The 1,153,433-nt window shown below is 40.8% G+C and overlaps 1 protein-coding gene and 2 pseudogenes across 2 annotated transcripts; 2 read left to right on the top strand and 1 right to left on the bottom strand.

The window, feature by feature from the left end:
* Window positions 1–142,315: 142,315 nt before the first annotated feature.
* Window positions 142,316–142,950, bottom strand: LOC134360166 (uncharacterized protein K02A2.6-like; annotated as a pseudogene).
* Window positions 142,951–428,344: 285,394 nt separating this feature from the next.
* LOC134360165 (uncharacterized) lies at window positions 428,345–437,787 on the top strand (annotated as a pseudogene).
* Window positions 437,788–590,163: 152,376 nt separating this feature from the next.
* Window positions 590,164–1,152,905, top strand: LOC134336489 (protein shisa-6-like). Of its 2 annotated transcripts, none has more exons than XM_063030757.1 (7): window positions 590,164–590,278; window positions 590,967–591,704; window positions 653,159–653,316; window positions 722,941–723,051; window positions 1,086,087–1,086,149; window positions 1,149,590–1,149,742; window positions 1,151,870–1,152,905. In XM_063030757.1, exons 2-7 carry the CDS (start codon window positions 591,145–591,147, stop codon window positions 1,152,454–1,152,456), a joined length of 1,632 nt encoding a protein of 543 aa, XP_062886827.1. In that variant the 5' UTR covers window positions 590,164–590,278; window positions 590,967–591,144; the 3' UTR covers window positions 1,152,457–1,152,905. The 2 variants fall into 2 exon arrangements, with proteins under 2 accessions (XP_062886827.1, XP_062886826.1); XM_063030756.1 differs by lacking the exon at window positions 590,164–590,278 and adding an exon at window positions 590,361–590,478.
* The last annotated feature ends 528 nt before the right edge of the window (window positions 1,152,906–1,153,433 follow it).

Below are 1,153,433 nucleotides of genomic sequence, written 5' to 3'. Positions count from 1 at the left end.
AGGAAGAGGTTGTTTTCTTGACACCACTGTGTCAAGGAGGTTACAAGGAGAGGTTGGATAAGCTTGGGATTTTTTTTACCCCTGGAGTGTAGAAAGTTGATGGGTGAGCCTATAGAGGTTAATAAAATCTTGAGGAGTATTAATAATGTGAATAGTCAAAGTCTTTTCTCCAAGGTAGGGGAGTCCAAAACAAGAGGCTTAAAATGAGAAGTGAAAGATTTAAAAAGAAACTGAAGGGGCAACTTATGCACACAGAAGGTGATTAGTATATGGAACGAGGTGCCAGAAGAAGTGGCTGAGTCGGCTACAACTACACCATTTAAAAGATATTTTTTCAGTTACATTGTGTTATGTACCAGCAGCAATAGATATGAAATTAAGTCTGCTTTTTATAGATAAACAACAAAATTTATTAACCTTTACTCAAAAACATAGAAAAGTAAATAAACAACCAACTTAAACAGAAGTTAACAGTGTTAGGCGTCTTTAGCTATCAAACAGTCGAAATTAGAGACAATTCTTAATAGATCTTACTCAAGCACAGTCTTAAAGTGGTAGTTTAAGAAGTCCAAATGGTTCATGAAATAAGTGAGAGGAGAGACTTCCTGAAGAAACAATGAAACAATTGACGCCAATCCTAGCCGAGAAGTATCTTTTCTGAAGAGTGAGTTTTCCCAAAGTAACTGACCTTTCGCCGAAGTGGTCACCACAGAACACCCAAACCATGTAAGGGTTAACAAAAGTGCATGCCAAGTATGGATTGAACCCAGTGTCAGTCACACCCGAAATACACCGAATGCTGCTAATTAACCCCAATCCTTTGGGTTCGTTCAAAGCCTGCAATCTTCACTCTCTCTCTTTTTTCTCTCTCTCTCCTTCTATGATTGTGTAACCACCCACTGTAACTCCCCAACAAAGCGACTCCCAACAATCGGTGGTCCCCCTTTTCATACCAGTGGGATATGCCATCATGTGATGCACACAGGTAACAAAGTTATGGGACACTCACGGGAATCGATACTGTGGACAGGTAACACCTCCCCCTAAGAAAAGAAAAATTTATTCTATCAAGAGCAAAATTTTAGCTACAATTTACAAAATATATATAGGCATCCGTTAGTCTCATGAGACCATGGATTTATGCCTTGAAAGGTTTCCAGGGCGCAGGCCTGGGCAAGGTGGTATGGAAGACCGGCAGTTGCCCGTGATACAAGTCTCCCCTCTTCACACCACTGATGTTGTCCAAGGGAAAGGCACTAGGGCCGATACAGTTTTGCACCGATGTTATTGCAGAGCAATGTGTGGTTAAGTGCCTTGCTCAAGAACACAACACACTGTCTCAACTGAGGCTCGAACTAGCGACCTTCAGACCACTAGACTGATGTCTTAACCACTTGGCCACGAGCCAACACTTACAAAATATACAAGTATTTAAAATCCACAAAATGCCCAATACACATACAGTTATCATACGGCACTCTACAAACTAATATAGCATATGGCAGGAGTGTATACAAATATCAAAATTCCACTCCATTAATAAATAAAAATTACATTGCAAGTTCAATATCTGAACAGACAGTGGGCACTTACATTATCTTGGCCTTTAATGTGAGTTATTAAGAGATTATATTCTTGCAAAATCAAACTTCAATTGAACAACATTCTATTTTTGTTTTTTAGTTTACTCAAAAATACCTATGAGTTATGATCGGTGTAAAGCACGAGTGGTTTCTGAGTTGCGCAAACATACACATCAAAATGTTGCAGAGCCAAAATAAGGGATAATAATTCCTTTTCTATGATTAAGTAATTTCTTTGATGCCCATTAAATTTCTTGGAAAAGTAAGCCACAGGATTGTCAACATCATCATAATTTTCCATTTGCAGTAACACTGCTCCTGCAGCCTCGTCACTGGCATTCACAGCTAGGGAAAAAGGCTTTGAAAAGTCAGGTGACCTGAGCACAGGTTGGTGACATAGGATAGCTTTCAATTTATCAAATACAACCTGACAAGGTTCCTTCCAAACAAACTTCTCACCTTTCTTCAGGAGGTTAGTTAATGGAAGGGCAATCTCAGCAAAGTTCTTACAGAACTTGCACTAATATACTACTATTCCCAAGAATCTTTTGAGGGCCATTTTACTGGTTGGAGTGGGAAACTCTAAAATTGCCTGAACATTTGCCTGAACAGGAGCCAACCTGCCTTGACTCACAACGTAACCAAGATAGGTCACAGTGGCATGTTCAAATACACTTCTAGCTATGTTAACAGTTAGGTTGGCTTCTGAAAGCCTTTCAAACAGCCTTTTCACTGCAGAGATATGTGCTTCCCAAGTGTCATTCCCTGTCACTAAATCATCAATACAGGCATCTGTATGTCTTAACCCTTGAATTACTGAATTAATTGGAGGGAGGAGAAGATGGTGGCACGACGCCGCTCGCAATGGCCACTCCGTTGGTGATGTCTGTTATTTATCAAGTAGGGTGCCGTGCACAATCCTGATTTGATGGAGATGGACGTGAGAGCACGGAGAAACATCTGGGGAAATTTCTGAAATGCTTGCTTTGCTGCTGCTGCCACTGTGTGATCCAGGATCTCCGGAGGGGAAGGCCCCGAGTCCTCGGCTTTGCTTGTTGCTCGGCAGCCGGGGTGGAGTCAAAGCACTCGGCAGAGGATGGTGCTCGGAGAGGCTGTGTCGGAGGGCTGGTTGGAAGCTCAAAGTTTTCGGACGGACTCAGAGTCGGCTGCGGTCGGGTGCTTCCAATGGTGCTGCATCGGCAAGTTTGCGGTGCTTGGAGGTTCATGGCAGGGAGAGTTTCTCCCTTCTGCTGCCTGTGTGAGATGATGAGACTATCGGGACTTTGAGACTGTTTTTTACCATGCCCATGGTCTGCTCTTTATCAAATTATGGTATTGCTTTGCACCGTTGTAACTATATGTTGTAATTAAGTGGTTTTGTCAATTTTAGTCTTGGTTTGTCCTGTGTTTCTTGTGATAGCATTCTGGAGGAACACTGTATCATTTTTTAATGCATACATTTCTAAATGATAATAAACGAGATGTCATAAGGAGGTGGCTGGGAACGGACTCAAGTGCAAGACACAGACACTGAAGGACTAGGGACAGGACTAGGATACAGGGTGAGATCAAGGACATGGACCTGAAAACCGGGAACCCGGAACAGGACTGGACAAGAGAACTAGGAGCCCGGGCTTGGACTCCGAGCCAGAGACTGGACAAGGACCCAGTATCTGGGTCTTGCCTCTGGCTCGGACCCCAGAACTAGGCAAGGACGAGGCTTGGCTGGCAGACAGGACGAGGCTGGAGTCTTCAGGCTTGAGGCTAGATGCTAGGGACAAGAGACGAGGCTTGGCAGGAGGCAGGGGTCTTCAGGATTGAGGCTAGAGGCTAGAGACTTGAGGCATGGCTTGGCAGGAGGCAGGAGGCAGGAGGCTGGAGTCTTCAGGCTTGACGCTAGAGGCTAGAGACTTGAGGTGAGGCTTGGCAGGAGGCAGGAAGCTGGAGTCTTCAGGCTTGAGGCTAGGCAGGCTCCTCCTGGGCAGGGCGTGGTTCACCTGGGCAGGGTGCGGTACTCCTGGGCAGGGCGCGGTACTCCTGGGCAGGGCGTGGATCACCACCTGACGGAGGCATGGAACAGGAAGGGACAGAACAAACCGCAGGTAATGGCAAGACGGCCTGGCTTACCTGATGGAGGCAAGAGACAGGAAAGGACAGAACCAACTGCAAGTGATGGAAGATGGCCTGGCTTACCTGGGCAGAGGCAAGGGACAGGGAGGGTGCTAGGTACAGGGTGGCTCCAGTACAAGACTGCAGGTGAGATGAGGCGAGAGTTACCAGCAAGACAAGGCAAGGCTTCAGGCAATGGAAGGTGAGACGTGAACTTCAGGTGAGGCGAGAGTTACCGTCAAGACAAGGCAAGGCTTCAGGCGAGGAAACAGGGGGCAGGGGAAGAGATACGAGGAGTAGGACAAGAACAATCTAGCAGCCACGCCTTGGTCTCTGAAGGTATTTATGCAGCCAGCCCCAACAAGCATCGGCTGCCTCAATTAGAGCTCAACAAGAACAGAAACAGGGTAGACAGGAAAATCCAGATCAAGGGTCGATGGACCGGACCGTGAACCGGAATACAGACTTCACAGACCAGACCATGACAGTACCCGCTTCCCTCTACGGAAGCCTCCTGGCAACCAAACAGGGTATCCAGACTATGGACAACCTGGGTGGGTGGGAGGGTATTTAACAGAAAGGAACCCCGGGTGGAAAGAGGAAAATGACAATGTCCGTGTCGCTGGGTCCATGGTTGGCTAGATCGTTCTGTCATAAGGAGGGAGGTGGGAACAGACCCAAGTGCAAGACACAGACACTGAAGGACTAGGGGCAGGACTAAGATACAGGGTGAGAGCAAGGACATGGACAGGAAAACCGGGAACCCGGAACAGGACTGGACAAGAGAGCTAGGAGCCCGGGCTTGGACTCTGAGCCAGAGACTGGACAAGGACCCAGTATCTGGGTCTTGCCTCTGGCTGGGACCCCAGAACTAGGCAAGGACGAGGCTTGGCTGGCAGGCAGGACAAAGCTGGAGTCTTCAGGCTTGAGGCTAAAGACTTGACGGGCTTGGCAGGAGGCAGGAGGCTGGAGTTTTCAGGCTTGAGGCTAGAGGCTAGAGACTAGAGGCGAGGCTTGGCAGGAGGCAGGAGGCTAGAGTCTTCAGGCTTGAGGCTAGAGACTTGACGAGGCTTGGCAGGAGGCAGGAGGCTAGAGTCTTCAGGCTTGAGGCTAGAGACTTGACGAGGCTTGGCAGGAGGCAGGAGGCTGGAGTTTTCAGTCTTGAGGCTAGAGGCTAGAGACTAGAGGTGAGGTTTGGCAGGAGGCAGGAGGCTGGAGTCTTCAGGCTTGAGGCTAGAGGCTGGAGGCTGGAGGTGAGGCTTGGCAGAAGGCAGGAGGCTGGAATCTTGAGGCTTGAGGCTAGAGGCTGGAGGCGAGGCTTGGCAGGAGGCAGGAGGCTGGAGTCTTCAGGCTTGAGGCTAGGGACGAGGCTTGGCAGGAGACAGGAAGATGGAGTCTTCAGGCTTGAGGCTAGGCGGGAGGATGGAGTCTTCAGACTTGAGGCTAGGGGCGAGGCTTGACAGGAGGCAGGAGGATGGAGTCTTCAGGCTTGAGGCTAAAGACTTGACGGGCTTGGCAGGAGGCAGGAGGCTGGAGTTTTCAGGCTTGAGGCTAGAGGCTAGAGACTAGAGGCGAGGCTTGGCAGGAGGCAGGAGGCTAGAGTCTTCAGGCTTGAGGCTAGAGACTTGACGAGGCTTGGCAGGAGGCAGGAGGCTAGAGTCTTCAGGCTTGAGGCTAGAGACTTGACGAGGCTTGGCAGGAGGCAGGAGGCTGGAGTTTTCAGTCTTGAGGCTAGAGGCTAGAGACTAGAGGTGAGGTTTGGCAGGAGGCAGGAGGCTGGAGTCTTCAGGCTTGAGGCTAGAGGCTGGAGGCTGGAGGTGAGGCTTGGCAGAAGGCAGGAGGCTGGAATCTTGAGGCTTGAGGCTAGAGGCTGGAGGCGAGGCTTGGCAGGAGGCAGGAGGCTGGAGTCTTCAGGCTTGAGGCTAGGGACGAGGCTTGGCAGGAGACAGGAAGATGGAGTCTTCAGGCTTGAGGCTAGGCGGGAGGATGGAGTCTTCAGACTTGAGGCTAGGGGCGAGGCTTGACAGGAGGCAGGAGGATGGAGTCTTCAGGCTTGAGGCTAGAGGCTAGAGACGAGGCTTGGCAGGAGACAGGAGGCTGGAGTCTTCAGGCTTGAGGCTAGGCAGGAGGCTGGAGTCTTCAGGCTTGAGGGTAGGCAGGCTCCTCCTGGGCAGGGCACGGTTCACCTGGGCAGGGCGTGGTACTCCTGAGCAGGTTGCGGTACTCCTGGGCAGGGCGCGGATCACCACCCAACGGAGGCATGGAACAGGAAGGGACAGAACCAACTGCAGGTAACGGCAGGACAGCCTGGCTTACCCGACGGAGGCAAGGGACAGGAAGGGACAGAACCAACCACAGGTAACAGCAAGACGGCCTGGCTTATCTGGGCGGAGGTATTGGACAGGAAGGGAGCTAGGTACCGGGTGGCTCCAGGACAAGACTGCAGGCAAGACGAGGTGAGAGTTACCGGCAAGACAAGGCAAGGCTTGTGGCAAAGCAAGGCGAGACGAGAACTTCAGGCGAGGCGAGAGTTACCGGCAAGACAAGGCAGGGTTCATGCGAGGAAACAGAAGGCAGAGGAAGGGATACAAGGAGTAAGGACAAGAACAATCCAGCAGCCACACTTTGGTCTCTGAAGGTATTTATGCAGCCAGCCCCAACGAGCATCAGCTGCCTCAATTAGAGCTCAACAAGAACAGAAACGGGGTAGCCAGAAAAACCTGGAGCAAGGGTCGATGGACCAGACCGTGATCCGGAATACGGACTTCACAGACCGGACCATGACACGAGGACTGAGTGTCCTCATAATCTAATCTAATCTAATCATTCTCTGGAAGGTTCATGGAGCACTCTTCATTCCCAATGGCGGAACATTGTATTCATATAACCCAGATGGCGTTACAAATGCAGAAATGTCTCTACATTTATCTGTCAATGGAACACACCAATACCCTTTTAACAGGTCAATCTTTGTAAGAAACTTAGCTTTTCCAAACTTGTCCACACCATCATCTACCCTAGGGATTGGATACACATTTGTTTTTGTTACAGCATTCACCTTTCTGTAATCAGTACAGAACTGAATACTACCATCCGGTTTAGGCACCATGACACAAGGTGAACTCCAACCCAAAGTAGAAGGTCTAATAATATCATTTTCAAACATATACTTAATTTCTTGTTTGGCTCGTGTACATTTTTCCACGTTCATTCGATATGGATGTTGCTTTATGGGTTTGGCATTTCCAACATCTACATTATGTAAGGCTACTGTGGTTCTTTTTGGAATGCCTGGAAATAAATCCCTCAATTTCATAATTAACTGCTTCATTTGCTGTTGCTGCTGTGGCTGTAGATGAGCCAATTTCTCATCAATATTTTCCAAAAATGTCAAATTTGCTAGTCTGGTAGAAATAATGTTCAGTTTAAAATAAGCCTTAGATGGATCAACTACCAAATTCCCAGGGAGGTCAAAATCCTTTTTATTGAAAACAACAGTCATAGCCGCGGACTGTTTTTCATAATACGGTTTTATCATGTTTACACGACAAAGCTGCATTGGCCTTTGTCGATCTGGTGTTTTTACCACATAGTCCACATTATTAACTTTAGATATAATCTTGTAAGAACTATGAAATTTAGCTTGAAAAGGGTTCATTTGCACAGGGAAAAGAACCAACACATTATGTCCTGGCTTGAATGACCTCATTCTAGCTTCCTTGCCATACCAAGTTTTCATTCTTTCCTGAGCAGATTTTAAATTTTCCCTTGCTAAACTGCAAGATTTTTGCAATCTCTCCTTAAATGTTAAGACATAATCCAGCAAATTAGTGTGTAGTTCTTTTTCATCCCACTGTTCTTTTAACAATGCTAAAGGTCCTCGGACTCTGTGCCCAAACACAAGTTCAAAGGGACGAAAGCCTAGGGACTCCTGCACTGACTCCTGTACTGCAAGCAAAAGCAAATGAACTCCCTCACCCCAATCCTTCTCATTTTCAACTCAAAACAGCCTAATCATGATTTTGAGGGTAGAATGGAACCTTTTTAAGGCCCCTTGTGATTTTTGATGGTACGCAGATGATATAATCTGTTTGGCTCCCAGTTTATAAACTACCTGCTGGAAAAATCCAGACATAAAATAACTTACTTGATCAGACTGGATTTCTTTTGGCATCCCAAATAAAGTAAAAAAACTTTATGAGAGCCTTCGACACAGTTTTAGCTTTTACATTCCTGAGAGATATTGCTTCTGGAAATCTAGATGCTGTACACATGATGGTCAGCAAATATTAATGGCCAGCTTTAGTTTTTGGCAATGGGCCAACACAATCCACAATACCTTTAGAAAACGGTTCACCAAATGCAGGAATAGGTTGCAATGGGGCCACTGAGGTGACTTGATTAGGTTTGCCCACAACCTGACAAGTGTGACAAGTTTGGCAAAATGTCGCCATATCTTTCCTCAACCCAGGCCAGAAGAAGTGTTTAAAAACCTTGTTCACAGTTTTATTCACACCAAGATGGCCACCCAAGAGCATATTATGAGCCAAAGTTAAAATCTCATTCCTATAGACTTCAGGAACTACTACCTAGTGAACATCTGCTCAATCCTCACTAGCAGGAATCTCCACTTCCTCATTAACACTCCACTCTTGAAATAATACCCTACTAGCACCTTCTCAATCTCATTATTTTGGAGAGCTTTTCCTCTTAAGGTGGTAATCTTAGGGTCTCTGCTCTGCTCCACTATAATCTCCTTCCTAGACAGAGACAAGTCTTTATGGTCAGACTTACTGCAAAGCTCTTGATCAAACAATGAAGGTAGAAAAGTTACTGACAAATCATCAAAATCTGAATCCCGATTTGAACTGTCATGGGTAGCAGACCCATGCTGCAGAGAACCACCTGCCTTGGCAGACTTTTTGGCCATAGCTCGGGTTACTGCATGGGAGGGATGCATGTTGGAATCCATCTTTGGATCATCAGTGATTGGCTTAGTTGTCAGCTGCACTGCTGTAACAACTTTTCCACCTGCTAGGTCGTTCTCTAACAATAAAGAATCAACATCCACTGGTAATCTGGGACGTAGTCCTATTTTAACAGATCCAGAAACTAACCCTGACTTTAAAACTACTTTGTCTAGAGGTAAAGACATAAGGTGGCCTCCAATACCTCATATAAGATTTACCTCATCAATGGCAGACTCATCACTAAACGCCAGAACACTATCTAACATAGTGACTGAGAAGCCCCAGTATCCCGAAGATTTTTTATGGGTAGTTGGGTGGACATTTCATTCACGGAAACAATTCCCTCTGACATAAAATGATCAAATCCCTTCCTAACTTGGTCAGACCCTGACAGAGCCTCCTTTGAACGTCCCGAACCCTGTGGGTTTATGGGTTTTTCAAAGTGTTGCACACAGGTATCTGGAACTGCCTCCTTTTCCTTCTTCTTCAGATGGAAACAGTTAGCCATAACATGACCAGATTTCCTACAATAGTGACAAATAGGGCCAAAATGTTTTCCTTCACTTGCTTCCCTTCATCCTTATCTCTATCACTAGCTTCCAATTTAATTTCTGGTTTACACTGGCTATCCATGCTACTCTTTTGGAAAGCTTTACTCAGAGTTAACTTACTCTTGTGGGTTGGAGCAAACTCATCTGCTAATTTAGCAGACTCTTGCAACGTGGCAATGTCCTTCTCATCCAAGTATGCCTTTACATCATTAGGGATGCACCTTTTAAATTCTTCTATTAAAACCAACTCTTTCAAGTTGTCATACTCTCCTTCACATTTTTAGAGGTGCACCAGTGCTCAAAACACACAGATTTGTCATAGGCAAATTCTACATAAGTCTGGTTCACAGATTTCTTCAGGCTTCTAAATCTTTGTCTATAAGCTTCTGGAACCAATTCATAAGCTTTAAGTATAACCTGCTTGACAGTATCGTAATCAGCTGCCTGTTCACTGGTTAAGGCCATATAAACCTGTTGTGCTTTACCTTTAATTACACTTTGTAAAAGAACAAGCCAACCCTCTTTCGGCCATGGTGAACTCCGAGCAAGTTTTTGAAAATGTTCGAAGTATTTATCAACTTCTGCCTCATTAAATGGAGGAACCAACTTAACTTCCTGACTAGCAACAAATGGTACAACCGGTTTCCTCGAACCAGCTTGCTTCTCGAGCCTTAACCTCTGTATCGTTAGCTCAAATTGCCTTTGTTTTTCTGCAGCTTCTCTCTCTTTATCTCTTTCCCTTTCTGCCACCTCTACTTTAAATCTTTCTGACTTCATTTGTTCCAGTTGTAGCTGCATCTCAAGTTTATTTACAGGAAACTTCTCTAACACCTCTTCATCAAACACTTTAGTAGCTGTATAGTGCTCAGCTATTTTCCTCTGAATCATTAGCTTTGTCATAGCCAGCCTTTATGTCAGTAAGCTCCAGCTGTTTAGCAGTTTCCAACACCTCACCCTTTTTCACTTTCTCTAATGCCGCAGGGGTTGATGATTACAGAAAGTCCCTAACATCCATTACTGCTGATTTCCACACACAAACCAATCAAACAAAAGGAATCGGGTATGTCCCTTTCTCCAATTAATAAGCTCTAAATTTGTTCACATCCGGACGAGCCCCCAATTTTTATGTTATGTACCAGCAACAATAGAAATGAAATGAAGTTGGGGTTTTATAGATAAACAACAAAATTTATTAACCTTTCTTCAAAAACATAGAAAAGTAAACAAACAACTAGCTTAAACGGAAGTTAACAGTGTTATGCGTTTATAGCTATCAAACAGTCAAATTTAGAGACGATTCTTAACAGATCTTACTCAAGCACAGTCTTAAAGTGGTAGTTTAAGAAGTCCAAGTGATTCATGAAATAAGTGAGAGGAGAGACTTCTCAAAGCAACGGTGAGGTGATTCTTGAAGAAACGAAGAAACCGTTGACACCAATCCCAGTCGAAAAGTACCATTTACAAAGAGACTACGAAGAGTGAGTTTTCTCAGAGTAACTGACCTTTCACCAAAGTGGTCACCACACAATACCCAAACCATGTAAGGGTTAACAAAAGTGTGTGCCACGTATGGATTATACCCAGTGTCAGTCACACCTGAAATGCACCAAATGCCACTGATTAACCCCAATCCTTTGGGTTCGTTTAAGGCCGGCAATCTTCACTCTCTCCCTCTCTCCTTCTACAATTGTGTAACTACTGACTGTGACTCCCCAACAAAGCGACTCCCAATGATTGATGGCCCACTTTTTTATACCAGTGGGATATGCCATCATGTGACGCACACAGGTAACAAAGTCATGGGATATTCACGGGAATCGATACAGGAATCACGAGGCACTCATGAGAATCAATACTCACAGGAATCACGAGACACTCATGGGAATCTATACTGTGGACAGGTAACAACTGATAGAAAAAAATTCAAGGAATACGGGCCAAATGCAGGCAAAGATGATTCAGTCTGTTAGGCAACTTGTTTGGCACAGATGAGTTGGACCAAAGAGCCTTTTTTCTGTGCTGTATAGATCTACAACACTATGACCACAAAATATTAGGTCTTGTCCACTTGTGAGTGCATTTTTCATAGTAACCTCAATGGCCGTGAAAACTAACTTCTACATATGTAGAGTCTCAGTTCTTCAATTTATAATTATTATTGAAAATACAAAACAAAGTACCTTGTTTTCAGTGGAGACTCATTCTTAGTAGCATCGAAAAAATAACTTAGTCTCATTTTCCAAGTTAGTTCTGGTAATTAAAGTCATTGTTTAACAATGACCACCTCAGCAGCACAGGAAGAGGTGCTGAAAGGATCTTTAGGTCAGGAAGATCTGAGGTGAATCTTGAGTGTAAAGACTACAGAGTTGAAGATTATCTATGGAATATAAACTCCTCTTGGGCTTCCGGCCGGGTACAGGTATCAATTTTAACTAACGTTTCGACGACAAATTCTGCCACCTTCATCAGGAATGATTCCTGGGCAGATCTAGTCTGGTGGTATATATATCCCCGTTGTCTATCCCTCCAGCTTGGTTAGTACTCATCTAATCAGGTTTCCGCAGTCTCATCTTGTTTACTATCGAATTCCAGTTTTTACTTCGAGCGAGACCTTTGTCTTTGTTAAAATTCTTTTCCTTTAGTTTTATTTCAATGGCTTCCTTCACCAGGCAGTCCCTAAAGCCATTGGTGCGACACTGTAGTTTTGTGTCATCGAAGTCAATTCTATGGCCATTGCGAATGCAATGTTCTGCTGCTACTCATTTCTCCGGGTCACCCAAACAGATTCACCCGTGATGCAGGTTTCCACTGTGCGCTCAGTCTGGCCGATATATGTTGCTCCACATTCACAGGGAATCCAGTAAATGCCAGCCATCCTGAATGCCAGGTTATCTTTGACCCCCGCCCCCCCCCATACGCTGTGATTTGAGCTTCCTTTCATGTTTGTAGATGGTATTAATTACATAGTTCATCAGGATCGCGACAATCCTTCTAGAAACCATAGAAATATTGGGAAGACACTCGGTAGCGAAGGTCTCACTATATTTAAGAACTTGAATTTGATAAAGGTAGGGCAGCAGCAACCTGACTGGATGAGGAATAACAAATCAGGAGGGATAGACAAGTGGGGTATATATACCACTGGACTAGACGTGCTCAGGCCTCATCCCTGATGAAGGTGGCTGATTTTGTCATTGAAACCTCGGCTAAAATCGATACCTGTACCCGGCTGAAAGCCCAAGAAGAGTTTATTTGTTGTATATGCTGGGAAAGCACTAGATCCTTTTTCATTATGTATGGACGTTTGTAATAGGAAACATGATCAATATTAACAAGTTACATATGTAAACAGAGTTATATCCTCCTTAATTTCAAAGTTAATTTAAACACCGGGGGGGGGGGGTTGGGTTTTATTTTGTTTTACTGAAGAAAGCAAATACAAGGAGTACAGAATGTGGGAGAGGCAGTTATGATGAGAATAACAAAACTAGGTGTGATGATTCATAAAAACATACACATTAGACTTACAGTGCTTGAGCATAACTAAACAACATATGCTTAATAATAGGGCATATGGAAACAGGATATAGAGGTGATCAGTGAGTCCTAGCTCAAAAGACGGTCAGTTCATTATTTAATCTTCACAGGTACGAGATAATAAAGCAATAAAGCAAGGAAAGGAAAAGGAGATGTGTAACAGTGTTGAGTAAGAAAAATATAAAGCTACAGAAAGGGAACATACAACATCCCTGAGGGATCTAAGATTGAATCTATTTAGTTGGAATTAAGAAACAAGGAAATTTTTCTGTTTTTGGGTTTATATTATAAATCACAAGATAGTGATAAGAAGCTAAATATATACTCAGGAGGAAAGTGCTGCATAATCCACCACACTAATAGTGGGTGGCATTGTACGGAGGTGGAATTTTTAGGAGACTCATCAATGTCTTTTGGACACCTTGGTTCTGCTTTATAACACAATATCTTGATGTCCAGCTGCACAGTAATAAATCAGGCAGAACTGGATCTAGTCTTAAGAAATGACTTGGATCGAGAAGAAAATACAATGGAAGGGCATCTCAAGGTTTGTTAGAGGGAAGGATAGGAAGAAAGATTAAGTAACATTACCAAGAGTACTCATTTCAATAAATTCAAGTGGGACCTGCCCCTGGTAATTTGGAGACAGAGCTCAGTTCTTCACAGGAGAAGCCCGCACCACCTTTGAGAACATCTACATGGAGTGCTACCACAAGAATGCAGCATCCCTTTTCAAGGATTCCCAGCGTCAATTCCATGCTCTCTTCTCACTGCTGCCATTTGAAAGGAGGTATTTTGTTCCCACATCACCAGGTTCAGGAATAATTATTACCTGTTAACTATCAGGCTCCTGAACCAGCAGAGATAATTTCACTCACTTCAACACTGAACTGATTCCACAAGCTATAGACTCACTATCAAGGATTCTACAACTTATGTTCTCAGTACAATTTATTTACTATGTATTTATTGTTATAGTTTTTTTGTATTTACATATTTTGTACACTGGCTGTTTGTCAGGCTTTGCGTATAATTTTTCATTGACTCTATGGTATTTCTTTGTTCTAATGTGAACAAAGCCACCTTCACAAGTTCCTGTAGTTTGCAATGGCCCTGCGATTTCAGTCTCAGAGTCCGATGTGAGAGTACCCTTCAAGAGGTTGCACCCATGGAAAGCATCCGGCCCAGACGGGGTAGCTGGTCGAGTACTAAAGACCTGTGCTGATCACCTAGCTGTTTACTGTTAATTTTAACCTCTTGCTTTGGTAGTCTGAGGTACCCATCTGCATCAAGCAGGCTTCAGTTATACCACTGCCCTAGAAGAACCTGGTACCCTGCCTCAATAACTATTGTATAGTAGCACTAATCCACTATAATGAAGTTCTTTGAGAGATTGGTGATGAAACATGTATACTCCTGCCTGAGGAGTGACTTAAATCTGCTCTAGTTTGCCTATCGGTGCAAGAGGTCAACAGCCGATGGTATTTCATTGGCTCTTCACTCAACCCTGGAACATCTGAACAGTGAAGATGTAAATATCAGGATGCTCTTCATTGATTACAGCTCTGCATTCAGTACTATAATCCCCTCCAAACTAATCAATAAGCTCCAGGAGCTTGCCTCAATACCTCCCTGTGCAACTGGATCCTCAATTTCGTCACTTGCAGACCCTGGTCATTATAGATTGGCAACAGCACCTCCTTCACAATCACCATCAGCCCCCTGTTTTACTCACTTTATACTTATGACTGAGAGGCTAAGCACAGCTCCAATACCATGTTTAAGTTTGCTGATGGCACCACTGTCATTGGCCAAATCAAAGCGATGAGCCAGCAAAAAGGAGTGAGACTGAAAATCCAGCAGAGTGATACCACAACAATTACCCCTCACTCACTGTCAGCAAAATCAAAGAGCTGATTATTGAATTTGGGAGGAGGAAACCAGAGCTGATGAGCCAGTCCTCATTGGGGGATCAGAGGTGGAGAGGGGCAGCAACTTTAAATTCCTCACCATTATCATTTCAGAGAATCTGTTCTGGGATCAGCACAAAAGTACCATTACAAAAGAAGCATAGCAGTGGCTCTGCTTTCTTAGAAGTTTGCAAAGAATCTTCTATAGCTACGTAATGGAGAGTATACTGACTGGTTGCATCACAGCCTGGCATGGAAACACCAATGTCCTTGAATGGAAAAGCCTACAGAAAGTAATGGATACTGTCCAGTCTATCACACATAAAGCCTTCCCCACCATTGAGCTCATCCACAAGAAGCGCTGTCGCAGGAAAGCAGCACCCATCATCAAGGACACTAAACACTCATGCTATGGTCTTCTTACTGCTGCCTTCAGAAAGGAAGTACAGGAGCATCAGAACGCATACTTCTGGGTTCAGGAATAGTTATTATCCCTCAACTATCAGGCTCTTGAACGAGAGGGGATAACCTGACTCGTCCCAACACTGAACTGTTCCCACAATCTGTGGACTCACTTTCAAGGATTCTTCATCTCATTTTCATGGATTCAGAAAAGACAGGCCCTGTTTCACAGACTTACTGGAGTTCTTTGTGGGTATACTGAGCGGAGTGGATAGAGGGGAACTTGGATTTCCAGAAGGCATTCGATAAGGTACCGCATAAAAGACATCCATAAGATAAGGATGCATAGAGTTGGGGGTGATGGATTAGCACGGATAGGGGATTAGTTAACCAATAGAAAGCAGAGGGTTGGGATACATGGGTGTTACTCTGGTTGGCAATCAGTGGTGAATGGTGTGTCGCAGGGATTGGTGCTGGACCCACAACCATTTACAATAGTCAGATAGTCAGATATGTGTGGATAGTCAGAGGCTTTTTCCCAGGGCTGAAATGGTTGCCACAAGAGGGCACAGATTTAAGGTGCTTGGGAGTAGGTACAGAGGAGATGTCAGGGGTAAGTTTTTTATGCAGAGAGTGGTGAGTGCGTGGAGTGGGCTGCCGGCGACGGTGGTGGAGATGGATACGATAGGGTATTTTAAGAGAGTTTTGGATAGGTACATTTAACTAAGAAAAATAGAGGGCTATGCATAACCCTAGTAATTTCTAAGGTAGGGACATGTTCGGCACAACTTTGTGGGCCAAAGGGCCTGTATTGTGCTGTAGCTTTTCTATGTTTCCATGATATATATTAATGATCTGGAAGAGGGGACCAAGTACAGTGTATCTAAGTTTGATGATGATACTAAATTGAGTGGAAAAGCAAATTGTGCAGAAGATACGGAGAGTCTGCAGAGAGATATAGATGGGTTAAGTGAGTGGGCAAGGGTCTGGTAGATGGAGTGCAATGTTGGTAAATGTGAGGTCATCCACTTTGGAAGGAAAAATGAAAGAGTAGATTATTATTTAAATGGTAAAAGATTGCGGCATGCTGCTGTGCAGAGTGACTTGGGAGTGCTTGGTGCATGAATCACAAAAGGTTGGTTTGCAGGTGCAGCAGGCTATCGAGAAGGCAAATGGAATGTTGGCCTTCATTGCTAAAAGGACTGAATTTAAGAGCAGGGAGGTTATGCTGCCATTGTACAGGGTACTGGTGAGGCCGCACCTGGAGTACTGCATGCAGTTCTGGTCTCCATACTTGAGGAAGGATATATTGGCTTTAGAGGCAGTGCAGAGGAGGTTCACCAGGTTGATTCCAATGGTGAGGGTTTGGACTATGAGGAGAGATTGAGTCACCTGGGACTGTACTCACTGGAATTCAAAAGAATGAGAAGAGATCTTATAGAAACATATAAAATTATGAAAGGGGTAGATAAGATAGAGGCAGGAAAGTTGTTTTCACTGGTAGGTGAGACTAGAACTAAGGGACATAGCCTCAAGATTCGGGAGAGTAGATTTAGGATGGAGATGAGGAGGAACTACCTTTCCTAGAGAGTGGGGAATCTGTGGAATTCTGTGCCCAATAATGCAGTGGGAGCTACCTCAGTAAATATATTTAAGACAAGGTTGGATAGATTTTTGCATAGTAGGGGAATTAAGGGTTATGGGGAAAAGGCAGGTAGGTGGAGATGAGTCTATGGTCAGATCAGCCATGATCTTATTGAATGGTGACGCAGGCTCAATGGGCCAGATGGCTGACTGCTGCTCTTATTTCTTATGTTCTTATGTTCTCGATATTTATTGCTTATTTATTTTTTTATTATTATTTAGTCTTTTTATTTGCACAGTTTGTTGTCTTTTGCACATTTGTTGTTCGTCCATCTTGTTGTGTGAGGTTCTTCATTGGTTCTATGGTGTTCCTTTGTATTTGCTGTGAATGCCTGCAAAAAATAAACCTCAGGGTAGTATATAGTGATATATATGTACTCTGATAATAAATTCACTTTGACCTTTGAAACTCTCAGGTGGAATGGAAGGATGTGCTGCTTTAAATGAAGAGCTGCTTTGAGTAAAATCTAGTTTCTCATAAATGAAAATGCAATAAAATGAAAAGTGGAGCTCTTTGGCTGATGCAAGAGGTAAAGAGAGCAAATGACCAATATAATTTTGACAACAGGAGAAGAAGCGGGTGAATAGAGAGAAGTGCAAAACTAAAAAGGAGGAGAGTTAGTGTGAGAATAGGTTGGCAAATTTGATGCAAAGAAATTAGTTATCCTCTGCATGTAGGATGAATATGGAGATTAATTGTAGAGGTAAGAGTCGTTGCTGAGGAAGTATCCAGGCCTTGTGGGTTTTGCTGTTGTCATGAGACTGATACTCTAATGATTCAGATTGTAGTTTGTGAAGTCTTGACGAAGAATTTTTGGCAAGTTATTGCAGTACACTTTTAGATGGCACAGCATCACAGCTTGTCTCAGAAAATCATTGACCTGGTTTGTTCCTAGTCTCTGGTGCTCAGGAAGGGAGTTTTGACGCCCTTCCTGTGACCTGATGGATTTCCTCTGAGTGTTACTGTTTCCACAATATCCAAAAGAGAGCATTTTGTAGGTTAATTGACCACTGTAAACTATCCATTATGTTGAATGGACACTAGAATCTTGAGGAAATTGTTGAGAGTGTCTGGAGAAAAACAATGGGATTAGTCTAGGATTGATGTAAATGTGTCTTAATGGTTGGTTTTCTTGATGGTAGAAGGACTGTTTCCATGCGATAATTCACTATGACTCTATGACATTTTAGATAATGACATTGAAACAATAGTACACTGGTGATGGAGGGAATGGACAGGCCAATGATGAATTTCCTTATTGTTGGAGCTCCATTCACCTATCAGTTCTTTTCAGTTGTGTATTTCGGATAGTGGAAGAGCTATTGGGAGTCGTGAGGTGAGTTAAATGCTACTGAACAACAAGATGCTGACCTATTTCTGTGGCCACAACACATGCTTGGGAGTTGCGTTTTCCAGTCAGTGACTATCACCTCTTCTACACTTCAACCCTATGGGTGCAGGTGGCAGGGAACACAAAGGAAGTACCACTGCTGATTATCAGATAGGTTATTAGACTCTCCTCTGTTGGGGATAGTGCAGCACAAATATTTCTTGTCCTTCATCAGCCCAGCTTTTGTTTCAATCACATTGCATGTGGGAATGAAATTTATATATTTAAATAAAGTTTATAAAAAGTCTTCATCTCCCTTGAAAACATTCATGTTTTATTGTTTTACAACATTGAACACAATGGATTTAATTTGTCTTTTTTGACACTGATTAACAGAAGACTCTTTTGTGTCAAAACGAAAACAGATCTAAACACAGTGATCTAAATTAATTACGAATATAAATTACAAAATAATTGATTGTATAAATATTCAGCCCACCGCCCCCTTTAATATGACACACCAAATCATCACTGGTGCAGCCAGTTGGTTTTAGAAGCCACATAATTAGTTAAATGGAGGTCTGGGTGCAGCCAAGATGTTTCAATTGATTGTAGTAAAAATACACCTGTATCTGGAAGGTTCAACTGCTGGTGAGTCAGTATCTTGGCAAAGACTACACCATGAAGACAAAAGAACACTCCAAGCAGCTCTGAGAAAAGGTTATTGAAAAGCACAAGTTAGGAGGTGGATGCAAGAAAATTTCCAAGATGCTGAATATCACTTGGAGTATAGTTAAGTCAGTCATCAAGAAGTGGAAAGAATATGACACAGATGCAACTCTGTCTAGAGCAGGCCGTCCTCAAAAACTGAGTGACTGTGCAAGAAGGGGACTAGTGAGGGAGGCCACCAAAAAACCTATGACAACTCTGGAGGAGTTACAAGCTTCAGTGGCTGACTGCACATACAATAACTGTTGCTCTGCTGCTTCATCAGTCACAGCTTTATGGGAGACTGGCAAAGAGAAAGCCACTCTTAAAAAAAACTCGCAAGCAATATCAGCTAGAGTTTGCCAGAAGGCATGTGGGAGACTCTTAAATCAGCTGGAGGAAGGAAGAAAACAAAATTAAGCTTTTTGCCCTTCAGACTAAACACTATGTTTGGCGTAAGCCAATTACCGTACATCATCAAAAACATACCATCCCTACTGTGAAGCATGGTGGTGGCTGTATCATGCTGTGGGGATGCTTCACTGTAGCAGGCCCTGGAAGGCATGTGAAGGTAGAGGGTCAAATGAACGCAGCAAAGTACATTGAAATCCTGCAGGAAAACCTAATGCACTCTGCGAGAGAATTGAGATTTGGGAGAAGATTTGTTTTCCAGCAAGACAATGACCCCAAGCATAAAGCCAAAGCTACACAGGAATAGCTTGAGAACAACAGAGTTAATGTCCTGGAGTGGACAATTTCGAGTTCAGACCTCAATCCAATTGAGAATTTGTAAAGGACTGTTCACTCACGAACTCCATGCAATCTGACAGAGGTTGAGAGACTTTATAAAGAAGAATGTGGAAAAATTGCAGTGTCCAGATCTACAAAGCTTACAGAGACCTCTCCACACAGACTCAAGGCTGTAATTGCTGCCAAAAGTGCATCTACTACATACAGACTCGAAGGGGGTGAATACTTATGCAATCAAGTATTATGTGTTTGATATTTGTAATTAATTTAGATCACTTTGTGGAGAACTGTTTTCACCTTGACACAAGAGAGTCTGTTTTCATTAATCAGTGTCAAAAAAGCTAAATTAAATCCACTGTGATTTAATGTTGTAAAACAATAAAACATGAAAACCTCCGGGGGTGGGGGGAATACCTTTTATAGGCATTATATATCTAGTATATAGGTGCTAGAAGGTTTGTGAACCATGTAGAATTTTCTCTGGTTGTGCATAAGTATAACTTAAAATGTGATCAGATCTTTACCCAAGTCCTAAAAGTAGATAAAGAGAACCCAATTTAATAAATAACATAAAACATTATACTTGTTCATCTATTTATTGAGAAAAAAGATCCAATACTACATGTATTTGTTGGTAAAAGTATATGAACCTCTGAGGTATTGCCTTCTACAAAAGCTATTTGGAGTCATGTGTTCCAATCAATGAGATGACATTGGAGGTGTAAGGTCTATTTCTGCATAAACGAATGTATAATTTTTTAAAATGTTATGTATTTAATTGAGTTCTCTTTATCTAGTTTTAGGAGTTACATGAAGGTCTAATCACACTTAAGTCATATTTATGCAGAAACAGAGAAAATTCTACAGAGTTCACAAGCTTTCTAACACCACTATGTATATATATTTCCGTCCATAGGGTGAATGGACAGAAACACGATCAATAAACATCTCCACTTTTGGACATAATAGATGGAAACAACTTTAATGAATAAATGCCACTTGACAGCTCCTGCTGTCAATTTGTCACTTGGAAGGAGCTTGTCGGGTAAATAATTTACCACTTTGAATTTAAACTGTCCACAATATCCTACATGCTAGGATTGTTGCTATGCAGTAATAGCTAAGTTGAGGCACAGCTAATCCTGAAGCACATCTTCAGTGGTGCAAAAGAGATGTTTCAATGCTCACAGCTAGTGCACTTAACCATCCCTTGACAATGTAAGAGACTTCAGATGCTGGAAATGGATGCTGCATGTTTTGAGAAAAATATGATAGTCAGGACAGTGGAGATGTCCATGGTGAATCAATCATTTGTGACTTCTGTTTGAAGATGACTGCAAATATTACACTTTGTTGTATGTAATGATCTACTGGTCAGATCATCCTTGATGCTCAGGGAGCCACCTCTTTCATTCATTGTTTAATTGTCAACTAACATTCATAAGTGGATGCAGCAGAATTGTAGGGGCTTGATCTGATTGGTTCGATTATTTAGATCTGTCTACAGCTTATTGCTTTCATGGTTTAAAATGCATAGAGCTCTGTGTTGTGGTTTCACTTAAAAGAGCATTTAATTTATTGTAGATAGGATGCATCCCAGTTTACTAATCAGGTCTAGTTTGAAGTTAGGAAGATGTTGTCCGCTGATTCCAAACTTTACTTGGTACAATATAGTGCCCCTCAGGCATTATTAAAAAGAAACTATGGCTAATTCTAGTTCTTAACTGGTAATTATCTTTTAATCAGCATCAGTAAAACAGACTATATGATCAATATCACATTTTATTTTAAAGACAGTTGTGCATAAATTTGCTGTGCATTTTCTACTTGTCAAGTGTAGCTAAACTTCACAAGAACACCATTTGCTGTGAAAGTGCTTTAGGATAGTTTGAGGTCATGAAAAGTGATGCAAATCAAGGCTTTGTTTTTTTCTTTGTACGTAGATTGATATGGTCAATTTTACCATTTCCCTTCATTGCTGTGAAATCTGTGACTAATCCACATTTCTAATATTCATTTGAACTTGAATCTAGTGCCATGACTTCTTCCCCACACCCTCCCCATTCAGGAGCCACTCAACAATCTATTTAGATCCTCTCTTTCATCGCTTTACTGGATGTTTTCTGTGGACTGTAGCTCAGTTTCCATCAATCTACCACTGCTACCCTGCTCAAGATCTTCAGGGACCCTGACTCTCTCTTTGGAGCTGTCTTGCCCCATTAATAACTTTTGAAAACTTGGTACCTCCTGCATTTCTTTTAACAGTTTTATTTTCTCCCTCCTTCTTCCTCACATTGCCATCATCTTCCTCTGCTCCAACCACTTCCATATTTGTTTTGGAATCTCATGTGGATAGGGTGGTGAAGAAAGCTTTTGGTATGCTGGCCTTTATAAATCAGAGCATTGAATATAGGAGTTGGGATGTAATACTGAAATTGTATAAGGCATTGGTAAGGCCAAATTTGGAGTATTGTGTACAGTTCTGGTCACCAAATTATTGGAAAGATGTCAATAAAATTGAGAGAGTACAGAGAAGATTTACTAGAATGTTACCTGGGTTTCACCTCCTAAGTTACAGAGAAAGGTTGAACAAGTTGGGTCTTTACTCTTTGGAGCATAGAAGATTGAGGGGGGACTTGATAGAGGTATTTAAAATTATGAGGGGGATAGATAGATTTGACGTGGATAGGCTTTTTCCATTGAGAGTGGGGGAGATTCAAACAAGTGGACATGAGTTGAGAGTTAAAGGGCAAAAGTTTAGGAGTGACATGAGGGGGAACTTCTTTACTCAGAGAGTGGTAGCTGTGTGAAACGAGCTTCCAGCAGAAGTGGTTGAGGCAGGTTCGATGTTGTCATTTAAAGTTAAATTGGACAGGAAAATTAAATGGAGCAATAAATCTTTCGTGGACAACCACTGCTCATAGAATGCAGGCTCAGGAGATTTTAGGTGGCAGTATTTATATGTATAGGGAATGCAACTAATATTAAAGCATCAGGAAGATGTGTTTAGTTTGACATAGTCCAGACAATTAATTGTAGTAGGCTTTAAAACCCAAGGTCTTGGCTTTCTAACTGACACCATGTTAGCAGAAGCTGTTGAGATATAGGAAGTTTGAATGAACAGTGTTTTTATATATTTGGATTGCTTATTGTAGATTTGCAGGATTACTAATATGCTATTATTAATGCTCCTACTGCTACCTAAATTTTACTCATTGGAATGTATTCCTCTTTCAGCCTCGATTTTTTTTTGCTGTTTCTAAGAGACCGAGAACATTGTTCATATCATGTCACCGTAAAATGTTTGCAGGATAATAGTAACTTAGAATTATATGACAAGTAAGAATAATTCAAAATAAGTTATACCAACAGGGAATAGCTGGAGGCAACAAATAATTGAAACCTGCTGGCAGTTCGTAGTGATAGGACACTGCTTAACAATTCATGCAATTCAGAGCCTGCTTGCAGTCTAATAGATGAACGTTAATGTTGTTATATACCACAAAGTAATTAATAATGGCTTCAAGTCCAAGATTCATTGCATCCTCGAAATACACTGCAATTTGTAATTTAGATTAGGGGATTTCCTCTGGCGTGGCTCATGCTCAGTCAATGATGTTGGAGGAATTTGTTCTTGGGTGGGAGTGCTAATTCTGCAATTTAGTGCCTTGTATTGTCTATATTTTATTCTGCAATTTAATATCAGCTGTACTTGCACTTTCTCTTAGAAATTTGGTTCTGTTGAAGTCACTGGAATCAAATTTCAGCATTGGAATGGAATGCAGAGGAAAGGCACATTTAGCACAGGCTAACAACAAATCCTTTGCCATCTGTATTTCTCTTACTCATTCATCTTGCCCTACTCTTTAAATGCCATCGCTCAAAACAATTTCTCTCTTAGGTGCATATATTTCACTACACCCTTAGAGTTGCCAAGAGCCTGAAACTCACATACATTTCTTGCAACTTCCAAGTCACTGCTGATTTTCCAATATAACAGATATTTCACCTAAATACATTGCAACATAAAGCAATAACAGACTTCTCTCTCTCTCTTGCTGAAGAAGATTGCACATAAGTTTTATCAGCAACAGTTCTACAAGCCTGTGTCCATTGGTTCACTATCCTCTCAGATGCACTCTCAGATGAGGAATTCAACAGGACACCCTATAAGCAAAGGCTGATATGTCTGCACAGCAGAATGCTTGGGACATTGAAAGAGCTGTGTGTAAAATGTCATGGCTTTGTGGGAGAAGTCAGTACACAGATTTGTGCAAATCCTGAACACACACAAAATGCTGCAGGAACTCAGCAGATCAGGCAGCATTGATGGAAATGAATAGACAGTCGAAGTTTCGAGCCGAGACTCTTCTTCAGGATATGCAAATCTTGAATCTTAACCTTTCCAGAATAGAATTGATGATCAGTTTGTTTACACATTTGCAAACCCAGAAAGTCTTGCTGCAAAAGCCATCCAAAGTTTGAATCTATAATGGAATCTATCATCTATAATGGGATCTATAATTGAATCTATAATCTATAATGGAAGTTTAGATTTTTGTTATGCTACCTCAAAGTGCTACCAACACAGGCCAAGGTAACATTGTATAAGAGCATTCTGCCAGTGTATCTGCAGATTTGTGTGTCTCACTGGCCACACCGCAGCCACTGGCGTGGCACTATCTCAGGGTAGTAAAGAGGCAAGCCATGCTTGTAAGGACACAGCTTTTAACTGGAAAACGGCTGCTATCTCACGTAGCCCAACTGGTTAAACTGTGCGATGCAAACTGAGAGATGTTATTTAATCTTGCAGTACCAGCCTTGGAGTTAGATTAGGTTATATTTATTTATTAATCGCAGAAACAGTGAAACGTGTTGGTTGCGTTAACAGCTAGCACAAACTGGGGATGTGCTGGAGGCAGCCCGCAAGTGTCAATATCATTCCGGTGCCTGCATAGCCACAATGTTCAGCGGAACAACAGGTAAACTAGCATATAACAAGCAACTGCAAAATGTACCCCCTTTCCCACCCACATGTACAGATGGGCCTGCAACCCTAGGACAGGTTGCCTCCAGGCCTGCGATTTCCAGACCGTGGCTCTGGACTCACAGACATCAGGCTTCAAACTCTAGACTTAACAAAACTCAGGGTCACAATCTCACCAATCTTTGACTTTGACCCCAGGACATGCTGATCATAAGCCTCCAACCTCAGGACCTGCCAGCTGATGTTGAGGCCCCAGTTCTGATACTTGCTGACCTTCGGGATCACCAGTCCTTCTTGGGCCTGCTGGCCTTCCACCTTGGTGCACTCTGACCTGAACTCTGTCTTCCGGCTCCTCCACCCAACACTTCATTTGCTGCTTGTGACTGCTCAGTATCTTCGTCCCTGTCTCTACCCCTAATCTGACCCCCAATTTCCCGTTCTGTCCCCAAAATCCATTGCTACAAACCTGAAGGACTAAGTTTGCGTCGCATACCCAACAGACATCACAGCTTTCTTCACGCACTGTACTTCACCAGTCCACAGGAAGGAGGAGGTGCTATGACAGCAGCACACTGACACTGTACGGTGGCTGTTAAGCTGTCTCTATGTGGCTCACCCACAGCCACAACGGTAGTCAGCCACATTACTTCCATGCAAATGTTTAAACCTGCCGATCTGTTTATTCTGCTCTGGAAACCCTGCATCCAGTTCCTTGCAATCAGTGCTGGAGTTCCTTCTTCACTTCTCCACACCCCTTCCACCCTACCACCACAACTTCATCAATTCCTGTCCATCACCTTATGTACAAGCACTTCCATGCCCAGCGTTACTCCATGTACATACAATCAATATATGTATATTAAGCTATCGAATGTATTTATATTTATTGTGTTTTTTTTTATTATTGAATCCTTTATTTTATCGTGTATTTTTTTGGGCCATATTGGATCCAGAGTCACTATTATTTCACTCCCCTTTACACTTGCATAGTAGAAATGACACTAAGCAATCTTGAATTTTGAATTTTGAATCTTCCGCTCCTTGACAGTCAATTCAGATTTCTCAGTGAATCAAGGATTTTATCATGCATGCCCATAAACATCTTGCTGTCCACAGTCTCAGCAATGGTTGCGGCACTGGTGGCTGTCAGGGTGAGGGACATCAAGTCAACAAATAAAGTTTAAGATACAGTAGACATTAATGTAAAGGAGAACCATACATAGCTTTATAGAAATTTCAAGTAGTAATCAGTTTTGAAATTAAAATTAAAAGTCTGGCTCACAGCAGGAGGCTGCTTAAGAGATATGATCTGTAAGTTAACATGACTGTAAAGACAGACATAAGAGACTGGAGCAACATGATACATGCTGCTGGAACTCAGTGGGTCAGGCAGCATCTATGGATGGAAATGATGGACAAAGTTTTAGGTTGAGACCCTTCATCAGGACTGGAAAGGACAAAGGGGGAAGCCAGTATAAAAAGGGAGGGGAAAGGGGTCAAGAAGTATGGACAGAATGGATTGAGGTGGGGGTGGGTTTAGGAGGACAGTGGAATTTATATACGAAGCTGGGAGTTGATAGGTGGAAGTGACAAAGTGAAGAAGGTGGAATTTGATGGGGGAGGAAAATGGAACATGAATAAAAGGAATGAAGTGGGGAAAGTATCTACTAGGAGGAATTTGAGGGTGGTGGGGAAGAACTAGGGTGATGGGAGCTAGGGTAAAAAACAGAAGGGCAAAAAGGACAGAATGAACTCATTACCAGATTTTAGGGAATTCAATGTTTAAGATCACAAGACATTCTTGTGTGCTTTGGCCAAACAGAGCGGCTTATGGAGCCATGATAATTGGTATTTACGTATCCAAAGCCAGTCATGTAACTCTTATTTTAAGTGATTTTGATCTCTCTCTTCAGAAGCTTTTAGACATTCATGTGAATTACTTTGTCCTGTTGTGACAGTGATCAAAGTCACCAGAGACACTGAAGCTGGTGTTATAGAAGTCTGTATTCATCTCAACAAGCAGATATCATTCCAGAGACACTCTCAGTAAGGTTCACAACATGTTCACAACAAAAATACATCATGTTCTAATACCCTTAAGATCAAAGCTAACAGTAGCTGATACAATACAATTCCAATAGTTACAATGACATCATTTCCTTTTTGTTTGGTTGACTATGCTTCCTTTGAATTACATATTTACAGTGACAAGACACCAAGACATCTCTGAATGTTCAAACATCCTTATCACAAAGTAATTCACACAAACAGTCTAAAAGCTTCTGGGGGCAGAAATCTCACATGCCCAAAATTAATGTTGTCAGGACTGTTTCTGGGCACACATATATCATAAGTACACAAAAATCCATTGATTGCCTATACCTGTGGCCATGTTTGATATACTGAGTGACAAAATCCATCTGGTCTGCCAACTTGAACACAACGCAATTGAACCTGAATCAGAATCAGAATCAGAATCCGGTTTAATATCACCGGCATGTGTCATGAAAATAGTGACAGCAGTACAATGCAATACACGATAATATAGAAAAAAAACAAGAAAATCAATTACAGTAATTATATATATGTATATTCAATAGGTAAATTTAAAATAGTGCAAAAACAGAAATAATAGGCGGGAGGAGGATATAGCAGCACGCAGCACGTGCGCGGCCCTCCGGTGAAAATGATATCGTATCCGTTAAATAGGGGCCGTGGACAATTCTGACTTGATGGAGACAGATGTGAAAGCACAGAGGAACATCCGGAGAAATTTCTGAAACTCAGGTTCACTGCTGCTGTTGCTGGGCGATTACTCTTCCGAGGGAAGGCCCCAAAATCCCCGGCTTTGCCTGCTGCTGGCGACCGAGGCTGAGGTTGAAGCATTCGGATAGAGATGGTGCTCCATACTTGGTGTCGGAGGGCTGATCGGAGGCTCGAAGTTCTCAGACGACTCAGAGTCGGACTGTGGTCGGGCGTGACAGGGAGAGTTTTCTTCCTTCTCCCGTCTGCGTGAGATGTGGGACTTTCGAGAGACTTTGAACTTTTTTTACTGTGCCATGGACTGTTCTTCATCAAGTTATGGTATTGTTGCACTGTTGTAGCTATATGTTATAATTATGTGGTTTTGTTAGTTTTTTCAGTCTTGGTCTGTCCTGTGTTTTGTGATATCACACCGGAGGAAATATTGTATCATTTCTTAATGCATGCATTACTAAATGACAATGAAAGAGGACTGTGTGTCTTCATAATCTAATCTAATAAAAGTAAGGCAATGGTACAAATAACTTAGTCTATGTTGCTTTGTTTCAATCCTGGTGAACTCCTTCCATAATGGACACAGTGATTAAGATTGACGGGTTCACTATACATTGTCAAGATAGGACTGTGGAGTCTCTCAAAAGTAGAGGTGGAGGTGTATACCTCATGATCAGCTCCTCTTGGGGCACAAATGTGTCAGTAATGTCCCAATCCTGCTCACCAGACCTGGGATACCTGGCAATGAAGCATCATCCATTTCATTTGCCATGGGAGATTTCAGCAATCATTTTGGTAATGGTACACATTCCACCTCAGGCCAATTTCAAACAGGCTCTAGATGATCTGTGTGATGTGATCCACAAGCATAAAACTTGCGAGGGCTATTTCAAGAGCAAAGAAACAATTCCAAGTGACATTGGAGGTGACATTAGATGCACGGTAGGGTTTGCATGCCATTACTTCCTACAAAGCAAAACCCAATAGCATGAATGACAGCGATGCTTCACTATCAGACGAGCTCAACATCTTCTATGCCTGCTTTGAAAGAAGATAACTGCAGCTGTGAAGATCCCCGCTGCACCTGGTGACCCTGTGATCTCTGTCTCGGAGGCCGATGCTAGGCTGTCTTTAAAGTCTGGGTGGCAGGCTCCGATGGAATAGCTGGTGAAGCTCTGAAAACTAGTGGCAACCAACTGGCAGGTGTATACAAAGACATTTTCATTCTCTCACTGCTATGATCGCAAGTTCCCATCGGCTTCAAAAGGGCAACAATTATACCAGTGCCAAAAAATAGCAGTGTGAGCTGTCTCAATGACTATCATGCAGTAGCATTCTGTCACAACCACGGATTCGGCAGCGCAGTAGATACGGCAATTGCGCTTGTGAATTTGCACATATCAGGTAATTGTTATTTAATCGTGATAGTATTTAACTCCATTCCTGCCGTCATAGTGCTTGTCGAGATTTGGACAGAGCATAGCAACGCTTTGCTGCTGTTTTGTATTCGGCCTTCCCTGAGTTATTGGACTTTCAAATCAACTGGCTCTGAAGACTAGCGGTATTCGTTGAATGTTTTGATGTTCTTTTCAGCCACAGTGTAGGCTTCATTTTCCTTTGAGAGTTTTAGTTAATGGCTCTGTTTGGCCTAGCATTTATTGTTTTATTTTCCCTTTTTCGTATTAAAGTCTGTGAACTATCGACCTGCTTCAGTGTCTCTCACTCTGCACTTGGGCCAAGTCTGAACCGTGGTGACAGTAAGTCTCGACAACAGAAAGTTGGACCCAGACCCATCTCAGCCATTCATTGTTGAGATGGATGCATCCGATCTAGGCATTGGAACTGTCCTCTCTCAGTGCTCGTCTGCGGATAGCCGGCTGCACCCTTGTGCCTTTCTTTCACGTCGCTTGACTCCAGATGAGAGGAATTACGACATCGGGAACGGGGAGCTTCTGGCTGTCAAAGAGGCCTGAAGGAATGGGGACACTAGCTGGAGGGGGCAGAACATCGATTCTTGGTCTGGACAGATCACAAGAACCTCTCCCATGTTCACGATGCTAAGAGACTCAACTCTCATCAAGCCCGGTGGGCTCTCTTCACCCAGTTCAATTTCATCCTCACTTATCGTCCCGGTAGTAAGAATACAAAGGCCGATACTCTCTCCTGGCAGTTCGATGGATCTGAGGACAATGACAATCCAGAGCCAGTTCTTCCTCACTCGTGTATCGCTGCTCTGGTGATCTGAGGAATAGAGGCAGAGGTGAGGGTTGCCCAATAATCAGATCCAGGCCCAGATGGGGGATCTCCCAAATGGCTGTCTGTCCCTGCTGCGTTGTGTTCCAAAGTGTTGGAGTGGGGTCACCCTTCCCATCTGGCTGGACATCTGGGAATTCAATGGACTCGAGTTTATAAAGAGACCATTTTGGTGGCCATCTATGTCCCAGGATGTCCATGAATTTGTACCTGCCTGTCCTACTTGCGCGCGGAACAAGACATCACGCCAGCATCCTGCGGGTCTGTTATGACCACCGCCTGTGCCCCTCTGCCCCTGGTTCTACCTCTCAGTAGATTTCATCACTGGTCTGCCCCCATCTAATGGAAACTCCACCATTTTGGTTGTTTGGTGGATCGGTTTTCCAAGGCTGCCCACTTCATTGCCGTCCCTAAGCTCCCATCGGCTCATGAGACTGCCACAGTCATGGTTCAACATGTGTTCAGGATCCATGGCTTTCCTCAAGACATAGTGTCCGATTGTGGTCCACAGTTCACTTCACGCTTTTGGAAGGCTTTCTGCTCTCTTGTAGGAGCCACGGCCAGCCTCTTGTCTGGCTTCCACCCCAAATCTAATGGCCAGATTGAGAGAATGAACCAGGATTTGGAGGCAACCCTGCATTGTCTTGTCTCTTCCAACCCCACGTCCTGGAGCTGCCAACTGGTTTGGGCAGAGATCACCCACAATAACCTCCAGTCGTCCTCCACTGTTATGTCTCCCTTTGAATGCCAGAAGGGATTCCACTCTTCCCTGATCAGGAGATCGACGTAGGAGTTCCTGCTGCTGAACAGCTGATTCAGCGCTACAAGCACATCTGGAAACGAGCCAGGTCTTCTCTGCTGCGCGCCCAGAAACAGCATTCCCGGCAGGCAGATCAACTCCGTCAACAGGTAAGGCCATTCAAGCCAGGAGAGGTGGTCTGGTTGGCATCAAGGGATCTTCCCCTGAAAGTCGAGAATCAGAAATCGGCACCGCGCTACATGGGACCGTTTGTAGTGGAAAAGGCTGTTAACAAGGTGTCCTATAGATTGCGTCTGCCAGCATCATTGAAGGTCCACCCAGTATTCCATGTTTCCCAGCTCAAGCCAGTTACTACCTCTCCCCTGGTCCCAGTCACCCCATCTCCCCCCTTCCCTGCCTGGTGGATGGTTTCCTTGTCTATACTGTGCGGTGCCTCCTGGCATCTCACCGGGTACGTGGTAAGGTCCAGTACTTTGTGGACTGGAAGGGTATGGCCTAGAAGAACGTACCCGGATCCCAGCGAAGGACATCTTGGACAAGTCACTGATCCAGGACTTCCAGTGGGCACAGGTCTGTGGCACCTCAGGGGCTGCGCCTAGAGAGGGGGGCCCTGTCACAACCACGGATTCGGCAGCGCAGTAGATACGGCAATTGCGCTTGTGAATTTTCACGTGTCAGGACATTGTTATTTAATCGTGATAGCATTTAACTCCATTCCTGTCATCATAGTGCTTGTCAAGACTTGGACGGATCATAACAACGCTTCGCTGCTGTTTTGTATTCGGCCTTCCCTGAGTTATTGGACTTTCAAATCAACTGGCTCTGAAGACTAGCGGTATTCTTTTAATGTTTTGATATTCTTTTCAGCCACAGTGTAGGGCTTCATTTTCCTTTAGAGTTTTGTCAACGGTCCTGTTTGGCCCAGAGTTTATTGTTTTATTTTCCCTTTAATACTGTTGGTATTAAATTCTGTGAACTATCGACCTCCTTCAGTGTCTCTCACTTAGGCTACGTCCACACTAGACCGGATAAATCCGTAACCGAAGTCTTTTCTCTTCGTTTTGACCCTCCGTCCACACTGAAACGGCGTTTTCCTCCCCTGAAAATGGAGCTTTTCTAAAACACCCTCCAGAGTGTTTAAATCTGAAAACGCCGGTTGGCCGTTGTAGTGTGTACGGGGTAACCGGCTATTCTAAAAAACGCTGTCATGACGTGCCGGAACAAATGGTGGCGGCAGCGTGGCATTTCGTTCTTTTCTTGAACGCAACCTCCAACACCACAACAACAATATCTGACAATAGATGTGTAACAGCCTAATGTAAAATTGTATGGAAATACAAGATAACACTGATGCAGACATGTTTTACACATTGAACAAGGTGATTTATTAATGTATTACTTGTGCAAACATTCAATAGATGCAATTGTCACTTTTGCCCAGTAACTTGTTTTATTGCACATGTTAGATACAGCAAAATAATACACAAAGACACGGCAAAAGTAAAGGCAAACAAATGAGGTAACAGCAAATTTCACTTTTGCCCAGTAACAAGCCTTATTGCATTTAGTTGTAGCTGTCATCCCTTCCATCGGTGAAGAGACTATGGCTGCAGGAAATATTTCTGGACAAACGCGCACCAAGTCTTTCGTTTGGCAATTTCCTTTTAAGTTTTTCTAGTCTGTAAATGGACAAACGTGCACTAAGTATACCGTTTCCTCTTCGCTTGTTTTCTGTGTGTCCTGCGCATGCCCAGTAGGAGAAGATTTGCCCAAATATCCGTTTCAATGTGGACAGAGGTATTTTAAAAAATGCCTGGTGTAGACGCCCATCGTTTTTACACGAAACCGGCATTTTCAAAATTATCCAGTCTAGTGTGGACGTAGCCTTAGGCCATATCTGAACCGTGGTGACACACTCACATCCATGGTGATGAAATGCTTTGAGAAGTTGGTCATGGCTAGAATGTACTCCTGCCTCAGCAAGAACCTGGACCCTCTGCAATTTGCCTATCGGCACAATAGGTCAACGGCAGACACAATCTCAATGGCTCTTCACACAGCTTTAGACCACCTGGACGATATAAACACCTATGTCAGGATGCTGCTCATTGACTATAGCTCAGCTTTTAACACCAGGCATTCCTACAGTTCTGATCGAAAAGCTACAGAGCCTGGGCCTCTGTACTTCCCACTGCAATTGGATTCTCAACGGCTAACTGGAAGACCACAATCTGTACAGATTGGTAATAACATCTCCTCCTTGCTGATAATCAACACTGGTGTACCTCAGGGATATGTGCTTAGCTCACTGCTCTACTCTTTCTACACTTATGACCGTGTGGCTAGGCACAGCTCAAATGCCATCTATAAGTTTACAGATGATATAACCATTATTGGCAGAATCTCAGATGGAGATGAGAGGGTGTACAGGAGCAAGATATACCAGCTAGTTGAGTGACACCACAGCAACAACCTTGCACTCAATGTCAGTAAGACCAAAGGATTTCAGGAAGGGTAAGATGGGGGAACACAAACCAATCCTCTTAGAGGGATCAGAAGTGGAGAGAGTGAGCAGTTTCAAGTTCCTGGCTGTCAATCTCTCTGAGAATCTAACCTGGCCCCAACTTATTGATGCAGCTATAAAAAAGGCAAGACAGCAGCGGCATTCATTAAGAGTTTGAGGAGTTTCTGTTTGTCACCGAAAGCACTTGGAAACTTTGATGGATGTGATTTGGAGAGCATTCTGGCAAGCCGCATCACTGTCTGGTATGGCGGGGGGAGGGGGGCTACTGCACAGGATCGAAAGAAGCTACAGAAAGTTGTAAAATTAGTCAGCTCCATTATGGGTAGTAGCCTCCGTAGTTTCCAAGACACCTTCAAGGTCTGGTAGTGCAGAAAATTATTAAGACTCTCCATCACCCAAGACACACCCTCTTCTCACTCTTCTCATTGTTAACATCAAGAAGGAGGTACAGGAGCCTGAAGACACACACTCAGCGAGTCAGGAACATCTTCTGCCCCTCTGAATTTGATTCCTAAATGGACATTGAACACATGAACACTACCTCACTTTTTTATTATTTCTCTTTTTGTGTTATTTTTAACTTAACAATTTAATATACACATATATAGATATGTATACTAACTGTAATTGATTCATTGATTTCTATATTTATCATGTATTGCATTGTACTGCTACCACTAAGTTAACAAATTTCATGTCATATCCTAGTGATTTAAAACCTGATCATGACCCTGATTCTGATTCCGATACAAGCCAATTTACGTAACCCCATTGTTTCAATATTTTGCTGTTGCACATGCAAGCTCTTAGGCTGTGAACCAATTTAACTTCAATTTACTTCTTGCAATTTACAGTAAGAACTGAAGGATAATTGCAAGCCTCCTGAACATTTACATTTACAATAAGAACTGACGCCTGGTTCATGTTTGAATGACAATGACTCCTCTACATATTCAAATACCTCTGCTGGGATTGTTAGGGAGTATTCTGGAGTTTTGTGAATATAGCAGATATTAAATCAAACAAGAACCTGGCTTCAGTTCTTAATATAAATGAGTTATTTTCAGTTGAGATCTGCTCTCATTGCAAATACATGCAATGGCTTTATTATGTTCCTCCTATACCTAATGAAGTTGCTACTGAGTGTATGTTCATGTTCTTTTGCTGCTGTAGCCCATCCATTTCAAGGTTCAGCATGATATGCATTCAGAGATGCTCTTCTGCACACCACTATTGTAACATGTGGCTCTTTGAGTTATTGTCACCAAGGACCATTCTCCTCTGATTTCTCTTTCATTAACAAAGCACTTTCACCGACATGGCTGCCACTCACTGGATGGCTTTTGTTTTTTGTACCATTCCCTGTAAACTCTGGAGACCGTTGTGTCTGAAAATTCCAGGTGGTCGGCAGTAGCTGAGGTACTCAAAGTACCTTGTCTGGCACCGACAATCATTCCAAGGTCAAAGTCACTTAGATGATATTTCTTCTCCATTCTGCGGTTTGGTCTGATCAACAACTGAACCTTTTGACCATGCCTGCAAACTTTTATGTATTGAGTTTCTGCCACTTGACTGGTTGATTAGATATTTGCGTAAACAATCAGGTGGACATGTGTAACTGATAATGTGGCAACTGAGTGTGTGTCAATATGTCTACACGAAAAATTGTGAAGTAAACTGTAATTGTAACTATTGAAACTGCATTTATTCATTTTGTGCTTAAAGAGTAGAGAACTTCAGAATATTTTTGGGTTTAGAGGAAAGTTCTGAGTTTTTCCCAAGGATGTTGGTGCAATTGGATTGATTAAGTTATAAGGAGAGACTGGATAGAATGGGGCTGTTTTCTCTGGAGTGTTGGAAGCTGAGGGGTACAAACTTTTTCCCAGGTTGGGGCATCTAATTCCTGAAGGCATAAGCTTAAATTGAGAGGAAAAATATTAAATAGGGCAGAGGTTTGCTTTAGAAGACGGTGGGGCTGGGTATATGAAATAAACCGCCAGAGGAAGTGGTAAAGGTGGGTACAATTGAAATTTCTAAAAGACAATTAGACAGGTACATACATAGCAAAGGTTTAGCAGGATTCCAGCCAAACAAGGCAAAACGGACTAGCTCAGATAGCCATCGTGGGCAGCATGTGGACTGTCTTCACGCTGTAGAACTCTATGACAATAACTTTAACAGCCATCAAACTCCAAATTTCTCAACTCTCGGTCCATATTCTTGGATGCCATGGTACTTCAAGTGCTCATCAAAATACTTCTGAGGTATTACTTAAGTACCTGCCTCTACAATTTCCTCATCATTTCTGCTGAAGGGTGTTGAAGATGAAATGTCAGACACGGACACCGCTTGACTAGCTGAATTAGTTATAGAGTCATAGCACACTACAGCAGAAGAAACTGCTTTTTGGCCCATCTAGTTCATGCTGAACTATTATTCTGCTTAGTCACATCGATCTTCACCCAGACCATAGCCATCCAGCCTCTCCCATCCATGTAGCTAACCAAATTTCTCTTAAATTCTTCCAGTATTTCTGTTTTTATTTCTGCTTTCATAAATGTTGTGGAATGATTGAAAATGTAAATCCAAAAGAAGATTTGAATGGCATTTGATGATGGTAAATAAGGTTCCTTCTCTATAACCTTCAAACTGAGATAACTGTCACATTAACGATTTACCTGCCCATTGGTTTAACTTGATATTTTCTCTCTGTTTTTACAAATGCCTTGCATATCCGTGACAGTGCGTGTGATTACTGGTAAGAATATTCAACAGTATTTTACACCTCTGTTGTCCTAACTAAACCTCCATATTTATATTTCTTCCTTTCTAACAATGAACTTCAGATGTCACTAACTTTGAAGAGAATTTCAACACAAAACAAAATATTGAATGCAAGTACATTTAGCAAGGAAATGGCAGAACTAGAAACGATATATGATCGCAACGAATTGTCATGCAGTGTGGAGTTCAGAAACATGAATATTGCTAGGGCACGGAAAAGAAACATGGTATTAAAGAGTAGAGAACAATTAGGAAGAATGGAGTGCACAAGGGAAAGATGGCTGTAACATCATGCTTGTCAGTTTGCTTGGGAAGTGAAGGCATTTCATATCTTAAAGGAAGCAATCATAGAGTGCTCTGCTACTCTATTCAAGATCTCCAATACAAAGGCTAAACATCAAGTCCAATGCCAGAAACATTTTGTAGAGCAGAGTCAAAATAGAGAAAAAAAAATAGCTGGCTTAAAGCAGCAGATCAGTTCAAAACATAAATACTTTGCTACAAAATCTACTTCCCCTAAACATTTACAATTCTAATTAAAGTAATATCAATTTTGAAGAAATTCTGGAATGACTGAAACAGTTCAAAATGCTTTCATTCTATGCGGTCACCAATCCCCTGCCTCTGCAACATCACCCAATTCAGCCAGCCTCTGGTCATTCCTGCTGAAGCTCTCTCCCACAACCCTGTTACTGACAAACTTGCCTACTGTGATACCATTGACACAAGTTCAATCCACTCAGAAAAACTAAACCTGCTCTCTTCACCCATTATTCTTGTGGACAAGGGTCTTGATTTTAAAATTCTCATACCTGTTTTCAAATTCACTGTTGTTGCAACCCTTCCTAGTCTGTAAGTCTAGAGAGTATTTTGCTCTTTCAATTTGGACTTCTTCATCATGATTTTAATAGCTCCAACACTTACATTTTTGCCTTCTGCTGTCAGGAACTCCCTCCTTAAAGCTCATCATCTCTCTACCTTCTCTTTTGAGATAGTCTGAATAGATACTTGTTTGACAGAAATGTCTCCTTCAAAGGTTTGGTTTTGAATTTTGCTTGATGAAGCGGCTATGAATGCCTTGGGACATTTTGCACTGCTAATTGTGTAATAATGATCACAAGCTGTTATTGTTCAACATACCCAAACAACTTAGAACAAGCAATTAACAGAACTAATATAATCTTGAATTAAATTGCCCAAAAAATAGAATGTAAATCAAATGAGATAGTGATCAAATGATAGAGTGCTCCAATGAAATTACAATCTTATCTAGTCATTGTGCTTAAAGAAGTAGTGAGCACTCAGGACAGAGAACAATTAAGGTTTTGATTTCTTATTTCAGAGGTCCAGCTTTTGAGGAAGAACTGAGGTAAAATGATCTTTCAAGTCCAGGAATAAGAGTTGATCTTATAAAAATAAAATAAATTGAAAGTATAAAAGATGCTGATATGGTAATGACCTTAAATTCAACTTCAGAAGTGCAACGAGTCTCATGTAAAAATTAATTTTAGGAGAAAGTCAATGGAACAATTTTATTCATTGACAATAAATAATGTATGAAGTAGATTTTCCGTCAGAACAGTGAAGGTGAGGCAGTGTGGAGGTGGATGGAAAGCAGAGTACCTTTTAGTAATAAACTGAATGGTGTGTCCTGTAGTTTTTCATTAATTTTAATGTATTTCCTTGTTCTACCGTGAATGCCAGCGAAGCTGTGGATGCGGGGATATGTAATTCAAAATTGATGGTCTGTATGACAAGAAACAATTCTTTAAAATACATAGAGAAAAATAACTGTTTTCTTGTAATCCTCAGAAATAAGCAATAAATTAATTAATGCCTGAAGACCAAATCAAAATTAATGTTGATTTATGAATAAATCATGATAAAATTGGCATTCAACCATCTATAGGTCTTCCACATACAAAGAGCCAATAAATTACGTTGAAAGGGGTTGACTGCACCTCCCGAAACACTGAATTCTTGACTTCCTCATCAGCAGATCATCCATCTACTCGTAATACATATAGTAGGGATCTGCTCTATGCTAAATAGTTCTGGTATTCATCAACCTGTGCATGTAACTCACCAGTAAAATAATGAACATAAGAAAAATCCCCTAACATCCCTATAAATACACACTAGTCAGAACTCTGTGTCACTAACTTTTCAATAAATTTTATTGCTGGAATTCCAATACCAAGCAATTTCTATTTATCTATGCAAACTTCAAAAATAATATCTTATTTTGTGGTGTTTTAGTAACTGCAATTCCCAATCCTAATAATATTTATTAATTCTGTTTACTTCCAGCTATTTTTGTGGTTCAGCACATCAATACTAAATGTTAAGCTCATAACAATATATCATTCATGGTTAAACTGGCTGCTTTCTTCATTCAGAAATTCAACACCTCTTCGCAATTCACTTAACATAGACATTGAGAAAAGATGTCCCATGGCTTGTTGATTTTCCTGTAACTTGCGAGTATGATTGTTCACCCAGTTAATGAGGTCATTTGTCTCCAGGTAAATTGTATATTTGAAAAGCAGTTACACTATCACTGAGGTTGTTTGGGAAGAGAGCTTCCACTTTGGTAAACTTGGCAATGGTGTTGACATTTAGTACTGAGAAATTGGCTTTGATGTGCTAAATAACTACAGTATTAAATGCCAATTCAAGTTCCTCTCAAAATCTTGTAAAACCAAGTAAAAATTGGTATTTGTGTGTTTTCCATTTAGAAGTGTTGCACGCCCCTGTCAGTTCACTGTCTCTCTCATTAACATTGTTTCAATGTGATTAGTATATTTCTTACAAATTTATTTACTCTTGACAGTTTTACATCTGTGCGTTCTGCAGCATTCTCTTCAGTTTTATCTTTGCAATGTATATGGAGAATCCCCTATTTTCTCCTCAGTTCAGCATCAGGGCCCAGGAAAAACAGGGAGAGGAATGGTAATAATAAACACAGAGATCATTGTTCGTATATCACAGGGTATCATCAGCGTAGTGGGGGATCTGTAAATTAGGTTAGAGGGACATGTATCTTGGGAGAAATACTACGTATTGATAGGTTGCAGTCTGGGATAAAGTCTCAGGAAAATGGGGCAGGGGCTGATTGGATGGCTGGATTCACACATAAATCATGGCCCAGAGGATCAAGGTGAGGGAAGCAATTGGGATGCTTTCACATCAAGATGATGCCGCATGTGTGAGTGAATGAGAATGTCACAGGGAAGACAAAGGTGGATGCTTTCACAGAAGATTGTACAGAACCAGGAGACTACAAATGGCACAATCCTTCTGTACGAGCAGCGTGCTGTTTCATAGCTCCAATGTTGCCGGTTCAATTCTGATCTCTGGTGCTGTCCGCGTGTGATGTGTGACTTTCTCCTAATCACTGTCTGTCTTTCTTCTGAGGCTTCCAGTTTCCTCTCAGTCCCACTGTACTGGATTAATTAACTTCTCTAAATTGCCTGCTGTGTTGGTGGCTGAAGGTAAGAGAGTCAATGTGGTGTAAAAGGAGAGGGAACAGGAAAGTAAGCAGGGGTTACTCTGAAGGTCAGCATAGACCCAAAGGGCCACCTAGCCTGAATCTCTAAAGGAACAACCGGGAGAAGAAAGTTTGATGTCTTCACTGAGCAGGGCAGCATTAGCAGGGAGTAGATCATTGTCCTCAGGAATTCCACTCACAAGAAAACAAAGAAAAAGAGCAGGAGTAAGCCACTAGACCTTTCAGACTTGCACTACCATTCAATGTGATCATGGCAGATCAACCCTAGTCCTTTTTTCTACTGGCTGACAATTGTCCAGAACCATGGTGATATCACATGTCAGCTGTTATCTGTGAATGGAGAGACCCTGTGTGTTAGCTGCTAGGTTTTTGTTCACTCCACTCATGAACTCATCTCTGTTCTGTAGCGGCAGGGACTTGTTACTGTCACCGACTAATTAACACATTTCCTCATCAGGAGCACAGCCCTGCTCACACTGCACAGAGGGTAAATTCTGAAGACGAGAGTGAACACAGAAGATAGAGATAGAAAATATATTTGAAAGGTTAAGGAATTGAGGTTGTGGCGAACTGGCATAGAAAAGAAATGGATGCCAGAATTGATCAGATGTAATTGTATTGAATGAACGGGCAGGCTTGAGAGGATTGTTGGTTCACTCCTGCTCCTTGTTTCCTCGTGTTTTTGTAAATTCAGTTTTAAAGACAGATAGGGATTCCACTGGTACTGGGTTCAATGATGATAGAATCGCAATTCTCCAGCTCACGTTCTCTGAATATTAAAAATGAGTCCCCTGGAGAATGGAGCTCCACTGATGTGTAAGAAAAAATTGTGAAGAATTTAACACAAAATGAAGCGAGTAATACAACTTGGGTCAGGCAGTGTACAGATAACTAGTCAATAACAAGTCATTCATATTCTGGACAGGTGAAAGGGGTTTTCAAATTCACACAGTTCTGACAGAGGACTATCATACTTTTTTAAGGGTGCGTGAGGAACTATGTAGGCCAATATTGATTGCAATATTGCAAAAAACCTATTGAAGCTAGCACTGAATATAGTGACAATATTTACCAAGAGTAAAAATTGAAAAACAGTAGAGGAGGGGAAAGATTACTTCTCATGTTGTTCAATTATGTTTTTTAATAACAATGTGAACTACAGATATGGACAGAAATATCATTCATTCATTGAAAGAAAAGGGAAATAATACAAAAATATGAAAAGGAAAAGAGTATTCTAATGATATGAAGTTGCAATGGCTGTTTTCAGTTAGTACACTGAAAAAAATGGTCCCTTATATATTTTTGAGTAGCTTGTGAAATTGTCTTCCAGCTACTGGTTCAGTAAACAGAACCACAGATTCATTAATCCTGCTATTGGTTTTTAGCAGTTACTGTGATTAACTCTGCTTATTTGAATTGGACCAGCTATGGTGTGTGCAACACACACAATTTCAGAATCAGAATCCAGTTTAGTATGTCCTGAAATTTGTTAACTTTGTGGCAGTAGTAGAATGCAATACATAATAATAGACAGAAAAGTGGTGAATTACAATATGAATATATACAGTGGCATGCAAAAGTTTGGGCATCCCAGTCAAAATTTCTGATACTGTGAATAGCTAAGCGAGTAAAAGATGAACTGATTTCCAAAAGGCATAAAGTTAAAGATGACACGTTTATTTAATATTTTAAGCAAGAAAACTTTTTTGATTTTCATCTTTCACAGTTTCAAAATAACAAAAACGGAAAAGGGCCCGAAGGAAAAGTTTGGGCACCCTGCATGGTCAGTACTCAGTAACACCCCCTTTGGCAAGTATCACAGCTTGTAAACGCGTTTTGTAGTCAGCTGTTACGTACCCCGTAACTGGGTTGCCAAACCAGCAGAAATGGACCACTTAGTTGGAGTCTGGATTACTGGAACTAATAAAGTTTTATTAAAGAAATAAGTAACTCAGTACTCTAATTGTAAGGATATGAATGCAACAGATTAGCAATGATAAAACACAGAACTAGGGTAATAGGAATCAAACAAGCTCTATCGCAGTCTAGGGGTAAAATGATCAGTCTCAAGTGACGCAGAGATCATTTCAGCTTAGGACAGTTCGCAGTAATCGCTGTTGTGCCGTTGGGGAGAGAGAGAGATAACGCAAATTCTGATTCACACAGACCTTTGTTCTTCGCAGTTAGCCTTTGAGCGAACCCTTTTATGTCTTCTGTTGTCACCGACTGTGACCCCTCCGTTCCGGATACGACCGTTCTTCCGCGGTGAACCCGGCACCCAGGCAAGGGCCGACACACACACCAGGTTCCCACCGATTGTACCTTTTCACCCTGTGCGTCTATGGTTCGTTCCCGCAACCAATTCTCCAAACTCCCACCAACTTGTGGGGGCACACCGCTTTTCCAGATCTCATGGTGTGTTGTGCCTTAGCGAACCTGTTCCTTTTATCCCCCTGCTGGGGTATCGCCTGTCCATCAAACTTCAAACAGTTCAGGTTCAAAGCAACCGGTCTGTCAATACTCAGAACTGTGTCTCTTTTCATTAATCTCTCTCCTCTCTCATTAACATTTTGAATGCTTCTCTATTGTCTCACTTATCTCTCTCATTAGCATCAGTCTTCTGATAAGTTGGTTTTTCGTCACACAGCTAATAGTCTTTCAATTCTTGTTTGGGTGATTTTCCCCCATTCTTCCTTACAAAAAGCATCTAGTTCTGTGAGATTCTTGGGCTGTCTTGCATGCACTGTTCTTTTGAGGTCTACCCACAGATTCTCGATGATGTTTAGGTCAGAGGTCTGTGAGGCCCATGGCAAAACCTTCAGCTTGCACCTCTTGAGATAGTCCATTGTAGTCCTTTGCTCATTGCGGCCAAAAAGTTCTATTCAAAAGGTTCAAAGGAACATCTAAACAAGCCTGATGCATTTTGGAAACAAGTCCTGTGGACTGATGAAGTTAAAATAGAACTTCTTGGCCGCAATGAGCAAAGGTATGTTTGGAGAAAAAAGGGTGCAGAATTTCATGAAAAAAACTCCTCTCCAACTGTTAAGCACGGGGGTGGATTGATCATGCTTTGGGCTTGTGTTGCAGCCAGTGGCACGGGGAACATTTACTGCTAGAGGGAAGATTAAATACCAGCAAATTCTGGAAGCAAACATCACACCGTCTGTAAAAGAGCTGAAGATGAAAAGAGGATAGCTTCTACAACATGATAATGATCCTAAACACGCCTCAAAACACACAATGGACTACCTCAAGAGGCGCAAGCTGAAGGTTTTGTCATGGCCCTCACAGTCCCCCGACCTAAACATCATCGAGAATCTGTGGATAGACCTCAAAAGAGCAGTGCATGCAAGACGGCCCAAGAATCTCACAGAACTAGAAGCCTTTTGCAAGGAAGAATGGGCGAAAATCCCCCAAACAAGAATTGAAAGACTTAGCTGGCTACAAAAAGCGTTTACAAGCTGTGATACTTGCCAAAGGGGGTGTTACTAAGTATGGACCATGCAGGGTGCCCAAACCTTTGCTTCAGGCCCTTTTCCTTTTTTGTTATTTTGAAACTGTATAAAAGTTTTCTTGCTTAAAATATTAAAGAAATGTGTCATCTTTAACTTTATGCCTTTTGGAAATCAGTTCATCTTTTACTCGCTTAGCTATTCACAGAAACAGATATCTTGACCCCAAACTTTTGCATGTCACTGTGTATATATATATATATATATATATATTCAATAGTTAAATTAAATAAGTAGGGCACAAAAAATATAAATAAAGTAGTGAAGTGGTGTTCGTAGATTCAATGACCACCCAGTAATGGGATGGCAGAGGGGAAGAAGCTGTTCCTGAATCATTAAGTGTCTGTATTTCCTTATCAGAAAAGGCTCCCTTTATTCTCACTCTTTGCCTCCTGCCAAGCAGCTAATTAATCTACTAATCTTCTCTAGATTTGAAAAGCTCTTCTGAACCAGAAAAATTTTGTTACTATTTCTCAAAAAAGTTATCAGTGTCTCATTTCACAAACACTGCCACATCTGAGGGCTAGCCCTTCATATACATTGTCATACCTAACAGGACAAGGTAACTTGAATTATTCAAGAAGAATTGAAATAAGAATTGAAGCAAATAACACCAACATCTGCAAACATGCCCATTCACTGCGAGCACTACATATTATATTCCCACTGGCATGATTCAGAATAATATCCACTAGGCAATAAAAACCACCATGAAATAAATATCCAAGTCTCATTTATAAATGAAACAATGATAAATTCCTTACAAATGTTAGCTAATCACTCCCCTGTATTCACTTAGTATCCGAGACAGATGCTATCCCAGTTGTCATGGCCCTCTTGTGGGTTGCTGTTGGATTCACTGGAGGTGGCTACAGATTGCGGTCTCAAACTGCAGTAGGCCAAGGAATCTTGGTTTCTACTGGTAACCATCCTTCCTCCACCATCAACGCTGCTCTCAACCACATCTCTTCCATTTCATGCATGTCTGCCCTCACCCCATCCTCTTGTCACCACTCCAGGGAGAGGGTTCCTCTTGTCCTTACCTACCACCCCACCAGCCTCCGCTTCCAGCGCATAATTCTCCATAACTTCCATTATCTCCAGTAGGATCCCACCACCAAGAACATCTTTCCCTACCCCACACATTCTGCTTTTCAAAGGAATCACTCCCTACACGACTCCCTTGTCCATTCGTACATCCTCATTGATCTCCCTCCTGGCACTTATCCTTGCAAGTGGAACAAGAAACAGTCCTTCCAGGTGAGGCAACACTTCATCTGTAAGTCAGTTGGGGTCATCTACTGCAGTTGGTGCTCCCAGTATGGCCTCCTGTATATTGGTGAGGCCCAACGTGGATTCGGAGACTGCTTCACTGAGTACCTATGCACCATCTGCCAGAAAAAGCAGGATCTCCCAGTGGCCACCCATTTTAACTCCATTCCAACATGTCAATCCATGGCCTCCTCTACTGTCACAATGAGGCCACACTCCGGTTGGAGTAGTAACACCTTATATTCCATCTGGGCAGCTTCCAACCTGATGGCATGAACATTGATTGCTCGAATTTTCAGTAATGTCCCCCGCTTCACTATTCCCCATTCCTATTTCCCTCTCTCACCTTATCTCCTTATCTGCCTATCACCTGCCTCTGGTGCTCTTCCCCCTCTGCTTTCTTCCATGACCTTCTGTCCTCTCCTATTAGATTCCCCCTTCTCCAGCCCCCTATTTCTTTCACCAATCAACTTCCCAGCTCTTTACTTCACCCCTCCCCCTCCCAGTTTCACCTATCACCTTGTGCTTCTTCATCCCCTCACTCTACTTTCTTACTCTGACTCCTCAAGTTCTTCCCAGTCCTGAAGAAGAGTCTCGGCTCGAAACATCGACCGTACTCTTTTCCATAGATAATGCCTAGTCTGCTGAGTTCCTCCAGCACTTTGTGTCTGTTGCTTCTACTAGCAGCATCTCAGCCTCCAGAAGTCCGGCATGGTTGGTCGATGGAACTTCTAGGCTAGCCGAAGGCAGAAAAGGTCACAGTCTTTCTGTAAGAAGCTGCCATATTTATCTTCCATAAAGCAAATCTTCGCAACATCTGGAAGACTGGTTTTTCCTGGATTACTGTGACAGCTTTCAGTTCCCTTTGTCTCCAATCATGAGGATTACAATAACAGACCTCTTGTACAATGAAGAGGAAATATTGCTTTTGCTATCTACCACATTGTGGCTCTTGTACTTTATTGTCTACCTGCATTGAATTTTCTCTGTAATTACAATATAATGTTCCGCATTCTGTTACTGCTTTTCACATTTATACTACCTCGATGTAATTATGTTTGGAATGATCTGTCTGGATGACAAAACTTTTCACTGTATCTAGGTACATTTGACAATAACAAACTAATTATTAATTAAATGCAGCAGACCAAACTTCCAATGATGAGTGGCTCCTATTTACACTCCAATGAAAGTTACGAAATCAGCATTGAGAAGCTGTATTAAGTTTAGTCGCAGAGGAATACAGATTTGTCCCAAGTTGGACACAGTTGGTGATCTGTTTTTCATACTCTTTGATAATGTGTGCATGCCTCCTGACAATGCATCAGACATCTCGCTGAGCCTGCTCAAGTATCAGCCTTCTGGAGCCTGGTCCATTTAGGTACATTTCTGAGTTCCCTGCAGCAGGGCTTTTTGCGATCCTTGCTCTCCAATGAATTTGTACTTAAAACTACCTTGCTCAATGCTTACGCTTCCAGTCTTTTAATAAGACCATAAGATATAGGAGCAGAATTAAGCCATTTGGTTCATCAAGTCTGCTCCGCCATTTCATCGTGACTGATCCATTTTCCTCTCATCTCCAATCTCCTGACTTTTCCCTGTATCCCTTCATGCCCTGACCAATCATGAATCTATCAACCTCTGGCTTAAATATACATAAAGACTTGGCCTCCACAGCTGCCTCTGGCAAAGATTCACCACTCCTTGGCTAAAGATACTCCTCCTCATCTCCATTTTAATAGGACGCCCCTCTATTCTGAGGCTATGTCCTCTGGTCTTAGACTCTCCTACCGTAGGAAACACCCTCTCCACATCCACTCTATCAAGGGCTTTCACCATTCGATAGGTTTCAATTAGGTTATTCCTCATTTTTCTGAATTCCAGTGAATATAGGCCCAAGGTGAAGATCTACTCTCTCTGCCAAACTCTAACTTGTCCATTTTCTTTAGCTTCAATTCACTGCTGGGTTGACAATAGGGATCCCACTATTGGGATCATGCTCTCTCCTATATGGACACACAGATATACTTGCCCCTCTTCTATTATGTCCTGGCATCTCTTGGTTATATGTTGTTTTTTTTTCATACAAGAGAGAGGCAAGAATGATCATGAGATTCTGCAATCAGTTGCAGAACGTGAGAATCTTGGTCGCATATTTGGCATTGTATTCAAGTTGTGAGGAAGATGAAGTTTATTAGTGAGTGATTGCAAGTGAATTAGTAAGTCAATTTAGCAATGTCTGAGACTTGAGTGCAGCAGTAAAGTATACAGAAAATACAGCATTTGAGGATGCATTCACTGATCGTAATCATACTTATATCTTTGTATGATACTGCCACCAAAACCTCTAGCCTTGTCTCCTAGTATTAAGCAATGTATTTATCTATTATTACTACCTTCTGAAAATGAATTTGAAGAGTATCCTTGTTCTCATTAATGTTGACTTTGCTATTACATTCCACAACCTTCAAGGCTTCCAGGACAGTTTGCAATTCTTGGAGTTCATTATTTCTAAAGTTTTATCATTCATTACTGATTCCTATGTCAAATTCATTGTTAGTAGGACTATCAGCTGCAGGAAACTATTCAGATTGATACACTTAATTCAGATAATGTTCAATATATTTTTTAGAGTCATCATTAAATAACTTCTTCTGGTTAACAAGAAAGAGACAAAGGGGTACATTGGGAAGCCATCTCCTCCAAATCCCCAATCCAAGTCTCTATGTCCCACATTATACCAATTTGAATAGAAGGTGTATTGCTCTAATCATTGTAGCTGAAGATGTTGTAGCACTTCACTCAAGAGCAATATGCGAGTACCTTTAACATATATATAAGTTGGCTCATTACCAGTTTTTCAGTGTTAATAGAATCAGAGAATCGTAAAGCTATACAACATGGAAACAAGCCTTTCAACCCAACTCATTCATACTGAACAGGTAACTTAACTGAACAGTTCGGCCCATATCCTTCTAAACATTTTCTATCTATGGAGCTGTCTAGATGTCTTTTAAATGCTGTAAATGTACCTGTCTCTACCACTTTCTTTGGTAGCTCATTGCAAATACCATGTACAAAAAGCTCCACAGCTCACCTTTAAATTCTCTCCCATACTCTGTGAAAAAAACTGACCATTCATATGTTTACTGGGATGGGAAGAAATGCCCCTGCTCTTGCAAGTAGCATCCATATGGTTGAGTCGAGTTGTTCTCCGATCTTGACAATTTAGTTGCAAGCCTTTTATCACCATGGGCGTGCTGTTAATTGTGGTGTGTCTTCCAGATGCTTGGTCTTTATTAACAGCACATTGATGATATCTCCTTGTACAAGTAAATTGCTGAGATCAGAGAACAACTCAACCCAATCATCAACATTTTCCGAATTATTTCCAGCATCCGTGTCCCAACAATGCTTGTCTTATACCGGATGCAAAAAGTTTTCCTGTACCTTTGATCCACTAATGCATAAGTCCACATTTAACTGCAGTAATATTTGTCATACAATGTTAATTCTATCTTAAGTGCACACATTTTGTATTTTTACAACTGAATTCCAAAAGCTGAAGAAAATCATGCATCTCTGCCAGAAGTTGGATACAGACCTTGGAAATACTGTTTTGATTTTTGTGAAACCATTTCATATTCAGAAGATGCCATTCTGTTTTGAGCAGAAACATCTACAATAAAACTATATAGTAAAAATGGGTGCTATCTTTTAACTAAAACTCATTTTTGGAATGGTTCAGTTGCTTTGAAGTTGAATTGACAACTTCATTTCTTTATGTGTAGTTATGTATAAAACTGATTTAATTGGGGTTAAATTGTCCTGGTCAAACGGCACCCATTGTGAAATTAGATGAGGCGCGTTTACTTGCTATTTCATGACTTTATTTGAATAATTACAATAATTCAGATATAGAAGGCATGCACAGGCTTACTCTCATCAGTCATGGCAGGCAATGAGTATAAAAGACAGGAAGTCATGAAGCAATCGTATGAAATTTAGTTTGCCCATACTTGGAGTATTGTGTGCAGTTCTGGTTGCTACACTACAGGAGGGATGTAGAAGCTTTGGTGTGTGTGCAGGGGAGGTTCACCGAGATGTTGGCTGTATTGGAGAGTATTCATTATAAGAACAGTTAGAATAAACTTGGATTATTTTCCTTGGAAATTTGGAGGCTGAGTGGTGTCCTGAAAGAAGTATGTAAAATTAAGTGAGACATGCAATAAGATAGATAATGTAGTCAGAGGACTTTTCCTGGGGTGGAGCATAGTTGGAGACATTATGAAAGAAATTTATGAGATAATATTTTTTTTCCACACAGATGATAATGGGTGCCCAGAATACACTGGCAGGGGAGATGGCGGAGCAGATAAAACAGCAACACTTAAGAGGCAATTAGACGGACAGATGAATGGGTAGGGAATAGATAGATGCAGATGGGATTAGTAAGGACGGCATCATGGTTGGTGTAGCCCAGTGAACTGAAGGGCCCATTCCTGTACTGTATCTTTCTATGTTCTATGCCCTATGTCAATAAAACAAACAAGGACTGCACCATAGCTGAAATCCCTAGGACATGAATTACATGCTCTTCCTTTTGATGTTGATATATTGATTAAAGCACCTAATCGATTCATATTTCATTGCCAAAATATTTTCAGAAGCATTTTCTCCCACTCCTTCTCGATACACAACTTTTTAATTTTATTGCTTTGGTGTACCATTCTACAGTGTCTTCCTGACTGATCCTCCTATGAAATAACATCATGGAGCCACACATAACATGGGATTCCATCAGGGTCAGTGCATTGCAGAAGGGGCAATTAGCAGAGCTCCTCTGTTCTGCATTTCCTCACAGATTCAGGACTGTATTGTGCAGCTTGTCTGTCACATCCCTTAAGGACCTTTGACTTTCTCGTGCATAGCTCAGCAAACACATGGGAGTGGCAATAAATCTTTGCAGTTCCCATTTGCAACTTGACGGGTTCATTTTAAATGCATTTTTAGCGTAACAACTATCCAAGTGCTGTTTCAGAATCAGGATCAGGTTTATCACTGACATATGTCATGAAATTTGACGTTTTTCATCAGCAATACATAGGGCAATACATAAAATATACTATAAGTTATAATAAGAAATATATATTAAAATAAATAAGCAGTGGAAAAAGAGAGCAAGATATAGTGAGATAGAGTTTATGGGTTCATTGTCTGTTCAGAAATCTACTGGCAGATGGAAAGAAACTGTCTCAGGCTCCTGTCAGACCCCATTTTGGCCAATTTCAAGGTTCTTTGGGAAGTAATAAAGATTCAGTGATAGGTACAAGTATGGCTAAACACAACAGAAGTAGATGAAATCTTACAAACACACCACAGTTGCTTTTACATTCCCTTGGGAATTATGTCATCCAAGCACTGGGAGGAAAATGTTTTATGACAGTAAATGGCTATTATCTTTTCCATTCTAATTTACTTAGTGACATTTCAATGTCAGATTATAAAATTGTAAAGGTCACATTGCTTAATTGGATGCAAAGGTTTTAGGAAAATACGATATTTTCATAATTTGTAAAGTGGTAATTGTTAAATTGTTGAAATCATTAGAGTTGATTTAATAGCATACCAATACTGGAATAATCATCAATCTTCAATAATGAAGATCAGCAACAACTCATGCATAAAAGGAAATCAAAAGTGCATATATTATCTACATGGAATACTACATGCATAAATCATTTACACATGGTTTAAACAATTTCATCAGACATGTTAAAGCACACATTTTTTGCACAATTTTATATAGCGCTTTCAGGATATTTTATGATGTTGTTTAGTTAGAAAACATCCTACTGTGGACTGGAAATGATACTGCATGTATTGAGTCAGATTAATCAGCAATTTTAGGAATAACATTTTCTATCCAGTCTTCTTAGATCTATGGGAAATTTGTTTCATAATGTGTAGGTAAATGCAGACAAAGTTTCTCTTAATGAGTCATTAAAGATCTTATCAGGTTTGGATATGGCCTAAGTGTGGAGTGAGAGAAACTGAAGCAGGCTGATAGTTTACAGATTTTAATATCAACAGTGTTAAAGGGAAGATAAAACAATAAACGCTGGGCCAAACAGGGCTGTTAACTAAAACTCTCAAAAGGAAAACAAAGCCTACACTGCGGCTGAAAAGAACATCTAAACAGTAAATGAATAGCGCTAGTCTTCAGAGTCAGTTGACTTGAAAGTCCGATATGTCAAGGAAGGCCAAATGCAAAACAGCAGCGAAGTGTTGCTATGCTCTGTCCAAGTCTCGACAAGCACTATGACGCCAAGTATGGAGTTAAATACTATCACGATTAAATAATAATTAGCTGACACGTGCAAATTCACAACTGCAATTGCCGTATCTACTGCGCTGCGGAATCCGTGGTTGTGACAGAAGACATTGAGTTTAGGAGTAGGGACATTATGTTGCAGTTATATAAATCGTTAGTTAAACCGGACTCGGAGTATTGTTTTTAAAAACGCACACAACAGGAATTCTGCAGATGCTGGAAATTCAAGCAACACACATCAAAGTTGCTGGTGAACGCAGCAGGCCAGGCAGCATCTGTAGGAAGAGGTACAGTCGACGTTTCAGGCTGAGACCCTTCGTCAGGACTAACTGAAGGAAGAGTTAGTAAGAAATTTGAAAGTGGGAGGGGGAGGGGTAGATCCAAAATGATAGGAGAAGGCAGGAGGGGGAGGGTTGGAGCCAAGAGCTGGACAGGTGATTGGCAAAGGGGATATGAGAGGATCATGGGACAGGAGGCCCAGGGAGAAAGACAAGGCGGGGGGGAACCCAGAGGATGGGCAAGGGGTATAGTCAGAGGGACAGAGGAAGAAAAAGGAGAGTGAGAGAAAGAATGTGTGTATAAAGATAAATAACGGATGGGGTACGCGACTCCCTTGTCCATTCGTCCCCCCCATCCCTCCCCACTGATCTCCCTCCTGGCACTTATCCTTGTAAGCGAAACAAGTGCTACACATGCCCTTACACTTCCTCCCTTACCACCATTCAGGGCCCCAGACAGTCCTTCCAGGTGAGGCAACACTTCACCTGTGAGTCGGCTGTGGTGATATACTGTGTCTGGGGCTCCCGATGTGGCCTTCTATGTATTGGCGAGACCCGTCGCAGACTGGGAGATCGTTTTGCTGAACACCTACGCTCTGTCCACCAGAGAAAGCAGGATCTGCCAGTGGCCACACATTTTAATTCCACATCCCATTCCCATTCTGACATGTCTATCCACGGCCTCCTCTACTGTAAAGATGAAGCCACACTCAGGTTGGAGGAACAACACCTTATATTCCGTCTGGGTAGCCTCCAACCTGATGGCATGAACATTGACTTCTCTAACTTCCGCTAATGCCCCACCTCCCCCTCGTACCCCATCCGTTATTTATTTTTATACACACATTCTTTCTTTCACTCTCCTTTTTCTCCCTCTGTCCCTCTCACTATACCCCTTGCCCATCCTCTAGGTCCCCCCCCCCCGCCGCCTTGTCTTTCTCCCCAGGCCTCCTGTCCCGTGAACCTCTCATATCCCCTTTGCCAATCACCTATCCAGCTCTTGGCTCCATCCCTCCCCCTCCTGTCTTCTCCTGTCATTTTGGATCTCCCCCTCCCCCTCCCACTTTCAAATCTCTTACTAACTCTTCCTTCAGTTAGTCCTGATGAAGAGTCTCGGCCTGAAATGTCGACTGTACCTTTTCCTAGAGATGCTGCCTAGCCTGCTGCGTTCACCAGCAACTTTGATGTGTGTTGCTTGGAGTATTGTGTTCAGTTTTGGCAGCCCTGTTATAGGAGTGACATTGTCAAGCTGGTGAGGGTGCTGAAGGGATTTGCAAGGACGCTGCCTGAACTAGAGGGTCTGAGTTGCAGGGAGAGGTGGCCTCTCTGGATCTTTATTCCTGGGGCACAGGAGAATCAGAGGTGACCTCATCAGTTTAAAAATTCATGGGGGACATGGAAAGGGGGAATAGTCATAGTCTTTTTCTCAGTGTGGGGAATCCAAAATGAGAAGGCACAGATACAAGATAAGAGCGGAGAGATATAAAAGAGACCTGCCAGAGGAAGTGGGCGAGGTGGGTACAATTGTGACAATTGAAGGGCATTTGGAAGGTACATGGAAGGGGAGCACTTGGAGGGTTATGAGCCAACCACGGGCAATTGGGTCAAGCAGAAAGGATGCTCCTGTCAGTACCTCCAGTTGAACTCTGTCCTCTTGTGTTTCCCTTAGTTGTCAGTCTGCGGTTTTGTATTGCCATGTGCTCCTGTCCCCGCTCCTGCTCTGCTCCAGCCCCTGTATTACTGAGTACTCCGTCTCTCATCTGTTTCTCATTATTACCTGTATTGCTGCCACTTCTGTCTCATTGTCCTCCACCTTCCGTCTGCCTCTCAGTGTATTTCAGTCCTGTGTTTTCACCTCTTTGTTGCCAGATTGTGCCAGTGAGTTTTCCTGAGCCTTTCCAGCATTTGTATCTGAACTCTGTCTGTCTGAATATCGACTCTGCCTGTTTCCAGATTCTGGTTTTTGGATTTCTCTGGATGCTTTGATCTCTGCCTGAACTTTGACGCTGACATTGTTTGCACCTCAGGATTTGTTACTCAATTAATATCACTGTGTGCACAGTACTGTGTCTGCGATTGGATCCCTCTTCCAGTGCCCTGACAGCACATTAACATTAAATGTGCTGTAGGTCAGTATGGTCCAGATGGGCTAAAGGGACTGTTTCTGTACTGCGTTTCTCTATGATTCTCAAAGTCACCACTCCCTTCTTGACTGGAATGATTACATTAAAAAAAAGCTTTGTAAAGGAAATCAAGACACAATATGCAACCAAATTAGTTTCAGATTTAAAAAAAACAAACCAAGATTTGGTATTACAGTTACAATATTGGACATGGATACTGATTATAATACAGAAGTCACGTTGGAACCCTGTTGTTTTTCAACCATATAAACAACATGAATGTTACAACTAATTTTGAATTTCTCAAATTTATAGCAGTATTAAAATAAAGAAAACAGCAGGGTCAGAAGATAATGTTAATAATTTGTAGAAGGATATAGATCATTTCTGCAATTAGAGAAACTAATAGAAAATTAATTTGAATACTGGCAGATGTAAATTGCATCTTTTAGAGTAGAAAAACAAAACAAAATGAATAGCTAGGGTATAAAATGAAGAGAATACAATTAGGACGAGGAAATATTGAAAGTGGCTTGGGAGCCATCACTATTTGTCAAGGGAGTTGGAATAGCAATTGCAAAATCAGATATAATGGTGGAACATGTATGCAGTGAGATGATCCAGCACTTTATAATGCATTGGTCTAAGCCTTAAGGAATATATGTACAGATCTGATTATCCAAGAGTGCAGACACATTAGAAGGTTGCAGAGAAAAGCAATAAAAAATATTTCAAATATAAGATAAACATGTGCTTTAATTCTGCCTTCTGTAGATAAAGTTAATTAGGTACTTCAATGAAATATATAAAACATTAAATGGCATAGATAAAAATATTACTGCAAAGGTAGGTCAAGTAAATTGGCTCAGAGAGAAAAATATCAGGAAGTAGAAAACACATTTAAAACTGAATGATTACCATATTAAATAATCTACCCACAAAGGCTGCTCATTAACCATCATTCCAAATGCATTTTGGTTGGAAACAAGGTGAGATAATGGCTGAATGTTCCCTGGGATGAATAATCTTGTCTCAGTTTTGTTGATCATATCTTCCTCCTGTTCTATAATGAGATTTGTCTTACCTACATGAATAAGGTATTTGATTTGTGAAAGTGCAGAGAGTGACAATGGGTTTGAAGATTTCTGTGAAAGGATTGTACAATTTTTTTAGGCTGTGGATAAATTGTTTTGAAAAGTGTGAAGTTTCTCTTATTATTCGCGCTACATTTTCGACAGGCATGGTCCTAAAGCAAAGTTTTATTGATTAAAATCAAAGAACAGCAGATGCCTAAAATCTTGAAATACTCAGCATGCAGAGCAACATCAAAGGGGCCACAGAGTTAATATTTCAAGTCTAAGATTCTTTATCATCAAGGAAGGAGGAAATATGGGCAAAGAAAGACTGAAACAATGGGTCTGTCTAGAGTCTAGGCAGACCTACTTGGGGAGTAGGAGAAGAGAAATATATGGGATTGGAGGACTATGAAGTTGGAGTTTATGGAGGGAACATCTCACAAAAAGGTTCAGGGGTGGGGTGTGTGGTGAACAAGTGGCTGAGAGTTAGACTGTTACAGGCCTATGAATCTCACAGCTTTCTCAACTATATTTCCTTGTATGCTGCATTTCCTCCTAAGTAACGAATCTGCTTTATTCTGCCAGTTTTGACAGCTAGATTATATTTGCTCTGTTGATGAAACTCTGCAATTGAATGCCTTTTGAAGAGTCATCACTTTTCCTTAATCATGGCTTCCCCTCTACCACAGTTGAAAGAACCTCTGTCTCCATCTAATGTATTGCATTCAGCGGTCATGAGCCTGTGTTCTCCGTACTGCTTGGGCGATACCTTTTCCAAACATCTCCACTTCTGACTTACCCAACATATTCCTTTGCTCATTTCAGCTCTCCCCTATGTGGCTGTGGCCTACTACACTATTCCAACAATGTGAAAAGTGAGCCTGAAGAATATCATCTCTTCTTCAGTCTGGTCATGTTGCAGCCTCTAGGATTTAGTATTGAGTTCAATAATTTCAAACACCTCAGTTTTCCTGTGTGCATCAGAACTGGCGAATTCTGCTGAAAAGTTACCCATAATAACCCAGTTTAGATTCTCTGCACAACAGCTACATGATCTGCTGGACATTTTCAGCATCCCCATTTGATTTCAAGTTTGAACAGCAGCTCTGCATGCATGTTCCACCATTTTTTTCACATCTTCAGCATGCCCCTATGTTTGTCTTCCCTCTTGAACCTCCCTCTTTGTTTTATTAATCGGGTAGCTCGATGCATGTTGAAATTGCGGGGGTGACCATGGCTTCACCCCATTGGACATATTCCTTTTCTCCTGTCCATCTCTTACTTTCTTTATTTCTTCTTCTTTCAGCTATTGGAGTCTGTGGTAATGTGCTTTCAGGCTGATTGAGTGATCTGCACTTAGCTGTCTCAGAGTGAATTCAGAATCAGAATCAGCTTTATTATCATTGGCGCGTGACGTGAGATTTGTTAACTTAGCAGCAGCAGTTTAATGCCGTACATAATCTAGAAGAAGAAAATAATAATAATAAATAAGTGAATCAATGACAGTATATGTATATTGAATAGATTAAAATCGTGCCCAAAACAAGAAATATTGTATATCTAAAAAAAAAGTGAGGTAGTGTCCAAGGCTTCATTGTCCATTTAGGAATCGGATGGCAAAGGGGAAGAAGCTGAAATAGGCGGCCGAGAGGACAAGAAACCTGGAGTCAAGGCACGAGCTCGAGTTTAGCTTCTTTTCTTCCCAATCTCGATGATTCAAGTGTCGCGGAAGATTGAGATCAACGAGGATGAGAGTGGAAGGCAAGCGGGTGTTCAGCACTGTGTGCCTGGGGGTGACTAGTCTCTCTTTTGCTCTCCGCTCCTGGAGGAAGCTGCCTGCATTCAACTGGTTGCTCTCTCCCTTCACTCGTTGCTGCAGGAGGGATGGTACTGGGGTCTTGGGACTTGGGCAAGATTTAATCAATGCTGTTTGCAGACTGGACTCTGCAGTTCATGTTACGATATGTTTCTGGTTGTTACTCTTTTGTTGTTATTTTGTGTGATTTTGATCGGGTGGCCTGTTCTCAGTGAGCAATGCAGTGCTAGACTGAGCTGAAAGTAAACTTCCCTGGACTTTCGATGACTTTGTAGTTCGATGGTTTTATATTCTGTACTTTCCACTCATTTCTTTTTCTCACTTGCACAACAGTGTTGGGGTTTGCTGTTTTGCTTTAATTGGGTTCCATGATTTTCTTTGTCTCATGGCTGTGTGTGGAAAACAAATCTCAGGGTTGTATACTGCACACACACTTTGATAATAAATGTTCTTTGAATCTCGAATCTCTCCTCCATCCTCTCTGCAATATAATATTAATGTGTTTTGTCACTTTCCCATTGGAATAGAGGACCTTTTTTTAAATGAAACATTAGCAATGTTATAACATTCCCCCCAGTGGCCTGAATAAGTTTCTGCTGCAAGTTTCTCAAACAATTTGGACTATGTTGCTATGTTCTGGCACAAGTGCCCTTTACTGGACATTATCATGAAAGAGAGAATATAATAAACTTATATTGGCTGAATGAGTTCTGAGAACCCATGTCTGGTAGGATATACATCAGATGATTTAATAATTGCTTCCTCCAGCAAACAGGCAAACAACCCATTTCCCATCAGCAATATTCTGTTAACTTTAATAAACTGAAGTATTAACAGAAATGATAAAAAAAATCATTTTTCTTCTGACAGCTGGCTGGACTATTTCATTACTCTGTTTTGTTTTAAATTCTAGGCATTCCAGGGCAATCATCAGCAGTTTTCAGGTGCTTTCTCTGCTGCTCATTGCTTTTGGTCAGGCATCACAAGCTCTTGGAAAATTTCATACACTGTAGGATTTGCTGTCTGCTTATACAATTGATTTAGAGTTGTGCCTTCAGTCATGCTGTCTCCATACAGTTACTGCGCCAGCATCTAAATGACAATGTGGATAATTGCCCGGGTGTATCTCATTAACAAATCCAATCTGACTAATCACTGTCCAATCAGTCTACTCTCAATCATTAGCAAAGTGACAGAAGCCCTCGCTGACAGTGCTATTAAGAGGCACATAGCCACAATAAGCCTGCACATTCATATCCAATTTGGGTTTAAGAGTTGGTTCCAAGATCAGGTATCTTTGAGTGAGTGAATGACCATGTGACATCCCAATACCTTGACACCATTGATGTGGAACAAATCAGGAGCATGATGAAATACTGTCCATTTTCCTTAATGAGAGTGGCCCCATTAATGTGCAAGATGCTCTCCACAGAGTACCCAGGACATCTTTCGGAAGCTGTGTCTCAGAAAGGCAGCGTCCATTATTAAAGACCTCCAGCACGCAGGGCATGCACTTTTCTCACTGCTAACATCAGGTAGGAGATACAGAAGACTGAAGGCACACACTCAGTGATTCAGGAACAGCTTCTTCCCCTCTGCCATCCGACTCCTAAATGGGCTTTGAAGCTTTGGACACCACCTCACTTTTTTTAATATACAGTATTTCTGTTTCTGCACATTTTAAAAATAATCTATTCAATAATGTAATTGATTTACTTGTTTATTTATTATGTTTTTTTTCTCTCTCTCTCTCTGCTAGATTATGTATTGCATTGAACTGCTGCTGTTAAGTTAACAAATTTCAGGTCACATACCGGTGATAATAAACCTGATTCTAATTCTGATTCTGAAAAAAGTCTTCCTGCTGAGTTATGGCAGACACATGAAGGGTAAAGGGCTCTATATGATCAGTTTATTGTCAAACCTTCTCACTTGAGGCTAATGGCACAGATGACAAAGACCTTCAATCTAACGTGTTTGTGAGTTCCCACCTTCCAATATCGGATGTGGGAAAGTAAATAAAGCAGAAAATGAGAAGTCATTGCAAGCTCCTGTTCTCTGAAGGATTTGCAGGCACATAATCTGAAGTGATTTCTGAGGTGAACTAACTATTGAACTGGGGCTTATCATAGAAGCCCAGAGAAAAGTTGAATTGTGTAAGATATGTCAAAGCCAGCAAGGAACTGAAAAACCCCCAAAAGTCACCAAATGATGTCTTATGCCGGCCTTGCAGAATGATAAGCAAAAGTGGAATATGCAGCACATACGGGATACCAGTTAAAGCAGGTAACATTCTGAACTAGCCATGGTTGAAAACTGGGACTGATAGATCTGAATTCAAATCAATATATAACCACCAAGGACATTTTTTTAAGGTTTTTTTCTGGTCATGTAGTATCCATCAATGTGTAAGGGTACAAATGAACATCTAAACAATAGCTTGCCAACACTGGCAGCACAGATAAACTCGCTTTCAGATAATTTCAGGATCATCCGGGAAGCTGAGAGCTTCATAGACGAGGCTTTTATTAAGGTGGTCATAGCCAAGGTCCAGACTTCAGATAAGTGAGTGACCAGCGTGAAAAGTAAGGGGATTACTGAGTCAGTTCAGGGTTCCTCTGTGGCTATTCCCCCCATTAACAGGTATACCCCTTTGGATACAGTTGAGGGGGATTTTCTTTCATGCGCTAGCAGCAGTAGTTTATCTCTGGTAATGTGATGGGCTCTGAGCCTCAAAGTGAAAGGGTACAGTCAGACAGGGTGACAGGAATAGGGACAGACAGGAGATTCTGTGATTGTGGAAGGGATTATGTGTTGCCTCTCGGATGCCAGGATCAAGGATGCCTCTGAGCAGCTGCAGAAATTTCTCAAGCAGGAGGGCAAACAATCCGAGGTTATTGTACATGTTGGTATAAGTGACATGGGCAGTACAAGGCATGAGGTTCTGCACAATGAGTGGAGGGAGTGAGGTAAGCAGCAGGATATCAAGGGTAGTGATATCTCCAGTGCCACATGCTGACAAGGTCAGTAACAGAAAGCCAGGCCAGAAGAATTTGTGGCTGAGGACCTGATACAGGGGTCAACAGTTCTGGGTCTGGGACCATTGGGTTCTCTTCTGGTGTAGTGGCCAGAACCATCAAGAGACCAAAATCCTTGCAAGGAAATCTGCTTGCTTCACGGGAGAATTTAAACTAGATTGGCGGGGGGGGGGGGGGGGCAGGTGTGGGTGGTTGTAGCCTGAGCAGACGCAAGTCATGGGATAATGCATGAGAGGACAAAATAAATAAATTTTGGGCACAGCAAAGACAAAGAAAGGAATGCCCAATTAAACTGCACTTATTTCAGTGCACAAGGTTTAACAGGTAAGGCAGATGAACTCAGAATATGGATTGGGTCAGAGGACTGGGGTGTTATAGTCATGACAAAACATGGCTGAGAGAGAGCGGGTCTGGCAGCTCAGCATTTCAGGATATAGATGCTACAGGATGGGATGATGCCATTTTGATAAGGGAGTGCATTGCAGATTACCCAGAGATAACATTTTTAGGGGATTATTCAGCAAATCCATATGGGCAGAAACTATAAGGGGAGGATCACTCAAATGAGGCCACATTACAGACCTCCCCACACCCCAATGCTCACCAGGAAATTGAGGAGCAGATGTGTAGAGAAATTGCTCATGGTTTTATGAATGGTGGTTGCCCATCGTGTCCGACGATGACAGGAAGCCTGTGAAGGCAGGAGTGCTTTTAAGGTGGAAAAGCTATTGCACTGGGCAGTTCCATTCTTATGACTTCAGAAGTCTGGGTCCAGTTGTACAAACAAGAGTCACAAAGTGGGCTCTTCCTTGGTTGCAGTGGATTGCCATGACAACTCCTGCACCTTCCCATGACCTTTGCTCTCCACAGAGCATTGCCGCACCACTTTCTTGGCCTTTCAGTCTCACTGAATATCTCATCCGAGATGCTTCGAGCTGAAGCTGACTTCACATGCTAGGGCAGGCGTGTTCACATCTCACCGAGGTTTGAGGCCATGGGCTGCCCTAACTTGGTTTAGCCAGCCTGTCAAAGCTGTGTACCTGAAAGTGACTGCTGATGCTTGCAGCTTCTTGGAGCCACAGGTGAGAGCTGAGCGTCTGGTGAAGATGAAAGGTGACTGAGCTACCCCGGAAAGGAAATGACAAGCCCCTTCACCTGCTCCTCCCTGGACACCCCATACACCTCAGTTTGAGGAATAATAGGGTTGTATTAGCGGAAATTTTACTTTCTCCATTATTATCTGGATTACGCAGAGTGTTGAAGGCCTGGATGGGGTGGAATGTGTGAAAGATGTTCAGGAAACTTTTCTGAATCAATATATAGAGGGTTCTACTCAGGACTGTGCTATACTGGACCACATTTTAGGGAACAAGGCAGGACAGGTAACTGAAGTAACAATCAGGGAGCACTAGTGACCGTAATTTGATTAATTTTAAGGTAGTGATGGAAAAGGAAAGAACATTTTTACTTCTGGGGTGCCTTGAAGGCGACGATCCCATGCTGTACAGGTCGATGGATATGATTAAATATTCCTATTTCAGCCTGATACAGCAGAGAATCACAACTGCTTCCATGGTCTAAACAGTTAATAATGACATCTTGATGCGAATGAATAATCTATCGCTGCTTAAAAACGATGGAAGCAATGCTGATTGTGGCCGTACTTCTCGCTGGAAGAAGCTTCCTCACAGGAAATGTGGCTGCTGGTCAGGGACACCGTTGTGTTTAAAAATAAAACGGGGTTTCCGACTCCCAATACCCACCAACGCACTGGCAAACGTACAGTCTCCAGTAAATAACTCAAACTTCTCAGAGCTAGGGTATTGTATCAGAGGGACATTAAGACCAATTGCATCCTTTGTTTCATGGAATCCTGGTTAACCCCTTGCATACCAGATGCTGTGATTTAGATTGACGGGTGCACTATACACCATCACGATAGGACCGTTGAATCTCTCAAAAGCAGAGGTGGAGGTGTATGCCTCCTGATCAACTCCTCTTGGGGGCACAAATGTACCTGTGTTGTCCTAATTCTGCTCACTAGGCCTGAAATATCTCTCAGTTAAGTGCTGTCCATTTTGCTTGCAGCTGGAGATTTCTGTGATCATTTTGGTAGAAGTGTACATTCCACCTCAGGCCAATGTGAAGCAGGCTCTGAATGAACTAAGCTAGGGGTTGCCAACCCGTCGATCTTTGAGACTTTCCCCGTAGATCCCGAAAAAAATCAAAAATAAATACATAAATACTGCTGTAATGTGAGCATTATAAAAATAAGTAATACTAATTAGGATAATGGTAATATAGCAATATTTTTGCTACTCAACGCTGTTTATAAAGAGCGATTGTTTCCGGGTTGCAGGGGCACCGCGTTTTCAGCGTAGCTTGTGCTGGCATCAAAGTGACCAATCAGATTAGATAAGAGTACAGACTGTCGCAAACATCAATATACGGCAGTGGTCCCCAACCTCCAGGCCGCGAAGCATGCAGTGGTGCAGCGGTAGTCGGGATGCACCCAGCAAATCTTTAAGAAAAAAAAGCCCAAATAAACCAGCTAATTAATTAGGTGCCGCCCGGCACATAAATGTCGGCCCAGATCAGAGGCAACGCAATCGGCAATCGCTTGTGATATCCTGATAACATGGCGGAGGCTCCACGAAAGAAGGCGAAAACATACAAATTCCATCCAGAATGGGAAGAAGAACTTCTATTTACATTCATAAACTGATGGCAATTACTACTGATGGGCCCCCAGCAATGTATTGGTTTTACAGCACTAAAAGCCAGTGCCTACTTCGTGTCAACTTATCTATGTGAAATTGCATTTTCACAGATGAAAGTTATTAAATCTAAGTACAGGAGCTGACTTACTGACAGACACCTCACTAGGGTTGCCAACTTTCTCACTCCCAAATAAGGGACAAAGGTAGCAGTCAAATCTCGGGACATTTGTGTTTACCCCATGAAAGACTACCATGACCATGAAGCCTTGCACAGGCACCTGTTTGCACGTGTATGTATGTGCTGATTTTTTTCCCCATGAATTGGCTTAATCTTCATTATTTCTACTTCATATAAGCTGTGTATTTATCATATCATTCCTGCTTTTACTATATGTTAGTGTTATTTTAGGCTTTATGTGCTATTTGGTATGATTTGGTAGGTAATTTTTTTGGGTCTGGGAACGCTCTACCTTAGCGGGGGGGGGGAATACAGGACAAGGCCCGTCCCGTATGGGACAAACCAAGTTAGCCCAGTATACGGGATGTCCCTGCAAATATGGGACAGTTGGCAACCCTACACCTCACAGACTGTCTCAGACTGGCTGTCTGTAGTTATGAGCCAAATTTCAGGAACTAGCAGAAAGTATTCAGCCCCAGTCATCCCACTGAATGCAACAGTTAATTTTTATTCATTTATTTTTCGTGTTGAAATAAAGTTAAATAATGAAACTTAGAGTTAAAGGTGTGAAGTATTGTAATATTCTTAAAGAAAGACAGCTATGGCCCGTTTGATATGATAGTTATAGTGTTTTCTTGTTTGAATTAATTTGAAAGTTTGACAAAAGTATTTTGTGTAATTCAAATACAATTAGCCCAAATAAAAGGCCTCAAATTGGAAGTACAATCTGAGCTGTTTTTTCTCTGAACGATTTAATAGGTAGATCTTGTCTTTCACTGAGGTCGAGATAGGGGATCTTGGGCTTAAAAAGGTTGGTGACCGCTAATCTAAGCAATGGGATCAACCTGCACAAAAAGCACACCCTGACATCTTCACCATCATTTTGGGGGATTTTAACCAGGTCAGCTTGAAAAAGTCACTAAATAATTACCATCAATAGATCACTTGTACTTCCAGAGGAAGCACACACTGGACCACTGTTACAGCACCTTCAAGAAAGCCTCCCGTGCCATTCCATGTCCACACTTTGGAAAGTCCTGGCTGAGACTGAAGACTGCAGCACCAGTACTGAGGATGAAGAAAGTATGGACAAGGGAAGCACAGGAGCGCTTACAGGACTCATTTGTATCAGTGGACTGGACTGTATTCAGGATTTCATCTTCAAATCTGGATGAGTATGCCACAGTTGTTACCAACTTCATTAAAACCTGTGAGGATGAGTGTGTGCCGATGAAATCTTGCTGTACATTCCCAAACCAAAAGCTGTGGATGAACCAAAAGGTTCGTCATCTGCTGAGGACTAGATCTGTGGCATTTAAGTCTGGTGACCCAGGTCTGTCCAAGAAAACCAGGTATGACTTGTGGAAGGCTATTTCAAGAGTGAAGTCACAATTCTGAGCGAGGTTGGGGGCAACATCAGATGCATGTAAACACTGGCAGGATTTGCAGGACATTACTTCCTATAAAGCGACATCCAATAGCATGAATGACAGCGATGCTTCACTACCAGACAAACTCAACGCTTTCTATGCCAGCTTTGAAATATAACCACAGCTTTGAAGACCCTTACTGCACTTGAATCAAACAACTGGCGGGAGTATTCAAGGACTTTTTCAACTTCTTACTGCTTCAGTAGGAAGTTCCCATCTGCTTCCAAAAGGCAACAATTATACCAGTGTGTACGAATAGTGGTGGTTTGCTGTTTTAATAACTATCGCCCAATAGCACTCATATCTAGAGTGATGAAATGCTTTGAGAGGTTGAACGTGGCTAAAATGAATTCCTGCCTCAGCAAGGACTTGGATCCACGGCAGTTTGCCTATCGCTACAACAGGTCAATGGCAGACGCAATCTCAATGGCTCTTCAAACGGCCTTAGATCACCTGGACAAAACAAACACCCATGTCAGGATGACCATAGCTCACTGTTTAATACCATAATTTGCACAGTTATGATTAATAAGCTACAGGACTTGGACCTCTGTACCTCCCTCAGCAATTGGATCCTCGAATTCCTAGCCTGAAGGCCACAACCTGTGCGGATTGGCGATAGTATCTCCTCCTCGCTGACGATCATATCAAACACATGTGCTTAGCCCACTGCTCTACTCCCTCTCTGCCCATGACTGTGTGGCTAGGTATAGCTCAAATGCCATTTATAAATTTTCTGATGATACAACCATTGTTGGCAGAAGGTCATGTGGTGACGAGAGGGCGTACAGTAGCGAGGTATACCAACTAGTTGAGTGGTGCTGCAGCAACAACCTGGCACTCAATGTCAGTAAGATGAGAGAGCTGATTGTGGATTTCAGGAAGGGTAAGATGAGGGAACACAAACCAAACCACACAGAAGGATCAGAAGTGGGAGATAGTGAGCAATTTCAAGTTCCTGGGTGTCAAGATCTCTGAGGATCTAACCTGGCCCAACATATCAATGCAGCTATAAAGAAAGCAAGACAGCGGCTATACTTCACTAGGAGTTTGAAGAGATTTGTTTGCCACCTATAACTCTCAGAAACTTCTATAGATGTACTGTGGAAAGCATTCTGACAGGCTGGATTACTGTCTGGTATGGGGGGAGGGGCTATTGCACAGGACCAAAAGAATCTATAGAAAGTAGTAAGATTAGTCAGCTCCATCTTGGGAACTAGCCTCTGTGATATCCAAGACATCTTCAAGGAGCAATGCCTCGGAAAGGCGGCACCCATTATTAAGGCTCTCCATCACTCAGGACACGCCCTCTTCTCTTTGTTACCATCAGGAAGGAGGTACAGAAGCTTGAAGGCACACACCGAGTAATTCAGGAACAGCTTCTTCCCCTCTGCCATCCGATTCCTAAAAGGACCTTGTACTCGTGAACACTATCTCACTTCTTAAATATATACTGCTTCTGTTTTCGCACTATTTTAATCTATTTAATTACAAATATATACTTACTGTAATTTATTTGTTATTTATTTATTTATTTCTAGGTCTGCATAGGGCTGCTGTTGCTACGTTAACAGATTTCACGATAAATGCCGATGATAATAAACTTGATTCTGATACGTTCACAGATTAGAGTCCGAAAACGCGACAGGCTAATTTTGGGGGAATTGGGCAGGATCTGGCACAGGTTTATTGGGTGAGTCTTTTTAAAGGGAAAGGAATGAATAACAACTTTGAAGGGTGTGAAATCATGAGTTCACGAGCGGCATGTTCCTGTTAGAGTGAAGGGTTAACAGGGCAAGTTCAGGGAAACCTAGCTAATGAGAGATATTGAGAGTCATGTCAAGGAAAAGAAAGAAGCATATATTGGTTTTAGGAGGTGGGAGACAAGTGAATCCATTGATAACTACATAAAAAATTAAGAATTAAGAAAAGTCTTAAGGAGGAAATCAAGAGCGCACAAACAGGGTATGAGATGGATCTGACAGGCAAGGTTAAGAAAAATCCCAAAATGTTCTATAGCTATATTAAGTGTAAGAGGGTGGCTAGAGAGAGAATAGGACACCTTAGAGTTCAACAGGACCACCTTTGCCTTGGATAAGATTTTGAACGAATGTTTTTCCTCAGTGTTTACTGAGGAGAAAATCACTGTGCTCATGAGATACAGGAACCAGGGGAAATGTTTTGGATAACTTTCATATTACCCAGGAGGAGGTATTTGTAACCTTATAGGGCATTAAGGTGGATAAATCCCAGCACTGGACCTAAACCATCCTTGGACTTTGTAGGAGGCTAGAGGAGAAATTGCAGAGGCCCTTGGGGAGATACTTGCTTTATTGTTAGCCTCTGGTGAAGTTCTCAAAGTCTGTAAGGTGGCTAATATCGCTCAGTTGTTTAAGAAGGGTAGCATAGACAAGCCAGCAAACTGCAATCTGGTCATCCTGAAATCAGTAGCAGGAAGTTAGCATGGTTTGGTTTGTATTCCCTCGTCTTACCCTTCCTGAGGAGATTGCACTTGATTAAGCTTTTAGAGTATTTTTTTTGAAAGGTAACCAAAGGCAGATGCTGTCTATCTGGAATTTGGTAAGGCCTTCTACAAGGTCCTGCATGATAGGGTGGCCTGGAAGATTAAGTCCAATGGAATCCAGAAGAGCTAGTTCGGTGGATTCAAAATTAGTTCCGAGGGAGGAAACAGAGGGTGATGGCTGATGTTTGTTTCTCAGAATGGAGGCCAGTGATGAGTGGTGAGCTGTAGGAGTTGGTGTTGAAGTCCTCATTCTTTGTTACTTGCGTAAATTATTTGATAGATAGATAGATAGATAGATAGGTAGATAGATATACTTTATTGATCCCGAGGGAAATTAGGTTTCGTTACAGCCGCACCAACCAAGAATAGAGCATAAATATGGCAATGCAAAAACCACAAACAATCAAACAACAAAATGCAAACTATGCCAGATGGAAATAAGTCCAGATCCAGTCTATTGGCTCAGGGTGTCTGACTCTCCACGGGAGGAGCTGCAAAGTTCGACGGCCACAGGCAGGAACAACCTCCCGTGATGCCCAGTGTTGTATCTCGGTGGAATATGGCCGGAGTCCAACAGCAAAAAGTTCAATATCCAGTCTACAAACACGTTCCTTGATCGTAATACGACCCGGATTGCACCATCCGTTGTTAACCAGAACAGTAAGCCCCCAACTCCTTTACGCTTACCGCTCTCAGTGCACTTCCGGTCAGCCATCCATGGAAAAGTTTTGATCGGGTATGCGAATGTGAATTTGGATGTGAATGCGCAAGATTTCATCAGTAAGTCTGTGGGTGATACAAAATTAGAAGGTGCTGTTGATAGTGAGGAGGGTTATCATCGATTACAATGGGATCCTGATCAGTTAGAGAAGTCGGCCCAGGACTGCCAAATGGATTTCAAAACAGATGAGTGTGAGGTAATGCATTTTGGCAATTCAAACTGGAGTAGGACTTAAACTATAAATGATAGGACATTTGGGAGTAGAATGGAACAGAAGGACTTAGGAATACAGATGCATAGTTCGTTGAACTAGATAAGTTGGTAAAAATGCATTAGCGCGCTGGCTTTCATTAGTCAGAGCCCTGACTATAGCAGTTTGCACATTTTGTTGCAGTTGTACAAATCATTGGTAAGGTCACATTTGGAGTATTATGTTCAGTTTTGTTAACCCTGCCGTAGGAGAGACATGGTTAAACTGGAAAGAGTGTGGAAAAGATTTATGATGATGTTGCCTGAGTTTTCAGGAGATTTATGACTAAAGTGCCTGAGTTTTCAGGAGAGGTTGGTCAGGTAAGGTGTTTATTCCTTGGAGTGTAGGAGATTGAAGGGTGGTCTTATAGAGGTTATAACATCATGAGGGTCAGTGACAAGATAGATGGTAGCAGTCTTTTCCTAAGGCAGGGGACTCCAAAACTAAAAAGCATAGATTTAAAGTGAGAGGGTAAAGACTTAAAAGGGACTCAAGGGGCAATTTTTTCAAGCAGATGTGGTGAGTATATGGAACTAACTGTGAGAGAAAGTGGTTGAGGCAAGTACTACAGTATCAATTAAGGTGCATTTGATTGGTACATGGAGGAGCAAAGCTTACAAGCTTATGGACTGAACACAGAAAACTAGGGCTAGATGGGTGGGCATCATGGCTATTGGACCAAAAGGGCTGTATCCGTGCGGTACTGTCCTGTGCCTCTATAACGAATGAACTGCGTTTCACTAGGCAAGCATTCAGAAAATTCAGCAAAGCTTTTGGATTCAGATACATACTGTAAGCTTGTCAGCATGGCACCAAGAATCCAATGAGAAATCTTAACAACACTATTAAATAGAAGCTGTAATGTATGAAGCTAGTTCTTTTAGAGTAATGACCCCTGCCCCCAGTATTTATCTGCTGTCAATACATGCAATTTGTTCTCTCTGTCTTGCTGCAATGTGAATACACCAGTTAAAGCCATCTCACACATATGTGCTTTTATTTAATCTATATGTAGTTGTGCACAGACCCAACACAAAAAAAACTTGAAAATAAAATGTCAAGGGACACTTCCAAAGATCTTTTATCATACTCCTTGGAGATGCCATAGTGTTGTCAGGGAATTGGTGATGGACCATTTCATGACACTAATATTTGTCACTTAAGAATTACTTCTCAAATCAAGTATTACCGAAGAATTTTCATTATACTTGCAGCAAAGAAAAATTTGAGCAAAAGCACGTTAATAGCATTTCTTTTAGTGAGAGTGTCCTGGCACTTGCAGAATGAATGGAAAATGCCCTGTGTAAAATCAGGTAATCAGGACAATAGATAATCATCAGTTGGTAAAGAAATGAGATCTTGTCCAAAGTATTTGCAACTCAGCTGTCGATTCAGAAAGCTGATAGAAGAAACTAAAATGCTTCATCAAAAAATACCAAACCTGACTTAACGGTGAGTGAAAGTGAATGAAGGTGCTTATCAAAAATGTGGAGACCGCTCACTCAATTAGATACGTGGTATATTTAGCATAATGCAACAATAAGAACAAAAATCCAGTTCAGATCTTTAAAAAAAAATTATTTGCTCAGAGAAAAATCTGGCTTTTGAGCTGAAGGTTTGGACATGCTGTCTAGTCGTTTCCTGGGAGACTTGTCAAAGAAGGTTGTTAAAATTTATACAAACAGCAATATCCATTCTCCGCAGTTTGTGAAAATAAAGAAGGATAAGTCAGCATCAAATATGTTCTGTTGCACTGGACTGGACTTCGCAGTAGTGATAATGATGAGGTGATTAGAACTTATGTTATTAAGCAATAAATCAGAGAGTTACTTTCAGAATTGGTATAGTTACACGAAAACTAGGAGGTTGCTGTCTCGTTTGCTCTCATTCTCCAGTACACTATTACTGCACTGAGAGAGTCAGTATTCAGACAGTAGAATTGTGGGACTTTAGCTCCAGATAAATGGCCGGAAAGAGTAGGACATCCATTCAAACCTAAATGAATTTTTAACAGTTTATTAAATGTTAATTGCACTAAATAACAAACTCAGTCTTCTTCAGATTTTATCTAAATGGGAACTTAAAATTAAGATAAAATACTTTGTTTTCTTTTTTGTCTTTTATCTTCCTTATTTAATGTTTCTTTCCCCTTTTTGTTATTTTGCCTGCCCTCTCTATGAAATTTCACATTGAATTTACTACTCTGCTTTATATTTCCAAGGTTTTTTTTGCTGTGCCTCTCAGGAGTAATTTTTCAGTGAAACTTGTTGCAGAGCCCATGTAGGTTCCAGATTCATTCAGAAAGTGCCAGAGTAACAGAATCCTGGTGATCCTAAATTGCCATAAAATCTGAAACGAGACAATGAGCAACTATAAGGATTTGAATGCTAGGTGCAAAATCAAAGCTGTGATCTGAAGTGTTTTTACTTCTTTAATATTTAGAAGTTTATGACAAGAGATAAAATCAGTTTAAATGTAATTTCATTTCATTTAGAGAATCAAATTGATTGCATTGGAAAATTCTCAGCTCAGGATTAAAGATCATGAGCTTAGGCCTTCTATTTGATAAAAGTGCGTGATATACTTTAAGTTGATTCTCCAATCCAGTAATGTATAAATGGTCATTTATTTCCTGACCAAAATAGTTGACTGACAGTCCTTATGTGTATCTTTCATTATTTATCGATCCCTTCAAAGAAATACACTTTTTTGTGACTTGCTCAATGTTTCTTTTTCATCATTCTGGGCTGGTGATTTGTTTGAACACTAAAACAAAGAAGGATTGTGAATTTGAATATTGTAGCATAGAGCAACTTTAAGCATATCTCTTGACGCCTGAATATCCATTGGGAAATTACTCTCTCGACTTTTAGCAGAATTCTTATTTTGGGTAGTACACACTTTCTCATGTTAAATTCCTCTACATGACATCTGCAGTAAGCTCTTCATCCTCTATGACCTGACAAACAACAGCTCTCATTTACTCATGGAGTAAATCAGGCTCTACCAACCTTATATCCTCTGAACCCATGCAGCTTAAAAGGCATGAACTGCTTTCTTTGTACTCACTGGGTTTTATTTCTTTCTTATTTCATGATACAGCACAGAATAGGCCCTCCTGGCCCTTCGAGCCATGACACTCCAGCATCTGACAACTCCACAAGCCCGAATAACCTTAATCTAATCACGGGACAATGTACAATGACCAATTAACCGACCTGGTACGTCTTTGGACTGTGGGAGGAAACTGGAGCACCCAGGGAAAATCTGCGTATTGTTCAGGGATGACGTACAAAGGCTCTTACAGAACGGCACCCGAACTGAACTCCAAACGCTGGAATGCACCATCACACTAACCACTACACTACTGCGGGTTCTGTGGCTTCCTGCAATTTGAAATACAGGACCCCGGGTGCCCCTTCATTGCTTGTGTATGGAGGTCAGGATCATGGTCATGCTCAGCTTGCTAACTTCTGGATCATTCTGACTCAGATTCAGATATAGATTAATTTATTGCCATATACAACAAGCTGTATTGAAATTCCCTGTTTACATAAATTTCACATGATAATAATACATAAATCAACCGATAAATACAATTATGAGCACGAAACTGCAGAATTATTCAAGGATTGAAATTGGTGCAAAAGGGAATGCTGAAATGACAGTACAAGAGCCACAGGACTCGCACCACCAGGTTCAAGAACAGTCACTACCCCTCAACCATCAGGCTCTAGAATAAAAGGGTATAACTACACTCAACTTCACTTGCTCCATAATTGAAGTGTTCCTGCAACTAATGATTTCACTTTCAAGGGCTCTTTATTATGTTCTCATTGTTTATTGCTATTTATTTGTATTTGCATTTGCGCAGTTTGTTGTCTTCTGCACGCTGGTTGATCTTGCATTGATCCTGTTATAGATACTATTCTACAGACTTGCTGAGTACACCCACAGAAAATGAGTCTTAGGGTTCTATACGGTGACATATATGTACTTTGATAATAAAATTTACTTTGAACTTCAAACAGAATAGCTGAGAGAGGTAGAGTTACGAGTGCTTAAATGTGGCAGCACTACAGGGAAGGGGGTGTGAAAGAGGTGATTGGTTCAGTACAATGACACCATTGAGGAAGAAGCTGTTCTTAAGTTTGGACAGGTGGGATTTCAAGATCCTGCATCTTCTCCTGGAAAATGGAAGAGAGAAAAGAGGGTGGCCAGGGTAGCAGGCATATTTAATTATGCTGGTAGCCTTCCTGAAGCAATCAACAGAATCAGAATCACTTCACTGCCAGTATGTGCAACATACCAGAACTGATTGTGGTTCAGTGCCAAGGATAAAAAACAGGACAATACCATGACAGACAACACAATTGCAACTAACAGTTTATAAGACAATAGTGCAAATGGTCATAAGCAATCAACGATTAGCAAAACAGTTGCATGTGCAAATGTCAATAATCAAACTTAAATAAATGTGAACATATGAACAGTCTCAATAATTATCAACAGAACAAGGAGAGCAGGAAAGACCATTTAATGGATGTTGCGCAGGGACAGTTAGGGTATTACACTTGATGAGTTTTGTTGAGAAACTGGAGAGCTCCAGGATAAAAGCTTTAGAGATAGTGTGTAGTCCTGGTGGTGATGGACTTGTAGCATCTCCTCGATAGCAATTTGACTCCGAAGGTGGGTGGCATCAGCAGTAATTTTTTCAACTCTTTTCTTGACTCTGGCAATGAACAGGACTTCTAACATCAGTAGCTGACAGACAATAATCTTCTCCACCGAGTAGACCACTCACTGCAAGCTGGACTTGGAGAGCGAGGAGGCGGCGGGAAACCAAATAGTGACACAGGTGGTCACAATAATTTCAATGACGGCTGAGTAAAAATTCATCAGGATATGTCCTGAGATGTTATGTTTCCTAAGCTGGCATAGGAAGAACAATCTCTGCTAGGCTTTCTTAGTGATGAGCATAATGTACTTGTCCACTTCAATGTATTGGTAATGGTAGTCTTCAGGAATTTTAATGACTTGACCACAGGCACAGCTTGACCATTAATTTACAAGGTGGGGCAAGTAAGGTGTTAGTAGAAGAAGTTAACACTCACTTTTACCATCCTGATAGCATTAAGCTCCAAGTTGCTATGAGCACTCATGATGCAAAACAGTGTACTCTGTTTGATAGCAGATCACATCATTTAGAGATGAGACCAACTACATTCATGTCCTCTGCAAACATCAGGATTTGAATGGATTTGTCTGTGGAGGTACAGTCATTTGTATAAATTGAGAATAGGAGGGGTGAAAGAACACAGCCCTGGGGTGTGTCAGTACTTATAGATATTGGATCTGATAAGTAGGAGCCCAGCCTTACATACTGCTTCCTTCCTTCTTAACCCATTGACAGATACTGTAGGGGACATCTAGCTGGGTTAGATTGGTAAGGAGCAAATCCGAAACAATAGTGTTGAAGGTGGAGCTAAAAGCCACAAATAAGATCCTCACATAGGTGTTAGAGGAGTTCAAATGTTGAAGAATGTAGTGATGACAGAAGTTAACTGCATCTTTAATTTAGCGATTTGCACTATAAGCAAACTGTAGCAGTTCGAGAAGATCAGTAATGGATTTAAGGTTGCCTCTCTAACTGAAAGCTTGTGAGAAATGGATTGCCTCAGGGATCATGCTGGTCCATTGCTGTTTGTCATCTATAGCAAGGATGTGGGGGTATAGTAGTTAACTGGATTAGCAAATTTGCAGATTGCACCAAGATCGGTGACACCAATCCTGTAGCAGGATCTGGAACTGCTGGAAAACTGAGCTAAAAACTGGCAAAAGAAAGTTAATGCAGATAAATGTGAGGACTTGCACTTTGGGAGGACAAACGAAGGTATAATTTACACAGTGGCTGTGAGTAATGTGATAGAGCAGAGGGATCAGCGAATGCAGATCAATAATTCCTTGCAAGTGATGTCATAGGTACATAGGATTGTAAATATATTTTTTGGCACATTGGTCTTCATAAATGCAAGCACTGAATACAGCAGTTAGGATGTTATGTTGAAGTTGTTTTAGACATTGGTGAGGCCTAATTTGGAGTATTTTGTTTAGTTGTGGTTACATACCTACAGGGAAGATATCATTAAGATTAAAAGAGTGCAGAGAAAATTTACAAAGCTACTACCGGTTCTTGAGGGCCTGAATTTCAGAGAAAGGTTGAACAGGTTAGGACTTTATTCCCGAGATCATAGAAAAATAAGGAGAGATTTGATAGATATATACAGATTTTGTGGGGTATTATATAGGGTAAATGCAAGCAGGGTTTTTACTTACTGAGGTTTAGTGAGACTCGAACTAGAGGTCGCAGGTTAAGGTTGAAAAGTGAAATGCTGAAGGAGAACATGAGGGGAAATTTCTTCACTCCGAGGGTGGTGAGAGTATGGAACGAGCTGCCAGCGGAAGTGATAGATGTGGGTTTGATTTCAACATTTAAGAGAAATTTGGATAGGTACGTGGAAGGGAGGGTATGGAGGGCTATGGTCCAGATGCAGGTCGATGGGAAAAGGTAAATAAATAGTTCGGTATGAAGTAGATGGGGAAAAGGCCTGTTTCTATACTGTAGTGTTCTATCACTCTATAATATTAAAATAAGACCAGACATTTAATATAAAAACATTTTTGAATAAAAATAGGCTAATTTTATTTGGTGCATAAGAGAATATTCATTGCTATTTAAAACAGATTATTCGGTAGGGCTTGCATTTCTGTTTATGGGAATGCATGCTGTGTGCATTGACTATTATGTCCATGAACTTTACATATCATAAGTTCTTCATTAGCAATATTGAAAGCTTTTGAATAAATCCAAATATTGTTTTAAGTATATATTTCAATTTTCAAGCTAAATTCTAAATTAATTTTAAAATACATTCACCAATTGACGTTAGATCTGTCATAAACATCACAACCACAAATGTAGGCAATGAATTAATTAATTAGAGTGAATAATATATAAACAAATATGCTAGGAGAATCTGTATACCTAGTTCTGTCTCAAAACGAGCAACGTTTGATAGATTAGTAAGAGTGTCAAAGGTTACAGGGAGAAGGCAGGAGAATGGGGTTGAGAGGAAAAACAAACTTTCTATGATCAAATGGTGGAATGAACTCAATGGACTGAATAGCCTGATTCTGTTTCTATGTTTTATGGTCTTAATAAATGAATATCCATTGCTGATATTAATTAAGAAAATCAGGCGAGAAAAAAAATGGTGTTAAAACCATATTGTCACTCCAACAGTTAATGAAAGTAGAACTTAAATGCAGAAATTTCAATTGTGAGTTTCAACAGACCAGTGTTGTCACACATCCCTGTGTCATACTCCACTGAAAGGGTTTAGTGCAGCCTTCCATATTGATGTGCTTCAGTTTATATCAATTGTGAGCATGTAGCCTAGTAGCTGTGAATTTCCAGGCAGTTCTTAAATGAATTCACCATCTTACTGTGAGCACAATACCAGCTGTAAGGGTACCAGTGACTGAATTTTGATGCGTTCATGGGAGGGGTTTGGAGAGTCAGAGGGCCCAAGACAGGCTTATGAAGGACAATGCCCATTGCAGGCACATGCTTTGTACAGAAGACACCTCAACAATCAGGCTCTTGAACCAGTGGGGATAACTTCTTTCAACTTCACTTTCCCCACCGCTGAACTGTTCCCATAACCTATGGACTCACTTTCAAGGATTCTTCATCTCATGTTCTTGACATTTATTGCTTGCTTGCTTGCTTATTTATTTATCTATCTACAAACGTTTGTATTTATCTATTAATATTATTTCTCTTTTGTACTTGCACAGTTGGTTGTTTGTCCACCCTTACGGGTGTGGTCTTTCATTGAATCTATTATGGTTCTTAGACTTATTGAGTATGCCTACAAGAAAATGAATCTCATGGTTGTATATGGTGACTTTGATAATAAATTTACTTTGAACTTTGACTCCAGAGCCCTTCCAGCACTGTAATCAGGTGCTCCAGCAGAAAATTACCACGGAAGTCGCCTGTGGACTTCATCTCTTCTCTTTGTCTTAAGTGGTCTTCCTACTGCAGTAGGGAGCAAAAATATTTGTGTGGTAGCACAGATAAGCATTGGCAGCCTGGGTTGATGATAATTACTGTTATTTGCCGATGTAAGGGTGTATTCTGGAGTTATGGTGTATAGCAATTGTTAATTTCAATAGCAATCTATCTTCAGACCTGAATGTGGATTGTAGATTGAGTTTAAAATGCAGCCCAGAGCAATGCAGTAGTGTTCTTGGAGCTGCAGACTGGGTTGATTGCAAAGAAAGAAACATTCCATTTGAACTGAGATGTCTGCATGTGCATGAATGCAGCTCAGAGTCGATAGCGGTTAACATTCATTTTGGGCATCTTGAGTGTTTGTGCGAAGATCTAGGTGTTTGAAAATTATATATACTTCAAAAGAAGCATTGCAGACACATTGTAACTATAGAATTGTCCTACTGTTACCTTTGATCTTTAACATATAAAACTGTCATGTAATATTAGGTCAGGAAAGTCTCTTTTTCTGAGTGTTTCAACTATGATGCCCGTTTGCTTTTGCTGAAGAAAGACTTCTATATCCATCAGCTTCAGTGTCTCTCCGGTGATTTTGCTTACACACAAGCTATACTGACTAACTCTAATAAGTCCCTGTCTATCTAAATATTTATTATATCCATTTCCTTTGAAGACTTTCCAATAATTTTCCCACAACTGATGCCAGGCTCACCCACCCATAGTTTCTTGCTTTTTTTCCTTCGTGCCTTTCTTAAACAACAGAACAACATCTGCTATCCTCCAAGCAGTTGGAGTTCTCCTTCACCTTGTCTGAAAGAACAACTTCATTCCCTCTTTCAGCCTCCTGATTTCCTTTGTAATTGTTCTCTTGCATTTCTTATACCCTTCAAGTACCTCATTTACTCCTTCCTACCCATACCTGCTATACATTTCCTTCTTCTTCGTAACTAAGACCCCAATATCTCTTGCAAACCAAGTTTCTCTAAACCTGTTATCCTTGCTTTTTATTCTGACAGGAACATGCAAACTCTGCACTCTCAAAATTTTACTTTTGAAGGCCTCCCACTTACCAAGTACGCCTTCATTGGAAAACAAGGTGTCCCAAATCACATTTGCCAGATTCTTTCTGATGCCATTAAAACCGGCCTTTCTCCAATTTAGTCATAGTCATTATCATACTTTATTGATCCCGGGGGAAATTGGTTTTCGTTACAGTTGCGCCATAAATAATAAATATTAATAGAACCATAAATAGTTAAATAGTAATATGTAAATTATGCCAATAAATTATTAAATAAGTCCAGGACCAGCCTATCGGCTCAGGATGTCTGACCCTCCAAGAGAGGAGTTGTAAAGTTTGATGACCACAGGCAGGAATGACTTCCTATGACGCTCTGTGCTGCATCTCGGAGGAATGAGTCTCTGGCTGAAGGTACTCCTGTGGCCCACCCAGTACATTATGTAGTGGATGGGAGACATTGTCCAAGATGGCATGCAGCTTAGACAGCATCCTCTTTTCAGACACCACTGTGAGAGAGTCCAGTTCCATCCCTACAACATCACTGGCCTTACAAATGAGTTTGTTGATTCTGTTGGTGTCTGCTACCCTCAATCTGCTGTCCCAGCACATAACAGCAAACATGATAGCAATCTCGCCTGAGGACCAAACCTGTCCTTCTCCAAAATTATCTTGAAACTAATGGCTTATGAAAACTACATGCAAAGTGTTTCCCTATACAAGTAACTAACTTCTTCCCTGTCTCTTTCCCTAATAGGAGATCCACAATTACACTCTCTCCAACTGGCATTTCAATATACTGATTAAGGAAACTTCCCTGAACACATTTGATAAACTCTATCCCATCCAGCCCTTTTACAGTATGGGAGACTTAGTCAATATATGGAAAGTTAAAACACTGCTATCACAACCTTATGTTTCTTGCAACAGTCTGCAATCTTTCTATAAATTTGCTCCTCTAAACTCCTGGGACTGTTGAGTGGTCTGATCCCATCAATGTGGTCATCCCTCTCTTATTCTTCATTTCCACCCATATGGCTTAGTAGATGAGCTCTCCAGTCTGCCTGTCTGAGCATTGCCTTGACATTTTCCCTAACTAGTAATGCCACCCCTCCTCTTTAAGCCTCCTGCTCTATCACATCTAAAACAACAAACTCTGCAACAATGAGCTGCTAGTTCTGCCCCTCCTGAAACTAAATCTCACTAATGGCTACAATATCGTAATTTCATGTGCTGATCCATGCCCTAAGCCTAGCCATCTTTCCTACTGGAATATACACAACTCAGAACAATATTTCCATCATGTTCAACCTTTCAATTCCTAACTTTGTAGGCTTAACAGCATCCCTCCCCACAACCACTCTACTATCTTTTCTGGTGCTTGGGATCCTATCCCCCTGCTACTCTAGTCAAAATTTTCCTTCATGCACAATATCCTGAGCCATGTGTTAAACTGTATGATGTTCCTACTTCTGGCCTCACTAGCTCGTGGCATGGGTGGAAATCCTAAGATCGCCACCCTGCAGGTTCTGTCCTTTAACTTAACCCTTTACTCTCTGAACTGACTTTGCAGGACCTCCCCACCCTTCCTACCCATGTCACAGATACCAACGTGGACCATGACCTCTGGCTGCTCACTCATATAAGAATATGACCCAAAATGTTCCTGACCCTGGCAAGTGGGAGGCAACCATCCAGTAATCACATTTTAATTCATAGAACTTTCTGGCTGATCCCCTAACCATTGAATCTCCTATCACTACAGCTTGAATCTTCTCCCAATTTTTCCTCATGTAGTTAGTAATGCCTTTTTTGGCCCAGACACATATGTCGGGTTTGTTATTGGCCAGGTATTCCTGAGCCACACAGCCAGACTCAATGTCAGAGATCTGCCCACTGTGGCTTTCCTCTGCTAGGTCCCCCACAAAGGTATCCAAAATGGTGTGCCTGTAGTTGACGGGGAATGGCCACAGGGGTATTGGCTGCCTAACTCCTTTCCCATCTTTCTCATCACTCAGTTACCTGCGTCCTGCAACTTGGGTGTAACTACCTCCATGTATGACATGTTGATTAACCTCTCAGCCTCCTGAATGGTCCAGAGTTCATCCAATTCCAGCTCCAATTGCTTAATGTGTTCTGAAAGAAGCTGTAGCTGGATGCACTTCTTGCTGGTGTAGGTGCTAGTGACACTGGAGATCTCCTTGCCTTCCCACATCCTGCAGGAGGAGTATTCAGTGTATCACCCAAAGCACAAATGAGTAATTGGGAGTTGCAGTACTTCCTCAATTTTGCAGTACTGTCAGCCTGAATCATACATTCAAGCTTCTGCATTATGTTTTGATCTTACAACCCTCTGTCTCAGTCTTCCATAATTTCATTTCATTTTAAAACAAAATGAAATTAAAGCCCAGGATGCTGCCATCAAGTCTGATCACAGAACAGCTCTCAGAGCAGACAAGAGAAACCTCATCTTAGGCATCTGGAGAGCAAAGACTGCCTACTCTCAGAAAATTCAGGAATACCTGTCCGATAACAAACCCAACATTTATGTGTCTAAGCCACAAAAGGTATTACTAACTACATGAGGAAAAATGGCGGCGACTGTACCAGTGTACAGTCTGACTGTGAGACTGTGAGACTGTGTACAGTCTGACAGTAAGACTGTACCAGTAAACAAAAGGCATTACTAACTACATGAAGAAAAACAGTGACCACTGTACCAGTGATGCCTCTCCAGCTGATGCTCTAAACACCTTTTATGTATGCTTTGAGACATGCAACACAACGTTGGCATAAAATCTATCCCTCTCCCAGGTGACAAGCCACTGTCGATAACAGTAGGAGGCATGATAAGAACCTTTGCAGAGAGTCAACCCAGATAAAACGGCAGAGCCAGGCAACATCCAAGCCAAGTGCTCAGAGAGTGTGCACACCAGCTCACTGACATCTTCATAGTGTGGAAATATATCTGTAACCCTGAAGTCCTTATGAAATTGTAACTTTTTAAAAATGTAATGTGACAAAAGGAGTCTATGGAATCTCAAGGTGTTTTGCTGGTTTGATTGAAAAAAACTTACAAGTGTGTTTGTGTTATATGGGAGGAAACTATTTTCTTTTATGATAGGCAATTTGTTTTATGGCCGGAGGGTATGTCTTGACAATGGGGAAACGATGGAGCTTCCAAAGATCAAATGGGAGAATGAGATACAGATGAAGATAACAGATGAATATAATATTATGGAATGGAGCAACATAGTTACTGTTCTCGTAAAAAAAAGTATAAAAGTGCTTTGGTTGAAACTTGGCTGGAAGTATACCTCCCATTGCAAGTAAAATAATAAACGCATAAATAATAATAAAACGCTAAATTTATTGTAGCTTGCTTCTGTATATTAGAAGACCTAGCTGAATGGTATATGACAATGGATATTCAACACTTCATTATTTCAGGCTGCTGTCCCTACATGCTGCAATCAGGCACCATTGTCCCTGTATGAAAGACATCTACAACTTCAGACCTAAACGTCTAATGCCTGGTGGCATTGACGCCAATCATCATGAAGTGCTTTGAACAGCTGGTAATGGCACATATCAAAAACTCCATTCCTGCCACATTGGGCACTCAGCAATATGCTTACCAACAGAACTGCTCTAGGACAGATGTCGTAGCGTCTGTCATGCACTTGGCTCCGACACACTTAGAAAACAAGGACACTTGTGTCAGAATGCTGTTTCTGGATTCAGTTCAGCACTCAACATTATTGTCCCACAGACCTTGGTGAATAAACTCCTATTCCTCAGCCTCCACCGTGGAACTGGGTGTTGGATTTCTCAATCAGCAGACCTCAGATAGTCGGGATGCACAACCGCATCTCCCTCCCCATCAACATCAACACGGGTGCCCCCAGGGCTGCATGCTGAACCCATTGCTGTACACTCTGATCACACGTGACTGCCCGAGTAATCACATTGTCAAGTTCACTGATGATACAACATTTGTGGGGGGAGGGGTCATCACCAACAAGGATGAGATGGCCTACAGAGAGGAGGTAGAAGAGATGAAGGCCTGGTGCCAGGCAAATGACTTCTTCCACAATGTCAACAAGACAAAGGAGATGGTAATTGTCTTCAGGAGAACTAGCACCATTCACTCCCCTCTTTACATCAGCATTACAACTGTGGAAACTGTGAGCAGTTTCAAACTCCTGGGAGTGCACATCTTGCACAACCGTTCATAGTCCCAGAACACATTCTACACAACCAGCGAAGCTCACCAACACCTTCAGTGTCTCTCACTCCGCACATGGGCCTTTTCCGAACCTGGTGACAGTCTACACTGATGTCATTCCACAGATGTGAAGTAGAGAGCATTCGAGCAAGCTGCATTGCTGCATGATATGGAAACTTCACAGTGGCGGACAGGATTGCTCTGTAATGGGTAGCTACAACTGTCCAATCCATCACTGGGACAAGTCTCCACCCACTATCAAGGACATATATTCAGAAAGATGCCAGAAAATGGCCAGTAACATCAATTAGGATCCCAGCCACGCTACGCATGGCTGTTTGTCCCATTGCTATCAGGGAGGGTGTTATGTACCGCAGACGTCATAACCACCAGATTCAAACAGTTGAAAGACGTGTTTCCGCGCGATTGGAAACAAAGAAAATGTAATTATATCATGTTAGTCCAATGCTCCTTACTGCCTCAAAATGAATTGAGATAGCTCTGAAACACAGAGGCTTAGAAATTCATTCCCACAGGAAAACATCATTATTTATTACATCCACAGAATTTATCTCACAAATGATGAGCTGAAATGTGTTTACTTCAGTTCCCAACTTTCAAAAGACCAATTTACAGACACTGTTACATACAGATGAGGTCCCATAATATTATTACATTCAAAAGTCTGTATGTACAAACGATCAGTCCTATCAGGACAAGCCAGCGAGCACTGTGAGGGTCATGTTTTTTGACTTCTCCAGTGCGTTCAACACCATCCGCCTTGCTCTGCTGGGGGAGAAGCTGACAGCGATGCAGGTGGATGCTTCCCTGGTATCATGGATTCTTGACTACCTGACTGGCAGACCACAGTACGTGTGCTTGCAACACTGTGTGTCCAACAGAGTGATCAGCAGCACTGGGGCTCCACAGGGGACTGTCTTGTCTCCCTTCTCTTCATCATTTACACTTTGGACTTCAACTACTGCACAGAGTCTTGTCATCTTCAGAAGTTTTCTGATGACTCTGCCATAGTTGGATGTATCAGCAAGGGAGATGAGGCTGAGTACAGGGCTACGGTAGGAAACTTTGTCACATGGTGTGAGCAGAATTATCTGCAGTTTAATGTGAAAAAGACTAAGGAGCTGGTGGTAGACCTGAGGAGAGCTAAGGTACCGGTGACCCCTGTTTCCATCCAGGGGGTCAGTGTGGACATGGTGGAGGATTACAGACACCTGGGGATATGAATTGACAATAAACTGGACTGGTCTAAGAACACTGAGGCTGTCTACAAGAAGGGTCAGAGCCGTCTCTATTTCCTGAGGAGACTAAGGTCCTTTAACATCTGCCAGACGATGCTGAGGATGTTCTACGAGTCTGTGGTGGCCAGTGCTATCATGTTTGTTGTTGTGTGCTGAGACGGCAGGCTGAGGGGTAGCAGACACCAACAGAATCAACAAACTCATTCGTAAGGCCAGTGATGTTGTGGGGATGGAACTGGACTCTCTGACGGTGGCGTCTGAAAAGAGGATGCTGTCTAAGTTGCATGCCATCTTGGTCAATGTCTCCCATCCACTACATAATGTACTGGGTGGTCACAGGAGTACATTCAGCCAGAGACTCATTCCTCCAAAATGCAGCACAGAGCGTCATAGGAAGTCATTCCTGCCTGTGGCCATCAAACTTTACAACTCCTCCCTTGGAGGGTTAGACACCCTGTGCCGATAGGCTGGTCCTGGACTTATTTCATAATTTACTGGCATAATTTACATATTACTATTTAACTATTTATGGTTCTATTACAATTTATTATTTATGGTGCAACTGTAACAAAAACCAATTTCCCCCGGGATCAATGAAGTATGACTATGACTATGACTATGAATGGCAGAACTAATGCCTTTTCTCTCTCCACTTTTAGTAATCGTTCTTTCTTATGGATCTTTATGTGCCTTTGATACCATTCATTACAATATGGTGGAGGTATGGTTATCATAATGAGCGATTTTATGTATTTTCTGCATCATGGACAAAATGAACTTATGGGCATCTGTGAAAAATGGAACTCATTTGTTACTTGGGGATGGCTTGTAAGTTGATTCAATCATCTTCTTCAACAAAGGGGTACTGTCTGCCCGATTGTGAATAGCTCCAGCAGGCTGGCATCTTCTATTGTGGTTGTTTCATTTTCCGTTCCTGTCTATGCTATCTCTTCCTAAGGAACCACAGTTCAATGTAATTACAAAATATTTGGTATCGTTGAAAAAAGCCACACTTTGAAAGTTGTTAAATGTGCCTTATCATTTTTATCAGATCAGCACTGCAATCTAGCTGTGTTTTCTTTGAATATATATTTTCAGTCATTAATATAAAGTCATGAAAAAGGTTGTAGTGCTTTCCCGGCATATATGACGAATAAACTCTTCTCGGGCTTCATGCCAGGTATAGATATCGATTATAACCGACATTTCGCTGACAAACTGAGCCATGTTCTTCAGGGATGATGCCCAGGCATCTCTAATCTGGTGGTATTTATACCCTTGTGTTCCATCCCTCCTGATTGGTTAGTCCTCATCCAATCAAATATCCACTCTCCTACCTTGTTTACAACTGAATTCCAGTTCTTACTTAGAGTGAGACCTTCATCTTCGTTGAAATTCTTTGCCTCTAGTCTTATTTCAATGGCTTCCTTTACCAGGTGATCCCAAAAGCCATTGGCATAGCACAGTAGCTTTGTATTGTTGAAGTCAATCCTATGGCATTGTGAATGCAATGCTCTGCTACTGCTGATTTCCCCAGGTAACCCAAATGGAGACAGCCCCTGTGCTCCTTGATGTGCATTTCCACCGTGCTCCCCATCTGGACGATATTCACTGCTCCTCAATCATGGGAATCCTGTAAACACCAGCCGTCCAGAGTCCCATGTCATCTATATACAAAGTCCTGTTTTTCTCACTGTCTTTTAAAGCATTACTCTATTTAAAACCTAGTACTCAGCACGTGATCCAGAAGTACATCAAAGTTGCAGTACCATGGAAACCCAAAACTGCTAAATTGGAAAGGAGTGAGAGAAAGGTGATCAATGGTCAGGTGTGGATAAGATGAGGACATCTTGTCAAGTGAGCAGCTAGTGAAAGGGTTTAGGTGTCTAGTGAGATTATGAGCTTCTAGCTGGATGTTCAGAGCAGTGAAGATCGAGTCAGATGAAAGCTGTGAGCATTGGGAATGGATAGGATAGCCAAGGGAGCGCCAATATGTAAATAACTTAAAGAGACCTTCCAGAAAAATGTTCCATAACTGGCCTTAGACCTGCTGATCATAGTCTTCTTTAAACAGCACAGAAAGTGCTCACAAACATGACGGAAGCTTTCTTGCGTTCAAGTGCCCTATGGATGATCAGGACATTACAACAAAAATTAACGGACGTGGAAGTGTGCTGCATATTGTTGAATATCAGTGCAGACATCTGGAGTCCTTTGTGAGTTACATGAAAGAAACCAGAACAATAATTACAGGTATTGCACTCTGTGGAGGAAGTCAACGAACTTAACAACTTACTTTTCAAAGCAATTGATCATGAGGCACACTGATACAGCAGACTGCACAATTTATTTTTCTGGTATTAGGTTATTGTATGTGGTGCCATGTATACCCTTATAATTCTCAAGTGCAATGATATTTGATCTGCGGGCAAATAGTCAGCTAACTGGTGAATTTCTACTAATGGCAAATGAGCAAGTAATTAGGAGGTAAGTTCTGCGAATACACCACATTTGCGCACAGAGTGACCAAGTTGATATTTCAAGCTGAAGGCCCTTTATTTGAGCCTGTGAAGTGAGAAAAGAAATTGTTGTTTAGTTGCAAAGGGCAAGGAGCAATGTGTGGGAAAAAGAGAAAACCTCTCATAAAGTGATGCTAATAATTCCACTCCGTATAAAATCATCTGGGTAACAGATTAATGAGGGCATTTAGAAAGAGAGAAACCAAACTCGAAGGCATACTGAAGCTGTGGAATATTAGAGCATTGTTGAAATTTAAAGCCAAAGAAGTGCCCAGTGGACTTTGCAATGCCTATGGAGACAGTAAAAAAAATGGAGTTACTATTACAACTGGATCACCTGAGGGCAGAACTGGCCAATTCAGGTCAGGTGACCTGTCACTCTGTTCAATCCACAAGTGTCTGCCACTTCAACAGAGACTGAATGACCATGTATCAGAACACTTCTATTCCGTAGTAGAACAGGGGTGTTTCACGACATGGTCATTTAAACAGCATTTGTTTTTCCTTCTTCCTGGTGGACAACCATTGACTCGAAATCTTAATTTTGTTTCTCCTTCCACAGATGTTGACTGCCTTTCTGAGTCTGTCCAGCATTTTCTGTTTTTATTTCAGGTTGCCAGCATCTGAAGTCCATTGGTTTTATATTTGTTTTTAGGATGTGAATTAAGGCTGGACTGAAAGTGGAACATCAAGAGAATATTTCAGATGATTCAACAGGACAAGAACAGAGGCCTCAATCGGATCCTTCACGTGTCATGGTTAAATGTCTCATTTGAAAGAATACTCCAACAACAAAGCTTTTTCTTAGTTCTGATTTCCCTAGCTGATGTATTCTGATTCCTAATGAGACCTAGTCCTTTGGGACACTTTTAAAGCCTATATTCGGGGTCAGATTATTTCGTATTCCGTTGCTTTGAGGAAGAAACAGAAGCAGGAGGAGATGGCAATTGTGGACAAGATTAAAGAAATTGATAAGAAATATGTTATGGCTCCTTCTGAGGAGCTATACAAACAAAGAACTGAACTTCAAATGGAACACAGTTTACTACTCTCGTCCTCGATTGTAAACCAATTAAAGAAAACAAGAAGTGATTTTTATGTTCACAGTGATAAAATTGGCAAGCTGCTGGCTAATCAATTGAAATCTAATTATGTTAAATCTCAAATCAATCAGATTTATAACCAAAATGATCGATTGATATTGGATCATGTGGGGATTAATCAAACCTTTTGTGATTTTTATTCTTCTTTATATCAATCAGAGTCTCCTCGAGATTCTAAATATATGAATGATTTTTTAGATAAGTTAGACTTCCCTCAGATTTCACAGGATATGTCTTCTTTATTAGATACTTCCATTACAATGGATGAGATTAAGAATGTTATTTTTTCTATGAATCTGGGGAAAGCTCCTGGCCCTGATGGGTTTACCGTTGAATTTTATAAATGTTTTGCTTCTTTATTGATTCCTTGGCTCTATAAGGTTTTTGAGGCTTCTTTGAAACTTGGTAAACTTCCGGAATCTTTTAATAGAGCATCAATTTCTTTAATACTAAAGAAGGATAAAGACCCTGCTCAATGTGCATCTTATAGACCAATATCTTTATTAAATGTTGATTCTAAAGTTTTTTCCAAGTTATTAGCAAATAGACTAGAAAAAGTACTTCCTTCTATTATTTCGGAAGACCAAACGGGTTTTATTAAAGGTCGTTACTCTTTTTATAATATTCGTACATTGTTAAATATCGTTTATACTCCCTCACAAAATGTTCCTGAGTGTGTTATTTCTTTAGATGCCGAGAAAGCTTTTGATAGAGTAGAATGGCCTTATTTATTTAAGGTGCTTGAAATGTTTAATTTTAGCTTGAAATTTATATCCTGGATTAAACTGTTATATCACTCCCCTGTAGCCTCGGTTCGTACTAACTCCTTAAACTCACCTTTTTTTCCTCTCTTTCGTGGTACTCGACAAGGCTGTCCTCTTAGTCCCCTATTATTTGATATTGCATTAGAACCTCTTGCAATTGCTATTCGAGAATCTTCAAATATTACTGGGATAACTCGGGGATTAAAGTCCCATAAATTATCACTCTATGCTGATGATTTACTTTTATATATTTCTAATCCTGAGAGATCCATTCCTGCTGTTTTAGAGTTATTAGCACAATTTGGTCTTTTCTCAGGTTATAAATTAAATCTTAGTAAGAGTGAACTTTTTCCGATTAATAAACATCTTCCCTTATATTATAAATTTCCATTTAAATTGATTAATAATTACTTTTCATATCTTGGGATTAAAATTACTTGTAAACATAAAGATTTATTTAAGACTAACTTTTTACCATTAATAGACCATATTACTCAACTTTCATCTAAATGGTTTCCCTTATATTTAACTTTGATTGGTCGTATTAATGCAGTTAAGATGTTTTTTTTGCCAAAATTTTTATATGTGTTTCAGGCATTACCAATTTTCGTTCCTAAATCTTTTTTTGATAAAGTTGACTCTAAAATTTCTTCATTTATTTGGCAGAATAAGAATCCGAGACTGGGTAAAATACATTTACAGAAAGCTAAGAGAGATGGAGGTTTAGCATTACCTAACTTTAGATTTTATTATTGGGCTATTAATATTCGACATATGAAATTTTGGTTACTTGACCGGGACATACTATCTATTCCTAAATGGGTAGCATTGGAATTACAATCTGTTCAGGGTTATACACTTGGTTCTATTTTAGGTTCCTCTCTTCCTTTTGATTCGAAACGCCTTAAGCAGGTCTCTAACCCGATAGTTAAATATGCTTTGCGCATTTGGTTTCAATTCAGAAAATTTTTTGATCTTAATCAATTCGGGTTAGCGATTCCTATTTTAGGTAACATATTTTTTCCTCCCTCTTTTACGGATCGCGCTTTTCAAACTTGGAAGACTAAGGGTATTTTACGGTTTTTGGATTTATTTTTAGATGGTTCCCTTATGTCTTTTGAACAATTATCTAATAAATATAACTTATCAAGAATACATTTTTTTAGATATTTACAAGTTAGAAATTTCCTAAGTACTATACTTTCTTCCTTTCCAATGCTTCCTCCTATATATATTTTAGATTCGATAATTAACCTTAATCCATGTCAGAAAGGTGCATCGGCTATGATTTATAATATTATTATGAAACTTAGGAAAGCTCCATTTGATAAGATTAGGGTAGATTGGGAACAGGAATTGGGGCTTACCATTTCTGTGGATGATTGGGGGCAGATTTTACAATTAGTTAATACTTCCTCTATTTGTGCTAAACATTCCCTAATTCAATTTAAAGTGGTTCATAGAGCACTTATGTCCAAAGATAAGTTAGCGCGTTTTTACTCGCATATTAATCCTTTCTGTGATAGATGTTCGGGGCAGATAGCCTCTTTAACTCATATGTTTTGGTCTTGCCCTACTTTGGAAACTTTTTGGAGAGATATTTTCAATATTATTTCTAAGGTATTAAATATAGATATCTCTCCTCACCCTATTACTGCTATCTTTGGATTACCTAAAATTTCTAGTAATCTTTCCCCTTCAGCCCGTAGAATGATTGCATTTCTTACTTTAATGGCGAAAAGATGTATTTTACAACATTGGAAAGAGCTTAATGCTCCAACTACCTTTTTTTGGTTTTCTCAGACGATTTTATGTTTGAATCTGGAGAAAATTAGAAGTAACCTTTATGATTCTTCATTTAAATTTGAACAGATTTGGGGACCTTTTATTCGATATTTTCATTTAATGTAATATTTACCCTTCTTGTTTTTTTTTCACTGTTTTAATGGAGGTCGGGATTGAGGACGTGATTTTAAGTTTAACTCTGTTTGGTTTCAAGTTAGCCCATTGCTTTGCTTTGCTTTTAGGTAGTTGCACGGTGGGTTTTTTTTTGGGGGGTTTTTTTTTCTTTTTTTTTTCCATTGATATATATAAAATCTAGTATACTATTATGTTATCTTGGTTTCTTATGCTTAAATTACATTGTTTGTAGTATTTTCTTTTTGGTATTGTTATCTTTTGGAATTTTATTGTACTTTAACATTGTATTAATGTTTATATGGCTTACCTTTTTTGTATACTTACTCAATAAAAAGATTTAAAAAGAAAGAAAGAGACCTAGTCCTTTAACTTTCTAATTCAGTGCTAATTGTTTTCAACTGAGCCAAGACAGCACAGAAAAGAATAATTCAATATGAATCAAAGATTAGATGGAGTACGCTGACAGCAGTTGAACATGATCTTTTTTTTCACAACAACCTGTTGTACAGCTTAACAGTTCTTTTAACTAATGTTAAACCAAACATTGGATTTTAATTTGACATTTCATCATCTCACACTTTTATCACTGAATGTGAGGAGCATTTTAATATCACTCATGGATTTCACAGTACAGGGAATTTGTACTTTTCACTTAATGAAAGGTGTATGGAATCATAACATTTACAATATTGAAAAAGGCCACTGCAGACCTTTCAAATGGGAACACCTACTTTAGTTGCATCTCCATGCACTTTTCTCATATCCTCTACATACTATTTTCAAAGACTTTCTAATGTTTCTTTAGTTTCTACATTATCAAGCATCTGTGATAAAGTTTGCCATGTCTGAGTAACTATCTGTATGAAAACATATCTTTCAGCTTCCATCTTCTTATAACACCTGCATTTCTAGGCCCCAGCCTCAAGCTTGCTTTACTGCATTTTAATATCATTAAAACAGAGTCATATGTTACATGCAACCTTATAAAATTAAAAAAAAAATTGATTTTCAGTGGTGAGAATCCCAGCATAGCATTGTCGTTTTTTCTTGTGTAACAGCAAGCCATGCTAGTTTCAGTGCATGCTCCTTTGTTGAACTTACAGCTTCCAGTACTAAATCTTGCAACTGTGATCTTGGCAGCCAGCTCTTAAAGGAGCATACCACAATGTGAGTGGCTGTTATTCCGACACAGGAATGTTTTCCTACTTAAAGAACATTTGCAGCAATAATGAAAGATGTGGGAGCTGTTCCCATAACCTAGTCCTGTGCTCAGAAGTTACTCTTCCTGGAGATCCAAAATAAATTGTGTCCACAGAAATACTGGTACCTCTAGAGATAGGAGGTTGGTTAGAAAATATGCCCAGTGTACCCCTCCTCCTGATAGTTATCACTGAATATAAGTGGAACAAACTGTCAATAGATGTTGGGAATGCAGCCATCAGGTGTTACCAGGTTCTGAGGTTCTATCTTCCCCTGTATTGTAACGGATGCATCTGTCCGAACTGCTGTGGAATGTATTATGCTGTTCCACCTGTCCTGTGTAGAAAGTTTGTGCAGAAGATCACCTTTGACCAAATACCAGTCAGACAATGGTCCCTGTTGGATGGTTCTTTGGGCACATTATTGAAATCACTCAGCTGAATACCTTGTCACCAGGATCTTCAAATAAGCCTCAGGACCATTCTTAGCTGGTAATGAGATAGACTTTCCCTGTCAAATCTTCTGTGCCTAGTTGTAGTTTTAGTGTAGTTTGAAACAGCCCTGGTGGGGCACGACCACTATCTATCACATTATGGAATGTGAATTTAATGAGAGGGTCTGGAAAGTGATGCAGTGACTTCACCGAGTTTCATCCTGAGCAGATGCCTAATACAGGACACTTTATTCGACAAGCCCTGTGAACAGGAACTTCAACAGCCATTGGAAGATTCAGTTATGTACCCACTGCCCCAAAGCATACCTTCCAGTGCATAGAGGTTCTCGAGAAATAAGATGGCAAAGCAGCAACCCTGGTTCGATCCTGACCTTGAATAGTGTCCGAGTGGAGTTTCTATTTTCACCTTGTGAGTGTGTGTGTGTTTCCTCTGGTTACTCTGGTTTCCTTCTACATCCCAAAGGGTTGGTAGGTGGATTGGTCACTTGTGTGCAGGAGAATGCTGCAAACTGGAGGATGGGGATTTAATCGGATTGTGGAGTGAATAATAAAATGGGATTAATGTGGGAACAGTGTGAATAGGTGGTTGATGGCCAGAACAGATTCAGACAGTTGAAGGGCTGATCTCTGTACTGTACAACTCTGTGGATACTGTGGATTGACACATACTAAGGACCAGGATTACGGGAACCAATGAAGCTTGGTGCAATGGCTGCAAATCCTTATGTCACCGCATACTTGAAGGGCTAGAACCCATGTAGAAACCCTTCAGATATTTTGATCATATTTTGATTATGTGAAAGAACATTTGAAGTTATTCTGATATAAAGCTGTGAATGCCAACGTATGACTGCACCATATTATAGCATTTCTGAAATGGAGTAGCTGAGAAACATCCATACCAGCATTGAAATAAAATCTTCCTTGGGGAAATGCATTAATACTGGTGTGACCTCAGATGTTCCAGGCCATTGTAAAGTATTCTAATCTTACAGATGCTGCACTTGATGTTTCCTGAATCCCAGGTTGGATTACTAGTTTATAAGAAATTTGAAGCAATCCATTTTCAATTTAATACCAAATCATTGTTTACTGCTGGCTAATGTTATGTCTGTGTGCAATCCTGAACATGAATATTTTATATAATCTGGCAATTTTCCACTTATAGAGGGCAAAGAGTTGTAAAACCTGATTTCCTACTAATTATGAGAAAAGGGGATAAACAGCATTACCTTTACAGTCGAGATAAACAAGTAACATTTAGTTTAAATCAGCTTCCAATATGGATTAGAACCAGTTTCACTGTGGAGAATTGAACACTTTAGACTAAATCTAATTCAATTAAGTATTTGTCCACAAATGTTTGTATCCTGCATTTTAAATTAGTGAGTGTTCTGATTACACACATTATGGGCTTCTACACTTGATGTTAAGTTCAACAATTTTAGATAATGATTCTGCTGAACTCATTTACACTGCCTCTATATGCATCTTTAATTTTAATTTCCATACATGTCCCATTATCATCCACTTTTGTTGGCTAATTATCCATGATCTCTTTTGTTACTTAATCCCTCTGACACTGCACCTTATTACAGCCTTTCCCTTTACTCACTCTTCCTCTGTCCACTTTTATCACATTTTAAAAATGACATCATCTCTTTTTTTTTGTAGCTCTGGTTATAAATCAATGATTGGAACACTGACTATAGCTTTCCATACAAATTGCCTGAACTATTAAGTGTTTCCGGCTTTTTCTGTTTTTAATATCCTTTCAAATGGTTTACTGGTAGATTTCTAATGCTAAAAAATGTATCAAGCCAACTGGTCCTAAATCACGAAAAGATGATCATGAATTCAATGACTTGAGGCCATTCTGAGAATAATAATCAACCGAGTTCCTATTCAATGGACAGCCAGTAATGGTTTTTGCAAAGTGAGTGTCTGTTGGTTTTAAGTGAGCATAAGGTCTGACTTGTCTCTCATGTTACTTGAGTTTGTCAATGACATTATTGAAGACTGTTGTGACTTAAAAAAGAGTTATGGTAAAATTGTGCATTGAAATTTTTGGCTGTAGTACTCATTCATGAATTTCATAAATAAGTTCTTGTCGTGGAAACTCTAACTAAGAACACCGGAGTGACTTCGAGTTTCGTTTTAAGAGTTCATTAACATGATACTATGGAGAGTCTGCAGCAGTCTCCACAGCCACAAGACCTCTGAATTCTAGGTTATACAGAGCTCATATTTATACAGCAAGACAAGCAACTTCACATAACTTTGTCTGGCTTCCCACGGTCAGTACATGAACAATCGCTTAAATGACTTGTCAATTATTCTCTCAGCCCGAGTCTAACAGCCCTCTTTGTTCCCTGTTATCAGGGCTCATAACTTACCCCCAGAGGCATCCTCCCTCCTGGTTCCAGGGGCCTAGTATCTAATTAATTGGAGTTCTTGGTACTGTGCTTATCATCCAAGGTTATTCTTGATGATGGGGTACTTCTCAAGTACCCCGTCAGTCACTAGTTTCAACCATTTCTACTGCAGTATTCATTCATAAATTAATTAAACCAATGTTTGTTAATATCATTGGTGCCAACATCTTTCAAGCTCTGTGTAGCTGTACATCTTACTATTTTGGGATAAACATGGGTATGGTTGTCATAAAGAACTACAGCACATAAACAGGCCCTTCAGCCTATCTAGTGCATGACAAATATTATTCAGCCTAGTCCCATCGACCTGTGCCTGGAGCATAGGTTTTCATACTCCTCCTGTCTTTGTAATTAACCAAACTTCTCTTAAATGAATAGAGCTTAAATGAATACCAGCGACACTGGAAGTTTGAGAGGAGGGGATTTTGCTCAGGTCCTCTGCCCAAGTAGAAAAATAGAACAGTGGGTCATGGCAGCATAATAGTGTTTTGACCAGTGACCAATCTAGATATTGAAAGTTTGAGAGGAGGGTGTTTCACAGCAACGGGTTATGACAGCATAGTAGAGCTTGGCCAGTGACCAATCCACATTTGAGATTGATTAGCAAAAGCAATTAAAGAAAGACAGTGACCATCATTGCAGCGGCTATCATCTGCGTGGACAGAGTCAGAGTGGTGAGCTTGGGGCTTTAGCTCCTCAAGGCTTCAGTCAGAGAAGGTAGAAAAGAAAAGCTCAAGGTAAAGCTTTTTTTTCCTTCCCTTCTTTATATCTGCTGAGCTAGGACAGTAGAGATGCCAGGCAGGATAGTGGAATGCTCCTCTTGCGGGATGTGGGAAGGCAAGGAGACCTCCGGTGTCCCTGATGACGACAACTGCGAGAAGTACATCCAGCTGCAGTTTCTAAAAATCCATGTAAAGGAGGTGGAGCTGGAACTGGATGAACTCTGGATCATTTGGGAGCCTGAAGGGGTGATAGATAGAGAGGTAGTTACACCCAGGGTGCAGGACACAGGAAACTGGGTGACACCAGGAAGGGGAAAGGGGTTAAGGAGCAGGTGCAGAGTACCACTGTGACCATCCCTCTCAACAATAGGATTGATCTAACAGAGGAAAGTCACGGTGGTTGGGTCTCCGGCATTAAATCTGCCTCTGTGACTCAGAAGGGGAGAAAAGTGTCACCATGTGGTGATAGGGAATTCGTTAGTTAGGGGAAAGGACATGAGGTTTTGTGGGTGAGAATGAGGTGCCTGGATGGTATGTTGCCTCCCAGGTGCCAGGGACCAGGACATCTTGGATCAAGTCCTCAGCATTCTTAAGTGGGAGTGTTAACAGCCAGAAATCATGATCCATGTAGGTACCAATGACATGGCTAGGATGAATGACAACATTCTGCGTAGGGAGTTCATTGGGAGTTTAGCATAGGTGCTAAGTTAAAGGGCAGGACCTCCAGGGTTGTGATCTCAGGATTGCTACCCATGCCACGTGCTGGTGAGGCCAGAACTAGGAAGATTATACAGTTCAATAGTGGCTAAGGAGTTGGTGTAGGATGGAGGGCATAAACCTCTTGGAACATTGGGCTCCCTTCCAGGAAGGTGAGACCTGTACAGAAGGGACTGTTTGCACTAAACTGAAGGGAGAATAATATCCTAGCGGGAGGGTTTGTTAATGCTGCATAGTGGAGTTCAAACTAGAGTTACAGGGGATGGGAATCAGAGTGCCACCACTTGGAAATCCCCCTTCAAGTCACTCACCATCCTGACATGGAAAGATATCGCCGTTCCTTCATTGTCGCTGGGTCAAAATCATGGAATTCCCTCCCTAACAGCACTGTGGGTGTACTTACACTTCAGGGGCTGCAGCGGTTCAAGAAGACAGCACATCTCCACCTTCTGAAGGGTATCTAGGGATGTCTTGTCTTGTCTTGTCCATACTGCATCAACCGCCACCGCTGGGCTATAAACATGCAGTCCCTCATGCATGCAGTTGTAATTTAAATTGCAGTGTTTAGGAGCAGCAACTTGAAGGCTTTACTATCAGTGGCAGATTTAATGTGTGGCGGCAGGGAGTTCCAAACTGGAATGGTCCTAGGGTACAGTGAGTAGTGGTAGCAGTCCTTGTTGGTCTTGAATGGTCTTGTAGTTCAGGGATTGGTTTTGTCGGGTTGCTGCTCTGTTATTCTCTTTGCACAAAAGGTGACTAATGTTGGATGGAGTTAATGAATGAGTCTCCTTGTAAACTGTAGTAAGCCTGGCTAATGTGCGACGTCTTTGGAGGGTATCCCATTTGAGGTCGAGAAGCATCTCTGTAATACTATGGGCAATAAATGCTGGCTTCCTACATCCCATCAGTGAATAAATAAATAAATAAATAAATAAATCTGGACGTAGATATGAGAGAGATGTTCAAGAGGCATTTGGATCAGTATATGAATATGTACAAAATGGAGGGGTATGAAACATGTGCAGGTAGTTGGGATTAGTGTCATTAGGCATCATAGCTTTATTAGTTCAGCACAAGATCATGGGTTGAAGGCTCTGTTTCTGTTATATATGCTTTATTTTCTCTACGTAACAAACCTGCCATCTCAGGGATGAGTCTGGCAGGCCCTTAGTTTATTCCTCCATTCCCAATCTATCAGCTTTAGGGACAGAAACTAGATCTGCACATCATATTTTAGATGTGGTCTCAGAAGGGCTTTATATAATTGGAGCAAGGTACCTTTACCGTAGTATTCAAATCCTGTTGTGATAAAAGCCAACATACAATCACTCATCCAACTTCTTGCTCAGCCTACATCGGGATTTGAAGACCTCTGCAGGTACGGCAAAGAAAGGAATCCCTGTACATTCCTAATCAGTAACTGAGCTGTGACCGATGCCACAAGTACATATTTGGATATTCAGTGAAGACAGATTCACGCTTGGTAGTGAGAGCTTCTGTGTTCAAATAAACAGCAAACATTTATTTAACTGCCTAGGAACAAGCTAGTCAGCAACATTTATTTTGCTTGTAACACTCAAACAAAATGTTAATGTACATCAAATTAATCCTCTCCAATAAAACTCAGGCAACAATACAGCAGACATACTTTTCACTTTGTTACAATAACATTCTATAGTAAAAGCTTTCATTTCTGTAGTCTTGTAATTTGCCACGTGCATCAACATCTGCGCACAGTTAAACTTGCTGTCTTATATGAGATCCCTTTAGGAAATGCCCCAATTTCAAAATTCCTACTTTTAAGTTAAAATGCACTATGACTTTATACTTTATACTTTATTGTTGCCAAACAATTGATACTAGAATGTACAATCATCACAGTGATATTTGATTCTGCGCTTCCCGCTCCCTGGATTACTAATCGATAGTAAATATTAAAAATTTAAATTATAAATCATAAATAGAAAATATAAAAATGGAAAGTAAGGTAGTGCAAAAAAACCTCTCATATTCTCCATGATAACAGGAATTCTGCAGATGCTGGAAATTCAAGCAACACACATAAAAGTTGCTGGTGAACGCAGCAGGCCAGGCAGCATCTCTAGGAAGAGGTGCAGTCAACGTTTCAGGCCGAGACCCTTCATCAGGACCAATTGAAGGAAGAGTGAGTAAGGGATTTGAAAGTTGGAGGGGGAGGGGGAGATCCAAAATGATAGGAGAAGACAGGAGGGGGAGGGATGGAGCCAAGAGCTGGACAGGTGATAGGCAAAAGGGATACAAGAGGATCATAGGACAGGAGGTCCGGGAAGAAAGACAAGGGAGGGGGGGGGACCCAGAGGATGGGCTAGGGGTATAGTCAGAGGAACAGGGGGAGAAAAAGGAGAGAGTAAGAAAGAATGTGTGTATATAAATAAATAACGGATGGGGTATGAGGGGGAGGTGGGGCATTAGCGGAAGTTAGAGAAGTCGATGTTCAGGTTGGAGGCTACCCAGACGGAATATAAGGTGTTGTTCCTCCAACCTGAGTGTGGCTTCATCTTTACAGTAGAGGAGGCCGTGGACAGACATGTCAGAAAGGGAATGGGATGTGGAATTAAAATGTGTGGCCACTGGGAGATCCTGATTTCTCTGGCGGACAGAGCATAGATGTTCAGCAAAGCAGTCTCCCAGTCTGCGTCGCCAATATATAAGATGTGCTCTTTCCCTCCCCCCCTGTCTCTGCATTCCACAGGGATCGCTCCCTACGCAACTCCCTTGTCCATTCGTCCCCCCCCCATCCCTCCCCACTGATCTCCCTCCTGGCACTTATCCATGTAAGCGGAACAAGTGCTACACATGCCCTTACACTTCCTCCCTTACCACCATTCAGGGCCCCAAACAGTCCTTCCAGGTGAGGCAACACTTCACCTGTCAGTCGGCTGGGGTGATATACTGCGTCCGGTGCTCCCGATGTTGTCTTTTATATATTGGCGAGACCCGACGCAGACTGGGAGACCGCTTTACTGAACATTTACGCCCTGTCGGCCAGAGAAAGCAGGATCTCCCAGTGGCCACACATTTTAATTCCACATCCCATTCCCTTTCTGACATGTCTGTCCACAGTCTCCTCTACTGTAAAGATGAAGCCACACTCAGGTTGGAGGAACAACACCTTATATTCCGTCTGGGTAGCCTCCAACCTGAACATCGACTTCTCTAACTTCCGCTAATGCCCCACCTCCCCCTCGTACCCCATCTGTTACTTATTTTTATACACACATTCTTTCTCTCACTCTCCTTTTTCTCCCTCTGTCCCTCTGAATATACCCCTTGCCCATCCTCTGGGTCCCTCCCTCCCTTGTCTTTCTTCCCGGACCTCCTGTCCCATGATCCTCTCGTATCCCTTTTGCCTATCACCTGTCCAGCTCTTGGCTCTATCCCTCCCCCTCCTGTCTTCTCCTATCATTTTGGATCTCCCCCTCCCCCTTCAACTTTCAAATCCCTTACTCACTCTTCCTTCAGTTAGTCCTGACGAAGGGTCTCGGCCTGAAACGTTGACTGCACCTCTTCCTAGAGATGCTGCCTGGCCTGCTGCGTTCACCAGCAACTTTTATATTCTCCATGATACCTGCATTCTACCAACTAACAGACTTCTGACTTGTTTTTTTTTATCTTACTGGTCACTAAGTTGACAATAATTTAACCTCTGGAATACCTTTCCTAAAACTCTCCACTTCTCTATCTCACCTTCTTCTCTAAGTTGTACCTGTATTTGCCTCTGTGCCAAACTGCTTTATATAGTTGTCTACTGATGCTGCCTGAACTGATACGTTCTTCCAGCATTTTGTGTGTGTTATTCTGAATTTTTAGCATCTGCAGAATCTCTGGTGTTCATGACTTAGTGTCCTATTTAGTTTAATAAGACTGCTGAGAAGTACCTTCGAATATCTTACAATGTTGAAAGGTCTTTGGTTATACTGGCTAAGTAAAGATGTATCAAAAAATTGTCCTGTCTATAATAGCCCATAAAAAGCTGATCATGTCTTTAATGATCTTAGGCTATTCTGAGGAAAAATAATCTCCAGGGGTACCAATTGATGGCCAAACAGTGATTGTTATTGGAAAGCGAGGTTTTGTTGATTTTAGCACAGATCTGACTTTGCTACATTGTTTGAGTTGAACAGCCACTAACATTAATGAAGACTGTGGAGGATTAGTACATGGTTACCGTAAATTTGCAGGCTCATTTCTGGATGCAGTGCTCATTCACAATTATCACTGTGTAACTAAACTGTTGTTTGTTATTGTCAATGTAAATATATTGACCATAAATACAAGCTAATATTGTGACACCAGTTATTGGAATTAAACATGTTATGACTAAAGCCGATTGTGCGAGCAATGACTGGGAATTCGGAACTTTGCAGTACAAGATGAATCACGAAAGGCAGGTTTCTTGGCCATTTTACTAAATGCTAGAACTGCAAATGTGCTGTGCAGAAACCAGTTGCTGCAGTTTCTTCATTTTAAACGGAGATTATATTAAAAAAAAATCATTACCTCTGAGGTATTTGAGCTGGCCTTAGGTCATGTAGGAATTGTAAATCATGTGAAGAGAGAATCTGAACATGGTTTGGTATTGATACTAGTATTTGTATTGGTTTATTATTTTCAGTTGCTCCAAGATACAGTAAAAAGCTTGTCTTGCCTACAGTTCATTCAGGTCAAGTCATTGCACAGTGCATTGAAGCAGAACAAGGTAAAACAGTAACAAAGCAGAAAAAAGTGTAAAAGCTACAGAGAAGTTGCAGTACAAGAAAGCAATAAAGTGTGAGATCATAGCAGAGTAGATCCTGAGGTCAAGAATCCATCTTATCAAACAAGAGGTTCATTCAATCTGATACCAGCAGGAGAGAAGCAGTCATTGAGTCTGGTCATCCACGTTTTCAGGATTTTGCCAGAAAGGGAAGGGGTGAAGATAGAATATCTGGGATGGGAATGAAGGGCTTTAATTCTCCTTGCAATGAGAGATATAGACAGAGTCCTTAGAAGGGAGGCTGGTTTCTCTATGTCCACAACTCTCCGCAGTTTCTTGCAGTCATGTGCATAGCAGTTGTCATACCAAGTAATTATGCTTTGAAATAGATCACTTTTATGTCTTACATTATGCATTCCAATGTCGCAACTAAGGCTGTGTTTAGACAAATAATTTTACTTAATAGTGTGTGCACATTGGGTTCTATCTGAGTTGTTTTAGCGTCAATGTAAGATCTTATAGTCTCATTATTTTTGCAAAAATATCCTTGTTACTTCATCAAATATGCAGCATCTTCCAGAGATGTACTGATACAATAGTACAAAAATAAATGTTTTAAACATACGCTGGTCAGTTATAGAAAATTGAAATTTCAGGAAAAATGTAACTTTTTTGAAGGAACACATATCTTTCAGATGAAAACAACAGGAATTCTGCAGATGCTGGAAATTCAAGCAACATACATCAAAGTTGCTGGTGAACGCAGCAGGCCAAGCAGCATCTATAGGAAGAGGCGCAGTCGACGTTTCAGGCCGAGACCCTTCGTCAGGACTAACTGAAGGAAGAGATGAAATATGGCCAAAATTTATCAAATGGGTGATAAGTGTGGGATTTACAGTGATACGAGAAATAATCATAAGAACCACACAAACAAGGGGAAATGACCTATAAGTGAGCTTTGGTTTCACAAAGTGCTTTTTATCTCCTAAACACTGTGGCAATGCAGCTTCACAGCAAGGCCAAACGTATGGAAAGCAGATGCAGGCCCATTAGGAGAAAAGACCCAGTAATTCTTGTCAGATTTCTCAAGAGAAATGTCACAAAATGTAAATCAATGTATATGGATGAATGCCAAATATCATTGAAAAGATCAACTGAGGTCATAGCATGGAGACTGGGCTTTTGGCCCACTAAATGCATGCTGACCACCAAGCATCTACTGTATCTGCACAAATCCAACATCAATCCTCCACACGTACTGACCACCAAGCATCTACTGTATCTGCACAAATCCAACATCAATCCTCCACACATACTGACCACCAAGCATCTACTGTATCTGCGCAAACCCAACATTAATCTTCCACACATTTTTCAGCTTTTGCCAGAATCTTTCACCGATGAAGGCAAGTGTGTCATATGCATTCTTTATCACCCAGTCTAACAGTGCCACCACCAGTCCTGCCAACATCCTGGTCAGTCCCTTCTGCTTCCCCTCTGAGCATAATTACATCCTTCCTATTCCCAGGCAACTTGAACTGCACACAATATCCCAAGTGTTGTCTCACTGATGTCTTGCACAGTTGGGCACCTGTAACATATTAACACGATATTCAAATTCACGTACTCAGTTCCTTGACCGATGAAGGCAAGCTTACCATAGGCCTTTTTCACCACTCTGTTCAAATGTGCACACATTTTCACTGCTGTCAAATTATAGACATCTGTGGGGAAGAATGTCACATACGCAGATGTTATTTATGCTGATTTCAAGACTCTTACATGAAGAGTACAGAATAGGACTCATTGCTGAAAGAAGAGGAGGAGGGAGAAGAAGAAGTCTCTCTGTAGGAAGTGTTTAGGAAGCACATCTTCCTGAACTGTAGCAATGAAGATTTGTTAGGCAATCTGAAATTCAGCAATGAGATCATCACTGAAATCTGTCACCTGGTCACAGAGTCAGAGTTAAACAGCACAGAAATAAGTGCCTTCCTGAGAAGTCCCATTTGACCATGTTTGGCCTATATCCCTCTAAATCAGTGGTCCCCAACCCGGGGTTCACAGACTCCTTGTTAGGGGTTCACGGCATAGAAAAGGTTGGGAACCCCTGCTCCGAATGTTTCCTATCAATGTTTCTATCCAAATGTCTTTTAAATGTAGCAATAGTTCCTGCCTATACTACTTCTTCTGGTAGCTTATTTCATATAACCACCATTTTCTTTTGTGAAAATATTGTGTTTCAGATCACCATTAAATCTTTCTTTCTCATCGTAAACCTGTGTTGTCTAGTTTTAGATTCCCTTATAGACTGTGACAACGCTATCAATGTCCTTCTTGATTGTATAAACCTCTAAAACGTCAGTCCCTAGGTTCTTCCACTCCAGGGAAAAAGAGCCCAGCCCATCCAATCTCTCCTTTTACCTCAAGCCCTCCAGTGTAGTTATCATCCTTGTAAATCTCTTCTGCACTCTCTCTCTCTCTCTCATTTAAGCACATTTCTGTAGTATGACCAGCAGATATGCACACAATACTCCAAGTGCAGTTTTGTCAGTGTCTTGTACAAATCCAACATGATTACATGATATCCCATCTCTTGTAATCAATTTACCACCAATGAAAGCTAGTAAGCCATTCACACCCTTTACTGCCTTCTTGGCTAAAACTGTGTCACCACTTTCAGGGAACTATGCATTGCTGTTTGGTCTTTCTGTTCTACAACACTCCTCTGGATGGTAGCTTTCACTGATATTGGTGAAATTATATATAAAAAGATGGGAGACAGCAGAAGTAGAGCATAATTGCCAGTATGACTGGCTGGAACAAATATGGAGTATCTGAGTTGTAAAATTGACATAATTCTATGTTGGTCATAAAGTCTGAAGTAATACAGCATAGAAACTGGTACTTTGGCACAACTCATTCATGATGGCCAAGATTTCCATCTAACCTAGTTCCAGTTGCCTGCATTTGGCTGATGTTTTTCTGAACCTTTCCTATCCTGAACCTGTCTGAGTTGGTTAAGATGGCGCTGAGCTGCAGTCTCTGTCAAGATTGTGGGTCAGCTAATAGATTATTATGTTTGTAGGTATTATGGCAAGCTGACACAGACAATACCTATTGGTCAGCTGAGAACCAATCTCAGATTGGTTGTCAGCTGACCAATAGCAACAATGACCATTCACTGATTGGTTGCTGTTCCTATTAATGTCTTGAATGCTCTTTTGGCAAACCATTTAAATAGTCGTGCTTTGGGATGTACTGTGGAGGTTTGAGATTTTTGTAGTTGCATGATTTTTATGAATGAAGATTAATTATGAACTCAGGCTTTGTCCTTTCTCCTGGCTTTGGGTCTCATCAGTACTTATAGATGAGCAAACACAACAAATTGGTGACAAGGTGCTGGATTATATCAACATGGCAATTTTACAGAAAACTTATGTGCAATCCTTCAGCAGCAGCAAGCTCGGTTTGAGCTGGCCCAGATGAAGTTAATCGGAACCTTGAGCAATGGGTTATCAGTGATCAGACATCGGTGTCAAACACTGAACAGAAGTTATGTGTCAGTTGTTGTATTCATTACCAACTTCCATTTCAATACTGCTTCAGGAATTATGTTTGTTCTTTCTTTTTAAATCTTTTTATTGAATTAGTACACAAAAGGTAAAACATGTAGAAACTAATACACTGTTGCGATATAAATTTACAAGAGATATTAATACACAAAAAAAATTAGTACAAACAGTGCAGTTTAGATATAAAATAACAAGGTAATATAAAATTATACTAATTTTCCATACATATCAATAAAGAGAAGAAAAAAACCCCCCAAAAAACCCCCAAAAAAACCCACTGTGCAACTAATCTAAAAAGCAAAGCAAAGCAATGGGCTAACTAGGTATCAAGTAGACTTAAACAACTTAAAACAATCACGTCCTCAAACCCGACCTCCATTAAAAACAGTTAAAAAGCAAGAAGGGAATGTAAATATGGGCAAAGAGAAAAAAAAATTACATTAAATGAAAATGTTGAATAAAACATCTCCAGGTCTGTTCAAATTTAACTGAAGTATCATAAAGATTACTTCTGATTTTCTCCAAATTTAAACATAGTATCGTCTGAGAAAACCAAAAGAACGTAGTTGGGGCATTAATCTCCTTCCAATGTTGTAGAATACATCTTTTCGCCGGTAAAATAAGAAAAGCAATCATTCTACGGGCTGAAGGGGAAAGATTACTGGAAATTTTAGGTAATCCAAAGATAGCAGTAATAGGATGGGGAGAAATATCTGTATTCAATACCTTTGAGATAATATTAAAAATGTCTTTCCAAAAAGTTTCCAAAGTAGGACAGGACCAAAATATGTGAGTTAAGGAAGCTATCTCCCCATGACATCTGTCACAAAGAGGGTTAATATGAGAATAAAAACGAGCTAATTTATCTTTAGACATATGTGCTCTATGAACAACTTTAAATTGAATTAGGGAATGTTTGGAACAGATAGAGGAAGTGTTGACTAGTTGTAAAATATACGCCCAGTCATCCGCTAAGATAGTAAAGCCCAATTCCTTTTCTCAATCTGACCTAATCTTATCGAGTGGAGCTTTTCTAAGATTCATGATAGTATTATAAATAATAGCTGTTACACCTTTCTGACATGGGTTAAGGTTAATTATAGTACCTGAAATATATGTGGGGGTAACGTTGGAAAGGAAGAAAGTATGGTACTTAGGAAATTTCTAACTTGGAGATATCTAAAAAAATGTATTCTCGGTAAATTATATTTGTTAGATAATTGTTCAAAAGATATAAGGGAGCCATATAAAAATAAATCCAAAAACCGTGATATACCATTAGTCTTCCAAATTTGAAAGGCACGATCCGTAGAAGAGGGGGGAAAGAATATATTGCCTAAAATAGGAATTGCAAGCCCAAATTGATTAAGATGGAAAAATTTTCGGAATTGAAACCAAATACATTTTTATTTAACTATCAGGTTACAAACCTGTTTATGGCGTTTCAAATCGAAAGGAAGAGAAGAACCTAAAATGGAGCCAAGTGCATAACCTTGAGCAGATTGTAATTCCAACACTACCCATTTAGGAATGGATAGTGTTTCTTGGACAAGTAGCCAAAATTTCATGTGTCGAATATTAATTGCCCAATAATAGAATCTAAAATTAGGTAATGCCAAACCTCCATCTCTCTTAGCTTTCTGTAGATGTATTCTACCCAGTCTCGGGTTTTTATTTTGCCAAATAAATGAAGAAATTTTAGAGTCAACTTTGTCAAAAAACGATTTTGGAACCAAAATCGGTAGTGCCTGAAATACATATAAAAATTTTGGTAGAATAAACATCTTAACAGCATTAATATGACCAATCAAAGTTAAATAAAGTGGAGACCATTTAAATGAAAGTTGTGTAATGTGATCAATTAAGGGTAGGAAATTAGTCCTAAATAAATCCTTATGTTTACAGGTAATGTTAATCCCAAGATATGAAAAATGATTATTAACCAATTTAAACGGGAGGTTCTGATATAAAGGAACTTGCTTATTAATCGGGAAAAGTTCACTCTTACTGAGATTTAACTTATAGCCTGAAAAAAGACTAAATTGTGCTAATAAATCTAAAGCTGCAGGAATAGATTTCTGAGGATTAGAAATACATAAATTTAAATCATCAGCATAAAGTGATACTTTATGAGACTTTAAACCACGAATTATACCAATAACATTTGGAGATTCTCGAATCGCAATTGCAAGAGGTTCTAATGCAATATCAAATAATAAAGGACTAAAAGGACAACCTTGTCTGGTACCTCGAAAAAGAGGGAAGAAAGGTGAATTTAAAGAGTTTGTATGAACTGAGGCCATAGGAGAATGATATAACAATTTAATCCAGGATATAAATTTTGGGCTGAAGTTAAACATTTCAAGCACCTTAAATAAGTAAGGCCATTCGACTCTGTCGAAGGCTTTTTCAGCGACTAGGGAAATGAAGCATTCAGGATCATTTTGTGACGGGGTATAGACAATGATTAACAGTGTACAAATATTATAAAAAGTGTAACGACTTTTAATAAAACCCGTTTGGTCTTCCGAGATAATATAAGGAAGTGATTTTTCTAATCTGTTTGCTAATAATTTAGAAAAAATTTTAGAGTCAACATTTAATAAAGATACAGGTCTATAAGATGCACAATGAGCAGAGTCTTTATCCTTCTTTAATATTAAAGAGATCGATGCTCTATAAAAGGATTCGGGAAGTTTACCAAGTTTTAATGAGGCTCCAAAATCCTGAATAACCAAGGGATTAATGAAGATGCAAAACATTTATAAAATTCCACGGTAAACCCATCAGGACCAGGAGCTTTCCCCGGGTTCATAGAAAAAATTACATTCTTAATCTCATCAGTGGTAAAGGAAGTGTCTAACATAGAAGATATATCGTGTGAAATCTTAGGGAAATCTAGGTTATCTAAAAAGTCATACATATGTTTAGAGTCTCGTAGAAACTCTGATTGATATAGGGAGGAATAAAAGTCAAAAAAGAATTGATTAGTCTCAGCTTGATCAAATATCAGTTGATCTTTTTGATTATAAATCTGATTAATTTGAAATTTAGTATAGTTAGTCTTCAACTGATTAGCCAACAGTTTGCCAACTTTGTCACTATGTATATAAAATTCGCTTCTTGTTTTCATTAATTGATTTGCAATAGAGGACGAAAGTAATAAACTGTGTTCCATTTGAAGTTCAGTTCTTTGTTTATACAACTTCTCAGAGGGAGCTGTAGCATATTTCTTATCAATTTCCTTTATCTTGTTCACAATAACCAGCTCCTCCTCCTTCAACCTTTTCCTCAAAACAACAGAATACGAGATGATCTGACCACGAATATAAGCTTTAAAAGTATCGCAAAGGGTGTTCATGGATATATCCTCTGTACAGTTGATTGTAAAAAAGAGATCAATCTGTTCATTCATAAAGTTAACAAAATCTGAATCCTGAAGCAACAGCGAATTAAAGCGCCATTGTCTATTATTTTGTGTATTGGCCAATATTTTAATAGAAAGCTTAAGTGGAGCATGATCTGAAATGGTTATAGAGTCATATTCACATTTAACCACTGAAGAAATAAGATGAGAGTCAATAAAAAAAATAATCAATTCTTGAATAGGAATGATGAACGTGTGAAAAAAAAGAAAAATCTTTTTCCTGAGGATACAAAAAACGCCAAATATCCATCAACCCGGAATCTGAGAGAAATGAATTAATCAAGGTTGCGGATTTATTGGGTAGAGTCTGTAAAGGAGCCGAATGGTCCAATAATGGGGATAAACAAGTATTAAGCTCTCTGCCCCAGATTAGTGAAAACTCATTCAAATTCGGGAGCAAATTAAATAATGACTTATAAAATTCCGGACAGTCCAGGTTAGGAGCATAGACGTTAACCAAAACTACCTTTTTATTAAAGAGTAAACCACTAAGCAATAGAAATCTACCATTTGGATCAGAAATAATATCGTGTTGTACAAAAGTGATTGAGGGATCTATAAAAATAGAAACTTCTTGAATTTTGGCGTTGGATTTCGAATGGAAGTGTTGACACTTCCAGAACTTAAAAAAATGTAATCTGTCCCCCCTCCACACATGGGTCTCTTGTAAAAATAGAATACGTGCTTTAAATCTCCGGAATACTTTAAAGATTTTTTTCCTTTTTATTGGGTGATTAAGACCGTTAGTATTCTAAGAGACAAAATTAATAGTAGACTCCATAATCCCTAAAGTCAACCCTCAAATAAAAGAGGATTGACAATAGGTTCAACCCACGAACCCGGAAAGGGAACAGAATAAACAAGAGATAACGGGAAAGAGAACACGGCCAATACTTCGGTAATATAAGTAGCCCAAGAAGAAAGAAAAACTAAAAAGTGAAGCCATCTCCCCACCCCTCCACCCTGTAACCCCAAAGCTAAATCTAAGATAGACCAGCCTGAAAGAAGCGAGCACTAGAACTACCCCCATGACTTCCGATAGACGCTCACTAAAAAAAAGTGTATGTATAAAAAGATCAGCTAAAGTTATAAAACAGTAAAGGAATAAAAAAAGTACACCGATTAAAATGAAAACGATATAATACAAAGAAAAAACAGGTACATATAAAGAAAACCGTTAACCTACAACAGACCGTACAATTAAACAAGAAAATGAAATATTAGCATAGACTAGCCAAGAAAACGACAAAAATTACATTTGAAAACTACAAAGTTTAAGGCCTCCAGGGATATATGTAAAATGATGTTGTGGGAATGGCCACCCAGAATCCCCAGGGAAGAAGAAAGGAATGACGCAGTGTGACGAGAATACACATAAAATTAAGATGTTTGCTGGCCTGGGTTAGCATCAGTGACATCAGCAAGTGGTCTGCCACCTGTCCTCAGGGGAAGGAGAGATAAGGAACAATGGAGCAGCGTCTGGAGATGTGTAATGAAGGGACGGGGGAGAGAGAACTGTCTGGAGCGGCTCCCCCTTTGAACCCTGAACTGTTTGAAGTGATGGACAGGCGATACCCCAGCCGGGGGATAAAAAGGGACAGGTTCGCTAAGGCAGGACACACACGACACCCGAGGTAACGAGACCCTGGAAGCGGTGCGCCTCTCACGAGTCGGTGGGAAGTATCGGACAACGCACAGGGTGGAAAGGTACGATCAGCGGGAACCCGGTGTGTGTCCGCCCTTGCTTGGGTGCCGGGTTCACTGCAGAGGATCGACTGCATCTGGAAGAGGGGTCACAGTCGGTGACCTCAGGTGACATCACCAAGGACCTGCCCAAAAGCTGCTTGTGAGCAATATCGCCGGTCTGTGAGTGGAAGCCATGTCTGAATGATCGGTCGTTCCCGTTCTCTCTCTGTTTCCCCCCACGTTGTCCATCGCCTTGGCAACGATTACTGCGAACTGAACTACTAAATTGGACCGAACTTTTGTGTCACTTTGAAATTTGGTCATTTACCCCTAGACAACGATAGAGCTTGATTGATGCTGTTATCTTAATTCTGTGCACATGTGTGTTTATCATTGCTGAACTGTTGCATTTATTATCCTTTCGATTACAGTGTTGCTTGTTTCTTTAATAAAACTTTCTTAGTTCTAGTAATCCAGACTCCAACTGAGTGATCCATTTCTGCTGGTTTGGCAACCCAGTTACGGGGTACGTAACAGCAGTTAAAAAGAAGTTTGGTAACCATATTAATTAAACAGAAAAAAAAACTTTTCTGCCCTCCTATAAAGCAAAAAAAATTAAACCCAACAGATTAACTGCCTCCAATCAAACAGAGATGATTTAAGAGTACCATTAAGATGTTGAAGGCAAAAGTTGATCCGGGTAACTCTAAGACCCATCAGACAATCAAATCCTCAGACCTGCCGGATAAAGCAACACTGGTTTTAAATCCATCTTGTAGAATTCCGACATCACAGATCTGTAACGGACACGTTGATCACGAACCTGTTTACTAAAATCTTCCACCAAACGAAAGCGAAGATCGAGCAAAGCGAAGCAGCTTCTCCTTGTCTTCAAAATAATGAAATCGTAAAATAACATGCCGAGGTTTATCTGACTTAGGCAAATATAATGCGACTCTGTGAGCCCGATCCAATAGTGGTGGTTGATCAGGAAATAAGGTGGGAAATGAATCTTCTAAAAGTTGAGAGAAAAACTTTATAGGGTCACCAGATTCAGCAGCTTCATGAATACCAATAATTTGAATGTTCTGTCGTCGCATTCTGCATTTTAAGTCAGAATTTTTAAAGGTCAGAAAGTCAAGTTTTTTCTTCATTACAGTAATTGTTTCTTCAATTTTCCCCATCATTTTGTTGCGTGGATACTTGGAGATTAGATATAGCAGTCTGATGTTCCGTGATAGATGTTTTCATTTTATCAATTTCATCGATAATTTTTTGCAATTTAGTTGAAATTTCCACACGAATCGGCTCCGATATAGCTTGCATGGTTACCGTTGGTTCAATCGGAGGGGGGTCGGTAACTTTCGGTCTAACCGGAGGTTTGCCGTCTTTCCCGTTCTTAGACATAGCGGACCTTAAACGCATCCAAATATATAATAACAATCCGCTGCAAAGTATTGTAAAAATCAGTGCCTTAAAAGTTAGCTTAAATATAGCTGATCATAGGATAAAGCTCAGAGGTAATGGAGCAAGTCAAGAACACGACTTTACTCCATGAGATCTACCGGAAGTCTCCAGGAATTATGTTTGATTCCTGGTTCAAATGTTTTGAAGATATATCCTGGGTCAAGTTCACCAGTTAAGATGACTCATGGAAGACGCACGCTTTGCTCCAAAACTCAGGTACTGGTGAACTTGAGCATTATTTCAATTTTATCCTGCCCCAGAACCCACATGATCTATTGTTTGATGCACATGTGCAACAGCTGACAAGCACTTCTGGAGAGCAGTGATCTCTCTTCAGTGTTTGCTACCATTGCGTAAAACTCGTTAAATACGAGACTGATTACATCATCACATATGTCGGTGTCATCAATCGCAAATGTGAAAAGTTCAAGCTGGGTAACATGACTGAATAACAGTTCAAATGACTGATTTTTATTTGCGGACTTCAGGCACCTGGTGATGCAGGCATTCACAAATGGCTCCTGGCCAGACTGGAGCAAGACCCTGATATGATTCTCGAAGCTGTAATTCAAGAATATCAGCGTTTGATCAACCTAGTCAAACAGAACTATGTCAATGTAGTTTCCAATGGCCCAGACATCATCACTCAGCAGATCTCCAAGCAGCAAAACACAGCTTGTTGGAGCTGTGGTGTGTGGCGTTATGCAAGAAACTGCAATACAAGAAATATATTTGCAGAAAAATGTTAACCCTGTGATCACAAGAAAAGGTTTTTGCTGTCCTTCACTGCCTTCTAGGCCAGTGAAACATAAGGGCAAGAGGTTTCAACAGCCATCAAACTTTACAATGAGTCTAATGTTCACATTGAAAGTTCACCCCCAGGAGATGGTACATCAACATATTTATCAATAATCAATTGGTTAAGCTACAACTCGATACAGCATCCGGCATCACCATTATCTCTAAACACATGTGGCGGGCATTTGAGTCACTGCCAGTCTAATCAACTCATCATCCCGTTTGCAGTGTATCGGGTGGAACCCTTCAGATGATTGGTAAACTGCACTGCATGGTGAAGCTGAATGGTAACCAAGTTTATGGTTACCTATCAGACCATACAGATCTGAATGTCCTTGGCATTGACTGGATAGAAAAGCTTGTTCAATGGAACATCCTGTGGGTGAGGTCTTTACGAAGACATTGGCCATTCAAGCCACATCAGTCGAGCCGCACCACCATCAGTATGTGAGAACATACAACAACAACTGCAACAGCACTATGCTGAAGTGTTTCAAGAAGGTTTAGGTTGCTGCACCAAACTGCAGGCAGAGCTCCATCTTCATCCAGATACAAAGTCAGTCTTCTGACCCAAAGGACGGGTACCATATGCAACCTTACCAATCATGGAACGAGAGCTAGCTCACCTACAAGCTGGTGTGATCAAAACTGTCAACTGATCACATTGGGCAGCTCCAAATGTCATCATCAAAGCCAACGGTACAGTGAGACTTCTCAACTGGCCTCAATGCAGGTCTGGAGGCACAGATGTACTCACTACCAGTACTGGCAGATCTCCTTGCAAAAGTGAATCGTGGTCACTACTTTGCAAAGTTGGACTTAGCTGAAGCCTACCTGCAGGTAGAAGAGGCAGAAAATTCACAGGAGCTTCTCACCATTACAACACATCAGGAGTTGTTTTCCTTCTTCCGTCTGCCTTTCAGAGCAAAGGCAGTTCCTTCCATTTTCCAACGGCTGAGTTGTATTAATGATGTTGCCACTTACCTCAATGACATCATTGTGATGGGCATGGATCAGACAGGACTATGCCAATGCCTGGACCACATTTTGAATGAACTACAAGCCTTTGGATTGTGACTTTAGGCAGAAAAATGTCATCCATCAAGTCTCTTGGATTCATCATAGATAAGCAGTCATCGCCCAGATCCCATTATCTTAAAGATGCCTCCACCATCAGATAACAGCGCCTTACCATCATTTTCGGCATGATCAATCATCATTCAGCATTCCTCCCAGCAATGCACTGGCTGAGGGAGTCATTCAACAAGGGTGGGAAGGGTGGGAGCCCTTCTCAACATTAGATTAGATACAACTTGATTGTCATTGTGCCGAGTACAGATACAAAGCCTATCTTCCTACTGTCATCATCATCATCATCAGGTGCCGTGCCCAGTTTGAGCTTCGACTGCCATGGCCCACACACTCCTGTTTCGGGTCAAGTGGATCAATACATTGGTATTCATTTCCAGTTCTCTGGCTGCTGTCTCCATCATCATTTGTCTTTGTCTTCCTCTTGCTTTCTTCCCTTCAATCTTTCCCATAATTACTGTGCTTTCTAACTCCTCTTTCCTAATCACATGTCCAATGAAGGTATGTTGTCTTTTCATGATCTCATACATTATTTCTCTTTTTATGTTTGCTCTGTTCATAACATCCTTGTTAGATATTCATTTCATCCATGATATTCTTTGCATCCTCCTCAAAAACCACATCTCTGCTGCTTCACACATCAAAGTTGCTGGTGAACGCAGCAGGCCAGGCAGCATCTCTAGGAAGAGGTACAGTCGACGTTTCAGGCCGAGACCCTTCGTCAGGACTAACTGAAGGAAGAGCTAGTAAGAGATTTAAAAGTGGGAGGGGGAGGGGGAGATCCAAAATGATAGGAGAAGACAGGTGGGGGAGGGATGGAGCCAAGAGCTGGACAGGTGATTGGCAAAAGGGGTATGAGAGGATCATAGGACAGGAGGCCCAGGGAGAAGGAAAAGGCGGCGGGGAGGAAAGCCCAGAGGATGGGCAATGGGTATAGTAAGAGGGACAGAGGGAGAAAAAGGAGAAAGAGAGAGAGAGAAAGAATGTGTGTATATATATAAATAACGGATGTGGTACAAGGGGGAGGTGGGACATTAGCGGAAATTAGAGAAGTCAATGTTCATGCCATCAGGTTGGAGGCTACCCAGACAGAATATAAGGTGTTGTTCCTTCAACCTGAGTGTGGCTTCATCTTTATCGTAGAGGAGGCCATGTATAGACATGTCAGAATGGGAATGGGATGTGGAATTAAAATGTGTGGCCATTGGGAGATCCTGCATTCTCTGGCGGACAGAGCATAGGTGTTCAGCAAAACAATCTCCCAGTCTGCGTCGGGTCTCATCAATATATAGAAGGCCACATCGGGAGCACCGGATGCAGTATATCGCCCCAGCCGACTCACAGGTGAAGTGTCGCCTCACCTGGAAGGACTATCAGATATCAGATGTGATAGAACCAGTCTCTCAAAGCACTTTGCAATGATGGGGGTGATTGCAACTGGGCGGAAGTCATTCAGGCCCGTGGCAGTGGAATGCTTCAGCACTGGCACAATGGTGGTGATCTTGAAGCTTGTGGGGACAACTGCCTGGGCCAGGGACAGACTGAAAATATCCATGAAGACCCCAAGCCAACCGCCCTGCACAGGCTCTGAGCACATGGCCAGGTATTCCACCGGACCAGCTGCCTTCCGTACCTTCACTGAGCTCAGGGTGGCGCAAACATCGGAGGTGGAAAGTGAGAGAGGCAGCTCACCAGTGGGAGATCCGCTTTGAGGGTGACCTCCTTGTTCTCTCGGTCTAAGCGATCGTAGAAGTAATTGAGCTCATCAGGGAGGGAAGCAGAGCTGGAAGGGGACACAGTACTAGGTGGTTTGAAGTCTGTAATGACCACATGCACTGGGAGTCCGAGGAGTTGAAATTCTCCTCGATCCTCTGTTTGTAAATGTGTTTAGCCTGAGAGATGCCCCTCCTCAGGTTGGCCCTGGCTGAGCTGTAAGTTTCCCGGTCTCCAGACCTGAAGTCTGAATCTCTGGCTTTGAGCAGGGGGCAAACTTCTCTGTTCACCCATGGTTTCTGATTGGGGAAAACTTTTATTTGTTTTTGTGATGTCACTCTATCTACACACTTGTTGATGTGCTCAAGGACAGAGTTAGTATATAAGTCAATGTTAATCTGAGAGTCTGTGGTGGCATGGGCAGCAAATCCGCTCCAGTCTGTGTGCTGGAATTGGTGCTGAAGAGCAGAGTCAGCCCCCTCCAGCCAGATCTTAATAGTCTTCATTGTGGGTTTCACGCGTTTAATGACCGGGCTATACTTGGGAAGCAGAAACAATGAAAGATGGTTGGACTGTCCCAGGTGGGGGAGGGTAGTGGCTTTGTAAGCGTCAGCCACATTTGTGTAGACATGATCTAAGGTTTTATTTCCCCTTGTGGTGCATGATACATTTTGGTAAATTCTTGGGAGCACAGTACGTAGGTTACAATGATTAAAGACCCCAGCGACAATAAAGGCTCCGTCTGGATGCGAAGTCTGCAGCTTGCTAATAGTGGCACTGAGGTCTTTCATGGCTACTTTAGCATTAGCATCCGGTGGAACATAAACTGAGACAGCAATGATGCATGTAAACTTAATAATCAGGTATTACAGATCAGCAGAGCAATACGTGTCAGCAGTGGTAGTGTTCGTACACCATGATCAATTCACATAGATGCATAAACCACCTCCCCTACTTTTACCTGTCGCTGTTGCAGCTCTGTCAGCCCTGTAGACCGTGTGCCGTTCCAGTTCCACCACGTTGTTTGGGACGTCACTGTTTAGCGACGTCTCCGTAAAAAACATGACGTTGCCATCCACAAGCCTTCTTTCTGTGAGGGTCCAAGTCCTTAGATCATCCAGCTTGTTTGTCAGAGACTGAACATTGGCAAGGAAGACGCTAGGAAGCGCTGGCTAGGTAGGGTGCCACGTGGAAGTGTCCAAACAATGCCAAGAGCCTTTTGATCAGGTAAAGGATATGCTGTCACCTGACATTCTCTTGACGCGTTTCAATCCAGAGTTGTCAATAGTTGTCACAACGGATGCATCCATCTACCAGTGGGAACTCTCATATCCCATATCTTCCCTGATGGTTCCAAAAAATCTGTCATGCATCAGCCGGATTACTGACCACAGCAGAAAAGAACTAATGGACATATCACAGGAGCTTTGCTGTGAAGAAATTCCACAAGATGCTTTATGACGGATGCTTCACTGTCAATAATGATCACAAGCCACTGTTGTCTGTCATTGGGTCTAAGAAAGGCATCACAGTGTGTCCGGCTAACCATCTACAAAAGTGGGCAGATATTCTTGTTTCTGACAACAGTGCTCAATTCAGTTCACAGCAGTTTGCTCCATTCTGCCAGAACAGTGGAATTATCCACATCCACTCACCCCCATATCATCCACAATTGCTGCAGTCTGCACCCTCTAATTTCCCTTTTAAGTTCTTTAGAATTGATGAAATGATCTGGTGCTTTTGCGATCTCCTGGGGGATTCGGTGAACTAGACCCTTGAGAGTGCAGGTATAGCCGGAGCGGATATTGCCTGGAAAGTATGCTGCATCAAGGATCAGTGGCAGAGACAAACCTGTGGTTGGCTCCATTACTCCATGCTGATTGAAGCGTTGAGCAAAGTTAAAGTAGTTGAGGACAAGAGCGGAAAATGAGCAGGTGTCCAGTGCTATCCACCTGCATTTGACAGGTCTCCCTCCTTTCAGGCTTCTACCATTGGGTAGGAGGTGCAGGAGTCTTGGGTTACACACTGCCAGGTTCGGGAGCAGTTGTTGGCCTACACCTGTCAGGCTACTGGATTAGCTTCACTTGCCTCGTTTCTGAGGACTCTGCGGTTTACTTTTTAACTCTTTGCACATCGTTAATTTGTTTTTGCACATTAAGTGTTTGACAGGGTTTCGCTGTGTGGGGCTTTTTACTGGGTTCTATTGTATTTCTTTGTTTTGTGGCTGCCTGCAAGAAGATGACTCTCAATGTTGTATGCATACTTTGATAATAACTGTACTTTGTATTTCAACAAAGTTCCCACCTGCATCCTCTGAAGCAAAAGCTGTGTGTGAATTCACCTTCTGGTGAACTAGCTCCTTCAGCTCACTTTTGCTTTTGCTTCATGTGTCATGGCTTCTTTGCTGCGACAATCATTCCTTGCTGTCGTTTAGGAGCTTTAGGATGTGCGCCTTACCCAAGTGATGCAATCTAGTTACCTGAGGTCCTGTTTTAGCAGAGGAAACTAAGGTGAAACTCCAGCACTGTACTCACTGAGGTCTGCATTAAATATATGCTGGTATACAATAAAATATTAAAGTAATGAGATCACTTCCAGTCAGATGACGGCGCGAGCAAATAGAACCCATTAAAAAGCCCCACACAGCAAAACCCTGTCAAACACTTAACGTGCCAAAAAAACTAGGTTAAGGCTGGGGCACTGTTCATTAAACAAATCATTGAAAATGATAGGGAAACATCAGACAGGATTGTGTGAGGAATGCCAGGAAGAGGAGTCAGTCGAACATGTATTTCTGAGTTGCAGGAAGTATGGGGTACAGAGAGAGACGTTGAGAATTAATCTAAGGGAATTGGGGGTGCAGGAATTCACATTAAAAGGGTTGCTGGGCATGGGTGAGAGAGCACAGGTCAGGGTATTTTTAGCTTTCTTAAGGGATACAGGGGTCTTTAATAAGGTATGACGGATAAGCAGGAATAGGGTACTAGGATGGCCAAAGATGGGAGGATGAAGTGTAGGTTAGGGTAGGAGTGTGTGTGTGTGAGATTGGGTGAAGGGATTTAGAATGTAAGTTTATCACACACTCTGGAGCAGAAGGAGGTGGTAATGCACCATTAAACTGGGTGCCAACTGCCGTAAAACAAGATGGAGAAGAAGTGGAGAAGGCGCTCACAAATACAGCGGCCTCTTGGGGACAAGCAAAGGTGCATTTTTCTTTGTAAAATCTGTTTTTTTTGAAGATCCAAAGACAATTATGCTCCAAGGATATTGGGTTAGTCCATCAGTGAGCTACTTGTTGATTGGAATAGCTGGACTGGTGTCGGTGGTGGAGCCGGCTGAGGTGTCGAAGGAGCCTGCTAAGGCTGGGATGGTGGAGAGGGAGCCAGCCGAGGTGTCAAAGGACCCGGTCAGGAAACCAGAGGAGCCCACCAGTGTGTCGGAGGGGCAGATTTGGGTACGGAGGAGCCGAGCTGGATGCAGACAGTGCTGCCCGCTACTCGGAAGATCAAAGTTGGTGCAGTATAACCGTGGGAGATTGTCTCGGACATTTCATTTGCAATCGCAAGACTCTGTTGGACAGTGATAATGAAAGTTGCCACAGGCCTGTTAACTTTGTCTGGTGGAGGGACAGTCGACATGGGAGCTACGTAGCCTCGGTTGTAGCGAGAACTGGGCCTCAGGTGAACGATGCAGAAGTGCTACAGCGTGGTCAAGCTCGGCTGGGGCTTGGCCTCACCCATTGGTGCTGCCCTCCTGTGTTCAAGCGGTGTAATGACAGACTGTGTTGCGTGCTTCTGTACACTGCCTGGAGCCTTTACCATCGACTGTTGGATATTCATTGTCACGGAGGGTCTGGGACTATGTATATGTTTTCTTCTGATTGAATATGTGTCTTTGAATTTGTTACTCACTTTTTTTGGATGTTTGCTTGCTCTTTTTGAATATTTTGCACGTTGGCCCCAGAGGAACCAAATTTAACTTTGATAGATTTTTAAATCTGTGAATATCATGGATTTTTAAACACTATTAAAATGCTTGACAACTTTGATAGCTGCATTCCCGAATCTGCTTTCTGTCTAAGCTTGTCAGGGGCCTCTGTACTGCAAAAAACTAATCACCAGTAATATGTTGTTGTCTAACTCAAGGCAGCAGAGTGGCAGCAAAATCAGCCCAGGTGAGCAGGAGTGTGGAGGAATCGCAGGCAATGACTCTGGGCCAGGTCCAGCACAATCACAGCTGAACTGTCTCGTTCAGCTCTATCTGTGGATGGCTTGAAAGATAAATAAAAACTTGATTTGATTTAACTGCCAGTTCCAATGGCTCAGCAATAAAAGATCTGCCAACATTGACGGAAGGCTGCAGCACTGTCTGAAGAACAATCTTCCTGCCACCCTATTCCTCTCTGTTCCACCTTCTCTCAAATCAATGGTTCAGTGGTTCCATTAATTTAATATCAGAGAATGCATACAGTACGCAACCTGTAATTCTCATTCTTCGCAGACATCAACGAGACCGAGAAAACCCCAAGGAATGAATGTCAGAAAACATTGGAACCCCAAAGCCCACCCTCCCCCTCCTCTTCCCCCACTTGCTCCAAACAAAGCACCAACCCCCACCACCCACCATGCAAGCAATAGAAAGGCCCCCTGAAGACTATGATCTAGATTCATCAAAAACTACTGTCCGTCCCAACACTTCGATATGTCAACAGGCTCTCTCTCTGCCACTAGTGAGGCAGAGAGAGATGTTGCTGTAGCTATAGCAAGAGGGGAGTTTAAGAGCTTGCCGTTTTGATGTTACAATCTTGCAGCGTCATGTACTTGGGTTCCCCTGGCCTGAGAACCAGACTCTCACTCACCATCAAAAGAGACAGAGCGAGATTGCTCGAGCGCAGAGGCCTCCAACAGCTGTGTCCACTGTTTCAATCCCCCGCGACACTTCACTTAGGAACATTGGCGGGGAACTGTGTCATCCACACAGCCGCACCCCGAAGGCCCACATCTTCCAGGCTGCTCCTGGAGATCCCGAAACACAGGCCGCTCAGCAAGTCCTGAACGTGAGAACCCTACTGCCCGTGATGAATGTGGTTTGAGGGCAGCTGTAGATCACTGACTCTGACAGGATCTCAGCAATCTTGAAAAGGAATAAAGAGACATGAGAACCGGAGATTTTTACCATTTGATACGATGTGAGGACAGAGAATGTGGTTCCTCCTTGGTATATGCTAAAACAAAATGAAAGTCTGTAATAAATAAATAAAATGGTGTTAGCTTGGAGTGGGATTGTCTTGAGAAATAGAAGACAACCTGTCCACAGGGATGCTTTGAGAAAACCAAGGAAGCACAAGTCTGCTGCCATAATAGTGGAGAGTGGTGAAAAACAGGTTTGTCTGGGCTGAAGTTGTAAGACATAAAGGAGGAGGGAAAGTACTAGTGTAGGAGGTTTTGAAGAATATAAAAAGGTACACTTTCTTTGTGCAGGGGGAGAATTTTGTCTTTGGCTAGGTTACGGCGAGTGTTAGTGCTAAGACAGGAAACAGTACGCTGAATCAGAGTTAGAGTTAGAGAGAGAGAGAGAGAGAGAGAGAGAGAGAAAACAGGCTATGTGAAAGATTGTGGCTCCTCTCCCATATTGCAGAGATCGGCTGCTTTAGTGGATGATAAGTATTATTTTGATTTCTGCACTGCGACCATTGTAGATATTTGTTTTATCTTTCTGTGCTGCATTTTGCTAGTTTTAATAAAGTGCTTTCTTGTGGTTTAATGCATGTGAATTGTCTCCTTTGTTTGTGAATGCATATGCAAATACCCTGAACTAGATAAGAAAAGAACACATAACAAATTTTACAATAATTTTCTTTTGTTACATAAAACTACAGATGATCTTACGATGTCAACCCTGCATTTCATCACTGTCATCTTCAGATTCATTGTCAATCATTTAATTATAACTTGTGGGATGTTGCTTTGTGTAAAATGGTTGGCTATAGATTTATTACTGACTGGTGTTACTAACTGCACTATACTGTCACGGCAGGAATTTGTTTTTGTTTATGAAATTTGAATTTTGAAAGCAGAATATAACCTGCTGCCAACTGTGTACAAACTGTTAAGATCTGGATTTCTTGAAGCCTTCCTATCAACAGTTGTTGCACTTTGAAACAATACATTGCACTCGAAGGGCTTTGAAATGTTTCTGACAGCTGTGATAAATACAAGTCGTTAAGGAGGTTGTCAATACCCAAAAGGAAGTCTTGATTCAGGCAGCCTGAATGTGGTCAAATTTAGTGACTTTTTGGTGATTTTCATTCAATCAAACTATGCACATTGCTCAAAACAATTCAAGATTACAGCATTATCTCTCTTACTCCACGGTGAAAGGTTGGCTTTGGGTTTTGTGTTCTGGGCAAGGAAAGGTTCTTACCTGAACTAATCATGCAAATGAAGGTTAAATCATGACTTGCAAGGACTTGAAGATCTGCATTTTGTTCCTTTAAATTTCGAATGTCAGAGTCACACTTGCAAACAGACGACTTAAGAGCGTGAGTGGATCACTCCCCGCTCCCCACCCCACCACCTCTCCCTGCCAAGCAATCTCTACCATTTAGAACATAGAACAGAGAACAGCATGGCACAGAACGGGCACTTTGGCCCATGATGTTGTGCCAATCCATACAAACCTACTTCACAATCATTCTAACCCTTCCTTCCTACACATCCCTTGTACCTCCATCTTTCCTACATCTTTGAGCTTATCTTTAAGTGCCTCTCAAATGTATCTCTTGTTTCAGCCTGTACCACCACCCCCAGCAGTGATCTCTAGGCACTGACCACTCTGTGTCTAAAAACCTATTTCTGACATGTCTGATAAACTTTCCTTAACTTACCTTAAACCAATAGTTCTGGTAAGGTCATTTCCATCTGGGGAAAAGGTGCTGGCTGTCCACTTTATCTATGCTTCTCATAAACTTAGCCCCAGATTTCAGTCTACCCTTGAAATATCACACCTTTCTCATCAAGTATCCATCTCCCTCAGCCTTAACAATATTCAAAGGTTCGTCAGGAAAACATCTAAAAGAAGGAATTGTTATTGCTGTGTTCTTTCTAATTCAACTCCTTTATATGCATATTTCAGAGTGCATCTGAATTTAACTGCATTGCTTTTTAACTGCTCTAGCATTTTTGAAAAGTTTTAATGAAAAAGCAGGTTGGAGCAATCTCTAACTTTCAGAAGTTAGGCTGCCCTGTCTATACTAAAACTCACTTGACAACATAATTGGAGCATTATTCAAATTGTTCCCACTGTTTGGAATGAGTATGATTATTCTGCTTGCTGTCTCCTAGACAGATGTCTGCTGATACCTGATGGTCATAATTCTAGTCCCTACAAAGGCTATACGACTTGCTGGTGTGCAAATAAAGAAATACTTCTTGATTAAATTTTAAGTTCTCTGAAATTTCATGGTGGGTTTCCAATGCAAGATTAACCCAGCATTGGAGAGGGATAGGAACAGACAAGTTAGGAAAGCATTTAATTGAAGTAAGGGGACATATGAAGCTATCAGACAGGAACTTGGAAGCATAAATTGGGAACAGATGTTCTCAGGGAAATGTACGGCAGAAATGTGGCAAATGTTCAGGGGAATTTGCGTGGAGCTCTGCATAGGTATGTTCCAATGAGACAGGGAAAGGATGGTAGGGTACAGGAACCATAGTGTACAAAGGTGTACAAGAAGAAAAGAAAAGCTTACGAAAAGTTGAAAGAACCAGGTAATGATAGAGATCTAGAAGATTATAAGGCTAGCAGGAAAGAGTTTAAGAATGAAATTAGGAGAGCCAGAAGGGCTTGGCGAGCAGGATTAAAGAAAACCCCAAGGCATTCTTGAAGCATGTGAAGAGCAAGAGGATAAGATATGAGAGTATAGGACCAATCAAGTGGAACAGTATTGTGCTGCAGGTTTTCTATGTTTCTATGTAAGTCTTTAATTTTACTCAGTTGTTTAACCTGCATATTCCTTCTGAGATTGGGTTTCAGGAGATCTGAGTGTGAGTGCAAGGGCTGATTCGGGAACAAGGTAGCTGGTGAGTTTTTGGTAGTGGAGTTTGCTGCATTGGAATATGCAAAGACGAAATTGGCGTGCTTCTGTTTCAGTGTAGAGTGTTCTGCTGACATTACTTGCAATACGTTTTATAGACTCTAGGCAAACTTTTCTGCCAGACCATTTGTAGCTGAGCAGTATGGTGCAGATATAGTATGCCTAATTCCATTCATTTTCAGGAATGACTGAAACTGTTCCATAACAAGCTGTGGTCCATTGTCACTGACTAAATATTTTGGAACACCAGTCCTTGAGGTGAGGCTTCTGAACACATCAACAGTGTGCGGAATGTAGTGGAAGTTATAGGGAACATATTTGGACACTTTGTAGCTGTACCACTACTACCAAAAAAAAATTGTGGTCATGAATGATCCTGCAAAATTCACACAAATCCTTTCCCAGGGATGAAGAGATACTGCTCCTGGCAACTTCTGACATGTTGGCATCCCAAACAGTGCATGGCAAGCTGTTCAATCTGCTGACCTATCCCAGACCACCAGGCAAAGCTTTGGGGCAATGCTTTCATTTTGACCACACCCAGATAACCAGTATGTATTGGAGCTCTTCCAAAACTTTAGCTCTCAGCTTGGATGGTACTCCCCACGTAAGGCAACCCCCTTCAAGAGCAAGTTCATCATGGTGGAGGTAAAAAAGGGGAAAGTGGATTTTCTGTTATACATTCCAGCCATTTTGGTTTGCCATGTAGACTTGAGACAGTGTGGGCTCCTTTCTGGGTACCCTTTGGATAATCTCTGCCATAATAAGAAGACTTTCAATTTGCATTAGGGAGAATACATTAACAGGAGCGTCCTCTTTTGTAAATTTTTCAGCTATTTCCTTTTCCAGTCATAAAAGGAACAATCCGTTAGCATTAGTTGTCCACTTAAACTTAATCTTGTAATTGTGTGCCCCAAGAATCATAGCCCATCTCTTCAGTTTTAGTGGAACACCAATCTGTGGAATGAAAATGGACACGAGGTTGATGATCAATAATGAGGGTGTGTTCTCACACATGCAGGTACTGGTAGAAATGTTTGACACCCCAAGCCAGACTCAAGGCCTCTCTGTCAATCTTTTTCTCTGCAATGGTGCGTTAATGTGATGCAAATGCTATGAGGTGCTCACTCCCATCACTCACAACATGTGGCATGACAGCACCTATACCATAAAGCGAGACATCTGAGGCAAAATTTCACTGGATGATATGGATTATAATGTGTGAGTACAGTGTCTGACATCACCATTTCCTTTGCCTTTTGGAAAGCCTCCTTGTACTGCTTTGTCCATTGCCATTTCTTCCTGATCTGTAGTAATGAGTTCAATGGGTGGAGCACAGTAGCCAAGTTTGGGAAGAACCTGTTATAATAGTTGACAAATCCTGCAAGAGACACGTACTTTTGTCTTAGAGCATCCACCACTGCTTGAATTTTCTCAGCACACTTGTATAATCCTTGTGCGTCAATGGTGTGATCACAGTAAGTGATGTTTGGTTTAAAGAATTCACACTTGTTGCATTATGCTCTGAGCCCATAATCTTCGAATCTTTTTAACATTGTCTTGAGACTTTGAAGATGTTCCTTGTCATTCTCTCTGGTAACAATGATATCATCTAGGTAACACTGAGTGCCTTGCAGCTTTATAGCACTTGGTCCGTAATTTTCTGAAGGAGTGCAGTTGCAGATATTACTCCAGAAATAAACCTATTAAAGCGATAAAGCCCCTAGTGAATGTTTATGGTGAGAAATGCTTTGGACTCTTCTTCCATCTCCATCTGTAGGAAGGCCTCAGCTGACAACTTCGCTGAAGGTTTGCAAATATATCCTTTATCCTAGTTAGAGTGCACTGATCTACTTTCAGTACTGGGTTGATGGTGACCTTAAAATCACCACAGATCCTGACAGATCCATTCTTCTGGGACCACTGGTATTGCCCACGGGCTCCATTCAAACATGGAAAGAATTCCTGCAGCCTCTATACGAACTAGCTTACTGGTTGCTTTATCATGGGTGGTATCAGAAACCAGACAGGCTTTGTTAGACTTGGGTGTGGCATTTTTATTTAACACTATTTATCCCTGATATGTTTGAGTTTTCAGGGGTCATGCTTGAACATTGTTGCGGCATCATCCAGTACCTTTCTTAATTCACTTTCAATTGGCTCTATGGCAGGGAATGTGGCTTGCAAATAGTGGATGGATTTCTAATCACATTGTAGATGTCTCAGTCAATCATGGGCCCACAATGCTGGCCCTCCTCTTTTTACCACACACAAGCCCAATGTAGCTTGTTGGTTGTTATATTTCATTGCTATGAATGTCATTCCCACAGGAATGATCTTTCCTCCAGTATAAATTCTTCGTTGGATATCTTCAGGCTTCAGTTCAGTATCTTTGAAATGTCATTCAAACTCATTTTGTGGAATGCTTGAAATAGCTGAGCCAGTGCCCAATTCCATTTTAATTAATTTGCCGTTCAGTTCTTTTGTAAGCTATATTGCTTGTTCAATATTTTAGTAGTTCAGTAGCTCCATTTAATATCAGAGAATGTATGAAATACACAACCCGAAATTCTTGTTTTTCGCAGATGTACATAACATTTGGATCGGAACCACAGAGCGTCGTGGGAGCTGAATTGTGCAGGAAGGCAGTTTTTTTTTAAAAACTTCTTCGAGTGCAAGAAGGGCGAGACTGCACAGGCGTGTGACGTCAGCAGGACCGCGCGGAGAGTTTAAAAAGGGGACCACCCTATACAGCGGGCAGCTGTCGGAGCGGTAGCAGAGTGCAGGGCTTTGGCTTCAACGGGCTTCGGCGATAAACGGGAAGAGGCGAGAGCGAAGCGCCAACTCTTTTTTCTTCCTCCCCCGCCCCCCCACCCTTTTCGCGAATCGGCCCGGACAGACAGGAACAGCAGGGCTCTCACAGCTAACAGTACAAGCTAACGGTTTAAAAAGTTTGTCTGTTTAGTGAGCTAAGTGGGTGAGTAGACTTATTTTTCCTGTTTCATTCGTGTAGAATTAGATAGCTTGCCTGCAGGGTTAGTGCTTTATTCAGGGTGTCAGATGTGGGAATCCTGGGAGACCTCCAGCCTCCCTGATGGCCACATCTGCGCCAGGTGCACCGAGACGCAGCTCCTCAGAGACCGTGTTAGGGATCTGGAGCTGCAGCTTGATGACCTACTGCTTATCAGGGAAAGTGAAGAGGTGATAGACAGGAGCTACAGGGAGGTAGTCATCCCTAGACTACAGGGGTCAGAAAACTGGGTGACTGTCAGGAGAGGGAAGGAAAATGCCCGGATAGTGGAGAACACCCCTGTGGCTGTCCCCCTCAGCAACAAATATCTTGTTCTGGATGCTGTTGAGGGGGATGACCTGACAGGGGACGCTCACGGTGACCGGGTCTCTGGCACTGAGCCTGGCGCTGTTGTGCAGGAGAGAAGGAGGGAGAAGAGAAATGCGGTAGTCGTGGGGGATTCCATAGTCAGGGGAACAGACAGGAGATTCTGTGAGCCTGACAGAGATACCCTCCCAGGTGCCAGGGTACGGGATGTCTCGGATCCGGTCCCGAACATTCTGAAGGGGGAGGGTGAGCAGCCAGTTGTCTTGGTACATGTTGGTACTAATGATATAGATAGGACAAAGGAGGAGGTCCTGAAGAGAGATTTCCAGGAGTTAGGAAGGAAGCTGAGAAGCAGGACCTCCAGGGTAGTAATCTCGGGATTGCTACCTGTGCCACGTGCTAGTGAGGACAAGAGTAGTCGGATCAGGCAGATGAATGCCTGGCTGAGAGACTGGTGTAGGGGGCAGGGCTTCAGATTCTTGGATAATTGGGATCTCTTCTGGGGAAAGTATGACCTGTTCAAAAAGGACAGGTTACACCTGAACCCAAAAAGGGACCAATATCCTGGCGGGAAAGTTTAATAGAGCTGTTAGGGATGGTTTAAACTAATTTGGCAGGGGGATGGGAACAGGAATGATAGAGCGGAGGAAGGGGAAAACAGAAATAAATCTAAGATAGTGAGCAGTAAAGATGTCAGGAAAGATAGGCAGGTGATGGGGCAAATGTGTAGCCATTGGGATGAGTTGTAGTGCAATAAAGTTGTAGTGAAATCAAAGCAAAAAGTATCAAATACTGGTCTTAAGGTGTTGTACTTAAATGCATGCAGCATAAGGAATAAGGTGGATGATCTTGTTGTACAGCTACAGATTGGCGGGTATGATATTGTGGCCATCATTGAGACGTGGCTAAAGGATGCATGTCTCTGGGAGCTGAACGTCCAAGGATACACGGTGTATCAGAAGGATAGGAAGGTAGGCAGAGGGGGAGGCGTGGCTTTATTGGTAAGAAATGATATTAAATCATTAGAAAGAAGTGATATAGGATCGGAAAGTGCAGAATCTTTATGGGTTGAGCTAAGGAATAGCAGGGGTAAAAGGACTCTGATTGCAGTTATTTATAGGCCTCCAAACAGCTGCAGGGATGTGGACTACAAATTACAACTGGAAATAGAAAAGGCTTGTCAGAAGGGCAGTGTTATGATAATTGTGGGGGATTTTAACATGCGAGTAGATCGGGAAAATTAGGTCAGCACTGGATCTCAAGAGAGAGAATTTGTAGAATGTCTGCGAGATGGTTTTTTAGAACAGCTTGTTGTTGAGCCCACTAGGGGATCGGCTGCACTGGATTGGGTATTGTGTAATGAACCGGAGGTGATTGGAGAGATTGAGGTGAAGGAACCCTTAGGAGGCAGTGATCATAACATGACTGAGTTCACTGTGAAATTAGAAAAAGAGAAGCCGAAATCTGATGTGTCGGTGTTTCAGTGGAGTAAAGGAATTTACAGTGGCATGAGAGAGGAACTGGCCAAAGTTGACTGGAAAGAGGCACTGGCGGGAAAGACAGCAGAGCAGCAGTGGCTGGAGTTTATGCGAGAAATGGGGAATGTGCAAGACAGGTATATTCCAAAAAAGAAGAAATTTTCGAGTGGAAAAAGGATGCAACCGTGGTTGACAAGAGAAGTCAAAGCCAAAGTTAAAGCAAAGGAGAGGACATACAAGGAAGCAAAAATTAGTGGGAAGACAGAGGATTGGGAAGTTTTTAAAACCTTACAAAAGGAAATCATTAAGAGAGAAAAGATTAACTATGAAAGGAAACTAGCAAATAATATCAAAGAGGATACTAAAAGCTTTTTCAAGTATATAAAGAGTAAAAGACAGGTGAGAGTAGATATAGGACCAATAGAAAATGATGCTGGAGAAATTGTAATGGGAGATAAGGAGATGGCGGAGGAGCTGAACGAGTATTTTGCTTCAGTCTTCACTGAGGAAGGCAGCAGGATACCGGACACCCAAGGGTGGCGGGGAAGAGAAGTGTACGCAGTCACAGTTACGACAGAGAAAGTACTCAGGAAGCTGAATAGGCTAAAGGTCGATAAATCTCCTGGACCAGATGGAATGCAGCCTCGTGTTCTGAAGGAAGTAGCTGTGGAGATGGCGGAGGCATTAGCGATGATCTTTCAAAAGTCGATAGATTCTGGCATGCTTCCGGAAGACTGGAAGATTGCAAATGTCACTCCGCTATTTAAGAAGGGGACAAGGAAGCAAAAAGGAAATTACAGACCTGTTAGCTTGACGTCGGTGGTTGGGAAGTTGTTGGAGTCGATTATCAGGGATGAGGTTACATAGTACCTGGAGGCATATGACAAGATAGGCAGAATTCAGCATGGATTCCTTAAAGGAAAATCCTGCCTGACAAACCTATTACAATTTTTTGAGGAAATTACCAGTAGGCTAGACAAGGGAGATGCAGTGGATGTTGTATATTTGGATTTTCAGAAGGCCTTTGACAAGGTGCCACACATGAGGCTGCTTAACAAGATAAGAGCCCATGGAATTACGGGAAAGTTACATACATGGATAGAGCGTTGGCTGATTGGCAGGAAACAGAGAGTGGGAATAAATGGATGCTATTCTGGTTGGCTGTCGGTTACCAGTGGTGTTCCACAGGGATCAGTGTTGGGGCCGCTTCTTTTTACATTGTACACCAACGATTTGGATTATGGAATAGATGGCTTTGTGGCTAAGTTTGCTGATGATACGAAGATAGGTGGAAGGGCCGGTAGTGCTGAGGAAACGGAGAGTCTGCAGAGAGACTTGGATAGATTGGAAGAATGGGCAGAGAAGTGGCAAATGAAGTACAATTTTGGAAAGTGTATGGTTATGCACTTTGGCAGAAAAAATATATGAGCAGACTATTATTTAAATGGGGAAAGAATTCAAAGTTCTGAGATGCAACGGGACTTGGGAGTACTCGTACAGGATTCCCTTAAAGTTAACCTCCAGGTTGAGTCAGTAGTGAAGAAGGCGAATGCAATGTTGGCATTCATTTCTAGAGGAATAGAGTATAGGAGCAGGGATGTGATGTTGAGGCTCTATAAGGCGCTGGTGAGACCTCACTTGGAGTACTGTGGGCAGTTTTGGTCTCCTTATTTAAGAAAGGATGTGCTGACGTTGGAGAGGGTACAGAGAAGATTCACTAGAATGATTCCGGGAATGAGCGCGTTAACATATGAGAAACGTTTGTCCGCTCTTGGACTGTATTCCTTGGAGTTTAGAAGAATGAGGGGAGACCTCATAGAAACATTTCGAATGTTAAACGGCATGGACAGAGTGGATGTGGCAAAGCTGTTTCCTATGATGGGGGAGTCTAGTACGAGAGGGCATGACTTCAGGATTGAAGGGCGCCCCTTCAGAACAGAAATGCGAAGAAATTTTTTTAGTCAGAGGGTGGTGAATCTATGGAATTTGTTGCCCCGGGCAGCAGTGGAGGCCAAGTCATTGGGTGTATTTAAGGCAGAGATTGATAGGTATCTGAGTAGCCAGGGCATCAAAGGTTATGGTGAGAAGGCGGGGCAGTGGGACTAAATAGGATAAAATGGATCAGCTCATGATAAAATGGCGGAGCAGACTCGATGGGCCGAATGGCCTGCTTCTGCTCCTTTGTCTTATGGTCTTATGGTCTTATAAAAACAGAAGGTTACCACCAAAGAAAGAGTGCTGGCAAAAATGTTAGACTGCCAAAACCCTCTCCCATGCATAAGCAGTGGCAAAGCATCAATCCTCCCGCTCCACACTTACTTCAGAAAAAGCATCAACACCCTCCACCCTCCAAGCAAGCAATAGCAAAGCCCCTCAGAAAGACCATGATTGGCAGTGCAACAAAAACTAATCATTCACCCAATAACTTGACATGCCACAGGCTACATCTCTCTAGTAAAGAGGCAGGGTTGTCACCCAGTGAAAGGGGAGTTTAACAAGTCAAAAAAAAGACCTCTTGCTGCTTATGATGTTAAAGTCTGCTGCGTCGCTTTTTTTCTGAGTTCTCTGACTTGAGAATTGGCAACGAGCTCTCTCCCACCATTGAGGAAAAGAGAAAGAGACTGGTCAATTCACCGAGTACAGAGATCTCCGATAGCCGAGCTGTTGTTCCTGTTCTTCTGTTTTCCTCTACAATACCTCAGCTGGTGACACTGACATAGAATATACTCATCACAAGGGCCTCACAGCCTCAGCACCCCGAGGGTGCGCTCAGCTTCTAGGCCATGTCCTTGGGATATCAAAAAACAGCCAGTCGGTGAGCCCTGGGAACAGGACCCAACGCCAAAAAGCACTGAAGCTTGAGTGCAGCTATAGATCAGGGACTTTGAAAGAACCCCATCCACCTTGAAAAGGAAAAAAGACATTAATGTAAAAATTAAGCTATTTCCGCAGATGAGCTTGAAGAAGCTGTTCTCTAGCACCATTGTAGCCTTGCCCAATATGCGGCTTGTTAGTTTTCACATTTTAAACCTCAAGGCTATTCAGTCTTGTGTCACTCTCATCACTATCAGATTTTTCATCAACAACATGTAGATTTTGCTCTTTATGAAACTGCAACTTAACTTTTTATCTTTATCTCTTCCCTGTGCAGTCCATTTATTTCTGTCTACCCAACATGCTCTTTGTAGCTGTCCTACGTTGCTGAATTTTCTGCAAGTTTCACCCTAAGACTGTATTGGTCTGGTGTATGTGAGCCCCTGCCACAATAGTAACATAATTGCTCACCCAGGCAGGTTTCTGTTTAGACATTGCAATTTTGTTCACACTCACTTTGATTGCTGACCGTAACTCAGTTGTATCTCTGGCTGCTGTTTTTATTGATACAGCGATTTCAACTGCTCTGATAATGTGAGTTGTGCTTCAGTTAGGAGATGTTTTTGAATGGTTTCTTGTAAGATTCCACAAACTAGATGATCTCCCATTGCCTCATTAATCCCATCACAGAACTGACGGCACTTGGACAATTTTTTGAATTTAGCCATGTATACTGAAATGGACTGCCCTTCTTCTTGATTCTGCTTGTGAAACCTAAAGCATTCTGCAATATACAATAGTTTTGGTTCTAGATTCTCCTGTATTATATTTATGATACAGCAAAACTTATTTCAGCTGGTTTGGTTGGAGCAGTTAAATTTCTAAGCAAACTGTATATTTTACCACTTATTGCATTAAGCAAAACTAATGATCATTTCTTATTAGCTATTCTATTTCCCTTTAAAATACTGTTCAATTCATTCAGTATATGTCAACCAGATATCTGTTGTGCAATCAACTCCATCTATCTTTCTAATGTAACCAGGCATTTCTGCTTTTTAAATTTATTATTATTATCACTGTTTATGAACCATTGAATTTCATCCATTTTTTGCCTTTTTTAAAAACTCAAATCTATCTCATTCCTGCTGAAGAACTATGAGCTGCGCTTTTCTTTTAAACTCAAACATCTGTCCCCCTTTGCGAAGAAAAAACATGTTGCACCTCAATAGGTACAGCAGGTAGTCATCTTGGGTTCATTTTAAAACTTCCTCACGCCACTGTTATGTTTTGTAATCTAATCGAAAGATAAACGAAGAATCCAGGATACAGGACTACTTAGTTTCTCTTTAGTACGGTTTTCAAAGATGGCATGCTGGTGTGATGATATATGCCATTCACATACTTCTTACATGTAACCTGCAATGAATTACGTAAACAAACAATGTTTTATTGAACAGTATTACTTAAACATTACTGAAATACTAAATGCACTACAGTAGTAACCAAAGTTCTGTTACGTTCAAGCCACAGTATTTGTGAGACATTCAAAATGCACATAAATTAACCCTTTACAATATATTCCACCCCTTGAATGTCACAACACCATTACCTTCAGCCTGAAAGCTTTCATTCAACCCCATGGACACCACACCATATTCCAAGCAAATTGCAAAATCACTGAGCATAAAAGCAAAATGCTACAGTAGCACCCAGTGAATGACAGCCGCCTACCAGCCTTCTAGTTCTCCAAAGGGTCACCAACTCCCTCCCGGGGAGTTATGGAGCTGATCTCTGACCTTATATATCTTATCCGTCAACTGTTGGATATGATCAGCCAAATCTATTACACTCTCTGACTCATCAGGGATGTATGTATGACATCCCTAGCCTATCATGGCACAGGTACCTCATTACTTTGTCAAGATATAATCTAATACCATTCTATTCTGTCAGAGGCCATCAGGATGACCTACCTTCATAACTTGGCAGTACCATGGGAGGGAGGTGTTTGTTAAAGCAATCTGTGATACCCCTTTCCTGATGTTTTTACTTGGGTCGGGTGATCAGTCTGGTCATCAATACACATACCATATGGCACAGCGTATCCCAGTACAGCAGCCAGACTAACCCGTGGGGAGCCAAGTGTAGGCCCGGGAGCCACACACCCGGTACATGCCTTTGAATGGGGGAAACAAGCCTTCCCCAAAATTTATGTTACCACTATAGTAATGCCACAGTGCTCTATGCCATTAAGGTGCATAGTGAGACACGAGCTATTCCCCATCTGAGCCTGCCTATCATAACAGCAATGGAAATTATTCCCAGCTCATGGTATTACATTCAATGTTGGTGCATTGTTCTTACTCTGATCATATGTTGGTACATGCCATCCCTTAAACAGACCCCATTCTACAGTCCCATGACGGATTCATTCCATACATTTCATTCAGAGGAATGGGAATCAGTGCTCCCATGCCAGAGTGCATCAAAATCAGGAAGCACACCCAACAATATATTCATATGAAAATTCTGAGAAAGGTATGTTAATCGAGATCACCATCACTGTTGTGGCAAGGAGCAACAGTAATATCATGGTCACCTCTGAAATGAAGGAAAACACACTATTACTTCCTTCTAGTTAATTGCTGGGTGTTCAGACAGCATTCTCTGCCCTCCCAAAAGCACTACCCACCATGTATTGCCTACAATCCCATAGCCACCCCCACCCCCTAGCAGCCTAGTTGGTTGCTGTACCCATGCCGTCCCCAATTCCTCTTCTAATTCCACTTCCTCTAGTTTTGCAGGGACAGACACTCTCAAATGTCAGAACATCGGGGACCCTCCCTGACGTGCAGGTTTGAAGTTCAATTTGTTCACTTACCAAATCCGGCTTGCCCCTGTACCCAGGGGCCCACTGGCCATCCCATTAACTTCACTTGCTGGCAAATTGGACAAATCACTGCCGCTGTTCTGGCTTCATCACATCTCGGTGCCACCCGTCGAGTCTCTGTCCATTTCCATACTCCTTCCACCCCCCGACAATAGAAGAGTGCTGAGCTCGGCCTTCTTTGTAGTCATCTTTCAGCCATTGCATGATGAGTAGGTAGGGTCTGAAGACCACCACCTCTGAGCCCGTCTGATGCTTGCTGGCTAAGAGGGCCCAGACTAATGCCAAGAGCTGTCTCTCAAAAGGACTGTATCTGGTTGCAGCCCCAGGAAGGGTCTTAGTCCAAAACCTCAAGGGACCCGATGCCCTTTCATTTGCTGCCACAGACTCCATTCAGCCATTTGAGAAGTGGTAGTTTGTATCCCATGTTGTCTTGGGACCAGGGGGCGGACTTGTTCAACAGCCTGTTTGGCAGGCTCAAAGACTAGTCAGAACCCCACAGAAAAAGGGTCTTTTTCCAAGGCACTTGCTATAGAGGTCTCAGTGTTATTGTTAGGTGGGGAAAATGTTGTTGCCAAATCCAGAGTAGCTTCACAAAATGCTTAGTCTCCTTCTTAAAGGTGTGTGGGGGGGGGGGTGTGGACTGCTGCCCTCATTACTTTTCCTTCTGACTGGGGCCATGGTTCTTGTTGGGATTAATAGATCATCCACCCTCCCTCAGGGAGGTAACGACCTTGTCTAGTCCCTCCCCCACTATCTCCTCCAAGAACCCCCACATCTCATATCCTTAACAACCACGCTGCTGATGATTCTCCTGATTTCAGTCTGTACCAATTCCCCACCTCCACCAACTCCTTGAACGAGTAATCCTCACTCACTATTTTGGTCATCCTTCTGGGTCTGCACTCCTGCTCTTCCTCTAACTGAATGTTCTGGGGTGTGGGACTCTCCTGGAGTGTTGAGAGACCGCGCAGGCTGAGGGCCATTTGAAGGGAGGTTGCTCAGACCATGTTTTTGTGGATGTAGGAACCCTAGTTGGTTGTGCTTTCAAGGACTGGGGGGCAAAGGCAGAAGTCAGCTTTACATCCTGTCCTGCTAATCCCCACCATTGAAGCAAATATCTTTATCCCAAGTATCTGGGTCATTGCCCCATAAAGTAAGAGCCCAGATCTTTGCTGGTTCTGGCTACCCATTAGACCTTCAGTTCATCTTGGGCAGGAGTCAGGCATTTTTGACACTCTTTTCCTTCATTCCTTCGCCCGGGTGTGTGTTGAAAGGGTGGTCTCCGCCACGCTTGTGAAGCGCCGATTAACTACATCCACCTCATGTTTAAGATTCCTTATTTCCTCCTCTTTTTAAGAGATTGTCACGTGTTGTTGTTTAATGATGGCCGCTAGCAGCCAAAATGCCCCCCTCTTGTTCAGAACCCTGACCCCTTTAGTATGGACATAAAATGGTATCCCATCTCTCACCCTCAGGGGCCCAGCTTGTCCATCCAAGTCATTGGCACACCATGCTCTGCCATCAAATTAGCCAGGCTGCCAAACCCCGCAGAGTTATTGCTCCACCACAGGAAGGGGTGGGGTGGGTGGAGGGGTATGCCTCCTGCTCTTATTTCTAAACATTTTTGTAAATATTTTTGCTTCCTATTGCACCTGCCAGATCCTTTGCCGACTGTGCCAAAATGGTAGAGCTATACATAACAGCATCTCAAACCATCCAATCAGAACCAATCATCACTTGTCACCACTTGTCACGAGTCCCATCCCTGTGTTCAGCTGACTTTCATGTTCCCATGGTTGTTCGCACAGTAGTATTGCATTCTCATGGTTGCATTCCCATAGTAGAAATCAAAGTTCTGTTACATTCAAGGCCACAGTCATGGTGAGATGTTTGGCAAGCACAAAGTTGAATCCTTTACAATACCAGACACGACTGAAGATTCCAATGGCACAATGACATTGGAATCTTGGCAAAATGACACATATCGTACCATCAGTCATGATAGTGAAGGTGACTGAGGTTCAATGAACTTTAGTGTTTGAAAGCCAAATGGACCTGCTGGATTTAACATGGCAAAATTTGCCTCAATGTATATATCCAAGACATTGCAGATTTAGCTTTCTATTGTGCTGTCAAAGAGCTTCACCTGTATCCTGGATATAAGATTGCAACGTCAGGCAAACATTGAAACTCCTGAAAATACAATGAGTGACATTAATTTTGGGAATGATAATAAATGCAAAAGAGTACCAACAGCTACTTTTATACAAGGTACAAACTTACTCTATGTTGGGAAAGAAAACAGCCAAAATCAAGTTGTTAATGCTGTTGGTTATGATCTCACTATAACATTGCAAGAATTGTTTTCCTTCTTAAATAGCTTTTTAATGATAAAGTATTAAACACCTTTGAAATAATAATAATAATCATAATAATAATAAATAATGTAGGATTGTACAACCTATTGTATATAATTTGCAATTTCATCAGAAGGAATTATCCGTCAACACATTCATTGTACCCACTAGATAAATTGTAACTGCAATTGGAGGAAGGGTTTAGTAGTTTAAGCAAAGTCTGTCGTTCAGTTTCATTGCAGAGGGGAGAAAAAGTACGGGGAAGACCTAATTGTGGACATGTATACAAGTTTAATATTCTCCTGGGAAAGAAAAAGCTTTTTCAAACATCTATGTATCATGTTGACTTCTGTTCCAGAATGACATGAAATTTACACAAGATTTTGTTTTTTTTCTCCATCTTTTGATGCAGTAAGAATAGACAAACTACTGTAACATATTACCCTTAGCCCATTTATTATGTCTTGAGGATGGTGTTTCCTTATACGTGTTTTAATTTAAACTAGTAGCAGAGTAGAAGCAAAACAGAATTGTGAGAATAGGTTTAAATTATTCATCATTTCTTCTTCAGATTACTCACACAATAGTGGAACACAAATCCATTATTTCTGAATTAGCTTCTGCACACTAAAACAATTCATATTCTGTAACTGAAGCATGATTAACTAACTAAGTACAAAATGTGATACTGAATCACACAGAGAATTTCTACATTTAATTCTTTATTTCTCTGACAATCTGCAATGCTTTTTAAACAGGTCAAGTTCTGGTGAGACTCTTCAAACATTCACAATGAAGAATATTCATTGACATATAATAATCTGAAAAAGAAAATATTATTTTAAAATTAGGTACATGGTTTAAATCATGTACAGAAAACAAAGAGATAGAATTAATGGTAGTAATGCAGAAACTGAGTGGAAGATAAAACAACAAAAATAAATTTAATTCTCTGAATGTTAATTGAAGGAATGTGCCTCTACAATTGCGAAATATAACAATTCAGGATCAAGGAATTTATTCAGCAGACTGAAAAAAACAAGTTCAATTAGTTTCACTATTATTCTGAGTAAAGTCATTGTACCAGCCTGAACTCTGATGGAATTATGTATGTTTCAGTAAGAGATGATTTGCACAAACTGAGATGTGCCATACTCAATTACCATTGAAGCCTAGCTAAGACGATGGGAAATGGCAATGGCTCCTAACGTTGACCAGACCACGTCATGCAGTGACAGGGGAAGCATACATCAGTAAAACACGTCAGTTTTACAATATACTTAAAGAGATGTGAAGTAAATTGTGTGGGCTAGAAAACTGAAATGTAACATTGATCTATTCCTGACAACAACAGGGCCTTGTGTTTCTTTAAGTCGCTTTAATGTAGCAAAACATTCCACAATGTCACTTAGGAATGTTACAAGCAAAATTTAATTCCAAGACACATAATGAAGATATAACAGAAGATTTGCTTGGCCATTAACATAGGTTTAAGTGCCTTAAAGGGGGAGAGATGGAAAGAAGTGGAGAAGCCTGGGAAAGGAATTCCAGGGCTGAAAGTCTTGATGGCTGAATATATAACCATTAATGGAGATGGAGCTGTATCTGGTAATGATCAAAGTGCAGAATCTGAAGAGTTCAGACACCTTGAATGGTTGTAAACTAGAGGAGATTAGATAGTGAGGGATGAGGCATGTAGAGAGCTTGAAAACAAGACTGAGAACTTTAAAATGAAACTTTCTTGAACATATAGCAGCAAGCACAGGGTAAAGAAAAGATTATGGTGACCACAGACATTCAGGTAATCTCAAATTTTCCAAGGGTAGAACAATGGAGGAATGCATTAAGATAGTTTCATACACCAAAATGCCAAAGAGGATGGATTAGCATTTTAGTTGCAATAGTAAAGGCAGAAAGAGTAATCTTATAGAAGTGAAAATAATCAATCTCAGTGTTGGAATGGTTAAGTTGTGTACAGGTTATCTTTATTCAGGTGGAACACCAATTTTCCAGTCAGTCCGGTTCAGTTTCATACAGATGCCTGAGAGAAGAATAGAATTTATAGCCTAGAGTGGAATTTATGGTAGGATAATGGCCTGGAAATTCCTTCACAAGACTCAAAAAAAAGTTTCAATGCTGTTGCAACTTTTTAAACTTAGCGTGTCTAATATTGTATCTTTTTTAGTATTTTCAAGCCCTTTATTTCATAGACTGCTGACATTTCTGTGGGATTTTCATTTGCCCTAGCATGTCTTTTTCCAAAGTAGATCATCATCTGTAGACAGAAGTTGCTCTACAGCAAGCTAACCCAGTTAACTGTACCTTAGAGTATCAGCCAGTGAATTACAAACTTTATGGCAGGAAGACAGCAGTATCTAGGGGTGGGTTCCTACTTCTCTGATCCAATGTCTATAAACACTGGCACTCCCCAGGACTGTATTTATTCATGGCCCCATTCTCAACTTCTATCAATGAATGTACCTCCACAGACCAATCCTAAAGATTGCCGATGACATGACTGTAGTTGGCCCCATCTCTAATAATGATATGACCTACTATCAAAGAAAGGCTGTCTTGCAGTATGTTGTGCATGTAACAACTTGGAGCTTAATGCTATCACAACAATGGAGCTGAGGATTGACTTACACCAACTACCTCCTATCTCCCCCCCCCTTAGAAATTAATGGTCAGGCAGTGTCAGTGGTTGAGCCATTCAAATTCCTGGGGACTACCATTACCAATACACAGAATTGAGACAAGCATGCTATGTTCATCACTAAGAAAGCCCAGCAGAGTTTGTTCTTCCTATGCCTGCTTAGGAAACTTAACATCTCAGGATATATCCTGCAGAATTTTCACTCAGCCATCACTGAGAGTGTTGTAACCACCTCTATCACTGTTCAGTTTCCCGCTGCCTCTTCCCTCTCGAAGTTCAGGTTGCAGTGAGTGCTCCACCCAGCAGAGATGATCATTGGTCATCAGCTGCCGATTTTAAAAGACCTGTTTAGCACCAGAACAAAGAAAAGAGCTGGAAAAACTACTGCTGACTCCACCCACCCTAGCAGTCACCTATTCACCAAATTACCATCAAAGAAGTCCATCACCACCAGAACTACACGTCATGTCCAAAGTTTATTTCCTGTAGCTATCCAGCTTCTCAACAAAACTCACCCAGATGTAATACCCTAACTGCCCCTGCACAACATCCATTAAATGGTCTTTCCAGTTGATTAATTATTAAATCTATTCATATGTTTGTGTTGGCGCGTGGCCAAGTGGTTAAGGTGTTCGTCTAGTGAGTTGAAGGTTACTAGTTCGAACCTTGGCTGAGGCAGCGTGTGTGTCCTTGAGCAAGGCACTTAACCACACATTGCCCTGCGACGACACCGGTGCCAAGCTGTATGGGTCCTAATGCCTTTCCCTTGGACAACATCGGTGGCGTGGAGAGAGGAGACTTGCAGCATGGGCAACTGCTGATCTTCCATACAACCTTGCCCAGGCCTGTGCCCTGGAAACCTTCCAAGGCGCAAATCATGGTCTCATGAGGCTAACGGATGCCTATAAATTCATATGTTCACATTTATTTAAGTTTGATTTTTGACATTTGCACTAATTGTTGATTGCCCATGGCTGGTTGCACTATAGTCATGTAAAATGTTGGATGCTGTTGTTGTTTCTGTTATGGTATTGTCCTGTGTTTTATCCTTGGAACTGAATCACAATCAATTCTGGTATGTTTGACAATAAAGTGATTCTGATACTGATCATTCTGCCATATTTCACTGTTTGGTAGTGACTGCTGCATTAGGGAGCCACCTGAATTCTATACTCAAGGAGAGAAGTTTTCATCTATCTTTCCTTCACAGGGGTAGTGGAAATATTGTGGGGATGTTCCAACTTTGCAGGCTCTCATAGGACATGTATTAATTACCATTTTACTTCTTACAGCGACATGGGTCTCCCAAAAGCAGCACCTTGTTCCAGTGCTGTAGTTTCCCTGCAATCAACTTGTCTCCTGTGAGCAATTTTGTTCAGCAATTGCTCCAGCTCGACGCGGGTCTCTGGAAACACGCTTCCCCCACCCCTTCCATCATTACAGCATTCATTCACGAAGTAGAAACCCTTCCCTGCAGCTGGAAGAACATTGGTTGTATTGAGGTATCTCCCTTTAAGAGTTGGCTGCAGAGATCATGGCTGTGGGGCAAAATGCTGATAAGAACAAGATTAAGCAGAAGTATCAACAGATCAATAGAATATTCTGCAGTAAACCGACAGTGTGGCATTGTACGAAGAAACTCAATAACCCTGCCCTGAGAATGTTGCAACTGAGGACCAATTTCTTATGAGACTTTCACAGACAGTATTAAAATGACACATAATATTGTTAAACTGCCATTGGAAAGTCATTATGTTATTATCTATTTCTAATTAATCATTGGTAATTAGTTTCTTAATGTCACGTGCGCTGAAATAGAGGGGAAAACCTTCTTTTGCATGCCACCCACACGGGCCTTGAAATAATACCAACATTCCAAAAACTGAATGAATAATCAGGAAACATTATCACCGGGCAACTCTCTAATTACAAACACTGAACAAGCATTGAAGAAATCCAGCCACTGATATCCAATCCATGACATTTCAGACCAAGTTGTTTCATCACTGAAGATATATTCTTATCAAAGATCATTGAATACTTAGAAAGATATCAAATTCCTTTTCCCATGGACTACTAAAGGGAATCTGCCAACCAGTAGGGTAAAAAAAGTAGTAGGGGCAAAGCTCTTCCAAAAAAACTGAAACTGGCAGGAGGGGCCAAATGTTCTTCTCTTGTGTTGCATTAAGTTTGCATAAACTGCAATCCCCATGTTTATAACCCAAGAAAGAAAATGTCATGATGCCATGCATATTCATTTGATTATATTATCATTTTTAAATTATCTTTTCTCTCTGCATGCATCCCTCTTAGCTTTTCAATTTTATCATCAGCAATTACTCAGATTACTTCATAACTAACTCTTAGTAGACCAAGCAGTGATGGTGGGAGACTCCACATTAGATCTAGATTAGTGTGACACTGCAGATATATTCCAGAGAGACGAAAGAATTGGATTTAATATCATCCATATTACTGAAGTCATTACTCCTGCTACCATACAAACTGTGTTAACAAGGTGAAAGGATAATCAGCTTTAAAGTAATCCGATTCAAATGTTTGCAGCACTTTAATATAAGTTAAACATTTTTAAGGAACACCTCATTTATCACTGTCCATTGTCATTTGGCAGTAATATTCACCCAGGAAGCTTTTTGCAACTGTCTGCATTAGGATCTATTTTGAAATTAGCAGTGACATTCATGATTGATGGAAAAGTTTTCTATTTTGGTAAAGAATGAAATTTGAAATGTAAAAGTTCTTGAGGGATCCTGGTACAAAGTGAAGTAACATGCAGAGAAGTTAACTGGATATGCCAGATTAGAGAGTGGCATGATAATATTGGCTTTTCTCATGGTTCTAGTCTGACTGTGCAGAAGCACACAATGATACACGCATGTTCAAATGCATCCTACAATATTACACTTATTTACATACAGGATAAAACTTATCATCTCTGCTCTGCATTTTTCAAGTTGACGGACCTTTTTAAAAAAAAAATCATGCGGTTAGATACCTCAACCATGGGAAGAATGACCAATATCCTTTAGGTAAAAGGAACAACTTGGTGGGTGAAAATGTGTTACCTGGGGAGCCCACACCAGGCTTAGGTGGGATTGTGGGATATAGTGATTTTCTTATGTGCCTGATATGTGATGACCATACAGTTAAAAATCATGACTTATTTATGATTACTGTTGTGTTTGTTCACCTATAACTACTGATGAGCCCTGAAACCAGGAGAAAGAACAAAGACAGAACATGAAATAAATGTTTATTCAGCAACCAATGAGTGAAAGTTAGCCTGGAATTGGTCTGTCAGCTGACCAATAGACCATGGTTGTTTCAGTTCACCCATAACACCTCACTCTTGAAGAAGATTATCTGTAGGATTTGAGCCGAGGATTGATTTAGATTTGAATAACTGGCTATCAGTCCTTAGTCGTCCTGGCACTGGTAGTTAGTTTGGTTTGGTCAATCCATGGGTTATGTCGGGATAACCACTGGAGACCAAGCACCAGTGGTAGCTCAGGGAATCAACCAGATAGAAGAAGAGTTGTTCCCTATGATTGCCTTCCAGTACAAGTTGGAAGAGTTTGGTGGAAAGGTGGATCTGACTGGTACTCAGATGCTGACCATCCAGGGGCTTGACATTGATCTTTACTCTCAATTTCTGAGTCGGAAATCCCTAGAGCGATATCTATGAGATTCCTGGCTGCCCCTGAGTTGATAAATGCGTGAAGTTCATGGGTCTGAGAACCCGATGACAAGGAAGCTGGAAGCATCACAAAATTAAGGGAAGGCAATTGCAGGGAGAACTGACATGACAGAATTCCCCTCCCTGCTGAAAGGTATCCACATTTACTGGATGTTTGGGACATGATGCTTGGAAATATCCTGGATCACCACAACAGAGGAAGGAAAGTTCTCCTGAGCTGATCTCATTCCTCCTGAGATAGGCATATGCTTCCCCACTTGCAATGGTTCCTCTGTGGACTGGGTACTGAGTGATGAGGGAGAGGGTGAAGACAGACGATGATCCAAAGAGTAGGAAGGTACTCTTTCCCTGCACCACTCAGTTACCCATCCCTTATCTTGAATGGCCAGATTAATCAGGTCATCCAGACTGTCCTGCCCATCATGGATAGCAATCTCATGTTGGACATCTGTGTTCTGTCTGTGATGGAAGGCAGTGATGAGGAATTGCTCATTCCATCCTGCGTCCATGGCAAACATACAGAATTTAACTGTATAGTCTCTCACTGTCTCTCACTCTTGGTGCAGGTCTAGGAGTTGATGGGCAGCCTTCTGACCCCTACTGGAAGGTCAAAAACACCTTAACTCAGCAACAAATTGTGAAAACAATTGGGATGCAGGGGAGCCTTGATCCCATAGAGTGTTGAACAGTTTGAGTGGAGGTCCATCCAGGAGATTTACCATGTACGCCAGTTTATGCACATCATCATCAAACAGACTGGGCTGGGCTTGGAAAGTCAGCTGTGACGAATACACATAGATAAGATGTTAGCTGTCCTGTGTGATCAGCAGTTGGTCTGCCACCTGTCTTCAAGAGAGAGATAAGGGACACAATGAAACAGCACCTGGAGATGTGTAGAGAGCTGTCTGGAGCGGCTCCCCCTTTGAACCCTGAACTATTTGAAGTGATGGACAGGCGATACCCCAGCAGGGGGATAAAAAGTGACAGAATCGCTAAGGCAGGACACACGACACCCGAGGTAATGAGACCCTGGAAGCGGTGCGCCTCTCACGAGTCGGTGGGAAGTATCGGACCTTAAACGCACAGGGTGGAAAGGTACGATCAGCGGGAACCCGGTGTGTGTCCACCCTCGCTTGGGTGCCGGGTTCACTGCAGAGGATCGACCGCATCTGGAGGAGGGGTCACAGTCGGTGACCTCAGGTGACATCACCAAGGACCTGCCCAAAAGCTGCTTGTGAACCATATCACCAGTCTGTGAGTGAAGCCGTGTCTGAATGATCAGTCGTTCCCGTTCTCTCTCTCTCTCTCCCCCCCACGTTGTCCATCGCCATGGCAACGATTACTGCGAACTGAACTAAATTGGACTGAACTTTGGGTCACTTTGAAATTGGTCATTTATCCCTAGACAATGATAGAGCTTGATTGATGCTGTTATCTTAATTCTGTGCACGTGTGTTTATCATTGCTGAACTGTTGCATTTATTATCCTTTCGATTACTGTGTTGCTTGTTTCTTTAATAAAACTTTCTTAGTTCTAGTACTCCAGACTCCAACTGAGTGATCCATTTCTGCTGGTTTGGCAACCCAGTTACGGGGTACGTAACACAGCTCACACTGAGTAATAAAATTCCTACAGCAGTCAGGGTCGTTAAAGTATCTGCTCAGCAAAGCAATACATGGAAGTCAATTCTGGTCCAGACGCAGGAGCTGGGGCATTAGTAGCAGAAGTTATTGGGCAACAGAAGAGGAGGATCTATGAGATGCTGCAAGTGGGACTGACATGGCCAAAGACTGCTGAATTGCATTTGTGAGAACGCTAATCACAGTCAGCTGACGTTGGCTGTCGGCTGTAAGCTGATGGACTCTGGCTGTGAGAGCAGAGATCACTGCCACCTGATTATGATTGCTTGTGGTGAGCTGTTGAAGTATTGCTGCCAGGAATGACACCTGTTCCTCCAGCTGAGACTCGGCTTGTGGAAGTGAGGTTTTCTGTCGTATTGCTTTGGTCACTTCTCCCAACACAGATTCAATCACCTGCAACTTCTCCCCTACCTGGCCAATGAATCTCAGGGCCAAGGTCAGCTGTTCTCTCTCTTTTCTGGGTCCACTTTCATGGTTGAGACTTGCTGTCAACACGTTCAGATATGGCCCAAGCGTGGAGAGAGAGAGACACTGAAGTGAGTCAGTAGTTCATTGACTTTAATGAGTACTGTTGCAGAATTTAAAGGAAACGAAAAACAATAAACTTTAGGCCAACTAGAATGAAAAGAAGGGAGCTAAATGCCACCATAATTAAATAGTAATTAGCTGGAACATATATATTCACAACCACGAATACCAAACCTGTTCTGTAGCCCACCTACACTAGCATGAAGCTCTTGTTGCAGAGTTCGTGGTTGTCACGTGAAGTCCGGAAGGCTGAGGCCATAGCTGTGGATCAGCTCTACATGGGATTCTTTGCTGTCAAAAGCACTGAGTACACTGCTTGCATACAGATGTGGTATCTCCATCTATGGAGTACACAAGTCTTCTTGCTAGGGCTTTCTTTCAGTTGATGCCCAGGTGACCACGGTTGAATTGTTTCAGTAGTTTTGGTCGAAGTGCTCATGAAATCACTATTCTGTCTCCAAACATTAGGCAGGAAACCACAGTTAAGAGGGATGTATAATGTCAGTAGAAGGTTACGACATCTTCATCAACTTTGACTGGCCATCCATCAGTGGGGTATCTGAGAGATATGATGAACAAAAGATCTGCAGCTGTTTCTGCCCTGATTTTGTTGACCATGACCAGAAAACCTTCAGCTGCATCCAGTACAACCCAGTAAACTTTGAGATCAACTGATGCCACAGCCACAACTGCATCTTCATGTTCAGTATCCTGCTGATTCATAGGTCTGGAGAGGGGATCTGTCTGACCAAGTTCCCGGTGTGTACTTGATTTCAAAATCGTAGGCTAGGTTAATAACATCATTGCTCACCTTTATAGTTGGTTTACGCTGTACACCAGGATGCTTTTATTCATCCCAAAAACGGACAACAGTGGTTTCTGATCAGTAAGGAGAGTAAAACTTCTGCCATAATGCATGTTGTGGAATTTCTTCATAGTCAAGATAATTCCCAAAACTTTCTTCTCAATTTGTCCATAGTTCCTTTCTGCTGTGGTCAATAATCTGGCTGAATGCATGACACATTTCTTAGAGCCATCAGGGAAGATATGGGATATGACACTCATACCCCATAGTTGGACGGATCCTTCACAAATTACGTCTGGCACCTTTGAGTTGAGATGCATCAAGTGAAGGTTGGAGTACAGCATGTTCTTCACCTGATCAAAAGCCTCGTGGCATTCTTTGGACCATTTCCACGTGGCACCCTTGTTGTGCAGGGCCTATCCATTGCCGGGAGGAATAATCAGTAATGACTGTTCATGCCCAAAAATGATTGTAAGGTGCTAGCAGAGGCATATTTAAGATAACAGCAATGATTCCTGGATCTGGGCAATGACCATACTCATCTATGATGATAGAACTCAGCAGGCCAGGCAGCATCTATGGAAAAGAGTAAACAATCATCTTTTCAGGCCGAGACCCTTCATCAGTACTCTTTTCCATAGATGCTGACTGGCCTGCTGAGCTCCTCTAGCATTTTGTTTGTGTTGCTTTGGATTCCATGTTTGTCATCTATGATGTATCTCAGATACTTGATTGAAGGCATCAGGGAGCTGAATTGTTCTGCCTAGAGTCTTGTAGTCTGTTCAAAATGTGGTCCAAGAGGTGACATAGTTCTGTCTGTTCCATGGCCATTATAATGATATCATTGTGGTAAATGACAAAACCGTCAATACCACTTCGCATGGTATCCATAAGCTGCTGTAAAATTGAAAGTACTACCTTTACCTCGAAAAGCAGATGGAGGAAGGAATACATCCCCTTATGTGTTGTAATGCTGAGAAGCTCCTGTGAATTTTCTGTCTCTTCTACCTGGCAGTAGACTTCAGCCAAGTCCAACTGCAAAGTAAAGACCATCATTCAGTTTTGCAAAGAGATCTGCAGGTTCTGGTAATGGGTACCGCTGTGTCTCCATAGCTGGTTTGAGACCAGTTGAACAGTTTGCACACATCCTCACTGTACCATTGGGTTTCTTGATGATAACTACTGGAGCTGCACAATGTGATCAGTTGACAGTTTTTCATCACACCAGCTTGTTTTAGGTGACTTAACTCTTGCACCACGATTGGCAAAGCTGCATATGGTATCGGTATTTTGGGACAGGCTTCGTGTCTGGCTGGAGATGCAGTCTGCTTGCAGTTTGGTGCAGCAACGTAAACCATCTCAAAACACTGCTTCATAGTGCTGGTGCAGTTTTTGTTGTATGGTCTTACATACTGATGGTGGTATGACATCGAATGACATGATTTAAGTGGCCACTGCCTTCATACAACACTTCATTCAGAGGGATTCACCAGGCATCAAGCTTGTTCATCAGGGACATTCAAATCTGGCTGGTCTGTTAGGTAACACACACCATTAACTTAGTTACCGTTCAGCTTCACCATGCAGTGCTGTTTGACAATCAACTGGAGGGTTCTACCTGATACACTGCAAGTGGGGTAATGAGTTGATTAGATTGATGGGGACCTAAGAGCTTGCCACATGTGTTTGGAGATCATGGTGATGCCGGATGCTGTATCGAGTTGTAGCTTAACCAAGTGATGGTTGATAAATATGTTGATGTACCACCTCCTGGGGATGAAGTCAACCTTGAACGTGAACATTCAACTCCTTTCAGACTTTGATGGCTTTTGAAACTTTTTCACTGGCCTAAAAGACAGTGATGGATGGCAAAAGCCTTCTTTGTGACCAGAGCCTTAGCATTTTCTGCAAATGTGTTTCTTGTATTGTCAGTTTGCTGCGTAATGCCACACTCCACAGTTCCAACAAGATATGGTTGGCCGCTTGGAGACCTGCTGAGTGATGAGGTCTGGGCTACTGGAAACAGCACTGACCCAGTTCTGTTCGACCAGGATGGAAGCGTGTTTCAGGCTTACCCACTGCTGGCGTTTGTGAGTGACAGCCTGTAGAATCATATCTGCGTCTTGCTCCAGTCTGGTCAGCAGCAGCTCGTGAATGTCTGTATCACCAGGTGCCTGAAGTTCATAAATACAAATCAGACACTTGAGCTGTGATTCAGTTATGTTAACCAGCTTGAACTTTGCACATTCACGATTGACGACTCTGCCATATGTGATGAAGTCATTACTGTCATGTTTAACAAATTTTAGACAGTGAAAGCAAACATTGCAGAGGTATGACTGCTCTCCAAAAATGTTTGTTAACTGTTGGATAATTCATCAAACAATAGGTCACCCGAGTTCTCAGGCAGGATTGACATAACTCAGCAGTACCTGATTTTTGAAGCAAAGTGTGTTTCTTCCACGAGTCATCTTTACTGGCAAATTTTACCTGGAATATATGATCATAACATTTGAACCAGGATTCAAATGTAACTCCCGAAGAGGCATCGAACTGGAAGTTGGTCTTGTGCATTGAGACAGGTATAATTAGCAATCCTATAGTTAGAGATCATAGAAACATAGAAAACATACAGCACAATACAGGCCCTTCAGCCCACAAAGCTGTGCCGAGCATGTCCCTACCTTAGAACTACCTCGGCTTTACCCATAGCCCTCTATTTTTCTAAGCTCCATGTAGCCATCCAGAAGTCCCTTAAAAGACCCTATCGTTTCCACCTCCACCACAGTTGCCGGCAGCCCATTCCACGCACTCACCACTCTCTGTGTAAAAAACTTACCCCTGACATCTCCTCTGTACCTACTTACAAGCACCTTAAAACTATGCCCTCTCGTGCTAGCCACTTCAGCCCTGGGGAGAAGCCTCTGACTATCCACACAATCAATGCTTCTCATTATCTTGTACACCTCTATCAGGTCACCTCTCATCCTCTGTCGCTCCAAGGAGAAAAGGCTGAGTTCACTCAACCTATTCTTATAAGGCATGCTCCCCAATCCAGGCAACATCCTTGTAAATCTCCTCTGCACCCTTTCTATGGTTTCCACGTCGTGAGGTGACCAGAATTGAGCACAGTACTCCAAGTGGGGTCTAACCAGGGTCCTACATAGCTGCAACATTACCTCTCGGCTCTTAATCTCAATTTCATGATTGATGAAGGCCAATACACCGTACGCCTTCTTAACGACAGAGTCAACCTGCGCAGCAGCTTTGAGTGTCCTGTAGACTCGGACCCCAAGATCCCTCTGATCCTCCAGTCTTCCCTACTATTTGATGCAATGAAACTCAGTGACAGCTGCCACTTAACAGACAGGAGATTTTGCTCAAAAGATCGTGAATTTTCTGACTTTTCAATTAATAAATAATTACCGTGAATAATTGTTACAGCTTGCAGAAACAACTGATGCCGATTGGTCAGCTGATGACCAATCCCAGGCTGGCTTTCGCTGATTGATTGTTGTTCCTAACAACATCTCAAATGTTCTTGGGTATTCCATTTAAATAGTTGTGCTCTGAATGCTCTGCCTTCAGGGCAGATTATAATTGGTGTGGTGTCTATCATGTATTTGACTGATCGCGTGTTCAGAGATACCCACCATGGCAATGTCCTATGTGGTTGCCTTAAGTAAACTCTTACGTGAGGTGGACGACACCAGGATCATTTGTGGGCATTTCATTGCTGATCTCAACACTGGACTTGCTGAAAGAAACAAACTGACAAAACATCTTTACATTCTGCAGGAGAAGGGCTTCAGTCTCCCATTCAGACCTGCTCCTATGGAAGCCAAAAACAATAAATGATTTCTGAAAGCTTTGTGGAAACAACAACATCAAAGCTGTTTGTATTGGGCTCCACACATCAAAGTTGCTGGTTCCAGCATCTGCAGAATTCCTCGTGTTTATGTTGTACTGGGCACTGTGGAATTCCTGATCACTGCCCGAACTGTCACAAGGATATAATCCACCATAGTATCGAAATTGTAGTCCACAATATGTTTGACTCATTATAAAATGGGAATAACTGTATGGAAATGTTAACACGTCATGAAAACATGAACAAAATGTAGTTTTGTTGGATTGACATTAATCGAAGCATGATAATGAAAATGACTTCAATAGAATAGAACGTCCTAAGCAGAGTACAATGTGCAGACAATATAACCAGCAGGCAACGGAAGACAGGTTTCTATGAATCTGTACCTACCCTGCACCACTTCACTAGGGCCAGTTCAAGCTGAATGGCTGCTGACAGTTATGTAAGAACCATTTCCTCAGGGGACCATGTCTTGTGAACGCTGGGCCTCAGTCCTACCCTACAGGCTCAGATTTATGAAAAATTGAGAAGCAGACCAGAGGTCAAATGCCACCCTAGTCTCTTCTGCTGTTGACTCACCATTGAGTTCAGCAACGGGCACTGATACAAACTCCGAGGTCATCTTCTTTGTTTTATAGTTGGGAGAGCAGATGTATGATTGATGATCTCTTTAGTTTGAGTGGTGTCCCAAACATGTGGAAAAAAGTAAATGAAATATTTTACTTTAATTTCTACATTTTATTGACTAAGTTATTTCTAATTACCTCTTAATTTTCAATTTGTTTCAATAATTCTTCAGTATCTCCAAAAGTCAGGGATGTTTAGAAATACTTGAAACCGATCACGACCTTATGAGATGCCCAAGGGTACAAAACGTCAGCACACCTCTGGCCCTGCTCATTGAGAATTGGTACTTCAGTGTGAATGAGAGGACACCATTGGTGATGATTCCAGGGAGTTAGTGGTATCCAGGATTAACCTGATAATTAAAAACCTCACCTTTTGATTCCTAAACACAAGGAAGTACAGTGTAAAATCAATAAATGTATTCTTATATACAGTGCCTATAATAAATATTCACACCCTTGGCAGATTTCGTGTTTTATTGTTTTACAACATTGAATCACAGTGGATTTAATTTGGCTTTTTTTGACACTGATCAACAGAAAAAGACTCCTTCATGTCACACTGAAAACAGATCTCTACAAAGTGATCTAAATTAATTACACCTATAACACACAAAATAATTGATTGCATAAGCATTCACACCCTTCAAGTCCGTGTTTAGTAGTTTCACCTTTGGTAGCAATTACAGCCTTGAGTCTGTGTGGATAGGTCTCTATCAGCTTTGCACATCTGGACAAAATTTTCCCCATTACAAAACTGCTCAAGCTCTGTCAAATTGTATGGGGATCGTGAGTAAACAGCCCTCTTCAAGTCAAGCCACAAATTCTCAATTGGATTGAGGTCTGGCTCTGACAAGGACTTTAACTTTGTGATTTTTAAACCAGTCCTGTGTAGCTTTGGCTTTATGCTTGAGGTTATTGTCTTGCTGGAAAATAAATCTTCTCCCAAGTCGCAGTTCACTTGCAGACAGCATTCGGTTTTTCCCCAGTATTTCCCTGTATTCATTTTACCCTCGACCTTCACAAGCCTTCCAGGGCCTACTGCAGTGAAGCATCCCCACAGCGTGATGCAGCCACCACTGTTCTTAAAGGTTGGGATGATGTGCTTTTAATGATATGTGGTGTTTGGCTTATGCTAAATATGGTGTTTAGTCTGATGGCCAAAAAGCTCATTTTTGGTTTCATCAGACCATAGAACCTTCCTCCAGCTGACTTCAGAATCTCCCACAAGCCTTCTGGCAAGTCCTTGCTGAGATTACAAGTGAGTGTTTTTCAATAGTGGCTTTCTCTTTGCCTCTCTCCCATAAAGCCACAACTAGTGAAGCACTCAGGCAACAGCTGTTGGAAGCAGTCTCTCCCATCGCAGCCACTGAAGCTTGTAACTCCTCCAGAGTTGTCACAGGTCTCTTGGTGGCCTCCCTCACTAGTCCCCTTCTTGCACGGTCACTCAGTTTTTGAGGATGGCCTGCTCGAGGCAGATTTACAGCTGTGCCATATTCTTTCCATTTCTTGATGATTGACTTAACTGTACTCCAAGGGATATTGAGTGACTTGAAAATTTTCTGACTTGTGCTTTCCAATAGTATTTTCATGGAGTTGATTAGAGTGTTTTTTTGTCTTCATGGTGTAGTTTTTTCCAGTATACTGACTCACCAGTAGTTGGACCTTCCAGGTAGAGGTGTACTTTTACTACAATCAATTGAATCACCTTGACTGTACACTAATTATCTCCATTAAACTAATTATGCAACTTCTAAAACCAATTAGCTGCAACAGTGATGATTTGGTGTGTTATATTAAAGGGGGTGAATACTTATGCAATCAATTATTTTGTGTTTTATATCTGTAATTAATTTAGATCACTTTGTGGAGATCTGTTTTCACTTTGACACAAAAGAATCTTTATCTGTTGATCACTGTCAAAAAGCCAAATTAAATCCACTGTGATTCGATGTTGTAAAACAATAAAACATGAAAACTTCCAAGGGGGGAGAATATTTTTTATAGGCACTGTATGAACCCTGTGCTTCTTGGTTTTGTTCTGCATTTAAATCCCCCATCCCCCCACAGTTATATTTATAAATTTCAGAACTGAATGCAGTATTCAATCATCTGATTAAGGCTTTGTGCAGCAGAAGCTGTACCCATGTTTTTAAATACTAAAATCTTGTTGTTCATAGGCAATATTTCATTATTCTTTGTGATCAAATTTATCTGTCTGTTCTGTACCTTTAAATGTTTTTTTGTATTTTTCCAGCTACCCTAATTAGCCTGTCAAGTGCAAAGTTGAGTCAATTGTTATATGCACAGGTATGCATGTGCACAGGTGTAATTAAAAACTTATTTGACCTGGACCCACTGCAACTTGCCTGTCACCACAATAGGTCTACTACGGATGCAAACTCACTGATGAAGCTGGCCGAGTTTAAAACTATCTGCAGCTTTTTCTGATCCTGTGCAATGGCCCCTCCATATCAGGTGGTGTTCAATGCTCTCCAAGGTACACCTGCAGAAATTTGTGAGTGTCTTTGGTGACATATCAATTCTCCTCAAACTCTTAATGAAATATAGCCACTGCCATGCCTTCTTTGTAATTGTTGGGACCAGATTAGATCCTCAGAGATGTTAACACCCAGGAACTTGAAACTGCTCAGCGTTTCCCCTTCTGATCCCTCAGTGAGGACTGGTGTCATCCAGTGCATGCGCGCTGCTACCATCATGGAGGAGGTACAGGAGCCTGAAGAAACACACTCAACGTTTCGGGAACAGCTTCGTCCTCTCTGCCATCAAATTTCCGAATGGACAATGGAGCCATGAACACTACCTTGCTATTTGTTTCCTCTCTTTTTGCACTAAGTAAATTAAATTTTCTTTTTTTATATGTGCTTCTTAATGTAATTTGCACTTTTATTATTATGTAGTGCAATGTGCTGTTGCCACAAAACAAAAAAATTCATGACATATGCCAGAGATACTAAACCTGATTCTGATTCTTATTTGCAGCAGCATCACAGGTACATGGTATCAGATATATAGCATTCATTGGAAAAATATAAATTAAACATTGATTATACAAACATTGCATGTATCTTCCCACTTCCTTTGACTTTCTTTCTCATATTTGCACACATTGAAAATAGGAAAGCAGAGTTCCATACGCAGAATACGAGATAATACCAGTCACATTCCCGACAGTCAGCATATAAGCCCATTGCTTACAGTCTCTGTCTCCTGTCTAGCAACCACTTACAATCCCACAGCACTGGGTTACCTACTGAAAAAAAAAGTCATGCACTGAACTTCTATCAAAATTTTATTGGGATTCATAACTATTCCATTATTCAGGATAAATTATGTCTCCATCAGAAAATCCAACTGTATTGGTCCAACCTTACAAAATCCGCACTGACCCTCTTTGATCAGTGAGTGCAGTTCCAGATTTTCAGTCAGTCTGCGGAGACAAGGAACAAAGAAGAAATACAATAAAACAATTGCATGCGCTCGTAATTGAAATAAAAAAAATTAAAAAAAAAATGCTTCTGATAAAGGGCGTTTATCAGAAGCACTTTGGATTCAAATATTAATTCTTTTACTCTTTCTACAGATGCTGCCTGACTTGCTAATTGTTTCCACATTTCCTGCTCCTTTTTAGAACGTTTACCTATTTTTACTTGGATTCCAATTTAATTAAGACAGAAAAGATTTATAACTATGGAATTTAACAATAGCTTCAGTAGTTCTTATGGTCTTCTCTCAGTTTTTCTTCCCTTGATCCAAATTCAAGGGAAGAAAATTGAACCTAATTTAGGCAACATGGTACCATAATGGTTCGTACAACACTTTACAGTACGGGTGATTCAGGTTCAATTCCTGTCGTTGCCTGTAAGGAGTTTAAAGAGTTTGTACATTCGCTTCGTGACCACATGGGTTTTCTCCGGGTACTCTGGTTTCCTCCCACGGTCCAAAAACATACCGGTTGGTAGGTTCATAGTTCGTTCTAAATTGTCCCGTGATTAGGCTAGGATTACTATTGGGGGATTGCTGTCTGGTGTTATTCAAGGGAAGGGACTATTCAGCACTGTATCTCAATAAATAAATAAATAAAATTATTCAGTTCAATAAGTAAGCTAAGCAGGCATAACACTGTACTAGTCGCTGTTTTAATTGTTTACTGTGCACTTGGTTGTCCAGCTGTGGCTTTTTGCTTTACCTTCCTTGTGGATCTTGCCTCTTAGAAAGTACACATGTGCCATTCTTCATCATCTGAAGAAGAAATAATTAAATCTCCAGTCCTCATTCAACCTGACTTGTATTGTGTCCATTCACTGATTCATAGGAACAATTGCTGTAAAAACATGCCTGAGGACAGAAACTCACATGTAATTGCTCTTGATTTCAGTCTCATTGACTATTAAATTAATAAGATCTCATTATCCACAGTCCTAAAAATTAACTATCTGGTGCTTGATGTCTGATGGCTAAACAACATTAATGCAAAATGACATTAATATGATTAAAATATTGCTGTAACTTTCAGAGGGAGTTAAAATTAACTGTAGTTGCTACGTATACATAAAAGAAAAAGAGAGAAATGCATTGTTTCTGTCAAGTCAAATCAGTGAGGATTGTGCTGGGAAGCCCACAGATGTCACCTCACTTTTGGCGCCAGCGGAGCAGGCCTACAACTCATTACCCTAACCATTCATCTTTGAAATGTCTTTGAAAGGGCGGTAGGAGAAGATGGTGACGTGCCTGCGTGTGCACAGCCCTCCGGTGAAAAATGATATCGTATCTGTTAAATAGGGGCCGTGGACAATTCTGATTTGATGGAGAATGGACGTGAAAGCACAGAAGAACATCTGGAGAAATTTCTGAAATGCCCATTCGCTGCTGTCGTTACTGTGTGGTTGGGAATCTTTCGGAGGGTAGGCATCAAAATCCCCGGCCTTGCCTGCTTTTGGTGACCGAGAAGGAGGTCGAATCGTTCGGACAGAGATGGCGCTCAGCACTCGGTGTCGGAGAGTTGATCAGAGCTCGAAGTTTTCGGATGACTCAGAGTCGCACTGTGGTCGGCATGGCAGGGAGAGTTTTTCTTCCTTCTCCCATCTGCGTGAGATGTGGGACATTTGAGAAACTTTGAACTTTACTGTGCTCATGGACTTCTTCATCAAGTTATGGTATTGTTGCACTGTTGTAACTATATGTTATAATTATGTGGTTTTGTCAGTTTTTTCAGTCTTGGTCTGTCCTGTGTTTTGTGATATCACACCGGAGGAAATAATGTATCATTTCTGAATGCATGCATTACTAAATGACAATAAAGAGAACTACGTGTCTTCATTATCTAAAATGTGGGAGGAAACCAGAGAACTGTGCAGTCACGGGGAGAACTCCTTATAGAGAGCAGCAAGAATCAAACACTGATCTTACAGCTGGTACAATGAGGTGTGGCATTAAGCACCATGCTACCATGCAGCCCCACAGAAGGAGGCATATCTTGCAGATAAAGCTCTCTGCTGTATTCATATTAAATAGTTTATATGACCCACATGATGTCGAATAACCTTGTAAATACTCACCGGCTGCTTCTTGTTTATCGTATATAATGTTTATCACAGTGATGATGTTGCTGCTCACAACATCTCAGAATCTGCACTAATGCACTTCCAGATATAAACGTTTTAGACTGGAAGCACTAACATATCTCATGAAGGTGTACTTACATCTCATATTTACTTTCAGTACAAAACATTTGATCTGGCAGCATGGTAATGTAATGGTTAGCACAACACTTTACAGTACCGGCGACCCGGGTACAATTCCCACTGCTGCCTGTAAGGAGTTTGTACGTTCTCCCTGCGGCTGCTCAGATCTCCCCCCGGGTGTTCTGGTTTCTTCCCACAGTCCAAACACGTACTGGTTCATAGGTTGATTGGTCACTGTCAATTGTCCCGTGATTAGGCCAGGGTTAAATCGAGGTTTACTGATGGTGTGGCTCAAACGGGCCGAAAGGGTCTGTTGCACACCACAACTCAATAAATAAATAAATACCGGGGGTGATTGGTAAGTTTGTGGCCTAAGGTAGAAGGACTCAATTTTAGAAAACGTAGCATGTTTATTTTTCAACATAGTCCCCTCCTACATTAACACACTTAGTCCAGCGGTCATGGAGCATATGGCTCCCTGCTTTGTAGAAGTCGGTGTCTTGGACCTCCAGAAGTGGTCCACAGCAGGGGTGATTGATAAGTTCGTGGCCTGAAGTAGAAGGAGATGAGTTATTAAATTCAAACTTTCTGCATAATCACTCAAAGAGTTGAACTGCATGTGCATGTAACGAGAGCCGCATAACTCATCTCCTTCTACCTTAGACCACAAACTTATCAATCACCCCTGCTGTGCACCACCTGGAGGTCCAAGACGCTCTCGTTACATGCACGTGCAGTTCAACTCTTTGAGTGATAATGCAGAAATCAATCACCCCTCGTATACATTTGCAGTGTGCAGCTAGGGCTGTGACATGTCATATGAAATTAGTAATTTCACAGCACTTAACACTTTCATCAATGTGATGTCAGGTCTGAACCATCTTGTATGGGCAGAATGGAGATTACCTGACATATACTAGAATATTGTGAAAACAGGGGTACCACCCCAATATTGTACCTATTTCATTGTGTGAGCTCTACATTTGCGTCTTTGAAAAACTATGCAGACCTTTCTATTGGATGAGTTCATAGGAAGTCAGTCAGCCTGGCCAGACTGTTTCAGAAGCATATAGTGAACCTGATCTTATCAATATCAGAAGGAAAGCTGTTTTGGGACAGAGGTCCATATTATCTCCTATTTGGTGTCAGTGGAAAGTGGAACAGTAGGCTTAGTTTTATGATCAGTGGTCAAGCTATGGAGTTCATCATTAATCTTGAAGAAAGTCTCCCAAATCTCTGCAATGCATTCTTTCTCTATTCCTATAATATATTATTATCTAGTTTTGTGACAGCCAATATCCCAAATCACAAAGCAGGACATAATATTACGATTTTTCTTTCCATAACTTTTTGATACACTGCAAAATAAAGTTTGGATCGTGCATATTAGATTGAAGTATCACAAATTTTTAAAATATAGATTTTATTATTTAACAAAATCAATGTTAAAACTTGCTGCTAGCAACAAGCCCCACACAATCCATGTGATAAGCATTCATGAGGCAAGCACACATCTAACTTTTGTGAATCCCTGAGCATTGACTTGCTGTGCACAGTGACAGCATCTTAAATAATAAGATACCATTACAAGATATGAGTGCAGGGCAAAACATTCTTTACCCGATAAATAGCTAAAAAAAAATCACGTGCCCAAGCTTAGCCCACTGTCAAATTACCATGCACTATGAACATTCTCACTGTGTCAGATTAGGAATATTAGATCTAGTGCAGGTTCAATGTCACATTCCCCAGTATATCTATTGGAATTAAAATTGGAATAGGAATAAAAAATATATTGAAGAAATGCAGCAAATTCGCTTTCTGCCACTCAACTTCACAAGGTCTCTCGAATGTACTGGGGAAACTTGGTTATTGTTGACAGGTTGTGATTTTTCCCACTTTTACAGGATTCTCACAACTTAGTAGCATCCACACAGAGAAATGTCAGCACTTTGGATAGAATTGTTTACATCTCCCAACAGGTTCTTGTGCATCATGTTTTGAAATATTTAGCTTAAGAAATTACAATCTGCTTACATAAAGTTAGTTTACTTTTCAAGTCATAAATTTGCTAAGTAGTAATTATACATTAATATCTTGATTTAAAATCCTCAAACAAGAATGCATTATATTGTCAGCTTGTTTTACAGACAAAATAACAAATAAATATCTGGTGATTCACTGAATTACCAGTGTGTACCTGGGGCAAGTTTGCAAAGCAGTGAATATTTTGGAGAAGTAGGGAATCGCAGGCAACACTTGCGAAATTTTGAGTACTTATTCACTCTTTTAGACCTAGGCATAACTAATTTCGATTTTGTTCTTTAACCATTCCTACCTGCAGTTGAGAAGGTAGTGGTAAGCTCCCTGATTTAATTTTTAGAGCTCTTCTTATTAGTGAAGATACTCCCACAGGACTGGAGAGGGGGTTCCAGGACATAGGTCATTATATTTCTAGATCCATCTGGGGCACAACTTTGAGGGTTGGTCCAGCTGTACTTGCGATCAGTGTTAACCCCCAAGATGTTAATGGTGGGGTCTTGTTTATGGTAATCCAATTGAAAGTCGAGAGTAGGCCATTATACCTAGTCTATTGGAAATTGTGATTATATGATACCTTTATAGGTAAATATCACTTGCCACCTTTTAACCAATACCTGAATGAAGAAACTCTCTTTGGGCTTCCAGCCAGGTACAGGTATTGATATTAATTGATGTTTTAATGTCAGACTCTGCCATCTTCACCAGGGTTGACGCCAAGGCATCTCTAGTTTAGAGGTATATATACTAGACGTACCTAGGCATCATCTCTCATGAAGATGGCAGAGTTTGTCATCAAAACATTGGTTAAAATCAATATGAGTAAGGGCTGGAAGCCTGTGAAGAGTTTATTCATCACATATACTGGGAAACCACTAGATCCTATGCCTGAAAATTTTGTGTATAGATCAGAATCTGAATCAGGCTCATTACTACTAGCATGCATCGTGAAATTTGTTAATTAGCAGCAGTACAATGCATGATAACATAGAAATAAATAAATAAATCACAGTAAATAAATATATATGTACCGTATACTGAATAGATTAAAATCATGCAAAAACAGAAATAGTACATTTTTTAAAAGTTGAAGTAGTGTTCATGGGCTCAATGTCCATTTAAGAATCGAATGGCAGAGGGGAAGAAGCTGTTCCCAAATCACTGAGTGTGTGCTTCTGTATCTCCTTCCTGACGGTAACAATGAGAAGAGGGCATAGCCTGGGTGATGGAGGTATTTAATAATGGATGTTGCTTTTCTGAGGCACCACTCCCTGAATGTCTTAGATACTCTAGAAGCTAGTACCCAAGATGAAGCTGACTTCTTCTTTAAAGCTGCATTAATATGTTGGGTCCAGGTACAACCATAGAGATCTGATACCCAGGAACCCGAAATTGCTCACACTCACTACTTCTAATCCCTCTATGAGGATTAGTTTGTATTCCCTTGTCTTACCCATCCTGAAGTCCACGATCAGCTCTTTCATCTTAGTGCCATTGAGTGCAAGGTTGTTGCTTTAATGTCACAGTCGGATTAGGTTAGCTTGCTGTTGGGACCAATTACACACATCTCACCTCTTGAATATAGCTCTTTGATCCATGTTGGACAGGCTTATAATGAGGCCTGAAGTATATGATCCTGGAAAAACCCAAAATGAGCATCGGTGAGCAGGTTATTGGAATACTACTGCTGCTTTATTGCTGACACATTCTATATTTTTGCTGAGTCTTTAGAAAATCTAAATACTATCTTGGTTTCGTGCTGTCTATATCTTTATACTCAATACCATGTTGAGACTTTGAAGCTTCTGTAAAAAGTTGTTTAGAAATGAAGGAAGATTACTTTGTAGGCATGCTTTTAAATTTGGGGATTTTTAGGTTGAACAACCTATTAAACTTAACACTCAAATATATGCTAACTTTAATTACTTTAATAATTGTAATCTAAAAATGTATTAAAACACATTTGGTCAGAATGCTATTGTTTACTCAGTAATGCAAATGTCATTTTATAATATCTTTTAATGAAACCAATTATGAACACTATTGCTTGTTGATCTTTTTTGAGCTCTATAGAGATTGACAGAAACAAGCCTTTGTCTGAAAGTGTACTCTAAATCTTTCAACGAGCAGATAAATGTTACCATAAAATAAAAGGAATAGGAATAGGCCATTCACCTCCTTAAGCTTGTTCTACTGTTCAATATGATCTGCGTTGAATTGTATTTTGACTCCTTGGGTTCATTACAATTAATTACCTTTCTTAAGAAATAACTTTAGTTCTTTATACTATTTCTAAAATAATTTTAGTTTTGTATTTTCACTTAACACAGACTCAATAACTTTATATACAGTTTTCCACACTTACATTTCCCTTCATGTATCAAAGGATTGTCTGTTATAACTTGTGAATAGGCTAATATTTATTTATAGGGTCATGCTCTCTTTTTCTGGAACTGCACCATAGGAAATGGTTTCTCTCTGTCTACTCAGCCTTCACATTAAATAAGCCTAAACACCTCAATTTATTCTTCTTTGCTGAAGGGAAGTTCACTTCAGCACATTGATCTCACACAAATTAACCCTTTCATTCAGATTCCACATGATTTTGTACTTCATTTTATCTCCACAAGACCACTTATGCCTAAGTAAATAGTTGGAGAAAAATACGGGTTTAGAAGCATGTCTATTTTACATCTGGACTGATGTACTGTAGACCGACAAAACATTTCGTGATGTGTCTGAAGAATCAAGGACTTGGACATAGTGTTCATAAATTATTTCAATATCACTGAGAATATTTGTGTTTAAAACTGTGCTTAGAAATAAAATCAAAAATTTGGTCACCATTACCAAAAGAGGGAGCTGCATATCAATGCAAAAATGCTGGACATCTTGAAAACCAGGGGATAGATTTAAACAATAACCGCTTATGAACCCTGACAGTCTACTTTTCATCCCTATTTTCTTAAGCTTCCAAAATATGTAGGAAAGATTTTCCATGAATATCTGAGAACCTTCTGAACTCATTATTCAGTGCAACATACACAAAATGCTGGAGAAACTCTGCAGGTCGGGCAGTTTCTAGGAAGACAAAGGAGCAGTTAATTCCATAAGGACTGATGAAGGGTTTCAGCCACAAAACATCCACTTTTTATTCCTCTCCATAGAAGCTGTATGACCTACTGAGGTCTGAATTCTTCCAGCCTTTTGTGTGTTGCTTTGGAATTCCGGCACCTGCAGAATCTCTTGTCTTTCTCATTATTCATCCATGCTTCTCATTTTGTAAGAATTATTCATCGACTAGAAGTATCAGGCTCAAACACAGTCTCTCCATCTTTTCTCAGCATAATGACTACGCACCCACAATTTCCTCTTGGTTTTCCTTTCCACACCTTGTAGCACTTTGGGTGACAACCTTGCCATTCCTTCAGCACTTTTGTCTGTTTTTATGAGGCCGAGCTGCTAGCTCGACACTCAACCTAGCATGGATGGACAAGTTTACTATACACTGTCAGGATAGATCTATAGAGTCTCTCAAAAGCAGAGGTAGAGGTGTATACCTCATGATCAACTCATCTCGGTGCAGAAACATATCAGTGTTGTCCCAGTCCTGCTCTCCCGGCCAGAAACATCTAGCAGTTAAGTGCCGTCCTTCTTACCTACTGCGGGAGTCATTTTAGTAGCAGTCTACGTTCCAACTCAGGCCAATGTCAATCACGTTTTAGATGATCTGAGCAATGGGATCAAGATGCATGAAACAGTACATCCTAAAGCCCTCACCATCGTTTTGGGAGGTTTTAACCAGGCCAGTCTGAAAAAAATCACTAAGCAATTACCATCAACAGATCACTTGAAATACTAGAGGAAACAACACACTGGACCATTGCTACACCACCATTAGAATGCCTACCATGCTATTCCACGCCCTCACTTCAGGAAGTCTGAGTATAGGCAGAGACTGAAGACTGAGGTACCAGTAGCGAGGACTAAGAAGGTATGGAAAAGGGAAGCACAGGAGCGCCTACAGGACTGCTTTGAATCGGTGGGCTGGACTGTATTCAGGGATTCATCTTCAAACCTGGACGTGTATGCTGAAGATGTTGCCGACTTCATTAAAACCTGTGTGGATGAGTGTGTGCCTACAAAGATTTACTGTACATTCCCAAACCAAAAGCCATGGATGAACCAGCAGGTACGTCATCTGTTGAAGGCTAGATCTGTGGCATTCAGGTCTAGTGATCCAAGCTGGTACCAGAAAACCAGGTATGATTTGTGGAGGGCTATTTCAAAAGTGAGGGGCAATTTCGAACAAGGTTGGAGGTGACATTGGATGTACGACAACTCTGGCGGGGCTTGCAAGACATAACTTCTTACAAAGCAAAACCCAATAACATGAATGGCAGCAATGCTCCACTACCAGATGAACTCAACGCCTTCTATGCCTGCTTTGAAAGGGAGAATATAACTACAGCTGTGAAATCCTTGCTGCACCTGATGACCCTGTGATCTCTGTCTCAGTGGCTGATGTTAGACTGTCTTTAAAGAGAGTGAACCCTCGCAAGGTGGAAGGTCCCGATGGAGTACCTGGTAAGGCTCTGAAAACCTGTGCCAACCAACTGGCCGGAGTATTCAGGACATTTTCAACCTCTCACTGAATGGGCAGAATTGCCTACTTGCTTCAAAAAGGCAACAGTTATACCAGTACCTAAGAAGCAAATGTGGTCTGCCTTAATGACTATCACCCGGTAGCACTCACAGTGATGAAATGCTTTGAGAGGTTGGTCATGATTAGACTGAACTCCTGCTTCAGCAGGGACCTGGACCCATTGCAATTTGCCTCTTGCCACAATAAGTCAATGGCAGATGCAATCTCAATGGCTCTCTACATGGCTTTAGACCACCTGGACAACTCAAACACCTATGTCAAGATGCTGTTCATTGACGAAAGCTCAGCATTTACTACCATCATTTCTACAATGCTGATTGAGAAGTTGCAGAACCTGGGCCTCTGTACTTCTCTCTGCAATTGGATCCTCGACTTCCTAACTGGAAGACCACAATCTGTGCGAATTGGTGATAGTATCTCCTCCTCACTGACCATCAACACTGGTGCACCTCAGGGGTCTGTGCTTAGCCCACTGCTCTACTCTCTATATACTCATGAGTGTGTGGCTAGGCACACCTCAAATACCATCAATAAATTTGCTGATGATACAACCATTGTTGGTAGAATCTTAGGTGGGGTGACGAGAGGGCGTACAAGAGCGAGATATGCCAACTGGAGGAGTGGTGTCGCAGCAACAACCTGGCACTCAACATCAGTAGGATGAAAGAGCTGACTGTGAACTTCCAGAAGGGTAAGACGAAGGAACACATACCAATCCTCATAGAGGGATCAGAAGTGGAGAGAGTGAGCAGCTTCAAGTTCTTGGTTGTCAAGATCTCTGTGGATCTAACCTGGTCCCGACATATTGATATAGTTATAATGAAGGCAAGACAGTGACTATACTTCATTACGAGTTTGAAGAGATTTGGTATGTCAACAAATACACTCAAAAACTTCTGTAGATGTACTGTGGAGAACATTCTGACAGGATGCATCACAGTCTGCTATGGGGGGGGGGGGATTACTGCACAGGACTGAAAGAAGCTGCAGAGGGTTGTAAATTTAGTCAGCTCTATCTTGGGTACTAGCCTACAAAGTACACAGGACATCTTCAAGGAGCGATGTCAGAGAAAGGCAGCGTCCATTATTAAAGACCTCCAACACCCAGGGCATGCCCTTTTCTCACTGTTACCACCAGGAAGGAGATACAGAAGCCTGAAGGCACACACTCAGCAATTCAGGAACAGCTTCTTCCCCTCTGCCATCTGATTCCTAAATGGACATTGAACCCTTGGACACTATCTCACTTTTTAAATATATATTATTTCTGTTTTTGCACAATTTTTAAACTGTTCAATATATGTATACTGTAATTTATTTATTTACTTTTTTTTCTTCTTCTATATTATGCATTGAATTGAACTGCTGCTGCTAAGTTAACAAATTTCACGACACATGCTGGTGATAATAAACCTGATCCTGAATTCTGAATTCTGATGGAAAGTGTGCAAGGAGCCAGTTGGATTTGAACCTGGGACCATTCACCTCAAAGTCTGCTGTGGACGCCATTACACCACTGGCTGACAACACTTCCCTGTTACCAGATTGCAAACAGTTAGAAGCTCTGAGATTAACTGCATTGAATCCTGTGAAATTGATTGCCGTATGATTGACAGTGCATATTTTGAGCTTTAGAAAGATGAAAATCCTTCAAATTTGCCATGGGAATGTCAGGCAAAATAAAACAAGAATTACAATGTTATAATTTCCTTATTTGCTGACAAGGATGGCCATTACCAGAGGGAATGCAAGCAAGGAGAGAGTATAATTATTAGCAAGATCGTGTCAAAACAGATTGCCAACTGGATATTGCTCCTGCCCATCATATTGACAATAAGTTAGTAGAAAGAGACAGGAATAGGAAAGCCTGAAAAATTGTATGGCACTCTGTGTGCTTGTCCTTCATGATGAAGAAATATTTGGTCACCAATTGATATATGTTCTTGAAAGTCATTGTAAATTTTGTGTCCTTCATTTGACCAGGACTTCACAGATGAATCCACCACGCAAACAAATCGTTAAAATTAAACCAAGTGTGTCTCCTGGAAAGTATTCATTGTGCAATAATCAGGTTGAGCAGTTTGACAGCTTTACTTCTTTGCTTCATCTTTGAAATAAAAAATGCCAAGTGATTGACAGCTTAAATCAGAAATGCTGCTAATAACAATTGAGAAGTTGGGCTAATGCTCAAAAAAGTTTTACTCACACAGCAAGCCAAGTAATGAGCAGCTTCACATAATCAATGCATTTCTGCACGGACCAGCTTCTGCTGACCACTTCTCCCTCCATGATTCCTCCCTTATCTAGTTGTTAGCGGTCCTCTTTCAAACAGGGCTGCACTAAAGCAATGAACTTCAGAGTGGGTACTTCAAAGGGCATCCATTCAACAGAAAAGTGTATTTGTGCAACATTTTGTAAAAAAGTTTTAAAAACTCCTATTGTGCTTCACAAGAGCGTAGCAGGAAAGTATCTGCTGTAGGTGGAGACGTTAGAATGAGTGAGTCATGGAGGAAGGTCACGAAGCAAGAGATTAAAAGGTGGAGAGAGAGGATTGAGAGAGAATTTCACAGTTCAAGGCCCATATGGATGCAAGCATGTAATGAATGAAATGAGCAATGCAGAGGAGGATGAAAATTAAGAAAGGTTGCAGAGCTAGAGGTGGCAGAGGGTGGGGAAAGTGAGGAATTGAGGAATTTAAACAAATGGATTGGAATTTTAATGCCAATATGTTTTGGATTTGCAGAAATTGGATTGGTGAAAATAAATCAGTTAGTGAGAATGCGAGCAGCAGAATTCTGGATAGTTTTGATGTCACAGAGGTTGGTAGAAGTGTTGAACATTTCAATGCTACAGAGAATATTACCGAGGAGGAGGGTGGTAGTTCTCTGATGTATGGTCATACAATATGGAAAAATATCTCTTCCACCCCTGGGTCTCCATCCACCAGGGGCAACTTATGGTGAGCAAGAAACCGACATATCTTTGTGACATTGGAGATAACTCACTTAGTCACAGGGAAAACATACAAATTCCACAAGCAGCACTGGAAATTAGGATTTAATCTGTGCCATTGGAGACAATAGACCCTAAAACTGCTGCCCAATTACTTAATGCTGGAGTTAACAGTAGACATGAGGCACCTCCCCAACTACAAATCTCTCTCAGGTTGTCCAGGTATCCCTCTGTACCCTGCTCTCTTCTGTAGTCAATAAGCTCTCCCTCCAGCACTTCAAGTGAGATCAGTTTCCATATTCTTGTCATTCCACAGATAAAGAAATGCAATCTAAATCTCACACTCATTTTTTCAGTGACTATCCTTCACATTTTTCTTGATTCAACCACAAATTGAACCATTTCTCCTGACCCACCATTATCAAGTTCCCTTATATTTAAGGAAAATGTCTCCACACATCTCACTGTTTTTCCAGTGGGAAGGATTATAACTTGACTCATCATTCCTGTGAACTGCATCTTTTCACTTCTGTCATCATCCCTGTAAATTCACTTTCTCCTGTGTATTAATATCCCTTGCATAGTTTCAAAACAAGATTTTGGAAGAGATGAAGATAAATGTGTATTGTTTTAACAGTGCAGGGTTTTCAGTGACCACACCGGAAATACTCCTATAATTTTGGTCTCTTATACTTAAGCATGATATGTTTGCTGTGATTGAAAGGGCAATTAAGTTTCTCTTGATGGAGTAAGAATTTTAACAAAGACGAAGGTCTGGCTCTAAGTATAAACTGGAATGTGATTTTAAACAAGGTGGGAGAGCAGAAATCTGATTGATTGAGGACTAACCAATCAAGAAGGATATACAATGGGAGTTGTGTATATATACCACCGGACTAGACGTGCCTAGGCATTGAAACATTCGTTAAAATTGACACCTGCTGGAAGCCTGATAAGAGTTTATACATCATATACACTGGGAAAGCATTAGATCCTTTTTCATTTGATGATGGCTGTCATATTAGGAAACGTTGAACAGATGAGCTGATGTCAAGACCTTCAGGACCTCAGACTTGATGTGGAAACATGTGCTGAGCAAGGATGTAATGGATGTAATGACATCCTTATACAGTATATCATAAATACTCCATGATTTCCATGACCTCATCTGATTGCAAAATGACTTCTTTGAAAGAGAATGTAATCAGGAAGGTAAACACGAGGAAATCTGCAGATTTTCAAGCAACACACATAAAAATTACTGGTGAATGCAGCAGGCCAAGCAGCATCTACAGGAAGAGGTACAGTCGACGTTTTGCGTTGAGACCCTTCGTCAGGACTAACTGAAAGAAGGGATAGTAAGAGATTTGAAAGTGGGAGGGGGAGGGATAGATCCGAAATGATAGGAGAAGACAGAAGGGGGAGGGATGAAGCTAAGAGCTGGAAAGTTGATAGGCAAAAGGGATATGAGAAGATCATAGGTCTGGAGGCCTATGGAGAAAGAAAGGGGGAGGGGAGAAGCCCAGAGGAAGGGCAAGGAGTATAGTGAGAGGGACAGAGGGAGAAAAAGAGAGAGGGGAAAAAAAAATAAATAACGGATGGGGTACGAAGGGGAGGTGGGGCATTAACAGAAGTTAGAGAAGTCAGTGTTCATGCCATCAGGTTGGAGGCTATCCAGACAGAATATAAGGTGTTGTTCCTCCAACCTGAGTGTGGCTTCATCTTGACAGTAGAGGAGGCCATGGATAGACATATCAGAATGGGAATGGGACGTGGAATTAAAATGTGTGACCACTGGGAGATCCTACCACCCCACCAGCCTCCGGGTCCAACATATAATTCTTCGTAACTTCTGCCACTTCCAACGGGATCCTGCCACTAAGCACATCTTTCCCTCCCCACCCCCTCTGCTTTCGGCAGGGATTGCTCCCTACGCGACTCCCTTGTCCATTCGACCGCCCCCCCCAATCCCTTCCCACCGGTCTCTATCCCGGCACTTATCCTTGTAAGCGGAACAATTGCTACACTTCCTCCCTCACCACCATTCAGGGCCCCAGATAGTCCTTCCAGTGAGGCGACACTTCACCTGTGAGTTGGCTGGGGTGATATACTGCGTCCGGGAGTACTCCCAATGCAGCCTTCTATATATTGGTGAGATCCGACGCAGGCTGGGAGACCGTTTTGCTGAACACCTACACTCTGTCCACCAGAGAAAGCAGTGGCCACACATTTTAATTCCACGTCCCATTCTCATTCTGATATGTCTATCCACGGCCTCCTCTATTGTAAAGGTGAAGCCACACTCAGGTTGGAGGAACAACACCTTATATTCTGTCTGGGCAGCCTCCAAACTGATGGCATGAACATTGACTTCTCTAACTTCCGTTAATGCCCCACCTCCCCTTTGTACCACATCTGTTATTTATTTATTAGTATTATATATTTTTTTTTCTCTCTCTCTTTTTCTCCCTCTGTCCCTCTCACTATACCCCTTGCCCATCCTCTGGGCTTCCCCCATCCCCCTTTCTTTTTCCCTGGGCCTCCTGTCCTATGATCCTCTCATATCCCCTTTGTCAATCACCTGTCCAGCTCTTGGCTCCATCCCTCCCCTTCCTGTCTTCTCCTATCATTTTGGATCTCCCCTCCCCCTCCCACTTTCAAATCCCTTACTCACTCTTCCTTCAGTTAGTCCTGACGAAGGGTCTCGGCCTGAAACGTCGACTGTACCTCTTCCTAGAGATGCTGCTTGGCCTGCTGCGTTCACCAGCAACTTTTAGGTGTGTAACCAGGAAGGTACTTGGTTCCTTGGCTGAGGAGCCTGGGACGAGAAATTATGCACTCAGTTTAAAATAATCTCCAGGTAGCTCCTTACTCCCCCTAACATGCTCAGTGCAGCAGCACCTCAGGCTCTGCCTCATGGAGCTTGGGCTTTGGATCAATTGGTTTTGTTTCCCATGGCACTGACTGCTGCCTTTGGTTTGCATGATTGTTCAGGATACGACATAAGGTGATGAAATGCCCTCTCCTGATAATGCGAAGACCAGTGGGACGTGTTTCTGAGTCTGGTCTATATGTATAGATACATATGTAAGACTCGTTGCATCTAGTGGCATGATCTCGGGGATGGCCACAGTACTCGTATTGTATTCAATGTATCTCCATTTAGTTGATGTTGTTTGAGAACATACTGATATGGACAGTCTTAGAAGCTGAAGGTTGCTTTTACTCAGTAGGATTTATCCCATTGACAGTGAAAGTGTCCAATAGTGTGGGCTCCCTCAGGGTAAAGGAGCTGTGCGTGCCCCTCGAAAGCATGACATCCCGCAGTTGTGGCGACTTAAGATTTAAAATGGACCCAGGGGTCTGGACAATACACACATATATTTATCTGGTTGTGTTCTTAGTAATACTCTATATGTGCTTGTATGTGTGAAGACTGGTCCTCAAAGCCTTGGTGTTGCCTAGTGGATGTCGGGTGCCAGTAGACAGATGATGCCGATGGGTTGTGGGACGTGTTTCTGAGTCTGGTCTATATGTATAGATACATATGTAAGGCTCGTTGCATCTAGTGGCATGATCTCGGGGATGGCCAAACACCCTGGACCAAACTTTAGCGGTCTCGTTTGGGTGGATGCTGTGTGTTGTGTCCCCTGTGTAACATCAATACCCCGAAATAACATTCAGTCCACAATGTGCAATTAAACGATTAAGATTTTATATTTAAGTATGGGGTTAGTAGAGAAACAAAAGAAAAGGAAAACAAATAAAAGGTGCCAGTAATCTCATAAACATGTCCGGTGCACAAACGTTGGAGCTCACGGATTCCCTTTCACTGATCCTTCTTCGCTAGTCAGACCCTAGGCTCAGACCCCGACCCCAGGCCCAGCGGGTCTAGCAACCGTCTCCTCAAGCTACGTCGTCTCTCTTCATCCTCCTCGCGCCTTCTTCTCCAAGCCCGCGCAAACTAACAGCTTTCACACAGACAGAAAGAGTAACACCTATCCCAATTGTTTAGCAAATGAATACAAGTCCCGTTATCACTAATTATAACCCAAACACGCTGCTACAGAGAACATTACCTCATCAGTTAACATTACAGAGAAGCCATTTCATTATACACTACAGAGAAGCCATTTCATTATTAGCCTTAGCAAGTAACATGAAAGAAGAAACCCTTACACATATTATGTGTTGTACTTTTACTGGTATTCTATATGGGTTTTTTTTGACTTGTTTGTGTGAGAACTGGGCATCAAGGTGCAGTGTTCTGTTGGGAGGAGGCAGGGCTCGGGACTCTTATGTGATTGCGAACTTGTGTGTGCTTACAGTGTGTGGCTGTTTGTAATATATGTTTGCATCTTGACCCCCGTATAACGCTGTCTCGTTTGGCTGTATTCATGAGTTTTCATATACTGTATAGTTACATGACAATTAAACTTGAATTGAATTCACCATGATCCACAAGAAAATCCATAATGATGCTCCTCTGGATAAAGTCACATTTTGAAAGGTTTGCACTTAATAAAGGAGGTGCTTGTCAATTCGTTTCTTCTAAAATGAAGCAGAATAATTTAACTTCTGACCATAAGCCCTCACCTCTTGAATAAATAACAATCTCCTCCAACTGTAAATCAGATAACCCTCTGGCATATTAACTTTATTTCTCTTCCTATGGCTGCAGCCTGAACTGTTGAGTTTTTCCAGCATTTTCTGCTCTTTCGGACACCGAACGTCTGTATTTCCTTCTTCTCATTTTCAGTTAAGCTCTTTGCTCTTTATAGACAATTGCAATATATAAATTAAGAAGCACTTTGAATGCCCTGTCAGTTGTTGTCACTATATTCTTTTCTCTGTGTTCTTATTTTTCTGCGCCACTCGAGACTTTGCATGCACTGGCTGTATTTGACAAAAAAGTTAAGAAGTGGTAGGAAACTGTCTTTTGGGAAATTACTGAGAAAGTTACAACTTTGCATAAAGCAGAGACTTCAGTTAATACCAATCAATTCTTTACAAAAGCAATTCCCAGCTGTTCAAACCCAAGAAGTGCTGTTTGTGAAGAAAAGCTTATGCATACTTGCCTTTTAGTAAATGGGAAAGATTGTCGTTCTTTCTACAATCATTTCTGGATCAGGTGCTCTTCCTTTAATTAGTTAACCTATATTCCAGAATACTGAAGAGATTTAGACAAGTGATAAAAACTATATCAAGGTGTGGTAATTTTCCACTTTAATTTTAGGTCTGGCTCTCTGTGTCTCAAGACTAAGTAGAACTCCTACATTAAATCTGCAGAAGTCCAAAAATAGATCAAGGTTGAAATTTAAGCAGTTGGTTCAATTGTAATAATCTTCCATCTGCATTTTTAGAAAAGCTGTTTCATAAAACATTTTCATTCTTTGAACGTATTAGATTAATTCTGAGAAAGTGGCAGGTGCGTATGTGGCTTTTTGATGGCACGGTGAATCGATTGTGCCTTCTACTAGCAGAGGGCTTTCATTTTTGGAAGCAATCTTTTGAGTGCGCATGTGTTTTCTCTTGATGGGCCTGGTTCATTACTCTCATGCTGTAAGTTGCCCAGCGTGTATTGTTGCTAACATGATTCTAAAAACATTTAATCACATGACTCGGTTGTAGTTCTTGATCTGTGCATTTCTAACATTTGGCGACAAGATCAATGCAGATATGGTCCCTCTACTCCAAGCACCCAATTCATTTTGGGCTGCAGCTTTGGCAAAACTAACCACCGGAATGCGGCTGCAAATGGAAAAATACCTCTTTGGACTACTCCGAACTCCGCGCCAATTTAACACCAGCAGCAACGCTGGAAGAAGCAGTAAAACTCAAGCTGCCCTGGATGAACTTGAGACAACTCAGGCAGAAACGCTTTGATACTCTGCACCCATGGAATGAATCCGAATTAACAATGCGTTGGAGTCTTTGGACAACATTCGGGGGATGCAAGACAAAGTCTTTACAGTGTGCTTCAGGTTCTTGCAGCCATGGCAGAGCACTGACAAAAACGTAGATGATTTCATCACAAGACTGGCCCTAGTGGTGCAGGAATGCAGTGCAAAGCTATTCTCCAAACAAATTTGAAGAAGCAATACTTATCCAAGATTTGATTGTTGGAGTCCAAGCTGGGAGGACACAGGAGAGCCTTTGGTCTGAAAAGCATGGTTTGTCCTGAGACACGGCATGCTGTACAGCTTGCCAGGAGGCACTCAATTACATGGATTCAGTGCCACCTCCCACCCCCATCAGTACTGATTCAGAGAGTACTGGAGCGAGAACCCCTTCCAAAAACGTCAATGGTTGCTAGCAGAAACCGACTCACAGCTTATAGTCTCCACAGAGATCAAGTAAGCCTTCACAGAGATGCCATCACCATGGGGAAGCTCACGCCCAATAGTCTGATTGCAAGCATCAAAATGCTGTACTGTCAGAAGGTATGGTACCTCAAGAAAGTGTGCTTCACTAAGCAATGTGCCATGAGAAAAAGGTGGAATTCAATTTCACACAAGGAGATAGCTGGAGCGAATAACCGGGCACTATTTTCCAAACCAGCGACATGGGCCACCAACGCAAGCCTCCTTACTTGGTTGCACTCACAGTGGACAGCTTTCACCTTGGTAAGTGAGTTTGCTTCTGCCAGATCCCAAAATTATGACCACCAAACCTGGTGTTTTGCAGCTGCACAGGAGACAGCAGTGTCTTCGGCAGAAAGGGGTCACTAGGCAGACCTGTTTCACTTACCCGTACACATGGCCAGGGGATGGTCTGATTTGCTCTGCAGAAATTGGATTAAAATGATTCCGTTGGTGTTGTCCTGCATCAACCATATTGTAAGTGTAACCCTCACCCGGGGCTCATTTACAGATCTGGCCCGTTAGCTAACTCTGTTAACAGCCATGTGACTCAGCAGTGAGAATGCCACCTTTCATAAAAGATTTACATCTAGGGTCAGTATGATTTGGGGTTCAAACAAGCTGGAATGTCCTGATCTTCTGACTAAAGGAAGCTCAATTTGAGCGAATGCTGTGTCAATACTAGCCATACACTATTATTGGTAGCCCAGAAATGACAGATACACGAGCATAAAATTATAAAAATAGTATATTTACTAAATTTTCAACTTTTACAAACAGTTACAGAAAAAGAAAAGAAAGGTAAAGGGCCCATTACAGTTAAAACAGTCCAATGTGCACATGATTGTTGGAGCTCACACTGAAGTAGCTGGGGGTGTATCTCTTTACTCACTCACTGGACCCACGGTCTGCGTGAAAACACTCGCCACATTCCAAACTTCCCTTGAAGACCATCTCGAACTAACAGGCTCTCTCTGTGGAGTATTGGCCCTTCCTCCTTGGAGCCATTCACCTGCACAAAGCACTTCTTGCACGGGAACGCTCCTTCCAACGGTATTCTGCGCAAACTTCCCTTGTGCCCCGCTTCAAATCTCCTGCCAAAAGATCTCAAACCAGTCAACGATCCTTCAGAAAACTCTTTCCCACAGCCTTCTAGAACTTTCTCTCACATCCCACAATCCTGATTGGCTGACTCACATTCCTAAGTTGGACAACATGGTCCTTAGCTTAGCTAAAGCTAAAACACACTTTCCAGCATAGCACACAGCTTTTACAGAAAACCACTGATATAAACTATCTCACAGCATAGCAGCAGAAATCTTGACCAGAGCATTACAGAGGGAAACCCGCATTGAATTCTCTATCACCAAAGCACCAGTGGGTTTTCCAAGCAGTTTGGCAGCTAGGTTCAAGTTCAAGGAGAACTGCCAGTTGGAGTTTTATAAGGCTCACTCAGTGCCATATGTGGTGGGCCTAAAGGTAGAAGATAAACTGCTTCTAAAGGTAGAAGAGAAAGTAAACACAGAGCAGATTTCTTACAGCCAGCCATTCAGAAATTTACGGCAAGCAAGAGGCCATGAAACAAAAATACGAAATACACACTAGGCTGTGAATTTTCGGAGCCAGAAACAAAGTCTGCATGTTCATCTCACATGAAGAAAACTGGCTACTGACTGTCATTCAGCATTGTCACAGTCAAGATGAAGAACTTGAGCTAACCAACGGATGAATTGTTAAGCGATGTTTGAATCATCTACACTAATGAACTGATGGTTGGGCGGGGGGGATCCCAGAGAAGCTTCAGGAGATTCCTTTGCTGATGAAGCTAGCAGGAGTCAGAACACTGGGTCACTGTCAAGAGAGGGAAGGGAAATGCCCGAATAGTGGAGAGCACCCCTGTGGCCGTCCCCCTCAGCAACAAATATCTTGTTCTGGATGCTGCTGAGGGGGATGACCTGATGGGGGACGCCCACGGTGACCGGGTCTCTGGCACTGAGCCTGGCGCTGTTGTGCATGAGAGAAGGAGGGTGAAGAGAAATGCTGTAGTCGTGAGGGATTCCATAGTCAGGGGAACAGACAGGAGATTCTGTGAGCCTGACAGAGATACTCACATGGTGTGTTGCCTTCCAGGTGCCAGGGTATGGGATGTCTCGGATCCGGTCCTGAATATTCTAAAGGGGGAGGGTGAGCAGCCAGTTGTCTTGGTACATGTTGGTACCAATGACATAGATAGGACAAAGGAGGAGGTCCTGAAGAGAGATTTCCAGGAGTTAGGAAGGAAGCTGAGAAGCAGGACCTCCAGGGTAGTAATCTCGGGATTGCTACCTGTGCCACATGCTAGCGAGGGCAAGAGTAGTCGGATCAGGCAGATGAATGTCTGGCTGAGAGACTGGTGTAGGGGGCAGGACTTCAGATTCTTGGATAATTGGGATCTCATCTGGGGAAAGTATGACCTGTTCAAAAAGGACAGGTTACACCTGAACCCGAAGGGGACCAATATCCTGGTGGGAAAGTTTAGTAGAGCTGTTAGGGAGGGTTTAAACTAATTTGGCAGGGGGATGGGAACCGGAATGATAGAGCGGAGGAAGGGGAAAACAGAAATAAATCTAAGATAGTGAGCAGTAAAGATGTCAGGAAAGACAGGCAGGTGATGGGGCAAATGCGTAGCCATTGGGATGAGTTGCAGTGAAATCAAAGCAAAAAGTATCAAATACTGGTCTTAAGGTGTTGTACTTAAATGCACGCAGCATAAGAAATAAGGTGGATGATCTTGTTGTACAGCTACAGATTGGCAGGTATGATATTGTGGCCATCACTGAGACCTGGCTAAAGGATACATGTCTCTGGGAGCTGAACGTCCAAGGATACACGGTGTATCGGAAGGATAGGAAGGTAGGCAGAGGGGGAGGCATGGCTTTATTGGTAAGAAATGATATTAAATCATTAGAAAGAGGTGATATAGGATCGGAAGGTGCAGAATCTTTATGGGTTGAGCTAAGGAATAGCAGGGGTAAAAGGACCCTAATGGCAGTTATTTATAGGCCTCCAAACAGCTGCAGGGATGTGGACTACAAATTACAACTGGAAATAGAAAAGGCTCGTCACCAGGGCAGTGTTATGATAATTGTGGGGGATTTTAACATGCGAGTAGATTGGAAAAATCAGGTCGGCACTGGATCTCAAGAGAGAGAATTTGTAGAATGTCTGTGAGATGGTTTTTTAGAACAGCTTGTTGTTGAGCCCACTAGGGGATCGGCTGTACTAGATTGGGTATTGTGTAATGAACCGGAGGTGATTGGAGAGATTGAGGTGAAAGAACCCTTAGGAGGCAGTGATCATAACATGATTGAGTTCACTGTGAAATTAGAAAAAGAGAAGCCGAAATCTGATGTGTCGGTGTTTCAGTGGAGTAAAGGAAACTACAGTGGCATGAGAGAGGAACGTTGACTGGAAAGAGACACTGGCGGGAAAGACGGCAGAGCAGCAGTGGCTGGAGTTTATGCGAGAAATGAGGAATGTGCAAGACAGGTATATTCCAAAAAAGAAGAAATTTTCGAGTGGAAAAAGTTTGACACCGTGGTTGACAAGAGAAGTCAAAGCCAAAGTTAAAGCTAAGGAGAGGGCATACAAGGAAGCAAAAATTAGTGGGAAGACAGAGGATTGGGAAGTCTTTAAAACCTTACAAAAGGAAACCAAGAAGGTCATTAAGAGAGAAAAGATTAACTATGAAAGGAAACTAGCAAATAATATCAAAGAGGATAGTAAAAGTTTTTTCAAGTATATAAAGAGTAAAAGACAGGTGAGAGTAGATATAGGACCGATAGAAAATGATACTGGAGAAATTGTAGTTGGAGATAAGGAGATGGCAGAGGAACTGAACAAGTATTTTGCATCAGTCTTCACTGAGGAAGACAGCAGGATACCAGACACTCAAGGGTGGCAGAGAAGAGAAGTGTGCGCAGTCACAATTACAACAGAGAAAGTACTCAGGAAGCTGAATAGGCTAAAGGTCGATAAATCTCCTGGACCAGATGGAATGCACCCTCGTGTTCTGAAGGAAGTAGCTGTGGAGATTGCGGAGGCATTAGCGATGATCTTTTAAAAGTCGATAGATTCTGGCATGGTTCCGGAAGACTGGAAGATTGCAAATATCACTCCGCTATTTAAGAAGGGGGCAAGGAAGCAAAAAGGAAATTATAGACCTGTTAGCTTGACGTCGGTGGTTGGGAAGTTGTTGGAGTCGATTGTCAAGGATGAGGTTACAGAGTACCTGGAGGCATATGACAAGATAGGCAGAACTCAGCATGGATTCCTTAAAGGAAAATCCTGCCTGACAAACCTATTACAATTTTTTGAGGAAATTACCAGTAGGCTAGACAAGGGAGATGCAGTGGATGTTGTATATTTGGATTTTCAGAAGGCCTTTGACAAGATGCCACACATGAAGCTACTTAACAAAATAAGAGCCCATGGAATTACAGGAAAGTTACATACATGGATAGAGCGTTGGCTGATTGGCAGGAAACAGAGAGTGGGAATAAATGGATCCTATTCTGGTTGGCTACCGGTTACCAGTGGTGTTCCACAGGGATCAGTGTTGGGGCTGCTTCTTTTTACATTGTACACCAACGATTTGGATTATGGAATAGATGGCTTTGTGGCTAAGTTTGCTGACGATACGAAGATAGGTGGAGGGGCCGGTAGTGCTGAGGAAATGGAGAGTCTGCAGAGAGATTTGGATAGATTGGAAGAATGGACAGAGAAGTGGCAAATGAAGTACAATGTTGGAAAGTGTATGGTTATGCACTTTGGCAGAAAAAATAAACGGGCAGACTATTATTTAAATGGGGAAAGAATTCAAAGTTCTGAGATGCAACGGGACTTGGGAGTCCTCGTACAGGATTCCCTTAAAGTTAACCTCCAGGTTGAGTCAGTAGTGAAGAAGGCGAATGCAATGTTGGCATTCATTTCTAGAGGAATAGAGTATAGGAGCAGGGATGTAATATTGAGGCTCTAAAAGGCGCTGGTGAGACCTCACTTGGAGTACTGTGGGCAGTTTTGGTCTCCTTATTTAAGAAAGGATGTGCTGGCGTTGGAGAGGGTACAGAGAAGATTCACTAGAATGATTCCGGGAATGAGAGGGTTAACATATGAGGAACGTTTGTCCGCTCTTGGCCTGTATTCCTTGGAGTTTAGAAGAATGAGGGGAGATCTCATAGAAACATTTCGAATGTTAAAAGGCATGGACATAGTGGATGTGGCAAAGTTTGTTTCCCATGATGGGGGAGTCTAGTACGAGAGGGCATGACTTCAGGATTGAAGGGCGCCCTTTCAGAACAGAAATGCGAAAAATTTTTTTTAGTCAGAGGGTGGTGAATCTATGGAATTTGTTGCCACGGGCAGCAGTGGAGGCCAAGTCATTGGGTGTATTTAAGGCAGAGATTGATAGGTATCTGAGTAGCCAGGGCATCAAAGGTTATGGTGAGAAGGCGGGGCAGTGGGACTAAATAGGATAAAATGGATCAGCTCATGATAAAATGGCGGAGCAGACTCGATGGGTCGAATGGCCTACTTCTGCTCCTTTGTCTTATGGTCTTATGGTCTTATGGTCCCAGCAGATGAACCAATGGACGCTTCCTCAAGGGACAAGGAGATTCACTGTCCACTGCTCTTGATATCAGTTAACTAGATGGGCACAGAGTGAGAAGCTGCTCAACTCTGGTGTTTGTGTTTTTATGTGTGTACATAATAAAGAACCGCAGTTCCCAGTGGGCAACTGGAAGTGACATTGGCAAGCTGGTCGCGTTCGCTCATGTCAAGCTGCAAGCCATTACCTGTAACTAAATATGTGATAGCGTTTTTGCCCACACTGTTTGTCTTTATTAAGAACAAATATATTGTGGTGTCAGAAGTCGGTGTGAGGTCTGAACGTGGAGCGTAAATGTATCGTGAGGGATTAAGAAAGAGATGCTAGGTTCTGACAAAGCAAAGTTGCTGGACAGACGGCAACATTGGGTCCTGAAGCTGCCTTTGTTCACCAAATTCACCAAGACAGATTCAGGTGAGAGCCCGAAATATCAGTCATGAATATACTAAGCCCTCCCGCACCTATGCAGTTTAACAGCAATCCATCGGACAGCTGGAAGTGCTTCAAAGAGCGATTCAAAATATACATATAGCAACAAGCAGAGCGGGAGGGGCTGCTGAGTATTTGAAAACATCTATCTTTCTACATGTGTTTGGCAAAGATGCTTTGGACATCTTCAACAGCTTTCAAATTGATGAGACAGCCTTGACATTGGACACTGATGACAAAATTTGAGGAGTATTTTTTCCCATGTAAAAACATCACGTTTGAAATATACAAGTTCTTTTCCTGTGACCAAAAATAAGGTGCTAGCCTTGACTTAGCTGAGCTTCACACACTGAGTCAGTCCTGTCAGTTTGGAGATTTGAGAGACTTACTAGTTAGAGCCAAGATAGTCTGCAGGATCCCAGATAATGGCCTGCATGCTGTGAAAACAGAGGGACAGAGCACAAAGCAACAGTGAAGTAAGAGAGGCTCAAACAGCAAATGTGGAGGGAGGCACATTCAAAAGATGTGTCCTGCTTGTGGAAAATCCTGCTATAACTGTGGGAAGAGGAATCACTTAGCAAATTGCTGCAGTGGTGGGGCTACCAAGAGAAAGGCGCATGTGGTTGCTGAGGAAATGGTGGAAGTCTTAGTGGATTCTTTACAGATTGCTAGAGCTGGTAAAACAGAACGGATTGTTTCAGTGACTGTGAATGAGACTGTAATTCCATTCAAGCTTGGTATCGGAACCTAGGTGAATCTGCTGTCCATGTATGGTTTTAAGACTCTCAAAATAAAGGGCAAGGTTTATCTAGTGAAGTTAAATATGACATGCTATACTGGGGAGAATGTACCAGTAAAAGATTGCTGTATAGTAACCTGCAAGCATAAGGGGCACAGCTGCTGATCGTAGAAAAGCCAGTACAACCATTAGGTCTGAGTGCATGCAAAAACCTTAAACTGGTGAAAAGAGTTTTCATAGCGGCTCTATAGTCCAAAAATGACAACACTTCACTTATGGAAGAGTACCCAGATATCTCTGAGGGGCTCAGATGCTTATCTGGTGTACACAAAATTTATGTAGATGAGACAGTGGCTTCTGTTATCCATGCATGCAGGAAAGTTCCATATGCATTTAAAGACAAACTCAAACAAGAACTAGCATTCATGCCATACAGAAAATTGAAGAACCAACAGATTGAGTGAGCTCACTGGCAATTGTGCATTGGCTACAGGATGAGTCGCAATGTAAAAGGTGGACAAAATCAAAAAGTGTTGACACAGGACCGAGGGTGTTACATTTGACAGCACAGTATATGGAATGAGGTCGATGAACAAATTAGCAGGCTAGTTGTTGTAGGCATCACTGAATCATTGCTGAAAGAAGATTATAGCCAGCAGCTTAATGTCCAAGGATACACATTGTATTGAAAGGAACTGCAAGGTTAAAAAGACCCTGATGGGAGTTATATACAGACCCCCAAACATTAGTATGGAAATGATCTGCAAATTTCAATGGGAGATAGAAAATGCATGCCTTACAATAGTCATGGGGAATTTCAATACGCAGGTAGATTGGGAAAATCAGGTTGGAGCTGGATTCCTGGAGGGTAAATTTCTAGAGTGCCTACAAGATAGCATTTTAGAGCAGCTCATGGTTGAGCCCTCTAGGGGATCAGCTATTCTGGATTGGGTGTTGTGCATTGAACCAGAATTCATCAGAGAATTTAAGATAAAAGAACCCTTAGGGGTAAGTTATCATAATAAGATTGAATTCTCTTTGAAATTTGAGAAGGAGAAGCTAAAGTCAGATGTACCGGTATTACATGGGAGTTGACCAGAATTAATCGGAAAAGAACACTGGCAGGGATTTCGGCACAGCAGCAATGGCTGGAATTTCTGGAAGGCACAGGATATATACATCCCAAAGAGGAAGAAGTATTTTAAAAGAAAGATGAAACAACTGTCACTAGCAAAAGAATCAAAGCCAACATAAAAGCCATAGATAGGGCATATAATAGAGCAAAAATTAGTGGAAAGTTAGGGGAGTGGGAAGCTTTCATATATCAACAGAAAACAACTAAAAAAGTCATCAAGAAGATAAAGATGGAATACAAAAGTAAGTTAGCCAATAATATTAAGGAGGATACCAAACATTTCTTCAGATACGTAAAGTGTAAAAGAGAGGCAAGAGTGGATATCAGTCTGTAGGAAAACAATGCTGGACAGGCAGTAACTGTGGACAAGGAAATGGCAGACGAACTGAATAAGTATTTTGCATCATTCTTCACTGTGCAAGACATTTGCAGTACGGTGGAAGTTCCAGGTGTCGGCGGTCAAGAAATGTATGGAGTTAGCATTACTAGATGGAAGGTTCTTAGGAAACTGAACAGTTTGAGGGTAGGTAAGTCACCTGGACTAGATGGTGTACACCCTAGGGTTCTGAAAAAGGTAGCTGAAGAGATTGTGCAGGTATTAGTAATGATCTTTCAAGAAACACTAGAGTCTAGAAGACTGGAAAACTGCAAATGTCATTCCACCCTTCATGAAGGGAGAGAGGCAGAAGAAAGGAAACTATAGGCCAGTGAGTCTAACCTCAGTGGTTGGGAAGATGTTGGTGTCGATTATCAAGGATGATAATCATATACTTGGAGGAACATGATAAAGTAGGCTCTAGTCAGCATAGTTTCCTTAAGGGAAAATCTTGCCCGACAAATCTGTTGGAATATTTTAAAGAAACAACAAGCAGGATAGATGAAGGAGAATCAGTTGATGTTGTGTACTTGGATTTTCAGAAGGCCTTTGACAAAATGCCACATATGATACTGCTTAACAAGCTATGAACCCATGTTATTATAGGAAAGCATGGTTAAAGATGTGGTTGATTGGCAGAAGTCAAAGAGTAGGAATAAAGAGAGCCTTTTCTGCTTGGCTGCTGGTGATTAGTGGTATTCTATACCGTTCTGCGTTGGGATCAACTCTTTTTACACGATATCTCAATGATTTGGATGATGGAATTGATGGCTTTGTTGCAAAGTTTGCAGATGGTATGAAGATAGGTGGAGCAGCAGTTAGTTTTGAGGAAGTAGAGAAGCTACAGAAGGACTTAAACAGATTAGGAGAACGGACAAAGGAATGGCAGATGGAGTACAGTGTCAGGAAGTGTATGATCATCAACTTTGGTAGAAGAAATAAAAAGACCGATTATTTTCTAAATGGAGAGAAAATACTAAAAAAACAAAGGAGCGAAGGGACATGGAAGTCCTTGTGCAGGATTCCCTACAGGTTAATTTGCTGGTTGAGCCTGTGGTAAGGAAAGAAAATACAATGTTAGAATTCATTTCAAGAAGACTAGAATATAAAAACAAGGATGTAGTGTTAAGACTTTATAAAATACTAGTGAGCCCTTACTTGGAGTATCGTGAGTATTTGTGCCCCTTATCTTTGAAGGATGTATTGAAACTGAAGAGGGTTCAAAGGAGCTTCAGAAAAATGATTCCAGGATCGAATGGCTTGTTATATGAAGAGCGTTGGATGACTCTGGGCCTGTATTCGTTGGAATTCAGAAGAGTGAGGGGTGACCTCATTAAAACCTATCGAATGGTGAAAAGCCTTGAGAGAGTGGATGTGGAGAGTATGATTCCTGTAGTGGGAGAGCCTAAGACCAGGAGGAAGTTTAGCCTCAGTATAGCGGGGAGTCCTTTTAGAATGGAGATGATGAGGGGTTTCTTTAGCCAGAGGGTGTTGAATGTGTGGAATTATTTGCCACAGGCAGCTGTGGAGGCCAAGTATTTATGTATATTTAAGGCAGAGGTTGATAGATTCTTGATTGGGCAAGGCATGAAGGGACATGGGGAGAAGGTAGGAGACTGGGGCTGAGAGGAGAATTGGATCATCCAAAATGAAATGGTGGAACAGACTCAATGAGCCAAATGGCCAAATTCTGCTCCTATCTCTTATGGTCTTATGATCTCAAAAGGAAATTGGCCCTTTGTGGATAGGTCTAGACCCAAAAGATTAAGAGAGAGCATTTTAAATTGCCAACACAAGAGGAGATCATGTTCCAGCTTGCAGGTCCCAAGTGATTTTGCTAATTCGACACTTCATCTGAGCTTAGCAGATGAAGCTTGATGGGGCAAATTCAAGACTGTGTTCTTTTAGCACACCAGAGGGAAGACATCCTCAGTTTCCATATAGGTCCTCTCCCCACAAGAAGTCTACCATAAAACCATCCACATGATCTTTGAGGGCATGCCTGGTGTTGAGACCATGAACAATGACATTATCGTCTGGGGGCCCACCAAGGAAAAGCATAACGCACAACTGAGGCAGGTGCTTGACGTGACACAGAATGTTAATTTGAAGGTAAATAAAGCGGAATGAGAGTTTGGTGTTAAGACACTGACTTTCATAGGAGATGTCATTTCGAAAGAGGGAGTGATGCCTGACACAAAAAAGACGTCAGCTATTGAGAACATGGAAAGGCCCCAAAACAAAGAAGAGTTGAGATGCTTCCTGGGGTTGTTAACTTACCTGGCTAAATTCATCCCTTGACTATCCACAGTGTCAGCACATCTAAGTTCACAGAGGGTTTCCGGGGGCTGAAAAGAATCTGAACTGAAGAGCCCGTGTTGATGTTTTATGCTGCAGAAAGATGTACTAGGATCTTGGCCGCGGCACCCTGGTATGGCCTTGGAGCAGTACTACTGCAGCAGCATGATGACACATGACAAACTGATGCCTATGTATCAAGGGTTTTAACAAGTGCAGAAGCCAACTTTGCACAGATAGAGAAAGAGCTTCTTGCCTGCACATACGCATGTGAAAGGTTCCATCAGTACATCTGTGGACAAGCTTTTGAAATGAACACAGACCATAAACCACAGTTCTCAAATTTGTCCAAACCACTGAATGACTCTTCCATGAAGATACAGCATATTTTGATAAGACTGCAGAAATATGATGTCAAGATGATCTACATATCAGGAAAGTATATGTTTGCTGCTGATGTGCTGTCTCAAGCAGTCAGCAAGAAAGTAAAGATTGACCAAGAGGTTAATGCAGATACACAGGCCTATGTTGACATGATTGTCACCTCCATTCAAGTATCTCCTGATAGAACAGAGAAGATTACGACTGTAGCAGGGACAGATGAAGCAATGGAAGTACTCAAAGAGACAATACAGAAAGGATGGCCAGCACCTAAGAATGATTGTCCAATGTGTATTTAGTATTTTGGGCATGCAGAGCTGAACTGTCACTAGTGGAAGTTATGGTCTTCAAAGGGAACTGGTTTCTGCTCTCAAACCTCACTCTAAAGTCAAAAGAGAGACACTACAAGTTGTATTTTCCAGAGACCAGCATCTTTAGTTGCTACCAGAAGCATACTGAAATTTGAAGTTTGTTGAGGAACCTTTACTGTTGATAACATACATTAGATGTCATCAACAGTGAATATTTTTCATCTCTTCGTTTGCATTCTGTTCCCTGTTTCTGCAATTGTTTGCTGAGAACTTGGGCTTTTGCCCATGCTGGCATGAACTCTTCCAGATGTGGGGTTAGGCTGTGGTTTGTTTTGATTGCCTCATTCAGAATTTTGGATCGAAGTATTTTTTAGCTATCTATTTGGCCTGTCTCACTCACAAGAATGGGTTTACAATGCCGGTAGATCTAATAACTTTGGATATTACCCCCTCTGGTCCACCTTTTGCAGTTTCTTTTCAAGCTTCCTCTTCAGATCAAATGGAGAGTTTATAATGGGTTTTGCCCAACCAAATACTCTACATATATGTATCGTTCCAAAATCCAGTCATTTTTCAGAGATGGATATTCTAGATTTGATATTGGTCTTTTCATTTCCAGTCCTCATTTCTGTTCATATGTTTTTGTTTCCAATCTGCATATTTTCCAATTGCTGAGTTTGGAGCTGAGTTGGCAAACTGATCCATGTTTTGGGCATTTTTTCCTCTCTGTGAATTTGCCTAGTCTGCCTAAGAGCCTTCCTCAGCCTGGTTCTCATTCTGTTGTGCTTTAGCATCGTGTCAGTTGCCAGGAGGTTGGTATTTTCATCTTTCTACAGGTCAGCTTCTGTTCCCTAGCCACATCCATAGCTCATGCTACAGTAAGTTTCATGTTTTTGATCAAAACTCTCTGCAAATGAATGGGAGTCACTCATTTTCCATCTAGATCCATCAATTTTCATTTTATGCTTTTACTTCTAAGTTGTTGGGGTTTACTTGTTTCTTGTTTACTTTAGAATTCGATTCCTCTTAAGCAGTTTTGTCTCCAGGTGCGTGTTAAGCTTTTCATAGACCTCAACAGGAATTTTATTCTAAGTGTCATTTATTTCACAGTTGTTGAAAAGATCAAATTGCTTTGTTCCTGACCTCATAAGGATATTGCTGACCTTTTGTTTGTCACTCATGCCTTCCAGGGAAAGTACTGATTGTCGGTTAACCCTTCTCAGATTTTACGAATGCTGCCACAACGTCATTAACTTCCCATTTTGTCCTGTGCTGGAACTATGGAGATATCACAGCATCCAACCGCACACAGTACCTCTATCACATGTCCTGATTGAGTTTGTGATGGAATTCTTATGAATTCCTGCTAAGGTGAGGAACTTTGTTATGCTGTACTACAACGATTTCCAGATGAGGTTTTCCACTCAGCAATTTACAACTAGGTGGCAGAGCTTGGATGTTGGAATCCCAATGGGATGTGTGAGTTAACCCATCCTTTTTGTGTTAGCCATGGAGGTCATTGTGAGGGCTGCAGAATCAGTGGGACCAGGTGTCGCACTTGATGGCGGAGGGGAGTTACCACCAATACGAGCATTCATGGACGATCTCACCTTTTTGGGTCTTAGCACAGAGGCAGTGGAAAATGTACTATTTAGACTCGAGGAGTTAATGGATTGGGGAAGAATCAAGTTCAAGACCAAGAAGTCAAGGAGCCTTGTTCTTAGGAGAGGAAAGCTGGTTGCCTTTCATTTCACCCTTTGTGGAGAGGAGATTCTATCCATTCAGGACCAACCAGTTAAGAGCCTCAGGCGATGGTACACAGAGGAGCTGAGAGACACCAGGAGGGTTCAAGAGACAGGAGAACAGATTAGCAGAGGTCTGATGTCTGTTGACAAGTGTGGCTTGTCTGCCAACTTGAAGTTGTGATGCTTGCAGTATGGACTGATGCCATGGATAACGTGGCCACTAACTGTCTATGAAGTGGCAATGTCCCATGTTGAGGCAACGGAACGGAAGATCAACAAGTATGTGAAGAAGTGGCTTTGAGAACCAAGCAGCCTCACCAATGTTGCAATTCACAGTAGCCAGACAAAGCTTACCATCCCAGTGCAATCTCTTGTTGAAGAGGTCAAGGTAACCAACGTAAGATCATTCTTGATGCTTCGAGACTCAAAAGACCCTGCCATCAAGAACACCCAGTCGGATGTGAGATCAGGCAGAAAGTAGTCAACCCATGTAGCAGTTGATGAGGCAGACTCTAGATTGAAGCACAAGGAAACAGTTGGGGCTATCCAGCTAGGCTGCCAGGGACTTGGATGGACAACCCACAAGTGGTGGTCATCTTTTACAGGTAAGGAACACCGTGAGCTTGTAACACAAGAAATACAAGAGGTAGAAGAGGAGAATAGGTTAGCTAAAACAGCTGGCCTGGCCAAACAAGGGGCTTGGACCCGGTGGGAAAGTGTTGAACAATGATATCTAACTTGGAATGTTCTATGGCAGATGGAACCACTCTGCATTTCTTTACTATGCAGAGCAGTGTACGATCTGCTCCCAACACCAGCCAACCTCAGCACCTGGTATGAAGATAAGACAGACAGGTGTGCTGCTTGTGGCAAGAAGGGAACACTTCAGCATATCTTGAGTGCATGCAGAGTCAATCTTCCAGCGACATGTACACTTGGAGACATAACAACGTTTTCAAAGTTGTAACAGAAGTGGTTGAGCAGAGAGTACTGCAGCACAACTTATCTCATGCCCCATGCTGCACAGAACATCGCATATCATTTGTGAAAGAAGGCTCCAAGTCAAGGGTGTACAGCACAGGCTCACAATCAAGCATACTTTCTTCAACCAATGATTGGTGTGTTAAGGCCAACCTGGATGGGAAAGGCAGTTTCCCAGAGCAAATAGCTTTCACCACATTGTGTCCAGATATAATCGTATGGTCTGACACCAGTAGAGAAGTGGTTATTGGTGAACTCACAGTCCCCTGGGAAGACAACATCAATGAAGCCCATGAGCACAAGTTAAACCAAGTATGCAGAATTAAGATCAGAGTGCAGAGACAGAGGGTGGAAGGTCTCATGCTATCCATTCAAAGTAGGCTGCCGTGGGTTTATTGCGTTCTTTCCAGAAGTGGCTGTGTGACCTTGGCTTCACCAGAAGAGAGATCAAGCCAACCAGTAGGGCTGTAGCTGAGGCAGCAGAGACAGGATCAGCATGGGTGTGGACCAAGTATGTCCAGAGGGGCAGATAGTCAGACAGTGTATACATATCTTTTGCAAACCCTTCAGTAGTTGCATAGACACCTGAAGAGCAGACTATCTGTTGGATGGAAGCGGCCAACAACTCTGATAGAGACAGATACCAAGTTTTTAAGCTCACCAGTGGTAGGTGGTGCTTTAGCACTGCTCGAGGGAGTCTTGATCATAAGCAGGCCGAATCTCCTGAAGACAGGTGGCAGATCAACTGGTGATCCCACTGGTGATAGCACAGGACAGTTAACATCTTAGTCCACGTGTATTTTCAATTCCAGAATCTTTTTGCTTTACTTACTTGACTGCTCTCAGCATGCCATGTATTGTTTTCAGAACACTAGTTGTTAATAAGATCTGTAGCTCAGCAACCTGCTTATTCTTAAGTCTGAGTACAGCAATGTAAATTCCATACATAAAAATATATTACATCAGTAAGTGAAGCAGTACAAGAACAAAATAATATAAATAGAGTACACCTGATAACATAGCTCATTAATTTTACATTCATATAAAATTTGCAATAATATTTGATGGCTTTGGACCTGTATTCACTGGAGTTTAGAATAACGAAGGCAGATCTCAATGAAAGCTATCAAATATTGAAAGACCAAGATAGAGTGGACATGGAGAGGATGTTTCCTATAGTGTCTGAGCCTAGGACCATAGGGCACAACCTCAGAATAGAAGGACATCCCTTTAGAACAGAGATGAGGAGGAATTTCTTTCGCCAGTGAGTGGTGAATCTGTGGAATTTATTGCTACAGACAACTGTGGAGGCAAAATCATTTCGGTCTATTTAAAGTGGATGGTTTTAGGTTCTTGATTAGTAAGGGGATCAAAGCTTACAGGGAGAAGGCCGAAAAATGGGGTTGAGAAGAATAATAAACCAGCCAAGATGGAATGACAGAGTAGACTCAATCAGCCTAATGGCCTAATTCTGTGCATATATTTTATCATCTTCATTATAGCATGTATCTTGTCTATTTTATGTTGTGCTTAAAAAGGATATCAATTGTCTGCTAGATACTGAAAAACAGGTTACATCCAGTGGTAGAAATTTGACCATGGTATTTCATCAAAATGCCAATACCTTCACATTGTCGTTGTCCTACTTAATACTTACATATGTTTTGAACAATATTTTTGCCAGTTGTATCTCACAGAGCCCACAGTTGAACTTAGTCAGCAGGCACGTATCCACAATGCATGCCATTTGTCTGGTTTGCACTGCAGCTGGTGACTTGGTCAGCTTAGAAACCCCAAGGTGGCTGAACGCTTTGTTCAGTCTGGAGGTGAATTTGAAAGCCACACCGATGTGGCAGGTTGAATCCAGAAAGTGTACACTTGGACTCACGACAAGGAATAGCTTTCTGACAGATCTTATTACCAGTGGATCTCCTTGGTGACTGTCAGGCCTGCACATTCAGGCTCCTCCCAGTCTCCATCCGGCTAACAGCAGTCACCTGCCATTCATTTCCAACTCATCACCTGCAGGCTATTTAAACTCAGCTCTTATCCACTATCCTTGATCACTCATATGAACCTGCCAGACTCAACCAGTTGCTCCTAGCCGTCAGTTACCTTGTTTCTTTGTCATGTTAAGTATTTCTTCTCTCTTGTTTTGTGGCCACTTGCGGCTTGTTATTTGCAATTTATAAGTAAAATATCATTTACCGCTAAATTGTCTCCATTGCTCAGGTTTTGAGTCAAGACTCCTCTACATCTCCTGACAGGATGGGTGAACAGATGATTGACCCAGCAGAGTACGCTCGTCTAAAGGAAGTCATCCATCAACAGAAACACACGACCCTGAAACAGCAGTTCTATATTTTGTAACTTCTAAATATTAAACTAATTCAAAGGAAGACATGACAGCCCAAAAATATGGGGGTAACTGCAAGTTTACTTAAAAGAGGCAAGCACGTATTATGTGGCAGCATGATGATGTATGGAATTAATGTATTTTTACATATAACTTGTAATTAACTATTTAATCAAAGAATACTTAATCAAGCAATATATATATACAAGATTACGAAACGTTATTGAAGTATTAAATACAGAACGCTCCTCCCAGCTTAGTTAAAATCTCCAACTCAATGTAGAATGCATTTCAACTATATACACAGTATAAAATTTTAAATTGCCCCCATCCGGGCTGAAAGATTTCATCACTGTGGAGGCTTGTAGGTTAATTCTTTCCTGGCAAGGGAGGTCACCCTGCTTGGCCGGTGAGACTTGAGGCTATGGTTCTGAGGTCTCCTCTGTGGTGGTTGTAGGAGTTGACTCTGAGACTGCAGAAAGTGGTTCAAACAGCTTTCATCTCCTTATCTCCCACTAGATCTAGTTCAATCACTTTCTTTTTCATTCTAACATTCCTCTTTTCACACCATTCTCTGACCATTCACATTCTTTTCCACCCATCTCTTTCCTCCTTTTCTTCTATTTTGTGCATCTTGATCTTAGGAAGGCCCACTTAGTTCCCTGAAGTACTCTCTTAATAATCCTTCTATTGCTCTCTTTTCAATCTAATCTCTACTCTTGATTTCTTCATCCACAAGATCATCTGACAAATCCTCTGTTTTTGTATCTCCATTGACTCCTTTCTTTTTGGCCTTCCATTCATTTAACTAGGCTTTGGTCTTTGCATTTACTTTTACAAGCAACTTTTTGTCTCCCACTTGAAGTTCATACAATAACCTTAATGCACACAGAGTAGATTCTGGTTCTTTATACTCACAAAAGCCGAATGCTTGTAACTTTCCTGAGGGTACTTGAACTCTCTTTCGGCTTAAGGCGTAGGTCACATTTCGCAAGTAACTGCCTTCAGAGACTTTCTTAGATATGCTGCTTACAAGAACTATTGTAGTCAGACCACTGCTTTCATCACTTTCACAATTCCTCTGAGCAACATGCTCCTTCCTTGGTCCAATCTGCTTTCCAACCAGAGCCACAGAAGTTGGCCCTAAAGCCTGTTTGTCCTCTGTTGGGCAGTGGTTCATGGCGTCCGGCATGGAGACTGTTGTGGCATCATCCAGTACCTTTCTTAGTTTGCTTTCAGTTGTCTTTATTGTAGGGGATGTGGCATGCAAATGCTGGATGGATCACCAATCAAGTTGTAGTTGTCTCAGCTAATCAAGTCCCCACAATGCTGGTCCTCCAGTTTTTACCATATAGTTTGGCTTGCTGGTTGTTGTATTTCACTGCCACAAATGTCATTCCCAAAGGAGTTATCTTTTCTCCAGTATACGTACTTGGTAGAATATCTGCAGACTTCAGTTTGGTAGTTTTGAAATGCCGTTCAAATTCATTTTGCGGAATGACTGAAACAGCTGAGCCAGTGTCCAATTCCATTTTAATTAATTTGCTGCTCACTTCTGGTGTAAGCTACATTTCTTGTCTATTGTTAGATTTCACAATGTAAATCTACGACTACTCAGTCCTGTGTCATTCTCATCGTTATCAGATGTTTCATCAACAGCATGCAGGTTAGTGCTCTGTTTGAAACTGCAACTTAACTTTTTAGTATTTTGTCTTCCCTGTGCGATCCATTTATTTTTGTCTGCCCAGCATATTTTCTGTACCTGTCCTACATTGTTGCATTTTCTGCAAGTTTCGTCTTTAAATCTGCATTTGTCCGGCGTACATGAGCCCCTGCCACAATGGCAACACAATTTGTTCACCAGGCTGGTTTCTGTTTCGACAATGCAATCTTGTTCATGCTCACTTTAATTCCTGACTGAAACTCAATTGCATCTCTATTTGCGGTTGCCATTGTAACAGCGATTTCAACTGCTGTTTTAAGTGTAAACTGTGCTTCAGTAAGAGCTGTTTTTGAATGTTTTCTTGTAAGATTCCACAAACTAAATGATTTCTAAATGATGTATATCATTAAACCCATTACCAAACTTACGATGCTCAGACAGTCTTTTCAAATCAGGCACGCACGCTGAGGTGGACTCTCCTTCCTTTTCAGATTCCACTTCTCACAAGTGTGTTCTGCAATCAACAATGACTTTTGTTCCAAATGTTCCTGCATGGGGTCAATAATAGCAGCACATCTAATTTCTGGTCTTTTAGTTGGATCAACCAAACTGTATGGCTTTAAACCTAATGCATTAGCAAAATTGGCACTCGTTTCTCATTGGTTATCTCATTTTCTTCAAAATACTGTTCTGATAGTTCAGTATATTTGAGCCAATTACCCATTGTGTTATCAAACTTGTCAACCTCTCTGATGTAGCCAGCCATTTCTGCTTTTTTAATGATTATTATTACCTGGTACTCACTCTTTATGAAGTCTGAATTCTTCTGTTTACAGCTTCTCTTTCCCTTTTGAAGAACATGTGCTGATCTGTTTTGCCATTCCTCACTGTGTTCCTTTTAGTTTGAGCATCTCATTGCAATTAACAAAATATTAAACTAATTCAAAGGATGACACAAGAGTCCAAAAATGCAGGTGTAACTTCAAGTTTACTTTAAGCGAGATGCACACGTATCACATGGTAACATGATGATGTATTAAATTAATGTAATACACAACAAGCAAGAAACAATTGATCATCTGCTCGCCACTCTCAGCCAACTGTTCATCTGGATACAGCAATCTCTTGCCAGTCAACCTCCTTGCTCTGAGCTCTGGATTCCAGTGCACAAAAATTTCAACAGATCCTCAACCCGAAGCTGCAACTTCCTGTCCTAGTGCACCTTACATTTCAAGCTCTAGCCACCTCTGTATGTTATGGACCGAGTCAAGATTGCCTTTATCGTTTCTCTTTTGACTGGGTGAGTTCTAATCTGTGCTGCTGCTAAATGGATTAATAAATCCCCCATCTGCAACCAATATGAAGATTTTACCGTTGAAATGTGCCAGGTTTTCTCGAATCCAGGAGGCAGTGGATTGGTTACTTCACCTGCATCAGGGCTTATGCTTGGAGCCGGATTACACTGTTGAATTCAGGAACCTCACAGCAGAATGCAGCTGAAATACGGAAACACTACTGGTCCATTACCATTCTGAAAACTGGCAGAAAACTGCCCAGCGGATTATCGGCACCCAATTGCCCACCATTGAGAACATCTACCATAAATGCTGCCTGGGCAGGGCGAAAAGCATTATCAAGGATGCATCTCACGCTAACCATGGACTTTTTACTCTCCTCCCATCCGGTAGGTGCTACAGTAGCCTCCGCTCCCACACCAGCAGGAACAGGAAGAGCTTCTTCGCTGAGGCTGTGACACTGCTGAAGCTCTCATCACAGCGCTAAGCAGTATTGCACCCGTATTGTACTGTCTCTGTACTTTTATATTTGTATGCTGTAGCACTTTTTTTATTCGCAGTTATTTTGTAAATAACACTATTCTTTGCATTTCTGGTCAGATGCTAAATGCATTTCATTGGCTTTGTATCTGTACTCGGCATAATGAAAATAAAGTTGAATCTAATCTAATCTAATCTAATTCTGGCCTCTCGGAGAGCTTAAAAGATCCCAGTTCCGCTCCCGGAACCATTTCAGGCTCCAGGACTCTCAACTGTAATGCCTCCAGAACCCATGCTGTTAGTAGAGCTTCTGTAAGTCACCTCACCTCAAGAGCGTGAGCCAGATGGGGAAACAACTTGTCAGCTTATTGCAGACCTATCGATCACTCACATATCAAATGCCCACCGCATACAGGAAAATGGCACCACCAAGTAGAGAGGAATGGCCTTCCATCTAGTGGGCTCCGTCTGGACTCTTGTTCCAACACCATAGCCAACTCACTCTCTCTGTCCTCTTCCACGTCCTGCGGGCTCTCGGCACACAGGAGGCTCTGGATTCTAGCGCAGCAGGCAACTTTCTGAACCAGACTCTGTGTGTGCAGCTTGGACTCTGTACTGACTATTGACGGACCTTCTTTGGAGTCTGGGATAGTGATAACATGGACAGAGCCTGTCCAAATCCGCATTGTAAAGCACCGCGAGTCCATCCAACTGCTCCGTATCGACTCACCCAACACTCCTCTCATCTTGGCTTATCCCTGGCTCTAAACACTCTCATTTCACCTGATTATTTGATTCACTATTGAGTTCAAAGGTTCAAAGGTACAATTTAATGTCAGAGAAATGTATACAATACACAATTTGAAATGCTTTTTCTTCACAAGCATCCATGAAAACAGAAGAGTGCCCCAAAGATTGAATGACAGTTAAATGTTAGAACCCCGAAGTCCCACCCCCTCCCTCACGTAAGCAACAGCGAGCCACAATCCCCCCTCTGCCCACCGGCAAAAAACAACCAGCAAAGACACGGACTTGCAGTTACCCCAAAGACTTTGTGTTTCACCCAGTATTTGACATACCACAGGTTGTCCCTCTCCCTAATAAGGGTAAAAGAGGTGTCTCCATTTTTCCCAGCGAGCAGGGAGACATAACAATCAACTCGGTGGTTTACAATGTTAAAAATCCACCATGTCGCTTTTTTCGAGCTCTATAGCAAAAGTCTGGACACACAGGTGCAGATATTCTGACTCCCCTGATGACTTATGGGTCTCCTGTTGTGACACCGACCCTTGATCCACCCATCTCCAGAGCCCCGAGATCCCAGACTTCCAAATATGAGCTGGACTCTTAGGCCAAGCCTTTGGCATGCCGAACAACAATGGCCAGTTGTGGAATCCCGAGAGTTGGTCCCATTCCCGCAAGGAACCTTTGGGGACCCACTTGCCTGCAACCACAGTTGACTTCACCCGTAAATCCATGGAGATGAAGGAAACTCTCAACCTTACCCAACCTTCACAGGAATACTATGATGGAGCCATCATCTTCAGTAAAGTGCAAGCCAGCAACCTGCTGCCTCGTAGACCACAAGACTGCACAATCAACCTCCTCCCGGGCACCATCCTTCCCTGAATTTTTCTGATCTTCCTCTCCCCTCCTAAGACTGAAGCCACGACCGACTACATCACCGAAGAGCTACGGCATGGCTTTATTTGACCACCCTGTTCCTCAGCCAGTTTAGGTATTTCATCTGTCAAAAAGAAAGAAGAAAGATGGGAGGTGGGGAGTCTTCTTCCCTGTATTAACTATCGTGGACTCAACAAATCACAATTAAGAAACGCGGCCCTCTTCTCTTGATGGATAGTGCATTCAAAACACTTCACAGGGCCCAGAGCTTCACCAAAGAGAACATACAACCTGATGCACATCCGCCAGGGGCATAAGTGGAAGACGGTGTCCATAATACCCTCTGGCCACTACAGGCCATAACCCACTGGTGATCCTCATTAGGCTTTCCAACCATCCAGCTATTTTCCAAACCTTCACCAATAAGATCCTGCTAGACATTTTACCCAGGTATGTGTTTGTCTACCTCGTCGACATCCTCACTTTCTCTAAGAACCCCCAAGAACACATTTGCCACATCTGTTCAGTCCTTCAGTGTCTCCTCAAGAACCAGCTGTAGGGCAAGTTAAAAAAGTGCCAGTTGTACACCACAGTCATTTCTTTCTATGGTTATGTCCTTTCAGCCTAAAGTATAACCGTAGACCCAGAGAAAGTGCACATTATCGTTAAACGGCTCTGACCGCGCGCCCCCTCAAACACCTTCAGTGCTTCCTGGGCTTCTCGAACTTCTACCACCATTTCATCAGGAACTACAGTCACATCGCCACTCCTCTCACCTACCTCACCAGCTACATGATGTGAGCACGGGGACCATCCTCTCTGAGTGAGAACTGGATGGGAAGGCAAACCCTTATGCCTTCTTCTTGCTCAAGATGAACAATACACAGTGCCATTATGGAGTAGGATTCAGGGAGCTACTCACCATTAGATGGGCCTTGGAGGAATGGAGACTTTGTCTGATGTGAAACACCGAGTCCTTCCTGATTGGGACGGACCACCAGAACCTTATATCCATTCAACAGATCTGCCAATTCAACCAACGTCAGGCTCCTAATTGAGCAACTCAACTTCATCATTTCCTACCGATCCAGCCTCAGTGAGTTTGTCCTCTGGTGATAATCTGCAGAAAGAACAAATCAACAGGTGGAGTTTCAGTGATGCTTTGACGCCTCTAATCCTTTCACCTGGAAAAAATACCTGCTCTGGGCTGAACTGTTCCATAATCTACACGCCTCTTCTGCCACAGGAATGTCACCCTTTGAAGTGCTTCATGTTTACCAATGGAGGAGCCAATAGTGGAGTTCCTGTCTGCCAGGGCCCAGGGTCCCTGATGCTGGAATGCTCGGAAGAATGCACAGTGGGTCATCCTAACAGCCATCCAAGCTACTGCCTCCAGACTAACCACTGTTGTGCTCAGCCAGACTACTCTAACATGGGTATTATGTCTGGCGGTCCACCTGAGATCTGAACAGAAGCTGGTGCTGAAACTTGGGTGGTGACTTGGATCTGCTCCAATTTGTCTACCGAAGCAACAGGTCCACAGGAGATGCCATCTTATTGGCTCTTCACACAATCCTGGAACATCTGGACAGCAAAGATGCATGCATCAGGATGCTCCTTATCAATTACTGCTCAGGAGACGGGACCAGACGTGCAATCCTCATTGGATGATTAGAAGTGGAAAGTGTTAGCAACTTTAAATTCCTTGGTGTCACTGTTTCAAAGGACCTGTCCTGGTCTCAGCATGTAAATGCTATTATGAAGAAAGCATGGCAGCGCCTCTTCCTTAGGAGTCTGCAGAGATTAGACATGACAGCAAAAACTTTGATAAACTTTTATAGCTGTATACTGTAGATTGTGTTGACTGGCTGCATCTTGGCCTGGTATGGAAACACCAATATGTTTGAATAGATAATCCTACAGAAGGTAGTGGATTTGGCCCAGTACATCATGGGTAAAGTCCTCCCAACCCTTGAGCACATCTACATAAAACTTTATTGTAGGAAAGCAGCATCCATCATCAGAGACCCTCACAACTCAGGCCATGCTCTTTCTCTTGTTGCTGCCATTGGGTAGAAGGTGCAAAAGCCTCAGGACTTGCACCTCCGTGTTCAAGAACAGTTACTACCCCTCAACCATCAGGCACTTGAACTAAAGGGGATAGCTCCATTCACTTGCCCAGCCAGTGAGATGCCCCCTCAACCACTTATGACACTTTAAGTACTTACTGTCTCCAACTTCCACCATCCTTCAGGATCACACTTACCTTCCTTGTATCCTTCCTCTAGCCCTTTGTCCACAGACAACTGAGTCCACCTGAGCCTGCATTTCTAGAACCTAAGATGATGGAAGGTGGTTCAGTGTACACGGCTCACCGATTGATGGAATCACAGGGTCTGCAGTAGCTCTATGGCCCAGAGAAGAGATTTTGTTTGCTGTGTAGTTACATTTTGGATCCATCACTCATCGAGGAGTTCCACTGGACATATCCGGATTATCCTGGGCTGACATGGGCCACTCATAGGGGACATTCCTGTCAGGCCTGGATATGCAATTTACTCCCAATCCCCACTCAGCTAACAATTGTCACCAGCCACTCATTTCCAACTCATCACCTGCAGCCTATTTAAACCCAGCTCGCATCCACAATCCTTGTTCACTCATATGAATCAACAAGCCTCAACCAGTTGCTCCTAGCCTTCAGTTATCTGGTTGCCCTGTTGTGTTAAATATCTGTTCTCTCTTGTTTTGTGGTCCCTCATGGCTCATTACTTTGCAGTTTATCAGTAAAATATTGTCTACTGTTAAATCATCCCTGCTGCTCTGCTTTTGGGTCAAGCCTCCTTTACGTCTCCTGACAGATACAAGACGTGCAACAGATGTCTAGAAAGGTAATTGAAAAGCAATGGTTTTGGTTTGGCACAAGTTGCTGTGATGACTGCCGTTGCATTGAAAATTAGTCAAGTTTACAGAGTCCGAGGCAGATTTTGCTTGGATTTACCATTGTCCCACTAATTGGGGATGGATGCATGCAGGAATTGAGTTGCTGCATAAAATCAATAAACTTGAGAGTTTGTGCATCTCACTGATATTAGAAGTCCAGGAGAGTTCACAGTTCATACATTGCAAAATTCTCAATAATTTCAGTGAATGGAATAGTTTCAGTGAATGGTACATAGAATGGAACTTCATTGTCATTGCTCAAGACAATGAGATTGCATTGCTACTGCAGTCCGTGCAATACATACAAATTATTTTTACAGTGAATAAGAGTTTAGGCAGAACATCAATGAGCTGCAATCTCCATTTGGGCCATGGCTCAGTTTTGTTTGTTTTCTAGGTCTGCTAGGATGGTTTTGGGTGCAGAATGAGCAGTTAGAGATGAGGTTATTGTTTACAGACAGGTTTGTGGTGAGTTAGAGGTCAGGCTGGAAGCTCGGACTTTGCTCTGTGATCTACGTTCGAAGGCCAGCGATGATGTAGACAAAAGACATCCTTGGACAAGTGTTAGGCTGGCAAACACAGTGGACGAAGACCAGAGAAGGTGGAGGTTGGTGGCCCCTACCCTCCCTGCAAGGTCAATGAGTTCCCTGTGGGATCAGAGGAATCAGAGGTCTGTTTTGGCAGGAGGTGTGAGGGCCTGTGACCCCCCCCCACACCCCCCTTGTATGCAAGTCGGCAAATCCCAGAGACTGGAGTCCGGGGGGACCCATCATCAGCGAGTCCTGATGTCTGAAGCCCAATGGTCAATGGCTGGAGGCAGAGCTTAGGAGGGATGATGGTGCCTAATGGCAACTCCTTTGCTTGCATCTTTGGAAACAACTCTATTTCTACCTTTGATATCTCTTTTTTTCCCTTTCAAGAGTCTTTTGAAGACCCTGACCTGGAAGGCTGGAATACTAGTGTGTCTTCAGGGTGTTGGATTTTCGTGACTCTGGAGACAGGTGGATTCAAGGCCTGTGCTGCTGCCTCATGTGTTGTGTGAGCCGGAAGATCATAAGCAGCAAGCTGGCTGCTGGGTGTGTGCCCAAAGACCCGAGTTCTTTGGGCACAGAGCTTGGAAAAAATGATGCAACAGACTTTTAACACCATAATTCAGTGAATTACTTTGTTATGAAACCCCTCTTGCTGTGAAACAGGGAGACCTCTTTTTCTCTTATTAGGGAGAGAAAGAGAGCCTGCAGTACGTCAGATTACCAGGTGAACGAGTAGTCTTTGGGATACTGTAATCTGTGTCTTTATCGATGCTTTGCTGCACACTTGAGTGCTTGGTGAGTGATGCTAATGCTTTTTTGCTGGTGGGGGGTGAGGGGGCTCATTGCTTTGCTGCCACTTACATGTGGGAGAGGCGATTTGGGGGGCTTTTGGTTCTAACAGTTAACTGTCATTCAGTCTTTGGGGCACTCCCCTGTTTTTGTGGATGTTTGTGAAGTAAAAGAATTTCAGTAGTTATATCCTATACATTTCTCTGACATTAAATGCCCCTATTGAATCTATTGAACCTATTGAAATTCGGAAGCCAAAGTGGCCAAAGCCTTGGATCTGTGTGTTCACTGGAGAAAATGGAGGCTAATATCAAAGTTCAAAGTTCAAAGTAAACTTATTTTCAATGTTCATGTATGTCACCAAATAAAACACTGAGATTCATTTTCTTGCAGGCATTCTCAAGAAGTCTATAGAATAAGAACCATAACAGAATCGTGTAAGACCATCCAACAAAGGCATTCAACCAGAGTGCAGAAGACAACCAAATTTGCAGATACAAAAGAAGAAATAATAATAATTAGATTATATTAGATTATGCAGTCCTCTTTTATTGTCATTTAGTAATGCATGCATTAAGAAATGATACATTGATTTTCCAGAATGATATCACAGAGACACATGACAAACCAAGACTGAAAAACTGACAAAAACCACATAATTATAACATATAGTTACGACAGTGCAAAGCAATACCGTAATTTAATAAGAACAGACCATGGGCACGGTAAAATTTCAAAGTCTCTTGAAAGTCCCATCATCTCACATAGATGGTAAACCTCCAGTGCCACAAACTTGCCAATGCAGCATCCTGGAAGCATCCGACCATAGTCCGACTCCGGTCCATCCGAAAACTCCGAGCCTCCGACCAGCTCCCCAACACCGATGCACCGAGCACCATCTCTGCCGAGCATTTCGACCCGAGCCCCGGCAACAGGGGATACGCAAGGCTGAGGATTTGGGGCCTTCCCTCCGGAGGTTCTCGATCGCGCAGTAGTAGCGGCAGCAAAGCAAGCATTTCAGAAGTTACTCCAGATGTTCCTCCGTGCTTCTTCACTTCTGTCTCTATCAAATCAGGATTGTGCACGGCGTCCTACTTCACAGATACGATATCAATCCCGAACTGCCACACGCGCTGTTTCGTGCCACCATCTTCTCCTCCCTCCTCCTAATAATAAATAAATAAGCAATAAATATCAAAAGCATGAGATGAAGAGACCTTGAAAGTGAGTCCACTAATTGTGGAAACATTTCAATGATGGGGCAGGTGAAGTTGAGTAAAGTTATCTCTGATGGTTGAGGGGTAATAACTGTTCCTGCTTCTGGCGGTGTGAGTCCTGAGGCTCCTGTACCTTCTTCCTGAAGGCGGCAGTGAGAAGAGAGCATGGCCTGGGTGGTGGGTGTCCCTGATGATGGATGCTGCCTTCCTGCGACAGTATTTCACATAGATGTGCTAAATGATCGGGAGGGCCTTACCTGTGATGGATTGTGCCGTATCCACTATATTTTGTACAATTTTCTATTCAAAGGTTTTGGGGTTTCCATACCAGACTGTGATGCAGCCAGTCAGTATACTCTTGGCTACTCATCTATAGTTTTATATGTCATGCTGAGCCTCCACAAACTCATGAGGAAGTAGAGTCATTGTCATGCTTTCTTCATAATTGTACTTACATGCTAGGCCCAGGACAGGTTCTCCAAAATAATAACAACTAGTTACCCTTGGATGAGGACTAGTTCATGGACCTCTCGTTTCCTTCTCCTGAGGTCAATAATCAGCTGCTGGTCTTGCTGACATTGAGTAAGAGGTTATCGTTGTGGCACCACTCAGCCATATTTTCAATCATCCTCCTTTGTACTAATTCATTACCACCTTTGATTTGGTCATGCCACTGTGGTGGCATCAGCAAACTTGAATATGGCAATGGAGCTACGGAGAGCCACATAGTCATCAGTGTAAAGTGAGCAGAGCAGGGGCTAAGCACACAGCTAGGTGGTGCACCTGTGCTGATGGAGATGGTGGAGGAGACGTTGTTGGCAATCCAGACTGACTGGGGTCTGAAAGTGAGGAAATCCAAGACCCAGCTGCACAAGTAGGTATCAAAGCCAAGGACTTAGAGTTCACTGATTAGTTTTGGGGAGATGATGGTATTCAATGCTGAGCTGTAGTTGATGAAGAGCATGCTGATACATGCATCTTTGCTGTTTGGATGTTCCAGAGTTGAGTGAAGAGCCAATAAGGTGGCATCTACTGTGGACCTGTTGCTCCAGTAGGCAAATTGCTGTGAACCTAAGTCACTTCTCAGGCACGAGCTGATATATTTCATTGCCAACCTTGTAAAACACTTAACTGTGGATGTAAAGTTAACAAGTTAAATCTGTCTCTGATTCTGTTACAAGTGCTACTGGGTGATAGTTACTGAGGCAGGCCACATGCTCACACACTGGCTAAAGATCTCAGTGAAAGCTCCAGCCAGTTGATCAGCACAGGTCTTTCATATTTGGCCAGATACCCCATCTAGACTAGATGCTTTTTGTGGGTTAACCCTCCTGTAGTCTGCTCACACATCGTCTTCAGAGACTGAAATAGTAGGATCATCAGGGAATGTGTGAGTTTGTGATAGTTCCTCCAGGTTTTCATGGTCAAAGCAAGAATAGAAGGCATTAAGCTCATCTGTTGTGAAATCCTGCTATCTCCTGTGTCTCTTGGCTACTCATCTATAGTTTTAGATGTCATGCTGAGCCGCCACAGTTTGTGGTGATAGTATTCAAGACCTGCCGCAGCTCTCGAGCATTTTTTGCTGTTTCAAGTTTGGTCCAGGATTGTCACTTCACTCACGAGCAGGCTTTCCAGAGATCGTTCCTGGATCTCTTGTAACTCTCTTGGTCACCAGATTTGAATGTCTCTGATCTGGCTCTCAGCAGACTGTGGATCTCATAGTTCATCCGGGGCTTCTGATTGCAGGAAGACAGAATGATTTTGTGGGGACGCAATCATCTACAGCTGTTTTAATGAAGTCTGTGACAACCATGGTGTATTCATTCAGATCCACAGATGAGTTCTCGAACGCAGCTCAGTCCATTGACTCAAATCAATCCCATAGCCTCTCCTTTGCCCTCTATGACCACCTCTCTGTTGTCCTCATCTCTGGAGTGTTGCTCTTTAGCTTCTGGCTTAATGCAAGACAGCCAAGTGATGTTATTTACTGAAATGTGTTCAGGACACAGAATCCAATAGAGTCTGGATGACCAGCCTTTCCTGGAGTGGGAGGACTGTCTGTGTGTGTGTGTGTGAATGAGCTTGTTCTGCTGTTATTTTGTGGCTGTTTTCCTGCTGAACATTGTGGGCCTGCTGTGTTAGCACTAGAATGTGTTGTAACACTTGCAGGCTGTCCCCAGCACATCTTTAGGTAGTGTCGGTTCCTAACTCGAATGACACATTCACTGTATGTCTTGATATACATGTGATAAATCAATTAATTAAATCTGAATCTAAATGCTGATACTTAGATTTCTTCTCTCAGGCATTTGGATGCAGAAGTCTTCTCTCCATTTTTTATCCTATCTCAGGTTTGATAAAGAGTTACATGTGCTAAAATCAATACAATTTAGCAATTCATAAGAGTGAAAGACATGTGATGTTGCAGTCTCTCATATACCTGCAACATATAGCAAAACATATGGTCACCAGTTGGTCACGTAAAAAGCAGAGAACTCAATGACCAGATTATCTGTTGGTTAAGAGATGAATATTGGTCAAGTCCTCAAGAGAAGAACCATGCTTTTCTTGAATGTTGTCATGTGATCTTCTGTGCATACCTGACAGGTTTGTTGTTTTACACCAGGCTATGAAAGCTGGGGCTTCTATTAATACAGTTTGCCTTTGACATGAAATTCTCTGTAGTAATACTTGATGATACAATTAAGTTTCATGCTCTATTTCTCCTACTTATAATACCTCTGTACATTAGAGATTTGAGTTCTTCAGTAGCTTGAACCCAATGGGCAGAATATCAGATGGTAAAACTACCCCCCACACACACTTTTAGTTACCGGTTTAAAATGCCAGATTAAATTTTTGCTTCAGATTGGTTGGACCGAGATTTACAGCAGGTACTGTAGTCCACCCTTCAAGATACCAAAACAACATGGAAAAGAAGTCCTCCAATCTTGAATTTCATGTGCCTTATGTAGGCACTGATCTCAACTCAGTTTAATTCTTCACCTAATGTGACATTGACAACATAGCAAGTATTTATGGCCAGACATAATTGTTCATGTGCTGCAAGGGCATATACGATTCAACAGCATTGTTGTGGATCTGGAGTTACAAACCGGATTGGCTGAGTTAAATGCTGCATCGCCTTCCCTAAAGGACATTACTGAATCATAGATTTGTAAAACAACTTATTATATTCACAGGCACCATCAAAAATGCTAGTGGTTTTTAAAAAATGATCTTGATTTGTTGAATTAACTGGATTTAATTTTTAGTATACAGCAGTGGAATTTGAACGCGGATTTTAGTTATGCCTCTATCCTGTACAATGACTTGGCACCATAAAGCATTTTATTTTCTGTGAACTGGGATTTGTTAGATTTGGCAGAAAATGAATAGTATTAACTTTATTTGTAACACCAAAATCCACTGTTTCTAACATTTTCAATTTAAGAAGTCAGAGAATATTATATTTTAATTATACATCTGCTTAAATTAGGACTTCCAAGATTTTTCAAAGAATCCTTCCGTGAGGCATTTGAAATTTATGGAAATCCGGTCATCAATAAATATTTAAAGCTGCAGTTGATTGTTTCTCTCAACAGCCAATAAACAATTTTTAAGCATCAGTGGCTTCAGGCAATTTAAAAATGTGTCAGTGCTGACATTGCACAGCACGGGTTAGCTTCATCTAATCACATGGCAGACCGGATGCTTGCATTTCTCTTGATGATTGATGGTTTTTGGAAGGTCTTTCCTTCTTACCCACTTTGCCTTCCCAAGATACTGAAGAACAAAATAACCTGGGATAGCAAGTTGTATTCCAATGTTAATTTGAATGCAATCATTATATCTGCAGTGTGGTTGAAAATAGTTTAATGATGCAATGGCAGACATCTTTGTCTCAATTGATGTTAGTAAATTGAAAGTTGTAGAAACTGTAGTTTACCGGGTGGGTATGGTAGCATAGTGGTTAGCGTGATGGTATTACCTGGGTTCAATTCTACAGCTGTCAAGAGTTCGTACATTCTCCCCCGACTACTGGCTTTCCTCCAGTTGCTCCGGATTCCTCCCACATTCCACAGATTATGAGTTAGTAGGTTAATTGTCCACATGGGCGTAATTGGATGGCATGGGTGTACAGTCATTGGATGGCATGGGCTCAGTTGTTTAGAGGGGCCTGCTGCTGTGCTGTATTTGAAAAGAAACAAACAAATAAATAAAAATGGGATTCACTGTGACACAGGATTGGTGCCTGCTTTTTCAGTTCAAACCAATTGATTTCTCACGTCTGTCTTCTTCTAAACATATCTCCAGGCCAAGGAACACAATAGTGTCAGATTTAAAAGGCGGATTTCCATCTTATGAGTGGTTTTAAATTATGACGTGATTTGCAATTAAGCACTCTTTGAAGATGGCACTAAATGGCCAAAAACATCATAAACTTGTAAACTTGACTCTGCCTTTAGCAAAACGATTCCTTTTAATTGAATGGTGCCATGATGCTTAAAGTTCCAGAAGTACCAGCTATGTAGAAGTGACAGGTTTCTCATTCATTCATTCATTCAGCTGCCTTGCCGTTCGGCGTGGGCAATCATTTCTCTCCATCCGTAGGTTTCTGCAGCACTTTATTGCCAGGCGTTCATTTAGCACTGGAATTACAGATATATCATCTCCACCAGTCATATTTTAAGTCATGATTGTCAATTTATTCAAGTCATCATGGAGTTTTTGTAGCTTGCACTTCATTTTAGGCTTCAAAGTCCAATTTAAGCTCAAAGTAAGATAGGCATAGGTTAAATGTATGCACATGTACAATAAAAAGGTTACTTGCAGCAGCATCACATGTACATAGCCGCATATAAGCAGCCTTCACAAGAAAATCATAAATCAAACATGAATTATACACAATTTTACGAGAAATTACGAAGTTTTACAATGTTTGCTATGATGTACCGTATACTACTTCTATGATAGCTTTCGACATTCATGAAATTTTAAAAAACAAAAAATAGAGTATTTACTTCTATTTCATTTATCTCCTCATGTTGTTTTTGACAGTTGCGTGCACAAATTTCTTCCCAGATCGAAAATGTCCCTGTAATGGATTTCTGATGCTGATGTTTCTGCTTTCAGTCGTGGAAAAATTTCAGTAGGTATTTTACCTTTAAAACCATTATTGGCAAGAGAAGGAGTCTAACTATAAGATCTTTTACGTCTAATTTATCAGCCCATATTGAGCATTAACCAAATTTACAGTGCAGTGTTCCCACAGAGTATGGGAAACTATTAAAGTTATCGGGGTCTCTTCCAGGCACATGCAGAGATGGCCAAATATGAACTTAAAAAATTCTTCCTGTGCTCACTTTAGAATCTGATTCCTAACTCCATGTGTCCTGGTCAGAGTCCTCAGAAGAAAAGACTGAGTGACATTTCTGTCATATGCAGCCTAACCATGAAGTGGTCCTAATTGAACAGTTTGTCTTAAGAACAAACAGGATGCTGGAGCAATTCAACAGGTCAGGCAGCATCTGTGGAGAGAAATGGACTGTTAGCACTTTCGGTTGGGAATCATCATCTGGGTTGAAAGAAGAGAGATAGACAGTATAGAAAGGTGGAGGGAAGGGGTGGAGCAAGTGCTATCAAGCGATAGCTTTATTGCAGTGGATAAGTCATTAAAGTATCAGATTTACAGAAAGATTTTGTTGAGAAACAGTGTGTATAGTTGTTCTTCTGTCAACAGATTAATTCTGGTTATTCAACCATCTCTGTTCGTCAAGCTGCACCAGGGAGCATTGATATTGCTTTCAGCTTCCCTGATTTGTTCCAATGAGCTCGCAAGAGAACTGAGGTTTTGACTGGCAGAAAGACTTTCAAAAAAACGAGTTCAAAATGGTATTCCAAATTACAAGGGAGAAGCTATTTCCATGGATGGTCTATGCAGGGCCAATTCTCTAATCTATATGTTGTTGCTAGATGCTGATGAAATAGAACCTGATCTGGGCCTCCTAGGAATATCTGCTCAAAGGAATATCTGCTCCAGCACAGAAGAAACCCACCTAGCCCATCTGACTGGCTCTTTGTAAAAAAAAATAAAAATCATTCCTTTGTATGCGAATGCACTGCATCCAAGTCTTCATCAAGTTTTCTTCTTCAAAGTTTCATCTCTTTTAAAAACCATTGGGGATATTGTTGTCACTGCTGCTTCTGGGACAGTGTTCCATGTTCTAACATTCACTTTTGAATAAAATCTTCCCAGCTTCATGAGACAACATAAAACGTGTGCCTTCCATACACCATGAAAATAACTTCTCCCTTTTCGTTTGGAAACCCTTTTTAAACTTTTTTTTAATTGTTTTTTTCTGCCAATCAAAAGAACCTTGTTAGCTCATAACTTCTGCATAGGATCATAGGAAGTAGTTAGGCATTTTATCTATGTTTCTGTACATATATTGCTGTGCATTAAATTTTAAGTGCATTAAACCTCCTTTTTCTGCATGATGCAATTGATTCTTTTTTCAAAGTGAAATGCAGTAATTACCATTTCTGGGGTACTTTGCATCATGAGAAGTTTCATCTGGGCATTTACCAGTGGCCACCATTTACCTTGATGTAATTTCCCTGTCAGTGGCACAAAGTGTGATGGTACTCCGTTGCAGCATTCAAGGAGTACTTGTACCATGTTATCCTGGAGGTTTTCATCATTAGGTATTTATAGACCAAGCTCATTTTACTTTTGTAGTGCTGAACTGAGAAGCTAGTATGAGAAGCCATTATTTATCTCCATCCATGCCCACACCTGGGCATTTCAGTGCCTTGAGACAGCTCCAGCTAATTGGCCAAGCCCTGCTGAGTACATATCCTAGTTGTTGCAGTCTCCACAGTTGGTTTAGCTACTGCTTTGGGGTGAACCAGCTGCCAAAACTGTCAAACAGCTTGATGTTTTCAAGCATACAAAACGTTTTCCATTCTGTTTTTAACTAAGGAATATTAGGCAGGCCAAAGCTATACTCACTTGTTTAGATGAATAAAAGATTATCTCATAGGCCATAGTCTCGAGGTAAGAGTCAGCCGTTAAGGACAGAGATGAGAAGAAATTTCTTCATGGAGCATAGTGAATCTTTGGAAATAAAGACTCAATCGCTGAATATATTGAAGTCAGATACAGCTAACATTTTTGATTTTAAAAGAATCAAGGAATATGGGGTTAATGCAGTGAAATCAAACAGAGTTAAAAGACTAGGCATGATTTTACTGAATGGCACAGCAGGAATACTACCTCCTACTTCTATTATGTTCTTAACAATTAAACATGTAATTAAACAAAAATGTTAAATAAAATATATCAAAATATAACATTAGGATGCAAACACTAGAAAACACCTTAAAATAATCAAACACATTTAAATTTATTTAATTCAAAGGCAATAAATGGTCTGAACTTACCTCTCTCACACAAGTATTACTTTCTCTTGAATTAGAGTTACCAAATCATCACCAGGTCTCCAGACTCCCGGCATCGGTTGTCCTGTGTGCCTCAGCTAACATGGGCTCACTTTCCTGCACTTACCCAGAACTTATGCTTGGGAATTAAGCATAAGTACAGGAACTTAGCAGTCCATTCCTGGACTCTTTCAAGAATCACATGCCAGAATACAAAGAGGGGCCCTTAACAAGGTCATCCATGGAATTCATACTTGTGTGTGAATCCCAAACTCTACATGGTTATAGAGAGAGATGATAGTAGCTGCACTTAAATCTAGTGACAATTCTCAGGAAAGTCCAAGCTGGAAAGTATGATTCACTTTGCAACTTTCTAGACAGAAGACGGTGTAAACACTCACCGGTTCATCTGCCAGGCAGGCAGCAGAAGGAAGAATGTCAAGATTTCCGATCATTAAATTTTCACAAAAAAATTGTGCAAAGGATGAAATTCTTATAGATGCAGAGAGTACAGGGAGGAGAGAGAGAAAAAAACAAGTGGGAATCTATGTGATAAATCAGTAGTGAAAAAAATCTAACATCCAGAGGAAGAAATACAAAAAGCACAAGATACGAACAATAGTGTCTTTGTCTGAAATTGATCAACTCAGTATTAAGACCCATAAGCAGCAATGTTTAGAAAGTGCAATGCTGTTCCTTGAGCATACAAAAAGCACAAGATAAGAACAATGGTGTCTTTGTCTGAAATTGATCAACTCAGTATTAAGACCCATAAGCAGCAATGTTTAGAAAGTGCACGGCTGTTCCTTGAGCATACATGGAGCTTCACTGGAACATTGTGAAGTGCCGAAGATTAACATGAGGGTGGGAGTGGGATGGAGAATTGAATTAATAAATGATCCAAAGCTCAGGATTCTTTATGCAGTGTCCCAATTGATAGTTTGATTTCTTACTGTAAGGAACACCACACTAAGCCGTAGAGTTATGTAGCATAGGAGGAGGCCCTTTGCCCTGCTAATTCTGTGCCAGCTACTAAGTATCCATTTTTCTAATCTTACATTCACACGTTTTATCAAAATTCCATCACTATTGCTCAGATCACTATACAAAAAAGGCAACAAAGTGGCAGCTTGTCAGTCTGCTGGTCTTTGGATGTGGGCTTTCAGAAGTAACCCGCATGGTCACAGGGAAAGCGTGCAAACTCCATGTGGACAGCACCAAAGGTCAGGATAGATTCCTGGATACTAGAGCTGTGATGCAGCAGCTCCATTAACAGAACCACAAAGAGTACTATGTTAAAAAGAAGTACAAGTAAATCGTTTTGACTTTGTCATATTCTTTCTCTCACTCTCCTTTTTCTCCCTCTGTCCCTCTGAATATACCTCTTGCCCATCCTCTGGGTCCCCCCCCCCCTTGTCTTTCTTCCCGGACCTCCTGTCCCATGATCCTCTCATATCCCCTTTTGCCAATCACCTGTCCAGCTCTCGGCTCCATCCCTCCCCCTCCTGTCTTCTCCTATCATTTTGCATCTCCCCCTCCCCCTCCAACTTTCAAATCCCTTACTCACTCTTCCTTCAGTTAGTCCTGACGAAGGGTCTCGGCCTGAAATGTCAACTGCACCTCTTCCTAGAGATGCTGCCTGGCCTGCTGCGTTCACCAGCAACTTTGATGTGTGTTGCTTGAATTTCCAGCATCTGCAGAATTCCTGTTGTTACAAGTAAATCGTTTCACCTTTTGAGGGAGGGGAAGAGGAACTGGACAGATTTTGTATCTTCCGCTGTTGCATGGGGAGGCCTAAGGAAACAGAAAGGGCTCTAAGTGATGACTGACAATAGGACTAGTATGTGATAGATTTTGTTTCAAAGCATTTTGGATGGGTTATAAAGGGCATGTTTAAAATGCACAAAGAAATTAATATGCAGCCCGCATTGTGAGACAATAGTTTCAAAGCATTATGCTGCGTCTGAGTCAGATTACTATGATTACACTGTGCTACCATGTAGCAAGGCAGAGACTTCATGTAAAGCAGATTTAAAATTAATTTAAGAAAAACAGAACTCATAAAAGCTGTCCTCCCACAAGCTTTGTGATAAATGCATAACCCTTGAAGCTTTAACATTGCTGTGACATCATCATTTTATGTGTATGGTCAGCAGAATCACTGATTATTATATGTTTGTATATATAGAATAGTACAGCACAGTACAGGCCCTTTCGGCCCACAATGTTGTTCCGACCCTCAAACCCTATCTCCCATATAACCCCACACCTTAAATTCCTCCATATACCTGTCTAGTAGTCTCTTAAACTTCACTAGTGTATCTGCCTCCACCACTGACTCAGGCCGTGCATTCCACGCACCAACCACTCTCTGAGTAAAAAACCTTCCTCTAATATCCCCTTTGAACTTCCCACCCCTTACCTTAAAGCCATGTCCTCTTGTACTGAGCAGTGGTGCCCTGGGGAAGAGGTGCTGGCTGTCCACTCTATCTATTCCTCTTAATATCTTGTACACCTCTATCATGTCTCCTCTCATCCTCCTTCTCTCCAAAGAGTAAAGCCCTAGCTCCCTTAATCTCTGATCATAATCCATACTCTCTAAACCAGGCAGCATCCTGGTAAATCTCCTCTGTACCCTTTCCAATGCTTCCACATTCTTCCTACAGTGAGGTGACCAGAACTGGACACAATACTCCAAGTGTGGCCTAACCAGAGTTTTATAGAGCTGCATCATTACATCGCGACTCTTAAACTCTATCCCTTGACTTATGAAAGCTAACACCCCATAAGCTTTCTTAACTATCCTATTTACCTGTGAGGCAACTTTCAGGGATCTGTGGACATGTACCCCGAGATCCCTCTGCTCCTCCACACTACCAAGTATCCTGCCATTTACTTTGTAATCTGCCTTGGAGTTTGTCCTTCCAAAGTGTATCACCTCACACTTCTCCAGGTTGAACTCCATCTGCCACGTCTCAGCCCACTTCTGCATCCTATCAATGTCTCTCTGCAATCTTTGACAATCCTCTGCACTATCTACAACACCACCAACCTTTGTGTTGTCTGCAAACTTGCTAACCCACCCTTCTACCCCCATATCCAGTTCGTTAGTAAAAATCATGAAAAGTAGAGGTCCTAGAACAGATCCTTGTGGGACACCACTAGTCACAACCCTCCAATCTGAATGTACTCCCTCCACCACAGCCCTCTGCCTTCTGCAGGCAAGCCAATTCTGCATCCACCTGGTCAAACTACCCTCGTAAGCCTTCTGACTTTCTGAATAAGCCTACCTTGTGGAACCTTGTCAAATGCCTTACTAAAATCCATGTAGATCACACCCACTGCACTACCCTCATCTATATCCAAGATATCCTGAAGTGGGAGGGCGAGGAGCCAGAGGTCGTGGTACATATAGGTGCCAATGACATAGGTAGGAAAAGGGATGAGGTCCTGAAAGGAGAATATAGGGAGCTAGGAAGGGAGTTGAGAAAAAGGACCGCAAAGGTAGTAATCTTGGGATTACTGCCTGTGCCACGCGACAGTGAGAGTAGGAATGCGATGAGGTGGAGGATAAATGCGTGGCTGAGGGATTGGAGCAGGGGGCAGGGATTCAAGTTTTTGGATCATTGGGACCTCTTTTGGCACAGGCATGACCTGTACAAAAAGGACGGGTTACACTTGAATTCTAGGGGTACCAACATCCTGGCAGGGAGATTAGCGGGGGCTACTGAGGTGACTTTAAACTAGAATGGTTGGGGTGTGGGAATCAAATTAAAGAGGCTAGGCATGAGGAGGTTAGTTCACAACAGGGGGATGGGAACCAGTGCAGAGAGACAGAGGGGTGTAAAGTGAGGGTAGAAGCAAAAAGTACTAAGGAAAAAAGTAAAAGTGGCAGGGCGACAAATCCAGGGCAAGCATTACAAAGGGCCACTTTTCAACATAATTGTATAAGGGCTAAGAGAGTTGTAAAAGAGCGCCTGAAGGCTTTGTGTGTCAATGCAAGGAGCATTCGTAATAAGGTGGATGAATTGAAAGTGCAGATTGTTATTAATGATTATGATATAGTTGGGATCACAGAGACATGGCTCCAGGGTGACCAGGGATGGGAGCTCAACGTTCAGGGATATTCAATATTCAGGAGGGATAGACATGAAGGAAGGGGAGGCGGGGCGGCGTTGCTGGTTAAAGAAGAGATTAACGCAATAGAAAGGAAGGACATAAGCCGGGAAGATGTGGAATCGATATGGGTTGAGCTGCGTAACACTAAGGGGCAGAAGACGCTGGTGGGAGTTGTGTACAGGCCACCTAACAGTAGTAGTGAGGTCGGAGATGGTATTAAACAGGAAATTAGAAATGTGTGCAATAAAGGAACAGCAGTTGTAATGGGTGACTTCAATCTACATGTAGATTGGGTGAACCAAATTGGTAAAGGTGCTGAGGAAGAGGATTTCTTGGAATGTATGCGGGATGGTTTTATGAACCAACATGTCGAGGAACTAACTAGAGAGTAGGCGATTCTGGACTGGGTTTTGAGCAATGAGGAAGGTTGATTAGCAATCTTGTCGTGAGAGGCCCCTTGGGTAAGAGTAACCATAATATGGTGGAATTCTTCATTAAGATGGAGAGTGACATAGTTAATTCAGAAACAAAGGTTCTGAACTTAAAGAGGGGTAAATTTGAAGGTATGAGACGTGAATTAGCTCAGATAGATTGGCAAATGACACTTAAAGGGTTGACGGTGGATATGCAATGGCAAGCATTTAAAGGTTGCATGGATGAACTACAACAATTGTTCACCCCGGTTTGGCAAAAGAATAAATCAAGGAAGGTAGTGCACCCGTGGCTGACAAGGGTAATTAGGGATAGTATCAATTCCAAAGAAGAAGCATACAAATTAGCCAGAGAAGGTGGCTCACCTGAGGACTGGGAGAAATTCAGAATTCAGCAGAGGAGGACAAAGGCCTTAATTAGGAAGGGGAAAAAAGATTATGAGAGAAAACTGGCAGGGAACATAAAAATGGACTGTAAAAGCTGTTATAGATATGTAAAAAGGAAAAGACTGGTAAAGACAAATGTAGTTCCCCTGCAGACAGAAACAGGTGAATTGATTATGGGGAGCAAGGACATGGCAGACCAATTGAATAATTACTTTGGTTCTGTCTTCACTAAGGAGGACATAAATAATCTTCCAGAAATAGTAGGGGACAGAGGGTCCAGTGAGATGGAGGAACTGAGCAAAATACATGTTAGTAGGGAAGTGGTGTTAGGTAAATTGAAGGGATTGAAGGCAGATAAATCCCCAGGGTCAGATGGTCTGCATCCTAGAGTGCTTAAGGAAGTAGCCCAAGAAATAGTGGATGCATTAGTGATAATTTTTCAAAACTCGTTAGATTCTGGACTAGTTCCTGAGGATTGGAGGGTGGCTAATGTAACTCCACTTTTTAAAAAAGGAGGGAGAGAGAAACTGGGGAATTATAGACCGGTTAGCCTAACGTCGGTGGTAGGGAAACTGCTGGAGTCAGTTATCAAAGATGTGATAACAGCACATTTGGAAAGCGGTAAAATCATCGGACAAAGTCAGCATGGATTTGTGAAAGGAAAATCATGTCTGACGAATCTCATAGAATTTTTTGAGGATGTAACTAGTAGAGTGGATAGGGGAGAACCAGTGGATGTGGTATATTTGGATTTTCAAAAGGCTTTTGACAAGGTCCCACACAGGAGATTAGTGTGCAAACTTAAAGCACACGGTATTGGGGGTAAGGTATTGGTGTGGGTGGAGAATTGGTTAGCAGACAGGAAGCAAAGAGTGGGAATAAACAGGACCTTTTCAGAATGGCAGGCGGTGACTAGTGGGGTACTGCAAGGCTCAGTGCTGGGACCCCAGTTGTTTACAATATATATTAATGACTTGGATGAGGGAATTAAATGCAGCATCTCCAAGTTTGTGGATGACACGAAGCTGGGTGGCAGTGTTAGCTGTGAGGAGGATGCTAAGATGATGCAGGGTGACTTGGATAGGTTGAGTGAGTGGGCAAGTTCATGGCAGATGCAATTTAATGTGGATAAATGTGAAGTTATCCACTTTGGTGGCAAAAATAGGAAAACAGATTATTATCTGAATGGTGGCCGATTAGGAAAAGGGGAGGTGCAACGAGACCTGGGTGTCATTATACACCAGTCATTGAAAGTGGGCATGCAGGTACAGCAGGCGGTGAAAAAGGCGAATGGTATGCTGGCATTTATAGCGAGAGGATTCGAGTACAGGAGCAGGGAGGTACTACTGCAGTTGTACAAGGCCTTGGTGAGACCACACCTGGAGTATTGTGTGCAGTTTTGGTCCCCTAATCTGAGGAAAGACATCCTTGCCATAGAGGGAGTACAAAGAAGGTTCACCAGATTGATTCCTGGGATGGCAGGACTTTCATATGAAGAAAGACTGGATGAACTGGGCTTGTACTCGTTGGAATTTAGAAGATTGAGGGGGGATCTGATTGAAACGTATAAGATCCTAAAGGGATTGGACAGGCTGGATGCAGGAAGATTGTTCCCGATGTTGGGGAAGTCCAAAACAAGGGGCCACGGTTTGAGGATAGAGGGGAAGCCTTTTAGGACCGAGATTAGGAAAAATGTCTTCACAAAGAGAGTGGTGAATCTGTGGAATTCTCTGCCACAGGAAACAGTTGAGGCCAGTTCATTGGCTATATTTAAGAGGGAGTTAGATATGGCCCTTGTGGCTACACTGGTCAGGGGGTATGGAGGGAAGGTTGGGGCGGGGTTCTGAGTTGGATGATCAGCCATGATCATAATAAATGGCGATGCAGGCTCGAAGGGCTGAATGGCCTACTCCTGCACCTATTTACCTATTTTCTATATGCCTGGTCACCTCCTCAAAGAACTCTATCAGGCTTGTTAGACACGGTCTACCCTTCACAAAGCCCTGCTGACTGTCTCTGATCAGACCATAATTCTCTAAATACCCATAGATCCTATCTCTAAGTATCTTTTCCAACAGCTTTCCCACCACAGATGTAAGGCTCACTGGTCTATAATTACCCGGACTACCCCACTACCTTTTTTGAACAAGGGGACAACATTTGCCTCCCTCCAATCCTCTGGTACCATTCCCGTGGACAACGAGTACATAAAGTTCCTAGCCAGAGGCTCAGTAATCTCTTCCCTCACCTTTTGGAGCAGCCTGGGGAATATTCTGTCAAGCCCCAGGGACTTATCCGTCCTAATGTATTTTAACAACTCCAGCACCTCCTCTCCCTTAATATCAACATGCTCCAGAACATCAACCTCACTGATATTGTCCTCACCGTCATCAAGTTCCCTCTCACTGGTGAATACCGAAGAGAGGTATTCATTGAGGACCTCGTTCACTTCCACAGCCTCCAGGCACATCTTCCCACCTTTATCTCTAATTGGTCCTACCTTCACTCCTGTCATCCTTTTGTTCTTCACATAATTGAAGAATGCCCTGGGGCTTTCCTTTACCCTACTCGCCAAGACCTTCTCATGCCCCCTTCTTGCTCTTCTCAGCCCCTTCTTAAGCTCCTTCTTGCTTCCCTATATTCCTCAGTAGACCCATCTGATCCTTGCTTCCTAAACCTCATATATGCTGCCTTCTTCCACTTGACTAGATTCTCCACCTCACTTGTCACCCACGGTTCCTTCACCCTACCATTCTTCATCTTCCTCACCGGGCCAAATTAATCCTTAACATCCTGCAAGAGATCCCAAAACATCAACCACATTTCCATAGTACATTTCCCTGCAAAAACATCATCCCAATTCACACCTGCAAGTTCTAGCCTTATAGCCTCATAATTTGCCCTTCCCCAATTAAAAATTTTCCTGTCCTCTCTGATTCTATCCTTTTCCATGATAATGCTAAAGGCCAGGGAGCGGTGGTCACTGTCCCCCAGATGCCCACCCACTGAGAGATCTGACCTGCAGCTGTATACAGGCTGTAGCTATTATTTTCTTCCATCTGTGAATTGCTTTACACACTAGATCCTGAGCTTTAGCAGCAAGGTGCGTTATTATATCAGAAGTAACATGAGGAACCCAATAACCTAAAATAAAATTGTGCCCAAGTACAAAGAAGAGTTGCATTAGATTGTGCTTCTGAATGGAACACTCAGCTGCCCGGTGCTCCGTGTCTGCTCATTGCAGTGCGGAAATCATCTGAGTTCCATTCGGCCACTGGGTTGAGCAATGAGAGCCCAGCACTGGTGCTTGATCACAGTGAACTGAGGGCTGGAACACATTTTGTATCTGGACCATTGGCCCTCAGATGCAAATTCTGGTGTATTCATTGCAGCCTCTCTCATTTAAATGGGGTCACTGACACAGGTAGTAGAGGTAAGGGATGTGAAGAGTTTTCATTTCTTTATTTTAATTAATTGGTTAAAACAGTTAAATGTATTTTAGTTAAGTCCATTAAATTTTAAAATTAATTTTCTTAAAATAAATGTATTTCAGCTGTTTTAAATTATTGCTCATTTATATGCAAAAAGAAGCAATTGAAAAGATTTTGGCAGCACGAGCTGAGCAAGGAGCAAAAGGGTGGACAGAGGCAGGTCATTTGCTTCTGCCCCTTGAGGCTTAGAAACTGTGCACGCACTGGTTCACTTTACATCTCAGCTGCAGAAATGACGCCTCATGTTCAGCTCGACCCACTGGGCTACAAAGTGGTGTGTGTTGCTCCAGGCGTTTGGCAGGGATCATAAACCAAGTCTCAGCTCAGATTGAATTCAGCCTTTCATTTGAATTATTGAATTTATGTTAACAAAAAAACCCTGCTGGAACACTTCCATTTCTTTTGCCCTGATTTGCTAATTTTAAACAGCTGCTATTTCATGCCTCATATGCCAGATTATTGATAAAAATAGAGAGATGGGAATGGTTTCATCAAGGAAAAGAAAATGGAGCAAGATGCATTGACTCTAAATTTTAGTTGCCCTTTAGGAAGTTGCAGCTTTCTGAATTGAATCGTGCATTATCCTGGATGCTAACATCCAGTGCCACATGCAATGCCATAAATAGTGGTAGATCTTACATATATAACCACTATACAATTATTAAGAGTAAGAGATTATTGAACAAATTGAAAGATATGATTCACACTTAATAATAAAGCACACTTTGCAACACTAGTTTATTGGTATAAACAAGTATTTCTCAATGTGTTGAGAGCCTAAAATTTGTCATGCCAATGGATTGTGCAGGATTAGTTATTCCAATTTCCATCGGTTTTATTGCTTTCACAGAGCAACAGGGGGGAAGAAAGACAAAATGGCTGATGAAATAATCCATTAGCTCACAGCAAAGACCCTTCATTGTGCTTATTTCCACAGCAAACCTTATTAGCTTGCGTCTCTCAGACTCAGCACCCCAAATTTGAAAGGAAATCATTGTTTCCAGGATAGTTAATTGTTTGCAAAAACCGTGTACAGCTACTTGCATTAATCTATGCTTTAGCCCTAATCACCACCAATGCCTGACAGTTTAAAAAATGCAGTAATCATGTGGAGATTACTGTAATTGCCTCAGCAAATGATGACGGATATTATAACGATTAACTTTTACCTATTTGTTTGCTTCTGTTGGCAATTATGATATTTCACCCATCTTCTAATGATTGCAAGAATTAATTATAATTCATGCATAATTGAGGTGGTCTTTGTCTGCAGAAATTACTATGATAAACCTTCAAAGTTTACCAAACAAATTAGAAGCTGGTTTAGCTGTAGCCAGCGTAAATGAGTGCAAGAACAAAAAATTTAATTTCCACAGCTGAACAGTACATTTGACAGCTGGTAATGTTAAGTAATATATTGTGACTGCTCATACATTTAAATAAAATAGCCAGCAAACGTGAGTATAATATTAAAATAGGCACAAGCAAGAATGGAAAACTTTATTCAATGGTTTCTTGCCCTGAGAAAATAACTGGAATTTTAAAATGCACACTACTAGTTTACCTGCCACACTCCCATGGGTTTCTATAACTAATCAGCTCAAGCTTTGATGATGCCACCGTCTTTGAATGGAAGTAAAAAAGAAGCAACTTTCCCACAAGTTAATCCTGCTGGGAATCTGTTAGTGCATTAGGCATGGCCTTGAAAAATACATTTCTGATCCTGTTACAAAATCATTGGATGCCTCCTTCCACTGTCTCTATGTCCTGACATAGCAGTAAGTATAGCTGTTATCTCATTGCCAAGTTATTGGAACCTTGCAGCTTCTAAATTGGTTGTTGCATTTGCTGCATCACCAATATGATCACTGTAAAGTGTTTTGGGATATGCTGTGACTGCGATGCAAGAGAAAAATTCAAAACTTATTTTCCCTGTCTCCTAAGTCCCTTGTGCTGGACTGGTCCTGTATGAATGTTCTTTCATGTTGGCCCCTTTTCTCATCAGCATTTTTATCTTTGTATTGATTTTTGCCTGCTGGAGGAATTCAACAGGAAAGACAGCATCTGTAGTGCTGCTTGACTCACTCAGTAGCTCCAAAAGTTTGTTTTATGCTCTAGCATATCCTTGTATCTCCATTGATTTCTGTCTCTTCCGGGGGATTTGGGATCTGGATTCGGAATTGAGGTACAGGCTCAGAAATATCTCTGGTCAACATTCCCGTTGTTCAGGAATTCTGCAGGAACCTGTTTAAGAGAGTAACTGCAGACCTGCATGGCTAAAAAAGCAGATGGCTGTCAACTGAACTTGATATGTTTCCTGAAGATGTCAATAAAATTTAACTTTGGAATTAGTCATGAAAGCTGCAGTACGTTTATGATCCAACATAAAAGTCCCTGAAGAGAAGACAGTCTTGTTCCATCCATCCTTTGATCAAAACATTCCTGACATCAGGGAGCACCCTACATGAAAGTTTGAATGCTGTCATATCAGTCAAATTTTGGGAGGCTGTCAATGTCTGCTTGGAAATTATCATCATATTTTATTCTTTGGCTTCACATGCTACTGCTGAAAGATATGGCACACTAAATTCTATTCAGTACACAGAACAATTTATAAACAAGAGAGTATCTGCTGGTGCTGTACATCCAAGCCAGCCCCGAAACGCTGAAGGAAATTAACAGGCCAGGCAGCATCTATGGAAAAGAGTACAGTTGACGTTTTGGGCTGAGAACTTCTAGTAATGACCCCCTCTCCTTCACCAGTCCCATTCCCATTTCCCTTTCTCACCTTATCTCCTTACCCGCCTATCACCTCCCTCAGGTGTTCCTCCCACTTTTCATTCTTCCATGGTCCTCTGTCCTCTCCTGTCAGATTCTCCCTTCTCCAGCCCTGTATCTCCTTCACCAATCAACTATCCAGCTCTTTACTTCACCTCTCCTCCCACCGCCCCCCCCAGCATGTTTCTTCTATCACCTTGTGGGTCTTCCTCTCCTCCCCACCACCATCATTTTTTTTCCAGTCCTGATGAAGGGTCTCAGCCTGAAACGTTGACTGTAGTCTTTTCCATAGATGTTGCCTGGCCTGCTGAGTTCCTCCAGCATTTTGTGTATGTTGCACAGAGCAATTTATAAAATTAGTTTAAGCAAAGTGATAATCTATCTGGTTCCACAGGAAGGCCTGGAACAATCATAACAATAGGTTAACTTCGCAGGGAGATTTGTTTTTGTTGGTTGCCTGGAGAAGTGAGCCACAAAGAAACTTATTATTATATTTAGGTGCTTTAACCCAAACTTCAAAGAAATCTGCTTCTGTTTAAATTCTTTAAATAGCATGCACAATGACTGTGTCCAGATAGCTTAGGTTCAGGTTGGTAGTGATGTGATTTAGGAATCCCACAGTGTGATCAGTATTGCTGCTTGAGTTCCACTAGTTAAAGAGAGCATTGATTGAAACCATTTGTAACCACTTAGGGCCAGGTTGTTTTGTGATGGTTCCCAGCAGTGAAAGACATTTGTCCCTCCTTTCAAAAGATATCAAGGGCACATGAGGAGGAACATATTTATACAGCAAATGATAATGACCTTGTAATCACTGCTGTGAGGTGGTGGAAGTATAAATGATCAATGATTTTATAAGAAATTTGGAGAGACACTGGCAGGAAAAGAATTTTCAGAGTTAAGAGTAAAGAGTAGGTGCTCAGGATTGACTGGATTGCTCTAAACAGTGTGTGAACTCAAGGGGTCATTATCTCCGTTATGGTGTGGCCTTTGCTGTAAACTTACTTGAAGTAGCATCACAGGTTATGTAGGTTCAGGGTATGAATTAACATAAACAGTGAGAGAAAAATAAGACCATAAGATATAGGAAAAGAATTGAGCCAATCGCTCAATTGAGTCTGCTCTGTCATTCCATCATGGCTGATTTATTATCCCTCTCAACCCCATCCTCCCGCCTTCTCCCCATAACCTTTGATGCCTTGTCTAATCAAGAACCTATCAATAGATAGATAGATAGATAAATAGACATACTTTATTGATCCCGAGGGAAATTGGGTTTCGTTACAGTTGCACCAACCAAGAATAGAGTATAAATATAGCAATATAAAACCATAAATAATTAAATAATAATATGTAAATTATGCCAGATGGAAATAAGTCCAGGACCAGCCTATTGGCTCAGGGTGTCCGACGCTCCAAGGGAGGAGTTGTAAAGCTTGATGGCCACAGGCAGGAATGACTTCCTATGACGCTCAGTGTTGCATCTTGGTTGAATGAGTCTCTGGTTGAATGTACTCCTGTGCCCAACCAGTACATTATCTAGTGGATGGGAGACATTGTCCAAGATGGCATGCAACTTGGACAGCATCCTCTTTTCAGACACCACTGTCAGAGAGTCCAGTTCCATCCCCACAACATCACTGGCCTTACGAATGATATTTTTGATTCTGTTAGTGTCCACTACCCTCAGCCTGCTGCCCCAGCACACAACAGCAAACATGATCGCACTGGCCACCACAGACTCATAGAACATCCTCAGCATCATCCGACAGATGTTAAAGGACCTCAGTCTCCTCAGGAAATAGAGACGGCTCTGACCCTTCTTGTAGACAGCCTCAGTGTTCTTAGACCAGTCCAGTTTATTGTCAATTCGTATCCCCAGGTATTTGTAATCCTCCACCATGTCCACACTGACCTCCTGGATGGAAACAGGGGTTACCAGTACCTTAACTCTCCTCAGGTCCACCACCCTTTATGTATACCTAATGACTTATCCTCCACAGCGCTCAGTGGTAATGAATTCTACACATAAGCCACTGCCTGGCTACTGTGAAAAACAAGATACCAGTGCAAAATAAACACCATCAAAGACAAATCCATGGTAGTACAAGAAAATCTTCTGCACACAGACTGCAGTGCTGTGTAGGGGGAGGCCCACCCAGGAATGATCATATCTGTTTTGTTAGATAACAACTACTAGGATAACTTGCAATACATCAATGTGAACACCATGTTGAGAAATGTCTGCTTTGTTGTAGCAGTCTGAAACGAATCCCAACAACATGATTGTGTGAACCTTATGCTTGAAATCCCTGCTGTGTATGTGGCTTTCACAAGTAGTGTTAAGGTGGCCCTTAATGCTGGACTCCCTTCTCCAAATCCCCCACCTTCCTATTCTATATTAGTTTCTTTGATCAACTTTTAGCCACTTGCCCAAAAATCTCCTTATATGTTGATGTCACTTTTTTTTTTCCTGAACACATTCACAATATCAAAGGCGTTGGTAACTTTTTTGTTGGTCACATTTTTCAAAGGTTTCAAAGGTACATTTAATGTCAGAGAAATGTATACCATATGCATCGTGAAATGCTTTTTCTTTGCAACCATCCACGAAAAACAGAGGACTTCCCCCAAAGAATGAACGACAGTTAAATGTTAGAACTCCATAGCCCTCCCGCGCACAAGCGGCAACAAGCAATGATCCCCTTCCCTCCACCGGCAAAAAAAAGCATTGGCACCCGCCACCAAGCACTCAAGTGTGAGCAAAACAACAGCAAAGACACAGACTTGCAGTACTCCAAAGCCTACTTGTTCACCCGGTATTCAACATACCACAGGCTCTCTCTCTCGCTAATAAGGGAGAAAGAGAAAGAGAAAGAGAAAGAGATGTCTCCATTTCACAACGAGAGGGAAGACATAACAAACAACTCGCTGGTTCATGATGTTAAAAATCCATTGCATCACTTTTTCTGAGCTCTGCGCCCAAAGATCTCGGGTCTCTGGGCACACAGCCTTAGATCTTCCATCTCCCATGACACGCCGATCTCCTGCCTGGACACCGACCTCCGATCCCCCAGTCTCCAGGGCCACGAAATCTTGGTCTTCCGAAAGCCAGCGAAGCTCTTAGGCTGTGCCCTTGGCGTGCTGAATAATGGCCATTCGTGTAACCCCGAGAGCGGGTCCCATTCCTGCAAAGAGCCGTAGTCGGCGTGTAACGCCAGGTCAGGGTCTTCAAAAGAACACTGAAAGGGATAAATAGAGATATTAAAGATGAAAATAGTGCTGTTTCCGAAGATGCAAGCAAAAGAGTTGCCCTTGATCCTCCTAAGCTCCTCCTCCATTACTCCTTTATTTGGAACAGTGAAATATATTTTTTGAAATACAAGTTGTTAGAATATGAATGATGGCCTTATACAATTAAAACTTGATCACAGAAAACAGTCAGAACATCTTTCAACACTTCCATTCATATCTAGTAGGCAATTACTGATTAACTTGTGTTTTTGCCAGCTCTGGCGTGACTGTCATTAAAAACGCGGAACTGCTCAACAGAAGAGCAGAATCACGGATAGAAATGAGTGAATCAGTGAATTGGAAGAAGATGTAATGATCAGCTGCAAACACTTCACCCATTCAAATAGAATTTGTGCTTGAATTGGAATAGGTTGTGCATTTCCCATAAATAATGTTTCAGTGATTCACAATACAAGATTCAACCACCTGTATTAACAATTTTTATTTCAACATCAGGAAGCATTTTTTACTATTGCTTGTACTCCTCTTCTGTGGAACGTGAGCAGTTTTTTCTTTGCTGTCAGTCATATAAATAAGATAATTACTTAATTTGCAAAGTGCATATCTAATGTTGTTTTGAGATTTGGGTGTCTCAGACTGTTGAATGAGGATAATAATTTGTAAAACATTACTGTATATTATTCAACTTGTTGTAGTCAATGTTTCTCTGTCATAAAATAAGACTAAAAAGATAAATCTAAGTCTGAAAAAATTGTTTGGCTTTCAAGTAGTAAGACAGTGCAGCTCTTTCTTTCCTGGACTTCTTTCATCGACTGTGGCAAAGCATTCCATGTAACACAAAGTTACATCATCCTCTGATGATCTAAATTATATTTTTTCTTAATCCGATTTTAATAAAAATCAACATTTCTTCTTGTTATAATCAATGGCTCTAATGTCAACACCCAAAAATTACTGAATTATTTATTGAGTTGAGTTTTCTCACTAATGCAATGAATAAGATCTTTAATTCAGTCGTCCATTCTCAATGTTGCTGACTTCATTCCCTCTTGCTGTTAGAAATACCTATTTGGAAATTGTAGTTGGGAAAGAAATGGGTGAAATGAAAGAGGCAGATTGCCCTCATCTGTTCTCACACCATCCTGAAGGTCAAGTCAAGTTCAACCCTAAGTCAAATTTATTGTCATGCATATAGGTAATGGTGAGGTGCAGATACAATGAAAAATTTGTTTGCAGCAGCATTACGAGCACACGGGTTCAGACAGCACACTAAACATAAATATATATAAATTATACATAAGGTGATAAGATCATAAGAACGTAAGATATAGGAGCAGAATTAGGCCATTTGGCTCATTGTGTTGGCTGTGCCATTTCGTCATGGCTGTTCCATTTTCCCTCTCAGCCCCAGTCTCCTGCCTTCCCCCTGTATCCCTTCATGCCCTGACCAATCAAGCATCTATCAACTTTAAATACCCAAACAGACTTGGCCTCCACAGATGCCTGTGACAACGAATTCCACACATTTGCCACTCTCTGGGTAAAGTAATTCCTCCTCATCTCCGTTCTAAAAGGATGCCCTTCTATTCTGAGGTTGCATCCTCCGGTCTTAGACACTCCCACTGTAGCAAAACCTTCAGAATTGCTATATTGTCTTTGCAGATAAAGATAATTTTCTTGGTACTCTCAAGAAATTTGAGTGGAACTAATGGAATAAGGTCTCTGATTATGACCTCCTGCTTCAACTATCAAAATGCTTTCAATGTTGAACTAAAATGCACAGTAATGGTAGAACAAGCCTTAATTGATAGCATGGCATTTAAGGAGAACAAAAACTTTGGACTATGTTAAATAAACTACATGACACAAGGTAGGCCAATTTAGATTTCAATAAGTTATATGAATTTCTTGCAGAACATAAAGATGGGCATGTAGAAAAGTGATTGTGAGATTTCCACTGGCTTCCACAATTATTCATTGAACAAACTTCAAGCCTACATCATTAAGGACTTAGGCCAATCCATTCCGCCACATTTAGCTTATACTCCCTAAGCTGTACAAAAGAATATTCTGTATCATTTCAATGAAAAGTTGTTTGGACAAACTGAAATGGTAGGATGCACATGAACAAGTCCAATTTCATCTTCTCACATGGATTGTTAACTATACATAGAATAACATGAATTTATGATTTTTCTCCAATACATCTACTGGTTTTTACTCTCTTGGCTTCAAAAAGGATCTGGGCAGCACGGGAGATGTAAATGTACGTGGCTGATAAAGTACAGCTTTCACATATGTCAGATGCTCAAAAGCCAATTATGATAATAGCCTTCAACATTCAATTCTCTAGTCCAGTTCACTCAGAAACTGGAGAAATAGCAAATCTATCTGGCTGTATAAATCAAAATTCTTATTCTGCAATAGTTTAAAGCATAGGATATTGTCAATTATAATAGTTAGATCATTTGAACATACAAAATAAAAGTAACAGGAAAGAAAACCAGGCAGCTCTATGCATTTCAATCATTAACCATTCATATCTGTCTTGAATTCTCTATGCACATGGATATGCACATACTATATCTTTTCCTCACAAATATTTTGTCTGACAGATCTTTCCTTCCTTAAACAAATAACATTCAGATAACATTCTGCAAGTAACATGTGATTTTAAAGTTGCAAACCAATGGATAATACCTTTGACTAGATGCCCTCATAACAGAAAAATGGAAGGATCATTTGGTATTTCATATGCAATAAAAAACATTTTTGTTGCATTTCCCTATGTTATTTTTTCCTCACTAGTGTGCAACGCAGAATGACCTCGCACAGAGGTTAAGCATTAAGCACTTTGTGCCTGTGCTGACTCCTTGAAAAAGCTATCTGATTCACTGTACTCCCACACTCCCCCTCGCAAAAATTCTGCTTTGGTGTGAATGAGGGTGCATTGTTGTATGGAATGTGACCTCATCTCATTTCTTGTTTTATTGCCAATTATTTTAATTGCATTTCTAACATTTATCACCACTCTTGCCAGAGGGAACCCTTTCCCTTTGTGCTTTATCAAAATCTCTACTTAGTTTGATATCTACTGTTAGGAATAGAAACCAGTTACTCCAATATCTCCAAACAACAGAAATTCTTTATTCATACACTAAAATTGCTATACAAGTACAGCAATAGTTCTTTTGTTAATCTAACAACAAACTAGCATGTCACAATTTATTACTGAATCCATGGTGGATTGTGCAAGTTTCTATCCAAATTGAACTAACCATGTAAATAATAGGGACCAGGACTTTTGTATAAGATAGTTTAGCAAACTGAAATCCATGACATTTACTTGCTTAACAAGTGGTAGAAGCATATAGCATCAGAAATGACCAACTTGTTAGAATAGCTAGCTTTGGTATAAAATGTATTCCCTTCGATGACGTGTACTTTTATTTGATCAGACCTTTGCAATATCTTAAGAAAAACAACCAGCATAGTAAACTCAAACACGAGGAATTCTGCAGATGCTGGAAATTCAAGCAACACACATCAAAGTTGCTGGTGAACGCAGCAGGCCAGGCAGCATCTGTAGGAAGAGGTACAGTCGACGTTTCGGGCCGAGACCCTTCGTCCTGATGTTGGCAACACACACAGACAGAAGCTCAAGACATTGATTCATTTGTCCTGCACAAATTCTATCTGAATAAATGAACACCAAATCATTACCTTCCATAAATACTTCTGAACTCAAGCCACCACTCACAAAAGTCCATCTTTCTCTCAAGCAATTGTTAGATGCATGGAATTATTTTACTATCTTTTGTATGGATGATGTCCCAGGACCAACACTTCCCAGGCCTTGGGCACTTTTGGCATTGGCATTGAATTATTATTGTCAGATGTATCAAGATACAGGCTTGGCTTGCAAACTATTTACACAGATCATTATACAGGAATAAGGTAAAACAATGATAATGTACAATAAAGTGTAAAAACTATCGGAAAAGTGCAGTGTAGGTAAATGATAAAGTGCAAGTCATAACGAGGTGGATTGTAAGACCAAGACCTCCAAGAGGACCACAACCTTGTCATGGTTTGGAGGCTTGCATGCTTCAGTGACCCTAAGAGCTACGTTGGCTGGAGTCAGGGCTTTATGATCTGGCTCTTGATAGGATCACCATGCCAAATAGGTCAAAGGATAAAGGCCAGACTAAAGGTGGCCCATCAGTCTTTCAGTTTTAAGGGTTCAGCTCAGGGCTAACAAGCCTGACTGATAAAACAAGATTGTTACAGAAACAGCAGTGAAGAATGCTTCTCCACCTGAGTGTGATGTCTCCATCGGGAACTTGCACAACTTACATTAGGGAAAATCGAGCTAGTGACATGATGAAGGAAGCCCTGCATGCCACCAGAGATGGAGGACCTTCATTGTTGCCCCGAACACCAGTGGTATAATGGGCAGTAGGTGTAAGATCGAGAGCCCATGGTATTGTATAAGAGGTCTATTTTAGAGTCTGATAAAAATGATATAGAAGCTGTCCTCGCAACTGGTATGCTAGGGAACTAGGGCTTTACCCTTTGGAGAGAAGGAGGATGAGAGGAGACATGATAGAGGTGTACAAGATAATAAGAGGAATAGCCAGCGCCTCTTCCCCAGGGCACCACTGCTCAATACAAGAGGACATGGCTTTAAGGTAAGGGGTGGGAAGTTCAAGGGGGATATTAGAGGAAGGTTTTTTACTCAGAGAGTGGTTGGTGCGTGGAATGCACTGCCTGAGTCAGTGGTGGAGGCAGATACACTAGTGAAGTTTAAGAGACTACTAGACAGGTATATGGAGGAATTTAAGGTGGGGGCTTATATGGGAGGCAGGGTTTGAAGGTCGGCACAACATTGTGGGCCGAAGGGCCTGTACTGTGCTGTACTATTCTATGTTCTATGTATGCAATCAGGCTTCTGCCTGTTGGAAGGAGGGAGCAGAGAGAACATCTGGAGTGGATAGGGTCTTTGCTTATGCTGGCTGATTATAATTAGAAATATAGACTAAGTTCATAAAGGTTCCTGTGATGTGCTGAGCTGTGTCCACAACTCTCTGCATTTTCTTGCCGTCACTTGAAGTGTGTTTGCCATACCAAGCCATGAATACTGTTTATGGTGCATCAATTAAAAAATGGTCAGTTGATGGGGATGTGCTAATGAAGGAACTCGGCACGAAGTGTTGACTCTGCCTCACTTGCAGAGTTCCTCCAGCATTTTTTATGTGTTACTCTGATTTTTATTGGCCTCCTGAGAAAATAGAGGTGTAGGTGAGCTTTCATAGCATGACATTAGTGTGGTTAGGCCAGCACAGGCTCTTGGTGATGCTCACTGAATCTCTTAATCCATTCAACCTGAACGGCCGTGCTCCAACAGAGTGGACTGGAAAGCTCGTCTACCGAGGGTATAAGTCTGGAACTAAGGATTAAGAAAGGTATGACCATATTAATGCAATTATATTATAGACCACCCAGTAATTAGAAGGATTTAGAGGTGCATTGTTGTAAAGAGATGGCAAGCAGTTGCAATAAACATTAAGACTGTGATAGTATGTGATTTTAGGTTTCCATATATTGACTGGGGTATTGGTATGTGGCCAAATGGTTAAGGCGTCAGTTTAGTGATCTGAAGGTTGCTAGTTCGAGCCTCAGCTGAGGCCGAGTGTTGTGTCCTTGAGCAAGGCACTTAACCACACATTGCTCTGTGATGACACCGGTGCCAAGCTGTATCAGCCCTAGTGCCCTTCCCTTGGACAACATCAGTGACGTAGAGAGGGGAGACTTGCAGCATGAGAAACTGCCGGTCTTCCATACAACCTTGCCCAGGCCTGTGAACCTTGCCCAGGCCTGTGCCCTGGAAACCTTCGAAAGCACAAATCCATGGTCTCTCGAGACTAATGGATGCCTATTAGAAATATTGACTGGGACTCCCATACTGTAAAAGGGTTCAATGGAATAGAGTTTATCAAATGTGTTCAGGAGAGTTTCCTTAATCAATATATAGAGGTCCCAACTAGCTAGAGTGTGAAACTGGATCTCCTATTAGGGAATAATATAGGACAGGTGACAGAAATGTGTGTAGGGGAGCACTTTTAATCTAGTAATCATAATTCTATGAGTATCAAGGTAATTATGGAGAGAGACAAGTCATCAGGTTGAGATTCTGATTGGAGAAAGGCCAATTTTGATGGCATTAGAAAGGATGTGGCACCTATGGATTGGAACAGGTTATTTTCTGGCAATGGAATGCTTGCTAAGTAGGTGGCCTTGAAAAGTGAACTTTTGAGAGTACAAAGTTTACATGTTTCTGTCAGAGTAAAAGGATGACAGGTTTAGACGTGTGCTCCTCCTCCTTCCCTTTCTTCCATGGTCTTCTATCCTCTCCTTCCTCTTACTTCACCCCCTCCCCCTCTCCCAACTTCACCTATCACCTACTACCTTGTACTTCTTCGTCACTTATCCCCACCTTCTTACTCTGACTTTTCATCTTTTTTTTCCCAGTCTTGCTGAAGTGTCTCAGCCCGAAATGTCAGCTGCTTACTCTTTTTCACAGATGCCGAGTTCCTCCAACATTTTGTTGTGTGTTGCTTTGGATTTCCATCATCTGCAGATCCTCTTGAGTTTTCAAAGTCACTACTTGCAACCACTTTCCTCGACATTATCTTCGTCTTTTAGCTCTCCATTTTCCTGCGGTCCTACTCAGTATTCATTGTTAATTGTTTTATGAAGTCATCTGTACTACCTTACACTTTGAGAGATGAATTGCCAATTATTGTTGTGCATCTTCTTTTGAACTGCTTGAGCGGAAAAATACCTTTCTTAGGATACCAAGCTACTCCAATTAATTCAGTTTCCCACATCTTTCAAAATTAACTTCCAAGATTTGATTTAATTGTACCTTAAACACCACAATGAATTTCCTGTAAATGAGCATCTTTAGAATGGTTTGGAATAATTTCTGCAACCTGTCATAAAATTGACAAGATTCTCTGTACTGCTGCAGAAGTTGGCTCTGTCGGTTTGCTATTGTTCAATCTGGAATTTGCAAAATGCCTTCTCCAGCTATTGTGAGCATTTAGTGGAAAAGCAGGAAAATAACTGTGGGGAGTCCTGCAGTCCTATGGAGCAAGGGATTTAAATTCCTAAATATTTTTCACCAGACCATAAAAAAGCTGTGTGTTATAAGCAATGCTGCAAATATATGTATTGAGTAATATGATGTTAATAGTTGGAAATTAATTTGTGAAATTGCTTTGAATCTTCAAAGAGCTGCTTTGAACTCCAGTGTCAAAATCCAATTAGGTTCATAATGTGTGCACTAAACCACCACGACCTTGTTGCACCAGGCATTGGATTCACCTTTGGCATTTACCAGGTGACTGGAGGAGTAATTTCCCACTCTGTTCCTTGCTTTGGATCTGCTATTGAACTTGCAGAAAGACAGTAAGAACTCTTGCCTGTGAAGGCTTATACAGGAAATTAAATGCTGAGCTAAAACCCTTTCCCTCTGGGATGTAAGAAACTAAACAACAATAGCAGATCATTAGAAAGTTACCTGTTAACATTTTACATCAGAACTGGCAGATGGTCCATTACAGTCTACAAAACAGCAGATTACTTTTGTGTGCCTATCCTTGCAGTACTACAGTGCCTAATAAAAAATTTTAGAAACAAGTGTTTGTCTTCATACATTTTATCATTGACAGTATAGAAGACAGATTTACATAATGCTAATTCAAAGTTTTTACAGGAAACCACTTAAGTCATGAATATCCTTAACTATAGCCTACAAAGCTGCTTCAAAACAGACAAATGGGAGTTGCATTTACACTTAAATGGTGCTAGAATTAGCTTCACAGCAGAGTGATGTACAGTGTGAACAATTGCTTTTCATTGTGCAGATGCCAGGCTTACCTTCTGTTCTGTGCTCAGTAATAACTTCCTGTGATGTGCTGACTTGCACAGAATAATTATTCCACTCAGATCTTCTGTTTGATTTCTCTTGACTGGTGGCTGAATTCTTGAGTAAGCAGTACTGATTGTTATAATGAGATTTGGATCAAGGTGAAATGAGATAACAGAAGTTTGAGATAGCTGTATAAAAATATGGATGTAGCATTACCTTGCACTGACATCAGGGGAGGCAGTGAGTGTGGGGTTCGTTGTTCAGCTCTGTAGGTTCCACCTTTTGAACTGTTACGACATTTTTTGGGGTTAGGACATATAGCAAATTTTGACTTCAGTGACCAACCATCAGATCTGATTATGCATTGAAGATTAAATTTAAAATGCAGCTCAGAACAGTAAAATGCAGACCAGACGGAGCAGGAAACAGGCACTTAACTGGTTGTCTACATACTGTTCACCTGATTTCAAACAACATTGCATTGCATGGATATGACATCAATTCATACTTATTTTGGGTGAGATGGTGGGAATATCCAGGCATTTGAAACTGTTACATGTAGCTCAAAGGAAGCATTGTAAATATGGATTTGTTTGAATTGTCCTTTGATTTTTAGCATGTTAAATATTGTGCAGTGTTTGGTCAAGGAGACATTCTTCCACTGAAAGGGTTCTCAATATGATGTCTATTATATCTCATTTTGTCAGATAAGGAGGGTTCTTCATTCGACCGGTACATCACTACAGTGATTTTGTTCACAAAACAACATGAACCACGGTGTTGAAAGGTCAAATCTTGATTGGGGCAGAGCAATGTATCTTTTTAGAATATAAACAAAGAATACTGGATGTATCTTCGCATTCTTCTGAGTGAAATGTTCTATGAGTCTGTGGTGGTCAGTGCTATCATGTTTGCTGTTGTGTGCTGGGGCAGCAGGCTAAGGGTAGCAGACACCAACAATCAACAAACTCATTCGTAAGGCCAGTGATATTGTGGGGATGGAACTGGTCTCTCTGACGGTGGTGTCTGAAAAGAGGATGCTGTCCAAGTTGCATGCCATCTTGGACAATGTCTCCCATCCACTACATAATGTACTGGTTGGGCACAGGAGTACATTCAGCCAGAGACTCATTCAACCAGGATGCAACACAGAGCGTCATAGGAAGTCATTCCTGCCTGTGGCCATCAAACTTTACAACTCATCCCTTGGAGGGTCAGACACCCTGAGCCAATAGGCTGGTCCTGGACTTATTTCCTGGCATAATTTACATATTACTGTTTAACTATTTATGGTTTTATTACTATTTATTATTTATGGTGTAACTGTAACGAAAACCAATTTCCCCCGGGATCAATAAAGAATGACTATGAGTATGACTATGAAAGGGGAACTATGGCATACATTAACACCATCTCACTATTTTTGATCAACTTCAACGCTATGTAGTTTATTTAATTTTTTATATATATGGTACTAAGTAAAAGTAGCAGAGAGGCATTCTGTAATGATCAATAAACCAATTGTTCAGAATCAAATGACCTTGCCTGCTGTCACAGGGCTGGGTGTGTATGCACGTGCACCACCACCACTCTCCACCCCTGGCACTCCTTTTGTGCCACCCGCCTCACACTCCTCCCACAGTGCCCCACACCTGCCATTCCTTGCATACTTTGCTTCTGCCAGATTTACAAACTCACCCTCCACTCCACATTGACAAGCACAGTACCGTGCAAAAGTCTTAGGCACCCTAGCTATATATATGTGTGGGATATATTATATTTGTAATTTATAGTATTTTATGTATTGCACTGTAATGCTGCGGCAAAATAACAAATTTCATGGCATGTCAATGATATTAAGACAGATTCTCATTCACATGAACCTCAATATGACTATTGAAAGAAACAGGTTTTGCCGTTTGTGAATTTGAGAGAGCTGGGAGACATTTGCCTCATTTTATAAAACCCTGTGCTTTTTATCAACATCTAACGAGGCTGTCATGAACAGAGCAAACACAAAAAGAGAAATAATGTATGAGATCATGAAAAGGCAACGTAACTTCATTGGACATGTGATTAGGAAAGAGGAGTTAGAATGCACGGTAATTATGGGAAAGATTGAAGGGAAGAAAGCAAGAGGAAGACAAAGACAAATGATAATGGAGACAGCAGCCAGAGAACTGGAAATGAATACCAATGAATTGATCCACTTGAATCGAAACAGGAGTGTGTTGGCCATGGCAGTCAAAGTTCAAACTGGGCATGGCACCTGATGATGATGATGATGATGATGATGACGTGCCTTTTATATCTATGTGATCACCTAGGTGGTTATCAATACAGACTAGACTGAGCAGAGTCAGTGAGAATTTATGAAAGGGATATTATCTTTGACAAATCCATTGGTGTACTTTGGGAACATATCTAATGGAGTAGAGGTCGATAATCGAGTGAATATGATGTATTTAGGTTTTCAAAAGGTTTTTGGTCAAGTCACACACAGGAGGTTAGAGAATAAAATTAACATGATTAGAAACTTGGAATTAAAACACTGGCATAGACTGAGACAAGAGGCAAATATTGAGAATAATCAGATCTTTCTTTCATTAGGCAGCCAGATTGTGTTACTACAGAGATACCTGGATGTGCTTGATATGTATCTACGTCAACAATTTGGCTAAGGAGGCCAAATATCAGATTTACACTGTTGCTGATGATATGAAATCTGGCAACTCTGTATGTCATGGGGAGGGCGTAAGGAGACTCTGAGAGGATAGCTAAGTTTGGAGGCAGGAACACAGCAGATGGAATATAATATGGAAAATGTAAAGGTATCCTCTTCGGTACAGACAGCAGAAGAGTATTTTTTTAATTGGTTACAGGTTGAGGAGACCAGTGTAGCATTATGTCACAGTTGTAGAAATCAGTTAGGTAGGCAAATGAGGTGTTGGATTTATTGCAGTACTGAGTACTAGGATAAAGAGGTCTAACCATGAATAAACTCTTCTTGGGCTTTCAGCCGGGTATAGGTATTGATTTTAACAGATGTTTCAATGACAGACTTTAGCCATCTTCATCAGGGATGATGCCTGGGCATGTCATTGAAATGTCAGGTAAAATCAATACCTGCACCTGGCTGGAAGCCGAAGAAGAGTTTATTTATCATATACACTGAGAAAGCACTAGATCCTTTTGGTTTTACCATGTTTACATAGGGCCTTGATGGAACCACAGCAAGAGTTATGTGTACGACTTGAGTCACCTTACAAAGAATGGTTATGCTTGCTTTGAGAAACTGTAATGAAGGATGATTGGACCGGTTTCTGAGATGGTGGGCTCGCTGTATGACCCGATTCTGAGTAGGCTAGGATCATACTCATTAGAGTTTAGAAAAACACGAGGTGAACATATTGAAACTTAAAAAGCTTCTTAGAGGGATCGGCAGGCAGGATGCAGGGAGCATGGCCCCCTGGCTGAGAAGTCCAGAACAAATAGATAGTTTCAGAATTAGGGGTTGGTCATTTAAGACCGAGAGGAGGAGACATATTTTTCACTCAGTAAGTCATGTACCTTGGCAAATCTCTGCTCAGTTGGCGAGTTCATTCAAAACACAGATTGATTTGATTTCTGGGTATTTAAGGAATTAACGAAAAAAGGAATTATGCAGGAACAGGACACAGAATGAGAACAGCCACAATCTGGATGATTTCTAATTCATATACTCAGAGACACCTTTATTAGGTATACCTGTTTACCTGCTGTTCAATGCAAATATCAAATAAGCCAATCATGAGGAAGCAATTCAAAATATAAAAGCATGCAGGCATGGTCAAGAGGTTCATTTGCTGTTTAGACTAAACATCAGAATGGGGAAGAAATGTGACCTAAGTGGCTTTGTCTGTGCAATGATTGTTGTTGTCAGGCAGGGTGTTTTGAGTATCTCAGAGGCAACTGATCACCTGGGATTTCTACACACAATAATCTCTAGCGTTTACAGAAAATGGTGTGAAAAACAAAAAAAAAAACACCCAGTGGGTGGCAGTTCTGTGTGCGGCAATGCCTTGTTAATGAGAGAGGTCAGAGGAGAATGGCCAGACTGATTTGAGCTGGCAGGAAGGCAACAGTGACTTAGATAATCACACATTACAACAGTGGTGTGCAGAAGAGCATCTTGAAGTGGATGGGCTAAGGCAGCAGGTGACCACACAGGTTTCTACCCTTGTACCTAATAAACTGGCCACTGAATGTATTGTCTTATGTTTGTCTCCCAGCTGACTGGAGGAGTTGGACCTTTGACTCTCCGGGATATAAAGACGTCCCATACAGAGAGGCAATCTTCATCAAGAGCTGAGTATTTCAATATAAATTAAGTGGACCTTACTCACACTGCACTCTTTAACAGATGCTTATTGCATCAATGGTCAGTGGGGAGATGTTACGTGATGTACAAAACTTCCTATGTTCAGCTGCTTAGGTTGTCTACATACTATCACACAAAGTAGCACAAGGCAGAATCACAATTAGAATCAGCTTTGTTATCATTGAGACTGGTGGTCATTTTTTTTCTGTTTTGTAGTAGCAGCACAGTACAAAGACATAAAAAAAAACATACTGTAAGTTGCAGTAAGAAATAAATAAATGAATAGTACAAAAGAGGACTAGCAAGCCAGAGCTCATGGACCAGAGGGAAAGCAGTTGCATGAGAGCTTTCTGTCTATTTTAAGCAACATCAATTTCCAGAACTATTCTGATTCCAACTATATTTCCTTTTTATGCAACTTCATTTTACTCCATCTTATATCTTGCCTTACTGACTACAAACAGCGTAATTAAACATTAGATTAAAAAAATATCATGTGCAATTCAGCTCCCTGCTTGACTCCACCATGGTGGCACGTCAGATAGTGCGCTGTATCATGGCTGTAGTAACCTGGGTTCAGTTCTGACCTCTGGTGCTGTGAGTGTGGATTTGACATATTCTCTGTGTGACTTTGTGGGCTTTCCCTTGGTCTTCTGTGTTTTTATTTCTCCACATTTCAAAGATGTTCTGGTAGGATAACTACTTGCAGTACGTTACCCCGGTGTAAGTGGCTGTTGTCAGAATCAGAAGGGTGCTAATGGACAGATGAGAGAATTGTTTACAGGGAAATAAGCGGAGAATGGGATTGATAGGATTGCTGTGAGCAAGAATGGAACTCTCATCTTTCATAAGGAAATATCAAAACAATTGTTTAAAACTCTTAAACTTTCCACATTTCCCCTAAATTGCTTGTGCTACAATAGGGCATATAGATCTGTACACAGTACTCAAGTAGTATTGTATAGAATACTGACATAATCTCCCTGCTCTTTTATATTGTTCATCAAAGGAAAGATGTCATATTCCTTTTTTAACTACCTTATTAACCCATCCCACTTCCTTTAAGGATCTCTGGCCATAAGTACCGAGGTTCCTCTAATTTTACACACCCCCTTACTATCTTCCCATTTATTTAACACTCAAAGGCCACTTTATTAGGTAAATTTGCTTACCTGCTCATTCATGTAAACATCTAATCAGCTAATAATGTGGCAGTAACTCAATGTATAAAAGCATGCGGATGTGGTCAAGAAGTTCATTTGTTGTTCAGATGAAACAGGAGAACGGTGATGAAATGTGATCTAAGTGATTTTGACCATGGAATGTTTGCTGGTGCCAGACAGGGTGGTTTGAGTATCTCAGAAAGAGCATATTTTCAAGGATTTTCATGCATAATAATTTATTGAGCAGAGTTTCCCAATCTGCGGTCCATGAACCCCTTGCTTAATGGTAATGGTCCATGACATACAAAAAGGTTGGAACCCCTACTCTAGAGTTTACAGAGAATGGTGCAACAAAAAAATCCAGTGAGTGGCAATTCTATGGGTGAAGTCTTGTTAATGAGAGAGGTCAGACAGGAAAGGTCAGATTGGATCAAGCTGACAGGAAGGTGATAGCAACTCAAATAACCATGTGTTACAACAGTGGTGTGCAGAAGATCATCTCTGAATGCACAACATGTCAAAGGTTGAAGTGGATGGGCTACAGCAGCAGAAGACCATGAACATACACTCAGTGGCCACTTCATTACATAACCCCTGTACCTAGTAGTGTAAGTTCCCTTAACATCTTATTCGTTCCCAAAGACAGTGTTGTACACTTCTCAAAATGGATCCCACTGCAGCACAATCAAAACGCCAAAGGAACTCAGCAGGTCAGGCAGCATCTATGAAAATGAACAAACAGTCTAAGATTTAAGTCAAAACCTTTCATCAGCACTGGAAAGGGAGGAGGAAGACATCAGAAGTAACGGTGGGGCGTGGTGAAGCTAGAAGGTGATAGGAGAGGCCAAGTTGGTGGGGACAGTAAAGGGCTAGAGAAGAGGGAAACCGTTATGTGGGAAGTGACTATGTGGGGAAAGGGAAGAAGGAGAGGCATTGGGGAAGGTGATATGCAAGTGAGGAAAAGAGGTAAGACCTGAAGAGGAGGGACGGTGGATGGGAAACAAAAAAAAAGAGATAGAGTAAAGAAAAACTCACTGGAAAGAGAAAGCAATGTTCACGTCATCGGGTTGGAGGCTCCTTAGATGGAATATAAGGTGTTGCTCCTCCAACCTGGGAGTACCCTGAGAGGAGGCCATGGGCCAATATGTCATAACGGTATTGGGAGTAGAAATCAAAATGGCTGCCCACTGAGAAATTCCACGGATGGCGGATGGAAAGGAGGTGCTTGACAAAGCGGTCCCCCGATTCACATCAGGTTTTACCAGTGTAGAGGAGACTGCGTCAGGAGCACCAGAGACAATTGACAACCCCAACAGATTCACAGGTGAAGTGTTACCTCACTTGGAAGGACTGTTTGGGGCCTTGAATGGGCATGTATAGCATTTTGCTTGCTAGCAGCGATATGTGCTAGGAGAGAGAATTGTGGGGAGGGACAAATGGACAAGGGAATCACAGAGGGAGTGATTCCTGTGGAAAGCGGAGAGTGGAGGTGAAGTGAAGATGTGTTTGGTGGTAGGCACTTACTGCTCTCCTTCCCACTGATTAGTTTTTCAATATCCTTCTGCAGTCCAAAACTATTAAATCAGAGAGGTCAATCTCCATAGGAAGCAGTTTAACACAGGCCCCGCTGTTGGATACAGTGTGGAGTCTAGCAGTGAGGTGGGTTAATGGATCTGTCACTCAGTCGATGCCTGACTTTACAGCAGAATGGACGTAAAAGCAATTGGCTAAATGCCTTCAGTACCTCTGAGAACTGCCAGCCACAATCTACTTGATTAGGCACATTGTTTCCCTAGAATTATATCTTCAAGATTGAATCAAAAGCACACCATGGTAGATAATAGGTAAACTGCTAAACATTTGTAGAAAGCATCAGGTGACAAGGAAGGAGATGCATGGAACATAAACATGAGAATAGATCAATTAGGGCAAATGGTCAAATAGAATGTTGTTCATTCGATGTAATCACCACAGTCAATGATAATTCCAGTACACTTCACAGCATGGGTTTAACATAAAGTCTGTGCATTAAAACCCACTGCATTTTAAATAAGAATGAAACAACTCCGTAATTTAGAGGAAAGCAAACAAGGAAATTTTTGATGTGTATTTAACCTACAAAAGTGCAACTGTTATGTTTTGCAACTTCAAAATACTAAACTAGAGGACTTGGGAGTCTGAAGTGTGAGTCTAACTCGTGTTTACTTTTAGCGAGTGCACATGTATCACATGGTAGCCTGGTGACATATGCAATTATGCAATTCACATATTTTTACACATAACGCATAATTAATTATTTCAATGAACAGGAATTCTTAATCAAACAATACACATATATACACAAGATTACTCAAGTACTACTGAAATACTAAATACGCAATACTCCTCACTGCTTAGCTTCAAGACCAACTCAATGTAGAATGTATCTCAACTGTATTCACAGTATACTACAGAGTACAACAAATATGTACAGACATCCGCAACATAGTAAGTTTTAAGTTGTCCTATTCAGGCCTGAAGCTCTCGCCGATTTGAGGAATAATGTCTATCCTGACAAGGTGGTGGGCGGGGGTCACTCTGTATGACAGGTGAGACGTGCCTGTGAAACTATCTCGGGTTCTGGAGTCTCCTCAATGGTCGCTGTAGGAGTTGACTCTGGGACTACAGGGAGTGGTTCCCTCACCTTCCTTCTCCTTTTCTCATCTTTTCTCTTTGGATTTAGTTCGATCGGTACTTCTTTCCGTTTCAACTTCTTGTCTTTCTGTTTATCACCTTTTTGCTTCTTCTAGTTTCGTGCGAGGATCTCTGAATTTGATAATTTCTCAAGAAATTAGGTCTCATTTATCTTCCATTTCCATCGCACTTATGTCATCCTCCCTTTTTCATTTTTCTTCTTTCTAGGATGTGCATCTTGATCTTGAGAAGGTGCATTTAGTTCACTGGAGTATTCTCTTATGAATCCTTCTATTGCCCTCTTTATGATCCGATCTCTCCTCTTGGGATCCTCATCCACAACATTATCTGGTGAATCCCATGTTTTCATATCTCCATTGACTCCTTTCCTTTTGGCCTTCCATTCACCCAGCTGGGCTTTGGCCTTTGCATCTACTTTTACGAGCAGCTTTTGTCTCCCACTTGAAGTTCATGCAATAACCTTAAGGCACTCAGAGTAGATCTTGATTCTTTATACTCATAAAAGCCGAATGCTTGCAACTTTCCTGAAGCTCCTTGAACTCTCTTCGAGCTTAAAGCCAAGCTGCATTTCACAAGTAATTTCACATATCAGAAACTTTCTCAGATATGTTGCCTACCAAAACTGCTTTTGTCACTTTTACAATTCCTGTCAGCAACATGTCCTTCCTTGGTCCAATATGCTTTTGAACCAGAGGCACAGAGGTTGGCACCAACACCTTTTTGTCCTCTGTTGAGTTCAGCATAGAGACAGTTGTGGCATCATCCAGTACCTTTCTTAATTTGCTTTCAGATGGCTTCATGGCAGGATATATGGTACGCAAACTGTGGATGGGTCTCGAATTAAGTTGTAGTTGTCTCAGCCACTCACGTTTCCAAAATGCTGGTGCTCCCATTTTTACCAGACAAGCTTAACCCATACATACTGTTCGGGTCAAATTTGACCCCTTTTGACATTTGACAGCAGTAAAAACACCTTAAATGCCATTTTTTAAGCTGAAATTTGATGATTTTTCCTAAAGTGACCTGAAATGTGCAAAAATGAAAATATTTAAAAATTTAAAAATTGCTGGTGAACATTGCAGACCAGGCAGCATCTATAGGAAGAGGTATATATGCTCTATAGATGTTGCCTGGCCTGCTGCATTCACCAGCAATTTTTATGTGTGTTGCTTGAAATTCCAGTATCTGCAGATTTCCTCGTGTTTGCATATTTAAAAGTGTTATACTTTTGTACAGGTGCTATGAATTTTTGTACATTGAAGCTGCTCTGAGTCAAATTTGACCCATATCTGTTGAAATGGATTTTAGATTTCTGAAAAATTAATTAAGGATTAATCACCCATTTATTAATGTCAGGTAGGCTATTTATACATCCTAAATAGATCTGTGGTCCAAAATTTGGTATTTATGAGGGGATTCCGGGGTTGGGTCAAAATTGACCCAGACCATACCATGAAGGTATAGAATATGAACAGTATGTAAGGGTTAATATGGCTTGTTGATTGTTGTATTTCACTGTTACAGATGTCAATCCCACAAGAGTTACCTTTTCTCCAGGATAAGTTCTTAGTTGAATATCTGCAGACTTCAGTTTAGTATTTTTGAAATGCCATTCAATCTCATTTTGTGGAATGACAGTGAAGCAGCTGAACCAGAGTTTAATTCATTTACATTAAATTGCTGTTCATTAATGGTGTAAGCCATATTGCTCAATTTTACAATGTAGATCTCAAGGCTAACCAGTCCTGCGTAACTCTCATCATTATCTGAATTTTCAATGACAGCATGTAGTTCAGTGCTCTTTTTGAAACTGCAACTTGACTTTTTAGCTTTTTCTGTACCTGTGTAGACCATTTAGTTTTGTCTGTCCAGCATGCTCTTTTTGGCTGGCTGACATGCTCTTTGTTGCATTTTCTGTATGCTTCACCTTTAAACTGTATGCCTTTAAACCCAATGCACTCAGTAAAATTGGTACATGTTGTCTTTGATTCAAAATAATGTTCAATTTGCTCAGTACATAAAGTCCAGTTGTTTGTTGTGTAATCAAACTTGTCTGTTCATGCAATGTAGCCAGCCATTTCTGCTCTTTTTTTAAATAATTATTATCCCCAAGAACTCTCTCCCTGAATTCTTCTATTTACTGCCTTTTTTTAACTCGATAGTTTCTGCGGGTGCTGGGAAGTGTTTTTTATTTGCCATTCCTCTCTGCGCTGTGCTATTTTTGGTTCGAATGTCTCGGTGTGCTTCAACAGGTTGATAGCTGTCAAAGGTACCTCACTGCCACTCTTATGTTTTGTAGCTTCAAAATGTTATGTTTATTCAAGGGAAGACACAGGAGTTTAAAATGTAAGTCTAACTTTGTGTTTACTTTAAGTGAAGCATGCATGTATTATGTAGTATATGTATACAAAATTACTCAAATACTACTGAAATATTAAATACAAAATGGCAACCTCACACAAAATTATCCATACTTTATGAAGCAGTAAATATAACATGAAGAGCTATTATCAATCTGATAAGTATTTTTCTAATGTAAGTACAATTTGTGCAGGGAATTCTTAAAGATAGGGGCATAGAAATTGTTCAACACTGTTTTATTTGAGTTGAAAACAATATAATAAGTTAACTGTATGCTGTTTATGAAAGTCATACATATATTAGATTGATAAGATCACAGAATATCACTGTCAGATTTCTCTGTGTAACTCTCACAGATGAAAGTACCTTGAATTTCTTTTTGCTAGAGTTGTATTGCTACAATTGCAAAATTTAATCCACTAGTGCTGATTGTGCCAGGTATGTTATTAGCAGTGGTAATATAGTGGTATTTATTTGCATGCCTTCAACTCTTGAAACAGCACAAAAATCTAATTCTCATGGTTAAAATCACAAGTTGACAACTTATGAGGAATGCTAATAATTGTTCAGCTTCATCATTAATTGTAAAATACCATAGTTGCATTGTAGATAACACATCCTCTTTACAGGTGCAGGGCAGTGATTCAAATAAAATAAATCCAGCTTATCCATTCTTTTTTCAGTCCTGACAATATACTTCTGAGTTGCCTCTTCACCCTCTACAGTGCAATTACATTATTATTAAAATGCGGTAACCAGTTCAGTATGCAGTACTCAAGCTCTGTCTTAACCAGTGCTGTATCCATATTTAGCATAAATTCCCTGCATTTACAGTGCATGTCTAGGATAATAAATGAAAGCTTCTCATGTGGCTTTATAACCATTTTGTCAACTGTTTAATCTGCATATCCTGATACCTTTAAGGATCATTCTGTTGCAAATACTCAGAGCTTACAACATGTAGCCCAGATTTAAAAGGCACAGACCACAGTGTAAGCTCTTCCAGTTCCATTATAATGTGGCTATTGACTGAATTCATACTGCAGTAATTGATGAGGTTCAAACAGTGCTTCAGAAGGGTAAGCCTAATGAGGAAGCATGTTCATTGTACAAATGGGTACAGGGATGTCCAGTGTCATAAACATGTACTTTTGGCAAGGCGTTCACAGGGAGGCCCAGGTGTGTAATCTCAAAATGCCCGCACTTTGGAGAAGCTTGTCCTGTAGCAATGCCTAGCCCTGTTGGCTGAAGGAAAAATAGGTGTGGTTTCCTGTCCTTAAGTGTGGAGACCAAGAAACTTCCTAAATGCAGTGGGGAGCAGCAAAATGTAGTTTGGAATAGTCATGAAACTAGGAAGCTGAGTAACCATGACTCAGACGTCCATGGGTTAAGATATTTGCGGTCATAGGAGGTCATAGATCTCAGTAATCTCAGATTGTTGGCTTATGAGGAAGCATTATTTCAGGAGAAAAGGATTTAGCAGAACTTCCTTGTTCTGCAAATAGGCTCTGCAGTTTTTCAGGCATGTAAGCTTAAAGAACTCAACACTGATTCACGTTGCTTGTACCACAATCGAGGTCATTTCAGGGAGCTTTACATCGTGGAAAAAGTATTTGGTGTACAATTATCCTGTTATAAAATGCAGAACTGAAATTTCTCTCAGATAAAGATGTTTGGAAATGGCAAAGAATTGCTGTATTTCAACTTCAGCTGACTTTCAACAGCCTGGTGAATTTCCAGCCTCATATCAGTGGTGGCCTCTTTAAAGATTATACATATGGTCTAAGGTAAAGTTGAGGCTTTTTACAGGAAATGATGAAGCTGTGCAATTTTTTTTTGGATTCCCCACAGATTGTCCTCATGATTTTATTCACAGAACTTGGATGTTAGAGCAAATACCCCTTAGAAACGATGGTGCCTTCATATTCAGGGGCAGGTGGCAAAAGTAACTGTCTTATAATTAAGCCTTGAGGAACAAGAGATAGGCTAATGAAGTATAATATTTTTGGCTAATGATATGCATAATAAGTGATAATGGTTATATGGAAAAAACTGCATCCTGATTCACTTTAATCTAATTTTGCTAAAACACAAAATGAACTTGTACCCCAATGTACATAATCTGAACCAGCATTGTCAACAATAAGTCACAGATGGGCCTGAGTTTACTTTTTGACAGTCAAACCTTGTTGGAACATATACTCTTTATCATAAGTTGAACTTCATTTGAGTCAGGTCAAATCAAGTCAAGTTTAGTGTTATACATTTACAGACATCCCACCCTGCAAAAACTCATTTCAGGGAGGTATCACCACCATTTCAGGGAGGTAGCACCCCCACCCCCACCCCCGCAACACCATATCCCTCCCCACCCTATTGACCTCCAAGGGTGTATGTAATACTTCATTCAGTGATTTTGTCTAATCTGTAAACTAAGTTGGGTATATGCAGAAAATGTGACATTAAAATATGTACTTATATTATATTATATTATCATGTTTATTCTATTACAACCTTAAGCAAGTCTACAGGGAGTTTGGCCTCATCACGTAGGGCATCAGTAGCATAGCTCCTTAGCAGCTAGCCAGCTAGTTTAAATAACGTTAGCTATGCTAATGAGCGAATGACACCTATTAAACTCACCTCAACATGTCTTTTACATTTTAACCCACCATGAACAATAGAAAAGTCACTGTTGCAAACAGTGCAGTGAGCAGCACTGTCATTATTTTTGAGGTCGACTGTAAAGCCTGCCCACAGAAAACTGATAGGTCTACTTAGCAGGGATCCCCAGCATTTTTTGCATCACAGACCGGTTTAATATTGACAATACTCTTGCGGACCGGCAGACCGGCGAACAGTGGGGGGAGGGGGGGGTTATTCACGACTGGAATGTAGATGATAAGTCAATTATAAGTCAATAGCATCGTAACATTTTAAGTAACGTTTGGATATTAAACACACATATAACATCATTGCAACACACCAATATCGCTGAATCAGTGGGAGCTCTGGGCTTGTTTCCCTGCAACAAGACGGTCCCATCGAAGGGTGACGGGAGATGGGACACAGCGATACTCGAAGGTGGTTCCTTATGTCCAGACTATTCCGCAATTTAGTTTTCGTTGCATTCATTGCAGAAAACTCCGCTTCGCAGCGATATGATGTTGGAAATGGAAACAGTGTTTTCAGTGCTTTCATGGCTATCTCAGGATATTTAGCCTTGACTTTGATCCGGAATGCCGGCAGAGATGTTATGTCAAATATACCTTTCAGCCCACCATCATTTGCAAGCTTGAGGAGTTGATCTCCTTCCCGCGCTGACATGGATGACGCGCGGGTAATGACATTGCGTGCGTTCAAGCTCAACAGTGGGTGACAGGGAATGAGGAAAGGTGCAGCTGACTCATATCGCCGAATCATATCATTTCCTCGCGGTCCAGTGGATGGGGACCACTCTTAGCACGAAGAGAGACCAATCAGGATGCTTGCTCTCGCTCTCCCTCTCTTTCTCAAAAAAATCTATTTCCGGGATATTGTATATAATTTCCGGGCATCAGGGAGCCACTATTGATATGCAGGAGACTCCCGGAACTTCCGGGAGAGGTGGGATGTCTGCATTTATCGCGTCAAACAAGACGTTTCTCCGAATCAGGGTGTAAAGCACAGTAATATACATAACACACATGACAGAGAGTAAATTGTCGAAGTAAGGATGAAACCTACAGATGGATTGCACATAAATAAACAAACTAAAGTGCATAAATTAAATTTTGTAAGGTACAGAGCAGATTAACTAGTGACACTTTGATTGCAATGCAGCAGGGAGTTTAGAAGCCTACTGGCCTGAGGGAAGAAACTGTTTCCCATCCTGAACATTCTTGTGTTTATACATCAGAGTTTTCTGCCTGATGGTAAGAAAGTCAAAGAGGATACTGGATGGATGGGTGGGATCCTTAGTAATATTAAAAATCTAGCATACACTGCGCTCCTGATAAATGTCCCCGATGGATGGTAAGGAAAGGAGAGCCCAGTGATTCTCACTGGTTTGGGTAGCCAGTATGATTTTTTTTAATTCATCCATACCTTCCTTCCGTAGCGTACCTGAGATGGCCATCTTCCCATGGATAGGAACACTGTCATTGTTTTTGTTAAACAGCATTAAGCAAACGCTTCTCACATTGAATTGCATGAAAGACTGATATAAATGAGAAATGGGTTTGCATGTCAGAGTCCTGTACTGATTGGAAGTTTGCCTGAGCAGCTTGTCGGCACTTGCCATCCAACAAATCGTTGTCTGATATTAACACTGCTGGAGTTGCTACAGTGATAGAACACCAAAGAATTTGGCGTTGCTGCGTGTGTGTTTACACCCAGTTTTCAAAATATTTGCCAGAGCATTTTTTCTTTCTGTTCAGCCTTTTATTTGCCTTAATTCACCCTTGATCATAAGAATGGATTCCAGCCACAAGCACCACAAAATCATAGTAACATTAAAAGAATGACACTGATAATTTTTTTGACCGCACTGCTTTCTTGTTCTCACATGCAAAGTGGCATTTCTGGACTAAACTTGAATAACAGAGGATTGCTTGACAACGATGGCAGCACGAGAGTGGTAGCACCTCCTACCAAGCACCAGGGTTTCACTCCCAGATGACCTCAATGTCTTTTATGCTCACTTGACTGACAGAACATAGAGGCAACTTCATAAAACCCCACAGCACCTGACAACCCTGTGCTCTCTGTCTCTGAGGCTGATGAGAGAGTATCCTTCAGGAGAGGGACCCCACAGAAAGCACCTGGCCCAGGCAGAGTACATGGTTGAGTACTGAAGACACATGCTAACCATAGGCTGGAGTGTTCACCAACATCTTGAACTCTCACTTTGGCCGTTTGAGGTATTCAACCGCTTCAAACAGGCTTCAATCATACCAGTGCCCAGGAAGAATGCAGTAACCTGCTTCAATAGCCATCATCCAGTAGCATTTACTGTACCTCCACTGTGATGACGTGATTTAAGAGGTTGGTCATGAAACATACCAGCTCCTGCCTGAGGAGTGAAATGGATCTGCTCCAATTTGCCCACCGTCACAGCAGGGAAACATCATTGGCCCTTCACTTAAAGTAGCTCTGGATCACCTGGACAATGAAGATGCATACATCAGCGTTCAATATGATCATCCCCTCTAAATTCATCACTAAGCTCCAAGACCTGCCCCTCAATACTTCCCTGTGCAAACGTGCTTTACTCACTTTAAACCTATGATTGTGTGGCTAAATACAGTTCAGTACAGTACTTATGTTTTCTGACGACACCATTGTTGTTAGCTGAATTAAAGGTGGTATTCAATTGGCGATTAGGAGGGAGATTGAAAATCTGATATAAATGTACCACAACAATAACCTCTAACTCAATGTCATCAAAACCAAATAACTGATTATTGTATAAAAGAAGAAAAAGCAAGTGGTCAATCACAACACCCAAATGCCCCAATCTATTTCCCTGTAACCTATTCACTTACCTTTTAATCAATGCCCATTAAACCTGACCTCTGACCCTCAGTTCTTCTGCCAGCCACCTCCATTGGGGGCAATTTACCATGGCTAATTAACCCACCAAGTGACATAATTTTGGGGTGTGGCACGTGGTTACAGGGAAACTGCCAACACCATAGCAACAGGACCAAGGGTGGGACTTGAACCTGAACTTGAACAAGAGTGGTGAGACAGCTGCACTACCTGCAGTGCTATTGTGCTGCTAGCAAACTAGAAGCAGCAGAAGCTCTGTCCTAATACATTGATGTGAGTTTTAAGCTCGTTGAGAAATAAATTTTAAAAATTGTGCCTATTTCTTTCCTAACTGTATTTTTTAAATCCAGACTTGAAATTAAGTATATTTATAAGCCATAATAAAATCATTTCTCTCAGGAGCTTTTAGATGCAATGCAGTAAGCAATAAACATAAGTACATTTCTAAGTAAATGAACAGAATCCCAGTTGTGAATTTTGTCAATGCTTGCATATGAAATCTAGAAAGATAAAATTCATAGTCAGCGTGTCGCGATCACTGCCTTTTAATTGTAAACTAAAGTGACTTGTCTTTACAGATCACCAAGCTGAAGCACAATGAACAGGACTTCTCAGATGTCTAGCATCATAAACATTATAATATGGCATAAGCTTGTGAGCATTGATCAAATGAAGTATTGATCTTCCTGACTGAGGGAATTACACTGTGAGCACTTACTCTGGATTCTAAGGTGAAAGTTTACATCTCTGTTTTGTATTCAAGACTGCACCACATACATATAAAGATCTTGGGTTTTACAGAGGCAATTGGTCTCGGAGAACAAAGCTTCAAATGGGAAGAGTAATTAATTAAGAAACCAAAAAGCTGGCGGAATTATTGTAAAGATTTTCCACACATTAAGTTCAATTCAGATTGTAGCTGAACCTTCACATACACTTATATCATGATTGTTTCAAGTAAAATAAATAATGATCTTTTTTTCATTTTCAGTTTTATCGTTCTCATTAATTGGACTACTAAAGTGCACTTGTGTGTCTGGATATCACAGATCAAGACTGTAATGATGTCATTTGAATAGCTTTTATGAAAAATTCCTACAGTGACTTCTCAGTACTGTTAAAACAAAGGAGGAGAATTCTATCCAAAACAATATGATGAACGGAAACTCCTTAATGCTATATCTAGCTGTCAATCCACCTCAGAGTTAGCAAACTGATGAAAAGATAAAGGACTACTGCACTCACCATCATGGGGCAACTCAAGAAGGGCACTTCTCCCCTGTCTGTTGGATTCATTGGGAAACCTCCCATAGATCAGCCCAACCAACCTGATCACTGAGCCTGCAATAGGGTAACCGGTACTTCTACCACTAGGCCATTGAAATTAATGAGAGGAATTGGCTGTCGGGAGATAGATTTTTAATTTGGTTCTGTTAAGTGTGTTAAATAGTTTAATTATTTTAAATGTTCATTCACCCATTTTATGGATTATCATGTAGACCAAACTAGTTATCAGACTTCTGCTGTGAATGAAATTAAACCTGGGCTAGTACTTCAGTCCCACTCTTGATTGTCCTCTTTTCCAGTCCAATCAAATAACTCAGGTGCATGAAAACACCAGTGGTTCAAGAAGTCCAAATTCCACTTTCAAGGACAAATTATAAAATGGAATTCATGGTAGTCGTGTCTGTGATATCTAGTAAATAAAAAGATTAGGATAGATAGAACTATAAGACATAGCAAAAGATGTTTAATTAGGAGGGGGAATTGTAAGTAGTTGTTTCTCTTCTCATTTTGATGAGTAGATGACAGTGCTTGACATATCTGTGATTCATCTCCAAACCCTTGGTTATCATGCACAATTTAATCCTTGCAACTAGTATATCTTCTGAAGGCGAGGAGGCAGATCAATGAAGTTGAAGAATCAAAGAACAAAGTATGGATAGTGATGGGGCAAGATCAGAAGAGACATGCAGCACTGTTTTCAGTTGAGGCAGATGGGAAAGGTAGATAATCCATCTGATAAGCTTTATGGTTGCTAACTTTTGATATACCTGAGCTCATGTGATGTCAATCAGAAAACGTTGTAATGTTCTTTCCATAAATAATAATATTAATAACCATATAAAAACAGATGGCATGGAAATACACAAGCAATGTGCCAGAGATACTTTACTGACATACTTGCTTTGTATAAATATTAATTTTTTTTTCCATTTTAACTATTCAGTATGCTCCTAGTCAGTTATTGCCGGTTAGTCCATCTGTTGTAGGCCAGGTGTGGCAATTCTGCAATGAATTTCAATCATATTCATAAAGAGCAGCTTAATAGTTCGCTGACATTCAACTTACAGACGATCTAAATGCTAATTCTGTCAGAATTTCTGAAGGTTCTCTCAAGCAGCAATCATTCCCAAGTGTTTGATTTATGATTTGTACAGTTTTTTTTTCAGTCATGTCCTTTGATATCCAATGGTTTCTTCCACTTTAGAGCTGCTTAAAGCCCAGTGGCTGGTTTTATATCATATTCCAAATGGCACAGGTTTGATGGAATTGTACAGACACGTACAAGTTTGTAAGGCTTGATATACAATGGAAAAAACACAATTCTTTTTCCTGAGGATGAGATGCAAATTGATATTCCATAGAAGGAAACTCTATATGATTTCATTTGCCATACTAGTAATTTTGCATGCATTCAGTCCCTTCTCTTTTACATTCTTAAGTCTGAACTGCAGCTATTACATGGTGGGGATTTTATTTCTGCATTTCAAATGTGATTTAGTCACAGATCATTTGTGTCGGCCCACGTTTACATATTATTTCAATAAAATTGGTAAAGTAACTGCATCCTAAGAGACTGAAAGTACTGGCACAAGGAAATGAATAAAATATAATATTCAGGTTTGTGGATTATAATGGAATGTCAGGAGACTAGGAAGAGGCTTAGAATGTGAAAAATTTGAAGTGTAAGAGTACAATTTTTGTCAAATCAAAACCATTTCAATGTGACAGCAAAATTACAATTTCAACCACCCCCCCAAAAAAAATGTGCAATGCCTTCAGATATGTGAGTGAGCCCTGCAGCTTGTGACTGTTCTCTTTCACAATGGGATCTAGAAACCTTTTGGGCTGCAGAGGATTTGTTTGGCATTTGTAAATCTGTGTTAAACAATTGCTGTTTATTTCATGAGTCTGCTGCAAGAAAACTCAGTAGTGTAGAGGATGGGGACAGACTCACAGCAGGACCAGATACGGGGTGGTATGGGAGAGAGGGTCCTAGATGTTAGGATTGTGGATCCAGATGGCAGAAGAGGGTTCCCCCCACTTCCACTCAACTCTCTGCTTTCCACAGTGATCACACCCTTACTTGCCAATTTGCTGGGGCAGTCTATTGTATCTGACACTCACAAAGCGTTTTTGTGTACGTTGGTGAGATCCATTGTAAGATGGGGGACTGCTTTATCAAGCACCTCTGCTCCATCCACCAAAAGTGCAATTTCCTGATGGCCAATCATTTTAATTCCTGTCTCCATCCTGTTCTGACATGTTAGTCCATGGCCTCTTCTTCTGTTATGATGGGGCAACTCTCAGGGTGGAGGAACAACATCTCAAGTTCTGTCCAAGTAGCCTCCAACCTGATAGCACGAACATCAATTTCTCCTTCCGGTAACCTTTTTTTCTTTATTTTTTTATCCCCTCCTCTATCCCTCTTCTTCTGTTCCCCTCTCTGGCCTCTTACCTCTTCTTCTCACCTGCCTATCACCTCCCCCAGTGTCTCTCCTTCTCCCATGGCCCACTCTCCTCTCCTATCTGATTCCTTCTTCTCTCGCCCTTTACCATTCCTCACTGATCAGTTTCAAGCTTTCCCTCCTTCCTCTCCCCCCAGTTTTTTATTCTGGTATCCTCCCACTTCCCTTTCAATCCAGATGAAGAGTGTCAACTTGAATTGTTGACTGTTTATTCATTTCTATAGATTCTCCCTGACCTGCTGAGTTCCTCCGGAATTTTATGTGACTTTGCATGCAGCACCAATAGGAATCATCAAATATTCCTGTGTTGGACTGCAACAGCTGAAATCCACAATCACAGCCATAGGTACTTCAGTAAGCAGCATCATTTTAAGACATTCAAAAAATCTATTGATACTCAAAGTCAAACAGCCGATTCGAGTTGCGAGTGCAGTTCCCTCTTAAGAAAAAGGAAGTGGGGATGCTGTGCTGGTCTACAGCTATGATTGAAACTCAGAGGTTTTAGACTTCATCCCCTGACTATCCTGCTGTTGAAAGTACAGACTCTTAAAAATAAAACTGAAGACTCCAGAGCAAGATTGCAGTACCAGAGGGACATTGTGCACTGCTGTGTACTCTGCTTTACAGAAACATGGCTCGCACCCACAATTTCGGATGCAGCACTGCAGCACTGCTTAACCATTCTTCACAGAGACACGATAGCTCAGTCTTTTAAAAATAGAGGAGGTGGACTATGCTTTATAATTATCTTATCATGGTGCACAAGCATGGCAATTCTGTCTCAGTCCTGCTCACTCAACCTGGAACATCTAGCTATCAAATGTCATCCATTTTATCTGCTGAGTGAGTTTTCCACCATCATCCTGGTAATGGTGTACATTCCACCTCAGGCCAATGTCAGACAGGCACTGGAGGAACTGAGTAACATAATCAATAAGCAAGAAACTGAGCACCCTGATGAGGGAAATTTCAAGCAGTTCAACTTGAAGAAGTCTCTGAACAACAATCACCAACTTATCACCTGTGGAACCAGAGGAGCCAACACACTTGACTACTGAATGCTTACCATGCCATCCGATGCCCATACTTACGAAAGTTCGATCACTTGGCTGTACTTGTACTCCCAGTGTATCGACTGAGACTAGAGACCACAGCTCCAGTGGTGAGGACCAAGAAGGTATGGTCAAGGGAGGCAGAGGAGCGCTTACAGGACTTCTCTGAGTTGGTGTACTGGACAATTTTCAGGATTCATCCTCAAATCTGAATGAATATGTGACAGTTGTCACCAACTTCATCAAGACACGTGTGGTGGAGTGTGTGCCTTCAAGAACATACCAGACATACCCAAAACAAAAGCCATGGGTGATCCAGGAGATTTGTAGTCTAGTGAAGGATAGGTCTGTGGCAAGAAGAACTATGCAAGAAGTCCAAGTACAACCTAAGGAAGTCTATTTTAACATAAGGAGGTTAGAGATGGAATCAGATGCACATCATCTCTGGCAAGGTTTGCAGACCATTACTTCCTACAAGATGAAACCTAACATCATGAATGGCTGTGATACATCACTCCCAGATGAGCTCAGCACCTTTTATACATGCTTTGAAAGGGAGAATAAATCTACACTTCTGTGAATCCCTGCAGGACCTGGTAACCCTGTGATCTCTGTCATGGAGGCTGATGTCAGAACATCTTTCAAGAGGATGAACCCTTGCAAGCCATCAGGCCCTGTTGGTGTACCTGGCAGGGCACTGAAAACCTGAGCCAACCAACTGGGGGAGTATTCAAGGACATCTTCAGTCTCTCACCGCTGCAGTCAGAGGTTCCCACCTGCTTCAAGAGGGCGACAATCATACCAGTGCCCAAGAAAAGCGAGGTGAGCTGGCTCAATGACTGTCACCATGCGGCGCTCACATTTACTATGATGAAGTGCTCTGAGAGAAAAGTCATGGCTAGAATCAACTCCTGCCTTAGCAAGGCCCTGGACCTGCTGTAATTTGCCTATTGCCACAACGGGACTACAGCAATCTCACTGGCCCTCTACTCAGCTTTGGATCACCTGAACAATAGAAATATTTACGTCAGGCTGTTGTTCATTCATGGCAGTTCAGCGTTCAGCACAGTCATACCCTCAACAGCTCCAAATCAGCCCTCTAATCGACAAGCTCCAAAACCTAGGCCTCTGTACCTTCTTTGTCCAATGGATCCTTGACTTTCTTACTAGAAGACCACATTCTATGCCAGTCGGAAATAACATCTCCTCCTCACTGACTATCAACACTGGCGCACCTCAGGGAGGAGTGCCTATTCTACTGTTCTACTCTCTCTACATCCCCAATTATGTGGCTAAAAACAGCTCAAACAGCATCTATAAATGTGCCAATGACACAACTATTGTTGGCAAAATTTCAGATGGTAACGAGAAGGAGGTGTGAGATAGATCAGCTGAGCGATGTCGCAACAACGACCTTGCACGCAACATCAGTAAGACCGAGGAATTGATTGTGGATTTCAGGGAAGGTGAATTTGAGGGAACACACATCAGTCCTCAGTGAGCGATCAGCAGTGGAAAGTTTCAAGTTGCTGAGTGTCAACATCTCTGAGGATCTAACCTGGACCCAGTATATTGATGCAGCTACCACGGACAGTGGCTATGTTTCATTAAGAGGTTGGGGAGGACTGGTATGTCACCGAAGACGCTAGCAAATTTCTACAGATGTACCATTAAGAGCAATCTAACCAATTGCAACATTGTCAGGTATGGAGTGCCTAGTATACAGAATTGAAAAAAGCTGTGGAAAGCTGTAAACTAGCCAGCCCTGTCATGGGCACTAGCCTACCGAGCATCTGGGACACCTTAAGAAGGTGATGCTGCAAAAAAGCGGTGTCCATCTTTAAGAATCCCCATCTTCCAAGAAATGCCCTATTCTCATTGCTACCATCAAAGAGGAGGTACAGGAGCCTGAAGGCACACGTTCAATGTTTCAGGAACAGCCTCTTCCCCTGCGCCATCAGATTTCTGAAAGCATAATCAACCCATGATCACTATCTCTGCATTTTTTCTCTCTTTTTTGCACTTATACACTACAAATTGTAATTTATGGTTTTTAATATTATGTACTGCAATGCACTGCTGCCGCAAAGCAACAAATTTCACAACACATGCCAGTGATATTAAACCTGATTCTGATTTTGATTCTGTTCGGGGTGAGGCTCAGCCTCTGGGGTGAGGAGATGAGCTGACTGTGTGGGGAAAGTGGTGTGACGGTCAGCTGAGGCTTTGGAAGTCAAATTATGTTGAAGGGTAGTCAGGGTTTGGGGTGTATAGTTGGGCACGGTTAACTGACAGACAATTTCATGAGCAATTGATTCAGAGAGTGTGATTATTCAGCTTCTTACGTTGAAATATAACCCTGCTGAATTTTATTCTGTTTGTGCTGCCGACTTTAATTGCGATGGTGCTGCCACCTTTAAATTTGAAAGTCGGTTGGACCATGTGAGGAAAGCAGCCATTTTATTTTCGATGGAGTTTCAGTTAGACTGAAACACATTTGCATAATACTACATTGCTACATTGTTTTTCCTTTGTTTATGCCATCATAAATCATCATCCGTAAATGTTGTACAGTTGATAAATGAGTACACTATCTGAGAAATATTTTGTGTTAATATTGCATAAAAGTTTATTCCCGGTTATTGGTATCGTGTTAGCTATGTCTGGCTTTTTGTTGGCTACGTGTAACAATCTATGTTCTAAGTCTACACTGGTGTCACTCCCCAACTTTTCCTACGCTACATCGATGACTGCATTGGTACTGCTTCCTGCACCCATGTGGAGCTTGTCGACTTCATCATCTTTGCCTCCAACTTCCATCCTGGCCTCAAACTTAGTTTGTCTGTTTCTGACCCCTCTCTCCCCTTTCTCGATCTCTCTGTCTGCAACTCTGGAGACAGCTCATCTACTGATGTCTATTATAAATCCACTGACTCTCACACCTACCTGGACTGTACCACTTCCCGCCCTGTTACTTGTAAGAATGCCATCCTCTTCTCTCAATTCCTCTCTCTCCACCACATCTTCTCTTAGGATAAGTCTTTTCATTCCAGAATGAAGGAGTCATTCTGAAGTCCTCCTTCTTCAAAGAAATGACCTTCTCTTCCTCCACCATCAACGCTGCCCTCAACTGTATCTCTTCCATTTCACACACATCTGCTCTCACCCCATCCTCCCGCCACCCTAACAGGGATAGAGTTCCTCTTCTCATCACCTATCGCCCTACCAGCTTCCGTGTCCAAAATATAATTCTTCATAACTTCCGCCATCTCCAATAGGATCCCAACACCAAACACATCTTTCCCTCCCCCCTCCATTTTCTTCTTTCCACAGGGATCACTCCCTACGCAACTGCCTTGTCCATTAGTTCGGCCCCACTGATCTCCCTCCTGGCACTTACCCTTGCAAGTGGAACAGGTGCTACACCTGCCCCTACACGTGCCCACTCACTACCATTCAGGGCCCTAAACAGTCCTTCCAGATGAGGTAACGCTTCACCTATGAGTCTGTTGGGGTTATCTACTGTATCTGGTACTCCTGGTGTGGCCTCCTGTATATCGGGGAGACCCGACGTAGATTGGGAGACCACTTCGCTGAGCATCTATGCTCCATCCACCTGAAAAAGTGGACACCCATTTTAGTTTCACTTCCGATTCCCATTCTAAAATGTCAGTCCGTGGCCTCCTCTATTGCCGCAATGAGGCCACACTTAGGTTGAAGAAGCAACACTTTTTATTCCGTTTGGGTAGTTTCCAACCTGATGGCATGAATATTGATTTTTCGAACTTCCAGTAGTGCCCCCCCCTCACCATTCTGCATTTTCTTTTTCTTCTGTAACCTTATCTCCTTACCTGCCCATCATCTCCCTCTGGTGCACCTCCCCTTTTCTTTCTTCCACGGCCTTCTGTCCTCTCTGATCAGATTCCCCCTTCTCAGCCCTGTATCTCTTTCACCAATAAACTTCCCAGTTCTTTACTTCACCCCTCCCACTATCAGCTATCGGCTTGTGTTTCTTCCTCCCATCCCCCCACCTTCTAATCCTGACTTCACATCTTTTTTCCTCCAGTCCTGATGAAGGGTTTTGGCCTGAAACATTGACTATACTCTCTTCCATTGATGCTGCTTGGCCTGCTGAGTTCCTCCAGCATTTTGTGTGTGTTGCTTGTTAACTTAATGAACGCTTACATGGTATTAATCTTCTCACATAGTTTAAATCTTTGTTTAAACATTTTGTATATAATTTTTGAATATTTATGTATACCTTCCAAGTGAGGCAACATTTCATCTGCAATTCTGCTGGGATCGTCTATTTTCTCTGTTGTCCCGGATGCAGCCTCCTCTACATTGGTGAGACCCGTCGTAAATTGGGGGACCGCTTCGTCAAGCACACCCGCACCATCTGCCATAAGCGGGACTTCCCAGTAACCAAACATTTTCATTCCGATCGCATTCCACTTCCAACCTGTCAGTCTATGGCCTCCCCTTGTGTCAAGATGAGACCACCCTCAGGTTGGAGGAACAACAATTTATATTCTGTCCAGGTAGCCTCCAAACTGAAGCCATGAATATCGATTTCTCCATTCAATAAACAAATTCCACCCCCTCCCCACCTTTTCTCCCCACTCTGACTTTTTACTTCTTCTCACCTGCCTGTTACTTCACCATGGGTCTCTTCCTCCTTCCTTTTCACCTATGGTCCACTCCCCTCTCCTATCAGATTCCTTGTTTTCCAGCCCTTGACCTTTCCCACCCACCTGACTTCAGCTGTCACCTTCCAGCTAACCTGTTTCCACTCCTCCACCTTTTAATTCTAGCATTACCTCATTCATTCTCAGTCCTGAAGAAGTATCTTAGCCCAAAACATCGACTATCTATTCTTCTGCATAGATGCTGCCTTATCTGTTGAGCTCATCCAGCTGTGTTACTCTGGATTTCCAACATCTACAGACCTCCTCATATTTATATTTTATACTCAAGTCGAGCTTCATATAATCCTGATTTCTTATGAATGTGCAAAATAATCGTCATAAGTTTGCTGCATTAAGCACTTATGGTATTTTTCTGAGCAACACACACAAAACGCTGGAGGAACTCAGCAGGCCAGGCAGCATCTATGGAAAAAAGTACAGTCGATGTTTTGGGCTGAAACATCGACCATACTTTTTTCCATAGATGCTGCCTGGCCTGCTGAGTTCCTCCAGCGTTTTGTGTGTATAACTTGGATTTCCAGCATCTACAGATTTTCTCTTGTGTATGGCATTTTTCTGGTTTGTTCTCAGTTTTACTCTTACTCAATTTTATGTGTGTGCTCTGCCCAAATAAAGCACTTGCAGCTTGGACGCTGGTTACAACTGAATTGTGTACTCCCGACATCACACACGGAGAGTAGTAGAGTAAAAAGATGAAAACGCAGGTGGTCAGTCAGCATACAAACAGTCGACAACTGAATAACAAGCATTATGGATGAGAGATACTCAAAACACACAAAGCCACAGGAAAGACAAAGCTCACGAGACAGAGTGTCGGACAGCAGTTCTCATCGGAGTTCATTGTGATTGTGCGGACCATCGGTTGTTGCTGCAGCAGCACGAGCCAGAGTGAAGGCAGAGGTTGCACGAGCATGTGCCGCATTTGCAGAGATGGCGGTTGTCATTAAAACAGACAGATCTGTTTGGGCTAGAGGCTCATTTGGAAGCCCTGCACCTTCAAAAAGAGGCTGCAGCCACTATCGCTGAGGCAGAGACATTGCAGGCCGTGGAAGAGGAAGAGGGTGAGGAGCTTTACAATAGAAAAAACACCCAGCAACAATACAGGGTACACATGAGTATGTGAGTGATTATGTCAAGCACTAAGCCAAATATCTTAGCCAGCAGTCTGAGTCTGCCTACTGCACAAGACAGGATCAATGGTCTCAACACTCTATTCAATTTACCTCTCACATTTTGCCATCAGTACACTGTAGTCATGGTCATCTCTATCTCCCGCCCCCACCCCACCCAGTAAATTACTTAAAGAAAGCTCAGAAATACTGAATCCTTCATATATATTATGTAACTCTTACTTACCTGTCCAGCATCAAACAAGGCATTCTTCTACAATTAAAAGAGGTCACAATGGCAAAATTTGACAGTAACAATCCACATTGACAGCCAAAGTTTAACAAGCTTCAGTACAAAGTAGTTTCCCAGAAGGCCTGGTATTTCAGTCGACTATACTCTTTTCCATAGATGCTGCCTGGCCTGCTGAGTTCCTTCAGCATTTTCCGTGTGTTGCTTGGAATTCCAGTGTCTGCAGATTTTCTCTTGGTTGTGTGTTTACCTGAAAGCTGTTCGGAGTCTTCAGTCATGATGAATATGGCAAAGTATCTGATACACAAAGAACTCATGAGCACCAGCCTATCATATTTTGATGATAGCCCCAGAAAGTTACAGAGCACGGAAGTCATCTTTTAATAAAGGTGAGGAATTGGACTTGCTGTCAAAATAGCTTGGTAAGGAATCAATGACTATGTTAAGTGTTTTAGAGCAGTTCAAATAAGCAACCGAGCTGCAGCTTTAAGAATGACCTGGGACAGGTTCAATGAATGTCACAATGCAACAGAGGTAGTAGAACGTGGCCTATTTAAGAAGCTGGGAGGTTTTCCAAAGATTTCAAATAAAGGTAACTTAAAGTCAAGAAAACTTGGAGATCTGTTACTGGAGCTGCTTTCAGCAAATGGAAGATTGTTATCTGCTTGGCTTAGCTTATATAGACAGTGCCTGCGGTATTAGTCCTATTGTTGAAAAGCTGCCACATTCTTTGCAAAAGAAATGGATTTATCAAGGTTCAAAGTATAAAAAGAAGAATGCAGTCACATGTCCCGCCTAACTTTCTTGACTGACTTCGTCGGCTATCAACCTAAAATAAGAAAAGACCCCAGCTTCACTCTTCCCAGCCACAGCTCCTCTTGGACTGAGGAGCCGCCTTTGAAGCACACAAGCATTAGGACTCCTGTGTCAGTACATAGGTCCAATGTCTCCTAACCGACAGCTCAGGATGAATCTGCACTTAAAGGTAACCAAGCTAAATATTGCCCTATCCATAACAAACTTCATCCATTATGAAAGTGCAGTGGCTTTAGGTTAAAAACCAATGAGGAGTGAAATGCTTACCTGAAAGAGCATGATCACATCTCACAGCTAACTGCAAGGCCATACTAAAGTGTGCTCAATGCAATGACAACAGCCACGTTACAGCCCAACATCTGGTTCTCCTCCGTGGACACCTAAGGTTCCAGGTCACATACAGAGCATTGCGGGGATGAAGAGGAAGAAACTTTGCTATTTGTGGACTCTTAATGCACAGAGGTTTGTAACAGCAATCTAGCACTAAATTTCAAGATATGCTCGGTTAAAGTGTATCCTAAAGGACAACGAGAGAATGCTTTCATGATGTATGCTATGCTCCATGACCTTTCCTGGTCAGTGTTCTTTGATCAGTTTGGTATCAATGTCGATTCATCATCCTGCATCTTGAAGACCTGTGCTGGTGTACTGGACAGATCAGGTAGAGGAGCAATGGGTTATCAGATTAAAGCATGGAATAGTGGCATTACTCGTACACTTCCAACACTAGATAGCTGAGGAGGAATAACAGTTCATGAACTTGGTGGGACAGGTCATATGGCTCCTGTACCTTATTCCCGACAGCAGCAGTGAGAATAGAGCATGGCTTAGATGGTGGGAGTCTCTGATGATAGATGCTGCTTTCCTGCAACAGTGCTCCATGTAGGTGAGCTCGATAGTGCAGAAGGCTTTACCGATAGCAGACTAGGCTGCACCCACTACTTGTTGTAGGTTTTCCATTCAATGGCATTGGTGTTTCCTTACAAGACTGTGATGCAAGCAGTCAAGATATGCTCCACCGCTCACCTATAGAAGTTTATCAAAGTTTTAGATGACAAGCTGGAGCTTCACAATCTTCTAAGAAAGTAGAGGTGCTGCTGTGCTTTCTTTGTAATAGGCGTTTATGTGCTAGACCCAAAGTGAATCCTCTGAAATTGTAACACTAAGGAATCTAAGATTGCTCAATCTCACCACCTCTTGTCCCCTGAAGAGGCTGATGGACTTCTGGTTTCCTCCTCCTGAAGTCAATAATCATCTCCTTGGTCTTGCTGACATTGAGTAAGAAGTTGTTGTGGCTCCACTCAGTCAGATTCTCAATCTCCGTCCTGTCTGCTGATTCGACCAGTGACAGTGGTGTTGTCAGCAAACTTAAATACGGCATCGGAGCTGCGCTGAGCTCATAGTCATAAGAACAGGGGCTAAGCACACCGCCTTGTGGTGCAACTGTGAATCTGGTGATTGTGTAGGAGATGTTGTTGCCAATCCAAACTGACTGATGTCTGCAAGTGAAGAAATTGAAGGTACATTTGCACAAGGAGATACTGAAACTTAGGTTTTGGAATTTATTGGTTAGTGTTGAGGAGATAATAGTATTGAATGCCAAGCTGTGGTCAATGAAGAGCATCCTGATGTATGTATCTTCACTGTTCAGACGTTCCAGAGTTGAGTGAAGAGCCAATGAAATGACATCTGCTTTTGACCTGTTGTGATGGTAGACAAATTGGTGCATATCCAAGTGGCTTCTCAAGCAGGAGTTAATATGGGTTTCATCACCAAACTCTCAAACCACGTCATCCCAATGGATGTTATTGCTTCTGGAGAATAGTCATTGAGGCATATTACTGTGATCTTCTTAGGCACCGGTATCATTGAAACCTGCTTGAAGTGGGTGGGTACATCAGACTGCCAAAGCGAGAGGTTAAGGATATCAGTGAAGACTCTAACCAGTTGATCAATACAGGTCTTCAGTACTCGGCCAAATACCTTACCTGGGCAGGATGCTTTCTGTGTTCTCCCTCCTGAAGGATGCTCTCATGTCAGCCTCACAAACTGAAGTCACAGGGTCTTCAGAGGCTGTGGGGGTGAGGGTGACTCCATGGTTTGATGGACAGAATGAGCATAAAAGGCACTGAGCTCATATGAGAGTGAAACAGTGTCACCTGTGTCACTTGGTGTCACTTTGGAGGAGGTGATAGAACTCGAGCCCTACCACAGCTGTCGCGCAACTTTCAATAATTCAAGCTTGTCCCAGAGTTGTCACTGCATATGAGATGGCTTTCCAGAGGTCATACCAGGACCTCTTGTATTTTACTTAGTTGCCAGACCTTAATGCCACTGATCTGGCCCTCAGCAGATGGCAGATCTCTTGATTCATCTGGGGATCCTGGTTTGGGTAGACTGTGAATGGTTTTGTGGAGACCATTTATCCACAATTGATTTTGTAATGTCTGTGACAGCCATGACATATTCGTTCTGATCAGCTGATGAGCCCTCAACCATGTCCCAATCAACCAACTCAAAGCAATCCCATAGCCTCTCCTTCTGCCTCCTGCAGTCACCTCTTTGTTTTCCTTACCTCTGGAATCTTGCTTTTTAGCTTCTGCCTGTGTGCATGTAGGAGGACAGCCAGACGATCAGGTTTCCTGACGGGCACAGGGCAGCCAAGTGGTTTGGGCATGGAATGATAGGCATTCCTAATCATAGTATAACAGAGATTGAGTGCGTTGGACCAGTCGAGCTGCAGGTGATATGCTGATGACAACTAGGCTGATACTTCTTCAAACAAGCCTGACTGAAGTCCCGAACAGTAATTCGAAATATATCGGGGTAGTCTGTTTCTTGTTTGCTAATTGCTGCAATCATACCATAAGACCAGAAGATATAGGAACAGAATTAAGCCACTTTGCCCAACGCATCTGCTCTGCTATTTCATTATGGCTAGCTTATTATCCCTCTCAACTGCATTCTCCGATCTTCTCCCTGTAATTTTTGATGCCCTGACTAACCAAGAACGTATTAAATCTCTGTTTTAAATATACTCAATCACTTGAGCTCCACAGTCATCTGCGGAAATGAATTCCAAAGATTCACCACCCACTGGCTAAAGAAATTCCTTCTTGTCTCTGTTCTAAATGACATCCCTCTATTTTGAAGTTGTGCCCCCTTGTCCTAGAGTCACTCACTATAGGTGTATCCTCTCCACATCTACTTTTTCTAGGTTTTTCAATATTCAACAGATTTCAATGACATTCCCCTCCATTCTTCTAAACGCCAGCAAGTACAGAACTAGAGCCATCAATGCTCTGCATATATTAACCCTTTCATTCCCAGAATTATTCTTCTGAATCTGGACTCTCTCCAATGCTAAGGGGCTCAAAGCTTCTCACAATACTTCAAGTGCAATTTGACCAATGGCTTATAAAGCCCCTGCATCCCATCCTTGCTTTTATATTCTAATCCCCTCAAAATTAATGCTAACATTGCATTTGCCTTCCTTTCCACTGTCTCAACCTGCCAGCTAACATTAGGAAATCCTGCAGAAGCATTCCCAAGTCCCTTTGCACCTCTGATTTTTGAATTTTCTCCCCATTTAGAAAATAGTCCATCCCTTTATTCCTTCTCCCAAAGTGCACTTCCAAACACTATATTCCATCTTCAGCTTCTTTGCCTATTCTCCCAGTCTGTCCAAGTACTTCTGCAGACTCCCTGCTTCCTCAACACTACTTTCCCCTCTACCTATCTTTATATCATTTCAAAACTTGGCTACAACGTATCAATTCCATCAGCCAAATAGTTGATATACAACATGAAAAGAAAAAGTCCCAATACTGACTTCTGTGGAACACCACTAGTCACCATCAGGCAATCAGATAGGCCACTTCTATCAAAGTTGCTGGTGAGCGCAGCAGGCCAGGCAGCATCTCTAGGAAGAGGTGCAGTCGACGTTTCAGGCCGAGACCCTTCGTCAGGACTAACTGAAGGAAGAGTGAGTAAGGGATTTGAAAGTGGGAGGGGGAGGGGGGAGATCCAAAATGATAGGAGAAGACAGGAGGGGGAGGGATGGTGCCAAGAACTGGACAGGTGATTGGCAAAGGGGATATGAGAGGATCATGGGACAAGAGGCCCAGGGAGAAGGAAAAGGGGGAGGGGGGGGAAACCCAGAGGATGGGCAAGGGGTATAGTGAGAGGGACAGAAGGAGATAAAGGAGAGAGAGATAAAGAATGTGTGTATATAAATAAATAACGGATGGGGTACGACGAGGAGGTGGGGCATTACCGGAAGTTTGAGAAGACAATGTTCATGCCATCAGGTTGGAGGCTACCCAGACAGAATATAAGGCGTTGTTCCTTCAACCTGAGTGTGGCTTCATCTTTACAGTAGAGAAGGCCGTGGATAGACGTATCAGAATGGGAATGGGATGTGGCTCTTGGCTCCATCCCTCCCCCTCCTGTCTTCTCCTATCATTTTGGATCTCCCCCTCCCCCTCCCACTTTCAAATCTCTTACTAGCTCTTCCTTCAGTTAGTCCTGACGAAGGGTCTCGGCCCGAAACGTCGACTGTACCTCTTCCTAGAGATGCTGCCTGGCCTGCTGCGTTCACCAGCAACTTTGATGTGTGTGGCTTGAATTTCCAGCATCTGCAGAATTCCTCGTGTTTAGGCCACTTCTATTCCCACACTTTGTCTCCTGTGTCATGCTGCTAGAGTCTTCAATAGTGAAGATTGATTTATTAAGTTCTTCGGCTGTTTCTTTGCCTCCATTATTACCTCATTTTCCAAAGGTCCAATATCCACTCTCGCCTCTCTTGTGCTCTTTATATATCTGAAAAAATCTTTTGGAATCCTCTTTTATATTATTGGCCAGCTTACCTTCATATTTCTTTTTTCCTATTGTTTAGGTTTTATTTTTAGTTGCCTTCTGTTGTTTTTTTTTAAAGTTTCCCAATCTTCTAACTTCCCAATAAGTCTTGCTATATTATATGCCCATTCTTTTTTTTCTTTATGCTGTCTTTGATTTCCTTCTTAGCCATGATTGCCTCATCCTCCCTCTAGAATACTACTTCATTTTTGGGATGAATCGATCATGCACCTTTCCAATTGCCACCAGAAACTCCAGCCACTGCTGTTCTGCCATCAACCCTGCTAGTGTCCCCTTGCAATCAACTTTCACCAGCTCCTCTTTCCTGCCTCTGTAACTCTCTTTCTTCCACTATAATACTGAAGCATCTGACTTCATCTTCTCCCTCTCAAACTCCAGGGTGAATTATGTGTTTACCATAGGCCCCCATGAAATCTGGTTCATTACACAACATCTAATCCAGAATTGCCCTGTGTCTAGTGGGCTCAACCAGAAGCTGCTCTAAAAGCCATCTCATAAGTATTCTACAAATTCCCCCTCTTAGTATCCAGCACCAGCCTGATTTTCCCACTCTATCTGTATATTGAAATCTCCCATAACGATTGTAACATTGCCATTATTACATAACTTTTCTATTTCCCACTGAAATTTAGATGCCACATACTAGCTACTATTAGCGGGTGGTGTATAGCTCCCATGAGGGTAATTTTACCCTTGTAGTTTCTTAACTCTACCCAAAAAGATTCTACATCTTCCAATCCAATGTCACCTCTTTCTAAAGATTTGATTTCACTTCTTACCAACAGAGGTACCCCACCCCCTCTGCCTACCTGCCTGTCCTTATGAGACAGGATGTACCCTTGGATATTAAGCTCCCAACCATAATCTTCTCTCAGCTACAACTCAGTGATGTCACTACATCATACCTGCCATCGCTAAATGTGCTGCAAGATCGTCTACCTTATTCCATACTGTGTACATACATCTATTGATGCTTCTGGACACACCTTCAGTGGTGTTCCTGGAATCATCAGCTGTTTCGGGTCTTTCAAAATCATACAACCTCCTCCAGGTGACCCAGCCGGGGCTGATCAGACCCCAGCTTGTGTCCAGATGGCTAGCTACTTATGACTCCATGGCTCCCCTCTTTTGAGCCACAACCATCTTGAGGCCCTCTGCCGCATCGGTGGTACTGCGGATGGCTCTCCTCTTCCTCTCTCCCTCGAAGCCCAAAACGCTGAAAGCTCTAACTAAAGAACAGGCTATGAATCCCCTACAATCAACCTCCACTGGGAGACACCTCGCTCTCCATCCAGCCTGCTGACAGTTGCTGACCAGTCCTGCTTACTTGGAGAGCTTCCGTTCAAAGGCCTCTTCCAAGTTATCTTCCCATGGGACTGTCAGCTCCAGCAGCACCACTTGCTTAGTAGACTCAGACACTAGGAGAATGTCTGGTCGCAGGGTGGTGGCTGTGATATGGTTGGGGAACTTCAGCTGCCGTGCGAGGTCCACCAACAGCTGCCAGTCCCTTGCAGAGGTCAGAATGCCTGCAGATGTTCTTTTGGCAGGTATTGGCTGCTCCCCAGCTCTGACAAAGGCGATGGTCTGCTTGGAGGGTCGGGACCGCTTCGCCCACTCAACTCCTGCGCTGACCGCTTCAGCGATGGCCTTCAGGGCCTGATCATGCATCCACCTGTACCGTCCCTCACCAAGTGCCCTTGCACAGCCGCTGAGGATGTGCTCCAGAGTTCCTTGCTTGGAGCACAGTGGGCACGCAGATGACTCTATCTTGCCTCATGTGTGCAGGTTTGATGGGCTTGGAAGCACATCGTACACTGCCTGGATGAGAAATTGGATGCGGTGTGGTTCGGCTTTCCAAAGTCACTTTCCTCTCAAACGCATTCTCCCATCTTGTCCAAGCTCCCTGTTGCTTCATTCCCACCACCTTGCAGGCTCTCATCTCCTCCACTACTGCTCTCACCTCCTCCTGAACTAGACGATGCTTTTCCTTCCCTCTGGTGTCCATCTGGGGAGTTGGAAAGGATCCTCGTCCAGCTCGGCCTCGTGTGACCACTCCCACCAGCCTCCTGTGACGCAGCCTCGCCCCTGCCTCCTGAACAGCTTCCTCTGCCCTCCACTTCCTGCCAGTACTTACTTGGATCCCTGCTCTAGCCACCTTCGGGTCACTTGAGTCCCTATACTGTAGCACTTCTTTGGCTTTTGTTACCTTGAATTCTTCCTCCAAGGATTTGAAGGGCAGTTGCAGTCTGTTGTGGTACAATATACTGTGTGATTCCTTTAGTCCTGTTTTTATCATCCTTTTCGATTTTGTCCCCATGTTACACCAACTCATACCACTGACTCTAATTTTCCCCTACAATCTCCCAGTCCTTCCTCACAATCTCACTACACTCCGCATTGAACTGACTTGTTCACCTACTGCCCTATCATCCTGGCTCCCATCCCCCTGCCAATTTACTATAAACCCTCCCCAACAGTTCTAGAAAACCTGTCTGCAAGGATATTACTATCCCTAGGGTGTAGGTTTAAGCCTTCTTTTTTCTACAGGTCATACTTCCCCAGAAGGGATCCCAAAGTTGCAGGAATCTGAAACCCTGTCCCTGCGCCACTTCCCCAGCCACTCATTCATCAATGCTGTCATCCTATTCCCACCCTGACTAGCACTTGGAGTATCAGAGATTACTATCTTGGAGCTCCTGTTCTTCCACCTCTTCCCTAACTTCCTATACTCACTGCCAAGAACCTCTTCCTCCTTTGTACAAATGTACCTTGTTCTCAATGTACACCATGACCTCTGGTTGCTCACTCTTTCCCTTGAGAGTCTTCTGCAGTCACCCTGAGACATACCTTCAGCAGCTGCGTAACATTGGCCTTTGCTGGTATGTGAAGTGGGGCCACAATCTCAGAGGAGAACTCTCTTGGTAAATAGAATTGTTGGCACTTAATCATTAGATGTTCTCTGTCAGGGGAACAAGACCAATTATGTCTGAGTACCACAAAGAGTTGATCATGAAACACAGACTCCACTTTTTGCCCTTTTTGAATTTCTAGTTCATTCCATGCAGAATATCGAGAAGCCCTCAGGTCTTACCACTGTAGCCGGCACGTCTTGAGTGAGCAATGTCTCCATGAAACACAGAATGCAGCAATCCCTCATTTCCCTCTGATGCAGCAATCTCACTCTTAGGTCCTCAATCTTGTTCTCCGGTGACTGTACATTTGCTAATTTGTTAATTCAAAAAACTCGCAGGATCAGGAGCACAACTCATAAATGTTTCAGACTTCTCTTAAGCTTTCCCACTCTTATTCCAGCCCTGTGGAATCCATCATTTATCCCATTAGTGTCAGATTTAGGTTGCAGAATCTGGTCAGAGCTCATTTTGGACAGAAGAATGGAAGCAATAACATCGTTTTTCTAAATTCGTTTGAGAATGACGTAAGAACCAGGGACTAAAATCAATCTTACTTTGTCTGGTGTCAGCATCAGATTTGATTCTCTTCTGCTCTGCTCTTTCTTCCTGTTTAGGAAGACATATTTTGAAAGACCATGCAATTTGCAGAGTCTTTTGCACAAGTGGCACCAAAGAACAGAAGGGATTCAATACACTTGGGAGGAAAATCATTGGCCAGTTCTGCCCACAGTAGAGTGAGCAGAGCAGACACCAATTAAAGTATTAAACGGTTAGCTCAGAGGAGAGCAATTAGGATCGAGAACTGAGATTTTAGTTTCTGAGGAGAAAGATGCTAACTTCTAGGATCCAACCTTCCAAAGAACACTGCTATCAGCAGATAAACTGTAGTGCAGGGCCCGAAGGCGCCCCTTCTCTATTATCCTCCTGGCTAATGTGCAGTCTCTGGAAAATAACATTGAAGACCTCAGAGGAAGATTGCAATACCAGATGGATATGCGTCATCTGTTCTCTTTACTGAGACAATTTTCTGTCATCATCCTGGTAGCAAAGTACATTCTACCCCTGGCACACATCAAGCTGGCAGTGGAGGAGCTGAGCACTGTGACAAGACAGCACATCCTGATGTCTTCCCAATCATGTAGCGAACTCCAACTATGCCAGATTGAAGAAGTCTCTGACAAACAACCACCAACGTGTCACCTGTGGAATCAGAGGAGCCAACACATTAAATCAATGCTATACAATCATCAAGAACATCTACCTTGCGATCCTGCACTTGCACTTTGGCAAGTCTGATATCCTGGCTGTACTTTTACTTATGGTATATAGGCAGACACTGAGAAGCATAGAAACAGTGGTAAGGACCACAAAGGAGTGGTCAAGGAGGCAAGGGAGTGTTTATGGAACAGTGTTAAACAAGTGGACTCGACCATATTCATTTTACAATTGGAATGAATATACCATGGCCATCACTGTCTTCATCAGGACTTGAATGGATGAGCGTGTGGATTCAAAAGCAAATCCATTGTTCCCAAACTGGAAACTCTGGATTAAACCATGAAATTCACCGTCTGCTGAGGGCTGGGTCTGCAGCATTCAAGATTGGTGATTCAGAGTCCTACAAGAAGTCCAGGTAGACCTACAGAAGGCCATGATGAGAGTGAAAAGCAATTTGTGTGAAAGTAGAGACGCAATCAAATGCATGTCCGCTACGGCTGAGTTTTGCAGGCCATTACTTTCCACAAGATCAAACCTAACAGCATAAATGACAGTAATGCTTAATTTGCCAATGAGCTCAATGCCTTTTGAGCACACTTTGAAAGGGAGCGTAACACTGCACCTGTGTGAATCCAGACAGCATCCAGTGTCCCTGTGATATCTGTCTCAGAAGCCAACGTCAGAACATTCTTCAAGAGGCATCAGGCCCCAACAATTACTTGGCTGGGTTGGAAAAAACCTGTGCCAACTAACTGGCTGAGGTATTCAAGGACATCTTCAGTCTCTCAGTTCTGTAGTCTGAGATTCTCACCTACTTCAAAAGGGAAGCAATCATCCCAGTGCCCAGGAAAAGCAGGATGAGCTTCCTCAAAGACTATTGGCCAGAAGAACTCACATTTACTGTAATGAATTGTACCAATGTTTATTGTACGGGGATGTTTGATACAATGTTAGAGTGTTGTTATTTCACTTTGTAGAGAAATAACTGGTTAACCATGTTTCGGAGCTGATCATGTTTGTTCTTGTGTGGAGACACAGGGACTGCAGAGTATAGAACATACTAAAGGTTAGAGGAATTTAGCAGGTCAGGCAGCAGTCGAGAGATATGGTGTAACTCAGTTCCTTGTGTGGTTGTAACCCAGTGGTTCGGGACAGCAGAATGGAGCAGCTGGTAGACCTGTTGTCTTTCAGCTCCAGTAACTGGGATTCTATCCTTACATTTGGTGCTGTCTGTGTAGCATTGGCACATTTTTTTTTCTCTGGATTTCTTTCAGGTGCTGCAGTTTCTTCCTAAAGATGTGAGGGTTGATAGACTAACTGGCCATTGCAATTGTCCCCAGTGTGCAGGTGAGAACCTAGAGCAGGGGTTCCCAGCCTTTTTAATGCCAGGGACCACTACCATTAACCAAGGGGTCCATGGACTGCAGGTTAGGAACCTCTGATTTAGGGGGATTGATGAGAATATAAAGGCAATAAACTGAGATTAATGCAGGGTTATTGTTAACATATGTGTCATGGTCAGCATTGTCTTGCTTGGCTGAAGCACTTGTATCCATGCTGTATTAACTCTAGGATTCTGGGCAAAGTTAGAAAAAGTTTATGAATGTATGTATGCTGGAGTGGCTTCTCACTGAAAGGTGAGCAAGGCAAACAGTGGGGTCAATCCTGCGTCATATGTACCCATTTTTTTCTGATGTGCAATGTTTTCATAACGGGCTGAATGAAGACCTCCTCTACAATGGCATGAAGTCTTTTTAGATATTCTCAGTGTTCCTTTGATTTGTTCTGTAATATTTCTGATTAACAAATATCTATGTTTTGGTATTTATTCCTGCATCTTGTTGCTTGTGGTCCTCAGTGGGTGCATGACCCAGCCTTTCAGCTGTTGCCTGAAAAAAATCCTCACAGATTCATTCAAGGGAATGCTATTTATTGATTCTTGATTAGCAAGTCATCAAAGGTTACAGGGAGAAGGCAGGAGAATGAAGAATAGTAAGCATATGAATAATAAGTCAGCCATGATGGAATGGTGGAACAGAATTAGTGAGCCAATAGCCTAATTCTACCTTTGTCTTATGGTCTTATCCTGTTCCCATATTCGCATGATCTTCCCCCCACCATTCACCTGCACACTCTGGATAATTTGCACTGATTAATTAACCTGTATGTTTTTGGCATGTGAGAGAAAACTAGAACACCTGGTGAAAACCCAGGTAGTCACAGGTGAAATTGCAAACTCCACACAGACAGCACTGAGCCTTAATCATTGAAGCTGTAAGTAAGGCTGCAACCTGAAGAGGTACAGCACTCTGCAGCCCAGAGTCACGAACCTGTACATCTTACCTTCCAGCAACAGCTGAGCAGTGTCAGTTGAATCACATCTTGACATCAAACATGAAACATCCTGTCGTGAAATAGCTTTTAACCTCTTCATTAAGTGATGAGCAACCAGAACGTTTTGATAATTTTGGATTATGTCAGTCCAGTCTTTTGTACATACATAATGTATTGTAGCACAGTGGTTAGCTCACATGATTACTAATTTGGAGGCTTGGCCCTATAGTACAAGAATTGAGTTGAAGCCATACCACAGCAGCTGATTAACTGAAGTTCTGTCAGTGAATCAGGTTCTGGAATCTGTTACAGTGAACATTAAGCTATCAGACTGTAAAAAAAAAAGTTAGTGGTCCTCTTTTAGAATGAATCTTGTTTCTCCCTACCTGGTCTAGTTTCTTTGACTCCGGACTATGAGAATGTAGTTGTCTCTTAACTGCTCTCTGAAATGAGCAAGCAAGGTACTCACAGACAAAATGGAGATGGCTATTAAATGCTGCCCTCACCGTTAACGCTCATATACTGAGAACTTTCTTTTAAACAAAAAGAATATCTTACTTTTTAGGCAGTCTCTTAGGACTGAGCCTGAGTTGTGGGTTCAAAGACAACTAATGAAACCAATATTATAACTGTATACTTTCAGAACTGCTGACTGGATGAGTGGATGGGTAATTTGGGAGCTTATGTACTCCTACTGCCATTTAATCAGGCTCCTGATGCGTGTCTTAAGACTAAACACTGGACTAGCCCATTCTCCGTGGTGAACTCTCCATGACTACAGGATTTTTCTTTCATGTTGCCCTTCCAGAGGATTTAAAACGGAGGTATTAACAGAGGTATTAAAACAGGCCCTCTCCTGCCCAATATCTCTTGGTCAATGCGGTGATACCTACTGTATGTCAACATGTGGAAGGCACTCACAGTATGGTGGAAGTTCCAGGTGTCGGAGGTGTGAAGTGTGTGAAGTTTCCATTACTAGGGAGAGGTTTCTTGGGAAAATTAGGGGTCTGAAAGTAGATAAGTCACCTGGACCAGATACTGTACACTCCAGAGTTCTGAATGAGTTAGCTGAAGAGATGGTGGAGCATTAGTAATGATCTTTCAAGAATCACTAGATTCTGGAATGATTCTGGAAGACTGGAAAATTGCAAATATCATTCCACTCTTCAAGAAGGGAGGGAGACAGAAAGGAAACTGTAAGCCTGTTAATCTGATCTCAGTGGTTGGGAAGATGTTGGAGTTGATTTTTAAGGATGAGGTTTCAGGATACTTAGAGGAATATGATAAAATAGGCCATAGTCAGCATGGTTTCCTCAAGGGAAAATCTTGCCTGAAAAATCTGTTGGAGATCTTTGAAGAGTGAGGGATAACTTCATTGAAACCTATCGAATGGTGAAAGGCCTTGGTAGAGTGGATGTAGAGAAGATATTTCCTGTGGTGGGAGAGTCTAAGACCAGAGGACACAGCCTCAGAAAAGAGGGGCAACCTTTTAGAAAGGAGACAAGGAGGAACTTCCTTAGGCAGAGGGTGGTGAATCTGTGGAATTCTTTGTTACAGGCCACTGTGGAGGCCAAGACTTTGTGTATATTTAAGGCAGAGGTTGATAGATTCTTGATTTGTCAGGGCATGAAGGGATATGGGGAGAAGGCAGGCGATTGGGGCTGAGAGGAAAATTAGATCAGTCATGATGAAATAGTGGAGCAGACTCAATGGGCCAAATGGCCTAATTCTGCTCCTATATCTTATGATCTTATGGTCTTAGGTCTAAATTAATGGGCTGTGTTAGTTATGAGGCCATCAGTTTTAGAATTGTTCATGAGTGTTCTGACATGCTAGATCCTGAACTGCGGAGTGGAGCTAGCCTGTAACAGGTTTCTTTTAATGTGCATCCAGCTAATACATGGGCTTCACAGTGCAAAGTTTTGATTCAATGGCGAGGGAAACAAAGATGAGCAGAGACCTGAATCTGTTGTACGGGTATTAGTGTTCATGCATAAAGGTGGGCACACATACAGCTGAAATTGCACATGTGCACACTCGTTTTGATGGCGCACGCGCGCGCACAAACACACACACGCACACACACACACACACACACACACACAAGTGTGCATGCTTGCACACCCATGCACACACATATATGCTCACTAGGGACAAACAGAACACACAGTTGGGCACAGGCATGTAAGTCCTTCCCATTGCCTTTATCCGCGCTCCTCGCCTGGTCATCAGCCTTCTGCTAAAACCCCAACCACACTCCCAGCTCCTGGAAATTCAGGATCAATTTGCATACCTTCCCACAACCCTGATTCCCAGCCTTCAGCTGCATTCCAACACCACAGGTTACAAGATGAAGTATGGGTCAAGTGCCTAGTTTAGGGTAGGGCTGTAAATTTGCAGCTGGAGCTGAAGTTGGTGTGGTACCTTGTACCACAAGCCAATTACAGTATCATCACCTGCTGCCTTAAGTCAAACACGTTAAGTGCAGGATGACAGGGTCGATTTTTATTTGGAAGTTCTGTTTTAAATACGAATTGTTAGGCATTTAGAAAAAAGGGAGATACAGCAACTTTCTTAGGCTCATTTCCAAGTCTGCACATTTCAAATCAGCAAGTCAGGAGGCGGTTCAAAAACTTCAAAAATTCAAGACTGAAAGTATCTAGATCTTGATATTCTAGAATTTTATATACAGTCACAGAAATAATATTTATTTTTACAGTTACAATTCTTTCCACATCCACATTTGGGAAAGTTAGTGGATGCCAACTGCAAGGTTATTGGCTCACGTTAGTATGGGCAATTATAGCTACTTCTGCTCCTTTAAATCTAAGCTTTTATAAAACTCTTCCACTTTCAACGATTTTATGATAGCTGGGATGAATGCAGCAGACAGCAAATTTACCGATTAAGTTTACTGCCCTTTTACTGAGTTTGAAAGCAAGGTTAGGCAAATTTAAAAGTGGGAGGAGTTTAGACTCTTTCATGGAATTGATTAAAATAATGAAGGCTGAACTAATATGTCGCTACAAAGGTAAAATAATGGAGCTAAATGCATTAATAGCTGTACTATGGAAATGAATTGAGACAATACATTAACACCAACTAGAAATTCTCCACATTGATATACGTACTGCACATGAGAGTGACAGAGCTGTGCAGCAGTCATCTGGTAACCCTAACCCTAACCTTAACCCTAACCCTAACCCTAACCCTAACCCCAACCCTAACCCTAACCCTAACCTTAACCCTAAACCCAACCCTAACCCCAACCCTAACCCTAACCCTAACCCTAACCCCAACTCTAACCCTAACCCTAACCCTAACCCTAACCCTAACCCCAACCCTAACCCTAACCCTAACCCTAACCCTAACCCTAACCCCAACCCTAACCCTAACCCTAACCCTAACCCTAACCCCAACCCTAACCCTAACCCCAACTCTAACCCTAACCCTAACCCTAACCCGGCCACTTTGATCTGGCCCACGCCTTCATTAACCAGGTCCAACACTTGCCTTTCTTGGATCTTGCCCCTCCTGACAAAGGAAATCGGGTTTGTGGGGGTGTGGCCTGGGTTAATTGGGATGCGCCTAGGGTTTGTGGGGGTGTGTGCCTCTTTGGACGTTAGGATTAGTTTTGAGTGTTGGGCTGGTGGATGTATATGTGTGACTGGGAGAGGTAAGGCTGCAGAGTTTTGAGTGGTGAGGTATGAGGTGCTATGATGGTAGGCTCGTGTGGTGAATCCAGGTTAATCTGTCCCATGCCTTTCATTATCGTGGTCCGCATTAGGGTTAGGATTGTGCTCATCTGAGAACATCCTCACCGGCTGTGCAAGGGCACTTGGTGAGGGACGGTACAGGTGGAGGCATGATCAGATCCTGAAGACCATCGCTGAAGCCGTCAGCACAGGAACTGAGTGGGCGAAGCGGTCCCAACCCTCCAAGCAGACCATTGCCTTTGTCAGAGCTGGGGAGCAGCCAATACCTGCCGAAAGAACATCTGCAGGCATTCTGACCTCTGCAAGGGACTAGCAGCTGTTGGTGGACCTCGAAGGGCAGCTGAAGTTCCCCAACCATATTGCAGCCACCACCCTGCGACCAGACGTTGTCCTAGTGCCTGAGTCTACTAAGCAAGTGGTGCTGCTGGAGCTGACAGTCCCATGGGAAGATAGCTTGGAGGAGGCCTTTGAAAGGAAGCTCTCCAAGTACGCAGGACTGGTCAGCAACTGTCAGCAGGCTGGATGGAGAGTGAGGTGTCTCCCAGTGGAGGTTGGTTGTAGGGGATTCGTAGCCTGTTCCTTAGTTAGAACCTTCAGCATTTTGGGCATCGAGGGAGAGAGGAAGAGGAGAGCCATCCACAGTACCACCGACGAGGCAGAGAGGGCCTCAAGATGGCTGCAGCTCAAAAGAGGGGAGCCATGGAGTCATAAGTAGCTAGCCATCTGGACACAAGCTGGGGTCTGATCAGCCGCGGCTGGGTCACCTGGAGGAGGTTGTATGATGTTGAAAGACCCGAAACACCCGATGATTCCAGGAACATCACTGAAGATGTGTCCAGAAGCATCAATAGATGTATGTACACAGCTTTAATAATCTCTGTTTAAATCCAAGCCAGATTGAATTCCTTTTGAATTTAGACATGCCTCACTTTTTCTACTGGGGATAAATGTTCAGTGCAATTCTTGCGCCCTGTTACAAATTGCTTAGTGTCCTGGAGTTCACAAGAATCTCTGTTGTGGAAAATAGTATTTCCTACCTATATTGTGGCATTAGTCTCCACCATAGATAGCTTGAGTGCATACATTCTCTAGTAAGAACCCTCAGTAGGTTCACTTTTATTATTTTCATGCTCCAGTGAAAAATGAGCAAGATTTTTTTTAGGTTTCTTTCATAAACTCACCAGCTGAGTTTCATTTCTGGCTTTAAAGGAGTGATGGTGGGGGGTGGACAATGTTGTGAGGAGAGCCTGTCTGACCAATATGATTTATTTCTTCAGAGGATCATGAAGTGTGTTGCTGATGGCAATGCAGCTAATGTAGTCTCTATAAAGTTCAGTAAGGGCTTGCACAAGATTCCTTCTGGAAGATTTGTCCAAGAAGTTAGAAACAATAGGATCTACAGTATGTTGGCAAAATGAATCCAAAATTCGTAATAGGAGCAAAGAGATGTTTTTGGAAGCCTGCTATCAGTGTTGCGTCTAATAAATTAGGATCGGAACAACTGGGTTCACAGATGATGCATAAATTGGTAGTGCTGTTGATAATGAAGAACATGGTCGTCAGCTACAGAAAGATATTAATAAGTTGGTAAGAATGGCAGATGGAAATTAATCTCGATACAAATGAGACAATGTACTTTTGGGAGGATTAATAAGGCTTCTGTACATACAATATAATGAACAGTAGAGCTCTATGGATTATTGAGACAACAAGGAACGCCCAAGGATCCTTAGAGTTTGTAGCACTTGTAGTTAGGTAACATTAAAAGTGCAAGAGATCAGAGCTAGAAATCCAGAGCCACACTCACAAAATGCTGGAGGAGTTCAGTGGGCTGGATAGCATTAATAGAGAGGAATAGACAGTCGACATTTTGAGCCAAGACCCTTCATCAGGAGGAAAGGAAGAGAGAAGCCGGAATAAAATGCTGGTGGGGCGGTTGGGATGGGAAGGAATACCAGTTGGTGGGTAATAGGTGAAACCAGGTGAGAGGAGAGATGGGTGGGTGAGGGAGGGAAGATGTAGTGAGAAGCTGGGAGGTGACAGGTAGAAGAGGAAAAGAGCTGACCAAGGGGGATGGTGGACCATGGATGAAAGGGAAGTCAGATGGGCATCTGAAGGTGGTGATGGATAGGTGAGCAGAAGAAAAGTGTTAAGAGGGGAGCCAGAATGGGAATGGAAAGAGAGGGAACGGGGAAGGAGTAGAAATTATCAGGTTAGACAAATTTATCTTCATGCTTTCAGGTTGGAGACAGAATGTGAGGTGTTGCTTCTCTAACCTGAGAATGGCCTGATCATGACTGTATTGGAGATCATGGATCAACATGTCTAATGGGAATAGAAAGTAGGATTAAAATGGATGGCCAACAGGATATCCCAGCTTTTATGCCAGATGGAGTGAAGGGGCTTGACAAAGTGATCCCCCAATCTACACAGGGTCTCACTGATGTAAAGGAGGCCACGCCAGGAACACTGGATATGGTAGATGACCCTGACAAGCTCATGGGTAAAGTGTCAGGAGGATAATCAGTGGAGAGGGATGAGTGGTTAAGGTAGTCATGTAGAGAGCAAATTAAATTACAAAAGCATGGAAGGTTGCAGGGCAGGTCTTGGACAATGGGATTACTATAGATACCCAATGGTCAGGAATGAGATAGCAGGCTGAATATCAGCTGCTGTGTTGTGTGATTCTATGAATCCATTGCAATGGATATACTTAGAATGCAAGCTCATCTCTTGAATTGGTAGCTTTGTTACTTTCTCGTCCTATGCTCTCTGAACCACTGAAAACAGCTTCATTTTCTCTTTTTCTCCATAGGCTGTCTCCAAGTAACAAATGGCTTTTGTTTTTAGAGAGGCCTTACGCTGATTTGTCCATAAGATGGAAAATATGCAGTTAATAAAATTACTTTGTCTGGTAACTTTTGGCTCCAGAAGCATGTAATACTGACCAGAAAGAACAATTGCTAAAAGTGCTGAGAGAAAGGAAACTAGTTCTGCCATCTGTAGGATATAAATATACATACATAAATTGAACTTTTGAATTTAATCAAAGCTTGATCATACGCGTTTTCACAAGTGGGGTGTTCTTAACCTGGGGATGGACCTTCAGGCACCTCTTTATTAGGTACACCTGTACCCCTACCTGTTAATGCAAGTATCTAATCAGCCAATCATGTGGCAGAAATTCGACGTATAAAAGCATGCAGACATGATCAAGAAGTTCAGTTGTTGTTGACACCGAACATCTAGAATGGGGAAGAAATGTGATCTAGGCGAATTTGACCGTAGAAAGATTATTGGTGCCAGACAGGGTGGTTTGAGTATCTCATAAACAGCTGTTCTCCTGGGATTTTAATGCACAGTAGTCTCTAGAGTTTACAGAGAATAGTGTATAAAACAAAGAAAACAACCAGCGAGAGGTGGTTCTGAGGGTGAAATGCCTTGTTAATGAGAGAGGTCAGAGGAGAACGGCCAGACTGGTTCAAGCTGACAAGAAGGTGAAAATAACTCAAAAAACCATGCATTACAATGGTGTCTTGCATGTCTGTGGCTTGCCGTTGAGCATTGGGCTTCTAGGTTTCTTGAGCACCTGTATTATTAACTGTTGTCTTAATGAGATTCATTAAGCCCTTGTGTTTTCTGTTTAATCTGGTCAGGTTAATTATGACTGGTGTGGGTTTCCCACATTCTAGCATTACTTACTGGGGCTCTTGTTTAGTACTTTAGCGGAGTCTTTGTGGAGAATGATTTGTGTCGCAGTGTCGCTTGGTCATGCTTCCATTGCCAAGTTGGTATTCCTATCTACAACCTCCTGTTCCCATCTCTTCATGGGAAGTCTGTCATTGCTCCTCACCTGGGTTGAGTCATTGCCAACAGTCACCATGGCAGCCTGCTGCTCCTCTGCACCTGGGTCCTGTCCTGCCAGCGAACACCACGACAAATGCTGTGCAGAAGACCATTTTTGAATGCTCAACACGTCAAACTTTGGAAAGAAAAGGCTACAGCAGCAGAAACACACATTCACTAGCCATTTTATTAGGTACAGGAGGTATTTATTTAGGAGGAAAAAATTGCACTTTTAAGAGTATACAGTGCAAGTGCTTTTCAAAATCTCATGACATATTAATATTTACAAAGAACATTAGTGATTCAATCACTAATTTTGTTAATAAGCATGGTAGTTAAAATATGCATAGTAAGGTCCCCAAAAATCAACAAGAGCTGACTTAATTATTGTTATTGGTGCATATTGAGGGATAGACATTGGCAAAAATGTTAGGAAAGCTCTTTATTTTGTACTCAGCAACACAATACCTGAAACCTCTCAACACAAACTCTTAAGGCATTTGGTCTGTTATCATCTCAAGATGCACTATTAGGATATTCAAAATAGTAACACTATGACCAACTTATAATTGTTTATGTGGTGACATTGACAAAGGTGGACAAAGGGTGAGAAAGAGGTTAATAAGGCATAATACATTTGGGGCTTTGTTAATAGAGCTATTTGGTATAAAGATACAAAGTGATGGTGAACCTTTATAAAACACTGGTCCAGACTCAACTACAGTATTACATTTAATTCTGCTCATCTAATTATGGAGATGATGGGAAGGCATTAGAGAGGGTCCAGTAAGATTTATGAGAATGATTTTTGTGGGGGAGGATTACATTCATAATGGTAAATGAGAGAATTAGAGACTGTTTTCTTTATATAAACAGATGAGGGTTCTAGATAGATAGTGGGAGGCTTTTCCCTTTGACAGAGGAGATGAGAACTAGAGGTTGCAGAGGTATAAAATAAAAGGGAAAAGAATTAAGAGTAACACAAGGAAAAAATATTCTCATGTGGGATGTGGAGACAATCTTGAAAGCGTCACTTGCAGATGTGGTGGAAGCATGTTTCCATCTTGGCGTTCTAGGTGAACTTGGATAAATCCATGGAACAGAAAGCTCTGCAAGATCCAGGAGAAAGGATCAGTGGATAGAATTAGGGAGCTGATAGTGCTGTCATGGACAATGATAGGCTGGAATGACCTCCTTCTATGTTAAAAACTTTCTATGATTCTATGACATCTTGAAGTACCAATGGTAGTTCATTCCCTATAGAGTCACAGAGCTATGCAGCACAGAAATCAGGTCTTTTGGCTCAGCTCATCCATAGCCTCATAGTTGACCAACTGAGTTAATCCCATTTGCATATTTCCATATCTCAATAACGCCAAAAGTTTGAAAGGAATAGTCAATCTATTGCAATAATGATCACTGTTTTAACACAGGCTTTTCACCTGGTGCTTTGCTGCATGATTAAAAACAGAAATCAAAGTGAAGTTGGGTCAATCACTTGTATAATTTAATTAAGAAAGCTGACTTTGAGTCATTTCAAAGTTTTAGATGATAATATTCAAGCACTCCCAGGTTAAGCCTGGTGGTGTTGAATTTCCTTAGAGTGCATACTAAGGAAACTAAGTGATCATACTAAGATTATATTTGTTAGTCCAATTGCAGCCCTACTAATTCAAATTCTAGTCCAAATCCACAGTTAGAAGATAGATTGATCTCAGTAGCTGCTGAATGCAAGTAAACAGTTGCCTTGTTGACAGATTCCTCACGTATTCACTGAAACTGACACACGGACTGTGGTAACAAGCCAGCTTGTTCCTTTAGGATGCCAAACAGCTTTTTGCATGACTGGTCTTATCCCAGTAGTAGGCCAAATCAGGCTGGTTGCAGCCAGTGGTTCAAGAGGAAGCACCGTTGTTTAGCTGATTGCTGCAAAGTACATCTTGGACCTGCTTTAAGGCTAGTTTGAGTTGAGTAATAGGCACACATTTCTCACTCTGTCCTGTATATCAACAATGTGTGGATTCAACAGAAGAGACTAACTGTGCTGGGATTTCTCAGTATTTGTGCAGTGACATCTGCCTCTATGATACTGTGCCAGCTAACCTGACAGAGAATGGGAATCCCCATTAACTTGAACTCAAAATCCAGCCCAGACATTGGGATCTGAAAGTGCAGTGGTTTATTTTACAGATAATACTTTATTTTCATGGTATGTTGGTTATTGATACTTCAAAGTGATATTAATAAACATTAATATATTTTACCATTCTTGAAATTACTTGCAGAAATAATTTGTTTTTAAGTGCTCAGTGTAGCAGAAACCATTAAAACCCTTTAAAAAAACTCATAGGCTTTGACAGAAGGCAAATCTCTACCTCGGTCACGCCTCCTGTAGGGCTGTCTGGACATTAGGGGAAAAGGATCTCAATAGTACACCAAGTCAGTTCTAAAGCACCACCACTTCATGCTGCCCAACTCCAGAAGAGAAGGACCCAATTGTCTGCAAAAGTGTTGGAGGAGGGTGAGGAAAATCAGGTGTCTAATCCAGGCTGAAGCCGACCACAAGCATAATTCAACCCAGTAACTTGACCTCTCCACCTCTTACAATGATGCATGCAGATGCAGTATATATAACAAACAGATTGTATGTAAGAGGTTTGTGTGCTCAAGTCCACTATGCAAGTGCACAGGGATGTAAATTAATGTTACTGAGGCCTGAGGTATCAATATACCAAATGAGACATTTGTATACTATATATCAAAAGGTTTCTTGGTAGTAATTTACTGAAGCTCAGGGAATTCTATACACAAAACTAAAATGCTATAAGACATAGGAGCAGAATTAGGCCATTCTCCCCATTAAGTCTGCTCCGCCATTCCATCATGGCTGATTTATTAACCCTCTCACCCGATTCTTCTGCCTTCTACCCAACACCTTTGATGCCCTTACTAATCAAAAACTTCCACTATCAAATTCAATTGTCATTCAACCATTGGTGCAAAACACTGTACATATGAACAGTCACACAGAGCACATACTGCATACCACATATGATTATAATAAAAGAACAACATTTAGTTACAAAAAAATCTATCATCTTCTGCTGTAAATATATCTAATGACAAGGCCTCCACAGTCCTCCAAGTCCTCCACAGTTCCACAGATTAACATCCCTCTGGCTAAAGAAATTCCTTCTCATCTCTCTTCTAAAGGGACTTCCTTCTATTCTGAGAGTATGCCCTCTGATCCTAGACTCCCCTCTATAAGAAACATCCGCTCCATGTCCACCCTATCTAGGCCTTTCAATATTCGATGGGTTTCAATGAGGTCACCCCTCATTCTGCTAAACTCAAGTGCATACAGGTCCAGGGCAATCAAACACTCCTCATATGTTAACCCTTTCTTTCTCAGCATCATATGTTAACCCTTTCATTTTCAGCATCATTCTCGTGATGCCAGCACATCCTTTCTTAGATAAGTGGCCAAAACTTGCTCACAGTGCTCCAAGTGTCTGACCAATGCCTTATAAAGCAAGTTAACCTTCAGGGAGTCCTGCAAGAGGACTCCCAGGTCCCTTTGTGCTTCTGATTTTTGAACTTGTTCCCCATGTAGAAAATAGTCTATGCCTAGATGCTGATGTGAAAGTAGAAAATGCTGGGAATAATCAGCAGATCTAGCAGAAAGAGAAAGAGTTAACAATTTAAATTGGTAATTACAGTATACATCAGTGCTTGATTGTTAAGATGTTGCCGATTGTCATTGGCTTTCAGATTTTCACATCATATAGACTCTGTCCTGGGAATGCCCTGGCAGTGAGGACAGTTTTGCATGGATGACTTAAGTTAATTATCCTCATATAGTCCCTGTGGAGGCACATACGCTCTGCAGAGATTTTACTATCCTATACAAAGTATGTTAAACCTCCTGTCCAATGGAGCTTTTAATTATGGTTGTTGGCTTTAAATCACAGGATTGTGGGAAGGTGATAATTTTCACAGGCGGATGTTTTACAGTGAAGCACTTTAATTCATACCTATCAGCAAAGGCTAAAAAAAACTTTAAAATAATCATTTCTGACAACAAGAGCCTCGATGTGGCTGTTTGGTTTAATAAGATGGTTGCACATCAGCAATAAATTACAGTTTTACATTCATGCTAGTGAATCAGGTTAGGTATTAAAATGATGACAGATTTAGTGCAATTTCAAATTAACATGTAGTAATTATATACTTTAGTGGAGGAACCAAGCTACAGAGTTGCATTTCCTTAATGAAGCCAGACTGATTTTTTTTTAATCATTGACTTTCCCAATTTTTTTGAATGTCCTTGGTGACTGTCGTAGCTATTAACATATTGTAACAAGCTAGACCGAGGATGCAGTTAGTGCTTTGAAATAATAAGTTTCACATCACAGCCTTCTTGCTGCCAAAGTCTTTATTAAAAGTTACAGCAGGGGAAAGCTTTTTGAATTTTACAGGGAACCCATTAAAAATTTAGGACTTCAGAGGTATTGGCCTGAACTGACAGCATGGGAGAGAACCTGGCATGCTGAAGGTCATTATGAATCCATTTCCTATTGACACTATCCAATATTTTTCAAATCTTCTCTTTGATTTGGTCAATATTTTGTACATTAAGAAGAATGATACAAGATCCATGGATGCTTATCAATATAAACTCATTTCCATCTATTCATCCACATTTCCTGATGCATTATCAGTAAGAAGATTCCTCTCGTCTGTTCTAACAATGATTTAATTCCAATGCTGAAAAACAACTCTGTTCTATCTTTACAAAATGCCCATATTATCAATAGCAGCTGTCTTTTGGTCTCACTGAAATACATTAGAATTAGAGCCAATGAAGTACAGTGTGTGTGATGGATGCATATCTCCTTAAGACTGACTTATGACTGCAAATATTTTCTATTTATGTCCGTTACAACCAACGTGAAGAGAACAACCCCGTGCCTTTAAGGAAAAACAAGAAAGCATGGGAGATTTATGGTTACAAAGCATGGTCACCCTGCAAATTGTACTGTGAAGGAGCAATTGAATGGGCTTACCCTGATGAACCTAATTGAAACAAAATTCCAGGTCCATTAATGGTTACATTATAAATTCTTTATCAACTATCTTTATTCTTGTTCACAATGAATAGATATTATAGCTCCTCAGGCACTTATTAGAAGGAATTTCTAAAGGACTTCTATAGATGTGTGGTGGAGAGTATATTGACTGGCTGTATGACAGCCCGGTAGGGAAACACCAATGCCATTGATTGGAAAATCCTACGAAAAGTAGTGGATGCATCCCAGTTCATCATGGGTAAAGCACTCCCTAACTTTGAGCACACCTACATGGAGCTTTGTCGCAGGAGAGCAGCATCTATCATCAGGGACCCTACTACCTAGGTCATGCTCTCTTCTCGTTGCTGCTATCAGAAGAAGGTACAGGAGCCTCAGGGCTCACAGCACCAGGTTCAGTTTATTACTCCTCAATCATCAGGCTGTCGAACCAAAGGGATAATTTCAGTCAGCTTCACTTGCCCCATAATTGAGTGTTCCCACAACCTATGGACGCATTTTCAAGGACTCTTCATCTCATTTTCTTGATATTTATTGCTTGCTTATTTATTATTATTATTTCTTTCTCTTTGTATTTGCAGAATTTGTTGCCTTTTGCACATTGGTTGAACACTCAAATTGGTGTTCTCTTTCATTGATTTTATAATGGTTATTATCCTATTATGGATTTATTGAGTATGCCTGCAAGAAAATGAATCACAGGGTTGTATATCATGACATATATATACTTCGAAAATAAATTTATTTGAATTCTGACCTTGGAGCATTGAACACTAAAACCCTACATTATGTGGAAGTTTAAAGTTTCTTCTTCCATGAAGTATTAGTTTAGATTCAGTGGGATCACTCATCACTCTGTTCTGGAAGGTCCTGAGTTCAAACTGCATGGCAGAAATCTGAACGGCTCCCACACAATGTTGCACGGTCAGAAGTTTTGCTCTGCAGATGAGCTGTTAGACCAAGGTAGACATTAAATGTTTCTTCAGAACCATTAAAAGAATAGTACCGGAGATACCAACACCTGAAATAGATGGTTTGGTCATTCAACTCATTATTGCCAGTAGGATCCTGTTGTGAATAAATTGGCTGCTGCTTTTCCAGGTAAGTGTGAGATGGTTCATTTCGGTAGGTCAAATATGATGGCAGAATATAGTATTAATGGTAAGACTCTTGGCAGTGTGGAGGATCAGAGGGATCTTGGGGTCCGAATCCATAGGTTGACTGCGCAGGTTGACTCTATGGTTAAGAAGGCATACGGTGCATTGGCCTTCATCAATCGTGGGATTGAGTTTAGGAGCCGAGAGGTAATGTTGCAGCTATTTAGGACCCTGGTCAGACCCCACTTGGAGTACTGTGCTTAGTTCTGGTCGCTTCACTACAGGAAGGATGTGGAAACCATAGAAAGGGTAAAGAGGAGATATACAAGGATGTTGCCTGGATTGGGGAGCATGTCTTATGAGAATAGGTTGAGTGAACTCGGCCTTTTCTTCTTGGAGTAATGGAGGATGAGAGATAACTGGATAGAGGTGTATAAGATGATGAGAGGCATTGATCCTGTGGATAGTTAGAGGCTTTTTCCCAGGGCTGAAATGGATAGCACGAGAGGGCACAGTTCTAAGATGCTTGGAAGTAGGGACAGAGGAGATGTCAGGGATAAGTTTTTTACACAGAGAGTGGTGAGTGTGTGGAATGGGCTGCTGGTGATGGTGGTGGAGGCGAATATGATAGGGTCTTTTAAGAGACTCCTGGATGGATACATGGAACTTAGAAAAATAGAGGGATATGGGTAACCCTAGGTAATTTCTAAGGTAAGGACATGTTCCACACAACTTTGTCGGCCGAAGGGCCTTAATGTGCTGTAAATTTGCTATGTTTCTATGTTTCCACTTCAAAAACATGTAATTAACCATAAAATGTTTGGAGGTCATGAAACATGTTACAAGGCAGAATCTTCTTTATAAATATCGCTTGACAGAAGATTAGCAATTTTCCATATTTGCTTTAAAAATAAATATTGTGCAAAATTACAGGAGTAATATAAGTCACCAGGTAGACCAGATTTCATAAATTGCTCTCAAGACCATAATAAATCCAAAATTTTGAGAATATTGCAATTATTTTGTAGTATGGGAATTCCCATGTGTTGGAGAAAGATGTGCTCTGTGTTTATGAGCTTTGCATCCAATGAACTAGTTTTTAGGAGATCATTCTGTAATACAAGAAATACAAGAATACAAGAGGGTGATAATTTATACGCAGCCATTTTCCACCCATGAAGACAGATCATTTCCCATTAACGTTAATGGAATAAATGGAATAAGAGGAATGCTTGTTTATAAGACAAAGCAGATGCTCCAAAACTGTATTGCAAGGCTATTTTATATCACCTGAAAGAAAGAATGGGTCTTAGTCATTGTCACAATGGTTTTAGTATCTGTAATGTCTACAGCTACCAATTTTTTCTTGAAAGGAATATATTCTTAACTAAGGGAGGTGCTTTGTGCAATTATGAATAAAGTCATATCACATGATTGATACACTTTTCAAAGTTATCTTTAAACAATATTGCCTTCTCTTTATAGAGAAATTTAATGTGCAAATCATCAACAATATATATCAATAAACTCACACCAACATTTGAGTGCTTACAATTATGAAGTTATGTAATTGATAGATGTTTATGTATCACCAGTCTCTCACTCTGCACATCCACAAATATCTTTACTATAAGCCATATTCAACACCTCTGAAAAATCCAATCCAAGTGCAGGTACTTCAAATAGTTTCTCCAGTTTGCCTCTAATTCAGTTTGAATCTTCCTGATTCTCTCAATGTTTTGTGCTTTTGTCTTGTGTCCCATTTCTCATTTTGTCTTCATGGAGACATCAGACCCTTCCTTTCGTCCTTTTGAAGTGTTAAAGCCATCTTCACTCTCTCCCTTTCAGAGCTTCTCCAAGGCTTTCAACTTTTCCATGACTGCTTTACATCTGTTTTATGGTGCCCTGACTATACCATATTTGGCTGACATTGATGTATCTTCACCTGCTGTGAAAATTCTCATGGGATCTTTGGAGTTTTTGAACAGCCTCCACATTGCAATGCAGTCCTCTTTGAAAGCATCTATCTCAATCTGCACTTGAATCATGCCATGCAGCAACTCAGTAAACATCAAAGGTCCTGTAGGTATTGAGCTCTCCACCAGAACTCATGTGTTCATCCTCTGCATCAATATTATCTGCGCCAGAATTCAGTTTGTTTTCCTCAATTTTCTATTAAATTCACACTCAGTTTCTGGACTTCAAATTTCTCAGGCAGCAACAGCTTTAACGTGATATTGGTGTCATGTCAACGGGATGGATCATTATGAAGGCAAAGGACAGAGGTAGAGCTGCTGACAAGAATCCCGAACAAAGTATTTTAAACACTGATCTGACAGTTGTGACTGGTACAGAATGTATGGAAGTTATGCTATATGGTGCACCCATTCTTAAAGGTAACACTACATTATAAACAGGACTCAGGCTTCTAAAGTGAGATCAAAGCTAACAATCCACTGAGCTAGAAATGTGTACCACTAGATGAGCCATACTGAATCTAAACACTTCCTAATATTGTAATGTTTAGTTATACAGTCATAAAGTTCTATAGCAAAAGGCCCTGTTTGTCCAGGCCGACCTGAACATCCCATTTGCCTGTACTTGGCCTATATCCCTCTAAACCTTTCCAATCCATGTCTCTCTCCAAATATCTTTAAAATGGTATAACTTCTTAAAGCCTCCATCACTTTCTCACTTTCTATATACCGACAATCCCTTGCGTGACTTTAACTTTCAGATCTCCTCTTATCTTAAACCTGTGTTCTCTAGTTCTAGACTCTTGACTTTTGCCTCCTCTAAACACCCTCCAAAGTCAGCACATCGTTTTTTAGATAAGGAGCCTAAGATTGCTCAAAATACTCCACGTGAGGCTTTGCCAGTGCCCTATAAAGCCTTAACATTATTTCCTTGCTTTTATATTCTAGTCCTCTTGAAATGAATGCTAACGTCGCATTTGCCTTCCTCACCATTGACTCAACCTGTAAATTAACCTTTACTGAATCCAGCACGAGGACTCCCAAGTCCCTTTGCACCTCGGACTTTTGCATTTTTGAGAAAGCTGCACTTTTGTTTATTCTACCAAAGTGCATGATCATACACTTTTCGGCACTGTATTGCATCTGCCAATTTTTTGCCCATTATTCTAATCTGTCTAATTACTCTGCAGCTTCCCTGTTTCCACAACACTACCTGTCCCTTCACCTACCTTCATATTGTCCACAAACTTTGTCACAAAGCCATCAATTCCATTATCTGAATCATTGACAAATAATGTAAAATAAGCAGCCCCAGCACAGACCCCTGTGGAACACCTCTAGTCACCAGAAGCCAACCAGAAGAGGCTCCCGTTATTCTCACTCTATGCCTCCTGCCAATCAGTCACTAGTTCATCCATGTTATCATCTGTCCTGTAATACCACGGGCTCTCATCTTGTTAAGTAGCCTCAGGTGCAGCACCTTGTCAAAGGCCTTCTGAAAATCCAAGTACACAACATCCACTGATTCTCCTTTGTCTATCCTGCTTGTTATTTCCTGAAAGAGCTGTAATGGATTTTTGAGGCAAGATTTTCCCTTAAGGAAACCATGCTGACTTCGACATATTTTATCATATGCCACCAAGTACACCAAATCCACATCTATAACAATCGACTCCAGCATCTTCTTAAACACTGAGGTCAGACTAACTGGCCTACAATTTTTTTTGTGCCTCTCTCCCTTCTTGAAGAGTGAATATCGTTTGAAATTTTCCAGTCTTCCAGAACCATGCTAGAATGTATTGATTCTTGAAAGATTATTAGTAATGCCTCCACAATCTCTTCAGCTATCTCTTTTAAAACACTGGAATCCAGTCCGGCTGGCCCAGGTGACTTATCTACTTTCATATTTTTCAGTTTCCAAGCACCATCTCCCTAGTAATGGCAACTTCACTCACTTCTGCCCCCTAACACTATCAAACTTCCAGCGTACTGCTAGTGTCTTCCAGAGTGAAGACTGATGCAAAATATTTATTCAGTTCATCCGCTATTTCCTTGTTCCCCGCCCCCCATTACTACTTCTCCAGCAGTTCAATATCTATTCTCAACTCTCTCTTGCTCTTTATATATCTGAAGAAACTTTTGGTATCCTCTTTAATATTATTGGCTAGCTTACCTCATATTTCACTGTTTCCCTCCTTATGGTTTTTTTAGTAGCCTTATGTTGGTTTTTAAAAGCTTCCCAATGATCTAACTGCTCAATAATTTTTGTTCTATTATGTGCCCTTTCCTTGTCTTTTATGTTGCAGTTGACTTCTTTCTCAGCCATGCTTGAGTTATCCTGCCTTTAGAATAGTTCTTCTTTGGGATGTATCCATACTGCACCTTCTGAAGTACAGCCAGAATTTCTAGACATTGCTACTCTGCTAGTGTCTCCTTCCAATCAACCTTTGCCAGCTCCTCTTTCATTCCTCTGTAATTCCCTTTAGTGCACTGTAATACTGATACAGCTGACTTTATCTTTTCCCTTTCAAATTGCTGAATGAGTTCTATCATATTAAGTTCACTGACCACTCACTGTTCCTTTATCTTAGCTCTCTAATCAATTCCTGTTCATTGCATAACACCCTATCCAGTGTAGCTGACCCCCTAGTGGGCTCAACCACAGGCTGCTCTAAAATGCCATCTTGTAGGCATTCTACAAACTGCCTCCATTGGGATCCAGCATCAACCTGATTTCCCCAATCTAGCTGCATATTGAAATTCCCCATGACTATCAGAACATTGCACTTTTGACATGCTTTTTGTAATTTGTCACCCACATCTTGGCTACTGTTCAGAGGGCTGTATATCCTGCCCATCATTTTTTTTCCCCTCTATGCAGTTTCTTAGATCTACCCACAAGGATTCTACACCCTCTGATCCTATGTCATCTCTTTCGGAGGATTGATTTCACGTTTTACCAACAGAGTCACACCAGCCCTACTTGCCCGTCCTTTCAATGCAATGTGTATTCTTGAATGTTAAGCTCTCAGCTATAATCTTCCTTCAGCCATGTCACAGTGATGCTACAATGTTATATTTGCCAGTCTGTAACTGTGCTACAAGTTCATCTATCTTATCCTGTATACTGCGTGCATTCGGATATAACACTGTCAGTTCTGTAATCATCACCCTTTTTGATTTTGTCCTCCTTTTACATTGCAACTCATTCCACTGACTGCAAGTTTGCCCTGTCCTTGCTAGGAGTCTCACTACATACTGCCTCTGTAAATCAACTGCCCCACTCTTAGCCCTATCACTCCAGCTTCCAACCCCCTGCAAGATTAGCTTAAGCCCTCCTAAACAGCTCTCGTAAACCTGCCCGCAGGATATTGGTCCCTTTCGGGTTCAAGTGTAACCCGTTCTTGTTGTACAGGTTGTAATATCCCCAGGCGGGATCCCAGTGATCCAGCAATCTGAACCCCTACCCCCTGCACCCATTCCTCAGTCATGCCTTTATCTGCCAAATGCTCCGATTCTACCCTCACTGGTGTGTATCACAGGCAGCAATCCAAAGATTACTACCCTGGCCATCCTGCTTTTCAGCTTTCTCCTGAGCTCCCTAAAATCTCTCTTCTCATCTTTCCAACCTACGTCATTGGTGCCAGTATGTACCCAAGACTACCAGCTGCTCAACCTCCCTTTAAAATGCTGTTAATGAGATCTGAGACATCCCTGACCCTGGCACCTGGGAGGCAACATATTCCCTTTATGTCTCTATCACATCAACAGAATCTCGCCTCTATTCCTCTAACTATGGACCCAACATTCTGCTATAATTTGAATTTTTTGTGGAGACTTGGAACTTGTAGTTTGGCTGAAATGGAATAAGCACACACCTCAAACTCATGCTTCAGTTGCTCTAAAATTACACACTACCCCCGTTGAAGAACGATGTAGAAGAATTAATTTCTGCAAGTGTTACTTTCAAAGCTTCAGTGTTGAAAATAAATTATCCTATCAACATCTGCTTGGGGGTCAAAATTTTTAATCATAATCAGAGTTGGCTGAGCAATGTTTCATCCATGCATTTAATTGCATCTTCAAAATTGTTTACCCCAGTTCCTAGCAGCCTGAGCACCACAGTATAACCATGTTTTGTCTGTGCATAGCATGCTTCAAAATGATCCTGATACCATGTGACTTGGTGGAAATTGGAACCCCTCTCCAATTCTACAACTATTGCTTGCATTACGTAGGGAGATTGAGGTTTCACTTGAATGGGCTTCATTTACCAGTTTAATGTTTGTAATATATTGTCACTCTTATTGACGGAGGTAATGAATAGAAGAGCTACAATGGCTCTCAGAGACTTAAGTTTGATCTACAGTTAGGGAAGTAAGGTAATAGCTTTGGTCTACACTGTATTATTAGCCTGTCACTGTAGTCTAAACAAATGACAGCACTAAAGTGAACCAAAGTTTTGGCATAAACAAAATCTTAGTAAGCTTTAGAACTGGATTTTCAGCTACTGAATTTATTTGAAACCCTCAGATGGTGTTTTCTTTTGCTGAATTTACTCCTAGGTTTACTTTACCAAAAGGATATTTATATGCTTTATGCTGTTTGGAACTGCAGGATAAATTGCATTAACATTGCTCACTTAAAATTACAGACCTTAGTTTATGCCCAGGCTCTGCATACACCAGTTACATTGCTCAACTTTCATTCCCTAATTTTGGTGTTCCCATCTCCTTTGATGGTATAAAGTAATCCTTGATATAAATTGATCCACAGTGTATTCGAAATTTCCTTATGCAATTTAAATATTAGCAATATTCTTCATCATTAACTTAAACTGTATATTAATAAAAATATAAATAGAAGCAAAACAGGTTCTGGAGTCCCATGTTCCTGCTTCCCCATTCAGTAAGGTCATATCTGACATTTTAACTCAGCTCCACAAACTCATATTTCTTGATCCTGAGCATCTAAAAATCTGACTCTGTCTTGAACATACCTAGCACTGAGCATCCTCAGCCCTACTGAGTAAAGAATTCTAAAGATTCTTTACAATCTGGTTGAAGGAATTTACTTGACATTGTGTTCCTGAGTAGCTAATCTCTTATCTTGAGGCTGTAAACCCTGGTTCCAATCATATCGGCTAGATCAAACATCAAAGGTTCAAAGGTCAAATTTAATGTCAGAGAAATGTATACAATATACATCCTGAAATGCTTTTCCTTCGCAAGCATTGCATATTAACCCTGTTATCACCTAAACAATAGTGTACATTTCATTGAAATAATGCTGCCCTTCCCTTTCATCTGAATGGTAGAGCAGTGCCAGGTCTCCTTGATTCCTTCTTACAGGATAATTTCAATTCCAGGAGTCAATCTGGTGAACCGATAGTCACTTCTGGAATGAATAGGGAGATACAATATTCCAGAAGTGGCTTCACTGAAGTCTTCTATTATCGCAGTCATATCTCTTCATTCATGTATTCATGTTCTCTCGCAATAAAGGCCTGTTTTTTAAATTTTTTTTTAATCTGCATGCTGAATTTCAGTGATTCATGTCCATCTACATCCAAGACCTTGTGATCACCAGCAACTTTCAATTTTTCATCTTTAAAAAAAAATCTAGTCTTCTGTGTTCATTCCAAGTGGATGACTTTCACGTTGTTCACATAATATTCCTTTTACCATGTCTTCGCCCATTCACTTTGCCAGCTTGAAATTCTCGGAAGCTCTCTGCATTCTCTTCACAACTCACACTCTCACCCAACTTCCTATCATTGACACTCGAGGACAAGTTATATTCAGTTCCTTCATCCAAATAATTGACTGAGATTGAAAACAGCTGAGACTACAGTGGTCACTCCTGCATTATACACCCTCCCAACCTGACAACAACCCTGGTATTTTCAAAAACCTTATAAATTATATTTGGGAAGATGCTACGTTTATTTCTTGCATATGTATGATTTTCTTGTTGCAGCTGTACAAAATATTGAGTGGACAACACTTTAAGTGTGGTGTACAATTAGTAGTAATACGTTGCCACAGGTGGTCGTGGAGGCTAAGACATTGGGTATTTAAGGCATAGATTGATAGGTTCTTGATTAGTCAGTGTATGAAGGGTCACGGGGAGAAGGCAGGAGATTGGGGCTGAGAGGGAAATGGATCAGCCAAGATGAAATGGCAGAACAGACTCGATGAGCCAAATGGCCCAATTATTCTCTTATATCTTATGGTCTTACATAATTAGAAATTAAAAGAATGTCATTGCAAATAAATATTCTTAACTTTTTGCTGAAAATGCCATTTTACTTCATTTTGTATTTTAAAACTAACGTAAATGTTGGATGAAAGAGAAATACAGTAAGTATTTCAAGAAATATACTGGCAAGAAGTATAATGAGTACACTTTAGGGGATACTGAATTAATGCAAGAAAGTTGCTCTAAAGAATAAGATTTGTGATCTTTATGAAAAACAGAACAGGCATGGGGTTTAAATCCTTTATAGTCCCGGAATCACACCAGTGGGAATTTACAAGATCTACTTTCACTGGGCACACAAGAGTTACTGATTGTGATGAAAATCCATCAAGGAATACAAAAATAGTAATCTGTGATTGTACATATTGCAACGGTGTGAGATACTAAAAGTTTTATAAGTAATTTTCAGATACCTGGTAAGATAAATTTCAATGCACCCATGTAGAACTACTTAAAAATTCTAAACAAGTAAAGAATCTTTTCTCCATCTGTGCTGATCAAGATGTGCAGAAAAATATGTGATCATAGGACAAGGTACTTTCCAACCTCTGAGCTATGGGTCAAATCCAGTGCTTCATGGATTCAGCACAATGCCAAACATCTGGCTCTTTTCTGAATACTCTCAAAAAAGAACCTCAACTGCAATCTGACTGAGGCACATGCTGCATTTAGCAATGCACGTGAACTATGGCAAGGATAAAAGATATCATCATCTTTTCACTTGGGATGGGAAAATCAGATGGAAAATAGAAAGAATCATATTGGAATGGCTTCTGGTACTTCCTGTTAATGAGCTTCAAGAAGCATTACTGAGAGCCTAGAGCACGCCACGAGAGTAATATGTTAATCACAGACTCAAGATCTCAAGAATGAAAAAGATAATAATTAGAAAAATGAGGGAGTACATTTTCTAAGACATTCCAAAGTAAAGCTAAAAGTGAAATTACTCTTCATCACGTATTTTGCATTGGTCAACTTAAGGATTTAGTCATCGGTTCATAAATTTATATAACAACAATAGTCCTTTCAGCCCAATTTGATCATGCTGACAAAAATGTAATACTGAGCTAGTCACATTTGCTTTCATTTGGCCCTTACCCCTCTAAAACTATCTTATCAACGTAATCAGTTTGCTAATAGTAGGAATTATCTTCCTCCGGGAGGCTGGCTGCAGTGACATGTCCAGTGTTAACAGCAGTGAGATCCCAGACCGCTTCCCGCTCCAGGTTCATAGGTTGTCACACCCTAGTGTTTAAATTTCTGCCATTCACAATCGTCCCTAATCATTCCCAATGCTTCCAAGGTTAAAAAAAAATGAGAAGAATTGAAATTGTAAGTAATCTTAAAGTTAAAGATATAAATCCACATTTCCAATACGACAAGGGGTGATTGATAAGTTCATGGTCTAAGGTAGAAGGAGTCAATTTTAGAAAACTTAGCTCATTTATTTTTCAACATAGTCCCCTCCTACACGTACACACTTAGTCCAGCGGTCGTGGAGCATACGGATCCCTTCTTTGTAGAAGTGGTCCACAGCAGGGGTGATTGATAAGTTTGTGGCCTAGAAGGAGATGAGTTATTAACTTCAAACTTTCTGTATTATCACTCAAAGAGCAGAACTGCACGTGCATGTAACGAGAGCATCTTGGACCTCCAGGTGGTCCACAGCAGGGGTGATTGATAAGTTCATGGCCTAAAGTAGAAGGAAATGAGTTATACAGCTCTCGTTACATGCACATGCAGCTCAACTCTTTGAGGGAAAATACAGAAAGTTTGAAGTTAGTAACTCATCTCCTTCTACCGTAGGCCGCGAACTTATCAATCACCCCTGCTGTGGACCACTTGCTGGAGGTCCAAGACGCTGACTTCTACAAAGAAGGGATCCGTATGCTCCATGACCGCTGGACTAAGTGTGTAAATGTAGGAAAAATAAATGTGCTAGGTTTTCTAAAATTAACTCCTTCTATCGTAGGTCACGTACTTATCAATCACCCTTCATAAAGTTAGCATAATTAAATTAGATAAATGCTTTACATACCTTCCTCCTGGCACTCATTTTCTCACTTTGAGCTCACTGTCTATACATCCACTTAACTTGGCTTAGGTTGAGTGAGAGAATGTCCCAACCTGTGCTGTTCCATTGTATTCCACGAGGAACTCCAACATGCAGAAGCCTGCAGCAGGTGCTCCATTCAGCAGAAGTTTGTGCCACAACCTCTGATGAGGAATTGTCTATTTATGGGCATATCCACCAACAGATCTACTTGGTAATCTTGGTAGAACAGTTTTCTTACTTGATTGATATTGCTTCCGATATTTCCTGATTCAATCAGGGCATCAAAGGATATGGAGGGAAGGCAGGGGTATGGGGTTGAGTGGGATCTGGGATCAGCCATGATGGAATGGTGGAGCAGACTCAATGGGCTGAATGGCCTAATTGTGCTCCTATGATTTATGGTCTTATGGTCAAAGAGGAGCATTGACCTTAAAGCCGCTCACTTGGTCAAGTCATATAATGAGAGTTTAGCTCACTTAAAATCAGTTGAATTGATTTTTGCGTATAAAGCAGGAAAACAGAATGTTATCAATCCGAAAGATTTTCTGTATTTTATGCAGATATTACCTGACTTCTGGCATCGTTTGTTTTTACTTCAGCTTTTTCCCTTCCTAATTTTTACTTTGCAATAATTGTTTTCAATCAGTAATCTTTCTTTGAATGTCATGGGTGAAGTCACACGTCTTCATTATCAAGGTCACGCAAACCTGTCCTCCAGGCAAAAGCTGTCCTGAAAATCTCAATGATAATTATTTAAAATAACTTGGTCATATTAAACCGAGGAACTACTGCAGTTTAACACATGAATGTGGAGTAATTTAAAGCAAGTTACTGAAGTTTCGAAAAGAATTCACAATTGCCACAGGCATGAAATGAATGAAAACTGTATAGAATACCAGCTAAAATTGAAAACAAAACCAAAAAGATACACAAATGTTCTTCTTGTATTCTTATTCAGAATCCAAGAGGTTTAAAATATGATTATTGAGGTCATCCTGTGCAAACTACATTTAGTCACAACCAGTGTAATTTGAGTTGAGACTGACTCTAAAGAAAATGAAATATAATTCAATAGCAATGACAAAGTACTATTAGAAATAATGGCTACCCTTTGAGGTAATGTTTATGTCACCAGATGTAACAGGAGCAAGTAATTCAGATAAAATTGATGCCTTTCTTTCCAAGAGTATTCAGTAAATACATCAAGTGGTCCAACAGAATATAAGAGTAACAAACTTTATGTCGTAATTGATGTAACCTCTTGACAGTTTACAATCCAAACCTGAGTTATTGCAGGGTTAAGGGTGTTTGGGTCTCTATGAATGATGTTGCCTACATTGAAATCTACTGGACACAAAACTTTAAACAGATATATGTTTGCTTATTACTGGATAACAGACACACAAAAAAAAAAATCAAGTACAGAAGGGTGTGGGTATTTAATACTGAGAAATTCAAAGCTTGGACAACATTTTCAAGCATAAACAAACAACTTTTCCACGATATTGAAAGGATAGCGAGTGGCATGTTGATAGATTCTGCAAGAAGGTAGTAAATCATTCTTGAGGTTTAATACCCCACATACGTACCATAATGCCAGAGCTAACTTGATTCATTCGATGGCACGTCCAGAAGCATTGTGTTTGCAGAGCCCTCAGCACTGTCACAGACCTCTCCCATCTGCCTCATGATCTCTTTGGCCTCCTACTGTCAGGCAGAAGGTACCTGCACTATCAGACCAAGGACTCTTAGGCTTCTTTCCCCAGACTGTGAGAATTCTAGACACGCTGCTGCCTCCCACTACATATTATTTACGACTGCATCAGTAGCATAATACTGTGTATATTTAATTATATGTTGTATATGCACTTTATGTCAACTTGTACATCGACAGAATCCTTTCTATCTGTTAATATTATTGCGTTAATATTACTTTATGTGATATATGTTTTGCACCTTTGTCCTTTGTTTCATTCAGCTGTATACGGGTATATATTTGAATGACAATGAACTTGAACTTGTATAACTCCTTTACGTTCCAGGCTGACTGTAGTTCAGCTTCAACAGCAGTCCTGTGGCACTGGTGAAGTTGCTGTCAGAGGACCCAGAGTTCTCCTGCCTTTAATGGGTTGGGACGTTAGAGCGGTTAGGTTTTAGCCACTGGTTAACTTTAGGAGAAGCAGCATTGACTCCTCAGTGAATCTCCAATATAATTACACTGAAAGAGAATGTGATTCCACTGCAGACAATGATCATTTAACTATTTTCCAGAGGTGCTGGTGGAGAATTAGAAATAGCTCTTGTCATTCTACTTCCTTTGAAGAATCCTATGTACATTGTGAATGGAGTAAAACACATGGTATTGACTGTCCCAGCATGTCATAGAATCGTGTAGCTTGAAGAAGAACAATAAAGTTTAATTGAATGAATTGATGATAATTTGCAACCTCAATAGTTACTGAAGAACCATATAATTTTTGTTGATTAATGCGGATGTGAAAACTAATGAGCATACAATAGTGCCTAGCAACAAAGTTTAGTAATATACAGTATGTACTTATCAGAGTTCTTGCCCATTATTTCTAAATATGTCTTTGTACTGATACAAACAACACACATCAAAGTTGCTGGTGAACGCAGCAGGCCAGGCAGCATCTCTAGGAAGAGGTACAGTCGACGTTTCAGGCAGAGACCCTTCGTGAGTCCTGATGAAGGGTCCTGGCCTGAAACGTCGACTGTACCTCTTCCTAGAGATGCTGCCTGGCCTGCTGCGTTCACCAGCAACTTTGATGTGTGTTGTTTGAATTTCCAGCATCTGCCGAATTCCTCGTGTTTGCGTCTTTGTACTGATGCTGGATTTGATTTAATCTCTCTGGAGTTTTTTCTACCAATGTATATTTAATGTGACTTCATCTCATTACAAGAGGAAATTGAGCACGAATATTTTTCTTTTATAGGGAACAAAAATATCGACAATATTTTTTTCAGCGTTTTTTCAACAAGTCCATACAGACCTTATCCTTACAGACAGTCCGTCAGCATTGTAAAATAATCATATCATCAAAGTTAGGCTTGTCTGGCACTTCTAAGTCCCGTTGTTTGTGTTTCAGTTACTGAGTTTTTCCAAGTGTGTTATAGCACTCTGTACCCATTTCCTAGAGCCTCAGATACAGTGAAGAGTGTTGGAGACCCTGGGGAAACATGAAAATAGATCTTACCAGGATGCCGTCAAACAGCAGTATCATCCACTGAAACACTGTTCAAGGAACACATACTAATGGGACCACATCACATACCATCCTGAAAGCATTCCTACATCTTTGCAGGGATGAGATCTTGAAGCTCTCCACTCAAACACTCAATGGAGGCAGTATTTAAAAAGAATGGCTGATCAGCTTCTTCGGAGATTAAGGATGGGCAATAAATGCAGGTCTGGCAGTGAGGCCCACATAGTAAGTTTTGGACCAAGTGCTGGTAAGTGTGATTAGTATGGCTCAGCATTTAATGATCAGCATGGATATGGTGGGTGGAGGGATCTGTTTCTGCTTGTGTGTTTGATATGATAAATATCAAATAAAAATTAGCATTAAAAAGGAATAAATGAAAACAACCAGCCTATTAAACTTCCAGGTTACATGGTCTTTCTAAGCACTCAATGCAGTCATCTGTAGAATAATTTCAAATGCGATAGAAAATAACATATGGACTTTAAAGATGAAGTACCAGTGAAAGCTTAAGTGGTTACTCTGATTATACAGTGAATCTGAAGTAAGAGATGTACTGCCATTTAGCGTCACCTCATGGTGATACGACGATTGCAAGCAATAAGTATTTTTTTAAAGATGAGAAATGTTGCCATGATGGAAGACAACCATACTGCAAACTTGTGAGGATCTCAAATAGCTTGTATAACATGATTCACCAAGAGTTAACAAAAGATAACAAAGTAGTTTATCAAAAGGAGGAACAAATCTGCTAATGGCAGTGTATTAAAACAAACAATGGCAACTTCTGGAGCATGAAGAGTGCAGTTAAATTGAAAATCCAGCTGTTTGCTGTCAAATATTCTCTCCCAACCAAGACTGCATTATTTTGTAACAGCAGAGTTCAGTGAACAGACAAATCTTGAGGACAGAAATACAAACATCAGTAAAGAGATGCACCAAAATGATACACACAGAGAACCCCACACTGGTCTCTCCTGGTTCTGAAAAACATTCATTGGTCTGAAATATGCACTCGTTGAAGTTCCTCTTTCTCCACAGATATTATCTGATCTGCTGATTAATTCCAGGCTAGCATGAGCTGTTCATGTTAGCAAACAAAAACTTTTCATATATAGGCATATATCATATGATACTATTTTTATGTAACATAAATTTCCATCCATGCCAATTTAAATTTCTACACATTGACTGTTGAGGAACAGTATTAGAACTAGAAGCATAGTGCATTGGATTTTTGCATTTCTGACAACTGAAACAGGCAGACTGAAGATCTTCAGAGTAACTCCTAGTATCACCATCTGTTCCTTTTGTTCAATCCATCAGATCTTAACAGAAGAAATGGAGCTAATGCCAGGAAGGCCACAGTTAACCCTTACATACTGTTCAGATTTTATACCTTCCCAGTATGGTCAGGGTCAATTTTGACCCTAGCCCAAGAATCCCCCTATAACAAGTGTCTATACCAAATTTTGAGCCACTGATCTATTTACAATGTCAAAATAGCCTATCTGACATTAATAAAAGTGTGATTAATCCTTAATTAATGTATCAGAGATGAGGGACAGTGTATTTTTTAGGTTTCACAGCACTCGTCATTGGAGAAAAAGCAATACACTGTCAGACAATTATTTTACCTAAGACATGAAAACATAACAGCCATAAAGAATTAACTATAGTTTATTGAAACTGAAAATGGCAAGAACATTCTAGAACTGTGGGTTTTATTATATAACCATTTGTAACCATTACGACCAGCAAACACTGTTCTCATTGCTATATCATAAAAAGTCCTACTAACTGCTATCTAATTATAACTATTAACTATTAATTCAACATTAAATAACATTTAACCAACAAACTAAACAAAAAAGTAGTTGCTATTTGCAAATTTGTCTTTGCATTCAAAGCAGTAGTGGGAAACCTTTCTAGATTTTTCTGTCTCTATGTCTGGAGACAGCTTATCTGCTGATGTCTACTATATGCCTACTGACTCTCACAGTTATCTGGACTATTCCTCTTCTCACCCTGTCTCTTGCAAAAATGCCATCCCCTTCTTGCAATTGCTCCGTCTCCACTGTATCTGCTCTCAGGATGAGGCTTTTCATTCCAGGATGAGGGAAATGTCCTCCTTTTTTAAAGAAAGGGGCTTCCCTTCCTCCACCATCAACTCTGTTCTCAAGCGCATCTTCCCCATTTCATGCACATCTGCTCTCACTCCATCTTCCCGCCACCCCACTAGGAATAGGGTTCCCCGGTCCTCACCTACCACCCCACCAGCCTCCGGGTCCAACATATTATTCTCCGTAACTTCCGCCACCTCCAACAGAATCCCACCACGAAGCACGTCTTTCCCTCCCCCCCCCGCTTTCCGCAGGGATCGCTCCCTATGCGACTCCCTTGTCCATTCGTCCCCCCATCCCTCCCCACTGATCTCCCTCCTGGCACTTATCCTTGTAAGCAGAACAAGTGCTACACATGCCCTTACACTTCCTCCCTTACCACCATTCAGGGCCCCAAACAGTCCTTCCAGGTGAGGCGACACTTCACCTGTGAGTCCGCTGGGGTGATATACTGCGTCTGGTTCTCCTGATGTGGCCTTCTATATATTGGCAAGACCCGACGCAGACAGGGAGATCGTTTTGCTGAACACCTACGCTTTGTCTGCCAGAGAAAGCATGATGTCCCAGTGGCCACACATTTTAATTCCACATCCCATTCCCATTCTGATATGTCTGTCCACGGCCTCCTCTACTGTAAAGATGAAGCCACTCTCAGTTTGAAGGAACAACACCTTATATTCCGTCTGGGTAGCCTCCAACCTGATGGCATGAACATTGACTTCTTTAACTTCCGCTAATGCCCTACCTCCCCCTTGTACCCCATCCGTTGTTTATTTATATACACATATTCTTTCTCTCTCTCCTTTTTCTCCCTCTGTCCCTCTCACTACACCCCTTGCCTATCTTCTGGGTTTTTCCCCCCCTCCCCCTTTTCCTTCTCCCTCAGCCTCCTGTCCCATGATCCTCTCATATCCCCTTTGCCAATCACCTGTCCAGCTCTTGGCTCCATCCCTCCCCCTCCTGTCTTCTCCTATCATTTTGGATCTCCCCCTCTCCCTCCCACTTTCAAATCTCTTACTAGCTCTTCCTTCAGTTAGTCCTGATGAAGGGTCTCGGCCTGAAACGTCGACTGTACCTCTTCCTCGTGTGTGGCCCTTGCATATGACCCTACCATGTTTGCTGCAAGGAGTCGATGTTTTGCAGTCCTTTTTTGCAGGGCAGAAGCTGCATCTCCATCTCTTTTGTCCCCCTGTTTTGGTCTCTTGTGGGACTTGTTGAGCAGGGCCAGGTTCAGATTGCTACATTGCCCTTACCACTGCTGCTGAGAATGCTGCGTGGGGAATATGTTCTCACCTTTGCATAGAGGGAGTCACAAGGACCTTTCCAAGCTCCTCCAAAAAGAACCTCCTCCAGTTCCTCTTGCTTGCCCTCCAGGTAGGGCTCAGGTCACTCCAGATGACAATGGCATTGTATGTGGAAATGTCAATGATGTTATGAAATATAGCGAGAGGTCAGCGGGATGTTCTCCTCTTGCAGCTGTATGTGTTTGTGACTTTGTCAAGGTTGTCAGATCCCCCCTTTGTTGGCATTGTAGTCCAGGATGATGGCTGGTTTTCTGTCCCCCTGATCGCTTACCTCTGCAGCCTTATGTAAAGTGCTCACAAGGATCACATTCTTGTTCTTCTTTGTCATATACGACACAACTGTGGTGTCATGGGTGAATGCAAACTTCGACGACAAGACGTCTCTCCCCCTTCTTTCAGTCAGAGCAGGTGGCAGCTCCGGCTTCTTCTGCCTCACGGTACCCACCATTGTGGTTTTCTTCTTCAGAAGCGTCTGACCAAGCTCATGAGATGTGAAGAAGTTGTCACAGGTCACGTTGTGTCCTTTCAGCCCTTCTGTCATGTCCAACACGACGCACATGCCTTGCTTTCTCTCCAGACCTTCCACAGCTGGTTTCCCAGAAGAGCAGGAAAGTAGATAAAATGTCAAATGCCTGTGATATAGCCAGTTTTGTGGATCCTGGAGTCTTTCGAATGACATTTTCCGCTGCCATCCTGCCTGCAGTCTCATATGGAAGTGAGGACCAGCAGATCTCATTGTCCTTGGACATAAATGTCTCCCTTGCTTCCTCCTCCTCTCTCTCAGTCATCTTTGTCTGAGGGGCTGCAATCAGAGTCTTCCTCCTTGTAGTCCTCCTGCTCTGAGACTTCCTCCTCCATTTCGCTGTCTGTGTGTTCATCTTCGAACACCTGATCAATTACCTCCTGAGCACAAGGTCTACGTCTAACTTCCATAACTGCCGTCACTAAAATGGATGCTCAGCTCACCATGTGCTTGCAGATGCAGATCTCGTGACAGGGTCAAGGCACCTATGACCTTTTCAGGAGTTCCGCGTTACATTAGACCACCAATAGCCGTTGCAATCAGTACGGGTAAAATTTGACCTGGAACAGCTTCAGTGTTGCAAAAATTGTAGCACCTGTACAAAAGTTTAATTTTTTAAAATCTTTTTGTTTTTGTGCATTTTGGGTCACTTTAGGAAAAGTCATAAAATTTCTGCTGGAAAAAAACGGCGTTTAGGGAGTTTTCACCATGGTTAATGGTCAAAAAGGGTCAAAGTTGACCCGAACAGTATGTAAGGGTTAACAACTCTGGAATAGTCAGTAGGAGGATATTTTGTTTGAAATACTGAAGGAGAACACCAGCCCTCAGAAATGTTTCATTTTCCCTTGTGTTTCCATTGTTCCCTAAGCAACAATAATTTCATTCTCCTTTACACTTGTGTACTGAAGAATGACAGTAAACAATCTTAAATCTGGAATCTTGAATGTTCCCTTCCATGTTTCCACCAGGATCCAATATATTCAGCAAACTGATGACAAAAAAAGATTTGGTATTTTTAACATCATCTCCCATTTTAGCTTAAATCTCCTCCCTTGGAAAATTACTCACAATTAGTTCCTGCCTTTTCAAATGAGGGAAACTAATCAACTAATCAAAAAAAAAAATCAACTAATTTGACATTTTAACATCTTTGATTATAACTCATTTTACAACATGTAATTTGTTGGCATTTTGATGCCTTGTAGTCATCTTCTGCCCAAATTGTAACATTTTACAAAATTAGCACTGTTAATTCCTTCACCTTGATGTAATGTGTCAAGAGGCAGCCCCTCAGTTTACTCCATGTAGTGCCCATTCACTTATCAAAAATTTCAACAATACCGTTTAGAGGAAGTGAATGCCTCTCACAAATTTAATGTTCTACTGAAGTGAATGCCTCTCACAAATTTAATGTTCTACTAATGTGTCCTGTAATTTTGTGTTTCTTTTTTCCTTCTCTACTGTTGCTGATCCATTATTATAAAAGGTTAGTCTTTCACGTCCAACAACTGTTAAGGCCAAAGCTGCACGTTTCCAGGTTGCCCTTACCCATCGGGAGTATTTTACCTCCAGTAATAAGAAACTTAACTGCAAGGAGGAAGGACATGTTACTACACAATAAAATTGGCAAACTGGAAGGACTACAGGAGGTTTCACTGCACCCAAGTATTAAAATATCATGAAGTGTTTTCTGAAAGACTTAATTATATCTAAATGTTCTTTCTTTTGCACATTAAAAAATCAATAAATTACTATAAAGTACATTAACAAAAACACAACTGAGTAATAGAATTAAGAGAAAATCTTTATTTTAATGGTTTTAAACAAACTATACTCCCCTTATCTTAGAGTGAGTTAAACAAGGAATAACTGTACAATAAAATGGCAACAGGATAACGTAACAGGTTAAACGGGTTTCAACAATTACCGTATGTTATTGTAAGCAAGTCATAAATCAAAATAGTCAATTATCTCTGCTTGCCTTCTGGCATTCATTTTTCTTGTTCAATTATTCTTAGCATCAACTGCAATGAACTGAAGCAAGTTTCATAATTTAATGTTAAGAGAAACTCGGATCAGTTTGATTCTGCAAATGCTAATCTCTCACTTGAGCTGACAATCAACTCAGATCTAGTTGTAATTGTTACCTGCATCTTGCAGTTTAATCCTTGGAGTGGATGTCTGCTAATGCAAACATTGTATTGATTAGGATAGAACAGAGCTTGCAATATCAGTCAATATACTATACAGTCAGTGGTCAGCTTATTAGGTACTCCTGTACACCTGCCCGTTAATGCAAATATCTAATCAGCCAATCATGTGGCAGCAATTCAGGGCAGAAAAGCAAGCAGGCATGGTCAAGAGGTTCAGTTGTTGTTCAGAACAAACATCAAAATGAGGAAGGAATGTGATCTAAGTGACTTTAACTGTGTAATGATTGATGGTGCCAGACAGGGTGGTTTGAGTATCTCAGAAACTACTGATCTCCTGGGATTTTAATGCACAACAGTCTCTAGAGTTTACAGAGAATGGAGTGACAAACAAAAGATCATCCTGTGAGTAGCAGTTCTGTGAGCAAAATCGCCTTGATAATGAGAGAGGTCAGAGGAGAATGGTGAGATTTGTTCAAGCTGATAGGAAGGTAACAGTAACTCATATAAACATGCATTACAACTGTGGTGTGCAGAAGAGCATCTCTAAATGCACTACACATTGAACCTTCAAGTGGATGGGCTAAGCAACAGAAGACTATGAACAGACATTCAGAGGCATTTTATTAGGTACAGGAGGTACCTAATAGAGTGGATACTGTGTGTATTTCCTAACCTATTTTCTAATGACTTTCTAATCAGAAAACCACAGTCCGTGGTGATAATATCTCCTCCTTGCTGATGATTAAAACTGATGCACCTCAGGGGTGTGTGCTTAGCTCTCTGCTCTACTCTCTCTATAGTCATGACTGTGGGCTAGGTATAGCTCAAATACCATTAAAAAATTGCTGATGATACAACCATTGTTGGCAGACTCTCAGAAGGAGATAGGAAGGCATACAGGAGTTAGATATACCAGTTAGCTGAGTGGTGTCACAGCAACAACCTTGCAATCAACATATCGATGCAGCTATAATATAAAGAAGGCAAGACAGCAGCTATATTTCATTAGGAGTTTGAAGAGATTTGGCTTGTCACCTATAAAACTCAAACAATTCTATGGATGTACCGTGGAGAACGTTCCAATAGGCTGCATCACTGTCCGGTATGGGACCAAAAGAAACTGAACGAAAGTTGTAAAATTAGTCAGCTCCATCTTGGGTACTAGCCTCTGTAGTATCCAAGACATCTTCAAGGAGCGGTGCTTCAGAAAGGGATGTCTATTATTAAGAACCCCGGCACCCAGGACATGCCCTCTTTTCATTGTTATCATCAGGTAGGATGTACAGAAGCCCAAAGGCACACATTCAGTGATTCAGAAACACCTTTTTCCCCTCTTCCCTTCTGCCATACGATTTCCAAATAGATATTGAATCCATGAACACTACCTCACTTTTTTGTATTAATTCTGTTTTGCACTATTGTTAATTTACCTATTTGATATACATATACTGTATATACTTACTGTAATTGATCTTCGTATTATCATGTATTGCATTGTACTGCTGCTGCTAAGTTAACAAATTTCACGACACGTGCTGGTGATAATAAACCCGATTCTGATTCAGATTCTATTTTGGTTGCATAATCAATGATTTTCTGCATTTAGAACTTTCAAATAGCACACTGGTTGGGTAAACGAAATTAGTAGCAAACCTGAGAATGTTGAATTCTTGAAGCATATAAGAGATGGGTTTCCAGATCAGTTTATTGAGGAACAAATATTTTTGAATGTTATGAAATTGTGTAGGGATCAATGATCATATGATGACAGAATTTTAAATAAAGATTGAAAGTAAACTAAAATGTTAATCTTAAGAAAGCAACTTATAAAGCCATAAGATGACAGATGTGATTGCATCATACTGATATAATCTTTATAAATGTGAACTCGTCAATGTTTGACTTTTAAAGAGTTATATAATGCAACATAAAAAGTGGTTCAGCCATGGCTAACAAGATAAGATATTTTTGGATCAAAGCTTATAACACTGCCGAAAAACAGGCAGTATGCCTGAATACTGGAGAAATTCCAGAATTCAATGAAGGATAATCAAGTTATTGATCAGTAAACTGAAAGAAGAATATGACCTCAAACAAGCAGAAAAATAGATTGAGGAGCATCTGTTGAAAGGTAAAAAGTGAAAAGGTATGCTAAAGTTAACATGGATTCCTTATGGACTGAGCAGACAAAACTATATGATTAATGAAATAAAAAAGAAATTAAACAAATATTTTGTACCTATAATCAAAGAACAGGACATAGAAAACTTTCCAAAACAGAAGAGGACTGCAGGCCTGGAATGAATGAAGACAATAAAGAAACTAGGATGAGAAAAGTTAACGGGATTTGAAGGCATGCATCCCAGGGATTTGAAAGTATGGAGAAAGTGACAGCGCCGGTTGTAATCTTTCAAACTTTCATGATTTTTAAGAGTTTTCAATGGATTGGAAGGTGGCAAATATAACCCTATTATTTAAGACAAGGGGAAGAAGGTAGATAGCCTAATATGAACAGCAGGGCATATAATGGAATCTATTGTAAAATGCAGTATAAGTATTTGTTTCGCATGGACTGGAGTAGCACTGCGATCTCATTGCCTTGAGCGATGAAAGTAAAGTTCTGTTATATTACCAGGGAAGTGGCAATGTGTTACCTGGAAAATAATATTAGAATTAGGAAGAGTCAACATGACTTTATGAAGAAAGATCATATATTACATTAACAATGGAATATTTAGAGGTTATAAAAAGCAGACCAGATAAGGATGGACCAGATGATCTGGTCAGAGTGACAGAATCATAGAACACTACAGCATAGAAACAGACTCTTTGGTCTATCTAGTCCATGCTGAATTGTTATTCTGCTCAGTCCCTTCAATCTGCACCTGCATCTTTCATCCAGGCACATATTCAAATTATTCTTAAATATTGACATTGAACCCACATCCACTTCTGCTGGCAGCTCATTCCACACTCTCACACCCTCTGAATGAAAAAGTTCCCCCTCATGTTTCCTTAAACATTTTACCTTTGACCCTTAACCCATGACTTCTAGTTCTAGTCTTACCCATTCTCAGTGGGAAAAGCCTGCTTGCATTTAACCTGTCTATACTCCTAATGATTTTGTACACTTCTATCAAATCTCCTTCATCCTCATAAGCTCTATTGAATAAAGTCCTAAACTATGCAATATATCCTGATAACTCGTGTCCTCAAGTCCTGGGTTTTGCACGGTCAATGCGGCATGGACTAGATGGGCCAAAGATAGGAAACACCTCCTCCTCTGTACTCTATATACATCCTATGACCTCATTGTTGCTTTTCCTCACTTCTATAGACTCCATGTCCATCACCTGAGTAAACAGAGGTGCAAAGAATCCATTTCAGATCTCCTCCATCTCATTCGGCCCACGCATACATATCAACTCTGATCTTCCAGAGGACCAATTGTGTTCCCTGCTATCCTTTTGCCCTTATTTTATCTGTAGAAGCCCTTGGGATTCTCCTTCACCTTGTCCACTAGAGTAACCTCATGCCCTCCTGAGTTCCTTCTTAAGTATTCTCTTGCATAACTTATATTCCTCAGGTATCTCATTTGCTTCTTCCTGCCTATACCAGCTATGACCTCCTCCTCCTTCTTCTTAATTATGGCCTCAATATCTCTCAAAACCCAAGAATTCCTAAATCTGTCACCGTTGCCTTTTGTTCTGACAGGAACATACAAACTCTGTACTCTCCAAATTTCACTTTTGAAGGCCTCTGAATTAACAAGTACACCTTTGTCTAAAAACAACCTAACCTAATCCATACTTGCCAGATCCTTTCTGAGACCACCAAAATCAATCTTTTTCCAATTTAGAATCTCAAGCTGAAGACAAGACCTATCCTTCTCCAAAATCATCTTAAACTATTAGCATTATAAACACAAGAAATACTGCAGATGCTGGAAATCCAAATTATTGTGCACAAAATACTGAAGGAACTCAGCAAGTCAGGCAGTATCCATGGAAATGCAAAAGCAGTCAATGTTTCAGGCCAAGGCCCTTCTTCAGGACTGAGAAGAAAGGGGGAAAACACCAGAATAAAAAGCTGGGGAGAGGGGATGGATAGCTAGAAGGTGATTGGTGAAGCCATGTGGTGGGAAAGGTAAAGGGCTGAAAATGAAGGAATCTGACAGAAGAGAAGAGTGGACCATAGGATAAAGGGAAGGAGGAGCTGCATCTGGGGGAAGTGTTAGGTAGGTGAGACCAGTTAAGAGGTCTGAGTGGGAAATAGAAGAGGGTGGGGGAAGTACTTTACCAGTAGGAGAAATCGGTATTCATGCCATCAGGTTGGAGGTTACCCAAATTCAATATTTGTTGCTCCACCATCCTGATGGTGGCCTCATTGTGGTATAAGAGGAGGTCATGGGCCCAGATGCAGAGCAGAAATGGGAATAGGAATTATATTGTTCAACCTCCAGGAAGTTCCACTTTCGGAGGATGGACCACAGGTGTGCGATGAAGCGATCCCCCAATTTACGATGGGTCTCACCAACGTAGAGGAGGCCACATTGGGAGCACCAGATAAACTAGATGACCCCAGCAGACTTGCAGGTGAAGCATAATGCCTATATTGACATTATGATCACTAGATGTAAAGAGTTTCCCTATACAAGCTTCTGCCTTGTCTCATTTCCTAATTGGAGATCTAGTATCACACTCTCCCTATTTGATTAAATAAACTTTCCTAAACACATTTGACAAACACTATCCCATCCAGTCCTTTTACAGTATGGAAGTCCAAGTCAATACGTAGCATGTTAAAATCACTTGGTATCATGATCTTATGTTTCTTGCAAGAGTCCACGATCTCACTACAAATTTCTCCCTCTAAATCCGACTGACTGTTGGGGGTGTCTATAGTATAATCCATTAATGAAGTCATCCCTTTCTTATTCCTCTGTTGTACCCATATATCCTCAGGAGATGAGCACTCCAGTCTCTCCTGTCTGAGCACAACTGTGATATTCCCCCTTACCAGTAATGCCACCTCTCCCTCTTTCATCCTGTCACTCTATCAGATCCAAAAATACTGAACCCTGGAACAATAAGCTGCCAGTCCTGTCCCTCCTGAAACCAAATCTCACTAATGGCTACAATGTCATAATTCCACATGCTGATCCATGCCCTAAACTCACCTGCCTTTCCTACAGTACTCCATGCATTGAAATTTACACAAATCAGAACATTAGTGCACCATGATAAACCTTTCGATTCTTGACTTTATACGTAGGTTTTACAACATCTTTCCCTAGTATCACTCTGATGTCTGCTCTGGTTCTCTCATTCCCATCCCCCTGCAACTCTAGTTTAAACCCTCCAGAGCATCACTAGCCAACCTTCCTGTAAAGATAATGGTCCCCTTCCAGTTCAGGTGTGAACTATCCCGTCGGTACAGGTCCCACCTTCACTGGAAGAGAGTCCAATGATCTGAAAATCTTAAGCCATCCCTCCTACACCATCTTCTTTGCCATGTTCTAAATTATATGATCTTCCTATTTCTGGCCTCAGTAGCACATGGTATGGATAGAAGTCCTGAGACCACAACCCTGGATGCCCTGTGTATGAAGTCTGGCTGCTCACTCTCCCGCTTAAGAATGCTGTGGATTCGATCCAAATAACCCTGACCCTGACACCTGGGAGGCAACATACCATCTGGAAATCCATAGAACCTCCCATCTGTTACTCTAAACAATGAATCCCCTTTCATTACAACCTGACTCTTCTCCCCACTTCCCTCTGAGCCATTGTCAGACTCAGTGCCAGAGCCCTGATGCTGGCTTTCCACAGCTAGGTCATTCCCACCTCCCCCCAAATTATCCAAAATGGTACAGTTATTGAGGGGTACTGCTACAGGGGTATCAATACTTGGGTGCCTAATCCCTTTTGCCCTCCTGATGATCACCCAGTTACTTGTTTCATGCAGCTTGGGTGTAACTACCTCCCTGTATTGCTTGTTGAACAGCTACTCTTCCTCCTGAATGATCCAGAGTTCATCCAGCTCCAGCTCCAATTCCTCATTCTGGTCTGAAAGAAGCTGCCACTCGATATACTTCTTGTAGATGTAATTCTCATGGACACTGGAGGTCTCATTGTCTTCCACTAACCTGTCTGGCATACCTACTGCTCTAACAGTTTAATAAGAAAGAAATAAAAATGTTAAACAAAAAAAAAATCTAGCTACAGCCTCTGCCTCTTCTCATCCAAGCTTCAATAAACTAAAGCCTCAACTCCCCAATCTACCACTGGCTAACTCACAATGGCTGCTCCCACAAAGCCACTTTAACCTAACATCTTATTATTGGCCCTTGCCAAGTGGCTAGTTACTCATAATCCAACATCTCCTCGACAACTGTGACATACAGAATGTCACAACTGTCGTCGATCACTTCTTTTGAAATCATAAATGACTCACAGTCTCGAGTCTCCTTGAGGACTATGGCATGCAAAATATCCCGGCTGCCTCCACTCACTTCTTTTGAAATCTCTTGCTACTCACAATCCAATGTCTCCTCGGGAACTGTAGTGTGTAGAATGTCCCGACTGCCCCCACTGATCTCTACTGATCCTGCTTTAATTCTAAGTTTATTTTTTCAGAAGTCCTTTCAAGCTGTTACAAGCACTTCTATAGGAGATTCTGTAGATCTTCTCATGAACTCAATGCTTCAGGGGAGATGAGGCTTGGGGAGCAGGATTAGGATGTGGGAATTATCCCTTTGCCTTTGCAGAGTTGTTCAGTGTGCAGAAGATGAAGTGGCAACATCTACTAAGTTTGTGCTGAATGCATTCTCTGGATCGATAGAGTGAATAAAATCTTATCTTCAGGAAAATCATGGTGTTTCTATTGCAATATTTGTAGTCTTATGGATCCTACTATTCCTATGCTCTACTGTTGTAGAAGCACAGCACACTGACAAAAGACATGGGGAGTAATGTGAGCAATCTTTGATCTCTATTTAGACCTGCATTCCACCTTTTCTTAAAACAAACTATAGATGAGTGCAATGGGCCACAAGATGGTGAAGACTCATGCCTTTGCCTGACTTGCTACTCCTGCCATGACTCTGTCTGACCTATCTGGGCAGCTGAAAATGACAATGAACAGTGAATGAGAATGGAGAACAGTTTAGCACAGGAACAGACTCTTCAGTGAACCATGTCTACTTCAATCATGATTCCAATCTAAACTAATTTCATCTGCCTGCATATGGTCTCTATTGCTGCATTCACTGCCTAATCATGTATCTGTCTACAAGCCTCTTAAGCATTAAGGTTGTTGTTCAACACCTCTTTAGCAATGTGTTACAGGCACCTATCACTCTCTGTGCAAAAAACCTGCCCAACAAATCTTCTTTAAATTGTGTGCTTTGCTGAAGTCCATGTAGCAACTTTCACAGCCCTACTGTCGTCAATCACTTTTATGCAAAATTTGATAGACAGGAGCTCTCCAGCATAAAGTCATCCTAACTATCTTTAATATGTCCATTCTTTTCCAAATGAAAGTAAAACCTACTGTAAAGGATCTTCTCTAGCATATTCCCTACCACTGGTGTAACATTGCCCATAAGCCTGACATTTCCCAGCTTTCCACTTCTTAAACACCGGAACAACACTGGTTAGTCTTCAGTCTTCTGGCATTTTGCCCATAGATGGTGGATGTAAAGATATGTGTCAAGGTTCCAGCTATCTTCTCCCTTTATTCCCTCAGTATCTTGGAATCCATTCCATCAGGCCCTGAGGACTTCTCCACCATATTACTTATCAAGACACCCAATATCTCTTCCTTTTTGATGTGGATATATTTCTCTAAAACATAGCATTCGCCAATGCACTGAGTAAAACCCTTTCTGTTCAAGTAAAGATGTGGGTTATTAAGGGGAGATATGTAGACGTTAAATCACCACAATAGTGATGGTATTATAGCTTAGGGAGTTGGAGTTTGGAACATTTCGGGGCTACCTGTCAGGAGTTTGCATGTCCTCACTGTGACTGCTTGGATCTCTCAGGTGCTCCAGTTTCCTCCCACAGTCTAAAGACGTGCCATTTGGTAGGTTAGTTGGTCATTGAAAATTGACCTGTGATTAGGCTAGTGTTAAATAGGTGGGTTGCAGGTCAGTGAGGCTTGTTGTTCCAGAAGGGATTGTTCCACCCTGATCTCTGAACAAAATAAAATAAAATAAATGAGTACAGGAGGTAGCAGCCTGAAATTCAAATAATCCCAGAGCTTCCACATCAAAATCAAATCAAAGCAACTCATTTCTTTACCAGTATTGTGCTTTGGTAGTCTCTTCAATGTAGCAGGAAGCAGAAAGTAAAAGGGCAGCTGAAGATCTTCTGGTTCACCTGGAAGGACATTGTGATAAGGAAGCTGAAAGATAATGTAACAGGAATCCAAAAATGTGATGACAACCAGGAAAACTTAAAAATTCATTATTCTTCGGAGAGGTATATGGCATGAGGCGTCTCTGAAGACTCTCTGGGAATAAACTCTTCAATGGTAAACATGTCTGTGCCTTTTATCCCAAGGTCCCTGCTCCATCTAAAAAATCATTCAGTATTTTAACTGCACCCTGAGTAATGGAGTGGTACTAGTGTATCACACCTGAGGCGTTATTGGAATAACTATCTGGGAAAAAAAACATTCACTGTTAGTTGTAGCACCCTCTGGGAGCTTGGAAAATGTTTGATCAGCTGACAGTACCTCGGTGCTTAGTAAAGGTCTTGATGTTAGCAGTCTGCCCCATAAAGCATAATGAGCTAATCCTACCAAATATTCACAATGTAAAGACTTTACCTTGAATTTATATCAGTGCAGGTGGAAATGCGCTTCATTTGGTGTGCAGTTGTTGTTGAGATTGTGCATGATTTATCTGGCGAGTTTCATGAGTAGTGTCATTTCCTTCTTATGGAATCTACTTCTGCTCAAATTGAAGTAGATTGGATCACGTAGAGCTGAGAAAATGGATGACAATTGCCATAACTAAAGATCCTTTGACAAATCCGGTGATCTGCACATGGGTCTGAAAGAGACGGGGAAGGTGTTAAATAGAATTTTTGCATTTGTATATACTTGGGATACAGGGGGGAATGTCGACTCAGACCATGAGAGGCCTGTGTCGGGCATTTTCATGCCTTACAAGGCGCAGATTGGAAGTCTGTGTGTAGCGCCGCTCCTTGCACAGACACTAGAGCGATGTGTAATTAAATGCCTTTCTCAAGGACACAAACACGCTGTCACAGTTGAGGCTCAAACTAGCCACCTTCAAATCACTAGACGAACGCCTTAACCACTTGGCCACGTGCCCAACACCACGTGTTGAGATACAGACACAAGGTCGATAGACTGAGGAAAAAGGTAGTGAGGCCATGGATCACATCTGGATTAGAGAAGAGTAGTTGCTTGCTGTCTGGAGGCAAATTTGGGTGGATAAATCTCCAAGGCCTGATCAGGTACCTCCTCAGGCTTTGCAGGATAATGGGACAATTGTAGGGGCTCTACCAAAGATACTGAAAGCATCCTTAGCCACGAGTGAGGTGCTGGAGGATGAGAGGATAGGTAATATTGTTCTGTTGTTCAAGAAAGGCCCTAAAAATAAGATAGACATTTCTGGGATAGTGAGCCTGCCTTCAGTTGTGGGTAAGTTAGTGGAAAGTATTCGAAGGGATAGGATATTTTACTATTTGGATAGAAAAGGTATGACTAGGGTTTTCAACATGGCTTTGTTTATGGTAGGTCATGTTTAACCAGTCTTATAGAGTTTTTCAAGGAGGTTACCAAGAAGGCTGATGAAGGAGGGCCGGTGGATAAGACTATCAGACTATAAGGCACAGGAGCATAATTAGGTCATTTGGCCCATAAAGTCTGCTCCACCATTCTATCATGGCTGATTAGCTATTCCACTCAACCCCTGATCTCCCTGTAGCCTATGACACACTGACTAATCAAGGACTTATCAATTTCCGCTTCAAGTATTCTCAATTTGGCCTCCATAGCCATCCATGGCAATGAATTCCACAGATTCACCTCTCAAAGGATGAAGAAGTGCCTCTCCTCTCTGCTGTAAATGGATGTCCCTCTATTCTGAGGCTGTTCCCTCTTGCTTTAGTCTCATCCTCAATAGGAAACATCCTCTCCATGAACACTCTATCCAGGCCTTTCAATATTTGGTAGTTATCAATAAGATTGTCCTTCTTTCTTTAAAACTCCAGCAATTACAGGGCCAGAGGCAGCAAATGCTCCCCATACATTAACACTTCCATTCCTTGAATCATTCTAGTGAATCTTCTCTGGACCCTCTCCTATGTCATCACATCTTTTCTGAGCTATTGGTGTGGGTCATGAGGCTCCAATATCTTCTTTCTTATGGCCACAGCAAGAAGAGAGCATCACCTGGATGGTGGTGTCTTTGATGATGGACGCAGTATTCCTGCGACGGCTCTCCATGTAGATGAGTTTAATGGTGAGGTGGGCGTTTCCTGTAATGGACTGCACCATATATACTTCATTTTATAGACTTTTTCACTCAAGGGCATTGGTGTTTCCATACCAGGCTGTGACACAACCAGTCAATATACTCTTCACCACACATCTAAATAATTTCTCAAAGGTTTAGATGACATACCTAATCTTCGCAAACTTCTGAGAAAGTGGACGTGCTGCTGTGCTTTCTTCGTAATAGCACTTAAATGCTGGGCCTAGGACAGGTCCTCTGAAATGATAACACTGACGAGTTTAATGTGGATGACCCTATCCATCTCTGATCCCCCATTGTGGGGTGGCTCCTGGTCCTCCGGTTTCCTCCTCCTGAAGTAGAAGTCAGTAATCAGCTCCTTGGTCTTGCTTGCATTGAGTGAGCAGCTGTTGTTGTGGCACCACTTAGCCGGAATCTCCCTTCCGATTCATCACCACTTTTGACTTGGCCAACAGCAGTGGTGTCGTCAGCAAACTTAAATATGGCAGTGGACCTGTGTTTAGCCTCACACTCTAAGTATAAAGTGAGTAGTGCAGGGGGCTAAGCTCAGAGCCTGTGCTGATGAAGATTGTGGATGAGATTCTGTTGCCTCTCTAAACTGCAAGTGAGGAAATTGAGGATCCATTTGCACAAGAAGGAATTGAGACCTAGGGCTAGAGGCTTATTGATAAGCTTTGAGAGGGTGGTAGTACTGAATGCTGAACAGTAGTTGATGAAGAGCATACTGATGTATCCATCTTCACTGTCCAGATGTTCCAGGCTGAGCGAAGAGCCAATGAAATGGTATCTGTTATGACGATAGGCAAATTGGAGCAGATCCAAGTTGCTTCTCAGGAAAGGAGGTAATATGTTTCATCACCAAGCTCTCAAAGTACTTCTTTACGTGAATGTAATGTTACTTACACTCCAGCCAGCCGATCAGCATACATCTTTAGTACTCGGCCGGTTACCCAGTCTGGGCCAGATGCTTTCTATAAGTTCACCTTCCTGAATGATGCTCTCACATTGGTTAAACTATACTTAGCTTTTGGGGATGGTTGAAATAATTAGATGTCAATTATCTCAATAAAAATCTCTCACACAATTTTCTGCTATCTCCTCCAGTAATATCTAAAATAATTTAATCATTTGAGATGTTTTGATTGACTCCAGAGTTTTTACATAACCGGATAAAATTGCAAGGAAATTAAAGGTAAGCTAGTACATCATAGATTCAGATAACTTTGGAACCATTTCATCTCTCTCATGATGTTGGAGATGAGGTTGTGAATTTCTCCATGAACTCCACGTCTTCAAGTTTCAAATCGTCAGGAGGGATGCTGTTGATTTTCATTTGGCGCTTACCTTCTCCAATTGGGTTAGACGTACACTGCAGTATCTATGTTGGATGCACGAATTTGTTTTTAAAACACTCTTTGTAAGAAGACAGTGCTAACACACTGTAAGTGATTGTATCTGTTTCCTTTGGGAGATGGTTCCTAAAATTTTGAATTGATCCATATTTTCTCAGAATTTATCATGAATATCTTTGTGCAGCAAATGAAGGGTGCAAAGTAACCTCTTTCGTGGATGGCGTCAAAGGCTGATTGTCATGTATGTTTCAACAAATGAGTTGAAAATGATCTGAAGCTCAGAATGCACAAATGTTGGTTGCATATTCCAATTCAGTGAGAGTTAGGTTGTTGTGCTTTGTAACTCCAGAAAATAGTAGTGGGCAGCCGTTGATCCCAGGGGATCATGGGTTTATGCCTCTGGTGGACTGTGTCCTCTTCAGGGCGCAAGCCTGGGTGGGAGGATATGAAGAACTGGCTGTTGCCCATGCAGTGGGTTCCCCTCTCCAAGTCACTGATATAGTCCAAGGGAAGGGCAAGCGCCGATACAGTTTGCACCAGTGTCGTCGCAGAGGTTGCCAGAGTGAAGTTGTGAAAAACATCAAACTGCCTTAGGGACCCCAGCTCCAGTTTTCTTCCTCAGGGTTTACTCCCGAAGCCTTTCCCATGGGTGGGTATGGGCGCAAGGCAGTGGAAGTTTAAAATTAGAGTTTTCCTCCTCCCAGGTGGCTGCCGTCCAAGGCTGATGAGCCCCGCCTGCCTGAAGCAACTGGTTTTGAGGCACCAGTGGTCCACCTTTGCCCCTTCTCTTGTCAGTAGAAACAGTTCCACCGGGCCTAGTAGCTAAGCCACACATGAAGGCCAAGAGTTGGACTTGGTAGTCAGAGGGTGCTGGAGACGCACGGCATTTGGAGCACTTTATAGGTAGTGGGAACTTATCCCCACTACCACCCCTGGCTATGACAGCCTTGGGAATCAACTCCAGAAAATAATCAAAAGAGAAACAAGGGATCCAGGAGATGTTCTTGTACTCTTAGTTTTACATTTAGTATGGTGCTCACATATGACCTGATGGCAAAATAATGGTATCCCATTCACATACCTCTACTTATGACCCCTACTGAACTATGTGCCAAAGAATGCTTCATCAGACACTAATGACCAGCACTGTTTATTGTTTTTGTGTTAAAATGCTTTTGTGGGATTATGGTGGGAAGTTCCAATTCATTTATTGTTGCATTTTAGCTTGGGTTACACAGTTATTTGCATAGAACCATAGAATCATAGAACACTACAGCACAGAAAACAGGCCATTCAGCCCTCCTAGTCTGTGCCGAAACACTATTCCGCTAATCCCATTGATCTGCATCCGGTCCATAAACCTCCAGACCTCTCCCATCCATGTACCTATCCAATCTATTCTTAAAACTTAAGAGTGAGCCCACATTTACCACAACAGATGGCAGCTCATTACACACTCCCACCACTCTCTGAGTGAAGAAGTTCCCCCTAATGTTCCCCCTAAACCTTTCTCCTTTCACCCTAAAGCCATGTCCTCTCGTATTTTTCTCTCCTAATCTAAGTGGAAAGAGCCTATTCACATTTACTCTGTCTATACCTCTCATAATTTTGTAAACCTATATCAAATCTCCCCTCATTCTTGTACGCTCCAAGGAATAAAGTCCTAACTTGTTCAATCTTTCCTGTAACTCAACTCCTGAAGACCCAGCAACATCCTAGTAAATCTTCTCTGCACTCTTTCAATCTTACTGATATCCTTCCTATAGTTAGGTGACCTGAACTGTACACAATACTCCAAATTTGGCCTCACCAATGTCTTATACATCCTTCCCATAACATCCCAACTCCTATACTCAATACCTTGATTAATGAATGCCAGGATGCGAAAAACCTTCTTTACAACCCTGTCTACCTGTGACGCCACTTTCAGGGAATTATGTATCTGAACTCCCAGATCTCTTTGTTTGTACAAACTCCTCAGTGCTCTACAATTTACTGTGTATGTCCTACCTTGATTTGTCCTTCCAAAATGCAACACCTCACACTTGTCTGCATTAAATTCCATCTGCCACTTTCTGGCCCACCCCTCCATTTGGTCTAGATCCCTCTGCAACCTTTGAAAGCCTTCCTCGCTGTCCACAATGCCTCCAATCTTGGTGTCATCAGCAAACTTGCTGATCCAATTTACCACATTATTATCTAGATCATTGATATAGACAACAAACAATGGTCTCAGCACAGATCCTTGAGGCACACCATTAGTTACAGGCCTCCAGTCTGATAAGCAATCATCCACTACCACTCTCTGTCTTCTCCCACACAGCTTGTGTATTTGTGGGTCACCCTGACTGTAACCGGGGTGTGTGATGGTCACCTCCCCCGTCTGCATGAGACTGGTTGGGTTCACTCTCTGGGTCATGGTGCCGGTCTGTTTTGTGTTCATCACAATAAAATGGTTGTGGAGTTTAACAAGCTTCCTCGTCTGTCATTTTGGACCAAGTGCTCGCCACATTGGTGTCAGGAATGGGATTAGAAATTGACAACAAGACTGAAGTGCTAAGATGTCAGATAGAGCACCTTAAAACCTGGAGAATAAGTGGAACTTATGCAGGTGGAACTTGGAGGAAGGTTCTGGGAACCAAGCATTGTGCCTTCCGAGGGAACCCCAATGGAGTGAGCATACCTGGGCCCTCAACCCAGGGGTCACGATGGAGTGCATCACTCTCCTCCATCGCGACCCACTCTGGGGATCCCAAGATGCTGTAGCCAGGGGAGGATGGGCACCATGGCAGACGCTGCCAGAGCAAAATGAAGACCAAGGGGCCTTGACGATTTGCGCCTCAATGTCCACCCTGAAGCTCCCAAATACAATGGTACCAGCCGCCTGGAGCCCTACCTGGTGCAAGTCAAACTTGCTGCACAGCGCAGTGGATGGAGCCCCACCGAGACAGCGGTGCACCTTGCCCTGGCACTGGAGGGACCTAACGCCGGAGGAGCAGTATGATTACAGGGCCCTTGTAGTGGAGTTTGAGAGACGTTTCGAGCAGAGACCTTTGACAAGAGGCAATGAGGGAGTAACTGTGCAGCAGATGGCGCCATATGGGGGAAAGCCTAGGGGCATTAGCAGTTGATCGCCACCACTGTGCTCAGCATGGCTACCGCCCAGTTCCCTCCCACGGCCCAGGAAGAGCTGGCCCTCTACACTTTTGTAAAGGTGCTGACGCCAGCGCGCCTTTGGCAGCATGTTCGCTTGACATCATCGTCGCTGGATGAGGTGCTGGCCGAGGCAGGGAGAGCTGAAGCAAGGTGTTCCAGCATTGCTCTGCACACTGCAAGCCCAGGCTTGTGTCATCAAGGTGGAAGAGGACACTGGCAAGGAGGAGCCCGTGAGACAGGTACAAACTACACTGCGCCGACCCTACTGCGGGTCACGAAATGATCTTCTACCGGGGAGGTGAAGCAGGCCATTTGGCCGGAACTGCCCTGCCCCGGCACCACACCGCAGTTCAGCGCAGCCATCGGGAAACACCAAGCGGGCAGTGCTGACAGAGTCCACCAGCAGAACCCTGCCATTGTCACTCCTCCAGGTGGGCCATTTTGGTGAAGAACAAGGATTATACGTGGACAGCGTGGTGCAGGGCATCAGATGCCATGCATTGGTGGACCTGGGGTCAACCAACACTATCATCCGTCCTGGTGTTCTCCCCAACACAGACCAGCCATCCCTGCCTGGGTCACTGACGATGGTGGTCCAGCTGGCTATGGTCACTGGTGACTGTGCGGCAATGCGAGGGAAGAGGTGCTGTGCATCGCAGAGGGGAAAAACATGGTGGAGCAGGAGGTGACATCCGAGAGTCTAGCATCTTTGGCCTGAACCTGCTGTCCTGCTGGGGGACCCGCGTGAATGTGTCAAGGACTCTACCTCGGTGCCGAAGCTGTGACTCTCTGGTGGGGCAGTGCCATGAATGGGACCTAGCGCAGGCAGCAACCACCAACGGCTCGCGGCCGTGCGGTTCACCCCACAGAGGCCCAACGCAACACAGCCGATCCAGGGGCAAATGATGGTGATGGACCTTCAGGTGACAGACAGTGACGACCTCCCCCCTCTGGAGCACGAGTGATCCTGTGCTGGCCCGGGTAAGGGGATGCCTAAGCACGGGGTGATGGGGGGATTAGACAGATGTCTCCATCCTGGATCCAGAGTCCAAAGCTCTATACTCTCAGTGGGAAACGCTGGAGGTGCGCGACTTATTGCTGTTCCGGCGGTGGCAGTTGTCCGACAGTGACAGACGTCCCTTGCAGCTGGGGAACCCCCGGGGGCTCCGTGCGATGGCGCATGGGCTGCTGGCAACTGGACAATTCGGATTTGCAAAGACATTGGGCAGGCTGGGCAAATGCTTCTACTGGCCTGGGCACAGGCAGGACGCGGAGCTATTCATGTACTGCTGTGATGTCTGCACATCCCAGAAGGGGCCAGGCTGCCAGTCTAGGGTGCCAGTACAGATCTACTGCCACTCCCTGAAGAAGGGACTATCCTCCAGGCTTGGAAGCCGCTGGAAGGACAGGTGCTCAATCACATCTTCGATGTGGTATATCATGAGCAGTTGCATGAGCAGGGAGAGGCAGTCGTGCTGCGCGGGACTGGCTTACACTGTGTTGGCCCTTGGCCACCACTAACCCAGCAAGGCCGAAAGAAGTAACACTCTGAGTGCCCTGCCTCTTGTCTCACACAAACAGGGCCTTGCCTGGAGGGGGCTCCAGGACCCCCAGTGCCTCAGGCGACAGTGTTGGCCATCACCAGAACTTTTGGACTTGATTATGGACTCTGGGATTGCTGAGGATGGCTGACCCCTCAGGTGGGGGCAGTGTGACACTCGGAGGAAGCATGGCTGGTAGCCACCCCCCGCAGTTTTAATGACCAGCACTGTTTATAGTTCTTGTGTTCAAATGTTTTTGTGGGATTATGGTGGGAAGTTCCAATTCATTTATTGCTACATTTTAGCTTGGGTTATACAGTTACTCGCCTGTGTCTTTGTGGGTCATCCTAACTGTAACTGGGGTGTGTGATTGTCACCTCCCCCCATCTATATGAGACTGGTTGGGTTCACTCTTTGGGTCATAGTGCCTGGCCTGTTTTGTGTTTATCACAATAAAACAGTTGTTGAGTTAGTGAGCTTCCCCGTCTGTCATTATGGACCAAATGCTCACCACAATATACAGTGGCATGCAAAAGTTTCGGCACCCCGGTCAAAATTTCTGTTACTGTGAATAGCTAAGCGAGTGAAAGATGACCTGATTTCCAAAAGGCACAAAGTTAAAGATGACACATTTCTTTAATATTTTAAGCAAGCTTACTTTTTTATTTCCATCTTTTACAGTTTCGAAATAACAAAAATGGAAAAGGGCCTGAAGCAAAAGTTTGGGCACCCTGCCTGGTCAGTAATTAGTAACACCCCCTTTGGCAAGTATCACAACTTGTAAACACTTTCTGTAGCCAGCTAAGAGTCTTTCAGTTCTTGTTTGGGGAATTTTTGCCCATTCTTCCTTGCAAAAGGCTTCTAGTTCTGTGAGATTCTTGGGCCGTCTGGCAACACTGCTCTTTTGAGGTCTATCACAGATTTTCGATGATTTTTAGGTCAGGAGACTGTGAGGGCCATGGCAAAACCTTCAGCTTGCACCTCTTGAGGTAGCTCATTGTGGATTTTGAGGCGTGGTTAGGATCATTATCCTGTTGTAGAAGCCTTCCTTGTTTCATCTTCAGCTTTTTACAGATGGTGTGATGTTTGTTTCCAGAATTTGATGGTATTTAATCGAACTCATTCTCCCCTCTACCTGTGAAATGTTCCCCATGCCACTGGCTGCAACATAAGCCCAAAGCATGACCGACCCACCCCCGTGCTTAACAATTGGAGAGGTGTTCTTTTCATGAAATTCTGCACCCCTTTTTCTCCAAACATAACTTTGCTCATTGCGGCCAAAAAGTTCTATTTTAACTTCATCAGTTCACAGGACTTGTTTCCAAAATGCATCTGGCTTGCTTAGACGTTCCTTTGCAAACTTCTGACGCTGAATTTTGTGGTGAGGACGCAGAAAAGGTTTTCTTCTGATGACTCTTCCATGAAGGTCATACTTGTGCAGGTGTCGCTGCACAGTAGAACAGTGCAACCCAACTTCAGAGTCTGCTAAATCTTCCTGAAGATCTTTTGCAGTTAAACAGGGGTTTTGATTTGCCTTCCTAGCCATCCTATGAGCAGTTCTCTTGGAAAGTTTTCTTGTTCTTCCAGACCTCAACTTGACCTCCACCGTTCCTGTTAACCGCCATTCCTTAATTACATTATGAACTGAGGAAACGGCTACCTAAAAACGCTTTGCTATCTTCTTATAGCCTTCTCCTGCTTTGTGGGCATCATTAATTTTAATTTTCAGAGTGCTAGGCAGCTGCTTAGAAGAGCCCATGGCTGCTGATTGTTGGGACAAGGTTTGAGGAGTCAGGGTATTTATAAAGCTGGGAAATTTGCATCACCTGGCCTTTCCTAACGATGACTGTGAACAAACCATAGCCCTAACAAGCTAATTAAGGTCTGAGACCGTGGTAAAAGTTATCTCACAGCTCAAATCTCTTGGGGTGCCCAAACTTTTGCATGGTGCTCCTTTCCTTTTTTTTCACTCTAAAATTGTACAAAACAAAAATAATACACTAATCTTGCTTAAGATGTTGAAAAGAATGTTTCATCTTTAACTTTTGACTTTTGGAGATCAGTTCATCTTCCAGTCACTCAACTATTCACAGTAACAGAAATTTTAACCAGGGATGCAGTGTACATCATAATGCAACTACTCTATAGACATCCACAGCATAGTAAATTTTAAACTGTCTCATTCAGGCCTATGGATTTCGTCGCTGTGGAGGATTTCTTACAGTTCTGGGATAATTTCTCTCCTGTCAATGAAGGTCAATCTGCTTGGCGGATGTAAATGTAGTTATGAAACAATCTCATGTTCTGTGCCTCCTCTGTGGTGGAGATAGAAGTTGACTCTGGGACTGCAGGAAATGGTTCTGACAGCTCTGGGCACCTCAGTTCTAGATGTGTTGGCATCCTGAACAGTTCATGTTCAGCTGCTGATTCTGTTGATCTATCCCAGGCCATCAGACAAAGCTTTGAGCCAACACTTTCATTTTGATCATACCTAGATAACCAGCATGTAGCTCCTCCAACACTTCAGCTCTCAGCTTGGACAGTAAATCAACTCCCACATAAATCAACATTGCTGTTATATTCTAGTCCTCTTGAAATGAATACTAACATTGCATTTGCTTTCCTCACCACAGACTCAACCTGAAAATTAACCTTTAGGGAATCCTGCACAAGGACTCTCAAGTCCCTTTGTGCCTCATTTATTTAAAATTTTCTCTACAATTAAAAAGTATTCAACCATTTCATTTCTTCTACTAAAATGCATGACCATACACTTCCCAACACTATATTCCATCTGCCATTTCTTTGTCCATTCTCCTAATCTGTCTCAGTCCTTCTGTAGCCTCTCTACTGCCTCAAAACTACCTGCCTCTCCACCTATCTTCATATTGTCTACAAACTTCACAACAAAGCCATCAATTCTATCATCTAAGTCATTGACATATAACACAAAAAGAATCGGTCCCAACACAGACCCCTGAGGAACACCACTAGTCAGCAGCAGCCAACCAGAAAAAGTTCCTTTTATTCCCACTCTTTGCCTCCTGCCAATCAGCCACTGTTATATCCATGCTAGAATATTTCCTGTAATGGGCTCCTAGCTTATTAAGCAACCTCATATGCGGCATCTCGGCAACCAGCGGTCCGATATCCACTCTCAACTCTCTTTTACTCTTTATATAGCTGAAGAAACTTTTCATATCATCTTTAATATTATTAGCTAGCTTACTTTCGTATTCCATCTTTACCTTAATTGCTTTTTTACTGCCTTCTTTTGGTTTTTAAAAGCTCCCCAAATCTCTAACTTCCCACTAATTTTTGCTGTAATTTATATGCCCTCTCTTTGGCTTTTATGTTGGTTTTGACATAACCTCAAGATTCCGGGGAGTGAGGAGGATCTGCTTTTCCCAGAGCGTGGTGAATCTGTGGAATTCTCTGCCCAGTGTAGCAGTGGAGACTACTTCAGTAAATATATTTAAGACAAGGTTGGATAGATTTTTGTACAGTAGGGGAACTAACAGTTAGGGGGAAAAGGCAAGTAGATGGAAATGATCAGCCATGATCTTATTGAATGGCAGAGTAGGCTCGCTGGGCCAGATGGCCTACTCCTACTCGTATTTCTTATGCTCTTATGTTCTTGAGTTGACTTCCTCTGTTAGCCATGGTTGTGTCATTTTTCCTTTAGAATACTTATTTCCCTTTGGGATGTATATATCCTGTGCCTTTTGAATTGCTTCCAATAATTCCAGATATTGCTGCCCTGCCACCATCCTTTCCAGTATACTTTTCCAATCAATTCTGACCAACTCCTCTCTCATGCCTTAGTAAATTCCCTTTACACCACTGTAATGTTGACACATCTGACATTAGCTTCTCCTCCTTGAATTTCAGGGTGAATTCGATCATATAATGATCGCTTTCCCTGAAGGGTTCTTTTAGCTGAAGCTCACTAATCAATTCTGGTTCATTGCACAACACCCAGCCCAGAATAGTTGATCCCCAATGGGCTCAACCATGAGCTGCTCTAAAAAGCTATCTTGTAGGCACTCTAGAAATTCACCCTCCTCAAATCCAGCACCACCCTGATTTTCCCAATCCACCTGCATGACTGCTGTAATACTGCCCTTTAGGCATACATTTTCTATGTCCCGCTGTAATTTGTAGGCACATCCTTACTACTGTTTGGGGTCTGAATATAACTCCCATCAGGGTCTTTTTATGTTTGCAGTTCCTTAGCTCTATACACAATGATTCAACACCTTCTGACACCATGTCACTTCTCTCTAATGATTTGATTTCATTTTTTTTAACAACAGAACAATGCTGCCACCTTTGCATTCCTGCCTGTCCTTTTGATACAATGTGTATCCTTAGACATTAAGCTCCCAGCTATAATCTTCTTTCTGCCTTGGTTCAGTGATGCCTTCAACATCAAACCTGCCAGTCTGCACCTGTGCTACAAGTTTACCTACCTTATTCTGTATACTGCGTGCATTCAAATATAACACTTTCAGTTCTGTATTCACCCTTTTTGATTTTGTCCACGTTTTATGTTGCAACTCATCCTGTTGAGTGCAATTGTGCCCTATCAACAGCCTCTCCTCACTACACATCTCCTCTGTTTGTAGACCAGCAACCTCATCTTCAGCAATATTATCCGCCTTTCCTACGATACTTCTTGCATTGATATACAGGCAGCTCAGGACACTAGTCGCACCATGCTCAACCTTTTGATTCCTAACTTTGTCCGAGGTCTTACCAACATCTGCCTCCATGGCCTCTCCACTTGCTGTTCCGGTACTCTGGTCCCCATCCCCCTGCAACTCTACCTTAAACTCCACCGTGCAGAATTAACAAACCTTCCTGCCAGGATATTAGTCCCCCTCCATTTCAGGTGCAAACAGTTTCTTCTGTACAGGTCTGACCTTCCCTGGAAGAGAGCCCAATGATCAAAAATTTGTATGCCTTCCCTCCTACACCAACTCCTTAGCTACGTATTAAATTGTATAATCTTCCTAGTTCTAGCCTCACTAGCATGCAGCATGGGTAGCAACCATGAGGTCACCAACTCTGGAGGTCCTGCCCTTTAACTTAGCCCTTAACTCCCTGAACTCCCTCTGCAGAACCTCGTCTCTTGTCCTACCCATGTCATTGGTATCTACATGGATCATGACATCTGGGTGTTCACCCTTCTAGTTAAGAATGCTGAGGACACATTCTGAGATATTCCGGACCCTGGCTCCAGGAGGCAGCATACCATCTGGGAATTTTATTCTCACCCACAGAACCTCCTGTCCATTTCCCTGACTAACAAATCCACTATCTCCTCAGTGTGCCTTTTCTCCCCCCTTCCTTTGTGAGTCATAGAGTCAGACTCAATGCCAGAGACTCGACCGCTGTGGCTTTCCTTTATAAGGGCAACCATCCCCCACCAGAATCCAAAGTTATATACCTATTGTTGAGGGGGGTGGTCACCAGGGTACTCTTCTCTGGCTCCATAACTCCTTTCCCCTTCCTGACTGCTACCCAGTCTTTTGTGTCCTGCACCCAGGGTGTAACTACCTCTTTATATGGCCTGCCTATCACGCTTTCAGCCTCCCAAATGATCTGGAGTTCAACCAGTTCCAGATCAACTCCTTAATGTGGATTGTTAGAAGCTGCAGCTGGATGAACTTCTCACAGTTGTCATCGTAGGAACACTGGAGGTCTCCCTGTCCTCCCATAAGAGGAGCATCCGACTAATTTACCTGGCATCTCTACTATCCTAGCTGAGCAGAAGGGAAGGGAATAAAAGAACTTAACCTAGCAGAGATGGACTCCGATTGACTTTCTCTGATTGAAATTTCTCTTTGTTGAAGCCTCGGAGAGCTAATGCCTCAAGATGCCCACTCTGACTCTGTTCACTCAGACTGCAGATGCTGTGCTTGTCCCTGCCTTCCTTTAATTTGCTCTTGCTAATCAATCACAAATGCCAATTGGTCACGGGTCAAAGAATTTATAAAGCACTGGTGAGGTCTCACTTGGAGTATTATGAGCAGTTCTGGGCCCCTTATCTTAGAAAAGATGTGCTGAAACTGGAGAGGGTTCAAAGGAGGTTTGCAAAAATGATTCCAAAATTGAATGGCTTGTCATATGAAGAGAGTTTGACGGCTCTGGGCCTCATTCTTTAGAATTCAGATGAATAAAGGGTGACTTCATTAAAACCGATTGAATGATGAACGGCCTTGAAAGCATGTATGTGGAGAGGATGTTCTCTGTGGTGGGAGAATCTAAGACCAGAGAATGCAGCCTCAGACTGTAGGGGGGTCCTTTTAGAATGGAGATGCGGTGGAATTTCTTTAGCCAGAGAGAGGTCAGTCTGTGGAATTCTTTGCCACAGGCAGCTGTGGAGGCCAAGTCTTTATGTATATTCAGAGCAGAGGCTGATGGATAGTTTATTGGTCAGGGCATTAAGAAATATGGGGAGAAGACATGAGACTGGGGCTGAAAGGAAAATTGGAACAGCCATCATAAAATGGTGGGGCAAACTTAATGCACCAAATGGTCTAATTCTACTCCTGTATCTTATGGTCTTATGGTCTAATATGTCAAGAGGAGTGTCCTCTTTGGTAAATTTTTTAGGTATTTCCTTTTCAAAGGATAAATGGAACAAACCGTCAAAATTTCTGTGATTAGATGTCCCCTTGAATTCGATCTTGTAATTGTGTCCTCCAAGAAGCAGAGTCCATCTCTGCTGTTAGTGGAAACACTTTCTGTGATTGAAGGTGGACATATCGCTCGATGGTCAGCAATGAAGGTAACCTCACTCCCATAATACGTACTGATTGATACATTTTACACCTGAAACCAGATTCAAGGCCTCTCTGTCAATCTGTGTGTAAATTTTCTCTGCAGCAGTAAGGGAATGTGATGCGAATGCTATGGGGCGTTCATTTCCATCATCCATAACATGTGGCTAGACTGCAGCTATTTCATATAGCGAAACATTACACGCAAGCATCATTGGTTGATGTGGATTATAATGTGTGAGCATAGCGTCTCACGTCACTATTTCCTAGCCTTTGGAAAGCCACCACACACTGCTTTGTCCATTGCCATTTCTTCTTGATGTGCAGTAAGGAGTTCAAGAGTTGCTCCACAGTAGCCAGGTTTGGCAGGAACTTGCGATAGTAATTACAAATCCTAAACAGGACCACAACTGTGGCACGTCCTTTGGCCTTGGGGCATCCACAACTGTTTGAATTTTCTCAGCACACTTGTGTAAATTCTGTGCGTCAATGGTGTGACCACAGTAAGTGAGGCTTCACTTAAAGAATTCATACTTTTTGCGTCATGCTGGAGCCCATGATCTTTGAATATTTTAGCACTGTTGATATTTTAGAGATGTTCTTTGTCAGGTAACACTGGGCAACCTTGCAGCACCTGGTTCATATATTTCTGCCAGAGTGCAGGTGCAGATGTTACTCTAAAAATATGCTTATTATAGTGATAACACACTTTGTGAGTGTTCATGGTGAGAAACACTTTCGACTCTCCTTCCATCTCCATCTGTAGGTAGGTCTCAGCTAAGTCCACTTTGCTGAAGTGAAGGTTTGCAAAGATATCCTCTATCCTGGGCCGAGAATATTAACTTGCACTCAGTTCGGGTTGATGGTGATCTTTAAATAGTTACAAATCCTGACATACACATTCTTCTTAGTGACTGGAATCACTAGCATTGCCCATGTTCTCCACCCAGTCATTGAAAGAATTCCATTAACCTTCATGTGACCTAGTTCACTGGCTACTTTGTCACAGATGGTATATGGAACCAGACAGGCTTTGTAAAATTTGTGTGTGGCATTTTCATGTAACATGATTTTGCCGTTGATGTGTTTTAGCTTTTCTATGCTCTCCTTGAACAATGCTTTGTCATCATCCAGTATCTTTCTAAGTTTTCTTTTTTTCAGTTTACTCATGTGCAGGGAATGTGGCTTGCAAATGGTGGATAGATCTCCAATTAAGTTGTAGTTGTCTCAGCCAATCACAGCCCCACAATGATGGCCCTATTGTTCTAATCACATACAAGTCCAACGTGGCTTATTGGTTGTTGTATTTCATAGTTACATGTGTCAGTTCCACAGGAGTTAACTTTTCTGCAGTATAAGTTCTTAGTTGGATATTTGTAGGTTTCAGTTCAGTATCTTTGAAATGCCATTCACAATTATTTTGTGCAGTGACTGAAGCAGCCGAGCCAATGTCCAATTCCATTTTAATTAATTTGCTGTTCACTTCTGGTGTAAAACTATATTGCTTGTCTCTTGTTAGTTTTCACATGGGAAATCTCAAGGCTACGCAGTCCTGTGTCACTTTCATCACTATCTGATTTTCCAACATCAGCTTGCAGATTAGTGCTCTCTTTGAAATTGCATCTTGACTTTTCTTTTGCTCTTACTTGTGCTTTCCATTTATTTTTGACTGGCCGAGATGTTCTTTGTCTGTGTCCTACTTTGTTGCATTTTCAGCAAGTTTCACCCTTAAACGTTGGCCCGCTGTATGTGAGCACCTGCCACAATGGTGACACAATTTGTTCAGCCAGGCAGGTTTCTCTTCTTACTTTGCAATTTTGTTCACACTCCTTTTCATTCCTGACTGCAACTCACTTGTGTTTCCACTGAATCAGTGATTTCCACTGCTCTTTTAAATGTGAGTTCTGCATCAGTTAGGAACTGGGTTTGAATGTCGTCTTGTAAGATTCCACAAACTAAATTATCTCTCTGTGCATCATTAAGCCCATCACTGAACTGACAATGTTCAATTTCTTCAATTCAGCCACTTAAGCTGAAATGGACTTCCCTACCTCTTGATTCCATTTATGAAACCTAAAGAAAACTGTAATCAACAATGGTTTTAGTTCTAAATGTTCTTGCATTATGTTCACAATATCAGCAAAGCTCATTTCAGCTGGTTTAGCTGTTAATCATCTAAGTGAACTGTTTGCTTTTCCACCAATTATACTCAGTGACACTCGCTTTTTATTGACCATTCCATTTGCTTTAAAATAATGCAAAATTCATTCAGTATGCATCATCTAGTTACCTGTTGTGCAATCAAATGCGTATATCTTTGTGATGTAGTCAGCTATTTCTACTTTTATTTATTTATTATTATTATCACCCAATACTATTTATGAACCTGTAAATTTTGTCCATTTTCTGCTGTTTTTCTTTTAATTCGACCGTCTCTCTCTTCTCCCTGCTGAGGAAATCATTATGCTATGCTTCAGCAGGTAGTCAGCTGTTTCAAGTTCATTTTAGAAGTTGCTCATCACCACCATTATATTTTGTAATTCCAGAAACTAATTGAAAGAAAAACAATGGGAGCCAGGAAATGCTCATATACTCTTAGTTTTTCATTAAGTCAGGTGCTTACATATGACGTGATGGCACTAATGACGTATGCCATTCACATACTTTTACATATAACCTGTAATTAATTATGTAAACAAAAAAATGGTTAAGATATTTACAATATTTTTATAATATTTCTGAAATATTAAATATATTGCATAAGTGACTTTGGTTCTAGAATAAAGGTGACCTATGTTGAAAAGTTTCCCATTTGCAGATCACATCCACTCCAGCAGAAAGTTAATAAGAAATGTCTTGCAGTTTTTCAGAAACATAAATTGAAAACTTTGTACAGTCAATCATGTAACATTGCTTGAAAGTATCCTGCAGATTGAATCTGTTGTAGATCTATTGGTTAAGATCATTGTGCACATCTTACACTGGCCATTAGGTAGCAGATGTAAAAATAAAAAAATAATTTCCGCAGGTAACCAGATTGGGGAAAGGTCCTCTGCTGTACATGGAATCAAAGAGTTATAGAAAAATACAACACAGAAACAGGCCCTCTGGCCAACCTAGTCCATGCCAAAACCATCTAAGCTTCCTAGTCCCATCGACCTGCACAAGTTCATAGCCCTCCATACCCCTATTATCCATGTACCTATCCAAACATCTCTTAAACATTGACATTACGCCTGCATGCATCACTTGTACTGCCAGCTCATTACACTCTCTCATGACCCTCAGGGTGAAGAAGTTTCCCCTCATGATCCCTTATACTTTTCAACTTTCATCTTTAATTCATGACCTCTGGTTGTAGTCCCACCCAAACTCAGTGCCATCTCCTATGGGATCCCACCACCAAACACATTTTTCCCTCGGACCCCAATTTCTGCTTTCCACAAGGATCACTCCCCACACAACTCTCTTGTGTATTCGTCCCTCCCCACTGATCTCCCTCCTGGCACTTATCCTTGCAAGCAGAACAAGCGCTACACCTGCCCATACGCCTCCTCCCTCACCACCATTCAGGGCCCCAAACAGTCCTTCCAGTAGAGGTGACACTTCACCTGTAAGTAGTTGGGGATACTATTGTATCTGGTGCTCCCGGTGTGGCCTTCTGCATACTGGTGATACCCGACGTAGATTGGGAGACCGCTTCGCCAAGCACCTATGCTCCATCCGCCAGAAGAAACGGGGGTGGACACAGGAGTACATTCAGCCAGAGACTCATTCCTCTGAGGTGCAGCACAGAGCATCATAGGAAGTCATTCCTGCCTGTGGCCATCAAACTTTACATCTCCTCTCTTGGAGGGTTAGACACCCTGTGCCGATAGGCTGGTCCTGGACTTATTTCATAATTTACTGGCATAATTTACATATTACTATTTAACTATTTATGGTTCTATTACTATTTATTATTTATGGCACAACTGTAACGAAAACCAATTTCCCCTGGGATCAATAAAGTATGACTATGACTATGACTATTTCCCAGTGGTCACCCATTTTAATTCCATTTCTCATTCCTATTCCGATATGCCAATCCATGGCCTCCTCTACTGTCGCCATGGGGCCACACTCAGGTTGTAGGAACAGCACCTTATATTTCTTCTGTGTAGCCTCCAACCTGATGGCATGAACATCAATTTCTCCCCCACCCCCCCCCACTTTCACCAGTCCCCATCCCCTTTTCCATCTCTCAACTTATCTCCTTGCCTACCCATCATCCCCTCTGGTCCTCCTCCCCGCTTTTCTTTCTTCCATGGCCTCCTATCCCCACCTATCGGACTCACCCTTCTCCAGCACTGTATCTCTTTCACCAATCAACTTCCCAGCTATTTATTCCACCGCCCCCGCCCCCGGCTTCACCTATCACCCGGTGTTTATGTCTCCCCTTCTCCACCTTCTAATCCTGACCACATCTTTTATTTCCTCCAGTCCTGCCAGAGTCTCAGCCCAAAACATCGACTGTACCTTTTTTTCATAGATGCTGCCTGGCCTGCTGAGTTCCTCCAGCATTTTGTGTGTGATGCTCAGTGGAAAAGGCCTGCTTTCAGTCACCCCATCTAAACCCCTCATAATTATGTGTACCTCTATCAAACCTCCTCTCAATCTTCTACATGCTATGGAATAAAGTCCTAACCTACTTAATCGTTCCTTATAACTCAGGTACTCCAGACCTGGCAACATCCCTGTAATTTTTCTCTGTACTTTCCCTTGTTTACACCTTTCCTGTAAGTAGGTGACCAAAACTGCACACAATACTCCAAAATGGCTGGCATACAGCCTTTTCAACTTCTCATCAGTCATGGTGGTAGCAATGATGGACCAGATAATCTGCTGTGAAATGGAATCAAAAGATCAATTTCAAAGACAGAGCCATGTTTGAGAAGTTCTTTTAAGTGTTCCTTCCAGTGGTCACTGACTGCCTCCCTGAAAAGATCATCATTGCTTCTTGCTTTCAGACAATGGAGCTCAGGTGCCTGAGCTATAGATTGCTATGTCAGTGCTGAAAAATCAGTGCATGTCAGGAGTGTCAACTAATTGCTGGACCTCTTGTGTGCTTTCCACTCCACCATCTGTTCCTAAGATCATGAGCTTTCTGTTAAACATTGGCCTTACAACTGTTTCTTTTCCCTGGAGCTCCAGGGTAGTTTCAAAACCAAGAACCCCTCACTTTCCTAAGTAATTAATTCCCAGCTCTCCTGGTCAAAACTGACATTTTTTGGTATAAAGCTACAAAGTATGGTACTAAGCATTTTTCATTATATGTAAGAATGTACACTGGGATTTACTTCTGACTATTTTCAAAGAGTCAAGTTAAATATTGTATACATGTATTTGCAATCTTAATGTATTTCATAGTTATTGGAAATTTGGAACTGTGGCATAACCCTTGGGATTTTCATTCACCCTGTCTGTCATAGCAAGTTCAAGCTTTCTTCTCGCCTTCCTGATTTTCCTCTTAAGTGTTCTCTTGCATTTCTTTATTCCATAAGTGTCTCATTTATTCCTTGCTGTTATACCTACTATGCACCTCTTTCTTCTTCTTAACCAGGGACTCAGCAAAGTACCCTAAAACTGTTAGCCTTGCTTTTTATTCTAACAGAAACATACAAGCTCTGTATTCCTAACATTTCACTTTTTGAAGGTTTCCCACTTACCAAGCATCCCTTTGCCATAAAAAAATAAATCCACACTTGCCGGATCCTTTCTGATGCCATCAAAATTGGCCTTTCTCCAGTTTAGAATCTCAACCTAAGGATCAGTCCTATCCTTCTCCATAATTATCTTCAAACTAATGGGATAATAAGACCATAAGACATAGGAGCATAATTAGGCTATTCAGCCCATTGATTCTGCTCCACTGTTCCATCACAGCTGATCCCACATTCCACTCAACCTCATACTTTTTCACCATGTCCTTTGATGCCCTGATTGATCAGGAAACCATCAACTTCCGCCTTAAATATGCTCCTGGATTGGCTTCCGCTGCAGTCTGTGCCAAAGCATTCCTCTGGCTCCCTCTGGCTAAAAAAAAATTCCTCTTTACCTCTGGTCTAAAGGGTCGCCCCTCAATTTTGACGCTATGCCTTCTAGTTCTGAATACCCCCACCATAGGAAACATCCTTTCCACAACCACACTATCGACTTTTCAGCATTCAATACGTTTCAATGAGATTCCCCCTGCATTCTTCTAAATTCCAGTGAGTACAGGCCCAAAGCTACTAAATTTTCCCATATATTAATCCCTTCATTCCTGGAATCATCCTCATGAACCTCCTCTGGGCTCTCTCCTATGACAACACATCCTCTCTGAGATATGGGGCCCAAAACTGTTGACAATACTTTAAGTGCGGCCTGACTAGTGTCTTATAAAGGCTCAGCATTATCTCCTTGCTTTTATATTCTATTCCCCTTGAAATAAATGCCAACACTGCATTTGCCTTCCTTACCACAGACTCAAGCTGTAATTTAACATCCTGGGAATCTTGCACGAGGACCCCAAGTCCCTCTGCACCTCTGTTATTTGAACCTTCTCCCCGTTTAGATGATAGCACACACTATTGTTCCTTCTACCAAAATGCATTATCATGAATTTCCCAACACTGTATCCCATCAGCCACTTTTTGCCCATTCTTCCAATTTTTCTAACTCCTTCTGCATTTGCATGGTTTCCTCAGCACTATCTACCCCTCTGCCTATCTTCGTATCATCCGCAAACTTTGCCACAAAGCCATCAATTCCATTATCTAAATCATTGACAAACAATATGAAAAGCAGCAGTCCCAATACCGACCACTGAGGAGCATCACTTGTTAGCAGCAGCCAACCAGAAAAAGGCCCCTTTTATTTCCACTCGCTGCCTCCTGCCTGTCAGCCATTCCATCGTCCATGGCAGTATTTTTCCTGGAAAGCCATAGGATTTTATCTTGTTAAGCAGCCTCATGTTTGCCATCTATTGCCTCTCCTTTGTCCACGCTGCTTGTAACTTCCTCGAAGAACTCTAAAAGATTTGTCAGGCAAGAATTCCCTTTACGGAAATCATGCTGACTTTGACTTATTTTATCTTTAGTCTCTAAGTACCTTGAAACCTCATCCTTAATAATAGACTCCAACACTTTCCCAACCACTGAGGTTAGGCCAGCTGGCCTTTAATTTCCTTTCTTCCTAGGTTCGTTAGGTCGATGTGGGTGACCTCCAAGTCCAAACTGTTCCCCTACACACACTCCTGTCACCTGCCCTGTCTCGTTACCTGCTAGGAGATCCACTATCATTCGCTCTCTGGTTGGGACCACTATATATACAAACATAGAAACATAGAAAATAGGTGCAGTGTAGGCCATTCGGCCCTTCGAGCCTGCACCGCCATTTATTATGATCATGGCTGATCATCCAACTCAGAACCCCGCCCCAGCCTTCCCTCCATACCCCCTGATCCCCGTAGCCACAAGGGCCATATCTAACTCCCTCTTAAATATAGCCAATGAACTGGCCTCAACTGTTTCCTGTGGCAGAGAATTCCACAGATTCACCACTCTGTGTGAAGAAGTTTTTCCTAATCTCGGTCCTAAAAGGATTCCCCTTTATCCTCAAACTGTGACCGCTTGTTCTGGACTTCCCCAACATCGGGAACAATCTTCCTGCATCTAGCCTGTCCAATCCCTTTAGGATTTTATACGTTTCAATCAGATCTCCCCTCAATCTTCTAAATTCCAACGAGTACAAGCCCAGTTCATCCAGTCTTTCTTCATGTGAAAGCCCTGCCATCCCAGGAATCAATCTGGTGAACCTTCTTTGTACTCCCTCTATGGCAAGGATGTCTTTCCTCAGATTAGGGGACTAAAACTGCAAACAATACTGCAGGTGTGGTCTCACCAAGGCCTTGTACAACTGCAGTAGTACCTTCCTGCTCCTGTACTCAAATCCTCTCGCTATAAATGCCAGCATACCATTCGCCTTTTTCACCGCTTGCTGTACCTGCATGCCCACTTTCAATGACTGGTGTATAATGTCACCCAGGTCTCATTGCACCTCTCCTTTTCCTAATCGGCCACCATTCAGATAATAATCTGTTTTCCTATTTTTGCCACCAAAGTGGATAACTTCACATTTATCCACATTAAATTGCATCTGCCATGAATTTGCCCACTCACCCAACCTATCCAAGTCGCTCTGCATCCTCTTAGCATCCTCCTCACAGCTAACACTGCCACCCAGCTTCGTGTCATCCGCAAACTTGGAGATGCTGCATTTAATTCCCTCATCCAAGTCATTAATATATATTGTAAACAACTGGGGTCCCAGCACTGAGCCTTGCAGTACCCCACTAGTCACCGCCTGCCATTCTGAAAAGTGCCCGTTTATTCCCACTCTTTGCTTCCTGTCTGCTAACCAATTCTCCATCCACATCAATACCTTACCCCCAATACCGTGTGCTTTAAGTTTGCACACTAATCTCCAGTGTGAGACCTTGTCAAATGCCTTTTGAAAATCCAAATATACCACATCCACTGGTTCTCCCCTATCCACTCTACTAGTTACATCCTCAAAAAATTCTATGAGATTCGTCAGACATGATTTTCCTTTCACAAATCCATGCTGACTTTGTCCGATGATTTCACCGCTTTCCAAATGTGCTGTTATCACATCTTTGATAACTGACTCCAGTAGTATCCCTTCCACCAACGTTAGGCTAACCGGTCTATAACTCCCCGGTTTCTCTCTCCCTCCTTTTTTAAAAAGTGGGGTTACATTAGCCACCCTCCAATCCTCAGGAACTAGTCCAGAATCTAACGAGTTTTGAAAAATTATCACTAATGCATCCACTATTTCTTGGGCTACTTCCTTAAGCACTCTAGGATGCAGACCATCTGGCCCTGGGGATTTATCTGCCTTCAATCCCTTCAATTTACCCAACACCACTTCCCTACTAACATGTATTTCTCTCAGTTCTTCCATCTCACTGGACCCTCTGTCCCCTACTATTTGTGGAAGATCATTTATGTCCTCCTTAGTGAAGACAGAACCAAAGTAATTATTCAATTGGTCTGCCATGTCCTTGCTCCCCATAATCAATTATATATAGATTAAGGAAACTTTCACCCCAGCTTTTGTCAATTTATTTTACATGGTAACCCCAGCAGATAAAATTCATGTATAAAAGGGAAAATACCATTCTGAAACTATGGATGTTAAGTAGTAACAGATGATAAATTCAGCATTTATCTAAAGAATTGTCAGGATTAAAGTTTGTGCCTTTCCAACTGCATTATAGGTGGGGGTCTGTCCACCTTTGCCTTTGTCTCCTTATGCTGAAATGTTTTATTGAAGAGATTTAAATGAGAGAATATGTAATTTGAAATGAAAACTGATAGTAGAGTTTGAACAATGATTCACACAGATCGGTGTTCCAAAGATTTTAACATAACAGGTCCTTGAGAGATGACAGGTGACTAAAAGATAATATTTTGTCATGTATTCAGTTTAGAGGAGAATCAGTCATAGGTTTATAGAATCAGAATTTGTGGTTTAGAAAAAGCCATTCACAACTATTCACGATAACAAGACATAAATTGTTTTCACAGCAAAAGTCTAAGCTCACATCCTGAGGGAGGTGAATAACCAGAGGTAAAACTCTAAAGTAGATAATATTTTGCTCTGCCTCTTTCTGATCCCTAAAGATAATTGAATGAAAAATCTTTGAGTGCTATCTAAAATTGCAATCTCTATTATTCAGGCTTGATCAATTACAGATTATCCTATCAACTGCTGAAAGGAACACATTTTTTTTTCATACATTCTTATATTCTTAACGGATTTGTGTCACCCAAGCCCAGGGTGTGATGCTTAGTGCATATCTACCAAAACAGTTGCTATGGCTAAAGATGGCAACCATAGTTTTATGCAAAGTATTTGATTACAGCTGTACTTCAGTTACTTTTTTAAATGGCTGTTCATCTGCACTGGTTATCATGGAACTAATTGACATAGATTTGCATTTACTGTTTCCATTACATCATCTAACACTCGAGGAAATTAATTTCTTCCATTTCCTCTTCCCAGATGGATTTGTTATTTGCATGTTCATTCATTTTTGTTTTTTTGAAATAATTTCTTATTAATAAAACGCTATTTTTAAATTGAGGTAATTATATGGTTTTATGATTTAAAGTCCAATATTAAGTCTTTCTGCCTATGAAAGCAATTATAAAGAAATTATGTTTGTAAGAAAAGCTTTTGGCACATTGGCCTGCGTAAATCAAGGCACTGAGTACAGAAGATGGGATGTTATGCTGAAGTTGTAGAAAACATTGGTGAGGCCTAATTTGAAGTATCGTGTGCAGTTTTGTTCACTAAAACCTGCAGGAAATATGTAAATACGGTTGAAAAAGTACAGAGAAAATTTATAAATATATTGCCGGGTCTGGAGGACCTGCGTTATAAGGAAAGATTGAATAGGTTAGGACTTTATTCCTCGGAATGCAGAAGACTGAGAGGAGATTTGATAGTATACAAAATTATGAGGAGTATAGATAGGATAAATGCATGTAGTTTTTTTTCCACTGAGAATGGGTGGAACTACAACCAGAGGTCATTGGTTAAGGGTGAAAGGTAAACAGCTTAAGGGGAACATGAGGGAAAACTTCTTCACAAAGAGGATTGTGAGAGTGGGGAACGAGCAACCAGCACAAGTAGTGCATGTAAGGTTGATTTCAATGTTTAACAGAGGTTTGAATAGGTACGTGGCTGGTAGAGTTATTGAGGAGTATGATCCTGGTGCAGCTTGATGGGTGTAGGCGGATTAAATTGTTCAGCATGGACTAGATGGGACAAAAGGCCTGTTTCTCAGTGCTGTATTGTTCTATGACTCTAAATAATAATTCTTTATGAGTTTTATATCATGGACTAACCCTATTTTACATTTTACTGAGCCTAATAATGCAGGGGACTTGACATATTACAGAATATTCCATATGTGATTTTATCACTTAGTTTCTCTTTTTCCTAAAATCAATCAAATAGCACAATGTGTCAGGACTTAGAGTCATAAAGATTTACATTTCAGAAGAAGAACAGTTAATCCATAGAATTTTCTTTTCTAGAATAGCCAAAACTCTCCTTTCTCATCAAATATTGAACAAAATGTCTCATAATGAGATATGCTTTGTTTGGTCAGCCATTCCCAATGCCAATGTATTCCAAGCTGTCTGTTCACAGTGTTAATGACAATTTTAAAACTAATGATTTCACGTTCCTTGCTCTTGAAAGTAAGAAAATAACAAATGGAGTAGAGTAGGCCATTTGTCCTCTTGCACTTGATTCACCATTCAGTAAACACAAGAGATTTGCAGATGCTAGAAATTCGGAGCAACACACACAAAATTCTGGAGGAACTTAGCAGATCAGGAATCATCTGTGGAGGTGAATAAGTACTCAATATTTCAGGCTGAGACCCTGTCATCAGGACTGGAAAGAAGGGGGAAGAAGCCAGAAGAAGGTAAGGGGAAAGGAAGCAGTACAAACCGGCAGGTGATATGTGAAACTAGGTGAGAGGGATGGAGGTGGATGGGGCAGGGAGTTGAAGAGAGATGCTGGGATAAATGGAAGAAATAAAGGGCTAGAGGGGTACTTCCAGGTGGTCGTGTTCCTATGCTGTTGCTATTATTTTTAATAGAAGTCAGGTCTTCATCAATTAAACTAATAAAATGCTAAAACATTCAATTCCTACTCTATTATCGGTAGTAACTTCCAAACAAATTATTTCATTTAAGTGAAGACTTGTGATCCTTTTTATCAAAGAAGTTATGCACAAACAAATTGGATGAAGATCTGATAGGTGCATAGAAAGACCAAAGCCTACCAAATATTATCATATGGTCTTTCTCTAATGGTTGTCAGACTAAGCCTTGTAGCATTTAATTAATTTGGAATCTCTTCCGCTAATCTTAGGGAGATTACTGTTATAATCCACCCAAGTTCTGAGTTGTCATCTTGAACCATGCTTGTTCATCTTGTTTCTTTGTGTTCTATAATTATGATTTGTAAATGGAAAGTCAATAAAACTGGCTTGACTTCAGACTTAGCACTGGACATTCATTAAGTATGTTTTAATGCTAATCATTAGTTGTCAGATGTGAGATGCCTTATGATACTGCATTAACCACAGGGGACTGACAAGTAAAATGAGAAGTGTCACATAGTTTCCGTATTGCACCATAGGATAGCTGTTTTAAAATAATGAAGAATGTCAGATCTCAAGGATAGTCATCTATTTTTGAGATAATAAATGACATATAGGCATACAACTGAGAAGAACCCACATGACCTTGATTGATCTTGCATGCATTTCTTTATAACAGTAAACTCAAAGGATTAAGTCTCTCAGTAAATGAAACTGGGAGATAGTGAAAGAGTAATTCTAAATGATAAACCAAGGAATGTGCACAATAGGTATGATGAGCAAAAAATTCCTGTTTTGTTTAATCTTATCATCAGGCATAATAGAAACATAAGTATGTTTTCTGACAAAGATATTAGGCTTTATCAATGTGTCATAACTTTAGCATTGTGCATTTCGGTAAAGCATGGATACAAATAAATTTTCATTGTGTAACTCAATTTATTTCACTATTTTATTCAAGTTACATTCATTCTGAGTACAAAGCTTGTCTGCCCCCATTAGTTAGTCCATAAATTATACGACTGAAAAGCAATTCCAATATCTATTTGCTAACTTAGTTGTAAACCTAAAGCTTAGGTGTTGAAGTTCGAATAGAATGGAATAGGCATCCAAATAAAACCTCTGAAAGATTCTGAGCATGTAAGTCTCCACTGGATCACCAGTAATACCAGATCTGCAAAGGTCAGGATGAGAATGAATCACTCCTAGATCTGACTGAGTCACATTGAAGATTTTCCATTATCATTACAATGAACTGGACTTTGCTAGTTTATGCTGTATCCCAAACATATAGATTGAGAAGGATCAGAATACAGGCAACTTTTACGGAGGCTCATTCAGAAGCCATGATTTTAAATTTCATTAAGCCAAACTCCCAGATCCAGTGTCTGATGTCACAGCAACACACCTTGCACTCAGTGTCAGTAAGACCAAAGAACTGTTTGCAGACTTCAGAAAGGGTAAGATGAGGGAACATACTTCAGTCCTCATCGATAGATCAGCAATGGAAAGAGTGAGCAATCTTAAGTTTCTGGATGTCAATATCTCTACCCTGGGCCCAACGTAATGATGCTGCTACAAAGAAGGCACGACAGCAGCTACATTTCATGATAAACCTGAAGAGAACTCATATGTCACCAAAGACTCTTGCTGATTTCAACAGATGTACCGTAGAGAGCATTCTGACTGGCTGCACCACCGTCTGATACAGGGGTGGTGGTGGTGGGGGGGTGCTGCACAGGATCAAAATAAGCTGCACAGACTTTTAAACTTAGTAAGCTCCATCATGGGCACTAGCCTCTGTAGTATCCAGTATATCTTCAAGGAGCAATGCCTCAAAAAAGTGGCTTCCATCATTAAGGACCTCGATCACCCAGGACATGTCCTGTTCTCATTGCTACCATCAAGGAGGAGGTACAGGAGCCTGAAGGTGCACACTCAATGATTCAGGAACGGCTTTTTCCCCTCCGCCATCCAATTTCTGAATGAACATAGAACCAATGAACACTACCTCACTACTTTTTTATTTCTATTTTTGCACTACTTATTTAAAGTAATTTAACTATTGATTGTATATACTGTACATACCTAATGTAAATCACATTATTTTTTCTCTATTAATATAGATTGCATTGTACTGCTGCTGAAAAGACAACAAATTTCATGACATATGCTGGTGATATTAAACCGGAAACCTGGTAATGCAAGAGGAGTTACTCCTTTAAAATTGTTTAACTTTAGTTTTATATTTTCAATTTGTGCCTTTAAGTGTTCATAGTTACGTTTGCTTTTTAAAATAATTTTAAATAGTTAATGATTTTAAAATAATTGAAAATATTTAAATTACTTCCTTGACTTCTAATAGTTTTTAAATAATTAAATATCCGTCACAATTTCACAGCCAAAAAGGCGCCACAGAGACGTTCAGTATGTTAAAGAGACTGCTCCAAGTACTCAGCAGGTCAGGACACATCGATGGATAATTCAGGTCAAAGGCCCTCCACTCTGATGACATCCTAAGAAATGTTAACCCTGTTTATCTTCCTAGAGCAGCGGTCCCCAACCACCGGGCCGCAAACCATGTGCTACCGGGCCGTGAGAAAACGATATGAGTCAGCTGCACCTTTCCTCATTCCCTGTCACGCACTGTTGAACTTGAACATAGGGTTGCCAACTGTCCCGTAGTTGCCGGGACATCCCGTATACTGGGCTAAATTGGTTTGTCCCATATGGGACAGCCCTTGTCCGGTATTTCCCCTGCTAAGGTAGAGCGTTCCTATGAAACCGTTCGTGCCAAAATGGCATAAAGTGAAGAAGCAATTACCATTAATTTATATGGGAAAAATTTTTGGGCGTTCCCAGACTCATAAAATAACCTACCAAATCATACCAAATAACACATAAAACCTAAAATATCACTAACATATAGTAAAAGCAGGAATGATATGATAAAAACACAGCCTATATAAAGTAGAAATAATGCATGTACGGTATAGTCGGGAAGATTAAGCCAAAACCGATTTGTGGAAAAATATCGGTGTTGTGCACAGAGGTGCCCGCGCAAGGTTTCATGGTCATGGTAGTCTTTCTCGGGGTAAACCCAAGTGTCCCATATTTGACTGCTACTTTTGTCCCTTATTTGGAAGTGAGAAAGTTGACAACCCTAGCTGTAAAAGACATGTTGAGGTGAGTTTAACCCTACTTGAACACCCCCACCCAGTCGGTCGGTCCGCAAGAATATTGTCGATATTAAACCGGTCCGCGGTGCAAAAAAGGTTGGGGACCCCTGTCCTAGAGTCATGGAAGCAGGTCCTTTGGCCCAGTTGTTCATGTCGATCAAGTTGCCCATCTAAGGGGAACGTCGACTCAGACCATGAGAGGCCTGCATCAGGCATTTTCATGCCTTACAAGGCACAGATTGGAAGTCTGTGTGGGCGCCACTCCTCGCACAGACTAGAGCAATGTGTGATTAAGTGCCTTGCTCAAGGACACAAACACGCTGCCACAGCTGAGGCTCGAACTAGCAACCTTGAGGTAACTAGACGAGCGCCCTAACCACTTGGCCACGTGCCCATCTAAGCTAGTCCCATTTGCCTAGGTTGTACCTATATTCCTCTAAATCTTTCCTACCTATGTACTGTAAGTGTTCAAATGTTTTTCACACGTTTTATTCTACCTGCCTCAGCCACTTCCTCTGGCAGCATGTTCCATATATGCACCATGCTGTGTGGAGGTGTTATTGCTAAAGTGCCTTTTAAATCTTTCCTCCTCACCTTAAACCTATGACATCTGGTTTTTGGTTCCCTTTCCCCAGGAAAATAATTGTTTGGATTCACCCTATCTATGCCCCCTCCTGATTTTGTACAAAAATATAAGGTCACCTCTCAGATTCTTATACTCCATAGAATAAAGTCAGTCTGCCTATAACTCAGGCTCTTAAGTCCTGGCAACATCCTCATTCTCTTTGCACTCTTTCCACCTTAGTGACATATTTCCTATTACAGGGTAACCAAAACTGTACTCAATATTCCAAATGCATCTGACAAATAGCTTAGACAATGACAATATTACGTCTCAATTCTGAAACTAAACACAACACCTTCTTCACCACTCTGTCTACTGGTGGTACCATTCTCAGGGAACTATGTACTTGTGTGCAAATGTCTTTCTGTTCTCTCCTGCTGCAGCCTGACCTGCTGAGTATTTCCAGCAGAATGGTCACCCAATATTATACTCATGAAGAAGTGATTTCATTTACTTTGATTTCAACACCAACAATACGGCATCTTCCACATTGGGATTTGCCATCATTGCTGGCTTCCCGCAGGTGCAGGCAGACAATTACAATTACTGTAGTCATGTATCCATAAGACTTCTCCATTAATACATCATCTCTTTTTACCAACAGTGCAGAGTTCTACTCCTCCAATGTACAGGTAGTTGTGGAACATGAGAGGAACTTACATTTGGTGAATATTATGTTTCCAAATAGCACAAATGACTCCTTCATCCTGGAGTTGGAAACATCAGGCATGTCCAACAATCAGTTCTGCCTGGAAGGATGGACCTTGGGCACAAGCTCGGAAAATGCAGGACCGCATGAAAACGAATGAAATCTAACTACCTTTAACCCACTAAGATACTTAACATCAAGGTAATTTTCTAATAATATGCAAATTCTCTTCATATCCAACTATGACACCCCACCAACACTGAATGTAATAAAGCAGAAAATTAATTTTATACCTGCAGATTTTGTACTTTGATGAATGTGCTGTTGAAAGTATCTCAACCATTGGCATCATTGTCTGCTACAACAATTCAACTGACTAAGAATGTAAGAAGCTGCAGAGAGTTGTGGAATTCCCCTACAAATTATGGACTCATCCCTATCCACCATCAAACGTACATGAACTGTTGCCTCAGGACGTCTTCTTATCACAACCATCATCAGACAGAAGGTACAGATGTCTGCAGTTCCACACCACCAGCTTATAGATCATCTACTTCCCTTAAACATTCAGTTCTTGAACCAACTTGCCCAAGCCTAGTCACTGTCTCAGCATAGCAATATCATGAGCACATTGACTGTTTTGCACTATCATGAATTTTTATTTTGTTCTGATACTGTTCATTCACGTATAATTCTTGAATAGTTTATGTATAATTTAAAGCAACACACACAAAATGCTGGAGGAACTCAGCAGGTCAGGCAGCACCTATGGAAGTGAATAAACAGTTAATGTTTCGGGCCAAGAACCTTCTTCAGGACTGAAAAGGAAGGGGGAAGGTGCCGGAATAAAAGGTGGGGGAGGGGATGGAGGATAACTAGAAAGTGATAGGTGAAACCAGGTGTGTAGGACAGATAAAGTGCTGGAGAGGAAGGAATCTGATAGGAGAGGAGAGCGGCCATAGGAGAAAGGGTAGGAGGAAGGGAAGGGGAGGTGATAGGCAGGCGAGGAGATGTAAGAGGCCACAGTGCAGAATAGAAGAAGAGGGGAGGGAGAGGGAATTTTTTTTTCCAGAAGGAGAAATCAATATTTATACCTTCAGTTTGGAGGCTACCAAAACAGAATACAAGCTGTTGTTCCTCCACTCTAAGGGTCGCTTCATCTTTGCATAAGATGGATAGACAAGTCAGAATGGGAATGGGAAATGGAATTAAAACACTTGTCAACAGGGATGTTCGGCTTCTGGCAGATGGAGCAGTGGTGCTTGATGAAGGTCATTGTAATCAGTATAAATACAAATTGAAGAATTGGCTCCTTGTTATATTCAATGCCTACATATTCCAAACCAGTGAGGTCAGTAAATTTAAACCTTATAAAGTTCTGACTAAAGCTCATTGAATTTAGTTTTTTCCATCTACATGGAAGGTGGCTGCTGAGTGTCCCTTCATTTTGTGTTTTTGTTTTGGATTAACTATCCATTATACTACACTTTTGTGTTGTTGCTGATTGGAGCCGATTGGGTTTGAACTGTCAGCCAAATGGGGTTCAAGGAGTGTTACATACGATATAGGGGCAGAAGTAGGTCAGACAGCTCTGTCCTTTTCCACAGACGCTGCCTGACTTTCTGAGTATCTCCAGCATTTTGAGTTTCTATTCATTAAATTCTTTTCCAAAATTAGAATATTATCAAATAAGGAAAAATAAACAGAATGATCCAGTATTTTATCAATATTAGAAGAATCGGAGATGATCTAATTGAAAAAAATATAGATTCTGAAAGGGGATGATAGCATACTTTTTGGAAAAATCTTAACAGTAATGGATTTGGAGCAAAATACACAAACATTTGAAGGACTTCAGTGGGCTAAGCATCATCTGTGTGAGCAAAGAGATGGATGACATTTTGGGTTAGGACCCTGTATAAGGTCGAAGAGCGCAGCGAAGATGGAGAGTATAAAGAAATGAGGGGGAGGGCTGAAACAGGGGCTGGTAGAAAGAGATAGAACCAGGCGTAGTGGGACTATGGGCAGATGGAGCCACGTATGTGTCAGGAATAATTGCTGGAGATTTGGAAGTGAAATTAGGCTGAATTTATTCACTCATGGGGTGGTGGATCTTTGGATGTCTTTACTCTGGACTGTAATGAATGCTTGTGTTGGCATGTGGCCAAGTGGTTAAGGCATTCATCTAGAGATCTGAAGGTCGCTAGTTCGAGCCTTGGCTCAGAGAATGTGTTGTGTCCTTGAGCAAGGCACTTAACCACACATTGCTCTGTGACAACACCGGTGCCAAGCTGTATGGGTCCTAATGCCCTTCCCTTGGACAACATCGATGGCGTGGAGAGGGGAGACTTGCAGCATGGGCAACTGCCGGTCTTCCATACAACCTTGCCCAGGCCTGCGCCCTGGAAACCTTCCAAGGTGCAAATCCATGGTCTCACGAGACTAACGGATGCCTATAATAATGAATGCTTACTAATTTTAAATCTGAAAGTAGAATTTTAATGAGTTTATGGAGATAAATGGAGCACAAGATTTGCCTAAGTTGAGCTGAGGCAGAAGAGCCAAGATCTTGTCAAATAGTGGAATAGCTTGAAATACTGTATGATCCATTTGTGCTTCAATTTCTTATTTCTTGTGCCTTATATAGAAACATAGAAACATAGAAAATAGGTGCAGGAGTAGGCCATTTGGCCCTTCGAGCCTGCACCGTCATGGCTGATCATCTAACTCAGAACCCTCTACCTGCCTTCTCTCCATACCCCCTGATCCCTTTAGCCACAAAGGTCTTATCTAACTCCCTCTTAAATATAGCCAATGAACTGGCCTCAACTGTTTCCTGTGGCAGAGAATTCCACAGATTCACCACTCTCTGTGTGAAGAAGTTTTTCCTCATCTCGGTCCTAAAAGGCTTCCCCTTTATCCTCAAACTGTGACCCCTCGTTCTGGACTTCCCTAACATCGGGAACAATCTTCCTACATCTAGCCTGTCCAATCCCTTTAGAATTTTATACGTTTCAATAAGATTCCCCCTCAATCTTCTAAATTCCAGAGAGTATAAGCCTAGCCAATCCAGTCTTTCATCATATAAAAGTCCTGCCATCCCAGGAATCATGAATAAATAAAATATTAAGTTGAGAAATAAATCATGGTTGCCTCAAGATTGATCTATCTCTTTCTTTACACAATTTACAATTTGATTCAGATTAAAGAAATTAAAATTAAATCAAGATGCTTGAAATTTTTATTGGCAGCTGATAAACAGTGACTGAATGTTCTGCCATGACGTAACATGAAAACTTTTACTCCTAATGTATTTGAAGGATGTAAGTAATACAGTCAATTCAATTCAATGAAGAACCATGTATACAAAAAAACCCACATTTTGTGTTTGTGATTCACTTTATTTGCAATAATTATTTAATCTTTTAATATATACTCTCTATGGAATACAAAATTGTAAAATCAACTTTACTCAGAATAAGACAAGGATTAAAACTTGCAGAATTTTGGCATGGTGGAGGTATTCTATTAATACTCATTGCAGATCTAAATAAATGATGAATTTAATTACTGGCATAAATCCTCACATTGCAGAAGCTGAATTATTTTAACAGGTTGCTTCAGCATTAAAATCCTGCATTGTATTTAGACAGCATTAAATAAATCATATCTGCAGATAGAGTTCAATTTAAAAAAATACAATGGGGTCCAATTAAGTAATTTTAAACTTGCTAGGACTACTTAGTGATACACTGTTGTGGTACTTGAAAATGCTGTGATGCATATTTTAACACTGCCTAAGTTTGAACTAAATTTGCTGATTAGTCAAAACAAAATAAAACATGCGGTAATTTCTAGAAATGTATACTGAAATTGCCAAGATCAGCATTGTGGTTAATATGAGATTCTTGAGGTATGGTCATACTTTCAGGTGACTTGTTTAGACATGACTTGACAAACCCTGTCATAAGGTAAGATCTCCTGACTTCTGCCTGTAAACCTTCATGCCCTAGCTAACCAACTAACAACTCTACTGTAAATAGACCCAATAACTTGGCCTCCACAGCTGCCCGTGGCAACGAATTCCACAGATTCACCTCCCTCTGGCTAAAGAAATTTCTGCTCAACTCTGCTCTAAATGGACGTCCCACTGTTCTGAGGCTGTGTGCTCTGATGTTAGACTCCCCTACCATATCCTCTCCACATCCACCCTATCAAGGACTTTCAATGTTCAATAGGTCTTAATGTCATCCTCCCTTATGCTTCTGAATTCCAGTCAATACAAGCCCAGAGACATCAGACGTTTCTCATATCAAAAGCCTTTCAAACCCAGAATCATTTTCATGAGCCACCTTTGAACCTTCTCCAATGTTAGTTCATCCTTTCTTACATAAGGGGCCTAAAACTGCTCAGAATACACAAAGTGAAGCCTCACTAGTGCCTTACAAAGCCTTAAAATCCTTGCATTTATATTCTAGTCCTCTCGAAATGAATGTAACATTGTATTTGCTTTCCTCACCACCAACTCAAACTGCAAATTAACCTTTAGGGAATCATGCACAAAGACCCCCAAGTCCCTTTGCACCTCAGATTTAGGAAGCAGTCTACACTTATTGCTGCTACCAATATGCATAATATTTTAAATATAATGTAAAAATCAGAATCAAAATCAGAATTTGTTAACTTAGCAGCAGCAGAGAAAAAAATAAAATAATAATAATAATAATAAATAAACAAGTAAATCAATTATGTATATTGAATAGGTTTTAAAAAACATGCAAAAACAGAAATACTGTATATTAAAAAAAAGTGAGGTAGTGTCCAAAGCTTCAATGTCCATTTAGCAATCAGATTGCAGTGTCATGATCCGGTCTGTGAAATCCGCATTCTGGTTCACGGTCCGGTCCATGGAGTCGGGACTCCGGGTCTTCCAGCTGTCCCTCATTTGGTTCAGTTAATCATAGGCACGTGATTCCCATCTTTGGGCTTGGAATATAAGTAGCCTTGGGGTTGAATGTAGGCTGCTGGTTTGTCTTGTTAGTTCCTCTTGGAGCAACCTGCTGATGGAAGGCTAGTGAAACCATTTGTGGTCTCTAGGCCTGGTTGGAGGACCACTGCTTCATGGAGCCTTGTTGCCACTTGTTGGAGTAGTCTTTGTGGTATGGATTTGGCTGTTTCCTGGGCCAGCTGAGTGGCTGTCAGCCACTCTGAGCTAGGTAGGGATCCGGCTGTTTCTGTAGCCAGCAGAGGTTGCTGGTTGAACTGAGACTTGGAGCTACCCTGGAGCAGAGATGGAGCTGTCTGTTGTTCTTTGGTGTTTGTCTCTTGTCCTTGCTTCTGTGGGGGAAGTCAAGCTGTTTTGCTGTTGCCCTGTGGGAGGACATGTCTTGTCTTTGCCTCTGTTGCGTGAGTCTGGCTGTTCTGCTGTTACCCAACAGGTGGACCTGTCCCACCTTGGTGTGGAGATAAAGCTGAGTCCTGGCTGATCTATGGATGAGTCCTGGCTCTGTGTCTATGTTCAGTCCAGTCTCATGTTAGTGTTGAGTTAAAGATGAGTCCTGGCTTTCTGAAGGATAAGTCCCGGCTCTCTGTTGATGTGAAGACCCCACGCCTGTCTCCAAGCTCCACGCTCGGGCTCCAGGACCCCCGGCCTGTCTCCAAGCGTCAGGCTCGGGTTCCAGGACCCATGGCCTGCCGTCCCCAGCCTCAAGCCTCCAGTCTCGGGCTCGGAGTCGAAGCCTTGTTTCCTAGTCCATGGTTTCTGGTCCTGGTCCCGCTTTCCCTAGCCCAAGTCTGTGTTCTTGTTCCTGCTCCTGGTCTGAATCCTGTCACGTCCCTGCTCTAGTCAAGTCCTGTTCCTTGTACTTCAGTGTCTGTGTCTTGCATTTGGGTCTGTTCCCAACCCCCCATTGTGACACACAGAGGAGAAGCTGTTCTTGAATTGCTGAATGTATGCCTTCAGGCTTCTGTACCTCCTACCTGATGGTAACAGTGAGAAAAGGGCATGCCCTGGGAGCTGGAGGTCCTTAATAACGGGCGCTACCTTTCTGAAACACTGCTCCCTAAAGATGTCGTGGGTACTTTGTAGGTTAGCGCCCAAGATGCAGCTGACTAGATTTACAACCTTCTGCAGCTTCTTTTGGTCCTGTGCAGTCGCCCCTCCATACCAGACAGTGATGCAACCTGTCAGAATGCTCTCCACGGTACAACTATAGAAGTTTTTGAGTGTATTTGTTGACATGTCAAATCTCTTCAAACTCCTAATAAGGTATAGCTGCTGTCTTGCCTTCTTTATAACTACATCAATATGTTGGGACCAGGTAAGATCCTCAGATCTTGACACCCAGGAACTTGAAGCTGCTCACTCTCTCCACTTCTGATCCCTTTATAAGGATTGGAATGTGTTCCTTCATCTTACCCTTCCTGAAGTCCACTTCCAGGGCATCTGGGCGCGACTCGAGTAGCAACAGTACTCTCAATGGACGTGATGAAATATTTCTGTTTCAGCCTGATCAGCTAAAAAGCACAACTGCTTCCAAGGTTAGTACAGCCAACAAAGATGTCTTGATGCATTTTAGCAAACTAGAGCTGCTTAAAACCAATGGAAACAATACCGATTGTAGTCAGAAGTGCCCATGGAGGATACCTCGGAGGAAGCGCAAGTGTAGATCAGGGTTACAAGTGCATTTAAGGAAATAGGGTTTTCAGCTCCCTATACCAACTATCTTGTTGGCGAACGTGATTCTTGAAATATTATTACCTAATGCCTCCACAATCTCTTCAGCCACCTCTTTCTGAACCCTGGGGTGTAGACCATCTGGTCCAGCTGATTTATCTATCTTCAGATCTTTCAGTTTCCAAAGCAACTTCTCTTCAGTAATGGTAACTTCTGCCCCTTGACATTCTGGAACTTCTGGCATACTGCTGGTGTCTTCCACTTATTCATTTCATCTTCCATTTCCTTGTCCCCCGTTACTACCTCTCCAGCATCTTTAGTGGTCCAATATCTACTCTTGTCTCTTTTACTCTCTATATAGCTGAAGAAATGTTTGGTATCATCTTTAATATCATTGGCTAGCTTATCTTTGTATTCCCTCTTTTCCCTCTTTATGACTTTTCAGTTGCCTTCTGTTGAATTAATTTTCCCAATCCTCTAACTTCCCACTAATTTTTGCTCTGTTATAAGCCCTCCATTTGGCTTTTATATTGGCTTTGACTTCCCTTGTCAGCCGTGGTGGCATCATCCTGTCTTTAGAATGCTCCTTCTTTGAGATCTATCTATCTATCCTGTGCCTTCTGAATTGCTCCTTGAAATCCCAGCCATTGCTGCTGTGCTGTCATCCCTGCTAGTGTCTCCTTCCAATCAACTTTAGTCAGGTCCTCTCTCATACCTCTGTAATTCCCTTTACTCCACTGTAATACTGATACATCTGTAACTGGGTGACCATCTGATCTTATCTAGTATTGTTAAAAGTGTACTTAGTTGTCTGTGCCTTTAAGGGAGACGGTGATGTCATTACGCACACGTGGGATAGTAGGGAGACTATTTTGCTTTCTGCTGAAGATGTGCTAGGGCGTTGGAATTGAGTTCCTCCCGAGGCTGGGCATGGTGAGGAAAGGTGAGCATTAATTGACAATATCCATGTGAACTCGTTTATTCTTGTTGGCGAATCAAGAATATTGGTAATTGGACATGTTTTACATGTGGATGCTTTAGATTTCCACAAGTGAAGGAATCAACGCTGGGTAGTGCGGCTTATACAAAGTTCCTCACCATCCAAGTAGGTCAGTCTTCTTGTAATTTAACTACCAGGCAATACCTTGTAAAAGTTGTGCCAGAGTGTACCTTTTGTCTAACTTTATTGTATCAGGATTGATTGTGAATGTAACCGTGTAATGTGAATGCTTAGTCTCTGTTCAGAAGTTCAGCACGTGTGTACTAAAAAGTAGTAGATGTCTTAGATGAGACGTATTCGCTTACATTTTTCACTGTTATGTATAAGATGCAGGGGCGGTGGGATTCTAATGTTTGTATCGTGTTCCTTCAGAATTGCCCCTACCGTATTAGTACTGTATTCTGGTATTTTTGATACTGCATACACAATTCTGTTCATACACAAGGGTGTGGATCAAAAGTTAAACTGAGATTGTAACGGCAAGAACTAGTTGTAAATTGGTTCGTTTTGTTTTGCGACCCTCGTCTGGCACTTATACATATAAAACAGATAAAGGAATTAAAACCCGAAAAAGTCTTTGTTGTCTTGAGTGTGTACTTTTCCCCAGGCTACAAAACATCTGACTCAAATTACAAGGTGAGTTCTATCATATTATGACCACTGGTTCTCTCAGGGTTCCTTTACTGTCAGCTCCCTAAACAATTCTGATTCATTGCACAACACCCAATCCAGAATAACTGATCCCCAAGTTCACTCAACTACGAGCTGCTTTCAAAAAGGCATCTCATAGGTATTCTACAAATTCCCCCTCTTGGGATCCAGCACCAACCTGACTTTCCTAATCTACCTGCATACTAAAAGCCCCCATAACTATAGTAATATTTCCCTTTTGACGTGCATTTTCTATCTCCCATCTTTGCAGCTGTTCAAAGGCCTATATATAACTACCATCAGGGTCTGTTTACCCTTGCAGTATCTTAACTCTACCCACAAAAATTCTATATCTTTGGATCCTATGTCACCTCTTTCTAAGGATTTGATTTCATTTTTTATCAACAGAGTCACCCCACACCCTCTACCTACCTGCTTGTCCTTTCAATACAATGTGTATCCTTGGATGTTAAGCCCCCAGTTATAATCTTCTTTCAGCAACAACTCAGTGATGCCTACAACATCGTAGCTACCAACCTCTAACTGTGCTTCAAGCTTGTCTACCTTACTCTATATACTGCATGCATTCAAGCATATCACCTTCAGTCCTGTATTCATCACCCTTTTTGATTTTGTCCCCATTCTACATTGTAACTCATCCCATTGACTGCAATTTTCTGCTATCATCAACCAGTCCTTGCTAGCAGTCTCACTACACCCTGCCTCTGCTTGTAAGCCAGCTTAGTCCTATCAATCCTTTCCCATCCACCGGAACAGCGCTAGCAAACCTTCCTGCAAGGATATTTGTTCCTCTCGAGTTCAGGTGTAACCTGTTCCTTTTATACAGGTCATAACTTCCCCAGAAGAGATCCCAATGATCCAGAAATCTGAACTCCTGCCCCCTGCACCAGTTCCTCAACCACACATTTATCTACTAAATACTTATTCTTACCCTTAACATTGTGTGGCACAGGCAGCAATCCAGAGGTGACTGTCTTGGTGGTCCTGTTTTTCAGCTTTCTACCTAACTCCATAAAATTTCTCTCCAGGATCTTCTCGTCTTTCCTACTTATGTCATGGTGCCAATATATACCAAAAGTTCTGTCTGCTCACCTTCCCTACTTTAGAATATTGTGGACCCAGTGTGAGACAGCTCTGACCTTGGCACCTGGGAGACAACATACCATCCAGGTGTCTCTATCACATCCACAGAATCCCATATCTATTCATCTAACTATGGAATCTCCTATCACTGCTGCAGCCCCCTCCACCTCCCTTCCCTTCTGAGGCACAGCACAGACTCAGTGCCAGAGACTCAGTCGCTGTGGCTCCCCATCTGATAGATCATCCCTCTCAACAGTATTCTTATTACTGAGGGAAATGGCCACAGGGGTACTCTGTACTATCTTCCTGACAGTCATCTAGTTACCTTCCTCCTGCAGCCTTGAGGTGACTATCTCCCAGTAGCTCCTATCTATCATTTCCTCATTCTCCTGTAAGAGCTGAGTGTCACTAAGCTGCAGCTCCAGTTTTTCAACATGTTCTCTGAGGAGCTGCAGCGTGGTGCACCTTGTGCAGATGTGGTTATCTGGGAGTCTGTAGGTCTCCCTGAATTCCCATATCTTGCACCAAGAACATAACACTGCCACTGGAGTCATTCTCACTGCTCCATCTATGCACAAACAGACGAGGGATGAAGAATGAAGAAGAAATTTAGCAGATACTTACCTTGGCAACTGTGACCTCATCTAAGCTTGATGAGCCAAAGACAAGGCCTCCCCCCTCTAACAATAGCCCACTCCAACAATGGCTACTTCACTTGTCCCTGCCTTGTTTTATCACCCTTGCTAATGAATCATGTTCATGAAATGGCCACAATTCAAACTCCAAAAATTGATGCAAAGAGCTGCTTTTTACTCTTCAATTTTATCCCTATATGAAATCTCCTCTTTGTCTCGCAATCCTGTTCACTGGTTGGCAGCAGTTCAAGCTCCTTCTGTGGTAGAGCTGAGGACCCTCTCTCTGCCACAGTGTGGAACAAATGCACACTAGATGATTGTAAAGTACCTAATATGTTTTTTGATTGCTTTCAAATGATTGTGCTAGTGAGAGATCTATTGATAGCTATTTATAACCAGAAAATAAAATGTTAAAGGCTATTATGTTGTCCAGATTATACCAATTCTAAGAGCCATGTTTTTATTCTTTTAGCAATGCTGATATTCCAATAATATCCCTGTACCACAAGACTGGACCATTTGTAATCATGATGAATTATGTTTGTACTGGATGGGAGGCAACCATACTGACATTATCATGTTTAAATTGGGCTGAATGTATCTGAAAGATAGTTACCATTTTTACATTGATGAGAAAACTCAAACAGAAGAAAATCTACAGATGCTGGAAATTGGAAGTAGCACACACAAAATGCTGGCATCTCCAGGTAATACCAAACTGGCAAGAGTGGAGTATCAAACTATCCCCCAACTTCAGCCAGCAGCTCAAAGTAAAAATTTAGTAAAAATCAACCAAGATTTTACAGGATCAAATCAGTTCCCCTTTAGTTAGTCTCTGTTAATTCCTGTGTTATTTCAACACCAAATATGCAGAAATCAATGTGATAGCAGTAAAAAAATCACAATCCACAACTATCTTTTTAACTCTAAATATAAGTTGTTTTCTCCTGTGCTGCTAAAGTTCCTAACTTGTAATAGGTAATGGATATACAATGGTTGCATTTTACATTTAAATAACCACTCTTCAAAAGCAGAGAGAGCTTATAGGCATATGTAATAGTGGAGAGAACTGGGGAGGTGGGTGTTATAGTATCAGAGCTTGATCCTGTCCTCACAGTTTCCAAAGTGAGTAAATGGCATTTCCAGAGTCTAGACTGAATCATTGAAGTCAAATTGGAGTATTTCAGCAGGTATCAGTGGCCTCAAAGCACACTAGACCTCATTCCTGGGGTCGTTATGCTCAGTCTTGTCCCATTCCAGTCAAATAGTTGCAGTATTATCTGAGATATTGGGGAATTTACTATGTAATTTTCTTCAGGGAAACTTATTTTTGTGTAGCATTTGAAGACTGAATAGAATGTTGACTTTCTTTTATGGTAATATTCATCAAGCATAGACATGACAATTGATATTTGTACCTGTTGGGAAATGACATTTTCTCTATTCAATAGATTGGTAGATAGGGAAGTAGTTCAGAATTTGAGAGATTTTTAAAGACTCTGCCAAATGGAACTGTCAACCTGATCTTTAATGGAGAACAAACATTATGGAGTTTCTTAATTATAAATGTCAAGCTGCACTAAGCCTCATATATATTCAAGCTGCTAATTTACTTTGGTAGTGATGTAGCAGCTGTGAATTTGTACTGGCCGTCAAAATGCAATACGCTCATGAGCGGTAAGTCAAAACTCAGCTACAAATCTGTTCCTGGTCTCACAGGTGTCATTTAATCAATTTTCCAGCTTCCATTCTCTTCAGAAAATTCTGACTGATACCACAGTATAATTCTTTGCACGTGTATCCCACTCATAACTCATGCAAGTGACCATTCACGATGCACCAGCCAAATTGCTAAGTGATGGAAAGCAAGCTTGCAAGAGGATAGAGAGGAATGAAATGAATCAAACATCAGTCCAGCAATTCTAAGCTAACTATAGTGTGAGTATGAGAATTTATAGTCCTGCTCCTATCATGGTTTAGATTTCAGTAAAAGAGGAATAATAGATATGCTTGAAAGATTTTTGTCTCCATGATTTACAGAAAAGTTGTGTTTTCTACAATTCTTTCCTAAGGCAGGTGCACAGGTCCCTGCTGCCACTGATTAACTGGCAACTTGTTAAAGTAGAAGTTACTAGCAGTCTGCTTTAACAGAAGAGGGATTTACTTGCTGACCTCCACTGTTTTCCTGTTACACAGTATGCAGCAGAAACAATTGACAGTGGGTGAACGGGAACCTTCGCTAACACCTATGACCTATGCTTCAGGCAACTAAGCAGATTATGCTCTTTCAAAGCCATTGGGGTTCAACATGAGAGCAAAGCAATTAGTGGAAATGAGATTAATCTGCCCTGAATATTTACCAGGAAATGACAGGTTCACCTGTTAATCCATGAATGCTCTAGAAATAGAAATAACTTCTCAGCCTTTCACTTAATATTTCCTGATTTCTATTTCCAAACCTAGGAACCAAATCACTGAACATTATTATTATTTTATCACTTTAAAGGTGTTTTGATTCTCTGAATTATTTCTCTCATTTTGTTTACGATATGAATTCCTTGGATCAGATAATCTATTTTGTATACTTTCACTTACATTGAAAATATCCTCATGAATCCTTTGCTCATGTTTAGAACTTACAACTAAATGTGCTACAATCACATTAATTTTAATCAACTCGTACAATCTGTGTAGATATATCTACTTAACACTTAACAGGTTGGAAAAATGTGTTGTATCTACCCAAACACTCAATGGGCTGGCAATGAATAGGTTCAATTTATTTTAGAAAGTGGTGACATAATTTACACTACACTAAAACATGTACCTACAACAAATGCTAAAAGAGCTCATGAAGAGAGTGTCATGGAGTTTCCAGGAATGGTACCGGGGGTAAAGTTTCTCAATTGCATGTGGAGATTGGAAGGCTGGGACTAGTCTTTGAGCAGAATAAGATTATATAGATTAAAAAGTGGTGCATTGAAAATCATGCTACTGTTTTCAAGTCATTCAGAAGTAATTTTCCATTAATAATAATAATAAATAAATACTTTATTGATCCCGAGTGGGAAATTGTTTTGTTACAGCAGCAGCATTTTGAAAAATAGCCTTTAACCAGATACAAGATTGAAGAATTCAAAGTAGAAAAACCATTTTTCATATTCTGGTGAAGTATCTTCAGTCTGAACTGTTTCCATAGATGCTGGCTGGCCAGATGAATGCTTCCAGTGTTTTCTATTTTAATTTATCAGTTTTTCATTATTGTTTAGAATTTATTGCTTAGCAGGTTTGGCAATAACATTCTCAAGTGAATTAGATAATTTTCTGCAATTCAGAAGTTTGTTACAGGGCTGCTGAGATAAACTAGGGAATTATAGCTAAGTTAGTTCAAGTCCGCACAATAGGATGAATACTCTTCTCCAGGACTGAAAATTCCACATTTCTGTGGAGCAACTGGGAGTTAACTAACTGTGAAGAATAGATCATCACTTTAACCACCTAAGTTTAATAATTGAGAAACAGATGAACGATGGGTAAGAAGTGAGAATCAAATCAGATATAGAAAGACAAGTAAAGAGAAAAAGAAATTTGGATAAAAAGAAAAGGCAAAAACAGAAAAAGAGTTGAATGCATCGTAAAGCAATAAGTTTCAAAAATAATGAATGATGGTTTATAGAAAAAAGAAGTAAGAATTGTATTTTTTCACTTTTAGATCAGAAAGTCTGATTAGCATTGAATTATCAATGATAATGACACTAGCATGATGCAATTAATTTAGAAACATAGAAAACCTACAGCACAATATAGACCTTTTGGCTCACAACGCTGTGCCAAACATGTCCTTACCTTAGAACTACCTAGGCTTACCCATAGCCCTCTATTTTTCTAAGCTCCATGTACCAATTTAATCACTGTAATGAGCTTAATAAGCAATTGTTATAGAAATCATGTATATTCTTATAAAACTCGAAACTATAAAGTCCAGATGCTGGAAATAAGCTGCGGAAAATGCTGGAAGTACTCAGGTCAAGATGCATTTGGGTCAATGATCTTTGATGTGTTCAAAGATTTGATGAAAGGTGATTAACTAAAGCAATAACTCTGCTCTTTTCTGTCAAGTTGTATAGCCTTCTGATTGTTTCCAGTATTTTCTGCTTTTAAATTGATGAACTAACCTGGAGGGTTAGATTATGGTTGAGCAAATCAATGGAGAAGAGCAAGTTCTGGAGATCTGCAACATGCAGTGTTTTAATTAACCTCAATTTGCTGTTCAATTTGTCCAGTGCAACCGAGAAAATTGTCACCAAACTGTCACATTGCCACTAAGAATTGTCTAATTGTACTCCAGTGCAGGGACACTACAGATACAGAAAGCATGTACTGTAGAATGTAATTATAGCTGTCAATCAGTCAGGCCAGGAAAGAGCAGTTTGCAATTGACTATAATTCATTTTAAATAATGAGCTAATAAGTCCAGAGGCCTGTGGTACCAAGTTGACACCAGACACTTGGCAACAATCAACCAGTTGAGCAAGAAATGGTCCTTGAACAGTTTAGCTATTAATTATGCATAAATATATAGAAACACTTACAAATATAGGACAATAAGATCCTGGATATTAAAAACATACATGAAGGATTCCTACAAGGTTCATAAAGGGAAGGGGCTGGCATTAACTCACCGCTCTGCTATGAGGTGGACGCAGAAATGTTTGAAGAGAAACAGAAGGGAGATGAGATAATTATCTCTGAGTTGTGTCTTTAAGACAGGACTTCTAGAACCAAGTTTAAATAAGAAGGAATTGGTCTGTGTTCTAAGCACCCAGTTAAGGCTTTGCTAAAGTTGCCATTAGATTTTTCTCAGATCTGGAGAGATGCTGGGTTCCCTGCTTCTCCCATCGCAGTCAGGGAGTCACTTTCTATTTATAGGCAACGCTAGTGGAGATCTACCCCAATATCTTCATGGGGCTACTTATGCTCTTCTGTGGCATTTGGGATAGATTTGATGCGCATATCAGAGTATACAGTTAACATCATTTGCACAGATATTAGAGGTATCAAATAAACTTGAATGATTTTAAATGCAGATTGTAAAATAACTAAGTGTAATTATCTGTTGAGAAAATTTCACTGATAATAATTAGGAGCCCGCTACATCCTCTAGCACAGTGTACGTTGCACCTCTCACTGAACTGTCTGGAACCCTGGTGAAGGATCCTTAAGAGTTCAGACTTTTCAACTGTTCAGCTGCCCCCAAGGGTCCTGCTACAAATCGCTTTCTATCATACACTTAAGATCTGAGTTCTGCATAATATTTGCATATAGCTCTCAAAAGACTTGGGGGGTGGTGGAGAAACAAGATTAACCAGAGACTGACAGGAACAGCATTTGTCTCCATTCCAGCATCAGGTATTTTACAATAGTACATCTGCAGGAGTAAATTAGCTCCCAAGTGGCTTCCGTTCTCTATCTTGCTGTGGCCTGCAGCTATATTTCATGTACATGCTGACTTCTTAACTCCAAAGATTGCTCTGGGAACAAGTGCTGCTTCACCTATGTAAGCAAAGAGCAGCACTGAAAAGCTGACATGATTTTGTTCACCACATTAAGATAACAAATTAATGGGATGCATGATGTAATTGTACTGAAAATTATGTCCCAATACTGAAAACATCCATTGAAATTATATTTAGTGTACTGATGCAGCCAGACTGATTATTTGACCAGATGCCTTCCACTGAGCTGTAACCACAGTAGTAGTGATGTCAAACATTACTATTATCAACAGCTGGATAAATAGTTTGATCCTGCCCAGGGGTCTGACATACTAATGGGTTTACACCTTGCACACTCCAGTCCAGAAGGGTTTCACTCACCATTCCTGATTAAGTCATCCAGTGTGTGCCTGAAACTAGGGCTTGAAATCAGATTTTTAAAATCGGAGACGCACATACATTGGGCTCCTTCAATGAACTGGCATAAAATTTACAACAGTTTACATCAAGTGAATTTAATTTTCTGGTTTTCAGAAATTTTGCAGCCAAGTTTGTGCTCATTAACAGGGTCACTGGAAGCTGCCCACCAAAAGATAAATTTAATATTTTATTTTCAGCAAACCTTGTGGAAAATGAAATTCTGTTACAAAAATACATAAGAAAAATTGAACTTATTTCTGCATAAAAGGCAATAGAGTTCTTGAGGTCTTTCAGATTGTGAAAGGGGTATGTGAGTATGGTACGGGGGTTTATTCTTTAAAAATCATGTAGAGTATGAATTGTAACAAGAATTTTGATACATTGTTGTACCATTGGTGCTGAGTGTTGACTTCCATCAGCAAAACGATGCTTTGTTGGTAGCTCTCTTTTCTATTATTGACCTTCATCAGCGGCTATAGCTGCAGACACTGAAGATAGTGAAAAGAAAATGAAATATTATTGTCAGTTTTACATTAGATCTGCAGACACTGCTAATTCTATTTCCAGTGTTGGGAATTCTATTGGTGCTGCAGACTGAATACCCATGGCAAACAGAAACAACATGAATGTGATGGACAACCTATCACCGTTCTTATTGGTTATATGGGTTTGTAGTCTATCTCACATGTGCACATCCACATTTTTCTCCATGGGCCAATAGTTACCTGTATATGTTACACTGTAACACACACACTCAGTACCTCCCGTATCTAATAAAGTGACCACTGTATGTTCATCGTCTTCGGCTGCTGCAGCCCATCCACTTCAAGACTTGATGTGTTATGCACGCAAAGTGCAAGGTAAATTTATCATCAAAGCACATATATGTTACCATATACTACCCATAGATTCATTTCCTTGTGGGCAAGCTCAATATATCTGTAGTAGAATAATAATCGTAATAGAATCAGTGAAAGACCACACCAACCAATGTGCAAAAGACACAAACTATGGAAGTAAGTAAATAAGCAAGCAAGCAATATCAAGAACATGAGATCAAGAGTCCTTGAAAGTGAGTCCATAGGTTGTGGGAACATTTCAATGATGAAGTGAAGTTGAGTGAAGTTATCCCTTTTGGTTCAAGAGCCTGATGGTTGAGGGGTAATAACCATTCCTGAACCTGGTGGTGAGTCCTGAGTCTTCTGTACCTTCTTGCTGATGGCAGAAGTGAGAAGAGAGTGTGCCCTGTGTGTTGGGCGTCCCTGATGCTGGATGCTGTTTTACTGTAACACTGTTTCATGAAGATGTGCTCAATAGTGAAGGGGGCTTTACCCATGATGGACTGGGCTGATTGTCCATTCAAGGGCATTGGTGTTTCTATACCAGAGTATTATGCAGCCAGTCAAGGTACTGCCCACTACCCACCTATGGGAGTTTATTAAAGTTTTAAATATCATGCCGAATCTTTGCAAACTTGTAATGAAGTAGGAGCACTGCTGTGCTTTTTTCATAATTCTAATTATGTGCTGGGCCCAGGACAGGTACTCCAAAATAATAACCCTGAGGAATTTTAAGTTGCTGACCCTTTACACCTCAGATGAGGACTGGCTCATGACCTCTGGTTTCCTCCTTCTGCAGTCAATATTCAGCTCCTTGGTCTTGCTGAAATTGAGTAACAGGTTGTTGTTATGGCACCACTCAACCGGATTTTCTATCTCCCTCCTATATGCTGATTCATCACCGCCTTTGATTTGGCCTGCAGCAGTAAACTTGAATGTGGCACTGGAGCGATGTTTAGCTATGCAGTCAGAGATGCTCCTCTGTACAGCAGTGTTGCAATCCATGGTTATTTGAGTTACTGTTGGCTTCCCATCAGTCTGAAACAGCTTAGCCATTCTCCTCTGACCCCTCTCATTAACAAGGTGTTTTCACCAACAGTACTGCTGATCACTGTTTTTTTTTGTTTTTGCACCATTCTCTCTAAACTCTAGAGACTAGTGTGCATGAAAATCCCAGGAGATCACCAGTTTCTTAGATACTTAAACCACCCCATCTGGCACCAACAATCATTCCATGGTTAAAGTTACTTAGATCACAGTTCTTCCCTATTCTGAAGTTTGGTCCGAACAACAAATGAACCTCTTGACCATGTCTGTTTGCTTTTATGCATTGAGTGATGGGCTGGTTAGATAGTTGAATTATTGAACAGGTATACATGTGTACCTAATAAAGTAGTCACTGAGTCTATATATTTTTTTTCCAAAAGCAATGCATGTTGAAGGGCATGGTACAATTACACAGCATCCAGTTAACAATTCTACTTTCAATAATGTAGATAGAGCATGTCAGAAAATTGTTGGTTAGTTTGGAGCATTGTTAGAAGTGCATCAAGAGATTAACTCTGAGTAGCAGGAACACTGAACACTGCAGAACTAATAGTTGAAGCCAGTACTTGTGCCAATGAACCCAATCTCAGAGTGTGTCTATTTTATTTGCTTTGTATTAGTTAGAAAGTAAAATCAACCATTGATGGTCTGTCTGAATGTGGGCACGAAGCAACAAAATGCCTCACTCTGATTCTCTCAATTACTTCTAAGTCATACGTCCTACTTTCAGCTTTTCCTTCCTCAGTAATGCATTACAGCTCGGAAGATAAACTGATGCACACTAACATTGAAATTAGCTGTTTCTGATTATGCATTCTGACTCTTCATTACTGACGTCACTATTTACTTATTTTTATTTTGAGATGCAATGCAGAACAAGCTTCTCAGACCCAGTTAGCTGCATCGCCCAGTAAACTACCTATTTAACCCTAGCCTAATCACAGGACAATTTACAATGACCATTTAACCTACTAACCGATTTGTTTTTGGACTGTGGGAGGAAACCAGAGGAGTCACGGAGAAAACGTACACGCTCCTTACAGATGATGCTGGAATTGAACTTTGAACTCCAGTGCCCTGCGGTGTGAGAATGTCATGCTAACCATTACGTTACTGTGGCACCCCTATTAGTAGTCTATAGACAGCTTAGAAACAGCAACCAGGTGAAGCATTGTGTACATTGTGACTGATGACAAGAGATAGGTTTCAACAGCCCTGAATCTCTGCCTGATCCCAGGAATAAACTTGCTGCTGGGCCTGACTTTAGGTTTCTACAAACCATGATTAGAGGTTAGGGATACCTAGACCAAATCCCAAATACCATAGCAAACCCTGTATGATCCTCAGAACTTGAATTCAGATCTCAGTCCATATGAAGATCTGGACCTATGCAGGTCTCAATTTGTGTAGCATGAGAGTACAGCAGAGGTGGGCATAGGTTTGCCATTTTGAATCAGAGGAATATAATATTAACGGGGTCAGGCTTGAAACTGGCTAACACTATGATACTAAACAATACCCTATCTTCTTTTTATAACCAGCCCGAAAATCAAATACCCTGGCATATTGGCCCATGCCATTTGGTTTTAGTTTTGTAATCTCTATATCTATGGTTTTCTTGCATGGAGAAAACTGCAGACTCACTAACATTTGGGTGAAGAAATTTTTGAAGGATGGTCAGTCCTTATGTTGAAGCTGTATTTTCCCTGGTTCAATGCTTGGTTCAGCATTCACAGTAATTAGTTATGTACAAAGATCAGAAAACTGACCTCCTCATCTGATGTTGCAATGGTTTCTCAATATGAACTTGATAATTTATCTTCCTTTCTGGAAACAAATTTACTTCCTATCTATCTTGTGGACCAGTTATAGTTTGAGGAGCATTTATTGCCTCCTGGCTCTGTTCGCTTCGCAAACATCCTTTGTGAATGAACATAGACAGTGTACATCTGAAGGCTGCTTTACTGAACATCCACCACAAATGAGTCTGCCCCTACCCTCACTTAATGTGTGCACAAACCTCCTGCAGGAAATAATTTTACTGCTAGTATCAACCTTCTTCCTCTATATTCGAGGTGTCCAGGCCAACTCTAAAGTTTCAGCTTCCTCCCAACAAACAAGTGCCAGATCTGCCCTTATTAAATCGAAGATCAACTAGGTCTACAAGATTCAGCGATTTTGTCTTAGCCCTGTGACCCTTTGGGTGAAAATTAATGGGACAAAATCTACACTTCCAGTTATTTTATCGCCATCATTAATATGGTTGTGCACATCAGCAAGTCGAAGTGAAGTGGCTGTTGACATCGGTACTGACACCCAATAGTCACATGCAGTTGCAGCAAAATTATATCCGAATCTCCCTTAAAAGTTCGAAGCATTGAAGATATTAAAGACACAGGTGTTATTTCAAGGATTCAATCTCATCACAGGGGATCAGGCAACTTTTACAAATCTCTTGAGCACTGCTGTCATGGTTTATAATGTTACCCACATCCTTAATGAGATTACTACCTTGTAATGCCTTCAAGGGATCAATTATTTTCTATTAAAAAAATAGGCTTTTGAATTAGTAGAGACTGACTTTTGAGATAATATTCACTTTCTTGCTTCATGTGTGGAGACACCATCAAGGGTTGGCAGGTTCTACAGAAATTGAAAGGAAACCTGGATGTATATCCCTAAGCAGTTATCTCTCACTGAATTCTCTACTAAAACAAGCATCAGGGGACAAGAGCGTGTGATTTCTCTATTGACTTCCGGGGACTACCTTTTTGTCAGGATCAGAAATTGCAAGTTATCAGTGCAATTAATGATACCTGCAACTTCTGAGCAATCAGCCTTCAGGTTCTGCCCTGCAGTTGCTGAATGCTTTCAATCAAACAAGACTTGCCAGCGACTAAGAGCCAGGAACGGAATGACTTAGTTATTGACATTTGCTTTCTGACATCATGAAAACACTCAGCTGCTAAAGGGCAGAGCAGTAATTTGTTAAAGGCACTTATTCAGTCTGAGTTTAAAATGTCATGGGCCATGAAGACTTAAAAGGAGATCAGTGGCTTTGACAGCAGCTAACTGACAAATCGCCATCAAGGAGGTCCTGGGACAGAGCTTCAGGGTGTACCAGTGGGGGAGCAGCTTGTTGTGTATTTGATATTTCAATAATATTTGAGTAATCTTGTATAAATTGTTTAAGCCTTTTTTGTTTAAATAATTAATGAAGTAAAAAATGTTAATTGCTCATGCTATCACTCGCTTAAAGTAAACTTGACTACACCTGTATTTCGGACTCCCCGCATCTTCATTTGAATTAATTTGATGCGTCTGAAGTTACAAAACTTAACACAATTGGCCCATGATGACTACTCTGTTCTACAGGGCAGAGAGGCCTAGAAACGAGAGGGATATGGGCTGCAGAAGGTGCTGCTACAGTGTGGCTACCAAGGGTGAGCAGAAGAACGGTCTGGCTCCAGAACTTCATACAACAAGCAGAAAAAATACAACATCCTAATCTGAAACTAGCACGCTAAATGAAATTATTCAGGAAATTATCGGACTGTGCAGATTGGTTGCATATGCTCATCTCAGCTGCAAAATAAAATAAAAATTAAAAGAGTAAAGTGAGAGAGGAAAAGAATCTTGTGATCCTTGTTTGACACGGGCTATCTACAGGTACATAAAAAGACATACTACATCAGGATTCTAATATATAAGTAAATTTATTATCAAAGTACAAATATATCGCCATGTACAACCCTGAGATTCATTTCCATTTTCCTCAGGCATACTCAGCAAATCTATAGAACAGTAACTAAGACAGGATCAGTGAAAGATCAATCTGATGGCAGAAGATCTCAAACTGTGCAAATGCAAATATGAATAAATAGCAATAAATAACAAGAAGATGAGATAATGAGATAAAGAGCTCTTAAAGTGAGATCATTGGTTGTGCGAATATCGGAATGGATGTGCAAGTGACTGCAGTTCTCTTCTTTTGTTCGAGAGCCTGATGGTTGAGGTGTAGTATCTGTTCTTGAACCTGGTGGTGTGAGTCCTGAGGCTCATGATAGGATGCACTTTAACAAAATTCTGGATCCCATATTATAAAAACAAAACAAATTAAATAGAAAAGGTGTAAAACAAAGTTCAACAAGGAGAGTGGAGGTACTGATCGCCAAATGCCACAGTATTACTGATATGGCCATAACTGATAGCGCTAGATATAAACCCCTCCTCTCTCATTTCTCAGCCAGTGATGTCATATGGCACAATGATTTTAAAAAAAGGAAAAACAAAATATTAGGCAAATATATTTCCTGTAAACAGAAGATCATCTGAATGTAATCAATTGTACTTTTGTGAGAGGTAGCCTTAAATTTAGGCATGGTGAATGATGTGTAGATTAAATGTTGTGTCAGGTGCTGAGGGACTGTGTGGCCCAGCTAACAGAGGTCTTAAAGGACACCGTCCAACTATATTGGACCCTTTCCAGTTTGCCTATCACTCAAACTGATCCACTGATAATGCCATCGCCTTGGCTCCCTGCTCTATCACATCACACTTGGAAAATAATGCGTCATGCACCAGGATTAACTTCATTTCAGCATTTAACATGATTATCACCCAGAAGCTGGTGGGTAAGCTGCCATTATTGGCACTCAACACCCTTCTATGTAACTTGATTTTGGATTTCCTGATGGAAAGAACTCTCTCAGTCCAAGTTGGCAACGTCATCTCAAGCTGCTTCACACTGAGTGCTGATGCTCCCTAGGGCTGTGTGCTCAGCCTGCTGTTGTTCACACTGCTGACAGCTGAATCAGCATCATCAAGTTCGCTGATGATTCAATAGTGGTTGGCCACACCAGCAACAATGATGAGCTGGCACACAGAGAGGAGGCTGGAGAGGCTTGTCAACAACCTGAGTCAACATTGTCAAGGCAAATCAGATGATCATGGATTTCAGGAAGGGGCAGGGGGAACACTCTCCATTGCACATCAAGCAGATACAGTGCAGAATAGGCCCTTACGGCCCCCTAGGCCTGAGTCGACCTAGTAGTAGTAGGCCCTTCGAGCTACACCACCCAGCAATCCCCCAATTTAACACAAGCCTAATCACGCGACAAATTACCATGACCATTTAATCTACCGACGGGTACATCTTTGGACTGTGGGGGGAAAACCGGGCACCCAGAGGAAACCCACGCTGTCACAGGGAGAACGTGCAAACTCCTTACAGGCAGTGGTGTATTGAAATTGGGTCACCTGTACTGTAAAGCAATGTGCAAACCACTTACACTACCATGCTGGCCTGTTGATTTTGGTCTGGGCATTCTATTGAGCAGTAATGTATTGAAGCTCGGAAGACAAACAGATGCACACTAACATTAATTAGTGTGCATCACATGTTTACTGCTGTTACTGCAACATTGATGCTTGCTGAGAAACCATGTGGACTTTGAAAGGAAAAATTAAGCATAAATGGTAAGTCAAAAGGCAATCTTCACCTCGGACATTGTCAAAGAGTCCTGATTGGTTAGTTCTCATCCAATCAGGTTTCTTCTGTCCCACCTTGTTTGCAATCAAATTCCAGTTCTTACAGAACAAAACCTTCTTCTTTGTTAAAATTCTTTTCCTCCAGTTTTATTTCAGAGGCTTCCTTCACCAGACAGTCCCAAAAGCCATGGGTGCAGCACAATAGCTTTGTGCCATCAAAGTCATTCCGAAGATCATTGTGAATGCTACCGCCGATTGCTCTGGGTAACCCAAATGGATACACCTCCTGTATTCCTTGATACAGCTTTCCACAATGCAACTTGCCTCGCCAATATACACTGCTGTGCATTCACAAGGAATCCCGTAAGCCCCAGGTCTCCCAGGTCATCTTAAACAACATAACCTGTGATTATCAGCAATAGGTGGCCTGAATCTCCAAACTTCAAATAAGTCATAGTCAGGAATGAATAATTTTCTAGCACTTTGGGAAGAATTTCTTCCTTTGGAGAGTAGTTGGGATGTGAAACTCCCCACCACATCTGAGCAAAACCTGGATAAACAATGATGGAGAAAGAAGTAGGATATCTTGAAGTGTGAGAGAAAGATGATTCAAAGAAGATCTGCATGGAGTACAAAATGAAGCATAGGTCAGCTACGCTGAATAACCACTTCATGAGCTGCAGATCCTATGGTGCTTCCCACAGAACTCACAGAAAATGTTGGAAGAACTCAGCAGGTCAAGTGGTATCAGCTGATGTTTCGGGCAGAGATCTTTCTTCAGGACTGAAAAGGAAGGGGGAAGGCACCAGAATTAAAAGGTGGAAGGAGGGGAAGGTGGATAGCTACAAGGTGACAGGTGAAGCCAGGTGGGTGGGAAGGGACAAGGGCTTGAGAAGAAAGAACCTGATAGGAGAGGAGAGTGGGCCATAGAAGAAAGGGCAGGAGGAGGGGACCCAGAAGGAAGTGATAGGTAGGTGAGAAGGGGTACGAGGCCAGATTGGGGAATAGATGAAGAGGGGAGGGGGAGGAATTTTTTTTTTAAACTGGAAGGAGAAATCCGTTTGAGGCAACCCAGGTGTTGCTTATTCCACCCTGAGGGTGACCTGATCTTGGCACAGGAGAAGGCCTTGGACTGACATGTTGGAACTGGAAAGGGAATCGGAATTAAAATGTTTGGACACTGGGAAGTTTGGTGGATGGAGTGGAAGTGCTAGATGTAGCAGTCCCCCAGTTTGTAACGGGTCTCACCAATGTGGAGGAGGCTGCGTCGAGAGCATCGGATACAAATGACGACCCCAGCAGATTTACCGAGGAAATGTTCCTTCACTGGAAGGGCTGTTTGGGACCCTGAATGGAGGTGAATAGGCAGGTGTAGAACTCAGGCTGCTTTCAGGGATAAGTGCCAGGAGGGAGATTAGTGTGGAGGGATGAATAGACAAATGAATTACTGAGGAAGCAATCCCTGCAGGAAGTGGAGACAGTGGGGGAGGGGAGTCCAAAACATCAACTCTTTATTCATTTCCGTAAATGCTGCCTGGCCTGCTGAGTTCCTCCAGCATTTTGTGTGTGTGGCTTTGGACTTCCAGCATCTGCAAACATTCTCGTGTTTATAATTTGCTTCCCACAGATATCATCATGAAGGGGAGCTAAGAGCTTTACGAAAAGAGAATGTAGCATAACAATTTGTTCAATAATTCCTTAGTACACAAGAAAGGAAAGAATACAAATAGCAAATAGGAAAGCACTGGTCTACTACATACAAGTAAAGCATTCACTTAAATAGACAAAGGAAGTTTATTAAGCCAGATGAGTGGATACTTTATTTTTATCAGTACGAATACTTGTAATTATCTGATATTTAACTAATCTCATTAGCATCCTACCAAACATTATGAGGATTACAGTTCATTAAAAAAGCAACAAATCAAAGCAGAGCTACTTAAAAAGCAGATATATGAGAGAAGCATCAAACTAATTCATGGGGCTTCTTCAACTTGAGGTAACCAAGAAACTTATTAAGAAATCGAGTAGCTGCTTATAAAGAGAAACTTTCAACAAAATAATAATCAGCAACCAGTCAGGATAGGTGTTATCTCAACAGCCAATATCACACCTGAGTCTAACATGGATGCTTCAGGAGAGAGACATCATTATGAAAGGTCAAGTTGGGAGTTAATGATAAGAGAGAGCTTCTATGGAACATTTCATATACTCATGTCCAAAGGATGTAGTGAGTGGTAAAGCTAGGGTAGTCTTGGGTTTTGTGGGCTTCTGAATGAATTTTGCTCTTTTCTATGCCAGATCAAGTGTGGTGCCTCATACGGAAGTGAGAACTTGTGGCACCTGAGGTGGTGAGGATCTCATTCTGGTTGGAATTAAGAACTTTCTCTGAGACATTGAAGGCACCTCCTTCCACTCCGTGAAGCAAAATGTTAACTCTCTATGCCACATTGTGCCACAATTCTCCATCTTCCTTCCCCTTTCCATCTCTAACCCAGCTCTCATCCCTACTCTCTCATCAATGAATCCACACCCAGCATTTGCAAAGCAAGCCTTTTGCTGGCTGCTTATCATCATGATTTCAGCTTCTGTTGGATAGCTGGATGACTTATCAGCAGTTCTTTATTGTGGATGGTCTGAACTAGTTAGAACTCTGCAGCATGATCAAAAGATGAACGGCTTTGTGGCTTGAACAGTTTAATCTGATCAGGAGAGCAGCAGAGAATAGTGCTTTATGGGATAGAATAGCTTGTCTGCAATTTGGTTGCTACACTGAAGGCATTAGAGGAGGAGATGTTGAGTAGGAGAGGAGTCTTCTATATACAGAGTTCCGGGACATGCTCAGAAGGGAATAGGAGTACATAGTCTTCATTGTTATCACTAGAAGTTCTGAAGATTTGAATACATCATCACATTGATTGTTGCTAGCCTCATATAGATTTCTCACAATCTATACACGCTCATTCAACTATAATGATCACCGGCCCAAAACCCACTGCATGGTCCTCATTGGCATTCTTGCTCTTCTCTTTCAAAACATAGTTGTGGACAACTGAAGGCACCAGAAATAAACCAGAGCAAGCAAGGAATGGATTCCAGCCCAAAGTATCAAGGGCAAGGTGCCTTGCAGTTGCTGTAACAGTAGTTGCTTCAGCTAATATAATATCCTCATGTTTTGAATTTGAACCCAAAATACCTAATAGCATTAAGATGAGTAGCAAGTGACTGGTAGAGTCTGCACCATGCTTAGAGCAAAAAGCAAAAAGTTTTTAAATAGCTCAGTTGGATGTCTTTGTGTTCAAAAAGTAGTGATTTTTTTTGTCATTGATAGTTGGTGAGAAATAAGCAGTAAGACAATTCAGAAGCTGTTTTGGCAAAAACAAAAACTTCTGTTCTACTTCTCATCTTCTTTTCTCCAGTCCTGCCAAAGGGTCTCGGCCCAAAACGTTAACTGTACTTTTTTCCATAGTTGCTGCCTGGCCTGCTGAGTTCCTCCAGCATTTTGTATGTGTTGCTTGGATTTCCAGCATCTGATATTTTCTCTTGTTTAAGACTTTAATTTTGTCTGTTTCCACGACCCTTGCCTCATTCCTGTTCGCTGATTTGTAGATTGTGGTTCTTGCTGGCCAAGGCATCATTGAAAGCATTGTATGAAGGCAGTCCATCATCTGTGCTGATTTTGTTCACCTGCAGTCAACCAAAAGAACATGAAATCATACACTGAATTCATCTCTCCATCGATAACTATTAAGAAGTAATGCACATTATCTTAGTACCAATGTAGTATTGGTAGTAATCTAACTTGCTCTGTATTTCATTTAAATATGTAATGTGAAACTTCAGCTAATTGGGCAGCAGCTTAATTGAGGAAGAACGTATCCTGATATGTCCCATTTAACTTGTGTCCAAAGTATTCTTTAATGGCATCTTCAACAAAATCTCCAACTGCAAGAACACGGACTATTTTGTCACCAGGCCTGAAACCACGTGTTCAAATTTCTTTGCTATTTCCTTTCTTTCATTTTGATCATTCTGTCCAAGATGCCTTGAGATTTTCTCCTCTAACCCATATCTTATCCAGTGATTTCCCTCTGCTATTTCCATCTTGCCCATGAAACTCATATACTGCTGTCCTGATCTCTAATGTAAACTTTACTTATAATTCTCTCCAATCCTACAGTACTCCCAGAATTCTGTCATCAGGAAAATAAGAGGAGATATGATAGAAGTATACTAAATTATAAGGGATAAAGATAGAGTAAATACCTGAAAGCTTTTCCCCTCAGGTTGGATGAGACTAAAACTGGAAGTCATGGGTTTAGGATGAAAAGTGAAATATTTAAGTGGAAATCTGAAAGGGCACTTCTTGCTCAGAAGATGGTGCGATAAAAGCTCATTGATATGGCCTAGTTCATCTTAGGTAAAACCCTCTCCACCATTGAGCACATCTATATGAAGTATTGTCGTAGGAAAGCATAATCCAGTCATCTATCATCAGGGATTCCCACTACCCAGGAATGTTCCCTTCTTGCTGATGCCATCAGGAAGATTGTACAGGAGCCTCAGGTTCACACCACCAGGTTCAGAATAGTTATTACCCTCCCACTCAACTTCACTACATTACTGAAATATTTCCACAAATTATGGACTCTCTTTCAAGGACTCTTCATCTCATGTTCTCTATGTTTATTGCTTATTTATTTTTGATTATTATTTCTTTCTTTTTTTATTTGCTGTTTGGTGATTCGGTTTTCCCCCACAGTCCAAAGATGTACCAGTTGGTAAGTTAATTGATCATTGCAAATCGTCCTGTGATTAGGCTAGGGTTAAATTGGGAGTTGCTGGGCAATGTGACTTGGAAGGACCTATTATGCGGTGTACTTCAGTAAGTTGCTGGTGAACACAGCAGGCCAGGCAGCATCTCTAGGAAGAGGTACAGTCGACGTTTCAGGCCGAGACTCTTCATCCTGACGAAGGGTCTCGGCCTGAAACATCGACTGTACATCTTCCTAGAGATGCTGCCTGGCCTGCTGCATTCACCAGCAACTTTTAAGTGTGTTGCTTGAATTTCCACCATCTGCAGAATTCCTGTTGTTTGTACTTCAGTAAGTGTTGTCTTTTGCACACTGGTTGAAAGCCCAAGTTAGTGTAGTTTTTCATTGATTCTATTATGGTTATTATTCTGTTATGGATTTATTGAGTATGCCTGCAAGAAAATGAATCTCAGGGTTGTATATGGTGACATATATGTACTTTGATAATAAATTTACTTTGAACTTTGAACTTTGAGTGTGGAATGAGTTGTCAGAGGAAGTGGGAGATGTGAGTTCAGTTGTAACATTGAAGAGAAGTTTGGATGAGAGAGGTATGAAAGGCTTTTGTCTGTGAGCAGGTAGATGGAACTAGGCAGTAGACCGGGCTGGCATGGAGCCAATGGGCCAAAGAGTCACTTTCCTTTCCGTAGTGCTCTATGACTCTATAAGTCTTGGCCTCTTATCCCCATTCTTTTCACCTTGATATTTGTAGACATCTCCTCAGCAGCTGTTAAGTAGTCCTAACGACTGTGTAAGCCATAAAAACCTGGTCACATCTCATTCAAAATATACACCCTTTATCAGTGAGAAAAAAATAATAAATAGTTGATGTTTTCATCAATTCGCTGTTGGTACGAGCAGCAGAAAATAATTACAAACGTAGCTGCAACCCTTGCTTTTCTGCAATTGACACAATGTGTGCAGGCATTGACGTTTGAAATCCTGTGCCCTGTGGTGAGTACTAACAGCTATACTATCAATCCCATTGTAATCTGCAGGGCATAATACCAGTTGCAAGAAAGGACATAATTAATAAGCAGCTAGATGTGGAATCTATATACATTGAAATAAAGTTCAGTAAAGGGTAAATCAATCACAGAACTGTGAACATGAAATAGAAAGAAAATTATTTTCTGTTCTTTCACTTTTGAGATGTGGATTTTTTTGGTAAGACCAGCATATATTGTCCATTCCAAATAGCACTTTAGTTGGTGGTGTTACATAACCAGCAACAATGAATATCAATCGGGTCAGGTCATAAAAAAACAACCAAACATTTATTAAACACGGATAAACAATAAAAAACAAATGACAACCTTAACCAGAACTGCTATGCGACTGTTCAACAAATCACCACTCGGTACTGGTTCTTAAAGTGATAAATGCGAAATCAGTTCGTAAAGCGGTAAAGTCAAATACAGTTCTTGAAATGGTGAATTCAAAAGTCCAACAGATTTATACATTCAATTGAGAGAGACTTCTCTGGAGAAAGATTTCTTCATAGATGTGACTTTCCTGCTGGTTCTGTCCAAAGGATTCATGATGAAGGAAATAAATGGCTTAAAGCAACTGACCTTTCTTCTGGCGAGCAAATCCTGCATGAACTACCTTTCTCTTTTGGCAGGAGTTATCTTCGATGCAGGTCACTACTTCTTCAACAAAGACTCAATAAGGTCAATCCTTTGTTAAACTGCGGAACATTACCAACTTTTCTTAATCCTTCAGATCCTGTACTTCGATAAAGTCTTCATTCTCCAATACAACTGAAAAGATACATCAACAAATCTGGCAGAAATAGGTAAACTGCCAGTCCAGCACTATTGTACCTTACAATAGAATGTAAAACTCCGTTTTAAAAATGAAACTGCGTCATAAAGCAAATACGCAATGGAACGGAGGCTCGAACTAACGTTCTAGCTGGAAAACTGTGTCACCAGGGGTCTTCCCTTTATGCCCGTGGTGAACATGTCATTGTGTGACCTCACATCGGCGGGAAAGTTACATCAGGTGAACTCCAAAAGACCATTACATCATTCTCACAAGAAAGTCACACCTCCCTCCCAAAAAAAATTTTGGTCTCTTAAGGAACAAAATTTTAACAATTGACAATTTACACAAAAAAAATACAAAGGTATAAAATTAACAACAATATACACAGTATTATCTTTCAGCACTTTACAAAATAATATACAATAACAGTGTAACAAATGTTAAAATACCAATCCATAAAAAAATTTTTCATTGTACATTTAACATCTAGATAGACAATCAGCGATCACATTATCTTTACCTTTAATATGAGTGATCAAAATATTACACTCCTGTAACATTAAACTCTAATTTAATAATCTTCTATTTTTGTTTTTCCTCTTACTCAAAAACACTAACGGATTATGATCGGTATAAACTGTGAGTTGTTTACAAGTAGTACTAACATACACTTCAAAATGTTGTAAAGCCAAAACAATGGATAATAATCCCTTTTATATTGTTGAATAACTTCTTTGATGGGCATTAAATTTCTTAGAAAAATAAGCTAGCAGATGATCAACTTCATCACCATCATCTCTTTGAAGTAACACTGTTCCTGCAGCTTCATCACTAGCATCTACAGCTAACGAAAATGGTTTTTTAAAGTCAGGAGATTTGAGTACAGGTTGACTACATATTATAGTTTTCAATTTATCAAATGCTTCCTGACAAGACTCTGTCCAAACAAACTTTTTATTTTTCTTCAAGAGATTAGTTAATTGAAGAGCAACATTCGCAAAAGTCTTACAAAATTTTCTGTAATATCCTACCATACCCAAGAATCTTCTGAGAGTTTTCTTATCAGTTGGAGTGGATACTTCTAAAATTGCCTGTACTTTTGTTTGAACAGGAGCTAATTTTCCTTGACCCACAACATTACCAAGGTAAGTCACTGTGGCATGACAAATTCACTTTTAGCGAAGTTAATAGTTAAGTTAGCTTTTGAAAGGCTCTCAAATAGTTTCTCTACCGCAGTAATATATGCTTTCCACGTATTATTTCCTGTAACTAAACCATCAATATAGGCATCTGCATCTTGTAATCCATGAATCACACTATTAATCATCCTCTGGAAAGTAACTGGTGCATTCTTCATCCCAAATGGAAGAACATTATATTCATAAATCCCAGATGGGGTTACAAATGGTCCGGTCATGCATGCAGCCTGGTACAGCCGTTCCGATCTATTCTTACTTTCTTCTTCTTACTTTTTAATTTATGTTTTTTTTGTATTTTTTTTCTCACGGTAACACGACGAAGATGCACTCTCTCTAACATGCTGGTAGAGAGAATTTTATTTGGGTTTTCTTTAGCGCTGGAAATGGTTACATCCCGACACGCGGGACAGAAGCAAGGTTGTATTGAGTATTCCACGGACCAGCAAATACCGGCCGGTTTAGCGAACAGAGCGGAGGGCACCCCCGCTGAAATCTGGAGGAGAACACACAGAGGGGGATCACAAAGCCGAGGAAAGAGGACCGGGTCGAGACAACAGAGACTTTTGGAGAAGAGGAGTTCAGTGGGTAATACCGTTCCGGCTGACCGGAAGTGCACTGAGAGTGGTAAACGTAAAGGAGTTGGGTGCTTACTGATCTGGTTTACAACGGATGGTGCAATCCGGGGCATATTACGATCAAGAAATGTGTTTGCAGACTAGATATTGAACTTTTTACTGTTGGACTTCGGCCACATTCCACCGTGATACAACACTTGGTGGCACGGAAGGTCGTTCCTGCCTGTGGCCATTGAACGTGCAGCTCCTCCCTTGGAAGGTCAGACACTCTGAGCCAATAGACTGGTCCTGGACTTACTTTCCATCTGGCATAGTTTGCATTTTGTTGTTTGATTGTTGGGGGGTTTTGTATTGCTATATTTATGCTCGATTCTTGGTTGGTGCGGCTGTAACGAAACCAAATTTCCCTCGGGATTAATAAAGTGTATCTATTTATCTATCTATCTATCTAAATGCAGAAACCTCTCTACCTCTATCCATCAATGGAACACACCAATAACCTTTCAACAAATCAATCTTTGTAAGGAACTCGGCTTGTCCAACTTTATCCACACAATTATCTACCCTAGGGGTTGGATATGCATCAGTTTTTGTCACAGCATTCACCTTCCTGTAATCTGTACAAAACCTAATACTATTGTCTGGCTTAGGCACCATAACACACAGTGAACTCCAATTCAAATTAGAATGTCTAATAATGTCATTCTCTAACATATACTTAATTTCTTTTTTGGCAAGTTCACGTTTTCCCCTGTTCATTTGATATGGATGTTGTTTTAGAGGTTTTGCATCTCTAACATCTCCATCATGTGTAGCTATGGTAGTTCTTCTAGGAACGTCTGGAAATAAATCTCTATATTTAAAAATTAATTGTTTCATCTGCTCTCTCTACTCTGGCTGTAAATGAGCTAATTTTTCATCAATATTTTTTAGAATTTTTGAGTTTGGTAACCTAGCAGAAATAATGTTGGGTTTAAAATTAGTTTCAGATGAATCATCCATTAAGTTTTTAGAAAGATCAGACTCTTTATTGATCACAACATTCATAGTAGCAGCTTCTCTCTCATAATACAGTTTTATCATATTTATATGACACAGCTGTGTTGGCTTTCTTCGATCTGGGGTTTTTAATCAGATAATCCGTATCATTTACTTTAGATTTAATCTCATAAGGACCATGAAACTTAGCTTGTAATGGGTTCGTTTGCACCAGGAAAAGAACCAGCACCTCATCTCCAGGCTTAAATAACCTCTTTCTAGCTTCCTTATCATATAAAGTCTTCAACTTCTGTTGAGCCAATTTTAAATTTTCCTTTGCCAAGCTACAAGCTTTCTATAATATTTATTTAAATTTTAAAACATAATCTAGCAAATTAGTGTGTACTTCTTTATTAATCCACTGTTCCTTCAACAAAGCCAAAGGTCCTTGAACTCTATGCCCAAACACAAGTTCAAAAGGACTAAAATCTAATGATTCCTGCACTGTCTCTCTTACTGCAAAAAGTAGTAAATGTATACCTTCATCCCCAGTCCTTTTCATTTTCCCCACAATACATCCTAATCATAGTTTTTAATGTCGAATGGAATGTCTCCAAGGCTCCTTGTGATTCTGGATGATATGCAGATGAGGTACTCTGTTTTGCTCCCAGTTTATAAACTATCTGCTGAAACAATCCAGACATAAAATTACTACCTTGATCCAATTGTATTTCCTTAGGCAACCTAAAATAAGTAAAGAATTTTATAAGAGCCTTCATCACAGTTTTGGCTGTTATATTCCTAAGAGATATTGCCTCTGGAAACCTAGACTCTGTGCACATAATAGTTAACAAATATTGATGTCCAGTTTTAGTTTTTGGCAAAGGACCTACACAATCTACAATGATTTTTGAGAACAGCTCACCAAATGCTGGAACTGGTTGCAGTGGGGCCACTGGAGTAACTTGATTAGGTTTACCCAGAATTTCACACATATGACACGTTCTGCAAAATGTCGCTACATCTTTTCTTAAACTAGGCCAGTAAAAAATTTTTTGAAACTTTGTTCATAGTTTTCTTTACACCTAAATGGCCACCCAAAGGAATACTATGAACCATAGTTAAAATCTCATTTCGATAAACTTTAGGAACTACTACCTGGTGATTAACTTCCCATTCCTCACTAGCAGGAATTGTAGGCGATCTCTACTTTCTGATTAATACTCCCTTTTCAAAATAATATCCAACTGCCAACTTCTTAAACAACAGGAATTCTGCAGATGCTGGAAATTCAAGCAACACACATCAAAGTTGCTGGTGAACGCAGCAGGCCAAGCAGCATCTGTAGGAAGAGGCACAGTCGACGTTTCAGGCCGAGACCCTTCGTCAGGACTAACTGAAGGAAGAGTGAGTAAGGGATTTGAAAGCTGGAGGGGGAGGGGGAGATGCAAAATGATAGGAGAAGACAGGAGGGGGAGGGATGGAGCCGAGAGCTGGACAGGTGATAGGCAAAAGGGGATACGAGAGGATCATGGGACAGGAGGTCTGGGAAGAAAGACGGGGGGGGGTGACCCAGAGGATGGGCAAGAGGTATATTCAGAGGGACAGAGGGAGAAAAAGGAGAGTGAGAGAAAGAATGTGTGCATAAAAATGAGTAACAGATGGGGTACGAAGGGGAGGTGGGGCCTAGCGGATGTTAGAGAAGTCAATGTTCATGCCATCAGGTTGGAGGCTACCCAGACGGAATATAAGGTGTTGTTCCTCCAACCTGAGTGTGGCTTCATCTTTACAGTAGAGGAGGCCGTGGATAGACATGTCAGAATGGGAATGGGATGTGGAATTAAAATGTGTGGCCACTGGGAGATCCTGCTTTCTCTGGCGGACAGAGCGTAGATGTTCAGCAAAGCGGTCTCCCAGTCTGCGTCGGGTCTCACCAATATATAAAAGGCCACATCGAGAGCACCGGACGCAGTATATCACCCCAGTCGACTCACAGGTGAAGGGATGCCTCACCTGGAAGGACTGTTTGGGGCCCTGAATGGTGGTAAGGGAGGAAGTGTAAGAGCATGTGTAGCACTTGTTCCGCTTACACGGATAAGTGCCAGGAGGGAGATCAGTGGGGAGGGATGGGGGGGACGAATGGACAAGGGAGTTGTGTAGGGAGCGATCCCTCCAACATATTATTCTCCGTAACTTCCGCCACCTCCAACGGGATCCCACCACTAAGCACATCTTTCCCTCCCCCCCTCTCTCTGCATTCCGCAGGGATCGCTCCCTACACAACTCCCTTGTCCATTCGTCCCCCCCATCCCTCCCCACTGATCTCCCTCCTGGCACTTATCCATGTAAGCGGAACAAGTGCTACACATGCCCTTACACTTCCTCCCTTACCACCATTCAGGGCCCCAAACAGTCCTTCCAGGTGAGGCATCACTTCACCTGTGAGTCGACTGGGGTGATATACTGCGTCCGGTGCTCTTGATGTGGCCTTTTATATATTGGTGAGACCCGACGCAGACTAGGAGACCGCTTTGCTGAACATCTACGCTCTGTCTGCCAGAGAAAGCAGGATCTCCCAGTGGCCACACATTTTAATTCCACATCCCATTCCCATTCTGACATGTCTATCCATGGCCTCCTCTACTGTAAAGATGAAGCCACACTCAGGTTGGAGGAACAACACCTTATATTCCGTCTGGGTAGCCTCCAACCTGATGGCATGAACATTGACTTCTCTAACTTCCGCTAGGCCCCACCTCCCCTTCGTACCCCATCTGTTACTCATTTTTATGCACACATTCTTTCTCTCACTCTCCTTTTTCTCCCTCTGTCCCTCTGAATATACCTCTTGCCCATCCTCTGGGTCACCCCCCCCCGTCTTTCTTCCCGGACCTCCTGTCCCATGATCCTCTCGTATCCCCTTTTGCCTATCACCTGTCCAGCTCTCGGCTCTATCCCTCCCCCTCCTGTCTTCTCCTATCATTTTGCATCTCCCCCTCCCCCTCCAGCTTTCAAATCCCTTACTCACTCTTCCTTCAGTTAGTCCTGACGAAGGGTCTCGGCCTGAAACGTCGACTGCGCCTCTTCCTATAGATGCTGCTTGGCCTGCTGCGTTCACCAGCAACTTTGATGTATGTTGCCAACTTCTTAATTTCACTATCTGGAAGAGTTTGCTCCTTTAATTTAACTATCTCAGGATCTCTACCCTGCTCTGCTATCATCTCCTTCTGAGATAAAGACAAATCTTCATGGTCAGACTTACTACTAAAATCCTGATCAAATAATGTAGGTAAGAAAATTTCTGACACATCCTCAAAATTTGCATCCCAAGTTGAACAGTCACGGGTAACAACCTCATCCTGTACATCAGTCTTTTTAGCCATAGCTCTTGTTACAACACAGGAAGAACCTGTGTTAGAATCCCTCTGTGGTTCCTCAGAATTAGGATTTATTGCCATATGCACTTCAGGAAAAACTTGTCCACCTGCTAAGTCATTCCCTAACAAAAGAGAAACATCATGCACAGGTAAACTGGATTGTAGTCCTACTTTAACAACCCCTGTAACTAATCCTGACCTTAAATTTACTCTATGTAAATGTACTGGCATAAGGGTTCTCCCAACTCTGCTTATATAGTTCATATCACCAATGTCAGACTCATCACTAAACTTTAGCACACTGTCTAATATTAGTGATTGAGAAGCTCCAGTATATCTCAGTATACATATTGGTACAGGATTGGATCCCTCTTTCAAGGATACATACCCCTCGGTTATAAAATGTTCATATCCCCTCTTAAATTGGTCAGAATCTGACAAAACTTCATTAGTATTTATCAAACTCTGTGAATTTACAGGTGTATTAATATGCTGCACACAAGCATTTGGGACTGCTTCCTTCTCTTTCTTTTTCAATTGAAAACAGTTAGCTATTATATGTCCAGGTTTCTTACAGTAATTACAAATAATACCAAAATGTCTTTCTTTCACATATCTTCCTTCATCCTTACCTTTCTCACTAACTTCAGACTTAATTTCTGGTTTACCTTGACTCTCTGTGCTATTTTCCCTTTTAAAAGTTCTCCCTGGAGAAAATGTATTCTTATGAATTAAAGCATACTCATCAGCTAGTTTAGCAATCTCCTGCAATGTAGCAGTATCCCTTTCATTTAAGTATGTTCTCACTCCAACAGGAGTACTTCTTTTAAATTCCTCCAGTAAAATCAACTCTTTTAATTTATTATACTCCCCATTCACATTTTTAGAGGAAACCCATCTCTCAAAACACACAGATTTCTCATAGGTAAATTCCGCATAAGTTTTTTCCACAATTTTCTTCAAATTTCTGAATCTTCTCTATACGCTTCCGGAACCAGCTCGTATGCCTTTAATATATGCTGTTTAACAATATCATAATTCAGTGCTTGCTCAGCATTTAAAGTTGTATAAACTTGTGCCTTGCCTTTAATTACACTTTGTAACATCACTGGCCATTGCTCTTTCAGCCACACTAAACTCAGAGCAATAGTTTCGAAGTGCTGGAAATATTTGTCCACTTCAGCTTCATTAAATGGAGGAGCCAAAATGACCTCACGACCAGCAATAAACTGTTTGTCAGAACCAGAAGACTGATTTCCCTTCCTTAATTTCTCCATCTCTAGCTCAAATTTCCTCTGGTTTTTAGCTTCTCTTTCTTTAAATTCCCTAAGTTTACTTTCCTCTCTTTCTTCAAATTCCCTTTTTTTATTTGCCTTTCTTTCGGCCATTTCTGCTTTAAATCATTCAAATTTTATCTGTTCAAGATGTAACTGCATTTCCAGATTACTCATTGGAAACCTATCTAACACCTCATCATCAAACTTTTCCAAACTTATATAATGCTCAGTGATTTTTCTTTGAATTAAAGCCTTTGTTGTACCCTTCGGAATTCCTTTAATATCCAACCTCCTAACAATCTCCGATACAACAGGTTTTCTTGCATTCGCTAAAAACAGGTCAGGCAAATCCATAAAGTTGTCAATATTCATTGCAGTCGAATACCACTCACACACCAATCAAACTAAAAAAAAAATTGGGTATTTCCCTTTTCCAAATCAGAATGGCAATTAAACAAGCTAAAAAATTTGGAACAAAATCTGGACGAGCCCCGACAATTTATGTTACGTAACCAGCAACAATAAACATCAATCTGGTCAGGTTATATAAAAGCATCCAAACATTCATGAAACACGGATAAACAATAAAAAAAAATGACAACCTTAACTGGAAGTTAACAGCTATGCGGCTGTTCAACAAATCGCCACTCGGTACTGGTTCTTAAAGCGATAAATGCAAAATCAGTTCTTAAAGTGGTAAAATCAACTACAGTTCTTAAGATGGTGAATTCGAAAGTCCAACAGATTTATACATTCAATTGGGAGAGACTTCTCTGGAGAAAGATTTCTTCATAGACGCGACTTTCCTGCTGTTTCTGTCCAAAGGATTCACAGTGAAGGAAATAAATGGCTTAGAACAACTGACCTTCCTTCTGGTGAGCAAATTCCGCATGAACTACCTTTCTCTTTTGGCAGGAGTTATCCTCAATGCAGGTCGTTACTTCTTCAACGAAGACTCAATAAGGTCAATCCTTTGTTAAACTTCCGAACATTACCAACTTTTCTTAATCCTTCAGATCCTGTACCTCGATAAAGTCTTCACTCTCCAATACTACTGAAAAGGTACATCAACAAATCTGGCAGAAATGGGTAAACTGCCAGTCCCGCACTATTGTACCTTACAATAGAACGTACAACTCCATTTTAAAAATGAAACTGCGTCATAAAGCGAATAAGCAACGGAACAGAGTCTCGAACTAATGTTCAAACTAGAAAACTAACTGCGTCATCAGGGGTCTTCCCTTTTATACCCATGGTGTGCATCTCATCATGTGACCTCGCATTGGCAGGAAAATTACATCAGGTGACCTCCAAAAGACCATTACATCATTCTCACAAGAAAGTCACAAGGTCTCCTTGAGGTATGTAACACTGGTGATGGAAAGATGTCTTCAATCCATTTTATATTCTTGATGATGAAAATATACCCATAGTGTTTTAGTTTGTGTGTTCCAGAGTCTTGGCTCAATGAATTGGCAGTATATTTCTAAACCCATATGTTGCCTTCAAGATGTTAGACTTGGAAAAAGTCGGCTGACTTTGTCTTTCCACAATGTAAGGCGTATGCGTCTGACAGATGATAAGAAATGACTTTTAGTTTCATAGAACACTACAGCACAGAAAGCGCTCTTTAGACTATCCAGTCCATGCTGAACTGTTATTTTACATAGTCCCATTGACCTGCCCCTAGGCCATAGCCCTCCATACCCCTCTCAACCATGTACCTATCCAAATTTCTCTTAAATGTTGAAATTGAAGCTGCATCCATCACTTCAATTGGCAGCTCATTCCACACTCTCAACGTACTCTGAGTGAATAAGTTCCCTCTCATGGTCCCCTTCAATGTTGCACCTTTCACCCTTAACCCATGATCTCCAGTTCTAGTCTCATCCAACCTCAATGAAAAAAGCCTGTTTGTATTTACCTCATCTTCACCCCTCTTAATTGTGTATACCTCCATCAAATCTCCCTTCATTCTCCTACATTTTAAGGAATAAAATCCTAACCTATTCTACTTTTCCTAATAACTCAGGTCCACAAGTCCTGGCAACAGTCTGATAAATTTTCTCTGTACTCTTCCAATCTTATTGATTCTTTTGTGTAGGTTAGTGACCAAAACTGGACTCAATACTCCAAATTAGGCCTCATCAACATCTTATACAACCTCAACATAACATCCCAACTCCTGTACTTTGATTTATGAAAGCCAATATCCTAAAAGCACACCTTACGACCCTATCTGCCTCTGACACCACTTTCAAGGAATTATGAGTACGGATTCCAAGGGTCTTGGCCTGAAATGTTGACTGTACTCTTTTCCAAAGATGCTGCTGGGCCTGCTGAGTTCCTTCAGCATTTTATGTGCATTGCTTGGATTTCTAGCATCTGCAGATTTTCTCTTGTTTCCCTCTGTTCTACCATATTCTGCTGTGCCTTACCACTCATAGTGTAAGCCTTACCCTTGTTGGTCCTCCCAAAGTGCAACACCTCACAATTGTCTGTATTAAGTTCCCTCTGCCATTTTTTAGCCCATTTCTCCAGCTGGTCCAGATCACACTGTAAACTTTGATAGCCTTCCTTGCTATCCTTACAACCCCAATTGTTGCTGTCATCCATAAATTTTCTGACCCAATTTACTATGTTATCATCCAGACCATTAATATAGATGATAAACAGAAATGGACCCAGCACTGATTCTTGTAGCACACCACTAGTCACAGACTTCCATTCTGAGAGGCAAACATCTATTATCATCCTGTGGTTTCTTCCATGTAGCCAATATATCTCACTCTGAGGGCCAAGCGACTGAAACTTCTTGACTAACCTCTTATTCAGGACTTTGACAAAGGCCTTGCTAAAGTCCACGTAGACAACATCCGCCGACTTTCCTTCATCAAGTTTTCTGGTAACCTCCTCAGAAATCTCTATAAGATTAGTTAGACACAAGCTGTCACACACAAAGCCTTGATGATATTCCTTAATCAATCACTGTCTATCCAAATGCTTGTATATCTAACACTCCAAACGCGGCCCGAAACATCCACCGATCTTTTCCACAGATGCTGCCCGACCTGCTGAGTTCCTCCAGTGTGTTGTGAGTGTTGCTTTGACCCCAGCATGTGCAGATTATTTTGTGCTTGTATATCTGATCCTTTAGAATACCTTCCAATAACTTACCCAAAACTGACGTCAAGCTCACCAGCCTATAATTTCTTGGTTTATTCCAAGAGCCTTTCTTAAAAAACAGAAAAACATCAGCTATCCTCCAATCCTCCGGCAATTCACCCATGGCTAAAGATATTTTAAACACCTCCGCTAGCGCCCTTGCAATTTCTATGCTAGCCTTTCACAAGATCTGAGAAGCCTCTTGCCTGGACGTGGAGATTTATCTACCTTAATTTGCCTCAAGGCAAAAGTACCTTCTCCTCCCATTATCTATATATAGTCCATGAACTCAATGCTGTTTTGCCTCACTTCTACAGTCTCCCAAGGCACAGATACAAAATTTAATTTCAGATCTTTCCCATCCCTTTCGGCTCCATGCATTGATGACTACTCTGATCTTCAAAAGGACCAATTTTGACCCTTGCTATTCTTTTTCTTTTAATATATCTGTCATGATCCGGTCCCTGAAATCCGCATTCCAGTTCACAGTCCAGTCTATGTTCCTTATTCCAGGTTTTCCGGTTTTCCCCAGTTTCAGCTGAGACAGCTGATTCTCGTTTGGGCTGGCTTTGTAAATAGCTTCAGGATTCAGACTCTGACTGCTGGATTGTTCCTGTCCATACCCCCGTCTGAATCCCTTCTGTTCCCCTGCCTTCTGTTGCCTCGCCTCGACTTGTCTGAAGCCTTGCCTCCCCTGAAGCCCTGCCTGCACCACTGTCTAGTTCAATCGCCGGAGCAAGATAAGGAACTGTCTATTGTTGTTTTGAACTGTCTCTGTATCCCCGCCTTCACTAGGTAGGTCTGGCTGTTTACCACTACCTAGTGTTGAGAACCGTCTGTATCCATGCTTTCGCTAGGTAGGTCCAGCCATTTGCTGCTACCTGGTGTTGGGAACTGTCTTTGTCCATGTCTTCGCTAGGTAGGTCCAGATGTCTGCCGCTACCTTGAGTTAGGAACTGTCTCGTCGTATTCTGCATTCTGTGTAATGAGTCCCGGCCCTACGTCTTGTTTCCAAGGAGGGGTCCCGGCTCTGTGTTCCATGTTCCTGTCTCTCCCTTGACCAAGGCTCTGCATTCCTGTCTCTCCCTCGACCAAGGCTCTGTGTTCCTGTCTCCCCCTCGACCTAACCAAGGCTTCGGGGTCTTGTCCAGTCCTAGCCATGATCCGAGAACCTTGTCCTGTCCAAGCCATGGCTCTGTGTTCTCGTCTTGTCCATGTGTCTCGCCCAGCCCAGGAGTACCTTGCCCAGCCTGGTGCTGGGGTTCCCTCATCCTGTGCTGGGGTTCCCTTATCCCGTCCAGGAGTTTGATGTCCAGTCCTGTTGCCTCTCCTCATCCTGTAGCCACGTCTTGTCCTCACCTAGCTCTGGAGTCCGAGCCCGAGTCAAGTCCCAGGTTCTGGGTCCTTGCCCAGTCTCTTGCTCGGAGTCCAAACCCAAGCCTCGAAGTAATCTCATGCCTCGAGGAATCCAAGCCTCATCATGTCTTTGCCTAGATCTGGGGTCCGAGCCCGAGTCAGTACCCAGGTTTCGGGTCCTTGTCCAGTCTCTGGCTTGGAGTCCAAGCCCAGGCTCCTAGTTCCAAGTTCCATGTCCTGGTTCCGTTAGCCTAGTCAAGTCCTAGCCCAGGCCCTGTGTCATGTCTAGTGTCCTTTCTTCCTCTCTCCCCTTGTTTCCTTGTCACGTCTAGTCCTGTTCCTTGTACTTCAGTGTCTGTGCCTCGCTTTTGGGTCTGCCACTCCCAGTGCACATTATGACAATATCTGTAGAATCCCTTGGGTTTCTCCTTCACCTTGTCTGCTAGTGCAACCTCATGTCTTCTTTTAGCCCTCCTGATTTCCTTCTTCAGTGTTGTATTTCTTACACTCCTCAAGTACCTCATTTGTTCCTACCTGCCTATACCTGTAATACTCCTTCTTCTTAATTAGGGCCTCAATATCTCTCAAAATGAACGTTTCCTAAACCTGTTATCATTGCCTTTGATTCTAACAGGCACATACAAGCTTTGTTCTCTCAAAATCACACTTTTGAAGGCTTCCCACTTGCCGAGTACACCTTTGCCAGAAAACATCCTGCCCCAAATCACACCGATACCATCAAAATTGGCTTATTTCCAACTTAGAAACTCAACTCGCAGACCAGACCTATCTTTTTTTCATATTTACTTTGAAACTAATGTCATTGTGATCACCAGATGCAAAGTGATCTCCTACATAACCTTCTGTCACCTGCCCTGTCTCATTCCTTAATAGGAGAACAGGAATTGCACACTCTCACGTTGGGACTTCTAAGTACTGATTAAAAAAAAACTTTCCTGAACACATTTGACAAGCTCTATCCCATCTAGTCTTTTTATAGTATGGTAGTTTCAGTTAATTGTAGAAAGTTAAAATTATCTGCTATAACAATCTTACGTTTCTTGCAACAGCCTGTAATCTCTCTACAAATTTGTTCCTCTAAATCCAACTCACTACTGTGTTAGCTCTATGCAATTTGTTGATGATCAACATTTCAGCCATGCTGCTTTGGTGCCAGAAACTGAATGTTTAAGGTAGGGGGTCAGAGGCTCAGGGATTTATGGTTCTTGTTTTTTTTTTGTCGGAGACAAGTACATAAAAATGTTTAAAACACAGAACTGTAATCCTAGGGGATTTCACCTACTCATACATAAAGGGTAGAGATATAATGTTGTGTGAAAGCCCTTCCTAAGCCAGGATTTAAGCAGTATGACCAGAAAAGAACCAGAGCAACCAAGAATAGGAAGCACAGTAGAATACTTAGGGATTAATAATGTCAATATGATATAGCTTAAGATAATGTTCATAGTGATAAAGCATTAAGATCTATGCAATTGATAGGAAGAAAGAGCCAATATGAGGGAAAGATTGCAAGGCTAAAGTGGAAAAAAATCCAAACAAAAGGACATAACACCAATGTGAAAATATGAAAGAAGGGATTGAAAGAGATAAGGAGAAAACATATCTATAAGCAATGAAACAACACTGCTGCGAATGAAATGCATTTGTTAAATAAATTGGTAAGACAAGCTTGAATCTATAAAAAAATCCACATGTCACAGAGTCACAGCAAAGAAACACAACCTGTGGTGTCCAGGTCGACCATTGGCTTTAAACTAATTCTATGTTAACTATCCTATTTGATTCTCCTAACTGTTTGTCAACTTCATTCAGGTTCTACCTCTCACCAACACTGAAGAAAATTTATCATGCACAATTTATCTCCCCACCCATGTGGGAGTGGGAAGAAAGAAGATCACTTGGAACGTTTCATCCTCCATTATCGTCATCACCTCCTGAACGTCTTGTTTCTTCTCCTGAGTGCTCTGAAGGGACTCTTCCATTCATGGCACTCTAGTCCTGTACTGAAACACTTGAGTGCCTCCAGAACCCTCCCTTACATGTGCAGGAGTTATGCACCTACATTTTTATTGATCTCTACCAAACTTTTCTTATTTATCTCATATTTTTCTTAATGTCAGGTTCTTGAGAACTCTGCGACTTTGTCCATTGTGTTGTGAAAAGCAGGAGTGATTCAATGATCAAAGGAATGTTGATGCAGCAACTAATGGCAAGATTAAATAACTAAGGTTGGATCTAATGGAGAAAGATTGGAGGATTGCTTATCATGACAACTAAGAGCTACTTCCTTCACACTGTTAGAAATCCAACCTAAAAAGCAGCGGGGGACTGTCAGGATATCTCAGGAAGAAATAACAACGATGGCTGAGAAAATGAAGAAAACAACACATTTAATGTGAGACCAACCTTCATCCTTCATCGTGTCCATCCACAGAAGTTTGGTGGGACCCTCAGTAGAAAGCTGCTGAGTTATAGTGGGAATTTGGATATATTTTGAAAATTTGTATAATTAATAAGCATTTTCTCCCAAGTAAGCTATTCTATTGTTTCTAATTTTAGTATTCAGGGGATTAAACTTTAGCCGTGTAGAAACTGGTGAGAGTGCTCCTCGGTGATTTTCCCTGCTCACTTTAACTCTTTCGACTGAATGCATAAATATACTGCTTAGTAAATAAAGAATCAAAACTGAAGTGACATGCTGTTTGCTGATACTGCAGCAGTTGTGACCCACACACCGCAGCACCTCCCGAGCTTGATGGATTGCTTCTCCCAGGCCTGCAAGGAATTTGTTCCATAAGCCTGAAAAAGACAAATTGGATGTTGTTCGACACTTCACGTACCTGGGGTCCATCAGCAATGACAACCTCTCCTTGGATGCAGAAATCGGCAAGCGCATCAGGAAGGCTGCAACCATTCTTACTTGGCTCATCACGCAACGCTGGGATGACTGTGTACAATGCGTCTGTCACCAGCACACTGCTGGTACGGCAGCAAGGCCTTGCCAATAAGCAGGAGACAAGGCTCAACACCATCAGTACCTTTGTCGCATCTTGGGCATCTCCTAGAGAGAGAGAGAGTATTCAATGCTGAGGTTCTTTCTCATTCTGGCCTCCTTAACATGTACACCCCGCTCAGGCAGCAGAGGCTGCACCGTCTAGGCCACATCTGCTGCAAGCAGGATGGTTGCATCCCAAAAGACATCCTCCATGGTAAGCTGGCTTCAGGTAAGAGAACCGCTGGCCACTCACAGCTGCACAACAAGGTTGTCTGCATGTGGGACGTGGAAGCACTAGACATCATCACTGAGTCCTGGAAGGAGCTTGCAGATAGCGGCACAGATGGAGAAGCATCCTGAAACATCACCTTAAGTCAGGTGAAGAAAATTCCGGAGCACAGCAGAAGACAAATGGGCTCATAGCAAGGAACGCTGCCTCACCAGCAGAGCTGAGGCCACTTACAGATGTGAGCTTTGCAAGAGAGTCTGCCACTCTCATATTGGTCTCAGCAGCCACAGGTGGCACTGCACCAACAGCGTAGATAGCTCGGGCACAACCATGACCAACGGAGGATCTCACAATAAAATAATGAGCCAACAAGAGAAAACCTGCTGATGCTGGAAATCGAAAGCAACACACACAAAATGCTGGAGAAACTCAGCAGGCCAGGCAGCATGCGTGGAAAAGAGTACAGTCGACATTTCAGGCCCTTCAAATAACTCACAGGGAATTAGACTGACCTGCTGGCGAATAGAATAGAATACTAAGTTCATTTATCACTGAAGGGATCAATAAAGATTGGTTGGGCCAATCCTTGGTAAATCGTAACACTGCATATCATTTCAGGGGATTTTTGAAGTGTTGAATCCAGAACATACCTGCAGTAACATACATAAAGAAAACAGCAAATGTAGTAGGTCCATTAAAATTATTATGTCCTTTTGCTGGGTCTACTCCAAAACGCAGGTTTAATACCCATAGTCTTTCATAATTATCTCCTCCAACTCTCCTGAATATTCAAGTTCAAGTTTAATTGTCATTAAACTGATCAGATTATCCAGCTAAATGAAACTTTGTTCCTCCAGGGTCAAAGTTCAAAACACAGTACATATTGTCACACACAGCACATAGCACACATAGTTACAATATCACATACAGACACAAAATAATGTGAGCAAAAGTCTTTGAGTGACCTGGCCTGGAGTTTGGTGGTACATGGGATGTTTTCCTGGAGGCAAGGTTCTCCAAGAGCAAGCATGCAGGAGTTCCTCATCTTGCGCTGGGTCAGCCTCAAAGGCAATCCAGCTGCCTTCCGGGGAACGAGCACTGGAGAGCAGCAGAGACAGGAGAGCTGCCCTACAGAGGCCAGCCCCCAAGCCAGCACAGATTCTTGCACACCCGCCGTGCCTCTGTTCTCTCCCACGCCACCTCTGGCACCTCCTTCCCTGGCAATGCCGCAATGCCAGTATGAGGGCCCGGTCTGCGCAGCAAACCGAATCCATGGATCTTCTCTTCCATCGGTCACACCAATGAACAAATGAACTGGATATACGGGAACCACACTGGATCTCCGAACTCTGTCATATTTAACCTAAGCATAAGTTAGCTGTATAATTTATTTACTTAGGCTACATATGCTAGTCTCATTTATGCCTCTGTATTATGGATTTGGATCTATTGCACATGATCTTCAATAATTAAGAAAATCAATGCTAGTTACTGCAACCTCTGCTTGCATATTCCATCCTTTGAAAAAGTATGGGCAGAACAAATGACACATTCAGGAATATGAAACGTGGAAGTTAGAAAGCGGTGATGTTTTTATACTTATAAAATTCTATTTGTGCTTTAGGAAATGTCTTTAGGTCATTCATAATTAGATGAATCATCATTTCCAATTTATTCATTTGCATCAAAACTTACAATTCAGAATACCAAACATGTGCAGTATGAATCATTAAGAATCGTATTCAAGAGCTTTATTTGCAAACTTTACAGGACCAGATTAAATTAATTCTTCTTTGCATTTTATTTGAAAGCCATTCAATTTAACATTGGTGATTCAAAGTGAGATTGAACTAATAACTCTAGGTGCGTCCAATTTCAACCAGAATGTGTGAACTTTGGAATCTATGTGAAATACCAATGGCAGCTTTAATGTATCTCTGTGTTGTCCAATGGTCAGATGTAAAAATGAATGTCCTTCAAATGAAGGAATCTCAAAATACTGCTTTTGGACACCAAAGGAAACTAAGGCCAAGCCTTAAAACTTTTGCTGGGATGTCTTCCATTCATTCAATTTGACTTAAACTGAAAAATCTCATTTCATAAGAAAAATGAAAAGAACTAGATGTTTCTAGTTGAATGTATTAATCTGTCCAGTTCCATTTTCTGTCACCGATAGTACATTTAATTATTTTATGCGATTTCGAGGAAAGAATCATTCCTGTAGTAAGGATGTATTGCTTCACTACCTGTGTTTCATAGCAACACACATCAAAGTTGCTGGTGAACGCTGCAGGCCAGGCAGCATCTCCAGGAATAGGTACAGTCGACGTTTCGGGCCTAGACCCTTCGTCAGTCCTGACATAGAGTCTCGGCCCGAAATGTACACTGTACCTATTCCTGGAGATGCTGCCTGGCCTGCTGCGTTCACCAGCAACTTTGATGTGTGTTGCTTGAATTTCCAGCGTCTGCAGAGTTCCTTGTGTTTACCTGTGTTTCATAATTGTGTTGCAACATTAAAATGTACATTTTCTATTTTAATTGACCATGATTGGCCATGAGTCTATATGAAAGGAAACATTTCAAAGTATCATAGGAAGAGTAGCAGAGCAAAACAAATTAGAGGAACTCTCTCTGCTGTATGGATGCAATGTTTTATTGGGTTGATAAGGAAGAAAAAGCTGGGAGCATAGATCGCAGAAGATGTTGTACAAGTGCTTCTCCAGATGGTAGATGGAATGGTGTGGGGAATAATGGGAAAAAAGGAGAGCCATAGGGAGAGACATAGACAGTTTAGGAGTGTGCTACCAGAGAATGCAAGATATATCACCGCTTACCAGCTAGTGCCAGACTTGCTGTGCTACTTAATACTGCACCCAGTTGTGTGGATCGGAATGTGTTCTTGCACTTTCTCAGTTAAAACTATGAGGCAGAACCTACACTCATTCAAAATCCTTAGGACATCCTGAAACACATCATAGCCCAGGAAGCATTTCTGAAATGTAGGCAATGTTATAAACAAATGCAGCAACAAAATTGGTTACCACAGTATGTCACAAACAACAGTCAGACAATAATCTGATCACTTACTTCAGTGGTGTCAACTCAGGGATAAATACTGGCCTGGGTCAAATTCAAATTAACATGTTGATTGATATGTCTGCCTGAGAAGGAAGGCTCAGATTATTGGTGGATATGCACATTTTATGATGTACAATGTCTGAGTCAATGAATGAGGTGTCAGGTGCATTCAAAGCAGACTGAGAACTATTAAACACAATAATTAAGGATTTTTAAAAAAATTACGACTAGTTTAGCCAGGTTATCAACAAATAATACCAAATTTATAGAAATAACAGTTAGTACTTATCTTGTGTGTAACTTGACAGTGTGCAAGTTTCAAAATGAAACCAATTTACCTATTTTTCAATTTATTTTACTAAACTGTTGCTGTTTTATTATATACAACATTGGAAAAGTATTTCTCCAAGGCAGGATAATTACATATTGGGCCTTTTCCTTTTAATACTGTAGAGTTTGTGTTTCCCATATATTGTGTCCAGAATATTATTAAAGATGTTTCAGATCCCACTCCTTCCTTCCCATTTTCTGATTATCCATACTCTTGTCAACCTATTTGACCCTCGGCTGAGTTACCATTACAACATACGTTCAGTCACATACCCATCTCTTTCTGCCCCCATAATATTACATATCTCAATTCCATATTAACCTATCTTCTGTTCAACTCCCCCACCAATGATTTTGTTACACACAGACTCAACCATTCCAATGTTTTCTTCACCCACCTTCATAAAGTTCAGCACAGCCAAAACTATAGTCAGTCTTAGTTAAGGCTAGATGTATTTTACCTACATTCATAAAGAGCAGCCCTAATGCAAAGTGGTTGTGTTAATTAATATTAAAATATAATTAATTTAAATAAATTGTAGCATTACTAAGTAGCATTTCCCTCCCCCTCCTGTCTTCTCCTATCGTTTTGGATCTCCCCCTCCCCCTCCAACTTTCAAATCCCTTGCTCACTCTTCCTTCAGTTAGTCCTAATGAAGGGTCTCGGCCTGAAACGTTGACTGTACCTCTTCCTAGAGATGCTGCCTGGCCTGCTGCATTCACCAGCAACTTTTATGTGTGTTGCTTGAATTTCCAGCATCTGCAGAATTCCTGTTGTTAGCATTACTAAGAGTCTTATTGTAATTATTAGGTGGGCTTCAACTCTTTCTATGTGACAGAAAATCCAGTTATTGACAGCACAAGCGTCAGGGGGTCAGCATCACGGTCTGGAGGCAGGACTTTAGGTTCTGCTATCTGCGGACACACCCTGCTGATGGATCTACTTTATTTAACAGCAGGAACAGGGAAGCCAGCAAATCACTGGAAGCTACACAGCTGTGAATGGTAAAGAGCACTACAGGCAGTTCACGAGGGACATATGTAATATTTGTGCTAGATGCAGTGCAGTCTAACCCAAAATCTCTTTCAGCTACATTTATATTAATATCTGTAAGCTATATGTTACTTTCCTCCCCCAACCACCCACCTTCCTCCTCACCTGGTTTAACCTATCACCTGCCAAATTATACTCCTTCCCTTTCCTTCACCTCCTTATTCTGGATTCTGCACCCTCTCTTTCTAGTCCTGATGATGGTTCTTGACCTGACCTTTGACTGTTTATTCCCCTCCATAGATGCTTCCTGACTTGCTGAGTTCGCTGTGTTCTTCCAGCGTGTTTTTTTTTGTGCAATGCACAAGAGGGTATCATATTTGCAGTTATTATTGACCAGTAAATAATTTATGTGACAACATCTCAAAGAAATTCCATTATATATACTTTAATTTACTTCGATACCGCCTTCTCGCTATCTTTCAAGGATTTCCTTAGCCACTTAACCCATAAGCACTAATTTAAAGAAAATGTGTAAGGATTAATATACTCAAAATTGTAGAGAACATGAAGTATTCCTAAATATGTATTTATCATTTAGATGAAATCACAGCCATTTCTCACCAGGAATAAAAACTGCACTGGAGAATTGGTATTCTTTTCTTCATAATCTGAAGCCCAAGTTAAATTGGATCACTAATTGGATTGCAAGTAACAATTAATGCATCTGTAATATCTAAAATAATCATTACTTTACTATTTTTGTATTTTTTTCCAATCAAGAGAAGATATAAATAACATTTTAAGTGACAAATGTTACTTCTGACAAAACTTACATTCTGAATATAATTCACATCTCAACAATTCTGCTTTCAGATGTAATAGAAATGCATAGAGAATTCCATCAAGGAGAAATGTCAGTTTTTTTTTTGCTGAATGCAGACCATCAACAGAATAATGAAAAAAATTGATGTGTAAATGATCATTTGTAAAGCAGTAGTATTCAACAGTTAACTAATATAGCATCTTAGTTATACTAGCTTAACTAATAGCATTCTTTAATTATTTTTATATTTTTCAGTACTTCAAGTTGTATTGACAAATGGCTGTGTTGAATGATTAATTTTGTTAAGTATGCTATTCAGCGCACAAGTGAGTAAGCAGATAGTAGTTTGTCACAGATCTGAGCGCTCATGCTGAGTTACAGTTACATATTCATATTTGATTGGAAGCAAAGGTTTTACAATGGCTTTATCAACTTGAGTCAGGAAATGATCCATTCAGGTTTATCATTTTTCAGTAACATAAAATGACTCTTGCTGACAAGTATGTGAAGACCCACTGGACAAGGCAATACATGAAGCTGGCTCCTTGTTAAGATGCCACAAACATTCACAGATTCGGCTGATGCGTGAAGGGCCAGACTAGGAAAAACTGAGCATTGGATAGCACCCAAGGAACTGCCTGTATACTTGCCTCAGAGTTCAGGGAACATGGAGAAGAATAAAAAGAGGGAATTGATGTATGAGTTCAATTAATTTTCAAATTAATTTTCCATTTTAAGATAATGAATGGTTTAATGGTAGGGCTGAAATCGTCCCATTAATGGAAGACAGCAATAATGAATAGATTTCTTAACAGTACTTTATCGTGTCTAGGATCATCAATAGTAGAAGCAACCAGGTTTCAAAAAAAATATTAGGCTTTTAAAAGATGTTGACTGTTTAACTGTGAATCTATAGGCTATATGTTTCTACTGACAGTAGCAAATTTAGCTCCTCTAAGATTATGCCGTAAATTTGGTACAGAGAGAAATTGGAATTGAATTGAAATTGACCATTCAAGATCATGACAGCATCTTTCTATGAGAGTTTATGACTGTAGGAGAAGCACGTCTTTAAAAGCTTGGTTTATGACCCTCTATTCAGAGAATGGCTGAGAGGAGCAGTGTAAGAGTTAGGTAGAAGGCGTGCTTCAGGAAGAATAGACAGTTGAGTTACAAATGCAAAACTTAAGAAATCACAAGTAATGGGAATTAGCCTAAAATATGGGATTCCTCCCATGGTATTGAGGAATCATCATATATTATATAATATTGCAAATTATTGCATTGGTTAACACATACAAAATGCTGGAGGGACTCAGCAGACCAGGCAGCATCTATGGAGAAGTGTACAGTCGAAATTTTGGGCCGAGATCCTTCACCAGGACTGGGGGGAAAAAGATGAGGAGTAGAGTTAAAAGGTGGTAGGAGGAGAGAGAGAGAAAAACACAAGATGATAAGTGAAACTGGGAGGGGGAGAAGGAAAAGGGGACGGGGAATGGTGAAATAGTGTTGTTTCCCCAACTTGAGTGTGGCTTCATTGCAACAGTGGGGGAGGCCGTGGATAGACATATTGGAGTGGGAATGGGAAGTGGAATTAAAATGGGTGGCCACTGGGAGATCCCGGTTTTTCCAGCAGATGTAGCGTAGGTGCTTGGCACCAACCCCCTCACCATTACCCATCACCCTTTTCCTCTCTGATCTTATCTCCTTGCCTGCCCATCTCTGGTGCCCCTCCCTCTTTTCTGTTTTCCATGACCTTCTGTCCTCTCCTATTAGATTCCCTCTTCTCCAGCCCTATGTCTTTCTCACCAATCAACTTCCCAGCTCCTTGCTTCACCCTCCTCCTCCTGGTTTCACATATCACCTTGAGTTTCTCCCTCCCCTCCCCCCACCTTGTAGTACTAATCCTCATCTTATTTTTCTCCACCAAAGGGTCTTGACCTAAGTATCAACTGTTCTCTTTTCCATAGATGCTGCCTGGCCTGCTGAGTTCCTCCAGCATTTTGTGTGTCGCTTGAATTTACAGCATCTGCAGATTTTCCCTTGTTTGTTATTGCATTGATTCTTTCAATTATGCCTTGCTGTTATTTCTGATGCATAATGAACTGACTGTGACAGAAAATATATAGATATCGGTTAAGATTATTGTGCTGGATAATCTTTTTCTTTCAATCTAAAACATTTATTGAAGATTCACTATTATTTAATGTCATTTCTAGTGGAAAAATGTAAGGAGAACAAAATGATTGTTATCTTGGATCCGATGCAGCACAAGAAAAAATAAGATAAGGAACACAATAATTATCAGAAGATGTTAAATATGTATACAGAAGTTAAGTAATCTACATAGATTGATTGTACTTTCATAAAGTGATGCTCAGTACAGTACATAAGATGTCTGACAGGAAATGATAACATTGTGGTGGAGGGTGTGGAGGTGTGGGTTGGTGGGTGAACGTGTTTATCTGCTGCATTGCTTGGGAAAGTAACTGCGAGTCTGGTGGACTTGGTGTGAATGCCACATGGCCTTCTCTCTGATGGGAGTGGGACAAACAGTCCATGAGCAGGGTGAGTGACATTACTGGCTCTTTTCTGACACCTTTCTGCGTATCTTGTAATAATTAAATTGCGTTTAGAATTGGCCCAGTTTCCTATGTTAGAAGACTGACTTCACTTGTATAGAACACATTGGCTACAAATTATTTTGGGTCATTCTAAAAATAAAGAAAAAAATGACATTCATAAAAAGACGTGAAAGGGATTGCTTCTTCCTCTACTATTAGATAGGTAATCAGAGATCAACATTGTTCTTCACCTTAAAGATCATGAATTTGCATGGATGTAGACATTTTCATTGCTGACTGTCTGCATATTGTATCCTGTCGGCATATTTTAAGAGACCTTAATCCAAAAGTGATCTACTTTCAGTTCTATTACAGCAAGAAAATTCCAGGAGGATAGAGAAAATTTCTGAAAGCCATTCTCAACATTCTTCTGACTCCTGGGAATCACTGCCCCTCACAATTCAACATGGAGACAGAAGGTTGTGTTTGAATCCTAGTGTTCCAGCATCACTTTCCTCAGACAGCCAAGACTTTGCCAATATACTGCAGGTGCTGGAACATTTTTCCATTAATGTCTGCCTTTATTAAGAAGTGGCTTTTGAGCCATGGAAACTGTTTTATATTTTCCAGTGTCTTTGGATCTTGATTGTAAGGGGTCAGAGAAGTGTGGCAGAGTCAGGTTGGTAAAGGACCTGTATTATCAAGATATTTAGGGTTGATGATGAGCTAATGCCATTAACTACATATTCTATCCAACACATGGATATTCTGAATTCCATGACTGCACAGAACTGTAATTGGACTGCTTAGTATAAATAACTTGGTTCCATACTAAGTGATCTAACATCATGTAAGGGATCATCCACTAAGTTTATTGTAAGGCACATTTTCTCATATAATTCAGGGAAGGAAACAACTTGGAGCTCAGCTATCAAATGTGATCATATGCCATGATTGACTTTGCACCAGAAATCCATGACTAATGTTGAGGTTAGCTTGAAGACAATGGAGAATGAGCAGTCTCCTCTTTACACTGTAGAATAATTCCACTCTAGCAGGAAGATGAGGTGAAGAACTGAAACAAGGAATTTCGAGAAAAGGTTTAGTGTGATATCCTGAACGTGTTTTTATCCCATTCTGCACTGTATTTGGACCTGTGATGGATCTGTTGGTTAGAATCTCCACTTGCAAGTCTTTGTGTAGCAAACATAGACTTGTAACACATTTTCTGAAGGTAGCCAAATTTAAGAAGGAATTGAAGGCACTTGTGAGGTCAAGGAAGGATACTGCCATCTACATTTTTCTTGGATTTGTTTCATGGTGAAGATATACCCATTGTACTTTTGAAGGATATTGCAATGGATTTTCTTTAAATGGTCATTAAAAAAAATTTTGTTACTTTTGGAAATATTTGTCTTCGTAAGTTATTGATTCAGTGAATAAAAGTGTTGGAGTCAATGATGCTGTCATCTACCTGCTGAACAGAGCCTACTCCCATTTGGATAAGCAGGGCAGCACTGTGAAGATCATGTTCTTTGATTTCTCAAGTGCCTTCAATACTACACAACCCTCATTGCTGGGGGAAAAGCTCCATTCAATGCAAGTTGGCACTTCCATTGTATCCTGGATAATGGACTACCTGACTGGCAGACCACAGTTTGTGCAGCTTCAGAGCTGTGTGTCAGACATGGCTATAAACAGCACTATGGTCCCAGAGGGACTGTATTGGCTTCCTTCCTGTTTACCCTGTATACCTCAGACTTTAGATACAATGCTATGTCATGTCACCTGCAAAAATTCTCTAATGACTCAGCAACAGTTGGGTATATAAAGAGAGGATGGGAGAATGAATACAGAGCTCTGGTGGAGGACTTTGTCAGATGGTGCAAGCTGAACCATCTGCAGCTCAGCATCAGGAAGACAAAGGAGATGGTGATGGACTTTAGGAAGACTAAGCCTGCACTACCCTCTGTTACTATTGATGGTGAGGACGTAGATGTGGTGAGGATCTACCAGTACCTGGGGGTGCACCTGAATGACAGACTTGTATGGAGCACCAACACAAAGGCTGTTTACAAGAAGGGTCAGAGATGCCTATACTTCCTGAGGAGACTGAGGTCCTTTGGAGTATGCAGGCCTCTCCTTCACATGTTCTACCAGTCTGTTGTCGCCAGTCCATTCTTCTATGTGGTAGTGTGCTGGGGCAATGGCATCAACATGGGTGATGCCAACAGGCTCAATAAACTGATTAGAAAGGCTGGCTCTCTTACAGAAATCAAACTGAACACACTGGAATCTGTTGTAGAGCAAAGGACCCAATGGAAAATCCTGGCAATTCTGAACAACGTTTCTCACCCTCTGCATGCCATCTTGGTTGAACAGAGGAACACATTTAGTAATAGATTAAAATAACTGCGCTGCTCCAAAGAGCGCTATATGAGATCATTACGCTCCATAATGAGTCAACCTACAACGGGAGAAGTGATGACCCTCTCCCGTTAGACTGTTTAAGATAACGTTTTTTTATTCTTTCTTACGTCTCTTCTAACATTTATGTGTCTGTGTGTTTGTAATACTACTGTGACACTGTAATTTCTTTCAGAATCAATAAAGTATCTATTTATCTATCCATCTTTTGAAAACTGTTATTGCACAGAAAGCTAAAGATATTGTACACAACGACACAGGCCTCACATAATACATGAATAGGCTTTTTCTCTGTTTGCTTCTGACACCATCGAGCAAGCTGAGTGACTGGGACAGTCACAGAGGACATTGTCAGTGGATTGTGTTGTTGGGAAGGAAGCTGGGGGAGGCCCAGGACAGGGGCAATGGAGTGTCAAACCATCAATGGAGGGGGAGGGATCAGAAAGGCATGAGTCAGACCAAGACATTGGATCGTAGTAGAGAGCTGGTGGTCATGAGCGGAACCGGGACCATTTGTTTAGGTATATCTGGGGTAGGTGTAGTAAGACAGCGATGCAGATGTGAGGTTTGGTTTGGATACCTGATTGGGTTGGAGGAAGGTGAAAGCCTGAGTAAAGCTCCAGCAAGGACCCAGAAACAAAATTGTGAATTAAACAATGGCGCCATTTTCATAGTAACTAGACCATGAACAAGCTGAAAATTACATCAGCTTAAATGGTTTCCACATAAGATGATTACTGACAAGTCAAATGGTGTTTTATTTTCATCAGTGAGGTGACTGTATGAATTTGTGCCATAATGACAAGAATTACTGTACATATAATCAGTTATAAACAGTGGATACAAGGATCTCACCTTTAACATTTGGGTTATTTACTTGGTTGAGCCAGATAAAGAAATAAATTTGTAAGTTATCAACCAGCACACATTTGTTTTAGTCTGTCTCATCATATGATGTCAATTGTAACTTCGTGCAATGTCACTCAAATTGAAGTAGGATGCCCAAGGGGATTTACATTACGATTCACAGACTCGCAGATTTTGTGGTTCAAAAGCTTAGGTTTGTGCCTATAACAGTGACAAGCACTGGTGTTTGTCATACAACAGCTAAAGTTGCATATTCAGGGGAGAGTTTCTCATTGATTTAAGGCATTCTTCAGCTGATGATTTTCTCAAGATATCCAGTTCAATATATCTTGATATTTTGTAACTTCTGGTGAGACAGATTTTCCCCCAATAATTATCTCCATTCAAAAAGTGCAAAAGCAGTGGACAGCTGTATGCAAATGCCAAGAACATCTCATTGGTGACACAGAGAGTATTGATTAATGCAACAATGTACAGTGCCAGTGATTAGGGTTCATTTCCCACTGCTGTTTGTAAAGAGCTTGTACGTTGACCATGTAGGTTTCCTCCAGGTGGTTCAGTTTCATAGTCATAGTCATAGTCATACTTTATTAATCCTGGGGAAATTGGTTTTCATTACAATTGCTCCATAAGTAATAAATAGTAATAGAAGCATAAATAGTTAAATAGTAATATGTAAATTATGCCAGTAAATTATGAAATCAGTCCAGGACCAGCCTATTGGCTCAGGATGTCTGACCCTCCAAGGGAGGAGTTGTAAAGTTTGATGGCCACAGGCAGGAATGCCTTCCTATGATGCTCAGTGCTGAATCTCGGTGGAATGAGTCTCCGGCTGAATGTACTCCCGTGCCCGTCCAGTACATTAGGTAGTGGATGGGAGACATTGACCAAGATGGCATGCAACTTAGACAGCATCCTCTTTTCAGACACCACCGTCAGAGAGTCCAGTTCCATCCCCACAACATCACTGGCCTTACGAATGAGTTTGTTGATTCTGTTGGTGTCTGCCACCCTCAGCCTGCTGCCTCAGCACACAACAGTAAACATGATTGCACTGGCCACCACAGACTCGTCGAACATCCTCAGCATCGTCCGGCAGATGTTAAAGGACCTCAGTCTCCTCAGGAAATAGAGACGGTTCTGACCCTTCTTGTAGACAGCTTCAGTGTTCTTTGACCAGTCCAGTTTATTGTCAATTCGTATCCCCAGGTAATTGCAATCCTCCCACGTACAAAAGTTGTACAAATTAGGGTTAATAAATTGTGGATGCTATGTTGGTGTCAGAAGCATGACAGACCTTACAGAACGTCCCCAGTTTATCTTTGAACTGTGTTGGTCATTGACACAAATGAGGCATTTTGCTGTATGTTTTGATGGTTTGAGGTATATGTGACTAATTAGGCCAATCTTTATCTTTATTTACGACTGACTGTAACAATCAGGCAGTGTTTAAAAGTGATTAAAATTGATTGTTTAGTTTGAAGGACGGTGATTGAAATGGACATAATCACAGACAAAGTCAGCATAGTTTTACTACATGTAAATCACTTTTGTCAAATTGCCTGGAGATGTATGCAGATGTAACAAGCTATATCAATAGAGGGGAAACTGTAGATGTAGTGTATTTGGATTTTAGGAAGGCATTTAACAAGATGTCACATACTGTAGGAGGCTAACCATTAAACAAGAAGTCAAGGTACTAGAAGAAGTATGAAGTGTGTTAATGTGGATTGAGTATTGATTACACGCAAAGGACAGAAAAATCAGAATATATGAGTGTTTTCTGGGCTAAGGTACAGAACTTTGCTCTCAAATCTTGTGCTTTGGAGACTCTGGTTAAGAAGAAGAAGGAGGTGCATAGCAGGTACAGGCGGGTAGGAGCAAATAAGGTACTTGAGGAGTATAAAAACTGCAAGAGAACACTTAAGATGGAAGGCAGCAGAGCTAAAAGAAGCATGAGCTTGCTCTAGCAGAAAAGGTAAAAGAGATTCCCAAGGGTTTCTGCAGATATATTAAGAGCAAAAGGATGGCATTGGACAAAAATGGTCCTATTGAAGATCAGGGAAGTTGTCTATGTGTGAAGCCAAAATGGATGAGGAGATCTTAAATGGGTATTTTGCATCTAAATTTACTTGGGAGGTGGACACATAGTTTATAGAAGTGGGGCAAAACATGAGGGAGGACATGGACCTCATAGAGATTATATTCATGAGGCAAATTAGGATGGATAAACCACTAAAGCTGGACAAGATGCCCTCTTGGACCTTGTAGGAGGTGAGTGCAGAAATTGCAGGGGCCCCAGTAGAGATACTTAAAATGTCCTTAGCAACAGGTGAGGTGCCAGAAGATTGGAAGATAGCTAATGAAGTTCCATTGTTTCGGAAATCACTAAGAATAAGTCAGATTAGGCTGGTGAGCCTAATACCAATAGCAGGTAAGTTATTGAAAAGGATTCTAAGGGACCAGATATATAGTATTTGGATAGGCAAGGACTGATTAGGGACAGTCAACATGGCTTTCTGCATGGTAGGTCATTTCTAACCAATCCTGTGGCATTTTTCAAGGAAACTACCTCGAAAGTCAGTGAATGTTGTTGGTTCCACATGGGAGGTTGGTCAAGAAGATTCAGTCACTTGGCATTCAGGATGAAAAAGTAAATAGGATTAGACTTTGGTATGGAGGGAGAAGCCGGAGAGTGGTAGTAGATGGATGCCTCTCTGACTGGAGACCTGGGACTAGTGGTGTACTGAGTGATATTTTGTAACCTCTGTTGAGGCAGAATTTTTCCCCAATGAATAATTCCATTCAAAAAATGCAAAAGCAGTGGACAGCTGTATGCAAATGCCAAGAATGTCTCATTGGTAACACAGAGGAGTATTGATTAATGCAACACTGTACAGTGCCAGTGATTAAGGTTCAATTCCCACTGCTGTCTGTAAAGAGCTTGTACGTTCTTCCTGTGACCACGTGGGTTTTCTCCAGGTGATTCAGTTTCCTCCCACGTACAAAAGTTGTACGAATTAGGGTTAATAAGTTGTGGATGCTATGTTGGTGTCGGAAGCATGGCGACATTTACAGAATGCCCTCAGCATGTTCTTGACTGTGTTGACTATTGATACAAATGCGGCATTTCATTGTATGTTTCGATGTACGTGACAAATTAAGTTAACCTTTATGTTCATTTATGACTGACTGTAAAAATCAGACAGTGTTTCAAATTGATGCACTACGGTCTTGCATGGGGTGACTGGTCAAGAAGATTCAGTCACTTGGTGTTTAGGATGAGGTAGTACATTGGATTGGTGTTAAAATGATTGCCGTGATGCGTCTAGTGTGGTAGTTCTTGTCACTCTCACTTTCAGCTTCCACCGCTGGCTAGCAGTCTTGTGAAAAGGAGACTTGAATTTATAAGTCTCTCCCTGCCCGTACATAGCCTCTCCAACAGCAAGCCTCATGTAGTGCTTCCTTGCTGGCAAAACACAGAAACTGAACTCTTTTTGGACTGGGGCTGAATTACAGAGGACAGGGAGGAGGTCTGGCCCCTGCACATGTAGCACTCAGGCCCTCCGGTGTGTAGATATTCCCTGGTGCTCGTGAACCAGATTCCCAGCTATGGGTAAATAGCCCTACTGTCTTGAGGGCAGCCTCAGGAGAGACGAAGGCTAAGAGACAGCAAATCCGGAGTGGAGCCCCTAAGGCGGCTGGACATCATTGAACATCCTTCCAGCAGCTCCTGCAGGCAAGCCGGTGCCAACCATATTGTTTGCAAGCTTTCCTTTGGACTACATTGGTGAGGCCAAGAGGGGGACCTTGATGACTGGGCATCTCAGGATCTCAATAATGGGTGATCATCATCACCCATTGTCCTTCAAGACAGACGTTTACCAACAACTGCAAATAGATTAGACATTGCCATCTGGGGAAAAGCCAGAGGTTGGTGGTAGATAGTTGCGTCTCTCACTGGAGACCTGTGACTAGAGGTGTGCTGCAGGGATCAGTACTGGGTCTGCGTTGTTTGTCACCTATATCAATGATTTAGTTAATCATGTATGAAACTTGAACAGCAAATTTGCAAATGAAACCAAGACTGGAGGAGTAGTAGACAGTGAGGACCTCTATTAAAGCTTTCAACAGGATCGGGACCAGTTGGACAAAAGGACTGAAAAATAGCAGATGGAATTTAATATTGACAAGTGTGAGGTGTTGTACTTTGGGAGGACAAACCAAGTTAGGGCTTCCACCTTGAATATTATGACACTGAGAAGCGTAGTAGAACAGATCTGGGAATACAGATCCATAATTCCTTGAAAGTGTCATTACACCTATATAAGGACATAAAGAGAGCTTTTGGTACAATGGCCTTCATAATTCAGAGTACTGAATCGAGGAGTTGAGATGTTTTGTTGAAGTTGTATAAGACATTGTTGGGGCCTAATTTGGAGTATTATACCCAAGTCTGGTCACCGACCTACAGGGAAGATATCAAGAAGATTGAACAAAAGCAGAGAAAATTTACCAGGGTGTTGCCAGGACTTGAGGACCTGAGTTATTAGGAAAGGGTGAATATGTTTGGACTTTATTCCTTAGAGCGTAGGAGAATGAGGGGAGATTTGATAAAGGCATACAAAATTATGAGGGTGTTTAGATATGGTAAATGTAAGCAGGCTTTTTTCCACTAAGTTTGGGCGAGACAAGAGCCAAAGGTCATTGGTTAAGGGTGAAAGGTGAAATGCTTAAGGGGAAGATGAAGGGGAACTTCACACAGAGGGTAATGAGTGTGTGAAACAAGGTGCTAGCCCATGGCTCTCTAACTCTAATTACTTTTAATTTATATTAATAGACTGAAGGAAAGGTCTTAGATGTCCATGTTTCCTGATAGTTCAAAAAGTGGGGCATGTTGTGGGAGTGGCTTTACTTCATGAGAGGTTTGAGGAGTCTTGATATATCACCAAACACTCTTGCAAATTTTACATATGTAGGGTAGGGAGCATTCTGACTACTTGTATCACAGCCTGGCATGATGTCTTCAATGCACAAGATTTGAAGACACTGCAGAAGATTGTAGTCTCAGTCAGTTCTATCACAGGCACCACCCTTCCCCACTGTAGGGATGACAGCATGCATCATTAAAGATCCCCACCATCCGGGACATGCCCTCTTCATGTTATTACCATGGAGAAGGCACAGGGGCCTGAAGACACATGCTCAATGTTTTACGAACAGTTGTTTGCCTCTACCTTCAGATTTCCGAACAATTCATGAACCCATGAATAAAGATTCAAAGTACATTTATTATGAAAGTATGTATGCAGTATACAACCCTGAGATTCACCTTCCCACAGACAGCCACAAAACAAAGGAAAACCATGGAACCTGTTCAAAGAAAAACATCAACCCTGAACCACATGCAAAAAAATACCCATATCGCACAAACAACAAGAAGATAAAAAAAAAGCAAAAAATACAGCGTATAAAATAGCAACCCACAAAGTCATCGATAGGGTCCAGGCATATTCAACTCAGCTCAGTTCAGTTCAACCAAGCGCTGTGGTGTTCTTACCTGCAGGCCACCCCGATCAAAATCGCACAAAGCAGCAACAAAATAAAGGAGAAACCAGAAACCAGGAACACATCATAACGTGAATGACAGAGTCCAATCCACAAACCGTGTTGACTAAACCTTGCCCAAGACCTAGTACTCTGGCAGCACCTTCCAACAGCTTCGAGAGAAAGAGAGACCACTCAAACACTGGGGCCTTCCACCGGGAGTAGCCCGTCATACACAGATACTTTTCTTTGGCAGCAGTGAGCAAGAGGCTGGTAAGTGGCTCTGAACACTTGTTCGTCTCTCACTCTTGCCTTGATGATTTCAATTTTCCTCAATGCTTTAGTCAGTGAGATTGACAAGAAATGGAGTTGGTCATGGGCTCACACCCCATTTTCAGGCATTTAGGCCTCAAAACCTTACTGAACACTGTCGAAGACAGCAAAGCACCAAATCACTCAATTGGACCGAAAACATAGCACCAAAATGTAGACCAGTCTCCAACAGTAGCAGAATTATATTTGAAAGAAAAATAAGATGTAAAAGAAGTGAAAGAAGTAGCTTCATGAACTGTCTGAAGGATGTTGCCCTTGGTTGCGTTGTTCACTGGCGCCATCTTCTTCAAGCGTCCACCTCAGTATTTGTCTTTTGCGCTATTGATTTATTTTGAAATTTATAGTAAATCTTTGTTGCACTGTACTGCTGTTGTAAGACAATAAATTTCATGTCGTATGTGCTACAGTAGCATAACATTATTCTGGCAGGCTGCCGGTTACCAGTGAAGATCCACAGGGGTCGGTGTTGGGACCGTTACTTTTTACAATGTGTGTCAATGACTTGGACTACAGTATTAAGGGATTTGGGGCTAAATTTGCCGATGATACAAAGATAGGTGGAGGAGCGGGTAGTGTTGAGGAAACAGAGAGCTAGAATATAAGAGCCAGGATGAGATGTTGAGGCTCTATAAGGCACTTGTGAGACCACACTTGGAGGATTGTGTGCAGTTTTGGGCTCCTTATTTTAGAAAGGATACACTGACATTGGAGAAGGTTCAGAGAAGATTCACGAGAATGATTCCAGGAATGAAAGGGTTACTGTATGAGGAACGTCTGGCAGCTCTTGGGCTGTATTCCCTGGAGTTCAGGAGAATGAGGGGGTATCTCACAGAAACATTCCAAATGCTAAAAGGCCTGAACAGATTAGATACGGCAAACTTATTTCCCATGGTAGGGGATTCTAGAACAAGAGGGCATGACTCCAGAATTGAAGGACATCCTTTTAGAACTGAGATGAGGAATTACTTCAGTCAGAGGATGGTAAATCTGTGGAATTTGTTGCCATGAGTGGCTGTGGAGGTCAAGTCATTGGGTGTATTTAAGGCAGAGATAGATAGGTTCTTGATTAGCCACGGCATCAAAGGGTATGGGGTGAAAGCAGGGGAGTGGTGATGACTGGATGAAGTGGATCAGCTCATGATTGAATGGCGGAGCAGATTCAATGGGCCGAATGGCCTACTTCTGCTCCTAAATCTTATGGTCTTATTATGACAGGGCCAGCGAGCAGGATTCAATTCCTGCTGCTGTTTGTAAGAAGTTTGTACGTTCTCACAGTGACTGCATGGGTTTTCTATCGGTGCCTGTGTTTCCTTACAGATTCCGAAGATGTTCAGTTTAGGGTGAGGATTAGCAAGTTGTGGCAATGTTATGTTGGTACTGGAAATATGGCCACACTTGCGGGCTGCCTAGCACATCCTCAGGCTCATCAGTCATTGGCGCATTTGATGTTTTATGTACATGTGACAAATAAAGTATTCTGCCCCATCCCTCTTCAGTCCTGACGAAGGGTTCCGGCCCGAAACATTGACTGATCGTTTCCACAGATGCCGCCCGACCTGCTGAGTTCCTCCAGCGTGTTGTGAGTGTTGCTTTGACCCCAACATCTGCAGAGAATTTTGTGTTAAAGTAATCTTTTTTCCTTCTTCTTCATTTTTATATGGCAATGATAACCTGATTTTTTAAATTCAAATTTTTATTATTATTTATTCTTATTTTACAAAGCAGCACAGCACATCACAGAGCAGATATAGTACAGCATATTTACACAGCCATCCCATGACAGGAAAACAAATAAAACTTAAAGACAGAAAGAAGTTCTAATTTAAGTTTAAATTAACATACAACCAAAATTGATCCCACGCGTCTTGCACTTTTCCCTCACTGTTAATTCCTCTCAACATGTGGTCATATGATGAAATCTTAATCATTTCCTCAGTCCATTCCTTCACAGTGGGACATCTGTTTTTTTTCCAGTTTTGCAATATAGTTCTTGCAAGCTGTGATGAGACCCACCTTTAAAATAGTAAATTTGTTCAGATTTCGGAAGTATTGCTACAATTGTACAGGTACTGGTAAAGCCAGACATGGAATAACAGACACAGCTTTGTTCTGCTTAATTAAAAAAGAATACACAACACTGCCAGTGGAAGCAGTCCAAAAAATATACACTTGGCTAATTCCTGGGATGACATGGTTGTTGTATCATGAGTGGCGAAGAATGCATTTCTATATTGCTTGAAGTACAGAAGAATAAGGGGTTTGAAGGATCTTCTTCTCAAAGTGGGCCATAAACCTCTGGATTCTCTGTCCCACAAGACTGTGGAGGCCAGACCAATGAAGATATTTAAAGAATAAGTCGATACAATTTTGAACTATCAGAAATTCACAGGCGTTTGGGAAACAGATACAGAATAGAAGAAGAGGCCTGTGATACAAGAGGTACTGCAGTTGCTGGAAATACACACAATGTGCTGGAGGAGCTTGTATTGAATGGTGTGGTAGGCTTGAGGACTGAGTGACCTTCTCTTGTCCCTATTTTCTTATGTTGTTTTATTTTTATGCATGAAAACCAGCGAAAACTTCTGACTGATTCCATTCCTTAACTGTAAGTGATCACTACTGTATGCTAATTGTATGAAACAAATCAGACTGAGGTGTACTTAATCATTTTGTTACCTGTTGAGCATCTTTTAATTGAATTGAGTTACAAACTATGATCTGTATAATGATAGTTGCAGCTAAAATCAGAAGTGAATTAATCAGCTGGTAACTATGAATACAATGCAAGTGCAGAATCATGTGTTGCTATGTTGCAGCCAGTAACTTTTCCCAAACTTTACTCTGCATTGTTAGCTGACATGTGTCCGACAAAATTTTCAGTAGCCCAACTCAAAAAGTGCAAATTTATTATCAAGGTACATATACAACCCTGAGATTAATTTTCTTGCAGGCATACTCGAATAAATCTATAATGGAATAATAACCATCATAGAATCAATGAAAGACTGCTCCAACTTGGACATTCAACTATTAACTGACTAACCTTTCAGTGAAATATGAAAACTAAATTTCTTTTCAATTCTGAAGACCTTGTATTTATCTTGAGCATTCATACTTCATCTTTTTGGAAAATTTCTTCAGGAACCATCAGGCTTTAGTATATTCCTGATAAATACTTCTGTATTTTTCAAGGGGACTTCAAACCTTCTAAGTTACATTTTCAGGCATTCTCAATTGATGACTACAGGTTAGGGTTAAGGGTCTGTTCTCTCCAGTCAGTTAAAACAAACTCTCAACATCTATCTTGCAAATTTCATATAGAGCAGGGGTGGCCAACTTTTTACATTCCGTGTGTCAATTTTTTCACTCACGAGTTCAGATGTGCAATACGACTCTTGTACCCCCATTCAATTCTTGTAAAAATATGTTAATATAGAACTCGTGCGTGAAAAAAATTGACGCATGGAATGTAAAAGGTTGGCCACCCCTGATGTAGAGATTGAATCATGTCAGCTATCTATACAAATCCCATTTTCCAGAACTTGACCATAGGTATTTATCCCATAGTAATTCAAATCCTCATCTAACTACTTACTAAAAGGAGAGGACCTTTTGCATACCCTATCTGATCCAGTTTTCAAACACTCTCTGAATGAAAAAGTTCTTACACAAATTTAAGATCGAAGACTTTTAATGTTATTTCTAGTACATAAGTGTAAAGTCAAAGAAAATAATAGTTACTCTGAATCAAATGCAGCACAAAAAACACAATAAGAGAAAGAACACAATAATAAAAAACACAATAAGTATAAACACATAAGATATGTTATATGAGTTCATAGATTGGATGTCCTTAAAGTGAAGTAAGTCTATACATAAGATAACCAACAGGAAATAGTGAAGCAGTGATAGTTGGGGTGTGGTGGGCTGTGTTAGTGGGTGGAGGTGTTGATCAGCTTTACTACTTGGGGAAAGTAACTGTTTTTGAGTCTGGTGGTCCTGGCATAGATGCTACGTATGTAGCCTCCTCCGTGATGGGAGTCAGACAAACATATGCAAGTTGGGGCAGGATCCTTCTGGATATTACTGGTCCTTTTCCAGCATCTTTCTGCACATATGACTTTGATAGCGGGTAGTCTGGTGCTGGTGGTACATTGGGCAGATTTGACTGCCCGTTGTGGAGCCTTCCTGTCTGCCGCAGTGCAGTTTTCTTACAATGCAGTGATGTCGCATGTTAGAATGCTATCTATTGCACATCTGTAAAAGGGCATGAATGTAGATGTGCATAACCCAGCTCTTTTTAGTCTCCTCCCAAAGAAGAGATTTTGGTGATCTTTCCTAATTGTGTAGGTTGTGTTCTGGGACCATGAGATATTGTGTGACATGTGCAGCCCCAGGAGTTTGAAACTGCTTGGTGTTTCCACTGCTGTGATGTCGATGTAAAGAAGGATGTGAGTACTGAAAGTTGTCCTGAAATCAGTAACCATCTCCTTTGTCTTATTGACACTGAGGAAGAGGTGATTTGCCAGGCACCGGGTCTCAAGCTCTTCCAACTCCTCTCTATAGGCTGTCTCGTTGTTGTTGGTGACGAGCCCCACCACTGTCATGTCATTGGCAAACTTGACAATGCGATTACTCAGTGTTTGGCCGAGCAGTCATGTGTAAGCAGAGTGTATAGCAATGGGCTCAGCACACAGCCCTGGGGGACAGCCATGTTGAGGATAACTAGGAGGGAGGAACGATTGTGCATCCTAGTTATTTAAGGTCTGTTGGATAGTTGCACAGTGGTGTATTTAGACTGAATAATAGGAGTTTCTTCACCAAAACCTGTGGGATAATGATGTAGAATGCCAAAATGAAATCCAAAAATAGCATTCTGACATAAGTATCCTTATATTCCAGGTGTGTCAGGGCCAGATGCATAACAGATGGTCTGGCATCTGTTGTAGAGTGTTCTGTCCTTAAGCGTGTTGCTGAGTGTCCAATGTGACAGGAATGGAGTTTTTGATATATGCCATTACCAGCTGTTCAAAGCATTTCAAAGTTCAAAGGTTCAATCTGATGTCAGAGAAATGTATACAATAGATATCCTGCAATGTTTTTTCTTCGTAAACATCCATGAAAACAGAGAAGTGCCTCAAAGAATGAACGACTGATAAATGTAAGAACCTCAAAGTTCCCCCCCAGCTTCCCCCCTCCCATGCAGATGCGGTTGTGAGCAACAATATCCTCTCCCCCCACCAGCAAAAAAAAACAAGCATTGGTACCATCACCAACCACCCAAACGTGAGCAAAGTGATAGCAAAGACACAGACTTTCAGTTACCACAAAGACTTGGCGTTACACCCAGCATTCGACATACCGCAGGTTCTCTCTCTCCCTAATCAGGGAAAGAAAGTGTCTCCATTTTCCCAGCAAGCAGGGAGACATAACAAACAACTCACTGGTTTAGCATGTTAAAAAGTCCATTACTTTGCTTTTTTTTGAGTTCTCTGTCCGAAGATCGCAAAGATCCCGGGTTCAGGCCCACAGTAGATATCCTGACTCCCCCGACAACACATGGATCTCCTGTCGTGACACCAACCCTCGATCCGCCTGTCTCCAGAGCCCCGAGATCTTAGGCTTCCGAGTTGGAGCCAGGCTCTCAGGCCGAGCCCTTGGCGTGCCGAACAAGGGCCAGTAGTGAAACCCTGAGAACGGGTCCCATTCTTGCAAAGAACCAAAGTCAGCGTGTAATTCCAGGTCAGGGTCTTCAAAAGAACCCTGAAAGGGAAAAATAAAGATATTAAAGATGGAAATAGAGCTGTTTCCGAAGATGCAAGCAAAGAAGTTGCCATTTAGCGCCATCTTAACTCTGCCTCCGTCTTATGGTGATTGGTGTCAGTGCCACTGGGAGGTAGTCGTTTAGTTCTGAAGTTGCAGAGTTCCTCTCCCTTACCTTAAAGATATGTTCTCTGATTCTCGATCACTACTCAGGGGAAATGTTCTCACTATCTATCCGATCTATACATTGCGTCATTTTTTATACCTCGATCAGGTTCTCTGAACTTTCTGTGCTCTAAGAAAAATATACAGTGCCTCTCGACTCTCTCCTCTAAGCTGAACACCCATCACAGGCAGCATCTTTGCAATCACCTCACAGACAGAATAATATACCACACTCTCGCTGCAGCCTAATAATTTTAAAAATATATTTGTACTATAGCTTCCTTCATGTCATATTCCATGCTGCATGCCTTCACAATACCTTTGTAACCTGCTCTCCTTCATTGTCGAACGTTTGTATATGTATGTACCCCCACTTTTACTGGGCGTCTCTGGAGAACCAGCTCGTTAGCCCCTCGCTAACAGCCACTGGATTCCGTGATGATAAACGCACCTTTCTCCGCCTTCACACATCTACGATGTATACACGTTGGTCCCACCAAGTCCATGAGGTTCGGATGACTCACCCACCCACAAACCCTGGTCTGTGTGAATGCAAGAAATAACAGATAGTGCGCATGCGCCGGTCGTGCATGCAGCCCGTTACAGTTACTCCGTAGTTTCTTACTTTTAAACTTTTTAACTTAGGTTATTTGTTGTATTTTTTTCTCATGGTAACACGTTGAAGCTGCACCCTCTCCAACATGCTGGTGGAGAGAGTTTTACTTGTTTTTCTCGTGCTGGAAATACTTACATTCGGACATGTCTCGTTAGCGTGGCAGCAGGATGGCCGTATTGTTTATTCCAGGGACCAGCTGATTGTGCTCATGCCAGCTGGTTTAGCGAAGAGAGCAGCGGACATCGCTGCTGAAATCTGGAGGAAAACACACCAAGGATGCAGAGGGGGATCAAAAAGGTGAGGGAAGAGGACCGGGTCGAGACAACAGAGGCTTATGGAGTAGAGAAGTTATAAGCCGTGTCTCCCCTCTCTCATCATGGGAAATGTGAGATCGCTGGGGAATAAAATGGATGAACTGACGGCGCTTGTCAGGAGTCAGAGAACATTTCGGGAGAGCAGTGTCATGTGCTTCACTGAGACATGGCTGCACGAGGACATACACAATCAAAGCATTTCCATAGAGGGCTTCCAGACCATTCAAGCTGACCGGAATGGCACTGAAAGCGGTAAGCGTAAAGGAGGGGGGATTGCGGTTCTGGTAAACAACAGGTGGTGCAATTCTGGGCAAGGAATGTGTTTGTAGCCCGGATATTGAACTTTTTGCTGTTGGACCCAGCATCCTCCAGAACCTTCTCCAAATTCCATTATCCCGGTTGGCTCTCAGCGCATTCCCACGTTAAATAACAAGCCTCTTATCTTAGTTCAAACCCAAACAAGCTGAAAGCAGAACAGACTGCTCTGACAGAACTGCTAAAATGAAATATCTACAGCAGAACAGCAAAAATCTTAACCAGGGCATGACATGCACATCTAGGAATCTCTGCTCCTCAGTACCTCCTGAATTCATTGTGTGAGTTCTTCCAAAAACATCATCTCACATCTTTCAAGTTTGAAATCCATCTGCCACTGATCAGCCCATTAAACAATTAATCAATAGTGTTCTTTACCTGAATACTATTGACTTCATTATCAACACTCTCAATTTTTAAGTCATCTGTGAACTTGCTAATCAGACCTCCAGCACTCACCTCCAGTGGTTCAGTGCCTCATTCTTTCAAACCCTAGAGGAGGTGAATTTATTTTTCCCATTGCCTTCACACAGAAAATGCTTCCTAGATTAGTAATCAATCTCATGATCTTCTGTTTTAATAATTCCTGCATAAAACAGACATTTACTACATGACTTTAAGGCATTGCTCATCCAGCCTATGGGTGATCTCATTATGGCAGCAGACAAGGCCATGGACTAACCTGTCAGAATGGGAATGGAAAGCGGAATTGAAATGGGTGGCTACAAGGACACCTTATATTCTGTCTGGATAGCCTCCAACCTGAACATTGATTTTTTGAACTTCTGGTAATTGCCCCCCATCCTTCTCCTTCATCAGTCCCCATTCCTGTTTCCCTCTCTCACCTTATCTCCTTACCAGCCCATCACCTCCCTCTGGTGCTCCTCCCCATTCCCTTCCTTACATGGTCTTCTGTCCTCTCCTATCAGTTTCCCCCTTCTCCCACCCTTTATCTCTTCCACCAATCAACTTCTTTGCTCTTTTAACTTGCACTGGACACTTATAACTGATTTTAAACTGACATGTGGCTGTTGTGTTCTACTATTTATTGTTATGTTTATTATTTAGTGTTGCGTTTGTTATGTTATGATTGCACTGCCCCTGAGAAATGCTGTCTCATTGTGCCCTGCAGAGCTGATGTATGGTTAGAATGACAATAAAATTTTTTGAATCTTGAACCTTTACCTCACCGTCTCTCCCCTCCTAGTTTCACGTATTACCGGCCACCTTGCATTTCTTCCTCCCCTCACCCCACCTTCTAACTCAACTCTGACTTCTCCCCTTCCATTCCAGTCCTGAAGAATGGTCTCAGCCCAAAATGTCAATTGTTTACTCCTTTCCATAGTTGCTGCCCTCCTTGCTGAGTTCCTCCAGCATTTTATATGTGTTCATTTGGATCTCCTGTGTCTGCAGATTTTCTCATGCTTCTGACTGATAGATCTCCCTTGGCAGATAATACGGATGGCATTTGACCAAAAGATGTTCCAGGTTGGGTGAGCAGGATTGAGACAGAGCTTCATGTCAGTGCACTATGATGAGTTAATCATAAAGCACAATCCATCTCTTCTTAAATATAACAGAATCAAAGGTTATGGGGATAAGGCAGGAACTGGATACTGATTGTGGATGATCAGCCATGATCACAGTGAATGGCAGTGCTGGCTCGAAGGGCCGAATGGCCTACTCCTGCACCTATTGTCTATTGTCTATTGTCCTCTACCTTAAAATTTTTTAGCTGTCCTGTCTTTGTGGAGAATGACAAAACCACTGGGCTACACACTGCTTCTAAATGGGGAAGAAATGTGATTTAGGTGACTTTGACCATGGAATAATTGTTGATGCAGATGAGGTGGTTTGAGTATCTCAGAAATTGCTGACCTTCTGGGAGTTTGCAGAGAATAGTGCAAAAAATCAAGTAAGCAGCAGTTCTGTGGGTAAAAACACCTTGTTGATGAGAGAGGTTAAATGCAGAATGGCCAGATGAAGGTGACATTAAGTCAAATAACCATACATTACAATATAAGCTTTCAGGAGAACATCTCTGAACATACAAAACATTGAACTTTGAAATGAATAGGCTGCAGCAGCAGAAGACCATGAACATAGGCTCGGTGGTCACTTAATTAGATACAGGAGGTACCTAATAAAGTGGCCATTGAGTGTATGCAGCTACAAAAAGAACGTGCAAATTCCATACAGACAGCACCAGAGAAGCACTGAATCCAAGCTGAACCCCGGACAAGCAGCTCCACCAGCTGTGTTACTAATTTGCAACTCCTTGAAGGTCTGGTAGCTTATGCAAATAATAACCAGATTTAGATAAGAAATGAGTCGAATATTAAAACTTGGCTCTCAGTCAGAAACCAGCAGGGGAAGATTTTGGGTAAGATTAGTTCTATAAGTCCATTCTGCCTGGGACCAAATGTGAGCACATTTCATTTCTTTGAGAAATGCTTGCACAAGGAATATCTCCACTGGTTAGTCTGGAAAACAGGATTCAAGTAATAATTATTTTAACGATATCCATCATAAGGACATTTTAGTGTCAATATTTATAATTTATAATTTTGCTCCTTATAGATACTTGACTCTAGAAGTGGGGCTGTGAACTATCTATATTTATGTACATTCATAAAAAATGGCTGGAGGCACCAGGAGAGAACCTTTCAATTACAATTCCTGTTTGTAGGGATATGGGGTTAATGATTATATCATTAGAGCTTCTTCTGTATGATTTCATGTTCTGCTCAGTCTTTGTATCCCCTCTCCTGAAGGCAATGACAGGGGGCATACATCTCATTTTTCCTTCATCTGATGCCTTCCACTACCTAGTAGAACCAATAATTTTTCATGTTTGGCATTAAAGTTTCATGAGCTATTTTCATCATAACTAGGCACAATCCTAACCAAAACCTTCCCTTGATGACACCGGTCCAGGAAGTATGGCAATATCCGCAGTCACACTGAGCCGCATCCCACCACACATAGTCCTTGCACAGTGGTTGTTTTGAAGCATTGCCATTAGACATTAGTATAGCCCAGGTTAATTAAACCCAAAGATGTAATGTTAGAAAGCTCCACCTATGGAGGGATGAAAACGAGGTTCACCAAATTTTTAAAAGAAAAGAGAGCTTGAAAAAAAATAGCTATGAAAGAACGATGTGTGGCTAATGAGGCAGCAAACTATAAAAACTAACTAAAAGTATAAACTGTTAAAAATTGAGTTAGTGGTTAGTATCTCTACTCTACTTACTGGAAATCCTCAGGGTGAAATGTCTGGAGGAGAAACAACATCGATAAAAGACTTCCTGAAGCTACAGCTATAATGAGCACCAGCTATAGAGAGATGAAATCGGCAGAGAGTGATGACCAAGAACTCTACCATGATATTGTTATTTTGAAATAAAAAATAGAATGTGTATAAGAACTGATGGATTGCAATCCTGTTGAATACAGGTTAAGGTTTTATTTGTGTAAGTATTTGTGAATCAACTTTCCATGGACAACCCACCATTTCATCCAACAAACCAAGAAACAAGACAGTGAGCCACCCAAGATCGAAGAATCACCACGAGAGTGACATCTTTTGAGACATAGAGGATTTAATACGGTTGGATGTATAAGTTTATTTCTCATTCGAATTATCTGAATCTGATTTTCTGGAAGAACTAATTATTTTTGCAAAGACTTTGGTAAGTTACTGAATGATATTTACTTTGTTTAAAAGTTGCGATCTTGGAGTTAAGCTGTTAGAATTTTGGGGGTGCTGAATTTGAATTTGTTGACATACTAGCCTGAACTGAAACTGAAGATAACCATAACACTTAAGAATAGGAATTCCATTAGTTTTCTAACAAACTAAGGGTAAATAAAATGGAAAGGTTAGACTGTAAACATTTAAATAGGGAATAACACTAGATCTAATTAGGTAGAGAAATTGGAGTAATAAAGGTTATTCTAATGAATCTCACTGTTTCTAACTAAAAAGGAATTTGGTTTTTGTTTGATATCTGAGATTTGGAACCGACACAGAATTTTGTAATTTTGAATTGTTCTTACTCACGTAAATATTTTGTAAATATTGTTAACTTTTATAAACAAACTTACCTCTAGAAATGTGTGTTTTCTATTCACTGCCTCCTTCCGATACCTAGGGCTTCTGATGGCCCACTAGCACCTAGTGTATTACTAGTCCCTAGCGTAGTACTATGTAATTTGATTTTCAAATAAGGAGTGTGGTGATCAGTCACACAAGATGAGACAAGCACTACACAGGTGTTACATTGGCTACATTGAACCAAACAGGATCAGTTCTCCTCAGCAATGCTGGGATGTAAAGGGCAAGTCAACACCTTTTTCTCAAGCTGTTGTGGGCTGATGCAGGCTGAATGTCAATTCTGAATTCTGATCCTATTGGCCAGAAATTTGGGAACAGATTCACTACTATTTCTAAAACCTGCTTACCAAGTGGACTCCAACAGTGGCCCCATAGTGTCTGCTGCCTTATCTGGCCATGTATTAGAAGCTGTGTGGACATAGCTGAGAACCCTAGAGTAAGGACACTGGCAAATTCCCTTATACTCATCATATGGCCTAATTGTATGGTACTCCTATATTAATTTCTACTGGGGGTAATATGTCCTGAGGCTGCTGTGTAATTCCATGGGAAAGTCTTAGATACTATCTTCAAGACAGTATTAATTTTTTTTTGTTCTATTTATTGAGATACAGCAGGGCCTTTGTGTCGCGCCGCCCAGCAATCCCCCAATTTAAACCTACCCTACTCACAGGACAATTTACAATGACCAATTAACCTACCAACCAGTATGTCTTTGGACTGTGGGAGGAACCTGGAGCACCTGGAGGAAACCCACATGGTTACGGAGTGAACATACAAACTCCTTGCAGGCAGCGGCAGGAACTGAACCCTGGTTAGCTGTACTGTAAATCGTTGTGCTAACCACTACACTACCGCGCTGCCCCCGAGTTCTGCTCATGGAAGTCAAAATCACTGAAACTCAGATTCTTCAAACCTTCCAGCTATCGTCTGCCATATGTTGCTGCACATCGCAGCACAGGGAAGTCACTATCAGTCCACACAGGCTTTAAAAAGGTGTGCAGCCTTATTATCACCCTTATCCAATTCCACAGTTGCAGAGCCAATATTTGAATTCTCCTATCAACCCAGAAGATAATTTTCCCTCCTGTGTAAAATTTGTGTCCTCCATAAATATGCCTCTCTAATTTAGATATTCCTTGAAGTGCCAGCATCAGAGTAAATTACTGGAGTCTGTTCAGCAACACATGATCTTCTTCCTTGTCTGCTTCATGCACTATCTCACACACTCTACCAGCATGAAACAGCATTAGTTTCTGCCACACCATTCCTATAGTGGCCTCATTAAGGAGCAAAAAAAATCCGAGGCATCTTTTTTATGACATATACCTGTATCCTTTTATTGCACATTGTAGTGATGACAAACGCATTGATTGATTCTGATACTGGGAAAGAAACAAGAGTAATATCCGTTAGTTGCCAAAAGTACTTCGCAGTTAACTCACAGTAAAAATCGAGTTTACGTCCACATTCTTTTAAAGATTTTCATCAATTTTGAGTAACTTATTTGTCACATTTTCAATCATCTGTTAATTTGCTATCCAAGGAGTCCTAGTCATTGCAAATACACAGTCAGACAAGTATTTATACTGATGATGCTGAATTGGCTTGGATAGTCCATTGGCTTTTTTAACTTTCATATTTCTGGAAGTTGCGCTAAGTACAACTGCTTCTCATATGACATGAACCTTCACCAACAGTATTCAGACATTCATACACTCAGTGGCCACTTTATTAGGTACAACTGTACACCTCCTCATTAGTGCAAATATTGAATCAGCCAATCATGTGGCAGCAACTCAATGCATCAAAGCATGCAGACATGTTCAGGAGGTTCAATTGTTGTTCAGACCAAACATCAGAATGGGGTCGAAACGTGATCTAAGTGATTTTGAATCAGAATCAGATTTATTATCACCAGTATGTGTTGAGAAATGTGTTAACTTAGCAGCAGCAGTACAATGCAATATGTGATAATGTAATAAGAAAATAAATAAATCAGTCAATTACAGTAAGTATATATATACGTATATTAGACCATAAGACAAAGGAGCAGAAGTTAGCCATTCGGCCCATCGAGTCTGCTCTGTCATTCTATCATGAGCTGATTCCACTCCCCCGCCTTCTCACCATGAATAAGATGATTAGATTAAAAATAACACAAAATAGAAATAATATCTATTTGAAAAGTGAGGTAGATAGTGTTCATTGGTTCAATATCCATTTAGGAATTAGATGGCAGAGGGAAAGAAACTGTTACTGAATTGCTGAGTGTGTGCCCTCAGGCTTCTGTACCTCCTTCCTGATATTAACAATGCGAAGAGGGCATTACCTGGGTAATGGGGGACTTCAAAAATGAATGCACCTTTTAGAGGCACCACTCCTTGAAGATGTTTTGGATACTATGGAGGCTAGTACCCAAGACGGAGCTGACTAATTTTACAACTTTCTGTAGCTTCTTTGGGTTCTGTGTGGTAGCACCCGCACCACCCACCTCCAACCCCATACCAAACTGTGACGCAGCCTGTCAGAATACTCACCACAGTACAGCTATAGAAGTTTTCGAGTGTTTTAGGTGACAAACCAAACCTCCTCAGACTGCTAACGAAGTATAACTGTGAGCTTGCCTTCTTTATAGATGCATCGATTATGTTGGAACCAGGTTAGATCCTCAGAGATCTTGACACTGAGGGACATGAAATTGCTCACTCCCTTCACTTCTGATCCCTTTATGAGGATCTGTTTGTGTTCCCTCGCCTTACCCTTCCTGAAGTCCACAATCATCTCTTTCATCTTCCTGATGTTGAGTGCCAGGTTGTTGCTGCGACACCACTCAACTAGTTAGTATATCGCACTCTTGTATGCCCCCTCATCTCCTTCTGAGATTCTACCAACAATGGAATGACCATGGAATGATTGCTGATGCCTGACAAGGTGGCTTGAGTATCTCAGAAACTGCTGATTTCCTGGGATTTTCACACACAACGGTCTCCAGTGTTTACAGAGAATGGTGTGAAAAATAAAGAGCATCCCGTGAGCGGTACTTCTGTAGGCAAAAATCTATTATTAATGAGAGAAACTGGTCAGAGTGATTCAAGCTGACAGAAAGGAGACAGTAACTCAAATAATCAGATGTTACAACATCAGTGTGCAGAAGAGCATCTCTGAACACACAACACATCAAACCTTAAAGTGGAAGACTACAAACGTACGTTCAGTGAGCATTTTACTAGACACAGGAGGTAGCTAATAAAGTGGCCTTTGAGTGTATATGCACATATCTACCAATTACTGAATCAAGATTATGCCACACGCAACTTAGTTCTTTGGTAAAATTGTGTGTCCCCTTTTGGTACCTTACTCCTAACTATTCCAGATAATAAGCATACTCTATTCTGAAATGCATATTTTGTGTGCAGCACTTCTCTTACCATTGATATTATGCACAATTTTATAAGGTCTGCTAATTAATTGCAATGAAAATATTGCACATGTTGAGACCCTATTAACATTCTATCCTAAGAACCTGTTTTGATACTAAAAATATAAATTGTTCTTCACACATTTGAATGCACCTCTCAACTTAATCAATGTTTAGAGAATAAAATAATATAAGTACAAAGTTTTAGCCCAAAACTGTGGGTTAAAATAAAATTTAAATTTTATTCTAGGTTTCTCCTCTAATCATCTGTGCTGCCTGCAGTTCAGTTGTGCAGTCCAAATTCTGTTTAGTTTATCCAGGAATAAAATTACCTTCAAATCATCAGCAGATCTTCTTGGATAAGAATTCCTGTTTGCTGTCAGCCATGGTTCATAGTTGGAGCTCCAACCTCTAAGTCACATTCCACTTTAATGATCTTAGATTCTAATTCAGGTTAAAATATCAAAGCAGAACATATTAAACAGACCAAATTGATCATATGGCATTGTTTCATTTCAAAGCAGGGTAAGGGAGCCATTGCTAATGCTCTTTCTTCAACCAGCACTATTAAAACAGATGATCTGGTTATGATCAGGTAGCTGTTAGTGGGACTAACCTGACTGCCAGAATTTTTACATCACTACACTGTAAAGATTTTTCAATATTTGTGAAGAAACCCGAGACACAAAAGAAAGGGTTAGACAGGATAGAAGTTGAAAGGCTGTTTCCTTTTGCTGGAGAATGTAGAACTATAGAGAAAAATTCACATCAGAATCAGAATCAGGTTTATTATCACTGGCATGTGACGTGAAATTTCTTACCTTAGTAGCAACAGTTCAATGCAATACATAAACTAGCAGAGAGAGAAAAAATAATAATAATATATAAAATAGAACACAATAATAAATAAACAAGTAAATCAATTACATATATTGAATAGAGTTTTTTAAAATGTGCAAAAACAGGAATACTGCATATTAAAAGAAAAGTGAGGTAGTGTCCAAAGATTCAATATCCATTTAGGAATTGGATGGCAGAGGGGAAGAAGCTGTTCCTGAATCACTGAGGGTGTGCCTTCAGGCTTCTGTATCTCCTACCTAATGGTAACAGTGAGAAAAGGTATGCCCTGGGTGCTGGAGGTCCTCAATAATGGATGCTGCCTTTCTGAGATACTACTCCTTAATGACATCCTGGGTACTTGTAGACTAGTACCCAAGATGGAGCCGACTAGATTTACAACCTTCTGCAGCTTCTTTTGGTCAAGTGCCATAGCCCTTACATACCAGACAGTGATGCAGCCTGTCAGAATGCTCTCCACAGTACAACTATAGAAGTTTTTCAGTGTATTTGTTGAACATACCAAATCTCTTCAAACTCCTAATAAAGTATAGCAGCTGTCTTGCCTTCTTTATAACTACCTCGATATGTTGGGACCAGGTTAGATCCTCAGAGATCTTGACACCGAGGAACTTGAAGCTGCTCACTCTCTACACTTCCAATCCCTCTGCGGATTGGCATGTGTTCCTTCGTCTTACCCTTCCTGAAGTCCACAATCAGCTCTTTCGTCCTACGTTGAGTGCCAGGTCGTTGCTGCAGAACCACTCCACTAGTTGACATATCTCACTCCTGTACTCCCTCTCATCACCAACTGAGATTCTACCAACAATGATTGCATCATTAGCAAATTTATAGATGGTACTTGAGCTATACCTAGCCACAAAGTCATGTGTATACAGAGAGTAGAACAGTGGACTAAGCACACACCCAGTGTTGATCGTTAGCAAGGAGGATATGTTATCACCAATCTGCACAGATTGTAGTCTTCTGGTTAGGAAGTCAAGGATCCATTTGCAGAGGGAGGTACAGAGGTCCAGTTTCTGCAACTTCTGAGTCAGGATTGTGGGAATGATGTTATTAAATGCTGAGCTATAGTTGATGAACAGCATCCTGACGTAGGTGTTTGTGTTGTCTAGGTGGCCGTGTGGAGAGCCATTGAGACTGTGTCTGCCGTTGACTTATTGTGGTGATAGGCAAATTGCCATGGGTCCAGGTACTTGCTGAGGCAGGAGTTCAGTCTAGTCATGACCAACCTCTCAAAGCATTTTATCACTGACAATGTGAGTGCTACCAGGTGATAGTCATTAAAGCAAGCCACGTTATTATTCTTAGGCACTGGTATAATTGGTGCCTTGTTGAAGCAAGTGGTAACTTCTGCCCGTAGCAGTGAGAGGTTGAAAATGTCCTTAAATACTCCTGCTAGTTGGTTGGCACAGGTTTTCAGAGCCTTACCAGGTACTCCATCGGGACCTTCCACCTTGCAATGGTTCACTCTCTTTAAAGACAGTCTAACATCGGCCTCTGAGACGGAGATTTCAAGGTCATCAGGTGTAGCAGGGATATTCATAGCTTCAGTTATGTTCTCCCTTTCAAAGCGTTCATCGAAGGCGTTGAATTCATCTAGTAGTGAAGCATCCCTGCCATTGATGCTATTGGGTTTTGCTTTGTAGGAAGTAATGTCTTGCAGACCCTACCAGAGTTGCCATGCATCCGATGTCGCCTTCAACCTCGTTTGAAATTGGCTCTTCACCCTTGAAATAGCCCTCCGCAAGTCATACCTGTTTTTCTGCTACAGGCCTGGGTCACCAGACTTGAATGTCAGCAGACAACGTACCTCTTGGTTCAACCACAGCTTTTGGTTTGGGAATGTACCATAAGTCTTTGCGGGCACACACTCATCCACACAGGTTTTAATGAAGTAGGTAACAACTGCAGCATACTCATTCAGGTATGAAGATGATTCCTTGAATACAGTCCAGCCCACCAATTCAAAGCAGTCCTGTAGCTGCTCCTGTGCCTCCCTTTTCCATACCACATAATAAAGGATGGATATTCTGCTATTGAGATAGAGGAAAATTTCTCTCTATTTTGTGAATTTATTAACTTCTCTCATAAATTTTGCTAAATGCTCAGTTATTAATATTTTCATATTAAATGCTCTTTTGACATCTATGAAGTCACTGCCATTTTTCAGAGTAACCCCATCAATTCCATTCCTCCACTTACTCCTTTGGTAACACATTCTTTCTCACACAACTATCAACTCCACACTCTACCTACAGTAAGGGTAATTTATGTTGCCAATAACCTATCAACCAGCATATTCGGTATTTGGGATGAAACTGGATCACCCAGCGGTAGTCAAATCCATCACAGGGAGAACATGAAAACTACACAGACATGTGAATGTACTTGACTAAGCATATACAGCATGAGAATATAGGTGTATGGGGATTGGTTAGGAAGATGGATGAGAGACAAGATCACATATTATTGAATGCTGGAACTGGCTTAATGAGCTACATACTTCACCCAAGGTTCTATGTCTTCATTCCAACAAAAGATACAATATACAGTAGATATACATGATTTTTTAAATGTTTTAGATGCTGGAAACCTGAAATAAAATCAGAAAATGAAGAGAAGATTAAAGGTAAATTTATTTGACACATGTACATTGAAACATCAAAGCCTACAGTGAAATACATTGTTTGCATCAAATCAAACCAATGCAGATTGTGCTAGGACAGCCCATGAGTGTCACCATGCTGACATAGCATGCCCACAACTCAGTGACTCTAAACTGTATTTCTTTGGAACTGGGAGGAGACACAAGCAGACTCTTTTCAGGAAATGTTAAAAAACAGAAAAAGAGAAAAATGTTTTTCCAAACATCACAGACCCAAAACATTAACTGATTTGCTTTCCATCGATGCTGCCTGATTTACTGTGCTTTTTCGGTAGTTTCTATTTTATACTATATAATTCAGTTTTTCTTCTTTCTAAAGAAACTTCATTAAGCCTACGCTAGTGAGTCTCAAGAAGAAAAGCAAAATCACAGTTTGTGTCAGTAAAATATTTCTTTAATCTCTTTTCTATTGTATTAGTCGCTATCAACAAATTGCATGATTATAATTAATATTTCGGAAATGAAAAACTGTAACAATGTTGATACCATACCAAAAATCATTTTGCAAAATGTTGGAATAAGTAGCTGATTACATAAAAAATAATCACAATAAAAGTAATAATCCACCATCTGTTTGGGTTTATGATAGCCATATTGCAGTGAGAAAAACATATACCTCATAAAAGTATCTGGACAGAACCCAGAACTTAAAATATCTGTGGTTTTATTAACAGAATCTTGAAGGCTAGAGGTTTCATTGTGAGCATCTGTGTATGTAAATTCTGCCTAAAGCACCATCAGCAGTATGAGTCCAGTGAGTTCAAAGCTGTGCCTGTTCAATAAAGTGTCTCTATACCTCCAAGTTTTTACTCAACAAAATTTCAAAATTCCAGAAAATGTTTCAAAGTAAAATACTTTAAATATATGTTTATATTTAAAAGTACCAACTTATATCTGTGGAACTAATCTTCGAGCTACCATTGCTTAATATTAAATAATGATATATAAAAGTTGAAAAGATAAAGCTTATTTTTAGCAGAATTTGTTTACATAAGTGAATACCTTAATAATAAAATAAATCCGAAACTTTCCACAATACCAATGCTACAATCTAAAGTTCCACTATCATTTCTGGAGCTCCATCGAATATCAACATCGTCAAATTAGCAGAAGCTCCCAGTGGTTATTTGCTCACATTTTTTAATTTACCACCAAAGATCGTTTTGAAACTGAGTGCCTCGAAATTGGAAAGAATGGCACATTCAATGCAGGTTAGGATTCAATTAAAATTAAAAATCAAACAAATGAAAATAATCAGGGACTTAGTAGAAGGTGTATAAGCTTCAGTATCTCCAACGCACTACTGCACAGAGGAATCAAAGTGCTGTCTTCATGAATTTCATTCTTGAATGTGTGACCCGTGTACAGTGTAGGTCAATGCCCATGTGACCCACTTCACTATTACTTAAAGAGAACCTGCTTCACTGTGCTTCAGTCCATGGAGCTGAACACAGGTGGGAACTCTATGCAATACACTTAATTGCTTTTGCTATTTCTACACCGTTCAGTCCAGCTCCTGTCAATTAAAAACAAACCCTATCTTGTCAGACTGCTGAAAAACCCTTCCCCAACAATCGAACATCGATCCAAAGTGCATAGACACCACGGTGGTTGGCCTGATCAGAGGGGATGATGAGATGGCCTACAGGGACGAGGTCCAGCACCTGGCTGTGTGGTGTGCCGATAACAACCTGGCCCTTAACACCCAGAAGACCAAGGAGATCATTGTGGACTTCAGGCATGCTAGGAGCCACATTCGCATCCCCACTTACATCAACGGAGCTGCAGTGGAGCGGGTATCAAGCTTCACTTTCCTTGGTGTCCACATTTCCAAGGATCTCACCTGGTCCCTGAACTCCTCCATCCTGATCAAAAAGGTGCAACAGTGCCTTTATTTCCTGCAGAGCATCAAGAAAGCTCACCTCTGTCCCAGGATACTGACGGACTTTTACCGCTGTACCATTGAGAGCATACTCACCAGCTGCATCTCAGTGTGGTATGGCAATTGCCCATATCAGACCGCAAAGCACTCCAGCGTGTGGTGAAAACTACCCAGCGGATTACTAGCACCCAATTGCCCACCGTTGAGAACATCTACCATAAACACTGCCTGGGCAGGGCAAAAAGCATTATCAAGGATGCATCTCACCCTAACCATGGACTTTTTACTCTCCTCCCATCCGGTAGGCGCTACAGGAGCCTCCGCTCCCGCACCAGCAGGCACAGAAAAAGCTTCTTCCCTGAGGCTGTGAAACTGCTGAACCTCTCATCACAGCGCTAAGCAGTATTGCATCCGTATTGTACTGTCTCAGTACTTTTATATTTGTGTGCTGTAGCACTTTTTTTATTCGCAGTTATTTTGTAAATAACACTATTCTTTGCATTTCAGGTTAGATGCTAACTGCATTTCATTGGCTTTGTATCTGTACTCCGCACAATGATAATAAAGTTGAATCTAATCTAATCTAATTAAAGAAAAACCTGGAAAGCCTGTACCGTGAAGTGCATGGGGAATTGTGGCAAAGAGGCCTGCAGGCAGAGGGAAGCTCAGGGATCAAACGGGGAGCATTAGTAGCGAGAATCAGATGCCGAGGTGAGGGTGGGGAGGGGGGTGGTGGTGGGATGTGGGGAAGAAGACATTCAGGTTGAGGTTTTGGAAAAGCGTGAGGGTGGATGTGAAAACAAACTGGGAGAGGTAAATGTTGATGGATAAATGTCATGAAGGTGAACAGTTTGGGTGTGAAGTCAATAGTGTGAGGGGATAGAGCTAATGTACAGCGTTCAATATTCATATGAGTTACATGAGCTGAAAATTAGCCAGCAACTTTATTATTAAAGAATTCTGTCCTGGAGAGAGTTATCAGTGCCAGCTGTGCATCACACACCCTGAGGGCTCTGAAGAGAAAGTGTATCTCCGGAATATACAATTCTCAGTATGTCAAGTTCTTTGTGAATTTTGAACGTTGAAGAGGATAATCCTTATTTGGTATTTGTGTGATTCACTTGGACATGGTGCAATTGCAAAAGGTATGTGGGCCTAGGTGAGAGTAAGAGTTCGACACGGACTAGAAGGGCTGAGATGACCTGTTTCTGTGCTGTAATTGTTATATGGTAATATGGTTATATGGTATGTGCCAGTTTGGTTCCATCTAATGTTAAGCTTGTTGATAGATCGTCCTGCTTTACATTTATCATGATTTTATGTAGAAAATTGATGTTACTAATAGCCTGCTTGGCTATCATTGATGGCAACTAAGGATAACATATATTAGTGGATATATGGATCATACAATGATCAAATAGGTAAGGATGGCAGATTTAACTTTTAGGATAAATATTAACAAAAAATAAGTTTTGTTTCAATTCCAGGCAGTTTTAATTAACTGTATTTGCATGATTTTTATATCAAATATTGAAAGGTCTAGCTAGAGTGTGGAGAGGCCATTTCCTATAGATGGGGAACCTAGGAGCGGAGGGCACAGCCTCAGAATGGAGGAGTGTCCATTTTGAACAGAGATGAGAAGGAATTTCTTTAGCCAGAGGGTGGTGAATCTGGGGAATTTGTCGCCACATGGCTGTGGAGGCCAAGTCGTTAGCCACATTTAAAAGAGAGGCTGATAGGTCTTGATTAGTCAGGGTGTCAAAGGTTAAGATGAGAAGGCAGGAGAATAGGCTTGAGAGGAATAATAAATCAGCCATGATGGAATGGCGAGCAGAATCCATGGGCTGATTGGCCTAATTCTGCCCCTATGACTTATGGTCTTGTGCAATTACTTTGTCCTGATGCGTAAGTGATTATTTGTGCTCGCATCGGGGCTCCGGCGATAACGGGTCGAGGCGAGGTAGGTTGCCTATGTAGAATAAGGACTGTGTATGTCTGTGAGGCCGATGTTCTGTACTGGGTGTCAGATGTGGGATGTCTGGGAGACTCCCAGCCTCCTGGACGTCCACATCTGCACCAGGTGCACAGAGCTGCAGCTCCTTAGGGACTGTGTTAGGGAACTGGAGATGCAGCTCAATGACCTTCGTCTGGTCAGGGAAAGTGAGGAGGTGATAGAGAGGAGATGGATGCATTTGTCACGCCGGTACCTGGGGAGACAGATAAGTGGGTAACAGTCAGGAAACGGAAGGGCAGGAGTCAGAGTCTAGAGAGTACCCCTGTGGCTGTCCCCCTTAACAATAAGTACTCCTGATTGCGGACTGTTGGGGGTGACGGCCTGCCTGGGAGAAGCAACAGTGGCCATGCCTCTGGCACAGAGTCTGGCCCTGTGGCTCAGAAGGGTAGAGAAAGGAAGAGGATGGCAGCAGTGATAGGGGACTCTATAGTTAGGGGGTCAGACAGGTGATTCTGTCGACACCAGAAAGAAGTACGGATGGTTGTTTGCCTCCCAGGTGCCAGAGTCCAGGATGTTTCTGATCACGTCCACGATATCCTGAAGTGGGAAGGTGAACAGCCAGAGGTTGTGGTACATATTGGTACCAACGACATAGGCAGGAAAAGGGAGGAGGTCCTGAAAGTAGACTACAGGGAGTTAGGAAGGAAGTTGAGAAGCAGGACCACAAAGGTAGTCACCTCGGGATTACTGCCTGTGTCATGTGACAGTGAGTAGAGGAATTGAGTGAGGTGGAGGATAAATGCGTGGCTGGGGGATTGGAGCAGGGGGCAGGGATTCAGATTTCTGGCTCATTGGGTCCTCTTTTGGGGCAGGAGTGACCTGTACAAAAAGGACAGGTTGCACTTGAATCCCAGGGGGACCAATATCCTGGTGGGGAGGAATGCTAAGGCTATTGGGGAGAGTTTAAACTAGGATTGTTGTGACGTGGGAACCAAACTGAAGAGACTGGGGAAGAGGCGGTTGGCTCACAAGAAGAGAAAACTTGGAGACAGTGCAAGAGGGAGGATAGGCAGGTAATAGAGAAGGGACATGCTCAGACCGATGGTTTGAGATGTGTCTATTTTAATGCAAGGAGTATTATGAACAAAGCCAATGAGCTTAAAGCGTGGATCAATACTTGGAGCTATGATGTTGTGGCCATTACAGAGACTAGGATGTCTCAGCGGCAGGAACGGTCCCAGGCTTTGGATGTTTCAGGAAGAAAAGGGAGGGAGGCAGAAGAGGTGGGGGCACGGCACTGTTGATCAGAGATAGTGTCATGGCTGTAGAAAAGGAGAAAGACATGGAGAGATTGTCTACAGAGTCTCTGTGTGTGGAAGATAGGAATAGGAAGGGGTCAATAACTCTACTGGGTTTTTTATAGACCACCCAATAATAACAGGGACATCGAGAAGCAGATAGGGAGACAGATTCTGGAAAGGTGTAATAATAACAGGGTTGTCATGGTGGGAGATTTTAATTTTCCAAATATCAATTGGCATGTCCCTAGAGCAAGGGGTTTAGATGGGGTGGAGTTTGTTAGGTATGTTCAGGTAGGTTTATTGACACAATTTGTAGATAAGCATACATGAACAGAGGCTATACTTGATTTGGTATTGGGAAATTAACCTTGTCAGGTGTCAGATCTCTCAGTGGGAAAGCATTTGGGAGATAGTGATCACAATTCTATCTCCTTTACCACAGCATTGGAGAGGGATACGAACAGACAAGTTAAGAAAGCGTTTAATTGAAGTAAGGGGAAATATGAAGCTATCAGGCAGGAACTCAGAATCATAAATTGGGAACAGATGTTCTCAGGGAAATGTACAGCAGAAATGTGGCAAATGTTCAGGGGATATTTACGTGGAGTTCTGCATAGGTATGTTCCAATGAGACGGGGAAAAGATGGTAGGGTACGGGAACCGTGGTGTACAAAGGATGTTGTAAATCTAGTCAAGAAGAAAAGAAGGTTCAAAAAGCTAGGTAATGATAGGGATCTAGAAGATTATAAGGCTAGCAGGAAGGAGCTTAAGAAAGAAATTAGGAGAGCCAGAAGGGGCCATGAGAAGGCCTTGGTGGACAGGATTAAAGAAAACCCCAAGACAGTCTATAAATACGTGAAGAGCAAGAGGATAAGATACGAGAGAATAGGACCAATCAATTGTGACAGTGGAAATGTGTGTATAGAACCGGAGGACATAGCAGACATACTTAATGAGTACTTTGCTTCAGCATTCACTATGGAAAAGGATCTTGGCGATTGTAGGGATGACTTACAGAGGACTGAAAAGCTTGATCATATAGATATTAAGAAAGAGGATGTGCTGTAACTTTTGGAAAGTATCAAGTTGTATAAGTCACCAGGACTGGACGAGATATACCTGCTACTGTGGGAGGCAAGGGAGGAGATTGCTGAGCCTCTGGTGATGATCTTTGCATCATCAATAAAGATGGGAGAGGTTCCGGAGGATTGGAGGGTTGCGGATATTTTTCCATTATTCAAGAATGGGAGTAGAGATAGCCCAGGAAATTACAGTGAGTCTTACAACTCCTCCCTTGGAGGGTCAGACACCCTGAGCCAATAGGCTGGTCCTGGACTTATTTCCTGGCATAATTTACATATTACTATTGAACTATTTATGGTTTTATTACTATTTAATTATTTATGGTGCAACTGTAACGAAAACCAATTTCCCCCCGGATCAATAAAGTATGACTATGACTATGACTATGACTTGAGTGGTTGGTAAGTTGATGGAGAAGATCCTGACAGGCAGTATTTATGAACATTTGGAGAGGCATGATATGATTAGGAATAGTCAGCATGGCTTTGTGAAAGGCAGGTCGTGCCTTATGAGCCTGATTTAATTTTTTGAGGATGTGACTAAACACATTGATGAAGGTAGAGCAGTAGTTGTCGTGTATATTGTTACATACCTCATGGATATCTTGAGACTGTCTTATGAGGATAATGTAATGGTCTTTTGGAGGTCACCTGATGTAATTTTCTCGCCGATGTGAGGTCACATGATGACATGTTCACCACAAGTATAAAAGGAGACCCCGGGGGTGACACAGTTAGTTTTCCAGTTAGAATGTTAGCCAGAGACTCCGCTCCACTGCGTATTTGCTATATGAAGCAGTTTCGATTTAAAACGGAGTTTTACATTCTATTGTAAGATACAACAGTGCTGGACCAGCAGTTTAACCAATTTCTGCCAGGTTTGTTGATGTATCTTTTCAGTAGTATTGGAGAATGAAGACAGGAACCTGAAGGAGTCGTTCGACGGTTGAAAAGGATCGACCATTATTGAATTTGTTCAAGAAAGAGTGATCTGCATGAGATAGCCTCTGCTAAAAGTGGCAGAAAAGGCTGTGCAGGATCTAGTATCCAGAGGAAAGAGGTCATTGCCTTTGAATCGTGTAATTTCCGTTGTTGTGAATCCTGCGGACTTGGCAAGATCCGGCTGAGACTGGCGTGACGTCGTGTCTTCAAGGAATTCTTTACTTCAGGGAGGGAACGTTGACCCAGACCATGAGAGGCCTGCGTCAGGCATTTTCATGCCTTACAAGGCGCAGATTGGAAGTCTGTGTGGCGCCACTCCTCGGACAGACTAGATCAATGTGTGATTAAGTGCCTTGCTCAAGGGCACAAACAGGCTGCCATAGCTGAGGCACGAACTAGCGACCTTGAAGTAACTAGACTAATGCCTTAACCACTTGGCCACATGCCCTTTACTTCAGGAAAGTCTCTCCTAATTGACTGTATAATTCTCTTGGAATTTCGAATTTACCATACTAAGAACTGTGTTTGAATTTACAGCTTTGAGAACTCTTCCACATTTATCGCTTTAAGAACTAGTACTGAGTGGTGGTTTGTTAAATGGCCGCATAACAGTTTACTTCCAGTTAAGTTTCTCATTTGTTTATTTTTTTATATTGAGCAGAGTTTAATAAATGTTTGATTGTTTTTATAAAACCTGACTCAATTCAATTCTATATTCATTGTTGCCAGTTATGTGACAACATGGATTTCAGCAAGGCATTTGACAAGGTACCCCATGCAAGGCTTATTGAGAAAGTAAGGAGGAATGGAATCCATAGGGACATTGCTTTTTTGATCCAGAACTGGCTTGCCCACAGAAGGCAAAGAATGGTTGTAGATGGTTCATATTCTACATGGAGGTCCATCACCAGTGGTGTGCCTCAGGGATATGTTCTGGGACCCCTACTCTTTGTGATTTTTATAAATGACCTGGATGAAGAAGTGGAGGGATGGGTTAGTAAATTTGCTGATGACACAAAATTTAGAGGTGTTGTGGATAGTGTGGAGGGCTGTCAGAGGTTACAGTAGGACACTGATAGGATGCAAAACTGGACTGAGACGTGGCAGATGGAGTTCAACCCAGAAAAGTGTGAGGTGGTTTATTTTGGTAGGTCAAATATGACGGCAGAATATAGTATTAATGGTAAGACTCTTGGCAATGTGGACGATCAGAAGGATCTTGGGGTCCGAGTCCATAAGACACCCAAAGCTGCTGCGCAGGTTGAACTGTGGTTAAGAAAGCATATGGTGCATTGGCCTTCATCAGTCATGGGATTGAGTTTAAAAGCTGCGAGGTAATGTTGCAGCTATATAGGACCCTGGTCAGACCCCACTTGGAGAACTGTGCTCAGTTCTGGTCACCTCACCAGAGGAATGATGTGAAAACCATAGACAGGGTGCAGAGGAAATTCACAAGGATGTTGCCTGGATTGGGGAGCATGCCTTATGAGAACAGGTTGAGTGAACGTGGCCTTTTTTCCTTGGAGCAACGGAGGATGAGAGGTGACCTGAGACAGGTGTATAAGATAATAAGAGGCATTGATCGTGTCAATACTAAGAGGCTTTTTCCGAGAGCTGAAATGGCTAGCATGAGAGGGCCCAGTTTTAAGGTGCTTGGAAGGAGATACAGAAAAGATGTCAGGGGTAAGTTTTTTACGCAGAGAGTGGTGAGTTTGTGGAATGGGCTGCCGACGACGGTGGTGGAGGCGGATACAAAAGGGTCTTTTAAGAGACTCCTGGACAGGTACATGGAGCTCAGAAAAATAGGGAACTATGGGTAAGCCTGGATAATTTCTAAGGTAAGGACGTGTTCGGCACAGATTTGTGGGCCAAAGAGCCTGCATTGTGCTGTAGGTTTTCTATGTTTCTATATTCCTATCACGTCTAGGGAGAAAGTGTGAATAATACATTGAGGGAAAGGATCAGTCAAGAGCATACTGAATGTGAAACACATTTGAAAGTCTAAATGGCCAACTTTTACTCCTATTTTCTATGCTTCTTTGTTTGTACAGTCCTCTAATGGCAACAGCTGACTCAGTGATGCTAATTTTACAATTGAAACCCTATTTCAGGCATAATAACATCAAACCGTCTGTTAAAAACAGAATAGTGGTAAATATGCAATGAAAAGCAGCGATAGAGACCTGGACAGGAAAACCACCTACACTAGATATTCAATTACTCAACCATTAAAATAATCGCTACACTCTGCCATCCTTCAAAGTGCAGGAATAGAAAGTACAGGGAGTATAAAGATTATGATAACGCAACAAGAACTTCACAGAGGTGTTAAGTCTAATTTCAGATTTATTTTGGAAATAAACTTTAATAATTACACATCTTCTGGAGTATTGTCTCTAATTTTTGGTAGATTCAGATTTATTTATTACATGTACAGTACATTGACATATACAGTGAAATAAGCCATTTGTGTTAACAACCAACACCCATAAAGTTGTGTCAGAAGCAACACACAACTATCGTCGCAGTTTCTGATGCCAGCATAGCAAGTCCACAATGCTTGGCAGAACAGCACAGAGCACAACAAAATGAAATCACAACAAGCAAAAACAAAACAGGTCCCATTCCTCTCTCATGCCTTCTATTGCACCTTCCCTCCCTCCACATACACTGACTCGCCTCCATATCTAGAACAGGCCTGAGGGTCTCCATTATTCAGGCTTTGGCCATTGGGCTAGGATATCTTATTGAGTAAGATATTTTTGAAAGAAAATCAAGCTCTTTGAGATGTTCTAGAACAGAGGTTCCCAAACTACGGCCGACAGACTCCTTGGTTAATGGTAAGGGTCCATAACTTAAAAAGGGTTGTGACCTCCTGTTCTAGAGGAGAATTATTAGAAAGCTACTGAAGGCAGTTTTTTGAAGAAACTAGCAAAATTGAGATTTTTCTTCTTAGAACAGACATGGTGAAAAGGAAATTTACTGGAGGTATTCAAATTCATGAGATGTTTTGATAGAGCCAATAGCAAGCATTGGTCTTCATAACCAATGTGTTGGTAACCAAAGATTTAAGATTTTTTACAAAATTACCCAAGGTGAAATGAAGATGATATTGTTATTCAACGAAAATGATTTCTAAAATGGATGCCATAACAGAACTCAATAACAACTTATGACTTCTAATAAACCTACAGGGAAAAAGGATTTTACTGTACAGTAAGTTAGTGAAAAGAAAAGGAATCAAATGTAAAAATGTCTCAAAATGTTAGTACAGCTGAAATGGACTAAATGAAGTCTATTTCTGTTGGATAATTCTATTGTGTTTTTTTCTACACACGATAAAGTGAGTGGCAGAAAATAGTTAATGTTCTTCATGAGTTCTACATTTTTATCTTCACACTGAATTATATTAAAGTTAGCTTTAGAATTTATAAAAGATGGGGATAATTATCCCAGAGTTATAAACATACTCAAAGCAATAAATATTTATATGCAACCTCATCCAGATGGGATACACCCTTGAGTCATTAAGGCTCTGAATGATGAAATACAAGAGGAGCTAGTTAAATTTTCAATATTCTTGATCTTTGAAGGACTGGGAGACTTCCCACATGGTTGCAATTTCCAGAAGAGCATGGAAACATTAATTAGTCAGCTTTTGGACTGTAGTTGAGAAAACTCAAAGGTTCTTTTATGAAATGCTATAAGCTTCATCTAAATGGTATTGAATGTTGATTTAAAAAGCACTGATGCTAAGACAGAAGGTCAGGGTGTAGAGCAGGCTGTGTTTCAAGCATCTACTCGAATTTGCAAAGGAGACCAAAACAATGGACTATATTCAGTCATGGCAATGGGCTTATCCTGCATAAAGCAATTGATAAGGCACCACTTTCAAAGGAGAGCAAAGCATTTTCTTTCACTGGTAAATTGATTAAACTACATAAATTGCCAATAAATGGAGCGTGCACTGTCTGACATCCATTAACAACCAAGATTCCTTGTGGATAGCTTTGGGAGTGCTTTTGTTTACACAGTTCAGACAATGGAAGAACATACTATCTGTAATGCTACGAAATTTGCTAATGACTTCAAGCTGCATTGTTAGGTTTTCCTGCAAAGTGGAGATAAAAAAGCAATTTGATTAGAATTGAAGGAGATTGGAAGGTGGGCTAACAAATTGCAAATTTAGCTTGTTTTGAACAGAGTATAAAACAATGAATATTGATGCAGGGACTAAGTAAGGGTAATATGGGACAATGTATGCAATGTACAGTTTTCCATTAACAGGAATAGAAAGAAGGTAAGAGTTGTCCTGGGTGCTGATGATTGTGGCCAAAAAACATCCAGTCGACATAAGACAATACAAGATGGTAGAAACTGGGAAGGAAATGTGGGACCTAAACTGGATAGTGCATATGGACTGGAGCCAGAAGATTTACACAAGATTTATGCAGCCAGTAGATTATCATGATTTCATTAAGCCAACCCTGCTACCCATGTTGTTTGTCGTGGTGTATCACCGAGAAGCATATTTCCAAATGCAGATGCAAGAAAGCCATTTAAGGAGCTAAAACAGTACTGCTAATAGGAATCAAAGAGGAAATTCTACACAGCCTGGAGTCATACGATTCACAAAGGTTGTTAATGATCAATTTCCATAGCCACTGAATCTAAGACTGAGCTGTAATAGAGCTTAACATAAAGCATAGAACAGTAGAATACAGTACAGACACTTCAGCCCACATTGTTGTGCTGACCTTTTAACCTACACCAAGATCAATCTAACCCTTCCTTCCCAAATAGCCCTCCATTTAATGATGTAAGAATCTCTTAAATGATTCTACAATATCTGCTTCAACCACCACCCCAGCTGTGCATTCCTTACACATACCACCCTGTATAAAAATAAAAATTACCTCTGACACCCTTCCTTCAGTCGCCTTAAATGTACGTTCTCTTGTTCGAGCCTTTATTGCCCAGGGAAAAAGGCAGCCACTATCCACTCTGACTATGCCTCTTTTCATCTCATACACGTCCATCAATTCACTTCTCATCCTCATTTGCTACAAAGAGAAAAGACTGGCTTGCTCAGCCTTTCTGCAAAAGGCACGCTCTCTAATCCACGCAGCAAATTTCCTTTGTACCTTCTCTAAAGTTTCTGCATCCATCCTAGAAATGAACACAATACTCCAGGTGTGGTCTAACCAGGAATTTATAGAGCTGCAACATTACTTTGTGGCTCTTGGACTCAGTCCCTCAACTAATGGAGGCCAACACACCATATACCTTCTTAACCACCCTTTCAATTTCCATGGCAACTTTGAGGGATCTATGCGCGTGTACTCTGTTGGATTCGACTGTTTAATATTTATTTTTCTTTGCAGCTTTACAATTAATTGGCTGCTGGTATTTTATATAGTTACTTATATACAAATAACAGTTTAGTATGTTTCCTGGTGATCACAGTATGTATATGCAGTTGTTTAGTATATCCGCTAGTGGTTACATTTGCATGATTCCGGAAAGCTCGGGAAGCGTTGCTGTCACTGAATTATTTGAATAGAGACTTTCTGATGGCTTATTGTTATCTGAGAATTTGAATGGTATTTTTCTTATCACTGTAGTATAAAAGGGCTGATCATGCAGAGGCCCCATCTGTTTTTTTTTTGGGCGTTTTGCTTCTATCTCCCTTAGTAAACTCTATCGCTGTTCATTTTCAAAATGTTTTGTATTAGTTCTTAATAAAATGATCATGAAGCAACCAGTTTTGTGCCTCTTTCCTGACTTCTGAAAGAAACTTGGATAAAAACTTCTTTTTTAAAAACTTCTTCGAGTCCAAGAAGCATGAGACTGCGCAGGCACGTGACGTCAACAGGACAGCATGGAGAATTTAAAAAGGAGACCACCCTATACAGTGGGCAGCTGTAGGAGCAGGCAGCGGAGTGACCGGGAGCAGAGTGTAGGGCTTTGGCTTCAACAGGCTTTGGCGGTAAACAGCAAGAGGCGAGAGCGAAGCACCAACTCTTTTTTTCTCCCTGCCCCTTCTGCGAATCGGTCCGGACAGACAGGAACAGCAGGGCTCTCACAGCTAACAATATGAGCTAACAGTTTAAAAAGTTCGTCAGTTTGGTGAGGTAAGTGGGTGAGTAGACTTATTTTTCTTGTTTCATTCCTGTAGAGTTAGGTAGCATGCCTGCAGGATTAGTGCTTTGTTCAGGGTGTCAGATGTGGGAATCCTGGGGGACCTCCAGCCTCCCTGATGGCCACATCTGTGCCAGGTGCACCGAGATGCAGCTCCTCAGAGACCGTGTTAGGGATCTGGAGCTGCAGCTTGATGACTTATTGCTTATCAGGGAAAGTGAGGAGGTGATAGACAGGAGCTACAGGGAGGTAGTTGTCCCTAGGCTACAGGGGTCAGAAAACGGGGTCACTGTCATGAGAGGGAAGAGAAATGCCCGGATACTGGAGAGCACACCTGTGGCTGTCCCCCTCAGCAACAAATATCTTGTTCTGGATGCTGTTGAGGGGGATGACCTGACAGGGGACGCCCACAATGACCGGGTCTCTGGCACTGAGCCTGGCGCTGTTGTGCAGGAGAGAAGGAGGGAGAAGAGGAATGCGGTAGTCGTGGGGGATTCCATAGTCAGGGGAACAGACAGGAGATTCTGTGAGCCTGACAGAGATACCCGCATGGTGTGTTGCCTCCCAGGTGCCAGGGTACGGGATGTCTCGGATCGGGCCCTGAATATTCTGAAGGGGGAGGGTGAGCAGCCAATTGTCTTGGCACATGTTGGTACCAATGACATAGATAGGACAAAGGAAGAGGTCCTGAAGAGATTAGGAAGGAGGTCCTGAAGAGGGTTAGGAAAGAAGCTGAGAAGCAGGACCTCCAAGGTAGTAATCTCGGGATTGCTGCCTGTGCCACGTGCTAGCGAGGGCAAGAGTAGTCGGATCAGGCAGATGAATGGCTGGCTGAGGGACTGGTGCAGGGAGCAGGGTTTCAGATTCTTGGATAATTGGGATCTCTTCTGGGGGAAGTATGACCTGTTCAAAAAGGACAGGTTACACCTGAACCCAAAGGGGACCAATATCCTGGCAGGAAAGTTTAATAGAGCGGTTAGGGAGGGTTTAAACTAATTTGGCAGGGGGATGGGAACCAGAATGACAGAGCGGAGGAAGGGGAAAACAGAAATAAATCTAAGATAGTGAGCAGTAAAGATGTCAGGAAAGACAGGCAGGTGATGGGGCAAATTTGTAGCCATTGGGATGGGTTGCAGTGAAATCAAAGCGAAAAGTACCAAATACTGGACTTAAGGTGTTATACTTAAATGCATGCAGCATAAGGAATAAGGTGATGATCTTGTCGTACGGCTACAGATTGGCAGGTATGATATTGTGGCCATCACTGAGACCTAGCTAAAGGATGCATGTCTCTGGGAGCTGAACGTTCCAGGATACACGGTGTATCGGAAGGATAGGAAGGCAGGCAGAGGGGGAGGCGTGGCTTTATTAGTAAGAAATGATATTAAGTCATTAGAAAGAGGTGATATAGGATTGGAAGGTGCAGAATCTTTATGGTTTGAGCTAAGAAATTGCAGGGATAAAAGGACCCTGATGGCAGTTATTTATAGGCCTCCAAACAGCTGCAGGGATGTGGACTACAAATTACAACAGGAAATAGAAAAGTCTTGTCAGAAGGGTAGTGTTATAATAATTGTAGGGGATTTTAACATGCGAGTGGATTGGGAAAATTAGGTTGGCACTAGATCTCAAGAGAGAGAATTTGTAGAATGTCTGCGAGATGGCTTTTTAAGCAGCTTGTTGTTGAGCCCACTAGGGGATCGGCTGTACTGGATTGGATGTTGTGTAATGAACTGGAGGTGATTGGAGAGATTGAGGTGAAGGAACCCGTAGGAGGCAGTGATCATAACATGATTGAGTTCACTGTGAAATTTGAAAAAGAGAAGCCGAAATCTGATGTGTCGGTATTTCAGTGGAGTAAAGGAAATTACAGTGGTATGAGAGAGGAACTGGCCAAAGTTGACTGGAAAGGGACACTGGCGGGAAAGACAGCAGAGCAGCAGTGGCTGGAGTTTATGCGAGAAGTGAGGAAGGTGCAAGACAGGTATATTCCAAAAATGAAGAAATTTTCGAATGGAAAAAAGATACAACCATGGTTGACAAGAGAAGTCAAAGCCAAAGTTAAAGCAAAGGAGAGGGCGTACAAGGAAGCAAAAATTAGTGGGAAGTTTTTAAAAGCTTACAAAAGGAAACTAAGAAGGTCATTAAGAGGGAAAAGATTAACTATGAAAGGAAGCTAGCAAATAATATCAAAGAGGATACTAAAAGCTTTTTCAAGTATATAAAGAGTAAAAGACAGGTAAGAGTAGATATAGGACCAATAGAAAATGATGCCTGAGAAATTGTAATGGGAGATAAGGAGATGGCGGAGGAACTGAACGAGTATTTTGCATCAGTCTTCACTGAGGAAGACATCAGCAGTATACCGGACACTCAAGGGTGGCAGGGAAGAGAAGTGTGCGCAGTCACAATTATGACAGAGAAAGTACTCAGGAAGCTGAATAGTCTAAAGGTAGATAAATCTCCCGGACCAGATGGAATGCACCTGCGTGTTCTGAAGGAAGTAGCTGTGGAGATTGTGGAGGCATTAGCGATGATCTTTCAAAAGTCGATAGATTCTGGCATGGTTCCGGAGGACTGGAAGATTGCAAATGTCACTCCGCTACTTAAGAAGGGGGCAAGGAAGCAAAATGTAAATTATAGACCTGTTAGCTTGACATTGGTGGTTGGGAAGTTGTTGGAGTCGATTGTCAAGGATGAGGTTACAGAGTACCTGGAGGCATATGACAAGATAGGCAGAACTCAGCATGGATTCCTTAAAGGAAAATCCTGCCTGACAAACCTATTACAATTTTTTGAGGAAATTACCAGTAGGCTAGACAAGGGAGATGCAGTGGATGTTGTATATTTGGATTTTCAGAAGGCCTTTGACAAGGTGCCACACATGAGGCTACTTAAGATAAGAGCCGATGGAATTAGGAGAAAGTTACATACGTGGATAGAGTGTTGGCTGATTGGCAGGAAACAGAGAGTGGGAACAAAGGGATCCTATTCTATTTGGCTGCCGGTTACCAGTGGTGTTCCACAGGGGTCCGTGTTGGGGCCGCTTCTTTTTACATTGTACATCAACGATTTGGATTATGGAATAGATGGCTTTGTGGCTAAGTTTGCTGACGATACGAAGATAGGTAGAGGGGCCGGTAGTGCTGAGGAAACAGAGAGTCTGCAGAGAGATTTGGATAGATTGGAAGAATGGGCAAAGAAGTGGCAAATGAAGTACAATGTTGGAAAGTGTATGGTTATGCACTTTGGCAGAAGTAATAAACGGGCAGACTATTATTTAAATGGGGAAAGAATTCAAAGTTCTGAGATGCAACAGGACTTGGGAGACCTCATATAGGATACCCTTAAGGTTAACCTCCAGGTTGAGTCGAAAGTGAAGAAGGCGAATGCAATGTTGGCATTCATTTCTAGAGGAATAGAGTATAGGAGCGGGGATGTGATGTTGAGGCTCTATAAGGCGCTGGTGAGACCTCATTTGGAGTATTGTGGGCAGTTTTGGTCTCGTTATTTAAGAAAGGATGTGCTGACATTGGAGAGGGTACAGAGAAGATTCACTGGAATGATTCTGGGAATGAGAGGGTTAACATATGAGGAACGTTTGTCCGCTCTTGGACTGTATTTCTTGGAGTTTTGAAGAATGAGGGGAGACCTCATAGAAACATTTCGAATGTTGAAAGGCATGGACAGAGTGGATGTGGCAAAGTTGTTTCCCATGATGGGGGAGTCTGGTACAAGAGATCATGACTTAAGGATCAAAGGGCGCCCATCAGAACAGAAATGTGAAGACATTTTTTTAGTCAGAGGGTGGTGAATCTATGGAATTTGTTGCCACGGGCAGCAGTGAAGGCCAAGTCATTGGGTGCATTTAAGGCAGAGATTTAAGCAATGGGAACCTGTGGAAATGCATTTGTGGATGAAATTGTGAAAAGGGCAGAACTGGCAGAAATAAAAGTACCAAGAACATATGCAGTGAAACCAACTACTGGCATTATGGAAACAAAGTTCAAATCAGTGCCTCTGTCAAGCATACAAAATATTCAAGAGATGCAAGCTCAATGTTCCAACTGGGGAAAGCGGTTCTGAATAAAGATTGGTGAGGAGTTAAACAGTGATGAAGTATGAGGATATGGCACTAGTCACTCCAACTATGTTGGCTCCCTATCTGCCAGACTAAATACACTCCCTAGGACACATCAGAGTGCAAACAATGATTGACAGATTCTTCCAATGGTGATGGAATACAAAGTTCAGGACAGAAGCTCAACAAATGTTTGAAAGGTGCATGGCATGCCAGAAAATTAATCTAGGGGCAAATGAAAAGCTACCACAATTAAATGATCTTGCCCCACCTAGGCCAGTTTTACACTCACAGGTGGGCTGCTTTACTTTACCTAAATTTCAATGATGCTCAGACGCACTGGTGATATGGACAAGTTTTCAAGATGGTTGGAAGCTATTCCAGCAAGGAAAGCACTACGAAACAAACAGCAAACACTCTGATCAAGGTCTATATTCCTAGATGGGGACTGCAATGTCACATCAACTTTGACCCAGGAACACGTTTCACTGGGAGAGTTCGTCAGAAATTAAGTCGACGAATGAGCATTGAATGCTCTTTTCATTGTCCGCATCACTCAGAGTCATCAGGACGAGCTGAGTGAATGAATGGAACCATCAATCGACGACTAATTAAGCATCCTGTGGAAAGGGTACCATGGCTTTCTGCTCTTCCCATAGCCTTGTGCAGCATCAGAGCAGACCGAAAGAAGCAAGTTAAAAGAAATCCATCTGAAGTGGTAACAGGGCATCCTATGTCATTGCCAGTAACCCTCAATGTCAGAGAGGCTGATGCACACATTATAGTTGACAGTTTAGTTAAATATTGTATGAAAGTAATTCAAACTGGCCAGTCTGCTTCTCAATAGGTTTCTGCTGCTCGGAGTGATCCAACAGAGAGAGGATATGCCCTAGTTCCTGGTTGTGTTGTACTGAATTTTGTAAAATACCAGGCTCCAAATCTGGAGTATTGTGTTCAGTTTTGGTCACCAAATTACAGGAAGGATACTAATAAGGTTGAAAGAGTGCAGAGAAGGTTTACAAGGATGTTGCCGGGACTTGAGAAACCCAGTTACAGAGAAAGGTTGAATAAGTTAGGACTTTATTCCCTGGAGCATAGAAGAATGAGTGGAGATTTGATCGAGGTATATAAAATTATGCTGGGTATAAATAGAGTGAATGCAAGCAGGCTTTTACCACTGAGGCAAGGGGAGAAAAAAACCAGAGGACGGGTTAAGGGTGAGGGGGGAAAAGTTTAAAGGGAACATTTGGGGGGGGGTTTCTTCACACAGAGAGTGGTGGGAGTGTGGAATGAGCTGCCAGACGAGGTGGTAATTGCGGGTTCTTTTTTAACATTTAAGAATAAGTTGGACAGATACATGGATGGGAGGTGTATGGTGGGATATGGTCCGTGTGCAGGTCAGTGGGACTAGGCAGAAAAGGGTTTGGCACAACCAAGAAGGGCCAAAAGACCTGTTTCTGTGCTGTAGTTTTTCCATGGTTTCTATGGTTTCTACAAGTATCTGAACAGTTCAGAATTCCAATTTAACTCTTTGTGAGCTCGCAGCATGTAGCATGTCTGTACAAGGTAAACACTGTAGGTTTGTTGATGTCTATTGATTGCTGATAGCTGCTGCATACTTTCTTAAGACCAGTTTATACTTCTGCGTCAAACCTACGTCGTAGGTATGGTGTAGCCGCGTACTCTGCACCTAACTTGCGCGTCTCCAAAAATGCAACTACGCGCCACGGCTATGCAGACCACAACAACTGTGATTGGTCCGCTTGGTAGCATCGCATTTCCTCCTACGCATTTCCGGTTGCTTCTTCTTCACCACCATTTTCGAATTGAGAACGAAGAGAGAAGAAGAACGTGAGTTGAGTGTGAAAATGAACCAAATCGAGGCGAGGTTAATTGAGAAAGTCCAAAAATATGTACATTTGTATGACTCTTTGTCACCAGACTATAAAGACTGCCAAATGGCATCAAATTCGTAGGAAGAAATTTCCAAAAACAGAGGTCTGGACATCACGGAATGCACAAAGGAATAGAAAAACTTGAGGGACAAGTACGTGCACATCCGGAAAAGACTCTCCAAGAGGAGCGGGGACCCAGGCGGAAAAAAAATGCCAGCGTTTTATTTGTTTCTTTCCCAGCTGGCACCACATAGTAGGCACCAGGAAACAGAGTCAAATTATGGTGATGACAAGGTAAATGTAACATGTTCTTTGTATCATAAACCTTTATGTTGTAAGTGTTTAGGCTAGCTAGCAAGCTAGCAATGCTGTCTAGTTGTAAACACGGCATATTGATTTGCGCAAAGATCGTCGTCATCGTAGCTATCCCCCGAGGTCAAGGATGATGGTCTTCGTTCTGAAGAAGTGGCCCACAGAGTGAAGATGACTGTACGTGTATTTGTTTAACATGTACTTTATGTTGCACTCCAAGAAGCACACAATACTTCACAAATCAACCAACTGATTCCAATGGCGTGGAAACCACGACGATTGGAGCAGATGGATTTGTTGCAGCCTTCATCCGCCTTCACAGCCGTTGAGTTTGAAGTAACTTCGTCCGCCTGTTCCACCGTTGAGGTCTTGGTTGGATTGTTCTTTGTCAAGGACCTCACCCTTGACCTTACCGCCATGGGTGACCCTAGGAGCATAGCTCCAGACGGCATTGCTCTCAGGATCACAGGACCACACAAGCTTCTCCACTGCGACAAGGTGACATCCATGGAGAAGTGCGCAAAGATAATGCTTCCGTGAAAGAAAAATGTAATACTGTATGCAATAGGTTTTAATTGTATCTGGCCTGCTCATTATGCAAACGCAATAACCAGTATTCTGCCAATGTAGCCATATGCTGATTTCTCGTTTTTATAGCTCTGCCAATCTATGTACAGACACTGAATGCATATATTACCTGTATGTATATTTACAAAGAATAACTTAAACTATTTGCAATTCCTTTCATAACCACAGGATGGAAATGATTCGACCTCAGGGTTGTCCACCTCTTCAGTTGCTGAGGAAAACCAACCACCAGACATTCCATCTTCACGTGCAGAATCATCATACAGTAATGAGCCAGCTCCTCTGTCCCCCCACCCAGCTACTCTGCCCCCCCACCCAGCTCCTCTGCACCCCCCACCCAGCCCCTATGACCCCATACCCAGCTCCTCTGCCCCCCCCACCCAGCTCCTATGACCCCATACCCAGCTCCTCTGTCCCCCCACCTAGCTCCTCTGTCCCCCAGCCCAAGGATGGCACAGAAGAAGAGGACAGAACATGTGATGACTGGTTTCAGAAGCAGATCACCCAGTTGGATGAACGTAGGGTGGAACTGCAACATAGACTGCTGAAAGAAGGTGATGAGTGCTCTAGGTTCGGGCAAGCAGTTGCTGACATGCTGCAGAGGCTGCCAGAGGAACACAGGCCACAGATAGTGTTCGATGTCCACAAACTGCTATCTGAGAGGCAGCAGCAGAAACAATAAACAATTGCATATTTTATTATTTTTTTATATAACACTTTGCACCTTGTATAATATTGTGCACATTACTGCAAATAAATAACAACTTCATTTTGTAACAGGTCTTTATTTTTTTATTTGAACAGCTACATGTTATTTATGGGTTCATTTATTTTATGGACTTACAATTTACTGATTAAGTTGAGCACGACACTCTATGTTGTTCTGCCATGGCAAGATTCCATGGGGTAATTGAGAGAAGGCCATCAGGTCATTCCGTACACCAAGGGCAGCTCTGGTGGAATGGCGCCTTGAAAGGTAATGAGAATCTAGAGGTTACAAATGACTCGTGTCCCCTGCCACCACTCTTCGCCACTCGCCTGACTGAGGCGACCCTGTAGTGCCTGAGTCTGCAAAACGAGCAGGGATGTATCTGCTCACAGGTGTGTTGGCATCATCAGTGTAGGCGAGGAGGTTGTGTAGAGCGATACGAGCTTTGACAATGTTCACTGCTGTGTCAGGCAGGAATTCTAGTGGTTGACCGAGGATTCTCCACCTTGCCACCAAAATGCCAAACGTGTTCTCAATAACCCGCCTGGCTCTGGACTGATGGTAGTTATACATCTGCTTTTCCATGGTCATGTTCATCCCTATTTAGCAAACATAAAACATAAAACATAGAGTATTAATGAATAGGAAATCATTATGTGCCAATGTAGCTGTGATCACTACAAACATTTAGGGGTATATATATATAAAATCACACAAAGCAAGCAGTATTACATAAAATTATATGAAATTAATTCTCATTGAATTCAATGTCTCTGACATACCTTGAAAGGGACGCATGAGATTGTTGTGTACAGGGAACGCAGCATCACCAACAATTACATGCAGGATTGTGACTCCTGTTCCAGGAAGATTGGCTGGCGGGGCAGGTTCAGTTTGTGTTCAAGCAGCATAGAGCCAAATCTGCTCTCCTTGAAGATGCCCCCGTCACTTTCCTGTCCGTATCCCCCTACATCCACCATGGTAAACCGATATCTGGCGTCACAGACAGCCATCAGGACAATGGAGTGTGCGTCCTTGTAGTTGTAGTAGCCACTCCCAGCACGCAGTGGTGCCTTGATGTTCACGTGTTTTCCGTCTATGCTGCCGACACAGTTCAGAAAGTTCCATAGTCACCAAAAATCAGCTGCAATAGCTTCCCATTGGGCGACTGAAGGGCAGGGAAAGAACTCTGGCTGCAATGCTTTCCATAAAGCTTTATAGACCTCTGTAATTATGGAGGACACTGTGCTTGATGCCAGTTTGTAGCTAGATGCTACAGCCTGTTGACTTCCAGCTGAAGCTAAAACTCGAATGGTGATTGCCAGTCTCTGAGTATACTGTGCGTACACAGATGCGAAATAAATGGTTGGAGACGATGAACCAAATCGTAAATCTACCTGCCGACATCTGAGAATATTTGAAAGGCATTTCCTCGTCCATGTCTCTCAGTGGCCGGACAAGCACAGAAAATTCACCCTCTTTCTGCCTCAATCCATTCAATGGTCATACACACCATCTCCTCCGATGTCTTCTCTCTTTTCTGAGTTGCAGTAATCTAAATAAAGGTAACTCTTGTTCAACATTTACTAGCTCCACCATGATGCGCTCAGTTTCAGTCGCCATTGTTTGAAGTACACAAAGAAACTCAACACAGTGCCGTAGAAACCCCACCGCCAACTAGCGTTTTGGCGGTGAATTGCAGAGCGACGCAGACACACCAACGCACAAGTATAATTGCTCCCAACAGCGTAGGCCACTTGCATAGGTTACGGCGTAGGCTATGGCGTACAGCCTTCGCAGAAGTATAAATCAGCCTTTAGACTCAGGCATCATTAACATCAAGTTGTCTGTGAATGACTAAATGCCTATTGGTTACTTTAAGAGCTAGGTTGATGGATTCTTTTTAGTGTCTGTCAAATTGGCTATGGTTTCTCTTTTGCATTCAAGCTTATTGTTTATATGTAAAATTAATGTTCTTTTGTAATTAAAGGCATATTAGGTCTGAAGCATTGGTGGATTGATGAATAAAGAGTGACCATTAAAACGTTTAATTGATTTATAAGGGAATGCTGAGCACTGTGCTAATGAACACAAGTTACCTGAAGGAAGGAAATCAGGCTGAGTTAATGGAATGAGAACTAAACAGCAAAGTCTTTGTCTGCCTCTGTGTACCTCTACGCTTATTAAACTGATATTTATTTTGGGTATCTCTCACTCAGTTCTTTCACTGAGAAATCACGACTGATACAAATATCTAGAGTGATTCCATGAGAGAGTCAGAATATGGAGTTCCCCCAACAATAGTTACAATCAAGCGTTGCCTAAGGATCATGAGCCCTGGAATCTTTGTGACTTGCTATATAGTTACTACATGGTTTATTTGTGCTTTCTATTTTATGATAATAAATTAGGCTTTAGTTACTTTGTTGTGCTTGTACGCTTATTACCACATCTCCTGGACCCTCAAATAGTTTGAGTTTTATCAACACTGGTGAGTGAGTCATGATTAAGAAACTACATAAGGATCACTACGGTCTCGATGGGAAAGTCCTTATCAAGCGCTGTTAATGACCAACTTGGTGGTTAGAAGGTAGAAGGTAACAGTACAAGGATACATGTCAGCCACTGCAATTGAGTTAAAGTATTACCTTACGAGGACAGCAAGCATTGCGGTTAATGTGTTATTATTCTCTTGACCCAGTACCTACACTGTTGGGCTATAGTGAGCAAACCCCTATCCAGTCAGAAAACTTCAAGCAAGTCAATAATTGCTGGACATTATGAAATTTATTCCAATATTAGGTATTATTATATTTTTACCATTTTCCCCTACTTACAAAGAGTAGTAAGATTCATACTAATATGCTTTATCATAATTTGCATCTTTTTACTCATTTAATGGTGATCATTATTAGAATAGTTCATACTCACATCACTTGCCTACTAATCTCCCTAATATTGACATAACCCTATGAATGCTTTGAAGAATATATACACTTTGAATTTTCATAACTTAGGTAGTTTTTGATTACTTTGTACTTAACCTAGATACCACAAGCTTTTCTGCCTCTGAATTTTCAGATGTAATGATTCTAAATACGTGATTTAGAATCAAAGGAGGGATTCCTGTCTCCAACTGTTTAATTGTCACAGTATGTATATGTAGTTGTGCAGTATTCTTCCTAGTAGCCATAATATGTATATTCAGCTGTTTAGTATATCTCCTAATGGTTACTTTTGCATGATTCTGGAAAGCTCTGGAAGCTTGTCTGGCACTGCATTATTTGAAAAGTGGCTCTCTGGTGAGATCTCTGTTATCTTGAATTCGAATGGCATTTTTCTTATCTACGTAGTATAGAGAGCTGACTGCATAGCAGTGCCTTCTTTTTTGTCTTTTTGCTTCTTTCTCCCCATTTAGTGGACATCAATCACTATTCATTTTCATCTCCTTTTGTTCTATTAACACTTAATAACACAATTGTGAAGCAATATGTTTGCGCCTCTTTCCTGACATCTGAAAGAGCCCTGCATTAAAAACATCAGAATCCAACAACCCCAAGATCCCTCTGTTCTTTCACACTGCTGAGAATCCTACCACTAACCTTGCATTCTGTCTTTAATCTCAACCTTCCAAAATGAATCACTTCACACCTTCCTCGTTTGAAATCCATCTACCACTTCTCAGCCTAGCTCTGCAAACTGTCACTGTCCTAAGGTAACCTTCTACACTAGCCACAACACCAAAACCTTTCATGCCATTTGCAAATTTACTAACCCAGCCTTCTACATCTTCATCTAAGGCTACATCCACACTACGCCGGATAATTTTGAAAATGCTGGTTTTGAGTAAAAACGACAGGCATACACATTAAGTGTTTTTCAAAATATCTCTGTCCGCACTAACACGGATATCTGGGCAAATCTGCTCTACTGGGCATGCGCAGGAGACACAGAAAACAAGCGAAGAGGAAACGGTATACTTAGTGCGCGTTTGTCCAGTTACAGAGTAGAAAAACTTCAAAGGAATTGCTCTTGGCTCTCGCGCAGGAGGACTTAAAACTAAAAAAAACAAATACTGGAGTGACATACATCAAAGTTGCTGGTGAACGCAGCAGGCCAAGCAGCATCTATAGGAAGAGGCGCAGTCGACGTTTCAGGCCGAGACCCTTCGTCAGGACATGAGTCCTGATGAAGGGTCTCGGCCTGAAACGTCGACTGTGCCTCTTCCTATAGATGCTGCTTGGCCTGCTGCGTTCACCAGCAACTTTGATGTATGTTGCTTGAATTTCCAGCATCTGCAGAATTCCTGTTGTTTGCGTTTAAATACTGGAGTGTGTGGAGGCAACCGACAGGGAGTTCACGGACAGTATGACCCGGCTGACGACGAACATTGAAAAACTGACTAACTCTGTTGCATTAATAAAGCACCTTGTTAAATGTATAAAACATGTCTGCATCAGTGTTATCTTGTATTTCCATACAATGTTACATTAGGCTGTTACACATCTATTGTCAGAGAAGTACTTGCATAAATAGGTAAACAACCTTCATGCAAGCAAGGACAGAAAATAGGGCAAGGTGAGTATACTTATTTATTCAGTAAGCTATGGGTCAAAGTATTTGGTGAGCACATTTCTAACTCTTCTGGCTTCAGTCTCATTGCCGTCTGTTCTGAAATTGTTAGGTTATGTGGGGGGTTGCGTTCAAGAAAACAACGAAATGCCGCCACCCTGCGGCCATCTGTTCCAGCACATCATGAATGCGTTTTTAAATAGTCAAAAAAGCTCACTTTACAATTTAATTCTCACGCCGTTCACACCGACTGCGCGTTATAACAGCCATACGGCAGTGCTTGCGCAGTACCAAGCAGAAGCAGAAAAAGCATTGTTGTTGTGGTGTTGTCATGACAGCATTTTCAAATCTCTCCGTTTACCCCGTACACACTACGCTGGATATTCGGCGTTTTCAGATTTATTCACCCTGGAGACCGTTTCCGAAAATCTCTGTTTTCTGGGGGTGAAAACGTTGTTTCAAGTGTGGACAGAGGGTCAAAACGAAGAGAAAAAGCTTCGTTTTCAAAATTATCCAGCCTAGTGTGGACGTACCCTAAGTCATTTCTAAACAAGACAAAGATCAGGGGGTCCTAGAGCAGACGCCTGCGGAATGCCTGTCGTCATGGAGCTGCAATCAGAATGCATCCCATCTACTACCACCCTCTGCGTTCAGTGGGCAAGACAGTTTTGATATCATTAGGATGTACTGAATCACAGAAAATATATTCAAATGGATAGAAGCTTATTTACAAGACAGCACAGTGACTATTCACATGTTCTCAAAGGTATTGGTGCAAAACTGAATGTACTAGTCTGTTAAGGAAACTGCTACATTGTTCATGGCATAACACATAACTCTGCCACCTAACAGGATTATTTTAGATAAAGGGAAGCGTCAAGTTGCAATGACCTTCTACCAATGGTAAGATTGGAAATGGGGATATTCACTCCTGCCTCAGCAAGGACGTGAACCCATTGCAATTTGCCTATTGCGACAATAGGTCAATGGCAGATGCAATCTCAATGGCTCTCCACATGGCTTTAGACCACCTAGACAACACAAACACCTATGTCAGGATGCTGTTCATCGACTATAGCTCAGAATTTAATACCGTCATTCCCACAATCCTGATTGAGAAGTTGCAGAACCTGGGCCTCTGTACCTCCCTTTGCAATTGGATCCCTGACTTTGTGGTGATATCACGTGTAAGAACATGATGGGAGAGAGTTCTGAGCATGAGCAGAAATGGCAGAATGATCTGGAACATGGCTTGGTAAAAACGTGGTTTAGTTTTGATGCTGTAAATAAAAGTTCTAATTCTTCCAGAATATGATTCTTTATTCTTTACTCATGGTACGTATAAATATAAGAACACAGCATGGTGTCAGAAGTCGGCCTGGAAGAATAATATGTTCGCTAACACGGGAGAAGCGAAGCTAATCGAAGAAAAAAGAGTTCGAACTGTTTTGGTGTTTGTTAAGTTTTAAAAATGGAAGGTTTGCAACTTCCACCAACACTTCAGCTGACTGGGAACATAGCTGAGAACTGGAGAAAATTCAAGCAGCGTTTTGAAATATATTTATCAGTGCACGAAGCTGATGGAAAACCAGAGGAAAACAAAAGCTGCGCTTCTACTCCACAATATAGTTGATAACACAATTGAGGTATATAATCACTTTATTTTTGAAGATGGAGATAATTTAAAATTGGAATCGATAATTGGACAAATTTGAAGCATTTTGTATACCGAAGCGTAATTTGACATATGAAAGGTACAGATTTTTTACACGTGTGCAGAGAACTGGTGAAACAATTGATCAATATGTTACTGAATTGAGACACCGGAGGAAATCATGCTGGTTTGCAGAATTGACAGACTCTCTTATTACAGACAGAATTGTTTGTGGCATTCGGGATAATGGTAATAGACAATAGACAATAGGTACAGCAGTAGGCCATTCAGCCCTTCGAGCCAGCACCACCATTCACTGTGATCATGGCTGATCATCCACAATCAGTACCCTATTCCTGCCTTCTCCCCAGATCCCTTCACTCCACTATCTTTAAGAGCTCTATCTAACTCGTTTCTGAAAGAATCCAGAGAATTGGCCTCCACTGCCTTCTGAGGCAGAGCATTCCACAGATCCACAACCCTCTGTGTGAAAAAGTTTTTCCTCAACTCCGTTCTAAATTGTCTACCCCTTATTCTAAAACTGTGGCCTCTGGTTCTGGACTCCCCCAACATCGGGAACATGTTTCCTGCCTCTAGCGTGTCCAATCCCTCAATAATCTTATATATTTCAATCAGATCTCCTCTCATCCTTCTAAATTCCAGTGTATACAACCCCAGTCGCTCCAATCTTTCAACATATGACAGTCCCTCCGTCCCGGGAATTAACCTCGTGAACCTACGCTGCACTCCCTCAATAGCTAGAATGTCCTTCCTCAAATTTGGAGACTAAAACTGTACACAATATTCCAGGTGTGGTCTCACTAGGGCCCTGTGCAACTGCAAAGGGACTTCTTTGCTCCTATACTCAATTCCCCTTGTTATGAAGGCCAGCATGCCATTAGCTTTCTTCACTGCCTGCTGTACCTGCATGCTTACTTTCAGTGACTGATGAACAAGCACACCTAGATCTCGCTGTACTTCACCTTTTCCTAACTTGTCACTATTCAGATAGTAATCTGCCTTGCTGTTCTTGCTACCAAGGTGGATAACCTCACATTTATCCACATGGTCTGAAAGAAAGACTGTTAAGAGAACAAGACTGAGACTTGGACAAAACTTTAATGCTCTGCAAAGCTTTGGAAACCATGACGTCACAGGCTAAAGAATTTTTCATTGAGAGCTGCAACGTAGACGCTGTAAGAGAAGTGCAAATATATTAGAAATAACAATAAAATAACAACAAAACTGACGGAGAGCAAAATGTCATCTGAGAGAAAAAAACTAAACAGTGTGCAGCGTATGGGAAAATGTGCAACAACTGCGATAAGAGTAATCATTTTTCACGCTGTTGCAGAAGTTGGAAGAAAATAAAACAAGTAAGTGCAGTGCTTGGAAATGAACTTGAGGAGTTTTATATAGATGTACTTTGTGAAAACAAACAAAGTGAGAATGACTGGACTATTCCATTGCAAGTGAATCAAAACAATATTCTGTTTAAACTTGATACTGGAGCACAAGTAAATATTCTTGCAGGATCTGAGTTTAGTGCATTAAAATCAAGACCAAAGTTACATAAGACAAATATAAAAGTGACTGGGTATTCAGGTGCAGACATTCCAGTTAAATGAACATGTGTGTCAAAAGTATCACACAAAAACATTTTGCACATGCTTTCATTTGTGGTGGTGCCAAAGAATGTACAGTCAATACTGGGTTTATCTGCCTGTGAGAGACTGAATTTGGTGAAAAGAGTTTTAGTCCTGGACATTGACAGAGAGTCAGAATACAGTGACAGAATGGAACAGCTGGAACTCATAGAAAGCTCCCAGACCCATCCCTTTATTACCAGCATCTGACAAAGTACTGTCACCAAAACCAGGAGTTGCAATGTTGCCCTCTGGAAGTAACGTACATGTATCAATGGGCGATGCATTCCATCACAATCTCACCTCCGCAGGAGGACAGAGGCCAAACTTGCCGGTACTGTACAATACTGATCTGAAGCCAAAGAGTGACAAGAATCAGGATCCAATTGAAGAAGTGAAAGCACAAGTGAAGGAATTGAGAAGTTTTATTGAAATGATGAAGTCTCAGCATAAAAAACAGATTACACAGTTAATGAATGAATCAGATGAAGAAAAGAAGATTGGTATTTCATTACAAATGAAAGTGGAAGGAATTAAGAAATCTACAGCACTTGATGAAGTACAACCCAGATCATACATGGTCCAAACAGAAGAAGGAGCAGTGTTAGGAAGAAATCGCAAAGTCCTCAAGAAAGTGCCAACTTCAGAGTTTCAATTAACCGATGCAGACCAGACAAAACATGGAAATAACAACGAAACACAAGAACTGTTTGAACCACTTAGAAGGTCTACGTGTTCGTAAACCCTCAGAGAGACTGATAGAGACATGTTAAATTATGTGTTTGTTCTGGTTAATGTTGCTAATTGTTTTTCTTTTTAAGGAAAGGAAGATGTGGTGATATTACGTGTAAGAATGTGTTTGGAGAGAGTTCTGAGCATACGCAGAAATGATAGAATGATCTGGAACATGGCTTGGTAAAAATGTGGTTTGGTTTTGTTGCTGTAAATAAAAGTTCTAATCCTTCCAGAATATGATTCTTTATTGTTAACCCACGGCACGTATAAATATAAGAACACAACAGGCTTCCTAACTGAAAGACCACAGTCTGTGTGGATGGGTGATAACATATCCTCCTTGCTGACGATCAACACTGGTGCACCTCAGGTTTGTGTGCTTAGCCCACTGCTCTACTCTCTATATAGACATGACTATGTGGCTAGGCATAGCTCAAATATCATCTATAAATTTGCTGACGATACAACCATTGTTGGTAGAATCTCAGGTGGTGACGAGATAGCGTACAGGAGTGAGATATGCCAACTAGTGAAATGGTGCCATAGCAACAACCTGGCACTCAACGTCAGAAAGACAAAGAGCTGATTGTGGATTTCAGGAAGGGTAAGATGAAGGAGCACATATCAATCCTCAAAGAGTGATCAGAAGTGGAAAGAGTGAGCAGTTTCAAGTTCCTGGATGTCAAGATCTCTGAGGATCTAACCTGGTCCTAACATATCGATGTAATTATAAAGAAAGCAAGACAGTGGCTATACTTCATTAGGAGTTTGAAGAGATTTGGCATGTCAACAAATACACTCAAAAAATTCTATAGTTGTACTGTGGAGAGCATTCTGACAGGCTGCATCACTGTCTGGTATGGAGGGGCTACTGCACAGAACTGAAAGAAGCTGCAGAAGGTTGTAAATCTAGTCAGCTCCACTTTGGGCACTAGCCTACAAAGTACCCAGGTGATCTTTAGGGAGCGGTGTCTCAGAAAGGCAGCGTCCATTATTGAGGACCTCCAGCACCCAGGGCATGCCCCTTCCCCATTGTTACCATCAAGTAGGAGATACAGAAGCCTGAAGGCACCCCTCAGTGATTCAGAAACAGCTTCTTCCCCTCTGCCATCGGATTCCTAAATGGACATTGAAGCTTTGAACACTACCTCACTTTTTTTAATATACAGTATTCCTGTTTATGCACATTTTAAAAAATCTGTTCAATATACGTAATTGATTTACTTGTTTATTTATTATTATGTTCTACTTTATATATTTTTTCTCTCTCTCTGCTAGTTTATGTATTGCATTGAACTGCTGCTGTGAAGTTAACAAATTTCACGTCACATGCCAGTGATAATAAATCTGATTCTGATTCCAATTCATTGTTGATTTCAGGAAGTACAATTCTATTCCATACTTCCCAGGTAACAAAGGACCCCATTCCTGTTTCAAGGAAAATCAGGTCTGGGTTGGTAAGTAACAAGTGGCAGGCAACAACTTTCTCCAGTAAATCAGATTCAACACCCACCCTCCATACACAATGCAACCACCAGTGCTAGGACCCCCACCGTCAACATCTTGGACATCATCATACACTAGAAGTTTGATTTCTCAAGCTACATCAGTACTGTAGCGACAAGAGCAGGTTAGAGAGCGAATGAAGAGTACATTCTGGTTCCTCAAAACCAATATGGCATGGTGATAGATATTCCTGGATGAATTCTGAAGGTAGTTAAGAAACTCAACAACACTAAGATGGAAGTGGCTTGGTTGATCGGCACAACGCCCACCACCCTGAACATTAATTTCTTCCATCAGTGACTCATCATAAACTTTGATGTGATTATAACTTTCAAAATTATGGAATGTTATTTAAGCTAATACATTTTAGAAGTTATTCAGTATCCTAAAGAATTTATGAATACTGTAGAGAGTCATTCTGCATGATAAATACATGCAAATGGAAGCATAGAATTTTGATGAATAAAAAGGAAACTTGTTCTTGAGGAATAGAGAAAGGTTGTTATTGTTAAACAGCTTACTGTGAAATATGGAATAGGTGAACAGATTATTCATATTTTAAAAAGACCCGCATTTTTAATGAGATTAGGTCTTTTTAATATGCTGTGACTAAAAATGTGTCTTTGTTTTCCTCATCAGTACTGTACAGATGACCACAATCGGTACATATTGGTGAAAACATCTCCTCCTCACTGATAATCAATGCAGGTGCACCTCAAGGATGCATGTTAACCCGCTGATCTATGCCTCTATACTCCTGTCTGTATGGCACAGCACAGCACATGTTCAATCTAAAAATTTACAGATGATATCGCTGTTGTTGGTAGAGCCTCGGAATCAACAGAGAGGTATACAGCTGTAAGGTAGATCTGCTGGTTGAGTGATACCGCAACAACAACATCACACTCAGCATCAGCAAGAAAAAGGAATTGATTGTGGACTTCAGGAAGGGGAAGGCAGGAGAATACACAGTAGTCCTTTGGTCGGTGTTGAAAATGGTGCGCAGATTCATGTTCCTGAGTGACAGTATCTCGTGGATCTCCCCTGGGGCCAACACATCATGTTGGACATTCCAGTGGTTATACTTCGTTAAGAGTTTAAGGAGATTTGGTATGTCAACAAAGACTGCTGCAAATTTCTGTAGATTTACGAAGGAGAGCTTTCTGACTGGTTGCACTACAACCTGGTAATGAGGCTGCAATGTGCAGGAGTATCAGTGAATACAAAGGGTTGCAGACTTGGCCAGCACAAGCCTCCCTACCATCAAGAAACAATGCCTCAAGAAGATCCTCACCATCAGGGAGGGATACAGAGTCTGAAGACTCACACTTAATCAAAGTTCTAAGTAAATCTATTATCAAAGGTCATAGATGTTACCTTGAGATCCGTTTTCTTGATGGCATATACAAGGAAAAAAAAACACAATTGAATTTTATCAAAAACTATAAATAGACAAAGACTGACAAACGCTGATGTGCAAAAGAAGTCAAACTGTTCAAATACAAAATAATACTGGGAATATAAGTCATAAAGAAACCTTGAATGTAAGTCCACCATTTGTAGAATCAGTTGAATGTTATGGTCAATAAAATTATCCACACTGGTTCAGGAACCTGCTGCTTGTACGATAATAACTGTTCCTGAATCTGGTGGTGTGAGACCCGAGACTTCTGTTCTTCCTACCCCAGGTTGGGGTCTTTGATGATGGATGCTGCTTTCTTTTGGCAGTGTTCTATGTAATATTCTCAAAGGTGGAGAGGGTTTCGCCTGTGATGGACTATCCAACACTTCCTGTATCCTTTTTTGTTCCTAGACATTGGCATTGCCATTTCAGGCCATGATGCAACCAGTCAGGATACTCTCTTCTGTTCCACTATAGAAGTTTGTCGAAGTGTTTGGTGATACGATGAATCTATGTAAACCTCTAAGAATGTAGAGGCGCTGCTGAGCATTCTTTGTGATGGCATTTACGTGCTGGTCCGAGAGATCCTCTGACATGTTGATGCAAAGGAATTTAAAGCTATTGACCTTCGCCACCTCAGTTTCAAAATGTGGACTAGCTCACTGGCTTCCACCGCCTTCTTCCTATAGTCGATAATCAACTCTTTGGTTTTGCTGATGTGGAAGGAAAGATTATTGTGGCAGCATTAAACCAGATTTTCAATCTACCTTCCTATATGCTGATCCAAAGCCCACTTTTGATTCGGCCAGTAACAGCGGTGGTATCTGCAGACTGAAATACAGCATTGGAGCTGTACGTAGCCACACAGTCATAATTATAAAATGGGTAGAACACAGGGGTTAAGCACACAGCTCTATGGTGCACCTCTACTGTTGGTGAATGTGGAGGAGATGTTATTGTCAGTCTGTACTAACTGGGGTCCCACAAGGATCTAAATGATCCAAATTAAGCTTTCGGTGATTCAGAAACTGCCTTTCCACTATATGATTTCTGAATGGTCCATGAACCCATAAACACAGTCTCATTATTTCTTTTCATTTTGGTGCACTTGTTTATTTTGTAATTTTTTAGTAATTTTATGACGTTGTACTGTACTGCTGCTGCAAAATAACAAGTTTCACATCATTTAACTCAGTGATAATAAAGCTGATTCTCATTCTGATTCTGAAAATCAATGCACAGGCATTGGATGAGGACAAAGCAACAATGGAATGTTCAATTAGTGTTTTAACATTGCTAGATTACATAAAGCAGCATAATGGCATAATTTTGTATGATAAGTTGTTTTGACAAGTACTGCAGACAAATTTTACAAAAAAGGGCAAGCAAATCAATAAAAGCAACATAATATTATTTTAATAAACAATAAATAGAGCACTGTGTTGCACTTCTAATTCCTTTAGTTACGGTTGATATTTTCTTTGCATTATAAGAACCTAAGACCATAGATATAGCAACAGTTTTGGGATTTCACCATTCAATCATGGCTGATTTTATTCCAAGCCATTCTCCTGCCTATCCCATAGTGCTTAAACCCCTTTCCAATCAAGAAGCGATCAACCTCTGCCTGAAATAGACCCAGACTTGACCTCAGCAGTGCCTGTGGTAGTAAATTCTACAGATTCACCTCCCCCGGCAGAAGAAATTCATCCTCTTCTCATTTGTATTCTGAGGTTGTGCTCTCAGATCCTAGGTTTCCTACCAAGTTAAACGTCCTCTCCATGTTAACTCTATCCAAGTTATAACATAGACATAGACATAGAAAATAGGTGCAGGAGTAGGCCATTCGGCCCTTCGAGCCTGCACCGCCATTTATTATGATCATGGCTGATCATTCAACTCAGAACCCAGCCTTCCCTCCATACCCCCTGACCCCTGTAGCCACAAGGGCCATATCTAACTTCCTTTTAAACATAGCTAATGAACTGGCCTCAACAGTTTGCTGTGGCAGAGAATTCCACAGATTCACCACTCTCTGTGTGAAGAAGTTTTTCCTAATCTCGGTCCTAAAAGGCTTCCCCTCTATCCTCAAACTGTGACTCCTCGTTCTAGACCTCCCCAACATCGGGAACAATCTTCCCGCATCTAGCCTGTCCAATCCCTTTAGGATCTTATACGTTTCAATCAGATCCCCCCTCAATCTTCTAAATTCCAACGAGTACAAGCCCAGTTCATCCAGTCTTTCTTCATATGAAAGACCTGCCATCCCAGGAATCAATCTGGTGAACCTTCTTTGTACTCCCTCTATGGCAAAGATGTCTTTCCTCAGATTAGGGGACCAAAACTGCACACAATACTCCAGGTGTGGTCTCACCAAGGCCTTGTACAACTGCAGTAGTACCTCCCTGCTCCTGTACTCGAATCCTCTCGCTATAAATGCCAGCATACCGTTCGCCTTTTTCACCGCCTGCTGTACCTGCATGCCCACTTTCAATGACTGGTGTATAATGACACCCAGGTCTCGTTGCACCTCCCCTTTTCCTAATCGGCCACCATTCAGATAATAATCTGTTTTCCTATTTTTGCCACCAAAGTGGATAACTTCACATTTATCCACATTAAATTGCATCTGCCATGAGTTTGCCCACTCACCCAACCTATCCAAGTCACCCTGCATCCTCTTAGCATCCTCCTCACTGCTAACACTGCCACCCAGCTTCGTGTCATCCGCAAACTTGGAGATGCTGCATTTAATTCCCTCATCCAAGTCATTAATATATATTGTAAACAACTGGGGTCCCAGCACTGAGCCTTGCGGTACCCCACTAGTCACCGCCTGCCATTCTGAAAAGGTCCCGTTTATTCCCACTCTTTGCTTCCTGTCTGCTAACCAATTCTCCACCCACACCAATACCTTACCCCCAATACCGTGTGCTTTAAGTTTGCACACTAATCTCCTATGTGGGACCTTGTCAAAAGCCTTTTGAAAATCCAAATATACCACATCCACTGGTTCTCCCCTATCCACTCTACTAGTTACATCCTCAAAAAATTCTATGAGATTCGTCAGACATGATTTTCCTTTCACAAATCCATGCTGACTTTGTCCGATCATTTCACCGCTTTCCAAATGTGCTGTTATCACATCCTTGATAACTGACTCCAGCAGTTTCCCCACCACCGACGTTAGGCTAACCGGCCTATAATTCCCCGGTTTCTCTCTCCCTCCTTTTTATCTGTGTTTTTTTTTCATTGTGTATGGAAGCTCACCCATCTATTACCCTTGATCAGCGAGGGTCAGATTAGAGGGGCATGATCATACTGTCTTGAAAATTGGAAAATATTGTGAGAAGAAGGAAAAATGTGACGTCAGAGGAATGAATAAATACATGTTGGGTTATCCTTGATGATTTCTGCAATGTCACTGGCCTTGTAACATTGTTGCAATTATCTGTCTAATAATTGTAGTATACAATAGTACTCACTCATTTATGCATCTTCATGAGAGAATTTCCTGAATAAAGTATCATAGAACTGCTTCCTGATATCCTTTAAAAGTTTCTTTCAAACTTCCAGCAGTAAGTGAACAGTAAATATAGCACTGGAATTTCTCTGCAGTGATAGTTTACACTCATCAACTGGTCATCCCCAGGAGAAAGCATTATGCCAACCACTATCCTCCTAAATGGTGTGATGTCTGAGCAATACCTGGTAATTTAAGTGGCAATCAGCTGTTTAATGAACCTCTGGGTAGCTATTCCCAGCATAAACTATAGCTTCTTTCACTGGAATATCTGCTAAAGCAGCATTTCAGCATAAGACACCATCTTGTCACCTCGAAGGTTCTTAGCATCTAAGGCAAACCAACTTGGTAAACTTATTTAGTGATCAATAACTCAAATTGGAGAATGGATGCCCAATGTTAATCTTCTACTCAGTAAGGATTCCAAGTTACAATTTCACATTAATTATGTCATGATGATTATGATTCAATTTTTGAACAGCGATAAATTTTCATGACTGGATTTATTTATGAATATTAATTATTAATCATAAATAAATTGTAAGAACAGACAAAATTGGCTCATAAATAAATCTGTTAGAGCATTGAATTTAAATGATTATCCCTTTATTTGCCACTTAAAAGCATGAACAGGAATGGTGTATGACAGAAATAAATACATACAATGACACCTCAAATATTTGTCTTGTGAAGTCAACAAACAAAAAGAGTACAACCAAGCAACGATAAGAAGAAATGCTGCTTTATAAGTTTGATTTTGATGGTTTTTGACATCACAGAAAGCTTAGGTTGTATAAACTGGGCAAAGTTTTCTAACAGCCTAGAAGATTCTCTGCTAAAGGTGGCTTCATCTAATAAGGGTAGAACGAACATTCTGGCTTGCTCGTTTTTGGGGGAGATATGGGCATGACTGGCAAGATGGGTCTCTGCTGTCTATCTCTAATTAATTTGAGAAGGAGAAAATAACACACATACAATGTTTTCAGAAGAGCTTTTACCCATCTGTCATCAGATTTCTGCATGGTCCATGAATGTTACCCCCTTTTTTAGTTTTGCACTATTTAATGTTTATGCAAATTACAGTCAACACATTCCATCACATATGTTAGTGATAATAAACCTGATTCTGATTGATTCTTATTCTGTGAGCCAGTTTTTTGAACTGCTGCAGTTCTAGTGAAAACACTTCCACAATGCTGCTGAGTCAGGGGGTTCCAAGAGATAGATCCTGTAACATGGATGGAACCAGGATATATTTTTTTTAAGGTGGGGAAGTGTTTAATTTGAAAGGTAGTATGAACTAGTGCATGGTGAAAATGGTGAACAATGCTAAAGGGTGATATTCTCCAGACTGCTCATAAAGCTACTTCTTTTACTTCTCTTACATCTTCCTTTTCTTTCAAATGTGTTTCTGCTACGGTGACCTACTGTTGGAGCCCGTGACCTACTCTTCTGTACTTGTGATCTGTATTTTGACGGTGCGTTTTCAAGCCGATTGAGCAATCTGGCGCTTTGTTGTCTCCGTGAGGGTTCCATGTGGCTGTAAATGAAACATGGGGCCTGGAGACTAAGAAGCCTAGATCGACTCCATTCCTCATCAATCTCGCTGATTAGTGTGCTGAGGGAGATTGACATCATCGAGGTAACTGTGGAATGATGAGCAAGCGTTCAGCTCTGTCTGCCAGCCTCTTGTTGGCTGCTGCCAGAAGGGGTCTGCGTGTGATGGTCTCTCTCTCTCTCTCCCTCTTGCTTGCTGCTCCCAAGGTAAGGTCTTTGCATTTGAATGATCTCTCTCTCCCTTGATGCTGTTATAGGATAGTGCCGGAGAAAGGTTTAATCAACGTGGTTTGTCGGTTGGACTCTATATTTCACGTATGTTGTGTTTCCAGCTTCTGGTCGCTCATTTTTTTGTTGCTGTTTTGGATGATTTTGAATCGGGGCAGCCTGCAGTTAACAGACACTAAGCTGAACTGAAATATGTCTGGATTCTTTCGATTTTGTGTTTTCTATTCTGTGTTTTTCGCTCTTTTTTTTGTCGCCACTTGTGCAATTTTTTTTGTGCATGGTGGGGGGAAGTTGATTTTTTTTAATGGGTTCCATGGTTCTTGTTTGTTTCGAGGCTGTCTGTGGAAAGATGAACCTCAGGATTGTATGCTGTGTACATACTACGATAATAAATGTGCTTTGAATCTTTGAATGATATCTTAACCCCAAACAATATCTGCTGCAGAGTATATAGATTATTCATAAAACAGAAGATCTCAAACTAAGTTTCATAGTTTATCGGATAGCTCCTTATAAAGTAATTCTTTGGAATAATCTATCAATATTGTTGCACCCACAGAGTAGAGGTCACATGTCACAATCCTAAACATTGGGCCTTAAAATGATAATTATTATTCATAGCCAATATTATATATATAATTTTCCAGTTTGTTTTTAAAAACAAAATTAATTTGTTGTAAGATGCTTACAAATATTACAAATTTAACTAGTCATGGACTTTGCACACTCTGGGATCTTCACTGTGGTACTGGTGTTAATATGCTTTGATCTGCGGATTCCCTTGAAATTGATGGAGTATCATTCTTCTCTCAGCTCAATGATGTCTCATTTTGACTCCCTTCAGAAATATCTGACTCTCGTTTTTACCCTAAACATATAGTAATTCCCAATCAGATCACCAGCTAAGACTGGTGAAACTGGGCAAAGACAGGAGATCATTTTGCAGATGGGATCATGCGTCTTCACAGTTACCATTGAGAGCTGCATGAAGAGATTCCTGCATCGATACCCCACTGGTTACTGGACTTTAAAATTCTTTCCCCAGGGCATCCACTGTTGAGCTACATACATAAATGCTCACAATGGAAGAAGAGAGAAGTGTAGAAGAAAGGGAACATAGCAATCATCCATGAGTCCAGACTACTTCAGCTGATAGATTGTTCTGATCAACCTCTACACTGTGAGTAGCCCCATGTCACTATGAGATGATTGAGGGACTGCTGTTTGCAGCTCTGAAGTGATTTGTATAAATACATTGTGCACAGTGAACTGCCAATTCTGCCTCCATTATCCTGGGGGCTTTCAGATGCAAGCTGTTGATTTAGACCCTTTAAATTATGTCTTATTACAGCACCATGTACTCTTAGTTATTTTGTAAGTATTCAGTGATTACAAAAGCACCTTCAGGCATACCTTCCCCTCCTCTCCCCTTTCATACTTCTGACTGTTTAGTCAACACCTCCACTCTACTTCTCACAGGACATTCCCATACAACTATGGTTATTGCCCTGTTATCGTTTCCCACTGCGCAGTGACCCAAAAAATACCATGATTCGCTCCTTCTAAAATTGAGCATTGCGCTTGGTCCTCACAACGTGGCCTCCTCCGTTTTAAAGAGAAAGCTCATGCTGACAGGATGACCACACACAGAGTAACTCCATTGTCCACAAGAGCAAGCTAGATCTATACAATATCAATGCACCCCTGTCCTTGCCTGCAAAGTAAACTCTTTTCACTTTTCCAATTTTGATGAAGCTTAAGAGTTGATGCTGTTCTCCCTCCATTGATGTTGCCTGACCTTCAGTATTAACTGTTTTGTCAAAAACATAAGAAATAAGAGCAGGAGGTGGACCAATAAGCCCATCAAGCCGAGGAAGAACCTGGCTCTTGTTCCCAGCTCCACTTCTTCACTTGTTCTCATAACCCTTGCCTTTCCTTTCAACCAAAAACCTGCCATCTCAGCTTTGATTACCTTCAACAATTAAACTACCACACAGCTCTGAGGCAGAGAATTCATTCACATTACCAAGCCCCCTCAGGATCTTTCATCTTTTAATAAGATCACTTCATTCTTCTAAAGTCCAGTGAGTACAGGCCTGATATATTCAATCTTTCCTCTTCAGTGCAGTGATTATTTTCTGAACTTCCTGTTGCAAATATGCCCCTTCTTAAGTCCACCCATTCATTATGTGCCATGTCATATGATGTGGGCGATCATGGTCTTTCCGTCACCATGATTGTTCTTGGCAATTTTTTCTACAGAAGCGGTTTACCATTGCCTTCTTCTGGGCTGTGCCTTTCCAAGATGGGACACCCCAGCCAATGTCAAAATCTTAAGAGATAGTCTTCCTGGCGTCAGTGGTCGCATAACCAGGGCTTGTGATATGCAGCAGCTGCTCATATGACCATCCACCACCTGCTCCCATGGCGTCTGATCTGGTGGGGGAGGGGGTGGTGATAAGCAGGTGCTATACCTTTTATCTTAAGTAAGGATTCCAAAATTGTAAGCAGTACTCCAAGTGTGGTATTCTTCCAGCTAAAGCAACACTCCCCTTTGATTATATCCCATCACCTTGCAATAAAATCAACATTACATTGACTTTCCTAATTACTTGCTTTAACTGTACATGAACTTCCTGTGTATTATATTCTGTGCTTTATCTCTACTGAAGCAGTATTTTATTTTTCGGTTCCTAATACCAAAATAAATGACTATTTACTTAACCTTTCCATAATCCCTTAACAGATTTTTGCATCCTCCTTGTAAGCTGTTTCCCACTACCTTTCCATCATCAGCAAAGTTAACCATAATACTGAGAGCACTTGCCTGTAAATTAGCAGGTCAGACTGTGAATAATTGAAGTATCAGGAATGAACCAGGTGGCCACCTACTAGATTCTGGTGACATAGTCAGCACCCAAAAGCTCCAATAACTTCTGGCAAGTGAATGAATGCACTGTGCATGACTTGTGATAGGGACCGACGTCAAGATATTGTCAGTCATACTATGATGATTGTGCACCAAAAAAAATGTCCGGCCCAATTTCTCAATGAGTGCAGTTTTGCTCGGAAGTGATTGCTAATGCCACTTAGTCTGCCAGATAACACCCAGGCAGCTCAGTTGAAAATAACTTCCAGCCTCAGATATCAAACATCCAATAGATTTTAAATTAATATTCTACTAGTCAGCAGGGAAATAAAAGTGTTGTTGAGGTTAGAATATGCTATCTAATCTCTGGATTTCATTAAGATTTGTAAGTGAGTTGTAACACTGGGGGATACTTTTGGTACCTTTATTGACATTACAGTAGCTGCACCTCAATGCTTTTTAGCTCTGTAGAAAACTGAGTAAGGTGCTGTTATTACAGACAGCACTGTTAACAGCATAAAATATAATTCTAGTGACAGGATTAATGTAGACCAAGTTTATAGAAAGTCAAAGTGAGAAGAAACTAGTGGTTTCATTTTGTTTTGAATATTTACTTACGGAGAAAATAGATCTCATTCCTTTCTTACAAAAATAATGCCAACTTAGATGTTTATGCTCAGGTTTAATCAATATAGAAATATGACTTCTGCTTAAAAGTGACAGCATTGTGAAAATAGGTGTTTGGTACTGTTTTGCAAATCACCAAGTAGGCAGTATATCAGTGTAGCTACATCATTTAAACTGATTGATGGATGGCCAGATACACTTCCAATTTACTGTTTCTTACCAGATAATTCCAACAAACTCTGCAATATGTTACACAACTGAAGGAATATTCATGGGCAGATGACAACAGAACCCATATAAATTCATATATTGGAATCTAGAACAATCAACAAAATGCTGGAGAAACTTGGCAGGCCAGGCACCATCAGTGTACCGAAATGGACAGTTGATGTTTTAGACTGAAACACTTCATTTGGACATATTAATTTTCTTTCCTTATTAATGGTCTTGATTCCAAAGCTAAAATATATCTCCCATCATTTATTTCCAATTTCTTACTTCTCTCACAAGTTCGTATTATCTTCTAACTCATATTGAAATATTGCACTAAGGCACCTACTGAAAGCTAAGCTACTGGACATTCTTTGTTTTCTATTCACAGTAGTAAGTGTTGGCCAAGGTTTGGGGACCCTCCTTCAACTGTGTTGATCCATAGCTTCACAACTTCCCTGCCCAAAACATTTGGTGATTCTAGCTCTCCCATGTCATTTAACTGTCCTTAAACAGCTCCTATTTTTGATCAAGTTTCTGATCACTTAATCTAACCCCATTTGGTAGCAACTGTTTTCAACTCAGATCACTGGATCATAATCAAATTTATGTATGTATTAGCATAGCTTGGACTTCAAGTTGACAGCTTCTGGAAGATAAAGATCTCTCTGGAAAATTATTCATCTGGAATAGGAGCTTTGACTATTTTTCTTCTCTAATGGGAAAACTGTAAATGACATTATTGCCAGCAGGGAGTAACCAACAGCATGATGTAAATAAAAGGCTAAATCTTCAATTATGCTAGAACATAACCTTTTAAAATTCTTTAATTATTGAGACACAGTGCAGAATAGACCCTTCCTGCCCTTCAGACTATGCTGCCCAGCAACACTGATTTAACCCTGGCCTAATCACGGGATGATCTACAATGACAAATTAGCCTAATAACCGGTACGTCTTTGGACTGTGAGAGAAAACCAGGGCATCAGGAGGAAACACACACGTGGTCACAGGAAAAACATAGAAACTCCTTACAGACGGCAGCGGGGAAATGAATCTGAGTCACTGGTACTGCAAAACATTGTGCAAACCACTATACTACTGTGCTGTTCTATCCTGGGCAATGGCTTTGTTCACTGATGCAACAGGAATAAATGTCTTTTTTTTGGAGGATTATCCATAAATAGCTGATATTAAAACTCTAAGCAATAAAACTGCAAATATGAAATACTCAGGAAAGTTTGTTCATCAAGTTTACAACAGTAATATGGAGTTTTTATGACACCAGTTTTGAGTACTTAATGGCTTTACGGCAGATTTTTTTTTTGTTGCTGTGAACTCCAAAAGCAAATCATCCCGTGTAATTATTAATATTTATTTCCTTTGAATGGAGGGTAGTTGCTTACTTGATGGTGATGTACTATATGCCTACACTGATGGCCTTATACTTGGCAATTATTTGCAAGTAAGATTGTTTGTCATATTCTGTCTGCAAATATGTCTTTCTGGTATATAATTTATTATATTTGTTGATGCTATACTATTTGCTAATCCTACCATTTGTAAATTATTAGCTAATATTTGCGTGTAGTATACCTTTTTCAGTGTTCTTCTTTCCAATATTTGTTGATGTGTACCAGCTGCCAATCTGTACATTGTGCTTCAAGAGAGGTCGTAATTACAGTGCTTCGCCCAGAGAGATGAATTATAAAACTGTTAATAAGCTTTGCTGAACTTTATAATTATCGGCTGGAAATATTAGATAAGGTGTAAGATTACAGCCCTATTTGGGTCTGATATTTATTACACCGATGATTAGCATTCACTTGAAAATAATTAATAAGCTCAAAATTATCACATCATTTGAAAGTTAATAGATACAAAAGTAATCATATTCAGAGTAGAATTTGGCTCTAGACTAACTGATTGAACTGAGTGAGCAGCTACTTCAATTGCTTATTGTTTCCCAACAAGTCTTATACTTTATCTTCCTTATTTAAACCATGGTGTTCTTTGTCAAAGCTATCCTTACATGATGAAGTTTCATGAAACTGGTCCTCCAATTTCATTATACTCAGTAACTATTACAGTGCATGTAAATATTTTGCATATGAATGCATGCTCAGTTTAGTTAGGGTTGAATAAACATACATTTAAAAAAAAAATTTCTTCATGATAACCTGAACTATTTAGAATCAGAGCAAAGAACGCACACGTACATTAAAATTATCCATTTGTAATTTTTAACATGAACAAGTGGAATGTGCCATTTTGTTAAAGCTGTGGCTAAATCACCCTGAGATTTTTATCAACAGTTGGAAGATTAGAGTTGTATTATAATCCGTAGAGTAGAATGTAAAATATCTGCATTATGCAATGAATGATTTCTATGAAGAATTGCTGTGTGTGTGTGTGTGTGTGTGTGTGTGTGTGTGTGTGTGTGTGTGTGTGTATGTGTGTGTGTGTGTGTGTGTGTGGATATACAATGAATCACAGAAAATCTAGCAAGCCATTTCTATTCCAGTCATGGCATTATGGTGAAGCTACCTGCAGAGCCTTGGTTGAATCACACCACAGGCACAAGGATAAGGTTTTATTTTGACCCAACATGGCAATGTAATCAGTTACACTGGGGGACAGGATGAATGGTTGGTGACTGGGCGATTGATTCAAAGCAGAAAAACAACTAGGTCTAATGGGGAATGATCAGAATCAAACTGGTTGGAGTAGTGTTGCTTGGTCCAAAGTCGGCAGGGTGCATTGAGGCCCAGACTGATAGCTGGGTTTAGTCGTCACTCAGGTGACTAAGTCAGAAGTGCAATTGTTGGTTGAGGCCTGTGATCATGGGTCTGGACTTGATGGTGGTTGGTGATGTGTTGGCTATTGGGATTGTCTGAGCAGCAGCTCACTGGGAGTAGTTATTGTTTGGAAAAGGTTGTGAGCCTAGGGAGAAGGGAGTTGCCACAGCTTACAGGGAGGTATTGTGGGGATTACTGAAAAAGTATCTGTCAGTTTGGAACTTGCTTCGGGAAATCCCCTTTAAGTCGCACTGTAAAAAGGACTTCACAAGTTACGAAAGTCTGAAATCTGACGCTGAAGTTGTGGAAGTAGTCAAGAAATGCATCATATGTTTTTGGATGGTTGTAGGCATATCCGGTGCCCTCTGTCCATTTCCAGTAGCCTCCACCAAAGGGTTCCGGCCCAAAACGTCGACTGTACTCTATCCCATAGATGCTGCCTGGCCTGCTGAGTTCCTCCATCATTTTGTGTGCGTTGCTCAGATTTCTAGCATCTGCAGATTTTCTCTTGTCCAGTGTCCTCTGCCCATTAGACTGTCAAATATAACCATTATCCACAATAATTTTCATATGATGCTGTATTCTCCAGTTATCACTTCAATTTTATTTTGGAGTTTTTTTAAAAATTGGATCACATAACACATAAAATTGCAGCCATATGTGATCCATGAGAGATACGGAGGTCATATTTCTCTTCACCCAAGAAAGCTGTTGCTGCAGCAACTTTAAACTCAGTGCAGCAAAACCTGTGCTGCAGTTAAAACTGTAACCATGGAAATCAAAACCTAATGGGTGCCTCAAAACCAACTGCAACCAACATCCAGTTAGTTACCTAAGGCAAGTCTATAATACACCTCATTATTACATTTACTGTAGCTGTAACAAAGTCAGATCTGCTTGCCAACAGTTTCTGACTTCCAGCTAGAAAATTTTCAGGAAGTATTTGCAACAGGACTAGCAAAGCACAATGTAACGGTTTAATTGGAATCTTTTCCACCTTGAGCTAATCCATATACTGTACGTTCAGTTTCCTTGCCTTTCTTTCAATAACACAGCACTATTCCACATATAATCAATGCCATTAACTCTTTAGAATTCTGTATGAATCAGCAAATATGTTCTTTGATTGATCTGTGAATTTATTAGTTGAATATGCTTGTTGGATTTTGCTCTTTTAGAATGACCTTACACAATGAAATGTGTATTTTGTTGTCTGGTAATATAGAATGAGCTTCCTTTCGGCCTGAAACGTCGACTGCACCTCTTCCTAGAGATGCTGCTTGGCCTGCTGCGTTCACCAACAACTTTGATGTGTGTTGCTTGAATTTCCAGCATCTGCAGAATTCCTGTTGTTTTCCTTTTCATAGCCTTGTAATGCCACATTAATCAAAGTGAAGAAGGAAACTGATTGGGGAGAAAGGCAAGGAATGTATTTATGGAAGACAGTCAGCGTAGGAGATGAACTGGCAGAAAAGGAGTGACAGAGGAGTGTGAGGAAGAAGCTGAACAGGGAGCCTGGGGAGTACACGGAGTAGATGCCAGAGATTAGAAAACATTACAGTGAACCAGAGGTGGCAGGGGCAATGAATGCATGGTGATAAGCAACAGCTTTGAAAATTAGATGATGTCTAGAGCATTAGAGCACAATATATAATGCACAAATCCATTCTTCAAGATTATAGCAAATCTCCTATCTCAGTACCTTTTTTGAACTACCTCCATCTACTTTAGATAATTTCATTGAATCAAGGTCCATACTCGACGGAGAGAATTACAAAGATTCACCATGTGCTTGAAAAAATGTTTTTCATCTTTATCCAAATAGCCCACCACCTATTCAGAGACAGTGATCCTTGGTGCTAGACTCCTCAGCTGGCAGAAGTAATGATTCTTCATTCAATCTGTCAGGCCTTTCAAGTTTCAATGTGATCGCTTTCAAACTTCTCAAAAATGCATTCTGTATCTACTCAATCTCCCCTATATTACAGTCATTATCCTTGTCTGCAACCTTTAAAGGCAAATACATCCTTCCTTAAGTTAAACTTCAAAGTTCTATGTATTACTCTAGGTGCAGTCTCACCACAGTCCTATAATATTGCAGTAAAAGTTCCTTCTTCCTCTTTGCAAATCCTCTTGTCATGAAGACTAACATAGCATTTTCCTTCCCAATTACTTACTGCACCTGGATGTTGAAGAGAGACTTCATAAGAGAAAAAAAAGCCGCATAGGGAACTAAACAGGGTGAAGGGGGAATCGGAGCTATGAGAGCTTAAGAGAGAGGTGAAACTACGGACAGCATGTCGGGCAATGGAACTACTGTAAATGGAAAGAGAAGATGCCATATGTTGTCCAGCAAGATGCTACCATAAGTATAATAATCACTAGTAGTAACAACCTTGGCAGATTGAACAAGACCACGATACAGGGGATCTGATGAACCTGAGATAGGTGGGCAGTGGACCTGAGGTTTGTGTCCTCTTAGCGTTTGGTACATGAAAAAGAAATGGATCAAAGTGCCCATTTGATAGCTGAGAGCCAATCTCTATCTGATGGAGTACTGAGGTACCAGGCACATATAGGCCTCTGAATGACCTCAGCAAATACTGAGTGATTCACTATCCAGTAATGAGTTAAAGGGATTTTAAGGGCTCAGATGCAATGGAGCAAGTTTAGATAGGAAAGCAGGGAATGTTAAGAAATGTAGAATCATCCAAGAACCAGCTGTTAGGTAACTGGAACTTCAGCAGCTCTTTTGCAGATGTCAAATAATTTGAGAATATGTAAAAGCTAATGAAAAGTAACAGCTCCAAACCTCTATGCAAATTAAATATGGTTGTTCTGGTTAATTGGGTCATCAGTTAATTGGGGCAGCCACTTATTTGGGACAACTCTTAAAGAACAAAACTAATGAAGAAAACAACTGGAATTCCATTAATTTATTTAGGCCACTTAATTGGGACAGGAGACTGTTGTATAACAACTCCTAACTAGTGTCATTTACATGTGCTTGTGTGGCCATCAGACACTATACTGTGCTTAGAACGATTGGTTTTTAAATAGCATCAGTTGCAGTGATTTTTGTCGCTGATAGCTAGCAAGAAATGAGCAGTATGACAATTCAGAACTGTTTTACTCACTGTGTTTTCAAACATTGAGGTTCGGAGATGCCAGAAACAGCTGGGAGTGAAAATGAAATGATTTCACTACTTTAATGGGCAGACTATTATTTAAATGGGGAAAGAATTCAAAGTTCTGAGATACAACAGGACTTAGGAATCCTCGTATAGGATACCCTTAAGGTTACCTCCAGGTTGAGTTGGTGATGAAGAAGGTGAATGCAATGTTGACATTCATTTCTAGAGGAATAGAGTATAGGAGCAGGGATGTGATGTTGAGGCTCTATAAGGCACTGGTGAGACCTCACTTGGAGAACTGTAGGCAGTTTTGGTCTCCTTATTTAAGAAAGGATGTGCTGATTTTGGAGAGGGTACAGAGAAGATTCATTAAAATGATTCCGGGAATGAGAGGGTTAACATATAAGGAACGTTTGTCCGCTCTTGGACTGTATTCCTTGGAGTTTAGAAGAATGAGGGGAGACCTCATAGAAACATTTCTAATGTTGAAAGGCATGGACAGAGTGGATGTGGCAAAGTTGTTTCCCATGATGGGGGAGTCATGAGGGCATGACTTAAAGATTGAAGGGTGCCCATTCAGAACAGAAATGCCAAGAAATTTTTTTAGTCAGAGGGTGGTAAATCTATGGAATTTGTTGCCACGGGCAGCAGTGGAGGCCAAATCATTGGGTGTAATTAAGGCAGAGATTGATAGGTATCTGAGTAGCCAGAGCATCAAAGGTTATGGTGAGAAGGCGGGGGAGTGGGACTAAATGGGAGAATGGATCAGCTCATGATAAAATGGCGGAGCAGACTCGATGGGCCGAATGGCCGACTTCTGCTCCTTCGTCTTATGGTCTTATGGTCTTTAACAACTTAAAAAATACGAGGAATTTGAAGGTATCAACATTCACCTTGACTGTTACCTTTGGTCAGAACTGGCCACACCCCAATCCACCACTTCAACAGGCAGGGTAAACCAGATGAGGGTAGCTGGCGGGTCTCATACCCCAGTGAGATGGCGACATGCCTGTTATAGCATGCAACGTCTGCTCCAGCAGACTGGGCAGAATAATTTACAGTGAAATCCAACAGCCAGGAAGGCAGTTCTACAATGCTGCATTGAAAAAGAAGGGCATGACAAGCATGGAAGATGTCATAGTCATCCACTGCACCCAGAAAAGACACCAGTTGTGACATCTACTCAAACCACTGACCCAGACTTATGAGGTCAGGTGAGTGGATCTGCCCCTGTGCAATGGCATTTCCAATTCAAAAATGCTTTTTCACAGGTCTCCTGTCATCTTCGGATACAATGGACAACCATCAGTAGCATTGGTAGTCTTCTAATTTGTCTGTATTTCATTTGAATACATCGTTTTTTAAAACCCAGTTAAGCGGTACTTTGTTTTATTAAACCTTTATAACTGTTTCCATGAAACTTCTGCTAATTTAGAGAGCTGCTTAATTGGGCCAAAATGTACTTGCTCTGATGTGTCCCAATTAACTGGAATCCACTGTACAGTTCTCTGACTACAATGGGAATAATATATTTGACAATAATTTATTAAACCTGGATGCAATTTATGCAATGAATGATTCAACTTTGAATTGAATCATGTATGGTATCTGGGAGCCAGTGCAAAATTATAACCAATTACTATGCATGCATATAATATCCAGAAAGATGAATAATTATGTCCTTCAGAAGTTTCCCTTATGTGACATATAAAGTCCCTTTACTCCATAGTTATCTAGCTAAAAAAATATAATTACTGAATAAATGACTGGTTTACAAGTTGAAAGTAAGCTATTAAAGTTTTCATGGTAATGAATAAAGTAGATGCTTCTTTTACGTTGAGATATAACATTCTTCCTTGCAATTATTGAAGTTCTATGTGTCATTTGCTTTCCTAATTACAAGTAACTAAATAGTTTTAGTATGCAACACTGTGGTGTGTGTGAACAATTTCATCCACCATTCCTATCTGACTTTGTTAGCAATATCTGGAATAGAAAACAAAACAAAAATGATGGTGCTGAAGAGGTCAAACAACACCTGTGACAAAATAAAGTAAAATTTTCAAGTTAGTAACCTTTCATCATACTCAGTGTTTCAGGTTAATCATCTTTTCAAGGTCTTTAACCTGAAATGGTAAATGATTCTCTCTTCAAACATGCACTCATGCTACTTAACTTGCTGAATACCTGGAGTATTTTCTTTTTTTATTATTATAGATTCACCATGTCTGTGATATTTTGCTTTTGACCTTTAATCAGATTGATTTTATAGCAGTTTTCTGCATTGCCTTTTTACAAGATGCACACGGCCCACTTCAATCTACAGGATATTATTTTGCACCTATTTTCTATTGTCAATAAACTTCCAGTAAAATATATATCAGTGCAGAATATTTCAGCTGAACTATAATTATAGACCGTGAACATCCAAATATAGGAAGTATTTTGAATTGCATTGGACTAAGGTGAAATTCTGGTGATTACTCTTCAAACTCAAATGAAAAATAAAATGTGCTTCAAACTGCGATACATTGTGATTGAAATGAGTTGTTTCTAATAAATGAGAACACAACAGATGATCAAAGTACATCATACAGGGTTAGGTGAAGAATGATCACATAGGTAGGGGAATATTTAACTAATTGTAATCAGAAAGTTTGGATAAATGGTTCATTTTGGATTGGCAGTCAGTAGCAATTGAAATGGCACAGGGATCAATGCTGGAGACTCATAATATAATCTCCATTGATGATCAGAGACTGAATCTGTTATAGCTAATATCACTGATCGTACAAATATAGTAAGTTGAGAGGAGGATGAGAGAAGCCTACCGTTATGACACGATTCTGAGCGTGCCAGCCCCCAGCGTTTAGATGCTCTAACTCGCCAGAATACGGATAGCTGGCATGACCCCTTTAAAGACCTAGGCCTGTCCCGCGAATCAGCGGCCATGTTTAAGCACCAATATTTTAATATTTAAAGAGCACCTGAACTGAGGTGTGGTGCTTAATCATCAGATCAACTTTGGATCCATGTCTTGCGTCTAGCTTAGAACACTCTTCTTTTCAGTCGTATATCGTGTATTGATTCTAGTCTCCAGCAACTGGTTCCTCACCATCCTCACCTAGGTCTCTCATGACACCTACAAAGGGATGTAGATAGGTTAAGAGAGGAAGGAAGAGATTGGTAGTTAGAGAATAACAGGGGTCAATGAGGAATTGGAAGGAGAGGTTATACATTTCTGGAAAGAAGTTTAAAAAATGAGTTAGTATTTAAATGCAGTGAGAACTCAAAATGTTGCAGCATGAAGGATTCTAGGGTGGGGGGGTGTCATAGAAATACTAAAAAGTTAGCTTGCAAGTACAACAAATAATGAGAGTACTGAGTTGCTAGTCTTTATTGCAAAGAGTAAAGAGTACAAAAGTAGGGAAGTTTTGATGCTTGATGCAGATGAACAGTGTTAAATCCATCTATGGCCTTTATGTTTTGGAAAGAACATGTTTGCATTGGAGATACTACATAGAATATACACCTGACCAGGGTGAAATGCTTGATGCATTAAGAATGATTGAACCGGTTGAGCCTACGTTCATTGAGATATGGGAAAATGAGTGGTGATATTATTGAAACACTGGCATTGTGAGAGGGATAGACAGGGTGAATATTAAGAGGGAGTTTCCCCTAATAAGTCTCTGGAAATAGGAGGCATTGTTTTAGATAGTTATCCATTTCAGATGGAAAGGTAGAGGTACTTCGTCTTTTAGGGGTTATGAACCTTTCTTATTCTCAATCCTAGAAGCTGTTGAGGCCGAGTCATTGAATATACTCAAGACAGAGACTGGCAGGAAGTTGAAGGATGTGGGGAAAGATCTGGAAAATGATGCAAAAGGAAAGATTGGATCAGTTGTGCTCTTACTGAATGATGGAGCCAGCAACTGGGTTACTGTTGGTGATTTTGTATGTGATATATCCTGCTACAATGTGTCATCTGTTTAAATTAGATGCAAAAAGTTATTTTCAGTATTATTTTATACTTCCTCCTTTTCCAGAATTCCTTCCTCAAACACAACACAACACTTTGATTATTATCTCTATAAGACGTGCCTCAGAGAGAAGATTAGGAATATAAAAACAGTATGACAACTATGTGAGAAAATGAATATGCAGTCAGTGACTAAGCTAACATGGGATGGATACATAAAGGTTAATGTTGTGAGATTCTTATTAAAATCAACATGACAAATGATTGAATTCTGTGGAGTTGCATGCAAAAGTTTGTCTCATTTGCCATATATATTTCCTCAGACAAATAATATTTTTATAATAGAGTTCATCTAAAGTTTCTGTTTGATTGATTTCTAATGAAAGATATGAGGTATTTTGCAAAGCATGGGGAATTAAAATGTTTCTGTTCACCAATAATTAAGTCAAATTTTAATTAAAACCTTCTTATGAAGTGGGGAAACTAAATTAGCTTTCTAAAATATATGTCCTCAATTGACTAAAAATTTTCTAAAACGATTTCTTTCTAATCTTAATGAAAACTTAGTTCATCAACATCTCCCACTGAATAATTAGGTTAAAATTATCTCCCCAATGGTTAAGTATTCTGCTTAGTGCTCATACAAACAGAATTGCAGATCCAAGTGTCTATGATCTTGCCAGTCTGTACTAGGTTTAGCAGACACCAGGGAGGATAGTACTAATGCACTCCAGCTCCATATTAGGAAATGTGGATAGCTGAATCCGAACTGAGCAGCACAGTAGCAAACTTGTAGAGCTACTGCCTCATCATTTGACCAACTGAGGTTCAATCCTGATGCTGAGCATTGCCTGTGTAGATTTCAAATGCTCTTCATGTAACTGCCTTGCTTTCCACCCAAATCTCAAACACATCCAGGTCACCCAGCCTCTTAAACTACCCTTTGTGTGTGGATGGCATGGAGAAGTAGAGAAAATGTGGTGAGTGTGAATGGGTACTAGATAGTCAGCACAAAGCCAGAGGGCTAACAGGCCTCTAAGACTTCAAGGCTTCAAAACAATCAAGCATGAATACTTGAGCTCACTTCAGATATTTACTGTATGAACATGGAATGTCAAAGGTCAAAGTTCAAAGTACATTTATTATCAAAGTATATATACATTATAGAACCTTGTGATTCATCTCCTTATAGGCAGCCACAAAACAAAGAAACGCAAAAGAACCCATTTAAAAAATAAGACTGTCAAGCACCCAATGCTTAGAAAAAGAAACAAATTGTGCAAACAGTAAAAATTAAGAGTCAGAGATAAATAGAAAGAGAGAGGAAGACTGAGGCTCAAGGTGTCTACTATTCATGAATGGCGGAGAGATTAAAGGGGTAGCTAAGCCATAAATTGAGAGGCTGATGAAGGGTTTTGGCTTGAAACATCAGCTGTTCATTTCCTGTTGCCATTGTTGCCTCACCTGCTGATATCCTTCAGCATCTTGTGTGTATTGATCCTGCAGAATTCATCAGGGTTTTGAAAACAAAAATCTGTGGTCTCAGGAACCTGCAGATGAAGTGAAGCAGAACTAACTAAGTGGAAACATACGGAACTCAAAAGCATCACCACCTTTGCATCCAGTCTTTACTCTACTCTCACTTTCTCCAAGTCTTCCTATCTTGATTTTTCTCAGGGAATTGGTTAGTGGCCAACATACATTACAAGCTTACTAGTTCCCAGAAATATGGAGTTTCAGCTACACATCCTCCCACTCTGGTTCCTGTCAGGATTCTATTCCATTCTGCCAGGTTCTCTATCTCCATCACATCTGTTCTGATGACAGGGCTTTCCATCTGAAAGATTTAAGATTTCTATTTCCTTAATGATGGCTTTATTTCTCAACCCTATCTATTCCATTTCTTGCAACACACATCAAAGTTGCTGGTGAACACAACCGGCCAGGCAGCATCTCTAGGAAGAGGTATAGTTGATGTTTCGGGCCGAGACCCTTCATCAGGACTAACTGAAAGAAGAGCTAGTAAGAGATTTGAAAGTGGTAGGGGGGAGGGGGAGATCCGGAATGATAGGAGAAGACAGAAGGGGGAGGGATGGAGCCAAGAGCTGGACAGTTGATTGGCAAAAGGGATACGAGAGGATCATGGGACAGAAGGCCTAGGGAGAAAGAAAGGGGGAGAGTGGAAAACCAGAGGATGGGCAAGGGGTATAGTGAGGGGGACAGAGGGAGAAAAAGGAGAGAGAGAAAAAGAATGTGTGTATATATATAAATAACAGATGGGGTATGAAGGGGAGGTGGGGCATTAGCGGAAGTTTGAGAAGTCAATGTTCATGCCTTTTTCTCCCTCTGTTCCCCCTCCCTATACCCTTTGCCCATCCTCTGGTTCCGCCCCCCCCGCCTTTCTTTCTCCCTAGGCCTCTTGTCCCATGATCCTCTCATATTCCTTTTGCTACTCACCTGTCCAGCTCTTGGCTCCATCTCTCCCCCTCCTGTCTTCTCCTATCATTTTGGATCTCCCCCTCCCCCTCTCACTTTCAAATCTCTTACTAGCTCTTCTTTCAGTTAGTCCTGACGAAGGGTCTGGGCCCAAAACGTTGACTGTACCTCTTCCTAGAGATGCTGCCTGGCCTGCTGTGTCCACCAGCAACTCTTATGTGTGTTGCTTGAAATTCCAGCATCTGCAGATTTCCTCGTGTTTGCGTATTTATATTCCATTTCTTTCTGTTCTCACTCAGTCTCCTCCATGCAGAGCAAGGATGGGGCTCCTGCTCTTCTCACTTTATCCAAACAATCCGTATCACGACAGTGTTTTGTTCTCTCCTCTATTCTATCACTAATTATTTCTCTATTGGAGAGATTAGTTAGCATTAACAAGCATTCAGCTCAGTCTCCAACAATCCATGTCACCCAGCTATAATATTATAACAGATAATATTATAACCAATATAACAGATAATTTCCCATCAAATAATGCAACCTCCTCCTCTATACCCTTTTCTGAAGGGTCTGTTCCTACCACATTTCTGTTCTTCCATCTCCATCAATATCCAGTTTCCTTCTCACCAAACCTTTCCTTGAACCACAATAACCGCCCTTTCACTTCTTCTCTTCCCATCACCCAAGCACTTCTTCCAGATGAAGATGCAATCTATTTTCATTTCTAATTTAGTTTATTGCATTCCGTGATCCTAATGTGGCCTGTTCTATGTTGTAAAAACTAAATGAAGACTGAGCACTGGTGTTGCAGAGGGTCTCCCTTCAGTCCAAAAGAATAACCCTGAGTTCGCAGTTGCCCATCATTCTAATTCTCCATTCCATTCCAACTCTGCCTTTAGACTTTTACGCTATTCCAATAATGTCCAATACAAGCTTGAAGAACAATATCTCATCTTCTTCCCAGGCATGCTCCTGCCCTCAAGACTAAATAATGAATTCATCAGTTTCAGATAACCAGCCTTTCCAGTTGGCATCAGGACTGATGTGTTTTAGAGGTATGAGCAAAAAATTATCAATGGGTTGTGTACCTTCTAGAAGTAGGGCAAGGTTGACATTTTGAGCAGATCAAATTTCAATATTGAGGAGGATCACCGGCCCATAATGTTAGCTTTGCTCCTATCCCCACAGATGCAGCTGAGTACTTAAAAATTTTTCTGTTTTGGTTTCAGATTTCCACTATTTATTGGCCTCCGAATATAATTCAGTTTTTTATTCTCTGACCTATTTTTTTTCTATTGCTTTATTAAAGATTTCCAGCAGCTGCTGTGTTCTGTACCTCAGTTCCACCATCTTTTTTGCTCTTCTTCTCCCTTTCTTGCTTTACATTCACTACAGAATAACTACCATCAACAAGCCTTCAGCACCATCTCCCAATTGGCACCCAGCACCTGTCTTCTCTTAGTCTCCATTTTATCACAGACAATCCCTTGGTTCTTTTCACACTTTTCTCTTTACTGCGAGCATATGTATGTATTTCCTACTTCCAACAAACGGTCATCATCAGTAAGTTAGGTTCTCTCTTCCCAGATGCAGCTTGATTCGCTGAATATTTCTGTGTTTTATTTCCTTTGAGGAAACTTTATATCCTCTTCTCTGGTTACTTTCACATTGATGACAAACCATATCTAGTAAATCTTTACTTGGCTTTTTAAATATCATACTTTTTTATTGAATTGCCAATTGCATTTATTTCAACATTTTGTGCATCTGCACTGAATATTTTGCCTGTGATCCTGTAGATCTGAAAAATCATTGTTCACTTTTTGTGCCATGGTTTAGTATGTGTATATCCCTGCTGAGTACCTAACTTTCCTAGTCATGATCTACTGCATTATTTGAAGCTCATGTTGACTTTATTTGTGTTAACACTAAAAATCCAATAACACAAAAAATATAATACTGTATTACAACATAGGTATCATCACTCGCACTATCCACAAGCTATAAATCCATCAGCGTTCTACGACTGGCTGAGCCCAGGATCCATGTAAGTGTCTTTGCAACAAAAACTCTCTCCTGTTGAGTCAATAAATGTAGTTATTGGACAACATAGACCATAGATTCAATCCTTATCTTTGCTGAGTTAATCAATCTCAGCTATTCAACAGGATTGTGCTCTTTGCAGTTTCTGAGTCAATGACTTATAAAATCAATCAAATTACTTGTTATCCAAAGAAAAAGACTTGCTTTTATAAATAGTGCTTTCCATATCCTCAAGACAGCCTTCTAACCTTAATTAGCTCAAATCTACAAGTACTGTACCTTCTTCCCTATGATATGCTACGGAAAACAATCAGGTGAATGACCTCCTAAAGCACGTGGTGTTAATAGATGCATTAACACATTTTGAATGGTGTTTACCACTTTCAATGTAGGAGATGTAGCAGAAAATTGAGGATCAAATGAACAACTCTAGAGCCAGGACGGGAATCTATATCTTAGTTAAAGTGGTTGAACAATTGTTTGGGAATCAGAAATAGTATTCCTTCTTCAAAATTGGGCATATTGGACTTTAGTCCAATCTGGAAAAAAAACAGTATTTACAACACAGCACAGAAACACTACAACCTACAGGTTCTTCTCCAGGGAATACACCTTGGAAATACTTTGGTGATTGTTGGGTCTTAATCAAAATTTTTTTTGTTTAACAGCAGTGTCAGGAGTGTCTTTATCATAAACTGTGATTCATTCAGTGATTCAAGAAGGCACTTCACTGTCACGTTCTGAAGAGCACTTAGGAGCCAGCACTAAGTCCTGACCTGGTAGAACGGCTGCTTGGGTTGAAATGCTTTGTGCCTGGAGAGCTCTCCAGTTGCTGCAGATTAAAAAGGGTGCACATACAAAAAAACGTCATCAGGTCAATATTGATTGTCTGTCGTGTTCAATGGACAAATGCACACATGGTCTCAACAATATATCCTGGTCTAATTTGTTGGCTATGTGACTGCAAAAAATATCAATTCCCTTTTTCCACTAACTGTTATCTGCATTAAACCAAATGCTTGGTAAAATAACCTATTTCTTCAAGTCACAATGGGAGAATGCAAATAGGAAAACAATCTAAATTCTTTTGTGATTTTGAAAATGTGTTATATTTTGGAGTCATTTTAATGATATCATACACTAAAGTATACTTCCTCCATGAATTGAAGTTCAGAGAAGGAATATGCTTCCTGTGAAAAATCTCTACGTGTGCTTGAATTCACACATTGGACATAAATATTTCAAAGAATGCAACTTAGGATGTCATGTCACCAAAACAGTAAGTAATGCAGATATTGTTTTAATATTAAAAAAGAAAATTTCAGCTATTTTTACAATGATTCAGGTTATATTACTGAGTCCCAAAGGTTGCCAAGTATACAAAACAAATGCAGCCTGTTTAATGCTACTACTGCTGAAAGTATCACCAGTTACTTCCAATGCAATATCTCACTTAAGTTAGCCTGTCTACCACTGTGGCCAGTCATTAAAGTGAATATTATTGCTGTGACAAACCTGGCTTTCTCATTCAATAATATGCTTCTATACTTCACTGCTAAGAGTTTCCACTACTTTTCTATAGTAATTCGCATGGTTAAGTAAACACCCTGCATATAGTGTAGAGTGAATATTTTTTCCTATGGAATTTAATCATCAGATTGTTAGTTGAGTCATACTGTGCCAAATCCTGTATGAACCGCACATGATACTGTTCTTCCTGTTAATAATTAGTTACTAACTTGTTTCTAGTCAGAACATGGACTGTATAGGCCTGGTGTTGAATGATTTTATGAATCTAACAGCCCATACAAATTCTCTTATTCAGTCACTAAATGGATCTATGCTGTGAATTTAGAAGAAAGGGCTGACTCTGCAATGGCAATTTCCCCCGAGATCTTACATAATTGAACAGAATTGTTATTAAATGTATTAGTGACATCTAGTGGGCAGATCAATGAGGTTTTTGGTCAACCTTTAACTGACAGGCTGCCAAATTTGAATATTTGCTATTCCAGTCGACTGAAGTACAAGATATCTATTCATAATTTGAACACATGGCTAGGCACAACTGGATGTAACCACACCACTCCATTAACTCTCTTCACATTGCTAGATGTGTCATCTTTCTGATGAGGCAGTGAACTGAAGCTCTGGAAATCATCATCCCGGGCATGAATGTTTCTCACAGCCCTACAGTCACTGCCCAGTCTTACTTACCCTTGAGAAGGTTCTGGTGCTATGTTAGTAGTCAGCAGCAATCAGATAACGATTCTTTAATGAAAGCAATTATTAAATATTTTACACCTTCATAATAGATGCAGACAATGCAAAATATAGAGGTTTTTGCATTGACAAATAATACTAACTCCCCAGAAAGTTGGTGCAATAGCTACTAAGTATACTGATAATTTATTTTATTGTAATATTATCTTCAACATCTTCCAATGGGCTAGGTGTGACTCAAGGTAACAGAGAGGCTTCTTCTTGATTTCCACAGTTACATATTATTCAAACCCCCTGATGTCATACCTGGGCAAAATCTGTCCTGAGGTTCTGAGTGGTCACTCTTATTCACATCTGAAATTTAGCTCTTTTGTCCTTGTTTGTGTTAAAGTTATACTGAGGTAGAACCAAGTTTTCTTGAGTTACACTGAGTTAGAACCAAGTTTTCTTGACAGAATCTAAATGGGCAATTGATATGTTAAGTTGGTAAACCTTTCTTGATGACAGTTTCAGTGAGACTTTCAAAGAGGGTAAGAATTAGCTTGGTATGATTTGTCTGGCTCTTTTGTGTGAACAATTGTCAATGGCACAGGTACCCCTGAATATCAACCATTTAGTACCACAGCTTGTACATGATCTGAACAATAGGATCATACAAGTTAGTTAACTTCATGTAGAGTGAATTACATTTGTTGAAGATTGTGATGATGAGGACTGCAGGTGGATCTTCAGCTGGAGAACCATCTTCAAACTGAATATGACACTAGTCGCTTTCTGCTTCTCTTCACTCATAGACTGATATTGGCTATGTTGAGAAAAGAGCAGTTCATGAAGTCTCCTCCTTTGATTGGTAGTTTAATTCACCACTACTATTCACAATCAGAGTTAAATTTACTATCACCAGCATATTGTTTTCACAACAGCAATACAATGCAATACATAAAAATAGAGAAAAAAAACTGAATTACTGTAAATATGTATATAAAATAGTTAAATTAAATAAGTAGTGCAAAAATAAAAATAAAAGTAGTTAGGTAGTGTTCATGGGTTCAAAGTCCATTCAGAAATCGGACGATAGAGGGGAAGAAGCTGTTCCTGAATTGTTTAGTGTGTGCCTTCAGGTTCCTGTGCCTTCTTCCTGATGGTAGCAATGAGAGCAGGGCATGTCCTTGGTGACGGGCATCCTTAATGACGGACGCTGCCTTTTTAAGGCATTGCTGCACTATTGGATGAGCGAGGACATGTTTGGATATTGTCAAATTTTACTTACCAATATTTTTTCATGCCTTCCCATTGTTATCTTCATTTACATTTTAATTTCACTCTCAAGCCACATTTTTTCAGTTTGTTTGTACTCAGGAAGAAAGAGCACGTACACTTTGCACAGACCATCTATACTTCTCACTGCCTCAGTAAAGTGGCCATTGTATGCAAAGATTCTACCCAGACATTCTCTCCTCTCCTCCTCCCGTTGGGCAGAAGATACAAAAGCCTGAAAGCTTATAGAACCAAGCTTAAGCTTCTCTCCTGCTGTGATGACTACTGAATAATCCCTTTGTATGATAAAAATGGACTCTTGATCACATAGTCTATCTTGCACCTTATTGTCTGCGGGCACTGCACTTTCTCTGTATCTAACACTTCATTTTGCATTCATCTACTGCTTTTTCCTTGTACAACCGAAAATGCTATTGTAATGAAATGTTCTGAATGGATGGCATGCAAACCCAAGCTATCCCCCGTAGCATGGTACACATGGAAACAACAAAGCAGCTTACTAATTTACTTCTATAGTTTCCATCACCTTCCAGGCGTTATACTGCAGTAAGTTCTTGACATCAGACCTAATATTTCCTTTATTGCCTTAAATTAGCCTTGAATCACTTTCTTAAGTGTCTCTCATGACTTCATTTACCACCAAGTCATAGCGTCCAGTACAATTTTGCTCAATCTCTTCTCAGTTGTATAAAATTGGACTTAGCCCATTTTAAAACTGACATTCTACTTCTAATCTCATCTTTTCCACAACAGTACTAAATCTAACTGTATTACTGTCACAGCCATAAAAATGCTCTCTTTCTACCTGCTCAGCTTTCATTCTCAAAATTAAATCTAGAATTAATACCTCTATTGTTGTGCTCGTTATATATTGGCCAAAAGAGTTCTCCTGAACAGTGAGTTCTTACGCTGTATCTAGTGCTTCCAGTGTAGTCTCCTCTACTTTAATAAGACCAGGTATAGATTGGGGGACTGCTTCATCAAGCACCATTTTTCCATCCACTATAATGGGCAGGATTTCCAACTCACCATCTGTTTTAATTCTGTTTCCCATGCCCATCACAACATGTCGAACCATGGCCTGCTCTACTGCCACGAAGAAACAAATCTCAGGTTGAAGGAGCAACAAGTCACATTCCACCTGGGTAGCCTCCAACCTGATGGAATGAACATTAATTTCTCTAGCTTCCAGTAAGGTCTCCCCTCCCCCTTCTCTCTTTTTCTATTCCCTATTTTGGCTCCCCACTTACTCCTTCTCTCCTTTTAACCTGCCTATCATCTCTTTTTGGTGCCCCTCCTCTTTCCCAGTCCTCTCTCCTAACAAATTCCTTCTTTTTCAGCTCTTTAACTCTTCTATCCATCACCGTAAAACCATAAGATATAGGAGCAAATAAGGCCATTTGGCCCATTGAGTCTGCTTCGCCATTTCATTATGGCTGATCTAATTGTCCCCAATCTCCTGTCTTCTCCCCATATCCCTTCATGTCCTGACCAATCAAGAATCACCTTCCTATTTCACTTAACTTAGCTTCCTCCCCCAGGCACCTACCATCCCCCTCACTTGACTTCGCTGAAACCTACCAAGTTACACTCCTTTCTCTGCCTCCCCCACCTTTTTGCGCTTCTGGCTATTTCCCCCTTCCTTTTCAGTTCTGATGAAGGGTCTCGGCACAAAATGTCAACTGTTTATTGCCCTCCTTTGTTGCTGCCTAACCTGCTGAGTTCCTCCAGCATTTTGTGTATTTCTCCTGAACATAATTGTGAATATTCTGTACTCTACCTTCCACACTGCTGCATGTCAGTATTATTAGGGCAAGTTAAATCCTCCACTACTGGTCCCTGTGCACTTGTCAGAACTTTGCTCTTCTCTCTCCCTCAGACTACTTTGAAGCCTATTGTAAAACCACAACAATGTATATGACTCCCTTTTTTCTCTTAAATTCAACACATGCTGCCTCATTCAATGATACTAGACACTAGACACTAGAATACTACAGCATAGTACAGGCCCTTTGGCCCTTGATGTTGTGCCGACCCATATATTCCTTAAAAAATATGTACTAAACCTACACTACCCCGTAACCGTCTATTTTACTTTCATCCATGTGCCTGTCCAAGAGGCTCTTAAATACCCCTAATGTTTTAGCCTCCACCACCATCCCTGGCAAGTCATTCCAGGCACCCACAACCCTCTGTGTAAAAAACTTACATAGAAACATAGAAACATAGAAAATAGGTGCAGGAGTAGGCCATTCGACCCTTCGAGCCTGCACCGCCATTTATTATGATCATGGCTGATCATCCAACTCAGAACCCAGCCTTCCCTCCATACCCCCTGACCCCTGTAGCCACAAGGGCCATATCTAACTTCCTTTTAAACATAGCCAATGAACTGGCCTCAACAGTTTGCTGTGGCAGAGAATTCCACAGATTCACCACTCTCTGTGTGAAGAAGTTTTTCCTAACCTCGGTCCTAAAAGGCTTCCCCTCTATCCTCAAACTGTGACCCCTCGTTCTAGACCTCCCCAACATCGGGAACAATCTTCCCGCATCTAGCCTGTCCAATCCCTTTAGGATCTTATACGTTTCAATCAGATCCCCCCTCAATCTTCTAAATTCCAACGAGTACAAGCCCAGTTCATCCAGTCTTTCTTCATATGAAAGACCTGCCATCCCAGGAATCAATCTGGTGAACCTTCTTTGTACTCCCTCTATGGCAAAGATGTCTTTCCTCAGATTAGGGGACCAAAACTGCACACAATACTCCAGGTGTGGTCTCACCAAGGCCTTGTACAACTGCAGTAGTACCTCCCTGCTCCTGTACTCGAATCCTCTCGCTATAAATGCCAGCATACCGTTCGCCTTTTTCACCGCCTGCTGTACCTGCATGCCCACTTTCAATGACTGGTGTATAATGACACCCAGGTCTCGTTGCACCTCTCCTTTTCCTAATCGGCCACCATTCAGATAATAATCTGTTTTCCTATTTTTGCCACCAAAGTGGATAACTTCACATTTATCCACATTAAATTGCATCTGCCATGAGTTTGCCCACTCACCCAACCTATCCAAGTCACCCTGCATCCTCTTAGCATCCTCCTCACTGCTAACACTGCCACCCAGCTTTGTGTCATCCGCAAACTTGGAGATGCTGCATTTAATTCCCTCATCCAAGTCATTAATATATATTGTAAACAACTGGGGTCCCAGCACTGAGCCTTGCGGTACCCCACTAGTTACCCCTGATGTCTCCCCTAAACTTCCCTCCCTTAACTTTGTACATATACCCTCTGTTGTTTGCTATTCGTGCCCTGGGAAACAGGTACTGGCTATGCACCCTATCTATGCCTCTCATAATCTTGTAGATCTCTATCAAGTCCCCTCTCATCCTTCTACGCTCCAAAGAGAAAAGTCCCAGCTCTGCTAACCTTGCCTCATAAGACTTGTTTTCTAATCCAGGCAACATCCTGGTAAATCTCCTCTGCACCCTTTCCATAGCTTCCACATCCTTCCTATAATGAGGTGACCAGAACTGAAGACAATATAGTACTCTAAGTGTGGTCTCACCAGAGATTTGTAGAGTTGCAACATGACTTCTCTACTCTGGAACTCAATCCCCCTATTAATGAAGTCTAGCATCCCATAGGCCTTCTCAACTATCCTATCAACCTGTGCAGCGACCTTGAGGGATGTGTGGATTTGAACTCCAAGGTCCCTCTGTTCATCCACACTCTTAAGTAACCGACCATTAACCCTGAACACAGCCTTCTGGTTTGTCCTTCCAAAATGCATCACCTCACACTTACCCAGATTGAATTCCATCTGTCACTTTTCTGTCCAACTCTGCATCCTGTCAATATCCTCTTGTAACCTCTGACAACCTACAGATCCATCCACAACTCCTCCAATCTTCGTGTCGTCCACAAACTTACTCACCCATCCTTCTGCCTCTTCATCCAGGTCATTTATAAAAATCGCAAAGAGCAGGGGTTCCAGGACAGATCCTTGCAGCTCTCCACTAAGTCACTGACCTCCAGGCAGCCTTTTTCCACAGCTCTGCTTATTTCTTTAATGAATATTGCTCAGCCCTCTCTATCTCATTCGAAAGCTCTTGAGATGACAAATGCAGTTCTCCTTGCTTGAAGCCACTTGTTCATCAAAGCATTCATATCATACACCCAGCATTCTATCAATATCTTCAACTGTTTCATTCAACATAGTGCTTGAGGTAAATTCCAATAAACATACTCAGATTCCCTTCTTTGCCCAGATCATAAACTATGTTTCCTCTGTCCTTAAATTTTCCCCTTATTGATCAAGCTTCTCATTCTGTCCTTTTTCCTTTCAAATCATTGTTCAACTTGCCATGTAAGTGTCTTTCCACAAACAAGAAAAAGTCTGCAGATGCTGGAAATCCAAGCAACACACACAGAAATGCTGAGGGATCTCAGCAGGCCAGGCAGCATCTATGGGAAACAGTACAGTCGAAATTTTGGACCAAGTCCATTCATCAGGACTGTCGAGAAAAGATGAGGAGTCAGAGTTAGAAGGTGAGGGAGGGAGGAAGAAACACAAGATGATCAGTGAAACTGAGAAGGGAGAGGAATAGGTGAGGTGAAGAGCTGAGAAGCTGATTGGTGAAAGAGATACAGGGCTGGAGAAGGGGGAAGCTGACAGGAGAGGACAGAAGGCCATAGAAGAAAGAAAGGAGAAGGAGCATCAGAGGAAGGTGATTGGCTGGTAAGGAGATAAGGTGAGGGAAAAGGGAATGGGAAGTAGTGAAGGGGGAAGGGCATTACTGGAAGTTCAAGAAATCGATGTTCATGCAGATCTCGGACAATCTCACCTGGTCCAGGAACACCACTGGGATTGTGAAACGGGCCCAGCAGAGATTGCACTTTCTGAGGAAGCTTAAACAAGCATCAATCCCTCTGAACATCTTAACTACATTCTACAGAGGCGTGGTTGAGAGTGTGCTGACCTTTTGCATCACAACCCGGTACTCCAGCTGCAGTGCTGTCGACAAAAAAGCCTTGCAGAGGGTGGTTAGGGGAGCAGAGAAGGTTATTGGGGTCTCCCTACCTTCTGTCCAAGATCTCTTTCGGAGTCCATGCCTCCAGAAGACACAGTACATCATTAAAGACCCCTCACACCCTCTCTATGAACTGTTTGTTCTTCTGCCATCAGGCAAACGTTACAGGAGCATCAAAACTAAAACCACAAGGCTACTAAACAGCTTCCTCCCACAGGCAGTCAGACTGCTAAATAGCTGCTCTACCTGACTCTGCTTTGGACACTTTTAACTTGCACTGGACACTTATAACTTGATTTTAACTGACATGTGGCTGTTGTGTTTTACTATTGATTGTTATGTTTATTATTCAGTGTTGCGTTTGTTATGTTATGATTGCACTGCTCCTGAGAAACGCTGTCTCATTCTGCCCTGCAGAGCTGATGTACGGTTAGAATGATAATAAAGTTTTTTGAATCTTGAATCTTTGAATCTTTGAATCAGATTGGAGCTTAGGTGCTTGGCAAAGTGGTCTCCTGCCACCTTCTAACTCTGACTCCTCATCTTTTTTTCTCCAGTCCTGATGAAGGGTCTTTGCCTGAAACATTGAATATACTCTTTTCCATAGCTGCTGCCTGGCCTGCTGAGTTCCTCCAGCATTTGGTGAGTGAAGCAAATAACTTTCCTTCTTCTTCTTATGCTGTCCAGTGAGTGAGGATAACTGGCTTCCATTCTGGTTTTATGAGCTCTGATCCACAGACTCTTCCACTGATGGGTCAGGAGGAGTTTGATGGAGAAGACAAGCAGGTAGCTTATGAGCTGGTGCCCTTTCCACAGGACATCTTGTATTCTTAATAAACAATGTCAGGTTTCTCAGTACCAATCCAAATGTTCTCAAAGTAGGTCTAAACTCTCCCCATCAACACTGATAAACCTATCTGTGAGGATATTTGTCCTGTCTTGTTAAATGAATGCATCCAGAATGTAGCAGGAACACCTTTCCCAGAAATAGTCCCAACAACCACAAATGCAAAGCTCTTCTTGAATCATCTGTTGAACCTCACATCCAACTATATTATCATCCTTTGTCGTACCAAGAGTCACAAAGTCATAGAGATATAGAGTGACACTGCATGGAAGTGGGTCCTTCAGCCCAAGTGATCTATGCCAACCACAATCCTTAGCTAAGTAGTCCTATTTGTCTGTGTTTGGCAGTGTTCTGAAAATTACCACCTTTGAGGTCCTGCTTCTCAGATCACTTGTTTAAATATTCATGGTCTGTCTTCAAGAACCTCAGCTCTTTTACTGCCTATGTTGTATTGTAGGAAACTGAGTTATTCGGCATTTTGGGTCCTTACTCCTTGGAGAATAGGAGATTGAGGGATGATTTCATAGAGGTAGGGTATAGATAGGGTGAGCGGTCTTTTTTGCAAGATTGAGGGATTGAGAACAAGAGGGCATAGCTTAATGATTAGAAATGAAAGGTTTACTAAAACCTGATGACAACTTTTTATTACACAGCGGGTGGTAGATATATGGAACCAGCTGCCAGATGAAGTGGTTGAGGCACGTACATTAGATATATTTAAGAAGTAGATATGTGGGTAGGTACATGGATGGCAAGAGTTTAAAGGGATATAGATCAAGTTCTAGGAAATGGGACTAGCCTGAATATACTGTATATTTTTATCAGCATGCACATGTCTGGGTCAAGAGCCCATTTTCTGTACTGTACAGCTATATGACACTATGCCTATTCAGTCACAGGCTATTCAGTGCATCCCTCCAGAATGTTCTGCCATTCAGACATATCTATGATCCTATAGATAACATGTGTGACCACACCATCACCTACCTGTCCTTTCATTACTATTGCTTTCTGGAACTTACTCCTTCCTGTTTCTGCAGCTTAGTTATCTATACTGCCCTCTCTCAACAGTCCACCTTGTTGAAGAAACATTCATTTGGCAAGGGAGATTATTAAAATTTAGGCATTGAATGTATTGACCATAGTAAAGGCCAGGAAATAACAGCATTTTGCAGTTCACCGTTTACTGTACAATTTACTGTTTACCTGTTTGTTAACTTATTTGTGAAAATATTTTGTCTATGTGCTGGATATTTTGTCGAAGTCCTGATGAAGGGTCTCGGCCTGAAATGTCAGCTATACTCTTTTTCATAGATGCTGCCTGGCCTGCTGAGTTTCTCCAGCATTTTGTATGTGTGTTGCTTGGATTTCGAACATCTGCAGATTTTGTCTTGTTAATGATTGTCTATGTTCTGTGTGTGATATGTGTATTGTGGATGCACTGTGGTCCGGAAGAACATTGTTTCAGTCGATTAGAAGACAATAACCTTGGACTTGAACGGAATACCTGCCATTAATTTCACCCAGAAATAACTAACTTGCTGGGTTATCGCAGAAGCCAGTTTCAGGGTCAATCACATTGCTATGGATCTTCCATTCCAGATAATGGAAGGGAAAGTAAAAAGCATTATACACTGACCTTTAGCCCAGTCGCATCATAGTCAGTTTTACCTATAGCAGCTTTACAATTTGAGAACTCATTTAATTATCTCAATTTGAATGTGTCAACTTTTGTACTGTTGTCTCAGAAAGTAGTCATCTGAATCCCTGGGAAGTAACTTTGCTTTTCTATTTGCAACTCAGGCATCAGCACAGGCAATTGTAACTCTTTAGTGGCATGAATCAAAGAAGAGCTTCATTATTCTCTCAGAGTTCTGGTCAATATTTATCTTTTAATAAAAGATAAAAGAGATAGGTGCTGTTACATGTTATTGAGTGTATGACATTGTTTTGCATGTCAATGGCATGTCTCCTACATGGTGACTATAAATCTTCTCAACTTTGTTCTTTTTTATCGAGGAACATACTGTTTAAACGATAGTTTCTCCTAATATTTGCAATGAATGCGATATAGCCTATCACTGTCATATCTATCTCAAAATCTGATTTCTTTAGTTTTACGTATTTTGAATCAATTTTACTTCAATCATAACCTTGTTTTTCTTCTATTTTCCTCCTTTTTGAAAAATAAATGATGAGGCACTAGAAGTGAGTGCAAGGTAATAAATATGTTCAAAAGAAATTTCAACGGCTTATAAATGGTGTTGAGATGAAAAACAAAATACAAGCAGAAACGGCAGAAGAAAGAGAGAGATGATATATTAGAAGTCTTTCACATTTATTTTCTTACTTGATATGCAGTAACTTGCTTCTGAATAATTGTCTATTGTGACAACAGTGTTTTAAAATGTGTACAGGTCAGGGTGAAGCCTGACTCAGGACATAAAGCTTTTCCTGGTCCCACTAGCAATTGAAAGTTTCAGTGGAAGTTGTTTCAGCATCCTAGTGTGTGATTTATCATTTCAGCATATGTAAATCTGACACCGCATTTACAGCACGTATGCATTGTTATGCACATATGCACAGTCGGAAATGATCCTTGAATAAACTTAACTTACTATTGCAGCTTTCTGTACTTACCATGTACATTTCTGCATACGTGACATTTTACTGGCTTTAAGTTTAGTAGCCCGTAGGAGCTTATATGCATTACACAAATTGTTCCTACTTGCACTCTGTCCATTAGACTACTCATTTATAAAGTTAAGAGGTTTTATTCCATGTGAATGGCTAAGGCAACAAACTTGTTACATTGCTGTAACTATATGCAGAAAACCAGTCAATTTATTGATTCAGCTCTACTTATTGTCAAACTCCTTATTCTTCCCTTATTCAATGGTCAGAAAACACTCCACCGATATTTCACAGCCTCTTGAAAATAGGAAAAACCAAATTAAAATAGCTTCAAACCCACTTGATGGAAGATAGACATTTTGGTAAATTCCTGCCTTCTGTCTAAAAGTTTCCGATCCATTGATTAATATTACTATAATGTTAACGTGATTACTTCAGATTATTACTGGTATCTTTCACTCACAACAGCCTTCTCCAGGCAGATGGGGCTTGTCAGCCATGGTTGGCATCTCATCCAGGAAAAGGAAAACTTTGATCTGAAAACTTCACTGGCTTGTGGCTTTACCAACTCATGGAGAAGACTTTGGGAGTAAACCCCAAGGAAAAATATGGAGCTGGAGTCCCTCAGGCAGTCCTACACTGAGCTCAATGCTGACTGGCAACTCCTGCAACGCCGCTGGTGCCAAACTGTATCAGTCTCTGCCATTCCTTTCGATTCATCAGTTGGAGAGGGGGAGCTTGCTGCATGGGCAACACCTTGCTTTCCATATTGTACGGTGCTGGCATGTTGATTTTGACAGCTATGACACAACATCCATGGTCGACTCTGACCAACGGATAGCCATTGTGATCACAAGTGCCTTCTCTTTGAGTAACTACAGTGAGCTCCCACCAACTCTGCACTACTCTCAACAAAACAGTACATTCTGTCATGTTTTTGTAACTGATAATATTCCCTAATGCCGGCCGGTTTAGCGAGCAGAGCGGCGGACACCCCTGCTGAAATCCGGAGGAAAACACACAGAGGATGCAGAGGGGGATCACAAAGCCGAGGAAAGAGGACCGGGTCGAGACAACAGAGTCTTTTGGAGAAGAGGAGTTCAGTGGGTAATACCGTTCCGGCTGACCGGAAGTGCACTGAGAGCTGTAAGTGTGAAGGAGTTGGGTGCTTACTGACCTGGTTAACAACAGATGGTGCAATCCGGGGTATATTACGATCGAGGAACGTGTTTGCAGACTGGATATTGAACTTTTTATTGTTGGACTTCGGCCACATTCCACCGTGATACAACACTTGGCGGCACGGGAGGTCGTTCCTGCCTGTGGCCATCGAACGTGCAGCTCCTCCTGTGGAGGGTCAGACACCCTGAGCCAATAGACTGGTCCTGGACTTATTTTCCATCTGGCATAGTTTGTATTTTGTTGTTTGATTGTTGGGGGTTTTTGTATTGCTATATTTACACTATATTCTTGGTTGGTGCAGCTGTAACGAAACCAAATTTCCCTTGGGATTAATAAAGTATATCTACCTATCTATCTATCTATCTATCTATCTATATCCCCTCCTTATCCTAAATAAAACACCTATTTACCTGGAGAGATGATCTTATTTCCCTTATATGGAAATTGTCAACCAAATTTTCTCAATGTTCACAATTTTTTAGGGTGGTGCAAGTCTATGATACTTCATAGACAATTAGCGTTCCACCCTTGAACTTTTTATAAGATCTTAACATGCTCCATCATGTGAAAAATTGACCCCAGGATTCCAAACAGAGCCTCAACCCCCTCCCCCACAGCAGCTTATATAAAGTAAGGATAATATTTAGAGATATATAACTATCGTAACACCTACATTTTCTTCACAGTAGATTATTAAACAATAGCCTCCACATAGTCCGCTTGAACATGCTTCCTGCATGGTGTAAAGTGGATTGGCATTGCTGTTACTCAAGTAGATCTTGCATCCTTTATCAATATTAAATTAAATTTGTCTGGCAATGCTCATTTCCTCATTCTATCCACATCAGTCTGCATGCTATCGCTCTAACAATGAACCCTTGTTCAAGTGCCTGGATAACTCCCAAATGCCCTCATAAGGAATGCAATGGAGCAACTTCACCAGTGCACTGAGAAAGGCAAGTTACCAAGACCAAGCTAATTAAATAATAGTACAAAATTATGACAATTTTTCTGCAAACAACAGGAATTCTGCAGATGCTGGAAATTTAAGCAACACACATAAAAGTTGCTGGTGACCGCAGCAGGCCAGGCAGCATCTCTAGGAAGAGGTGCAGTCGACGTTTCAGGCCGAGACCCTTCCTCAATTTTTCTCATCCATTTTCAACAGTCATCCACAGAATGGCTAACAGTTCCTCCTTAATTTGTTGGTATCAAATGAATTTATTTCTCTGAGAGCTCGTATTCATCTTATTGTTCGAAATTCCAACCTCAGTTCTCCAGTCAGGGGGATTGGAGAAGCGACGTGGACGATTGTAACATTGGAACAGCAAGTTGCTGACCTCCTGCTCTTGCTTTTGCAAGAGAGCGATCTCTCTCTTCCTCGATGGACGCAGACAGAGAGAGCCTGTCTGAGACACCAAAGTGCTGGGTAATGGATTGTAGTTTTGGATGGACTCTAGATCAGGGTCACTTTGGGGAATTTTGCTATTGCTTGCATGGTGGAAGTTCGGGGTGTTGGCGCTTCTGCCGGCACGAGTGGGGGGAGGGGGATGAGGGTCGATGCTTCTGCTGCTGCTTGTGCATGGGAGGGGAGGGGGCTTTGGGGTTCTAATGTCTCTATCATTCAGTTTTTGGGGATTCTTGTTTCGCGGATGTCTGTGAAGAGTAAGAATTTCAGGTTGTATACCGTATACATCCTCTGATGTTAAATTAAACCATTTGAATCAACACATAATTTGCCATTAGATGCATGTTGTAACATGCAACCACATCATTATGAGCATAGACATCTTTCAGTCAATCCTGTGTAAAACAATTGGCGGTAAGCTTGGATATATATACTGTAGATGTGATCAAAATATGTGCTTTTACTGTTTCTCAGGAATGTTAGTTGTCTATCAAATTAGTCGTGCGACTTGTACATTAAGTAATTCTTGTGTGCTCCACTGTATTTGTAGCTTTACTATGGAGCAGATTTTGCTAAGTTTTGCAGCATCTCTGCACTATGTGTTTGGTATGCTTGTGAGAATGTGGGAGATCTGCATTCTAATGGGGTTTCCAGGCTATGCCTCATCATTGGAGACTTGTGCAGAATCCAATAGCGGAGCTCAGCTTTAATAATAGGCAACTTGCAATCTCATCCCACATTATGTTAGACATGGTACCAGATCATTAAGCCCCTATAGAGTTTCATAGCCAAAAGGAAGATAAGAATTAGAAAGGTCAACAACACACACAAAATGCTGGAGGAACTCAGCAGGCCAGGCAGCATCTTTGGAAAAAAGTACAGTCGATGTTTCGGGACGAGACCCTGCAGCATGTCCCACAATGTTGACTGTACTTTTTTTCCATAGATGCTGTCTGATCTGCTGAGTTCCTCCAGCATTTTGTGTGTGGTTGCACGGATTTCCATCATCTGCAGATTTCTTCTTGCTTGTGATTAGATAGGTTAAGTTCCTTTTAATTATTAGTGTTTTAAGTAATATTTGAATTATTTAAAATCCTTCTCATGCCATAGGTGATTTTATTTATTTTCATTTGATTTAAATATCGATAGTTTTTTAAAATGTTTAATTGTTTATTTAATGTTTACCATAACTTTTTTCTGAATATCAAGAAAATTCAGACAAATTGAAAAAGCTTGACAGATTTGACAGATGGCAGAGTTAGAATTGTGATCTGCCGTTAGTCACAGTTTTTCAGAGAAGATTCATGGGTGGAGTTTTGTCCAAATGCACATGGCCTTAATGCTTGGTTCCAAGGCATTCTTTGTCAGCAAGATGTTTTTCCGGTTTAAATAAGGCAAGGGCAAGATATTATTACCTGTACTTCACTGAAGGCTTATTCAGTGAAATCCAGGCAATAACATATGATGTAATCTAAGTATAAGATCCAGGAAATGCTATAAATTTGATAAAACAGAGAGGTGGAAATGAAATACAGATGAGTTGTACAGAACAAATTATAGAGTTTTGCAAATAAATAATGGGATTTAATACAAATGATATACATGGAAAGAGAAAATAATGTAACATTTCAGGTCAGAAGTCTTGAGCATGCAACCTTCATGGTGTAGAATTGATTGGATTTGCTATTACTCAATAACGTCTTGTTTCTCCTGCCTATTCAGTTCTGATGAAGAGTCATCGACCTGAACCATTAATTTGGTCGCTTTCTACACAGACGCTGCCTGACTTGCTAGTTGCTTACAGCATTCTCTGATTTTATTTCCATTTCCTTTTACCTTTTCAGAAAAAAAAGCGTCGCATTAAATCAGTGATCTTAATATAACACCATTAATCTTATATCTCACAATGGTAGACCAAATTTGCACAACTCTATCTCTCTCCACCCACTTTTCCTGTATAGTTTCCTACTCTCCTTGGGGTTGTGACATTGCTTCCAATCAAATGTTCTGGATTCTGATGTGGCTGGTGAGACTAACATAGGATCTATAAACTTTGTTAAAGGCTGGGAGCTGAGGGAGTCACCTGAGAGAGGATGTGCCGCCTCTACTGGATCACGTCTTATTCCCAGTGAAGTGACAGATGTTCAGATAGTGGTATCTCAGATGTTCCTCCATTTTGTGGCATCAAGGGATTGGCATCCAAATGTATCAATGAGGATGTGACACTTTTCCAAAGTGGGCCTTGAACATAATCCTCAAACATTTCATGTGTTCACCTGGTAATCTTTTGCACAGCAGAGCTACGTAGGAAGCCTGGTATTAGACGTGCAAACAATGCAGCTTGTTCACCAGAAGTGACTGAACATAAATAGGTGTTTGGTAATAAAAATGCTGACCTGTGAGAAGTCAGTGATATAGGTTTCTCTTGTTAATAGAGGGGGAAGACTTTGGACTTTATTGGTGGTAACTCTCTGGTGCTCTGAGATGTCTGTTGATGATACAGGTTGACCTTCACTAATCCGACTACCTGTGATCCGGTTCCTTCAATAATCCACACTGATTTCAAATCTTCCGCGCAACTGTAATTTCAAATTTTCCGGGCCACCGCACTAATCTGCTGCACATTGTTTTGGTTGGGCTAGATCTGTTCACGTGTTGTCGTGCTCTTGTAAGCAAAGACAGGCGATTCCTGCCTGTTTTCCTGCATTTATTAACATCATTTGCGTGAGGCGCGACCGCCCGGCACCTGCCTGTCTCTCCCGCCCATGGCGGGAGAGCTGGTGCACGCTGGGTCAGTCCGCCTGCTGGCAGATGCGCACTGCCCTCTGGGTGTCGCCCGGCCAGCACTCCGTTCTCTTCTGCCTACAACCTCAGATCAGACATGGTGACCCGCTGAATTTAAGCATATTATTAAGCGGAGAAAAAGAAACTAATGAGGAACACTGTAGTCTTTGGGGTAACTGCAAGTCTGTGTCTTTGCTATCGCTTAGCTCATACTTGAGCGCTGATAGTGGGTGCGCTTTATTTTTTGCCGGTGAGGAAGGGAGATTATTGCTTGCTGCCGCTTATGCGTGCGAGGGAGGGGGGAACTCAGGGGTTCTAACATTTAGCTGTCGCTCATTCTTTGGGGCACTCCTCTGTTTTCATGGATGGTTACAAAGAAAAAGCATTTCAGGATGTATGTTGTATACATTTCTCTGACATTAAAGGAAACTTTAAATCCTTTGAATTCTTTGATATTTAAGGTATGATGAGGCGGTTAGCTATTGCTTAATGTGATCCTTCTGTAATTCGGCATTTTCACTAATCCAGCACTCCTCAGGTCCCAATGGTGCCGGATTATAGGAGGTTGACCTGTAGTACCTGCTACTGAACAATTGCTTCACAGCAGATCGTAAGCTTTGTGCTTGGTTTGAGTCTTGATCTTTGAATGCTCTTTTACTCAAGGAAGCAAAAACTTAACTGCACACTGAAGGCAATGATACACTTTAACATAGATGTCTGCCTTCAATGAAACTATCTCGCAACATATGCAAAATAGTTCACATCTTACTTGTTGACATTTATTACTGGAGTGCAGTGTGCCGCAATGGGAATGACTGGTAGAGGAATTTTCTTTTGTGGGTTTTTAATATGCTTTAGTTTGTGCTTTGATGATGACTTGGTATATGGCCTCTGAATGTGTGCACACATATTCTGATATCTGCACTCAGCAGCTCGGTGACTCAGGTTCAAGTGACCTTGAGGCTTAAATGGAAGAGAAAGAGTTTGAACAGTTTCTCTCTAGCACTCTAGATTAGTATCATTCTGGCAAGAAGCGGGATGAATGTTCACATTAGCCAATTCTTTACTTCAAAATTAATGGAAAAGGATATTTGCACATGAATGTTTCAGCTACTTTAAATGATAAAAGATGCACAATTAAACAAAACAAGCCAAAATGTGACACTGAAAACTGCTATCACATTGACTGGCTTGCCATTGAAATTCATTGGCAAAAGTTTCTACAATAGATATGAACCTGTCAGAAATGATAAAAGAAATCTGTTTTAGAGCCATTACACTCTGCATGCTTAATTTAATTCATTTTAACAATGAATTCATTGCTTATTATGGCTAGTAAACTTCTGACATTGAAAATTAACTATTTGAAGTTATGTATTACTTAATATCATTTACAGCTGTGAAGATACTGAAAAATAAAGCTCTGTTTTCTTTTACTTTTTGTCTCTTTTCCCCTCTTCCTCACTCACTTGAAATCAGATATTTTCCTCTCTTTATATAACTGTTACAGTAGAGAACTCATCTATCATTTAATGGTTTTTTTCATTTCGTTGTCCTTCTATCAGAATGGTTAGATGATACAGAATTGATTTCGCTATCCTTTCATGTCTCAGGTTTTCTTCACTGGAAAACTATCAGGTTGCATCTCTGGCAGTACATGCTGTGAAATATCATTGAACAACTAAACCGTGCTTAACTAAAAGCAGACAGTATCAGCTTCATTATAAATGAAAATCCATTTCTCCCTCCTTTAACATCAACCACTTTGTCTAAATGCTTGTACACTCTTCCTTAATGTGACTCACTCCAACTCTGTGCTTTGTGATAATTCTCTTTTTTATGGATACTGCATAAATATAAATTAGTGATTTTAATATAGCACCATTAATCTCATATCTCACTTTTGATGTTCCTTTAAATTATATAATTTGGGAACATCATAATTTTAACAAACACAAGTGCCTTATTACACCTTAAAATTTATAACTTAGAATATTCTGTATTTTGGCAAATCTACTTCAGCATTTTATTGTGAAGTAAGAATAATATTCTCCCTTTAAATTACTGCTTGACGGTTTATGCTGCATTTGTATTTTAAATACATGAATCGTGACAAGCTTTAACTCAAAAACCCACAATGGTGGACCAAATTGGCAATTTGTTACATAGACGCCCCCGTGTCTATCCTTCAGTAATTAAAAAAATCTATGATGATGAATCATTGGCTGTGCTGAAGGTAAGATAATATGTCATTGCTTCATTTGCAAGCTAACTGTCAACCACCATTTCCCATGACAGGTTACATCCTCTTCCATTCCAAATGTTTTAATTTACCCACTTTGGTATCTATTGACAAATAGCTATTCATCAAAAAGTGAGCTTAACCATCTGATTATGGCGTTTTGTCAGCATCGTTTTCCAGTCATCCAGCATATGGAAAGATTAGGATTAGGGGCAAAATCAGGAAACTGCCATGGAAATACCTGTAGGAATGTTCTGTGTCTTTTTGTTGCATGCTCAGTAAACTAACATAGGTTCATTGCATGGAAAGAAAGAGGCCATATGATCCCCAGTGCTTGTGTTGGCCCTAAGGTGGCCCATCCAGTTACCAATTCTCCATAATACTGCATATTTTTTCCATTGAAAATTCATTCAATCCCCTTTAAATGCGTTGTTTAGCATTTTTTATCTACCCTTTCAGGCAGCTTACTATAGATCACAGAAACTAATTGTACCTTCTTTTCTGAAGAAACCTCTGTTTTTGTTGTCACTCACATCATTTCGATATCCATTGGTAACTAGCTCTTCCACTACCGAGCACACTTCCTCTTCATTTATTCAATGAAAATCATTCACTATTTTGAACATCATTATTAAACCTCCTTTCAACCTCTTTTGAATTAAGAAGAACATCGTTTCCAAATTTCTCCTCATAAATGTGGATTCATCCCAGTCCCAGAAACAAATCTCAGTTTGTCATTCAGCATCAATAGAAAGAAATTTACAATTGACTTTTTTCGGATGAGACCCTTTATCTAGATCTATTTCATCTGGTCCAGAAGAAAGGACTCATCCCAAAACATCCACTGTCTATTTCTCTCCATAGATGCTATCTGACCAATTGAGTTTTCCTTGCATCTTGTGTGTTGCAAAAGATTGCAGTCTCCTGCATTTCCAGTCGACCATAGTCCTATCGCTGTGGTATTACTGTATGTAAATATGTACTTGTGATGTAAGCGTATATCTGATGGAATAATGTTTGGTACTTGGCTGTTCATCTTCAAAAAAAGGATTTGCTCTTGTACTGAAGCTCCAAGTATCCCATGGGTTTACACTAGTTGTACACAAACCACATGCCCAATACACTACAAGCACAGTACCACAGAGATTCATAAGGAATTCTTTCCACCCATATGTCCAATTACATAAGAAAGATGCTGAAGTTACCCAAGGGTGTTAGACCCAGATTGTTTAAAGGCTGTTTAAAAATGTAAATTGCACACCAAAAGGTTTGATTTCAGAATGAAAGATTACTGTTATTTCTGGCTGGAATTAGATGTTGAAGATTTCATGAAAGGCAAAATAAAAACCAGAACCTATTCAGATACATGCAACCCTTGAAGGTTTAGGACAGGATTCCACGGAATTCTCATTTGGAAGAACTACAACATCATTGTCTAATACATGAAGTCACCATTAATTATCCTATATTAGTTATGTTGTGCAATTATAAAATAAAGATTTCCTAACAGATTTTATACATCAAAAAATCCCAGTATTAATATTATCAGAAAGAAAGCAGCAGAATAATGAATCAACTGAAAATTTAAGTGGTGTTAAAGAGTATGGTGATTGATAAGTTTGTGGCCTGAAGTAGAAACATAGAAACATAGAAAATAGGTGCAGGAGTAGGCCATTCGGTCCTTCGAGCCTGCACCGCCATTTATTATGATCATGGCTGATCATCCAACTCAGAACCCAGCCTTCCCTCCATACCCCCTGACCCCTGTAGCCACAAGGGCCATATCTAACTTCCTTTTAAACATAGCTAATGAACTGGCCTCAACAGTTTGCTGTGGCAGAGAATTCCACAGATTCACCACTCTCTGTGTGAAGAAGTTTTTCCTAACCTCGGTCCTAAAAGGCTTCCCCTCTATCCTCAAACTGTGACCCCTCGTTCTAGACCTCCCCAACATCGGGAACAATCTTCCTGCATCTAGCCTGTCCAATCCCTTTAGGATCTTATACGTTTCAATCAGATCCCCCCTCAATCTTCTAAATTCCAACGAGTACAAGCCCAGTTCATCCAGTCTTTCTTCATATGAAAGACCTGCCATCCCAGGAATCAATCTGGTGAACCTTCTTTGTACTCCCTCTATGGCAAAGATGTCTTTCCTCAGATTAGGGGACCAAAACTGCACACAATACTCCAGGTGTGGTCTCACCAAGGCCTTGTACAACTGCAGTAGTACCTCCCTGCTCCTGTACTCGAATCCTCTCGCTATAAATGCCAGCATACCGTTCGCCTTTTTCACCGCCTGCTGTACCTGCATGCCCACTTTCAATGACTGGTGTATAATGACACCCAGGTCTCGTTGCACCTCCCCTTTTCCTAATCGGCCACCATTCAGATAATAATCTGTTTTCCTATTTTTGCCACCAAAGTGGATAACTTCACATTTATCCACATTAAATTGCATCTGCCATGAGTTTGCCCACTCACCCAACCTATCCAAGTCACCCTGCATCCTCTTAGCATCCTCCTCACTGCTAACACTGCCACCCAGCTCCCAGAAGGAGTCAATTTTAGAAAACCTAGCACATTTATTTTGCAACATAGTCCCTCCTACATTTACATTGTTAGTCCAGCGGTTGTGGAGCACACGGATCCCTTCTTTGTAGAAGTCGGCGTCTTGGACCTCCAGAAAGTGGTCCACAGCAGGGGTGATTGATAAGTTCATGGCCTAAGGTAGAAGGAGATGAGTTATTAACTTCAAATTTTCTGTATAATCACTCAAAGATTTGAACTGCACGTACATGTAAGGAGAGCTGTATAAGTCATCTCCTTCTGCCTTAGGCCACAAACTTATCAATCACCCCTCCTATGGACTACTTTCTGGGGTCCAAGACGCCAACTTCTACAAAGAAGGGATGCGTATGCTCCACGACCACTGGACTAAGTATGTAAATGTATGAGGGGACTATGTTGAAAAATAAATGTGCTAGGTTTTCTGAAATTGACTCCTTCGACCTTAGACCATGAACTTATCAATCACCCCTCGTGTAAAATGATAGTGTACTTGGTTTTGTAATTAGAAAGAGAGGCCCAGTAAATGCATTGAGATATACAAACGTTCGTAGATCTGGAAATGAAGAATTTTGGGATGACTATAGATGATGAAAAAACCTATTTACAGTGTAGCCATACTTTAAATATATTTAGTAGAAGAAAGGAAAGTAAACTAAAAAGAATCTACGAAATAGAAAACATAGAAACATAGAAAACCTACAGCACAATACAGGCCCTTTGGCCCACAAATTGTGCCGAACATGTCTGTACCTTAGAAATTACTAGGCTTACCTATAGTCCTCTATTTTTCTAAGCTCCATGTACCTAACCAAAAGTCTCTTAAAAGACCCTATCGTATCTGCCTCCACCATCGTTGCTGGCAACCCATTCCATGCGCTCACCACTCTGAGTTAAAAACTTACCCCTGACGTCTACTCTGTACCTACACTCCAGAACCTTAAACCTGTGTCCTCTTGTGGCAACCATTTCAGCCCTGGGAAAAAGCCTCTGACTATCCATGCGATCAATACCTCTCATCATCTTACACACCTCTATCAAGTCACCTCTCATCCTCCGTTGCTCCAGGGAGAAAAGGCCGAGTTCACTCAACCTATTCTCATAAGGTATGCTCCCCAATCCAAGCAACATCCTTGTAAATCTCCTCTGCACCCTTTCTATGGCTTCCACATCCTTCCGGTAGTGAGGCGACCAGAACTGAGCACAGTTCTCCAAGTTTGGTCTGACCAGTGTTGTATATAGCTGCAACATTACTTCTCGGCTCTTAAACTCAATCCCACGATTGATGAAGGCTAATGCATTGTATGCCTTCTTAAGCACACAGTCAACCTGTGCAGCTGCTTTGGAGTGTCCTATGGGCTCGGACCCCAAGATCCCTCTGATCCTCCACACTGCCAAGAGTCTTACCATTAATTCTATATTCTGCCATCATATTTGACCTACCAAAATGAACCACCTCACACTAATCTGGGTTGAACTCCATCTGCCACTTCTCAGCCCAGTTTTGCATCCTATCCATGTCCTGCTGTAACCTTTCTGTCATCAGCAAACTTACTAACCCATCCCTCCACTTCCTCATCCAGGTCATTTATAAAAATCACGAAGAGTAAGGGTCCCATAACAGATCCCTGAGGCACATCACTGGTGACCGACCTCTATGCAGAATATGACCCGTCTACAACCACTCTTTGCCTTCTGTGGGCAAGCCAGTTCTGGATCCACAAAGCAATGTTCCCTTGGATCCCATACCTCCTTATTTTCTCAATAAGCCTTGCATGGGGTACCTTATCAAATGCCTTGCTGAAATCCATATACACTACATCCATTGCTCTTCCTTCATCAATGTGTTTAGTCACATCCTGAAAAAATTTAATCAGGCTCGTAAGGCATGACCTGCTCTTGACAAAGCCATTTCTAATCAAATTATGCCTCTCCAAATGTTCATAAATCCTGCCTCTCATGATCTTCTCCATCAACTTACCAACCACTGAGGTAAGACTCATTGGTCTATAATTTCCTGGGCTATCTTTACTCCCTTTCTTCAATACAGGAACAACATCCGCAACCCTGCAATCCTCCGGAACCTCTCCTGTCTCCATTGATGATGCAAAGATCATCGCTAGAGGCTCAGCAATCTCCTCCCTCGCCTCCCACAGTAGCCTGGGGTACATCTCATCCAGTCCCGGCAACTTATCTAACTTGATGCTTTCCAAAAGCTCCAGCACATCCTCTTTCTTAATATCTACATGCTCAAGCTTTTCAGTCTGCTGCAAGTGATCACTACAATCACCAAGATGTTTTTACATAGTGAATACTGAAGTAAAGTATTCATTAAGAACCTCGACTATTTCCTTCGGTTCCATAAATACTTTTCCACTGTCACACTTGATAGGTCCTATTCTTTCACGTCTTATCCTCCTGCTCTTCACAGAATGCCTTGGGGTTTTTCTTAATCCTGCCCACCAAGGTCTTCTCATGGCCCCTTCTGGCTCTCCTAATTTCCTTCTTAAGCTCCTTCCTCTTAGCCTTATAATCTTCTAGATCTCTAACATTACCGAGCTCTCTGAACCTTTTCTTTTCTTCTTGACTAAACTTATTACAGCCTTTGTACTGTACACCACGGCTCCTGTTCCCTACCATAACTTCCCTGTCTCATTGGAACATACCTATGCAGAACTCCACACAAATATCCCCTGAACATTTGCCACATTTCTTCCGTACTTTTCCCTGACAACATCTGTTTCCAATTAAAGCTTCCAATTTCCTGCCTGATAGCCTCATAACTTCCCTTACTCCAATTAAACAGTTTTCTAGCTTGTCTGTTCCTATCACTCTCCAATGCTATTGTAAAGGAAATAGAATTATGATCACCATCTCTAAAATGCTCTCCCACTGAGAGATCTGACACCTGATCAGGTTCATTTCCCAATAACAAATCAAGTACAGCCTCTCCTCTTGTAGGCTTATCTACATATTGTGTCAAGAAACATTCCTGAACACACCTAACAAACTCCACCCCATCTAAACCCCTTGCTCTAGGGAGATGCCAGTCGATATTTGGGAAATTAAAATCTCTCATCACGACAACTCTGTTATTATTACACCTTTCCAGGATCTGTTTCCCTATCTTCTCCTCAATATCCCTGTTACTATTGGGCAGCCTATAAAAAACACCCAGTAAAGTTATTGACCCCTTCCTGTTCCTAACCTTACCCACAGAGACTCCGTATACAATCCCTCCATGGCGTCCACCTTTTCTGCAGCCGTGACACTGTCTCTGATCAACAGTGCCACACCCCCACCTCTTTTGCTTCCTTCCCTGTCCTTTCTGAAACATCTAGAACCCGGCCCTTGAAGTAACCATTCCTGTCCCTGAGCGATCCAAGTCTCTGTAATGGCCACCACATCATAGCTCCAAGTACTGATCCACGCTCTAAGCTCATCCGCTTTGTTCACAACACTCCTTGCATTAAAATAGACACATCTCAAACCTTCGGTCTGAGTGCGTCCCTTCTCTATCACCTGCCTATCCTTCCTCTTGCACCATCTACAAGCTTTCCCTATTTGTGAGCCAACCTCCTCTTCCCTGGTCTCTTCAGTTCGGTTCCCACCCCTCAATAATTCTAGTTTAAACTCTCCCCAGTAGCCTTAGCAAACCTCCCTGCCAGGACATTGGTCCTCCTGGGATTCAAGCGCAACCTGTCCTTATATATTGTAGAAACATCACAAACAACGTCATACATTTACTTGAAATAAATCACAGACTGCTAGAAATACTCAATGAGGCTGTGGAAAAAAAACAGTTAACATTTTTTTGTGGATGACCTCATAAATATTTGTGCTTTGATACCTTGCCTTCAACATAGTAAAATATGCAAAAGAACTTCACAGGTGCTTTGTCAAACAACACATGATGTTCATATCAGACATAAATTTTGACAGACTTACTGTGAATTTCTGTAGGTCAGACAGCATCTATAGAGGAGGAAAACAGTCAATGTTTTGAGTTGAGACCTTTCATCAGGGCCAGAAAGGAAAGGTGTAGATACCAGAATAAGAAGGTGGTGAGTGAAGGAGTACATGATAGTGAGGAGCATGTGAAGGGGAATGTAGGTTCAGGTGGGGGATGATGTATCAAGCTCAGAGAGGATAGGTGGAAGACGTAAAGGGCAGTAGCAGAAGGAATCCCATTGAAGAAGACAGTGGACCATGGAAGGAAGAGAAGTAGGAGAGGAACCAAAGGGGGGTGATGGGCAAGAAAGAGAAAAGAGGATAACTAGAATGAGGAATGGAAAAAGAAAGGAGAGAGAGGGAAAATATTACTGTAAGTTAGAATAATCAATGTTCATGCCATCAGGTTGGAAACCATCTCGATGGAATAAAATGGAGGTCATGGCAGACATGTGAGAATAGGAATGAGCAGTTGAACTGAAACAGGTGGCCACCAGGAGATCCTGCCTTTTGTGGAAGACTAGGGTGTTGTCAGTCTGTGTTGGGTCTCACTGATGTAGAGGAAGCCATATTGTGGACACCATATACAATAGATGGCATCAACAGATACAAAGGTGGAAACACTAATAGCGCTTGAATGGAAAATCCTGCGAAAAAATAGTGGATACAGCCCAGTCCATCATAGGTAAAGCACTACCCACCATTAAGCACATTCCCACAGAGTGCTGTTGCAGGAAAGCAACATCCATCGTCAAGGACCGCAGACCACCCAGGCTAAGCTCTCTTCTCACTTGCCATCAGGAAGAACGTATACGAGCCTCAGGTCCCACACCACCAGGTTCAGAAACAGTTGTTGTCATTCAACCATCAGGCTGTTGAATCAGAGTTGATACCTTCACTCGCCCTATCACCGAAATCTTCCTTCAACTTATGGAGTCATTTTCAAGGACTCTTCATCTCATCTTCTCAATATTTATTGCTTATGTATTATCATTATTTCTTTTGTTGTATTTGTTCAGTTTGCCCATCCCATTGGCTGCAGTCTTTCATTGATTCTACTGGGTTTCTTGTATTCACTGTGAATGCCCACAAAAAATGAATCTGAGAGCTGTATATGGTGACATATATGTACTTTGATAACAAGTTCACTTTGAAGTTTTTGAATTTTGTTTGGGGCCCTGAATGATGTTGAGGAAGGAGGTGTAGGGGCAGGTGCAGCATGTGTTATAGTTGCACTGATAAGTAGCAGAAGGGAGATCAGTAGGAGAGATGAGTGGACAAGGGTGTCACATTGACAGTGACCCACATGGAAGGTGGAGGTGAAGGTGGGGGAAGATAAGCTTAGTGGTAGAATCACTTTGGAAATGGTGCGTTACAGAGAATGACATACTGGATTCTACTCAAACACGAGAAAATCTGCAGGTGCTGGAAATTTAAGCAACACACAAAATGCTGGTGGAACACAGCAGGCCAGGCAGCATCTATAGGAAGAAGTACAGTCAACATTTCCGGTGGAGACCCTTCATCGATTTTGTGTGCAAAGCATTTTGTGTTTGTTGCTCGATTCTACTCCCTTCCTTTCCAACCCCGATGAAAGATCTCGGCCTGAAACATCAGCTGTTCATTCCACTCCATAGATGCTGCTTGACTTGCAGATTTCCAGCACTCTGCAGAATCTCTTCTCTTTATGCTGGATTCATATTATTTTCCCAATCCTTCACCACTTCCAAAGGAGAGAGATTATGAATATGGTTTTAGTTTTGTCCATTTGGATTACAACAGGTCTGTGTGTGTGTGTGTGTGTGTGTGTGTGTGTGTGTGTGTGATGTATATAAAGCAATCTGCAATATTAAATTCGCAGAACTTTATGACAGAAATCTACCCCCTATGTCTGAAAGTGTAAGGGTGCTTGCTTCTCTTTCCTTGTGCTAATAGACCTGCTGTGTTTTCTCAGCACCATTACAGCTGAAGATGAATTAATTCTGAAAGCCTAACAGTAAATCACATGCATCGTGATTAAGCCAGGCAATACAAGCCTCCTTACTTAGAGTGTTGCCTCAGTCTGCACAAAAGCAGGTGAGACTTTGGTGCTTCAAAAACTTAGTGCAAACAGGATATTGTTTAATATGAAATATGACATACAAAGCTCACTGTAATCTATGGCAGAAAGCAACCTGATTAAACTCATGGTCAACCACATGAAAATGCTATTTTATATTGAAATTGTCACAATAGGTGACTATGTCTTATTGATGACACTGAAGTATAAGTCCATCTTTACTGTGGTTATAAAGCTGATGAACAAGAATCTGCCAAATTACTCATAACATAAAAATATGGCTGTAATGGCTCAGTGATTTACTATATTTTAATTTAATACATCCAGTAATTTCATTTCATATACTTTTTTTGTAAATTGGATTGCTTTTAAAAAAATGTGCTTCAGTGGCACATAAAACATTCCAGGTTTGCTCCTTTCGTTCTTGGTCTCCCAACCACTTAAACAAGTGACAGCTTTCATTCACCATCAGTAAGAGGGTCATTACAACCTGAAATCCATTATGTGACTGTCAATTATTTAACAATATGCAGTGATTGATAGATGACAAACAAATTAGAATCCAGGGATTCTCTTTCTCATGAGGTTATCATCAGAAAGGAGGTACAGAAGCCTGAAGACACACACTCAGTGATTCAGAAATAGCTTATTCCCCTTTGCCATCCGATTTCTAAATGGACATTGAACCCATGAACACTACCTCACTGCTTTTTTTATTTCTGTTTACTACTTAGTTTAACTTAACTATTTATATATATATATATATATATATATATATATACACACATACACACACATATATGTATATTTACAGTATATACATACCTACATACTGTAATTCAGTATGTTTTTCTATACTCATTTATAATGTATTTCATTGTACTGCTGCCATAGAGTTAACAAATTTCATAACATTTGCTGGTGATATTAAACCAGATTTTGATTATTGGCAGAACAAAGTGAGCTCAAGACATCGTAATGCTACGTAAATTATATTGAAATGTATGCTACCACCCAATATTTTTAAGATAGCTATTATTTTGGGAATGTCAGCACTTCATTAAATATTAATCATTGCAGACTGGTTCAGTGGCTTTGCTTGTTCTATTTAATATATCCACCAGCTCTACATGAAGGAATAAGATGCAGATAGACCTCTTCTGCTTTTCTTTTGTACACTATCCTCTATTATGTCACATATGTATGCGGCATATTTATTGAAAAGCTTTCACTGATAGTCCTCTGGAGAAGGATAGACACAAGGATACTCAGGAGAGCACAATGGAATGCATAGGCTTCATTCATTGTGACAAATCATCCAGATTGGGTTTCTCTGAAAGCACAAGTTACACACAAATACTTCACTCTTTTATCAATGTGCTACTGACATCTTTTGAAAGGGGCAGCCCAATTAACTGTAAAAGCACAGACGCTCTGATAATTAAGGAACCAATGAATAATTACAGAATGGCACCAGCAGTACTTTGAAGAAGCTAAAGAAAAACATATTTGTATGGATAAAAGCAGAACTGATAGCTGTGTAATTGGCACTAAAGTACCAAGTAACACCTCTAAGGCCGTATGAAGAAACTTATAAAAGGGTGCCTCATGAGATAAATGACAGCTAGGACTCCAGAGACAAACTATGGAAGAGTTGTGAAACTAAAAACTTAGTAAATATTGTCTGGAACTAAATAGTTAACCTTTGAGTCGTTTGAACTAATCACAGTTAATAAAGTACAATTATCAGTCAAAAGCATTGTCTGCTGAGTTTTATTGAGTGTTGTATTTAACTTGCAACACTCATTTCCCAGGCCAATGCCCAGAGCAATAAGACTTGAATATAGGCAGTCAGCTCTGTCAAATAGGCCACACTGTGCAAACACCAGGATCCAAAAGCAGACGCTCTATTCTGAGTTCTTCTGAAATTGCCAGGTGGAGAGAAGAAAAAAAAATTCAAGGATTTTCTCCTTGTGTCTCCTTGAAATAAATGTAACATCCCCACTAACTCGTGGGAATCTGCACTCCAGAACTGCTCAGAGTTTGGGATGACATTGAGAACCTTAAGTCTATGCATCAGTGGTAAACAGAAGTAAGTCCAGTATCACAGGTTATGTATCCGTCCACCCTTTCAGGGACTTAAAGGCCCACCTGTCTTTGGCTCCTGTATTGACCTCATCAACCTGCTCAGAACTGGAGTGGGAGAAAGGTATCTTCAATCTCATGGGATGGTTTAAGAAGTAGAATTAACTGGCAGCCAAAGATGATGTGCTCAAATCTCTGGATGAGTCTTTCAAAGTTCCAGTAATGACAACTAATTATTTAATATATGATTTCATTAAAATAATTTACTATGATTAATATGTGCAGCTGTAAAGCTCATCTCCATAGCAAAATGAAATGAGTATTGTTATGCTTTACAAGCACTATTCAAAGAAGCATCCGGTTTAAGATCATAATAATGAGGAAACCTGCAGATATGAACAATATAAATGATAGAATAGGGGTCTGCATTTTACAGCCCTCTACATGGTCATGGAAATCCCAGTGAGTCATTAAGCCAATTTCATTGCTACTGATACAGGTCAATTGCCAAATCTGTGTTGCTGTTTTATTTCTGTGATTGGTGCATGCAGGCAGCATCAACTGCTTCTTTCACTGGCTTGTGCCTTGGCAATGGTTGGCCATTAAAATCAATCTGTGCTACCTAAACTCCACCTGACTTGTTAAAATGAAGTGTGTTTTGGTTGTAGAAGATCTGGCAGATGTTCAGAACATTGTCTGATTTGGAAGACATTGATAAATCACATTCAGAAGACATAAGAACATAAGGAGTAGGAATAGGAATAGGATTTTCAGCTAATAAGATCATGACTATTTGTTCTGCTTTAGCTCTACGCTCCTGCACTGACTCCATGCCTTTTGATTCCCTTAACATCAAGAAATCTGTTAATCTCTGACTTGAATATATTCAGTGATTGAACCTCATAGTCCTCTCGAGTAGAGAGTTCTGAAGATTCACCGAATGAAGACATTTTTCTCCTCTCTGCCCTGAATGGTAGACCACCTATTTTGAGACTGTGACCCCCTAGCTCTTAAAACCCCAGCCATGAGAAACAAAATCCCTACCAATCTCTTCTAGAATGAAATCCATTTCAATAAGATCATATCTCACTTTTGTAAAATCAAGATAATATTTAAATCTCTCCTTGCGTGACTAATCACCATCCCCAGGATCAATTTGCTGAACATTTGCTGAATTCCTTCATTCACTGGATGCCCTTTCTTCGGTACAGAGGGAAAATAAGATACCAAATGGCTGAGTAGTTTTAAATGGAGGTATTTCAAAACTTTTGTTAATTGGCATAAACACAAAGCTAGTAAGTATCTTGATTAGAATAGTTTATGTCCTAGAACTGGCAAAGAGATTCTTGGATTCCATATTGAATAATGAGTGCTATTTGGATAATATTTTAATGATGCATGAACACAGACACATTGTCTTCCAGCAGGCTGCAATCAAGAAACTATTTTGGGAAAGGCAAATTATCAATTTAAATATTTTCCTTAACAGCAACCTTCCTTGGAAGCCTGGAATTTTACTACTGGGTTCTCCAGGCTCTGTGAAAGTATTCAGTGAAGAGAGAGTAGCAGAGGTTGGAAGCTGAAGGTTGAAAACCAAACTCTGAACCAAACACAGCTGATTTATTAAGTTAATTTTTCTTCCCAAGTGTTGTGATGGTTATTTCCTTGGCGATCTCTAAAGAAAGTTTGGAGCCAACTTGGGTTAACTTTGGCAAGCAAGCAGTAGACTTGGTCTGACAACCTGCTTATTGCAGCTTCAACAAAGATGTGGCAATGATGCTGTTCATTTAACAATGCAATGGAGGCCCCTGAGAACGAACAGGCTGGGCAGCCACAGGATCCACATGACCAAGGACAGCCTCATGCTGGACCATCTGAACACCAAAGAAGAGCTTGTTATAGAGGAGTTACTCTGAGCCCTCAGCTACAAATGACAGCACAGATTGCATTTTTGAAGGCCCGAATATGAACAAAAAATTAGGAATAGTAGACCATTCAGCCCTTGCACTTGTCCTGTTATTCAATAACATATACAGCTTGTCCCACATTCCAGTACATCTGTTGATATGTTATTATCTAAAAATTTAGCAATAGTGAAGGATACTGCCTGTGAAGTCTAAGGTTTACACAGGTTGTCAGTGATAGGAAGAGTTTTAGAAGGGCTGGAGAGGTGCAGTGAAGTGGTTAAGAGTGTGAAATGCCTATCTCAGAGCCATTACTCCCATGTCCACTCCTTCATATCATTTTGCCTTGTTAAGTGTTTGGCTCATGGGTCACTGTGATGTAAGAGGAGCAACGGGAAGTGATCTGTCATCCCATTCGAGGTGGTTTTCATCACACTGAAATCCTTTGGATGGGTTGGCATGTACTGATAAGCTGCAGTCTCTGATGTTCGAGTGAAGTGGCCATTCCTTCCATTGGCAAAGCAATCACTTGAGAGTTCTTTGACACCATATCCTTCATGCACAAAGTGAGAACTTCCACTCTTATCAAAGCTGCATATCTGCAGACACTCACCTCTTCTTTGTTACTCATTGTATTCAGCAGATGCTTCATCTGACTGAACAAGCCACATTTTGTACTTTATCCACTGACTAAACACATCTCGTTGGGTGATTCAACTGCTGTTTTTACACTGCTCAGAAAATAATTTGTCCACTGATTGGACACAGCTCATTGGATGATTCGCCCACTGGGTGAGCAGAGCTCCTTGTGTGCTTCACCGGCTGATATATGCTTTCCTTTGATGTCTCCATCTTCATGAAGACCTATTTTAATGTGAGAGACAACAAGTGAAAACACACCTGCTTCATCAATGTGAAACTTCAAAGCTGGTGGATGGTGTCATAGTATTATTTTCTTATCATCAGTCACAGTATACTAAATAAAGCATTAAAGAATACTATCATAATAGAATCAATGAAAGATTGCCACAACTTGGGCATTCAACCATGGTGCAAAAGACACAAACTGCGCAAATACGAAAAGAATGAAGTGATAAAAATAAAAAATAACAAGCAATAGATATCAAGAACATGAAATGAAGAGTCCTTGAAAGTCAATCCATTGGTTGAGGGAACATTTCAATGATGGGACAAGCCAAGTTTAGAGAAGTTATCCCCTTTGGTACAAGAGTCTAGTTGCTGAGGGGTAATAACTGATCCTGAACCTGGTCAGGTGAGTCCTAAACCTCCTGTACATTCCTCCTGATGGCAAAAGTGAGAAGAGAGCATGGCCTAGATGGTGGGAGTCCTTGATGATGGATGCTGCTTTCCTGCAACAGAGCTTCGTGTGGATGTGCTTCATAGTGGGGAGTGCTTTACCCATGATGCTCTGAGCCATAACTACTACTAGCTGTAGGATTTTTCTACTCAAGGATATTGGTGCTTCTATACCAGGCTGTGATGCAGTTGGTCAGTATACTTACTTCTGTGCATCTATGGAAGTTTGTCAAAGTTTTAGATGTCATGCCATATCTTTGCAGACTCCTATGGAAGTAGAGGCACTGCAGTGCTTTCTTCGTATTTTCACTTACATGCTGGGCCCAGGACAGGTCCTCTGAGATAATAACACCAAAAGAGTTTAAAGTTGCTGACCCTCTCCAACTCTGATCGTCCGATGAGGACTGGCTCATGGCTTCCTCTTCCTGGAGACGATAGTCAGGTCTTCGGTCTTGCTGACATTGAGTAAAAAATTGTTGTTATGGCAGCAGATTTTTAACCTCTTTTCTCTGTGCTGATTCATCACCCCCCTTTGATTTGGCCTACAATGGTGAACCTGAATAAGGCTGCGCCTAGCCACACAGTCATAAGTGTAAACCGTGTAGAGCAGCGAGATAAGCACACAGCCTGTGGTGTTCCTGTGCTGAAGGAAACTGTTGAGTTTTTGCTGCCAGTTAGAACTAGCTGGGGTCTGCAAGTGAAGAAATCGAGGATTGAATTGCACAAGGAGGTATTGAGGCCAATGTCTTGTAGCATATTGATTAGTTTTGAGGGGATGATGGTATTGCATGCTGAGCTGTAATCAATAAAGAGCATCCTGATGTATATATCTTTGCTGTCTAGATGTTCCAGGGTTGAATATAGAGCCAGTGAGATGCTGTGGACCTGTTGCTCCATTACGTAAATTGAAGCAGATCTAAATCACTTCTCAGGCAGGAGTTATAATGTTTCCTCACCAAACTATCAAAATACTTCATCGTTGTGGATATACCATTCAAGAAAAAGTTTGTGAAACCTTTGAATTTACCTGGTTTTCTGCACTAATTACTCATAAAATATGGTCAGATCGTCATCTAAGTCACAGGAGTAGACAAACACAATCTGCCTAAACTAATAACACACAAACAAATGTACTTCTTTAGATTTAGATTATGTGAACACTCAGTCCTCATTTATTGCCATTTAGAAATGCATGCATCCATTAAGAAATGATACAATGTTTCTCCAGAGTGATATCACAGAAAAACAGGACAAACCAAAGACTAACACTGACAGAACCACATAATTATAACATATAGTTACAGCAGTGCAAAGCAATACCATAATTTGATAAAGAACAGATCATGGGTATGGTAAAAAAAAAGTCTCAAAGTCCCGAGTCGAACAACTCCCGAGTCCCCAATAGCAGGCGGCAAAGGGACAAGCTCCCTGCCATAAACCTCCAGGCACTGACAACTACCGATGCATTGGAAGCACCCAACCACAGCCGACACTGAATCCGTCCGTCCGAAAACTTCGAGCCTCCGACCAGCCCCTCCGAGACAGCCTCCTGAGCACCATCCTCTGCCAAACGCCTTCCACCTTGTCCCGGCCGCCGAAACAAGCAAAGCTGAGGATTCGGGGCCTTCTCCTCCAGAGATCCGGACCACACAGTAACAGCGGCAGCGAAGCGGGCATTTCAGAAGTTTTTCCAGATGTTCCTCCGTACTCTCACGTCTGTCTCCACCAAATCAGAATTGTGCACAGTCCCCTCCTTGACAGATAACCGCACACGCTGTGTCACGCCGCCATCTTCTCCTCCTCATCATCATTACTGAGTACACCATTTAAACAATCACAGTCTATGTTCAAAAATGTATGTGAACCTCTGGAGTAATGCCTTCTACAAATGCAATTTGGAGCCAAGTGTTCCAATCTGTTAGTTGAGATTGGAGGTGTGGGTTGTAGAGGTGGTCTGCCCAACGAAAAAGACACACTACGTCAGGTTACTATCAGAGCCTGCTCTTCTCAAGAAAAATCTGTTTATGTGCACCATACATCAATCTAAACAACTTTCAGAGGACCTTAGAAAAAGAATTGTTCAGATGCATGAAGCTGGAAAAGGCTACAAAAACATTTCTAAAGACCTGAGTGTTTATCAGTCCACAGTAAGAGAAATTGTCTACAAATGGAAGGAATTCAGTGCAGCCCTTAGCAATGGACATCCTGCAACGACCACATCAAGAGCACAATGTGCAATGCTGAAGGAGGTGAAAAAAAACCCAAGGATAACAGCAAAAGACCTGCAGAAATCTCTAGAACTTGCTGAAGTCTCTGCTCATGTGTGCACTATAAGAAAAGCACTGAAAAAGGATGATTTTCCTGGAAGAAACCTTGGAGGAAACCATTTCTCTCCAAAAATAAAAAATTGGTGCATGTCTCAGGTTTGCGGAGACCACCTGGATGTTCCACAATGCTGCTGGGACAATGTCCTGTGAGACAGAGTTGAACTTTTTGGCAGAAATGCACACTGCCATGTTTGGAGGAAATAGGGCACTGCACACCAACACCAAAACCTCATTCCAACTGTGAGGCATTGTGGAAGGAGCATCATAGTTTGGAGCTGATTTGCTGCCTCATGGTCTGGAGAGCTTGTAAGCACCGACGGAAAAATGAATTCAAAATTGTATCAAAACGTTTTATAGGAGAATGTAAGGGTGGTGATCCATCACCTAAAACTGAATAGAAGTTGGATGATGCAACAAGACAATGATCCAAAACATAAGATTAATTCAAATACAAAACAGTTTAAAAAGAAGAAAATTCGCGTTTTGAAGTGGCCAAGTCAGAGTCCAGATTTTAAACCAATTGAAATGCTGTGGCATGATCTGAAGCAAGTTATTCGTGCAAAGTATCACAAAAATATTGACGAACCTAAACAGTTTTGTCTGGAGGAATGGCCTAAAATTCATCCAACCCAATGTGCAAGACTGATCAACGGTTACCGGAAACTTTTGATTGAAGTTATTGATCTATAAGGGAGTCACACCTGTTATTGGAAGCAAAAGTTCACATACATTTTCCAACAAATCCATCTAATATTGGATCATTTTTCTCAATAAATAAATGAACAAGTAAAATGTTTTTTGTGATATTTGTTTAATTGGGTTTTTAATCTTGTTTGAGGACTTTCATGAAGATCTGATCACATTTTAGGACATTTTTATGCAGAAATAGAGAAAATTCAAAAGCATTCACAAACTTTCTAGCACCACTGTAAGTACTAATGGATAATATCCATTGAGGTAGGTTATTACATTCTTCTTGAGCACCACCAGTATAATTGAAGCCTGGTTGAAGCAGATTATCTCAGACTGCTGACGTGAGAGGTTAAAGATCTCAGTGAACACTCCAGGCAGTTGATCAGCAAAACCAACAATATGGTATTTTACTAATGAAACAGTTTAGAGTGCTAGCTGTTATACCTTAAAAAAAATATTTCCAGCAGTCAGCCTCTGTAATATCTTTACTTGCACTAATGTAGCAACCCAGAGAGCAGCAGGTCACAAGATAATCTCTGTAAAGGTCTGAAAACCAATATTAGAAATGTCACGGAATAGTTGGAAAGCATACGCTACGAGATAATGTGGCTTCAGAGTGAAGGACCTCAGCTTCCAGCTGTAGGTCTTGTGGGATAGGTGACAATCTCCTGAGACGTTAATAACTTAAATCTTCCTAGGTAGGAGGGTTTAAACATTCCAGTATGTACGTAAACACTTTTCTTGTGTTGTTGACATCCAGTTTGGTTGCTGAATGCAGTGTGAGAGAGATAGAATTCTGAAACCAGGTTAGTTGTTTCTCATGTTTCCCACAGCCATGCATTCTGATACCTCAGTCCCTCCAGGACCACCTCCTCAGCAGATGAGCTCTGCATTTCTGGTATACTACTTTGAGAAGGTAAAGAAGGGAGCAATGAGTGGAGCTAATGGGATAATATTCACCAGGTAGGGTGTCACTGTGACAAACTTTCCTCAGCTACTGCAAAGTTAAATCATGGAACAGTGAAACCAGCTCTCTATTGTTAGCTTCTGCAGCCATTTCCTGCCCTGTTGGCTATAGGCACCTCCCTCCCATACACAGGGAATAACTCTGTGTAGCCGTACTGCCCCACCATAACACCCAGTAACATGTCACTGAGTCTGAACTCTGCTTTGACATGTCCAGCGTTCATTTCTCTTTCTCTTGGGATAGGAGATACCAGAAAAAAATCAAGTCTAATTCTCCAAAGACTCCTTTAAATACTGTAATGGACTGTATCTGAGTCATGAGCATCATCTTTACCCAGCTTCTCAATTGGTCAGGGAATGCAGAAACAGGAGTTAATGAAAAGGCTGAGTTATTGCCCAAACTTAGCATTTGCTCAGAGCAATCTGAAATTTGAAATTCAGCCATTTAAGTTGGTCATGAATTTATTAATTATTCACTGCTGGTAAGGTGCAGAATAAGGCATTAGAATGTTCTTGCAGTTATATATTCACAATTGCACTATTACTCTAACCCACAAAGCTCCTGAGCCTACAAATATTTTCGCCCACCAGCACCAAGTTGGTGACATGACGGCATCTGCTGAATGCACTAAAATTATTTGTGGATATTGCCTGAATTTTCTTTTAATGTTTGAATATCTTTTTTCAGTTGCATCTCTCCGATAATTATTCTGTTTACAAAATACCTCAGAGATGTACCAGTTCATTACTTAAAGCATCCAGAGGTAAGCATGTCACAGAAGAATGTGAAGCATATTTTGTAGCTAAATATAAGGGGGAAAAAATTTTGATTTTGCACTATTATTTTGTCCATCTTTCTTCAACTTTCTGCTTTTGTCCCTTGATAGAACTTAATTCATCTGAGTATGATTTTCCTACATTCCCCCACTCACATTCTGACATGGCCTACTCTACGGCCATAATGAGACCAGGCTCAGGTTGAAGGAGCAACAGCTCATATTCCATCTGGCTCTTCTCAAACTTGATGGCATGGACGTTGATTTCTCTAACTTCCAGGAAATTTTAACCCCTCTGTCTTTCTCTTCACTCTTTTTCCATTCCCTACTCTTGCTTCCCTTTTACCTCTTCCCTATTCCTCATCTGCTTCCTCTGGCTGATGAGCCTTTCTTCCATGGTCTACACTCCTCTCCTAACAAGTTCTTTTTTTCAGCCTTTTATTTTTTTCACCTGTCTCCTACCAGCTTCTCACTTCATTCCCCCTCCCCACCCCCCTGACTTCACCCATCACCTTTCAGCTTGTACCCCTTGTGCCCCTTCTTCTCCCCCCAACATCTAATTCTGACTTCTTCCCCTGTCCTTTCCAGTCCTGATGAAGGATCTCAGCCCAAAATGTCAACAGTTTGTTCCTCTCTATAGACGCTGCCTGACCTGCTGAGTTCCTCCAGCATTTTGTGTGTTTTACTCTAGATTTCCAGCATTTGCAAAATCTCTTGCATTTATTAATTCTTCTCATTTGCCTTTTTGCTCTTCAGTCATCCCTGGACATTGAGGATGACTTCCTACTACTCTAGTTTTGTGGGTTTTTGAAGTGGTTAATAAGGCCGATATGAGAACTGCTGACTCCTCTATAGATGGGCCAGCGATCGGACAGTAGGTGGGTATCTTGAGAGGTGGTCCACTCCTACAACTGCTCACGCAATCCTGTATGTGCTCTCTGCATATGCCTGGATCTGAGGTTCTCAACACCACTCCAAAGGTTCCTTCTGCCCTTCAGTGGTTAAGGCCCTGAGGTTCCCAAGAGTCAAGGGGAATATTGCCTTTCTTCAAAGAAGCCTTGAGCACCTGCTTGAATGTTTTTTCTCTGTTGGCTTGGTAATCCCCTCACCCTACTATCTCCTTTGGGACATTGGTGGAATAAAAAAGGTGCATGAAGATCAAGACACAGACCTGGCACAAAGCTAATGATTGACTGGACTCCTATATACTTGTGAGACCTGGCCTAGCTACAGCAGGTATTTGTCTATAACCATTAACACACTGGGGTAAGAAATGGTTTCCAATCTTTCATTCTTAATGAACTGTGCAATTTTCCCCTAATGGAGATACCATTATGACATCACAGAATCAAAGGTCTCACAGTTTTAAAAATAAAATGCTGATGTGCATTAAAATCCATTCATGAAATGCTGCCACATTAAGGAAAATGAAATTACAATCAGGAAAGGAAGGTGTATCATTAACAGAGAAATACTGTTTCAGAAACAGATAGGACAATTCACCCTACTTAATCATGAATTAAATAACACAAACCATGCCAAAAGAGATGATACAAATGTTGGTTACTTAAAAGATAGTGTAGAAGGGGGAATAAAATGAAGAAGTGGTATTGATGAATTAACTGACTCTGAAATACTGTGCAAAATGGATTCCAAGCACATTTGAGTGCAAATTAATTTTGATTAGATACCTGGAGTCTATTATACCCCAGAAAATAGATCAGACCACACCATTTCTATTGGTACTGCACCCTGATTTAGTCATAATTTTAATGGTGTGCCTGGCATTATTTTTCAAATAGACAGTGTTACATACCTCATGGATATCTTGTTATTGTCTTATGAGGATGATGTAATGGTCTTGCGGAGGTCACATGATGTAATTTTCCCGCCGATGTGAGGTCACGTGATGACCTGTTCTCACCAGGTATATAAGTGTAGACCCCTGGTGACACAGTTAGTTTTCAGTTAGATCGTCAGTCAGATACTCCGCTACGCTGCGTATTAGTTGTATGACACACGGAGTTTTACTGTCTATTGTAAGGTACAGAAGTGTTGAGCCGGCACTTTCACCAATAGCTGCCAGGTTTGTTGATGTACCTTTTCAGTAATATTGGAGAGTGAAGATGGGAACCTAAAGGAGTCGTTCGTTGGTTTTAGAAACATAGAAACATAGAAAATAGGTGCAGGAGTAGGCCATTCGGCCCTTCGAGCCTGCACCGCCGTTTATTATGATCATGGCTGATCATCCAACTCAGAACCCAGCCTTCCCTCCATATCCCCTGACCCCTGTAGCCACAAGGGCCATATCTAACTCCCTCTTAAACATAGCCAATGAACTGGCCTCAACAGTTTGCTGTGGCAGAGAATTCCACAGATTCACCACTCTCTGTGTGAAGAAGTTTTTCCTAATCTCGGTCCTAAAAGGCTTCCCCTCTATCCTCAAACTGTGACCCCTCGTTCTGGACCTCCCCAACATCGGGAACAATCTTCCCGCATCTAGCCTGTCCAATCCCTTTAGGATCTTATACGTTTCAATCAGATCCCCCCTCAATCTTCTAAATTCCAACGAGTACAAGCCCAGTTCATCCAGTCTTTCTTCATATGAAAGACCTGCCATCCCAGGAATCAATCTGGTGAACCTTCTTTGTACTCCCTCTATGGCAAAGATGTCTTTCCTCAGATTAGGGGACCAAAACTGCACACAATACTCCAGGTGTGGTCTCACCAAGGCCTTGTACAACTGCAGTAGTACCTCCCTGCTCCTGTACTCGAATCCTCTCGCTATAAATGCCAGCATACCGTTCGCCTTTTTCACCGCCTGCTGTACCTGCATGCCCACTTTCAATGACTGATGTATAATGACACCCAGGTCTCGTTGCACCTCTCCTTTTCCTAATCGGCCACCATTCAGATAATAATCTGTTTTCCTATTTTTGCCACCAAAGTGGATAACTTCACATTTATCCACATTAAATTGCATCTGCCATGAGTTTGCCCACTCACCCAACCTATCCAAGTCACCCTGCATCCTCTTAGCATCCTCCTCACTGCTAACACTGCCACCCAGCTTCGTGTCATCTGCAAACTTGGAGATGCTACATTTAATTCCCTCATCCAAGTCATTAATATATATTGTAAACAACTGGGGTCCCAGCACTGAGCCTTGCGGTACCCCACTAGTCACCGCCTGCCATTCTGAAAAGGTCCCGTTTATTCCCACTCTTTGCTTCCTGTCTGCTAACCAATTCTCCACCCACACCAATACCTTACCCCCAATACCGTGTGCTTTAAGTTTGCACACTAATCTCCTGTGTGGGACCTTGTCAAAAGCCTTTTGAAAATCCAAATATACCACATCCACTGGTTCTCCCCTATCCACTCTACTAGTTACATCCTCAAAAAATTCTATGAGATTCGTCAGACATGATTTTCCTTTCACAAATCCATGCTGACTTTGTCCGATCATTTCACCGCTTTCCAAATGTGCTGTTATCACATCCTTGATAACTGACTCCAGCAGTTTCCCCACCACCGACGTTAGGCTAACCGGCCTATAATTCCCCGGTTTCTCTCTCCCTCATTTTTTGGAGCGGATGGACCATCATTGAATTCATTCAAGAAAGAGAGATCTGCATGAGATAACCTCTGCTAAAAGCAGCAGAAAGGTTGTGCAGTATCTAGTCCACAGAGGAAAAAGGTCAGTGCCTTTAAATCATTTTATTTCCGTCGTCGTGAGTCCTGCGGACAAGGCAGGTTCTGGCTGGGATCGACAGTAACGTCATGTCTTCAAGGAATTCTTTACTTCAGGAAAGTCTCTCCTAATTGACTGTATAAATCTCTTGGACTTTCAAATTTTACCATTCGAAGAACTGTGTTCAAATTTACCACTTTAAGACTGTTTTCACATTTACCACTTTAAGAACTAGTACTGAGTGGCGGTTTGTTAAATGACCGCATAGCAGTTTACTTCCGGTTAAGATTTTTCGTTTATCTTTTTACTAATTTTGAGCTGAGTTTAATCAATGTTTATTTGTTTATAGAAGCTGACTCATTACTATATTCATTGTTGCAGGTCACGTGACAACAGGCATACTCCTTTATTCTGTATGTTGCACACCCAAGTCCAAAATATTCAAAGGAGTAGTCTCAATTCTGTGCAACACCAATTTGATACTTGCCCTGAAAACGTAGGATACATACGTAAAACAAATGCTTTAACTGAGAAAAGTAAGCTAAGTTTGAACAACATTCAGTTGCCCAGAGACCCTCTGGCGCAGAGAATTCCAGATTCACTATCCTCTGAGAGAAGTTAGTCTGGGTAAATTGGTGCTGAAGACAGGCTGCAGAACATCACATCTCTTGGTAATAGCCTTCGGAGACCTGAGCCGAAGAATATATTCTTCATTAAAGTGATCCAGGCGGGATCTTGTATCTGAGCGTTTCGATTCGGTATGTTCAGTGCACGTGCACAGTCCTGTGCCTCCAGAAACTGCCTGGGACGCCTGCAATTCCCTAATCTGCAGCTTTCATTCAAAATATATTCCAATAGTATAACTACAGTGGAACTCATTGAATAATTGGGTTTGATATCGATATTGGTTTATTATTGTCACATGTATCAAGACACAGTGAAAAACTTGACTTGCATACTGTTCATACAGATCTAATCAATACACAGTGCATTGAGATCGAACAAGGTAAAACACAGCAATGCAGCATAAAGTGCAACAGCTATATAAACAATGAAGTGCAAGATGATAACAAGGTAGATTGTAAGATCAAGAGCATTTTGTCATGCAAGGAACACACATCAAAGTTGCTGGTGAACGCAGCAGGCCAGGCAGCAACTTTGATGTGTGTTGCTTGAATTTCCAGCATCTGCAGAATTCCTCGTGTTTGTCATGCAAGAAGTCTGTTCAAAAATCTATTTCGAGTGGGATAGAAGCTGTCCCTGAGCTTGGTGGTATATGCTTTCAGGCTTTCATATCCGCTGCCTGAAGGAAGAGAGGAGAAGAGAGAATGTCTAGGGTGTGCAATGTACAACGTCCAGTTATGCTGGCTGCTTTTCTGCGACAGTAAGAAAAATAACAGAGTTCCTAGAGTAGAGGCTGATTTATTCGATGTACTGGGCTGTGTCCACAACTCACTGCAATTTCTTGCAGTCCCGTGCGGAGGATGCCATATGAAACTGTTATGCATTCAGTAAGATGTGTTTCATTGATAAAGATTGATAAGGATGAGTTTGTCAGTAGTGAAATACCACATCAAACAACTCCAGATAATCTGAGCACGTCCTGAAGACCTTGAGAGTATTTTTCTGAAGTTACCTAGGAGCTGTCCTGATATCAGCAGAATGGACCTCTAAGTGGTGACATATAATGAACACAACTTGTTGTGCTTCATGTTTTTCTGTGACTAGTCAATGGCAGACATTTTCTGAAGATTATGTTTCTGTGGGAAGGGGATGAAATATGATTGAGATGAACAGAAGTGTGTCTAATGCTGTTAAAATGTCATAACCACTAATGTGGATTGCAACAGAAATGTCCAAATTCATTTTGGCATTGGTGTAACTACATTTAGAAATGATCACTAATGTGATTTACCCTGGATTAAATCAATTTTGAATTGCATAGCACTGAAAAAAAAGTGTTGTTTGGTCCTAACTCTTGGCACACAATTGCAAAGTCACAGTTCCTTCCATTTATTCTACATTTCTTCAGATTTCAAGATAACCTAGAACACTTCACACCCAATGAGTTGCTTTTGAAAATACGATAGTCTGTTTTTGTGATATTGATCGCAAGCTAAGTGCTAATGGGAAAAGGCAACGAACTCCCCTGGAGTTCAATTCAGATAAGTGCAAGTTTTGCATTTTAGAAATTCAAATCCAGGTAGGACTTTCACAATGAATGGCAGGGCCTCAGAGGAGTGTTGTAGAATTGGGGGACTTTGGAGAACAAGTACATGGTTCCCTAGAAGTGCAGTCCCAGGTTGACAGTGTGGATGCCTTTTGGCACACTGGCATTCATAAGTCAGGGCAAGTTGGGAGGTTATAATACAGTTGGACAAGACACTGGTGAGGCTGCACTTAGAGTATCATGTTCAGTTCTAGTCACCCTGCTATAGGAAAAATGTAATTAAACTGGAGGGGGTGTGGGAATGATTTACAGTCGAGTGACTGAGTTTGTCACGTCACCGGCAACAATGAAAATAGAATTGAGTCAGGTTTTATAAAAACAAACAAACATTTATTAAACTTTGCTCCAAAATAGCAAAATGTATTTAAACAACTAACTTAACCAGAAGTTAACTGCTATATGGCAACTCTGGAGCAGTTCTTAAAAGGGTAAATGCGAAAACAGTTCTTAAAGTGGTAAATTCGAACACAGTTCTTAGAATGGTAAATTCGAAAGTCCAAGAGATTTATGCAGTCAATTAGGAGAGACTTACCTGAAGTAAAGAATTCCTCGAAGACGTGTCATTACTGCTGATCGCAGCCAGAACCTGCCTTGTCTGCAGGGTTCACAACGACGGAAATAAATGGCTTAAAAGGAACTGACCTTTTTCCTGGGGAGCGAACCTTGCACAAACTTCCTTGCTCTTTTGGGAGGAGTTATCTCAGATGTAGGTCACTATCTCTTGACTAAAGAATCAATCAATAAGGTCAATCCTTTACGAAACTGCCAAATGACACCAACTTTATTCGACTTGGCGAATTCCTGAATTTTGGTAAGGTCTTCACTCTTCAATACTACTTATAATAGAAAGTAGAACTCCACTTTAAAACAAAACTGCGTCATCAGCCGAATACACAGCAAAAAACGGAGTATCTAACACAAAACTAAACTGAAAACCCAACTGTGTCACATCAGGAGTCTCTTTTATATACCTGTTGAGAACAGGTTATCATGTGACCTCACTGGTGGGAAAATTACATCATGTGACCTCCGCAAGACCACTACATCATCCTCATAAGACAGTCACAAGACATCCATTAAGTATGTAACAAGTTAGATACAAGTTGTATGTAACAAGGGAGAGGTCTAGGATTTTAGATAGGGTGGATGTGATCAGTCTTTTCCAAGATTTGAGGAATCAAGACGTAGAGGGCATAGGTTTAGGGTGAGAGGGGAAAGATTAAAGGGGAAGGACTTTTTTTTTAACACATAAAGGGTGATATCTATGGAATCATCTACCAGAGGAAGTGGATGTTAGGCTCAATAAAAAATATTGAAAAGACAGCTGGACAAGCACATGGATTGGAAAGATTTAGAAGGTTACAGGCCAATTGCAAGCAGATGGGTCTAGCTTTGAGGGGCATCTTGTTTGGCATAGACCAGATGGCCGAAGGGCTTGTTTCCATTCTCTCTGACCTCTTCTCTCCAATAGTTCTATCGCACTAAAAATTGAATGATGCTATGGGATTTTCTCCAATCCAGTTGAGAGGAAGATAGCATCTCAATCAGAACAGTACAGTAGCATAGTGGTTAGCAGAATGCTTTACAGTATCAGTGACCCAGGTTCAATTCCCACCACTGTCGGTAAGGAGTTTGTATGTGCTCCCCATGACTGTGTGGGTTTCCTCCAGGTGCTACGGTTTCCTCCCACAGTTAGTAGGTTAATTGGCCATTGTAAATTGTTTTCATGATTAGGCTAGTGTTAAATCAGGAGAGGTTGGACAGTGCAGCTCAAAGGGCTAGAAGGGCCTATTCCATGCTCTACCCCAATAATAAGTAAATAAACAAAGCGACAAAAGGGTCACCTCTGAGAATGCAATACTACATCACTGCATTGAAGCATCAGCCCAGATATGTTCTCAGGATTCTGAAATGGATCTTGGACCCATGTCTAGTCTAAAGACATTGCAGCCATCATTAAGCTGGGATTGGACTAATGCAAAAGCCATAACTGAGACCATAGTAGAATTAAATCTTTGCTCCTCTGATGTGACACTTAAGCAAGACGCAGCTTCCGTGCTTTTACCTGTTCCCAAGGTGAAGGAGATTGTTGAGGGTTTACTCTCTTATCTGTGATAATACATCGCACAATACTTCAGGAAAGTTGTATAACCTGGAACTAATTTAAATTGCTTCAGTTCAACTGTGTATGTTATTACAAAAAGAGGTTAAATGTGACGGAAGTACAACGGGGCACAGCTGTTCATTAATAAATCTACAGGCAGGAGATATGAAAGATGTAGAGGATATGTAATAACGCAGGAAAGCTGAAAAACCTAGGCCCTTTCTAACTGTTTGTTTGAAGATTGAGCTTTGAAGTTGAATTGTTATTTTCCATCATTTCATAAATTCAAGCTTTGGGAATTGCACAGTCCAATGACTGAAATGTTTATCAATTGAAGCTATTGAGTAGAATGCGCCACCTTTTTTTCCATTTTGGCTGATTTTTTGACGGCATGATCAATATGCACAGCAAATCCATACACTCTTTAGTTAGATCTGAGTCTATCATAATTTCATTCATAAATTGAGGGAAGAAAATATGAGACAAAACAATGAATAAATGCGAACTGGGAAAGTGGGCAAGATGAGGAAGCTCAGACCAGCTGTTTTGCAGTGACTAATAATTATCTATCATACATATGGAGACACATCTGTATCAACAGCTATAAATATCGAGCCCTTTGTTGAAAAACTAATAAATTGAAATTAAAACTATGGCATAAAAACATTAACTTATAAAATTAAGAAATCTATTTTAATTTTAGCAGAAAAGTCTTTTCAAGAGAGTTTTGGAAATTTCCATTGTATTGCTGATTTTGTAAGTATTTTCATTCTGCCCTCCTCAGTACTTCCTTTGTAGCTATAAAAGCATAATTATGGTATGTGTTTAAATTTTCCACTTCTGTTTTCCGATTTCAGAGGATTTGTGGATGTGATATTCACTTCAATTATTTGACTCGAAGTTCTTCAAGATTTACATCACCCAGCAGACCCTTGCTGTAATAAGTTATTTTGTGAATGTATGTACAGAATAAGGTAAGTTTCAGGCCATATAATTAACTAGTAACTAAATTACAGTGTCAGCTTTCTCAGTGATGGCATGTATTTTCAGCTGACAGCGCACAAAATCAACATATTATTGCCGTGCTTTGAATTTTTAAAGGTTTTTTTTTCAGAAGGTAAAGAATACACTTCCAGTATTAAAGAACAGTAATTAAATGGTCATTTGCAATGGAAATCACTGTTCACTTTGTCTCTAGCTCCACTGCAACCTGGTCATCAATTATTAAGAACAGGTACAAGAGAGGTCATTCTGTTACTCAACACCCATTTATTGAACTCTGTTTTGCATGTCTTAGTGCCTTTATATATATATGATTATGAAGACATGTAGTCCTCTTTTATTGTTATTTAGTAATGCATGCATTAAGAAATGATACATTATTCTTCCGGTGTGATATCACAAAACACAGGACAAACCAAGACTAAAAAAATTGACAAAACCACATAATTATAACATATAGTTACAAACAGTGTAACAATACCATAACTTGATGAAGAAGTCCATGAGCACAGTGAAGTTCAAAGTTTCTCAGATGTCCCACATCTCACGCAGACGGGAGAAGGAAGAAAAACTCTCCCTGCCATGCCAACCACAATCCGACTCTGAGTCATCCGAAAACTTCGAGTTCTCATCAGCTTTCCGACACCGAGGACTGAGCGCCATCTCTGTCCGAACAATTCAACCTCCTTCTCGGTCGCCAAAAGCAGGCAAGCCCGGGGATTTTGAGGCCTACTCTCTGAAAGATTCCCGTCCACACAGTAACGACAGCAGCGAACGGGCGTTTCAGTAATTGCTCCAGATGTTCTTCTGTGCTTTCACGTCCATTCTCCATCAAAAGTTATTCCGAATTTTGATGGCTCAAATTTTGTAATCCCACATTCATTTTCACTTTTAATTTGAGTTTTAAATCCAATTCAGATTTGGTGTGATTGGTGATGCTAATATGAAGGACATTGAGAGTGTTACATCCTAGGTACTTGCTGTCACACGGTTTGCAAAGTTTATGCTGGAATATTAAGGGGACAAACACATCTTCCTTGTAAGTTAACAAAAATACACATTTGTCGACATAAAATGAATTTTCTAACTTATGAAGCATGGATTCTGGTTACCCTTGGAAAAGAACTAATATTTGCAATTGAGTTAATAATACATTTTAGTCCATAGTAGAGCCCTGTTTACTCATAGACCTACATTAAGGTCTGGGTCAACTGAATTGGGTATATGAGCTCGTATTAGGTAAAACAGAAAGTTGCAAGTTTTTGCAGCTTAGAAGCCAAGCCAGATCCCCAGTGCAATAATAGTAGATTGTAAATACCGCCTTAAATAGATGTTAAACTGTGTCTCCAATCTGTCTCTTGAACGGGGCTTCAGAGATGCCTCACATCAGGGAGATCTGGCAGCCCGTTCAGCTTTCTATTCTCAGCTCCTCCATTGGAGCTCAGCCTACAAATTAGTCTCTGCTCATCGAAGTGCATTGTGCAAATATTTCACAGCCCAAATACTTTCCAATATTTCAATACAGTAACCTATTGCATGGAATCAGATCTTGTATTATAAATGGGGTGTATTTAATACTTCAATAATATTAGAGAAAAACTGTACGTATATTGTTTGATTGAACATTCTTTGGTTGTTCACATGATTCATTATGGGTTATATGCAAGAAGTACATAGATAGATAGATGGTAGACGTCATTACGACACCAAGTCTTATGTATGCAACTCACTGAAAGAGAAATGAAGTAGTCACATTTTCCTAAGTGCCTTTACTTTTCCTTTCAATTAGTTTCTGGAGTTACAAATCACAAAAGTGATGATGAGGAATTTTTGAAATGAGCCCGAAGAGCCTATCTACATATTAAAGCGCAACCCGTTTTTTTTTCCTTTGGAAGGGGAAAGAAACATTCCTCTTAAAAAAAAAGGAAGAAAAATGAAATTCATGGATACATAAGTAGTGAGTACTGGGTGATAATAATAAATAAATAAATAAATAAATAAGCAGAAATGCCGGCCTATATCAGAAAGATAGATGCATTTGATTGCACAACAGGTAACTGGATGATGTATACTGAATGAATTGTGCAGCATTTTGAAGCAAATGAAATAGCCAATGGAAAAAAGTGAGTGCTAGTGTTACTGAGTGCAATAGATGGTAAAGCATAGAGTTTGATTACAAGTTTAATTGCTCCAACCAAAACAGCCAAAATGAGCTTTGCTGATATCATGAATGTAATTCAAGTATACTTAGAACCAAAACCATTGTTGAATGCAGAACGCTTTAGATTTCATAAGCTGAAACAAAAGGAAGGGGAGTCCATTTCAGCTTAAGTGCCTAAAGTGAAAAGATTGTCTGAGCACTGTCAGTTCAGTACTAGGTTGAATGATGCACTGAGAGATCGTTTAGTTTATGGAATATTATAAGCAGGCATTCAAAAATGGCTCCTAATTGAAGCACAATTAACAATTGATAGAGCAGTATGAAGGGAAACAGCAGCCAGAGTCACAATTGAGTTGCAGTCAGGAATGAAAGTGAACGTGAACAAAATCATAATGTCTAAATAGACACCTACCTTAGCTTAAAAATGTGTTACTAATGTGGCAGGGGCTAACATACACTAGACCAATATAGGTTTAAAGGTGAAACTTGCAGAAATTGCAACAAAGTAGGACACATACAGAGAATATGTTGGCAAGGCAAAAATAAATGGATGGCACAAGGAAGAGAATAAGATATAAAGTCAAGTTGCAGTTTCAAAAAGAGCAATAATCTGCATAGTGTTGATGAAAAATCTGATAACGATGAGAGTGAAGAGGAACTACATTGCCTTAAGATTTACAATGCGAAATATAACAAGTGACAAGCAATATAGCTTACAAAAGGAGTGAAAGGCAAGTTCATTAAAATAGAATTGGATGCTGGCTTGTTGTTTCAAACATTCCACAAAAGGAGTTTGAAAGGCGTTTTAAAATACTGAACTGAAACCTGCAGATACCCAGCTAAGAACTTATACTGGAGAAAAGATACATTAACTCCTGTGGGAATGATATTCGTAACAGTGAACTACAACAACCAACAAGCCACAGTAGGTTGTATGTGGTTAAAAACAGGAGGGCCAGCATTGTGGAATTGTGATTGGATAATACAGCTACATCTTGATTGGAGATGCATCCTTCATTTGCATGCCACATTCCCTGAAACAGAGTCAACGGAAGGCAAATTAAGAAAGGCAATGGATGATGCACAGCAGTGTTCAAGAACAGCAAAAGAAAACTCAAACATATCAAGGGTAAAATAGTGTTGAATGAAAATGTCACACTCAAGTTTTACCTTGGCTATCTGGTTCCTTATAACATCGGTAATTAAGTAGCCAGAAAACTAGATTGCAAGGAGGCTGCAGGAATTCCTTTCAAGGTCCAGTGGAGCCCACGGGCCATGTCAGTGCTCTCAGTAACCAAGAGGTATGGGTCTGTGAAGATCTGTGGTGATTTTGTCACCATGAATCCAGTACTGAAAGTAGATTAACTCTGCCTGGGATAGAGGATATCCTTGCACACCTTTCTGGAAGGAAACACTTCAGCAAAGTAGACTTAGCTCAGGCTTACCTACAGATGGAAGTGGAAGAAAAGTCCAAAGTGTTTCTCACCACAAACACCCACAAAGGGCTTTTTCACTACAATAGACTTATTTTTGGAGTAGCTTCTGCACCTGCTGACAGAAAGTTATGGACCAGGTATTGCAAGGCTGCACTAGTACGCATTGTTACCTGGATGACACCATTGTTACCGGTGAGGATGACAAAGAACATCTCCAAAATCTCAAGATGGTGTTAAAATGATTAGAAAATTATTGGCTCAGAGCACAATGCAACAAGTATGAATTCTTTAAAGCAAGAATCAAGTGGTCACAGCATTGATGCACAAGATTTACGTAAGTTGGCTCAGAAAATTCAAGCAGTGGTGGATGGCCAAGGCCAAAGAATATGTCACAGTCATAGTAATTTTTAGGATTTGTACAGTAAGATAACAAGTTCCTGTCAAACCCAGCTACTGTGCTCCACCCCTTGCACTCATTACTACAGATCAGGAAGAAATGGCAATGGCAAAGCAGTGTAGGATTGCTTTCCATTTTCAATCCACAAAAAGGTTTTTCCCTAACCGCAACAGCACAAATGCAGAGATGGGCTCTGTTTTTTGGAAGACCAATAACAAGATTGAATTCTGGAGGACAATTAATCATGGAAATGTTGATGGATTGTCTGGTTTGTCCTTGGAAAAGGAAGTACTTTGAAATTTTACAAAAGTGGACACTCCTTTTAACATCTCCCCAATGCAAATCGAAAGACATCTTATTATGGCAGAGATGATCCAAAGGGAAACTAAAAACGACCCCATGCTCTCTCAGGCCTACATTGCAACCTAAAGTGGCTGGATTGTGTAGCAGAAATTCCAGTTCCCCTAAGTTTACCAACACCGAGATGAACTTGCCCTTGATTAGGTTTGCCTTATGTGTGGATTAAGAGTTGTTGTACCATCCAAACTGAGAGAAGAAATATTGGAGGAGGTATACCAAGGCATTGTCAACCTGAAAGCATTAGCTTGAATCTTTACCTGGGATAGATCAGCAGATCAAGCAGCTTTCCATGTACTGTTCAGGATTCCAAAACTTCTTGAAGATGCCGAGAGCAGTACCTCTCCATCCCGGGGAGTGGCCTGAATTGTCTTGGCAGAGTTTTTCAGGAAAGACATTATCCCACAAGATATAGATATAGATATATATAATGACTGGAGAGAAACATGTTACATATTTGAGTTGAGATGCATTCTATATTGTTGGAGTTTATAGCTAAGCAGTGGGAATGTACTGTATTTAAAATTTCAGTAATATATGAGTAATATTGTAAATATTCTGTTTGAGTATTCTTTGCTTGTTTACATAATTCATTTTGAGTTATATGTAAGAAGTATGAGGATGACATATGTATGCACCTTACTAAAAGATAAATCAGGTGGACATGTTTTACTGGGCTCTTGTGTTTTTCTTTTAATTGCTGGTAGTTTCTGGAATTACAAAGCACTACAATATATTTCAAGGAATCAGGTTGCCACTTCAGATACATCAATTCCATAAGGCTTTCTTTGTTAGTTTGCTGGAATATTTTCCTTTTTAAACTACTATTTCCACTTCGCAGAGACCATCCTTAAAATAGGATAAAGACAAAACAGCAAATGCACTTCTTTACTCAAACATAAAGAAAAAGCGCATGCATCACTTCACATGATATTAACCTACTGCATAGAAATGAGTCTTTGTTGAGAACTACACTTGCTTCTCATTCCTGATCACCAGTACTTCTCAATTACAACCCTTTTCATTGTTCTTTATTTTCAGCATTGAATCTCTTGTCTCTTTTCTGGAGTAAACTAAGAGAGTATACTGTATATTGCAATGTACAGTGGAAGTGTGTACTCTTTTAATTACCTTGATTCCACTTGACCTGGTAAAGGATACACACAAAATTCATGGTCCCTTTCTTGCCATGATAGTGTTATCCAGACAGGAGTAGTTATAATATTAGTTCCTGAATGGGGTCGGGGGCAAATTCAAGTGTGGATTACATAAATGGAATGTCAGAGGAAGGCTGATGAGTTTACAAGTGTGATCAAAGTTTGTGAAGGCAATCCCCCAGTATTTGCACTAACTGATAAGGAAGTAGTGAAGCATGCCTGTCACCGACCTCAGGAAATGCCCCCACAAAGAAATGACCAAATGAACCATTCAGACCCAGATCAGTTACATTCACAGCCCAGCATCTGGCATTACAACCCAAGTAGTGAAGTGGAAATTAATCACCAAACTGCTTTGCAAAACGTACTTCCTTTCTATCATGATATTTGTTTTAACCCATATGTTGAAACAGTAAATAAAAACTTAGAGCTCTCTACATTCACTGTATTAAGGCCATGAAGACTTCAGCTTTGAGGAAATATTTCATCTGGGCAATATGGGGTACTCTGTTTCATTCTGTTCTGCTATATTCAATATAATAATAGCAATCTTGCAGGGCAGCCAATGCTGAGACCTGACCTCATTAATAAATCTTTATTTAGCTTTGTAAATCAGGCCATGTGATGCTGGTACAGTGAAACCATGGAACAGTCATTTTTTTTAGTAAATATAACGTTTTGATAACTATTGCTTTTTAGTATAACACACTCTTTTTAGTTTGCTTGGAGATATGTTTTTGCACATGTTGCAAATTAATACGTAGTTGGGAATTAAATTAGAATATTTCTTTAATTAAGACTCTGAACATTTCACAAGGACAGAATGAACATAAAACTTATGTCACCATATTTCACAAAATGCCAAGTATGAGGATGAGTTTTAATTAAACTTTAATTCTGAAGCATCATTTACAGGTCTAGAGCTGCAGTCAAGATGGACTTTTCATTGAACAGAAACATGAATAAGAAAAAAATAACATTGAAATAGCTTATTTCATGACCTCCTGAAGTGTTTTACAATGGATGCAAGACCCCTAAGCTTCTGTACTAAAAAAAGGAAATTCAGCAGCAATTTGTCTCTGACAAAAGCAGGCAGAACTGCTTACGTGATGTTGATTGAGAAAGAATCCTCAGATCAACATGGATAACTTGCTATTTTTGAAAGGAGTGACACAGGATCTTATAAGTCAACTTAAGAGGGGGCCTTGTCTCCTCTATATGACACCAACACTTACAGTGCAGGTTTAACTCAGCATGGCAATGGAAAGTCAGCCATTGTGCTCAAGATTTACCCTGCACAAGGTTGTACACAGAGACATGGGATCCTTAACAATTAACTCAAGCAACTATGAGACTAAAGACTTGAGAATTCAAGTTCACCTAAAGGCCTAAATGACATTCACATACGTTCCTCCATAAGCCAGAAAATTTAAAATTTTGGACGCCATTGGAATCCATATCCTCTGATTCATAAGTAAGACCACCAACAACAGAATGCCAGATGACAATCAATTTATTTACTCTGTCAGATGCTCCTCAATCAGTGGGCACATGTGAGTACTGATGGAGGTGAAGTGTAGAAGAGCATGGTTTCTTGGCCCATTTTCCCCACAAATTATCTTCTTACTATTGCTTGATAATGGAACATGTTCAAATACTAACTAAAAAAACAGTGGATATGACTTGTTTTTTTAAATGTTGTTCCTATTCCCGAATAACAACATGTCCTTAACGACAGCATAGCTGAATGTCACCCTGCAGGTAATAAGCAATAATTATAACATTTATATTCTAAATACTTACTCTTCAGAGAAGCCACCATGGACATTTAGGAGAAGTTGGAATACACTTTCAGCTCCTCAAGGTTTTTGTACCATTCAATTCTTCACCTTACTTTACCTATTAAGAGTTCCAGAGGCCTTAAAACCTTTCCTGATAAACTCCATCAAATAGCTTTGACAGTAATTAAAGAAGATAGTTCCAGATTTACATCGTCCTTCAGTGAAAATGTCCTTGCCTCAGCTTCACAGTACTAACTTTCATATCGGATTGTATTGTATTGGCAAATGGGCAACTGTTGCATGGGAAATCACTATCTTGTATGGATCAGCACTTTCCACACCTGTAATGGTGCAGTGAAGTTGGGAGCAATCTATAACATCCTCCACTGAGGCCCTGGTCACAATTTGTTTCTCATTCCTCAACTTTACATCAACCATAATGGTCTTTCAAGTGTAGTCACATTCTTCTGGTTAGGGATCACTGATCTTCATTGAACATGTAGGTATGCTGGAGAGGCCAGGATGAGAAGCAGGGTGAGGTGCATGAGCTAAGGTAGTGTGTCACATTGAGAAAGATCTCATCCATTATGTTACTTTATTCTATAAACTCCACCAGAGGCAGTCACTTTTATCTGTCTCTTCAGCTCTCCTTTAATCACTGTAGACCTCTAAATTAGATCATCCCTTATTTTTATTGCATTTAAGCAAATACAAGCCCAGTTTGTGCAAATTGTCCTCATAGTTTAACCCCTTTATTCAATTCATCTTTTAGTCCCTTATTCTGGTGAACAGTTTAAGTATCCATTTAATTACAAGTATGAACAGAATCTATCAACCTCACAGTTTGCTCATTGAGTTAATAGTTGTAATTCCAGTTAAAACAGTAGAGTGGATATAATTGTGAGAAATTATGCTTGAAACAAATTAGACTACATGCACTGACAATGGTGCTTGAATATAAATGTCTTGATTGCAGGTATGACTTTAAATTACTTTCCCCTTTGTACAATACTGGAATGGTTTACTTACACTGTCACTGTTGTGTTTTGTGATGGAATAATGGTGAGCAGAGAATGATGCTAGTAATATCTGAAAATGCATCATTGAGAATGAAGTTGCCAGAGAGTATTTTAAATATATTCTCATCACTCTGTCCTCCTCCATAATTACCACCATCATTGCCTGCTGTTTTAAAATCCAGTCCTATTTTCTTTTTTTACCTGTGCAGTCACTGAATTAGTGCCAATATATTTCAACCAAAAAAAACAAATGCCGATGAAATGCTTTCATTTGTTCCCATAGTATTAGCTGATATTTGAAGTACTCTGCCAGATGACATGGTTATTATATTTCAGTGTTCAGATTCTGCACTCGTTTTCTCTCCCACTTTCATGGTGTTCCTCCTTCCACAAACACATTATAATACAAATTAGGAACTAAAGTAGGCCTATTGCTCCACCACTCATGGAGAATCTAATTGAGACCCCAGCTTCATATTTCCAAGTGCCTGCACTACGTATTGAGCTGAAATGTTCTATGTTCACATTTTTTACACACCCTGTCAACCCTTCTTATCTTTGATTATCAAGAATCTATCTTCCTACTGTCGTCATCATATTCATCAGGTGCCGTGCCCAGTCTGAGCTACGACTGCCATGACCCACACACTCCTGTTTCAGGTCAAGTGGATCAATTCATTGCTATTCATTTCCAGTTCTCTGGCTGCTGTCTCCATCATCATTTGTCTTTGTCTTCCTCTTGCTTTCTTCCCTTCAATCTTTCCCATAATTACCGTGTATTCTAACTCCTCTTTCCTAATCACATGTCCAATGAAGTTACGTTGCCTTTTCATGATCTCATACATTATTTCTCTTTTTGTGTTTGCCCTGTTCATGACATCCTCGTTAGATACTCATTTCATCCATGATATTCTTTGCATCCTCCTCAAAAACCACATCAATTCATTTCCTCATGTTACTAGATATTGTCCAACATTCTGATCCATATAACATAACTGGATAAACGTAATATTTCAGTACTCTGAGGCGAGTTGTCATGCCTACTTTAGTATTGGTCAGTATACTCTTCATTCTCGTAAAGGTGTCTTTTGCCATCCCTATTCTTCCTTTGATGTCCAAGTTGCACCTGCCATCTGATGTCACCCAGCTTCCTAAGTAGCAAAAGTTCTGTACTTGTTTTATGTCTTCCCCATTTATTCTCAGCCTGCAGATAGGATTCTCCTTCTTTTTGGATATCACCATACATTCTGTCTTTTTGCAATTGATAGATAGACCCATTTTTGCACTTTCTTCAACAACTATATCAATTAAGTTTTGTAGTTCTTCCTCCGTACTTGCAATTAACACAGTGTCATCTGCATATCTGAAATTATTGATGTTTTCACCACCAACTTTGATTCCCAAGATGTCTCTTATTTTTTGTAATATTGTTTCTCTGTACACATTAAATAAAACAGGGGAGAAACCACACCCTTGTCTAATGCTTCTCTTGATTTTCGTAAACTGACTCACTTCTCCATCTACTCTTACAGAGGAAGTTTGTTCCCAGTACAGATTTCTGATTAGGCGGAGGTCTTTTGAATCTAGATCTAGAGTTTTCTGTAATATTTCAAATAACTTATTGTGCTTCACTTTATCAACTGCTTTTGTGTAGTTGATAAAACAAACAAACACATCTTTTTGCACTTGAATAGCATGTTCTGATAGTATCCTTATCATCAATATTACGTTTCTTGTACCTTTGTCTTTCACAAAACCACATTGTTCTTTACCTATTTCAGCTTGTATCTTACTTTTAGCTCTTATCATCAAAATTCTTAGAAGTATCTTGGTGATATGACTCATTAAACTTATGGTCCTATGTAATTCACATTCTATTGCTCCAGGTTTCTTAGGAAGAGTGATAAATACTGTTTTTTTCTTCTCTTCTGGTATCATTCAGTCTCATAAATATCATTGATTAAATCAGTAAGTTTTTCAATTCCATAATCTTCAAGGGCGATAATTTGTTCAATTACTAATTCATCAGGACCTGCTGCCTTTCCTTTCTTCATCTTATTTATTGCATTACGAACTTCAGATTTTAAATTACTTGGAGCTTCAATGTTTTTCTTAATTTCTGGTTTTCACCTCAATCGTCTTTAAATAATTCCTGAATATACTCAGTCCATCTGTTCATAATCTCATCTTTTTCCATGATAATGGTACCGTCCTTTGCTTTCAAACATCCACCTGAAGAACAGAGGAGCTTTTTACCAGTGATATTCTTGATTTGTTGATGTAACCTTTTTGGATTAGTAATAGAGATTCTTTCTATTTGCTCACATTCCTGGCTTAACCATTCTTCCTTGGCTTTTTGACATATGCTTTTAACTTTTTTATCTGAGGACTTATATTCTTCCGTCTCCTTTCTTTCATTAGATTTTTGATTTCATCTGTCATCCATTTATTCTTTGTACTTTTTTCTTTTTTAGGAATCGCTGACTTAAATAGGAAAGACATTAAAAGATTCAGTCCAAATTCTACCTGCTGTATGCCTTTAAAATATTCAAGCTTTGTCTTCCACCACTCTTTGAGGAAGAAAATCCCAAAGTCTCAAGATCCATTGAATAATAAACATTCATCTCATTTTTGTCTTCAGTTGGGTGATGGCCTTAAACAGCGACCTCTAGTTTGAGATTTTCTCACAAGGGGAAATATCCTTCCACACCAATCCTCAAAACCTTACGTTTCAATCAGCTCCCCTCTTGCACTTAAGAGTGATAATCATAGAGTCATACAGCACAGGAACAGCATCATGCCATCCTCATTACATACCTACACTACTCTGATGTGACTGAATTTGGACTGAATCTTTCAATGTCTTTCCCATTTAAGTGTGTATCAAGAAGAAGAAAGAAGAAAGCCCTTAACTCCGAGTGGAGTCATCGGGACGCTGTCATGATGGCGTTTTTTTTTTAGCAGGCTTTCTTATTTTTATGAGGTTGAGTTGCTAGCTCGACGCTCAACCCAGCACGGATGGAAAGAGTGCAAGGGAGCCGGCTGGATTCGAACTCGGGAGCCTTCGCTTCAAAGTCCGGTGCTGATGCCACTACGCTACCAGCTGGCTAAGTGTGTATCAAAATGCCTCTAAAATGTAGTGATTGTATCTAATACCACCTCCTCCTCTGACACCATACTCAGGTAGCAACTTTTATTATGTGAAAAATTAAAGCATTCCCTCACCAACTTTTTCTTCAGTTGGATGTTTTACATATAATTTTAGGCCACCATACTCAACTTCAAATCTAGTTGACCATCACAACTTAACTTCAGCTTTGCACTCTGCTGATTTCCTGTTGCTCAGGACTGTTTAACATAAATATTTTCTGCACTCTATTCAAATATGAAGCGTCAATCCAACTATATGTGCTACCCAGCACAGTGATTTAATTGAATTTGGTATAAAGTAAGCGTTAAGTGCCTATGACTTGTCTTGCAATCAAAATGTATTTGCATATGATATTTTTTAATACTACTTGCCTGGAAAGTAGATGTCATTTCTTTTTGTGGTGTGCTGAACGTGTGTTAATGTGCATATGAATCTCCTATAAAAAGTGAAATGGGCCAAAATTATACTAAGAATACAGTAAATTGTGGTGGTTTACATCCAGAATCAAGTCTAAAAACAGGGCCTGTCCAGTTCCCAATGGGTGCTGAATGGAAAATGTGTATCTTTGATGTGTTGTTTACTGCGAAGCATTTTGGACCATTGAGGTTCTTACCATTCGGGAGCCACAGAAAGAGCAGTACAATACACTGCCATGAAGGTGAGGGAAAAGTCAGGAGAGGAGTGATCTTATGTGCTTGTAGACATAATTATATGGCCTGTGTCATGAGTGAAATCATTACTCTCTCCTCAAGGAGAGGGATGATCAGTGAGCCAGAGGTTACAGTAGATTGTACTGACATACTTTATATGTTGCCATCAGTGAAAAAGCAACCAGTGACGAGGTTTCAAATTTCCCAAGTGCAAAAGATTGAGGCTGGGCAAGATATCAATGTCAGAACGGAGGTCCTTTAATTGATGTCCCACTGCTGATATCAGTGTGAGGTTCTTTCTGTGGATGTTTAATGTGACCAAGGAAGGGAATGAATGCAGTGTGACGTATTACATATGCTGGCTGTGAGACTGAGAATGAAGAAACATTGGACACACCAAGTAAAATTGCAGACAAAATTGCCAGTCAACTTGCCCTTGGGTTCAATTTCACCCAGAAATGATCAGGAAACTGGGTTATATCTCTTCTATTCAATTCTGTATACTAGTCACGCATCTGCATTTTTATCAAGTTGGAAAATAACAATAACCAGATTTAAATTGTTTAATTCCCACACCTCAGTAACAGATAAAATACAGGTCTTTGAATTATGACAGAACTCTTGTTGCAGTGACACAAACATTATCAGTGTTAGGCACTGAATTGCAATTTAGAGCGAGACTGGGGCTGATTTTCCTCTTGAGACACTGGTGCTGAGGTCGAAATGCTGATATTTCTGCTGACCACTACAGACATTATATAGGCCAGGAATTTAAATTGTGGCCTTGTTGATTGGTTGCAGTATGATCTTATCAGCTGAGATTCAAACTTGTTTCAATTGATTAGCCTGCATTTTAACCTAAACATTTTTACTTTTAAAGCAAGTGAGCCATCAGGAAAATATTCCTTGCAGGTAGAAACGACAACCTTGTGCTTCTGACACTAATATAAATGACACTGCTAATGAGTCCTTAATAAACGTAGGTATCTGCATTTCAAACGAATACTTCATCAGCTGAAAGGTGAACATTTAATCTGCAGACAAATGCAATTGAAATGGGCTAACCTGTTCAGAATTTATCAGAGTTGGTGAGATTCCTTCTGCAGCAGGTTATTGCATTGCCTGTTCCTGTGCAATGCTGATTATGTCCAATGAAAGATTGTAAATGATGACAATAATTGATTTACATTACTTCCAACTGTGTAGTGCTCTCAAAATGGGCTCCCCTACAGGAGGGAAAGCAAAATCAAATCTGGTGCCACCATGGCAGAACACTTCCATTACCTGCCACCTTCGACTTCAAGTTCAAGCTTATTGTCATTCAACTGTACTCATGTGTACTGCCAAACAAAACAGCTTTCCTCAGTGCAAAACACAGTACATATATCACCTACAGCACATAAAATAACATTAACACAATAATATCAACAGATAAACAGTATTCTGTAGATGTACAAATTGACGTAAAATGCATATACAACATATAGTTAAATATACACAGTATAATTCTACCGAGGTTGTCATAAATGTGGACTGGGTGGTAGCAGGCTGTCCAGAAGTCGTACAACCTGAGGGCAGAAGCCGTTACCCAGCCTAACAGTCCTTGTTCTTGTCCTGTGGTACTACTTCCTGATGGTAGAGGGTCAAAGAGATTGTGGGATGGATGACACGGGTCCTTGACAATCCTGAGGGATCTGTGAACACAGCACTTCTGGTGTATATCCTGGATGGGGAGGAGTGAAATCCTGATGATTCTCTCAGTTGTCATCTACTTTAATGGTCCATCTCACTCTGACCCCCTCATTCAGTGAAACTTAACATAAGCATGAGAAACAACGCCTCAACTTTCAACTCAACAGTGAATTCAACATTTTCTGATACCTATCTTGAGTCTCATAGTTTTACAATCCAGTTTTGTTTTCTTCATTTCATCATGTTTCATCTGCCTCTCCTAGTTAGACATTCCTTCAGAACCCTCTTTCATCTAGTGTCACCAGCAAATAATATTCAACCTTTCCTGGTATCCATCCAAATACAAACATTCCATTCTGTTCCTCCTTTTTTGCTTCTCAATCTTTACCTTGCTTCATATTTAATCTTCAGATTGAAATGTTAACTCTGTTTATTAGATGCTGCCTGGCCTGCTGAGTGTCTCTATTTCAGGCATCTATATATTGTAGCTTCATATTCCCATTATTTTTTTTTCCTGTGGCAGTATCTTCACTGCACACCAGTTCAAGGAGGTAGGGCACCACCTCTTCTCAAAGCTAATTAAGGATCAGCAATAAATGTTGTCCTTGCCAGTGATGCTGAAATCCCTGTATTGATAACAGTAGAAAGACTATTAATATGCAACTCATTTCTCTTGTTCTTTGGATGTCTGGATATAACTTCTTATTTCAATGTAGGTTGCACTAAATCATTAAGTCAGACAGGACAGTTATTTATGTTCAATGGAGAATGCAATCTAGGGCAACCCCTTCCAAGAAAGCAATTGCCAAATTAAGTGACTAGAAATGTTTGCAATCATTTAACTGGGGCAATTCCGCAGACTGGACTAGTTTCAGGTATTCCCACATGAGGGAAAACATCTTTAAGGTTGACACAGAACATCACTGTAAAATGAGCCTGTTAATCCAGGCTCCAGTGGATTTATCTACAACACCATGGACTCACCTACGATGGTCCAAATGGGTAGTCTGAAGCCCCATAGATTTCCCAGGTCTCAGGATGGTAATTCTGTCCACTGAACCTTCACTATATTTAAAATAAGCCTGTTGTGTATTACAAACTTTGCATAGTAAGTAGCCTTACACTTCACCAACTAACCTGTTATCTACATGTTATCTAGAGTTCAACACTCCTGGGTGGTAAGGTGAGGTGAGAGATAATAGGCAAATAATGATCCAACTTTAATGCCTCAGAAGCAAAGTAGGTAAATGAAGAGGGCGTCCTTCTCAATGACAGGATTGGCAGATGAAGGCTATCATGGAAGATGAAACTCTGGCTGCCTTGGTTGCCTTGCCATAGGATTCAGATACATCTGCCAAGGTTTATGTAGTCACTGATCCAATCGCTTCCTCTTGTTAGAAGAAACCATGCACCAGTTTCTTCCCCATTATAAATTCCTTCCCTGCAGGAGTCCTGTGGAAAGTGAACAAGTGCAACAGTGGCAAATTAAGCGATCCTTAAGTCTCTCTGACATGTAGGATTCTGACATGACATGTACGATTTTGACAAGAAGAGAGATGACACTCTATGTAAGCGCAACACTATAATTAACTACAATGAGAAGAAATGGGAATCAGGAGAATTAAAGTTTCAGCATTTTACTTTATGGAATTAACTTCATGTACACAGTGTATATAATGGTTTCCAAATGTGCATCTGGTTTTTATGTTCTGTTTTACAATTTAATTTTTAAAATTATTGTAATGTTCTAATTTTAGCTTTCTTCTTTTAAAACTTCTCAAGTGATTTTTATTAAATTCCATGACTGGTTTGATTGTGATCCCAGAGGTTGCTGGTTGGGTAAGGAGAGGCTTCATGAGCTGTGAGGATCATTCACAGAGTATGTCTGGGAGAGGTTCTGTACTCTGCAGAGGTGATCCTGATGTAGAAGATACTGAGTTCACAGCAGATTACTATATTCAATAGCACACAAGGGTAGATAGCTGGTGGTATAAGAAAGAGCTGGTGATCCTTTATTTTACAGAAATGTCTATTGATCTTGAACTTCTGCTTTCGAATTATTAGTTTAAGAACCCTTTAATGCGGGCCTTAAAAGGAGATCAGATACAAATGATTTGGTTGGAATCCAACAGTGACACATCTGGTAGAAATGCTCCCTCACAGCTTCAACAGCTGGGGTTAAATATTGACCTCTGGTGCTGACTGTGTGGAATTTGATTGTTCTCCCTGTGACCGCACTGGCTCCCTCCCACATCCTCTGGTGGGTTGATGAATAAACTGCTCCAGTGTGTAAGTGAGTGATTGGAACCTGGGGCAGAGGGAGGGTGGAGATCTGATGGGAAATCTGGGGAGAATAAATTGCGATTAGTTCCGGCGGGTGTATGATGATACGTGCACTCTCTGGGCAGAAGGACCTGTTTCACATCACTCTGTGACCTTATAACAATGACTAAGTTTAGTTACAAAGTTCATTCCATGATTTCAATTCCATTCTCCCATCCAGTGATCCTATTACACTTGCTGGGTTATCGCTGAGCAAACTGGAACACTGAGGTTGCCATAACCAATCCATCATACCAGGAAAGAACATTGCTTTAACTGTAAGGTTAGCATGCTGTTCCTTTATAACATCTAAAGAAACAGGGGTTCTCATAAGCTTTGAATGTGTACATCTCTTGCACTTCCCTTTGCTGCATGGCTAACAATGTGATGAAGTAGATCTGCTTACTCAACTGTAACAAAGTAGATGTAATTATTACGCTGGAACAAAAATCCAATCAGCATGGGAGGACTGATGCAGGTACCAATGAAATAGACCTTGTTCTAGGATTACCTCAAATCTCACACCTTGAGGTCAAGATCATTGTCATCCGCAGCTTCTTAGTCTCAGGAACACACCAGGTAGTAGCAGCAGATATATTCCAGGTGTCTTGCTTGCCACAGAATCAGGCTGTCACTACAGCTCTGTACGTGAGGACCAGATTTTATTTCTCTACTTTTGCTTCAGCAGGGAAAATGAAGCCAAGTGGATGCATGGAATTGCCAGCATTATGATCTTAATGATGACCAAAAGTGAATATCCATTGAGCTCACCTTAGTTGCTCCTTTTCCAAGCTATTCTCCTTGCTTAATGTATGTCAGGAGCACATTAGCCCAAGGGCTGTAAAATATCGATAGGTTATATCCTCTCTTTCCTTGACTTTTTGCTGATCTCATTGAAAGTTCTAGCAGAGCTCAACACCATAGGAGCAGGTGGGTTGTTTCTCTTGACTGAGCTATCTAGAATCTTGAGGTACAGTTTCAGAACAATGTAGTCCACTTAGGAAATGATGTGATTTTTTTTTACTTAAAGGGTCATGAATCTTAGGAATTATCTGACCCAGAGGTCTGTGGAGATTTAGTCTTTGAGGTCATTCAAAACAGAGACCAAGTGACTTCACCTTCTGAAGGGAATCAAGGTATGATGAAGATAAATGGAGCTCACCCATGTTCTTGAATAATTGAAGAATAGGCTGGTAGGGCCAACTGCTACTTCTAATTCTTATGCCTTGAATCCTGCCCACTTTCCACTACCATTTGAATTAGACAACCGGAAGATTGGCAGAGATTCCCACTGGACTCTCTGGAATTTGCTTCTACTATCTGCATCATTTCAGGGGTACCATCCACTGCCCACCAGAAAGGCATTCTGATTCTGTTATAGTCTGCTACATCCTATACAACTAAGTGGAAGAACTGAAGGAAATGAAGGAAACATGACAAGCACGTGCAGCAGGAGTGATAGGAATCAAATTGTAACAAATAGCTTAGAATGAAAGCCTTCTCCAGGCGTACATTCAAGAACTGCCTAATAGTCCACAAATTCCTATGAAGACCCAGAAATTTCACTCTAACAATGTCATGACGAGAACCTTCACAAATGATCACAAGTACTGTACCACCAGTAATTATCATTGCTCTGACAATTTCCATTTATTTGTCTCTATGCTCTGGATTTGAAGATATGCTTCATTTCCTTTGTATCATTATCCATATTATCAAATTACGAGTACTATCATGCTAAAACAGGAAATGGAATTTTGTCAATACACTCATGATATTCTGTTTCATAAATGCACAACACAGGGGCTGATTGATTGCTGACTGGCAAGCATCAGCACATTTAATTTCACAACTTAATAAGAATTACGTAAGAGAGGCTGAAGGCTGTGGAACAATGAGCTAATTATGAACAACAACCTAAGAGCAACAAAGGTATTTTCCTTCCCACAGATTGGGGGCTTCTTTTGTAACAATGGCGTGAGTAAACGTCTGCACAGCATAGGCGCAATTTTTGTCTTGGCATAAGTTATACCGACATCCATGAAGTAAAGCAAGAAGATTTCTTCTGGTGGGTGACAAGACTCCTCCTGTCTGCATTAAAGAGATTTGTCTTCCTGGAAGTAATTCGGCAATAGCATGCCCAGCAAGGAATCGTCTAATGCTGTGCCATCAAGGATTTAATATACAGCAGTAAATAGGTTGCCAAATGTTAAAGAAGCAGTCCAATTGTTAAAATAAAAGGTATGACTTGTGGAGGGCTATTCCAGGAGCCATGAAACAATTCTGAGAGGGGATGCATGTCAACTCTGGCAGGGTTTGTAGGCTTTTACTTCCTACAAAGCAAAAACTGACATGAACAGCATGAATGGCAACAATGCTTCACTACCAGATGAGCTCGACACCTTTTATGTTCACTTTGAAAGGGAGAATCAAACCTATGAGATTCCCTGCAGCATTTGGTGATGCTGTGACTTCTGGCTCGAAGGCCGATGTCAGGCTGCTCGCAGGGCGGCAGGACCTAATAGAGTATCTGGTAAGGCTCTGAAAATCTGTGCTAGCCAACTGGCAGGGGTGTTCAAAGACAGTGTCACTCTCTCATTACTGTGGTTGGAAGTTCACTCCTGCTTCAAAAGGGCAACAATTATACAAATGCCCGAGAAGATGAGCATGAGCTGCCTTAACAATGGTCATCCAGTAACACTCACATCTATGGTGATGAAATGCTTTGAGAGGTTGGTCATGGTTAGAATCAACACCTGTTTCAGGAAGGACCTGGACCCACTGCAATTCACCTATTGCAACAATAGTTCTACAGCAGATGTGATCTCAATGACTCCCTACATGGCCTTGGAACACCTGGACAATACAAATACCTATGTCAGGCTGCTGTTTATCGACTATAGGTCAGCATTTAACACCATCATTCCTATATTCCTGATTGACAACCTACAGAACCTAGGCCTTTGTACATCCCTGTGCTACTAGATCCTTGATCTAGATCCAGCTAGAGCATAATCTGTGCGGATTGGTACTAACATCTCCAGCTCGCTGCCAATCAACACCTGTGCGCCACAGGGATGTGTGCTTAGCCCACTACTCTATTCTCTCTACATCCATAATTATGTGGCTAGGCATAGCTCAAATGACATCTATAAATTTGCTGATGATACAACCATTGTTGGAAAAAATTTCGGATGGTGACGAAAGGGCGTACAGGTGCGAGATATAGCGGTTCGTGGAGTGGTGTCACAGCGACAACCTTGCACCCAACGTCAGCAAGACCAAAGAGCTGATTGTAGACATCAGAAAGGGCAAGAAAAGGGAACAGAAACAAATCCTCATAGAGCGATTATGAGTGGAGAGAGTGAGCAATTTCAAGTTCCTGGGTGTGAATATATCTAACCTGGACGCCATATATTGATGCAGCTATTAAGAAGGGAAGACAGCAGCTATATTTCATTTGGAGTTACAGCAGATTTAGTTTGTGAACTAAAACACTGGAAAACTTCTACAAATGCACCGTGGAGAGGATTCTGACTGGCTGCATCACCATCTGTATGGGGTCGGAGGGTAGGGGAAGGAACCGCACAAGACCGAAGTAAGTTGCAGAATCTTGTCAGGTTAGCCAGCTCCATCGTGGTTACCAGCCTCTGTAGTATCCCAGACGTTTTCAAGGAGTGGTGACCATTATTAAGGACACCCATCACCCATGATATGCCCTCTTCTCGATGTTACCCTCTGGAAGGAGGTACAGAAGCCTGAAGGCACACACTCAGTGATTCAGGAACAGCTTCTTCCCCTCTGCCATCCGATTCCTAAATGAACATTGAACCCATGAACACTAATTCTCTGCTTTTTTATTTGATTTTTTTTTGCACTACTTACTTTAACAGCTATTTAATAGACATATACATACTTACAGTACTTCAGTTTTATTTTCTCTGCATTTATTTATCATGTTTTGCAAGGTACTGCTGCCATATAGTTAACAAATTTCACAACATATGCCAGCGACATTAAATCTGATTCTGATTCTGAAATGGTCCAAAACAAGATCAAGTAGAAGAAGACTGTAATTGTGAGGATATTTTCTTTGCTGTCAAAATGAGAGCCATTTTCGATCTAAACACAGTAGAGTTGTGTTTCTTTTTCAGCGTCACTTATCTTCTAGAATTCGTTCCGTTTCCATAAGTCTGTTGTTTGCTTCCAAATTCTTCTAGACAGGAAATTGGATCATTTGGACCTTATTTACCACTGGCAATATGACTGGCTCAGTGTTGTTGGTGTACAAGGTTACATATTTAGATCAAATCATGCAATAGAGCAATAAATGCTTAATTATGCACTAATTTAAATCATTTACCAGTAAATTGTAGAGCAGAAAATATCTTGGATCCATTCAAAGTTCAAAGTAAATTTATTATCTAAATATGGACTGTATATTTCACTATATGCTACCTTGAGATTCATTTTCTTGCAGGCATTCACAGTAGAACAAAGAAATAAAATATATAATTAATAAAAATCCACACACCAAGACTGACGAACAACTGATGTGCAAAAGATGGCAAACTGAGCAGATGAAAAAATAAATAAATGCATACATATGTACTGATAACATGAATTGCAGAGTTCTCGACAGAGAGCCCATAGGTTGTGGAATCAGTTCTGAGTTTAGTTTATTCACATTGGTTCAGGAGCCTGATTGTTGAAGAGTAGTAACTGTTCTTGAACCTGGTGTTATGGGACCTAAGGCTCCTGTACTTTCTTCCCCATGGCAGCAGCAGGAAGAGAAAATTGCTTGGATTTTGGAAGTCCTTGATGCTGGATACTACTTTCTTAAGCCAGTACTCCTTGCAGATGTATTCAATGGTAGTGAGGACTTTGCCTGTGGTGGACTAGGCTGCAACTACCACTCTTTGTAAGTCTTTTCCTTTCTTGGGCATTGATGTTTCCATGCCAGGCTCTTACACAATAAGTCAGGGTACTCTCCACCGCACATCTCTAGGAGTTTGACCAAGTTTTAGATAACATGCTGAATCTGTTGAGCAGCTGCCATGCCTTCTTGTAATGGCACTTATGTGCCCATGCCAGGACAGAATCTTTGATATGATAACACCCAGGAATTTAAAGATACTGACTCTGTCCACCTTCGATCCCCTAATGAGGACTGGCTCATGGACACCCAGTTTCTTCCTCCTGTAGTCAATAATCAGCTGTTTGGTTACAATGATCTCGAGTGAGAGGTTGTTGCTGTGGCACCATTCAACAAAATGTTCAATCTCTCTCTTATATTCCAATTCATTATCTCCTTTAATTCGGCCAACAACAGTGGGATTATCAGCAACTTAAATATGGTATTGGAGCTGTACTTAGCCTTACAGTGGTAACTATAAACTGAGTATATTCTGGTACCTATTTAAAATTACTTTCCTTTTTCAGACATGTTGTTATTGGGGAATGGATTGTGGTAGAACTTCAAGAAATAAAGACAAAATTTTTAAAGGAGTTAAATCACAAATACGATATATTATTTGATTGCAGTAATATGTATTGATGAAGGTGTAATTATTCAACATAATACCAAGTTTTTGTCTCCAGGTTATCTGAAGGTCTCTCAAAAGTTTGCAGTTTTTCATGCATGGGTTCAATTCCCAGGCTAACTACATTGCATATTTTAAGAGAGTTTAGCATCAGGTTTTCATGAAGAGAACCTATCCAAAGCATCCTGCAGCATTATCTCATTAAACTGAAAGTTGAGTATAGAACTTGCAAGCACTTATAAAAATCCCCAAGGTAGCAAAGGATTAGAACAGTGCTCATGTTCTGACCCAATTTTAACTCTACAATAGACAGTAAATAAAATATTGAATTCTATTCATAACATGAAAATTTCTATTTTTTTCCAGATCTTTTGAGATGTACAGTGTTAAGTATCAAAATCTAACTCCACCTGCTTCTGTAAGCTGTTTTGAATTGACTGTAATTATTACTTTAACACAAAAAGAATGGTGCTGTGTTATTTATTTTTCAGTTAATGGACATATTCCAAATTTATTACAGACAAATGCAGGCAGTTAATTGACCAAAGTAATGAGAACTAGAAATAGCTCATTTTAAAAGCCCTCAAAGATATAATTATTGCTTTATGAGCTGCAACTGCAGAAAGCTGGGCATGAAGGTACCACACTTTATTTCATTGGAAATGAACTTGGTAAGAGTAAGAATTTAAATTTCTTTGTCTATTGTATTTCTTTCAGTTTATACTTCAGATTTCCTTTGATGCTTCAATGAACAATTCTTCAAAAGTATTAGTTTCATATCAAAGCAGTTAACCATTATCAGTTTCACTCAATTAGACATGGGAAGCCTAAAGTACAATAGCTTTTGATTAATAGAAAGGGCATATGGAAGATATGGGAAAACATAGTCGTAAAGCAAATAGAAACAGCGACCCAAGTTTAATTTTTGTCTCCAGTACTATATGTATGGAGTTTGCACTTCTTTCTGTGACTGTGTAAGATTTCCTTGGTGCTCTTGTTTCCTCTCACATACATGCAAATTGGTAAGCAAAGTAGCCACTGTAAATTCCCCCTGTGTGCAGCTCGATTGCAGGACCTGTGGTAATTGATGGCAATGTGGGGAAAATTAGTTATTGAGTAGGAATATTCTGAGCCAGCATGGACTTATAGCATCATACAGTCCTTCAGTCCAACTAGACCATGCCAGCCCAGATGTCCCTCCAAGCTACTCCAATTTGCCTGAATTTGGACCATATTCCTCTAAACCCTTCTTAATCATGTCCCAGTTCAATTATAATTTAAAAACTGTTATAGAACCTGACTCAACCACTTCTTGTGGCATCTCATTCCATATGTGTACAGCCCTCTGTGTAAAAATAGTTACCCCTTATGCTCCTAGTATATTTTTCCTCTCACATTTCAAACTTAGGCTTTGTAGTTCTTGATTTCCCAACCTTGGGAAAAGATCTGAGTGCATTCAGCCTGTCTATACCCTGTCATTTATACACTTCTATAAGTTCAAAACTCGGTTTCTAATGCTCCAAGGGAAAATCTCCCTGTAACTCAGACCCTTGTGTCCTGGAAACATCCTTCTAAATCTTTTCCTGCACTGTTGTCAATCTTAAATCACCTTTTCTATTGCAGCGTGACTGAAGATGAACGCAAATGAAATCCTGCCTAAGGAAGGGTCAGGACTTGCTGCAAATTGGCTACCACCGCAATAGATTCTACACTCGATGTAATCTCAATGGCTCCGCCTTGGACAACTGGACAATACCAATACCTGCATCAGGCACTATTTATTAATTATAGCTCAGCATTCAATACTATCATACCCTCGGTTCTAATCAACAAGCTCCAAAACCTGGGCCTCTGTACCTCCCCACTTCAAATGGATCCCTACTTCCTCATCGGGAGACCACAGTCAGTGAAGATCAGAAATAATATCTCTTCCTCACTGACAATCAACACCAGTGCACATCAAGGATGCGTGCTTAGCCCACTACTCTACCCTCTCTACACCCATGTATGTGTGGCTAGGCACAGCTCAAATGCCATTTATAAATATGCCCATGACACAACTGTTGGCAGAATCTCAAACGATGACAAGGAGGTGAACAAGAGTGAGATAGATCATCTGGCTGAGCTGTGTCACAATAACAACCTTGCACTTGACGTCAGTAAGACCAAGAAATTGATCGTGGGTGACAGAAAGGGGAAGTTCAGGGATCACACACAGAGTCCTCATCAAGGAATCAGTGGTGGAAAAGGCAAACAGTTTCAAAGTCCGGCATGTGAACATCTCTGAAGGTCTATCCTGGGCCGAAAGCATTGATGCAATTACAAAGAAGTCATGGCTATATTTCATTAGGAGTTTGAGGAGAGTTAGTATGTCACCAATGACAGTCACAAGTTACTACAGATATACTGTGGACTGCATTCTAACTGGCTACATCATCATACAGTATGGAGTGGCCACTCAATGGGATCAGAGAAAATAGCAGAAAATTGTAAACTGTCCCATCTCCCATCATGGCCATTCCCCTCCCCAACATTGACGACATCTTCAAAAGACAATGCCTCAAAAAGGTGGTATCCATTATTAAGGACCCCCATCACCCAGGATATGCCCTCTTCTCATTGCTACCATCAGGGAGGAGATACTACCCTGGAGCATCTGGACAGAAAAGATGCATTACATCAGGATGCTCTCCGTTGACTTAGCTCTGCACTCCATAATTATCACCTTAAAATTAATCAATACACTCCAAGACCTTGGCGTCTATATCTCCTTGTGCCTCTGGATCCTCTATTTCCTCACCTGCAGACCCCAGTCATCTTGGATTGGCAACAAATCTCCATAATCACCATCAGCACAGCTGCACCACAAGGCTATGTACTTAGCCCCCTGCTCTACTAGCTTTATTCTTGTGACTATGGGGCTAAAACGTAGTTCCAATGCCGTATTTTTGTTTGCTGATGACACCAATGTCATTGGCCTAATCAAAGGTTGTGATGAATCAGCATATACAGCATAAGGGAAACTGAAAATCTGACCGAGTGGTGCCACCACAGCAACCCCTTACTCAAAGTCAGCAAGAGCAAGGAGCTGATTACCTACTTCAGTAGGAGGAACCTGAAGGTCCATGAGCTAGTTCTCATCAGGGGAGGCGGAGAGGGTCAGAAACTTTAAATTCCTCGGTGTTATTATTTTGGAGGACCTGCCCTGGTCCCAGCACTAAAGTGCCATTGCAAAGAAAGCACAGCAGGACTTCTGCTTTCTTAGAAGTTTGTGAAGATTTGGGGCATAATCTAAAACTTCTATAGCTAAGTGGTGGAGAGTATACTGACAGGTTGCATTATGGCCCAGTTTTGAAACACCAATGCCCTTGAATGGAAAAGCCTACAAAGAGTAGTGGATACAGCCCAGTTCATCATGGGTAAAGACCCCCCCCACCACCACTGAGTACTTCTGTACCACTGAACATATCTACAAAGAGTGTTGTCACGGGAGAGCACTCAAGGACCTCACCATCCAGGCCATGCTCTCTTTCCACTGTTACATCAAGGAGATACTGAAGCTTCAGGACCTATGCTACTGGTTTCAGGAATGGTTATTACCTCTCATCTATCACGTTGTTGAACCAGAGGAAATAACTTCAGTCAACTTCATTCATCCCAGCGCTGACCTGTTCCCACAACAGATGGACTCACTTTCGAGGACTCCACCTCATATTCTTGATATTTATTGTTCACTTGTTTTTTTTTCTTTCTGGATTTGTATAGTTTGTTGTCTTTTGCACATGGGCTGTGTGCAGTTTTTCATTGATTCTATTGGGTTCTTTGTATTTACTGTGAATGCCCGCAAGAAATTAAAAATGTTGACATATATTGAGGAGGGAGGAGAAGATGGCGGCGTGAATGATATCATATCTGTGAAGTAGGATGCCGTGCACAATCCTGATTTGATAGAGACAGACGTGAAGAAGCACGGAGGAACATCTGGAGAAATTTCTGAAATGCCTGCTTCGCTGCCGCCGCTTCTGTGCAATCGAGAATCTCCGGAGGGGAAGACCCCAAATCCTCGGCCTTGCCTACTGCCTGTTGCCAGGGCCGGGGTTGAAGCGCTCAGCAGAGATGGTGCTCTGTGCATCGGTGTCGGAGAGCTGGTCGGAGGCTCAGAGTTTTCGGACAGACTCGGAGTCAGACTGTGGTCAGATGCTTCCGGGATGCTGCATCGGCAAGTTTGCGGCGCTGGAGGTTCACCGTCTGCGTGAGATGATGGGACTTCTGAGAGACTTTGAGATTTTACCATGCCTATGGTCTGTTCTTATCACATTACGGTATTGCTTTGCATTGTTGTTACTGTATGTTATAATTATGTGGTATTTGTCAGTTTTTCAGTCTTGGTTTGTCATGTGTTTCTGTGATATCATTCTGGAAAAACATTGTATCATTTCTTAATGTATTCATTACTAAATGACAATAAAAGAGGATTGCATGTCCTCATAATCTAATAATATATGTAGTTATAATAAATTTACAGAATTTTGAAAAGGAGCCTGAATACACATACCTAATGTTTCAGAAATGGTTTGTTCCCCTCCGACATCAGATATCTGAACGGACAAAGGACCAATCCATGAACATTCCCTCACTAAATTATTTTGCTCTCTCTTTGAACGACTGATTTAATTTACATATACAGTGGATTCCAGTTAATTGGGACACATCAGGACCAGTACATTTTTGGCTCAATTAAGCAGCTGACCCACTGAGCTGAAGTTTCAAAGAAATAATTAAAGACATACAAAAAAGATAAATTAATGTTTAACTGAGTAAAAATGTAAGTGGTTTAAATGAAATCAGCACAAATTAGAACACTATCAACACCAGCTCAGTACCATAAAACTGTAGTTCCTAATAGTTATCGACAAAGGAATTCATCTACAGTGTATACTGCCATGTCATTTTGATTGACAGCTAACACATAAGCGCAGACACCTAATGCAGATGATGGACTACCTTCGTACAATGTGTTCATACATTGCCTCCTCCAAATCTTCATTTTATTGTAAAATTCAAGGTGATTGGCAAAACCTTTAAATTCTTCATAGTTCCTAACTTATTGAAGTAGTGCAATCATTTCATTTTCACTTCCGGCTATTTCTGGCACCTCCAAGCCTGATTGCTTGAAACCACAGTAAGGAAAACAGTTCAGATGTGTTTTACTGCTTATTTCTTGCCAACTACAAGTGACAAAGATCACTGCTTTTTGAACACAAACACACACAGCTCACGCTATTTAAAAACTGTTCACTCTAAGCACAGTGTAGTCAGCAGCCACACAAGTGCACGCAACTGATACTAGTTAGAAACATCGGCAGCAGTTTCCTGGCCCGGTAAAGCAGTACAGTTTGCCAAATAAACAAAGGGAATCCCAGCTATTTTTTGATTAGATTTTGTTGTTTAAGTATTGTCCAATATAAGCAATTGCCCCTCTTAATCAATGGCCCAATTAACTGCATATCCACAGTATGTATATATAAACTATAATATATAGAATGATAAATTACAATTATACTTTTATAATTGTTGTAATTAGTGTCATTTATAGTTTTAATACATTACACTATACTGCTACCACAAAACAAATTTCATGACATGTGCCAGTGACATTAAACCTGATTCTGATTCTGATTCACAATGCTCACCTGTGCCCTGTACAAAAGCAACAGAACTGCTCAGCTTCTACACTCAGTGTTCTGACTGATGAAGGTGGGCACGCCAAAGGCTTCACCATCCTGTCTACCTCTGACTCCACTTTCAGAGTACAACATACCTAAACTGCAAGAGGAAATCTGCGGATGCTGGAAATCCAGGCAACACACACAAAATGCTGGAGGATCTCAGCAGGCCAGGCAGCATAGGTGGAAAAGAGTACAGTTGATGTTTCGGGCCAAGATCCTTAATCAAACATGGAGAAAAACAGGTGAAGAGTCAGGATAAGGAGTTGGGGAGAGGTGAGGAAGAAGCACGTTGATAGGTGAAACTAGGACATGGGGAGGGGTGAAGTAAAGAGCTGGGAAGTTGATTTGTGGAAGAGATACAGGGCTGCAGAAGGGGGTATCTAATAGGAGAGGACAGAAGACCATGGAAGAAAGAAAAGAAAGAAAGAAAAAAAGGGGAGCACCAAAGGGAGATGATGGGCAGGTAAGGAGATAAGGTAAGAGAGGGAAATGGGAGTGGGGACTGGAGAAGGGGGTGGGGGAAATTACCAGAAGTTCAAGAAATCGATATTCATGCCATCAGGTTGGAGGCTACCCAGATGGAATATAAGGCGTTGCTCCTCCAACCTGAGTGTGGCCTTAAAGTGACAGCAGAGGAGGCCATGCCTCCTCATCTTTTTTTCTCCAATTCTGATAAAGGGACTCGACCCGAAACATCAACAGTACTCCTATCCATAGATACTGCCTGGCCTGCTGAGTTCCTCCAGTATTTTGTGTGTGTTATCCAAACTGCAAGATCCCTTTGTTCTGCAGCACTCTGCAGGGATCTGCCATTTACTTTGAATGTCCTACCTTGATTTGACTTTCCAAGATGCAACACCTCACACATGACTTGATGGATTGAAATAGCCTCAACCACTTTCGCAACTAACTCTGGAAACATAACCCAAAATATAATTGGACAGCTGCCTTTCAATTGTCATATATAATGACAGTATTTATAAAAATTACAATCCTGATAAAAATGCAATTGTGTGTAACATTGAATTAGTTTATTCTATCCAGCTGGCTTCATTGAAACTAATCCTGCTGGCATATGATATAACTGGACAAAATTCAGGAGATCATGAACCAAATCAAAGGAAAAGTTAGCAAGGAAGTAGAAAGTTCTTAAGAAAATTTTAAAAACTAAACCTGTAAAATACAATTTATTTGAATTGCTAGGTAGTTTTTCCTTTGTTACTATGATTTATGACGGCAAGTATGATGTACAAATGTATCAGTTTGAACGCATGTCCAGGCATCTGGTGTTTCTTGTAAAAATCATGACCCTGACTGATATGAAAACTTGCCTGCAAAGCCAGCATTTATAAATATATAATGGGAAGGGTGTATAACACAAGATGAAGGAACATTGGAATGAAGAGACAATCATCAAGTACTGTGGAATCATCTCAATGTCATAGAGTACCACAGCACAGAAACAGGTCTAGACTACGCCAACTTCATCTTCCGCCTGGTCTCATCTACCTGCACCTTGGCGAAATCCCTCCAAAGCTCTCTCATCCATATTATTTTGGACAATAATCCAACCTGCTCTTAAAGGTAGATAGAGAGATAGATAGATAGATACTTTATTGATCCCAAAGGAAATTACAGAGTCACGGTAGCATTACAAGTGAGGAGATATAAATATTGGAAGAGAAGTAGGAAGAATAAAAAATAGTATACCACAAACAGTCTATCAGGAGGGTGTCATCACCTCCCCGGCTATAGGTTGACTCATTATAGAGCCTATTGGTCAAGGGTAAGAATGACCTCATATAGCACTCTTGTAGCAGTGCAGTTGCCTTCGTCTATTACTAGAAGTGCTCCTCTGTTCAGCTGAGGTGGCATGTAAAGGATAAGAAACATTGTCCAGAATTGCCAGGATTTTCCAGTGGATCCTTTGTTCTAACACAGCCTGTCCAGTTTGACTCATATCACAGAGCCAGCTTTTCTAATCAGTGTATTGAGCCTGTTGGCATCATCCATGTTGATGCCACTGCCCCAGCACACCACCACATAGAAGGTTGTACTGGCAACAGCAGACTGGTGGAACATGTGAAGGAGAGTCCTGCATACTCCAAAGGACCTCAGTGTCCTCAGGGTGTACAGGTGACTCTGGCCTTTCTTGTACACAGCCTCTGCGTTGGCGCTCCACTCAAATCTGTCATCCAAGTGCAGCCCCAGGTACTTGTAGGTCCTCACCACGTCCATGTCCTCACCATCAATAGTAACAGGGTGCAATGCAAGCTTAGTCTTCCTTAGTCCATCACCATCTCCTTTGTCTTCCTGATGTTGAGCTGCAGATGATTCAGTTTGCACAGTTTGACTAAGTTCTCCACCAGGGTCCCGTATTCATCCTTCTGTCCTCCCTTTATACACCCAACTATTGCTGAGTCATCAGGGTATTTCTGCAGATAACATGATTCAGTGTTGTATCTGAAGTCCGAGGTATACAGGGTATACAGGAAGGGAGTGAATACAGTTCCCTGTAGGGCCCCAGTACTGCTTATAGCCCTATCTGACACACAGCTCTAGAGCCGCACATACTGTGGTCTGCCAGTCAAGTCGTCCATTGTCCAGGATACAATGGAAGTGCCAATCTGCATTGAATGGAGCTTTTCCCCCAGCAATGAGGGCTTTACACTTTTGAAGGCTCTTGAGAAATCAAAAAACATGATCCTCACAGTGCTGCCCTGCTTATCCAAATGGGAGCAGGCTCTGTTCAGCAGGCAGATGACAGCATCACTGACTCCAACATGCTCCTGGTAGGCAAAAGGCAAATAATATAATTGAACCCATATCCATCACTCCTGTTGTCAGCTCATTGCACACTCACACTACCCTTTGAGCAAAGAAGTTCCCCTCAAATTCCCATTAAATATTTCACCTTTCACACTAAATCCATGACACCTGGTCTCAGTCTCATTCAATTTGACAGGGAAAAGCCTGCCCTATTCAACCTTCCCCTTTAACTCAGGTCCTCAAATCCAGGCAATATCCTTGTTTTTTTTTACACGCTTTCAAGTTTATTGATATCTGTGCTGCAGGTAGATGACAAATGACAATAAGTGCACACAATACTCCAAGTTGACTGAGGTTAGAGGTGGAATCATATGCACATCAAGTCTGGCAGGGTTTGCAGGTCATTACTTCCTGCAAAGTGAACCTGACATTATGAATGGCAGTGATGCTTTCGACTTCTATGTGCGCTTTGAAGGGAAGAATAAAACTGCACCCTGCAGCATCTGATGACCCTGTGCTCTCTGTCTCGGAAGCCAATATCAGAACATTTTTCAAGAAGGTAAATCCTTGCAAGGTGTCAGGCACTGATAGTATGCTGGGAGAATTCTGAAAACCTGCATACAAGAACGTACAATCTCTCACTGCCACAGGCTGAGGTTAGAATGTGTTTCAAAAGGGTGACAATCATACCAGTGTCCAAGAAGAGCAGGCCGAGCTGCCTCAACAACTATCACCCAGTGGCACTCACATCTACTGTGGGGAAGTGCTTTGACAGGCTGGTCATAGCTGGAATCAGCTCCTGCCTAAGCAAGGACCTGGGCCTACTGTAATTTGCCTATTGCCACAAAAGGTCTACACTGGATGCAATCTCATAGGCTCTCAACTCAGCCTCCGATCACCTGGACAGTAATAATACCTATTGTATGATCAGTCTGCTGTTTATTGATTCTAGCTCAGCATTTGGCACAATCATACACTCAGTTCTAATCACCAAGCTCCAAAACCTGGATGTCTGCACTTCCCTCTGCAAATGGATATTTGACTTCCTCACCAGGAGACCACAGTCTGTGCAGATTGGAAATAACATCTCCTCTTCACTGGCAACCAACACTGGTGCACCTCAAGGATGTATGCTTAGCCAACTGCTCTACTCTGTCAACACCTACGACTGTTGGCTAGGCATGGCTCAAACAGCATCTATAAATCTGCTGAAGGCACAACTATTATTGGTAAACTTTCAGATGGTGAAGAGAAGGCATATTAAAGTGAGATAGATCAGCTGGTTGAGTGGTGTTGCAACAACAACCGTGCACTCACTATCAGTAAAACCAAGTAATTGATTGTGGACTTCAGGAAGGGGAAGTCAAAGGAACACACACCAGTCCTTATCCAGGAATCAGCTGTGGAAAGGGTGAGCAGTTTCAAGTTCCTCGGTGTCAACATCTCTGAAGACCTATTCCGGATCCAACATATTGATGTGAATACATAGAAGGCACAACAGTGGTAATATTTCATTAGGAGTTTGAGGAAACTCACAAATTTCTGCAGATGTACCTTGAACAGCATCTCCAACTGGGGCCACTACACAGGATTGGAAAATGCTGCAGAAAGTTGTAAACTTAGCCAGTTCCATCATGAGCACTATCCACCCCAGCGTCAAAAGATGATGCCTCAAAGAGGTGACATCCAGCATTAAGGATCCCCATTATCCAGGATATGTCCTCTTCTCATTGCTGACATTAAGAAGGAGGTACAGGAGCCTAAAGACACACATTGAACTATTCAGGAACAGCTTCTTCCTCTCCACCATCAGATTTCCGAGTAGACAATGAACCCATAAACACTACCTCACTATTTTGTTCCTTTTTTTTTTGCACTACTTATTTAATTATATACACATTTTAAAATAGAGATTTATAGTGTTTTTATTAATATGTATTGTAATAACCTGCTGCCGCAAAGCCACAAATTTCATGACATATGCTAGCAATATTAAACTTGCTTCTGAAGTGCAAATTTGTCCTCACCAACACCTTATACAATGTCATCACAACAGTCCAACCCCTGCACTCAATTCTCTCATTTATGAAGTTCAACGTACCAAAAGCTCTCTTTATGACCTATCTACCAGTGATGCGAAATTCAAGGAGTTAGAGATTTGTATTCCCAGATCGTCTTATTATGTCACATACCCCAGAGCTCTACCATTCACTCTCTCATCTTGGTTTGGCCTAAAGTGCAACACCTTCCACTGGTCTGCATTAAAATCCGTCTGCCATTTTTCAGCCCATTTTTACAGATCACACCGTAAGTTTAGAAAATATACTTTGCCTCCAATCTTGGTGTAATCTGCAAGTTTGCTGATTCAGTTTACCACATTATCATCAATATCTTTAATATAGATGATAACCAACAGTAGGTCCAGCACCAAATCCTCTGCCACACCAGTAGTCACAGGCTTCCAATCAGAAACAGCAACCTACTAGCACCTCACTGGCATCTCCCATTTAGGCAATGTTGAATCTAATTGACTACCTTTAAGGGACTTAAACTTCTGACCCAGTTTTCCATGTGGATCTTTGTCAAAAGCCTTGTTAAAGTCCATGAGAGCAACATCTGCTGCCTTTACTCCATCAGATGTATAAAGAATAAAAGAGAACTGAAAGTGAAAATTAGACCATTGAATAATCACTCTGGACAGGTAGCCATGGGGGGAAATCACAGACAAATTTACTAAGTATTTTACGTATTCTTCACTATCGAAGACACTAGCAGTATGCCAGAAATTCAAGAGCGTTAAGAGGCAGAAGTGAGTGTTGCTGCTATTACAAAGGAGAAGGTGCTTGGGAAGCTGAAAGATCAGAAGGTGGATAAGTCATTTGCACCAGATGGACTACACCTCAGAGTTCTAAAAGAGGTAGCTGAAAAGATTGTGGAAACAGTAATAGTGATCTTTCAAGAATCACTAGATTCTTGAATGATTCCGGAACCCTGGAAAGTTGCAAAGATCAGCCCACACTTTAACAAGGGAGGGAGGGAAATGGCAGGAAATTATAGGCTAGTTAGCCTGAATTAAGTGGTTGGGAAGATGTTGGAGTCCATTATTAAGGCTGAGGTTTCAGAGTACTTAAAGGCACATGATAAAATAGGCTAAAGTCAGCATGGTTTCCATAAGGGGAAATCTTGTCTGACAAATCTGTTGAAATTCTTTGAAGAAATAACAAGCAGGATAGATAAAGGGGAGTTACTAGATGTTGTAGGAATTAGCCAGATTAAGATAATAGGCAAAGAGTGGCAGATTGAACATAGTTAGGGAAGTGCATGGTCAAGCACTTTACTAGTTGAAACAAACATGCAGACCATTTTCTAAACAGGGAGAAAACTCTGAAGTGCAAAGGGACTTTGGAGTTCTTGTGTAGAATTCCCTAAAGGTTAATTTGCAGGTTGAGTTGGTAGTAAGGAAGGCAACTGCAATGCTAGCATTCATTTCAAGAGGACTAGAGTATAAAAGCAAGATAGTAATGCTGAGGCCTTACAGGAATTGGTCAGACTGCACTTGTAGTATTATGAGCACTTTTGTGCCCCTTACCTAAGAAAAGGTGTGCTGGCATTGGAGAGAGTACAGAGGAGAAATGATCCCAGGAATGGCAGGGGTAATGTATGAGGAGCATTTAATGGCACAGTGCTTGTACTCACTGACTCACTAGAGTTTAGAAGAATGGGAGAGGGGGATTTCATTGAAATCTGTTGAGTACTGAAAAGTCTGGATAGGGACATGGAGAGCATGTCTCTTATGGAGGGGGAGCTCAGCGTTGGAACAGAAGGGCATCACAAAAGAATGGAGATGAGGGGTTATTTCTTTAACCAAAGGGTGGCAAATCTGTGGAATTCATTGTCACAGATAGCTGTGGATGCCAAATCATTGGATACATTTAAAACAGAGGTTGATTGGTTCCTAATTAGTGTGGGTGTCAAAGATTATGGGTAAAAGGCAGGAGAATGGAAGGATAATAAGTCAGACATGATGGAAAGGCAGAACCGACTCAATGGGCCAAATGGCCTAATTCTGCTCTTTGTCTTATGATCTTATCGGTTTTCATGGTAGCCTCTTCGAAAAACTCCATGTGATGAGCAAAACACAACCTACCACGCATAAGGACATGTCAACTATCCTGATCATGCCCGTCTAATCAAATACTTACATATCCTGTCCCTTAGAACACCCTCCAGTAACTTACCCATGACTGAAAGGAGGCTCACTTTCCTATAAATTCCAGACTTATTCTTAGAGACTTTCTTGACCAACAGAACAACATTAGCTATCTTCTAGTCATCCAGCACACCACCCATTGCTAAGGACACATTTAGCATCTCTACCAGACTCCTGCAATTTCTGCACTATCCTCCTGCAAGGTCTAAGTGAATACCTTGGCAGGCCTGGGGATTTATTCATGCTAACTCATCTGGATAGCTGTAATCTAGATATACTCCACAACCTCACTACACTTGTACCTCAGGATTACAATCTGTGTCTGTCTCTTGAGCAAATACGGAAGAAATTCATTTAACATCTCCCCATCTCTTTTTCCCTCCATAAATAGATGACCATGTTGATCTTCAAGCAGACCAATGTTGTCCCTTACTACCCTTTTACTCTTAATACAGCTATAGAAACTCCTGGTATGCTCTTTCACTTTGTCTGCCTGAGCAGCATCATCTCCTCTTTAGCTCACCTGATTCAAGGTACTTCCCAATATCCCATCAACTCCAACACTATACCTACACCAAAAAAGGTTTCTTTAACCAAAATCCCAACTATTTCTCCTGAGCTGTGAGTGTATTGGGTCACGTGTGCTTGGAACTCGCCAATTATACATATTAAAATCATTATAAAGTAGTTCTTCTCCTTCTCATTGCAATTTTATTATAGGTAGTGAGAGCACAATGAAATCCTGAAGGCTGATGAGAAAACAGTGCCAATGAGCATCAAGACTTGAGCATCTTTTGTGTTTCTGCACATGCCGGGGCAAACTCTATATCATTGTGCTGAAACACTGTAACTCTGTTACATTTTGCTCACTGCCTGTCTTTTTCTCTTTCAATGTTGTGAAACCTTTACCACTCTAAAATTTTTACCAGGTACTGTGTTCCATTGTTAGAATTTAGCCTCTGTGTTGTTTCAAAACTGATTTCTGATTTACCATGTCATTTCTTCCAATATTTACAAATAAGGGACCACTTGATCCAGTTTTAAAAATCAGTACTTGAACAAGAACAGAAAAACATGCATGGAATATCATGACAATAACGGAAAATTCCACAGGCTTCCATCCACTATTGAAGCAGTATTTAGTCTCTAAATATAAGAATTCAAGGAGTCATTTTAATGATTATGCAAGGTAGAAATATCAAAGAGTTGGCTTCATAGTAGCAACAGGTAATTCAGAATAATTTCTGGGTCTCCACTCTTTAACCTTGAGTGTGAAGGTTATTCTAAAGTAAACTGCTTATGAATCCCTCTGTTTTGTGCCTTTGTAAAGCTCAGCCTGGAATTGTAGGTCATGATCAGTGATTGAAGTGCCTCTGCACCATTCTGAAGAACTTCAACAAGGATACTATCTGTTCCTGAGTGATTGCTATTTTCACCCTGCAATGGCAGTGAGTCTGGAGCAGATCATTTACAATGGCAAGGACTAAGTGGCAATGCTGTTATGGGTTGAGTCATGAGTAAGAAAATACTCTTTCTGAAGGACACTGATTTACCCTTTGTCCTTGGTAACCTTTCGATTGTTCTTGATTTCAGCGTGATGGCTCCTTGGCCACTCGCACTACAGCGCTGAAGAATCCACGGATGTTACTGTCATCAGTGATTTGATGAACCTCCTGCACGCTCCCATTCCTCCACAGCATTTTAAAACTTGGATTTTCTATGGGACATTGGCCTTCATGTACCTATAAAATTTGTTCTTTTATTTAAAGGTGTAATGTATTTCAGTGCAAGGACATCCTGAGTTCCTTTTGTGTAACATAGGACAAAGAACAGAATCAGCTCCTTCAGCCCACAATATCTACGTCGAACATGATGCCAAATTAAACTAAACCTATCTGCCTGCATGTGATTCATATCCCTCTATTCCTGGCATGATAATGTACCTATCTAAATGCTTCTTAAATACCACTATCATGTCTCCTTTTGCCAATAATCCTGGTAGCTCATTTCAGACTCCTGGCACTTTGTGTAAAATAACATACTCCTCTTATCTTAAAGCTATATGCACTAGTATTTGGCTTTTCCACCAGATTTTCACTATGCCAATTAGTCATCACCTTTAATTCAGCCAACAACAGTGGTGTCATCAGCAGAATATGGCATTGGAAATTGTACTTGGCCACAGAATCATAGGTATAAAGCAATGGTGATTGTGGAGGAGATGATGTTGCTGCTCTGTACTGACTAGGGTCTGCAAGTGAGGAAATTGAGGATCTAGTTGCAAAGGGAGATCAAGAAGCTCAGTGATTTGCTTCAAGGGGATGAATGCTGAGCTGTAGTCAATGAAAAGCATCCTGATGTTCTGTCCGTTCATTGTCTAGTGCACGAATGAAGAGCCAATGAAATGACTTTTGCTGTTGACCTGTTGTGATGGCAGGCAAATTGGAATTGATTCAGGTCACTCCTCATGCAGGAGTTGATATGGTTCATGATCAACCTCTCAAAGTCATTCAGCACAATGGATATAAGTGCTACTGGACAATAGTTAGTGAGACAGACTACCACATACTTATTGGGCACCTGTATGATTGGTTGAACTAGCTGAGTGTCTCAGACTACCGAAACGAGAGGCTGAAGATGTCTGTGAACATGCCAACCAGTTAGTTAGCACAGGTCTTGAACAGTCAGCCAGATACGCTGCTTGGGCCAGATGCTTTCCACATGCCCACATGCCTGAAGGATGCTCTCACATGGGCCTCAGAGACTGAAATCGCAGGATCACTGGGGACTGTGGTGGTTTGTGAAGGTGCCTCTATGTTCTGTTGGTCAAAGTGAGCATGAAAGGCATTGAGCTCTTCTGGAAGTGGAACCTCGTTGTCACTTATGCTGCCTGGTTTTTCAGGAAGTGATGGCATTGAAGACCTGCCACAGGGGCTGAGCAGCCCTCAGGTTTAGTCTGGAATTGTCACTTTACATGTCAGATGGCTTTCCAAGTGTCATGCATGGACCTCTTGTACTCTCCTGGGTTGCCAGTCCTCAATACCACCAGTTTAGCCCTCAGCAGAATGCGAATCCCTTGTTTCAACCAGGGCTTCTACTGGGGGAAAATACTGAATGATTTTGTGAGGACACAGTGTCTATGATTGTCTTTATAAAGTCCATGACAACCGTGGCATATTCATTCAGGCCTTCTGATGAGTCCTTGAACATGGACCAGTCGACCGACTCAAAGCAATCCTGTAGGTGGTCCTCTGCCTCCCATGGGCATCTCTTTGTTGAAATTATCTCTGCTGCTTTGCTCTTTAGTCTCCGTCTATATGCAAATAGGAGGAGGAGAGCCAGATGATCAGATTTCCCGAAATACCCTCAAGAGGTGGAACAGTAAGCACTCTGGGTGGTGGTGTAACAGTGGTCGAGTGTGGTGGGTCTTCTGTTGCTGCAGGTGATGTGCTGATGGTAGCTCGTCAGAGATTTCTTCAAGCATGCCTGAATGAAGTCCCCAGTAAGGATGTGAAAGGCATCAGATTAGACTGTTTGTTGTTCCTTATGGCTCTCAATATATCCAGTGCCTGCTTGATATCTACCTTTGCCAGTATGTATACTGCAGTCAGGATCATGGCAGAAAACTCTCATGGTAAGTAGAACAGTTAAAACTTTGTCGTTAGATGTTCCAGGTTGGAAGAACAAAAGTGATTCAAGTCCTCTACTTACAAGCACCAGAATGAGCTTATCATATGCAGAAATGCCATCTCTGCCACCAACTAGTCCATCAGTTAGATTGAGAACCTCTTGGTATGGATCGTGATGTCTGGAATGTCAAGGGTGAACCATGTCTCAGTGAATCAGAGAACATCGCAATATCTCATTTCCTTCCAATACAGTAACCTTGCCCTTAGGTCCTTTACCTTGCTCTCCAGTGACTGCACATTGGCCAGGAGAATGCTAGGGAGAGGTGGTCATGCTCCCTGTACATTTTGTAAACATCTATCAGGTCTTCCCTCAGTCACTAGCACTCCAGAGAAAGTAATAAAAACACAAGTTTGTCCAATCACTCCTTACAGCTAATACTCACTAATCCACGCAGCTTCTGGGTGAACCTCTTCTGGACCCTTTCCAGAGACTCCATATCGTCCCAGTAATAGGGCATCTGGAACAGCACACCTATTACAAATATGGTCTAAACAAATGTTTATACAGTTGTAACATGACTTTCTTTCTCTTATATTCAAAGACCTGACTGATGGAGATGAGCATGCCATGTGCCTTCTTTACCACTTTCAGGAGCTATGGATTTGCACCCCAAGATCCTTCTGTACACAGATGCTCCAAAGTGTTCTGCCATTTACTGTACACTTTCCCATTACATTTGACCTGCCCAAGTGAAACACTTTGTGCTTACCCAGATTAAACTCCAAATGGCAGTCCAATTCCTTCTCCTGGGATCCAACACCAACCTGATTTTCCCAATCTACCTTCATGTTGGAATCCCTGATGACGACTGCAACATTGCCCTGTTTATGTGCTTTTTCAAACTCCCGTAGTAATTTGTATCCCATATTCTGGCTACTGTTTGGAGGCCTGCATTCAACTCCCAGCAGTGTCTTTTCTTTCTAAGGATTTTGTTTCATTTTTTTACCAATAAAACCACTCTCCCTCTTCTGCCCACCTGCATGCCCTTTCATTACTATGCGTATCCTTAGATATTAGGCTCCCAGCTGTGGTTCTCTTTCAACCATAACTCAGTAATGTCCAGTGTCATATCTGCCAATTTCTAACTGCGCCACAAGATCACCTACCTTATTATGTACACTGTGTGCATTCAAATATTATATCTTCAGTCCTATTTTCACCAGCCTTTTCAATTTTATCTCTGTCTTCCCTGAACTTAAACTCTTATCCCTTTCTAAACACTTTTATCTTATTCTTTATTCTGGAGAATTCTTTAACCTCTCCTGCACTCTCCTTCCCTGTTACATTATCCATACCTTTCCAAGTTGTTGAATACACCCCCTACGATTTAGTTTAAAACTATATCCACAGGCTTAGTTATATGATTCGCCAGAACTCTGATCCAAAAATGGTTCAGGTGGAGTCCACACCATTGGAACAGCTCCCTCCTCCCCCCATTACTGGTGCCAATGTCCCACAGATTCAAACCCACTTCTCTCACACCAATCTTTGAGCTACACATTTAATTTTCTGATCTTCTATTAATCCTGTGTCAACTTGCACATGGCTCAGGAAGCGTTCCAGAGATTATTACCTTTATGATTCTGTGCTTTAAACTCGTCCCTAGCTACTCAAATTCCCTCAGCAGAATCCCCACCTGTGATTCACGCGTAAGGAGATTTGCTCTTTTACTCTTTTAAAGCTGTTACATTATTGCAGGTTGTTGCTATGCTGGCTTTAGTGGCACAGATGGTGGGTCTGTAACTTGGCAAGAGGGGAATCAAACTGATGAAGTGACAGAAGCACACCTGAGGAAACAATTTCCTGCTGTGGGAAGGTTTACATCCTTTTGCTATCCTACTGAAAACCTCACTGAGTGAGTGAATGGATTTCTAGGGCATCATGCAGGGTCACTGCACCTGATATTACATTTCAGGTAAGTTGAAAAGGACCTTGCTTTCCCTTTGCTTTGTTTGCTTTAAAGTTAAATTGATATTTTGTGAAAGCCGAGCGGAGCTTTAACTCTTTTTTTTTTGTTTTTGGATAGGATTTAGGGTTTAGAGATGTGAGAGAGGTGAGAAATTCCAAACTGATGGGTGCAAGTTCCCAGTGGATAGATGCCAACTGTTGATGGATAGGTTAATTTATTCCCCAGCCTTAACAAGCTCCAAGTTTACCTGGTACTAGCTATGGGAAATCTACACATCCAAAAGCATCACCATGTAATTCAAGTCATAACAGAACAACCCTTGAATTTGTCTTTTGCAAATTGAAGTCCAATTAACAATGAAAAGATAGTTTGTAGCATTTTACAGGCTACAACTTAATTTATGAAACTATGAATAAGGAACATTAATAAGGAAGAGATGACGACTTTAACCTGAACAGAATTTATTTTATAGAAACAATAATTAGCTGTGCAAGCAATTGCGAAACACAATGAAATACATGGTTTCTAATTAAAACACTTATTTGGATTACGCATCTGACGGCACACCAACAAAATTATTTTATTTGAAACTTAATTTTGAATAAATTAATTTCATTTTTTTCATTTCTAACAATTAGAGTTCAGTTTGTGCTACAAGTTGTCCCCACTGCTCAATAATTGGCTTTGCAGTGGTATTATAAAACCTCATCATTATAAATGTAATGATATTACTCCTTTATTGCATTTTGCTTCACTTTTGATGGGATCAAGTTTGCATAATGGATTATTAATAACTTTCCATATTTCTCATTTCTTTGCCTGCAGATTCAAATGCCTTCTTTATGACAAACCTTACTGTTACCTTGTAGGAGGCTAAGAAACAAAAATTCTTTCCCCCTCTGGTCAATTGTTTTGTGTGGGATTATCTAAGAATGATCCTTGGAGATTTGTGCAAGATCTGCAACTTAGCAACATGGCTGTTCAGTTCGCAGTAACTTGAAAGGTCATGTTTTACCAAAGTACCCATTTATTAATGGCAAACATTGAAAATTAAAATAACTAAGTACATTAAAATACAATTTGGCAATTACTGGACAGGTTTGTGAATGGCAATCTCTCTCACTTTGGGAATTATGAAGAAACTGTTATCTGATTAGCTGTAATATCTCAAATTCTATTTTGAAGAAGTATTATGAATGTGATTCATCTAGAGAATTCAAAGGAAGCGTGTGTTTTATACCTGCAAATTGATATAATATTATGAAACTCAGTGCTGTCCAAAAATAATGACTTTTTTTCTAGACAGAAAAGAATAAGATGTACAGGAATATGCCTCCAGCTTGATGACTTCAATGACTTTCAGCCTATGGCTGCCTGCATTAAATATTTATAAGTAAATATTTGTTGAAACAATTCCAAAATATAGAATTTGCATAACCAAGATTCTAATTTGTAACCAAATTTCACTCAGCTGTATCAAGATGACAGACTTATTACTCAGAGTTATGGGGGCTAATTCTTGGCTGTAGAAATATCATGACCTCTTCGTACATTCAAACTAACAATTATTGCTCAGTACGGAGGGCTGGCTGGTACAACTGTTTTATTATAAATGTATTATAGATATAATTATTAGCCATTTTCAGAGGCTATTCTCATGCTAAATTAATCTACAAGGAAGTATACATCATACTGATCTTAACTTCTTTGAGTTAATGACAACCTTTAACTGTAGTTTTATGAAAGCACTGTAGCTTGCTTTACAGAAGTCTCATTGGTGAAGGTGTAATGGTCTAGAATGTAGTCAGCATTCAAGGCTTTCCATCTGTTTAAATAAGGAATGTAAATGGAAAAAGGATCTAGTGCTTTCCTAGCGTATATGATGAAAAAACTCTTCTTGGGCTTCCTGCCGGGTACAGGCATCGATTTTAACCGACATTGTGATGACAAATCCCATGTGATTGTAAACAAGGTGGGAGAGCAGAAACCTGATTGGATGAAGACTAACCAATCAGGAGGTTCAGAAGACTGGATATAAATACCACTGGATTAGACATGCCTAGGCATCATCCCTGATGAAGATGGCAGAGTCTGTCATCAAAATGTCAATTAAAGCAATACCTGTACCGAGCTGGAAGCCCGAGAAGTGTTTATTCATAATGTAAAGGGAAGTTTGTGGCCAGGAATTTGTGGGGGAGTTGGAGGGAAAGACGGGGATTGAGTTGATAAGTGGAAGAGTCAATTACAAAAGCTGATGTTAAGAGATGGGGTGAGGATTAGTTGCCAGCGATGGGGGCTGCAATTGTGCTGGTGAAGGAAGGCACACGGAGGTCACAATCAGTGCATTTAGCTTCAGATTCATTTATTTACCACGTGTACATTGAAACTTACAGTATTGTTTGTGTTAACAGCCATCACAACCTAATGATGTGCTGAGGGCAGCCCACAAGTGTTGCCACACATTCCAGCACCAACATAGCACGCCCACACCATGCTCAGCAGTACGGCACAAGACACAATGCAGTAAGCAACGAGCAACAGCAAAACAACCACACACACACACGCTACCCCAGGGCAGGCCACCCACCAGGTCCAGCCTCCAGTGGATTCACACACAATGGACCTCCAACTTCCCCAGTGATCTCAGACTCGTAGGTGCAGGGCTTTGGCCTTTGGTCTTTCGGTCTCCGTACTTCTGATCAACCGCTGGGCTGCGATCTTCAGTATCGGCCCCAGGACTCACCAATACTGGGACCCTGAACTCCAGTGCTCGAACTCCGATTCAAAGTTAGTAGCTGGCTTCATGGATGCAACCAACAGTTGAGGAGAGGCTGGTGACTGAGGATCACAACGAGTATACAGTAATTGTTTCATCATTTAGGCCCGGCAGCAAATACTTGGGAGGCAAAAGCTGGCAGAGGGTCACATTTGGGTGATTGGATGTGGTCACGGTTGGGGATGAAGTTGGTGATCTTGTGGGAGAAATGGTTAAATACTGTATATTCCTTAACCTAGTTGAACTAGGTGCCATTACTAGCCTGGGACTTGTTCAGAGTAGTCTTCTTTAAGTTGCATGCAGAATGGCTGTAGGTTTTTATGCATTGCTGTTGTATAAGCATATAGCAGAAACAGAGCTACAAACAGAACATTCCCTTATAAAGCAAAAACCCACAACTAACAGCAATGACAAGTTCAACAATGTATCAGACATACCACTTGGTATTCTCAGTTCTTAGCTGTACACTCATTGAAAAGCACAGCTTTCCCTTTAAAAAGGTAACAACTTATGCAAGTCATCATTTATTTACATTTATATTTTGGATTATATAACACTGGACAGCAAAGAGTTTGCTTCCTGAATACTTATAGGTGTACCTTATGGATTTTGGATTGCTGATCATGAAAATCAGCATGAAATTTCCCTATCACACACCATTTTTTTGAAATCATCAATATGTGTTACTTCAATTCATAATTCAAGTCGGAATAACTGATACCAAGATTAAGTAAGAAATTTTTGTTGGGCCACAAATCAAGCAGGTCATCAACGACAGGCAATTCAAAGAACTTCTAGTGGGACTGGAGAAAATCACATGAATGGCATTCAAGGATGTTTTGAAAATTATCTTGGCAATTACAGAGCACCAAACTATGTGCAGTTGGTTGACAACATGCTTCTAGCATACAAAACCATCAAATGCAACACGTCACTAAAGACTCATTTTCTACGTTCCCATTTAGAAATTTTCCCTGCCAATCTTGGCGCTGTCAGTGATTAGCATGGTGAAAGGATTCACCAGGACATTGCAGTCATGGAGAAACAGTATCAGGGCACACACAAAATACTCTGCAGATGCTGGGGTCAAAGCAATATACATAACACGCTGGAGGAACTCAACAGGTCGGGTAGCATCTGTGGAAACGAACAGTCAACGTTTTGGGCCAAAACATTGACTGTTGGTCCTGGTCCGAAACGTTGACAGTTCATTTCCATGGATGCTGCCCGACCTGCTGAGTTCCTCCAGCGTGTTGAACAGTATCAGGGCAACTGGAATCCATCAATACTAGCCGATTATTGTTGGACGCTTAAGTGTTGGACACTCAGTATTTGCCTCAGATACTGAGTACAAATGAAAATCATCAACAAAATATTTTTAGCTTAGCTGGTCTGTTGCAAAGTGTCAGCAGCGTTATGCAATTAAGCTTATTATATTTAATAAAAATTATTTTTTTGTTTCTCCGAATTCCTATGTGATACAAGTAGTCTGGAATCATATTTCTGTTCTGCTTCATACAGTCTATCATAAACAAAAAAAAATTCAAAGAAATTAGTCGTCCAGTGTAATCAGTTAACATTTACATCCATACATAGTTTGGCATACAATCAACTATAAATTCACTGGAGCTAATTACATTCAATGAACTTTTGACTTTGCTGTACTATGCAGTCCAGGTACTGATAATTCCATTGGATCACTTTTCAGAGAAGACCCTGGTCTGTTCTGTAATTGCTGCTGAACATAAGAATCTTCATTTTTTTGGAATATATTTCTATATATCCCTTGGATCATCAGCTTCTCCATGTCACCTATCCTGACACCAAAAAGACTTAATAGAAGCTACTAACTCTTATCTGTAACCACGGTAGTTAAATTTGTACATTGCATTTGGGATACTGTATTGATACCATAGACTTTACCACTGGCTCTGGACTCAGACACTGATTACATCTTCAGACTCTTTATCTTTGTCCCTCTGTGTTCACACCATCCTGCAACCTGGCCCCTACTCTACGTCAATGTAAACACTGAACTTTCACCTTTTTTTCGCTACAACTTTTGAAATCTGAACAACATCTTCTTTGGCTCATCCAGTCTGAATCACCTCCAAGTCCTTCAGTTCTACTGTGACTGTTTTCAGTCTCTCTTGACACTCTCCAGCTGCACAATACTGGACTGATATTAGTAAGTTTGTACCTGCTATGACAACCCTCAAAGCGTCATTGGAACTTTGAACTTGTCTCTATATTGCAAAGCAGTTCTTCCTTAAAGCATCCAATTCAAACTGTGTTTAGTTCAATAGTTTTACCAATCTTGTAAATAGCAGAAGTCCTGTACACACTGAACTTTTCCACAAAACGTACGTGGTCTTGCCAAAGTCTCACCTAACTTGGCACTGATCATCTTGTGGGTTCTTGCAATGGAACTGCTGTTGTCCTGAATTAAGTATAGACTGATTCACTCATATTGTTTAAAAAAAAGATGCAGATGGAGAAGGGGGAATCTGATAGGAGTGGACAGAAGGTCATGGAAGAAAGAAAAGGGGAAAGAGCATCAGAGGGAAGTCTTGAGCAGGTAAGAAGGTGAAGGAGGGAAATGGGAATCTTCTGATAGGAAAGGGAAAATGGCCATGGGAGAAAGAAAAAGTTTCTCCCTTTTCAGCCCTCTATTTCTTTCATCAATCAACTTCCTATTTCTTTACTTCACCACTCCCCCCACTCCTGGTTGCACTTATCACTTTGTGTTTCTTCCTGCCCTGCCCCCTTTGAATCCTATTGTTTTTTCCTCCAGTCCTGATGAAAGGTCTTGGACAGAAATGTCGACTGTTTACTCTTTTCCATAGATGCTGCCTGGCCTGCTGATTTCCTCTAGCAGTCTGTGTGTGCTTCTTTGGATCTTCTGCATCTGCAGATTTTCTCTTGTTTGTGACTAAACGGTTTTCGGACGTCATCGTGTTCCTGTTTCACATCATTCCTCATTTTTGTATCACATAATCTTTCAGTTTCACTTTGTATACAACACCTGGACACTTCTAACATACTATAGGTTTAACTAAAAATTTTTAAAAATCCTCAGATGTTGGAAATCTGGAAACACTCAGTAGATCTGAGCACTCAAGGACAAGGGATCAGATCAAGATTCAGATGAAGACTGATTAACTTGAAACATGAACTCTTCTGTATTTCTCACAACATATACAGTTTGCCTTCTCAGTATTGCCAGTATTTTCTATTTTCTTACTTCTTCTTGGAAAGTCTCAGAAATAACTGATTAGCTCTCCTTTCAATGAAAGATTCACAGTCTTTGCCACGTGGACACTGGGCAAATTCAATTGACAATTGTGCTGTGCTATATCACCTCTTCCTTGTTCGCAGCACCTTCCTATGAGAAGAAAAGTATCTGCAGCCACTGCAGTCTCACCTTAGTTTTCTGCCACTACCCTAACTGATCACACAGTGTATACTGAACAATTATTTTCAACAGCAAACTTATTGCAGACACAGCCTGTAACCCTGCATTGCCTGTATCTGGAAGCTGAAGGCCAATGATCTGCTGGGGTAAGGCCAGTGTATATCAAGGTGCAAACACAGGTTAGATCTCTTCTCTGTCCAAAGTTCCTATCAAATAGACAGTGTCAGTGATACAATCTTACCTTTTCCCAGGATCACTGGTGAATGGGCATTGTCCCCAACTATGATAGGCAACTCAAGCCATCCTCTTGTAGTGAGTCAGCAATTTATTTCCTCCAGATCCCAGAAGATTCCCCCTTCCTGTATAAACTGTGCTTTGTTTTGCCTCAGTAGAATATGGTGCAGGTATTTCACACATCCTATCCTATGAAACAAAACAAATTGCTGCAATATCAAAGCACATGTTCGCAGGAAAGAACGCACATGGACGCAGGAAAGAAACACGGATGGTAGTTTGCCTCCCAGGTGCCAGGGTCTGGGATGTTTCAGATCGCATCCACAATATCCTGCAGTGGGAGGGAGAACAGCCAGAGGTCGTGGTACAAGTTGGTACCAATGACAAAGGTAGGAAAAGGGAAGAGATCCTGAAAAAAGACTTTAGGGAGTTAGGAAGGAAGTTGAGAAGCAGGACCGCAAAGTTAGTAATCTCAGGATTACTGCATGTGCCACGTGACAGTGAGTACAGGAATAGAATGAGGTGGAGGATAAATGCGTGGCTAAGGGACTGGAGCAGGGGGCAGGGATTCAGATTTCTGGATCATTGGGACCTCTTTTGGGGCAGGTGTGACCTGTACAAGAAGGACGGGTTGCACTTGAATCCCAGGGGGACTAATATCCTGGCAGGGGAGGTTTGCTAAGGCTACTGGGGAGAATTTAAACTAGAGTTGTTGGGGGGTGGGAGCCGAACTGAAGAGCCTGGGGAAGAGGTGGTTGGCTCACAAATAGAGAAAGCTTGGAGGCAGTGTGTGAGGGAGGATAGGCAGGTGACAGAGAAGGGACAAGTGCAGACGGACGGTTTGAGATGTGTCTATTTTAACGCAAGGAGTATTGTGAACAAAGCGGATGAGCTTAGAGCATGGATCAGCACTTGCAGTGATGATGTGGTGGCCATTACAAAGATTTGGATGGCTCAGGGACAAGAATGGTTACTTCAAATACGGGTTTTAGATGTTTCAGAAAGGACAGGGAGGGAGGCAAAAGAGGTGGAGGCGTGGCATTGTTGATCAGAGATAGTGTCACGGCTACAGAAAAGGTGGACGTCATGGAGGGATTGACTACAGAGTCTCTGTGGATGGAGGTTAGGAAGAGGAAGGGGCCAATAACTTTACTGGGTGTTTTTTATAGGCCGCCCAATAGTAACAGGGATATCATGGAGCAGATAGGGAAGCAGAGCCTGGAAAGGTGTAATAATGACAGAGTTATCGTGATGAAAGATTTTAATTTCCCAAATATCGATTGGCATGTCTTTAGAGCAAGGGGTTTAGATGGGGTGGAGTTTGTTAGGTGTGTTCAGGAAAGTTTCTTGACATAATATGTAGATAAGCCTACAAGAAGAGAGACAGTACTTGATCCGGTATTGGGAAATGAACCTGGTCAGATGTCAGGTCTCTCAGTGGGAGAGCATTTTGCAGATAGTGATCATAATTCCATCTCATTTACAATAGTATTGGAAAGCGATAGTAACAGACAAGTTAGAAAAGCGTTTAATTGGAGTAAGGGGAATTATGAGGATATCAGGCAGGAAATTGGAAGGTTAAATTGTGAACAGATGTTCTCAGGGAAAATTATGGAAGAAATGTGGCAAATGTTAGGGGATATTTGTGTGGAGTTCTGCATAGGTATGTTCCAATGAGACAGGGAAGTTATGGTAGGGCACAGGAACCATGGTGTACAAAGGCTGTAATAATTCTAGTCAAGAAGAAAGGAAAAGCTTACAAAAGTTTCAGAGAGTTAGGTAATGTTAGAGATCTAGAAGATTATAAGGCTAACAGGAAGGAGCTTAAAAAGGAAATTAGGAGAGCCAGAAGGGGCCATGAGAAGGCCTTGGCGGGCAGGATTAAGGAAAACCCCAAGGCATTCTACAAGTATGTGAAGAGCAAGAGGATAAGAAGTGAAAGAATAGGACCTATCAAGTGCAACAGTGGGAAAGTGTGTATGGAACCGGAGGAAATAGCAAAGATACTTAATGAATTCTTTACTTCAGTATTCACTATGAAAAAGGATCTTGGTGATTGTAGTGCTGACTTGCAGCAGACTGAAAAACTTGAGCATGTAGGTATCAAGAAAGAGTATGTGCTGGATCTTTTGGAAAGCATCAAGTTGGATAAATTGTCGGGACCGGATGAGATGTACCCCAGGCTACTGTGGGAGGTGAGTAAGGAGATTGCTGAGCCTCTGGCAATGATCTTTGAATCATCAATGGGGACAGGAGAGGTTCTGGAGGATTGGGGGGCTGCAGATGTTGTCCCTTTATTCAAGAAGGGGAGTAGAGGTAGCCCAGGAAATTATAGACCAGTGAGTCTTACTTCAGTGGTTGGTAAGTTGATGGAGAAGATCCTGAGAGGCAGGATTTATGAATATTTGAAGAGGTATAATATGATTAGGAATAGTCAGCATGACTTTGTCAAGGGCAGGTCATCCCTTACGAGCCTGATTGATTTTTTTTCAGGATGTGACTAAACACATTGATGAAGGAAGAGGCAGTACATGTAGTGTATATGGATTTCACCAAGGCATTTGATAAGGTACCTCATGCAAGGCTTATTGAGAAAGTAAGGAGGCATGGGATCCAAGGGGACATTGCTTTGTGGATTCAGAACCGGCTTGCCAACAGAAAGGAAAGAATGGTTGTAGACGGATCATATTCTGCATGGAGATCGGTGACCAGTGGTTTGCCTCAGGGATCCATTCTGGGACACTTACTCTTCGTGATTTTTATAAATGACTTGGATGAGGAAGCAGACGGATGGGTTAGTAAGTTTGCTGATGACACAAAGATTGTAGGTGTTGTGATAGTGTGGAGGGCTGTCAGAGGTTACAGCAGGACATTCATAGGATGCAAAACTGGGCTGAGAAGTGGCAGATGGAGTTTAACCCAGATAAGTGTAAAGTGGTTCATTTTGGTAAATCAAATATGATAGCAGAATATAGTATTAATGGTAAGACTCTTGGCAGTGTGGAGGATCAGAAGGATCTTGGGGTCTCAGTCCATAGGACACTCAAAGCAGCTGCGCAGGTTCACTCTGTGGTTATGAAGGCATACGGTGCATTGGCCTTCATTAATCGTGGAATTGAATTTAGGAGCCAAGAACTAATATAGGACCCTGATCAGATCCCACTTGGAGTACTGTGCTCAGTTCTGGTCGCCTCACTACAGGAAGGACATGGAAGCCATAGAAAGGGTAAAGAGATTTGCAAGGATGTTGCCTGGATTGGGGAGCATGCCTTATGAAAACAGGTTGAGTGAACTCAGCCTTTTCTCCTTGGAGCGACGGAGGATGAGAGGTGATCTGACAGAGGTGTACAAGTTGATGAGAGGCATTGATCCTGTGGATAGGTAGAGTCTTTTCCCCAGGGCTGAAATGGTTGCCACAAGAGTACATAGGTTTAAGATGGTGTGAAGTAGGAACAGAGGAGATGTCAGGGATAACTTTTCTACACAGAGTGCGGTGAGTGCATAGAATGGGCTGCCGGCAACAGTGGTGGAGGCGGATATGATAGGGTCTTTTAACAGACATTTGGATAGGTACATGGAGCTTAGAAAAATAGAGGCTATGGGTAAGCCTAGTAATTTCTAAGGGAGGGACATGCTTGGCACAACTTTGTGGGCCAAAGGACCTGTATTGTGCTGTAGGTTTTCTATGTTTCTATGTTCATGGTTACTTCCTTAATCAACAAGCAGCCTTAAATTTTTATCTATTTGCTTCTGACTTTAGCCTGACCATATACTCATGGACGAGATCTCGGACCCAATCTCACAGCTCTCAAGCCTATCTGATGGTGCTGGATTAAAAATGACTCTTCGAGGCTTTAACTATGCTCTCAGAAGTAACAGGATCAACAGAATGACATTTAATGAAGGCAGTAACTCAGCTAAATGGCAATGTTTGGTATGACATTGTACGAAAGACACACGACATTCAGTCCTTAAATGGATATTCACACTGCTGTACACAGCAATATGAATATAGAGGCTCTGAAGGCCTGCTCTTGCATAAGTAGCCCAGGAAATATGTTGTACATACCTCTGTGCATAAAAATTAAAAGGTACTGCATATCTGTGCTCCTTAAGTTATTAGTGCAAAAAATTTGTATGAAAAAATTCAGACTTCTGCAAAACTGAGTGGATTAAAATCTGATCTGAAAAAACTAGATTTCCATTGCTCTGGAGAAATCTCCAACTGCAGCAAAGGTAAGTTCAACGAGTATATGTTCTTTCCCCGCTTTACTCAATTACGTTGTTTTAAGTTTGCAGTTGACAATGCTATGCAAACGCAAAAGATCTGATTCTTTCACTTATTATTCCACATTTTCTGGAATGTGTTATAATTGTTTGCCATCCAAAAGGAGAAAATACACTTTTATAATCATTGCAGCTCATTGTGACTTGCACATTTTTAAATTCTTGTCACATGGGTTTACTTACATAACAGTGAGTGCCTGTGTAAATCTCACACATTGGTTCCAAAGTGTTTTGTAGAACGGGAATAAATTACTGATTATTACTTCATTTAAAGTGTCAGATTCATGTGGATCCTCAAGTTCCATCCAATGTGGTCAAAACAATTAGGTCTTTCAATTTAGCTTGGAACTCATTTTGGGGTAATATGTTTGCCAAAAAATTCAAGAGATTATGAACTGTATTCTGTAATATGTAAATGACAAACAAATCCCTCATCACAATCTCTGTTAGTTTAAACATCTTTGGCATGATCTACATTCTAATTTTACTGTCATTGAATTAATGGAGCAATGGGATTAGACCTTCAATTTTGATCACATCATTAGACAATGTCTGATGATTCTACACCTTGTGCATAAAAGTGATTTTGGCTCAATCTGCAATCAGAATCAAGTGGCTCTTAATAGAAATGCATTAAACATACACATGCTTAGTGTGATGACACTAAAGTTCTATAACACTGTGCATGTGTAGCATCATCAACAACACTTGACTATGACCATCATTCCTAATAATGGGTGTTAAATTGAGTTGTAGGTTAACATCTGGGCTTCACAGCCAACATTCATTGGCACCTGTTCTTTGTTTCTTTTACCTCTTTTTGCTAGAACAATAACTCCAAGCTGCACTCACAAGGCTGCTGAGGAAAAAAATGAACTGTCTGTGCCTCTGATGCCTCACGTTTCAGATTTCCTTTCTTGTTCAGGCTCGTATTGGATTTCAAGCTGTCTTTATGAAAGAAGTTCACTCAGCCAATAACTGAAACTCATGTGATTTACAATGGCTTTGGAAGAAATGTCGTAAGTGAACTGGAGTTGAATAGCACCCATCTTTTTGGTGATACATGTGCTCTGATTGGCTCATGTGGATCATATGGTAGCCAGGTACCATTTTGATATGTACATTCATGCATCCACACTGAGTATTGGCCATAAGGTGTGCAGAACGGTGGATTGGGCTGCCAGAATTAATCTAATGGTTTACCTAAACTTCACTAATAGAGAAGATGTTCAGCAGCAGGAAGAGAAATCCCTCAAGCCCCCTCGCCATCCTGTTAATCATAGGCATCATTAATTGTTTGCTGGTTAATTGCTGGCTGATTTACTTTGGCTGTTTCTACAACCATTTTGTGTTTGGGGGGCCAAGTGAAATAGTTAAGAGAGAGCAAAGACGAGACACCCTTTCCACATCCATGGAAAACTAATCTGCTGGTAATAGCAGTCACTGCATCCTCACTTCCTCAATCAACCACAATTCCATGCCTGACTTTTTCTCTGTAGTTACTTGACCGCAAGGTGGAATAAAATAAACACCAGAAAACATGCGTACCAAATGGAAATTTCCCATAAAATGTACTCAAATTCCGAACAAAAATCAGAAGTCACCCTAGTGCTGCTTTTGTGCGTGACTTGCACTGTTTGTGCTTTTGCCAGTCTCTGTTTCCCCAGTGGAATCCCACTGGCTGCTGCATACCTAGCAAAAAGCTAGTCACTTCTTTGCTTGTAGGTATCAACAGTGGAAGATTGGTCACTTTTAGTGCAGGTGTCGATACTGGGAAAACATTCATTATGCAATTTGGATTCAGATTTGTTTACCACATGTATATGGAAACATACAGTGCAATGTGTTGTTTGCATTAACAACCAACACACCTAAGGATGTGCTGGGGGCGGGGGGCAGCCCGCCAACTGTTGCCACATATTCTGGTGCCAACAGAGCATGCCCACAATAAGTGGCAGAACGGCACAGAATACAATGTGTAACAATCAACAACATCTAAATAAGTCTCTTTCCATCCTTCCAACATTCCTCCCATTCACCCACTCACGCGCACAGTCCTCTAACTCCAGCACAGGCGTCAAGTCTCTGTAGTCTCTGTGCTTTGACAATCAGGCTTTGCCTCTTTTCCTCCACCAAGTCCTCAGTATAGTGTGTGTCAATCTTGCTTCCAGATTAGATTATCCTTCACTATCTCTACGTCCACCTGAAGAGAGCCATTTTAGAAAAATTGTGGATTTCCTTCAGAAATTTTCAGCAGCTTTAAACTATGTCGGTTGTTTTACTTGCTACTGTCAGTCAAGGACTATCTCCAACAATGGAGAGACTATGCATCTACAAATGGGATCTGTTGGCACTGCCAAATCACCATCGTCAATATCCTGTGGGCATCTATTGACCAGAAACACACCTGGGCCAGCTATATAAATACTATGGAAACCAGGGCACTTTAGAAGCACCGTGGCAACGCAAGATACCGCAAATGCTGGAATCAGTAGCAACAAACAAACTGATGGAGGAACCCTGCAAACATTGAATCATGATCCAAAATGGTGACAATTCATGCTGATCGACCTGTTGAGTTCCTCCATAATATGGTCAGAGAGAGAATGTCTTGCGTTAAGTAACTCAGTTTCCACCATCCACAAAGCACAAATGAAGAGCCTGCTCTTTTTCCTGGTTAAGTAAAACCCCAACAACATTCAAGTATCCACCAGGATAAGCCAATTACTTGTCTTGTAACTCACCCACAATGCTTGAAAATTCATGCCCTTAAAGATGATTTCAACAAGCATCATTTACAAAATATATTGCACTTGTGTAATGCCCTGGTTAAGATTTTTACTGCTATGCAGTAGGTATTTCAGTTTAGCAGTTCCGTAAGAGCAGTCAGTTCTGCTTTTAGCATGTTTGGGTGTGAGCTGAAGATAAAGGTCTATGTTGTTCAACTTAGGAATGTTGTATCAGCCAATCAGGATGATTCAGTTGGGAGAAAAGTTCCAGAGAACGCTGGGAAGAACTGTTTTAGTGAAGGACTCTAGGGCGGTTCGAGGTCTTTTTGGTGGGAGCTGGAAAAAGACAGGAGGGAAGATGGCTGAGGATGCAATCCCTGCTTTGTGCTTTGTGCAAATGAATGGCTTTAAAGAGGAAGGACCAATACTCCAGTGGGGGAGCCTGTATGTTCAAGATGGATTTCGAGCGACATTGAGAAGGTGATGCATGCTTTCACGCAGACTGTGGGTCCTGCAGGTGAGTTAAAGACAACTTCAAGATGAGCTGCACATTTGGACTGGTTTAACTGTAATAGGCCATTTTTATTTTTTTCCCCTACTAACTGTTCAATAAAGCTGAAATTTGTGAATATACTTCCTTTATAATTGTATGTGGTATGTTATTTCTTGCTGGAGGCTAATTGCATGGGGACCAATAAAGCTGAAATTTGTGAATATACTTTCTTTATAATTGTATGCGGTGTGCGGCATGTTATTTCTTGCTGAAGGCTAATTGCATAGGGACAGTACTTATACAGTATTTGCACAGATCAGGGTTCGAGTGGTTGAAACATCCTAATTTCCCAAGTCATACCGACCTTAGTAGTACGGAGCTTAAGAAAGGTGGTTTTCTCCCACTGAGTCCAGTGGTTCTTAGTGAGGGGCTAATGAGCTGTGTCTCTAGAGATACCCTTTGACTTGGAAATGTATTGCATTTACATCTTTGCCATTGAATATGTTAGATCAAAATTCTGGAACTCCCTATCCAACACAACTCAGGAAATACTTTACCAGAAGAACTGCAATGATGCAAAAGCTTTCTCATAAACAATTACAATTGGACAATCACAGTTTACCTTGCAGGCAATGCCCACATCCAGGTATTCCCTTGTGTTTGCTGTCCTTGTCCTCGCAGAATAGTGAAGATATTCGTACAAGAGGTTGAAGAAGATTCTTGATAATTTGTTACAGTAGTGGAAGCACAGTGACACAGGTACTGGATGGGTTAATATCGTGTGGGCTACTTCTACTGGGTGGTGTTGTGGTTTGGATTTGCACTTATCTAAAGAGAAGAGTAATGTATCAAACTCCAGTATAGTGCAATAAAAGGTTAAGCAAGACATCTGCTAACAGTGTGAAATATTTTAAGCATCCTGAAAATAATATATAAAATCTTCTACAACAAGGCTGAGTCCAGCCACATCCCACTGAATCAGACTCACTGAATATCACTGGCATATGTAATGAAATTTGTTGATTTGTGGCTGCAGTACATCGCACTACATAATAATTTTTTAAAACTATAAATTGCAATGAGAAATATACATATAAAATTAAGTAGTTCAATACTTCAAGTGAGACCTCACCAATGTTTTATAAACCCTGGAAAAAAATGAAGACCATATTAACAGACAGAAAGATGAGCACGTACACTAAAAACAGAATACTGCAGTGCTACATTTATTCTATCCTGACTTATGGAAGTGAATGCTGGACAATTTCCCCAGCAATGGAAAAGAGACTAGAAGCAGCTGAATTATGGTTCTACAGGAGAATGTTAAAAATATCATGGACAACACACACATCAAATGAAGAAGTTCTCAGAAGAGCCCAAGCAGTTCGATCACCCATACCAACAATAAGAGAAAGACAACTCAGATTCTTCAGACACATCATGCGGAAGGATGAATTAGAAAAACTCATACTCTCTGGAAAGATTGAGGGGAGCAAACCTAGAGGAAGACATCGGCTTATGTACAGCAATAGTGTAGCTAGGTGGCTACACATTGAGGAAATGGAAGTCATCCAAAAAAAGAAGGATAGATCTATATGGAAAACCATGGTCACCAAAGTCTGCATCAGATATAGTACCTAGACAGACAGAGAGTTCAAAACGGGAGCAAAGAAAAAAGTGAGGAGTATCTATGGGTTCATTGTCCATTCAGAAATCTAATGGCAGAGAGGAAAAAGCTATTTCTGAAATGCTGAGTGTATGCCTTCGGGCTCCTATAACTCCTCCTTGATGGTAGCAGTGAGAAGAGAGCATGTCCTCGGTGATTGTGGTCTTTAATAATGGATGCTGCCTTTTTGAGGCATTGCCTTTTGAAGGTGCTCTTGATGCTGAGGAGGCTAGTGCCCATGATCGAGTTGGTTGAGTTTACAACTTTCTGCATCTTTTTTTGATCCTGTGCAATGTTTTCCCCATGCCAGATAGTAATGCAACCAATTAGAATGCTCTCCACTGTTCATTTGTAGAAATCTGTGGGAGTCTTTGGCGACATACAACATTTCCTCAAACTCCTAATGAAATATAGCCACTGTCGTGCCTTCTTTGTAATTGCATCAATATGTTGGGCCTGGATAGATATAAGATCATAAGATATAGGAGAAGAATTAGACAATTTGACTGATTGAGTCTGCTCCACCATTTCATCATGGCTGATCCATTACTCCTCTCAGCCCCAGTCTCCTGCCTTCTCCCCGTATCCCTTCTTGCCTGCACCAATCAAGAATCTATCAACCTTTTCCTTAAATATTCATAAAGATATAGCCTCCCCAGCTGCCTGAGGCAACAAATTCCAAAGATTCATCACTATTTGGCTAAAGGGATTCCTCCTCATCACTGTTCTCAATTCTGAGGCTGTGTCCTCCAGTCTTAGACTCTTCCACCAGAGCAATCATCCTTTCCACATCCACTCTATCAAGGCCTTCCACCATTCGATAGGTTTCAATTAGGCCACCCCTCATTCTTCTGAATTCCAGTGAATAAAGGCTTGGGGCCAAACAACGCTCTTAATATAACAAGTCATTCAATCCTGGAATCATTTTTGTGAACCTCTTTTGAGCCCTCTGCAGTTTCAGCACATCCTTTCTGAGATAAGAGACCACAAACTGCACACAATACTCCAAGTGAGACCTCACCAATGTTTTATAACTCCTCAAAATTATATCTTTGCTTTTATATTCTAGTCCTCTTGAAATGAATGCTAACATCACATTTGCCTTCCTCACCACTGACTCAACCTGCAAATTAATCTTTAGAGAACCCTGCACAAGGATTCCCAAGTCCCTTTGTGCCTTGGATTTTTGTCTTTTTCCCCTTTTTGAAAATAGTCTACCCTTTTATTTCTTCTACCAAAGTACATTACTGTATATTTTTGACATTATATTCCATCTGCCACTTCTTTGGCCATTCTCCCATACCGTCTAACTACTTCTGTTCCTTAAAACCACCTACCCCTCTACCCACCTTTGTATCATCTGCAAACTTTGCAACAAAGTGATCAATTTCTTCATCAAAGTCATTGACATATAATGCAAAAAGAAGTGGTCCAAACACAGACCATTGTGGAGCACCACTAGTCACTGGCAGCCAACCAGAAAAGGCTCCCTTTATTTCCACTCTTTGTCTCCTGCCAATCAGCCACTAATTTATCAATGCTAGTATTTTTCCTGTAATATCTTGGGCTCTTAACTTGTTAAGCAGCTTCATGTGTGGCACTTTGGAAAAGGCCTTCTGAAATTCTAGGTACACAACATCAACTGATTCTCCTTTGGCTATCCTGCTTGTTATTTCTTCAAAGAATTCCAACAGATTTGTCAGGCGAGATTTTCCCTTCAGAAAACTATGCCAACTATGGCCTATTTTATAATGTTCCTCCAAGTGCCCTGAAACCACATCCTTAACAATCAATTACAGCATTTTCCCAACCACTGAGGTCAGACTAACTGGCCTATACTTTACTTTCTTCTGCCTCTCTCCTTTCTTGGAGTGACATTTGCAATTTTCCAGTCTTCCAGAAGCATCTCATAATTTACTGATTCTTGAAAGATCATACTGATGCTTCCACAATCTCTTCAGCCACCTCTTTCAGATCACCATTGCAACATCATCTGCTCCTGGTGATTCATCTACTTTCAGACCTTGCAGTTTCCCAAGAACTTTCTCCCTAGTAATGCAACTTCACACACTTCTGACCCTTTATACTCTGGAACTTCCACCATACTGCTAGTGTCTTCCACAGTGAACAATGATGCAAATACTTATGAGTTCCTTGTCCCTTATTACTATCTCTCCAGCATTGTTTTCCAGTGGTCCAATATCCACTCTCAACTCTCTTTTGCACTTTATGTATCTGAAGAAATCTTTGGTATCCTCTTTAATATTTTTGTCTAGGTCACTTTCATATTCCACCTTTTCCTTCTTAATTGTCTTTTTAATTAACTTTTTAATTGTCATTTGTTAGTTTTGAAAAGCTTCACAATACTCTAACCTCCCACTAATCTTTGATCTATTATATGCCCTCTCTTTGGCTTTATGTTGGCTTTGACTTCTCCTGTTAGCCACAGTTGTGTTATCTTGCCTTTAGAATACATCTTCCTTTGTGGGATGTATATATGCTGTGCCTTCTGAATTGTTTCCAGAAAAATTTCAGCTACTGCTGCTCTGCCATCATCCCTGCCAGTGTTCTTTTCCAATCAATATTGGCCTGCTCCTCTCTCACGTCTCCGTAATTCCCTTTACTCCACTGTAATATTGATATGTCCAACTTTAGCTTCTCCTTCTCATATTTCAGGGTGAATTTGATCATATTATGATCACTTTACCTTAAGGGTTCTTCTACCTTAAATTTTCTTATCAATTCTGGTCATTGCACAACACCCAATCGAGAATAGTTGGTCCCCCTAGTGGGCTCAACCATGAGCGGCTCTAAAAAGCCATCTTGTCACTTTAGAAACTCCTCCTCTTGAGATCCAGCACCAACTTGATTTTCCCAAGTCTTCCTGCAAATCTTCCCAAAGCAGGATGGCGGGAGGAGAAGATGGCAGCGTACCTGCGCGTGCGCAGCGCTCTGGTGAAAAATGATATCATATCTGTTAAATAGGGGCCGTGGACAATTCTGATTTGATGGAGAATGGAAGTGAAAGCACAGAGGAACATCTGGAGAAATTTCTGAAACACCCGTTCGCTGCTGTCGTTACTGTGTAGTCGGAAACCTTTCGGAGGGTAGGCCTCAAAATCCCCAGCCTTGCCTGCTTTTGGCGACTGAGAGGGAGCTCGAATCATTCGGACAGAGATGGCGCTCAGTACTCGGTGTTGGAGAGCTGATCAGAGCTCGAAGTTTTCGGATGACTCAGTGTCGGATTGTGGTCGGCATGGCAGGGAGAGTTTTTCTTCCTTCTCCCGTCTGCGTGAGATGTGGGACATTTGAGAAACTTTGAACTTTACTGTGCTTATGGACTTCTTCATCAAGTTATGGTATTGTTGCACTGTTTGTAACTATATGTTATAATTATATGGTTGTCAGTTTTTTCAGTCTTGGTCTGTCCTGCGTTTTGTGATATCACACCAGAGGAAATAATGTATCATTTCTTAATGCATGCATTACTAAATGACAATAAAAGAGGACTACGTGTCTTCATAATCTAATCTAATCATATTGAAATCCCCTATGACTGTTGTAACATCGCTCTTTTGTTATGCCTTTTCTATCTCCCATTGTAATTTGTAGACCGCATCCTTACTATTGTTTGGGGCCCGTATGTAACTCCCGTCATGGTCTCTTTACCCTTGCAGTTCCTTAGCTCTACCCACAATGATTCAGCACCTTCCAACTCTATGTCACCTCTTTCTAATGATATTATTTTATTTATACCAGCAGAACCACACCAACCCCTCTGCCTACCTGCCTGTTCTTTTGATACAATGTATTCTTAGACGTTAAGCTCTCTGTTATAGTCTTCTTTCAACCATGATTCAGTGATGCCCACATCATACATGCCAATCTATAACTGTTCTATAAGTTCATCTACTGTATTCCATATAATGCGCGCATTCAGATATACCAACTTCAGTCCTGCGTTCAACCTTTTTGATTTTGTCTGCTTTTACATTGCAACTCATCCTGTTGACTGCAATTTTTCCCTGTCATCAGCTTCTCCTTGCTAGGAGTCTCATTACAGATTGCCTTTGTTTGTAAACTAACTACCTCATCCTCAGCACTATTACTCTGGTTCCCATCTCATTGCAAGATTAGGTTATCTTCAAAGATATTGACACCCAGGATCTTGAAACCGTTCACCCTTTCTGCAGATAATTTCTTGATGAGGACTAGTATGTGCTCCCTCGACTTCCCCTCCTGAAGTCCACAATAAATCCTGATGAAGGGTCTTGGCCCGAAACGTCGACTGTACCTCTTCCCAGAGATGCTGCCTGGCCTGCTGCGTTCGCCAGCAACTTTGATGTGTGTTGCTTGAATTTCCAGCATCTACAGAATTCCTCGCGTTTGCGTTCCACAATCAATTCCTTGGTTTTACTGATATTGGGTGCAAGGTTGTTGTTGCAACCCCACTCAACTAGCTGATCTATCATGCTCTAATACCTTCTCGTCACCATCTGAAATTCTACCAGCGATAGTTGTGTCTTCAGCAAGTTTATAGATGCAGTTTGAGCTGTGCCTAAGCACACAGTTATAAGTGTTGAAAAGAGTAGAGCAGTGGGCTAAGTACACATCCTTTCGGTACACTAGTGTTGGTTGTCAGTGAGGAGGAGATGTCACTTTCGATCCCAATTGATTGTGATCTCCCAATGAGGAAATCAAAGATCCATTTGCAGAGGGAGGTTCAGAGGCCAGGTTTTGGAGCTTGTTGATTAGAACTGAGGGTATGATTATGCTGAATGCTTAGCTGTGATCAATAAGCAACAGCCTTATGTAGGTAATGCTATTGTCTAGGTGATCCAAGGCCAAGTGGAGAGCCAGTGAGGTTGCATCCACTATAGACTTATTGCGGCAATAAGCAAATTCCAATGGGTCCAGGTCCTTGCTTGGGCAGGAATTGATTCAGGCCATGACCAGACTCTCAACGTGTTTCATCATAGTAAATGTGAGTGTAACTGGATGGTAATCATTGAGGCAACTCACCCTGCTCTTCTTGGGCACTGGTGTGATTGTCGTCCTCTTGAAGCAGGCAGAAACCTCCAACTGTATCAATGAGAAATTGAAGTTGTCCTTGAAAACTCCCACCGGTGGGGTGGCACAGGTTTTCAATGCCCTAACAGATACAGCATCAGGGCCAGACCCCACGCAGGGGTTCACCCTCCTCAAAGATGTTCTGACGTTGGCCTCCAGGACAGAGCACACAGGGTCACCAGATACTGAAGGGATTTGCATAGGTGTAGCTTTATTCTCCCTTTCAAAGCATGCATAAAAGGTGTTGAACTCATCTGGAAGTGAAGTACTATATAGACAATCACGAAATTAGGTTTTGTTTTGTAGGAAGTAATAGCCTACAAACCCTGCCAGAGCTGATGTGTGCCTGATTCCATCTGTAACTTCAATTGGAATTATTTCCTGTCTTTAGAATAGCCTTCCATTGGCTGTACCTGTATTTCTTGCATAATTCTGGATAACCAGTCATGAATGGAACAGATCTAGCCTTCAGCAGACTACGAATCTCCTGGTTCATCCATGGCTTTTGGTTTTGTTATGTCTGGCATTTTCTTGAAGGCACACATCCATGCATTCAGGTCTTGATGAAGTCGGTGACAACTGTGGGACATTAATTCAGATTCGAAGATGAGTCCCTGAATATTGTCCAGTCCACCAAATCAAAGCAGTCCTGTAAGCGCTCCTCCGCCTCCCTTGACCATACCATCTCGGTGCTCACCATTGGCTGTGTGGTCCTTAGTTGCTCCCTGTATGCCAGGAATAGAAGCACAGTCAGGTGATTGGACTTTCCAAAGTGGAGACATGGGATGGCACGTCTACACTTTTGATGGTGGTATAACAGTGGTTAAATATGTTGGCTCCTTTGGTTCCTCAGGTGATATGTTGGTGGTACCTGTTCAGAGACTTCTTCAGACTGGACTGGTTCCCCGCAATGACAGGGGCATTTCAATATTACTTACCAGTGTGAAACAGCTGCATCAACATCCTGGGGGTCGTCACTGATCTAATTTCTAGCAGATCAGCCATGTAATGTTGGAGCTGGCTTGGGACTATGTATTGATCAGTAAATTATTTTATATCATGTGACTTGGTGAAGCATTTCCCTCATCAACAAAACACGAGCACTGGCATATGATAGGCTACTCTTCACTTGGCAAGGTCACAGTACAACTCAGCAATCTTAACACCATCCTGGAAAAACTGCCCGTCACACCCTTCCAACAGGTTTAGCACTAGTCTGAGAAAGAAAGAACGCTCTGGCTCATAGCTTGTGGAAAATGTTTAGAATATCAGCAAGCAAGCAAGTTCATTTGTAGAGCACTTTTCACACATCAAGTTTCAGACGATATATAAGAGAATAAAATCACACAAACAATAGATATAATAAATAGAAGTTACAGTGCAGGAGATTCTAATTAAAAACTACAGCAAAATAAAAGTTTTAAGCCTCACTTTAAAGGACTTTAAAGTTGGGGCAGACTTCAGATCCTCTGGAAGGTTAATCCAGATATGTGGAGCATGGTAACTGAAAGCTGCTTCACCGTGTTTAGTTTTGACTCTGGGGATGGTAAACAGATCTGTCTCAGATGACCTGAGAGTTCATAATGCAGCGAGAGATTGGAGATGTACTTTGGCCCTAGATGAATCTGTGCTTTATAAACCAGTAGCAGTATTTTAAAGTCAGTCCTCTGATGGACAGGAAGCCATTGTAGCGATCTGAGAACTGGAGTGATATGTGCTACTTTTTGGTCTTAGTGAGGACTCCAGCAACAGCGTTCTGAATGAGCTGCTGCTGTCTGAGAGAATTTTTACAGGGACCTATGAAAATGCCATTACAGTAGTTAAGTCCACTAAAAATAAATGCATAGAAGAATTTTTATAGATCTTGCTGAGACATAAGCCCTATAAATCTTGCTATATTTTTAAGACGGTAGTAGGCTGACTTGTAATTGTCTTAATGTGGCAGATAAAATTTAGGAGTATTTATTACTCACAATTGTGATGCATTTGTGTGCTGCGATACTTTGTGACATCAGGCTCTCTGGCAAAGGGAACACCAGTATCAATCTGTATAAGAAAATGAAAGGATATTCTCAACAATATTTCATACCAACAACTTTTAAAAGATGAGAAGGTTGGTCTATCATTAGCAGTTAAGGGAATTAAATACATATATTTTGGAAACGCAAACACGAGGAAATCTGCAGATGCTGGAAATTCAAGCAACGCACATCGAAGTTGCTGGTGAACGCAGCAGGCCAGGCAGCATCTCTAGGAAGAGGTACAGTCGACGTTTCAGGCCAAGACCCTTCGACTGTACCTCTTCCTAGAGATGCTGCCTGGCCTGCTGCGTTCACCAGCAACTTTGATGTGTGTTGCATATATATTTTGGATCTGGAGTTTTAACAAATGAGTGATGATGCTATTGAGTCAAATGAGAACCTGAAGGGACAAGACTGAATGACACTGAGATGCCGCCACTCGTGGAAGAATCTCAAATGGAGGGAGACAGTACAGATTAAGGGATGGTCATTTAAATCAAATAATGATGAATTTCTGGAATTTTCTACCCCGGGATATTGTAGAGGACACATCATTGAGGATATTTAAAGAGGACATTGATACAATTTTGAAATATTGGGGAAGTAAAGGGCAATGGGGAACTGACAGAGAAGAGGAGATGAAACCTGGGGTACTACAGCCATGATCATGCTGAATAGAAGGGAGGGTTCAAAGGTCTGAGTTCTGCTTCTATCTTCTCTATGTTCTTATTTTCTTTATTATGCAAGGACCAGGGCTACAAGTCAATGGAAATATCACTATCTGCAATTTCCCATCTCGTCTCATATCATAGAGCACTAGAAATATTCTACAATTTTTTTTATCATCAATTGATTAAAATCTTGGAACTCTTCACCTTACAGCATTGTGGAGACACCCACCACAGAAAGTCTACAGAAGTTCATGAAGGCAGCTCATTAGCACTTTCTAAAGAAAATTTGGTCTGGGTAATTCCACACATATAATGTGAATAAGTAAGATAAATACACCATGGCAAGGATTTTCTTCTGATCCATGGGCTTCACGCAAATTTCACTAATATTGCTCTGTGAAAGTAAGTCCAGGCGTTCTGTGTCCATATGGAAGTAATTCATACAGAATTATTAAACCTGGGAAAATTTCTGGAGTATTACTCACAAAACTGAATATTATAATGCATTTTTGTGCCATTACACTGAATGTCATCAGGATTCCTGACAACTCAGGAACATCAGAATCAATCATCATTATGTCCTATTCTAATATCTACAACACATGCCCTTCAGGCATTCAGGATGATTTGCCAAAGAATGATCAAAGCTAGATAGCTTTCTCTTCTTCTCATTTTGGAGTGATTAAACCAATTGTGTGCTCCCTATGACAAAACTGACTGACATCAGTTAACTCAATGACGTGCAGAGATTAAATCTGAGGGTTCTTTTGTCTGTGTGTTCCCAGTGTCATTGCTCAGAGAGACATCAAAATCCAGTTTTGTTTAACTGTGGGTTAAATTAATTCCAGTCAGGTTCATTGAAATCACCCCGAGAAGAACAATATTTCTTTTATTGCTCTTCATCCACATGACTGAACAAAGTCATCAATAATCACTAAAATATTTACACTTAGTGGTCACTTTATTAGGTACTGATGTACATGCTAATGCAAATATCTAATCAGCCATTCATGTGTCAGCAACTCAATGCATAAATGCATGCAGACATGGTCAAGAGGTTCAGTTGTTGCTCAGACCAAGTACCAGAATCAGGAAGCAATATGATCTTAGTAACTTTGACTGTGGAATGATTGTTGGTGGCATATAGGGTGTTTTGGATATCTCCGAGACTGTTGATCTCCTGGGACCACGACAGTCTCTGAAGTTTACTCAGAATGGTGTGGAAAGCAACAAAAACCATCCAGTGAGTGGTAGTTCGGTGGTCAAAAGTGCCTTGTTAGTGAGAGAGGTCAGAGGAGAATGACCAGACTGGTTCAAGCTGACTGGAAGGTGACAGTAACTCAAATGTGTTATGACAGTGGCGTGCAGAAGGACATCTCCGAACACACAACACGTGGAAGCTTGAAGTGGATGGGGTACAGCAGCAGAAGACCAGGAACGTATATTCTGTGGTCACTGAGTGTATGAGGAAATAATATTTGCATATTGAGCAAAGGGTGGTAACAATACTTGATACATATTGGATAAAAAAACGCAGAAAGAGAAAATGATCTTAATATATCGAGCAGTCTGGTCTAGCTATAAGCTAACTAGTTTAGCTCTGCCATTGCTCAATACCTATACCTTAGGTAACTATCATAAACTCAACTTCGGGAAATAGTAAAATATAACCAGGCGTTTGTCACTTTGCGTGAAGTTAATAAACGTTTCTAAATGGATATGTTCCAATTCAGTTCAAAATTGTAGTGATTCAGCTCTGTAGGGCTCCCCCGAAAATAAAAGGTGTGTTTAACCCTGAGCGTGGCGGTTAGGTGTTTGGCTGATTTCGTGTCGGTTATTCATTTAGCCGTCAGCCCGAAAATACAATGCAACAAATGAGGAAAGGAGAGAGGGGGCAAGAAAAGCAAAGGGCAATGATGAAAAAATGCAGATGCTGACCAGAAAATAAAAGGGGAAGTTCCAACTGCCGAGAGAAAATGCCAGAAAAAGAGATCAAATAATAATAGAAAAAAATAACGAGGGAGCGGGATATGGGTCGTCAGCTGCTAAAAACTAACAAACTCCAAACGGCGACACATCATACTTAGCCATTGGAAAATCAGACGGAGTTCTGACTGGGAAAGTAGTCAGAATCTCTTGTCATTTCGACAGCGGGCAATGCTTGTGAGAATTCAGTGAGCGAGTGGGGGTAACATTTTGACCTCCCACAAACTGCAGCCTGGATCAGTTCCTCGACAGGAATGACCAAAATGCAAAACAATTCTGTAAGCGAAAGTATGAAAATTGAAAACAAAGATGATGATATGTCCAATTATTTCTCAGGAGAGAGGGAACATTGTGGAAGCAATTGGGAATAAAAAGGAAGAGTGTAAGGTCTAGGTTTATCCTGAAACGAGATCACTTTGATTTAAGCATATCCATATAGTATATATTCCTCATATATTAACAGCACAAAGTTTTTCATAAGGTTCTATATTATTTTTCGTCTTGCAAACACAATTTGAATGGTTTCTACACCATTTAGACCATCGATTCAGCATTTTATTGCTTTTATGCAATTCCTATATCCAGGCAGGAAGAGAGAAGTGCGTAACTTTGTTAGTAGCCTGGCAACGGGCTACAGTGATCTTAAAACTGAGAGATGATACAGCATGAAATGTGACATAAGCACTTCCTCACTTTGCAATAGGTTGGGTTAATAAGATATCCCAATAAGAATCAGACTTTATAAGAAACCGGCGGTATGTCCCCATTTATGTATTTTAAGTTCTTTTTTCCTCGCTGTACATTTGAGTAAATCAGAAATTAACTACTCATATGTTCAAATGTAGGAGGAACAGAAATAAGGAGAGAGTTATTGACTTTAGTTATTCATGTGCTCACAGAATGTTGTGATTTTTGTCCATACACAATTTACAGTTGAAGCTTCCTTGAATCCTCCGGAGTCAGACGATGAAGAAGAGGTTGCAGTCACAGTACTGTATCATCTTCCAGCAGCGTAACCTTTCCATCAAAAACGGCAAATATTATTGCATTAAAAGTAATTTTTCTGTGTCCAGTGCACATACAGTGCTTATAATGGACCCACCCACTAATATTAATATATTGCAATATATACAATGCTAATTCGATAGGCAGCTGTCCTGTGACCGTGTTCCATCTATCACGGCCCTGATTTGTTTCAACTTCCGCTTATCTATATCATGTTTGAAGTAGATTGTATGAAATGGCATTCATTTCTATGTTGTCCAGCTGGTGCTGAAATGAAATCTCTTCGGTTCACAGGGCTTTGATGACTTACTAAGGAAGACAAGCGCCGGAGCAGGGCATTGTCAGGGTTATTATCTGTAACTGAAACGTATTGAAAAAGACAAAAATAATTTTTAAAAGAATCAGAGGCAGCAGTGAAACTCGGTACCCACGAGATGTCTCCATTTAAAGGACAAGACCGATGATTCACTTTTAAATACATGAACTGGTTAATGTTTGAAGAACAGAAAGATGTCTGATCTGTGGTGGTCTGCCCATGGGTGACGAGGATGTGTCTGGCGCCTTTGTTTCCCTGTGTACATTTCACTCAATCTCTAGTAATGCCCATGCCGGCCGCGGTACTTCCATGGAGGGAATGGGTCACTCGGTGTGAACAGTTTTTAAAAAGAACACAGCCGGCGCCACCGAGTCTTCAGAAACGAGGAAAGCAAATGATTTTTTAAAAACTGAGATTTCGCTAGTAACTTTGATCTTCTTCAGTTGCTCAGCAACAACAACGCCTAGCTACATCTTTTCGATTTGAAATCTTCCCACTTCCTCCTGATCTTTAAACATGTCAGCGCATTAAAATGAAGGGAGAGTGCGGGGCGGCGTCCGTTGAACAAGAGGGCGTCATTGTCAAGTACCTTTTGTTCAGCCTGTTGGTTTTATTGTTACTCAGAGTTCCGTACCGACACTAAATGTGCCTTTCTAATCCACTTCCAAAATACTCATTTTTAAAGACTTCCGTTTGTTAAATCGCACTGGATTTGAACCGATTCCCTAGCCAATTCTTCGCTTAATAAATCCGAGTGGCAGAGCAATGCGTGCATTAAACTAAATCAGACCTTTTATTATGGGTCATCTCCCCCGCCTCCTACACTGACATTAAACCAGTCGAAGGTATCACTCCGAAAAAAACTGAATAAATTATTTACAAGCGAAATGATACCACTCTCGAGACTCCACTGTAAGTCTCTAACTCTCCTTGGTAGGTTAGTGGCAGAAGATAATGCTCTTCTCAAGAGTTTACTTGAAGCAGTCCATTTCAGACTCCTAATTCCTTGCACTGTAATGGATTCTCCTCCAAATCGGGAGAAGTAACCCTTCAGTGGGAACTCCTGACGTGATATTATGGTGTGCTGGACTGGTCACTTTCGTGATTTAGTCACAAACTAAGGGAATTCTGCGTCTTAAAATATGGGCTTGACATATAGTTTAAAACACACGCCTACACACAGATTACACAGGGGTTTGGATACGCGCCGCATTGACCCCTGAGTAGACGCGAAGCCGATGAATTCCAGCTTCTGTATTTGAGGAGTATTCCATTAACTTTAACGCGCATTGAACGCCTGGCGCGGCGGAGATGCGCGCAATATAAATGCACGACTTCACTTAGAGTGAAATCTAATCGGGTGCAAAAATCTTTATCTCCGTTGATCCGACGGGAAAAGTAAGTGCAATTGCAACAGGTGGAAACTAAACAAGGTAGCAGTGACGTTATTGGTGCACACGCTTACAATTGGCGATAATGGCTAGGAATAAAATCCATGGGTGTGTAGTTAGTAACAAAAGATTGAAAATTATCGGTTCAGTTTGTTCAGCTCACATTTCCAAAATCTCCCTTACTGTGGCCTTGAGTTATCATAAATACAATATAAGCACTGCGGTAGAGAAATGCGCATACTTGACATTTTTTATTGCAAAATGACTGAAGTTGATTTTATAAGTATTTGCCAACTGTTACAGTGCAACTCTTCCCGCGGAAAATCTAGTAATGGTTTAATATTTCAATCCTACACATTAAACTACTGAGAAAATAAATCATATGGGGCCTTACCAGCTTCCAAGCGAGCAATCCCATTGATGAAAAACAGAAAATGCTGTAAACTTCCACCGGAGAGAAGCATCTGTGAAAGGGGGACAGAGTTCATCTTTCTGTCATAAACGAGTCTTCGAGGCGAAATGTCAACTCTTTTTCTCCTTCCACAAATCTGCTTCAACTACCGAGTGTTTGCAGCATTTTCTGTTTTTATTTCAGATTTCCGACATCTGCAGTGTTTTTTTATATCTTCACTGGAGCAAAGACACCAGTCGCACCCCAGTTCCCCTATTCCCAATACCTCGAAAACGTGTCCTTTTTCAGTTTCCTCCTTGAGTTTGTTTTGCCATTACCTCATGCAAATCTGCGCGTCTTTGGAATGGGAGAGTAAACCGGAACAGCGCGGGGGAAATCCTAGTAGTTACGAGATATATGGACTGCCGCTATGGTACCCGATTTTTGGGATAAGTACTCATGACATTTTTTCCCCCCGATGCCTGCTATCTTTACCGGCTTCTCTGTATTTACATTTTCCATTGATATTTTACCATGTTGCTAGAAATAGCGATCTCAACAATTCCTCCTCCTTCCCCTCCCCCCTCCCCGTTCTACCTTGTCGAAAATACGGTCACCATTTAGAATGCTTAGTAGCTAAGATATACACTCACTCGTCAAGTTGCAAGGAATAGAATTGCTCGCTCCAACAGCTGCAGGAGATGAGTGACTCCTTGCCAAACCTAACCGTGACTAGCTGCGAGCTAGTATTTGTCAACTGCTATCGCAGAGGCGATCGGCTGAAGAATTGGGTCCAATAAGCTTTTGCAGTGAGATGGCAAGAAGGTTCTGCGCGGTTTGATCCCCTTTGCCCACGAGTTACTTGGCTTATTTAATATACAAGGAAGAAAAAGGGACATGATTTGCAATATAAACGTTAACCAGAGTGTATCACTGGTTAATACGTGATCGCCACGTACCCTGCAATCTGATGTTTGCTTTCATTCTCCCAAAATTGCCAATGGGTTTTGAAAACGCTCTTTGAGCTTCACGCTAATGTGGATGTGTGCATTGGGAAATTTCTGAAACCCCCACTGCCCCAATTCTCAAGTAGAGTTCGCTCACCCATCTCCTCAGGTTGATAACGAATCCACTTTCTCAGACTTATGGCGAGAAGCCAAAATTCAAGCCCATGAATGAAGTTGATAGACCGCTTTAATTATTTGCTTCAGTTTCTAATAGTTCAACATCAATTCCAAATCCCTGTAATAAAGTTTTGCTTTGGGGATTGGATACTGTCAGATGAGAACGTGGCCTCTTTACAAAGTGTTCCATTAGCCCCGACCAGTTCCTCACCAGACAGAGACTTCATTAGATAAGAGCTTGATCGACCAAGGATCGACTTAAGCTTGTTTAGTTATTGATTAGATGCAAACAGGCGCTTAAACTCAACGCCAGCTCCAGAAGTACCCATTCTGAATAACCGGCTGTGCCAGCCTCCACATATATCTCCACATGTGGCAGATATACTGGGGGGACGGCATCCCAGATGCGTTCAGCAGTTGTTTTTTTTTCCTCTCTCTCTCGCTCCCTGAATCTTCCCCTCTGTTTTTGGAAATGATCTCTAAGTAGAAGGCAGGGTCTGATGCAGTGACGTTGGTTGATTGGGGGGAGTAGTGCGTGGGTTGGACTGCTGGGGTGGTGGTGGTGGAGGAGGCGGAGTGGGATCGGCGCTCAGCTTCACTCACTCTCTCTCTCTCTCTCTCTCTCTCGTTTTCTCATCTCGGTGCCAACGTGAGTACCATCAGGAGCGACCGGAGCGAACCGCGCACCGCGGTAAGTGTTGGCATTTTTATTTAATTACAGGAGTATTCGCCGCTGCACTTAATACCAATTCGCGGCAGATCCCAGCGCAGCCCAGTACTCGCTCAGCCAGCGGGGATGTAAATCAAATAAACGGGTTCCCGTCTCCCCTCTTTAAATGATCCGGAGCAGTTGTTGCCGTTCTGTTTGCTGGTCCTCGTCTCAGAGAAACGGTATTTTGCTAGTATGTAATGCATGCTCTCCTGCGAGGCTTGGGTGCGCCGCGCCGTTTTTGTGATATTTAGTATGTAGATAGCGATCTCTCTCCATCAGACACTGCTGTATCAGGCATAAAAAAATCTTATTGCTGCCCCCCTTCTGAACCCCTCCCACTCCCCGCCACCCCTAACCCACAGCCTTGCTCCTATATATCAATAATACCAACCCGGGGTAGTGGAAACAGATCATATCTCTCCCAAGATCTGATGTTCTGAGAGAGACAGAAAAAAATGCTCTCGAAAACTTCCACATCTCGGTGGAACCTAAGGAATTTTCGACCGCGGTCGGGTACTGGGATTTAGTACAAGCCCATCCTGATTCTCTTTATTAAAAATAAGACTTTTTTTTTTGTTTTCTTCTCCTCCGTGGGTAGAGATTACCCAGTTTGCCGCAGTGGAGAGCGCTCCTGTTTGATTTATACTGTGTATATCTATTAAAATAGATACCTCAAGCCGTTTGTTTCCTCGGCGGATTGAAAGAGATGCTTCTGGCGAGCTCATGGGTCACGAGCATGTGGGAGCTGATCGTTAGCGGCGGGATCGGGAAGCAGGGCAGGAGGAGCTAGTTTGTGCTCGGGGAGAGATCGCTGGAGAGAGGACCGCGAAGACAGCAGCAAGGCGATGCAGCACCTGCTTCTCTTCCTCGTCTACATGGACCCACTGAACTTGCTGCTCTGCACAGGGAGGACCCGCAACAACAGGACGCTGGCCTCTCCCCGGCGTCAAGGGGGCTACACTTCCAAGGTGCAACAGATCAACACCACCGTGGTGGTGCCGGTTCTCCAGATCAACAGGATGAAGCCTTTGGTACTGCAGCACTCCGAGAAATGCCGGGGTCATTACGACGTGGCGGGTCAGTGGGACCCCGATTTCGAATGCAACAGGACTTCCTACAATTACTGCTGCGGAACCTGCTACATGCGCTACTGCTGCCAAGACAAAAACTACCGCCTGGAGCAAAACAGCTGCAAAAACTACGTGACACCCAAAGTGGAAATCCAAGTCACCACCGACCCAGATCGGGACGAACTGGAGAACGTGTACGATCCCAGCAAGGACAAGACCAACAGCACGGTGTACATCAGCTGCGGGGTAGTCGCCTTTGTAATTATTGCTGGTGTTTTTGCCAAAGTTGCATACGATAAAGCGACCCGACCTCCTCGTGAAATGAACGTGTCTAGGTAAGATCACGCTTTTGGTTTTTGATTGAGAATATGTGTGTGTGTGTGTGTGTGTGTGTGTGTGTGTGTGTTGTGTCTTCCAAACGTCCACAAATTCCAGGTAGTTCTTCATTATAACTTCTTCGTCAAAGATTCTCAAAGGAACATCGCCATCATTATAAACTTATCACGGAGATGTGTTAATGTCATTAATATAGAGGAAAATAAAGCATAAAACTGACAAAGAATGCAAAAGGAATATGGGTGATGACCTCAGGAAAAGTCTGGAATATCATCTCTCAGCCTAGATATTGATATGGAATAACAAAAAGTACCTCAAGTGAGACAAAGTTTGAGAGACCTCTAGGAACGAATTTAGATTTTGGAGCGGTGGGTTACAGATAACAAGTTTTCTAACCCAAATTGAAGAGGCACAGCGCAAAAAATCAAAATTCTGCACTACAATCAAACAAGGTATCCACCAATTTATTTTAAAGTGCTGGGAGAAGAATTTTAAAAATTATTTGAAATATTGTTAAAAAGGTGACCAAGTGATTTTTTTCAATTCACTTGTCAACAGATCCAGTTTGAAATTGGTTTTGTAGTATATAGCCAGTAAATTGGATCTGTAGTATGTTACTGAGTATGGTAGAATATATTGACATTGGGATCTCGTTATATAAATGAAGCTTATTTAGAATAAACCTTAGATTAAAATTATCTCTGCCATTAAAAAGTGGTAAGGTCTGGAAATGGGCATTTGTAAAAGAATTGCAGCATAATGCTTAGTTCTATGTGAAAATTAAGTAACATTCAGAAAAAAAGGACAGACACTGTCTTGTGTTGACTCTTGGCATATTACCTAAATTATCAGCTGTTCAAGCAAATCTTATTGCTTAGAATCATGGGTGACGGTTAAAGCCCAAAACTAAAGGTAAAGTTTGGGATCATCAGCATCCACTTTCAAAGTGATAGATTTTTTTCTATATTTTTGTAATTTCTTCTCAGTTACAAAAGAGAATTATTCCTTTAGAAAGCAACATGAAACTGTGCAGGCAATAATATGTCTATTATTATTACTCCTGATGGAGATTTTCTATGTAAAATAACAATACATTTTTTGGTTTTCTATCTTTCAAATTATACAGTATCAGAGAACATCCTGTACATTGAACAGTGTGCAGTTATTGTGTAAAGGGACCTTTATTTCTTTTGCATTGCTTTTAATTTCATCTGCCCATTTTCTGATATAAAACTTACTGCACAAATATCTGCTTGTACTGTGGAGTTAATTCCACATTACCACATTGTCATTGATGATATCAGATGTGCACCTTTGTTAAATCTACTGAGCACATTGGGCAGAGATGTGTGCTTGCCTTTGGTATATTGAATCCCTACATGGACTGTGTACTACTCTAAGCTTATCTTGAGCCCTTTTACAAAGCTACAAGCAGTATAATGGACAATCTTATGGTTCAATATTTTCAATGCAGGAAATCAAAATCTGATACTCCTCTTCCCATTTAACCGACATCAAAATAACAGATACCTGCTCAATCAAGCACACTCAAAAACTATTTTTTTTTGCAAGGTGCTGGCAGAAGAATAACTTATGGCTGCTATGTGTAATGACACACTTCACAAGCTCTGGCTCAAAACTAAGAGTTGTTGTATAACTATTAATCACATCATCATTATCTCTGGGCTGATTGCCATTCTTCCATTTATTTTTCCAACATTCACAAACTTCACACATCAGCAGCTGAAGATGGAGAAAGTGTGAGAAGTCAAATGACACCAGCTGTAATAATCTTGTATTTTCATAATGAATGGAGTATGCTAGCAGAGATATGAAGCGGTAATTGCATCATAGAATTATGTTACAATTACAATGTGTTTGAGTTTTGCTCTCTGAGTTACGGTACGATTAAAGACTGTTGGTTTCATTGAGCAAGGCACAAAATTCTGAAGGAAATCAGCAAATCAAGGAGCATCTATGGAGAAGAATAAACAGTCAAAGCTTTGTGTAGAGACCCTTAAACTGGACACTTTCAACCCCTCTGTAGATTCTGCCCGACTTTGCTGAGTTCCTCCAGAATGTTGCTCAAGATTTCCAACATCTGCAGAATCTCTTGTATTCTTGCTTTCATTAATGCTTTATATCTTACTATCAGCCATTCCTTGATTTGCATGTAAGAAGACAACATCTTTGTACCAGTGGATTGTAAGTATTTTGCGTAACCAAAGTGTGGGGCAAAAATGAATTAAATGGATATTGCAGCAACCAACCATCTCACAAAACAGTAGGCATCGCCTCATGTTTTCAATGAATTCCTGCAAAGCGTATTCATATGTGTGTAAGGGCTTTATTTATTAAAGATGATATTTAAAAATAATATGTCAATTGATCAGTTCTAGGAATGTTGTCAATGGGAGCATTCACTCAATAATCTTTAAGCATGGATGCTAGATTTTTCAGTTAAGTTCAAAATATTTTCAATTAAAAGCCATACTTAATAAATTACTTCAAGAGCTTCTTATTTCTATGCATGTCTGGTAGATTTTCTGTAATGAGATAAGTGAGTATTTTTAAAATAAATTAGAAAAAAATGGTGTATGAGGTGTGACAGTCTTAAATTATGAAGTTCTATTTTATTGTATATAAAATTAATTTCTAAATTGAACCACTCATCCTTCTTCTGTATTATCTAAATGATAGATGCATAACATAACCAAGCATGCTGCCAGTGTAGGTACGGTGCCTAAGCCATTGGAAATCATACTGTGCAGTCAGTGCAGTATGCGGTAGTGTCCAGTACATTGGAAATCCATGTTTATTGACAGCATAGTATACAACATTCAATGCATGAATTGTCCTAATATACTCTTTAGTGCTCTGTACAATGCTATAAAAGATCAGAACATTTGGTAGGCTCTAGAATGCCATTGCAAAAGGACTCACATTTTTGATCTACTGTCAAGGCAATGCATGATTTCAGAAATTGTAGGAATCTTGATTTACTTTCAGTGTAACAAGTAACTCCTCAATGTTTGGAAAATTGATTCATACATAGAGAAGTATAAAGTGCCCAAAGAATCATTGCGAACTATTAGATTGATAAACAATATCCGAAGTACTAAGATTCATAGTACATAGTCAGGAAGCATTTGGTTTTCTGGTCCAAGGTCAAAATGGTCTACAAAACCTAAAGCATTGCAAATCCAGGCAAATTGTTGATATGGTGTACAATGCACAAAGCATGCAAATTACTAAAATAACTTCAAGTGAAGCTTTAATGAGCATTGTATACTGCCAGTGTGGTGTAAAATGGATGCATAAAATTCTAACAGTGTGAACTATTCTTACTGAATACAATATATAATGACAACTGCATTGGTTCACTGTCAGTGTAGTGCACATAGCTTCAATGATTAAGAAAATGTTTGTTCAGTTCGAGGCAGACAGCAGTCATAGAGCACAGAAATGGGCAATTTGATCCGCCATGATCATATCGATCTTTTTGTTTAACAACACGAATACTGTCACTAGCTCTGCTGGCACCCTGTTTGAGATACTGACCGCTTTCTGTATCATGAAACATATTCCTCAGATCCCCTTTAGAACTCCATTCTCTCAATAAGGCAATGCACTCTTCTTTTTGATGCTCTTATCATGAGAAGGAAAGATTCTCACTATCCCATCTATCTATGCCTCTCATAATCTTATACCTTTCTGTCCAGTCATCTGAGCCTTCTAAATTCCAGGGAAAACAATCCCAGTCTGTCCAATCTCTCCACATTGCTATCGTCCTCTGATTCAGGCAACGTTCTGCAAACCTTCTCTGCACTCTCTCCAGCACAACCACATTCGTTCTATTGTTTGGTGATTAGAAGTACACTCAAACCTTCATTTTTGGACTCAGAAGTGTTCATAACATCGCAACTGTTATACTCTACGCTCTGGTCTATGGCCGCACACATCCCTTATGCTTTCTTCACCACCCTATTGTTCTGTGTTACCATTTTTAGGAAATGGTGGGCTTGCATCTGGAGGTGTCTCTGTTCATTCTCATAGCTCGTTGCCCGAACATTTATTGCATTATTTCCTGCTAACAACTTTCCTCACCTCCAATACCTCCCATTTATATGTCATCTGCAGGTGCACTAAAATATTGGTGGGGAGTGGGGAGTGGTGCTCAGTAAATCAGGCAACATCTATAAAAAGAAATAGTTAACATTTCAGATCATTGCTGTGTAGCTACCAACTAACTAACCCTCAGAATATGTGTATTTCTATACACTTGTCAATTCTAATGCAAAGAATCATGCTGAACAAAATGCTTATGGCAGGCTTGACAAATAATTTTATATTTTTGATGTGGTAAAGACCTTTTAATATCAGTTGTATGATTGTATAATTATTGATTTTGGTAGATTCCGATGTGAAAATCTAATTTACAGAATAATGGCAAATTCAACAGATTAAAATGATGTTGAGAACGTTGATAAGCAGGGACTGAATGAAGCGCAGTAATAATTTAATGAGTAAAGGTCACTGAAATTATTAAAGATCCCTGTGGACTGGATTGTTAGTCTCAAAGTGGAATATGAGTTGAGGGAAGTAATCAGATAATTAAAATTAGAACAAATTGCCCAATACATAAATGTACAAACCAAATCAATAAATCTGCATGCTAATCAACTTTGGGTTTCCTGTCACCCCCACGCAGCATACTGTCCTTTGAGCTTCCAGCAAAGGAACCTGATCGAGCCTCTGCTCTGTGAAGTAGTACTGCTAAGTCATTCCAATGCCTGAAACGTCTACAAAATACACTCGCTATTCAGAGTTATCAACCCTTTAACCATCAATTAGCCAGGCCAATATTCTAGCACAAGTGACTGGCAGGTCACACTTAAGCATAGATACTTGGCACTAAAGAACTGGTGAAAAGATCAGTTTTATATGGTATGGAATAATTGTGGAAGACTGTAACTCAATTTATGGCGGGGAGGGAACGTCGACTCAGACCATGAGAGGCCTGCGTCGGGAATTTTCATGCCTTACAAGGCACAGATTGGAAGTCTGTGTGGGGCGCCACTCCTCGCACAGACTAGAGCAATGTGTGGTTAAGTGCCTTGCTCAAGGGCACAAACACGCTGCCACAGCTGAGGCTTGAACTAGTGACCTTCAGATCACTAGACGAACACCTTAACCACTTGGCCACGTGTCCAACTTCTGTAACTGTGCTAAGTTATGAAGCTCTCTACAGTTGCAGTTCCATTCCCAATCTCTGTTAATTTGTCAGAGCCTCAGTTGGGAAACTATAAGTGCAAAAATGCTCTGTGCCAAGAAAAGAGAATTCAAAAAGTCATTCTGTTCAAAGCCACGAATTCAAAGTCCAGTTTATTGTCATGTGCATAAGTTCATGCATACACAGGTGCAAAGGAAAACTTACTTAATGAGGTCTGTGGGAAAATGCATATTTAGATAGATCTTTATTGATCCCAGAGGAAATTACAGTGTCACAGTAGCATTCCTAGTGCACAGATATACAAATATTAAAAGAGAAGTAAGAAACAATAAAAAATAAGTCACCTCAAACAGTCTAACAGGAAGGGATCATCACTTCCTCAGCTATAAGTTGACTCATTATAGAACCTAATAGCCAAAGGTAAGAATTACTTTGCTCTGTGGAGCAGTGCAGTTGTCTTATTCTATTGCCCCAGCACATCACCAAATAGAAGATTGTACTGGCAACAACAGACTGGTAGAACATGTGAAGGAGAGGCCTACATACTCTAAAGGACCTCAGTCTCCTCAAGGAATAGAGGTGACTCTGGCCCATCTTTTACACAGCCTCTGTGTTGGCACTCCACTCAAGTCTGTCATTCAGGTGCACCCTCAGGTATTTGTAGATCCTCACCACATTCGCATCCTCACCATCAATAGTAATAGGGAGCAGTGCAGGCTTAGCCTTCCTAAAGTCCATCACCATCCCCTTTGTCTTACAGATGATGAACTGCAGATGATTCAGCTTGCACCATTTGACAAAGTCCTCCACCAGGGCCCTGTATTCATCCTTCTCTCCTCCCTTTATACACACAGCTATTGCTGAGTCATCAGAGAATTTCTGCAGATGACATGACTCAGTGTCGTGTCTAAAGTCTGAGTATACAGAGTAAACAAGAATGGAGCCAATACAGTCCCCTGTGGGGTCCCAGTGCTGCTTATAGTCATTTCTGACATACAGCTCTGAAGCTGCACTAACTGTGGTCTGCCTGTAGGTAGTCCATTATCCAGGATACAATGGAAGTGCTAATCTGCATTGAATGGAGCTTTTCCCCCATTAATGAGGCTGTATGGTATTGAAGGCACCTGAGAAATCAAAAAGCATGACCCTTACAGTGCTTCCCTGCTTAACCGAATGGTAGTAGACTATTCAGCAGGTCAGTGACAGCATCCTCGACTCCAATGTGTCCCTGGTTGGCAAACTGCAGGGGATCGAGGGCTGATCTAACCAGGGGTCAGAGGTGAGCCAGGACCAGCCTCTCTCGGGTCTTCATGATGTGTGAGGTCAGAGCCACTGGACGGTAGCCAGTCAAGACTTTTGCTTGGCCCTTCTTGGGTACTGGGACCCTTTCCAAGCTCCAACTCAGACTGGAAATGCACTGGAGAACTCCACATGGCTGCTCAGCACACGTCTTCAGGACAATCCAGTCCCAATGCTTTGTTGTATCTGAGTTTCTCCCAGAGCCCCTTTTATTTAGAGATAAGAAGGAAAAAATGTTGAAAATACTCAGCAAGTTAGGCAGCACATATGAAGAGAAAATAAATTAGAACTTCAGAATTTCAGGTTCATAACCTCTCATCAGAAATGGCAAAAGTTAAAAATCAGATATCTTTTAAGTAAGACATAGCTGCAGTGCATGATAGTTGACTAACTCTTAGCACAGATTACCCATCATCACACATCATTTCTTTCTTGAAGCAAGAACTGGAGATTCGGAACCTTTTTATATACTTCATCTGTTTCATTTGGGACATGCAGCAGATATGCTGACCGGCCAATCCGCAGCTCCCAAAATAATCCCACAAAGACAGCAAACGCTGAAACTTCAGAGTGGGTTAGGGACAGGCTTTTTTTTTTGGTTGCAAGGAATTTATAAAGATAGAAAGGCGCAAAGCATTAAATGAGGACATTTAATCACAGTGGTGAGAACTGTACATCTAACGCGCCTTCCACTGACTCTTTCGGTTTTCATTTTTTTCCCCACTTTATTCCTGTCTAACCATTCCCTGCGCCAATCAGTTATTTTGAGATGACAGTGCGTTATCCTTATGTGTTTTATTATTTAGTTTTTATTCAGTTAGGTGTTTGATTTTGTAACGAGTAAATATAGCTTTTTATAATTGGATTAAGCAGGTTCTGTAGAATCATTGATCTGTGAAAAGCCATGTCCATAACTCAAGACATTGGATGAACTAACTGTCAGCCACACCAGACTGAAGGGAAGCATACCCAACTCAGCACAGGGAATGTTAACTTTTGAGCTCCGTTCAACTTATTTTTGGTTTTCAATTCTTCATTTTGGAGATTGACATCTATCAAACTGCCAGACTATAAAACCCACCTGATATCGGAGGGACATCAACAGCAAGCAATATTGCTTTTTTTTAAATAATAGAAATGAAAAATCAATCATTTTAATTTAAACATAAAATACATATAAATTTTCAGACATTTAAAATTTTTAATGAACTTTTCTATATACTTCATGGAGTTTGAAGTTTTGTATCACACTGAGAATTGTTTTTTTCTTCAACCAATATTGCATATAACTCCATATGTCAGGGAGGTTTGTTTTTTTTGAACAATCAAGCAGTATATTTGCACAAGATATTGATCCGTAATGTTGCACAGAAGGATAAAAAGGAGGAGGAATGTAATTGAAGGTTGAAAAACAATTGTAGGTTTGAGAAAATTTGATAAGAATGGGAAAATATAATAGTAATATATAGCTCTGAACAAGCCTCAAGTTAAACCTATAAGCAGATGGGGCTCCTTCTGTAGGATGTTGATTTATCATAGCAAAGTTATCCATGTGGCATATAACACAATCTTTGCTCCTTTAATACGTGCATTTATCCAATCATAGAACCTCCTGTTAGTATTTACCATTCTTTAAGGTTGCTGAAAATTACACAGTGCAAATATAATTCAAGCACAATTCGAGGATTTTAACTTTGTTTGTCTGAGGCATTGGGAACTGAGGTACTGGGAACCGTTTGCACTTATTGTAAACAGAGATAGGTTGCATGTAATCTTTCAATCTAAGTTATTACTAGCTAGGATTAAGGCTGTTAAAGAGGACTGTGCTGCTGGCTCTAGTGGAATTCAGCTGAAGACCAACAAATAAGTGGGGAATGGCTTTTGCAATCCCTGTTCACATATATAGAGGCGAGTGGTATAGTTTTATTGTTTGGACGTCAGAAAGTATTGAGGAAATTGTCATTAAAATTAGATTCGTGAAATTAAAGGATGAGTTGCTTGACACGGCTGAAAAGAATTTTCTAGAAAGGATCATGATTAATACATTCCATTGATAACTTGGCTGAGAAGAAATTTTTGGAGACTCTTAGCATGGCCTCTAGAAAATGTTTGCGAGGGTATTTGGGGAAGTAACAAAATTGTTAGAGGATAAATGCCTCTGCATTCCCAGATGAAGCTCACTGATGAAAAGCAACAAGATTGAGTTTTGCGGGACTTGCAGGCCAATTTTATATTGGTAAGGAATATCTTAGAGATGGTACTTGCTAATAGTCTTAGCCCTTGTATTAATCTATAGGAGTAAACATTTGTTGCCTATTTAATATTTGAGTAATATTATAAATATAGTGTTTGATTAAGCATTCTTGTTCATTTAAATAATTCATTACGGGTTATGTGTATAAATATGTGATTGCATACACCATCATGCTACCACACGATATGCTGCACCTTGCTTAAAGTAAACATGAAGTTAGAACCATATTCCCGGTCTCCTAGGTCTTCCTTTGAATTAGTTTAATGTTTTGAAGTTACAAGATATAACATTTACAATGAGGTATATTTAAAATAAGCCTGAGATGGCTATCAACCTGTTGAAGTGCAGTAAGACGTTTGAACTGAAATGAAAACAGCGAGGAATGCTTGTAAAATACACAGCCTGCCATATGCAGAAACTGTTGAATTTTTAAAAAATCAATAAATGGAAGAATTTGTGGGTTCAGAAAGTGTGAGTGCCTGCTGGTAGTATTACTTATAAAAAGCACAAGTGGCTGGCTACATCAGAAAGATTGACACATTTGATTTCACAGCAGATAACTTGATTTTATATATTAAGCAAATGGAACAGTATTTTGAAGCAAATGAATTAGCCAATGAGAAATGTGTACAAAATTTGCTAAGTGCATTGGGTTTAAATGAATTTAGTTTGCTTCCAATTTTAACTGCTCCAACCAAACCTGCAGAAATGAGCTTTGCAGGAACATTTAGAACCAAAACCATTGTTGATTGCAAAGTGCTTTGGGTTTCATAAGCAGAATCAAAAGGAAGGGGAGTCCATTTCAGTGTACGCAGTTGAATTGAAGGAGTTGGCTGAGTATTTTCAGTTCAATGATGGACATAATGATGCACTGAGAAGTAACTCAATTTGTACTCTCTGGCTATCCATCCCATAGGATGATGATGGTTCTTTTCAGTCAGTTAGTGGGATTTGATATGTGCATCCTGGAGTGGCTATACAGGCCGATCATTGACAGGCGCTGCTTGCCACATACTTTGCGGGTGAGGCCTGGAGGGGCAGCAGGGGCAGAAGCTCTGTTGCGGCGTTTCCTGTGCCTTTCCTCTGTTGCTTCGTTGAGCTTGTTCTCATCAGCGTCCACACCTTTTCTGATGGTGCCCCTCCACTGTGAGCGATCTTGAGCCAGATCCTCCCATGTTGATGGGGCAATGTCAGCTTTCTTGAGGCTCCTGTGCAGAACATCCTTGTACCATAGTCACTGGCCTTTTCGTTTTCGGGTACCACTGGACAGTTGGCCGTACAAGATGCCCTTGGCAGTCTTCCGTCAGGCATTCTGACAACATATCCTGCCTGGTGCAGTTGGCCTGACATCACCAAGGTTGAAACTGTTCGCATTCCGGCTCGAGGGAGGACCTCGGTATTGGAGACCTTGTCTTGCCAGGTGATCTTCATCAGAGAACGTAGGTGACGCTGCTGCAGTTGGTCAAGCTGGCATAAGTGTCTCTGATATGTCTCACATCCGTATAACAAGGTTGATATGACAATGGCCCTGTATATCTTGCACTTGGTGGCCAACCTGATGTTCTATGACCAAACTCGATCTTTCAGCTGACCAAAGGCAAAGCAGGCTTTTCTGGTTCTTGACTCAATCTCTACATCCAAAGAAGCTGAGGATGTTATTATGCTGTCCAGGTAGCAAAACTTGTTGACAGCATTGTGACGAGTGTCATCAATAAGGGCAGTTGGTTCTTTGGAGCTTGACCCAGGAGCCGGTAGGTACAAAACTTCCGTCTTTTTCAGGCTGATTGTCAGTCCGAAGCTTTTGGCTGCACTGGCAAAGCGACTGGTGATCTCCTGTAAGTCTTCGAGAGAGTGGGCAACCAGTGCACAGTCATCAGCAAACTGTAGCTCATGCGCCACAATGTTCCTGACTATTGTTTTTGCTCTCAATCTTGCGAGGCTGAGGAGCCCATCATCAGCCCTCATTCATAGAAAGACCCCTAACTTCAGGTGTGGTGTGGCATCCTGAAGAACAGCAGCGAAGAATAGTCCAAACAGAGTCAGAGCCAGAACACAACCCTGTTTTATGCCGTTGCTGATAGAAAATGGGTCTGACAACTCACCACACATTTTGATGCAGCCTTCCATGCCTTCGTGGAACTGACGGATGATGTTTGTTAGGCGTGGGGGGCAACCGAATTTTAGTAGGAGCTTCCACAGGCCATCTCTACCAACAGTGTCAAATGCTTTGATTTTATCAACAAATGTGACATAGAGACTTCTCTGCTGCTCAACACATTTCTCTTGGAGCTGCCTCAGCGAAAAGATCTTGTCCACTGTACTACGGCCTGTTTGAAAACCACACTGGCTTTCTGGAAGGATGTTGTCTCTGATGTTGGACACCAAGTCTCTAAGGATGATCTTCGCGAGGCATTTTCCTGCAACTGACAGAAGAGAGATGCCACGGTAATTGTTGCAGTCTCTCTTGTCTCCCTTGTTCTTGTAGATGGTCATGATTGATGCGCCTTTGAGGTCTTGTGGTAGTTCTGCAGCTCCCACAACTTTGTGAACAGCTGGTGCAGGCATGATGTCAGTGTGTGACCACCATACTGGTAGATCTTGGCTGCGATACCGTCAGGCCTTGGTGCTTTGTTGGGTTTTAGCTGTCTGATGGCTTTGATGATCTTGTGAAGAGTAGGGGGAGCATCTAGCTTGAACAGTATGGGTCGAAGGTGTACTCTGTACTTCATTGGTGATGGTTCCTGGTCTGTTCAGCAGCTCGTGGAAGTGTTCTTACCATCTTTTCATGTGCTCTGGTTTCTCAGTGAAGATGGAGTTACTGTCCTTGTTCAGGAGTTGTCAAGTGCCTTGTTTTGATGGACCATACACAACCTTGTTTGCTTCATAGAAGCTTCTTGAGTCATTACAGTCAGCGAAGGCTTGTAACTCCTTGGCCTTGTTCGTCCACCACTGGTCTTTCATAGCTCTGAGCTGCCTCTGCAAAGTTGATTTTGCACTCAAAAAGGCACTTTTTTTTGTAGAATATTACAAGAAAACATTCAAAAAGGGCTCCTAACTGAAGCACAACTCACATTTAAAACAGCTGTTGAAATTGCTGTTTCAAGGGAAACCACAGACAAGAATGCAATTGAGTTATAATCAGGAATCAAAGAGGCAGCTCATTCAATTCAGCTGAAATGGTATTCCTTCCTTTCGATTCCACTTATGAAACCTAAAGTGTTCTTCAATTAACAATTGTGTTAGCTCTAAATGTTCCTGCATTACTTTGACAATATCAGCAAAGCTCAGTTCTGCAGATTTGGTTGGAGCAGTTAGACCTTGAAGCAAGCAGAGTGGTTTTAAACTCAATATATTTAGCAAAATTGATACTCAGTTCTCTTTGGCTGTTTTGTTTGCTTCAAAATGCTGTTCAGTTTGCTCAGTTTATAACATCCAGCAATCTGTTCTGTAATCAAACCTGTCAATCTTTCCGATTTAGTTAGCCATTTTTGCTCCTCTTTTTAAAGATTATTATCACCCAGTACTCATTTTTTTTGAACCTGCAAATTAATTTATGGACTTATTTTAACCTGGCCGTATAAATTGTGTTACTGTTGTGGCAGGGGCTCACATACACCAGACCAATGCAGGTTGAAAGGCGAATTTTGTAGAAATTCCAATAAAGTAGGACACATACAAAGAATACGTCAAGCAGACAAATATAAGTAGATTGCACTGACAAGAGAAAAAGATAAAAAATCAAGTTGCAGTTTCAAAAAGAGCACTAATCTGCATGCTGTTGATGAAAGATCTAATAATGACTAGCCTTGAGATATACAATGTAAAAACTAACAATAGACAAGCGCTGTGACTTACATTAGAAGTGAATGGAAGTCGATTAAAATGGGACTGAACACTGGCTCGGTTGTTTCAGTCATTCTGCAAAATGAGTTTTAATGACATTTCAATGATACTAAACTGAGCCTGCAGGTACCTAACTAAGAACTGATACTGGAGAAAAGATAGCTCCTGTCGGAATGACATTCGTGACAGTGAAATATAACAACCAACAAGCCACATTGAGCCTGTATTTGTTAAAAACAGGAGCACAAGCATTGTAGAAGCATGATTGGCTGAGAGAACTACAAATTGATTGGCGATCCATCCATCATTTGGATGTCACATTCCTCCAATGAAGCCAACTGAAAGTGAATTATGAATGGTCCTGGTTGATGCCACTAATGTCTCCATGTGGAATACCATGAACTATTGTGCAACAATATACAAACAGGTGTTGGTGCCAATCTCATATTGGACCAAGGAAGGACCATGCTGCTTGGAGGATTCGTGAATGTGACAAAAGCAGTGGTCCCACTTCAACACTTTTTGTAGGCAACATATCCAGAGAAAGATAACATGATAGCAAACTGTGTCCTGACCACTCCCATCAGGTCTGTCATATCTTATCCTCCAGGAGCTCAAAGTTATCCAAAAATCTGCTCCCAGCACCTCAATTTACACCATTCTGTTCTCCTACCACTTCTTACATTAGCTCAACTTCGGCACCACAGCCATGCCCTGATACAGCTGGTAGCAGTGGTGGTAGAGGCAGATACATTAGGGCCATTTCACAAACTTTTAGATAGGCTCATGGTGATAGAAAAATGGAGGGTTATGTAGGAGGAAAGGGTAAGATTGATCACAGAGTAGGTTAAAGGGTTGGCACAACCTTGTGGGTCACAGGGCCTGTAGTGTGCTGCAATGTATTTGTTCTATCTGAGGAAGCTTCTGAAATGTTAATCAGGCAGTTATAAAATGTGGCTTGGTTTTAAGCCGGAAGAGAGTGCATGGAACTTCAGGAAAGTTGCAAACGTTTGACTTTTGTGAGTATAAAGAATCAGAATCTACTCCGCATGCATTAAGATTATTGCATGAACTTTAAATGGGAGACAAAAAGCTGCCTTTAAAAGTAGATGCAACAACCAAAGCTCACCCCAACGAATGTAAGGCCAAAAAGAAAGGAGTCAATGGCATACAAAATCAGAGAATTTGTCAGATGATGTTGTGAATGAGGAAACCAAGAGGAGAGATCAGATCATAAAGGGAGCAATAGATGGATTAATAAGAGAATACTTCAGTGAACTCAATGTACCTTTCCAAGATCAAGATGCACATGCCAGAAAGAAGAAAATGGAAAAGAAAAAGAATGACAAGAAGTTGAAAAGGAAAGAAAAGGTTCCAGAGCTGTCAGGACCGCTTCCTGCATTCTCAGAGTCAGCTCCTGCAACCAGCACAGAGGAGGGCCCAAAGCCTGAGATTGTTTCACAGACACAGTTCTCACCTGCCAAGCAGAATGACCCCCTTTGTCAGGAAAGATGTCATCCCACAAGAGTAAGAAATCCTCCACAGTGATTGAATCTTTAGGCCTGAATGGGACAATTTAAAATTAACTAAGCTGTGTTCACACTGTCTGTATATAGTAGATGTATTATATAACATACTGTGTATATAGCTGAGTTGCATTCTTTATTGACTTTATAGCTAAGCAGGGAGGAGTTTTGTGTATTTAATATTTCAGAGTTATCTGAGTAACATTTTAAATATATTGCTTAATTGTTCATTTAAATAATTCATTATGAGTTATATGTATAAATGCATGAATTGCATATGTCTTCAAAACTACCACGTGTTACAGGCATGTCTCGCTTAAACTAAACATGAAGTTAGACCCATATTCTTGGACTCACATGTCTTCCTTTGAATTAATGTTTTGAAGTTACAAAACGTAACAACATTAATTAATGAATGTTTTCTGTCCTTTTGTTTTATAAATGGAGGCATCAGAAGTTTGCAAAAGATACAAAGATATATGAAAATGTAATAGCCTTAGACAGAATCAATTTGACTGGATAAAATGAAGGAATGGTTCTGGCAGACAGCATTTAATACAGATGCATAATTCAAGTGGCAGGTTCACTGCCAAATGTTGTGTACCATTACTTTTTCAAAGCTGGTGAATGAGGAAGGAACTCTTGTGTTATCATACATTAGTCTCTGAAAGCTCTTCACAGGAGACACAAATAATTGTGGAAGAGGGTAGGATGCTAGTTCGATCACATATAAAATATGGACTTTGACAAACAGGACCTTGATTTTATCCAGTTGCATAGATATGGAATTCCTGAAAATGATTTTCATGACACTTTATGGATGGTTACCTAACTTAAAGATACTTAATAGAAACTTAGAGAGTTTCAGCTTCATCATATATAGACAAATGGGTTAAAGGGGGCATAGTGATGACCTTTAAAATTCTAGTAGGATTATATGTTGTCCAAAGGGACAGGTTATTTGACCTTACAAAGTTATTCATAGATATATTAAGAATTAAAAAAATCAATACAGTTGAGTAAACATAGACCTCTCTCTGAGAAAAGATTTGTAGGTGTTTTCTCAATTAACAACAATAAATGAGAGTTTGGTACATTTTTGTTAGCTGTTTGCTTTAAGAATCATTGAATTAAGAATATGGATAAGCCATGAATATTTTGAATGTCTTAACGGTCTCAGAAGACTGAATGCCCTATTCCCGCTTCTGTGTCCCGAATATAAAACTAGGTTAGATGTGAAGAGGTACTTCTGTTTGCCAAAAATTATTGACCTTGGGATTTATTACAAGTGCGCAGAAATCCAGTGCGCGGTTAAAAATGAAACTGGATGTGTTTCTATGAGCACAATTTATAGATGTAAGGTGGTCATAAAGGGCTGTGACATGTCACTGTTCTGAAACTTGATAACTTTCGGTGATTAGAGCCCAATTTCTCACCTCTTTCTCCTGTTTAGCTTTCTCCATGAGGCTTCATGATATTGTATGAGGGTCGATGAAGGTGTTGGAGCCCGGAACTCATGTAGTGTGTTAGGTTGAATGGGCCTGGTCTTTTCTGTTTTGCTGTCTGAGATCATTTGATAAATGATAAGCTTTTATCACTCAACCTTGGAGTTAACTAACCATAACCATTTTACTTATTTCCTGCCTTATATTAACATGGAGACACAAGAGACAACAGACAAGATGCAGGAGGAACCTGGTGGGCTAAGCAATACTTGTGGAAGGCCCTGATCCGTGCCCAAATGAAGAGTCTTGACTTAAAATGTCGACTCTCCATCTCCCTCCACAGATGCTGCCTAACCCTCTTGTTGCTTATAGAGACATGTGGCAATACCCTGAGTCCATCAGTGAGGCTTGTCAATACATAAAGATGAAAGAGATGTCAGTTTTCAGTTATTTCAACCATTCCCATATTAACTCTATTTATTCTATTGAGGTATAATTTGGTGATATTTTTAATTATTTCAAATTAACTAACAATCAAACTGTAAATTTCTAAATTAATTTACTTCATGGTTCTCAAATACAGTTAGGGTATTCATTCATTTACATATTTTATGTTGATCTATAATAGCAAGATTTTAATTAGCAGACAAGAGCAATGATACAATTTAACTAATGTGAGTTATGAAGAGAATGTTTTAAATATATTGCACAAAAATACCAAAATTTACATTTATTATGCATGCTCAGCAAAATACATTGCAAAATCTTTTTGTAGAGGGAACTGTTTCCAAGTTAAATTACAGCACTTTGAAATTCAACTGGCAATTTTCAATTATGATCACTTAACAGATCTGACAATATTTCCATATCGGGGGCATATTAAATGATATCACTCCTCCATGATGCCAGAGAAATTAATGCATGTTGTTTTGAGGACAGCCTGCAAGAACCAGGTTTTAATAGCGCTGCTCTATGGCAGGACCCCAGTCATGCAAATTCCTTTATTTTGGAACCTCTCCATTGTACAAATCTCTCACCCACCAATCTTCTTACCCTGTGACACATCACCTTCATAACCAATATTCCCAACAACTTCCCAATGACTCTGAAACCCTCTGAGATTCTCTTGTCCATGGCTCTTCTGACCCTCTTTAACCTCAAATCTTCCTAAGCCCATGTCTCTCCTGCTTACCAAATTCCTAGACTCCATGACAATCCAAATTCCAACCCCCAATTGACCAATTCCTGACTCCTTCACTGTCTTTTCTCCTTGATTCCCCAACACCTAGCCCTCAGTCTGCCTTACCACATTGCATTCCACTCCCCCGTACAGGACACATTCAGAAAATGTGCAGTTTCTTCTTTCTTTTGATTAATGATGACCACCAAAGGTTCACAGCTCTAAGGTAATATTTTCAAAATCACTGTTCACTGGTAGGATAAATAAAACTGCCTATAAATATCCTACTCATGAAATGGCAAATCTTCAGCCTCGTGTATTAGATTGGAGCAAATACAGGTGCATTCATTTTTTGGATCTGTGAAATGTGTCACCTGAATCTCCAACATATGTTTAGTCATTGTTGACAAGAGAGGGCAGCTGTTACAACTGGCATTTACAATCAAGGAATGAAAATGATCACATATTCATTTAAAGATATGCAGCTAGTCTATTTAGTTTGTTTAAAACATTGGAAGAGCTGGTATTTTTAATATAAAAATCCAAGTTTAATTTCTTATGTGAAAGGCTATAGCAACCAAAATTCTTAACAGGATGATGAAGGGTTTTGAAAAAATAAACATGGAAAACTTTATGCTAATAGAAGGGTTGAACATTTTTAGTAAATGTCCAGTGCTGGATAATGAAAAATTAGGTAATAATCCACTCCCAACAAAGAGCATGAGGTGCCTGGGTTCTTGTTGCTTGCTACTGTTTAGGAGTGTTGAATTGATTACTTATGAGTAGAGAATTCCATAGAAAAATGTCAGCTTTAAGTAAAATAGATTTGTATAGCAAATACCTCTCATTCAGTTCAGACCATTCTTTCTTGGGTTCCAGATAGTTATGAGAATACTTTTGGTAAATATCCAGAGATGGACATTATAGCTTTAAATCCCTTCCATTACCAACTATATTTGATAATATCTTATTGCTTATCTTATCCATGTTATGAGGAAGTACAATATATTGGAAAATAATATTAGTCTTATATCAACAGTTCAGCTTCCTGGCTATGAGATGTCATCTGTATTACTAAAACTATTGTACAGATTCAGACAGTTCCTGTTTTGCTACTGCTTGATTTTTAAGAATTTACATGGTGCTCCAATATTCAAACTGAACCAACCTAATCAAAGTAGCTTCGGTCTACTTCATACTATTTCCTGTTAATTAACTGCTTAAGTATTCACTGAGGGCACCACTGAATGATCTGTTCTTTACCTCTGCCAACATAGCTAAGCATGTTCTGTCATGTGGAGATAATTTGTTGCTTTCTCTTGGCATTTTCTGAAATGGTTCTTAAGGTTTACTTGGGTGCCTGTGTCGTGGGATGGAAGTGGGAGTATTTGACAGTCCCGGATCCTAATTAGTTTGTTTCTTAAAAGACCCATCTGTAATGTATTCCTGACTCTATTGAGATACAGCATGTATCTCTATTTAGAGTGCAACACCACCATCAAAGTTTGAATAACAATTGTGATGGACATTAGGAAGAAGAGAAGGTAGAGAAATCATGAAATAAATGCCACATTACATCACCGAGTATTAGAGCCCATCATGCAATGGTTTATCGTGCCACTCTAATGCCACCCTTTTAACAGGTTACGATTAAATTCTTGTTACTTAAAACAAACTGCCATCCTTTCTTGGCCATGTTAGTTCTAGCTTCAGTAATTCATTATTTGTAATCAATAAAGGTTGCGTACAGAAAATCCAGGACAAATCCACCAGCATTCATCCAAAAGGAAACATTTTCTTCCATATTATTTATTACATGTTTACTACACTTATTATAGTTAGTACCAATTAATATGATATTTTGATTGCCTTTGTTCAAAGTATAGTCTGTGTAAAGGTTGAAGTTTGAAAACACAAGGCTGGTACTTTAGGTCTTATATTGGTATTTAATGCTAAGGATGAATTTGAAAATTATAGGGGTTCTGTTAGAGCCTGCAGTTGATTGATAGTCTCATGCTGACCATACTGGTGACCTATATATAGTTTTGAACATCCTGACCATGAGTGGAATACTTATTACGGAAATAAAAATGATTCATGAAAGTAAATGTCTTTAATAGAAGGAATTGATAAATAGCAGAGTTTCAAATGAAGCAGGGAGAATGAAGGCCAGACAATTTTGTGCTTGCTAATTGAAGAAAATATTATTAGAATTTAAAATAATTAATATTTCCAATGTCAACTAATGACAAATTTAATTATTGACTGATGTGGAAAAATCAATTGGTGGCTGTAACTACCCAATTAAACACTTTCTGTAAATTAGCTACACTGCATTAATAGTCGGTGAAATTACACTATTGTTACACTTTAAGGATAGTAAATCTGCACATCTCTTTGCATATTTCAGTATTAGTTGAGAACTAAACCCAGAGCTACTGCTTGTTTTGAAACCTCAGAACATCTGCTTCTTTGAGGTATAGATCACATACTTCAACTCAAACCTGACAGTGCGAAACATGGCTTGCTGTGAAGAGATTGAGAGAATGCAACCATAAGGGCCATGCAATTTGCCTTGGATCAATGCTTTTAAATTTAAGCATAATCACCCATACAAATACAACAAAATCATAATCCTCATTCTCTTGGTGGTTTGTTATTCATTTCTGGGAAAATGCAACCTTAAATTTCCATGGATTGACAAAATAAGCTCCAGTAACATTTAAAAGTTAATTTTGAAAAGAGATGCTTTAGCTTAAAAAAAAAATCAGCTTCAATTCTTGTAAACTGACGAAGACAAAACTGTTGTTTGGAAAGTAAATAGCTATATCTCTCATTCTTGTCTAATTGGAAAGCTTGAATGTGTATCCTACTGTGTATCAGCTATGTTGCTAATAAATGCAGTTAATAGTTCAGGCTCTAAACTATTCTAAATGTGTGCAGTTAAAAAAAGACTAAATAACTTCTGCTTTAATTGTGATCCCTGTTGAATACCATTTGTTACATCCTATGAATTAGGATATCTGTTCATGATCCCAATTCTCTGATGGACCACATATGTTTGGAGACCTGAATATGACTAGTCTGTGACATTAGAACGTTTCTGACAAGAACAAGTAATTCGGCCCATCAAAAGTGGCCTAATTCCTATTCACATAGTGTGTTGAAATAACTAATGAGCTTAAATTTGAAAGTCTCTAAGGTACTACACTCAACTACACAACTAGGTAGTTTGTTCCATGTGTCCACAACTCACTATGTAAAGAAATGCTTCCTGGTGTTAGTCTGAAATCTTTCCTTAACCAGTTTCCACCTATCGCTCTGTGTCCTTGATGATGCATTAATCTTGAAGTAGCAGCTGGCATCCACATTACTTACACCTTCAATAATTTTGAATACTTCTATCGTGTCTCCTCCCATTCTATGTCAACCTAGGCTAAAAAGATTTAATTCTTTCAATATTTCTTCGAAGCTCATACCCTGCAGACCTGGAAAGAGTCTAGTCGCCCTTCTCTGGACTCTCTCTAGTACCTTCCCATCCCTCACACAATATGGAGACCAAAATTGCACACAGTATTCAAGGTGTGGCCTCACAAGTACATTATACAGCTTAAAGAGAATGTTTTCTGACTTGAACTCCACTCAGCACATTATATAGCCCAACATTATATTAGTCCTCCTAATCGTTTCTGTGCATTATCTACATGTTAAAAGTGATGAGTCTACCAGGATGCCCAAATTCTTCTCATACAATGCATTTTCTAACTCAATTGTATGTTTATATTTAATAGTTCTACATGCTATATGTAATACTTACACTTACATTAAATTTCATCTGCCATTTATCTGCCCACATCTGGATTTTGGTTAGATCGAACTGTATTGATCCAGCTGCCTGAGTTTCATCAGCCCGTCCCCCTAATTTTATGTCGTTGGCAAACTTTTCTAGTTTACTTGTTATGTGCTTATCCAAATCATTAACGTAGATTAAAAACAGCAGCGCCCTCAAAACCGATCCCTGCAGAACCCTTCATCATTACTCGTCGTTTTCTGTTTTTGAGCCAATTCTGTACCCATTTGCACAGCTTACTCTGAATTCCTACCTCCTGTCATCTGATTATTAACCTCTCATGGTGTACCTTGTCAAAAGCCTTCTGAAAGGTCAAGTAAATGGTATCAGCCACTCCATTGATATCATAAATTTTAGTTGTCTCTTCAAAGAACTCCAGCATATCAGTAAAACATGATTTCTCCTTTCTGAATCCATGCTGACTTGTTGCTAACATGCCTGTTCTTATCAGCTGATTTTCCATTTCATTCTTTATTGTTGTTTCCATTGTCTTGCCTGCGATGTACGTTAAGCTTACTGGTCTATAGTTACCAGGGTTAGTGTGGTCACTCTTCCTATTTACTAGGACAATTTCCAGTCATAGAAACATAGAAACATAGAAAACCTACAGCACAATACAGGCCCTTTTGGCTCACAAAGCTGTGTTGAACATGTCCTTACCTTAGAAGTTACCAAGGGTTACCCATAGCCCTCCATTTTTTTGAGGCTCCATGTATTTGTCCAGGAGTCATTTAAAAAACCCTATCGTATTCGCCTCCACCACCGTCGCTGGCAGCCCATTCCATGCCCTCACCACTCTCTGCATAAAAAAACTTACCCCTTAAATCTCCTCTGTACCCACTTCCAAGCACCTTAAAACTGTGCACTCTCATGTGAGCCATTTCAGCCCTGGGAAAAAGCCTCTGACTATCCACACGATCAATGTCTCTCATCATCTTATACACCTTTATCAGGTCACCTCTCATCCTCCGTCGCTCCAAGGAAAAAAGGCGGAGTTTCACTCAACCTATTCTCATAAGGCATGCTCCCCAATCCAGGCAACATCCTTGTAAATCTCCTCTTCACCCTATCTATGGTTTCCATATCCTTTCTGTAGTGAAACGAATAGAACTAAGCACAGTACTCCAAGTGAGGTCTGACCAGGGTCCTATATAGCTGCAACATTACCTCTCAGCTCCTAAACTCAGTCCCACGATTGATGAAGGCCAATGCACCATATGCTTTCTTAACCACAGAATCAACCTGCACAGCAGATTTAAGTGTCCTATGGACTCGGACCCCAAGATCCCTCTGATCCTCCACACTGCTAAGAGTCTTACCATTAATACTATATTCTGTCATCATATTTGACCTACCAAAATGAACCACCCCACACTGATCTGGGTTGAACTTCAAATGCCACTTCTCCGCCCAGTTTTGCATCCTATCAATATCCTACTGTAACCTCTTACAGCCCTCCACATTATCCACAACATCCCCAACCTTTGTGTCATCAGCAAATTTACTAACCCATCTCTCCACTTCCTCATCCAGGTCATTTATAAAAATCACGAAGAGTAGGGGTCGCAGAACAGATCCCTGAGGCACATCACTGGTCACCAACCTCCATGCAGAATATGATCCACCTACAGCCACTCTTTGCATTCTTTGTCAAGCCAGTTCTGAATCCACAAAATAATGTCCCCTTGGATCCCATGCCTCCTTACTTTCATTCAATAAGCCTTGCATGGGGTACCTTGTCAAATGCATTGTTGAAATCCATATACTCTACATCTACTGCTCTACCTTCATCAATGTATTTAGTCACATCCTCAAAGCCATGTTGACTATCCCTAATCAAATTATGCCTCCCCAAATGTTCATAAATCCTGCCTCTCAGGATCTTCTCCATCAACTTATCAACCACTGAGGTAAGACCACACACTCGTCTATAATTTCCTGGGCCATCTCTATTCCCTTTCTTGAATAATTGAACAATATCCACAACACCCCAATCCTCCAGAATCTCTCCCATCCCCAATGATGATGCAAAGCTCATCACCAGAGTCTCAGCAATCTCCTCCCTTGCCTCCCACAGTAGCTTGGGGTACATCTCATCTGGTCCCGGTGACTTATCCAACTTGATGCTTCCCAAAAACTCCAGCACGTCCTCTTTCTTAATATCCACATGCTCAAGCTTTTCAGTCTGCTGTAAGTCATCCCTACAATCGCCAAGATCCTCTTCCGCAGTGAATACTGAAGCAAAGTATTCATTAAGTACCTTTCCTATCTCCTCTGGTTCCATACATACTTTTCCACTGTCCTTAGGGATTTCACCAGTCTTCAATGACTTTTGAAAAATATATGTTAGGGGTTTGTACATATAACCTCACTCCTCTTAAAGTACTCTTGTGTATATTGTATGTTGTCTGGCCCTGGAGATTTATTAACTTTCAGCCTTTTTAGCTCAAGCAAGACCTCACTTTCTGATATCTCCAAGTCACTTAAAACAACCTTATTTTTCTCTACACTTACTGGCATTTTGCTAACATCTTCACAAGTGAAGTATCTACTATGTTGTTTTCTGCCTAATTTAACACCACACTATTATTCCAAACCACAACTCCTTTCCTTGACTCTTCTTTTACTCCTAAAGTATTGAAAAAATCCCTTCGGGTCAATCTTAGCATTATCAACAATCTCCTTCTAAATCTGCCTTTTGGCAATCTGAATTTCCTTCTTGACTAGAGCTCTCATATTTTCATATGCCCTACAGTTAACATCTTTACTATTTTTTTTCTGTATTCCTTATGTAGCTGTCTTCAATAATTTTTATATATATCTTTATTCATCCATGTAGTTGATCTATTGTTTTTATTGCTTCTCCCAACCTTGGGAATGAACATTTCCTGCACTCAGTGTATTACCTCTTTAATTGACCTCATTGTTCCTGAACTGACTCTACATCAAGCAGTTCCTTCCAGTTTACCTTCTGAAGTCTTTGCCACATCTGCACAAAATTTGCCTTTTGAAATTCAATTTAAAGGCTTTGGTTTTTACTGATATCCTCTTCCAAAACACTTGGAGACTAACAATGTTATGATCACTTGTTCCTAAAGGCTCAACATATTCCGTACTCAAAATTCTATCCTGATTATTAAAGACTATCAGATGTAGACAAGCCTCTTCTCTTGTTGGTGCATTAACACAGGGGTCCCCAACTTTTTTTGCACCGTGGACCGGTTTAACATTGGCAATATTCTTGAGGACCGGCTGGCGGGAGGGTGGTGAGATGTTCAAGTTCAACAGTGCATGACAGGGAATGAGGACAGGTGCAGCTGACTCATATCGTTTCATATCGCCGAATCAGGAGGGAGGAGAAGATGGTGGCACGACGCAGTGCGAGTGGCCGTTCCGAATGATATCGTATGTGTTAACTAGGGGCCGTGCACAATCCTGATTTGATGGAGACAGCCGTGAAAAAACACGGAGGAACGCCTGGAGAAACTTCTGAAATGCCCGCTTCGCGGCCGCTGCTACTGTGCGATCGAGAATCTCCGGAGGGAAGGCCCCAAATCCCCAGCTTTGCCTATTTCCTGTTGCCGGGGCCGGGGTCAAAGCACACGGTAGAGATGGTGCTTGGTGCTCGGTGTCAGAGGGCTGGTCGGAGGCTTGGAGTTTTCGGACGGACTCAAGAGTCGGCTGTGGTCGGGTGCTTCCAGGGTGCTGCATCGGCAAGTTTGCAGCGCTGGAAGCTCATAGCAGGAAGAGTTTTTTTTCTTCCTTCTACCGTCTGCATGAGATGATGGGATTTTCAAGAGACTTTGAGACTTTTTACCATGCCCATGGTCTGCTCTTCATCAAATTACAGTATTGCTTTGCACTGTTGTAACTATATGTTATAATTATGTGGTTTTTGTCAGTTTTTCAGTCGGTTTGTCTTGTGTTTCTGTGATATCATTCTGGAGAAACATTGTATCATTTCCTAATGCATGCATTACTAAATGACAATAAAAGAGGACTGCATGTCCTCATAATCTAATCTAATAATCTAATCATAGTTTCCTTGTGGCCTGGTACCGGGGTCCACAACCCGGTGGTTGGGGACCACTGCATTAACATACTGAGTCAAAAATCAATCATTCAATAACTCAATTAATTCCCTTTCCTGTAACCATTAGTCACTGGGTTTTCCCACACAATAGTTGGGAAATTAAAGTCTTCTATAACTATAACATTACCCTCAGAACTTGTGTTCTTAATATTCTGATAGAGTTGCTCAAAAAAATCACTATCTGCGCTATGGAGTCTATAACATACACCTAATGTTATTCCTTTATACTTATAGCTTTCAATTTTCATCCAGATATCTTCACTAAGCCTCAATTCATCTCCTATCTTAAGCAGCCCCACATTTAAATTCTCTATTCTGTGTATGGCTACTCCTCCACCTTTATGATCTTGCCCATCTTTCCTAAGTTTATCTTTTAATACTATATTCATCACCAGCCTTTGTCAGCCAGACTTCAGTAATTGCTATTATGCCACACTTGCATATAATTACAACGTATTTATTTTATTCTTAATACCTTACACTTACACAGGCCATCCTGAGTCTATTACTGATGTTTTTCAATCTATTTCGGCCAATTTTTAAAATAGTTTTAAAGCCTATGATCAGTTATTCTCCACTGAGGCGTTTAAGCAGTTGAGGCTGGTCTGTTCTAAGAGCTCTGTCTCCCCTATTCCTGCCCAGTACAGGTTCCATCTGCTCCAAGAGCTGCCTCCACGTCCTGGGCTGGGGTGTCCATCCCAGGCTTTCATCCAACATCTGGAGTTTGCTACACATTGGCACTGCTTCCTAGAAAGCTTAATTTGGGCTCTTCCCTTTATAGAAGAGGTAATGAAGTTCACATAAACATTATATCACTTTATCTTTCAGTCATACATACCCATCCATGCATTAGTCCTTTCTGATCATCTCTGTCTCTCCATCCAACAGTACTGTAGATTCTGAAAGATTTGCCTTTGTGTTTCAACTTGAGTTTAAAACACTGCCTTGCTTCTTGCTCTCTCCACCTGCTACAACATTACAAAATCGGAATCAGAATCAGAATCAGGTTTAATATCACTGGCGTATGTCATGAAATTTGTTAACTTAGTGGCAGCAGTACATGATGAAAAAAGAAAAAAAAAGACTGAATTACAGTAAACATATATTCATTTAGAAATCAGATGGCAGAGGGGAAGGAGCTGTTCCTGAATCATTGAGTGTGTGCCTTCAGACTCCTTGCTGATGGCAGTAACGAGAAGAGGGCATGGCCTGGGTGATGGGGGCCCTTAATAATGGACACCACTTTTCTGAGTCACTGCTCCTTGCAGGTGTCTTGGATACTACAGAGGCTAGTTCTCATGATGGGGCAAACTAATTTTGCCACTCTCTGCAGTTCACTTTGATCCCATGTAGTAGCCTCCACCCCCATACCAGATGGTGATGCAGCCAGTCAGAATTCTGGTGCTTATCCAATTCTGGCCTTCTGTCCATCTCTGAATTCTCCAGAGCAACCAATCGCTTTGGGAGGTTTGCCACTGCAACTTGGAATGGATTAAGCTAATGTGGCAGAATGGCTGGAGCTGTAGCAGTAGGCCTGAAAATGATGGGATTGAGGAAGGTAAGTCAAGTAAGCCTAACAGGAAAAACAGGCAGGGCCAAGGTAATGAACATGACAGGAATAATTATCTAAAGTGCATTTTATTTTTAATGCAGGGAGTAAAACATATAAAGCAGATAAGTTTAGTGTCTGGATTATTGCAAGGAACTATAACATTGCAGCCACCACAGAAACTTGGTTGAGAGAAGGGTAGGACTGGCGACTCAATGATTGAGTGTATAGAGGTTTCAGATATGATGCAGAGAGATGTCAAATTGGTGAGCAGTTGTACTGCTGTTTCAGGAGAGTGTCACAGCCGAAGGAGAAGGGGGCATCCTTAAAGGCTCATTCAATGAGATCATATGCTGGGAACTCAGGAACAAGAAAGGTCTGTTACTATGATGAGTTATACTCTAAGCCTCCCAATAGCTAGGGGGAGCTAGAGAAACAGATATACAGTCAGAGCATGCAGAGATATAAGTCAACAGGTGTGAAAGATATTCATGTTCCGGGGCCCAAGACACATTTTGCTGACCTCAGCTTTCAACTACAGCATTGTGACCTTTTCTAAGGGTTAAAGTTGTTTGTGACAAAGTTAAACTTCTAATTAATATTCCTTGTTCAGTTTCTTGTTGTAAACAAGTAAACAGTGATGTCTTGTGGGCCCATGTCTATTCAGCATAAGACAATGGGGTTATGTTAACTGGCCTGCATCAAACCAGACAACATTATTGTGACTGAGCTCAAGGAAACTTGCAGACCAGACTGAGTTCATGGCTTAGCACTTCAAACATGGTCACAGGTTGATCAATAAATTATTGGGATATTTGTGTACTCCTATAGTCAGCCCTCACAGCATTAATTGTGGTCTAGGATTGTGGTCTAGGATCTGTCTCCTCGGAAGCTTTTTGACCATCTATGTGAATTACTTTGTCCCAGCAAATGTTTCTGAAAAATATCACATGTAAATAATGTCAACTAATGTCATGTTCAACTATACTGTATAAAACATCAGTTAGACCACATAAAAGTACTGTGTGCATTTCTAGTCCCCATTACAAGAAGGATGTGGAGGTATTGGAGATGGTGCAGAAGAGATTCTCCAAGACGTTGCCTGAATTGAAATGCATAGGCTATCAAGAGCTTGGACAAACCTGTATTGTTTTATTTAGAGGCTTAGGAGTGACCTAATAGAAGTGCACACAATTGTAAGAGGAATGCATAGGGTAGATAGGCCAAGTCTTTCTTCCAGCATAGAAATATTGAATATTAGAGAGCATAACTTTAGGGCGACAGGGGGAACATTTAAAGGGGATGCGCAGGTATTTTTTTTGCATAGAGAGTGTTAGGTGCTTGGAATACAGTACCAGCAGCAGTGGTGGAAGAAGATACAACAGTGATGTTTGGGCACTTTAGATAGGTACATGAATATGCAGGAAATGGAGGGATATGGATATATTCCTGGGATGTACTGTTCTGAGTTCTATGCTCCACTTTGCAAAAGAGCAGAGTATCTGACCTTGTGAAAGTAAGGAAATAATTTACAAAGGATGATAAATCTGGAGAATACCTTAAAGTATGTCAGAGAAGTAGGGCACTTACTGAGACTCAAACTGGTGGGATTGTAATTAGGGGCAGCTTCAGCTGCCAGTGATTGGTGATGGTGGAAGATTGAAATCTTTGGTTGGGATAGCCATGTCGGGAGAGATGATTCCAACAGTCAGGTCAGGAGATTAGAGCGTGGGGAGTTAGTTTGGGAGATCAGTGACTTGGGCGTAGTCTGGTGCGACCTGTCATCTTCAGGGGGTGGCTGAGTAAGGTGATATCTCATGGCTGTGCAGTCAGAGTTCCAAGAGAGAACTGGGTAAGTCCACAAAGGGCACTTATGCGTATCAGGTTCTCAGTACTGTCCTGGGGTCTCTTCGAGAGCTCCCTTTAAAGAGCACTGGAAGTCTTCTTCGGGCAGACTGCTCTAGGGATAGCTTAGTGCAGCTGAAAGTTATGAAAATGATATGCAAATATGCATTGCACACAACTGTATACCCATCTACATGTCCAGGGGTCTCTGTTACATGCAGAATACACAAAAGATGCAGAAGAAAAAAAATTCAGACTGTGCAAATTGCCTAATCTTTTATAAAAATAGAGTCTTCAATGAAGTTGCTTAATGCAATGTGAAAATACATGATTCCATGCAATCCAATTTTGCTACCAAGGTAAATTATTTGTTGAAAATGATGCTTTACAAAGAGCTGAATGAACTGATTGGCAAATCATTGTTGTAAGTTGACATGTTATTGATACTCTTGTACTTTGCATGTTTTACTATGAAAGAAGCAAATGTAAGTTGAATCAGTCTTTTAAATTGAAACATTAAGGCCTTTCCAATTGATTAGAAGTTTGCCTCAAACCCAGCAGTATCCCAGTTTTGACCTTGCTCTGAGCAGTACTTGCAAGGTCCATTTAGATTGGGCTTAAAGGTGTTGTAAGTGTCCTAAGAAGGGTCCCATAGAGGGTCTCTCCCTCTGTGGACTCCTGACTTCTGCTGGAGAGCTAACGCACACAAAAAATGTCAGGCAAGGACAGTAGGCTTGTCACTGAAGAATGGGGGTGGTGAGTAACTCAATTTTGTTCATTATGTAGAACGTGAAGAATTGGGACTTATTGTTGATGATGCTGGCAGTTAAAGTCTGACAATTGGCCATAGCTCTATTGGAACAAGAGCAACTTATTCAGTCCTCTGAGTCTATGTTACCATTGAATGAGATTGTGGTTAATTTGGGTCCTATTTCTTTGACACCACAGTGCCCAATCAGTTAGATATAAAGTTTAACTATTTTTGAACTTGTATTAAACTCCAAGGTCAAGACCATCAATTGCTGACGAAGGGACAACAGCTAGAATTTCAGATTTGATCTTGACATACTGGAGCAGGTATGGAGGTCAGAAAAAGTACAAATTACTGTCTTTGACAGCTTGTAGAGTGAAGAAAGAGAATGTAGGGAAAGGGGGAGCGCTGTGCACACCATGACATAGACACCATGGGTCAGCATTTAATACAGGTTAAGCTATCAGCACTCTTGGGCAGTCTGTTCCCCTGAGATGCCGAGAATGTAAAAAGGATTCATTTTGCTGGATTTCCTCCTGATTTTTCCTGATCTTTGCACTGGGGAATGAGTGCTCCCTGAGGGTATTGTAAGGGAACTTAGTCCTGTACTCTGTGTACCTGCTGCACAACAGAAGCAAAACAATTATAAATGAATTGCAGTTCTCTTATTATTTACATGGTGACTAGCAACAATCTGATTTATATTTGGAATGTTGATATAGCAGTTGTCTTAGTGATAAGCCTGTTTATCTTATGTACTTTATGTACTGGCTACATTTCTGTATTTTCCAATTGAAGTCAAGAATATGTTAATATAAAGCATAATAATTCCTAATTCCTTTCGTACTCTTTAACACTCAGCAAATAACATTTCCAGAGAGCACCCTAATACTTAGAATACTATTTATGAACATTTTAATGATCAGTGAGCTTCTTCAAGGCATGTTTTCTTGTTCTCTGCTTCTTTCTGGATGTCTAGTCCCTATAGACCTCTATCCACAATTAAGAGTGGATTAAAGCTCTCTGCTTCTTTCTGGACAACAGACCTAACCAGTTTCCCTCCACCATCGCTCTCCTCTGTCTCATGCACCTGGACCTCACCCTCAATAATTCCTCCTTTGGCTCCTCCTACTTCCTTAAGACAAAAGGTGTAGCCATGGGTGCGTGCATGGGTCCCAGCTATGCTTATCTTTTTGTCGGCTACATGGAACAGTCTATGTTCCAAGCCTATACTGGCATTGTTCACCAACTCAGCCTACGCTACATCGACAACTGCATTGGTGCCACTTCCTGCACCCGTGCTGAACTCATCAATTTCATCGACTTTGCCTCCAAATTCCCCAGTTTACTTTGTCTATTTCCCACACCTCTCTCCCCTTTCTCGATCTCTCTCTCTACATCTCCAGAGACGGTCTTTCTACTAATATCTTTTATAAACCCATTGATTCTCACAGCAGTCTGGACTACACTTCCCACTCTGTCACTTGTAGAAATGCTATCCCGTTCTCTCAGTTTCTCTGCCTCTACAACATCTGCTCTCAGGATGAGGCTTTTCATTCCAGAACAACTGAGACCGCCTCCTTCTTCAAAGTGAGGGTCCTCCCTTCCTCCACCATCAATGCTGCATCTCTTCCATTTTGCACACATCTGCCTTCACCCCATCCTCCCGCCGCTATGCCCGAGAAAGGATTCTACTTGTACTGACCTACAACCCCACTAGCCTTCGCATTTAGCACAGAACTCTCCTTAACTACCACCATCTCCAATGGGATCCTACCACCAAACACATTTTTCTCCCCACTCCAAACACATCTTTCCCTTCCTCGCCCTCCCCCCACCACGTTCCACTTTCCGTAGGAAACGCTCCCTACGCAACTTCCTTGTCTACTCATCCCTCCTGGAACCTATCCTTGGAAGCAGAACAAGTGTCACACCTGCCCCTGCACCTCCTTCCTCACTACCATTCAGGATCCTAAACAGTCCTTCCAGGTGAGGCAACACTTCAACTGCAAATCTATTGGGGTCATCTACTGTATTTGGTGCTCCTGATGTGGCCTCCTGTATATCGGTGAGGCCCTACGTACATTGGGAGACTGCTTTGTTCCGTCCGACACAAAGAGCAGGATCTCCCGGTGGCCACCCATTTCAATTCGACTTCCCATTCCCATTCTGACATGTCAGTCCATGGCCTGGTCAGCTCCCGTGATGAAGCCATACTCAGTTTGGGGGAGCAACACCTTATATTCTGTCAGAGTAGCCTCCAACCTGATGGCATGATCAACGATTTCTCAAACTTCCGGTAATTGCCCCACCCCTTTTCTTTTTCTGTTAGCAACCAGGGTGCCCAACAGTTCCCTTTGACTCGTGGCACAGAACGAGTTCATGCAATTTAACGGTTATTAAGTCAAGTACACCCTCTCAACTCTTTCTACAGATCTACAGAAAGCAGGTCGTGCAACGATGCTGTGCTGGCTGGAACTAAATGGTGAAGTAGTTTCCCCATTCCCCATTCATTCTCCATTCCTGTTTCCCTCTCTCACTTTATCTCCTTAGCTGCCCATCACTTTCCTCTGATACTCCTCCCCCTTCCATTTCTTCAATGGTGTTCTGTCCTCTCCTATCAGATTTCCCCCTTCTCCAGCCCTTATCTCTTTCTCCAAACAACTTCCCAGCTCATTACACCACCCCCTCCTCCTCTCCCGGTTTCATCCATCACTTGCCACCTTGTACTTCTTCCTCCCCTCCCTCAACCTTCTTACTCTGACCTCTCCCCTTTCTTTCTGATGAAGGGTCTTAGCCTGAAACATCAACTGTTTATTCTTTTCCAAAGATGCTGCCTGACCTGCTGAGTTCCTCCAGCATTACGTGTGTGTTGCTTTGGATTTCCAGCATCTGCAGATTTTCTAATGATCTTTCTTGATATTTCTTAACTCTTTTTGTCTTGCTCATGAGTAATAGCAAGCATGGAGATAGTGAAGTCACACTTGCCAACACTTGCCAACATTTTCCGAGCATAGTTATTAAAGAAAGGGTGAAAAACCCACAAGTAAGCCGTGAAACTAGGATGGCCGATGTGAGCAAAACTCAGTGCCATTTTTGGTTCTTATTCTAGAAGATGACCATTTTGGTTTCAGGCAAAAAAAAAAGTTTTTAAAAAGATCAACTACTTTCCCAGTCTATATGATGAATAAACTCTTCTCGGGCTTCCAGGTAGAGGTGTTGATTATAACCAACGTTTCAACGACACACTTCACCATCTTCATCAGGAATAAATAGCGAAGTTACAATTGCCAACGTTTTCTGAGCACAGTTATTAACAAAAGGGTGAAAAACCCATAATTAAGCCGTGAAACTATGGTAACTGATGTGAACAAAGCCCAGTGCCTTTTTACAGTGCTTCATCCCAGATGGAGATGGCAGAATTTGGCATCGAAACGCCAGTTATAATTGATACCTGTACCCATCTGGAAGCCCGAGAAGCATTTATTTGGAAAAATAGCTTCTTTAGGCATCTCTGATTTGCCAGTTTTGCTGCAGTACGTCCTGGGTCTAATATGAACTGGTTTTGTTCCTATAAGTTCAGGGCTCCCTCCTGATATAGGTGCGATGATACGACAGAACATAGAATATAGAAAATCTACCGCACATTACAGGCCCTTCGGCCCACAATGTTGTGCCGACCATATAACCTGCTCTAGCAGTTGCCAAGAATTTCCCTACCGCATAGCCCTTTATTTTTCTAAGCTCCATGTACCTATCTAAGACTCTCTTAAAAGACCCAATTCTATCTGCCTCTATCACCTTCACTGGCAGTGCATTCCCCAAACTCACCACTCTCTGTGTGAAAAACTTAACTCTGACATCTCCCTTGTACCTACTTCAAAGCAACTTAAAACTATGCCCCCTCATGTCAGCCACTTCAGCCCCGGGAAGAAGCCTCTGACTATCCACACGATCAATGCCTCTATACACCTCTATCAGGTCACCTCTCATCCTCTGTCGCTCCAAGGATAAAAGGCCAAGTTCACGCAAACTATTCTCATGAGGCACGCTCTCCAATCCAGGCAACATCCTTGTAAATCTTCTCGGCACCCTCTCTATAGCATCCATAAATTGCTCTCATTTTATTCCCATTAAAGATGGCAGTAATTTCAAATGAGGAAAAAATAAACTATGCTAACAATTTACTGTTTATTCTGTGTTCCATATTAATTTCATGAAGCAGCAATTTCACAGTGCATTAATGGCACATGATAAAGTCAGGAGGAGAGATTCACTAAAATCAAAGTCTCTATTCTGTGAGTTGTACTAAGGAGTGTTATCTTTATTAAGAAAAAAAGTTATTTGTGCAAAATTATATCTATTCATGGGACATCAATTACTAGCTAACTACTCTAAAAAAGATTGAGTGTTCCAATAAATCTATATCGATGCACCAATTATATGTGAATTGCTAGAAGTGATATTTTTGGAATACTTTCCATTGTTTGGGCAAGTACTCATCATTATTCAGGTTGATGTTTCAGTGATTACATGGGCTTGGTGCTGTGAAGAGTTAATGTAGTGCCATATTTATTTGAAATAGTCAGCTTGCATAAATATCTGAATGATTACAGTATAACTGCAGTAAGGTCAAAACTAGAACAACAATTATTATTTTGAATCAGTACTCTAACTCCATGTATTAATAGAAAGTTCGACAAGATGCGTTCAGAAGGAAATCAATAATTTCAAAGTCAGGAACATCATTAAGGAAATAAAAATCTAATTATAATATTGAAAAAGTAATCAAGAAATGGCTAGCTCTGCTGAGTAACTTAGAACCTCAGTTGTAAAATGGATACGGTCAATTGATCTGAATTGTCCAACTTATGTTGGTCAAAAATCCTGCTTAGTGACATTTCAGTATTTGATTGCTTTTGCAGGGACTGGAAACAATGATCATTAGAATGATCATTTGTATGACACAGGAAAGTGTAGCAACGCTGTTCTGTGAAACTCACAATTAAAATTCTTGTATTTAAGTGTGACTTTCATTAACTGCTACAGCAGCGTTTCTCAACCTTTTTTAGCCCAACACCCCCTAAAGCACCTTCATACTTGCCAAGGTTCCCCTAAAGCAGTGTCATGCTTGCTAATGCCCCTCTTAGGCACAATATACTTTCCAGCATCCCCATAGTGTGAAAATATGTCTGCCGTATGCCACCATGAAAAAAAATGATTCTGCTTTAAATTTTTATTTGTCTTTAAACCCAGTTTACACAGTACCTGTGAGTTATACAGCAGCTTCAATATCAAAGTGATCTTTGAGCTTGACGATTTTCAGCACGAGTTGAAATATCTGGTTCAAGTTGTGACAGCAAAAGCCATAAGTCCCCACGTGTAACAATATCCAAGCAGTTGCTGTATTTTGTGAGTATGTGGTTCACTCCACTGAAGCCTCTTTCAACAAGGTAGGAGGATGGAAATGCAATGAATAGCAGTTTGGCTTTTTTTCTGAAGACCGGGAAACTTTGTATGACAGTATAGCCACATACCACAAAAGCTGACATTTTTGAATAGCATTTTTGCTTCTTCACCATTCTGAATTTCAATAATTTCTTCTTACAAGCTCTCTTCCTGTTCTTCCACCTTGCAAAGAAATGGGTTGATTACCCAGTCCAGAATTTTCATATCATTCCAATCCTTGAATCGATTCAGAAAATCGTTCTTCAGTGACTGCAGGTGTGAGCAGTACTCTTGCAAATCACTGTCTGTGAAAGAGAATGCCATACTTTTCATGCAGAGAAACTGTGAGAACATTCTTCTCTCAATGTTTTGCTTATATATTTCTAATTATCTGATGAAAGTGGACACTGCACTTTTTGTCTGGAATAAATTGAAATTCTCACCCTGCAGTTTCCTATTTAGAATTCACTTTGCCATACAGATAGTTTGGTATGCACAGCTCCACGTAAAAGTTCAATCTTGTTTCCCAAGCTCTTGTTGACTTCGAGAAGAAATTCAACCAGAGTCTAAAAGATCAAAGAAACAATTTAAGCAGCAGTCTTTTGTCAGCCAATGCACTTCAGTGTGAAGAAGCAAATGTTCAAACTCTTCATCATTATCTTGGCATAACTGGAGAAATATTCTGCTATTTAATGGATAAGCTTTAATTTTGTTTATAGCAGATATTACAAGAGTCATGCTTGAAAAAAGTCACTAGTTGAGTGTTTTGGCTGTGAGATGTTGATGATAAATTGCACAATGGATTGCAAACAGTCTTGGAAGTTATTTTTTCATAAATGCCACTGAACCAGCATGGCAACCTGTCATATATGGTGCTCCATCTGTTGCACAAGAAATCATGTTCCTAATTGGAATACTGTTATCCTCAATATACATTTTGACTTTGTCATAGACTGACTCTCCATTGATATTTGTTTTTAGTTTTTTACAAAAGAGATTCTCTTCATAAACTTTCTCACTTTTGATAAACCATTCATATGCCATTAGCAATGCCTTGTTGTCTCAAACAATTGACTCATCCAGTTGTATTCCAAATTCTGTGTTTTTTGTAGCTCTGTGCATAGCTGATACTCAATGTCTTCACTCATTTTGTCAGTATGACAAGCTACAGAGTTATTACTCAGAGGAACTGATTTTAAAATATTGGCATCCATTTTGAGAACAGTAGTGAGCTCTTCTGATATAGCGGGCATTATTAAACTTTCACCAATTGTATGAGATTTTCTACACTTTGCTATCATTTTGGAAATGTTATAAGAAGGAATGAGACCATTTTTAGCTTGGTAAATGACTCAAGTGTGCAACGCTTTTCAAATGCTTCTCTCATCTTCTGGAACTGAATAATTCCATAAGTAGCCTTTTCAGAGTGTCTTTTACGGAAGTGTTCCTGCAATTTTTATGGTTTCATGGCTTCATTAGACAATTGTTGTTTAGTTGTTAAGTCTAGCCCGACTGTTTCTGACCTCATGGAATTTATCCATAAGCTTTTCTTGGTAAATTACTAGAATGGGTTGCCATTTCCTTCCCCATTAGACCATATTTAGTCTGACCTCTCTGCCATGACATGTCCATCTTGAGTAGTTCTACATAGCCTCACTGAGATGCACAAGCCCCCTCACCATGTCAAAGTAATGGTCCATGAGGAGGTTGTTAGACAGTACAATATTACAAATAAGACACATGAGGTGTCACTGATTTGATGGGAATGGAATAAATCCATATTCCAGGTATGTAACAGTGTATTGATGCACTTTCTATAGTTCCTGTTTCTTCGCAGGCTTAGAATTCAAGACTTTACAGGCATAGAGATCAAGCTATTCATATATATCCAAGATTAATGGAGCTCAATTAAATTAAAAAATGAACACAAACTGGGAATGCCTTTTGGATGTTGATAATGGTAGTGAGTTGACACGAATAGACCGATGGTAGCGGCAACAAAGGAACAGCGAGGCGAAGATGAAGATGATTGCAACAATGAAAATTACGTTGACAAGGATTCAGATTGGAATCTGAATGTTAGTCACGCTACCTTTATACGATGCCACTTAACACAAATGACCAATCATCTAAGGCCACATAATCCCCAATGATGGTTCCTGACTGTGCATATGAACACTTCAAGAGGAGTCCCCAGGGATGGCAGGTTCACTGATAGACTCTATTTCAACATTTGGTTCCAGCCAGTGCTGTAACGTTGCACGACCTGCTTTCCATAGATCTGTAGAAAGAGTTGAGAGGGTGTACTTGACTTAACAACTGTTAATTTGCATGAACTCATTCTGTGCTGTGAGTCAAGGGGAAATGTTGGGCACTCGGGTTGCTAATTTATGCATCCCCAACAATGTCTGTTTTGTTGGTTAGTTTGGATGAGATTGCTGAGTTTCAGACACGTTGCGATGAGTGCTGACCGCCTGCAGAGCTCTGGTTCTTTCCATGTTCCAGTGCCTCATCCTTTTTTTTGAAAGAGCCAGCTCTACTAACAGCCTATTTCTCCTGATGCCTCCTTTGGACATGTAGCCTCCTCTTTGGGGGAGGGGGGTGCGGTACCATCTCCGTTTAGGAATCACTGTTCTGTCGGGTTTTGGAAGAGGAGCCATCTGCTGTTCGCCTCCATTTTGGACATGACCCTGAACTGGTCAATATAGCAGTACTGATCTAGCATCCTCAGTGTTCCTTTTGATTGTGGTGAGGTAAATCTAATCAAGTCAGTGTTTTGAGGAAGCTGGGAAGGTTCTCTCAACCAACTTTCATCACAATGATTGGGTTTGCAACTTTCATTATTTAGACCACTGAGGCATTTTAATAATTTCCTTCCCCGGGAGATTTATTAAAGGAAAGAATGAATTGTATTCAAATTAAACTTTTCAGGTAGCTACTGAATTTATATTTATCTTCTTACAGAGCCTTTTAAGTACGTCCAAAAGGGGCTTTCTACCAGTGAAGCAGTTTTGAACTGTAGACCTGTTGCAAAGTGTCTTAATATCTGGTTGATATAATAGTGTTTTCCCTTCTCCGTGAACATAGCTACGATTCGATGAAAAAAGGTTTTCCATGCATGGATTTATAAATAAAGGCAAACATCAAAATGCAACATTAAACATTTCTATATTCCTCTTTACTTTGAACATGAGACTTAGTCATCCAAACCCTGGCACTATATTGACAATATGGGAATGCCGGAACAGGTAGTAATCAGAACATTTCAACCGGAGTGGTCGGAGTGCCATGAATGAACTGATGGAATGATAAGAATAATGCTGTAAATAAAACTTATACTTAGTTTACTTCTGTATCTTCTGCAGAAATGCAGAGGTAACCTGATAATATCAAACTTCCTTCACTTGGGAAAGTTTAGTGCTCCATGCCTTCCTTAAAAATATACCACCTATTTGAACAGTTATTTGAGTAGGCAAAGAATAAGGCAATATGGTTCTAACTGAAAACCTTGCTCCTGAGCTATTTTTAAAATTACGGAAAAACACACATTTTTCTCTTTTAAATCTAGTCGACCATTGATATACTCAGCCCTGTTTCAGATGATGAGGAACTGCTTATTTTATATAAGATACTGCAGCAAAGACGCCCTCTGCTCCCTGATTTCTCAACGAGAATGGAATAGATCTTCTGGGCTTTCAAAATTATTAGTAATGTTCCACTGACTGACCTGTCCAGAATCAAGTTCAGATCATACTATCATTAGACCTAAAATGAACTATCATGGAAATGAAAAATGGCTGCTTCATTTACTGTCCATTTAGTAGGAGCATGCAAGGGAGGTTTCCTGTTAAATTAAACTTAAAAGCTATCTAATTGTGAGCCTAGCACTTCAATTGCTGTCTTGTAAAAGCAAATTTTACATCTTGGTTTTCGAAGAATCTCACTTTAAGATCTAATTTATGAAGAATATTGCCTGTCCTTGCAGCAAGCATAGGATTCTGAAGCAGAACAGAATTAGGAAATGTAATGTTCAATTTATAATTGGGACTTTGAGAGTAGGCTAATTAAAGGTCTAAATTTCATTCCTTTCTTTTTGACAGGTGTATAGAAAGCTAAAGTTCAGAAAGTATTTTGCTCCAAACCATATAAATTATTAACTCTACCTGTATTTATTAGAGCTTCAGATGTGTGAAAAACAGGGCTTTGCTCTGGACATTTTCAGTACCATTATTGTAGGAAACAGGTGAGTGGATAGAATTTTCTATTTGCATGCTTCTCACAAGTTTAAATCAGCTTCTGGATGTATTCTTCATATGGCCACAAAACTCCAGGCACATGCTTTTTTTAAAAAAATTACTTTGATTGTCTCATCGGACGGTCCTTTTTTGTATTCACACTTCTTGTGAAACCTTAAAACCTCAAAAGAGATCATGCTTTGGTCATTGGAAGCACAGGAATGCATGGTCATTTCAAGGGAAATCATCTCAAATTAGAAATCTGTTACAATTAATTTTGCTCTTCCACAAACAACCCTGCTATCCATTCATCAGGTTAAAAAGAATAGGTTGCCTTTGCTTTGTGCCTTTCATTGTCTCAGAAAATACTACTGCAACTGAAGTATTTCGTGATGATGTGTAATCACTTTTGTAGATAACCAATTGGAACACAGCAGGTTCCCACAAACAGCAATGTTAATTAACAGTTTATGTTGATAACCTGATGATGATAGCTATTTGATATTATGGTAATTACAAGATAATAGCTCATAATTTACCTTAGTCATTTAAATAAAGTGCATATAGCAGTTGACACATTTGTATTCTGCCTCCATTGGGGAATTAAATATCAGGATGGGACACCAGTGTGCACCCAACACTATACTGCCCATTTAGCACCAATGACTTCTTCCCCAGGTGTTTAACTTTTCACTGTCAGTTTAGTTGTTTCCATTTGTGTCCTCTGTAATGTCAGAATGTCCTCAGTGACTAGAACTATGCACAGGAAACCGTGGGATATATATTAAGTTCATTAATCAGGATATTGCACTGAGCAGCACCTGCGTTTAAACAACAAACTTAATTAAAAATTACTTAACTTGACTTAGATTGCATTAGTAATTATTTTAATCATAGTCATAAAAAAGTACACCACAGAAACAGGCCCTTCAGCCCTTCTAGTCTGTGCTGAAATATTTAAACTGCCTAGTCCCATTGACCTGCACCTGGACGATAGCCCTCTACACCCTTCCCATGTACTGCACCTATCCAGACTTCTCTTAAACATTGAAACTGAGCTCGCATGCACCGCCTGCACTGGAAGTTTGTTTCACACTCTCACAACCCTCTGAGTGAAGAAGATTCCCCTCTTGTTCCCCTTAAACTTTTCACCTTTCAGCCTTAACTCTTGACCTGTAGTTGTAGTCCCACTCAGCCTAGGTGGAAAAAATCCTGCTTGCATTTACCCTGTCTATACCCATCATGATTTTGTACACCTCTATCAAAGCTCCCCTCAATCTTCTACGTTCCAAGGAATGAAGTCCTAACCTATTCAATCTTTCCTTAGAACTTCGGTCCTCCAATTCTGGCAACATGCTTGTAATTTTATATGTACTCTTTGAATCATATTTAATTCTTTCATGTAGATAGGTGACCAAAATTACGCATATTTCTCCGAATTAAGCCTCACCAATGTCATTTACAACTTCAAAATAACGTTCCATCTCCTGTACTCAGTACTTTGATTTATGAAGGTCAGTGTGTCAAAAGCTTTCTTCATGACCCTATCTACTTGTGACACCACTTTCAAGGAATTATGGATCTGTATTCCCAGATCCCTTTCTTCTACCACACTCCTCGGTATCCCTACCATTCATTGTGTAAGACCAACCCTAGTTGACCGTACTGAGGTGAAACACCTTGCACTTGCCGGCATTAAATTTCATCTGCCATTTTTCAGTCCATTTTTCTTGCTGGTCCAGATCTCTCTGCAGCTCTGATAGTCTTCCTTGCTGTCCACCACATCCCCAATCTTTGTGCATTCCACAAATTTGCTCATCCAGTTAAACGCATTATCATCCAGATCATTGATATAGATGACAAACAACAATGAACCCATCGCCGATACCTGTGGCACACCACTAGTCACAGGCCTCCAGTCTTAGAGGCAACCATCTACTAACACTTTCTGGCTTCTCCCACAAAGCCAATATCTAATCCAATTTACCACCTGATCTTGAATGCCAAGCGACTGAACCTTCTTGGCCAACCTCCCATGTGGGACCTTGTCAAATGCCGTGCTGAAGTCCATGTAAAAAGCATCCATTGCTTTTCCCTCGTCAACTTTCCTGGTAAATTCCCCAAAAAACTCCTTGATTAGTTAGATACAACTGACTACACAAAGTCGTGCTGACTATCCCTAGTCGGTCCTCGTCTATCCAAGTACTCACATAACCTGGTCCTTTAGAATACCTTCCAATAACTTTCCCATAGCGTAACAACATTAGCTATCCTCCAATGCTCCAGTACCTCCCCTGTCGCTAAGGACGATTTAAATATCGCTGCTACGGCTACTAGAATTTCTGCACTTGCCTCCCACAGGATCCGAGGGAAAACCCTGAGAGGCTCTAAGGGTTTAACCACCCAAATTTGCCTCAAGAGAGCAAACACCTCCAGCTGTGTAACCTGTATAGGGTACATGATTTCACTGCTACTTTGCCTCACTTCTATAGGTTCTGTGTCTATCTTCCAGTAAATGTAGATGCAAATAATCTATTTTAAATCTCCTCCATATCTTTTGGTTCTACGCATAGATTACAATTCTGATCTTCCAGAGGACCAATTTTTTTTCCCTTACAAACATTTTGCTCTTAAAATAACTGTAGAATCCCTCAGTATTCTTCTTCACCTTGTCTGCTATGGAAACTTTATGCCTTCTTTTAGCCCTCCTGATTTCTTTCTTCAGTGTTCTCTTGCATTTCTTATACTCCATAATTACCTCATTTGTTCCTACCTGCAATATTTGCTATGCACCTCCATTTTTTCCTTAACCAGGTCCTCAATATATCTTGAAAACCAAGGCTCTCTACACCTGTTATCTGTATCTTTTATTCTGACAAGCACATACAAGCTTTCTACTCTCAAAATTTCACTTTAGAAGGACTCCCACTTACCAAGTACAGCTTTGCCAGAAAATGGCCTGTCTTAATCCATACTTACTAGATCCTTTCTGATACTATACCACCAAAATTGGCTTTTCTCCAATTTAGAATCTCAGCCATTGGACAAAACCTATCTTTTCCCATATTTTCTATCTTTGAAACTAATGGCATTATGATCACTAGATGCAAATGTTCCTTACAGAAACTTCTGTCACCTACCCTGGCTCATTCACCAATAGGAGATCAAGTAACGCACACTCGCTTGTTGAGACTTCTATGTATTTACTAAAGAAACTTTCCTGAACACATTCACAAAATCTATTCCATCAGTTTCATAGTATGGGAGTCCCATACTGTGGATAGTTAAAATCACCTACTATTATAACTTTATGTTTTTTGCAACTGTCTACAGATCTGTTTCTCTAAATCTTGTGGACTACTGGGTGGTCTATAATATAACTCCATTAATGTGGCCATAACTTTCTTATTCCTCTGTTCCACCCATGAAGCCTCATAAGACGAGCTCTCCAGTCAGTCCTGATTGAGCACTGCCATGATATTTTCACTGACTAGTAATGCCACCACTCGTCCTTTAACCCCTCCCACTCTATCACATTTAAAACATTAGAAACTTAGAATACTAAGCTGCCAATCCTCTCTCCCTTGCAACCAAGTCTCACTAATGTCTGGAATTACATCCATCAAGAAATTAGGTTGGGCATTTGCATGATCTATTCACACTAGCATGTGTGGCATTTTCTCAGGTCAGATAACATACACATGGTACAGTATGTTTCTTCTTGTCAATATGAGCTAGACCATTGAATAGTCACAATATAACCACAGCTACCTTGCTCTGCTTTGTTGCTTTAATCTCTATTTAACGGGCCATTCTGCAGAAATACTTGATGGGCTGACTTCAGATCTAATTGCAGGCTTCTCAAGATGCCTCCAAGGGTCCACAGAACATGTTGCAACTAACAAGGAGAACTTTTGTCAGTATTTAGCAGCCGACGTCCTCATTGACTGGAGACTCAATGGAGACAAATCTGAAGATGTCACTGAGGTGATGGAGGGTGGATTAGGGATCGCAAGGAAAGAGGCTATGACATCCTCATCAGCTAGGTATGCATGCCCACAGAGCTTTTGGAAACATAATATCCAGAGTTTTCTGCTCTGATGAATAATATCTTCACAGTCTCAGGTTTCCAATTTGATATCACAAAGATGTGTGAAATACTGCAGGAAGACCTTTGCTCCGGTTCTTGTGCTCTGATAGTTCTCTCTACGGTGATCAAAGTCACTCTACATCTCAGCTTCCTCACCAGAGGACCTTCCCTACCTCCTGCAGCATACACTGTCTTCCAGTTTGCTGCTCAATACTGCATCAGTGAGGTTACCTAGGCTTTGTTTCCGTGGAGAGGTGAATTCAGTACTGACTAGGTAACATCTCAGTCAGTGGGATTTGCTAGTAAGTACAGGCAACTATTGATAGTCACAAGACCTTTCATCTTAGTAAGCTGGAGATTTTCCTCAGCAGGGAAGATTACCATTCCCTCATTATCCAGTGACAGTGAATCATTGGAAGATCAACCTCAAAGCAAGTATACGTGACTCATTCATCATCAGGGAGACAAGCTGCCAGGCACGTTGAGCAGCAAGCACTGCCTGATGAGAGGGATTATGGGAGACAAAAAGCTATACTTCCTTTGTAACACACACAAAATGTTAGAGGAACTTAACAGGTCAGGCAGCATCTATGGAAATGAAAAAAACAGTCAACGTTTTGGGCTGAGAGCCTTCTTTAGAGCTGGAAAGAAAGTGGGAAGATGCCAGAATAAAAAGTTGGGTGGAAGGGAAGAATGATAGCAAAAAGTTGCAGCAAATCTGGGTGAATACACTGTCAAAGAGTCAGAGGGCTGCAGAGATCACAGAGGGGGAGCAGAGACAGAAGGTTCCCCTGCTTGTTAGACCAATTTACAGCTAAGAACCTCTACAATCATTATAAAGACTTCATTATTGCTTTTGTGCTGCTCAATCTAATTATTGAAAGACCATAGACAGTGTCGGTGAAGGAGGAGCATGCAGAACGAACCCTGAGAGATGTAAGACTCGGGCTCAAGAGTGACAGGAATGAAGAAATAATGGATAAAGAAAACTGTCAGAAGAAGATCACCAACCTCATCTACCAGTGGAACAGAGGCAATATGAGACTCCCTAACAGAGAGGAGCTGCTGAACGAGAACATAGAACAATGCAGTATAGGAACAGATCATTCAGCCTACAATATCCACAGCAAACTTCATGCCAAATTAAAAAAACAAAACTTATTCTTCCTGTACAGGGTCTATGACCCTTTATTCCTTGTACATTTATCCGTCTATCTGAAAGTCTCATAAATGACACTAATATACAGTACCTGGTTCCAACCCTTCTTCTAGCAGACCGTTCAAATAGAGACTGTACGTATCACTCTCAGTTAAAAAAAAAACTTGATTCGCACGTGTCTTCTAAATTTGCCCCCTCTCAACTTAAGTACATGTCCTCTGGTATTTGAATGTAGTTTCCAAGTCGGACAAAGTGAGCTCTTCCAAGCTCTGACCCTCAATATCAAAGTAGCTTAACAAAGTATTCACAGAAGAAAGTTATTTAATCTTCTATATGAAGCAATCAAAAAATTGATACACTTAGCCTAACCCCACCTTCTGGTGTCAGCTCCATAGTGTTGCAGATCAGCTGTACACCCAACTACATCATAGAATGTGTTGAGGGTTTCTGCCTTTACAATCATATCAGGCAAAAATTCAAATCCATTCCATCTTCAGTATGAAAAATCATTTCTCTATTTCCTGTCAAAGCTTTCTACTAATTATTTTAAATCTTTGTCATTTGATAAAGGTAACTTGTCCTTCCTATTTATGGTATCTAAGCTCCTCATAGTTTACTCCATCAAAGTCTTCTTTCAACCCCTCTTTGCCAAAGAAACTTACCCCAAGAGAACTTCAGCAGTTAATTCACCTGCTTCCAAACATGCAAGTCCAGGACTTAGGCAAAGTGACCAGTGATCAATGGGATGTCCATTATTCTTTAGAAATGGAACTGGAACTCCACAGTGTTACAGAAGGAATCCCCGTCTATTAACATGTATCAGTCAGTCCTGGAATGGGGATGATAATCACATTGATTTGGATGGGCTACCCAGCCCTGCAAGTTAGGTGGTAAAGGTAAATTTGTTGTTTATTTTTATTTTATTTTTAATATCTTAATTACTTGTTAATGTCTGCAATATTTTGATTATAGCACTTTTTAAAGACAGCGATCTTATTAACTTTTCATTGTTTCTGAATATCAGACACTGTGGCACAACTAATCGAGCTGTTACTTCACAGCTCTACACACCTGATTTAAATCCCGACCTCCAGATGGAGTTAGCATTTTCTCCCTATGTTCCAGTTCCTGCCATATCCAAAGGACATCCAGGTTGATAAGTGTAAGTTGCCCCTCATTGTAGATGAGTTGTAGAGTTGGGGGAAGATGTGTGGAGAATACAATAGGTAAGGATAGAATTAATGCAAAAACAATATGTTTGGTAGTGAGTATGGATTTGGTGAGCTGAAAGGTCTATTTTCATGCTGTATCTTGGAAGGAAGAGAGACGGAGTGGCTCAGTGGCTATCAGAGTCCTGATGATAGGCAGATGATACTCCACATGAAACCCACTGACCACAGAGTCTTTACCATCCTCGGGCTAGTGCAGTGAGCTGCGTGTTATTTTGGCAGAGGTCATCTCATTTGGCCTTTAACATTTTGCTCAGATAAGTTTAGATCAGCTGGGATCAAATCCAGCTTGACTTGGCTGATTGTTATATCAAGTACGTTGCTTAAATCTTAGTGCAGATTCTTCCTTTCTGCTTAAAGGATTCCTGCAGATTTGTCAGACATGGCCTCGTCTCTAGATAGAGTATTATTCCCGCCTTCATTATACTGTCTAATGTTTTAATTGCTGCGGATGTCAGAGTTATTGGGTTATAGTTCCCAAGGTTACCTTTATATCTCTTTCTATAAATTTAACATATTTGCTGTTCTTTAATCTTTGGACGGTAATCCTATTCTGAATGCACCTTTGGAAATGCTTACCATCTATGCTGGTTATTTGTCTGTATTTATGCCCAAAGCACACCTCTCACCAGCTGTGGCACAGTTGGTAGTATCCACACATCTGGATCAGATGCGTTGTAGGTTAATTTTTCGCTCCAGTGAACAGTCTGAGTGATTTGTTTATTTACTTATTGAGATACAGAACGCAATATCTCTTTCTGGCCCTTCGAGCCATGCAATCCCAGCAATCCCCCAATTTACCCCTAGCCTAATCACAGGACAATGCACAACGACCAAGGGTTTCGGCCCAAAATGTCAACTGTACTCTTTTCCATAGATGTTGTCTGGCCTGCTGAGTTCCTCCAGCATTTTGTGTGTGATGCTCGGATTTCCAGCATCTGCAGACTTTCTCTTGTCAAATCAACTTCTTTTGGACCATTGGAGGAAACCAGAGCACCCAGAGGAAACCTGTGTGGTCACAGGGAAAACGTGCAAACTCTTTGTGAGCAGTGGTGAGAATTGAACCCTGATCGCTGGTGCTATAAAGCATTGTGCTGATCACTACACTACCATGCCTGATGTCCCTTTGGATGTTGTGATTAATATAAGGCTTTGTGGCTTAAGGTGAATGTGGCATTATTTTAAAGAGTGGCAGGGTATTCTCTGATATCCTGGTTAATACTTATTTATCTCCCAATTAATATCTCCAAGGCCATTTATCCAGCCATTGCCTTCAGCAGTTTACGAGTTTGCTGTGTGTAAATCGACGGTTACAGTACAATACAATACAATACAATACAAGAAAGGTTTCACATCAAAACAATTTAGTTGGAAAAGAAACATAAGATAGATAGATAGATAGATAGACATACTTTATTGATCCCGAGGGAAATTGGGTTTCGTTACAGTTGCACCAACCAAGAATAGAGTATAATCCTGAGATCAGGAAAGCGATTACTTTCATGATTTTTTTGTTTCAGCTTCTGATATCTTAATATTTACTCGTCTTGACAATTCTCTAATGTATGTACCTGTCATCTTAACAACAAATGCATCAATGCAATGCAAATGAGGATTTTCAGATTTATGTCTATAAAGGTTCTCAGTCATCCAGGTTATTTTATATCAAGCAATAGTAAATCAAGGCAACTGGACTTGCTGCGTTGTCTACAAGATATTTTGCCACTCATCCAAGAAGCTTCTTCAATTCTAACCCATGGTCGGCAGTTTTCCAGTTTATAAACTCTGTGAGTTGTTTAAAGGTATAACAATCACATGATGGTCGTTAAAAGTCATAGAGGTAATGAGAGGTAATCTTTGCATGAGTGGAGGTGTGAACTGTTGTGGAGACGCTGGGGTAGAGATGTTAGGACTGCATTGTAAATAGCTGATAAGTGGTGTCATACCCCACCCCCTCAATTCAGGGATGGGTTTTCCAATTTGACAAAGATAGCTTCTTTAAACCCTATTTCAATTCGCCTGTCCTCCCTGTCCAAAATGTGCACATTGTTATTATCATTATCAGTGAAATGACGGCAATGTTAGAAGCTATAGTAATTGTTCAAGCACCACTGTCACCTTGGGTACTGCGAGTGTGTTCCTGTAGTCTGACAAATCTAAAACGCCTGTTTCATGTTTAATGACATGCATATCAAATGTGTGCATTGTACTTGTGTGCATGGTGCATTTTAAAAACGCTGCAATAATTTCCTAAAACCTTGGGTTTCTAGCAGAAATTAGGTGACTGAAATTTTTAACAGTATAGATTCCTGCTGCCAGTATGACACAGGATTATTTACTGTCCTATTTGGGTGATAGTTATGGCTCAATGGTTGTATTCTCCATTCTGAATCAGAAGGTTATATGTCCCTAAACAAAGACTTGAACATAAACTGTGGCTAGCGTTGTATTATGACAGTGAATACTTCTTGAAAGTACTTCATTGGTAACAAGTCTATAGAGGTGGTAGAAAACATAAAATAATGTGTTTAAAAGACATTAGGCTGCTTTTTTTTTGTTTGCTTGAGAAATAAAAGAAAACAGGAAGATTTTGCCTCAATGTCATACCACATGAATGAAGCCATAGGTTGAGTACTCAGTATTGTTCTCGACACCACATTACAGAAAGGACATGTTTACATTTTAGGTGTGGTAGATCCCACCACTGCTTGTAAGGAGTTTGAACATTCTCGCCATGACTGCTCCAGTTTTTCCGGGTGCTCTGGCTTCCTCCCACAGTCCAAAGACATACCAGTTGGCAGGTTAATTGGTCATTGTAACCTGTCCCGCAATTAGGCTAGGTTATATCGGGGAATGGCAGCGTCGCTTGGCTCAGCTCGAAGGGCCAGAATGGCCTATTTGTTCTGTACTGTATCTCAGTAAATAAATAAATAAATCACTAAGACTACTTACGTCTCTGGAGTGAAAAATTAACCTACAAGGCTTCTGATTCAGATGTGTGGATACAACCAACTGAGCCACAGACTAGGATACCTAACTGTGGTATTTAAAGTTACGATTCCGCAAACAGAAATGATCTATTTCCCTTAACAAAAATCAAGGGAAAAAGAAAATCACTGAGAGGTTGATAGGAGGTTTGGAACAGCTTGAAGGGACTTAGAGCATAAAGCATATTTAAAATGTATTTGGATAATACACTTTTAAAAAAAGTATAACATGCAGAGCTGCACGCTAATGCTGAAAGGCAGAATAAGGTCAGGTAATATTTGACTGACGTAGACACAATGGGCCAAGTGCCTCCTTCTGTGCTGCAACTTTTCAATGGCCTAGTGTAAAGCACTTTGAAATGAGGTTGTGAGAAGTACGTTAAAAGCCAGGTCTTTTGATTGAGTAATAATGCATAAGTACATCAAATCCATTTAAATTTGGGAGCTGATAAAATGCTGATTTTCAAAGTTATGAAAGATAAACTGATCTCCCAACAGCAAAAAAATTCCAAAACATGGAACCAGGCAATCATGGGGAGTTTGCTAGAAGTACATAGCACATTGAAGAAAGAAAAATATGTATATTGCTCGTGGAAATATGACTATTAATAATATCAATTAACATATTAAGTTCTAGAAATTCCTCGGTCTACTTCTCCAGAATATTTCGTATTTTTATATGAAGCATTGTTATTCCCTATCATCACGTATGCTTACCACTTTTAATGCGGGTGACTTTTGGATTTCACACAATCTATCTCTTGTAAATGGTCTTAAGTCACTCTACCAGATTCAAAACCTCGCAAGCCTTAGTTTACTTCATTGCTCTATACCAAGATGCAGAAGGTAACTCCACCAATTTATACCTGCAATTTAGACTGACATTTTCATCCAGTTTATCTAGTAAACCTGGTATTCCTCCTCCTCCTCCTCCTTCATTACAGTTAAACAGGTATAACTTCTATTCTCTCGCAGTTTGTGGTAATACTGTGTGTTATTCTGATTTCATGCAGGCACTTTGCAAAGCCCCTTCAGTTATGGCTGGTTCATTCTTTTTAAAGTCCACATTTGATCTCTTCAATTTTTATCAATTTTCTCTTTTGATTCCATGTTTTTTTCCTCAGTCATTCACTAGTTATCCACGTGTTTCCTGTTCCATGGTGTGGGTTTTGCTAAATTCTGGCATATTGAAAGCTGCTATTCTTGAAAGAACACAAGAAAATAGCCAGAGTAGGCCACTAAGCCTGCTCCACCATTCAAAATGATCATGGCTGATATATGCTAGACTAAACTATTCTCTGTGTCAGTTCCACATAAACCTCAATTCCTCAAACTATCAAATATTTATCTACTGTAACTTGTACCCAAAGTATAATTAGTGATCTGGCCTTAGTCACTCTCAGGAACAGAGGATTCAACAGATTCACAACTCTCTAAGAAAATAAATTTCTATATATCTAAGTTTGAAATTATCAGCCCCTTATTTTGAAACTATGGCTCCGTGTTTGTGACACTGCCCCTATTACCACAGTTTTCTTTCTCTTCTTATTGGGAGATATATTAAAAACTTATTATGGGACACCACTACATCTACCAGTTTTCTGTATTTCTCCAGATAATGATCACTTCCCTGTTCAAAATGGCTCAATTCAGGAAATGAACAGGGAGGGAAATCAGATCTCAGCTCTTGTCAGGCAAATTCCTACTGGTAGTACTTTGTTTTTGGCCAGAAGGTTGTAGTTCAAGTGCTGCCCAGACTTGAGCATAAAGCTTTGGGCTGGAACACCAATGGGGTACTGTAGGATTACTGCACTGTCCTTTCTGCTGTCATATGGATGAGGAATCAAATCTAGATTCTCCTATTAGATGAAATGTAAAAATATCTCCAGCTGCTTTTTCAAAGAGAAGTCAAATTATTCCTTATGTTATCCTGAAATTAATATCATAACACTGGATTATCAGTGCATTATAAAGTTATTACTTGTGGGAATATCTGTGTGGAACAAATGATCTCCAGGTATTTCTTCAGATTCCAACATCTGCAGTCTCTTGTGCTCTACATTCCATGTGCAAACGGTTGCTATACTTCTGTATTAGAACAGTGATTACTCCAAAAAACAACTGAGTTTAGAAAGTTTTGAGTTGTAACAAATGATTGCAAGTGCTTCTTGAATCATATTCTTCGATTCCCTTTACTGCAAAATCCCACAATGAGCTAATGAAGCAGGTAATAAGAAGTGGATAACATGGAACTGAAGAAGATTGGAAATGTTTCTCCTTCTTTCAGCATTATCAGAAGACTTTTTTTTAGCCATATGAACTGGCATTGTCTTCAGTTTAATATGAAAAACATCTCCAAAAATTTAAATGCAGTGATCTAATCATTGATTAGATCTTAAACCCAGAGCATTGTCAATCAGATATAAGAATATTAGTAACTGAACAGAGTTGCATGGTGTATATAAACAAACTATAAGACCGAAAACCCATAAGGGATAGGAAAAACAGAAATAGGCCATTCAGCCCATAAAGTCTACTCCGCCATTTCATTATGGTTGATTCATTTTCCCTCACACCTATTCTCCTGCCTTCTCCCTGTAATCTTTCATACTTTAACCAATCAAGAACCTTTCAACCTCCGCTTTAGATACACGCAATGACCTGGACACCACTACTGTCTGTGGCAATGAATTCCACCTCACCATCCACTGGCTAAAGAAATTCCTCCTCATCTCCATTCTAAATGGACATCCCTCTATTATAAGGTTTTTGTCCTGTTCCTAGACTCCACCATAATGGGAAACATACTTTCCTCATCCACTCTATCTAGGTCTTTCAACATACAATAGGTTTTACTGAGATCACTCCCCCATTCTTCTAAATTCCAGTGAGTACAGACCCTGAGCCATCAAAAGCACCTCATGGGATAATCCTGTCCTTCCCCGAGATAGGCTCGTGAACCTCCTCTGAACCCTCTCCAATATCAGTAAATCCTTTCTTAGATAAGGGGCCCAAAACTGCTCACAGTACTCCAAATGAGGCCTCACCAGTGCCTTATAATGTTGCAACATTACATCCTTGCTTTTATATTCTGGTCCTCTTAAAATGAATGCTAACATTGCATTTGCCTTCCTCAACCTGCAAGTTAACCTGTAGGGAATCCTGCGCAAGGACCCCAAGTCCCTTTGCACCTCAGATTTTTGAGTGCATTGACCATGCACTTCCTGTCATTGTCTTCTCTTTGCTACTTCATTGCCCATTCTCCTAATCTGTGTAAGTCCTAAGTCCTTCCGCAGCCTTCGTGCTTCCTCAACACTACCTGCCCCTCCACCTATCTTTGCATCGTCTACAAACTTGGCCACAAAGCCATCAATTCCATCATTGACATAGCGTAAACATAAATGGTCCCAATGTCGACCTCTGCAGACCACTACTAGTCACTGGCAACCAACAGAAGAAGGTTCATCTATTTTCAGTCTTTGCCTCCCGCCAATCAGCCAATCCTGTATCTATGTCAGTACCTTTCCTGTAATACTGTGGGCTGTTAATTTGTTCAGCAGTTACCCAATAATGTTAGCTTGAATCTGTATGGTAGCATAGGGTAACAACTACTCACAGATTCCATTTAAGTGAGACCTAGGGCTTTGAAAATTACTTTTACCCCTTGGCCATTTTAGTCTCTGATCATTCAGCTAGATATTCAGTTTGTCTCCTGAGGTCCAAGATGCAGTAATATCTTGTCTTAATAAAAAAAAAAATCAGATGTTTAGCAAATTCAAAAGTTTGGCAAACTACAACAACCTTCAAAAGAGGCATTGCTTTAAAAGGTGAATTTCAAATTGAAAACCATTTCCAAAATAGCACATGTTTGATTGAAAAAAGGTTTCCAAAACAGTGCATCTTTGATTCTGTTTGAATGGCTGTTCCATTCACAATTGAATTATTAAAAATTGCCATTAAGTGGTAACTGCAAGGCCTTGTATAGGTAAGTATGGTTTAAAATTATTTCACTGATTCTTCATTATGGCAACAATTCTGTTCCTTCTGAATGGGTTGTAAAAACACATTCTTATTAATCAGCATACAAAAGTGCAAACTTCTAGACAGTTTTCAGTTCACACATCTAACTGCATGTTGCTACCCTCTTGATCATTCGTATTATTCACAGAAATAAATGTCTCACCAGTGATTCTGACTTTCTTGAACTCTGTAACAGTGGTATTCCTTCAGCACCAACTGCCTCCCACACATTTCAGAAAGATCACAGAATCTCATCACACATTTCAGAAGAAAGTAAGAATTGCTAGATGAAAAAAGATATCTCTTTCATCTTGTACCATATTATAATATAAAATCATGACAGAGATATTGATTATGACAAAATCACTATGAATTGTTCTCCAACAGATTTGGAAATAAAGTGAGAAAACACTTTGTGAATCATAGTTCCAAAGTCACATATTTTTTCTCACTTATCACAAATTTAACACTCAATCACTAACATAATGGCTTGGATTTTTCAGCATTTGTGTTGATAGATTTTGGAAGATTCTCTTGTCAATTAGGAAGTTCGGAAAATCAAAGTTCAAAGGAAGTGTATTATCAAAATACATATATGTCACCATATGCAACCCCGAGATTCATTTTCTTGCAGGCATTCACAGTAGATACAAGAAAACAGAATAGAATTAATGAAAGACTGCACCCAACAAGTCGGACAAGTACCAATGTACAAAAGATAGCAGACTGCCAATACAAAAAGGAAAAACAATAAATAGATAGATAAATAGATTGACAGATAAATAGCTAGATAGATAAATGAATAAATAAATAGATAAATAAATAATTAAATCGATTAATTAATTTAAACGCAAACAGTCCTGACGAAGGGTCTCGGCCTGAAACGTCGACTGCACCTCTTCCTACAGATGCTGCTTGGCCTGCTGCGTTCACCAGCAACTTTGATGTATGTTGATTAATTAATTAATAAGCAAGCAACCTGAGCTGAAGAGTCCTTGAAAATGAGTCCATATGCTATGGGAACAGTTCAGTGAGGAGGTAAATGAAGTTATCCCTCTGGTTCAAGAGCTTGATGGCTGAGGGGTAGTAACTTCCTGAACCTGGTTGTGTGGGTCTTAAGGCGTCTGTATCTCCTTCCTGATGGTGGCAGTGAGAAGAGACCACGGCCTGGATGGTAGGGGTCCTTGATGACTGATGCTACTTTCCTGTAGATGTGCTCAATGGAAGGAAGGGCTTTACCTGTGTTGGACTGGGCTGTTTGCGCCACTTGGTTCCCCAGGTTATCAGGTTAGTTCCTGGCTGCAATTGCTGGTGCAGCCCATGGAATCCATCTGCAGAGAAAATTTTTTCTGGTGTTCGATTTGGTGTTTTTTTTTATCAGTGGGTTGTGTTTTTTTAATTTTATATTTAAAAGTGTGATTATTTTTTAAAATGTATGAATTATTTATTTCATTTGTAATAAGTTTAATCCTGAAAAATGCTGATGCTTTGAGAGATGGCAGTCTGTTGGACATTGCCAGCTGTCAAAGACTATCAGAGGAGTTTTCTGGGCAGAGCTTGTTCTAGACCATCGAGATCACTCTGAGGCCCTCCACTACTCAGGTCCTTGTCAACAAGGTCAGTCCTTTACAACTAGTTAAGATACCCTTAGGGAATGGGAATCTGAAATGCAGGTATGGACAAACCAAAATGTAGGTAAAATCCATGCAAAATCCTACACAAATTAACATCATAATTAACTCCCTTCAGGTAAAGTCTCTGTCTTCTGGATCTGCTGTTCTGGAACAGCATAGTTTACATGATCAGCAATCAAAACAGCAATTACTTCACCTCTTTGACTGACAACATCTGCTTATGGGGTAGTTTTCAATTGTGATTAGAATGCTCCACAGTCTTCTGAGGCTGATTGCAACATCTCTATATAGGTACAGCATCATTTCATAAACTGAGCTCTACACTGACCTTTGAGTTGATCCCAATATCTATTTACTTTCTAATTATTGAGCATAATTGTAAAGTCTTCAGTTTTTTATAAACCTGGATCCCTCAATCTCTTACATTTGCCATTCATCTTATTTCTTCAAGTTTAAGCAGAAGACCTTAATCATTTTACATTTCTATTCATTGGAGTTTGCATGTTACTGGTCTACCCACCCAATTTTCAGATATATTCAAATTTGTCCATTCTTTGCTGATGTTCTTTTAATCATTAGCTTGGTTTAACCACAATGCTCTTGTTCTGTAGTTTCAGAACATTTAGAAAGATATTGAACAAAAGAGGTGCTAATATAGACCCCTGTGGGATCTTAATAGTAACATTCTGGAGTTTGGTGACAATTTCAGGCTCCAGGCTTTTCTGGTCATCTAATTTTGAATCTATTCTTAAATATTTCCACTAACTCTTGCTGTATTTATTTGTAATACCAAACATTCTTGAGGAATTGTAAATACATTCAAATTAGATTTGTAAAGCTGGTATAATGCAGAATTCATGAAACCTCAGAAGCAGTCTTTCATGATTTCGCTTCTGTTCAGGAGCTACATAATCTTAAATGATAGGTTTATTTAGCTTCACATAACATCTCTCTTTGTCCAGTCCTCAGGCCCTTCTTGAGTATTTGGTGATTTCTTCAGAGGTGGTGTTAAGTTATTTAGATGGCTCCTTTATTTCCTGAAGGATACCCTTCTGTACATTCCACCCCCTGAGGGTTATGTTCCTTTTCAACAGCCATGTTAGCAGTGTGAATAATGTTACCACTTATTCAGCAGTAGCCTCTGCGTCCCTTTCAAGATCAATAAATTAACTGCCTCCTTCCTGCGAAGGCAAGGTGGAAAACGATGAAATATATTTAGAATTTACGTGACATCACGTGTTCCAACTTGAACCCATTTTCAGTGCTCTCTCTCTAACCTTGCCTTTCCTTGATAAAACTAAGCTGTTTTACTTTTGCACCCTTCTTTTCTCCTTGCCATGCCATTTTCAACTTTTTCCTTTGCTCTTTTGATGCCATTTTTATACTTCAGTCGTGCTTTTGGTGTTGAATGTGACTGGAATTCCAGTTTTGTTTGTAGGTTTAAATATTTTATTTCCTCTTTGTGCTGTTCAAATGCAGCACTTAAGCTTGGTACCTGCCTTTACTTGCATTTCGTTTCACTCCGAGGGAGACTGGATATTAGAGAAGTTGATGAGTGACACCAAGAGAAGCTGCTTTTCCTTTCCGTTTTACCTGGGTATTTCATAGTAAATTTTTAAAAAAGTCCAAGAACTAAAGGTGAAGTAATACAATTCAAATAAAAGCAGTTACATTTGTACAGATAGCAGCTGCAAAGTACCTAAAATGAGGATAGCTCCTTTTTTGTGTAAATTGATCGGGAGAGAAAGGCCATCACCAGGCAAAGTATTTCTAAGAATAGTAATTAATTACTCATCCATTGAGAGCATTATTCATATTGCCTTATGTTTCAGATCCTTGTAAGGTGAATAGGGAGACATCAAATCAGCTGGGAGCATAGCAAGGTTCACAGGTGCATGTCTAATGAATAATAGCTACGTTTGAGGAAGGCTCCCAAAGGAGGAAAGGGAGCAAAGCTCAAAGTCAGGTAACAAGACAGAATGCATTGTTAATTTCTATTCATAAAAGCAAAATGAACAATTCACCATTTGTGTTCAGAGGGAAAAAGAGGCTTTCCAAATCCAATTGCAGAATTGTTGAACAACATAGAAAAAAAAAATCTGCTTGTGATGTTTAAGAAACACTTGATTTCTGCTGGAAGCAATTGCTCCAAGTAGGGAAGCTGAGACTAGTAGGAACTTCGGCTTTTTGCTCTTCATCCCTTCTCCTGACAACTGTCCATCCATGATGCATGCAGAGCAAAGGAGGCTTATAAAGTGGAGAGAATAAAAGAAAGACTGACAGTTCATGGAGGAACATGAGTGAATTTAACCCTGCCAAGCAATATGAACAAAAATTGGCAAAGTGTGAGAATATAGAACTGACCAGCTTTAAAAGCATAAGAAAAATATGATCTTCACAATTTAAAAAAATTCAGGCATGACTAGTTCCTTTGCCTCCCACACAGAAAGACAACAAGAGTCAGGAAAGTGCGGGGGTGGGGGGGGTCGCGTAGAATAGAGCAGTGGGTGTAGAGTTTGTAAGACAAGCAGAAATCAGTTAGTACGTGAATTTGACGAGGGCCAAAGCTAATTGCATGTGAACCTGACAGACTCGAGTAGATAATTTATCAATAAGCATTTGTGAAGAATCAAACCAAGAAACATAGGGAACAAGAGAAAGTCTGCAGAGGCTGGAAATCCAAGCAACACACACAAAATGCTGGAGGAACTCAGCAGGCCAGGCAGCACCTAGGAAGAGTACAGTCAACGTTTGGGGCCGAGACCCTTCCGCAGGATGCATAGTGACACACCTTCCCTCCACCTTATAATTCTGCTGTCTCCTTGTTTCAATTCATATGAATGGTCTCAACCTCAGATTTTGACTATGCACTTCCCTCCACAGATGTCGCCTGTTCAAGTGTGTTTTTCCAACATCTCACATCTCAAGTATTGAACTTAGTAGCGAAGTTTCCAGGATGGGAACTTTACGAGAGAGCATGCTCCCAGTTGATCAGATTATCTTCTATACATCTTATCAACAAACTAAAAACCAAATTAAAATACACATATGAAGGCTCACACTACATTAAGAAAAGAACACTTTGAAATAAGCTAAATAATCAAAGTTGGAAATAACAAGGGGAAATTTATAATTGATCATTGTAATTTTTTCTGTGATTAGGCTAGGGTAAAATCAGCGATTACCGGGCTGGAGGGCTTGTTCTGCACGATATCTCAAAAAATAAATAAACTAACTGCAGGAAACACTACTGGTAAAAGACGTGAGAGAACAAGTAAATATACAAGCATAGGCCTGGCCACTTACCAGAATGATCAATACAAGTTAGCCATGGAGCAAAGATGTACTACATCAAAAACATACTGGGTAGAGTGAAATCAAAGTATCCAGAACATGAGAGTGGGTTTAAAATCAAGTGTAAATGGGTCAGGGAGCTTAACCTACGCATATCATAATGGAAACGAAAGAATAGATATTAGTTACTGCCAATATTTCCTAATGAAATGAAGTTAACAAAGATCCAAAGCTTGAAAGGGGAAATACCTAATATCAATCACTTCAAACAAAATCAAGTAGTCTGCAAGGAACATTGATTGCAATCACAATTTATTGAACAATGGCTTGGAATCTGTACAATCATTTCTCTCCAATGAAATATTCACTGATGAAAGGTCATCAACTTAAAATGTTAACCCTGTTTCTCTCTCTGCTGATGATGTTTGAGATGCTGACTGTTTCTTTTCAATTTTCTTTGTGTTGTGCAGGAATATTATTTCTGAGCTAGTTGCCTAGAACAAAAATTGTTCCTACCGTGCTTGTGTTGATAGCTATTGGAGAAATAAGCAAGCAGGTCCGTGTTGCCCGTCAACAGCTAAGATATCAAGAGCTGTTAAAGTGATGGAACTTTTGGAATACTATATTCTTACACTTGTAGGAAGGGGCAAGATGCTATCTTTAAATTTATGTGTGTACTTAGAGCTGCCATAAGTAACTATATAACATGGAGAATAGTTTCATTGTAAATTGGTTTTAATTAAAGGAAATGAGTGACTGTCAGATGAAATGAAAAGTATTTTTAAGTGAAAGATTAGCACAATAATGCTAATCGAATGAAAGATATGGACAGACTGTCACAGTCAGCATTGTTTTGCTGCAGGTTCAGCATTAACATAAGTGCAGATATAGGCCTCCGTTAGTCTCATGAGACCATGGATTTGCGCCTTGGAAGGTTTCCAGGGCACAGGCCTGGGCAAGGTTGTATGGAAGACCAGCAGTTGCCCATGCTGCAAGTCTCCTCTCTCCACGCCACCGATGTTGCCCAAGGGAAGGGCATTAGGACCCATACAGCTTGGCATCGGTGTCGTCGCAGGGCAATGTGTGGTAAAGTGCCTTGCTCAAGGACACACACGCTGCTTCAGCCAAGGCTCGAACTAGCGACCTTTGAATCACTAGATGAACGCCTTAACCACTTGGCCATGCGCGGATATGATGTGAACAAAATGGTAAATAGTGAAAAGTGAATTCATTAACTAAAGAAGAGAAGTGGGACATGTAGTATGTCACAATGATTTGTTTCTAGGGATGTTCACCCCGTCTTTCATACCAACTCCACTTACACTGTCATCCCTTGCCTCCATTCCCCTTAAGCCTTCTGTGGTCATGAATAAGCAGCTGCCCAAACTCTGTAGCTATGGTTTAGGTCTACAGGTCAGAAGTCACACCTGAATAGCTATTTAGAAATAGGAGCTGCTACAAACTAAGCAATGAAGCCTGTGCTCTTTCATTTTCCATTTTTTTTATCTTCCATGACTTTTTGACTTCCATAATTCTCATTACCTCCTACACCACCCAACCAAATCTTGGAAAATTCCCCATTTTCTAGGCTCCAAACTTTTAAAGTTGCTTGCCAATTGGTGCATAAAGGTTATTTTTTAAATAAATAAAGCTACATTAGAAGTGAGATGAATCATGTTTCTTCCTCTAAATCAGGATGTCTGAGAATCCAATCATCTGATCCATTGTTTATCTGTGCTCAGTAACAAAGTTCGTACAGGACAGTGGGTGAGATTACTCACGGATAGCTTGTGTTCAGCAGAAGCACCTCTTGCAAGTGTAGCCTTTACAATATGTATGAGGTTTGGTCAGAATTAACTCTAGCCCTGGGTCATAGAAGCCAGTTCTAGGAAAATTACTCCTGGTTGGTGTTCTTTCACCTCAAAACGAATCTGCCTCCCCTAAATCAGAAGCACACTCCTCATCACTGGCAGCCAAAAGCTGTCATCCTCTGATTGCTTGACCTGATATTTGAACTCCAGTCACAGTTTCACAACTTGCAACCATAATGCCCCCCCCCCAACCCAATAGTTCTAATATGCCATTCATTCCCAGAACAATGATGTATCTATGTTACTTTACTTGCTGCATAATGGTGGGAAGCATAAAGAAAACTTATCAATACAATGTGTTTGATGGTCGATGCTTAGCATTAATGCTAACATATGATGGATTTACTGGGCTGTAGTATTTCGCAGCAGTGAGTGTTGAATAATGCATTCATCGGCCTGAAATTCCAATGAATTCAAGAGATTGTTTCAAGTCATTAAAAGTTTTTTAAACAATTAATATACTACATATAATGACATGGAGACACAAGTTACTGCAAATTCTAGCAATCTTCAGCAACAGAAACAAAATGCTGGAGGAACTTATCAGCTCAGCCAGAACCAGTGGAAGAAACTAAACAGTCACTGTTTGAGGCTGAGACCCTTCATCAGACCTATTAAGTTCTTCCAGCATCGTGTGTGTGTTGCTTAATAAATATAACAACTCATTACTCAACAAATTTGCAAGTATTGATCCAGAGTTCTTTAATGATTGCAAAACACCTGCGTATTGGTATTGGTTTATTATTGCAGTAAGATCAGAAGCGATAAGAGCAGAAATAGGCCATTTGGTCCATTGAGTCTGCTCTGCCACTTTATCATGGTTGATCCATTTTCCCTCTCAACCGCCCCTCCGTTCTCTCCATAACCTTTCACATCCCGACTAATCAAAAACCGAGCAAACTCTGCCTTAAATACACCAAATGCCTTGGCCTCCACAGCCACCTGTGGCAACAAATTCCACAGATTCACAAACACAAAATACTCTGCAGATACTGGGGTCAAAGCAACACTCACAACACGTTGGAGGAACTCAGCAGGTCGGGCAGCATCTGTGGAAACGATCAGTCAACGTTTTGGGCTGGAACCCTTCGTCAGGACTGAAGAGGGAAGGGGCAGAGGCCCTATAAAGAGAGTGGGAAGGGGAAGGCTGGTAGGTGCCAGGTGAAAAACCAGTAAGAGGAAAGATAAAGGGTTGGGGGAGAGGAAGCAGGCAGGAGATAGGCAGGAAAGGTGAAGAAAGAATAGGGGAAAACACAATGGGTAGCAGAAGGAGGCGGAACCATGAGGGAGGTGATAGGCAGCTGGGGGAGGGGATAGAGTGAAATAGGGATAGGGAAAGAGAGGAGGAGGGAATTACCGGAAGTTGGAGAATTCTATGTTCATACCAGGGGCTGGAGACTACCTAGACTGTATATCAGGTGTTGCTCCTCCAACCTGAGCTTAGCCTCATCATGGCAGTAGAGGAGGTCATGTATGGACATATCCGAATCGGAATGGGAAGCAGAGTTGAAGTGAGTGGCAACTGGGAGATCCTGTCTGTTGTGGCGGACGGAGTGGAGGTGCTCGACGAAGCGGTCCCCCAATCTGCATTGGGTTTCACTGATGTAGAGGAGGCCGCACCGGGAGCACCGGATGCAATAGATGACCCCAACAGACTCACAAGTGAAGTGTTGCCTCACCTGGAAGGACTGTTTGGGGCCCTGAATGGTGACCACCCCACCAGCCTTCGGATCCAGCACATTATCCTCCGCAACTTCCGCCACCTTCAACAGGACCCCACCACTAAGCACATCTTCCCCTCTCCACTTTCCGTAGGGATCGGTCTCTTTGCGACTCCCTGATCCACACGTCCCTCCCCACAGATCTCCCACACGGCACCTATCCCTGTAAGCGTAAGTGTCCCTACACCTCCTCTTTTGCCACCATTCAGGGCCGCAAACAGTCCTTCCAGGTGAGGCAACACTTCACTTGTGAGTCTGTTGGGGTCAGCTATCGTATCCGGTGCTGTGTCCTGGCAAGCGGAGCGAACCCTAAGCGGGGGCTTGAGACCCGGTGGAGTTCAGAGGAGATCAAATGGTGGAAGGCGGATATTGCCTGAGCTCCAACGAATTATTTGTGCACACACTGAATAAAGATATAGTAGCGCCTTTCTAAAATTTTATATTTTGGTTCTCTACTAACCCCATAGTTCAAATAAGAATATAAAATCTTATTTATTTAACCGCATCCTGTGTATGGCTTGTCATTACGGGGTACTGATTTGAAACAGGGGACACATCACACAGTTTTCAACCAGACGAGAGTTCTAAGGTTTGGCCGGGCAGCGGGTAATCACCCAGAGATCATGCCACCAGGCAAAGTGAGTGTTACATATAAATTCTTGATTTCCCAATCTACCTCACCATAGATTATCTGCACTGTACCTGTACCTTTACTGCACTTTCTCTATAACCTCATAACAAGAAGCAGTTTATGTGTTTTCAAAGCCTCTGTATTTTCTGGCCATTGGGAGAGGACAGAAGGGAAAGTGATTGAAATGAACTTGATTCTGTTGACTGTTTGTTATGACATAAAGGCACTGTACTTTTTCTCAATGCTTTTTAAATGGAATTTCACAGGGCCCTGGCAGATATTTTACGAAACCAGGGACCAATCCCAGTGCCACACTTCGAGAGGGAGAATATGACAGCAATAGATGGATCACCCAAGGATAGCTCGCCTGTCAGAACCACCAAAAACCATTTTACGCCAGTTCGAACATCCAAGGGTAATCATGGTAAGTCAAACTTCGTCTAGAGTCTGGGTTTTTATGTTTTTCATGACTTCATCTCTCATTGTGACAATAAATTTCTGCTTGGTGCAGAAGCTCTCTAAGACACTTCATTCACATACTATGTAATAAACTAGACCTAGATCAGAGCAAGGTAAGTCGAAAACCTAAATCAGCAATAAAATCTGAACACATTTGATTTTTTTCATCATTATGGCTGTTAGACATTGATAAGATTGAATATGACAACCATTAGAAGACTAATAACTGAGACAGATCAGTTATATACCTGGAGGAGTATTACATATAACTGTCTGACACATGGGCAGAGTTCTGCTGTCAAGTAGCTGTTTCTCATTTTTGGAGTGGGCAGTTGATAAGGTCCTTCTTCTTAATCTGATGTGATTGATAATCACGCAAGCATTAAAAACACCAGTGAGCCGCCCAGCATTTTCATTATCCCCCATTCCAGATAAGTTTCCAGGCTGGAGATTGTCTTGCAGCTTCAGTAGAGCACAGATATGCGTTGGGTTATTTGACCTATTGAGTCCATTCTGGCTCTACATAAGAGCAGTCCAACCAATTCCATTCCCTCAATCTCTCTCCACAGCCCAAAATCATTTTCAAAATATTGAAGAAAGGACCCCCAGAGAACAATGAAATTGATGCATCTACTGTATTGTTTTTGTTTGGATTTGACTCTGGTGTAAATTAGCTGCTGCCATAATACTTGCTTCATTCCTCTGATTTCCTAATTCTCAATGCCATATTGATTTTTAATTCAACTTTCACCATTCTCAACGACCCGTATCCTTTTTTTTTTGGCCATTGCATCACACATAGATCAGAGCAGGACAGATAAAGGGCCTTCAGCCCAGAATATCTCTGCCAAACATGATGCCGAATTAAGCTAATTCTCCTCTACCTCTACTTGAGCCAGATCTTTCATTCCTCGCATATTCGTGTGTCTGTGTTACAGGCTCTTTAATGCCATTCTTATATCTGCATCCATAACTACCCCAGTGACCCATACCAGACAGTAATATCCTCTGTGTAAAAAAAAAATCTGGCAAATGCATCTCTTTTAAATTTCCCCCATTCAGCTTTAATGCATGTCCTCGAGTACTTGACATTTCTACCCTTTGGAAAAGACTCTGACTGACTACTCTATCTACGCCTTTCATAATATGATAACTTCCTGTCAGGTCACCCCTCAGCTTCCAAGGCTCCCAAGTCTAAGCTCTCCTTGTAGCTCATACTTTCATGGAGGCCGCACCCTTATCAGCCTTTTTTGCACCCTTTTCAAAGTATTGACAACTTTCCTGTAATGGGGCAACCAGAATTGCGCACAGTGTTCCAAGTGCAACATAACTGAAGTTTTATTAGTTGTAACATTACTTCCAGACTCTTATACTCAATGCCCTGACTAGTAAAGACACTTGCATTACTTTGCATTCATTGCTTTGATTGCCTAAATCTGTCTACCACCTGTTATGGTACTTGCGTTTGGGGCAGCAATGAAGGTCCTCCATCTCTGGCGGTGTTCAGGGTTTCTTTCATTGTGTCAGTAGATTGGTTTTCACAAACAGGACAAAATCTGCAGATGCTGCAAATCCAAGCAATACACACAAAGCGCTGAAGGAACTCAGCAGGCCAGGCAGCATCTATGTTAAAAAGGGCAGTCGATGTTTCAGCCTAAAACGTTACTTTTTTTCCATAGATGATGCCTGGCCTGCTGAGTTCCTCCAGCATTTTCCGAGTGTAGTTTGGTTTTCACTACTGTCATCCACGCAGGTTCTGGATGGAGACTCAGGAATACCATCGCACTCAGATGTAGAAGAACTCTTCAGTAACAGTTTTGTTTTACCCAGTCAGGGTTGTTAGCACTGAGCTGAGTCCCCGAACCTGGAGGACGGGTGCACTACTCTCAGTCTGGCCTCTACCCTGTGATCTGTTTTTTGTTTGATCTTTGATCCTACCAAGAGCCAAAGCATCAAGCTCTGACTGCAGCCAACATAGATATGCGGGTCATTGAGACACACAAGCCTCCAAACCCCGTGACAAGGAATTGCCTCAATATTGAGCCATAATGATACCTCGCTTTTAGTGCTGTGATCTAAAAATTGGATGCACATGACAATAAAAGTACTGTTTTGGGTTTTATGTTTGGAATCAGTCTTCCATAATAAATTGTCATTTTCTGATTGATGGACATAGTAAATATGACGATGATGGTTTGACTATGATGTAATCATAATTTGGTGGATTATAGTGTTTTGAGACTGAACAAAACACTTGCTTATCAGGAGTTGGCAACACTTCTTAAGGGGAATAATTAGGAGACATTACTTATGAAAGACCATCGCCATTTATCAACAAAACACAAGATTGGCTATTAATAACTGACCTGCATTTCAGCACCGGCCTGCGTGATCATCTTCCGGAACCTAAAGAGTCAATGATACATCACATTGTCAACTTTTCCTCAGTGATAAGTTCTTTCTCCCTTTCCCAGTTCCAAAAATAAAGCTCTGTCATTCTCAGTTTGCACACCTTGAATTTCCAAATTCTAAGCTCCTGGAGAACATAGAGAAGGCTGTGCCTGAACTAAATGAAAATCAATGAAGAAAATGGGTTATAAAGCTCTCCTTGTACTTCATGAATCTCAATTCAGATATTATATACAGTCTGCTTCCACCATAAGAGCTAAGTGTTAATGTAGGTTTTAACGGAGATGAGCAAATCAGAAAAAGCAATCCTTCATTCAACGTTAAGTTAACATGAAACTGATCCAAGAATAAACAGGATATTGGGGTAGGGAACTAGCGTTGTGACAGAAGCTCACTGCTATTGTGGCTCTGAGATTAGTGTTACGGTGCTGTATTGAGGCAAAATGACTGGAGATTTGTTCTCCACCTCTGTATCATAATTAACGTCATTCTTGGAGACTAATTCAATGAGATTTAGATGTAAAACCAAACTCTTTTTTGATAAAGGACACTTGTTTGGAACTTAGATTTCATGGTCATTTTCTTCAGCAGTATGCAATTGAAAATCAATTTAACTCCGAGATTTCCATGTTTTCAAACAAGGCAAATGGGGAATTCAACTGAACGTCTTTAACTTTGAATCCCCATGCTGACCCTGGTATAAATTCTGTGTAGGAAGCACATGGTACCATTCTTTGTACAGTGAATCATGCAAAGCAAGGGAATTTGGACCATTCTACCCAGGGAAAATAGATCATAGGATAGTCCCAGGAGAACGGTATTCACCAAGATACATCCTTGGAAGTCTGTAGGTGAGTATCGTAGTTGTCTATGTTTTCAGGAGTTCAACCCATACTGAGAGGTTCTCTATGACACCCCTTATCTAACTGTCTTTCCATTCCATGACATGAAGTCAATCCTTTCCCACAATCCTCCTCCACTGCCATTTCTGACAACCTTTCCCATATTGATACCTGTGCTTCCAGTCGATATCTCCTTCCCCTCATCAGCAATGGCCACCCCCTGATTATCTCGCCAACAATTTCTCCAGCCTCCTCCAAATCCCAATGCCTTTGACTGGCTGGTGACATCTCTCCAATTTATAAGCTGTGCTCAGACATCAATTCCAACATCTAACTAGTCTTTTACTCTGAGAATGGGCCTGACCTCTCAAGCCTTGCATCGGAAGAAACACACTGGATACATTTTCATCCAGGTGAAATTGTAATACTCAATAGCCTGAAAGTGAGGTCTCAGGCCATAAGATCATAACGTAGAGGAACAGAACAAGGCCATTCAGCCCATCAAGTCTGTTCTGCCTTTAAACCATGGGTGATTTATTTTCAACTCCATTGCCCAGTCGTCTCACATAACCCTTTACCTTCTTACCAATCAAGAACCTATCAAATTTACCCTTAAATACACTCAATTGTTTGGCTTCCACTGCCCTCTGTGGCAATGAATTCCACAGATTCACCACTCTCAGGCCGCAGCCTCAGGTCAATGTTGATGCAGTGAGATTGCATCAGTTTCTGTTCTAATGCATTTTCATCTTTCTGGCACGTCTTTGAGAGTGGACTAGAAATTCAGGGCATTGTATTTAATTATTGTAAATAGAACAGATTCTTGGGAGTTTGAATTTTACTCAGTATTGTTAACCTTTGCAGTTTTATGAAGGCATGTAATACAGTTGCCAATACAATTTAGTATATACTTGCTTCCATTAGGCCACACTAGTAGGTTTCAGAAAAGGAATAGACCATTGAGACCCTCAGGGCTTTCTATCAGTTCAAGTAGGTCATAGTTCAGATGCAACAAACTCCATTAACCCATTAGTTTTCAATATCCTTCAGCTTACTTTCTATTGATTTTAGTTTTGGAAAGGTCAATTGACACAACAACAATAATCATTTTTGGGCAGATTTCTATCATTTTTGGTGTTTCATAATTTGATTCTCAAATATCAATGACCATGTTCATGCCTTCTTATCCTTCCTTTATGTACCCCGTTAAATCATTTTACCAGTTTACTACGTCACTTTTAAGAAAAATTTAGCACATTGATGCAACTTCACACAAGTTAATCCTTTAGGTGTGAACAATTCTGTTACAGCTTCCCTGAGGCCAATATGTCCTTCCTTGCATTTAATGGTAAATACTACAGTAAATAGAATATTTCTGGTGGTTTGTCTAAGGCATATCTTCCTCCTCTTTTTATTCAAGACTCTTTGAGAGAAAGTCTTGTTCTTTAACCTTTGTATTTAGACACTTAAACATCTCTAAAAATGCCACATCTCTCACCATCTAGAATATAGGAGAGATCTGTCTTTATGAGTTTAAAGGGTATAACCACACATTTTCCTACATTAAACTGCATCTGCCACTGTAGTCTCCATTTTCAAGTCCTTTCTCATTCCGTATTCTTTTTTTCAGAATTGGAATCAGGTTCATTATCACTGATATACAGTAGGTCATGAAATTTGTTGTTTTTGGTGGCAGTACAATGCAATACATAAAATATACTCTAAATTATAATAAGAAATATGAAATATAAATATATGCAAAGAGAGAGAGATATAGTGTTCATTCAGAAAGCTGATGGCATAGGGAATGGAACTGTTCCTAAAACATTTATTGTGCATATTCAGGCTCCTGCACCTTCTCTCTGATGAAGAGAGCACGTTCTAGGTGGTGAGAATCCTTAATGTTGGATGCCGCCTTTTTGAGCCATCACCTTTTGAAGATGTCCTCAATGCTGGGGAGGCTAATGCCCATTGTGGGCTGGCCGAATTTACAAACATGTGCAGCCGTTTCTGATCCTGTGCAGTGGTCCCTCCAGACCAGATAGTGATGCAACAAGTTAGAATGTTGTTCACGGTACATCTGTAGAACTTTGCTAGAGTCTTTGGTAACATACCAAATCTTCTCAAACTCCCCATGAAAGGCAGCCACTATATTATGAAGAAGGAATGCCCCCTCAATAAGAAATACTGGGTGTTGCCTTGACTTCATTGTCCTGAAGTCAGCAATCAATGCTTTGGTGTTACTGAAATTGAGTTCAAGGTTATTGTTGCAACACCATCAACTAGCCGATCTGTCTCACTCCTGTACCATCATGATCATTCCCATATGAGATTCTACCGACAATGCTGCATCTTCAGCAAATTTATAGATAGCATTTGACCTGTGCCTAGCCGCACAATAATTGGTATAGAGACAGTAGAGCAGTGAGCTAAGCGCACATTTTTGAGGTGTGTTGGTGTTGATTGTCACTGAGCAGGAATTTTTATTTCTGATCTGCATTGACTGTTGTCTCCTAATGAGGAAGTTAAGGATCCAGTTTCTGAGGGAGGTACAAAGGCCCAGGTTTCAAGTTTATTGATTAGTACCGAAGGGGCGATTGTGTTTAACACTAATCAACAATCAGCAGCCTGACAGTAGGTGTTGTTGTTGTCCAAGTAGTCCAAGGCTGAGTGGAGAGCCAATGAGATTGCATCCACTGTAGACCTATAGACCTATTGTGGCGGTAGGCAAATTGCTGCAGGCCGAAGTCCTTCTAGCCATGATTAACCTATTTATTTCCTATTTATTTTGATTTATCCTATTTATGTTGAAGCATCACTTCGTACCAGTGGTAAATGTAGGTGTTGTTACACCTCTTTTCTGTTTCTTCATCCTCACTTTAATAAGGAGTTGGCCATTTATGATGAAGTTGCAGAAAAATTTCCTCAGTTTGAAGGTGCTGAAGATTTGAAAACTTTTAATCGAGGAAGGTCATGATCGATTGATTTATTTCCAAATATTAATGGGAATGGGGATCATGATGAAAAGTGACAGTGGGGTGGAATGGAACCGTGAATTGATGGATGGTGGAAGGGCCAAATGGTCGACTGCTGCTTTTATTTCTTCTGTTCCTAAATACATGGAAGGCGGAAGCCCAGTGTAAATCCACATGTCACACCTAGATATTTAGAAAATGACCTCCTTATTCCTACCATCCAAACATTTACATATGAATATATCAACCGCAGATGCTGGAATCTAGAGCAACAAACAAAGTGCTGGAAGGACAAAGGGCCAGACAGTATCAGTGGAGAGAAATGGGTTGTCAACATTTCAGATTAACGAAAGACAGAGGGGAAGAAGCTAGTGTAAAAATGTCAAGTGAAAGGGTGGAGCAAGAATACAGTTAGTGTGCATTTGTTTTCTAATAACTTATCATTTGGAACCTTATCAAATGCCTTCTCCAAGTCCATATAGAGAAAAAATTATTGATACCTGCATATATTTGGGTGACCTGCTCTGAAAAGCCAGCTAAATTAGTGAAACCTGACCTTGCTTTCACAATTCATATTGACTGTCTTGCCCTAAATGTTCAGTCATTCTATCCCTAATGATAGAGTCCAATAACTTTCCCACAATTTAGCACTGCAGCGTGAACACAGAATTCAATGACCCATTTATAAAGTACGCTCTTAATACATTGCAAAAATAGGTTATAGAATTCCACTTGGAAGCATAGCGACTTCTTGTGAGGCTTAAAAAAACAACTGGGTCTCTATCATGTACTGTGTTTCCCAATTAAGTAAAGCAGTTATCCATTAGTATGGATCCTTTCCCAGCTGTGACTTTCTACCTTTGACCCTTGATTAAGGATATCTTCAAGGATCTGCTGGATGTTGTACATAGGTAATATATTAGTTTTTGCCAGATTTCTGAACTGAGTTATAACTTGTGGATTCCGTTTGTGAAAAGGGTGCCCTGCCCACCTATAGGAGTTGCCTGACTTTTATTGGGAAGTGTGATATGATTGCTTTTTGTTGGGGTTGTTCCCTAGGAGGTGCTGCTATTGCTTCAGTGGGTACAAGCTCACAAGTTGACTGAGCTACAGTCAGAGGAGCTGGAACTGCACGCTTTTGAATGCATCCTTTGATTCACAGGCAAATCCAGTGAGAAGCCAGAAATAATCACTGAACCAAACACCACTGAGGTTCTCAAGACTGCTCAAGCATGTGTAGTGATCCAATCAGAGAACACCCTTGTTCACACAGGAATTCTCATGGGAACGAGGTCCCCAGTCCCTCCTTGGGAGTCAGTAACCAGCTCTCGGCTATTCAGTGTAACAGGTTTCCTGTGGGGACTGCTCATTTTACACCCTCCATCGCTGTGCCACATGTCTCAGTTCCTCAGTACCATTTTACTTTTCAGTTGATGTGATGGTGGCATTACTGAAGATTTCTTCCTCCGTCTATTGGAGGTAGAGTACAGAGGGGTTTTGTTTGGATAACATTTACAGATAATCAAGCTAACAGCAACCTGAAACTTCAACAATTCCTTTCCTCCCGCCGATGTTATTTGACCTGCTGAGTTCCTCTGGTACCTTGCTTGTTGCTCAAGGTCTTGGCATCTGCAGTTTACTGTGTTTCTCTCTGCTTGTATTGTCTTTAGCCGAGAGGAGTCTTCGCTCTGAGTTTATTTGGAATGCGATCAGTTGCAACTGCTCTTCTGCTGTTTACAGAGCTGCTTTTCAGTTTAATGCTGCGCCAGCCCTCACTCCTGGACTTTGTGGCCCCCTGACATGGAGGAGAGTGAACAGGTTGGGGAATGGCTCATGGGCTGCTCTTGGGCCAAGCCAAATTGGCAGTCAATACGAACTGGGCAACCTCTTTGTTGAACACATGTGCTCCATCCACAGGGGCCATCTGGATCTCCTGGCTGCCAGCCATTTTAATTCTCCTCCCTGTTTCCACACCCGTATGTCTCTCCTCTGCCTATTCTACTGCCAAGGTGAAGCTAAGCATAAACTAGAGTAAAATGATCTCATGTTCCACTGGAGGCACGAGCACTGGATTCTCCAGTAAACTGCTCCCTTCTTTGTCCCTCTTCTCTCTATTCCTGATGTACCTAATCTCCATCACTCTTTCTCTTTTCCCTCACCCACTGCTCTCATCTGCCCTCCTCACCTTACCTGTCCCCCCTCTTTGACTACATGCTTCACCTTCCTTTCCTATCAGATTCCATCATTCCTTCAGCCCTTTTGTCACTTCCACCAATCACCTCCCAGTTTCTGGCACTATTCCCACTCTCCCCTCTCCCACCTTTCCAACAGCCCTCATCACCTGAATACATCTTATCACCTACCAGTTCATGCTCCACCCTGTCCCTTCAGCTTATTACACTCAATTTTTCAGTCCAAATGAAAGGTCTTGACCAAACTGTCAACCATCCGTATCCCTTCATAAATGCTGCTTGAATTGTTGGTTCCTCCAGCCTTTTGATTCTTGGCCATCAGAATGTCCAGGCCATAGATCACTGGGTGGTTTTGTTTAGCCAACCTGCTTCCTATAGTCTGCAATCCTGCAGTCTTGCTAGGGGAGAAAGCACCCAACCATGGGTAATGTTGAAACCTTCTGCAACCATTGGAACAGAGGTATCTTAGGACAACATTTTTTTTTGTTTTGGTTTTCTGTTTTCCACTTCTTAAAAGAGGTTTCTTTTAATGTGTACAATTTATGGGTTAATTTAAAAAAAAGCAGTTTTGGAGATCTTGAAAAGTCATCAGATGTAGTTGATGGCGTTGTAAGTAACTGAAGGAAAGGCAGTTTATTTTTAAAGTGCATTCTCTCACTGGGTAACATTAATGTTTTTAATAGAATATAAAATGTGCTTCATAATGTTGATTGAAGATGGCAAATAAAGAAAAATCAGCATATATCAAGAATTCAATTTCTATCATGTGAAAATGACTCTTTCAAAATATACTGCTGAGTTTAAAAAAATCATAATCTTTCCAAAAGCGAAATGGGACACTTGCTCCCTTGGGTTGTCAGTTTTAGGGACATGGGGTGTAGTGGACACAAAGCACTCAGTAACCAATGGGATGTGCTCAGCCTTTCTTGCCTTTGAACTAAAAATAAAGTGGGTCAGAGAAACACACTGGCAAGCCTGTGATGCACAATGCTTATAATTGATTCGCTTCTTGATCATGATTTCCTGTTTCTGAATACACTAATCTCCATATCTGGCATCTGACTGTACTGCAGTCTTAAAGTGATGGACGATATAAAATTTACTTCAAAATTTTCTTTTAAACGCATGAAGATAAGACAGGTCCACTGCTAGTTCACAACGGATATGACAAAAGACAAATTTCTACCTTTACAAGTTCAATATTTTGGCAAAATTGTGAACTATATATTGTTTGTTACATAATTACATTCCAATATTTGTTAGGTGTCGTAGCTACTTCAATCCATAATAAATTCTGTGTTGATTGACGATGAGACCACTTTATATTCGAAAGCTGTTCACTCTTATTTTAAAAAATGGGTTAATAACTGAACAGTATTTAATTGTGCCAACATTTTTCAATGAACGATAGTGCAAACTGCCTGCAATGATTTATTTTCCTCAATGTGCTGCGTAACGTGTACCTTCCTGCCGAGTATCGAACATGAAAACTAGAAGGTCAATCTCGCATTCCACATCAGTGCATTGCAATTAGGAACAATATTTCTTAGTAAATTAAGAATGCCTGTTCCACAAAATGGAAAATACATCTATTAAAATTTTCTAGTTATTAACTGAAATATGGATGTATAAATCTTGGTGCTGGTGTCCAAGTTTATCCAATGTCTTAAATAAAGCAGAAGTCACACTCATAAAACAGAAGTGTTGGTTTTCTCCCTTCGCTTGATCCAAACCTTGACTGCAGAACAGAACAATGGTGATGTCAGGCCCCAGAGGTACAAACCTGCTGTGACGTGGAGCATGTGGGCTGCTTTTATAAGTCCTACACCATCATCTCTAACAACAAAAAAACTTGATAACATATTGCCCTGCTAACAGCAACAAAATGCACTGAGAAATTACAATGAATAACTAATGTATCTCTGACCAAAAGAACGATCAGAAGACAGTGCCTCCTTAAGATGACTGGATTAATAATTTGCAAAGAAATAAAGAAAAGGAATAAAGTGAGTAAATTGTAACTTTTCATGAAGTAAATGAATTTACTAATAACCTAATCACACAGTACTAAAGTTTTTAAATCTTTGAAATTCTGTAAATATCTCCTCTTCACTAATTTTCTGTGAGGTGCTCTTGAAACCTACTTTATTGATCAAGCCCTGATTATTTGCTGTGTATCAGCTTATTAGCTGGGGTCAAATTTCGATTATACTCCTGAGAAGTGTCTTATGAAATTTTAAAAAATTCGATGTACTATTTAACATGAATCATCGAATATATTTTGAAGAATTGACAGAATTGAATGTTATTACACTTCAGAGGTGTAATAATTGAAATGTGGCATGGTAGTGTAGTGGTTAGCACAGCGTTTTCCAGTGCAGGAAACCCAGGACCAATTCGCAGAACTGTGTGGATTTCCTCCTGCAGTCCAAAGACGTACCAATTGCTACATTAACTGGTCATTGTAAATTATCCTGTGATTAGGCTAGTGTTAAATCCGGGGACTGCTGGGCGCAAATGGTCGGAAGAGCCTATTCCATGCCCTATCTCAATAAATAAATAAATTATTTTTTATGGAAGTAAAATGAACAATCCATTTTCACAATTCCATTGAAGCCCAATATAAATGCAAAGACTGACACCTCCTGCCTTTGGACTCAATGCTGAATTCAACAATTTCAGATAGAATTTATAAGAATTGCATTGGCAGTAGCTAAGAAGACTATAGCAGTTACTTGGAAATCTGATTCGCATTTAAGTATGGATCGTTGGAATAATGAAATGGCTAGTTCTATTCCACTCGAAAAAATTACTTATAATTTAAGAGATAAATATGTAACATTTTTGAATATTTGGCGCCCTTATTTACAAAAGATAGGATGGCATATTTAAGTGCTCCGATAAAGATCTTGGTCCCTTGGGGAAAGTAATGAATAATTATACCAAATTTATTTTGAATCCCATGGAGCATGTGGAAACCTTCCAATACCCAGGCAGCTTCTTCTCTTTCTCTTTTTCTTTTCTCTTCTTTTTCTCTTCTTTCTTTTTAGATAGGACTATATATGGAGGGGGGGAGGGTAGATTTTATCTTTTCATGTATTCTTTTTGAAAACTTAATAAAAATTATATTATAAAAAAACAGTTTCAGATAGCCGATCTTATCTGTTACTGTCCTAACTGTCCAGTTTAGATAGAAGAATGGAAAGTTCTCAGGATGTTTGGTGGGTCAGGCAATGTCAGTGGGTAGGGGATCCAAGTTGGCATTAATGACCTTTCATGGTGAGCCATGTTGCCATCATATCTCTGTGCAAGATAACTGGCCTTCTCAGTCTTTCCATTGTTTTTGTTTCAGACTTCCACCATTTGCTGATTTTCGTTTCCTCCTCAGTCACTGTCCATTTTTGATATGCATTCATCAACCTGTAATGTCAGCACAATTTTCTCTCTCCACATGTTATCTGATCTGCTAGGCTTTTTCTTCACTTCCCTTTATTTCATATTTTCACCAACTGCTATGTACTATGTTGCTCTGTTCCAACATGTGTTTTTATTGTTTCTGTCTCTCCCTTTGTTCTTCTTTGATTTACATCTCCTCCAGGCAAATTAGCTTGCCATCCTCCATTGTATTCTGTCAGCCAAAATTAATCTCTTTCATTTATTTTCTTTTTATCCCCTCCCTGTCACAGATTCCTTTGTGCTCCCTGCCTTCTTCTCCTCTACAAAAATAAAAACTGCTTGTGATGAGAGATCATCAGCCTGAAATGTTAACTCTATTTTGGTTTCAACAGATGCTGCTTGACCAGCATTTTGTCTTCTTTCTATTGCAGATATACTTTTTAGTGTGTACGGTATTTATATATCAGGTCATTGCATCTGTAATGAAAATTAAAGTATATTGCATGTAAATGTGTTGAAATCTTGTCTCTATTACAAGGAGCATTTCCTGCTCAGCTTGAATAATGCAAAATATTCATCTATATCATTAGTGTAGAATGGGAGTGCGTCAATTATCAAATTGACGCACTCCCATTCTACACTAATGATATAGATGAATATTTTGCATTAGATCACTATTGTGAAACAAATAGGAATGCAGTAAAGTAAATTGCAGATGCTGCAGATCTGAAATAAAAACAAAAGATGCTGGAAACACCCCGTGGACCATGCAGTGGAAGGGGACATATTGTTGCTCGTTCATTTCAAAGACTTTTAATCAGGGTGCTTCTATAATGTTTTTGATCCTAGGCTGAAACAACATCAGTTTAATGATTTTTTCTTGTAACAATCTTTTCCTCCTTAATTAAATATTTTGTTTGGTAGTGGAACATTCACTCCATAAAATTAATGCACTGGAGTATTTGTGACAAAACCAGAATGCATAAAACAGACTTTTTTTTTCTTTTATTTCACCTGATGCTGTAGAAAAGTAAAAGAACAGAATCAAAGACAAAGAATAGCCAAGACAATAAATATGATTATTTCACATGCCTCTTAGATTTATTATGTTGCATTGAAATAGAAGAGGATCACAAATGAATGCAAGTGGTGGACGATTGTATGGTATTAGATTGCGATGGTTGCCCATAGCAACTTTACTACCTGCGAAGAAGTTCACATTTAAAAATGTACTGCAATCAAGTAAGGACTTAAAATAGATTAATTGAAAACTAATGTTCAAGGCGGCTGAAAAATAGGATTATAATAATGCAGCATGGTGACACATCTATAATGATTACAGTGGGGGTCCTATTTTATGAGTGACATGTATAATAAGGTTTCACTACTGTGGCTGCAAGGCTGACCTGGACATTTTGGAGTTCAAACTCACAGAATGAGTCATAATGCTAGTTTGGGCATTTCAACAAAACAAATAGAACTCAAGTTGAGATCACTTTTATTTTTTCTGTGCCTTATTGTATTAGCTCTAAACTGATTTTTGTTAATTTTACTTGTATTGTTTTAAACAAACTAGAAAATAGAATTCACTGATTTTTTTTTCTCTTTCCATGAGATGTGTTTAATGGCAAAGGGTTAACGTCACATGCCAAATATTGCAGTGCAAGATCTCCAGTGTGACAGTAGCATGATTTAATTTGGATACTATGCTGTAAACAAATTTCATATGTGCTTCTGCCTTGCACAAGAACACTGGTGTTTAACGCCCCCATAATGCTTATGACAGTCCTTTAATGCAACTTTAACTATGAAAGAAAGTGCTACCATGCGTAAATGAAATCACAATATCACTAATTCTAAACAGTAAATTTGATACAATGGGGATAAGCGGTTGGCACTTTGAGACTTCCTTGCTGTGCAATGAGGTCATGACTGATTTGTAACTGCATGCACTAATACCTTCTATTAACAGCAATCTACCAACCTCGTTTATAATTAACAATTAACTCAGTATCAACTGAATGAGAGTTCTGGATTTCTATCACATTCTGTGTGCAGAAGTGTTTCCCAATTGAAAAGACTGTAATTATTTGACAATGCTATCCAGTCAGAGACTCTATGACAGAATTATACTTAGAAATTGCTGTAAACCATCATGGGTGTGATAGAATGGCAATATTTTGGTATTGTACCACTAAGTCGAAATTTGGCTGCAAAAATGGGTGTTGTACATTTTTGGATTTGAAAATAAGGTATTTGCTACCGTCTCCACAGGCCTCTAGCTGGGTCAAGTTGGGGAACTGAGTGAAGGCGGGTGCTTTTGGGGATGGTAGCTGGAGATTCGGCATCAGAACTCAGGTCTGGATTAAGAAGCTGCGCTCAGAAAGTGGCGGCTTCATGTATCAAGGTCCAAAGATTAGGGACAGAGGCAAGTATGGGACAATGAATGGAGAGAGTAGATCAAACTAAATTACTTTCACTTGGCCTTTTCTCCGTGGAGTGACGGAGGAGGAGAGGTGACTTGATAGAGGTGTACAAGATAATAAGAGGCATTGATCATGTGGATAGTCAGAGGCTTTTTCTCAGGGCTGAAATGGCTAGCATGAGAGGGCATAGTTTTAAGGTGCTTGGAAGTAGGTACAGAGGAGATGTCAGGGTAAGTTTTTTACGCAGAGATTGGTGAGTGTGTGGAATGGGCTGCCGGCGGTGGTGGTGGAGGAGGAAACGATAGGGTCTTTTAAGAGACTCCTGGATGGCTACATGGAGCTTAGAAAAATAGAGGGTTATGGGTAAGCCTAGGCAGTTCTACTTAGGTAGCTTTGTGGGCCGAAGGGCTTGTATTGTACTATAGGTTTTCTATGTTTTTATGATAACTGGCATGGTGTACCACAGCAATCAATGTTGGACTCTCAGCTTCTTGTCATGTATATTTCTAACTTAGGTGAAAAGGTGGAATGTAACATGTTCAGGTTTGCTGATGATTCAAATCTAGGAAGGAATTTAAGCTGTAAGAAGATCACACAATGTCTGCAGAAAACATAGGTATGTAAATGAAGGGCAAAATGGTGGCAGATACTGTTTTAAATTTATTTGTCTTTGGGATACAACAGTTTCTAAAAATGCTAGCTTTAACTGCACATCCCCAAACCTCATTGAGAAGATAGCAGTGAACCACATATGCTTTGTCCATTTTGGTATTAAAGCTTAGGAGAACTGAATAGGTCGCCATGTATTTTGTAGACAGCCCACAATGAAGCAAATATGCACTAGTGGAGCAGAGTATAGATGTTTAAGATGATGGATGGAGTATCAATCAAGCAAGCTTCTTTATGCTGGATGGTTCAAGCTGCTTCAGAGTTGTTGGAGCTGTATTTGCCCAATCAAGTTGAGAGTATCCAATCACATTCCTGACTCGTGCCTCTGAGTTGATAGAAAGGCTCTGGGGTGTCAGCTGGTGCAGGATACCACACTTTTGACCTATTCTGTAGACTCCACATTGATGTGGCTGATCCCGGTGAGTTTTTGATCAATGATAAAGGGTCAGAGATTTAGTTAAAGTAACATCATTGAACATGATCTCATAAGCTGCATCCATCGCAGTATGAATGTTACTTGCCTCTTATGAAGATGTGGAAGTGCCAAGCAATGATTAGCTCAAGAGAGTGCATCTAACCCCCTTTCCTTGATGCTCAATAACCTTGAGTCACTTCATTCACTGAAGAGCTGGACATTGTGCAGTCATCTGAAAACATTCCTACTTCTGATTCTATAGAAAGCAGGGCATTGAAGAAATAGATGAAGATGATTGAATCTAGAGAACTGACTTGGAAAACTCTGGTGTTGATGTCCTGAGTGTGGGATAAATGATTTCAAACCCCTCAATCGAAGAATCAATTGAGCCATTGGAATGTTTTCCACTTAATATCTATTGATTTACCAGTGCTCCTTAATATCTCTCTCAGTAAAATGCTGCTATGATGCCAAGGTCCACCACTTTCACCTCACCACTAGAATTCAGCTGTTTACTCAATGATTCAAACATATTGTGGGAAAATGAAGCATTATTCACTTTGGCAGAATGCAGAGAAAACATGGTTTTCTTTTAAATGGTGAAAAGATAATATTTTTTGGTATAGTGAAAGAGCTTGGTATGTTGGTTTATAAAAGGCAGAATTTAAGTGGGTTAGAAGAGAAAACAAATAGAAAGACAAAAGGGCAATGTTTTTATTTATTGCAAGAAGGGTTGGAGTACAAAAGTTAGGAAATCTTGCAGAGGGGTTGATGAAATCCCGTTTGGAACATTGTTTTGTCTGCTCACATTAATCAAAGGCCTTGCCTTTGAATCAGTAGATTAATTACTGCTTTAGAAGTGGGGACATCCGATGAGAAGGGTCAGATGGATGATACTGACAGGAATTCAGAAAAATGTTGGATGATCTCATTGGAAAATACAAAATTCTCAGAGAGAATCTGTAGGCTATAGAACAAGAGGATGTGGTTTCAGGCTAAGGAGTCAGTCTTTGATGACTATGGTGACAAACTTCTCTACACTGAGCAATGTAAAATTTCAGAGTTCTGCAGTCAAGTTGTAGTTTCAAAAAGAACACTAATCTGCATGCTATTGATGAAGATTCTGATAATGGTGAGAGTGACACAGGACTGGGTAGCCTCTGGCATTGCCTACAGGCAAAAAGGGATACACTTTCTGCTCTTGATTCCAATAATTTGCAGCAAACATCATTTAAAAAATTTGTTTTCAATCAGAAGAACAGACCAATCATGCCAAAGAAACAAAAATTGCTCGGAGGGTCTGTATCGCAAATGTCAACTATCCCTTCCCCCCCCCCCGGCCGCCACAGATGCTGCTTGACTTGCTGAGTTACTCCAAATTCCATCATCTTCAGTCTCTCTTATGGTTTAAAAATGCAAATTCACCAAAATAGCACAAAGAAAATAATAGTAATACAGTAAGCAGTGTATTGAAGGGTGAAATATTTCAGGAGCAGATAGTTCTCAACAGAAGGAAACATAGCAGTGCCCCTGACTATTGTATTCCGATGCTCGCTCTCTTCAGGAAAATCTCTGTAATCTACAATTCAGAATTAATTGACTGAGCACCTTGGAAATTTTGGCTAATCAAAGAGAGAGCATAGATTTGTGTTATGTTTTGTAACTCCAAATCATTGAAGTAATTGAAAGAAAAACAGGGAGCTGGGGATAAACTCTGTGCATTTAGTTTTTTTACTTTAATAAGACGTACTTTAGTAAGATGTGGTGCTGTAATGACGTATGTAATTCATGTACTTCTTACATATAATACATGCTGTAATGAATTATTTAAACAAAGAATGCTTAATCAATCAACTTATTTATAAAATTACTCAAATATTACTGAAATATTTTGTTTTAAATGTTTATTTTTTGCCTTCTGCACTAGTCTGTCAGTAGAAAAGAACAAAGTTTAGATATTCAAACATTCATTTTCCAAAAAATGAAATGTCACAGAGAAGTTTTTATATTTCATTAAAGGAAGTAACCTACTAAGTAACAGAGCACTTTTCAAGTGAAAATGTAATTACCTTGTAGGTGTATAATCCAGTGTATGATTAAACAAACATAATAAACAGGTGCTGAAGACAAATAACATAATGCGTAGAATGAACTAAATTGATAACCTGAAACAGAAATGGGAATCAAACTAGGTGAAGGAAAATCAAACTAAAAGGTGAGGCTGTGGCAGATGTGACAGTTTAACCTTCAAATCGTCAATTCTGACACCGTGGCAGGAGTGAGCATAGCAACAAGGCACAATGCAGTCATCCCGCGTCGGCAAGGTCTCTCCCAAACAGAAATTTCATGACAGGGAGGAGTTTCAAGATATGTTGACCAAACTCTTCGGAAGAAGCTCAGAGAAACAGGCAAGGTTGAGTACCAGAAATGCAGTGGACAGCTATGGAAACTGAATGCAGCAGACGAAAAATACATCAAACTGACGTTCCTACTAAATCAGAAGAAACCTGGCGCTACAATCAGCTCTGAGCTCACCCAAACCACTGGAACACAAGAACACCCCTCTACAGTCCAGTGATACCTTGTTAGAAGTGGTCTTCATGGAAGAATTGCTGCCAAAAAGCCATTTCTCCATGGTGGAAACAAAGCCAAGGGACCCAGATATGCACAAGAACACAAGGACTAACGTGCAGAAAAATGGCAGCCAAGAGCTCTGGACTGATGAGTGAAAATTCTAAATTTTTGACTCAAGCAGGAGGCAGTTTGTGCATAGAAGAGCTGGTGAGCACTACGTGGATGAGTATCTGCAGCCAACTGTGAAGCATGGCGGAGGTTCCCTGCAGGTTCGGGACTGCGTTTCTGCAAATGGAGTTGGTGATCTGGTCAAAATTAATGAAAACTTCAATGCTAAGAAGTACAAGCCGATTCTCACCCATCACACAATATTATTAGGGAGGCATCTGATTGGTCCCAACTTCATTCTGCAGCCGAGTGATATTGCCTTCTCCGTGTAACTTTTGAAACTCTTGCTAATCCAGGATATTTCAACCTCCACTTTAAAAACCAAATGACAGATTCACCATCCTCTGGCTAAAGAAATGCCTCCTCATCTCTGTTCTGAAGTGATGCCTTTGTATTCTGAGGCTGTGCTCTCTCCTAGACTCACCCACAATTGGAAACCTCCTCTCCACATCTACTGTATCCAGGCCTCTCAATATTTAGTAGGTTTCAATGCGATTCCACTGATTCTTCTAAACTCCAATGAGTACAGGCCTAGAGTCATCAAATGTGACTCATTCGTTAAACTTTTCATTCATGGAATCATTCTCATGAACCTCCTTTGGCAGCTCTCCAACACCAACACATATTTTCTTAGATATGGGGCCCAAAACTGCTCAAAATACTCCAAATGCAGTTTGCTGTTTGTTTTTTAAAGCCTCAGAATTACATCCTTGCTTTTTATATTCTAGTCCTCTCAAAATGAATAATAACATTGCTCTTACCTTCCTTACCACTGACTCAACCTGCAAGTTAACCTCTAGGGAATCTTGCCTAGGACCCCCAAGTCAGGAAAGGAGGAGAAGATGGCAGCACGACGCAGTGCGCGTGGCCAGTCCAAATGATATCATATTTGTGAAGTAGGATGCTGTGCACAATCCTGATTTGATGGATACAGACGTGAAGAAGCACGGAGGAACATCTGGAGAAACTTCTGGAATGCCCGCTTCGCTGCCACTGCTACTGTGCGATCCAGAATCTCCGGAGGGGAAGGCCCCAAATTCTTGGCTTTGCCTATTGCCTGTTGCCAGGGCCGGAGTCGAAGTGCTTGGCAGGGATGGTGCTCGGTGCTCAGTGTCGGAGGGCAGGTCGGAGGTTCGAAGTTTTCGGACAGATTCAGAGTCGGACTGTGGTCGGGTGCTTCCAGGATGCTGCACCGGCAAGTTTGCGGTGCTGGAAGCTCATGGGAGGGAGAGTTTCTCCCTTCAACTGTCTGCGTGAGATGATGGGACTTTCGAGAGACTTTGAGACTTTTTTTCACGTGCCCATGATCTGTTCTTCATCAAGTTATGGTATTGCTTTGAATTGTTGTAACTATATGTTATAATTATGTGGTTTTTGTCAGTTGTTTTAGTCTTGGTTTGTCTTGTGTTTCTGTGATACCATTCTGGAGGAAGAAATTGTATCATTTCTTAATGCATGCATTACTAAATGACAATAAAAGAGGACTGCGCATCCTCATAATCTAATCTAATCTAATCTAAAGAAGTCTCTTTGTATTTCTGATTTCTGAATTTGCTCCTTGTTTAGAAAATAGTCCATGCCTTTATTCCTTCTACCAAAGTGCATGACCATACTCTTCCCTACAATATATTTGATCTGCCATTGCTTTATCTGTTCTCCTAACACACCTAAGTCCTTCTGCAGATTCCCTGCTTTATAAACACTGCCTGTACCTGCCCTTGCACCATCCACAAACTGGGCCACAAAGTCATCAATTCTGTCACCCAGATCATATAACGTGAAAAGCAGCGGATCCAACACCAACTCTTTCAAGGCACCACTAGTTACCCAGCAGCCATCCAGAATAGACTCCTTTAGTCGCACTCTTTGCTTCCTGCCGGTCAGCCAATCTTCTATCCATGCTGCTTACCTTGTTAAGCAGCCTCTGTGAGGCACCTTGTCACAGGCCTTCTAAAAATTCAGTAAGCAACATCCACTGACACTCCTTTGTCTATCCAACCTGCACTTTCTCAAAGAATTTGAACAATTTTGTCAGGCTCGCATTCCCCCTTAAGGAAACTATGCTGACTTTGGCCCTCTTTATCATGTGTTTCCAAGTACCCCAAAACCTCATCCTTAATAACAGACTCCAAAATCTTACCAACTACTGAGGTCAAACGAACTGACTTATCATTTCCAGTTTTGCCTGCCTCCCTTTTTAATGAGTAGAGTGACATCTGTGATTTTCAAATTTGGAACGATTTGAGAATCAAGTGATTCTTGAAAGATTATTACTAATGCCTCCACAATCTCTTCAGTCACCTCTTTCAGAACCCTGGGGTGTAGTCCATCTGGTCCAGGTGACTTATCTACATTCAGACCTTTCAGCTTCCCAATTACCTTCTCTTTAATAACCACAGCTACATTCACTTCTGCCTCCTGACACTCTCAAACTTCTAGCGTACTGTTAATATCTTCCATAGTGATGACTGGTGCAAAATACTTATAAGTTTGTCCGCCATTTCTTTGTCCTCTATTACTGCTTTCTCCAGCGTCATTTTCTAGTGTTTGAATATCCACTCTTTATATACCTGAAAAAACTTTTGTATCTTCTTTTATATTATTTGTTTGCTTACCTTCATATTTCAACCTTTCTCTCTTTATTGCTTTTTTTAGTTACCTTCTGTTTATTTTTATGTTTCCCAATTCTTTAACTTTGCACTAAATTTTGTTGTATTATATGCCCTCACTTGTGCTTTTATGCTGTCATTGACTTCCCTCGTTATCTACGGTTGCCCCATCCTCCCTTTAGAATCCTTTTCCTTCTTTGGGACGTACCGATCATACATCTTCTGAATTCATCTCAAACTCCAACCATTGCTGCTGTACCATTATCCCTGGTAATGTTTCCTTCCAATCAGCTTTGGCTGGCTCTTCTCTCCTGCCTCTGTAGTTCCCTTTACTCCACTGTAATACTGATACGTTTGATTTTTGCTTCTCCCTTTCAAACTGCAGGGTGAATTCTATCATATTATGGTCATTGTCTCCTCAGGGTTTCTTCAGCTTAAGCTCCCTAATCAAATCTGGTTCATTACACATCATCCAATCCAGAATTGCCCTTTCCATAGTGGGCTCAACCACAAGTTGCTCTAAGAAGCCATCTCGTAGGCATTCTGCAAATTCCATCTCTTGGGATCCAGCATCAATCTGATTTTCACAATTTACCTGCATATTGAAATCCCACATGACCATCATAACTTTGCCCTTTTTACATGCCTTTTCTGTCTCCCATTGTAATCAGTACCCCACCTCTTGCCTGTATATGACTCCCATTAGGGTCTTTTTACTCTTGCAGTTTCTTGACTCTACTCTTTGGGATGCTGTACCTTTAGATCCTATGTCACTTCTTTATAAGGATTTGATTTCATTTCACCAGTTCTTGCCTCATTTGTACTCACCATGCAAAGAATTAACTATGTTAAATAGATTAAATTGTTTATTCAATGTCATGCCTGATAGTTTATAAATTATATGTAAAAACTGCTGAATACAACAGTGGGACTACAGCAGGTACATTGGGGCATGCATTTTTACTTTTAATGATTCTTTGTTTCTTGCAGAAACTTTAGGGCTTCCTTTGGGGTTAATTAATGGAACCAGTTTAACTTGTTTACCTCCAAGAAGCTGACTGAATTAGAATGACTTGTATTGTCCACAGTAATCATTGCATTTAATCAGTAAAACAAAGCCTTTGTTAAAGTCTTAACAGCATTACATTTACTGTACACAGGACTTTTGAAGTACAAACACCAATACTGCGCTCAGTTGTAGTCTGATGACAAACAGACTGGATACGGACTGTAAAATTAAATATCTATAACAAGTGCCCAATGATATCTAGATTCAGATTAGTTTACACCAGGGTACAATGAAATACCTTGCTTGCATGAAACTCACAAATTAAACTATATTCATGGTAATAATAAGCTTAACAAGAACAAAATGGTACAAAGATAGTAGTAAATAAATAAATGCTAAAGTGACAATAATAAAGTAACTGAAAGAGGTAGAATTAGAGCATAGGGATGTGGCAGCAGCACTGGGAAGCGAGTGTCAACTCACCAATGAAAGACACTTTTTATTTGTGGGTTTGTTGTTTAAACTATCAGACTGTGTTTGCATCATTAATATATGGCATGTTTAAAGTTCAAAGTAAATTTTAATATCAAAGTACATATTTCTCACCATAAGCAATCCTGAGATTCATTTTATTGTGGGCATACTCAGGAAATCTATAGAATAGTAACTGTAACAGGATCAATGAAAGATCAACCAGAGTGCAGAGGACAACAAACTGTGCAAATGGAAATATAAATAAATAGCAATAAATAACGAGAACAGTAGATAATGAGATAAAGAGCCCTTAAAATGAGATCATTAGTTGCAGGAACATTCCATTGATGGGACAAGAGAGTGAAGTTATCCCCTTTTATTCCAGACCCTGATGGTTGAGGGGTAGTAACTGTTCCTGAATCTGCTGGTGCGAGTCCTGAGGCTCTTGTACCTTCTACCTAATGGTAGCAGCGAAAAGAGAGCATGGGCTGGGTGATGAGGATCTCTGATGATGGATGCTGCTTTCCTACGACAACGTTTCATATAGATATGTTCAGTGGTTGGGAGGGCTTTACCCATGATGCACTGGGCCGAATCCACCACCTTTTGTAGGATTTTCTATTCAAAGGCATTAATGTTTCCATACCAGGCCGTGATGCATCCAGTCAATGTACTCAAGTGTAGGTCTTTGGTATTTTCATGGTCCTTCACCTTGTATTCAGAAAGTAGAGGGTCCATATTGGAGCTACTTCTAATTCATTGAGCTCCTTTCATTAGTTTTCTGGTTGTGATTGGGTAACTTGCCAGCTTTTGGTTTCAGCTCCAAACCTTGTGAGCTCCTACTTTCTATGGTGTTTATCAGCGAGGATATGGTTTACTCAAGTAAACTGCACAGATTCCCAGAGGAACAATCCCAACGTTCATAATGTGAGCTACTACATTCTCAATTACACATTGTATTAAGAGGTGGGTTAGAGAGGGGCAGGTTTTGAGATAATCATCAGAAACCTAGCGATGCTAATTTGCATTGGTGCTTGCTGTGAGAACAGCCAGTACCAGCAAGGAACAATTTGGGTGGAATAGCTCCAAGGGAATTTGAACCTTATCAGAGAACCTTTCTTGTTAAAAGAATAATGAAGTATATTATGTTTAATGTTACAAATTTGTCTGTTTGCTCCTCAAATAATTGAATCTGTTAATTAGCTGAGTAACAAAATGGACTTTTTTTTTCATTTTTCCTCACTCTCTCTCTCCCATATCACTCATCATAAGAACCCTGTAATTTTCTTAAACTATAAAACTGGGTTCCATTTCAACCTTATGTCACGAATGCTTCAGACTTTATTTCAATTTTGACTCAAAATGCAGATATTTAAACACACTCTGTGCAGTCTGACAATTTAATAAAGGTGCAATGTGTGCATTGATTGCTTCACTCTCAATGCTAATCTGACACTGTATTCCATGTTGAACCAGGGTGACAACGTGCTAAGCACATATGAAGAATATGTGAATATGTGTAACAGGGCACCACGGTAGTGTAGTGATTGGCACAATGCTATTATAGCTCGGGGCACCGGAGCTTGGGGCTCAATTCCAGTGCCATTTGTAAAGAGTATGTACGTTCTTCCCATGATTGTGAGGGTTATCTCCGGGTGCACCAGTAGTCGAAAATGTACTGGTCAGTAGGTTAGTTGGTCATATTAAATTGTCCTGTGATTAGGAAAGGGTTAGATGGGTTGCTGGGCAGCTCGGCCCATTGGGCCGGAAGGGTCTGTTCCACTCTGTATCTCTAAATAAATAACAAAAAAGAGCACGCATTTAGCAGCAAGAAGAACCATCCACTACTAACAAAGCTCTTGATATAATATGTGGACAAGGCAACTAGAGGGGCCATACTAGATCTGGTGGTAGACAATGAACCCAGTCAGTGGATGAGCATTTCAGAGTCAGTGATTATGACTCTCTTCTTTTGCATAGCATTGGATAAGGATAGGAGCCGACAGTATGGGAAAGTACTTAATTAGGAGGGAGCTAATTATGATGCTAGTAGGCAGGAAGTTGGGAGTGTAAATTGGGAACAGATGTTGTCAGGGAAATGTACAACAGAAATGTAGAGGTTGTATAGGGAGCTCTTGCCTGGCTTCTGGATAATTACGTCCCACTGAGGCAAGGAAGGGATAGTAGGGTGAAGGAACCATGGATGAAAAGAGAGGTGGAACATTTAGTCAAGAGGAGGAAAGAGGCATACTTATGCTTCAGGAGGCAAAGATCAGGGGGCACTCTTGAGAATTATAAGATAGCCTGGAAGGAGCTTAAGAAGGGACTTAAGGGAGCCAGAAGTAAATATGAGAAGGTCTTGGTGAGTAGAATTAAGGAAAACCCCAAGGCATTTTACACATATGTGAAGAACAGGAGGATGACTATAGTGGAACAGATCAACATAAAATGAGGAAATATGCACCTGGAGTCAGAAGAGGTAAGGGAGTTCCTTAATGAATACTTTGCCTCAGTATTCACCAGTGAGAGGGACCTTGGTGAATATGAGGTCAGCATAGGATAGCCTAGTGTGCAAGAACATGCCAACATTAAGAATGAAGATTGTGCTGGAACTTCTGAAAAGCATTAGAATAGTTACATCCCTGGGACTGGATAGGATATAACCATTTTACTATTAGAAGTGAGGGAAGAAACTTCTATGCTGTCGGCGGTAATTTTTGCATTCTCATTGGCTGCAGGAATAGTACTATAAGATTGGAGGATGTCAAATGTTATTCCCTTGTACAAGAAAGATAATACAGATATAACCCTGGGGATTATAGACCAATGTGTCTAATATCAGTGGTGAGCAAACTATTGGACAGGATTCTAAGAGAGAGGATTTATTAGCACTTGGAGAAGCATAATCTGATTAGAGATAATCAGCATGGCTTTGTGAGCAGGAAGTCATGTTCACAATCCAATTGACTTTTGAAGAAGTGACAAAACACATTAATGAAGGTAGGGCAGTGGATGGGTGTATAGGGATATTAGTAAGGCATTTGACAAGGCTCTCCATTGTAGGCTCACTCAGAAGGTCAGGAAAGATGCAGGGTAACCTGGCTACATGGATTTGGAATTGGTTTGCCCGCAGGAGGCAGAAAGTGATAGTAGATGGAGCATATTTTGCCCGGTGCTGTGTGTCTGGGACCGCTGCTCTTTGTAACTTTGTTTAAATGATTTAGATGAGGAAGTGGAAGGTGGGTTAGTAAGTGTGCAGATGACATGAATGTTAGCACTGCTGTGGATAGTGTAGAAGTTTGCAATGGAATATTGATAGGATGCAGAGCTGGAATGAGAAATGGCATATAGAGTTCAATCTGGAGAAGTATGAAGTGATACACTTTGGAAGATTGATACAGAAAGCAGAGAAGAAGGTTAATGATAGGATTTTTAGCAGTGTGGAGGATTGGAGTGATCTCAGGGTCCAAGTCCATAGTTCCTTCAAAGTTGCTGTGCAAGTTGATAGGGTGGCTAGGAAGGAGTATGGTATCTTGGAGATTAGTCAGGGGATTGAGCTTAAGAGCCACAAAGTAGTGCTGCAGCTCTATAAAACTCTGGTTAGACGGTACTTGAAATATTGTGATCAGTTCTTGTCACCTCATTATAGGAAGGATGTGGAAGCTTCAGAGAGGGTGCAGAGGAGATTTACCAGGATGCTGCCTGGATTAGGAAATGCGTTCACAGGAAGAGTTGGGCAAGCTAGGGCTTTTCTCTGTGGAGGAAAGGAGAATGAAAGGCAATTTGATGAAGGCGTGTAAGATGATAAGAGGTGTAGATAGCATGGAGAATCGGAGCCTTTTTCGCAGGGTGGCAATGGCTATCATGAGAGGACAAACTTTTAAGATGATTGGAGGAAAGATTGGGGGGAGAGGATGGGGAATATCAGAGCTTGGATTTTTACAGACTGGAGCATACTGATGGAGTGTTGCTAGTAGAGTAGATACATAAGGGACAAAGAGGTTAAAAGGCACATGAATGAAAGAAAAGTGGAGGATTATGAGGGACAGAAACATTAGATTGATCTTGGAGTAGGTTACAAGGTTGCCACAATATCAAGGGCCAAGGGGCCTGTACTGCACTGCATTGCTCTATGATCTATATTCTAATATTTATAGAGAACCTATAACCTGAAGTCAGCATTGAAGGTTGAGAGTATCAAGGTTGACCATACGGTTATTAATAGCCATTGTTTTGTATCCCACTTTAAATTGTCACACATTTATATGACACAGGATAAGGCCTTTTGGCACAACTCATCAATGCCTACCTCGATGGGTACATGAGCTAGTCCTAGTTCCCTGCATTTAGCCCTCTTAATCTTTCCTATCCACCTACCTGTTTGCAATGTATCTGCAATACCAGATCACATGCACATAAAAATGCCTGCTGGCAAACATTGCATCTTGTCAATTAGCAGAAAGTCTTTTCCAAGATATGTACAAATTGAAACCTGGGCAAGACATTTCAGTGAAGTGGCTTTAAGATCACATTTTAAATAATTTAACTGCAGCAATTTGCAAACAATAGAATGACAACTTTACTGTTCAGAATCATTAACTATTATGCTGAATTTAATTAAATGTGTCTACTTTATGGCTTGAAAGGAGAAAAAAACACTTTTGCAAGTAATGAGTTGCTTATCCTAAAATCAAGGCAAGCTGTTTAAAACTGGAGAGACAATGAAAGACGTTAAAGATATTGAACATGGCCTGGTGAGTCAGTGGTTTATTTCTCCATTATCTTTCATGATATGGCATTCTTAGTTCCCTTCTTATTGGGCATTTATGGGTGCATAATATTGAGTGACACATTTAGCTTGGCAAGTCTGAAGAGCGCCATGCACTAGAGCGACCATTTCCTCCCTTTCTGCAGAGGTGGAGAAACACTAGAGAACAGGGGTCTGATGATGCAAACTTTTAGTGTGGGATTCAGAGCAGAGGGGGTTGCAGGTATACCAGAAAATATCCAACTCTACATAAACAAGTACTTGTTTAGACTCCACAGGAGAACGAGAATAAAGTTGAAAAATAATTCTTTAAAGTACTGGCAGTTTTCAAAGATTTCCGATGAAGAAGTGTTCCCAAATTATATGTTCTTCTAAAACGCAGATGGCCTGGAAGTAAACTGCGAAGTCAATAGAACAGTAATTGGCATATGTACCCGACCATAGCCTCCACACCTCTCCCTTCTGCATAATTCTTCAAAGTTCTACTGAATGTTGCAACTGAACCAGCATTACCACTTCTGCTGGCAGCTTGTTCAATACTTGCACCACCCTCTGAGTGAAGAAGTTCCCCTCAGGTTCCCTATTAATATTTTGCCTTTCACCCTTAACTTATGACCTCTAGGTATAGTCTCATCCAACCTCAGTGGAAAAAAGCCTGTGTGCATTTACCCTATCCATGCAACTCATAATTTTGTATACTTCTATCAAATCGCTCCTCATTGTCCTACACCGGAGGAAATAGAATCCTAAACTATTCATCCTTTTCCTATAACTCAGATCCTCAAGTCGCAGCAACATCCTTGTAAGTTTTCTCTGAACCCTTTGTGTTGCTGCCTACCCTTATTGATCATGGTCTACTGATCAAGAAGTTGAGGATCCAGTTGCAGATGGAGATGTTGACACCCAGGTCTCAGAGTTTGGCGATGAGTTTGTTTGGAATTATAGTACTGAATGCAAAGCTGTAGTCAATATCATAGTGGTCCTTGATGTCCAGATGGTCCAGAGATGAATGTAGGACGAGGGAGATGGTGAGCTCTGTAGGTCTGTTTTGGCAGTAGGTAAATTTCAGTGGGTTAAGGTTGCATGGAAGGTTGGAGTTAATATGTGCCATGACCACCCTTTCAAAGCACTTCATGATGGTGGACGTCAAAGCCACTGGGTGGTACTCAATAAGGGATATTACCTTGTATTTCTTAAGTATTGGGATAATAGTGGTCTTCTTAGAACCTCAGATTGAAGCAGAGAGAGGTTAAAGTCTCTGCAAATACCCTTGACAGCTGATCCACACAGTATCTAAGAATATGGCCAGGGACACCATCCGGTGTGATTATTAGAATCAAACACTTCTTCACTCTCTGTTCTCAATATCAGCATTAAGTGATCATGGGACAAATGGATTAATGCCAGTAAAGCAGAGTTTCTTCCTTTATTCCAATAAAAGGAGGGGAAAAGCACAAACTTGAAAAGGCAGCTGGTGCATAGACAATTGTTTTTTTCTCAGCCATCCCCATTGCTCACTTTCTCAGGTCAAGGCTACCAATTCTGAGATATTCGGCAGGAACAGCATTAAGGGCAACAGTTGGCTTCGTCTAGATATTGCGATAGTACTTCAAGCTGATAGTGGATTTGCAGCGGGTTTTCCATCTCTCCCAATCATTCATTTCATCCTCACGCAAAATCAAGAAGTGTCGAGCATCTTGGAGAAGGAAACAAAAGACTGACCATCACTTCTTGAAATTTCTTTCAGTAGGTAGCTATTGGCTGAGGCTGTGTTGCCTGATACTCTGCCTTCACCAGTCTAGACTTATATGTGGAGGATGTCTGCTTGACTGAGAAAGAGGAAAAGAGCACATCAAGGAACTTAGTGTGTTATGAGAGATGGGTGAGAGAGGTACAAATTTAAATTGACCACAGTCCCAGTAAGCCTTACAACATTTTTTGTTCATTATTCATTCATGGGTTATGAATGTTATTAGTATGGAGCTTGTCATTAGAATATACTTAAAGATGGTAAGTTGCAATGAAATGATGCTGTTAATTTGGCAGAATATTGGGTAGCTCTTTTTTTGGATCTTGTCCCTTAGATGATGAAGGAACAAAGACCTTTTCCCATGTCAGAACGCTGTATCAATTGGAAGGGAATGCAAGCTGTGGTGTACCCATGTACATACTCTCCTTTTTCTTTAAGGCTGTAGAGCTCATGGGTATGATTGACACTATCGAGAATGTGTTGGCAAATTGCTGGCATGACACTGTGGCGGAGATGCTTTGCAGTGAGGTTGTTCAGTTGTGGGGGAGTCAATGCTTGAAGTGGTGGGTTGTATGTTAATCAAGTGGGCTGCTTGTCATTGCACTCACTCAATTGGTTGAGTATCATTGGAGGTGTACTCACTTAGGCAAGTGAAGAACATCTCACACTCTGGGTTTGAGGATGGTGAAAATTCTTGGGGAGTCACTTAACAAGTTAACAGCATTGGACTTGTTGCAACCATAGTACCTGTGTATGATAAACAATGAGCTCAAGGATGTTGATGGTGGTTTGTTTGGTAATGTGATGATTCTGCAGTATTATCTCCAATTTTTTCACCATGTCAGTGCAATTCTGCCATCAGCTTCAGTTGATCCATTTTTTAGTCATTTGTATCTTAAGGGCACAGTCACTTGCATCTGAGTGATTCTTTCAGAGGAATGCAGGCAATGAACAGGCCATAGGCTTAGTCAGTATTTCTCGTGTATCAGTCAAATGACAGGATGCGCACTCATTATATTAAAGCAACAGTATTTCCACAGGGAATGATATCACCATAATAATGCTTCTGTGTGATGTGGGGTTCAAATGAAGTGTGGACGATGCATAATACTGAAAAAGACTTCAGATGTAAGTTAAAAGCAATAAAGCCATTTAGTGCTGTATTTCCAAATTCAGCAGCCGGGTAGTTTCTGTGCAGCATCAAGAGGTTGCAAATTTGCCCAAACTTTATATTTAGCAGTCCAAAGTAAATTTCTTGACTTCCAGATGTCATGGCATGTGCTCATTTAGGGATTTAACTCTTACTGATGTTATACAGTAACATTAAATGCATCCATTAGTCTTGTGAGACCATGGATCTGCGCCTGGAAAGTCTTCACTCTACAGGGTGCAGGCCTGGGCAAGGTTGTATGGAAGACCAGCAGTTGCCCATGCTGCAAGTCTCCCCTCTCCACGACACCAATGTTGTCCAAGAGAAGGGCATTAGGACCCATACAGCTTGGCACCAGTGTCGTCGCAGAGCAATGTGTGATTAAGTGCCTATATACTGTAGCTAGGGGGTTTAAGACTTTTGCAGAGCACTGTAGTTATGTCATGTATTGCACTGTACTGCTGCAAAAAAAACACAAATTTCATGACATGTGAGTGATGATAAACCTGATGCTGATATGGGTCTCTGTGGTGGACTGAGAGTGGGAAAGGGGCAGGGAGAGGGGAATCATGGTTGGGAAAAGAGGAAGTGGAAGGGGCAAGAAGCACCAGAGTGAAATTCTGTAAAGATCAAGAAACTAAATGCTTGCCTGGTGTCTCAGGGCTGGCTGTGTCTTCATCAGTGCTACCACACCCGCCCCGGCACTCCTTCTCTGCTACCTGTCCCACACACCTCCTGTGGTGCTCCACACTCACTATTCCCAACATCCTGTACTCCTGCCAGATTTACAAACTTGCTCTCCACTCCACATTGATAGATACAGCACAGTGCAAAAGCCTTAGGTATCCTAGCTATATGTATGTGCCTAAGACTTCAGAACAGTACTGTACATAGAATACTTCTGGGATTGGGTTCTATATCCAACAACCTATCCAGGCAATGAATTCCACTGCAGAACTCCTCTTCATATTAAAACAGTTTCTCTCATTTTCCTCCCACGTAAATGTCTTACGGCTATTAACCTTTCCACCAGTGGAGTTATAGAATAATACAGCATGAATTAGGCCCTTCGGTCCATCCCAACATGCTAGCACTAGTTGCCTGCATTTGGCGCATAACCTTCCCAAGCTCTCCACAGATATGTATTTTTTATTGATATACGGCACAGAGTAGCCCATTCCATCCCTTTGAGCAGTGCCGTACAGGAGCAACCAATTAACCTACCAACTGGTATGACTTTGGGCTGTGGGAGGAAACCGGACCACCCGGAGGAAACCCACGTGATTATGGGGGAAACGTACATACTCTTTACAGGCAGCAGTCAGAACTGAACCCGGGTCGCCTGTACTGTAAAGTGTTGTGCTAACCACTATGTTACTGTGCCACCCCAAAGGTACCTATCCAAATACCCGTTAAGTGCCTACAATTCTGTTGACCTGGACTACTACATAGACCACTTTCTCTGGCAGCTTGTTCCAGCTACCCACAATCCTTTGTAAAAAGATATTGCCTTTCAGGTCTCCTTTAAATCTCTCCCCTCTTTTATCTGGTACCTGTGTACCTGTACCCTCTTGTGCACTTCCTCACCCTGGAGAAAAGATGATGACCCGTTCACCTTATCCAAACCCTTCATGATTTTATACACTTCCCTGACTTCCCCTCATTCTCCTATTCTCCAAAGAATAAAGATCCATCATGGCTAACCTTCTCCCATAACTCAGGTCCTTTATTCAAGGCAGCATGCTCATGAATGTTGTTTATACCATCTCCAGCTTGACACTGTCTTGCCTACAGCAGGGTGACCAAAACTGTATACAACACTGAAAGTGCGGCTTCATCAACAATTTATATAACTAACTGCAACATAATGTCCCAACTCCTGTGCTCAGTGCTCTGACTGATGAAGGCTAGTCTGCTAAAAGCCTGCTTCACCACACTGTCTACTTGCATGGCTGCTTCAGTGAACTGCTCACTTGTTCTACACGACATGTGTCAGTGCCCTGCGCACTGACTGTAAAGGTCCTACCATGATCTGAATGTTCAAAATGCACCATCTCAAGCTTATCTAGTTGAAGACTATTAGCCTTTCCTCAGTTTATGTCTCTAACTGATCAAGAACTCTTTGTAATTCATTGTAACCTGCTTTGCCATCATCAGCTAATCATGCCATATACGTTTGCACCCAAATCATTTGTATAAATAGTGAACAACAGAGGTTCTGACACTGGCCCCTATTAAATGTAGGCCTCCAGTTGGAGAAGCAACATTCTACCATTGCCGTCTGCTTCCTATCATTGAACTAATTCTGAGTCCACCTCACTAGCTCTCTGGAATTCCCTGTGACTTACCTCCCAGATCAGCCAGTTGTGTGGTCCTTCTCAAAGGCCTTACTGAAGTCCATATAGACAACATCCATTGCCCTACCTTTACCTGTCCCTTTAATTATCTCTTCAAATACTCCAAAAGATTCAGCAGGCATAATCTCTCACTGGAAAAACCATGCTGACTATTTATGATCAGCCCTTGACTATCCAAGTGATGGTAGAACTTGTCCCTCAGAATTCCCTCCAATAACTTCGCTATAGCTGAAGTCAAGGTCCCTAGCCTGTCTTTGCAACACTTCTTGAACAATGGAGCAACATTAGCCACCGCTACCCCCTCCCCCCCGGAGTCTGCTGGAGCTTCATCAGTGACAAATGATTAAGCAAATATCACTACAAAGATCTTCCTGATTTGTTTCTTGGCCTCCCTTAAGGACCAAATGTGTACCTGGGTATTTGCCAAATTTTGTACACTTTAAAATTGTAAATACCACCTTCCCTGTAATGTGAAAATGATCCAAAGACCTCAGTACTTATTATCTTAATTTCACTGGCGTCATGATACTCTTTTTAGTAACAGAAATAGTTATTAAAAATTTCAGCTATCTCCTGCAGCTCCACACACAGGTCACCCTAATGTTCTTTAAGATACCTACTCTGTCCCCAATTATCCTTATACTGTTAATCTAACTGAAAAACCTCTTGGAATTAAGATTATCTTTAGTATTGCCAAAACCATCTCATATCCTCTTTTTGTCCTCCTCCCTCTTTTGGCTGCTTTGAAACTTTTTTTATATTTGTCAAGGGATTCATTTGTATCCAGCTGCCTGAAATGTACTCCACCTCCTTTTTCCTGACTAAAACCTCAATATCTCATCAGCAAGAGTTCACTCAACTTGTTATGTTACCCCTAACTCTAACAGGAATATGGACATTTTATATGATCCTCTTACAAGCGTCTGACTTGCCAACTGTTCTTTTGCCTTTAAACAGAGTTGCCCATTTGACCCTGACTAGAACCCGCCTAATGCCTTCAGAGATGGCCCAGCTCCAATTCAGGATTGTACCTGTGGACCAGTTCTATCTTTTTCCATAACTATTTTACCACTAAGAGAATTGTGGTCACTGGACCCAAAGTGCTCCTTAACTACAACATCAGTTACTTGACCCACCTTGTTTCCTAACAGGAGGTCCAGTATCGCTCCTTTCGGAGGAGATTCCTCTACATATTATGTTAGGAAACTGTCTTGAACACACTGCACAAATTCCACCACATCCAGGTTCTTGGCACTTAGCTAGCCTAGACTACACTGGGAAAATTGAAATTTCCCACTAACACTGTCTGATTATTCTTACAACTATATGCAATTTCTAGATATATCTGCTCCAAGTTCCCACTGACTATTGAGCGGTTTCTTCAATCTTTCTAAATAATCCAGATCTCTGATCGCTATTAAGTCCCTATTATAAATTTGTTTTGTGATCTCACCAAGGCCTTAATAGCCTTCCAAAACCTTAGTATCACAAACAGAGCACAATTGTCCAGGTAAGGTCTCAGCAGCATTGTACAAAGATTTAGAACAGCTCCTTTGCTCTTGTACGTTTGTAAAGCCAATGTTTTCTAAAGGTTTCCTTAAAAGCTTTGTGTTTCTATGTTGAAAGATTTGTATTTGTGGAAAACTGACTTAAACAGTTAGTAGAGCATATGAAACATTATAAAATCCTGTTCTCCATTATTAAAATGTTTTTCTATATGGAGGTCATCTCCTCACTGTAAAGCACCTGGTTAAACTAGCTTCACCCACCGATATCATGCAGCCTCACCTATTCTTTTCTGCAGTGTGGATTCAACTGCCTCTGGTGTATTTCTTTCTGAAGTCCATGCATCCAATGAATCTTCTACTGCTTCAGTTCTGAAAACATGCAATTTTCCTGATGGGATCATATTCTATTTTGATCTCAAATTTCTTTTTCTGTTAGGTCCTTTATCATCCCCTTGAACCCATTCCACCCAAGTTATTGATCACCCAAACCCATTTTCCTGGCCCAACATTAGCCAAGACTATTCCTACCTTCCTTCCATCAGTTACCATAGCACTACCCATCTAAACACCCCAGTCTATCTTTGTCATCCTTGTTCTCAAATAATTCACCCCATTTTAGTGCAGAGTCCTTGAATTTGTTCTCCTTTCCAAATGTGCGCTGATGTTGCCATGGATCATGTGCATTTCTGAGTATAAGAGAATCTGCAAGGGTATGAATATCAGAAAAAGATGTACAAACTTTCTCTTGAAAAGAGCAAGCTGAGGAATGACCCACATCAGATTTTAAACTATGAGGGATTTTGACAGAGTGGAAGCTGGGAGTGGTTCTACTTGAGGGAAAGAACATAGCTAAAAGCTGTCATTTTAAGACATTTATCAAGATATCAAAAGGGGGATTCAGAAGAACCCTCTTTCTCCAGAGAATTATGAGAATTGGAACTTATTACCACAGAGAGTCATTGAAGCAAATGGTGTAGGTGCATTTTAGGGAAGGTTGGATAGATATACAGAGGAAAATGAAATAGAGTACTTCACTGATAGGTTCAATGAAGAATACCAGGAGGAAGCTCAAGCACATCATGAATATTGAAATAGATGGTTGGGCTGAATGGCCTATTTCTAAATAACATTCTCTGCCAGAATCTTTAATCTCAACAAGTCAACCTCCAATGGTATGAAATATCGGTTGGTTATGGGAGATTAGAAACAATGTAACAGAATGGCAATAAATGAGCAATATCTGACATTTAAAGAACTATAAATAATTTAAAAATAATATATGTATTTTCATTGAAAGGCACAAAAACCCAACAGGAAAAGCAATTCAGCCATAGATTTCAACAGTTAGTATTAGATTAGTATAAGATAGTATTAGATTAAAGGAAAAAGCTTGTAAAGTTGCCAAGACAAAGGATTGAGAACAAAGGAAGATTAAGAAATTGATAATGAGTGGGAAAGTAAGATACAAGCATAATCTAATGGGAAACAAAAGCAAACTGTAAAAGCTTCTATCAATATAATAAAAAAATGTAAAGTTAATGAGCAGTGATCTCACTGAATTCTAATGCATGTGGTAGTGTAGATAAAGGGACAATGTTTGGAAACACATGAGAGTGCAGATGCTGGCAGTTGGAACAGTACGTATTCTGCTAGGGAAACTCAGTAAGTTTATCAGCACCCACAGGGGGAGAGGAGCTGTCGCTATTTAAGAGTGAAACCCTGCATCAGGACTTAGATAGAGCTGATGCAGGATTTCGACACAGAACTTCAATTCCTTACACCTCCTTTGTCATACTTGACCCACCAAGTTCCTCTAGCAGATTGTTAGTTGTTCAGCAATGATGTCCCCATGGCTGGAGTGCCTGGAACCTGGTTCCTGATTCCTGATCTTAAATAAAAGGATCTAACATTCAACGCTGAGAAGAGAAGCTTCTTCATCCAGAGAAAGGTCTCTACCCAAGAGGTCCATAGAGGTTGCGCCACTGACATTGGGATACGTTTTTAGATATGAAGGCAACCAAGGGAATTTGGGGTTAGTGAAGGAATGAGATGCTGACCCACTGTGATGTTGGTCCGATCTTATGTATAACCAAGCTAGTATGAGGGGGAAAAGTCCTATTCCTGCATCCATATTGAATTTCATTTTTGAATCCCTCCAGTGGGATCTCAGGCCTGCCAGACTGTTAGGTCCGCTCCGGTTAATGTTAAAATGGCAATTTTCATGCTTTTGATTATGGTGAACAAGTCCTTCTCGTTGTTCTCCATCATTTTTGCAGCCTTAAGTAACTGTTGGAGATCCTCTTCAGGCATCCTTATTGAGCCATGTGCCACATTAACCACATTGCCGATATCATCTCAGAGACTTCAATAACAGAAGAATAGTTAAAAATAATTTGCCCTGAACAAATCCATGCTGACTTGCCTTCATCCATTTTCTTCCAGATGGCTGTTAATTGTATCCCACATCAATATCTCTAAAAGCCTTTCCACCACTGAAGTTAAATTGACCATGGACACCTTCAAAGTGATTGCACAACCACCAACTGCGACTCCAGCCTTGAACTCCAGGCCGGGTCTTTATGTGCTGCTATTGGGACTCCCTTCTCCCCTTCCCCCACCAATACTCTGCAATCCCGTCTCCCTCAGATCCCACCGTCAACTCCTGGGCCCTCAGAGGCTCCATCTTCCTCTCACCCCAACCTTCCCCTCTCCACTGACACCCCCAGCCTCCCCCCTCCCCCCTCTGATCCCAGCTCTCATCCGTGCCGGGTCTTTACCATCCCCTCTGACCTTCAACTGTCGGAGGCAGAACGCTCTGTCCTCAGTAAGGGCCTCACCTTTGTCCCCCTTCGCCCACACCTCAGCGAGTTCCGCATTCGCCATGATGCGAAACTCTTCTTCCACCGTCTCCGTCTCAAGCCTACTTCTTCGGCAAGGACTCTTCCACCACCACCGATGACCCCTTCTCCCGTCTTTAACCCTCCTCCTCTTCATGGACACCCCGCTCTGGTCTTCTGCCTGCTCTGGATCTCTTTATTGCTAACTGCTGACGGGACATCAACCGTCTCGATTTCACCACACCTTGTCCCCATTCCAACCTCACTCCTTCGGAACGCTCTGCTCTCCACTCCCTCCGCACTAATCCTAACTTATTATTAACTCGCCGATAAGGGGGGTGCTGTTGTAGTCTGGCGCACTGACCTCTACCTTGCCGAGGCACAGAGACAACTCGCGGATACCTCCTCATAATTACCCCTTGATCGTGACCCCACTAAGGAGCACCAGGCCATTGTCTCCCACACCATCACCGACTTTATCCGCTCAGGGGATCTCCCATCCACTGCTACCAACCTTATAGTTCCTACACCTCTCACTTCCTGTTTCTACCTCCTACCCAAGATCCACAAACCTGCCTGTCCTGGCCGACCTATTGTCTCAGCTTGCTCCTGCGCCACCGAACTTGTTTCTGCATACCTCGACACGGTTTTATCCCCCCTTGTTCAATCCCTTCCTACCTATGTTCGTGACACATCTCACACTCTTAAACTTTTCGATGATTTTAAGTTCCCTGGCCCCCACCGCTTTATTTTCACCATGGATGTCCAGTCCCTATATACTTCCATCCCCCATCAGGAAGGTCTCAAAGCTCTATGCTTCTTTTTGTATTCCAGACCTAATCAGTTCCCCTCTACCACCACTCTGCTCCGTCTAGCGGAATTAGTCCTTACTCTTAATAATTTCTCCCTTGGATCCTCCTACTTCCTCCAAACTAAAGGTGTAGCTATGGGCACCCGTATGGGTCCTAGCTATGCCTGCCTTTTTGTTGGCTTTGTGGAATAATCTATGTTCCGTGCCTGTTCTGGTATCTGTCCCCCACTTTTCCTTTGCTAGATCAACGACTGCATTGGCGCTGCTTCCTGCATGCATGCAGAGCTCGTTGACTTTATTAACTTTGCCTCCAACTATCATCCTGCCCTCAAGTTTACTTGGTCCATTTCCGTCGCCTCCCTCCCCTTTCAAGATCTTTCTGTCTCTGTCTCTGGAGACAGCCTATCCACTGATGTCTACTATAAGCCTACTGACTCTCACAGCTATCTGGACTATTCCTCTTCTCACCCTGTCTCTTGCAAAAACGCCATCCCCTTCTTGCAATTCCTCCGTCTCTGCCGCATCTGCTCTCAGGATGAGGCTTTTCATTCTAGGACGAGGGAGATGTTTTCTTTTTTTAAAGAAAGGGGCTTCCCTTCCTCCACTATCAACTCTGCTCTTAAATGCATCTCCCCCATTTCATGTACATCTGCTCCCACTCCATCCTCCCGCCACCCCACTAGGAATAGGGTTCCCCTGGTCCTCACCTACCACCCCACCAGCCTCCGGGTCCAACATATTATTATCCGTAACTTCCGCCACCTCCAACGGGATCCCACCACTAAGCACATCTTTCCCTCCCCCCACCCCGCTTTCCACAGGGATCACTCCCTACGCGACTCCCTTGTCTATTCGTCCCCCCCATCCCTCCCCACTGATCTCCCTCCTGGCACTTATCCGTGTAAGCGGAACAAGTGCTACACATGCCCTTACACTTCCTCCCTTACCACCATTCAGGGCCCCAGACTGTCCTTCAAGGTGAGGCGACACTTCACCTGTGAGTCAGCTGGGGTGATATACTGCGTCCGGTGCTCCCGATGTGGCCTTTTATATATTGGGAAGACCCGACGCAGACTGGGAGACCGCTTTGCTGAACACCTACGCTCTGTCCACCAGAGAAAGCAGGATCTCTCAGTGGCCACACATTTTAACTCCACATCCCATTCCCATTCTGACATGTCTATCCACGGCCTCCTCTACTGTAAAGATGAAGCCACACTCAGGTTGGAGGAGCAACACCTTATATTCCGTTTGGGTAGCCTCCAACCTGATGGCATGAACATCGACTTCTCTAACTTCCGCTAATGCCCCACCTCCCCCTCGTTCCCCATCTGTTACTTATTTTTATACACACATTCTTTCTCTCACTGTCCTTTTTCTCCCTCTGTCCCTCTGAATATACCCCTTGCCCATCCTCTGGGTTCCCCCCCTGAAGCACCTTCAATTACTCCAAAAGACTGAGGTTTGGTAAAATACTGAAAGGCTTTTATTCGCTGTACAATATGATCTCCACAGTGAGTGTCTGCCCCCGGACTGAGGGGGCGGGGCAAGGTGAACACCTTTATACAGGACACTGTGGGAGGAGCCACAGGGGCAGTCAGCAGAGGGGTGTGTCCAGACAGGTAACCGAGTTACAACATATATACATGGTTTACCATACCCCCTCTTGTCTTTCTTCCCGGACCTCCTGTCCCATGATCCTCTCCTATCCCTTTTGCCAATCACCTGTCCAGCTCTTGGCTCCATCCCTCCCCCTCCTGTCTTCTCCTATCATTTTGGATCTCCCCCTCCCCCTCCAACTTTCAAATCTCATACTCACTCTTCCTTCAGTTAGTCCTGACGAAGGGTCTCGGCCTGAAACGTCGACTGCACCTCTTCCTAGAGATGCTGCCTGGCCTGCTGCGTTCACCAGCAACTTTGATGTGTGTTGTTTGAATTTCCAGCATCTGCAGAATTCCTGTTGTTTGACTGAAGTTAAATTAACTGGCCTGTAGTTACTGGTCTAACCTTATTCCATTTTTGAGCAAGGGAGAAACAGTCACCACTGTCAAATCTCTTTTCCCTTAGTTTAGGTGTTTTAAAGTTATATTCCCCCAGAAAATGAACAAGCCTCCTGCTTTCTGCAAATTACTGCAATTTTTCAAAGTAAAGATTACTCTTCCACAATTATCTATGGCTTAGCTGCATTCTTTTCCTAATTTGTACCCCAGTTTGTAAATTGTTACTGAAGATTAAAATCACTCTACTTCTTTCCCTGAAATTGCGTGACCCAGTGTTAAACTTTTGTTTGATATTACCTGCTAATTTTGCTGAGATTTAGGTGCCTTTTACATTTAACTTCAAGGTTTTGTTTTGAAATAACAAGGAGTGACACTTGTGGTGAATACGTCTTAGAGACAGGAAAAAATTCAAGGTTCAAACATCAAAAAATCAGACTGTTCTTTTAAATCTAGCTGCTGGATTATGAGTCACTGAAAAGATTTTTTTTTCATGTTTCTATTGTGCAAATCATCCATCTGTTTGAGAATCTGTTAACATCCCTGAAGGTTTATCAGATTCCTCAACCAGACATTAACCAGGAGTTGGACCATCCATATTTAATTCTAGCATGACTAAGAGAATGAAGAGCTTTATATTTTTGCTTCCATTAGTACAAATACTAGTGATATGGTTAGTAGTATACATGGGAGTATTGAGTAATGGTGTCTTCTCCCAGGCTGAGGAGAACTTTATAAATCAGCGCTTCATAGCAATTTTTTCAGAGCTTGAACAGTAACCAACTGGAGTTCAGGATTAATTAGCAAAGCCAAAAAATAGACAGGAGCAAGTGGAGTGGCCATTGTGTGAGTGGATCAGTGAGAGATTTTTGCTCTGGCTCAACAGACTTGGGCAGTAACAGGCATGGGCAATGTAAGCACCTGGTAAGCTTTTCCTTGCTCATTCTTCATCTGTAAGTGTATAATTAGGGCAGTGTGAATGGCTCAGGGGCTGTGTTTTGTTCTTCGTTTGAGATGTGGCAATTCTGGAAGACCTCCAGCCTCCCGGATAGCCACATCTGCTCCAGATGCACTGGGCTGCAGCTCCTCAGAGAACATGTTAAAGAACTGGAGCTGCAACTCGATGACCTTTGATTCATAAGGGAAACTGAGGAGATGATAGATAGGAGCTACAGGAAGGTAGTCACCATGAGGTTACAGGAGGCAGGTGAATGGGTGACTATCAGGAGTGGGAAGAGAAATAGAAGCCAATACAGAGTACCCCGTGGCAGTTCCTCTCAATAACAAGTGTACCATTTTGGATGCTGCTGCGGGAGTTGACCTCCCGGGGGGAGCCACATCGACCATGTCTCTGGCACTCAATCTAGTGCTGAGGCTCAGAAGGGAAGGGACCAGAGGGGGAATACAATGGTGAGAGGAGATTCCATAGTGACACAAATAGATAGGAGAGTCTGTGTACACGATAGAGAGACCCAGATGGTATATTGCCTCCCAAGTGCTGGGGTCTGGGACGTCTCGGACTGTGTCCATGGTATTCTAAATGGGGAGGCTGAGCTGCCACAAGTTTTGGTACATATCAGTGCCAGTGACATAGGAAGGAAAAAAGAGAGTTTAGAGAGAGAGGTAGAAAGCTGAAAAACATGCCCTCCAGGGTAGCAATCTCTGGATTGCTGACTGTGCCACGCTCCAACGACAGCAAGAATAGGATGATTTTACAGATGAATATGTGGCTGACGAACTGGAGCAGCGGGCAGGGTTTCAGATTTATGGATCATTGGGATCTCCTCTGGGGTAGGTATGACCTGTACAAAAAGGGGCAGGCTACACCTGAACCCAAGGGGGGGAGGCAATATCCTTAAGGACAGAGCTGTTGGGGAGAGTTTAAACTAATTTGGTGGAGGAGGAGAACCAGAATGATAGGGCTGAGGTAGGAATGCTGGTTTACAAGCAGACGTGACATATAGTCAGGAAGGACAGGCAGACCATAGTGAAAAATTGCAGTCAGTAGGGTGCAGTATTTTAAGGGGGACAAAATTGAAAAGGATGAAAAAAATACAGGACTGAAGGTGTTATATTTGAATGCATGCAGTATTTGAAATAAGGTGGATGATCTTGTAGTGTAGTTAGAGATCAGTAGGTATGACATTGTGGGTATCATGGAGTCATGGCTGAAAGATGATTATAGTTGGGAACTAACTATCAAAGGATACACAATCCTTCAAAAGGACAGACAAATAGGCAGAGGAGTAGGAGAGGCTCTGCTGGTAAAAAGTGAAATCAAATCTTTAGAAAGAGGTGACATAGGATCAGAAGATATAAAATCCTTGTGGGTAGAGTTAAGAATCTGCAAGGGTAAGAAGACCCCAGTGGGAGTTCTTTACAGGCCTCCGAACAGTAGCCAGGATGTGTTCTACAAATTACAGCTGGAGATAGAAAAAGCATGTCAAAAAGTCAATGTTACGTTAGTCATCGGGGATTTCAATATGCAGATTGACTGGGAAAATAAAGAGAGGTGAGAGTAGATATTGGACTGCTGGAAAGTGATGCTGGAAGATAATAACGGGAGACAAGGAAATGGCAGACAAACTGAACAAGTATTATGCATCAGTCATCACTGTGGAAGACACCAGCAATATGCCAGAAGTTCAAGAGTGTCGAGGGGCAGAAGTGAGGGTGGTTGCTATTAGCAGGGAGATGGTGCTTGAGAAACTGACAGGTCTGAAGGTAGGAAAGTTACCTGGACCTGAAGGACTACAGCACAAGGTGCTAAAAGAGGTAGCTGAAGAAACTGAGGAAGCATTAGCAATGATCTTTCGAGAACCAATAGATTCTGGCATGGTTCCAGAGGACTAGAAAATTGCAAATGTCACTCCAGTCTTCAAGAAGTGAGGGAGACAGAAGAAAGGAAATTATCCAGTTAGCATGACCTCAGTGGCTGGGAAGCTGTTGGCATTGGCTGCTAAGGATGTGGTTTTGGGGTGCTTGGAGACACATGACAAAATAGGCCAAAGTCAGCATGGTTTCCTTAAGGGATAACCTTGCTTGACAAATCCGTTGGAATTCTTTGCAGAAATAATAAGCAGAATAGACAAAGGAGGATAGCTGAATGTCATGTACTTGGATTTTCAGAAGGCCTTTGACAAGGTGCCACACATGAGGCTGCTAAAGAAGATAAGAGCCCATACTAATATAGAAACATAGAAAATAGGTGCAGGAGTAGGCCATTTGGCCCTTCGAGCCTTCACCGCCATTTATTATGATCATGGCTGATCCTCCAACTCAGAACCCCGCCCCAGCCTTCCCTCCATACCCCCTGACCCCCGTAGCCACAAGGGCTATATCTAACTCCCTCTTAAATATAGCCAATGAACTGGCCTCAACTGTTTCCTGTGGCAGAGAATTCCACAGATTCACCAGTCTCTGTGTGAAGAAGTTTTTCCTAATCTCGGTCCTAAAAGGCTTCCCCTCTATCCTCAAACTGTGACCCTCGTTCTGGACTTCCCCAACATCGGGAACAATCTTCCTGCATCTAGCCTGTCCAATCCCTTTAGGATCTTATACGTTTCAATCAGATCCCCCCTCAATCTTCTAAATTCCAAAGAGTACAAGCCCAGTTCATCCAGTCTTTCTTCATAGGAAAGTCCTGCCATCCCAGGAATCAATCTGGTGAACCTTCTTTGTACTCCCTCTATGGCAAGGATGTCTTTCCTCAGATTAGGAGACCAAAACTGCACACAATACTCCAGGTGTGGTCTCACCAAGGCCTTGTACAACTGCAGTAGTACCTCCCTGCTCCTGTACTCGAATCCTCTCGCTATAAATGCCAGCATACCATTCGCCTTTTTCACCGCCTGCTGTACCTGCATGCCCACTTTCAATGACTGGTGTATAATGACACCCAGGTCTCGTTGCACCTCCCCTTTTCCTAATCGCCCACCATTCAGATAATAATCTGTTTTCCTATTTTTGCCACCAAAGTGGATAACCTCACATTTATCCACATTAAATTGCATCTGCCAAGAATTTGCCCACTCACCCAACCTATCCAAGTCACCCTGCATCCTCTTAGCATCCTCCTCACAGCTAACACTGCCACCCAGCTTCGTGTCATGCGCAAACTTGGAGATACTGCATTTAATTCCCTCATCCAGGTCATTAATATATATTGTAAACAACTGGGGTCCCAGCACTGAGCCTTGCGGTACCCCACTAGTCACCGCCTGCCATTCTGAAAAGGTCCCGTTTATTCTCACTCTTTGCTTCCTGTCTGCTAACCAATTCTCCACCCACACCAATACCTTACCCCCAATACCGTGTGCTTTAAGTTTGCACACTAATCTCCTGTGTGGGACCTTGTCAATAGCCTTTTGAAAATCCAAATATACCACATCCACTGGTTCTCCCCTATCCACTCTACTAGTTACATCCTCAAAAAATTCTATGAGATTCGTCAGACATGATTTTCCTTTCACAAATCCATGCTGACTTTGTTCCATCATTTCACCGCTTTCCAAATGTGCTGTTATCACATCCTTGATAACTGACTCCAGCAGTTTCCCCACCACCGACGTTAGGCTAACCGGTCTATAATTCCCCGGTTTCTCTCTCCCTCCTTTTTTAAAAAGTGGAGTTACATTAGCCACCCTCCAATCCTCAGGAACTAGTCCAGAATCTAACGAGTTTTGAAAAATTATCACTAATGCATCCACTATTTCTTGGGCTACTTCCTTAAGCACTCTACGATGCAGACCATCTGGCCCTGGGGATTTATCTGCCTTCAATCCCTTCAATTTACCTAACACCACTTCCCTACTAACATGTATTTCGCTCAGTTCCTCCATCCCACTGGACCCTCTGTCCCCTACTATTTCTGGAAGATTATTTATGTCCTCCTTAGTGAAGACAGAACCAAAGTAATTATTCAATTGGTCTGCCATGTCCTTGCTCCCCATAATCAATTCACCTGTTTCTGTCTGCAGGGGACCTACATTCGTCTTTACCAGTTTTTTCCTTTTTACATATCTATAAAAGCTTTTACAGTCCGTTTTTATGTTCCCTGCCAGTTTTCTCTCATAATCTTTTTTCCCCTTCCTAATTAAGCCCTTTGTCCTCCTCTGCTGAACTCTGAATTTCTCCCAGTCCTCAGGTGAACCACTTTCTCTGGCTAATTTAAATTTGTAATTTATATGGGAAAAGTACTGAAATGGATAGAGCACTGACTGATTGACAGGAGGCAAATAGGAGAAATAAAGGAAGCCTTTTCGGATTAGCTGCTTGTGTTCCACTGGGGTCTGTGTTGGGAATTTTTCTTTTCACATTGTATGTCAACGATTTGAATGATGGAATTGATGGCTTTGTGGCCAAGTTTGTGGCAATGCGAAGACAGGTGGAGGGGCAGGTAGTGTTGAGGATGCAGAATAATTTAGACAGATTAGGAGAATAGGCAAAGAGGTAGCAGATGAAATATAGTGTTGGGAAGAGTATGGTCATACACTTCGGTAGAAGGAATAAAAGCATAGACTATTTTCTAAATGGGAAGAAAATTCAGAAATGTGAGGTGCAAAGGGATTTGCGAGTCCTTGTGCAAGATTTCCTAAAGGTTAATTTGCAGGTTGTGTCAGTGGTAAGGAAGGCATTCAAGAGGACTAGAATATAAAAGCAAGGATGTAACATTGAGGCTTTATAACACACTGGCAATGGCTCTCTTGGGGAATTGTGACCACCTTTGGGAACCTTATTTATAAAAGGATGTACTGACATTGGAGAGGGCTCAGAAGAGGTGCATGAGAATGTTTCTGGAATGGAAGTGTTTTCCTATGGACAGCAATTGAAGGCTCTGGGCCTGTACTCACTGGAATTCAGACTGATGGGACATTTCATTGAAATCTATCAAATGTTGAAAGGCCTAGAAAGAGTGTGAAGAGGATGTTTCCTTCGGTCGGGGAGTCTAGGACCAGAGGGCACAATGTCGAAATAGAGGGGCATCCATTTAGAACAGGGATGAGGAGGAATTTCTTTAGCCAGAAGGTGATGCAACTGTGCAATTCATTGCCATAGGCAGCTGAGGAGGCCAGGTTACTGGAGACCAGGTTAAGGCAGAGGTTGGTAGGTTCTTGATTAGTCAGGGCATGAAAGGTTATTGAGAGATTGAGGTTGAGAAGGAAATTTGTCAGCCATGATGAAGTGGCCTAATTCTGCATCCAATGTCTTATGTTCTTATGGCGTAAATGAGCAAAATTTTAACAGAAGCATTTCCGCAGACCAAAATCAGATAGAGATCTATTTTCCAGAAGCACTTGTTTGAGGACAACTATCTCATCACCAGAATTAGCCTGGAGAATCTTTTGAATCTATTAGACTAGGTGGATTAAGTTAGAAGGAGAGATGGGATGTTTGCCAGGACTGTTTTCCCTGGAGCGAAGGGGGCTGAATGGTGACATTATAGCAGTTTATACACTTATGAGTGGTATAGATAGGGTAGATAGGAATAGTCTCTTTCCCATGGAAAGGGAGCCTAAAATAAGGGGGATGGGTTATAGGGAGAGGAAAATAAATTAAAGGGTTCAGAAGGTTAGGATTCTACTCCACATGATAGGTGGTTGGTATATGGACAAGCTGCCAGAGGTTGAGGTGGGTACACTTACAACTTTTCAGAGAAAACCTTGGAGCAAGTGTATTTAGTTTTTATTTATTTTAAAGACACAACACGGAACAGGCCCTTCGAGCCCAACGAGCCACACCATCCAACAACCCACCTATTTGACCTTAGCCTGATCACAGGACAACTTACAATGACTAACTACTATGTCTTTGGACTGTGGGAGGAAACCGGAAGACGAGACTGAAACCCTCACACTAAGGGGTAGAATATACAAGCTTTCTTGCAGAGGACAATGGAATTTCAGGATGTATATTGTATACATTTCTCTGACATTAAATGTTGAAACCTATTGAATTGAACTGCAGACTCCAGCGCCCCGGGCTGTAATACCGGCGCACTAACTGCTACGCTACTGTAGCAAAAGTTCAGGAGGATGTAGGCAAATGGATTTAGTTTAGGCAGATATCCTGATGAGAATGCATGAGATGGGCTGAAGGGCTTTTTTCAGTGTTGTATAACTATCAGTCATTGTGAAATGTTTTGAACATTGGGAATCTTCTTAGAAAGCTTGAATTCAGACAAGGAACTGAAAGAATTCTGATAACGTCTTGGCACAGGATTTTGTGTAAAACACTAACGCAACCTTTCCCTTGTGGAGATGCTGGCCAGCTTGCACCAAGGACCCAGCTGTGTGCATCTTCTGATAGGTTATTCTGCAGCTTCCAGTGGAACATGAGTAGCAACCAGCCAATAGCTGGGCTCTGCACTTGGAGCTCAGACACAGTGAGGCAACTTCAGTTTATCACTAAGATGGCCTTAATCACCCTGAAGTCTGTCCGCCAGTGGAACACAGGGTAACTGTGCTTGGCGAGTGCCATTGGCTCTCTGATTCATGGTCCCACCATCCTCTCAAAGGAAAACTTTCTCGTCCCTTCCTGCTTTTAGTTCGGTGTCTCTGCACGTCAGCTCGCAAGCACAGGCTGCGATGGTGGCCCCAAGGTGCCGTCAGACAGAGGCAGAATAGACTGAAGGGGCTGAATGACCTGCATTCCATTCCTTTATTCCTAAATTAATATTCCTTCATAATACAATTTGCAACTGCAAGTCACTGTATGATTCTGACAAGTTGTTTGTCCAAGAAAGCTGTAAAAATAAAAAAGTCCAGTGACCTCCATTTCAGTGCTGTGTTGGTTAAAGGGGCAGGTCCTGATGGATGACCATCACTATCCAGAAGAGGTTTGGGACCAGTTTTACTGGGTGAGAGCGAAGTTTCAGAAGTCTAAAAAATATATTGTTCTGACGCTCACCCTTCTGATGTGATATTTTATTTCTTGGCTACCGTTTGCCTTGAACGAATAGCCTTTGAATAGAACATGTCTGGCAAATGTCAGTGAACTATTTTATCATGGGATGTAGATTAGAGCTAGGTCTTGACCTGGTCTCAACCACCTCAGTGGCATACTGCCAAGAAACTGAATTCCACCTCATTATGATGAGTTGAACATTCTGGATAATAAGGATTAATGCTCACTTGGATCTCTCATGTCAAAATCAATGTTGTCACATTCTAAGATAGAAGCTGTTTAGGTCCATTCAGGGACTACATACTTTATACTTTATTGTCGCCAAACAATTGATACTAGACGTACAATCATCACAGCGATATTTGATTCTGCGCTTCCCGCTCCCTGGATTACAAATAATAAATATTAAAAATATTAAAAATAGTAAAAATTAGTAAATATTAAAAATTTAAATCATAAATCATAAATAGAAAATAAAAAAAATAGAAAGTAAGGTAGTGCAAAAAAAAACGAGAGGCAGGTCCGGATATTTGGAGGGTACGGCCCAGATCCAGGTCAGGATCCGTTCAGCAGTCTTATCACAGTTGGAAGGAAGCTGTTCCCAAATCTGGTCGTACGAGTCTTCAAGCTTTACATATATGCAATGGCCACTTTATTCGGTACCTCCTCTACCTAATAATGTGGCCACTGAGTGTAAGTTTGTGATCTTCTGCTGCTGTAGCCTATCCATTTCAAAGATTGACATGATGTGCATTCAGAGGTGCTCTTCTGCACACCACTGTTGTAGTCACCATTTTTACTGTCACCGTCCTGTCAGCTTGAAACAGTTTGACCATTCTCCTCTGACCTCTCTCACTAACAAGGCGTTTTCGCCCACAGAACTGCCACTCACTGGATGTTTTGTTTTTGTTTTTTACATCATTCTCTGTAAACTCTAGAGATTGTTGTTTGCAAAAGTCCCAGGAGGTTTGCAGTTTCTGAGATACCCAACCACCCCATCTGGCACCAACAAGCATTCCATGGTCAAAGTTACTTAGATCACATTTCTTCCTCATTCTAATGTTTGGTCTGAACAACAACTGAACCTCTTGACCATGTCTGCATGCGTTTATGCGTTGAATTGCTGCCACATGATTGACTGATTAAATATTTGCATTAACGAGCAGGTGTACAGGTGTAGCTAATAAAGTGTATATGAGTGTATATTGCTTATAGCTGCTATGTCATTATCCCACTGTCAGCTGGGAAAAAGTCAAGTTTCACTAAAACTCCTAAAGGCAGGTACCGTACAGCTGCAGAAATGCCTTTGAGATGTGGGAAAATATAGCAGACAGGGGTTATGCTGTTGTCTTGTTAGTCTGAGCACCCCTCATGTGATTGCAGAGCCCAGATAGCTCCAGTGATGTGAGGAGTATCAGACCACTGCAAGATATGGTCTAATCCAAGTGGCTGTGAACCAAAATAGGAAGCTGTTGGCAGTGTAGAGAGGGCCAACCATATCTTCTGCTGAACACCGAGAACTGAGGCTGACAGTTGTTGTTCACAGATGGTCAATATGTCATCTTGGTGATACTACATTTGGAGTATTGTATACATTCTTGGTTGTAGGAAAGTCATCAATAACCAGGAAATTCAGGATGCTACCTGGATTCAAGGCCTTGTGAAGAGAGGTGGCTAGAACTTTATTGCTTTGAACTTATGAGGGGTGTAGATAGGGTGAACACACATTGTCCATCTTTTCCTCAGAGAAGTGGAACTAAAAGCTAGAGAATGTGAAAAATGAAAGATTTTAAAAAGGACCTGATGGGCAACTTCATGCAGAAGGTGAGGTGCATGTGGAATGACTGTCAGAGGAAGTGGCTGATGCAGGTACAATAAAAGACTTCTAAAACACTTTGATTATTACATATATAGAGGGATATGAATCAAACTCGGGCATTTGGTACTGACATGAAGGGTCCTTTGGTTTGCATGGATAGGATAGGCTGAAGGGCATGTTTTCGTGCTCACTTCTGGATCATGTGTGATGTGATTCTAATGTTATTGAGACTGAGCAGTGAATGCCATACATTGCAGTCAAATGTTCCAATTTCTGTTGGCACTGGGGGAAGTACGGTATAACCTGTGAAGGGCCTTGGTGTATGACTGACAACAGACAAGGTGAATAGTGTCCAGGTCCGCCTGAACCAGTTTTCCCAAAGTGTGCTATTGTGTCCCATTATACCTGGAAGTTATCACTGCTTCAATAAAACCACTGTTATGTGCAAATGGGCCCAGTTTCTGGACTTGTATTTCCTCACAGTTAAGAAATATTTTTATTCAGGTTTAAAATAGTGGATGAGGGAAGAGAAGAATGGAAAATTGGGGAAAAAAAGTAGTCAGAATATTGCATTGATGAGAGTTAACCCAGATTCAAGAACTGCAGCATATTCTCAGAGGAAAGTCATGTTATAATTAGCTGAGTAACAGGCCTCTATATAGTCTGGAGCTGGCCCAGTTATTTAATCACGTGCATTAAACTGTGCATTAAAATAGTACTTTCTTCTGTGTTGGCAAATGGTAAAAGTCACTTCTGCTATTTGAAGTCTTTTCTGAACAATATCTACAAAATACCTGATTTATAAATACTCAATTCCGACAGGCAGTGAAGCTCAAGCAAATAGACATGAAACAAAATTAAAACTGAATTTTTTCTAAACCCTCCTTTTCTTTTCCTACTTCATCACTAATCAATTGGTTACAGATTTCATCCTTTATGAAGACTCCTTTTACAACTGTGTATCCATTTTCCTTTTCTCTTGTGTGCTTTCATTTCTACCATGTTATTCTTTCAGAGAGCTGTTTCTCTAAACATTATAATCTTCCTATTCAGCTTGTTTTGTCTTTATTTTTTTATCTGAATTGACATGAGTGAACCCAGTACATCAATTACGTCCATTGCAGGTCAATGCAATGCAATCAATCTCCAATATCAACAATGAAACAACTTCACATTTTAATTTGGGTTGAGTTTAAATCATTTTAGGAAAAACTGGAGAATTTATGAGCGTACAATTTGATATTGGATTTTGGGAAAGTAAAGCAATTCCAAATATGACATAAGGCAAATTATTGTCATTATGGATAAATCTTGCTGGAGTTACTGTCTATGCTGTCATATGAGACACCACTGGAGAGTAAGAGAGGTCAGGAAATGAGATATGGGATTTCTGACTGCAAAGAATTTCTTCTGTAAACTTTGCAGCAGGGCAGACTCTTTCTATTCCTGGTATGGGGTTTATGTCAAAACTGAAAGAGAGAGGATGAAGATGTCAGAGAAAATGCAATTGTGATACTTGTGTTTGATTCTCCTTAGCCATGATTAGACCAGTTACCACGCAGTCATGTTCATTTTTTCTTGTACATCTTGAACACCAGGCAGAACGCACCAGGTTAGATCAAATTTGAGAGAGCCCATGCACGATGAATGTGTGTGCTCCATGTAGGAAAAGCTAAACAGTCTCTAGCAGTGTTAGCTCATTTAAAATGGAAAGAGGGTGAGGCAGAAATACATTGAGGTGTCAGCCAAGAACAAAGTTGGAATCTTTAAAATATTGAACAAGTTCGGAATCAAAATCAGGTTTAATATCACCGGTATATGTCGTGAAATATGTTGTCTTTACGGCAGCAGTACAATGCAATATATAATAATAGAAGAAAAAATGTGAATTCCAGTAAGAAAATAAATAAGTAGTGCAAAATAGGAATACATTTTAAAAAAGTAGAGTTATAGTGTTGATGGGTTCAATATCCATTAAGAAATCAGATGGCAGAGGGGAAGAAGCTGTTCCTGAATCATTGAGTGTGTGCCTTCAGGCTCTAGTAGCTCCCTGGTGACAGCAATGAGAAGAGGCCATGTCCTGGGTGATGGATGTCACTTTTATGAGATGTCACTCCTTGAAGATGTTCCGGATGCTACAGAGACTAGTGTCCATGGAGTTTTCTTTATTTGGGCTTTTTATCCTAAATCAAGGTATAGCAGAGGAAAATAGAAGGGATTTACTTCTTCCTCCAATATGACAGGGTTTTTACAAGTTGTAGTCTGGCAGCAACAGAACAGTACAGACAAAAAGAGGCCCTTCGATTCACAATAATGTGCCAAACTAATTCCTTCTGTCTGTGCACATTCTATGCCCCTTCATGTGCCTAACTAACAAACCTACACCACCACACTAGTGCAATCAACACTCTGTGTAAAAACTTGTCCAGTACATCTCCATTGAACTTCCCCCTCCCACCTTAAACCTATTCACTCCAGTATCAGGAGCAGGAGGGATCAATCAGAGTTGCCCTTATTATAAATATGAGTAGGTTACAACTATTTAATTTATTTCACAGAAGGATGCATCTTTGAAGGTCAGTACATACTGCCCATTACTGGATGCTCCTGAGTTACAATTTTGAATTAGGTTAGATGGTCCTTGCAGTGTGCGACAGTTTTTGCATGTAACAAACTGGTTCATTGGGCTATTTTAAAAGACAGTTAAGAGCTAAAGATGTTGCTGTGGGTCTGGAGCCACATATTGGTCTGACCAGAAACAACAGCAATTTTCCTTCCTTAAAGAGCATTCATAAAACAGGATGGTCCTTTATTCCAGATTTATTATATTAGCTAGATTATTTTTCTGGTGAGTTTTTGGAATTTGATCCAATATCTCCAGATATTTTTCCCAGGAAAGGGGTACCAAAAACTAGAGTGTATAAATTTAAGGTGTGAGACCAAAAACCTTAAAAAGGACCTGATGGATAACATCTTCAGGCAGAAGGTGGTGCTCATGTGGAATGAGCTGGCAGAGAAAGTGGTCGAGGCAGATCTAATAATAATGTATAAAAGATGGTTTGAAAAGCACATGATTCAAAAGGTTTAAGAGGGATATGGGTCCAATACAGGCCAGCTTGGTGGGCAACATGAATGAATTCGACCAAAGAGCCCATTTCCCTGCTGTTACTCTATCACTATTAATAGAGCAGACTATTGGGTTATTATTCACGATGCAACACTGTGCCTAGAGTATCCCTAATCTGCCATGTGGAAACGCTTTGAGAGACTACTGCTGTAACATTGTACAAATGTATAAATATTATTGGCAATTTTTAAAATTCAGGTTTCATCTATCTATATGACCCGATATTTGATGTGCATGGAGGAAATATTAGAAATTGCATAATAGATGCAAAGAATTTAGAGATCTTCAGAGGGAGGAAGGCATTTAGGAAACTTGCCTGGCATCCATGGCATAGAATATAAGAGCAGAGATATCAGAATCAGGTTTAATATCACCAGTATATGTTGTGGAATTTGTTAACTTAGTGGCAGCAGTACAATGCAATACAATATAAATATAGATGAATTACAGTAAGCATATGGTCGGCATCCATCTGTCTTGAAGGACAATGGGTGATGATGATCATCATAAGCCTGGGCAGAAGGTATGGAGGTCCTGAGATGTCCAGTCGTCTAGATCCCCCATATATATATACACACACACAAACTTTGTATATATACACACACTTATTAAATAGTTATATTAAAAATAATAGCACAAAATGGAGAAATAATAAATAAAAAGCGAGGCAGTGTTCATGGGTTCAATGTCTATTTAGGAATCCGATGGCAGAGGGGAAGAAGCTGTTCCTGAATCGCTGAGTGTGTGCCTTCAGGCTCCTTCCCGACAGTAACAGTGAGCAGTTGTGACTACATGTTACAACTTAATGAAACATTGGTTAGTCAACATCTCGAGCACTGCGTACAGCTCTGGTTACTACATTACACAAAGGATGTGGTTGCACTGGAAGAGATTCACCAGCATGTTGACTGAATTGGATTGGATTTCCATGCGGCCATGGCCTTTCTGAACATATGTCCAGAGAATGGAGATACAAATCACATCACTTACCATTCACTTTCTCCACCAAGGATTGCAATACAATGGTCCAGCATCCTCTATCTGCCTCTCTACTGTGCTTAGTAATCTATTTCATCCTTCCCTCCTATCCTCACTGCTTCCAAGACTGGACTCCCCTCTCACATGACTGCTTAAGCCACAGTGAGACTCCCTTATAGAAGCAGCAGGCAAGTTTTGTTATTCTGGCGACTCATAATGTTGATTCCTTGTAATGGTATCTAATTTATCACCGGTATGGTGCCCTCTGGCTGTGTGGCAGTGTCATGGGCATAAAACAGTCTATCATTTAAACACAGGACATAATCTTTCAGAGAAGCTGGATCAAACATGCATGTCAATTCCTATGCAGTCAAAGGTGGCTGCAACACTACTTCAATAATAAAGAATTGTAAATAGATTGCACTTTCAATGTGTTAATTTAGCCTCTAAGTTAATTTGAAAATTGTAATTCCTTGAGCTTTATTTGCATGGTTAAAAATTAATCTGATCACTTATTTGGAGCAACAAATTACAACCACTCTTGTAATTAATTTTGTATATATAATTAAAATATGTATATGAATACAATAAAACACCAATTGCTCAGTTAACATATCTAGGAGTCCAGTTATAATCCATGCTTTGTTCCCTGAATTTGCAGGGTTATCTGCTCTCATCTGTGTTGACAGTAGAGAGATGACTAATCCTAAATTAGAAGAGTAAAATTAAGTGATCTTAACACATTATTAATGACGGTTGATGGAAACTGTTTCAGAACACAATCAAGCAGTGCTGGCTGACCAATCCGTCATGATTGAATAGGCACCTGATACTTACTATCTAGTTTCCAATATAAGAGGATTTCAGCACCCCAGGGAATAATAGTCCATCAAAGGCCAAATGGATCAAGAAGATGCGTGAAGGTGAGAAGATTTATTAGAAGGATTGAATTGCTGTGCCATTCAAAATGTTCAATGAGTGAATCACAAGGTGCTTTTACAAGTTCAGCCCAGAGGATCCAAAGTCAAGTTTAATGGACCATAGACAGACCAGCGTTTAAAACAGTAACGTGTTAAAAGAGCCCAACAATTTTCAAGAAAATATCTCATTTCAATTAAGTCATTGAAGCACAATCATTTATTTCTCTGAATTCAGATTACAATTGTTCACAAAACACAGAAGAATGTAAAAATCAGTACAGGAGCTAAAATTGCAGCAGGAAGCACTCAGGCACCATTCACTCAGAGAGAAAAAAGAATTAGATTTCAAAAGATATTAGAAAATTGATTATGAGCTCAGGACATTTATTAAATATGTTCTTGTACAATTTGAATTTTTGAGCTCTCTAGATGTCAGATTGCTGATCTTGCTCCTATCCTTGTACAATTATGTTCCATAAGTAGAGAAACCCATTTCTTTTTATTTGCTAATGTATTTTTGCAGCCCCAGAGGTGACCTGCTCTCAGGGCATTGTTGTTATGCTTACTTTATTAGTTTTTAGAAACAGTTTACCTAATTCCCATAGAAATGTTATAGATGTGCCTAGAGCAAAAGTAAATATCTAAGTCTGTTAAAGAATACGTCCATCAGGGGTATGTAATTTCTGTGCAAAAAAAACCTAAGGATTATGACTGCACTTGAGGGATAGCAAGAGCATTCATTAAGCCCTTCTGTGCTGTGAAATACGCCTAATACTGTATTGTGTAATAAGCATGCAAGGCTGAAGGAGCTCCTGAAAGAATCAATAAATACATATCAATAACATTCATAAGCACTCGAGATTCTGCAGATAACACATACAAAATGCTGGAGGAATTCAGCAGACCAGGCAGCATTTATGGAATAGAGTACAGTCGACGTTTCAGGCTGAAACCCTTCAGCAGGATTCTGCAGATGCTGGAAATTTTGAGCAACACACACAAAGTACTGGAGGAACTCAGAAAGTAAGGCGGCATATGGAGGGGAATAATGAGTTGATGTTTTGGGCCGAGACACCTCATTTCCCATCATAGATCCTGCCTGACTTGCTAAGTTCCTCTAGCATTTTGTGCATGTATATCAATAGCACTGCAATATTCACTCTTTTATGGTGTGGAAAGTCAAGTGAGATATTACAACTACTTTAGTAAATGGCAAGAATTAAATCTAAAATTTAGTGGCCACAGTTTTATTAAAAAGAATAAAAGTAATGTTTCATGTAACCTTATTCAGGAACAGAGATGTGATCAAATTCTTGTCTTGGGAGATGAGAAGGTTCAATGCCAATACCGTCTTCCCAATATATCACACGTTGTTCTCCTAATAGACTTTATTTAGACCTTTCACTTGTCCAGATATATTCCTGGATATAATTTGAATGCTTTCAGTTCGACTGCTTTCTTCTCAGTTCCCAGTGTTTTGTTCATAAACCTTGCAACAGTCAGTGTTTTGGCAAGTTTCTACCTAGAGGCTTGACAGGGCTCCAGACAACCCAGATGTCACCATTTCTTTCCAAACAGCTCCAGCAGGAAGTAAAACTACGACAAAAAGAAAAAATCTGGCTTTGCCATCTGCCAGTTGTGATCTTTAAGTGCTGTTTGGTCAGATGCTAACTAATATCTACCTACCCAGTAGCCTTTTCCCTGTCCACTCCATCAAGCATTTCCTGCCACATATGTAGTTCCCATACTGGCCTCGTCATTCACAGCAGAACTCACAAATTGGAGTGCAACTTATCATCACTGGTAAGGGACTGCCAAAGAATAAGAGTGTCACTCTGATCTTTGAGTCTTGAGGCTGTGATTCAAGTGAATTCCAGACACTCAAGTACAGAATTCAGTGCAACATAGAAGTTCTGCACTGTTGGAGATGCTGTTTTATGAAATGAGTTGTTAAACTGAATTCTCATCTGTTGTCTCAGGTAAGGATCATTCTGATAGACTATCTCAGAGAACATGATGTGCCTAGCTATTATTTATCTCTCAACTAATCTTTTATGAAATCAGCTTATTTGGTCATTATCAACCTGTTGTTTGTGGCATGATGCTGTGTACAGTTGGGCAGTCATCTTTCCTACATTAACAAGGGTGAGTTAATTTCAAAAGTTATTGGCTTTAAAATGCTATGGAAGATTCTGAGTTCATTGAAGACACCCCCCCCCCACTCCCCAAGTAAATCTTCGGTAGTAGAGGCCAAGTCATGCTAGAGGTCCTTCCTAAAAATGACTAACTATGGAATATGGAAGAGGTTTTATTTTACAATAAAACCATTAATTCCACAATTCAGTACTCAAGTGGGTTCTAACTTGAAGCTCATTACTCTCTAAGTTGAAGAGCTAAGTCATTTTAGCAGTTCAAACAATATCGAGGTTCAAACTCAGAAATCTCTAATCCCTGAGTACTGCCTATATTTACCCAGTTCTTCAGACAGGAATGGGAAATGTGCCACTAGAAGAGGAATATGATCTGTATGGATTTTGCAGTAACTTGGTTTGGAGATGTTTGATGGGGTTAGATATTCTACTCATTAAAAAGAACAACTTTCAGTGAACTAGAGTGCCAACAGACTTTCACATAAAACATACTCACAGGGAAAAATTGATGATGGCTTGTAAGCAGATCTAGCAGCCAATTTGCGAATTGTACATTTGTACAAACAGATGAACGAGGGAATTAATCGAGATTTAATGTTGACTCAGGGATTGAGAATATTGGCCAGGAGAGCAGAAGGAATTCTTTTTAGAAAATGTGTGGTACTTTGCGCGTTCAACTGAACTGGCAGATGGAACGTAAGTTAATGTCCGTGTTCCAGGGGCTGAGCTTCTGTTAATGCAGCACGTTCTTACTCTGAGGTATCACCTTAGGTTATGTGAAATTCTGAAGTAAATCCAATAGCAATTAATCATCTCTATATAATGCAATAAGGAGTTATCGAGAGCCTGGGTTTCCCTTAATTGAGTAGGAAAATACAAAAACAAGCTGCATGAATAAAAAGTGCAAAATGAAATCCAGACACTTCTGATTCAGCGATGCGTGAGTCAAGGTGATGATTATGAGCAAGCTTATTATCACTCAAATTCTTCAATTTATAACGGATGTCCATTTAATTGCTTCACTTTCTGTAGCTACAGGTGACTTTCTCAAATGGTATCATTTGTTCTCTACATTCAAGTATCTCAGTCACTCAGGAGTTCAATGGTCAGATGCCAAAGTTACCTGCCCAGAAACATGTAAACATTTACCCCAACCACATATCTATAGGTCAGAAATACAATGGGGTATTTACACCAGAATTTACAAGATGGCAGGTTCACAGATTTTTGTTTTAGTATTCTGTGACATTCACTGTGGAACAGACCAATTACTCAGTAGTTGTTCTTCACAGTTCTAGAGACCTTCAAAGAGCGTGACGTAAATCTAAGAGCCTTCAGTCTCAGTGAAGCATATGGCTAACTAATACAGTACCTTATTTAAATGAAGATATTCAGTTATTGTTCAATTGCTTTATGTTGTTTGGATCACATATCCTTGACAACTGTAACTGTTGCTTTACTTTTGTGATGTAGCTTCATTTTTAGACAACACAACCCAATTAAAAGGGAACCTTTTCCTTGCCATCTATTTTTGAAGGCCAGCATGTAACAGGAGAATTCAGTAGCAGATGACATACATAGTTTTTCTATTCGTGTATACAAGTAGGGCAAATTACAGGAGTCAAAATAGCTGCCACCAACCAATCTCCCATCTTAAAGCCATCAATACTGGTGCATGTCCTTTATGCATTGTTTTGGTTTAATGCTGCTTGATGCTTGTGAGCTTCATAAAAGCTCACCAAATATAAGTTTAATGAAAATCATTTTCATAAACTATTACTACTAAATATGGTGCAGATAAAATTGTTGGTATCCAGATTTAGGCTTTGTTATAGAAGTTGTAGATGTCAGTCAGAGTATATGAGTAAGATTAAAATCTTAAATCCCTGTTTGAACTAATACTATTTTAAATTTTATGACTGAAAATTAGAAATGAATAAATCTGTACCAATCTGCAAGCCTGTCTAGACAACTACTAGCAACAGAAAGTAACAGTCAGTGACGTGCCAGGTTAAACACAGCTCAATCTCAATAACAGAATAAAACACATATATTAAAAGCCAACACAGCCTCTCTGGATCATTGCTATAAATCAACATAACCTGAGTCACATTGCAGATGGAATCAAAAGCCATATGAAACAAAAGTTTTTTTAAAATTAATTCCTCAGCTGGTAATTTCAAAAAGAAATTAGGCTAATTTAATAAAGAATTGAGAATGATTTGTGTCATGTGTACAATCTCAACAAAAGTGCTTCAGTGATGTAATTAACCCTAAAAGATCAACACTAATTCAAATGAGGTGGCAACCAATTTGTATTAAATGCTTTAATAATAACTTCATATTTTTATTCTTAGTTGTGGGTTTCAAATTAAAGTAAATGATTAAGGTTGTTTAATACAGTGGACAAGTAGAGTACTTTTTGCTCCTTGCAATGAGGATTGAAATTGAATCAAAGATGGTAAATTAGTTCAACATCGCCTTGATCCATATTTGAGCAGGTGTCGTCTACAGCTCAAAGCTGTCTATAATTTGGAACTAATTAGGGCTAAATTGGAATCTCACTCAGATGTCACAAGGACAACTGCTGTGTAAAAAAAAAGAAAATGAATAAGGACGCTCATCAAGATCTTGCAGATTTATATTACTTAGTCTTTGCTCCAGTGGTTTACTGTTTCATTATAAATGTCATTTAAAGCTCTGTCTTTAACTCACAAGTAACCATTAGCTATTTCTAAATGTTGAATCTGCACCATATTTAGTGTGTAAGATACTGCTGTTCCAGGTTTGGAACTAAAATAATCTAATATATTTAATGTATTATTATTTTATTCCTTGTAAATAATGTAGTGAAATTTTCAATTTAGAAATGGGATTTGCATTGTTGATAACCTATTCAAAACATTACTGAATACATTGTCACATTTTAATCTGTCCTGCTGCTGCAAGGAACAAACTTTCATGGAATTACACCAACGGCAACAAACTTCAACTTGAACTTAAAATAATCACTCATGTGCTCAACCACACCAGATCTATTACAATCAAGTTCATTTGTTGTCTGTAACTTGTAAATGACCAACAATGTACACAGAAGCTAGTTGTTAATGTTGTTCAATAATGGACAAAAGCTTTACAGTATGATGATGGACAGCAAAACTGTATTTGACTTTTACACACAATTGCCCATCAAGTGATTATCCAAAACTGCACAAGATCTTTTGCATACATTATAATGCTGTTGATTCACTGCTGTGTTGATTGAGTTGTGTATTTAATATTTCAATCTTGTGAATATATTGTTTAATTAAGCACGCTTGTTCATTTAAATAATTCGTTACAGGTTAAATGTGTAAATACGTGAAATGCATACGTAATCACATGTGATACATGCACGCGCCACTTCAAAGGTTCAAAGGTATAATTTAATGTCACAGAAATCTATACAATATACATCCTGAAATGCTTTTTCTTTGCAACCATCCACAAAAACAGAGGAGTGCCCCAAAGAATGAACGACAGTTAAATGTTAGAACCCCGAAGTCCCCCTCAACTCCTCCCTCCCGCGTGTAAGCGACAGCGAGCAACAATCCCCTCACCCCTCACCAGCAAAAAAAAACATCGGCACCGTCACCGAGCACTCAAGCATGAGCAAAGCAATAGCAAAGACACAGACTTGCAGTTACCCCAAAGACTTCACATTTCACCCGGTATTCGACATAGAAAGGGAAAAAGATGTCTCCATTTTCCTAGTGAACGAGGAGATATAACAAACAACTCGCTGATTTACGATGTTAAAAGTCTGTTATGTCACTTTTTCAAGCCCTGTGCTTGAGGATCTCAAAGATCCTGGGTCTTCAGGCACACAGCAGATATCCTGACTCCCCTGACGACACATGGATCTCCTGTTGTGACGCCAACCCTCGATCCGCCCATCTCCAGAGCCCCGAGATCCTAGGCTTCTGAATTCGAGCTGGACTCTTAGGCCGAGCCTTTGGCGTGCCAAACAATGGCCAGTTATGGAACCCCGAGAGCAGGTTCCATTCTGGCAAAGAACCGTAGTCAGCATGTAACTCCAGGTCAGGGTCTTCAGAAGAACCTTGAAAAGCAAAAAATAGAGACATTAAAGATGAAAATAGAGCTGTTTCCGAAGATGAAAGCAGAGGAGTCGCCATTAGGCGCCATTAACCCTCTTAAGATTAAACCCAAAGTTAGACTCGCATTTTGGACTCCCATGTCTTCCTGTGATTTATTTCAATATTTTGAACGTAACAGATTAGTCATGTCAATAATGTTTCTTGATCATGATCTTATGGGCTGGTGTTCATTGAAATTCAAGCAACTTTTCAAGTAACGACCTAAAAAGGGATGCAACAATTAATCAAGTATTTGTCAATAATGACTCGCGCAGACAGATAAGAGCAATTGATGTTTGAGGAGATGAGGGATGTGTGTGTTACTGAGAAAAATTAGTCTCAGGTTTGCCATCCAGCTCCTCAAGCAATTCAGAACACTGATCAGAATCCAAGCAAATTATTTATTTCAGGCAGATCTATTGGTGCCGAGAGCAAGTCTGAAATGACTGAGGATTTTCTATGAAGTATTTATATGGCTTATAACACACCACATTATCAACTCATGACAAATAATTAAAAATAAAACATCATATGAAGAAAAGCCCTTTTAACAATTGAGCAATATGATGTTCCAAAAGAATTAATAATTTCTAACAATGATTTATGAAATGCAGTTACAAATATTTTATCCTTTTGAGCTATGCAGTAAAATATCTTGAGTGTTCGTGTGACAGGTGATTTGGATGAAGGGTTATAGTTCAAATGGCAACATCCTATGTGGAATACAGATTTAGAAGAGGTAAAATATAGCACGGCTAACCAGATATAAGAAGGGAGAGGAAGGGTGACGCAATCTGAACGATTAAGGGACATGAACAGTGAGCAATCAGAACACAGCATACGAAGAAATTTCAAAGCTTGTCTTTTAATGAAGGAGAGATTTATTTTATTAGGAAAATTGCCGATGATTAAACATTGTCTCACTTTGGTCTTACAGTCAATTTCTAATGGTCAGCAATCAGGAGAATTTTCCTTTTTGATTCTCCCAGCAACACAGCAAATACTGCATCTGGTGATCTACTTCTCCCTCTAACTTGGCAATGAGCAAATTAAGACAAATGCATCACTGGAGATCCTTGTTTTTTTTTTAAATTCACAATGGGTCAGCCTTTAAACAAAAACCTCAGAGGATTAATTTTAACTTTTATTCCACTCTTCACAACTGTAATTATGGCCTTCAGACTGGGATTTGGCTCATTACTTGGTTTCCTTAACTATAAAATAGACGTAATAAAGTCACTGTTGAAAACTAGACACTAGAATGCTACAACACAGTACAGGCCCTTTGGCCCTCGATGTTGTGGCGACCCATATATTCCTTAAAAAAACAATGTACTAAACCTACACTACCCCATAACCCTCTATTTTTCTTTAATCCATGTGCCTGTCCAAGAGGCTCTTAAATACCCCTAATGTTTTAACCTCCACCACCATTCCTGGCAAGTAATTCCGGGCACCCACAACCCTCTGTGTAAAAAAACTTACCCTGATGTCTCCCCTAAACTTCCCTCCCTTAACTTTGTACATATACCCTCTGGTGTTTGCTATTTGTGCCCTGGGAAACAGGTACTGGCTATCCAACCTATCTATGCCTGTCATAATCTTGTAGACTTCCATCAAGTCCCCTCTCATCCTTCTACGATCCAAAGAGAAAAGTCCCAGCTCTACTAACCTTGCTTCATAAGACTTGTTTTCCAATCCAGGTAACATCCTGGTAAATCTCCTCTGCACCCTCTCCATAGCTTCCACATCCTTCCTATAATGAGGTGACCAGAACTGAACACAATACTCCAAGTGTGGTCTATCCAGAGATTTGTAGAGTTGCAACATGACCTCTCTACTCTTGAACTCAATCCCCCTATTAATGAAGCCTAGCATCCCATAGGCCTTGTTAACTATCCTATCAACCTGTGCTGCGACCTTGAGGGATGTATGGATTTGAACCCCAAGGTCCCTCTGTTCATCCACACTCTTAAGTAACTGACCATTAACCCTGTATTCAGCCTTCTGGTTTGCCCTTCCAAAATGCATCACCTCACATTTATCCAGATTGAACTCCATCTGCATAAACTTCAATAAGAAAGACCTTTCTCTTAAAAGGAGGCAGCTAAGTGTGAACACAAGCTCACAAGCTCAGCCTATGCTTCTTGTTCCTATTAATGACTGTATGGGCATATAAAACTTCAGTATCAATGAGTGTAGAATGGAGAAGAATTTTAGGCAAGCACATGCCAAACAGCTGCCAAAAGCAAATTGGCTTTCAGCATTTACTTACAAATGTTATGCCCATAAGCATGACTACAGTGGACTGCATTCTGTTCCTTTTCCTGTAGTGGTGTCAGCTATAGTTCAAATGCTGTGTAGTCCAATACGTTGTCCTATTGAACCGTTACAATAGGTATCTTCAGAATCATGTATCTGGCTGTATTCTTTACTATATCTTTCCTTTCACGCCAACCGTGCTACTTAGGATTTGTCACATATCTGTTTGTCCTGTTAAATGGTGAGCTGTCAGGTTTTCTGTTGGATGGAATCTGATTATGGAGAGAGATGACGTTTATTCTGTTAGACTCTCTTTAACCTAAGTCTGATTGGCTAAGGACTGCAGTAGAGAAAGCAAACCTGCTTTTCCTGCTCCCTGTAAAGTGACATTAGAAACATTTTAAATGTAATTTCAGTCTGCATTGACAAGGATTGCTAAAACTGCAGCCAATGAATTGGTTACGGATTATTGTTCACTGAATTTGTTGCAGTGGGTTCTGTCTGCGATGTCGGCAGTAATTTCACCCTTCTCAAAGTAAAAGATTTTTCTCTCTTCTTTCCGGAGCACTGATTCCATTGACACCAGTGCTGTCCCAAGTGACCATTAAGCATCTGTGAATCTGGTTGTTGTGTCCTGGCCTAAGCCCAAACTTATTCTCACCTGACATCCTCACAGAAAGAAAAAGATGCAAGGGGAGAATGCTTACTAACTTAGCCATTCATGCACCTGAAAATTGTGGAGCTAATTTTACCACTGCCCAAAGCACGATGGTTCACACTCTCTGCTATGACCCAACACTATCACTTGCACAGCATATTTATTCATTAGCTGCCAGGAATGGCCATATTTAAATTATTTTAAAATTTATATTAACTTGAATATTTGTTCAAAAACTATCAGAGAAAATTATGGATATTTTGAACTTACACATAGAGAAATGAAGGGGGTGGAATTGACAATATAAGTACCCAATTATTAATGTATTCATCTCACACAGCTAAAAGAGCTACTGTGGAAACAGCAGCCTTCAGAAATGTAGACAGAAATCAAAGGTTGATACTGAAAGTAGGTCTGTCCAGGGTGATACTTAACAATTGCTGCTTATTCCTTCCAGATCCTGGTGCATTTACAGCTTGGCCACTGGAAGGTCTGCAGGAATGAATCTCCCTGCATCACTATGTGGTGAACCATTACTTTGGTGATTAAGAATTATGTTGCTGTAGTGAATGGCTTACAGCCATGACGTGACATGTCTCTTGTACTCTTCAGCACTTGTCAAAACAAAATCCGATGTCAGTCCATTTTTGAATGTAGAAGGAACAGCTGAAATTCCATTGGTAACATTCTCACCTCTGAATCAGAAGGTTATTGCTAAAAGTCCCAAGCTGGATACTTGATAATACATAATAATCTAGGGGGAGTCTTCGGTGCTGAATCATGTGATGGATTGCTCGATGTATTGTCTTTCAGATGATACATTAAGCCAAGGTCCAATCTGCCCTCTCAGGTGAACTGTAAAGATCCCAAAGCAATATGTTGGAGAAGAGCAGAGCTCTTCTGGAGCCTCAGCTAATTTTTGTCCATCATTCAACATCACAAACTTAGGAAACTTACTGTGCACAAATTACTTGTGTGTTTCTCAAATCCCACAACTGTAACTGCAATTCAAAAGCACTTAATTGGTTGAGGGCATTTCGGAATATGAATATCATATTTGGTGGTCAATATACAGTAGTGCCCAATACTTTTCACTGATTGTAGATAATGGGCCGATCACCTCTGTTGGTATAATTATTAATGCTATTACCAAGCTTGAGTAGCAAATGGGCCTGGGTCAAGCCCTGTGCATGAGCCCATTGTTATTGTTGTGGGCACAGTTGTTTTTTAGAGCCTTGTTTTCCAATTGACCTGGAAGGTTTGCCACTGCTATTCTACAAAGCAAAGTGATCACAATCACAGAAAGTTCTTAAGGGACTGAACTGGAGGCTCCACTTCAAGTCCTGATGGCCCATAGACACTGATAGCACAGGCCTTTGAATGGCTTTTAAATTAAAGATATATTAAGGGATTTAGATGATTAAATAAAAAGCATACAAATAATAAACTTACTTGAAGCTATATTTTGTTGATGGAACTTAAAAGTATTAAGATTAGTTAAACGAAGACAGAACAGACGACTGGTTCATCAACGTTTTCAATCAGTGTAAGCAACTGCCTTCAAATGAATATGTCACTCAACATATGTCCGCCAAGGTTTGGATAAATCTGGAGGTTGGATGTACTTTGCATCGAGTACCTTAGCTCAGATTACTTATGTTTCACCTCCGGATTCTGGAAAGCCCAGTGAGCACCAAGAGTTCAGTTGTGCTTGCACCAGATCTTCAGCTCATTGTGCAGAACTGTAGCAAGAGGTAAATATGTTTCAAGACAAGATCATTTAATTGGAAGGCAACTGTTCATTTTGACCTGTAAGTTATAATGACTGCATTAGTTACCATCATTAAACTTTATTACTGGAAATCATGTGATTCAGTAAAAACGATCCACGTATGAATAAAGTAACCCCTTGAAACTCCATTAAATGTATTTCCAGGTTTGATTTCCGTATTGCTTTTTATTTCTATGAAGTGACTCATGCTAGAAATGCCAGAAGATCAGTTAAGTTTATTGTATGGTGAAACTGCTTGCATCTGGGCGCCTCTGCCCTTCTCCAGGCAAGCGCAGTGGACAACCAACTAACTGCCAGACTAGTGAGGCATTCCATTGAACAAGGCCTCATCACCACGGGGGACCTAATCATTTAGAATCAGGACAAATTCACAAGCTTACAGCAATAGATTTACAAATAGGTAAATTCATATTTTTTACATAGATCAGCAGTTAATGTAGGCGGCTCATGGCCAGCAGTAAGTTCTGGCCCAATTTATTTAAATGCATGCGTTATGTAATCATTTACAGAGTTAAAAATGTGTTACATATTTTTAAAAGAGACTGTGTGTGTGTGTAAGATCTTCTTTCACCTCTCCCACTTATTCATTTATTTTTGTTTTCATTTTCTTCCCCTTTCTGCTCCTTTCTTTACTCTTTTTCTCTTCCTACACTTCCTCTTCTTGCTTTTCCTGTTCTTTCTCATATTCATTTCTTATCTCTTATATATTATTTCATCTTTTTCTACATTTCCTGTTTCTTCCTCTTCTCTGTCCTCCTCATTTTCCTCTTCCTCTTCTTTCTACTTTTCTTCCTTTTCTACTGGTTCCTTATCTTCTTTCTTCCGCTCCTTGAGAGGGAGGGACTGTTTGCACCCATTCTGCTTCTGAAGTGATTGATGAGAGCAATGCTTGACCCACAGATTTTGCAACATGTGGGACATGAGGTGCTTGGCAATGAGAGCATGAATGATATTTTGTGAAGTGAAGCATTCCTTCTGCAGCACACTCAGGACTTCTGCATTCTCTTGGCATATGGCCTGGGGTTCTCAATGCCAAACCCAATGCTCCTTCTCCATTTCGAATGGTCATGGGCTACAGATTCCAGTGAGTCAATGGGGATGTTAAATCTCTTCATGTGGTAGAGTAGAATGCCTGTTTTGGGAATCATCTGATTTGCCCTGCTCAGTGGAACCAACAGCCAAAAGCCTAAGCGATAGGTGACCAAAAGCAGATCGTTAAAATTTTAGGAGGGTTCTCTAGATTAAATAATCGTTATAGAGGGAGTACAAAGAAGGTTCACCAGATTGATTCCTGGGATGGCAGAACTTTCATATGAAGAAAGACTGGATGAACTAGGCTTGTACTCGTTGGAATTTAGAAGATTGAGGGGGGGATCTGATTGAAACGTATAAAATCCTAAAGGGATTGGACAGGCTAGATGCAGGAAGATTGTTCCCGATGTTGGGGAAGTCCAGAGTGAGGGGTCACAGTTTGAGGATAAGGGGGAAGCCTTTTAGGACTGAGATTAGGAAAAACTTCTTCACACAGAGAGTGGTGAATCTGTGGAATTCTCTGCCACAGGAAACAGTGTGAGTTAAGAGTGAGTTAGATATGGCCCTTGTGGCTACGGGGATCAGGGGGTATGGAGGGAAGGCTGGTGCAGGGTTCTGAGTTGGATGATCAGCCATGATCATAATAAATGGCGGTGCAGGCTCGAAGGGCCAAATGGCCTACTCCTGCACCTATTTTCTATGTTTCTATGTTTCTATGTTATGTTCATATGTGGGAATCCAGTAAGAGAATCACAAATATAAGGTAATCACACTTCAGTCAGAATGACTAAAATGTTCCCAAATGGAACTGATTAAAATAGCTGCATTTATATAATTATATAAGGGAGAAAAGAATCAGAAGTTGTGATAATGGCGTGAGATGAAGTATGTTTTGAGGAGGCTGGCGTATAAAATAAATAATGACATACGCCTGTTTCGCAGCTGTGTGGCAAACCTTATGTAAGCAAATGTTACAACGTTTCTGTAATCTACTACAGAAATGATAGCAGAAAGACAGCAGAAAAGTTACTTGGTTGATTTATGTAAGAATTTCCAACATTCACTAAATTATCACATCCTTTTTATGAGTAATTTTGGAAGGAAACAAGTAATGGGGCCAATTCTGTAATCATGCACTCCCAATGAAGCTTGTCACATACGGGAAGTGCTGATTAGGAAATCGTTATTCGATTACCCAGACTTGCACCCCAGCACATGAAGTGAGCACGTCTTCAGTGCCCTCCGGAACAGCCAAATGTGGAACCAGTCTTAAGGTGCAGCCACACAGTTCAGAGTTAAATTTTGCAGAATGATTTGACCAGGAAAATAAACATTACTGCTTCTTCATGTCAAACCAATTAAGCATGCCATTGCTTTTTTAACAGAAGGTTTTAAAACATACGAGGATTCAGTTTTGCACTGTACTGGCCTTGGTGATAATTTTCAGATTTGTCTGGAAGGAACTCTTTTATTTTCCTGGAAGCTTGCAATGAGTTTTCGGAATTTCAGGTCAATGGATTTTTTTTTGTCCTAGTACACTTAAAGCAAGCAAAGGAACATTGTACTTTAGCTGAGCTGGAAATAATTCTTGTTCTTTCAGGGTGGTGGGTACAGAATGAAGATCCTTGCAACAATCTGTATGAAAATGTTCAACTGTTTAGGACTCAAATATTTCTGCCATCCCCAGAAATAGGAAGATCATAAGTCTAATATTATTCAAGTTGAATGAAGTATAATAGTTACAGAAGTTATGAAAATCATGGTGTCATACAGCACAGAAGTAGGCCACTCACACACCCATTTACACTAATCCTGTGCACATTAATAAGACCATTAAACATTGGAACAGAGTTAGGCCATTTGGCCCATCAATTCTGCTCTGCAATTCCATCATGGTTGATATATTGTCCCTCTTAACCCTATTTTCCTGTCTTTTCCCCATAGCCTTAGACGCCCTCACTAATGAAGAATCTATCAAATCCTTCTTTATATATACCCAATGACTTGGTCTCCACAGTTGCCTTAGGCATTGTATTTCACAGATTCACTGCTCTCCGGCTAAAGAAATCCCATTTTATTCCTCCCAATAATTGTCTGAAGCAGACTAAAATCAAAAAGCTGCAGATGCTGCAGGTCTGAAATGAAAGCAGACATTGATAGAAAGACTGTTATGGAAGACACCGAGCCCCAGAAGTTAGCACTGTTACCTCACTGCTCTGGATGCTGTTAGACTGGAGTTTGTATGTTTTGGTTTTCCATTGATGTCTGATTTCCTTCACAGGCCGAAGATAATCTGGTTGGTAGATAATTGGTAAGCACATTGCCCCTTGTGTAGTGGGTGGCAGAAGAATCAAGAGGGAATTGATGGGGATGAGAAGAATAATTTGTGGTTTGTGACAGTGGAATCTTCATGGTCAAGCAGATGCATTGGGCTCAGATGTCTGTTTCAATAATGATGACTCTGACTCAGCAGGTCTGGAACCATCTGTTAAAAGAGAAACAAGGTTAACATGAGCTTTTGCTCTTAAATACTCCTCTTTCCAGAAGTCTGAAGCATGCTGTACCCAGACAACTGTAGAACAATACATTGACATCCAAACATGAGTTATATTTACATGAAAAATCAGCTCGTAAATGCTTTACTCCCTATTTTCTCCAAAATTGGACAGCTTGCAGACACAAACATAGCTTGTTAAATATTTTAACTGTCATTAGCAACATAAATTCAGGCAATAAAGACCAGGATGGAAGTGAAATAAATGATACAATTTTATCTCCCATCCAACAAAGACTTCAGACTTATTGTTCTGGAACATGGCTGAGACTGCTATAGGCAACAGCTGGTGTTCTATGCATTGGCTTCCAAATAGTGATAATGGGATTTCTCTGTTCCCATCCATCCATTGGTTAAGATACTAAACTAATCTCCAGCTGAGCTCAGATAGATATAAAGGATCACATGCTGTCATTCTGAATATGAGAAGAGCAATTATCACTTATTTCCTCGCCAATATTTATGCCTTAATTCCATTGAAAGTTTGTTAATTGTTCGAATATTGCACGTGGGCACGTGTAAACATTAAATTGGATGCCATATTTCCTGCCTAACAATATTCACTAGAGTTTATCAGATGTACTTTACACACTTTGAGATGTCCTAATATTGTGAAAAGAAATATATAAATGCAGGTTCTTTTGCTGTTCTGTTTTTACAAATGGCTGTCATAAACTGTACAATTATAGTAGCACGACAATAGTCCTTTAGGGGCTAGCTGGGAAAGTTGAGTGCTATAGAATTTTTGAAGCTATACTGTTTTTGTTTGGGGGTAGCTTATGAAAACAAATGCATACAAATTTTCAAATCAAGAATTGTTCATGAGTAAGGTGTACAGTTGCATCCAGATGTCAATTACTCAAAAGCTTTGGCACAGTTACTACCGTGGAAATTGTGAACGCTCTTCCTTTTGCCAACAGGGCTTTATGGGAAGGATTCAGGCACCAGTCATGGCTATCGCAGCGGAGGACCAGACTTGCATAACTTCATCTCTTCAGGATTTGTGACACTAGGGCGAGGACATCTCAAGGGTACAGTAGAAACCGCTTCTTTGCAAAAACCATTTAATACTCATAATCTGCAGTCCAAAGGCCCCCAGGATGAAATGCTTGTGTGCCCATTAGAAGGGAAGGGAATTTTAGTGTAGGCGTTTGGAGACAAAGGACAACTAAAATGGTAATCTGAATACCCATTCAGTAATAAATCTAATTCAGCTCCTTGTGTTGTAATTGTAGAGCATGGGATCTGTTCATAATAATCCTGGGCTTTGCATCAGTAAGCCCATCCAAAAGGAAAACAATGTTTTGCAGTAGTGCAGTACCATGTAGCAATGTTGTTGTCTGTCTGTATTAAAGCTGATCTGTTGATGCTAAAATATTGTAAATGTTATGTTACACTGTGAGGCAATAAATATATTTGTTACTCATTTACAAAGAGAAAGGTACAAGGACTTTCAAGCTGGAACTCTCCATTCAGGAGCGGATGGCTGATACAGGACAGGCGTTTGTATAATTCTAGATGTACTTATATATCCTCGTTGTTGTGGACCACAGTTGTTCAAAACATAAGGGCAGAAGACTTGTTTGTGCAACCCAAAACTGCCACCCCATTCAAACACTGGGATTTATGTTCTGTTTTAGCTTGCTCTGAAGTAAAATTGCACAATAGATGTTACCCTAACTAATGCCTGACAATTTATTTTCTCCGTCTCAATATATTGACCCTACTTCCCTTTACCTCTCATTCTAATAGTCCCTATGCATGTTAGTCCCTATGTACAGTACACTCTTGTGGATCACACCCCTGTATCTGACAACCACAGTAGTCTCCAGCACATTTGAACTATCCCCTGTATTAACCGATGTAGTGGTACACAACAAGAGTTGTTAATCCACTTATACCTACTACCTAGAACAACTGTACTATTTAACAGTAACCCTGAATACATTTTCCCAGATTTGATGGGATGACATTAAAGTCAACATCCACACTAAACCAAAAATGAAAAAATATCAGCAGGGAATTAATTAGCATTTGGAATTGATTTTGTTCCAAATTAGGTTGTTGCTATTCCAAGTGGCTCCGTTTATTATCATCTACTAGTTCATTACTATATAAATAAATATGTCATAAAGATATTTTTATCTAAATCGTTCCTTAAGCAAATTATGCACAGTTCAAATCAGCATTTAAAAGTGGTGTGCTTGCTAAGGTAAAAAGTTCAATGCATTGTGCTTTCTACATTTATTGAGTCTTTATAGACTAATATCATGTCAAATATTCTGTGCTGCCAGTGAATCTTCCTCTTGCCATTTGGGTCAATATTTTACAGATGACTTTGCTGTGTTGATGAAACCAGTTTCCCAAAAGAGTTTTTATGAGCTGTTTAAATGTCTATTAGAGTGCTGTGATTTGCTTGATTAATTGTGGACACGGTGAATGGACAATCAATTAAAGGCAGAAGCCCAGGTTTCCATTTTACTTCTGCCCTCGGACCATTAATTTTTCACCCTTTTCAAATGAGACATGACTTTAGTCTTCTGTGCCAAACACTGGACATCACGTCAAAAAGGTTTTGTAAGTGATTTCAGAATTACTCACCACCCATTAAAGATTTAGAAAGTTGCCAAGGCAAAAGTACAATTTGAAAACGATATAGTTCACATTGATTTTCTTGCACACCAAAGCTCATTAGTCCGCAATGGATAGAGGACAATGGCCATTAAAGTATCATATTTTTACAATGCATATTTTTCCAGTTCCAATAAAAAATGCATTTGGCTTCTGTCTAACATCGTTGTGAAGAAGTAGTAAATATTCCACTTTTAATGCAATAGTGTATGGAGGCTTACTTATTCTGCTGGCCCCACCAGAAAGTGGCATTACATATTCTGCATTTCCCAATGCAAAAGAATCAGTTTATGCAGAGTAATGCATGTTGGGTGACATCAAGTAATGTAGATAGCATTGGTCACAACTGATCAGTCCTTTTCTGGGAAAGTTTAAACATTAATCAAAACATTTATATCTGGATCTAAGCTGGTACTAAGTCGAAATTGTGTCTCTATGTTGTCTGTAACCATAGAAACCATAGAAACTACAGCACAGAAACAGGCCTTTTGGCCCTTCTTGGCTATGCCAAACCATTTTCTGCCTAGTCCCACTGACCTGCACACGGACCATATCCCTCCATACACCTCCCATCCATGTATCTGTCCAATTTATTCTTAAATGTTACAAAAGAACCCGCATTTACCACCTCGTCTGGCAGCTCATTCCACTCTCTGTGTGAGGAAGCCCTCCCTAATGTTCCCTTTAAACTTTTCCCCCCTCACCCTTAACCTACGTCCTCTGGTTTTTTTCTCCCCTTGCCTCAGTGGAAAAAGCCTGCTTGCATTCACTCTATCTATACCCATCATAATTTTATATACCTCTATCAAATCTCCCCTCATTCTTCTACGCTCCAGGGAATAAAGTCCTAACCTATTCAACCTTTCTCTGTAACTGAGTTTCTCAAGTCCCAGCAACATCCTTGTAAACCTTCTCTGCACTCTTTCAACCTTATTTACACCCTTCCTGTAATTTGGTGACCAAAACTGAACACAATACTCCAGATTCGGCCTCACCAATGCCTTATACAACCTCATCATAACATTCCAGCTCTTATACTCAATACTTCGATTAATAAAGGCCAATGTACCAAAAGCTCTCTTTACGACCCTATCTACCTGTGACGACACTTTTAGGGAATTTTGTATCTGTATTCCCAGATCCCTCTGTTCCACTGCACTCCTCAGTGCCTTACCATTAACCCTGTATGTTCTACGTTGGTTTGTCCTTCCAACGTGCAATACCTCACACTTGTCAGTATTAAACTCCATCTGCCATTTTTCAGCCCATTTTTCCAGCTGGTCAAAGTCCCTCTGCAGGCTCTGAAAACCTTCCTCACTGTCTACTACACCTCCAATCTTTGTATCATCAGCAAATTTGCTGATCCAATTTACCACATTATCATCCAGATCATTGATATAGATGACAAATAACAATGGACCCAGCACTGATCCCTGTGGCACACCACTAGTCACAGGCCTCCACTCAGAGAAGCAATTCTCTACCACCACTCTCTGGCTTCTTCCATCCAGCCAATGTCTAATCCAATTTACCACCTCTCCATGTATTCCTAGCGACTGAATTTTCCTAACTAACCTCCCATGCGGGACCTTGTCAAAGGCCTTACTGAAGTCCATGTAGACAATATCCACTGCCTTCCCTTCATCCACTTTCCTGGTAACCTCCTCGAAAAACTCCAACAGATTGGTCAAACATGACCTACCACGCACAAAGCCATGTTGACTCTCCCTAATAAGCCCCTGTCTATCCAAATGCTTGTAGATTCTGTCTCTTAGTACTCCCTCTAATAACTTACCTACTACTGACGTTAAACTCAGCGGCCTATAATTTCCCGGATTACTTTTCGATCCTTTTTTAAACAACGGAACAACATGAGCCACTCTCCAATCCTCCGGCACCTCACCTGTAGACAGCGACATTTTAAATATTTCTGCCAGGGTCCCCGCAATTTCAACACTAGTCTCCTTCAAGGTCCGAGGGAACACTCTGTCAGGTCCCGGGGATTTATCCAGTTAATTTTCCTCAAGACAGCAAGCACCTCCTCCTTTTTAATCTGTACAGTTTCCATGGTCTCACTACTTGATTCCCTCAATTCCATAGATTTCATGCCAGCTTCCTTAGTAAATACAGACACAAAAAAACTATTTAAGATCTCCCCCATTTCCTTTGGTTCCGCACAAAGCTGACCACTCTGATCTTCAAGAGGACCAATTTTATCCCTTACAATCCTTTTGCTCTTAATATACTTGTAAAAGCTCTTTGGATTATCCTTCACTTTGACTGCTAAGGCAACCTCATGTCTTCCTTTAGCCCTCCTGATTTCTTTCTTAAGTATTTTCTTGCACTTCTTATACTCCTCAAGCACCTGATTTACCCCCTATTTCCTATACATTTCATACAACTCCCTCTTCTTCTTTATCAGAGTTGCAATATCCTTTGAGAACCAAGGTTCCTTATTCCTATTCAATTTGCCTTTAATCCTGACAGGAACATACAAATTCTGCACTCTCAAAATTTCCCCTTTGAAGGCTTCCCACCTACCAATCACATCTTTGCCAGAGAACAACTTGTCCCAATCCACGCTTTTTAGATCCTTTCTCATTTCTTCAAATGAGAACTGTTACCAGTGTTTGCAGTATTCTGTAGATATTCTCGCTAATTGCTCATTGTGAATGACTTTTCACTATCACAGAATGCAGCATCTGTGTGATGCTCTGTTACAGCCATGGTAAAGGAGTCTGTTTATAATGCTCTTCAATTGGTGTGAGCAGCCATCAATCAGAACACTTGAAATGTGTGTATTAACTTTACTTGGCATCATTGGTTAATAAACTGTTAGGGTATAGCTGCTACCAGTAAACCTATTCATTAAAAACAGTCTTCAGTTCCCGAGGACAGAAGTAGAGACAGATCTGTATGTGAGGCGTCCCAGCCATTTCTCATGTCTTTCCAGACTTACTACCTTAAGTACATGCTCCAAACTGAAGACAGTCCATTTCTTATGCATTTTCCATCTCTGCTCTGGGACAATGAGAAGAAAGGGCCAGAAAATGAAATAAGGAAGAAATATGATAGGAAAGTAAAGACTTGAAAATGGGGCACGCTAAATGTTAAATTTAAATTAAGAAGGGTTCAGAAAAAACTAGACGCTAGTAAAGTATTTAATGATTTAAATATTTATCAATAGTTATTACTATGATTAAATCATATTTTCATGATAATTTAGATGACCTGTTGATAGAATATTAATTTTACCCAAGAGAAGTAAAGGAATAGTTATTTTTTGGTAAGACTGAATTTGACGACGCACACATATGCCACTTAAGGACTGGTGGGAACAGTACTGTTTACAGAGGGCACCTATTCCATATCCTCATCCTTGGCATGTCAATTTGGTGTGTCATTTATCCATACAGTGACCATATGCTCATTAGCTAGTGCAGGCACTACCACTGATATCAGTGCTCTGGCACAAGTGGATGATCTCACTTCCGAATGCTATCCAAGGATGGAGTCATGGAGTCCAAGAGGTGGAAGCAGATCCTTTGATCCACTGAGTTCACACCAACCATCAAGCTTTGCACTTGTCTTTACACTCATCTTCACATTCGTCCTACCTTGACCCATTTTATCCTCTCACCTTTGTTGAAAGTGAGCAAATGTGAACAATTAAAAGTGAAAATACTGGCTAGTTTGGGAGTACAGAAGTTAGTGATGGTGCTGGATCATTACTCAGTTTAAAGCTAGCTAATTAAGACACTAGTAATCAAATGTGGATGGTGAAGTCGCATAGGGACAAGCCTGCGTTTTTTGATCCGGCCAAACTTCAGCTTCCCATTATCAAGATGCGTAAGAGTAATAGTCACATATACAGAGTACTGAAAAGTATGGCCTATTGATGGCAGTGTACTTTGGTGATGGATAAGGATGAAAAGGAAACACTGTGATTCTCTTGTGTGGATATTCCAATCCAATCAGAATATCCATCAAGGTCACCAACAATTTTTTTATCCTTTCACACCAAATACCGATCAGATTTCTGTTTAAAACTGACTACCAAATCATCACCTTGGAGACAACATTGTTTCGTGCCTGCTCAACCAGGCTTTCTAGTGACTGAGGAAGTCTGGATTATTTTATTGATTTTTCGCCAAATTCAAAATCCTTCTGCCACTAGATCTCCCACAGGCAACTGATGGAGTAAGTTCATTGAGCACAGGAATCAGACTGCAAAGATGCAGACAAACAATTATCTGGTAATATGGGTCATATTTAGTAGCAGCTAAACTTAAAGAAATAATGAGCAAGTAATCAGTGGATGGGACAAATTGATTAAAAAAAAGGATTTTGGAGCTACACAGAGTAATTCAACATTATCTGCAGTTGATTACAAACACCGCTTGGTGTTAGTGCTTAATAAAATTTGGTGGTCTGGAAACTTCTGGCAAGTTTTAGGGTAATTAAATCTTGCAAATAATTAGCCAGCAAGCAATCACTGCTGTGTTTCTGTCCCATTTCTTTTTCTCAGTTATTTGCATATATTTAAAAATGTTATAGCTGACCTTCTCCATTAAACATTTCCCCACTCCTATGGAAAAGATCAACTTGGGTATATTATGTTGATTTAATGAATAATGGACAGGAAGAAATCTGTGCCCAAGCATGTAGGACCAGTTATCATTTAATATCAGTGCATAGGATTCCTTCAGTTTGGTTTCCCCACCATGGGTATTTTTGATCTTTTTTTATTTTGTCAAAGTGTTGTCTGCCTCAGTTAATCCAGAACATTGTAGCACATCATCTCACCAACATTAGCTCTCCCTGAAGTAACAGCCGATCAGAATGCTTTTCCATAAAGACTCCAGCATTAGGTAATAACTTCAAAAACTGCAAACATTATTACAAAAAAGAAAATAAAATCTAAATGTCAATGTCAAAGTCAGCATCTGTATATCCTTAATTTCCAAAGAAACTTCTAATTTTATTGAGCTACACAAATGACCGGTATGTTAGAACAATTCTGCCATTGTCTGTCATTCACCTGCCATAATGATGTGGGTAACGTGAATGATCTTTAGGTCAATAGTTTTCAGACACAGGAGTTGTACACTCACTATCTAGTTTTTAAGTTCTTTGTTCACAAGCATTTTATGTAATACAGGACATTTTTTCATCCCACAGCTCTGTGACTTCAGTTTTAACTACATACTATTCCTGTGAGGAGTGCTTCTCTTTGTAGGTATGAATGGTCATATAGCGTTGGCAATTACTTTTCTCACTAATCATAGTACAGTGTTTTGAGCATGCATAAGAAACTTCTTAGATCTTATGTTTCTACTTGCAACTATGGCGAGCATATGTGCAGAAGCAGGGTCTGTTAAACCACCAAGTTGTATTTTCTTTATTTGCATTTACAGGAAGATTTCTAGAGTTGAAATAGTAAATGAAGGGAGGAGAGGATTATAACTGGCCCATAATTTTAACAAGGAACTGGACTAAAGATGAACTTCATCCAGTAATCAAAATGCTTACAGAAGTTTCATACTTAATAATAATACTTAAATTTCATACTTATTAATTGAAGGAGGCACAAATTTTCACAGTTTAAAGTCAACAAATAAAATTATGCCACTGGACTGTCAGACTGTATTTTTTAAAAAACATAACCTGAACTATGCTTGGTTGAATTTTCAATGCTTCAACCCTTAATTACAGTAACATATTATAGCATTCATAAACAGTGTCATTAAGCTCTCTTGCAACATAATTATCACTTTTAATTAGTTAACATTAGCAAAACAAACAAACTTGCTGCTTAGCACTTCACTCATCTTTACAGGGAGGTGCTTACGCTATGAGACCTTATTCATCCCCAGTGAAATAGTTTTAAGTAAGAGATCAATAATGCTTATAGCAGAAGATGAGGTTTCATAAGAAGTTCAAAATCACCATGTGACCAAAGCTTGATGTAGATGTTCAAGGATGTAGTTAGTACAGTAAGCTAATTATTAACAATATGCATCAACTCTATTTTATCACAAACTTGCAAATTAATTTTTATATTTCTATATACACTTTGCAGTAACATATTATTCCTTCTAAGCTTGTTTTCTTGTACTCCAGAAATTCCAGTACTGTTTGCAACTGTGTCTGCAGTATCCTTGGAGGTCCATGGATAACTAATAGTTTATCATAGCTGATCTCAGCCAACTTGTGTGTGTGGTGTAGACTAAGGAATGGACCTCTTAGGTCTTGGATGAAGAAATAATTCTTAACTCAGAAGGTGGTGAATCTTTGGAATTTTTTAACCCGATGGGCCATATAGAGACTACATCATAGAGTTCATTCAAAAGGAATCAAGGAGTGTGGAGAGGGTCTAGGAAAATGGTGCAAGGTAGCATAATCTATGATCTTAATAGTTGTTGAAGCAGGCTCAAGGCATAATGGCCTTCTCCTGTTCTTGCTGATGGCCATAAATTGTCACTCCCGCAGCTCATAGGCCAGGTGATGCACAGCTAGAATTAGAGTTCGGGATTGAGGCTATTTCCACAGAGGCAACATTTATTGAAAAAAAGAGGTGGGCCATAGCATATGTTATACTCGATTCCAAATTTCAAATAATGACGTTTGATTAATGCTCAGTAACCATAACAGAATAATTGTAATTGATAAGATTTGATCCCTCTATGAATTCTGCACGGCCCATCACATTCTGCCTCTTATTCATTTCAATGAAACATTGATGATTTCCATGTCAAAGTGACTACCTTCTGGGCATCTATAAAACTACCAAAACTTACATCACCCGTTACTCAGTAGCTTCCAGGATCATTTTTCAAAGGCCCTGCTCCTCATGTCAGTTACCATTGGCCAGATGGACCCATGCTCTTGTTATTTGCAAATATTCTATATATAACATTTTGATCCTTAATATCCACTGACATTGCTTCCAAATGTTACATGCTAATTTTTGACACTTGCTTTCTAGTAGAATTATCATAAAAGAGTTCAGTCTTGAAATTTATGCAATGACAATTATCGGCCATTGCTAGAGTATCAAATACCATTAGTATTATAACAATACATCTCAAATTTCTTCCTCCTTGACATAACCTTCTGCCTGAGGTTCATGTGGTTAATCACAATACCATTAAAGTTAAGAGGAGTGATAATTCTGTCATCACCATCCCTGTCCTGTGAAAAGCTACACTTTGTTAATTTTAATCTTCACTGCCAATCTTTGACCTATTCAATTAGGAAGTGGAAAAGTAAACTAGCATTCTTAATCTGGGAAGTGACAGACCTGTGTGTTTCTGACCAGCTATGGTCGTACTTGCCTTGGAGACCTGAGGCAGTGGATTCAGGTCCATTTTTACAATTAATCCTGACTAAAAGCAAATAAGCAACTGAAGCAGGTCACATATTTAAAAGGTACTCTTAAGAGAAAATTTAAAAGAAAATAAAAATGCTTCTTCTTTTAAGTATTTCACTGCATTGAGCAAATAAAACAGGCTCAAAACACTTTCACTGCTGTTAAGTCTGTACCACTCCAAAGTGTATATATGAACTTTTTCTGGAGTGATTAGATGTTGGCCAATGCATGACACTCTTTAGTCAATGTATCCTTTAAGCAGGCCAAGCTATTTCCCCATGAAGAGGAAAAATATAGTGTAAATCAGGGGAAGAGTAAATTGAACACACTATGAACTGCACATTCTTGTTGGGAACCAGTGTCACTTGCCTGTCTTCCTGTGTGTGTGTGTGTGTGTGTGTGTGTGTGTGCGCAAACCTGAATAATCCAAGGATGCTTCAAAGGGAAGTGCCTTCAGTTTGTACCAAACATGAAGCTGATAGTTATTCTTCATAGCAAATCAATGTGTTCTCATCCTCAAATTCATGCTGGGCAATATTGCCCTTGAGTATGATAAGGCCTAGCCACTACGTTATCTCTGTCTAGAATCCAATTGTTAAAATTCTGGGCCATCAGCATGAATCAAAGACCCCTCAGCACCACATAGCCAAATCTGAGTATTCTCTGATGAATACCTCACTTCTGAATTCACCTTCATATTTACATGCCTGGTAAATCATCTATTGCCTGGATGAGCATAGTTTCCATAACCTCCAAGAAGCTAAACAGCATCCAGCAGAGAGCTATCTTCTGAATTGTCAGCTCTGTCACTGCCAGCATTTCCCAGGCTTTTTTAAAAAAGAGCAAGAGGAGCATATTTACAAGAAAACCATCACTTTGAGTTACCTTTTAACTGGCGTACTGTTAGCTATAATGTAAAATCTACATCGTAGATCGTTATTCCTCTCCCGATAGAGGCTGCAGTGTCACCACGGCAAAGGCATTTGAGAATCAAGATGACCTTTGCCGTTAAATACATCTCAAGGTAACTTGAAACGGCTATTAATTGCTGTCTTGCTCCTGTTACTCACCATCATGGAGTAAACATTCCTTTCAAAACTACTGAACATTTTGACTTTTATGTGGAGAAAGAGGAGGACGGTGCGCTTGATTCTTTTCAGCATCAGCAGTCTCTCAGATGTTGAATGTAAAGGAGCATTAAGTCAAGCTGAGTAAAATTCATTGACAAGTGCAATACACTTGTCCTGAGAGAGCAGCAGCGCTAACTCCAGCATGGCCCAAGAGGAGACTCAGAGGAGGCAATAAATGTTAATGGGGTGGAATATAAATGCAGAATCTCAAATCAATAAACCTAGCAGTGATTTATGGCAGATCAGAGGCTCAGAGGGACCTATGTGAGCCAGTCTGAGTATTGCTGCTTTTCATTGGGATCATTGAATGGAAGAGGAAGCAGGTGGGAGGCTCCATTGCCTTCAGATTTGCAGAGATGCAGCACTTACTGCATCTTGCAAAGACACCAGACTCCAGTAAAAGTCAGATATTGGTGGCACGCTGCTGATTGGATTACAACGGGAAATAGATCAAAAGAGTTTGAAGTGCAGCAACTCCATCTGACTGAGCACAGCAGTGCGAGGGAGGGGGTTGGGGGTTTGGGTTTTGATCTTCTAGCTGCCTAGCTGTGGTCTGTTAGTTTCCGAGCAAGGGAGGTTGGGGGGATTTGAGGTTTAATGTTCCAGCTACCATTTTCTGTGTGGGCGATCTGTTAGTTTTTTTTGTGTGAGGGAGATAGTGGGGGGGAGGGGGTGGAATGGGGTTGGGGTTTGCTAGTTTTGTTTCTTTTACTTTTTCCTTTTCATGCAGGGGCTGGGGTTGGTTGATATTTTTTATTTCAATAACTCCCATGGTTTTTCCGTATCTCGTGGCTATCTGGAGAAGATGAATATCAGAGTTGTATTGTACACGCATACTTTGACAATAAAATGAACGTTTGAGACTTTGAACCTTTAAAATGGACCAAAATATTGCATCTATTTAGAGATGTTTATTTTATTCAATGAAAGGAAATAAGAATCATATTAATTGCATATTCTGTCTTAATGTTGCAACCCTGGGTATCCATATTTGCTGGATGCATTATCAGGGCAGAGTCATTTAGTGAACGCATCATTTATTAAACAGCTTCATTGTTCCAGTGCACTCTCCCTCTTACAACCCACTAACTCAAAAACAGGGTGCATATTACAAAGCTAGCTTTGATGATTTAACACCCTGAGTATGGACCCTCATTTCACCTTCAAAAGGAAATTGTCATGTCGACATTTACAAAGTGATATCTCTGTTGCTAAATTTCAAGCTTACAGAATTAGGCCAGATGCAGAGCATGATTCTGAAAAGGGCAATGTTTCTGGTCCTTTATTTCCATTAAATTGTGGTACCCAATGATGCTTTACCGCGATTACAGTGGATGCTATTTTTATGCTGTTAATTTAAGTCTGTCCTGGTTAGCAAACCATCATTTAACAACTCTTCACTACAAGGAAACAGCTTCACTTAAAGGGCAGGAAACACATATTTGTTTATTTAGAGATACAATGTAGAACAGGTCCTTATGGTCCAACACCTCACAATGCCAGCAACCCACCTATTTAACACTGGCCTAATCACAGGACAATTTACAATGACTAATTAACCTATTAACTGGTATGTGGGAGGAAATCAGAGTACCTGCAGAAAACCCTTGTGGTCACAGGGCATACATACAAACTCCTCACAGACGGAGTTGAACTCTGAACTCTAAACTCTAGGGTGCTCCAAGATGTAATAGGATCGCGCTAACCGCAATGATACTGTGGTGCCCACATTTCCAGGCTGCTTTCAAAAGCAGGCCCACAAAACAGGAAACATTCAACAGTTTTTTTTTAAATCAGGTTACTGGACAGAGTCTGTGAAATGAACAAGTTATTTAAGATGGGGAAAAATTCAATCAATCATTTGCACTCCTCTGACAGGCAACAATAGCCATTGGATGACTGGCTAGTAAATTTCAGTTTCTACGTTTCAATCTGACCAGCCTGGTTTGCTCTTAATTTTTTTCACCCTTACTGATGGTGAATTGATTAGTCGCTGACTATTTTCCTCAGCCACCATGGCTCACCCCCATGAATATTATTTATTTACTGCAATGCCTGCTATATGAATTTTCACATCACAAACATTTTTTCGTAGTCTCAATCCTCCGTTTACTTGTGAACCACCCTGGTTTCCTCGGCTGCATAACCTCTTCTCTCTGGCATTTTCCCTCTTCATCGCTCTTGAACCAAAAAAAAAACCCCAAGCCCAACCTTAGCATCGCTCGCCAGAGAAATCTCCCCTTCAACTTGACCATGCTAACTGGATGGCCTCACCTGTTATCTTCAACAATAACCCAAACATAAGCTGAAAACAAACAGCTCGCACAGAACTGCCAAAATGAAATACAGAACAGCAGAAAATGAAATACATATAACTTAACAGTAGAAAATGTGAACCAGGGCATTACACCTGAAAAGGGCAATACTGCATGATTTGATTTATTAATTGCTCTTGAGATTTCTGACAGGAAACGTTCAGCAGCTCATTGGGTGATGAAGGGTCTCTACCTAAAACATCGACTGTCCATTTCTCTCCACAGATGCTGCCTGACCAGCAGAGCTCTTCCAGCACTTTGTGTCTTGCTCCAGTTTCCAATACCTGCAGTCTCTTGTGTCTCCAACAATAACTTTCACTGCTCTTTCGGTAGGGCTTGACAGAGTATCTTGGATGTCTTCTGACCATAAAGACAGACAACTGCTTCCTTTCCTTTAGATGACGATATAATTACCAATGTTGTCAGGATCGAGTCAAAATGACAATATTATAGATATTAATATATATATAAAATAATAGTATATAAAATTTCAGATTCTCTTTCAAAATTTAAAGCATTGACTCACATTAATTCTAATCTGACTGGCAGGCCTCCAGTAGGTAATGAATAAATAGGTGTCAAAGCAGTATGTTGAGATAAACATTTGAAATATTAGCATTTCTGAAGGTGGGAATTACTGCTGCTAATCTGGTGTTCAAGTGCATTATGTGAATGGACTACAAAACTGCAGAGAATGAACCTTTTTCATTTTAATCTCCTGGTAACAGCAAACAATGCTAGAAATGGAGGCAAACATTCTGTTTTTCTTTACTTCTCTAAATTAAATTTTACCCTTTCACATTAAAATTGAATTCCATGCTTATCAATTAAAAAAAATCATGCTGAAGAATATTTATTTTCTGATCCAGGCTGCCAGTATCAGGAGTAATCACAACCTGGTTAGATGTAGCATGACTAGGTAAATGGTTCAAACAGGATTGTCAACCGTCCCATATTGAGTGGGATCTCCAATATCTAGAAGATAGCTTGACTGTCCTATATGATTTTGGGACATGGTTTATTGTCTATTTATCCAACACAGAGACTGGGAATTTGGTTGGGTATCCTTCTACTTGTTCTAATCCCGCTGAAGGAGTGAACAGGGCAAGCTGTATCTGTGAGGCAAAGGAATGGTCAGTGTTTCGAGTCGAGACCCTGCATCAGGATGGACTGACTTCCTTTGGCAGTTTGATTTTTACTCTAAATTCTATAGTCTCTTGTGCCACCCAAAAAAAGAAGTGTCCAGTGAGGTAACATAGAAACACAGAAACATAGAAAACCTACAGCACAATACAGGCCCTTCGGCCCACAAAGCTGTGCCAAACATGTCCTTACCTTAGAAATTACCTAGGGTTACCCCTAGCCCTCTGTTTTTCTGAGCTCCATGTACCTATCCAGGAGTCTCTTAAAAGGCCCTATCGTATCTGCCTCCACCACCGTCACCGGCAGCCCATTCCACGCACTCACCACTCTCTGCGTAAAAAACTTACCCCTGACATCTCCTCTGTACCTTCTTCCGAGCACCTTAAAACTGTGCCCTCTCATGCTAGCCATTTCAGCCTTGGGAAAAAGTCTCTGACTATCCACACAATCAATGCCTCTCATCATCTTGTACATCTTTCTTAGGTCACTCATCCTCCGTCGCTCCACGAAGAAAAAGCCGATTTCACTCAACCTATTCTCATAAGGCATGCCCCCAATCCAGGCAACATCCTTGTAAATCTCCTCTGCATCCTTTCTGTGGTTTCCACATCCTTCCTGTAGTGAGGCGACCAAAACTGAGCACAGTACTCCATGTGGGGTCTGACCAGGGTCCCATATAGCTGCAACATTACTTCTGGGCTCTTAAACTCAATCCCACAATTGATGAAGGCTAATGCATTATATGCCTTCTTAAGCACACAGTCAACCTGCGCAGCAGCTTTGAGTGTCCTATGGACTCAGACCCCAAGATCCCTCTGATCCTCCACACTGTCAAGAGTCTTACCATTAATACTATATTCTGTCATCATATTTGACCTACCAAAATGAACCACCTCACACTTATCTGGGTCAAACTCCATCCGCCACTTCTCAGCTCAGTTTTGCATCCTATCAATGTCCCACTGTAACCTCTGACAGCCCTCCACACTATCCACAACACCCCGAACGTCTGTATCATCAGAAAATATACTAACCCATCCCTCCACTTCTTCATCTAGGTCACTTATAAAAATCACGAAGAGTAGGGGTCCCGGAGCAGATCCCTGAGGCACACCACTTGTCACCGGCCTCCATGCAGAATATGACCTGTCTGCAACCATTCTTTGCCTTCTGTGGGCAAGCCAGTTCAAAGTAATGTCCCCTTGGATCCCATGCCTCCTTACTTTCTCAATAAGGCTTGCATGGGGTACCTCATCAAATGCCTTGCTGTAACCTTGAAGATTCCAGTGAAATTAGAAACCCACGCCATATGGTGAACAGGATTATCAATGTCTAATGAGTCAGTGGCTGTAGACCAGAGATGAGGAATTTAATTCTTATTGTTATTATTGTTACAGCCTTACCAACCTGGATACTCCCTTGACAGAAATCCAGATGCTGAGTGGACCAAGTGGTAGGCTGCTCTTGTCACACCTGCCCAGTTGACCAGAATCACGTTTAGTTAGACTGCACTTACTCTGAAGCAGAGCTTGTAGGTTTAAATCACACGGCAGGGAAAGAACAAGTAATCCAGGAGCAGTTCCCCATTAATCTCTGCTTCAAAAAATACTTTAAAAACTATTGCTGATCTTTTCCCCTCCTGATTGGTATTATATGTGATGACAACATATTAAATTACGTTACTTGTTTTTTGTTGTCTGCAATATCACATGCTTATAGTTGGTGCAAACATTGTGGCCCATGACTCACGACCTGTCCATTATTTTTGGCATATATTGATGGCCTTCCAAAAACTTTCTTGTCTATAATGTTTTGGTATGACTACCACTGTATCATTGTAAGCATTTTGAATTTTCTGCACCATATCTGAATCCCCATTTTATTGGCATTTGTACCAATGAGTGCTGTAGGTTTCCGTGAGGTTCAAGATTCAGTTTCATTCAAGATTGTTACTTTCACTGCCAGTTCCAAGGTTGTACTCACACTTCAGTGTGTTCTGGCATGCTTGAATGTGCTGACTTTAAAGAAAAACTTTCATTCATTCCTAAAATGCTTCAGGACAAATACAGTAATTGTGGAGCATTGTCACTGTTATAGGAAATCATAAATTTTCCTTCTGCACATTGGAAGTTTCCACAAACAGTAAAATAATCATCAGCAAATAATTCCTTTGTTAATAATCTTGAGTTTGAGATAATCATTGGATACAACTTTTGAGATACTTCTTCTCTTCTATGCAGTTGTCCCATGAAATTGTTAATGGACATCTGAGAGAGTTGAGAGCAGGCACACCTACAGGCGTTCCTTTGGTGTGGCACTGGACTACAAGTCTGGTCCTTAGTGCTTAAGTCCCTTCAAGCAGATAACTTTCTATCACTGAAACACGACTGACATCTTATTCCTCTATTTTGACAAAATACATAATTCTGCTAGAGGACTGGACCCATCTCAGTTTTACACGAGCTGGCACAGGTTACTAAGTCCCAGAGGCAGGCATGCTGAGGAAAATGTGCAAGCAGGTTCTGGCAGAGGAGGCTGCCAAGACAGTAGGAGAGAATAACTGCTGGATACTTTAAAATGCCAGTGCCATAATGGAAGTTACATACAGATCAATAAATTGTTTGTTTCTTCTAACTAGATAATTTTTAATCACATTCTCTCCTTACCATTCCTTTTTCTGAAAACACTGATAAAGTGTCTACCTGTATATTTTCAGTTGTTCATTCTTCATACCAATGGGTCACCATTTTTTTAATATATAATTGTGCGTGTATCCATTACCCTCAGAAAACGCACCTTCCTTTCTTCCTTCAATTTTCTATTTCTCCTGAATTTTCTTCCTAGGTGGCTAAACAAAAAAAAGATCAGTATTATCCACTCCTAGACCAATGAAACAGACCATACATGCAACATGATTAAGTTTGCAGAAGTACCACAAGCTATACAGTCATCAGACTTTGAAAGGGCTACCTGCAGCTTCATATAACAGCAATCTTTAAATAAGGCAGGCCACGTTAAAATTAATTCTGATTAAATATATCTATTTAGGTGGTAAAAGGGACAAATCTCCCACTTCCATAGGTGCAATAGTTGTTCAGAGAAAGACTCTCAGCTGAGGAACTTACTTTGATGCACGGGATCTGTTACCTGCATTGCTCCTTGTGTCATGAAGATGAAAATGCAATTTCCGAATGCTGTCACGCTACTGTATAGCACAATCTGGTTTGAAGCAGAGGATAGAAAATACAACATAGTCTCTGTTTCTTTATTAATGTGCTTGATAGGTATCACATTCCACACCATAAATTTTGTTTCTTTATCCTGTGCAAGATTTAATTCTCATGCCGGTTGTTTTGAAGTAGATAAAGGTTCAGAGCTAATGAAGCTTGGAGCTATGTCATCCAATTGTCTTCAATTCACTGATGAATGGTAATGTTTCAGTGGTTTTTTTATTTAGGTTCACAGGCACGCAGGGTGAAATACCACTGCCATTGTTATAAAAACGGATTGTCCTTGGTTAAGTTGCTAGGATAAGTCAGAGACTTAGATGATGCAAAAACAATTAAAATATTATATGGCTGTCAGGTAGAGCTTATAGGATAAAGCTTGAAACTGAATATTACCTTACATTACAATATAGGAATATAACTATATATTTTTGAAAATAGAAGGTTATTAGTGAAACCCTGCATCCAGAAATGTTATTCTTTGTTCTCAACTATGTTGAAAGCATTCTTGCCTATGATGTTTGTGATGTCAATACTAACCCAGGATTTGATCACGTGTGTTTTTAACAATCTAGTGGAATTTTCAAAGGGTTCTCAGTGATGTGGCGAGAAATCTTTCTTCAAGCAACATCACCAAAATCGTTCTTTCAAACTCATTACTCATCGTGAGCTGCTTGTGAATTATGACTATTTACATAACAATATATGGGAAGAGCTTCCATTCGTACGGCTGCGAATAAATACAATAAAATGCCTTCAGAAAACATTTTTTCAAGTTTAATTCTAATTTTCAACATTTCACTCTGTTCACAGTATTTATGTAGATGAGTTTCATAATGTAGTTTACAGTAGTTTCAATAATGACGACTATTGGAACAATATGTGTCAGTGATACCAGACATTTTTGTATTGACTATCTAACAAATTAAACTCCAGTGAAGCGTAGCCATTAAAATTACACATGATGTTATTATAACAGGCTTATTATTGAATAGCTGTCAGTTGTTGTGATATTACAGTATTATCTTTCAAAATTATGTTAATTATTATATTCGTAGCAAATAGTCCGTGACCTTCCTCCACTTCACCTGACTAATTTTCTCCCAATGTGTTTCCCAGTCTTTTGGAGCCAGGTTTAATGTCTGATCTGTATATCAGCCATTGAATTGATATAAGAACATAAGAAATAGAAGCAGGAAGAGGTTATTTAGTCTTTCATGTCCGCTCCACCAATCAATAAGACAATGGCTGACCTCAGTCCTATTTCCCTCCATTAGCCCTTGATTTCTACGTGTCCCTTGATTCCCTGATATTTGGAGATCTCTCCTAATGACAATCAGGCTTTAAATATTACAAATATGTTCTGAGATTGTCACAAACTCACGGTCATACAACATGGAAACATACTCTGTGGCCCGTCACGTTCAAGCAGACCATCGCTCACGATTTACACGAATCACTTACAATTCCCATTTTATTTTATCCATATTCCTATCAACTTTATTTAGTTATTTTATTGAGATACAGTGCGGAATAGGCAGTTTCAGCCCTTTGAACCACTCCGCCCAGCAACCCTCAAATTTAATTCTAGTTTACAATGACCAATTAATATACTAACTGGTATGTCTGTGGGAGGAAACCAGAGCACCTGGAAGAAACACAAGTGGTCACGGGGAGACTTAGAGACAGCGATAGGAATTGAGCCCAGATCGCCTGTACTGTAAAGCATCATGCTAACTACTACACTCCCGTGCTTTGCTCCAGGTCTACCATCCAGCTACACATTGGAGACGGTTTACAGAGGTCAGTTAACTTTTAGGTCTTTGGGATGTGAGCTAAACAGGAGCAAGTAAGAAAATCCACACAGTCACAGTGGCAATGTACAAATTCCGTACAAGCAACACCCAAGGTCAGGCTTGAATACTTTAAAGGATTAAATCTTGAATTCCCGATCTACTTCAAAGTTCAAAGTTTAAAGTACATTTATTATCAAAGGATGTATGAATTATACAACCTTGAGATTCGTCTACCTAGAAGCAGCTAGAAAGCAAGAAACCGGAAAGAACCCAATTAAAAAAAAGACCAACCCCCAATGCATAGAGAAAGGAAAAAATACAACTCATGCAAACAATAAAAGCAAGCAACAGCATTCAGAACCAAATTGAGTCTGTAGACCTGAAGCCCGGGTATCTTTGTACATTTGACAATGATACCTCAGTACCAACACCAGTGGAACCGTGAAGCGGCTGCTCTCTCAGCTGTACCACTGTGTCATCCTTATGTCAACCGACGCTCAGCAAAATTACTGATGAGCCAGGAATCAACAAGCCTTCCAGCAACAATCAAAGGTCAGATGTCCTATGAGCTAGGACATCAGTCAGATAGGTAACCTGCCAATAACCCCAGAAAACTACTTGTTCTAGAAAATATAGAACATAGAACATAGACAACCTACAGCACAATACAGGCTGTTGGGCCAACAATGCTGTGCTGAACATGTACTTACTTTAGAAATTCTGACAAAGTTTTATATAACATTTAGCAAAACATATAAATACACAAAGTATAGTTCTTTCCTTGCAGCAGACTGGCTTGATGATAAGTACTTAATCAGACCGCGAACATGATCTGTGTCTCACAGTGGAGATGGGTCAACTTATTACTGAGTCCCACAGACAAAGATTTATTTTACGACAGCACTTCACAGAGCACTTTAATATCCAGTATCCTGAGCAATAACTTGAAAGAACAGTACTGATATTGGTAACTGAATAACCTGAGAGTGTAGTTCCACTCTGCTTCACATGCTCTGTTGGCTGCTGCCCTGAATTGCCACCATAGCTGCAAGTAGCTTTGCTTTTGAACTCACCATTTAGAAATTGAGTAGTTTGATTGCACCCGTATGTCACTTCCATGTTTTCCAGTTTCCTTGGGATGTCATAACACCAGAAGGTAATATTATGCCCTGATTAAAACTATAAAAAGTTTATAAAACTGTCTTTAACTTATTAATTATTCTGGAAGAAAAGTGATACAGTGGCCACATCAAATAACCCCGCAACAGCCCTCTGCCTTTCCAAGCGTTTTTTAAATTGTCATCCTCCCCACCTACTCTTATATATGTACACACATACACACAGGGCTCTTAACCCTAGCTACCTTGTAAATGGGCAATTTTTCTTTGTGGCAGTTTTAGAAAGCCAGGGTGCAATGCACAAGGAGTCTTAAGAAATAGATAAATTAAGATGTTCTGGTGTATAATTTGACATGTCCTGTTAGACTAGTGTTTTGATCATGCATAACAACAGGCTGAACTGTTAGTATGTATAACTGAGGTAGCAGCTTCATAACATTGACCTTGACACTTGCTGTGTTAATGGAAAGGAAAGACAAAGGGGGATGTTGAAGTCTTGCTGTGCAGAGACAGTAAAATTCATGAATTCATCTCACTGAAGAACTGTGTTGCATTGCCTTCCTGTGGACCGGAGCATAGAAAATGATAGTAAATTCACAGCATCCCAATATCAGCAAAAGGGGAATAAGGGTTGCGTGTGATGGATTATAAGCAAGAGTGCAGCTTACTGATAATATTACAAAAATGATTTGGAATTGCAGAGTGAGATACAACATTAAGACATGCCCATCAGACCTTCAAGTCCACGTTGACCATCAGTTAAGACAATCCCACCATAATCCCAATCTTTTTTGGGTGAGGGGACAGGTGGTGGTTGGGTGGGTCGATTTCTTTGAACCAGCTGCAGTACCAATCTGTAGCCCAGGCCTCACTCTAGCCTCATACCTCTTCTCACCTGCCTTTCACCTCCCCTCAGTCTCTTTCTCCTTCCCTTTCACCTGTAGTCCACTCTCCTCTCCTGTTAGATTCCTTCTTCTGCAGCCCACCCACCTGGCTTCACCCATCACCTTCCAGCTATTGTTCTTCACTGCCACCCTTCCCCACCCCCACATCTTTATTCTGGCACCTTCCCCCTTCCTTTCCAGTCCTGAAGAAGTGGCTCGGCCCTATTTGTCCACTGTTTATTCATTTCCTTAGATACCCCGTGACCTGCTGCGTTCCTCCAGCATTTTGTGTGTGTCGCTGTGTGTAGTGGAGCTTGTGCAGTGTTGGGGGCTTGGATGGACGGGTTTTGCTGGACACAGCAGCAAAATCATATACCTATGTTGAGGATGTACATATTTGTGTAAATGTATAACATGCATTCACAAAGCATTCAGCTTTAAATTCATACACACACCTCGGCTGCAGCCACTCAGGAAACAAACAGTAAATGCAATGCGGAAAACTTTATTGCCAACAATTTCCACGCCACCTACTTTGATTCAGTAATGGAATGCATTGGCAAGCTTTGTGTGAGGGCTCATGACAACAAATTTCTACAGCACATAGACATGGTACACTCGCAGGTGTGGGACATGTCAAGGAAAATGGGTAAATCAGGGTTATGGATGAGGTAACTAATGGTGTCATGGATGGAAGAGATCCAGGAGTTACATCTGTCCACTGGAATCAGTAGTTCTTCACCTTGAATCCACTACTGATTTCAGTGGCCAAACATAACTCCTGCAGTTGAACAAGGATGGGTGGTGCGGTGTTGCATTGACGTGGCACGTCGGTTATTGTAAGGTGGGATGGTTACAAAGTTTGTGGCTGATTGATGATGTGGGCCATGCGGAAGATCCTTCAAGAAGTTTAAATATAATTCATAAAGGAGCCCAAACCTGATGTCAAATTCTCAACACCATGACCTTGGAGCTACTCAGGTAGTTTCCCTCTGAATGACACTGAAGAGGACCACCCAAGCATTGTGAAGACCTCCTTCGGCATGTGCTGCCCCTGGTGTCTGCATTTGTCATCGCAAGTCCTTGAAATGCACGTGTTGTGGCGGTTTCCTGCACTAGCACTCCACCCACAGAGGACTCGGAAGGAAAACTGCTGACTCCATACATTTCACAGTAAGTCCACAGTTTCTCATTTGGAATGTTTTGTCTTCAAATTGAATCATGTGGTGCATGAAAAGCTGGGTAAAACATAGGGGGTAGAACGTCCAAGATAGAACCAAATTTTGGAGGTGGAGCACAGCTGCTACAATATGAGACCAAAAATGAAATTCTACCTGTGATATATTGTTGGTATGGTCGACACTGACGATATTATATCCACTGAACATCTCATTTGTCTCGCAGTGGTAGAGTCCTTGCCCCAGAATTTCCAGCAGTTGGACCGCACCCATGTTCCCCATGCACTCGGCTGCTCAGGGCACCTATTTCAAAGTTAATTAAATGTATCCATATTTTTCTGCACTAAAAATATGGCCCACTGAGGATAATGGAAAATCAGAGGTCCTGTGGCTAGAAATGCCATTATTTCAATAAATGTATAAACAAAGAGTCAAAGTAATCTCTTAAAAGTGACAAAAATGATGAACTGCTAGAAGGTTACAGTTGGTCAAGCAGTATCAATGGAGGCAATGAAATAGTCAATATTTTGGGTTGAGACCCTGCGTCAGAACTGACAGTGCTGAGCATAGAGAACTATGTAGACAAAGAGAGGGCCAATAGGAGGTTGGTATGTTATAGGTGGAAGCCAGTAAGGATGGGGAGGGGGGTGCAAATAAGGTAGATGGATCTGAGTTGCTGGAAGGGGATGTGGAGGCTAGAGACAGGGGCTGGTAGATGATGGATTAGAGGTAAGAGAGGAATGATGCGCAGTTGGAACCAGATGGATGAAGTGGGTAGGAAAGGTGAAGTTTGGGAAAAATAAACTCAGTGGTTAGATATGAGCAAATAGAACCAGGTAGAAAGGAAATTGAGTTATGGTAAAGAAAAGGGAAGAGAAAGTATATGAAAGATGTACGAAACTAGGTGAGCTTGTGAGAATAGGAAACGAATGCAGGGGTGTGGGTCATTGTACTTATCATTGGGTTGGAGGCTACTCAAGTTGCTCTTCTTATTTGCACTTGGCCTCACCTTGGCAGTGCAGAAGGCCAAAGATGAACAGACGTGGGAATGGGAAAGAGAGCTGCAATGATATGGAACCAAAAGTTCAGAGCTCAAGATAGACATTAGACACAGTACAAGCGACTTTTATGTGAAGGCAAAGTAGTTTCATCAGATACACTGCTCATTCCAGTCCAATCACTTCTTGATGCTTGCATTAGACCACATGGTGAAGTACATGACAAATATATTGTTTCACCTTGGATTATCTTTGGTTAACCTTGTTGGTAATTTAAATGAAACAACACTACAGTGATGTTATTTTTAATCCTTAAGTAGCAGTGATGTAAAAATAAAACTGGTGAAAATCCTGGAACTTATAATTATTATTGTTTTCATCAGAAAATGAGAGAAAGGAGACTGAAACATGCCACAAAAGAACATTACCCATGTCAAAAGTCAAGTACATCATAATTTATGATTTATCTTTATTCTACCGTACCAGTAACATATAACATGACACTGTAACAGTGCAAATCCTGAGGAAACCTTTTCAGAATTTTTCTTTATTAAAATACAAGATAATACTGATTTTGATCTGTGTACAATTCTAACTTTTATGGAAGGTGCATATAATTAAGCTTATTTTAATAGTTTTCCCCAGTTTTGTCATTGTCACTTCTTTTTCTCACAAGATGCTTTGTTTTGATTCGAATAACCTATGTTGCAGGCAAAAATAAGTTACTTATTTCTTCATGGCTCAAGTTTTATTGTTTTTGCTTTGAGATGTTTTTCAATATGAAATTAAGTTGATATCAACAGACATCAATTATCAAAATATATAAAGCAGTATTCAGTGAGGCAAACGAATGCTTTTGGCCACTTATTACACTCATCACTGATTGAAATATTCAAAGTATTTATTGGATTTTGTTTCAGAATATTACCCAGGGTTTCCCTGGAAGGCATTCTCAACTTCTTTATCTCAGGAACAATACAGCTTTCTGCCACATCTCACAGTTTCCTTATAATTTCAATTTAAGAAGCTTACTCAAACTTCATATTAAAAAACAGGAAAAACAGCCTGGACCTAAATTTCCCAAATATCTTGCTTTGTTACCCCTTCTCCATTCCCTTTCCCAGACCTATCCACTGTTTTCCCTCATCTCCATGGGAGCCTGCCACAGTGCTGACCTGCTTCCCAGCAGGCTGTGCATGACACGTACAGCAGCCGTGAGCTGTGCAACTGGCTTTCTGTAGAAATGCATGTCAGTTTTTAGTGCCTGAGAAAACAACAAAAATTATTCCTTAAAATGAGGATGTACTATTTTAAGGTTTTTCTTTTTGCTGATCCCTGATTTTGCTTGAGGTAAACATTTAATGTCCATTTAACACACCAAAAAAAAATATAATTTTGAGGTTAACATGCTTTTTGTGGCCAGTATTCTTCACTAGCCTGTCCAGGTCCCCCCACCTCATTCATCATAGACTGCAGCACCTATTCTTTGAGCAGAATAGCTGGACGGTTGCTGACAGGTATGCAACCATGGTTTTGATGTCTGGAGCAGCAAGTGCTGAAACTGACAAGGTGCAGACATGCACAGGGAACCTTGCAATTGAAGATTATAATGGTTGTGACACGTATGGAAACAGTGTTAGGATGAGAAACGATACTGTTTCACACCATTAAAATGAGATAAACCCACTTATGGGCTCCTGTTTAACCGTCCGAAAGAAAATCAGTGCAAGTATTCCAGAAAATCCAATGGCATTAAATTTAAGCAATGGCCAATAATAAATTATGAGCAGATCAGTAAGAAAAAATAGAATGAGATGTCAGTGGGTGATATTAGTGCAGCACATTCCCAAATCTGATGCCAAAAATTATAGAATCTGGTTACTATAATTTGCAGTGCCAAGGGATGTCAATGGATTTAGTGACGTCACTTCAACTGGTAACATGTTTGTTCTCTTGTTCCCTTGTGGGTTAACTTCATTATATCACAGCATAGAACAATTTATTCAGTCCTGTAATGGCATCTACAAATATTTCTGGAAACTAAATTAATGAAGTAACTGTCAAATTTTGTTCAATAATTGTCTTCCTGGCTTTGTAAATCCCGCAGAGCTCAAGACATTCAGAATTTAATTCAGCCAGTGAATCTCCCCAGATTGTGTTTTAGGCAAAGGAGTTTTACATCATGTAACGCACACCTATTAGTGGTTTTGAGATAACATTGTAAAAACAGATACTTTTTCCAAGTCAATTTGAGGCCAGCACCCCTTAGGGAAATCCTGAAATTTGTTGTAGGACGATTGGTGCCAATCCCTAGGGGAAAAATGTAAGGTCGGTTCTTCCCTGGGATTCCCAATGGATCTGTCACCATAATTGTGCAAGTCCTGACCAGAGGCTTTGGTACCATTTTTTACTCAGCCTTGAGCCAATGTAAACTTTTTCAACTGTAGAACATCCATTTGCTGAATTGACATCAGGTCAACTTATCACAAGTATATCGAGCCTTTGAAACCAGTGGCAGAAGTTGGTTGAAAGGAGATCATCAACTAAAAGGTTTTCATTGAATATATTTAGACCATAATGACATAGGCCATAGAAGTAGAATTAGGTCATTCAGCACATCAAGTCTGATCCACCATTCAGATTTGGCTGATTTAACTCTCAACTCCATTCTCCTACCTCCTCCCCATAACCTGTGACACCCTTGCTAATCAAGAACCTATCAACCTTTGCTTTTAAATATACACAATAACTTGATTACCATAGCTGTCCATGACAATGAATTCCACAGATTTATCACCCTCTGCTTTAAAAAGTGGGATTTTAGTTTTGTTACTTTACAATATGTTTTCATTATTTACAATTATTAAAATTATCTTTATTTTTTGATGGACAATGAATATTTACGAATGTCAGAGATAATGTCATTTTGAACGACAGGTTGGGCAGACAGTGAACTGAGGTGGGGGAGGGGTAGTAGGTCAGCAATTTGATTGCTGCTGTTGGCACTGAAGTCAGCCACTTGTGTTCGGGGGGCTTCTGTGTCACGCCCACGTGATCTCCCAGAGAACGACTGGGTTCTGGGCCAGGCTGATGGTACAAGCAATAGTTAACCAGTAACAGTGGAAGATCTGCAGTGCTCTATCTTTATTTGGTCTGTGACATTTCGCCCATGGAGCTGCTCACAGCAAGTTGGATCACTTGCAATTTAAAATGTTTAATCCAGCTTGACATTTCAGTCTGGTGCTAAGGAAATGTTGTGCTGTAGAAAGTGGCATGTTGTAGATGAAATCACCACTGGTCTCTCAGGTTGATATAAGAGATCCTATGAGATTCTAATTTGTGCCATTCAGATATCTCTGAGGAAGACAGGTGAGGTCAAAATGAAATAAAGGTTGGAATACATATCAGGCTAGGGAGCATCTGTGGAGCAATAAAGAGTTAATATTTCAGGCAGATGACTTTCATCAGATTTCCAGTATAAGAATTTTTTCACTATTATTGTAATACTTTACATTCTAAGTGCCTGACAATTTGGTATTTTGGCTGTTAGATATACTGTATGTTCATGACACTTAACTAATTTTTATTCTATTAGACTTATAACAAATACCTGTAGAAGGAAATGTTGATATGCAACAGGTAAATGTGGGGCTGGCCCAATGTGACTGACCCACTGAGCATTTAATGAAAGGCAGGTACAGTGCCACCTGAGGCAAAGGCTATGAAATGGAGTTCTATAACTCTCACTGCCCAAAAACTGGAGGTGAAATGTGGGCTCAGTTTCATTTGCCGTTGGAAAATTGGTTACATGTCATGTGCATGCATTGAAAATTGAAGGAGTAGTCAGCTTTTGATGAAAGTCCTGAAAAACTGGTTCATGGCCATCCCACTGGTGCTGTGTTGGGAACCAAATAGCAAGGAAAACCTAATCTACACTCCTTCGATCAACCTGTACTTTCTAAAGGAATTGTCAATAACCTGCAGGTTTCTTGATAATTGACTGAAATGAGTTGGAGAGAAATGTGGTATTACTGTTGTCAAAAGAGACGATTGATTCCAATGCCGCCAGGGAGTGCTATGGCTTTGGTTATGACTTCACTTTTAGCCATCTTTTCCTGAAGAATCGGGAGGATAGAATCAGGTTTTTTTTATCCCTGTCTTATATAACATGAAGTTTGTTGTTTTGCAGCAGCAGTATAGTGCGAAAGCATTACAAAATAAGTAAAGAATGCAAAAAGAAAAGGAATAATGAGGCAGTGTTCATGAGATTATGGGCCACTTAGAAATCTGATGTCTGGGTGTAGAAACCTGTTCTATCTTTTTTCCTTCCAGCAGTAGGTATATTGGTGGTCATTTTTCTGGGGTTTTAACATAGAGGGAGAAGATAACACTGCAAGACCAGCCTTCTGGGAAGTGAAGAACAAGACAAAAGCCCCTTGGTAGAAGGACCTGTTCGCAATTTGTGAACAGGACATATTTTCCTTTTTGCACTTCAGTGTGAAACAGGGATGTACTGACTGAGATCTGCCCCAGCTGTAGTCCCAGTGCGGTATCAGAAGCAGATCTCAGTCAATGGAAAACTGGAGAGTTGACAGAAGTTTTGAAGTCTGAGGGGGTAAACACTTCACCCTCTCCTAGAGGCAGCGAGCTGCCAGAAGTGAATGTCATCCTTGGGAGCCTTCATCACCTTAGGGCTGTGATGCAATGTGAGGAAATATACTTGAAAGGCAAAGATTATGTCCCCAGTGTGCAGCTGGTCTGAGATTACCCTGACAACTGCACTGGCCAACAATGCAAAATAATTGCAAGGAATAGTGAACAACCTTCTCTCCATTGACTCCATCTACTCTTCCCACTGCTTCAAGAAATCAGTTACATATTCAAGGACCCCATCCAACCTGGTGATTGTCTCTTCTCCCCTCTTGTGATAGGCAGAAGATGCAAAAGCCTAAGATCACAAACCACCAGACTCAAGGATGTCTTCTATCCCACTGTTATCAGACCCTTGAATGGACCTCTCAGATGTTCAAAGATGAACTGTTGAACTCTTGGCCTTCTGTTGCACTTCATTTTGACCCTTGTAGTTTATTTGTCTATCTGCTTTGCACTTTCTCTGTATTCTACATTCCATTTTCGGTTTACGACCTCAATGTAATTATGTGTGGTATGATCCATCTGGATGGATCGCCTGCAAATCAAAAGCTTTTCACTGTATTTTGGTACACAAAATGAAAATGAACCCTCTGAGGACTTGGTTTGTCAGGGTAAACCATGGATGCTGGGTCCTAGCTGTCTAGATACACATGCCAGGGGAGTACGATTTGGAGAGTAAGCTGTTGCCCGTGTAGCAGGCTCCACCTTTCCATGCATCTGGTGAACACAAAGAAGCCATAAGCCATAAGAGCAGATTTAGGCCATTCAGACTATCCAGTCTGCTCCGCTATTCCATCCCGGCTGATCCTGGATCCCACTCGACCTCATACACCTACCTTCTCCCATCATAACCTTTCAGGAAACTACCAATTTTCGCTTTAAGTATACTCATGTTCTCGGCCTCCACAGCTGTCTGTGGCAGAGCATTCCATGGATTCACTACTCTCTGGCTAAATAAATTCCTCCTTACCTCTGTTCTAAAGGGTTGCCCCTCAATTTTGAGTCTGTGCCCTTTAGTTCTGGACACCCCCATCACAGGAAGCATCCTCTCCACATTCACCTTATCTAGTCCTTTCAACATTTGGCAGAGATTGAAGCAGTTTGGCACCAGCAGTGTTGCAGGAGTTGCCGGTCAATGTTGAATTCCGTGTAGTACTGCCTTAGGGACTCCAGCTTCAGACTTTTCCCTTGGGGTTTACTCCCAAATCCTTCCCCATGGGAGGGTATAGCCTCTAGGCAGTGGAGGTTTGAGATCAGAGTTTTCCTTCTCCGAGATGAGCTGCCAACCATGGTTGATGAGCCTCATCTACCCAAAGCTACTGCTTTTAAAATGCCAGTAACCTGCCTTTGCCCCTTCTCCTGTCAGTAGAAATGATTCCTCTGGGCTTAGTAGCTAAGCCACATGTGAAGGCCAGGAGCAGGACTTGATTGTCAGAGGCTATTTCAGAGGCATACCATTGGGAGCACTTAACAGGTAGTGGGAGCTTGTCCCCATTACCACCCCCAGCCATAACAACCTTAGGATAATAAATAACCTTACAGTAATAAACCAAAACAATGCAACAGAGATACCTCATGGTCTATACAAGATACAGTATGTGTATCATTGCAGAATATTCTTCTGTAACCTCTCACTTTTAGAAACTACACTCGATCAGAGAGAGGCTACTTGGGCACCAAGATTAGCCTCTAACCATCTAGATCCTGACTCTGCAACACGCTGTAAAGACAATGCTGTCTAAATGACATGCACCCTTCCACAAGGATCATAACTATCAGTGTGTTCCAGAAACAACCCTGTTGCACAGAAATATCTAATGACATATGATAGGACACTGTGGAGAGTGTCTGATAATTCAACATCAACTTCTGTATCCTCATTTGGCAACTACAGAGCAGAGGATCATAAGACACAAGAGCAGATTTAGGCCATTTGGCCCATTGAGTCAGTTCCACCATTCCATCACCTGATTTATTATCCCTCTCAACTCCATTCTCCTTTCTCCTTCCCATAACCGGAATAATCATGAACCTATCAACCTCCACTTTAAATGTCCAGTACCCAATGACTTGGCCTCCATAATCATCTGTGGCAACGAATTCCACAGATTCATCATCCTCTGGCTAAAGAAATTCCTTCTCACCTCTGTTCTAAATGGATGTCCCTCTATCCTGAGGTTGTGTCCTCTGGTCCTAGACCTACCCACCAAAGGAAACATTCCCTCCACATCCATTCTATCTAAGTCTTTCAATATTTGATAGTTTTCGATGAGAACCCCCTCTCATTCCTCTAACTCCAGCAAGTATAGGCATAGAGACATTAAATGCCCCTCATACATTAGCCCTTTCATTCCCAGAATCATTCTTATGAACCTCCTAAAGGACCCTCTTCTGTGCCAGCACATCTTTCCTAGATAAGGGGCCTAAAACTGCCTACAATGCACCACGGGCAGTCGGACCAATGCCTTATAAAGCTTCAGCGTTATATCCTGAATTTTATACTCTAGTACCCTCAAAATGAATGCTAACATTACATTTGCCTTCTTTACTACCAACTCAACCTGCAAGTTAACCTTTAGGGAATCCTGCACGAGTACTCCCAAGTCCCTTTACGCCTCTGATCTCTGAATTTTTTTTCCCTGTTTTGAAAATTGTCTGTACCTTTATTCCTTCTAACACTCCCCTTACTATATTCTATCTGCCACTTCATTGTCCATTCTCCTAATCTGCCTGTCCTTTTGCAGACTCACTCCTTCTTTAACACTACTTTCTCATCCATCTATCTTTATATCATCTGCAAACTTAGCAGCAAAGCCATCAATCCCTTCATCCAAGCCATTGACATGTACTGTAAAAAGAAGCCTCTCAGCCATTGCCAACATCTGCATTTCAAGAAGAGAAGGTGATGAAAATGAGGTGTAAGGAAAGATTCTTCCATTTCATTTGGAAGAGACTGATAGCATTCTGCTTTCAGTGAAGTGAATATTACTGTTCCTCCACAATAAAGCAACCTGTACCTGTATTTACCAAGGCATGGGGTATGGATAACATCAGGCATAGGATGGTAAGTGTCAAGTATTGTTCATGTCACGTGAGATGGAATGACCACTTCTCCCTGACATTCAATGACAGGACCTTTACTGGATTCCTCCATGGTGAGAAACATGGAAGTTGTGATTGTCCAGGAACATAACTGGATGTGCCTGCAGGAGCAAATCAAAAGCTATTTATAGATGATGATTGACTGCATCTCCGACTTCCAAAGTGGTCTTCTGTCATCTGATACACATGAGGCAATCATTCCATTGCCTTGATGATTGCAGGTTCAGCAAGTTTCAAGAAGTTCAACAGAATAAGGGCAAAAAGTCACTTGATTATCCCCCTGATCCTCCACCATCAAAATGCTTTGCTACAACTCACTATCAATTTTTTGACAATATCTCCAAAAAGTAAACCAAGAATGTAATGGTCATTAGAGGTATGGGAACACCAATATGTGTAGGCAGTCCTCCAGGTTGCATTCCATCCTGATTTGAACATCTATCACTGTTTCTTCATCTTTGCTTGGTCTGTACCTTTGAGATCCCACCCCAGCTATTTTGTGACTCAACACCATCATCTCCAATATAATTGTGGGTGGACAATAAATGCTGGCCGTCAAAGAAATGTCCATGTTGCTAGTGGCTAGATGTAACGGAAAAATGAATTACCCATTTTTTCACAGGTCCTAACTTGCCTTTTTACATTTCTTGATGATTTCATGTCTGATGAATACAGTACAAATGCAAATTGCATAGTTAATAATAAAAAAAATAAAAGTCTACAAGTCACCCTGTGCATGTCTGAAGTTTAATCCTTCCATGTGCCCTACAATTTGGTCCAGTGGTTCCAGATTCCACACAGATCATTCTTCTAAATGCCCTATACAATGCACCATTTTCTCAGCAGATGTTTCAGCTACAGTCAAATCACTTTAAGAGCTGTCCTTGCCTTAGTCTTATGCGGTATTTCTTGCACAAAGTTAGGATAGACCTCTCAGCAGCTCGAAAGGGGAAAGGCAGCAGAATCAAAGATCAAAAGCCAATTTTATTTGCATATATATTTACACGTATTAGGAATTTGCTGTGGTGTGTTGATGCAACATGCACAAAAACAATAATCACAATTATAAGAATAAAGTTATTTAAAAACTAAACTAAGAGGTTAAGGTACGAAAATGGAATAAAATGTACATAAATAAATGCCAGCACATATTTCTAATCTGCCGGCTGGTGGCGTAGTGGCATCAAAACCGGACTTTGGAACGAAGGCTCCCGAGTTCGAATCCAGCCGGCTCCCTTGCACGCTTTCCATCCGTGCTGGGTTGAGCGTCGAGCTAGCAACTTGGCCTCATAAAAATAAGAAAGCCTGCTTAAAAAAAAACGCCGTCACAACTCGTCCCAATAACTCCACTTGGAGTTAAGGGCTTTCTTCTTCTTCATATTTCTAATATACACAGCATTACAAAAAGTGGATTAAAGTGCTTGCAATGCAGTGACTGAGGTAATAGAGGGGGTGGAAGTGGCTAACTTGAATGGTTGATCATATTAACTGCCTGGGGGAAGAAACATTCAAGTTAGCATGAAATTTTTGTCTTAATAGCCCTATAGTGCTTTCCAGAAGATAGCTTTTTGTGAAAAACAGCTTACTGGGTGGGTAGTGTCTGCAATGATTTTTTTTTTCTCCCAGCTCCTATATCCTGGTCACATACAAGTCTTGCAGTGATGGCAGACTGCAGCCAATGACCTTTTCAGTTGACCTGACAGTTTGCTGTAGTTTTCAGATATTGAGAGGGGATACTGCACTAAAACAGACAGTAATGGCTTATGTGAGGATACTCTCTCTCGTATGGCAACGTAGAATTGCAGCAATAGGTTCTGGGGACGGTGCAATTTTACCAGCTGCCGTAACAGGTGTATCCTATGCTGAGTCTTATTTTGCACATGAGGTCCTGTGAAATAATAATGGCCAGGAACCCGAATGTTGAAACAGTGCCAAGTGTAGGGTTGTTGATAATGAGTGGGTAGTGAGGAGACACAGTTCTCCTGAAGTCAATATGGAACTCCTCAGTTTTGAAGGCATTCAACTCCAAGTTGTTGTGATTGCACCAGGACTCTCAGCTTGCTAACTTCCAGGTGGTATTTGTATTCACAGCCTCTGGTAATTAGTCCAATGACAGTGGTGCCCCCCGCAAACTTTATCAGTTTAACAGATGGATCAATGGAGATGCAGTCTTTGGCATATAGAAAAAAAATAGGAGAAGGGAGAAAGCACACTCCTATGGCACTCTAGTACTGAATTAGCAGGATGTGGAGATGTACTGTACCTATGTAGTCTCATATACTGCCTCTTCATACTGAGCATCATCATTGTAAAAGAGCGCCTGAAGGCTTTGTGTGTCAATGCAAGGAGCATTCGTAATAAGGTGGATGAATTGAAAGTGCAGATTGTTATTAATGATTATGATATAGTTGGGATCACAGAGACATGGCTCCAGGGTGACCAAGGATGGGAGCTCAACGTTCAGGGATATTCAATATTCAGGAGGGATAGACATGAAAGAAAAGGAGGTGGGGTGGCGTTGCTGGTTAAAGAGGAGATTAACACAATAGAAAGGAAGGACATAAGCCGGGAAGATGTGGAATCGATATGGGTAGAGCTGCGTAACACTAAGGGGCAGAAAGCGCTGGTGGGAGTTGTGTACAGGCCACCTAACAGTAGTAGTGAGGTCGGAGATGCTATTAAACAGGAAATTAGAAATGTGTGCAATAAAGGAACAGCAGTTATAATGGGTGACTTCAATCTACATGTAGATTGGATGAACCAAACTGGTAGAGGTGCTGAGGAAGAGTATTTCTTGGAATGTATGCGGGATGGTTTTTTGAACCAACATGTCGAGGAACCAACTAGAGAGCAGGCTATTCTGGACTGGGTTTTGAGCAATGAGGAAGGGTTAATTAGCAATCTTGTCGTGAGAGGCCCCTTGGGTAAGAGTGACCATAATATGGTGGAATTCTTCATTAAGATGGAGAGTGACATAGTTAATTCAGAAACAAAGTTTCTGAACTTAAAGAGGGGTAACTTTGAAGGTATGAGACGTGAATTAGCTAAGATAGACTGGCAAATGACACTTAAAGGATTGACGGTGGATATGCAATGGCAAGCATTTAAAGGTTGCATGGATGAACTACAACAATTGTTCATCCCAGTTTGGCAAAAGAATAAATCAAGGAAGGTAGTGCACCCGTGGCTGACAAGAGAAATTAGAAATTAGGGATAGTATCAATTCCAAAGAAGAAGCATACAAATTAGTCAGAAAAAGTGGCTCACCTAAGGACTGGGAGAAATTCAGAGTTCAGCAGAGGAGGACAAAGGGCTTAATTAGGAAAGGGAAAAAAGATTATGAGAGAAAACTGGCAGGGAACATAAAAACTGACTGTAAAAGCTTTTATAGATATGTAAAAAGGAAAAGACTGGTAAAGACTGGTATGGGGAGCAAGGACATGGCAGACCAATTGAATAATTACTTTGGTTCTGTCTTCACTAAGGAGGACATAAATAATCTTCCAGAAATAGTAGGGGACAGAGGGTCCAGTGAGATGGAGGAACTGAGCGAAATACATGTTAGTAGGGAAATGGTGTTAGGTAAATTGAAGGGATTGAAGGCAGATAAATCCCCAGGGCCAGATGGTCTGCATCCCAGAGTGCTTAAGGAAGTAGCCCAAGAAATAGTGGATGCATTAGTGATAATTTTTCAAAACTCGTTAGATTCTGGCCTAGTTCCTGAGGATTGGAGGGTGGCTAATGTAACCCCACTTATTAAAAAAGGAGGGAGAGAGAAACCGGGGAATTATAGACCGGTTAGCCTAACGTCGGTGGTGGGGAAACTGCTGGAGTCAGTTATCAAAGATGTGATGACAGCACATTTGGAAAGCGGTGAAATCATCGGGCAAAGTCAGCATGGATTTGCGAAAGGAAAATCCTGTCTGACGAATCTCATAGAATTTTTTGAGGATGTAACTAGTAGAGTGGATAGGAGAGAACCAGTGGATGTGGTATATTTGGATTTTCAAAAGGCTTTTGACAAAGTCCCACACAGGAGATTAGTGTGCAAAGTTAAAGCACATGGTATTGGGGGTAAGGTATTGATGTGGATGGAGAATTGGTTAACAGACAGGAAGCAAAGAGTGGGAATAAACGGGACCTTTTCAGAATGGCAGGCGGTGACTAGTGGGGTACCGCAAGGCTCAGTGCTGGGACCCCAGTTGTTTACAATATATATTAATGACTTGGATGAGGGAATTAAATGCAGCATCTCCAAGTTTGCGGATGACACGAAGCTGGGTGGCAGTGTTAGCAGTGAGGAGGATGCTAAGAGGATGCAGAGTGACTTGGATAGGTTGGGTGAGTGGGCAAATTTATGGCAGATGCAATTTAATGTGGATAAGTGTGAAGTTATCCACTTTGGTGGCAAAAATAGGAAAACAGATTATTATCTGAATGGTGGCCGATTAGGAAAAGGGGGAGGTGCAATGAGACCTGGGTGTCATTATACACCAGTCATTGAAAGTGGGCATGCAGGTACAGCAGGTGGTTAAAAAGGTGAATGGTATGCTGGCATTTATAGCAAGAGGATTCGAGTACAGGAGCAGTGAGGTACTACTGCAGTTGTACAAGGCCTTGGTGAGACCACACCTGGAGTATTGTGTGCAGTTTTGGTCCCCTAATCTGAGGAAAGACATCCTTGCCATAGAGGGAGTACTAAGAAGGTTCACCAGATTGATTCCTGGGATGGCAGGACTTTCATATGAAGAAAGACTGGATGAACTGGGCTTGTACTCGTTGGAATTTAGAAGATTGAGGGGGGATCTGATTGAAATGTATAAGATCCTAAAGGGATTGGACAGGCTGGATGCAGGAAGATTGTTCCCGATGTTGGGGAAGTCCAGAACGAGGGGTCACAGTTTGAGGATAAAGGGGAAGCCTTTTAGGACCGAGATTAGGAAAAACTTCTTCACACAGAGAGTGGTGAATCTGTGGAATTCTCTGCCACAGGAAACAGTTGAGGCCAGTTCATTGGCTATATTTAAGAGGGAGTTAGATATGGCCCTTGTGGCTATGGGGATCAGAGGGTATGAAGGGAAGGCTGGGGCAGGGTTCTGAGTTGGATGATCAACCATGATCATAATAAATGGCGGTGCAGGCTCGAAGGGCCGAATGGCCTACTCCTCCACCTATTTTCTATGTTTCTATGTTTCTATGAGCATCATCATACTCATGGTGATGGGGAGCGAGATATAAGCCAGAGGTACACATCAACACCATGTACAGCTTGCAGTTCATAAGAGAATGTGATTGAGGTAAGTGTATTAGTCACACCTGCACTGTCATCTTCAGTATCTCTGTGCCACTCTTAGCTGCTCTAATAACAGACAACCTTCTCATTTAAAATAGCAAGCTATTTCTCAGTAGTTCTGCTATTGTTTGCTGGTTATGCCCCACATTTTCCTTCAAGTGTAAGTGAGTGAATAATTTGCTATGTATTTCAGTAATAAGCTTCCATGAATGAATATCTGGAAGGGTATGGAAGTAATAAATTGTGGGGTTAAGTATTGAATCAATGGAAAATGTGTGAAGGTGTTGGGAAGGAGACAAATGAATCTCAGATGTTTGAGTAAAGGTGGTGTAAAAGTTAGAAGAGTGCATGAGGTTGGCGGTAAAGATGTTGGAAGATCAGACTTGATGATGCATTTCCTGACAACCAATAAGAGCTCATTAAGCATTTTGTATTAATGTGGGTCCTTACTCCTGGCATTGAAGTTGTATGTAATCTCCTTCCACCCGTACTTTGGCTTCGGATCTGAAGGGTTTGTTGGACCCTAATGATGAGAAGACATCGCGCTTTCTCCCCACATTAACAAAGGCAAAACGTGAAAGCCAGTGTGAACACTCTTTTCCGGGTTCATCCTGGGCTTCCTGCAAACTTCCAGAACATGTATAATGACTTCTGACAGAGCACCTCCCATCTGAGATTCAGCTATGGCTTCACTTAGCACCATCACTCTCAATCATTGACATAACTCGCCTCCATGGATTCTGCCAAGCCTGGCATTAACCTGGATGCCAAAGACTGGAATTAATTCATGTGAAAGTGGGAGCACAAAGTCTGTGATCTTTATGCGGAGAGCCAAATGAGAACAGGTTAATGATGATCATGATCCCAGTGCAGATTTTTTTTTTAAATTCCTGTAAACGTCGGATTCAGTTCAATACAAAATTAGCATGAGTAAATGTTGAAAAGGCAGGTGATAAAAATCAGAAGAGTAAAACAAACATTTCATAAAGATATCCGCGGTATTAAAACAAACGGAGATTTAATTTGCTCAGATGATCATTGCCTGTAACAGGAGCATCATCAGGGAAGCAGACCCCAGATCTACAAAGGCAAACTAAATAAAAACAGACAAATGTCACCGTTGCTGCAACATCAATCATTACCGATCGTCATCGAGACAGATCTTATGTAAGAATCTTCCTAGCTTTCAACCACTGTCACACTAGGACCTTAATATCAAAGCATGAAAGCAACTGAACCAAGGTTTAAAGGAGACTGCTGGGAGTTACTCGAAGAGGGCAGAAGAGATGAGATGAGCAATTCAGAACCAAGCAATCTTGTATTACATCAGAAGGCAATAAATCAGGTGGTTTGAGCACCGGTTGAGGACAAGGGAAGATAATCTTTCACCGACAGTATGTTATAGGGGAAAGTGGATGGAAAGCAAAAGAGGATAAGTACAATTTGAGATATAGTACAAACGGCAGATTTTACCTGCAACCATAAAAGCCAAAAAATGACATTTGTATTTTGAAACGCTGTGGTAAGAGAGGAATGGGTAAAAATAGAAACTTTGAGATTACAATAGTGACTAAACTTCACAAATGAAATGGTTTGAGACATGAAATGTACAATATAGATGTAACTTTAGATTATACAATTATTTCTCAAACATACAGGAGCTTTCATTTAAATATTTATATCTCTGGTTTCAAGCTTTGAAAGCACATCTAGGTTTCTGCTATTGATTAAATACTGGAGATACATGAAAGATAAAATCCAAGTTATAACCCACCTTCTATTAAAATTATAAAAAAGAGAGTTACATTTTAATAAAGCTCTTTGGGGACTATAAATAATATAAAATTACCAATTGTTAAAAGTCATTCCACTGTTTGTCCTAGTTGATCAACATTTATGGATTAACTAATGTGCTTATTGTGTAACATCCCAGACAATGAACTAATTATGTCATGTAATTAAGGAAGACACAGATGCACATCCTCGTGAATGTGCTGTTTAACCTTAAGCACTTTTATTTGAATGATGAGCTATCAAGATTAATGTGGGTGCAGCTGGCAGCATTCATTTCCACAGAGAAATCAGCTAGAAAATTGATGTCTCATAAAGCAAAACAAAAGTGGGTAGAGAGGGGTAGGAGTGAAAGATTACTCAAAATATATACAGCTGAATAGTATGGTAACAAATCCAGTCGTAAATCTAGTCAGACCCACCTTTCAATAAGCCAGGACAATTTTTGTGATCTTCGATAGGAAAGGTAAAGCTCCTAGCAAGTATGTCAGCCTCTAAGTGATAGATTTATCCTACATTTCCAACAGTGCAACAATGACAATCTGTATATTGTAAGCAAAACTTTAATACATGGTGTGGTCTTGACAGAAGCACAAACAGTATGGTAAATTATTTTTTTCCCTTCTGATTCCTTTGTTTTATTATTTCTTTCCTTGATTTGAATAAAAATTTAAGATTGAGCTCATTAAACTTGCATTTACTCCATGGGATGAAACTTGGCTTTGGATGGTAGTGACAGCCATAGATTATATTCACATGCCTCATTCAGTTCCATGAAACTGGAGAACTGGAAATCAATACTAATGGAGGTCAATGATTAATTTCTTCCTAGAATATTTAGTGTTGTGAGACAAATCAACTTAATTCGCTATCCTGCTGAAGGGTCTTGGCCCAAAACGTCGACTGTTCTTTTTTTCCATAAATGCTGCCTGGCCTGCTGAGTTCCTTCAGCATTTTGTATGTGTTGCTTGGATTTCAACATCTGCAAATTTTCTCTTGCTTGTTATTTTCTATCGATTTGCTCTTTTAAATTGATTTCAGCAAAGTGTAGATAGGTACATCAGAGGAAGAAGCACTTTGACAGGGCAGAGAGGTGGCTAAATTATTGGACTAGTAATCTGGATAACAATCTGAAGATCAGAGTTAAAATCCTACCATGGCCTCTGTGGAGCTCAAATTCAGATTAGTGATTCAAAATTGAGAGCATGACATTACAAGAAAACTACTGGATTGGGAGTGAAAATCTATCTTGTTCTCTAATGCCCTGCATAGGAAGGAGTAACGATGACATTTTTTACCAGGTCTAGCCCAGCAGTATGACTGTCCATGTGCTGACATGGGAAACCAGTTAGGATGCAGTTAGGGTCGGGCAATAAATGTTGCCCATGTCAGTGACACCCAAATCCTGAAAAATGAGCTATAAATTTGAACAAGGAGGCTTCAGGTCCTTGAGCGAAATAGCCAGTGTTTGTACTATATATAATTCTTCATGTGCCTTGCGCGTTACACGCTTGGGCGATCATGGCACTCCACATCGAACGATCCCTCGCAGCGTCAATGATATCCCGCAGACTTAGATCTGTTAGTTCTTTCACAGTGTCCATGTATTTCTTCTTTGCCTTCCTCTTTCGCATTTCCCAGGCATCCGGCCTTGTAATGTAAGGCATTCTATTTCTCCCTTTCTGATGACATGGCCCAGGAATTTAAGTTTCCTCTCATTTAATGTTCTCATTAAAGATCTTTTTGTATGGGCACGTTGGTGTACTGTCTCATTAGTTACCCTATCTCTAGATGATATTTTTAGCATTCTTCTAAGAAAGCACATTTCTGTTGCTTCTAAGTTCCTTTGGAGTTCTGGTGTTATAGTCCATGTTTCGGAAGCACACAGCAAGATTGACCAGATGTAACATTTTAGTAGCCTAAGCCTTGTTGTCATAGAAATGTGTCTGTTGGTAAAAATGGGTTTCATTTTTTGGAAGGTGGTTTTGGCAATGGCAATTCTTCTTTTTATTTCTACTTTACTTCTAGCATCTTGTGATATAAAGCTACTAAGGTTATTAAGGCTGGCCTTTTGTTCAGTCTCTTGGTTACTGATGTACAATTGGCAATTGGGAGTATCCTGCTGTTTTGATATTACCATACATTTGATTTTTTTATAGTTGATGGTTAGACCAAAATCTGCACTTGTTTTTACTACTTTGCCTAGGAGGATTTGTAGGTCTTCTGCAGCACTTGCTATTAGGGTCGTATCTTCTGCATATCTTATATTGTTGATGTTAACACCTCCAATTTCTATCCCATTAGGTCTTCTATTTCTCTGAGAATCATTTCACTATAGATATTAAATAATTCAGGTGAGGTAACGCATCCCTGTCTAACTCCTCTTTGAATTTATACACATAGTTGTAATCAGGTCATGATTCCTGGTGTTTTGAGCTTATCACATCAAATATGACAAAATAGGTGACCTGCATAATATTACAAAAGGTGTCCCTGTGACATCCATCATTACTGAGTTATTAGGAAAAATAGCTGCACTCCAAAAAAATGCCCAGTGACAATCTACACGCCAGATCTGGACATGGCACCAAATCATTCAGTTTTAGTCATCCTTGTGAAGATTTGGTGCCTTGTACTTAAATTGAGAAAAAATTGACCTTAGGGTATTTGAGCAGCAACATGGAATAGCCATGCCCACAGAACCATGTTTTCACCTTAGAGAAATCATGACACGTTCCTTCAGTATAGTTCCTGAGAATGTCCTATCCCATGAGCAGAACAAAGCACTGTTGATGGTGGTCCAGTAGTACACAAAGAGAACAGCATGATAATGGCTGGTTTCAATATTATGGCCAAGCCTCATGAGGACCCATAACATCAGATCACGCACAGCCAAGGAGTCTTTCTACTGACCAGCTTCCCTCAAATAATGATAATGTGTTGCTCCATTCTGTATAAAACATGGAAGAAGCATGAAATGTACGAAGAGGACAGAACATATTTCCCGGAATTCTTCACTGGAAGACCCCAGTCAGTTTGGATTAGCAACAACACCTCCTTCACAATCTCCATCAGCACAGGTGCACCGCAAAGCTGCGTGCTTATCCCTCTGCTCTACTCATTTTACACTTAAGTCTGTGTGGTTACGTACAGCTCCAGTGCCATCTTCAAGTTTGCTGATAAAACCACTGTCATAGGCTGAATCAGAGGAAGTGAAAAATCAGCATATAGGAGGGAGATTGAAAATCTGGCTAAGTAGTGTCATAACAACAACTACTCACTCAATATAGCAAGACCAAGGAGCTGATTATTGACTTCAGGAGAAGGAAATTGGAGGTCCATGAGCCAGTCCTCATCAGAGGATCAGGGTCAGGAACTTTAAATTCCTCAGTGTTATCATTTCAGAGGACCTGTCCTAAGCCTAATGCCTAAGCACAATTATCAAGAAAGCATGGCGGTGCCTCTACTTCCTTAGGAGTTTAAGAATATTCAGCATGCCGTCTAAAACTTTGACAAACTTCTGTTGATGTATAGTGTGGAGTATATTGAGTGGCTGCATCACAGCCTGGTACGGAAACACCAATCCCCCCAAAGCAGAAACTCCTACAAGAGTAGTGGATACGGCCCAGTCCATCATAAAGCATTGTTGCAGGAAAGCAATATCCATCACCAGGGGCCCCCACCACATAGGACATGCTCTCCTCTCACTGCTGTCATCAGGAAGAAGGTACAGAAGCCTCAGGTCTCACACAACCAGTTTCAGGAACAGTTATTACCCCTCAATCATCAGGCTCTTCAACCAGTGGGGATAACTGCACTTGCCCCATTATCGAAATGTTCTCACAACCTATGGACTCACTTTTAAGGAATCTTCATCTCATGTCATTGATGTTTGTTGCTTATTTATTTATTTTTCTTTTAAAATTTTGCACAGTTTGTTGTCTTTTGCACACTGGTTCTACAACCGAGTTGGTGTGGACTTTCATTGATTCTATATGGTTGTTATACTATTATAGATTTATTGGGTATGCCCACAGCGTTGTATATAGTGACATGTGTGCACTTTGAAAATATATTTACTTTGAGCTTTGAACTTTGAATACAGGACCAGATACACACTCAGTGGCCACTTTATTAGGTACACCTTGGTCTTCTGCTGCTGTAAGCGATCCACTTCAAGGTTTTGCAGATGCTGGAAATCCAAAGCAGCACACACAGAATGCTGGAGGAACTCAGCAGGTCAGGCAGCATCTATGGAATAGTGTAAACAGTCAACATTACGTGCCTAGGCCCTTCGTCAGTACTAGAAAGGCAGGGGGAAGAAGCCAGCATTAGAAGGTGGAGAGAATGGAAGGAGTACAATCTCGAAGGTGATAGATCAGGTGTGTGGGAGGGGGATGAAGTAAGAAACTGACAGGTGGTAGGTGGAAAAGGTAAAGGCTGGAGAAGAAGGAATCTGATAGGAGTGAAGAGTGGAACATGGCAGAAAGGGAAGGAGGAGGGGCACCAGGGCAAAATGATAGTCAGACTTAGAGAACAGGTAAGAGAGGGCAAGAGTGGGGAATTGAAGGGGAGGGAAGGAAGATGGGGAAAAGTTAACAGAATTTGGAGAAATCAAAGCTCATGCCATCCAGTTGTAAGATACCTAGACAGAATATGAGCTGTTACTCCTCCATCCTGAGAACCACCTCATCGTGGCAGTAAGGGAGGCCATGGACCAACATATCAAAATGAGAATAGGGATTGGAATTAAAATGGTTGGCCATTGAGAAATCTTGCTTTTTGCAGATTGAGCAAAGGGGCTCAACAAAGCAGTCTACCAGTCCATGTCAGACCCCCAATAGTCCTTCCAGGTGAGGCAACACTTTACCTGCAAGTCTGTTGGGGTCATCTACTCTATTCAGTGCTCCTGATCTGACCCCCTCTACTTTGATAAGATCCAATGTTCAGATGAGATTCATTGGTCTTTTCCCTGATCAGAACTGATATATGAAAAGAGATTGAATCAATTAGTCTTTTATTCATTAGACTTTATAAGTTTGAAAGGGTTTCTCATATATCCTCTACAAAATTCTTATAGGACTGGACAGAATAGAAATAGGAAATGTGCTTTCAATGGCCAGGAGATCTAAGATCAAAGGCTCAGAATCTAAGGATGAGGGTTAAACCATTTAAGACTGAGATGGAAGGAATTTCTTCTTCCAGAGAGTGGTGAAATTCTCAACCACAGAAACAAGATGAAGTCAATTCACTGAATATGTTCAAGAAGGAGTTATATGCTTTCCAAGGACAGGAAGAATCAAGGAACACAAGGAATCTGATGGAACAGGGTATTGAATAGGAGCAATTAGCCATGATTCTATTGAAAGACAGAATACCCTTGAAGGGTTTACTGCTGGTATTAGTTTTCGGTTTCTAAGATATTTGAGTGCAAATTTAAAGTACATTGGAATGAGGGCATTATTCAAGCATGGAAAGAAAAATGGTTAACACATGGGGAACAGAGAATAGGAATAAATGGGTCTTTATCATGGTGGCAAGTGGTGACTAATGGGATACTGCTGAGATCAGTTCTATGGCCCCAGCTTTTCACAACCTATATTAATGACAATGAGGGAACTACATGTAATATCTCTAAGTTTGCAAATGACACAAAAGTGAAGGGAGTTGTAATTTGTGAGATGAATGCATAGGTCTACAAGACAATTTACAGAGTACAAGTTGAGTGAGTGAGCAAAGATGTGAAAGAAGCAATATATCATAGATAGCTGTGAAGTTATCCATTTCAGAAGAACAAATACGAAAGCAGAATATTGTTTAAATGGTGATAGATGTTGAAACATCCTTATAAATATCCTTATTCCTCATATGCCAGTTACCTAAAGCAAACATTAAATTGATCTCAGGGTGACCTATGAGAAGAGACTGGGTCCATTAGATCTATTGGGATATAATAGGATGAGGGGAGATCTGATTGAAATGTATAATATTCTGATCAGGCTTGACAGGCTGGGTACTGAAAGAGTGATTCCCATGGATGGAGAGTGCAGAATCAGGGACTACAGTCTCAGGACATGGAATGAGACAGAAAAGGACTAAAACACTAAAACTCTTTTTGCTTGAAATATGGTGAAACTATGGAATTTTCTACCACAGAATCCAATGGAGGTCGAGTTATTGAACATGGTTCAGAAGGTAGTAAATAACTTCCCCGTATAGAAGGGTTCAAGGCATATAGGGAGACAATGTTTATACGTTATTAAAAAAAAGCCAATAAAAGAATAACCACTAGCAGAGTAGGTTCAAAGGACTGACGGGCCTACTCTTTCCCCAAATTTTCTATGCTTGCTATCTGTGTAACTTGGAAGGATTTCATAGGGCATACTGTTCCAAATTGCCATCTCTTTCTAGGTGGTAGAAAAGATAATTTTTGGTGGCTGCTGTCAGAATGAATGTATTATCTGACTCCCCAGTCATAGTGCACTAGTGATGGAGGGGCTGGATGATTAGAATGGGACATGAGGAAACAGAAGGAGTTGGACTCTCATGAAGTATGGCTTGCTAGCAGGGTTTATGACACCTCCTGTCATTTTGCTGATGACTCAAAGTAGATCAATTGGGCAGTAATTAGCTGGATTAGATTTGTGCTGCTTTATATGGAAAGGTCATATCTGGGCAATTTTCAATATAGTGTTGATGCTGCTGTTGAATTTGTATTGGGATAATTTGACTGAGTTGCCATTAGTTTTAGGGCACACATTTTCCTTACAATAGCTGAGGTGTTGTCTGGTGCTTGTGGCCTTTATTGTATACAGTGCACTCAGATTTTTTTTTAACATATCTAGTAGTAAATTGGTTGAAGACAAATTTCTGTGATGGTGGGAATGTCATGGGGAGGCCGAGATGGAGCTTGACACTTCTGGTTGCAAATTCCTCAGCCTTGTCTTTGGCATCTTGTGTCATGTATAAGACCTCATCACTTTTGAGAAATGGGGACATCAGAGTCTCTTTCTCCCATTAGCTGTCTAATTGCCATTATTATTATTATGAGTAGATATAGCAAGGTTACAGATCTGAGTAGCTCTGATCAATTGGTTGTAAAATCTGCCTATTGTGCGTTGTTTTTGCTGTTTATGATACACCCCGTGGCTACTTTCTTAGGTACAATTGTACACCTACTTGTAAAAACAAATATAATTAGCCAATCACGCGGGAAGAACTCTTTAATAAAAGCATGCAGATATGGTCAAGAGGTTCAGTTGTTGTTCAGACCAAACATTAGAATGAGAAAGAAATATGATTGAAGTGACTTTGACTTCCCACTATTCAAGACATTTACAAAGACAGGTGTGTAAAAAGGGCCTGAAAGATCATTGGGGACCCGAGTCACCCAACCATAAACTGCTCCATCTGCTACCATGCAAGAAACGGTACCATAGCATAAAAGCCAGGACCAACAAGCTCCGGGACAGCTTCTTCCACCAGGCCATCAGTCTGATTAATTCATGCTGATGCAGCTGTATTTCTATGTTATACTAGACAACAGTGTGACCCGTTGGGGCACCCGTTGAGAGAAGGGTAGTGTAATCTGATGTGACCAGAATGAACATTAAATTTTCCTGAATTCTATTGGTATCGCTTTGCTTTGGAAACTGAAGTAGAAAACCTCAGTTTATTAAAGAAGAATGACACGTAGCAAAGCAAATATAGCTCCTCCTCGTTTAACGAAGGAAGCTTATGATGGCATAATTTCTGGTTTATCTGCCACCCTTGAGCCTCTCATTGTCATTTTAGAGATGTGCAGTTCTTTCACTCCCCGTCTCCTCATCTCTTCTGCTGTTTGTTCTTTGTCTCTGATCCTGGAGACGTGCATTTCTCAGCATCTTTGTCTCTTCCTCTCTCCTCCTTCTGTGCCTGTTTTAGTCATTCTGGAGACGTGTAGCCCTTACATCCCCTGTCTCTTCATCTCTTCTGCTGTTTGTTGTTTATCTCTGATCCTGGAGACGTGCATGCCTCTCCTCCTCTGTCTCTTCTTCTCTCATCTTTTTTTGTCCTGACTGTTTGATCTTGGAGTTGTGCCGCCCTGGCCTCATCCGATTCTTGTTCTCTCCCTCTCCTTGCCGCTTCCTGACGATGTTTGGCATCATCTCTGGACCATAATGTACCCCTTCCCTTTCCATGCAGCATAATTAGGCTCACCATTTTTTTTTTACCCTAATGCTGGATAGAAGATAGGAAGCAGTAATACCAAAGTATGCTGATTATTCTTGATGATGTGATTGGCGCTCTCCTAAATGGACTTGATATAGACACCACTGTCCTTTGACTGCAGCAAAGGGTATTATGGGTGTCTCAAAGTATGTCATTATAATAAGATTTAATTACCTCTTATTTTTGGGTGGCAGTTAGATCTGCCTCAATCCTGCACATGCTGATGGTGATTAGCAGAATGTGATCCCTCGAAATAGAGCTGCCCTGCCCTTTTGCTCTGGTAGGTGTTGCTGCTGAGGCTGGCCGTGCACATGTGTCAACCTGTCGCGTCCCGATTTCCATGATGGCGGATCGGCTCTCGGGTGAAAGTGAGCCTGTTGATTTTGGCGAGTGAGCAATTTTATACAAATATATAACCCCAAACTTTGCCTGCATTCTGTAAGTTAGCACATTTTAATTCGATCTAGCCAAAAAACGTGCCGCTATAATGCATCGTTTGAGCTAATTGGAGGTCACAAACTGACAAACAGACAGACAGAGCATGAGAGTTTTAGTAGTATATAGATTGACTACCCTGTTGTACATAATATTACTATAAATTGCACATTGCTCATTTAGATAGAGACATAACAAAGATTTTTACTCCTCATGTATATGAAGGATGTAAATCATAAAGTCAATTCAATTCAATTCAGTGGAATGATAGCTGGTGCCAGACAGGGTGATTTGAGTGTCTCCAAAACTGCTAATCTCTTGGGATTTTTATGCACTACAATCTCAAAACTTTACAGAGAATGGTGCAAAAACCAAAAATATTCGGTGAACGGTAGCTCTGTGGATGAAAACACCTTGCTAATGAGAGAGGTCTGAGGAGAATGGCCAGACTGGTTCAAGCTGACAGGAAGATATACAAGATATTAAGAGGAATATATAGAGTGGACAGCCAGCGCCTCTTCCTCAGGGCACCACTGCGCAATACAAGAGGACATGGCTTTAAGGTAAGGGGTGGGAAGTTCAAGGGGGATATTAGAGGAAGGTTTTTTACTCAGAGAGTGGTTGATGCGTGGAATGCACTGCCTGAGTCAGTGGTAGAGGCAGATACACTAGTGAAATTTAAGAGACCACTAGACAGGTATATGGAGGAATTTAAGGTAGGGGCTTATATGGGAGGCAGGATTTAAGGGTCGGAACAACATTGTGGGCCAAAGGGCCTGTACTGTGCTGTACTATTCTATGTTCTATGTTCTACAATAACAGTAACTCAAATAAACACACGTTACAGCAGTGGTGTGCAGAACACTAAACATGCCAATCATTGAAGTACAACAGAAAAAAAGTGTTGGAGGAACTCAGCAGTTCAGGGACATTGTGATAAATAAATAACCATATGACTTTTTGGGCTGAGACCTTTCATCAGGACTGGAAAGGAAGGGGCAAAAAGCCAGAATAAAAAGGTGAGTGGAGGGAAGGAGTACAAGCTAGAAGGTGATAGGTGAAGCAAGGTGGGTGGGAGAGGGGGAGGGATGAAGCAAGAAGCTGGGGCTGTAGAAGAAAAAAATCTAACAGGAGAGGAGAGTAGACCGTGGGAGAAAAGGAAGGAGGATGAGACCAGAGGGACATTACAGGCAGGTGAGGGGAAGAGAAGTTTTGCAAGGAGTTGGAATTTTGGAAGATGACAACCAATGCATGCATTATTTCCCTGGCTACCTCCCTTAGTACTCTGTTATGCGGATTTTCAAGCCTTGGGGATTTATTTGATTTCAGTCCCATTATTTTTCATTGATGCTAATTTCCTTTAATTCCTCCTTCTCATTAGACTCTTGGTTTCCCAGTAATTCTGGTAAATTGCTTGTGTCCTCTTCCATGAAGGCAGACTATAATATTTATTGATGAATTCTAATCTGCACCCACATTCGGGCTTGCAAGTTCCGGCTGGCATTTCATGTGATTTTTCTTTTGTTCTAATATTACCTGTAAATTCTTTTGTTGGCTACAGTTTTTGCACCAGAAAGGAATGTATAACCATTTGCATTTCCTGCATCCATTACTGTAAACTTAGCTATTGATAGGTAGGATAGTTTTTCACTTCCTGCTAGCAATGATACTCTCCAATCTGTTATAGCCAATCCACTCCTCATATCTTCATAGTTTCCTTAATTTAGATTTAGGATCTTTCAGATTGAACAATTTTTCATTCCATCTAAACAAAGAATTCTAACCTATTTTATGGTCAGTCCTCCCAAAGTATGCTGCAGAGTCACAACAGTGGCACAAATGGTAGGCTACCACTCACATTTCCAGTGACCCAGCTTCAGTACTGACCTACAGCTCTGTCCATGTAGTTTGCCCACTCACTTTGTGACGGCATGCAGATCTTCTGAGTGCCCTGTTGTCTCTCACGTTCCACTGACTTGCGGGCTGGTGGTTTTATAGGGACCTGTAAATTGCTCCTGATGTGTAAGTAGGTGGCAGAATCCAGAGGAAGATGATGGGAATGAGGATAAAATAAAATGGGATAAGTGTTGGATTGGAATTTGATGCTCAGTGTGGACTTAGCAGTGTGAATGGCAAGTTTCCATATTGTATGATCCCAACACTCTTCAACAAGTTTAGGTAACACTTTCAATTTGCATAGTTTTCAATTTGCTCCTGAGTTGGCTAGCTAAATTTCTGGTCAGTAGAACCCAGAATGAAAAGAACGGTTTTCTTTCCATTTTAAAAATATCTCTTTCATATTTAAAAAGGTCATTGAAAGTCCAACCAACACTTTTAAGATTATAAATATGGACACAACATCCTTTATGCTGCTCCCGTATAAAACAAGTCCAAATTTTCATCACATTAATTAACCAACAAAAGATCGATCATTATGGTACTTAGACAGCTAGGAATCAGGTGGAAGATATGAATTTAAGCATCAAATCAACATTGCCCTTTTATTGCATATAAATATTATGCCATACAAAAAAAGGCTCTCTGTCCATTGCTTTCATGAATGCTTCACAAAGATACAGACTGGTTGGGAGCAATCCTCTTCCATGACCTTATATTTTCTGATGTTCTCATGTTACTCAAGGTCCAATCAGATGCAGAAGATCAATAATGCTATTTCCGGCAGGGGAGAACTGTGGGTGTTAGAAGTATTGTACAACAAACATTAGAGTGCATACATAACCAGCCAGTGAATTTCATACAAAAAACACCCACAGCTTTCCAAGGCAAACCTGATCTATTTGGTGATTATGAACTCCTTCAACAGGATTAGTATTATGTAACTTACTGAGAGTTGCTTGTCACTGTCAGTGCATTCAGGTGTGAGACAGGTACTCCGACAGAAAAGCCCTGCTGAGTATCACAGCAACATCAGAATCAGAATCAGGTTTAATATCACTGGTACATGTCATGAAATGTGCTGTTTTGCAGCAACTCTACAGTGCAATACATAATTTTAAATATATATATACATATATAAATTTTTTAATTAAATAAGTGGTGCAAAAGGAGAGCAAAAAAAAGTAAAGTAGTGTTTATGGATCCATCGTCCATTTAGAAATTCGATCATAGAGAGGAAGAACCCAGTCCTAAAACATTGTGCATGTCCACAGGCTCCTGTACCTTCTCCTTGATGGTAGAAATGAGAAGAGGGCATGTCCTGGGTGATGGAGGTCCATAATGATGGACTCCACCCTTTTGAGGCATCACCTTCTGAATGTGTCCTCAATCCTGGGGAGGCGAGTGCCCACGATGGGGCTGGCTGAGATGGCAACTTTCTGCAGATTTTTCTGATTCGGTGCAGTGGTCCCTCCACATCAAAGCAGTTAGAATGTGCTCCACAATGCATCTGTAGAAATTTGTGAGAGTCTTTAATGACTATTGAAATCTCCTCAAATTCCTAATGAAATATAGCTGCTGCCGTGCCTTCTTTGTAATTACATCAATATGTTGGGCCTAGGAATAATGATTATGTCACAAGATAGCAGCATGCACAGTCCCACCTGCCACTCTGGCACCAATCAATGGTGAAATTTCTTGTCCTATTCTTCTTCGCTTCACTAATCATGATATACTTAGAATGACTGGTAATGGATCATATAAAGTCCCACCTTCCAGCTACCTATCCAGTTGGATATTGGACACTTTCCAGTGTGCCTACCACTCATACTGGTCCACTAATGCCATTGCCTCAGCCCTCCACTCTGACCTACCCCACTTAGAGAATGATACCTCATACATGAGGATGTGTTCGCCAACTTCAGCTCGGCATTTGACATGATCATACCTCCGAGGCTGGTGGGTAAACTGTCCTCGTTGGGACTCACTCCTCCCCATCTCTAATTGGATCTTGGACTTCTTGATGGACAAACCCCAGTCAGTCTATGTTGACAGCAACATCTCAAATTCCATTACGCTGAACACCAGTGCCCCCCAAGTTCACGTGCTCAGCCTACTGTTCATGCTGCTGATTCACAACCGCACTGCCAAAATTGGCTCAAATTACATCATCATGTTCACTAATGATAGTACAGTGGTCAACTTCATCAGCAACAATGGTGAGTCGAGAGACGAGACAGGAAGGCTTGTCAAATGGTGCGAGAACACAACAACCCGAGTTTCGATGTTGTCAAGAGAAAAACAATGATTGTGGACTTCAGGTTGACCACTGTCCATTGCACATCGATGGTTCTGACATGGAGAAGGTTCCTTGATGTTCATTAACAAACGAGCTAACCTGGACCCACTACACCTCCTCACTGGTCAAGAAGGCACAGTGGTGTCTACACTTTCTGAGAGGATTGAGGCACGCAAGACTCCCCGTTCCCATTCTAACGATGTTCTACAGAGCACCATTTATAAATGTGCCAATAACACAATTATTGTCGGCAGAATTTCAGATGGTGACGAAGAGCCATAAAGAAGTAAGATAGATCAGCTGATTGAGTGGGTGTCACAACAACCACCTTGCTCTAAACATCTGTAAGACCAACGAATTGATTGTAGACCTCAGAAAGGAGGAGTCAAGGGAAAACGCATCAGTCTCCATCAAGGATTCAGCAATACAAACGATGAGCAGTTTTAGGCTCCTGGGTGTCAACGTCTCTGAAGATCTAGCAAGTTCAAGTTTATTGTCATCTAACTGTACATATATACCACCAAATGAAGCAACGCTCCTCTGGATAATGGCACACCTACAAAGCATGTAAATCAAAATATTACCATAAATCAGTTAATAAAATATAACTCAAATGCATGTAGTAGAGTTAAACAGTAAACGGTATAGTAAACAGTTCACTGTCCTAGTGATGAGATCTTGGTGGTGGCAGGGTAGTCACTCGTCTCATAGCCTGAGGGAAAAAGCTGTTACCTACCCAGGCTGGCAGTCCGAGTCCTGGTGTTTCTGTACCTCCTTCCTGATGGTAGTGGATTAAAGAAATTCTAGGACGGGTGGCAGGAATCTTCAACAATGTTCTTTGCCATTTGTCTGCAACGTTCCTGGTAAATGTCACAAATAGAGGGGAGAGAGACCCCAGTGACTCTCTTGGCTGTTTTTACTGAACTCTGTAGGGCCACAGCATCCATAACCACAAAAATTATTTAAGAAGCCCGACACCAATAAGGACAAATCAGTCCTCATTTTTAGGAACCCTGTCATAAGCATTTCTTCCACAGTGGCTGCTTTGTGAACTGTATGCAAAATGTGCTGCAATTACTCACCCAGCCTGCTTCTGCAGTTCCTCAAAAATCTGTGACGTCAGAAGGAAGGCAAGAGCAGTAAGCATATGGTACCACCACCACTTACCAGTTTTACTTTCAAGTTACTCCCCATCCTGACTTGGAAATACGGCACTCTATGCCAAAGTTCTCTTGACAATATTGGATCTACATTTCTGGATCTCTCTTTTGAGATGTTTATGGAAACATCTTCAATAGGAAGTCTATGTGGAACAAGAACATAGTTCGTCACCCGCGTCTCGATACAATTTGGGATAGACTATAAATGCTGCCTTCCACATCCGGAAGGTGACTAGAAGCAAAACAGACAAGAAATCAAAATGATCTGAAAAATAATTTGAAAAAAAATCTACAAGTATTAGCAACCTAACGTATGTAATGTTTTATTGGTTTAAATTTCACAAAGTAGACTGTGAAAAAACTGCAAATAAAACATTTAGCCTCAGTCATAAAATAATATTTAAGTGTGTACTCGTCTATAAGTAAGGATGCATTTGTATAATGTTTCTTTCATGGCCACAGGAGGTTCCAAAGCACTTCAAAGGATATGAAGCATAACAAAGTGCTGTAACTTAGCAACAAAAGCCAGGTCTCATGAAACGGCAATGAAATTAAAAGATGCTTAAATCATCTCTTTTTCAAACATTAATTGAGGGATAAAACGTTGACTTTGATGGAACATCTCTCCACGTTCTAAAGCAGCGCAGGGCAGTACTTCTGCAGTGCAGTGGGATTCTTTACACCCACCCAAGATATAACTGTTCATTTCAAGAAAGGAAGCTAAGCCATTGTAGCACCAATTCGTAGAGCTCAGAAGTAACAGTCTGAATTCTCCCTCAAGGCTCCGACTCCACAAACTCCCTGTCACCAAGTCAAGGCTGCACCAGTGTTAATTAAGGCGAGGTTAAGAAGAAGGTCCTTCGAGACCTCAGAATAAACTGTACGCCCTGAAGATTACCCATGCGTCAAATAGCTTCTGCATCAAATGGAATTCTGACATTATGACACACGGAGTGAATCTCGAAGTGTTTCTAGAGACATTCTGCAAACTAGCTCCAAAGAACTAGATAATTGGAATCAGACTCAGTTGGTAAGTTCTCCAAAGATTTTGTCATCAGGTCAGTTGCGCTGGCTCATTTCATGAATGCCAGAAGTAGAGTATTCCTTGGTTATCAGGATAATCTCTGGAGACAGGGCATTGGGCAAGAGAGGATTGTGATGCCTGTCTAACCCGAAAATGGTGATTTTAATGCTAACCAGCTGAAGGACTAACAGTATGTGTAAACCTAATTAATTGGCTTCTTATTTACCTTCCACAACTAAACCTGTGACTGCTTTGCTGCCTTGTTTCCTTCACAGAAGTTATAACTATGTGATTTATTGCCAATTACTTGGCAACTGATGATGAAAAATGACTGAAGGTGGTGATTACTGTTAATTACTGTGTAATTAGCCCGAGTGAAATTGACAAAGCCTGACTCTTAACCAGCGATCTGAGACCAATTCACTCTTTTGAGAGATCTTTACAATGAAAATGCTGTGGCTTTGAGAAATCCATTTAGTCTATCAAAAAGCATTACATAATTGACCGAAAAATTTCCAATACGCTGACGCAGCTATAGAGTGGTGAGGTATTATGAGGGGGTTAGGCAGACTGCAGCTCCAGGAGTGAATTACCAGCTTCCAGTTTCACCATGGAGTAGCTAGGAGCTGAGCTATTCCCAGGAGAGGAAGCAATTATATTCAATATCTGTTTTACACAAACACATTCTATTGAAAACATGCCTTGATTCTGTTTAACACTGTTGCCGTGGTTTCAGTTCTACTTGCACTGCAGAGTGGACTCTATAGCCCCAGTAGTATTAGAATGCCATGGCAAATGAGCAAGGTCAAACTTGTGCATGTGTGTGCCACTTGCACCTAAGTATTTATAACTCACATTTCCATTCTCAGCATGCCTGTTCTGCATTACCTCGTAAATATCAATGTAAGCCAAGATCATGACACTGTGCAGGCAAGCAATTTTTTTCCTCTTTCTTTGCTTCTTGGCTAACGACAGCAGCACTTATTGCCTATTCATTTCCACCCTTGAGAAGATGATGGAAAATCACTTCCTTGAACTGCTGTAGTCCTTCTGCTGATGGTCACCCACAGGGTGGGGTGCTTTGGGTTTGAGATCTTGGGATCAAGATGACATATAACTTGGTGGGAAGCTTCAGGTAGTGTTGTTTCCACCAAAAACACAGAAACAAACATAGAAACATAGAAAATAGGTGCAGAGGTAAGCCATTCGGCCCTTCCAGCCTGCACCACCATTTTGTATGATCATGGCTGATCATCCAACTCAGAACCCTGTACCAGCCTTCCCTCCATACTCCCTGATCCGTTTAGCCACAAGGGCCATATCTAACTCCCTCTTAAATATAGCCAATGAATTGGCCTCAACTGTTTCCTGTGGCAGAGAATTCCACAGATTCGCCACTCTCTATGTGAAGAAGTTTTTCCTCATCTCGGTCCTAAAAGGCTTCCCCTCTATCCTTAAACTGTAACCCCTCATTCTGGACTACCCCAACATCAGGAACAATCTTCCTGCATCTAGCCTGTCCAATCCCTTTAGAATTTCATACGTTTCAATAAGATTCCCCCTCAATCTTCCAAATTCCAGCGAGTGTAAGCCTAGTCGATCCGGTCTTTCTTCATATGAAAGTCCTGGCATCACAGGAATCAATCTGGTGAACCTTCTTTGTACTCCCTCTCTGGCAAGAATGTCTTTCCTCAGATTAGGGGACCAAAACTGCACACAATACTCCAGGTGTGGTCTCACCAAGGCCTTGTACAACTGCAGTAGAACCTCCCTGCTCCTGTACTCAAATCCTCTTCCTATGAATGCCAGCATACTATTTGCCTTTTTCACCGCCTGCTGTACCTGCATGCCCACTTTCAATGACTGGTGTACAAGGACACCCAGGTCTTATTGCACCTCCCCTTTTCCTAATTGCCCACCATTCAGATAATAATCTGTTTTCCTGTTTTTGCCACCAAAGTGGATAACCTCAATTTATCCACATTAAATTGCATCTGCCATGAATTTTCCCACTCACCCAACCAATCCAAGTCACCCTGCATCCTCTTAGCATCCTCCTCACAGCTAACACTGCCGCCTAGCTTCGTGTCATCCGCAAACTTGGAGATGCTGCATTTAATTCCCTCATCTAAGTCATTAATATCTATATTGTAAACAACTGGGGTCCCAGCACTGAGCCTTGTGGTACCCCACTAGTCACTGCCTGCCATTCTGAAAAAGTCCCGTTTATTCCCACTCTTTGCTTCCTATCTGCCAACCAATTCTCTATCCACATCAATACCTTACCCCCAATACCGTGTGCTTTAAGTTTGCACACTAATCTCCTGTGTGGGACCTTGTCAAAAGCCTTTTGAAAATCCAAATATACCACATCCACTGGTTCTCCCCTTTCCACTCTACTAGTTACATCCTCAAAAAATTCGATGAGATTCGTCAGACATGATTTTCCTTTCACAAGTCCATGCTGACTTTGTCTGATGATTTCACTGCTTTCCAAATGTGCTGTTATCACATCTTTGATAACTGACTCCAGCACTTTCCCCACCACCGATGTCAGGCTAACCGGTCTATAATTCCCCGGTTTCTCTCTCATTCCTTTTTTAAAAAGTGGGGTTACATTAGCCACCCTCCAATCCTCAGGAACTAATCCAGAATCTAAAGAGATTTGAAAAATTATCACTAATGCATCCACTATTTCTTGGGCTATTTCCTTAAGCACTCTGGGATGCAGACCATCTGGCCCTGGGGATTTATCTGCCTTTAATCCCTTCAATTTACCTAATACCACTTCCCTACTAACCTGTATTTCCCTCAGTTCCTCCATCTCACTAGACCCTTGGTCCCCTACTATTTCTGGAAGATTATTTATGTCCTCCTTAGTGAAGACAGAACCAAAGTAGTTATTCAATTGGTCTACCATGTCCTTGTTGCCCATGATCAATTCACCTGTTTCTGACTGTAAGGGACCTACGTTTGTCTTAACCAATCTTTTTCTTTTCACCTATCTATAAAAGCTTTTACAGTCAGTTTTTATGTTCCCTGCCAGTTTTCTCTCATAATCTTTTTTCCCTTTCCTAATTAAGCCCTTTGTCCTCCTCTGCTGGACTCTGAATTTCTCCCAGTCCTCAGGTGTGCCGCTTTTTCTGACTAATTTGTATGTTTCTTCTTTGGAATTGATACTATCCCTAATTTCCCTTGTCAGCCATGAGTACACTACCTTCCCTGGTTTATTCTTTTGCCAAACTGGGATGAACAATTGTTGTAGTTCATCCATGCGATCTTTAAATGCTTACCACCGTCAACCCTTTAAGTATCATTTGCCAGTCTATCTTAGCTAATTCATGTCTCATACCTTCAAAGTTACCCTTCTTGAAGTTCAGAACCTTTGTTTCTGAATTAACTATGTCACTCTCCATGTTAATGAAGAATTCCACCATATTATGGTCACTCTTACCCAAGGGGCCTCGCACGACAAGATTGCTAACTAACCCTTCCTCATTGCTCAATATGCAGTCTAGAATGGCCTGCTCTCTAGTTGGTTCCTGGACACCTTGGTTCAGTAAACCATCCCGCATACATTCCAAGAAATCCTCTTCCTCAGCACCCTTACCAATTTGGTTCACCCAATCTATATGTAGATTGAAGTCACCCATTATAACTGCTGTTCTGTTATTGCATGTATTTCTAATTTCCTGTTTAATGCCATCCTCAATCTCACTACTACTGTTAGGTGGCCTGTACACAACTTCCACCAGCATTTTCTGGCCCTTAGTGTTATGCAGCTCTACCCATATCGATTCCACATCTTCCCGGCTTATGTCCTTCCTTTCTATTGCTTTAATCTCCTCTCTAACTAGCAATGCTACCCAACCTCCTTTTCTTTCATGTCTATCCCTCCTGAATATTGAATATCCCTGAATGTTGAGCTCCCATCCTTGGTCACCCTGGAGCCATGTCTCTGTGATCCCAACTATATCATATTCATTAATAACTATCTGCACATTCAATTCATCCACCTTGTTACGAATGCTCCTTGTATTGACGCACAAAGCCTTCAGGGTTGTTTTTACAACTCTCTTAACCCTTATACAATTATGCTGAAAAGTGACCCTTTTTGATTTTTGCCCCGGGTTTGTCTGCCTGCCACTTTTACTTTTCACCTTACTACTTTTTGCTTCTACCCTCATTTTACACCCCTCTGTCTCTCTGCACTTGTTCCCATCCCCCTGCCACATTAGTTTAAATCCTCCTAAACAACAGTAGCAAACGCTCCCCCTAGGACATTGTTGCCAGTCCAGCCCAGGTGCAGACCGTTCTGCTTGTACTGGTCCCACCTCCTCCAGAACTGGTTCCAATGCCCCAGAAATTTGAATCCCTCTCCCTTGCACCATTTTTCAAGCCACGTATTCATCTGATATATCCTCCTATTTCTACTCTGACTAGCACGTGGCACTGGTAGTAATCCAGAGATTATTACCTTTGTGGTCCTACTTCCTAACTTCCTAAATTCACCTTGTAGGACCTCATCCCGTTTTTTATCTATATCATTGGTACCTATATGCACCACGACCACTGGCTGTTCACCCTCCCACTCCAGAACGTCCTGCAGCCGCTCAAACATTCCCCACATTTTGCTCCATGTGTTTAAAATATTTTATTTCTTCACATTCTCTTCTTTCCCATCTCTCCTGCCTACCTTTGTATCATCAGCAAATCTGGCACAATCTCGCAAAAAGCAGTTGGTGGTGAAGCTTTGTTTTCATAAGTTGGATACTCACTGTTTGTCTTCATTCCATCTTTATTTTCCATTCTTTTTAATTTGCTGTTGCCGTGGTGTAACTAACATTGTTACATGTGATAAAATTGTGAACAATAGTGAATAATACCTAAAATAGATCCGAGCTTTGCCACATTAGACCATTTACTTTTACAGTTCTGTTAGCTTTGGCCTTGATAAATTGTAAAGTATAGCCATCCAGGTTTAATCTGAGATAGACAAGAGGGTAGACAACTGGTTGGACAAATATGCATTGATTTTGTTTGTACTTCACATTATGATGCTATTATCTTGTTTGTGGACTGTTGACATCGTGGTTGCAGTTGTAGTCTGTTGGGAGGTGATATGTGAACTAGGTGAGTTGTACCTATAATAGGAGCCTCTTTATTTGTGGACTGTTGACATCGTGGTTGCAGTTGTAGTCTGTTGGGAGGTGATATGTGAACTAGGTGAGTTGTACCTATAATAGGAGCCTCTTTATTACCTGAAAAAGGATCTAGTGCTTTCCCGGCCTATATGATGAATAAACTCTTCATCCCTGAAGAAGATGGCAGTGTTTGTCATTGAAACATTGGTTATAATTGATACCTGTATCTGGCTTGAAACCCAAGAAGTTTATTCTTTATTACCTCTTTAGTGCAGACTAACATTAACTTCCTTGTGTGCATTGTGACATCATTATGGCACAAGTTACCTGCAAACTTGACTTTTCCAAGTATTCCTAGGTTAACATCCATCTTAAAATCTGATTTTATTGTGATTTCCTCCCTCCACTTTAATGATTTTTTCTCATCCTTGAGTCACTGAAGCCATAGGCCTTGAAGCATAAAAGGTTTAAAGGAAAATTGGTAGATGTGTTCCAGAGGAAAATAAATAAAAATGCAAAGGAAAAAAAAACTAGTTGGCAAGCAGAAGGGTGATGGTGAAATTCTTCTTAAATAAAAATATATAATGGATGAATGCTTTGGAATTATGATATTGAATAAAGTTGCACATTTACCTATATATGCATTTTGATTACATCTGGATACATGCAACTGGCAAAGGATTTGACTTATTTATTACAGATGTATCACTTTTTTCCCCTTCACTGTTGATGCTAAACCTTGCAATGGGTGGAATTTCTTTAAATCAAGTTAATAAAAGGTGATGAAATATTGCACAGTTTTGCTCGAACAAATTAAATGCTGAAGTATGGCAGGAACATAATCTTGCCATGTTTATGGTACTAGAGTTGGTAAATACAAGTCATTTTGATGAGTCACTGTTACAGTATAAAATGAACCAAGTCATTTTATAAAGTTAGTGTTCTACTGAGCCATATAATTTACCACTAAAGGAAAGAGCAATTTTTGCAGAAACACAGATATTGGTTTCAGTTCCACAGCCAGACTGTTAAGTTGACGGAAATAAAGCTGTTGGCAGAGTAATAATAGTGTCTCAGTTTAGAGGCTGATTTCAAAAGGTGGTATCTTTTTGGTTTCGTTGACCTATTTTCCTTCAGTTCATCAGATTCATGATGTAGTTGAATCAGAACTCTGCAACACTTTGAATATTCCTGAAGTTCGTGGAACATACAGTATAAAACTAGAATTTCCATTTACATTTCGGCATCTTTCTAAGGAGTAACCACTGAATGCTGAGACAAATGGTAAAGTGGATTACCTACCTGCTTGAAGATTTTCTTACTGACATTTTAACTGGTTGCCAAAAAATTTGATTAACTGTCTTTCTTGACAAGTTCTTTGCTCCCCCTCATTGATGAAGTCTTTGCCTGGGAACTGTCATGGCATGAGTTCAGGAGGTCAATAATGTGAAGAGGGGAGTGTGGGATGGACTGTTTCAAAATACTTCTATTCTGAGAAAGGTAGCACATAGAAATAACCTCAAAAAAGAATCAAATTAGGGAAGGATTAATATAATGCAAACATTCTAAACACAATTGCTAGAAGCCGGATATAACAAAAGTATATCATAAAATTAAATGTATTTTTTAATGTTATTCACTGGATCAGGATTTTTCAGTATCTCACACTAATGCTGGCCAATTGCTTCCCATCTTGCTGTTCCTTAAAGACAGAAAGCTCAGATCAGATTTCCCTCAATGTGTCAGCAGGAATTTTTTCTCTTGTAAATTATTATTCCGTTTATGCTCTAGGTGGTAGAATAACTGTCAGTTGTGATTAAACAAGTAGATAATAAGGAGATCATTGGGTAAAGTGCACAGTTCCAATTAAGATATGTTGTTTGGCCTCATTTTTGAGAAAGAGAGTAAAATGCAGAGTAAAAGAACCAACAAATCAAGAACTACTTTATTAATTAGATAAAATATACAGAAATACAAACAAAATTGATTAGAAACTACCTGTTATTCCTTTATGTTCCATTTCTTGTATTCTAGGGAGGTTTACAGACAGTGGTTCCCAACCTGGGCTCCATGGACTTCTTGCTTAATGGCATAAAAAAGTTTGAGAAACCCTGTTTACAGACTCACTTGATGAAAAGTTTTCCAAGTGGGTAATTGAAATCAAACACTGTGGGTTTTATAATATTAACAGTGTTGGATTTTATATTTATTCATACAATGTCAGAAATCTGAAAATCAGGAGGGTAACAAAATGAATAATGATAGACATAATTTTTACATTTAACTGGAGAATCTGAATCAGATCAACATGTGTTGTGAAATTTGTTGTATTGAGGTGACAATACAGTGTAAGACATAAAAATTAGTGTAAGTTACAACAATTAATATATAGTGCTAAAAAGAATAATGAATTAGAGATTATGGACTATTTAGAACTCCGATGCAGAGGGAAGAAGCTGTTCCTAAAATGGTGAGTGTGGATCTTCATGCTCCTCTATCACCTCCCTAATGGTAAAAATGTAAAGAAGGCACGTCCTGGATGCTGAGGGTCCTTAATAATGGTTGCCACATCCTTGAGGCTTCTATTCCTGAATATCGCCTCAATGATGGGGAGGTTTGTGCCCTTGATGGAGGTGTCTACAACTTGTTTCAGTTCTGTGTATTAGAGCCTCTGAAGTAGGCTATGATGCAACCAGTCCAAATCCTGTACAGATGTACAATGGAGAAGTTATACCAGGCTGAAATATCTACCTTACCTGGTAAATCCTTATCCGAACATTAATTATATTGGGAATACAGTGGACTCTTAATAATATGAATGTCAGGGGACAATTTTAATACTCTATAAGCTCTTCCTGTTAGGAGTAAAACTAACATTTACCTAATTTTTCTTCTTGGAAGGAGAGGAACATGATTATGTCTACGGAATATCTGAAAACACAATAAAATGAGGCATTATATATATAGAATGCACTGTTATATATTAGGTATCAAATCTGGCACTTTTGTACAACATTGGACGTTGAATACAAAGAATCACCCATCCCAGCACATCCTTTTTAATCAGTTTACAAACTTTGACAATTTGCCATCGTTCTCCAAAATCTGCATTTAATTGACTAGTTGCACTCCCTGGGCTCCATTCTTATGATAGCCAATGAGAATCTCCTGCAGTGCATACTCATGCTGCTTCCTTTGTAACCTCTTTCCACTCCCTTACCTCAGCTGCAACTTCATCGATATCCCTCAAGTTGACCATAATAATCCCACATGTCCAACATGTTATTCTCCATAGGTCTGACTTCACCATAAATTAAGCTGTCTCAATTTATACTAATTTCCATCCACTCAGTGCGTTGATTCCTGGTTAAATTGTGTCTCCATTTTAAAATTCTCAAATCTTTCCATTGCGTCTCTCATTTTAGTAATCTCATCCAACTCTATAACCTCTCACTCAATATCATCAAGACCAAGCAGCTGATTATTGACTTCAGAAGGAGGAAGCCGAAGATTTATTAGCCAGTCCTCATCAGAGAAGCAAAGGTGGAGAGGGTCAGTAACATTAAATTCCTCAGATATATTCTGGGACCATCACGTAAGTGCAATTACGAGGAAAGCATGGCAGTGCCTCTGCTTCCTTAGAAGCTTACGAAGATTCGGCATGACATCTCATACTTTGACAAACTTCTATAGATATGTAGTGGAGAGTATATCTATTTGTTGCCTCACAGCCTGGTATGGAAACACCAATGCCCTTGAACAGAAACTCTTACAAAAAGTAATGGATGTAGTCCAGTCCATCATGGGTTAAGCCCTCCCCACCATTGAGTATATCTAGATGGAGCACTGTTGCAGGAAAGCAGCATCCATCATCAAGGACCTTGGTGCCAAGACCATGCTGTCATCTCGCTGCTGCCATCAGGAAGAAGGTACTAGAGCCTCAGGACTCACACTACCATGTTCAGGAACAGTTATTTCCCCTCAACCATCAGGCTCTTGAACCAGTGGGGAAAGCTTCATTCAACTTCAGTCATCCCATCACCGAACTGTTTCCACAACCTATGGACTCACTTTTAGTGACTCTTCATCTCATGTTCTCAATATTTATTCCTTTTTATTATTATGATTGTTTTTTCTCTTTGGTATTTACACATTTTGTTAATCCTTCGCACATTGGTTATTTACCCTGTTGGGTGTGGTCTTTCATTGATTCTGTTATGGTTTTTGGGCTTACTGAGTCGCCTACAAGAAAACGAAGCATAGGGTTGTATATAGTGACATAAATGGACTTTTTTTAATAAACTTACTTTGAATTTTGAACTTAATGAACTCTGAACTCCTCAGATACTGTATATGTAGTCCTTCCATTTTAGTGTGATGAACATCACGGGTCCTAATGAAGAATCTCGGCTGAAATCATCACACATTTATTTCCTTCCGTAGATGTTGCCTGTTGTGCTAAGTTCCTCCAGCACTTTGTATGCGTTGCTCTGCATTTCCAGTATCTGCAGTATCTCTTGTGTTTACTATCTCAACTCTCTGTTTTTCTTCATTTTAAGGCACTCTTTAAAGCCTACCTCACTGGCAATTTTTTACTAGATTATAACTGTTCTATAAATGCAGATCATTGCACTTAAAGGAGGAGATTGCTTATTCTAGTCCCACTCAGAATTTAGGAACATAATTTTAGTAGATGCAAATCCAGCATTCCATCTGATCAATGAAATATTAACCTAAGTTTCCACCAGTCCCCATTTGGAATTAATAAACCCAATAATACAACACAAAGAATTTTGTTTTGTTTTGTATACAGAATAAATGCAGACCTCACCAAGAGCACCAACAGAAGTACCACTAGAATTTCTTTGAACTGCCTGTCATTGATTACCTGTTTGATTTGTGGACCAAGAAAAATGGCTTCCTTAGTCTTGGCATCAGTTGTTCTGACTAGAATTTTGAATTGAAATAACAAATATTGGCAATTTTTTAAAAAATGGTGCATGATAGGGAAATTTCATGATGATTTTCATGATCTGCAGCCCAAAATCCATAAGGTACACCCAAAAGTATTCAGCAAGCAAAATATTTGTTGTCCAATGTAATCATTGCACCGTATTGTGTGAGGATTGATTTCTGTGTTGACCCAGAGTCCAGTAATGATTATATTTCTAAGTAATTCATTTGCTGTGAAGTGTTAAAATGCACGTTATAATTCAAGTTCCTTACTATCAGTTTATATGAAATGGACATGTTTAAAGTTTTCTCTAATATGCAGTCCAATGAAATCATGTGATGAAATTACTGGCTAGTAATTATTTAAAGTATTCATCATTCTCTTGTGTTCAATATTATGAATAAATCTTTCTGTAATCCATAGCTACAGGTAACAATGAAATATTGTGAAGTCTAGCCAAGTCAAAATATAAATCCTTAGATGTAGACTATTCAGATAATGAAATTGTTTATGTCTCATCAAGAATCATTAAATTTATCTTCATGCGCTACTGAAAATCTTTTCAATCTAAAGCAGGTTTCAAATCACATCACACCATTTTTAAAAAAATAGGTGATGAAAAGAGCCTTATCTTTAAATGAGTTTAAAACATTAATCCTACTTGAGGATTAGCTCTTCTGGTTTAGTCTCATTTTAATTCTTTGAATGGATTATCGAGAAATATCCATTAAGTTTCCGTACAAAGGTAGCAGGTAAACCAACATAGACACTCTAGATTTCTACCGATATATAATGAATGCCTGGAGATTGGTATAGTGCGGCATTTAATAACACATAGAATAGTTGAGACTAACAGCTTTCATCACTTAAGGGAAAGTTAACCAAGTGTGTGAAAGAGAGAGGAATAGAAAGAATGTTGATAAAAGAATAATGGGAGAGGCTCACATGGAGTGAAATCACCAACATGAGGCTGTTGGGTCAGTTCACATATTTCTGTGCTTGAACTGTGTGTAGTTTGATGCAATTTATTGCAATTGATGTAGGAAACATATTAATGACAGGAGAAATATCAAGCTATAACCTAGATATCTCAATCCATTCACAAATATATTATTTATAAATTGTCAAACTTGTTTGTAGTGTAAAGCAGTTCAACCACTGTCATAGTCTTGTTGCTGGAGGCTCATGGGGAATCCAAGGGTAGTTTTCAATGAGATTTGTTTCTTCTGGTTCACGCTCAGCTCCGGTAAATACAACTAACTTTAAAATGCTCCCCATCTGCTCCTCCAACCTACCATTGTAAACATTTTGATTACCCTTATCAGATCTCATTTCGGAATAGTTTAGTCAGATTATGCCTCATTGAACCATTGCTGCACTTTATTAATTTGTTGTTTTTGTTCATTTTCCCTCAGCTTTTCCAGCCACCTTCAACGTCCTAAGATATATCAAAGTCTCATGAATAAACAGTTAACCATCGCATACTTTAAGTGATTGCAACAGTGAGCATGATTGTGGAAGCTCCACACTCCTCTTAATGGGCTATTTGCTAATGGGTAGTTTTAGATGTTGATCAATTTCATGTTAAGTTCGTCAGTCTTGGTAGACCAGTCTTAGAACAGTACAGACACATCATCCATCTCTCACCCATCTAGTCCATGCTGAACTATTGATATGTCTAGTCCCATTGACCTGCACCTGGACCATAGCCTTTCATACCCCTCCCATCCATTTACCTAAGTTACTCTTAAATGTTGAAGTTGATCCTGCATCCGCCACTCCCGCTGTCAGCTCGTTCCACACTCTCACTCTTACTGAGTAAATAAAGTCCCTCTCATGTTCCCCTTAAACCCCTAACTCATGACCTCTATTTCTCGTCTCACTCAACCTCAGTCGAAAGATCTTGTTTCCATTTATCCTGCGTACACCCATCATAATTTTGTATACCTCTGTCAAACCTCCCCTCATTCTCCTACATTTTATGGAATAAACTCCTAACCTATTTAACCTTTCCCTATAACTCAGGTCCTCAAGTCCTGTCAACATCCTTACAAATTTCCTCAGCACTTTTTCAATCTTATTGATTCCTTTCTTCTATGTAGGTGACCAAAACTGCACATAATACTCCAAATTAGGTCTCGCCAATGTCTTATACAACTTCAATATAATATCCTAACTCCTGTATTCAGTATTTTGATTTATGAAGGCCAATGTGCCAAAAGCTTTCTTTACGACCCTGTCTACCTGTGAAACCACTTCCTGTATTCCCAGCTCCCTCTGATCTACTGTACTTCTCAGTGCCCTGACACTCATGTGTAAGTGTTATTCTGAATTGTCCTCCCAAAGTGCAATACGTCATATTTGTCTGCATTAAATTCCACCCACAATTTTTCAGCCCATTTTCCAGCTGGTGCAGATCCTATAGCTAGCTTTGATAGTCTTCCTTGCTGTCCACGGCACCCCCAACTTCGGTGTCATCTGCAAATTTGCAGATCTAGTTTACCACATTAGTTTTCAGACTAGTTAGCTCTTTTCAAATTTAAAAAAGCTAGTGCATTAGAATATTGCATCTAAGTTAATAAACAGCTCATATTTTAAAAGACTATCATGTAAAAATGCAAGATGCCTGAGTAGAAATACAATACATAGAGTCAGGCTATTTGTTCAACAATTATTTGTTTTATTCATTTATGAAAGTATTTAATTCATGACGGTATCTTTGGCAGGACTAGTTTATAATTTGCATCTCCTTGATTGCCATTGAGAAAGTGATAGTGAATTTGGATCACCACAGACATTCTGATGAAGTTATCCCTTTAGCATTGTCAAACAGGGAGTTGCCCACTCACCTTTTTTTGCATGAGAACCCTTGGACCTTCTGGAGTCAATGGTTTTGGCAAGCACTGCCAACAAAATCTCAATAAGCCGTGCATCATCTTAATGATATGCATACTAGCCACTGTATGTTCATGGTGAAGAAAGGGAATGTTTAAGGAGTGCCAAACTAGAGCGTTGCTTTGTCTGTGATGGCCTTGAACTGCCTGAGCATTTTTGACCAATAGACAAGAACATAGAACTGCACGGCACAGGACACGCCCTTCTGCCCAAAATATTATGCCAGACTATTTAAATTGCTATTCAAATGACAAACTAAACTACCACTTCTGCCAATACAATGTCCATCTCCTTCCATTTCCTGCACATTCATGTGCCTATCTAAGGTACTTCTATTGTAATTGTGTCTACCACCACCCCAGTCAGTGCATTCCAGGCACCCACCACGCTCTGTGTAAAGGAAAACTTGTCCCGCACATCCCATTTGAATTTACCCCCGTCACATTAAATGTATGCTCTCTGGTATTAGACATTTCAACTTGGGGGAAATATCCTGGCTGTCTACTCTGTTTATGCCCCTCTTACCTAATAATATAAACCTCTATCATATCTGCCTTCAGCCTCCACTGCTCCAGAAATAAAACAATGTAAGTTTGTCCAAATTCCACTTATTGCACATGCCGTCTAATCTGGGTAGCATTCTGATGAACATCATCTGCACCCTCTGCAAATCTTTGACATCATTCCTATAAGGTGGTGACCAGAATTGAATACATCTATGCAAGTGGAGATAATTCCACTGAATTCTTGATTTATGCTTTGCTGTTGGTGAAAAAGCATTGGGGAGATGGGTGATTAGTAATTAGTAACAGATTATGTTCTATCTAGCTGCTTTTGATTCTGCTACATATTTATGTGGATCAAACCATAATTGAAACTTGTCAGCCGAAAGCTGTATAGTGCCTTGCTGAATGTAGGCACAATCTCTGAGATTATTAGAGTTAAGAGTCATCCCCAGTCCTGATATCATAACACAGGATAGTAATGAATCCAGGAGTGCTTGGGCCTGGAAGTTTAGTACCATCATGAGAGTGAATCAATTGGCCTCCAACAACCAGAAGCAATGAGAAGTTTAATTTTGATTTGGCCTGACTTCTATCTTACTAGGGCAATGTTTCATTGATACCAAGGGTACACGCTCTCAATATTTACTTGGAATTCTTTCTTTTTTCCAGTTTTGTTTTGGGATCATGGCTGGCGTAAGATCTGAATTTGAGTTCTCCTAGTAAAGAACAAACCGCACAGTGGTCAGTGGGTACTTGTTGATTAGCTGTCACTTGATATCACATTTGGCATCCCTTTTCATTACATTACCAATATCTGCGAACAAACTAATAGGCCAGTTTGTTTTTACCCAACTGTGTTGGGCTTGGTATATATCAGCAATTCTCATTTTTGTTCGGTAGTTCTCAACGTTGCAGTTTTAATGGAACAGCTTGGTCAGAGGCATGGACAATGCTAGGCACATCCCTACCACCAAAGAAGGGGTGCTGTTGAGGCTATATCTTTTGTATCCAATGATCCTGTCATTTCAAGATATCAGAGAGATATCTGTAAAGACTTTAGGAGTGGACAAAGATAAAAAGCATTAATTCTACACTTAGGGCTGAAAATGTCCTTTCTGTTATAGTCAAATGTTTATCCTAGCCCACGAAGTACTTTCATTTAATTTTCTGTCTGCTCCCCACCATTCATGATTGATTGTGGCAGTATACTAAACCTTCATCTGATTTATTAGTTGTTTAGCTCAATCTGGACCTGAGTTGCACCACCTCACTTTGAGATTTACTAGCTTCTCTTCGCTGAGCCATGTGGTTGTAAGTTGTGATGCATTGAAATTCTGCTTCTCCTAGACCACAACACTTCATGGGTGCCTAGAATCGTAGTCATAGAGCAATACAGCACAGATGCGGGACCTTTGGCCAATATATCCGTGCCGACCAAGGTGCCTACCCAGCTAGTTCCAGTTCCTGGTGTTTGGTTCACATCACACTAAGCCCTGCTCCTCCATGTGCCTACCCAAGTGCTTCATAAATGTTTCCACCACTTCCTCTGCTAGCTCATTCCATATGCTCAGCAGCCTCAGTGTGAAAAAGTTGCCCTTCTAAAGCTTTCCACTCTCACCAAAAATCTATGGCCCCTATGAAAAGTATGTTACCATCCACCTTATCTATACCTCTCATCCTCTCATAATTTCAGGTCGTCCCTCATTCCCCTACGTTCCAAAACTTGGCCTGGTCAACCTCTCTCTTTAACTCAGGCCCTCAAGTCCTAGAAGCATCCTCATGAATCTCTTTTTTCATTCTTTCCAGTTTAACCATATCTTTCATATACCAGTGTGACCAAAACAATACACAGTACTCTGAGTATGGTCTCATCAATGGCTTAAACGACTGCAACATAATGTCCAGCTTCAATAACCAATGTCCTTCTGAACTGCTATGTCTATTTGTATTCTATCACATATAGCATGACATAGCAGAAGAGAGGTTGCTGCCAGTATGGAAACTGCTCAAGAACTGTGCAGTGCTATTCCTACCAGCATCATTCTTTATGAAAATAAAATCCACAGCAAGTTCACCCCAATCATGCTGTGTGACAGTAAATCTTCAGATAACTTAATGTAATTCACTGCAGTCTACACAGGTTACAATAAAAATCTGTGGGACAAGGTAGTACCCCGGCTGTAGTATTAAAGATATTTACTTTAGCTAAACTGTTCCTTTACAAGAAAAATGCAGATATTATACCCAACAATGTTAGATATGTAAGATTATGATGGGTATAGATAGAGTGAATGTAAGCAGGCTTTTTCCACTGAGGCTAGGGGAGAAAAAAAAAACAGAGGACATGGGTTAAGGGAAAGGGGGAAAAGTTTAAAGGGAACATTAGAACATAGAGCATAGAATAGTACAGCACAGTACAGGCCCTTCAGCCCACATTGTTGTGCTGACCCTCAAACCCTGCCTCCCATATAACCCCCCACCTTAAATTCCTCCATATACCTGTCTAGTAGTCTCTTAAATTTCACTAGTGTATCTGCCTCCACCACTGACTCAGGCAGTGTATTCCATGCACCAGCCACTCTCTGAGTAAAAAACCTTACTCTAATATCCCCCTTGAACTTCCCACCCCTTACCTTAAAGCCATGTCCTCTTGTATTGAGCAGTGGTACCCTGGGGAAGAGGCGCTGGCTGTCCACTCTATCTATTCCTCTTAATATCTTGTACACCTCTATCATGTCTCCTCTCATCCTCCTTCTCTCCAAAGAGTAAAGCCCTAGCTCCCTTAATCTCTGATCATAATCCATGCTCTCTAAACCAGGCAGCATCCTGGTAAATCTCCTCTATACCCTTTCCAATGCTTCCACATCCTTCCTATAGTGAGGCGACCAGAACTGGATGCAGTATTCCAAGTGTGGCCTAACCAGAGTTTTATAGAGCTGCATCATTACCTTGTGACTCTTAAACTCTATCCCTCGATTTATGAAAGCTTTCTTAACTACCCTATCTACCTGTGAGGCAACTTTCAGGGATCTGTGGACATGTACTCCCAGATCCCTCTGCTCCTCCACACTACCGAGTATCCTGCCATCTACTTTGTACTCTGCCTTGGAGTTTGTCCTTCCAAAGTGTACTACCTCACACTTCTCCGGGATTAGGGTGGGCTTCTTCACACAGAGAGTGGTGGGAGTGTGGAATGAGCTACCAGATGAAGTAGTAAATGCGGGCTCACTTTTAACATTTAAGAATAAGTTGGACAGGTACATGGATGAGAGGTGTATGGAGGGATATGGTCCAGGTGCAGGTCAGTGGGACTAGGCAGAAAATTGGTTCGGTACAGCCAAGAAGGGCCAAAAGGCCTGTGCTGTAATGTAATGTTCTATGGTTCTATGGTTCTAATGTTGAAAACGCCTCGAGACAAATCCTATCTAGACAATGCTGACCACTTGTTCTACTCTTAATCATTAATATAGTGATGGAGATTGTCAACATCTGTCCAATAAGCTGCCCACCGAATCTCGCTTGGTACTATACCTCATCACGGTCTTGGTCCAAAGAGCTTTATTCTAGAAGTGAGGTGAGAGTGAGCAGAATTTAAGACAACTGCTGTCCAGGTCTTTCAACTAGTCCTGGTAAAACTGAAGTCAAGAGGCATCAATGGAAATACTCTCTAGTGGCTGGAGTCACTCCTCGTGGAAAGGAAGCTGGTTGTGATTGTTGGATCCTCAATCATCCTAGCCCTAAGGCAGCACTGAAGAAGATCATCTGGGGAGTGCCCAGGTGACATTATGTTTAGTCGCATTATCAAAGACCTTTCCTCCAACGTAATATCAGAAGTGGGGATATTTATTAGTGATTTTTTATAAAGAAGAAAAGGCATGGATTCCTCAATATTTCCATTCCACAGGAACTTGGCACAGTTTGTTAGTTTACAAAATTAAGTAACACACACCATTATTTAAATGTTAGCAGGCTATTTGAGTAGTATGTTAACACATTTGAACTGTAGTTGAACCCAGTGGAGTAGACAGTAGTGTTGTTCTTGCATAGTTCCAGCCACCTGCGTTTAACTCTGAGCCAGGGTGCTGTCTAAATGAAATTGTATGTCCTTCCATTGACTGGATTTCTTCTGGATGTTCTGTTTCTCAGCTGTGGCCCAAAAATGTGCTATTACTTAGTTAACTCCTGTAAAATGCTCCTGGTGTAATTTGGTAGCTGGAAAAACAGGAGGAATTAGAGTCAATGTGTCATCTGTGTCATCCAGCACAGAAACAGGCCATTCAACTCATAATGTGTGTGCTAACCATCAAAAACTCATTTACACTAGTCTCATTTATTAACATTTGGTCCATGGGCCTCTGTCTGTTGGCAATTTGAGTACACGTCTCGGTACTTCCTAAATGTGGTGAGAGACTTCACTTCCACAACTCACTCCTGTGGTGCTTTCCAGATTCCAAACAGCCCTGGGTCAAGAAAGTAACTTTCTTTCTCATTCTAAAACTAAGCTCTATTTTTTGACAGCTCTATTTTTTGACTTCTCTATTATGGTGGAAGTTTTCCTAATATCAATACTCCAATATGTCTGCGTGAGGAGTGGCGCACCACACAGTCTCTCGTTCCGCGCCTTGTAAGGCATGAAAAGGCCTGACGCTGGCCTCTCAGGCCTGAGTCAACGGATCATCATCATCATCATCATCATCATCATCATCAATATTCCAAATCATTTTGTATATCTCAGTTAGGATAACCTTGCTTCAAGAAAATTGAACCTAGCCAATCCAGACTCTTGTCCTAATACAAAACTCTGGTGAATCTTCTCCGTATCTTCTCTAGCACAACCATGTCCATCCATTGGTGGTATAACTGCGCATAGTATTATGTGCAAAACTGTACATAATGTTCTAGCTATGGAATAATGTTCCATAAAATTGTACCATAACCTATCTGATCGTATGTGGTTGACTGACAAGGGCTACTATCCAACACGTCTTCTTTGCTAACCAATGTACTTGTGCTGCAACCTTTAGAGGTCCTTAGATATGTGCAACAAGTTTCTTCTGTTTCACAAAGCCCTATTATTCATTTTGCATGCCCTTTCCTTATTAGTCCTCCCAAAGTGAATCACTTCACACTCATTAGGATTAAATTCCATCTGCTCTTGTTCTGGCCACTGTACAAACTGATCAATATCTTCCTGTAATCTAAGATTGTCCCGCTTAGACATTAGGAATATCTGCTTCAATATCAGGTGAGGAGTTGAAGGTTATATGGATGAGACAATGTTACAGGGACATAGATTGGGAATGGGATTGATGGGAATAATTTTTGAGCTGGCATTGATGTGATGGGCCTAATCAGCTCCTTTTATTTCTTATGGAAATGCTAAATCTCCCAGCAGATAGGACTAAATCTTAATATAGAGTGTAGTTGTTATCTGATTTCCGTTTCATAACCCAGGAGACTGAAGCCAATTCCAGTGCCTTACCTTCTCCCTTAAAGTAATTGTTGAAGTGGAGTAGACAATACAGAGAAAGAAAATGTCAGTAATGCAAGAAATAGCAAAGTATGCCTCCACACCACTTGTACTTTAACCAGTGGATATTCTTAAAACACAGTAAAACACTTCACCTTGTCTTAGAAGCACACTGTACATTCCTGGTCTGTATAATGTTTTCATTTACTTGGGTTTATAAAAACTAATAGCGATTTCCCTCCCTTTCAGCATACATCTACTTTACTTAGTGGAACCTTTGTTGAGCAGAACACATTCCAAACACAAAGAGCAATTCCCTCCCGTTGAACAATCACTGAATATGTTGCCTCTGGCTTGAGTTCACTATGTGCAAGAGTCAAATGTACTCTGCTCCCTGGGATTACTCTGTAATTACACTCAGAGTAATCAGTGCAGCAAGCAATTCACGAATCAGTAATTAGTAAATACAATATATACTGTATATTCTGTATATTTCAGATTACGTAGTCTCATTGGTTTGTGCAAGTAACCGGCCGCTCAGATGTAAAAGTGTATTCCAGAACAGATGCCAGTATGAGCTAGTTTGTGCCAAAGGTACAATTTTAAACTGGATACAAGGGAATAATAAATTCATCATCCAAGATGCCTGTGGCTGTTAAAGTGAGAATGCAGGCTCCATCTCCACAAAATGAGTTTGAAAGCATTGAAAAATATATATAACAAAGAGTTGTCTGTTGACTGCAGCTGTGATTAGGCTACATACACAAATGCTGGAGAAACTGAAATCACACAGCGTGCATTGAGGGGAATAAACAGCTGATGTTTCAGGTCAAGGTCCTTCGTCAGGGAAGAGTCCTGATCAGGTCTTGATGAAAGGTGTTGGCCTGAAATGTTTATCCCCCTCCATAGATGCTGCCTGACTCAAGATTTCCAACATCTGTAGAATCCCCTGCGTTTATAAGCAGTGCTTGGTGCCTGCAATTGTTATCTGTTTCTCCTTTGTGGATGTCTACGTGAAGGACTTGGTGAAAGACATAGCCAACAATAAAAAATTCAAGAATTATTAATCTGAGAACTATAGCATGCTATTTGAATGGTGCAACTATTATTTCAGTTTTGATATAGTGGAGACAGTTGTGAAAAAAGTAGATGATGATGTTAATTTACATGTTTTGGAGTGTACAGTGTAAACAGAAAATGATGGGAGTCCAGGTGGTTTTTATTATAGAATTCAGCATTTCCGCTAAGAATGAAAAGCTGTTTCTTCAATAGTCACTATTACATTAATTATCAAGTGAACCTGCTGACTGTTGTATATGTGACCTAGTCATGTCGTTAACTGTTAACTGCTTTCTAAAATTGGCAAACAAGATAAACAAGAGAAAGTCTGCAGATGCTGGAAATCCAAAGCAACACACACAAAATGCTGGAGGAACTCAGCACGTCAGGCAGCATCTATGAAAATGAATATTCATTTAGCAGAAGGAGAAATTTCAATATTTCATTATACTGAAATCTCCAGAGTTCTGCTGTAGACAAATCAAGCAATAGCTTAATATTTTTAACTCAGTTAAGACTTTCATCAAACAAGATATTTAGTTAGTTCATGAACACAAGAAATTCTGAGTTAGACTGTTTCAATAAAAAGTACTGAACAAATAAAACCAGAGTAAATAGTTCTCCATTCCTACACAATGGACTCAGACAGTCCAATCTCTTCTAGAAAATACTTGAACATTAATATCTAAATCTGCAAAGCTCATAGACAAATCAAGAAATAGCCCGGTATATTTAACTCTGTCATGACTTTCATCAGACAACCTGGAATACTCTGTTACGATAAGTGGACATGACTAGTCCAATGGCAGTTCATAGCTAGAGGTAATACATAGTCAGGAGAGAGTCATCCTGTGGATCCACAGTAAATATGGTATTTAATGAACAAAGCTGTGTGCGGTTTAATAATTATCAATTAGTTGGCTGAGTGGGGACAGAATTGAGGGACTGAGTTTCTGGTAAGCAAGTAGAGAAACCATCTGAGTGAAGAATCTTCTTGCTTTCACAAAAGTGGGAAGTTCCCACTTGCTTCAAAAAGGCAACAATTATACCAGTGCCTAAGAAGAAGAATGAGGATTGCTTTAATGACTATTGGCCAGTAGCACTCACATCGACAGTGATGAAATGCTTTGAGAGGTTGGTCATGACTAGACTGAACTCCTGCCTCATAAGGACTTGGACCCATTGCAATTTTCCTATCACCACAATAGGTCAACTGCAGACACAATCTCAGTGGCTCTCCTCACGGCTTTAGAGCACCTAGACAACACAAACACCTACGGCAGAATGCTGTTCATCAACTATAGCTCAGCATTTAATACCACCATTCCCACAATCCTGATTGAGAAGTTGCAGAACCTAGGCCTCTGTACCTCCCCCTGCAATTGGATCCTCGACTTCCTAACCGGAAGACAACAGTCTGTGTGGATTGGAGATCACAACCCTGGAGGTCCTGTCCTTTAAATTAGCACCTAACTTCCTGAACTCACTTTGCAGGACCTCACCACCCCTCCTACCCCTGTCATTCAAACTGATGGAAACCATATTCACTGGCCACTCACCCTCCCACTTAAAAATGCTGTGAACACAATTCAATATGTCCCTGACCCAGGCACATGGGAGGCAACAAAGAATCCGGGAACCTCGTTCTCACCCACAAAACTTCCTTTCTGTTCCCTTAACCAATGAATCCCCTATCACTACAGCTCGAATCCTCTCACCCCTTCCCTTCTGAGTCACAGATCCAAACTCAGACCTGACTGCTGTGGCTCTCCTCTGCTAGGTCTTTCCACCAAGAGTTTCCAAAATGGTACTCCTGTTTTGGGGGGAACAGCCACAGGGGAAATCTACACTGGCTGCCTACCTTGGGTGTAACGATCTCCCAGTATGTCCTGTCTATCAACTTGCCAGCCTCCTGAATGATCTGCAGTTCATCCAGTTCCATCTCCAACTCTGTAACATGGTTTGTTAGAAGCTGCAGCAAGGATGCATTTCTTGCAGGCGTAGTCATCACGGACACTGGAGATCTCCATGTCTTCCCACTTCCCGCAAGAGGAACATTCCAGTAACTGGCATCCTCGCTGAAGTTTACCATTGAAGTTTGCACAAGTTTTTGGAGAGATTTTAATTGCCTTTTTAAAATAATTTATGTTGTATTAATCTTGACACAGAGGATAGTGGAATCTGATCTTTGGAAAAATGAGAATGGAAATCAGAGTAGGAAGGGAATGAAAGAATTTGATTTTAAGTCTGAATGAGATAATTGGGAAGGGACACAGTTTAGGTGAACTATGAACACCAGCATAGATCAGTTCAACTAAGTTGGGTTGTAAATGCTATGTAATTCTATGTAATTACAAATGCACCATTGTGGCACATTTGGTACTTCCCATGACATCCATCTTATTGCTGTCTCACTCAGGGTTTTCACAGATGGCTGGTGTGGGAACCGGAAAACACCCGACAATGTGTTAGAAAGTACTCTTCTGAGATTAGTTCTGGGAAATGTTGTTGGAATAGAGTTGAGGGAGTTGTGCTCTGTCACTGTCACCAGGATTTCCCGAGGCTGACATTAGGTGCCTGAACTAGGAGCTTGGTCTTGCTATGCGTTTGCTTATCTGTAGACCAGATCCTAGAAGGACAAAGGAAGAAAGCTGCATTTATAAATGACAGGAACTACATTTATAACTGGAAACTAGAAGACAGAATGAAAAAAACATGAATAGGTATAAAACAAGAAAATGTCCCTTGTAAGGTAAATTAGCATCATCACATGTTTTTAAAGCATTTCTCAATTACATTTGCTTAAGGAGTCCTTGGTTAGATTTAAGTGGCTCTGCTCTTGTCCAGCAGTCCTTTAAATATCATTCATATATGTCTACCAGTAAACAACTGAATGGCCAACATGATCACTTTCCTGAACAAAGACTTCCATACCTCATTTTGAATTCTTGTCTCAGCTACCTTCTTCAAATAATCCTACACCATGACCCGTTTTCCTGCCGCACCATTGAATTATTTCTGGTCATTGTGAGTAAAAGGAGTAGCTTTGCTATCATGGATTTTCTACTTATTTTTAATGGCTCAATCTATTCACTTTTCTCCTTTAATTTTTCTTTGTGCTTCTCTATTTTGGATGATTCCTTTAATCCGGTTGCATTAGTTTGAATGAGTAGCCTATTCATTGTGTTAATATCTGAGGATTCACACCAAATCAGCATAATTACATAATGGCCTATGAGTACCTGATAGGTTGCCTATAACTTTACCTATAAGATTCTTCATTAAACACGTTTTTCAAAATTGTGCACCTCCAACAATCTCAGGTTTTCCTTGATATAAATATTTCACAAGCATTGTCGTGAAAAACTTCTCCCAGGAGATTCCTTTTAATATAAACTCCATGAGATATCCAACCTTTAAACTTCCTTCACATACTTCACCTTGATTTCTTTTCGGTCTTTGCACAAGTTCCTTCTAATTTTAAATTACACAGTTCATACTTTTCACGTTCTTGAATTTGATCCTAGTTTAAATAATTTAATGAAGGGGGGGAGTGGGCAAGAGGAACCATAAAGATCTGCCGCTATTGTTATTGACCAAGCCTTCAACTCTGCTTACCACAGGCCTATTGATAAAGCCTTAGGTTGGATGGGGAGGGGGTTGATTTGGTGCCCGTATGGGTAGGAAAGTAAATATTCTGCACTAATAAAGCAGCAATGTAAGAGCAGCTATTGAAAGTATGGTTTTGTAACCTCCTGAGGGAACCAGTAATGACAGATATTGTATAAAATGCTAAAGGCACTTGGGCTGGTGCACATCAATGAAAGATCTGTATTGATTTGTTAATGTTTTTAAACATTTTATTTTCAAGAACAATGACTGTCTTTTTTCATTGTTGTGAACACATACAGGAAAGGGTTTTTGCAAAATGTTAATCTATCATCAAAAGTTTATTGTGTGATGCACAACTGTAGTGTAGCAGTTAGCACAATGCTCTTACAGCTTGGGACATCGAAGTTCAGAGTTCAGTTCCTCTGTAAGAAAGTTTGTACATTCTTCCCATGTGTACCTGGGTTTCCCTGGGTGCTGTAGTTTCCTCCCAGAGTCCAAAGACGTACCAGTTACATAGATTAATTAGCCATTGTAAATTGTCCCGTGATTAGGTTAAGGTTAAATTGGTAGTTGCATGGTGGTGGGCTGGAAGAGCCTATTCTGCACTCTAGCTCTAAATAAATAAAATGCTGCAACAAGTTATAAATTAACATATCCAAGATGAATCCTCAGCTGAATTATTACATTCAATGCTGGGTACCATTTTTTTAAGATGGTTTGGAGAGGGTGCATCAGAGATTTATGAGAAATGTCAGGGCTGAAAACTTCAAATACCTGGAGAACTTTAAGTAAAAGGGTTTGGTGTCTTTTTCACCACAGAAAAAGTTAAAGGAATATTTGAAAGGGATTCTACATTGTGGCAGTAATTATTATTTGAATAATGAATGCAAGAGTGCTTTGAGAGGCAGGAATTCTTTGAAACAAGGGAATCAGGTTTTCAGTAACACTTAAAGGAACCCATACATAATAAATAGTCATAGCCTAAAATGAACTCCCTGATGGGTTATTGGAAGCATCATTCCATTAAGTGAATTAGAAACATATTGGAAATGTAAATATTTGCCCTGAAGCAGTGTTTTGACCCAAAATGTTGATATTTCCCCTTTCCCCACAGCTTGATTTCCACCAGTAGATTGTGTTGCTTCAGATTTCAGCATCTGAAGTCTCTTGTATCTCAATATTTGTTCATGTTGAATACAGGGGAATGGAACGGGTTAATAGCATAGCTCTTTCAATGAGTTATCATAGGAATAATGGACTGAATGAACTCCTTCTGTGAGGAATGAGATCCTCTTAATCTGTTCGACTGATATTCTATCGCATACTTTACTAAAGAATTGGCATGATTTTGTAAAAGAAATGAATATTAGCTTGTAACAGAGGAGCTGGGTGAGCTAGGAAAGCAGCATGGCCCAATAATCATCAAACATTAAGAATACTCATGTACATGAACAATATTTCTTCTTAGGCAGCACCTTGGAGTTGAGCATGACTTGTTTCCACTCTAGTTTAGTTGGTTTGGAGTTATCTGATGTGGGCACCACAGACTCTTCTGCAGAATAACTTGTGAGGTGGTGTGCTTCTCCTGCTGTTGACACAGGATTTCTGTGTCCTTTGTGCTTGAACCCAGTTATCAATATAATCCCAAATGCTCCTTCTCCTCTTCGTGTAATCAAGGGCCAGGATTTGCCGGAGACTGTAGGGATGTTTCAGTTCCTCAAAACATCCCTGAACCTTTTCTTCTCTCCTAAAAGAGCATGTCTGTTTTGGGAGTTTGTTGCTGGTCATGCCAACCATATGGGCTGCCCAGCATAACTGACTGAATGTAATCAGGGCCTCAGTACTAGGGATTCTTGTTTAAGAGTGAACAGAAAAATGTGTTTATGTTCTTCCTGTGAACTTGAAGGATTTTGTAGGTGTAGAATTGGTGGTATAGAACATATAAAAAACATAGAACAGTACAGAACAATACAGTACAGTACGGACCCTTTCTCCGTAATGCTGTGCTGACCTTTTAATGCAAACCAAGATCAATCAACTCCCACATAATCCTTCATTTTTCTTTCCTCCACATACCTGTCAAAGAGTCTTTTAAATCTCCCTAATGTATCTGCCTCCGCTATCTTCCCATCAGTGCTTTCAATGCGCTTACCACTCTCTGTGTAAAAAATGTACCTCTGGCATTCCCCTATACTATTCTCCAATCACCTGAAAATTATGCCATCTTGTATTTGCCATTGCCGCTTTGGGGGCGGGGTGGGGGGACACTGGGACACTGGCTGTCCACTCTATTTATGCTTCTTATCGTATTATATCCCTCTATCAAGTCACACCTCATCCTCCTTCATTCCAAAGGCAAAAGAAGGTAAGTGTTCTAATTCAGGCAGCATCCCGATAAGTTTCCTCTGCACCCTCTCCGAAGCTTCCACATCTTCTCATAACGAGGCATACAGACCTGAACACAATACTCCAAGCATGGTCTAACGACAGTCTTATAAAGCTACAAAATTACCTCATGGCTCTGAAGTGACTAACGTAGGTCAACACACCATACACCACTATAGTCACCCTATTAACTTTCCAAGTCCTTGAAACGCATGCAGAAATCTGTTCAGGTATCAGGAGCAAAGAAGAGGGCAGCAGTCATTACTGCCCAGTAGACCATAAGTTTTGAACTAGGCCTGAAGTCTTGATCTTTAAATACATTTTCCTCATTTGACTTCAATGTGCTCAGAGTGCTGAGTTGGCAAACTGACAAATTTCAGTATTGTATGAATCGATGTCCCCGTTGGCCAAGAGTGGCTCCCAAGATTTGAGAAATGGTCCCCATATTCCAATATGATCTTATGATCTTATTATCAGGGAGTAGTGTGGTGCAATTAGAGATTTGTGTATCTTGTGGGTATTGTGTAAGGCCCACATGCCTTTTTTATCATAATAGAAATATATAAAGAATAAACTGCAAAAACTTTTCATTCTTAGGCGATGCATTAAGTACTGCTAGCTTACGTTTTTAAAACCAATAGCACCATTGCCACTCATGTGGCACCCTCGGGTGGGGTGATATGCTAATACAACGTTTGAAGTGTTTCTCCACTTGGCCCATCCCCTCCTTGTCCAATAGTGGCAGAACCTTAGACTGGGGCCCTTCTCTACCGAGCCCTTGTATTGGCTACACCAGGCTTCAGTGTGGCCCTCAGCATGTCCTCCTGCAACACACAATGTGCCAGTTAGCAACATTCCTTTACCGACATTTTGATGTGTTCGGAGACGAACAAGTTTTGGGCAGGCTACTGGGCATCATTCACCGAGTTGATGATCTGCCAGTGCACTTTCTGTTTGTCTGCGTGTGTTCCTAGGAACAGCCCCTAGTTAAGACAGCAGATGCCTGAGCTAAGTCATGACAAGACCCTTGCACCTTTCTCCCCACTCTCTGTGTGAACCCACGGCCCCCAGAGGAATGTACTCTTCTGTGAACAAGTAACATAATGTAAGTGTAGTTCATACCTCCCCACAAGAGAGATCAAATTTACGTTTCTTCTCAAGTTCCTGACTCGAGTGGTCTAGCTAACCATCCAGAAACATTCAGTTGAACCTGCACAAATAGATTACCTCCTTGTAACAATGCTGATTTCTTGATTACGTAGGTTGGGTTAATGCATTACTAACATTGGTTGCCTTAATACAAATTAGGTGCTAAAACTGAGACTTGCATTTCACAGTCTAATACACACAAAATGGTGAAGGAACTCAGCAGGTCAGGCAGTATGTATGGATAGTAATAAACAGTCTACATTTTGGCTCGAGACCCCCTCATCGGTACATTCATTTCACAGACTATTGGTTTCAATGGTATTCAGTGCAGTTGCTTCGCTTCATGTTTCCATGTACCTCCAGTAATCAAAAATTAAGATCAAAGTCATGTGATATTAAGGAACAAGGCATTAAATGGCCTTGTTAGGAACATAACTCGCATTTCTCAGCGAATGACTGTAAGCTAGTTAAGATTTTGATATGCATCATAATACTGCAGAACAGGGATAAGAAAATGTGAGCTTTCCCTTCTTACTGTAACTGACCACTAATTGTCACAGCTCACTGACTTTTACTTAAAGTATAGATACAACTGTAGAGTATAAATACCTATCACACCGAGTGACCAATTGGATCAGATGTTCAAAGTTAAATTGCACTGCATGCCCATTGAAGCAAATTGCAGAGTGCTTTAGCCATCAAGAAATACTCTACGGAGCAATGCCATTTAGCTGCAGCAGCGATTACTGAGAGCTGTACTGCTGTTGTGTTGACTCTGATTCTATGAAAGTGAAGTGGACCATGAAATAGGAGATACTGGTTTCATGAGTGGAAGTTGTTACACGGAGAGGTAAAATGGTAGAAAACTGGAAAATCTCAGTGACATAATGCTTGACCATCTTACACTAACACCATTGAGAATACATTGAGCAAAGACTCTTAGGAGAATGTAAAACTTACAAATAATGGAAGTAAGGTGTAAGAGACAGTGCTGGCCTGATACCCATCCCCTCTCTGTACAGCACTGCAATACCATGGGAAGCTTACTGTGGTCTCCTGGTGCATTCACATCCTGGTGGCAAGAAATCAAGATGACTGCTTCATATCAGGAAACCTGGCATATGTTCCATACTGACATATTGGTAAATTGGGGTTTATATCAGTCAGGATGCACCTGAGACCCACAGTGGTCAACAGCAGTCTTGATTTCAATAGAAGGACTATTAGAAAGTCCAGCATCGATCTGAAAGAAATGCTGTCAGCAGGATGCTAATACACAGAGACATGCTTTGCTCTGGATGACTCATGCATATAGTTACTCTTGAACTTCAAGTATAATGTATTGTATATACAAAACAATCTCCGAGTTAATACATAAACAAGCACTGCAGGTGCAAGAGAACCAAACTAAAAGCACAAAATATTGGAAGTACTCAGCAAGTCAGATTGCATCAATGAAGATTGTCAATTTTTATTCTTAGCTCAGACGTAACTGTTTTTGTGAGTTGACAGATCTCAGCTAAAGTAAGTTGCTTTTGTAATCTCTAGATTTGCAAAAAGAATAAATCAGCAAGAATTCCTGCTTCTGATTCAACCCTGTCACTCCTCCATGTACAAAATCTGGTCTTTAGCAACTGGTGGACACTTTATCAATGATATGACTATTGAACTTTCAGATTTTTTCCAGCAGCTTGATTATTAGGCTGCAGCACTTAAAATGGGTTGTTTCAACATGTCGAATTGTTGTACAGATGGGTATTTTAGACTTGCAGAGAGATGCATTTAGTACATTGCATGTGAATTCCTGCCCTGTGTTCTGATATCATGGAGAATCTGCAACAATCCATTAAACCAAGTTTTGTGTTAACAGCTGTCTATCAAACTCCAACACATAATTTAACATATACCTTTTGCATTATTGCTGAGTACGTTTGTATCAAAGATGAGAAACCACCACAAAAATATGTTAACTGGGATCAGGCATGGTATGAAGCAAAAATCCCCAAGGATTCTGCCAGTACTTCAAACCACGGACTCTTTTTAGAAGAACTCCAGGCTGGTAACAGGTCTATTAATTCAAACTACAGTATCCTCAGGGCTATAGTCCTTGTGTATATTATTATAATAAACCAAGTTTACTATTGCATTTGAAATGGTACCGTCTAATTGGCAGAGAGCTACTTGATAATAGAAAAAAAATATGGTTAGTTTACAAGTAAACTTTTGGATAAGTTAAACAAGTAAACTTATTCATTTTGGATCACCTTGTGATGAAATGACACTTTCTGCTATTTACACATCTTTGAATGAACTGAATAAGGCTACTATGGTAAAGAATTCAGAATGGTTGTTCACAAATGCCACAGATTAATTCAAATCTCAAAGTAAGTTTATTATCAAAGTACGTATATACTACCGTGAGGTTCGTTTCAATAATGAAGTGAGTTCAGTTCTGTAGATTAGTGGTTACGTTCAGTCGTGGAATTATTGCACAAGAAAAGAGTCAGTTCCACTAGCTCTTCCTGGACTGGTGTCCATGTTACCTAACAAGCAGTCAAAGTAAATAAATGGGAAGTTTTCTTGGTAATAATCCTAAAAGAATTCATAATTGCTGTTCTGTCAATCGTTGATTTACGATGTTGTTACATCTTAAATCAAAAATTGACAGCTTCACTCTGTATCAGTGGAAGAGAGTAAAGTGATGGTCGTTAATGCTAATAGTCATTGCAATTCACAGAACACCATCCCACTGCGCTTCCTCAAGAATAGTTGACAGTTCAGCTAGTGGGATTCATTTTGTTCTCTCTGTGTGAGCATAATTCAATTGCTATTAGTCATGTGGTGTATCCACATTCCACTTGTGCTCCTGGAGATCTGATTAATTTCATAGGAATGCTGAAGAATTGTGTGGCTTCACTCCACCCACCTCCTGTGGAAAATTTGATGGATTAGAAATTCAAATCTGAGTTAGAGATATAGGAGGTATAAGGAGCAGCAATTTGTAGAGGTGGGTGGGTCATGCTAATATATCTCAGAATAACCAGATTAGGGCTAAAAATGTCTCAATGTAGGAAGCTGACCAGAATGTAGTGAACTGTAGGAAGGAGAAAGTTGTGAAATAACCTAGGAGCTGTTGCCTGTATTATTAAAAATATCAAATGGACAAGGATACAAAGCTAATTTAATGTTCCCATTTCCCTTCTCAGAGAAAATGCACATTGCAGAGGTATCTCCTTGAGAACTATTCTAGCAAAAAATCTCATGTTTTCCTATCTATAATCGAGCAACCATATTAATTTAGTCCCTCAATTGTCAAGTGAAATTGATTCATATAACATCAAATTAGGTTAAATATTAAGTCTATAAACTCGCTCATGTTACTGGAGTATCCCAGCCTTTGGTACAGTTTGGTGACAGAGAGATGACAGAGCAAATCTGATTTCCGGACCCTCACTCACTGTACATTGGCTTCCGGAGGAAAATGCATGGTTGCAAAACATTGTGCAGATACTTATTACACTTGTATTCCTCTCCAGTATTTCAAAGCAAATTTAGAGCAGGATTAACAATTTTGAGGATTAACATCAGTCGCAATGCCTTCTGAACCATTGTATTCCAAACAGGTCCTCAGTAAATACAAAGCATTTTCAACATCAACTATTTTTTATCACCAGTCATGGAAGGATATTACTAAACTTGAGGCTGTGTTAGATAGATTCTGGCTGCCAGCTCTTTAAGCTAGGAAAAACAACCAAAGTTAAGAACCTCTGTGAAGAGTTGATAATGCCTCAATCTAGCAGAAAATTTTAAGGGTGGGGTATATGCAGAAAAAACTGATTCATAATTTTCAATTAGGGTTTCAGATAATGATCTGAAAGGATTGCTTTAAATTACAAGATACACAAGCCAGGGCAGTAGCATATGGAGAGCAAGCTGCTGCCCATGTAGCAAGTTCCCTCTCTCCATGCAGCTGATGAACCCAAAGGAACAGCAGAGACCAATACAGTTTGACACCAGCAGCATCGCAGGAGTTGCCAGGCAGCATTGATTTCAACGTAGGACTGTCTCTGGGACTCCAGCTCCAGACTTTTCCCTCAGGGTTTACTCCCAAAGCCTTACCCATGAGTGGGTTTAGCTGCAAGGCAGCGGAGGTTTGAGATCAGAGCTTTCCTTCTTTTAGAAGAGCTGCCGACCACGGCTGATGAGCTCCATCTGCCCAGAGCGACTGGTTCTAAGGCGCCAGTAGCCCACCTTTGCTCCTCGTCCTGTCAGTAGAAGCGGTTCAGCTGGACTTAGAGGCTAAGGCACACATGAAAGTCAAGAGCTGGACTTGGTTGTCAGAAGCTAGTTGTGCTGCACGCCATTGGGAGCATTTAATAGGTAGTAGGAACGTGAACACCTTACCACTCCCAGCTCTAACAACTTTAAGGAATGTTCAATGCTGAGGACTGTGTGTAATAATAGACTGTATCCACATTAATTAAATAATTTGCAGCCAACAGCCATGAACAGTAATTATCTCATTGTATCAGCAAGATCTCCCCAAGTCTTTGCACCCAACTCAACTATACCTCATCTATATTGATCTTCCTGAGCCCAAGGAAATTATTGATATTTCATGGAGGGTTTTGGCCAAAACATCTGTTCCTTTCCACCCACAGATGCTGCTCAACCCGCTGAGTAGCTCCAACATATTGTTTCTTGCCCACCTAAGTAGATAATCTACTTTTTTACTCATTGCTATTTGTGGGTGAAAACGATATGTTGACTTTTGTGAAAATGATACTCTTTAAAAATACATTGTTGATTGTGAAACACTTGGGAATAACATAAGGTTATGAAAGATCTGTATAAATACACATTTTCACTAGTGGGAATATTCATGTTTCTGTTGTTTAATCATTCAACAAGTGATGGATCATGCAGACCTTTTTCTGAGAATGCATTAAGATTAATGGATATAACAAAAGCCTCTCTTTATCTCTTAAACTTTGCAAAATGGTAGAATGATATATGAATCAGGATGTGACTACAAGCTATAAAGTTGCTTTGTTAGAGATAGCAGATAACAAAAAAAAAGTTCTTTTCAGTTGTGTATCTAGGCTTCTTTGAATATGGTGACAAACACAGTATCATGCTAATATTCTTATCAAATAATAACATTATTGGTTGTCTCACAAATAGCACACAATTACAAGTCTGAGACATCCCGGTAATATGTCTTGGATCTTGAGCCACTTGAAATTGGGACTGAGGAGGTAAGGCAGATCTTCTAAGTGACCCAACAGGGTGTTTTTTTAAACTCTGATATTTTTACAAGGTCATCATTATTACAAGTAGTTAGCGTTTATTTCCACTCCATCTAACCAAAATGAAAGGTTGTTAATTGAGTTTAAATTCCACAGCCACTGTGGTGGAATTTGAACTCTGGACTGTTAGTCCAGATCTCTGGACTATGAGTTTGATTGCTTTTACCACAGCAACACGACTGTATCACCACAATGGGACATGTGAGGAAACAAAACAGCAATTTGCAGGAAATGAGAATGGAAGTAGAATCATTGTCTGACATTACCAGAGTTAATGTACTGTAACAGTTGGAAACTGTTTAGCTGAAGTTGTTACACCTTGATTTCTGAAGGCTGTCATGAGGTTAATCGGAGCTGTGATGTGAAAAGGGGGTAGCTGTTCCATGGTATTAAATTGAGCATCTTTAGAGTGTTGAAGGATGATGAGGACAAGGAGGTTAGAATTGGAATAGGACTGATGGTTCATTAACTGTGGACCCCAGGCTGGGAACTCCTGCTCTAAAGTGTGGAAAAGCAGATCACACCATGAGAAGTGAGTACAGAAAACTAAAAGTACAAGTCAGTCACTGTTTCTCATGGAAAGAGTGCTTGGAGTTCTGAAAAACATTGAGTCTCCTGTCCCTGCAAGAATGGTGATATGGGAAGGGAAGTGTCTATTCATAGATACGGATGAGCAAAGTAAAGAGCCCCAAAGGGAATGGGACCTTTGGAAAGTTGAATGTGGGATACAATGAAGGTGTGCTCAGGTTGACCTTTTCATGGAGGTATGGAAAATTGTAGCTGATTATTAATGGGGTGCAGAAAATAGTGGAATAGTAAGGGGTTTGTGTTTCTTTTGTGGGAGGTAAAAGCGAAACTATGGGAAATGGAAGGGTGTGTTTGGGAGATTGTTGACAATATGAGAGAAGAATTTACAATTGAGAAAAAAAATAAGATATATGAGAATCAGGTTTACTATCACTGTCATATGTTGTGAAATTTGTTAACTTTAGGGCAGCAGTACAATGCAATACATGATAAATAGATATGGAGAACAAAAAGTAGTGCAAAAAGAAATCAGAAATAAAATGTAGTGAAGTAATGTTCATGGGTTGAACATCCATTTAGAAATCAGATGGGAGAGGGGAAGAAACTGTTCCTGAGTTGCTGAGTATGTGCCTTCAGGCTTCTGTTCCACCATGAGAAGAGTGGCGGGGTTCCTTAATGATGGACTCCGCATTCCTAAAGCACCGCTCCTTGAAGAGGTCTTGGATACAGTAAAGGATAGTACCCAAGATGCAGCTGACTAATTTTACAAGTTTCTGCAACTTATTTCAATCTTGTGAAGTTGCCCCCACACTCCCCACCCCCCCACCATACCAGACGGTAATGCAGCCAGTCAGAATGGTCTCTATGGTACACTTGTAGAAGTGCTCAGAAACACTGTGTGGATGGTGGCCTCTTCAAAACAGGTACAATGGAGTCCACTTTGGATATATTGTAAGTTGAGAGGACTTATAGTCAAGAGCTGTAGTGGTTACTTTTCCCTGAAACGGAGGTAGGAAACTGAAAATCCACCTGTTCCAACCGAAATTCTTTCATAGAACTTGTGTTAATTGATTTTACATTTCTTTAATCAAATTGGTTAAGGTGATATTTCTCTTTTTTCAATGTTTTCAGCCCTCAGTCACAAAAAAAACTCAAATATGCAATAGCAAGTTCAACTGCCGCGCAATATTTACTCACAATGAAATCCAACTCCATTGTTCCTTTGTTAGAATCACAAAATCTCATAAAAAAGCACTTCAAACTGGTTGCGTGGTGAGATGTATGAGAGTCTAATCTGAACAAAATACACCATTCTTTCTATCTTCTTTACATTATGTTCTTAATGCAAATTCCTCTTCCTCAATGTCAACAAGATAACGGAGATAGTCATTGACTTCAGCAGAACTTGCAACATTCATATTCTTCTTTACATCAGCAGCACAGCAGTGAAAACCATGAGCAGTTTCAAACTCCTGGGAGTGCACATCTCGCACAAGCTCTCATGGTCCCAGAATACATTCTACACAATCAGGAAAGCTCACCAGAGTTTCTACGTTGTGAGGAGGCTGACGAGAGCTGCACTATGGACCTCCACACTCAATAGACTACAGATGCGCAGGAGGGAGCATCTGAACGTGCCACATCACTGCATGGTACAGAAATTGCACTGCAGCAGATAGTAAGGTAGCTAGAACTGCCAAATGCACCACCAGCACCAACCTATCTGCTTTCAAGGAAATATATACAGAAAGATGCTGGAGGAAAGCCCAGTAATATCATGAGACTACCCCCCTTGATTATAGACTGTTTTCCCCACTTTCTCCAAGCAGAAAGGCTGACAAACACCTTTACCCACTAACCAACCCACACCACCAGAGTCACCTTATATACAGATACTCCTTTGCCTAACGTCACATTATAGACATAAAATCAATCTATGTATATAAGCTATCATATGTATTTATATTGCATTTTTTATATTGTGTCTTTATCTTATTGTGTTTCTCTTCGTACCATAAAATTTATGTCATTCTCCTTTTTATTTGTGTTTTGGAAATGACATTATACAATCTTGAGTCCAGAGTCTTGAATGTAGGGGTGTCTGGTCCCATTTCGGTAAAGGTGCATAATTCAATATACATCAGTGCAGAAGCATTTGGTCAAGAAATTTATTAGATCTCATTACATTTCATTTCTTATTTATAGCCCCGAATATCAAGCCCTTGTGTTGCCATTACTAGGATCTTTTTTGGTCATAAGCACTAAACACAAGGCACCATCAAACAATTGGACACATTCAGTTTCATTTACTTTAAATTAGCTCTAACAATCAAGGAGGAAATTCTCCCTCTAAGACTCAAGTGTCAAAGTAATTATTACAAACATTCTATTAGAGTTTTGGTTGAATAAATAGTTTTAAGCTTTAGAATCATTCAACATGGATAAAATAATACCGTGGGAACAAAATAAGCAACCTTGGTGGTGTCTATATCGGACTTTGTTGACCCCTCTAAAACCAATTTTGAGGTTAAATATTTATCTATAACACTGTTTCATTGAGCCTTTATGTCCATAATGACTCACAGTAAGTTTATGACATACATTCAAATCAACTGTTCCATATTGACATGATCTAGAGTTTTGTCAGAATGAAATGAAATCTAGGCTAGAAAGAAAAAGATAGCGTTAGTTATATTTTCCATCCCAGATCTACTCTCATTTTTAAACACCCCTTAAGATTTTGAGGATTTATTTTATTTTAGAAGATCTATATTATGACGAGAAATGTAATCAGATAAATTTGACTTCATTTTGGAATAGCAATTTGGTGCATTGTATAAATTCCAGAGGAAAACTCTCCAGAGAATATGAATATGTAAGTATGAAGTTCAACATTTAAAACATTATTACAATAAGAATTAATTATTTATGATTTCTAGCAACTTGATTGCTTATAGTCACAGTACACATGCAAAGCTGAAGAAACTCATGATTCATACTGTAGTCTAGCAATTCACTATAGAATTTCATTGTAAAGTGACAGTGGACATATAGGATTCTTTATTTAGATTTTAATTTAGTCATAAGTTCGACGAATAACTCATCTTATCTGATTAGATTTTACTGATTAGATTTTTAATACTGGGAAATGCATTTTACACCAAATGGTTGGAAAATTTTTCAAGGTTAAAAGTTGATCTTTCAAATACATTACCAACATTTTTCACTTCCTGCATATCTTCTGCTTATTTATAAGATTGTGTTTCTTCCCAGTGAAATTGTAATGGCAATTGCATCGTCAAATAACAGGGTATGGAAGGAAATGGCTCACTATATAAAATGACTCAAGTAGTGTCAGCTGTGGCTCACAGTTGAGAGCACTCTTGCCTCTGTCAGGAGAATCTGGGTTCAAGTCCCACTTCACAGTCTTGAGTGCCGAAGTCCAGGCCGATGCTCATGAAAGAGTGGTGCAGACGTTGCGATAAGGTAATAAATCAAGAGCATACTCTGCTTTCCCAAGTGAATATGTAAGATATAACACCTTTCATCTTGGCGTTATCACTTGTACTGGACCAACATCTGCCTCCCCATCAATGAGCTGAAAATAAAAGTTTATCTGCTTCATATCACATTGCAGTTTGTGTAACCATGCCGCATATAAATAGGCTGCCTTCTTTCCTATGTTACAACTCTGACTACTCTTCAGGAATACATGGTTGCTGTAAATAAGTTTGGGATCTCCTGAAAGAAATGCATGTGAGATTACATAAATACATATCTTTCTTGATGTTATCCACTTTGGGTACGTGCAGAGAAAAAAAAAATATATATATATATACTCTGTCACTGGAGCACACTTTGCTTAAGGCCCATAGGTCAACAATTGGAGAACTAGAGAGATATGTTTTTCATGAATAGAAACAGAGCCATAATTATCTGTGGCCATCTCCTGCAATGATTTAGGCCAACGTACATAGATGTCCTCAGTGGGTTGCAAAAAAGTTTGAAAATATTGTTCTCAGGATATGTCTATTACTAACTTTAAACCATTGATCTATTCACAGGAGAAGCTGTACAGGTTTAAAAACGTGCCACATGTGTTATTTGGAATGCATGTAATATCTCAAGGTAAAAATCCATTAACGTCCAACTTGGCTTAGTGGTGCTGCCTTCATGCAGACCCAGTGGTACCAATATCTGCTCCAAATAAGCCCAAAGTTGGCTTCAGGGCCTGACATGGCACCCTGGGTGAGTTACTGATTCTGTCACATCTCCCAGTGCCACAGTAATGTAGCAGTTAGAGCAAATCTGTTACAGATCGGGGCGTCAGAGTTCAGAATTCAATCCTGGCGTCCTCTGTAAGCTGTCCCTGTATGTCCTTCCCGTAGAATGTGTGGGTTTTCTCCAGGTCCTCCTGTTTTCCCCAGGTCTTCCGGTTTTCCCCAGGTCTTCCGGTTTCCTCCTACAGTCCAAAGGCATACCGGGTGGGTTAATTGGTTATTGTAAATTGTTCTGTGATTAGGTTAGGGTTAAATTGTGATTATCAGGGGTTGCTCGAAAGGCATATTCCTTGCTGTATTTCTATATAAGTAATTTGCCTGATAGGCAACTAGAAACTGGGATACTAACTCTGCTAGTAACAAATGAGGGAAAGATATACAGCATAGAATGAGAGAATACCTAAGTACAAAATGGAATCACTTAGATCTCACTTGCTTGGACTACTAGTTTCCTGAGCTGAGCTATTTTGATGTCCAACTGATCTCAAATATTTGCTTCCAAGGAATCCATCTTCCAAACAAGCAATCATTCTAGCTCTTACCAAATGTACTATCAAAAGTTCATTTATTATCAAAGCACGTATCTGAAATTAGTATTCTCCAGTTAGCCACGAAACAAAGAAAGAACATAAAAGTTGTTCAGAGAGAAAAATCAAACACAGCACCCCCATCTGTACAAAAAAGACTGGCATCCCGATCATCAAACCCCCTTCCCCCACACAAAATGGGACAGGAACATCAACCCCCAAAAATCAACCCCTCCCCCACACAAAAAAGTAACAGTTCATAACAGAATATCAACCCCTAACCACCCTCCCCTTGGACAACAAAATGGAAAAGGAACAGGAAATAGAAGGCACAGAATATAGAAGCCATAAGTCTGAAAAAGTCCACAGTCCATAAATGCCATCATCCAATCCATAAACGCAGAACTACGATACCATGCTACAATGTCAACAACGTTGGTTGAAAGAGAGGGATACCACACGAGGCAGAGAGGCCTACCCGCCTGCCACCACGAGCCACACAGCAATAGAGCCACTGATGGACTCCTTCTCCAGTGGCGATCAAAAGGCAGGCAGTCTCTCGCTCATCTTCTGCGTTCACCTCAATGCCTCTTCTGCTTGTTGGAGCTTAAGGTGTTTTCCAGATCTCTGATTTTACAGACCATCAATGGAGCATTAGTTAATTTATACAGGCATTCGTCTCAAGTCTAATTTAGTACCATGCAGGTTAATGGCCAATTACCCACAATTAAGAAGGTATTCCTACTAGGGCATCAATATCAAACATGCAATGTTCCTTTCATCAAAACCTCCTCCTGTACTCCCCTAATAAACAGTTTAAGTCATCCTTTCAAAGTAGGAATCCTGTAAGGGATGTATATTTTGTAGAAGAGAAAATGCAACTTTTCAGCACATGTAGTTTTAAACTCCAGGAAGGTAGTGAAAAATTCCACATTTTCAGTGAAAATAGAAACATAGAAAACCTGCAGCACAATACAGGCCCTTCGGCCCTCAAAGCTGTGCCGAGCATGTCCCTACCTTAGAACTATCTAAGCTTTACACATATCCCTCTATTTTTCTAAGCTCCATGCAGCCATCCAGGAGTCTCTTAAAAGACCGTATCGTTTCCACCGCCAGCAGCCCATTCCATGCACTCACCACTCTCTGCATAAAAAACTTACCCCTGACATCTCCTCTGTACCTACTTCTAAGCACCTTAAAAATACGCCCTCTCGTGCTAGCCATTTCAGCCCTGGGGAAAAGTCTCTGACTACACACACGATCAATGCCTCTCATTATCTTGTACGCCTCTATCAGGTCACCTCTCATCCTCCATTGCTCCAAGGAGAAAAGGCTGAGTTCACTCAACCTATTCTCATAAGGCATGCTCCCCAATCCAGGCAACATCCTTGTAAATCTCCTCTGCATCCTTTCTATGGTTTCCAGATCCTTCCTGTAGCGAGGTGACCAGAGTTGAGCGCAATACTCCAAGTGGGGTCTGACCATGGTCCCACGATTGATGAAGGCCAATGCACCGTATGCCTTCTTAAACACAGAGTTAACCTGCGTAGCAGCTTTGAGCATCCTATGGACTCAGACCCCAAGATCCCTCTGATCTTCCACACTGTCAAGAGTTTTACCATTAATACTATATTCTGCCATCATACTTGACCTACCAAAATAAATCACCTCACACATCTGGATTGAATTCCATCTGCCACTTCTCAGCCCAGTTTTGCATCCTGTTAATGTCCTGCTGTAACCTCTGACAGCCCTCCACACTATTCACAACACCCTCAACCTTTGTGTCATCAGCAAATTTACTAACCCATCCCTCCACTTCCTCATCCAGATCATTTATAAAAATCACAAAGCGTAGGGGTCCCAGAACAGATCCCTGAGGCATAATAATAGCATAAATGCATCAACCCTCAAGATAGTAGCATGAGTATGATAAGATGGACTCTTGGCCTCACAACCAACCTTATTGTTTGCCTGTACTCATTGGAACATAGAATATTACAGTATGGCACAGGCCCTTAAGCCAGTGATGTTGTGCCGACCTTTAGCCTACTGTAAGATCAATCCTTCCCTCCCACATAGCCCTCCATTTCTCCATCATCCATGTGCCATTCCGTTATTGCTTAGCTTTGTACTATTTCAACGCACTGATGTAATGAATGATTTGTATGGATGGCATGCAAAAGAGAATTTTTCACTCTTGTGTTGATGCCCAGTAATCAAGCAATTTACCGACTAGTTTTACTTCATATAGTGAGGATAAATAATAATAAATAAGAGGTGTCTTACACTAGATATTAAGAAGTTCCAGTTTCCACCACAATTGAAGATAATATGCATCCTCTCCCATTAGATTCCTTCTTCTTCAGTCATTTATCTCTTCCACCTTCACCTCCCAGCTTCTTACTTCTTCCACCCACCCACTTTCCCTGTCACCTGCTCTCACCTAGCTCCTGCCAGCTTGTACGCCTTCTCCTCCTCCCATCTTCTTATTCTGACTTCTGCCTCCTTCCTGATGAAGGGTCTCAACCCAGAACGTTGACTGTTTATTCCCTCTATAGATTTGTCTGGCTTGCTGAGTTCTTCTAACAATTTTTGTGTGTTATTATCATCTTAATATATTCAGGATACTGTGATGTTTCATTGCAAGGACTAAATCACAATCTTTGTTGCAAAGATGGTTTTGCATGAAATATTTCAGGATTTCCAGCCAGCAGTAAGCTATACTTATTGCCGATGTACATCGTGAGCCTGATTTTCTGCTGGCAGAGTATGGTCTGATCCTCAGTGATGGAACTCAGTATGGTAGCAAGGCCTTGTGCATATAAATACTATTGTGTGATATGACATGGCTAGTATAAAACACAGCCTTGAAAAGATCTTTGACAGCTGACTAAGTTGTCAAAAACATTGACTATTTCTGAATACCTAAAATATTCAAACATTTTAAAATGCAGTTAACATTGTATTGAACATCTCTAATCCTATTACATATCCTTAAATATGAAAAAATGAACAAAATTGAGAACACATGAATACAACTAATAAATATCTAAGTGATCACAATTAATTCAAAATGTTTTAAATTATGTTATACTTACATTGTCTCTCTATTGAAGTTATTAATTATGATCTGCATTAATATGGCACAGGTTTGGCTGTTGGATTCTTTTGGGAATTCAAATGATTTTGTTTTCATCTGTGAGTACTGCAGTCGAGAAAGGGTTAATTTGCGAAGTGCAATCAATCACTTGCAACTATTATGCTCAAGTGTGCGCACACGCGATTGCCAAACTTGCAGCACGCTTACAGACAGAATTGCATACCTGCTCGCATTTCCTCAAAACTTAGAGTCACAGAGTCATCAGAATCAGGTTTAATATCACTGGCATAGGTTGTAAAATGTGTTGTTTTGCGTTAGCAGTACATTACAAAACATAATGATAAGAACTATAAATTACAATAAGTATATTTAAAATATAAATTAAATATGTAGTAAAAAAAGAGAGGGGAAAATAATACTGAGGTGGTGTTTATGGATTTATTGTCCAATCAGAGGACTGATGGCCGAGGGGAAGAAGCTGCTCTTGAACCGTCAAGTGTGTCTTCAGGCTCCTGTACCTCCTCCTTGATGGTAGCAATGAGAAGACAGCATGTCCTGGGTGGTGAGGGTCCCTATTGATTTTGAGGCATCCTGGATACTGTGGAGGCTAGAGTCCGGGATGGAGCTGGCTGAATTTACAAATTTCTGCAGCTTTTTCCAGTCCTAGCCCCTTCATGCCAGATGGTAATGCAGCCAGTTAGAACGCTCTCCATGGTACAGCTGTAGAAAATTGTGTGTCTTTGGCGACATACCAAATCTCCTCAAATTCTTAATAAAATATAGCCACTGTTGTGCTTTCTTTGTAATCAATATGTTGAGCCCAGAATAGATTCTCAATAATGCTGACACCCAGGAACTTGAAACTGCTTACTCTTTCCACTTCTGATCCCTCAATGAGGACTGATGTGTGTTTCCTCGACTACCCCTACCTGAAATCCGCAATCAATTCCTTGGTCTTATTGATGTGGAGTGCAAGGTTGCTGCTGTGAAACCCCTTAACCAGCTGATCTCTCTCAGCCCTGCACACCTCCTCATCGCCATCTGAGACTCTGCCAACAATAGGTGTATCTTCAGCAAATTTATAGAAGGCGTTTGAGCTGTGTCCAGCCACACAATTGTGGGTTTAGAGGTAGTAGAGCAGTGGGCTAAGCACACATCCTTAAGGTGCACCAATGTTAATTGTCAGTAAGGAGGGGATGCTATTTCTGATCCACATCGACTGTGGTCTCTTGGTGAAGGAGTAGAGGATCCAGCTGGAGAGGGAGGTACAGAGGCCCAGATTTTGGAGCTTATTGATTAGAACTGAGGGTATGATTGTGTTGAACGCTGAGCTGTAATCAATAAATAGCAGCCTGGTGTAGATATTACTATTGTCGAGGTGATACAAGGCCAAGTGGAGAGCCAGTGAGATTGCATCTGCTGTAGACCTATTGTGGCAATAGGCAAATTGCAGTGGGTCCAGATCCTTGCTTAGGCAGGAGTTGATTCAAGCCATGATCTAGACTGCTTATATACTTCTGGATCACCAGTCTTGAATGCCACAAATCTAGCCCTCAGTCTCCTGGTTCATCCACAACTTTTGGTTTAGGTATGTCTGATATGTTCTCGAAGACACACGCTCATCTACACAGGCCTTGGTGAAGTTGGTGACAACTGCGGCATATTCATTCAGACTCAACGATGAATCCCTGAATATTGTCCAGTCTATCAAATCAAAGTAGTCCTGTAAGTGCTCCTCTGCTTCCCTTGACCATACCTTCTTGGTTGTCACAACTGGTGTAGTATTTAGTCTCCGCCTATATGTTGGGAGTATACAGACTTAGAGCCCAAGAATTATATGGCATGAAACAGGTCCTTCAGAAAATCATCAAATCACTGATCATCAAACACCTATGTGCTCTAATCATACAATACCCCTACTTTTTAAAAAATAAATTTTCACCACATTCTCAGCAACTTACTCCGGATTCTACCACTTACCACTCACAAGGGACAATCGACAGTGCCGATTACCCAAGCAACCTGCCCTTTTTCTGAATGTGGGAGGGAGCTGGAGCACTCTAAGGAAATACATGTGTCGGGTGGTTACACAGGCTGGTCCCAAGGTTTCTGGGGCTGTGAGGCAGCTGCTTTATTAACTGTGACACCAACTGAGGGGATTTCTGGTAGTTACATGTAATATTGTTGGCATTTTCCCACAAAATACAGGCCAGTGGCGCATAGGCTATCTTCATCATCCCTGTGATAGTTTATCGCATAATACAGGCAGCATAATATCACTCAACCAATTATTTATTCATCCACTAATCCACCCTGCATGTCCACTGCCTTTCCAAATAAAATATTTAAACAGAATTAGTTCTGGTGTATTGTAGATTTTTCTGAGGATGCTGGCGAACTAGGGTGGCGCAATGGCAGAGATATCCGAGTTCCTGCCTACAGCTTCATAAAGCCAAGTTCAATTCAAATCTATGTTGTCTGTGCTGTGATTTCACATTTACCCTATCAATGTGTATTTACCACAGGTGCCTCCGTTTCCTTCCATATCCCAAAGATGCTCAGTTGGTCTGTGAACTGGCCACAGTAAGTTGTCCTCAAGACCACAAGACATAGGGGCAGAATTAGGCCATTCTGCTCATTGCGAATGCTCTGCCATTTAATCACAGTTGATTTATTTTCCCACTCAACCTCATTCTCCTGCCTTTACCCCGTAACCTTCAATGCCCTTACTCATTACCTATCAACCTCCAATAACTCGGCCTCCACAGTTGCCTGTGGCAATGAGTTCCACAGATTCACCAACCCCTGCTTAAAGAAATTCCTCCTTAACTGTGTTCTAAAAGGGCATCCTTGTGAGTCTGCGCCCTCTGCTCCTAGAATCTCGCACTATTGGAAACATCCTTTGAAAGTACACTCTATCTTGGCCTTTCAATATCCAGCAAGTACAGGCCCAGAACCATCAAATTCTTCTCATATCTTGACCTTTTCTTTCCCAGGATCATTCTAGTAAAACACCTCTGGACTCTCTCCAGTTCCAGAACATCCTTTCTTAGTATAGGGTCCAAAACTGCTCACAATGCTTAAAACGTGGTCTGACCATGCCTTATAAAGTTTCTGCATTATATCCTTGCTTTTATATTCTAGTCCTCTCAAAATGAATGCCTGCATTACATTTATCTTCCATACTACCAAATCAATTTGCAAGTTAGCATTTAGGGATCCTACACTAATGCCCCAAGCTGCTTTACACCTCCACTTTCTGAATTTGCTCCCCATTTAGAAAACAGCCAAAACCTTTATTCCTTCTTCCAAAATACATAACCATACACTTCCCTACATTGAATTCCATCCACCTCTCCTTTGCCCATTCTCCTAGTCCGTACAAGTCCTTCTGCAGCCTCTCTGCTTCCTCGAAACTACCCGCCACTCTTCCTATTGTTGTATCATATGCAATTCTGGCCACAAAGCCATCAACTCTGTCCTCCAGGTCCTCGACATAATTTGAAAAGGTTCCAGCACGGACCCCTGTGGAACAGCTCTAGTCACGGACTACCAACTAAAAGAGGATCCCTTTAATCCCACTCTTTGCCTTTTGCCAGTCAGCCAATCTTCTGTATCTTTCCTGTAATACCGTGGGCTCTTATCTCATTTAGCAGCGTCTTGTGCAGCACCTTGTGAAAAGGCCTTCTATCCAAATAAACAACATCCACAGACTCACCTTTGTCTATCCTGCCTGTTATTTCTTCAAAGAATTCCAACAGATTTATCAGGCAAGATTTCCCCTTAAGAAATCATGCTGACTTTGGCCTGTTATATTGTGTGCCTCCAAGTGCCCCAAAGACCCAAATATATAGGTCACTGGTACAATCAGGGAATGGGGGTGAAGCTGGTGGGTTGAAAAAATAAGATTATATAGGAATAATGATATGGTCGGTCAAAGGGTCTGTTTCTGTTCTGTATGACTTTGTGATTCTATCATCGTTCACTCTGTTTCAAAAGAACATTCTTTATTTAGCAAGATTCAGGCTCACAACCAAGACTCCAATCAAAGTTAAGTTCCTGCATTCATCCCAAACTACCCATGATATTGAAGTGCTTCATGAGCACACGAGAGGAGCAGCTGTACTGCACCTGCGAGCAATTCATTACATAACAACATGGGGGAAAGAGACCAGGTTCCAGCTAGTGGAACTATTCCCTCAAGCAGGAAGTGGTGTGAGACATAACAGAGCCTAAAGGCCAGGAGAAAAATAATAAGTACAAAACAAAAATAGAAAGTTCTGGGGATTTAGCACATTAAAACAGCATACACTAAAAGAAAACACTAATCCAAGTTAGCTTGCTTAATTTTGTCCATTCCAAGCTAAATTATATTGTCTTGAAAAATATTTAATTTTCATTCATCAAAATCTATATTAGATTCATATATATAAGCCATAGCTGAAGCTGCTCGATTTCCAGTAAATAAGCCATGATTTATACATTTGTTTTAGATATACCTATAGGAATTACAGTTACAGGGTAAAAAAATATTCATAAAAGCCACTTATTACTGTACTCTTACAATTGATGTTTATTGTGTTTGGAGGTGTTTTTTGACCTGCACTATTTCTGTGAATAATTCCCCATATTCAATATTGCATACACAATGTACTGTATACACTATGGCAGTATGGGCTTATGCTGCATTGTATTACTAAACATCAGGATTGTTATACAGTGATTGAGTAATAACTGATGACATTAGTGCATAAAGCCTTGAATGGGCAATGAGATACGTATTACCCTACTGAAAAACATTCAGAACTATTTTCAGCAAGTGAGGTAGATTTTCGTTTTAATTCATTGGTGTTACAAGTGGTTAAATTACCAAACTGGCTGAAGAACCAATTTAATTATTTAATATCCACCAAATTGCCAACTTACAGCAGAATACAAATACAAACTTTTGACAGGAACTATCTCAAGGCCAGACTGATGAAAGGCATTTTCATGACTTGCGCTGGAAATTACTTCTGACATTCTCTTATTTTTTTAAATGAATTAAATGTGTTTCCACAACAACAATATTCATATATGTCTCTGTTGAGATGTATGTAGATTTAATCAATAATTTAAATCATAACCCGAATCCCTGTTCCTTGTTCCATCTGTGGTGTCCTAGGTCAGATGATGTCATAATTCAGCACCTTGTTTCCATTAGAATTCAGGAAAGCAAAAATGATGCAAGACCAGGAAATTATCAACCCTTTTCATTGCAACAGGGTTGCTGACACAGCTGGAAGCAGCTGACCTCTCAGAAGTATCTCTGCTCATAAATCTACAACACTCAAAGCCAAAGTATTGTACTAAAATTATAATGGCTTTGACAGGACTTGTTCTGTATAGGTATATATATATATAGGTTTTGCCACATTTTGACATTCTAGTATCAACTACATTTCTACATATGATTTGTGGCATTAAAATTTATCATAGCAAAGCATATCATATCCTAACCCTGTTTCCTCTCTCATTTCAGTCCTTGGCAATTACATAGGTGCCACCGTAGGCCATGTCCAATAAAACCAGCTAATAATTTCACACCAGGAAATATTCAATTTCCCTGAACAAGCTGCCACCAATAATTAAAAAAAATAAACCTTCCATATGGCAAAAGCCACACACAAAATGAGTCATTCTGAGTGAGAGAAAGAAGCTATTTAAAAGCTACTGTTTATTTATGAAGTGAAGGAACAAATTGTGATGAATTGAGGCTATCGCTTTCCAGAAACAATATACACGTACCTGTTCCCTCAAATTTATGATGACAAATAATAGTAAATAAGAAACCAGTGATCAATCCCAAAGTAGTTCTCTAACCTACCTAATTACTTCGGGCTCAAATGACCTGATTAATTGATAATAAGAATTTCCAGTGCAAATCAATTGCACTGCTTTATCTTATAGAACGTAATTAAATTGACAGACGATATTGAAAACAGAATATTTTTGATGATGTGCTAAGCAATGACATTTGTAAAATTCTAATAATAACATAAAATCTATGTAATTCAACCATTACCTGAACATGTAACAAAATTTAAAGTAAACAAACTTACTAAGATACTGTTTCAGTAAAAAGTACTAAATAAGGTGACCTGACATCCTACTTAATGTCTGACTGCTTTTTATTCTCGATTTCTTATCTATATTCTCACCTAGCAATATATTCATGAAAGACATTGTCAATAAAGCATTTGTTGTGCAGCTCTATATACTATTTATATTTGTTATATTTTGGTATTTATAATATTCCAGTGCAGGCAAATGTCTGAAATACAGAAATGTCAGAAATAAGCATTATGAAGTCAGATATATCTCTGGATTTAAGGCAACTAAGCATTCGGGTAATTTTGTAAATGTGATTCTGGGTAAAGTACACATGTTGAAGAGCTGAGAGAGAATTCACTTCATCCTCCTACCCCTCATGCCCTTACATATGGAGGCTCAGGAGACTGTAGATTCTGTAATCTGGAGCAAAAAAAAACTGCTGGAAGAACTCGTAGTCTGTGAGCCAGTGGGGTTGGTTGGTACCATCTGAGGGGAATAATGCTCATAGTGATTTTTGGCAAGGTATACATCTCTAGAGTTAGAAAATATGTGATAGCATTCCACCAGTGGTAGCTTTATTACTTCAAATAAGTAATCACTTTTTGTATATACAGTATTCCATATTAACAACAGTACAGCAGAAAATGTTACCACACCCCCCAAATGGTAAAAAACCTCATTTGGAGAGATTTCTGGAGTTTTATCAATGTCATGATATTTTCCATATTGTATCAAATCAAAATAAAATCAAGCTTTTGTCATAGCATATAGAATTACAGTACAATGATTCGAATATGGGGTTCCACACGGCCATAACCTAAGCCCTATTTGGTTGTAAAATGAAGACTGCTTTCCATACTTTGTTTTCCAAACTTCCATAACCTATTTAATAATCATAATAATTTTCCAAGCCTTTCATGTCTTCCACATCTTCATCTAATCATTCCACACTCTCTGAGGTGGATGCCTGGTTCTCACAGTCTGCCAGTCTACGCATGTCAGTACATCTGAGGCCATTTGCAACACACATACATCTTGGGAGTGAACATTTTTTTGGACAGTTACAGGCCAGTAGATCCTGACCCAACTCTAAGAATGTGTCCTGAGTTTTCCTGTTCCTGGTCAGAAGTTTCCGGGCACTTGTCTTCCCTTTGCCTGCAAAAGCGCTTACAGTGTCACATCCTATATATGCATGCAACCAAATGAGAGCCCTACAAACCTCTATGCCAACAGTGACAGCAACCTTCCTGGTGTCTAAAAGACTTGTACGGGTTCTAGTGCCACACTTCTGGAATAATCGGGCCTCAATCTTGTCACAAAATAATAAAGACATGATAAAGACTTCTGTGTCTTCTGAACAGATCACTACAGATTGGTATCCTTCTCTTGTGGCATGGGCAGCATGGAGAAGTAGATGGCCATCTGCTTCTTCTTGTTGACACTGAAGAGCTGACACCTCCTCACTGTCTTGAGATGTGATTCTGTAACATTTGTCATTCACAGTTGCATACAGGATCTTCTCCTGCAGCTTTGCTCTGTACTCTGCCTTCCTCCATTCATGGACTATGAAGCTAATGAGACTATTTTTGTAACTGACTTTGGTCAGGAAGCTCCTCCACAGCCTCACCATCTGTGTGCCTGTGATGCCTTGCAACTCATGACCAATCTCTTCACCCCGTAGAGATCCTTCACTATTCTTGATAGAGTTCTCCTTGTATGTGTCGAACACAACATCTATTCTGTTACTCTGACTGCCTTCCCTCAGAGCCATACCCACAATTGTTGTGGCAACATCTCTGAAAGTAACTTAATCGTCTTTCACTCTTTGGACCGAGTTCATTCCATCAACTACTGTAGCAGAGTTTCCTGGGAGTTGCTCTTTTACTGCTACATTTTTCTGCAAGGTTGTGGCTAAAGTAGCTTTATTTGTCTTTCTCAGCAATCTTTCTGGTGTGGACAGGGCCCAGGGCAATGGTCCAAGGGGATGAGAAAGGATATCCTCCATACGTAGACTGCGCCCTTGTGCCATCACTATGATGTGTTCAAACAAAGACCTGTCTGCTTTCAAGATGATCGCCCTCCCATTTGATTTCACTTCTCTCTTCTTACACATATCACTGAATGCTTTCAGCTTGTTGGCTTTCATTAGGTCAGGGAGTTTCTTTGCTGGTGGGTCTTCCTCTAGTCTCTCATCCTTGACGGTTGCATAGCATTGCTCACCAATCTCATATGCCTTCATCAGGTTGGAGGCAATGTCCTTGGAGGCTGCCTTTGCTGTAGAGATTCTAATGAGGTCCCACTTCTCTGCAAATGGGTTGACCCATTCATGTATGAGGCTAACCGCTGCTGAAACTGCTTCCTCATCTTTCTGGATTCTTGGCCGCTGTAGCTCCGCATGACAAAGCTCTCTGATTTGTTGCCTTGCACCATCTCCCTTAACTGTCCCAGGAATGTACTGTGGTGCTCAGCTGTTATGTAGTAACGCTTGATAGCTCCAGCATTCACGCTGAACCATGATGTGCCTCCAGGAGTCTGTGTGTCTTTGTTCACTGTGGCTTCAATAGCCTGGTCCACAGGGATCTGCCCAAAGGGGTTGTTACTTGACAGCTGCACTGAGAATTGGACTGTCTTGAAGGCCTCAAACACAGAAGGATTTTTGTCTAGGAGGTTCATCATCTGAGCAAAGTAAGGGGACAGGTACCTGGCAGAATTCATCTTATCATAGGCAAAGGATGATTCTTATAGCATGGAGGTGCAACTCCCAGTCCTCCTCACAGAAAGCTACCACCGCTGCAATGCTATCACATATTTTCTAGCACTAGTGGTATATACTTTACCAAAAATCACTGTAAGAATTATTCCCCCCAGATGGTACCGGTGGCCCAAATTTGGGGTCCTGGCTCACAGAGTACCAGCATGTAGAGAAAGAAATTTTCAGTATTTCAGGTTCAAGCCCAATATCAATACTGAGAGTGGAGAGGGAAGATCCCAGAGTAAAGTGGGGAGGGGGCTGTGAAGTAGCAGTGGGCTAATGATTTGTGAAGGGATACAGACTGAAGAAACCAAGTAGGGGAGTGGGAGGAGTGGAGATGGGCAACAGATAGGTGGGAGACAGGTAAAGCCAGACATAAGTTTCTCCTGAGAGCATCAGATCATGGAATTATTTCTGTCAACTCCAAAACCAAATATTAAATTATTCTTGGTATCACAGGAATAAGTGATTCTTTGTACGCCAAGGTTCATGGAGAATATATGCGGTCAAAATGATAAAAAAAAATACGACGTAATAAAACAATTTTGTTTGACAGTTGTCCAGGGCAACATCACCATCAATTGGCAATAAAAAAAATATGCAATCAGCATGAGGATCGTTAAAGTCAGTGTGTGGAAACTACGTTTCCAGGATTCATGGTGGCATGCCCTACAGAACTCCTTGTAACTCAGGGGGCATAGAATGCTCTTTTCTCCAATGGACTGCTGATTACTACTGACTGTTTTCTACAATTCTGTAGGCACATTTGATGAAATAGCATTGACCAATAAATCTTTGTCTTTCATCATCATTAATAGGGATACCTTTCTAACTACTTTTGCCAAATCAGATGGTTATCACAGAATACAATACTATAATGACTGATTAACTGTTTAAAACATATTGAGTGAGAATAGCAAATCATAAGCAGGAACATGTAAAATTAGATACTGGGAGCAGGGATAATTGGGGAGGGTGGGCAGACATTTTCTCACAGTGTTACCACCAATGTAAACATCAGGACCTATCACTAGTTTCTTGAAGGGAGAGTTGTGGCATACATCACAAACTTTAGATCACCCTTTGGTGTGAGAAGCACAGGAAATTAGATCATACAAAAATTCAGCTGGTTGAACAAAAAATGATTTCAATGTGTTCAAAGAAAATGGAAAAAATATATTTATGCTCTTTTGATTTTAATTTTGGAATGTTTACCATCAGGTTTATGAGGTCAATATAAGATATTTATGATCAATCATTAAATGGCTCTTCAAAAGATTGATCCAACCTTTATTTTCATGTTGGCACGGTGGTCGTTGCTAATAATGGTAGTGATCCCAGGAGGCAGAGGTGATAAGGAGGCAGATATTACTGCTTCTGTTGGTTATTCCATATCTTACGCCAGAAGTTATGGAAGTTGAATACTAAACATAATCAGATTCATCTGTAATGTTCTCTGCAATCTAGTATTCCTCAAGGTTGAAACATTAAGGCTTATATGTAAAGGTCAAGTCTGGAGCTCTCAGAGAGTTGGTGGTAAAACTACTCACTTCAACCCTTTTTAATGTTCACATTATATTAGAAGATCTTTTGGTGATATGGAAAACAAATTAGGTTTAGTTAACTGTGGCAATGTTATAATTCTACTCCAGTTAATAGTTAATAAAGATTATGATTCAAAGATAATTCTTCAGATTAAGATGTTCCCACATTTAGAAATACTAAATGAGGGCTTTTAACCCACACTGAAGTTACAAAGCTTGTCTTGCCTCCCAGAATCAAAATAAAAAGAAACAATTGCATTTTATTGTGTAATTACCTATCGCAGTACTGGTTTTCTTTTCCAATATTAGAACCAGAAATAACGCAACCAAAATATTTTATGATTTCATATTCAAATTACAATTATGTCTGGGAAGGCTTTGTGATAGTTGAAAAGATTTTACCTGAGATAAGTTTAGAAAGTTTTGGTCTAATTCCCACAGGCTGCAAACACACAGCATGAACATTTTCTATTAAACTGATGCAAATTGGCATTAAATGACCAAATTGCCCTGGGTGATCTGTGCCAGTGGAATGTTGCATTGCTAAATCTAAATTCATATTGGTGGAACAGTAATTGTATTGGAGCTGGAATCAACCAATACTACAACCAACCAGGAACTTTAAAAATATAACTTCAGAAAGTGGAAAGATGCACATTTATCTTAGCAAATGATCCTTATAACATGCTGGTACCTCACGATGGTATAACCCTGCTGTAGCAGCATGTTCCTAAAATTAACAAATGTTCTCTTCCTTAAAATGGATTGTTCAGAAACTGCCGTGATGAAGATAAAAGATGCCTTAACGTTGTATTGGTTCTATGTTGTTGGGTCAATAATATCTTTTTTTGTCCAGAGGGTTGTTGAAAAATGGAATACATTGACTGAATGGGTCGTGGATGTGTGGACTCTCAGAACATTTAAATAGGATATGGGCAAACACTTGAATTGTCCAGACATATAAAGCTATGGACCGAGTGTTGGGATATGTAATTAGCAAAGGTGAATACTCAGTGGGACAAAGCATTTGCTTTTGCACTGTATGACTCTTCGACTCTGAAAATCTCCATCTTGAATTTTACTCTGCACATTCATCTGACCCATTTACACTCCAATAAATTCCCAATTTTAATACTAATAAAATCATTAGAACTAATGTCCATGCTTTGTCAACAAATGCTACTTGGGGCTATTTTGGGAAAAAGTAACCCATAAGATGTTCCCTTTAATGTTTTTCATTACATTCAAGGATTCAAAGTGCATTTATTATCAAAGAACGTATAAATTATACAACCTTGAGATTTGTTTGTTTACAGGCAATCACAAAGCAAGGAACCCAAAAGAACCTAATTTAAAAAAGAATTAAGACAAACCTCCAGTGCCTGCAGAGAAAGAGAAAAAAACACAAAACAAATCATGTAAACACAAGAAGAAACTACAATAGCATTCCAAATTGAGTCCTTAGGTCCAAGTCCCTGAAGCAGCCCAGAGTAGGCCCAAAGCCACGGTACTCAATTCATCATATTAGTGGGGCAAACTGCCGTAAAGTTCGCAGACACGAAGCACAGCAGCCAGGGGCAGTCTCACAGCCTTGGCATCATGAAGAGAGGAGCCCCCAGACTATTTGGGCCGGTGTTTAGATTGTCCAAACCTCACAATAGGACCTGGCCCCACTGTGGTGAATAACTCCAGGCCTAGACCGCTGTCGGAGAATGTGTTTTTGACCTCTCCAAATCAGCTCGGTGCCCAGAGTGATCCAACCTCGCTCGATATCTTGCCTTTCAGTCTATCCTGGCTGGCATTTAGATTGTCCAAACAGCATATTGTACCTCGCATTAGGACCCGGCCTCACTGTGCCGAAGCACTCCAGGTCCAGAAAGTGCTACCAAGTGATTCTCTTTGGACCTAGATTTCGCTGTTAAAGAAGGCATTCTTGACCTCTCCAAATCAATTGGAATGATCTACCCTCATACCCGATGCTGGACGGGCATCGGAGCTCCTCTGTCCTATCCTGCCCCGTCTGAATCGTTCACTCCAACTAGCGTGGCTCCAACTCCAAATGCGTTGATTTTGCAGTGCATCTTGAGAATTTGCTTTCGCTCACGTCTTCATTGTTTGATTTGATAGTTTACCATAATTTACTTCAAAAAAAGTGTTATTAGTAATGTTTTTAATCAAATTCCTTTGCTTTCCAACTACTAGTAAGCTGTTGCACACCTTCAGTAGCGTCATCTTAAACCGTGGAGGTTCATGTTGGGCCAGAAGTTGCTATCAAGCATCATGTCTTTGCAGACCAGGTACATAACCTGCCCAATGCGTTGAAAATGCCTGAATCAGATGACTATGTCAGAAGTAAAGCTGAACAACCCAGAGGGAAAACTTGTACGAAAATTCTTATCAAATTTCTTTTACTAATCAAAAGTAAATCCCAGGACAACAACATCAATTTACAACCCACACTACTCAATTCTGGACTACTCCAATATTTGCAGACATTATTTTCTTAGCAGCACATCCATGAAGCATGAGCAACTTTTTTCAGTAAGCACCTCTGCACTCTTTACTAATCACCCACTGTGTTTTGTGAAGCACTCAACACTGGTAATGGGATGGTAACTAGACAATAATTTTGTGTTGCTCTCACAATTTTTCAGTATATCAGGATTAAAATTTGATTTCATCAGCAGTAGTCATGTATCTATCAAGCAGCTCAAGACATTAACCATTCCATTGTGTTTTCCTGAAGGTTCACATCTCATTTTCCTCAGTAGCAAATGCTTTATTTTCCTGTAGATTTCTGGTAGTTGCCTACATCCTTCCTTTAGAAAGGATGATGGTGAGAAATTATTTAGCACATCATCTTCAATAAAAGGCTTGCCTCAATGTGTCTTTTAAGGTCAAAGTGAGAGAACTTTTATTATTATTTATTTATTAAAGGTTTACACAGAAAATTGCAAATCTCAACATTTCAACAAGTAATTTCACTCATCACAACAGAGGAAATTTCCAAGAGGGTAAAGACAGTGTGATCCTAGTAAAGTCAGAGTTTTGAGTAACATTATAATGGGACTTAACTTCAAATAGCAGTATTAAAATAGTGAAAATCAAGGTGTCCAATATATACTTTAGTAAAAATTAATGTAAACAGACACCTGGTCTATACCATGATGAGAACTGCTGGAGTAGTAAACAAAGTATGCATAAATTATGAATTATGAACCTAGGTGCAAACAGAATTGATAAGGAGGACGCAATATTGCTTAGAAAAGCTGTAGATATAATTCTATGAGGATTAGGTCTTTATGCTATCTTGGAAACTAGCATTTAGGCAATTGCCTGTAGAAAGAAGTCTCGCTAGCACAATTGCAAATCAGTTCCAGTAATGCATAGTTTGGATTATTTGCAGAGAGAAAAAGTTTAAGACTGTTCTTAAAGTGAGTTATTACTCTGATATCCAGAATATCAGAGGGTTAACTGAAAAGCAGCCACAGTTACCAAAAGACAGAGAAAAACACGGCTGAATTGAAGGCCCAGAGCAAGATCGCAAGGATCTCAGAAGTCCTGGTGAACTTCTGATGCTCACTATTTTCAGGTCCTCAGTCACCATATAGGGAGCCACTAAAAAAAGAGGGAAATCTCAGAGTTCCATAATGTATGCATAGTTAGATAATAAATGTACTTTGAACTCTGAAATTTGAACTATCAATGTTAAAAAAAATACGTTGTCCACAAGTGTGATGCCCACTATGGACCAAAATCACTTCCCAATGGATTTAAACCTGAGGATGTATCTAAGGGATCGGCAAATGAATATCAGCTCTGCCATATGTTTGGATTACCAATGTGAAAGTATCCAGGCAGGTATTGTAAATGCGCTGTCTGTTCTGGTTCTCTCATTAGACTCGACTCCGTAGACTATCCTTCCATCATAATCTTCTTTTCCCAAATCATTTCATACTGACATGGTGGCCTACTGAGAGATGAGAAAGAATTTTCAAAATAGCATTAAAAAAATCATATTTTGTTTTCAGACAAAAATCCATACTTAGATATACAAGATATGCACTGTAATTTATAGAAAACTAACTATAAGTAGTACCCACAAATTAAATGGTCCATGCAAATTAATTGACCATTATCCAGAAACTACTAATGCAAAAATTGCATTTACATTTATAACAGATTTTTATAACTGGATTGAGATTATTGCACAAAATGTATCTACTGAATTATATCTAATTAAATAGACATAAATGGATTAAGAATATTCACTAATCAAATCTTTCTAGCCAAACCAAGTCCGAATTACACAGCTAATTGCATGTGTTGAGATTCCACTTCGATGTTTACTTTGAAGTGTGTACTGCAATCTCAAATCCTAAAGTGTGGCTCTTGCCATAATCGCATACGTTTAATTAAGTTCTGCATTAAAGGCTGTGTGTGGTCAGCAGCAGTAGCATAAAACTGTCATGAAAAGAGATAGTTCACATGCAGAGTTTGGTCACACTTTGAGAAATTGGAATTAAGTAAAGGCAATTCAAATCTATAGGGAAACTGGAAGTAACATCTACTGTAATTATCTGAGTCTCCTTAAGACTCAGCCAGACCATTTAATTAATCTGAGAATTTCCCCAACAGCAATTAAACTCCAAACGACCTAAAGGGGACCTAACAATTGTCCCTTACTGCATTACAGAAAACAATTTCGTAATACGTAGCCACATTTCATTGGCATTGTAATGCACCATTCATTCCATCATATGATAGTCCTGTCCTTTTAAGCAGCACACTTTCGAATTTATTGCATGCTGGTGAAATAGTAATAAGCAGTTTTGAGGTAATATGCTGTGACATATCTCTCCAAACGCAGCATGGTATTTCTATCTAGTATATATTCTGGCTTTTTGTGGGGAGGGTAGTGATGTAAATACACCAGCTCTCCCCATATAATCTAGCAATTTGATTCCCCATGCATGACTCCGCATGCAAGCTGAGTCTAATGTTAATGATAAGGTCTGAGGTTCTTGAATAATTTTGTGCATCAATGCCAAAATGCTCATTGTGTTCAGAGAGGTCTTGCAGTATAAATACAATATAATTTGTACAAATGCAAGTTGGGGGAAGGAGGATCTCTTCCACCTATCTGAGATATTTATCAGGAGCGCTGCATGCGTAGGGCCCTTAACATTGTCAATGATCCCTCCCATCCATCAAACAATCTCTTTGATCCCTAACCATTAGGCAGGAGGTACCACAGCATTAGGACAAGGGCTGTTAGGATGGGAAACAACTTCTTCTCCTTGGGCATGAGACTACTGAATGCTGCCACTACCAAGGTCTCATTACATGTGAAGCACCAGTAGTTTATAGTGTTTACTTGTGTCATAAATGCATCTTATTATTTGTTAATTTATTTGTGGTAATATTACCTTATGTGCTATGTCTGAGTTCTATGTACTGTGTTGTATCACTTTGGTACGGTGGAACATTGTTTCGTTTGGCGGTATACATGTATACGGTTGAATGACAATAAACTTAAACTTGAACTTGAATTTGATGTGGGTGGGTAGCATTTTTTTTAACCATTTGTTGCTAAATGGCAACCACGGTATGATACGCACACCCATCTCTTTTTAATCACTATTCTTTAAATTACAAAAGTTAAATTTATATATGGGTGATATGATATGATGCCTCTGCGTGGCACAAGTCCTTGATCAATAAATCTATTCCTTGTCATAATGAATGAACACCTCACCCTCTGTTGACTAGAATACACTGCACCAAAATACCCATAATTCAATTCACCCAGCCCTTTTTCTATTATAAAATTTTGTTCAAAGAAATATTTTTCAGAAGCACTTCCCTTTTTGTAATTTGGAGAACAGCTGTATATTAAGTTCAAATATCTGCCATGCGAATTGCTTGTTTTTACCAATTAGAAGTCAATTACAACTAAGGATTTGAAAGAAGCACTCCTGTTTATTTTATATGTACATCCTTCATGCACATGTTTTAAAATTTTTATTTACTGAGATACAGTGTGGAGTAGGTCCTCCTGGCCCTTCGAGCCACATTGCCCAGCAACCCCCGATTTAACCCTAGACTAATTATGGGACAATTTACAGACCAATTACCCTACCAACCGGTATGTCTTTGGACCCATCAGCTGGTACACCTTTGAAACCAGAGCACCCAGAGGAAACCCAAACAGTCACGGGGTGAATGTACAGACTCCTTATAGGCAGCGGCAGGAAATGAACCCAGGTCACTGGTACTGTAAAGCGTTGTGCTGATCACTACGTTACCATGCCACCCCAGGTAATGAAACAAGATGAGAGATGAAAAGGAGGGACAACTGAAATTTTGCATAAAACAACATATCTAAAAGGATTATGCAATCACTTAGTAGCTTTAACCTGGTGACATTTAAACAGACTGCTCATGATGAATGCAATAATAAGACAGACAGACAGTTGAAATAAATTAAATTAATTAAAAAATATTAAAATTAAGAAAAAATAGTGAATTTTCCAAAACACATCTATAAAATAACATTTATTGAAATAATTTTGAAAGAGAACTTTTTCCATTCTGATTGATTCCTATCCCATTCAAATTGTGGGAGCAAAGAGTCCAAGTAAGAGTGAAGTTAATGGTTTATAAATTGTAACACTGTCCACTGTCTTGAATTATACCTAGCGTGCTGTATAGGCATACTGTGATGTACAGAAGCATGCTGACCCATGCAATGCTTTCAGCCAGCTGCCCTCTATAGAAGGGAAGCACAATATGGGCCAATAAAATGACAAAGTTTGGTGGATCGAGCATCAGTAAAAAGCAGAAGTATGGCTGACAGAGTGGATGTACTGTAAATACAATGGATACACGAGAACGATGAATTCTGGGCATCCTAGAGTGAGTGACTCAACTCCTGATATCCAAAGCTTCACAAGGTCAGAACATGGGAAGATTCTCCACTTGCCTGCACAAATGCAGTTCCAACAAGGTAGACCACTTGATTGATACTCTATCCACCTTTAAGTATGTAGGCTTCTTCAGTAATTCCTCCCGTACTCTCAACCTTGACCATTAATGAGTTCAAAAGCAGTAGGTGAACTGGATTAACTTTATTCTCACATTCCTTCCAATTCACACACAATTCTGATTTTGAAATATGTTCTCATTGCTGCATGTAAATTTGAGATCCTGACACAGATACAGTGTAAGTATCTTCAGCATGCACCAGCAATTCAAGACCATTTATTCGAGGACAAATAGAGTGAAAAGTACATGCTGGCTTTTGAACAACCCTTACATTCCATAAATGCATGAAGTCTGCATAAGATCACAATAAAATGGGATTTATAGGTGGTACAGTTAGACAACATCTCATTAGAAGATTCCTCCTTTGTAAATCCCGGTAAAATATTGAAAGTGGGTCTTCAAGCTCCTGTACCTCCTTCATGGTGGTGGTAATGAGAAGAGGAAGTGTCTTAGATGCTGAGGGGATTTAATAATGCCTTCTTGAAACACTGCCTTTTGAAATTGTCCTCAATTATGGGGAAGCTTGTGCCCATGATGGATCTGGCTGAGTCTACAGCACTCTGCAGCCTCTTTTGATCCTGTGCAATTGAGTCTTTATACCAGGCGGTGATAAAACCAGTCAAAATGCTTTCCATGTTACATCTGTAGATATTTGCCAGAGTCCTTGTCCTTGGTGACATGCTAATTCTCCTCAAATCCCAAATGAAGTAGAGCCTCTGGTGTGCATTCTTCATAGCTGCATCATTATGTTGGCCCAGGATAGACCCCCTGAGATATTGATGCCCAAGAACTTGAAGCTGCTCACCCTTTCCACTACTAATCTCTCAATGACCTCAGTAATTGCTTCATGTCTATTCCACCTGCATAAAATATCTTTAAAGAGACACAGGTACATAGCCAACTCCCTTTAAATGCAGTTATTCACTTGGTTTCCATGTAGCTCACCCAATGGTTGATAACTTTCAGTCCTAGATTCCTAAAAGTAAACACTTCACTGACTATTCAATGTCAACATCCTCAAGTTTTTAGCCACAGCTTTTTCATATAATTAGAGAACACAGATAATGAAGAATGGTACATCAGTGTAATTTTCACAGCTTCTGACTGATCAGTTGAACAGTTTGGAATTGAAAACTGCTCATGATTTAATGACTTTGCGCAGAGAGATGCAGTTTTAGAACTTGTTGATGTCAATGGGACAGTATTCATAGATCTGTTTTTCAAAAAAAACTTGTTCACAGCACTGAAAATCGCTGTGACCCAGAATTCTTTTTGCACTGCAGTTCCGAAGACAAATATGATAATGCTTACAGGCAAAATACTTCTGAAGTCAGAATCCAGCATTATTACAGTTCTACTTTCATTTTGAAATACTTGTTTGCAAGTGCTCATTCTCTTTTCAAACACATGTTGTGGTCAGAATGATAGAAACAATGCCAAAAAGCACTGGTTCCTGATATTGTAGTCTCCTTTATTTCAATTGGGAAAGAGCATGAGCGGTGAAGTGCATTCCCTCCCTGCCCCCTCCACATCATTTACCCACAATCTCCCTCAGTAACACCTATACAAACACTAAAGCAATTTGTGAACCTTTTTGACACGAGGCAGCCTAATATTCATGCACAGTGCTCATGATTGTATACATGATGTATATGATCAGTAGATCAGTATTAAATGCTGAGCATTAATGCTGATCATTCCAACAGCACTGATCAATTCCAAAACCCCAACTTCCTGGTGGCCAGACATTTTAATTCCTATTCCCATATCCGTTCTGTCATGTCGGTCAAAGCAGGATCTCCCAGTGGCCACACATTTTAATTGCGAGACCCGACACAGTCTGGGAGATCGTTTCGCTGAACACCTATGCTCTGTGTGCCAGACAAAGCAGGATCTCCCAGTGGCCACACATTTTAATCCCACGTCCCATTCTCATTCTGATCTATCTATCCATGGCCTCCTCTACTGTAAAGATGAAGCCACACTCAGGTTGGAGGAACAACACCTTATATTCTGTCTGGGTAGCCTCCAACCTGATGGCATGAACATTGACTTCTCAAACTTTCGCTAATGCCCCCCCTCCCCCTCGTACCCCATCCGTTATTTATTTATATACACACATTCTTTCTCTCCCTCTCCTTTTTCTCCCTCTGTCCCTCTCACTATACCCCTTGCCCATCCTCTGGGCTTCCCCCCTCCCCCTTTCTTTCTCTCTAGGCCTCCTGTCCCATGATCCTCTTATATCCCTTTTGCCAATCAACTGTCCAGCTCTTGGCTCCATCCCTCCCCCTCCTGTCTTCTCCTATCATTTTGGATCTCCCCCTCCCCCCCACTTTCAAATCTCTTACTAGCTCTTCCTTCAGTTTGTCCTGACGAAGGGTCTCGGCCCGAAACTTCGACTGTACCTCTTCCTAGAGATGCTGCCTGGCCTGTTGCGTTCACCAGCAACTTTTATGTGTGTGGCCTCCTTTTGTGCCAGGATTAGCACCCCCGCGCCCTCCCCCCCCACCCCAGGGTGGAGGAGCAATATCTTATATTCCATCTGTGTAGCCTCCAACCTGATGGCATGAATATTGATTTCTCCTTCAGTAAAATAATATTTCCTTCCCCCTCCCGCTTCCTCTATTCCCCACTGTGGCCGCTTACCTCTTTTCACCCTATCACCTCCTCCTGGGTCTTTTCCTCCTTTTCTTTCTCCTACAATCCACTCTCTTCTCCTATCAGATTTTCCAGCTCTTGACCTTTCCCACCCACCTGGCTTCACCTTCACCTTCCAGCTCATCTCCTTCTGTTCCCCCCACCTTTTTATTCTGGCGTCATCACCCTTTGTTTCCAGCCCTGAAGAAGGGTCTCTGCCCAAAACATTGTCTGTTCATTCACTTCAATAGATGCTGCCTGACCAGCTGAGCTCCTCCATCATTTTTTGTGTGTTGCCGAGTATTTCAAAAGTTAGATTTTATCATTTCATTTGCTATGCAGTAATCAATTAATGGGAAATGCTTTGTTGAGATTGAGCTCAGTCTCTCCTTCATTGCATTATTTAAAATGTCCAGGTCATGACTAAAGTGGTGGCAATGCACGATAATAATCTCAGACACCAGAGTCAAGCTCCAAGAATAATCAGCATCTTCTAAAAAAGAAGGGTGAAAGGTGAGTAAGGAAAGATGGACAAATGGCGACTAAGGCAAATAGAACCTGTACCTTGCAGAAAATGTTAATCAACGAAAGGTCAATGAGAATGCAATGAACACATGCATTCAAGTTATAGGTGAAATATTAGTGCTTTGCTCTTGTTACTGTAAAGCATAGCTCACTTGAAAACCATTATCAGCCATTATCCTACAGATATAATTGCAGTGTTCCAAAGAAAAACAGTCAAATAAAGAGGGTACTTAAGTAAACTCTACAATAACCTATCGAGTCAATTCTCATGCAAAGAATAATTCAATAAACAATATATTCATCAAGGAATCTTAAGAATTAGCAATGATAAAATATGTATTTTGTTTTAATTATTCATGCTTGTTTCTGACACATCTTATGCAAGTTGGTTATATTAGCCAACAGGAGAATAATAAATCCTTCAATATTAATTGGCATTAATTGTGGTCATTAACAACATGTTAATGGACCACGTTGCAAATGGGTAGTTTGTTAACAGCTACCTCAAGGTTCAAGTTGGGCAAGGTGCCAACCTGAAATAGACAGAAGTTATTGAAGCTCTGCTGCCAGGCAGAATTCATTTGAACATATCTCCACTGTCTTGTAGAGACAGAGATATAATCCACAAGTGTACAATGAATTTCTTCAGATAAAGCGAATGCACGCATGCAGAGTCCAGATAAATGGCTGAATGAATACTTGTTCTTAGAAATGTCATATAATCTGATGGAAATGTACTACTTCTAAACACTAAGGCTGTCAATTTTAACCAATGGGTGGGAGTGTGGTGGGAGTGTAGATTGCAGTGTGGGCTGTTGGAACGTCTGAATTGCCAGATTAATGATGTGTAAATCAGTGAACAGTTCATCATGCTTTTAGAGAAAGTAGTATTATCCATTCAAACACTTCAGCAGTGGAAGTAAAGAGGTCAGACATGGTTTATTTTATTGAAAGTGCAGACTGATTTGTTGTAGATAACTGTTGGGTGTACTATATGATTTCTTTTTACCAGAGAGGCATGGGTGATAAATGTTTGTAATACAAAAGCTAGAATTATGTGTTTATTTCCAATGCTTTGATCTGCACTTTCCTTGAATTATAATTTTAAAAGAATTCTTTATATAGTGTTGACCTGATTGTTTGCATTCACTGGAGCAGATTTTTTTCCCCTGAAATCAGCTCCATCATCATGTGAAGATTTCAACCTGACATGTAATTTGGGAAAATGGTTCAGATATAAGATGGAGGTGTAAGGATCTGTAGATGCCAGAGTCCTGAGCAGAAAGCAAACATGTGGACGAAGTCAACAAGACAAGCAGCATCTGCTGAGGCAAAGAGATAGTTGTGATTTTGGGTTGAGATTCTGGAACTGGGACACTATTGGGGAAATGACCAGTATAAGGAGGTGAGATGAAAGGGTGAGACAAGGGCTGGCAGACGATAGTTGGCAAGAATTAGATTTACAAGCATTACTGTGATTTTTCAGCCAATAAGAATGAACGAATTTTCTGTGCAATCCTATGGAATCAAAACTATTAGTCATTTTCTTCTCAAAGCACACACTCCGTGATTCAGGAACAGCTCGTTCTGCTCCGCCATCTGATTTCTAAATGGACATTGAACCCATGAGCACTACCTCACTACTTTTTTACTTCAGTTATTTTGCATACTTCTATTTAATAGACTTATATATTCTTAATGTAACTCAGTTTTTTTTCTCTCTATTTATTTATCATGTAGTTCATGGTACTGCTGCCATAAAGTTAACCTATTTCACGACATATGCTGGTGATATTAAATCTGATTCTAAAGTCTTCATTAATTTCTTGACGGTCAAATAGAAAGAAGAAATTGGTAAATTGGTTTATTATGGTTGCACGTACCGAAGTATGGTGAAAGACTTTGTTTTGCATACCATCCATACAAATCAATTCATCACATTAGTACATTGAGGTAGTACAAGGGAAGGGCAATAACAGAATGCAGAATATAGTGCTATAGTTGCAGAGAGAGTGCAGTGCAAGCAAATGATAAGGTTCAAGGTCAGGACAAGGAACATTATCAGGGCAATGGATTTTCTTATCATACCATGCAATACAATAATGTTATAACAGTGGGGTAGAAGCCGTGGACAGGAGGCTTGCAACAGTGATTTCCTGCATCTTTGTTACCACGGAGGGTTGTTTAAAGTATAGCACTCATTCTTCTTGAATTCTTCAGTCCCATCAGTCCTCCCACAGCTCAACAAGTTTTGAAAAGCAAAGCTACGCATCATTTATCCATTATCACACAGTTTCCTCGTTTCCGCTCCTGCGTGTGGTCGATCACCTGAATGTTTTTCAATAATATAGAAAGAATGTCAAAAAAGCTGTGGATACACTGGATTCACAGGAAGTAGGAGTAAAGCGTACAAGACTCAGGAACAGTCTGTTAGTAATTAGGAATCCACACAAAATGCTGGTGGAACGCAGCAGGGCAGGCAGCATCTGTAGGAAGAGGTATAGTCAATGTTTCAGGCCAAGACCCTTCGTCAGGACACAATAATTAGGAATATTGTTTTAAAAGAAAGTGGTTTGATTCCTACAATGACTGCATTTGCTAAGACCTACAAATTGGCTGGACTACTATTTCATATCATTTTGGAATTTTTCTAAAAGGTTGCAAGACCAATGTAGTCTGGCCCCAGTATTTGATTCTTTGCATACAAAACATACCAACAATTCCAGACTTCTTACCTCTCTCTACTTGTGGAACATCTCCGAACAATTGGGAATCAAACCTGTAATGATAAGGACTGGAATTACATCCATACGCTGGACCAGAAAGGATTACTTGTTTCTTTACATTGACAAAGATCCAAATCACTAGTTTTCATTATCTGCAGTCATTCATAGTTACAACAGTTATGTTATAGTATTTAATTGTATAAATACCCACAAATTGATTTGAACTCCGAAGTCTCTGGTTTACCACTATTTACCACTATTTCTGTAATAACTTATTTGACGATGACACCTTGTTGATTTAAATGAGGATATACTCATACAGGAGAGAGTCACTAGCATGATACATACAAGAAATGTGAGTGTTGTCCTACCAAGAATGGCTGAAGATACTAGATTTGTATTCTTTAGTAGAAGAAGGCGTGTTCTTAGTAGAGAATATGAGGGTGCATAACAGGATAGATGTCAAATTATTTACTCTCGAAGGAGAATCTCAAACAAGGAGGCATAGCCACAATATACTGGGACCATTATTTAATGCTCGTGCATAGGAAGCCCTACTCCTGCTCCCATTTTCTGTGTTCTTGTCATTAAAGGTGGAATTATAATTGACTTCAGTGTAACCAAGATAGGAAGCACTTAAAATAAAAGTGTTATGTTTTCATTGCTGACAGAGCAAGCATTCCCATTGAGTACAGTATACGTTCTAATACCTACTGTGAATCTATCACCTGCAAGCACTGCCTTGCATAGGAGATCGGAGAGCGATGAGTCAGTACCTTCAGGGGAAGATAGAAAAAAAGTGCTGGGGAATATGTTCTTAGAAGATTTTCATCAAATAAATCCAGATGAATCAGCTGGCTAATAAAGCACAGCTGTAAATTAAGTATCAAAATGTCAGTGAACATTTCCTAGAGGCCATTTCAGAATGTTCGTTTGGATGCTGAACCCAGAGATAAACAAGATTATCCATCCACCACGAACAGATGAGAATGGCAGGGATTAAATATAGTTCATTCTATCCAAGAAGGAGTGAAGAATAAGATGGATATATAAAATAAATATACTAGGTTAACTTTGATGAAAGGCATAATCTAATCTGTCATTCATGAATGCAAAAGTTAGAATGGGAAGTGAGCATGTTATTTAAAGGGATACTGGTTTAGTGCCACAGCTGACGAATATGCAATTCTCTCAAGGTAAATCAACAGGGCGATGTTTCCTGTTGTGACCAAATTGCTCAGATTTGTTATTTCCTAATTTGAAATTGTGATATTTTGCCAGTGCTGAATAATTTCTACAGTTTTGTCCATTTTCCTGCAAATAATTGAGTGCTGTTGGACTTGATCATCTGTAGAAATTGGTGCTCTTGGTCAGGCTGATGTGGTTTAGAAGCTTGGAGTTGAAGGGTTAGCTGTAAACATATAGGAAACAAAATCGCAACTATGATGATGGTACATATTTCATTGTAGCTTAAGTTATAAATACATACTGTACATACCCAAAACTTTCTTCGTTAAGATCGCCAGAGACCCCCAAGCTTTGCAGTTGTTGTTCTTTTCCGTGCCTCATGCCACATCGGGCAGCAACCTTGCCATTTCCTTGGCATTTGTCTGTTTTTTATGAGGCCGAGTGGCTAGCTCGATGCTCAACCCAGCAAGGATGGAAAGCATTCAAGGAGCCAGCTGGATTTGAACCTAGGACCATTCACCTTGAAGTCCGATGTGGATGCCAATACAACACCAGACGGCCAAGCTTTAGGGTATCCCGCTTCTAAAACACTCAACAGAAGCACACTACCTCTTATAATCAAAAATACATGCAGCAATAAATGAGATTTAAGCACGCGTTTAATTTAATTGTCCAATGATTCGACAAACTGACCGACAATGCCATCAGAGCCATGGATCAGTTCCACTCACAGTGAGATTCACACTGAATTCACTGTGTACGTGGGCTGTAGAAGCAATGCTCCATTGAGCATTGCGGTAACACTGTGCCCTGGGGAATGTGGAAGTGGTGCATTTGAATCACTGTGAGAACTTAGTGCTCCATGTTATAGTTTACAGACTGAAAAATGGTTAAAGCTGCACAGCAAATGGAAAAAAACAATGTATGTAATTGGCAGCCGAAGACTCTGTGAATGTTTTGTATCAACATTTTTTTTTAACGTGAAGCAGGCAAATATTACCTAGGTTAATCACTTTTCAAGAACAGGTATGCCTGTGAATATTAATAATCACTCACCATGATAAATCCTCATATCCTTTTTCACAAATGGCACTGTACTATATACTAGAACTTGGAACAAATCAAAGCAGCTAAGGAATAGAGGATATTGCAACTTCTTCTCTTCTCTTTTCTGATAGTAGTGAGTGCATCCTTAATTTTAGTTAGTTAAATGTGCTCCTGATACAGCCTCCTTTGCATTGGTAAGACTTGTCGCAAATAGACTGTTTTGTCAAACACCTCTGCACTATCCAAATAAGCGGGACTTCCCTGCGGGCAAACATGTTAATTCCCATTCCCATTCCCATTCCCATTCCCATTCCCATTGAGACATGCCAGCCCATGGCTTCTTCTTGTGCCAAGATGAAGCCACCCTCAGGGTGGAAGAGAAATGCCTTATATTCCGTCTGGGTAGCCTTCAACTTGATGGCATGAATATCGATTTCTACTTCTGGTCAACAAATTTCCTCCCCCTTTTTCTGATCCCCACTCTGACCTTTTACCTCTTCTCATCTGCCTACCACCTCCCCCTGGGTCCCATCCTCCTTCCCTCTCTCCTATGGTCCACTCTCCTCTACAATCAGATTCTTTCTTCTCTAGCTCTTGACCTTCCCACCCACCTGGCTTCACCCCTATCACCTTCCAGCTAGCCACCTTCCCCTAATTCCACTTTTTTATTCTGGCATTTTCTCCCTTCCTTCTCAATCCTGAAGAAAGATCTCGGCCTGAAATGTTGCCTATCTATTCATTTCCATAGATGTTGCCTGACCTGCTGAGTTCCTCCAGCATTTTGTATGTGCTGCTTGAATTTCCAGCATCTGCAGATGTTCTCTTGTTTGCGAGGGGTGAAGCCATGTGGGTGCATGCTTTATGCAGTAGATAAGCAGATAGGGCAGAAAGGAAAAGAGAATGTCCATGATAAACCAGAAAACAAGCTAGGCTTAATAACACAAGTGTGGAGGTAGCTGAATGAGGGTGGTGGAGACTTGGTGGGAGGTGGCTGGAGTGATCAGTTTCTGGGGAAGGAATCCGTGTGGTGTAGAAGAATGCCATAGGAAATGTCATGATCTCACAAGGTATGTAAGACCACTGGAGATACTGCTTTCTCACATTGAGACACTTATTCAGGCATGAACTCTATGGAAACACACTCTCACACTAAACATTACTCCATTCAGCTACATCACCATCTTAGCCCCTCCACTCCAACATCAAACCTCCAAAGACATGACAATCGATGTCACTTCCACCATTCAGGGTAACGCAGCATGAGGATAGGAGAGAAACCACCCATATAGAGTGAGGGCCTCACAAGTTCACCACTTCACCAACCTGGACTAGGCCCTGTTCCTTTCAGTAAAAGTCCCTAACAATCTCAAGAGCAGAAGATATAAGAAATCTTGTCAGATAAGCTGACTTTCTGTACCTCATTATAATGATTACAAACTCACCGATTTGATTTAGAGTTTCTAAACTATATGATTTGACACAAACTATTTGATTTATAGTCATCTAAAACTTTGACAAACCTGTATAGATGTACAGTCAAGAATATCCTGACTGGTTGTATCACAGCCTGGTGCGGAAACACAAAAGCCCAGGAACAGAGAAGCCTACAAAAGGTAGTGGATACAGTCATCACAGGAAACAACCCTCCCCTCCATTGAACACACTTACAAGGAGCACTGCCATAAGAAAGCAACATCCATTACCAAAGACCCCCACCATCCAGGCCATGCTCTCTTTTCACTGCTGACATTGGGAAGGAGGTCCCTCACCACCAGGTTTAGGAACTGTTAATATCTTCAGCATGAATAGGTTCACTCACCCCAGCACTGAACTGACTCCACAACCTATGGATTCACTTTCAAGGACTCGACAACTCATATTCTCAATATTTTTTTTTCAATTTTTGTAGTTGTATAGTTTGTCCTCCTTTGAACATTGGTTGTTTGTTCATCTTTGTCTGTGCATAGTTTTTCATTGATTCTATTGTTTTTATCTGTTTTCCTGTGAAAACCTACAAGAAAATGAAACTCAGAATAGTGTATGGTGGCATATACATACTTCAATAATAAAGTTACTTTGAACTTAGTTTTCGCCTTCATTACCAATAATGTAGCTGCATCACAGATATTTTGGATGATGCCTATAAGTATGCTTATCTTTTGTATAATCTTTGCAGCCTATCAGCAGAGGCCACCTAAATGCCACCTCCCAGAGCTGAGGAGCTGGAGCAGGACAGAAAAGGACAGGGATGATGATAATGAACATATTGTATCACATAGCACCAGCTCAGGCACTGCACCATGAGAGGTGAACAGATTAGAGTGAAGTATGCCACAGGATAGTACACTGGGCAGTATTTATGCACACATCCACCTTACCACAGATGTCCAATATAAGATCCACTTTTGGGACTCTCCATGACAGGGGTTCCCAACATAGGGTCCACAGAGCCCTTGTTTAATGGCATTGGTCCCTGGCATAAAAAGGTTGGGAAACCCTGCTCCATAATAAGGCTGATGGAGATCACTCTGGGATGGCAGGTACCTCATCATAACTGCCCGGCCTGTTGCAGGAAATGGTGAGGAGGATGGAGTCCGCCTCAATGTTCTCGAGGGGTGTGGCATGGAATCAGGAGGCCACGACCTCCATTCTGGTGGTTATTACTAAACAATTGGCAACAGATCCATGGGTTTTGATTTCAGCTGGTGGGAGGATGCCCCGTCATGTCTTTTGTCCTCTCTGCAGGCTACAGTGATAGGTCTCAGTTCTGCCACATAGGAGCAACTTGAAGTTCTACAGAAACAGAGAGAGGCCTCCAAGTACTAACACAGTCCTAATTTAGCAAAATGATGACACTCTTGAACAGATCAGTGATGGCATTGAGTAGGATGATGCCAATTGAGAAGATAGAGTCATAGATTCTTACGGCTTGGAAAAATTTGCTTCAACATTTCCAAGTGTGCTGTTAGTGGGCATAGGGAGGCTAATTATGAGCTGTTCTCCAATAGAAAAGTGATGTTTGGCATGGTATAGAGGTGCAGAGACCTGTCCTTTCTGTGCTCCCTCCTTCATCCAATTTATACCCACCATCATGAACAGAGGCTTGCTCAAGAGATAACTGCAAAGGGAAATGTGAAGGCAGCATGACTCAGACATTTGTGATGACAGTGGTGAGGGTGGGTGTGCGTTAGTCTTTCACCTGGCTCAGTTCCAGGCCTGGAGATTGTAGCAAGGGTGTCATGACAGTCAACGGGTGATTAACCATTGTGTAGCCAGCACCCCAAACCTTCCGATGTCACATCCAGCTTATTCTTACCCCACTCATGAAGGCACCAAGTGCAGTTTGAGATTCCTTAATTGTATTATTCATCGATGCCTGGGGCATTCTGCACTCGACCTTGCAATACATGTTAATTTCTGAATTTTTGTGATTTCTATTCATATTTACAAAGTTCATTGGTGCTGAAATCAATTTGTTGGAGGTTGAACACATGGTTCTAGAAGGACCTGCTTAACGTTAAATGATTAAGTTGGCAAAGTCCTGGTTCAGGAGATAAGCTTCAATAGAAACAGATCCATCAAGGTTCTACTTTTGCTTGAAGCATCCTGAAATACTGAAGGTGATTAATTTGTGAGAGATTGTGAAGTCATGATGTTACAGAGTCACACAGCTTTGGAGAGTTATGCACTCTGTTGAGCCAACATTGACTACCAAGCAACCATTTACACCAGTCCTGTACTAATCTCACCAATTTCCCCCTGATTTTACCATCACCCATACTAGGAACTACTTATAACATACCAGCCATGTCTTCGGGGATATGGATGAATTTCTTGCAGTCATAGGGAGAATGTGGACATGCCACATCAACAGCACCAGAGGAGTCAGAATTGAAACAGGCTTACTGTGAGATAACAGCTCTAGTGTGCGTGTTAAGAGAGTTCTGCGCATAATCTTCTGCCTTCATTCACAAGACATGGAGGTCACTAGCAATCTTGGCATCCATCACCACTTCGAAATGAGGAGGCTGCCAAAGGCCAACCAGATTGTTAGACCTAGAGTTTCATACTGGTTCTACCTGAACCCCTACCTCAAAGAGTGTTAGTGAATCAGATGGGTGTTTACAACAGCCTGCTAATTTCACGGCTAAAGGTAGAAACACCGGGTTTTACTAAATTACACATTTTATTTCATTTCTGCTTTGGTGCAATTTTAACATGTGTCGGTCAGATGGTCCAGGACTCTGGCTTTTGTAACTTCACAACGTGCTACTGCTCCATTAAAAAATGTACTTGAAAAGCACATATTTCTGAATGCTAAAGATGCACTGGCACATTCAGATTTGTAACCCTGACTACTGAAATATTTAAATTGTTTTCATTATTTTAGTTTAGTTTTAGTAGGCTCATTCTCATCTCTCTGGAACACGCTGGCTTCCTGTCCATGCTCCTTCTGTTTCCTTAATCAGGTGAACAACATTCACTTGAGACCATCAATGGCAAGTGATGGTATTTTGTTCAAGTATGAGTGTAAAGTGGTAGGGGTGGAGTGCGGTACACATAATTCACCGGATGTACACGAATGCATGAAGGCTAGCAGACTCCCGAATGATCTCTTCAGCTGTGTGTCATTAGAATGAATATATTATGTTCATACTATGCCTCATCCATCACTTTAAATATATTTCTGAAGTGTGGTCACTGTCGGACATTTGCCCATTACAGACTGTCACAAATAACAATGAGGGAGTGATCAGATAATTTGCAGCAATAACCTTTGATTCAAAGATGACAGAGCAACCAAATGGTAATTTTCAAAAAACAGCAATCAGACTGCTGAATCCCAACAGGCCAATTTTCAAACTTTACAAGTACTTGCAATTAAAAGCAGCTGACATTCGCTCATTAATATTCATTTAACTTACACATCTTGGAACTGTTCTTCAACATTACTGTGGCAAAAAAAACAAGTTGAATAAACACACACATAATCAAATCCATAAGGTATTGTAACCAAAAAGAAAACTTCAAACAGTATTGGTGTGAGCTGGTTGTTTATTCAGTCATAACAAATGAGAATGCAATGTGCAGTTCGAACCAACACACTTTTGGGAATTGACTCTAAGCGTAGCTAAATCAATTGGATTTCAGGTGCATTGTATAAAGGGCAAAAAGCTTCAGTGTCTTCCCCTCATCATCGCATTGACCCTTGCTGTGATGTGTTTCGATCTCTGATGTTCAAAGTTCAAAGTTCAATGTGCACTTATTATCAAAGTATGTACACGTTATACAACCTTGAGATTCGTCTCCTTACAGGCAGCCAGAAACCAAAGAAACCCAAAAGAACCCATTAAAAAAAACGCCAAACACCCAACGTGCAGAGAGCAAAAAAAAAACAAACTATGCAAACAATAAAAAGTAAGCAAATAGCATTCAGAATGAAAGTGTGTCCACCGACACGAATCCTGTAGCAGCTAGAGCAGAACGCAGCCTCAGCCTCAGTTCAGCGCAAATCTGAGTAAACATCGCGGAATAGCGAGTGGAACCAGCCTGATTCTCGCTCTGGTCCCAAGGCTCTGCCTTTCAATCCATCTGGCCCAGTGTTTAAATCAGCCAAACACCGGGTCGTCCCTCACTCTAGGTCTCGGGCCCTGTCACATCGATATGCCCTGGGCCTGGACTCAGTCGCTTTGTTTCGCTCCGTAACCAACCCTTCCAAATCAGTCTGGCGCTTAGATTGATGAAACCCCGCTCTCAATTTAGGTGGACAGGTCTCAATTCTGCCTCTCCTCCACTCAGCTCACCCTGATTTTGCCTCGAATATGCCTCGCGTCACATCCACACATTTCGACCCTCAGCGCAGTCTTGCCTTTGCTCGCCTCCACATTGTTTGCAGTGATCGTTTACCATAAATCTTTCCAGAAAATGTGTTATTAATGAAACATTTAGTTGTATTCTTAGTTTTGTTTGCCTCCAATAAGTAGTCACTGGGCTTCACCAGTGCCATCTTAAACCAGAAGTCTAATTCATTAATTATGAAAAGGATAGATAAGATAGAGGCAGGAAAGTTGTTTCCACTGGTAGGTGAGACTATAACTAGGAGACATAACCTCAAGATTTGGGGGAGTAGATTTAGATCAGAGATGAGGAGGAACTGCTTTTCCCAGAGAGTGGTGAATCTGTGGAATTCTCTGCCCAATGAAGCAGTGGAGGCTGCCTCAGTAACTATATTTAAGACAAGGTTGAATAGATTTTTGCATAGTAGGGGAACTAAAGGTTATGGGAAAAAGGCAGGTAGGTGGAGATGAGTCCATGGCCAGATCAGCCATGATCTTATTGAATGGCAGAGCAGGCTCGACAGGCCCGATGGCCTACTCCTGCTCCTATTTCTTATTTCCTTTAAGTAAAGATTCTTTACACCTCTCCTGAGATAATGAGTGTTGTAGTGCACTTTAGAAGCCACAAGTTTCTCCAAATAATCATCCGGAGTTGTTAGTATGAACTTAGTTTGTTGCTGTGATGCTCTCCACTTCAACACTTTCTTTTGAACATGAGTCAACAAATTAACACCCTGGATTAAGAATCTTTAGTGCTTTCTCTTCCTGACCCTGTTGCACCAAAACCAATACACAAAATGCTGGAGGAACTCAGTAGGTCAGTCAGCATTTATGGAAGGGAATAAGCAGTCGACATTTCGAGTCAAGTCCGTTCATGAGCACTTCACTGATCTTGTGTGTACGAAAACCAATGAGTGCACAGAATACAGCCTGGTGTATCAGACTGCGCCCCGTCAGGCAGTGCTGATATTCACTATACAGTGTAGTGGTCCTGGAATCTCGTCTGATGTGTGATCATGACTTAGATAAGAGCAGGAAGGTAGAATTGATGTTGAAGTATCATGGTCATCCTGAATAACTGATAGACCCTTTACATCAAATGATAACCACCTATTCATTTTCTTTTTGTTAGGTTCATCTAAGCCCTGGTTTGCCTCTGGAATTAGACTGATTACAAGCATAGATTCTCCTGATGGCTGTTACCATCATGTTAAGGCAGATCCATCATCATCATTTTTAAAAATTTATTTTATTTTAGTGATAAGCCACGGAGTAGATCCTGCTGGCCCTTTGAGCCACGCCGCCCCAGCAACCCCCGACAAGCCCTATTAACCCTAGCCTAATCACAGGGACAATTTCCAATATCCAACTAACCTACCTGGTACATCTTTAGACTGTGGGAGGAAACCGGAGCACTTGGAAAAAACCTACACGTTCCACAGGGAGGAGGTATAGAGACTCCTTACAGAAGACGCTGAAATTGAACTCCAAACTCCGGAATGCCCTGAGCTGCAATAACCACTACGCCACCATAGCAACCTATGTGGGTGCTGCAGTATGACGTGGGCAATCATGGTCTTTGACCATAACTGCTCTTCGCAATTTTTTTCTACAGAAGTGGTTTGCCATTGCCTTCTTCGGGTGGATCTAAGTCTAAATAGTGGAAATGATCTAGGCGCCATCTAGTTCAAATTAAACACCAATTATCTCTTCGGAAATTGTTTATATTCTGCTGATTACTGCAGAGCAATTAATCATTCTGTTATCAGTAGTGCTGGTCTGTAGTTCCCTTTAGTTCTCCATTCCACCTCCGCTACATTAGGTCTCCTTACGACCAGGAACATGTGCGCAGAGTTTGAAGCTAATAAGCAAACAATTGAATGAAGGGGGCAAAAGGCTCTTATGCGCTGAATTTGCAAAGGTGTTGATGATGAAAAATATGTTGGATAACCTATAGCATCCTTACCATGTAATTTAGTGCCTTTAGCCCCCACTATCATTTCCAGAAGGGAATTCCACAAATAACAGTGGAGACCAGGCAGTTGGTGGAATGACTCACATCGAATTGCATGTCATTACTTTCAGACAGTGTAAGTTGTACTTGATTAACACAATAACATTCCAACAAGTTTCAGCTGTGTTTTCAACATTCATCCAAATTTTGGGCTTCTATTTGGATTAGGGACACAATATTATCTGGCAACGTCTCTTGAATGTTACTTTATCTAGTTTCTGCTCAGCAATATCTTGAACCCATTCCTCTATTCATTGGTCAGAAGTGGAGTGCGTAGTCACGGAGCTGAATTATGGTGGATCTGATGTCCATTTGCCAATTTTACCTTTACCGCAACGTCCTCACAAGATGGATGAATCTGGCGATCTGAGACTGCAGCCATCCATGAGGAATATGGGCAACAGCAGAATTTGAGGTCCTGTCTCGGTGGCTTTTTAATAAATGGCCTGTTTTCATGATTTCACATGTAGCTGACAGGAGAGATATTGTGACACCGTTTAAGTGGATCTTATGAAAGGTTACAGTTATTAAAAAAAATACAACAAAATGTAACATAAAGTGAATGAATAAAATTAAACAAACGGTTACCTGTGTGTTACTGTCAGTGATCACAGCCAAATTTATTTATTACTTATTGAGATACAGTGCCTAATAGACCCAGCAATCCCTGATTTAATGAAGGGTCTCGGCCTGATAAGTCGACTGTACCTCTTCCTAGAGATGCTGCCTGGCCTGCTGCATTCACCAGCAACTTTGATGTGTGTTGCTTGAATCCCTGATTTAAACTATCCTAATTTCAGCACAATTTACAATGACACATTAACCTACCTTCCGGTACAGCTTTAGACTTTGGGAGGAAACCGTAGCACCTGGAGGAAACCAATGTGGTCATGGGGAGAATGTACAAACTCGAACGCCTTACAGACAGCAGTGGGAATTGAACCTGGGTCGCCTGTACTGTGAAGTGTGTGCTAACCATTACGCTACCATGCTGCCGGTGCAGGCTGGCGCTATTGATAGCAGTCCAGTGAAGCTAACGTACTTTTGCATAGGGCTAGGAGCTTCAGCATCTCAAAATAACATGGATTTCCCTGCCTCCAGATGATCGTCATAGAATCACAGAAATATATTGCACAGATTGGGACCATTCAGCCACTACCATCCTTGATGAACATGATGTCAATTTTAGCTAATCCCATTTGCATACCTTGGGCCCAAATCCCTCTACTCCTTTCCAAACCCTGTACTTGTTTTTATTTACAACTTTGTCCACCACACTCTTTCAATGTGGTGCAGACTTACACACCAAGGTTTTTCCTTAAGTTATTTTATAATTACTGGATTAATACATCTTCCCAAAAATATGAAAATGGACTCACTTTAGTAGCATCTTCAGACTACAGTGCTGTTGACTTCTTCTGGAATAAGTCTCGCCCATAATCTTCAGTAAACTGCCATTTTAATTTGCATAATGTAGAAGTATTTTTAATGTTTACTTTGTTCTATAAAATAATAAATAACTATTAACTTACAGTGCAGTATAAGTCCTTCAAGCTACGCTGGCCGCCCTACAAGCCCCAATTTAACCTAGTCTAATCACGGGATAATTTAAAATGCCCAATTAACCTACCAACCAATACATCTTTGGGCTGTGGGAGGAGACCCGAGCACCTGGAGGAAACCCACCTGGTCATGGAGAGACCTGAAGACGGCGGTGGGAAATGAACCCAGGTTGCTGGTACTATGAATCGTTGTGCAACCTCTATGAAACATGCACATTCTGTAGATCTCTGGTGGAACTCCAGAATATCACTGACTTAAAACAGACAGTTACAAAAGGATACAATAATAAGCCATTACCAAAAATTAAATTAAGTACACAACAATAAAGTGAAATACAGAAAATTAAAAAAATACCAGATGCTGTACGCTATATCAAACTCAATGACTGGGGACTGGAGCTAACCTTGCCAGCTGTAGTTCACCTAACCTCTCAGCTTACGGCTGTGTTCACAAATGGGTTCACTTCTGAAGATCAGAATGAAAATTGTGGATGTTGGAAATGTGTGGGCACATGACCAAGTGGTTAAGGCATTGGACTAGCGACCTGAAGGTCGTGAGTTCGAGTCCCAGCTGAGGGAACGTGTTGTGTCCTTGAGCAAGGCACTTAATCACACATTGCTCTGTGATGACACTGGTGCCAAGCTGTATGGGTCCTAATGCACTTGGACAACATTGGTGTCATGGAGAGGGGAGACTTGCAACATGGGCAACTGCTGGTCATCCATACAACCTTGCCCAGGCCTGCGCCCTGGAGAGTGAAGACTTTCCAGGCGCAGATCCATGGTCTCGCAAGACTAATGGATGCCTTTACTTTGGTAATGTGAAATACAAAAAGAGAAATTGCTAGAAATAGTCAGTAACCTGGTAAGCAACCACGGAAAAAGAAAAGGGTTAAGTGGAGCTGGGTGTCAGCCTCAGTCATACCTGATCTCCAGCTGACATCTGCCATTTCATGTACAGGCACGTAAGCCAACTTTGTCAGCCTCCATACGGAAGATGTTTCTGGTGTCTTTCCAAAGAATCCCAGCCAGAAGTGAATACGATTTGCTTCTACATTTGTGTGTATTAGGTGATAGGTAGCTGTGGGTATTTTATGCATGCTTTGAAAGAGAGAACAAAACTACAACAGTGCAAAACCCCACAGTGCCTGATGACTCTGTGATCTCTCACTTGGATGCCAACATCAGAACATCCGTTAAGAGTGTGTAACCCTTGCAAGACATCAGCCCCAAAGGCGTACATGGCAGGATACTGAAAACCTGCTGAGTGTGAAAGATATCTTATATTTACCATCTATTATAAACCATTACACCATTGACTATAAGACTTAGGAGCAGAATTAGGCCATTTGGACCATCGAATCTTCTCCACCATTTCATCATGGCTGATTTATTATCCCCCTCAACCCCATTGTGCAAGCTTCTCCCTGTAACCTTTGATCTGGACAATCAAGCAGCTTTTAAACTCCGCTTTAAATATACCCAACCACTTCACAGCTGCCTGTGCAATGAATTCCACAATGAATTCCATCGGCGAAAGAAATTCCTCCTCATCTCTATTCTAAATTGACATCCCTCTATTCTGAGGCTGTGTCTGCTTGTCCTAGATTCTCCCACTGTAGGAAACATCCTCTCCACATTCACTCTATCTAGGCCTTTCACAATTTAACACGTTTCAATGAGATCTCTCCTCATTCTTCTAAACTCTAGCGAGTACAAGCCTAGGGTGATCAAACGCTCCTCACACATTAACTCTTCCATTCCCAGGACCATTTTTGTGAACCTCCCTTGAAACCACTCCAATGCCAGCACATTTTTTTCTTAGATAAGGGGCCCAAAACTGCCACGTTATTCCAAGTGCAGTCTGACCAATGTCTTATAAAGCCTCAGCATTACATCTTTGCTTATTCTAGTCCTCTGAGTTTTTGAATTTTACATTTAGAAAATAGTCTATGCCTTCATTCTTTCTACCAAAGTGCATGACCCTGCACTTCCCTTCACTATACCCCACCTGCCCGTCTGCCACTTCTTCATCCGTTTTCCCAATCTGTCTAAGTCCTTCTGCAGACCCTCTGCTTCCTCAATGCTATCTGCCCCTCCATCCATCTCCGTATCATTCACAAACCTGGCCATAAAGCCATCAATTCTGTCATCCAAATCATTGATGTGTAAATAGGTCCCAACAATGGAACACCTCTATCACCAGCAGCCAACCAGAAAAGGTCCCCCTTATTTCCCCTTATTCCCACTCTTTGCTTCCTGCCAGTCAGTCAGGCGGTCTTCTATCCATGCAAGTACAGTACCTTGTTTGTAATTCCAGAGGCTCTAATCTTGTTAAGTTGCTGTACCCTGTCAAAGGCCTTCTGAAAATCCAAGTATACAACATCCACTGACATTTCTTTGTCTATCCTGCTTATTATTTCTTCAAAAGATTCCAACAAGTTTATCAAGCAAGATTTCCCCTGAAGGAAACCATGCTGACTGGCCTGTTTTAACATGTGTCTCCAAGCATCCCATAAACTCATCCTTAATAATGAACTTCAACATCTTCCCAACCACTGAAGTCTCCTTGAAAAGTGGAGTGACATCTGTAGTTTACCAGTCCTCTGAAACCATTTGAAAATATAGTGATTACCGTCAGGAAGGAGGTACAGAAATCTGAAGGCACACAGTCAGCGATTCAGGGACAGCTTCTTCCCCTCTGCCATACGATTTCTAAATGGACATTGAACCCAGGAAGAGTACCTCACTTTAAAAAAAATATATATTATTTCTGTCTGGTACTATTTTTAATCTATTCAAAATACATACATATACTTACTATAATTGATTGATTGATTTCTATATTATCATGTATTCCATTGTATTGCTGCTGCTGCTAAGTTAACAAATTTCATGGCACATGCCGGTGACAATAAACTTGATTCTGATTCTGAAATGTCATTACAAATGCCTCCACAATCTCATCAGCTACCCCTTTCAGAACCCTGTGGGTGTACTCCATCTAGTCCAGGTGACTTATCTACCTTCAGACCTTTCAGCTTGGCAAGCATCTTCTCTTTAGTATAACAACCACACTCACTTCTGCCCACTGACACTCTCGAATTGTTGGCATACTGCTTGTGTTTTCCACAGTGAAGACTGATGCAAAATACTTATTAACAGTCTTTATTGTTTCCTAGCAGTATGATATCTGCTCACACATCTATTTTTACTCTTTATATATGTAAAAAAAAACTCTTGGAATCTTCTTTTATATTATTGGCTAGCTGACCTTCATACATCATCTTTTCCCTCCTTATGTTTTTTTTGGTTGTCTTCTGTTGATTTTTAATAGCTTCTCAATCTTCTAACTTTCCTCTAATTTTTGCGATATTGTATGCCCTTTCAGTTGCTTTTATGTTGTCTTTAACTTACCTCATCAGCCACAGTTGCATAGTCCTCTCTTTAGAATATTTGTTCACCATTGGGATATATCTATTCTGCGCCTTCCGAATTGCTCCCAGAAACTCCAGCCATTGCTGCTCTGTTGTTATCCCTGCTCATGTCCCCTTCTAATCAAATTTGGCTAGGTCCTCGTGCATTCCTCTGTAATTCCATTTGCTTCACTATAATACCGATATATCTGTCTTTAGCTTCTCAAACTGCAGGGTGAATTCTACCATATTATGATCATTGTCTTATAAGGATTCCTTTACCTTAAGTACCATTATCAAATATGGCTGATTACACAACACCCAATCAAGAATTGCCTTTCCCCTCGTGGGTGCAACCACAAGCTGCTCTAAAAAGCCATCTCAAATGATAGAAAATCTGCAGATGCTGGAAATCCAAACAATACACACAAAATGCTGGAGGAACTCAGCAGGCCAGGCAGCATTTAGGAAAAGAGTCCTGCTGAAGGGTTTCAGCCTGAAACATCGACTGTACTCTTTTCCTAGATGCTGTCTGGCCTGCTGAGTTCCTCCAGCATTTTGTGTGTGTTGGTAAAAAGCCAAGTTGTGACTTTCTACAAATACTCTCTCTTGGAATCCAGCACCAACCTAATTTTCTGAGTCTATGTGCATATTGAAAATCATGATGAATGTCATTTCCTTTTTTGACATGACTTTTTTATCTCCGATTTTAATTTGTATCCCAAATCCTGGCTACTGATTGGAGGCCTGTAAATAACTCCCATTATGGTCTTTTTATCATAGAAATTTCTTTACTCACAATGATACTACATCTTTCAATCCAATGTCACCTTTTCCTAAGGGTTAGACTTCTGACAGAGCCACCACACCCCACCCTGCCTACCTACCTGTCCTTTTAATACAATGTGTATCTTTGAATGGTAACCTCCCAGTAATGATCTTCTTTCAACTATATCTCAGCGATCCCCACAAAGTCATACCTGCAAATCTCCAACTGCGTTACAAAGTCAACTACCTCATTCTGTATACTGCGTACATTCATTTATAACACATTCAGTCCTGTATCATCACCCTTTTCGATTTTGCCCCCATGTTACACTGTAACTCACCTGACTGACTGCAATTTTGCCATATCACCTGATTGTCCTTACCCACTGGTTCGCTACACTCTGCATGTACTTGTATGCCAACTGCCCCATCCTCAGCCCTCTCACTCTGGTTCCCATCCTCCTGCTGAATCAGTTTAAACCTTCCCCAACTGCTCTAGCAAACCTGTCCATGGGTATATTGTTTCCCCTTGGGTTCAGGTGTAACTCGTCCTTTTTGTACAGGTCACACCATCCACAGAATAGACCCCAATGACACAGATATCTGCAACCTGCCCCTGCACCAATTCCTCAGCCACACATTCATCTCCTAAATCATCTTATTCTGAATGGCTTGTACCCTGGAGGTCCTTCTTTTCAGCTTTCTATCTAACTTCCTATACCATCTCTTCAGGACCTCCACCCTTTTCCTTCCTATATCATTGGTACCAATATGTACCACAACTTCTGGCTGCTCACCTTCTCCCTTTTGAATGCTATGGAATCGATCAGAGGCATCCCTGACCCTGGCACTGGGGAGGCAACATACTATCCAGGTGTCTCGTTCAAATCCACAGAATCTCCTATCTGCTCCTCTAACTATGGAATCCTTTTCACTACTACACTCCTTTTCTCCCCCTTCCCTTCAGAGTCACAGAGCCAGGTTCAGAGCCAAAGACCCAGCCAGCGCGGATTCCCCCAGTTGGACTTCTCTCCCAACAGTATCCAAAGTGGTGTATTTACTCTTGACTGGAATGGCCACAGAGGTACTCTGCTTTGGCTGCATATTCCCTTTTGCTCACACAACAGTCACCCAGCTACCTGCCTCCTGCAGCTTAGGAGTAACTACCTCTTTGTAGCTCCTATCAACTTCTCATTTTCCCTTATTTCAAGTAGGCCTTTCCTCTTGCTCTTCACCTATATTCCGTGTCTTTACTCATCTATGATCAACCCACTCTCAAGAAAACATTAACCCAACTATTTCCTCATGGTCCACAGTGCCTTTCAAATCCCCATCTCCTCCAAACTGAACAATCTCTTTCATCTTCCCCCTGACCCATTTCGTCTGACCTAGTCACCCTACTCCTCGGTCCCACGGTCTGAACATTTATATTCCCTCTGCCCTCTTGATTGCTAATACTACACCTCACTCAACACTCCCTTCCCCCATCAATTTGTAGCCTGGCTGATTTCCTCTATGACCTCATGGACAATGGATCACATTTAAAATGGAGGTGGATGAATATTTGATAGATTGAAGAATAGATGGTTGTGGAGAAATGGCTCAGCAGAGGTTGATATTGATTAGCCATGATTCTTTTGAATAGCGAAACAGGCTGGGTGGGTGTGGTGGCCTACTCCTGTTTCTATTTTCCTGTTGTCTTGATTTCCTATGCTCTTGCATGGAAACACATTTCAGCATATGCTATTGTGTGGACGTCTTACTGTTATCCTGTAGAGTCTGTTCAACAATTCATGTGTGACTAGTGCTGATGATAGGACTGAGCACAGAAACAATATTCCATTCTGCCAGCTCCCCGCGAACACCATTGATCTTCAGATATGAACAACATTATGCATGGGGTGGAATGGGAAGATTGAAAATTTTGATGTCATTAGCCAGAGACGAGGAAACTGAGGAGACAGTGAGAAAGTGATGAGACATGTACAGATACCTTGTGACCTGTAATCTGCCTGCTGACCTTCAGATTGCAAACATCATACCAATCCACTCATTAATGCAATTAGTGCTCTTCAATCATATTTTCACATCAGTCATCTGTTTTCATCATTCCCTGCTTTTTTCTTATCTGGTTCCATCTGTTGTTGCCGTGGGGACTGCCTTCCCGTGGAGACAGCTACAAAGGCTTGAGTTTCGATCTGCGTGCCTTGAATTGTATGAATGCATGTGCATCTCATGTGTTGGTTATGTGTAGGTGTTGAACAGGTAGGACTGTCAACCTGCCTTTGCCAAGTCCAAAAGTATAATTAGAAATGAAAAGGGAAGGTGACTTAATTCTAGAATTTACAGTATTTTGTAGGAATTAATCAAATGGCCAAATAATTAAAACATTCAGAATTGTTTAATTGCATTCTCTGTCTTGTATGTCAGGCTGATTCCCTTTCTCTGCAAAATCAAATCTGAACGCTACATTGACAACCTTCTGCCTCTTTGATGTCTCGGTAGGGATTGTGACACCAGATACCTTCAGTTAGTTATCCAATTTTGCCAGGATCACAACACCACGATATCTAGAACATTGAGGACAAACATAACTTATGAGTCATTCAGAAAAAGGAACGTATTTTGGAGATCAAGATTCAATAATTTACTCACCTGTGAAGCTGTAGTTAGGGTTCACACAATGGGAAATAAGAACTTTTAAAATTTGATTATTTATTGATCCCAACGGGACACAGGCAACTTACAAATATTTTGCAAGCTGAACAAGATTTGGAAATCAAGTCTTAAAAGTCAAAAATATTCAGAAATGCAGCTTATGTCAAGAAAAGAGCTTTTAAAATGCTGCAACTTTTAATCAAATTTATAATCATCCTTCTATTCAATTTTAAAATCCCAGTTAATGACGTGATTCAACTGAGTATTCGATATAAATCATCTGACACTTTCTCCTCCATGTAAGGGTTTGGGATTGCATTTATATTTGAATGGCAATGAAAGCAGCAGCTCATTATAAAGACACTCACTCCACAGTAGAAGATTAACCTTGGCATTAAAGTGTGTTTTAATTAATTCAATTAACTTTTCCAAAATCAGTGGCTTTCGAGTTTCCTTTGGGGGCAACTCACTTTCACCAAGTGATTCGGCTATGCAACCTGACAATAACAAGATCCCCAGTTTATGGAGCAGCATTTCTTTGAAGAAGCAGAGCTTTCAACCCAAATTTTACTGTACCACAACCAATTTGAGTGTTACACCAACTTTAAAAACTAATGACTTAGGCAGTTCTCAACCACTGAAACCTGCTCTTCCAGCAGAAATAAGCAGAAGTTGATTTTTAATGCAACATCTACCCTCAGCTTTTTTGGATAAACAGACTAAAACATCTGAATTTGTTTGCAATAGTGTATCGAAGTACTTGATTTGAAGTAGTGTACTGAGGTGCCGGATTCAGCCCAGTATATCGTGGGTAAAGCCCTCCTAACCATTTAACACATCTACATGAAACACTGTCTTAGGAAAGCAACATCCATCATCAGAGATCCCCACCACCCAGGTCATGCTCTCTTCTTGCTGCTGCCATCCGATAGAAGGTACAAGATTATTGGGACTTGCACGGTTTGCCTTCTGCACTCTGGTTGATCTTTCATTGATCTTGCTATAGTTACTATTCTATAGATTTGCTGAGTATGCCCACAGGAAGACGAATCTCAGGGTTGTATAGGGAGACGTATATGTGCTTTGATAATAAGCTTACTTTGAACTCTGATGCTTGCCTCATATGAAGGTGGTAGAATTTGACCAGAAGAAGTAGGTGGGTCTTTTTTGATATGATAGTTTGAACTGATTTTCAATATATATGCAGCTTGTTCTTCTGTGCATTGTAGTGCAGGACTGGAAATGTGCCAGATATTGGATGTTGGTGCAGCTCACCTCCTGTTCGACCATTGAATCCCTCTCTGGGTCCAGTAACAGTTGAGCACCGTACTGAACTGAGTGGCAAGATCCACTTTGCTTCACTCAATCCCTACAATACACCCATGTGTTTGAATGGCATTGCTGACCTTCATTAAAAAGAAATGTTCATATTAAGATTTTCGATTTTTTGAAGTTTTGCTTTACTCATGTTTTTCATTAAATCAAAGTAGTTTAATGTATTTTTAATTATTTTTTTAAATGTCAAAGGTTGAATGATAATAAACATGAGCTTGAACTTGTGTGAGCAAAAGGTTGGACTGAGCAAGACTGACCTGTTATAAAGTTAAGAGAAAGAAATGCTAAGAATAAAGGACAGTAAAGAATAAAATGATGAAATCAGCATTTTTAGATATTTGAATGGTTCCAGGTAATAGCAAAACATTTGCAAATAAAGCTGGCATGATGAAAAATAACATTCATGAAAAATAGTATTAAGTTTCATGTATAACAATGTATTGAGCGTCAGCAATATGGGGCAATATCTATCATTATTTAAAGTAAGCAGGTGAAAGGTATAATGCAAAAATGAATACTGAAAATTCATGATTGGCAATTAAATATTGTTATTGCGTATCAGGAATTAAAAAGGAAGGTAGATGGTGTTCATCATATTAAATGAAAGAATAGTATAGCCATAATGAGATTAGACATAAATAACCATGCAATCAAACAGATTCTACATGGGTTGATATAAAGCACATGAAGAAAATGGCCATGTTATTGGAAGACCTTTACAGATCATCAACTAGTACAAAAATTAGTGCTAAAATATAAAGTGAGTATAAAGTTTGAAATTACTAGTTGAGGTGTTACCTCTTCCATTAATCTTCTATCTCCAAGGAATAAAATGGTGACTTTATTACGTGCAAGGCTCCTGTCACAGAATCTCAGATGGTGATGAAAGGCGCATATAGGAGCAAGATATATCAGCTTGTTGAGAGGTGTCGCAGCTTCAACCTTGTACTCAATGTCAGTAAGACCAAAGAATTGACTGTGGAGCTCAGAAAGGGCAAGGTGAGGGAACACAAACCAGTCCTCATAGAAGGATCAGAAATGGAGAGAGTGAGCAATTTCAAGTTCCTGTGTGTCAATAACTCTGAGGTCCTAACCTGGACCCAGTATATCAACGCGGTTATTAAGAAGGCAAGACAGTGGCTATATTTCATGAGGATTTTGCGGAGGTCTGTTATATCACGAAAACATACACAAATTTCTAGAGATGTACTGTGGAGAGCATTCTAACTGGCTGCATCATCGTCTGGTATGGAGGGCTGGGGGTTACTGTACAGGATCGAAGGAAGCGGCAGTGAGTTGTAAAATTAGTCAGCGCCATCATGGGTACTAGCCTCCATAGTATCCAGGACATCTTCAAGGAGCCCTGCCTCAGAAAGCTGCCATCCACCATTCAGTTTTATTTCTCTCTATTATCATGTATTGCATTGTACTGCTGCCGCAAGGTTAATAATTTTCATGACATGCCGGTGATATTAAACCTGATTCTGATAGTGTAACACAGCTATTGCACTGAAGTTGTGGCATCTTTTTAGAAGAACAATCCACCCACACCCCAGATCCTTCACTGTACTCCACTTATACCACATACACCTAGTGTTAATTCCAAATCTGAACTGCTTGTTACATTGAAAAATATTTTTCAGTCACCTTCCTTCTGTCAATCAATTATAATCTGCACCCTCACAACGCTCTAGCTATTGATAGCAGATGTTTTCTTTATAAAAATCCTTCATAATTTTTAAACACAGATCTAATCTTTGCCTAGTGTAAGATCATTACCTCAGCTCTCCACTCTCTCTACATAAATGTAATCCCCAATACCTAGAACTCTTCCAGTAAATCTCCTCATGAAAAGCTTCACATCTTTCTTATAGTGTGATGCTCAGAATTGAACACAATACTTCTGGGACCAAACTAATATTTTAAGTAGGTTTAGCTTTGCATCCTGGCTTTTGTACTGCGTGCTTTTGTTTATAAAGCCTGAGTTCTTCTCGGCTTTGGAAACAATATTGAAACTCACTCTGCTTCTTCAAAGATTTGCACATCTGCACCTCCAAGTTTGGATCCTTTTGAAATCGTGCAAATTAGTTTCTTTTTTGCCTCTGCTCATTAGTTTTTCATACTTTTCTATGTTCAATGTAGTAAATCCAGAATATAGCAAATCTTCCAAATTCTCCGAGGGCTGGGTTCAATAAGTTTTTGGAATTTATGTGGAATCTGTATTCTGCATGAAAGTGATGCAGTACAAAAGACCAAACATGAATGGCATCATAGCCATGAGGGGCTGAGTGGACTATACCCGTTTCCATTTCTTAAGTTCTCACATTGATCCCATTGAATTATCTATATTCTTTTTGAATCTATTGACATTTTCCTAATTGTCAATATACCACTTCATCAGCAAAGTTTGAAGTTGTGTCCTGAACTGCTCAGGTTCAAGTCATGATTGTAAATGGAAAACAGCTGAGAGAACAGCATTGAAACTGAAAACTCAGCCATTTACTGTCCTCCATTCCTTCAATTCTTTTATTCCAATTCTCCTTAATATACATTAGTCAATTTTATTTCCATGCTCCATCTGACCTAAAAACCTCAATTGTATTACAAACCTATTTTGCAATGTATAGTAAGATGCTTTTGAAAGTCCACATATACAGTATCAAATGCATTGTATCATCCTCCCTTACAGTTACATCAAAAATGTATAATGACATTCATCAAACACTATTTGTCAAATACTGATCTCTACTGGGGTGTCTTCTCCTTATTAGTCAATACTTATCCAAGTCTCTGTTGATTTTCTTATAAAGCTTTCATACCTCAGGACTGGAGTGCCTTGCAATCGGCCTGGTTAATTGTCTTTTATCATTTGAATAAGGCTTGTAATCTTCCAAGCATTTAGCATTACTGTATTATCTAACAGGAATTTAAAGACAGTAGCCAATACCTCTGCAATTTTTGACTTGTAAAAATTGCAGAAAAAAGCAGGTGATGAGTGATATTAATGGGAAATGAACAGCAATAAGAACAAGAATAAATCAAGAGGGGAAAGACATGGATAATGATTGCAGTGTAATAAGGTTCAAGGAAAAGATTGTGGAAGAGGTAGCTCAAAGATCCAAAGTTAAACTGTGAAAATATGAAAACAATCTGAATATATTAAACAGGAAACAAAATATTGACAGTACAGGCAATATTTAAAAAGGAGTTTACAAGAAATATATGTCACTAAAGAGCAAAACAATCAAGAATAATTGGCTTAGCAGACTGCAGTAGTAAAGGTAAAATGTATCTGGGAAAAAGACTATACTCAAGGGAAATTATACTGTATGGACACAAGCCCTTCTGGCCATCTTGTCCACAGTGTCCACCAAGCTAGTCGTATTGACATTCTACCCATGTGCTAATCTAAATGTGTTTCAAATGTTGTGATTGTACCTGCCCCAGCCACTTTGTCTGGCAGCTCATTCCATGTATGCACCACTCTCATGATGAAAGAGTTGACCCTCAGATCGCTTCTAAATTTTCACCTCTGACCTTAAACCTATGCCCTTTGCATTCTAGTTCTCCTCTGGGAAAAAGACAGCACATGTTCACCCTATATGTACCACATGATTTTACAGTAGGTAATTCCAAAACTTAAGAGAGCACAATGAAAAGATATATAATCCTGTTGCTAAAATTTAGAAGATGTAACTATTAGAAAAGATCAAACAGGCTGTGTTTCTTTTCTGCAGATTGTTAGCAATTACAAAGAGATTTGATAGTGTAGTTTTGCTAGCCAATTGAGGCCAAGAAGTAAGATAGCCAATAGTGAATGAAACAGGACATTTAGGTAAAATTTCTATGAAAGGTAGTGGTGAGAATATGGTAATCGCCATCCTATTGAATGGTTAGACAAATGATGCTAATGTGTTTAAGGAGAAACTTAATGCTTTTATAACAATGAATTCAATTGTGGGTGCAGAAAGAAAGCAGGTAATTAGAATGTGAAGAGCTGATAAAGAAGATAAACACTACCGTAGACTAGTTGGACCAAATATCTATACTACAGATTTTGTCTGATTCAATGTAACATTTCATCAATAACTGAAGTATTAAGAAGGCTTGTGGAATAGAATCATAATAAGTCTGTTCCTGTGCCAATTCTAAAAGAAAATGGTTTCTATGCACAAAATTTTATAAAGCAGTACGTTAAATCTTGAAGCTTTCTTCATGCTTCTATGCAACTGATGTAGGGGTACATAATCAATGTTGTAATATAATTTATCCAATTTTTCAAATATAAGTATGCACGTCCTAAATTTTCAAATAGCCAGTAAGACTCATCGTTTGCAAGTGGTTAAGACACTAACACTAAGGATTTAACATGATGTTATAAATGGTGCAGTTTGTCAATGATTTGATTACATCTCTGACGGTGTGCTTTACTTTGATTAGTACCATGACAGGATAGGAACAGCAGCTCCCGCTGGGTAAAAACAAGTCCCAGGAAGCTTTCTGGAACACGTTGCTATTGAGGGAGAATGCACTCTGCACTAATGCTTGTGATGAGCTTAATATCATACTGAAACTACACTGTCAAGAGATAATGACGACACCTTAATTCATCTTCTTCACCTTTAAGTGCTCTTCTCAGAACAGGAAGCAGGGAAGATAGCAGGGGGCTAGTTTGCATTGTGAAATTAAACATATATGGAACTGAAACTGTTCTGTAATACGTCAGAAATCACATGGTATTTATTTTAGCCTGGTTGTTAGGCATAAGTACAAATAATAAAAGGAGCCTCTTGTTTAAAGCACTGACAGTTCCTATTTTCTAACATTGGAACTGTGAAATTAGGTTTTGGTCTATAGACCTTGCTCAATGTTAGCTCGGCAAGGTCTACACTGTTGCTGTTTGCAGGAGACAACTGCTGTCTGGCATCTTAGTCACCACTAACGCTCTCCCAAAAGTGTAGCTTCTTCCCAGTTAAATTCATAGACTAGTGTCAAGATTCCTAGAACATTAATTCAGAGCCATTAATTGAATTCCACCATGGCATTTAGACAAACTTAAGTCAGTGAATCTGGAATACAAAACCACCAATAGAAATGGTGATTGTTAAAGACATCTGGTTCATTGTGTCCTTCATAGAATGAAATCTACTATCACTCCCTAGTCCAATCAATACATAACTTCAGACCTACAGGCTTAACCAACCATTCATCTAAAGGGCAGAGAGAGAGAGAGAGATAATAAATATTCGCCATGCCAGTGACATTAACATCCCATAAACAAATATAAAAATGAGACTTTCAGAAATAATCACAATTTCTGACTGTATTGCCAACGGGTTAAGCCATGGAGTATGGTTTAGTTAAAACTTCTGCTTGCTTCATGTGCAGAGTTTGACCTATCATTTCTGTCAGGTAGATTCCTACAGTTGAGATGATGGTAGTTTGGGAGCACCAGTCTTTCTCAACACCTGGGACAAGACTGTCTGGCATGTCAGCTTACCCATTTTCAGAAGCAACATACATACACGAATTACAGAGTTTTGCTGCCACTTTTTGAAAGCAAAGCCCAAACTCTCCGATTTTATGATTTATTTCACAGCCTGATGTGCAAAGAAAACTTGGAATGGAGCAGATAATTGTCATCATTTAATGAGATAGTCCGTGAGCCAGTGAGGATGGTTGGTACCATCTGAGCGGAATAATGTTCATAGTGATTTTTGGCAAGGTATACATCTCTAGAGTTAGAAAATCATTCCACCAGTGGTAGCTTTATTACTTCAGGTAAGTAATCACTTTTTGTATATACAGTATTCCACATTAACATCAATACAGCAGAAAATGTTACCCCACCCTCCAAAAGGTATAAAACCTCATTTGGAGAGATTTCTGGAGTTTTATCAATGTCATAATATTTTCCATATTGTATCAAATCAAAACAATCTTAAGCTTTTGTCATAGCATATAGAATTACAGTACAATAATTCAAATGTGGGGTTCCACATGGCCATAACCTAGGCCCCATTTGGTTGTGAAGTGAATATATTTAATCAAAGACTGCTTTCCATACTTTGTTTTCCATACTTTCATAACCTATTAATAATCATAATAATTTTCCAAGTCTTCCACGTGTTCCACATCTTCATCTGAACTTTCTACACTCTATGAGGTGGATGCCCGGTTCTCACAGTCTGCCAGTCTACACATGTCAGTACACCTGAGGCCATTTGCAACACACACACATCTTGGGAGTGAACATTTTTTTGGACAGTTACAGGCCAGTAGATCCAGGACGGCATCGGGTGCTGGCTGGCCTTCCATTCAGTGCACCACCAACTGTTCAGCTTCCTCTTCTCTCTCCATCTTCCATCCTCTGCCAACAGGGATTGGCACTTGTGGGTCCTTCTTCAAACATCTTCTCCATATACCAGCCTGGTAGTTGGCCTTGTGCATATTTTGTTAAGCAGTCATTGCATGGTGGGAGTTGATGACTTTCGATTTCATCTTTTTTGGCACAGAAAAGGTGATACCTGAGTTCATTGACCTTGGTGGTCGATACTTTTGGGGCATACAGGAGACATGTAAATGCCTCCAGTTTGTCCATCAGTTCTGGGGAGAGGTCCCATTCCTGACCCAACTCTAAGAATGTGTCCTGAATTTCCCTGTTGCTGGTCAGAAGTTTTAGGGCACTTGTCTTCCCTTTGCCTGCAAAAGCGCTTACAGTGTCACATCCTGTATATACGTGCAACCAAATGAGAGCCCTACAAACCTCTATGCCAACAGTGACAGCAACCTTCCTGATGTCTAAAAGACTTGTACGGGTCCTAGTGCCACACTTCTAGAACAATGGGGCCTCAATCTGTCACAAAAATGCTAAAGATATGGTAAAGACATCTGTGTCTTCTGAGCAGATCACGATAGACTGGTATCCATCTTTTGTGGCATGGGCAGCATGGAGAAGTAGGTGGCCATCTGCTTCTTCTTGTTGACACTGAAGAGCTGATACCTCCTCACTGTCTTGAGATGTGATTCTGTAACATTTGTCGTTCACAGTTGCATACAGAATCTTCTCCTGTAGCTTTGCTCTGTACTCTGCCTTGCTCCATTCATGGACTATGAAGCTAATGAGACTATTTTTGTTACTGACTTTGGTCAGGAAGCTCCTCCACTGCCTCACCATCTGTGTGCCTGTGATACCTTGCAACTCATGACCAATCTCTTCACCCCGTAGAGATCTTTCACTATTCTTTATAGAGTTCTCCTTGTATGTGTTGAACGCAACATCTATTCTGCTACTCTGACTGCCTTACTTCAGAGCCATACCCAGAATTGTTGTGGCAACATCTCTGGCAGTAACTTGATCACCTTTCACTCTTTGGACCAAGTTCATTCCATTAACCGCTGTAGCAGATTTTCCTTAGAGTTGCTCTTCTACTGCTACATTTTTCTGCAAGGTTGTGGCTAAAGTAGCTTTATTTGTCTTTCTCAGCAATGCTTCTGGTGTGGACAGGGCCCAGGGCAATGGTCCAAGGGGATGAGAAAGGATATCCTCCATACATAGACTGCACCCTTGTGCCATCACTATGATGTGTCCAAACAAATACCTGTCTGCTTTCAAGATGATCGCCCTGCTATTTAATTTCACTTCTCTCTTCTTACACATATCACTGAATGTTTTCAACTTGTTGGTTTTCATTGGGTCATGGAAATTCTTTGCTGGTGGGTCTTCCTCTAGTCTCTCATCGTTGAAGGTTGCATAGCATTGCTCACCAATCTCATATGCCTTCATCAGGTCGGAGGCAATGTCCTTGTGGGCTGCCTTTGCCGTAGAGATTCTAATGAGGTCCCGCTTCTCAGCAAATGGGTTGACCCATTCATGTATGAGGCTAACCACTGCTGAAACTGCTTCCTCATCTTTCTGGATTCTTGGCCGCTGTAGCTCCGCATGACAAAGCTCTGATTTGTTGCCTTGCACCATCTCCCTTAACTGTCCCAGGAATGCACTGCGGTGCCCAGCTGTTATGTAGTAACGCTTGATAGCCCCAGCATTCACGCTGAACCATGATGTGCCTCCAGGAGTCAGTGTGTCTTTGTTCACTGTGGCTTCAATAGCCTGGTCCACAAGGATCTGCCCAAAGGGGTTGTTACTTGACAGCTGCACTGAGAATTGGCCTGTCTTGAAGGCCTCATACACAGAAGGTTTCTTCTCTGGGAGGCTCATCATCTGAGCAAAGTAAGGGGACAGGTACCTGGCAGAATTCATCTTATCATAGGCAAAGCACCATGGGATCATGGTTCTTATAGCATGGAGGTGCCACTCCCAGTCCCCCTCACAGAAAGCTACCACTGCTGCAATGCTATCACTTATGTTCTAGCACTAGGAGTATATACCTTGCCAGAAATCACTATAAGAATTATTCCCCACAGATGGTACCAGTGGCCCAAATTTGGCGTCCTGGCTTACGGACTAAGATGAAGCCTCTGCAGGTTGGTGCTAATGAGAGGCATGTTTACATTGTATGGGGCATGGAAGGTGCTTTTCATCTGTAGAAAATGGGGTTGGAATGAAAGCAGTGTCTGTTTTGGAAGGAACAGAAAATCTTCTGAACTAGCTGCAGAATTAAGTGTTTAGTTTTCAAATGAGCAAAGGCTAAGACTTCATTCCTTTCAGCACAATCTGGTCATGTAGTCCAGAAGGACACAGTAATTGTTGGTAAAACTATTCTAATATTAAATGAAAAATAGAGCCATCAAGTTAACTAAGAAATATGAGGCCAAGTAAATTGATCCGGAATATTTTATGCATGTTTTAAAATCTAATTTGAAATCAAGTCATGTTCACTGACCTTGTCATTTCAATTTGGATTTTTTTTCCATTTTATTTTGGAAATTTTTGCGATAGGGTGCCAATTGTAATGGAAGGGAAATCGAGGAATAAAAGAAAGGTTTGCCAATTGATAATTATATATGAATTATGGATTGATGTCACAATTAAGTTAAAATATAGAACTAGATAATGTGAAGTATTGTTTTTTCTTAAATAGATTCATGTCATTATAATGTAAAGCATTTGTCTGATTATATATGGATGCCAAATTTTAGTGTACTTTGTCAGCCAACAAACAAAGCCTGAAATTTTCAGCTGTTTTGTTGTAGTCTGAAAACATATCTTTGCTTTTATCAATATGCCAAAATTTTGTTATCAAAGGAAAGTATGTTTTGGAATTTGAATAAATCTTTCTAACTGATTTTTAACTGATAACCCTGATGAAGGGTCTCGGCCCGAAATGTTGACTGTTCATTTCCATGGATGCTGCCCGACTTGCTGAGTTCCTCCAGCGTGTTGTGCGTGTTGTTTTTAACTGATACCAGGTGCTATTTGATACTCTTGAGTTTATGGTAGGCCTGGAGAACATATAGAAAAAGTTGAAGTTACTGTAATAAAGAGGTAAGGAAATTAGTGGAAAAGGTTTACGCTGTTAGATTATTTGCAAAAGGATTTGAGAATTATGAGAAGTTGTTCAGCCAAAGAGTTGTATGGGTATAGACCTCACTGCTTCAATAGCTGGTGAGGACAGAAACCCTCATCACATTTTAAAAAGTTCATGGATAGCCACTTGATCTGTCACATGTGCACAAACTACTGGAAAGAACAGACCGAGAACTGGGAAGTGCAATTAGTAATAGCCCATTTTCACCCGCCATGGACTCGTTAGGCCAATGTTTACATATTTGGTAATTGGGTAGAAAGTGCAGCAGCTAAACAAAATTTTTCCATTTGCAAATTCAAACTATAACATCTCTGAGCAAAGTAACAACTTCAAGCATCAGAATCTGTAGCCTTTAAGTAGAAGCTTAATAAAGACATTAAAACTTACAACATAATCTAATCATGTTATTGTAAAAGAATTAAAAAATTCATTTCAGTCATTATGGTGGTTACAGGGAAGAAAATAATGTGTTTAAGAAGGTGATTTTTCATTGAAATTAAAGAGTGTAAACAATTTTCAGATGGTGACTGTGGCAAATTACTCCATCTCCTCCTGTTTGAACTGTCTGCAGCTTTTGACATGGTTAATCGAAGGGTCGTCCTTCAGAGCCTGTCAAGCATATCTAGATGAATGAATAAGCCAACGGTTGCACTCTTTACCAACCATTTGTGGTCGGAGATTTGCAATACCGTCTCTCCCAACATTCACAGGTTAACTGTGGAAACTCTCAAGCATTTCTTTGAAGCTTATTGCCCACTTCCTGGTTTCCCCAAGGGCTTCCAAAACTGTATTTTAAAGCAGTACATGTTATTGCTGCTGCTCTTATCTGCCTTGTAGGCGTTCACTCCATTCACTTCCCTCCTACACCAGCAGAAGACAGGTAATTGTTTTTGAAAGCATATTTTGATTGTCCAATGTTCTGGGTGGAACATGTAGCATGCAATGTATATTATCAACAGGAAGAATTCTTTCTAGCTATTCATAGAGGTTGGATTCATGGGAAGGATTGCTCAGAACTTAGGTTCATCATACAGAGGTCAGCAAAAAGTCTAAATGCTTGCTATTGGCTGAAATATCCAGGCTGCTGTTCCTATAAGGTTTCTCAGGATGACTCAGAATAAGAACTGAGCCAGAATCTTATATTTCAGTCTAGTCAAGCACTCTTGTAGTGTGTTCAGGTTAGGAAACTTATCGTGGGGAAGAAATGGTAACTGATTTTCCATTTAAGCACAGACAATCTTGTCCAATATGGGATTATTGACAACCCTAATTAACTTTCTACAGCATCATTCAAAAGCATGTCAACTCCAGATGCATGCTAATAATGCCGAACTCTTCCCCCATTTCAGCTCTTGGGCACTTCTTGCCTCTTGAGGTATAATGTTGTATTTCCTACATTCAATCCACAATTTGCAGAAATTTTCTTCAGCTAAGCATTTGCAAGACTCAAGTTGGTATCTCTGTTCCCCATCACAGACATGGTTCTTTCTCAATAATGCATTTCCTCACTTTACTCACTGTCTCAGACTAAATCAGGTTATTTGTGGCTACAGTATTCGTTTGACTCTGAAATAAGTCCTCTAAACATCAATAAAATGGTCAATTTCTACTTTTATCATGACTCATCTGTTGGACCTACAGGAAGAATGCAGCATTCAGCCCTTTGAAGTAATATGAGTGCCATATAAGAGCAAGTTTCCCTCCTTACCCACTCACTTCCTCTGGCAGTGTATTCCCCATTCTAACAATTCCCTATGTTTAAAATAAAAGATATTCCTTCTGTTATACTTGGTCCTTTGGCAAATTGATTGCATTCTCTTTTCAGTTGTGTTAATGGGCATAACTTCTCTCTGCCTACCAGTTCCTCCAGAATCTACATGCTTCCTGATTTCTATATAGTAAAAATTCCCCACAATGCTTCACTGGGCCGTTAATTGAGTCATATCAAGATTCACTTAAATCTTGCTGAATTATTCAAGTCAAAGTCAAAGTCTGTCCCGAGCCTTTGTGGCCCATCAGGTCAGTGCTTATGCCGGTTTCTGTGGCGTGAAGCGACTGAGAGTACGAGACTCCCTCCCGGATAGGACGCTAGTCTATCGCAAGGTTAACCCCCAGCATTTTGCCAGTACCCATTTTCAGCTGGGTGGACTGGAGCACTGTGTGGTTAAGTGCCTTGCTCAAAGACACAACACGCTGACTTGGCCGAGGCTCAAACCCACGACCTTCAGATCATGAGCCCAATGCCATAACCACTTGGCCACGCGCTACCCTGCTGAAAAACAAAAGCTATGTAGACAGCTTGAGGAGGTTTTGAGGGTTGGGGTGATAAGTACCAGATGGGGACTTACAGAACATAGGGTCTCAGAGCTGATGCATTTGACATTGGGGGGGGGCATAATTAAATCATAGAAAGTGCAAGAAGATCCAATAGGAGCAGTGTTGAGATCTTGGAGTCTTAAAAGGCTGGAGGAGGTTACAAAAATTGGAAGGACAAGAGTCCAGGGAGTGATCGAGAATGAGGAACAGCAAATGGTTAGAATGCGAAATGCACTGGAGTTACAGGAGAATGAAAAGATTCTTTAGAACTGATAAATGTAAACTAGCTACAGCTCACAGGATAGTGAAATGTCCAACACCTTTGGAATCCAAATTTGGTGATCTTAGCTCTGTAAGAAACCAAGTTGTATAAGGTTATTGCAGAACTATAAGAGCCCATACGTAATTAGTGTCTATACACAAAATATTTGCACTATACACACATGAAACAGAACAACCAATAATTTTAATTAAGTTTAAATAAGCTTACTTAAACATCCATAGAATAGATGTTATACGGGGCAAGGAAATGTGATGCAACGCAAGATTTATTTTTGCTAAATGTGTTTTCAGCAGCAGAGTACTGAGAAATTAATTATGCACTTGTTTTGTTTCTAATATCAACTCAGAATTTAAACATCAGTCACATCTGACAAATGAGTGCAAAATTACATTTTAATCAATTGTTTTTCTTTCAGACATATGACTGAGTAGAAACTACAAATAAAAGGACCAATTCTCCCTTCCAGGCTGAAACATGAGCTCAGTGGCTTTACTTTAAGGTGTCAAAATTAAATTTTCAAGATACAAATAGTAAGTTAACTATTGCTCTTGGTTTCTATGGCTGAATCACATACTAAGCCCTCAGGAGAGTACTTTTCTTTTCTCTGTTCCTTGAATTTTTTTTTCCCACTTCTTATAAACCTTTTCACTTTTTACTTCTATTGCTGTTAAAATATTACTATTTGGTTGATCTTAATTAAAAGGAATAATCACAACTAGAAAATTTACATAGACCAGATTTTGACCATTTTGCCAAGAGAAATACGCACCAGATTGGTCTCCTTTAGCTTTGAACAATCTCCTTTTCCTCAGCTTATTTCAAATATATCAATCCAACAAAATCAAAGAATGTATTTCCATAGATATGCCAGAGCTTACATTTGTAGAACATATGAAAAACCCAAACTTATGATGGAGAAAAATATATTGCAATGGAGAGGACTTGTTGTAGGAAGAGGGGAAACCACTTACAGTATAATGCTTCCTTGTATTGAGCCCAGGGTAGGAAATTGAATAGTCAGCCATTTAATATGCTTAATGTATTCATGGTCAGATGTGCAAATGGTGGGACAAATGGAGAAGGTAATATTGAGTTGCACACAAGCCAAGAAAGGAGAGAAAAAAACAAAAAAGAAAGAAACGAGTTTCAAGACATTGCAGAAAGGAGGAAGGATATCGTGCGCTTGGGTTTATCAGTGCTACGCTTCTCACTTCTTTGATCAGTACCTTACCTGGGACTTCAGAAATAGCATTTAGCCCTGGGAATATTCCCGCTGACTTGAAATACAGGCTAACTCTGCCTGTATCTTTCAAGTTCACCAATGTTTCCAATGCATCATCTGCCTATCTGCCTGTAATAATCTCTTCTTCACTACTTTTTTTTTGCATTAAATCACTGTCCTATAACTCTCTCAAACATGTCACCCACCCTCATTGCTGACTTGTGATCTAAACCAATTTCCTTCTGTCACTTGCACAAACAAAGAGCAAAGAGGAATCTATCAAGAAACTTCCATTTATTGAAGGCTGAGCAGGTAACTCATGGTATGGGGGGGATAAACTGTTGGGTTTTGAGAAGAAACGGATAGCTTCAGTTGCCTGTCATATTTAGGAGAGTGAGAGTTCGCCAGCAATGATTACTTTATTCTACCTCAATGAGAAAAGATACATCCTCACCTGCAGCTTGTCACTCATATTTTTTTCTTCGATCAACAAGATGCTTTTTAATGTTCTGTCCTTGTCACTTTCCTCAGTTGCACAATGAATACTGTTCACGATCTAATTCTGCAGCTCCTCTGGCACCCAGCTGATCGATTCCATTACTTCACCACGCAGAGACTGACAGACTTTAATGACCATTTCTCTCTTGAAGGGCATGCACCCACATGAAGAGTACCCTACGCCATGCATGCACAACATAGGGTACCTTAAACAGGCACTCCAAACTGGGTGATTCCCATACCATCCATGGCATTCATGTAATATTTGGTTTCTGCTGTTTCCCAGCTGTGAAGAAAGGGACCACACTACCATTACCGTCTTTGTAGACTTATTCCAATTGCAACTTGGAACTATACTCTACCTTACACTTGCCCCCCACCCCGGAATCCATGCTGCCTTCTCCCTTGAGAAACCTATCCTGTTAAATAGCTTCCTCAATTCTCTCATTCACCTTTTCATATATTAAGTGATAGATCAATGTCCAACTGGAATTGTAGCTTATTATTGGTGTTTTCAAACTCACCACATATTCAATAGCTGTCTTCTCTGGTATCTCGTTATACATGCAAAATTTGTAAATCTCAGGACTATCGATACTTGTCTCTGATTCATGGTAATCAGCCTCCGAGCTTCCAGCTCAAATAACAGTAAGAATATCACAACATCAGTTTCTCCTTCTCACATCTTGTTCCATTCTTCATCCTCACTTGGAGCTTAACAATACTGTTGGCTCTCGGGAACTTCTCTCAACATATTCATGTACAGGATGAAAGGCTGACTGTTTGTACTGCTCAGACAAAGCCATATAAATGTCCTATCCTTGACAGCAGAGGATGTCCTGACTCTTGTTTGTCACTTGCATTAGCAAGTATGAGAGTACAGTAACCAACAGAACATGTTGATTGAAGCCAGTAATTTTCAACCCGGAGCAATGTTTGTTACAAGAACAAATTGAAGTCTTACCAATCTTGGGAGACTCAGTACTTAAAGATAAACTTACATATAAACAATACATGGGAAGGGGTTGTGGTGGCTTGTGTGCATGCAGGATAAAATTATATGTCAGGGGTTCATGTTCGTCAAGAATTTTGTTCACTAGTCACCAATTTTATCAGAGGAGGGCAAGGACATCCAAAGTGATGAAGTGCTCTAAAAGGCTGATGACGAAGCATATCAACTCCTGCATGAGAAATGCCTAACATCACAACAGGTAAACAGCAAATGCCATTTCACTGGCTCTTCACTCAACCCTGGGACGTATGGATGGTGAACATACATACATCAGGATATCCCTCACTGACTGCAGCACTGCATTCAAAACTACCATCCCCTTAAAACTAATCAATAAACTCCAAGACCTCAGTTCCTCCCTGTGCAACCGGATCTTCAATCTCCTCACTTGCAGAACCCAGTCAGGTAGGATTGGCAACAACATCTCCTCCACAATCACCATCGGCACAGTTGCATCATAAAGTTGTGTACTTAGCCCTCTGCCCTCCTTGCTTTGTATCTGTGACTGTTAGGCTAAGTACAGCTCCAATGCCATATTCAAGCTTGCTGGTGACACAAGCTGAATCAAAAGTGGTGATGAATCAGCATAGTGGGAGATTGAAAATCTGGCTCAGTGATACCACCACAACAACATCTTACTCAACGTCAGCAAAACCAAAGAGTTAGTTATTGACTACAGGAGGAGGAAACCGGAGGGTCCATGTGCCAGTCCTCGTTAGGGCTCAGCAACTTTAAGTTCCTCAGCATCATCATTTCAGAGGACCTGTCCTGGGTTCAGCACTAAATACCATTACAAAGAAGGCATCTACTTTCATAGAAGTTCATGTAGATTTGGCATGTCATCCACAGATGTGTGGTGGAGTGTATACTGACTGGTTGCATCACAGTCTAGCATGGAAACACCAATGTTCTTGAAACAAAAGACCTACAAAAAGTAGTGGATACAGCCCAGTCCATCATGAGTGAAGACCTCACCACCACTGACCACCAAAGTACAGGGAGCACTGTCGCAGGAAAGAAGATCTATCATCAAGTCAAGTCAATTCAAGTCACTTTTTATCGTCATTTCGACCATAACTGCTGGTACAGTACACAGTATGTTTTTCAGGACCATGGTGCTACAATGAAACAATACAAAAAACTACACTGGACTACAGACCTACCCAGGAATGCATAAAGTGCACAAAACAGCACAGGCATTACAATAAATAATAAACAAGACAATAGGCACAGTAGAGGGCAGTAGGTTGGTGTCAGTCCAGCCTCTGGGAATTGAGGAGTCTGATGGCTTGAGGGAAGAAACTGTTGCATAGTCTGGTCATGACAGCCTGAATGCTTTGGTGACTTTTGCCAGATGGCAGGAGGGAGAGGAATTTATATGAGGGGTGCGTGGGGTCCTTCATAATGCTGTTTGCTTTGCGGATGCAGCGCATGGTGTAAATGTCTGTAATGGTGGGAAGAGAGACCCTGATGATCTTCTCAGCTGACCTCGCTATCCACTGCAGGGTCTTGCGATACAAGATGGTGCAATTTCTGAACCAGGCAGTGAAGGGCAGTCCAATAAACTGGACTGGTCAAAGAACACTGAGGCTGTCTACAAGAAGGGTCAGAGCCATCTCTATTTCCTGAGGAGACTGAGGTCCTTTAACAGCTGCCGGATGATGCTGAGGATGTTCTACGAGTCTGTGGTGGCCAGTTCTATCATGTTTGCTGTTGTGTGCTGGGGCAGCAGGCTGAGGGTAGCAGACACCAACAGAATCAACAAACTCATTTGTAAGGCCAGTGATGTTGTGGGGATGGAACTGGACTCTCTGACGGTGGTGTCTGAAAAGAGGATGCTGTCCAAGTTGCATGTCATCTTGGACAATATCTCCCATCCATTACATAATGTACTGTTTGGGCACAGGAGTACATTCAGCCAGAGACTCATTCCACCGAGATGCAACACAGAGCGTCATAGGAAGTCATTCCTGCCTGTGGCCATCAAACTTTACAATTCCTCCCTTGGAGGGTCAGACACCCTGAGCCAATAGGCTGGACCTGGACTTATTTTCTGGTGTAATTTACATATTACTATTTAACTATTTATGGTTTTATTACTATTTATTATTTATGGTGCAACTGTAATGAAAACCAATTTCCCCCAGGATCAATAAAATATGACTATTACTATGCAGCTGCTCAGGATGCTCTCAATACAACCTCTGTAGAATGTGGTGAGGATGGGGGGTGGGAGATGGACTTTTCTCAGCCTTTGCAGAAAGTAGAGATGCTGCTGGGCTTTCTTTGCTATGGAGCTGGTATTGAGGGACCAGGTGAGATTCTCTGCCAGGTGAACACCAAGAAATTTGGTGCTCCTAACGATATCTACAGAGGAGTCGTCGATGTTCAGCCGAGAGTGGTCGCTCCGTGTCCTCCTGAAGTCAACAAGCATCTCTTTTGTATTGTTCACATTCAGAGACAGGTTGCTGGCTCTGCACTAGTCCGTTAGCCATAGCACCTCCTCTCTGTATGCTGACTCATCCTTCTTGCTGATGAGACCCAACACGGTCATCGGCAAACTTGATGGACCCTCACCATCCCTGCCATACTTTCGTCTTACTGCTGCCATCAGCAAGGAGGTACAATACCCTCAAATCCCACATCACCAGGTGCAGGAACAGTTATTTCCCCTCAACCATCAGGCTCTTGAACCAGAGGGGATAGCTTTATTGAACTTCACTTACTCTTACATCGAACTGGTTCCACAACCTATGGACTCACTTTCAAGAACTCTACAATTCCTGTCCTCAGTAGCTATTGCTTACTTATTTATTACAGATACACATTCCTTTACCCGAAATTCTGAAATCCAGAAAGCGCCAAAAACCGAAGTTTTTTCGCCAACAGCCGACATCACTCAGGTGTGACGTGGCAGCACTAGCAGAGGCTGCCAGTCGTCAGTTGCTCATCGCTCGTACTGGTTACACGTGCATTTGCTTTTCGTTGATATTTTGTGTTCATTGTTGACTTTGTGTTTAATTTTACTGTGAAAATGTCAAAAGGAGCTGCAGATACCCCTATGGGTAACAATGAGGAAGAGAAGGAATCTTCTCTACTAATAACGCAGAAAGTGAAGTTATTGCAGAAGCTTGATCGTGATGCATCTGTGCGGCATCTTACTGAAGAAAATAGTGTCGGAACTACCACTGTATATGACTTAAATAAACAGAAAGACAAGTTACTGAAGTTTTATAGTGACTGTGACGTTCTACATCTATCCCAGTAAGTCATTTACCATGTGTTTGATTCGGTTCGTTTGAAGCAGTATATTTTTGTTTTATTGAATGTTTTTGTTGGAAATAAAATTTCTTCTTGTCATTATTCCCTAAATGATGCAGTATAACAATCATTTATATTGTATTAGGTATTATAAATAATCTATAGATGATTTAAAATATACAGGAGGATGTGCGTAGGTTTGGTGTGCCGCTAGGTCCTAAAGTCCATCGCACTAAGACAGGTTAAATAAGGGACTTGAGCATACGTGTTTTTTGGTATCGGAGGGGGGCGATGTTATGAAATCCGAAAAATTCTGAATTCCAAAATGCAACTGGCCCCAAGGATTTCATATAAGGGATTGTGGATCTGTATTATTATTTTTTTTTCTTTCTCTTTTTGTATTTGCACTGTTTGTTGTCTTTTGCATATTGGTTGGTTGTCCATCCTATTGGATGTGGTGTTTCATTGATTCTACTGTGTTTCTTGTATTTACTGTGAATGCCTGCAAGAACACAGATATCAGGGTTGTATATGGAGACATATATATACTTTGATAATAAATTTACATTGAACTATGATTGAGGTTCAGTTCTCACCGGTGCCCATAAGGAATTTGTATGTTCTTCCCGTGACCACGTAGATGCCATGTGCTCCAGTTTCCTCTCTCATTCCAAAGACGTATGGGTTCGGGTTTGTAAACTGTGAACATGTTATGTTGGCAGCAGAAATATGGCAACACCTGTGGGCTGCCCTTAATACATCTCTGGACTGCATTGGTGGTTGATGCAAACGACGCAATTCATTGCATGTTTCAATGTACATGTGACAAATCAACCTAACATTTAAAATCTCTTTAACAGTCTGGGCACACAATAAGGTGCAAGGTCATAATGAGGTAGAGTATAAGGTCAAGAGTTCATCTCGGCACATGAGAGAATCTTTCCATAGTCTTTAGCAATGGGATAGAAGCCGCCTTCGAACCTGATGTTACATGATCTAAGGCTGTTGTATTTTCTGTCTCATGGCAGAGGGAAGAAGAGAAAATGTTAGGGTGAACGGAAATGTTTGCTTATGCCGGTTGCTTTACTGACGTAGTGAGAAATGTAGACAGAGCCCATGGAGGGGATGCTTGTATTTGTGATATGCTGAGTTCTGTCCACAGCACTCTGCAGTTTCTTAGGGTCATGGGTAAAGCAGGGCCACACCAATGCATGGTGCATCCAAATAGGATGTTCTCAGTGATGCATTGATAAAAACTGGTGAGAGTCAAAGGGGACGTGTCAAATTCCTTTAGCCTCCTGAGGAAGAGAATGTTCAATGCCCTGTAGAACCTCTGCTAGACAGCGAGGTCCTTGGGCTGTGATGACTACCTTCAACAACAGACACCTCCTGAGTAGGAATGCCTTTGGCTATCAGAGGTCTTCACTTTGTTTCCTCCCATGTTTCCCCTTTACCTGACACACCATGTCCTTGGCTTTGACATTCTACCACAGCTACTTTCCGTAATAACTTGGGAATAGTGACAACAGTTGGCCAAGGAAATTAGGAATCTTACATTAAAAATCTTCTCTAACATAAACATGAAGCCAATGGTATAACTGGCATTTAGGGAACGACGTTACAAGTGATAAATATAATATCAAGCTTGAAATAACCGGCATAAATCAGAGCTTCACAAATCCTTTATCAATTTACTGTGTAAGTCCCATTGCCATTCTACATATGTTCCATAATATCTATTATTCAACAGTAAATATATTGCAGCTCAAATCTAGACACAACCTCTGGTTAATAGGAAGCATGTATGAATCTTTTCTTTTTCCACTCCACACCCCATGGCACATGGGGCAGCAATCTTGCTGTTTCTTTAGTATTTGTCTGTTTTTTATGAGGCCAAGTTGCAAGCTCAATGCTCAACCCAGCACGGATGGAAAGCCTGAAAGAAACCGGCTAGATTCAAATCCGGGACCACTCGCCTCGAGTGGATGCCACTACACCATGGGCTGGCTATGTATGCATCAGAGAACTTGAAATTTTCCATGGAGCTATCTAGGTTTCAGCAGCAGATACAGTATATCTTTTGAATTCTTCTACTCTCTTTCCTTCACCTGCACTCTGATACATTCATTGTTTGGGAATCTCAATTTCTCTCTCCCCTATCACATACTTCCACAGAATGTACAATGCTGTAACAAGTCATTCAGTGTGCTGATCTAAGTCTATGCTTATGTTCACATAAGGCTTATCCCATCCTCACGGCAGAATAACCCATTTCGTCTCACTTGTGTGGTTCTCTGCGCATCTTTGTTATTCACCCTAACCAGGTGCAGGAGGATGTTCCACTTTCTAATCAAGCTGGAGATATTTCTCCTAAACCGCTTGCTAAATTAGTGACCAACTTGTATTTATGACCTCTAGTTATGGACAATTTCCCAAGTGGAAGCATCTTCACCATTAAACCCCATCACATTAAAGACCAAGTAACTTAGTAATATTATGTGTATAATGAAACTTACTGTTTCAAGTAGTAGCTGAAATGCCTATCTAAAAATATTTAAGGGAAATATTCAGAAGGGAGTAGTAGAAATGTTTCTTGATTATCCAAGATAATATTTGCAAAGTAAGATCTTCTGTTTTACACAAAAAATGCTGGAGGAACTCAGGTCAGGCAGCACCTATGCAAATGATTAAACAGTTGACGTTTTGGGCCAGGACTGGAAAGAAAGTGAGAAAACGCCAAAAGAAAAAGGCAAGGGAGGGGCAGGTAGAAGGTGATAGGTGAAGCCGGGTGAGTAGGAAAAGTAAAGGGTTGGAGAGGAAGGAATCTGATAGGAAAGAAGAGCGGACTGCAGTGGAAAGGGAAGGAGGGGACCCAGGGGGATGTGATAGGTAGGTGAGAAGATGTAAGAGGCCAGAGTACAGTATAGAAGAAGAGGGAAGGGGGAGGGAATTTTTTTTTTAAATCAGAAGGAGATATTGATATTCATGCCATCAGTTTGGAGGATATCCACGCAGAATACAAGGTGTTGCTCCTCTACCCTGAGGGTGGCCTCATCTTGGCACAAGAGGAGGCCATGGACTAACATGTTCGAACGGGAATGGGAATTGAAATTAAAATGTTTGGCCACCAGGAAGTTCCCTTTTGGCTGATGGAACGTAGGTGCTTGACAAAGCAGTCCCCCAATTTACAATGAGTTTCACAAATGTAGAGGAAGCTGCATCAGGAGCACCAGACACAATTGACGACCCCAGCAGTTTCAAAGGTGAGGCATTGCTTTGCCTGGAAAGACTGTTTTGGGGCCATGAATGGAGGTGAGGAAGGAGGTGAATGGGCAAGTGTAGCACTTCGACTGCTCGCAGGGATAAGTGCCAGGAGGGAGATTAGTGAGGAGGGTTGAATGGATGAGTGAAAAGCAGAGGGAGCAATCTCTGGGGAAAGCGGAGGGTGGGTGTGATGAAGGCCCGTCACTAACTATGGATGGCACATAGCGCACTCAGTAAAACACTCATCCCCAGCAGTGATAATGACTGGGTCTGAAACAGAGCTGCTGCATGGAGCTGTCTCATATAGAGGCATCTTTAATTGGATAATTGAGTTAATTAGCTTTTGGTTGGTCTATGGGAGGGGCTTAGCAGTTATAAGCCTCAGGTTACAAAGGCTTTGGGGTTGGGGAATGCTGGCAAGTTATCAGAGTGGTTTTAGAAAGGGAAGGAATTCCATGGACTCAGTGATTATGTTAGAGACTGAAATAAGGAAGGCCCAGACAAATAAAGAGTCAGTAGTGGCAGTGTTCTTTGACATTGAAAAAGCCTATGATATGATGTGGAAGGAAGGATTATTAATTAAACTGCACAAGATGGGGGATGGTGGGAGAGTTTTTAATTGGATTAAAGATTTTTTGTTTGGTAGAAAAATTCAAGTTTGGATTGGATCAGAATTATCAAAACAGTACATAGTGGAAAATGGCACACCTCAAGGTAGTGTGATTAGCCCGTTACTTTTCATCATTATGATCAATGATATCTTCACAAAGGTACCAGTGGATATAGGTAGGTCACTGTTTGCAGATGATGGGGCCTTGTGGAAAAGAGGCAGGAACATGGACCATATAATCAGGAAACTACAAGAAGCAATTGATGAAGTGGTGGACTGGGATTATGATTGGGGATGTAGATTTTCAGTAGATAAAACTCAGACTGTATTTTTCACCAGGAAAAGGGTTGAGGTAGGGAAGAAATTAAGGATTTATGGGGTTGAATTAGAAAGGGTTGCATCATTTAAATTTCTGGGAGTTATATTTGATTCATGATTAACATGGGCAGACCATATCAGGAAAGTTGAGGAGAAATGTAAAAAAGTAATAAATGTGATGAGATGTTTGACTGGTAGGGAATGGGGAGCAAGTTGTTCAGCTTTGAAGAGAACGTATGTGGCTTTAGTAAGATCTGTATTGGATTATGGAAATATAGTATATGGATCAGCAGCTAGGTCTCTTATAAGGAAACTGGATGTGATTCAGGATCAGGCCTTGAGAGTGTGCAGTGGGGCTTTTAAAACATCACCAGTGTCAGCACTACAGGTAGAAATGGGAATAATGCCTTTGGAACTAAGAAGGATGCAACTGATGGCAAACTACTGGGCTAACTTGCAAGGGCACAATGATGCTCACCCTACTAAAGGAGTGTTGCAGGAGTGCTGGGAAAATGGGAGGTTTCAGAGGGATACCTTTAGTTGGGTAGGGAATGATATCACGAAAGAATGTGGAGTGTTTGATCTGAGGATAAGTCCTTCAGTAGTTTATCCGGTTGTAGCTCCATGGAAGCTTGTATGGCCTGACATAGACTGGCATTTGTTAAAGGTAAAAAGGAAAGAAAGATATAAAACAGATTTGGTAAATGCATTTAACTGTCATGTGATGGAAAAGTATAGTGATTATACTCACATTTATACGGATGGTGCGAAGGAACCTGAAACAGGAGTGACAGGGTTTGGGGTGGTAATACCAGCAAAAGAAATTGGAATCAGCAGAAGAACATCTAATAAGTTAGGGGAGTTTACAGTGGAGATGTTGGCAGTGTTGGTTGCGTTGCAATGGGTGCAGAAAGCCAGACAAGCCAAAGCATTGATATGTTCAGATTCATCCTCAGTTCTAGCAAGTTTGAGGTCTTTTCACACAAATAATTGGCAAGATGTACTTTATGAAGTCCTTCAGTTAGTTACAAGAATTGCAAATCAGGGAGGTCAGGTAAAATTTCTGTGGGTTCCAGCATATGTAGGGGTGAAGGGGAATGAGAGGGTGGATGAGTTGGCAAAGAGGGCGTTAAAGAAAGAAAATGTGGAAATGCATATTAGTATCAGTAAAGCAGAGGTTAAGTGTGTAATCTGGGAAAAAGTCAACCGAATGTGGCAAGAAAGATGGGACAGGGAGGGGAAAGGGAGGCATTTATATCAAATACAAAAGAGTGTTGCAGTTACTAGGGTAGGTAATGGAAACAGAAGAGAGGAAATTGTGTGGACTAGGTTAAGGCTGGGGCATTGTGTATTAAACAAAACATTGAAAATGATAGGGAAACACCAGACAGGATTGTGTGAGGAATGTGAGGAAGAGGAGTCAGTAGAACATGTAGTTCTAAGCTGCAGGAAGTATGGGGTACAGAGAGAGATGATGAGAAATAAATTAAGGGAGTTGGGGATGCAGGAATTCACATTAAAAGGGTTGCTGGGCATGGGTGAGAGAGCACAAGTCCGGGTATTTTTAGCGTTTTTAAGGGGTACAGGGGTTTTTTATAGAATATGACGAATAAACAGGAATAGGATACTAGGATGGTCAAAGATGGGAGGGTGAAGTGTAGGTTTGTGTGTATATATATATATGCGTGCGTGCGCACGAGCGATTGGGTGAAGGGATTTAGAATGTATGTCTAGTGCACATTCCAGAGCAGAGGGTGGCGGTAATGCACCATTAAGCTCGATGCCAACTGCCGTAAAACAAGATACAGACAGACAGGCTTTGGGGTTAGTTTTCTTCTGTGTTTAGTCTGAGGGTGGCTATATATATAGTTTCTTTTTCCAGTTTTTGTTTTATTTTGAGGTAAATAAAAGCACCTCAATCTAGTTTGTGACTCAAGCCATCTGGTTATTTTTCTTAAACAATTGACCCACAGTTTCTTGTGACAGTGGGAGAGGTAAAGATATGTTTGGTGGTAGGATCACTTTGGAGATGGTGGAAGCTGTGGAGGATGTGTTGGATGCAGAGGGTGATGGAGGAGGAAGATAGGTGTGGGCAGCATCAATGGAGGAAGGGAAACCCCATTCTTGGAAGAAGGAGGACATTTCTGAATCCTGGAAAGGAAATGTGCATCCTGGAAACAGATGGCGCAGAAACGAAGGAACTAAAAAAAAGAAAATATCATTTTTACAGCAAACAGTGTGGGAAGAGGGAGAGTCAAGATAACTGTGGGGATCGGTAGGTTTATAAAAGATGCCAGTTGAAAATTTATCTCCAGAAATGGAGACAGAAAAATCAAGAAAGGGGAAGGAGGTGTCAGAAATCGAGCAAGTGAATTGAAGGGCCAGGTGGAAACTAGAGGCAAAGTTGATGAAATTGAAGTTCAGCATGGGTGCATGAAACAGCATCAATGCAGTCATCAACGTGGCAGAGGAAGAGTTGGGACGCATTAACGAAGAAGGTTTGGAACAAGGACTGTTCTACTTAGCCAACAAAGAAGCAAGCATAGCAGGTGAATGCCAGACAGAGGAGGGTGGTAGTGGAGGGGACCAGGAGAAAGAAATCTTCTATTTCACCTTTTTTTCCTTCTATAACCCTACCTCTTACACTAGATGGTAGCTATTTGGTGCTGGTATTGCCCTTGTAAGTCAACTGAAAGCGGAGGTTTTCTCCGGGTGCTCTGGTTTCCTCCCACTGTCCAAAGACATACCAGATGGGTTAGTTGCTCATTGTAAATTGTCCCATGATTACGTTAGGGTTAAATTGTGGTTGTCAGGGGTTGCTGGCTGGTGCGGCTGGAAGAGCCGGAAGGGCCAATTCCATGCTGCTTCTTTAAATAAATAAATAACCTGTTGGTGTGAAGTCGGCACAGATCTGCTCTGCCCCATGGGCAGACATCAAGCAGCACTTCCCCTCAGAATACAGAGCCTTCAGTCTGCCACCCTGATCTCTCTGCGAAACAGCCACAAGCATTGCACCTGTTTCTACTTAGCTACTCGGCCATGTTACTGAACTCTCTCACACAGCCGCTCCCACTGATAAACCTGGAGCTGAGAAACTGCACCATGAATCACCTACACCCGTAAGGAACACAGGCCCGTCAGGTTGCTCTGCTGATATCATCAACATCCATGGTGATGTTATTGTCATATGGATCTCCTTCTCTACTAGCTACCATTCTACATTAATGCATACAAGTTACGTAACTATTTGTTTAATTATAGTTAAGTAGATATTCACAATGTCTGTGAAAATCCTCCCCAGTTAAAACTGGTCATGAATCATGAGTTACAAGCAGAATGACCTTTTGAATACACAGTTGTCATGGGGATGATTACAACAAAACTCCAACACATGATGGAACTGGAATAAATGTTAAGTATATTTTAGAGCTTGAGAGAACCCACTGAAGCTATTTGTGATTCCTAACCAGTTCCTTTATTTTCAACGGTATTTCCAAAAGTAAATATTAAAACTACTTTCTTTTTTGAAGAGTTGCAACCCAAAGCCAGATCCAAATTCAAAAAATTTATCACTGCAAGCAACACACACACAAAATGCTGGCCCTGATGAAAGGTCTCGGCCCAAAATGTCAACTGTACTTCTTCCTATAGATGCTGCCTGGCCTGCTGCATTCCACCAGCATTTTGTGTGTGTTGCTTGAACTTCCAGCTTCTGCAGATTTTCTCATGTTTGCGTTTTTAATTTTATCACTTTCTTTCTTCTAAACACAAGAAATTCTGCAGATGCTGGTAATCCAAAGCTCTCACACAAAACGCTAAAGGAACTCAGCAGGCAGGCAGCATCTATGGAAATAAACAGTCCACATTTCCGGTCAAGACCTTTCTTCTGCATTGAGAAGGAAGGAGAAAGATGGCAGAATAAAAAGTGGGGGAATGGAGGAGAAGGACGCAAGTTAGAAGGTGATAGGGGAAGCCAGGTAGGTGGGAAAGGAAAAAGGCTAGAGAAGAAGGAATCTGATAGGAGAAGAGAGTAGACCATAGCAGAAAGGGAAGGGGGGGGGAGTTGCTGGGGGGAGGTGATAGGCAGGTGAGAAGTAAAAGGCCAGAGTGGGAAATAGAGGAAGAGGGAAAAAATTACCAGAAGGAGAAATCAGTATTTATGCCATCACTTTGGAGGCTACCAAGATGGAATAGAAGGTGTTGCTCTTCACTCAGAGTGGCCTCATCCTGGCACCTGACATGTTGGAACGGGATTTAAAATTGTTAGCCACTGGGAAGTTCCACTTTTGGCAGATGAAGTGGAGGTGCTCGACGTGCTTGCTTCTGTTGTGATAAAGTTTGTTGAACTACATCCAACTGCATGTTTTCGTTTTCCTCAACTTACCTAACCCTTTAATTTCCACTGTCCATTCACTTTGGTTAAGCTCTACTATTTCTCAGCAAATGGGTTAACTATCTGATCCTTATTGTTTCAGATCAAAGAGCTGAGCAACTGTTGATTGGCTGTTCAGACTTGCCCCTATGTCATGCCCAATGAACTCTCTTCAGCCATCTGTTATTGATACCACAAGATCTAATCGAGTACCTTAGTCATATTCCAAGCCTCTATACCATGGACAGATCCACTAATACAGGCTTAAAAGAAGAACTTTTAGGGGCTGGTTTTGTATGGTACTATTTTCCCATCCAAAGCTTTGGTTCTGTGATACTGTCTATACGCCTCATTCCCAATCAAATATTGGCAGCTGGCCATGACCTGGAAGAACTGCTCAACCTTTTCAATTTGATGGCCTAATATTCAACAGCTGTGTTTCTTGTTCTGCAGCAATTGTCCTCAGAGCAATCTTCACTTATGTTTCAAATCCACACCAATTCATATAAATCGGAAATTTAGAAAGGTTTCGTCAGCAGCTGCCTCTTCAGATTTGAGTTCAATTCCTTCCATGCAGAATTTTCGCAAAAGATTGCTGAACTACTTGTGGTGAAGTATCTGACAGCTATAAAAGAGACTGCTAGTATATTGTGTGGTCTTCCTGTGTACACTTTATTCTGTTCAATCTGTGATTATACTAACATCCCCAAATCCCAGATGGCCAAAATGGGAGCCAATAATTAAAATACCTAATTGCTAAAGAGAGCACACATGATAAAACAAAAATCCAGATGGCAAATGGAAAGTTAAAGCAGATAACAAGAGACAAATGTGGCCTAAGCATTTTACTTAATCTTAACAAAGCTTCATATCAAAGAATTCTAGCCTTGATCCCTGGACTTTGTTTCTTCAAAGTGGTGCCGGAATTAATATTTCAAATATTTTTGATACAAAATAGAAAAAAGTAGAAAATGTTTTATACCTTTGGAAGATGGTTAATCAGAAAATATAAAAGAAAACTTGGATGATGTATTTATGTATAAATGATCATAATTAAATAAGTTGTAAGAAAATATAAGAGTTGCATTAAATGCACTGTACCTCAAAGCATAATAATCACCATCAATCTAATATGACTTAAACCAAGCAAGCAGCAAAGAGTGAGGTAGAGGGGAGGATGGGGGTGATCTAAAAATGAAGATAAAGGTTAATTAATATTCTAACAACTGTAAATGCCTGACAATCATGATAGAAATCAGTAAGTAGAGAAATATTCAACACTGGTTAATCAGAACTTTCCAAACATAATTTCACGCCACTTAGAATGGCATGAGTATAGATTTCGGGACGTATAGTGAGGGTTTTTAATCAAAAGGCCTTTTATGTACAAATGAACGGATGATGACCCATTGTTTACTTAACAGCCATGGTTAAAGGAACATCTCTTTATGGAAATTGCTTTCATAATTATTTGTCTTCGATGGGCAGAGTCACAATCTTTAATGAGACATTAGATATCAAACAGCATTATTCAAAAGGTTTAGGGTTGGTTGATAAGTGATTATCCAATAGTTGCATATAAATTTGAAACCTTTAAATCAGTTGAAATGGGGTGGACACGGCTGTGAAATTCATTGCATGTACTTTTTTGTGTTAGCATACAGTTTCAAGTTATCTACCCAACAGCCAACGATAAGTTACCGGTAAGAAAGACAGATAGCATTCTTTCCCGACCATCCGCAATATGAACTTTTCCAGTTCATGCTCAGCTGAAGCCAGGAAAATTTGGCCCTACCTCCTGGAATAGTTCTAAGGGTAAATTATTTAGAGTGAAATGGCCTTGACTTTAAATCCACCATCCTCTCCAAAACACTGTGAAAGTGGAAGTATATCTCTGTGACATCACTGTGAAGTGTGTGATGTGATTATGTTGCCCCTTGATTTGTTCAGTTTCCGGATGGCAACCAGGTGACGCTTTAAGGTGCTAAATGTGCCACATTGGCCTTGAAAAAATCCAACTAAATTATAAAATACTATGCATACGCAAAGACTGATAAATGACTAATGTGTAAAGGAAGAAGGCAAACTTGCAATTTTTAAAATGGATAAATAATACTGAGAAGATGAATAGTGAAGTCCTTGAAGGTGAGTCTCTAGGTTGTAGTATCAGCTCAGAGTTGAAGTGAGTGAAATTATCCACACTGGCTCAGGAGCCTGATGTTGTCACATAATAACTGTTCCTGAACCTGGTGGTGTGGGACTCCGGTACCTCCTTCCCAGTGGTCCTCATCTCACTTTGAATTGCCCATATGTTCTGTGGGAGGTTGATGTTCAGCTATTGAATTAGATTCAAGATGTTTGTAAAGCTACTGAAGACAGCAGATGCTGGAATCTGGTGCAGAAATCAAACTGAATGAGAAAATCTTTGGGTCAGGCAGCATCCATGGAGGAAAAGAATAGTCAACATTTTGTTTCAAGAACATTCATCTGGATTACAGCCTCCCTAAGCTTTCCTCCAGGATGTTTTGATGCCATTGCTAAGAACTTTTCCAAAAGGGATTTCCAACCATCAGGGGTCAAGTTGGATGGGACTCCAACCACCAAGGCCATGCTCTCTTCTCTCTGCTGCCTCAGGACCCTCACCACCAGGTTCAGAGACAGTTAATACCCTTCAACCATCAGGCTTTTGAACCAAAGTGTATAACTTCTCTCAACTTCACTTGTCCCATCACTAAAAAGTTCCTACAGCCTATGGTTTCCTTTTCAAGGACTAGTCATCTCATATTCTCTATATTTATTAATTATTTATTTACTATTATTATTTTGTTATTTTTGTATTTGCTCTGTTATTTGTTTTTTTCACATTGGGTTGAATGTCCCAGTTGGTATGATCTTTCATTCAATCTGTTGTGGTTATTGTCCTATTATGGATTTATTGAGTTTTCCCACAAGAAAATGAACCGCAGGGTTATATATGGTGACATATTTACTTTGATAATAAATTTATTTTGAACTTTGGTCTTGAGGCTTGAAGATATTTACATAGTCACTTATGCTCTATGCTTCTCTGTAAATGCAGAGAGAGATTTAAATCGAAGAGAGATGCTGTTTGAAATGAATTAAATCTGGTCACTGCCCTAGGAGGCTAAAATAATGAAGTGCTGTTACTGTGACTTGTAGCAATGTTCCTGAGTACAATCACCCTCACTGGTGGCTGGAATTGTGTATCAATGAGATTGGTATGATGAATTCAGCTCCAAACTTCAACAGGAGCCTTCTTCCTGACCCAGTGGATGGAATTAACCAACAGAGGAAGTAGCTAGAATTGTTTGTGGTAGAGTAGATGGTTTTATCTGTGCCCACCTGGTGAAGTGTAATAGGTGGAACATTGGCATTTTACCATGCACGTTCCATTCTATATCGACTTGAATAGAGAAGAAATTCTTGTCAACTGTAAGACAGCTTCAGTAACCTTTCTGCCAAGTAGAGCAAGCTAGATGATTGTCCCCACAGTCCTGGCCCACTGCACAACCGCCCAGTCCAGCAGGAATCAGTTGTGTGGTGCATGTTGAGTGGTGCACAAATTAATCAGGTATACAGGAGAATTAATTTATTGAGTTCCATCTGGCAATCACTTGTTGTTACCTTAAGATCTAAAGGACACATAAATTCTGAATATACATGGAGAGGCTCCAAAGCTGTTCCAAAATCAAAACCTATATTTTGCAAACATGCAAGAATACAATATTCTCAGGATTTATTTCTTTTGAATGACAATTCTGCAGGGAGCTGGAAAGGGCAATTTACATCATACTTCTTTTGTTTGACTCCCTTAGCCGTGCTGATCCTTCATTTACCTAAAGGAAAACTGTTGGAGGTTTTGTGGAAAGAGAAAAATCAAGGTGGAACAAGTATATCATAACAGTTTAACCAGAACACAATGCAGGTAACAGCTACAGCCCATGTTAGGTCAGCAATGCGGCATGGGTGCCATTAGCTAGTGTAATTAAAAGCAAAGCCACTCGTTGATAAGATGTTGCTCGATAGGTTTTTGATCCAGTCCAGCTCAGAGGAACGACAGATTGGCCAGAAACCAAATCACTTTGGAGAGTGGCAAATTTAAATGTAAGGCACAGGAGTCCTGTAAAATACAAATTACACCAATTGACAGCAACGTGAAGCAAGGAATGTTAATAGATGAATGCAAGGGATTAGAGGGCCTGTCGTTTTAAGGACAATGCTACAAGTCATACCAATAGTGCTTCATTATGTGATCTTCCTAAAACAGTTACCACCTTTAATTGGTTTTATATGTATAAATTTTATAACACTAGTTACATTTCTTATGTGTATATTTGAAGCTTTTGTGTTGATAATTCGTCTTTGGTCTTGCGGTAACATGCCAGTATGAAAGTGATGCGACATTTAGAAACAAACAGCTGATAATAAGTTCTGAGCAGGAAGAAAATAAATCATAATATGGCAGCTACTCTGATGCTGCATCATCACATTCCCTAAAAGAAACCGAGCATCTGTTGTACAGTAATGATGTATGGAGCTCAGGGCCAGACAAAGAGTAAGTTTAAAGGATTATTTATGGTCAGAGTCCCATCAAATCACTTTGCGTCATTTGTATAATAAGCAGTGCACAACGTTCATGGGTGATGCAGTGAGGTAATTGAGACTGAAAGTATGGGAGGATGGGCTGTAGACAGATCATCTCGCATTTCATACTGATTGAACGGCTCACATAGAACAAACACGGAGCAGTACAACACAGGGACCAGCCCTTCAGCCCACTGAGTCTGCACCAACTCCAGTGCTAATCTAACCAATCCCACCTGCCTGAACATGAGCCACATCACTCTATTCCCCATCTGTTCATGTGTGTGTTTAAATGCCTCTTAAGTATTACAATTGTATCTACTTCTACCGCCTACTGTCTCGTTGTTTCATGAGCAGACTTGCTGAATTATCTTTTGATATGTGGTTCAGTACACAGTGTGATGTTTTATATCCAAATTTACAAAATGGCTGGGCCAGCTGGTCCACTCAGCTTGCTCCAAGCCATTAGTTATACCCCTGGAGGGATGAAAACCTGCCTACATTACACAGTGAAAGTTCTTGCTTTGACTAACTTGCCAAAAAAAGCACTGCCAGGAAGTAAATAGGTACTTTATTGCACATTTTTTGTTCATTTCCCTACTTCTGTAATTAAAGTGCCCAGAGTTCAAAATTCCTCAGTAACAGCAGATAAGACAAGTTGTCTTTGGGCAATTACCTTGACTTGCAAGTTGAATATCAAATAAATTAAATGTGGTCTAGCCCTGCTTGAGGGATTTTGGTAATGGAAATTTATCTTTATTTAATTCACTATTCACTACTACAATATTTGAGAATCAGACTAAAAATTCACTGTTACAGAATTTATATGAAGAAAAATTATTGACTGAAAACAAAATGCATAAGGAACAACAGTTTGTCAATTTTTGTCAAAGGTTTACATTATGGAAAATTGCAATACAAATAGTTTTCTAGGAATGCAACTCCTCTATAATGTGGCTGTTCTTTATACCTGATGTTAAGGTTGGCTTCATGTCTGAATAAACAAATATTCTGATGCTTGATAGAAGTCCTTTAAGTTATTTAGTATTCAGCCAGTTTATTATCTCAGGTCCATTATCATAAAATTTTCTCTTCTACATCAGAGTAAATGTAATGTTGATTTCAGTTTCCTGATAACTATACCTGCTCAGTGGTTCTGGAGCAAACTGCCTTTCAGTTTGGGACTGGCTTGGGTCTCGATTCTAGCAGATTGGATGTCCAAGCTGAGAAAATTATAATGGAGAAAGGAAGTCTTGTACTGATGTCTAATTGAATTATGAGGCACCAGTTTCAACATGGGACTATTGACCACCTGAGTTTACTTACATTTTTGCATGGGTTTCCATTATGGACATGTCCATCTATATATTTTTGATCTCAAGTTATCTTTCACCCGCTCACCAGAGGATTAATATCTTACACTTTCAAGTCTGCCAGAAGCCACCCAACATAATGAGAAGCAACATGCAGGGACTTGTTTTCCTCTCAGTGTTTTTGGGATCTGGAACAGTAAGATCTTCATGGACAGCAACAGATCTAAAGGTTGCTTCGCTAATATAATCGTGAACGCAGATACTTAGACAATGCTATATCTGCCCTAAGGGAAAATATGTGGAGAAAATGGCCACATCAAAGAGGGTACACTTTTTAAAAGAGCACAACACAAGAAGAATTCCATTTTCATGTATTGAACTTTGTTCTCAAAATGGATTTGGTCTGGCGTCTCAGTGCTTTATTTTGAGAGACAAGTGAATCCCACATAATTTTCTGGCTCACTCTAACATGGAACATAGTCAGTGTATACATTCCAGTCTAGAAGCTAAAAATTAAGCCAAGGAGGGCTTCCAAGTCACCCTTGAAAATATCCTTATCGGCATTTCAGAGGGTGTCAACTTAATCCTCCTAAAAAGAATAATCTTCTGACAAATCACAATTGGCAAGGAGGGAAAAGGCAAAGTAATCTTCCTGACAAACTGCTTACTGCACAGTCTTATCACATCAACATGCTGTTTCAACAGCAAGAAGAGACAAGGTGTCATGGTGAAACCCTGGATCCTGGATTATCTGAGAAAGAGACTACAGGGATGACTACATCATTCAAGTCTCAATAGTTAGCAATTACTGTTGGACTGACTACTGCATAACCTGCTGTTACTTCTGTCAGCCTGGCCCCAAAACAAAAATAGCAACAGAAGCAAAACCTAAAGATTAATAGTGAGAAGTCCTTGGGGACACCACAAGAAAAGGTCTTCTCAGAGATCCTCTCAAGTAACCTTGCAACTTCTAATCAATGAGAGTTGCAGAGTGTCCACAACATCTGGGCAGACCTGGAATCTGTCATTACTAAATAAACAAGATAAGGCTTGATGATGAAAATTATCCAGAGTTCAAGGAGTTACTTAACCACTGTTGTACTAGGATTGAAAACTTCACAGTCTTCCTCAAAGGAATCAGAACAGCTCCATGGCATCTGAAGTCTGAGGTTAGGCAAAAGGACCATGCATTAAAGAGGGTGGAAAGAGTGCAGAAAATCTATCAACCTATTGATAAAAACAGCACCCAAGGCATCTACTGCCCAAATGCCAAGCTCCCACTATGCTGAAAGCTGCAAACCACTTAATAAAATCAGAGACAGTCAGAACTTGCTGGTGAAAACTTGTCACTGAACTCCACAGGCATGTCATTGTTCTTGACGTGAGAGTTCTTAACTACTCTACGGTGAATTGTCCAATCTAGCACCACCCATGATAAACAAGAAGCTAGAAAGTCCATCTATCAATCAAATAACAATAAGATGTCAGGTGCAGAAGGTATCTTTGCTGAAGGCCCAAAACATGAAATGGTAAACTTCTGTTACAAGTTTGCAACCCCATCTCCTAAGTCTGGGAAGAGGAGGGCATGCCAGTGGATCACATAGGCATTGTAAATGTGATGAAGTTCAAAAAAGAAGATAAATCTAACTGTAATAGTTGCAGAACAGTCATCCCATATTGAAAAATTATCTCTTTAGCTTTCTCCTCCCTGTTTTTGAAGAGCCATTTCCAGACATCCCGCCTCTCCCGGAAGTTCCAGGAGTCTCCCGCATATTAATAGTGGCTCCCTGATGCCCACAAATTATATACAATATCCCCGAGATCAATTATTTTGAGACCGAGCAAGTGCGAGAGTGAGAGCAAGAGAGCGACCACGAGAGAGAGAGAGAGAGAGAGCGCACCATGGCAGAGTGTTCCAGAAAAAGAAAATATAAAACGTATGCCACCCCAGACTACCCTAGAGTGTAACACTGCCAAATAGGGGTCAAAAATAATGACACTGTTGCTCGCTGCACTGTTTGCAACGGTGACTTTTCTATTGCCCATTGTGGGTTAAAATGTAAAAGACATGTTGAGGTGAGTTTAACAGGTGTCATTCGTTCATTAGCATAGCTAACATTATTTAAACTATCTGGCCAGCTGCTAAGGAGCTACTCTATTGCAGACATCCCATCTCTCCTGGAAGTTCCGGGAGTCTCCTGCAAATTGATGGCGCTACCCCCTTGAAGTGAGTTTTTGCAGGGTGGGATGTCTGCATTTCGAACATTGCAGTGTGAGTCCCATATACTTAAAGACATTGTGGAATTGATCCTCAATGCATTAAAGGGCCAAGAGACACAGAGAGAGCATCATCAATTCAAGCTATTACAAAAAATATTTAACCCTGTCAGTTGAGGTCTATGGAGCACCTTTCTCAAATTTGGCTGGCTGAAGAATTTACCTTCGTACTGTGCCTACTAACATGATGTGATAAATGCTGTGACATTAACCAAGAAATTCACAGCAGACTTAGTCCCGGTACAGAGAGAGAAGCCCCCATCATTACTCCAACTCCATTCTAAGTCTTTCTCACTCCAACGCAGCTCCTCAAATAAAAAAAACACTAATCTTCAATCCTGAGCATAAATACAAAATATATTGCAGATTCTGGAAATTCAGAGTGATACACACAAATGATAAAGGGTCTAGGTCCAAAATGTCAAATGCTTATTCCTTCTTGTAGATGCTACCTGACCTGCTGAGTTCCTTCAGCATTTTACGTGTTCAATCCTGAGCAGTTGCCTTCCTATCAAAACTTCTCAAATAGTGCAAACTGAAAATTAGCATAGTCTTGAAAATGTTGACACTTGCAAATGACTGGAGCAACAGAAGCTGCTAGGTGAAAAGAGTCAACAGCTTTTCTCCCGGTGGAACCATTTCTAGGATGTTTAACAACAACATAGAATTCTAGTAATTAAGGAAAAGGAGGCTGGCAAGCATTGGTCCCATGGTTTCAATTGCTCATGGGTAGGTTTGCATGAGTTGTTTCAGATTGCACAGTATTAAATGCCTCCATGGTGCAGACTTTATCACAGATTAAATTTCTGTATTTTTCATCAAATGGCATGATTCATCAAATGTGAGAGGTAGCTGATATGTGGGAAGGGAATTCTCTCCGCTTGATCAAATGGAGATCTTGCCATTGCCTAAAAGTAAAGACATGCCTGAAATAGACTGCCCTCTGCAGAAACATACCCGTGAAGTTTGCTTCTGCATAGCTGAAGAGGTCCATCCTGACCAGGTCCCAGCTGGTATTGGGAACCCATTTCGGACAGCTGCACATTGGCCCACATTCAGTTTTTTACCCCAACCAAGCTTATAAGGGTCTCGGCCCAAAACGTTGACTGTACCACTTCCTATAGATGCTGCCTGGCTTGCTGCGTTCACCAACATTTTTTGTGTGTGTTGCTCATACATTTCACGTGTTTTTGAGCAATAACTCTGTCCAATCACCTACCATCTGGCCCTTTTTTCTTTCTATCCTCCAATCTTCTGCCCATCCCACATCCCCACCTATCACCCAGTACCAACAAACCCTATCCTTGGATCATAGAAGGTAATATCTATCATTAAAAATGCTCACCAACTGGGCCATATCATCTTCTTGCTGCTACCATCAAGAAGGTGGTACAGAAGCTTGAAGCTTCACACCACCAGATACAAAGACAGCTACTTTACTTCAACCAATCAGTTTCTGAACCCTAATCACTGCCTCAGTAGAGCAACATTATAACTACTTTGCACTCCACAATTTTTGTTCTAATTGTGTTCTTTTTCATATAATTTGTGTTTAATTTATACCTTCTTGTGATTTTCCTGTGATACTGCATCAAGTTTTCAATGCACCTGTGTATGCATAGGACAATGAGCTCAACTGTGACATTTATAATTCATCCCATCAACACCAATCACACGAATCACATGCAGGCTCCCTTCAGAAACATTCCTCCTGATCCATGACCAAGTTGCTCCTCTAGTGTCTGGGCTGACCTCCCCCCATGCTCCCATCTCAATCCAGGACATACTGAGGAAATATCCATGACATCAAATAACCTTGGCACTATTGAATTTTAATGGATGGACCTTCATTGACAGATTCACCATGCAGCCACAGTTTAACATCTTTTTGCAGGCACTGATGAAATTCTAGGATGCATTTTTTTTTACTGCAAAAATGAGCCAATTTGAAAATAAAATTCTGTGATTATATATGCCTTTCATGATCCTGGATATCTGAAAGTGCTTTACAACTAGTACTTTTGAGGTGTGGTCATTGTTGTAATGTGGGAAAGTTAGCAGAGAATTTGCACTTAAGTGTCTTACAGATACCTGGATATAAAATCCAGATACTTTATTTCTGTGGTGTTTGTTGGAGGTAGTGGAAGGGCTGTAGGTATAAGCAAACACATTGTTTTGAACTCCCCTACTCTTCTCTTAAAAGTCATAGAGTCATAGAACAATGCAGCACAATACCAGACCCTTTGGCCCATCAAATCTGTGCTGAACTATTAGTTTGCATAGTCCCATTAACCTACACCCAGATCATAGCCCTCCGTACCCCCCCCCACCCACGTATCTATCCAAATTTATCATCAATGTTGAAATCAAACTACAATTTACCACTTTTGCTGGCAGCCATTTCCACACTCTCACCACCCTCTGAGTGAAGAAGTTCCACCTTATGTTCCCATTAAACATTTCAAAGTGCAAAGAAATATTTTACATTCCTCCAAGGAAGCAGATGGGGCCTTAAATTAGCATAACATCTCAAAGGCCATAACTCTGAGAATGAATAACTGCCCTAGCACTGCCTGAAGTGTTACATTAATTCTGGGCAGTACATAGCCAACAAGCACTCAATCGAAGCTATAGCGGAGTGATGGCAGAACCAAGACCTAATCAAGCAGCTTGCTTTAAGGCTGCTGAGAATAAAGACACAAAGTTGAGAAGCACACACTACCATTGCCTATTGGTTTAGATGCTAACCTGGACGGTAGGAAGACTACATGTCTTTATCTCTATATCTGACCATTTAAGTCTAGTCCCTGCTGACTTCTTATTCCAAATCCTTCGTAAACTCCAATCACCCAGAACAGCATTTCATGCATCCTCTTTTATTATCTATGTAACTACTGAACTGCATAGCCTTCACCCTTAAAATCCTCAAAGGTAAAATTTACCTTTGACTCATCCATCTGCCAACGTACTCTTAGCCTCTGTCAAGGTCTCCCTGTCAAACTCCTATAATATCCTTTGGAAAGTCTTCGATTTGCATGAGTCCTACTGCCTAAAGTTGTCATTACCTCTCTGCCTCCTTTAAAGATCATTACTTGAACCAGACTTGTAGCCTGATGTTAGAATTCTAACCATTTAGTTTCCAAATTGTAAAGTACTTTCAAGTGCTTTCCTTTACCATAAGGAAATTCTATATGCTAGAGATCGAAGTGATGTTTGCGGTAGTTTCTTGCCATTACTGGTCTCTGCTATAAGCCACTCTTCTTTATTGTTCTTATGTGCTTGCATTTGTCAGATGTTGACATTAAAATGACACCTCTGCAAGAACCTCTTCTCTGTGAGAAGATGAAAAGGCATAAGAGAGCTTTGTTTATAGGGAGACGGTGGTCAGACTAGATCTTTACTCCTTGGAACATAGGAGAAAGAGGGACTATTTAAAATGAAGAGAGGCATAGATAAAGTGGATGGTCTTTTCTCTAGAATAGGGGAGTCCAAAACTAGGGATGTAGGTATAGGGTGAGAGGGGAAATATTTAAAAGGGACCTGAGGGGTAACCTTTTCACATGGATTGTATGGAATGAGCTGGCAAAGGAAGTGGCTGAGGCAGGTACAATTTTATCATTTCAAAAGCAATTGGTTAGGTATATTGGGGGGGGGGGCGGGCGGTGCTTAAAAGGATATAGGACAAACACATTGAATTTGGAACTACCTGGGTGGGCACTTTGGGCTAAAAGTCCTACATCCATGCTGTGTTGACTGTGACTCTGTGACTAAGTAAGTTAATCAAGGGATATGGAGAATGGTTAGGACAGATCAGCCATGATTGTCTTGTAGTAGGGACTAGTTGCCAACTCCTGGTCTTGCCTGCTATGTTCCATTGCTCTTGCTCTCAAGAAGGAATAAGCTGAGGCAGTGTGATGAAACTTAGCTTCTTTTGCATTAGAAGGACAAAGTAAGTCACGGTTCAAACATATATACTTGATTTAGGTTTATGGCACAGAATTCATTGCATTTCAATGACACAGTTGTTCTCAGATTCTCAATTCAATTGAACCGGATGGAGGCAAAATATTAGACAGAAATTCAGCCTTATCTGCATGCTTTACACATACAGTATAACATTGTCACATTTTTGCATTGTAATCAACTTAGTCAATTCCCATCTATCAAAGTCAATAAATCTGAAATACAAACTAGTTCTAGTTATGGTAACCATGCAGCCACCAATTATCATAAAGTCCCATCTGGTTCACCAAGATCCCTGATGGGAAGAAATCTGTCATTCCTACCTGATTTGGCTTGCTTGTGACTCCAGACCCATTGAAAAGCAGGTGATTCTCTGGATGAAATGGCGCCTTTGTACAACAGCACTGATGATGGGTAATAAATGTTGGTCGCTCCTGTGACGGCCTCGTTCCATGAATGAAAACAAAATCAAATTGAATTAATTTCAAAACTATTCCTAATTGGCCATTTATCATTACCTCTCTGGTTCAGCACAGAGTCTGTTCTTTTAAGGCCAAATACAGCAAATAAGGTATTGCCTCAAATATGCTATAAGTACTTGGGGCATTACTTTACCATACTAGTCATCTGCAGCTTTGAAAAACCAATTATCAACAGAAGCTGTGCTCTCTGCTGGCATGGGCTGGGGGTGGGTTTGAGCAGGGAGGAATAACATGGCATCCTGTCATCATCTCCCGAGGACATTTCCAATTGCAGATGTCTCTCTATTCTTTAGTCTACATAGACTGCAAATAATTCAATATTTCAGTTTAAAACAATACAACTCTTTAAGGACACATCAATATTACGCTTTTGTGTTAAATGCCTTTATTCACTAATGTCAAGATTACAAGCTGTTGCTGATGGGCAATTTTCAGTTACTGCAATTTAAGCCAAGCACCAGTTCAAAAAATCAAAACAGCACTAAATTTACAGTACCTTTAGCCCTTATAACCAACCTGTGGAAGCCTTTAAATGTATATTGTTGCTTGTGCTGAATAGACGAGTGAACAGCACACTGGCCTAATATACTGAGACATGTCAATGACACTGCAAGTTCAGCATCAAATGAATAAGAAATGTCCCTAAAATCGATAAACTATAACAGTTTGATGGATTGTTATTTTCATATCAATAATAATATATTAATTTCTGTGAAGTACTATTATTTATTTCTGCAACATTCCCTAAAATTTAAAACAATGGCATTTAATTAATTGCCAATGAGCTAAATGCTTGAGAAACTCAATAATTCAAATAAATTGCACTGTGTTTAAAGTTATCTTTCTAATTCCAGGTTCACATCATGAATGGGTTTAAAGAACTGGAATCTAGAAATATATATATAAATATAAATTATTGCAGTGTCTGAACTCTGATTGCTTTGCTATCCAGCTTACCTCCGCTGTTGAACATCCACATATACAAAGTGCTCCTTACACAGCATTAACCACTAATGCTGTGTACACCAACAATGCACAGTGGGCGTTAGAAAAAAAAGTCATTGGAGTTTTACCTCTGAGCAGCACGAGGATGTTGAATGCAAATAAAGAAGATGTGATTCAACAGGAATGCTAGCAGGATATTTATAAGAGCGAGCCACTTTCCGTGCTTCAGTAGATTATACCTTGCACTAAAAATCACAATTGAATTTTAATTCAACAAGCAGTTACTTTATGATAGGTTATGCTGTTCTAGCCCTTTTGGATTTGACGTTTTCTGTGCCCTTGCAAACAACAACTAGGATACCTATTTATTTTTGGAGCTACTACGTATAGAGATAACTATGTAAATATTCCCGGATTAGACTGTGCAATGCTTGCTACGAATGGATATAACTTTCACAGAATAATTTCTGTTGGAGTCTAACAACACACATTAAAATTGTATCTACAATTCATAAATTACTTTAGTGGTAGAGACATGAAAGACTATTCAAAAAGAAACTCTCCCTTTGCAAACTGATGAAGAACCACAAGCCATGTGTATTCAAGGCACACCTCGTACATTCCATGCAAGAAGGATCCTCAGGCACCTCAGCCTTCAGTGTGGACCTCAAGCTGCTAAACAATTGGTCCCTGCTGCTACCCACTTTACCAGCCCAATCTTGCACTTTTCATTTGGCTACTCTCACAATTGCTATGCTGCTAGGCAAGAGATTTCTGACATAATTTGTTCCTGAATTTAATTAGCAATCAGTTCTTCAGGGTCATTCCTCTATAAGCAAGTGGAAGAAGTGGTACATCTGCCCATTCACTTCTTCCTTCACCAATGTTCCCTTTAATTTATAATGACCAGCGTGTGCAAAAATCTTGTGCTCTGCAATTTTTTTCAGTGACAACAACAGATATGCACTAAATTTTATATAGAGAGGTATTCATTTTAACAGCTAGCAAAACACTGTCAATAAGAACTTTGATCTCCTCCGGGTTTGATAGTTTTCACTCTCATTCATCTGCACTCTCACAAAACATATGTTGCAGGCCAATTGCAATTAATGAAGGATTTTCTCGCCAGAGCTTTTGCACACTGTCCACATGTGACTTGCTTGCTAAATGATGCTTTAAGAAGTCAGGTTTCCAAATATCACTCCATTCCTTCCCACTTGCAAATTCTCCAGCAACTTTTACATTGCAACAATAGACAATAGGCAATAGATGCAGGAGTAGGCCATTCAGCCCTTTGAGTCAGCACCACCATTCACTGTGATCATGGCTGATCATCCACAATCAGTACTCTTTTCCTGCCTTCTCCCCATATCCCTTCACTCCGCTATCTTTAAGAGCTCTATCTAATTCTTTCTTGAAAGGATCCAGAGAATTGGCCTCCACTGCCTTCTGAGGCAGAGCATTCCACAGAACCACAACCCTCTGTGTGAAAAAGTCTTTCCTCAACTCCGTTCTAAATGGCCTACCCCGTATTCTTAAACTGTGGCCTCTGGTTCTGGACTCCCCCAACATCGGGAACATGTTTCCTGCCTCTAGCATGTACAATCCCTTAATAATCTTAAATGTTTCAATCAGATCCCCTCTCATGCTTCTAAATTCCAGTGTATACAACCTCAGTTGCTCCAATCTTTCAATATATGACAGTCCCATCATCCCGGGAATTAACCTTGTGAACCTACGCTGCACTCCCTCAATAGCTAGAATGTCCTTCCTCAAATTTGGAGACCAAAACTGTACACAATATTCCAGTTGTGGTCTCACCAGGGCCCTATACAACTGCAGAAGGACCTCTTTGCTCTTATACTCAAGTCCCCTTGTTATGAAGGCCAACATGCTATTAGCTTTCTTCACTGCCTGCTGTACCTGCATGCTTACTTTCAGTGACTGATGAACAAGGACACCTAGATCTCGTTGTACTTAAATACATGTAGGTAACACCATTTTCTGTATTGTACTTAAATATTTCTCATAGCTGCATATTCCTGACCTCATGAGCTTTCAGTGTAGCAGTTTCTACTGTTTCATTAAGCCATTCTGCTTTAAATGAACTTGCAGTTCTTTTGTGCTTCACACCCTTTGCTTCTTTGGATTTCAACATAGTGAATCAATAATTCCTTCAAGAAAAACAGTATAAGTAAGCCAGTTCTAAAATCTGCGGACAAATCTTTGCAAACTCCACTTTGTCAACACCGGCTGCATCAGAAACTGAAAAAGAAAATGAGATTGTGTTCAATTGTGAAATATACTTAACATGCCGATAAGGTAGAGGGTGACAACCTTTTGTGCGCAGTTTAAATTCCCTTACATTCTAGTAGCAAAAGATTCTGTCACCATCTAATAGCATGCGCACACGCACACACTTTAGAGGGAACATTGTCCCTCACCACCATTCAGGGCTCCAGGATTCCTGAAGGCCAACCTTTTATTGTCGAATCCCCTTTCCCAGACCAGCTTGTCAGTCTGTGGTCTCCTCTACTGCCAAGATGCGGCCACCCTCAGGTTGGGGTAGCAGCACCTCATAGCCTCCAATCTTAGGCATGCACATTGATTGCTCTAACTTACTGTTATTTCTCCCCATCCCACTTCTCTCTTCTTCCATTCCCCATTCTAGCTCCTCTCTCACTTCTCCTTTTCTCCTTACTTGCCTATTACCTCCCTCTGGTGGCCGTCCTCCTTCATTATCCCCATAATCCACTTTATTCTCCTGTCAGATTCTTTCTCCTTTTGCTTTTCCACCTATCACCTCCCAGCTTCTCATTTCCTCCCTCTCCTCCTCCTACCTACCTTCCCCCTCACCTATCACTTTCTAGCTTGTATTCCTTTCCCTCCCTCCATCTTCTTATTCTGGCGCCTTCTCCCTTCCTTTTGAGTCCTGATGCAGGATTTCATCCCAAAGTATCAACTCTTTATTCCTCTCTATAGATGCTGCCTGGCCTGCTATATTCCTCCAGCATTTTGTGTGTGTTTCTCTATTTTATTTATTTTTTAATTTTTATTTTATTTTAGAGATACAGTGCAGAACAGACCCCTCAGGCCCTATGAGCCAACCCATCCAGCAACTCACCTATTTAATCCCAGCATAATCACAGAACAATTTACAATAACCAATTAGCCTACTAACCAGCAACACACATCAAAGTTGCTGGTGAACGCAGCAGGCCAGGCAGCATCTCTAGGAAGAGGTACAGTTGACGTTTCAGGCCGAGACCCTTCGTCAGGACTAACTGAAGGAAGAGCTAGTAAGAGATTTGAAAGTGGGAGGGGGAGGGGGGATCCAAAATGATAGGAGAAGACAGGAGGGGAAGGGATGGAGCCAAGAGCTGGACAGGGGATTGGCAAAAGGGATATGAGAGGATCATGGGACAGGAGGCCCAGGAGGAAGGAAAAGGGGGAAGGGGGGGTGGGGAAACCCAGAGGATGGGCAAGGGGTATATTCAGAGGGACAGAGGGAGAAAAAGGAGAGAGAGAGAAAGAATGAGAGAATGAGAGAAAGCCTACTAACCAGTATGTCTTTGGACTCTGGAAGGAAACTAGAAGAGCACCCAAAGGAAACTCATGCACTCAAGGGAAGTATGTAAGGACTTCTGACAGAGGATGCTGGAATTGAATTCTGAATTCCAAAGCCTCGAGCTTGTAGTTTTTAAATTTTGTATTCTTGAGAATTTTATGTGGATCTGATTACATCCTTCAATATAAATCTTTATTGCACCAGAACTTCCAGTTCATTTTGGGTTGTATTTGGTAAAAGAAAACTCAGAATGGCCTTCTCCATTTTAGTGTGGCCAGTAAATTGTAAGGAGGCAATTTGACTTGTGTGTCGATGGTTTGTGATTTTTACTCACTCAGAAGGAAGGGCAGCAAAATAATCTTGAGATCTGTCTCAGCTGTTTCGTGCTTGTGTAGGTAAGTTTGATACTGTGGGTTCTCGTCAGTCTCTGCGAATACAAATATTTTATTCCTATTGTATTGAATGTTCAAATACAAACAACGGGGTTTATAAAATGCTTCTGAAATATTCAAAGAAAAACAAAGATACATTTCCTTTGAACTACTCGTAAGAAAAATCTGCCTGAAAAAGCAGTTCAAGTGATGTTTGTTAAAAGTCAGCTCTTAGCCAGAATGCATCTTGTTCAGTAGGTACCCCTTTAAACTGGCAGCTAGCAATGACTTACATAAACAAGTCTTTCAAGCCCTTAAATATGGCCCCTTAAATTTTAGGAAAAAAATGTGAGCATTTTTATAAGGGTGCAAAACAGCATTTACGTATGTTATCATACCTTGCAGTGCGGTCAGGTATGAGAGTAAACATTTGCGAGATACAGTACTTCCTAATGTAGTGTGGAGTATAGCACCACTTTGGATTGTTAAACAGCTCAGTTGTGGTGCATGATTTTTAATACTAATGTTATTATGTAAAAAAAATCTGCTGCTAAGCTGTAATGAATGTACTTCGATATCCCAGTAACATATTAATATTTTCACCAAAGTTAAATGTAGTGCCAGTTGTGTGGTAGGAAAATAATTCAAAGAATCGTTTGATGTTCCTTCATCTGCTTGGATAGAGGTAAGATTACCTGCAGGTAGGGGCTGATAGTTTGTGCATTTCACAAATACATATTCGAAAAAATTTGCAGGTACAGAACTGGCTTGAATTTTTGGGCTAGATCACATTACCTTTTTTTCATCAAATATTCTCTCTATATTCAGAGGCCATTATATTGTCTCCTGAATTAATTAGTTTCCAAAACTTCAAAGTGACAGGGGGTAGTTACCTCATATATATTTTTCCCAAACATGATTGTCTATTAACACTGATCTTTGATATCATTCATTTATCCTGTTCTTTTCAAAGTTTGTGTTTCATTGCATCTTAGGACTTAATTATTCAACTTCTATAGAATTCAAGCAAAATATTCTATTGTTGAACATTCAAGCCTCTATTCTGTATTAGTCCTCTTCCTTTCTGGCAATAGATAGAAAATTACCATTACAAGCAAGGCAAACAGGAGCTTCTGACCAGGTAATACAGAATGAAAACAAGCCCTCGGGCCAGGCTTGTATATACTGACCAAGGTACCCACATGTTTGGCCCAAATGCCTCTAAGCCTTTCCTATCCATGAACTTATCCAGATTTCTCTTTTATTTTATAATTGTAACTACCTCTACTATATTTCACATGAAAAAATTGCCCCTCCGGGCCCTTTTAAATATCTTCCTTCTCATCTTAGGCCTCTGTCCCCTAATTTTTGTTTGTCCCCTTTTTCTGGGTCAAAAGGCTGTGTGTATTCATAACATCCATGCCCCTCGTGATATTGAAAACCTCTATAGATTGTGCAAAATGAATGAAGGCTTACAAACCCCACCCAAATGCCATAGAGTCTTTTCTGCGTTTAAGCATCTAGGCAACATCCCTTGCCTGTGCTGAGATAAGACCTTTTAACAAAAAAAATTCTATGATATATTATGGATAAGGGTAATATATTTAACATCACTATTATGTTATGCAAAAAAAATGAAAACAAACAAAAGACAAGTACTTTTAAAATTCTACATCTAATTACACATCTATGCTTATAACCTGTGACAATAGATAACAATATCCTTGAATGTGTTTGTGTTAAAGAAAATTCAAAGAAAGATGACACATTTAACTTGCAATAGATAGTTTCTAATGTGAGTAATATCCTGTGTGTTTCAATATAAAATGTATCAATACAATTTAAATCATTTTTTAGCCCATTGTACAGTTCTCGCTCACTAATACTTCATCAAGGATAGTTATTAAAAGCAATTGAAGAAAAATAAAACAAAAACAGAACAAACCAGATCCCATTCTAACCATTTCACATGCCAATTTTCTCTTGATCCCAAAGACAAGCAGTGTAAATATATTCAAATCTTCTCAAACACTTGTCTATTTCTGTAAATTTAATACCTCCATGCAAATTACTTACTGTACAATAGCTGAATTACTATCAACCCATTTTAATCCTTTTAAATCCATGTAATTTTTCAAAAAGTATATTTACATTTAACCAGTGAACACTTTATTGTAACACAATGGTCAAGTATTTAAGATTATATTTATATAAAGAAGATGTATTCATTTGCTGACTAGAAAACCCTCTAATCCACCCTGTTTGCTAGTTGTGACTATTTTTAAAATCTCATTATAGTATGTCATAGTAGGGGAACAAAGAAGTGGCAGACAAACTAGATAACTATTTTGCGCGAGCCTTCCCAGTGGAAGACACCACCTTCAGCATGTCTGAAATTTGAGAGTGTCAAGGGGCAGAAGTGAGTGTAGTTTCTATTACTGAGAAGAAGGTACTTGAGAAGGTGAAGGGTCTGAAGGTGAATGCTATCTAGACCAGTTGGACTTTACCCCAGGGTCCTGAAAGTAATAGCTGAAAAGATTGTGTGGACACTTTAATGGGGATCTTTCAAGAATCACGAGACTCAAGCATGATTCCAGAGTATTGGAAAATCACAAATGTCACTCCACTCTTTAAGAAAGGAGAGAACCAAAATATGGGAAATTATAGCCTAATTTCAGTGATTAGTAAGATTTTAGATTTCATTATTAAGGATGAGGTTTTAGGGGACTTAGAAACAGGTGATAAAATTGGCCAAAGTCAGCAAGGTTTTTTGAAGGGCGATCTTGCCTGACAAATTTGTTGTAACTCTTTGAGGAAGTAACACGCAGAGTAAACAAAAGAGGGTCAATCAGTGTAGTTTACTTGAATTTGCTGAAGACGTTTGACCAGGTGCTACACCTGGTGCTGAAAAATGAAATAGGAACCCATGGTATTGCAGGAAAATACTAGCATGGACAGAGCAATGGCTGAGTGGCAGAAGACAGAGTTGGAATAAAGGGAGCCTTTTCTGGTTGGCTGCCGGTAAATAGTTGCGTTCCCAGATGTTGGTGCTGGGTCCACTACTTGTTCTGTTATATGTCAATGATCTTGATGGCTTTGTTGTCAAGTTTGCAGGTGATAGAAAGATTGATGGAGAGCCATGTAATGTTGAAGAAGCAGGAAGTCTGCAGAAGGAATTGGACAGGTTGGCAGATCAAACACAGTATAAGGAAGTGTATGGTCGTGAACTTTTGTAGAAGGAATACTGTAAAGGCAAAGACTAATTTCTAAATGGAGACAGAACTCAGTAATCCAAGGTGCAAGGGACTTGGGAGTCCTAGTGCAGCATGTCCTACAGTTAATTTGAAGGTTGAGTCAGTTTTAAGGGAGGCAATTTCAAAGTTAGCATCCATTTCAAGAGGACCAGAAAATAAAAGTCAAAGTGTAACACTTAGGATTGTTAAGACATTGTTCAGAACATATTTGGAGTATTGTGTGCAGTTTTGCACCCCATATCTAGGGGAGGATGTATTAGCTTTGGTGAGGATCTAGAAGTTTATGAGAATGATCCTTGGGGTGATAGGGTTAACACGAGGAATGCTTGATTGCTCTGGGATTTTACTCACCAGAGTTTAGAAGGATGAGAGGGTACCTCTTTGAAACCTCTTGAATATTTAAAGTCCTGGATAAAATGGATATGGAGAGGATGGTCCAATAGTGAGAGAATCTAGGGCTAGGAGGCACAGCCTCAGAATAAAGTAACGTGCATTTAGAATAGAGGTGAGGAGGAATTTCTTTATCAAGAGGATGTCAAGTTCACAGATGGCTGTTGAGGTCAAGTCATTGGGTATTTTTAAAGTTGAAGTTGATAGGTAAACACGTTTGCAAGCTTGATTAACAAACATGCAAAGGTTACAGGGACAAGGCAGGAGAATGACGAAGAAAGGGAATAATAAATTAGCCATGATTGAATGGTGGAACAGACTCAATAGGTCAAGTGGCCTAAGTCTTCCCCTATGACTTATTGTTTTATGGTCTAACTGCTTGCTGCAGGTTTGAGTAATTAGTCCATTGATTTGTTTTGATAATTAGCAAACAATGACTCATCAATTCTGCAATGTGTTTAGTTGAAATAGATTAGGTTTACTCACAGAGTAAACATGGTTTCACATCAAACAACATACACCTGTCAACATTTCTGTCTTTCCTGTATCTATGTATCTAGCTCCAAATCGTAGCACCCTGTTAGTATTAGGGGTGCAATCACTCTAGTTGAGTACAATGTTCTCCTAAGGGGTTATTTATTGGTGAGTCCTCGCATGTCTGTAGAGGCCTATTGGGGACCCACATATTCTGGGATGTTAAGCTGGATTCCCTTCATGAAGAACACCTGTGCCTGACTTTGTTTAAACTAGATAGGCTGATGCAGGGGCAGCCATCACATGGCCCTTCACAGTTCGGAGTTAGGGTCCAGTAACACGGAACGCAAGATAACTGGGGACTCTTCACTGCTGCTGCTTCCTCCGTCTTCACTGCCGTGGTGATGTTTCATCATCTTCAACCAACTCCTCCATTGAGGACTTGGTTGCAGTATGTAGATAACAGCGTCAATCAGGACGTTTCAAATACTTGAGTATTATGCTCTGACATGCTCATCCAAAGGAGAAGGTCGTGGACATACCAACACTTGCAAACCAAGCTGCAACCTTTGAAGCATATCGCCCTTCTTTTATTGCCAATGAATTAAAATCTCTTTAGCTCTTATCAATTAGCATCATTACTCCCGGAGCTACGGTGGTTCAAGTAATGTGTCTCACCCTCACCTTGAGGTGATAGGGTTAAGAGAGAATAAGAAAAGGTGGCCCTGTGTTATAAAGTTGGGTTTTTAACTAAAAGATCTACAAAGCATAAAGAACTTTGACAAAGGAACTGTAATGCACTGTTCCCCTTGCAGATGCCACCGCACCTGCTGAGTGCTTTATATGGGTTATATAATATACTGCCAATTAATTTAACTAAAGGAAACTGTGGCATAATGCTGTGATTCATCTGCCAGTAGTTATCAGATGTTTTTTAATTGTTTGATCCAGACAGGATGAAATGCAAATGGCTTAATTGGATGCTTCAACAAAAAATATACTTTCCTTACAGTGCATCTTCCCAAAAATATCCAGGCTTTGACACTTTTGGTTTATGAATTCAGGTTGTGCACGCTTGATGTGAATGTTTTTTTTTAAGTGTGTATTGTTTCATTCGGACCTGGGCATCACTAGCAAACCAGGATTTATTTCCCAGTCCAAGTTGTTCTTGAGTGATCCATCTTCTTGAACTCCTACAGTCAATGAGTCAGGGAGTCATAGAACACTACAGCCAATAAACAGACCCTTCTAGTCCGTGCTAAACTATTATTCTGCCTAGTCCCATCCACCCTCACCTGGACTATAGCGCTTCCTACCTCTCCCATCCTTGTACTTATCCAAACTTCTCTAAAATGTTGCAGTCATACCCTCATCCATTACTTCCACTGGCAGCTCATTCCACTCGCATCATCCTCTAAGTGAAGGAGTTCCCTTAAATATTTAATTTTTTACCCATAACTAGTTCTAGTTTTAGCCAGCCTGAGTGTACAAAGCCTGTTGCATTCAGCTTATGTATTTCCCTAATAATTTTCCATCCCTCTATTAAATCCCCCCCTCATTCTCCTACACTCCAAGGAATAAAGTCCCAACATATTCAACCTTCCCTATAATTCAGGTGTTCAGGTCTGGGCAATATCTTCAGTCTCATTGAGAACCAATCTCAATGGCGCTTCACACGCCCTTAGACCACCTGGACAATAGAAACACCTATGTCGGGATGCTGTTCATCAACTATGGCTCAGCATTCAACACCATCATTCCCACAGTCCTGATTGATCAGTTACAGAACCTGGGCCTCTGTACCTCCCTCTGCATTTGGATCCTTGACTTCCTAACTGGAAAACCACAATCCGTGTGGATAGGTGATGATCAATACTTGTACACCTCAAGAGTGTGTGCTTAGCCCACTGCTATACTCTCTCTATACCCATGACTGTGTGGCTAGGAATAGCTCAAGTACCATCTATAAATTTGCCGATGATACAGCCATTGTCAGTAGAATCTCAGATGGAGACAAGACGGCTCACAGGAGCGAGATATGCCAATTAGTGTAGTGGTATTGCAAAAACAACCTTACATTCGAGATCAGTAAGACACAAGATTTGATTGTAGACTTCAGGAAGGGTAAGACAAAGGAACACATACCAATCCTCAAAGAGGGATCAGAAGTGGAGAGAGTGAGCAGTTTCAAGTTCCTGGGTGTCAAGATCTCTGAGGATCTAACCTCGTCCCAACATATCGAAGCAGCTATAAAGAAGGCAACACAGCAGCTATACTTCATTAGGAGTTTGAAGAGATTTGGTATTTCAACAAAAACACTCAAAAACTTCTATAGGTGTACCATGGAGAGCATTCTGACAGGCTGCATCACTGTCTGGTATGGGGGTTGGGGGGCTACTGCACAGGACCGAGAGAAACTGCAGAGAGTTATAAGTTTGGTTGGCTCCATCTTGGATACTAGCCTACAAAGTACCCAGGACATCTTCAAGCAGCGGTGTCTCAGAAAGGCAGTGTCCATTATTAAAGACCCAGGGCATGCCCTTTTCTCACTGTTATCAGGTAGGAGGTACGGAAGCCTGATGGCACACACTCAGTGATTCAGGAACAGCTTCTTCCCCTCTGCCATCCAATTCCTAAATGGACATTGAAACTGTGAACACTACCTCACTTTTTCAATATGTATTATTTCTGTTTTGTACAATTTTTAATTTCCAATATATATACTGTAATTGATTTACTTATTTACTTGTATATATTTTTCCTCTATGTTATGTATTGCATTGAACTGCTGCTGCAAAGTTAACAAATTTCACAACACATGCCAGTGATAACAAACCTGGTTCTGATCTGATATCTTTCCTGTAGGTAGATTAGACCCAGTGATGATTAAGGATTTGTGATATATTTCCAAGAAGGGGAATTTGTAGGTGGTGGTGCGTTCCACGTGGCCACTACCATGTCCATGCACTTGAGAGATACTGCTCGGGAAGCCTGAGAGAGTAACTGTGGGACATACTGTATATGAGGTATCATAATCATCAGCAAATATCCCTACATCAGACCTAACAATGGAAGAAATGTCTTGAAGAAGCAGTTGGAGATAGTTGGGTCAGGTCACTGCCCTGGCTACACCTGAGCTAACATTCTGGGTATGGGATGTTTGATTCCCAGGAACCACAGCCTTTGTGCCAGGTGTGACTACACACATTGGACTACTCTCACTTTCCTGTCTGGTAATTCTACCAGAGCTTGAATTCTACCAGAGCTTGATGTCCAACTATTCTCACTTCACTTGAGGAATTCAGCTCTTTGGTCCATGTTTGGACAAAGGATATGAGAAGCGGTCCTGGAAAATGTTAAAATGGACAGCTGTGAGCAGAGTATTCATAAGGAAATGTTAACTTGGCAACACTATCGTTGATAACTTCCATCTTTTTTTGATGAGTGATTGAGAGTAATCTTATTGGGTGATTAATAACCTGACTGGACTTTTCCTGCTTTTTTTGTGAACGGGACATTCTGGGATAACTTTCAACAATATTGGGTAGATTCCAGAATTGCAGTTATACCAGATACCGGAACAGCTTGGCTAGATCTGCAGAACAGGCCTTCAGAACTACAGCAACAACATTGTCTGGTTCCACAGCCTTTGTTATGTCTATGTTCACAAATGTTTCTTATTATCACATGGAGTGAATTGAAATGTTCAAATGAAGTTTCAATGAGGTCTGATAGGGGTATTTAAAATCTTGAAGGGTAAAATCAAATCAGAGGGAGGAGAGAGAGAGTGAGTGAGAGGGAGAGAGAGAGTTTGTAATGATGGCATTAAGAGATGAATGATTAAGGTCTGAAATGCAATGCTGGGGTAATAGTGATGGCAGATTTAAATGTGGAATTCAAAAGGGAGTTCTAGTGAGTATCACATGACAAAAGATATTTTGGGGTACAGGGAGAGAACTGGGATTGCGACTAGCTGGATAGAGCGAGTAGAGAATGGATATGCACTGCCAGAAAATGACACTGGAGAGGTAATAATACATAGAACATAGAATAGTACAGCACAGTACAGGCCCTTCGGCCCACAATGTTGTGCCAACCCTCAAACCCTTCCTCCCATATAAGCCCCCATGGTAGATTCCTCCATATACCTGTCTAGTAGTTCTTAAACTTCAGTAGTATAATGAGAGACAAAGAAATGGTGGATGAATATAATAAGTATTTTGCATCGGTCTTCACTATTAAGGACACCAGCAGTATGCCAGGAATTCGAGAATGTCAGGATTCAGAAGTGAGCGTAGTCACCATTACTGAGGAGAAAGTGCTTAACAAGCTGAAAGGCCTGAAGGTAAATGAGGCAGCTGGACCAGATGGACTACACCCCAGGGTTCTGAAAGAGGTAGCTGAACAGATTATGGAGGCACTAGCAGAGATCTTTCAAGAATCACTAGATTCTGGAATGGTTCCAGAGGACTGGAAAATTGCAAATGTTACTCCACTCTTTAAGAAGGGCAGAATATCGTAGGCCATTTAGCCAAACTTCAGTGGCTGGGGAAGATGTTGGAGTCCATGATTAGGGAGGAGTCCATGATTCGGGCTAGCTGGGGGCACATGATGAAGTAGGCTGAAGTCAGCATGGTTTCCTTAAGCAGAAATCTTGCTTGACAAATCAATTGGAATTCTTTCAAGAAATAACTGGCAGAGTTTACAAAGGAGAGTTATTTGATGTTGCTTACTCGGAATTTCAGAAAGCCTCTGACAAAGTGGCACACCTGAGGCTACTTAACAAAATAAGCCCTCATAGTATTACAGGAAAGATACTAGCATGGATAGAAGATTGGCTGACTGGCAGGAGGTGCAGGATGTGAATAAAGGGAGCCTTGTCTGATTGGGTACTAATGAGTAGTACTGCTCTGCAGAGGTCTGTGTTGGGACCACTTCTGTTCATGTTATATGTCAGGGATTTGGATGATGAAATTGATAGATTTGTGGCCAAGTTCGCAGATGATAAGAAGATAGGTGGAGGGGCAGGTAGTGTTGAGGAAGCAGGGAGTCTGCAGGACTTAGACAATGGGAGAAGAAGTGGCAGATAGAATATAGTGTACTGAAGTATACGGTCATGCACTTTGGTTGAAGGAACAAAAGCGTAGACTATTTTCTAAATGAGGGAAATTCAGAAATTAGAGGTGCAAAGGGACTTGGGAGCTCTCAAGCAGGATTTCTTAAGGTTTAACTTGCAGGCTGAGTCAGTGGTGAGGAAGGCAATTGCAATGTTAGCAATCTTTTCAAGAGGACTAGAATATAAAAGCAAGGATGTCATGCTGAGGCTTTCTGAGGCATTGGTCAAAAGATACTTGGGGTATTGTGAGCAGTTTTGGGCTGCTTATCTAAGAAAGGATGCGCTGGAATTGGAGAAGATCCAGAGGAGGTTCACAAGAATGATCCCAGGCATGAAAAGGTTGACATATCAGAAGTGTTTGATGACTCTGGGCCTGTGCTCATTGGAGTTTAGAAGAATGAGGGTAAATTTCATTAAAACCTTTAGAATATTGAAAGGCCTAGATAAAGTGGATATGGAGAGGATGTTTCCTATGGTGGGGAGTCTAGGACAGAGGACACAGCCTCAGAATAGAGGTACATCCCTTTCAAACAGAGATGAGGAGGAAATTCTTTAGTCAGAGAGTGGGAAATCTGTGGAATGCATTGCCATAGATGGCTGTGAAGGTCAAGTCAAGTCATTTAAAGTGGAGGTTGATAGGTTCTTGATTAGTAACGTTGTTAAAGGTTGCAGGGTGAAGGCTAGAGAATAGGGTTGAAAAGGACAATAAATATCCCATGAATGAATGGTGGGACAGACTCAATGGGCCGAATGGCCTTATTCTGGTTTTATGGAGATTTAGCAGACCAAATGGCCTTTATTTATGCTATAACCATTCTGTGGTTCTCTCACAAATGAGTCAAAATTATAACCCTTGATTTGTTGTTATGTATTATTAATTCATGATAATGCTCGAGTTTTCAAATTAGTTTACTTGACAGGTGTCTGTGACAGAAAACAATCTTAATTTATCTTTGTCTAAGAAGGTTTGTGCCCAGATTGCAAGGACTAAAATTACTCTCTTAACCATGCTGTGCCACTTTGCCCTAAAGTCAAAATGTTTGACTATACTAGTCAATCTGCCAGCAGATTAAACTATGCTGAACACCTGCATCGTTGTTTCTCTGACCCGCTTCCGTCAATATTTCTGGATGCCAATAATTTCTTAAGCATGGTGTATGAGGATTATATAACTATGAATTAATTATTTACTATACTCTATGAAATGAATATTGCCTTTAAAAAATTACAAATTGCCAATGGCAGTATTAGTTCTTTCAACAGGATGTATGACATTGAGATCCCAAACAATAAGATGTCCTGAATTTGAATGTATGTTAAAACCAAGGTGCAGAAATATAACTAGGTTGAATTTCAATCTGCCATTTTGTTCACATGTCAGATTCACATTTGTGATCAAGTTAAAATCAGGGAATAGAACCAATTTTAGCAAATGAATGTGAAAACTATTCAAAAATCAATTTGAACATTAATACATGTGCTCAATTAAAGGATCACCACCACATGATTGCTGGCTTCCTTCTCTCCTCTAGTTAGGTCTGATAAAAATGTAACTACCCCAAAGGACATCAGCTTCTATGGTTGCCACATTACTGAGCATCAGAGCACTGCTGTACCATCAGATGTTTGCTATAAGCCACCTATGAGCCTGCAGCTAATGTTGCTTGCTTCCAATATCCTATCATAGTAGATATACTACAGCAGCTAGCAGGTTAAAGCAAAGACATCCAGAACACAAGAGTGTGCGGGTTTAATCTCTGGGCTCTTCTTGTAATCTTATTTCAAACATTTAGAAGTCTGAGAGTACTGGAATTTATTTTGACCATGCAACATGAAGATTAATGGAAAATTGGAAATGGCCGATGTTCCTTGTTTTTACAGCTCTTACATCCTTTGTGTTGAAAGCAGCAGGCACTTGAGGTTGTGTAGTCAGGCATCATTGTCTGAACTCTTAGATGAAAATGAGATACTGTAATAGGAAAGTAGACAAGCAGGTGTAAGAAAGCATCTAGAAAGAAACAAATCAGCTTCTTTTGCATGGGCAAGCATTGTTTTGACTGGCCTGCTAAACTGTTCCGTGATTAGCAAAACTGCTCCTCTCAGAGCGGTTTCAATATATGAAAAGTGTATGTGAACTGTAGCTGTAAAATAAACTGAGAATTCAACACCTGGTTCAAAGCAGTCTGGATGATAGATTAACATCTGCTGTTCTGAGTTACTAGTAGAATGTGTCAGATTCATTCACTGGCCCGGGAGAAATATTAGTAAACAAAATTTACACTGTTACAATTCAAAACTTCTTTTGAAGGTTTTCATTGTGATTGGCAACAAAAAGTAAGTGAAGATGATTTGGAGAAGTCCTTAAGCATCTTAGATAAGCTATTGAGGCTCTCGGAGAACTGCGGATTTAGAAGATCTCTATCTTATAGTAGGTTGGAGATTCAGTACTAAACCAAGCAGTACTCGTAAATGTGTGTTGCAATGGTAATATAACAGACCCATAAAACTGTTTTATGAAGAAAACCACAGAAAATAGGCATTCTTCTGCCTTCTGGGTTCGGGATTTAGGCACACTTACTTGTTAATGAAAGATTTACTTACTCTTCCAGCCTAGGATCATCAGAACAGTAAAGTCAAACTGCTGGAGGAACTCAGTAGGTCGAGTAGCATCTGTGGGGGAGAAGGAATTGTCAATACGGTCTTAATGCAGGTTCTCAACCTGCAATATTGACAATTCCTGTTCAGCAGATACTTTTTTTGCTCCAAATTTGTGTGTCTGCAGTCCCCTGTGTCTCTATGAGAAAAGCAAGAATGGTTAGACAAAGACCATGTAAGAGGAGTTCGAGATTGGTTGGCAGCATCTGAAACTATGGTGAGGAGGGAGATGTAATCAGATGGTGCTGGGTTCAAGTCCCCTTTGGGGTGGGAAATTGGGATGCTGAATGGAGAAAAACACTTATTGTATAAATTCACAGTTTTCCCACTTCTTTTGGCCTACCACAGCTTCCAAAAGTTACAAACCAAAGCAGCACTTAAATGGAAATTCACAACCTCCTATAAAGGTTGCACTGGCCAATGCAAGTCATGAGCATTGAATGATTGTCTGTTGTCTGTTGCTCAACTGTCCAACTGAGAGTGCATTAGTCACTATTTTACCTCTGCGAGTGAATACATCAAATGCTCTTAATCCACCCCCCATGTGTGGTTGGTCATCTATTCCTCTGCTTGTGATCAACTTCCCGAGTATGGATAAATCATTTCCTCACTACCTGCCCCAACCACACCTCCACCCCCTCAACATTTTATGATGCATGTCTGTAAAGGGCAAATTTTTGAAGGTGGTGTTAGATCTGTAATTTAAAATTCTATACTTCTTGCAAGCACCCAGCCATCCATCTGCAGTTAGTCCTACCTCTAACACCAGCACCCCCATTGCCACACCCTACTGTTTCTAACTCTCAACAGGTTTGATCAAGACATGCTCTATTATTAGATGAACAAATGAAGAGCTCTGATCCCAGCAGTGACAGGAATTGCTTTGATCAACACAATAGGAATGAAAATTCTGACATATAATCAAACCAGACAGAACGTAGGGATTACAGTTTCATGCAGACCTGCAAATATTAAATATACAGTACCTAGATTAAACAAACTTAAAACACATGACCTATTTGTTGTATAAGTCAAGATTGACCAGCAAGGTAGTGACCCTCAAGAGGTATATTTTTAATGCAACCTTACACAACGAAAGCCACAACAAATCTGTGAGCTTAATAGATTCTAGTAGTGGGCAAAGTCAATTAAAATACATGCACATCGTCAGATTTCACTGAGGCTGAATATTTTCAAAGAAGGTTCTAGTGGCTGAGTTGGTATTAGTTTTCCCCAAAAGAGAAAGTTGTGGATTTAAGTCCCCCTCAGTACCTGAGCAAAAAATCTGGCCTACTTTCACAAACATTTCAAAAAAAAGCTATTAATAATTAATATAATTAATATTGCAAACAAATACTAAAACATTTAAAAGATGAGCATTCACATTACATTTAAAATAATTAAAACACAAGAACAGTTAAATACTTTTAAGTTCAATTAATTCAGCAAATGTAAATTATCGGAAACTGCCTGTACCATCACTATTGCTGTCTACTAAAATGAATGGAATTGCTGAACCAAATCAGAAACTTGTAAATGTTTAGTATCAAGATACTGTACTGTAACGTAACAATGGGGGAAGTGAAGGATTTCAGAAGACAACAACTGGAAAGCAAGGTTAGAATACAAAAGGAATGGCAGTGGCAAAATCTATGAGAAATCTTAAGATTTTTTGTCAATGTACATGGCCCTCAGTAGTGTTTTGATTGTCATGTTGTCACTACCCACAAACATCTGCAGTTCTAGCCTAGATTTGACTCAGAAACAAGATTACATACAAAACTGAGAACTGTCAAGCAACACACACAAAATGCTAGAGGAACTTAACAGGTCAGGCAGCATCTATGGAAGTGAATAAATAGTTGACATTTCAAGCAAAGACCCTTGTTCAGGACTGGAAAGGAAAAGGGAAGATACCAGAATAAAATAGTTGGGGGGAGGGGGGAAGGAAGATAGCTGGAATGTGATGTGTGAAACCAGGTGGGTGGGAAAGGTCAAGGGCTGGAGAAGAAGGAATCTGATAGGAGAGGAAAGTGGATTGTAGAAGAAAGGGAAGGAGGAGGGGACCCAGGGAAGGTGATAGGCAGATGAGAAGAGAAAAGAGGCCAGAGAGGAGAATATAAAAACGGAGGAGGGAGAGGGAATAATTTTTTTAGCAGAAGAAGAAATCGATATTCATACCATCAGGTTGGAGGCTACCCTAACTGAATATTAAGGTCGCAAACAACAGGAATTCTGCAGATGCTGGAAATTCAAGCAACACACATCAAAGTTACCAGCAACTTTGTAGAATATTAAGGTGTTGCTCCTCCACCCTGACCTTGACCTCACCTTGGCACAAAAGGAGCCCATGGACCAACATGTCAGAAAGGGAATGAAAATCGGAATTAAAATGAAATAGCTTTTCATGGTGTGAATAATGGAAGCTATGTTCTAGATGGGTTATAGATATAGATTACGAAGACACGCAGTTCTCTTTTATTGTCGTTTAGTAATGCATGCATTAAGAAATGATACAATATTCCCCCGGTGTGATATCACAAAACACAGGACAGACAAAGACTGAAAAAACTAATAAAACCACATAATTATAACATATAGTTACAACAGTGCAACAATACCATAACTTAATGAAGAACAGTCCATGAGCACAGTAAAAGTTGAAAGTCTCTCAAATGTCCCACATCTCACGCAGATGGGAGAAGGAAGAAAAACTCTCCCTGCCATGCCCGACCACAATCGGACTCTGAGTCATCCGAAAACTTCGAGCCTCCGATCAGCTCTCCGACTCCGAGTACCGAGCACTATCTCTATCCGAGCAATTCGACCTCAATCTCGGTTGCCAACAGCAGGCAAAGCCGGGGATTTTGAGGCCTTCCCTCCGGAAGATTCACGATCGTACAGTAATAACAGCAGTGAACGAGCGTTTCAGAAATTTCTCCAGATGTTCCTCTGTGCTTTCACGTCTGTCTCCATCAAATCAGAATTGTCCATGGCCCCTATTTAACGGATACGATATCATTTTTCACCGGAGGGCTGGGCACGCGTGGCGCGCTGCACTTTCTCCTCCCACTTGTTAAGGTACAAGCTAGTTGATGTATCTGAGCCCCAAGCTTTAAGAAGTATGAAGCACCATGTCATACTGTATAAGAAAACATCCAATATTTGGCTGATGAGGGCACTAAGCAGATACAATTCTTGCTGATGTACCAGGGCAAAGATTTCCATAACTTCTTTTTCTAACAATCTTTATATTTTATCATCTGTGCATGTTGTAATTCTTTTATGTGTCTGATGTAAATAGTATTTTCATATTATTTGCCAGTTTGCCCACATTACCTATCCTCTTTATCCTTTTCTTGATGAATGAATTCAAAGCCAATTATTTCTTAGTATGTTTTGGGCGGTGGTTTGAACCATTGTGACTAATTCAGGGATGTTAAGGTTTACTTCAGATTTTAGGAACATCAACACCGGCTCAAAGAAAAATGAGTTTGACCAACCCCTTTCTTCTACCACCAAAGAATGGTGAATAGATACACATTCAACAGACAAACAAAAGCCGTCTGACATCCAGTGCATTTACTGAGAAATCTTATTGGGGTCTATCATTCTGAGCTGTGGGTGTTGCAATATGTCCATTCAAGGGCAGTGAAGAATCAACCACATTACATTGGTCACACATAGACAACAGTATCTTAAGGATAACAGATTTCTTTCCTGCAAGTGTACTAGTGAACCATATGGGCTTTCATGACCATGCAGTAGATTCAACATTACCATTCATTCTAGATTTAATGACTTGAATTTTAACTTCCCAGTTGTTTTATAATTCAAAATTGCATCTCCACATCAGTAATCCAGGTCTCTGTAAGTAAGTTCAGTACTTTAATTACTATGCTGCCATATATCCACACTGTGCTTACTGCAAATTGCAGTGCAGTGCTTGCGGCAGTAGATCACGGGTGCATTTGAACAAGGCTAGCTATTTAAAAGGAAGGGGAAGCAATGAGCAACATTAAGGCCGAAAGAAGAAGGGTCTGTTATTCAATAAAGTGTTGAAAAGTATAGAGGATTAAAATGAAATATGAGAGAAAAAATTGGAAAGAAACATTTATTTAAAAAAAGCTGAGAGCGGTAATTAAACTTTGAAAATAAATTTGACTTTACAATTTTAAGGTTAACATTCAGTGCCAGAAAAATTTTCTGCTTTTGACTTACGGTTGTATTGTGCTTTTGACTTACGATGGTATGGATAAGACCTAAGTTCTACTGGCACCCTTGGTGGGAATCTGTAATGTAAGCAGAGTAAATTTCACACTGTTCATTGTGTTTCCAGGTAGAAGTTTTCAGTGCATATTTGTAAAAACAGCAAGGTAACTTACAGCAAGTTTTTAACAACCTTGACTTACTATGCAGAGGCAGACCACAACATAAACTTTATTTCTTCTTCAACCCTCCTAGTTCTTATTAATGTGATGTTCCTGCAAACATCAGCTGTAGCCATGTACACAGTCACCACATATTGCTTTACCTTACTATCACCTCTTGATCCTTCCTGCTCAGAGTTGAAGTTTCTTCCAGTCGGTTATTGGAGAGACTAAATTATCGTCACAGTTCAGTTCTGGAGCCACTGGCTTCATGCTTTTCCACAGAGATGGATCCAGGCAAGTTGTAACTTCACATTTCTTCTATCTTTCCTTGAATTCATCATGTCCATTACTGAGTTATGTCTTAAACACCAAATCTGTTCTCCTGTCTCCCTTCAAATGCTACTGAAACCCTCAATCATTTCCTTCTCATACAGAACACATCCAATTTATTAGGGTGAACCATCAGCCTTGCATTCACTGTAAGTGTCATTCAAACTGAGGTTATTGCCTGTAAACCAACCTGTTTGCCAATCACCATTAAACTCAATGATTCACATTGCTGGTCTGGCTGAATTCTAGACTTTAATATTCATATTATTGCTTTCAAATCACACACCTCTTTCTGCCTCTGTCTCCAGACCAACCACTAATTAATGGTTCTGCTACCCTCCAGTTCCATCATTTTGATTTTTTTAACGTAAACTTTGAAATTCCCAACTTATGTTTCTCTGCCTCTCGTTAAGAAATATTTTCTCCACATGCTTACTCTTAGTGGCTCCATTTCAGGTTAAGGCTGATAACGCTCCTGTGAGATTTCCTTGGGCATTTCACTTATTGTATTAGCACCCTGTACACTGCTGTTGCTAAAGTTAAAGGAATGGAATGATAGCACACGAAATCACAGGATTGATAATCAGTTGGCCTTAGTGATGAGAGTTCAAACTATATCACAGGAGTGAGTGGGACCCTCCGTTGGTCAAGGTCGACCATGGATGTTGCTTTCTATCTATCATGTACAAGCCAGGGCAGTACGAAATGGAAATCAAGCTGTTGCCCATGCTGCTGATGAATGCAAAGGAATGGAAGAGGCCAATACAGTTTGGCATTAGCGGTGTTGCAGAAGATGCCAGTCAGCATTGAACCCAACACAGGACTGCCTTAGGGACTCTAGCTCCCGATTTTTCCTCAGGGTTTACTCCCAAAGCCTTCCCGCAAAGCAGTGGAAGTTTGAGACTAAAATTCTGCTTCTCTTAGATGAACGGACAACCATGGCCGATGAAGTGATTAGTTTTCAAGGCACCAGTAACCCACCTTCACTTTTGCCTGTTCTCCTGTCAGCAGAAATGCTTCTGTGAGGTTTATTAGCTAAGCCATACGTGAAGGCCAGGAGCTAAACCTGGTTGTCAGAGACTATTTGGGATGGACGCCATTTTGAACATGCAATAGGTAGTGGGAGCTACCTCCTCCAGCTCTGACAACCTTAATTTATAATCACAAGAGCTGTACAATTTTAATGCAGTTAAATTATCAATTAATTAAAAGACATTCAGATGCTGTGAAACTACTGGATACTTGTAAAATCTGTCTGGATGACAGTGGCCTTCAGAACATAAAATTTGCTCTCCTTACCTGATATGACCTAAATTTGACTTTAGACCCATTGATGTGCTTAACTCTTAATTGCCCTGTTAAATAGCCTTGCAAGGTCTTTGTCTGTATTAAAATTGCCAGATTAAAATAATAGCAAGTATAATTAAGGGCGTGCAATCAATGTTGGCCTGACAAATGGAACCTACATCCCTTCAAATAAATAGAGAAAGTAAACTCATCACAAATCAAAGATCAAACCTGGGTATCCTTATTGGTGTCGATCAGTTGATTTTAGGTAGTTTATTCAGTTTGTTTACTATCCGGCTCACAGGAGGCTGTTGATGTTGGTATTGATATTCCCAAGCACTTCATTCAAAATCTATGGTCGGCAGTTTTACTGATCTTGCACCAGTACTAGGTATGCACAGCAGCCACCCTCCTACCAATGTACTGCTCCAGTGAGATTCAATATCATTAGCAGAATAGAATGTACATTGTTTGAATGTTAAGTACAGTTCCTGTTGGTGCCTCACCTTTCAATAGTTTTTGATACTGAAAGCCCTTTTTTACCTAAACAAACTAGAGCTCCAAATATTGATGCTGTCAAAGCCTTCACTTTCATCTATAATTAAGATTTATATTCATAAAATTAATTACGGTATGAAAGACTCATTTAAATTCCTACAAGTGTCTGTATGTCCCTACTTGGTGCACTGTAGTATCTGAGTTGCAATGCACAGAATAAAAAAAAAATCAGATACTGGCATGACATTTGTAGAAGGATGAACGTTTTGATAACACTTACACTATTGCTGCCTCTATCTGCAATGCCATCCAAATAAATATTAGTTCTTTTCTATCATCATTGCGTCTTATCCTGCTTTGAAAACATCAGCTGTACAGATACAGCATGCAGATACGCCCGAAATTTAAAGCACAAAAGAAAACGCTACAGTGGCTAAATAGTCAAAGCCAGTTCTTTAGGCTCCTCGTGATGTCCCTCCCTCCCTGTAACATCCAGAATAGCATTTCTTTCTATTCCTTTCTTCACATATAAGTACCCAGCTTCTCCGTAAATGGCATAATTGAACAAAAATAGAATAAAAATAATAGAAAATGAGAGGGCTATGTGGGAGGGAAAGGATAGAATAATTTTAGAGTAGATTAAAAAGTCCGCACAACATCACAGGGTGAAGGGTATGTAATATGTTGTAATGTTCTATGTTCTAATGCTATTCGTGTCAACTGTAAGCTCAAAAATGCAACCTATACATTTTACAGCATACACATAGAAAGGTTGAACAAATAATCTACAATCTATCACTGATCAGTGCAAGAATTGTGAAGCTCGCAACATACGTATAATGAGTACCATCTTCCTTAAACTATGCTGCATGTTCTTCATAAAAATTAAAGCATTTTCCTTTCTGTTTTTTGCATGTAAGGGTGTGTGGAATATCCAAGTGTTGAATACATATGAAGAGTGGAAGGGCGAGGTGGGATAGTAGAGCATATTCCCGTTTGCACTTTTAGCAGCCAAACACACATCACGTGGTGGACTATTACTGACGAGCATGGTTTTGAATGCCAATAGCCACATTCATGTGCTGCAGGAGTCCTCTGGATGTTCAATGTTTTATGTCGTGCAGTTCCTGCCACTTTATTAATCCTGACGATGCAGATCTTCATCCAGATTTCAGCATTTAACTACGCATGATACTTTCCCAGTGATGGCTCTTGAACTTGGTTCCTTGATAGCCCTCAAACTGGATCTTCATGTTTGAAGGTCAAGAAAAAAGTGCAGGATCTGTACTGCTGTTGAAAATAATAAATAAGCCACAAAGCAGAAAATTAAGCAAAAGAGCAGTTAAAATCCAAAAGGAAGGCAGCCTGAATACTATATCATTAAAGTCTAAGTTGCTGAATTGCATGATGAAATTTGTTTTGTGATTTTAAGCTCTATTACAGTTACGGTATTTTAACTATAGAACAAAGATCTAAATTCTGTAGTCAGTCACTAATTCGTTACAGTTGCCTGTAGACTTTCTGTGAAACCTGTAGCTGTTACAAATCCAAGGTAAGTACTGTACTGTGTATAGTGCACAGGAACCGATGTGAACAAGACAAACACTGATGGGTCCTTAACCACTTTGAAAAATTATTACCGACGAAGGTAGAGTCTAAATCATGTCATAATACCGAATTTAGAAACAAATCATGTACTGAGAGGAAGAAAGAGAGAGAGAGAAGGATCGAAACAACAACAATAAAGTTATACAGAGAGAAATAATAAGAAAGGATACTTGTTAAGCTGGTAGTTTACCAAACTTTGCAACTCCTAGTGTATGAGCCTACATTTAGAAATGTCAGTTTTCAGTTGACAAAAAGATTATTTAGAAGTAATTAGGATCTATCCCATGAAAAGTTACTAACTTTCTCAGGCAGATAAAGACCACCTTTCATGAAGGTGAAGTTATTTTTGACTTTTCTGTATGTTTGAATGAGAAGAACAGCCATGTGGTTGAGCTTCTAGAGAAACAGGACAAATGTGACAATACTTGTTCAGATCTTCACATTTACATCAAAATGCTGTTAATAAAGTGAGCACTGAGAGCTCAACTGATTGTTTCTACAGCAAAATCCAGGCTGGTATATGATAGATGTTATTGGGAAGGATACCAGCTTTGCATTTAACATGGGTTGGAATGAAAGGGAGAACATAGCAAAACCGGCATTTATATTATCCAGGATAAAGTGATAGAGCTGGAGAGATGCAAGAAGAGGACGGCTGGCACAGATATGAGGAAGGGCATCACCTTCATCAAAGAGGGAGTTAGGCCTTTCATAACCAAACAACCAAAGCCTAATCTGCTGCTAATGGCCAGGTCCTGGGAGATGAGGGTCGATGTGGGAAGGAGGTTGCAGTTCCCGGATGTGGTGCACACAACCCTACACCCAGACATTGTACTGTGGTCAACCGAGCGAATACAAGAAAATAATTCTGGTTGAGCTGACTGTGCCGTGGGAGGAGGGATGGGAAGAGGCCCACGAGAGAAAGGCCTTGAAGTACCAGCCCTTAGTGCAGGAGTGTAAAGACAAGGGATGGCAGGCATGGTTGTTCCCTGTGGAGATCGGCTGCAGAGGTTTCCCAGCCAAATCAGCATGGCGGTTGTTGTCAGATCTGGGCCTGGACGAAAGGAGTGAAAAACAAGCAGCTAGTAGGATGAGGGAAGAGGCAGAACGAGCCTCTTGTTGGATTTGGAGTAGGCGAGAGGAGGGAAGCTGGAAGCCAGGAGCAGATGGGCAGTGATTTGGCCACCACTGCCAGCCCACCAACTGGAGAGTGTCGTGGTTAAGGGTCGAAACACTCGGTGAAGGTTGGGAACCACCTGATGACATCTGCTCCTGGCTGAAGGCTACGGTTACCTTATAAGGTAACTGGAGAATGCACCCTAACAGGTGTATGTAACAACGTATTATGTTCCTTTTCAATCTCCTGAGTAACCTGCATTTATGTCATGCATGAAATAGAATTTCATCTTATCATTTTTATCATAATGGTAAATCTCAGCTTTAATAACAGTTAAGAGATATTGACTAACTCAGAATTTCGTATTGTTACAACTCCCACAAAGTATTTAGAGCATGTGACCAGCAGTCCTGTTGGCAAGAGATCTAAATAGCTAACAACTGTTCACATAGAAATCCATCTGACCATTTGGCCATTTATTCTATGGAAACTATCTAATTTCTTGGACAGTCCTTTCCTGGATCCTTTTGACAAAATTTCTGTCCTTCCATCAAATGATGAAATAATATTTTCATTGCGTTTGTACAGTGAATATTGTTGTATCATATCGATTATATCTCAAAACATTGCAAATTGAGGATATAAATATTTTTTCCAAGTTAACTTTCAAATAGAATCTTTGCCATATGCAATGTACTTAAGGATATTTTAGAAGAAACAGGGAATAGGAGAGGCAGTAAACTGTGAAATTTTTCTTGAACGCTCTACCATTTTGAAGTCTTTGGTTGACTACCTTGGTGCTTAAATTACATCCTCTGGCTATAGTCCAGCTCTCTATCCATCTGCCATGGGGAGTATCAAAGGGTTTCACCCTGATGGAGGGGTTTTGTTTCTCATATCCTGAGACAATGAAAGAGAAAGGCTCCAGGTTGTTCTTTCAGGAAAGAAGCCTAGTAGCATCTGCTATCACAACTCCTCTTAATAGTTTATAATTCACCACCAATTCCTCTCAGCTACAGAGTATACAGGCCCAATCTTCTGTGGTAAAGTTCTACAATTAATAGATTAATTTAATGTTGAATTACGTTGATAAATGTTAAGAACTTGAATGAATGTAGTTAAGCTTCATGGAACAAATTGGAAAACACCTGCTTTAAAATGTTTTGCCATTGCTCAGCGGTCCTTAGGACTTTATGACTAGTTCTTCTATTTAAAAAGCATCAATTCCACTTGGAGCTGATAAATTTTTCCCAAATAACTAGGCAGAACTTCCAGGGTCTCGAGCTAAGTTTAAAGACTCAAACTTCCAAACAGCTAATCATTATTCTTGAAACTAAAGTTGTCCGATGCTGGATTACTGATTAAGTCCAGTAGAAAAATGTAATTTCCACAGAATTCACTGCAGGGAAGTAATTTTTATTTTCATTGAATCAATTTCAATATATTTAATTGCTTTGGTTCTTTCTCACTGGTTTGTTAATGCGATGAGAGGTCTAGGTGAGGATGGTAAGGACCCAAGTACTGGAGACTCGGATCGAGACACGGTTTCAAGACTGAGATGAGAACAGGGTTCTTGACTAGATGCCAGACGAGAACCTAGCGAGACTAGATGAGAATCCAAATGAGACAGAAATCCTAAACAGAATCACAGACTGAACCAAAGTTGAACCGACGGTTGAGCCCCGAACCTGAGTTCAGGTGCTCTTTAAGTATCCAAACCTTGACACCAAAACATGGCTGCTAATTAGCAGAGCAGGCCAGAATCTTTAAAGGGACCGTACCAGCTATCCATACTCTGGAGAATCAGAACATCTAAACCCCGGAGGCTGGCATGGTTAAGTGCATACCATAACACTTAATTCTTTAATAAATTAAAAAGATTATTTGGGAACCTACCTGGGAGCATCAGATACCCTGAAAAGAGAAGTGGCAGTGAATTCATCCCAGGGAAATGCTTAACCCCTGGCTCCCAAAACATATGTAGCAGTGAGGCACGGCACACTCAAACAAAACACACCTGCGCCTCACAGGGACTTACCTACAAGGTGGCTTGATGGAGCGGCAATGTACCCAGAGGCACACTTCGTGCATACTTGAGGTTCAAGACTGAGTGATTGGCTGGCTCAGGCAATTTGCCAGTCAGGGCAGACCAGGGTAATGACTTCCAATTTGTTTAAGCAAGTATATGCAATGACAGCATGCAAGTGCACTCATTTGCCTTTGTGCCAAAGATGATCAATTCTCAGAATGATATGATGCATGGAAAGAGTCCTTCTTTTCACCTTCTAATTTGGAAAGCACAGCCTGAAAAGATGGTGGAAACAAACTTCTTTCTAACTTTCAAGAATTAATTGGCTGTAAAGGAAATATTTCCAGAGCTGCAGGGAAAATGCAATGGTGTTTGACTAATTGGATAGCTCCTTCAAAGTGCCAGCACAGGCGTGATCGTCCAGCAGCTTCTTTTTCTGCTGTGTGAATCCAGGCCTTGTTACCAAACACAGATCTTGTTTGAAGTTGTAACACATTGGCTGGTTATCATACAGATTTAGAATTCCAGTTGGTCACAGCATTTCCAACAATAAACTAACAATTATTTTCTTAAGGAACTTCTGGAGAAGCTCTTGAATTACCAAGCCACAGAAGTGCTGGGCAGTGGGACTAGAGGATCTATTATTTGATGGTCCTCATGTATGGGATGGGCTGACAGACCTGTTTTAGTGCGGCGTGATTACATGAGTCATTTGGAGATGGTGTTCCTATTTCAGTTCAAATAAATGTCCATACAGATCTTAACATTTGGAATCTATATCATAATTTTATAAACCATGAACGTCATTAGTTGAAAAAAAAACAACCTTAAATGTAATTTTTCCAAGTTATTCTGTCAAGTATTGTCATCCCTGAATAATTGCAGATAACCCTGCCTCCCAACTAAATCTAATATCCCCACAATGAAATCTGCATTTATCTAATTTAATGATAAAATGATTCAAGGGGCTTCTCTGTGAAAATAGCATATGTAAACAATTTAATAAGCTGTAAATAGTTGATTAGACTGAGAAACCTCTATAATTCCCTATGGGCAATGAAGAATGTCAAGAGCTTGAAGCTACTGCATGTGTTCAAGTACCAGAGACTCAGTATCCTAAATAGAGTCAATGTGGTAGACAAGGCATCACTCACCTTTCACAAAGAAGTTTAGTTTACCCTGGATATAGTATTGGTTTATTGCTGTCATGTGTACTAAGATACAGTGAAACGCTTTTGTTACACAAGTCATCCAGACAGATCATGCCATGCTTAATTTCACCTCAGGAGAAAGCATTTATATGTAACAGTGTTAAGCTGCTTGAACCCAAAACATTACATGTAAGATAGATGTCTAGTCATGAGATATTGCACATAAAATAGGTGTCTCGTCATTAGATAATCAATTGAACTTAAGAATTAAGAAATCTTGAGTCCTTTACTTGCATATCTTTTTTTTTGAATTTGATTACTTTAAAATCATGTAACAATCGAATGCTTTGCTAAGGCCTTTCTCAGAGATTCAAAATGACAGCCTAATTCAGCCAATATGTTATGAACTGCACATTCATGGATTTCACTGCTTGTTCTATGAAATCAAAACCCTTATAAGCAGAAGAAATAATTAACAATATTCAATTAAGCATCGCCAATATCTCCTGAGGCACCCCCTTCCCCGCCTCCCTAGCTCCAACCCCCGGCTAAATATGCCACAAATGGCATTGTAAATTAAACAAAGAATTACTCACATGTCCTCAAGAGACTGAAATTTTCAGCAAGTGCAGTCACAAATATAACCACAGCCTCAATGCCAGTGCATCTATACACAGCAAGCAAGTAAATCAGTCCCTTCTCTGCAAGATTTATTTTGTAATAGATACGCTTGCACATAAATGAGATAAATTCACTGCATATGATGCAATACAATAAATCATTTCAAAGTCACAGCAAATTCTTTAGGTGATCGGGAATAGTTTAAAAGCATTAGAAAGGGAATGCAGCAAACTTTTTTTGACTGATGCAAATACAAGCTACTTCACATAAATTTCTGTCTGCCTTGAAATGAATAAGGCCTTAGAGATAATTTTACAAACCTACATCCTCAATGGGGAGCCCACATCTGCCAGGAACATGCATTTATTAAATCATCCTTACATGTAAATAGTACGGGAAACTGATGCATTGCATCTGTATATCACGTGACTAAATTTAATTCAAGGAACTCTTCTGATGAGATATTTTAATCAAATAATTTAGTGACTTTGCTCAGTGCTTAATTATATCCTCTCCTCCTCCTTTATATGAGGTCCTTATTTGCATTTTCTTGTTAGGCATAGAAAACATGAGGCCTAATTTAGGATGGATGAATTTAATTTTGGGATTATTCTGGGAACATCTCGAGATATGCACAGAAACTACTGCTGGGGATGGGAAGTTGAGGGAAGAGGGTTTGGAGGAGGAAAAGATATTGGAGGTTGGAAGAGGGTGGGTGGAGGAATGAATGGGAATGAGGGAGGAGGGAAGAGATATGGTAGGGTATCAAGGTGGTGCTGGATATTAAAGCCAGCAAAAGGTGTGTTTTCGATCAGAGTGAACTCACCAAAATTATACTGGATATCCATTCTAAGAATTTTCACCTACTTATTTTTAAAGTCCAAAGTAAATTTATTATCAAAATGTATATATGTCACCATATACAAACCTGAGATTCATTTTCTTATGGGTAATCACAATAAATCCAAGAAACACAATAGAATCAATGGAAGACTGCGTCCAACAGGACAGACAAACAACCAATGTGCAAAAAAAAAACCAAGCTGTGTAAATACAAAAAGAAAGAGAAAAAAATAAGCAATAAATATTGAGTTTACGTAAAATTTCAGTGATGAAGCGAGGGAAGTTGAGTGAAGTTAAGTGAAGTCATTCCTTCTCGTTCAGTAGCCTGATGGCTGAGGGGTAATAACTGTTCCTGAACCTGGTAGTGTGGGTAGTAACACACCTGTACTTTCATCCTAATCGAACCAGCAAGAAAAGAGCATGGCCTGGATTCTGGCAGATCTTGATGGCCGATACTGCTTTCCTGCGACAGCACTCCATGTAAGTGTGCTCACTGGTGGGGACAGTTTTACCTGTGATGAACTGGGCCATTAATTTTTGTAGGGGTTTCCATACAAGGGCATTGGTATTTCTATACCGGGCCTTGTTGCAATCAGTCAATACACTCTCTAGTACACATCTGTAGAAATTAGTCAAAATTTTAGATAACATGCTGAATCTCTGCAAACTTCTAATAAAGTAAAGGCACGACCATGCTTTCTTCATTATAGCACTTATGTGCTGGCCCCAGAACAGATTCTCTGAAATGATAACACAGAGGTATTTAAAGTTACTGACCGTCTTCACCTCTTATCCTCTGATGAGGACTGGCTCATGGACCTCCAGTTTCCTCCTGTTGTTGGGACACCACTCAGCCAGGTTTTCGATCTCCTTCCTATATGCTAATTAGTCACTGCCTTTGATCCGGCAAATGACAGTGGCGTCATCGGCAAACGTAAATATGGCATTAGGGCATTGCTTATCCACATAGCCATAAGTATAAAGCAAGTAGAGTAGGTGTAGTCATATTGAAGTTATGGATTGATAAGGGATTTCAGAGATACCACTCTGTAAAGAACTGATGATGGGAGTCACAACTTATACCATGCCATCATTTTATTGAGAATTCAGAAAGAAAGCTTATTGTCTGCATCAAAGGTAAGGATATTGATCTAGAATACCCAGTTGGTTTGATAGGAGTGGGTCACCAGGCTTAGTGAATAGTTTAAAACTACTGCTCTTCCTCAAAATTTCATCATATGCATTGTTGCTTTGTCAACGCTGACAACTGCAGTAGGCAACTTAAAGTCCTTTGTCAATAGCTTCTTCTATGCCAAATGGCAGGCCACCCTTTCCCACAAGCACAGATGACAGAGCTGAAGATGCTAATGTTGATTTCGGTTGATTCTAGCTCTGTAGCAGAGGAGTAACTGGAAAAGTCCCAGCATGAACATTGAGATAAGTCAACTCGAAGATATTTCTCTCTGCATTCCCAAAATGCTACTTTTTGCTCTTCCTTTATCCAGCAAAATCTAATTTTCTCTCTCCCCCATAAAGCTGCCTCAGTTTCTGATAGTTTTCAGTCAATTCTTCAGTTTTCTAGTACAAATTTATCATGAAGTGGTCATGGCTGCAAATAAAGTGCTGGGTTTAAACAGAGAACTTACCATTCCATGTACAGTATATTCTAAAAGTAAATGCTTGTTTAATCAAGTCCTTCATCAGTCATTTTGCAGAACACTGACATTTGGAAATTGCGATTCAGTTTTATAAAGATATGTGATGAGTGAGGTGAGGGTCTCCGTTGGTCAGAGTTGACCATGGATATTGTGTCCTAGCTGTCTAGATATGCAAGCCTGGGCAGAACGATATGGAGAACAAGCTGTTGCCCATGTGGCAAGCTCCCCCTCTCTATGCATCAGATTAACCCAAAGGAACGGCAGACACCAATACAGTTTGGTACCAGCAGTGTTGCAGGAATTGCCAGTCAGCATTGAACTAAATATAGGACTCCAGCTCCGGAATTTTACTCTGGCTCGGGATTTACTCCAAAGCCTTCCTAATGAGTAGATATAGACGCAAGGCAGCAGAGGTTTGATATCAGGGTTTTCCTTTTCCTAGCTGAGCTGCCAACCATGACTCATGAGCCCAATCTGCCCAAAGCAACTGGTTTTAAGGTGCCAGTAACCCGCCTTTGCCCCTTGTCCTGTCAGTAGAAACAGTTCAACTGGGCTTAGTAGTAGGAGCTGGACTTGGTTGTCAGAGGCTATCTGAGGTGCACGACATTGGGAGCATTTATTAGGTAATGGGAGCTTGTCCCTATTATCACCCCTGGCTATAACAACCTTACAGAACCTTATCAAGATAAGAAACACAAGATGCTGGAAATCCAAAGCAATACACACAAAATGTTGGAGGAACTCAGCAGGTCATGCAGCATCTATGGAAGTGAATAAACAGCCCATGTTTTGGGCCGAGACCCTTTTTCAGGACTCCAAAGTGCGCAGCCAGATCTGGAGAAAAAATTGTCAATGTATCAACTATTTTGAAAACAGGAAGTAACATTATGCTGAGTTATTATTTAAATAAGATAAGAAAAACTACATTATTATAATTCAGCAAACTGTTGCTTTCAAATTGATGAGTAATATCACTCTGTGCATGGACATAATTTAATGTGAAAATGTTTTCAATAAGCAGAACAATGGCTGAACAAGTCATGGTTCATTAGAATAAATCAGAAAACAATTTTTGTCCTTTGCTGCTACAAGCATCAGAATTTGACTATGACTTCAGTTTCTTTTTTGTTTGCTTCAAAAGAATCCCAACCTTCAATGGTTAGATTCCACTCGATACCTCCTACCAAAAGAAATAGTCATTCTGATGAGAGGAAAGGTCATAATTCTGTTTAGATGATAAAAATGAATTTTCCTGTCTCTGCAGACAACATTATGAAGTCATTACTTGTCTATATATCCAAACTAAAGTCAACTTGCATATCATATGCCCTGCTGATTAAAAAAAAAACCTATTTTAAAGCAACTAAACACTGATTACAAATATAAATTCAAGAGAAATTGAGATATATCCTCTCAAACAAATAATGAAATGTAACTTCTTAATAAGGATATGCCTCTAGTGTTTGTATCAGCACCACATAGGCTTAGAATCAGGACTATTTTTGAATTGTAACCTTTAAAAAAGCATGCAGTGTAGTGATTTGCAGGAGACACTGGGTGATGGCCAAATGTCATGAAAGGATAAACGGAAATTAGGCTTAACAGAGGGTCTAGAGCAATTTCACTTGTGCTTATTATGCATTGTGCATTTAATAGATGGGAAAATATATTGTGTTTTCATGGTGTTGCACTTCATGTGAGTATACACTTCTAGTAAATAGAAACAAGACTACCACTTCATCGTCTACAGCAGAGCGACAGTGCTCTTCCTGTTAAGGAATGAATAATGATGAATGAATAACTGGTCAGGCACTATCCTTTAACCTTGAAGAACAACACTCAAGATACAGTATACTGTATACTGTGTGTAATAACCTTGGTTAATTAAACTCAAAGACGTAATGTTAGAAAACTCCACCTGTGGAGGGATGAAAGCGAGGCTTCATTTTCAGTTTTCAAAAAAGAACTTGTGAGAATGAGATGTAATGCCAGAGAAGAGAGGACATGAAACTTGGTGACAGAAATGCAGCAAACTATAGAAACTAACAAAAGATATAAACTCCTGGAGGAGAGATGATATTGATAAAAGATTTATTGAAGCTACAGCTATAACGAGTACCAGCTACAGTGAGACGATATCGGCAGAGACTGGGGTCCAAGACCTCTACCATGTTCCGTTAAGCCATACCAAAGGATTTGATCAGGTTTTCTTCACCATTTCAACCAATGAACCAAGAAACAAGATAGTGAGTCACCCAAGGTCGAAGAACCAGCTCAAGAACAGAATGCTTCAAGACGTAGAGGATTTAATACGGTTGGATGTGTAATTGTATTTCTCAGTCGAAGGATCTGAATTTGATTTTCTAGAAGAACTGATCATTTTTGCAAGGACTTTGATGAGTGATGATCAGATTTACTTTGTTTAAAAGCTGTGACATCGGATAATTTGTCATAAAAGGAGTTAAGCTGTATAAATAGATACATTGTGGTGGAGGTGGTTGAATTTGAATTTGAAAACAGGTTAATTTAATGAATTCCATTCATTCTAACTAAAATGTAATTTGGTTTTCATTTGAGATCTAAGATTTGGAACCTAAAGCAGAATGTCAGAATTTTTAATTGTTCTTACTCATGTAAATATTTTCTATATATTGCTATTTTTTATAAATAAAATTTACCTCCAGAAGTGTGTGTTTTCTGTTCACTGCCTCCTTCTGATACCTACTGCTTCTGATGGTCCACCAGCAGCTGGTGTAATACTACGCAATTAGAGTGCAACGACCCGCCACGCAAGATCACACCAGCACTGCATGTGATTGAAAGAACTGGTGCAGCAACTGCTACCAAGATATGCATCTAGATATTGAATTGCACTCATTTTTGAGGGTCCTCTATAGCTGCAACATTATCTCTTGGCTCCTAAACTCAATCCCACGATTGATGAAGGCCAAAGCACCGTATGCTTTCTTAACCACAGCAGCCTTGGGTGTCCAATGGACTTAGACCCCAAGATCCTTCTGGTCTTCCACACTGCCAAAAATCTTACCATTCATACTATATTCTGTCATCATATTTGACCTACCAAAACGAACTACCTCACACTTATCTGGATTGAACTCCATCTGCCACTTCTCAGTCTATTTTTGCATCCTATCAATGTCCCACTATAACCTCTGACAACCCTCCACACTATCCACAACACCTCCAACCTTTGTGTCATCAACAAATGTACTAACCCATCTCTTAACTTCTTCATCCCAGTCATTAATAAAAATCACAAAGAGTAGGGGTCCCAGTACAGATAGATGTTATATTTACCTCAGTATGCAGTTGGACAACTTGCAAAGAAATCACATATCTAGAAAAAGTTAACTTTAAAAAGTGTTAAAGGTCATCTGCACCTTTGGCAGAATAGATTCAATGGGCCAAATAGCCTAATTCTACTGCTATGTGTCTTATGGTCTCATGAAAAGCTCTTCCCAATGTTAGCAATGTGCAGTGTTTGCAAATTTCATGTCACGTCCCCACTGATTGCTGGGAAGACAGGCCTTCTTCTTAGACAACCTCTCCAGATTGAGGATGTCTGAATTCTGTCTGAACTTTAGTGGGGTCTGAGGTGGCTGATAATGCAAAGATGAGAACCGCAGCTGAGGTTTGTTGGTTGTCGATGGAGTGAGTATGAAGTTAGTCTGTGAAGAGGTCTGCTTTTCTGAGCTTCAGCTGCCAGCCTGGTAACCTCTTCAAATGACGGACTTTAGTGTCATTGGATGTGTTTTGAGAGTCTGATATTGGGTGTATGTTTACGTAGCTTGTCTAATACTGCTGAATCCAACCCAGGCCTCAGTACCAGGAATGCTTAACAACATGTACGTTCTCCATGGCAACTGTAGTAAAACAGCATAATGGGGAGAGATAGTGGGTGGGAGGAGGGAGGGGAAGCACATTACAGGCTGTAGAAACGGATTGTTTCCACTGTAGCTTTGGAGGCTGAGGAGCAAAGCACATCGAAGTATATGAACGACATAGACAGAGGAGATAGAGCCTTTTCTCCCAGTGTAGAAATGTCAACTACTATAGGGTTTTGCATTAAAGGAAAGTTTATAGAATTACATGGCAATTTTGTTACACAAAGATGGTACAATAGGTGCTTGGAATGTGATGACAAGGGAAGTGGTCAAAGTAAATAGGCAGCAACTTTTAACAGCCATTTAGCAAGGCACATGAAGATGCAGGGAATAGGGGGATATACATACATGCAGGCCAAAAGGATTAATTTAGATTGGCATAATTGCTGGTGCAGACCAAAGGCCTGCTCTTGTGCTGTATTGATCTACAGTGTATTCTATTATACTGTTTATCCACCTTCTTCAATCACTCTACAAGTTTCAGTCCTTATTCTGGATAAGACATTGTGCTAGTTAGTAACATCAGTATATGCATTTCAGACTGAGGAAATGACGTGATTGATAGATCATACTGGAAACAGATCAATTGTGTTAAAAAGAACATACTTCAAATAACTTTTATGCAAGTTTCTTAACGATAGTTTCCAAATAAGGAATAGCAAGTCAATATAAATAAAGAATGTCATGAATAGCTGAACAGCGGGTCATTGAGTTTATTTAGAAAGCAGCTGGACACCATGGAAGTCAGTATATTTGTTGCATGGAAAAAGAAATGAGCAGAGATCTGTTTTTTTGATGCCTAATTGAGGAATACTATAAAATATTTTCTGCCATCCTGGAGACGAATCTGCATCCTTGCTTTACTGAGCTGTGGCAAGTCAGGTGGTGCCTTCGCCATTGATGCACTCAACTCTGATACAGCAGGCTAAGAACAGAACAACCTTTCAATTCAAGATCTTACAATGTTGCCGAAGATGAATCAAGGTACTGAATTGTGTCATATTAAGCATACCACTACTTAATCTGCCCTCCACGCAATTCCCTGAACCTTTGATTCCATCTTTTATTTTGTAATAATGTGTGATGTATTTATGTTCTATGTTAACACTTCCCTTGCAAACTTTGACCAAAAACTGTAGTGTTCCTATCCATGTGGATTAAAAAGGATATCACTTTAACACAATGTGAACATTAAGTGGTGGCATCAATCTTGAGGAATTATTATGGTATCTCTAAATTACAGAGTCAAGTTAACATTTATTTTAATTTCTTCAACTCTGATTGTGGGATTTGATAAGTTTTGAAGCGTAAGAAAGGCAATGGAGGAAGTGTAATCACCTTCAGACTTGGCTGCAGAATCATTAATTATTGAAGTTTTGAGATCGGAATCAGGTTTAATATTGAAATCTGTTAACTTAGTAGCACGGAATACATGATAAATATAGAAAAAAGTATATATATGAATTACAGTATATACATTGTTGTTGTTGGGTACTGTCAAGTCATCGTCAACACATGGTGACCCTATGGATAGTGCAGTTGTCCATAGGGTTTTCATGGAAGTAGATTTCCAGGCCCTTCTTCAGCATGGATACTGCTGCTGTCCCAAGTTGGAACCTAGCCAGATTTGAACTCAGGACCACCCGCTCAAAGTCCAGTGCTGATGCCATTACACCACCAGCTGGTCCATGTATACATATCTATATTTAATAGTTAAATTAAAAATAGTAGTGCTGATGGTAGCAATGAGAAGAGGTCATGTCCTGGGTGAAGGGGGTCCTTTGAAATAGACATCGCCTTTCTGAAGCACTGCTGCTTGAAGATGCCTTGGACACTACGGCTAGTAGCCATGATGGAGCTAACTAATTTTACAACTTTCTGTAGCTTCTTTCTATCCTGTGCAGCAGCCACCACCTGCCTCCACCCCTCCCCCCCCCCGCCACCGCCATACCAGATGGTGATGCAGCCTGTCAGAATGCTCTCTATGGTACAGCTGTAGAAGTTTTCAAGTAGTTTAGTTAATGAACCAAATTTCCTCAAACCCCTAATGAAATATAGCCACTGTCTTGCCTTCTTTATAGCTGCATCGATATAACCTTGGGACCATGTTAGATCCTCAGAGATATTGATACCCAGGAACATGAAATTGGTCACCCTCTCCACTTCTGATCCCTCAATGAGGATTGGTTCACGATCCCTCGTCTTAGCCTTTCTGAAGTCCACAATCAGCTCTTTGGTCTTACTGACGTTATGTGTAAGGTTGCTGCTGTGACACCACTCAACTAGCTGGTATATCTCGCTCCTCTATGCCCTCTCATCTCCATCTGTGACTATGCCAACAATGGTTGTATCATCAGCAAATTTATAGATGGCATTTGAGCTATGCCTAGCCACACAGTCATGGGTGTAGAGAGAGTACAGCAGTGGGCTAAGCACACATTCCTGAGGTGCACCAGTGCTGATTGTCAGTGAGGAAGAGATCTTATTACCAGTCCACACAGATTGTGGTCTTCCATTTAGGATGTCGAGGATCCAGTTACAGAGGTGGTTACAGAGGCCCAGGTTCCGTAGCTTCAGAATTCAGCATTAGGAATGCTGAGTTACAGTTTTTGCAACAATGTGTCAAAATCTTCAGGAAATAATCAAAATTCAAAGTAAATTTATTATCAAAGTGCAGATATGTCCCCTTGAGATTCATTTTCTTGCAGGCATTTATGGGAAAATAAAGAAATACAATAGAATGTATGAAAAACTATAAGTAACAAAGACTAACAAACAACCATTGTGCAAAAGAAGACAAATCTTGCAAATTAATTGATAGGTAGATAGATAAATCAGTAACACTGAGTTGTGAAATTGAGTCTATCGGTTATGGAGGCAGTTCAGTGCTGTGGTGAATGAAGTTATCCACACTGATGCAGAAGCCTGATTGTTGAAGGGTAATAACTTTTCCTGAACTAGGTGGTCCGGGAACTTGGGCTCCTGTACCCCTTGCCCAATGTTATCGTATATTTATATGGCTGAAAAAAGGACAACATCTAGTTAATATGATATGAAAAGATATATGTGGACTGTTCAGGTTACAAACCTGGCTTTGAACACCTCATTCTTAGAAAATGAAGTTTCACAAATTTAAAAAAATGTTTTATTTGTAATGTTGCCTCAGATCCATGCACTTGTTTCCAAAATACATAGTGATAGGATCCAAAATGGGAAGTTCAACATAAGTGGTGCTCCTCTAATCCAGCATTTAAAATGGATCACAGACAGGGGGAAAAAAAGGTGACGTATATTCCTGAAAGGAAATCCTGTACTTGGGTTACAAGACCTTTAAAAGTTCCTATTTTTCATTTCAGCTTCTGAATAGTACTTTGTAGACCATGTTTAGCAATCCCTGATGGAAAGTGTGAATTTGACAATTATGTCATTCAGAATTAATTCCAACATGTGTCCACATTGATTGGTGGGAATGAATTGACCGCGCTGCTGAAATTATGCACAGGATAACTTACTCCCTCGGCAGAGCAATAATAAAAAGAGAATAAAGCAAGGGACAAATGGCCTACTTCTATCTCATGTGAACATATGTAAGTATGAATATAATTTCAATGAGGGAATGAGAAAAAAGTAACAACTTTTCATTTTCAATGGGATTTTCAATATTGCAAGCAGCAACAAATGCCATTTTCACAAAATACTTTAAAGAAAGTTTTTTTTCAAGGAGTTGTGTTAAGGGGAGAATAACTTAGTCAAATAAATGTGATGCTATTCCACTCATGAATTAGCTAACAGATTAATGTTGGGTCAGTGCACACTTATTAATGTTCTTTTTTGGAATGCCAAATAACTCAACATGTTGCAAAAGAATTTGACATCTGCATTCATCTTGGTTGCATCTTCACTTTGTAGGAATATCTGATGTGAATTCTATCAAGACAGACAATGTTATGAAATTACTGTATTAAAATTTTTTTAATATATTTAGTATTAAAATGTCATGGCCTGGATATTACTTGAATGTTAATTAATGATGTTAGACCAGTATTAATAGTTATAGTTATCCTAATAATTTTTGTGAAAGCTCCATTAAAATCAAGGCCTTCAGTACTAAGAACAAACAAGAGAAAATCTGCAGATGCTGGACATCCAAAAAACACTCACAAAATGCTGCAGGAACTGAGCAGGTCAGGTCTGCTATTTCTCCAGTCCTGCCGAAGGGTTTTGGCTCAAAATGTCGACTGTACTTGTTTCCATAGATGTTTGCCTGGTCTGCTTTGCTATTCCAACATGCCTGATTTATTATCTCATGGCCAATTTCTCTCCCCATTTTGAAAATAGTCTACACCTTTATTCTGTCTTTTCATGTTGAGTTGTTAGATTTAGATGTGGTCTCCTACCATACTTTGCTATTGGAGTGGATTGAAAGAAGGGTGGGATGAAGAAGGGAGGCATTTGTATCTTTCCGTTACATAATGCAAAGCATAATCTCTGCTTTCCCAAATCTGATTTGAGACTGTGAGTGCTTTGCCCTGATTTATTGACTCTCCTGGATTTTGTGGAACAGTTTGACATAATGGGCATTCAAAAGAATCAATACCTCAGTATGGCACATTGCATGTGTTCTATTAATAAGAGGTGCAACTGGCAGTTTGTACTAGACTAGAATTGTAACCATGGTTTCAGCAGCGCTAGAATAACTCTTGAATTATATGTGTACCTGGGGCTAGGCTGTAAATATTTTAGCAGAAAATAACCCTCATCAACTGTAAGGAAACTGCGGAGTTCATTCTTTCACAGATAATGAACCCTACTAACAGACTGATAAAAATGAGTAGCTAAATGTGTCTTTTCTAAAGTCAACTCTAACGACTGGTGGATGATAAATAGTATTTGACTGCTGCCAAACAGAGCTGCCACACATCCTTGCATGCAGCTTACTGAACTCCTACAAAGTTCATGGCAGGCAAGGTCTCTCCCTGGGTGAAGGCCTGGGCAAGCTCCAGCAGTTCAGATAAAATAAAAACAACCATATCTGCTTGCTTAACAGCCTGTGATGGAGGCTATCAGCCAGCCACAAGCATGAGGAGCCAAACCTATGCCTTGGCTCAACACACTTGCAGAAGCCTTTGGAATGATCAGAGTGCAGAATTTCATTCAAAATGCAGCTTTTCATGATGTCAAGCTGGCATTCATGATGGGTGCTTTATGTGGCTGTTGCCATGGGACATATTCTAAGTGTAAAGTCTGTCATTTGTGAACTACACCAAAATGAGGCCATAAATTGAACAGAGTAAAACCAGCGGGTGCCACACGTTACTTGAGTAATTCAGAATAGTGAATTAACGTCAGTGAAGGCTTCTCTGGTATTGCTTTCTCTCTCTCTCTCTCTTTCTACTTTTGCCTTTTTGCTTAATTCCTCACAGTATGCGCGATACTCCAACAAGCCCAGACTGCTGGCTGGAGCATCATAAACAAATCCTCATAGCTCTCTCCACTAAATGCTGGACAGTCCACTGGTAAGTTTACATTAGGTCTCTTCTTCTCCCTCTTCTCAATTTCACATTGTATCTTCTTTTCAACGTAACATAGCGATCAAGTAGTGGTGTAATCATTCACCAGTTTGCACTGTGTATAAATTCTCATGGAATTAGGGCCCCGTTTGGTAAAGGTAAATTTTTGATTACAGTGAAAATGCAAGATGACAGTTACCCAGACCTATTCATAATGCTTCAGGTGCAGAGTGAATACAAGGACTTGTTGTGCAAAATTACTAACATGAAACGTTCCTAACTAGCTAGATTTGACACTTTCAGTGTGAAAGCGTCAAAGCCAGAAATGGCTGGGGAAATCTTCACACTTGACTCATTATCTGAAGGTTCTGCCTGGATCAGTTTCTATGTCAGCAGTGACTGAATATGGTGCCGAGGTACAAAGCTCTTAATTTGAAATAAATGCATTTGCAAAACAGCTAGATTTTTTAGGGATTGAAAAGTGATGTTTAAAGGATTAAATGCCGGAGGGTGGATTGTTTTTGATACCGCTGGCATCAGTGCTAATGTAAATATGTCTGGTGATTTGCCAAGCTCTGGTGCAAACATTGGTCTGATCATCAGCTGTGGGACAATCTGAAGTGGTGAATAGGAAGACTATAATCTGTTTTTGATGCTGGAAGTCTGCCACCAAATCTCCAGACCACCTGAAGCGTCATGAGGTTAAATGGTCTGTTGTCCTCCAGCAACTCCAGAATAAGGTGAAACGGATTACTTTCCACTGCTGTCTGGCACCAAGGCTTTCATATTTATAATTTGTCTGATCAATATTATCTGAAATCAATGCTATTGGTCTGGAAATTGCATTACTATCTTACAATGGAGACAAAACAGCATTATGCATCAGCTGAAGGGCACATGAAAACCAAGATCTTTCTTTGCATTGTTCACAAAACAGGACTGTGATCTTTGCAGCTGTAACCCCACACAGAAGCTGCCAATAATTGTTTTAGTGCATTATTTCTCATTTAATGCTTTGGAATTTCTTACATTTGCCACTATTTAGAGCAGCAGGTGTAACATCTGCAATAATATAAAAAGAGAATACCACTCATCTTAAAAGAATACAGACCCAGACTACGCAGCGTCTTCAAGTAGGATGGCACTCTTACCCGAGGTTTGGTGAATCTCCTCATTCTCATTTCCTCAATGAGCAACCAGACTTCACCAGTCCTTTTCTTCTGAAACCAGGCTAAATAAAGAGCCAAAACATTCTTTGTAGTTTGGGTCTGTATTCTTTTGAAATGTGTGGTGTTCTTATTTAAAATTGTAAGATCCTAAGAAGCCTTGACAGGATAGATATTGAGATCATGACAGTACAGGTTGGCAGTGCTAATTTTCCCACTAGCCTTGCCTCTTTGCCTGGTTAGTCACTCCTCCTCATTCTGTCCCTGGTCTAGTTTCTCCAGTGGTTCACACACGTTGCCCTCCCAATCTACAATTCTTGGGAATTCGACAGTTACACACCCCAACAGTAAAACGATCGCTAGCTTGGCTAATCAAAACAATCCCTTCAGTTAACATGCCCTACTGGTTTATAACTCATAAAAATAAGTATTCTAGACACAGGCATTCCAACCGGTTTCATTTATTTTCATTCACACCAGAACAACCCCAAAGGACACAAGGGACAGTTTGGGACGTGCTAAAATAATCCCTGGGTTAGTGGGATCAGGCTCACTACACCTTACAGAGGCAGATTTAAACTCTCAGTCTGGCTTTGCTGAGAGGTATGGAGGCTGGAGCTGACAGTTGGTGAAAAGTTATTTTGGAAAATTAAAGACAAAGTGCGTCGTGGAGAAAGCCTCACATAACATGTTTGTTTTCGTTTGTCGAATTGTGAATACGTTTTTCTTCACAACTTTTGGGCAGCTGTTGTTCTTTTTTTCACCTGGCGCCAAAGTGCTGTTACGGCTTCCCATCTGTGTTTTTTCCAACTGGTGACCCTCATCAGGCATGCTTACCTGCACATGAGAGCGAGGTGTGACAGAGACATTTTCACAAATGGAAGAGTGACAAACAAGGGGACATAATGACAAGTGAGGGGCCATTTGTTTAATACAGAGGTGCACAAAAATTTCTTCTCACAGAAGGTAGTGATTCTCTGGAATTCTCCAACCCTGATAGTGTTGGAGGCCAGTTCATTAGAAGGTAGAAAATTGAACACTACACAACAGTACAGACCCTTTGGCCATGATGTTGTGCTGACCTTTTAACCTACTCTAAGATCAATCTAACCCCTTCCTCCTTCATAGCCCCCATTCTTCAATCATCCATATGTCTCTTTCAGATTTTCTTTTAATCTTGAATGTATCTGCCTCGACTACCATGATCCATGAACTCACCACTTCCAGTGTAAAAAAATTACCTCTAACATCCACCTCCCCTCCCACACTTTTCCTCCAATCACCTTAAAATTATGCCCCTCGTATTAACTATTTCCATCTTTGGAAAAAGTCTCTGGCTATCCATTTGAACTATATTTATCATCACATACACCTCTATCAAGATGGCTCTCATCCTTCTTCACTCCAAAGAGAAAAATCCTCACTTGATCGACCCATCCTCATAATACATGCTCTGTAATCCAGACAGCATTCTGCTAAAAATCCTCTGCACCTCTCTAAAGCTTCTATATCCTTCCTATACTGAGGCAACCAGGACTGAACACAATATTCCAAGTGTGGTCTACACTGGCTTTTATAGAGATGCAACATTATCTCACGGCTCTTGAACTCAATCCCCCGATGTGTGAAAGTCATTCAATTATAGTAAAGGTGGCGATAGATAAATATTTAGAAGATAGAGGAAATGAGGGTTATGGAGAACTGGCACAGAGTACTAGACGATAGATAAACCATGATCATACTGAATGGGTTGGGGAGGCTTGAAGAGATCGGTGGCCTCCTCTTGCTCCTATGACCTTTTGGTATATACCTGTATGCCTGTGTGTTTTCATGAGAAGAAATATTGTTCTGCAGGCTACTGAGATGAAAAACTCACACCAGAGAAAATATTTTGTGTGTTTCCCTGCTATTGGCATCATTTGGAGGGAGGTTTACACTAAAGAGTCAGGGATTTGCACTAAGACGTCCAATCCAACAAAGCAAATGCTTAACACATTTCAGTATCAGTTAAATCTGTGTGAATACATTTCTCCCAAGCACATTGACCCAAAGCATTTATAAATCTTTGGAATGTTCCAAAGACTTATAGTAGAAACATAGAAAACCTACAGCACAATACAGGCCCTTTGGCCAACAAAGTTGTGCCGAACATATCCTTACCTTAAAAATTATCTAGGGTTACTCATAGCCCTCTATTTTTCTAAGCTCCATGAACCTATCCTGGAGTTTCTTAAAAGACCGTATCATATCTGCTTCCACCACCATTGCTGGCAGCCCATTCCACGCATTCACCACTCTCTGCGTAAAACCTTACCCCGACATCTCCTCTGTACCTTCTTCCAAGCACCTTAAAACTGTGCCCAATCATGTTAGCCATTTCAGCCCTGGGAAAAAGCCTCTGACTATCCACAAGATCAATGCCTCTCATCACCTTATACACCTCTATCCGGTCACCTCTCGTCCCCCGCCACTCCAAGGAGAAAAGGCCAAGTTCGCTCAACCTTTTCTCATAAGGCATGCTTCCCATTCCAGGCAACATCCTCGTAAATCAACTCTGCATCCTTTCGATAATGTTACTATTGGAGTCACTGTTGGTTTTCTAGTGAAAAACAACTGTCGATTTGTCCGGAGCAAGGATGAGCAAAGAGAAGAGAGACAAATTGTTAGGTTTTGTAACTCCAAGACATAAAACTAATCAAAATAAAAACAGCGAATATGGGATATGCATGTATACTTCGTTTTAATTGTATTGAGGTGCACGTATATATCATGTTGGTGTGATGATGTATGCCATCCATGTACTTTTACATATAACCCATAATGAATTAAACAAAGAATGCTCCACTGGAGTGCCAAGGGCGGTGTGGTGTGGCCTCCAGGGTGGAGTTGGTACAGACCTCTAGTGTTCATACAGTAGAAAACAAGCCGTATTGTGTTGGACTGCAGACTGCTTCTACATTCAAGGACTCAGGGTCTTGGATTGTATATCTTATATGTGCTACATGTGCCTTGTGCTGTGTATGGCAGTTGGTACTGTGTTTTGCACCTTGACTCTGGATTTCATTTGGCTGTATTCATAGGTAGTCATGCATGGTTAAATGACAATTAATCTTGGATTGAATTGATCTGAATGTTTAATCAAACAATATATTTATAATCCATAGCATAATCAATTTATATTGTTCTATTCAAGCCTAGAGATGTAATTATTGAGGGGGATTTATTACTCTTGCTCGATAACGACTTCCCTCTCAAGGGAGGTCACTCTGCTTGGCAAGAGAGACTTGTGGCTGCAAAACAATTTCAGAATTTGTGGCCTAGTCTGTGGTGGTTGTAGGAGTTGACTCTGGGAATACAGGAGGTGGTTCTGATACTGATAAATGTGTTGGCTCCAGATGACATCAGAAGCAATCTCCACTTTGTGAGAGTGGTCCAGTTCTGGCTTTAATCTTACCAAGTACCCACTTCTGTAGTCCCTCACTAGGACTACTCGTCAAAGAATGAAACATCCTTGTTTTTGGGGCCTTCAACTCAGATTGTCTCAGCTGTTTGCCCTGCATGATCCTGAGATTGGATTTGAGCAGATCCAAGCATGAGCACAAGGGACAAACCAGGAACAGCATAGCTGGTGAGTTGTTGGTTGGGGAGTGTGCTGTATTGTGACAGGCAAGGAGGAAGTAGGTGAGCTTTTGATTCAGTGTTAGTGTAGTGTGTTCTGCTGACATTACTCACAGTGCTTTCTTTAGACTCCAGGCAAAACTTTCCGCCAAGCCTTTTGTAGCTTGGTGGTATGGTGCAGATATAATATATCTTATTCCATTCATTTTCACTAAATGTTCTGGAACACCAGTCCTTGAGAAGGGGCTTCTCAACACATTAACAGTGCGCGAGGCCATTGAGGAGGCTATTGGGAACACTTATGGCCATTTTGTAGCTGCATCCACTACTACTGAGAAACTTGTGCCCCCATGAATAGTGCAGGAAAATCAGCATAAATTCTCTGCCAGAGGGCAATCCAAGGATGGAGAGGATCTGCTCTTGGCATCTTCTGAACGTGTTGGCATACTGAACAGTGTATGGCAAGCTGCTCAATTAGCTGATTTCTCCCTGGCCACCAGTTTCCAGCCAATGCTTTCATTTTGACTGCGCCTCGATGTCCCACATGAAGCTCCTCCAACACTTTAGCTCTTAGCTTGAATCGTATAACAACTTGAATTCCCAAATAAGGGAAACCACATCAAGTGTGAGGTCATCCAGCACTGATAGAAATGGGGAAACTGGAGTTTCTGCTGCATTTTCCAGCCATTTTATCATGTAGACCTGAGACAGTGTGGGATCCTTTCTGGATTCCCTTTGGATCATCACTGCCATAATAGGAAGACTTGCAATTTGCATTAGGGAGAATATATCAAGAGGAGTGTCTTGTTTTGATAATGTTTCAGGTATTTCCTTACCAAGGGTAAATGGGACGATCCATCAGCATTTCCATGATTAGTTACCCCCATGATTTCAATCTTGTAATTGTGTCCTCCAAGAGACAGAGCCCATCTTTGCATTTCTGCTGCTGCTGTTAGTGGAACACATTTCTGTGGATTGAAAATGGACACTAATGGTTGATGATCAGTAATGAGGTTAAACTCTCTCCCATACAGTGCTGGTTGAAACGTTTTGTGCACCAAACCAGACTCAATGCTCCTCTATCAATCTATGTGTAATTTTTCTCTTCAGTGGTAAGGGAATGTGATGGAATGGCTATGGGGAATTCACTTCCATATTTCATAATATGTGACATGACTGCATCTGTACCACAACGCGAGGCATGACAGGCAAGCTTCACTGGGCACTGTGGATCATAATGTGTGAGTACAATGTATGACATCATCATTTCTTTTAACGTTTGGAAAGCTACCTCACACCGCTTTGTCCATTGCCATTTCTTTCCGATCTGTAGTAATGAGTTCAAGGGGTAGAGCACAGTAGCCAGGTTTGGCAGGAATCTGTTACAGTAATTGGCAAATCCTATAAAGTACTGCATCTGTGACACATCCTTTGGCCATGGGGCATCCACTGCTGCTTGAATTTTTCAGCACACTTATGTAATCTTTGTGCATCAATGGTGTGACCACACTATATAATAAATAAGTGAGCCTTGGTTTAAAGAATTTACACTTGATGTGTCATGCTCTGAGCTCATAATCTTCAAATCTTTTTAACACTGTCTTGAGATTTTTGAGATGTTCCTTGTCACCCTTACCAGTAATATAGATGTCATCCAGGTAACTCTGAGTGCTTGGGCAGCCTTACTTCACCTAGTCCATAGCTTTCTGCCAGAGTGGAGGTGCAGATGCTACTCCAAAAATAACCTTTTACAGCAATAAAGCCCTTTGTGAGTGTTCATGCAGAGAAATACTTTGAACTCTTCTTTCATATCCATGTAGGCCTCAGCTAAATCCACTTTGCTGAAGTGTTTCATGCTAGAACGGTTTGCAAAGATATCCTCTATCCTGGGCAGAAAGTATTGATTCACTTTCAGTCCTGAATTGATGTGACCTTAAAATCACCATAGATACTGACAGAGCCATCTTTCTTGGATACTGGGTCAAGTGGCACTGCCCATGTTCTCCACTTGACCTTGGAAAGAATTCCTTTAGCCTCAACTGAATTTGGCTCATTGGCTACTTTATCCAAGATGGTATAAAGAATCAGACAGGCTTTGCAAAACTTGGGTGTGGTATTTTCATTTAACACTATTTTACTCTTGATAAGTCTGAGTTTTCCAATGCTATCCTTGCACACTGCTGTGACACTGCAAAGCCAGTACCTTTCTTAATTCACCTTCAGTTGACTGTATTGCAGGGGATGTGACACGCAAATGGTGATGGATATCCAACGAAATTGTAGTTGCCTCAGCCAATCACAGCCTCATAATTCTGGTGCTCCTATTTTTACCGCATACAAACCTAGTGTAGTTTGTGGTTGTTGTATTTCGATGTCATTCCCACAGGAGTTCTCTTTTTTCCAGTACAAGGTCTTAGTTGGATATTTGCTGTCAGTTTCTTAGGATATGGCCCAAGTGTGGGGAAAGAGACACTGAAGCGGGTCGATAGTTCACAGACTTCAATGCAAACAGTATTTTAAGGGAAAAATAAAACAATAAATGTTAGGTCCAACAAGGCCATTAACTAAAACTCTCAATTGAAAAACTAGATGTCAACCCTGCAGCTGAAAGGAATGTCTAAGTATAAAATGAATACCACTGCTCCTCAGCAACAGTCAGCTCAACAGTCTACTATTTTCAGGCAAGGCCAAATGCAAACAGGCAGCGTAACATTGCTATGTTTTGCTCAAGTCTCGACAAGTGCTACAACAAAAAGCAGGGAGTTAAATACAGCCATTATAGAATAATAATTATCTGATACATACATATTCATGAACACAATTGCCTAATCTGCTGCACAGCTGCGTCAGTGGTTGTGACTCTGCACCTTCAGTTCAGCATTTTTGAAATACTGTTCAAACTCATTGTGTGGAGTGACTGAAACAGCTGAGCCAGTGTCTAATCCCATTTTAATTAATGTAGCATTCTCTTTTGATGTAACCCTCTTGTTAGTTTTCATATTGTAAATCCCAAGGCTACTCAGTCCTGTCTCACTTCCGTCATTATCAGATTTTTCATCATCAACTGTATGCAGATTACTGCTCTTTCTGAAGCTGCAACTTGACTTTTTATCTTTTTCTTTCCCCTGTGCAGTCCATTTATTTTTGTCTGCAACATGATCTTTGTATGTGTCCTGCCTTGCTGCATTTTCAGCAAGTTTCACCTTTAAATCTGCATTTGTTTGGTGTATGAGATCCCCTGCCAGAACGGTAACACAATTTGCTTGGCCTGGCTGATTTCTGTTTAGAGGTTGCAATTTTGTTCACATTCACTTTCATTCCTGACTGGAACTCAATTCCATGTTTGTCTGCTGTTTACACTGATACAAAATTTCAACTGCTCTTTTCAATGTGAGCTGTGCTTCAGTTACAATATGTTTTTGAATGCTTTCTGGTAAGATTCCACAAACTAAATGATCTTTGAGTCCACAAATAAGCTCATAACTAAAATGACATGTTCAGACAACTTCACTATTCAGAAGCTATTCCTATGGTCGTGCTAGGTTGGACTAATCTGTATTCCCATGTTATGAGTTCAGCTTTGAGTTGTTTTCATTGAAATACTCCTACAACCAATTATCGCACTTTCAGGGATTCTTTCTCTCATTATCTCATGTTCTCATTATTTATATTTGCATTTGCACAGTTTGTTGGCTTCTGCACTCTGGCTGATCCTTCATTGATCCTGTTAAAGTTACTATTCTTTTTTTGTAATTTATCTTTCATTGAATTTCATCAGATTTGCTGAGTATGCCCCCAAGAAGACGACTCTCAGGGTTGTTTATGGTGACATATATGTACTTTGATAATAAAATTTACTTTGAACTTTAGAAGCTCAATATTGAAGCAATGACTTTACAAATTTATAATAAATCTTTCCAAAGAATTCAAACATCCTCAAAATTTCTGTCATTGGCAGCAAAGTGTGTGGAGGTAACCTCAAATATTTAGCAGCACATGTCTTGTTTAGGTTTCACTTAAAATCCTTATTAACAGGCTACTTTACATTCAGCACTGTTTACTCGTTCTATTGTTCCTCCCAGGAGTACGCACCCACTCAGTCACTCCTGCGCCCCCCCACCCCCGCCCTCCTGCCGTTGGTGATTGGCAAATAAGGCCAAGACAGCAGCAGTTTTTCTCTACAGAAATAACTTTGCCTTCCGCCACCCCCAAGTGACTGCAAACAATTTTGCTGTTGATTTTTGCAGCATTTTACTGTAGGAAGCTTTGATCAATTTCCTGCTGTACTTAAAGCCGTAGATGTTACTGTCTTAGTGCCACACATCGCTAGTTATTCACATTACCTATCACAACAAGGCAGTCAGGAGCAGTCGGAATAGAGACTACATAAATTGGACTTTGCCTCCAGGAATTGTGCCTCAAGGCTTTGGCAAACTTCTGATTTTCCTCAGGAGCCAGTCATGTCTCATTGACAGATCATTTAGCCCTTATGCTGTTCTTCAGAAGTACTATCAAACCAACCCAACTTCCCTACTGATTCCCCTTTGTCCTACACTATTCCCTTTTCTGAGTATTCATTCAAATCATGTCTGATGGCTGCAGCCTATTCTGTTTCCATTATTTTTTCAGTTAAAGTTACATGAATTTCAGTTTGCCTCCAATTAACAATAACATAGAACAGAATTTTCAGGGTCTAACCCCACTGCATGGCGATGAGGGAGGTTTAACTGTGGCAGTGCATCTGTTACTTGCCTTCTAAAGCCTGGGATTTGTCTTAAAATTTCAGCAAAACCAGCAGCTCAAGAATAAGATGCTCAACAAATAATAAGGTGCATTTACATCACAATTTAAGAAGTAAACAGTACAACATTACTGGTGCTTCATGTGGTGAGACCATGGTGGTGGCAGGAAGTTCAGTAGTCTCATGATCTGGGGAAAGAAACTGCTTCCCATCCTAGTGGTCATTGTCCTAGTGCTATGGAACCTCTGGTCTGATGGGATAGGTTCAAAGAGATTGTTGGACAAACGTCAGGGATCATTGACAATGCTAAGGGCCCTCTGTATGCAGTGCACAAGGCAGGTATCTCAGATGGCTGGAAGAGAGACACTGATGATCCACTCAACAGTCCTCAGAATCCTTCATTGGGTCTTGTAGTCAGATGGCTTACAATTCCTATACTGGAGGATGGTGCCAGCTGGTCAGGACACTCTCAATGATACTCCTGTAAAAAATTGGTTAGAAGTGGGGGCGGGAGCCTTGTCCTCTCAATCTCCTTGGGAAGTGGAGATGCTATTGTGCTTTTTTGACTAAAGAGGTGGTGTTAGGGGACCAAGTGAAATTGTCTATTTGGTGCACAACCAGAAATATGGTACCCCTATATCTCTCCAAAGAGAAGCCATTTATCTGCAGTGAGGAGTGGTTAGTCTGCACCTTCCTAAAGTGCACAATCATCTCTTATCCACATTGAGACTCAAGACGTTGTGCTTGCACCATTCTACAAGCTGCACTACACCTTCTCATTGGTGTTGGTGATAGGACCAAACTTGATGTGGTTGGAACTGGATTTGGCATATGTCAGCAGTGTGTACAGCAGCGGACTGAGCATGCATCCCTGTGGGATGGGGTGCTCAGCATGATGGGACCAGAGATGTTGCTGCCAACATAGACTGACTGTGTTCCTTCTGTCAAGAAGTCTAAGATCCAGTTACAGAGAGAGGTATTGAGACTCAAAAATCATCTTACTGAAGTAATTCAGATCATAAAGTGCATAAACAATTTAAATGCCACCATAGTGGTCAACTTCCTTGTAAGATGATAGATGGAGTTAGATAAAGTGTAAAAACATGAATTGGACTACCAAGCAAGATACTGCAACATAACTGTACCAAAAATTTAGGAGAATTACTGGGGGAAAAAAAAACATTAGGAGATGTCAGGCCTTCACATTCAGCTCCTCTAGTTTCCACCTACCACTCATTTCCAACTTAACTCCTGCAACCTATTTGAACCCAGCTCTTATCCACAATTCTTGTTCGCTTATTGAACTAGCCAGTCTCAACCAGTTTCTCCTAGCCTTCTGATGCCATGCTGCCTTATCATGTTAAGTATTTGTCCTCTCTTATTTTGTGGCCCCTCTTGGCTTGTTATTTTGCAGTTGATTATTAAAGTTATCGGTCACTACTAAATCATCTCCACTGCCCTGCTTTTCGGTCAAACCTCCTTTATATCTCCTGACAGAATGAATGAACTATTGATTGACCCAGCAGCGTATGCTTGCTTAAAAGAAATTGTCCGTCGACATGAGCATACAATCCAGAAGCAGCAGGAAACCATTGACCATCTGCTCACCACTCTCTTCCAACTCTCTGTCTCAATACAGCATCGCTGTGACAGTCAGTCTTCTTACACTGAGAACTGGATTCTGAAGCCTGAATGCATTGATGGATCCCCAACCCAATGCTGCAACCTCCTGTCCCAATACATCTTACACTTCAAGCTCCAGCTTTCTCTGTACTCTATAGACCAAGCCAAAATTGCTTTCATCATCTCTCTCTTGACTGGGCAAGCCCTGACCTGGGCCACCGTTAAATAGTCAATGAACTACTGTTTGCAATAAATATGAGGAATTCAGCACTGAGATGTGCCAGATTTTCAACCATCAGGAAAGTGGAAGGGGACCAGTGGATCGGATACTTTGCCTGCATCAAGGCTCATGCTCAGTGATGGACTGTATCGGGAAATTCAGGACCCTCACAGCGGAGTGCAGCAGGAATGCAAAAGCATTGCTGGCCCGTTGCCAAAGGTTCATTTTATTATCAAAGTATGCATGCAGAATACAACTCTGAGATCTGTCTTCGCCAGATAGCCATAAAATACAGAAATCCATAGAAGTAGTTGAAAGAAAGACATCAATCACCCGCCACACACAAAAAGAAAAAGAAACAAAAACTCACAAGCCCCAAACCTCCCCACCCCTCCTCACACAAAAGATCACCCGCCACCCATGGTGAAACAACAAGAACAACAAACCCCAAGCACCCAGAATGCCATAGGCAACAAGAAAGAACCGGCGAGAACACAAAAAAAAACATAGAACTGAAAGAGACCAATACGAACTACAGTCCAATCCATAAATCTCAGAATTTCGATTATGTATCAGGACGCAACAACCCCCATCAGGGCAGTGACTTGAACCAGCTGCCCCTCCAAGACCGTCACGGCCACTCAGAGCTCTTGAAAGAGCTGCTTACCCAGGAGATGGCCATTGATCTCGAAAGCCTCATCATTCTGACTCTCCGAATTGACAAGCATCTTATGGAATGACCCTCCAGATCATTAGCTGGAGCCCTAGATTAATTCCAAGAATCATTTCAAGCTGCAGAACTCTCATCATCAATGTCTCCAGAACCCATGAGGTGAGGGAGATCTCCCTTAATCGCTCATCCCCCAAGAACATGAGTATCGGTGGAGAAACAACGATCATGCTTACTGCGGAGTAGCCGATCACCCACACATCAAATGCCCACTGTGTCCAGGTAATGGCACCACCAAGTAGAAAAAAGGCCTTCTATCTGGAAATCTCCTCCCACCTGACCCACTCTCTCTGTCCTCCCACCACATCCCAACAGCTCTACGCTCACAGGAGGCTCTGGTGGATTCCAGCGCAGCAGGCAACTATCTGGGGCAGGCTCTGTGTGTGCAGCTTGAACTCTCTCCCAGGCCTATCTCTCACCCCTTCTCTACCATGGCCATTGGCAGACATCCTTTGGGGTTCGGGATGATCAGCGTGCATATATGGCCTGTGCACATGAACTTCAGAGAGCACCACAAGTCCTTCCAATTCATCCTGATCGACTCATCCAGAACTCCTCTCATCTTGGGTTGCCCCTGGCTCTCCACTCACAACCCTCGCTTTGCCTGGTCGACTGGTCCACTGTGAGTTGGGAACCCACCTGCCTAAAACCTCCGTTGACCTCACCCTATAAATCCGTGGAGCCGGAGGAAACCTTTGACCTCACCAAACTCCCACAGGAATACCACAGCTTCGCCATCACCTTCAGTAAAAGGGAAACCAGTACCCTGCTGCCTCACAGACCACACAACCGCATGATTGACCTCCTCCCAGATACCACCCCTCACCAAAATTGTCTCTTCTCCCTCTCCCCTCCCAAAGCCATGAACAATTACATTGCCAAGGTGCTACACGTGACCGTCCCAGTCCCCAGCCAGTGTTGGATTCTTTTTTGTCCCTGCATTGACTATTGTGGACTCATCAAAATCTCCATTAAGAACTGCTACACTTTCCCCTTCATGAATAGTGCACTCAAAACGGTCCTCAAGGCCCAGCTGTTCATTAAACTGGATCCACAGAGCGCTTACAACCTGATCCGCGTATGCCAGGAGGATGAGTGGAAGTCGGCGTTCATAACACCCACTGGCCACTACGAATACTTGTCGATGTCTTTCAGACTTGCCGACAGCCTAAACATTTTCCAAGTTTTGATTAAAAAATCCTCCAAGACATGCTACACACACAGGTATGTATTTGTCTACCTCAGCGATATCCTTATCTTCTCCAAGGCCCCCCAAGACCATGTCTGTCACAAGCATTCAGTCATTCAGTGGTTCCTCGAAAACCAGCCGCACTGCAAATTAGAAAAATGCACATTCCACACCCCAGTCCATTCTTTCCTGGGTTATGTACTTCCACCCCAAGGCATAAACATAGACGTAGAGAAAGTGCGCATCATCGTTGCAAGCTCCACTCATTCCCTCAAACATCTACAGTGCTTCTTGGGCTTCTCCAATTCTACCACTGGTTCATCAGAAACTCACCAAATCATCACTCCTCTCAACAATCTTGTGCCTTCTTCTCATGTAAATTCAACTTTACACAGCACCATTATGGCTTAGGAGACAGAGATCTACTTGCTCTAAAATGAGCCTTGGAAGAGTGGAGACATTGGCTGATGGGAAATGAGCTCTTCCTGATTTGGACTGACCACCAAAACCACATATCCCACCAGCTGAAACTACGTCAGGCTCACAGGGCCTTCTTCTCTGAGCAGTTCAGCTTCACCGTCTTTTACTGACCTGGTTCCAAAAACACTACAACTCAGCTGAAACGGAGATCAACTCTCAGCCCATCAGTCCATTCTCGCTGATCCTTCCCCCATCATCTAGAGAACCAGATCTGCCAGGCCCTACAACACGAGTCTGCTCTGCCTGAAATACCTGACAATTGCATGTTTGTGCCAGTGGCCAAGTGCTCTGAGGTTCTCCGGTGAGACCATTCTTCACACCTCTCCGGACATTCGGATGCACAATGGACCCTGGATTTTCTGCTACTCTTGTTCTGCTGACCACTACTGCCACTAGGTAACCACGTCAGCACCAGCCAGACTTACTCTGGCCTGGGGACCACCTGAGATCTGCCCTTGCAAACCGACTCCTGCAAGCTTTTTACTTGGTTCATTGGTCCCTTGAAGATTACCCTTTGCGTAAATCCAATCACTTACTGTCTCCAGCTGCCACTGTTCCTCAGGATCACACCTACCTTCCACGTGTCCTGCCTGAAGCCCAGTGTCTATGATCTAGGATGGTGAAAGGTGGTCCAGTGTACATATTCACCAGTTTATGGATGCATGTCATCGTGGACAAGAAGTACAGCCCGGAGGAGAGATCTTGGGTGCCATCCAGTTAAATATTGATCCATTGCTCATTGGGAAGTTCCACCAAAACCATCTGGATCATCCTGGGATGTGGCTGTCTGTAGATGGGGGTGAGGAGAGGAGTGTCCTGTCAAGTCTGCACATGCAGGCTCCTTGTTGTCTCCACCCAGCTAACAGCCAAACAGTATATTGCATCCTAACTGAGTTAACAAACTTAGGAGACTTGCTGGGGAACAAAGTAAACAGGAGCTTCATCAAGGGATATCAGGCCTGCATATTCAACTGAAGCCTGATGAACGCTGGATCATTTGGGAGTCTGCGGGATTGATCAACAGGTGATGCAGGGAGGTAGCTACACTCCAAGTGCAGGACACAGGTAACCGGGTAACTGTCCGGAAAGGGAAACAGGATAGGTAGTTAGAACAGCGTATACCAGTGGCCATTTCCTTCAATAACAGACTTTGGATACTGTTGGGTGGCTGACCTGACAAAGGAAAGCCACAGCGATCAGGTCTCTGGCACTGAGTCTGGTTCTGTGGCTCAGAAGCGAAGGGGAAAGAAGATGTAAGCTTTAGTGGGAGGAGATTCATTAGTTAAGGGAACAGAAAGGAGGTTCTGTGGACACGAACTAGATTCCTGGATGGTATGTTGCCTTGCGGGTGCCAAGGTAAAGGACATTTTAAATTGAGTGGTTAGCATTCTTAAGGGGAAGAGTGAGCAACCGGACATGAACCGCTTTGGGACCAATGACATGAGTAGGAACGATGATGAGATCCTGCAAAGTTTGGTGCTAAGTTAAAGGACAGGATCTTCAGGCTTGTGATCTCAGGATTGCTATCCGTGCCACATGCTCATAAGGCCAGGAGTAGGAATATAATACTGTTTAACATGTGGCTAAGGAGATGGTACTAGAGGGAGGGCTTCAGATTTTTAGATCACTGGGCTCTCTTCTAGGGAAGATGGGACATGTACAGAAGGGACAGTTTGCGAGGTGGGGAGCTAATATCCTTGCTGGAAGATGTGCTGGGGCTGCACAGCTGGGGATGGGCTGTGGTTTGGGTTTTAAACTAGAGCTGCAGAGAGGTGGGAAACAGAGTGCCATAGCAGATAATGGAGCGATAGTTGGGAAAGATACTGTTAAGTCTACATACAAATCAGGAATGAAAAGCTTGAGCTTGGTGGGACTAATATTCTAATTTATGTATATTTCAATGCAAGGAGTATTGTAGGGAAGCTAGATGAGTTTAAGGCATGGGTCAGCACATGGTATAATGACATTGTAGCCATTAGTGAGATGTGGTTGCAGAGAGGCAGGACTGGCAGCTCAATGTTCTGTGGTTCTGTTGTTTTAGACATGGTAGAATGGGAGGTATTCAAAGAGGAGGGTGACATTAATGGTCAGGGTAAATGTCATGGAAATGCTCTGACGGGTCAGATTGGAGAGCTCACCTACTGAGGCCACATGGGTGTATCTGAGGAATAAGAAAGGAATGACCATGTTAATGGGATTATACTATAGGCCACCCAATAATCAGCAGGATTTAGAGGATCAAGTTTGTATAAAGATCACGCACTGCTGCAAGAAACATGAAGTTGTGATAGTAGCTGATGATAACTTTCCACATATTGACTGGGACTTCCATATTGTAAAATGGCTGGATGGGATAGAATTTGTCAAATGTGCTCAGGAAAGTTTTCCTAATCAATACATAGAAGTCCCAACTAGACAGAGCAGATACTAGATCTCCCATTAGGGAAAGAGACAGGGCAGGCGAGAGAAGTTTGTGTAGGGCAACACTTTGTATCTAGTGATCATAATGCCATTTGTTTCAAGATAATTCTGGAGAAGTATAGGTCTGGTCTCCAGGATGAGATTCGAAATTGCAGAATGACCAATTTTGATGCTGAAGGAGAATTCCAAGGGCTTCTACAGATATATTGAGAAAAGGGATAGCAAAGGACATAGAAACATAGAAAATAGGTGCAGGAGTAGGCCATCTTCCCGGCTTATGTCCTTCCTTTCTATTGCGTTAATCTCCTCTTTAACCAGCAACGCCACCCCACCTCCTTTTCTTTCATGTCTATCCCTCCTGAATATTGAATATCCTTGAACGTTGAGCTCCCGTCCTTGGTCACCCTGGAGCCATGTCTCTGTGATCCCAACTATATCATAATCATTAATAACAATCTGCACTTTCAATTCATCCACCTTATTACGAATGCTCCTTGCATTGACACACAAAGCCTTCAGGCGCTCTTTTACAACTCTCTTAGCCCTTATATAATTATGTTGAAAAGTGGTTCTCTTGAAGATCAAAGTGGTCATATGTGCATGGAACCAAAAGAGATGGGGTAGATCTTAAGTGGATTTTCTGTATCTGTCTCTACTTGGGAGATGGACACAAAGTCTACAGAACTGAGCAAAACAGCGGTGAGGTTATTAACCACATACAGATTACAGAGGAGAGGGTGTTAGCTGTCTTAAAGCAAATTAAGGTTGAGAAATCTGTTCCTTTGGACCTTGTGTGAGGCTAGCACAGAAACTGCAGGGGCTCTAGCAGAGATTTTTGAAACATTTGTGACTACAGATGAGATACCAGAGGACTGGAGGATAGCTAATGTTCTTCTGTTCTTTAAGAAGGGCTCTAAGACGAAGCTGGGAAATTACAAATTGGTGAGTCTGACATCAGTAGTGGGTAAGTTATTGGAAAGTATTCAAAGGAACTGGATGTTTAAGTATTTGGATAGACAGGGACTGATTAGGAATAACCAATGTGGTTTTGTACATAGTAGGCCACTAACCAATCAAAAAATTTTTCAAGAAAGGTACAGTATTAGGATAGTTGGTGTTCCCTACATGGACTTTAGCAAGGCCTTTGACATGGGAGGTTGGTTAAGAAGGTTCAGTCTCTTACCATTCACAATTGGCTTTGTGAGAGAAGCTCAGGGAATGATAGTAGATGGTTGCCTCTCTGACTGGAGGCCTGTGACTAATGGAGTGCTGCAAAGATCGGTGCTGGGTCCTTTGTCATTTGTCATCTATATCAATGATCTGGATGATGATGTGGTTAACTGGATCAGCAAATTTGCAGATGACACCAAGACTGGGTGTGTAGTGGCAGCGAAGAAGACTGTCCAAGCTTGCAGCGGGATCTAGGCTAAATGGAATTTAATGCAGAGAAGTGCAAGGTTTTGCACTTTGATAAAAGACCAACCAGGGCAGGACTTACTTAGTGAGTGATAGGGCACTGAGAAGTGTAACTCCCTAGAGCGTAATACAAAATTTTGAGAGGCATAGAGTAAATGCAAGCAGGCTTTTTCCACTACAGTTGGGTGAGTCAAGAATTAGAAGTCATGGGTTCAGGGTGAAAGATGAAATGTTTAAGGGGAACTTCTTCACTCAGAGGGTAATGCAAGTGTGGAATGAGCTGTCAGGTGAAGCACTGGATGCACATTCGATTTCAACATTCAACAGAAATTTGGATCAGTGTATGGATGGGAGTGGTATGGAGGGATGTGGAGTGGAAACACGTTGATAGGACTAGGCAGAGTAAAAATTTTGACACAGACCAGATGGGCTGAAGGGCCTGTTTCTGTGCTGTTGTACTCTGTGACTCTATAGACATCCTCAAGAACGAAAACATTTCACAAAAAGTATAGAAATTCAGCACTTACAGTATGTCTTAGAAAAAGATGATTAAAAGTCTTTATGGTTACCTCTGGAAATTTGAGTTATGTCAACACTGAAGCCAAATTGGAACTCACTCTGCTTGTAATTAATTAAACCTAAATAAGTTTAGTTTCTTCATCTATTCTTGATGTATTTCAGGAATGGATAAGGTGGCATTAATAGGGGAAGTGGTAGATGGTAACATCATGGACTAATCTAAGCAAGGCAGAGTCACTGATTTCTGACACACAATCTGATTTCTAGACACAGGCAGTTAGGAACCAAACACCGAGTAGAAGGACCTGGCCATATCACTTGATTGCTGAATTTCAAATGTTCTTCTTTGAAATCATTCATCAGGCTATAACTTGTGCATTACACTGTTCCTGCCCCTTCTTTCAGAAAGAATCTCTGATTCACCCTTATCAAGTTATGCCACAGTCGAGTTTGTCCATTCACTGTGGTTGATTTTCTCAATTACCCCATCTACTGACATCTTTTCCTTTAGAGTGCTTTCCAACATGTGCCGATATGAAAACAAACATGAGGCAGACAATGACCCAGCTATCATTGTTCAGTCTTTTTAATTATACACAATCTCAACTCTTGCTGCTACTGGACAAACATGGAACTTGATGTGTTAAATCTAATCCCTTCCATTCCCAAACCAACTTAAATGTTTTATTCAGTATATTGAAACAGTACAAGTGAGCTATTAGAGGGCATTTATTCAAACAGACTCATAGATTCATATACTTTTAATGTTTACTGATACGTTTAAATCAAATTTATGATAATATTTCTATTGTGAGGACCTTCTGATAAACAAGTTTCATTCCAGTTAGCTAGTATACAAGTGATTTGAAAGGTGCTGCAAAAATGGGAATGTCATATCAGTTTAATAGAATGTATACTTCAGTGGTTGTTAGACACACTGTTGATACCAAATAATAGGGAGGTCTGCTTAACTTGAGGTTTGTGGTGTTTTTTAATATATGTTTCTCCAAACATTATCATCAAAGTTAGTTACAGCTAGCAATAGGACAAGCTTCAATGGAGGCTGAAGAAATAAGGATGTCTGGTATAAAAAAGAGTTAAGGCTATACCCATGTAGTACACTCAATTCTGAAAGATAACCTAATACTTATGCAGATTATAATATTCACTGGTGGTGCAGGATATGCATGAAATAATAAATTAAGGAACAGAAATGTGGGTAATACTCAATGGGTTAGACAATATTCATGGAAGAAGAAACAAAGTTATAATTTCAGTTCAATTATCTCTCCTTAACATTTTTAAATCAAAGTATGCACACAGTATACAGCCCTGAGATTCATCTTCCCCCACAGACAGCCAAGAAACAAAGAAAAGCATGAAACCCATTCAAAGAAAACCATCAATCCCCCCACACATAAAGTACAAATTGCACACATGGCAACAAAAACATCAACCCCCACCACACAAAACAAAATTGCACAAATGGCAACAAGACAGAATGAGCAAGAATGCAGAATATAAAATACAAAATCGAAAGAGTCAATATTCAGTTCAGTGTTCATTATCTGCAGGCCCGAAACTGAGAAAGCTGAAAATACCCTACATCTCAGGTAGCTCCTGTGGAGAGAGAAATAGAATTAACTTTCTAATGGATAACTGGAAGACCATGGTGCCAGTAAATAATGCTACCAAAGGAAACATTCTCTAAATGGTCCTCAAAACTGTTTCGTTCACTTATTTTACATATTCTTTTGCTTTTAAATGGGGTTCTGCTACTGTTGGAGCCTGTGATCTACAGTCTGATGGTGTGTTTTTGGGCTCATTGAGCCCAGCATCTTGGTGCTTTGCTGCCTCCGAGAAGATTCTTGGAGTCAAGAAGCTTAGAGACAGGGCATGGACCCATGATCAACTCCACTTCTCGCTAATCTCTTTGATTAAAGCATCAAGGAAGATTGAAACTTTGAGGTGAGTGTAAAATGCGAGCAAGTGTGAAAGGTGCGCGAATGTTCAACGCTGTCTACCAGCTTCTTGCTCGCTGCTGCTTTCAAATGGTCTTTCTCTCTCCCTCAGTGTTGTCAAAGGATGGTACCAAAGTTCTGAGTCTGCAGTTTGTGGATTGGACTGTAGTTCCCGGCCAATCCTTTCTTGGTGCTATTTTGCTATTTTGGGAGACTTTGGGAGTGGGACAAACAGCTCCAGGATAGTTTAGGTGGCATCCTTCATGATGTTACCTTTCTTTATACCTGTCCTTGATGGCGGATAGGCTGGTGCCGCTAATGCATTGGGCAGTTTTGATTTCCCATTGTAGAGCCTTCCTTTACACTGCAGTGCAGTTTCCGTATCATGTAGTGATGCAGCTTGTTGGGGTGCTCTCTACTGCGCATCTGTCGAAGGACATAAGTATAGTCTAGTTCTCTTCAGCCTTCTCCAGAAAGTGGAGACATTAGTGAGCTTTCCCTATTGTGTAGAATTTATTCTGGAACGGAGAGAGGTTGAGTGTAATGTGCAGTCCCTGGAGTTTGAAACTGCTTAGAGTTTCCACTGCTGTGTCACCAATGTAAAGAGGGTGTGAGTGGTGTTGAAGTTGATAACAATCTCCTCGGTTTTATTGACATTGAGGAAGAGATTATTGGCCTAGCACCAGGCCTTAAGCTCTTCCACCTCCTCTGCTGGGTAGGCCATCTCATTGCTGTTGGTAACGGAGTCTACCACTGTCATGTTATTGCCAAACTTGACAGTGTAAGTTCTCGGGTGTTTGGCCAGGTAGTCATACGTGAGCAGATAATTGTACAGCAATGGGCTCAGCACACAGGCATGGAGGGAAGCCATGTTGAAAATGATGGGGATGGGGGGAGGTGGAGTGGTCGTGCATCCTGACTATCTGAGGTCTGTTGGTCGGGAAGTCCAACAACTAGTTGCACAGTGGTGTATTTAGAATGAAGAGTTGGGAGTAGGAGTTTGTTCACCAACAACTGTGGAACAATAGTGTTGAATGCTAAACTAAAATCCAGAAACAGCATTTTAGCCTGTGTCCTCGTTTTCTAGGTGTGTCAGGGCCAAGTGCATGACAGATGCCAGATGATATGGCATCTGTTGTAGAGTGGTTCTGTTGATAAGTATATTGCTGACCGTCCAGTATGACAGAAATGGAGTTTTTGATATGTGCCTTTACAAACCATTCAAAGCATGTTTTGAAAGTTAAGAACACATATTCTTAAACTTTAACTGTAGAATTCATTGAGCTAATTCATCTTGGACCTGGTCAACCACCTTGATTTATCACCTGGGATCCTTGCATATCCATACTGACCTTGGCTGGATACAGTGTATATCTTCCTGACCCTCAATGCCCTTGAGTCAAGTCAGGCCTTCAGTGATGTAAAGTTGAATAACTGCCCCAGAATGGTCCTGATATGCACTGACAGGAAGCAACACATCCATAAATCTTTTTCTCCATCCTCCTGATGATTTCGTCCTGAGTAGTGTCTATTCCAAGTGTCTGATGTTGGGTATATGAACAATGTGCACTTCCCAATGTAGCACATTAGATTGTAAGACATGAATTAGGTCATTTGGCCCATTGAGTCTGCTCTGTCATTCAAACATGGCTATTTCTTTTTCAAACTCAGTCTCTCACCTTCTTTCTATTTCCCTTAACTCCCTTAACAATCAAGAACCTATCAATCTCTTCCTTAAATACATCCAGTGATTTAGCCTGCACAATCCCCTGTGCAACAAATTCCATAGATTCACCACCCCTTGGCTGAAGAAAATTCTCCTCATCTCAGTCTTAAAGAGAAGTATATTTATTCTGAGGCTGTGTACTTGAATTCTAGACTTTCATATTTAGGGAATCACCCTCTTCACTTTCACTTTATTCAGGTATTTCAGTAATTAAGAGCAACTTGGGGCTAAGTACGAGGGATATTGGCCATGGAGAGGATGCTGACATTGGTTTGCTTTTCCATCGAGTACATTTAAAGGATTTTGTCGACACAGTATTATGTATTTTTCCAGAGCCTTGGGATATCTCCTGTTGGTAGTCGAGAAGCGTATTAGAGTTCAGGGATCACAGTGCCAGGTCTGAGAACTAGACTTCAAAAAAACCTTTTCTTCACCCAGTGAAAGACTATTTTATCACATTGAAGGCAGTAGTGAACTTCATCGTTAATTACTGAGATGTTTGAAGTGGTCAATGTAATACAGCAGCAGCAGATTGGTAAAAGGCCTGGACTTTGGGATCTTGCACGAGAGGCTCTTCCTTCTGTATGCTTCAATGAAAGTGCTTATGATCCAAGTGGCACTTCCCCATTGCGTTGCCTGGGAATCCCAATAAGGCTGTTTCCCCACTGGACTGTATATAGAGTCAGTCATTAGGTCTTGCACTTTTGTGTTCAATGGCATGTGCAATGTCTGAAATAGTGTACTGGCTACGATATTCAGAACACCACAATATTTTCAACAAGTTTATTCTAGATTGACTTCCATACATTGTTGTTTAGATCATATTGGCATAGATTAATATTTCACAGAAATGGGCCCTTGTCCCACTGGGTCTCTGCTTACATTAAAAATGATGAAACAGAACTGTTGATGACAATATTACTGTTAGCTAAGGTTGGTTTCAATCGGACAATCTCTGGTTCTGGGCCAGCATGCTCCTGCTCCTGCAATAGATGTCATCAAACTTATAGACCTGATTAAAGTTAGGAAAAATAACCATGGTCTTGTAGCTTTTCAAATGGCCTGAACTGAAATTAGCAGGGTTCACAGCTCGCTCCTGAGTCTTATTTTGTAAGAGTGAGTGGTGAAACATCAGGACTGGTAAATAAATTCCACTTTCTCTATGTGATGATCAATTGTTCTGACAACGGTTTCTGACTTGAAACATTAACTCTGATTTTTCTTCTCATAGATACAGTCCAACCTGCTGAGTACTTCCAGCACTTTCTGTTTCATTTATTCTACTGCCATCTAGACAGAAGGTAGAAGTGAAAATCGCAAATGGAAAATGAATACAAATATATGAGAAAACCAAATAACTACCAGTGATAGAAATCCAAAATGAAAACAGAAAATGCTGTAAAAACTCAGGTCAGGCAGCAACTATAAGTCAAGAAACAAAGTTGATGTTTCCAGTTGACCACCCTTTTATAGAATAATGAGTAAATCTGAATCAGCAGAAGTTTCAGGTTTGTGAAATATAGACTACCTGAAGAGCAGTAGACTCTAAGAAATGGTCACGTTAGTTACAGGCTTGTGAAGATTCCATTGCTAATGAAGCCTTGGAAATAATGTTAAATGTTTCTTTTAATAGTAGTAGGTTGGAGGAAATGGACGGAGATACCTTTATCCCAATGATGCACAGCATGAGTTTTAAGAGCGAAACTGAGTGCAAAATGAAGTGCAGCTAGAGGTGGCTATGAACTCTATTTTATTTTGTCATGCAGTGCTCCAATCTGACAAGCAGTCCTTCTGTCAGTAGCACAGAGCAGTTCACAAACGCATCCAACTGTATTCCACAGATTTGCGAGCAAAGGGTTCCTTTCAGCCAACTTTCAATGTTGCTCCTCGCTACTAGTAAATAAAAAGGCACCCAGTAGTTGGCTTTGGAATCACTAACACAGTTGGTTACCAAAATAGTTAAGTTATCTGGCTGGTGGCCAGACTTAACAAATGGAAAATACAAGTGGATGCGCAGGGAGTAAATGATGGGGATTGTGTTGCATTTATTTAATCAAAATGCTTCAACCTACTGCCCAAATCTATCATTTCTCATCTAATATCAAAAATAAGCAGATTTATTTTCTAAAGAAAACTTAGAAAATGTTAAATTATAAAATAAGATCTGACATATGTAGAATGGGAAAATGTGAAATGATCTTTTTGCACAAGGTGGTTTGGAATTCTCCAACACAGAGGTTAGAACTTTGGAAATATTTAAAGAGGAGGACGTAGCCTCAGAATAGAGGCCATCCTTTTAGAACAGAGATGAGGAGGAATTTATTTAGCCAGAGAGCGGTGAATCTGCAGAAGTCATTGCCACAGGTGGCTGTGGAGGACAAGACATTGGGCATATTTAAAGCAGAGTTTGATAGATTCTTGATTAGTCAATGCATGAAAGGATACAGGGAGAAGGCAGGAGATTAGGGCTAAGAGGGAAAATGGATCACCCATGATGTAATGGCAGAGCAGACTTGATGTGCCAAATGGCCTGAGTCTGTTCCTATATCTTATAGTCTTATGGTGATCTTTTGAAAGATTTTATAATTGGGGAATTTGAAAGATTGGGGCTATGGGGATCTGGCATAGAAGTGAACTCAATTCCTGAGGTAAATCAGATATGATCAGGTTGAATGGTGGGTCAGGTGTGAGGGGCTAGATGGTCTATATCCTCTCCTATTTTTGTCTTCTTTTTCTTCTCTTCATGTTATAGGAAAAAATATTAAAATATACATATTATTTAGTTGGTGAAAGATTCCTGAACTCTGAGATGCACAGATATTTAGGTTTTCTAAGGAAGCTGTGGGAAAAAAAACGGTATGCAGATCCCGCAGGTAATTAGGAGAACTAACTGAATTGAAATCTCGAGAATCTTTTCTTTCAGCCTGGTAGATTAAAAGGAATTGCAAAGAATTGAAGAGTTGTAACATTTTCTCCTGTGGATATTGTGCTAGTAGGGAGATCAGACTCCATCAATTAGTGCAGCTACCTTGACTGTGAAACATATGGTCCTTGCTGCTTTAATGACTGGAGAACACTAAGAAAGATTTGTTGGCCCAAAAAGCAAGTAAAGGTTATTTCCAGATTAATTTTCCCTTATTAGTCTGGATTTCTGTGCTGCTTTATTGTTTTTTTTTCCAAGTTCTTAAATGTCTCGTTGATAGATAGGTTGATAATTGGGTAGTTCTGGAGGCACAGTCATTATGATCTTGGGATTGTTGTATGTGTATAATTCAGCACAAGTATGTGTGCAACTTAGGCACACTCTATTATCAAAATCAGGAAATAATTTGTTCCTCCTCTTTCCAAATGTAGTGTCTCTGATGTTGTATTTATTATCAGCAGGAGCATTTTACCAACACAGACCTTGTATTAGACTGTACTGGGTCTGTTGTCAAAATGAACACATCAAGGTTGCAAAAGTCCAAACATGTTTGCAATTAAAAGTAATTATCTCTGTTTTTCTTAATCCAAGTGGATCAAAGATCCCTTAGGTATCCTTAAATGGCTCAATAATTAATCAATTTCTGGATGTCCTAACAGCGACAAAGACATATCTTCACTCTTTTATTTTGTAAGATTTTATTGCAAGAATGGAACCAGTATTAAGCAATTGACAGCAGCAGATGTGGCATGCTTTACAGTGCCATGAATGTAGTGCCTTTGCAATGTGTATGTGCTCATTCAATCTTTCACAAAACTCACACTGAGATCGGGAAAACTGCGCTGCAGATGGAATTAACCTACATTTCTCTCCGCACAGCTAGCTATGATTATTTAGTTTGCACCTGCAGGACACTCTGCGAATGAGATACAAATTAACCAGATGCATCTCAACAGGACTTTGAGTAAAATTATAAAATAATTATCATGCTTGCACAAAAAAAGAAGCAGGGTGATTTAATTAATTCTCCATTTCCCTTTGCCTTCAGAGACATTTCGGCTTGGGAGTGAATATTGCTTAAGTTGCATGTATTTAGTTTGTTGGAGTGGACAGGATCTGAATGTCTGAATCTAATTTGCATCAAAGCTGAATCTGATAAGCCTTGATATCAAAAGTGTACTGTAACTGGCTAACTGTGAGAGGTGACAATGTGCCACATGAAAAGAACTCCCTTGAAGTAAATATTATCAATAGCAAAGCCAGCAATTTGTGTATTTGATGCATGTACTATGTTATGAGGAGTAAACTGTTAACTTTTAGCTGAGTGAGAAATTGCTATATGCCTTCAAAATGTCAAGGGATATTTGCCGCTCCTTTTTTCAGCTAATTCTGGAAAATCAAGTGAATATTGATAATTTTGTTGAAATGTTCAAATTTAAAGCAAAATTAAATGTGCCTGATTATACAATGTCACACCCCAGCAGACTTGTAATACATACTTCTTAATTTGGTTCTTGTAGAAAGAAAAACACATCTTCTTTCATTCTTACTGGAAAATTTAGAGAGCCGATGAGAATAAAATCCACAGTTAACCGGCTGCATGTCATTTTTATGCAAGATGCAGTCATCCATACAGACCCAACAAAAAGTGACTTCATCTAAGATCTCTCATAACTTATACTATTTCAAAGCTCGTTATGTATAACATTAAATTCCATTCCCTATAATTGTAATTACATCTAGATAATATTTTAACTGTGAACTGTTGTGACATACATTCAATCGTAGGAACATTAATTCACAAATTTGCTCATTTTTTCTTCCTAAATCTAATGACAAAAAACTAAATCAGGTTTTCTCTGTAATCGAACTGCATCATTTATTTACTGGTTGTTGGCTTTCTTGTAACTCCTTCATCCCAGTGGATGCCAAAATCTGAATTATATCTATATGAGCAAGATAGCCAAAGTGTACATTTTTTTAAGGATAGCAACCCTATTTTTGTGTCCTCTGTGCATCACCACTAACAATTTAGTGCCCAAATTGCTCTTGCTACCCTTTCTCTTTCAAATGTGCCACCATCTCAGAATCAAAATCAAATTTATTATTACTGACTTAGGTCATGAAATTTGTTGTGTTGCCTCAGCAGTACAGTGCCATACATATACATACAAACTAGCAGAGTTCATAGGTTTATGTACCATTCAGAAATCTGATGGTGGAGGGGAAGAAGCTGTTCCTAAAACATTGAGTACGTGTCTTCAGGCTTTTGCACCTCCTCCATGAAGGTAGTATCTGTACTTCATTTCAAAAGAAGCCTTTCTCAACATTCCTTCCAGCCTATCCTAGTGAATAATTCTTGGAGAGTGGTGAGTTCTATCAATGCGCATTCTCAACTAAACTATATTACCAACACTGATCTGATTGATATTTGTATGATATTGCTGCTTTACTGGATTGCACCAAGCAATTTATTGCATGGGAGACATTAGAGAAAATAGGTCAGATCACATTTTCTTCGCATTATTCCATGCTTTGCTGGCAGAAGTAACTTTCTTGCACTGCTTTATTCTGCATCAATATATTGAGAGATAAATTCTTCCCTACTTAACTAATACCACTGCACCACACCCCACATTTAGAGTGTTGGTGGAAAACAGATCTCCTGTTAGTCTTAATCTGGAGGGAAAGGAACAGTCCATTTCCCTCGATAGATGTTCCTGAGCAGGTGAGTTACTCCAGTGTGTTGTGTGTTACCCCAGATATTAGCATTTGCTGTCTCTTCTGACTCTTTCTTGGTCATCTTCATCCCTGCATCCATGAATTCTGATTTTCATTCTTCAGCCAATTTTCCAGGTACTTTAAATTTTAACTTCAATTGTGTTCCTTTTGCTCTTCAACTAAGTCATCTGGTGATTTCAGTATCCTGGTTTACATTGGAGCCAGTTTGTAATGAACAGAGGGCTATAATTATTTTATTTTCCATTACTGAATTATGTCCCATAAATGTTTGAAGCAAACAATCAAACAATGGTAGAATACAAAATACCACTGAAAATCTTATTTCTACCTTTACAACTGCAAATTCCAAAGCACCATGATGTTTGTTGTATTTTCATTAATAGTTCCATTGATAATGTAGTGTCTTAGGATACAGAATGATACAGAAAATGATTTGGACCTTCAGCCCATTATGTCTGTGTGCATCATGATGCCATATCAAAATAAATCTACCTGTATGTATATGATCAGAAATTTGCCATTCCCTACATGTTAAAATGCCTGTCTAAATTCCTCTTAAATGCCACTATTGTGTATTCTCCCACTACAATCCCCAACAGTCGATTTTGAATCTAATCTGCAATATTACCATTGCTCCTATGCATCTTATTCATCTGGATCAAGTAACCAGGAAGGATTTTGTAAAATGCCTTTCTGAGACCCATAGAGACAACATCCATTGCCCTACCCTCATCAATCATTTTCACCATCTCCTCAAAAAACTCAATTAAGCTTGTGAAACATTACCTGCCCCACACAAACCATGCCCATAATGAATACATTTTTCCAAAAGTAAGAAAATCCTATCCCTAAGCATTTTCTCTCAATAATCTGGGATAGGTCCCATCAAGCCCTGGAGACCTAGTCACTTCCTTTTTGATCTCAGCATGCTCTACATTATTGTCATTCACCACACTGCTCTTACTATACACTATCCCCTTCTCCTTGATGAATACTTATGTATTTAGTAGCTCACCCACATCCTTTGGCTCCATGCATAAATTCCCTCCTTTATCCTTGAGTGATCCTATTCTCTCCCTAACTAACCTCTTGTCTTTAATGTACGTATACAATGCCTTTAGATTTTTTAAAGTCCTATTTATCAGGGACAATTCATTACCTCTTCTTACCCACCTAATTCCCTGCTTGAGCTCTTTCCTGTGCTCTTTATATTCCTACTTTTTCTGAACATTAATTCCTGTGAAACCTTTGCTTTCTTCTGCATATCATCCCCTGGACTGCAGAGGTTTTAATTCATTAAACAAATGATGTTGCACTCTACAAATTCCTATTTCACTTTGTCAAACATCTAAAGGGCTGCCACTATGCAACATGATAATTATACTTACACAGATGAAAGGAAGACAGAAATGAAATGGATTAACCGCATTTGATCAGGTCTCCTGTCAGCATGAACTTTAATCCGGTACTCAATCTGTTCTACTGTCCCTTCCTCTGGTGTCGTTCATTTAATTAAAAACCATTCAGACATCATTAGAAGATTACAAGATTTTACAGTATTGGGTGTGCTTCCCTTTTTGAATTAATTTCACATTATAGATATTCCAAGTACCTGAAGTTGCCAAATGATATCATTCTGATCTAATTTCCTATAATCTACAGAGCCCAGCTAAATTTCCATTTAAAGCAACAAAATGTATTGTTGTCTTCAGCCAAAAAGTTATCAATAAATTACTGCCGGACAAGTGTACCATTAAAATTCAATATGCACTTCACTAAAGTGTTACAATAGTCTGATAAATAGAATTAAGTTTTCTACTAGTTATCTCAATGCATTCAAATAACTTATGATTAATAAATTGTAAATTTGCTTCTATCTTTAAAATGGGAAAATATTTTCCATCAGTTTTCATGCTCAGATGTTGCTCACATTATAATGACTCAAAGTCTCACATTATATAGACTCAAAGTCTCTCCACTTGTTTTACAGTCCATGAAGTAATTTTGAAGTACAGTCACTGTACTTCAAAAGATGGTAAGATGGCAGCACACTAGGATGCAATGGCCACTATGGGTCCTATCAAAGGTGTATTTGTTTGTTTTGTAAGTATTTTTTATGATTGCAAGTTAACAACTGGGTACTAAGAACTTCAAGTATTCTAAGACTATCTCATTAGTAAGTTGCTCGATAGCAATGGAGCTGGTCTTAGTGCATACCATTGTTGTGTTGTCACCTGGCTGGACTTGTGTAGAGCTGATGGTATGCATTTTGAGTGATTGTCTCAGATTTTTTTACTGTGATTACAAGTCCCTATTGGATATCAGTAACGTAGAATTCTGCAAGTCTAGTTTACTGGTTCATTGGGGAAACCTACGTTGGGGGAAGCTGCGTTGCCTTGGTTGTGGCAAAAACTAGGCTGAGGCCATGAGGTTGCCTGTTGCAGCTGACCTGGAGAGGAGACACTGAGGCGGTGTGGGAGAGCCCTTGTGCAGAGCGCTGGAATCTATATTTAGGGTGGGGGCTGACCCCATAATGTTGGTGCTGCTCTCCAGTGTTTACTCAGGGGAATAATAAGCTGGATCAGGAGAACTTACTGTCAAGTTTACAGTCATGGCGCTCAGGAATGAGCTATATTAGTATTTTTTCTTTATGACTATGTTTTTTTCTGAATTCGTAACCATATTTATTATTTGTACAATATGCTGTGTGCAGTGTGCTGTGTGCTGTCGATAATGAGATTTGAACCTTATTGTACTGTAGGAAATAGAATCAGCAGACAAAGCAGTTGCTACATCCAGCAAGCTCTCCAAAAACAGCAATTTGATACTGAGCAGGTAATCAGTTTTAGTGATGTTGCAAGATTCATGGAGGCAAAAGTACAAGTCAGTAGGTCAGGTAGCTTCTGTGGAAGGAGCAATAGTTATTGTTTCAGGTTTGGGGTCCTGCTGAGTCTTTCACCCCGCCCCCCCCATTATTTTCTGTTTCAATTTCAGATTTATACAGCCTGCAGTCCATTGATTTTATACGGGAGAATTTCCTGACTTTTTGCATTTGCAGATTGTTGTCTTTTGCACATAGTTATTTGTCTGTCTTGTGTGCAGCCTTTCATTGATTCTATTGCGTTTCTTTGTATCTACTCTGAATGTCTGCAAGAAAATTAATCTCAGGGTTGTATATGGTAACGTATACAGTATGTACTTTGAGAATGAAATATTTTGAACTTTGAACATCTAGATGATAGTGGCTTAGGATATTTTACAGCCACCTAAGGGTGTAAATAAGCCCTTGATTTTACGCCTTAACCAAAATGCAAAGCAAATCTAATTCAGTCATGCACTGGAAAGACAGGCTTGATTTTTTTTTGTGTTTGAACCTCCGAAGTGCTTGATCTTTCTGTACTACTGATCACTGTAATGTGAGCAAAGTCACTGTGTTATGTGACCCAACACTACATGACATTTTATATGCTAAAGATCAAAGGAAAATTCCATACTTACAATGCTTCCTTTGAACTACACAAAACTGTCACACTTCTCTTGTCGCATCCACACTACAGCCACACCAGTGAATTTAAATTAGTATTGTCTGGTCTTCCAATTAACTGTGGATCACGGCTCTTAGGAACACACTGTTCAGAGCTGCATTTTAAATTTAATCTACAGTCCATATTCAGATCTGAAAATTGATGGTTGAAGTTAGGCATTGAAATTATTTGCTATATGTACTAACCCGCAAAAAGCCCTGAAAAGGTTTTTGGCCCTCCTAGATAAAATTAAATTGTACAAGGATAGGCTAACCTTGAGGACCATCTACTCAAATAGGGCAGCAGAAAGGTCCTGTCTTGGAATTTCTTCCCCCCCCCCAATTACTTTATGTGCATCTACATCTACCCTATCATCCCTAATAGCTACCTACAAGATGCTAAGCAGAGAGATCGTTCCAGGAATTTGAACAACAGACTTTAAAAATGAAGCTTCATCATTCCTCCTTCGTTGTTGGCCGATTGCAGTTTAATCACATTCTATATCTTCACTGTTTCATCTTCTGATAGCTAAAATTTTGTTTCCAGGGGCACCAGCAAGGTAAATGTATCAGGCTCACAGGCCCCCTCGTCGATGTACAGGAAGGGGTTGGGGCAGTCTCTTTTTGAATGACTGCAAGAGCCTCTCCCCAGCGCCACCCCTTTCCAACCGTCCAGTCAATCACTAGCCCAACTGCAAAAAGTGCCCAGTTCATTTATATTCACTCTACATTCAGGTTGGTAGTGACTGCCTTCAGATGCTGTGTGCAATTTTTTCTCTTTCTCAGTCTACCATGCCATTGCAGTTATGGAACCTGATGTCTCTGTTGTAATTTGGATCCCTTCCCATCTATCCTCCCCAATATCTGTTCTATTCCATGCGATTCAACTAATAATCTACCTTCATCAACCAGCCTTTATTACAAAGTATCGTAACCATTACACTTTAAAGTGCTATTCAAGCCTTTCTGTTGCATTCTCTCGGTGTCCTCTGCCTTTGTATTTGCTGTGGGTCTGCTTCCATCATCTGTGGTCTGGTCTAGTGCAGCCAGCTGGTGTTCATCTCTTAGGTTCTCTGAATTACACTGTTACTGGGTGCACTTGATCTCCCACTCTGAATGTGGGGCAACAAGAAAGTAAATCGTATGGTTTAACTTGAGTCCAGTGTTTCCACTCGCTGCCTCACCATGTCTGCACACAGACACAAGTGTCATTATTGAAAGTACCATCTGGGAAAAAACCCTGCCTTTCCAGACAGCAACATCACCAGGATTTGGTCATCTGGGTATGGGAGTACCATCTCCTTTCCCTCCAGCTCTCTCTGATCAGCAATGTGTTGCTGTTGTTTTGCTCGGTGTTTCAACACTTTACCCTGGTTACAGTGGTCCTTCACATCTCCATGTAATTTTGCTGAATTGGTAGTTGTGGTTTCTTCCTGTACACTTGGCATTTTCTCTGCTGCCCTTCTCACGCTGTTATCTGGCCACTCGTTCCCTTTCTGCGTCTTACTATCCCTTTTCTGGTGAGCCTTAACTGCAATCACCTCAGGCAGATGTACTACTTCTAACAGAACCTGACTGTGCTCAGCCCCTCCCCGGGACTTCCTGACATAATTCCCTCCCATCACCCTCTCTCTTCTCCTCGCTTGAGGCTGCTGTCTCTCAGCGGGCCACATTAGCTGTTTCGCAGGTAACACATGTTCACTGTCCCTGTCTTGTTCATGTTATTTCTCCCTTTCCTGAGTCTGTGATCGCACCTGCCTTACTCAGTGTGTCTATCCCCAGGATAGTACCCTCATTGTTTGGGCACACCCAAAAATCTACAGGAAGCCGCACTCCCTTGATCTCAAGTACCTGGGGCTGATTTATCACTGCCCTTTGTCTCAGCACCTGCACTGGTAATGTAAATCGCCTCTCCAGTCATGGGCAAGGGTAGATCAGTTATCGATACTGACGATTTTGCATTGCTGGCCCTCTAATAAAGCTCTTGTGTACATCCATGGATAACCACCACTGGCAACAGAGGCTACCGCCATCCATTTGTCTGACCTTGCCAGCTCTCTAATCTGGTCAGCAGTCAACTTGGAAAGAGGGTGCTGCTGCAGATTCTGCCTGCTTTGCTGAGTGATTTTCATACCCTCCTCGTTCCTCAGATCACTGCCTCCAACCATAGCTTGAGAAGCCACAACTGTAACAAATCTCCTTTAACCTGCCTTCTATTCCAGCAGTTCCTTGCTCCGTGTCCCGGCTGCCGGCATACAAAACAAGTTATCTGTGACGTCACGGCAGCTACATTTGCTACAGCCACTTTACAACTTCTCTTGCCCCTCCTCTGGTCTACCTCACTGGCCCATGATACTATCACGGGTTCAGTTGATCCCACTCCTATCCCCAAATCTAAAGCTTCCTCGTGAGCTGGGCTTGGGCCTTCCTTCAGCATTTTCAGGAAGACTGGGCCATCGCTCCCTGATTATCCATCCCTGAATACTGCTCATGTGCTGGATATTTATGTTCTACATAACCCATGGCTGGTTCTTCAGCTCTCTGAATCACTGACATTATTGTTTCCTAGTTACTCTTACCTCGCCCCAGTCACTACCAACCTTCCCCTTTAAAAAGCGATTTCTCTCTTCATTGTTGGCATTTTCAGTAGTTGCCCATGTACCGTCCTGCACCCATCAGGCCATACTGTCCCACATATCCCTCAGGCACTTCATTTTTATCAATACATGGATTTCTTGAGGGTGCTTCTGGTGAATTTCAACCATTTCCTCCAGCTTGCACCAGAATTCTGAATCTCCACCTGCGACTTCAAGTGAAGGCAACTCTGACAAAATGCTCTGACTCTCCCCAGGGCTGAAGGGCTTATGAATGGTTATATTCAAGATCAAGGAGTGGCTCAGGTCATCAGAACTCTCGCCCAGACGTTGCCTGACTTCAATAGGTGCCATCCCGACAGATATATCTGGGTCAGTCCGCTCCCTGAAATATCTCCACATTAATTCCCACATTATGCAAAACATAAATGATGGTACACACTTAAAACCACAGAGTAGGTACTCTGCAATCTGCCACTTATGTGTGTCTGAACTCACGGATGCCTGCTGTATTCATTTGCATCTAACTGTTACACCAAGGCACACACACTCTCACCAAACACGTACACTAAAATAGAGTTCCTAGAGTGAGAATACACACCCCACTGGCGTCTTGAACTTGCAGTTACCACCCTTCACAACTGGTGGCCCCATCTCACCAAACGAACACACAGTGTTTAGTCCCTTACATAAAATCACATATATACACACACACACACACACACACACACACACACACACCGCACTACTTTTATCTACCAGTTCAGCTCTCCGCTGATTTTGTGATACCTCACGATCCCGGGTAGCTACTGACCCAAATAGGTCCAAGTGCGAGTGTTAACTTTAAAAAGACTCATCCACTTGGACTGCTGAGATTGTTGGCCACACTCTGGGTTGCAAGAAGGTATCCCCGGATGAGACCCCAAATATTGTCACGTGAACAAAGTCTCCAGAGAGACTCACCTGGTAGGTATTAAGTCGTCTCCTTATTCGACAATATGAGACACAGCAGGTATCACCGTGAGACCCTTTTGGAGAAAGAGGCCTGCTTGATCCAACACTGCACAACATTTTAAATGCTAAAGATCTCAGGACAGTCCCAGCTACAATAACTTTGGCTGTCCACAGATATACTTCTGCATTTCTCAATCAGTGATGTGATAGCCCAAACGAGGTCAGAACTTAAATCAATTGCTGAAGGACTCAGTAGACCTTTCACATCAGACAATTCCTCCTCACCCTGCAGAAATAAGAGGCACTTGTCTTTAAAATCTCCGCCCTCAGCTCAACTTCCAATTCGAGCATAGCAGTAAAAATCCTCACTGGAGTGTTACATAAACATATAATATGAGTGGTCTTATTGAAAGAAATGTACATACCCGACTGTGCCAGCCTCCAGGGTTTAGCTGCTCCAATTAGGGAAGACAAGTCTACGTTCGGCTCGGGGAGTGGCGGTTGGTGGCGCTGGCTGTGAATGGTGTCGAGATGTTGGGAAACAGTGTAGATTTAGGTAGGGGGCCGAATCTGGAAAAGGAACCACAAATGGAGGGTTGGGGTGAGGGCAGGTTTGGCAGGAGCAGGTTGGAGTGAAATTGACTCTGAATCTGGAAAATGGAAAATCAGAAATAAGGTTGGAATGATTTCAAGTGATGGCAAGGCAGGGCAGAATATTTTGGGGAAGAAAAAGTGAAAGAAGACTTTAAGGTATTGTTTAAATTTGACCTGGAATAGCCACCCTCTATCAAGCCCATTATACGAACATTTGTATTTACTACAGAGTAATTAGGGAATATAGATGTGCTCGTACTTTAAGGGGAGGGAAGGTGTTAGTCATTTGTAAGGATAAAAAGCAGTGTGAGGAGGCATTATGATTGAAGACTTTATTTGGCAAAAAGATAGTATCTATGTTGCCTAATGAAAATAGAGGTGTTAAGGGTGTTATAACGGGTGTTCTGGTGGAGATTTCCATAGAGGAGGTTAAATCTTATTTGGAGACTAGGTTAAGGAGGTAAAGAAATTGCAAGTAGTCAGAAAAGGGGAAAGGATGAATAGTTTATCTATATTGATATGTTTTGATGAAGTGAAGCTCCCTGATAAAGTTAGTTTGGGGTATGTCAGTTACAATGTACCAACTTGTATTCCATCCCCTGCTTAGATGTTACAAATGTGAAAGTGTAAAGTTTAATTGTTCTAATTGCAGAGGAGAACATAGGACAGCTTCTAGAGGATGTGAAGTGCTTAAGAAGGCAGCGGAAGTTCAACAGGCTAAAGTACAGTTAGGTGTGTCTTATGCAGAGGCTGTGCAAAAGGTTAAACCAAATGTTGGTAAAGTATTACCAGTCAGAACAGAGTGTGAAGTCAGAGGCTATATGTTGGCATCATACTTCACTTATTAAAGATCATTTACTAGTTGATAAAATGAAGTTTGTGATGTGCATAACAGATGTATTGAATTGTACTGCTCAAACATCTAGTTGTACTGAGAAAATTAAAATTATTGTGAAAGCTGTTGAAAGGCTTCTGGGTATAGCAGATGTTATGTGGGAAGTTGTAAATGAAGCTTTAATGGGTGGGTTATCTGTATTTCAGTCTCCTTGTGAAGGTACATAATGGGCATAAGAACAGTGCAGTGGAATGTGAGAAGCCTGATTTCTAATGGTCAAGAGTTTAATCAATTTATTTCTGATTTAGCAAATGATATTATATGTATTCAGAAAACCTGGTTGTTACCACATTTAAGTTTATCCTTGCAGGGTTATATTGTAATTAGGTGTGATAGGTTAGTTGGTAGAGGGGGTGGCGTTGCAAGTTTTATAAGGAAAGGGTTAGGACATACAGTCGTGGATGTAAATGAAGTACAAAGCATATGAGGCACTTGTAGTAGAAGTATTTGATTCAACAGGAAGGAGCATTAAAGTGGTAAATTTTTATAACCCTTCTGGAAAGCTCTCAACTGATTTGTTGGAAAGCGTATGTAGCTCTAGCTCACTAAGGGTCGTATGGTGTGCAGATTTTAACTCACATAGTTTACTGGAGTTATTTGAAGAATGATGGTAATGGTTTGATTGTAGAAGAATTTCTTGATATTTCACATGTTGCGTGTCTTAATAATGGGACGGGCATGAGGTTTAATGTTCATAATAGTTCTGAAACTGCTATAGATTTAACTTCAGTTTCGAATGTTCTGGCTGGAGTGAGTGGGATGTCATGGGAGATGAAACATTGGGAAGAGATCATTTTCCTGTATTTATAAACTTGGGTGTGGATTTGTATAGGGGACAGAAGGCCAGTTTTAGGAGGTGGAATTTGGTAGAACAAATTGGGAGAGGTTTAAGGTTTTGTGTGATGAACGTCAGTCAGGGCTGAATGTTAAGGATAATGTGGATTTCTGCAATGAAAGGTTATGTCACATTGTTCATCAAACTCCTGGAAGTGATTCCTATTAAAAAGTGTATTAATAGGAGAAAGGCTGTAACATGACGGACTGAGGAATGTGTAGAGGCAATTAGGGAGAGAAATAAGGCATTTAGGAAAGTTAAGAAGTATTACCCTCTAAGTGACCTTATTAAGTATAAAAGGGCACAGGCTGGGATGAGGAAATTAAAGATTGTGAAAAGGGTTTACTGGAGGTCATATTGTGATAGGCGTATTAAACTTGGAGATGTTTGGGGAATAATTAAAGAAAAAGGGTGGGGGAAAATCATAGGGCTAAAACATTCCAGTATTGATTAAAGAAGATAATTTGATTGTTACTGAAATGTAGAAGGTTGAGTTACTGGCTTGGTCATTTGCTGTAATTCATAATCAAGATAATTTAAGTGAAGAGGGATAAGGAATAAGGTTCTAACTGAAGACCCCGATGTGTTGGGAGCTAGCTATAGCAATGATAGTATTAGTGATGTAGAGTTTTCTTTGTGTGAATTTAAGGAAGCTATTACTAGTACAGGTCAAACCGCTCCAGGAAAGAATGATATATATTGTTGCAAACAACTGGAATTCTGCAGATGCTGGAAGTTCAAGCAACACACATCAAAGTTGCTGGTGAATGCAGCAGGCCAGGCAGCATCTCTAGGAAGAGGTACAGTCAACGTTTCAGGCCGAGACCCTTCGTCAGGACAGAAGGGTCTTCGTCCTGAGGAAGGGTTTCAGCCTGAAACGCTGACTGTACCCCTTCCTAGAGATGCTGCCTGGCCTGCTGCGTTCACCAGCAACTTTGATATATGTTGTTGTATGTTTAAACATATGGCTGACAACTCTTAAGATAATATTAAAATTTTTGAATCGTGTTTGGAATTTAAGCCATCTTCTCCCATTCTCATGGAAAATGGCAGTAGTAGTGCCTGTTTTAAAACCTGGAAAACTCCTGTCGAATCCTCCTAGTTGTAAACCAATATCATTAATGTCCCATCTATGCAAACCTGTGGAGTGTATGGTAATAGAACAGTTGAATTGTATTTTGGAAAATAAATAGGTGATGTAGCATCTTATCAGAGAAGATTTCAAAAGCGTAGAATGACATTGGATTCAGTTTTATGTTTGGAAGATGATATTACGAAAGCACAGGTAAATAAAGTAGTTGTAATAGCAGTGTTCTTTAATATAGAAAAAGCATATGATACGCTATGGAGGGACAGTCTTTTGATTAAATTATGGAAATTGGGAGTGAGAGGAAGGCTATATAATTTTTTTTTTAGTTTTTCGGGCTTCCATGTGATAGAGGATGGGACTCCACAAGGCAGTATTTGTAGCCCTTTGTTGTTTAATGATTTTATGATTAATGATACTTTCTCTGAGATAAGTACTGGGGTGGAAATCACTTTTGCAGATGATGGAGCTTTATGGATCAGAGGAAAAGGATTCAATTTAACTGTATCTAGGATGGAATTAGCAATTAATAAGGTTAAACAATGGGCAAATAGATGGGGTTTTAAACTCTCAGTAGCTAAAACACAAGTAGGCATGCGCAGTTAGTCCTGACGAAGGGTCTCGGCCTGAAACGTCGACTGCGCCTCTTCCTATAGATGCTGCCTGGCCTGCTGCGTTCACCAGCAACTTTGATGTGTGTTGCTAGACATGCACGTAATTTGAAATTATATAATCAAACTCGAAATGTTTGGTCTTGGCATATGGTTGGATAATAAGCTGCCATGGAAGCACCACATCAGTAACATAACTGACAAATGTAAAGGGACGTTAAATATCCTTGGGTGTCTATGTGGGTATTCTTGGGTGCAATATGAAAATATGACCATATATATTTGTTTAATTAGAATGGTCCTTGATTTTTGGCTGTGTGGCTTATGGATCAGCGTTACCTTCAAATTTAAGATGTTTCGATATGATTGATCCAAGCACAGGCTTTGAGACTGTTGTTGTCCAGTAAGGTCGTTTCCTGTTTCAGCTGTACTGGTTGAAATGGGGCAATTACCCTTACAGCTTTGGAGGGTGAAGTTGTTGTTACATACTGGGTTAACTTGAGGGGGCAGAGGAATGATCACCCTGTTAAGTGTGTTGGAAGACTGTTGGGAATATCACAAGAAGAGTGTTTTTAATTTTGGGAATGCTAGGAATATGTGTTTGTTGGATTATGCAATTTGTCCCACTGTAGCTTTATCAATAACCCCACCATGGTCTTTTCCAATGACCTTAGTTGATTTTAGATTGCATGATTTTATGAAATCCAAGGATCCTGATATGCCTGAGAGTCTGTTGGTTCATCAGTATGTTAAGGAGAATTATTGTGATATGTTAACCATTTTACTGATGAATCAAAAGATAATTTAACAGGGAATGTCAGTGTGGCTGTTCTTTTTGTGCCAGAATTACAGGTAACAGTAAAGAGATGTCTTACTAACTATTTATTAGTGTATCCTGCAGAACTGGTTGCAATCATTTTGGGCTTACAGTGGGCGGAGGAAATCTGTCCTTGCAAACTTATAATTTGTTCAGATTCTTTTTCGGTTGTGACTAGTGTTAAAACAGATCATTCTAGCAGTAGGTCAGATCTACTGCTGGAGGCTCTTCAAACTTTATTTCCCATTCAAAATATTCGTCTACATGTCATCTTATTGATCCTTTCTTTCTTTTTAAATCTTTTTATTGAATTAGTACACAAAAGGTAAACCATGTAGAAACTAATACACTGTTGCAATATAAATTTACAAGAGATATTAATACCCAAAAAAATTAGTACAAACAGTGCAATTTAGATATAAAATAACAAGGTAATATAAAATTATACTAATTTTCCATACGTATCAATAAAGAGAAGAAAAAAAACCCAAAAAAATCCAAAAAAACCCCACCATGCAACTAATCTAAAAAGCAAAGCAAAGCAATGGGTTAACTAGGTATCAAGTAGACTTAAACAACTTAAAACAATCACATCCTCAAACCCGACCTCCATTAAAAACAGTTAAAAAAAAGCAAGAAGGGAATGTAAATATGGGCAAAGAGAGAAAAAAAATTACATTAAATGAAAATGTTGAATAAAAGATCTCCAGGTCTGTTCAAATTTAACTGAAGTATCATAAAGATTACCTCTGATTTTCTCCAAATTTAAACATAGTATCGTCTGAGAAAACCAAAAGAACGTAGTTGGGGCATTAATCTCCTTCCAATGTTGTAGAATACATCTTTTCGCCATTAAAGTAAGAAATGCAATCATTCTACGGGCTGAAGGGGAAAGATTACTGGAAATTTTAGGTAATCCAAAGATAGCAGTAATAGGATGGGGAGAAATATCTGTATTCAATACCTTTGAGATAATATTAAAAATGTCTTTCCAAAAAGTTTCCAAAGTAGGACAGGACCAAAACATATGAGTTAAGGAAGCTATCTCCCCCATCATATTGATCCCTGCACATAGAGGTGTTGAGGGGAATGAGCGGGTTGATTGTTTGTCCAAAGAAGCTGTAAAAAGTTAATCTGTGGATATAGACCTTTCATTTTAGCAAATCGGAAGGTAAGGGGTTAGTGGGGGCTAAGAAATAGGGGATTATGGGAAGACCAGTGGGATAATGTTCTTAAGGGGAGACATCTTTACAAAATACACAAAACTGCTGGATTTATGGGAGAAGGAGGTAAGACAAGAAGGGAAGAACTTACATTAACTTGACTTAGAATTGGGCCCATTATGCTTAATCATTCTTTGTATCTTGTTGGAAAACATTACTGTGGGGTGTGTAGGATTTGTCATCATTATTAAACAGCTGAACATTATCTTTTACAATGTGAAGCATATAAGGTTGAAAGAAAGCAAATGCAGGCTGCGCTACTAGCTTTGGGGGTTTAACAATTTTCATGGTAAGAACTTTGTTATGAAACTGACTTTAATTCAATACAAGATCATAAGACCATAAGTTATAGGAGCAGAAGTAGGCCATTCAGCCCATTGAGTTTGCTCCGCTATTCAGTCATGGGCTGATCCAATTCTTCCAGTCATCCCCATTCCCTTACTTTCACCCCATACCCTTTGATGCCCTGGCTAATCAAGAACCTATCTATTTTTCCCTTAAATACACCCAATGACTTTGCCTCCACAGCCGCTCGTAGCAACAAATTCCATAAATTTACCACCCTCTGACTAAAGTAATTTATCCGCATCTCTGTTCTAAATAGACGTCCTTCAATCCTGAAGTCATGCCTTCTTGTCCTAGACTCCCCTACCATGGGAAATAACTTTGCCATATCTTATCTGTTCATGACTTTTAACATGCGGAATGTTTCAGTGAGCTACCACTTCATTCTCCTGAACTCCAGGGAATACAGCCAAATGTTCCTCATACGGTAACTCTCTCATTCCTCGAATCATTTTCGTGAATCTTCTCTGAACCCTCTCCAATGTCAGAATATTCTTTCTAAAATAAGGAGCCCAAAACTGCACACAATACTCCAAGTGTGATCTCACGAGTGTCTTATAGAGCCTCAACATCACATCACTGCTCTTATATTCTATACCTCTAGAAATATATGCCAACATTGCATTCGCCCTCTGCATCACCGACTCAGCCTGGAGGTTAACCTTTAAGGTATCCTGCACTCCCAAGTCCCTTTGCATCTCTGCATTTTGAATTCTATCCCCATCTAAATAATAGTCTGCCCGATTATTTCTTCCACCAAAGTGCATGACCATACACTTTCCAACATTGTATTTCATTTGCCACTTCTTTGCCCATTCTCCTAAACTATCGAAGTCTCTCTGCAGACTCTCTGTTTCCTCAACACTATCCGCTCCTCCACCTATCTTTGTATCATTGGCAAATTTAACCACAAATCCATTAATCCCATAGTCCACATCATTGACATACATCATAAAAAGCAGCGGTCCTAACACTGACCCCTGTGGAACTCCACTGGTAACCGGCAGCCTGTCAGAATAGGATCCCTTTATTCCCACTCTCTGTCTTCTGCTGATCAGCCAATGCTCCAGCCATGCTAGTAACTTCCTTGTAATTCCATGGGCTCTTATCTTGCTAAGCAGCCTCATGTGTGGCACCTTTACAAAGGCCTTCTGAAAATCCAAGTACACCACATCTACTGCATCTCCTTTGTCTACCCTGCTTGTAATTTCCTCAAAAAATGCTGTAGGTTAGTCAGGCAGGATTTTCCCTTCAGGAAACCATGCTGGCTTTGGCCTATCTTGTCATGTGCCTCCAGGTACTCCATAATCTCATCCCTAACAATCGATTCCAACTACTGATGTCAGGCTAACAGGTCTACAGTTTCCTTTCTGCTGCCTCCCACCCTTCTTAAAGAGTGGAGTAACATTTGTAATTTTCCAGTCATCCGGTACAATGCTAGAATCTATCGATTCTTGAAAGATCATTGTTAATGCCCCCACAATCTCTCCAGCTACCTCCTTCAGAACCCAAGGGTGCATTCCATCAGGTCCAAGGGATTTATCCATCCTCAGACCATTCAGCTTCCTGAGCACCTTCTCATTTGTAATTTTCACTGCACATACTTCACTTCCTTGACACTTTTAAATGTCCGGTATACTGCAGATGTCTTCCGCTGTGAAGACTGATGCAAAATATGCATTCAGTTCCTCTGCCATCTCTGCGTCTCTCATTATAATATCTTCAGCATTATTTTCTATTGATCCTATATCTACCCTCAACTCTCTTTTACCCTTTATATACTTAAGCAAGCTTTTAGTATCTTCTTTGATATTAGTCGCCAGCTTCCTTTCATAATTCATCTTGTCCTTCCTAATGACCTTCTTAGTTTCCTTCTGCAAGTTTTTAAAAGCTTCCCAATCCTCTATCTTCCCACTAGCTTTGGCTTCCCTGTATGCCCTCTCTTTTGCTTTTACTTTGGCTCTGACTTTACTTGTCAGCCACGGTAGTGTCCTTCTTTCATTCGAAAATTTCTTCTTATTTGGAATATATCTGTCTTGCACTTCCCTCATTTTTCAGAGAAACTCCAGCCATTGCTGCTCTGCTGCCCATCCTACTAGTGTCTCTTTCCAGTCAACTTTGACCAGTTCCCCTCTCATGCCATTGTAATTTCCTTTATTCCACTGAAATACCGACACATTGGAATTTAGTTTCTCCTTCTCAGATTTCAAAGTGAACTTGATCATATTGTGAGCGCTGTTCCCTAAGGGTTCCTTAACCTTAAGCTCTCTTATCACCTCCGAATTATTGCACAACACCCAAGCAACAAGCTGTTCTAAAAAGCCATTTCTTAGACTTTCTACAAATTCTTTCTCTTGAGGTCCAGTACTGGCCTAGTTTTCCCAATCCACTTTCATGTTAAAATCCCCAACGATTATCATGTCATTGCCCTTCTGACACACTTTTTTATCTCCCGCTGTAATTTGTAATCAACATCCCAGCTGCTGTTTGGAGGCCTGTATGCAACTGCCATTAGGGTCGTTTTACCTTTGCCATTTCTTAACTTAACCCATAGAGACTCCACACCTTCTGATCCTATGTCATCCCGTTCTAATGATTTAATATTATTTCTTACACACAGGGCCACACCACCCTCTCTGCCTACTAACCTATCTTTCCGATACACCGTAAACCCTTGGATGTTCATCTCCCAATGGCAGCCATCCTTGAGCCAAGTTTCAGAGATGGCCGCAATGTCATACTTGCCAATCTGTAGCTGAATTTTGAGATTGTCCATTTCATTTCTTAGGCTGTGTGCATTTAAATATAACATTTTCAGTCCAGTATTTGTTTCTTTCTGTTTTAACTGCACCATGCCTCTATCATCCCACTGGCTGTGATTATGCCTTATCTCCTGCCTGTCCTTCCTATCATCTCTGTTGCGCGTTATCTTTGATTTATTTCTGTTTCCCCCTTCCTGAGACCTATCTCTGTGGTTCCCATTCCCCTGCCAAATTAGTTTAAACCCTCCCTAGTAGCTCTATTAAACCTACCTGCTGGGATATTGGAGACCCCTGTGGGTTCAGGTGTAACCCGTCCTTTTTGTACAGGCTGTACCTCTCCCAGAAGAGGCCCCAGTGATCCAGGAACCCGAAGCCCTCCCCCTGCACCAGTCTCTCAGCCACATATTAATACGCCTGATCATGCTATTTTTGCACTTATTAGCATGTGGCACAGGCAGCAATCCTGAGATTACCACCCTGGAGGTCCCGCTTTTCAGCTTCCTACCCAACTCCCTGAACTCCTCTTCAGGATCTCCTCCCTTTTTCTACCTATGTCATCGGTACCAACGTGTACCAAGATTTCTGGCTGTTCACCTTTGGAATACCCTGCACCCGATCTGAGACATCCCGTACCCTGGCACCTGGGAGGCAACACACCATGCGGGAATCTCTATCTGGGAACCTCCTGTCTGTTCCCCTCACTATGGAATCCCCTACAACTCCCACATTCCGCATCTTCTTCTCTCCCTTCTGCACCATGGAGCCAGGCTCCATGCCAGAGACCCAATTGCTGTGGTCATCCTCTGTTAGGTCAGCCCCCTCAACAGCATCCAAAACAAGATAACAATTACTGAGAGGGATGGCCACAGGGGTGCTCCCTACTATCTGAGCTCTTCACCCCCTTCCCTGACAGTCACCTACTTACCTAACTCCTGCAGCCTCGGGGTGACTACCTCCCTGTAGCTCCTATCTATCCCCTGCTCACTTTCCCTAATAAACTGTAGGTCATCAAGCCACAGATCCAGATCCCTAACGCAGTCTGTCAGGAGCTGCATCTCGGTGTACCTGTTGCAGATGTGGCCATCTGGGAGACTGGAAGATTCCCAGGATTCCCATATCTGACACCCAGAGCAAAACACTAACCCGACAGGCATGCTCTCTATCCCTTAAAAAATGCAAGGAAAAGAAGAAGTCCACTTACCTCGCTGAAGCCCGAAAGAGCCAAAGCCTCTGACTCTGACTCAGACCACTCCATCGATGACTGCTCCTTTGATGGCAGTGTCTTCCTTTTATACTTGAACCTTTCCTGTTCTCCAATACACAATTGGTGCGCCGGTTGCAGCCGACTTCCCGTGAAGCTTTCCCCTTCTAAACTTCACTCCGGGACCTGTGTGCCGCCTCATTTCTTGTAGCTCTCCAACTCACAATTGGTGTGCCGGTTATGCAATATTGTCTTTCATTATTTAAAATCTTTAGGGCTTTTTTGGGGTAACTTAGTTTTCATTTGATAAAGAACTAGTAGGGTTTTTTTTCCCCACTCTCTACACCATACTGCAGTCCAGTTGGTGGTGGTAATGCACCTTTAAGTTGAACTGCGAACCACCATTAAAAGTCAGAAGAAGGAGGTTTGGTGCTTGATCATCAGCTCAACTTTGGTTCAATCTACGATTGTGCTTAGGATTTCTGTTTTGTTTTGATTCTCATCTAGCATCAAGGTCATGAACCTTGCTCTCCTCTCAGTCTCGAAATCATGTCTCGATTCTAGTCCCAGATACTCCAGAACATGAGTCTTTGCCATCCTTGCCTAGGCCTCACGTCACAGGAATAGGCACAACTCTAAATGAAAGTCAACAAAACTGCATAATTCAGAGGAGAGAAGACGTAAAGTGCTTTCAGCACATATACTTCCCTCTGTGTCAGTGTTCCTCCATCAACTTAGTAAGTGAATTTTCAGCTTCAACCAGAATGTGTTCCTAGTCTGAGAAACAGAATAGACAATGGTGGCCAGTGAGGATATTTATTCTGAGATTGTAGTTTAGTCATGTTGTTATACTGAGTTCTTCCAACTTGCTTTTGTAATAGTTTCCAACATTTATAAAACTCTTGTATCTCTTCTGTTGATTGCTTCATGTTATATATTCTATTGCCTGTACTTAAGCCATGCCTATTCACAATAGAAAATTATGGAACGGCTATTAGTAGGTTGGTAACCTCACTTAATAAACATATGGAATAGTACTCCAAGAAGTAAAGTCGAAAAGTGATTATAAACGTCAAAACAATTCAAAATAGATTGAATAGACTGCCCTTGATTTCCTTCAAGGGATGTTCCCAAAAATGTGATCTGTGGAATTTGTAATATTTGCCAGGCCAGGGAGCAAGATCTGTAGTTGCTCCCTACTAGTTGTGATGGAAATCTATGTGACAGCTTGATAACTGGTTGCTTGAAATTAAAGTATGTCCTTTTCAGCAAAGATGTATCGTATCAAGTGACCTCAAGCTGTCATCTTGCATAGTAAAGGTATTTTCAACATTTTGTTGGGGGAAAACAAAGCAATTTCATGGAAATACTCTTTACAGTCAAAATTTGCCATTTCAAAGATTAGATTTAAGTATCTAAACAAGAGAAACTGATGTATGTTCGTAACATAGTATCTGCAATTATCATGTAATATTGGAATATTTTTTGCCGCAGTTATTTGTCATTTGTGCACTGTGACTCTGCTAGGGATTACTTCAGATTTATCATATCACTTGAATCTCAATCACTTTCACATATAATTAAAAAGCAGAAAATGTTGGAAACACTTAGCAGATCAGGCACCACCTCTGGAGAGAGGAATAGTTATTATTTCAGATCCAGATCACATGGATGGTACAACAAATATTTTGCGGTTTTGCCTTCAGGTACATATCTAGGGCTTCTCCAACCAAAATTTTAATAGCACGATATCAATTCAGAATTATTCATTGCCACTGAGTCCAAATCATGGAGCATCCTGCCCATCAGAATTGTGTGAGTACCTTCACCAGAAACAGTTCAAGAACTAGCCTCATCACCACTTTCTTAAGGCCTTTAGAAATACATAAATGCTTCCAGATTTCAGTAAGATGACGGCGTGCTCTGGGTCCAAACAAAAGTGAAATTGTTCATCCTTTGTTTTTTTACAATTGCATGACACTTCTGGATATTAAGAACATCACATATGGCAGATCTACCTCACTAGCGAGTTGCTAGATAGCAATGGAGTTGGACTTGTTGCACACAGAGTTGTAGCCTACTTCAGTGAGGAACTGTGTACAATCCAACAGACAGTATGGGTGATTGTCTTGGACATTTTTCTTGTGATCACAAGATTCTGTTGGACATTAGTAATGTAGAATGCTGCAAGTTCCCCAATTCACCGGCTCAGTTGTTGTGTGGACAAGGCCCTCATGCCTTGGAGTTGCCTGTTGCAGTCCCCAGTGAAGGAGACACCAGAGCTGGTTGTGGGCCACTGGATTCTGTACTGGGTTGGGGAATGGCCCCTTCTGTTACTGCTGCCCTTCGTGTTTGCTCTTGGGAAGACAATCTTACTGTGTTCATCTGTGGCTCCACTTGCATGAAATAAGGAATTGCTGCAGGCTTGTTCTTGCAGGAACATGGCTCCAGGACAACATCATTGCACCATTATTCTACAGGCCATGTCACTCAGGGACTCTGCTGTATTATCATTATTTTGTTAATTATTTGGTAACTTTTTTCTGCTTTCATAATTATGTTCTGTGTAATTGTTGGTCCTGTATATTGTATCTTACCCCAGAGGAACGCTGTTTCATTTGGCTGTATTCCTACATATAGTTAAATGACAATTAAACTTGAACCGATGAAAGGTCGTGACATGAAATATGATTTCTTTCCACTGCTATCTGACCCACAGAGTATTTATTTTTTTGTCTCCTGATTGCAGCATCTGTAGTCTCTTGTGTCTGCAATAAAAGCTTACCAGCAATATCCTCACCCATAAATAAATTAGAAGCTCTATTTCTAATGCTCAAGCTCTTGGTTTTATAACCACCAGTAGTCAAGGGAAGGCTGTACTGTGTCTGATTCTGTACAACATATAAAGAGTGTTCCTGCATTTAGTTTCCTAGTGTAATGGCTGAGCTAGATGTATGAGCAGGCAGTCCGACACTAATATAAAACTATAACAAATTTTATTAACAAACAAAAGTTTTTTAAAAAAATGTTGCGCTTAGAAAGGCACGTCAGTTTTCAAATAAAATGCAGCTCCTGAGTTACCATCAGATTGAATAAAGTGCAAGAATAGCATCTATGTGCCATATGCTAAAGATTGTAATGCCTCAAAACTGTCCATCACAGTGTAAAATAAAATGCATCAATGCAATAAACTGTTTAAATAAAGTTGCTACATCAGTAAAGTGTGTCAGTGCCTCAGGTTCACATGGAAATTTGAGGCTACCCAGGTACCACAGGTTCAAGCTAAACAAAAGGCTAACACAATGTTTCTCACAAAGTCTTCTACTATAAACTATACCCTGGCCTAAGCACATGTGAACAGCAAGCTTCTTCAAGGTGACCTGCCCTAGCCAACCCCGTACCATACTACCCCCATCTATGAATTTGGATGGCAATTAAAGCGTTCAAAATGCACACCTTTGAGAGCCCAGCTACCTAGCTTCTTGTCTCAGAGGAAATCAAAAAATAATGTTCCTTTATGCCAGGCACAGAATAAACTTTGGGGAGGAAAGTGCGCCACTATTTTCCTTCCACCAGAAAACAACAGGCACAATTCCCAGTTCCACCTGGCTACACCAGTTACACCTTGTTATTTCCACTCTAAAGTTCAAAGTTCAATTATTATCAAAGTATGTGTACATTATAAAACAGAGACACAACAATGGTCATTGAAGGTGAAACAAAGCTAAAAAATCTCAGCCCGGTGTACAGTTTAAGTTTTAACACAGGAAATCAAATAATCCATTCAGCCAAATCTACCAACGCATTAATACTGAAACACTCATAAATTAATAAAGTGTCCATTATAGCCAATCGATTGCTTTGTACACAAGTGGGCAGAATCGCATCCTACTTAAGAAAAATGAAAATAGGTTACCTGGAATTTGTAAGTTCAATGTACAAAACTGATAATTCTTTATATGTAGATGGCAGACAAAATTTTTATTTGGTGGGTTTGGTGAGGGATATTGTATCCCTTGGTTTCAAATTATCCCGTAATTATTGTTGTCTTTTTACTTGAAGCCAGTAATTGCTTTTACCTTACTGTCTTCCACAAGTGCATGATCTGGAGCCTTAAAGTAAGTTGTATAATTATTACTTATTCAGGAATTTGACATTATGAAGGTATTGTAATATTTTAAAAATGTCCAATGTGTCATATTCCCTTTTCTGGTGCATGAACTGAGTTTGCCTTGTGATATAGACACCCTGGAATGTGCATGAAAAGTCAGTTCCCTCTCAAACTGTTTAACAAGTACTGTCCAATATGATGGATGACATGTAACTGCACAAGCTTGTGGTCTGTATGGAGAAAGGGAACAAAACAAATTTAGAGAAATACTATAGTTTTCACCCAGAAGCATTCCAGGCCATCATTTAAGATTTTTTCCCGAGCAATTTAAATGGTAGTTATTTTGATCTGTAGCAAGGAACAGATGATATTGCCATATGCTATCGATCTTAAATTTGCTATGTTGTAGAGCTGGGTTAGAGATCTGTGTGCCATCTTCTATGGCAATTTCTACACAGCATCGGTCTGCTGCCTGACTCAACAGAGAGGTGGGGCTAGATTCAATTACTTTACACTGGCGTTAACAGATTGCAGTATTTAAAATAATGTTCTTTGCAAACACTTTGTTTTTACAGCATATGTAGCCAGTCAGTTTTCTGTGTATCAGGGCACATGTTGGATATTTCAGTTAACGTGGCTGTTTAAAAGGTGTGACTTTAAGTGGTCTTTAGGAAAGGAGGAGAGCCAAGGAAAAGGGAAGAGAGTAAGGAATTGTGTAAAGTTGTCTCTCTGGGGACATCTTTGTTTCAATAGCTAATTGTTCATCCAGTCAAACATTTCAGTTTCCAAGTGTTTCTGAAGCAATATATCAAGGCAGGGTTGGAGCTTTGGCATTCTACTCAGAGTTGCAGAAGTTAGATGACTGATTAAACTGAAGAATACCCTGTGCTCTCACACGAATACAAAATGTCCGATGGCACCTTCTTGAAGAGCTAAGGTATTCTCCTTGATATCCTGAGCAAAATTTATCAATCAAGTGACATCAATTAGTTGATCATCATATTATACTTTGTGGTCCCTGGCTGGGCCTAAATCAGTTGTTGTGTGTCCAATATTATTATACACTTTGCAACAATAATCTTTGTCCCCAGAAGCTTTGGGACATCCTGAGATTTTAAGTAGCACTCGAGAAGGTCCTTATCTCTTTTAGCTATAGCCATACTTTGTCTGAAAACAAAGCTGCTCTGAATAAGCTTTTTTGCAGAAGTGAATAGAATTTAAGCAAGATTAACATTGTCCCAGGTGTTACACAAAATGTGAACTGAGCCAAAAAAAAATCTTCTGGTCTAAGATGGTACTGTTGAAGCACAGCGACAACTTGCTGGCAGCAAACACAACCATTAACTACATTATTACTCACTTTTTCTCAAAACTGGTCACTGCAGTCTAACTTCCCTTTTGGAACTGCGCTTTTGAACTGCCTGTACGACCTGGCATTTTTTTGTGGATGTGTCTTGAAGGGGTTTAACAGTTGCAGTTTTGCGCTCTGAATCTAGGTGGTGGGATCCAAACCCAGGCTCGGACCTGAGAGCAGGGAACGAGCCAATGCTTGGCCATAGCTAGAGTGGACTTCGAAATGATTTAAAGCAGTAGAACCAAGATGAAGCAGAGTTGAGACAGAGCGGCTCGGCCCCGAGAGCAAGGAACGACCCTCTGTTTGGCCAACTTAAGCACCAGGCCAGATTGTAATGGTTGGGTCAAACCAGCCATCAGGGCCCAGGCCAGGGAATCTATCGAAGCAGCAGGACCTGGGCCTGAGAGTGAGGAATAATCAAGGTTTGTCCATTTTAATGCTGGGCCAGAATGGGGGAAAAAGTCAGAGTTAAGGCCAGAGGAGAAGGACGGGCTGGTGTTCAGCTCATCTCTGCGCTGAATTGATGCTGTGGCCTACAACTAACAGGCTCCTGGATTGGCTGTGACTGGCTTCGTGGTAATTGACTCACTTTCGTTAACTTCAGTTCTGAAAGTTATTTGCTTACTTCTATTGTTTGCACTACTTGTTTTTGCGCTCTCTTTTTAATGAATTCTATTGAGTTATGGTTACCTGAAAGAAGACGAATCTCAAGGTTGTGTATAATATACATACTTTGATAATACATGCACTTTGAATAAATGTGAGAAGCAACTAAATAATGGAAATGTCAAATTCTTTAGTCCCCAAATTAATGAAACAATTTGGATATTCTATACTGTTGAAATACTTTGATTTCCATTTCAATCAAAGTGGGACTATTTTCAGAGGCATATGCAGTTTTTAGTGGAATATACAAAATGGATTGTGTATATTTATAAGCCAACACTTGAAATTAAACTATCTTATAACTGAGTCAGTTTTTTTTTGTAGAAGGTTGCCACATCAGTTAAGAAAATCTGTGTGTTTATAGTTTTTCAACATATGTGGTTTAAGAAATTAATTAAATTCAATATGTATAAGGTAAATTATGAGAAGCCTCGAAGGAAGTGAATAAACAGTTGACGTTTTGGGCCAAGACCCTTCTTCAGGACTCGGTCTGAAGCGTCAACTGTTTATTTATTTCCACAAATGCTGTCTGTCCTGCTGAATTCCTCAAGTATTTTGTGTGTGTTGCTTTGGATTTCCAGCGTCTCCAGAATTCCTCATGTTTATTATTTTTGCAGAAATATATGTTGAATGCCTTCAATATAAGAACCTGCATTAGTGAATATTTATACAGGAAAATATCCAATTAACAGCACATAATTTGAAAAGAATTCAATTACATTTACAGAATCTTGGCATCACTGTACAGTCCATCCTTTATCGTCTAACACTACGTACCTTTGATAACGCTCCAGGATTGAATCTTTGCATGCAGACGGCTCCACAACCTTGTTAAAGAATTTCTTTTGATTGAGCCAGTAACAGAAGGAGTAGTGATACATATCCAAGTCAAAGCTGGTGCATGAGTTGAAATTGGGGCTGATGGTGCTCTTGTCCTCCTATTTCTTTTGTTCTTCCTGATGGTAGAGGCTGTGAAAGGGTAGGTGTGCCAGACCTGACTTGGCAAGTTGTGGTTACACATTGAAGGGTGGCACTGCCAGTAGACCTGCCACCACATACAGTAGCTCCAGCAACCCAGGTTCAATCAAGTGCATGGAGTTTGCTTGTTTCTCCTGTGACCATGTTCAGGTTCCTGCCCACAATCCAAGGATGCACAGGTTACCCACTGTGTAACAGATGACTGGTAGAATTTGGAGGAAGTTGATGGGAAAGTGATGAGGATAAAAATGGCATTGGTGCATGATGGTCACTAAGGACTGAGGTTTGAACCCCAGTGATATCTAAATATGCATTGAGCAAGTAAATTTTAACCTCAGGATCATCTGATTTAATATGTGTATGCATTTATAGCAATGCAAAGTTTTCCTTAAGTGAGAAGAGTTTGAGAACAATGGCTAAGATTCGCTACATTGGCTATAACTGCCATTTAAACACAAATGTTAATAGTTTAAAGAAATCCTGTTTAAGCTCTTTTGCATATTATTGGACATGTCGGCTATTGGTTTTAACAATTCTAAAACCTGCATCTAAAAATCTTATATTTAAGAAGGTAAATGGGTGTGACGTTATTAGCAGACCTAAAATATACGAGGGGTTATTGATAAGGTCATGGCCTAAGGTAGAAGGAGTCAATTTTAGAAAACCTAGCACATTTATTTTTCAACCTAGTCCCCTCCTACATTTACACACTCAGTCCAGCGGTCGTGTAACATACGCATCTTGGACCTCTAGAAAGTGCCCATCGCAGGGGTGATTGATAAGTTTGTGGCCTAAGGTAGAAGGAGATGGGTTATACAGCTCTCGTTACATGCACGTGCAGTTCAACTCTTTGAGTGATAATGAAGAAAGTTTGAAGTTAATAACCCATCTCCTTCTACCTTAGGCCACGAACTTATCAATCACCCCTGAAGAGTTATTAACCTCAAACTTTCTGCGTAATCACTCAAAGAGTTGAATTGCATGTGCATGTAACAAGAGCTGTGTAACTCATCTCCTTCTACCTTAGGCCACGAACTTATCAATCACCCCTCCTGTGGGCACTTTCTGGAGGTCCAAGATCTGTATGTTCCATGACCGCTGGACTAAGTGTGTAAATGTAGGAGGGGACTATGTTGAAAAATAAATGTGCTAGGTTTTCTAAAATTGACTCCTTCTACCTTAGGCCATGAACTTATCAATCACCCCCCTGCACCCGCCCACCCCCCCGTATATATCTCATATACAACTCCTGATGAATGTTCTCAGCCTGAGACATCGACTCTATTCCTCTCCATAGATGCTGCCTGATGTGCTGAGTTCCTCCAGCAGTTTGTGTGTAGTGTGTAGTGCACTGGATTTCCAGTATCTGCAGAATTTCTTGTGTATATGTATATCTCATATGGAACATGGAACTATGTTATATCTGTCTGTAATAATTTGGTTTATTGTACAATACATTCCCACCAAGCCTGTAAAGGAGAATCTATTTGGAAATGTCATGTCACACAAGTAATTATGGAGCATATCTTTTGTGATCCCTTATTTTGCCTCTTCAAATAGACTAACAAATACATATTAGAGTCCATGGATGAAAATAGTGCAGATTAATATCTAATTATTATCAGTCCAAGAGATTTAACAAAGCACAGAATATGTCAGAAATACTTTTATGGTGGATGGCTTCCATTGAGTGGAGCACAAAACCAACATTACAAAACACCTGATTTCTTTTGTCACACTAGACCACAAATTCCTGACTGATGGGTTTGCTTAAAATTGATAATTGAATAATCCGATAGCATTGTCTCTTGATTTGTGAGAGAAAATCTATGTTGTGAATTTGATTTGTCCTTTGATGTTCTAAATCACGTCAACATTCTTTAATGACAAAGCAGGTTGTAAGGATAGCACACTAAACAAAAATCAGAACTTGCTGACTTGGCAGTCGTGCACTTAACAAGGTGCTGACTGTTCAGGTCCACAGGTGCTTTATGTTGTTTTGCCGTGCAACTATTTAAGAAACTTATTAATATTTGTACAAAAATGTATGGTAACATTTGACAAAGCTTGACAGAGTAAAGTATTATTTTTTGTCAGATATACAAAATGTTTCTTTTCTGTTAGATTATAAGGCTGAGAACCCTAAGGGTACAAATGTATTACAGCAGAAATCAGAAGCAGTGCAGTCTAATGGATAAAGTATATTGTAGATAAGGATTCACTATCATTACGTAAGTATCAGCTGGTAGATAGGAAAATAACCAAGCATAGATCAGAAATAACGACGACATGGACCAGGGAGCCTGGAAGAACGTTCTGTTGCATCTGTCTCCACCATGCCATCACGCATAGGCGGCATGATGACGTTTTTGCGACGCGATGACGTTTTTCGACACAAGTTACATCATCACGACGCGAATTACGTCATCGCGTCGCATGATTACGGAACAGGAAGAGCCTTGCCTAGAAACAGGGCAACGAATGCCTCCTCTGACTCAGAAGGCAACTTAAAAAAAGGAAAACAGCTGGGCAATTGTGTTCGTGCGTCGCTTGGTGTCACCAAGATCCATGGAGTGTTCCTTAACTGCCAAGTTATAAAAACAAATGAGTTTAAACATTAATTACTGTGGTGGTGATTAACTACTGCTCATGAAACCACATGGCATTGGTTCAATGATGTTACACAGCACAGCAGCTGGAGCATCACTGAATTTAATGTTCCTTTGAATAACTGTGGCATATTGAATAACTAATATAGTCTGGAAGAAATTATCTCCTCATTCAATGTAATGCTAGGTAAAATTCTGCACAAGGTTCCTTTGCAATGCAAAAATAAAATATAAGTTTCCTTGTTCAATTCATATGCTCAAACTGGAAATGCATAATGAAGAAAATGCAGAGAAAACTGAAAGGCAGATTATTTTATAGTTTTGTTGAACGTCAGATTATCAGTCTGTAACACAAACTTCGTACAGATTGTGCTACAACTTTTCTATTTGGGAGGAAGAATGTCATGTGGAGTTCAATGTTGCTCTCTTTGGGGAAAGTGGTCAAATTAAAGAAGGTTCTACTCTTGCTTGTATCCGACACCTATCCATTCATATCCCAGCACATTATTTCCAAATCATGAGATCATTGGGAATCAAAGTGCAACACAGAGCAGGAGTTTTTTTGTAAAGCTTCACATTGATTGACAAGGATAAAAATAACTTTGCTATAAAAAGAGGGGGGAGATTGTTCTGTGCCAGAGATTAATGTAGGACTCTAAAAATGGCAGAAGGCCCATAAAGAACCTCAGATCTTTGGTGATATGAGCTAAAAGATGTGTAAAGACTGTTAGCAGGTCAGTGCCTACTCAAGCTTTTCTGATTTTGACAGTAGATATGATATAGAAATCTTAAAGCAAATAGTGAAAAATGACTTTCTTGGAGACAAAACTTTGAAGTTGAATATCTAGAAGTTGAAAATCAGATTGGAAGAGTTTGTAAACTGACCTAATCCTCATTTATTGGTAATTGATAATAAGCATTTCATTATTGTTAATAATATGTGAAAGTGCACATTCACCTCCTCCCTCAACTCCATTCTGGACCATAACCGTCCTTCCAGGTGAGGCAACATTTCACCTCTGAGTCTGTTGGGGTCGTTTTTTGTATCTGGTACTCCCGATCCGGCAGCCTCGACACTAGTGAGATCCAACATAAGTTGGGACCGCTTTGTTGAGCTCCTCTGATTCATCCGCCAAAAGTGGATTTTCCTGGTGGCCAACCATTTTAATTCCTATTCCTATTCCCTTCTTGTTCTGACATGGCCTCCTATTTTGTCACAATGAGGCCACTCTCAGGGTGGAGGAACACTACCTCATATTCCATCAAGCTGATGACATGTGCATTGATTTCTTCATCTGATAATTTTTTTTCCCTCCCCCTTCCCTCTTCTTCCATCCTCCACTCTGGCCTCTTACCTTTTCTCCTCATCTGCCTATCACCATTCCCTGGGTCCCTTCTTCGTTCCCGTCTCCCGTGGTCCACTGTCCTCTCCTATCAGATTCCTCTTCTCCAGCCGTTTACCTTTCCCATGCACCTGGCTTCACCTATCACCTTCTAGGTAGTTCTCCTTTCCCTAGCCCAAGTTTTTTTTATTCTGGTGCCTTCCCTCTTCCTTTCTAGTCCAGAAAAAAGAGGCCCAAAATGTCGACTGTTTATACACTTCCATGGATGCTGTCTGACCTACTGAGTTCCTCCAGCGTTTGTGTGTTTTACTCTGGATTTCCAGCATCTACAGAATCTCATGTGAAAAGGAAAATGTGGGTCAAAATTACGATTTATCTGCTAATGCAAGATTTGAAAAACAACACACATTTTCCTATGAAGCCCGCTCTAACTCATCAATTTACTGCACAGTGGCTGGTGAAGGTGGTTAGACGGCCATAGGTTTAACTCTGGTGCCAGATCACAGTCTCACTGAATAATCTAACTGTATGTCAAACTTCTTATTTTGTTTTATTGTACAAAATACCTATGTAGTTCAGCTTTTGATTTATGTTCTTCTCGTGTATGTTAATAGATTGAATGTTGCTATCTGTACTTCTATGTATACAGTTACTTGGAAGCAAAGTATCTATTTATTCTGGTATAGCAAACATGTCTCTGATCCACAAGCACACAATTCTATATTAAATCTCTTAGCATGATGATTTGTGTCGTATTTTAATTGTGTTGATGTAATTACCAAATTGCATTAAAATGTTCAGTAAACTTTCAGTAGCATTTTCTGAATTTTGTGTAAAGGACTATGCTTTGCATACTCAATTTCTTGCACAGTTACTGGCCTGAATGAACAAGTATGTACAGTTAGGAAATTGGCGTAGAATCACTTGATTAAACAGATGCTTTAGTTCCAGATCACAATTGGGTCAAGTGAGACAGGTGGGTGTGTAGTTAAAATTCTGCATACAGAAGGTGCATTTTGCTGCAAACACCAATTATGCAATTTTTGGGGTAGCCAGAATTATAATACAGACAAAATACAATTGTTTGACAAATGTAAGACTATGGTAACTTCATCACTAATTTAAAAAATGATAACTCCTGTTCAAAAGAGTCATGCTGTAGTGTGTTAACATGCCAGACGGTGGAATCATGACACCCATGTCCAGCACTGAGCAGCACAAGAGCATTAACCTATGCAACAACTCTGTAGGAATATTGCTATGTGGATGTGGGGTGAATAAAGTTAGAAAAGGATCAATAATTTTCCTATATTGCTGTGTTTCTCAAAGATTGAAATAACCTGAAAATCAGCCACTTGGTGTTATTGGATTCTTATTTTTCACTGTAGATATAATTATCAAATTAGACTGAAAAATGTACAGGAGTGTTTTGCAAATACAATTATGTAGTGTCTTTCATGACCTTGAATTGCTTTACTACCAGCAAAGTAATTTTGAATTGTGTCATCCATTCTAAAATATGGCAGCCAGATTATGCATAACAAGTCCTTAAAAATAGGATAATTAGCAGATAACTAGAGATGGAAATTTATTTGCAGAAACACCAAAGAAAATAGAGCCTTGCAGTTAAGCATTGAGCTATTCTGGAATAGAATAATGTTGAATAATTTTCTGTGACTTCTAAAGAAATTGCTTCTTTATTAATGTACAATACTGAATAGGCCCTCCCAGTCCTTTGAGCCACGCTGGCCAGCAACCCCTGATTTGACCCTAGCCTAATCATGGGACAATTTACAATGACCAATTAAACTTCCAACTGGTAGGTCTTTTTGAGTTGTGGGAGGAATCCAGAGCACCTGGAGGAAACCCATGCGATCACTAAAAGAACGTACAAACCCCTTACATGTAGCTGCAGGAATTAAACCCGTGTCGCCTGTACTATAAAGCATTGCATTAACCACTATGCTACCATATCACCCCATGGTATTAATCTCTTCATTTACATATGCGTTTTCATTCTCTCCAGATTTTGCTATAACACTCCCCCAAATAATATAAACAACAACAGAATGTTCAAAGTTCATCTGCCGTGAAGATTTCACATTGAAACTTGACAGTCTGTTTCATTCACAGAATAACGACTTTTATTTCCCCTTCAACTGTGATTCATTCTTGGATGTACTGGGGCACATCCTTAGTGATGTAACCTGGGGTCATCGGGTGTTTAGAGTCTTTCAACATCACCCAAGTGACCCAGACAGGGTTGATCAGGCATTGGTCCACAGGTCATAACTCTTCATCCACAGCCATCCGAAGACTTGCTCTCTGTTGGTCCTGATGGCTCTTTTATTTGCTGCCCCCATAATGGCCAGGAAAGGGTAGGTTCTGCACAGTGAGCAGCCTGCAAAACTGCTACAGTCCACCTCTATAGGCTTGTGTCATGCCACTACCTCTGTCTCTGGCACTGCTCTACCAGCTCATGGTTTTTGACTTTCTTATGCTCAAACGTCTCCTAAATCTGGCTTTTTCAAGGAACTGTCAGTTCTACCATGACTACCTACTTAGAGTAATCAAAGGGGAATTATTGACGCTGAATTTGTTGTTCTCACCTGAATTGGTGAGCTCAGGTACAGGTTCACAGGTATGCCTTGACATGGAAGTCCCACTGCTGATCTCGGTCACATCTAACAATTTTCCTTTTCACGGGAGCAGACAGGGCACCCACATGCATAGTAGAATTCCCCAAAAACAGAAATTCCTGTTCTTCCTGAGTCCTGGCAACTTCTTGCTAGGAAAGACAGAGATTATTGTACAGATGCTAGAAATCTGTATTTAAAAATATATAAAATCTATATAAAAATATACACAAAATGCTGGAGAAACTCAACAAGTCAGGGAACATCTATGGAGAGAAATAAACAGTCGATGCTTCACAGCATTTTGTGTGTGTTGCTTCTACCAGAAAAACATGACTTTTGTGGATCTGGAAGATCTTTGATATCCCTTTGCAAAAAGAGCGCTCCTTCTGTGGGTACCAGTGTTTACCAGTCCCTCTAGCTCATTGACAGGGCTCTCCCATCACACTTCCATCATTGTACCATCTATTATTTCAATTGCAGCACTCTGCTGTAGCAGGAAGATATTATTACAATGTAATAATGTAAGTTATATTCTTCCTTCTTTCCACACAGTTAGACCAATAAATATTATGCATTCTAATAAAAGCCACTGACCTGAAAAGTTACCTCTGATTCTTTCTCAGTGGTGTTACTCAAAGTGTTGTGCATTTTCAGTATTTCAGTTTTCATTGTATGAATTATATTTTTTTTCCAATGTGCTGTACTTAATTTTGGTTTCAACCAAGTTTAACAAATTGTTTTCTATTGATGTACTTTGTCCAGCGCATAAACATCAACCTAGAAACTGCAAAAGGTGATCAATGTCATAAAAAACATTAACACAGGCAAAGAAATGCCAGCAACTCCAAATGTCATGTCTGTAAGTGTGTAAGTCCAAGGCTCCTGCTTCAATTCATTGCAGAAGAAGTAAAGTAAAATATTCTGGATTTGGTTAATTGGACCATTACTTAATTGGGACAGCCGCTTATTTGGGAAAACTCTTAAAGAACAACAACTAATCAAGAAAATAGCAGGGATTCCCTTCATTTATTTAGAACACTAGGCCACTTAATTGAGACAGAAGACTGTTGCTGAACTTTTACTAACTAACGTCAGTCGCATGACCTTATGTAGCTGTTAGATACTACACCGTGCTTAAAGCAAATGGTTTTTAAACAGTGTCACTTGCGTGTTTTTGTGTTCAATAAGCAGTGATTTTTGTCACTGATAGTTGGGGAGAAATAAATAGTAAGACCATTTAAAACGGTTTTGCTCACTGTGGTTTCAAGCATTCAGACTTAGTGATGCCAGAAATGGCCAGAAGTGAAAATGAAATGATTTCACTACTTCAACAATTTAGGAACTATGAAGAATTCAAAGGTATCGATAATCATCTTGAATGTTACAATGAAAATGAAGACTTGGAGGATGCAACCATTGAGAGTATTGTATGAAGGCAATCAATTATCTGCACTAGGTGTCTACGCTAATTTTGTTCATTTACTGTCTATCAAAAGAACACTGCAGTATGTTAGTTGTCCATCATACCCAACAATGCCAGTGAAACTGTGGAAGAGTTATTGAAATGGAAAAGCAACTGCACTGGAGCAGTTCCACACATGTCCTTGGAAGTCCAAGTTCATTGGTACGAATAGTTGTCACAAACTGGGGTCTTCCTTGGTTATAGTGAGTAACCATGACCTGGTCCGTGCCTATGTCATGCCTTCATTCTCCTCGAAGCATTGTAGAACTGCCTCCTTGGCCGTTGGATCTCACTGTTGATCTTATCTGCCCAGTCTTCTGGGTCACATGCAAGGTCAGGCTTGTCCTTATTTCAACAGGGTATGAGGCCTGACAGCTACCCTCACCCTAGTTTAGCCCACTTGCCAGAACTGTGTTCCGGGTGTAGGTGCTGTCACAAACAAAGGTGAGCCACAGGTGAGAGCTAAGTGTCCAGTGGGGACCAAAGGTGAGTGAGGTGCCCCAGAATGGACATGACAAGCTTCTTCACCAGAAATGCTACCCTTCCCTGGACACCCCATACATGGCAGCATAGAGAAATGAATTCCTCTGTTGATAACTAAGAGCTAATACACAATTCTATAGTACTGTAGTGGTATTGGTAATGTTTATAATTCGTTCTGTATTTCATTCAAATACATATTTTTTTACTCAATTAAATGGTAGTTTGTCTGTTTTATACATTTTTAACTAATTTGATGAAACTCTGGATAATTGGGGCAGCCACTTAACTGAGCCAAAATGTATTTGTCCCAATCTACTGTATAATAAAGTCTTGCTATAACTTGCGGAGTAGTGCAGAGACCACACTTGGGGTTTTGGTCTTCTTATTTAAGGAGGAGATACCTGCATTTCAGAGAAAGTTCACATGGTTGATCCTGCAATTGAAGAGGTTACCTTCTGAGGTATATTTAAAGCCGAACCTGTGTTCAATGCTTTCTGAAACATTTTGAGGAAGCTTGACATGCCACATACTGACAGGGTCTTTCCCCTCGTGGAGGCATCCAGACCAAAGAGTTATAGCTTCAGAATAAGGAGAAGTAAGAGAATGATAAGGAATGTCAACTCTTGGAGACTTGGGAATCTTTGGAATTTTTTACCCCTAGTGAGTTACAGAGGCTAAATCATTAAATAATTCAAGGCTGAGGCAGATTTTAGGCCAAAAAGGAAGTCTAGGAAAATGGGGAACATGTAGGACAATGTTAAGGCCAGAGAGCAAAGCAGATATGTTATTGAATGGCAAAATAAAGGGAAAAAGTCACATTACCTACTTCTGCTCTAAATCACATGTTTTTGATAGAACATAGAAAATAGGTGCAGGAGTAGGCCATTCGGCCCTTCGAGCCTGCACCGCCATTGAGTATGATCATGGCCGATCATCCAACTCAGAACCCTGTACCTGCCTTCTCTCCATACCCCCGATCCCTTTAGCCACAAGGGCCATATCTAACTCCCTCTTAAGTATAGCCAATGAACTGGCCTCAACTGTTTCCTGTGGCAGAGAATTCCACAGATTCACCACTCTCTTTGTAAAGACGTTTTTCCTAATCTCGGTCCTAAACGGCTTCCCCTTTATCCTCAAACTGTGACCCCTCGTTCTGGACTTCCCCAACATCGGGGACAATCTTCCTACACCTAGCTTGTCCAATCCCTTTAGAATTTTATACGTTTCAATAAGATCCCCCCTCAATCTTCTAAATTCCAGAGACTTTAAGTGTAGTTGATCCAGTCTTTCATTATATGAAAGTCCTGCCATCCCAGGAATCAATCTGGTGAACCTTCTTTGTACTCCCTCTATGGCAAGGATGTCTTTCCTCAGATTAGGGGACCAAAACTGCACACAATACTCCAGGTGGGGTCTCACCAAGGCCTTGTACAACTGCAGTAGTACCTCCCTGCTCCTGTACTTGAATCCTCTTGCTATGAACTTCCAAGAGCATTGTATTTTCTTCATAGTTAACCTTGTTGGCAATCCTCTGTGTTATAGTTATAATCTGGGTCTTCAACCTAGCAACATTTATAATAGACAAGAAGACAGAAGAATGTCCAGTTCAGATCAGATCCATTTCCTTCCCTTTTCTTTGTCCAATGTAACCGTTTGGCTGGGAGTTGACGACACTTGTGTTTGGATATCAGAAGCAATCTATCAATGAGCTACTGATGGGGTTAAAAAATCAAGAGCCAGATTTTGATTCGTATTTCACAATAAATAATTTTTCTCTACAAGTACGTCTCTTTTCGCCCCCCCCCCCCCCACAAATTTTACAGGAATACCATTAAGTGTGTCCTGACCAGCTGCAAAACTGCCTGGTACACGAACGGCAAGGCATTTGAACACAAGTCCATACAAAGGATTACAGGGACTACTGAGAGGTTTATTGGGGTTTCTCTTCCATCCATCTGAGATATTTATCCTGAGTGCTACGTTTGCAAGGCCCTTAGCATTGTGAATAATCCCTCTCATTTGACAATGATCTCTTCAGCCCCCTACCATCAGGCAGGATGTACTTTAGCATTAGGACAAGGACTGCGAGGACAGAAAGGCTTCATCGCCCAGGCCATAAAACTATTGAACTCCCTGCCACCACCCAGGTCTCATCACATATGAAACATCAGTAGAGTTATACTGTTCAGTTTGTAACTTGTGTTGTAAGTGCACCTTAATAATTGTAAATTTATTTGTGGTAATATTACTTGCTGTGTGTAGGCCGTGTGTACTGTGCACCTTTGTTGGGAGGAATGTTGTTTTGTTTGGCGGTATACGTGTGTACTGTTGAATCTCAATAAATTGGAGTTGATAGCAGCTTTTATTTTGTAGTGCATGAGGTGCCTCACCAGATTCTGCCTCTGTCTCCAGTTTTGCTGTGTCTTGGATTTTAACGTTGAACTCCAAGCGATTACTATCAACAGGAGTGATCAGAACTTTCATCACCACTAGTCATCAGTTTTCTTCACACCTTCACTACCTATAGAAGGCACTGGCTGTTTTTTCTTACACTCAGTTTCTCATCAGAGTTTGGCTTGAATCCCCACTGCTGTAAGCATTAATAGTTTTTTTATTAATATGTTCCAGGTATTGAAGGACTAACATTTTGTATCATGAATTGTTGCAAGTAAAATATTTTGCATTCTAGAATTCTTATTCACTACTGTATATTTTTAGAATGGCGTTTTCTCTATGCTACACCATTTTTCTACTTGGAAACAACAGGAAAATTAATTTTTCAGTCGGTGTTTTTTTAGTGCTAACTCATCACCATACATCCCTCTTCCAAGCACCCAAACATGCTTCCAACATTTTATGACTGAGAATTGAAAATGGGCAAAGAATATAGTTTACGTAAATATGGGAATTTCTTTTAATGCCGCTGGAATTTTTCCTTTCAAGTTGCCTGCAGCTGAAACAAATAGATCAGTCTTTAATTCCTGAACACTGCAAGGAGACCTAGAGGCTTGGTAATCCTGTTAAAGATAATGGCTAATCTTTTATCGCCCTAAGGCGTACGCTGCTGCATAGTTTTCACCCGGAGCATCAGCTTCTCAACAATGAGATTTACCTGACATTTCCTCAAATTACTGAATGGAAATGCACAATTTAATGGTGATTAGAGCATACGAATTACGGTGGTATCTTTTAAACTGGCTGTTTTTCAGGATCAGAATCAGGTTTATTATCATTGGTATTTGCCGTGAAATTTGTTCACCTTGCAGCACCAGTTCAATGCAATACATGGTAATATAGAAAGCAGTAAACAAATTAATTAATTACAGTTTATTTATATATATATATCTGTATAGTAAATAACTAGATAGTGCAAAATAGAAATAATATATATATTTTTGTGAGGTATTGTTCATGGGTTCAATGTTCATTTAGGGATCAGATGGCAGAGGGTTCCTGAATTGCTGAGTGTGTATCTTCAGGCCACTGTATCTCCTTCCTGACAGTGACATTGAGAAGAGGGCATGTCCTGGATGATGTGGGTCCTTCTTAATGGGTGTCGGCTTTCTGAAGCACAATTTCTTGAAGATGTCTTGGATGCTAGTACTTAAGATGGAACTGACAAATTTTACAACTTTCTGTAGTTTCTTTCAGTCCTCTGCAGTAGCTCTTCTGTACCAGGTGGTGATGCAGCCTGTCAGAATGCTCTCCACTGTACATCTATAGAAATCTGAGTGGTTTAGGTGGCAAACCGAATCTCTTTGAACTCTACTGAAATATAGCCACTGTGTTGGCTTCTTTATAGCTGCATCAATATATTGGGACCAGGTTAGATCCTCAGAGACTCCCAGGAACTTGACACCCATGACCTTGAATTTATTCACTCTCTCCACTTCTGATCACATTATGAGGATTGGTTTATGTTCCTTTGTCTTACCCTTCCTTAAGTCCACAATCAGCTCTTTCATCTACCTGACTTTGAGTCCAAGGTTGTTGCTGCGACACCACTCAACTAGCTGGTACGTTTCACTCCTGTACGCCGTCGCATCTCCTGAGATTCTACCAATAACGGTTGCATCACTAGCAAATTTATGGATGGTATTTGAGCTATTGTGACACAGTCATGGTATAGAGGGAGTAGAGCAATGGGCTAAACACACCCCTGTGGTGCACATCCGCGAGAGTGTTGATCATCCGCGAGAAGGACATACTATCACCAATCTGCACAGATTGTGGTCTTCCAGTTAGGAAGTCTTGCAGAGGGAGGGACAGAGGCCCAGGTTCTGTAGCTTATCAATCAGGACTGTTGGAATGATGGTGTTAAACACTGAGCTATAGTTAACTAACAGCATCCTGACATAGGTGTTTGTATTATCCAGGTGATGTAAGGCTGTGTGAAGAACCATTGAGATTGTGTCTGCCATAGACCTATCGTGGCGATAGGCAAATTGCAATGGGTCCAGGTCCTTGCTGAGGCAGGAATTCATTCTAGCCATGACCAACCTCTCAAAGTATTTCATCACTGTAGATGTGAGTACTACTGGGTGATAGTCATTAAGGCAGCTCACACGCCTCTTCTTAGGCACTGGTATAACTGTTGCCTTTTTGAAGCAGGTGGGAACTTCCGACTGTAGCAGTGAGAAGTTGAAAATGTCCCTGAATACACCTGCCTGCTGGTTGGCACAAGTTTTTAAAGTCTTACGAGATACTCCATCAGGGCCTGCCACCCTGCGAGGGTTCACCCTCCTGAAAGACAGCCTGACATCGGCCTTCGAGACAAAGATCACAGGGTCACCATGTGCAGCAGGGATCTTCACAGTTGTAGCTATGTCCTCTCTTTCAAAGCACATATAAAAGCTGTTGAGCTCATCTGGTAGAGAAGCATGGCTGCCATTTATGCTATTGGGTTTCGCTTTGTAGGAACAAATGTCCTGCAAACTAGGAAGGAGAAAACTCAGCAATGATGGATGCCACTCAGGCTCCCATGTAGGGCCTAATCTTACTTCCTGTATTTGATCCTCTCCTCACCCATGAGGACCCGGCAGTTGCATGTCCAGTAAACTAATAGGATAGTAAGGCAAAGAACAAGGAATTTATAAAATTCAACATGTCCCCAAAGCTGTGACATTAACATAAAGAAAATTAATGTTTTTCAGTCTTGAAGAAGGTTCTTGGCCCAAAATGTTTACTCTTTTCCATAGATGCTACCTGGCCTGCTGAGTTCCTCTGGCATTTTGCGTGTCATGCTTTTCATTAGTCATAGAGAAGTACAGTATAGAAACATAGAAACATAGAAACATAGAAAATAGGTGCAGGAGTAGGCCATTCGGCCCTTCGAGCCTGCACCGCCATTTATTATGATCATGGCTGATCATCCAACTCAGAACCCCGCCCCAGCCTTCCCTCCATACCCCCTGACCCCCGTAGCCACAAGGGCCATATCTAACTCCCTCTTAAATATAGCCAATGAACTGGCCTCAACTGTTTCCTGTGGCAGAGAATTCCACAGATTCACCACTCTCTGTGTGAAAAAGTTTTTCCTAATCTCGGTCCTAAAAGGCTTCCCCTCTATCCTCAAAATGTGACCCCTCGTTCTGGACTTCCCCAACATCGAGAACAATCTTCCTGCATCTAGCCTGTCCAATCCCTTTAGGATCTTATACGTTTCAATCAGATCCCCCCTCAATCTTCTAAATTCCAACGAGTACAAGCCCAGTTCATCCAGTCTTTCTTCATATGAAAGTCCTGCCATCCCAGGAATCAATCTGGTGAACCTTTTTTGTACTCCCTCTATGGCAAAGATGTCTTTCCTCAGGTTAGGGTACCAAAACTGCACACAATACTCCAGGTATGGTCTCACCAAGGCCCTTCAGCCCATCTAGTCATGCCCAAACCAACGTTGGTGTTTGTCCCTTTAATAAGAATAAACAATCAACCGTATATTTTTCTGTGCAATTGTCAGGAATAAATGATCCTACAATATCATAGTGAGGATATCTGTGAAGGCAAAGCCAGTGTTAAGTCAACTGCTGATGTGCTCAGAAGGATTCTTAAGCAGTTGGTTGTTAGAGACATTAATGTGGGAAAGTACCTTCTTGCTACCTTTCGCTTCATCATTGAGATTAGGATAATGTATTTGGAAAGATTGATTAACCGGATTCTTCTGCAGAGGCAATCACACTAAGCATGGGTTTTAAATGATTAGCAAATTAGGCTTTATAAAATGTTCACATAAACTAATAATTCCATTGTGATTCATTAGTTGGTGATTACTCCAGCCAGTCACTGCTGTATACAGCAGGTGGAAGTGAATTATAAGGCTGGTGATTGGCCAGGGATTCAGTTGAAATATTTCAGCTAGAGTGTTAACAGCAGCAGTTAAACCCTCCATTTTTTCTGGACTGTCTGATCCAGCAGTTTCATTTTTTGCTGTACTGGGAGCTAGAGGACTAATTTAATAAAGAACTGTGCTGGAGTACTTTAATTAACTGGAGGTCTCCCATTGCAGCAGAGAACTTGCAACGATCAAAATGTTCTGGTTGAGCTGCTTCCACAGTCAGGCTGATGTTACTTCATGAAATGTGACAGTTATTCTTTACAGTTCAAGCAGCTTTCCCATTTGCAATAGTAGTGCCAATAGCCAGAATATACGTATCATCTTTATTTGTCTCATTCATTGCCCTTCTCCTCTCACTTGCCATGTGCATTGATAGCAAAGCTCACTATTTCAGAACATCCAAATCTAGCTTTACAGCCCATGGAATAGTGATTTTTGGGTGGCTGAGAGATACAGCTCAACCTTCCAAGGAATAAGTATGTCTGCCCTTTAAACAATGTTTGAGAGTTTTTATATTGACCTAGGAGATCTGAAAGGCTTTAGTGTTTAATCTATAAGGCAGGACCACTCACAGTTCAATATTCTGTTAGTCCTATAACTGAAAATTTAACCTGGACCATTTGCTCAGACTCTAGAAAAAAATGACCTAAACCCACCACCTTTGGTTCGAAGGTAAATGTGGTGGCATCCGCTAGTCTCGTGAGACCATGCAGCTGTGCCTGGAAAGTCTTGCAAATATCCTGTCCAGGGTGCAGGCGGGCAAGGTTGTATGGAAGACCGGCAGTTGCCCATGCAGCAAGTCTCCCCTCTCCACCACACCGATGTTGTCCAAGGGAAGGGCAAGGGTCGATACAGCTTGCCACCAGTGTCGTCACAGGAGTTGCCAGAATGAGGCTGAAGGCAACGTCGGACTGCCTTAGGGACTCCAGCTCCAGATTTGTCCTCAGGGTTTACTCCCAAAGCCTTTCCCATGAGTGGGTACGGCCACAAGGCAGCAGAGGTTTGAAATCAGAGTTTTCCCTCTCTCCCAGGCTGACGAGCTCCATCTACCCGTAGCACTGATTTTAAGGCGCCAGGACCCGCCTTCGCCCCTTCTCCTGTCAGTAGATACAGTCACATGAGAAGGCCAGGAGTTGGACTTGGTTGTTAGAGGCTATTTGAGGCGCATGCTGTGAGGAGCACTTTTAGGTAGTGGGAGCTTCTCCCCACTACCACTCCTCGACTTGACAACCTTGGAACCACTGTGGTACCGTTGAGGAAAAGTGGTTGACCTTTTTGTCCAGAAGTAGGTTGTCATACTATATGTGTAAGGCTCAATTTTGAATGTGAGGAGTTTACTTTTCATTATAGAGAAAATCACAATAGATTTTCATTATTTTATAAGGGAGATGTTCTACAGTTAGATAACTGATTAGACTCCCATCTTGGGTGCTATATTAAATTCACCTGAATTACAGCGGGACAAAGGGCAACAGCATGAGGAAGCAGACTAGTAATTCAAAAGCAATTTCAATGAAAAGCCATTATCCTCAAATATTAGCCATTTCTATTTCAGCAGATGCTGCTGACCTATTTCAGTACTTTCTATATTTATTGGAAAGGGTCATCTTCTGTTCCTGCAGTTGATCTAATTATGATGTCTGATGGATCTGAGATGATATATGGGGAAAAGTATTTCTTGTGGTGAATATGCCTAGAATAAAGATAATGTTAAACTTGGCCAGTTCAAGGAAAATTTTAAGAGGTAGTTCTTCAAAAGGTAGCATCAAAAATATATAAAATTCCTCCCCCTTTAGATCCATCAAAGTTGCAATGCAAGTTGATAGCGTGGTTAAGGTGGTATATTGCATGTTGGTCTTCAGTAGTCAGAGAATTCAGTTCAAGAACTGTAAAGTAATAGCACAGCTCTAGAAAACTTCGGTTAGACTATACTTGGAGTATAGTTCAGGTCTGGTCACTTCATTATAAGAAGAATGTGAATCTTTAGAGCAGGAGTTCCCAACCAGGGATCCAAGAACCCATAAGGCAGTAAGATATAGGAACAAAATTAGGCCATTTGGCCCATCGAGTCCACACCACCGTTTCGTCATGGCTGATTCATTTTCCTCTCATCCCTAATCTCTCCCCCCTCCCCCCATATCACTTCTTGTCCTGAACAATCAAGAATCTATCAGCCTCTGCCTTATATTTACATAAAGTCTTGGCCTCCACAGCTACCTGTGGCAATGAATTCCACAGATGAGGAGAAATTTCTCCTCATATCTGCTCTAAAAGGATGCCCCTCTATTCTGAGGCTGTGCCCTCTGGCCTTAGACACTCACATCATAGGAAACATCCTCTCCACATCTACTCTAGCAAGGCTCTTCATCATTCGATGGGTTTCAATTAGGTCACCCCTCATCCTTCTGAATTCCAGTCAATACAGGCCCAGAGCTGTCAAACAGTTTTTGTATGACAAGCCCTTTAATCCTGGAATCATTGTCATGAACTTCCTTTGAACCCTCTCCCTTTCAAAGATAAGGGGGCCAAAACTGCTCATAATACTCCAGGTGAGGCTTCAACAGTGCTTTATAAAGCCTCAACATTACATCCTTGCTTTTATATTCTCATCCTCTTGAAATGAACACTAACATCACATTTGCCTTCCTCACCATAGACTCAACCTGAAAATTAAACTTTAGGAAATCCTGTGCAGGGACTCTCAAGTCATCTTGTGCCTCAGTTTTTTGTATTTTCTCACCATTTAGTAATAGTTAACCCTTTCATTTCTTCTACCAAAGTGCATGACCATACACTTCCTGACACTGTATTCCATTTGCCACTTCTTTGCCCATTCTCCTAAGCAGTTCCATCATCCACAACATTGATATATAACATGAAAAGAATAGTCCCAACACAGACCCCTGTGGAACACCACTAGTCACCAGCAGCTAACCAGAAAAATATCCCTTTATTCCCACTCTTTGCCTCCTGCCAATCAGCCATTGCTTTATCCATGCTAGAATCTTATCTGTAATACCATGGGCTTCTAGCTTGCTAAGCAGCCTTATGTGTGGCATCTTGTCAAAGGCCTTCTGAAAATCCAAATGCACAACATCAACCAAATCTCCTTTGTCTATCCTGCTTATTATTTCTTCAAAGAATTCCAACCGATTTGTCAGGCAAGTTTTTCCCTTAAGGAAACTATGGTTTATTTTATCATGTGCCTCCAAGTACCCAGAAATCTCATCGTTACAATTGACTCCACCATCTTCCCACGCACTGAGGTCAAACTAACTGGCCTACCATTTCCTTTCTTCTGCTTCTCTCCCTTCTTGAAGAGAGGGTTAATGGTAAGACTCCATGGCATAAAGTAGGTTGGGAACCCCTGCTTTAGAGACATTGCAGAGAAGATTTACCTGTTACGTTTTGTAACTGCAAACCATTAAACTAATTCAAAGAAGACATTGGAGTCCCAAATCCAAGCTTACTTTAAGTGAGGTGCACATGTATTACATGGTAGTGTGATCATGTATGCAATTCATGTATTTATATATATAACCTATAAAGAATTATTTAAACAAACAAGAATGCTGAATCAACCAACATATATAGAAGATTACTCAACTATTACTTAAACATTCAATACACAACACGCCACCCTGCTTAGCTATAAACTCCAACTGAATAGAGAATACATCTTAACTATATGCAGAATATGTTAGGTGGTGGTTGTAGGAATTGTCTCTGAGACCGCAAGAGGTGGTCTGACAGCTCAGGACACCTTTCTTCTTCCTGCTAGTTGATGCAGCTTGATCTTGGGAAGGTGCACTTAGTTCACTGCAGTATTCTGTTATTAATCCTTCTATAGATCCCTTTATGATCTGATCTCTCCGCTTGGTTTCCTCATCCATAACATCCTCTGACGAACCCTCTGCTTTTGTACCTCCATTGATTCCTTTCTTTTTGGCCTTCCATTCATCCAACTTGGTTTTGGTCTTTGCATCTACTTTTACAAGCAGCTTTTTGTCTCCCACTTGAACTTCATGTAATAACCTTAATGTAGACAGTTGATTCTGGTTCTTTATACTCACAAAAGTTAAATGCTTGCATCTTACCTGAAGCTCTGTGAATTCTCTTCCAGCTTAAAATCAAGCCACATTTTGCAAATAACTGTCTGATTAACATATCAGAAGCTTTCTCAGATATATTGCCTATGAACATTGATATAAGCGGACCACTACTTTTGTAAATTTCATGCTTCCTCTGAGCAGCATGGTCCTTCCTTGGTCCAATATGCTTTCCAACCAGAGAAACAGAGGATAGCAGCAACACCTGTTTTCCCTCTGTTGGGCAAAAGTTCATGGTGTTTGGCATGGAAACATTTGTGGCATCATCCAGTACCCTTACTAATCTGATTTCATATGACTTCATTGCAGGGGATATGGCATACAAATGGTGGATGGATCTCCAATTGTAGTTGTCTGAGCCAATCATGTCCCCACAGTGCTGGTCCTCCAGTTTGTACAACATACAAGCCCAATGCGGCTTGTTGGTTGTTGTCTTTCACTGTTACAAATGGCATTCCCACATGGTTATCTTTTCTCTAGTATAAGTTCTTAGTTGGGTATCCGCAGGCTTCAATTTAGTATCTTTGAAATGCCTTTCAAACTCATTTTATGACTGAAGCAGCTGAACCAGTGTCCAATTCCATTTTAATTAATTTGCTATTCACGACTGGAGTAAGCCATATTGCGTGTCTATTGTTAATTTTCATACTGTAAATCTCAAAGTTAGCCAGTCCTGTTTCCTTCACATCGTTATCAGATTTTTCAATAGCAGCCTGGAGATTAGTTTTCGTTTTGAAACTGCAAACCGGTCTTTTTAGCTTTTTCTCTTCCCCATGTAGTCCATTTATGTTTGTCTGCCTGGCATACTCACTGTATGTGCCGTACTTTGTTGCATTTTCTGCAAGTTTCACATTTAAACCTCTGTTTGTTTGTTGTATGTGAACAGTAACACAATTGGTTTGCCAGGCTGGTTTTCGTTGAGATGCTGCAATTCTGTTCCCGCTCACTTTCATTTCTGACTAACTCAATTGCATTTCCATTGAAATAGCAATTTCAGGTGGTCCTTTAAATGTAAGTTTCAAGCTGCTTTTGAATGCTTTCTTTTAAGATTCCATAAATTAAACTATCTCAGTATATCATTAAGCCTATTACCAATTGACAACCACTTTAATTCAGCCAGGTGCACTGAATTTCCTTTTTAAATCAGCTTAAAGCATTCTGCAATCAAGAATGGTTTCATTTTTAAATGCTCTTACATTACTTTTACAATAGAAGCAAAGCTCATTTCTGCTGGTTTGGTTGGAGCAGTCAAACTTCAAAGAAAACAATAAACTCAATGCACTCAGCCAGGTCCGAACTTTTTTCTTGCTGGCTGTTGCATTTGCTTCAAAATATTGTTGAATTAGCTTAGTATATATGCGCCTGTTACCTGTCATGTAATCAAATGTGTCTATCTTTCTGATATAGCCAGCCATTTCTGCTCTTTTTTATAATAACTAACTCCCGGTACTCACTGTTCATGAACCCTGATTTCTTTTGTTGACTGACTTTATATTAAAAAAAACTAATCGTGTCTTCCTTTCCGAAGAAAATGTGTTGTGCCGCTTTTTATATATAAAAAAACTCGACTATCTTTGCACAAGCTGGCTGCAATTTTTTAGTTTGAGCTGCTCACTGTGCTTCAACAGGTCGGTAGCCATGTTGGGTTTCTTTTAAAAATACCTCCTCACCAACGTTATGTTTCGTAACTTCAAAACATTAAACTAAGTCAAAGAAAGACATGAATGTCTAAAATGTGGGTCTAACTTCAAGTTTACTTTAAGTGATGTGTGCACGTATCACGTGGTAGCATGATATAGGCAATCCACTTATTTATACATATAATCTGTCATGAATTATTTCAATGAATGAGAATGCTTAATAAATATATATATATATATATATATCTGTCTTGTGTGTGTGTGTGTGTGTGTGTGTGTGTGTGTGTGTGTGTGTGTGTGTGTGTGTATGTGTGTGTGAGTGTGTGTATGTTTTGGCGCGTGGCCAAGTGGTTAAGGCATTCGTCTAGTGATTTTAAGGTTGCTAGTTCGAGCCTTGGCTGAGACAGCCTGTGTATCCTTGAGCTCTGCGACGACAATGGTGCCAAGCTGTATGGGTCCTAATGCCCTTCCCTTGGTCAACATCGGTGGCGTGGAGAGGGGAGACTTGCAGCATAGGCAACTGCCGGTCTTCCATACAACCTTGCCCAGGCCTGCACCCTGCAGACCTTCCAAGGCGCAAATCCATGGTCTCATGAGACTAACGGATGCCTATAATTTTATATGTATGTATGTGTGTGTGTGTGTGTGTGTGTGTGTGTGTGTGTGTATGTATGTATGTATATGTGTGTATATATAATTACTCAAATATTACTTGGATATTAAATTCACAACATTACCAGTATGCAGCCTGGATTGGAAAGTGTCTTACTGAGAGAGATTGAATGAACTAGGCTTTTTCTCTTTGGAGGAAAAGACAGATCTCGGAGTAGGTTAAAAGGTCAGCATAACTGTGCTGTACTGTTCTACAGTATGTTGAAAATTTATTGAGGCAGGTTCAAATGAAATTTTTAAAACAAAGGTCAATAGATTGTTGCTCGGTAAGGGTTCTAAGCATTTCAAAATGGGAGTCGATGGAGTTAGGTGAGGGACATATAATTTGATTGAATAGCTGGAAATGCTGAGTTATCCCCTCTATTTCTATGTCCTCACAAATGAAAACAAAAACATTGGCTTGCAGGGAGTTCGAAGTAAAACTATAGGGCACAGTTCTCAAGACCTAGGGTCAATTGCTGGACCATTAATACAGTGATTCTGAATTAAAGTGAATTTGGTGAGGGGGAGCCAAATATGGACCACCCTGGCCTTGAGTCATTTGGTTCCAAGTTGAGCATTCTATTTACTAAACAAACCATCAAAAAGAACATGAACATGGGCATTATGAATCTCAGAGTACATCACAATTGTCCGCCCACCAGAATTCACAAAACATGTACAATAGAATGATTCACTCAGAGGTGCTGCACTTACTGTAGGAAATTGTATGTCAATATCTGACTTCTGCCTGCGGATAAAATATTCTGAGATGATTACAACAGGTGCTGCTTACTGAGTACATCAATCAGCTCTCTGTTCCTTATCTGATTGTAAAATTTATTCTTCAGTAAACTAAAGAATCTTTGACATTTATAGGAAAAGCATTTCTCTACTGTTACTTAACAGAAATTATGAACATTCTGAAAACTACTAAGAAAATTCAGTGATCCAGAATGAATAAGAATGAAACAAATTGCACAGCAAGTTAAGATAATGGCAGACACAGACTGTAACTGTGTAATAAATGCATTTAAGAGAACACTTTAGATTTTTATTGGATAAATATTTGAAGAATGAAAATAAAAGGCTGTGGGCAAAGAATAGCAAAGTGTGACTTATGGGATAATATTTCAAAGAGCAACACAGAAAAATCCTGGAGAAATTCAGTAAGTTTTTAAAGACACCACACAAAGTATGAAGGGCTAAATAGCCTTATTCAGTATTTCCGTGATTCCATTTAGAATCTTAAAGAGTCCCGAAATGGTGACTTCGGGCTTATTAGTTTTCTGATACTGATCTAACACATGACTAGGTGACAAAAATGTATCTTAATCATTGATAAATTCTACTGCTGTTGCAATCATGAAAACCATTAATACTGGCTGAGGCAAGGCAGTGCCGTGCTTCACAAGAAAGCTTGTAAGATTCAGAGTGAAATTGTGGATGTCTTCAGTTTTAAAACAACAGTTGTGAGTCACAGTTGATTTCCTTAGTCTATTATGTATGTTCTCAGTTTTGTGATATAGCATGACTTTTGTAGTCCCATACAATTCCTGTCTGGTAGGGAATTGCTCTTTATATAGCCATATATTTGTTCTGATTTTTCCTTAAAATTCTCTGGTAATTAGAGTGAAAACAAGTGTCACAAGTAATTTGAATATTCCAAGTCAGGGTGCAAGTAGGTGATGACAGAAGAATGATGTGGAAGGAAATCAGCTGAACTTTTTGCTTGTGATCACCATGAAAAAATGCTTACTAGATGGTGAAGAATAAGCTGCCAGGAATCACCTGTCTCAAAAGGGATGGTCAATGCTTCCCATCAAAACCGTATCAGGGTCTCAACATAAAACATCAGTTACCTCTTTGCTTCCGCAGATGCTGCTCAACCCAGTTAGTTCTTCCACCAGCTTGCTGTTTGCTCCACCTTCTAGCATCTGCTGTTACTTGTGCATCATGCTAGAATAGCTATACACTGCAACAGACTGCAATGTAAAGTATAGAAGAATTGTACATAAAGAACATAATTAAAACAAAAATAAATGAAGTTCATTGTTGTGCAAAGTAGTCAAGGTGGTGACAGTGTTACTGTACTGAAATAGTGATTGGGGATGTGCAACTTTGTTCAAAAACCAAACGATTGAAGGGAAGAATGATCAAATCTGGTGGTATGGCACTTCAGGCTTCCGTACCTCCTTCCCAAAAAGATGGCATGGCTAGGTGGTGTTTGATGATAGATGCTTCCCTTTTGAAGAAGCATCTCATGTAAATGCTTTCACTGATGGGGAGGCATGCACATATAACTTTTACAAAAAAATAAACACAATTAGAACTTGTTGCATATACCTGTTGGGGTGCATTCTCCGGATACCTTATAGGTAACCGTAGCCTTCAGCCAGGAGCAGATGTCATCAGGTGGTTCCCAACCTTCACCAAGTGTTTCGACCCTTAACCACGACACTCTCCAGTTGGTGGGCTGGCAGTGGTGGCCAAATCACCGCCCATCTGCTCCCAGCTTCCAGTTTCCCTCCTCTCGCCTACTCCAAATTCAACAAGAGGCTCGTTCTGCCTCTTCCCCCATCCTACGAGCTGCTTGTTTTTTGTTCCTTTCGTCCAGGCCCAGAGCTGACAACAAAACAAAGAGCTCATTGCATTGCACGACAGTCATATTGTTGTTATACTGAGGTAGTGATTAGGGTTGTGCAGGCTGGTTCAAGAACTGATTATTTTGAAGCATAGAAAATTGACAGGGAAGGAAAGGCCACTTGAAATGGCACAACATGATACCTGGGGGATTATTCTGTCCCCCCAGTTGGGCTCCCTCTACAAAACACATTTCAAGCCCTCCTCCCAAAACCATGCTATCTGCTCTAGAAAGCAGAAAAGATGGACTGACAAGAAAAATTAAATGCCCTTCTCTGAGCTTCTTATATAACCAAAGGATGTTCAAGTAATTTTGTAAACTAAATGTCATTCACAAAGACCTTTTGTGTGTTGTTCTTGTCTATGTTCTGGTCAAAATCTACTTAAAGATATCTAAAGGTTATGTCAATAATACCCCAATAGGGAGAAAAAGATTAATGATTTCCTCCTATTGATTATCCAGTAAAATAATCCCTCAGTGATGGGGTTTTTATTTCTGCCACACCTTGCTTTGAATCTATTTGACCCATCAATCTTAATACTAATTAAAATGACTTGCAATGGACAAGGTGAAAACTCTTGGCATTTTGGGATTGTGGCACAATGGATCAGCAAGCACTTTGTTTAGAAATTAAACAAGCACCTGTGCTAAATGTCCATTGTGCTTTTGTATTTGGTTTACAAATTCAGTTCTCTTGTCTTCAGGGGAATCAAGTTCCGAAAGCAAAATGCAACATGCTTCTGTATTCAATATTGCATATACAATCAAGGACAAATTACTGCTCCATGATTTTTATTCAATGTTGAAAATAATAAAAATTAAATATTACTATAAAATGTGAAATAGTTCTACTTTGTGACCAACTGTAACTCCACATAATTTCTAAGTGACCTTTGGGCTGTCATTAATCATAATGGACAACCTTTGGAATTTTTAATAACTGCTTGATAAAAATGAATTGACAAGACTCTGGTAACATCATGAAACATTACGATAATCGTGATAGTCTGGTCCTGGACTTATTTTCCATCCGGCATAGTTTGCATTTTGGTGTTTGATTGTTGGGGTTTTTTGTATTGCTATATTTACGCTCTATTCTTGGTTGGTGCGGCTGAAACCAAATTTCCCTCGGGATTAATAAAGTATATCTATCTATCTATCTATAGTTCTGATATTTCCCATGAGCTTTTACTGTGATTGTAAATTGAAGCCCATTTAGATGGAGCCCACAACTTGTCTGTTGTCACTGTCCTTGCAGTAACATCTGTCTACAGTTTGAAGTAGTTTCATAGTAGGCATTCAGCCAACATAAATTAAATGTACTGAAGGACCATGTGCTGAATAAAATTTATGGAATTGTGGAAATGAAGTTCAAAATGAAGCACCAGAAAACTTTTACTGAAAATGGAGATCATTTATATAAGGTGGTTGTGGAACGAGCTGCCAGTGGACATGGAAGAATGTGGATTTGATTGTAACATTTAGGAAGAGTACATTAAGAAGGGAGATATGGAGGGTTATGGTCTGTGTGCAGATAGGTTGGACTTTGCAGACCAGTGCGGTATGGCTCGTTTCTGTGCTGTAATGCTCTATTCTATGACTTTCATTTAAAGATTTTTTTTATTGTAACCTTTCAATGAAACCTATATCTTACACAGATCTCTCGCTCTCTCATCTCAGCTCTTTGTGTGTGTGTCTACCACAAAAGCTTATCAAAGATTGTACTGATCTAATCTCCAAGCCTCTCAGACCATGAAGCAGAGGACTACGACTGAGGATGGAGAGACAGATGGACTATGGCCCTTTTACACCTGACAATCATCATTACTCCCACAGAATACAGTTAAGGAATTACTGGTAGTCCTTCGGATTTGAAGATGACACGCTGTTGTGTGGTTCATCTGTGAGATGAATTGCACAACAGAAACCTGTGTGTGATGGAGTTTTAAGTGGAACAGCCATTGCACAGGGGCAATCCCACTCTCTCGACAGAAGAGACCTTGATTCAGTGGCACGGACTACCGTTACGGCTGGAGACCTCTCCTGCTGCAGTGGATGACCAGGACGTCTAAGTGTCTTATCGTGCTCTTAGCGCTCCACAACTCCTGCTGGGCCTGCCTTCTTGACCGTTGGACCATTAATCGGTCTCCTCCGTTCAATCTGCCAGGGCCAGACTTCACACGCTGGGATAGACAGATCTCCTACCTTATCGAGGGTCGAAGACCTGTTGGCTACCCTCACCTAGTTTGGCCTGTCTGCCGAGATGGTTTACCGGGGTGTGGGCACTGCACGTGTTACAGCTACTTGGAGCCACAGGTGAAAGCTGAGCGCCAGGTGGGGACCAAAGGTGGACGAGCTGCTCTGAATAGGGCACGGCAAGCCACCCACCAAAGGTGCTACTCCTCCCTAGACACTCCATACACCCCACAGTAAAGGAATAGAGAGCTGGAATCTATGAATCTTAGCTCTTGAATGCGAGTAAAATGACTGCCCTGAAGAAAATTTAAATGTTAATTCTCCTATTACTCTCAGGGTAATCTTTTAATTTTAGGTTTAAGTAATCATGGAAAATTTATTACAGACATAATTTATAATTCTTTACTGCATACACTAAACAAGAGATTATCCTAGTATCACACAGGAGGACAACTCCATGCATCATGATGATGATGCATATGGGCTTCATTACCATTTCAACATTGTGTGGGTAGAGGAAGAGGCACTGAAGAGTATCAAATTGGTATGATTATATGTTCACAGCATATGTTTACAGTAGCATAAGACCATAAGATATAGGAGCAGAAGTAGGCCATTCGGCCCATCGAGTCTGCTCCGCCATTCAATCATGGGCTGATCCAATTCTTCCAGTCATCCCCACTCTCCTGCTTTCACCCCATACCCTTTGATGCCCTGGCTAAATAAGAACCAATCTATCTCTGTCTTAAATACACCGAATGACTTGGCCTCCACAGCTGTTCATGGCAACAAATTCCACAGATTTACCACCCTCTGACTAAAGTAATTTCTCCACATCTCAGTTCTAAATGGACATCCTTCAATCCTGAAGTCATGCCCTCTTCTCCTAGAGTCCCCTACCATGGAAAATAACTTTGCCATATCTAATCTGTTTAGGCCTTTTAACATTCGGAATGTTTCTATCAGATCCCCCCTCATTCTCCTGAACTCCAGGGAATACAGCCCAAGAGCTGCCAGACGTTCCTCATATGGTAACTCTCTCATTCCTGGAATTATTCTCGTGAATCTTCTCTGAACCTTCTCCAATGTCAGTTTATTCTTTCTAAAATAAGGAGCCCAAAACTGCACACAATACTTCAAGTTTGGTCTCACGAGTGCCTTACAGAGCCTCAACATCACATCCCTGCTCTTATATTGTATAACTCTAGAAATGAATGCCAACATTGCATTCGCCTTCTTCACAACCAACTCAGTCTGGAGGTTAATCTTCAGGGTATCTTGCACAAGGACTCCCAAGTCCCTTTGCAACTCATGCATTTTGAATTCTCTCCCCAACTAAATAATAGTCTACCTGTTTACTTCTTCCAGCAAAGTGCATGACCATACACTTTCCAACATTGTATTTCATTTGCCACTTCTTTGCCCATTCTCCCAAACTATCTAAGTCTCTCTGCAGGCTTACTGTTTCCTCAATACTACCTGCTCCTCCACCTATCTTTGCATCATTGGCAAATTTAGCCACAAATCCATTAATACCATTGTCCAAATCATTGACGTACATTGTAAAGAGCAGCGGTTCCAACACCAACCCCTGTGGAGCTCCACTGGTAACCGTTAGCCAGCCAGAATAGGATCCCTTTATTTCCACTCTCTGTTTTCTACCGACCAGCCAATGCTCCACCCACACTAGTAACTTCCCTGTAATTCCATGAAAGCATTGCAAAACATAGAAAATTGCACAGCTGCTGTCATATAATTACTATGATCCAAACACAGAACAACGTAACCGATATGTTAGATTAGATTAGATTCAACTTTATTGTCATTGTGTCGAGTACAGATACAAAGCCAATGAAATGCATTTAGCATCTGACCAGAAATGTAAAGAGTAGTGTTATTTAAAAAATAACTGAATAAAAAAGTGCTACAGCACACAAATATAAAAGTACAGAGACAGTACAATATGGATGCAATACTGCTTAGCACTGTGATGTGAGGTTCAGCAGGGTCACAGCCTCAGGGAAGAAGCTCTTCCTGTGCCTGCTGGTGCGGGAGCGGAGGCTCCTGTAGCACCTACCGGATGGGAGGAGAGTAAAAAGTCCATGGTTAGGGTGAGATGCATCCCTGGTAATGCTTTTTGCCCTGCCCAGGCCTATGTCATGACGAAGTTATATATTCAGTTAAACTCCGCAGACATCTAAGTAGGAAGTACTGCTGGGACATTAGTTTTCACCTGAAAAATATTTGTGAAGAGAATCTATTCAAAATCATTTTAGTATCTTGGATACTCAAGTGTTAATGCATTTTTTTCCTTGTGCAACATATCATTTTCACTCACTAGTTATCCTGTATCCCATAACTGGCCTAACTCCACTTGGATTTGTTGTTACCCAGAGTAGCAGTTATTTGAAGGCTATGGATACGGGGATATCGGACTAGAGGGTATATTGTGCAGTGTAATGCTTTTGTGTGCTGTGAGATAGGATTTTATCCAATGCATGGTTATCAAATATCATTGGGTACTTGAAGCAGATGTAAACACCAGCGATTCTTTCGAGGCTGTAAATCTTGAGACACACACAAAATGCTGGAGGAACTCTGCAAACCAGGCAGCATCTAAGGAGAGAAATAAACAATTTTTAAGGTCAAGGCCCTTCATCTGGACTGGAAAAGAAAGGGGCAGAAGTCAGAATAAAGCGTCTTAACCAGAAATATCAATTACTTATGAATACACATATATAGTTTGATGCATGGTTTTAGTTTACCATGCAGTCTGGTTGAAAATTGAGCCTATCTGGGAATCTAAAGTATCTGCCTCTACCAACACTCTTGGCAGTGCATTCCATGCACCCACCACTCTGTGTTTAAGAAAAACACCTAAATTTGACATTTCCCCCTTATATTTCCAATTAATCACCTTAAAATTATGCCCTTTTGTATTAGGGATGCCTGCCCTGTTGGAAAGGTGCTGGCTGAATGTTCTGTCAATTCCTTTTTATACACCTTTGTCAAGTAACCTCTCATCCTTCTTCACTTGGTAGAGAAAAGCCCTAGCTCACTCAGCTTTTCCTCATAAGATATGCATTCTAATACAGGAAGCATCCTGGTAAATCTCCACTGCACCCTCTCCAGAGCTTCCACATCCTACGTATAATGAGGTGACCAGATCTGGACACTTGATGTTGCCGCTATTAGTGATTTGGCTGTCACCGGGACAGGAATGGCTGCTGAATGTTCCAAACTTCAAAAGTCACAGGGAGAGAGGTAATAGAGTGGAGGGAGTAGTATTGCTACTCAGCAATACTGTCACAGCTGCAGAAAGGGAGGACGTATTGGAGGGATTCTCTAATGTCTATGTGGGTGGAAGTCTGAAACAGGAAGAGAGGAACCACTCTGCTGAGAGTATTTCATAGCCCCCCACCCCCATCCTATGGCAACAGAGGCACTGAGGAGCAGAATTGAAGGCAAATTTTGGAACAGTGCAAAAATAACGGGGTTGTTGTCATGGTTGACTTCAGCTTCCCTAATATTGATTGGCAGCTCCCTAGCACAGAGGTTTAGATAGGGTAGAATTTGTTTAGTATGACCAGGAAGCTGATGCTGACACAAGATATAAACTGGACGACTAGAGGAGAGGGCGTACTGGATCTAGTACTAGGTAATGAACCTGGCCACTGACAGATCTCAGAGACAGTGTTCACAACTCTCTGACTTTTAGCATAGCCTTGGACAGATATAGGAACAGATGATATGGGAAAGTATTGAATGGGGGAGGGGAATTATGATTCTATTGGACAGAATCTTGGTAGTGTGAATTGGGTACATTTCTCAGGGAAATGGATAATAGAAATGTGATGGGTGCTTAGGGAGAACTTGTATGGGGTTCTGGACAGGTTTGTCCTATTGAAACAGGGAAAGGGTGAAGGAACAAGATAAGTGACACATTTAGTCAAGAGCAAGAAGGAAGCATACTTTATGTGTAGCAGCAAAGATTAGACAGGGCTTTTGAGAGCTGTACGGTGGCCAAGATGGAGATTAGGATAAGACTTAGGAGAACCAGGAGATATGAGAATGCCCTGGGCAGCAGAATTCAGGAAAACCCCAAGGCACTCTACATGGATGTGACAAGCAGGAGGACGACTAGAGCTGAGGTAGAACTGATCAGGGATAAAAGAGGAACCATGTACCTGGAGTCAGAGGAGGCAGGGGAGGTTCTTAATGAATACTTTGCTTCAGTATTCACCACTGAGAAGGATCTTGACAAATGTAAGGTGAGTGTCAAATGGTGTTGAATGTGCAGGGGCATGTTGAGTTTAAGAAAGAGGATGTTCTGGAACCTTTGAAAAATATTAGGATAGATAAGTCCCTGGGGTCAGAAGGGATATATTGTTGGTTGCTGTGGGAAATGAGGGAAGAGATTGTCATGACTTTGGCAATGAGTTTTTGCATTCTTACTAGCCACAGGAGTAGTACCACAAGATTTGAGGGTGGCAAATGTTATTCCTTGTTCAAGAAAGGTAACAGACATAATCCTGTGAATTGTAGACCTGTGAGTTGTACATCAGTTCTGGGAAAACTATTCGAGAGGATTCTTGGAGACAGAATTTATGAGCATTGGGAGAAGTATTGTCTGATTACAGGTGGTCAACATAGCTTTGTGAGTGGCAGATCATGCTTGGCAAGCCTGATAGACTTCTTCAAAGAAGTGACAAAACAAATTGATAGAGGTAGATCAGGAGATGTGTATATTGATATTAGTAAGGTATTTGATAAGGTTTCCTGTGGTACTGTAGGCTCATTTAGAGGGTAAGGAGGTATGGGATCCAGGAAACTCGGCTGCAGGAAAACTAATGGTAGTAGAGGGAGCATATTTTGACTGACGGTCTGTGACTTGTGGTCTTCTGCAAGGATCTGTTCTGGAATCCTTGCTCTTTTTAATTCTTATTAAAATATTTAATTCCTTATGTGTGTGGGCTGAGAACTGGCAGGCGTATTTCAGTCCAGAGAAGTGTGAAGTGATCCACTTTGGAAGGTCAAACTTGAAGGTAAAGTATGAAGTTGATGGCAGGATTCTTAGCAGTGTAGAGGAACAGAGGGATCTTTGGGACTACATCCACAGATGTCACGCAAAATGATCGGATGGTTAAGAAGGTATATGGTGCGTTGGCCTTCACTAGTTGTTAGATGGGGTTCAAAGGCTCAGAGGCACTGTTGCAGCTCTATAAAATGCGGGCTTGAGCACCCTTGGAGTGTTGCGCATATTTGAGGAGAATGGCATGAACCACCTCAGCACAAGTTTTCATGTCAACAGATTCTAATCATATGGTACATTCTGAAAACGAGGAGGCATTACATGTGGGACTTATGAAACAGAAAATAATTTTGAAAGATAGCATGAAATGGCAGATCAACATCAAATGAATGATGCACTTCAATTTAATATCACAGTTTTGTGCTCCTATCTAAGCTAAATTTCTCCGCCTGTAAAGCCACACACCTTTGTACAAGCTTTTGAAAGTGGAAGTACTCATTATGGGCATGTTCTAATGGCTGCATCAAATAAGCAGTCTCTTTTATTTCTGGGAAAGAAAATATTCTCTTGTTCAATCATTGTCAGTGTGAAAAATCAAAAATTGGAAGACTGATGTAATGTTGCCAACAGCAATGGATACACTGTTTCCATGCATGAAATTGATCTTGTGTCCACAGTATGTCAGGTGTGCTGTTTGGAAGGAGAGCTTTTGCACCTTTGTGAATTGTTATGATGACAAAGGTGAAGCATATTAACGTTGAGTAATGGATAATTTTTCACTGTTTTTAGTATTAGCTTCAATCTCTCCCAGGTAAGGGAAAAGTAAAACAAGTATGTTTCAATCCTACAGAGCAGATTATCACAGTGTAAACAGTGCAGTGCAAAGTAAGGCAATGGGACTATACACCCTAGCTGCCAGCCAGACTGCAAGAAATCCAACTCACGTAAAATCACAGGCAAGCAGAAAAAAATACTTCTAGAAAAAAAGTTGAAGAGAAGTTTAGATGATGAAAATCTGAAATAAAAACAGAAAATGCTGGAAATACTCAGCAGGTCAGGCAGCATCTATGGGGAGAAAAACAAAAGTAATGGAGAACGGAGTTAAAAATGAAACGTCTATATCATCAGTCTCAATTACATTTGAATTCAGGAAACAGAGGAAGCAGACCAATGTATTAACACATTATGCAAAATGTCAACTTGTCCCTGACCTTGGACTAAAAGCAACAACCTTCCCTTACAATACCCTTCCGGAGGGAACCACTACCGCCATGGGAAATACTGCACATTTAGTGAACAATACTTGTCAACATCTGGGAGGTGATGATGTCGTGACTCCAAACTAGGTCATAATATCACAGTTTAACAAACATTCGGAATAATTCTGAGATAATGGAAAATACTCCCTTTTTTTAAAAAGGGAAAAAAACAGTAAAAAATCAAAGTATTAAGAAACTTACAACCATAAGACCATAAGATATAGGAGCAGAATTATGCCATTTGGCCCATCGAGTCTGCTCTGCCATTTCATCTTGGCTGATCCATTTCCCTCTCAGCCGCAATCTCCTGCCTTTTCTCTGTATCTCCCTGACTAATCCAGAATCTATCAACCTCTGCTTTAATCATACCCAATGACTTGGCCTCCACAGCCACCTGTGACAATGAGTTCCACAGATTCACTGCTCTCTGGCTAAAGAGATTTCTCCTCATCTCCATTCTAAAAGGACATCCTCTATTCTGAGCTACCAGCGACCCGGGTTCAATTCCCACTGCAGTTTGTGCAATCTCCCTGTGGGTTTCCTCAGAGTGCTCCGGTTGCCTCCCACAGTTAATTGGTCATTGTAAATTGTCCCATAATTAGGCTAGGGTTAAATCAAGGGTTGCTGGGCAGTGTGGCTCGAAGGACCAGATAGGTCTACTCCGCACTGTATCTCAATTGATAAATTGATAAATAAGAAACACTCTCTCCACGTCCACTCTAACAAGGAACAGAACCTTCAAACACCGCTCATATAACAAGCCTTTCAATCCCGTGACGCTCCTTTGAACCTCTCCAATGCACATCCCTTCTTAGACGAGGGGTTTATCAAGATAATTTTAAAATACTTCCGAAAACTAAAACACTTTGTACATTTTACACTTTTAAAAAAAATATAAAATTGACAAGTCAACTTGCTGAACAAGATTAGATAGAATCAGGTGACCATGAAAATCAAAAAAAATCTGTAGCTGCTGGAAATGTAAAATGAAAACAGAAAATGCTGTAAATGCTGAGCAGGTCAGGTCGTATCTGTTGGAAGAGAAATGGAACTAAGGATTCAGGTTGAAGACTTTTAATCAGAATGCTTTGACAAAGATTCTTAACTTGAAACATTATCTCTGTTACTCTTCCCACAGTATTTTAAATGGTCCTGGGTGTTCTATTACATAAGATACTGGAAGCTTACAGCAGGTACAACAGACATTTTGGAGTGTAAGTGGTAGTTTGGTCTTTATCAGTGGAAAACTTGCCAAGAATGAAGCTAAATTAGTACAGTAATATAATGCTTTGGTCATTACACTGAAAGCATCGTGTACAATTTTGGCTTTCTTGCATAGTAACCAATTTATTTGCTATTTAGGGAGCATAACATACGTTTGTAGTTACAGCAGATTTGATTCTTAGGATAGCAGGCTTCTCATATGATTAAAGACTGAGTGGGCTAAGTCAATATTCTTTAAAGTGAAATGGAACAAGAGTGCTCGATAGGTCAGATGAGGGAGGATGTGTACCCAGACTAGGGTGTCTCCAACCTATAGCTCACAGTCTTGATATTGCTATTAGTTCATTATTATTGTCACATGAACCCAGGCACAGTGAAAAGCTTGTCTTCCATACTGTTCATACAGATCAAATCATTACACAGAGCATTGAGGCAAAACAAAGTAATTCAGAATAACACACACAAAAAACGCTGGGGAACGCAGCAGGCCAGGCAGCATCTCTAAGAAGAGGTACAGTCAACGTTTCGGGCCGAGACCCTTCGTCAGGACTAACTGAAAGAAGAGATAGTAAGAGATTTGAAAGTGGGAGGGGGAGGGGGAGATCCGAGATGATAGGAGAAGACAGGAGGGGGAGGGATGGAGCCAAGAGCTGGACAGGGAATTGGCAAAAGGGATATGAGAGGATCATGGGACAGGAGATCCAGGGAGAAAGAAAAGGGGGAGGGGGGAAAAACCCAGAGGATGGGCAACGGGTATAGTGAGTGGGACAGAGGGAGAAAAAGGAGAGGGAGAAAAAGGAGAGAGAGAGAGAGAAAGAATGTGTGTATATAAATAAATAACATATGGGGTACGAGGTGGAGGTGGGGCATTAGCAGGAGTTTGAGAAGTCAATGTTCATGCCATCAGGTTGGTAGCTACCCAGACGGAATATAAGGTGTTGTTCCTGCAACCTGAGTGTGGCTTCATCTTTACAGTAGAGGAGGCCGTGGATAGACATGTCAGAATGGGAATGGGATGTGGAATTAAAATGTGTGGCCACTGGGTGATCCTGCTTTCTCTGGCGGACAGAGCGTAGGTGTTCAGCGAAACGGTCTCCCAGTCTGCGTCGGGTCTCGCCAATATATAGAAGGCCACATCGGGAGCACCAGATGCAGTATATCACACCAGCCGACTCACAGGTGAAGTGTCGTCTCACCTGGAAGGACTGTCTGGGGCCCTGAATGGTGGTAAGGGAGGAAGTGTAAGGGCATGAGAAGGGAGAGGATCATGTACTGTGCAAAAATATATAGCTAGGGTACCTCAGACTTCTCCCTTTCCCACTCATGATTCCCCTCTCCCTGCCTGCTCCCCACTCTCAGTACACAATAGTGACCCAGATCAGATTCAGGTTTATCATCACCCATATATATCATGAAATTTATTGTTTCCTTTTTTGTGGCAGCAGTTCAATGTCTAAGACCTACCTATGCACAATATGGTAAGACAAAAAGAAGTCAATGTACTGTGAGCCAGGTAGAGGGAGTGCAGTGGATTAACAACTGATCGTACAGCTTAGGCTACCCAGAGAGAGGAACTAGTTTTATTTTCTAAGATTGGTTGGTGATTTTGGAATACTGCAATATTCAAAGTTTGTCAGATAAACATGATATGATACCAATGTAACATGAAGGGGCCATATTTGCAAAAAATATTGACAAAGAAGCATTGCATGGCATTAGCGCTCTGTAAATCTGCAGCAACTTGTAACCAAGTAGATATTCCTGATCCATTGAGAATGGCCAAATAATACTGGATAATTTGTGCTATCCTGCTACTTTTTTCATGAAAATATCTTGTCTTGCCGTTAACTATCATGTGATTTTCATAATTTAGTTCTATTGAGTCATTCAATCCCAATTAAACCCAGCAGAAAAACATATGTTAGTAATTAAGAGTTTAAATAATCTTAATTAGCAACATTACAAATATGAATAAGTGCCAGGATTCTGTTTTGACTCCAAAAATGATCAATTAAAAGGAAAGTTCATTATTTTAGCATGTAATATATCTTGAGGATTTTAAGATGTCAAAGATTAAGTTTTAAATTTGATTTCTGCTTAATATTTTCTTGCTGTCTTTTCTCTCTATTTGTTTTAATCTAATCTCTTTTTTGATTATTTATTTCTCTTTTTCATATTGATTTGATTTTGATTTCTTCCTTTCTAATTCCCACCTCTTCCAGGTTGTTATTCCTCATTGAAAGTTATTTCCAATATACAAGTGTAGAGAACGAAATAATTGTTACTCGAGATCCAAAGCAGTGCAAAAAAAATCCACGATTAGATAAGGAGCACAATAAATATAAATATGTAGGATAACTTATACATAGATTGTATGTCCATGAAGTGACTCTAGGCACAAGGGTGTCTGTACATAAAATGACTGACAGGAAATGATAAAGCAGTGGTGGTTGTGGGTGTGGAGGGGTGGGTTAGTGAGTGCAGGTGTTGAGCAGCCTTACTACTTGGGGAAAGTAACTGATTTTGGGTCTGGTGGTCCTGATGTGGATGCTACATAGCAGCCTTCTCCCTGACAGGAGTGGGACAAACTGTCCACAAATATGAAAAAAATCTGCAGATGATGAAGATCCAAAACTACACACGCAAAGTACTGGAGGAACTTAGCCAGCCAGGCATCATCTGTGGAAAAGAGTAAACCGTTGATGATTCAGACCGAGACCCTTCATCAGGATTGAAGAAGATCAGGAAGATGAGAAGTAATAGGTGAAACTGGGATCAGTGAAGTAAGGAGCTGGGAAGTTGATTGGTGAAAGAGAGAAAGGGCTGGAGAAGGGTGAATCTGACAGGAGAGGGTAGAAGACCAAAGAAGAAAGGGAATGGGGGAGGAGTACCAGAGGGAGACGATGGGCAGGTAAGGAGATAAGGTGAGGGATGGAAACGGGAATGGTGAAGGTGTGGGGACTCAGTTACTGGAAATTTGTTCATGCCATCAGATTGGAGGCTACACGGACGGAATATAAATTGTTACTCGTCCGACCTGAGTGTGGCCTCATCATGGCAAAGGAGGAGGCTTTGGACTGACATGTTGATGAGCAGGGTGGGTGGGATCCTTCATGATGTTACGTGAAGGTAGGTGTGATTGTTCATGATTAGGAATTGAATGGCATGTATGTAGATGCAATGAATAATCGGTCCATTTTCTTGGTAGCTGTGCGCTACTGAATGAATCTCGCTTGGATAAAAAAAACCTTCCCGTTGCATGGTTCACCAAGTCACAGCACATAAATTTTGCAAAGGAAATCTAGTCCTGATCACTCAAGGTCAGAAGCTGGTTGAGGAATAGAAAACCTGGAAATGATAATCAGGAATCGGAGCACGTAAAGTTGGTGTTGTTGAGCAAGAACTGGAAGGAGGTATGGGTCTACCTGTAAGCAGAGCAGTCAGGAGCAGGGTTATCACTTGGGGAATAGTTGATGAATTGGTGATTGTGGATGCGAGTGGCAGGGTCGGTGGATTGGTGTTAGGCAGCTGGGTATGTTTGGTAGATTGGAAGTTGACAGATGGGCTTGCCAGAGGTTCTAAGCTAGGTTTAGAGGAAAGTTAATACTTGGGTAGCAGTTTAGGTTGTGTTGCTGACATGCAAGTATAATATGTCAATAATACCTATTTGATAGAAAGGTTCTTCATCTGCCAGGCTCCCTTTGAGTATTGCTGAACCAACCATCACAATCCCAGGATTACCCATGTAGTCCACAAGCTGTGCATTAATAGCTTGAGTACTACCAAACCCAATAGCTTGTTCAACACATTTACCACTGTGTTAAATTTAACAGCCCCCCGAGGGGTTAGCTCCAGATAGTTGTGCTCTGTGAGTTTACCAACGTTTCTTCATTTGCAGGTAATAGATAAAAGAACAGTACATAGTAAAGGCCCTTTGACCCACGATGTTCTGCCTATCTGAGAGTCTTAAATGTTGCTAACATATCTGCCTTTACCACAGTCCATGAACACACTACCTCACTACAATTTTATTTCTATTTTTGCACTACTTGTAAAATTTAACTATTATATATATATATATACTACTGTAATTCAGTTTTCTCTATTATGTATTAACAAATTTTATGACATATGCAGGTGATATTAAACTAGATTCTGACATTCTGATATTAAGGAAGGCTAACACACCATACACCTTCTTCACCATCCTAACAACACGCACAACAACTTTGAGAGAGCCATGAATGTGGTCCCCAAAATCATTTTGTTCCTCTACACTGCTAAAATCCTCCCTTCGAGTTTAACCTTCCAAAGCGTATCACTTTACATTTCTCTGGAATGAACTCCATCTGTAACTTCTCTGTTCAGCCCTGCATCCTATCAATATCCCATTGTAACTGACAACTAGCTTTGATATTATCCACAACACCACCAATCTTCATGTCATCTGCAAATTTACTATACCATCCTTCCACTTCCTCATCCATTTATAAATATCACAAAGAGCAGGGTTCACAGAACAGATCCCTGCGGAACTCAACTAAGCACCGACCTCAATCCAAATACGCTCCATCTACTAATACACTGCCTTCCTTGGCAAGCCAGTTCTGTATTTATGCATGCAAGGTTTCCTGGAAACCATGTCTCCTGACTTAACAAATGAGTGTATCATGAAAACTTTGTTGAAGGTTTTGCTAAAATCCATATACACCACATCCAGCACTCTACCTTCACCAATTTGTTTTGTCTCTTCCTCAATAAAGTTAATCAGGGTTGTAAAGCATGATCTGCCCCTCACAAAGATGGGATGACTATCTGTAATCAGATCATGCTCCTCAAAATGCTCACAATTTCTGTCTCAAAAAAAATTCTCTCTAATAGCTTGCCCACCACTGATGTAAGACTCACTGATTTATAGTTCTCAGGGTTACCTCTATTATCTTTCCTGAACAAAGGAATAACAATTGCAAACCTCCAATCTTCTGGTACTGCTCCCGCAGCCAGTGAGGCCATTGCCATAGATCATTGCCAAAGGTGCAGCAATCTCTTCCCTCACCTCCGGTAGTAACTTGTAGCATATCCAGTCCGACTCCGGAGACTTATCTATTTTCAAGCAAAAGAAAACCTGCAGATCCTGGAAATCTAAGCAACACACACAAAATGCTGCAGGACCTCAGCAGGCCAGGCAGCATCTATGGAAAAGTGTATAGTTGATGTTTCAGGCTGAGATCCTTCATTAGTTCTGATGAAGGGCCTTGGCCCGAAACATCGATTGTACGTTTTTCTAAAGATGCTGCCTGGCCTGCTGAGTTCCTCCAGCATTTTGTGTGTGTTGCTCTAATTTTCTTCCTGGCTACTTTGTAACTTTCAAGAAACCTATCTGAACTTTGCTTCTAAACCTTAAGTGTGGTTCGTTCTTCTTCTTGACTAAATGTTCCACATCACTTGTCAACCTTGTTTTCACCCTACCATCCTTTCCCTGCTTCAGTGGGACAAAACTAATCAGAACCCCATGCAAGTGCTCCGTAAATAACCTCTACATTTCCATTGTCTATATCCCTGAAACCATCTGTTCCCAATGTACGCTGCCAACATCCTGCCTAATAGCAGCATAATTCTCCTCCCCTAATTAAATACTTGCCGATACTGTCTGTTTCCATCTCTATCCAAAGCTAATCTAAATGGCAGGGAGTTGTGGCCGCTGTGACGATCCCTTTATGATAGAAACAGAAAACCTATAGCACTATACAGGCCTTTCGGCCCACAAAGCTGTGCCGAACATGTCCTTACCTTAGAACTGCTTCGGCTTACCCATAGCCCTCTATTTTTCTACGCTCCATGTACCCATCCAAGAGTATCTTAAAAGATCCTTTCGTTTCCACCTCCACCACCGCTGCCGGCAGCCCTTTCCACACACTCACCACTCTCTGCGTAAAAAAACTTACCCCTGACATCTCCTCTGTACTTACTTCCAAGCATCTTAAAACTGCACCCTCTCGTGATAGCCATTTCAGCCCTGGCAAAAAGCCTCCAACTATCCACACGATCGATGCCTCTCATTATCTTGTACGCCTCTATCAGGTCACCTCTTATCCTCCGTCACTCCAAGGAGAAAAGGCTGAGTTCACTCAACCTATTCTCATAAGGCATGCACCCCAATCCAGGCAACATCCTTGTAAATCTCCTCTGCACCCTTTTTATGGTTTCCACATCCTTCCTGTAGTGAGGTGAACAGAACTGAGCACAGTACTCCAAGTGGGGTCTGACCAGGGTCCTATATAGCGGCAACATTACCCCTCTGCTCCTAAACTCATACCACAATTGATGAAGGTCAATGCACCGTATGCCTTCTTAACCAACACACATAAAAGTGGCTGGTGAACGCAACAGGCCAGGCAGCATCTCTAGGAAGAGGTACAGTCGACTGTACCTCTTCCTAGAGATGCTGGCTGGCCTGCTGTGTTCACCAGCAACATTTATGTGTGTTGCTTGAAATTCCAGCATCTGCAGATTTCCTCGTGTTTGTGCCTTCTTAACCACATAGTCAACCTGCATAGCAGCTTTGAGTGTCCTATGGACTTGGACCCCAAAATCCCTCTGATCCTCCACACTGCCAGATGTCTTGCCATTAATGCTATATTCTGCCATCATATTTGACCTACCAAAATGAATCACCTCACACTATCTGGGTTGAACTCCATCTGCCACTTCTCAGCCCAGTTTTGCATCCTATCAATGTCCCTCTATTACCTCTGTCAGCCCTCCACACTATCCACAACACCCCCAATCTTTGTGTCATCAGCAGCAAATTTACTAACCCATCCCTTCACTTCCTCATCCAAGTCATTTAAAAAAATCACGAAGAGTAGGGGTCCCAGAGCAGATCCCTGAGGCACAACACTGGTGACCGACCTCCATGCAGAATATGACCTGTCTACAATGACCCTTTGTCTTCTGTGGGCAAGCCAGTTCTGGATCCACAAAGCAATGTCCCCATGGATCCCATGCCTCCTTACCTTCTCAATAAGCCTTGCATGGGGTACATTATCAAATGCCTACAATGATGTCCTAGTATGATACTATCATAGCAACTGTGGTACTATCTCTGAGAAGCAAACCGCTCCCTCTCCTCTATTACCTCTCTCGTTGCCCCTTGTGAAACACTTAAGCCCTGGAACATCCGGCAGCCATTCCTGACTTTGTGACAGCCAAGCCTCCGTAATAGCCACAACATCATGTGTTCAGTTCTGGTTACCTCATTATAGATAGGATGCTTAAGCCTTAGAGAGGGTGCAAAGGAGATTCACCAGGATGTTGCCTGGATAAGAGAGCATATTTTATGAGGAAAGGCTGAATGAGCTAGGACTTTTCTCTTTCAAGGGAAGGAGGATGAGAGGTGACTATAGTTGTGTATTAAATGATAAGAGGCATTCGTAGAGTGGACTCCCTGTGGCTTTTTCACAGGGCAGAAATATTTAATACAAAAAGGCATAATTTTATGGAGATTGGATGGAAGTATATCAGGGCACATGTCAGAAATAGGTTTCCTACACAGAGAATGGTGTGTACATGGAATGAGCTGCCAGGGGTGTTGGTAGAGGCAGATACATTAGACCTTTAAAAGGCTATTAGATTGGGACATGGATGAAAGTAAAGTACTATGTGGGAAAGAAGTGTTAGATTGATCTTGGAGTAGGTTAGAAAGTCAGCACAACATCATGGGCCAAAGAGCCTGTACTATATTGTACTATTCTGTTTTCTATGTTCTATCGTATTTCCATGCACTGATCTGTGCACGAAGTTCACCACCCTTGGTCCTAATGCTTCTCAGATTAAATTAAACACACTTCAGCCCATCCAGTGGACTGCATTTATACACTATCCACTGCCTATCTTTCTTCAGTCTCACAGCACATTGCATCTACTTTTATATTAACTGCTCCAATATCTAACATTCCTGACCCTGGGTGGGGCGGGGCAACATACCAGCCAGGAGTCTGTTTCACGTATGTGGAATCTCCTGTCTGCTTCTGTTCCCTTATCTACTGGATCCCTATCATCACTGGTCTCCTTTTCTTCCCCATGCCCTTCTGAGCCGCAGAGCCAGATTCAGTGCCAGAAACCTGGTCACTGAGGCTTCCCCCTGGTGAGTTGTCTCCCCCAACAATCTCCAAAACAGTATATTTGTAAGTTGAGGGGAACAGTCTGACTTTTCCATTCATCTTTCCTGACAGTTGGCCCCGCTACCTGCCTGCTGCAACTTAGGGGTGACTACCTCCCTGTGGCTCATAGCTATCCCCTCCTCTTCCCTCTCAACGAACTGTAAATCATCCAGTTCCAGCTTTCTTTCCCTAACACAGCCTGTAAGGAGCTGCAGCCAGATGCACTACTTATAGGTGTCTCCAGCCACGCTGTTAGACCTTCATAAAATCTCCACTCAATTTTCTTTGCTCTGACAACGTCACTGACTTCCTCATTGCAACAGGGTAGCTGAATCCTGCTATGTACCTGCTGTGCCAGCCACCTGACTGCCAGAAGGCCTGGTAAACTTAGGAGTACCACGAATGCAGGTATGGATCAACTAGCAGTCATCACAATGAAACTACTAAATTCATTACTGCTGCAGAAATTTCAGTTTCCCGTTCAGAAAGGTATAGACAGAGAGGTCCTCCTGCCATTAACGTCATATGTTGCCTGAGTTCAGTTCAGAGAGTAAACACTGGATCAACTGAAAAATGGATTTACTAAACTAGCAGGACAGTTGTAATTTTTCCATTTAATATTTTCTGACTTGTGATCCTGCCGCCTATACACGTTCCTTATCTAATATAGCAGATGGCACATTTCAAAAGGAAATGCGTGCACGTTATCTTCGTTTCATACTGGGAACATAGTTTGGGATTGAAGAAACTGCTAAATGAATGGCTGAATTTCCAGTCCCAAGTTCATGCTGCATAGATGAGTGAAATACAGAATAGAAAAAAATTAACTCTACACTTTTATAACCATAAATGGGTTTCTTTTTATATAGGAAAAAAAAAACTAGGTACTGTCGCATTTATATAAATATAGAGCATAGTCCTTAATCCTATGAATCAATAAAAAATTTCTTCAGGGACAAGACCAACCTACTTGAGCTACATACTGAGAGTACAGATCTCTTTTACATGTACTTATAGACTTAACTTGTCCGCTCATCAGTTCTGAGTTTGGAATATGCTCTCGACATTCACTGCTGAGAATTAGGCAGAAAGCTAGATCCCTTGTCTGCTATGTGGTAAAGAAGTTAATAGCCAAATCCTTTGACAGGATCCTGAATGGTGGCTGGGCTCAGAGCTTTAAAGCATAGAGGATAGAGTCATAGAGTTCTGCAGCAGGAACTAGGTCCTACAGTCCACCTTGTTCATGCCAACCAAGTTGTCTACATGAGCTGGTTCTATTTTCCCACATTACTTTAAAGTTTCTTATCCATATATGTATGTAAATGTCTGTTAACATTGTAATTGTGCCTGTCTATACTACAACCCCTAGCAGCTCATTCCAAATCTCCACTGCCTCAGATCCAGCATGAGCTAACCAATTCGATTCAAAAGTCCTTCTGCAGCTTTTGACCAGTGGTGTGCTGCAGAGCTTAGCACCTCTGTTGCTTGTCATGTATATGGATGAGACCGTAGGTGGATTGATTAGTAAGTTTGAAAATTGATCCCAAAATTAGTGGCACAGAAAACAGTGAAGAAGATCATCTGAGGTTACAATTGGAAAGGCCAGAAGAAAATAGTAGAACAAAAGAAAAGGTGAAATAATCCAGTGTAGCTAATAAATGAACTTTCTTAACAATATAAGCTACTTACTTTCCAAACACTTCATCGGTCCTGATGAAGGGTCTCGGCCCAAAACATTGACCATGTCCATAGATGCAGCCTCACTTGCTTTGTTCCTCCAGAATTTTGTGTGTGTTGCTCTGGATTTCCAGCAACTGTGGAATCGCTTGTGTTGATTACTTTCCAAACATACGTTTGTATCTGAAGTGATCGGTAAGTCAATATAGTGAAAGTCAATAGCAGTATCCCAATGTTTGCTCCATCTCTAACTAAATTCAGAAACTGTATTGTTCATCAAAAATTTCCTCTAAAATATAGAACCACCTTTACTCAAAAGTATTACTATGACAAACACGTTGTGCAAAATCTTAACTTCTGTGATGAATTTCTATCATTGATATACAAAATGGATTTACTCCATTGGAAGTTTTGTCAGTTTCCATGTCGCCAAGAAGTTCATATCAGTAAAATACTGAAATATCTAAAATCCCATCATATAGTTTCATTTCATCAGCCTAACATTTAATAGCTAATCCTTACTTGCAATAGAGAGAATGCAATGAAGGTTTACCAGATTGTCTCCTGGGATGGTCGAGTTTGTCCTGTGAGGAGAAATTGTCTCCTGGGATGGTCGAGTTTGTCCTGTGAAGAGAGTCATCCATCACTCTCTTGAGTTCAGGGATGATCTCATTGAATCAGATAGATTTTTTTTTAGTTTAATGAGCTAGATGCCTTGCTGTTCAGTAACAATGATCATAATTTCAATTTAAGAGATCGGTCATTTGGGGACTGATATATAAAACTCTATACGACAAATCTCCCAAGCCTCCTCTGCTCCAAGGAAAATAAGCAGCCAATTCAGTCTCTCCTTATTAGTGAGTAAAGAGAAACTGAGTAAGGACTATATTTCATCAGGAGCTTGTGGAGATTAGTTTGCAGTACTTAATTTATATAATTATGAAGGACAAACAGTAAATAGGAAACATTTCCCATTGGAATGGCTTCCAAAACTAGAAGGCACAAGTTTAAGATAAGGTTGAGGACATTTGGAAGGGATCTGAAGAACCTTTTCGCTCTGCGAAGGGTATGTTTGGAATCTGGAACAAACTGCCAAACTGAGAAGCTGAGACTCTCACAGTATTGAAGAAATGTCAATATAAGCACTTGAATTGCAAAAGCTTAGACCACTGACTAAGTGCTATTACATGGGACTAGTGCAGAAGGGTACTTCATGGTTGGCATTGACCGTCTGGGCCAAAGGACTTTTTTCTGTACTGTATGACTCTATGGTATTATGACTTTATAACAACAATATTGACAGAAACAATGGGCAGCCAAGTTGGATGTGTGTTTGGTTCTCTCTCCACTGCACTTTTCCTACCTACCATCGCTCAGTTATACAATTTTGAGCTCTTCTGTTAACATCAGCAATTAGGTCTATTGAGAATATTTAAAAAGATGTAAGTTAACTACTATGTTAACTGCACTATTAAACAATAATTGAATTCTAATCTCATTTGTATGATTGATGAAAAATGCTTCCTATACAGTAAGTGTGTGATTTAAAATTCTGGGTGCTTTCAAATTCTGCTGCCTTTATTCACAAAGTCCTCTTGTCTGTCTGCTGTCTGACCTCTGCACTTCTCCAGCTTCAGCCTTGACCTTCACTTCCTTTATCGCATTATTGTCACCAGTTACCCTGGGACAGACGTGGATGACTGACCAAACTGATTCACTTACCACTTACCATGCAGAAAGTATCCAGCTAGGTGCGCCGAGGACACAGCAGTCTGTAACCTTTGCGCCATGCACAGCTGAAAAACCCCAACTACCTTTAACAAGAGACACATTTCGAACCTTATTTCAAAATCAAATAAGAAACTTGACAACATTTAGGACAAAACAGTTCTCATAACTAGCACCATATCAATCCCCTCTAAATCTCAAGACATTTTATCCCTTACCATAAACTTATGCCATCTCTGTAAAGGCATAAGTTATACCTTATATCCTACATGTGTACCTGTGTAATTATCTGGATAAGAGAAATACCTTGGTTATAGCCCTATGTTCCCATTATTTCCATTTACCTTCAATTTCCCTACTTTGCTTTCCTCTATCTGTACCCTTGGAAACGTTTTGCATAAGGAATTTATATCTATACTTAATGACTTCAATGAACAAAGGGAATGTGAAGTATCTTATTCTTTGTCAGATTCCACTGGGTGGGTTATTCCATTTAAGGCCATCCTTTGCTCAGGCCAATTTTTAAATTCTTTTTCTTCCCCTTATGAATCTTGAATTCATAAGCAAACCTCTCTCTGGCATTTTATCTAAAGTCCTTTGGAAAGTCAAATGCCTACTATGATTGCTTAATCACAAGTTTTAATTTATTTTTTCAATAAACTGCTCAGGTTTGCTAAACCTACCCTTTGATTTTTGACGCAAATAACAGGAATTCACCAGCAACTTTGATGTGTGTTGCTTTGATTTTTGAAGTCATTTTGGGTGCTATATACTATAATTCCAATGTGTTCTAAGTACTTACTAACAGTATCTCTTACAGTACCCTCCATTACCTTTCCCAGCAAAGTCTGGTGCACATCATTGATGCAAAATCCCCATGATTTGGCATTAATTCTCTTCCTGAGTAGGTGGGTGGAGAGAGAGAATAAAACATGCCTTCCACTAAGGCACTGGCATAACAGTATTTTCCAGCAAACTAGTAAGAAATTATCCATTACATCTGCCACTTCTTCAACAGTATGGAATTAATTCACACTCAGTAGTCTTTTCTTTATTGACCTCTTTAATATATTTAATGGAACCCCCTTTGTCACCTACACGTAACCAATTAGAATCTGGATCCCATGCACAAGGTGCACAAGTTATAATAAAAACAGATGCAAATCAGTCTTATTACTTCTATACTATCCTCTTCTCTATATTACCAAATTTTGTTATTTTTATGAATGCTACTTGTGAACGTTTCTGAAATTTGAGTGCTGACTTACCTCTCCATTTAATTAACAACATTCTCTCAACAAAAGGTTTGGAATCTGTGAGGCTTTTATTTTGCTTAGACATTTTAAGTATCTTTTTCCCTGAGCGTTCCTGTTGTCTGTATGCAGTTTCTTCTTGTGAATAGATCATTGTTGAATTAAATGAAAGGCAGAGTTAGATTGTGTGGATTAGGAAAAGATTGCAGTCAAGAGTACTCAATGCAAATACTATGTGCTAAATTATATACCTTCTGACTTCTGCTGCTTCTATAGTCTCATAAATAATAATATAATTTTACAGAAGAATCATGTTGGTATCAACAATTTTTATTCCAGCTGTAAATAGGTTGTAAAAAGGAACACAAAAAGAGGAAAACAACTCAAATCCATTCCTGTTAAGTACATTACGTAATTGTGTCAGTGTGACATATTTCCCCTCCAAAATTCATTTCCATTAACTTCAGTGAAATTAGTTTCAGAGACAGGGTACAATGAACTAAATGATCTGTTTGATGCCCCTTTCTGCAAACCCTTTTGATTTCTCAATCAGTATGGCCATCCATACAATTAAAAATCTTATCAATAACAATCAGGGGAGAATTAGAACTGAAACATATTACTGTGGCCAGAGTATCACATTACCCCCCCTCCCCCCACCACAGTTTTGCTATTTAAAAATAATGTGTTGGGATCCTAGAGGAATGAATAACTTGAGTTTGTGACATCGAATTATGATTATGATTATGAGGACACACAGTCCCCTTTTATTGTCATTTAGTAATGCATGCATTAAGAAATGATACAATGTTTTTCCAGAATGATATCACGAAAACACATGACAAACTGACTTAAAAATTAACTAAAACCACATAATTATAACATATAGTTGCAACAATACAAAGCAATACCGTAATTTGATAAGAACAGAACAGACCATGGCACAGTAAAAGTCTCAAAGTCTCTCGAAAGTCCCATCATCTCACACAGATGGTAAAACTCCAGCACCGGAAACTTGCTGATGCAGCATCCTAGAAGCATCTGACCACAGTCCGACTCCGAGTCCGTCCGAAAACTCCGAGCCTCCGACCACCTTTTCGACACCGAGCACCGAGCACCATCTCTGCCGAGTGCTTCGACCCCAGCTCTGGCAACAGGCGATACGCAAAGCCAAGGATTTGGGGCCTTCGTCTCCGGAGATTCTCGATCGCACAGTAGCAGCGGCAGCGAAGCGGGCATTTCAGAAGTTTCTCCAGATGTTCCTCTGCGCTTCTCACAGCTGTCTCCATCAAATCCAGATTGTGCACAGCTCCCTAGTTACAAATAATCGATATTCATTCGGAACGGCCATGCGCGCTGCGTCGCGCCGCCATCTTATCCTCCCTCCTTTTATCCTTTCTATTATAACATCTTCATGCAATTTACACATGTTAAGAAAATAAGAAACAGAAGCTGGTATTGGCCATACAGATTCTGAAGTTTGCTTTGCCAGCTTGTAAGATCATGACTCACACTGTGCCCCAAGTACAACTATCCCTCAGATCTGTTTATTCTGAATGCTTTAGTGTCCGGAACATATTTTTACACTGCCCTCGAATATAGACAATTTTGTATTTACAATCCACTTAAGAAAATGCTAAAGGAATACTAAAGTACTAAACTTCTGCTTAAAGAATTTCTCCTCCTCCCAGTTTTAGATGTACTGGCCCCTTATCGTGCTCCAAGGTTCCTGGCTCTCGAGGTAATGGGAACTATTCTTTAGCACATCTTATCAATCCCTGTCCCGATCTGCACATGTCAATCAAATCATTTCTCATTTTTCTGAATTCTGAGGTGCAGGATTCAACCTTAATTGCTATTAATTATTTTAGAAGTCAGTGACTATTATCATGTAGGGTATGTCTGCAGTTGTTTTGTACACAAGATCACACAGATAGCATGCAATTAATGGCCAGTTCATCCAGTTTGATGACATTTCATTGAAGGAGTGAGTTTCACCAATATGTCAGGAGATATCCTTATTGTTTGTTGAGTTCTGTTGAATGTTTAATATCCATCCATATTAACAGAGCAGCCAGGATAATCCTTGTTTTGTTTCATTTGGAGATTGCTCTTGTTTAGAAGTCATCATTCCATCACCAATATATTGGCTACGGTTAACTAACCAGTATAATTGATGCTTATTATTGTGTTCTAAGTTTCCAGAGTGGGAATTGATCTGAGAACTGTCAAGCCAGAACAGAAACTAGAACAAAATGAATCACACCAAACCTTTAAAGAAGCAGGGAGGAAGCTATACACAGAACAACTGTGAATATCAACACTACAATATCAGTAATTAATTGAGCGCAGGATTAGAAATCACTATTTTGATTTAATAGAGTCTTTGAATTCATTGATGAAAAATAACCAGTAGTACTGTATATATAATTCTCCAGAGAGTGAATGGTAGGTTTTAAACATAAATTATATGAGAAAAATCAATCACTGGTGTGGTGGCAAAGTTTGAAATGACACAATCATTTCTGTTCTGTCCAGGAATTTGTGGTGTCACAATATGCAACCTCAACAAATTGACAAGGGAAAAAAATCATTATAGTAATAAAGACAAACATGAATGATGCACAAAATACTTTTATCAATATCTGTTATCACTGTGTACTGTATATGAGAGAATAGTGCTGATTCCATATTAATTTTATTGCTGCAAGTGTATACTCAAAGGAAAGTCAGGTTGAGAGACTTCAAAATATCCTCTTATTTGAATCAATTCACAAGCAAAATCAGAAATAGAAAGGTATCTTGAATGAATATGCATCTGTGGAGATGATGTACTGGGGAGATTCAGATTTCTGAGACAATGGGACAGGCTCTGGGAAAGGTGGCACCAGTATAAACACTGTAGGTTACACCAGGGCAGGACAGGGACCAATGACCTCATTTGGGATATTTAAGCTCAAAGTACATTTATTATCAAAGTATGTATGTATACATCATACAATCTTGAGATTTGTCTCCTTACAAGCAGCCATAAAACAGAAAAACCCGAAAGAACTCATTAAAAAAAAAGACTGTCAAACACCCAATTTGCTGAGAGGAAAAAAAAATTATGCAAACAATATAAACTAAGCAAATAGCATTCAGAACTGAAGTTTCAGTCTACAAGCTCAGTTTAGCATAGAGCCGAGTAAACGTCATGGAACAGTGAACTGAATCATCTCATCCCTTGCCTTTGGCCCTGACACTCTGATATTGAGATATTTACGACGGTTATACAGGAGGGTTTAAATAAGGATGGTAGAGGCTTAGGAAATTGAGCAGGGATAAGGAAAAAGGGGAAATTGGGTAAGAAATAAGTGACAGCAAAGGAAGAAGGAAAAATGGAAGGTAGGGAAAACCAGAGTGAAAAGCAAATATGGCTAAAGTATAAACAAAATGAGGTTTTAAACTAATAAAAAGACAAACACAAAGGTATCGTGACTTAATACGTGGAGCATTCAGAGCAAGGTGAATAAATTAACGGTGCAGTCGGTATAAACAGTTCTGAATTTATTGCTATTACAGAGCAGAGTGACCAAGGGTAGGATATAAACATACACAAGTATTCAGTATTCATGAAGGAAGATTGTGAGGCAGATTTTGGAAAGGTGCAAAAATAACAGAGTTATATGGACATGTGGTTGATGTTTAGGGATCTCTTGCAGGTATTTGGAGGAATTTAAGGTGGGGGGGTTATATGGGAGGCAGGGTTTAAGGGTTGGCACAACAATGTGGGCTGAAGGGCCTGTACTGTGCTGTACTGTTCTATGTTCTGTGTTATCATGGGTGACTTTAACTTCCCTAAATTGATTGGCACCTGATTAGTTCCAAGGGTTTAGACGGGGCAGAGTTTGTTAACTGTCCAGGACAGATTCCTGTCATAGTCATACTAGATCTGGTATTAGGTAACGAACTGGGTCAGATCACACATCTCTCAGTGAGTGAGCATCTGGGGGACAGTGACCTCCGCTCCCTGGCCTTTAGCATTATCATGGAAAAGGATAGAATCAGAGAGTACAGGCAAATTTTCAATTGAGGAAGGGCAAATTATGAGGCTATAAGGCTAGAACTTGCATGTGTGAATTAGGATGACGTTTTTGCAGGGAAATGTACTATGGACATGTGGACGATGTTTTGGGATGTCTTGCAGGATGTTAGGGATAAATTTCTCCCGGAGAGGAAGATAAAAAATGTTAGGATGGAGGAACCATGGGTGACAAGTGAGGTGCAAAATCTAGTCAGGTGGAAGAAGGCAATATACATGAGGTTTAGGAAGCAAGGATCAGATGGTTCTATTGATGCTCTGGAGCATGTTGATATTAAGGGAGAGGGGGTGTTGGAGTTGTTAAAATACATTAGGATGGATAAGTCCCCGGGGACTGACGGAATATTCCCCAGGCTGCTCCACGAGGTGAGGGAAGAGATTGCTGAGCCTCTGGCTAGGACCTTTATGTCCTCATTGTCCACAGGTATGGTACCGGAGGATTGGACAGAGGCAAATGTTGTCCCCTTGTTCAAAAAAGGTAGCAAGAATAGTCCAGGTAATTATAGACCAGTGAGCCTTATGTCTGTGGTGGGAAATCTGTTGGAAAAGATTCTTAGCGATAGGATCTGTGGGCATTTAGAAATTCATGGTCTGATCAGGGGCAGTCAGCATGGCTTTGTGAAGGGCAGATCGTGTCTAACAAGCCTGATAGAGTTCTTTGAGGAGGTGACCAGGCATATAGATGAGGATAGTGCAGTGGATGTGATCCACATGGATTTTAGTCAGGCATTTGACAAGGTTCCACACGGTAGCCTTAATCAGAAAGTCAGAAGGCATGGGATCCAGGGAAGTTTGGCCAGGTGGGTTCAGAATTGGCATGCCTGCAGAAAGCAAAGGGTTACATTCGGATTGGAGGGTTGTGACTAGTGGTGTCCCACAAGGATCAGTTCTGGGACCTCTACTTTTCGTGATTTTTATTAACGACCGGGATGTGGGGGTAGAAGGGTGGGTTGGCAAGTTTGCAGACGACACAAAGGTTGGTGGTATCATAGATAGTGTAGAGGATTGTCGAAGGTTGCGGAGAGACATTGATAGGATGCAGAAGTGGGCTGAGAAGTGGCAGATGGAGTTCAACCCGGAGAAGTGTGAGGTGGTACACTTTGGAAGGACAAACTGTACAAGAGGTACAGTCGACGTTTCGGGCCGAGACCCTTCGTCAGGACTAACTGAAAGAAGAGCTAGTATTCAAATCTCTTACTAGCTCTTCTTTCAGTTAGTCCTGACGAAGGGTCTCGGCCCAAAACGTCAACTGCACCTCTTCCTAGAGATGCTGCCTGGCTTGCTGCATTCACCAGCAACGTTGATGTGTGTTGCTTGGAGCACTGTATCCAGTCCTGGTCGCCTCACTATAGGAAGGATGTGGAAGCATTGGAAAGGGTACAGAGGAGATTTACCAGGATGCTGCCTGGTTTAGAGAGAATGGATTATGATCAGAGATTAAGGGAGCTCGGGCTTTACTCTTTGGAGAGAAGGAGGATGAGAGGAGACATGATAGAGGTATACAAGATATTAAGAGGAATAGATAGAGTGGACAGCCAGCGCCTCTTCCCCAGGACACCACTGCTCAATACAAGAGGACATGGCTTTAAGATAAGGGGTGGGAAGTTCAAAGGGGATATTAGAGGAAGGTTTTTTACTCAGAGAGTGGTTGGGGCGTGGAATGCACTGACTGAATCAGTGGTGGAAACAGATACACTAGTGAAATTTAAAAGCCTACTAGACAGGTATGTGGAGGAATTTAAGGTGGGGGGTTATATGGGAGGCAGAGTTTGAGGGTCGGCAGAACATTGTGGGCCAAAGGGCCTATACTATGCAGTACTATTCTATGTTCTATGACAGGCCAAAGAGGAAAGAAAATGCCATCATGTAGTTTGTAAAATAGAAGGTGATGATAGACATTGGCTCAAAAAAAAACATAATGTGGAATCTTTACAGGTGGAACCAAGATGCAGGGGATGGAATTAAACAGGAATGTAAAGATGCACGTAAGAAAGATGAGGCTGTAATCATGGAGACTTGAATCTACATGCAGATTAGTCAAACCAGGCTAGTAATGCTGTAGAGGACAACTTCCTAGGATATATACATTATGACTTTTTAGATCAATACATTGAGGAATTTCAGTACATTGAGAATATACTGGGGAGGGTTTAACCTAAGTCAGCAGGGGCATGGGAACCAGTGTGATAAGGATGAGGATGGGGCAGTTGAAGATACAGGGTGCGGTGAGATTGTCCAGAAGAACAGGCAGATAACAGGGCAAAATTGCAGTCAGTGGGATGAGCTGAAGTGTAAAATGGGGGTAATATTGAAAAGAATGATGAATACAGGACTGAAGGTGTTATATTTGAATGCACGCTGTACACAGAATAGGTAGATGATCTTGCAGTGCAGTTAGAGATTGGCAAGTACGACGTTGTGGGTATCACTGAGAACTGGCTGAAAGAAGATCATAGCTGAGAGCTTAACATCCAAGGATGCAGCTTGTATTGAAAAGACAGGCAGGTAGGCAGGTGGGATGGGGTGGCTCTTGATAAAAAATGAAATCAAATTTTTAGAAAAAGTGACATAGAATCAGAAGATGTAGAATCCTTGTGGGTAGAATTAAGAAACTTTAAGGGTAAAAAGACACTGATGGGAGTTACATACTGGCTCCTGGACAGAAGCCAGGATATGGGATATAAATGTCAACAGGAATTAGAAGTGGCATGTAATAAGGGCAATGTTACAATAGTCATGGGAGATTACAATATGCAGGCAAATTGGGAATATCAGGTTGGTGCTGAATCCCAAGAGGGAATTTGCAGAATGCCTAGAGGATGGTCTGTTGGAGCAGCTTTTGGTTGAGCCCACTAGGAGAAAGGCCATTGGGATTGTGTGATGAACTGAATTTGGTTAGGGAACTTAAGGTAAAGGAAACCTTGAGAGGCAGTGATCATAAGATGATAGAATTCACCGTGCAGTTTGAGGGGGTGAAGATAAAGTCAGATTTATCTGTATTATAGTAGAGTAAAGAGAATTACAGAGGCATAAGAGAGGAGCTGGCAAAGTTGATTGGAAGGAGACACTATCAGGGATGATAACACAACAACAATGGCTGAAGTTTCTGGGGGCAAGTTGGAAGGCACAGGATATATGTATTCCAAAGAAGAAGAATTATGCTAAAATAGGGGTTGCCAACTGCTTTTATGCTGTGGACCAATGCCATTAAGGAAGGAATCCAAGGACCCCAGGTTAGGAACTCCTGTTCCTGAGGTAACCATGACTGAGAAGGGAAGTCAAAGAAAGTGCATATAATATTGCAAAAATTAGTGGGAAGCTAGAGAATTTGGAAGCTTTTAAAAACCAGCAGAAGGTAACTAAGAAAAACCATAAGGAGAGAAAAGATGAAATAATAGAGTAAGTTTATTGAAAATATCAAAAGGAAACCAAAAAGTTTATATCAGGTGTATAGAGTGAAAGAAAGGTGAGAATGGATACTGGACTGCTGGAAAATGACCCTGGAGAGGTAGTGACGGGGGATAAGGAACTGTCGGATGAACTTAAGTATTTTGTGTGAGTCTTCACTGTGGAAGACACTAGCAGGATGCCAGAAATTCAAGTGTGTCAGGGGCAGAAGTGAGTGTAGTTGCTATTATGAAGGAGAAGATGCTTGGGAATCTGTAAGGACTGAAGATAGATAAGTCACCAGGATTCTGAAAGAGTTAGCTGAAGAGATTGAAGAGATGAGAAGCAATAGTAATCACTAATTCCAGAATCATTCTGGAGGACTGGAAAATTGCAAATATCCAGAAGGGGGGGGAGGCAGAAGAAAGGACATTTTAGGCCAGTTAGCCTGACTTCAGTGGTTGTCAAGATATTGGAATCCATTATTAAGGTTGAGGTTTCAGGGTACTTGGAGCTGAATGATAAAGGTAGCCAAAGTCAGCATGGATTCCTTAAGGGGACATCTTGCCTGACAAATCTGTTGGAATTCTTTGAGGAAATAACAGGCAGGATAGACAAAGGAGAGTTAGTGGATGTTGTTTACTTGGATGATCAGAAGGCCTTTGACAAAGTGCCTCACATGAGTTTGCTCAACAAACTACAAGCCCATGGAAAGATATTAGCATGGATAGAAGATCGGCTATTGGCAAGAGCAAATTCTTGGAGTAATGGGGGCCTAGTCTGGTTGGCTGTCGGCAACAAGTGGTATTCCACAGGAGTTGGTGTTGGGACAACTTCTTTTCACATTATACGTCCACAATTTGAATGACAGAATTGATAGCTTTGTGACCAAGTCTGCAGATGATACAAAGGTAAGTGGAGCCAGCAAGTGGTATTGAGGACGCAGGAAGTCCGCAGAAAGACTTGAACAGTTTGGGACTATGGGCAAAGAAGTGTCAGATGGAATATAGTGTAGGGAAGTGTATGATCATTCACTTTGGTGGAAGAAATAAAGGCTTAGGATATTTTCTAAATGGAGAGAGCATTCAAAAATCAGAAATACAAAGGGACTTGAGAGTTGTTGTGCAGCATTTCTAAAGGTTAACATGCAGGTTGAGTCAGTGTAAGGCAAGCAAATGTAATATTAGCATTCCTTTTAATAGGAGTAGAATATCAGAGCAAGAATGTGATGTTGAAGCTTTATAAGGCATTGGTCAGACTGCATGGAGTGTTGTGAGCAGTTTTGGGCCAGTTATCTAAAAAAAAATGTGCTGGCATTGGAGAGGGTCTAGAAGAGGTTAACGAGAATGATTCCAGGAATTAAAGGGATAACATGTGAGCAGCACTTGGTGGCTCTGGGCCTACACTCACTGGAGGTTAGAAGAATGAGGGGAAATCTCATTGAAGCCTGTTGAATATTTAAAGGCCGAGGCAACGTGGCTATGGAGAGGATGTTTCCTATAGTGGATGAGTCTAGGACCAGGGGATACAATCTCAGAATAGAGGGACTTACATTTAGAACAAAGATGAGAAGGAATTTCTTTAGCTAGGGCGTGGTAAGTCTGTGGAATTCATTGTCATGGACTGCTGTGGAGGCCAAGTCATGGAGTATATTCAAAGCAGAGGTTAGGTTCTTGGTTAGTCAGGGCATCAATGTTTATGGGGAAAAGGCAGGAGAATGGGGTTGAGAGGGGTAATGAATCAGCCCAGATGGAATGGCAGAACAGACTCGATGGGCCAAGTGGCCTAACTCTGCTGTTATGTTTCATAGTCTTATGGAAGTACCTGGAGAACACACTATCCTAGATTAGGTATTGTGTTATGGGAAGTGAATATTTGATAATCTTGTTGTGGGTGGCTCTTTCTAGATAAATGACCAGACAGGAAAGTGAAGGCATAGAATCAGTCACAAGGGTGTTGACTCTATACGCAGACAACTGCAAGGGTATGGAATGTAACACACACAAAATGCTAGAGGAACTCAACTAATGAAGTTGCATGTGTGGAAGGGAATAAACAGACAACATTTCATGGCCATGCACTTTAACAGAACTCAAATTGATGAAATGCAACTTGCCTTTCGTAGATTGCGAACTTTACTAAGTGAATTGAAAGTGGAAAGGCCACCAGCATTGGTTAACAATGTACATGTGAATTAAAATTATCCATTCCTATCTGGTCCACAAATAAGTTAAGCTAAAGGGCTCAACCGTAGTTTACTAATAAAATTAAGTCCAAAGTAAAATCAGCAGGCCTGAGGATTACAAGTTTGAATTCAACAAAGGAGGACATATAAATGATTAAGAGGAGAAAAATACATTATAGGAGTAAGTTTACAGCAAATATAAAGAATGCATGTATAAGTGAAATATATGAAACTGATGTAGGTCCTCAATAGTCAGAAATGGCAGCAATTATTACTGAGGACAAAGAAATGGTAGAACAGTTAAGAACTTACTTTGGTCAGTCTTCACAAAGAGGAACATTCATGTTGAGGAACAATGGTCTGAAGAGAGGGATGAACTAAGTGAAATTAATATCATTAAAGAAATAGACCTACGGAATTGATGGGATCAAAGGCCAACAAATCCTGAGGGTATGATATTCTACACCCCAGAGTCCTAATGAATGTGCACTGGATGCATCAGTTGTCACTTTCCAAATATCATTAATGTGGAGAGGTTCCCTCAGATTGGAAGGTGACAGATGTAAGTCCACACGATGCAATAATAAAATATTTGGAAGTTATTAATGGGTCTGAACACATTCAGCATAGGGAAATCATGCTTAACAAATCTACCGGGGATTTTTGAGGATGTAATTATTAGAATAGACAAGGGAAATTCAATGGTTATGGTGTATTTTGACTTTCAGAAATCTTTAGATAAAGTTCCACATGAGAGATTACTGTGTAAAATTAATGCACGTAGAGCTGGAAAGGGCTGAGAATTAGGAATAAACAGGTCTTTGTCAAGGTCGTGAGTCCAATTATATCTATCCTTTAGGTGAAAAAAATTAAATGTAACATCTCCAAGATTGCAGACAACACAAAGCTAAGGGCTTGGTTTGTGCTTTCAGAAGAATGGAAAGGCTGCAGTATGATTTTGACAAGTTTGGAAAGTGTACAAATGCACAGCTAATGCAGTTTAACATGGATAAATGTGACTTTATCTACTGTAGTTCTAAAAACAGAAAGGTATTACTATCTAAATGCTGCAATAGATTATATCTGAAATGGTAAAGGATGTGTCCTTGTCTAAACAGCATGCAATGGGCAATTTGGTTTCCATCTTAAGAGAATCTAATTACAATAGCAACAATGCCCATCTACAGCTTGGTACAGCCTGAGTGCAACTTCAGATGGAGTCTTCATCTCCTTATCCAGGGAAAAATGTTCTCCTATAGGGGGAACATAGCAATGACTTACAAGACTCATTCCTGGGCTGGTGTATGAGGAGAGATTGGGTTGATTGAGCCATTCTTCACTGAGTGTCAAAGAATGAGATTTCATGGAAAGCTATAGCATTCTAACCTCAGGGCAGACTACATACAGGGAGAATATTCCAAATGGTTGGAGAGTCCTGAACCTTTATATAGTGCATTTTACTGAGATCCACATCATAAGACATTATGTCCCCAGAAGGTGGTGAAACTGAAATTCTTCATCACATCATTAAATATAATCAAGAAGGTGTTAGATATACAGTATTTCTTAATGCCAAAGGATTCAAAGGATATGGCAAGAAGGCCAGATGTTTCATTTATCACCTATTGTTTCCCTCTCCCCTCCCCCCAACCTTTCAAATCTACTCCTCAGCCTTTTTTCTCTCGTCCTGCTAAAGGTTTTGGCCCGAAGCGTCAACTGTACTGTTTTCCATAGATGCTGCCTGGCCTGCTGAGTTCCTCCAGCATTTTGTGTGTGTTGCTAGGCTAGAACAGGGCACCCGAATTGAATGTTCAGTCACAATTATATTGAATGACGGAGCAGGCAGTAGGACTGCATGGCCTGCTCCCGAAACTATTCTATTTTTCAATGTTTTGAATTATGAAACTAAGCATTTCCCTTTGTGTTCAAAAGATCAATACATGGATATTTAAATCTTTTTCGTGAGTTAACACAGTAAGCTTTAGAAGGGTTGCTGAAGGAGGAATTGGTTCTTGGTAGCAGGTATTCCATAGAGTAGCTGTAGTTTGTCCTGTACTTCTGAAGGTTGCTTCTGTTGCAGTCAGTAAAAGTAAACTTTGGAATCAGAAATCAGTACGTTATCTGCTATGTCACCTTTTCAGCATATGAGATTGAGGGCAAATTTTGGAAACCCCTTTCATACAATTAAACACTGAAAATGATGTATGCTTTGAAAAAAAAAGTGCTGGCAAAGGAGAATTCTACATCATGCTAGTTTTGAATGGACACAGTTAAAATTGCACTAAATCGTGGCCAAACAGCATTGGCACTTGGCGTTTAGGTTGTGCCTTTAATGTAATGGACAACCCAGGTTTTTCCAAACAAGTGTTATTAGCCAAAGCTATTAAAGATATCAAGGCTATCAAAATCTTGGTCAAAGAGTAAGTTTTATTAAATATATGAATAAGGAATAAGGATTCATATTAATGTATGAATCAGGCACCCAAACTTTTATTCTTAAAATCTATTTAAACCAAAATTAAATAATTTTGATAAAAATATTGTGAATGAAAATATTAGTATTCCAAATGATTTAAATCTGTACAATTGGAATATGGTTGAGGAAGAGGTTGAAAAATCAGGGTAAATAAAACCAACTTCCTCATTTTTTTTAACCACACATTCAATACAAAAAAATCTTGGTACAACTCTGTTTCAAATCATTGCAGCTCCGTCTCCTTGTTGAAATAAAGAAAGATAGAGGAGTGTCACAAACAGCAGCTCTTCATTCAATAATTCATAGAATAAAATAAATCCCTGTTCTTTCTTGTTGCAAACTGTGGATTCAGTATGTGAGAATGCCAGTATCAAAGTTCACATTCTATCTGCCTATAAGAATATATATTTTGTTGGAGAGATAACACCTATGCCAGTGGAAGGTCTAAGAAAGTGATCTGTGATTTCAAACAACAAAGTCTGAATTTTATGCAGATAGCAACACGGTGTGTGGGTACTATACCTTGAAGCAAGGCTGTTGTGCCTTGAATAGTATACAAAATTCAATTTCATTCTCCTTCCCAAGACAATGCAGTATAGAATTTTAAACAGAGGATAAAACAGAATGTAAAAAGAGTAAAGAACAGTGTAATCCAATTTCCCATGCATTCAACACACTGATATGACAACAAATGACTTTCCTAATCCTGCTGTCCTTGCCTTCTATGGCTCAAGTCTAATTCCACAACTATAATAATGTGCTTGCTTCTCATCCGACCACTGAGATAGCCATCTAATTAAAAAAAAGTCGACTGATCACGGGTAATCTGAAATAAAAACACAAAATGCTGGAAACAGTGGGCTATGGGGCATCAGCGGAAAATGAAACAAGATTAAAATGCTATTTAGGAAAACAGCATTCCATTGACTTTTCAAAACAATTACAGAAGGCCAATAAAGGCAAGCCTTGTTACTGATGCCCATTCAGTGTAACTGAATAAAACTAAGGATCAGCTGATATAATGATTTTTTCAACCTCTTTGTATGGATTACTGTTTCAGCAACGCAGCTGCTTAATTGGACTGGAAGAATATATTCACACACCTGAATTCCAAAACAGCAGCAACTCAGACATATCATATTGTGGCCATTTAAAGGAAAATAATGGTGCATTGAAGTAAAGTGCAATGTCTTTATACTTAATTTGCACTTTATAGACCAAGGTGCCCAGGAGTGAAACAACTGGAAAACAAAGTGTGGCTAAGGCCAGGACTTACCGTCAGCTACAAGCTAACTCAATTCCCTCCCCACTCACAGGATCTGGTCAATCCTGATATTAAATGGTTAGGGCTAAAAGTAAATTTACTGCAGGCAAAACCTTGCCCCAGCTGTGTGAGCTGTCAATGATTATAAATCCCTTTGAATCTTAGTACTCAAAGATCCCAAATTCATCAAATAAAACAATTAGAAAGATAAAAAATGCACTCAATGACGACTTTATTAAGTACCTCTTGTACCTAATAAAGTAGCCACTGAGTGTGTGTTCATCCTCTTCTGAAGCTGCAGCTCACCCACTTCAAGATTTGATGTGTGTTCAGAGATGCTCTTCTGCATATCACTGTTGCTGTTACACCAGATCATTCCACTCCGACCTCGCTCATTAACAAGATCTTTTCATGCACTGAAATGCTGCTTACTGAATTTTTTTTTTGGGTTTTTGCACCTCTGTAAACACTAGACAATATTGTACCTGAAATTTGCTAAGATATCAGTGGTTTCTGAGATATAAAAACTACCCCTTAGAATGAAAGAACAAAACAATACAGAAACAGACCCTTCAGCCCTTCTAGTCTGTGCATAGTCCCATCGACCTGCACCCAGACCATAACCCTCCATACCCCTCCCATCCATGTACCTATCCAAATTTCTCTTAAATATTAAAATCAAACCCACATCCAACATTCGTGCTCGCTGCTCATTCCACACTCTCATCACACTTTGAGTGAAGAGGTTCCCCCTCATGTTCACCTCAAACATTTGACCTCTCACTCTTAACTCAGGATCTCTAGTTGTAGTCTCACCCAACCTCAGTGGAAAAATCTGCTTGCATGTACAATATCTTTATCCCTCATAATTTTGTATATCTCTATCAAGTCCCCCCTCTACATTCCAAGGAATAAAGTCCTAATCTATAACTCAGCTCCTCAAATCCAGCAATATCCTTGTAAATTTTCTCTATGATCTTTCAATATTATTTACATCTTTCCAGCCGGTCAATAACTAATTTGTACACAGTGCTCCAAATTAGGCCTCACTAATGTCTTACACAACTTAAACATAACATCCACCCTCCTGTACTCAATAGATTGATTCATGAATGCCAGTGTGCCTAATGCTTTCTTTAAGTCCCTGTCTATTTGTGACAACACCTTCAAGGATAGAAGAGGGATATATATTCCCAGATCCCTCTTCTATTGCACTCATCAGTGCCCCACTACTCACTATGTAAGACATACCCTGATTTGCCATCTCAAAGTGCAACACTTCACACTTGTCTGCATGAAATTACATCTGCCATTTTTCCAGCTGCTCCAAATCCCACTGTTTTCTCACTTTCCACTCAGTGAGCCAAAACCTCAACTTTTCACTCTACCACCACAGAATGGCCACTTCATTTAAACCTAATTTCTTTTTATTGGGTCTTGCCATACCTAATAATGCAAAATCCAATTTCTTTCAGGGATTGTGGCATGCAAAAACGTGCCAACTGCCCCCACTTGCTTCTTGTAAATTCTCCCTCCCTCTATGCCTTCTGGCACCAACAATTATTCCATGGTTCAAGTCACAGATCTAATTTCTTCTCCATATTGATGTTTGATCTGAGCAACAACTGGACCTCATGACCATGTCTGCGTGCTTTTTTGGATTGAGTTGCTGTTACATGATTGGATGATTAGATATTTGCATTAACAAGCAGATGTACTGGTGTACCTCATAAGGTGGTCAATGAGTGCATAGTGAAAATAAAATAAATGAAATGTGAAATCATTTAATGACATAAAACTCTTTAGAATAGTTAAATAATTGAAACAAACATATTTCAAAGAAATGTAACTTAGCTTAAACTTTTCTTTTGCAACTGCTGTTGATGGTCTAATCTAATTAGGTTCACTATGCAGGTTCCCCAGTGTATGTCCAGGAGGTTTTTTTTCCATGGACTTGCATTTCAGGAGGAACTGCTGATATTTTCCAGTAAGTTCCACCCCATGCATCCTGAGAGTGAACGGTGATGCCATGTGATATATGATGGCTGGTCAAAGGAACATGAATATTTGGATATATATGATCTTTTATGGGCATTTTGGTCAGCATGGATGAGTTGGGAAGAAGGGGCTGCTTCCATGGTTTAATAGTCTATGATTCTATGACTCAAATTCAAGTTTAATTGGCATTCAACCATACATAGGAATACAGTCCAACCAAACAGCATTACTCCAGGGCCAAGGTGCCCTGCACATATAGTTACGACAGAATCCGAATCAGGTTTAATATCACCGGCATATGTCGTGAAATTTGTTAACTTAGCAGAGGCAGTACAATGCAATACATGATTATTTAGGGGAAAAATAAACAAGTAAATCAATTACAGTAAGTATATACGTATTAAATAGTTCAATTAAAAATAGTGCAGAAACAGAAATGATAAAAGTGAGGTAATATTCATGGGTTCAATGTCCATTTAGGAATTGGATGGCAAAGAGGAAGAATCTGTTCCTGAATCACTCAATGTGTGCCTTCAGGCTTCCGTACCTCCTTCCTGATGGTAACAATGAGAAGAGGGCATGCTCTGGGTGGTGGGGAACCTTAATAATGGATGCTGCCTTTCTGAGACACTGTTCCTTGAAGATGTCCTGGGTACTATGGAGGCTAGTCCCCGAGATGGAGCTGACTAATTTTACAACTTTCTGTAGCTTTTACTGATCCTGTGCAGTAACATCTCCCCCTCCCCACACCAGACAGCGATGCAGCCTGTCAGGATACTCTCCACAGAAAAAAACATACAGTCACAAATAGAGTATTGCCCACGTCGCTGAGCATCATGGCTTGTAGATTGATTGTCCTGGAGCCACGTTTCTGAAAGAACAAGCACACAGCAGTCCTCCTCACACGCTCGTGCAGCTGCAGGCAATCCAGCTTGTTTTCGATAGAGCGAACACTGGACAGCACCATTGATGGGAGGGCCCAACCCACAACCCAACATGGACTTACAGTGCAGCCACAGTGCCTTTCCTCTCTCAAATTACCTCTGGTGTCTCCTCCCCCAGGTGGCTGCTACAGGCGACCCTGTTGTGTGAGGGCCTGGTCCGTGCAACAACCGAGGACACGCAGCTCCTCAGCTGTCAGTGTCACCAATCAACCAGTGAACCGGACTTGCGGTACTCTACACTATCCATGTTCAACAGGGTCTTGCAATCACAAGAAAAATGCCCCAGGACAATCACTTGCGCTATTTTCTGGACTGAGCGACACTTCCTACACCTTTCTCCTTGGGTGGCTATAGCAGGCGGCAGCGCGATATGCAGCAAGTCTGGCCTCACCACCATTGAGCAGACCACCAGCAGACAGACATGCAGCACTTGATGTTCTCAATATCCAGCAGTATCTTACGATCGCAAAAAATATCAAAGTACAAAAAATTACACCCTTGTCTGGACCAGGAGAAACCACTGCGAACAAACGTGCCACTATCTTCTTGGAAGACTAGATTCAAGTCTATATTCTGCTTGCCCCAGAAGGCGACAGAAGAACAGGCTTAAACCTGAGCTTGCTAGGGCAACCTTGCCAAAAGCTACCCAAATGTGATGTAAAAAGAAGACAGAAGGGCAGAAACAACAGCTCGTTTCAAGTTGAGTGGCAGAACCATCATTCTCTTACACCTTGCCGTAATTTTTTCCAACTTCAGCATAAGCATATTTGCACATTCAGCATGCACTCAGTGGCCACTTTATTTGGTACACCTGCTTATTAATGCAAATATCTAATCAGCCAATCATGTGGTAGCAACTCAACGCATAAAAGCATGCAGACATGGTCAAGAGGTTCAGCTGATATTCAGACCAAACATCAGAATGGGGAAGAAATGTGAGCCAAGTGACTTTGACAGTTGAATGATATTTTGGTGCCAGGCAGGATGGTTTGAGTATTTCAGAAACTGCTGATCTCCTGGGATTTTCATGCACTACAGTCTCAAGGGTTTAGAAAATGGCATGAAAAGAAAAAGAAAACATCCAGTGAGGGGTCGTTCTGTGGGTGAAAATGTTTTGTTAATAAGAGGTCAGAGGAGAATGGCCAGAGTGGTTCAAGCTTATAGGAAGGTGACTGTAACAACAGTAGTTACGGCAGTGGATGGACTACAGCAGCAGAAGACCACGACCTCACACTTAGTGGGTACAGAAAGTACTAATAAAGTGGCCACTGAGTATATGTAATGTAGTCTCGCTGTGAAGCCATGACAAGCGGCAAACTTTCTAACATTTTTACCTTTGTGTCATTATAGGCGTGGACTTCAGTCATTAAATGCTTGCTGGCGGTTTGGACTGTGGCAGCAGTACACATCACCTTGGTTAGCAAGCACATGCAGAGGCACTCTGTGAATTGTTGAGTCCGAAAAGGGGAGGACAATATGAAAATGGCAAAACCATTTGAAACTCTTCATCAGCCAAACCATGGAATTTCTCACAAGCAGCAATAAAAATGTTTTCATTACTTAATAGTGGGAGGGGAGTCCTTTGACGAAGGAGATATCAGTTACCGTTTGTTGAATTGAATTGATTTTATTTCTTACATCCTTCACATACGTGAGGAGTAAAAATCTTTACGTTACATCTCCATCCGAATGTGCAATATGCAAATTATAGTAACTTGCAATAAGTAGTATGTACAGTAAGATATACAACAGAACAGTCAATATAGCTTAGAAGTACAACTGTGTCAGTGTGAATTAATCAGTCTGATGACCTGAAGGAAGAAGCTGTCCCGGAGTCTGTTGGTACAGGGTTTAATGCTGCGGTGCCATTTCCTGGATGGTAGCAGCTGGAACAGTTTGTGGTTGGGGTGATTCGAGTCCCCAATGATCCTTCTAGTCCTTTTTACGCACCTGTCACTGTAGATGTCCTGAATAGTGGGAAGTTCACATCCACAGATGCGCTGGGCTGTCCGCACCACTCTCTGCAAAGCCCTGTGATTGAGGGAAGTACAGTTCCCATACCAGGCAGTGATACAGCCAGTAAGGATGCTCTCAATTGTGCCCCTGTAGAAAATATTTAGGATTTGGGGACTCATGCTGAACTTTTTCAACCGTCTGAAATAAAATGGTGCTGTTGTGCTTTTTTCATCACACAGCTAGTAGGTACAGACCAAGTGAGATCCTCGGTAATGTGTAACTTTGAAGCTTTTCACCCTCTCAACCCCAGATCCATTGATGTCAACAGGGGTGAGATGACAATCACTATGCTGTGTGTAAGCAGCATATTATTTAGTAACATGCCATAGACAGAAGAGATCATAATGACTTTGACTTTGACTCCCCATGACATTTACATCATAAGTAGATTGTAAATTAAACTATTGTTTGGTACCACACAAATCTAGAGAACGTAACTACTGAAGATCGGTGGTATATGTATATATGTATGTGTGTGTATGTGTATATATACTGAATAAAATTCAGAATATACTCTGAATAAAAATTCCAAATTGATAATCTTTCCACAGCAAAGTAACAGTTTGCTGATTTTGTACTAAAAGTCACCTTCCCCTTTAAGAATTTCTTCAGGCATGCTTTGTACTGCTTCACAGTGATCAAAGTAGCAGAAGTTTCAGGTAGTTACTCCACAACTTCAATTAGTTATTTGGGACTTGCACATCTATAACTTAAATATGACTACATTTATAAAAGGGTACTTCAAGCAACCCCAGAAAGTTGGTATTGGACAGACAAAGTAAGAAATAGCAGAAGTCAACCAATTGGCACCCTTGGCCTCCTCCACTATTCAATAATATCACAGCTGAACTTCTATATCCAACATTTTTTTTTGAAAAGCCTATTCTGTACTTGAAAACTTGGCAAAGTTGACTTCAAAATCTAATCTGGTCTTCTGTCATCACTGCTGACTTTGTTCATGGTCATTCCCTGGCTACTCTTAGAGTTGTGGTCTTAAATAATCCTGACTATTCTCAGATGAAAAAAATTGCAGTCACCATGGTAGCAGAGGACACAACTCCATACCAGAACTGGAAATACATTATGACATTTGAAGGCAAAAAATGAGCACGTCTCCAATGCTGGGAAGTAAGCATGTTCAGCAATAACAGGAAGGTCACCATTATTTACAGAATGAAAAATGTTAGCACATATAGAATGTTAGCTCAATTATGAGATTTTTGTGATAATTTGCATATGGAAACCACTAAAATATGCAAATACAACATAATGCCCTGGGCACATATAAATCATAACATGCTTCTTTAAATTATAAATGTGCAACAAATCTCAAAGTAGGGCAACAGCTATGTGATCTGGCTTTGAGCTGATTAATGATGGAACCGGCAAGTGTTCCCAAAGGAAGCATAAATCAGCTGCATGGTAATCCTGTAAAAGCAAAAGGAAAATCATCAAGACTGGTTGTTACTCACTTAAAGCTGCTCCAGCTATCAGTGACACATCAAATTATCTTGCACCTGTATTTGTGAAGGGAAAGAAAATAGCGTATTTTCAAACCAAAGGTTTGATCCTAACACAGACTCCACTTTCTGTTGATATGTGCCAGTCTTTCTTGACGGGCAGAATTGACTCCAATCCTTTTCCTTTTTTCTAGACTGTTTCCGAGATTCTTTCCAATATTCCAAACCAGCAAGCCATAAGGAAAAAATTGCATATCTGGACTGGGAAGCCAAAAACGTTGAGAGGTTTCCCCAAAGATACAGAGAACTTGGATCCCTTGGTATGTTAAATTTCTCAACTTCCATACCTGACCTTCCCTCCTCACCCCACCCCTTCAATAGAAATGTTCAGGGTGCTAATGACTTCTTTTTGTTTTAACAATATACAGGCTCAACATCTCTGCTGTCATTAACACATCTAAACAATTCCATAAAATAAATTAAACTACAAAAGTCTAAGGCTCACTTTCAAATGAATCTTCTGTATGCACTGGATGATAACAGATTAGGCATATTTAATTGTTCGACAACATTTCTTCCCTCTGCTATTTTAACATAAAAGTAAATCGGTTGACCCCACAATTGAAATAGATAACAAAACAATTCAGGCAAATGCATTTAAATGTTCTTATATAATCATTCTACAGGTTAAAACCAAAAGGAGAAATCTTACAGATCTGCCAAAATCAGATTTATTTGACTGTAAGTATGAAGTAAAAACAGAAAATGCCAGAAATATTCAGAAGGGTAGAAAATATTGATGGAAAGAAATTCTGTACCCTTCATCAAAACCAAGTAAGAGAGCAAAGTCAATGAATTTTCAGTAATAGAGAAGGTGTGGTGGGGAGAGAAAGAATATCTCAAATGGGTTGGGGGGAGGATTTAGAGTAGCTGTGAAGAACATTATGTTTCCTTGTTTGTGTGTTGTGTGGTTAATAGTAAGATTGAGAGACAGTTCCAACAAGCCAAACAATAATATTAATAAAGAAAAAAACAGAGTAAATTATGACAGGCAGAAGTGGCCAGTTCTGATTCAGGTAAAACGAAAGAATGAGTTAAATTGGAAAATTGATTGTCGATTCAGGAAGGCTGGAACACATGCCGACAGAAGATGAAATGCTTTCTTCTGGCTTTCATTAGGCCTTGTCATAACATTGCATGAGGTCACAGATTAAAAAGGTCAGAGTGGATCTGGAATGGAAAACTGAAATAATGTGACCAGAAACTCAGGGTCACTCCTGTACACTGCACTCAGGTGTTCCGCAAAATGATCACCCAATCTATGTTGCCTTTCTGCAACGTAGAGAAGGCTGCATTGTGAACAATGACTGGAGTGCACTAGATTGGAAGAAGTACAAATGAATTTTTCACCCGGATAGTTTTGGTCCCTGGATGGTAGGACGGGAAGCGATTAAAGGACAGTGCTATGCGACTGGTAGATGGGAATGGAGTCATGAAGTGAGCAATCTTGTTGAAATGATAAGAACATAGAGCATATGAAATAGAAACAGGAATAGGCCATCTAGCCATCAAGCTTGACCTGCCATTCAATAAGATTATGGCTGATATGGCCTGGAAACAGTTCCGTTTACCTGTCTTTTCCCTATAACACTTAATTCACCTGCTGTGCAAAAACTATTTAACTATGTCTTAAGTATATTTAATGAGGTAGCCTCTGTTGCTTCCCTGAGTAGAGAATTCTACAGATGCATTACTCACTGGAAAAAATAGTTTCTCTCCATCTCTATCCTAAATCCATTCCCCTGAATTTGAGATCATGTCCCCTCATTTTATCCTCACTCCCGAGTGGAAACAGCTTTCCTGCCTTTATCTTATTTATCCCTTTCATGATTACATATGTTTCTGTAAGATTCCCTCTTATTCTTCTGAACTCCAGCATGTATAGTCCCAGGGGACTTGATCTCTGTTCGTATGCTAACACCCCTCATTTCAGCGTCAACCTGTGTTGTGTATTTAAGATTTCGGTAATGTTGTAAATATATTGATTGATTAGGTGTGTTTTTGTTGTTTACATAATGCATGCGGGTTATCTGTAAAAGCACATAAATGGCATACGTCATCACGACAACACATGATTGTGTGCACTTTACTTAAAACAGAAATTGAACTAAGTCTCGCATCTCTTGACTCCCTTGTTTTTCTTCCAATTCATTTTATGTTTTGAGTTGCAAAACATAACCACCTGAACCACCTCCAAAACCAGTATATCTTTCCTCAAGTAAGGAGACTAGAACAACATGCAGTACTCCAGATGCAGCCTTACCAGTACCCTCTAATGTTTCAGTGCAATCCCCTACTCTTAAATTCAATCCTTCTCATTATGAAGGCCATTTGCTTTCTCGATAACCTGTTGCACCTGCAAACTAGCCTTTTACGATTCAAGTACAAACACACACAAGCCCCTCTGCACAACAGCATGTTACAATCTTTCACCATTTAACTAATAATCTGATCTTATATTTTTTTCCTTCCAAGGTGCTTGACCCCACATTTGCCAAATTAGTACTCCACCTGCCAGACCTTTGCCCACTCACAACCTATCTACAGATCCCTGCGGAGGCTCCGCATCCACTACATAATTTGCTTTTCCCTTCCATTTAGTGCCATCATCTATCTTAGATAAACTATGCCTGATTCCTTCTTCCAAATTGTTAATGTATATCGTGAACAGTTCTGGACCCAGTCCTGAAAGGAAAAGGAGGGCAATATATATCTGGGGGTGGAATTTTGCTCAAGCTGGCAGACATTGTGGATGACTTATTGGGTGTAAGTACATTCTTTCTCTCTCTGCAAAATTTTGCAGTGAGTTTTTACTATTATTGAACCTTACCATCAGGCGCCTAACTGTAATATGCACATCTTCAGATGTGTTGCACTGATAGATCTTCACAACTGCATAAAATAAAGTGACAGAATGACATAATGAAGTGGGTATGTTTTCATGTGAAAACTTTATTCCGTTTTTACTACCTGCAGAGGACTGAACAGCATGCACATGTTGGGAAAGGGCTCTCAGTTCCTATTGGTAAGGTAGTTGAGTGAGAAAAATCTGTTATTTTGATGGACTGTTTACATGTCCAAAGAATGCTACCACCAACTGGGATCTCCATATTTTAACAATCCCACTTTTCACCCTTACAAAGAAGTAATTTGCAAATTCTTAAAAACAAACAGTATGCGTTTAATATGTTATGTAATCTGTTTGAGAACATCCTGGTAATTGTTACACATGAATTTGTAGTTTTACTTTGTAAAATTGCCTGTAACTAGCTTCCATCATTCAAATACAGTAGTATTCTTGTTTCAAATTTGGGAGAAATTAAGATTGAGCCTTAATGTCAAATGTAGATAATTCAACATGTAAAGGGGTCCTGTATTCTGGGTCTACAGAATGAGTGATATGATGTTGTATTTTTGAGCATTAACTTCAATGTTTTTGTGTTATTCGTAGAAGCACAGTCATTTGTCATAGTGCACAGAGTTACCATAGAATTATATTAGCACACAAAAAAATGCTGGAGGAATTTAGCAGGTCCGACAGCATCTATGGAAGGAATAAACAGTTATTGTTTTGGGCCGAGATCCTCCATCAGGATTCAGTCCTCTCCAGAGATCCTGTCTGACTTGTTGTTCCTTCAGTATTGTGTATATGTTGCTCTACATTTCCAGCATCTGCAGAATCTCTTGTGTTTACAGAATTATATAATCTGTCATGCAACACTGAGAGGGAGAGCTATGATTGAAAATAATATTTTTTTCTGTTTTATAAGTGATATGAGGCACTCAGAGGGACTTGTGTTTATACCACTATGTTCAAAATACCTGTGCTAATTTATACTGAGGCATATGTCACTTCTCCTGGGTGTTGCACTGATCTTTCAAGAATCCCTGAGGAATCAGGAGATGACTAAAACCTGTCTGCACATGTCTGGGTAATGTGCATTGCCGCATTGCCATGGGATTTTTAGTTGTGGTTTTGATGGCAGTTCTGAATGAACCGGGGCTACAGTCAGCAGAGGTGCATGGACCCTGTCAGAGGAAATAAGGAAGCCTCATAACCTTTCATTCCACTGCTCAGGGGAACAGAAGCTAGACTTCAGTTTCAGATCTCCAAGAAGCAACATGACAACATTTAAAAGGCATTTAGACAGGTACATGGATAGCCCATAAGACATAGAGGCAGAAGTGGGCCATTCAGTCCATTGAGTCTGCTCTGCTATTCAATCATGGGCAGAGTTTCTTTTACCACTACACCTCTTCTGCATTTACCAATCAAAGGTTTAGGAAAGGTTCAGAGAGAACTGGGCCAAATGCAGGAAAGTTGGATGAATTCAGTTAGGCAACTTGGCTGGCATGGATGAATTGGTCCAAATGTCCTGTTTCTGTGCTGTATACAGTGCCGATGAAAGGGATTCACCCCACTCCCCCTTGGAAATTTTCATGCTTTATTGTTTTACAACATTGAATCACAATGGATTTAATGTGGCTTTTTTTACACTGATCAACAGTAAAAGACTATTTCTTGTCAAAGTGAAAACTGATCTCTACAAAGTGACCTACATTAAACACAAATATAAAACACAAAATGATTGATCGCATAAGTATTCACCCCCTTCAAGTCAGTATTTAGCAAATGCACCTTGCTCAGCAATTACAGCCTTGACTTTGTGTGGATAGGTCTCTATCAGCTTTGCACATCTGGACACTGCAATTTTTCCTCATTCATCTTTACAAAAGTCCTCAAGCAGGGTCAGATTGCATGGGGATCAGGCAATAGCCCTTTGAGTCCAGCCACAAATCCTCAATTGGATTGAAGTCTGGACTCTGTCTTAACCATTCCACGACATGAACTTTGTTTTTAAACCATTCTTGTGTAGCTTTGACTTTATGCTGGGGTCATTGTCGTGCTGGAAAATAAATCTTTTCACAAGTCGCAGTTCTCTTGTAGACTGCATCAAGTTTTCATCCAGGATTTCCCTGTATTTTGCTGCATTCATTTTACCCTCTACCTTCACAAGCCTTCCAGGGCCTGCTGCAGTGAATCATCCCCAGAGCATGATGCACCACCATGCTTCACAGTTGGGGTGGTCTGTTTTTGATGATGTGCAGTATTTAGTCTGATGGCCAAAATGCTCAATTTTGGTTTCATCAGACCATAGAACCTTCTTCCAGCTGACTTCAGAATCTCCCACCTTCTGGCAAACTGTAGCTGAGATTTCATGTGAGATTTTTTCCAACGGTGGCTTTCCCTTTGCCACCCTCCCATAAAGCCGTGACTGGTGAAGCACCTGGGCAACAGTTGTTGTACGCGCAGCCCCTCCCATCTCGGTCACTGAAGCTTGTAACTCCTCTAGAGTTGTCATAGGTCTTTTGGAAACCTCCCTCACTAGTCCCCTTCTTGCACGGTCACTCAGTATTTGAGGACGGCCTGCTCAAGGCAGATTTACAGCTGTGCCATATTCTTTCCATTTCTTGATGATTGATTTAACTGTACTCCAGGGGATATTCAGTGACTTGGAAACTTTCTTGTATTCATTTCCTGACTTGTGCTTTTCAATAACCTTTTCATGGAGTTGCTTGGAGTGTTCTTTTGTCTTCGTGGTGTAGTTTTTGCCAGGATACTGACTCACCAGCAGTTTGACCTTCCAGATGCAGGTGTATTTTTACTACAGTCAATTCAAACACCTTCACTGCACACAGTGATCCCCATTTAACTAATTATGTGACTTCTAAACCCAGTTGGCTGCACCAGTGATGATTTGGTGTGTTATATTAAAGGAAGGTGAATACTTATGCAATCAATTGTTTTATGTTTTATGTTTGTACTTAATTTAGATTACTTTGTAGAGATCTGTTTTCACCTGACACCCCCCCAAAGAGTCTTTTTCTGTTGATCAGTCAAGAACCCAAATTAAACCACTGTAAATCAATGTCGTAAAACAATAAAATATAAAAACTTCCAAGCATGGGGGGGGGGGGGGGCAATGCTTTTTATTGGCACTGTAATCCTGTGACTCTGTATCAACTAGCTAGTAATTTGTAAGTCAATGGATTCTGATTAGTAATCTTCTATAGGTAGAGCTTAATCATGTCCCCATGCCCAGGCTATTTTGCCACTGGAAATTGAAGTTAATATCACCATGAATTTCCTCATTCCCATTGATGCCAAGCAGTAATTTCACAGTATATCCCTGTTGGCCGCTCAGTGCAGTGTGCCTTTCGCTCAAAGAAACTGGCATATGGACTTGTGAGGATTGCACATCCCAAACATTTGGAGAATGCATCCTGCATTCATAATGCTTTGGACTTCCCTTGAGAACCTAAAGCTCGACATGGATCGCAAGGAATCTCACTCCATCAATATCCATATCATTAGGAGAAGAAATTTGTCTGGTCTTCAAGGCATGAACACGAAAACAGATTATTATCTGAATGGCAAGAACAGGAAAATAGATTATTATCTGAATGGTGGCCGATTAGGAAAAGGGGAGGTGCAACGAGACCTGGGTGTCATTATACACCAGTCATTGAACGTGGCCATGAAGGTACAGCAGGCGGTGAAAAAGGCGAATGGTATGCTGGCATTCAAAGCAAGAGGATTCGAGTACAGGAGCAGGGAGGTACTACTGCAGTTGTACAAGGCCTTGATGAGACCACACCTGGAGTATTGTGTGCAGTTTTGGTCCCTTAATCTGAGGAAAGACATTCTTGCCATAGAGGGAGTACAACGAAGGCTCACCAGATTGATTCCTGAGATGGCAGGACTTTCATATGATGAAAGATTGGATCGACTAGGCTTATACTCTCTGGAATTTAGAAGATTGAGGGGGGATCCGACTGAAACGTATAAAATTCTAAAGGGATTGGACAGGCTAGATGCAGGAAGATTGTTCCCGATGTTGGGGAAGTCCAGAACGAGGGGTCACAGTTTGAGGATAAAGGGGAAGCCTTTTAGGACCGAGATGAGGAAAAACTTCTTCACACAGAGAGTGGTGAATCTGTGGGATTCTCTGCCACAGGAAACAGTTGAGGCCAGGTCATTGGCTATATTTAAGAGGGAGTTAGATATGGCCCTTGTGGCTAAAGGGATCAGGGCGTATGGAGAGAAAGCAGGTGCAGGGTTCTGAGTTGGATGATCAGCCATGATCATACTGAATGGCAGTGCAGGCTCGAAGCGCCGAATGACCTACTCCTGCACCTATTTTCTATGTCTTTATGAATTGCTTGCCTCCTTTATGTTGTGCATTCTGTGTTGACTGCCATATTTCAGCTACCACTTTGCACAAAGGCCCACATCTCGTGGTCTAGGGCTCACCTAGTTCCCAACACTTGTCTTCGTGAGATACCAGGCCTTCATGAATACCATTTGCAGACCTCCAAATGAAAATATACAGTCAGCACTGCACCACAGGTGTCCTATAATTCTTTCCAGAAAAACTCAGAAAGCAATAATATCAGCTGTGGCATCCTTCATGACCTAGCCCACAGAAAGGCAAGCTTTGCCTAGAGGTCTTCAGTATGAGGTGGAGTTGGTGGCATGCAAGGTGGAGGTGGAACTATTACAGAGGAGAATATCAACAGATGATTTCTGGATTTGATGTCCAGCCATAACACAATGTCCAAAGATTCTCCAGGACCCCACTTGACAAGGTTTTCATACAGTCAGGCAATAACTAGGGCAACAACAGCTCCTTTATTTCATTTATCAATGGCCCTATTTCCTTTGTAACACAGACTACCTGTTTTGATTTCAGTGGACCTCATGTTTACCATGTGGGCACGTGGCCAAGTGGTTAAGGCATTGGACTAGTGACCTGAAGGTCGTGAGTTTGAGCCCCAGCTGAGGCAATGTGTGTTGTGTTCTTGAGCAAGGCACTTAATCACACATTGCTCTGGGACAACACTGGTGCCAAGCTGTATGGGTCCTAATGCCCTTCCCTTGGACAATATTGGTGGCGTGGAGAGGGGAGACTTGCAGCATGGGCAGCTGCTGGTCTTCGATACAACCTTGCCCATGCCTGCGCCCTGGAGAGACTAATGGACACGGCAAAAGCTGTCTAGAATGGGCACAAGGAGGCTGAAGGGAGCTGAACTTTGCACAACCATACTCATCATTCTACAGATGCACAGTAGAGAGCATTCTGACATGCTGCATCACTGGTTGGTATGGTAACTGTCCTGCAGTAGACAGGAAGGCTCTACAATGGGTAGTCGAAAATGCGCAAAAGATCATTGGCTTCAACCTACCCACCATCAAGGACATATATACAGAAAGGTGCCAGAAAAGGGTCAGAAACATCACAAAGGATCTCACCCATCCTACTCATGGACTGCTAGTCCCACTCCCATCAGGGAGAAGGCTACACTGCATCCATGCCAGTACAACCAGACTCAAAGCCAATTACTTTCGCCATGCAGTAAGGCTGATCAACACCTCCACCCACTAACTCCACCTCGACTTTATTATTTCCTGTCAGTTATCTACGCCGGCTGATGGCATAGCGGCATCAGCGCTGGACTGCGAGGCAGAGGTTCCAAAGTTCAAATCCAGCCAGCTCTCCCTGGCAGGCTTTCCATCCGTGCGGGGTCAAGAGCTGGTGATCTCTTTGGAAAAGAAACTCACCTGGCAGAAGGCAATGGCAAACCACTGCTGTAACTTGCCTCGTACGCAAATTCCAACTATGTCAGAATGGCGTGGGAGGAAGTCGCCCACTACCCGGAAAAGGTCCGGATGTGACCTACATTATATTATATTTATCTAATGTACAACCAAGCCTCACTTTATTGGCACACGATCATTCTATACACAGGGTTTCTCAACTGGGGTTCCGTAAGAGTTCAGTAGGGGTTCTGTGAGAGATCGTGATTAAAAAAAAAATAACATTTTTTGAACTTCAAGGAACATGCAATGCTAGCACTCGCAGTGGTGGGCAATGACTGAGTGACCGAATAGCCCCATAAGCAATCTCGTTAGAGATCTCTCAGCCCAGTGTGGCAGTGCGCAGTAGGACCGCGCTTAATTGGTTGAGTCCATTCTCAGTTTTTGACACAAGATAGGGGAGGCCAACGATAATTGGCTAACACTGTACTGCAGGGAGGGGAGGACGGTAGGTTGATGAGGAGTGTGAAGTGCATTTTCCGAGCATTGAATGGACTCGCCCAACTTGGGCCGTGACATCAGCCTCTGTTTCCTGAACTCCTTCCCCAACTTCCCCCTTATGCATCACCAACTGACTTATGGAAGTGAACAAATTCTACCAGTGTAGTAGAAAATTGGAGGGAAATTTTCATTCTGAAGAAGAAATTTTTACGCTCCGCGACTCAGCTGCTAGCCAGCCACTTTGCTGCTGTTATAAACATTACAAAAGGTGAATTGTATTGTGAAGTTTTCATACGTTTTGCCATTCTTTTTTATATTTTATTAACCACTGTGTCAGGACAAGATGCTGTGTGAGAAATTGAAACGGTTTCACTCTCAAACGGTACGATAAATCGACATATTGATGACATGTCACATGCTGAAGAAGTTTTGTGTGATAAACTGAAAAACAACAATTTCTCTATCCAGGTTGATGAGTTGACAAATTTCACAAATAAATGTCATGTTGTAGCATTTGTAAGATTTGGAACTTTTGGTGAAATTCAAGAAACCTTTTCCTGTTACAAAGGGCTGCACAAAACAAGCTAAGGCCAAAATATATTTAATGTATTGTCTTCCTATCTGGAAACAAAAAGACTGTCTTGGAGGAACTGATTTGGCATCTGTGCTGATGGTGCCCCATCAATGGTTGGCTTCATGAGAGGTTTCGTTTCTCTTGTAAAAAAGGAAAATCCTTTCATTGTCACAACACATTTTTTTCTTCACAGAGAGGTGCTGATGTCAAAAAGTCTTGGAGATTAAATTTTAAAAAGTTCTGGATGATGCTGCAGAAATAGTTAACTTCATTAAACAAAGACCAGTTAACTCAAAAATGTTTTTAAAAATTGCGAAAACCTGGACACAGCACACTAGTCTCCTGCTACGTACAGAAATCTGGTGCCTTAGCAGAGGAAGAACTCTCAATAGGGTGTTTCAGCTGAAAAGTAAATTACAGGGGTATTTTCAAGAAAATAGTAGGACAGATTTTGCTGAGTGCTTTGAAGATGAAGAATGGCTGCAGAAACTAGCCTACTTAGCGGACATTTTTCATCAAATGAATCAGTTGAACAAGCCTCTGCAAGGCCCTGGACTTTGCAATTTGACTTCAATTGACAAGATTCTTGGATTTAAAAGGAAACTGAATTTTGGAAAAATCATGTTGCAAAAGGAAAGCTTGAAATGTTCCCACTGCTGCTTAGGATTCAGAGTGAGAAATGATATCAGAAAGTCACAAGTCTTATTGAAAACAGAAACTTATGATGTTTGCCTTATGAGTTTCTTAAATTTATGAAAAGGGACAAAAGAAATTAATTTCGAGAAAGGTAAGCTAAACTTAACTACCTGCCCTTTTTCAAGAAAGGTTGGCTAAAAATTCATTCTCTACTCAAAAGAGCATTGACAATAATTTTTGGGTTACTATATCTACAACTTCAAAAAGAGAAAATCAGCAGATGCTGAAAATCCGAGCAACACACACAAACAGCTGGAGGAACTCAGCAGGCCAGGCAGCTTCTATGGAAAAGAGTACAGTCAATGTTTCTGGCCAAAACCCTTTGGCAGGACTGGAGAAAAAAAACTGAGGTGTAGACTTAACAGGTGGGGGGAGGGGAGAGAGAACCACCAGGCCTCATCATGACAGTGGATGGATATATTGGAATGGGAATGGGAAGTGGAATTAAAATGAGTGGCCACTGGGAGATCCCGCTTGTTCTGGTGGACGGAGCATAGATGCGCAGCAAAGCAGTCTCCCAATCTACATCATCACCGATGTACAGGAGGCCACACCGGGAACACCAAACACAGTAAATGACCCCAACAGACTCACAGGTGAAAGTGTGACCTCACCTGGAAGGACTGTTTAGGGGCCTGGATGGTAGCGAGGAAGGAGGTGTAGCACTTGTTCCGTTTGCAAGGATAAGTGCCAGGAGGGAGATCAGTGGGGAGGGATGAATGGACAAGAGAGTCACGTAGGGAACGATCCCTGCAGAAAGCAGAAAGTGGGGGGGTGGGAGGGAAAGAGGTGCTTGGTGGTGGGATCTTCCTGGTGGAAGACAGAAGTGTATAGGGACTGAACATCCATAGTAAAAATGAGATCATGGTGGCCGGGGACCTGAAATCCTTGAAAAGGTCAAGAGGGGGTGAGGTGTCAAGGATGTAGATAGGAAGGGATAGAACAGAGTCAAGGTAAGCCGATATGAGTTCAGTGGGGCTGGAACAAGCTGAAACAATGGTTCTACCAGGACAAACAGGTTTGTGGATCTTGGGTAGGAGGTAGAAATGGGAGGTGCAGGGTGTGGGAACTTTGAGGTTGGGAACAGTGGATGATGAGATTGTACAAGTTCCCAGAATATTCAATATCTACAATATATTGATCACGCTAATGTACTGTAAGCCGTAGATATATTAAGTTTTATGCAGGGATACCCCGAGACCTGGAAATTATTTCAAGGGTTCCTCCAGGGCAAACATCTGGAAAGCAACATCTAAACAGCATCTAAACATCTGGAACGCAGCATCTAAACAGCAATTGTGCTTGGAAGGATTGCTCAGTAAACCTAGAGGAATAAATTTAGAGAAGTTGACTGTAGTTGGAGGTCCTTAGAGAGAAAGGATGTAAAGTTTCTACACTTGTGGCTGGACTACAGCATACAAGATACATACCCTGCCTTCCCAGTGTTGTTGACAGCAGAAATCCTTAGTGGTGGTCCTCCCAACGTAGTTATGGCAGCCTCAGCAGTTGTTTGAGGAATCTCTTGTTGGAGTGATTAAACGAGTGGTCCCCAACCATCAGGCCGTGGACCGGTACCGGGCCGCAAAGCATGTGCTACCGGGCCGCGAGGAAACAATATGATTTGGCGATATGAAACGATATGAGTCAGCTGCACCTTTCCTCATTCCCTGTCACGCCCACTGTTGAACTTGAATGCACGCGAGGTCATTACGCACGTGAGGTCATTACCCACACGTCATCCATGTCAGCACGGGAAGAAGATCAACTCCTCGAGCTTGCAAGTGATGGTGGGTTGAAAAGTATGTTTGACATAACATCTCTGCTGGCATTCTGGATCAAAGTCAAGGCTGAATATCTTGAGGTAGCTATGAAAGCAATGAAAACGTTGCTTCCATTTCCAACATCATATCGCTGCGAAGAGGAGTTTTCTGCAATGAATGCAACAAAATCTAAATTGCAGAATAGACCGGACATAAGGAACCCCCTTCGAGTATCGCTGTCTCCCATCACCCCTCGAAGGGACCGTCTTGTTGCAGGGAAACAAGCCCAGGGCTCCCACTGATTCAGCGATATTGGTGTGTTGCAATGATTTTATATGTTCATACGAGGAAAATATGCGCTGCGTGTTTAATATCCAAACGTTACTTAAAATGTTATGATGCTATTGACTTATAAGTTACTTATAATTGACTTATCATTATATTCATGCGAGGAAAATATGCGCTGTGTGTTTAATATTAAATTCATTAGATAAACCCTTTTAAAAACGAATTTGAGTGTATTAGCCACTTATGAGTGACTTACAGTTGACTTATCACCTATATTCCAGTCGTGGTTAACACCCCTGCCCCCCCCAACCCCCCCCCACACCCCATCGGACGGTCCGCAAGAATATTGTCAGTATTAAACCGGTCCGCGGTACAAAAAAGGTTGGGGACCCCTGGATTAAACGATCCTTTTCACGATGGCTCAATATTGTATCTAAGGCATAAATACAATACAATCATGAACAAACCAAATAGCCAGTGCTTTAAGCCTCATCAGTGTGAGGACTGAAAGTACCCCAGACACTGCATTTTCTCCTTGACATCACTCATAGGCTAAGCAACAGGTCAGATAATGCATCAAATATTCCAAATTGCATGTACTGCTGTTTTCCTCCGTATGCTTTCTGATTATAGTTCTTATCCAAGTCCTCTTGAATAAAAATTATATTTGACCCCTACGTCATTAAACCTTTGGTTGAATAGCAGCCTGCTAGTGCCAGGTGCCTCTGTATGTGAAAGATGCACTTCCGCTCCTGTTTTAGCTGCACAAAGTGTCTGAAGTAGTGCCTGTGGGTGTCAGGTGTAGTGAACCTTACACCTCTCTTCTATCTCAGCAGAGCGCTCCTTATGGAGGAGAAAAAGCCTGACTGGGTTGTGTGATTCTGTGATAAAAGACAGAAAGATGAGCATGTTCATGATGACATTGTACAAGTTCCTAGAAGATTCAATTCAAGTTTGATTGTTATTCAACAGTACAAGAATACTCATAAATACAGCATTACTCCAGGACCAGGGTGCAAAACACTACCAACAGTCACAAATAGCACATACAAGACAGCAAGCACATAGAGGTATCAGTAAGATACAGCCATGCAATAAAATAGCCTACATTCAAGCTACCAAAGCCGCAGAAATCTACAGTCGACCACAATAGAGTTTGTCTTCTGCCGAGTGAACAATGGGGGGACAGCACCAACTCCAGCCCGGAGGCTGCACCACACTGCCCCCGGTGGACGCCTCTCTGCTGGCAGCTGTAAACAGAGCTGTCAACAAACCTGTACTATTAACGGCTAAGAAGAAAGGAGGTGTGTAAAAAGGACATTTAGAAATCCACAAATCTTCATCTCAGCTCCAGCAAGTATGATGGCAGGACAACCCAGTAAACAAATATCTTAAAATCCTTTTGAAATCCAGGGTGTGAGTGGGACAAAGGGAGGGGAGGAATGGGGGAGTGTTGAGGAAGGAGTCTTGGCCTGTGTCTGCTGTAAACCTGACTTTATTAGTTACATTAAAAAGAGAACAGTTACAGAAACGCCGACTGTACCTCTTCCTAGAGATGCTGCCTGGTCTGCTGCGTTCACCAGCAACTTTTATGTGTGTTACAGTATAGTTTCTAGATTCACTCACTGGTGATTTCATTGGCCACCTACTGCTCAGAGCACAATCCCTGGTATGAATGGTACAGAATAAGATGCCTTTCGCTGCACCTCATCACAAAGATGTAGGTCCTTAAGTATGAGATTTCTACTTTCCCTGGCAAAGCCACCCTCACAAACATTTCAAAACATACCTCAGTAACTTTTCAGTGGATCACATAATTCACTTCTAGCAGTGTTCTAACCTAGCAGACAAGTGCCTTTAAAGGTCTGGAGCACCTGATTGCCTGAAGGGATACATAATATTGCAACATGTTGTTGGCCAGGCATTAACACAAGACAAAGCTGTGTATGCTCTAACTGAGCTAAGTCGCCTTCACCTGGCACCAGTGCTATACTGGTTCCAGAATGCACCAGCATGAGGTGATGTGGCTAACCACATGGTGCAGGTTTAGAGGAGAATGAATTTCTGTGCCTGTCTTATTTGCTTCACTGGTCTGGAAAAGAAAACCTGGTGTGAAAGGTAATCCAGGGCAACTAATTGAAGCTTTACTGTCCCTCTGCTACCAAAGGCACCTGAGGTAGAATTAATCTGGCGGGGCCTTAAAAGGGTCATGGTGTTGCAAGTACAATACCCATAGTGAAAATTTATTAGCACACCATTGAGTTCCCCTCAGAGATAAAAACACTGCATTGGGAAAGTGGGAATACACACTGGAATAATACTGTTCCCAGAATTGGAAGCAATTATTTATTTATGTAGTACTGCCATTCATCATAATTGTTGCTGTAAGCTGAAGCTGATGAAATCTAAAGGCAGATATTTAACGTGATGTAGAAAGCCTTAATGGCACTAGTAAAGCCCACCTACGCAGGCAATATGGGTCACACCCTCCGACAGCAACAGTCATGACATTTTGTCCTGTGATGTTTATTTTTGATATGTCACTTCACAGTGAGGCTCTCTCTTATAATTGGTGTCAGAAATGTCCGTGTTAAATGTTACATGCACATCAATGAGTCAGTAAGTCTCTAGCACAATGGGGCAGTCCTTATTCGGAAGCACAGTGGGACAGTGCATTAGAGTTCGCCAACAGCAGAATGCACAGTGGGACAGTGAATTAGAGAGATGCTTGCAGCAGAGCGCACAGGGAGACAGTGAATTAAAATCTGCCTATAGCTGAGTGCACAGAGCGACAGTAATTTTTGTTACCTATCGCAGAGTATACAGTCCTCAAAGAGGACCATAACTTTGTTGTGATTTGGAGGCTTGCGTGCCTCAATGATCTGGAGAGCTATGCTGGTTGGAGTCAGGGCTTTATGTTTTGGCTCTTGGTAGGGTCAGGTCAAAGGGTCGAGGCCAGACTAAGAGTGGTCCACTGACCCTCCAGGTTTGGGGGTTCAGCTCAGGACCATCAATCCTGAGTGGTCCAACAAAACTGTTGCAGAAACAGCAATGAAGAATCCTTGCACATCTGTGTGTGATGGTATTTCTGTGTCCCCAGCCGGGACTTGCATGACACACTGTGAACCAAGAGTAAGCTACTGACATGGTGAAGGCAGCCTTGAACACCGCCAGAGAAGGGGGACTTTCATTGCTGCCCTACACGCCAGTGGCATATCAGGCAAAAGCAGGGTGTACAGTAAGTCAGCGAATTGAAGAGAGTGCCAGCAGTGGAAGGTGCATTGGAATTCAGCTGCTTACCAGGCCCGCGTAGTCGAAGCCCATCTGCAGACAGACACTTGGCCAATTCTCAAACCCAAAAGTTGAGAAGTAACATTCAGGATGGTATTGAGAACACAAAGACCTTGCATTGGAAGCACAAGAAAGCAGTGAAAGGAGTGCATGGCCTCACAAACTATCTGCACATCTGCCCCTTTAACTATGTCCAGCTCCATCTATGGAAGAGTATGCAGTTCTCATTAGTTACTTCAGAACCCACCGTACAGAGTAGAAGCAAAGCATTCTTGATCCCAAAAGATTGTCTAAGAAGCATATTGGGACAATAAATGAGAAAGTTTTACTGCATCGCAGTGCACAGTGAGCTCAGTGGACTCAGATTCAAACATGTTGCAGTCTATTGATAGGATGCAACCTTTTGAGAACTTTACCACTGAGTTACTTGTTGATCAGAAGAACAACATTCATATCAATCTCTAATGTTGTTTGTTCTACATATATTATCACAATAAAATTATCCTCATCACCATTACAGATAGGGGATAGAGGCAGTAATGAATAGCTATCAAGCAACACACACAAAATGCTGGAAGAACTCAGCAGGCCAGGCAACATCAATGGAAAAGAGTACAGTTGGCAGTTCAGGCCAAGACCCTTTATCAGGACTGGAGAAAATGATGACAAGTTAGAATAAGAAGGTGCTGAAGGGCAGCAGAGATCACAGACAGGGGACAGTGAGAGAGGATTTCACTAAACTCCCTAAGGGAAGATTTAAACTACTTCAGGGTAGGCATTCCTGGAAGAGACTTGGCTGTGTAGTAGTCCAATCACTCTTTACTCTTTTCCATAGGTGCTGCCTGGCCTGCAGATTTTCTCTTGCTTATGAATAGCATACATCTGGTTAGGAGAATTCCTGGTTGTCTTTGAAGTTTGAATTATTTAGCATGGAAAAAAATTAATAGCATAAATTAGATAGATCTATGCAGGATCATGAATGCATGGTTTTATATATAGTAGAACTATTAGGTTACTTCAACATTTGAGTTTACAGATGGAACTCAAGGGAGAGTTTGGCTCATTTTCAGCACAATAATGTGGTTAAATATTCCTTTGTTAATGACTTTTAACCTGCAGCCAAAGTAATGAATAAGGTGAAAGGATTTTTATAAACTGTGGTCTATAATGGACCATATATTGCTCCTCCCTGCTGCCTGTGTTATTAATCAAAAGACTGCAGCTACTTCAAACAAAGACTATATTTTAATTTAATTTTAATATTTTAACTATATTTTATCCATATCCGCAGCTCAAATAATTGTGCTAAGTATATCTTTACGGATATGCTGAATATTCCTTTCTTCGTGGTTGCTGCACATACATTCGATATTGAGTTGGATGCTGAAGGGGAAAGAGAAGGTGGCAAATTGTACGGCAAGTAGGTCTGTGAAAGGTCTCAACTTTACCCAGATGGCACATGAATTATCCTACGTGCCATGAACTGGTTTTCTTCAAGCACAGTGTCTAAGTCGAATGCATCTGTACAGGGAGGCAATAATAAATGTGTACTATCAGCTTGAGGAGGATTTGCAAACACAGTGATCCATTAGCTCAGCATGACTCTAGCTGTAAGAATGCCCATGGTTCTTAATGTTTACACAGTATAGTTGTACCACACAGCAGTTGATGATCTACCCACTGACAGTTAAATTAACACTCACTATAACATAAATTCTCAGGTGTCTGGTTCAGTCATGCTACTGGATGTGTCCAGCAATGACTGGTAGCTGAAAATCCTCTATTATTATAGCTTCCCCTCCACATTCTGCCCTGAAGTTTACGCACTGCACCACAATCCCCAGGCTTAGCCACACAGGCAAGAGACTAACTGTTAAAGAAAGTAACATCAGAAAATGCCAATTTCCCAGAGATTTTGCAGTGCTTTTGGGCACTGTTCTTGGGAACATTGTTAGCCATTGCAATGTGATCAATACTACCTATATAGAAACTTATATTTCAGCAGAATACTACATGGAGACAGACACCTGAATAAAAATCCTATCCAAGCAAATACTTGCCATGCACCCCTCGTATATCTGCTGCACACAGCATTGTGAATCAAACTGAGCTTCATTAGTGGTAGGAGGCTACATGCTTGAGTCATAGAGGTGGACTTTCTCAATGAAAAGGATGAAGAATAATATCATAGCCAAAAAGAGGAACAGATGTATTAAAAGACATGGCAAAAAAAAGGGAATAGTTTCACTGTATGAAGAACAAGTTAACATTATGTTACTCTGAATGACGAAACAACATTCATTGTCTACAGAAGGATTCGGGATCATAGAGTCATAGAAAAGTACAGCACAGAAAGAGGCCCTTCGGCCCATCTAGTCTATGCTGAACCATTTAAACTTGAAATCAAGCTCGCATGCATCACTTGTGCTGGCAGCTCGTTCCACATTCTTACCACCCTCTGAGTGAAGAATTATACCCTCATGTTCCCCTTAAACTTTTCACTTTCCACCCTTAATCCATGACCTCTAGTTGTAGCCCCACTGAATCTCAGTGGAATAAACCTGCTTGCATTTACCCTGTCTATATCCCTCATAATTTTGTATACCTCTGTCAAATCTCCCTTCAATCTTCTACATTCTAGGGCATAAAGTTCTAACCAATTCAATCTTTCCTTATAACTCAGGTCCTCCAGTCCTGGCAACATCCTTGTAAGTTCTCTGTGCACTCTTTCAAAATATCTTACATCTTTCCTACATCTTTCCCGTAGGTAGGTGACCAAAACTGCGCACACAATACTCCAAATTAGGCCTCACCAACATCTAATGTAACATCCCTTCTATATTTAATACCTTGATTTATGAAGACCATTGTGCCAAAAGCTTTCTTTATGAACTTAGCTACCTGTGATGCCACTGTCAATGAATTATGGACCTGTATTTCTTGCAGAAAGACATATTACACACTTCTATTAAGATGCTTCAGAGTAATGTAGGACCCACAAGATATACCTGCAGAAACACAATATAGAATTGACTGCAGATGCAAATCTCTAATAAAAAAAAACAAATTCTGATTATAGTCAGCAGGTCAGCCAACAACAATAGATAGAGAAACAGTCAACATTTCAGAACATTGCACTTCCACGGTTGCTGCCTGACTAGTTTATTATCCAAATATCAAACTTTCAGTTGCTCATACATTATTCTCCCATTCTTAACTCTATGTCAACAAATATATATGTTCTCATGTTTGATAATCTCAATAGAATAATGATTGACTTAAATGTAACTAAGTGATTTTTATCAAAAAATGCCAATGCCACAAGGAACTTCCCAGCCTAAATCAAAAAGACTCAAAAATTCATAGGAAAAAAAGGCATTAACTGTGCACATCAGAGAGCTGTCAAGCAGAGGCAAAACTTATTTCATGACAAAGTATTAAGATAATACTTCTCTGGATAGGAAGAGCTCCTCATAAGTATATCATACAGAACTTCCCCTTGTTTCATTCCTGTGAACTGAGCCTCAGAAAATGCCTGGGGCCCCAAGACAGTCATGAAATCGATCCTGCCAATTTCACATATGCTTGTTCATGTGCATGGACTGTATAAAGTTGGGCGTTTGTAACATGCAGGGGACCTGGCATTTAATTGAAAGAAAAATGTTAATATTCAGTTTTTAAGCAAATTGGATCTAATCACATGAAGGTTATGATGCATATCAGTACTCATTGCCTCAACAGAGTTCTGATGCCTTCACCATGTGACAAAGCACAATATTATAATGAGCAAAATAGGCGAGACAGAAGTTCAATTTCAATGAAAATCAAACAAAATGCAGACGCTGGAAATCTGAACTAAGTTAGAAAATGCTGGAAAAACTCAGCAGGTTTAGACAGCAAAGATGTTATGTTCTGCATAACTTCATCAGTTTTAAATCTGAAATGATAGCTACGTGACTCCCTTAAAATACTGGAGGAACATGGCAGGTCAGGCAGCATCTGTGGAAAGGAATAAAAGTCAACGTTTCAGACTGAGATCTTTCATTGGGGCTGAAAAGAAAGGGGGAAGAAGCCAGAATAATAAGGAGGGGGAGGGGAAGGAGTACAAGCTAGAAGATGATTGGTGAAGCTGTGTGAAGAAGGAAGCTGGGTGGGGAAGAGGGTGAAACAAGAAGCTGGAAAATGATGGTTGGAAAACGTGAAGAAGAAGGAATCTAATAAGAGAGGAGAGTAGGCCATGGGAGAAAGGGAAGGAGGAGGGACACCAGGGGCAAGTGATAGGCAGGGAAGGAGAAAGTGTAGAAATACAGGAAAGTGATGCTCAAAGTGCAATGGTTACCAAACTTGTACATAGTGTAGATGCAGCAGGCTGCATTCCCAGCCTGATGTTTCTATCAAATCCAAGTGAACTCTATTAACAAGCTACCAGTTGCATTTGAAACCTTTCAACAGCAGAGAAACACCTTGGCCTGCATCACTCAACATCTGTTAGCACTTCCTTGACTACCATCCAAACATCAAGGGAAGTGTTCTGTGTTGTTTTGTTACACTGAGCACTGTGAGCAGAAGGGCAATGGTTGCACACAATATTTCACATAACACCCTTGAGAGGATGGTGGCTGGCCTTGGATCAATATTAGACAGACTGTTTTTGGTGAACATCTGCAGACATATCTACAACCATTCTGCACTGAAGTCAGCATCAATTTAAAAGCATCAATTAGCATTAACAGTAAGATTTCTACTCAAAAACAACATCTAATAATTAAAAACCGAGCCAATATCTTACTTTTGAAATTTGTTTCTCATGGAAATGATATTTTGTGATGCTAAATGACTAGACTAGGAAAACAATTCTGACAATGAATTTCCATCAAATTAAATCCTAAGGAAGTTACAAGGAGGTCTGATACATTTTCAACTGAGCTAATGACAACTGATGTGATTCAATCATTACCTCAGTTTATGCTCTAAACTTTTTTGACACAGGATCCGAATCAGTAGCATACCTGAGTTAACATTCTATTCAGCATTCATGCCTCAGTTGTTATTAAGGATTTTTTGTTCTGCAACGTTATTACAAAAGGTTTTTCTTTATTTTCTCTGTACAATGTAACACTTCATTTGCTTAATCAACAGTAACATGTAATAATATACCCTCAATGTCTTAATTCTTCTGTCCTGGTGCATTTAGGCAAAACTTAAATAATATCCAAATCTTGTTAGCTATAGTTAATAACTAAGCAGAAACAACTTAAAATTCTTCTGCTTCAGGTTGGTTCTTACTTTCTGAATCATGATGTGACTCCAACACAGAGTTATGAGATAAAACTCACTGCAATAAGTTAGAGTAAATTTATTTTGGAAAAATGATAAAAAAGATTAAATGTACCTTTTTGGTTAGCAAACTGGCACAGTTAGTAGAGTTAGTGTAACTCTGGCCTCCTGTGCATTCTGTGTGGAGTTTGCAAACTCTCCTTGAAACTGTGTGGACTTTTTCCCAATTCTCAAAAAGGGTGGGTCAGTAGATAAATTGGACACTATAGAATAACCTAAATGTGCAGGTGAGTGGTAGAATCTGTGGAGAGTTGATGGGAATGTTGAGAAAATAAAATAGTATTAATATAGAATTAGTGTAATACGGGTTTTAATGATCAGTATAGAGTCATGGGCCAAAAAGCCTCCTTCATACACTCCATGAGTATATCACTGACTTTTCCCTAACCCTGCACCATCATACGTGCTTGTGGCTCCTCTGTCTCTAGATCACTTCTATCCCCTTTTGTTCTAGCGTTGAAGGCTGATATTTTAGTTATTGCCTTTCTGTAGCAACATACAAGATGATGGAGGAACTCAGTCAGTGGACAAGAGCTAACAAGCAATAGGTGGATGCAGGTGAGGAGGTGTGCCTGGCAATTCTAACTGACCATCAATATCTCTTCATCCCATCCATCTGATCATTCTGCAGCATTAAACATTTGAAAGGACAATAAAAAATAAATTGCAAGTTTATTATAGTTTTAAACAACCAGGTCTTTTGAGGATCTTTCCTTCTGTTTAATCTTTTTTTCCACATAGTATGCATGATTAATACATTAAATACTGTACACAGTAATTTGTTCTCATATTAATTGCAAGTTAATTCAGCCCTAGTTCTAGTTAATAGAAATGCTTCAGTGCATTTAAGAATGAATTCTTGAGCAATTACTTATTCAGTGACTTGAAATATCATCATGTCACCAATTATGTCTGTGCCTTTTTTATTTCATGCAACGATATTTCAGAAGTCCTCCATATTCATTGCAAATGTGAACTAAAATCAGCAGTATTTACAGTGAGCTTTTATGTTACAGACTATTCCTGGATGGTGTGAGCTGATATTAAAATCCCCAAGTATTGCAATAACTTTGTGTCTTTCAGGAAAAGTAAGCAATTCACTTACAAAACAAGAAATAGCATTTGCATTGTCTCAGCATCTCCATTAAATCATTTAAAGCTGAGATTCAGTTCTCATCTGCCCACTAAACCAACTCTTACTTTAGTGTACCCCTAAGTGGGCATCCTCAGTTAAGCTAGTTCTGAACTCATCAGTGAGGCCCAGTGTGTATCAATGTCCGATCAATTGTTAATGACAGGTTCTGCCTTGGCAACCAATTATGGCACATATCTAAATTTACCGGCCATGAAAGAATTTAAATATGTTTGAATATAATTAGTAAATCAGTTTATCATTACCACATGTACAGAAGACCAGTGATAAAAACTTGTCTTACAGGTCAATTCATTACAACAGTGCGTTGAGGAAGTAAAAGGTAAAACAATAACAGAACACAGAATAAAATATTACATTTTCGGAGAAAATGTGGTTCAGGCAGACAAAATGGTACAAGGTCATAACGAGGTAGATTGTGAGGTTAAGGGGCCACTTTATCATATTAGGGAACACGTTAATAGTCTTTTAACAGCGGGATACATGCTTTTAGGATTTTGTATTTTCTGCTTAATGGGTGTGTTGGGGGAGGGAGAAGAGTGAATGTCTAGGATGGGCAGGGTCTTTGATTATGTCGCCTGCTTTACCGGGGCAGCAAGAACTGTAGACTGAAATCATCAAGGGGAGGCTGGTTTCTGTGATGAGCTGAACTGGGTCTACAGCTCTGCAGTTTCTTGCGGTTACTGGCAGAAATGTTGTCATACCAAGTCATGATTCATCTGGGTGGGATGCTTTCTATGGTTCATCAATAAAAACTGGTGAAGATCGTAGGGGACATGCCAAATTTCTTTAGCCTGCCAAGGAAGCAAAGGCACTGGTGGGCTTTCTTGGCCATGGGATCCATGTGGCTGGACCAAGACAAGCCGATAGTCATATTCACTTCTAAGAGCATGAAACTCTCAACCTCAGCACTGTTGACCACAGGAGCATGTGTACTATAGTCCTTCTTAAAGTCAATGACTAGTTCTTTTGTTTCACTGACACTGAGGGAAAGATTATTGTCATGATAGCATGTCAGTAGGCCCTCTATCTCTTCCTGTACTCCACTTCATTACTGTATTTGAGCTACAACCCATTACATTGGTCTCATTTGGAAATTTGTCGTTGGGGTTACATCAGAAACTGGCCATGCAGTCATGATCTGTAGAGAGTAGAGAAGGGGGTTGAGGATGCAGCTTGTGAAGTTAGGGTCATAGAGCATTAGAGCACAAAAAGAGCCATTTCAGCTCATCTAGTACATGGCAGATGGTTATTCTGCCTTGTCTCATCAACCTGCACGTAGACCCTAGCTCTCTGTTCCCTTCCCTTCTATGTACTTTTCCAAACCAATATTGAGGTTAATTGGAGATGCCATTGCCTTTCCTACTGATTGAGATCTATTGGTCACGAAGTCAAGTTCCAAAGACAGGTGTTGAGCCTCAGGTTGAGGGGTTTAGTGATGAGTTTGCTTGGAATTATAGTACTGATGGCAGAGCTGTAATCATTAAGTAACAGTCTAACATACTGTAAGTGTCTCTACTGTCCAGAAGCTCCAGAGATGAGTATGTGCCTGGGAGATAGTGTCTACCATAGACTCGTGCTGGCAGTAGGTGAATTGCAGTGGGTCAAAATTGTCTGGGAGGGTGGAATTAATGCAAACCATGAGCAGCATCTTAAAACACTGTATGATGGTAGATGTCACTGGCATTGAGGCATGTTACCTTGTTTTCCTTAGGTACTGGGATGATGAAGGTAAGTAGGAACCTCATATTGAAGCAAAGAGAGGTTAAAAAAAAGTCTGCAAATACACCAGCAGCTGATTTGTGCAGAATCTAAGGAAAATGCCAAGGATATCATGTGAGCCGACTGCTTTCCCCAGACTTACTTTCCAGAAGACTGATCTTTTGTTCATAACGGTGGACTGTGAAGGCTGTTGGGGCGGAGATGACAGTGCAATCATCTTCTGTTTAAATGTGCATAGAATGCATTAAGCTCATCGAGAAGGGATGCAGTGCTGTCAGCAATACTGACGATCTTGTAACCTGTTATAGCATGTAAGCCCTGTCACAACTGTTAGCTTGTCTGGGATTCTATTTTGGGGTGATGTTGTCTATTGACATCCCAGACAGATTTATGGAAGTTGTGTCTTGTTTTCTTGTAACAGTCAAGATCACACTGCAGTCCTAAATTTCATTCAGGAAAGGATCTCCCAGTTCATCCATGGCTTCTAGTTTGGGATCTCTCTGACTGTCCTCTTTGGTACACAGTCCTCAAAAAACTTGTTGATAAAGACCTTGATGGAAGTGACATACTCATCTAGGCTGGCTGTTCAGTCTTTGAACATGGACCAGTGTATTCACTCAAAGTAGTTGTATAGTAGCTCAATTCCTCAGACCAACGTTGAATGACTTTCTGTACCAGATCCTCCTGTTACAGCTTCTGTTAGCATGCTGGGAGAAAGAGTACAGCTTGGTGGTCTGATTTACCAAAGTGTCGGTGACGCATGGCTCAGTAGACATTTTTGATGATTGTTTAGCTATGGTCAAGGGTGTCTGGACCCCTGGTGGAACAGAAGATATGCTGGTAGTGTGAAACATTCATAATTATTTATTTAAATTCAAAAATAAAAAATAGTCTTTGTTAATTCTTAAAATTGTTTAAAATATATTAAAAAATAAAACACAAAATCAATTCAATACATTCAAATTTTTGAGAAAGAAAGAAAATGGTCTTTTATTTACTCTTCACCTTTGCAGTCAATCTTAGCCATGCATTCCAATAGGTCCTCTGTGCCTGAGCTAAATCTGACTTGGGATTGGTTCAGTAGATAGGTCTGCAGTAGAAATACTGAAAAATCAGAAATTACTGCTGGACTGAATGGAGAGTCTGAGCGAAGCAAAATCAGAAAGTCACTTCACATCTATAAACTTCTGCATTAATACAGACATAAATGCCGAAAATGTTGAACAGTATTGGCAGTATTTCTGTGAAAGTTTCAAAACTTTTTTTTAATCTTAAGAGTGTACTGCAGCCAAATAATTTATTTTAAAATGTTATTTTTTATTATATAATGGAAGAAAATGAAACAATCAAGTCGATCATAGCATAATTCATTAACTGCAAAGAGATTAATGAACAACTAATGTAACACACATAAAAGTTGCTGGTGAACGCAGCAGGCCAGGCAGCATCTCTAGGAAGAGGTGCAGTCGACATTTCAGGCCAAGACCCTTCGTCAGGACTCATGTACTTGTACTTGTAATGTACTTCCCTAATTTTAGTTTGAAGATAAATATTGTTCAGATCACTTGTGTGGAAAGTGTCCTATTCCTTTGACAAATTCATGAGAAGGAAGTCATGGCCATTATTCTCATCAATTGGACGCCATCTCTTACAAAGCTGCAAACAAGTTTCATCACTGGAGTGGGCATTGAAGAAAACTAACCTTAAGATCAACTTTGAGAATGTAATCACCAAGCCATGGCTGAAATATTTCTGATCTTCATTCATTGTCCTAAAATACTTCTGAACACTATTCATTGTCTCCTATCCCACTTATTTTAGTAGTTTCTGATTCTGTACACCCCTAGTTGAATTAATTTGATCTCTATTCCATTAAGTGATTAGTCTTACTGCGATGGAACTCCAACAAAAGTTGTGCCGCAGGGCCATTTGCTTTTCAACTTGCTTTTTCATTAAGGATCTCTTGTGCACCTTGAAAGGGAAATAGCTTTGTATTGGGAAGAAGCAAGCCATTTTAACATCGTTGAGTTTAATGGCAATTTTCTGACAAGCAAACATGATTGGTAATGCCGAACATTTAAGACAACAGTGGAGGTGGATCTCCTACGGCACTGCAAACAATACAGAGCTGAGAACTAGTGAAGTGCAATGGAGTCGAGAATTCTCTGAACAATCTGTTGTGGGCTTGCCTTCTAAATAACAAAGTAAATCAAAAATGATCAATGAAAACTGATATATCAATAATTGTAAAATAATAACAACTGCCTTTGCTGTGTAAATTTTAAATGTTTATATTGTGGCAGAATTTTGTGATACTCTGTTAATCATTCATTTCTTTGTTGTGATTGATGTCCTTGTTTTTAATTATAAATACACTCACTTCTGTCTTTTACTTATTATGACAAATGGTTTGAAATATCTACATTGTTTAAGTATTAATGATTTCTCCACCACACTATATTCACTAGCTAGCAGTTGGGATGAATAACTAATATATTTTGTTGGTCTGGTCCCAAGTTGATTTGTGGCTCCTATGCTGGTGAATAAATTTACAGAAATTGGTTTTCTAAATCTCACGAGTTTGTGGAAAGATTAATGTGTTGTTATATTGCTTAAGTGTATTAAAAAGGAAAGAACAGCTGCTTTTAAGGTAGGGTCATTTTAATTCAGACTCAAAGCAAGTAAGTAGTATTCATAAGTCAGCTGCCTGTATCCTCACTAATTTATCCAAGCAAGTGACTTACAATCTGAACTATCTACAGAATTTTAAATGGAATAATCTATATAAACACCAAATTCACACAAAGCATTCTTGTAGATTCCATTTTCCATCACAAGATTCCCCATAGAGAAAATAAAAATGTTTATGTCACCTACATTTGCAATGATTTGCATATATCACGACTGTAATACAATCACCGACAAAATGGTAAAAATGCAAATGTTTGCTATATTCAGTTATGACATTTTTGTACCTTTCAAGACAGTTATTATATAAAGATGCAATTATTAAACAATTAAAATGTTTATCGATGTATAATTTGCCAGCATTTATTTTTGCTTTACCCCTTCTTTCTTTGCTTTGTAGGTAACCATCACCATAATTACAATCACCTGGGATTGATCAGTCCCACTCAAACTCCCACTAATGGTGAGTACAAAGTTGATACACTGCTGAAGGATAGGATCCAACTTAGTAAGGGTTTTCCTCATACCTTGTTCTTTATGATAGCAGGGGAAAACGTTTTCGTGTAAATATCCGGGATGGAGTGGGCCCATGGACTAACTTTAAACTCATTTAATTTTAAAATTCAAACAGCAGTTAGGAATTGATAAGATGCCAATATTTGCTCAGTCCTCTTTTTCAGCTTTCTTGACCTAAGTTCAGCATTTCTTCATGCTAGAATTCAGGTAAATATGAAGAATGATATGCATCAATATGGACACTTGTCCCCATTGTGACCCCAATTTTTTCTAAAGCAACAGTATTTTAAAGTGGATATACGATTGCGTTCTAAGACTAGGAGAGTAATCCACCGGTCCTCCAGGTTCAGAAGTTCAGCTCAGGGCCGACAGCCCTGACTGGTAAAATAAAATTGTAATGGAACAGCAATGAAGGATCCAAATGGGATCTTCACTGCTGCCCTAAATGCCAGCAGCATAATGGCAAAATAAAGAAAGATACTATTGCATTGTAGGAAAACTGAACAGAACTTTTGCACATAGCAAGTTCTGAAAACAATGACATTAATACAAAGATAATTGACAGTCAATTTAATGTAGAAGCTCGGTATTGCCTAGTTAAACTTACCGGGAAGTTTAATGATTATCTACATGCCGGAAATGTTTCTGTACTGTAGTCTTAACAGCTTCTTGCACTAATGAATCTGTGTTCTTACCAAGCTATACATTTTTGGTATAATAATAGAAACATAGAAAATAGGTGCAGGAGTAGGCCATTTGGCCCTTCGAGCCTGCACCGCCATTTATTATGATCATGGCTGATCATCCAACTCAGAACCCTGCACCAGCCTTCCCTCCATACCCCCTGATCCCCGTAGCCACAAGGGCCATATCTAACTCCCTCTTAAATATAGCCAATGAACTGGCCTCAACTGTTTCCTGTGGCAGAGAATTCCACAGATTCACCACTCTCTGTATGAAGAAGTTTTTCCTAATCTCGGTCCTAAAAGGCTTCCCCTTTATCCTCAAACTGTGACCCCTCGTTCTGGACTTCCCCAACATCGGGAACAATCTTCCTGCATCTAGCCTGTCCAATCCCTTTAGGATTTTATACGTTTCAATCCGATCCCCCCCTCAATCTTCTAAATTCCAACGAGTACAAGCCCAGTTCATCCAGTCTTTCTTCATATGAAAGTCCTGCCATCCCAGGAATCAATCTGGTGAACCTTCTTTGTACTCCCTCTATGGCAAGAATGTCTTTCCTCAGATTAGGGGATCAAAACTGCACACAATACTCCAGGTGTGGTCTCACCAAGGCCTTGTACAACTGCAGTAGTACCTCCCTGCTCCTGTACTCGAATCCTCTAGCTATAAATGCCAGCATACCATTCGCCTTTTTCACCACCTGCTGTACCTGCATGCCCACTTTCAATGACTGGTGTATAATGATACCCAGGTCTCGTTGCACCTCCCCTTTTCCTAATTGCCCACCATTCAGATAATAATCTGTTTTCCTATTTTTGCCACCAAAGTGGATAACTTCACATTTATCCACATTAAGTTGCATCTGCCATGAATTTGCCCACTCACCCAACCTATCCAAGTCACTCTGCATCCTCTTAGCATCCTCCTCACAGCTAACACTGCCGCCCAGCTTCATGTCATCCGCAAACTTGGAGATGCTGCATTTAATTCCCTCATCCAAGTCATTAATATATATTGTAAACAACTGGGGTCCCAGCACTGAGCCTTGCGGTACCCCACTAGTCACTGCCTGCCATTCTGAAAAGGTCCCATTTATTCCCACTCTTTGCTTCCTGTCTGCTAACCAATTCTCTATCCACATCAATACCTTACCACCAATACCGTGTGCTTTAAGTTTGCACACTAATCTCCTGTGTGGGACCTTGTCAAAAGCCTTTTGAAATTCCAAATATACCACATCCACTGGTTCTCCCCTATCCACTCTACTAGTTACATCCTCAAAAAATTCTATGAGATTCGTCAGACATGATTTTCCTTTTACAAATCCATGCTGACTTTGTCCGATGATTTCACTGCTTTCCAAATGTGCTGTTATCACATCTTTGATAACTGACTCCAGCAGTTTCCCCACCACCGACGTTAGGCTAACCGGTCTATAATTCCCCAGTTTCTCTCTCCCTCCTTTTTTAAAAAGTGGGGTTACATTAGCCACCCTCCAATCCTCAGGAGGAACTAGTCCAGAATCTAAGGAGTTTTGAAAAATTATCACTAATGCATCCACTATTTCTTGGGCTACTTCCTTAAGCACTCTGGGATGCAGACCATCTGGCCCTGGGGATTTATCTGCCTTTAATCCCTTCAATTTACCCAACACCACTTCCCTACTAATATGTATTTCGCTCAGTTCCTCCATCTCACTGGACCCTCTGTCCCCTACTATTTCTGGAAGATTATTTATGTCCTCCTTAGTGAAGACAGAACCAAAGTAATTATTCAATTGGTCTGCCGTGTCCTTGCTCCCCATAATCAATTCACCTGTTTCTGTCTGTAGGGGACCTACATTTGTCTTTACCAGTCTTTTCCTTTCTACATATCTATAAAAGCTTTTACAGTTAGTTTTTATGTTCCCTGCCAGTTTTCTTTCATAATCTTTTTTCCCCTTCCTAATTAAGCCCTTTGCTCTCCTCTGCTGAACTCTGAATTTTTTCCAGTCCTCAGGTCAGCCACTTTTTCTGGCTAATTTGTATGTTTCTTCTTTGGAATTGATACTATCCCTAATTTCTCTTGTCAGCCATGGGTGCACTACCTTCCTTGATTTATTCTTTTGCCAACTGGGATGAACAATTGTTGTAGTTCATCCATGCAACCTTTAAATGCTTGCCATTGCATATCCACCGTCAATCCTTTAAGTGTCATTTGCCAGTCTATCTTAGCTAATTCACGTCTCATACCTTCAAAATTACCCCTCTTTAAGTTCAGAACCTTTGTTTCTGAATTAACTATGTCACTCTCCATCTTAATGAAGAATTCCACCATATTATGGTCACTCTTACCCAAGGGGCCTCTCACGACAAGATTACTAATTAACCCTTCCTCATGGCTCAAAACCCAGTCTAGAATAGCCTGCTCTCTAGTTGGTTCCTCGACATGTTGGTTCAAAAAACCATCCCGCATACATTCCAAGAAATCCTCTTCCTCAGCACATTTACCAATTTGGTTCACCCAATCTACATGTAGATTGAAGTCACCCATTATAACTGCTGTTCCTTTATTGCACACATTTCTAATTTCCTGTTTAATACCATCTCCGACCTCACTGCTACTGTTAGGTGGCCTGTACACAACTCCCACCAGTGTTTTCTGCCCCTTAGTTTTACGCAGCTCTACCCATATCGATTCCACATCTTCCCAGCTTATGTCCTTCCTTTCTATTGTGTTAATCTCATCTTTAACCAGCAACGCACCCCACCTCCTTTTCTTTCATGTCTATCCCTCCTGAATATTGAATATCCCTGAATGTTGAGCTCCCATCCTTGGTCACCCTGGAGCCATGTCTCTGTGATCCCAACCATATCATAATCATTAATAACAATCTGCACTTTCAATTCATCCACCTTGTTACAAATGCTCCTTGCATTGACACGCAAAGCCTTCAGGTGCTCTTTTACAACTCTCTTAGCCCTTATACAAATACGTTGAAAAGTGGCCCTTTTTGATGCTTGCCCTGGATTTGTCGGCCTGCCACTTTTACTTTTCTCCTTACTACTTTTTGCTTCTACCCTCACTTTACACCCCTCTGTCTCTCTGCACTGGTTCCCATTCCCCTGTTGTGAACTAACCTCCTCTCGCCTAGCCTCTTTAATTTGATTCCCACCCCCCAACCATTCTAGTTTAAAGTCACCTCAGTAGCCCTCGCTAATCTCCCTGCCAGGATATTGTCCCCCTAGGATTCAAGTGTAACCCGTCCTTTTTGTACAGGTCACGCCTGCGCCAAAAGAGGTCCCAATGATCCAAAAACTTGAATCCCTGCCTCCTGCTCCAATCCCTCAGCCACGCATTTATCCTCCACCTCATCGCATTCTTGCTCTCACTGTCGCCTGGCACAGGCAGTAATCCCGAGATTACTACCTTTGCGGTCCTTTTTCTCAACTCCCTTCCTAGCTCCCTATATTCTCCTTTCAGGACCTCTAATAATAATAATAAGTTCTTAAATTATTTATATACTACACCTAATACTTTGGGGAAATTCCTACAACACCTGATGAAGCCTATTATAATCACCCTATGTATTAACAATCAAAAAAGAACAGTCACCATTCTCAAAATAAACAAAGCCATTTTCCAGAGCGACTCTCTAAGCCACTACAGTTTTTTCTAGCTTTCAACTCACACTCTAATTTACTGAATTTCGATAAAGATTGGATATTAAATCAGAGACAACCAAATGAATTATACCTCAACACACCTCTATACATGGACAATTTGAAATGAAATGCTCTTTCATCAGTGAGCCTAAAACAATTAATTCAAATAGAAGAACTATTTTCTGAAGCTACAATCATGAACTTTGGACCCAATAAGTGCAGAAAATTAAACATAAAGAAAGGTACAATAGAGCTAGTAGAATACAAAGCATAGCAGCAGGATGCAGTACAACTCATTGATGAATATGAAACATCTAAGTACAGTATCTGGATGCCAAAAAACAAAGAAAATAGATCATAGTATAATAAAGGGAAACTTTTGAAAGAATTTTCAAGGCTTAATAAAATCTGCCAAACAGAGCTCAATAGTAAAAATTACACAAGGTTAAAATTACCAGGAAGCGTTCCTTGTGGCAATACAGGACCAGGTGGTTAACACAAAAAAATGATCAAAAATACATGATGAAAGACCAAAAAAATTCAAGATGATATATGCTGAAAATGCAAAGAGAATCCAGAAGCAATATCCAACGGTAGTTTAATTCAATCTGATTTCTTACACAGGCACAATCAAGTGGCAAACATCGTTCATGAAAATCTTCTTTTAAAATACAAACTTATACTTTAAATATAAGCCTGATCCAGTTTCAGAGGCAGGGTCCTTTAAATTATATTACGACTGGTACATTGTTACAGTTAGGGCAATCCATGATAACCATTCAGATATAATATTACAGGAACAACTTACTTAAGCAAGAACAACTTAATAGATATAAGTATTCCAAACACACACAACATACAGAAATCAATAAGTGAAAAACAGCAGAAATATGATGAAATAGAAGAGGAAATTGTAAGACTATGGAACATGTACGAGGTATACAATGTTCTAACAGTATTAACAGAGATTGATAGGTATCTGAGTAGCCAGGGCATCAAAGGTTATGGTGAGAAGGCGGGCGAGTGGGACTAAATGGGAGAATGGATCAGCTCATGATAAAATGGTAGAGCAGACTCGATGGGCCGAATGGCCGACTTCTGCTCCTTTGTCTTATGGTCTTATTATCTACAACAGGTATTATTTCAAAGTCACTATGCAATAGCATTAAACAATTAAGCCTACACCTCAATATTTATATAAACCTACAGAGAGCCGCAATGCTGAACACCACTAGAATAGTCCAAAAGATCCTATCAATTGGCAATGTGTATGCTTGGCTGTGCTCGTAACTCAGGTTTTACCAGCTTGAGCTGAGAAATAAATAAAAAAATATAATAATAATAATAATAATAATATAATAACTTCATAGAGCACTTTTCATACAGTTGATGTAGTTCAAAGTGCTTTACAATGGGATAAAGGTACAAACATGAGGACAAAAGGATGTCTGTTAAAAGTAAGTTTAAATAAATAGGTTTTGTGCCAGTGTCTAAAAGTGTCAGCTGAGTCTGCATTCCTCATAGTTTTAGGCATTGAATTCTACAGTTTGTGAGTGTAAGTTCATAAAAGCTGGCCTGCAATTATCTTTTGAGGGAGATGGTTTAGATTTAAGAGACAGGCGGAAGAAGACCTGAGAGGTTGAGCAGGATTATAAAATGGAAACAATTCTGTAAGGTACTCTGGTCCTAGACTATTAAGAGCTTTAAAACAAGTAAGAGAATTTCAAAATCAATTCTAAAAGATACAGGAAGCCAATGCAGAGTAGCTGGTATGAGAGTGATGTGTTCTCTCATCCTGGTTTTAGTTATAAGTTTAGCAGCGGTATTCTAAATGAATTGAAGTTGTCAATAGTAAAAAGTGCAGTACGTGTAACCTCGTCTATTTGATATAAAGGCATGTGTTAGTGCTTCAGCATCATTGCGTGACAGAAATGAACATACATTTGCAATATTTCTTAAGTGCAAAGCTGCTACTCTAGTCACTTCCTTGATGTGGGATTTAAAATTAAAATCTGAATCTAGGATAACAAAGCTCTAAGTACAGTTATTATCAAAGTATGTAACTATGTACAATTTTGAAATTTGTCTTCTTACAGGCAACCACAAAAACAAAGAACCCAATAGAACACATTAAAAAAACGTTATCAAATGCTCGATGTGAGAGGAAAAAAAGAACAAATCGTGCAAGCAATAAAATGTAAACAAATAGCACTCAAAACTGAAGTTTATGAAAGTGAGTCCGCAGCCATGAAGCCAGTTCATTGCTGCAGCCGGTCCAGGAGCCTATTAGTTGCAGGCCACAGCCTCAGTTCCTCACAGGGACAAGTAAAGCTCATGGAGCTGTGAGCTGAACACCAGCCCATCCCTTGCCTCTGGCCCTGACACCCCAACCTTTTCAATTCGGCCCTGCTCTTAAATCAGACAAACATCAGTTCATTCCCTGCTCTCAGGCCCAGGCTCTGACACTTTGATTCGGCCTCAGGTCTGCTCCACCGATGGCCAAACATCGGCCTGTACCTCGCTCTCAGGCTCATGCCCCAACCGCTTAGATTTGGCCCGAACCCACCACAGCACCTTCAGGACTCCAGATCACCAAAACCTCCAGAATAGTGCAGAAATGCCAGGTCGTACAGGCAGTTCAAAAGCACAACTCCAAAAGGGAAGTTACAGGCTATTGATTGCAGTAAATCAATACATGCAGGCTAGTTACTTCTGATTTACAAGGGCAGCCAAGTTCCCAAGTTTATCAAAGGTTTATTTCTTTTCAATTTGGGACCAACCAAAAGGATTTCAATTTTATCTTCATTTTGTTTTAGGAATCGTGATACTTACACTTATTATTCCGCTTTAAAGATTGCTTCATACTTGGCCTTTTATTTTCTACGTTACACAGGGTTACGTTTTTTTAACTCCAAAACATAAAGCTATTTGAAAGAAAAACACAGGAGTCATGTACTTGTGTACATTTAGCTTTTATTTTATTGAGGCACTCACTTATGATGTGGTGTAATGACGTGTGCCATTCACATACTTTTACATATAACCCATAATGAATTATGTAAACAACAAAGAATGATTAATCAAACAATATGTTAACAATATTACTTAAATGTTGCTGATATATTAAACACACACTCCATCCTGCTTACTCAATAGATAATGTATCTCAACTATATACACAATAAACTATATAATATGACTACTATATAGACATCCATTGCATAGTAAGTTTTAAATTGCCCAGCCAGTCTTAAAGATTTAATCACTGTGGTGGATTTGTTACTCTTGTGGGATATTGCCTTTCATGACAGGGTGGGGGTTACTCTGCTTGGCAGGAGAGGTGTGGCTGTAAAGCAATCTCAGGTTCTGGGACTTACTCCATGATGATTTTAAGAGTTGACTCTGGGACTGCAGAAAGTTGTTCTAATAGCTCTGGGCACCTTTCTTCTCGAACAATTGACTCTGCTCTCTTCAACTGTTTGATGTGTTGTATCCAGATGACATCAGACGCAGTCATCTCTGTGTAGAAAAGTTGTCCAGTTCTGTTCTTAATTTTTCCAAGTGCCCACTTTTGACCACCTCTGTAGTCCTTCATCTGCTTGCCCAGGAATGAGATATTGAACCCCCTTGCTTGAAAGCCTTCTACTTGAGTCAACGGTTAGAACTGCATTCTCATTCTGATATTGTGTTAGAGGAGATCCAAACGTGAGTGCAAGAACGACCCACGGACAGCATAGTTGGTGAGTTGTTTTGTTGTAGAGTGTGCTGCATTACGATATGCAAGGAGGAAATTGGCAGGCTTCTGATTCAGTGTTAGTGTAGTATGTTTTACTCATGTTGCTTGCAATATGTTCTTTAGACTCTGGACAAACTTGTCCAACAGGCTGAGTGGTATGGTGCAGATGTAATATGTCTTGTTCAATTCGTTTTCAGGAATGACTGAAACTATTCTGCAACAAAGTATTGTCCATTGTCACTGATAAAGTGTTCTGGATCACCAGCCCTTGAGAAGAGGCTTCCCAACACATCAGCAGTGTGTGACACTGTAGGGGAGGCTGTTGGGAATACCTCTGGCCATATTCTAGCTGCATCCACTACCACCAAGAAATGGTGTGCACGTGAAGGTTCTGGCCAAATCCATATGAATCCTCTGCCAGGGAAATGCAGGTCATTCCTGGGGATGGAGAGGCACTGCTCTTGGCACTTTCTGGATGTGTTGGCATCCTGAACAGTGCATGCAAGCTGCTCGATCTTCTGATCTATCCTAGGCTACCAGGCAAAGCAAATGGTGGATGGATCTGCAGTCAGGTAGTCGTTGTCTTAGCCAATCCCACCCTCACAATGCTGCCCCTCCTGTTTTTACCACATACAAACCCAACATGGCTTGTTGGTTGTTGTATTTCACTGTTAAAAATGCCATTCCCACAAGAGTTATCTTTTCTCCAGTATAAGATCTTAGCAGGATATCTGCAGACTTAATTTAAATGTCTTTGAAATGCTATTCAAACTTATTTTGTGGAATGACTGAAACAGCTCAACCAGTGTCCACTTCCATTTTAATTAATTTCCTAGTCACTTCTGTTGTAAGCCATATTGCTTGTCTATTGTTACTTTTCACATTGTAACTCTTAAGGCTACTCAGTCCTGTGTCACTCTCTTCATTAAAATAATTTTCATCAACTGCATGCAGATTAGTGCTCTCTTTGAAACTGCAACATTACTTGGTATCTTTTTCTGTTCCCTGTGCAGCCCATTTACTTTTATCTACCAAACATGCTCTTTCTATGAGCCCTACTTTGTTGCATTTTCTGCAGATTTTGCCTTTAAACTTCATTGGTCTGATGTATATGATTCCCTGCCTCAACAATAACAGAATTTATTCAGGCAGGCAGGTTTCTGTTTAGACATTGCAATTTTGTTCACGTTCACATTCATTCCTGCCTGCAACTCAATTGCACCTATGGCTACATCCATAATATTAGCAGAGCTCATTTCAGCTGGATTGGTTGGAGCAATTCAACTTCTACCCAAACTGTATGCTCTTCCACCAATTGCACTCAGTAAAGCTGCCACTCATTTCTCATCCGCTGTTCCATTTGCTTCAAAGTACTGCTCAACCTGTTTAGTAAGCATAACCCAGTTATCTCTTGTGCAATCAAACGTGACTATCTTTTCAATGTAGCCAGCCATTATGTCTTTTTTACTACTTATTATTATCACCTGGTACTCACTATTTATGAAACCATCAATTTTGTCCGTTTCCTACTTTTTTTAACTCCTGTCTTTCTCTCCCCCTTCTGAAGAAGAAAAAGCATGCTACGCTTTGTCTTTAACTCGAATGTCTCTATGTCCCCTTCCGAAGAAAAAAAAGTACTGCACTTTTTTTTTAACTCGAACGTCTCACTGCACTGCAGCAGGTACGTAGTTGCCTCGGGTTCATTTTAAAAGTTACTCGTCACCACTATTATGTTTTGTAACTCCAAAATATAAAAACTAATTGAAAGAAAAACACCGGACCCAGAGATAATTCATGCACGTTTAACTTTACTTTTAGTGAGGCACTCTTTTATGACATGGTGACATAATGGTGTATGCCATTCATGTGCTTTTACATTTAACCCAGAAGAATTATGTATGACTCTCTTGGCCATGGCATCGTGTGGCTGGACCAGGAGAGTCTATTGGTGTTGTTCACTCCTAGCATTGTTGGAGTTTTGGAATTTCTCTGCGGTTTAATATTGAAAAGCTCAGAAATACAAAGCAGGACAAAGTACTTTCACCAATGAAACAGCAGCTTCAACAGTTTCGCCAGTAACAACATTTAAATATTCACTGGTCATTACAATTGCGGATATTAGAATAAATTGTGGGAAATGTTTGATACAGAAATCTGAGAGTAAAATTGATGGGATAAGGTTTTTTAAAAGAGGAAAAGCAAGCAGACATAAGAGTTTAATATGTTCCATGGATATTCAGAAACTTAGGTTTATGCTTTTGCTGGAAACATTAAATGAACTTTTAATGAAGATGCATACACATTGACAAAAGGAGTCTCTAGACTGTTGTATTTAGCAGCTACCAGTGTTCCATAGGGTTACCTTGCTCTTCAGGTTCCTCAGGGGCCAAGCTGATAACTTCATCACTAGGAAGCTGTTTACACAGAGCTTTGCTATTTTATTGGAATGTTTCAATTCACAAATTCATAGTTACTCATCATGGAAAATAGGCCCTTTATCTAACTCACCCATGCAAACCAAGATGTTTGCCTACTCTAAACCCATTTGCCTGTGATTGGTCTATGTTATTCAAAACTTTTGCTATCCATGTAGCTGTCCAACTGTCTTTTAAACATTGTAATTGTACCAGCCACTACCATAACCTTTGGTATCCCATTCTATGTATCCACCTTTGTGTGAAATATTGTCCCTCAGATCAGCTTAAAATCTTCCTCTCTCACTTTACACCTTTACCTTCTCATTTTAGGCTTCACTACAGCAGGGGGAAAGAACTGTGACTATCTGTACTATCTATGCCTCTCATAATTATAATAATCCTCCATAAGGGCACCCTTAACCTCCTTCGCTCCAAGCTATTCAGTCTCTCTTAATAACTGGAGATCTCCAGTCTAGGCAACTTTCCTAGGAATCTTCCTTGCATTTCTCTAGCTCAGGGGTACCGCCGACCGGTTTAATATTGACAATATTCTTGCGGACTGGCCAGCGGGGGGGGGGGGGGTTCAAGTAGGGTTGCCAACTTTCTCACTCCCAAATAAGGCTCAAAAGTAGCAGTCAAATACGGGACATTTGTGTTTCCCCGAGAAAGACTACCATGACCATGAAGCCTTGCGGGGGCACCTGTGTGCACATGCATGACGTGCACATACATGATGTACGCATGCGTGTACGTGCCAATACTTTTCTACAGATTGGTTTTGGCTTGATCTTCCCGATTCTGTTAAGTGAAACTACACTGTACATACATTATTTCTACTTCATATAGGCTGTGTATTTATCATATCATTCCTGCTTTTACCATATGTTAGTGTTATTTTAGGTTTTATGTGTTACTTGCTATGACTTGGTAGGTTATTTCAAGTTCAACAGTGCGTGACAGAGAATGAGCAAAGGGGCAGCTGACTCATATCATTTCATATCGCCAAATCATATAATTTCCTCGCGTCCTGGTAGCATATGCATTGCAGCCCGGTGGTTGGGGACCACTGCTCTAGCTTACTCACATCATTCCTCTGGTGTGGTGAACAGAAACGCACATGATACCAGCCAATTGTCCAACTGTAACATGACGCTATAGTCAATGCCTCGGCAGATGAAGGTAAGTATGCCACATGCCTTCTTCAGCACTCTACCTGTGTCAGCACGTTCAGAGAACAATGAACTTGTACTCAGTGGTCACACTGTGCAGTAACACTACCCAGGGTTAGAGTAAGAGAGACTATTATTCAAATCAATCTGGCAGCCACAACAGGGCTGAAGTGTGTACATTTCCAGATCATTACATTGGAATATTTATGATAAAAATTATTAATGATATGCTGTTTTCAGGCTATGCACAAAATTCTGTTAATACATAAAAATAATTAGGCAAGTTGCACTCAGCAACTTTGTTTTTTTCCATCTTTTTCGTTCTGTCATCAAGACCAGCCTTGCCATTATGGTCATGGATTGCAGAATAAGTTAGAAGTGGTCCGACAGCATCAGCAGATGCCACATGAGGCCTGAGTGTGGTAGGTTGATCAGATGCTTGATTCTGTAGAGTTTCCACTACCACATCCTCTGATAATCAAGGTGGTGGAAGGTTACCCCAGATAGGTGTGAATGCAGTGTTGAGGTTACAGTCCAATCAGCTATGTACTTACTGAGTGTTTGAACAAGTTCAAACGGGCAAAAGGCCTATCCCTGGTCCTAGTTTGATGTTCACATACTTGTACCTAGTCTTAAGCTCACCCCACTCTTAACAGATTCTGCCCTTTCTTCCACTATGATGCTCCGCAAAACAATATCAATAAATTGCTAGAGAGAAGGAAGGAATTAACTTTGTTCAATCTGAAGCACTAAGTTTTATGGTGTGTGGACTCATTACTAAGGTATCACATTAATGATCCAGCTCAAAGCAGAAGGACTTCTGAGAATGCCATTGGGAAAGAGGTAGAGGTAGGCCCAGTATCAATAGAAAAACAATGATGTTCTTCTAAATCAGGAAGATATGCAGCCCTGAGGGGCATCTGTAGGTGGCAGTGTTCTGATGCACCCACTGTCCTGGTGCTTTCTGTTCATAGAGCTTGCGGGTTTGAGAATTGTTGTCTAAGAGGCCTTGATGAGTAACTGCAGTCTATTGTTGAGTTGAATATCACAGGGAAATCTCCTATTTCTGACTTTATGATGAAAGGGAGGACCTTAGTGGACTAAATGAGGAGAGTTGTGACCAGGACACTGTAATGAAGATCTGGTGCAGATATCCTGATGCTGGGATGATTGACCAATAACACAATAACTTCCACTTTGTACGAGGCATACTGTGGTAAATGAAGAATATATCGCCTAATTGTCCTTGACTTCACTTTTACCAGATCTACGTAACACCTCACTTGGACAAATACAGCCTTGATGGTAAAGACAGTCACCCTCACATTGTCACTAATTCTAAACAATTACAGCACTGACTTATGAGAATTACGTTTTTATTAGCCTTTACAGCAAGAACAGGGAATAGCAAAATAAGATCCCAGTGAATCAGCAATTCTGAATTGATGGCAACTGCAGCACCTTGCAAGGAAAGCAGAATATCTCTGAGAACAAATTCCTTATTTCCAGATTTAAAATTGCAAAAGTGAGCATAAGTTCCTCAAGTTCAAGTTCATTGTTATCTGACTGTGCATGCGTACAACCAAACGAAACAATGTTCATCCAGGCCATGGTGCACCCACAAAACATATATCACACACAGCACATAAACCAAAATATTACCATAAATATGGTAATAAAATATAATTCAAAATGCAGGTAGTGGGCAGCACAGTTGAACAGCAGACAGCACAAATAAATAAATTAGATCAAGGCAAGACAGTGGTTATACTTCATTAGGAGTTTGAAGAGATTTGGTATGTCAACAAATACACTGAAAAACTTCTATAGATGTACTGTGGAGAGCATTCTGACAGGCTGCATCACTGTCTGGTATGGGTACGTGTACTGCACAGGACCGAAAGAAGCTGCAGAGGGTTGTAAATTTAGTCGGCTCCATCTTGGATACTAGCGTACAAAGTATCCACGACACTTTCAAGGAGCGGTGTCTCCTGTACATGGCTGGAAGCTGAGAAGAGTTTATTAACCATTTACACACAGGAAAGCACTAGATCCTTTTCTCAGTAAACAGCTCGCTGTCCTAGAGACGAGGCCTTGGTGGTGTCTGGGTATTCATTAGCTTCACAGCCTGAGAGAAGAAGCTGTTACCCAGTTTGGAGGTCCTAATCCTGTACCTCCTTCCTGAGACCAGTGGGTCAAAGAGATTGTGGGATGGGTGGTAGGGATCCTCAATGCTTCAAGCCCCGCATCTGCAAACTTCCTGGTAAAATTCACAGATGGGGATAGGGAAACCTTGGTGATCCTTTCTGTGGTTTTTACTATCCCCTTGAAACCCCCTTTTACCAGATGTCTCTAGAGTTGTGGCTCATTAGCCCCTCGCTACAGCCACCCGACTCAGCAGTGAGAAAACCACCTTTCTGAGACTCCATACGTCCAGGGTCGATATGACTTGGGCCTCAAAATGAGAGGGGGGCTTTCTTCGATTTCACATCGTTCAATGTATCAAATTGTTCATATAAGGCATTCAGCCCATCAGAAGGGAAGGTGTGGTTATCATTGACACGCTGGGTGGATTTGCGGTTGGTTATGGGTTGTATACCTTGCCACATGTGCCAGGTGTCTCTGGTGTCACAAAGGTGTGTGTGAATTTTCTGTGCATACTCATGCTTTACCTTCCTGATGGCATGGGAGAGTGTGGCTGTGGCTTTCATCAAAGTCGTCCTGTCCCCCAATCTGAAGGCAGCTTCCTTATTCCTAAGCAGTGCATGAACTTCTGTGCCCCGGGGTGTAGTGTCTAATCCTGGTAATGTCCTCAATATTGCTATTTTCCAGTCACTGATCCTGCAGATTCATCAACATTGATGTTACGAATATGCTCCAGTCTGTGTTTTTGAAGTACCCCTGCAGTGCTGTGGTGGCTCCTTCTGGCCAGGTCCTGATTTCCCTGTGAGCTGGTTGGACATGTTAATCCAGTGTTCTGTACAGGAATTAGCAAAATGGATATGTGGTCTGAGAAAATGAGGTGAGAGCAGGGGCAGTTTTGTAGGCTCTATGAATGTTGGTATAAACCAGGTCTAATTTATTCCCTGCACTGGCTGCAAAGTTGACATGCTGGTAGAAATTTGGCAGGACTCTTTTTAAGTTGGCATGATTGAAGTCACCAGCACCATGGGGATGAGTAGCTTTGAGGTCACAAATGGCACCATAGGGCTCCTGCAGCACTTCCTCATCACTAGAAAAGGGATCTAAACATCAATAATCACAATGACGGTGAACTCTGTCACTGAGTAGAAGGGCCTGCACGTCACCATTCTGGATTGGGTGTTGTGCAATGAACCAGATTTAATTAGGGAAATTAAAGTAATGGAAGCATTAGGAGGTAAAGATAAAATGATAGAATTCACCCTATAGTTTGAGAGGGAGAACATAACATCAGATAGATCACTATTGAGTGAGTGAGGCCTCTGTCGGCCGGGGTCAACCTTGGATGTTGCATCCAAACTGTCTAGATACGCACCGTTGGTAGTATGATATGGAGAGCAAGCTCCCCGTCCCCATGCATCTGTTGAACCCAAAGGAAAGGCAGAGGCTGATACAGTTTTGTACCAGCAGTGTCACAGGAGTTGCCAGTCAGTGTTGACCTCAACATCGGACTGCCTTAGGGACTCCAGCTCCAGATTTTTCCCTCGGAGTGTACTCCTGCAGCCGTCTCCATGAGTGGATATAGGCACATGGCAGCAGAGGTTTGAGAGCAGTTTTCCTTCTTCTAGATGAGCTGCCAACCACGGCTGGCAAGCCCCATCCGCCCAATATGCTCAGTATTACTGTTGAGTGAAGGGAATTGAAGAATTGAAGTGAAGAAGCATGAGAAAGATGCTGGCCAAAGCTGACTGGAAGGGGACACTAACAGGGATAATGGCAGAACAGCAGTGGCTGGAGTTTCTGGGGGCATTTCAGAAGGCGCAGGAAAGATACTCCCTTTAGAATATTTCTTCATCATTGGGAGGTATGAGGCAATGTGGCTGACAAATTAAGTCGATGACAGCATAAAACCAAAAAATAGTGGAAAGTTAGAGGATTGGGAAGCTTTTAAAAACCAGCATAAGGCAACGAAAACAAAACATGAGAGAGAAGATGAATGCTGAATTCCTCGATTTTGTGTGTGTTTCATGCAACCATGTCTTAGTTCATTTCAGACTCTACTTGCTGAGACTTGTCACCAACCTTATGGGGTCCAAATAAATAGCATCTATCCTTATATTTCTGTCACATTCTTCTTCTCCTCAAAATGTTCAATCAGTTCAACTAGACTTGACCTACTTTTGCATACCCACGATGACCTTTGCCCATTGTTGTCCTGCTTGATAAGCCACTCTGCCCCAAATAATAATATGGACATTTTACTGTGACACTCACATTTTGAAACATTAGTTTAAACAATAATGCAAGGTAATATTCCCGCTCAGTTAATAAAAACTGGACTTCATACATGGATGATATAGCAATATTGGGTAATATTTTATAATTTGGAAAGTTCTTCAGTGCTTTATGTTAAAAGTTCACTAGTTCCGTTCTTTATATTTCAGCATGCTAATTTATGAAACGATTTTAGTAAGTGAGTACAAAATGCAAAACTGATTATTCATCAAATTTGAATCGACTATGAAATGAAGTATTTATAGTACACATAGTTCATAGCCCACTGTATTTTTCACAATATTTCATTTTGATTATACAAGTCATGGTGTAAGGTAATTTTGCGTAGCTAGATGAGAAATTTTGAACCTTGAAATTCAATTGTGTGGTGCAACTTTTCATTGCAGTCTGCAATTGATTTTTATCCAAAACCCTATTGCTTTTAGATTCTGCAAAAAATTCTTTGATCCACAGACTATGGAGTAGGATAATGTCTGATTAGTATCATTTTTAGCAATTTCCTACCATGAATGCACAATGCTCACAATGTCAAGTCTTAAGGGCAGAACCAAGTCTCATCAAGAGGTTTAAGCCTGCTTCTGCTTTAACTAACGGGTTCAAAACCAGCTGAAGTAGGGAGGTCCATCGCTGAAGATTCAAGCAAAATGAGCTGCTCTTGTTTTGGATAAGATTTTGCTTTCAAACCTTGGCCTTGTTTCTCATTCTCAGTAACTGACCCTTCTTCCGCACACTGCGATCAATTTTAACTCCTGTTTGTTGACCGTCACACTCTGTTAGTCAGTGTCTGTCCTTTCTATCTACTGCCCCACTTCCCCAATTCCCCACAACTTCTTTCCTACTGTTATTTCCTGATCTATTCCTCAGTGGTAAGGGTTCATTGCAAGTAATCTGATAGGTCAGATGGTGTTCTGCAGTTATTATCAAATGAGTTACTGTAAAACAGTTTTAGATCAGTGGTCCTTCTCAATAAACTGAACATCATATTAAAGACCTTTGGCTTTGCTTTCTCATTTACCTTGCTGTGACCTGTAATGACTATTAAGCAGTCGGAGCTGAGAACTGATTTTCCCAAATTCCTTCTTCTTTCTGACACTACTCTTTGATTCAAATGTATGATTCCATATATCTGTATTATAATTAGAGCCAACAGTGCAGAAACAGTTGATGATCTCCATGTTGTTCAGTGGGTTGCTGCAAAACAACCTCGACTGGAAGTGTTTCCTCTCCTTCAATGATTGTGATGATTTCCAAACATGCTGGCACCAAGTGTGCCAGAATTTTTGACAAAGCATTAATTCTCCTGAATTTGGCTTTCTTTTAACTTTAAGGAATCTGTCCCCATGCTTTTGCTATGGATGAATTGGGTCAAAGAGCCTGTTTTCCATGCTGGGTAGCTTGAATGGTGTCATTTCAATGAGTTTGAACAACAGCAGTTTAGTCTAATTAATTGGTAATAGATTTTTATTGTTGCATGCACCGAGATGCAATAAAAATTTTTTGTCTGCATGTCATCCACAAAGGTCATTCCATATTTCAGTACTTTGAAGTGGTAGAGAATGAAACCGATATCAGAATACCGAATATAGTGTTACAGTTTCAGAGAAAGTGCAATGCAGGTAGAGACATGCAAGGGTCATGACAAGGTAGATTGAAAGACCAAGGGGTCATTTTTATTGATGGAAAGGTCTTGTAATAGTAGTGTAGAAGCTGTCCTTGAGCCCGGTGGTAAGTGTTCCAAAGCTTTTGTATCTTCTGCCCAATAGAAGGGGGAGTGATGAGAGAAAGGATCCTTGATTATGTTTGCTGCTTTTCTGAGGCGGAATGAAACATCGACAGAGTTACTGGAGAGGAGGCTGGTTTTCGTGATGGACTGAGCTGCATTCACTATTTGCAATTTCTTACCATCTTGACAGAGCAGTTGCCCTCCCAAGCTGTGATGCATCCAGCCGGGTGCTTTCTATGGTGTAGCTATGAAAACCAGTGACTGCCTTCAGGGACATACTGGAATTCCTTAGCCTACTCAGGAAGCAGAGGCACCGGTAGGCTTTCTTGGCCATGTAATCTACCTGGCAGGACCAGTGCAAGTTGTTGCTGATATTTATACCATGGAACCTGAAGCTCTCAAATGTCTCCACCTCAGCACCATTGATAGAGACAGGTGTGTGAGCTCCACCTGCTTTCAGAGGTCAATGACTAGCTCCTTTGTTTTGTTGACATCGAGAAGAAGGTTATTGTCTTGAGCTCATCCCACTATACAATCTCTTTACTTCCTCTACCCTGTCTCATCATCGTTTGGAATCTCGCCCACAAAAACAGTGTCATCTGCAAACTTGTAGATGTCATTAGAGCAGAATCCTATACAATTGTGAGTGCATAACAAGTAAAATAAGGAGCCAAGAACACAGCCTTGTGGGGTACAGGTGCTGAGAATTTGCTGCGTATCGTTACTGATTGCGGTTTGTTGGTCAGGAAGTGAAAAATTTGGTTGCAGAGTTCTCAGTCTAGGAGTTTGTAGATGAATTTGTTTGTCCAATTTGTGAGACCAATACAAGTTATTTTTAGAATTATCAATTCCTCTCATTATTTTAAGGGCAGGCAGGCATCTTCTCTTTTCCTTTGCCATCTTTAATGTATTAAAAAATATTTTTAAAAATATGAAACATTCCCCCATTCAATTTTCAGAAACAAGAGAAAAATTTAATTCACCCAATTTATCCCAACATTGTACCAAAATAAGCAATTACCTTCTCATTTCTTATTGGTATCCCTTCTGCGAATGCTTATTCTGTATCTCATAAGGGACCAACACTCTGCACTAACAAGTGATGTATCTCAGGTTGCATTCAGCACAACTTATTAGCAGTCTGTGCCAGAAATTAACAAACTGACAGGCTTAAGTGGATTGAACTGCAAGTTTTTTGACCTACCATTATGTGGCCTTTTTCTCTACAAACTCATTCCTCCTTAAAGTTAACAAAAGTTATGAGATAGGATCAAATTTATCATCATTGAAACGTCATGAAATTTGATTTGTGACCGCGGTGGAGTGTAATACCCAATTATTTACAATAGGCTATAATAAATATAAAAATGAATACATGCTGCAAAAAGCAAGGAAAATAGTGAGGTATGGTTTGAGTTCATGGACCATTCAGAAACCTGATGAAGGGAAGAGCTTGTTCCTAAAACACTGAGTGTGCATCTTCAGGCTGCTGTATCTCCACCCTGTTGGGAGTATGAAAAGAGGGCAGATCCTGGATTATGATGTCCTTAACAATGGATGCTGCCTTCCTGATGCCCCCGCCTGGATACCTTTTCCATCTGTCCTTTCCATAGATGCTGTCTGGCCTGCTGAGTTCCTCCAGCATTTTGTGTGTGTATACAATGAGTTACTTTAACCTTATGTTGTATAATTGGATTTTAGCAAGGCCTTTGATAAGATCCCCAATGGTATGCTAATCTGGAAGGTTAGGTCCCACGAAATTAGATTAGATTAGATTAGATTCAACTTTATTGTCATTGTACTGAGTACAGATACAAAGCCAATGAAATGCAGTTAGCATCTGACCAGAAATGCAAAGAGTAGTGTTACTTACAAAATAACTGCGAATCCAGGAAGAGCTAGTTAATTGGATTCAAAATTAGCTTGGAGGTTGGAAAAGGGTGGAGGTTGAAGGTTATTTCTCAGAATGGTGACTAGTGGAGGCTGACATGTGGCTATTGTGTTTTACTATTTATTGTTATGTTTATTATTTAGTGTTACGTTTGTTATGTTATGATTGCACTGCTCCTGGGAAACGCTGTCTCATTCTGCCCTGCAGAGCTGATATACGGTTAGAATGACAATAAAGTTTTTTGAATCTTAAATCTTGATGTGCCGCAGGAGTCGATATTAGTACCTTTGTTTATTAATCATGTATATAAATAATGTCGATGCAAATGAATAAGGCTGGATCACTAAGCTTGCAGATGACACAAAATTAGATGTTGATGGTGAAGGAAGTTATTTTATGGTCAGTCACGCCATGGAACGGCAAATAAACTTTAAAGTAGACAAGTGTGAGTTGTTGCATTTTGGAAAGTCAAACTAGCAAAAGACTTGTACTATGAATAGTAAGGGCATTAGGGGTGTATTGGAACCAAGGAGTACAAGTGCACAGTTCATTGAAAGTGGCATATGAGAAAGGTAGTTAGCACAATGGCCTTCAACAGTCAGGGCTCTGAATATAGTAGTTGGATTACTATGTTGCAGTTTTATAACTCATTAGTGAGACCATACTTGAAGAATGTAGGACAATGAGGTCCGACCTTATAGAAATGTTTAAAATTATGAAAGGTAAAGGATGGTCTCAGGGTAGGGGAGTCAAAAATTAGGGGATATAAGTTTATGGTGAGAAGGGAAATGTTGAAAAGGGACAACATTTTCATGCCGAGGGTGGTGAGAATATGGAATGAGCTGCTGGAGGCCAGACCTGAGACAAATATAATGGTATAATTTAAGAAGCACTTGGATAGGTACATGGAGGGGCAAGGCTTAGAGGGATATGGGCTGAACTCAGGTAATTGGAACTAGCTGGGAGAACATTGTGGTCAGCATGGACTGGTTGGGCTGAAGAGGCTGTATCCTTGTTGTATTACTCTATGACACTATGCATCTATGGAATTCTCTGTCTTTTAGTGACACTTTACATTTGTATAGCGGTTTAAAATAGAACTATTCTGGAATTCTTCAGAGATTAATCAAGCAATAGCATACACTGAGCGAGCCAAATTGTTGGAAGTTTGATCAAAATCTAAGCAAGTTGTTGAGGTTTAAGGAAGGTCACAATAAGTTAAGTTTTTATATTAGTGTAAAGGTGATATGGGGAAAAATGTAGGTGGAGGGGTTTATCATAAATTTGGAATGATTGTTGATTGAAAATTTTCAAAGGCTTAGTCTCAAAAGCATCATAGAAGATAGTTTGAAAACCATTTGCCTAATATTAAGATAAAAATGTCATACCACTATGCATGTACTATGTATTATGTTGTGGGATTATTTGTTATTGAGATGACTTAAGGCTAGACTAAAATAAATAAATTTAATTAATATAAACCTGTTTTAAAGTTTAAAGTTATCAGATACTTTACTTCTGATCATTATGTAATAAGATTGTGCATTGCTTAATGTTGCAGAAATATGTAAAATAACAAATTAAAAGTCCATCAGACAGCTTGATCAACACCAAATAATTCAAGTAAAAAGCAAGCAGTGTACAATTTCCTTTTACCAAGACAAGCCATTCATATCTTGATGTTAAGTTCACCACAAGATTATGCTACAACTTTACATGGAGGGTGTAGAACATTTCAGTTCTTTGTTATACTAAATCTACCCATTCAAAAAGCTCAAAGGAAAGCCCAATATTAAGTTGCCAAATGAGTGAAACTTCTTATTTTCATTTGAAAATATATTAATGATCATTAGTTAGCATAAAATTCAAAAGAAAAACACCTCAAATGCTGGAAAATTTATAATTGGAAATAGTGGAATACTCAGTGAGATCAGCAGCTTCTATGGGGAAAAATAAAAAGTATAAAATTTTCATTATAACTAGGGGAAGTTGGAAAAGAAAGAGTGGTTGCACAGAAAGACAGTCCATGTAGAAAAGATGGACAGGGATACCCTGAAGGCCAAACCCAACCCTACAAAGCAAAACCCAACATCATGAATGGCAGTGATACTTCACTACTAGATGAGCTCAACACCTTTTATGCTCACTTTGAAAGGGAGAATAAAACCACAGCTATGAAGTTCACTGCAGCATTCAATGACCCTGTGATCTCTGTTTTGGAGGTCAACATCAGGCTGTTTATCAAGCGGGTAAACCTTCGCAAGGCAGTAGGCCTCAATGGAGTACTTGGTAAGTCTCTGAAAACCTGCGCCAACCAACTGGTGGGGATATACAAAGACATTTTCTACCTCCCATTGCCACAGTTGGAAACACCCACCTGCTTCAAAAGGGCAGCAATTATAACAATGCCCAAGAAGAGCAGCACGAGCTGGCTCAATGACTATAATCCAGTAACACTCACATCTACAATGATGAAATGCTTTGAGAGGTTGGTCATGGCTAGAACCAACACTTGTCTCAGGAAGAACCTGGACCCACTACAATTTGTCTATCGCCGCAATAGGTCTAGATCACTCGTGATCACCTGGATCACCTGGACAATGCAAATCCCTATGTCAGGATGTTGTTTAACTTTTGCTCAGCATTTAAGACCATCATTCCTACAGTTGTGATTGAAAAGCTAGGCCAAGCCCTCTGTACCTCCTTCTGCAACTGGATCCTCGACTTCCTAACCGGAAGACCTTAGTCTGTGCAGATTGGAAATAACATCTCCACCTCACTGACAATTAACCCTGGCAAACCACAGGGATCCGTGCTCAGCTCTCTGCTCTACTCTCTCTACACCCATGACCGTGTGACTACGCATAACTCAAGTACCATCTGAAGATACAACCATTGTTGGCAGAATTTCAGTTGGTGACGAAATGGCATACAGGAGCGAGATATACCAGTTAGTGGAGTGGTATCCCAGCTTCATCCTTGCATTCAACGTCAGCAAGACCAAAGAGCTGATTAGGGGCTTCAAGAAGGGTAAGAGAAGGAACACAAACCAATCCTCATAGAGAGATGAGAAGTGGAGAGAGTGAGAGATTTCAAGTACCTGGGTGATCAAAATCTCTGAGGAACTAACCTGGACACAACATATTGTTGCAGCTATAAAGAAATCAAGACAGCGGCTATATTTCATTAGGACTTTGAGAAGATTTATTTTGTCAATTAAAATACTCGAACTTCCACATTTGTACCAGGGAGAGCATTCCGACTGGCTGCATCATAGTATGCGGGAGGATTCTGCTCAAGATTAAAATTAGCTGCAGAAACTTGTAGAATTAGTCAGCTCCATCATGGCACTAGCCTCCGTAGTATCCAAGACATCTTCAAGGAGCAGTGCCTTAGGAAGGTTGCATCCATCATTAAGGACTACCACCATCCAGAACATGCTCCTTTCACACTGTTACCATCGGGAAGGAGGTTCAAAAACCTGAAGGGACACACACAGCGATTCAGGAACAGCTCCTTCCCCTCTGCCATCCAACATCTAAATGGACATTGAACCCATGAACACTACCTCGCTACTTTTTTATTTCTGTTTTTCTTTCTACTACTTATTTTAACTTAACTATTTAATAGGCATATATATACTTAATGTAACTCATTTTTTACTCCATATCTATTTATCATGTATTGCATTGTACTGCTGCCATAAAGTTAACAAATTTGACAACATATTAAGTCTGATTCCGATAAGATTGAATGACACAAGTGATGATGGTGCTGGGTGAGGGGAAAGTGTAGTTGGTGAATGTGCAAGTAGGAGGAGATGAATGAAGTCAAAATAGTAGCATTAATCTTACCGAGAAATTCCAATAGATAACCAAACAGCATAATGTGGGATTCTGCTAAAGATAGCTGAAGAAATTTGGATAATGGCTGTTGGGAGGTGCCATGACTCAGAGAACTATTCACAACAGAAAACACATTGATGTATTGTAGTTACCCAACAAGTATTATGTTCTGCTACTTTTATTTTGTCTTTTCAACCATTTATACAATTCTCATTTGAAAGTGCTGTAGATTATACTTACTTCGCTCTTCTGTGCTGTTCGTTTCAGATTACATTGACTCAGAACAAGAAAAACTCTCATTACTTTGTGTTCCTTTCACTCTCTTATTTGAAATCTCCCCCTAAGTTGCTGACACTCATGCAACAGGAAGGAAATTATAGGCTAGGTAGTCTGTCATTGGAGTCCATCATTAAGGATGATTTTTCAAGATGCTTGGAGGCACATGATAAAATAGGCCAATGTCAGCCTGACAAATTTGTTGGAATTCTTAGAGGAAATAAGAGGCAGGATAGACAGTGGGTGGATGTTGCTTACTTAGATTTTCAGTATGCTTTGATAAGATTCCATACATGAGGCTGCTTAACAAGATAAGAGCCAAAAGGATTACAGGAAAAATACTAGCATGGATAAAGGATTGGCTGACTGGCAGGAGGCAAAGGATGGGAATAAACAAGGCCTTTCCTGGTTGGCTGCCATTAGTGTTATTCCTCAGGGGTCTCTGTTGGGACTGCTTTTCATGTTATATGTCAGTGATTAGGGTGACAGAATTTACGGTTTTGCGGCCAAATTCGTAGATGATATGAAAATAGATGGAGGGGCAGGGGGTGTTGAGGAAGCAGGGAATCTGAAGAAGGACTTAGACAGATGAGGAGAATACATAAAGAAGTGGCAGATAGAGAATATAGTGTAGGGAAGTGAAGTGTATCATGCACTTTAATAGACAGAATAAAGGCATAGACTATTTTCTAAATGGGGTAAAAATACAAAAATCAGACATGCAATGGAACTTGGGAGTCTTTGTGAAGGATTCCCAAAAGATTAAGTTGCAGGTGGAGTCATGGGTAAGGAAGGCAAATGCAATGTTAGCATTTGATTCAACAGGACTAGAATATAAAGAGAAGGATATAATGCTGAGGATTTATAAGGCATTAGTTAGACTGAACTTGGGGTATTGTAAGCAGTTTTGGGCTCTTTATCTATGAAAAGATGTGCTGGCATTGTGGGAGTCCAATAATTCTGCAGATCCTGCAGATGCTGGAAACCCACAGCCATACACACAAAATGCGGGAGGAACTCAGAATTTCAGGCAGTATTTATGAAAATGAATAAACAGTCAATATTTTGGGCCAAGACCCTTCTTCAGTACTGGAATGGAAGGGGGATGATGCCAGAATAAAAAGAAAGGTGGGAGGAAGGGAAGGAGGGTGTGATAGGTGATGCCAAGGAAAGGTAAAGGGTTGGAGAGGAAGGAATCTGATAGGAGAAGAGAGTGGACCAATAGGAGAAAAGTAAGGAGGTGGGTCCCAGGGGGCGGTGATTGGCAGGTGAGAAGGGATAAGAGGCCAAAGTGGAGAATAGAAAAAGAGGGGAGGGGGGATTTTTTTAATGGAACACAAATCGATATTCATGCCATCAAGTTGGAGGCTATCCAGGTAGAATGTAAGGCATAAGTCCTCCACCCTGAGGGTGACCTCATGGTACAAGAGGAGGCCATGGACTGACGTGTCAGAAATGGAATCAGAATTAAAATGTTTGGCCACTAAGTTATTCCCCTTTTGGCAGATGGTGCAGAGTTGCTCAATGAAGCACTCCCCCAATTTATGACAGGTCTCATCAATGCAGAGGAAGCCAAATTGGGAACACCAAACACAATAGATGACCCCAGCAGATTCACAGGTGAAGTGTTACCACACCTGTAAAGACTGTTTGTGATCTGAATGGAGGTGAGGGAGGATGTGATTGGGCGGGTGTAGCAGTTAAGCTGCTTGCAGGGATACGTGCCGGGAGGGAGATTAGTGGGGAAGAACGAATGGACAAGGGAATCATGAAGGGAGCAATCACTGTGGAAAGTTGGGGGGTGGGGTGGAATAGGTAAAGATATGTTTGGTTGTAGGATCCCTATGGTTGTGGAGAATGATGTGTTGGACGTGGAGGCTCATAAATTCGTAGGTAAAGTCAACGACTCTATCGCTGCTAAGGCGGCGAGAAGATGGGGTGAGCACTATGTTTGGAAAATGGAAGCTATGCGAGTGAGGGCGGCAACAATGATGGAGGAAGAGAAATCCTGTTCTTTGAAGGAGGACATCTTTGATGTCCTGGAAAGGAAAGCCTCATTCTGGCAACTGATGTGGAGGAGACAAAGGAACTGAGAATAGGGACTAGCATTTTTACGTGAGACGGGGTAGGAAGAGGTATTAACTGTGGGAATTGGTAGGCTTATAAAAGATGCCGGTTGACAGTTTGTCTCCAGAGATGGAGACATAGAGATCGAGAAAGAGGAGGGAGGGGTTAGAATGGGATCAAGTGAATTTAAGGGCAGAGTGGAAGTTGGAGGCAAAGTTGATGAATTTGATGAGCTCAGCATGGGTGCATGAAGCAACACCAATGCAGTCATCGTTGTAACAGGGAAAGAGTTAGGGAGCATTACCTGGGAAGACTTGGAACATGGACTGTTCCACATAGCCAGCAAAAAGGCAGGCACAGCTGGGGCCCATGCAGCTGCCCACAGCTACCCCTTGGGTCTGGAGAAAGAGGAAGGAGTCGAAGGAAAAATTGTTGAGGTGAGGACCAGTTCTGCCGGATGGAGGAAGGTGGTAGTAGAGGGTAACTGGTTGGTTCTTTTATTGAGAAAGAAGTGGAGAGCTTCAAGGCCTTCTTTATGGGGGTAGAAGTGTATAGGGACTAGACATCCATGCTGAAAATGAGGCCAGCAGGGCCAGGGAATTGAAATTTATTTAGGAGATTGTGAGCATGAGATGTGTCGTGGATATGCATGGGAAGCAACTGAACCAAGCAGGATTGATGGAGTCAAGGTATGCAGACATTAGCAACCAGAAACAATAGGCCTACCTGGACAGTCAGGTTTGTGGATCGTGAGTAGGAGGTAGAAGCGAGCTGTGCGTGGTAAGGGAACTAGGAACGATAATTATTCAAGGAATGAAAGGGTAAACTTGTGAGGAGCAGTTGATGGTCCTGGCCCTGTGCTTGCTGGAGTTTTGAAGAATGAGGAGTGATCTGATTGAAAGCTATTGAAAATTGAAGCGCCTAGATAGAGTAGATGTGAAGAAGATGTTTTCTACAATGCGAGAATCTAGGACTGAAGGGCACAGTCTCGGAATGGACGGACATCTATTTCCAACAGAGATGAGGAGGAATTTCTTTTGCCAGAGAGTGGTGTATCTGTGGAATTCATTCACTGTTGAGGCCAAGTTATTGGCTATATTTAAAGTGGAGGCTGACAGGTTCGCGATTAATTAGTGCATCAAAGGTTATAAGGAGAAGGCAGGAAGATGGGATTGAGAGGGATAATAAATCAGCCATGACGTATTGGCAGAGCACACTTGATGGGCTGAATGGCTGCTGCTATGCCTTGGGGCACAACAGAAATTAGTAAATTTGGTGAATTAGTTTATTATTGTCACATGTACCCATGTACACTGAAAAACTTGTCTTCAGTACATTATATACAGGTCAATTCTTTACAACAGTGCATTAAAAGTAGTGCAAGGTAAAGCAATGAATAAAGTTTTAAAGTACAGAGAAAGTATAGTGCAGTTAAAAGATCATAATGAGGTAGATTATGAGGTCAAGATTCCATCTTATTGTACTAGGAAACCATTTAATAGTCTCTCAACAGCAGGGCAGAGGTGGTCCTTGAGCCTAGTAGTGTGAGGTTTCAAGCTCTTGTATCTTCGCCCTGATGCAAGAAGGGAGAGGAGAGAATGACCATGGTTTGATTACATTGTCTTTGGTACCTTGTTTCTGGCTTTCAGAGAGAAGTGTAGGCAGAGTCCATGGAGGAGAGTCTGATCTCTGTGATGTGCTGAGCTGTTTTCAGAACTGTCTTGCATTTCCAGCAGTCAGAGGCAGAGCAGTTGCCATACCAAGCCAAGGTGCATCTGGATAAGATGTTTTCTACGGGGCATCAATAAAAAAAATAGTGAGAGTCAAAGGGCACAGGCCAAATTTCCTTAGTCTCCTGGTTGCGGCATATATGTGGTTGATCCAGAACAGGCCATTAAAGTTATTCACTCCGAGGAACTTGATACTCTCAGCTGTCTTTAACTCAGCACCACTGATGTAAGCAGGAGCCTGGGCACTGCGTTCCTTCCTGAAGTCAATGACCAGGTCTTTCAGAGAAAGATTGTTGTCATGACAGTATAACTAGGCACTCTATCTCCTTTCTGTACTCTGATTCATTATTTGAGATACAACCCACTATGAGTTAGAGCCGAATATGTCCATGCAGCTGTGATCTATAAGGAGTAGAGGAGGGGGCAAAGGACACAGCCTTGTGAGGCACCAGTGTTGAGATGATCACGGCAGAATATTTCTGCCTATCCTCATGATTGTGGTCTGTTAATCAGGAGCTCAGGGGTCCAGTTCCAAAAAGAAGTGTTGAGTCCTAGGTTTAGGAGTTTAGGGATAAGTTTGCTTGGTTTACAGCACTGAAGACCGAGCTGTAGCCAAAAACAATAGTCTAACATTGATGTCTTTACTGTTCTGAGACGAACATACAGCCAGGAGATGGCATCTGCCATATACTACCTATTTTGGCAAATTGCAGTGTGTCATGTTTGTCTGGGAGGCTGGAATTCATGTGTGCAATGAAGAGCCTCTTGAAGTTCTTTGTGATGGTGGATGTCAGAACCAGGCAATTGTCAGTAAATGCCTTGTTTCTCTTCAACACCAGAATGATAATGGTATTCTTAAAGCATGCTGGAACCTCAGAACGAAGCAAGGAAAGGTTAAAATATCCGCAGGTTAAAATCCATGCCAGATGATCTGCGCAGGATTTAAGAAGATAGCAGGGACACCTGTTACTCTCTTTCCCCGGGTTTATTCTCTAGAAAACTAGTTTTACATCCATAATGGTTGACGTGCATTGGAGACATTCCAGTCCCCTTCTGTTCAAAACATATTCAACTTATTGGGAAGGGATGTGCTGTTGTCAGTGATGAAGCCTGGTTGTGGCCCTTTATAGCATGTAAGCCCTGCCATGCCTGGTCTGGGACTTGATCTATTATCTCTTGCCATCACTAATAGCTTTGCAGAGCTCATATCTCGATTTCTTGTATAGATCAGGGTTACCAGATTTGAATGTCAGATTCCTGGACTTCAGTAGAGGGTGGGTCTCCCTTTTCATCCTTGGTTTCTGGTTTGGAAACACCCGGATTGTCCTCTTCAGTCCACAGTCTTCAACACACTTGCAGATCAAGTCCATGAGGGGGGTGAAATTCACTCCTATGTCGAATGCTGAGTCTTTGAACATGGACCAGTCTCCCGATTCACAGCAGTCATGTCAAATCTCACCTGTTTCTTCAGAGCAGTACCAGGCAACTTTCTGCACCAGATTACCATGTTTTAGCTTCTGTTTGTATGTGTGGACTGGTGGTCCGATTGCCCAGAATGTGAGTGACCCAGAAACACTGGGGGTATCAGGCAGAGCTCCTTCAGGCAGAGGGATAAGAGGAAAACTAAAACCATTACTTAGAATAGCAAACATGTTTGCTAAATGTGGATTGTGCGCCAGAAAGCCTTAAAGTATTAACAGATTCTCAAACGGCAGGTTCCATTTGAAAGAACACAGAAGCAATGTTGTAGGATAAACATACCTCCTGTACCAAATAAAGTCTCCACTGAGTGTATTTCTTTACGTTCATTGTCTTCTGCGGCGGTAGTGCAACCATTTCAATGTTTGACATGTGTGTTCAGAGACGCTCTTCTACACACCACTGCTGTAACATGTGATTATTTGAGTTACTGTCGCCTTCCTGTCAGCTTGAAACAGTCAGGCCATTCTCCTCTAATCGCTCTTATTAACAAGGCATTGCCACCAATGGAACTGCCACTTACCGGATGTTTTTCTTGTTTTTCTCACCATTCTTTGTAAACTCTGGAGACCTTTCATGGTCAAAGTAATTTAGATCTCATTTCTTCCCCATTCTGATGTTTGGCCTGAATAGTAACTAAACATCTTGACTAGGTCTGCATGCTTTTACGCATTGAGTTGCAACCAAATGATTGGCTGATCAGATATTTATATTAATGAGCAGGTGTACCCAATAAAGTAGTCACTGAGTGTATGGAATATTGTTTGAGATCAAATATGGCTCTGTCTGACTGTTGTAAATGATTGAATGGTACATACTTATTGTGCACATTTCAGGAGACTACTAAATACCATAGTAAGAAATATTAGTCTTGTAAGCATTTACTTAACAAAATTTCTGTTGTTCTTTGAACAACAATGGGGTGTACTATTCTACAGCATGCTATATCAAAATACTGAGTCATGGTAATAGAACTATTGTTTGAAGTAATTATGAAATTTAGAAGCTGTACCTAAATTGAATATTGAATGTTGACAGTGAAACTTCCCAATTCAGAAAATAGATGCGAGTCAGTAAGCTCTGTGATTCAATTGAGAAAGTACACTGCAAAACCGAGAAATTTCCTCAGATTGCTGGATTTCCAAGCTTACAACTGATCTCAAGAATTGAGAGAGTGGAAGGAGGAGTTTGTGCTGTGTTATGGCTATGATGGATAAACCAGTACCGTTGACAATTATGGTGCTAATATGTTGTATTTTAGTGGTCAAATGGGCAGAGAATTGTATTAAATCATAAAGCCCTCAAATGAAAGAAAAGAGAACATGCACATTGGATTCATTTTAGAAACAAAACAGTTGATCATTACCACATCTTTATATACAACCAGAAGTAGGAGGAATCATTTTGTACTTTCAAAATGGAGCTTTGACCATTACAGGATATTTGCAGATTTGAAGGATGATTTTTCGGAAATCGAGTTACTTATGGAATCCAGCCTGAAGGAATGCCTAGTTGTGAGACAGATTTACTTCTGGAAAGTGCATGTTCCATGCAAAGCAATGGAACTATCCAGAGCCAGGCTGGAAATATTATTTTGGCAATCATAGGAAGTACATATAGTAAAATGCCAGATTCAGAATAGGGTGAGCATAACCAATATGGCTCAGTAGGCATTTAGAGTATTGTAGACTGCAACATGAGCAGCTATGAAAGACGTAACCTGTATACGGGTGAAAATGCTTTGGAAAATGATATTTATAAACTTTGTGTAATAACCAGGACATAAACTGGATGAGATGAGTTCTATCAGGTCAGATCCAGGGTCAGGTACTGAGCATCAGCTGAACACAATATACCTTCTGCCACGTTAGGTCATTACTGTAGAAGGAACAATGTGTAACCAATTGAGAAATTGGTTTATTATTGTCAAATGTACTGGGCTACAGTGGAAAACTTTGTTTTGCATGCCATCCATACTGAATGTTTCATTAGTCAGAGCATTAAGGTAGTCATTAAGGGATTGAAGGCAGATAAATCCCCAGGGCCAGATGGTCTGCATCCCAGAGTGCTTAAGGAAGTAGCCCAAGAAATAGTGGATGCATTAGTGATAATTTTTCAAAACTCGTTAGATGCTGGACTAGTTCCTGAGGATTGGAGGGTGGCTAATGTAACCCCACTTTTTAAAAAAGGAGGGAGAGAGAAACCAGGGAATTATAGACCGGTTAGCCTAACGTCGGTGGTGGAGAAACTGCTGGAGTCAGTTATCAAAGATGTGATAACAGCATATTTGGAAAGCGGTGAAATGATCAGACAAAGTCAGCATGGATTTGTGAAAGGAAAATCATGTCTGACGAATCTCATAGAATTTTTTGAGGATGTAACTAGTAGAGTGGATAGAGGAGAACCAGTGGATGTGGTATATTTGGATTTTCAAAAGGCTTTTGACAAGGTCCCACACAGGAGATTAGTGTGCAAACTTAAAGCACACGATATTGGGGGTAAGGTATTGGTGTGAGTGGAGAATTGGTTAGCAGACAGGAAGCAAAGAGTGGGAATAAACGGGACCTTTTCAGAATGGCAGGCGGTGATTAGTGGGGTACCGCAAGGCTCAGTGCTGGGACCCCAGTTGTTTACAATATATATTAATGACTTGGATGAGGGAATTAAATGCAGCATCTCCAAGTTTGCGGATGACACGAAGCTGGGCGGCAGTGTTAGCTGTGAGGAGGATGCTAAGAGGATGCAGGGTGACTTGGATAGGTTGGGTGAGTGGGCAAATTCATGGCAGATGCAATTTAATGTGGATAAATGTGAAGTTATCCACTTTGGTGGCAAAAATAGGAAAACAGATTATTATCTGAATGGTGGCCGATTAGGAAAAGGGGAGGTGCAACAAGACCCGGGTGTCATTATACACCAGTCATTGAAAGTGGGCATGCAGGTACAGCAGGCGGTGAAAAAGGCGAATGATATGTTGGCATTTATAGCAAGAGGATTCGAGTACAGGAGCAGGGAGGTACTACTGTAGTTGTACAAGGCCTTGGTGAGACCACACCTGGAGTATTGTGTGCAGTTTTGGTCTCCTAATCTGAGGAAAGACATCCTTGCCATAGAGGGAGTACAAAGAAGGTTCACCAGATTGATTCCTGGGATGGCAGGACTTTCATATGAAGAAAGACTGGATGAACTAGGCTTGTACTCGTTGGAATTTAGAGATTGAGGGGGGATCTGATTGAAACGTATAAAATCCTAAAGGGATTGGACAGGCTAGATGCAGGAAGATTGTTCCCGATGTTGGGGAAGTCCAGAACGAAGGGTCACGGTTTGAGGATAAAGGCGAAGCCTTTTAGGACTGAGATTAGGAAAAACTTCTTCACACAGAGAGTGGTGAATCTGTGGAATTCTCTGCCACAGGAAACAGTTGAGGCCAGTTCATTGGCTATATTTAAGAGGGAGTTAGATATGGCCCTTGTGGCTACGGGGATCAGAGGGTATGGAGGGAAGGCTGGTGCAGGGTTCTGAGTTGGATGATCAGCCATGATCATAATAAATGGCGGTGCAGGCTCGAAGGGCCGAATGGCCTACTCCTGCACCTATTTTCTATGTTTTTCTATGTCATCATCATCATCAGGTGCCATGCCCAGTTTGAGCTTTGACTGCCATGGCCCACACACTCCTGTTTCGGGTCAAGTGGATCAATTCATTGAGGTAGTACAAGGGAAAATAAAAGAGTACAGAATGAAGTGTTACTGTTAAGGCTGATTTATACTTCTGCATCAACTCGACACCGTAGGTACGGCGTAGCCGTGAACCCTATGCAGTACCTACGCGGATCCCTACATCGTAGCATGATGCGCACCTCTCCCAAAATGTAACTAAGGGTCGCGACAACGCAGACCGAACAACTGTGATTGGTCCGCTTGGTAGCATCGCATTTCCCCCTATGTTGCAATAGCTGCCCATTGGGTGACTGAAGGGCAGGGAAGGAACTCTGGCTGCAATGCTTTCCATAAAGCTTTACAGACCTCCGAAATTATGGAGGACACATTTCGCTTTTACGAAAAAAGACGCTCGCTTTAAACTTGTTTACCCCGAGAAAGACTACCATGACCGTGAAGCCTTGTGCGGGCAGGTGTGTGTGCATGCGCGATGTGCCCAAATTGCAGAGCGATGCAGACACACCAATGCACAAGTATAAATACTCACAATGCGCGTAGGCCACTTGCGTAGGTTACGGCGTCGAGTTGACGCAGAAGTATAGATCAACCTTTACAGAGAAAATTCAGTGCAGGCAGACAATAAGGTGTAAGGCTATAATGAGGTAGACTTTGAAGTCAAGAGTCCAGCTTATTCTACTAGGAGACCATTCCGTAGTCTTATAACAGTATGATAGAAGCTGCCCTTGATCCTAGTGGTATTTACTTTCAGACTTTTGTATCTTCTGCTGAATGGCGGGGAAGGAGAAGAGAAGAATCCGGAGTGTGCGGGATCTGTGATTATGGTGGCTACTTTACTGAGGTAGTGATAATTATAGAGGGTCCATTGCGGGGAGGTTAGTTTCTATAATGTACTAAGCTGTGTCCACAACTCTCTGCAGTTTCTTGCAGTCCCAGGGAAAGCAACAAGATCTAAAGAGGATGCTTTCTATGGTGCATCGATTAAAAAAATTATTGAGGGTTGACTAGGACTACCAATTTTCATTAGCCTCCTGAAGATGTCAAGCCTCTGGTGTGATTACTTGATCATGGCATCTACTTGGTTGAACCAGGAAAGGCTAATCAACTTAATTTGGAACCGACAGGCAATTTCAAGGCACCTAGCTAAATCCAATGAGACCTGTGCGCAAATTTAAAAGAAGACTACATCAAGGCCATCAGGTAGATGCTCTCTGATGATGATGAACCCAAAGAACCATAAGTTACCCAGAAGAATTGGTCTGGATACTTAAGCGTCCTTTTTGGGTAAAGATCATTGTAGGAGAAGGAGAAAATAACAGGAGAGGTGTTAGAGCCTGGTCAAAAGCCAGGTGTCCTTATTATCAAGTTCAGGGGAAGCAACTAAAGATGAATGAGTAAAAGATGAAGTTCAAACTAAAGGAAGTATTTTTCCTGTGTCACTTGATTGCCAAGGATGGTCTAAAGTCTGATTCAGGAAAAGGCCTGGTGTAGAGATGAAGCCAAGCCCGGCAATATGCTGTAAGAGTTCAACACTTCTGTGGTTTGTCATGAAGTGAGATATGTGAGCCACTCATACAGTTGACTGGTATGGATGTGAAATGAAGAGCTCAAAATAATGAAGGTTACAGTCAATGACCTCATATTGCGATGCTTTGATAAAAGGAGGGTTCAAAGATTAAAAGTACATGTTATAGTGCGATGTCTCAGAAATTGGCTTTTCAGCAACGATCTTACAGGAGGACCAGATGACAGTATGCAGATGCACAAACTGAAAAGAAGCCACTTACTATAATTTTTGTTCGGAAAGGATTCCCAAACACACATCTAGGAAAAATCCTATCTACACAGTAATCACATACCGAATGAGATCATGAAAATCAGAAAGCGGTAGATGCCGGAAATCTGAACCTGTAAAAACAGAAAGTACAGAAAACACTCAGCAGGCGAGGCAGCATTGTGGAAAGAGAAACTGTTAACGTTTTCCATTGCTCTTCCCACAGATACTGCCTGACTTGCTGAATATTTCCAGTCTTTTCTGCTTTCACTTGAAATCCCTGCTGCACTTGAAACACTTGTAACAGTACAAGCATACATTGTTAATATTTGATATTCTTCAGGACAAGACTTGCAATTAGATATGGTGCTGGTGGTGGCATCCGTTAGTCTCCCGCGACCATGGATCTGTGCCTGGAAAGTCTTGCTTCAGTCTGCATTAGGGCAGCGTCTGTTGTGGCTGTAGAGTCCCACATGGGAGTGACAGTCTCGGCTGCATTGACTGCACTTGAAGGCACTGTCCTCCAGTGTTGTCTTGGTGCTGTTCTTCCGACGAGTGCGCTTTTCTTAAGCAGCAAGCCTCAGCTTCTCTTCTCCTCTTTTTTAGACCACTGCGTAGTTCCAGCCTCCAGTGAGAGCGATCGCTTGCGATGTCTTCCCACCTTTCGACGTTCATTTTCAGTGACGTCATGTCTCTCTTGCAAACTTCTTTGAAACAAAGATGGGGCCGCCCTTGTGCTCTCTTGCCAGAGGCCAGTTCCCCATATAGCAGGTCTTTCGGGATCCTCCCATCTGACATGCAGTGTACATCAGTGGTCCCCAACCACCGAGCCACGGACTCGTGCCGGGCCGCAAAGCATGCGCTACCGGGCCGCGAGGAAACGACATGATTTGGTGATATGATGCAGCTGCACCTTTCCTCATTCCCTGTCACGCCCACTGTTGAGCTTGAACACACGCGAGGTCATTACGCACGCGTCATCCATGTCAGCGCGGGAAGGAGATCAACTCCTCGAGCTTGCAAATGATGGCGGGCTGAAAAGTATGTGTGACATAACATCTCTGCTGGCATTCTGGATCAAAGCCAAGGCTAAATATCCTGAGGTAGCCACGAAAGCACTGAAAACGTTGCTTTCATTTCCAACATTTTTCTGCATTGAATGCAACTAAAACTAAATTGCAGAATAGACTGGACATAAGGAACCCCCTTCGAGTATCACAGTCTCCAATCACCCCTCGATGGGACTGTCTTGTTACAGGAAAACAAGCCCGGGGCTCCCACTAATTCAGCGATATTGGTGTGTTGCAATGATTTTATATGTTCATACGGGGAAAATATGTGCTGTGTGTTTAATATCCAAATGTTACTTAAAATGTTATGATGCTATTGACTTATATAACCATATAGTAATTACAGCACGGAAACAGGCGATCTCTGCCCTTCTCGTCCGTGCCGAACGCTACTCTCACCTCGACCCACAGACCTGCACTCAGCCCATAACCCTCCATTCCTTTCCTGTCCATATACCTATCCAATTTTTCTTTAAATGATAATATCGAACATGCCTCTACCACTCCTACTGGAAGTTCGTTCAACACTTACTTCAAGCTCCCCTGTCCTCCCCTGATAATTGACTTATCACTATATTCATGCGAGGAAAATATGCGCTGTGTGTTTAATATTAAATTCGTTAGATAAACCCTTTTAGAGACAAAATTGAGTGTATTATCCACTTATCACCTATATTCCGGTCGTGATTAACACCCCCCCCCCGAACAGAATCGCCGAAAACAATTTGTAAAAGGAGGGAAAAAATATTGGCAGGACACGCATATGCACTGGTGCCCGTACAGGGCTTCATGGTCATTGTAGTCTTTCTCGGGCTAAACTCAACGTGTTTGACTGCTACTCTTGGCCGTTGGCAACCCTTACCACCGCCCCCCCCCGCCCGCCCCATCGGCCGGTCCACAAGAATATTGGCAATATTAAACCGGTCTGCAGTGTGAAAAAGGTTGGGGACACCTGGTGTACATGGCCCAGCCAGTGGAGACGGTGTTGTCGGAGCAGGGTGAAGAGGCTGGGTATCTTGGCGCGGGCCAGGACCTCATTGTTGGTGACTCGGTCAGTCCACGTGATGTCCAGGATGCGTCTCAGGCTGCGAAGGTGGAAGGCGTTGAGATGCCGCTCTTGTCTGTAGTACAGGCTCCAGGTCTCACTGCCATACTGAGATATACTGAGTATATTTAAAGCTGAGTATACCGTATCTCAAAGGGGCAAGCAATGTAGAAGATACTGAGTCTGGGATGAAGGGGTAAGACATATCTCAATCTCTCAGCCACTGAGATCGAGGGAGCTAGCAGACAAGACAATACATTTCAGCTCTTGAAGTGATTGTTTCAGACATTATGAAGAAAAAACTTCATGCTAAACCTTTCCCCAGACTATATTCCATATGCAAGATAAACTAGGGACTCCAGGTCATGGGTCTTCAGTTATTGATCCTGAGTTATAAAGGAGTGGTCAAGTTAAAATACGCTTAGTTCTTGGAGAGAAAAATTGTCTACTTTTGCAAAGGTGAGAGAAAATATATACTAGTCAGAGATGGACAGGAAGATCAGAGTTCTTGTGCAAAAGTACAGACCTCTAGAATGGAAATAACCAAAGAGAAGGGTTTAATAGAGGGTTAAGGTGTTTGTGGGCAGCAGAGTATGTTTCTCTCTTACATCTGTTATTCTCATCACCTGAGATTATTAGCCTCACTAGTAGTTAACTGCCTGTTTGATCTGACCCAGGCTTGAAGTCGAGTTAGGTCTATTTTCCTGGATGGGAAAGTGAATCTCTTGATTTTGTTAGATTTGTGGAAAACAGATTTCTTAATAAAGCACTCATTAACAAACTCAGAGGACAGGTTTGTAAGATATGGTATTGGTTGCGGGTAGAGTTCAATTCAAATAATTTTACAAGTTTGGACAGTTTGATCACTAGACTATATCACCTCATTCCCACAAATAATTAAAAGAAAGCAGAGTGCTGTGAAAGTGGATAAATTCAAGAAAGTTAAATCATACAGGCATATTCCTACTTGAACATCCTCACTTTTCAGAATGCCCTAATCCAGGAAATAACAAACAGTCACATGCAGAGAAGACAGAACAGAACTCCACTACAACACCAGAAATACAAGGAAATGCAGAAAAATAACTGCGGATGACAAAAGGAAGACAGGAACATGACCACAACAAAAGTGCCATCATCAAAAGTTGGAGAGTCACTGAGGATGAAGTCTACATAATACATAATCATTGTCTACGTAATTCAGTCGACACAATCATTGCTACAGACAGCTGAAGAGGCTAAGTCATTGTGTATACTTAAAGTGGAAGTTGATAAGATTCTTGATTAGTAAAGGTGTCAAAGGTTATGGGGAGAAGGCAGGAGTACGGGTTTAAGAGGGATAACGAATCAGTCAATTGAATGGTGAGACGGACTCAATGGGCCAAATAACCTAATCATGCTCCTATGTCTTATGGTCTTATGGCCTTATGACAGAAGGCAGTGGAGAGTCAATATATTTCACACCCAAGAGGCATCAACTCAGGAATATAACCCAAGAAGTTTGCTTGACAGAAGCACAGAAAAAACACTGCTAGGCTTAAATAACACAACTTACCAGCATATCCTTCAAGAACTATCACCTAGATACAGATAGGCGGTCTTTTATCCACGTATCTAGAAGCCTTTATGTCAAAGCAAAGACCTAGAGAAAGGATAGTTTTGTTTTAATTTTGTTTTCATTAGTAAACAAGGGATTTCAGAGAACAGCCTCATGCAACCAAAGTTTTTTAAAGGCTGTTCCATTCTAAGCTATACCACACAGCTATACAAGATCTTAGTTCGACCCCATTTGGAGTACTGTGTTCAGTTCTGGTCACTTCATTAGAGGAAGGATGTGGATACCATAGAGAGAGTGAAGAAGAGATTCACAAGGTTGTTACCTGGATTGGTGAGCATGCCTTACGAGAATAGGTTGAGTGAACTTGGCCTTTTATTCTTGGAGCGACCGAGTATAAGAGGTGACCTGATAGAGGTGTATAAGATGATGAGAGGCATTGATCATGTGGATAGCCAGAGACCTTTTTCCCAGGGCTGAAATGGTTAACATGAGGGGGCATAGTTTTAAGATGCTTGGAAGTAAGTACAAGGGGTATGTCAGGGGTAAGTTTTCCACACAGAGAGTTGTGGGTGTGTGGAATGCACCGCCAGCGAAGGTGGTAGAGGTGGATACAATAGGTTCTTTTAAGAGACTCTTAGATAGATACATAGAGCTTAAAAAATAGAGGGCTATGTGGTGGGAAGTTCTAGGCAGCTTCTAGAGTAGGTTACATGATTGGCACAACATTGTGAGCCAAAGGGGCTATAATGTGCTGTAGACTTTCTTTGTTTCCATGTTTCTAAGAAATGTGTCATGTGAATAACTGTCCTGAATGTTGTTGCAACTATATTAACTGTAGGCTGTTCTAGAGGCACAGTAAGAGTTGGTGTCCTTACACTGTAAGCTCTTTGCATGTTAAATTATGTGTCTATATTGTTTGAATTGAGGGAGAGTTGATAAGCATGTGAAAGAGAATTGGTTACAGGGAAGTACAATGCTGAGTGGGACTGATGGGAATGCTCTGAAATCTAGCATTGACATGATGGGCCAAATAGGAGACATTAGAGATAAATCTGAAGCCTCATACTTTTTTATCCATTCTAATATGGAAATTGCACAGTGACTTTATCAGTGGGTGCAGAGCCAACAACCTGTCTCTGAATGGGAACAAAACAAAAGAGATGGTTGTTGACTTCAGGAGAGCACAGAGCGACCACTCTCCGCTGAACATTGACGGCTCCTCCGTAGAGATCGTCAAGAGCACCAAATTTCTTGGTGTTCACCTGGCAGAGAATCTCACCTGGTCCCTCAACACCAGCTCCATAGCCAAGAAAGCATAGCAGCATCTCTACTTTCTGAGAAGGATGAGAAAAGTCGATCTCCTACCCCCCATCCTCACCACATTCTACAGAGGATGTATCGAGAACATCCTGAGCAGCTGCATCACTGCCTGGTTCGGGAATTGCACCGTCTTGGATCGCAAGACCCTGCAGCAGATAGTGGGGTCAGCTGAGAAGATCACCGGGGTCTCTCTTCCCACCATTACAGACATTTACACCACACGCTGCACCCGTAAAGCCAACAGCATTGTGAAGGACCCCACACACCCCTCATACCCTTATAAAAACTCTTCTCCCTCCTGCCATCTGGCAAAAGGTACTGAAGCATTCAGGCTCTCATGACGAGGCTGTGCAACAGTTTCTTCCCCCAAGTCATCAGACTCCTTAATACCCATAGTCTAGACTGACATCTACATCGTTTATCATTATATTGTAATTTTTCCTCTACTGTGCCTATTGTCTTGTTTATTATTTATTGTACTGCCCTGCACTGTTCTGTGCACTTTATGTAGTCCTGTGTAGGTCTGTCGTCTAGTGTAGTTTTTGTGTTGTCTTGCATAGTCTAGTGTAGCCTTGTATTGTCTCACTTAGTCCAGTGTAGTTTTGTGTTGTTTCATGTAGCACCATAGTCCTGGAGGAATGTGGTTTCGTTTTTACTGTTTACCGTACCAGCAGTTTATGGTCGAAATGACAATAAAATGTGACTTGATGACTTGGACTTGACTTTTGTCTGAATCATCAACAGTCAAACAGTCAAATTTGCCTAAGAAATTGCAGAATGGGAGTTTCTTTCTCCATCTCTGTTTTGGACAGAAATTGCAGGATGCCACACAGCTCCTTCAGAAATAATATTTCAAATAAGGAGCAAAACGATCTGTATGAATTAATTCATAAACAAGGAAGCCGCAGCACAGATCAATAGCCCTCTGAAAAAAATCAAAAAATTTACTTTCGAAGCAGTGTGGTGGCACAGAAATCAGAACTGATGCCTCATAGCTCCAACAACTCAGATTCAATCCCGGCCTCTGTCCGTACGGAGTTTGCATGTTGTCTCTTTGACCTTGAGAGTTACTGTCTGATTTTTCTCCCACATCCTGAAGCACTTGCAACTTGGTTGTTTAATTAGCCATCAGGCATTGCCCCTAATATGTAGAAAGCTAGAATCTCTGAGGAGCTGAGGAGAACGTGCAAAAAATAAAACACGATTAGTGCAGGATTAATGAAAATTCATGATTGTTGGTCAGTGTGTGCTTGAAGGCCATTGGTTCCATTTTTGTACAGGATGATTAAGATTGTATTGTGATTCATTTCCAGAGAGACCTGAAATATAAGGAGACCATATTAAGACTATAGGAGCATAATTAGACCATTCAGCCTATCACATCTGCTCTACCATTTCATCACAGCTGATTTATAATCCCGCGCAACCCCATTCTCCAGCCTTATACCTGTATCCTTTGATGCCTTGAACCTATCAACCTCCACTTTAAATATACTCAATAACTTGGCATCCACAGCCTGTGGCAACGAGTTCCACAGATTCACTACCTTCCGGCTAAGAAACTTGCTCCTCATCTCTGTTCTAAATGGATGTCACTCTGTCTGAGGTTGTGCTATTAAGCCTGTAGGAAACCATTCAGATCACAATTACATAATATACTCTCTGGTCTCCATTTTCTATATTAGATCAAAAGGAAATGGAGAATCTACAGAAAGGATTCAGAAGGATATTACTGGAACTGATAGAACTTTACCTCCAAGTTAATAGAGACTCATTTTTGTAGAAAAGGAAGGCTGAAAGTGAACTGATAATGTCTTGACTAATTAAATAATTTGATGTAGTTGATGTTTCCATTTCAGAGTAAACTCTCATAGAAAACAAATTTTTCAAAAATTGTGAGATGGCTAGTGAAAATTTGCAGGCTGGAACTGCAAGGTGCTGTTTAGAAATATAACTGATATAAACCAATAAGTACAGCAGTTAACATTTTAAATGGATTATAATTGTATTTCTTCATAATCAATTTTTGATTAAATAGGATAATCAGTCAATATTATCTGGGAGGTTGTGTTTGTCTCTTACAACAAATACTCTCTTGTATTTTTCACCATGGTAATGATATTGGATTTAAATAGCTGATGCACATTTTGGTAAATTGAATAAAAGGCTTAATGTCATTTGAAAATAGGGAAATTGCAGTTTGATATTAGTAGACAAAACATCAAGTATTTTTCTTCAAATTCCTCTGCATTTGTAAGAGACCTTTAATATAAGAAAAATAATATTACATCCACTATCGTGAAAGAGTCCTTTCAAGGTATTTAATATCTTGAGTGGGAGAAACCAAATTAAGATTTTGTCTCAATGAGCTACACAGTCATCAGCTTCAATATTCAGTCTGTTTTATTCTTTCCATTGCTATTATCTGACCTATTAAATATTTCTAGTAATTTATTGCTTCTGTTTTAGACATCCAGCAACTACAGTGTATAGATTTTCCCCATTTTTTGCACTCCTGTAAGATTAATTGAATGACATCCATAGCAAAATTCTACAGGCATCGATAATTGAAGGACCAAACGTTGTCATAAGAGAAAGAGAGAACATCTGATATTTCTTTCAACTGGTGCCCAAGGATCCTTTGCAACAACTTCAGCAATCAGCTCTTGTTGATAGGATGAGTGCAAGTTGATGACTACTAGGCCACTTTGACATTGATGTGGAGTCCAACAAGTAGTTAAAATGAAGTGTAATAATCTGTTTGTTCAGTGATATCTCTAACTGCTCATCTTAGAAATGCATTCCCAATTTCTCATCTTTCACACCTCTATCATGGCCTCTGAGTGCTATTTGACACCGGATCAGTTTAATAAACACACATGGATGGACAAAAAAATGCTGCGTAGAAAAATGGAATAGGAAGGTAAGGTATAAAAAAAGAAAAGAAGGAGGTGTGAAAGACCAAAATATGTTACTCACAAGTCAGTGAAATTTTATTGAAAGTGCAGCATTTTCTCACTTTACTAGTGAGGTCAACATTTAAATTAATCATGTCACCGGGAGAAACCTAAAAATCTCTATCACATGAAATTCAGCTGCTAGCAGTCAAAAAATGTTTATTCTCTATTCTGATATGTACAGATTTTACTGTACTTTATGAGTTCTTGTCCTCAGACACAAAGCTATTCCTTGGAAAAAAATTAGCGGAAAGAGCAAGATCCAGCTTTAACTTTGCACCTTATTATCGGCCTGCACCAGACTTTCTCTATAACTGTAACACCTCATTCTGCATTTTGCTATTTTTGTTTTACCTGGTACCATCTCTGCACTGTTGTAACGAATTGAATCTGTCTGACAAGTTTTTCACTCTAACTCGGTACATGTGACAATAATAAATAAATTCACTGTTATGTATTTGGAAAAGTCTGTTTAGGCAAATAATGCTGTTTTGCCACTTGTTGTATTCTGCGCTGCTCTGCTGTGCAAGGTGGGCACGCTCTGCTGACAGCGGAATGCATGGCAATTCTTGTGAGCTGTCTCCAGCACACCATCAGGTGTGGTGGTTGTTAACACTAATGGCACATTTTACTGTATGTTTCAATGTACGTGTGCTAAATAAAATTGAACCTAGATATGAAGCTTTGGTTTTGAAAGACTACAGAAAGAAAAATTGAGAGCTCTGCCCTGTCTGGATCGTGGCTGGAAAGTTAATGATATTGTCCTGTAGTGACGCGGCAGCAAATCATTCCCATCAATAGCATATCTCTCCCATGATGATCTTGTGTAGATAAAAAAGCAGCAGGGAGGAACGTTTCAACCAGAGTAAGAGGAAGGAATGGAAAGTTCAAAACTCTCTGATTCAATGTTTGAAGGCTCTGCTGCCAATAGTGAGATGAATCAGACAAATATAGGAGATCACTAGCTGAGTTGCCAAGACCAAAGGGTTTCAGTTACGTGGCAAGATTTGTTTGGCATCAGCTATCTCCTATGGAGCACAAGATGTCAGGGGAGATGAAATAATTTGAAGATGCGATGGAAGTATTTACTAATTGGAATTGTGATGAAATGAAAACTCTGATCACATTTAACCGGATTATAGCTAGGAATGTAATGAGACATCACCTACAAGGCATCAGACTGAGAGGATTAATCCAAATTAGTTTTTCTTGTTTGGCGTTTATATGATGGGCTAAATAGTCTTCTCCAGCGCTGCAATTTTCAATGATTCAATGATTTCTTTGATTGTAAGGACATGAATCGATCATTTAAATCACAAACTACAAAAAGTAGTGGACACATCCCAGTCCATCTCAAGAAAGCCCTTCCCCATCATTAAGTACGTCTAGAAGGAGCACGGCCATAGAAAGCTCTATCCATCATCATGGATCCCACCATCCAGGCCATGCTCCCTTCTCAGGGCTGCCATCGGGAAGGAGACACATGAGCCTTGAGTCCCACACCACCAGGTTCAGCAACAGTTACTACCCTTCAACCTTCTGAATCAGCATGTATAAGTTCACTCACCTCAACACTGAACTGATTCCCTAAGCTATCAGCACACTTTCAAGGACTCTGCAACTCATGTATTAATTATTTACCTATTTATTCTATTTGCACAGTTTCTCTTCTTTTGCACATTGGTTGTTTGTCAGGCTTTGTGTGTGTAGATTTTCATTGATTCTATTGTACTTTTTTGTTCTGCTGTGAATGCCTTCAAGAAAACAAAGTGGTGACAAACAGTTGAAGTCAGAAGTTTACATACACCTTAGCCAAGTACATTTAAACTCAGTTTTTCATAAATCCTGACATTTAATCCTAGAAAACATTCCCTGTCTTAGGTCAGTTAGGATCACTACTTTATTTTAAGAATGTGGAATGTCAGAATAATAGTAGAGAGAATGATTTATTTCAGCTTTTATTTCTTTCACCACTTTCCCAGTGTGTCAGAAGTTTACATGCACTTTGTTAGTATTTGGTATCATTGCCTTTAAATTGTTTAACTTGGGTCAAACGTTTTGGCTAGCTTTCCACAAGCTTCTCACAGTAATTTGCTGTAATTTTGTTCCATTCCTCCAGACAGAACTGGTGTAACTGAGTCAGGTTTGTAGGCCTCCTTGCTCGCACACGCTTCTTCAGTTCTGCCCAAAAATTTTCTGTCGGATTGAGTTCAGAAAATGATGTGTAGGCTGGAGCTGGGGATGCTTCGGGCAGTTTTGACTACCTGTTTAGGGCCTTCCTGTCCAAAACAATGCAGTTTCTGTACCGACCAATGAAGTTGCTTGTTAGGATGATCTCTACTGCATATCTGTAGAATGGCATGAATACAAATGTACATTGTCCAGCTCTCTGCAGCCTCCTTGGAGTGTAGAGGCATTAGTCAGTTTTTCTGATTGTGGTTGACATGTTCTGGGACTATGAGAGGTTGTGTGAGATAGGCACTCCCAGGAGATGGGAACGGCTCACAGTTTCCACAGCTCTGCTGCCGATGTAAAGAAGGGTGTGAGCAGCACGAGTCCTCTTGAACTTGATAGTTGTCTCCTTTGTCTTGTTGATGTTGATGAAGAGGTTATTTGCCTGGCAGCAGGTCTCGAGCTCTTCCTCCTCCTTTCTGTAGGCTGTCTCATCATTGTTAGTGATGAGCCCAACCACTGTTGTGTCATCAGCGAACTTGACAATGTGATTACCCGGGTGGTTGGCCATGCAGTCATGTGTGACTGCATCTATCGTACATCTATCATTCCATCTAGCCCACCAGAAACAAAGGACTCAAATTCTAATATCTATTTTGCTTAAATTTTTCTGACTTACAACTCTAAACTACTTTGAATTGCCACTATGTCTACTCTAATCATTTCGAATGTTCTCTAATTTTATGACATTAAAATGATTTTAGCACAATTTTCTGTATTTCCTTAATCAATCAATACCCCTATGTAATTTAATGCATTCATTCACACTACTAACAATATCACCAATCTTTAAACATTGGAAAGTTTGGATGCGTATCTTTCTATCCCCTCATCTAGGTTATTCAAAGCAGAATGAATTGCTCTGGCCCCACTGTAGACTCAGCTTGGTTACCTCTTGTAACTCAAGTAGGTACATCTCTCTTACCCTTTTGTCTTACCTCCTCATACATTTTGTATGTGTTGCTTTGGATTTCCAGTATCTGCAGAAGTTCTTGAGTTTATCTTTGAGCTTTAGGTTTAGCTAACAACCTTCTCTGAGAAGATTTATCAAATGTAAAACATAGAACAGTACAGCACAGGAAGCGGACTTTCAGCCCCTGATGTCTGCACTAAGCAGGATCCCATTTTAAACTAATCGCTGTCTGCAATAATTCACATAAATAACATTCATGGATTTAGTTCTATCACTACATGAAGACAAAATCATCAGTCATGACCCAACTTTTACAAACCCCACTGACTTTCTCTGATCATCTGGAAATTTTCAAGGTGGTTAACTATAGAATAGTAATGTTCTGTCAATAGATGTTATACTAAATGGTCTATAATTTCTTTGCAACTGTTACGTACCCCGTAACTGGGTTGCCAAACCAGCAGAAATGGACCACTCAGTTGGAGTCTGGATTACTGAAACTAAGAAAGTTTTATTAAAGAAATAAGCAACACAATACTCTAATAGTAAGGATATAAATGCAACAGGTTAGCAATGAATAAACACACATGTACACAGAACTAGGATAATAGGGTCAATCAGCTCTATCGCAGTCTAGGGGTAAAATGTTCAATCACAAGTGACCGAGTTCAATTTAGTTCAGTTCGCAGTAATCGCCGTTGTGCCGTTGCGGAGAGAGAGAGAACGAATGAATATGCAAATCAGATTCCACACAGACCTTCGATATTCCTCGCAGTCAGCTTTCGGGCGAGCCCTTTGTACTGTCTTCTGAGGTCACCGACTGTGACCCCTCCGTTCCAGACACGATCGTTCTTCAGTGGTGAACCCGGCACCCAGGCAAGGGCGGACACACACCAGGTTCCCGCCGACCATATCTTTCCACCCTGTGTGTCTATGGCTGGACCCGCGACCAGACCTCCAAAACTCCCACCGACTTGTAGGGGTGCACCACTTCCAGGGTCTCGTTACCTCGTGGTGTCGTGTATCTCTTGTCTTAGCGAACCTGTCCCTTTTTATCCCCCTGCTGGGGTATCGCCTGTCCATCACACTTCAAACAGTTCAGGGTTCAAAAGCAGCCGGTCTTGACAATACTCAGACCGGCGTCTCCTTCCGTTAAACTCTCTCGTCTCTTCATTAACATTGTCTCTCCATTGTCTTACTTATCTCTCTCTCCTGAAGACAGGTGGCAGATCAACTGTTGATCCCACTGGTGCCAGCACAGGACAGTTAACATCTTAGTCTATGTGTACTTTTGTAACCCGCTTTCGTCACACAACACACACACACACACACAATGCTGGAGGAACTCAGCAGGTCAGGCACTATTTATGGCATTGTATAAACTGTCCCTTTACATTCCTCGCTTTCCTTAAACTGCCATGTGTCAGATATAATATTCCAGCCTAAGCTAACAATTCCCAAATGACAAATTTGCATCATTGGTACCTGTTATTTTTAATTTGTAAAATGAGATTAACTGCCCCGGGGATGGTGCTCTTTGCTGGGATTATCTTCTTCATAATCAATATTTTGATTGCATGAATTCCCTTCCATGATTTGGTGTTGACCTCCTTGGGTTGATCAACTCGTTACTTGCTTTCTGAACAGTCATTATTTATGTAAAGTAATTATTAAACATATTTGTCATTATTTTTATTTACAGTAAATATCAATATTATCAGTTTACAAATTGTTTCTGAGCACACTTCGTTCACAGTCTTCATTTGATTTTTTGATATCCCTTTCGAGGACCTTGATTTTGCAGCTCTGAATATGTTTGATTAATGTTTGCTGTTCTTCACACCTTCCCCTGTTGCCAGTAATTGTGCTAGTCTATGCAAGCTTTATCTTTTACCTTAATGTTGATCCTTTTTTGGCTTTTTGATCAATAGCGTTATTACCTCTGAATGGCATAAGCTGACTCTGAACCACATTAAATTATCTTTGAGCATCTTGTTGCTTTAATTATTAACACTTTTGCCAGTTTAATGTCAACACTCTCAGTCCTTTGAAAGGCGTAAACTGATTCTGATTCACATTAAATTTTTTGAGCATCTTTCACTGATCTTGTTGCTTTAACTATTAACACTTTTGCCAGTTTAATGCCAACACTCTCCTACTGAATGGCAGGCAGCCTTTTCTATGTTTAGTGTTAGTACTGCAGTTAATTCTCATTTCCATCTTTCAAAGTTTAACCAGGTCTTATAATTATTATTATAGTCTTAGAATAATATAGCACAGAAACAGGCCATTCGGCCCATTTCATCTGTGCTGATCAAGATAACCATCTAAGCTTATTCCATTTGCTCATGTTTGATTTGTATCTCTCCAAACTTTTCCTCTCCCAATCAGAGTTTGCCTACCATATCTCATTACTCATGATATATTTATTGTGATCTCCTCACTTGTTGGTTATGAAGCATTTCAAGCATTGCTGTCCCATACACAATCAAGACTTTCTTAGAACGTTCACCACAAAGTAGTCTGGCTCTCTGGAAACAAATGGAAGTTAAACCTTTGCTTGTATCTATTCTACTATCCCTCAGCCATTCTCATTACTGGGACAGGGAATTGGTTACAGTGCCTGCACAAAACTCGTAATACACTGTGATTATTTTCCCCTTATTTTTATCCACCAAAATAACCTTTACCTGATTACTTGGCAGTTTATTCTGTCTCATTACTGAGAATATTTCAGCCTTAATTGTAAAGACTGCTCATTTCACTCTGCCATTTTACTGATTTCTTCTATAGAACTTTGGTAAACTCGTTCCTAGTGTTGACTTCTTGTAGCTAAACCTCAGTGATAACAACATTATTATTCTCTCCAAGATGACCCATGATTCAATTTGTTATATTTGTTTAAATGGCTCTTAAAAACAAATCTATCCCTCTGCTCTGATGTTTTACTTATAGCTTTTTTTTCTTGCTCCTGAGGTAGAGACATCAATTAGAGATGTGCTTACTTTTAAGAATTTTGCAATTTGCAAACTTCCAAACTGCATTGTAAACTCAAAAGCATTTGATGGCTTTGGGTCTGTACTTTCTTAAGTTTAGAAGAAATGGGCAGTGGGGGGGGGGGTGCAGGATCTTATTGAAACCTATCAAATATTGAAAAGCCTGTATAGAATGGTAAGCAGAGGATGTTCCCTATAGTGGGATAGTCTAGAACCAGAGGGCTCAGCCTCAGAATAGAAGGACGTCGCTTTAGAACAGAGATGAGGAGGAATTTCTTTAGCCAGTGAATGGTGAATCTGTGGAATTCATTACCACAGATGGTTGTAGAGGCCAGGGCATTGGGTATGCTTAATTTGGAGGTTGACAGGTTATTGATTAGTAAGGGCATCAAAGGTTACTGGAGAAGGCAGGAGAATAGGATTAAAAGGGATAATATTGAAGCAATGATCGAATGGCCAAGAAGACTCAATGGGCATAATGGCCTAATTCTGTTCCTATGTTTTAAGGTATTATGGATAGTTAAATATATTTATTATGCACTTAGTAAAGCAAGCAAACTCTGGGAATTATTATTAGTAATCTGTGGCAATAGATTATTTCAGTCCACATATATAAAAAGGACATGATTTTATCAGGTTATTCTTTATTATTTCTTGCATTTTGAACATTTTGTTTTATGTCAAAATCCTTCAGATAACATTTAAAAAATCAGAATCTGGTAGAAGTGGAAAGGTCTCCAAGGCCACAATATACCCTTTCTTCTTGAACACACAGCTGGAGGAACTGAGCGGGTCTTTATCAGTTGGTTGTTTGAAATTTGCAATCCAATCTATTAATTGAAGTGGTCCTTAAATTGTTTCAGAATTAAGCACCTGTTGTACTAACTCTTTCATTGTGAATAAACCCTTACATTCTTCACATGTGGAAGTGGATTCCTGGAGGGAGATAACAATGTGTTTGCTTACTGCAAACTGTCACAATTACTGTGTGCAGGTGTGCTGATGAAGAGATGGTATTCTCCCTCAGTTCACATGCTGCTGCAGCAAAACATCTAATTAGTGCATACCGTGACATACACCAGCACAAAACCTATGCAGGTTCTCAAAGAGAAGAACATAGACATTGTAGGTAACTGCTTACAGTTCAACAGTAGTGGGTATCTATTTGGAATGTTCTACAGCAAAAGAAATAAAATGATAGCCTCAGCTACAAATGTTTTAGAACATGGGACAAAGTTCAGAACAAGAACAGGCCCTTTGTCCACAATATCTGTGCTGATCGTGACGCCATTTTAAACTAAACTTGTCTGCCTACATCTTGTCCATATCGTTCTATTCACAGCCTGTTTATATGTCTGTCTAATCTCTTCTTAAACATTGTGATCATATGTGTTTCTATTGCTTTGTTTGGCAGCAAATTTCAGCACCAATCACTTTATGTGCAAAAAAGTTATAACTTCACAAAACTTCCCAGTGCTTATTCAGTAACCCAGACAATGAGGACAATCTTTGGCACACGCTGCTGATTTCAAGGAGCTATGGACGTACCCCAAGATCCTTCTACACTTCAGTGCTCCTAAGGGTGCTGCCTTTTCACTTGTATTTGACTCCAAAATGCTCCACTTTGCATTCGTACGGATTAAACTTCATCTGTTGTCTTTGCCCAAATTTCCAATTGATCTTTACATCCTTTGACAACCTTCCTCGCTGTATGCAACTACAATTTTTGTCTTCTACATACTTACTAAATAGACTACTTACAGTTTTGTCCAAATAACAAAAGAGATTCAGTTGTGGATTAATGTCCCCACAAAATCATCTAGATCTGCGATCTGCTGAGAGCCAGATAAGTGACATTCGGTCTGGTGACCAAGTAAAATGCAAGAGTTCCAGGTATGACCTCCAGAAAGCAACTTCACATGCAAAGGGGCAATTCTGGGCCAAACTTGAATCATTGAAGGATTCTCAAGAATGGAGGCAGGGCTTGAAATCTATCACCTCCTACAAACTGAAACCAAGCAAAAAATATGACAAGGTTTCACTCCCAGATGACTTTTAGACTGACTTTGACTGACAAAACATGGAAGCACATTCACAAACTCCCACTCCTGGTGACCCTGGGATTTCAGCCTCTAAGACAGCATCTTTCAGGCGAGTGAACCCCCAGAAAGCACCTGGCGCAGATGGGGGTTCGTGGCCGAGTACTGAAAACCTATGTTTTTCAACTAGCTGGAGGGTTCACTGATATTTTTAACCTTTCTCTTCAGTAGTTTGAGTACCAACCTGCTTCAGGCAGGTTTCGATTATACCGGTGCCCAAGGAGAATCTGCCTCAATGACGATTGTCCAGTAGCACTTACATCCACTGTGATGAAGTGCTTTGAGAGGCTGGTGATGAAATATACCAACTCCTGCCTGAGGAGCGACTTGGATCCACTCCAATTCACCCACCGAAACAGCAGATGCCATTTCATTGGCTCTCTTTATACTTAGAGTGTGAGACTAAACACAGCTCCCACGCCATATTTAAGTTCGCTGATGACACCAATTTTGTTGGCCAAATCAAACTAGTGACAAACAAGATATAGGAGGGAGTTTGTAAATCTGGCTGAATCATGCCTCAATGACAACATCTCACTCAATGTCAGCAAAACCAAAGAGTTGATTATTGACTACAGGAGAAAAGCAGAGGTTCATGGCCCAGTGAGGGATCAGAGGTGGACAGGACCAGCAACTTTAAATACCTTGGCATTATCATGTTAGAGTATCTGTCATTGGTCCAGCAAATAAGAGGCATTACAGTGCCTCTACTTTTTCAGAAGTCTGTGTAGATTTGCTGTGTCATCTAAAACATAGACAAACTTATATAGATACGCGGAAGAGAGTATAATGACGGGTTGCATCACCTCCACAAATGGAAAAGCCTACAAAATATAGTGGGTACATCCCAGTCCGTCACAGGTAAAGCCCTCCCTACCATTGAGTACAAGGAGAACTGTCGCCAGAAAGCAGCATCCATCATTGAGTACCTCAGCCATGCTCTCTTCGTGCTGCTGCCACCAGGAACGAAGCACAGAAGCCTCAGGTCCCATGCCACCAGGCCCAGGAACAATCATTACCCCTCAACCCATCAGGCTCCTGACTCAGGGGGGATAACTTCACTCAACTTTGCTCACTAAACTAATCCCACAACCTATGGACTCATTTTAAAAGATTCTACAACTCATGTTCTTTATTTATGGCTCATTTGTTTGTTTATTTGTTTATTTTGTATTTGCGCAGTTTGCTGCCTTTTACACATTGGTTGTGTATGTTTCGTTCTTTGTTGTGTTTGTTTTTTTCATTGATTCTATTGTGTTTTTGTTTACTATGAATCCCCACAATAAAATGAATCTCAGAGTAGTATATGGCCACTACCTTCTATCATCTATGGTGAAGCCAATTGTAAATTCAACTAAATTATTCACTGTGAATTCCTGATGTGACTTCATCTTCTGGGTTCTGAATACTGGAGTGGATCAATTGTAAGTGATTAGGAGCCAGCTTCCAGAAAGTTTCTACAACTGTCCCAAATTTATATTCAGTGGATTGTCTTGAATACAACGTTAGCCATTCACAAGGATAGTGAAACATCATCTTTAAGCATGGTTAGGTTCAGACAGGATATATCAATGTGTATGAACGTTATGGAAATGGCAACAATAGTTCCTTTGTTCATTATGGTACTTTACAAAGACAATATTTGTGATCTTGATGAAATGCCACAATAATTCAATTTCAGTATAAATCATATCCTGTTTAAAATACAGGTTCTTTAAAGTTGTTGTAGCTAGAGATGGAGTAGAGGGTAGAGGGGGTAATCTTCCACTACCTATAAAATGCTCCCAATGGTGTGTGTCTCAGGTAGTCTCTGAAAACCAAGTCCAGCCCTGGCCTTCAAGTATGGCTTAGCTGCCAGGCCTGGCAGAACTGTTTTTACTGACAGGAGAAGGGGCAAAGGTGTGTTATTTGCATCTACCAGTTACTCAGGGCAGATGGTGCTCATTAGCCATGGTTGTCAGCTCTTCTAGGAGAGGAACTCTGGTCTCAAACCTCCGCTGCCTTATGCCAATACCCATTCATGGGGAAGGCTTCAGGAGTAAACCCCTGAAGAAAAAATCTGGGGCTGGAGTCCCAAAGGCAGTCCTGCATTTAGTTCAGCTGTCAAAGTACCACGGTGTGTCAGTTTCTGTCGTTCCTTTGGCTTCATCAGCTGTGTGGAGAGGGGGAGCCTGCTGCCTGGGCAACAGCTTCCTCTCCATATTGTACTGCCCCGGCTTATATCAACTGACGGTGCTGCACCAACAATTTAAACAGCTAGAATGCACCTTAACCAATGGAGGGCCCGCTACAAGAATATACAGGTCAGTCTATGAGTTCTGTGGAAACAAAAGTTTAAAGTAAATTTATTATCAAAGTGCATATACAACCCGAAGATTCATTTTCTTGTGGGTATACTTAGCAAATCTATAGAACAGTAACTATAACAGGATCAACAAAGACAACACACTGTGCAAATGCAAATATAAATAAATCACAATAAATAACATGAACATGAGATAAAGAGTCTTCAGAAGTGAAATCATTAGTTGTGGGAACGTTCCCATGATGGTGCAAGTGAAGTTGAGTGTAGTTATCCCCTTTTACACAAGAGACATGATTGAGGAGTAGTAACTGTTCATGAACCTGGTGGTGTGAGTCCTGAGGATCTTGTACCTTCTACCTAAGGGCAGCAGCACAAAGAGAGCATGACCTGGACAGCTGGAATCTCTGATGATGGATGCTGCTTTCCTATGACAGTGTTTCATGTAGATATGCTCAATGGTTAGGAGCGCTTTACTCTTGATGTACCGGGCCAAATCCACTACCTTTTCTAGGATTTTCTGTTCCAAGACACTGGCGATTCCATACCAGGCTGTGGTGCAGCCAGTCAATATACTATGCATGACACATCTATACAAGTTTGTCAAACTCCTAAGGAAATAGAGGCACTGCCGTATTTTCTTCATAAATGCACTTACGTGCTGGGTCCAGGACAGATCTTCTGAAATAGTAACAGCAAGGAGCTTAAAGTTGCTAACCCTCTCCACCTCTGATCCTCCAGTGAGAACTGGCTCATGGACCTCTAATATCCCTCTCCCAAAGTCTATATCCATCCCATTACAAGAGAAGGGGAAGAAAACAAAATTCATGTTATACCTATAAAAGGTTTATGCGTTTGTGCATCTTTGGCCGGTTATACAACATAGAAACAGTGCCTTCATTCCACCACTTGTGCCACTCAATTGTTTGCGTCAAATTCACGTCGCTCTGAGACCTGTCCAGATGCTTCTTCCTGTTCCTGGTTCCACTACCTCCTCTGGCCTTCAGCTCAACTACTCTTCCAGATACCAACTACTCTTTTTGTGATATGTTTACCTCTCTGTTTCCATTTAAACCTCCTCCCTCTATTTTTTGTCACTTCTACCATAGGAAATAGGCTTGGGTGTCCAAGTCTCCCACAGTTTTATATATGACCATCATGTCACCTCTCAGCTTTTTTTGCTCCAGGAAAAACATACCCAACCTTTCCAATCTCTCTTTGTATCTCAAGCTCTCCAATCCTGGTAACATTCTTGTGAGTCTTTTCTTCACCTTAATCACATGGAGTATTGTGCACAGTTCTAAATGCCACTCCATGGGATGGATGGACAGATACTTAATCACATCCATCCTGCACACAACATTCTAAGTGTGGCCTAATCGATATCTTGCTCTACTGTAACACGATGTTCTATGTGGGTGTGTAAACAGTCTATGCAGAAGTGTTCAGCACATATATCTAGGGTGCCTAAGACTCTTACACAGTACTGTATTTGTCAAAGTGGAGCAGACAGCGAGCTCGTAAATCTGGCGGGAGCAAAGCATGTTGGGAATTGTGAGGGTGGAATACTCTGGGAGTGGTATGGAATAGGTGGCAGAGCAGGAATGCTGTGGCGGGGGTTACTGGCACCCCCAGCCATGAGACACCAGACAAGGTCATTTGATTCCAAAAAATTGGTTTATTGATCATTACAGAATGTCTCTCTGGTACTTCCCACTCCCTCTTCTTCCCTTTCCTTTATTCCCAACCATGATGCCCCTCTCCTTACCCTTCCCACTCTCAACCCACAAGAGAGACCTTTCTCAGAATTGGGGTTATCATCACCAAGATATGTCATGAAATTTGTTATTTTTCGTGGCAGCAGTATAGTGCTATGCATAATTACTAAAGTAGTGTGCAAAAGTTTTAGACACTTTTGTTATATGTCTATGCCAAACCCCTTTGAACAATACTGAATGTGCACATAGAGTACATTTCTATGGTTATCTTATCAGGGTATTCCTATAACAATAATCTTTGCTTGATTTAAATCTGGCAAACTTCATATGCTTTGGCCAAAATTAGTACAGTTCTTCTCCAACCATTATACAATTTTACAATGAATTGTATTAATAGCATCTGTTTTCTGCATGAATTTCAGAATCAAAATTAGTATACCGGCATATGTCGTGAAATTTGTTAACTTTACGGCAGCAGTACAATGAAATATATGACAAATAAATATAGAGAAAAAAGTTACGATAAGTACGTATATATATGGATGAGTTAAAATAAGTAGGGCAAAATATCAGAAATGAAAAAAGTAGTGAGATAATGTCCATTTAGAAATCGGATGGCGGAGGAGAAGAAGTTGTTCCTGAATTGCTGAGTGTTGCCTTCAGGCTTCAGTACCTCCTAACTAATGGTAACACTGCAAAGAGGACAGGGTGGTGGAGACCCTTAATGATGAACACCACCTTCTTAAAGCATCGCTCCCTGAAGATGTCTTGCTACCATGGAGGCTGGAACCCATGACAGAGCTGACTAATTTTACAAGTTTCTGCAACTTATTTTGATTTTCTGCAGCAGAATACTCATTTAGGCTCAAAGATGACTTCCTGAATTCAGTCCTGTCCACTGATTCAAAGCAGTCCTGTAGGCGCTCCTGTGCCTCCCTGGTCCATATCTTCTCTGTCCCGCTCCTGGTGCTGCAGTCTTCAGATTCTGCTTATACCCAGGGAGTAGAAGTACAGCCAGGTGATCAGACTTACCAAAGTGTAGATGGGGAACAGCACGGATGGCACTCTTGAACTTAGTGGTCCAGTGAGGTACCACAGGTGATTTGTTGATAAATATTTAGTGACTTTATCAAGCTGGTTAAAATAACCTAAAATGATAGGGAAGGCATCAGGATGTGCTATTCGATGCCTGTTGGATACATCGTTCAGTTCATCTGCAGCCTGTTTGACATGAGGCTGAGATGGAATATACCAAAATGTACCACTACCAAAAAGATAGCTGAAATCCCTCGCAGCAGGTAAAATGGCCGGCACTTAATTGCGAGGAATTCCAGGTCTGGTGGAGCAATATTGGGACATCACTGACACACTAGTACACCACAAGGAGTTGATCATGGGGCATATATCTCCACCTCTAATTCTGAGAGACTCGACCGACCTATCTTGATGATGTGTTGTGAACCCTTCTATCGGAATCGCTGTGGTCAGCACGGAAGGGAGTCACCAAGATTCCGTAAAACAAAAGACACATATGTACCTAATGTCCCTCTGATCCAGCACCCTAGCTCTGAGATCGTCAAATTTATCTACCAGAGACTGCACATTTGCCAGCAAGATAGTTGGTATAGAAGTCAAAAACCTCGTGTTTTTTTTAAAAATGCATCGTCAGACCAGCACGTCGAGCCCTCTTTTGCTGGCGGCTTCTTAAAGGGGCACTGTGCCGGCCACAGACCAGCTTATTTCCCAACAAGAGAAAATCTGCAAGTCCTGGAAATCCTAGCAACACGCACGAAATGCTGGAGGAACTCAGCAGGCCAGGCAGCACCCAGGAAAAGTGTACTGTCGACGTCTCAGGCCCAAACCCTTCGGCAGGACCCCAGCATTTTCTGCGTCTGTTTCCCAGTCTATTTCCATCGGATTTAAGCAACATAGATCATTCAATCACATTAGAACTTCATAATTGACCACACACATCATAGATGAAGCCGTGGTTCTCCACCGCAGTAGGTTAAAATGAGAATATTTGATATTTTCCATCATTTTCAATGAGAGCTGTCAATAGGTTCATCTATGTTGGAGCCCCGGAAGTAATGGAAATTCAAACTACAGGTATTTGCTGCAATTAAGAAAATGAACTTACAGCTCTCCCAGAGATCCTTGGAAAGTACAGGACAAGTCCTTATATTGCTGGGCAGCCTGTATATATAACACACTTGTTTTCTTTGATGAACTAGCTGAGACATGGATGCAGAGTCGGAGTATCCATGAGTGACCAGCCAGCCTTGTCTGCATGTATTGTCTCTGTCATTGTCTGGATGTTCAGTGTTTATACCAAACCAAAGTCTTATCTATAACCTCAGCCAGCGTATCACAAGGCCACTGTTATGTGTTGCACATTTAAAAGGTGCATAATGGGAACATGCCAACTAAAGTGGCCACTAACAGATACAGATATTCTGCTACTTAATAGTTGGTGTAGTGTCTTGGGGCAAACATTTCTAAGTGTATCCATCATTGATAGAGCACCTTTAATGTGTGTTTTTTTCATCCTGTAATAAAAAGGCCATATAAATCCTTATCACTTTACAGTCATTGCATTATATTACTAGTTATTACTAGCTATTCAAGTACATATTAAGCTTAAATTATTAACAGGATCTTTTCCATTAATGATTAGCTCACTCACTCGTCCTTATGAAACAATGCAAAGTAAAATTGAATTCCAGAGTGCAATTTATCTTGATAACTTCTTTTTAATATATTCTGTTTATGCATAATAGTTACCAATTCCTACAATTTTATTAAATCCTTCAATGTTTAGTCAACTCTTATATCATTCATTTCCTACCTGGATTAAAGGCTAGCTAAGCTGAAAACTAAATCATATTTTCCCACTATGTACAGCTAAGGGAATATTTTATAAATATTGGTATATTTGTCTTGAAGCTGATACAAACTCAAAGAGAATTTCAACATTATTTAATGAAAATTCCCCATCAATAATATGAAGAATGAAAATTGTGAAAACTTCTTGGCAGCTACAGTACAATTTTCATTCATGTTGTAACAATCCTATTCATCAGCTTCATCATTTTGCAATCATTTGAGCTGAAAGCGATTTCCCTTTGGGTTTGTGATGGGCTAATTGTCATTGTCTTAAGAAGGTGCTGCCCATCTTTATTATTCAATGGTCAAAATTAATAGTATTTTAATGATACTTTAAACAAATTAAGTTAATGCAAGGGCTGAAAGTGTTTATGGGCTGGGATATATAGGAATTTAAAATTAATCCCTGGATAATTGCTGTGAGTAAACCAAAGAGAAAAGTCATAGGGAATTAAAACTGAGATTATTTATGAGTTTTCTTTGTCTGTAGTAATATACATAGTCAGAAAGAAAGCCCTGACTGACTAAGGGTCTCATTGATTCATTTGAGGAATGGGAAATGGTAGCCTTCTGATTAGTGCAGGAAGGGAAATTATGATTGTAAATGGTATGCTCACTTGTCAATGGTGACGGCTTGCTAAGAATGCTTGAATACTGCAGTACATGGATAAAACCACCAGATGAACATGCAGCTGGAGATTTTAATGCCAAATAATAGGATATGCACTGAAATCCAATGTCCCCCTCAAGCACAGCATGATAGGAAAGTTCACAAGGGTAAAGCGGTGGACGTTGTCTATATGGACTTCAGTAAGGCCTTTGACAAGGTTCCACATGGAAGGTTAGTTAGGAAGGTTCAGTCGTTAGGCATTAATATCGAAGTAGTAAAATGGATTCAGCAGTGGCTGGATGGGAGACGCCAGAGAGTAGTGGTGGATAACTGTGTGTCAGATTGGAGGACGGTGTCTAGCAGTGTGCCTCAGGGATCTGTACTGGGTCCAATGCTGTTTGTCATATATATTAATGATCTGGATGATGGGGTGTTAAATTGAGTTAGTAAGTATGCAGATGATACTAAGATAGGTGGAGTTATGGATAATGAAATAGGTTTTCAAAGCTTGCAGGGAGATTTAGGCCAGTTAGAAGAGTGGGATGAAAGATGGCAGATGGAGTTTAATGCCGATAAATGTAAGGTGCTACATTTTGGTAGGACTAATCAAAATAGGACATACATGGTAAATGGTAGGGCATTGAAGAATGCAGTAGAACAGAGGGATCTAGGAATACTGGTGCATAGTTCCCTGAAGGTGGAATCTCATGTGGATAGGGTGGTGAAGAAAGCTTTTGGTATGCTGGCTTTTATTAATCAGAGCATTGAGTATAGGAGTTGGGATCTAATGTTGAAATTGCATAAGGCAGTGGTGAGGCCAAATTTGGAGTATTGTGTACAGTTCTGGTCACCGAATTATAGGAAAGATGTCAATAACATTGAGAGAGTATAGAGGAGATTTACTAAAATGTTGCCTGGGTTTCATCTCCTAAGTTATAGAGAAAGGTTGAACAAGTTAGGTCTTTATTCTTTGGAATGTAGAAGGTTGAGGGGGGACTTGATAGAGGTATTTAAAATTATGAGGGGTATTGATAGAGTTGATGTGGATAGGCTTTTTCCATTGAGAGTGGGGGAGATTCAAACAAGAGCACATGAGTTGAGAGTTAAAGGGTAAAAGTTTAGGGGTAACATGAGGGGGAACTTCTTTACTCAGAGAGTGGTAGCTGTGTGGAACGAGCTTCCAGCAGAAGTGGTTGAGGCAGGTTCGATGTTGTCGTTTAAAGTTAAATTGGATAGATATATGGACAGGAAAGGAATGGAGGGTTATGGGCTGAGTGCAGGTCGGTGGGACTAGGTGAGAATAAGAGTTTGGCACGGACTAGAAGGGCCGAGATGGCCTGTTTCCCTGCTGTAATTGTTATATGATTATATGATTCCTGGGGGTTTACATTGAGCACAGTGTCTCTGCCATGGTTGAGACTTGTGCCTGCCTCCCAAAAATATAATAAGCAAAACGTAATAAAGAGACCTTGGATAGGCAGGGAAGACCATTCTGTCACCTTGTCTAGTACACGATGTGATTTGAGACTAATGGAATCTTATGGTAGAAGGAAATTTAAGGGTTTAAATGTTCCTCTAAATGTATTCATTTTTTGGTACAAGCCAAGCACAGTGAGCCAACTTTAATAGGGCCAAATGAACTAACAGACTCCAAAGGGGTTGAGAGTGCTTGCTGCCTTAGAAATTAATTTTCTCCGTGAACTTGCATATGTAGCAGACTTTTTCTATGTGCTTCTGAAAGAAATCAGATGCACTGTTGTAGATTCGGCTAGATATGAGATATGCCAGGCATGTTATTGAACATATTACAAATAAATGCCAGCCACATTACCTACTTAGAGAGATTACTGTTGTGTTCATCACTGCTGTCTATGTGCCCCAAATGTGAATGCCAAGGATGCACTGGGAGAGCTTTACAATATCATCAGCTCTCTACAAAACGAGCATCTCGACAGTCTCTTCATAAACGCAGGACACTTCAATCATGTTAACCTGCAAGGCCTTTTACCCAAATTCCACCAACATGTCACCACGGTCACTAGGGGAACAAATAGACATGACCATCTTCATACAAGTAGATGTGGTGCTTACAAAGCTATCCCACGCTTTCATCTTGGTCTCTCTGACCACATCTCCATAATGTTAATCCCAGCACACTGACCTCTGCTGAAACCAGTCAAGAGAAACCATCAATGTATTGCCTAAAGAGGCAACCTCTATATTTCAGGACTGTTTTCAACAGATTAACTGGCAGATGTTCAAAGTTGCTGTCACGAACACACAGACCTCAAGGAATATGCCTCATCCATCACCAGCTACATCAGTAGGTGTGTAGGTGACGTTGGCTCTTTAAGGGCAATCTTCTCGCAGCCCAACCTGTGAACCAGCTGAACGCTGAGCTGAGGTGCATTCCCCACTAAAAGTCTGGGATAATGCTTTCAGGTCTGGTGACAGAACAGCTCTCACAGCAGCAAGAAAAAACCTCATCTTAGGCTTCAAGAGGGAAAAGTCCACCTACACTCAAAAAAATCAGGAACGCCTGTCAGATAACCATCTTCAGCGTATGTGGCTGGGCTTCAAGGGCATTACTGACTACATGAAGAAATAACATGAACTATATCAGTGATGCCTCCCAGCCTGACCCTCCAAACAATCTCTATACAAGCTTCGAGACATGCAATGCCATGCTGGCCACAAAAGCTACCCCCGCCCCCCCAGGAGTGTATCCACTGTCTGTAGCAGTAGATGTAGGAAGGACTTGGCTGAGAGTCAACCTCTGTAAGGTGCCTGGGCCACACTACATCCGAGATCAAGTACTCACGCAGTGTCCACACCACTCACTGATGACTTCATGGACATCTTCAACACTTCACTCATCTAGGCTGCTATTTCCATATCAGCCACCATCATCCCTATATCAAGGAACTCTACACCTTCAGAACTAAATGACTATGCCTGGTGGCACTGAAATAATCATCACGAAGTGCTTTGAACAGCCGGTAATAACACATATCAGAACCTCGATTCCTGCCATATTGGGCATTCACCAATGAGCTCAGTGACAAAATCACTGTACAGCAGATCCATAGCATCTGTCATGCACCTGGCACTGACGAACCTAAAAAACAAGAACACTTATATCAGAATGCAATGTCTGGACTTCAGTTTGGCTTTCAACACTATTGACCCACAGACCTTGGTGAACAAACTCTTAATGCTCGATCTTAAATAGACCACCTTGTAACTGGGTGTTGGTCTTCCTAATTAACAGACTTCAGATGGTCAGGATACACAAGTGCTCCTCCCGCCCCATCATCTTCAACACGGGTGCCCCCAGGGCTGTGTGCTGTACAGTCTGCTCACTTCTGGCTGTATGGCCAAATGCCCGAGTAATCACATTGTCAAATTTGCCTATGACATGACAATGGTGGGACGCATCACAATGACGAGACTGCCTACAGAGTGGAGGTGGATAGCTCGAGACCTGGAGCCAGGCAAATAACCTCTTGCTCAATGCCAACAAGATGAAGTGAAGGAGATGGTTATTAACTTCTGGAGAACTTGCACCACTCACAACCCCTTTACGTCGGTGGCACGGCAGTGAAACCTATGAGCAGATTCAAACTCCTAGGAGGGCACACCTCGCACAACCGCTCGTGGTCCCAGAAGACATTCTACACAATCAGTAAATCTCACCAGCTCATCTTCTCCTGAGGAGACTGAAGACAGCTGAATTAAGCACATCTATACACACCCTTCTACAGGCATGCAGTAGAGAGCATCCTAACTAGCAGCATCACTGCATGCAATGGAAACTGCACTGTGGTGGAGAGGAAGGTGCTGCAATGAGTAGTCAATACTGCTCAATGCATCACTGGCCCCTCCAGTCTACCCGGCATCAAGGACATATGTACAGAAAAGGGCCAGTAACATTACAAAGCATCTCACTCACCCTGCTCATAGACTGTTTGACCCACTCCCATCAGGGAGGAGGTTATGTAATTATCACTTTATGCAACCACTACTTTAATCATTTGCTGCCAATCACCTTCTGTACAGACACTCCTGTGCCTAGCATCTGTTTATAGACATGGAGTCAATCTAAGGTATATAACCTATGTCATGTATTTATATTTATTGTGTATTTTTATTGTCATTATACTCTTTATCTTATTGTGGTTTTCTTTTGTTCTACATTGAATCCAAAGTAAGAATTATTTTATTGCGCTTTGCACTTGGGCACTGGAAATGACATTAAACGATTTTGAATCTTGAATGCTACCATAGTGCGTACTGGTGGGGGGTGGGGAGGGGTTTCAGTGAAATGCTTGCAGATCAGAAGTAGGATTGGCAGGTAAAAGGGACCAATCAGTAGCTAAGTGGATTGGTTTAGGGTTAGTAGAGAGGTCAGACTGAGTGACAGCAGAGACTCCTTTGGTAGAGATGTCAAGGAGGTGTTTGGATGGTAGAAGAATGCTGTAGGTAGTGATAATGGAGGTGCAGGTGTTCTTGGGTTAATGGGCAACCTGGAAGTGAGGTTGTGAGTGGTTGGTGAGTGTGGGCAGATAAGGAGAATAAGTGAAGTTGGGTTTTTGCGTGAATGGAAGAACCAGAAGGAAAATTGGTTGGTTGGTTTATCATTGTCACATATGCTGAGGTACAGTGAAAAGCTTGTCTTGCATATTGTTCATACAGATCAATTCATTACTCAGTGCATTGAGGTGGTATAATGAAAAAACAATAACAGAATGGAGAAATCATGCATTCATTAATTGTGTATTAGACTCACAATTTTCCATTACATTTTATGTTTACTGTTAGATGAGTAAGATTATACCTGGGCAACTAATGTTGGTTTCTGCTCTGATAAACTGAGGGGAGAACAATTAACCAGAATTACCATTGCTAAGTTTTATAAAAAGTCATTTTTTTCAGGATATGCAAAAATGCAAGTTGGACTAGCTCTGACAACCATTTAAAAAGGTCAATCGATCAAAATATCTAGTGTGGAGCAATTTTTTTCATATATTCTATACCTTTCAAAAGTAGAGTGGAGGAGAAAGATGATTTATATGTTGTTGAACTTTCACATTAGTCATTCTTAAACAAATCTTTTTTTTTAACCTCCACAGAAAAACCTCGGATGAACAGTATTCTTACTTCTGCGACTGAGCCATATGACCTGTCCTTCTCAAGGTCTTATCAGAATCTGTCACACCTTCCACCATCGTACGAGTCTGCAGTCAAATCTGACATAAGCAAGTATTCTTCACTAAAACGATTAAGTAGGTGTCCCATAATTTTCCATTAACATTATTTTGCACCATACCTAGGATCTTGGATCTGGTAACTTATTTTACTTTTAAATGCCACAAACTTGTAAGTGTCTTGGTCTTTCAGTGTCCCAGCTGTTGCTCAAGCAAGAGTAACAACTGTTCAACTTCATCGTGATGCATTCTTCATAGATGGTCAAGACCTTATTGCCATTATGAAGACCTACAGACATTGCAGCTCGAGCAGGGCTGGATACAGTTCGATGGGGTGTTACATGAAATGCAGATGCTGGAAATCTGAAACAAAATCAGGATATGCTGAAAACATTCAGCAGGTCAGGCAGCATCTATGGAAAAGAAACAAGCTAACATTTTACATTGACGATCCTTCATTCTCACCAAGTATTTCCACCTGAAATGTTATTTCTGTTTCTCATTGTAGAGATGCTGCCTATCCTGCTGAGACTTTACTTTAAATGTGTTCTTCCTTCATGTTGTGACATCTATCACTGATATTATTATACCTCTAATTTTGTCGCATCTATTACAAGACAACTGTGGCATGACCAACTGGAAAGACCAGTGAAGATATCCCTTTAACAGTGCACAATAGTACTGTCAGAAGCAGAAACTCTCATTGTTCAGGGTGTTGATAAACTAATCCTCCTAGTGGCTCATAGGAGTCAGAGACATGGCTCCCATGATCTCTGACTGTGGGGGAAGGATCATTGTGAGGATGCTGCTCTTTTGCTGTGGTGAATAATGAAGTCCATTCTGCAATACAAATGAAGCCAATTGCACAGAATCAGCTACGTTAGGATTTTACACAAACATTTTCTTCTTAAAGTAATTCTATCTGGTATAATATGATCAATGAATGTCTGATAGGGTTGGAAAAAGAAATCAAGTTATTGGCCACGCTGACAAGAAGGACTGCATGCAATAATATCAAGAATCTAAAAATAAGAGGAATATTGCACCCTAGGGAGAAGGAGGAAATATAACAAAATGTGTCATAAACAAAGATAATTGTCATAAAGAATTTGAACAATGTAAAGAAAAGCAGATCATTCTTAAAAAAAAGATTATGAATCCTTACAAGCAAGGTATTGAGTATTGAAGACGGCAATTACTTGGGTTAAAATAAAGGGAAAGAAATTATATAAAGTTGAAAATGGTGCCAAACCTTAACATTGTGAAATGTAAGAAGAAAATATTAAAATATAAAAGGAAAACAATTCAAAGGAGATTTTCACTTTAAAAAAAGTGAGCACACACATAAGTTGCAACAAATATTAACAAATAAAATCCAAGAAAGATGCCTGAAATTTCCTGAAAATATAAGAAGTTGGAACATTTTACCAGGCCTGGTGAGGTATACCTGGTAACCTTGAATAACATACAGTAGACAGAAATAACTTCATAATTGCCAGTCTTATGCAAGCACAATAATTTCACATCAGACAACTGAGTCAAGTGAGATGTATGTACCATGATAGTTGCAGTTATGCTGCTGATGCCTGTCTGCTTCAGCTATGTTTTTTCATTTATACCTGTCCTCATGGGAGACATTTCTGTCAGTCTTTATCTGTCAGAAAGGAAGCTCATGCATTCCACAATCAAATGCATTCTATGTTGCACATACCTCCGCATGAATATCTATGAATAGTTCTGTTAATAAAATCATTCATGACTGTTGTATTACAGGAAAGTACACAAGTCTTACATGCTATACATGTTGCTTAGTACAGTTGATTGAAACCTAAATGTTCTAAATAAAATTACATTTAAGGCTGTTTTTCTTTTTTTAACCAAATCCAAAACTGGATTGTTGGTTGGTTTGAAAAAGTAAGATTATGGTAAGAGCTTTGCTGATTTTTTCGTTGTTATTAAAAATTCTGCAAAACAATAGCCCTATTTTGTAATATTCAGCAAGAGGGGATAAACAAAGGGAACCCCTTTTCACTATTTACATCTAGTTTATATTCCTGGAATCTGAGAGCATCTTCTTTGAAAATGGGACCACCCAAATGAAAATTGGATAAGGGACAGCCTTAACTGTGGTTAATGCATTCTTTCAGAAATGTAAGCTCTTTTGTTGATGGCAATCTAAAATGTGATTCTAACTCATCCCCGCAGGTGAGAAGGAGATGGATGAATACTACATGAAAAGAAGGCATCTTCCAGACTTGGCAGCAAGAGGAACTCTGCCTCTCCATGTTATTAAAATGAATCAGGAACACAGTAACCATAGGGAGAGGCCGAGGCGACCAGAGCGAGCCATGTCACAGGACAGAGTCCTGTCCCCAGAGAGAGACGTGCCTCAAGAATGTGTCTTGTCTTATGAGCGCATCCTATCTGATGAACAACTATTGTCAGCTGAACGCCTTCAGTCCCAGGATCCTCTACTCTCTCCAGACAAAGTCATGTCCCTCAAACGCTCCGCATTCCGTGAGAAGGCCATGTCCAGGGCTTTGTCTCAATCCCACACAGATGTCTTTGTATCTACGCCCGTCTTAGATCGTTATAAGATGACAAAAATGCACTCACATCCCAGTGCCTCAAACTCTTCGTCCAATACCTTAAGTATAAATCAGACGAATCACACTGCTGCTAAGCGACATGCCTTTGCTTCACGTCGGCACAACACAGTGGAACAGCTCCACTATATCCCAGGACATCACCGTAATTACCATACAGCCAGCAAAACAGAAGTGACTGTTTGATCTTAAAAAAGTCAATTGCCGATTCTACAGTAACAGGAGTGTAGAAGGTTTTGTCAGTGAACCACAGGACAATGGCACTGTCAGACTACGCTAATTACTCACACTCTAATTTCTGATATGTTATTTAGGCAAATGTATTTGTTTATCTAAACGAAATGGTATACTATACAAGGCTTCAGTCTTTTCAGAGATACTTAACATCAATTCCTAGTTTTATTCAAGGTTTTCATTTTAGTTGGTACATTAGCACAACAGAAGGTGGTGAACCAACCAGGTCACCTGACAGTTTCTATCAAAGGAAGCCATGTGGTATGGTAATCGATGGAACAGGCCTGATCAGAGCAACAAAATCAGAGGTTAAATTTCTAACCGACTACTATTGCTACTTTTGGAGATTGAAATTATTTGTTTGAAAGAGACTGATTTTTTAAATTTGGGAATTAGAATTGTTCAGATTACGCGACATGAAAACAAAGACGCTTGTACCATATCATCCCAGGCAGTGCGTTAAGATTTTCCATCTTCTAAGCATGTACAGTTAAAATTTAATTCGGCCAACTTATCGGTAACCATTTCCGTACACAAGATTGGGGCACAGCTGGCTTTTCTTCCATGCTTATTTTGCCCTTTGAATGGTTGGTTAGAATTCCAGGCCTGGGATGGTCAAGTAATACCATTATAGAAAGAATTAAAGGTTGCATTATTGAGCATACCTCTACCACTTTTGATAAGTGGCAATGAGTTCCATAATTTTTTTTCCAACAGTATGACTTTTTTACTGAGCGGAAAAATTTCTGAGAAATCTGTAGCATTTACAAGATGATAATTTAATTTCGTGGGCATGGGTCTCTGTAAATGAATTTTTGAACCTGGGAGGATGTTGCTTACCTTTCTTTTTAAACTTCATGGACTTTACTATCAGATTCACTTCTGACATATGAAATGCCACTCGGGCATTGAAATCACTAATCATGCCA

Source organism: Mobula hypostoma, chromosome 22, assembly GCF_963921235.1.
Source record: "Mobula hypostoma chromosome 22, sMobHyp1.1, whole genome shotgun sequence".
NCBI classification, from domain to species: Eukaryota; Metazoa; Chordata; class Chondrichthyes; order Myliobatiformes; family Myliobatidae; genus Mobula; species Mobula hypostoma.
The sequence above is the reverse complement of the archived record's forward strand: the minus strand, read 5'-3'. Positions and strand labels throughout refer to the sequence as shown.

Excerpts from the sequence above, each read along its gene's own strand:
- LOC134336489 (XM_063030757.1), top strand. The coding sequence starts at position 591,145 with ATGCAGCACCTGCTTCTCTTCCTCGTCTACATGGACCCACTGAACTTG. Across the intron at positions 591,705-653,158 it reads CGTGAAATGAACGTGTCTAG|GGCCCTGGCAGATATTTTAC; the intron begins GTAAGATCACGC and ends GGAATTTCACAG. Across the intron at positions 653,317-722,940 it reads AACATCCAAGGGTAATCATG|GGCTTTATGGGAAGGATTCA; the intron begins GTAAGTCAAACT and ends TTTTGCCAACAG.